This window comes from Python bivittatus, unplaced genomic scaffold (genome assembly GCF_059951505.1).
Source record: "Python bivittatus isolate LINGU-HERP-01145 unplaced genomic scaffold, Pbiv_v1 ctg000970_np1212, whole genome shotgun sequence".
Lineage (NCBI taxonomy): Eukaryota > Metazoa > Chordata > Lepidosauria > Squamata > Pythonidae > Python > Python bivittatus.
This window is the reverse complement of record NW_028277121.1, coordinates 3,875,449-4,887,030: the sequence shown is the minus strand read 5'-3', so window position 1 is coordinate 4,887,030 and position 1,011,582 is coordinate 3,875,449. Positions and strand designations below refer to the sequence as shown.

Here is a 1,011,582-nt window from a genome sequence, read left to right as displayed (position 1 = left end):
ATGGTGGATTGAGTGATGCCCTCCCCATCTTTTAACGATATAACTATATTGGTTTATTGATGCTCTCCCGATCTTTTAACCATATATAAATGGTCGTTTCATGATGCTCTCCCCATCTTTAACCATATATATATATATCATGGTTTATTGATGCTGTCCCCATCTTTTAACCATATATATATCGTGGTTTGATGATCCTCTCCCCATCTTTAACCATATAAATATATCATGGTTTATTGATGCTCTCCGCATATTTTAACTATATATATATGGTGGTTTGATGATCCTCTCCCCATCTTTAAATATATATACATATATCATGGTTTATTGATGCTCTCCCCATCTTTTAACCCTATGTAGATGATGGTTTGATGATGCTCTCCCCATCTTTAGCCATATATATATAACGTGGTATATTGATGCTGTCGCCATCTTTAGCTATATATATATGGTGGTGTGATGATGCTCTCCCCATCTTTAACCATATATATATATCGTGGTTTATTGATGCTCTCCCCATCTTTTAACCATATGTATATGGTGGTTTGATTATGCTCTCCCTATCTTTCACCATATATATGTCACGTGGTTTATTGATGCTCTCCCCATCTTTTATCCATATATATACGGTGGTTTGATGATGCTCTCCCCATCTTTAACCATATATATATATCATGGTTTATTGATGCTCTCCCCATCTTTTAACCATATATATATGGTGGTTTGATGATGCTCTCCCCATCTTTAACCATATATATATATCATGGTTTATTGATGCTCTCCCCATCTTTTAACCATATGTAGATGATGGTTTCATGATGCTCTCCCCATCTTTAACCATATATATATATCGTGGTTTATTGATGCTCTCCCCACCTTTTAAACATATGTAAATGGTGGTTTGATGATGCTCTCCCAATCTTTTAACCATATATAGATGGTGGTTTATTGATGCTCTCCCAATCTTTTCACCATATATAGATGTTGGTTTATTGATGCTCTCCCCATCTTTTAACCATATATATATGGTGGTTTGATGATGCTCTCCCCATCTTTAACCATATATATATATATCATGGTTTATTGATGCTCTCCCAATCTTTTAACCATATATAGATGGTGGTTTGATGATGCTCTCCCCATCTTTAACCATATATATATATCGTGGTTTATTGATGCTCTCCCCATCTTTTAACCATATAGATATGGTGGATTGATGATGCTCTCCCCATCTTTTAACCATACATAGATGGTGGTTTGATGATGCTCTCCCCATCTTTTAACCATATATGGATGGTGGTTTGATGATGCTCTCCTCATCTTTAACCATATATATATATCGTGGTTTATTGATGCTCTCCCCATCTTTTAACCATATATATATGGTGGTTTGATGATGCTCTCCCCATCTTTAACCATATATATATATCATGGTTTATTGATGCTCTCCCCATCTTTTAACCATATATAGATGGTGGTTTGATGATGCTCTCCCCATCTTTAACCATATATATATCTCGTGGTTTATTGATGCTCTCCCCATCTTTTAACCATATATATATGGTGGTTTGATGATGCTCTCCCCATCTTTTAACCATATATAGATGGTGGTTTGATGATGCTCTCCCTATGTTTTAACCATATATAGATGGTCGTTTATTGATGCTCTCCCCGTCTTTCAACCAGATATATATGGAGGTTTCTTGATGCTCTCCCCATCTTTAACCATATATATATATATATCATGGTTTAATGATGCTCTCCCCATCTTTTAACCATATATAGATGGTGGTTTGATGATGCTCTCCCCATCTTTAACCATATATATATATCAGGGTTTATTGATGCTCTCCCCATCTTTTAACCATGTGAGGATGATGGGTTCATCATGCTCTCCCCATGTTTAACCATATATATATATCGTGGTTTATTGATGCTCTCCCCATCTTTTAACCATATGTAAATGATTGTTTGATGATGCTTTCCCTATCTTTTAACCATATAGATATGGTGGTTTATTGATGGTCTCCCAATCTTTTAAGCATATATATATGGTTGTTTATTGATGCTCTCCCGATCTTTTAACCATATATAAATGGTCGTTTCATGATGCTCTCCCCATCTTTAACCATATATATATATATATATATATATATATATAGATTTATATATATATATATAGGGTTTATATGTATATATAGGGTTTATTGATGCTGTCCCCATCTTTTAACCATATATATATGGTGGTTTGATGATCCTCTCCCCATCTTTAACCATATATATCATGGTTTATTGATGCTCTCCCCATCTTGTAACTATATATATATGGTGGCTTGATGATCCTCTCCCCATCTTTAAATATATATACATATATCATGGTTTATTGATGCTCTCCCCATCTTTTAACCCTATGTACATGATGGTTTGATGATGCTCTCCCCATCTTTAGCCATATATACCTAACGTGGTATATTGATGCTCTCGCCATATTTTAGCCATATATATATGGTGGTTTGATGATGCTCTCCCAATCTTTTAACCATATATAGATGGTGGTTTAATGATGCTCTCCCCATCTTTAACCATATATATATATCATGGTTTATTGATGCTCTCCCCATCTTTTAACCATATAGATATGGTGGTTTGATGATGCTCTCCCCAACTTTTAACCATATATATATGGTGGTTTGATATTGCTCTCCTCATCTTTTAACCATATATATATGGTGGTTTGATGATGCTCTCCTCTTCTTTAACCATATATATATATATTGGTTTATTGATGCTCTCCCCATCTTTTAACCCTATGTAGATGATTTTTTAATGATGCTCTCCCCATCTTTTAACCATATATATATGGTGGTTTGATGATGCTCTCCCCATCTTTAACCATATATATATATCATGGTTTATTGATGTTCTCCCCATCTTTTAACTATATATATATGGTGGTTTGATGATCCTCTCCCCATCTTTAAATATATATATATATCATGGTTTATTGATGCTCTCCCCATCTTTTAACCCTATGTAGATGATGGTTTGATGATGCTCTCCCCATCTTTAACCATATATATATATCGTGGTTTATTGATGCTCTCCCCATCTTTTAACCATATGTAGATGATGGTTTAATGATGCTCTCCCCAACTTTTAACCATATATATATGGTGGTTTGATGATGCTCTCCCCATCTTTAACCATATATATATATCGTGGTTTATTGATGCTCTCCCCATCTTTTAACCATATATATATGGTGGTTTGATGATGCTCTCCCCATCTTTAACCATATATATATATCATGGTTTATTGATGCTCTCCCCATCTTTTAACCATGTGTAGATGATGGTTTCATGATGCTCTCCCCATCTTTAACCATATATATATATCGTGGTTTATTGATGCTCTCCCCACCTTTTAACCATATGTAAATGATGGTTTGATGATGCTCTCCCCATCTTTTAACCATATAGATATGGTGGTTTATTGATGGTCTCCCCATCTTTTAACCATATATATATGGTGGTTTATTGATGCTCTCCCCATCTTTTAACCATATATAAATGGTGGTTTGATGATGCTCTCCCCATCTTTAACCATATATATATATATCATGGTTTATTGATGCTCTCCCAATCTTTTAACCATATATATATGGTGGTTTGATGATGCTCTCCCCATCTTTAACCATATATATATATCATGGTTTATTGATGCTCTCCCCATCTTTTAACCATATAGAGATGGTGGTTTGATGATGCTCTCCCTATCTTTTAACCATATGTATATGGTGGTTTATTGATGCTCTCCCCATCTTTTAACCATATATAGATGGTGGTTTAATGATGCTCTCCCCATCTTTAACCATATATATATATCATGGTTTATTGATGCTCTCCCCATCTTTTAACCATATATATATGGTGGTTTGATGATCCTCTCCCCATCTTTAACCATATATATATATCATGGTTTATTGATGTTCTCCCCATCTTTTAACTATATATATATGGTGGTTTGATGATCCTCTCCCCATCTTTAAATATATATATATATCATGGTTTATTGATGCTCTCCCCATCTTTTAACCCTATGTAGATGATGGTTTGATGATGCTCTCCCCATCTTTAGCCATATATATATAAGGTGGTTTATTGATGCTCTCGCCATCTTTTAACCATATGTAGATGATGGTTTAATGATGCTCTCCCCAACTTTTAACCATATATAAATGGTGGTTTGATGATGCTCTCCCCATCTTTAACCATATATATATATCATGGTTAATTGATGCTCTCCCAATCTTTTAGACATATATAGATGGTGGTTTATTGATGCTCTCCCCATCTTTTAACCATATATAAATGGTGGTTTGATGATGCTCTCCCCATCTTTAACCATATATATATATCATGGTTTATTGATGCTCTCCCCATCTTTTAACCATATATAAATGGTGGTTTGATGATGCTCTCCCCATCTTTAACCATATATATATATCATGGTTTATTGATGCTCTCCCCATCTTTTAACCATGTGTAGATGATGGTTTCATCATGCTCTCCCCATCTTTAACCATATATATATATCGTGGTTTATTGATGCTCTCCCCATCTTTTAACCATATGTAAATGATTGTTTGATGATGCTTTCCCTATCTTTTAACCATATATATATCATGGTTAATTGATGCTCTCCCAATCTTTTAGACATATATAGATGGTGGTTTATTGATGCTCTCCCAATCATTTCACCATATATATATGGTACTTTCATGATGCTCTCCCCATCTTTAACCATATATATATATCATGGTCTATTGATGCTCTCCCAATCTTTTAACCATATATAAATGGTGGTTTGATGATGCTCTCCCCATCTTTAACCATATATATATATCATGGTTTATTGATGCTCTCCCCATCTTTTAACCATATAGATATGGTGGATTGATGATGCTCTCCCCATCTTTTAACCATACATAGATGGTGGTTTGATGAAGTTCTCCCCATCTTTTAACCATATATGGATGGTGGTTTGATGATGCTCTCCTCATCTTTAACCATATATATCTATATTGGTTTATTGATGCTGTCCCCATCTTTTAACCATATATATATGGTGGTTTGATGATCCTCTCCCCATCTTTAACCATATATATATATCATGGTTTATTGATGTTCTCCCCATCTTTTAACTATATATATATGGTGGTTTGATGATCCTCTCCCCATCTTTAAATATATATATATATCATGGTTTATTGATGCTCTCCCCATCTTTTAACCCTATGTAGATGATGGTTTGATGATGTTCTCCCCATCTTTAGCCATATATATATATAAGGTGGTTTATTGATGCTCTCGCCATCTTTTAACCATATGTAGATGATGGTTTAATGATGCTCTCCCCATCTTTTAACCATATATATATGGTGGTTTGATGATGCTCTCCCCATCTTTAACCATATATATATATCATGGTCTATTGATTCTCTCCCAATCTTTTAACCATATATAGATGGTGGTTTAATGATGCTCTACCCATATTGAACTATATGTATATATCATGGTTTATTGATGCTCTCCCCATCTTTTAACCATATATAAATGGTGGTTTGATGATGCTCTCCCCATCTTTAACCATATATATATATCATGGTTTATTGATGCTCTCCCAATCTTTTAACCATGTGTAGATGATGGGTTCATCATGCTCTCCCCATGTTTAACCATATATATATATCGTGGTTTATTGATGCTCTCCCCATCTTTTAACCATATGTAAATGATTGTTTGATGATGCTCTCCCTATCTTTTAACCATATAGATATGGTGGTTTATGGATGGTCTCCCAATCTTTTAACCATATATATATGGTGGTTTATTGATGCTCTCCCGATCTTTTAACCATATATATATATCATGGTTTATTGATGCTCTCCCCATCTTTTAACGATATATATATATATATATATATATATAGGGTTTATATATATATATATAGGGTTTATATATATATATAGGGTTTATTGATGTTCTCCCCATCTTTTAACCATATATGGATGGTGGTTTGATGATGCTCTCCCCATCTTTAACCATATATATATATCATGGTTTATTGATGCTCTCCCCATCTTTTAACCATATGTAGATGATGGTTTGATGATGCTCTCCCCATCTTTTAACCATATATATATGGTGGTTTGATGATCCTCTCCCCATCTTTAACCATATATATATATCATGGTTTATTGATGCGCTCCCCATCTTTTAACTATATATATATGGTGGTTTGATGATACTTTCCCCATCTTTAAATATATATATATATATCATGGTTTATTGATGGTCTCCCCATCTTTTAACCCTATGTAGATGATGGTGTGATGATGCTCTCCCCATCTTTAGCCATATATATATAAGGTGGTTTATTGATGCTCTTGCCATCTTTTAACGATATGTAGATGATGGTTTAATGATGCTCTCCCCAACTTTTAACCATATATATATGGTGGTTTGATGATGCTCTCCCCATCTTTAACCATATATATATATCATGGTTTATTGATGCTCTCCCCATCTTTTAACCATATATATATGGTGGTTTGATGATGCTCTCCCCATCTTTTAACCATATATATATGGTGGTTTGATGATGCTCTCCTCATCTTTAACCATATATATATATCGTGGTTTATTGATGCTCTCCCCATCTTTTAACAATATGTAGATGATTTTTTGATGATGCTCTCCCCATCTTTTAACCATATAGATATGGTGGTTTGATGATGCTCTCCCCATCTTTTAACCATATGCAGATAATGGTTTAATGATGCTCTCCCCAACTTTTAACGATATATATATGGTGGTTTGATGATGCTCTCCCCATCTTTTAACCATATATATATATATCATGGTTTATTGATGCTCTCCCCATCTTTTAACCATATATATATGGTGGTTTGATGATGCTCTCCCCATCTTTAACCATATATATATATCATGGTTTATTGATGCTCTCCCCATCTTTTAACTATATATATATGGTGGTTTGATGATGCTCTCCCCATCTTTAACCATATATATATATCATGGTTTATTGATGCTCTCCCCATCTTTTAACCATATAGATATGGTGGATTGATGATGCTCTCCCCATCTTTTAACCATACATAGATGGTGGTTTGATGATGTTCTCCCCCTCTTTTAACCATATATGGATGGTGGTTTGATGATGCTCTCCACATCTTTAGCCATATATATATATATCGTGGTTTATTGATGCTCTCCCCATCTTTTAACCATATATATATGGTGGTTTGATGATCCTCTCCCCATCTTTAACCATATATATATATCATGGTTTATTGATGTTCTCCCCATCTTTTAACTATATATATATGGTGGTTTGATGATCCTCTCCCCATCTTTAAATATATATATATATCATGGTTTATTGATGCTCTCCCCATCTTTTAACCATATGTAGATGATGGTTTAATGATGCTCTCCCCAACTTTTAATCATATATATATGGTGGTTTGATGATCCTCTCCCCACCTTTAACCATATATATATCTCGTGGTTTATTGATGCTTTCCCCATCTTTTAGCCATATATATATGGTGGTTTGATGATGCTCTCCCCATCTTTTAACCATATGTATATATATCATGGTTTATTGATGCGCTCCCCATCTTTTAACTATATATATATGGTGGTTTGATGATACTTTCCCCATCTTTAAATATATATATATATATCATGGTTTATTGATGCTCTCCCCATCTTTTAACCATATATAGATGGTGGTTTGATGATGCTCTCCCCATCTTTAACCATATATATATATCAGGGTTTATTGATGCTCTCCCCATCTTTTAACCATGTGTGGATGATGGTTTCATCATGCTCTCCCCATCTTTAACCATATATATATATCGTGGTTTATTGATGCTCTCCCCATCTTTTAACCATATGTAAATGATTGTTTGATGATGCTTTCCCCATCTTTTAACCATATAGATATGGTGGGTTATTGATGGTCTCCCAATCTTTTAACCATATATATATGGTTGTTTATTGATGCTCTCCCGATCCTTTAACCATATATAAATGGTCGTTTCATGATGCTCTCCCCATCTTTAACCATATATATATATATCATGGTTTCTTGATGCTGTCCCCATCTTTTAACCATATATATATGGTGGTTTGATGATCCTCTCCCCATCTTTAACCATATATATCATGGTTTATTGATGCTCTCCCCATATTTTAACCATATAGATATGGTGGATTGATGATGCTCTCCCCATCTTTTAACCATACATAGATGGTGGTTTGATGAAGTTCTCCCCATCTTTTAACCATATATGGATGGTGGTTTGATGATGCTCTCCTCATCTTTAACCATATATATATATATCATGGTTTATTGATGCTGTCCCCATCTTTTAACCATATATATATGGTGGTTTGATGATGCTCTCCCCATCTTTAATCATATATATATATCGTGGTTTATTGATGCTCTCCCCACCTTTTAACCAAATATATATGGTGGTTTGATGATGCTCTCCCCATCTTTTAACCATATATATATGGTGGTTTGATGATCCTCTCCCCATCTTTAACCATATATATCATGGTTTATTGATGCTCTCCCCATATTTTAACCATATAGATATGGTGGATTGATGATGCTCTCCCCATCTTTTAACCATACATAGATGGTGGTTTGATGAAGTTCTCCCCATCTTTTAACCATATATGGATGGTGGTTTGATGATGCTCTCCCCATCTTTAACCATATATATATATCATGGTTTATTGATGCTGTCCCCATCTTTTAACCATATATATATGGTGGTTTGATGATGTCTCCCCATCTTTAACCAAATATATATATCATGGTTTATTGATGCTTTCCCCATCTTTTAGCCATATATATATGGTGGTTTGATTATGCTCTCCACATGTTGAACCATATATATATGGTGGTTTGATTATGCTCTGTCCATTTTTAACCATATATATATATCGTGGTTTATTGATGCTCTCCCCAACTTTTAACCATATGTAGATGATTTTTTGATGATGCTCTCCCCATCTTTTAACCATATAGATATGGTGGTTTGATGATGCTCTCCCCATCTTTTAACCATATGCAGATAATGGTTTAATGATGCTCTCCCCAACTTTTAACGATATATATATGGTGGTTTGATGATGCTCTCCCCATCTTTTAACCATATATATATATATCATGGTTTATTGATGCTGTCCCCATCTTTTAACCATATATATATGGTAGTTTGATGATCCTCTCCCCATCTTTAAATATATGTATATATCATGGTTTATTGATGCTCTCCCCATCTTTTAACTATATATATATGGTGGTTTGATGATCCTCTCCCCATCTTTAAATATATATATATATCATGGTTTATTGATGCTCTCCCCATCTTTTAACTATATATATATGGTGGTTTGATGATCCTCTCCCCATCTTTAACCATATATATATATCATGGTTTATTGATGCTGTCCCCATCTTTTAACCATATATATATGGTGGTTTGATGATGCTCTCCCCATCTTTAACCATATATATATATCGTGGTTTATTGATATCTCCCCATCTTTTAACCATATGTAGATGGTGGTTTGATGATATTCTCCCCATCTTTTCACCATATATAGATGTTGGTTTATTGATGCTCTCCCCATCTTTAACCATATATATATATCATGGTTTGTTGATGCTCTCCCCATCTTTTAACCATATATGTATGGTGGTTTGATGATGCTCTCCCTATCTTTTAACGATATGTAGATGATGGTTTAATGATGCTCTCCCCATCTTTTAACCATATGTATATGATGGTTTGATGATGCTCTCCCCATCTTTAACGATATGTATATATCGTGTTTTATTGTTGCTCTCCCCATCTTTTAACAATATGTAGATGATGGTTTAATGATGCTCTCCCCATCTTTAACCATATATATATATCGTTTATTGATGCTCTCCCCATCTTTTAACCATATATATATGGTGGTTTGATGATGTTCTCCCCATCTTTTAACCATACATAGATGGTGGTTTGATGACGCTCTCCCGATCTTTTAACCATATATAGGTGGTGGTTTGATGATGCTCTCCCCATCATTTAACCATATATATATATGGTGGTTTATTGATACTCTCCCCATCTTTTAACAATATATAGATGATGGTTTCATGATGCTCTCCCCATCTTTAACCATATATATATATCATGGTTTATTGATGCTCTCCCCATCTTTTAACCATATAGATATGGTGGTTTATTGATGGTCTCCCCATCTTTTAACCATATATATATGGTGGTTTATTGATGCTCTCCCGATCTTTTAACCATATATAAATGGTCGTTTCATGATGCTCTCCCCATCTTTAACCATATATATATATATCATGGTTTATTGATGCTGTCCCCATCTTTTAACCATATATATATGGTGGTTTGATGATGCTCTCCCCATCTTTCAACCATATATAGATGGTGGTTTATTGATGGTCTCCCCATTTTTAACCATATATATATATCATTGTTTATTGATGCTCTCCCCATCTTTCAACGATATATATATAGTGGTTTGATGATTCTCTCCCCACTTTTAACTATATGTAGATGATGGTTTAATGATGCTCTCCCCATCTTTAACGATATGTATATATCGTGGTTTATTGTTGCTCTCCCCATCTTTTAACAATATGTAGATGATGGTTTAATGATGCTCTCCCCATCTTTAACCATATATATATATCGTTTATTGATGCTCTCCCCATCTTTTAACCATATATATATGGTGGTTGATGATGTTCTCCCCACCTTTAACCATACATAGATGGTGGTTTGATGACGCTCTCCCCATCTTTTAACCATATATAGGTGGTGGTTTGATGATGCTCTCCCCATCTTTAACCATATATATATATCGTGGTTTATTGATGCTCTCCCCATCTTTTAACCATATATATATGGTGGTTTGATGATGCTCTCCCCATCTTTAACCAAATATATATATCGTGGTTTATTGATGCTCTCCCCATCTTTCAACCATATATATATGGCCGTTTGATGATGCGCTCCCCATCTTTAACCATATATAGATTGTGGTTTTATGATGCTCTCCTCATCTTTAACCATATATATATTTCCTGGTTTATTGATGGTCTCCCCATTTTTTAACCATATATGTGTTAGAAGGTTGGTGCATGTAGACATTTTTATATATTAAGACATTTCGTTGTTTAAACATTTATCTTTATATATTGTATAATATGAAATAAAAGCAGGCGTAGCAAAATGCCAATATTCCCTTTCCTGTATGTATGGTTAACTGTATTTTAGATTATCAAAAGGTTGCATTCTTGAGGATGAGACCTTTAACACTTTTCAAAATCTCAAGGATGTGTTAATTGCTGACATGGTTTGCCTCTTCCTGACTGGAAAGGCAGCAACTCATGTAAGCAGATAAACTGTCTTGACCTGATAGTCTCTTCTTGTTCAGATGACCCCTCACAAAGAAAGATAAGCGGTCCTGACCTTGTTTCTTAGGGGTGTATGTTTACATATGGCTGTTAACACTCAAGGTGATAGAAATTAGTTTAAATACAGAAAGGAAGAACCTTATTTGGCATCAGAGAAAGGGGTCCTGGGTAAGGGGAGGAGTATGGATCAAGGTAACTGGCTTTGATTGATCAGAAAGTTATGACATCTTAACGTGGGTTTGAATGTAACTGAAGGTATATAAGGTACTGTAGGGAGGGGGCCCAGCACGGCCGCCCACCTAACTACCTGCTGTGATTGCTTCTGCACTTGGGTGAAAAATAAATCTCCTAACTTCATGCAATTCATCAGTGTCTTTACTCCCGGCTCAGAAACAGACTTGGTAAGATAACTTTTTCTTCCAACATTTGGCACCCCAGATGGGACTGGGCTAACCTGATGGGCTGGGTCCCTGGAGGATAACACGCCCTGCCGGCACCGGGCCATTTGCCCAGTGGGTTTGTGATTTTCCTGCGGGATTGCCCTGAAGGTAGTAAAGGGAACTTTGGTTTTGTGCCAACCAATTGCATGAATTTAGGACAACGTCACAGTGGGTGAGTACCCGAACAAAATTTTTTCTTTTTATATATATATAAGCCCAGCGTTTTTGTGTAATTAGTTGTGCCTCAGTGTTCGGTTGTAAGAGCTTTGTGTTTTTCCCCAATTATTTTCCCGCTGTTGACCAGGGCTGTGTGTCTGTCTGCTCCAGCCGCACCTATCTGGAAAACCCAGGTAGAAAGCAAGGGGGGCTGACAAGATCCACGTGCCTCAACAGGCAGAGAGTGTGTGAGTGAGTGACCATAAGCCGAACCTGGGAATGTGTGTTTGATCTCTTTTATAAAACCTGACTGCAGACCAAGGCTGTGTGTCAAACTGGTTCAAGACGCCCCGGGGCCTCTGCTAGCTCTTGTTGAGTGATGACCAGAGCAACCCAGATAGCAAGTGGGACCAGGGCGATCCGCGTGCCCGGGCAGGTTGTGCTTGCATAAGTAGCTGAGGCTACAGTTGTGTTTGAATGAGTGGCTGATACCATAACTGGGCGATTACCGCTTGTGTCCTAGAAATTGCAAAATTGATAAGTGATCCGGAGTTTGGAAGCGCGCAGAGGGTCGGTACTCTAATAGGGAGTCTCTGGGTGTTTAGACACACCCCAAATCCGACGGGCACCGGTGCCACGCTTAGGGACACGAGAGGGTATGGGGAATACTCAGTCGACAGTACCCCCATCTTCCCCTTTGGGAAGGTTGTTACAGGCTTGGGATAAGGGGATTTTGCCCACCCAGCCAGGAATGAGGAAAAGACATGCACGTGAACTATGTATGGAATGGACTCAATATCTGGATACAAGCGGTAATGCAATTTGGCCTCCCATGGGTACATTCCACTGTGAGAAACTGAAGCTTCTTGAGCTCCAATTAAAACGGAATTGTCCAGAGCACTTGTCTTATTGGCACTGTTGGAATAAACTTGCCAATTTATCCCCTCTTGCCAGCGCTCCAGACTCCATTTGCTCGGAACAAGGGCACGAAGGCACTTTGCCTTCCGGCAAAATGATGGCACCTCTGTTATTAAATCCAGTACCTCTACCTCCCACACCTGCTACAGATGGGCAACCGGCTATTGCTGGGCATATAGCATTTTTAAGATATCACACTCCTTTTTCACCAACGGACTTGGCGGTGTGGCGCTCTGACACTCCTTCCTTCTGAAAAGACCCATTGGCTGTCATAAGACGCTTAGAGGCAGTCATTCGAAGTCACAACCCTTCATGGGCTGATATGATGGAGCTCCTTAATATGTTATTGACCAGGGATGAGGTCTTGAAATTGTTTGAAAAATGTGTAGAAATTGGCCGTCGTCCTGTTCTACCGGTTCCCGGGGAAGTGGCACCACCACCCCGGGTCCCTTGGCCAACTCATGAGCCTACATGGGACTATAATAATGCTGCCCATTGGACTGAGTATAACAGGGCTAAGGAGAACCTCACTGAAGCCCTTCGGGAAATAGGGAAGAAGCCTTTGAAATGGTCTGAATTTAATAACACAATTCAGAGACTTGACGAAACCCCGGATGCTTTCTGGGTTCGTTTATCTGAGGCAGGGGTCACTCACGCCCATTTGGATCTTGAAAATGATAAAGACAATAGGCTTCTCCGCTCTGCTTTTGTTGAGCAAGCGGCTGCTGACATTAAAAACCATTTCCAAACCATCGTTTCCAACTGGCAAAGTTTAGATGTTGCTGAGCTCCGTCGTATTGCCAATTTCGTTTTTGATCACCGTAAGCGAAAAGAGGAGGAGGAGAAAGATAAGCGGCGCCGTGCTGAGCGCCGTGAAGACCTAAAAATGTTTGCTACTTTTCAAACGGATCATCGCAGCCGACCACAATACGTGAGGCTCAGGTCTGGGATTCCACCAGCCCGTCCCCTCTGCTATTACTGTCAGAAGGAGGGGCATTTCTCTCGTGAATGCAGGACCCACCAGGCGGATGCCCGGCGAATGGAGGAACGGCGGAGGAGAAGTGGGAACCCTTTTCTTCCCCAGCAACAACCCATACCGTTTCCTCGTTCCCACACTCCGGCTCCACCTCCTCCTCTCCCTTCCCGACCTCACTCGTATCCTGTTATTCCTTCCACAGATTCTCCAGCGCAGTCTGGATTTTCTCCGCAATGACGGGATCTTGGGGACGCCCAAGAACCAAAGCCCTTGAGTGCACTCACTTTACCTCTTCGGTCCGGACCTGGGGGGGAACCCTTTTTGTCTTTGATGGTGGATGGCCAACAGTATCACTGTTTGGTTGATACCGGGGCCATGGCATCCCTACTAACCCACCCTCCTTCTTCCTCCTCTGTTCTTTCTGATGTTTCTGACCATATTGTTGGGGTTGGGGGTAGGGTTATCCCCGTGAATGTTACCGATCCTCTAAAGGTTGAAGTGGGTCCCCTTACTATTGAACATGCTTTTACCATTTGTTCTGAATCTCCGGTTTCCCTTTTTGGTCGTGATTTACTCTGTAAGCTTGGAGCCACTATTAAATGCACTCCTAATGGGTTGATTTTGGACGTTCCCTTGACATATATGCATTGTCTTTTTTCCCTTTTTTCAGCAACCTCAGACCCCCATACGGTGCCCCCGGACTTGTGCACCCTCCCGGATTCATTATGAGGCTGGGAATCCTCGGATGTTGGGTTCCTGAAAAGTGCAGCTCCTGTTGTCATTCAGACTAAATCTGGACCACCACCGTGTCTGCCCCAATATACTATTCCAACTGAAGCCATTGGACCCATTCAACTGCTTATTACCAGCTACCTTAGACAAGGGGTTTTGCGTCCTTGCACTTCCCCATGTAATATCCCCATTTTTCCTGTTCGTAAACCTAAACTAGACTCTGCAGGGAACCCCATTTATCGTTTTGTGCACGACCTTCGTGCTGTCAATTCATACGTTATTCCACGGGCACCAGTTGTCCCGAACCCCGCTACCATCATAACTATGATTCCTGCCACAGCCACATGTTTTACTGTCATTGATTTGTGTGCTGCTTTCTTTTCCATTCCAGTGCACCCTGAGTCGCAATACCTTTTTGCCTTCACCTGGAACTCCACTCAGTATACTTGGACTCGGCTACCCCAGGGATATACAGAGTCCCCTACCCTGTTTTCGCAAATTTTGAAAGCTGATTTAGCATCTATTGTTTTACCCTGCCGGTCCGTTCTTATCCAATATGTGGATGACTTACTGGTGGCATCGGACACGGTGGACTCTTGCCGTACGGATACTTATGCCTTCCTTGCGTCGCTGGCAGACCGTCGCCATAAGGCATCACCAACCAAACTTCAATATTTACAATCAGAAGTGAAATACGTGGGCTATATCATTGCCCCTGGTTCTCGCAGATTGGCCACTGAGTGTATCCAAGCTATTTTAAACATGAAACAGCCCGCAACTAAATGCCAGGTACGTGCTCTTCTTGGGGTGTTGGGGTTTTGTCGCCCCTGGATCCCTTCTTTTGGGGAACTGACCCGTCCTTTGATCCTCCTCACTGTGAAGGAAGCCCCCACATCCGTTATCTGGACTCCCGACCTGGACGCTTTATTGATCAAAATTAAGCGGACCCTTTCCTCTGCGCCAGCCCTGGGTCTTCCGGACTATTCTAAAACTTTTTTCCTTTTCGTCCATGAGAATTGTGGGGTTGCTTCTGGTGTACTTTCTCAACTTTTGGGCCCAGCACACCGTCCGGTCGCCTATTATTCAGTCCAGCTGGATCCTGTTGCCCGCGGGGCGGTTCCCTGTCTGCGCGCTGTGGCTGCGGCTGTTGAGTTGGTAAAGCGCTCACGTGACTTGGTTTTGGGTCACCCTCTCGTTTTAAAGGTACCGCATGAGGTCGCTGCAATCCTCTTGAAGTCTCAAACACAGGCTTTCACTCATCAGCGCCTTGCCCAATATAAGGCTGAACTTTTTACCTCTAACCATATTTCTTTTGAAAGGTGCTCTACACTGAACCCTGCTACATTGTTGCCTGAATCTGATGTTTCTTTACCCCTCCACGATTGCCTTCAGGTCATCCAGGACACTGAAAACCCCCGGTCTGACCTCACTGACCAGCCCCTCACGAACCCTACCTGCGAATATTTCACCGATGGCTCCTCCTTCCTCCACGAGGGCATCCGTGTTTCTGGAGCAGCAGTGGTTTCATTGTATGACATTATCTGGGCCTCTCCGCTTTCTCCCTCCCATAGTGCCCAGGCTGCGGAACTTATTGCCCTTACCGAGGCTTGTCGGGCTGCTTGCACCATTCGTGTCACTATTTATACGGATTCAAGATATGCATTTGGAGTATGTCATGCCACAGGAGCCCTGTGGAAACAGCGGGGCTTCCTTACTTCTTCTGGCTCCCCCATTGCTCATGCTGCGTTGGTGGCTTCGCTTTTGGAAGCCGTTATGCTCCCTAAAGCCCTCGCTGTGGTGCACTGCTCGGCACATCAACGAGACAACTCCCTGATCACCAAGGGAAATGCTTTCGCAGATGCTGCAGCTAAATGAGCCGCCCTGCAGCCTCTTCCCCTTTCTGTTGCAGCAACTGAGTTTCACCTTCAATCATCTGTTCCATACGATGATTTCGTTGAAAGGGGGGAGGTGGAACAGTGGCAGGCAAAATATGAAGCGACCTTTTCTGATGGGTTTTGGAGGGTGCCAGATGGCAGACCCTTAGCCCCCAGACGACTACTACGCCTCCTTTGCCAACAGGTCCACTCAAAGGGCCATTGTGGAACTCAGGCTATAGTGGACACTGTCAGAAGAGTATGGTTCGCCCCAGGGGTGTACATGGAAGCCGAAAAGGTAGCACGGGCATGTCTCACATGTCAAGCCAACAATGCCTCTTCCAGACAAAGGATACACAAAGGAGGCAGACCCTGGGCTCAAAGACCCTTTGAGAATTTGCAGCTGGACTATATCCAGTTACCAAAAGCAAATGGTTTTGAATATGTTCTTGTTTGCAGAGATCAGCTTACACACTGGGTTGAAGCCTTTCCCTGTCGGCGTGCGACCGCACTCGAACTGCAAGACACCTCTTGAAAGATGTGGTACCTCGATATGGGATCCCCTCCATTTTGGATATGGATCGTGGCCAACATTTTGCACCACACGTGATCACCCATATCTTGCAAGCTTTAGGCATCACACAGAACCTACATGTCCCTTATCATCCCCAATCTTTGGGGGGGGGGATGGAACGGGCTAACAGGGAACTTAAATCACTGTTAGGTAAATTGTGTCAGGAAACACATTTAAAGTGGCCCCAGGTATTGCCTATTGCTTTGTTCCATTTGCGAATCCAACCTCGTAAGGATGTGGGATTGTCTCCCTTTGAATTGCTTTTTGGCAGACCGCCCGATGAGAGGGGGGACTCTACGCTGTTTTCTTATCTTGTTTCTATGTGTAGGTTTCTCCGGTCTTTGTGGACACAGAGTGCCCTTCTCCAGACTTTACCGTTGGAGGAAACCCTTCATCCCTTTGAACCAGGCGATTGGGTGTGGATTCGTTCCTTTTCCAGGAAGACGCCACTGCAACCGAAGTGGGATGGTCCATACCAGGTCCTTCTGACAACACAAACAGCCGTCCGGATTGCGGAGCGAAACACCTGGATCCATTGGACTCGCATCAAACCAGCGGTTCGAGATCACAGCCCTTCACCTCCACCGCCAGTGCTGCCCATCCGACTTGTTCGGGATCCGGATTCGGACACTTGGGGCTTGAAGGCATGTCTCGGCTTGTAGTATTGTGGATTCTCCTACTTGGAAGCTTCAATCAAGGTTTCCTGGCTGTTTCCGTATCCCCTTTTCCTTTTACTACTACCTGGGCTCCTCCAAATTCTCAGCGCATTCTTAACTCTGCGAATACTTTCTTACAGCTATGTAAGCAACAAGTACTGTCACAATACCGATGGCTTCCTGGATCCACGGGTGACTGTATGAGTTTTAACGGAATGGGTGATTGGATGTTCATCGGTTCTAAGCTTTATTTCTCTATTCCATGGGACCAGCCTCATTTTTACCTCCTATGGTCCACCCCACTGAATCTCACTTTTCAGACATTGACTGATGGCTTTTGGCGAACTATTCGCACCCGGAAACAGGCCACCTCATGGAACTTTCCTGAGGTGGGACGATTGCGTGGTGACTGTCTAATAGGTTTCAATTATAGTTTTTTCTATATTAATTTTATCTGTGCTCACTCTCTAGTGTTGGGAACTCCTTCCACTGTTATACTTTTGAGGGATCACCCCCACCAGATAATGGAAGCCCCCTTACGCCGTATTTATCATGTCACTATTAATGTTTCTGCCTACAATGTTTCTATTCATGAACCTGTTTGTCTCCCATGGGCTTTACCCATGTATACTTCTTGGTTTCGTGGTCGTTCCACTCGCTCAGTTTTGGACACAATAATGGGGGGAATTGGCGCGGGTGCTGGGGTTATCAACTCTATAGACATTGAAGCTCTTGAGAATAAAATAGCCTCCCTGGGGAAGCATATTCAAACTATGTCCCATCTCACAGAGCGACAGATTTTGCAAAGTGCTGATGTTCTTCACCAGGATATTCAAGTCACAATGGCTTACTTTAACTTTACTGCTTCTGCCCTCCAACTTTTTCATAATAGCCTGCTTAATTCTTCACTTGCGACCCGATGTGCCATTCTTCAATTAGGAAATCTGTTCCGTATGGATACAGATATCAGAGGATGGGAGCAAGGCGATAGCCACGCTTGGAGGCCTATTATTTTGGATGGTGATGTCAATTGGCAATGGATTAAAGTCGACCGTTTTAGGAGGGCCTACCCTTCCTTGTATTTCACTCTTACTGCAGTGGTAAAGGGTACTCTAGTAGAAGCATTTCAATTTCTTCCCCTCCCTTCCATTGTTAATCACCATCTATGGATCCCCACCTTTAATTCCAAATTAGCTACTGCAAACTCTTTTCTCATGACGGCTCAATGTGCCCAATGTGGTTTTCATAAATGGCTTTGTCCTGCTTATACCACTCCTTTTGAACCTTGTGCCTATAATTTCAGCGCTGCCACCTGTGTTTGGACCCAGTTGGCCAGTGATGCCCCCCGTATCATCGATAATGGTAGGGGGTGTGTTTATGTGGTCTCCATCACGGCTATTCGCTGGGAAGATGGTACGGTGTCTCATCCTCCTGTGCGACAGTGCCGCTGTAATGTTTCATATGTGACCTCCTCTGGGGGACATTATACCGTAGTCCACTATTCTTCTAGGACACTGGGGTGGGAGGCCCCTGACTGGAATTTTTCATTGCCCCTTGGCTTTGATGTTTCCTCCCTAGCTCAACTTGCTTGGGAAAGTGATCGTGTGCAACAGAAATTGAAAGCTTTGAAACTTTCCGATAAAGGTCTTGTATTAAAATTACACCACGAAGGGGCTGAATTAGTACGTGTTGCACAGGAAATAGGTGTTCTGACTATTCATCATTGGTGGGAAGTTTTCTCCGGCTGGAGTCCCACATTCTCCAATGTCTTGCACCTTGCCTTGCACCCAATTGTCATTTTGTTTTTTTTAACAGCCCTTCTGTTTATACTAATTGTCGTTTTGTATTTGAAAACTCGTATTTTATACTCTAAATTTTTTTCTATTCGTAAGTCATGCTATCATTAATTAGTGTGCTATCGGAATATTCTTCCCATGCACAGAGGGGGGATTGTTAGAAGGTTGGGGCATGTAGACATTTTTATATATTAAGACATTTAGATGTTTAAACATTTATCTTTATATATTGTATAATATGAAATAAAAGCAGGCCTAGCAAAATGCCAATATTCCCTTTCCTGTATGTATGGTTAACTGTATTTTAGATTATCAAAAGGTTGCATTCTTGAGGATGAGACCTTTAACACTTTTCAAAATCTCAAGGATGTGTTAATTGCTGACATGGTTTGCCTCTTCCTGACTGGAAAGGCAGCAACTCATGTTGACTGATAGTCTCTTCTTGTTCAGATGACCCCTCACAAAGAAAGATAAGCGGTCCTGACCTTGTTTCTTAGGGGTGTATGTTTACATATGGATGTTAACACTCAAGGTGATAGAAATTAGTTTACATACAGAAAGGAAGAACCTTATTTGGCATCAGAGAAAGGGGTCCTGGGTAAGGGGAGGAGTATGGATCAAGGTAACTGGCTTTGATTGTATCAGAAAGTCATGACATCTTAACGTGGGTTTGAATGTAACAGAAGGTATATAAGGTACTGTGGGAAGGGGGCCCAGCACGGCCGCCCACCTAACTGCCTGCTGTCATTGCTTCAGCACTTGGGTGAAGAATAAATCTCCTAATTTCATGCAATTCGTCAGTGTCTTTACTCCCGGCTCAGAAACGGATTTGGTAACATAACTTTTTCTTCCAACATATGGTTAAAAGGTGGGGAGAGCATCATCAAACCACCATCTATATATGGTTAAAAGATGGGGAGAGCATCATCAAACCACCATCTAAATATGGTTCAAAGGTGGGGGAGCATCATCAAACCACCATCTATATATGGTTAAAAGTTGGGGAGATCATCATTAAACGACCATCTATATATGGTTAAAACGTGTGGAGAGCATCATCAAACCACCATCTATATATGGTTAAAAGGTGGGGAGAGCATCATCAAACCACCATCCATATATGGTTAAAACGTGGGGAGAGCATCATCAAACCACCATCTATATATGGTTAAAAGGTGGGGAGAGCATCATCAAACCACCAACTATATAGGGTTAAAAGGTGGGGAGAGCATCATCAAACCACCATCTAAATATGGTTCAAAGGTGGGGGAGCATCATCAAACCACCATCTATATATGGTTAAAAGTTGGGGAGATCATCATTAAACGACCATCTATATATGGTTAAAACGTGTGGAGAGCATCATCAAACCACCATCTATATATGGTTAAAAGGTGGGGAGAGCATCATCAAACCACCATCAATATATGGTTAAAAGATGGGGAGAGCATCATCAAACCACCATCTATATATGATTAAAAGATGGGGAGAGCATCATCAAACCACCATCTATATATGGTTAAATGTTGGGGAGAGCATCATCAAACCACCATCTATATATGGTTAAAAGGTGGGGAGAGCACCATCAAAACAACATATATGGTTATATAGGTCCAAAGGTGGGAGATCATCATGAAACAAGCATTTATGGTTATATACGGCCAAAGGATGGGGAGAAAGTCATCAAACCGTCAGATATGGGTGTATCTGGCCCAAAGGTGGGGATAGCATATTCAAACCACTATATATGGGTATATAGGGCCAAAGGGTGGGGAGAGTATCATGAAACCACCAAATATGGCTATATACGGCCGAAGGATGGGGAGAGCATCGTCAAACCATCATATATGGGTATATGTGGCCCAAAGGTGGGGATAGCATCATCAAACCACTATATGTGGGAATATAGGGCCAAACGGTGGGGAGAGCTTCATCAAACCACAATATATGGGTATATAGGGCCGTAGGTGGGGAGAGCATAATCAAACCACTATATATGGGTGTATAAGGCCCAAAGGCGGGGATAGCATCATCAAACCACCAGATATGGGTATAAATGGCACAAGGGTGGGGAGAGCACCATCAAACCACCATGTATGGCTGTATGTGGCCCAAAGGTGGGGATAGGATCATCAAACCACTTTTATGGGCATATACTTCCAAAGGGTGGGGAGTGCACAATCAAAACACAATATTTGGGTATATAGGGACAAAGGTGGGGAGAGCATCCTCAAACCACCATATATGGGTATATATGGCCAAAGGGTGGGGATAACATCATCAAACCACCATATATGGGTATATAGGGCCAAGTGGTAGGGATAGCATCATCAAACCACCATTATGGGTATATACGGCCAAAGGGTGGGGAGAGCACAATCAAACCACCATATTTGGGTATATAGTGACAAAGGTGGAGAGAGCATCATCAAACCACAATATATGGGTATATAGGTCCAAAGGGTGGGGATAACATCATCAAACCACCATCTATATATGGTTAAAAGGTGGGGAGAGCATCACCAAACCACCATCTATATATGGTTAAAAGGTGGGGAGAGCATCATCAAACCACCACCTATATATGGTTAAAAGGTGGGGAGAGCATCATCAAACCACCATCTAAATATGGTCCAAAGGGTGGGGATAACATCATCAAACCACCATATATGGGCATATAGGGCCAAAGGGTGGGGAGAGCATCATCAAACCACCATATATGGGTATATAGGGCCAAAGGTGGGAAGAGCATCATCAAACCACCATATATGGGCATATAGGGCCAAAGGGTGGGGAGAGCATCATCAAACCACCATCTATATATGGTTAAAAGATGGGGAGAGCATCATCAAACCACCATATATGGGCATATAGGGCCAAAGGTGGGGAGAGCATCATCAAACCACCATCAATATATGGTTAAAAGTTGGGGAGAGCATCATCAAACCACCATCTATATATGGTTAAAACGTGTGCAGAGCATCATCCAATGACCATCTATATATGGTTAAAAGGTGGGGAGAGTATCATCAAACCACCATGTATATATGGTTAAAAGTTGGGGAGAGCATCATCAAACCACCATCTATATATGGTTAAAACGTGTGGAGAGCATCATCAAACCACCATATATGGGTATATAGGGCCAAAGGGTGGGAGAGCATCATCAAACCACCATATATGGGCATATAGGGCCAAAGGGTGGGGAGAGCATCATCAAACCACCATCTATATATGGTTAAAAGATGGGGAGAGCATCATCAAACCACCATATATGGGCATATAGGGCCAAAGGGTGGGGAGAGCATCATCAAACCACCATATATATATGGTTAAAAGATGGGGAGAGCATCATCAAACCACCATATATGGGTATATAGGGCCAAAGGGTGGGGAGAGCATCATCAAACCACCATGGATATATGGTTAAAAGGTGGGGAGAGCACCATCAAAACACCCTATATGGTTATTTAGGTCCAAAGGTGGGAGAGCATCATGAAACAAGCATTTATGGCTATATACGGCCAAAGGATGGGGAGAAAGTCATCAAACCGTCAGATATGGCTGTATCTGGCCCAAAGGTGGGGATAGCATATTCAAACCACAATATATGGGTATATAGGGCCGTAGGTGGGGAGAGCATAATCAAACCACTATATATGGGTGTATAAGGCCCAAAGGCGGGGATAGCATCATCAAACCATCATATATGGGTATAAATGGCACAAGGGTGGGGAGAGCATCATTAAACCACCATGTATGGCTGTATGTGGCCCAAAGGTGGGGATAGGATCATCAAACCACTATTATGGGTACATACTTCCAAAGGGTGGGGAGTGCACAATCAAAACACCATATTTGGGTATATATGGCCAAAGGGTGGGGATAACATCATCAAACTACCATTATGGATATATACGGCCAAAGGGTGGGGAGAGCACAATCAAACCACCATATTTGGGTATATAGTGACAAAGGTGGAGAGAGCATCATCAAACCACAATATATGGGTATATAGGTCCAAAGGGTGGGGATAACATCATCAAACCACCATATATGTGTATATAGGGTCAAGTGGTGTGGAGAGCATCATCAAACCACCATATATGGGTGTATGTGGCCCAAAGGCGGGGACAGCATCATCTAACCAACATATATGGGTATAAATGGCCCAAGGGTGGGGAGCGCCTCATCAAACCAACATATATGCTGTATGTGGCCCAAAGGTGCGGATAGCATCATTAAACCACCATGTATGTGTATATACGGCCAAAGGGTGTGGAGAGCATCAACAAACCACCATATCTGGGTGTATAGGGCCAAAGAGTGGGAAGAGCATCATCAAACCACCATATATGGGTATAAATGGCCCAAGGGTGGGGAGAGCATAATCAAACCAGAATTTTTAGTTATATAGGGCCAAAGGTGGGAGAGCATCGTGAAACCACCATATATGGCTATATACTGCCAAAGGATGGGGAGAGCATCATCAAACCACCATATATGGGTGTATGTGGCCCAAAGGTGGGGATAGCATCATCAAACCACCATATATGGGTATATAGGGCCAAAGGGTGGGGAGAGCATCATCAAACCACCATATATAGGTATAAATGGCCAAAGGGTGGGGAGAGCATCATCAAACCACCATATATAGGTATAAAGGGCCAAAGGGTGGGGAGAGCATCATCAAACCACCATATATAGGTATAAAGGGCCAAAGGGTGGGGAGAGCATCATCAAACCACCATGTATGGCTGTATGTGGCCAAAGGTGGGGATAGCATCATCAAACCACCATTATGGGTATATAGGGCCAAAGGGTGGGGATAGCATCATGAAACCACAATATTTGGGTATCTAGGGACAAAGGTGGGGAGAGCATCATGAAACCACCATATATGGGTATATAGGGCCAAAGGTGGGAAGAGCATCATGAAACCACGATAAATGGGTATATAGGGCCAAAGGGGGGAAGATCATCATCAAAACACCATATATGGGCATATATCGCTCAAGGGTGGGGAGATCATCATCAAACCCCCATAAATGAGTGTATGTGGCTCAAAGGTGGGAATAGCATCATGAAACCACCATTATTGGTATATACGGCCAACGGGCGGGGAGAGTATCATCAAACCACCATATATGGGCATATAGGGCCAAAGGTTCGGGAGAGCATCATCCAACCACCATATATGGGTATGAAAGGCCCAAGTGTGGGGAGAGCATCATCAAACCACTATATATGGGTATGCAGGGCCGTAGGTTGGGAGAGCATCATCAAACCACCATATATGGGTGTATGTGGCCCAAAGGGGGGGATAACATCATCAAACCACCATATATGGGTATAAATGGCCCAAGTGTGGGGAGAATATCATCAAATCAGCATATATGGCTGTATGTGGCCCAAAGGTGGGAATAGCATCATGAAACCAACATATATGTGTATATAGGGCCAAGGGGTGTGGAGAGCATCATCAAACCACCATATATGGGTATATATGGCTCAAGGGTGGGGTGATCATGATCAAACCCCCTTAAATGAGTGTATGTGGCCCAAAGGTGGGAATAGCATCATGAAACCAGCATATATAGGTATATAGGGCCAAGGGGTGTGGAGAGCAGCATCAAACCACCATATATGGGTATATAGGGCGAAAGGTGGGGAGAGCATCCTCAAACCACCATACATGTGTATATAGTGCCAAAGGGTGGGGAGAGAATCATCCAACCACCATGTATAGGTATAAATGGCCCAAGGGTGGGGAGACCATCAAGAAACCAGCATATTTAGTTATATAGGGCCAAAGGTGGGAGAGCATCATGAAACCACCATATATGGCTATATATGGCCAAAGGATGGGGTGAGCATCACCAAACCATCATATATGGGTGTATGTGGCCCAAAGGTGGGGATAGCATAATCAATTAATTTGCCACAGTTTGTTGTGATCCACACAATCAAAGGCTTTTGCATAGTCAATGAAGCAGAAGATGTTTTTCTGGAACTCTCGTGCTTTCTCCATGATCCAGTGAATGTTGGTGATTTGATCTCTAGTTCCTCTGCCTCTTCGAAATCCAGCTTGTACATCCAATAGTTCTCGGTTCATATACTGCTGAAGCCTAGCTTGTAGGATTTTGAGCATAACCTTGCTAGCATGTGAAATGAGTGCAATTGTGCGATAGTTTGAGCATTCTTTGGCGTTGCCCTTCTTTGGAATTGGAACGTAAACTGACCTTTTCCAATCCCGTGGCCACTGTTGCGTTTTCCAAACTTGCTGGCATATTGAGTGCAGCACTCTAACACCATCGTCTTTTAGTATTTTAAATAACTCAGCTGGAATACTGTCATCTCCACTAGCTTTGTTGTTAGCAATGCTTCCTAAGGCCCACTTGACTTCACTCTCTAGGATGTCTGGCTCAAGGTCAGTGATCACACCAGCGTGGACATCAGGGACATTAAGATCTTTCTTGTATAGTTCTTCTGTGTATTCTTGCCACCTCTTCTTAATCTCTTCTGCTTCTGTTAGGTCCCTGCCTTTTTTGTCCTTTATCATGCCCATCTTTGCACTAAACGTTCCTTTGATATCTCCAATTTTCTTGTAGAGATCTCTAGTCTTCCCCATTCTATTGTTTTCCTCAATTTCTTTGCATTGTTCATTTAAGAAGGCCTTCTTATCTCTCCTTGCTATTCTCTGGAAATCTGCATTCAGTTGCTTATATCTTTCCCTTTCACCCTTGCTTTTCGCATTCCTTCTTTCCACAGCTATTTGTAAAGCCTCATCAGACAGCCATTTTGCTTTCTTGCATTTCTTTTTCTTTGGGATGGTTTTAGTTGCTGCCTCCTGTACAATATTACGGACCTCTGTCCATAGTTCTTCAGGCACTCTGTCTACCAAATCTAATCCTCTAAATCTATTCATCACCTTCACTGTGTACTCACAAGGAATATGATCTAAGTCATACCTGAGTGGTCTAGTGGTTTTCCCTACATTCTTCAATTTAAGCCTAAATTTTGCAGTAAGAAGCTCATGATCTGAGCCACAGTCAGCTCCTGGTCTTGTTTTTGCTGTCTGTATAGAGCTTCTCCATCTTTGGCTGCAAAGTATATAATCAATCTGGTTTCGGTATTGACCATCTGGTGATGTCCATGTGTAGAGTTGTCTCTTGTGTTGTTGGAAAAGAGTGTTTGCTATGACTAGCTTGTTCTCTTGACAGAACTCTATTAGCCTTTGCCCTGCTTCATTTTGTACTCCAAGGCCAAACTTGCCTGTTATTCCGATTACTCCTTGACTTCCTACTTTAGCATTCCAATCCCCTATGATGAAAAGGACATCTTTTTTTGGTGCCAGTTCTAGAAGGTGTTGTAAGTCTTCATAGAAGTGGTCAACTTCAGCTTCTTCAGCATCAGTGGTTGGGGCATAGACTTGGATGACTGTGATATTGAATGGTTTGCCTTGGATACGCACTGAGATCATTCTGTCGTTTTTGAGGTTGTACCCCATTACTGCCTTTCCCACTCTCTTATTCACTATGAGTGCAATTCCATTTCTTCTAAGGGTTTCTTGCCCACAGTAGTAGATATAATGGTCACCCGAATTAAATTCACCCATTCCCGTCCATTTCAGTTCGCTGATTCCCAAGATGTCGACGTTCAATCTTGTCATCTCATGTTTGACCACATCCAGCTTGCCTTGGTTCATAGATCTTACATTCCAGGTACCTATACAATATTGTTCTTTACAGCATCGGACCTTCTTTTCGCTTCCAGATACATCCACAGCTGAACGTCCTTTCGGCTTTGGCCCAGCCGCTTCACTCTTTCTGGAGCTACTTGGAAATGCCCTCCGCTCTTCCCCAGTAGCATATTGGACACCTTCCGACCTGAGGGGCTCATCTTCCGGCGTCATATCTTTTAGCCTTTTGACATTGTCCATGGGGTTTTCTTGGCAAGGATACTGGAGTGGGTTGCCATTTCCTTCTCCAGTGGACCACATTTTGTCAGAACTCTCCGCCATGACCTGTCCGTCTTGGGTGGCCCTGCACGGCATAGCTCATGGGTTCATTGAGTTATGCAAGCCCCTTCGCCATGACAAGGCAGTGATCCATGAAGGGGCAAACCACCATATATGGGTTTAAATGGCCAAAGGTGGGAAGAGCATCATGAAACCACGATACATGGGTATATAGGGCCAACGGGGGGAAGAGCATCATCAAACTACCATATATGGGCATATATCGCTCAAGGGTGGGGAGACCATCATCAAACCCCCATGAATGAGTGTATGTGGCTCAAAGGTGGGAATACCATCATGAAACCACCATTATGGGTATAGACGGCCAACGGGCGGGGAGAGCATCATCAAGCCACTATATATGGGTATATAGGGCCAAAGGTGGGGAGAGCATAATCAAACCACCATATATGGGTATATAGGGCCGTAGGTGGGGAGAGCATAATCAAACCACCGTATATGGGTGTATGTGGCCCAAAGGCGGGGATAGCATCATCAAACCACCGTATATGGGTGTATGTGGCCCAAAGGCGGGGATAGCATCATCAAACCACCATATATGGGTATAAATGGCCCAAGAGTGGGGAGAGCATCATCAAACCACCATATATGGGTGTATGTGGCCCAAAGGTGGGAATAGCATCATGAAACCAGCATATATAGGTATATAGGGCCAAGGGGTGTGGAGAGCATCATCAGACCACCATATACGGGTATATAGGGCCAAAGGTGGGAAGAGCATCATCAAACAACGATACATGTGTATATAGTGCCAATGGGGAGAAGAGAATCATCAAACCACCATACATGGGCATATATGGGTCAAGGGTGGGGAGATCTTCATCAAACCCCCATAAATGAGTGTATGTGGCCCAAAGGTGGGAATAGCATCATGAAACCAGCATATATAGGTATATAGGGCCAAGGGGTGTGGAGAGCATCATCAGACCACCATATACGGGTATATAGGGCCAAAGGGTGGGGAGAGCATCATCAAACCACCATATTTGGGTATATAGGGCCAAAGGTGGGAAGAGCATCATCAAACAACGATACATGTGTATATAGTGCCAATGGGGAGAAGAGAATCATCAAACCACCATACATGGGCATGTATGGGTCAAGGGTGGGGAGATCTTCATCAAACCCCCATAAATGAGTGTATGTGGCCCAAAGGTGGGAATAGCATCATGAAACCAGCATATATAGGTATATAGGGCCAAGGGGTGTGGAGAGCATCATCAGACCACCATATACGGGTATATAGGGCCAAAGGGTGGGGAGAGCATCATCAAACCACCATATTTGGGTATATAGGGCCAAAGGTGGGGAGAGCATCATCAAACCACCATATAGGGGTATATAGGGCCAAAGGTGCATCCTGAAACCACCATACATGTGTATATATGGCCAAAGGGTTAGGAGAGCATCATCAAACCACCATATACGGTCATAAATGGCCCAAGGGTGGGGAGAGCATCATCAAACCACCATATATGGCTGTATGTGGCCCAAAGGTGGGGATAGCATCATCAAACCACCATATATGGGTATATATGGCCAAAGGGTGTGGAAAACATCATTAAACCACCATATACGGGTATATAGGGCCAAGTGGTGGGGATTGCATCATCAAACCACCATATATGGGTATATAGGGCCAAAGGTTGGGAGAGCATCATCAAACCACCATATATGGGTATATATGGCCAAAGGGAGGGGAGAGATCATCCAACCACCATATATGCGTATAAATGTCCCAAGGGTGGGGAGAGCATTATCGAACCACTATATATGGGTATATAGGGCCATAGGTGGGGAGAGCATCATCAATCCACCATATATGGGTCTATATGGCCAAAGGGTGGGGAGAGAATCATCAAACCACCATATATGGGTGCATGTGGCCCAAAGGCGGGGATAGCATAACTAAACCACCTTGTATGTGTATGAATGGGCCAAGGGTGGGGAGAGCATAATCAAACCACCATATATGGGTGAAATGTGGCCCAAAGGCGGGGATAGCATAACCAAAACATCATGTATGGGTATAAATGGCCCAAGGGTGGGGAGAACATAATCAAACCAGCATATATGGCTGTATGTGGCCCAAAGGTGGGGATAGCATCATTAAACCACCATATTTGGGTATATAGGGCCAAAGGTGGGGAGAGCATCATCAAACCACGATACATGGGTATATAGGGCCAAGGGGGGAAGAGAATCATCAAACCACCATATATGGGCATAAATGGCTCAAGGGTGGGGAGATCACCATCAAACCCCCATAAATGAGTGTATGTGGCCAAACGTGGGAATAGCATCATGAAACCACCATATATAGGTATATAGAGACAAGGGGTGTGTAGAGCATCATCAAACCACCATATACCGGTATATAGGGCCAAGGGGTGGGGAGAGCCATCAAACCACCATATATGGGTATATATGTCCAAAGGTGGGGAGAGCATCATCATACCACCATATATGGGTATATGGCCCTATATACCCATATATGGTGGTTTGATGATGCTGTCTACACCCTTTGGCCCTATATAGCCATATATGGTGGGTATATCTCCCCAACCTTGGTCACATACACCAATATATGGTGGTTTGATGATGCTCTCCCCACCCTTTGGCCATATATACCCATATATGGTGGTTTGATGATTCTCTCCCCAAGTTTGGCTCACATACACTAATATATTGTGGTTTGATGATGGTCTCCCCACCCTATGGCCGTATATAGCTGTATATGATGGTTTGATAATGCTCTCCCCACCTTTGGGCCACAAACACCCATATATGGTGCTTTGATGATGCTCTCCCCACCTTTGGCCCTATTTTCCCATATATGGTAGTTTGATGATGCTTTCCCCACCCTTTGGCCGTATATACCCATAAATGGTGGCTTCATGATGCTCTCCCCACCCTTGGGCCCTATATACACATATATGGTGGTTTGATGATGCTGTCTACACCCTTTGGCCCTATATACCCATATATGGTGGGTATATCTCCCCAACCTTGGTCACATACACCAATATATGGTGGTTTGATGATGGTCTCCCCACCCTATGGCTGTATATAGCTATATATGACGGTTTGATAATGCTCTCCCCACCTTTGGGCCACAAACACCCATATATGGTGGTTTGATGATCCTCTCCCCACCCTTTGGCCGTATATACCCATATAATTCCCTCGTTTTCCCACTGCATCTTTGCTTGCCTTTACCCCAAAATCCATGGGGAGGGAAGAAAGGAATAATTGCACAATGCACTTGTCAGGAAATATTGCTATTAATTTATACTTGCATCCAGACATCTGACCCCAGTATGCCATTGTGTCTTATTTGCCCACTCTCCCCTCCCCTCCCTGGTGTCCACAGACTCTGGTTGCTATAACCAAAATGATGAAAGCAGCATCATGCCACAAGCTCTGCCCCTTTGGGGTGTGGGGCTGGGTCACAATGCAACTACAAAAGATATGGGACTCAAATTACAACAGCACAACACTGCTTTGGTCATCGTACTCCCCCTTCCCCCTCTCCCTTTGCAGATGCCACTGCTCCCCTGCCCCACCTAATCTTAAGGAAAGTGACGGATGAAGGTTTTCTCGCTTGAAGGTTAAAGGGAAAAGAAAGAACCTAGGGGAATCCATCCATCCTTTTCCAGAACAGGCCCTATTCACAATAAATAAAGGCATCACTACTGGGTGGAATCATGCCTGTAGTAGGATAGGAACCAGCAAGGGGGGAGAGCAAATTTTACTCCAGTATAGATTTTTGCCAGCTGAAGTATGGCAAGGTACACTTTGAAGATGCTTTGAGGAAACACAGATCGCTAAAGGCTTTCCTTTCCTCCAAAGCTATCTTGAGTGTACTTTGGTAAGTAGGAATTGGGAACTTTGAATAATATCTGAAGTAAGAAATCCATCTTGTAAGAATCACTGTAAATATGGAACATCAACACTTCATGGATGCTAAATGTTCCAATGCCTAGAGGCGGTGAAGATCTAGATGGCGAGAAACAGGCTTAAACTCAACCCTGACAAAACAGAGTGCCAGTGAATTTTTGGCTCTCCTGGTATCAGGACACTGCCGGTATCAGGACACTACCTACTGATGAGCTTCTGGATCTAATTCAAAGTGCTGGTGTTGAGCCACTAAGCCCTTTATGCCATAGAGCCTGGTTACTTGAGGGACTCTCTTTCTCCCATTCTGTCTACCCACCCTGTAAGATCTGGCAGAGTTGAAATGCTTTGGATCCCATCCTTCAAACAATGTAATCTAACAGGTCCCACCAGGAAGCATGGCTTCTCCGTTGTGGCATCTGCCCTCTGGACTGGTATCCCGCGCCCCCCTCCGGAAATTTGTGTCGCCCAACCTGTCATTCTTTACGTGAGTCTTGGGGAAATGTTGTACGGTTGAATCTTGTCTTTTTGGTTCAGAGTATTTTTATTCTGGGTTGGCCATCTTATTGGGTTTTCTTTATTGGTTGTTTTTATTGTAAGCTGCCTGGAATGGTCAATGGGTGGCTCTATACACTGGATTAAAAAACAAACAAGCACTTACACAAAAACCATTTTCTACCTCTCCAGTGACAATAAAATGGTGTCCTATCATATCTGGGATTGGTCTGAGGACTTCAGGTGAATCAGACTGTTTGGTCAACTATAGAACTTTTTGCCCTTGTTTTTGCCTCATTTTCGTCTAAAGAGATGTGCATCTCCTTCATCATCTTAAGGGCTGTGGTAAGACATATTCTTGGCATCTGATTGATGAAATCACTTGGATGCGCTCTAAGTTACCTGAATTTTTACCATTGGTTTTGAAATCTGTTTTGTATGTCATCTTGACTTGCTCACAATTAGGTGGCTGAATAAATTGAATAAAATAAAATAAAATAAAATAAAAATATCCATATTTAAATCAAATAACCTGGAAGGCAGAAAGCTTTGGAGCAGCCTTCTTAGGATTATCCAATTAGAAAGGGATATTACATTTTTGTTTCCTTTTTCCTTTTAATTATACTTTTTTTCTCTAGACTGCTTTTGTCTCTTTTGTAGGTCTGGCTGTGCTTTTTCCCCATGGACGGACTGTCAGTCAGTCAGTCAGTCAGTCAGTCAGTCTCCCCTCCCTCCCTCCCTCCCTCCCTCCCTCCCTCCCTTCCTTCCTTCCTTCCTTCCTTCCTTCCAACGATTTTCTCTAACAGACATTGATGGGTTGTTCAAATGACAATTACATTAGTAATTGTTACTGTTTCAAACTGGTTTTCTCATTCATCCTTTTTAAATGTGTATATATCACTATTGTATTTTTAATATTTTCTATGGACATATATAAATCTTTGAATCTGTATGTCTTTTAAAGTTGTGAAATAATATGTGAAGTTTCTAGGTACTTCTAACAGGAGAAAATATATTTTTACTGAAATTTAAGAGGACTGAGGCCAACACTGCATTTTTACAAGGAATACAATGATTTGGAAGAGGATAGAATAAGAATTAGGGTTAGAATAAGAATTAACTACTAGTTAGGAAGGGTTTAAGTTGGTGATTTTACAAAAAGGAAGACAGGGATTGCCATGCTAATATATCACGGTGCTTTATTTTCTCTTCTCTAAGCGATAACAGAATTTTGTCCAAATATAGTGATTCTGTCATTGGAAAAAATAAATTGCTTTAATACTTGTATCGCGTCACAAATTCCTGGTGTATTTAAGCCATTTCACAACAGTGACAAGGCCATTGAGCTGAGCATCAAACATTTTGTTCAGTCGAGATGAAAGAGAAGTCTTGCAATATTTGCCACTACAGATTTTTTGCCTAGAGGAGGGAAGCTGCTTGCCATTGTCTACAGACTAGAATCCCGCCCTCAGACGTCCTAGTAGTCTCCCATTGAAATACTAGCTAGGACTGGCTCTCCTTAACTTCCAAGCCCAACCAACTTTGGCCATGTGACCTGACAAAATTCTCATGCTACTAAAGCAAACTATACAGTAATAAAGCCAGAACGTATATTTTGGTTACAGGACAGGAATGAAACTCACTGCAATTCTGTGCCACACATCTATAAGAATTTGTCATTCCAAATCTAATTTTGACAAAGATAATCTATAGATAGTATTACACTGCCCTAAAATTACATTTTATGAAACCGGGCCTTTCTAGAAAATGTCTGTGGGAGTGTAAGCAAATTATTGGCTCATTTCATGGATGCATATAAGGAGCTAAAGTGTTGTCCAGGATTCCTGTGGACTCCAGAAAGTACAAATAAGCTGAACATACGCAGAACAAGCAGTATTTCTTCCTCGTGGAGAGCAAGACTATGTGAGTTTATTAGTAAATCTTCTAGTTTTAAATAACACGAAAGCGTACCCTCCTGCAATTATTTCATTTGATATTGATCAGGTCTTTGATAAACTCTACTGGCAATACCATTTTCTCGTCTCTGAAAATGTTCTTTTCCTGAGAAACTTTGAAAATGGATCACCTTTTTTAATCCTTTCCAAAAGTGGAAGTGAGGAACAGTGGAATGCTATTTGAGCCTTTTCTAATGGAGAGCTACAGAAGACAATCGTGCTATGTTTGCTCATAAATATTTCATTCGTGCTTGAAACCTCCAACATGTCTCCTTACAGTATTGAGATCCACGGTCTGCCACGTGCAGGTAAACGGCAAAAAAGTCAGGTTGACAGAGGATGACATTAACCGAGAAATCTGGGTCTTCACCAATGTGAATAAAATGAATTGATGGTTCTCCAGTACTCTTTGGGCCCAATCCTGGACTAAGACAATGTCTAGGAAGGTACACGATATAAAAATAGATTCAGTTCAAACATGCCTAACTGCTTAAGTTACAAAAAGTCTCATCACGCAACTGATTAACTCTTACTGCCTATAGTCAAGACTTAAGGCTGGGTTTAAAACTGAGCCGCGTACAATACATGCAGTACCTTCTGGCCTCTCTTGCAATGTAGAAGCCGGTCCTGAGTTCAAGAGTTCATTCCCCAAATGAGCTCCTAAGCAGGATGCTTCTCAGCCTTTACAGGGATAATTTGTTTCAAACGTATACTGTAAACCTCCCATCTCAAACGGGGAAACCTCCGGGTCTTTTATTTTTATTTCTTGCTATGCTTCTTTTGAAAGGAGAGGCAGACAGGCCAGAGCAGGCAAAGGACCAGATGCCGCAGGCTTCGAGTCACGGAGAAGAGAAGACGAGAGCTTTTGTCATGGCAGCCCCGCTCCTGCCGTGGCTCTGCATCTCTGCTGAGCGACTGGTGGCCCTCTTGGGCTTCCTACACGACCAACAACATCCAGGCTGGCCGGCAGAGAGGGGAGGTGGCTTTCAATGACGTGGCAGAGGCCGCCCCACCCAAACTCTGCTGCCCCTCTTGTACCCCGGGCAAAAGGAAGGGAGACTCTCCGCTGAGCAGACAACCCGCTCAAAGGTGGGCAGGAGATCCCAGGCTGTGCTGGCCTGAAGGGCAAAGGAAGATCAAATGGCCCAAGAGGCCCAGGAGAGAAGCAAGTCGGCATCTCTGGCCCCTCTCTGTGTTTTGTGCCACGTGTGATTGTGCTTTTGCGTTGCTCACAAACAGACAGCTTCCCACATCAAAGGCAGCGGCCAAAGGCCACCAAGCATTGGCCACTCCTGGCCTTGTGAGAGCCACCATCCTTGTGTGGGTTCAAAAAGTGGCTGTTGGGGATGTTTCTCCAGTTGCCAAGGGAACGTCCCGAGCCTGCCTGTCCAGCTGCCATCTAGGGGTAGGTTCAAAAAACAGCCATTGTGAATGTTTCCCCGGTTGCTGAGCGACCACGATGGTCTGCCCACCTATAAAGGCAGTGTGCCCAGGCAGCTCACTGTCTTTCTGGACTTGCCACGACTTGCCAGGACTTGCCTGCTGGCTGGCAGACGCTACTCTTGGTGTCTCCTGCTGGTGGGCTGTCTTTGCGCCGTCTGGCATTTTCTGCGGGGCGATTCAGCCTCTGCCAGAATGCTACCAACCATGTTCAGAGTAAGTGTGGCCCTCTCGGCCACCAAGAAACCGGTGGGGGGGAGGAGAAAGTCGGCGACCCCGATTCCCTCTCCCTGACTCCGGTCCCTTTTTCTGCTCCCCCTCCTCACAGAACATCTTGAAAAGGTGCCCATGTTCCTGCCTTGGGGGCACCACGGTGGAAGACCTTCCAGGGACGCCTGCCAGGTACCAAGGCCTTCTCCCAGGCCTCCCCCCCACTGCTTCCTGTAGAGAAGGGCCTTGCAGGGGGAAAAAGACCTCCAGGTGGACTGGCTGACAGGCTCCTAAAGCATCTGTGTGGCCACGCTTGAAAGAGGGTCCGTGGCTAATCTTGATCTTTGGGCCCTTCAATCTCTCCCCAGTGATGAGGAACCGGAGCTGACGAGCCAGGGGCTCTTCATGTTACAGGAGATCTCCTTTGCATCGGTAAGGCATGACCAGCCGTTCACCCTTGCGATGGCAGAAGCCCCGTCTCTGTGGGTTTGAAGATATGCAGCAGCGGATGAAGGCTGGAGGGACAGTAACGGACACACCCTGGAAAGGACAGGATACCTGTCCGAAGTGCGCTCCTGCACTCTGTTGTTCTCCTTCATCCTCCCTCCGCTGCTTTCCATCGCCCAGCGCTGCCAGATGCCCAGTGGTGTCAGCTAGCTGAGATAGACGGGGGCCTCTGCAAGTCTGGCATTTAGCTCCCGGGTGGATTTGGGAAAGGGGTCAGCAAAGAAAGAGCAACGTGTCCTCGCAGCTCCTTTTCCCACTGAAAGCTCCACGTGGGTTAACCGAGGATGGTTGCATCTGCCAGTTGGCGCAATCTTCTTTGCAATCCGGTTGCCAGATGCCCCTGACCTTGTTTGGTTTGTACCTTTAGGATTCCTCAGAAGTCACGCTCTTCTCAGACAAGGCCAGATATCTGAGGGGCGTGAAGTGGGAAATGACTCCCGATCCGTCAAGGTAGGAGGCACCTCGGAGAGTGAAGATGTTGGGGCAGCTGCCCAAGAGGAAGGGTTCAAAGGCTTTGGGGCCTGCCCAGGCAGATGAGTCTGGAATGAAGTGTGACTCAACGAGTGGCTTTTTTTCCTCCTGTGTGTCCAAAATCTCTCTTTAAAATTACCATATCCAAATGTGCTTCGAAAGAGGTTTTGCTCGAACCCAGTGTCCTTAAAGGCTCTGCTCCACTGCGTGGCCTCTCCTTCTCCACAGAGGCCTCTCTGTCCCAGACTCGGTGCCAGGCAACCAATCTGCCCTGTAGCCCCATCTCTGCTCCCTCGGAGACGCCCTGGTTTGCCTCAGCCCTCACGTGGAGGCCAGAGGGGAGGTGGCTTTGAAAGACACTGGCGAGGCTGCCCCACCCCTCTTGTGCGTCCCCACCCAACTCTGATGCCACTTTTGGACCCATGGCCCCTGGCCTGGCAGAAAGAAGGGAAATTCTCCTCTGAGGGGACAGGACTTGGGCCTGCTAAATGGTGGGCAGGAGATACCAGGTGGAGGTGGCCCGAAGGGGCAAGGAGGGTCAAAGTGCCCAAGAGGCCCAGCAGAGAAGCAAGTCGGCCCCTCTGGCCCCTCTCTGTGCTTTGTGCCGCCTGATTGTGCTTTTGTGTTGCTCACAATCAGACACTTTCCCACATGAAAGGCAGAGGCCAAAGGCTACCAAGGGTTGCCACTGCTGGCCCTGGGAGAGCCACCATCCTTGTTTAGGTTCCAAAGGAGGTCATTTGGGGCCTTTGCCCGGTTGATGAGGGAACCAGGTCTCAAGACCGCCTACGAAGCACCTGCCTCTCTCAGCACCAGGCTGGGCGGCCTTCCTGTGCCGCCTGCCAGGCACCAAGGCCTCTCCCAAACCCTGGGCATGGTGGGGCGCCATTGACAGGCCGCAAGGGTCTGCAGGAGCCCCTGCCCCCCCAACCGCTTCCTGTCCACAAGGGGCTTGCAGGGGGAAAAAGGCGGACAGGAAGACTGGCTGGTCTTGGAAAGGGGAGGCTGAGCTAGCTGGATGTTCTTCCACATCTCGCCTTCTTCCTCCGATCAGGACCGAGGAGGGACAGGGCCAACTTGCGGAGCAGGACAGCTCTTACGATGCAGACGTCTCTTCTGCCTCAGGGGTAAGGAAGGTCTGGCAATGATGCCCGTGGGAGTTCACGCTTCAGGTCCAGGGTGGGAGGGAGGAATTCTCCCCTGGGAGGCCCGGCCAGGCTGGCAAACTCTAGAACAGGAGCCCCTGGGATTCCTGGAGAGGCCTTTATGGCTTGGAGGGCAAGAAACAACAGTTCATAGCAATCCTCCAGCTTCACTTGTGTAATTCTCCCAGGCACATTTAAGGGGCAGCTACTCTGAACCTCCTCCTGACACTTCCGCCTCTCCTGGCTTGAGGAGCCTCTTCCTCAATGGTTCTGCTTCTTCCTCCTCCATTTTCCATGGCTCCTTTAGATATCCCATCCCCCTGGCCCACCCCCTGGAAAGGGCATCCGAGGGCAGGGACTGGCAGTGGACTCATCTCCTTCTCCCCTGGCCTCCCTGCCTGGCTTCTCCCCTGTCCCCAGTGCAAGATTCCAGATAGGCGGCTTTTTAACTAGCTGCCACATGTCAGGTCACGGCTGGTGGAGGGGCATCCGGTGACGAAATGGTGATTGAGGAAGGGCTGAGTGCCTCACCATCCCTCTTTTCCTGTCCCCCTCCGAGGCAAAAGGAGAGAGGGATCCGTCTTCCAAATGGTGGAAGAGTCGTTCCGAAAAGATTGGCAAGCACCTGACTTTGAGCATAGCTTGTTTCGAGAACAGCCGCTCCTTATTCTGGAAGCAATATCCTCTCAACATTACAGCTTCTGAAGGGGCTCTTTCTAGGGGGCTGAACCTTGTGCCCTAGGCTTTAGCCATCCTACTGGGGTGCAGAGAGCTTTGCATTTATCTCTTAATACGAATGAATGTCATTTGCAGGACTCGATGCAAGCCCAGCGCACTTCCAGGACCCACAGCCTGGAAGATGTGGAGACCTCTCCCGATTGGGCAAGGTACTGCTCTCAGCTGAGGGAGTCTGAAGCCCCCAGGAAGAGGGCTGTAGTACCGTCTTCAATAAAACAGGCTACGAGTAATACCTGTAGAGGGGAGGGATAGATTTCTATGGGATGCACGCATGAAGGTCGAGGCACAGGACCCGAGTCTCATTTCGGAGAGGTGCCCTATTTTTGGCTGTAGAATCATTGACGAACTGCTACCCTTCCCCTAGAGCTCACTGCAGAAAGACATGGGGTCTTTTACACTCATTTATTTAAAACAGCGTTTGATGGAAGCCTTGCAAGATGGTGGCTATTGTGGATAGAAACGCTTCTCTTGTCTCTTCTCACAGTAGAGTGAAGGACCTCCGGGGAAGCTGGTGTGCTGTGGGAGTGAGACAAAATGTCACTTGACCAGTTGATGGCAAAGAGACCTGTCCAGGGAACAGAGGGGCCCTTGGCTGGATCCTGCACAGTTCTATCTTACTCCTCTGTCCTCCTCCAGAACATTGGTTAGAGATAACTCCCTTTCCACAAACTGACCTTTTATCTAGGTCTAATCATCCTGTATCTCTCTGCTCAACAGCAGGTCCCCAGAAAAAGAGTCTGCAAAAACCTGGGCCTGGACCTGGGACCGGACCGAGACAGCCTCCTTGCAGATATGTTGGGTAAGGTGTGACACCCAGGGTTCAACTGAAGGCTTCCCCAGAGACGGACCTATTCCTGGAACCTCCAGTTCAGCCCTCACCTGGAGGAATTGGCCTTTCGGCATCCCCTTCCATTTCCTCTTTCTTTCTCCTTTGCACATGCAGGAAGAGCTGGATAAAATCTTCCGCCTGGCCTCTACCCCCTCCCTTGGAGAGAGCCAGGTCCTGCCCGCCATACATGTCGTGGCCCAGAAGAATCTGAAACTGGCCACGTACCGCCTTTTAGAGCTCCCGTGGAGGTAGGCAGGGATGTAGGTTCTTCCTCCCTCGAGTTCCAGGCCGACCCTTCCAACATCAGGCTGACCCTTGCGTATTTCTCCCTGTGGTCCTGGGATGGACAGAAGGGTCCAACGTGGCCTCTTCCTGATTTTCTTTCCAGCACCTGCAGCGAGCTGCTATGGGCCATGGTCACCTCGCCGTACTGCAGAGGAGATGTGGTCCTGTCCCTCCTCCTGGCCAAGGTGAAGGAGATCCCTTGGCCACATCAAGGAGGAGAGGAAGAGTCCAGACATCCTCTTCCTGCAGCTACGGTAGGGGGTACAGCTCAGAAGGAGGTGGTCCTCTTGTACGTGCAGACTTCAACCTCTCCCTCATGGGGTCAGCTGTGTCTGTGGGCTCCCCACAGGCCAATGTGAAGGCACTTCTTGAATCCAGTTGAGAAGGAGCTTGGGAAGGAAAGTTTGGGCGGTGAGGTTGGCAGAGAGAACGATTCTAACAAGAGGCAGGGTTGGCTCCATTAGCCAACTTGCCTTAGGAGCTTTGTTGGTGAGGCAGACTCTCCTTCTCTCCTCAGGCCAGAGCAATAAGGCTGATTGGGAGGATCATCCGGTCCGGGGAGCATCCTGTGGTGCTGGAGGCTTGGTTCCCCGACGTTCTGCTCTGCCTGGTAGATGTCATCATCAAAAGCGCCAGGCAGCAGAATACATCGGCCCATGAAGGGGACCTTTGGCCTCTAGAGTAAGCAATGGCACTGGGAAGGAGAAACCTCCTTCTCCTTCTTGGGCTTCTGAGTTCCTCCTCCTTTTCCCTTCGCACGCCCAAGCAGCATTTCTGGTACGGCAGTGACTCTGTGGCCCCGCAAGACCTCCCCTCAGATAGGCCATGGCATTGCATAACTCTCCAGTCCAGGAAAGAAAGCTCTCATGTACACAGTGCTCCTAGCTTAGGCGCTTGGCTTTTCTCGTGAGGTCTGTCCCTAAGCTTTAAGGAAACGGAAGAAAATGGAGTCTGTGACCTTCTTGAAGTTTCCAAATGCTGCTGGGGTGGGGTGGAGGGAGTGGTGGACGGCTGCAAGGAAGAAGAAAGGTCCCCTAGAGCTACCTCCCCTATTTGCTGTTCTTGTGGCCTTCCAGAGAAAGGAGGAAGAGAAGCTGGGGAGGGAAGCTTCCCCGTGAGCATAGCACAAGGCATTTCTTTTGCCCTTAGACTGTGGGATCGTGCCTTGGTGACTTTGGCCTTCTTTCCTCTGCAGGGAGACAGTTGACATCATCCAGGTGCTGCTGGCCAAGGTGGCACACCTGTTCCTGGATGAGACCAGCAGGGAGATGTTGTGCCACCCCAGCCGCTGCCTCCATGGCGTGGCCATCTTGGTGACGTAAGTCAGAGGGCAAAGGGCCACTTTTCTCCCCAAAGAGAACCTTTCTTCTGCTCTTCAAGCCAAGCCTGTCCTGTCCATCTGATGGTTTTTTCTCAAAAGAGCCTTGGTGTGTTGCAGGACCCTCGTCGAGACCTCCTCGTCTGCCACATGCAGCTTCCAGAGACATCTGGCTTCTGTCTTGGAGGAGGAAGAGGCAAAGGAGCATTCAGCTGCAGCGGTGGCCTTCTTTGTTGAGGTAGGAAAATCCCCACCTTATTCTGTAGGATTCTGAGCCAAGGGGGGCAGTGGGAGTTGGCTTACAAGGGTGATGCGGAGGAGAAAGCCAGAGTCGACCCTGGCCACCTTTAGGTCCCACTGAGAAGGATTACGCTCCCAAAGCGATCTCTCTTGCTTTCCCTGCAGCTAAAGGAGAGGCTAGAGGCATGTTCCTGCTTCTCCAAAGAGCAAGGGGAAGCATTTTTCCTGGCGTACTTTTGGGCACCTTCTCCCCAGTGAAGCTGACTCCTTCTCTTTCCTCGTCCAGCCGCTGACGGGCCTTCTACTTCTCTGCTCTCTTTCAGCTGCTGACTAACAACAAGAGCCAAGCCCCCGTGGAGAAGACCTGGAAGCTCCTGATGGCTTGGCTGGAACACCCCAGCCTGACTGTTCACCAGCTGAGCAGGAAGGGGCTTCTCTATCTCTGCGAGAACTACAAGGTGGTAAGTGGCCTTGCCCACCGGGCATAGGCAAATGCGGAGCTTCTCTACCCCAGGAGGAGATCTAACCCCTCTAGTCTAGGCAAGATCCAGCCCGAGACTTTTCTCCCTCCGTGTCATGCAGTTCTCAGGGAAATGAGTTGGTGGGATAGATGGAAAGACAGATCATAAGGAAAATAGCCCTCAGTTCTGACATTTCTGGGACAGGGTGGGGACCGCCACGAGAAACTGTTGTGCTCCTCCTTCTTACACAACTCTCAATTTGAGGAGGAGACACGTCCCATGAGGTCCTGGTGCTGAAAGTGTCATCTTTCCCCCAATCTTCTTCAGTTCATTGGATGCTGCCCGAGCAGGTGGGGAGGTGGAATATCTTCCTTTTACTCAGTCTTGGGATGGTGACGGCTTGCTGCTGTCACATTCCATCTTCACTTTGGTCTTGCTCAGTTAAGAAGAGCTTGCTAGCTAAGATCCCCAGTGGTGATCAGAAAAGGGCAGGGTTGTCATCTGTCTTTCACTGGGGGAAAGTCTTTCAGATCTCCCATTTTCTCTGCAGATTATGAGCCCCGAGGAGCTCTGCCAGGCAGTCCTCAGTGGGCTCGGCAGTTCCAACCCTGCCATCACCTTGGAGTTCTTGGGCTTGGCAGAGCAGCTCGGCCTCCAGACAGTGGAGGATGTCTGGACTCCCCTGAATGCCTCCTTGGCTGCCCAGTACCGCTCGCTCTTCCACCACGTGAGTCCTCAGCTTCTCCTTCCTTGGGAGGGGAGGAGAAAGTCAATGGAAACCTTAACTGCCAGGCTACAGGAGACCCTTTTCCTTTTCCTTTTCCTTTGTAGGAGGCGGCAATTATCCGATGGGCAGCCCTGAAACAGATCTGGCCTCTTCAGCAGCACTGGAAAGATCTCGAGGGGACAACCACCATCCACACCCTCGTTGCAGTGCTGATGCATGTGGACGACATTGAGGAGAAGGTGGCAGAGGTGAGGGCACAGCTCGCTTGGGCAAAGAGGGTTGCACCTTGGCTACCTGACTCACTCAAGGAAAACAGGAGAAGAAAGGAATCACCTTTTCTCTCTTTTTTTCTTTTGCAGGCAGCAAAGGATTCCCTGCAGCACCTGGCGACGGCTCTCCGGTGGCACCTTGGGGACACCCTCCTGGCGAGGGGGACTTACAGCCTGCAGGAGCTACTCCATCAGATCGCCAAGCGCCTGGTAGGATTCCTTCTCTGGCTTCCATTCCCCTCTAGGGGTGAGAGGCAGGGGTGGCGTATGGACCACTTGGTGATCTCCCACCTCTGTCTTTCTGCCTTTTTTCCTAGAACCGGTTCCCCATGTCAGAGGGGCAGCTGGAGCTGGAAGTGTTCACCTGCCTTTCCTACTTTAAGAGCAAGCAGGCTTCAGTGAGGAGAACGGCTGCTATGTTCATTGGTAACGGAGCTTCTTGTTTCCCCCGGGATCAAAGGGGGAGAGGATTCTGGGGTTACGGCTGCATTCAGTTGGGAAGTCAGCTTTGAAAGGGTCAGTGATGTGTTTTTCTCCCTCCTTTCCTCTTTAGGTCACCTGCTGCACCTGAACGGCAGCCTCCTCACTGGAGGGACGGTTCCCATCTACCTTGCTTGTAAGCAATGCCTGCACAAAGTGAAAAGACGAGCAGCTTTGGGTTAGAAGTGTAGAGAAGGAAGGAAGGAAGGAAGGAAGGAAGGAAGGAAGGAAGGAAGGAAGGAAGGAAGGGTGCACGATTCATTTTGAAGTGCTGATCTAATGTTTATCTTTGCAGATGTGGCTAGGTTGCTTGGGGACCAGGACCCTGCAGTCAGGCGAGTCGCCTGGCAGTTGAAAGGTTTGGTGGACAAAGCCTTCTCCCTCCATGCTCCAGATGGACTGGTGGCTGCCCTCCGGCGCTTGGTGGCAGGCTGTAGGCGGCCACGGTACCCCCCGGAGTATGAAGGCCTTTCCGCCTGATGGACCGGTGAGGGAAGCTGGGCAAGAACTGGAGGCGAATGGAGGGAAAGCAGGGGAAGGGGACCCGGGTTTTCCTCTGACGGGAGGGGACTTGCTGTGGCCTGAGTCAACCTTGTTAGGGTGGGGGCCAACAGCAGAGGGCCTTCCCAGGAAGGGAGGAATGTCCACTGATGGGCTTCCTCCCAATTCAGGTTCAGGCAAGGCTTGCGAGCAGAGACACTGATTGCCTGATATCTCTGTGTCTTTGCAGGAATGCCAGCTCTTCCTCCCGCAGCAGAGAACACCTTGCGGCCCCACAGAGAAAGACCCCTAGGGTGCCCTACCATCCCCTTGCTACGGACAGAAGTCAGTTGCCGGTTGACGGGGCTGGGAAGGAATTTTACCCATAATGTGCCATTACGCTCGGCCCGTGGGGTTTTTGCCTTCCCCGTAGCAACATTCACCCTAGGTTGGCTGTTTTTTTTTTTTTTTTTTGTCTGCGCTCAGTCATTGCTGACCCTGCAGTGACTGCTTGGACGAGTCCTTGCAGTTTTCAAGGCAATTGTTTTCGGAAGTGGTTTGCCAGAGCCTCCTTCCTAGGGCAGAGCCCAGCTGGTGAGCGCAGGAGGCGGGGTTTCCGTTGCTTCGCGCCCTTTTCGGGCGCGTGCGGTTTTTCGCGCTTACCGGCAACTGCTCCCGACTCCTTTTTTGCAAGGCGCCACCAGCATTTTTCCTCCCACCGGAGTGAGAGTCCCCATTTATCTACTCACGTAAGTTTTCGAACTGTTGGGTTGACAGGAACTGGGGAGGAAACAGGAGCTCACCCTGTTTAACGCGAAGGCTGGACTCGAACCGCTGAAGCGTCGACCATTTCTGGCCAGCAACTTTCAGCGTCATTAAGCCGCTGCGCCACTGCGTCCCCAGGTTGGCTGTTTACCTGTTAACATTGTTCAATAAATAGTGGAATGGTACTTTTAACTTTTTCCTCCATTCTGTTTCTTCATGCGTGTGCCTCAGATGAAAGTGTAAAAATGTTAAAATCAGCAAGAACATTGGTGTTGAAATTCTGCTAAGAGTGGGGAAGGAAGAGAGATCAGTGCTGCTCTCTGTGTCAGCCCATCGGGGGGCAGGTCTGGAGCCAAATTCGAATCCCCCCGCCTCGGGACAGAAAGTTCTGTTACCCCTTCCCAGTGGATAGGGTGGACCATATCAGACAGGTTCATATCAGAAGAGCCTTCTCACACAGAGCCTTTTCTCCCTCTCTGTCACCTTAGATTGTTTTGTTCCCCCTTATTGGAATTATTATTTTTAAAGAAGTATTTTCGTTTGGCGGAATTGGCTTTGATCCATGTGGTAGACACACGTGTGAGTTCCTGCACCCTTTTGAGATTCATTCTTTCGTGGAGCAGAAGTTCTGCTCTCCTATAGATTTTCCTGAGAAGGAAATATTGGATTTATATGATCAGCACTGCTTTTCTTCTGTGTCACGTGGGTCGAATTCTTCTGGTCCTTATCCAGCAGTTTTCTGGAACTAAGACTTCCGGATGAGGTCATCTCCTGCCATATTTTAGGGACTTTTTTGGCTTGGTATAAAGCCAAATTCTAAAGATAAGATTTCACTGAATATAAATATAGAAAATGGGAAGATTTCTCCTTTAAAACTTTTTTCAAAGACAGCAAGTCATGCTAAAAGAATGAGAGAAAATGCAGAGCAATTTCAAAGGAAATCAAAAAATGGCTTTGGAAGAGGTTGAAAAATGCTACACAAGGAGCATCCAAAGAGTGCGCAGAATCAAGAATAAAAGTGAAGAAAGAAAGGGGAGGGGAGGGAGAAGAAGAAAGCTGAATTATTTTCAGGTAATGTCAAGATAGATTAGATGCTGCAACAAGGAGTATGAATCTGAAATTAATGCATCATGACCATGATGGTTGTCTCTGACAGGGTAAAGAGACTGAACCATGAGAAATTATACGTAAATGGCAAAAAATGAGCAAATAGATGGATTTGGGTATCGTGGTACAGAACCAATAGCGGGTGGAAAAATGAATGAAAAATATTAAGATGTGCCAACACTGGGAGAGATGGGTAGCATGTACAGTAGTGTTTATCAAGAAGTGAATACTGACATAAGGAAAAGTGGCTGTCTATAGGACTTTTTGCCTGCTTTATTGTTACATGGGAGTGAGGCTTGGGTATGTCGGGAGAAACACATAAGTCACCTGAGTGCAATGAGAATGGGGAACTTTAGACGTGTGTGTGGGATCACAAGAAGAGGCTGTGTGCTGAATGAAAGAGGGCCGAACGAACAGGGACTGAATACAAAAGTGAGTGGTCGCTAAGTACGTTGAAGTCATTTAATCATGTCGAGGGAATGGATGAGAGGACTGCAAACCAAAGAGATGAAGAGGGAATGGACTGAGAGGAAGGGGGAAACAGAAAAGTCAAGGTGGGATGGAACTGATGCGGTCACTAGAGACAAGTGAGAAGCCTGAAGAATAAAAAGGTAACGTTGCTTATCTCCAAAGGGAAGAGACTGACAGCTACGATGAAGAAGATGATCCCGGTCTCTTGCGGAAACGCAGTCTGCAGTCTGGGATTTAGTCAGGAGTGCACGGAGCCACAGATTTTAAAAAAACGTCTATAATCCACCCCACCCACATCACAGGAGCTACTACAGCGTTAGCTCCCTGGGAGATACACCGAGCATTAGATGTGCTTGTGGACTCAATCCCAGCCAACAGCAGGAGCCAAGGAGAATGGAGTGGCATAGAAATCCCAGTCAATCAACCAACCAGTCAATCAATCAGGAAAAAGAACTTTAACGTGTTCTTAACTTAAAAAGTCACAATGCATCCTGATTGAACGGTTTTTTAAAAATAGATATTCCTTTGAGTTCAGACGGTACCAACCCTACACGTTGCTGTCCTCTTAGCGCGTCCTGCACTCAAACATGCATTTCTTAGGCTATCACAGAAGCCCAGGAAAATGCCTAGGTGTTTACGGCAGTGTTTCTTAAACGTTTTGCTCTCGGAACCTTTCCCATTCTTAAAAATTATGGAGAACCCCAAAAGAGCTTTTGGTTTCATGGATTATATTTATCAATATTTACCCTACTAAACGTTGAAACTGACACAGTTCTAGAATAGTTATTTCCTGAACCACGTAAAAATAACAATATGAAACCAATGACACGTTCACATAAATGAAATATTGTTAATGAAAAAGCCCTATTTTTTAACAAATAAAAATAATAATGAGAAGAGTGCCATTGCTTTCCATATTTGCAAATATCTTCAATATCTGGCAAATCGTTCCGATTTTGCAGACCCCCGGGAAGATCCTGGGGGAAGCCCCAGGGGTCCTTGGACCAGCTGTTCTGAGGAGCCGCCAGTAGGTCTTCTGGGATGCCCTGCGGGATCTGGAGCCGTTTGCCCAGTTCGGAGCCAAACCCTGCATTCTCGTAGAAAAGGCAAAGGCAAAGAACCAGTTGATTACTCCCCGCCACCCCCAAAATCAGTAGGAGGAATCACACAGAAAAGAATCCAAACTGAACCTCAGAGGTGACCTTGGGAAAGGAATGGGATGGTCAGCAAAATAAGATTTAAGGCGGGAGAAGAAGACAATATTCGAAAGAAACCTAACTGGGTCTGGCAGAGGGAGGGAAGGAAAAATGCTGCCAGGCTATCGGGACTCTGTTACTCAAGCCTATCTCCATAAAGGAGGCCCCCAGTATTTCTTCTGGAATCCGCTTCCTGATTTGGCCTACCCTGGAGGGCTGACGCTCGGCTTCCTTTCCTGAACTGGAGAGGATTTCCGGCAGGCCAACAAAGGAAGAGACTCTCTCTCAGCTAATTCAACAATCACCAAATATGGAAGGAAAATTCAACTCACTCAAGGACTCGATGGTAGTTTGGCAACTAGACATTCCACGAAATTCTGCTTAAATCATTAATTCAATCTCTAAAATTGATATCTGAAAAGTACATCAGATGTACAGTGTTATCTTATTTGGAAACCACTTCTGGATCACAATTCGATACGTGCCACCCCCCAAATTTAGGTAGTAGAGTTTATATTTTAATTGGAGATATAGCGTACATACGATTGACAGTTTTCTCTTACTGTATTGTTTACGATTTATCTACTTGTTTCTTTCAATGATTTTAATGGTGTTTACCAGATATTTTTATAGAGACATCGTTTGAAGAGAAATGGGATATGAAATTTCTTCTAATCCTCTAAGTTGTAAAGGATGTCCTGGAATATGTTAGCCATATGATATTTTCTATCTGCTGGTTAATTGTGATTTGTTGGCTATCTACCCTTAATTGATTGCTTGTATTTTTTTAATTTCCTCATTATATTTTCTATATTCCTGTACGTGTTCATTTGTATCAATTTCATTCCTTCTTTCTCTGGAAATTATTGTTCTTATGATTAACCCCAGACAGTTGAAGAAGAAGAAAGGGCATTGGGAGAATCTCTGAAGGACAGTGAAGAAGATGCCCTGAAGCTCGTAACAGCCAGACCTGGCCTTGCCCAAGAGCAGCAAAGCTGAAGAAAGAGACGGGGGGCTAATCCTGGCTGCACAAGGCCAAGCCTGAAGAACAAAGGCCTGCAAGCCAGAAGGGAGAAGGGAGCGACAGGCAGCAAATGCCGGCTCTGCAAAGGAGCTGAAGAAACCGTGGGCCGCCTGGTGAGCTGCTGCAAGAAGATCACACAGGCTGACGACACACAACGGCGTGACCAAGCGGCAGCCAGGGTGCATTGGACTCTCTGCAAGAAGTCCCACTTGCCTGCAGGCAAGAACTGGTGGGACCACAACACAAAGTCACAGCAAATGGAGAAGCGAAAGTGCTGTGGGACTTTCAAATGCAGACAGACCAGCACCTGCCACACAACAATTCCGGACTTAACAAATGTTGCTAAGAAAGACCAAAAAGTCTGGATAGTGGACACTGCAAGACCTGGAGACAGCAGAAGAGAACAGAGAGGACTGGAGAAAATCACAAGATATAAAGACCTGCAAAGAGAAGTAGATTCTGTCATCGGCATGGACAAAATCTCCATCGGTCAACTGCAAAAGGCAGCTTTACTTGGAACAGCTCATGTCCTGCAACGACACCTTTAACACCGTCAAGCAACGTCTGCCGATCCCAGGTCCTTGGGGAGGACTCGATAGGTGGATGAAAGTGGCCAATGATGGCTGACTGTGCGACCAACCATAATAATATGAAACAATAAAGATCACCTGGATGTCAGAGTAGATTCTACCTCCATATTGTCTGGCTGCTTCCATGGAAGAACCTCTCGGTGGTTTGCATAAAGATTGCTGGGTTGATAGAAACAGAAACAACAATTTGTACATCATTATCGTGGTGAGATTTTTCATCCTGCCTTTGTACTATATATACTGTATGTAACTCAGCACAGCAAACACAGCTCATGTTTGGGCCCACGCTTTGGGCCAGTCACTCTCTCTCAGCTCAGCCTACTTCACAGGGTTGTTGTTGTGGGGAAAATAGGAGGCAGGAGTATTAGGGGTGTTTGCCGGTTTGAGTCATCTATGTACAAAAAGGGAGGATGAAAAGTAATCCATCTGGCTTTCATGCCCAAGGCAGGCCTAGAACTCAGTCTCCGGGTTTTTACGCCAGCACCTCCACCACGGCACCAAACTGGCTCGCTCTCTTTACTATGCAATAATAAATTCTGCATTGAATGTCTGGGAGAAATATGGGGGGCGGGGGGGGGGCAGATTTTTCGCCTCTCGCCTCACCACCAAACGCTTATTTTTGTGAAGAGGAAAGCACTAAGATTTCCTCAGAGGAGAGACAGTAATGCATGTTAAAGCACATTTGTATTTTAGCTTTTTATCCCCTGTTCTTATTTAATGATTGTATATATTCCTGAAAATGCAGAAAAAAAGGAAGGAAGGAAGGGAGGGAGGAGGGAGGAAAGAAAGAAAGAAAGAAAGAAAGAAAGAAAGAAAGAAAGAAAGAAAGAAAGAAAGAAAGAAAGAAAGAAAGAAAGAAAGAAAGAAAGAAAGGAAGGAAGGAAGGAAGGAAGGAAGGAAGGAAGGAAGGAAGGAAGGAAGGAAGGAAGGAAGGAAGGAAGGAAGGAAGGAAGGAAGGGAGGGAGGGAGGGAAAAAAAGGTTCTTTTTCAAATTCTGCTGGCCTGAGCTTTTTCCTCAACCTTTTGGTCTCATTGCATGACTGACGTGGTCATCATCCACCAGCTTCAAACACGGCTTCTGTCGTCCATGCATTTCCTGAAATATCGAGGCCCTTCTGCTGCCCAGCTCCTGTCAACTTTCTGCTAGGAATTATTTTAAAAGCTGCACTGCCCATTTCAATCTGGCATTTTCAAGGGGTGCTAACCCTGTCACCCCTGACGTGTGAAAGGTCTTTCTGCACTTGTTGAGGAGCTGCTGGTTAAGATTTAACAGAAATAATGCTGCCCTGAGCTTAATTCGAGGGTTTCGCATGGCATGGCTGGCTGGGGAATTCTGGGAGTTGCAGTCCACCCATCTTAAAGTTGCCAAGTCTGAGAAACCCAGTTCTGAGACGTGCTTCCTGAACGCAAAGCTCATTTTCCTCATTATGCCGGGGCAATCAAGTAATGAAGAAGGTTTTCCAAAGTTGCGTCTTGTGCAATCAAAAAGAGTGAACAACGTTTCGGAAACAGAGCAAGAACTGTGAAAGAGATTTGGGACTTTGAGGCATGAAGGTTTTTCCTTGGATGAGGCCCTCCCCTTGGTCGCTGATTCCAAATTTCAGGAAACCTCCTAGTCTGGCAATGGAGGTTTTGTTCAGGTCAACAATACAGTCAGCCACTTCCCATAGTTTAAAAGGGTCCAAAGGGTCTGCTCTATTCCACTTCAAAACAACACTGTTTATCAGCGGCTTACTGTAAATATTTTGAGGAGGAGCTTTGCCCTCCTTTACAAATCACTATGAATTCAATTTTGGACACAGGTGTAATGCCAGAAACTTGGAAAGAAGCCCATATGACCTTGATTCCAAAAGACCAACAGGATCTGACCTTGACAAAGAATTATAGACCAATATCTCTATTGAACAATGACTATAAGAGATTCACAACAATTCTAGCGGAAAGAATGAAGAATATTCTTGTAAAATGTATCCATCAGGATCAATCAGGATTTTTACCAAAAAGACAAATTCCAGATAACATCCAAAATGTTTTGGATATATTAGAATCCCTGGAACAACATTATGAAAAACAAGCAGCCTTGATATTTTTGGATGCTGAAAAAGCCTTGGACAATTTAAATTGGCCTTTTATGTTTAAAGTCTTGGATTTTATGAAATTTGGGGACAACTTTGTTAAATGGATTAAATCAATATATATACCACAAACCGCAAACATAATTCTTAATGGAGACTTTACTAAACCATGTGAAATTCAAAATTCATGTCCCTTGTCTCCATTATTATTCATATTGGTTTTAGAAGTATTACTTAGAGATATTAGACAAGATGACAACATTTTTGGAATAAGAGTTAAAAAAGAAAAATACAAGTTTAGAGCCTTTGCTGATGACCTAGTCATTACTTTAGAAAACCCATTGGAGGGGGTTGAATCGTTAATGCAAAAATTGAGAGACTTTGGGTCGTTAGCAGGGTTCAGAGTAAACATACAAAAAACAATGGTTTTAAGTGAAAATTAGGATTTTTATCAACAGAAGAAACTGAATGAACAAACCAGATTTACAATAGAGAAAAAAATAAAATACCTGGGAGTACATTTGACATCAAGGAATGCTGGTTTATTTCAGAATAATTATGTTCCACTCTGGACAGATATTAAAAAAGATTTAGACCGATGGGAAAAGTTACAATTGTCCTTACTAGGAAGAATATCGGTGATTGAAATGAATATTTTGCCGTGAATTCTATATCTTTTCCAGACAATTCCAATATTGGCTTCAGAAGCACCCTTTAAACAATGGCAACGCGACATCTCTAAGTTTATATGCCAAGGGAAAAAATCAAGAATAAAATATAAAGTCTTACAAGATGTGAAAGAAAGAGGTGGTTTGGGTCTTCCCGATTTGAAATTGTACTGTGTACCTTGCTGTTTAGTATGGCTTAAAGAATGGATCACCTTGAGAAATGAAAAATTATTAAACTTGGAAGGTCACAATTTGAGATTTGGATGGCATGGATATTTGTGGTATGATAAAGTTAAACTTAATGTGGACTTTAAAAATCACGATATTAGAAGATCTCTATGAAAAGTTTGGGCTAAATGTAGACCACTTTTATGCCCTAAGATGCCGATGTGGACCTCTACACAAGAAGCCTTCTATAGAACTGGAACAAGAGATAAATATAAAGGGATGAGATACCAAGACTTATTAGAAAAAGAACAAGGAGAATATAAAATTAAATCAAAAGAACAATGGGTTTTAGAAGGATATACCTTTCAATGGCTTTCTTATATGCAATACAAAGAAAAATTTAAACTTGATCAAAAAGAATTTGGATTTGAACAGAATACATCAGAATTTGAAATCCAATTATGTGAAACAGATGAACATTTCATAGCAAAAATGTACAAATTATTGTTGAGAGAAGAAATGGTTGAAGAACAAGTCAAAGAATGCATGATTAAATGGGCAAAAAATATTGGTCATAATATACATGTGCAGCAATGGGAAAATATGTGGTCGAAAGGATTAAAATTTACTTTAGGTTCTAACTTGAAAGAAAATTTCTATAACATGATGTATCGATGGTACATGACACCCCAAAGACTATCAAAGACGTATGGGACAATTTCCAACGTTTCTTGGGAATGTATCCAACAAGATACCGTATGTGGTGGACATGTAAAATTGCAAAGACATTTTGGACTCAAATGCAAACCTTGATGCAGAGCATACTACAAATACAGATCCCATTTAAACCAGAACTCTTCCTGTTGGGGATAATGGACTTTCAAATAGGAAAACATCTTATTAGAATTACTCAATACATGATTACCGCAGCAAGACTTCTTTATCTACAATTCTGGAAAACCCAGACACTACCAACAATACAAGAATGGTTGTTCAAACTGATGGATATGGCAGAAAAGGATAAACTGACTTGCTTATTAAAAGAAAACTCACACAACTGTTACCAGAAGAATGGAAACCATTGATGGACTATTTGCAAAATGGAGGTGGAGTGAAGCTTACATGGGGATTTGAAGATTAGATTATAAATTTAATGGGATATGTCTTGACAAAGAATTACTCCTACTTAATGTATTAAAAACTAGCACTTATGATAGCCTTATCATTTCTAGGACAAGAGATAGATTGGAAGTTATCTATTTTTCATATCTTTTCTCTTTTTACTTTATCTCACTTTTTCTTTTCCTTTTCTTTACAATTGTATTTTAAATTTTCTTTTTCATTTCTAACTTTTAACTTTGTAATTTTAAAATTTCAATAAAATATTATTTAAAAGAAACCAAACACTGTAACTGCATCCGCCTTTCATCAGTCCCTTCTTTACACCACTTATGCCATAAATTGCAATTATATTCCTCTACCGATTAGACAAATACCTTTGTCGTTACAAATCACATACTGAAGTACAGAAATGATAGTCGTCTCTAGATCTTGAGTCATTTCAAGGAAGCATAATAACTCTGCCTTCGGTGTTGAATACAGCTCGATTCACAAATGCAGGGAAGACGTCCCGTCCAATTTAAAAATGTGAAACCATCTAAAAAAACCTGGCGCCGGGGAAGAAGTCTCCCATCAGGGGAGCACGAAGGAGCGGAGGAGACGAGGAAGCAAGCTGGGTGTTTGCTGGGACCGTGTGTCAATCCCAGGAAAAGCTGGACTCTCCTGCAGAATGGACCAGAGGAAGCGTCTGAGCCGGCCTCTCCTGCTCCCAAACCCTCTCCGAATCTCTTTCGGGACGCAGCTGAGGAGCCCTGCGAGGCTGCCGAGGACAGCGGAAGGAGAATCGCAACAAAGGGGGGACGGCCGACCAAACGTTTGGAACCTGCTTGCAGAGAGCAGCTGGGTGGGAAGGGAAGGGAAGGGAAGGGAAGGGAAGGGAAGGGAAGGGAAGGGAAGGGAAGGGACGAAAGAGGGACCATCGGATCCATTGCCAGGAGCTCTGCCCCACTCGGGCCTTTTGAGCAGCGCAGTCGAGACTGGGGATGGGGAGGGTGGAGGAAGCGGGATACCCACGCCCAGAAAGAGGCATGTCCACTTCTGCTTACAGTCATGCCTTATTCTTGCTCAGTGGTTCTGTCTCATCCCGTCCAGTTTGGTGAAGAATGCACATCTTTGATCTTTTCCTGCAACGTAAACATCTCTTCCTCCCTTTCCCCCTCTTCCATTCTTCCCTTCCCCCCACCATTTTTATTTATTTGTTTTTCAATTGTATTCGTTTTTAGTTACACTTCCTCCCTTAATTATCTAATTGTCCCCTAAATCATTCTTAAATCAGTGAGGTTCCTTTTCTAAACTGTGTAACTATTACAAATAATACGTGTCTCGCTATTTGAGGGATTTTGTTCTCACTTTGAAAGGACAAAAGGAGTAAAGAAGGAATGAGAGCTCCTGAGGGAGAGGGCTGTTTATTAACCCATCTGAAAATGCTAAGGGAGGGGGCTTTTCCCCCAGTTCACAATTCCAGGAATTCCAGGAAGAAGCTGAAACAGACCTTCCGCTCCTGGGGCAGAGCGAGTGGGTGAGCCTATGGCTGGAGCCCAAGATCCAAGTCCAAACAGACTTAGTGTCCATTGGGACCCACATCACTTCTTCTTCTCCAATGTGCCTAGTGGAAACATGGAGGTTTTAGAATGAAAGGTAGATTTCCTTTTCTGAATGCTGAATGCAACTGGTCTTAAGCCAGAGACGGGTGCTTGAGTTTACAGGTCTTGCACAGATACTCAAGGTCCCCAGTCACCCCATGCCTGGCTCATACCTACCAAAATGGATCTTCTGGTATTTCCGTTCTTTCCCATTTAGCTCTTTCCTCTCTGCACATAAGACTGGTGAGGCCCCAGAATGGATTGTCCATGGTTCTTCATAAGTAAGCAAGTAGACCTAGGGGAGACAGGCTTTGCCACCATTACCAAGGAGAGAGCTGAGGCTTCCGGGTGAGGTGTTATGGCCGGCTAGACGTCTCTGCAAGCACCTCCCCAGGCAAAGACAGCAGAGTGGTGGAATTATGGCCCTGAATAGCATCTGATGGGGGAAGCTGCTGAATCAGGAAATGTGAGATGATGGCTACCAGGTATGGCCCCACATCACCACCTTGTCTATACTCTCCTGAGCATTGAATATTCTGCTTTTGTAGCCAGCTCTCCTCTTCTTTTCAAGGAGTTCATCGCATTGTTCTTCTGATGCATTGTGGGCTGCTCTCCTTCTGGGCCATAGTATTTCTTCAAGCCAAGAGCCGCACTGAACTTTAGCATTCAAGGGATCCCATTCCAGAAAGTACATCAGGCCGTAGTCTCCCCCTTGTCACAATTCTGTCTCAACTGTTGGAGGGCACATAATGGATCTCCCTCATGTTTTGGGGGCTTCTGTGCCTTGAAATCATGAATTATATGCAGTTTGTTGAAGTAAAAAACCCTCCAATGCGAAGTCATGATGTAGTCTCAGATGTTCTGCCCGATTTCTCCATGCAGAAAAGTTTTGCTGAGCAGCAGGAAAGTATGTAATTCCACTGATGATGCTGGCCAGGAACAACTTCACATGCTTATGCATTTGTTACTTAAGCTGGGTTTCAGTGACCTGGTTTCACTCATTTGCATTTAGGGTCATGCAGACAAAGCACACTTTCTCGTACAAACACGCATCCTCTGCTAGTCGTGTAGATAAAAACCTGCCCTCTGATATCATAGTAAGCCAATGTCAAGATTTGCTCAGTGGCATCGGCGGCAAGCGACAATAATGAACAATGAGGGCCAGTGAACAGTGACATCACGAAGTCCATCCTGCTGTTAGGTACTGACATCTCAATGACTGACACACGTCCAGGAGAAGGGGAATTTGCATTGTGACGTGGGCTTGACCCCTTCCCCAGATGCCCATGGATCTGTGGTTACTAGAGGTCGGGACTGACATCCACGATTGAATTTGTGCAGTTCAACAGTCCAATAGGCTGTCATGCCTGGGTTGCAAAGTCCATGCAACTACGGGATGGCGCTCTTTCTAATCTTCTGTGGTCACCCGGATTTCTGCTGCTGGGATACAGCATTTACACAAGGAGATAGAGTTTGCATAGTCAGTCGCTCCTATCTTGGCGAAAAATCCTTGCCCCCTTTGTAGCACATGGAAGTTTGGGTTACGATGAGTCTTTACAAATTGGCAGTAATATTAATTAACTCCCTCCTCTTCATTGCTTATTAGCTACTCAGTGAAAATTTTGAATATGCCCTCTGACAAGAGACCTGCCACTTTACATACGAAGAAAGAGAGAGACTTTGTTGTTTTTAGTTACTCCTGGTGGCATTTACTCATAAGACATTTAAGCACCTATAGTGATTTGAGAATACTGTAGTTCCTAAATATACCAAAACTAAAATTTAGGGATGGTCCATGAACTTTCTTGCTGCCGTTTGGTTATGATACTAGACATGAGGAAGGAGGGAAGGACCAGAATGTCACCTGGCAGCAACCATCCGTGAGCTGATGGCGCTGAGGTGGAACAGCCATCCCTCTCCAGTGTCTGAATGCCACCCTCTGAATCCTCACCTCTAAACCGGACTGGAGCCACTACCAGAGCCTGCTCTGGCTCCAATGGTTGAGAGGGGGATTCAGCATCCACAGAGCGATCAGAGGGAACGATGGCTCTATCCCGTCTGTTCCCAGGCATACCTCACTGATCAAAGCAATCTGGGCAGTCAGCATCCCAAAACCCTGACCAGAAGCCAGAATGAAATGGATCCAAACGATCATTGCCATCTGAGATGCCCTGAAGTTGCCAGGAAACAATGCCACTGAAAGCGTACAATTAGAAGCTGACACCTTTCAGAAGTGATTTTCATTGACTTTTCCAGAAAAGCTTCAGCTCCAGATATACTTGATTACATGATTGATCCAACATGATTGGATGATTGATTGAGTGATTGACAAAAATTGCATACTGCCTAGTAACCAGAGTCTAGGGTTCACCCAAGCAAAATATTCATATCTTTGGACTACGATGGCACCATAAAGAATTTATGATTTTGATGGTTTCATCTGTGATAATGGAGGTACACGTTCAGATGGATTCTTCAGGAAAATTACATCTCTAGCTAATAAGGGTTTAGTTCTGCAGAAAAAAGGAGTACGTATAGCCTTGTGTGTTGGGTGGGCACCACCATCCCAGAGGGCGAGGGATTCCCTGATCTTTGCCGCTACTCACTCTCCTGCAGTGTTGCCAGCTGAGGCAGCCGCAGGGTCCCAAAGGCAGAAGGAATGACCGGGGCCAGAACGCCCACCATTAGCAAAGCTTTCCTGATTAATGCTGCATCCCCTTCGGAGAGATGTCGTCCCCATCAACTCTGACAGGCGTGAACGAGGGGAGAGGGAAGCCACGACAAGCCCCTCCAGCGGCCGCGTGTGGCAGGCAGGACCATGGCCTGCGGTTCCCTGCCCGCATCTGGCTCCAGAAAAGCAGAATCCTGTATTCGGAGACGGACACATGGAAGGAGGCGGAGACTCTGTGAGGTCACTTCCGTTTCCTCCCTCATTGTGCTCTCAAGGCGGAAGCACGTGTCTGAGCTATTCAGCTCAGAGCTATTCAGCTCAGAGACTAATCATGGCCTAATTTTCTAATTGGCTTAATACATTAAATATGCCGCTTAATTGTAGCTACTGTAACTGCTGTTCCTGAAGAAAAACCACTTCATGTGAGTAAGTGTTAATTTTGCCTTATTTCACAAGAAAACTGCGATCGTTGTTTTTCGAGGGGATCAAAGGGGTAGCACCAGGCATAATCCCATGCCCACAAAGGGTTCTGGGCCGAGACACGACGAAATTTGAAATATTTTCGTGGATGTCGCTGGATTTTCTTAAGAGAGAAGCAAGATTCAAAGCGGACATTTCTTTTTCCTGCTGAGCACGTGGTGACTCCCATTGTCTCTGTGAGAAGGCAGGGAGAAGTGAGGGCCTCAAACGAACCATGTTTGCTAGGGGAGAGCGCTGTGCACCATGGGGCAGCCTTGGGGGGGTGGCAGGAGGGAGGATGGGCAGAAGGCACACTCGCACCAGAGTGGAGAGGGACGGCAGGAGGGAGGAAAGACTGCAGGCAAGAGGCACGTTCGCACCAGAGTGAAGAGAAACGGCAGGGGGCGGCTGTCGGGTCAAGTGGGGATTGGAATGTGTATTGCGCTGATTGGATTCGGAAAGTGGAATGTCTGCGGTTTTGCGGTTAATTAGCGGCGCTCCGGGGCGGTAAAAAAGGTGAGATTGTGAGCCAAGCCCTCGTAGGAGGGGGAGGACAGATAGGGGGTATAAAAACCTGTCAGACCTTGCTTCGGGGTTCCTCCATTGCTGCGGGAGGGACCCACCTTTGCAAACGTGCCCAATAAAAACTTCTGTCTACTGGACAACCGAACCCGTGTCTGTCGTTTTCTGACAAAATTGGCGAGGCAGGCAGGAGTCCTCGACGTGGACCAGACTGTGGGGAACCGGTGAGTAATCGGCCGTAACACCCCGTTGAGGTGTCTCCCGTTTTCCCCGGAGTCGGGTCCGGGACGGGACTCCAATCGCCAGTCAGACAGAAGTAAAGAGGAAGTCGGCCGACGAGGGGACCTCTGGGAGGTCTGGTGAGTACAACCTACCCATAATCTCGGGGAGATTAGCGTGGTTACGAGGCGTTGGACGCCGCAAGGGGACAGAAGAGTCCGGGACCTTCTGTAAGGTGGGAAACGTAGTCAGGAAGGATGGGTAAGGCGCAGAGTAAGAGTGTAAGGCCAGGGGCCAGTGGGAAAAACACAGTAGGGGGAATCCCCACGGATTCTCCATTAGGACAATTGTTGCAACAATGGGAGACACCCTGGTTGTGTCCATTCACCAGGGGTCTGGAAAAACCGACCATGATAACTTTGTGCACTAAAGAATGGCCAAAATATCCACTAGTGGACCCCGAATTCCCCTACCATTGGGATACTCTTGGAATCCCCAGTAATTACTGGGTGACCCAACTAAAAAACTACATTGTGGAGCATAAAATGTTAACACAGGAACCCTATGTGGAAGTCTGGTTCCATGTTCATTGGGAGGGGCCTCGACCCAAGTTAGCCAAAATTTTTGTCCAAAAAGAACAGGAGGATGAGGAGGACCTCTGGCTGACTGGACCTCAATGGGGGCCGCCACCTCCTCCTCCTCCTCCTCTTCCTACCGCTCCCCCTCCGGCGCCCCCACCCTATCCCGGGCTGGGGAAAGAGCTGGACCAGCTGAACCAAGACATTTAGAACTTGCCCTTTATTCTAAGGTCGGCCAGTGCCTTCCCCGTCCGGGAAGTCCCGAACAGAACGAACGCACAGGGGGTGACCGTCACCAGTTAGGTAACGGTTCCCATCAAACCCAGTGAGTTGAGGGAATTAAAAAAGACCCTCCCTCGTATGCAAGAGAACGCCCATACCGCCGCCGAACAATTGGAACTTTTTCTCGGCCCGGTGGAATACTCCTGGGGGGAACTGAATTACATTTTAGCCCACCTCTATATGCCAGAAGAGAGGGGCCAGATTCGGCGAGCTGCGCTCGGGGCTTGGGAGCGAAGGAATGCAAATGTCCCAAATGCCCCGGCCGCGAATACTAAATTCCCTCTGGCAGACCCAAATTGGGATCCCAATAATGCTGAACATCGGGAGAACATGAGAGGAGTTTCCCCCTGTACGACTAGGGGGGTCATGGTTCCCCAACCGGGACCCACGGGGAACCCTTGGTAAACATCACGGTGGGTCCCACCGGCGAGGAACAGTAGTTCCTCGTGGACACCGGAGCCTCTTGAACATCGCTGTGCCAACCGATCCCAGGGATTGCGAAATCCCGGGGCGTGTCGGTATCGGTGATGGGGGTGGGAGGCTCTCCGGTCAAGGCAAACGTACTGGAGGAAGTGAGACTGGAGTGGAATGGGAAGGAGGTAACTGCAGATGTGTTACTGATCCCACAGGCAGGAGTGAACTTGCTGGGAAGGGATCTAATGGGTAGTCTAGGAGTGGAGTTGTGGAATGTGGAACAGGCAGAAAGGATGTGTTTGTTGCGGGAGGCGGACGTGGAGGTTGTGAACCCTGAGGTATGGGCAGGAGAAGGGGGGGCGGGTCAGTTTCGCATCGCCCCAATTAGCATCCCCTTGAAACCGGGGGTGACTGGTTTGCGGCAAGCCCAATACCTGCTGTCCCGGGATGGGAGGCGTAGGCTGAAGCCCATCATAGATGGGCTGAGGTGGCAAGGGCTGTTGGAACCGGCTATGTCCCCCTTCAACTCCCCTATCTTAGCTGTGAAGAAGAAGGACAATAGTTACAGGCTGGTGCAGGATCTGAGGAGGGTCAACGATTTGGTCTTGGCCCGGACCCCGGTAGTGCCTGACCCCTACACTTTGATGGGGAAGATCCCTCCCGGGGATCGGTGGTTCACGGTGATAGACTTGAAGGATGCTTTTTGGTCATGCCCTCTGGCAGAAGAAAGTAGGGATCTGTTCGCTTTTGAGTGGGAAGATCCGGAGACTGGGAGGAAGCAACAACTGAGATGGACGGTGCTGCCCCAGGGGTACACCGAGAGCCCCCTCTTGTTTGGACAGGCATTGGAAGAGAAACTCCAGGGGTTCCGGGCCCCTGGGGGTTCTCGGGTGCTGCAGTATGTGGATGATTTGTTGGTGTCTGGAGAGAAGGAAGTAAAGGTGAGAGAAGTCTCAGTGGCTTTATTGAACTGGTTGGCTGAAGAAGGATTGAAGGTGTCAAAAGGGAAGGTCCAATTTGTGGAAAGGGAGGTCAAGTATTTAGGACATGTACTCCGGAAGGGCGAGAAGTTGATTGATCCTTCTCGGATACAGGGGATAATGCAGTTGAAGCCCCCTCATACTAAAACGGAGGTGCGGCAGTTTCTGGGTCTAGTAGGATATTGCCGGCTATGGATAGATGAGTACATGAGCAAGGCTCAGTTTCTGTATGAGAAGTTGAAAGGATCATCTGACAGGGTAGAATGGACAGACAGGGACACAGAGAAGTGGGGGGAATTACGAAGGAGCCTGGTGACGGCCCCGGCTCTGGCTCTACCGAACTTGGCCCTCCCCTTTCACCTATACGTTACAGCCCATGGGGGAACCGCCATTGGAGTGCTGACTCAGAGACGGGCTGGGAAATATCAACCAGTGGCCTTCCTGAGCAAAGCCCTAGAACCAGTGGTGAGGGGATGGCCGACTTGTGTGCAGGCAGTGGCTGCCTCTGCTGTGCTAGTAACAGAAGGAAAAAAACTCACTTTTGGGAGCCCCGTGATTGTCCATTCACCCCATCAGATCTTAAGTGTGCTTAGTCAGCAGGCGGCTGCTTGGATGACAGAAGGGAGGATGTTGAAATATGAGACAGTTCTCCGGATAAGTCCTGATGTGGTGGTAGGAACAGACAGGAATTTGAACCCAGCGGAGTTTCTTGCGGGGGAGCGGAAAGAATGGGAGCCGGCGGAGCACGAGTGCTCCACCCTGTTGCAGCTGCAAACAAAGACCCGGGAGGACCTGCAGGAGGTCCCGCTGGAGGAGGGTGAGGTCTGGTTCGTGGATGGGTCTAGCCAAGTAGAGCAGGGACAAAGGAAGTCAGGGTACGCGATAGTGACTGCGGAGGGAGAGACAATAGAGAAGGGGGCACTACCAGCGGACTGGTCGGCTCAGCTGTGTGAAGTGCACGCTTTGAAACGGGCACTAGAGTTGGGAAAGGGAGTGTCCCTCACCGTCTACACAGACTCGCGATACGCCTGGGGAGTAGTGCACACTTTCGGGAAAATTTGGCTGGAACGGGGTTTACTCACAACTGCTGGGAAGGAGGTGAAAGCTCGGCAACTGATAGAGGGGATGATGGAAGCTCTTCAAGAACCTGACAGGATTGCAGTGGTGCATATAATGGGACATCAGAAGGGGGACTCGATGGAGGCAAGAGGGAACCGACTTGCTGATCGAGTAGCAAAGGAGGCAGCGGAGGGTGTCCCCATTGCCATCATGATTGCAATCCCCCAGATAGAAGAACCTCCGGCTTGGATGCCGGGGAAGTTGGACGAGGTGCTGCTGGAAAGGGAAGGTTGCAGGGAGGAAGCAGGTCGTTGGGTTACAATTGAGGGGACCCCAGTAGTGAGCCGTGCTGACATGAGGGGGATGTTGGAGAAACTGCACGAAGGGACTCACTGGGGGGTGCAGGCTTTGATAGACACTGTAAAGCCGTGGTACTGGAGCCTGGGGGTTCGATGGGAACTCCACACCCCTTGGCATCCTGACTCCAGTGGGAAAGTGGAAAGGGCCAACGGGGTGTTGAAGCAACATCTCACCAAACTGGGATTGGAAACAGGGCTATCTTGGACAAAGACACTTCCGGTTGCCCTGCTTCGAATGCGGACAGCCCCTCACAAGGATGTGGGGGTCTCCCCGTTCGAGTTGATGATGGGAAGACCTTTCCTGGCTCCAATGGGAGAGCCTATCCCCGAGCTAAAGGATGCCTTCCTAAGAAAGTATCTCTTGGTACTGTCACAATCTCTCTTGTCTCTAAGAAAACAGGGACTCCTCGCTCAACGGCCCCCTTGCTGAAAGACCAACACCCCCACAAGCCAGAGGATTGGGTCCTGATAAAGACGTGGAAGGATGAGAAGCTGAAACCATCTTGGGAGGGACCATACCAAGTTCTCCTGACAACTGAATCAGCGGTTCGGACCTGACAGGGGGGTTGGACCCACTACCATCGGGTTAAGCGAGCTCCCGACCCCCGACCATGGACTGCCCAACCGGGAGACGGACTCAAAGTAAAACTTAAAAGGAACTGAACTAAGGCAGGGGAGGAGATGACCAACATAAAGGCGTAGAATTGGCACAGACAGCTTTGATCACTGGGGATGATCCCCGTGGGGCGGGGGGGATGTTCTATCATTTTGGGTCTTCTCCCATACCAAGACCCTGGACTAATCAAAGGCAAATGGCTCTAAATCTCTTGGGGACAACCAATGCAACTCAATGTGTATATTTCAACAATACCCAGAACCGTACCCCCCATTGCCCTCAAAAGGTCCTGCTTTCACTTGTGGAGGGGTCTATAATATCCCTTACGCCTCAACCCCTCTATACCTACCTAAAGATTTCTTTTTGTTATGTGGACATGAAGCTTACACCTATGTTCCAGCCTATAGTTCAGGGGGCCCTTGTGCCATAGGGCGCCTGACCTCTCTATATGCCCTGCCTCCAATGCAAGCGCACCCATCAAAAGAACAAGAAAAAAGGGAGCTGCCATCTGATTGTGAGAGTGATGTGACACTCTTGTCCGAAACAGAAGCCATGGCTCTGGCCCTCTCCTTAGTAGGGGTTCCTGCACTAAGTGGAAGAACTTATCTGGACCTAAGGAAGGTGGCCTGCCTCCTGGCTAAAAGTGTCAACCTTACATCCTCTCTCATTGCAGCCCTCACTGAAGAAGTCACTGAGATCAGGAGGGCGGTCATTCAAAATCGGATAGCTATAGACTATCTCCTATTAAGGGCAGGACAAGGCTGTGAATCTTTTCAAGGTCTTTGTTGCTTTAACCTAACCAACAATGAGAATTATATTGAAGCAAAACTAGCCAAGTTGAAGACCTTAGCCTCTCGCATATCCGAGGATCCAGAGGGATGGAATTGGTCGTGGCTCACTAGTTGGTTACCTAACTTTGCTTGGTTAAAACAACTTTCTGTACTAGCTATTGGCTTCATTGCCTTACTGGTCCTAGTATGTTGCTTAATGCAATGCCTCCCTGCTTGTGGGAATTACCTGTCCCAGTGTGTGAAGCCCCGGGTCCGGGACGAGGGAGCAATCCTGTTAGCCAGGTTTAAGGCCCAACAGAGGCGTGAAAAGAAAAAGGGGGGATTGTGAGAAGGCAGGGAGAAGTGAGGGCCTCAAACGAACCATGTTTGCTAGGGGAGAGCGCTGTGCACCATGGGGCAGCCTTGGGGGGGTGGCAGGAGGGAGGATGGGCAGAAGGCACACTCGCACCAGAGTGGAGAGGGACGGCAGGAGGGAGGAAAGACTGCAGGCAAGAGGCACGTTCGCACCAGAGTGAAGAGAAACGGCAGGGGGCGGCTGTCGGGTCAAGTGGGGATTGGAATGTGTATTGCGCTGATTGGATTCGGAAAGTGGAATGTCTGCGGTTTTGCGGTTAATTAGCGGCGCTCCGGGGCGGTAAAAAAAGGTGAGATTGTGAGCCAAGCCCTCGTAGGAGGGGGAGGACAGATAGGGGGTATAAAAACCTGTCAGACCTTGCTTCGGGGTTCCTCCATTGCTGCGGGAGGGACCCACCTTTGCAAACGTGCCCAATAAAAACTTCTGTCTACTGGACAACCGAACCCGTGTCTGTCGTTTTCTGACATCTCCATTGTGAAAGAAATTCACACACACGCCCATTTTTCTTTTGCAGAACAGTAGCTGGGCAGAAAAGGGGTTTTGATTTTTCATTGGAGATTTAAACTTAGTTTTAAATTTTTGCACAATTTTGATTCCTGAGATGGCCAATCAGAATCACACTGATGAGGGAAGCCTCAAGCTACCCAAACTCACAGAGAAACATTTTATCCAATGGAAAAAGCGCCTAGAGGTCTTATTTGATCTTAAAGAAATTCTGGAGTGTACCGAAAATGAAAGGCCTACTGGCACTACTGAAGACGCTAAAGATTCAATCAAGGGATGGGACAAGCAGAATAAGTTAGCAGTGGCTATAATTCTGGACAGTATTTCATTTGTGCAGATGATCCACGTTAAGAAGGGGAATACTGCAGCTCAAATCCTTAAAAATTTGGAATTGTCATATGGATTTGCAAGGAAACGCTCTCACCGTGCCTGGATAAGAGACTTACTTAACTTGAAACTCATATCCAAAGCAGATTGTAACAGTCATTGAGTGACTCAGTTCTTGACAATTCTTGAAAAACTAGAACTCACAGAATACCCAATGCAGGACGAACAGAAAGTTTGTTATTTCCTGGGATCACTAGGATCTAAGTTTGAGACTGTTGCAACTCTTGTGGATAGGAAGACATGCTTAACTCTAAGAAAAGCGATTGCCCATCTGAGAGAAGAGTGTGTGGAAAGGAGACAAGAATCTGCCACTAGAAATGAAAAGGCCAATGATTCAAACTTTATGTTCAAATTCCAAGTGAAGGCCAAAGTGACCCAAACGAAAATTGTGTGCTTTAATTGTAATAAGGAAGGACATTGGACTAAAGATTGCAAAGCTCCAAAATCACAAAGACTCCCTGCATTTAAGCGACCAAATGAAAGGAAAGGGAAAAGTGAGGGAAGTTTTCTTTTACAAGAAAAGAGTTTAACTGTCAACAATTGTGACACCAAGTCAAAGAAATGGATGATAGATTCTGGAGCCTCTAGTCATTTCAGTCATGACAAGGACTTCGTTGAGGACGTTAAAAGTATTGGCCCATCACAAGGTAGCAGTATTCAAATTGCAGGTGGAAAAATCATGAATGCACATGCAGAAGGGTCAGGAATCCTGAAATGCAAAATAGGTTGTGAGATAAAAGAGAATCCCATACAGAGGGTTTTGTATGCTCCAGAACTGAACTGCAATATGCTTTGTGTCTCCCCTCTAGCCAGATAAGGTTTCCATATATTATTCGAAAATGATGTGTGCCAAATGTCTAAAGGTGGGAGACTGGATGCTGAAGCAAGCCGAATAGGTGAGGTATATGAGATGAATCTTTGGGAACCCCAATCAGCTAAGGTGGCGCGTTCAAGCCAGAAGGATGAGACGGATCCACGACTTTGGCACAGGAGACTTGGACGCAGAGATGTCAATGCTGTAATGGATTTGCAGCGCAAGGAGCTTGCAGGAGGAATAAAGGTAGCACTTAAACACTTTACCAACAACAAAACGTGTAAGCTTTATCACAGAGGAAAGTGTTAAACCTTCTTTTCCATCATGTACATGACAGAGAAGGACCAGAGTGCTTGATATAGTCTATAGTGATGCGTGTGGTCCACTGAATGTTCGCTCAGTGAGAGGAAATAAGTACATTCTAATATTTCTGGATGATTTTTCAAGATATTGTGTTGTGTATTTTCTCAAGGAAAAGAATCAACCACAAGAGATGTTCAGAAAGTACCTTGCCATGGTAAAGAACAAATTCCAGAGAAAACCCTTGGTTCTCATAACAGACAACGGGGGTGAGTACTGTTCAGGTGAGATGGAAACCTCCTTGAAGAGGAAGGAATTAAACATGTGAAAAGTGTTCCATACACACCACAGCAAAACTCAGTTGCAGAAAGAAAATTCAGATCCATAGTAGAGATGACAGGATGCATGTTAAAAGACGCATCTCTACCCCAGCGCGTGCGGGGAGATGCAGCCGCAACTGCGGTGTGTCTCCAGAACAGATTGCCAACCAAAGGAGCTACACGCATACCTTTTGAGCTTTGGCATGGGAGGATTCCCAGTCTGTCGCACGTTTGTGTGTTTGGGAGCCTTGCCTGTGGCTATATTCCCAAAGAAAATAGGCACAAGTTGGACTCCATAGCACAAAAAGGCATTCTCGTGGGCTCTGCCGCTGGAGGGAAAGGCTACAGAGTTATGGATCTTAAAAGAGGACAGGTCAGCTCAAGACACGTAGGTTATTTGATAAGATGAACAAAGCCAAGTTGACAAAAGAGGAAGTGTCATCGATTTTTCTGAGGACCCTGAAAAGGAAACACCAGATCTCATGTACTTTCCACCAGAAACGTGTGATTGTCCAGATCTGCCTTCTATTGCCATAACACCATCTACAGAGCCTGAAGAGGAAGAAGACGCAGAGGACCAGACTCCCAGCAGCAGCACCAGAAATGAAGAGGAACTGCCTGATGTGGAGATCCCTGCATTGGAAGCTGATGAGGAAGCTGATGGACCACAGGTCAGACGCTCATGGGGATCCAACAAAGGTGTCCCACCACCACGACTGTCCTACCTTGCAGGGTTGGTGCAACCCCTAGAGCCTCCCAACTGGGAAGCGGTGGAAAAGATGCCAGCCACCGAAGCATGTGTCTGGAAGGATGCTGCGCAGGAGGAAATCAGTGAACTGCCCCAGAACAAGACGTGGACTCTTACCCAGCTACCTCCAGGCAAACAGGCTATTGGAAGTAAGTGGGTCTTTCAAGTTAAACGAGGTGCAGAAGGGAAAGTACAGCGCTACAAAGTGAGGCTTGTAGCACAGGGGTTCAGTCAACAGTATGGAGAAGACTGTGATGCCACTTTTGCCCCAGTGGTCAGATATACCTCTATCGGAACACTTTTAAGCAGAGCAGCTTCAAAGCAACTGCAAGTGGGACACATAGACATAAAAACTGCATTCTTACATGGCGAGATCTCAGAGGAGATTTATATGAAGCAACCCAAAGGGGTTTTCATCAAACCAAATGAATCTCATTTAGTATACAGACTTCAGAAGGGGCTTTATGGACTGAAACAATCCGCTAGGGCGTGGAATGAAAAACTACACACCATGCTAACACAGTTAGGATGCAAACAAGGCCACGCAGACAACTGTTTATACACCAAATGCAATCATGGACAATTTTCTTACATTCTGGCATTTGCTGATGACCTCATAATTGAGACTGGAAATGACAGAAACTACTCCCAAATCCAAGCAAAGATGTGGAAGTCAAAGAACTAGGAAAAGGGCATTATTATCTAGGAATTCAGATAGAAAGAGAAGAAGATGGTAAGCCAAAAACAAAAGGTCCCTGAATTAATTGAGAGTCTGCAGATGCAAGAAGCGCACCCGGTTGCCACACCTATGGCTACTGATTTTCTGGAGAGTCAAGAGGAATCCAAACTTTTACCTGACAACAACAAATACAGGTCAGTAATAGGGAAAGTTTTGTACCTAGCCACAACCTGTAGGCCAGACGTAGCGGATGCAGTGGGCATTCTGAGCAGAAAAGTAAAGGGTCCCGCTCAACATGACCAGACAGCTATTCAGAGAGTTGTCAGATATCTAAGAGGACCGCAAACTGTAGATTAAAATTGCCAGCTGACAGTGATCCAGAACTAATAGGTTACACGGACGCTGACCGGGCAGGGGATGCACAAGACTATAAATCCGCAGGTGGTTATGTCTTTATGTTTGCAAATGGTCCCATTTCTTGGGGCAGTTATAAACAAAATTGTGTAGCCCCGTCTTCCACAGGGTCGGAAGACATTGCAGCTGCAGAAGCTTGCTGAGAAACGGCCTGGCTCGACCAAGTGACAAAAGACTTTGGTTTAGTGCGCAAGAAACCCGTTTGCCTCATGGAAAACAACCAGAGTTGCTTCAAGTTGTCACAGAGTGAGAAATTCTATGCAAGAACGAAGCACATTGGAGTGAAATGTCACTTCGTGCGTGAGGCCACCCAGGTGGACTTGTGGACTTGACTTATTGCCATACGAAAGAGATGACTGCAGACATTCTCGCCAAGCCTCTACCGAGGGACAGTTTCGAGAACCTCCGAGTCAAGATGGAACTCTGGGTGGTTTAGTTTAATTGAAATTTTACAGGAACTGTTTTTGACTGAGAAGGGGTTTGTAGGATAATGCAGTCCGAAGACTCACAACTCCTGTATTCGTAGACGGACACATGGAAGGAGGCAGAGACTCTGTGAGGTCACTTCCGTTTCCTCCCTCATGTGCTCTCAAAGCGGAAGCAAATGTCTGAGGCTAATAATGGCCTAATTTTCTAATTTGCTTAATACATTAAATATGCCGCTTAATTGTAGCTAATGTAACTGCTGTCAGAAAACGACAGACACGGGTTCGGTTGTCCAGTAGACAGAAGTTCTTATTGGGCACGTTTGCAAAGGTGGGTCCCTCCCGCAGCAATGGAGGAACCCCGAAGCAAGGTCTGACAGGTTTTTATACCCCCTATCTGTCCTCCCCCTCCTACGAGGGCTTGGCTCACAATCTCACCTTTTTTTACTGCCCTGGAGCGCCGCTAATTAACCGCAAAACCGCAGACATTCCACTCAATCAGCGCAATACACATTCCAATCCCCACTTGACCCGACAGCCGCCCCCTGCCATTTCTCTTCACTCTGGTGCGAACGTGCCTCTTGCCTGCAGTCTTTCCTCCCTCCTGCCGTCCCTCTCCACTCTGGTGCGAGTGTGCCTTCTGCCCATCCTCCCTCCTGCCGTCCCCCCAAGGCTGCCCCATGGTGCACAGCGCTCTCCCCTAGCAAACATGGTTCGTTTGAGGCCCTCACTTCTCCCTGCCTTCACACAATCCCCCTTTTTCTTTTCACGCCTCTGTTGGGCCTCAAACCTGGCTAACAGGATTGCTCCCTCGTCCCGGACCCGGGGCTTCACACACTGGGACAGGTAATTCCCACAAGCAGGGAGACATTGCATTAAGCAACATACTAGGACCAGTAAGGCAATGAAACCAATGGCTAGTACAGAAAGTTGTTTTAACCAAGCAAAGTTAGGTAACCAACTAGTGAGCCACGACCAATTCCATCCCTCTGGATCCTCGGATATGCGAGAGGCTAAGGTCTTCAACTTGGCTAGTTTTGCTTCAACATAATTCTCATTGTTGGTTAGGTTAAAGCAACAAAGACCTTGAAAAGATTCACAGCCTTGTCCTGCCCTTAATAGGAGATAGTCTATAGCTATCCGATTTTGAATGACCGCCCTCCTGATCTCAGTGACTTCTTCAGTGAGGGCTGCAATGAGAGAGGATGTAAGGTTGACACTTTTAGCCAGGAGGCAGGCCACCTTCCTTAGGTCCAGATAAGTTCTTCCACTTAGTGCAGGAACCCCTACTAAGGAGAGGGCCAGAGCCATGGCTTCTGTTTCGGACAAGAGTGTCACATCACTCTCACAATCAGATGGCAGCTCCCTTTTTCTTTTTTCTTTTGATGGGTGCGCTTGCATTGGAGGCAGGGCATATAGAGAGGTCAGGCGCCCTATGGCACAAGGGCCCCCTGAACTATAGGCTGGAACATAGGTGTAAGCTTCATGTCCACATAACAAAAAGAAACCTTTAGGTAGGTATAGAGGGGTTGAGGCGTAAGGGATATTATAGACCCCTCCACAAGTGAAAGCAGGACCTTTTGAGGGCAATGGGGGTACGGTTCTGGGTATTGTTGAAATATACACATTGAGTTGCATTGGTTGTCCCCAAGAGATTTAGAGCCATTTGCCTTTGATTAGTCCAGGGTCTTGGTATGGGAGAAGACCCAAAATGATAGAACATCCCCCCCGCCCCACGGGGATCATCCCCAGTGATCAAAGCTGTCTGTGCCAATTCTACGCCTTTATGTTGGTCATCTCCTCCCCTGCCTTAGTTCAGTTCCTTTTAAGTTTTACTTTGAGTCCGTCTCCCGGTTGGGCAGTCTATGGTCGGGGGTCGGGAGCTCGCTTAACCCGATGGTAGTGGGTCCAACCCCCCTGTCAGGTCCGAACCGCTGATTCAGTTGTCAGGAGAACTTGGTATGGTCCCTCCCAAGACGGCTTCAGCTTCTCATCCTTCCACGTCTTTATCAGGACCCAATCCTCTGGCTTGTGGGGGTGTTGGTCTTTCAGCAAGGGGGCCGTTGAGCGAGGAGTCCCTGTTTTCTTAGAGACAAGAGAGATTATGACAGTACCAAGAGATACTTTCTTAGGAAGGCATCCTTTAGCTCGGGGATAGGCTCTCCCATTGGAGCCAGGAAAGGTTTTCCCATCATCAACTCGAACGGGGAGACCCCCACATCCTTGCGAGGGGCTGTCCGCATTCGAAGCAGGGCAACCGGAAGTGTCTTTGTCCAAGATAGCCCTGTTTCCAATCCCAGTTTGGTGAGATGTTGCTTCAACACCCCGTTGGCCCTTTCCACTTTCCCACTGGAGTCAGGATGCCAAGGGGTGTGGAGTTCCCATCGAACCCCCAGGCTCCAGTACCACGGCTTTACAGTGTCTACCAAAGCCTGCACCCCCAGTGAGACCCTTCGTGCAGTTTCTCCACCATCCCCCTCATGTCAGCACGGCTCACTACTGGGTCCCCTCAATTGTAACCCAATGACCTGCTTCCTCCCTGCAACCTTCCCTTTCCAGCAGCTGTGAGTAAACCCCGTTCCAGCCAAATTTTCCTGAAAGTGTGCACTACTCCCCAGGCGTATCGCAAGTCTGTGTAGACGGTGAGGGACACTCCCTTTCCCAACTCTAGTGCCCGTTTCAAAGCGTGCACTTCACACAGCTGAGCCGACCAGTCCGCTGGTAGTGCCCCCTTCTCTATTGTCTCTCCCTCCGCCGTCACTATCGCATATCCTGACTTCCTTTGTCCCTGCTCTACTTGGCTAGACCCATCCACAAACCAGACCTCACCCTCCTCCAGCGGGACCTCCTGCAGGTCCTCCCGGGTCTTTGTTTGCAGCTGCAACAGGGTGGAGCACTCGTGCTCCGCCGGCTCCCATTCTTTCCGCTCCCCCGCAAGAAACTCCGCTGGGTTCAAATTCCTGTCTGTTCCTACCACCACATCAGGACTTATCCGGAGAACTGTCTCATATTTCAACATCCTCCCTTCTGTCATCCAAGCAGCCGCCTGCTGACTAAGCACACTTAAGATCTGATGGGGTGAATGGACAATCACGGGGCTCCCAAAAGTGAGTTTTTTCCCTTCTGTCACTAGCACAGCAGCGGCAGCCACTGCCTGCACACAAGTCGGCCATCCCCTCACCACTGGTTCTAGGGCTTTGCTCAGGAAGGCCACTGGTTCATATTTCCCAGCCCGTCTCTGAGTCAGCACTCCAATGGCGGTTCCCCCATGGGCTGTGACGTATAGGTGAAAGGGGGGGCCAAGTTCGGTAGAGCCAGAGCCGGGGCCGTCACCAGGCTCCTTCGTAATTCTCCCCACTTCTCTGTGTCCCCGTCTGTCCATTCTACCCTGTCAGATGATCCTTTCAACTTCTCATACAGAAACTGAGCCTTGCTCATGTACTCATCTATCCATAGCCGGCAATATCCTACTAGACCCAGAAACCGCCGCACCTCTGTTTTAGTATGAGGGGGCTTCAACTGCATTATCCCCTGTATCCGAGAAGGATCAATCAACTTCTCGCCCTTCCGGAGTACATGTCCTAAATACTTGACCTCCCTTTCCACAAATTGGACCTTCCCTTTTGACACCTTCAGTCCTTCCTCAGCCAACCAGTTCAATAAAGCCACTGAATCTTCTCTCACCTTTACTTCCTTCTCTCCAGACACCAACAAATTATCCACATACTGCAGCACCCGAGAACCCCAGGGGCCCGGAACCCCTGGAGTTTCTCTTCCAATGCCTGTCCAAACAAGAGGGGGCTCTCGGTGTACCCCTGGGGCAGCACCGTCCATCTCAGTTGTTGCTTCAGCCCGCGCCTCCCATCCCGGGACAGCGGGTATTGGGCTTGCCGCAAACCCGTCACCCCTGGTTTCAAGGGGATGCTAATTGGGGCGATGCGAAACCGACCCGCCCCCCCTCCCCTGCCCATACCTCAGGGTTCACAACCTCCACGTCCGCCTCTCGCAACAAACACATCCTTTCTGCCTGTTCCACATTCCACAACTCCACTCCTAGACTACCCATTAGATCCCTTCCCAGCAAGTTCACTCCTGCCTGTGGGATCAGTAACACATCTGCAGTTACCTCCTTCCCATTCCACTCCAGTCTCACTTCCTCCAGTACGTCTGCCTTGACCGGAGAGCCTCCCACCCCCATCACCGATACCGACGTGCCCCGGGATTTCGCAATCCCTGGGATCGGTTGGCACAGCGATGTTCGAGAGGCTCCGGTGTCCACGACGAACTGCTGTTCCTCGCCAGTAGGACCCACCGTGATGTTTACCAAGGGTTCCCCGTGGGTCCCGGTTGGGGAACCATGACCCCCCTAGTCGTACAGGGGGAAACTCCTCTCATGTTCTCCCGATGTTCAGCATTATTGGGATCCCAATTTGGGTCTGCCAGAGGGAATTTAGTATTCGCGGCCGGGGCATTTGGGACATTTGCATTCCTTCGCTCCCAAGCCCCGAGCGCAGCTCGCCGAATCTGGCCCCTCTCTTCTGGCGTATAGAGGTGGGCTAAAATGTAATTCAGTTCCCCCAGGAGTATTCCACCGGGCCGAGAAAAAGTTCCAATTGTTCGGCGGCGGTATGGGCGTTCTCTTGCATACGAGGGAGGGTCTTTTTTAATTCCCTCAACTCACTGGGTTTGATGGGAACCGTTACGTAACTGGTGACGGTCACCCCCTGTGCGTTCGTTCCGTTCGGGACTTCCCGGACGGGGAAGGCACTGGCCGACCTTAGAATAAAGGGCAAGTTCTGAATGTCTTGGTTCAGCTGGTCCAGCTCTTTCCGCAGCCCGGGATAGGGTGGGGGCGCCGGAGGGGGAGCGGTAGGAAGAGGAGGAGGAGGAGGAGGTGGCGGCCCCCATTGAGGTCCAGTCAGCCAGAGGTCCTCCTCATCCTCCTGTTCTTTTTGGACAAAAATTTTGGCTAACTTGGGTCGAGGCCCCTCCCAATGAACATGGAACCAGACTTCCACATAGGGTTCCTGTGTTAACATTTTATGCTCCACGATGTAGTTTTTTTAGTTGGGTCACCCAGTAATTACTGGGGATTCCAAGAGTATCCCAATGGTAGGGGAATTCGGGGTCCACTAGTAGATATTTTGGCCATTCTTTAGTGCACAAAGTTATCATGGTCGGTTTTTCCAGACCCCTGGTGAATGGACACAACCAGGGTGTCTCCCATTGTTGCAACAATTGTCCTAATGGAGAATCCGTGGGGATTCCCCCTACTGCATTTTTCCCACTGGCCCCTGGCCTTACACTCTTACTCTGCGCCTTACCCATCCTTCCTGACTACGTTTCCCACCTTACAGAAGGTCCCGGACTCTTCTGTCCCCTTGCGGCGTCCAACGCCTCGTAACCACGCTAATCTCCCCGAGATTATGGGTAGGCTGTACTCACCAGACCTCCCGGAGGTCCCCTCGTCGGCCGACTTCCTCTTTACTTCTGTCTGACTGGCGATTGGAGTCCCGTCCCGGACCCGACTCCGGGGAAAACGGGAGACACCTCAACGGGGTGTTACGGCCGATTACTCACCGGTTCCCCACAGTCCGGTCCACGTCGAGGACTCCTGGCTGGCTCGCCAATTTTGTCAGAAAACGACAGACACGGGTTCGGTTGTCCAGTAGACAGAAGTTTTTATTGGGCACGTTTGCAAAGGTGGGTCCCTCCCGCAGCAATGGAGGAACCCCGAAGCAAGGTCTGACAGGTTTTTATACCCCCTATCTGTCCTCCCCCTCCTACGAGGGCTTGGCTCACAATCTCACCTTTTTTTACTGCCCTGGAGCGCCGCTAATTAACCGCAAAACCGCAGACATTCCACTTTCCGAATCCAATCAGCGCAATACACATTCCAATCCCCACTTGACCCGACAGCCGCCCCCTGCCGTTTCTCTTCACTCTGGTGCGAACGTGCCTCTTGCCTGCAGTCTTTCCTCCCTCCTGCCGTCCCTCTCCACTCTGGTGCGAGTGTGCCTTCTGCCCATCCTCCCTCCTGCCACCCCCCCAAGGCTGCCCCATGGTGCACAGCGCTCTCCCCTAGCAAACATGGTTCGTTTGAGGCCTTCACTTCTCCCTGCCTTCTCACACTGCTGTTCCTGAAGAAAAACCACTTCATGTGAGGAAATGTTAATTTTGTCTCATTTCACAAGAAAACTAATCGTTGTTTTTCGAGGGGATAAAAGGGGTAGCACCAGGTATAATCCCACGCCCACATAAAGAAGGAGTAATTACATTCTTTAGGTAACAGGCCGGAAAGTTGCTATAGTTTTTCGGTTAGAGCAGAAAGATTGTCGTGGTTTGGATTGCCCAGTGTTAAAGAGACTATGTGCAGTCCCAGAAAGGAAAACCAGGAAGATGTTAGCTGCACCGGGTGAGAATTCGTGTGCTGGTCAGATATGCGGCTCATTCCTAGGCCACGCAACCGTGAATTGGGGTCATGGGGGCCCCATTCATCACAGTTTCAGGGGCCTTTCTAGTGCAGACTATGAAACATTACATAGCAAAATGAGACCCTGTAAAGAAATGGGACATTTTGAAGATAGATGTGTTTATCCTTTAGTTGGAGTCAACAAGATCTTCTTGATACCTCTTTAATCTGCTATTGAGGACTGAATGCCTAACTGTTGTTTGCCTAGGCATCTCTGGGGGAGAGGGGCAAGGGAAGAAAGTGACGTCATGATGTCACACTGTCAATCCGATGGCTTCCATACTTGTGTCAGACCTTGGGAATCCAAGGGCAAAAGGACAAGCTTTGTGTGGTGACATCACAGCATTTGTGTCATCTTTTTTCTATCCTCCGGACCACAGGCAGTCACGGACAGTTGAGGGGCCGAGGGCTTCCTGAGCGGCGCTCCAGCCAGTAGGAAATCATCAGGGAATGGTAAAGTCCCCTGCAGTATGTGAGTAAAGTATGTAAATAAAGTTTAAGGCCCAGTAAGCAAGCTACTACGGTAGATAGAGATGAAAGAGAGATAGATGAGAGATAGAGACAGAGACGTAGATTTTGCTGATTTCATTGCTAACTTGACTCGGATTTCAGTATGGCTGTGCAGCTCTGTGATGTGGGATAAAACTTGCCCCGTCCATTACATTAGGGAAGCTTTCCTGAAGACAGAAGGTAACCTTGTTGCTGTCAGATGCCAGGACTGAGCCATTTTTAACAATTTTTTTTTTTAATTCTCAAAATTGTCACCTCTCAAAAGGTGTCGTCTTCAAGGGCTGTTTCTTCCAGAGCAGATAATCTGGAAACCAGTCGCCCCTTATCTACTTCCCATGCCATTTTTACCTCTTTAGATTAGTGTTTTGTAAGTCAGCCAAAACTGAATAGCTGTTCGATAGGATGGTACAACTTCTTAGATGAAACTGAAATATTCAGCCAGTTTCCCAAAGCACCTTTTTTTGTCCTGTCTCTGCAGGTAAAGAAGCCTTCCGGGTCATCTCATGTTGAACATCTGTTGGTGTGTTTCTTACAGTGGAAAGGAGGAGGAATAGCCAAAGAAGCCGCAATTGTTGCAAGGTTACAGCAGAGGGGGAAAATAGCTGGAAATACTGGGCTGGAGGCGTGTGCTGGCACTGGATGTGAAGTCCGGTGAAAGGAAGTGATAATCTGAGTCAAAGTGAGAAGCTCAATCAGACAGGGATAACAGCAATCTGACCGGACAAAAGGAGAGCCGCGCGTCTTTGATCGCTGAACGGCTAAGACATGACAGGGAGCAGAGGGGAGAGGGGGCTGCTGCTCATGATCCTGGGGGCTCTTTGCAGGTTTCTTTATTCTTATAGCCTGCAGACCATCTCTCAGATTTGGGACTGAAGACCATGTTATCAATCAATCTGTCCTATCTCGGCAGCAAGATTCAGAAATAGTGAAGGGATCTCTCTCTCTTTATGGTCCCTGTCCTTTGGGGGCCTCCAGGCTCTCTCTCACTTCACACCCCTGCTTTTTCATTGCCAAGACCTGCATTTCTCAGCTTGCTGCTGCCCTTTTCCAAGCAGCGGAGCAAGGCAGGGAGGCAGACCGGAATAGGAGTTGGTAAAAAAAGGGACCCAGGAAAATGGGATCCAAGGACAGTCCAATACTTTGGTCAGGTGTAGCAATACAAGAGTGAAGGGAGGTGCAAAACACGGCTCAGGACAGGACTTCACCCTGCTGCTCAGAGGTTTTGCTCGAACCCAGTGTCCTTAAAGGTTCTGCTCCATTGCGTGGTCTCTCCTTCTCCAGAGAGGCCCCTCTGGTCCAGACTCATTACCAGGCAACCAGTCTGCCCTGTAGCCCCATCTCTGCTCCCTCGGAGATGCCCCAGTTTGCCACAGTCCTCACATGGAGGCCAGAGGGGGGTGGCTTTGAAAGACACTGGCGAGGCTGCCCCACCCCTCTTGTGCGTCCCCCCCAACTCTGATGCCACTTTTGGACCCATGTGCCCCAGGCTGGCAGAAAGAAGGGAAATTCTCCTCTGAGGGGACAGGACTTGGGCCTGCTAATTGGTGGGCAGGAGATGGCAGCTTGAGGTGGCCCGAAGGGGAAAGGAGAGTCAAAGTGCCCAAGAGGCCCAGGAGAAAAGCAAGTCGGCCCCTCTGGCCCCTCTGTGTGCTTTGTGCCACCTGATTGTGCTTTTGTGTTGCTCAAAATCAGACACTTTCCCACATGAAAGGCAGAGGCCAAAGGCTACCAAGGGTTGCCACTGCTGGCCCTGGGAGAGCCACCATCCTTGTTTAGGTTCTGAAGGAGGTTGTTTGGGGCCTTTGCCCGGTTGATGAGGGAACGAGGTCTCAAGACTGCCTACGAAGCGCCTGCCTTTCTCAGCACCAGGCTGGGAGACCTTCCTGTTCCGCCTGCCAGGCACGAAGGCCTCTCCCAAACCCTGGGCATGGCGGGGCGCCATTGACAGGCCCCTGCCCCCCAGACTGCTTCCTGTCCACAAGGGGCTTGCAGGGGAAAAAAGACGCCAGGCGGACTGGCTGGTGTTGGAAAGGGGAGGCTGAACTAGCTGGATGTTCTTCCACATCTCACCTTCTTCCCCCGGTCAGGACCCAGGAGGCACAGAGAGACCTTGAGGAGCAGGAGAGCTCTCATGATGGGGATGCCTCTTGTACCTCAGGGGTAAGAAAGGTTTGGCAAAGTGGCTGCTGGGACTTCATGCCTCAAGTCCAGGGGGGTGATTCCTGGGTCCTTTAGACATCTGATCCCCCTGGACTGCCATCTGGAAAGGGCATCCGAGCTGCCAGAGGTCAGGTCACAGCTGGTGGAGGGACATCCAGTGACGAAAGGGTGATTGAGGAAGGGGCTGAGTGCCTAAGTGTCCCTATTTTCCTGACCTTGTCCGAGGCAAAAGGAGAGAGGGATGCGTCTTCCAAATGCCTGAAGAGTCTTTGGGAAAAGGTTGCCAAACGCCTCTCCTTGGGCATAGCCTGTTTTGAGAACGGCTGCTCCCTATTCTGGAAGCAATGTCCCCTTAACGTTAAGGCTTCCGAAGGCGCTCTTGCTAGGGGGCTGAACCTTGTGCCCTAGGCCTTAGCCATCCTACTGGGATGCAGAGAGCTTTGGATTTATGTCTTAATACGAATACATGTTATTTGCAGGATTCAGTGGAAGCCTAGGGATCCTCCAGGACCCACACCCTGAAAGATGTGGAGATCGTTCCCGATTGGGCAAGGTATCTGCTCTCATCTGAGGGATTCTGCAGCCCCAGGAAGATGGCTGTAGTAACGTCTCGAATTAAAAAGGGCATGGGTAACGTCCACACAGAGGAGGGATAGATTTCTCTTGGATGCATGGTCAGCCCCCGGGACAGGGAGCTTCTCTCTGTTCTCCTTAATCAATGGGATGGGGGGGCCATTTGGGGCCAAAGGGGGACCAGATGATGAAGGCCCCTGAGCATGGAGTGCATGCTTAAAGCACAGTAAAGTAAGCAAGCTTCTGACAAGGTAAAATGACACAGCACAAAAGGAAAACGGAGAGGTGGGAAAAGGAAAACAAAATCCCTTCAACCAATACTCCAGCCCAGCCAGTCGCAAGGGCTACTGCTTGGCTGATTGTGGAGAGTCCTAAGCCTGTGAGTCATCTTCTTAGGGAGATTCACCTCCTTTCCTTCTCCACCCTGCTTCTGATAAAAGGGAGGAAACTCAGGTCAAGGCCCTTGCCCTGCCAGCTGACACACTTCCTAGAGCATGTGTGTGGCCACTCTTGTAGGAGGACCCATGCCAAGTTTTGACTTTGGGGCCTTTTAATCTCCCCAGTTCTCAGGAAACGGAGCTCCAGAGGCAGGGGCTCCACATGATGGAGGAGGTCTCCATTCGTTCGGTAAGTCGTGGGCAGCTGGGAAGGGCCCTTTGCCGCTGACTGGCGGCCTAAATGGATGTGGCCCCTTACCCACGCCTTTCATTTTTCAGCTTCATCCTCTCCGCCACCCTGCTGCTTCCAGGCAGGGCATTAAGAGGGAAAGAGTGGAAAGCCTACTTTTCCCGGGGATGGGTGGGGTAGGGGTGGGGGTTCCTTTAACTCAGGGGATGCATCAAGCAACAGAAGCCCTATTCCAGTCAGGCGCCCTGCCTTCGATAGTCCTTTATTCCAGAGTCCCCAGGTTCCACGGACATAGAAATTCGGAGTCTCCTTTCCCTTTGTGTCCACAGAGGAGTCATTGTCATTCACAGGATTCCACCAAAGGCGGCAGAGACCACACCGGTGACCTCAGCGCCCTGAAGGAGGAGGCCTGGGACCCGAGTCTCATTTCGGAGAGGTGCCTACTTTTGGCTGTACAATCATTGAGGAACTGTCACCCCTTGCCCAGGACTCACAGCGGAAAGACATTAGGTCTTTTCCGCTCACTAATTTAAAACAGCGTTTGGTAGAAACCTTGCAAGGTGGTGGCTATTGTGGATAGAAATACGTCTCTTCTGTCTTCTGACAGTAGAGTGAAGGAGCTCTGGGGAAGCTGGTGTGCTGTGGGTGTGAGACAAAATGTCACCTGACCAGTTGATGGCGGAGAGACCTCTCCAGAGACAGAGGGGCCCTTGGTTGGATCCTGCACGGTTCTGTCCTAGCTCTACTTCTCTGACCTCCTCCAGAACCGTAATTTCAGATAACTCCCTTTCCTCAAACTGACCCCTAATCTAGGTCTAATCATCCTCTATCTCTCCGCTCAACAGCAGGTCCAGCGGAAAAGGTTCTGCTAAAACCTGGTCCCGCAATACGGCAACCTCTTTGCGGGAACGTCAGGTAAGGCTTGACACCCAGGCTTAAACTGAAGACTTCCCCAGAGAAGGACCTATTGCTGCAGCCTCCAATTCAGCCCTCCCCTGGAAGAATTGTCCTTTCACCATCCCATTCCATTTCCCCTTTCTTTTGTCTCTTTTTTTTTTATAATATTTTATTGAGATTTTAAAGATACCTATTTAAAAGTTAGAAATTAAAAGGAAAATTTGAAATACAAAATAGAAAGAAAAGGAAAAGAAAAAGTGAGATAAAGTAAAAAGAGAAAAGATATGAAAAATAGATAACTTCCAATCTATCTCTTGTCCTAGAAATGATAAGGCTATCATAAGTGCTAGCTTGTAATACATGAAATAGGAATAATTCTTTGTCTAAATATATCCCATTACGTTTATAATCTAATTTTCAAATCCGCATGTAAGCTTAACCACACCTGCCTTTTGCAAGTAGTCCTTCAATGGTTTCCATTCTCTTAGGTAATAGTTATGTGAGTTTTCTTTTAATAAGCAAGTCAGTTTATCCTTTTCGGCCATATCCATCAGTTTTAACAACCATTCTTGTATTGTTGGTAGTGTCTGGGTTTTCCAAAATTGTGCATAAAGAAGTCTTGCTGCGGTAATCATGTATTGAGTAATTCTAATAAGATGTTTTCCTATTTGAAAGTCCATTATCCCCAACAGGAAGAGTTCTGGTTTAAATGGGATCTGTATTTGTAGTATGTAGCTCTGCATCAAGGTTTGTATTTGAGTCCAACATTTCTTTGCAATTTTACATGTCCACCACATATGGTAAAACGATTTCTCTTGTTGGATACATTTCCAAGAAACGTTGGAAATTGTCCCATACCTCTTTGATAATCTTTGGGGTGTCATGTACCATCGATACATCATTTTATAGAAGTTTTCTTTCGAGTTATAACATAAAGTAAATTTTAATCCTTTAGACCACATATTTTCCCATTGCTGCACATGTATATTATGACCAATATTTTTGCCCATTTAATCATGCATTCCTTGACTTGTTCTTCCACCATTTCTTCTCTCAACAGTAATTCATAGCAAATTATTCATTTTGCTATGAAATGTTCATCTGTTTCATATAATTGGATTTCAAATTCTGATGTATTCTGTTCAAATCCAAATTCTTTTTTATCAGTTTAAATTTTTTCTTTGTATTGCATATAAGAAAGGCATTGAAAGGTATATCTTTCTAAAACCAATTGTTCTTTTGATTTAATTTTATATTCTCCTTGTTCTTTTTCTAATAAGTCTTGGTATCTCATCCATTTATTTTTATCTCTTGTTTCAGTTCTATAGAAGGCTTCTTGTATAGAGGTCCACAGCGGCATCTTAAGGCATAAAAGTGGTCTACCTTTAGTCTAAACTTTTCATAGAGATCTTCTAATATAGTGATTTTTAAAGTCCACATTAACTTTAACTTTATCATACCACAAATATCCATACCATCCAAATCTCAAATTGTGACCTTCCAAGTTTAATAATTTTTCATTTCTCAAGGTGATCCGTTCTTTAAGCCATACTAAACAGCAAGCTACACAGTACAATTTCAAATCGGGAAGACCCAAACCACCTCTTTCTTTCACGTCGTGTAAATCTTTATATTGTATTCTTCGTTTTTTCCCTTGCATATATAAACTTAGAGATGTCACGTTGGCATTGTTTAAAGGGTGCTTTTGAACTCAATATCTGGAAAAGATATAAAATTCATGGCAAAATATTCATTTTCATCACCAATATTCTTCCTAATAGCGATAATTGTAGCTTTTCCCACCGATCTATGTCTTTTTTAATATCTGTCCAAAGTAGAAGATAATTATTCTGAAATAAAGCAGCATTCCTCAATGTCAAATATACTCCCAGAGGTTTTATTTTTTTCTCTATCGCAAATGCAGTTAGTTCATTCAGTTTCTTCTGTTGGTAAACATCCATATTTTTAGTTAAAACCGTTGTTTTTGCTATGTTTACTTTGAACCCTGCTAGCGACCCAAAGTCTCTCAATTTTTGCATTAACGATTCAATCCCATCCAATGGGTTTTCTAAGGTAATGACTAGGTCTTCAATAGAAGCTCTTAACTTATATTCTTCTTTTTTAACTCTTGTTCCCAAAATGTTGTCATCTTGTCTAATATCTCTAAGTAATACTTCTAAAACCAATATAAATAATAAAGGAGACAAGGCACATCCTTGTCTCGTACCTTTTTGAATTTCACATGCTTTAGTAAAATCTCCATTAAGAATTATGTTTGTGGTTTGTGGTATGTATATTGATTTAATCCATTTAACAAGTTTTCCGCAAATTTCATAAAATCCGAAACTTTAAACGTAGAAGGCCAATTTAAATTATCAAAGGCTTTTTCAGCATCCAAAAATATCAAGGCTGCTTGTTTTTCATAGTGTTGTTTCAGGTATTCTAATGTCTCCAGAACTTTTCGAATGTTATCTCTGATTTGTCTTTTTGGTAAAAATCCTGCTTGATCTTGGTAGATAAACGTTAGAAGAATATTCTTCATTCTTTCCGCAAGAATTGTTGTGAATATCTTATAGTCATTGTTCAATAGAGATATTGGTCTATAATTCTTTGTCAAGGTCAGATCCTGTTGGTCTTTTGGAATCAAGGTAATATGGGCTTCTTTCCAAGTTTCTGGCATTACACCTGTGTCCAAAATTGAATTCATAGTCATTTGTAAAGGAAGACAAAGCTCCTCCTCAAAATGTTTATAATAGGCCGCTGATAAACCATCTGAGCCAGGTGCTTTTCTACAATTCATTTACTTAAAAGCAGTTGAAATTTCCTCTAATGTTATGGGATCATGAAGTAATTTTCTCTGTTGATCAATAAGAATAGGCAATTTTTGTTTAGACAGATATTTATCGATATCGTCTGGATGAACATCTTGTTTTTTATATAATGATGAGTAGTAACAAAAAAAGGCCTCTTGAATGCCTGCATTATCCATTGAAGTCTTCCGCTTGTGTTGTATTTTAGAAATTAATCTTTTCTGTCTTTGTTTACGCAATTTGTAGACTAGCCATCTACCTGGTTTATTTTCAAATTCAAAATATTTCCGTCTCGTAAATTTCAATTGAGTTTCTAATTCCTGTATCATTAACGTTGACATTTGTTTTTGTAGAAATTTAATTTGTGCTTTTGAAGTCTCATCCAGTGGATTATTTCTCATCTCAATCTCTTTCTTTTTAATTTCATCTAAAATCATTTGCATCTTCTCTTGTTTTTTCCTCTTCAACTGAGCATTATATTGAATGAAATAACCTCTCATGTAAGCCTTACTAGCATCCCATACAGTCTGTGTCTTAGTGCCTTGGTTCATATTCAATTGAAAAAAACGCTCTTAACTTTTTTTACAAGTATCAGCGATTTCATTTTTCTGCAAAATTGTCTCATTTAATCTGCATTGAAATGTACTCTTTTTCCCTTTAATAGTCAACTTAACAGGGTTGTGATCTGAAAAGGTCTTAGGTAATATTTCAACTTTAGTAACATCCATCATCTGAGTTGTAGAAATCAAAAACATATCTATTCGAGAAAAGGATTTAAATCTCTCAGAAAAATATGTGTATTCCTTAGAATTTCCATTTAAAAGTCTCCAAATATCTTGTAAGTCCAACATGTCTTTCAGATCAAAGAATGTTTGGGGTAGTTTTCCTTCTTTAAGTCTCAGCCCCTTTGGGGACTTGTTTGTCTTCCATTGGAGAAATCACCCCATTCCAGTCACCCATAAGGCACCAGTTCTCATATTGTAAGTCCATCAATTTGTCCATTAGGTTTTTATAAAATATCCCTTGATCAACATTTGGGGCATACAGTCCAACAGCGAGTGTCTTAACCCCTTGTATACGAATTTCAACTGCCGGATATCTTCCTCCGTCATCAGTCAAGATCAGTTGTGGATTCAGTTTTGATTGTATGTACAAAACAACTCCTTTCGTCTTTTTTGGTCCAGCCGATATCAATTCTTCTCCAATTTGTTTCTGAACCAGGTACTTAATGTCTTTTTTACAAATATGAGTCTCTTGCAAACAGATGATATCCAGGTTCGGTTTCTTTAAAAAGTGAACCATTTTCTTTTTTTTTTTGAGGAGCATTTGCTCCATTTATATTCCAGGTCAAATATTTGTAATCCATAAGTATATTTGTATTAAAGTCTTTTATAATCCACTCCAGAAGCCCCAAGCTTTGTTAAATCCGCACTGGTTTCGATATCTTTCGTAGTCTTTTCTTTTTCTTTTTCTTTTTCTTTTTTTTCTAATTCTTTATGGGTATCGCGGAAGTCCGCCTTATATTTTTCCAAAAAGGCTTCTGCCTTTAAAGTAGAATTTATTCTAAATCTTTGCTCCTTATACATAAAAGATACTCCTTCTAGTCTCTCCCATCTGAAAGAAATACCGTGTTGCTTTAATTTATCTGTGAAGGAGGAGTAATCCTTTCTTTTTCTCAATATTCTTTAAGGTATTTCTTTTAAAACAGTCACCTTTTTGCCTGCGATACTCAGTCCATCATTATAGTGTTTTTTCAAAATTTCTTCTCTTGTAACCTTCCGTACAAAATGAATCAATATGTCTCTTGTGTCAGGCCTAGCCCAAGGAACTCCAAGAGACCATGCACATTCAGTCCAGCTATGTTTATTAGCTACAACCTCAAGCAAGAATCTTCCCAGACTAAAACCCCAGTTCCCAAAGTCCTCCAGCCACCAGAGTGTGAATTCCTCCGGGAGGTGCCAGTCTCATCCTTTTGTTCCTCCCATGCGGTTCCGGTGAGCTAAGAAAATGCTTATCTCCCTGAGCTTCGCCTTCATAATTCCATTCCATCACACCTGGGACCTTTTTTCTCTAGCAAAACGTGAATTGACTCTAAAAACTTTGTCTATTTCAGAATCTAGATCTTGGTCCTTCATCTCCAAAAATTGTGCTAATGCGGTAATGATGAATTTTCTGACATCTTCCCCGGGATTTTCCGTTACTAACCTCAATCTCAATATAAATTCTTTCTCCCTCATTTCTGCTAATGCAATAGCATTCAAATTTCAATCAATTTCAATCAGTGGCTGCTTCTGACTAGAAATTAACAACTGTACCTGTCCTTGAGTATTCTTGAGGTCAGTTGACAAATGATCAACCACATCCTTCACTTTCTGGACCTCATTTCTCAATTCTTGAGTCAATTCCTTCTTTACGTTGTCCATTTTTTCATTCATTTTTGTGTCTCTTTGGTCCATCTGGTGGCTTAAGGCAGCAATTGCATCTAATCCTTTTTTCATGTCTCCACCCCCTCAACCGGTTCTGTAGAAGTTCTTGTTGATTCTCTCTCCTTTTCCTTATCCTTCTTCCCTCTTGAAGCCATTGTAGACAGTGCGAAATTCAATATCTTCAAAGGGCAACAGTTATAATCCTATAGCAACAGCTTTCTTCCAAGTTCTCTAACAACACAGCAGTGATAATCCCAGCTATAGAAAGCTGTCTCTTATTGTTCCCAAATATAGATAATAAAATATATAAACAATTCTCAATTCTCAAGCTTTTAAGTTCAACATGAACAGAAAAAAATAAAAGGAACACTCAGCTATAGAAATCCAACAGCAGATTCGTAATCCAATATAAGTTTAGAAGCAAGGAAAAGCAAAAGGAAAAAAAGAAAAAATTATAATCCCATAATAAAGGCAAACCATTAACAGTTTGTAGAAACCTCTATTTAAATTCCACAAAAAGTTTCCATAACGTAGCAAAGTCCATTTCTCAATTTCCACCCATTACATTCCATGACAAAGAATAAAAAAGTAATTTTTTAAAAGCATCTGAAAGTGTAGCCCAGAGATAGATCTTAGATATTAATAAAGCAAAAAAAATTTTTTTAAAGTAATCCAAAGAGGAGGAGAGTAGAAAAAAAAAATTCCCCCTTCCTCTTCTAAAGCGATCTAAGACGCCAGACTGCAGCGCTAACGTCTCTCATTCATGAGGCTCTCTGCATTTGTAAAGCACGATGTTTCCCAGCCGCCTTCGCTATTCTACTCACTGGCTTTCCCGTGGTGGAAGCGAGGAAAGGCAGGAGGAACAATGTCCGCGGGTCTTGTGGTTCATCTTCTGAACTCCCCCTATCCAGGGGAGTATTCTGGTGGTCTTCTCTCCTCTAGACCCACCGCTAATCAAATGCAGCTTGGGCAGTCCCCAGAGCATATGCACGAGGTTCTCGATAAAAGCTGAACCCTCACGTCTACTACCTCCCTTGAAATGAGACAGGTCCTGTCCTCCTCACATGACATGTAGGTTATCTAGAAGAGTCACCAATGGGTGAATACATCCCGGATACCTTTCATAGGTTATCTAGGTTAGATGTAGGCTAACCTAGAAGGGTCACCATCAAACCACGATATATAGGAATATAGGGCCAAAGGGTGGGGAGAGCATCATCAAAGCACCATATATGGGTATATATGGCCAAAGGGTGGGGAGAGCATCATCAAAGCACCATATATGGGCATACAGGGCCCAAGGTGGGGAGAGCATCATCAAAGCACCATATATGGGTATACAGGGCCAAAGGGTGTGGAGAGCATCATCAAAGCACCATATATGGGTATATAGGGCCAAAGGTGGGGAGAGCATCATCAAACCACCATATATGGGTATATAGGGCCAAAGGTGGGGAGAGCATCATCAAACCACCATATATGGGTATATAGGGCCAAAGGTGGGGAGAGCATCATCAAAGCACCATATATGGGTATATAGGGCCAAAGGGTGGGGAGAGCATCATCAAAGCACCATATATGGGTATATAGGGCCAAAGGGTGGGGAGAGCATCATCAAAGCACCATATATGGGTATATAGGGCCAAAGTGTGTGGAGAGCATCATCAAAGCACCATATATGGGTATATAGGGCCAAAGGTGGGGAGAGCATCATCAAACCACCATATATGGGTATATAGGGCCAAAGGTGGGGAGAGCATCATCAAAGCACCATATATGGGTATATAGGGCCAAAGGGTGTGGAGAGCATCATCAAAGCACCATATATGGGTATATAGGGCCAAAGGGTGGGGAGAGCATCATCAAAGCACCATATATGGGTATATATGGCCAAAGGGTGGGGAGAGCATCATCAAAGCACCATATATGGGTATATAGGGCCAAAGGGTGGGGAGAGCATCATCAAAGCACCATATATGGGTATATAGGGCCAAAGGGTGTGGAGAGCATCATCAAAGCACCATATATGGGTATATAGGGCCAAAGGGTGGGGAGAGCATCATCAAAGCACCATATATGGGTATATATGGCCAAAGGGTGGGGAGAGCATCATCAAAGCACCATATATGGGTATATAGGGCCAAAGGGTGGGGAGAGCATCATCAAAGCACCATATATGGGTATATAGGGCCAAAGGGTGGGGAGAGCATCATCAAAGCACCATATATGGGTATATAGGGCCAAAGGGTGGGGAGAGCATCATCAAAGCACCATATATGGGTATATAGGGCCAAGGTGTGTGGAGAGCATCATCAAAGCACCATATATGGGTATATAGGGCCAAAGGGTGGGGAGAGCATCATCAAAGCACCATATATGGGTATATAGGGCCAAAGGGTGGGGAGAGCATCATCAAAGCACCATATATGGGTATATAGGGCCAAAGGGTGTGGAGAGCATCATCAAAGCACCATATATGGGTATATAGGGCCAAGGTGTGGGGAGAGCATCATCAAAGCACCATATATGGGTATATATGGCCAAAGGGTGGGGAGAGCATCATCAAAGCACCATATATGGGTATATAGGGCCAAGGTGGGGAGAGCATCATCAAAGCACCATATATGGGTATATAGGGCCAAGGTGTGTGGAGAGCATCATCAAAGCACCATATATGGGTATATAGGGCCAAAGGGTGGGGAGAGCATCATCAAAGCACCATATATGGGTATATAGGGCCAAAGGGTGTGGAGAGCATCATCAAAGCACCATATATGGGTATATAGGGCCAAAGGGTGTGGAGAGCATCATCAAAGCACCATATATGGGTATATAGGGCCAAAGGGTGGGGAGAGCATCATCAAAGCACCATATATGGGTATATAGGGCCAAGGTGTGTGGAGAGCATCATCAAAGCACCATATATGGGTATATAGGGCCAAAGGGTGGGGAGAGCATCATCAAAGCACCATATATGGGTATATATGGCCAAAGGGTGGGGAGAGCATCATCAAAGCACCATATATGGGTATATATGGCCAAAGGGTGGGGAGAGCATCATCAAAGCACCATATATGGGTATATATGGCCAAAGGTGGGGAGAGCATCATCAAAGCACCATATATGGGTATATAGGGCCAAAGGGTGTGGAGAGCATCATCAAAGCACCATATATGGGTATATAGGGCCAAAGGGTGTGGAGAGCATCATCAAAGCACCATATATGGGTATATATGGCCAAAGGGTGGGGAGAGCATCATCAAAGCACCATATATGGGTATATATGGCCAAAGGGTGGGGAGAGCATCATCAAAGCACCATATATGGGTATATAGGGCCAAAGGGTGGGGAGAGCATCATCAAAGCACCATATATGGGTATATAGGGCCAAGGTGTGTGGAGAGCATCATCAAAGCACCATATATGGGTATATAGGGCCAAGGTGTGTGGAGAGCATCATCAAAGCACCATATATGGGTATATAGGGCCAAAGGGTGGGGAGAGCATCATCAAAGCACCATATATGGGTATATAGGGCCAAGGTGTGTGGAGAGCATCATCAAAGCACCATATATGGGTATATAGGGCCAAAGGGTGGGGAGAGCATCATCAAAGCACCATATATGGGTATATAGGGCCAAGGTGTGTGGAGAGCATCATCAAAGCACCATATATGGGTATATAGGGCCAAAGGGTGGGGAGAGCATCATCAAAGCACCATATATGGGTATATAGGGCCAAGGTGTGTGGAGAGCATCATCAAAGCACCATATATGGGTATATAGGGCCAAAGGGTGGGGAGAGCATCATCAAAGCACCATATATGGGTATATAGGGCCAAGGTGTGTGGAGAGCATCATCAAAGCACCATATATGGGTATATAGGGCCAAAGGGTGGGGAGAGCATCATCAAAGCACCATATATGGGTATATAGGGCCAAGGTGTGTGGAGAGCATCATCAAAGCACCATATATGGGTATATAGGGCCAAAGGGTGGGGAGAGCATCATCAAAGCACCATATATGGGTATATAGGGCCAAGGTGTGTGGAGAGCATCATCAAAGCACCATATATGGGTATATAGGGCCAAAGGGTGGGGAGAGCATCATCAAAGCACCATATATGGGTATATAGGGCCAAGGTGTGTGGAGAGCATCATCAAAGCACCATATATGGGTATATAGGGCCAAAGGGTGGGGAGAGCATCATCAAAGCACCATATATGGGTATATAGGGCCAAGGTGTGTGGAGAGCATCATCAAAGCACCATATATGGGTATATAGGCCAAAGGGTGGGGAGAGCATCATCAAAGCACCATATATGGGTATATAGGGCCAAGGTGTGTGGAGAGCATCATCAAAGCACCATATATGGGTATATAGGGCCAAAGGGTGGGGAGAGCATCATCAAAGCACCATATATGGGTATATAGGGCAAAGGTGTGGAGAGCATCATCAAAGCACCATATATGGGTATATATGGCCAAAGGGTGGGGAGAGCATCATCAAAGCACCATATATGGGTATATAGGGCCAAGGTGTGTGGAGAGCATCATCAAAGCACCATATATGGGTATATAGGGCCAAAGGGTGGGGAGAGCATCATCAAAGCACCATATATGGGTATATAGGGCCAAGGTGTGCGGAGAGCATCATCAAAGCACCATATATGGGTATATATGGCCAAAGGGTGGGGAGAGCATCATCAAAGCCCCATATATGGGTATATAGGGCAAAGGTGTGGAGAGCATCATCAAAGCCCCATATATGGGTATATAGGGCCAAGGTGTGTGGAGAGCATCATCAAAGCACCATATATGGGTATATAGGGCCAAAGGGTGGAGAGCATCATCAAAGCACCATATATGGGTATATAGGGCCAAGGTGTGTGGAGAGCATCATCAAAGCACCATATATGGGTATATAGGGCCAAAGGGTGTGGAGAGCATCATCAAAGCACCATATATGGGTATATAGGGCCAAGGTGTGTGGAGAGCATCATCAAAGCACCATATATGGGTATATAGGGCCAAAGGGTGGGGAGAGCATCATCAAAGCACCATATATGGGTATATAGGGCCAAGGTGTGTGGAGAGCATCATCAAAGCACCATATATGGGTATATAGGGCCAAAGGGTGGGGAGAGCATCATCAAAGCACCATATATGGGTATATAGGGCCAAGGTGTGTGGAGAGCATCATCAAAGCACCATATATGGGTATATAGGGCCAAAGGGTGGGGAGAGCATCATCAAAGCACCATATATGGGTATATAGGGCCAAGGTGTGTGGAGAGCATCATCAAAGCACCATATATGGGTATATATGGCCAAAGGGTGGGGAGAGCATCATCAAAGCACCATATATGGGTATATAGGGCCAAGGTGTGTGGAGAGCATCATCAAAGCACCATATATGGGTATATAGGGCCAAGGTGTGTGGAGAGCATCATCAAAGCACCATATATGGGTATATATGGCCAAAGGGTGGGGAGAGCATCATCAAAGCACCATATATGGGTATATATGGCCAAAGGGTGGGGAGAGCATCATCAAAGCACCATATATGGGTATATAGGGCCAAGGTGTGTGGAGAGCATCATCAAAGCACCATATATGGGTATATAGGGCCAAAGGGTGGGGAGAGCATCATCAAAGCACCATATATGGGTATATAGGGCCAAGGTGTGTGGAGAGCATCATCAAAGCACCATATATGGGTATATATGGCCAAAGGGTGGGGAGAGCATCATCAAAGCACCATATATGGGTATATAGGGCCAAAGGGTGGGGAGAGCATCATCAAAGCACCATATATGGGTATATAGGGCCAAGGTGTGTGGAGAGCATCATCAAAGCACCATATATGGGTATATAGGGCCAAGGTGTGTGGAGAGCATCATCAAAGCACCATATATGGGTATATAGGGCCAAGGTGTGTGGAGAGCATCATCAAAGCACCATATATGGGTATATAGGGCCAAAGGGTGGGGAGAGCATCATCAAAGCACCATATATGGGTATATAGGGCCAAGGTGTGTGGAGAGCATCATCAAAGCACCATATATGGGTATATAGGGCCAAGGTGTGTGGAGAGCATCATCAAAGCACCATATATGGGTATATAGGGCCAAAGGGTGGGGAGAGCATCATCAAAGCACCATATATGGGTATATAGGGCCAAAGGGTGTGGAGAGCATCATCAAAGCACCATATATGGGTATATAGGGCCAAGGTGTGTGGAGAGCATCATCAAAGCACCATATATGGGTATATATGGCCAAAGGGTGGGGAGAGCATCATCAAAGCACCATATATGGGTATATAGGGCCAAGGTGTGTGGAGAGCATCATCAAAGCACCATATATGGGTATATATGGCCAAAGGGTGGGGAGAGCATCATCAAAGCACCATATATGGGTATATAGGGCCAAGGTGTGTGGAGAGCATCATCAAAGCACCATATATGGGTATATATGGCCAAAGGGTGGGGAGAGCATCATCAAAGCACCATATATGGGTATATAGGGCCAAGGTGTGTGGAGAGCATCATCAAAGCACCATATATGGGTATATAGGGCCAAGGTGTGTGGAGAGCATCATCAAAGCACCATATATGGGTATATAGGGCCAAGGTGTGTGGAGAGCATCATCAAAGCACCATATATGGGTATATAGGGCCAAAGGGTGGGGAGAGCATCATCAAAGCACCATATATGGGTATATAGGGCCAAGGTGTGTGGAGAGCATCATCAAAGCACCATATATGGGTATATAGGGCCAAGGTGTGTGGAGAGCATCATCAAAGCACCATATATGGGTATATAGGGCCAAGGTGTGTGGAGAGCATCATCAAAGCACCATATATGGGTATATAGGGCCAAAGGGTGTGGAGAGCATCATCAAAGCACCATATATGGGTATATAGGGCCAAAGGGTGGGGAGAGCATCATCAAAGCACCATATATGGGTATATAGGGCCAAGGTGTGTGGAGAGCATCATCAAAGCACCATATATGGGTATATAGGGCCAAAGGGTGGGGAGAGCATCATCAAAGCACCATATATGGGTATATAGGGCCAAGGTGTGTGGAGAGCATCATCAAAGCACCATATATGGGTATATAGGGCCAAAGGGTGGGGAGAGCATCATCAAAGCACCATATATGGGTATATAGGGCCAAGGTGTGTGGAGAGCATCATCAAAGCACCATATATGGGTATATAGGGCCAAGGTGTGTGGAGAGCATCATCAAAGCACCATATATGGGTATATAGGGCCAAAGGGTGGGGAGAGCATCATCAAAGCACCATATATGGGTATATAGGGCCAAGGTGTGTGGAGAGCATCATCAAAGCACCATATATGGGTATATAGGGCCAAGGTGTGTGGAGAGCATCATCAAAGCACCATATATGGGTATATAGGGCCAAAGGGTGGGGAGAGCATCATCAAAGCACCATATATGGGTATATAGGGCCAAGGTGTGTGGAGAGCATCATCAAAGCACCATATATGGGTATATAGGGCCAAGGTGTGTGGAGAGCATCATCAAAGCACCATATATGGGTATATAGGGCCAAGGTGTGTGGAGAGCATCATCAAAGCACCATATATGGGTATATAGGGCCAAGGTGTGTGGAGAGCATCATCAAAGCACCATATATGGGTATATAGGGCCAAAGGGTGGGGAGAGCATCATCAAAGCACCATATATGGGTATATAGGGCCAAGGTGTGGGGAGAGCATCATCAAAGCACCATATATGGGTATATATGGCCAAAGGGTGGGGAGAGCATCATCAAAGCACCATATATGGGTATATAGGGCCAAGGTGTGTGGAGAGCATCATCAAAGCACCATATATGGGTATATATGGCCAAAGGGTGGGGAGAGCATCATCAAAGCACCATATATGGGTATATAGGGCCAAGGTGTGTGGAGAGCATCATCAAAGCACCATATATGGGTATATAGGGCCAAGGTGTGTGGAGAGCATCATCAAAGCACCATATATGGGTATATAGGGCCAAAGGGTGGGGAGAGCATCATCAAAGCACCATATATGGGTATATAGGGCCAAGGTGTGTGGAGAGCATCATCAAAGCACCATATATGGGTATATAGGGCCAAGGTGTGTGGAGAGCATCATCAAAGCACCATATATGGGTATATAGGGCCAAGGTGTGTGGAGAGCATCATCAAAGCACCATATATGGGTATATAGGGCCAAGGTGTGTGGAGAGCATCATCAAAGCACCATATATGGGTATATAGGGCCAAAGGGTGGGGAGAGCATCATCAAAGCACCATATATGGGTATATAGGGCCAAGGTGTGTGGAGAGCATCATCAAAGCACCATATATGGGTATATATGGCCAAAGGGTGGGGAGAGCATCATCAAAGCACCATATATGGGTATATAGGGCCAAGGTGTGTGGAGAGCATCATCAAAGCACCATATATGGGTATATAGGGCCAAAGGGTGGGGAGAGCATCATCAAAGCACCATATATGGGTATATAGGGCCAAAGGTGGGGAGAGCATCATCAAAGCACCATATATGGGTATATAGGGCCAAGGTGTGTGGAGAGCATCATCAAAGCACCATATATGGGTATATAGGGCCAAAGGGTGGGGAGAGCATCATCAAAGCACCATATATGGGTATATAGGGCCAAAGGGTGGGGAGAGCATCATCAAAGCACCATATATGGGTATATAGGGCCAAGGTGTGGAGAGCATCATCAAAGTACCATATATGGGTATATAGGGCCAAAGGGTGTGGAGAGCATCATCAAAGCACCATATATGGGTATATAGGGCCAAAGGGTGGGGAGAGCATCATCAAAGCACCATATATGGGTATATAGGGCCAAAGGGTGGGGAGAGCATCATCAAAGCACCATATATGGGTATATAGGGCCAAAGGGTGGGGAGAGCATCATCAAAGCACCATATATGGGTATATAGGGCCAAAGGGTGGGAGAGCATCATCAAAGCACCATATATGGGTATATAGGGCCAAGGTGGGGAGAGCATCATCAAAGCACCATATATGGGTATATAGGGCCAAGGTGTGTGGAGAGCATCATCAAAGCACCATATATGGGTATATAGGGCCAAGGTGTGTGGAGAGCATCATCAAAGCACCATATATGGGTATATATGGCCAAAGGGTGGGGAGAGCATCATCAAAGCACCATATATGGGTATATAGGGCCAAAGGGTGTGGAGAGCATCATGAAAACAACTTATATGGGTATATAGGGCCAATGTGTGGGGAGAGCATCATCAAAGCACCATATATGGGTATATAGGGCCAAAGGGTGGGGAGAGCATCATCAAAGCACCATATATGGGTATATAGGGCCAAAGGGTGGGGAGAGCATCATCAAAGCACCCTATATGGGTATATAGGACCAAAGGGTGGCTTGCACTTGGCTCCTTCTTGTCAACGGATGGGACTCCTTGTGAATCGTTTACACAGCTGGCTGGGACTCCACCTACCTTTCAGCTAGCTGTTCATCAAAGGCTGCAGAAGCATCTGGCTCAGAGTCCGTCTGCAGGGGTTCTTAGCTTCCCCCAGGGGCTGTCTGGAGGGCCTGAGCAGGGGGTGTCCCTGGTCACTTCTAGGGGTGCTGCTGCTACAGCGCGAGCCTGAGGGCGCAGGCAACTCACTAGAGGCCACGGGTTTGGCTGTGGCTCATGGCCAATTGTTGGGGGATGGCTCTCCTGCAGTAGGGGTGAGTCGTGAGGGGCAGGACCAGCCCCAAGAGGGACCTCTTTCCGGCCCCTTCCCGTTGAGCTGGGTGGATCGGATGTTGGGACTTGTGCAGGGGCCGGCAGCAGCTCGGCAGGCGGTGGTTCACAGCCTGGCCGTGTGGGGCCTCCCCTCGGACATGGGGGACGGGGTCGTCCTCTCTGAGGGGACAGGTTGGTCAGAGGCCTCATCCCTTGGGTCCCCCATGGAGGACCTCAGCATGGGGGGCTCCCAGGTTGGCCGCCCAGCGCTTGGCAGCAGGGCACGGAGGCCGTTCATGGTCAGCGGACAAGCCACGTGGGCTCCCTTCCGTGCAGGCCGCCGGGAGCAGGTGCTCCGGCGACCATGACCATTCCCCTCTATGCACTCCATTCTCGGAGATGGGCTGAATGGCGGTGCGGTCCCGCTCGGTGGACGCACGCGCTTTGCCGGGCTCTCAGAGCTCCCAGGGCTCATAGCTGCGGGCGGGCAGGTCGTGGGAGGCGAACATCCGCCAGGGATCGGCGCTGGATCGCGGCGCCCCCATTTCCGCACTCTCTAGCAGTTACCTAACCTTGGAGGGTGCGGAGGGCGTGGTGCTGTTACGGTTTTGGGGGCTGGTGGTCGCCCACCTCAGACTCCAATGGGTGAGAGTGCTGGGCCTCTCAAAGTATGGCCAGAAGCACTTATGGCTGCTTCTGGAGCAGGAACTCAAACCGTTGGTCGAGGTCCTCCATGGCGGGCTGCCGGCTCCAGGGCCCCATTTCGAGTGTGTGGCGCTGGCACGGTCGCTCATGCTCGTGGTGGTCGAGCAGCTCCTCGTGGCCTGGAAGCCGCGGGGGGAGACCTTTTCACCCTCGTGGCTGACCGAGGTGGGGTTCCTCCGCTTTTTTCAAGCAGTCCACTGTGAGTGGGAGGCTGGCCCGGAGGCAGAGGTCCTGGTGTCGGACAGGGAGGGGGACCCCTCTTTGGCGCTGTCAGCAGCTGACTATGGGGGTGGCTCAATGCTGTGGCTCGATGCCACTCGGGAAGGGAGGTGGGGCCATTGCTGCCGTCGCCCGGGTCTGCTTTCGCTGCAGTGGCGCTCTGCGCCTAGGCAGCAGAGGTGTCGCAGGAAGTGTCAGAGGTCATCTGGCTGCCGCGCAGTGCGCCGGGCCTTGGAGGCAGCCTGACCCATGCCGCCGGACTTGGGGGCAGGTTCATCGGCTGGCAAGGAGGAGGGATGATGCAGGCGTGTTTCATGGCCAGACCGCTTTGATGTGCAGCGTCTGGCTTTATGCGGGGCTGGGGCAGTGGTTGTTGGGGTGCCAGCTACATCCACCGCTCCGGAATCTCCAGCTGGACTCGCCGCCCAGGTCACCCCACCTACTTAGGGGGGACCCGCCGGGGTATGATGACCGGGAACTTGAGGCACGTGCGCGATGCTCTGTGGTGACTGCTTCCCCCTCGAAGGGGACACCAGAGTGAGGCAGCTACAGTGGCAGCAGTCCCAGTTTCTCCCTCTCGCAGCTGGTCTGCCTCGGCGGAGGCCAGAGGGGCCGTGCGGGGGCAGGCGGAGCCGGTCCGAGGATCCCCAGGGGGGACATCATCAGGGTGGGTGGCTCCACACACGGAGCTGCCGGCCGCTGGGGCGGCTGCAGCAAGTGGGCTTTGCCCGGCTCCAGGGATGCCTGGCCAGTCCTACGCATCCGTGGCAGGCGGGGGACGGGGGCACACGGCCAGCTCGACAATGGCAGGGCGCTGGTGGGACAGAGGGCCTGGCACGGCCTTGCCCCTTCGTGATCTGGTGGACATCCTCTCCGTGGGCATCACCCCCGGGGCGGGCTGGGCGTCGCCCGAGGAGACGGGGGCACGGGTAGGCCAGTTCTCGCCGGGGCCGGCGGCACAAGAACAGTACATCCTCCGCTTCCGCTATGTGGAGGCTGACCTGGCCTTCCAGCTGAGGCGCCACGTTGTCCAAGCACTCATTGGGGGGGCCTGGACTACAATCTGGCACTCCTCGCAGCTGTGATTCAGCCCCCAGACTCTAAAAAGGTGGACGTCTGCTTCATTTCGTTCGCGGCATTCACCTCGTTCGTGGTGGACTGTCACGGCCTGGCAACTCTCCGGCCGGAGCTGCTCATGGGGTTCCGTAGTGGTGGAGGAGGATGTCAAGTCCGTCTACGTGTTTTTTCATTCCCACCTCGTCCCGCTCGCGGACATCACCACCCGGCTGTCCCATTTCGGGTCGCTACTCACCCCTCCGTCAAAGGTGTGGGATGAGGTGGGGATCTGGACTGGGGAGGTCTGTGCTGTACTCCGGTTCCAGGCGGGGGGTCTGCACCACCTCCCCAAGTACTTCTACTTGGGGGCGGAGCGCGGCGTCACCCGCTACGCGGGGCAGCCCCCGGCGTGTTTTTTGTGTGGGGGCCTATGATCATCAGCACCACACATGCGTGACGCTCCTCTGCGCACAGTGCGGGGCCCCGGGCCACGTGGCGGCGAGGTGCCAAAATCCCATCCGCTGTAACTTCTGCGGCCTCTCCGGCCACACGTACGCCACCTGCCTGCTGTCCGAGGGTACAGGAGCGTTCCAGACAGCAGCAGGTCAGAAGATGCTGGAGGGGACGGGGATGGGGGCAGAGCGCTCTGCCTAACGTGGAGGGTGGGTTTTGGCGTCGGAGGCTGGGGCGGAGGTGCCGGGGGGTCATGAGAAGGGGCCCGGCCTGAGTCATATGGGCAGGCGGGAGTCCCCGGCACAGGGCGAGCGGCGGGAGGAGAAGGAGGCGATGGAGGAAAGTGGGACTGGCGCATTCCAGGAGGTCTGGAGGCGGCGGGCTAGCGACAGCCTGGGGGGCTCCAAGCGCTCCTGAGTATCACCACATGAGCCCGGGAATTGCCCTCCAGCAGGTCCGGCACACAGGTGGGAGGCTGGCAACTGCTTTGCCGTTCTTGGGGCCACCCGGGACGCCGGGCCGGCTGGGCTAGAGCAAGGGGCATCCTCTCCCAGGGTCGCGGCCCTTGCGGCCCCTCTCTTCCAGGGCCGCACACAGGAGCTGGTGGAGCAGGTCCCGGAGGGCCGGCCTCGGCCACCGGCCGGGGCACAGTCGTTGCCTGTGGAGGCGGAGGCGGCGCTGGCCTGGGATGATGGGGTGCACCTCCTCCCCCCAGTCATGGTCAGCTCTGTTCTGCCGCTCAGGGACATCAGGCTCTCACCAGGAGGCAAAGCAGGGGTCCTCAAGTCAGCTCCGGAGCTTGGTTCACAGGGAGGTGTCCCAGGGCAGGGCTGCAGCTCCCTCTCTCCAGAGGATATGGGGGCAGACCTGCAGGAGGCCACGGGAGCCCCATGCGATGGGGGCAGCGGCCCACTCCTGTGGGCGACATGCCCTTCTCGGAGCCCATGGTGGGTGGGGAGTCGGACTTTATAGTTGTCTCAATCCCCCTGCGGGCCCCGTTGCTAGGTTACATATTACAAATTAGATTGCAGATTGCCCCCTGTAATCCCCCCCTTCTACTGGAATGACAGGTTTAGCCCAGTTCTCTTGTTTCTTTGATTGTTGTTGCCTATGGCGTGGTCATTGCCTTCGTTGGGGCTTCTGTCCCGCGCACAGCCGGGAGCATCCCCTCGCGCGCTGATCTCTTCCTCAATTCACTCATCTCTCCTTTGTCTATAGTGCCCTCTGGCGTTAACACAACACATCTGCTCCAGATTAGTGAAGAGGCGCCAGGTGGCCCATTCATTAGCTTGCGGTTTCACATTTCCTCTTTCTGCGCTAGCGCTCGAGCGGTGAAATTGACTAAAGCGCGGCTGGGCAAGTTCCTAGGCGTGCGGTGCAGGCTGAACCTGACAGCGTGTAGGTGCTGTGTCACTACAGTCCTAGCATGCGAGGTCCTGGTCACGCCCTGGTCCACCCATGTGATGGTACGCGTTGAGCTCCGGCTGCCTGGCCGCCCAATCTCCCAGCGCCCGCTGTGGCAGCTGACGGTGGAGAGGCTGGACACTGACACGGGCTTCCATGCCACCCTCGGGCGTCTGCTCGAGGCCTGCCTCCCTCTGCGGGATGTTTACGGCCCGGCCCACCTCCGCGAGGGTGGGAGAGGGTCAAGAGGGACATCCGGGCGTTCTGCCAGGGCTGGGAGAGGCGGTGCGCCCACCAAGACCTGAGCAACTACCAGGCAGCAGTGCGCGACTTCGTGGCTTGCCACGTGAGCGTGTGGGAAAGCAGAGAGGTGGACCAGGATTGGGACTGGACTGGGCGCACAAGGTCGTCAGAAGTGACGGTGGAGAGGCAGATGGCCCCTGGAGAACACCAGGCACCAGCGGAGAGGACGGCACCAGAAGTGGGACCCTCCTCACAGACGGAGGCGGCGGCAGCGCAGCGACAGTGGGCAGCGGCGGGGGCGAATCAGTCGGCTGTGGTTCCTTGGTCGACGGTGCAGCTCGTCAAAACCGTCGTCCTCTTTGTCCTCTGCGCGGTTCACAGGCGCCACTTGGAGGTGGAACGACACAGCGGCACAGTTCCCCAGAACTGGGTGGAGTGGATGGCGGACGAGGTCGCAGACCAAGTGGCCTGCGTGCGGGAGGTGGAGAGGGAGCGCCTCCCGGCAGAACGATGGCAGAAACTGTGGCCTTGGCGCTGGAGAGACGCTGGTCCGCCCCCGGTGGAGGAACCGGGTGGCGGCGGACTGCTTGGGGGTTCTCCCAGGACATTGGGAGGGGTTTTCTGGTGGGCACAGGTGGTGGGTGGGTGTTATGCAGAGCTGCATAGTTGCTTTTTAATGGATGAGGCCACTGGCTGTTGCCTTTAGAGCGCTGGTGGTCATTGTAGTAGGGTTTTCCTTTTAATAAAAATTATGTTTCCTAAAAAATTGTCTGTTTCCTAACCCTAACCCTAAACCCTACCCCTAACCCTATCCCTACCCCTAACCCTGGGGAGTCTAGGACAGAGCAGTCATGCCTGCCAGCTGCTCTCAGGCTTCAAGTTCCGTTTTTGTTGTTTTTTCTTATATCACTGCGGGAGGTTCGCCCCCATTTCGATGGGAGGTGTTCTGGCAGTGGGCATCATTTGGGTGCCCACCCGTTCCTCCACTTCAGTCAGGAGAGGAGGGAGACGGGTTTTTTTGAAGTTGGGGGCTGGCATTTTTGCCTCTCCTCCATTTTGTTTCCAGCTGTTTTTAGCCTGTTTGGTGTTTGTGAACTCTTTGTTTGTTTTGGGTTCTTATTTTGGGTCTTTTTGTGTTTTTTCTTTTTTTGTCTTTTAGATATGCTTTTGGTGCATCCCTGAGGAGTTTGGCCAACCCTGGTATCCAGTCTGCCACCTTTTCATGCCCGGATCAGGCTGGCATAGAAGCCTTGCCTGGCTCCCGAGGAGAGCTTCTAAATACTGTTAGCTCAGGAGTAGACCTAGGACATCGGTGGCTTCCCTGTGCATTGGTGCGTTGTTGTACGCCTCCCGAGTGCCCGGGCAGGCTTTGCCGATGTTCCGCGGACCTCCTGGGAAAAATGGCGGATGCTGCAGAGGGGCCTGGTTAGCAGTTCTGCGCCCAGCTCCTGGAGTGCTGACGGGGCGGAGCTCATGCGCAGAGGAGGTGGCGGCGGTCTGCGAATAGCAGCCTCTTCTGCACTGGGCCGAAGTCCGTGACGAGCTTCGGGGTGCGCGTGGGATCGCCCTTGGCTTGCTGTGACGTGCCCGTTCCTGAGGATTGCTTCTCTTGGACAGCTTCGTGCCTGTCTTTTCATCAGAGTCGCCTACGGCGTGGGCGGCTTCCCAGGACTGGTGGCTGCGGAGTGGATTCGAGGGAGGAGTGGGCAGCCGGGGCTTGAGCCGGATTCTCAGGGATGGTTCGTTTATGTTCCTTAGAGTTTTTTCACATTGTATTTGGTGCTGGGTTTTTTTGTCCTGTTATGTGCTGTGTGTTCTGTTTGGGGTGGGGGAGGTGGGGGAGGTGGGGTGGGTTCTGCGGGGGATCGAATGCGTATCTCTCCCCTGGCAGTCCTCCTCCCTCCCTAGTGGGAGTTCACAGAGGCCCAGGAGTGGGGTCTGTTTCCCTTGCCCTGTTCTTTCGGGATGGGGGGGTTCCAGATAAGCACATGGGTAAGTGGATTTTGTTTTTGGTTTTTTTTCTTCAATTTTTGGAGCTTTTCCACTATATTGGTTTTTGTTCAAGTTTTTCTTATTAGTGGGGGTCTGCCTTTGGGCACCTCAATTTTTTCTTGTTTTTAGCATTGTATTTGTACTTTTGCTCATGTGTTTCATGTTTTTTGCCTGTATGTAGCTTGTTTGTGGAGTTCACCTTCAGGTACCCCCATTTTTTGTTCTTAGTTTTAGCCTTGTATGAGTATTTAGTTCATGTATTTCATGTTTTTTAACGCATCTTTGTATGTTGGTGGGGTTTTGACCTTCGGGCGCCCCGCTTTTGTAGAATGGTTTTCTCTTTAATAAAAAAACATGTTGTACCTAAAAAAAAACATGTTGTACCTAACCCTAACCCTAACCCTAACTTAGAACACTTGCAAACAGCACGATGTCTCAACCAGAGACTAATACAGTGGTCTCTGTTCTTTAACCATTTTGATTTCCGGATCCAATACATCCCCAGCACTCAGAACAAACGAGCCGATGCCTTGTCCTGAAAGCCAGAATACACCGTACCTACAGATCTGAACCCTACACCGGCCACAGTACTGGCACCTGTGTTTGCTGCAGACACCAATTCTCCAGCATTCCATGATCAGCTCCGGGAACAAGAGTCATGTGATCCTTGGATCCACAACAAACTGCACCGCTTACAACAGTCCCCTACGATGGCTCCATCAGACTACGCTGTGCATGACGGTCTCTTGACCTATCAAGGGTGACTGTGTGTTCCTGCTGGTCCCCTGAGGGGAGAACTCCTACACTTGTGCCATGATGCCTGCCCTGCAGGGTATTTTGGATGATACAAGACCCTGCATTTACTCACACGAGAATTTTGGTGGCCCCGAATCCAAGCTGATGTGGCCCAATATGTAAGCACCTGCGAAGTCTGCCGTAGGGCCAAAAACCACCCAGGCAAACCAGCAAATTTACTACAGCCTCTGCCAATACCTCCATATCCCTGGCACTCAGTATCAATGGACTTCATCACCGATCTACTAAATCTGGCCCATACACCAGTATCTTGGTGGTGGTAGATCTGTTTGGTAAAGTGAGTCATTTCTTCCCTTGCATCGGACTTCATACAGCTCGAGAGACAGGCCAGCTGTATCTGCAACATGTGTTTAGACTCCATGGTCTCCCAGAACAGGTCATAACTGATCGAGGGACTCAGTTCTCTTCCTGCTTCTGGAAGGTGATACATGCCCTCTTGGGGACTGCAGTACATCTGTCCTCCTCACACCGCCCCCAAAGAGATAGACAGAGAGGGTCAACGCCATCCTGGAACAATACCTCTGTTGCTATATCAGTCATAAGCAGGATGACTGGGCAACTCTTTTGCCCTTGGCTGAGTTTGCATACAATAACTCGGTACACGCTTCAACCCAACAGACTCCATTCATGGCCACTTATGGATACAATCCTCAGTTCTTCCCCTCAGTGTTGCCAGTCACCTCAGTTCCTGCTGCTGATTCTTTCATCCAGGAATTACAAGCTCAACACGCTATTCTACACGAACATCTTGATCAGGCCAAACAGGCATACAAAATCAATGCCAATAGAAAGTGACAGCCAGGTGAACCACTTCAGGTTGGGAGCCAAGTGTGGCTCTCCACTTGGTACCTCCCCAGCTCTAAACCATCCCAAAAGCTGGACGCCCACTTCAATGGCCCCTACCCTATTGTAGAACAGATCAACCCAGTCGCTTATTGACTAGGCCTGCCTCCAAATCTCCAAGTTCATCCAGTTTTCCATCGCTCCCTCCTAGTACCTGCCACCTCTCCAGATCCCCAACGTCCCAGCGTACCACCTCCTCCACCAGTATTGGTCAACGGCCAAGAAGAGTATGAAGTGGCCCACATTCTGGATTCTCACCTGCACAGAGGCCGCCTCCAATACCTCGTTGATTGGAAGGGGTACGGTTCCAAAAACCAGTTATGGGAACCCGCAGCTCAAGTGCATGCTCCCACATTGGTGCGCACTTTTCATCAGGCATACCCTCGCAAGCCTCAACCCATGTCTTTCCGGGAGGGGGTCTTTGGGGGGGAGGATAGTGTCCTAGGTCAGTCTCTTCCTCAGGACTCCAGTGAGGAGTCAGCAAATGAGCTGTCCCTATTGGACTCTCAGGAGGCTGAGGAAGAAGTGGCAACAGAAGCACTTCAGCCTCGCAGCTCATCCCCAGCTCTCAGCCAGCATCCAGCTGAATCTACTCAAGCCCTCAGGTCTCCAGAATCACCTGTGGGAAAATGCAGGCATCGGCCAAGGGCTGAGTTAAAGGAAAGGTGATGTAGTGCTAGGCTTATGGCACACAGACATCTGACACAGGACTCTGAGTCTTTCCAGGATGCATCTGACAGTCTGCCAGCTGAAGATAAACTTCAGGAAGACAGAGAGCCGGTTGTGGATGCAAACTTGTGCATTCCTGAGCCGAACTGCTGACACTTTGAATCTGACTCCTTGGCTTCTTGACTCTTAGACTGGACTCTGACTTTCTGACCTCTGCATTCCTAACCCACAGCTTGTGTTTGGACTACACTCTTTGGATGCTGAATCTCAGCAGCTTCTGGCCTTGCAGCTGCTGTAATCTGATCCCTGGCCAAGCCAGCACAGTAAGCCTCCTGGGGAAGATCTCCTACCCCCTGAATTATTCAAGTGTCATATTAATTGGTAGGCTCCCTTACTTGCAAACTTACTCATATAAACAATTCCTGCCAAATTCCAGCTGGTTGGGAGCTCTCTGTTATGGTCCCAATTTACAAAAAGGGTGATAAGGGTGATCCCTCAAATAATAGACCAATTAGTCTAATTGACATTGTAGCAAAATTGTATGCCAAATATCTTTTATACAAGATTGAGGACTGGGTAATTGAAAAGGACTTGCTCCCTGAAGAACAAACTGGATTTAGGTCTGGTTGCTCCACTATTGATAACTGTTTTATCTTATGTCATCTAACAGAAAAATATACAGCCAAAGGGGGCCAACTGTTTACAACTCTTATAGATCTCAGTTCAGCATTTGATTCAGTAAATAGGGACCTTCTTTGGAAGAAACTTATGGACCTGAGCATGGATCTGAGACTCCTCCTTTTAATTAAGGCATTATATTCAAACTCATGCCTAAGAGTATGCACAAGAGCTCATGATTCTCTAACAGGGATGTTTAGTACCAACAAGGGGGTCAGACAAGGATGTGTACTGGCTCCCATCTTATTTAACCTGTATATTAATGATATCCCAAAGTCTCTTCATGCAACCAATATCCATATGCCTAAAGTTAAAAATAAACATTCTGCTCTACGCAGATGACATGATATTTATGTCATACACCCAGGTAGGGATGAAAAGACTGCTGTATAGGTTTAGTTTGTACTGTGCACTCAACCACCTGAACATCAATAAGTCTAAGACCAAGGTAGTCATTTTTGGGAAGAGGTGGACTAGGTATAACTGAAGCTTGGATAAAGAACATATAGATGTGGTTGTCCTATTTATACCTAGGACTCGTTTTTACAGAAACAGGCTCCTGGCTCCCATGTTTTAAGAGGAGTTTTTTAAAGGCTACAGCCTGTGCCAATGCCAAAAGGCAGCTCACCAACCACAGCTACCCAGGTTTTCTAATCCCAATCATAAAGGTATATAACAGCAAAAAAGTCTCAATGGTGCAGAACTATGGGGATATATAAAAGTCCCCTTATTGAAACAGATACATTCCACTTTCTTGAAATGCATCGCGGGGGTGGACAAATCTACTCCAACTCCAGCAGTAAGGGCACAGCTGGGTATGCCCCCTATACAAAGCCATTTAGTAATCAAAGTATTCAACTATTGACTGAAGATCTTATCTATGGACCCATATAGACTACCCAAGCTTTGTTTTGAAGAGCAGTTGTATAATATGCCTTCTCGCACTTGGGTTGTCCAGCTCTCAAATGCTATATCACAATATGGATTCTCCATCCAATTCCCAGTCCAAATCTGAAGGCCAAGAAAAGTTTCAAACAAAGGGTCATGGATGTGGCTGCCCAAGAGGATATTGCATCCCTTAAACATGTTAAATCCTTGAAGTAGCTGGCTCAGCACAAATCAGCCTCACCACTAGAAAAGTACTTAACGGCTTATATGCCCCAACATCTTAGAAGAGCTTTTTCAAGAGCTTGTTTTGAACAACTAGACTCTACAGTAAGATATGGGAGGTTCCATTTGAAGAAAGCCTGTGTATCTGTGGTGCACCAGCTGTTGAAGACATTGCACATATCCTCTTCAATTGCAAACTATACTCAACAGAAATGTCTGTTTACTTAGATTCCTACTTAAAAACTAAAAAATACTGGGGTACCCAGGAGAAATTGTCTTACTTTTTACAGGGGACAAACCTGCATATCACTATTCTGTTCTGATAATTGCAATAGATCCTAACCATGATAGCTTTAAATTCTTCCACCTTTCAAGGTCTCTTTTAATCTCTTGTCATAATTTAAGAGTTATTTTGATATATTTCTTGATTGTTTCTTGATATCTGCAAACCCAGATATTTCGCTGAATGAGCTGACAGATTCTTCTTGTCAAACACTGATTTCTTCTTGCATTAAAAATCTTATAATTTTTACTTTTATGAACATTGATTTGGCTACTGAGTCTTTTGGTTTGCTTAAGATGTTTTGGAGGGCTTTATATGTGCTACGGAGATGCCATATAATTGTAAAGTCTGTTGATAGTTTCTGAGACGTTTTGGATGTACAGCAGTGTTATCCTTTTCATAGCATATGTGTCGTGCAGATAACGGGATGAATCCTTTCCCATGAGAAAGAAAATCCTGACAATATGTTGGTTGTGTTGCAGTAGGTTGAGTGGCCAGGCACTTTTTGATAAAAGTTGCGTGGGTATCCATTTTGTTGGAAGACGTTGTACAGGTGGTCTGTTTCCTTTCTCTGCTGTTCCGGATTTCTCTTGCGTAAACCAGTACAGGCCCGGACGGTCTCCGACTCATTCTGCGCCACTCGGCCAGGGAGCGCATCGCGGCGACCGGCTGCTGGGAGTTTAACTAGGGCGAGTCCTTGGACTAGAGTGCCGCTCTGCTCATGGGAGCACAGAGGGCCGAGGGGTTCCCGGACAGCTACAGAGGCGGCACCGCAGCCCCACCCACCAGGGCAAGGGCGTGCTCCAAGCCCACGACCTCGAGGCGGGCTGGGCTGCTGGCCGGGGGAGCGACGCGGGCCGTCGTGGGGCGGCCGCGAGAGCTGAAGGCCTCCGGCAACCCGCGGCTCCTCCCGCGTTATACTTCCGGGCCGCCGCGGAGGCCGGAAGTCCTGCCGGCGGTCCGCCGCGGCCAGCGAGACGCGCCGCGCTAGAGAGGCCATGCGCTCGGTCAGCTACGTCCGCCGGGTGGCCCTCGACTTCGGCGGCAGCCTCTTCCCGCGCGCCGTCTGCCTGGGCGACGCCGACAACGACGCGGTGAGTCCGCCGGGCCGGCATCCTTCCCGGAGGGCGAGCGGGCCGCCGGCGCCCTCTCCCTGGCAGCGGGCCTCGCGGAGGCCGTGCGCTCGGGCTGGGGCGCCGCCGGCCCGAAGTCGCAGGAGGACCGGGGCCTGTGCTCGGCCGCGCCCTTCGTCCGGAGAGCAAAGCGGGTGGGGGTCGCCCCACGAGGCCTCGGGGCCCCCTCCTCGCCAGGCCGTAGGCGCGCCCGGGGGGCGGGGCGGGGCGGGGCGGGGGCCGAGAGAAGGGCCTGCCGCGCATCTCTGACTGGGAAGATCCAGGGCGAGCCCCGGCGGCGGCTCCCCTGCCTTCGCACTGAAACGCTGGATTTCTTCCTGTCGTTGCCGTGCTTCATCCTCGGGGGAGAACGTAGTGAAAGAGAGGAAGGCCTTTTTTCTTTCCTGATGTCTAATAAGGCTTTCATGAGGCTAGTCAGCTATTAGCTGTGTGTACTGGTGACTCTTTCCCCCTCGCTTGAATATTGAAAAAACCCCGGTGCCCAAGTGAGAGCCTATCAATATAAAGACCACTTAAAATTTGACTTTTATGAATCTGCTTTCCTGCTTTTCGAGTTTAGAATAGAGATCCTGTTGTTGTTGTTGTTATCTCTGCTTCTGAGCTTTTAAAATAGCTAGCTGAGGCATGTAAGCTTTTTTGGCATGGAAATAGAATGATTAGAAAATTGCTGCCTTTCAGATTAGCTGTCATTAAACGCATAGTAGCCAATTCAGGGTCATGTAATGGGAGATTTATAATAATTGGGAAATAATGGGGGGGGGGGGAGGAGGTGAAGAACACTTTTGAATTAAAAAAAAAGAAACCCTATTATACTTACTTTCTTTTTCTCCAGCTGAATGAGCTAGTGGTAGGAGATACCAATGGAAAGCTGTTTGTATACAAGAACGATGAAAGCCAGCCTTGGACTATGCGTTCCTGTCAGGGAATGGTGAGTAGAAGTGAAATCTACCCTTCTCTTAATTCTGTTAACAATCCAGTACTTCCACTGCATATTATTCCAAGTAGAGGCCCTTCTGGGTCAGATCATCAAAGGAGCCTGTACAGCCACATTCCATTTCAAAAACTGCTAGTCATGTACCTCTGGGAAGCTTATGGGCCAGGCTAGAAGAACAGCTTCCCACTGAGTTCCTGAATTCCCACTAGGTGGTATGTGAAGATACACCAGTCTCTACACATAGAGGTTCCATTGACATACAGGTAGTTCTTGCTTAGCGACTGCCTCATACAGCAACCATTTACTGTTATGATAGTGATGAAAAAGTAACTTTGTGACCAGTCCTCACATCTATGACCTTCACAGGTCTGTAAAGCAAAGGAAAGCTGAAGTAAAATCATAAGCACAGCTGTGGTTTCATTTAGAAACCACTCCACTTAACCACCAGGTTGCTGGTCCCAATTGTGATGGCTAAACAAGGACTATCTGTATTATGATAAATAGCTGTTAGTACACTTATTAACTAATAATGAAATTGTATACTTGTCTTCTAAAACTAGGCACTGTCATATCTTATGGCAGCAGATTCCATAAATTTTGTGATGTGAAGAATTGTTTTCTTTTTTCTGTCATATGTCGGCAATCATTGAGCAACCTCCAGCAAGAAGAGAAGAAAAGTCTCTCTGCTTTCTGTAAACCATGTCTGCTTTCATGAATCTCTATTATGACTGCCCCAATACTGGGGTTTTTTTTCTTTTTTTAAAAAAATGAAATTCCCATGGTCCACCAACTCTTAATATTTCAGCCACTTATTTCTGTACCTTTTAAAGGCTTGCAATATAAAAATATTATAGTATTAGCTATTGCTATAGAAAACAAGAAAAATTTGAATAAATTCTTCATGGTGGCCATATGCCACTCTGCCCCACCACCTCTATGGTGTGCCCAGTACAGGCTGGGCCCAGCCTTGCCAGCATCATGAAGAGCCCTTTTGAGGATGCCACCACCCACAGATGCAGCTCCAGAGAGCAGCAGGGACATGGTGCAGCTGAGGTGCCACTGCTGCAGCAGCTCTACCACTGGGACTGCAGGCTGGCCTGCTCCAGGATGGGGCTGCAGTACCTGAACCTGCTGAATGATGATGACTTCCAGAAAGCCATCCGGGACCTCCAGTTGACCAAAAATATGTGGACGATTGACTTGGCATACCTGAGGCATCACTTTGGGGTGAAGCATTGGTTCTGTACCCAAATGCTGGGCATGGACAAGGGCTACAAAAACCAGTCTTTAGAAAACACTTTGTGTAGAAAACACTTTGTAGAAAACACTTTGACACAGAGGAGAACCAAATGTACCAGCTATTTGCCCAAGCAAAAGCCTGCAAGGTGCTGGTGAAAAAAGGAAACATTCTTAGCAAGGGGATGGCAGATCCACAGTTTATAGCACAGGGACCATCCAAGAGCACCTGTCCCAAGGTCATACTGCCATTGTGCTGGTGAGTGCAGTCTTGCTGCTGTGTGACTTTTGCTGCACTCCTGTGAAATGCTGCTGCTTTCTCCCAAATGGTCAGAAGTGTTTCTGCAGGAGTCCTGACTACCAGGGCCATTTCATCATCTTGCGTGGCTACAACAAAGCTTTGGAGTGTATTTATTACAACAATCCTGTCTATGCAGATCAAACATGTAGCACCAACATCCATAACTTTGAGGAAGCCAGGACAAATTATGGCATATCCTGTTTGTTACCAAAATAGCTGACCTTCTGGATTGGTGCTTTCAGTTCATTGCTGGCATCCAGTGCACTGCCACCATGTTGGCATCTCAGGATTCTCACTACAAAGACATTCGCTCCCAGACTGCAACAGGTTGCAAGCAAAGGATGCGTTAGACTAGAAGGCACTGAAGGGAGAACATATTTTATGCTTTGCTGTGAGCCACCTTCAAGAATTTGTTCCTGAAACAGGATATCCATTACTGTACTAGATAATTAAATACATTTTTCAATTGGGGTCTGTCCATGGACCCCAGGTGATTTTAGATGACTGCCTGGGGGTTTTGACTCTAGCTCCAAATAAAAATCTTGCCGGTCCTTCCTCCCTAGATAAGAATAGACTGCTGAAACAAAATTAAAAGGACTGAACTCTGTTCTGATACTACACCCAAATCCAGTTTGGTTGCCCAATTCTAAATATACATTCATCCTCCTCCCTGAGCCATTGTTTGGGATTCCCTCCTGTTGGTCACCCTTCTGACTCGACTTGGTTCTTTTTATCTGCTCCAGCAAGCTCTTTGACTGCTTTAGGGCCAGGCTGAAAAAGCTAATATGTACATTTTCTACATTTTACATATTTGAAAAGTGTTGAGATGCAGAATGTGCTTTTACAAGAATAAACTCTTCATGGTGATGAGAATTAAAGGAAGGAAGGTTTAATTTGGAGAGAGAATTCCTCCTGAAATACAGGGAAGATCAAGTTGTTTGTAATAAATCCTGTTGGACTGGATGAGAAGCTGGTAGACGGTGGGACTCTGTGTTTGAGCTACAAATAAAATGGAGTGAGGATGCCACTGCAAATTAATGTGGCCGTATTTTCTGCCCTCCTTGGCTGGTTATATAGAAATACTGCCATGGGTTGTACTGTGGTCCTTGAATAATTCCCCCTAATTATCTGAGCAGCTGAGTGGGGCAAAGGCTGCTGTGACCTATCTTGGAAAAAGTCCTATCTCGGGAAAGAGCGGAAAAATTCTCCTTCCAGGAGATGGTGTTCCTCCTTCTTTCTAGGTGGTTTCTAGTCTCCTTCATCCCTTCAAAGAAGTCAAAGCTTTTGACATTTATGACACTCACTTCTGGTTGAGATGTTGAGTAGGTAGGAGAATGAGGAAAGTCTGGTCTCTGGTGAAGACTTCTGATTGGCTTTGGCCCAAGAAAACAAAGAAACACCCTGCTCCTGCAGTGAGGGAATGATGTGACTTCTCATGATTGACCTGAAAAATCTACGGTTAACTTGATCATCATGTCTGGGAGATAATGATAAACTGAATCAGTTAGTATCTGCCTTTGGCATATGGTTGCCTGCACCCAAAGTCTTAGCTCAATGTACAGACTTAATTAAAATCCAGCCTCCCTCACATTTATTTAAACCCTTATTTAGGAATCAGATTGTCCACGTGAACCTCTCTAAACAGTGCAGTGGAGCATCTTCTATCTCTAGAAATGTCCTGTCTTTCCAAGTGCCTGTAAAGTGCCTTGTCTGCCTCTGCCACATGGCTGCCTCCTTGCCAGAACTGTGGCTCCTGTCCCTGCCATCATGAACAGACTCTCTTCTTCTGCCTTCCTGACTCCTGAGTAGAGGAAGAGCAGTGTTCTAAGAGAGCTGTTCTTGACACATCATTTCTTGTATGTAGAGAGATTTGCCCTCATTTCTGCTGCTATAACTTTCCTTTTTTATGTTGACCTGCACCAGGCAACAAGGGTGTGTCATTTGTATATATCTGTTCTTAGTCTTTTTATCCTTTTCTTGAGCCCAAACGATTTTCAGAGCAGTTTGCATGAAATTAATGAATAAAGTCAGTCTCTGCCCCTAGACTTACAGTTTAAAAGAAGAACGAAAACCACTTCCAGGCACCAGCTCTCAACGTGTAGTACTACTTCCTGAATATCAAGGAAAAAGATTCAGTTCAGGAAGAAAAGACACCAGCGGGAGCTAATCCTGCAGCAGGGCTGGTGGAATGCCCCAGCTTTCCTCCTTCCCTCTGCCCACTTTTGCTGCCTCCCGATGAAAAAGATGTTGGCTACAAGCATTGGGAGTTGAAGATGCAAGTTGAAGAAGAGCATTTTTTAAAAGCTGGAGAGCTAGAGCAATCCTAGTTACAAAAACATTGGACTTATTTTGAGGCTTATCCTTCAAGGTTCATCTTTATGGCATTTACTGGCAATAGTCTTCTGTACTACTTTGGTTTTATATACTGTATTGATTTGCATAACCGTTTCTTTATCCTTGCTTTCTTATTGCTCTTTATTTTTTGGAATGGAGACCATTACAGCAAATCAGATAAATACTTTCCTTTTTCAGCTCACCTGCGTTGGTGTTGGAGATGTATGCAATAAGAAGAAGGTAACTGCTTTAAAAACATTCTCCCAATGTTGTGTGTGTGCATGTGTCTTTATGCTATGTCATTGCAGCAGAGTACCAAACCATATCAAACTCTTTCCAGTTGTGGGGGAGAACAAGGTAACGGTACGCTAATGTACTTTTTTATTCCATTGTTAAAAGTCCTTCTGTCAACAGTCTAATAGCAACTGAAGAGACGTCTTCCATTAACACATAGAAATGGAGGCCAGAGGAGACAGGAAGAATAGGTGATAGTTATATGTAGTAAGGATGTAAGAAAAGAACGATGCCAGTGGTTCTAAAAATATTTGAGGCCGAGACAGTTTTTCTATGGGGTCTGGCTACACCCATTCATCAATCTGATAAAATTTGAGGTGGTTCAAGGTAAGTTTCTAAGGTTATTTGGTGCATTCCTGGTATGGAATTCCCTATCATAGGGTGGCTGAATAGGGTAGAGGCCAGAGTATGGACAAGCTCCTGCAATTACTTTCTGCTACAAGACTTGCCTTTCTTGTTTTGAATGATAGATAAATCTGTATTATGGGCTTAGACCAGTACAAATAAGACATTAAAAGCAATAAGGGCAGTAAAAACAATAAAACAGTGGAGCCTATTTGCCCATCAGGTCAGAGTTAAAATGCACTAAAATTGCCAAGCCACTACTATGTCCAACCATGGGCTAAAATACAAGAAGCAATAGAAAATACCCAGAACTGGGTGGGCTCTGTCAAAATTAATAGGGAATGAGGGCAAAATCGATTCAGTAATATAAGAAGCAAGCATAAAATCAATCTATTTAACTAGTGCTGTGTTCAGTTTATGCCTGCCAAATTTTGCAAACATCTCTGCAGAATCTTGCAACTTTAGCTGTGATGTAGGAACTATCACCCTCATAGAAATTAAGCATAGGCCGAGTCTGGTCTATCAGGTCACCCACCAATTGGGAAGAATAAGCCTAGCCCTTATATCTCTACGGAATGGGCAGCGGAAGATGACATGTTCCCAAGTTTATACCTCTCCTGTGTCACAGGGACAAAGCCTTTCAACCATTGGGGGCTTTTTATCCTTGCCCTCCAGTACAGCGGAGTGTTTCTAATTGCAAGAGGTACCCTGCAGGAGACACTAAATATTTAAGCCACTTTGAAGCTAAAGAAACTGGTACCTTCCTAATATCTTCCTGATGTTCTACATCAAGGAATCTTTGTTTAATGGCTAAGCTTAGCCTTGTCATGGCCCAGTCCTAGGACTTTCAGAGGGGAGATGCCCAGGAGGCGTAGTTTCAGTATGATTACCTTGATCCAGGAAGATTGGTAGGTGTCCTGGAGGACCAGGGGGGCCAATCTTCTAGGGTTTTATTACTAATTTCAGCCACGGATTTAGGGAGGCAAGATACACCCTGGCCTCCACTTTAATCATGCCTGCATCTAGCCAAAGGATGGCATTTGGGGCACATCAAGGGAGTTGGAAAGCTGCTCTAGGAAATTTAGACTGCACTTGTTCTAGAGGAGGAAAACAAAGGAAGCTAATTTTGACTGATGGCTTCTTTGAAAGCAGGGCATTTGCAACACTATGGAAAATCTCCAGAGGTGTTTCTGGTCTTAGATTAGGAGTAAGCCATGCTGAAGCCTAAGCAATAAATTCTAAGCATGGTATCTTAGAATGAACTTGGCAGAATTTCCATAAGGTTGATTGTAGAAATCATAAGTGTTTTAAACTGGTTGAGGAGCCCAGGCAAGTTATATATGCCACAGGGCTTTATTTGTTCCATGCCAGAGCCTTGCCCAGACTCTTTGATGGGATGGTTCCTATATTTTGCATGAGGTTACAGAACCCCCTTTACGATAAACATTCTCCTTCATAACCTGGGGCCTGGCCACCTAAGCCAATTAGGTCACAAGTGGTCATCAAGAGGGCCTTTATGACAGCACCAATACCACTACTTGGTCTTTTTTTAACTACAGACTCAGGATATGAGAAGCAAATGGAGATACAGATTTTTTATTGTTTGCTTTCTGAACTAAAAGCACCACTTATTCACCCAACACTGAATCTAGCTGGCTAGGCTAGGTTTGGATTCTGAAAGAATCAAGGTGGGATTCCTGCCTCATTCTGTGAGGTGGTTCCAAAGGATTACAGTTGGCATCCACTTTTGTAACTTCTGTCAAAGTCCAGTCTCTCCTTGCAGTTTTCTACTTGAGTGCTGTCTTCATCCAATTCACACAGGAAGTCTTTGTTCTTTTGGGAACCCTGTCTTGAGGTATCTTCTTTGAAGGTGACTTTTTCTACCTGCTGCATAGCCTGAAATCTTCCAGAAAAGACTTTTGCCTCCATGGCCCTTCACTGAATGATTCAAGCATTCCATTTTTTATACATGTCCATTTTCACAAATACACATGTCATAAAGGTACACTTTGCTGCTATGCCATGGTATTACATATTAATCAGCATTACAGGCTGATCTTCTCCATGACAATCTATCCCTAACCTAGTCGTTCAGGTATTCTCAGGATTCTTCTCCAATACCAGAGTTCAAAGGCGTCAATACTCTTCCCATCCTGCTTCTTCAAAGTCCACCTTTCACTTCCATAGAGTGTCACAGGGAATACCGGGCTTGCAGAATTCTGATTTTTTGTAGACATAGAGACATCACAGCATTTGAATATCTTTTCCAAGGCCTTCATGGCTGCTCTCCCAAGTGCTAGTCTGCGGCATATTTCTTGACTGCTTATTCCTTTACTGTTGATCGTTGATCCTAGAAAGCAGAAAGCTATCCATCACTTCAGTATCTTCATTGCCAGTTCTAAGGCTGGTCTACCTGTTGACATTAGTTTGGTCTTCTTTATATTTTAATTTTCACTTTAGAGCTTGCGTTTTCAGTGATCAGGGTAGTGTCATAAACATAGTGCAGATTATTGATGTTTCTTCCTCCAATTTTAAAACTATGCTCTTCTTCCAGTCCAGCTTCCCTTCATATATATTCAGCATATAGGTTGAATAAGTCGGGAGAATATACAGCCTTTTCGCACTCCTTTGGCAACCTGGAGCCAGTCACCACATTCTGTCTGTACTGTGGTTTCCTGACCTGTATATAAGTTTCTCATGAGGACAGTGAGATGTTCTGGGGTTCCTGTTTTTCTGAGCACATTTCACAGCTTGATGTGATCGATGCAATCAAAAGCCGTTCTATAATCAATGAAGCACATAGTAATTCTTTTTGGTATTCTTTGGCTTTTCAATTATCCAGCATGCATCAACAATAATATCTCATGATCCTTGGCCTTTTCTAAAGTCATCTCTTTTTCCATGTAGGGCTCTAATCTATGTTGGATGATCCTACACATTATTTTGCCAGCATGTGAAATTAAGGATATTGTACAATAATTTGCAACGCCTCCTTTTTTGGTATTGGGATATAGATTACTCTCTTCCAATCTGTTGCTCACTGTGTTGTTCTCCAGATTTGCTGACATAGCTTAGTTAGAACCTTTACTGATTTTTCTTCTGTTGCTTGCCATATTTCAGTGGGTATTTCATCCGTTCCTTTAGCCTTCTGACTTGGTAATGACTGGAGTGCTGATCTCACTTCAACTTTTAGTCCTAGAGGTTCTTCTAAGTAGAAAATATCTTCTAAGGTATCTTGGATGTTGACATCTGTATTGTACAATATTTCAGTATATTTCTTCTATCTTAGTTCTTTTTTGAATCAGTTACTCTCTGTCCATTGGTGTCCTTTAGCATAACAACTCAAGATTGGAACCTCCTTCTGTGTTCAGAGATCTTTTGAAAGACTTTCCCTGTTTTTCCACATCTGTTTCCATCTTCAGTATCTTTACATATGTTACTATAATACTGCTTTTTGTCTTTTCTAACAGCTCTTTGAAACTCTTTGTTAAGGTCCTTTCTGAGATTTTTGTCTTTCTTGGCTTCTCTTCTCTTCTTGACAATTTCCATAGTTTGTTCTGACATCCAGTTTACTTTCTTCTTTTTCTTCATTTTTGGCAGTTTCCACATTCATCATTCTTTAATTTCATTCCATAATTCATCTGGTTCTCTGTCAATGAGATTGAGGACTTCAAAGCGATTCCTGATGTCCTCCTTGAAAATGGTGGGTATATCTTCAGGATCATATCATGGAAACTGACTGGCTTTCTTTCTTCTTCTTTAGTTTAACTTGAAACTTGCATGTGAACAGTTCATGATCTCTTCTACAGTCAGCACCTGGCCATGTCTTTGACTGCATAATTGAGCTCCGCCACCTCTTTTTAGCAATAATATAGTCAGTGATTGAAACATCATTTTGGTTGTTTGAAGACAGCGTTACTGTGAAGAATTCATTGGAGTGGCAGAAATTGATAAACTGGTCTCCTGCATCATTTTGGTTTCCTAAGCCATACAATCCGTGTTCTTACTGTAATTCTTTCTTTGCAGCTTCAAGTTTTCTTTTCCTGTATGGCAACATTAGCGACTAGATGTCCCAAAGGCTTTAATGTATCCACATCATAAACACCATTAGTACTCTGAAAGATCCTCAGCACTTCCTCAATAGCATGATGGGTGCCATCTAACATGAGGGGCACATCATCTGGCACTACATCATCAATTATTTTCTATTTTCCATCCATGTGGTTTTCTTGGTAAAAATACAGGTAGTACCATTGCCTCCTCCCATGCAGTATGAATTGATGCCTTTGCCATGTCACTAAAGCAATCACCTGCCTCCAGAATCTTGCTGTATGGCTGCTGCCCAATAGAGATGCCTGCTGGCTTTAGCTGGGCGGCTGGGATGACCTTCACACCTTGGGTGACCCCACTGGGAATATATATTCTTAGCAAACACTCCCAAAGTTCTTCACTCATCCCTCCCAGGAGCGCCCCACCACCACAATGAGGCAGGACAGCAGGACTTGGGGTGGGTGGGGATTGCCATTGGCTTATGTCCAGTTCTCTTTCGTCTTCTGTGTGTGTCACTTTCTGCCAGACAAAGACCTTAGAAAAGGGTTTATAGAGGCCATGTTAGTACAATTTAGAGATGTAGACCCTATAAGGTCAAGCCAGGTTATCTACTGGCAGACAAGCAGCAGCTGCGGCAACAGCAGGCCAACAGTTCCTTCAAGAGAAGTTGCAGTTGTGAAGAAGAGGAACACAGTTGCTTAGAGCATCCCAGCACCTCCCCCCTCCATCATTAACTCATAGATGTGGAATGCTTATGACATTTCTGCTGCTGTCCTGTGGGGCATTAATATCTCTGTTGCTTCCATCCTGCACTATCTGTGATGCTCTATAAAACACCCCATTATTAAGCTCCTGGGCATGCAGTAGAAAATGGAGTAACAAAACTATTGTCTTAAATGCAGATCTTAGCTCCAGCTAACTGTACAAGAAAGGAGGGGAGTTAAGTGTGTAAACATCTCACCAGTGAATGTTCTTTACGTGTGGAAAACCAGCAAGACAAGATAAATGTTAATATGGCAGGAAAGTTTCTATCTTAGTTTTCCTGAGGTTATGAGAAAGAGGTTTTTCCTAACAAGTGGAAATATTAATCACCTCTCATACATATGGTCTGTGGTAATATAGTTGAATCTGACTATATTGTAATAGTTTCAAGTGTATATAATTATTGTAAAAATTGTGATTGTGCCCTTCTAACTCATGTCTCACTCATTGGCAAAAATGTTCCCAGACTAAAATCAGAGCATAAGGTTAGAGCTACTACAGACAAAAACTGCACTAAATACTAGTTTTGCCATTGAAAAAGTGTAAAGTCATGCAGCAACACGCTATTCTGTGATGAGTAGAATAGGGAGTTGATAAGATAGAAAGCCTATCCAGAAGAATGGAAAGCCCCTGCTCTGTTTCTCCTGCTTGTGGGGAACTCTCATACATAGGGCATTGGGCCCTTCTGGTGCTAGGGCTATGCCATCTTTGGTACTGAATGGGGTTGCACTGCCCCAGACAGACCCTGTGCGCAATCTGGGGGTCCTCCTGGACTCACAACTCCTGCTTGAAGAGTAGGTAGGTGGCAGTCGTGGCTAGGAGGGCCTTTGCACAGCTTTGTGCTGTGCGCCAGTTCCGCCCATCCCTAGATCAGAGGGACCTGATCTCATGCCCTAGTCACCTTCCATTTGGATTTCTGTAGTGCGCTCTACATGGGGCTGCCCTTGAAAAATATCCAGAAGCTTTAGCTGGTGCAAAGCGGCGCGAGCGGTTATATACCCTGGGATGGTACGTGTTACACCTCTGCTCTGCAAGCTGCGCTGGTTGCCAGTTTGCTTCCAGGTCCAATTCAAGGTGCTGATTTTGATCTTTAAAGCCCTTCGTGACATGCGGCTGGGTTACCTGAGGGACCGCCTCTCCCCGATTACATCTGTCTGTCCCATCAGGTCTGGCAGAGAAGTCTGCCAGGGAATTACATTTGGTGGGTCCCAGGAGGCAGGCCTTCCCTGCTGTGGCACCTGCCTTGTGGAATCTTCTCTCCCCAGAAGTGAGATTAGCTCCATCCCTCTTAACATTCCGCAAGTCCCTCAAGACCTGGCTATGTGATCAGGCCTGGGGCTCCCAGGGGACCGGGGAGATTTTACGATGGCTCCCTTATTAATTTTATCCCCTCCTATTTTGTGTGTTTTTACAGTTTTTTATGTGTAATTGTTTGTATGTGTTTATTGTTTTTAATTGTCGTACGCCGCGCAGTTACCTTGTATGAGATGGGCGGCTATATAAATATGATAAAAATAAATAAATCCAGCTGCAGATGTGACTCTCTGGGATGACATCAGCAGCCTCCAGCTGTGCTATTGATGTCCTCCCTATCTTGCTACCCCTTACTTATTCAGAGCTTTCTTTGCCAGAATTTGGTTGTTGCAGTGAGTGCTGAAGGTTGGTTTCATCTCTTTGACCTCACATCACCCTCAAAGCACCTGGATGCTCTGGGCCACCACGAGCTCCCAACAGCAGATGATCCGAAGCTGGCATTCAAGCAGCACATACCAGCCAACACCAAAGTTATACTGATCAGTGATATTGGTGAGTAGACGCTCATGTTGAATGGAAACAGCTTTTCAGAGTGTAAGAATAAATCATGGGCGTGTGAGAAAAGTGACTCAGGTTTCATGGGGATAAGTAAAAACAGAATAAAATCCTCTCTCTCTCTCTCTCTCTCTCTCTCTCTCTCTCTCTCTCTCTCTCCCTCCCTCCCTCTCTCTCTCTCTCTCTCCCTCCCTCCCTCTCTCTCTCTCTCTCTCTCTCATATTTATATAGCCGCTCATCTCACACAAAGTTTTATTCTACTTCTTCTGAGACTTAAATCATAGGAGGAGGAGGGGAAAAAATGAAGCTAAACTCTTGGCCGGTAGAATGAAACCTACAAATTACAGTTTGGCACTGTAGCTTTTAATTGAGTTAAGTGTTATTCTCCACGTAAGGGAAAGGTATGGCTTTTATACTTAAGAGTTTTTATTTTGAAAACTCAGATAATAGTTACAGTGACCAATACGTTCTTTATTATAAAGGACAGTCCTTTATTTCAGAAAGCTGTCCTTTAGATTTATTTATTTTTCAAATCTCATTTTTGTCCTCTATTTAGGTCATTTAACTTTTACCATACAAATGGTACCACTTAATTTACAGTCTTTAAATGCATGTGAAAAATACAGAAATTAAAATAAATTTACATATACTGTTTGATTTTTATTAGATTGTGCATAATCACATTTTAAAAGATGACAAAATATCAAATATCAAAATATCAGTTCACATATACATAGAATCATAACATTGTGGAGTTGGAAGGACCACCAGGATCATCTGGTTCAGTCCTTCTTAATGGCAAAAAACCAATTAAACTATCCATGTGAGATGCCGGTCGTGCCTTTTCTTAAAAACCTCCAGATATGGAGAACCCACAACCTCCGTGGGCAAAGTGTTCCATTGTTGTACAGATCTTGCTGTCAGGATGTTTTTCCTTATATTTAAATGAAATCTGGGTAGTTGCTCAGAACTGTATACAGCACTTCAGGTGTGGTGCCACCACTGCAGAATAGAGGGCAATAAAGACTTCATGGATTTTGGATGCAGTGCTTCTTCTGACGCAGCCCAGAACTGTGTTCATTCTTCCAGCAACTCTCTTGACACTGCTGACTCAGATTCAGCTTATTGTCAGTGACCACACTCAATCCTTCTCTAATGTATTTCTTCCATACCATCAATCCCCCATGTTAGTCTGCCCTATGTGTTTACTTCCTAAACATCACATTTCTTGAAGGGCATCTTGTTCCTTTCAGCTCATCTCCTGACCTGTCCAAAGTAGACTGCAGTCAGATTCTGTATTCCTGAGTGTTGACCAGACATCCCAATTCTACAAGTTAAATAAGCAGCCCAACAGTTGCGTAGTCCAAGTCATTAATGTTGAAAAATAATTGAATAATACTGAGTGTGTCACTCATAGTCTGTCACTCGTAGTCCCATCCGAATCAAACTTTAAAATTTAGCCAGTGAGAATGCCACATAGAATCTTGTCAGATGCTTTGCTGAAATCAAGATAGATTATATCCACAATATTACCCTTGTCCACTAGATGAGTACCCTATCAAAGAAGGAAGCAAGATTTGTCTCACATGATCTATGTGGCTGTTGGCAGTCAGGGAATTGTTCTCAAGGAGCTTGCAAATAGCCTGCTTTGTTATCTGCTGTAATATTTTTTATTTATTTATTTATTTATTTATTTATTATCAAACTTGTATGCCACCCATCTCCCCCAACGGGTGACTCTGGGTGGCTCACAATAATAAAAAAGAAAAAACACAAGTCCCTCCAACCGTGGATAAAATCTATAAATAATTAAAAAACATATATTAAAAATGCCCTAAAACCTCCTATAATTTTTAGCCCTAAAAACCTGCAAGATGTGGGGGGGGACAAACCCATCACCCCACCAGCCATCTCCACAGGTGCGGGCCCCTCTCCGCCCCCCAGGCCTTCTGGCAGAGCCAGGATTTGATCCCTTTCCTGAAGGCCAAGAGGGAGGGGGCACACCGGACCTCGGGAGGCAGGATGTTCCATAGGGCGGGAGCTGCAGCAGAAAAGGCTCTCTGCCTAGACCCCACCAATCGAAATTCCTTGACCAGTGGGGTCTGCAACCTGCCCCTTCTGCTGGACCGAGTGGGGCGGGCTGAAATGACCGGGGCGAGGTGGTTCCTCAGATAACCAAGTATCAGTGTTAGGCTGATCTTTCCAAGTATCAGTGTTAGGCTCACTAGTTGATAATTCCTGGAATCTTTTTTTTTTCTTGAAGAGGGATCCACATTTACTCTTCTTCAGTCCTCTGGGAACTCCCGTTACTTTCAGAATCTTCAAAGATAATTGACGGAAGTCTTGGCAGCTCTTCTGTCAGTTCCTTAATATTCTACAGTGTTCAGATTAGCTAGAATATACTTTACTGCATCTTTAATGAGCTGTATCCTCCCCTGTCATATTCATACCCAGCCTGTGCTCCCCAAATTACCATTTCCTTTGTATGGAAAGACTGAGGCAAAATAAGAGTTGCGTTCCTATGCTTTTATTTGGGGGGGGGGTGTCAAAATTTATCCACCTGGAGTAAGCAGTGAGTCCACTGCCGCTGCTGTCTTCCTCCTGGTGTTGACATGTTCAGAGAAAATCCTTCTGGCTGGATTTTGCCTCTCTTGCTAGCCTTGACTCATTTTCTGTCTTCACCTTCCATCTTTGCTTCATTTCTGTATGTCTGAGCTGAAGCTCCATAGACATTCTTGGTCTCAGCCATTCCTCCAGTTTCTTGTAAGCACTGTGTTCTAGCTTCAGCTTCTCTGTGAGCTGCATGTTTAGCCGCAAAGGCTCCTTTAGATATTTTGTAGTCTTGTTCTTCATTGGTATTATCAACCAGCTACAGTATCTTTGCCTTCAAGGAATCTTTTTTCTCCCACGGCAGCTTCCTTACTATTTCCCTTAGTTTATTAAAATCAGCCTTTCTAAATCAAATGATTTGAATTTGACTGTTTCTTTAACCAAGAGTTTTGTTCAAATCAAGGACAGTTCATGGTCATTTTTACCCAAAGTACCCACACCTTAAATATCTTTAATGAATTTAATGAGGATTAAATCTAAGGTAGCGCATCCCCTAGTGCCCGTCTCAGCCTTTTGGAAGAGAAAATATCACCAACACAATTTCCCGGATGTATATGCCTGTGTAATGGAAATCCCCAACACAAATATTTTATAGTTTTTTGAGGCTCCAGTTATTGACTTTAATGAACCTTCCTGACTACTTCTGCTCTGCTCTGTAGCAGAGTCCCAGCAGGATACCCCTTCTGTTAGCCCTTTTATCTTCCCCAGATGATCTCAGCCCTCGTGTTACCTTCAATCCAGGGGACCCCTGTACAGGCAAGTCCATTCCTGGTAGGCCACACTATAGCTGTTCCTCTGAAACGTGTCCCATCAGGTCTAGGGTTTCACTGGTGGGATTCACCCCATGTGCCCGAAATCTCTATGACGTCATCCTTGTGCTTCCTGACATCCAGACCATCTTGCTTGCTGCCCATACTTTGTGCATTAGCGTAGAAACATTACAGAAAATGGCTAGACTTCCTTTTCCTTTCTGCATTTATTTATTTATTTATCATATTTATATAGCCACCCATCTCACACAAGGTGACTCTGGGCAGCATACAACAATTAAAAAGAATAAACACATAAAAACAATTACACATAAAAAACTGTAAAAACACACAAAATAGGAGGGGATAAAATTAATAAGGGAGCCATCATAAAATCTCCCCGGTCCCCTGGGAGCCCCAGGCCTGATCACATAGCCAGGTCTTGAGGGACTTGCAGAATGTTAAGAGGGATGGAGCTAATCTCACTTCTGGGGAGAGAAGATTCCAGAAGGCAGGTGCCACAGCAGGGAAGGCCCACCTCCTGGGACCCACCAAATGTAATTCTCTGGCAGACAGGATCCACAGCATTTCTTTTGTTAGTAATAATTTCCAAAGCCCTTTGCTCCACTGCTGTATTCAGTTCATTACTTGCCAGTTTATTACTCATGAGTGGTTGTACAACTGTTGCCCCCTTGTATCTCATTATGAAACCTGCTGAGCAGGTTAGCCAGCCATTGTCCAAAGATGTACTTTTTGCCTTTAGTGAGATAAATTCCATCTCTGCAAAGCAGTCTCTCCTCGCTGAATTTTAAAAATCAAAAAATCCAAACTGCTGTTGCTTGCACCAGCTTTGCAACCAGAAGTTCACTTGAAATTTATTTTTGTATTTTTTTATTGTTAATTACTTAGAGTCAGGGAGGATAAATAGCTATATTTTAGTTGTATTTTATTGCAGTCAGTTTCTCTAATGGTAATGAGATTCTATATTGTTACATAAATGTGATTACGGCATAAATGAAAGTATTGAAATTAGTAGTGACCATTCTATGAGTTTCAGTGAATTGTAATTGTTGTTGGTTCTTAAATATCTGATAAAAGTTGTCCTCATTTAGTGACCACAATTGGGACCGATCGCTAAGTGGGAAATCATGTGACCGTGACTGTGCTTTCCTTTTTCCCACTCCCCCACCTTTTGGAATGCTCACCCCAGTGCTGGGAGAGCCAGCTCAAAACTGACAAGACTAATCAGTTTCACACCTTCAGCTGTTATTTGTCTCCTAACGATTTTACTTCAGCTTTCTTTTTTCCCCACTCCCCTGCCCTTTGGAATGCTCACTCTGGCACTGGGATAATTAGCAAGAAGGGAATTAATGTTTGTATTTACATTCATTGGAGAGGAAGGGATTACAAGAGACTAAGCAGGCACACAATGAGGAATACACATCAAAAGGAATGCAGTGGTGCCAGCTGCCCCAGCTTGGTATATTTCCCATTGTGTGCCGGCTTACTCTCTTGTAATCCCTTCCTCTCTGATCTCTCTGCTCTGCAAGGGAGGGAAAAAAAGAAAAACAACAGATCAGGCACAGGACAACATGTACTGACTATAATGGCAATCACGTGACTGAGGAATGCTGCAAAGGTTGTAAATGCAGGCATTGGTTGTTATTTTTTCAGCACTGTTGTAACTTTGAACAGTCGCTGAATGAGGCAGTCAGTAAGTGAGGTCTATTTGTATACTACAGAAATCACCATGTTTCACACAGTTTTCTTTCTCTGAAAAAAAAACAATATAATGCTGTGTAAGTAAACTTAGTATACAGGTAGTTCTTGCTTACCAACCATTCGTTCAATGACCATTCCCAGTCACTATGGTGCTGAAAAAGGAGACTTGGGAAGGAAAAGGGAAGGGAAGGGAAATCAGGTCAGAGAAAAGGAACACATAATAGTTCTAAATTGACCAAAGGAAGGGATGATGTGATTTTCCAAGTCCTTCAACCAGGGAAGTAGCTGAAGAATGTGCAATATCCATGACTTTTGATCTAGCTATGGTTCATAAATTTCCCCCCTGCTAGGTATTAAGTCTTTGATGGCAGAATCAGTTGAACCATCAGAATAGAATTAACTATATCAACTTCAGAGATCATGTCCTCTCAATGGTGTTTACTGCAAGAAAGATCTTTATTTTATTTTTCATTCAGTCTTACATTAAGATTCTGGAAACAATAATTAAATAAGTGTACCTTAGGCCATTGATTTAAAGTTAATTGATTATCGGAGAGCACATGGTATGATGTTTTGGAACAAGCAAGATGGATTCCTTTTGTTTCTTTGTGATTTTCTACAATTTATTCTTCCAAGCTACAAATTTTAGTCTGCCTTTTGCTCCCTGCAGACGGAGATGGAAAGAGTGAATTGGTAATAGGCTATACTGACCGTGTGGTGCGAGCCTTTCGTTGGGAGGATTCATCTGAGAGTTCTGACAGCCTCTCTGGACAACTGGTGTTGCTCAAAAAGTGGCTGCTGGAGGGACAGGTAGGAGATGTGTTTCAGAAGCAAGGACTTCAGGAAAAGGAGCCACATGGGGTGAAAAAAACAGTATAGTTAGCTTTGTAGCTGTTGTCTCCTTGTTCATTTATTAAATTTATATGCTACCCACCTCCCCCAGAGAACTTCAACTTCTATCGCATTCTAGATTTTCCTGTTATCTGTAATGCTGTCATTTAGAAAAATTCCTAACATTTAGACAGGTAGGAAGACAAGCAGGTGGTATAAAGACTATGACCAGCTGTATCAAAGACCATAGAAATCTCAAGAGAAATGAACAAAAGTGAATACATCCATAGTGAAGGTAGTTTAAGTGGCGTACAAGGATCAGGAAGTAAGGAAATCAATTGCAGGTGTCTAATCTGAGGAGTGTAAATGCAACGAAAAAGTTTTCTTCTGAGATGTCCCATTAGAATGTTCTGAATTAAATGTGTTCTCAAGACAAACCTTGTTTCCAGTTTTCCACCATAGGAAACAATGGTTATTCAACACAAGTCCCTTGCTTCTCATTTTTCATCCTTGGGACAAAAACCAGGTAAATAATAGTCTGTATCACTATGTACTACTTGAGCTACAGGAAAAAGGGCCAAGGGAATTATTTTTTAAAATTCCCATAACAAATAATGGCAGTGACAATTACACATGCCTACACAATACACAGAACTTAGTTCACTAAAGAAGCAGACAAAAACAGTGCATTTACTTCAGTCCATTAAGATTGTAAAAGCAATCCCCTTTTTTTCTGACTGTTGATGTAAGGGACACTCCAATTTATTGTCGAAGGCTTTCACGGCCGGCATACGATGGCTGGTGTGGGTCTTCCGGGCTGTGTGGCCATGTTCTGGAAGTTTTGTTTCCTAACGTTTCGCCAGCATCTGTGACCGGCATCTTCAGAGTGCAGGAGCACAGATGGGAGCAGTTCTCTCTGTGCCCAGGATGATGTGACCCTTTTGTGGGTATTTATAGAGATCTGAGGGCGGGGGGATTGGGGGTGTTTGGGTTACTGAGTGGCTGCTTGTTTTGGTGTCAGAATATGTGTGTATCTTCCTGGGGATTAGGCAGGGTTTTTTCTTCTATTGAGTTGTTGAGTTGAGAAGAAGAAAAAACCCTGCCTAATCCCCAGGAAGATACACACATATTCTGACACCAAAACAAGCAGCCACTCAGTAACCCCAACACCCCCCCAATCCCCCCCCCCCGCCCTCAGATCTCTATAAATACCCACAAAAGGGTCACATCACCCTGGGCACAGAGAGAACTGCTCCCATCTGTCCTCCTGCACTCTGAAGATGCCGGTCACAGATGCTGGCGAAACATTAGGAAACAAAACTTCCAGAACACGGCCACACAGCCCGGAAGACCCACACCAGCCATCGACACTCCAATTGTTCCTCATAATTAAAACAATTTACACCGTGCATTTGGCAACTGACCTCCAAAACTCAACAAACAAAGCAACATAGGAGTTGTTTTTCATTTAGCAAGCAACCTGAAAGTTCCACATCAATAATATTGTAGCAGTGCTATGTAATGCACAGAATGTCCATAATGTTTCTTTATTTAAAAAATCTGTTGCTCTCCAATATCAAGTTTTTCCACAGTGACATTAAAAGCATAATATACAAATTTCAAATAATAATTAAAATACAGAATCATCAAAATGCAGTAAAAAATATAAGCATCAGCCAGAGAAGTTTCTGAAGCTACTAGGCTTAAAATTACATTACTTTAACATTAATGTATTAATATATGAAAAGGCCTAAGAGGCTAAAAATGTCCATATCTTACCCCAAAGGGATTAGTGTAATGTCTGTGTAGGTACTGGCAAGGGGATGCTAAAGTCAAGAATGACTTCTCCTGAGAAGGCCTGCTCTCTGATAACCACCCTGCACTTGAGGATCAGCACCCTCAACCCTAACCCTAACGGTATAGGTAAGGCCGTGCAGAATGTGGGACACTCCTTCAGTTAATGTGATCCAAAGCCATAAATGAAATACCTGCATTTAGAATTGGAATCAGAAATAAACTGAAAGCCAGTGAAGACTGCACAGAACTGATGGATTGTATTCATAATTTCCAGCATCATCAAACATAAACTGCATAGCTGAAATTGAAATAAGATACCAGGGCATGGATTACAGTAATAAGGCTGCCCCAACCCATGTAAGGCTTAAGCTGACATAGCAGCCTAGAGCAATAAAGGGTGGTTTGTGCCACTAGAGGCTAAGATAAATGTAAAAGTTTGCTTCAGTTATGATTCTTCATGAGCATGCAGTGCCTTCCAGAACAGGCTAAATTCCATTCATCCATACAGATAGAACATCCACTGACAGAATCTCTGTTTTATCTGCATTGAGCGTCTGTCTGTGACCTTCATGTAATTCATTACTGCAAGGGGAATATATAACCTGGATCAGCTGTCCTTTTATACTAGAGGTTATAAGCTTCACAAGGGAAGAGTCAAGCAAATGGGTGGTTGGCCAAACTCTCTCAAGCATCCTGTCTGATCTGGTAGTGCCCTAAAGATCTCGACAGTTTGAGTTGCCCAAATTTGCAGCCTATCCCATCTGAGGCTGAGTTGCAAGCAGACCAGAGTTGAATTAACAAATTGATTCTAACTTAGGGTTGATGGTTTATTAGGTAGCTGAAATTTAGATAGCCAAAATTACGTCATTACAGGTAGTCCTCACTATCCAGCCATGATAAGGACTGGAATTTAGGTCACTTAGTTGTTAAGTGAATTCTCACATGACCAGAGCTGATTTTACAACCTTTTTTACAACAGCCGTTAAGCAAATCACATGGTCATTAAGCAAATCCAGCTTCTCCAATGGACCTTTTTTGCCAGAATTCACATAATGACCACATGATTTGCTTAACGACCATGTCCTTTGCTTAACGACTGTGGTGATTTGCTTAATAAGCATCATAAAAAAGGTCACAAATCACAATCATGTGACTGCAGGGGTGATGCAGCAGTTTGTGGTGGTCATAAGTACAAGTACAGGTAGTAAAGCACTTTTTCCAAGGCTGTTATAACTTTGAATGCTCTTTAAGGAAGGACTACCTGTACATAAAAAGAGATAATGAAAAAGCTAAAGTTTATAAATCTGATAATGTGAGACATGTCAGAGCACTCTTGACTGTCATCTGGAGTAAGTCGATCTGCGGAAGTTGCCAAAGTAGCAAAAAACTGAGCCTTTGGTTGGTGGCCAGAAGTCCAGAGCCAGCAGCATTCACAGGAACCCATTCAGAGCCACATGCCAGAAATCAGCCCCCAAGTGGAGACAGAGAATGTTTGTGGTCAGAAAACACACCTGGAAATGAAAAATACAAGGTGGATGTCCTTCTTTAGCAAGAGCCCTTGGCTTTGATTGACTGAGGGAATTGCTGCCCTGTCCTCTTGAGTTGCACAGATATTTTTAGGGCTAAGCACTTAACTCAGGCCTGGATTCATCTCGCAGTCAGCATCTACCTGTGCTGAGTCAAACTCATAGACATGGAAACTGCCTCAGGTGACTGACTGCTCTTGGCTCCCCACTCTCACGCTGACAATTCATCAGGTTCTCTGCTCCATATTCAGAGGCAGAAAGAGGAGTCCACGACATAATCTGAGTATGATAACTAGTAAGCATACCACAGAGACATACCAGCAGTTTTTTGAAGAACCAGGAGCTCCTACAAGGCCAGATGTCCCAAACCTCTGAAACACCCAGAAATTTATTTGTTTGTTTCATTAAATTTGAACACTGCCTGCTTCCTGGGTGGTTCTGGACAATACTGTGAGGGTACAATGTTGGACAAAAAATCTGCTTTCTCCATTATTGCCATGGAATAAGATCAATCATGAACTCAGAGTTCTGTCAGAGCATCTTCATTCTGGTCATCTTCCAGTTTGCTTGAGGGCTGAACCAAAGGGCTACATGAGCTCTGTACAATGAGGGACCCTCGAGAGTGATTATGTTATCTAATTTATCATCATGTCCTAAAGGTTGATCAGGGCTTTGGCTGATGTTCCCAGATTGATTAGAAACTTTCTCAAAGCCTTCTGGAATCCATTCCCTTTCAATGGGTTTCCTGCTCCTGCAAAAAGGAGTCATTTGGGCAAATCTAACTCTCAATAGGAAGTAGTCTATCATCCTCTACCTTGAACTAGCATCCTTCTGCCACGTTTCCCTAAGACAGCCAGATATACTCACCAAAAAATAAAACTTGGTTTCTTTAAACCTAGATAGTCTTCAGCAGTAATCTTAAAGCAATTTTGATCCATGTCTCCCATGGCCAGCGGAATCCAAAATGGTTCTTCTCACCCTACATATTTGTTTATATAGCTGCTGCTCTCCTTCACCCAACACTATACCTCATCTCATTTAGATCAGTAGGACAATATTCAGAATGCTGCTGTTTTGTCCTGAGTTCAGGACTAAACTACAGAGTATGGGACAGCAGCAGAAGCAGTAATGAAAGTTCTTTAAATTGGCTGATTAGGTTTGATTCTTTTTCTTGGCTAGAACAGGTGGATAGCTTGTCTGTGAACCCAGATTCTGATGGTTCTCCTGAGATGATGGTGTCCCAGCCAGGGTGTGGTTATGCAATCTTACTCTGTACTTGGAAAAAAGAGCAGCAACCTCCTACAGAGATGATAGACCATTCTGCATCTAGCAGGTGAGACTGCTGTTATTAAATTAAAAATTAAATTAATTATTAAAACATATTAAACTAAGACAATTAGTATACTTCTTGGTTCTTTCATGTTATGGAGCTGTGGGGATGCTTCTTCAGTATTACCCTGTTGAAATTTGACATGGACAATCTACTTCATTGGTGTGTAGCCCTGTCCCACCTCCCAAAACAGTGGAAAATGTATGAGAAATACCATTAAAAAATCTTGCGTGCAAATATTAGAAGCTCATTGATAACCAATGTCTTAATGAAAATCAGCAGTCAAAAAATAAAATCTGTATATTTCTGTGTTAATATGGGAATGTAGTATTTTTAGTATTTGTGTATTTCCTTTTTTGCATTTTATTAGACAGCATAGAAATGAGAAACCTTACAATTTATTTGATTTTCGGCATGTTGAATCTTGTTGAGGATACTTCATGAATCCACAAAACTTCTAATAATATGTTTAATCGTATTTTTATTTTTATCTATATACTACTAAAACTCTCATGCCTGTAACCTTCAACTGGGTGAAACGGTGCATCATAGGGCAACAGTTTTTGAACCAAGGTACCTCAGATGAGCCCATTTACAGAATGCAACCAAAATCCGAGACCCATTACTCCCATGGGATTGAAATTTGGGGAATTTGTGGCTGCTTCAGCACTGCTGTGCTGCTGCACCACCATGGTCAGCCCAGGTCATGTGATCATCATGGGCATATCCCTGACCTCTTTCCCACCTCCCTCTGTCCCCTGCGTGCAATTGGCTGTGGCAAGGCCCAAGGGGCGAGTGGCAGTTGTCTACTTTGGAAGTGAGGCAGAAATTTGAAATTTAATGGCTGTGAGTGTTGAGGGAAGGATAAGGGAGCAACTTGGATGCCTACTGGCAAGGTAGGGCTGATTGATGGGTGAGCCCTCTTCCTCCTTCGAGGGAGGGGGCCCTTGGGAACACACCGGAATGAGGAGTGGGTGTGCAGTATTCCTCACGGTGCATGGCTCCCTTTGTTCGACCTCCTCGCAGCAAAGTGGCAGGAGGTTCTGCAGGTCAGTCAAAGAGAAGGAGGCTTCATGGGGGCACTTGTGAGAGGAGGGCAAATGGCGCAAGCCTATATTATATGTGGGGGGGAGGGAGGAAGATTTCGGATGCTCTCTGCTGGCTTTCCCACAAGCAAAGTCAATGGAGAAGCCGGCAGCAAGTCACTCACAATCCCACTGTTGTTGTTTTTTACCTTGGTAATTTGTAATTTGTAAACTTTATTGTCATTGCACTTCGTACAACAAAATTAAATGCCATCCCAGTGCACCTTATAAATATAAAAACCATAAAATAAAAAAACACACATCCTTCATTCTCTTTCTCTGTTTAGGTAAGGAAATATCTCTGAAACGATGACCCAGCAGGTCACAGGTTGTCTACTACAGTACTAAATTCTTGAATAGCTCATTCCAGGGCATGTGCTTCATGTTTCATCATTTTAAAGATCTGAAATTTTGATGGCTTTTATTTGATGTACTCCACTTTGTTAACATTAAGTAGCAGGATAGTTGATATAAAATACTATTACTATCATAATCACTAATAGTTTGAAATTTTTGAATGGGAAAGAAGGCTATTTCTGGGCTATTCAGTCCATGTTCTTGTTGAAGAAAAGCTGGTGCACCCCCGTTATCAACTGATATCTGCAGACTCTGCTTCAAACTCCTCTTACCATAAAATAATAACAATAATAATAATAATGTGTTATCAATATCTATCCTTCTCCCCAACTTGTCTGGGCCCTCATTTCTCTGGGAAAGCCACTATTCCTTTCTCTCTTTTTTAAAAAACTTTTTTAAAAAATTATTTTAAATCATTGAATGAACAAAATAAATGTCTAAATAAAAGAATAAAGTAAAAAAGTACATAGTGGATAGAAAATAAAAGTTCAGTAAATAAACAATATGGACAATTATCACAAAATTTAAAATTCATTATTTCATTGATTAGAATATTGAAAACTACTCACATTATTTCAGTTAAGAAATAATTGAAAATTGCTACAAAACTCTAAACAATATTGATATTGATGTCATTATTCCTAAAATAAATGCACATCATCTTGTAAAAAAAAAGAGAAGAAAAACATGAAAAATAATTTAAAAAATCATTAAAAACAATATTGAGTTCTAAATTCCCTCTCATTGTACCCGACTGATAATTCCATCGAAATATTTATAAACATTAAAATTGCTTCTGATTACTATCTTTATATCAAGCATTTCCCCCTTAAAAACCTTATTCTAAATATCTAAGTTTGCCTTGTGTGATATGTAATATGTGGGGATGCATTCTTGCTTAAATTTAGTCTAACTTCTACTCTGGAAGTTTAGCGTTACTTTTGCCATTGCTGCATATTCCCCAAGTTTGGTTTCCCAGTCTGGTATTGCTGGCAAAGTATTTCTTTTCCAATGCTGGGCCAAATTTACCTTTGTAGCTGTCAAGCGTGTACTATAATTTATTATGATATTTTTTTATTTTATTTGTTCTGAAAAGATTTGTAGTAGAAAAAAATTCAAGTTTTTTTTTAATACTGTATATTTCTTTCTAGTACTTTTGAATTTACACAGCCACCACATGTAATAAAATGTTCCTTCAGTACCACAGCATTTCCGACATTTCTTGTTATATAATTTATATATATTTTGCAATTATGAATGGAGTTATGTACCGTCTGTAAACATTTTATACCACAACTGTGGTAATTGTGCAGCCCGAGATCATTTTGTTCTTCCCAGACATATTACATTGCTAGAATTGGTAAATTCCATTTTCCCATAGCATGCATTTTATTCTCACACTCCCAAATTGGACTTGTTGCATCCTATTGGTGCCCCCTTAACTGAAATGCAGTTCCTGTGTGAACCCAGGAAAAGGAGTGGGTTCTTGAAGGAGATGCCAGCAGGCCCAGTGAGTATGACCACCCTCCACCCTTCAGAGCTCCTTTTCAGCTTTGGATCTAAAAAGCCATGTCTCTCTTTCCACTGGGGCCCAAACTACAGGATAATGCTGTTATCACAGTTTAGATCCCCTACATTTCTTTACTACTTCCTAGGGAAGGCCCAGTCCGTGATGTCATTCTCCACCAGACATCAGGTAGAATTCACAACAAGAATGTTTCCACTCATCTTATTGGAACCATTGGCAGAGGTAAGTATAAATTCTACTCACGGTAAAAAATTAGAAACTCTGCTGCATTCCCACGTAGATGAAACGTGGAAGCTTTATCACCTCATGGCTAGACTACTGCAGTACACGCCAGATGGCTGCCCTTTGAAGACCACTTGGAAGGTTCAGCTGGTCTAGACTGCACCAGCATGAGCAGCGATGCGCTTGCCTCGCCATGCCCACGTGACCCCTCTGCTTTGCAAGCCGCACTGGTGGCCAGTGTGCTTTCTTCCAGGTGCAATTCAGGTCCTGGTTATCGTGTATAAAGCCCTGTGGGACATAACTAGTCTCTGGTTATTTGAGGGACCACCCATCTCCCACGGTTTCTGCCCAGCTGGTACGATCCAGCAGAGGGGGTGTGCTGCGGGTCCTCTCAATTAAGCAATGTTATCTTTAAGGGCCCAGGAAGCATTCCTCCTCTGTAGAGGCACCTGCTTTCTGGAAAGAGGTCCCCACAAGATCTGGGCCGCTCCCACACTGATAACGTTCCAGAAGGCCTTGAAAACCTGGCTGTTCTCCCAGGCCTTGGGCTAGCGTGGTAGGGACCACCTGTTTGAGATGTCGTCTGGATTGCCAGCTTCTTGTAATTCTTTTTGGGTATTTGTTATTTTGTTTCTACTTCCTCAACATTTATGCTGCTCTTTATTTTGTAAGCCACTCAAAGACATGAAAACTGAATAAACAAATAAATGAACAATAAATACACATCTTCATAAATTACTTAGATGAGGGAATAAAAGGGATGTTCATAACATTTGCAAATGACAGAAAGCTGAGGGGATATTGCTAACTGCTCAGAAGATAGGCTCAAGTTTCATAAGGATCTTGATAGACTTGAACACTGGGCCCTATCCAACAAAAGGCTGGAAAAGCCAGATGCACAGGTACAAGATAGGTGGTGCCTGGCTCAGCAAGAAGGATCCAGGTACACTGGTAGACCACAGATTAAGCACGCTGCAGCTGCCAAAAGAGCCACCCAGAGTTTTGGGCTGCATCAACAGAGGCACAGTGTGAAGATCACAGCAAGCGATAGTATCCTTCTATGGTCAGACTGCGCTATGTCCCATTCTGGTCGCCACAGCACAAAAAGGACACAGAACTGGAAAAAATATAGAGAAGAGTGCCAGATGGTGAGGAGCTCAGAGGCAAAATCGTACAAACGGCAGTTAAACAACCTTGGTACGTTTAGCCTGAAGAAGAGAAGGCTAAGGGGTCTTCCGATGCAGGAAGGGGGGTGCCCCAGGCCAGAGGGTGTGGGTCTGTTCTCCACTGCCTGCGAGAGGAGGGCAAGGGCCGGCAGGTGGGAGCTTCACAGAGGGAGATCCAAGCTTAAAATAAGGAACGTCCTGACCGTTGGCGCTGTTAAGCAGTGGAACTGCCTGCTGCCTGAAGTTGTGGGTGCTCTATCACTGGAGGTTGGACAGCCCTTTGTCCAGGATGGTATGAGGATTCCTTCACTGGGCAGGGGGCTGGACTAGCAGACCTCCAACCCTGTGTTTCTATGAAATGAAAGTAGTAGATGGAAGACTTATTGTACTACAGTAACTTTTTGAATTAGGAGTGCTAATCAAGATTGGGATCCCTATTTGGTAGTGTCAAGTGGATCTTGGATGTGGAAGAAAAGGAAAGAAGTGAAAGAAATAAGAGTGAAAGTAGGAGAGAAAGAAGAGAATGAATGGGAAGCGTAAACTGCTTGTAATAGAATGAAAAGTGCCATGGAAGTAAGTACAGTCAGGTCCAGAAATATTGGGACATCGACACAATTCTAACATCTTTGGCTCTATACACCACCACAATGGATTTGGAATGAAACAAACACAATGTGCCTTAACTGCAGACTGTCAGCTTTAATTTGAGGGTATGTACATCCAACTCAGGTGAACGGTGTAGGAATTACAACAGTTTGCATATGTGCCTCCCACTTGTTAAGGGACCAAAAGTAATGGGACAATTGGCTTCTCAGCTGTTCCATGGCCAGGTGTGTGATATTCCCTCAGTACCCCAATTACAATGTGCAGATAAAAGGCCCAGAGTTCATTTCAAGTGTGCTATTTGCATGTGGAATCTGTTGCTGTCAACTCTCAAGATGAGATCCAAAGAGCTGTCACTATCAGTGAAGCAAGCCATCATTAGGCTGAAGAAACAAAACAAACCCATCAGAGAGATAGCAAAAACATTAGGCGTGGCCAAAACAACTGTTTGGAACATTCTCAAAAAGAAGGAACGCACCCGGTGAGCTCAGCAACACCAAAAGGCCCGGGAGACAACAGAAGACAACTGTGGTGGATGACTGAAGAATTCGTTCCCTGGTGAAGAAAACACCCTTCACAACAGTTGGCCAGATCAAGAACACTCTCCAGGAGGTAGGTGTATGTGTCTCAAAGTCAACAATCAAAAGACGACTTCACCAGAGTGAATACAGAGGGTTCACCACAAGATGTAAACCATTGGTGAGCCTCAAAAACAGGAAGGCCAGATTAGAGTTTGCCAAACGACATCTAAAAAAGCCTTCACAGTTCTGGAACAACATCCTATGGACAGATGAGACCAAGATCAACTTGTACCAGAGTGATGGGAAGAGAAGAGTATGGAGAAGGAAAGGAACTGCTCATGATCCTAAGCATGCAACCTCATCAGTGAAGCATGGTGGTGGTAGTGTCATGGCGTGGGCATGTATGGCTGCCAATGGAACTGGTTCTTTTATATTTATTGATGATGTGACTGCTGACAAAAGCAGCAGGATGAATTCTGCAGTGTTTCGGGCAATATTATCTGCTCACATTCAGCCCAATGCTGCAGAACTCATTGGACGGCGCTTCACAGTACAGATGGACAATGACCCAAAGCATACTGCAGAAGCAACCAAAGAGTTTTTGAAGGGACAGAAGTGGAATGTTATGCAATGGCCAAGTCAATCACCTGACCTGAATCCCATTGAGCATGCATTTCACTTGCTGAAGACAAAACTGAAGGGAAAATGCCCCAAGAACAAGCAGGAACTGAAGACAGTTGCAGTAGAGGCCTGGCAGAGCATCACCAGGGATGAAACCCAGCGTCTGGTGATGTCTATGCGTTCCAGGCTTCAGGCTGTGATTGACTGCAACGGATTTGCAACCGAGTATTAAAAAGGGAAAGTTTGATTTATGATTATTATTCTGTCCCATTACTTTTGGTCCCTTACCAAGTGGGAGGCACATATGCAAACTCTTGTAATTCCTACACCGTTCACCTGAGTTGGATGTACATACCCTCAAATTAAAGCTGACAGTCTGCAGTTAAGGCACATTGTGTTTGTTTCATTCCAAATCCATTGTGCGGGTGTATAGAGCCAAAGATGTTAGAATTGTGTCGATGTCCCAATATTTCTGGACCTGACTGTATGTGGAATATGAAAAAGGATGCTTGATGGAAGTCATAAAATGCTATGGGAATGTTGGAAAATGGTAGGACTGCAGGTATAGACCATTCAGCTGGAAAAACGTTACAATATGCACGTGCTTTGCTTATGAAGTATCCGTATAACCTGTTTAGGGGAAGATTGCATGACAACTGGAAGAATGTCATTATTCCTTTATGCAAAATCATTTTGCTGGGATGGTCTGTCAGTAGCTGCTCTTTTGTAAGTTTACACTTCGATCATCCGCAACCGTGCAATTTGGCTCATTCCTTTCCAGTTCTGAATCTTGTTCCACATTCCATTCTAACTGTTGCTTCCTAGGAATCATACAAACTCTCCATAGGCAGATGACATTTTTAAGGGCTACTCACAAATTGTTGTGGCACACTCAGTCAAAAGTCTTTGTATAAATTACAAACCAAAAATATACCTTTTGGGGGGGGGGAGTAACTCCCTGTTTCTTCCATTATCCACAGAAGGTTAGCCCTGTGACCTTGAGTGCTGTTCTCTCTTCTGAATCCGGCTTCTGCATTTGGCAGTTCTTGTTCCCGGTTGCAGGAAGACGTCAGCTTCCAGCTTACATGTGTGCAGCCTGCAAACCTCCTGTCTGGGCGGGCAATTCTGCTGCCAGGTGTAGACTGGGCGAGGACCCTTGGGAGCCCACAGATCGTGGATTTAGTTTAAAAATGGCCTCATCTAGTGTCTCCACCCCTTCAATAATTGTTGCTCAAGGAGACCTTTAAAATGTTTGATGAGGCCTGTAATTAACTTGGGCTGTTTCCAGCTTTGTGCCCCGGAGCTGATGGGGCACCCGATTTGGGCATCGGCCTGTGGTCGCAGTCCCCAAGAGGGGATTGATTTGGGGGGAGCTCAGATGCAGGGAGTGTGCATTTGTGCAAAGGTACGTGCCTGTTCTTTGCCACAATCCTACTTTTCTTTTTCCCTTTTAATAAAAGAGCCAGAATCCCCAGAATGATTGCCACTGCTTTGCAGTGCAGGGAGTGGCAAAGTCCCGTGTTCTGTTGATCACCTTTGTGGGGATAATCCATTGCTGCAAGGCTTGATGGAGCTGCAAGGCTGATCTGTGCTACCAAGGGGAAGATAAATCATGAGAGGTTAGCATAAGTGTAGCAATGCATGCCCCCCAGGTGGAGAGCGTTGTCCCAGATTGTGGGCCACTGTTCCATGACAGGGTGTGGGTGAATGCAAATAGCCTTGAGGCAAAATGTGGGCTGTCCTGCTTAGATAAAGATAACCTAATGATTTCCAAAAATCAGAACTCAAAGCTGGGAAGAGGGAATCTCTACATTGGCATAGGAATTTATTCAGTGCCTTGATTGCTTCCAGAGCCAAAATTATTTGAAAGATTTTTTTCAGATAGACCATACCAGTCCATGGAGGCTCTATCGATCGTTGTCCTAAATATCGTTTCACTTTTATTCCTCATATGCCATGGTGAGGGACAAAGAAGAACGTCAGTAAACTTCTCATACCCTCTGGGAGTTCAGAAGCCGTAAAATTATAAAGCCACCCCCTCTCCCTTTTCTTCCCCAAGAGTCAGCAAGGCAAGGGGTGAGGTGAGGTTGCTGATCCAGATGAGAATGCAAAGTGCTCTTGCAGTAGGGCAAGGCAGAGTGGAGTGGGGAAAGTGAAGGTGTGTCCCCCCAATCTCCCCCTAGCCATTGCTTTTCTGAGACTGCCTAGGTCTCCAAGAGAGGAGAACCACCTTTTCCTAACAGTAGCAGCTGTAGAAGAGGAATTTGCAAGAGATGCTTGGCATTCAGGTCTTTATTCTGATAAAAGGGCTTGAAGTCCGACCCCATTTACGGCAATCACCTTTTACACCAGAGTAGGAAACAAACCTCTCCCTACTCCTTCAAGTCTGGCAGACTGAAAAAATCCTCCATTCCTGCACACCACTGAGAGAGGGGAGAGGAAACCTCTCAGTGACCTCTCAAACACTGAGACATTTCCCTCCCCTCTCAGCAGTGTGCAGGAACAGAACTCAGATCCTGAAGATTTGAACTCCATTCCTCCAGGCCCACGAAGGATTTCCCCTCCGTCCATGGAGGGGAGGCCAAACCCTTCAGAGGGCTTTAGGAACATTTGAGGATGAAAGGGTTGCCTGCCAGAAGGATTTCACCTCCACACTCTTTCACTCTGTCCACTTAACGACCCGGGAGATCGCTTAACGACTGCAACAGGAGTGCCCGGATTGTGGTCATTGAGAGAAGCAGTCACGTGGGCGTCTCACTTAATGACCACTTCGCTCAACGATCGAGATTCAGGTTTCAATTGTCATTACGCAAGGACTACCTGTATCTCATTAAATTATGATGTTTCTTACGTATTTTATCTGAGGTTATACCTAGTAGGAAAAGTGGTTTCATTTCAAATTTAAATTCCAAGATTTTCTGCATTATACTATGTATGTTTTTCTAGTATTTTTGAGTTGCTTTACATATCCACCACGTGATAAAATGTTCCTTCTGTTTCTTCACATTTCCAACATTTATTACTGGATGATTTGTCTATCTTAGACATTATTGATGGAGTTGTATACCATCTTAAAACATTTTGTACCAATTTTCCTTTAGATTATAACCTGGTGTAAATTTAATAGATTTGCTCCATAATTATTCCCACTGATGTGTTGTCACTGTTTGTTAAGTTTTGCATCCATTTTGTCATACTGTTTTTTGTTTGTTCTGTTTCTGTGTCATATCTAAGTAAAAGTTTATGTTGTTGTTGTTTAGTCGTTAAGTCGTGTCCGACTCTTCGTGACCCCATGAACCATATTGCGCCAGGCCTTCCTGTCCTTCACTGCCTCCCTGAGTTTGCTCAGTTTCATGCTCATTGCTTCAGTGATGCTATCTAACCATCTCATCCTCTGCCGTCCTCTTCTCCTTTTGCCTTCAATCTTTCCCAGCATCAGGGTCTTCTCCAAAGAGATCTCTCTTCGCATTAGGTGGCCAAAATATCTGAGCTTGAGCTTCATTATCGATCCTTCCAATGAGCAATCAGGGTTGATTTCCTTTAAGATTGACTGGTTTGACCTCCTAGCAGTCCAGGGGACTCTCAAGAGTCTTCTCCAGCACCACAGTTCAAAGGCATCAATTCTTCGGTGCTCAGCCTTTTATGGTCCAGCTCTCACAGCCATACATTACTACTGGAAAAACCATAGCTTTGACTATGCGGATCTTTGTCGGCAAGGTGACGTCTCTGCTTTTTAATATGCTATCTAGGCTTGCCATAGCTTTCCTCCCAAGGAGCAAGCGTCTTTTAATTTCATGGCTGCAGTCTCCATCTGCGGTGATCTTGGAGCCCAAATAAATGAAGTCTGTTACTGCTTCCATTTCTACCCCTTCTATTTGCCAGGAATTGATGGGTCCAGATGCCATGATCTTAGTTTTTTTAATGTTGAGTTTCAAGCCAGCTTTTGCACTCTCCTCTTTCACCCTCATCAAGAGGCTCTTTAGTTCTTCTTCACTTTCTGCCATTAGGGTGGTATCGTCCGCATATCTGAGGTTGTTGATGATTCTCCCTGCAATCTTAATTCCGGCTTGTGATTCTTCCAGCCTGGCATTTCTCATGATGTACTCTGCATATAGGTTAAATAAGCAGGGTGACAGTATACAGCCTTGTCGTACACCTTTCCCTATTTTGAACCAATCGGTTGTTCCATGACCGGTTCTAACTGTTGCTTCTTGGCCCGCATACAGATTTCTCAGGAGACAGGTAAGGTGGTCTGGTATTCCCATCTCTTTAAGAATTTGCCATAGTTTGTTGTGATCCACACAATCAAAGGCTTTTGCATAGTCAATGAAGCAGAAGTAGATATTTTTCTGGAACTCTCGTGCTTTCTCCATGATCCAGCGAATGTTGGCGATTTGATCTCTAGTTCCTCTGCCTCTTCGAAACCCAGCTTGTACATCCGGTAGTTCTCGGTTCATGTATTGCTGAAGCCTAGCTTGTAGGATTTTGAGCATAACCTTGCTAACATGTGAAATGAGTGCAATTGTGCGATAGTTTGAGCATTCTTTGGCGTTGCCCTTCTTTGGAATTGGAACGTAAACTGACCTTTTCCAATCCCGTGGCCACTGTTGCGTTTTCCAAACTTGCTGGCATATTGAGTGCAGCACTTTAACACCATCATCTTTTAGTATTTTAAATAACTCAGCTGGAATCCTGTCATCTCCACTAGCTTTGTTGTTAGCAATGCTTCCTAAGGCCCACTTGACTTCACTCTCTAGGATGTCTGGCTCAAGGTCAGTGATCACACCAGCGTGGACATCAGGGACATTAAGATCTTTCTTGTATAGTTCTTCTGTGTATTCTTGCCACCGCTTCTTAATCTCTTCTGCTTCTGTTAGGTCCCTGCCTTTTTTGTCCTTTATCATGCCCATCTTTGCACTAAACGTTCCTTTCATATCTCCAATTTTCTTGTAGAGATCTCTAGTCTTCCCCATTCTATTGTTTTCCTCAATTTCTTTGCATTGTTCATTTAAGAAGGCCTTCTTATCTCTCCTTGCTATTCTCTGGAAATCTGCATTCAGTTGCTTATATCTTTCCCTTTCACCCTTGCTTTTCGCATTCCTTCTTTCCACAGCTATTTGTAAAGCCTCATCAGACAGCCATTTTGCTTTCTTGCATTTCTTTTTCTTTGGGATGATTTTAGTTGCTGCCTCCTGTACAATGTTACGGACCTCCGTCCATAGTTCTTCAGGCACTCTGTCTACCAAATCTAATCCTCTAAATCTATTCATCACCTTCACTGTGTACTCACAAGGAATATGATCTAAGTCATACCTGAGTGGTCTAGTGGTTTTCCCTACATTCTTCAATTTAAGCCTAAATTTTGCAGTAAGAAGCTCATGATCTGAGCCACAGTCAGCTCCTGGTCTTGTTTTTGCTGTCTGTATAGAGCTTCTCCATCTTTGGCTGCAAAGTATATAATCAATCTGGTTTCGGTATTGACCATCTGGTGATGTCCATGTGTAGAGTCGTCTCTTGTGTTGTTGGAAAAGAGTGTTTGCTATGACTAGCTTGTTCTCTTGACAGAACTCTATTAGCCTTTGCCCTGCTTCATTTTGTACTCCAAGGCCAAACTTGCCTGTTATTCCGATTACTCCTTGACTTCCTACTTTAGCATTCCAATCCCCTATGATGAAAAGGACATCTTTTTGGTGCCAGTTCTAGAAGGTGTTGTAAGTCTTCATAGAAGTGGTCAACTTCAGCTTCTTCAGCATCAGTGGTTGGGGCATAGACTTGGATGACTGTGATATTGAATGGTTTGCCTTGGATACGCACTGAGATCATTCTGTCGTTTTTGAGGTTGTACCCCATTACTGCCTTTCCCACTCTCTTATTCACTATGAGTGCAATTCCATTTCTTCTAAGGGTTTCTTGCCCACAGTAGTAGATATAATGGTCACCCGAATTAAATTCACCCATTCCCGTCCATTTCAGTTCGCTGATTCCCAAGATGTCGACGTTCAATCTTGTCATCTCATGTTTGACCACATCCAGCTTGCCTTGGTTCATAGATCTTACATTCCAGGTACCTATACAATATTGTTCTTTACAGCATCGGACCTTCTTTTCGCTTCCAGATACATCCACAGCTGAACGTCCTTTCGGCTTTGGCCCAGCCGCTTCACTCTTTCTGGAGCTACTTGGAATTGCCCTCCGCTCTTCCCCAGTAGCATATTGGACACCTTCCGACCTGAGGGGCTCATCTTCCGGCGTCATATCTTTTAGCCTTTTGACATTGTCCATGGGGTTTTCTTGGCAAGGATACTGGAGTGGGTTGCCATTTCCTTCTCCAGTGGACCACATTTTGTCAGAACTCTCTGTCATGACCTGTCCGTCTTGGGTGGCCCTGCACGGTATAGCTCATGGCTTCACTGAGTTACGCAAGCCCCTTCGCCACGACAAGGCAGTGATCCATGAAGGGGAAAAGTTTATATATGCATCCTAATACAGGTAGTCCTCGGGTTACAACAGTAATTGGGACCAAAATTTCCATCTCTAAGCAATGTGGTCATAAAGCATGATGTCTGCATCACTTAGTGACAGAAATCCCAGCAGTCCCATTGCCATTGTTAACCAAATCACACTGGTCGTTAGGTAAGGGCCCACCCCAATCCAAGCCATTCCTGGCTTGGTCCCTCCTCGGCCCGACCTTGGTGAGGTAAGGAACTGCCGTCTCTTGAACTCCCCCCACCCACCTGTCTCCCCCCATCTCTGCCTTTTTGGCCACCCTGCATCGTGGTGCTTGTCAGTGGTGGGGGCAGCGCTGGTGCTGAAGTAGAGGCCCGGATCTTCAGTCTCAGCCCTAACCCCGGGCACGGAACCAGGTCTTTAGGGCCTTATGAAAGGCCAGCAGAGTCAGGGCCATCCTGATCTCTAGAGGGAGATTCACAAGGAGTGCAGTACAGCAGAAAAGGCGAGTCTTTTAGGCCCTCCCAACTGGCAAGATGGCACCTGAAGCATGCCCATCCTGCCTGACTGGCTCAGACAGGTAGAAACAAGTGAGAAGAGATGGTCTCTCAAGTAACCTGTTCCCAAGCCATGACGAGCTTTAAAGGTGACAACTAGCACTTTGAATTGCACCTGGAAACACTGGCAATCAGTGTACCTCTCAGAGTAGTGGTGTTACATGTGCCAAATAACTGGTGCCATTTACTACCTGTGCTGCCACATTCTGCACCAGTTGAAGCTTCTGAATGCTCTTCAAGGGCAGCCCCATGCAGAGAGCATTGCAGTGATTCAGATGAGATGTCACGAGGGCATGAGTGACAGTGAGCAGGGCCTCCCAGTCCAGGAACAGCACAGCTGGTGTACAACCCAAAGTGTGCAAAGGCCCTCCTAGCCATGGCTGCCACCTGCTCTTCAAACAGGAGCTGCGAGTCCAGGAGGACCCCCAGATTGTGCACCAGGACTCTCTGAGGCAGTGCCACCTCATCCAAGACCAACAGTGGAAGGTTTCCAACACCAGAAGGTCCAAACAGCCAAAGCCACTCAGTCTTGCTTAGGTTGAGCTGAAGCCTGTTGCACCCCATCCAGGCCCCCACAGCCTCCAGACACTGGGGCAGGATGTCCGCTGCATCACTCAGGCGGCCTGGGGTGGAGATATAAAGCTGGGTATCATCAGCATATTGGTGATACCTCACCCCAAACTGTTGGGTGACCTCACCCAGCCGCCTCCTGTGGACATTAAGCAGGAGGAGGGAAAGGGCCGAGCCCTGCAGCACCTCACAAAGGAGGGGCTGCAGACCGGGCCCCTCTCCCCCTATCAACACAGGATTGGAACTGGCCCCGGAGGGAGGGAGGGAGGGAGGAAGGAAGGAAGGAAGGAAGGAAGGAAGGAAGGAAGGAAGGAAGGAAGGAAGGAAGGAAGGACGGACCAACACAGCACAGTGCCACCCACTCAGCTCCTGCAGCCAGTCCAGAAGGATACCATGATCAATGGTATCAGAAGTCGCTTATATTTAATTGGATCCTATAAGCATCCTGTAGAATAGAAATAATACAGAAGTCCCTTTACCTGAAAGACCTTGGTTCCCACTATAAATCTCCCCCCCAACCCCCGTAAGACACATTTTGCAGCTGGTTTGCATTCCTGCATTTAACACTTTCGCTATCTCGTTAGAGCCTTGTTACTTTAAGCATGGCTAAGAATTCCGGACACCGGCTGGCTTCACTGACTGTTCAAGAAAGCCTTCTAAAAAGTCTTCCCATTCCTTTCCCCCTCGGCTTCCCATTACTATTTCGGGGTTCCATTTAAAACCCCACCCAAAGTCATCCTTCACGGCCTCCAGCTGAGCCTTTGAAGCTGCACCTGTCCATCAAAGCACTTGACTCCCTTTTACCTGCAGAGGCACCGAGGAGCAGAACCCTCAAGAGCGCGTCGCCAGATTCTCCACATCAGCCAAGGGGGTTGTCTGGCGGATCACGCCTTCTGTGCTTCGTTCTCAGGACAGAGGCACTTCAGAAAAAGCCACACTTGGTGGTGGTTCTAAAGGTCGGGGTACTCTTGCATTTTGTCTCTGTAGGTGGTTCAAAGGAGCACACAGGCTTGGGTTTATTTGCACTCTGCACTCTGGATGGTAAGTCTTGATTTTCTTGGAATGAGGAGGGAGGCGGGAAGAGAGATGGGGCTGAATTAAGAAAGCTTTTCAGACTGTTGATGCAATCACAATTAAGTTGTTTCTGAAACCAAAGTGTCCCATACCTGTGGCATGAAATACACTTTTCCAGAACTGAAAGTGAAAATGTGATATTCCTGAGAAAGTAAAAGTTCTCAGTCCACAATGGCTTAATTATGTGACAACATGAATGTAGTAGAAAAGGGCCATTTTTTTTTTCACTTGTGCTCACTTAAGCTTCAACACGTATACGATTTCTTCTGTTTTCCTTCGCTTCTAGTCAGGAGGGAAGGCATTTGGACATGCTTCCTATTGTTCCCGTCCATGTTCTAAGGCCGAGCCCCAAGATTTTGAGACTCCTGAAGAACCTTCTTGATATAAAAAAAATTAGACATGAGAAGGAATTGAATTTGTATTTATTTACAATATGCCCGTCCCTCAGAATGTTAGTTGGCATTCCCATAGCAGCCTTCAAAGGGTTTTAAAATGCAGGATACTGGGATGTGGCTTTATTCTTGCTTGGACCTTCTCCTTGAGTTGAACCCTCAGATCACAGCTGAGTTCCTGATTAACCCTTTCTTTCCCCCTTAAAGGGACCCTGAAGCTCATGGAGGGAGCAGACAAGCTGCTGTGGTCTGTACAAGTTGACCATCAACTTTTTGCTCTTGAAAAACTGGATGTTACTGTAAGTTCTTGCCTAGCTGTGCACTTGGGGCAGACAGATGTATCCAGAAGCAAGGAGTATTAGATAGTCCTATCTCAGTGAGAAATCAGAAGTCCTTATAAAGTACTAGAGATAGTTTTCCTGAGATACACCTCTGTATGTCCCCCGAAGAAAGAATGGTCATTACCATTGCTCCTTCAAAGATGAGCTGAGTGAACAGCAGGAATAATCACACTCTTCTAGAAAAGTGGACCCTGACCTTTATAGCCTATGTTTCCTGTTGATGCTCAAGATTGCTCTCCAAACTAAATTTGGTATTCATTTCCCACCTGCATCTGGCACTGGCATCTTGTTTTGAAATCAGGTAGTGAGTGTGTACTCCTGAACTGCTCTCCCAACTCCTGTGACCTTTAACAGCTTGAACAGTCTGCTTTGCCATCGTTGTAGCATCTCATGTTCTTACATTGCCGTCCTTGTCTCACTCTCTGACTGTGGTCAGGTGAGAGTGTGGCTGTTGTTCTTATGTGGGGCTTCTTCTAAGAAGTTTTTCTACACTTTTAGGGAAATGGTTACGAGGAGGTGATTGCCTGTGCTTGGGATGGACAGACGTACATCATAGACCACAACCGGACAGTAGCCAGGTTCCAAGTAGATGAAAATGTGAGTGCCTTCTGTGCAGGTGAGCTATTTACTGGCAATTCTGCTGTAATATTGTGTTGCACAGGAGATTACATACAGCTTGGTTCTACTACTTTCAGTCAGATGCCCACAGCTTCTCATCCATGACATTCATGCCACCATTTCTTTGTACAGTCTCTGCCTATTTTTGGAGTATAGTCCCCAGCACTCTACTCAACAGCCAGATTAGATGAGATGAGATGAGATGGTAATATTTAGTTACTATAGGTTGCCTTTCATATACCGAGCACTATTTGAATGGCATCTTTGGATAGTAAACCATGCCCAAAATAGGTGACAATAATATTGGACAAACTAATAATCATATAAGAGCATATATATCAGGTCACTGCAGCCACCTCCTAATTGTGCAGCTGTGGGCAATGGTATGTTGGTTTGCAAGATAGTCTCCAGATTAGAGATCCTAGCATGCTTGAAGAAAAACTGGGCTTGAGTTGTGGTGGTGCTGGATGGGCTAAAATGTACCCAAACTAACCAGCGATGTCTTCACAGTGCTGTATGTGGCACAGGTGCCACTAAAGCGGTAACCTAGTTTATACTTTCTAATGTGTATCTTACTAAAAATTGCTATGTTACAGCCTTGATTAACCGAAGCTGTAGTGAGTGTGGAGGTCAGTGGGCACAGTGATGACAGTGGGAGATTGTGCTTGGAATGCGAGTGGGGTAAATGATAAAAAGCTGAGCATGGCTTAATAAATGACCAAAATACAGTTGTCTGTTGTAGTTTGTGAAGCTAAGAGAAAGGGGAAAGGGGTTGCAGATCTGAAAGCAAGTAATCTGAGTGGAATTGATGAATAAATGCAGGGATATGGATGTAAAGAGCCAATTAGGAATGAAAGAGCTACAATGTATGTTAAATAGTACGAATTGATGCCATCTGGATTGTTGCGGGTTTGTTTAAATTTATGGGTAACAGTTCCATGTTATGCTCCAGAGAATGGTGAGAATAAGTTTTGTAAAAAAATAAAATAAAAAAATCTGCAGTAATCTGATCACGGAGATGCTGCTGCTCTGTTAGACGGCCTGAATGGGGATGAGGCAAGAGAGCGCAAAGAAGCCGGGCCAGAGCCCAGAGCCAGAAACGAATGACAACGGTCATTATTTGATGACTGTCTGCTTAGAAAAAGTTAGGTTTGTTTCGAATTCCTGGTAAAAGCACAAGTCTACACATGGCAAGGAAAGAAAGGAACCTTGAAGTCTCCCCAGAAGTTTCAGCTAATTCAGTGTAGTGGCCCACATGCGTCCTGACCAGTCGTGGTACTGCCAGCTCACACCTCCAGTGGGGCAGCCATATCGGCTGCCAGTGCAGTTCAAGGCACAGGTGGCTACAGTCCCCAGATGTCTCAGAGCCTGAGTATCCCAGAGCCTACCTTCCCCAGATACATTCTCCCCATCTGATCTGGATTGCCAACACATACCTACCGAGGGTCCCCATCTACCAGGAGTTGTGCTGAGAAGGGCCAGCAGTGGGTGTCCTCTGTGGCAGCTCCTCTCCTCTGGAGCAGCTTCGCCTGCAAGCAAGGACTCTTCCCCCTGCCCCAAGGCCTTCTGGAGGCTGGTAAAAATCTGGCTTTTGGGAAGCCTCTATTGGTTGTATTACTTCTAATGATTTAATGTGATTTGCAGTATTTCTTACTGTTATTTATGTATCTGTAAGAGTCCACTAGGACTGAGGCAACTGATAAATTGCACAAATCTACAGTGGTACCTCAGTTCACGAACTTAATTCGTTCCGCGACTCTGGTCACGACCCGAATTGGTCGCGACCCGAATCAAATTTTCCCATAAAGTTCAATGTAAATACGGTTAATCCGTTCTGACCCCTCCGAATTTGGTCGCGACCTGATTTTGGTCGCATCCCGAATCAAATTTTCCCATAAGGTTCAATGTAATTACGGTTAATCCGTTCTGAACCATATGTTGTTGTTTTTTTAAACCGCAAAAATATGACACAAAATACAGTACAAAGAGAGAGAACACTAACCTTGCTCGACGCGACTTCTGGCGTGGAGGACAGGAAGGCGGGTGGGGAGGCGGTTATTGCTTGGAGGGAGAGTCCCCCTCCCTACAGGAAGCCACGACCACGTGTCACGGGAGGGAAAATGGCCACGGATCCTGTTCGTCACCCGATCCGGCGTTCCAAACGGAAGCAAAATTTTGCGAACGGAGCTGTTCGTGACCCGAATTGGTCGTGAACAGAAGCGTTTGTGACCCGAGGTACCACTGTACTAATTTGATACTCATATTTTCTAACCACACATCCAGGTCATTTATAATGTTGAACAGCTTCAGGCCTGGAACTGATATCATTGTGCTATCACTCAGCAGCTTGACACAGAACCACTGATGTACCTGTGTTGAATATGATTGTTCAACTGGCTCTGTAATCCACCCAAGGGTAGCCTAGATCATGAGAGATTTTACTGATGCTTTGCTTGAAGTCAAAGTAAACTATGTCCACCATATTCTCATGGTTAACTAAAGTGGACACTCTATAAAAAAAAAAGTTGGTTTGGCATGAATTATTATTGATAAACCCACATTTGCTCCCCTCAAGAAATGCATTGTTTTTTTAATGCTCACAAACTGATTGCCGTATTAGCTGTTTCAGAGTTTTGCCCTGAATTGTGTCAAGCCGACTGGTTTGTAGTTACACGGGTGTTATTTTTCCCCTTTTTGACGATAGGAACCACATGTGCTCTCCTCCAAACTTTTGGCTTTAGGTTCAGCCTGTTTTTTCTCAGATGTCATAGGTTTGAGATGACATATGCAAGCTCCTTCAGGACTCCGTGATGTTTTTGTCCAGCCTCCCTTCCATTACCCTGGGCAGCCACTCCCTCCATGAGTCAGTTGTTCTGCTCAACCCCATTTGTCCCTTTTGGGGAGAAGCAAAACTCTCTCCTTTCCCCATCCTTGGTCACAGTTCTCCTGGGTGATTACATCCATCTTCCATTCAGTCTTTCTACCATTTCTACTGATTCTCTCTGCATTGATTTCCTGCTGTCCTGCCATACGGATGCAGGGTGGATGCATTTTCTGCTGTCCAGAGGAGCCAGCAGTTGTAGTTTTACTGACCTTCATGTGAGCCTGAAAAAAACAAGGGTGCTTTAGGATTTAGAGAGAGGTGCCATGAATATCTGTGTGTGCATCGCAAAGCACCTCTTTCAGAGGATTTGGGTAGCTCTAATTCTTAGGCAGATTCATCCTTGATTAGAGGAATGGGCTATTCCCCAAAATTCTATGCCCTCGATAGACCTCTTTCCAGTAGAAAACGCCCTTGCAGCTGCCAGCCATTGTGTACAATTGAATTATGGAAGCTCATTTTCCACTCAGATTCTTCCCTGATTTACTGCTTCTGCAGACTCTGACAATATAGATGCTACACCTTGTTGTTTTGAGGGCTCCTCTGGAGTACCTGCATTTCTAGGTGAAATTATACATTTTCTTATGGCATCCAAGAATTTGAAATTTCATCTGTCAGCACTGTTGGGATTTCAGCATGCCTCATCATTTGACTGTTTGCCCCTAATTTTGGTGCTCATTCATGTCTGCTTGCTTTCATTCTTGAATAATGATGGATTTTTTCTCTAGGCTTCTATTCTTGTAAAGGAGACTATAACAGCCCTTGTCTGGTCTATGTCAGTTTCAACCAAAAGATCTACATCTATTGGGACATACAGTTAGAGAGGATGGAGTCCACCAATTTGCTGAAGATGCTAGAAAGTAATTCAGAATGCAGAGATCTCCTGCTTCAGCTGGGTGTTGGTATGTTTCTCCTCTGTGGTTTCTACCAGGATCTCACTGCGTGGCTATTAAATAGCCACCGTCAAGAGGGCAGGGGACAAGTAGGATTTAGATTTAAATTTAGAATTATTCCACTTGTGTAATCAGAGCTGCCTGAGGATTGTAACATCAGCCATTGCAGCTCTAATTGAGCAGTGTACATGCTGGCATTGTTCTTGAATGCGGCTTCCTTGGACAATTAAGGTCTCTGTGGTATCAGCTCTTAATTTCCTCCCCTCAGAGCATTTGAAGTTTCTGCCTGTGTGCCCTGTGAGGCAGGCTTACTCATGGTGGAGAAAGGAACATTTTTATTTAGTGGTTTTTTTTATTTAGTTCAATACATATGGGCACCCATCTCATCATGACGACTCTGGGCAGTTAACAGTTAGATACACAACAGTAACATAACAAATACGTTATTGGCAGCTGAGATAAACCACAACCAACTATCAACATAACCAGCTCATGGGCTCTGTTGTACGTTCTGACCCCCATGACCAGAAGCCAAGCCACACCTTCAAGGCCTTGCGAAAGGCCAACAGGATTGAAGTTAATCTAATCTCCAGGGGGATGATGTTCCAAAGAGTGGGCACCACAACAGAAAAGGCTCTGATTTCAGATTAGTAGGTTTATTAGGAACAGAAGTGTTCAAGCAAGTACTTTTATTTTCAAATGAGGAAGCAATCAGAATCCTGTTTTCTTGGCTCTTTTGATGCAAGGAAGAGGATGCTTAAGACTTTTGAGGAGGGCACCTGCGAAGTGTTTTGGAACTGTGATCCAGTTCTCACAAGTGTTGTGTGAAGCAGCCACTATCTAGGTTTTCTGATAGACCTGTGGATTTGGGGAACGTCCAATTCTATGAGGATCTGCCCATCTCTGCAGCGGGACCAGAGGCAGAGCTGCTCCCAGGGCTTGACACTCAAACTAAGAGATTCTGGTTGAGGCTTTATTATAATTCTGTATTCATCTTTCATTGCTTGACCTATGTCATTTTAGAGGAAAAGGTGTAGAGACTCTAGAGTTCAGCTTGCAGCCCTCACCAGACATCTGCAGCATTTATCATACAGTTCATGAGAAATACTAATTTCTGAGTTGTGACTATAGCGTACTGGCTCAGCTCCAGCACCTCTGCAAAGAGGAGAGAGAGAACCTATAGATATGTGCAATACTGTACACAACACAGACCTTTCATAATCAACTTCCAGTTGAAACCACCATCTTCAACACCCACACCCTGTAACACAGAGGAACAGGTACCTATTTGAGGTGGATACTGGATTTCACTGCAGGATTGTCATATATCTCCCCTAGGACACACAATGGCCTTGAAAGCACTGGGCTGGTCCCTTGCAGGGTAGACCTAGCTCTTAGCTACTGCCCCCTATGTAGGGTATCCTACTATGTAGGACAGACAGACAGGCAGAAGGCTTGCAGAGCTCATCCATGAACAACAACAGTGTCAGAACAGACAGCACCACTAGCAGTCAGAAGACATGATGAGAACTCCTTAATCTCACAACACATGGAGAGACTTAACCATAGTTTTAACTGGGAAACTGTCAGCATCTTAGACCAAGCTAAATCCAAAAATGCGAGAAAATTCTTGGAAGCTTGGTATTCAGACAAGGCAGCCATCAACAGGCACACAGAGATAAACAACAGAAAGGAAAACAAAAGACCAGGACATTTCCTCACCAGCAATCATCACCCAGATAAGCAGAGATTAACACCAAGATTACCACCAGACATACAAGCAGTAAAGAATACCTTAATCAAGGAACTACCACAGGAAAAAAATAGAACGAAACCAAACCCACACCCCCACCAACACTGGCAGGGCATGCCACAATACAGAAACAGAATATAGAGGTCTTTATAAAAGCAAAAATCTTGCAGTGAAAGACAAATCAGAATCTTCTTTCTCTGGACAGCAGCCTCTTCTTTCATTGGCCAAAGACATTGAAGGGGGAGGGAGGGGAGGGGACCCCCTCCCCTTTACAAATAGGAGAATGGCTGCACACACTGCATGAGCCTCCTTTTAATGAAACTGATGCCCCACCCCCCCAACACCCCTTTTCTGTTCTGTTCCCAAATGATGCCAGTTCTTTGCTAATAATTTAGGGAAGATTCTTTAAGCCCGTGTTGTTTTTGAAAGACCAGCTAGTCAAACAGAATAATTTTCCTCCTGCGTGTTCTCAGCATGGGGTTATTTAGAAATTACTACTCCTATTCATCAAGATACTATTTAGACATCATTCACTTTTGGTAGACTAATGCACTGAAGATTTCTGTATTTTTTTTACAGAAACAAGACACTGAGCAGCATGGGGTAGTTAACTACTAGATTTCTGAGCTGATCTGAGCATGCATTTCCATATCCAGGAGAAATCAGTGGGAATCCATTTGCATGATTCCATGAGGAGCCTGCAAACTGTGAATCCACCTAACATTCTGCCTCCTCCTGTTCAGTTTGTAGAGTATGGGGGTAACATTACTACTGTATCTTAGGTATTGTGACAAAGAGTATCATGCACCTTTTAAGTAACAGCGTATCCTCCTCTTTTTCATAGCTAGAGATGATGTTTCTGCTGTCAAAGACCTGATTCACAAGACCTTGTACTTTCCAAGGGAAGCAGCCAAATAGTCTCCGCACAGCTTCCAGTCAGAACGTCTTTCTGCAACCCAGGAGACTCCATCTGCAGAAGTCCCAGCGCTCTTGGAATGCCTTTGCAATGCTTATTAGAACGGACTCTCCTTGTTACATCCAACGCCATCTGTTCCCGTTCTGCCAGTGCAGAATCAGGAACAAGGAACTTGCAATAAAGTTTATTGCAAGCAGTGTCAATGACTCTAAAGAGATGGTGAAGTTTAATTACCCATTGCTCCCTCTTTTCTCAAAAGTCGAAAAGTGCACAGTTGAATAGGTAAATATATTGTTGGGATTAACCTTGCATTTCTCTCTGGTTTCTTCCCATTTATGTTAGTTATTGGCTTTCACGGAAAACTTCAATAAAGATAGCCTTTTTTTAAGGTCAAGGAAAAATCCATGATAGAGACCTCCTCATTCAATTTGTAATGTTCCCATTACTCAGATATGGCATCAAATATTGCTTACCGCACCAGAAGCCAGAGCCGCTTGGCACCCAGGGAGGCCCTGTGCATGTGCATGGAAGAATGGAACAGGAAGGCGTTCCAGCAGCTGGACTGGGGCTCTGGCGCTATTGGATCTGCCATGGAGGGACTCTTGGAGTTCCTAATCTGTGCTGATGACCAAATGTGGCTCTGGGATGAGGGGTTAGAATGGTGAACATCCGCCCTGGTGAGCCATTTTGTCCTAGGTTCAGAACAGACTGAGGCCATTTTGAGCCAATTGATCTGAGAGTTCTTATTTTTTCCTAAATTACAGTTGGCTTTCTTTAAAAAAAAAGCCAAGTGGTAGTCAGTTGATCCAGCACACACTGGTCCTACCCATTACCGGTGGCTGTGACTTATTGAAGAAAGAGCCCTCTTCCCCAGCATGTGTAAGAAGATAAAGAGAAGAAACAGAAGCCAATAAGAAGGGAAGCAATGTAAGCCAAAGTCATGATGGTAAGTAAAGTTCAGATCACTGCTGAAGCATAGCACAGCCTTCGCTCCTCTCCAGTCCTGAGAAAGTGCTTCTCCCCCAAGGGCGCGCCCCAAGGGAAAGCAACTCACCTTGAGCAGAAGTTATTTAGCTGGCTCAATCCTAGCAAAGGGAGATACCTACTTCCACTGTCTGGGGAAGAACAAAGTTCAAGTTGTGAAAGAATTTAAAAACTCAGGATCTTTAAATTGCATTTAATATTCACACATTCTTTCTAAAAGTGATTCTAAACTTCTAATTTTTCTGACAATCATGGTTTTTAGTGCTTTTTGAACAAACCTTGCAAATATAGTTTGAGATGTGGAGTCCTTGCTGCTCTCTGACCTTTTTAAGGTCAAGGAAAAACCTGTGATAGACAGTAGTTTTATTACGGACATTTCATTACCCAACTGGGTAACATCATCACTGCTAGTGAGTGTGGGGTTTGCTCTTTTTTTTATATAGCAGCTTGCCCTGCCAGTGTTAGTGGGGGTGTGGTTTTCTCCTTGGTAGTTCCTTGATTAGGATATTGTTTTCTACTCAATTGTTTGTCTAGTGTTAATCCCTGCTTTTCTGAGTGTAGGCTGCAGGAGAGGATGTGTTCTGGTCTTTTTGTTTCCTTCTTAGCTCTCTTATTGCCTCTTCTGAATGGCATATAAATGCGGTTTATCTCTGCATGTCTATTGATGGCTGATGTGTCTGAGTGCCAAGCTTCCAGTAATTGCGTAGTGTTTTTGGATTTAATTTGGTCTAGGATGCTGTTTCCCAGTTGAAACTATGGTTGAGCCTGTCCATGTGTTGTGAGATTGAGTTCTCATCATGGCTTCTGATTGCTAGTCGTGTTCATGGATGCACTCGGCTAGCCTTCTGCCTGTCTGTCCTACATAGCGGCTGTTACACTGTGTGCTGTAGATGACTCCTGTTTTTCCTTCTTGGGCTACTGGGTCTTTTGGTTTACTTAAGATGTTTTGGAGGGCTTCAGTTGGTTTGTGTGCTACAGAGATGCCATGTGGTTGTAATCGTCTGTTGGTGGTTTCTGAGATGTTTCCGATGTATGGCAGTGTTATCCTTTTCATAGCTTGTGTTGGTTGTGCTGTAGTGAGTTGAGTGGTCAGGCACTTTTTGATAAAGTTGTGCGGGTATCCATTTTGTTGGAAGATGTTGTATAGTTGGTCTTTTTCCTTTTTCTGGTGTTCTGGGTTGCTGCAGTACATTTGTGCTCATCTGAATAATGTTCTTACGCGGCTTCTCTTGTGGGAGTTTGGGTTACTTTGGTAATGGAACACTTGGTTAATGTGGGTTGCTTTTCGATAGACTTGTGGTTCCAATTTGCCATAATTTCCTCTCTGATGAGGATGTCCAGGAAGAGTAATGTGTTGTTGTTTTCTTCTTCCCTTGTGAGCTTTATTCCTTTAAAGATCTTATTGTTTCATGTGTCTTCTCTAGTTGTTCCTTTTTTATTATGTCAAAGGTGTCGTCTACATACCACATCCATACTTTTGGTTGTATTGCATGGGAGTGCTATAGTTTCTAGATATTGCATTACAGTCTCTGCTATGAGTCCTGAAAGTGGTGATCCCATGAGTGTTCCTCTGATTTGTGGATATATTTGTCCATCAAACTGAAAATAAGTAGTGAGGCAGTGGTTGATGAGGTCCATGATTCTGGGTATTTCAATCTTAGTGTATTTGGTTAGGTTCAGTGTGTGTTAGATTTGATGTGTGAACCCTGCCATGGATTCTTTCGCTAGTTCTGAGTCTATGGATATAAAGAGTTCTGTGATCGTATGAAACTATAATTTCATCTTCATCTCTTTTTAGGTCTTTGATTTTCTGGAGGCACTGTAGTGGGGAGTTGATAGAATGATGGGTTTTTTTGTAAATTGAATTCCACACTATTTTTAACTATTGGAATTTTTTATTTTTCACAATTTCAGAGTAAGACTTTTCATTAACGTTTTGGAACATTTTGTATAGTCCTGTAGAAAACTATGTTCTGCAGTAGCTTTGAATACAATTTTTAAAATATTTTGCTATTTTTAAAAGATTTTTTAGACAGAAACATATTCTTTGAGGTTTTAAAAATGAATTGTATTTTTGACAGGAATTATTTAAAATATTTTTACATTTAATAAGCAACTTGCAATTTTATTTTTTAAAGCATATTTTGCTGCAGTTTTGAAAATTGTATCAAAAATATTTTTGAGATGTTGATTAGGGATTTTTTTTTCACCCCTAATTTCAGAACATTTTTCAACCCGGCTCTGGATGCTTTCCCATGTGACGTGCCATCCTCTGACTCACAAGCCAAATACCTTGAGGGTTTCAAATAAGAGTAAGACAGAATCTCCTTCTCTGCAGGCAATTATTTTTTATATGCTGCTTCTGATTTTATCAGTCATGCTGCCAGGAGCATTTTCTCCAACAGTTACCAGTATCAGAAGGGACTGTTTAGTGTGGAAGAGAAAGCTTTGCAAGTTTTTTTAAATTTTTAATAAAATTTAATTTTCAGTTAAAACTTGTTATATTGTTTCAGTTCCTAAGGGAAGTGGTGCCACACACAATTAACAGTACAATCATTTAACCTAAAGGGGAAAAAATTAATAGAACCAAAAGAAAAAAAGGGGGGGAACAAACTAAGAAAAGGAAAAAGAGCCTACCTTACTATAGTCACTGTTAAGTATTACTTTATCCGCATGTTGGAATGAAGGTGAACAGGCGGGGGCAGTGAAAGCGTTACAAAACCCGTTGCGTGCAAGGAGGCAGGTTGGGGTGTGTAAAACCTGGAGGATTTCTGGGAAAGGGGAGTGGAGACTCCACCCTTCACCCTACAAGCCCTGCGCTGCCCTGCCCTGCCCTTCACAGCAACCAACTCAGACCTTTCTGTGGAGGCATCATCGGAGCTCTCTGCACTTTGCGCTCGAGTAGGGAAGATGGCACTACTTGGGACAGATTGAATCATCACAAGCTTGTTCCAAAAAGGATGCAGCTGAGGCACTAGACATAAGTGTGTGATGGGGCACCTAGCCACATCTTGCCAATACCGAGTCCAGTGACATCTGGAAGTCAAGAAGCGCCCACAGGTTGCAAATCCCATCCCATCCCGAACAGGCTGAAGCTCAGTCCTGAATCCAACGTACCAAAAGACAAGTTTTGTCTGGATTTTATTTCAGCTTGTCCTCCCTCATCCAGGGTTTGTCATAAACAAACTGTGGCAGACTAATTTCTTTATTATTTTCCTATGTTCAATTAATCACTTGCTTTGACATACTCAGGACAGTCATCTAACAATCTTGCACGAATCTACGGTGTGGTGCTAGTGATTCTTGGTATGGAAAGGGCAGCTCAGCCATCTCCCCAGAAAATTACAATCCCACAAGCTTGGGGGTCAGGCCACCACCGACCTCTTGTGGTTAAAGATTATTGTTTTCCAAAATCACTGAATTAGAGCCTTAGTTAATACTCAAGACCAGTCTATAAAAGGCAAACAATACGCTGGTCCTTTGCTCCCAGACCTGGAGTATTCGGTGAAACCCACTAGCTTAGAGCAACAGATGCTGCAGTCTTATCTGACCTGCAACCTTTAGCAGTTGTTGTTGCCCTTCATTGGGAGCACAGGCATGCTACTATCTTGCCCCACACATTCCACTCTGACATATGTGCCAGTGGCCTCACCTCATTCTCCAGATTCCTGCACCCGTTCCTTCTCCCAAGTCCCTCAACCTCTATCTCGTCTGCCCCAGTCTGGGAAGATGAGATTGTGCCATTGCCAGCATTGTTGCAGCTTCTGATCCCACTGCTGCTGCTCTTGGCAACTCTGCTGATGGGGACCAGGGTCATGTCCCACAGATCATCTCAGATGCTTTTTAGTCAGACCCAGTGCATCGCCTCAAGTCCCAACAGGCCAGAGCCTCAGTTGCTAAACCCTCTCGCCCCAGGATGGCTCCTGGCCTGGGGACACAACTTGCCCTGCCAATTCACAACTCCTAGGAGGACCACAAAGGTTGTTCAGGCTATGCCTGTGAATGCAGGTACTGAGGCTGCTGCTGTCACCCGTTTTGCATGCAACCAACACAGCTCTCCCACTTTCTGGGAGGAAGACTCTGAAGCCACTATCAGAGGGACCTACTCCTCACAATGGCCAGCTCAGTGTCTCCCTTTTTTGCACCAAATACTTCACCCAGTGCCTCCATGTCATCACCCGCCCATCCACCCAGTTGATGTCATCCTGGGTCCCAGCCAAGGTCACCAAAGACATTACAGACTGGTATCTCATTGTACTCCCAACATGGGTACACACTGATGATGCATACTGTGAAAATTGCTGAGCAAATTATACTACCACTGTGAGGTCAAGAATGAAGAGTTCTGAGGCACTTGTGAAACAGGCACTACACAACCTATAAGGTCTGTATTTGGCCATGTTCCCAGTTGACAGGAATGTTGGCAACAAGGACACCCACCCCACCCAACTCGGAGAAGATCTTGCTGCAACATTTCCCACATCCTGATCCCTACTGAGACTCTAATCTGGGCACAGAGCCTAGTGGCCTTCCTAAAGCATCCGTTCCTACCTGGTTTTTGTCCCCAACTTCAGTCACATGCTTGCCTCACCCACTCTTGCTCCTGGTTAACCCTCAAGCAACACTCCATATAACTACCCCCTAAAAGTAGGCCTGCATCCTGCCATGGGCCTACTCTTATGCCAGCATTTGATACAGGACAATCTCTCACCCTCCCCAGCAGTGCAGGATAGATCCTGTCATTAGAAAGTACTTTCCAGATCCATGCCTGCAGAACAAGTGCTGAGAGTGGACGCACTTGTGCAACACCCTCGCCTTTCAATGAAGCTGCCAAGCCCTTTGCTGACCTTCCAAAGCCATGACTCAGCACTATCAATGAGTCTCAAGTGCAACCACAAGATCCACTGAAACAATAACAGCAGAAGATCTCTCAGCAAATGGAAGCTGTACAGGTTCAACTCGCCTGGGATCCCTTCGGCTATACAACAGGATGATGGTGGATGGGGGCTCCCCATTCCCCATAAATGCCATTGCATCATACCCAGAAAAGCTATGCCTTGTCAGAGGATATCTGACAAGGGTCAAATATCCTCCGCGTGTTGGAGAGTATCTGGCAAGGCATTGCTTTTCTGAATATGATGAAATGGCATTTATGGGGAATAGGGGGCCCCACCCACCATCATCCTGTTGTATAGTTCAAGGGCAAGTTGTGTCCCCCAAGCCCCTCTGTCCAGCGCCCTCTGTAACACCACAAAAGAAATATAAGATGGCAAAGAGCTGCTGGACTGACCGACAGGCTGAGATACGCTGTGATCACCCAGAAGTCAAGAAAGGAAGTCACTGCTACCCCTTGGCATCAGAGCACCCCTCTCCTCCACCCACAGAGATGGTGTACTAAAGTCTGGGTCCTGTACAACTAATCACAAAGTGTAATGACAAACTGGAGACCACATACAGAGTCCCAGCACCCTTGTTCGTTCTTCCCCCGTTTGAGAGAATTAAGGTTAGGAAATGAGTATTGAGGAGCTGGGGGAATGATGTGTTCTGCTGATAAATTTTACAGCACCCCAACCATCCCTAGGAACTGAACAGATAAGGCTCCTGAGAACCACTGAAATGCCAAGCCACCAAATCTCCAAACCGCCTTCCAACCTAGTCTCGCCCCACAAAAATCACCACCCTTTTCCTCCAACCACCCCCACCCTCACCCACTCCCTCTTAAAACCTCCAGGGTTCATGTCATTCAGTCCCTGGAAACCTTTGTCTTTCTGCCGCAGCCAAGAGGCCCAGACAGGCCAACAGCATCTACCCACAAACGTCCATTAGGAAGCAACTAGCAGAACATGTCTCTGCCACGGCATCCGGTTTGTCTACATCTTATGTTCCGTGTTTTGGGAATCCCAACACTGATTACTAGGCCTCAAAAGGCCTTATCCCATTTATTTATATACTTGCAAGCTCACAGCCCATTCTGTGTGCAAATGAAGTGAGTGGGAGTTCTTTTTGGGGGAGGGAGACCTTTTTGTTTCCCAGTTTACAATCCTAGCATGTGCACGCACACGCACACAAGAACCTGGAGAGACAGAGATGACAAGGAGGCACTGCTGCTTTCTAAGTGACCTCAAAAAGAATTTCTGGTACATAGGGGAAGTTGCATTGCCCCAATCCGAGACAAACATAGAGACACACACAACCTCCCAAATTCTCTTTGTTATGTCTCATCTTTTTTCCTGAGTTAAATTCAATCACCAGGATTACCCTGAGTTCGAAACCCAAACTTCAGGAATTTTCCTGGTTTGTGTCCTTGCCTGACCAAAACTGCTAGTAATCTTTGGTTTCTCACAAGCCCAGGCCCTTTAATCCTCAAACCTTAAAACACTGGTTCCTGTCACCAAGCTTGCTTAAACACCGCAGGAGAGATTGGCACTGCATACTTACTGGGGAAAAGATGCTTGGGGTCCTCCTGAAGTGCAGCTCCTGTCAGCCGGGAGAACAAAAGTCTCCCGCTCCTTTCATTAAGTGGCCGCGAATTCCCGACTGTTCGGAAAGGTAGCTGTGCTTGCAGACAGGGTGAAAGGCAACGACACTTTTATTTAAATTCCAGAACCGGGAGAAGGGTCCCACAGGCATCGCTTTCTTCGATCTGCTACACCCTCATGCCCTTTATACCGTTTTCATACAGGTTTACATATATTTCTTGTACACTGGTAAGCTGTTAAAAACAAAATGACAATGCAAACGAAGGAGAGGGAATCATAAAAAACAACGAGAGAACATCCTGATGAGCTTTAGGGTAGACCCTTCGCGCCCTGGAAAGAGGCTCCCGCCAAAGCCTTGGGCCACCCGGCGGTCGTGGCTGACGGAGAAGCGTAACGTGCCTGTTCCCAGAGCCGGTCTGGCGGGTCAAGCTGGGCCAGACGGTCCCGTCCCGAGAGTGGCTGCCGCAGACACGTCCAGCCTCCCTTGCAAAGCCCACTACCGCGCTGCCCACGGGGGAAGCAGTGACACTCGGCAGCTCCACAATACGTGGGATCCTCGGGGTGAGGGCTCTCGGATGGATCGTGCAGCAGGCTTAACTTCGGAGTTTGTTACTTCAGGAAGAGCTTTTACTTGAAACACCAGGAATGAAGTTGCTATTAAATTACCAGAGAGAACCCCCAGCTTCACAAAGAAATAAAATGGGAAGCTGAGGCTGGAATCTTAGTATTTATTGGTGATGTAATGCCAATATTACTAATGCCATGCATTATAAACGATGCCCGCTTGCAAATTAGACTCCATAAACCCAGCTGTTCTCCAAGCACAAATCAGTGGCAGGTGGCACCCTGGACAAAGACCTAGTCCTGTATCGCCTTATGATCGGTACCAGAGCGCTGCTGCCCTGCCGGAATTGTCCCCTTTCTCTCTGATTATTAAGCAAACCTTCTGTATTTTCCTTCATAATCAAGTTCAGTAAGTTCATACACCCAAGCTTGGAAACAAAACTCGACTACGTGGCCTTTGGCTTGATTCAACTGGAGTGCTGTAGGAGCAACTACGGGGAAATTCACAATCAAGTTTATTCTCCCTTTCTTCTAGTACCAACGCCATAATCAAGTAGAATCACAGTAATCCCGCTTCACTATTTAAAAATAGGTCCCCTTGAATCTATGGGAATGCTGCAATTGTGTGGTGCAATGGCATCTTACAGAGATTGAATCCAGATATACAGCTCCATTTTTTCAGATGAATTTACAGAAAACAGATTCAAAAGCAATCTTCTCATCCCAGTAATCACATACACAAAGCAGAGATTATACAGTTTTAATCTGTATAATGGGCAAAACAGATCAGTGTTGCATTAATTATTTTAATAAACCAATTATTAAATATGATTCAATTTGGGTTGCTTTTCTTTCAGAAGTCATCACCACTTATGCACGCAGCCCTCAGCCTATCGACACCTCCCTCCTATTGACCTGCCTAACAACTCATTGCCACCAGCCAGTGTGATGAACCACATTGCTGCCCCTAGCGATAAGAGGGATAGGAGTATCTGCCAGTCACCCACCTGGCTAAACGACTGGCTCTTTGACAGGGCCTTGAACTGTTCTGTGGGCTCTGTGCACGCTTCCAGGGGAGTTGTGGAACTGGGCAAATGTTCTAATGGGAGTGCCCTTTCCTTTGTTACGTGTTTCTGTGCTAAATGTAGAATGAGTACGGAAGTCCCTGAAGGACATGAATTTCTGACCTGCGGCAGGTAGGCCACAAGTGCTCAGATTGGGGAGAGTGTAATGGGATTTTCTGTGACCGCCAGATGTTCGTGGGCTTGTGGGCTGCCTCCTTCCATATATGGTTAATATTACTGCAGCAACATTTGGTGACTTGCAATAAAGTTTGGGCAGATGTTGAGGGGATGCCTAGCACATCGCCGTTCTATTTGCACTTTAATTTCACCTTTATTCCAAAGTTCCTGTTGGTTGGCTGCTAGCAGCAGAGATGGCAGAACAACTATGTTGCTGATTTTGAGTAAACACTTGAGAGGAATGTCTGTATCCCAAGTAATCCCAAGGTTACTATCAACTCCACACCTTAAAGACGGCTTTGGCGGTTTATTGCTCAAGCTTTGGATTTTTGTGTCTTCAACTTCTGCAGAGCGTAGAAGAGGAGACATTGCAAGAAAGGTGGCCCCACCCGCCCAGGACAGAAGAGCATCGACGCTGACAGAGGAAGCGAGAGAGGTCCAGGCTGCAGTAGAATGGAGCTCTCTGTTTTTAGGTCTCTCATGCAACAGCTGTGTGCATGTGCAGATAAAACTTTCTTTAGAAAGAAAAAGGAAAGAAGGGGAGTAAAATGCGAAATTTGGGATTAGACCAAGCTGGAACCTGAGAAAGATGCCAGGGAGATGAGAAAACTGAAAGAAGGGATTCTAACAGAACTTTCAAGATCAACAACAGAGTAAAGATGCATGATTGAATAAATAATATATCAAACATTACTTGGTTCTGTTCTGCCACCATTTCCTATATAGACACTAAACAGCATTGTAGCCCCAGCTGTTGCCCCTTATTGAATCAGATAGAAAAATAAAGGTCTAGTTCACCGGAAATTCTTCAGTTTTAGAAAACTAACAGGTCAGCTTTCAGCCTCAAACTTCTATGTCAACTTCTGTTTTCTCCTCAACTCCATTTTGTTTTCCGTCTTTCATTTCTGCCTCTTCTTTGCATCCTGTATCAGCTTCCAGCTACAGAAAAGGCATCAGAAGAAAAAGAAATGAGAACCCTGGCCTTTTTCAAGTTGTCCAAGCATTTGGAGCAAGGGGCTTTTGATCTGTTTTGAGAGGTTTGGGAGGCAAAAGAGTATTGTTGAAGTGGAACTATTAATTACAAAGTGACATTCATGTGGATTCTGAGCCAGAGAGGGGCCTTCATCAGAACCTTCTAGAGCCGAGGACAAACTGGAGACAGGAGCTTGTCCCTTGCATGCATGCTCCCAAGCGGAACACCCATAAAGTGTACCAACCCTGGAAAATCAGAGCACACTAAGCAGAACAAGGCCTGATCAAGAAGCATTGTTCGTAGGGTTGTAAGACTCTCCTTCGGAGTGAGCGCAGACATGCCCATAAAGCAACCTGGTCACTCCTGTTAGGGCCTCCACCTTAACCCAGAAGCTTATTTTCTGGGATTCCATGCTGCAGGACCAGCCCAGGAAACTTCATTAAGGAGGCCCACACCCACTCCAAAGCACCTTGCAGGCCTTGGTTCCTCAGCAAAGTACATCCATGGCTAGTTTTGTAAATGTACTACAGTTACAAACAGGCAACCATTTCTACTTCTTTGTACCTTCTGTGCATCACAGGTAGGGGTGATTAGGAAGCTTACAGAGTAACCAGCTGGTAGAAGATGATAGGCTGGTCCTTGCTGCAATAAAGGAATTGCTGAGAAGCAGTTGCCTACGTAAACCATGAGTGCTATGCGACTTTCATAAAACAAAAGGGAAAGCAGAGAAGTCAAAATTGAGGGTGAAATAAAAGACAAACTAAGTTGGTAAAACCAGACATCACCATTAGTACAAGATAATATCAGGCCCTAACCCTAACCCTAGACAACCTGTCACCTGTTGGGTCATTGTTTCAGAAATATTTCCTTACCTAAACATAGAAACACAATGACCAAGGGCGAAAAAGCAGCAGGATGTGTGAATGACTTGTGACTTGCTTCCAGCTTCCCCATTGACTTTGCTTGTGGGAAGCTGGCAGGGAGCATTGGAAACCTTCCTTCCTTCCTTCCTTCCTTCCTTCCTTCCTTCCTTCCTTCCTTCCTTCCTTCCTTCCTTCCTTCCTTCCTTCCTTCCTTCCTTCCTTCCTTCCTTCCTTCCTTCCCTCCCTCCCTCCCTCCCTCCCTCCCTCCCTCCCTCCCTCCCTCCCTCCCTCATACAACCCTCAGGAGAGCCCCAGCGAAGCCGCCTCCTCCTCTTTGGCTGACCTGCAAGACTGTCTGCCATTTTGCTAGGGGTAGGTGGAACTGCGAAGAAAACTGCACCCTCGCTCCTCATTCCTGCATGTCCCCAAGCGCCCCTTCCGAGGGAGGAAGAGGGCTCACACACTGACTGCCAGGACCCCCCCAGCCAGCCCTACTTTGCCAGCAGACATCTGAGTCACTCCCTCGTCCTTTCCTCAACACCCACCATCATTAAGAGATTTAAAATTTCTGCCTCATTTCCAAAACAGCCAGTCGCCGCTAACCAGTTGGGCCTTGCAGCCAGCTGATTGGGCACAGGGGATAGAGGGAGGTGGGAAAGAGGTAGGGAACCCATGATGATCACATGACCTGGGCTGACCGCAGCAGCACAGCAGTGCTGAAGCGGCCACAAATTTCCCAAATTTCAATCTCACAGGAGTAATGAGTCCCAGATTTTGGAGGCATTCTGTAAGTTAGCCCATTTGAGGTACCTTGGTTCAAAAATTGTTGCCTTATGACACACCATTTGCCCAGTTAAACGTTACAGACACAAGAGTTTTAGCAGTATATAGATAATATCGGGCCTTAACATGTTAATACAGGTAGTCCTCGACTGATGTTCATTTAGCGACTATTTGAAGTTAAGATGACACTGAAAATGTGACCTACGACTGATCCTCACACTTACCATTGCAGTGTTCCCGCAGTCACGTGATCATGATCTGGGCACTTGGCAACCATCACGCATTTATGATAGTTGCAGCATCTTGCGGTCACATGATCGCCATTTGCGATCTTCCCAGCCAGCTTCCAACAAGCAAAGTCAATGGGAAGCCAGCAGGGAAGGTAGCAAGTCACAGCCACATGATGTCTCGCTTAATGATCGCACCGCTTAATGCCAGATTTTCTGGTCCCTATTGTGGTCATAATTCGAGGACTACCTATATAGTCATGGGACTTTAATTACTCCAACATCTACTGAGAGACAAGTTCTACCAACCATGGACACTTTTCTCCTTTAGATGATGGAAGGCACAAGCGGACCAGCTAGCTCTACCCTGACAGTAATCAACTTGTGTTTGTGTGTGTTCATGGCTGTGTGCCTTTGACTCAGTCTTGACTCCTAGCCATTGCCTGGACAAGTCCCTGCAGTCTTCTTAGCAACATTTTCAGAAGTGGCTTCCCGATGCCTCCTTCCTAGAATTGAGAGAGAGTGTGACCGGCCCAAAGTCACCCAGTAGGCATTGTGACTAAGTCAGGACTAGGATTCAGAGTCTTCCAGTTTCTAGCTTTGTGCCTTTAACCACTACACCAAATTCCCTATCAATTACCATACAGTAACCAACAGGGAAGTCTTGATAAAGTAGAAGTAGCAGAAACATTGAATCAAAATTACCATATAATATACCATATAATGCTGGAGTTCTCAACATAAAGGAAAATCAGAGCAGACATTCATAAAGCACAACTGTAAACAATCCCACTGGGAAGGAAAATAATGGAGGGCAGCAGAAGCAATCAATGCAGCTACAAAAACCTAGTGGTAATCTCAAAGCACAGCACATACAGGGGATGGAAAGAAAGATGGGAAGAATACACACAGGTAACCCAAAATTGGGAAGATGAAAGGAAAGACCAATAAAAAGGGGTTCATTACCTATTCAAAATGAAAGAAAAAAGAATATACCTAACCCTGCGTAGTACTTCCACTCTGACAGGAAAGGCCCATTCTGTAAGAAGCCATATAACCATTTGGGACAATTCTGAAGACAAATGAAGAATCTGACCTATAGCCCTTCATACCAATGCCTCTGTATAGCACTGGCAGAGCAGAGGATCCACATTTGGGATGAATGGGGACTGGAGTTACATGCTCACCCAAAGGGCCCAGATTTTTTTATAGCAGGATGTTTTATAGATGTTTTATAAAAAGATGTTTTATAACAAGAGCAGATAGTGAAGAAGGAGCTCTATAGCCTTTTCATTCTCTTCTTCACATGTGTTATGCAAGCCCCTGACAGCCCAGGATGGTCAAGGAAGCAACCCTTCCATATACAGATAGTCCTCCTTTAACAACAGTAATTGGGACCGGAAATTCTGTCATTAAGCAATGCAGTCATAAGTTGAAAAAGCACATGACCGTGCCACTTAGCAATGGCAGTTCTAGCAGTCCCAGTTGCCGTTGATCATGTCAAGACCATGACTTCTGACTTCCCCACTGATTTTGCTTGTGGGAAGCCAGCAGGGAACGTTGCAAATTGGGATCACATGACTGCAGGACGCTGCAATGGCTGTAAGTACAAGGTCTGGTCGTAACTACCACTCACTGTCGTTAAGTTCAAACAATCACTGAACAAGTGGTTGTTAAATGAGAACCACCTATACTGACAGAAAACATGTTTTCAGAAGCACAAGCAAACTTCACTACAGAACACTTCATGCTTCCTGCTTACGTAGAAGCAGGCAAGCTTTTGGTGTTCAGTGGTAGCATTTAACATTTTTTTCTAATAGTTTTGTAAACTTGCCACTCAAAACTATTGGGAAACTTCCATTTTCAACCAGAATGCTACTGAAACTTGGCAGCAGGGTCAGAAACAGTTCTAGGGAATACAAGGACCAGATTTGGGGGGTACGGGATGCCTGCTTGTGCCCTATTATTTCATTCGGGCCTTGCCTGCTGCTGCAAACAGGGAGGCAAACCTCCAGTACTCCGGCTTACCTTAGCTTCTTTGTCCGCGAGTCTCTGAAACATGTTGGCGTACATTTTTTTCTCTCTCTCGTGCTGCTCGCGGATCTTTTGCTGACAGATCAGTAACTGCGCTTTGGCTGCCTTGTTACTTGGGTAGAGCTGGAGCACCTTCTGGAAATCTGCTCTGGCTAACTCAAAGTCGTTGACAGCCAGTCGAGCCTCACCTCGCCGGAAAAGGCCTTTCTCATTGCTGCTGTCCAATTCAAGGGCCTGAAATTGTGAGGTACTGAGTTAAAGTCTAGTCCTGCTTTAATCATAAGCAAACAGTTCCCTTACACACATCTACAGTGAGGTCTGTACTTAAAATAACAGCTGTTAAGATGCACAAAAAATATGATTAAGTATTGGTTAAGTGGCTGTAGTAGAAACCTGATTAAGTATCCAGACTAACTGTAGCAGCGACCCACTTGTTTATTGTAAAATAACTTTTAGATGCTTCCCGAGAAGAGCTCCAAGTGGAGGGACTTTTGGAACAGTAGCATCAAAGGCACCACCTAAATGTTCTCCAAGCGTCCTTCTGTGCAGCAACCAGAATTGGGATAGAGTGAAAAAAAAGTTGTAGTATCTAACTATAAAGTTGCTTCCTAAAATTAAATTGGAAAGGATAGAAAGGACAAGCAGGTTAAGAGCTATAGGACATGATTAATACTGAGAATATGTTTACTGGAGCTTGTCATACCAGTCTTATTATAAAATTAATCCTATCCATGTTATCATCACCATTTGTATTAAAAAGACAGCCTAAGTTCAACGTGATTACAAGTGCCTTGAAAAAATCCAGCACTTGGAACCAAGCATGGTCTCAAAGAATGACAGAATTGTCAAGCCACTGGAACTACAGTGAGATATATGCTTCATTGGGGAAAGAAGATAAGACCTTCTCTCAGAGAAAGTGATAGTAAATCTAGGTTTTAAAAAGAATGGTTGTTTAGTACAAGTGATGACCCAGTAATTTTTAGCTTTTAGCCTTATTTATCAAATGGTGCTGTATGAAGTCAGTTTCAAAACTAATTCTTTGTCTCTACCACAAACGAAGTCACTGGAAGGTGCTTTAAAAAAAACTGACAACTTTGCTTCTGTATTAAGCCCATGCTTTCCATATGCTTCATACTAGCTATCTTTAAAGATAACAGGCATGTTACAAATATCTGAGTAATTACATAGGTGAAAAAGTCTTACCCGTCCAAACCATGATACAGCCCTGGAAAGAAAAATATATGCACAATTCTTGGAGCTACAGATAGTCCTTGACTTACTATGGCAATTGGGACCAGAATTTCCATCGCTAAGCGATGTGGTCATTAGGCAAAACATCATGTGACCACACTGCTTAGTGAGGGCAGTTCCTGTAGTTCCAGTTGTGGTCGTTAGGTGAGGACTTCATGCTTCTCCTGCCCTGCCACACTCGCCTTCGCTTCAACTCCCCCAACCCGCCCATCTCCCCTCATCTCTGCCCTTTTGGCTACTCTGCACCTACCCCTGCCACCCCCCACTGCCCGAAGCTGACCTTCACCGTCTTCTTCCTCCTGCTCCTGGCCCGGGATCCAGGTGCTGGGCAAGGGTGCGCGTGGCAGGGCGGCGGCGCTTTCTCTGCAAACACAGCTTGCCAGGTTCTCCAGGGGCACTTCTGACGCACGGTCTGCAGCTCAGGTTGGAAGCTGCCGGTTGTTCATGAGGCTTTGCAGGAGGAAGCCTGGGCCGAGAGTGAGCAGAGGGCCTGCGGGTAGGCTCTGTCGGTGCTGGGCCTTCCTCTACCCCTTGCTGAAGCCCGCAGGCCAGTTTTCCAGGAGAGCTTCCAACACAAGCTACAGAGTGCACACTGCACCTCTGGGAAGCCCACGTCCCTCCACTTCCTCCAGTTCTGCCATCACCCCAAACAGCACCTCCCACACAGCCTCCGCCTTTGCCCAGGGAGCCACTGCCAGCTCTCCTGCCTCTCCCGGCAACAGAGAGCACCGTCCCTCGCCATCCCGCTGCCTCCTCCCCAGCTGGGCCTGTCAAGCTCCCTTCAGCAGATGAGATTCCGCCGCCCTGCCACACTCACTGCGCATATTTCAGGGCTGCATCCTCGCCAAGCACCTGGATCCCAGGCCACCAGCAGGAGGAAGGCAGCGGCAAAGGTCAGCTGGGGGAGCAGCAGTGGCTGCAGGGTGGGCAGCAGGGGAATGTGTGCAGGGTACCCAAAAGGGCAGACATGGGAGGAAGATAGTCAGGTGGGGGAAGGTGAAACGCCCACGCGATCAAATTTTGATCATATGACTACAGGGTGCTGCAACATCTGTAATTTCAGGGACCAGTTGAAAGTCCATTTTTTCAGCACCGTCATAACTCTGAACGATTGCTGAACAAATGGTCCTAAGTTGAAGTCTACCTGTACTTGGTATGTTTTAGCCTGTAGAAGATGCCAAGGAGACATGGTAGCTGTGTTCAAATACTTGAAGGGCTGACCTAGAGCAGATGGGGCAGAATTGTTCAGAGTTGCTCCAGAAGAGAACTACAAGGAAGTAAATTTCATCTGGACATACAAAAAACATATTTATTTATTTTTCAAATTTATATATGCCACCCATCTCACTACACAAGTGACTCTAGGTGGCGTTACAGATAAAAAACTAGAAAATCTTAGAAAAAATACGTAAGTTAAAAATTACAAAAAGTTAAAGTTAAGCTAAAAAGTTAAAACTGCAATGCAAACTAAAAGGGTGGAGAGCGCATCCTCAGGCTACCAACCACCTCCAGTGCTGCAACCCCCACTGAGTCCCCATGCAAGTTGGCAGAGCCAGGTCTTAATGCCCTTTTGGAATGCCAACAGAGTGGGGGCCAATCTCACCTCAGGGGGCAAGATATTCCAGGGCGGGAGCCAAGGCAGAAAAGGCTCTCCTCCTGGACTCAAAACTCTCTAGGCAACAGGGTTCATAACATACCCTCTCTGCTTGACCGGGTGGGACAGGTCAATGTAAGGGGGAAGAGACAGTTCCTCAGGTAACCTGGGCCTGTGCCGCAAAGGTCATAACCAACACCTTGAACTGGACCCAGGAGCAGACCGGCACCCAATGCAGCTCACGCAGCAGAGGTGCTACACACGCAGTCCTAGAGGTGCCCATAACTGCCCGTGCTGCCGCATTCTGCACCAGCTGCAGCTTCCGAACACTTTCCAAGGGCAGTCCCATGTAGAGTGCATTGCATTTTCTTACAAAGAAGCATCATTTACCTTGTTGCAATTTTCCAAGACCTGGGAATATTCTTTCAGCTTTAAATGGCACATAGCCAAGTTGAGGTGGGCAGCAAGCCTCAGGTTCCTGGACTCTGCTTTCTCCACATCTGACAGGCCGGTTTCGTGCTCCAGCCAGGATACAGTTTTCTTATACTGCAATGTTGCTCGTTTGTATTTCCCTTCCTGGAAAACAAGAAGTTATAGCATGGGTCAGGTTCAGATGGGTCAAAAAACCAAATGCCCACCCAGAAGACCCACAAGGATCACATTCACAATTCTCCACAGCAGCAAGAATAAAACAAGTTACTTGACTCCATACCACATTACAGGTAGTTCTTGGTTAACAACAGTAATTGGGACTGGAATTTCCGTTGCTAAGTGATGTGGTCATAAAGCTCAATGTCATGTGACTACATCACTAAGTGACGGCAAACCCAGCATTCCTCACTGCCATCATTAAGCGAGGATAGTGGGTTGTTAAGTGAATCCCAGGTGGCTTGCAAGCAGGCCAGCAGGCTGCTGCTGGGTGGGGGAGAGTGCGCGGGTGGCCGCTGTGAGCATGGCTGCTGCCAGGCAAGGGAGGGTGCGCAGGTGGCCTGCGAGGTGTGGCAGGAGCATGGCTGGACCAGGGCTGGCTGCCGTCGGGTGGGGAAGAGTGACTTGCAACCTCCCCTGCCAGCTCCCCCATTGACTTTGCTTGTGGGAAGCCGGCAGGGAAGGTTGCAAATGGTGATCATGTGACCACAGGATGCTGCAAAGTGGGAACCAGTTGCCGAGCACACGGATTGCAATCATGGGACCACAGGGGCGCTGGGGTGGCTGGAACTTTGAGGAGCAGTCGTAAGTACCACTCATTCAGCGCTGTTTAACTTCAAGCAGTTGCTGAACGAGTGGTTGTTAAACAAGTACTATACGTATTCAACCCATTGCAAGCAGAGTCTAGAACAGTTCCTGAAACGCTCCTTTCTTAAACATTTATAGTTTCAGTACCCAACAAATACATTCAAACGCATCACACCAAAAGGTTTAACATACCTAATTTCCTTTACCGTGCCAAACCGCAGCCAAACATCTGAGAATTCCCAAGGGAGGCCCTGCTCTATAGTTGAGAGAGCTGATAGAGACCTCTATCTTGGAAAGGAAATAGGAGGCAATCTCATTTAATGAAACCTCCTGGTGACAGAAACCATGGAACTATAAAAAGAGCATTATACTGGCAACAACTGTTCTGGCCCAATTCTCTGCTTTCGTAATAATTAAAAGCATGCAAGGACCACTGAGGCCATTAAATCCAGCTGCCCCCTTCTCCCCACCAGGAATCCAAATTAAAGCATTTCTGACTGCTGGCTGTCAGTGGGAAAACATCTCATGAGCTCATCACCTTTCTGGGTAATTCATTCCACTGTCCAACTGCTCTTGCTATCAGAATGTTTTTTCTAACCTTCCACGGAATCTGCCTTGTCATTTAAATCCATTATTCCACATTCTGCGCTCTGGAACCAGAAAGAACAGGAACTGTCCTTCTTTGCAACATCCTCCAAGTATGTCTATCACCCCTCAGTCACCTTTCCTCCAGGCTAAACATCCTCAGCTCCTTCAACCTCTCTCTGCAGAATGTGAAACAAAGTCTCCTTATCTGCTTTTGCCCATCTCTGAACCTGCTCCAATTTGTCTAAATCCTTCCTAAAGCATGGTGCAGGAGTCAAGGTGGGATCGAACTAAAGCAGAATAAAGAGGAATAATTATTTCCTGTGATTTGGAAAGTATTTTTCTTTTGATGCCTAAAACCACATCTGGCTTTTCTGAGCCACATCCACGCTGTTTGTCCACACTCTTTTTGCCGTCAACTACAAAATCCTTTCTGCAGGGAGTGCTATCAAGCCAGGAATCCCACATCCTGTAACTGCACCTTCGATTTCTCTTTCTTAGGTAAATGACTCTGCATTTGTGTTTGTTAAATTTTAATGTTACTTCCAGCCAATTCTTTGAATCAATCAAGATAGTTGTGGATTTTATTTTGTTTTTCTAGGACAGTGTTTCTCAACCTCAGTGACTTTAAAATGGGTGGACTCCAACTCCCAGAATTCCCCACCCATCTCAAAGTCACCGAGGTTGAGAAACACCGTCCTAGGATATTACCAATTCCTCCAATTCTGCCCTATGCAAGTCTGATCTGCATTTCCTCCAGCTCACATTTCAAGTCGTGAGTAAGCACATGGAAGAGCAGAGGACCTAAAACTCGTGACACCCCACTCAACACTTCTCCCCAATCTGATGAGAAACCAGACAGTATGATTTTCAAGCCAGCTCGACTCCAGTTCTTTTGCAGCTGCCCGAACATTTTAGCATCTTCCAGGATTGAAGAAAATCCCAACGGCAGCTGACTGTACAGCACACCCAAGTACTTCTTTCCCTACAAGCCCTGCAACGGAGGAACGAAACCGTGCGTCACACCTACTTTGAAATACTGAGTGCCTTTTTCTTTTGCAATGGAACCTTGTTCCAACTTCTCTTGGGTGTTCATCTCCCAGGGCTCTTTTGCCTACGGAAACAAAAAGAAGACAATCAGCAACGCTCCTTTTTTTAAGAAAGCCCATGGAAGAAGGGCACGAAGGAACAACTTAATCTCTTATCTGAGTAGAAGATGACACTGGCAAGTGCTTCCAATACTCAGCACAGAAAAGTGCACATTAAGGAAGACGCCTAGGATGAGAAGTTCATTCCTGTTTCCTTGTTTTACTTTTTGCTAGGCCAGAAGATGGGATCTAGTGATCATGGGAGACTTCACCCCCCAGACGTCGGTTGGAAACATCTGTTGGAAAATCAGCCAAGACTGCAGAGTCCCCCAAATTCTTCACTATTTTACCTTCTAGAAGGGTGAAGAGGGAGAGTGGCGCTCCTAGATCTGTCCTATCAACAGAGAAGAGCTGATCAGAGTTAAAAGCCACGGGAACCTTGGGAGAAAGCGACGTCACCTTGGGTTTCAAGATACTACACAATCCGAAACTCGAGCATTGAGATTTCAGGACAGCCAATAACACGTTTAGGCAAGTACTAGGCAGTACCCCATGGACAGAAATCCTCATGTCAAAGGGAGCACAGGAGAGTTGGAAACCTCTCAAAAGTAAGAGACTGGAAGTGCAATCACATGCCATTCCAATTAGAAAAAACAGAGGCGCAGCTTAGGAAACCAGTGTGGATGGGAGGAAGCTTCTGACTCAACTAAAAGTTAAAAGGGCAATACAGGAAGCATACCAGCAAGTAGCTAATATCTGCAGAAGGAAAACTAGGAAGGCCAAAGAGCGGAAAGCAGGGAAAGGGGCTTATTTGCCTGCATCCGTAGGAAAGAGAAAGGCGAGCCCACTGCTAGGAGAAGACAGGAACTGCCTCTGACCGCCTGCAGCCCCCCATCAGGTCTGGCAGGAAGGACGTGCTCCATCACAGACATGCTCCATTACAGAATGGTGTCATCTAGGGGGACCCAGAAAGTGTCCCTTTTCTGCCTCTGCACCTGCCTTCTGGAACACCATTCCCCAAGCTTTGATTGGCCCCAGCCCTGCTAACCTTTCAGAAGGCCTTTCGCACCTAGCTGTTCTCCCAGGCATGAGGGTCAGGAGACTGGGTGAGCCTGGGAAACACTGCTAATGGTTATCCTCAGCTACCGCTTTTTCATTTAGTTTCCGTGTGTTATTTTTCATTTTCATTTTGTATTATTATATTAACGTTTTAACCACATTCACCATCCAAAGTCACTCATGTGAGATGGGCAGTCATACAAATTAAATAAAATAAATAAATAGGACAGTATGATAGTACCAGGAGATAGGGAAGCAGAAGTGAAAGGAGAAAAAATCCTATTGTGTGAATGTTTGGTTTGTCCCAAATTTAGACTTGATATAAGATAAAGGCAAACATGCTTAAAGTCTAAACTTATTGCATTAAAAACCTGTATTCATGTATTAGAAAACAATTTGTAATCTTACACTGTGTGTTTCAATAAAATAAATAACATTCAATAAAAATTAGTTTGCTCAAATTACTTTTTTAAAAAAAAAATGACCACCTTTTTCACATGCCTACTAGCTAAGGCAAATTCTCTGCCCATTTCCTTTGCATTGGTAGACATGCTCACTTACATACCTTTTCAAAGCTTTTGAGTTTGATTTCATATTGCAATTCTGCATCTGGAGGGATCCGAAACTTTGGTTTCCCAGCACTTCCAAAGCCATAGCTATGAGAGAAACAATAGGTGTTAGGGAGCAAAGTATTTCTCCCTTAAAAGAATCTCAGACATACAGAAGCACCCCACCATCCCGCTCTCAGTGTAAGTATTTCATTCCCAAAGTTAGACTTGCTCTATTAGCACCACTTGGCCACAAATCATTCATTCAGCAAAGAGGTATGGCAGGACCATTTCAGGGCAAAAGGCATACCTGGGCTTGAGATACACCACAGACTCTTCCAACTTCTCCATTTTCTGTAGTGCTTTGTCCAAGCCAGGAGGAAGGTCATAGTTTTCTCCCTCTCCTACTTCAAGCCGCAGCTCTCGTTTGTCAAATATTCTATCCCCGTGCCGGCCTTCAATCTCAACTGGCATAGAAAGTAGCATATATTTAGACCAGATTATTGAAGTTCTTTCTGTAAAGAGCCACACTCAAAGCTGCAAGGAGTTATATCAATATTTCCCAGCGTGCTGTGAGTGCAGGAAGGAGCTAGAGCACATATTCAACTGGAACACCCCATGAGAGATGTGCCCAGGAGAGTGAAAGAAAGAAGGGCACGTGCAGGGTAAAACCCCCCGGGGGAGTTATGTGTGTGAGGCAAGAACCTCAGAAGATTACTATACTGTGTGTGTGCGTGTGACAGAGAGAACACATCTGCATGACAGGGTGTTCCTTTGGTAAATCTGGCTGAAAGAGCAAAACGTGTGGTGTGTGTGTGTTGGTGGGTGAAACAGAACAGATATTTCTCAAGGGCGGGAGAGAGGATGCTGGGAGAGAACAGAATGTGCTGGTGAGCCTACGTATGCATTTGAGAGAGAGCAGCATGTCAGAACTTAGGTGTGAAAAATAGCAGTTTCTGTGAAATGTGCCGGAAACAGCAGCATGTACCTCTTTCAGAAAGAGTACTGTACGTATGACTGCGTGTGTATATGCATATATGTGTGAGAGGCGCATGAATGTCTAAGTGAAAGCATGAGCTGTGTGTGTAGTGTGCATAAGGGGGGAGAGCACACTTGGAAAGTCTGTGCATAATTAAGGGAAGCCAGCGTTTACATGAACAGCACACATCCACGTGAGGGTGCCTGTGTAGACGGGGTGCGCACAGAAGGGCACACATGAAGAACGAAAGAGAAGAAATGCACACACGAACAGCATGGGAGGTGCCTCTGGGCACAGAACAGGAACACACTCTGGCAGGAGGAAGGATGCCTTTGAAAATTTCTGACACAATTTAGGTATGTCTAATGGGCCCAATAAACCCAAGCAGATCAAACAAAAATTTCTAACAGTTTGAGGCCCGAAGTCCAAACAAGTCAGTATTGGGAAGTCAACATGTTTCTTTGGAACAAAAAGGGTAACTGAGAATAAACCCACTTTTTCTTATTCTTTTAGCTGTCCACTTCTGGATTCCTCTAACTGCTGTCACACCTGCCTACTCTTCTTCTTCTAAGAAAAACTAATGGTTTCTTAACAGCAATTTGCTTCCTTAAAAGCATGAGTCAGATGGCATGACAATAAGCAGTTGGCCTGAAAACTATTTGGGGAGCATCCCTCAATGGGTCCTCATCAGACTGAAGAAACATATTGAATAGAGTGCCACAAAGTTCAGTGCTGGATCCTCTACTTTCTTAAGAATTTGGGTAAGAGGTGGAGGAAATGCTTATCACATTAGCAGATGATACCAAATTGGTAGGATAGTTATTATCCCAGAAGACAGAAATAAAATTTGAAATGATCTGAAGAGGCTGGAGTTGCAAGGAACAGCACGGCATTTGACAGAGAGAAGTGAAAATTCTTAGGAAACAAAAATCAAATGCACAGGTATAGGATGGGAATACCTGATTTTGTAAAAATGATATTGGAACAGTAGTTGATTGCAAACTGGCCCCACCATGACAACTGTGTCCCATAATGAGAACTGCGTCCCATTCTGGAGGCCATACTCAGGAGGACTCAAAGAAACTGGTTCAGAGAACAGCAACGAGGATAATCAGGGAAACAGAAATCTGTAAAAAAAATGTTAAGGAACTGGGTACGTTTAGCCCTCAGAAAAACGGCACGATTCTTCAAAGACCTGAAAGAATGTCACATACAAAAACATCAAGACCTGTTCTCTCATTTTACAGTACAGGTTCAGAACAACTGAAATGTGTTATTCAGGAAAGCAGATTTCAACTGAATGCTAGGAAAAACTTCCTAACAATAAAAGCAGTTCAACAGGGTATTCCAAAGAATAAAATGCAAAGGATCAAAACTGAAGATGATACATAAAAGGTGCTAACGGTATAACCTCGGTAGTTGTGGTGATAAAACCAAACACACCAAGCATAGTCTAATAAGAAAACTGCTGCCTTCACAATATGCATCCAATCATATTCCAATAATCTGAATCTCCAGACTAAGGTTCAAGGCGTGGCTTTTCAGCTGGGAGACAGGTTCTTTTAGTGTCTTCACAGCAGTATCAATAGGGTCTAGCGTCTCTGACAGATACTAGCTACTAAAACCCAGTTAAGCTTATACTAAAAGTTATATAAACGCAGTTAAGCTTATACTAAAAGTATACATAAAGTTAAAGTTCTGAAAGATTTTTGGCTTGAAACACAGGTGAACAGAAAACTAGCTCTGGGAGTCTTTTTGAAGGGATTAAAAGATATTTTTAAAAACTCAGCAAAGGAATACAAGGTTGGCTTATTCAACCAGGACTAACAGAAAAATAATTACATCTGGTTGCCCTTACTGGACTTTTGCTGACAAAGAACAACTGACAAAGCATTTGGATTTTTTTTTTTATTCAATAGATGAGATATGGGGTGAAGAGAGATTATGCTGTATTTAGAGAAGATTGTCTTTACTTGCTGGAATGAAGGCGGAAGTTACTTGTTTCTTTTTTCCTTTCCTCTTCCTTTTTTAATTTTTTTTTTCACTTTTTTCTTTTCTTTTGTATTTTTCTGTTTGTATTTTTGTAGCCTGTATTGGCTTCTATTCTTTTCATTTATAATTCTTAATAAAATTATTTGGGGGGGAAAAAAAAGAAATATCTTCCAATGTGTGGCTGGGTAGTGTTGGGCTGTCTTCGCCTTCCCCAGCCATAAAGGAAAGATTAAAAATGGAGAAGCATCCAAGCTCTCAGAGATGGTCGGCAAGGTTGGAAATAGGAAGCAAGTCCTCCGTGCCATGATAAGGAAAATTCTGGCCCGGCCTATTGGAGCAAGCAAGTGGAGCAATCCATTGTAGGAACATGACTATCTGTAATAGACCGTCTGGAGTCGAAGTCCCAATGCTTAGGCTAACTGTAATACTTTGGAAATACAAGAACGTTATCCCAGGAACAAAGCAAATAGTACTGCTACTTAGAGAACTCTCCAAATTAGTTTTCAATAAAACTGCAGATTGAATAAATTCTTCTAGAAACTCAGCTTCAGGGAAGCACCCCAAGATGGCGGAGCTCTCTGAGAGTGCAGTGGCCTACACCAGGGATGGGCAACTGATGGTCATTATGCAGCCCTCAGAGCACCTCAGAGTGACTGCAGCTAAAAATGCTGATCCATTTTTAATTCTGAGAGCAGTGAAAATCTTAGAGGAAGAACTGAATGCCTCAAGGCTTGTAGAATTAAGGCAATACATTCATTTTGCCCTTAAAACCATCACAAAACAGTCAGGATAAAACTTTGGGCCACACCCGTGTCCCATGCTCCATCAGCATCACCAGTTACACCCTCTGAATGCAATCATTTTAAAAGTACAGTCCCAAAATAAATACCTTCACTTAATCTAAACTATAAGTGTCCAACCTAAAAAACAGAGATTAGATGCAGCCACAGAGTCCTGTCAAAAGTTGCAGATGAAATTCTAATTTTAAATGCAAAGACCTAGTTAACATCTATTAGAGCTATTGTTTGTCCCAGTCCTGCGCACTTTTGGGAGTGCAGCTCCTGGCACAGCATTTAAAACCCAAATATAATTCTCAGCCTGAAAAAGGGTCATGCGCCCCACAGGGACCAGGAGCTGTATCAGAGACAGTAACCAAGGCAGGAGGTGGTATGCACACAAACGGTACTGACACTGAGGATCCAAGCACTGCCTCAAAGAGGTGTATGCACTGCTCTCCCCTGCTGGAACCAACAGTGAAGTCACAACTCCTTTCCGTGTGGGAATGACTCTTTCAGTTCCATATACCTTCTTTCCTTCTTAAATTCCTCTGTCATTAAAGAGGAAGGCAGCTTAAACTTTAAGGATTTGGCCAGCTAAAGTTCAAGAGATCTCCATGTTCACAATCTGACATCATGGAAACCTCTGAACCCACCAGACAGTCCAAACAGGCCTGGCCTTCTCCGTTGCTTCCAACGTAATCAGCAAGGGACTTGAGTCTAAAGATACCATAACAGGCAGGACTCAGTCTGCAGCAGAATGAGCAGAAGGTGCCAGTTTGGTAATTTATTAAGCCATAAAGAAAGCTAGTTTGAACAGCAGCCCAAATTAGATTTAGAAGTCAGAAGGGGCAATCTGCAGCAAAAAAAGCAGGTCAATTCCACCACATGTGATTAAATGAAACTTTGGTAATGAGGGCACAACTCTATAATTGTTCCCCCTCACAAACAGCAAAAAAACCTTCTCCCCTCCAGAAAATAAAAAGCTGCCCAATGTTTTGCCTAGAAGTAGGCCCACCTGTCCCACGAAAGGGTGAAAGTAAGCAGAGGACATTCCAGGAAGCTTAAAGTGAAAAGGGAGAGCAACCCCACCGTTTGCCTTCTGGTAAATTGGTGTCTTGTGAGTGGCCATGTCCACTATGGCAGCCTTTTTTTGATAGTGCCCTAATATGCTCTTTTCTGCCCCCAGTTCCTCTGCCACAGAACTGCTCCATGAGCATGCAGAAGGGCAAGAAAAATGAACAAGAATTCATTTTTTAAAGAACAAAAGACAACTCAAAAGAAGGAGAGAACTTTCTAAATACAGGGAGTAAGTGGTAAAGAGGAACCCTGAAGATATGAAGCAGATACAGCAGTTGGCAAAATTCGACCACAGAACTTTCCAAATGTCTTCAAGAATGATGCCCACAAGAAACAAAAAGAATTGTCAAGAACTCTGAAAAAAACCCTCTCATCTTCAGATCAAAATGGCAAATAAGATTCAAGAGGAACGTGGTATACTATACTACCAATGATTTCATTTTCACATATGTACTGATTCGCTTTGAGCTAATATTGAATGGCTAGGAAATAAATCTTAGAATTGTGGTGGATATTTTGACAAAAAGGTAGGCCCAGTGTGCAACAGCTATGAAAATGGCTGCATCTGAAATACCGTAATATTGGGAAAAGTGCAGCAAGGTCAAGCAAAATAATAAATACCAAACTGAGGAAGAAAACTTACTACACTGGTTAGAATTTGCCCCAGTGATGGGGCTATAGATCATCTGGAACCCTTTCACATCTGCCCTGAAATCCAGATTAATAAAAATGTCAATCCAGCATATTCTTAAGCAATCGCAACTCTTCAGAGACTTACTCTCTACCAAGGCTCCCTCATTGGGTTTGGAATAGCCTTCCCCTTTCTTTCGGATCCTTCGAATTATTCCACCATCTTCATCATCGGTTAGGTCTTTTCCCTTGAACTCGAACAGTTCTATCTAGAGGAAGAATTCAGAGCTTGATGTACCACAAAGAAGAGGTATTTCCCTACTGAGGAGCCATCAGACACATATCTAAATTCAAAGACTTATGACAGCCAATTAAATTAGATTAAATTAAAATGACAAAAGAAAAAATCTAGTCAATTAAAAATGCTTCCATTCAATAGTATCATGGAATTGTTTCTTCTTCAGTTTATACCCCATCTTTGTATTCAGGAAATGTAACATTAAGTGGGGTCCCTGCCAGGAGAGGGCAAGGCTGAGAAAAAGGCACATTGAGCCAGGCTGCACTGGCCCCAGGAGGCAGCTGGGGGGAAAGACAATACACACAGAGCGGCTGTGGAGCAGGGGACAGACAGTGGTAGAGAGAGCGGGCAGGGCAAGAGAAGGATCCCTTGCTCCTTAAATCTGCCCCAACCTTCACCAGTCCAGCGTACCCATCTGCTATGGGTCAAAGAACACGGCTTCAAGCTTACCTCGAAAAACAACGTGGCATTAGGAGGTATCTTAGGGGGGCTGCCAGCAGAGCCATAGGCATATTCTGGTTTGCAGACAATCTGACAAAGTTCTCCAATCTTCATAGTTCCCACAGCAATGTCCCAAGCTTTGATAACCTCACCTAACCCCCCCCCAAAAAAATGACAATGTTATTAAAATGCAACTAACGTTTTGCTTAATTCCTAAGGTAAAACGCTGAGAGGTACATCGCCCACAGGGATTCTTCAGAAGCAGTACAACTGTCACCACCAAGACGGAGTCCCACCCTTCAGGAATTGCTGGAGAACATAACCTTTCCTTAGAGACTTTTCCACCCAATTTCTCTTCTTGCCAATTTGGTCGAGAACTATGAAAAGCCCAAACGGATGTGCAATTGAAACCTTTTCGGTATAATGGATAAACAGATGGAAAGAAAACATGGGAACTTATTTCTTTATACAATAACAGCAGCGAGACTTTTATATGTACAGAAATGGAAAGATTCACAAATACCTACAGCTAAAGAACAGATAGTGAAATTAATGGAATTGGCGGAGATGGTGAAACTGACTACTTTGATTAAAGAAGAGACATTGACTGGCTTTGTTTCTATTTGGAAACTGCTCCTGGACTTTTTGCTTGAGACTGAAATGTAATTTTAATTTTGGGGTTTGATGACAAATATATTTTATAATTATAGAAATACTTGGTATTAGTTTTTCTAATATTTTTAATCAATACAGATTATGTATTATTTTAAATATTAATCTATGCCTGTACCAAAGAAAGCCGAAAGTTACTTTTTTTTCTTCTGTAGTCTCTGATCTTTTTTTCTTTTTTCTATGCTTTACTCTTTGTTGAAATTTAATAAAAAAGAGAGAACTATAAAAAGCCACTTCTGCCAGCTCTAGTAAGAAGTTACTGTCATCAGTAGTCACTTGCATTCTATCTGCAAAAAGGCAAAACTGCTGTGGGAGTAAGCCCAAAACTCCAGCTCCTGTCCAACTAAGGGCCCACATGAACTTGCTCTTGGGATTGCTATCTTTATGCCATAATAACAAGGATATTATTACTGGTTTGATTTATTACTGTCTCTTTATGCAGCCAAGCACTCTTAGCTATCTTCTTTCCTCTTCACAGAGGAAACGATATTGATTTTATCACCTGAAGTGGCCAAAAGTTTCAACACAATTCATAACGGAGGCTTAACAGAAGGAAATTATAGGCTGAGTCTTGCTGGCGTGCTGACGAATGCAAACGTTTCCTGTCTTTGGAAACAAGACCTTCTGTACAGAGCAATTTTACCCAAAGGGGATCTAGATTCCCAAATTTGCATTTCCATCAGAGCATGTGAAGACAGCCACTTCTTAGCATGAAGTCTAGACTTCACCATTCCTAAATGTCCCCCTTCATTCCCCAGAGGGAGTTTTTTCTTTGCAGAACAAATGGCAGTCAACAGAAACAGGGTATTATGGAAAAGACCGTCTGGATAACATAATTTCTGTGGCTTTCCCAATCTTAGGAAATAGCTCACCACCCAAGATCCAGATAGCTCTTTGCTCCAAGCTCTTAAGAAGCCAAAGACCCCCATACTTTTCCACAGCATTTTGAGACTTAGTGTTTCACTGAGGGGTTTTTTTTTTAGTTTTCAGTTACATTTTATGTTTAATTGTTTATGTTTATTCCTTTTATTATGTTCAGTTGGCCCAATCAAGTAATATCGTGAATTCAATCCAAAGAATGATATCAATCATATGAAATTGTATTTGTGAGAATCAGTGCACTGTATCGTGGAACAGATGATAGCCACTGAATTCTGTTTCCATGATGAGTAGAGAATTCCCTGTATAAGTTTGGCCAGGAAGCACTAAGCAGTGCAAATTGAGAAAAGAGCCATTTTTCACTTCAGAGGACACAACTTGGTCCAATCGCGTTGCCCTCTTCCAGGCACAGGAGATACCACCTTTTCCAAAATCAAAGGAGAATTTGTCCTTTCTGTCTCGGCTGGAATCAAACTTTGTGCCGTCCAGAAGCCATCCGGTGTAGTGAACTGTCACTTTATCCCCTATCATGGGACAGTCTGTCCCTGTCCCTTCTTTCTTGACCACCTGTCAGGAAGAGAACAACCATATTTACGACCGAATCGCCAGAAAGCCGCGCTCTACTTTCGGGCAAAACAAAGGCTGCGTCAGAGAGGCGTCTTCTTGATCAGGCCCGGCAGGAGAGGTTCTGGCGCTCCCGCTCGATAACCTTTGATTCGCTCCGCGAGCATCGCAGAGTTACAACCGGCCACTCCAGCGCAGGGCGACTCTTCCCAACCGCCCGGAGGAAACGGAGAGGCTCCCGCGGCAGAGGGTCGCGCAGCCCTTCGCTCGGGCCGGGCCGGGAAGGCCCAGCCCCGCCGTCCTCCCCGAACGGGTCGGCCCCAGTTCCGGCCAAGTCTCTGGGCGGCCTGAAGGGCACCTTGCAGCACCGGAACCCGGGGGTTTTACGGGCCGACGGCTCCCACCGACGCAGCCGCCCTGGGCGGCTCGCCACCTCCGGACCTCCGCGGAAATCGCCAGGCCCGCCGGCAGACAGCAGCAGGCAGCCCTGAGCGGGCTCCACCCGCATGCGGGAGCCGCGTCCGAGGCCGCCGCCGCCGGGCCGCGAAGACGCGCCTCCTGCGGGGAGGGACGGGGGGAGACGCCCGCGGAGGTAAAACGGGGGCGCTGCCCGAGGGGCCCGCCGGATCGCCGCCCTGCCCAGGCGGGCCCGCGCTGGCCACGGAGGGGGCGCGCCGTCTCCCGCCGGCGGCCCCGCAGGCCGCGGCTTTGCCCAGGCCGCTCGCGAGCCCGGAGGCGCCTCCGCCCGCCCGCCCGCCCGCCCGGCCCTCACCTTGAGGACGCCGCCGTCGCGCTTGGCGGTGATGTCGAGGCCCGCCGCGCCCGCCGCGCCCGCCGCCTCCGCCGCGCTCATCTCCTCGGCCCGGCGCTCCTCCGCCGTCATGGCGCCGCGCTCGCCCAGGACCGGGACCCGACCAGGAGGCGGCGGCGGAGGCGGAGAGCAGGGGAGGCGCCAGAGCGAGAGGGCGGGCCGCGGCGCCAGGCGGCTCCCCGGCTCCCCGGCGCCCCCCGGCGGGCGGACGGGCGGGCGGGTAGGCCCCCGAAGCTTCTGGAAGGAGAGCGGCGCCGGGCCGGACTCCCGCCTCGCCAGCGGCGCTGAGGGAGCGCGGGCCGGCCGAGGGGCCCCGCGGGCCCGCCCGAGACTTGGGGCCGCGCGGCACGGGGGGGAGCTCGGCTCCCGAGGGCGCCGGGCGGAAGGGCGCGCTCCGCAGCGCTCCCCACGGGAAGGCTCGCCCGGCGCCGGGAGAGCGGCGAGGAGAGGGCCGTGCTCGCCCTGACGTCCGTGGGCGAGGAAGGGGCTGCGGGCGAGGGAGAGGCCGACCCCTGGAAAGGGGGGCGCGGGCGGCCCCGGCCGGACCCTGCCCCCTCCCCCCTCGCAATCCCCTCCCAGACCCTCCGGCCTGCGGGGGGGCGGGAAGGGGCCACGTGACAGAGGCGCCGCGAAGGTCGTAAGTGCGGGCGTCGGTCGCGAAGTTACTTTTTCGTCGCCGCGGACCTCCGGGGGAACGGTTCTGGCCCGCCGCCCCCGGCCAGTCCCTCAGGAGCTGTTTAATTCCTGCCAGGTCTGAGCGCGAGGTATTGGAGGGCGACTGTGTTGATGAGGAACTAGAAGAAAAAGGAGTCAAAGCGCTTCATGTTTTTTTATTTCACAAGTCTTAAAAAAATGAGCCACAACTACGAAATCTGACACATTGTAATAAATGGACGTGACTTATAAAGGAGAAAAAAAACCCTCTGTACAAAAACGTTAAAAACCCAACAGTTTACAAGTACCAAAACTGTTATGCAAAGGCGACCGTATGTGGAAATCCTCTACGCTCGCCCCGTGGATTAAATAATGGCTTTTCCTAAAGTCGGACAAGGGTTTGAATTGACTGAGAAGATCGCAGCCTATCGGCCCCCCGCTATTCTTCATCAGGTCTGTAATGAATAAAAATGTACACCCACAAAAATTCTACTGCATATTTGTAAGACGTCCACAGTCGTCTCCCTTTAACGGAACTTCACGCCTTGGCCTTGCGTCTAATCGAACGGGGCAGGCGGCAGGGTTGCCTCTAAGGTAGACTCACAAACCGCAGCTTGCTCCAAGTAACATGCATCGCCTAGTCTAGCACGGCTACGGGAGGAAGAGGGGCGGGAAGGCGCGAAGCAGCACCTCTATCGCAAGCAAAGCTACAAGCAGCACTGGGGGGATCATGCTTTAAGATGGCAAACACAACCGAGGTGATTCATTCCAAGCAAACACTTCACACTATGACACTATTTCTTGGGACAAATAATTTTTTCTCGCATAGCAATGGATGAAATGTGGGCTAAGGGACACAGACGCAGAGGAGAACTAAGATCGTTCACTTCATTCTTTGCTTCCGATTTCCATCTCCGCTCATCCGAGACTCGTGATGTTGGAGCGGCCTCCAGGGGGTGCCACAATACGGTGTCCCGTGCGGCGTGGGTTGTTGTCATCTGCCTGAGCACCTGCAGGAGAGCATTTAAGAAGCATTATGTTTAATGGCCTCGGCAATACATTCCAAAACATGAAGGGTCCTTGCTTTCCAGGTAAAAGGCACCCCCAAACATAACCCTTCTCTAGCGTGGTGTTGGGGCTGGTTGGTGGGGAGGGGGGAAGTGTCCACTGTTTTTTTTTAACCTGATCAAGCTTGTGCAGGCAGACAGGGAGCACGGTCAAAACTCACTGAGATTTGCTCCTCATTTTTCCTACAGTGGGGGGTTGCTGTACCGCAAAGTTGGAGAACCACTCTGACATATAGATTAAAAATTAATTATTAAAAATTGTATATATTTCTTGCCTGGTCCTAACACCAACTCAATCATTAATTTATCCATGAGGAGTGTAATGAGGGAAAAGGCACCCCGGGATGAACTTGGCCCTCCCCTGAGGCCCTTCAGTTCTGAGGTCCCTGCACCTGGGGGTGAACAGCGACCGGCCAACAGGCCTCCCGCCGCCGCCCCTTTGCCGGGGACCGGATTCTGCCCCCGCCCCGGAGAAGGGGACCTCCTCACCCCGCCTGGGCCTGGCTCGAGGCCAAAAGGGGAGCTGGGCAAAGCCCTTGGAGCCTCTGGCTCAGCCCAGCCGAGGGAAACCAGAAATAAACTTTAGGGAAGGTGCCCGAGGAAGGTACGTTTCCATGCACGGGGCCAAGCCGCAAAAACCCCTCAGGCCGCTCAGGCTGACCGAAGGGCTTCAGCCTCGCCTGAGGTAACTCCCGCAGAACCCAGCGGGGCCCCTTCTTCCCCCCATTGGCCCTTGGGGCTCACGTGACCCCTCCCCCCAGGCACAGAAGGCGGGCATGGGGTTGAAAGGGCCCCCTGCTCCCCACTACAGGGACACACACACATTTATCATTTTAGGGGACTGCTGAAAAATTTGAGAATCGCTGACTTAGATATAATTTGAGACTTCAAATCCTTGCTTCTTTTACTGAGACGAGTGTTTTGATCATACTGGGTTGTTCCTAGGGAAGCAGACTTGTCTGCTGGGATCAGTTCTTTGGTATCTGCGGAGGCTGTGAGGAGAAGCCTCGCTCAGAGAGCCCAGCCAGGCATCCTCAGTCTTATAGCATACATGGCAAGACCAAAAAATAAACACCTCCCGCCATTCTGAAAACTGCCTTCTTGCCCCAAATGGGGCAGCAACCCCATTATAAATTGCTGGGGCAGAGGGCAAATCTTTTTCGCAAGCGGTCTGTTTTCAAAAGATTTCAGAATCACCTGATAAACTGAAATTAGACTGATGGAGGTTTCTGATTGGTGGAGGCTGGTTTTTGGCAGGTGACGTTTTAGTTGATGGGGCAGGTGTTGTGTATTTTGCAGGAGTTGCTGAAACCTCATAGACTGGCCCATCATACATTCCTCGAGAAACACCTTGTAATTCTGCTACCTACAGAGCACAAGAAGAAACACATTTATTCATTCTCAGTTAACAGGCGTTTGACTTGCATCTCTCCAACAACACAAACTATTTTGGCTTCTTACTCACTTGTAGGTGATCATAAGTGAGAAGCACTATTCTGGACGTAATGCTAGTCTACAAGCAATAGGTCCACAAGCACGACCAACGTTGGTTTAATGCTGTCACAGCTGGGTCCAAGGATAAGCCTCTTAAGTAGGGGGCACATCACTCCCACCTTCAGGGCTGATGGCACCGCCCCCTCCTGCAGTGAGGCATTAATCACCACTTGGACTCAACCACATGCCACTTCCCAGGAAGCCTTAACCAACCAGGAGGGGCATGGGTCTAGTACACAGGTAGCAGAGCTCACAGCCCTGAGGACTCTGTTCACTTCCTCAGGAGTAATCAGCTCAAACTCTTATTTATTTGTCAAATTTATATAGCCGCCGATCTCACATCAGGTGACTCTGGGCAGTGTACAACAAGGCTAAAAACAACTCATAAATACTAATGATAAATAAAGTCAAGCAACATTATCCAACAGATGCCGAGAAAACTCCCACAACAGCCCACCAAGGGCTTCCCCAGTCCCTACTTGCCCAGAAGGGACCTCGTCACCCTGGTTATCTGCAAATGCACTCTTTGCCATTCTTATTGCTCCAAAGTAAGTCCTAATACAGGCTCTTACTTGTGCTCAGTAAGCTTCATTCTTTGTATATTTTGGGATATACAAGCCTCTTGCAAAGGTGGCAGTTCATATGAACAGGGTTTCCCTGAGCATCGCAGATAAAACTGGCATACAAGTTACAGGGCGTGCCTATCTGTCGCATTCTCCCAAGATCTGTCTGACTCCGGGTAGCCTTTCCACTGAATCAGATATTGCAAATGTTTCCCCTTACGTATAGAGTCCAGGATAACCTTCACTTCATACTCTTCCTCCCTATCCACTATGATGGGGGAGGGGGCTCTTCCAGTACATAGGGTGCAGGGGATATCTCTTGCAGAAGCAAAGTCCGGCAGAAAACAGGATGAATCTTTTTTTTATTATATTTTTATTAGTGTTTTACATAGGTAAAAGCTAATACAGAATTAGAAAAGATATACAAACAAAAAAGAAGAGAACACAAAAAGAAAAGGAAGAGAGATAAAAAGTGACTTCCCCCCTCCAAACAAGTATAAGCATTTACAGTAACTTAACACTTTCTCTAATATTGCAGAAAAAAACCTCTTCTTCCCATTTCTCATCACTAAACAATAATCAAATTATAGAAAGATTTCATCGATCAATCTTACTCAGCAAAAGCATTAAAAGTACTAGTAGTAATAACTTATACGTTTTAAGCTTAGACAAATAAATCTATTTTGCATTTTGACTTATAACTTTGTCTAATAAGAAATAAAAGATTTATCCCCATTGGTATAAAGAATGTCAATAGTAGTAACTTATATATTTTAAACTAGATCCAATAGGTCCCTTTTACATTCTAACCCATAAGTTTCTCTAACAAACAGGAGGTAAAAGATTTATCCCCATATGAAAAAATCTGTACATTGTCTTGCAATCCTGGTAATAAAAAAGATTCCAATAATAACAACCGAAAATCAAAATTTATACAATTTAACCCTGATCAAGTAAGTCCACTTTTTCTTCTTTTTAAGAGGCTTAATCTTCAGTCGCTTCAATAAATAAATCTTCAAATAAAGTTCCACATAGTGATTTCTTATCATTTTCTCCCTGTTTTCAATAGCAACTTCAGAGATTTAGTGCTTCCCTTCTATGGATCCAAAATAAGATAGCTCTCCAAGTCACTCTTCTGATTTATAATCAGGATATCCCTTCAATTGTAAAAAAACATCAGCCAGCATAATTTGTATATCCATTACAACTTCTTTCTCCATGTCACTCTTGTAGTCAAACATTTTTAATTCCATTTTCAAATCCACAACATCTTTTTCCATATCTTCCATATCTCTTTTATAGTCTGGTAGTTCTTTAAAGTCCATTTTAAGTTCCTATTCAAATCATCCTCAGCTTCTGTTTTATCCAAAAAAATCTTTTCTTCTTCTATAACCTCCATTAGATCCAATTTTAAAAATAAGTCCTGAACACATTGTTCCCAAACAGATTTAAATTCTTCTATAGTAAAAAAATTGAAATATAAATAAATTTTAAAAATCAGACAATGTGATTTTCTGGATTTTTTCCCCCAATTTGTCTCTCACAGTTGAGGTATACCTATGATGGAAATTACAGGCCTCTCTCATCTTTTTAAGTCGGAGAACTTGCACAATTGGTGGCTGGCAATACTTTTTTGCCCCACCGTATACCTGGAAACTAGGACCTCAGTCGAACTGAGAGTGATTTGATCATGACATAGCACTGATAGTAATGTGTATGACCTTTATCTGAGTCAAGTCCTTGATGATCTGGACAGGTCCATAGATGCCATGGTGGCCATGAACTCTCAAACTACATCGGACTCAATCCCACAACAGGACAAGTTGCAATCTCCCAAAACAGTCTCAAAGGCTCCACTGCCAGCTCTGCAACATAGTCCAGCAACTGAGGAAGGGATATCATCATCCAGCAGGGACTCCAATATAACAGCAGTAAACCCATCCGCTCCCAAGACTGCAATTTCGCAACCACAGGGCACTGCATCTGGGCATTGCATCCGCAGGGCACTTCCTCTGAAAGCCATTAGGGCTTCCTGGAGAACAACTGGGGTTGCAGCTGATGCCACACTTGAAACCCAGGTGGACATATCTCCGAGAGGGAACTCCCCCCACTGGACCCTCCCAAGTCTCGGTTACACATGCCAGGTGAGCTACTGTCAGCCCTTCAAGGTCAAACAGATTAGAAACCAAAGTCATGTAGACCAATATTACTTTTATTGTAAAGTTATATTAACAGAATCTTGCAAGTCTGAATGCAGCTTTCCCCTCCCTCCCTTTCTTTGGGAGAACTAGGGAGGGGCTTGTCTGAGATGTTTGTCTATGTTACAGTTCTGCCTTGGACTCAGGCTTTTTTTATCTGAGCATTGCCTTGGCAGCAGCTCTTCCTCCTCTCCCTCAAGGCCAATATCTCTACCTTCTACAGCTACCTCATCCACAAACAAATAATCCGTGAGGACAACGTTGTTACATTTAGGAGCAAAAGCTGAAGATCAGGACCACTGAGAATCTTATGACCAAGTACCAGGGACTAACAGATAAAACCCGTCTCAAATACTTATTTTGCCTGCCCCAGGAGTAGCCCATACCTAGATTCCCACCATAACCCTGATGTTATTCCCTGCCCTGACTCCCCCAACCTAATGCAGCTTCCTCAACCCCACCCACGCCCTCCCGGGTCATAGGCCCCATCTAACATATGCTCAACATTGAAACCATTCCCACTCCCTTAGCCTACCTCACAATCCCAGAACTGCTCCTCCTCTCCAGCACTCAGCAGTAATTGAGTTTACATGGCTCCAGTAAGTGGAAAGCCCCATGTTTTATCATCCTCCACACCTTCCACTCTATTCCCCCATTAACCCAGGGTAACCAGAGCCAGACGCTGATGAAAAAAAACATTCCTAATTCACCAAAGCCAGCACCAGGACCAGGGTTGACTCGAGACTGTAACAATATGGCAGACAGTCCAGCCAGCAGTTCTCACCAGCAGAAGGTAGCCAAAAGTTCTTGAAGGTGATTGTAAACAATACAAATCTGGGCAAGCATATAGAGAACTATACCTGGACAGCTGCAAAACTCCTTTTTCCAGTCCTGCACTCCTGAAAAATCCAACGTTGTCCCCTTAATGCTATTATTTTACCTAAAAGCCACTTCAAGGTGGAGGAGATATTAGACTGTATCAGGCTGAGGAGGCTTCATGCTGAGAACACTGGAATTGGTGGGGCCCTTTTTCTTAATTTTCAGGGAGAGTGATTTAAAGATAGGGATGGCACTGGGGGACTTCCTCTTCCACTTCTCCTACTGCAGTTTTATTGTTCCAACTACAGGTAGTCTTCATTTAGTGACTGACTCAGTTAGTGACTGTTCGCACTTACAACGGTGATAAAAAAGTAATTTTGCAACCAGTCCTCACATTTATGACCTTTGCAGGTCTGTAAAGCTAAGGAAAACTGAAGTAAGATTGTAACCACAGTCACTGTTTCACTTAGTGACCACTTTGCCTGATGAGGACTCCCTGTACCCTGTTAAGCCAAGTCAAGAGATTTTTTTTTTTGGTCAGAAGAGCACTTTTTAAAAAATCACTGTATCAGCCACAGTAGCAAGAAACACCCTGAACAGCTGCATATTCATCAGGAATTTCAAGGGAGCCCCATCTGTGTAGTGCTAGGAAACCAGTACCAACATTCACATTTTGTGATATTTTTATTCGTCCACTTTAGCAATGATTAATTCATATGAATTGTCTTACATTTTTTTCAGTTTATACTTCACAAAATGGTTGTTAATAAAAGCAAGCCAGGTACTAAAGTGTAATATTAAAAGATTAACTACAACAAAGTAAATATACTTACCTTATTCCTAGTTTTGATCCGTTGATAAAGATATTCAGGGAAAGGGTTTCGAGGGATGAAACAGCCCGCTCCTTTTCTCACAGAAAGATTTCCATCCTCGAACACAATCTTCCCTTGGCTAATAACTATGTGGGGAGCCCCACGGCATTCCATGCCTTCAAAAATATTATATTCAACAGCCTAAACAACAAAAATAATATATTCTTAATGCATAGACATGCTTTGTACTACATTAATTCAATTTCAGAAATTATGCCTGTGTTCAGTTTTAATAATCACTGGGTCGAATCACCAAATGTTTTGATTCCAATTCAAATACAGAAGTCCCTGAATTCAGAATCCTCACAATCAATCACTTGCCCTGCTAGTTCGCTTGCTTCGTTTCTGCGATTACAGTAGAGAGGGAGGAAGGGAGAGAAGGTTGGAATGTTAACCGTTAGGCACAGATGGGCCATTATTTTATTTATTTATTTATTTATGTATTTATCTATTTATTTATCTATTTATTTATTATCAAACTTGTATGCCGCCCATCTCCCCCAACAGGTGACTCTGGGCGGCTCACAATAATAAAAAAGAAAAAACACAAGTCCCTCCAACCATGGATAAAATCTATAAATAATTAAAAAACATATATTAAAAATGCCCTAAAACCTCCTATAATTTTTAGCCCTAAAAACCTGCAAGATGCGGGGGGGGGACAAACCCATCACCCCACCAGCCATCTCCACAGGTGCCGGCCCCCCTCCGGCCCCCAGGCCTTCTGGCAGAGCCAGAATTTGATCCCTTTCCTGAAGGCCAAGAGGGAGGGGGCACACCGGATCTCAGGAGGTAGGATGTTCCATAGGGCGGGAGCTGCAGCAGAAAAAGCTCTCTGCCTAGACCCCACCAATCGAAATTCCTTGACTGGTGGGGTCTGCAACCTGCCCCTTCTGCTGGACCGAGTGGGGCGGGCTGAAATGACCAGGGTGAGGCGGTTCCTCAGATAACCTGGTCCTGTGCCATGAAGGGCTTTAAAGGTGATGACCAACACCTTGAATTGGACCCGGAAACAAACTGGTAACCAATGCAGCTCACGCAACAGCGGTGTTATACGTGCCCTCCTAGGGGCATTGAGAACTACCCGTGCCGCCGCATTCTGCATCGGCTGTAGCTTCCAGATACTCTTCAAGGGTAGCCCCATGTAGAGCGCATTACAGTAGTCCAACCCGGAGGTGACCAGGGCATGAGTGACCGTGCGGAGGTCCTCCTGATCCAGGAAGGGGTGTAACTGTCACACAACATGAAGTCGTGCAAAGGCCCTCCTAGCCACGACTGCCACCTGCTCTTATTATCTGGCTCTCAGGAATGCCCAAGGTTGTACCAATGTGGGAACCTGGGAACATCTTCGACATGCACAAGAGAAATTCAAAGACAGAAGGGGGGGTGAAATGGGAGTGAGGTAAAAGTAAGTTTTGGCGTGCAGGACTCAGTTCTAGCTATGTTTCTAGAGCTGTTCACTACTTACCAATAAATGAACTTTCCTTTGAACCTGCATTGGTTTCAACAAGAGCTGCTTTAATTGGGAACTGAGTACCGCGGTCCTTACACTCTGCTTCTTCCGTCTCTGCCCTTCCACTTCCACCAACAGCATTGGGAACAGGCTTTCCATTCAGTTTTTGTTTCCATTAAATCCTTCTAGGTGCTGGCTTGATTTACATTTATCTTTATTCGGTCACGTGTCTGTATTCTCTATGAGTGCTTACCTTCCATCATTAAGTAATTCTACCCGATTTCATTTTGACTGATTATTTTAACCTACCAAAAATTATCTCTTGTCTATCTATTTTCCATCTGTTTATCTCACCAAGAATGGCAGACAGGCAATGTCTAAAATACAATAAAATGTTACCACTGCTACTAAAAATGGCAAGAGCTTGGTTTTAACAGCTAGATACTGTGTATTTAAAAAAGCAATAATTATTTGCTTTTTTTATTTCTGTCCAGCCAGCCTTGGGAGAATCCCTTGTACAGTCTTCTTCCATCCTAGGCTCTAACTGGTTCTGACATGATTTAATCACATTTTTCCACCTCACTTTTTCAGTGGATTTTTAATCAACTTGCTTCATGAAATTTCACTCTTATATTCTTGAAAGCATTAAAGTCTCACTTGTTTTTTACATGTTTATTCCAGTTCAGGTTCAATAAAGACTTTAATGTTTCAGATTCTTCACAGCACAGAAAAAAAGATAGATTTGATACTTAATTTTGTGGGTAAATTTGTTTCACTCCCTCCTAATCATGTAACGAGTATGTTTAAACACAATCACAGATCTCTGACTGGAAGAAACAAAACAATATTTTGTAAATTAAATAAACCTTTCTTGATATTCCATTTCCACACAAAAATTGAAAATCTTACTGAAAAAAAATAAGATTTCATCAATAATATGTTATGAATCTAAATTTTAAAAGTTGAAGTTTTTGAAAGTATCAGATTTTACATTATCATTAACTGGCGCATTCTCCTCTCACCGATTTATGACTTTTTGCTGTGATTGTCTTCTCCTTCTCAGGATCCCAGATCACAAGATCAGCATCAGAACCAACCTCAATCCTGCCCTTTCGTGGATACAGATTGAAGATTTTGGCAGCATTAGTGCTAGTAATGGCAACAAATTGGTTTTCATCCATTTTACCTGTAGACTAAAATTAGAAGTTAAAGAGAGAGCTGTAGTAACATGCATTGATGTATTTTTCTATACCTTAGACTTTGTAACTAATAAGGCAAAAATACTAGACCATCACATTTGAAAACTTTTATGATTCCACAGTGGATCTTAGATTACATCTTATTCAATGAAACTTAATTATTTTGGACTTAATGGACCCCACTGCATTTGTATAGAAAAGGAATGATATTGTTGGAGATACAATTAGAATAACACTCCATTAAAACATTTGTTCTTGCAATGTCCTAAAGTTATTATGTTTTGGGAAAAAGTAATTACATATATTAATTTGACTGTAAGACAAAGCTTAGTATTTCTGAATGCCACATTCTTTTGCACTGTTAGATGGATAAAGTAAGTAGGGAGGGGAGACTTCACTTTAGCTCTAATGTGTGTGAGAGAGAGAGAGATCTGTGATACATAAAAGGGTGATTGTTGATGGCTTAATTTGCATCAGTAAAGATTTAAATACCCACATATAGTCTTATTGGAACAAAATGTAAAGCCATTTGAGTGGGGATTCATTCTCTCCTATGTGTCAATTAAACCTTTAACTTGCCTAATATCCTGTAGGAGTTTATATAGTAAATACTTTTCCTTCATTTTAAAATACCTGCTTTTCCTTGCATAGTTCCTGTATGAACATTTAGATTCCCTCGAAATATGAGATTTTTCCATACTTAATTTAAGTAACTGTTTCATTACTTACTGTGGAAATTGTGCTTGACCCTGACTTGGAGAATATATTGAACCAAATGTAAACAGCATATTGGGCAATTTCACTTTCATAAATATCCTTCCATATTTTTCATCTTAATTAGCTTTAAATAAAAATGGAACCCCTCTTGCCTTCATTTGTTCCTGTTACAAAGCATTCCTTCTTTATCATATTAACTTGTACCTTCTCTTTTGTCTGTCCTGCAGCAAACCATCTTATAACATTCTGCATCTCTTAACTGTCTCTCCTAATCCCTTGACCTTCAGGGGAACATGTTTATGGTAATCAATCATCAGGATTATTTCCAACAGATTGATTGATTGATTGCCTAATTATGTGCCATCAAGCCAGTGTCAACTCTTAGTGACTGTCAACCCTCCAAGGCAGACTAGACCAAGAAGTAGACTCCATGGAAGACTAAAAACTACCTTTATTTAGAGTAACATACTCTTGCAAATTCTTCCCCTCCGCCTCCTTTTATAATCATGTCTGTCTGAGACGTTTTTGCAATTCTCTCCCATTGTTTGGACTTAAGCAATGTTACCCTTTCTGCTGCTTTGGTAGTAGATCTCTCCTCTCTCCATCAAAGTCATCCTCTTTACTTTCTACAATGATCACGTATATTATCTCCATGATGATCTGTCCTCAACCTGGTCCTTTGGGTCTTCCGATGGTGCACTCATTGCCACTGTATCTGAGTCCATCCAACCTTGCTGCTGGTTGCCCTTTTCTTCCATCTACTTTCTCAGCATTATGGACTTCTCAAATGAGCTACGTATTTGCATTAAATGTACAAAATCTGGTAATTTGCACCTGGTTATCTGCCTCGATTGTTCAATGATCATGACTGTCCATGGTGTTCCCAGGAGTACATGTTTCTACAACATGAAAGTTCAAAGCATCAATACTCTTTCTATTCTGCGTCTTCAAAGTCCAACTTTCGCTTCCATTGAGTATCACAGAAAAAACATTGACTGAACAATTCTACAATCTTTATAGGTACAGACACATCACAGCAGTCTGAATATCTTTTCCAAGGCCTTCATTGCTACTGTACCAAGTGCTAGTCTGCAGCGTACTTATTGACTGCTTGTTCCTTTACTGCTGATAGTCAAGCCCAAAAATCAGAAGCTATCTACCACTTCAATATCTTTGTTGTCAATCGTTGCTGTACCTGTTGTCATGAGTTTGGTCTTTTTTATATTTAATTTAATCCCACTTTTTCACTGTGTTCCTTGACTTTCATTACTAAAGCTTGCAGATAATTTGAATTTTCAGCTATCAGAGTAGTTTCACCAGGATAGCACAGGTTATTGATGTTTCTGTTTTAAAAGTTTGCTTATCTTCTTCCAATCTAGCTTCCCTCAATATCTATTAAGCATATAGATTGAATAAATAAGAGGAGATTATATAGCCTTGTCTCACTCCTTTGGCAACCTGGAGCCAGTCTGTTTCACCATGTTCTGTCCGTTCTGTGGCTTCCTAATCTGTGTATAAATTTTGCATGAGGACAATGAGATATTCTGGGATTCCCATTTTTCTAACCACATTCCATACCTTGACATCAACACAAATGCCCTTCTATAATCAATAAAGCATATACTGAATTATTGTTAGTATTTGTTGGCTTCCTCAATTATACAACATGTATCAACAATATCTCTTGTTCTTCAGGCTTTTCTAAAACCAGCTTGAACATCTGGCATCTTTTTTTCCATATACAGCTCTAATCTGTGTTGGATGATCCTAAACATTATTTTGCTAGTGTGGGAAATTAAAGATAGTTTACGGTAATATGCACATTCTGTTAAATCTCCTTTCTTTGCTATGGGATGTGGACTGACCTCTTATTTATGTATTTGTTTGTTTGTTTGTCTAGTTTATATGCTGCCCATCTCCCCCAGATTAACTCTTCCAATCAGTTAACCACTGTGTCATTTTCCAGATTTGCTATATAGTTTGGTTAGAACTGTTACAGAATGTTTTTCTGTTGCTTGCCATATTTCTGTAGATACTGCATCAATTCCTGTAGCATTCCAACTTGGTAAGGACTGGAGTGCTGATCTAACTTTATCTTCTAGTACTATAGGGTCTCATAAGGAAGGGATACCTTCTAAGGTGTCTTGGATGTTGATCTCTCTACTATACAGAATTCCAGTACACTCCTTCCATCTTTGTTTGATCTTCTTGTAATCAGTTAGTCCACTGGCGTCCTTTAGTACACCAGTTTAAGGTTCAGAGATCTTTTGGAAGACTTTCCTTGTTTTTTCATGTCTGTTTCCATCTTTAATGTCTTTGTAGATGTTGTAATACTGCTTTTTGTCTCTTGTAACAGCTCTCTGAAATTCTTTGTTAAGTTTCTTCTTGAGATCTTTTGTCTTTCTTGGCTTTGGCTTCCCTTTTTGGCAATTTCCACTGTTTGTTCTGACATCTACCTTGATTTCTTCTGTTTCCTGGACTTTGGCAATCTCTTTTCATATTCATCCTTAACAACTTGCTTGATTTCATTCCATACTTCCTCTGGTTCCTATTATTGAGGTTCAAGACTTCAAAGCAAGTCCTGATGTTTTCCTTGAAAATGGTGGGTATACGTCAAGATCAGATTGTTGAAACTGGTTGGCTTTCTTCTTTTGCTTTAACTTAACTTGGAATTTGCACATGAGTAGTTCTCTCTTATAGCCTCTTCCACAATCAGCCCTTGGCTACTTCTTTGCTATTATAATCAAACTATTCCACTTCCTTGTACCAATAATTATAGTCAGTTTGATTTCTGGGTAGTACATCTGCTAATGTCCATGTTTTGGCTGGCTGAATACGTGAGAGCAATGAAAAAAACCATTGAATTCGGAAAAATGCTTAAGTTGTTCTCTTGCTTCATTTTAGTTTCCTAGGCCATACAGTCCAACCAGGTTTTCCTCCTTAGTATTTCCAGCTTTGGCATTCCAGTCTCCAGTCTGAAGTAGCAATCTTGCTTGTATGTTCTGTCAATTTCAAATTGAATTTGACCATAAAACTCATCAACTGCATCTTCTTCTGCATCAATGGATGGAGAATAAACTTGGATAATTGTCATATTAAAGGGTTGTCCACAAAGTCTAATTGATATTATTTGGTCATTAATTGCGTTAGGCCCACTGTGGTTCTTGCTATATCCTTCCTATGAAAGCAATGCTTTTCCCTTTTTGATTTTTATACCCTGAGTAGATAAACAGTACAACATTCTGACTGAAAGTATCCACTTCCAGTCCATTTCAATTAGCTGATGCTTAAGGTGTCAATGTGTAGTTGATTTACTGTATTTCATCTTTCACTGTGTTGAGCTTTTGCATGTTCATGCTTCTTACGTTTAATGTTCCTACTGTAATTTGTCTTTGCAGCTTCGGATTTTCTTTTCCTGCATGGCAACATCAACAGCTAGATGTCCCAAAAGCTTTAATTTAAACATAAACAACATAACCCTCTGAAAAATCCTCAGTTCTTCCTCAGTAGCATGCTGAGTGCCATCCAAGCTTGGGAGCCCTTCATCCAATACTATATCTTCAATAACTTTATCTCGTCTATCCACTTGGTTTACCATTGCCTTCTCCTGTGCTATATGAGATGATGACTTTGCGGTTGTCACTAATATCCTCATTCTCTGCCAGCATCTTCCTATATTGCTGCTGTCCAATATAGGTGTCTCCTTCCTTTAGCTGGGCAGTTGGGATGACCTTCATATCCTTGGGTGACCCTGCTGGAAGTATATACTGTTGGTCTATACTCCCAGATTCTTTACTCACCTCTCTCAGGAACACCCTCCCTCCCACCATGTTGAGGCAGCACAGCAGGACTTGGGGGGGCGCATCCTGCAGATACCGTTCTCCTATTCCTCATAAGACACAGCCCCCCCCAACTCAAGAGACCTGTGCTTAATCCTAATCTTACCCTAACCCTTGAAGGGCTGACAAGACACATCCTTGAAGTTAGCAGGGTTAGAGAAGAAGCAGAAAATGCTGATAGGAGTCCTTATGTTGTGGCAAGGTGTCATGAATTGTTCCCAGAGCTGCAGCTGCTTGCCAGGAGTGTTGAAGAAGCCCACAGAGCTGGTAATCCTAGCCCCACAAGGATGCAGAAACTAAGAGAGATTATAATCAAGTTTCTCAATGTTTCTAACCATCATCACTACTAGAAGCAAAGCACTACTGGCCTGGAAGCCACAACTTTTGCAAAATGCTGTGACTAGGTGGTAGGAGTAGTAGTGGCAATAGTAGTGAATTTAATTACCATACACTTGTAAATAAACATAATATAAATACAGGATAAAAAGAGCATTTGGATGCTGGATGGGGCAGCCAAGCATAAACTTACTATCCTTCTGAATACACTGTGTTGGCTGCCAGTTTCCCTCCAAGCAAAGCAATAATGGAACACTCAGAGTACTCTACCTCAGCTATCAGAATATAGAGTTTAAGTTCTGGATACCTAATGCTTTCTCCCATATCCATCTGTCCATAACCTAGTCTAGTACTCCATTGAGAGCCAGTCTGTTGTAGTTAAGGCACCAGGCTAGAAACTGGGAGACCATGAGTTCTAGTCCTGCCTTAGGCACGAAGCCAGCTAGGTGACCTTGGGCCAGTCTCTCCCTCTTGGCCCTAAGAAGAAGGTGGTAAAGGTATCAAAAATGACTCACAGGCACATACACATGCACAAAAAGTATCATCATCCCCATCATTCTTTCTACTTAAGAATTTTTAAAGTTAGATTCTGTTCTTGTTTTTTTAAATGAATTTTACCGCACTTTGGGATTGTTTTTAATAATGAAAAACCCGACTATAAATTGTACAAATAATAATATAAAAATCCCCAAAACATCTGCGATTTGGGATGCCATTTACTTTTCTTTTTTGAGGCAGTTTATCTTTTGTTGCAGTCTGATTTCTGGTTCAACTATGAGATAACCATCTTAGGACACTAACTGATCCCTACTCTCACTACAAAACAGTAAGTCTGCATAAGTAAAACACAAAACCAGAATCGTTTGTTCAACAAAAAAGTGATGAACAAGTGAATGCACTATAAATAGCATAAGATGGACAAATTTAAGTGGGTGCCAAATAGGAGGAGACAGACTTTAATCTGTGATGGGAAAGTGCTGGGAATCCAACAAGGTTCTTCTGCAACCTTTCCTCCTTTTGTGCCAGTCTCTTGAGTGGTATCTCTCTTGTGCCATTTGCAAAGGTCAGTCTCCTCCCCCAGATAGTCTTTGGGACCTTTCAGAGGTTGGCGCTGTGCTGTTTTCACAGCAGACCACCAGGAGGAGGAGGAGGAGAAATTGCCAACCAATTCTTCTCTCTTTTTCAGGGTGTGTGTGTTTGAATGTATTTTTGTCAGTATAGATGAGGCACGGAAACTGCCAATAGCAGCTAGCAGGTCTACTCAGCAGGCATTCCAAAGGTCCCGGAGAAGACCACACACTTAGAAGACTGGAAGGGTATCAATATCCAAACACAAAGCCAAGCCATACAACTTCACCTTGTAAAAGTTTGGGAAACAGAAGAGCTGGTCCATAGTGGATCTTTCTTTTGGTCGCCACAGAGGCTGGACCTTAGAAGCTCCCAGGTAGGGCAAGAAGAGATTTATGGCACCAGATTTCTCTCCCTTTGAGGCTGTAGCGCCTGCTTTGACCCTTAAAAAAACTGATGGTGTAATAAAGAAAATAAACATCTCTAGAAGCCTAGAGCCAGCAGCTTGCAATAAGAGGAGTAAAAAGCCAGCAGCATCATACAAAGACAATAATCATTATCTGGAAGTGAGGGCATCACATATGCATTCCAAGGAGGAATGGGGAGAAAAAGTAGAGACCTTATGAATGAGGAAACCAGCCACAGAAATGAACAAACCAAGAAATTCACATTGTGCACAGGGAGATTTTGCCCAGCAGCGCAGAAGAGCAAAATGCTCCTTATCCGGTTCTCTCAGCGGTGCTTGGCCAGCTCTCGTCATGAAGGGTGTGTAGGAGTGACAGTGTGTGTGCACAGGTGCCTGGCTTGTTAAACCATGAAAGCTTTATTGCTCTCTGAACTCAGAATCCTCGTTATTCATTGCAAGATCCTAGCTACCTCTTCATTGGAATGCTAGGTGAAAGTCAGGACAGATTCTCACCAAGTGGGATGTACGTGTTTTCCCTGAATAAATTCCTCCACTGACCAAGCTGTGCATCTAATCATCTCCAGAACACCCAAACTCAGCCCTTGCAAGCTGCTGTTCAAAGCAAGTGGAGAGGGATGGGGATCACATGCCTCAACAGGAAGCAAACGGATTGACAAAAATACAAGGGACACTTGGATTTTGTAACCAAGGTCCCTGAAATACCCTCTCATTGATTCACATTTATAGACTCACAGCTTTTCAGAGTCAGTTTGGTGCAGTGGATAAAGTGAGGAGGCTTGAGTTCCAGTTCTCCCTCAAGCATGAAAGTCAGTTGGATGACCTTGGGCCAGGAGAAAGTTGTGGGGAGGTACAGGAAGTGGCAAACCTCTTCTGAAACGCTGCCCAAAAAACTGTACGGACCTGTTTATGTAGTCACCAGGAGTCGAGTTAAATCTTAACTCAAAGGACCATAACAACAACAGCTTTTAAATATAAGCACAGAATGAGCACTCCCTTAATGCAAAAGAATTTAAGAACTTTGCTCTGAAAGGTGGCATATAAGTAAATAAATAAATAAATAACCTAAGAGAAACTGCATATATAACTAGGTATAGTGAACACTATAAGGAGGGAGATGAACAAGACATTGTGGGCTGAGGTGCAGGTGGGTGGGGAGAGAGCTGATTCTCCTCCAACCTCTGATTCAAGTTGGAATCTGCAGTTAAAAGGATCTTCCAGGGAACAGATTGGCCCTGAGCAAACATCTGTTCCAAGGATCATCTATTCTACTGAACAATAGCAAACAAATTAGCTAAGAACTTTACTAAATTTATTTATTTTTTTCTCTATGGGTTTGTTAAGGCTAATCTTTGGTCCCTGGGGAACATTATCTCTTTACAAGCTCAGCCCTCACATGTTTTATACAAATTGGACAACATCATAGTTGTTTCCAGATAGGATCAGATCAGTATCATCTTGGGGTCTACTCAGAGCTTTATCTTTTCCTATATATTTTTCTGCTGGAGGTTCTTCTAAGATACTGCTTGTGATTTGGAAACACTTTTATTTCCCCCCTCAGTGATTGCTTTGCACATACCTACTTAAACTTAAAATGGAAAAATTATATTTCTCTCTTTTTGTTTTTTAAAGTAAAGTTTGACTTGGTTTACCTCTTGTAAGGTTGGGTGATCTGCATGCAAAGGAGGAAGGGGAGCCCATTTTCCTAGCCTCGTGCTCCAACATTACAGGGCCACGATAGAATTCATTTGCGCTTAATCGTTTTTTTCCTGTGGGAGCTCTGTCTGGGGAAGGGTACCTGATAAAGGCATCCAGCACAGCTACTGGTCTAGTCAAGATGTGTCTAATCAGCAGGAAGTTATTTCTATATATGCTGAGGAGGGAGGGAGCCCCATGGTCGCAATGGGATCTTTCCTAGGCGTAAGACCCGTGGCATAAGATCCTAGGCACGAGAGTCTATCTGGAACTCAGAAGAGAAGCCTCTGCATGCTGGCCCATTATCCCAGCCGCTTCTGCTTTTCACCACTCAGCCAGGGCATCTGAACAGTGCAGAAGACTCACAGTTCCGAAACAGAGTTCAGTCAGTGACTGCCTTCACTTACAACACATTTATTCCAGACGACCGTCATTCTTTCTTCAGTTCCATTAACTCCTTCTGGAATAAGAGTGAAATTTTCTTTCCCAACAGCCTTCTGGGCCGTGCTGTAAGTACAGTGGCCGCTTCCAGTCACCTGCAGGTCACCACTGAAAGAATATACACATACAATTGGCAAATAATTATTTAGAATCCATGGAGGAGATGCTGCTTTCACTTTTCATTTCTCACAACCGACGTTGCATTTGTATCCTAATGGTATATTTTACCATTGTTACTGCATTTTTAACTGTTTCTGTTTTTATATTTCACTTCAGTGATAGCTTACTCCCCAGAATATTCTTAGAGATCTTTTTCTGAAGGAAAGCTATAGAATCATAGAATTATAAAATAATATAGAAGGGCCATTTAAGCCACTGAGTCCAACTCCTCTGCTCAATTAAATCAGTTCAGGACTTCTGGGGAAGCAACGGTGAACTGAAGATGGCTCTGCTGAGAGGGGAGCCAGCAATCGCGGTAGAATGAGGAGCCAGCGAATGAACGTACTCCTTGCCCGGGACTCTCACCTCTTCCCACTCAACTACCCATGCAGTCCTGGGGTTATGATGTCAACCGGGATTGCCGTCACCAAGCAATGTGGTCACATGACGTTGCCCTTTATGACCACATCACTTAGCAACAGCAATCCTGGTCCCAATTGCTGTTGTAGCCCGAGGACTAACCATAATATCTCCAGCATGATGCTTGATACCCATAGTTTGCTAACAGCTGCCTTTTCATACCATGCTAAAAGTGACGTCAAATGATCAGGTGTCGTAGGATCCAGACTCAGAGGTGGTGAGGTCACAAACGCTGCAGCCTTAGCCCAATTCTTGTTCCAATAATGAGTCCCATCAGTTCCCAGACTGGCTGTGATTGGTTCCCCCAATACCAGAGCACCTTGGGAGGAGAAAAGAGAGACCTGGTTATGTCCCTGTCTTTCCCAAGCAAGACATCACAACAGCCTTCTGCACACATACAGCTATAGGATTCCAGGGTAGGAAACTAGGGGGAAAGAGAGGCTATTAAAATGGTTTAATTTGAATCTTGCATCCCTGCTCTTCAATTCCCATTTTCAGAAGTGTAGTAATGTTACCTATTATAGCTGAAACAACCTATTCTTTGGACTACAGTTTACTTCCATACACACACACACACACACACAGTATGTGTGTGTGTGTGTGTATAGTTTTAAAAAGAAGATAAAAACTAACAAAAACAATACAAAGGAAAGAAAGGAAAAGAGAGAAAAAAGAAAAGACAAAAGTGCAAAAAGAAAAGATAAAAAGAAATAGAAGTTTCTGATTTTTTTGCAGCAAATACAAAATTATCTCTTACTCTATGGTTGTAAAAAGAAAAGCTCTCTGTTTCTATTATCTAGTTGTTTTTTTTAATCATCAAAACCACAAATCATAAGTTCATTTTTTTTCTGTTTCATGCAAAAACTCTATAAGGGGTTTCCAGTCAGCAATAAATGTAAATATTGTCTTTTCTGACTACGGTTTACTCTCGTGAGATTCCAGCTGAGGCACAATTAAAAATGAATTATACCACAGCAATAAGAAAGAAAAAAGCAAAACTCCTCAACCAATGTTTCTTTAAATGTCAGAAATCTGTCAGAATGAAAGTAAATTGGGGGCCAGGTTACCTGAGGGACCGCCTCTCCCCCACGATTTCAACCCATCCCACCCGATCTCACAGAGAGGGCATGCTCCGGACCCCCTCGGCAAAAGAACTCCGACTAGCGGGGTCCAGAAGGCGGGCCTTCTCTGCTGTAGCCCCCGCCCTTTGGAACATCTTGCCCCCGGAGGTGAGACAGGCCCCCTCACTCCCGGCCTTTCGCAGGGACTTGAAGACCTGGCTCTGCCATCTGGCCTGGGCCGGGGAGGGAGGTCATCATATGTGGGGTTGGCTAGCCCCTTAGAGGCCTGGTGTTGCTACCATCGGCCTCCTGGATTTCTTTTCCTTTTATTTTTGTAAATGTGTCTTGTTATAAATTTTAATTGTATATTTATTTATTGTTTTAATATGTTGTGAGCCGCCCAGAGTTCCCCATTGGGGGGAGATGGGCGGGGACAAGTTTAATTAATAAATAAGTAAATAAATAAATGGGTGACGTGGTGGCGCAGCGGCTTAATGACGCTGAAAGTTGCTGGCCAGAAATGGTCGACGCTTCAGCGGTTCAAGTCCAGCCTTCGCGTTAACAGGGTGAGCTCCTGTTTCCTCCCCAGTTCCTGTCAACCCAACAGTTCGAAAACTCACGTGAGTAGATAAATGGGTACTCTCACTCCGGTGGGAGGAAAAATGCTGGCGGCGCCTTGCAAAAGGAGTCAGGAGCAGTTGCCGGTAAGCGCAAAACCGCGCTCGCCCGAAAAGGGCGCAAAGCAACGGAAACCCCGCCTCCTGCGCTCGCCAGCTGGGCTCTTCCCTAGGAAGGAGGCTCTGGCAAACCACTTCCGAAACAATTGCCTTGAAAACTGCAAGGACTCGTCCAAGCAGTCACTGCAGAGTCGGTAACGACTGAGCGCAGATTAAATAAATAAATAGATAGATAGATAAATAAATAAATATAAATTTGTCAGTCACTGAAAGGTCAAAGGTAGTGAAATGGCTTCAACTGGAGTTTGCTGCCTAGAAGTGGCCAGCAAGAAAGTCCTCTCTTGGGTTCTCTTTCTGAGGATCTTAAAATCTGGATAGGACGGTCAAAAGAATCAGGGCATGCTACAGCCTTAATCCTTCCATCTTCTCCACGGCAGAAGCATCAGGGCTCTCAGATCAGATGATGACAATTCCTTGCGGCTTCCCAACTTCCAGCAGTCAGCCCACACTTCTAACCCCACTTAGGTTTCATGCTTTCAACTGGCTGATTCTTAGTGATGTCATAAGAATGGCAGCAATCTGAGGAATTTAAAGGCGATGAGATATTAAATAAGGCTGGATATTTTTATTTATTTGTACAGAGAGAAATCTGTATAAACGCAGAGTGTAGATACCATTTTTAAGGTGGCTAGCAACAGTTACAATCAATACAAAATTTAAATAATTTAAAAGAAATGCACGCACAAAGGACAAAAAAGGATTTTCGGGGTTGTCAGAGAGAACTGGCGTGCTTAGGAAAAAGTAGTGATGCCAGAAAGATAAGATGGAGGAGGATAGTGATTCATCCCATCTCTCATCTCATCTCATCTCATCTCATCTCATCTCATCTCATCTCATCTCATCTCATCTCATCTCATCTCATCTCATTTGTATGGCCGCCCATCTCACAAATGTGACTATGTTGATCAATTTTTTTTAAAAAAGGCTGAATAAATAAAAATCTAATAATAATAGCAACAACAACAACAACAACAATCCTTTAGGTAAGGCTCTATTAAAAATCATGTTGTTTATAAAGCCTTACAGAAAACAGACCCAACCTAAGAGAGGGCATGTGCAACAACTGAGTGATACAAAATATAACTTAGAGTAGAAACACTAGAAAGGCTCAACTGTCATTGTTTGGAGGAATCTCTGTGATAAGAATGAATGTATTGCCTAGAATGATGTTTTGTTTCAAACAGTACCAGCTTTGAAAAATGATGCACCATTTAAACAATGGCAAAGGTAAGAAGCCACGAGTTAAGTATAATGCAAAGGATAGAGGGGGACTAGGTTTCCCTGACTTTAAGTTGTATTTCGCAGCCTGCTGTTTAATTTGGATGAAAGAGAGGTTGTTGCTGAGAAATAGAAGAATGCTATTTGTATAAAAATAACTGGAAGAACAAAAGTTAAGGTTTGGTTGGCATGGATTCTTATGGTAAGATAAAGTTAATGTGGATTTTAAAAATCATTATGTGAGAAGTGCCATACTAAGAACATGAAACAAATACAAACCCAGATCATTTTCAGGATGTGCCCAAAAATAATACCTTTATTGGTTTCAGCACAGGAAGCATTTTACAGAAGAGAAACAGGCAGAGAGAAATGACCAACATATCAAGATGTATTAACACAGGAAGATGGACAACTTGGGATGAAGTCAAGAGAACAACTGACTGCAGAGGGATACAGTTTTCAGTGGTTTTCATATGCACAACTAAGAGAAAGATTTAATAGAAACAAGAGAGTAATTGGAATTGAAAAACATAAACCAGAATTTGAAAATGAACTATGTACAAACGATGAACATATAATTGCAAAAATGTATAAACTTTTGTTAAGATTTGAAACTGAAGTTAAGGATTGTATAATAAAATGGGCTACCAATTTTGGCTATAATATACAGATGGATACATGGGAAAGAATGTGGGTAAATGAGATAAAACTGACATTATGTTATAATCTAAGAGAAAATGTTTATAAAATGATGTACCGTTGGTACATCAAAACTGTATAAAGGTACCTCAAGTCCATGTTGGAAATGTGAAAAGCACGAAGAGGTATTTTACTATGCATGGTGGACTTGTGAAACAGCCAAGAAATTTTGGATACAAACACATACAATGATACAAAGAATTTCAAAGGTTAACATTGCAAAGAAACCAGAACTTTTTTATTGGGACTTATGTATAGTGAACTAGGAAACTCATGGAAGATTAATTATGTATACAGAATGGGAGCAAGTTTATTATATGCACAACAATGGAGGAATACTGAGATTCCCACAGTGGAAGGCTGGATTGTAAAAATATCAGAATTGGCAGAAATGGCAAAACTGACCTGTTTGGTCAGGGAGAAAACAACATGTGCCTTTTTAAAGAACTGAAAATCTTTTATGGACTTTTTGCTAAAAGAAGAAAAAAGTGAAATGATGCATTAAGGATTTAAGGATTAAAAATATGAGAATTAAATAAGGGATTGAAGGGATTTCTGGAATAGTTAAGAGGGTGTCAGGATCTGCGCAAGCTAGAAATCAAAGCTTAATTAAATGTAGACTAGTGATGCATAGCTGACAGGGTTAAATGTTATAATTGTTAATTGGAGGCCTGCTTGCTGGTTCCTGCCATCAAAGTCAGGAGAGAGGGGGGAGGAAGCAAAGCCAGGTGTACCGTTATCTCTGCAGAGGCACCAACAAGGTCAAGCAACCGTGAGACCAGGAGAAAGACGCGAGGAATTTCAAGTGGGAAAAGAAAGTAGAAGGGGGGGTGAAAAGGGGTTAAAAGGAAGGGTTTTGCTTACCAAGGCTTAGACTCAACAACTGATAGATGCTGTGCATTTTCTCTCAATAAAGAAATCTTTAATGGAACTAATTAGACTCCAGAGGATTTACTGAACTTTGGGGATGAGTGTGCAGACTCTGACAGAGGGAGGGGAGAAAATGGGTTTGTTAATATATGTTAAAGAGAAGGTTGGAAGTCATATTTCATAACTTTAGTTTCCTTTTTTTCCTTTTCTTGTACTTTTTTCTTTTTTTCTTCTTTTCTTTTTTTTTAGATTTGACTTTTACTATATGTAAAATCCTTAATAAATATACATAAATAAAAAAAAGAAAGGCTCAACTAAGGGGTCCTTCGAGATGTCATTCCTCTGATGGAGGGAGCACCAACAAGTCTTCTTCTCCCTCTATCCCCATTCCATCAAAGGTCATCTCCAAGAGCCACCAATAAGATTTCTATCCAATACGCATATACCCCCACCTTCTCAACTTCTCAGCCCAGCCCAGACCTTTTTGCAAAGGGGCTTTTTGGAGCAAGAAGACGGTGAAGGTGAGCTAGGGCAGCAGAGCACAGGGAGGCAAGGGGCCAAGAGGGTATAGAAGGGGGGGAGATAGGCAGGTGGGAGGAGTTGAAGCACTCCTGCAGTTGTAAGTGTGCGTGGGCAGACAAGTGCCCAAATTTGTATCACGTGACCACAGGGATGTTGCAACGGCCGTAACTTTGGGCATCAGTCATAAGTCACTTTTTTCAGCACATTCATAACTTAGAACAGTTGCTGAACGAATGGTCATTAAGCAAGGACTACCTGTACTTTTGCATGGTTTTCTATTTGATGCCGATGAGATAAACAACCCTCTCATAAATGCTTTACTAGCCTCTCATCCTGTAGGAAAGGAAGCTTCAGAAGTTAAGTTGGTTTGGAAGAAACTCTTCAGTTCCTGCTGACACTTCAATTTAATATTGTCTTGTAATAGTAGCTGGAGGAGGTGGAATAATAGGTGGAGATGTTCATTACATCTCCACCAGTTTTCTCTAGGAATTTCTCTACTGAATCTTACAAATATTGGGTTATAATTTGAGTATTTTGACAGTGCCACCTCCACATCAAAAAGCTTACTTAACAATGAGTTGGAAATCTAGCACATATCTATTCTCAAATATGATTTGTGCAAAGAATAATAAACTTCCTCATCAGGCACATGTCAATGGTATTTTGCATATCTGGCCAATGATTCTGTCCTAATCTGGCATGAAAACCACTGTCTGTAATCCCATTGGTTTTTGTGTACAGAAAACTATATTACCAATTTAATTGCTAATTCCTGCCATGTCATTTTAATTTAAGATTATGTGTGTGAAAGAGAAATATACACATTCATCAAGAAAAGACAGTCCTGTACCTTTCTTTCTAGCCAGTGAGATTACATCAGCAGCACTCTTACTCATAACCTTGGTGATATAGACGGGACAGTTGATCCGACTAGCTATAGTGATAGCCCGGAATACAGCTTCTGCTTCAAGCTGAAAGACAAAAACAAAGGAAGTCAATGCATCAATGCATTTCTTTGAAGAACTTTCACATCTTTCTCTCCACCTCTACTAATAAGCCCTTTTCACCACTACCAACACTTCTATCTACAATGTTTGACTTTTTTACATTTTAATTATCTTCTTTGTAGTTACTCCAAACTAAATAAAGTATTGCTCAAGACAGTATCTCACAGTGTGGCTCAGAGTATTTCTAGATTGACAGATCCCATCACTACTAAACCATGTGAGATTTTATTTAGATTTTTTTATCCCGCCTTTATTATTTTTTATAAATAACTCAAGGCAGCGAACAAACTGTAATACTTCCTCCTCCTATTTTCCCCACAACCACCACCCTGTGAGGCGAGTTGGGCTGAGAGAGAGGGACTGGCCCAAAGTCACCCAGCCGGCTTTCCTGCCTAAGGCGAGACTGGAAATCAGAGTTTCCTGGTTTCTAGCCTGGGGCCTTTTTTCCTTCTTTCTTTCTTTTTCTTTTTTATTAGGAAAAGGAGAGAAGTTGTGTGGGAGGCCACCAGTTTAGAAACAGAAAACAGCTGCATCTGGACCACCCTTATCACAAAATTCTGTCTCTCCGACAGGATGATCATATAATAACAGCTGTAGCTAGAAGCAGTGAAGCACATCCCTTGTGATCTGAACTGAACTGAGCCGGGTCCTCTTCATTCCCAAGCAAAACACTTTGGTTTATATATCATTTGACATACTAAGATAAGCAGGAATTGAGCTTAAAATTCTCCACAAAATGCCACAGCAGGGGAAAATCTACCTCCCCCTCATAGGAACAGGCCATGTGGTGCTCTCCAGTCACGGGGCTTTGAGAGAAGGATGTTGACTATTGCAGGTGACTGCCCGCTCTTGTAAGGTAAGCGAGTAACTGTGTTTAAAGAGGCTGCCTTGGGAGGAATGTGGATTTCATGTTGCAGTGAGTATTCCTCCAGCTTCCTTTACCTTTCTAGTTTTGGGAACTGATCCTTCCTTCCTTCCTTCCTAAAGCTTTTTACAGTCTTTGCCTTACCTTCCTTTTCCCATCTGATGTCACTTATTCCTAATCATTCCTAAAGAAGTTACATTCAGATTATCCGGCTGTTTCTAAAGTTTATCTTGCAACTTGTTAAAAATGAATTGTATAAACAGTGACACTTTCTTTCTTCCCACTCCTGTTTTGGTCCACAACACTGAATCAATTTTTCAGTTGCATCCTGTTAGTACATGTGCCTGATACTAATATTAGATATTAATATCAATAATATCACCATCAGCCATTTTGTTGTCTCAATTTGCTTTGTTTTGTGCTTAATTTGTGTGCTGCTGTTATAAAAATGTGAGAGTTTCAGTGTACTCGTGCAATAAAAGCCTATGCGTCGGTATGTACAATACAGTACTTGAAATCCTGGCTGCTGGGCACCTGCTTCCTGTTCTGGGTCTGCTGATGGGGCGGGAGGGAAGAGACCAGAGGGCACAGATGCGCACGCTGCCTTTGGCCCCTGGCACAAAACGCTGCCAACCTCCCCTGCCAGCCAGTTGATCAGCGCAATCATCTCCCATTGGCAGATGGATCTCTGGTTCCCACTGCCAGCCTGGCCCAGAGCAAGAGAGCGCTGATTTGGGGGGCTGGCACGTTGGCAAAACAGATGGAGGCAACCAGAGCGCCACCCTTTCCCGGCAGCGGCGAGCGCAGCCGGCCAGCCGGTCCCTCCCCGACGGACGCAGAGGGCAGCTGGGCTTCCGGAGACCAGCCAGCGACCCTCCAGAGTCCCCTGGAAGGCCGTACAAGTCCTGACGGCCCCCAGCAAGATACGGCAGCGCCCGAAGAGGGGCGGGCGGGGGCTCCCACCCAGCCCCCAAGAAGGGCAAGAAGAGGCGACCGTTTCCCACCGCACTCAGGGCCGCGTAAGTCGCGGCAGCCGCCTCCCGAGAGCGGCCCGCGCAACTCGCTGACGGGACTGAACGGCGTCCCGGCCCGCTGTGGAAGGAGCCACGATAAGCCCCCGCCCGCCTCCCTCCCGCTCCCTTCTTGGCCCGCCTCTGTCGCCAGGACAACCCAGCGGCCAATCAAACAGCAGCGCCGGCAGGGGGCGAGAAGGAGGGAGGCAAGATGGAGCCCTGCCTCCGCAGGCCTCCCGAGGAAGGGGCGGAATAAAAAGAGCCGGAGTCAGATAAAGAGGCAAGCTAAAAGATGGGCTGCCCGGATGAGGGGAGGCACAGGAAAAGAGGCAGCGCTGACAAAACTGGGGGGAGAGGGGCGTTTTCTCCTTCCCTCAGAGCTGCGTGAGGGAAAAGTTCCTCTGGCCGTTTCCCTCCAACGGAGCTGAGAGAGTCGGAAGAAGAGGAGGAGAGTCGAGACGCCCAGCCGTGAAGGAGCCAGCAGAAAAGGCGAAGGAAAGCCAAAACGTGGATGGAAAAGAAATAGAAAGCAGAAACTAAAAAAGATAAAAGACCAATCAAACTCTGTAGGAAAAGGAGTTTTAGCTCCGTACGGAGTGACCGTAGAGATACAGAGTACAAGGATTAAGACCCAGAAGTCAGCCGTAAACAAATATATTACAGATATAGAATAGAAAGATAGGAGAATATAGTGTAAATGCTGTAAAGAGCTTATGGAACATAGAAGGTTAAAACAGAAAACAGTTTTATGATTAAGATTCATTTCTAAAAGCTTTCCTTTTTAAAATGTCTCCCCCCCCCCATTCACTGAGGGGAGAATCAAAAACCCGATCCATTGTCCAGATTTCCAGTGCTCTCTGTCTATTGAGACGGGGTCTATCTGGCTATTGGTGGTTCCAAAAAAAGAACCAGCCACAGCCACAAAGAAATACCTGGAGGGCCAATCAGCTGTTCCACAACTAGCAGAGTGGCAGAAGCGCTGGAATTGGTGGCACCAGCGAGGCTTGGAGACGCTCCGCATGTCTTTTGGGGTGGCAGCAGCTGTAACGTTACTACTTTTTAAAAAACATCAGGCCACACGAGCCTGCTTGGCAGGCTGCATGCAGCCCACAGGCCATATGTTGTGCAGGCCTGCTCTAGAGCAAGATAGGGATTGAGCCTTGACTTCTAAGTAAGCCCTTTCCTTCTTTTTCCTCTAGCAAGTTCACCAGGGCAAACGGAGGGGGACTTGGTGAGAACTGGACCACCTAGCTTCTGCCAAGAAAGATACCAAGCAATGGCAGCTTCTTTCACTACCACAGGGCACTACTTTCTAACTGTAACAGGGTAGCACAGACAATTCCTCCCAAGGAAAGGAGGCTGCATTTCCACTGCACTCCCAAGATGAGATCTGAGGAACCTGGCTTCTTGTGCTACAGTTCAGCTTGGAGAAAGTGTGGCGAGTTGAAAATATTTTACACAGAAAATTGAGCTATATAATATATTAACCTGGCATTTTAGACAATACAGGTAGATCTCAATTAGTGCAGTTAATGAATCCCACAAAATGGTTGCATTATTTAAATTCACACTATTTGAAGTGATATTACTATGGAAAATATGGTAACTGGTTCCAGCTTGATGGCCATAAACATAATTTTTTATATGTATATTAATTAAATATTACAGTAAAGGATAAAAAGAATATAGTTATAATTTAAATTTATGGTTAACAAAGTCACAGAGTAGTTATAGAAAGCACAATAAAAACAAAAAAAATCTAAATATAATTCCTAAAGGTATGCTTACACTGACGAAAACATCTTTACTGTCTTTCAAAATAGCAGCATAGACTGAACTGTTTTTTCTTTCTTTAAATCTTCATACATATGCTGATAGTCACAGAGTGCTTTATCAACATCTCAGTGAATTTGCATACTTCAATCGAGGTTAAGGTCAGGATCCATAATTTTTTGCTTCATGTCTTCTACAGCTTGAAAGATACCTTCCAATTCCCTGAGAGTGAACTCCTTTACTTACACATTACTGCTTTCCTCTGATGGAATCTTCCTTTTCTCCATTTTTCACACAAAGATTAGCTGTCTAAAACCACAACTGCCCATGTGCTAGCCTCCTATTAACTGAATTTTGGGTCTCATTAAACTGACCTATCCATTTACAATTCGCACTAAATTGAATATCTCATTATTCAAACTTGCACTAATCACAACCTACCTGTATAGGACATGGTACTGAAATACATATTTATAAAGCTATCTTTTCTTGACTGATATTAAGTTCATCACAGAAATTCATGGCAAGACTCGCAAATGATTCATTACAAAGCTACACATTTTAATACCAAGCATAAGCTTCATTTTACATCTCAACTGTGGAAAAAATCATTTGGACCCAGTTCTGCTGAATGTTTGGAACCAAATGGAGGAATCCTTACCTCCTCAGGCCGGCTCAAAGCGTGTCCTTCTGGCCCTGTTATTCCCATTGCAAGCACCCGCTTTTGCTCCTGAAACAGAAGAGGCCATGGTCATTCCTGGGTAGCCCTAACCCCTGAGAGAGAAGGGCTCCACTTAGATTCTCAAATCACAGTAAGCAGTCCTGCAGCCAGGTGGTGGCTTCCTGGGAAAATTAGGACATGTTGCTTTCATTTATTTATCAGTCATTTTAAACATTTACATGCTGTCCTCCATACCAAGGAGGCCAGATAGTATTTTCTGCCAATTTCTGCTTCCTTGGTCCAGCAGAAGAAGAACCTGACTAGAAACAGCTTGGACTGTCAGTTCACCTCCAATACTTCTACAGACTCTCCTACCTGTTGTAACAGGCAAACATTAGCCATTCCAAGCTGTATGGCAGCTCCAAAGAAATTTATTTTATAACATGTATATTAGTTCAGGAGCTGGACCAGGACTGAGGAGACTCAAGTTATCCACAACCATGAAAACTCACTGGGAGACTTTGGGCCAGTCATTCCCTCCCAGCACAACCTACCTCTGTCTTGTGCTCTTGGAATAGAACCCAATAAATAAATAAATTCCACTTTGAGATTTACAGTGGCCTAGTCCTGAATCAAATCAGCCCACTTCAAGAGGTTAAAGGTTTTGCAAGGAAATGTGAGATTCCCTCTGAAGTCACCCAAACTAATTCTGGATCTTCCTGAAGCTTTGGAGCCTGCAGAAAGGGACACAGTCTGGCTTCAAAATGTGCTATTCTGCTTTTGCTTTTGCACAGTAGGAGAATCTCCACTGTAAAACAGGAAAAGGGAAGAGAGAGAGGAGGAAACTACTGACAAATTTCCCTTTGACCAGAAGGGCATTCTAATCACAGTGCTTTGACTAATACAATCAACATAACCAATATAAATACAAATAATGCAAGCAATCAAATAAACATCTCTCTCCTGTGCAAAGTGAGCAGTGTCATTTGGAGCCAGCCCTGGAGGAAGGAAGTGAACACCCCAACACAGTGCCACCCATTCCCAACCCCTGGAGCTGATCGTGTAAGATGGTATGAATAATGATATCAAAAGCTGTGGTGACTACCAAACTCTATAACAGAATCACCAATCAGTCCTTCAACCTCTTTCTCCCACCTGCACAGTGTAACAGGTTGGAGGGTATGGTTGCCACCTGTGCCATGTAATGAAGTAGCGTCGTTTCAGGTTGCTCAATTCTGACCTTGCTAGATCTAGTTCTTACATCCAACTGAATCCATCCCAACCATTTCCATCCATTTTTCCACCAGTCTTTTTCATTCCGTTAACTTTCACATCAATAGTCTCTCCCTCCATGCCACATATCACTATTCCATCCTTATTCTTCTCTCCTCTGATGTTTTCCTTCAATCAATTCCCCTTTTTCTCCTTCTCCTCCACCTCAGTATTCTTCCATTTCATGCATGATTTCTTCTTCACCCAATCCTTCTGAACGTATCCTTTCTCTCTCCACCCTCTGTTTCACCAAATCCAACACAATCAATTATTCAACTGATTTATTTTCCTTACTCTGGACTCCAACACAACCTGATCCTTTCTCAATCTATCTGACTCTCATCTTTATGTATCCTGTAAAGTGTTTTCAAACGGTAAGAGAACAGACAGAGAACTGTTAAGGTATGCAAATGCTGACATAAAGATAGTCAGTAGTATGTGGGCTGTTGCAAGGAAAGAAGTAAAAATGGCTGGGTATGTCAGGAGAAACATAAAAATAAGTTGACTGCAGTGGGAATAGGATACTTAAGTATATATGGTAAAAGACGATGATGCAGGATCAATAATGAATGGATGTTGAATAAATGTGGATTGAATATAAGATATGACTATAAGGAATATAAATGGTATGTGAATATAAAAGTGAGTGTCAAGACTGAAATAATTCAAACCAACTCTGGCTTGAATTATTTCAGTCTTGTCACTCACTTTTATGTGTGTTAGGCGTCATTTGAAGTCTAGAAGAGCTGTGATAGGGCTTAAAGTTTCTGTGGCAACTCCCTAGCTGCATTAAAGTACATTCCGAGACTCCTAGAGATTTCTGTTTCCTAAACTTTCCTACCATGAAGGGCTGACATTGAAAGCCGTCAAAGCTCCTCTGTAAGTCAACCCGTGCCTAACAAATCAAGGCAAAGTTGGTTTGAGTTTCTTTCCACTTTCCCTGGACTCAAAGTATCCTTTGTGTAAGGACTTGGTATTCTCAGTCCTCTGCTCTTAATCCAACTTACATCTCATCGTGGTTTCTGACTGCTTGTAATGCATTCTTAATTTTTATTTAGCTCTTAAAGACCAAAATAGATTTTATGTGTTGATTGAGTTAATGACTTACATGGCTGCCTATCTTAAGAAACAACTCTGGGTGGCTCACAATCATGTTACTTGCATGCAAAAATATCTAAGAAAGTCCAACTCCTTCCTTTTTTCCATAGCATTCTTTCAAAAGTGGTAACTAATGCATGCCCTGGACTGTTCCTACTCCTATCATCCCCTCTGCGTGTGCAACTTTATGCCAGTGGCTCTTACGATGGCAGGCCCTGCAGCCTCAGTTTTCATAAAGAGTAATACATTAACCTGGGGAGAAAACTCTGACTCTTCTAAATATAGCTCTGTTCTTCTTTCAATACTCAATGAGAAGAAATGCAGCAAACATAACTTTCTGACACATATAAGCCTTCCACTGTGTTTTCATCAGTAGGAATCCATACATTTCAACATCACTGTAAAGAGAAAAAGAGAGCAAGCGAGACAACAAGCAAGTTAAGAAAGGATAAGAAAGAGAAAACAGGAAAGAGATCTTTCTCACCTGAGCTATCAAATCCCCATTTTCCGCATGCACCATGATAACAGCTCCAAGACTTTTCAGAAATGTAAATGCTTCATAGAGCTACATACAATTCACAGAGAGAAAAAGAATGAGAAGAATGGCAGTCTGTTGATGATTTTACATGTTTACTATTCTCTCAGTTTAAGATAACATGAGATCCAAGAAAGGCAAACTTCATCACATCTATTCATTATCTCCTCACTGGCAAAATGGATCAAGTCCCTTCTGGGAGTAGGGAGCTTTTCTAACCTCCGTTCCTGTCTCCCCTCCTGGGTTAGAGGCACTACTGACTCAAGTCAGCAGAAGCTTCAAGTGAAAAGTGTGTTTGGCACTAATCAGTAACAATACTATCAAATCCTTTAGAGAGATATTTGTCTTGGGATCCAGCATGGAAGGAAAGAGTCAATTCCCCTTCTATATCCTTGATCCTGCGCATTACTAGCCCACTCCCCCCAAGTGATCCTTCTCCTGCAGAAGAACCCCAATGAGCTGTGGAGTGACACTTTTAAAGACGTGTAGTGTGCCCAGATTTAGCCCTTTACTATTCAAGCCAGATGTGCTGTGAATCTCTGGGCTCGGAAATGCACTGAACCTCAGGCTGTCTTTCCAGGTCAGGAAATATTAAGTGGAGTACAACAAGGGGCTAATTAATTGCACCAGCTCAAAGTTTGTTTCCAAGCCCAGTTCAAATGCCAATTCTGATTTATAACATTTTTCATGCTTAAGATGTTAGCATCCAGTAAAACCAGAATTAAAAAAGGAGATCCCAGTTTGGTGTAGTGGTTAAGGCGCTAAGCTGGAAACCAGGAATTCATGAGTTCTAGTCCTGCCTTGGTGACCTTGGACCAGTCCCTCTCTCTCAGCCCTAGGAATGAGGCAAGGGCAAACCACTTCTGAAATCTTGCCAAGAAAACTGCAGGGACTTGTCCAGGCAGTCGCTAGGAGTCAACACGGACTTGAAGGCACAAAATAATAATAATCAGAAAGCAGCAACTCCTAAAATAATTGTCATACATAGTACATTAATTTATTTAAATACTACCATGGACATTTTATTTGTTATGTTATTACGTGGATGTTGTAATTGTTTTGGTTGTTTGAAACCACCAGGAGGATAGTAACTCAATAAATGAGTGGAGTCCTTGGGGTTCTCTGAGCCTGATTCTTTTCTTGCAAGAAAAGAACCAAGCTCAGAGAACCCCAAGGACTCCACAGTTCAACCCTGAGCTACACATATTCGCCTCTATTGGAATAAATCAGTAAATACATTATAAACACCGGAACTCTCAGTATGTCCAGATTTTCCTTAGGATCTCAAGGCAGAATGTACAACCCAGTGCTGGTTATCAAATTTAAAGCCGTACAAGATGCTACATATCACCTTTAAAGCCCTACATGACATAAGACCAGGTTATCTGTGGGACCACTTCTCTGTGAAGGTATCTGTCCATCCTACTAGAGCAGATAGGATGGGCACACTCCAGGTGCCTTCCCTTAAACATCTTGTGGGTCCTCAGTAGTGTGCCTTTTCCATTGTAGCCCCTGCCCCATGGAACACCCTCCCTCCTGAGATCCAACAGCCCCCCACCCCTTAACCTTCAAGAAAGCACGTAAGACCTGGCTCTTCTCCCACGCATTGGGATAGGGTGAGTTAGAGTGAGAGAGAATGCATGGGTTGCATTGGGGGAGTATGGCTGCAGTGCCAGGTTTTTCTGTTTTCTGGTTATTGGTTTTATTGTTTTTGGCTTTTATTATGTATATGTTTTATTTTTTTTATTCTTGGTTGTAAGCCACCCAGAGTTTTGTTTAAGATGGGCGGCTACACAAATATTTTAAATAAATAGATACACATTCCCTGGGCTCTATACAGCCTCCAAGTGTCCCAAGTGTGTTCTCTGGAACCTTGAGAAAATTTGATTACCACCAAATTTTAATTTTGAATATATAACCAGAGGATAATAATCTTAACAATATGAGATTTTAATTAAACTGCCTTGGCCCCACTCATTTTGGACATCACTTGAGGGCCTGGCAATTTGGGAAGGGTTTGCTGGTCCAGATGAAAGCCAATCATTCTGAAAATGACAGTCCAAGCATTTGATAAAGTCTATATTCTCAGTAAAAATTGCCCTAATCCTGGAACATGATCTGAATCAGAGAGCAGAATTCCAATTCAGAATAAAATGGGGGCCCAGCTCAACCCACTAACTAAAAGAGAAGAAGCAAATTGCATCAGCTGAATAAAAGATAGAACATGGTTGGTAAATTCCCCCCACTCCATCCTAGTTAAAAAACAGGCAGATTATGAGATTAGAGATCTCGTAAGAAAAAAAAATACATACCTGGCAATCAGTCATTTGGTAAAGATCTTTGTAGACCATGTAGACTTGGAAAGAATTAATACCTATTTACACAAAAATGAATTAATTCACACAATAAAAGGAGGTTAAGAACTACCCGATATCATAAGTACAGATTTCAACCAATCATACATAGAGAGATTTTTTTATTTTAGGGCTAATAAACTAACAATTCACTTTCCACACACCAGGGATAGGCTATTTTTTTTTAGGCAGCATATCTCCAAATGCTGGCGTGTGTAGTGAGCACACTCACAAAATGGCTCGCTAGAGAGATTTACCTAGTAAGCATAGCCAATCACAAAGCCAACACTCCCACCTCATCCACTCACAAAAAGGCAACCAATCCTGAGGAGGCTGGGCCTGTTTTACACCCCTCCCCAGCTATGGGAACTCCCTGGTAACTTTGGGCTAATTGCTCTTGATCAGCGGAAGAAACAGGAAGGTCTGTTAGGAAAGGCACAGGATGAATGACTGGATGCGTAATGAACAAGTCTTTATTACAGCCATCAACCAGAAAAAGAAAAAGGGAAAAAACATTTTAACACCATCTAGTGTTAACACAATGAAGCACAATGAACACAATGAAACACAAAAAACACAACTGTCCATCTCTATACATTTTCAAACAATGTGAGCAGATCGGTGTGCTGCGTTACAACACTTACAATATTTAAAGATGCATCATTTGATTCTGACAATAATTTATATAAGAAGTATCTCTGGCTCTGGATCATTCTGCTTACTCATAAACACTGAAATAAATCCTTTGATTGAGCAGTTGTGTTTTACCCCCATGTTCAGACTGTCCCACTCCTCCCAACATCTCTCCCTGGAGATCCTGTAAGGGGAACGCTGCGTGGCCTCCAAGACCCGGCAGCAGAATCTGCACCTCCCCTGGCCCAGGCAGTGCATCAACAGTACCACAGTTATGGAGTTGTGCCTGAAGACAAGCTGAGATTGAGTTCCCGGAGACGTAGCTCAATCCTTCCCCAGGATTTGGATCCTGAGAAGAGAACTGCAGGCTAGAAGAGCTAATTCCACTGAATCACACTGGAAACAGGCAAAACAACCGAAGGCTTGGTTCATATTCATTTATGATTTTTGAACAGCCTTGCAGCACCCCAAAATCATTAGATGTTCATAGCCAAGGTCAAGTAGAGAGACCTCCAGAGCAGACATTTTGCTAAAAGCCACTGCGACAATACATAAGATGCTTAACAGTATGCCCAAAGGGAAGAGAATCATCAATGAGATAAATAGACTTGTCCAAGAACAAGGTGAAGGTGTTATTGTGTGTGTGTGTGTGTGTGTGTGTGTGCGCGCGTGCGTGCATGTGCGCTAATCAGCCAGTTACTGATTAGCAACGGTTGCTTGTTCAAAATAAGCCATATAGGAAGGAAGGAATACAGATCACACGATGCAACTAACTCCATAAAAGTGTTGCTGGCCCACTTGCAAATGTTTGTCTTCTGACACCAACTCCCCTGTGATCACAGAAATAAAGCAACTTCAAAGCATTCTTCAGTGGTTGGTTTTCCTGGTTATTTGGGATTCAGGAAACTCCCCAACAGCCTCCTCCCCTCGCTTTGTCCCAAAGCTCTTATTACAAACCTTGCTCTTGCACCAGACTTTCGAGTTCTTCCCGGATTCCATCATACCAGTCGGTGATATCCACATGGAGAGAGTAATCGCAACAAGATTTGCTCTCTGCTGCCTCTTTCCACTTTGCAAATGAAGTTAATAAACTGGAGCCAGGTTCTGGAAGGACATGGTCAACTGCAAGGGGAAGCACCCGTTTGAATAGCTAATATTGATTTCTGTACATTTTGAAATACATAATCTAGGTGAGCAATTGGTTTCCAGAGGCTTGAAAGATTACTCCTAAATATTTGAAAATCTTGATCTACTCATTGGTATGACCACCTAGCCACCAGATTCACTGTTCTGGAAGTTTAGAGGACATGAGGACCTTGGTCTTAGCAAAATTTATTATTATTTTCTCCTCACTCAACAGGGGTCAAAGGCACTTAATGGCTGTCTGAAGGGCCTCCCGCTCTAGGAAAGAGCAAACTACTGCACCAGATGAACCTGTGCAAAGCCCTCCTGCCACAGCTGCTCTACAAAGAGAAGCCAGTGCTGGGACCCACCAGTCCAAATTGCAGCCTTTAACTCTGCAAGTGAAACAGGTCTTTTCCTGGTTTAGACTGCGTAACTATGTCTTTACGGAGGTGCTATCCAGCTCCAAATCCACTCAGGGGCTGTCTGCACACATGAAGTGGAAAAGTGACCTACCCAGAGGTCTGTGGGAAGAGGGACAATAGATAGTATTTGAAACAGACAAACTACCACCTCCGAAACATGGCTGGGTGCTTTGTATAGGTGCCATTATCGTGCTCTGCCATGATATTCTGATAGCTTTCCCCTTTGTGTGTATGTGTGTGAACAGCTGCTTGTATAGTTCTTTCAGTTCAATAACTCAAAGCTTGAGCAAGAAACTGGGTTCTCCTTATACAGCTTAAAATATTGGTTCAAAGACCTCCTGGAACTCACGGTCAAATCAAGCATGATGCATACTTGAAGATCTTCTAACAATGGAGGGTTGTGGGCAGTTAAGAAAGAGTTTAATTAAATTGTCTGAGTAGCCCGTACAGTGTCATTTGATGCCCCACCCACTCTTGCTGGTGGAATAACTTAGCTGGCTCTGATGTAATCCACCTGGTGATCGTATTGCTTCCAGATAAAGTTTGTTTAAGCTCATGTAGTCTCTTCAGTAAATCCCGCTGCTTGCAGCTTGTGAGGCTCCAAGAATGCCAATTATGTCTACCTCCAGAGGCTCAGCAGCCCTCCCATTTTATCTGAGGAGGCTACTCCCAAGGGCACTCCTGCTTCAGCATCATCATACCTACAGCGGTGCTTAAAAGTCTGTGAACCCTTTGGAGTTTTCAATATTTCTGCATAAATAGGACCTAAAACGTGATCTGTTCTCCATACAAGTCCTAAAACTAGATAAAGAGAACCCAGTTAAACAAATTAAAGCTAAAAACATTATATTGCTTCATTTATTTATTGAGGAAAATGATCCAAAGCTACATATTTGGATACATATTTCCATATTTTCATCACATTAAAAACAACGTGCAATAGTTGAATGAACCCTAATAAAGATACACTATTTGTTCATAATCTTATTTTATGACAGTTGAGAAAAATGCTTCATGTCTTGTGGGCAGGCAATCATGCCTAGGATTCATGTTCAAATGCCTCCTTAGGACCACTTCATGGACTGACTGGGTTTACACATCACTTTAAGCCATGATTTACATAACCATGGTTTACTGAATAAGGCAGAATTGGTTGGGGTCATACAGCTAAAGCCAAGCAAACCACATTATGTCTTAACATGTTATGTGAACCAGTTCACTGCAGGGAGGGGGTTTCAATACACTCTATTGTTAGGTATACACACACACCTAAAATGTAGAGAACAAATGAGGCAAATGAGTGATTACATGGATGAATATCAGATAAAGACAGATGGACCTGCTCTTCCTGAATGAACACTTCAAGACGGAAACACATTATTTGATGTTTGTTTATTTATCTATCATATTTATACAGCTGCCCATCTCACACAAAGTGACTCTGGGCGGCGTACAACAATTAAAAAGAATAGGTAACCTGGCCCCATGCCACGAAGGGCTCTAAAGGTCAAAACTAGCACCTTGAATTGGACCTGGAAGCAAACTGGCAACCAGTGCAGCTTGCGGAGCAGAGGTGTAACACGTACCGCTCTAGGGGCACACACAACTGCCTACGCTGCTGCATTCTGCACCAGCTGAAGCTTCCGGATACTCTTCAAAGGCAGCCCCATGTAGAGTACATTACGGAAATCCAAATGGGAGGTGACTAGGGCACAAGTGATAGTGATTAGGTCCCTCTGATCTAGGAATGGGTGCAACTGGCACACAATACGAAGCTGTGCAAAGGCCCTCCTAGCCACGACTGCCACCTGCTCTTCAGGCAGGAGTCATGAGTCCAGGAGGACCCCCAGATTGCTCACAGGGTCTGTCTGGGGCAGTGCAACATCATTCAGTACCAAAGATGGCATAGCCCTAGCACCAGAAGGGCCCAAAACCCAAAGCCACTCAGTCTTGCCAGGGTTCAGTTGAAGCCTGTTGTTCCCCATCCAGACCCCCACAGCCTCCAGGCACTGGGATAAGACATTCACAGCATCACTTAATTCTCTAGGGGCAGAGAAGTATAGTTGGGTATCATCAGCATACTGATGATACCTCACCCCATGGCGACGGATGAGCTCACCCAGCAGCCTCATGTAGATGTTAAAAAGGAGGGGGGAAAGCACCAAACCCTGCAGTACCCCACATAACAGGGGCCGAGTGTGGGATCTCTCCTCCCCAACCACCACCAACTGGAATTGGCCCCGGAGGAAGGAGGTGAACCAGCACAACACAGTGCCGCCCACCCCCAATCCTCTGAACCAATCCAGAAGGATACCATGGTTGATGGTATCGAAAGCCGCTGAGAGGTCAAGTAGGCCAAGGATGGATGCAGAACCCCCATCCCGCCCTCACCAGAGATCATCCAAAAGTGCAACCAATGCTGCTGTTTCCATCCCATACCCAGGCCCGAATCCTGACTGAAAGGAATCCAGATAATCCGCTTCATCCAAGGCCCTCTGAAGCTGTTGCACAACCACCTTCTCAATCGCCTTCCCCAAAAAGGGGAGGTTAGATACTGGATGAACATTGTCCAATATAGTGGGGTCTAGCGATGGCCTCTTGAGGAGGGGGTGAACCAAGGCCTTCTTAAGAGGTGAGGGAACAACCCCTCACTCAAAGATGTATTAACCATCGCTAGAACCCACTCGCACAACACCCCCCGAGCTGCTTTCACAAGCCAGGAGCGGCATGGATCTAAAGAGCAGGTGGCTGAGCTCACAGCTCCAAGGGCCCTGTCCACTTCCTCAGGTCCAACAGGTTCAAACAGTTCCCAGATAACAGGGTAAGACTCCTCCCTAGTCACCTCCACTGGAGCTGCAGCAAAGCCAACGTCCAACTGAGAACAAATCCGAGCAATTTTATTCAACAGATGTCGGGAAAATTCCTCCGCGTGTCCCTGAAGAAGGTTCTCCAAGCCATCCTTACCCAGGAGGGCTCGTGTCACCTGAAACAGGGCTGTGGGGCGGCTATCTGCGGACACAATAAGGGTAGAGGAGTAATGACGCTTCACTGCCCTTATCACCACTAAGTAGGCATGAATAGCAGCTCTAACCCATGTTCGGTCATTAGTCAGACTAATGTTACTAATCTGTCCTTAATGTTATTGTAATGATAAAATAATGTGAATTATGAAGCTGTTTACTGAAATCACAAAAAAATAGGAAAGATATTAACAATATCTAAATTACCATGGGTGATCTATACCAGAAATAAAATATATTCTTTCTTCCCTCTTAAGAATGTCTGACACAGACTGAGATTGTCTGTAATATTACTGTAGAGAGATTTAACCTCAGCTTCTTCTTCTGGAGAAAGGCATGGAGCTCCAATACTTACTGACTGTGGTTGTGCCTCCGGCCAGAGCAGCCTTCGTCCCTTGATAGAAGTCATCAACTGCTGCTAAACCTTGAACGGACTTCTGCAGAGAGGTATTGCTGTCAATACCCCCTGGAATAATCATCAAGCCGTTTGCCTCAATAGTTTTCACTCCTCCAGGAACAATCAAATTCTCTCCAATTTGTCTAACAAAAAGAAAGAAGGATTGCTTACTCTTTTATCTAGGAATGCTTCTAACCTGAAAAATCTCAATTATAAATTTCTACTTTAAAGAATCACCTGTACCCTCACAAAGTTAGGTTCTGCCCTAAAAATCACAAAGTACCTTGATTCCCAAGAGAGCTCACTGTATTTTTAGACTGCAAATTCTGCAAACGAAGCATTAAGCCCCACAGCCTCAAGAACCAATCTGAACGCTGCTTAAATTAGGGGCAGGTAGTAAGTTTATTTACTTACTTACTTACGTACTTGCTTATGTACTTATTTAGGCTTATAGACCACTTCAATCATAAATGATTCTCAGTGGTGTAATCAACCTTTGTTGATAGAAAGCTTTTTTAAAAACAAAACAAAAAACTTCAAAATTAACAACAGTCATGTGTCTTATCCCTATCTACCAATTTAGGCTTGTAAAACAAAACAAAAAAATGTTTGTGGGAAAACTAGATTGTATGTAGAAAGTCTATGAATCCAGCTTTACTACTGGGATCAAATGGTGGGATGGAGCATATGAACAAAGGCATCCCGTTCTTTCATTTTAATGGTGGTCCTCCGAAGACACAAGTATGTACCCAGCTCCAATTTGCGAACCTCAAGGAATCAGCAAAATAAAAGTGAACAGCTCCTGTGAACAAAAGCTCAACAATCCGTAATTTAATGCACTTGTGGAGCACTAAGATTCCTTGTAGTTTCTCACATTACTGTCATAATTCCTAGTACTACAATTAGGACATATTTTTGATGTAGTCCTGAAACATTCAATCTAAGAGCACGAAGGCAAATGTTGGAGGAATAACAAAAATTATTCGCATCTTTGTAAAGTTTAACTGGGTTGCTGATTTAGAAATATAACTCTCCTATAAGCTACCTCATGGAATGTAAAATTACTGTGAATATTCTTAAAATAAACATGTAAGCCTTTAGGATCCAACCAGCAAATTCTGGAATATACAGATGCTGATGTATAAAACTATTTATTACAGTTGTCTGTCAGTTTCAAGATAGTCTTAATTCCAAGACAGATTGGAGCAATTTGGAAGAAAGTGTCATTTATATAAGATGATTCAAAACCTCTGCACATCTCCATCCCTATTTGTCCCTCTAAAGCCCTATGATGCTCACATCAGAACGGGGAACCCAGCCCCCTCATCTTGTATCAAACATGGCAACAGAGAGGTGATCGATACACCATCAACTAAACACGATTCTTGGAATATAACCATCATAGGTCATGCCAACTGAGTATCTTACATGGATGATGAGATCATAGGAATGGGGGGCGGGGGGAAGAGACACAGTTGGGCATTGGCTGAATACTAGAGAGCCAGCCAGAGAGATCAGAGACAGGTAGAACAGGATGGATTTCAGTCACTCTGCTGGTGTTAAAAGAGCATGTAGAGTTTGGAGCATTGCAGATGAGTACGGACCAGGCCTTAGAAACACTGAAGGTCCTGTCACCAGAAGGAACAATCCTGAGAGATCAAGATGTTGCATCAGAAGAGGAATTCCTACCTCCTTGCTGGCCTCCCACCCTCCTTCTGCGCAGGACCAGTCTGTTCCTATGCCATGGAGAGTTGGTACAATAAGGCCCAGCTCCGTGATGGAAGATCCCAGGCAGGCTCCATCTTTAGAGAGCCAGGGTAGACTAGTGGGGAAGGTGTTGGACTGGGAGCAGGGAGACCCGGGTTCTAGTCCCCTCTTAGCCATGGCATCTCCCTTATGACTTTGGGCCAGTCCTTCTTTTTCAGCCAAGAGCCCCGGTGAAACAATGAAGGTCCTGGACTAAGAATGGAGAGACCCAGTTTCTAGTTGCCCCTCAGCCATGGAAGCTCCCTGGGGAACGTTGGGCCAGTCGCTCCTTCTCAGCCCGCAAAGTTGCTCCTGGGAGGAGGCATAGGAGAGCGAGCAACAGGCACGCTGCCTTGAGCTGCAGCACAAAATGCAGGACACAAATCTAACAGATACATCAACTCCTCCAGGACGGTTTCATTCAGAAGGAGGCAGAAACAAAGCAGCAACAGCCGCCGCCATCGCCGCCGCCTGGTTTCCCTGCAATCCTTTTCCCGAGGGGCAGCGGGAAGACCCGCAATCACCAGCCAGCCCCTGTCAATTCTCCCTAACAGAAGACAAGAGAGAAATACACATCCTGAAAGGACAGCTTTTTAAAAACATGGCCGGAAGACTCCTTCCAGCAAAAAGGGAACTCCATTTTTCCTGACCAGATCTGGAACCCAAATCCATTCCTTGGTGGGACCCTGTACTGCCCTAGTTCTATCAAGGAGCAGCTACTGCACCTTTGTGAAATGGCTTCAAAAATGCTAACCATGCCAGCAAATAAATGGAAAAACAAAGTTCAGTGCATTAAAATAGTTAGGCTACTGGACTAGATGGGGGCAATCCTAGTTCAAGTCCACCCTTTGCAGTGGAAATTCACTGTAGAGAATCAGGGAGATGACCTTGAGGGAAATAGGCAGGAACCGTTATATAAGCAAAGAGGCTGAAACATTTCTTAAATCCTGGGAAGCAAGACAGTATTTGGAAGAGACTCAAGCTATAACAACAGAATCTTGCAAGCCTGATTGCACTTTGCCCCCCTCCCGCTTTCATCCCAGTGAACCAGGGAGGAGCCCGTCTATCTCAATAAAGTGTAGTTCTGAACTTCCCATGGAGTCTGTTTCCTGAGCTGAAGGGGTGACCTGTACTGTGTAGGACCGGCCATTGTCTCGCAGCCCCACTGTAATGGTATGTGGGAAGGACCTTGAGATTCTGTTAACGTAGCCTTACAATGAAGTAGAATTAGCCACCTTGTTGTGTTTCCTGTCTGGTCTACCTTGGACACTGACATCAATCTTGCAAGTCTGAAAGTACAAATCTCCCGCCGTCTCTTTTTACAGCCTGATAAGTGAAGGTGGATCCTTTCTAAGCTTCTTTCTTTTCCCGTTATGCAGTTGCAGGGTCCCCCCGCTCTTATCTGATTGTTCCCTAGGCAGCATCTCTTCCCCCCGTCTCCCAAGGTCATTCCCACATACCATTACACTCACTTACTTCGTAAGAATGTTGCTGTGGGGATAAAATTAGAGGAGGGGGTACACTGGCCACCACCTTGAGCTCCTGACTAAAAGGTGGGATACAAATCACACCACATCAATCAATAAATAGAACATAATGATGCCATGACACAAATCACTGACCATCATGGAACCACCTTTGAAGTTAATATCCCTGACATGAACAAGAGAACAGGCCCCGGAAGCAACACCCTGCTCTCCCTCCAAAGGAAGACAGATGAAGAGAGACTAAAAGCACTAGATGAGAGTAACAAAGAGGTGCAGAAAATATTCTGGGCTGGGGAAATGCAAAAACAGCTTGGAGGCTCTGGCAGGTGAAATATACCCTGGGCATTCAGGAGGGAAAAAGGACCTCTCAGGGCATCAGATCCCTAAAGAACACAGAGGAGACAAATCTGTTCTGTGAGCAGGCAAAGAGAGAGTCATGAGGCTTGGTCAAAACTGAGGTGCTATAAATGCAAACAAACAAAAACAAAACATCAGCAAATACTTTTAATTTGACTGTACAGATGTTGAGTTTGGTTTTTTTTTAATATGTCGTGGGACCTTTAGTCTGGAGAATTCTTATTTCATATTCTGATTTTACAGTTGTTTTATTATATATTACAGTATGAACTGCTGTTTCTAATTCAGAGCCTGCACTGTGGTGTCTGTGCTATGGTTAGTTATAGGCACATGATAAATTTACTGCCACTACTTCTACTACAACAGAAGTATGCCAATCAGACCCACTGACTTGGGAAGTGAAACATCGGGAGAGAGATAGCTTGGCTCCCTCCTAGCTGATTAAAAAGGAGCCCTGGTGCAAGTTAATGCTTAATACTTCACCTCCTGCAAATTATTTAGTTGCAACTGCCTCAAGGGCTGCTGCCACTGAGCTCCAAGGTCCCCAGAGGTGCAAAAGAGATGTGCAACCGCAGCTTTCCTAGGTCCGGAACTCGGCTGCCTCCTTCTCAAAAGGGTCACAGGGAAGGGGCTGACTAGGGCGGTCCTCGGGCTGGCTGCAACGGATGCCTCTGCAAGCTTCAAGCACCTTCTTTACCCAAACAAGCTGGGCCCCTGCACGTGGGATGCCCTAAGGATGCCGTGGAGGGTGGGGGGAGGTGTCATGTGACCTACCAGCTGTGATGCCCAACGGGGCTTAAGTGGCCGGATACATTACAGAACTTTACTGCAGTTCTCCTAAAATGCTAACTATTCAAGGGCGTCCTAGATGAATTGGCAGCTATTGTGTGCTAGTCAATCCATCTCCCTCTTTACCTCACAGCTCTGCACCGGCCTCTGGTTGAGCTGCACCCTTGCACCCCAGTTGGCCAGGGTCACCCCTGCAATGCCCTCGCCCCTGGGTCCTGGGGCAGAATGATCAAGGCATGCCCAGCATGTTCTCTTCCTGGGGCATTTCTGATGCCTGAGTGGGGCTTCGGCGCAGAAGCGAGAGGCAGAAGCTGCCTTGGTCACTGAAAGGAAGACTATTGTTTTCCCCCCAAATGGGGAAATCGAAGAGCTGTCTGGGAATACAGCACAAAAAGCAGATTAATTTTTCTACCTTCTCTTGGAGGATGGTCTTAAATTCAAGGCTCCCTTCCCTTGTGGTAAATACAGTAAAACTTTTAGGCCCAGTCCTAACAGTCCACTTATCCAGTTAATTTAATTACACTTTTGTCTTGTTTCATAGTGCTTTTCTTTCACGTATTGTTGTTAGCCACCAAGAGATATTCATTTAAGATGGACAGCCATGTACATTTTCTAAGTTAAAAAAAAAATCTTGTATCACTAAAGATTCAACAGACAACTTGCAACATTTACTAAATGTAGTTGTGTCAAATCATTAGGAATCTGGTATCACAAATGATAAAAACAAGAAGCTTTCTAAATCAAGTTAAAGTCAGCAGAAGTTGCTTTCTAAACTAAACTGATTTGCATTTCTGAATGCTAATTGGTTTACCAATTTTGCTGTTCCACAAATCACTGTTGCTAAGGAAAAACTGCCAAGCAAAAATATTCCAAATTGTATGGTAAAGACTCATCAGCCTAACTCTTCCAATGTTGTGAATTAGATCTCCAAGACTTTAGTGCAATTTCCCTTTGCAGAAGAGGTGAGACATAATGTATCAAACAAACAGCATTTTAAAATGCAATAAGCATTATTCTCTGTGTGATAGTTCATGCTATAATCCTTGCAATTCAGATTATAATAATTTAACCTTATCACTTTCTGCTTTTTGCCTCTCTCTGTATATCATTTTTTAATTCAAGGTATTGAAGCTTATTAAATCAAATAAGCCAGAACATCCTAGGCTCCATCTCTTGTATCACTGAATGTACAAAGAAATTTCAGTGTTTTGAAACTAACTTTATAAGTCCATCTTCCACGTACACATCTGCATAGAAGGAGTGGTCATCGTTGATAATTCGTCCATCTTTAATGAGTAAGCAATCACTCTGAGTGGGCAAAAAACAGAAACAGTGAGGGTAAAATTCAAAGAATTAGATCATACAGTTTATAACATAACTTCAGTGTCTAAAAGAAGGGGTTACTTACCCATCCTGGAGTCTTCTGAGAGGTCTTCTCCATGGGCAGAGCTGCATTCAGGACCTGCCAGAGTTTACAGAATTGTGGAGTAGAAGCAGCCCTGCCCCTCAGGCACACCAGATACCTAAACATGGCTCCTGAGGTGAAGCCCTTCAGTTCCTGAATTGACAGAGTGGATCTGGGAAGAAATAGTGCGGTTCCTTGGTACCAAGGAGTGTAGGGTGGTGGGTGAATTCAGAGATGACCATTCAGTTCTTCTTCACTGTGGTCTGTCATTCACAAATATGTGGGTTCTTCTAAGGCTGTATCTCTCTGAGAGCAGAGGTCCAGTCTAAAGTGTTAGATGAAGGGGGAAGGCTACACCCAGGTAGCTGGCAACCATGCCATTTCTCAGAAGGAAACTGCAGATATTCCACTGCTTCCAAGGGGGCACTGATGTTTACCCAGCTGATACCATCCTTTCAAAGAAACACTTGGGAAGAAGATAGTACAACTTAGATGGGCCTCAGAAAGCCAAGAAGCCGCCCTGAACCCTTGGGAATGATGTCTGGTCCAAGGAGAAGGCAAGTGCTCTTCAGACAGAGAGAGAATGGAGCAACACTTTCATCAATGCCACAGGTTTTAGAAAAAAAGAGATTATCTGGGTGAAGGACTACTGTATCCTCATGAAGTGAAGGGAGAGATGTTCTCTGCACAAGTCATATAGTTTTCCTGCCTGGCAAGCCAAGATTCTAGCTGCCAAAAATACCATATCCCATAATATCAGGTGAATAGAGCTGGTAGCTAAGCTGGTCAGCAAGGACACTGTTGCTTCCAGCCAGATGAACTATCAGGGGAAATATGAATGCATCAATACTATATCTGTAACACAAGATGTACAAGTGGGCAAGACCTTGTATTAATTTCTTTGTTGATGTATGTGTTAACTGTAGAATTGCCTAATGCAACCCAGACAATCTGGCCTTGGAGATGATCTTCAAAGGATCACACTACCTTCTCAATGGCACTGTTACTCTAAGCTAAGTGCTTTTAATGTTGATAAACTGGAGCTGAGTTTCCACCTGGACAGAGATGCATCAGCAGTGAAGACCTGTATCTAGGATGGAGGTGCTGATTGCATGTAATCAACCACCAGCCTAAAGACATGTTTGGATAGAGAGATGCGAATATCTGTACCCCAAGAATGGAGTCAAGTACCTCATCCATAAATGGCACATCCAAAGATAGGTGAAAGTAAGACCAAAACTGTGGCTGCTATATAGTCCAGTTGTCGGAGAACCACAAAGGAGGAGGAAATCTTGTATATGAGAGGCTGAAGCACATCAATTCACAGACAGCTCCCTTGGTGATATCAATTGTTGCTCCATGAACTAGACAATTTGTGCGTGAAGAAAAGAAGATGTCTTGTAATTAACCAGGAGACTTGAGTTGGTGTGATGAAACACCTAACCTTGGAAACACAAAGGAGGCAGCAAAATAGTTAAAGGAGGAATCAGAGCCATAAGAGAAGAGATTTTTAGGAGGGAGGCTACATGAGAAAGAGACTCAAAGTAACTCTGCCTAATTACACAGAGTATAAGTTGTATGGGAGATACATGGGAGTTGTATGGGAGATACTATGATAGGCTTTCAAAATTCTGTTACTGTACCCTAATAGCAATAAAATCTTTCCAGAAATCCAAGTGGCTCTTGTTTTCCAAGTTTGTCAGCCTTGTGGGGCTTGCCAACTATGGACTGAAAAAGCTCAGAAATAGACTGTGCAACAATAAGAAAAATAAATGATAACTTGGAGATGGACAAGTGTGACAACGCATGCATAATTCAAGAGAAAACTCTAAGGGCATTGGAGAGATGGAATGGCAAAATACAAAATCAATAAAGGGACCCATCACTAAGAACCAAAGGAAGGTCTGATGTTTGAAAGGGAGAGAAAAAGAGCAAGAGGGTTAGTAGACAACTGGCAAATCAGTAGGTACACATTACATCCCTTTCTGAAAAAGAGGAAGGATAGTAATGACTGAGATCTTCTTGAAGCAGAACTCTTCAAGAAATAATTGAGACAATGAAGATTCCCTATAGATCTGAGATCGCATCATTCTACCAATCTCTTCTCCACAGAAATGAAGGTCTCCAGAAGAACTCAAGCCCTTGGTCTCCAACTTAAGTATCAGCTGACACTGTAGATGAAGCCAAATAGAGTGAAGAGGTACAAGAAGCATAATCATCATCTTCAGAGAGAGCCTGAACCCTTCTGGATGTTAAGTGGGGCAGATTCTTTGTTTTAACAGCAGTAGAAAAAGTCTGAGGGCAAGGGGCCTCTGAAGATGTAAGCTGATGATATAAACACTGCTTGATAGGAAAACTGTTTTATCTTTGGGCAAGAAGCCACATAGGGCTAGACCTGGGATGCAAGGACACCTCTAAGGAAAGTCCTGAAGGCAGATCTATGCTGGGGGTAGTGTAAACATACTGTTCAAGGCTGTCTGCCATGCAATCATTCTGGACTGTGGCTAAGCAGAAGCAGATGAGGACACAATGGAGCAGAAGGCCAACACATGGAGCGATGTGAATTGCCAAACCTTGGCTGGCCCCAAGAAATGCTGAACCTGCTGATCAAAACAATGGTAAGGGTGACGCTGTGAGGAGCTGGAAGAAAATGAAGGCTGATGAAAATGTAGGGAACCAACAGAAATAGGGAAGAAGAGTGCAAGTGGACCTTGGTAAACTCAAAATGAAAGGAGGGGAATGACTTGGTCTTAGGGTGGAAAAGGGCAGACCTGTCACTAACCTCTCCTTCTGAAATAGAATTCTGGATCTCAGAAGGGCCTGGAGAGGACAGTTTTCTGTCCCTAGCAGAGACAGGACTGACAGCTGTGGCACTGGAGAAGAGGGACTTGAGGCAAGACAGCCTTTGTCCCTTCTGTTTCTTCTGCTTCTTCAGAATTAGGTGGAACATGCCTCCTAGAATGCCTGTATGCCCAAATCACTGGGTGATTTCCAGTGCCAGCGATGGCACTGTGGAAGGCTGGAGATTGCTTGTAGGAAGTGGGAAATGTAAGCACCCCTGAGAAAAGGTGAGAAGGTCTCCAGATCATTTTTGGGACATGGCAAGAAGCTTTGGAGGAAGATGTGGGAGCTACAATAACTTCAGCTCCTGATGCTCAAAGAGCTCTCCCAAAGGGTATGTCACAAGCCACAAGCACTGGAAAACCCTGTTCAGTAAATGGCTGGCCCTGCCTGTAACCGTCTGTCGCAACAAAGGATTATGCCCACTGAGGCTGGTGCTGCAAAATGGGGCTTTAGGCACAGGCCAGGCGACTTGCAAAGGAAGAATAAGGCTTCCTCCTCAGTGAGGAGAAGTGAAAAAGGAGTTAAAATAAAGCCATTAAATATAAACATAAAATTATCCAAGGACCCTCAGGAGATGAAGGATTAATGTCCTAATGCTTTGCTGGTTGAAAAAGAACTAAGCAGACTCAGCAGAAGCAAAACCTGATTGGGTGGTGTGCATGGAAGGTGGGGCTCTCTCCCCCCAACAAATCTCTAAATTCTAGAAAGATCTACATTGGGCCCAGAACAGACACAAAGGTAGGCTGCGAATCACAGAGACCACGTTGTAACAGCTTCCTCACTCAAAAGGAGGAAGGCTTGCATAAAAGTTCGATGCTGGCAAAATAGCCACAACAATAACAACCTTTTTATTCCCCCCACCCCACCCTCCAATGCTCTGCCTGGCTCTTTGTGTAAAAGAAATTTCTGACCGTTCTCATTGTTTTCTGTTATTCATCAGTCCTGCAAGAGATTCTGACTAAATACCTCTGGGCTGTAGGCTCAGAAACAGGCAATTGCTTTCATCCTGGGCTCAGGAAAACAATGTGGTCTTTCAAGTGCGGTCAACCAGAGCTCAGTTTGACCTGAAGAAGGCTTTAAGGGTCTTACTGAACTAGACCTTCCATTAACCATGACTTTTTTTTTTTCGTGCCTTCAAGTCATTGTTGACTCCTGGCAACTGCCTGGACTAGTCCCTGCAGTTTTCTTGACAAGATTTTGGAAATGGTCTGCCATTGCCTGCTTCTTCCTGGGCTGACCCAAGGCCACCTAGTTGGCTTTGTGACTAAGGCAGGACTAGAACTCACCATCTCCCAGTTTCTAGCCTAATGATTTACCCATAACACCAAACTGGCTCTCAACCATCACACACACACACACACACACACACACACACACACACACTTATTTAATCTGCATAGCTGTTCTCTCAAAATGACTCAAGATGATCTGGAGGTTGAGTCATGGCAACTGGACTTCTTTTCTTTTTGGTTAGAGACATTTCGCTACTTGTTCAAGCAGCTTCTTCAGTCTAAAAAAGTTGGTTAGAGGGACCCCATAAAAGTCTTCCAGGGTGGCTGTGTTTCTTACTAGCATGATAGGCTCGTTGAAGGGACTATCAAACCCAAGGCAATTCAACAAATAAACAATGAGACAGTATCATGAACCCTCCTGACCCAAGGCTTGGGGGGAAAACAGGTCTTTAAGGCTTTATGAAAAGCAGGTATAGTACAGATCTGGAACTATTCAGTTCTGGGGGGGGGGCAGATATTCCATACGGTAAGTGCAGCGACAGAAGACACATCTCCTGGGTCCCATGAGATGACAGTACTTAAGAAACAGGACCTGGAGCATGCAAACCCTTTCAGGTCTTATTGGACAGGCAGAGATGATCAAAGACAGGCAGTCCCACAGACAACCTGGCCCTGGGCCATGCATGACTTTAAAGGTATCACCACTGCAACACCATGCCTCCCATCCTGAGCTGGTCTAGAAGGATATCATGTTCAATGTTATCAAAGGCCACTAAGAGATCAAGGAAAGTCAGGATGGATGTACCGTAAAATGTTGTTCACAAGAGTGATCAGTGCCATCTCAGTCCTATGCCCAGAAATGAAACCTGACTGAAACAGTCCAGAAAAACTGTTTCCTCCAGAGCCTTCTGCTGGCTGACCACCTTCCCTACAACCTTCCCCAAACAGAAGGCTGGAGACAGGCAGGAAATTATCCAACACCATCAGATCCAAGGATGGCTTCTTGACGAAGGGGAAGACAGAAGCTTCCCCTCACCACCGCTTGGACCCAACCATTAGTTTTGCTGGAGAGCCATACCTACTATTGCTTTTTTAAAGCTTGTCCAAAGATGCCTTTTCAATTTTGCAACCATCAATTACATTAGAAGATTTCTCAAGGTAACTTTAGAACTTTATACAACCTGTGCCAATATCAAGTTGCCTACCTAGACTTTTAGTAGCAATTCTTTCAACATTTTGTACTGGCATAAAGTCTTTTTTTAATTCTGATCAAACATATGTAGTGATTTTATTATGAGGTATTTTGGACACCAAGAATTCTACTATAAAATCACAGAATCACAGAGGTGCAGGGATCCAAACTGAGGCATTCCTGACACAGCAACTCCTTCAATCTCACTTTAGAGGACTTGGCTTCCAACCCCCTGATCATCGGTGCTGCTGTTCTTGTCACCTCTTCTGATTTATCTGAATCTTTATGAACATGTGGGCGATCATAACTCTTGAGGTGGAGCCTGGACAATGCAGGTAAAGGAGAACTCCTGCTACTTGGGATTTGAAACTCTACTTCCACTAAGACCCCTGAATTGCAGTTGCATTTTAGCAGCCATGTGACTTGTATTCAGTTTGTGACCAATGATTCCAAGTTATTTTCACACCTTTAATCAAGCCTGCTACCCCCCATTCTTTTCCTGTGCAAAGTTTATCAGATTCTTAAATGAAGACTTTTTCATGAGTCTCTTATTAAGTTTCCTTAATTTCAGCCCATTTCTCTACCTAACCAAGATTGTTTTATATATTATTTCTGCCTTCTGGGCTATTCACTATACCTTCTAGGGTATTTGCTACCTGTGTCTCCTGTAGATCTAACCATTTGGTTTGATTATGTGCCATCAAGTCAGCGTCAACTCTTAGCAGCCTCTTAGATTTCCTCCATGATCTGTCCTTAGCCTGGCTCTTCAGGTCTTCTAGTGATGCATCCATTGCCATGGATCTGATAAGCTCTCTCTCAGTTCTGTCACCAAACTTATCAAAAGAAATATCGAAGGATCAGGGACCAAGACTCCCCCTTCCCTAATATAGCTCTCCAATTTAAAGTTGTTGTTCAGTCATTCAGTTGCGTCCAACTCTGTGACTTGATGGACATCATTTTGCCAGGATGTTCTGCTAGCCACTGCTGCTCTGAGATCCTGCAAGCTCCTGCTTGTGTCATCGGCATCTGGCCACCTTGTCTTCAGTGATCTGATTGCTTGTTTCCTTTTCATGTAAAATAGGTTTAATTCGCTGACCTCTATAATCAATCTTCCGAAGCTATTTCTATGTATAATGTGATTTTGATTGTGTTTCCCATCTGTTCTAACGTCTTCTCAGATGGCTCTCCTTGAATTTTTCTTTTCCCTGACTTCCCAAAAGTTAGCCTCTTGTCTAGAAGGGAAACGTTATACAATCTACTGCATATTTCTGACTGTCTACCTGAACTACCTTTAATACCCAGTATTATTAATGGCAACTAATGAGTTCAAATAGGCCAGAGTTATGCTTGCCACCACTAGAGTGGAAATATCAAACCAGAGCTCTCTCTAAACATTTCACAGAATTAGAGAATAATAACCAAGATAATCTATTTCCATTTCAGGAACCCAGGAATTCAGATGGCCAGACAACTTCTCTTTGAACAGCTCCAGTGCAGGAGGGTCCATTATGTCCTGTGGGAGTCTGTTCCGCTGCTGAATAGCGGTTGCCATTAAGGGATGTCCCACCAAAATCTACTTCCTTATACACTAAACCGCTGTTTCCTGTCCTGCCTTCCAGAACAACTCCGAACAACATGCCCCATCCTCTACACGATCCTGAGGAAAGGGAAAGACAACTGTTGGATCTCCCCAGAAACATCTCCAGCAACACCTCCTGCTATTCCCCCTAGGCTCTCCCTTCCAAGTCCCCTGCTGTCTTGGTTGCTCTTCTCTGCACAAATTCCAGCTTCCAAATGACCTTCCTAAAATGCTCAGAACCGGAGGCAGTAATTTTTGGTATGATCTGACCAGACCAATGCAAAATAAAAAGAAGCGCGACTTCTTCTGATCTCTCTCGGTCGATGCAGCCTAGGACTGTCGCTGCTTTTTTTCAGAGCTGCATCACATGGCTGGTTTATAATCCACCAAGGGCCTTTTGCCTGCCCTGCTGCCCAGAGTGGTTTCCTGCCATCCTATAGTTGCGCAGAACCTGGCATTTGCCCCTGCTGAAATCCATCTCGCAGGTTTTTGCCCACTGCTCCATCTTCTCAAGATCCTCCTCAGTCTCCACACTGTCCTCTATGGTATTCGCTCATCAAGTACGAGGCGGTCGGCAAAACGGTTAAATCGTGTTTGTAAGCCCTCAGTCATGTCACGTAGAAACACGCGTAAAAGCAAAAGCCGTGCAGCATTTTGTGGGTTTAATTGTGTGCGCTGCCCGGAGTCGTAAGTGTGAGGTGGGCAGCTATATAAATTTAATAAATAACAAATAAATCCCGTTCAATTCCTCCTTCAAAAGGTGATTCCGATGGGCTCTTCGTTGCCTGCCCAAAGTGTTGTGATTTAATTTCTCAGTCGGAAAGCAGCCGCAGGGCTCTTGGCCGCCCTGGGTCCGTCGCGCTGGGAAAAATACGAGCGCTAACGGGGGGCTCCCCGCCTCTGTCCGGAGCAGCCGAGGCTTCCATTCGCGCCTCGGTCCTTCCGCCGCAAGCCGCGGCCAGCTCTCGCCTCGCCTCGCCTCGCCTAGCCTAGCCTCGCCTCTCTTCCCTCCGCCCCGGCGAAGAGCCCCAGCCTCCCCTTCCCTCCGGTTCTCCGCGGCGGCCGGTGCCTTCCGAGCGCCGCCCAAGCCGCACCCGGCTCCGTTGCCTCCGCGGGCCAGGCAGACAAAGCCCAGCGCCCGCCCGGCCTCCTCGAGGAAGAGCCCCTCCCCGTCTGTCAGCCGCCCCCCACAACGCCGCCGCCGCCGCCGCCGCTCACCTGCCGGAGGACGCCCTCGGGGTCCTGGAAGCGAGCCATGCCCGGCGAGCTCTCGAAGCGGGCGGCGGCGGGCGCCCCTTCCTAACGACGGCGCGAGGGGCTGAGCGGGAGCGCGGCGGGGCTCGGCGAGGGGCGGCGCCGGCCCCCGCCCTGCGCAGCCCAGGAAGCGGAAAAGGCCGCGCCCCACCGCCCCCACCCCCTACCGGCGCTTTCGCCGGCCTGGCCGGCCGGGACCCTCCACATCCGCTCGCCTCATCCCCCGCCGCCGGGCCGGGCTGGGCCCGGGAGCACCGCTGGCCATTCACCTGCGATGCGGCAGGAGCGGCGGCGGCGGCGGCGGCGGCGCTGCTTCTTGCAAAGGGAAAGGCCTCTCCTGCCGGGGCCTGGCGGGCGACGGCCGCCTCCGCCGCCCCGACAGGGTCCAGCGAGAGGAAGCCGACGGGCCGGCGCCTCATTGCCAGGAGCCCGAAACGGAGCGACCCACTCCTCGGTCCTGTGGAGCTGCAAAAGGGCTGGGCAGGCATGGCAGGAGTTGGGGGATATTAGCTGGGGACCCCAGTTACTTAACCTCTTCGGGCAGGCAAGCATTTTGCCGGAGTGTTTCGGGCGCATGTGGGCTGTTACTCCACATCGTGTGCAGACCACGTTTGGGGGGCCGCCTTAATCTGAGCTGCCTCTGCCGGGGCAAAGCATCCTATTTCAAGTCTCTGTGTCACGGCAGCAGGTGTGCCCTTACCTTCCGCACAACCCTAGAGGCAGTTTTACCTTTCACCGTCAGAAGCCAGCCCTCCAGAAACCCTTCCTTGAGCACATGAGCCAATTAATTTAGGCATGGCTTTTTCTCAGTCAGAACACCTTCTGAACGGCACAGCGCAGGTTCAGAGGCAGCACTGTGGCTTTTCAGGTGTATCTTGACTCCTGGGCCCAGCTCTAGCCCTCACAAAGGGAAAGAGGGACTACGAGACCCAGGCTGGAAACTATGGCCCATTAAGGGATCCTGAAGGAACCCGGAAGGAAGGTTCAGCCTTGAGACGGCTGAGGGAGGTCACGCGGAGGGCAAGACATCTCCTTGGCCCCAAAATGCGGGCTGCAAATCATGGATCTGAGTTACAGGAAGGTAAATTCTAATTGGGGGAGGAGACTAACAGAGCAGTTTGACAGACAACCAAATACCCAAAGGAGGGGACGGATGTCATCCGCTGGGGATGCTTTAATTTGGATTTCTGCCTTGAACCCCTGCCTAAACAGCCCCTTCCACTACGAAGACTTTATGACAGATGAGCACAGCCAGAAGGGAAAGAAGGCTAAACAACAAGGAATGGACTAGAAAACCTTTTGTTTGCATTCTAGGCACATTTCAAATTATGACAAAACTGGGGAAAACACTCGTTCCACAGACACGATGGATTTCGTGGATGTTTCTGTGCTGAGAACTCAAGTCTCCAGTAAGTTGTGGTTTTGGAAACAAGATGCACTGTTTGGGGAGAAGGAGATTCCGCAGTGCTGGATTTCATTTTTCCTCTCTTGTGAGACTGGCTAGTTGCACTTGAAGGAGCAGTTTCAGAAGCTGAAAATGTTTTTTCTAAAGTTAAAATTCTGTATCTAAGGATCACAATTAATTAGAAATTTATACACACACACACACAACCACCACAGTGGTTTTCAGGGTAAGTAACAGTGTGCAAAGCACAGCATGAGAAGCACTGAGCCACAGGAATTAAAAGCAGGAAACGTGTTGCCTTTCAAGACAGAGCCTTCCTAATCTAAACAGTTGAAAATCAAAGTTCATTTCTAAAATTAATACGGTTTCACAATCAAATGGGAAAACATAAAAAACTCACATGTCAATAATAATAGAATCTTGTCTCAAGGCTACAAAGAACCACCCAAACCATGAACACCCTTTTCCAGTGATTTTTATGAAACAAGGGATCACAAAACACTAAGATTTCTTGCGCAATTTGTTTCTGTGGCTTGCATGGAAAACTTTCAGTTATGATTGTATATTAAACATGATTCTAAACAGTTTTAAAGCTTTTGTACTTCCAGTGGGAGAGGAACACAACTCTGTCCCTGAACAGATGTCTTCAGCTGTGTATGTCAGTCGTGTGCAACAGGGAAAAGCTAGATCATCACCAGTCTGGTGTCGTGGCGAAGGCACCAGGCGAGAAACCAGGAGACTGCGAGTTCTGGTCCCGCCTTAGGCATGAAGCCAGCTGGGCCAGTCCCTCTCTCTCAGCCCCAGGAAGCAGGCAATGGCCAGCCACTTCCAAAACCTTGCCAAGAAAACTGCAGGGACCAGTCCAGGTAGTCACCAGGAGTCAACACTGACTCGAAGGCACACACAGAGGTCATCACCAAAACGGTGCTTAACTGAGTTTTCTGTTTAGCTGGGGAAATACTCTCCTCTGGCTAAGGGGTTCCTTAACCACAATCTACTACTGCAGCGGCTGGATTCACACGGCACAGGAAGCCAAACCAAGCTGTTAATGATAGCTGGTGTGGGTCTTCCGGGCTGTGTGGCCGTGTTCTTGAAGTTTTGTTTCCTAACGTTTCGCCAGCACCTGTGACCGGCATCTTCAGAGTGCAGAGTGCAGGAGCACAGACAGGAGCAGTTCTCTCTGTGCCACTCTGAAGATGCCAGTCACAGGTGCTGGCGAAACGTTAGGAAACAAAACTTCCAGAACACGGCCACACAGCCCGGAAGACCCACACCAGCCATCGTATGCCGGCCGTGAAAGCCTTCGACAATACATCAAGCTGTTAATGTTTAGTATTAAGAGTGAACTAACTCCATGTTACTGTGCTGCCCCAGTGACTCCAGTCTGCTCAGGTTTTCCTGAAGGAAAGGCTCAGTAAGACAAAAACTAGTGCTTATTCATCGAAATCTGGAACTGCACCCCAACGTTAGCGAAGGGGCTCGTCTGGATTTGCTAAACTCTCAGCTTCCGGATTCGCCATTTCCACTCAAGCATTATGCATTAGCCACAAAGGGAAGAAACCCGGCAAGGCGACCGAGGGCCGTTTTTCCTAGTGGACGAGCGGAAGGGCCGAAACCAGGCGCAGCGGAGCTGACCGGCCCCCGAGAACAGCGTTTCTGCCCGACCGCCCTGCAAAGCACAGGGAGGATGTGCACCTCACGTCGCCCTCTCGCCCCCTCCCAAGGCCCTGGACTCCGCGGGTGCGCCTGAGACTGGCACGCGAGGCGGGGGGAGGAAGCTTCTCAGGCGGAGCGGAAGGGACGCGGGGCACGCAGGCAGCAGCTGCGGCGCCAATGCGGCCGCGGCGCCGGGCTACGCAGGGAGAGCTGCCCACCCGGCCTGCCCAGGGCCCTCCCTCCGGCGCCAACCGGGCCCCCAGCCCAAGAGGACCCGCCCGCCTCTCCTCACGCCCCGCGGCCTTACCTTGCGGTCCTCCGGGCCGCGCCAGGGCTCCCCGGCGAGCGGGCGCCTGAGCTCGAGGCGGAGGGGCTGGCCGTCGGCCTCCGCGCGGGGCGAGCTGGCGGCGGAGCCGCAGACCTCGCCGCTGTCGCTGCCCGCCTCGCCGGCGCGGTCCAGCAGCTCGGGGCGGCTGCCGCTGCGCGGGGTGCGGGCGCCCTTCTGGCCCACGCTGTAGGCCTCGAAGTCGATGGTCTTGTTCTCGAAGGCGCCCTCCACCGAGGCGAACATCCCGCCGTACTTCTGCCGGGGCGTCTGGGCCGCCGTGCCGGGCCGGGCCAGGTACACGGGCAGATCGTCGTCCTCGGCGTCCCGGCCGGCCTGCCGCTGCCTCCCGGCCATCCTCGCTCGCTCGCTCGCCCGCCCGCCGCTCCGGGGACGGGGACCATGCAAATGCGTCCGCGGGCGGGGGAGGCTGACGAGCGCAGCCGCGGCGGGGCTGGCGGGCTGGCTGGCTGGCGGGGCCTTTCCTGCCGCCTCCCTTCGGCGGACCGGGATACTCAGAAGCCGGCCTGGCGGTGGTGAGGCGGCGGGCGCCCGGCCTCCTGCTCACGAAGCGGCGGCGGCTGGCACTGCGTCCGCCCGGAGCTTCGGCCGCCAGGCAGAGGCCGGCCCTTCCGCACGGGCGGGCCAAGAGGAACAGGCCAGTCCCGGCTCTGGAGCTCCGGGGGCGGACGACCTGGGGGCCCCTCCGGCTGAGGCGAGCGCAGGACAGCCCATCCGAGCCTCCGGCGCGAAGAAAGGGCCCTGGGCTGCCCAGAGAGAGTCGGCTGGCTCCTCAGAAGCGCCGCCACCGAAGGCTGGTGGACGAGGGGGCCGCGCGTAGCCAGGGCCAGCGCCGCCTCCTCCGCGGCGGAGGCCGGGAAAGAGCAGGGCCAGAGGTGCCCCCCCGCGCGCAGCCCCTCCCGCCCCGAACTTTAACTCGTGGAGCGGCGGGGCGGAGGAGTAGCGAGAAAGCTGCGGCGCGCGAGGGTCTGAGGCCCAAATGCCGCCGAGGGGGAGGCGGGCGAGGGAGGCAGCGCAGCGCAAGAGGGCGGCCCTCGGAAGAACAGCCGCCCGCCCCGACCCTCGCCCGCGCAGGGATAGTCGGAGCCGCAGGAAGGCGCCCGCGTCCGCGGCTGAGGCGCTCCGCTGCGCCTGGGTGGCCCTGCCCGGTCCCCTCCTCCCGCCGTCGCCCACGAGGCAGCCACGGCAGCGGGAGGTGGGGCAGTCGCCCTTGCTCAGGCCTTGCGGCTCCTCGGGAAAGGAAGAGCCGCGAGCCTGCCGCGGGCCGAGGGAAGGCGTTGGTCCCGGCACCGGACGCCCCAGCCGCTCGGCTGCTCGCGGGGAGCGGCCGAGGCGGGCAGCGGCCGGTGTGCTGGGCCTGAGATCCGTGCTGGGGTGCCCAGAGGAAGGCGGTGGGGGGGCACGTTGCTCCTATTGTTTAACCCCGCACCTGCGCCGCCCGCTCGAGCGGGGTTCAAGTCTTGCGGGGCTGAGCGGGGGCGAAGGGGCGCCGGCTGTCGGCTGCGGGCAGCGGCGGACTCGGCCAAGACGGAGCCGCCCGGCTGGCGCGCGGCTCCGGCCGAAGGGAGCTGTCCTTCAGCACCACGAGGAGCGCGAGAGCCGCGGCGGCGGCGGCGGCGCCCCGGGGGGCGGAAGGAAGGCAGCGCCGAGCTCAGCTCGAGACGAGAGCGCCCTCCTTAGCGGCGGGCGAACCCGAGCCCAGGAAGCGAGCGGTCTCCGCCGCACCACAAAAGACATCAGAGATGCCCGCACAGATCCAAACACCGCAAGTCACAAAACAGTTGCCGGGGTTGCCGCCTCTGCGGAAAGCCGATGAAGCCGGTGGCAGGCATGTCCCTGGGGGATGCCCCGGAGAAGGAGTACCTTTGGGTCCATACCCTTTAATATCCCATGGGGCAGGACCCTAAGCCACCCTAGGAGTTGCGAACTGTGAATTATTTGTTTGTTTGTTTGTTTGTTTGTTTATTTATTAAACTTGTCCCTGCCCATCTCCCCCCAGTGGGGGACTCTGGGCGGCTCACAACATATTAAAACAATAAATAAATATAGAATTAAAATTTATAACAAGACACATTTTAAAAGAAAAAAAAATCCAGGAGGCTGATGGTAGCAACACCAGGCCTCTAGGGGGCTAGCCAACCCCAAGAATTACCTATCTTCAGGCTCAAACATTGCAGACCTTAGTCCAAATCTTTTTTTTTTTTCCCCTTTAATTGACAAGGAATCTATATAATTGCTATGAAGGTATTAGGTGGGAGAGCAACTTCTGCTAATGTTTGGGCTGGAGGCACTTCCCTTAAAAATCATCTATTACCAAAATATTTACTTCATCAGGATGCAGCAAGACTTCTTCAGGTCTTTTCAATGAACCCATCACAAACTGAATAAAGGAATATTACAAAGGGGTATTTTCTACAAAGGTTGCCAAGAGTTGTAATGCCACGTTATCAAGCCTATTTCTGATAAAGAAGCTTTTCCACAATTGCCAGTTCCTGCCAGAAGAGCAGAAGCCTTTTCAAGTCAAAAGGAAGAGTCTTAAGCCCTTCATCCTGCCGTCTGTGTCTCCTTGAGAGCCTTTCATTCAACACCCCAGTGCTGTCTCCTGGTGCCCAATGGCTTCAATGTGAGCTTGCCCATTTTGAACATCTGGAGGGAAAAAACATCCCTGACACAGACGATGTTTCTCCCTTTGGCCTCCCAGATCAGGGCTGCAGCTCCCTGGATGCCCACCAGATGGCTGCGGAGAGTGCCTCTGTGGCTGCCCTGCTTTCTGCTTAGCTGCGGAGCCAACCTTGTGGCTACAGCTCCTGTCCAGGGCGTATGCCCGAGTTCTTGTGTCTGGGCTGCAAAACTCCAAGAGGATCAGAAGAAGTCAGCTCTGAAAACTGCTGTGGATACATAGGAAGCTGATTTTAAATGGGAAAAGTAACATTCACTTGATTTATTTACAGTGAAGTGCTTCTTCTAGTGCTTTGTCTCCCAGTTTCTCTGCCTGCCTAAAAAAAAATGCTAATAGGTGTGGACCTATGGCATATAAAATGTTTCTTTCAGTGATACATTGTGAATTCATTCATGAAAAAAAAATCAATTGAAGACAAATTTTAACTATTTCTGTCTTTAGAGCACTCCTTGCAAAGAACTTCTCTAATCATAGAGAAAAACATATCATTTTTCTAAATAATTTCAGATTATATTATAAACACCAAAGAATGGTTTGAATTTAAAGGTGTCTGGATAACTTTCAATAACCTTCAACCCCAATATATCAGTGTTAAGAAATGTACTGTTCTTGGGTGCTTGAAATACTAACAAAAGTTATTGCTTTTTTTCGAGCAGGAACATGGATTTGCAATGATGTTTACAGAGAAAAGGATCAGCTGCAACCCAAAGAGACAGAAGATAATTTTTTTGCACACACTGTTACCGTTTCCTAAAATGACTATTCTTTCCTGCATAAAAATCTTTTGTCCATGAACTAAAATATTCAAGCAAACAAAATTGTGTTCCATTTCCCCCTCAAATGTCATTTGTAGGTAAACTTGGCCAAAGGGCTGAAGGGGACTAAAAATTGCTTAGTGATGCCTACGGGGAGGTGGGAAAGAGACAAACCTACGTTGCATGTTCTGCATGAAATGAAACATATTTAATGCATAAAGATGCAAGCAAAATGAAAGCCTCAAGAAGGCAAAAGAAAACAGTGAATGTGCTGGAAATAAAAAGTTGTTCTTGAAGCAGGAGAAGAGGGCTGAACTCCAGCAGAGTGAATGGAGATAAAGATGAAAGCGATGAAATTACTTGGTATGAAACTGATGCCAAATATTCCTTCCGACATTCCAAGGCAATGTTGGAAAGAATATTTTAGAGACTTTTATGGGCAGTTATTCCTGTGGCTGCAGCTTTGAAGCCAGACAGGCTCAGACAGAAGACAGAGAGAGGTCCTTGTGGCAGGCAGGGAGTCAGATGACCCAGCTCTTCCTCTGTTGGAAATAGGAGCAAAAAAGTTGGTATTTTTAAAATGAGAGGCAACACTCACAGGAAACTGCAGATTGAAGTCCTGCAAAGCCCAGGGCCTGACACTGTCCCCAACCAGCCACAGACTACATTTTCAGGGAAAAGAGAAGTCCTAAAAAAGGAAGCGGAGGATCTTCGCTGCTTCAAGGAAAATTGCTATTTCTGTTGAAATAATGCACTTTCCAGCCAGAATGTACATTAAAGTGATAATTTCTTCCCCAATGTTACGCTAAGTGGGGTAAATTTTTTAATTTATTTTTCTATACAAGTTGTTGAATTGTGTGTAATTTAGTCTTTATACTTGCTAGTGTTCATAATTTTTATTTTAAAACCTTTAGAATTAAAGTTTTCTGTGGCATATTCTGCAGCTCGGGAGTGGTCCGATGGAGAACCCGTTGTGTCTCAACAGCACCATCCTGTGGTATGTCCAGGGCATTATGTTTACCTCTGGATTTTCTTTTTTAAGCAAGTGGCATTTATCTCCTCCAATACTGAATGTTTGTATTTGGATATTTTGTAAAATTGTGTAATATTTCGGATGGATGCAGGGGAAAACTTCTGCTAATGATATGAATGTATGAATGAAAACAAAACAAGACAGGGCCATTTGGGGATTCAAGAATGAAAGAGAATCACAACTGTTTGCTGAGCATTTGCTTAGAAAAATGTTTGGGTGTTTCAGATCTATTCATTTATACACATAGCAAAGGAATTAGTCAAAAACCAGGACTGATCCAGTTGTTTGTGGTAAAAGACTGAGATAATTAGCAGTGCCACAAATTCATGTTAGGTATGCGGTATCGCGTGCCTTTAACGTCTACCTTGCTATTTCTTAACTCTTTTCCTGCATTCTGTGGCACGTGGCTCACCCGCAAAGGGAATACTACAGTGGGCACATACGTGTGCACATATGTGTACATGCAAAAGGATTCTGCAAAGCTGCTGCCAGTCAGAAAATAATACTTGGTTAGATAGTCTGACTTTTCAAGAGTTCTGTTCCTGATACTTGCATTACTTTTTCCATCAGCAAATAAGGGTCAAGCTTGCATTAAAAGTTAAAGCTGTGCAACAGTGGAGCAGACGAGACTCGGAAGTTGGCAGACGTTCCTGCGCTGGAAGCGTTTAGAGGCTGGAAGGTCGTCTGTCGGGGATGGTGCTGGGGGATTCCTGCGCAGAGTGGGGAAGGGGGGCAGATGCGGCAGGTTACGTTCTCCCCACCTTATAGTCTGTACAGTAGATCAGTGGTTTGACAAACATATTAATTTTCCCTTAGAGGAGGTCCCAGTGCTGGGACTGCTTAACATCCGTGTCGCTTCCTCAATCTAAGAGGATGCTCTATCTTCACATTCCTTTATGGGGATACAGACAGGAACGTTAGTACCTCGTACGGAGCAGACTCTAGTCAATGAAGATGGGCATCGTAACGATTTGTTAATCATTAAGATGCTATACCATTTTGTGGCAATATACTAATTCTTTTTTTATATGTATATTGATTTACCAAGTTAATACAAGGATGAAATTTAATGTGAACTCTTCATCATTGTGCTTATACTGTTGGAGTAAGACAACTAAATTTTGGAAGCATGGAAAGAGTCACCTTTGGGAGGGAGGGAGGGAGGGAAAATAAATAAATACAAATATGCTGGATCTTATGATCTCCCAGGTCAAGGTCACTCTTCCCTGCTGCTGCAAAGTTGCCATAGCTAAAAAGATGTTCTACATAAATATGCCTGGAATCTATATACTACTAAAACTCTCATGTCTGTAACCTTCAACTGGGTGAAATGGTGCATCATAGGGCAACAGTTTTTGAACCAAGGTACCTCGAATGGGCTAACTTACAGAATGTGTCCAAAATCCAGGACCCATTTACTTCAGTGGGATTGAAATTTGGGACATTTGTGGCTGCTTCAGCACTGCTGTGCTGCTGCACTACCATGGTCAGCCAAGGTCACGTGACTGTCATGGGCATATCCCTGACCTCTTTCCCGCCTCCCTCTGTCCCCTGTACCTAATTGGCTGATGCCCAGACCCAATAGCTGAGTGGCAATTGGCTGCTTTGGAAACAAGGCAGAAATCTGAAATCTCTTAATGGCTGTGGGCGTTGAGGGAAGGATGAAGGAGTGACTTGGATGCCTGCCAGTGAGGTAGGGCTGGCTGGGGGGCGCCGGTGGTTGATAAGTGAGCCCTCTTCCTCCCTTGAGGGAGCAGACCCTTGGGAAGACGTCAGAATGGGGTTGCAGTTTTCCTCATGTCCGTGGCTCCCTTTGATCTACCTCTCCCCAGCAAAGTGGCAGGAGTTCTGCTGGTCAGTGGAGGAGGAGGAGGAGGAGACTTCACTGGGGCTCTCCTGAGGGTCATGAGGGGAGGGCAAATGGTGCAAGCCTATATTATAAGTGGAAATGACGGGGAGGGAGGAAGGAAAGAAAGAAGAGGGAGGGAGGGAAGGAAGATTTAAAAATCTCTCTGAGCTTGGTTGTTTGCTTGCAGATGTTTCATTACCCAGCTAGGTAACTTTAGTACTAAAGCCCTGCAAAACATCTTAAGCACACCAAAAGACCCAGTAGCCCAAGAAGGAAAAACAGGAGTCATCTACAGCACACAGTGTAAGGACTGTAACAGCCGCTATGTAGGACAACAGGCAGAAGACTAGGAGAGCGCATCCATGAACGCCAGCTAGCAGTCAGAAGCCATGAGGAAAACTCCTTAATTTCACAACAGCTGGACAGACTCAATCATACTTTAAACTGGGAAACTATGAGCATCCTAGACCAAGCTAAATCCAAAACACTGGGAAATGCCTGGAAGCCTGGCACTCAGGCACATCAACCATCAATAGACAAATAGAGGTTAACCACATTTACACACCATTCAAAAGAGACAATAAAAAAGCTAAGATGGAAACTAAAAGACTGGAACACATCCTCTCCTGCAGCCTACACCCAGATAAGCAGGGATCGACACCAGACAAACAATCAAGCAGAAAACAATGCCCTAATCGAGGAACTACCAAGGAGAAAACCACACCCCACCAACACTGGCAGGGCAAGGCACTGTATATAAACAGGGAGCAAACCCCACACTCACTTGCACTGATGACGTTACCTAGTTCGGTAATGAAACGTCTGCAAGCAAACAGCCAAGCTCAGAGAGCGCCAAGGGCTCCACACACACACACACACGCACACACACACACACACACGCATCTACAGAAAGTCTTGGGCAGAATTAGGAATCATAAGCAAAACAAAGGAAACATGCAAAAATACAATCCAGTGCAAAATTCAAGGCGTAAGGAGAGAGGTACAATTTTACCAAGCAAATCTCTGTATGAATTTAAGCTAACAAAACAATAAGTGTTGCCACTCTGCCAGTTTCACAAACATTTCCATCTATACAGTAAAACACCAAAATTCTTGTTGGCCCACCACAAAAGGTATTTAATGGAGGACAGAAAAAAGATACAAAGAAGTGGCTTCCCATCTTCTTTACAGCAGTAATAAGTACTATTATACATCTTCTTCTTTCTCTAAGGTTACAACATGACTCTCTTCTTTCTATAATCTATCCTGTCTAATCATCAAAACCATAAATCATAACTTCGTTTTTTCTGTTTTCCGCAAAAAGTCCATAAGTGGTTTCCAGTCAGCAAAAGGTGTTTAACGGAGGACGAATTAGTCTCCTGTGAGGAAAATATACGTTTAGATGAATGATGCTGGTTGGGTCAGATTGAAACATAAAGGAATTTGCAAACAGCCTTGAAGCTAGTTTAACATCTAGTTCATACCAGCTTACTAATCTCCTCAGAACATCCCCACAGCAGCCAAGGCCTCCGTCCTGAAGGAGGACATGCTCTTCCTGGCTTTTGGCACCCTGAATTGCCCCCCTCCCCCACTTTGATTTGTTTCTTCTCAGCAAGACTATTGTTTTCTTAGCAGACAGTCGATAGCAGAAGGGCAGGAAGCAACTTGAGACCTATCGCTAATGAATATGCATGCCTGCATCATCACATGAATATGCATACTTACATCGTTTCCTTTTTTCTGAAATGTATAAATATCAGTGCATCTCTCTGTTTGCAGGGGTGTCTCTCCCTATCCCTTTGGTGGAGTCCCCTCCAGTACGTACTGTTTATATAATAAACGCTGCAGTGAACTTTGACTATTTGTTTTGGGTCCTGCACTTTGACTGCACACTCCCCATCCCAACTGCAATAGAAGAGAGCATAATCCAAAGAGTTTTATGATACTGCTGAACTGAGAGCAAGCGTAACAGCTGCGCTGCATTTGCTCATGGCTGCCATTTGTAGAATGTGCCCACCCACGGGCCTCAGCAACACCAAAGCGGGGATGCGCAGCAGACCAGAAGGGAGCATCCCCTGCAGTCTGGAGCCTTTGGCCAGGCTCCCGCGTCCCCAGTGGGGGGGTCCTCTCTTGCAGCCCGCCACATGGGCTCCCCAGCCACAGATCAAGAAAACCCAGCAGAGAAGGGCAGATACACCCATTACTTCAAGGCAGTGCTCCAAGCCTTACCCTGAGCTGGAAGAAATGCTAAATGTGAATGAAGCAATATGGGAGACTCGAACTGCCTTAAGGAAACAGAAAAAATCTACTCAAAAATGACTTCTGTGAAAATTGAATGCCGAGTTCCACAAATTAAGTGACTTATGAGCATAACTTTGAAGTAAATAGAAAGAAAAAATTGAAGGCCCTAAAATGCTGTGTATAATATTATATGCACCAGCACTTACATCTCCAGGTGTTGCTGGAATTTTGCCCATTTTATCTGTGGTTGAGTAAGCTTCTGAATCAATAAAGCTTTCATCAAATCCAAAATATGTCCCCACAACATGCATCTGAAATAAGAACAAATTCACTTGTTAGAGAGATCTGAAAAGACACCTCTTTCTCCCATCCCCTAGTCACTTCCGCTCAAGGCAAGATGCAGGTAGAGCTCTCTTCCCCAGCGGAATCAGCTATGAAGTCATGTAAGTTCTTCCATTATGTAAGCAAAGAAAATGACCTCAACACAGGTATGCAAGATCTATCGCCAGGGTGATTGGGGGGGGGGGAAACATATTTTAAGTCCACAACAGACAGGTAATATTTGGAAGCAGCTCAGACAGACACCTCCCTAATTCACTGAACTATAAAACAGGAGGGGGTACAGCACAATCAAATTTGCAAGATTTTGTTTTGACTGATTGATTGATTGATTGATTGATTATATGCCATCAAGTTGTTTTCAACTCCTAGCGACCACATAGATTTTCTCCATGACAATCTGTTCCTCACCTGGTCTTTCAGGCCTTTCAACTGTGTGCTCATGGCCACTGCAACTGAGTCCATCCAACTTGCTGCTGGTAGGTGCCATGTTCCTACCATAATTCTGTCTTTGTAGCTTCAGATTTTCTTTTTGTGTATGGCAACATCGGCAACTAGATGTCCTGAAAGCTTTAATCTAGCCACTTCATAAACACCATTAGCCCTCTGAAAGATCCTCAGCTCTTCTTCAGTAGCACGCCGAGTGCCATCTGACTGTAGGGGCCCATCATTCAGTGTTACATCTTCAATAACTTTATCTTGTCCATCCTTCTGGTTTTCTCAGTAAAATGCAGGAGTGGTTTACCACTGCCTTCTCCCATGCAGTATGAAGGGATGCCTTTGCTGTTGTTGATAAAGTGATCGCCCACCTCCAGCATCTTCCTGTATTGCTCCTGCCCAACACAGGTGTCTTTTTGCTTTAGCTGGGCAGCTGGGACGACCTTCACATCCTTGGGTGACCCTGCTGGGAACACACACCCTTGGCGTACACTCCCAATGTTCTTCGCTCATCCCTCACAGACACCATCACAATGAGGCAGCACAGCAGGACTTGTGTGTGGGGGGGTGTCTGTTACTACGGCCGGCCTCAATACAATTTGTTTTAGCCTTCCTGTGCAGTCGACTTCTTGGTCTGGTCTGTCTAATGGGGCTGACAGCAGCTGAGAGAACTGAAGGACTTGAGAACACTGAAAAGAGAAAGGGACTGAAGCCATTCCTCCACGTGGACATGATCACTGGGGGTGGAGCTGTCCAGCCCTTGCTTCAAAATGCATTCATGGTTAAAAATTGCTACCCAGGAATCCGGATAATGAATCAGGACTCCTAAGACACCCGATATGCATCTGAGTAGCTTTCACAGGTTCAGCTGCAATGGGAGACTATACCAGTACGAAGCCCTTCATGGTGTGGGGCTGGGTTATTTGAGGGAACACCTTTCCCCAATTACGTCTACCTGTCCCATCAGGTCTGGCAGGAGAGGCCTGTTCCGGGTCCGGTCTGTTAGGGAGCGCCATCCGGGGGGAACCCAGGAAGAGAGCCTTTTCTGTCGTGACACCTGCTCTTCGGAGCCTCATCCCCCGGAGTCCAGATTCCGGCTCTTCACAATGCCCAGAAGGCACCAGGTTGGGGCTCCGGGTGTGCATTAGAGCCTGTTCAGTGGTCATGTGGATTGCTGTCGGTGGTCCTTGTTATACCTCACCCATTGACTGTGTGGTTTATGGGGTCTTATATCATTTTTATATAAGACTCCTGTACTGTTTTTTGTTTTTATATAGTTTAATTGAGCCACCCAGGGAAAGAAAGTTGGGCCTGAGCACATGGAACCCCCCCGTCCCCCACAATCCCATCAACAGACCTGTAAATTAACAAGGCAAGAGTAGCTGCCCGTCTTGTGAATCAAGAGAGCAAGGACTTTGGGGGATCCTGAAGCCCACCCACTCCTTGAGTCGTCTTTGGATCCAGACTTGGCGGCTTCTGTCCCTCTAGCTAGTGCCTGGCAGTCTGGCTGAGAAGGGCATTGATAAGTGTGGATGAGTGTGTGGGTGCATGCGTGTGAGAAAGAGCAAATGTACATTGTAACCAGTAAAGCTTCGCTGTTACTTTAAATCCACTGCATCTCCGTGTATTCCAAAGAAAATAAATGGCGTATGGAATTGCTAGAAAGGGAAAAGGTGCCCCAGGACTGTTAATAACTAATAATGTACAATCAATTAAAAATGAAAGGAACACAATAAAATAAGGTAAGCCGAGCAACAGAAATGAGTCCATAGCAGAGTCCAGCCAAGTCGAGAACAACACCCAAAATGTTACCCTGAGCATGTCTTAAAAGCCTCATAAAACCCTAATTATAGTTTCAGGCCTAATGTGCTCCTTGTAGGCAGAGATCCACATTGGTCTGCCTGATCCCTCTTCCATGCTCTGGAAAGTGTTTGGACTGACTGCTCGGATTCAGGACGGGCGCCCTGTGAAGCGTCCTGATTAGGTCCTGTAGGGTGCAGGAAGAGCATCTCTTCCCTCTGGAAGCAATTACAGCCACCTGCTTTAGGACACAATTAATGGCCCCCATTATCCTTTTTGGGGAGGGTCAACAATAGGTTTATGTCGCAAGAATCAGAGTGGATCATCTGAATTATGAACTATTCCCCAAAGTATACTACAGGTTTTATACATCTGTCTATGAGAGCTGCTCCTAAGACTAGAAGTTGCCACGTCTTTCAGCTTTCTAAAAGCACCTCTTGATGCCTTCTACATTTTGATGACATGAAAAGCAGCAGCTGTAGTACAAAGAAATGATGAACTGCATGGGAAGGAGAGGACAAAAATCTAGGGACACAAAATTCCACAGAAAGATCCTTTCTTTATTATTATCTAATAAATACAAATATCCAGTAAATAATAATAAATGCTGATGGACTATTATTAGAATGATCGTTGTCCTCCTTAAATTTATGCTATCCTCCAAGTGCCACAGGGCAAAGACCCGAAGAATACATGATATCCCACGGACAACATCGGTGTCTTTCTTGCCTCCCCTCTTTAACTGAAAGTACAGCAGTTGGAGATTAACCACTGGTTGCACCAACTCTGCTTTGTGCCTCTCTGTCCTGGGGAAGAACAGGAACCTTCCACATTAAGAACACAAGGAACCGATGGGGGCTGTTGTTGACTGCAGTAGGCAGGACACGCACGGTCCTCTCGCTGGGCCAGAATCAGAGGAAAGTCCCTGCTCTACTGGACAACAGGCAAGGCAGCAAGACACAGCCACCCAAATCATAATGATATAAAGAAGAAAGTGGTTGAAATAATGAGGGGAGTGTAAACTCACTTAATTTTAAAATGGTTCATCCTCACATCAATGGCACACAGTGAAGTTGGCATAGAGAGGTAATCCAGCTTCAGAACAGTTGCTGAAACAATGTCATTTCTCTTTAACATAAAAGTGACTCCTGGAACTTTAAAAATTGGTTTATTACAGCACAGTACTCTGGTGCTTTGCTTTAAATAGCTAATTCCCCGAACCTTGTGATTAAAAATTACCAGATAAAACAATTGGTGGAAAAAAATCTCAAGTTCAATACGGTTTGAGGATGCATCTCATGGTTATATGACACTGATTATTAAGGCATACAGTATTCTTTGACTTAACTAATATGTTGTTAAATCACTAAGACCTGAAGGACACAAAACCACTCACTGCTTCTCCTTAACAAGCCGAAGAGGAATAACCAGGGAAAATCTTCAGCTAGCACTGAGAGAACAGGAACAGCAAGTAACTAAGCGGCTTACCTTCATGTTTGTAAGTCATTTCTTGGCAGCCAGAAAAATAAAGGCACACCAGCGCACACAGACAGACGAAGAAAGAAAAATACAAGGCAAGAAACAGGAATTCCATCTTAATGGTGCAGATGCTGATCACGCCCTGTTTATAATCACTACAATTTCTTCCAGACAACTAACCCCGTGAGGTCTTCAGATCCATGTAATTCCATTAGTTTACTGTAAAGTTAAATGTGTTGTGAATGGTTTATGCCAATTTAAATCAAACTTCATAATGTTTAAAGTTCCGTAAAGTATTGTCCTTAAACTGAAGTACATAAAATCATGTACGGTAATTCTTAGGATGTCACATAAGAAAAACATGATGCTTATTTGCAGCTCCTTCACGCCCACAGGGCCCGGCTTCTGTGCCTCTCCTGCAGAGCTAACGAGGAACAGAACACTGCTTTTGAGCGTCCCATGGCGATTTACAGACGGCCTAATGAACGATAACATAGCAACAGTTACCCAGTGCTTTGCAGAGGAAACAGTCATAGCCCCACCTAATTTCTCCTCTGACATGAATCCATGGTTTGGTTTGTGAAGTGTGAACCACAATCTGCCACAAATAAAGCACTAGAAAGGGTAACAGTACGTCTCAGAATCCCAAAGTCGTGTCCAAGAGGGGGCAAAAAGGGTGGCAAAATGTGAAGGAGAGCGCAGAAGTTGAAGGGATTCTTTGAATCGTGGATATGACATGGAGGAGGTTGTTGACTTCCAGCTGAATGAATCTCCGCGACCACGAGGGCCTGGGCAGGAAACTGAAGGAGCTGGTGGCGCGTGTAGTCTTTTCGTCAATCCTCCCACTTGATGGTCAGCTGAAGAGAGAACAGGACCTTGGAAGTGAACAACTGGCTATGGAGGTGGTGCTGCTGAGAAGGGCTTGGGTTCCCTGGCCACGGACTGTGCTGCCTGCATGAAGACCTTCTGGAAAGAGGTCGGCTCTGTCTCCCGAAGACTAGGAAGGAGTTGTTCTGCAGACGCCTCGTCAGTCTCATCAGGAGGCAAATAAGCAAGAGAAAAAACAGCAAGGTGACAAAAGCCAAGACCTGAATACCCCTCCGAGGGCTGGGGAAAACACACAGGAGACCAAGGAGAAGCATGAGTGTGGGGCAGGGGGGGGCTTCGAAATTGGCAGGGAATTTCCACAGTCATTAGGAGCATCCCTTGCAATCTCAGGTGCTGCTACCCAAATGCGGAGAGGAAACAAACAGGGAGGACTTGAAATTTTAACAAGTGACATCATGGTCATCGTTGAAATGTGGTGTGATGATACACATGAATGGAACACAACCCTGGAAGGCTACACTTTGGAATAGACTCACAGAAAGCATGCAGGGAGATCCACCACACACCCCAAAAAAGATCATATTTATGCACAGCAATTCAGGCATTGGAACATGGAAGTCCTGTTGAGAGTGTTTGGCTAAGAATAAAAGTGGTGAGAGATAAAAGTTGCATTATTGTTGGAGTTTATCATGGTCCACCTGGAAAGGCAGAAGATATAGATGAGGCCTTGTGTCAAACATTCAACTTTCAAAGAGGCATGTCCTACAGATAAGGGGAGGTTTCAATTATCCTCACATCTGCTGAACCACATCTGCTTGGATTCTCCAAGAGTCAGAGACTCTCAAATTCTCTTGCTGTCAACCTCATTTGTCAGAGAGTAGAAAAACAGTGTGTGTGTGTGTGTGTGTGTCTGCTATCTAGACTTAACCTCTTCCAACAGGGAGGAACTGGCTGAAAAAGGTGAAGGCACTTGCAGTCAAAGGGAGAGGAACAGAGAAAAGTCAGATGTGCTAGATTTCAAAAGAGCAGATTCTGACAAAGTCACACACAAGGTAGCTCAAATACATGGCTGGAAGTCCTGAAGAAAAGTGTTGGGGAAGGATGGAAAATCCTGTGAAACTGAAGGTGCGATTGCAAAAGATTCCTACTAGAAGGAGAGGTCCAGGGTGGATATGCAGGGAGCTTTCCAAAATGCTGAAATGGAAAAAGGACATATATCGGACTTGAAATGAGTGAAGGGTCATGATAGAAGGATGAAGCCACAGGGTGGGGCTGACTTATGGGCTCTTGTGGGAAGCCTGGCAGGGGTGTCCCAAGGCATTGACAGAGTCAGAGTTTGGGCCCTGGAGATGGTGTTCTGAAGCACTGGGTGGGCCGACAAAAGAGGGGGAGCCTGGCCAGGGGGCTTTTAGGGCTGAGGGGGAGGGACTGGCTCAGACTCCCCCACAGAGCTTCTGTGGCTGAGGGTGCTAGACCCTGGCTCGCCCCACTCCTAGTCCAGCACCTTCACCACTGCCCCACGCCCGAAGTCCCCTGGGGAGCTTCCATGGCTGAAAGGGGGCTGCAACCATCCCTCCGATCCTAGTCCAACACCCGTACCACGAACACTTTATATTGTTCTAATGCTGTTGATATTTATATATTGCTTGGATTTTTACAACCTGTAGTTTTCAAAATGATATATGATTACTTCAAACCAATTAATGAAATTTTAACTTAATTCTATGATGCTTATTAATTCCCTATTTATTCACTTCATAATTTTAATTTTTTCTCATCTTTTTTCCTCTCCCCCCTTTTTTACAAAATGCATAATAAGGACGTTTTTTTAAAAAAGACTGTCCTGGCAAAAGCAGGTCTTCCGACATCAGGGATGGGGTGGGGGGAGGTGGCTGCCTAGCTGAGGCTCTGTGGATGGACGGAGGAATAGGCTGGAGCTCTGCCTACTGAAGAGAGAGAGGAAATTCCCCCTGTCCTTCTAACCAACCGCCCCACTGCACTGCTGCAAGCTAAAGCCCCACAGCAGCACCCTTGATGCCAGGCAAGGGGGGGCGCTGCCTTCATGCCAGGGATGCCAGGGAAGGTGGGGGCGCTGCCTCTTCAGCCTGCTAACCACAGGAGGAAGGCGTCAGGGAGGCGCTGCTGGGTGCTGCCTACCTTCCGCTTGCTCCTGTCGGCCTGCAGGTTTCCTTCCCTGTTCCCTTTGCAGGTGGGTCAAGTTAAGGGGTGGGGACCTGTCTTGCTTCGCTGGGCTGACCGAGGTACCTGCAGGAGAGCTACCCCCTGGTCCCGGCCAACCTTTTGGCAGCAGGACGGTCAGGGCTCTTCCCCCGCATGAGAGATTGTGAGGAGGTGGGGAAACAGGCGGCAGAAACCATCAGCAGGTGGCCGAGTTGGTGAGTGGCTTAGCGGAAGAATGGAGCTGGGTCTGGGCTGCAGAAGCTGGGGAGGAAGAGACTCTGCCTTAATGAACTGGGCTGGAAGTTCCTATTGCAGTTTCCAAGATTACCCCTAATTCTTTCACAGAAACTCTTGCGTCCTGGATTGGGCCCTGCTGGGAGGGGCCTGCCGTCCCTTTCTCTGGCCAACCGGCCAGGTCCCCAGGGTGCCAGGGCCTGGAGGAATAGCAAGGGACACATGCGCACGCTGGGGGACAGGGAGCAGCCGCTTAGTCACCAATTCTCCCACCCCAAGTTCCATGGGATCAGAGGCCTGTCGGGGAGAGGGGAGAAGGGGAAGCACTGGGAGAGCTGGTGTGAGGAAAATACCACTTTGGGTGAGGGAAGCAAGTTTTTAGAGGCCTCAGATGAACGGGATCACCTTAATGAAATTGAAATATAAAGGAACGTGCAGCACCCTTGAAGCTGGTGGGAACTCGGCTGGTTGTAAAAAGCCTTCTCACAGACATCCCTGTATACCAAGGCATCTGTCTTGAAGGAGGACGCCTTCTTCCCGGCATTTGGCACCTTGAACTGATTTGTTGCTTCTTCTCTGTGACACTATTGTGTTCCTTGAAGATAGTAGTTAGAAGAGGGGCAGAATGTAACTTGACATCTATTGCTTATTTAGGTATGCCCGCATCATCATACAAATATGTATGTGTACGCATTCTTTTTCCCTTCCCCTTCTTGTAGAAGTGTATAAAGATCAGGGTATCCATTTTGCCTGTAAGGGAGTGTCTCCCACTAACCCTTGGTGGGTCCCCTCCAGTGCGCACTGTCTAATAAACACTGCAGTGAAGCCTTGATTATTTTGCATTTCAGCCCTGCGTTTTGATTCCACACTAGCATTAAAGCTGGGTGGGGGGACTGTGAGCACATCAGAAGACGGGCTCAAATTTCAAGAGGATCTTGATAGACTTCAGCATTGGGTTCTGCACTTAGGTCAGAAAAAGCTGATGCACAAGTATGAGCTAGGTGATATCTGGCTCAGCAGGAGCTCCTGCAAGAAGGATCTGGGTGTCTAGGTAGACCACAGATTAAGCATGAGCCAAACTTGGGCTGCATCAACCAAGGTATAGTGTCAAGATCACAGGAAGTTATAGTTCTACTCCATGCTGCACTGGTTAGACTGCACTGGAATAATATGTCCATTTCTGGTCATCACAATACAAGATCCTGGGGAACTGAAAGAGTGCAGAGAAGAGCAACGAAGATGCTGAAGAGCTTGGAGGCTAAATCCTATGAAGAATGGTTAGGACAGGGTGCTTTTATCCTGAAGAAGAGAAGGCTAAGGAGAGACATGGTAGCAGCCTTCCAATACTTGAAGGACTATCCAGGGAAGAGGGTGTGGGTTTATTCTCTCCAGTGTCCAAGGGTAGGATAAGAACCAATGAGTGGAAGTTTATAGAGAGAGAGTCAAACCTGAAATAAGGAGTTGAACACCAAGAGGGCAGGTCCTTTGGAAGTGGCTGAGACACATCTGAGTTTGGTTATTTGGGAGGAGTGAGTCACTTGTTCCTGAGGGAGCGGACAGCATCCATGCTGCTGTGAGCTTGGCTACCTGTGTACTGGACCTATGCCCCTCCTGGTTGGGTAAGGCCTCCCTGGAGATGGCATGTGGATGGGTCCAGGCAGTGGTTAATGCCTCTTTGTGAGGCATTTCCTCACTTAACAACAGTAACTGGGACTGGAATTTCCTTCGCTAAGTGATGCGGTCGTAAAGTGTGATGTCATGTGACCTCACCACTTTGTGATGGCAATTCCAGCAGTCCCCAGTTATCATCGTTAAGTGAATCACCATAGGTTGTTAAGCAAGGACCTCATGTGATCTTGACTTCTGACTTCCTGCCAGCTTCCCCCTTGACTTTGTTTGTGGGAAGCTGGCGGGGAAGGTCACAAATTGTGATCATGTGACTGCTGGATGCTGCAATGGTCAGAAATCCAGGCCTGTTGCTGAGTGCCTGGATCGTGTACATGTGAACATGGGGTGCTGCAACGGATGGAGCTTCGAGGACCAGTCATAAGTACCACTTGTTCAGTGCTGTCTTCTGTTAAGTGAAGACCACCTGTGCCACTTGCCTTGAAGAAGGTGGTGGTGTGCCGCCTTCTCAAGAGGCTATCCTTGGGCCCAATCATCTTGGATAACTTTCTTCCAGTTGTTGAGAAGACGGTTTGTACTCACTTACAGAGGGCCCTGGATGAAATGGATTATCTGGACCCTTTTCAGTCTGGGTTTAAGCTGAATTATAGTAGAGAGAAGGCATTGGTTGCACTTGTGGATGATGACCCATCCAGGAGTCAGGATAGAGGTGGTGCAACTGTCCTGGCCCTCCTGGATCTCTTGGTGGATTCTGATACCACCCTTCTACACCAGCTGTGGGGACTGGAAGTGGAAGGCGCTGCTTTGCTGTGGTTCTCCTTTCTCTATGGCCGGTACAAGCAGGGGGGGGGGGGACCAGTGTAGCCCTAGGCCACTACAGTGCGGGTTGCTTCAGGGTTTGGGTCTCTCGCTGCTCCTTTTTAACGTCTACATGAAACCACTGAGCGAAGTCACCTGATGGCACAGGATGTGGTATCACAAGGAGGTGATGCTCTTTCAGCGCTGACCCAGCACTCGGAGGCTGATGGTCTGGAGGGGAGGAACTGGCCCTGGCTCAACCCTGGCTTTGGGTTTCTGGCCCCCAGAGCGAGCCGGTGGTAGCTATGGCGGGAGTGGGGGGGAGGCTTTGCCTGCCCATTGTGTCCATTCCTGGAGAGGCAGGCCTCACTCAGGGTCCATCACGCCTTGGTCATTTCCCAGTTGGACTACTGCAATGCGCGCTGCGTGGGGCTGTCCTTGCAGGCCACCTGGAAGCTGCAACTAGTCCCGACGGCGGCAGAACAGGCGCTGCTGGATGCCCGTGGTCTTGTCCCTGTCACACCACCGCGGCGTGAGCGCGCGGGCTCCCGGCTCTCCCTGAGCGCGGTTCAAGGTGTTGCTTATCGCCTGCAAAGCCCCGCGTGGCGCGGGGCCGGGTGTCTGCAGGGGCGCCTCTCCCGCGGCCAGCGCGGGCCCGCTCCAGACCCCTTCCCTTGCACCCTGCCGCCCGGGGGGACCCAGGAAGCGCCCCTTTTCCCTGGCAGCCCCCGACCTGCCTTCCGGAGAGCCGCAAAGCGCTGGCGCTGCCCCGGGCGCTGGCTGGGCAGCCAGGTCGGAGCCCGGGGGTCGCCTCGACGGACGGCCGCGGACGATGGGCCAGGCGCCCGCCCCTGGCCTCGTCCCTGTCGCTGGCCGCCCGCGGGGGGGGGGCGGGGGCGCACGAGCCTCTTGAGCAAGCCGGCGGAGCCTCTCCCGAGCGCGAGATCGGAGAAGCGGCGGGCGCCCCACCGCGGAGGCCGGCCGCGGCGGCGGGCTCCGCTCCCCCGGGCGCCTGAGGGAAGGCGGCGCCGACCGGAGCCCCAGGCGAGCCCCGAGGGCGCGCGCCTCTCCCCTTCCGCGGGCGAGCTCTCGAGGCCGGGGGCTCGCCCGGGGCGCCCCTCAGCGGCGGGGGCCTTGCGGGCCAGCCGAGCGGGGGCCAGAGGCTGGCCGTTCCCGGCCGAGCAGCCCGGAGGCGCTTCGCTCGGCGCGCCCCCGCCGACCCTCCCGCGCCTCGTCCCGCGGCCGCGCCGCCGCCAGGGCCCCCCAGCCGGGGGGGGAGGCGAGGCGGCGGCGGCGGCGGCTCCTCCCCGGGGCCTCCTCCCGCGCCGGCGCAGGGCGGGCGGAGAGGGGCGAGGCCGCGCGCGTCGGGAGCCTCGGCGGGCGCCGCTGCGGTGAGTCTCGGCGGGGGGGCGGCGGCCGCGCCCCCCCGCGGCCCCTCGAGCTCCCGGCCGGCGGGCAGGTGGGCGTGGGCGGAGGCGGCCGGAGGGGCCGGCGGCGCTCTTGGACCCCGCGCGCCCTCGCCTCGAGCTCCGGGGCGGCGGGGCCGGCCGCGGGTCGTGCCGGCGGTCCCCGGTGCGGGGCCGAAGGGCGGCGCGGAGGGGAAGGGTCTTCTCGGACGCGCGCGCGGGGGCGACGCTTCCCCCTCCGGAAGGGCGCGGGCGGGCCGGGGGCAGGTCCCCGGGTGTCGCTTGGCCGGGATTGGGGGCGAAGCCGCGGGCTTTGGTTCCCCCCGCCCCCCGCTTTCGGGAAGGCCGCCCAGCCCCTCCTGTCCCTCCGCCATTTCGGAGCTTGGCTGGTGCCTGAATGGCCGACGTCTTGACCGCTTAATCGCGGTCGGTTGGCCTCACGACACTGAGGTTCATCTGGGACAAGCGGTCAACGCTGCAGTGGCCGGTCCCGGCGTTTCCAGGGGACCGAGGGTCCCCCTCAGTGACGGACGCTTAAATACTTAACGTGGCGTCAAAGCAAACGGGGATCGAGCAGCCCGCGCTGGCAGATGGGCCCTCGGACCCGGGCGGCAACGGGCAGGCCCCGGCGGAGGAAAGCCGCTGAGCGGCTGCGGGCGCCCGCGAGCGACCTCTTCCGGGCCACACGCGCGCCAGAACGCGGGGCGGGGGGCCGGCAGGGCGCGCGCCTTAAAAGGACCGGCGGCCGAGATTCGCGCGCGTAGAGCGAGCCTGCGGGGACGCTCCGGGGAGTCCGTCCGGCGCCGTCGGCTCAGCCTTGCTCGGGAAGCGCCTCTGGGCCCGCGCGCGGCGGGGAACCATCGCGGGACGGTTAGCCGGACTCCGGGTAGGCGGCCGTGACGGGCCTCCCCGCTGAGCATCGCCGGCTTCCGGGCGAGCGCCGGGCCCTGAGTGCCTGCAGGCGAGGGGTGGGGTGGCGCTGCCTGGCCTGCGGCAGGAGCGGTCTCGCCGCCGCCGCCCCCGCAAGGCCCTCTGCACGCAGCTGGGAAGGTCGCGGGGAGAACGGCGGCCGAGGCCGACAGCCTGAACCCCGCTGCTGGTAAAGCAGGAGTAGAGAAACGCCCGAAGGCTTCTGGCGGTGCTTCCTCCCCTCCCGTCCCCTTCCACTTGTTTCCCGGTCGCTCACCTAAATAGTTGTACTTTGCGTTGAAGGCCAATGCTGGTATCTAAGTCATTTCATCTGTTGTTTTTCATCGGCCTCATAACTCTTTTCCTAGAAAGCATATTCCGTATTCGGAACGTCTAAATTTCTCAGTCTCTCTCAGAGTCATTCTTCCAAAATGTATCCAACCAGTGCAGTTTTTAAATCTTTATTGTTATTTTTTTTAACCAAACAGTCTTTAATCTTAAAGAAGAAATGTTTAAAAAAATTTAAAAATGCAAACTAAAAATACAAATTAAGAAGAGGGGGAAAAAGGAAAAAAACCCTATCTTACTGCCATTCCTTTTTGCACCACACAGCTTATTCATCGTTCTTGGTGCATCATAAAATCTAACGTTCGCTGCAAATCATTGAGTCAACAGTGAGCATGCCGTTATCGCCATACAACATGTGTCCCCAGCTGACACCTTTCTAATTTCGCCACAATGTGTGAGGCTTTGAATAATTAAGACTTAGTTGTGTCCTTCCAAGAACTAAGAAGGAGACACTCTAGGAGTCCAAGGCAGTGCGCCTTGTTAGTGCTGCCCCAACAATCCCATGAACTCTGTCTGTTTCACGTGCCCGACACAAGAAAGGCTGCTGGAGAGCCTTTGGGAAAAATCTACAAGTTTGTTAATTGAAGACATGTTATTTATTTATTTAGCATATTTATATAGCTGCCCATCTCGCAAAAACATGACTCTGGGTAGCGTACAAACATAATTGTTAAAAACAACAATCTGAAAACAGACATAAATAAAATGAACATAAAAACTCAGGAGCACTGGAGGACAACTGTCACTTGACCTCATACAGCCACCTTGCAGGCTCCCCATCAGAACCCCAAGGCTGATGAAAACACATGTTTTAAGAGCCTTCCGGAAGGCTCACCCCGCCTCAGGGGGAACGATGCTCCAGAGGATGGGGGCCACAGAAAAGGCGCGCTGCCTGCGCCCTGCCAGATGGAGCTCCTTTGGAGACGGGACTTGCACCACACCCCTCCTGCCTGACCTGGCGGGGTGGGTAGATGTGATCGGGAGGAGGCGGTCCCTCAAGTGACCTGGTCCCGTGCCATGTAGGGCTTTAAAGGTCAAAGCCAGCACCTTGAGTTGCACCCAGCAGTGGGCTGGCAACGATTGCAGCTTGCGGAACAGAGGTGTAATGTGTGCCCTCCATTCTGGAGGTGACCAGGGCGCACTCACTGTGAAGAGACCCTTGTAGTCCAGGAAGGGGCGCAACTAGCACACAACACAAAACTCTGCAAAGGCCCTCCTAGCCACAACTGCCACTTGCTCTTTGAGCAGGAGTCGCAAGTCCAGGAGGACTCCCAGATTGTGCACCGGGCCTGCCTGGGACAGTGCCATCCCATCCAGTACCAAAGATGATAAATTCCCAGAACCAGGAGGCCCAGAAACCCAGAGCCACTCAGCCTTGCCAGAGTTCAACTAAAGCCAGTTGTTCCCCATCTAAACCCCTACAGCGTCCAGGCACCAGGACAAGATGTCAGCCGCATTGCTTAGTTCACCAGGGACAGAGAGATGTAACTCAGTACGATCAGCATACTGACGATACCTCATCTCGTGACGACGGATGATCTCATCCAGTGGCTTCGTGTAGGTGTTCAATAGGAGTGAAGAGAGTGCCAAACCCCACATAACAAGGGTTGAGGACGGAACTTCTCATTCCCAATTAGTACCGACTGGTACCGGTCCTACGGAAAAGAAGTGAACCAGCACAGTACTGTGCCGCCCACTCCCAGCCCACTGAACCAATCCAGAAGGATACTGTGGTTGATGCTACTGAAGGCCGCTGAGAGGTCAAGAAGAGCAAGGACAGATGCGCTGCCCCTGTCCTGCTCCCGCCAGAGTTCATCTAAAATTGCGACTGATGCCTTCTCTGTCCCATGCCCAGCCCTGAATCCCAGCTGAAAAGGTCCAGATAATCCGCTTCATCCAGGGCCCGCTGAGGTTATTGCACAATCACCTTCTTCACAACCTTCCCTAAAAAAGGAGGTTCAATACTGAATGAAAATTGTCCTGTATGGTAGGATCCAGAGATGGCTTCTTGAGGAGGGATCAAACCAATGCTCCTTAAGATCTGTCATTGCTAGTTAAAGGGTCTGCTTGGTTATGCCTCCAGCATTTGGAATCCATCAAAATATTTAGAACTGTGGATCTTTCATCGATAGGGGATGGTTGAAATAATTATTATAAAACATCAGAATGACAAATTTACATCTGACTTGTAGCAGTGAATTCCTGATATCTGTGATCTCTCAGTATTTGAATTAGGTAGTTTTTTCCCCCCAACAAAGAGGCAAAGAAAACGGTAGCTGCCAGAATTTCAGTGGGGTGATATAATTTTTGAGCGAATTCCAAAGAAGTTACTCCAACAAACAACCAAAGCTAAAGTAAAGTCCCAGAGATAAATCTAAAACTCTGGAAAATTATATTATTATTGTTGATTGCACGGTCAGCCAGATGTTTAGACTGGATTTGGCATTTTTATCCACCTACTGAGTCCTAGGGGACTCCTCCTAGGGGACGCGGTGGCGCAGTGGTTTAATGACGCTGAAAGTTGCCGGCCAGAAATGGTCGACGCTTCAGCGGTTCGAGTCCAGCCTTTGCGTTAGCAGGGTGAGCTCCTGTTTCCTCCCCAGTTCCTGTAAACCCAACAGTTTGAAAACTCATGTGAGTAGATAAATGGGTACTCTCACTCCGGTGGGAGGAAAAATGCTGCCAGCACCTTGCAAAAAGGAGTCAGGAGCAGTTGCCGGTAAGCGTGAAAAACCGTGCGCACCCAAAAAGGGCGCGAAGTAACGGAAACCCCGCCTCCTGCGCTCGCCAGCTGGGCTCTGCCCTAGGAAGGAGGCTCTGGCAAACCATTTCTGAAACAATTGCCTTGAAAACTGCAAGGACTCGTCCAAGCAGTCACTGCAGAGTCGGTAACGACTGAGCGCAGATTAAAAAAAAAAAAAACAGTCCTCCCCAAGGACATGGGATAGGCAGATGTTTGATGGTGTTAACGGTATTGTCGCAGGATATAAGCTGTTCCAAGTAAAGCCGCCTTTTGTAATTGACGGTGACTCTGTCAATGCCAATGGTCTTCAAGTGGTGCTCCAGATGTTTTGGGATTGCACCCAAGGCGCCTCTTACTACAGGTACTATCTTTGCCTTCTTTTGCCATAGTTGTTCTACTTCTATTTGCAGGCCTTTGTATTTGGTGATTTTTCACCAGTTCTTTCTCTTCTATTCTGCTGTCTCCATTGCAGTGTCCACAGGTGCTTGTCTGTTTGAATTCTAACAAGCTCTGAAGTCCCAGAGCGCTTTAGCATCTTCATTTTCTATGACTGTCTGCTTTGTGGTCCTGCCAGTTCTTGCTTGCAGGCAGATGGTATTTCTTGCAGGTATTCCAGTGAACCGTTGCTGCTACTTTGTCATGCCATTTGTAGTCAGTCTGTGTGATCTTCTTGCGGCAGCTGACTAGGTGGTCCACTGTTTCTTCAGCATTTTTGCAGAGGCGGCATTTGCTGTCTGTTGCTGCCTTCTCGATTCTGGCTTTATATGCATTTGTTCTTAAGGCTTGGTCTTGCGCAGCCAGAATTAGCCCCTCTATCTCTTTCTTCAACTTTCCTGCTCTTAGCCATTGCCAAGTCTTGTTGTCATCTCCTTTGCCTGCTAGTTTTTTTTGTGTACTGGCCATGTAATACTTTGCCTTGCCATGTCTCTTTCTATTCATTTGGTCTGTCTTATAGGCCAGTTTGGTCTCTTTGGTATTCAGTAAGCCTTCATGATGTACTAGCTTCGGTGCATCTTCTTCACTGTCCTTCAGATATTCTTCCAATGCCCTTTTTTCTTCTTCAGCTGTCTGGTGTACTTGCAACATTCCACGGCCACCTTTGCTCCTTGGTCTGTCAACATTGCTGCATGGGTGAAGGGCATGATTCATTGTCATTATTGTTCTGGTCTTCCTATCCAGGGCCTCCAGTTCAGCTTGAGTCCCATCCACTATTCCAGCTGTGTATTATTATTATTTATTATTTATACAATTTATTAGCCACCCATCTCACTTTTCCAAGCGGTTCTGGGCGGCGTACATATGCCACCTTTCCCAATGTATAATTGCAATTTAAACTTCCTGAACCATCTTGTATCAAAATCAAGAATAAGTTTACATTTCCTATTTGAGAAAGTTGCCTAGGAAGCCTTATGCTGAGAAAAATGAAAGAGCACAATCTAAAACCATAGTGTGTGAAAACAACCACTTCCATGACCGAGGCAGGTTGACAAATATGTTCAATAAATTCTTACTGAGACACAAAGAGATCATGCCTACTTTGCTTTAGACTAACCAGACTCTCATATTCATGAAATATTTGGGTTGGGAGTTCCTGGCTAATCTGTGGAACATCTACACGTAGCAGAAATTTAGATTCTGCCTTCCTCTCCTTTGATCCCCTTAATATGTTCAGAATTCCTAATAACACAAGAAAAGTTATCAAGCCAAATTAAAGAGAAAAGGAGAAAGAATTATTACAGGATATATTGACCAATGTAGTGCTAAACTATTCGGAATAATATGTAATTTAGGGAGATAAATAAAATAAGCCAATCTAGGCAGTAAACATGGAGGAAACCCATAACACATTAGTAGCAGCTTCAGACATTTCCTAGAAACTGCAAAATTTTCTCAGGTTCCAAAACATTTATTAAAAAATCAGTAACACCAGAATTTTGATGGCTGCATATAAATTGAGCCTGTCCTGGGTTTGCAATAGTTGGAATGACAAGCTGTAAATTTCAGCCAAAGTAACTGTTAAAATCTTAGCATCCACATTTATCAAAGAAATAGGTCTACAATTGGAAGAAATTGTGATCTTTATTTGTTTAGAAAGGGCTATAACTTTTCCCTCCTTCCCTTTTTATTTGGAAAAGCTTCAAGGTGTACCTCTAAAATTGTCACTAGCCTGCTTAAGTAACTCCTTTAGTAGACCATAGGAATGCTTAATGTAGCTTAATTTCAGCAAAGCAGTAGAAGAACATTGTTTGATGACTAGCCGGTTAAGCATGGGCTGAAGGACCATGTTGCTCGATGGCTCTGCTATTGGTTGAAGGAGCATGCTGAAACATGGCACCCTACAAGGTCATGGATCAGCCCATCTTAGTCCATGATTTGGTTTCTCACAGTGGCCAGCAAGATGTCTTTGGGATGCTCCCGAGTAGGAGATGCCCTCGCTCCCCTGCCACTGCTGTTGGAAGTAACGTGCTGAGTCTTCAAGACCAACAGCCTCTCTGGGCCTGACAAATGGCTGCACTTTTCTAGAAAAGCATGTTGGGTATGTCCTAGGGTCATAATCAAGTCCAGTTTTCATGTGTGTAAAAGCTGCCTTACTGGCAAATCCTGTCCAAGGAAAATGTTTCCCCAAGTCTCTTTTTATATTCTATATTTTACTTTATTTTTCAAATTTAAATATGCCGCCCATCTCACTATACACACGACCATTCACGCTTTCCAAGGAGAGTGGCAGCAAGGAGATCTTGTGATGACAACTCCACAAGCTCCTAAGCTCTGCCCAAACGCCCGCACACCGGGCTCCTCTGAGCAGGCCGACAGCTGTGCCGGGGAAGCTGGCTCAGGTCACAGAGGAGCCCTCCTCTAGCCCTCTGCCTTGGCTGCGGCCCTCCTTAGGACCCACCGGATTGTGGAAATCTTCTGTCCTTGCAGTTGGTGATCTCCAAACTCTTAGTAAAGCTTGAATCTCTTTTGACTGACTTTCGTAGAAATCACGATGGATGAACCAGGCGCAGTTTTTGAAGAACTGTTGGCGAGAGCAAAAGCTGGAGAACCCAAATCACAGACAGAGGTTATTGTGCATGCTTTATTACTCTATCTTTTTTAATTGTACACTTTAGAGAAGGAATATAGACAAGAAGAGATAGAAGACATATAAAAGGAATACAAGAGTGAAATAAAAATAGTAAACTACAGCTAAGCAAACAAGGGGTCTCAAATGTCATGTCAGTTTTCCAACGTATCGTTGCTTACTTCTGAAACTATAAGAGGTCTTATTCTAACTGATCGTTGTGCTGTGCCGTGCCACGCTGGAGCTTCCTGGGCATTGCTGGATGTCATCTCCAGGCCTCCCTTCCTTGGCCATGTGAGCCGAGGGTGCTGCAGCTGGTGGCTCAGGAACAGCTGGAGGCCAGAAATTCCCCACGGAAATAAGGATGTTCCGCTTAAGCTTCTGCTGTGCCAGCTGGCAGACAAGGGTTGAGCCGGGCAAGCCCAACTCCAAGCCCATCCCCTGCCGTAGAAGGGTGGGTGGCTTTGGGTCATTCGTTCTCACTCGGCTCACAGGGTGGCTGCTGGGGATAAAAGGAAGGAACCCTCCGCCCCCCCCCCCACATGTGGCCACACTGAGCTCCCGGAGGAAAGGTGGGCTATGCGTTGAACAAATATGTTTCTCGAACTTTCCTTTTTACTGCAAACATTTGTTATTTGGAGGGCTGCTTCCCTTGTGCCCGATGCTCCTGCCAAGGAATTGTGCTCTCTGGCAAGGATTTTGCTTTGACGCAGCAAAAAAAAAAGAGGCTTGAATGTGTCGTACAAACGTGGAAAGATGTGTCCCATAAACCTGTTTTTAATAAAAATTAACTTGCCCATTGGTATCTCCTGCAAGGTGGGGATCATGTTCTCTTGCAATGTTTCCATAAATGTCTGTGCAGCTGAAATTTATAGTCTTGTTCAAAAACAAAAATGAAAGGCAGATGAAATTCAAATTACAAGATCCAAAGTTTAAGCATGCTAGCAAGGCATAGCAATAATCTTCTTTGACATACATTCATAATCTCCCAAAATTGAGAGAGTTACTCCACTGGCTTCTTTCAACCTAAATGCCTTTTCTAAAGAGGGTTGCAGGTAGCCCTCTGGACTGGAAAGGCGCTCAGGATGACCCTTTCCCTTCTGCTTCCACCCTTGAAAGCCAAAAAAGATGGACCCCCTTCCCTTCAGCCCTTCTTGCTGCCCTCTGGAAGATCAGGAGCTGGAGAGGCAACTTCTGTCTCCCCCTTGCCCCTCCCGCTGCCGTTTCTCCCCCCTGCTGACGAAGGCCTGTCAGCTCACTTCTGGGCTTCCTACATAGGCTGTTAAAACAGGTGTGGGTGTGAGCCTGGCTGGCTTTTTAAAAAGTGGCCCAAATCTCACTGAGGTGAAAGGGAAATTAACATCTCCTGCTACACAAATTTTGGAGTGTGCAAGTGATGGGCTGTTAGATGTACGTTAGTACTGTAATAAAAGAGGTGCTTGGCTGTCAGCAGGTGCAGTCTTCTGTGGGTGCAGGAGATAAGTTGCCGGCTGGCCAAGCGTAGGAGAACCTCCTCCTCTTTCTGTGTGTAGGTGGGGAAGCACTACTTGAAGCTGGCGGAAGAGCACGATGAGGAGCTGAACAGTTGCAGTGCTGTTGAGTGGCTGGTCCTGGCTGCCAAGCAGGGGCAAAGGGAAGCCCTCAAAATGCTGCGGAGTTGTTTGGCAGAAAGAAAAGGTAAAGTATGCTTTCCTCAGTACTTCCAGCAGGATTTAAGGCAGGATGCAGAGTGATGAACTTAAGTAACAGAAAGGTGGGCTCCAGGTGAGCATCAGAAACTGTGAGGCCCAGAGAAGCCCTCCAGCAGAGCAGGACTGCCGTCCATCTGGCACGCTTGAATCCGATTCCTGCGCCCAGCCCCCCTTCCCCCCTCTTTTAAACCCTACGTCAGCTGAACCCTGAGCTACACATATTCCCTTCTGTTGGTAGCCCTGTGTCAGTCTGACCCCTCGGTGCATCTGAGGAAGGGAGCTGCAGCCCACAAGAACTTCTGCCTTTCAACAAAACTGGCCTGTTGGAAAAGGGGCTGACGGGCCCCTCCTGATCTTGAGCAGAAAGCTGCCAGGGCAGCACCGGGCCCACCTCAGCCGCAGCGAACCCCTCATCCACACACACCCTTCAGGCACAGTCTACCCGCAATGGCTCGTGTGCCTGCTGGAGAAATGGTGAATGAAGGCAAAGCTGTGGAAGAGGCTGCTGAGCATAAGAGGCTCCTTCATTTCCAGAAAAACACCAGTGGTTTTTTTAAAATGCAAGTGGCGCAACCATTTTGAGCAGGAGGAAAGTTCCCTGACTCTAATAAGGGGTGTGTTGGTTTTGCTTTCTCTTGCATTCATTTCTTTCCATCTTGTCTAGGGAGAAATTGGCAGCTATGTGTGAAGTTTTCACTGTAAAAGAGGTGGAATAAAATGCTCCTTGATGTCAGTAATGGGCAAAAATGTCTTAATCCCCTCTTGTTATGAGTCACGGTGGAAATCTAATTCAGGAGGAAATGTTGAAATCTTCTGAGCAATAACAAGAGATGACTTCTGTAATTCTTGAAGGAATTCCTAACGTAGAACATCCATCTTGCTCTGAACTGTAGTTGAGGTTTTGCAATTGGGAGGGTCAAAGCTAACGTTTGTGTTTTTTCCCCTCTTGAGGCATCACTTCAGAAAATATGCAAGAGGTGAAGAGATTATTGTCTGAGACTGATTTGGAAAGAGCTGTGAGAAAAGCTGCTTTAGTCATCTACTGGAAATTAAATCCAAAGAAGAAAAAGGAATTGGCAGTTTCAGAACTGTTAGAAAATGTTGGTGAAGTGGACAGTGAAGGTTTGTATCTTTTATTGCATGTTAAAGATGTACTAAACTTGAACAGCCATCTGAAAAGATAAGTTTGCCTAATTAACTCTTCAGTAGAGGGCCATAATTAATCTTGACTGGATTAAGGAAAATCTCTTGAAAGTCACAGTTGTCTTCTTTAAAAATGGAGGTGACATCTCTGCCAGGGACCTCTTCAGCCACAGTCACGAGAGTTACCACCACTGTAGCAGCATTACAACTGTCCCACTCTTGCCTCTACCCTGAGATGGAAGAGCAGCTAGCACAGAGTCGCCCCCCCAAGGTGGGCAATCAGGTGGAGATTCCCAGTGAGAGAGATCCACACAGATCTCTGCTGTCAGGGTTCCTGAAAGGCAGTGGACACAACTGATGTGTGGAGGACCAGCTGTGACAACCTTGGTCTGCGTCTTTGGTTATGTGGCTTTCTTGTGATCGTGCCTTGGGAAGTTCAGCTCCCTTCTGGCTGGGTGAAGCGCATCATCTTGTGTCGGGAGAGAGTGCTGAACTGCTCCCCTTTCCACACATGCTTTCAAAAGCCAGAATGGCTAAGCTGTGAAGAAGCACTTCACAAAGAGTGTGTAGAAGTCATAATCTCAGCTTAATTTGTATCAAGGCAATTCCTATTCTTCTAAGCGCTTCCTGCTACTCCAGCATTTGTGGCGGCAGAAATGACCAGGCCAGCTGTCTGTCTGCAAGTCATTTTCAGCTAATTTCACAGCTTCATGGATTTCTGAATGTAGTTGCCTAACGTAATCTGCGGTGTAGTCACTCTGCCTCTCCCCCACCGTGGGTCAGCTTAAAGTAAGAGGGCTTTCCTCTGGGACCTGGCTGGGTGAGATCAGGAGCCAGACCTGACCCAGCTCTGCCCGGCCAGATCTCAGGGCAACACCGGGGTAGATCTCAGCCTCAGCACCTTGAAGACGAGCGGACTTCAACTCCATGCATGCTGGCTGTGGAATCCTGGGGGTTGAAGTCCACCCGTCCAAAAAGTTGCTGAGGCTGAGAAACACTGGCTTAGACGACTGCGTAGCCTGCAAATTAGCAGGGTTCCTGACCATGTGGAAGGAGAATTGCTGAGCCTCCCATGGTTTGGGGGCTTTCTTAGGTTTGTGGCTTCCTGAGGGTGCTCCTTATTAGTTTTAACCCTTTGTGTCCTGCTTCCCATTAAAACTTTCGTACAAATGTGCATTTCCGAGAACAGGCAAGGGGGACCAGTGCCCTGGGCCGCTTCCAAAGACTGTCCAGAAGCAGAGGAGGATGCTGGAGAGACTCGTCAGCAGCGAAGGTAAGGAGGGCTGACTGCACGGGGCCACTCCCCTCTTTGGACATGGTTGCCCGTGTTTTCCTCAGGAGAAGCCAACTTCAGTTGTAACCACTGCCTCTCTGGGGACAAGGCCAAAGAGACTCATGGAATAAAGAGAGAAAAATGTAACTCTGAAATTGGGGTGGGAGAAGAGTGAACCACGGATGAAGCACTGCTCCTAAAGAGATAGCAGTGTGGTATGTGTGGGTTTGTGTAATGGAATGTGAGAATGACCTTGGAAGATGGTGGGGGAGATGCTGCCTAGGGAACAATCAGATAAAAGGGGGAGGAGCCCCCAACCAAGTAATGGGCAGAGAAAGAAACTTAGAAAGGACCCACCCTAATGGATCAGGCGGTAAAAAGAGACAGCAAGAGATTTGTACTTTCAGACTTGCAAGACTGATGTCAGCCTTCCCAGGTAGACCAGACAGGAAACATGACCAGATGAGCTAATTTTACTTTATTGTAAAGCTACATTAACAGAAGCTTGCAAGTCTGAAAGTACAACTCTCCCGCTGTCTCCTTTATAGCCTGAGAGGCTAGGGAGGGTCCCTTCTGAGCCTCTTGCTCCATCCATCATGCAGCTGCGGGCGATGCCCTCTCTTATCTGACCGTTCCCCAGGCAGCATCTCTCCCCCCCACCCCCGGTCTTCCAGGGTCATTCTCACATTGCATTACAGTTTGTGTGTATTGTAAACATTGCAGAAATAGTGAAATGGAGGGTGATCCAAGGAAGCTCATGCAATAATCCTGTGGCTGGTTTTTTTCAGCACCTCCTTTTTCTTTGTTTTGCAGAAAAAGGCTAAGAGATGGGCTCCCCCTCAGGTGATGGTTGCCTTGATCATTTGGGAGATAATTGTGTGCATTTTATTTCTGTAGAAATCAGAGCCAAATGGAGTCCCGGTGACTCTTCAGAAGCAAGGGGAGAGGCGCTGGGTGATGCCTTAGGCCTGGCTGGGACGAGCTCAGCAGATTAGCCTCCCTGCGTGGCGCGGCTGCCTGCTGGGCAAACCAGGCAGGGGAATCCCCGCTACTTCGTGCCACTCTGGGTGGGAAACCCACGGCCTTAGCAAATACGTCAGCCGCCACGAGTCATTTTTAATTGTGACAGCACACAAATATGTTTAATAAATGAAAGAAATATTTCCCCACCCCTCTCAGTGTTAGCACTTTAATCCAGCGTTGTGCCAAGCAGGCCTGGACTGGCATGACGAAAAGCAGCCTTTGGGCCACTCTGAACAAGGTGGACTAACTTTTTCCGAGGAAGACCGTGACATCCGTTCACAAGACTCAATTTTTATAACAAAAACATTTAAGAAGCCTGACATGCCAGAAACACCCAGTCTTGCATTCTTACCAGCTTAGGCGCCTTTCCCACAATGAACCATTCCTGCCTCTTTCTGCTGCGGACGAAGACCGGCTTATCCATTTGCTAACGCGTTTTGTGTTTAATGCTTTCAGCCAAGAATTCCATTGCCTTGGATGATTTTGTTGAAATAACTAAGAAGTACGCCAAGGGCATCATCCCGCCAAGCTTGGTCGTGCAGGACGACGATGACGAACTGACGGGAAAGAGTCCTGAGGAGCTCCCGCTCCGGCAAAAGGTGGAGGCCTCGAGGGCTCCGGCGCAGAACGTGCCCCTGTTTGCTCGGGGAGGGCGGAGGGCATCACACCAAACGCTGAAACGGTTCCCAGACCGCCGCGCACGAAGGAGGGAAGTTTTCCTAGCAGGGAGAGCGTTGGAAGAGCGGAGTCGAGGACTGGGTGGGGGTGGGGGAGAAGGCCCCCTTCGTTGGAGGGCCTCTGGAGGACCTCAGTGTCGAGTCCTGGGCTGCACAGGTGCCCGGCCTCAGGGGTTAGAGCTCCAGCCTGAGGGTGCAAGGGCAAAAGCACGCGGTTGGCCTTCTCAAGACTTCCCACCCCATCCCCATCCTCATTTATGGGGAAAAAAGAGAACAAGTTGCTTTGCTGAAATTCAGCCCATTGGCCTCAGGATCGTGGTTAGGTGTGGTCCTATGGTCCTGGGGAGCCATGAGAGATCTGGTTAACAGTTCAGACACGCTCCCCCACCTTCGCTGTGCAGCAGGTTGGGAGCAGCTCTGGAGCGGAAGGGCTGGGACACAGCCCCCTTGCAGCTCTTCCCAGCTGGGCCTTTCCCGGCCTTCTGCGGGTCCCTGCTGCCGCTGCAGTAGAGGGCTGTGGCTGGGCCCGTTTCCACCCTGCAGAGGGATTTGCCATCAGCCCGTTTCACGTCCAGCTCTCTCGCCTTCTGGATCTGAGGGGACGACGCAGGGGCGCTGACGGGGGTCGATTAGGAGCTTGGCTTGTTTCCGCTCCTAGTCAGCCCGCCAGCCTTTTCCAAAAGGGTCCTCTTGCGGCCGCCCCTTCACTTTCTCGCCCGTCTGGCTCTGGAATGACCCGCATGGCCTCTCTTTCCAGATCATCAAGTACCCCCTTCATGCCATCATGGAAATCAAGGAGCACCTGATAGAGGTGGCATCGAAAGCTGGGATGCACTGGCTGTCCACAATAGTGCCAACCCACCAGATCAACGCCCTCATCTTCTTCTTCATCCTCAGCAACCTTACCATCGAATTCTTTGCATTTTTCATCCCGTTAGTGATTTTCTACCTTTCCTTCATTTCCATGGTGATTTGCACCCTGAAAGTCTTCCAAGACAGCAAAGCTTGGGAAAACTTCCGCACCCTCACGGACCTGCTCCTTCGTTTTGAGCCGGACCTTGATGTCGAGGAGGCGGAGGGGAATTTTGGCTGGAATCACCTGGAGCCCTACTTTCACTTCCTGCTCTCGGTGCTCTTCGTCCTCTTCTCCTTCCCGGTAGCAAGCAAGGAATGGATGCCCTGCTCAGAGCTGGCGACCGTTTCTGTTTTCTTCATGGTGACAAGCTACCTGAGCTTGGGCACCAGCGCAGAGCCCTACACGCGAAGGGCCCTGCTGACTGAGGTGGCTGCGGGGGCCCTCTCTCTCCTGCAGGGGGCCCCTGACCACTGGGGCCCCGTGAAGATCCTGGGTAAGACCTTCTACAGCATTCCGCTCGGCAACCTCTTGGTGCTGAACCTGAGCCTCCCTTGCCTTTTGTTCCTGTACTTGTTCTACCTTTTCTATCGCATGGCACGGCTGCGGAAGTTTAAAGGCGTCTATTGCTACTTGATCCCCTACTTGGTCTGTTTCATGTGGTGTGAGCTCTCCATTGTGATTTTACAGGAATCGACCGGCCTTGGCCTACTTCGTGCTTCAGTGGGTTACTTTTTATTCCTGTTTGCCCTTCCTGTCTTAATATTGGGCATTGCGCTGATGTGTTTTTTCCACTTCCTAAGATGGTTCATAACGTTAGAGCTGATAAAGATTGTGGTGACTCTCGTCCTGTGTGTCATTCCTTTGCTTTTCCACTTGTGCACAAGGGCCAGGGTCTCTGCCGTTGAAATGGTGAAATCTCTGACCAAGAGTTCCATTGTTAAGCTTATTCTGGTATGGCTGTCTGCGATTGTGTTGTTCTGCTGGTTTTATGTGTATCGCTCAGAGGGGATGAAGGTGTATAACTCGACGCTGACGTGGAACCAGTATGGGTTTCTCTGTGGGCCCCGGGCCTGGAGGGAAACCAACATGGCGCGGACTCAGATTCTGTGCAGTCATCTGGAAGGGCACCGGGTGACGTGGACGGGGAGATTCAAGTACGTCAGAGTGACCAGCATCGATAACAGTGCAGAATCTGCAATAAACATGCTTCCCTTTTTTCTGGGGGACTGGCTGAGATGTGTGTATGGAGAAACCTATCCAGCATGCGACCCCAAAAACATGACCCTGGAGGAGGAGGAGCTCTGCCGCCTGAAGTATTTGACCAAACACGACTGTCACATAAAGAGGTTCGACCGGTATAAATTTGAAATAACGGTGGGCATGCCTTTCAGTGGCGGAAACGGGAACAGGGCTGTAGAGGAGGAGGACATAACCAAAGACATCGTGCTGAAGGCGAGCCACGAGTTCAAGCAGCTGCTGCTGCACCTGCGGCAGGGCAGCGTGGTGGAGTTCAGCACGATCCTGGAAGGCCGTCTCGGGAGCAAGTGGCCTGTCTTTGAGCTGAAAGCGCTCTCATGCTTGAACTGCCTGTCAAAACTCTCCCCGGCAGGGAGGCACGTGAAAGTAGAGCATGACTGGAGGAGTACAGCTCAGAAAGCTGTCAGGTTCGCCTTCAATTTTTTATTCTCCCCATTTCTGTCAGTTGCATATTAAGCTTCAGTTATGACACCTGCTCTGACACAATCACATCTGGCTGTCACAATCCGATTAGGTTTAACGTGAATATTAGTGGAGTTTAGCACGGTGCGTAATGCGGTCCTAATCATTTCTGCATTGCACAGATGTCTCTATATTTAGAAAAACACCTAATTGCATATTAAAAGCATAAGCAGGATTTTCTAAAGGAACTGACTTATCCACCCAGAGATGCTAAAAGCACTTTACTCTGCCTTCTACTTTTATTTATTCTAGATAGTTGACATAAACTTTATTTCACAGGCGACAACACAATTCTCAGTTGTGCAGCTGCGACATACACAGCAGTGTCGAAATGGCACGCAATGATGCCACGACGCAAATGCTCCAACTTGCTACTTGTGTCACAAGCATGTAAGTGTGGACACACCGCGGCTGGGCTCCCTTTATTCCCTCCCCCAGAGAAATACATTATCTGCCAAATGATGTCAATTGCGACATAAACAGAATTGAGGTAATTCAGAGGCTCAGCTGGGCGGCTTTTCTGAGGAAGTGGCCTTCGTTCAGTCACCAATTTTTTTCCTCGGGAAAGAGGGAAGGAAGGAAATGGTTTAAGTGATGGCATGATTGGTTAACTTGGAAATTCATTCTGGAAATGGTGATGAGCATTTGGTTATGAATTTGTCCTTCGATTACAAGCATAAAATAAAGGATTGAAAAATACAATGCACGTTTTGCTGTCTTATTTGAACCCACTTCCTTACATGCAGATTTTGTAGCATGCCTCCCTTGACTTTTGGGTCAAGTAAATTGTCCTCAGTCCTGGGTTAATGAATCCTCCTCATTTCTCCTCCTGGAGAGTTTTACAAAGTTTAATTTAAATAGAGAACCCTTCCCAATTATTTATAATTATTCCTAATTATTAGGACTTCTGTGAGGTTGGGAGGGCAGCTGTGCAAATCCAAGAAAATTGCTGCTGCCTTAAGGTATCCTCAGCAGATGCCCACAAACATCCAAACCACCTTTTGCTCTTTGAATCCAAATCACCAATTATATTTTAAGAGTTTCTCTGTAAGTTTTTTCTCAAGAAAATGGTTTAAAGTTGTTATAGAGGAGTAGTAAGCACCTTGAAAACAAGGTGTTAATTACCAGATGTGACAATGGATTTTTAACAACACGTTTTTCCAGATTAAGCTTGTCTTATCATTTTTTGATTGGGTAATGATTATAGGAATGTTATATACATAATGTATCTTGAGTTCAGCGATACATTTTGCCACGTGCCCCATGACATGCTAACCAATTAATTGAAAATTGTACTCAAAGGTGGTTTCTCATCAAACTAGAGAGAGCTATTGAGTGGGGTGCTACAAGGTTCATTCCCACGTCCTCTTTTCTCCAATAATTTTATTAATAATTCGGATGAAGAGGTGGAGGGAATATTGAACACGTTTACAGATGACAAAAATTGGATAGGGTATCTAATATCCTTGAAGATATGGCAGTGTAGAAAATGGGCCAAAAGCAACATGTTTTGGCCTGCGTGGGAGCCCCGGGGGGCAGTCCTGGGAGGGATTGGGGGCGCGGGACAGTGCTGGGCAGTGCTGGGTCAGGGAAATGCCTTGGTTTTAGGGCCTCCTTTTGTGATGAGGGGGCTGTGGGTGGCCCTGGCTTTTTGCCTTCCTTGCTGGCCCTGGAACTCCTTGACTGGGGTCCTTCTCGGGGTTGGTGGTTTCATGGTGCTTTTGGTCTTTTGGGGGTCTGAACTCCCCTGCTTTAGGGAGGTGGGTGCCTGGGTGTTCCTTCTCTACAGGGGCTTGCCCCCCTTGTGGCCCCCCAGTGCTTGGTGTGGTGGGGGGTGTTCCGGGGGCAGTGTGTATGAGTGGAAACGTGTCCCTTGGCCTGGGAGGAGGAAGCAGGATGGGGGCAGCTGAGAGAACAGGCTGGAACTTCCAGTGGTGCTCCAGGATAGTGAGAGGCGGAGGAAAGTATGGCAGGAGCCAGGGGGCAGACAGCTCTTGAGGGCATTGGGTCTGGTCTTTCAGAGTGGTCCCGTTGTCCATTCCTCAGCTTCTGCCCTCAGGGCCCAGCTGTCGGATCCTTGGTGGTCCTGGGTTCTAGCTGCTGCTTTTGGACGCCAGGCCAGTGTATAATGAGGCTGCCTTTGTTCATGCCCTTGTCGTGGATGAAGGTACCAACGTGGTGTGTTTCACCAAGACCTGGTTGGGGTCAGAGGGAGGGAGACCTCTCGGAATTGTGCCCACATGGGTTTCAGGTTTGCCATCAGCCAAGACCACAAGAGAGGGGGGAGGGGGAGAGGTGGCTGTTGTTGTCCGTGAGCCCTTGCGGCCTGTCCCTGTGTGCTGATCTTGGGGTACACCTTGGTTTACAGAGGAGCTCTGGGAGATGATGTGCCAGAAGAGACCCCTGGAGCACCATTGGAAGAAGACTTGGAGCAAGTATGACAAACGTGGGTAAGAGTTCACATTAGGATCACCTTGTGACAAAAACTGTAGCGGAATGTCAATATTTTTCCACCCTTGTTATATCTACGGATAGCCATCCGGTGGCCCTGTTTAGGGCGACCCAGTCCCAACTGGGCAGGGATGGGCCACGCAACCATTTGCAGGGCTGCTATGGGGAATATTCTGGCTAACTGGCAGATGAAGTTGCTCAGATCGTCTCCAAGTTGGACTCCAGCTGGGCGGGTCCAGCCGAGGAGTCTGAGACTTGGTCTTATGGTACAGTCAGGTCCAGAAATATTGGGACATCGACACAATTCTAACATCCTTGGCTCTATACACCCCCACAATGGATTTGGAATGAAACAAACACAATGTGCGTTAACTGCAGACTGTCAGCTTTAATTTGAGGGTATGTACATCCAACTCAGGTGAACGGTGTAGGAATTACAAGAGTTTGCATATGTGCCTCCCACTTGGTAAGGGACCAAAAGTAATGGGACAGAATAATAATCATAAATCAAACTTTCCCTTTTTAATACTCGGTTGCAAATCCGTTGCAGTCAATCACAGCCTGAAGCCTGGAACGCATAGACATCACCAGACGCTGGGTTTCATCCCTGGTGATGCTCTGCCAGGCCTCTACTGCAACTGTCTTCAGTTCCTGCTTGTTCTTGGGGCATTTTCCCTTCAGTTTTGTCTTCAGCAAGTGAAATGCATGCTCAATGGGATTCAGGTCAGGTGATTGACTTGGCCATTGCATAACATTCCACTTCTGTCCCTTCAAAAACTCTTTGGTTGCTTCTGCAGTATGCTTTGGGTCATTGTCCATCTGTACTGTGAAGTGCCGTCCAATGAGTTCTGCAGCATTGGGCTGAATGTGAGCAGATAATATTGCCCGAAACACTGCAGAATTCATCCTGCTGCTTTTGTCAGCAGTCACATCATCAATAAATATAAAAGAACCAGTTCCATTGGCAGCCATACATGCCCACGCCATGACACTACCACCACCATGCTTCACTGATGAGGTGGCATGCTTAGGATCATGAGCAGTTCCTTTCCTTCTCCATACTCTTCTCTTCCCATCACTCTGGTACAAGTTGATCTTGGTCTCATCTGTCCATAGGATGTTCCAGAACTGTGAAGGCTTTTTTAGATGTCATTTGGCAAACTCTAATCTGGCCTTCCTGTTTTTGAGGCTCACCAATGGTTTACATCTTGTGGTGAACCCTCTGTATTCACTCTGATGAAGTCGTCTTTTGATTGTTGACTTTGAGACACATACACCTACCTCCTGGAGAGTGTTCTTGATCTGGCCAACTGTTGTGAAGGGTGTTTTCTTCACCAGGGAAAGGATTCTTCAGTCATCCACCACAGTTGTTTTCCGTTGTCTCCCGGGTCTTTGGGTGTTGCTGAGCTCACCGGTGCGTTCCTTCTTTTTGAGAATGTTCCAAACAGTTGTTTCGGCCACGCCTAATGTTTTTGCTATCTCTCTGATGGGTTTGTTTTGTTTCTTCAGCCTAATGATGGCTTGCTTCACTGATAGTGACAGCTCTTTGGATCTCATCTTGAGAGTTGACAGCAACAGATTCCACATGCAAATAGCACACTTGAAATGAACTCTGGGCCTTTTATCTGCACATTGTAATTGGGGTACTGAGGGGATATCACACGCCTGGCCATGGAACAGCTGAGAAGCCAATTGTCCCATTACTTTTGGTCCCTTACCAAGTGGGAGGCACATATGCAAACTCTTGTAATTCCTACACCGTTCACCTGAGTTGGATGTACATACCCTCAAATTAAAGCTGACAGTCTGCAGTTAAGGCACATTGTGTTTGTTCCATTCCAAATCCATTGTGGGGGTGTATAGAGCCAAAGATGTTAGAATTGTGTCGATGTCCCAATATTTCTGGACCTGACTGTATGTCTGAGATGAATTTGAACCAGTAACTCCACAAGGAAATGGACAGGGTTCTCCATCTGTAAGTTGGGCCATCTGTTTGTTGGACCTGGGTCCCTTTTGGGTTGTGAAGGCAGCCAGGAAGGTGATCTGTGGCTGGGTCCACATTGTGGTGTTGGCCTCTTCGACCAAGGGGATGGTACTTCTGACCTTGAAAAAGTAGTCTGCTCCTTCTCAAGATGCCATCAGCCATTCTGGACATTTATCATTCCATCTCCAATCTTCCCTTTTTGGAGAAGGTTGTTGAGAAGGTAGTTGGATTACAGCTGCAGAGAACTCTTCAGTTCAATTCTATTGAGACCAAGTGGTTGTGGATATTAAGGCCCCCTGGGTCCAGGAATATGACATCTTTAATCCTGGATTGGGTTGCACTTCCTAACTGAGGGGTGGCGTGCAATCCGGGGGTCTTCTTGGACTCATGGCTCCTGCTGCCATTGTTAACTGAGATTCACGTGTCGTTAAGCGACGACCCACCCCAATCCAAGCCATTCCTGACTTGCTTCCTCCCTGCCTTGAGCCTCAATAAGGTAAGGGACTGCCTCCAACTTCCCCCACCCGCCTATCTCCCCTTTCCCGTCTCTGCCCTTCTGGCTGCCCTGCACCCTGCCTTGTGGGTGGCAAGCAGCCCCAGAACCGCATGTGTTTATGAGCTGTCACTAAATGAGCTGGAGTTGGGTGTTTGGGTTGACATAAGAGTAACGCCAGAGACTCAAAGGTGTGACGCCCAAAGAGTGTGGAATGGAAGGCTTGAGGCCGGGGGAGGACTGCGTTCTCAACCTCCATCTGGTACCTCATTGGAAAGGGATATAAGTCCATTCCTGTCATCTGATCGTGTGGGGCTGGCTGACCTGACAAGGCTTCAGCATCTGGGTGCCAAGACCAGCACAAAACCTGTGAGGCATTGCTAGGTTTTCAGGGATCAGAAAGAAAAGAGGAGGCGACCCACAGCGCCAATTGAAGATTGGGAGGTGGACAGAGTAGGATCCAAGAATGTAGTCCTCTTGGATGCATCCTTAAACATTGGAAACAGTTTGGAGGGGAGCCCAAGACAAAAGAAAATGGAAGTATTCTTGGTAAATAGGTTGGCCACTGCATCAGTTAGAAGATGGAGCAGTGCGGCCCCCTAGTGGACGTTTGGAATGTAACATTTTACAACTGTGTTTTGTAAAAGGAATGGGAAGTGGGAGGAGGTTATGCGGGTTGATGCTTTTATGCCATTGTGGAGAAATAAGGGGCTGCAGGCACAGCGTAAGATTGCAGCTCCATGGGTTAAACCTAAATCAAAGGTGTTGCAAGATGAGGCGGGGAGGGAGGATTTTGAAACGCCTTCAGCTCCCTGCCTTATGCCCTGGGAGGCCAAAATGTTAATAACCAAAATCCAGAAGCTGCAAACCAAGGGCCACAGGTGAATCCCCCGCTGCCAGTGGAGGGTGATGGGGTGGTGGGAGGATGGGAGGCTTACGACCTAAGACCGAACAGACCTCCTCCGGGGCATTGCACAGAGTCTGGAACTCACCCGTCGAGACAAACGCCCATTCCAGGACAGCAGGCAGCCCAGGGGCAGGCTTGTTCATTACCTCTTCTCTACTGCTGATCTATACAATTGGAAAAGTAACGTTCCTCCATACCGGGAGGATCCAGAAAGAACGTATGATCTGATCAGCTCAATCTTTAAAACCCACTCTCCTAATTGGGCGGATTGTGAAAGTTTGCTATGGCATCCTATTGATGCCCGAGGAGAAGAGAACGGTACTTGACAAAGCCTGTTCAGTTGTTTGTACATGAACAAAGGAGGCGGCTGCTGGAGGTCTGCCGCAGAAGCCGGGCAGTTGGCAACACCCTGTGGCATACAGTATTTCTCGAAGAAGGTGGACCTAGGAGTAGCAGGGTGGCCAGCTTGCCTACGAGCCGCCACAGCCATGAATACCTTAGTAAAAGCTGCAGAAAAATTAACTCTTGGCCAGCCAGTGACTGTATAGGTACCACATTCTGTACTAACAATTTTGATGAAAAAGGAAGGATGTTATTCTGGGATAACAAAAGCAGCACCTGAGCAGCAGCGTCCCATAAGGCCCCTTTGCAACAAGCTTCGGGGGGGGGGCTTTTGCTTCACACTGTGGGGAAAAAAACCAGCACCCCCTTCTTCCCACCCTCTTTTTTCTCTCCCCCTGCTCCTGGGAACACCCCGTGGATGTGTTGGGGCAGGTGGACTGGCCCTCCTTGTCTGGGAGATGGGTAGACTGGCCCCACCTTCAGCTGCCAGGTAGACCAGGCCAGCCATGGTTCTCTGGAGCTAAACCTTTTTAGCTTTAAGCCTTTTAGCCTTAGCCGTCTGGAGCTAAAGCTTTGCAAAAAGCTCCTGGACAGCAGCACACCAAATGTTTTCATTCCAGAGGACTAAGGCTGGCCCATTTTACTCAGTGGCTAAGGGTGGGACTGGTCTACCCATGGGGAAGAGGGAAAAAAAAGAGGGAGCAAAGAAGGGTGTGCTGTGTTTTTGTTTTTCCCCCTGCAGCACGAAGAAAAGCCCAGCCCAGCCCAGCCCCACCCAGGAGCTTTTTGCAAAGGGGCCTTTTGGAGCAAGAAGACAGCAAAGGTCAGTTGGGGTGTTGGAGCGCAGGGTAGCAGGGGGCCAAGAGGGCAATGGTCGGGGAGGGAGATAGGCAGTTGGGCAGAGTTGAAACACCCCTGCGGTTGTAAGTGTGGGCAGGCTGCCAAGTGCCTGAATTTTGATCACGTGACTGCAGGGGCATTGCAATGGACATAACTCCGGGCACCAGTCGTAATTTTTTTAGTGCATTTGTAACTTCGAACAGTCGCTGAACAAATGGTTATAAGTCGAGGACTACCTGCTTAGGAAAATTATCCAGGTTGGTTTGTTATTTGTGTATCCCTTTTAATTATTAAGACATCAAGCCAGTTTCTTTTGAATGTCCAGTTTCTTTTTCCATGTCATTCTTGTAGCCTGACATTTTTAAATCCACTTTCAAATAAGTCTCAGTCTTGTCAGGTAAAATGTGTTCCTCTTCCATAACATCTTTTAAACGCAGTCTATCTATAGAGGCAGACACTCTTAAAATTAACTTACAGGTCCATTGTTCAAAAATACCCTTCAATATGTCCAATGTTAAAATGTTTTCCTTCATTCTGTATTTGTAAGTCGAATGTAAGTGTTCTCCTCCTTTAATTGTAATCTTTAGTTCCTTCTAGTTCCCTCTAGTGTCCAATTTTAAAAATCTTATTTTTTTTTTAAAGAATTCAAAACACCAAAAGCATTTTCCCATGGGAAGGGTTTTTATAATTAATTCCAAAATCTTATTTCAAATTTATCTGGCCCCTTAGTCTATTTGTAATTTTCTAAAACCAACATTTTAATCACCCTTTTTCTGTTTATTCCCCCCCAAAATTTTAAGTCCTTAAACTTGTATTTAAAACTTCTTTCGCTAAGGATTGAAGGAAAACTCACCTGGTGTTGTGAAACTTGTTGATCCAAAGGTTCCTAATAGCTGAAAAGCCATTAATTTCCAAAAGTGATTAGAAAAGGAAGAATGTGAACCCAGTTTGTCAGAGTCTGCACATTCATTCCCAAAGTTCAGTAAATCCGCTGGAGACTAAACAGTTCCATCAAAGATTTCTTTATTAGAAGTGCACAGCAGCATAGATTTTTTTTTTTTTTAATAAAATTTTTTATTTTTTACAACAAACACAAAACATACATAAACAAACAAGAACATAGAAAAGCATAAAAAAAAACATCTTCCATTTTATACCGTGTGTCAACCAGTTACCAACTCGTTGGTGCCCCTTTCATAATCTTAAATTCTCATATCATCTATTCAAAATATACTTGTGTACTTATCAATTAACAATTATTAATCATTCATAGCTAGTCTATAGAATCATTTATTACAAGAAATTTTAACTTTCAATAGGATTAGTAGTACATTTTCATCTATCGATTATATGTGTATATATATAATAATTGATATCAAATTTCTATTGTAAAATTTCCTAATCCATTACATTACTATATTTTCTCATCCAATCATTAATAAAACAAATCCCGTGTCATATAAAATTACTTATCTTCTTATTCTAATTTCAAATCTCAATTTAACTCATCTCTGCACATTCCATAATTTTCAATAACTTCCTCCTGCATAGGTACTTTTTCATTCTTCCAATTCTTAAAAGTTACAGTTCTAACCACTATCAAAACATACTTAATTCTTCACTACATGTTTCAACAAAAATGTCTCTAGTTTAAAATCTATATGTTACTTTATCCAACCATATATGAATTTTAGTCTAATCTCTTAAAACATTTACAATCAAATACAATTTTTAACTATATATCTCAGTTTTATACTTTATTCCAGCGCTTGCATAATTTTAAGTTCACCCTTTTCATTCAATATCCCAAAACATCTAGCTGTTTATTCCTTTTTCTATATTATTGGATAAGAGAAAGCAATAATAATAAATGTCCTTTCAAACATTCTGCTTTTTGAAGCTTCTGTCAGTTCCATCATTGTTGTATTCCCCTCATATTTTCTTTAAGCATCTGAAGTAGTTTCTTTCAATATTGTTTTAGTTCTTCTTTTTATACATTCTCTTAGTACGATTTTCCATTATAATCTTGTATAATCTTTTTCTCACCCTCAGTACCAAGAACAAGTCTGTCCCTCTTCATTTATCAGTTGATTAACCCTTTTAATTCTCAGTTTATAAGCCTCAAAATAATTCTGTTTAATGTTTCTGATTTCTTGTGCTATTTCTTCCTTTTCCATTGATCCCGTTTTATGTTTAATTAAGTCCATTTTAGCTTTAATATCTTTTTTTTCTTTTTTTTGCAGGAATTTCTGCAGCTCTTCTTCCAGTTTTTTATAGTCATCCTCGATAGTTTAAAAATCTTTTTCTGCATTGTGTTTCTCGTATAGTCTATTATCTTGTATAAACCTTCATTGAGTCAAAGGATTCTTTATCTTTGTTCTTGCCAAGAGAAAGAGAAAAAAAAGCAAAAGGAAAAAAAAAAGAAGAGGAGGGGAAAGGCTAGGTCTCTTTAAAAATCCAACTGGGGGGGGAATAGAGAGCAAAGCAGAGCTTCTAGCAGAAAGAAGAGCTACTGCCACTAATCAAGGCTCTTGTGACTAACTCAAACTTTCCATCTTGATATTTTCAAAGTTGCTTTCAACTCCACTTTCTTGTTTATAGTTATTCGGATGGCATAACTATAATGGGAGGGCGGAGCTGGCGTCACGGCGGTACGGCGGGCGATCCCAGGCTCCCAGGATCGCAGCCGATATCTCCCCCCCAGACGGTCCCGATGGACCTAAGCCATCCCGTAGAGATGGCGATCGCAAAGGGCGCGTCCCGCGGATCTCAGGGACGCCGCAAGTCCCAGATTGATCCCGGGAGAAGCTCTTGAAGCCGGCGGAGGAGAGGCAGCCAAAAATGGCTGCGAAAGCCGGGACAGCTCCAAAGTAAGAAGAAAGAGAGGGGTGTCAACCGGGTGAGATGGACCTTTACTATTCAACTATTCTTAGAGAACACCTTAAGTAACTTAAAGAGATTTTTAAAAGTGAAGAAAAGTGGATCAAGCGGCGAGATTGAGCCTTATAAAAAAAAAGGGGGGGGGAATCCTTTTTTTTAACTTTCCCTTTTTAGTGGAATTGGCAAGATGTTTTTCTTTTAAAAAAATATATTTTTAACTGGACTGGCTTTTTCTTTTCAATACTCAATAACTCTTTATATTAAGCCTCTTTTTTGACTAAGATTTCTTTATTGTTATAAGAAATTTATACTTTTTGATTTTGAAATGGGGAAAGTGGAGTTAAGAGAAAGTAAATGAAAGAAAGTTGCACTGCCATCTAGAGGCTCGACACAGTGCCTTTTTTCTTCCATTGTGACGCATGCTGAAGGACCCTGGGCTTTCTAAAAAGATAGTGGGATGTGCATGTTTATACATGTGCCGAGCAGCATAGATTGTTGAGTCTAACTCTACAAGCAAAACTGTTCCCTTTTTAAGTCCCAAGTTCCCCCCTTGCTCCTTTCTTTTCCCGCTTGAAATTCTTCGCGCCTTGCTCCGGTTCTCACAACGCTTGGCCTTGGAGATGCCTGTGTAGAGATAAAGATAACAGCACCTGGCCTCCTCTCCCCCCTTCAATGGCAGGTCAAGCAAGCGGCCTGCAACTAACATTCTTTCTATTAACTCTTTACTAGGCATAATAAAAGTAAATTAAAAGCAATCAAAGGTTATAGCTTGCGTAGATCCTGACATGCCGCCCTCCAGCAGAACGAATGTTCTCACATTCCAAAGATAATCTGAAAGACAGAAAATATATATACAGACAGTAAATTACAGAAGTTTTCATTTAGGTTTATCAGGGTATTTTGTATGGAACAAAGAAATGAGTTTGGCAACCCATTTGAGCTGTCAACCCATTCATGGTGTGTTTTAGGAAAATGTTTCCATTGAATTAGATATTGTAGTTTGTTTTTATATCTTCTAGAGTCCAATATGTTTTTAACTTCAAAATGACTTTGTCCTTCAGTCATGATGGGAGGTGGAGGTTCAATTGTTGGATGCCATGTATCTGATTGTTTGAAAGCTTTCAATAAATTTACATGAAAAACAGGATGTATGTTCCTATAATGTTTTGGCAAAGTCAATTTAAAAGCAACAGGATTAATAATCTTCTCAATGGGGAAAGGCCCAACGTATTTTGGGGAGAGTTTTTTGCAAGGTTGGGAGGATTTCAGGTTCTTGGTAGAGAGCCAAACTATGTCGCCTACTTTCCAAGGAGGGTTTGCAGAACGTTTTCTATCAGCAAACTTTTTATGTCAGGCTTTGGCTTTTTCTAGTGTTTTTACAATGAGAGGCCAGAGGTTTGTAATGTTAGTAATCCATTGATCAGCTGAAAGTTCAGGAAAGTCTTTTAATGGTAGTTCTGGGAAAGGAGGGAAATCCTGACCAGTGCAATTTTATAAGGTGTAAATCCAGTACTTTGGTGCACGGTATTGTTGTAGGCCATCTCAACGAAAGGGAGAAGTTCAGACCAATCATCCTGTTGATGATTAGTAAAACATCTTAAGTATTGTTCAAGTAATGAGTTAATTTTCTCAGTCGATCTGTCTGTTTCGGATGAAAACTGGAACTCAATGCCTGAGTCGATCCAATTAACATAATAAATTCTCTCCAAAACTTGGAAGTAAACTGTGGGCCGCGATCTGAAATTACCCTCTTGGGGGTGCCATGGAGGTGATAAACATGTAAAATGAACAATTTGGCGAGTTTTTTAGCATTTGGAATTGAAGTACATGGAATAAAATGTGCTTGTTTAGAAAAAAGATCAGTTACAACCCAAATAACAGTATTATGGTTACTCTCAGGTAAATCAACAATAAAGTCCATAGAAACCTCTTTCCATGGTTGTTGGGGAGATGCGACAGATTGTAAAAGACCCAAAGGTTTTCCTCCCCTCTTTTTTGACATGGCACATACAGGACACATAGATACATATTCAGAAATGTCTTTTCTCATGGTAGGCCCCAGAATTGTCGACATAACAAATGCAAGGTTTTTATAAATCCAAAATGACCAGAGGTTTTATCATCGTGGCCCCTTTCCAAAATCTGTTTACGTAGTGAAGCTGGAACATACAATTTGTCTACCATCCACCAGGCCTGCTGTTCATGGGTTAAAGTATTTTTATTGTTTTGAAACCATTCATCAGAGTCCATTGCAGCATTTAACTTCTGAAGCAATTCATTGATAGGAGCTTGCTTAGAAATTTTGGCTCGAGCTCTGGTAACTGCTACAGAGCCGGGTTGTGATTCAGGGATAACTGGAGCGATTACCTGCTCTCGCTGACTGTTGTGCTGAGGCAATCTGGATAACGCATCAGCCAAAAGGTTTTTCCCCCCAGGGATAAACTTTAATGTGAATTCAAAGTGGCTGAAAAATTGAGCCCAACGCACCTGTTTAGGAGATAACTTTCTAGGTGTCATAAGGGCCTCTAAATTTTTATGATCTGTCCAAACTTCAAATGGATGCAATGAACCTTCCAGGAGGTGCCTCCAGGTCATCAGAGCCCAACGTACAGCAAACGCCTCTTTTTCCCAAATTAGCCATCTTCTTTCTGTGGCAGTAAATTTACGAGAAATATAAGCACAGGGCCTGAGCGATCCCCCTTCATCATTCTGGAGTAAAACCCCTCCAGTTGCCACATCAGAGGCATCAGCTTGAATTACAAATGGCTGACTAGGGTCCGGGTGCTTCAGGATTGGTTCTGCAGTAAATAACGCTTTTAAAGCTTCAAAGACGTTTTGGCACTCCTCAGTCCAAATTAATGGGGCTCCAGGTCTTTGAGCTTTCGCTGTTCCTTTGCCTTTGGTTTTTAACAAGTCAGTTAAAGGCAATGCCACTTGGGCAAAGTTTGGAATAAACTGGCGATAGAAATTAGCAAAACCCAAAAAACTTTGTAATTGCCTTCTGGTTTTGGGAGCCTCCCAACCCAAAACATCTTTTACTTTGGAGGGGTCCATTTCGATTCCTGCATGCGATATGCGGTACCCCAAATAGTCCACTTGTTGTTTATGAAATTCACACTTTGACAATTTGGCATACAACTGAGCATCCAGTAGTTTTTTTAACACTTCACGGACTAACTCTACATGATCTTTCAAGTTATCAGAATAAATGAGGATGTCATCCAAATAAACCAATACTCCCCGATACAAATGTTCATGAAGCACCTCATTAATTAGCTGCATAAACACCCCCGGGGCCCCAGAAAGGCCAAAGGGGAGGACCTTGTACTCATAGCAGCCAAAAGGAGTGGAGAATGCGGTCATCCATTCGTCCCCTTCTCGAATTCGCACCTGGAAATATGTGTCCCTTAAATCCAGTTTGGTAAATATTTTCCCCTTGGACAATTGAGCTAATAAGTCTTTCATCAAAGGGAGGGGATATTTGTTTTCTTTACAAATAGCATTGAGGCCCCGATAGTCAGTACAAAGCCTCAAACTTCCATCCTTTTTCTCCCGAAATAGTACCGGTGCAGCCATCTGTGATTTAGCAGGCTGTATAAATCCTCTAGCCAGGTTGGTGTCTATAAACTCCCTTAGAGCTGCCAGTTCCTTTTGGGTCATAGAATATGTTTTTTTTTTTTTTTTTTGGAATTTAGCCCCTGGTTCAATTTCAATAGCACAGTCAGTGTCTCTATGGGGAGGCAGGGTGTCCGCTTCCTTTTTACTGAAAACAGCTTTCAAATCTCTGTAGGGTTTAGGAATGTTCTCAATGGACTCCGGGTCCAGGTTTTGAGTCTGACTCCTACTGCTTGCGATTGCAGCCGTCGCCCTCTTCCCCTTTTCTGGCTCAGATCCCAGATAGATTCCGTCTGCGAACTGCATTCGCCCTGTCTTCCAAAAGACTCGAGGGTCCCACCTTCTTATCCAGTTCGCTCCCAGAACTAGGGCGTAATTACCCAAAGGAGCCACTAAACATTTAAGAGTCTCTCGGTGGGTCCCCATTTGCAGTTCAAAAGGGTCAGTGCGGTACAGCACAGCCCCTCCCCCTGCTTGGGATCCATCCAGCTGGGTGAATATTATGGGAATCTTTATCTTTTTCACCCGTAGCTCTAACGCGTTGACCAGAATTGGACTGATCAAGCAGCGCGAGCAGCCTGTATCCATTAATGCAGTTAGTGTAGCGTAGCTTTGCGCTCCATTCTGGGCGCTGAAATAGTCACTTTTACGGTGGTAACACTCACCCCCTCGTCATCATCGGAATCGCTGTCCTCATCGTCCTTCGTCGCCGCCATATTGTTGGGATCAGGATCACCTGTGGTTCTCTGCTCCTTCCCCACCGAGCCTTCCTCGTAAATGACGAGATCTGGAAACAGCGACTCCGTCCCCGCAGCCGCGGTTCCCTTCTTGCCTTTACTGCCACTGGGTTTCTGAGCGGCTCTGGTGGGTTTCCTCGCCTCCCCCCCACGTGCAGTCGGCGGTTTGGTGCAGGCGGGCGCAAAGTGACCCTGCTCTCCGCAGCGGAAACAGATGCGTTGGGTTGCCACTCTGGGAAATTTCTCTTCTCCTCCTCTTGTTGGTAGTTTCTGGGACGCCTGCGCAGAACTGCTAGACTTCCAATCGAATTCCAGATCCACGGCTCTCCATTCGGCTTCAACTTCGCCGGCGTGCTCGATCCATCCGTCAAGGGTATGTGGGCTCCCTCACGCGAAAGTTAATTTCCATAGGTTGTGCTACATACCCTGCTGGAAGCAGGCGATTTTAAACTGCTCCAGCCAATCGGGCAGCTTCTCCGTGATGCTCCGAAATTGTAACCTGTACTCGCCAATGCTGCGAGAGCCCTGCCGCACTTTAACTAGTTGTGATCAGGCTCTCGTAACTTCTCCCGGGTCCTCAAATCTTCTACATAGAGCTGTTAAGAACCGGCCAAGGTGGCGCAATTCCGGCACTTGGGCCCCACGCAATTGAATCAGCCACTCCCCTGCCTTTCTGGTAAGCGTCCTGCAAGTATAGAGCACGCGCTCTCGGTCGGAGGCGAATAGATGGCCCGTTTGCTCCATGCACATGGTAACTTGAGCCATGAAGTTAGGCAATTCGCTCGGGTCTCCGCTGAATTTCTCGGTTAAACCCCAGCGCTTTAGGAGGGCTTTCTGGTTGGCCTGGGCTGGGCCGACCCGTTGCCGAGCTCCCTGCACGGGCACGGGCAGCACGACTGGAGCGGGCGGAAGCCCCTGTGCCACCAGGGCGACCGGAGTGGCCATTGCGGGAATGGAAGGGGGGGCTGATAGCGCCTCTTCCAACTTCTCCGCACTCTCCCTCTTCCTCGGAGCCCTGGAACATACCTGAGCACCGTATGAGATTGCTCATCCCGACCAGCTCCCTCCGCATCCAGCTGTTTTTGGCTTGCAGCATGCTCACGCACTCCTCTAGGGCTCCCACGCGGGTGGATTTGACTCTCCCCGTAGTCAGAGCCCAGCGCTGCTCAGGACCCATGTCCAGGAACGACATTCCCCTGGCCAGCTCATCCATGCTCCATAACTTAGTTAAGCGCCGTTCGGGTTTGCGGGGTGGAGGGAGGCGGGCGTAGGTTGCTGTTAGGGGTTCTTCCTCCTCATCGATCCCCCCTACTGCCCCGAGTACAGGGCATTCTTCTTCCATCTCCACAGCCGTGGAAGGGTTTTTGGGAGGGGTTTCCACGGTGGAATTATTCCTTGGGTAAATCCCTCATTAGAAATGGGGAGACTCAACAAAATGTCAGAGTCTGCACACTCATTCCCAAAGTTCAGTAAATCCACTGGAGACTAAACAGTTCCATCAAAGATTTCTTTATTAGGAGAAGTGCACAGCAGCATAGATTGTTGAGTCTAATTCTACAAGCAAAACTGTTCCCTTTTTAAGTCCCAGGTTCCCCCCTTGCTCCTTTCTTTTCCCGCTTGAAATTCTTCGCGCCTTGCTCCGGTTCTCACAACGCTTGGCCTTGGAGATGCCTGTGTAGAGATAAAGATAACAGCACCTGGCCTCCTCTCCCCCCTTCAATGGCAGGTCAAGCAAGCGGCCTGCAACTAACATTCTTTCTATTAACTCTTTACTAGGCATAATAAAAGTAAATTAAAAGCAATCAAAGGTTATAGCTTGCGTAGATCCTGACACAGTGTCCTTTTGAAGGTGCTGACTGCAGTTTCAGCAAGATGGCTATTCTCTCATCTTCCAGAGCTCTAAACCGACCGGAGACTGCTGACTTGTGGTCTCCTTGTGAGGAGCAGATATCTGGAGCACTTGTGGGTAATCTCAAGTCCTCTCCTTATCTGGAGAGAAATTATGAAGAGCCGGTGTAACGAGCTGCCACCTGTTGATCCCAAATCCAGTAACTTTCCTTGAAAACAATATTGATTCAAAAGAAAGTTCATTTATTGAGAATAAGTGAACAGATCCAAAGCATTGCTAAGACTGAGCAAAAGCACGCCAAAAACTGTTTTTCTTACTCCGCCCCCCCCCCCCCACATCACTCTTAGTGCTTGGTCCTCTGATTCCCTTGCTGGTATGACCTTGAGCATGCCAGAGCTTGTGATAAGGAGCCATCTGCTCTAAACAGTTTCTCATTCCTACTCCCGCCCCCCGCCTTTTACAATGGGAGAACCGCAGCATGTAAAAAGCCATTTTTTAAACTAGCCATTTAATAATCCATTATAAAATCTTGCGAGGATTCTGACATGCTGCCCCTCCACAAAAGAGGATGTCAGTCGGATGATTCCTCTTCTTCACTCTAAAAAAGCAAAAGCAAAGAGAAACATAATACAATAACCATTCTAATTGTTAAGGCTTTGTAGGATAAACATCATAAAATTTTTTAACTAAATGTGGAGCCTTTACATGTTTCTTGTCAACCCATTCAGCCATTGATTTGGGAAAATGTTTCCACTGAATTAAAAATTGAACCCCATGCTTTCTACTGTCCAGTATCTCTTTAACTTCAAAATGTTGTTCTCCTTCAACCATCATTGGTTTAGGTGGTGCTGGGGAGGGATGCCATTGAGATGACTCCTTATAGGGTTTAAGCAGGTCGCAGTGGAACACCGGATGGATTCTTTTAAAGGTAGCAGGCATCTGTAATCGTAGTGAAACTGGATTAATTACTTTATCTATAACAAAAGATCCTACTAATTTTGGAGCGAGCTTTCTGGAAGGTTGTAATGATTTAAGATGCTTGGTAGATAAAAGAACCTTATCTCCTAGTTTCCATTCTTTTTCTGGGGTTCTCTTAGCATCTGCAAATTTCTTGTACGTTGCTCTGGCCTCCTTCAATGACGCAGCAATCTGAGGCCACACTTGTGTCATTTGTTGGACCCATTCATCAACTGAAGTGACTTGAGTGGATTGTTTAGGTAGTTCTGGGATTGGTACAAAGTCCTGTCCTGTAGCTATTTTAAAAGGGGTGAGGCCAGTGCTTTGGTGCACTGCATTATTATAAGCTACTTCAGCAAATGGTAACAGTTCATCCCAATTGTCTTGTTGGTAGTTAATGAAACTTCTCAAATATTATTCTAACACTGAGTTCAGACGTTCACATGATCCCGCCGTCTGGGGGTGGTACCCCGAACTCAAGGCTTGCGATGCCCCCAGTAGTTTTAGGAATGCCCTCCAGAACCTGGCAGTAAACTGGACCCCACGATCCGAAATTATTCGTTCTGGGACACCATAAGCTCGGTAGACGTGTTGTATAAATAACTTAGCCAGTTTGGGGGCTGATGGAAGGGATTGGCATGCCACAAAATGTGCTTGTTTGGAAAAAAGGTCTGTAACTACCCAAATAACTGTCTTTTTGTTGCTTTCAGGCAGGTCTACAATAAAGTCCATGGAAACTTGCTTCCAAGGAGCCCCTGGGTTTGCTACTGTCTGTAGAAGCCCCATTGGTTTGCCCCCTCTCCTTTTGGCCATTGCACATGTGGGGCATGTAGCTACATATTCCCCTACATCTTTTCTCATTGTTGGCCACCAAAATTGACACCTGAGTAGATGTGATGTTTTCACAAAGCCAAAGTGCCCAGCTGTTCTGCTGTCGTGACTTCTTTGCAAGATCCACTTTCTAGCGTCTGCAGGGACATACAGCTTATCCTGCCACCACCATGCCCCTTGCTTGTTCACGAGTAATTGGCTGTTGCTTTTAAACCAATCATCCTGAGCAATCTGGGCATTTAATTTTTTCAACAACTCTCCTTCTGGTTGTTCTTCACCTCTTTTTTTCTGAGCTCTGGTGACCACTCTTAGGGCTGCTTGGGTACATGGAATTACAGGAGCGACTACTTCCTCCCGCTTGCTGTTGTGTTGAGGCAATCGAGACAGGGCATCTGCCAGAAAATTTTTTCCCCCAGGAATGTACTTCAGGGAGAAGTTAAATTGATGGAAATATTGTGCCCATCTCATTTGCTTGGGTGACAGCTTCCTTGGTGCAGTCAAAGCTTCTAGATTCTTGTGATCAGTCCAAATTTCAAAGGGATGGGGTGATCCCTCTAACAAGTGTCTCCAGCAAACTAACGCCCAGTGCACTGCGAACGCTTCCTTTTCCCACACCAACCAGCGTCTCTCAGTTTCTGAAAATTTCTGGGATATGTATGCACATGGAAACAGCTCCCCCCCTGCCCCCTTCTGTAACAACACAGCTCCCACTGCCACATCCGAAGCGTCTGCCTGTATGACAAATGGCTGTTCTGGATCAGGGTGCTTTAAGATCGGTTCAGCTGTAAACAGACGCTTTAAACTTTGAAAAGCTTCCTGGCACTCCTTAGTCCAGGCCAGGGGGGCTCCAGGTTTTGATGCCTTCGCTTTGTCCTTGCCCTTGGTTTTCAATAGATCGGTGAGTGGGAGTGCTACTTGGGGAAAGTTGGGTATGAATTGCCGATAGAAGTTAGCAAAGCCCAGGAAACTTTGAAGGTGATGCCTGGTTTTGGGAGCCTCCCAACCTGTGACGTCCCTCACCTTGACCGGGTCCATTTCAATTCCCTGATGCGAAATTCTATACCCCAAATAGTCAATTTGCTGTTTATGGAATTCACATTTGGAGAGCTTGGCATACAATTGAGCCTCCAGTAGCTTTTTTAGTACCTTCCTGACCAATTGTACATGTTGCTCCATGGTCTCAGTGTAAATCAGGATATCGTCCAGATAAACCAACACCCCCTGGTATAAATGCTCTTGTAACACCTCATTTATAAGTTGCATAAACACCCCCGCCACTCCTTTTAATCTGAATGGCATTATTTCATAAAGGAAACACCCCAGGGGCATGTTAAAGGTGGATTTCCATTGATCTCCTTCCCGGATTCACACCCTGAAGTACGCCTCCCTTAAATCCAGTTTTGTGAAAATTTTCCCTTTGGATAAATGGGCCAACAGGTCTTTTATCAAAGGGAGTGGGTACCGGTTGTCAGCAGAAATTGCATTTAGCCTTCTATAATCTGTGTACAAACGTAGGGAGCCATCCTTCTTTTCCCTAAATAGCACCGGTGCAGCAATTTGAGAATGCGTAGGTACAATAAAGCCCCTCTTTAGATTCTTATCAATCAACTCCCGCAAGGCTTCCAACTCTTTGGGTGTCATTGGATACATTTTCTTCCTTGGAAATTTAGCCCCAGGCTCAATCTCTATGGCACAGTCACTGGCGCGATGGGGGGGTAGCTGATCTGACTCCCTTTCGCTAAACACCTCCTGCAGGTCGCGGTATTGCTTGGGAATCTGAGTTGCAGCCTCCCCTGCCTTTTCCCCACTCACAGCGCCCATCTCTTCATCTGACAATGTTTCGGTAATTCCTTCAACTTGCGCTCCCCCCTCCTTCGGGAAACGCAAGATCTTTTCCTCCCAGTTCACTCACTTCTGGGTTCTTCCTTTTTAACGGAATGAGAAACCGTTTAACCGTTTAATGAGAAACCGTTTAGAGCAGATGGCTCCTTATCACAAGCTCTGGCATGCTCAAGGTCATACCAGCAAGGGAATCAGAGGACCAAGCACTAAGGGCGATGTAGTGGGGGGGGGGGGGGGAAGTAAGAAAAACAGCTTTTGGCGCGCTTTTGCTGAGTCTTAGCAAAATGTAACGAGCTGCCACCTGTTGATCCCAAATCCAGTAACTTTCCTTGCAACCAATATTGATTCAAAAGAAAGTTCATTTATTGAGAATAAGTGTACCGATCCAAAGCATTGCTAAGACTAAGCAAAAGCGCACCAAAAGCTGTTTTTCTTACTTTCCCCCACCCCTTCACCCCCCTTAGTTCTTGGTCTTCTGATTCCCTCGCTGGTACGACCTTGTACCTTCCAGTGCCTGTGATAAGGAGCCATCTGCTTTAAACGGTTTCTCATTCCTACTCCCCCCCCCTTTTACAATGGCAGAACTGCAGCATGTAAAAAGCCATTTTTTAAACTAGCCATCTAATAATCTATTATAAAATCTTGCGAGGATTCTGACAGCCGGTCTACTTGCCAGCTCTTCATTCCGCCGTGATCGTCTTTATTTGCTTACACCTTATAGACAAAATCTTGCCAGACTACATCTATGCTACTGCAACCGGTGGATATACCTTGGGACACTCCATGGAGTGGCTGTCCTGAAGCTCTTTTGCTTCCCACGCTCTCGCTGCAGACTGTGTTGTCTTCTGTCTCTTCCCCCCTCCTGATAGCCTTGATCTCCCACATCACCTTCCTCTTCATAGATACATTCCAGCACAGCCACCACTCCACTTTGCCCAAAATCAATGCAAACCGGTCCTCCAATCTGCATAGGTACCCTGAGCGTCCTTGATGTTCTCTGGCATGGGACTTTCACAGATACCATCTGGGTTATTTTGCCTGCTCAACACCTGTAACATCCATGCCTCTCTTTTCAGAGACTGCTGACACTGTGCATGCAAGTAACCCCCAGGGCCATAAAGATCACGCGAGACCCCAGTGGTGGCCTCTGTGCTTTCAGAGATGGCCATGATGCTTCCAAGGGTGCCTGGGTGTCCCCTCTGCTTTAAACATCAGCTAGTTATGGGGATACCTGGCCTTTCGGAGGGAAATCAGTCTCCTACCTCTGCAGGGTCTATGGCAGGGTCCCCCACAGGCAATGGCTGCAGGAGACCTGGGGTGCTACGGGGACTCATGTTTGTCCCCCCATGAACACATCCAGAGAAACATCTTTGGCTCGCTATTACTCTCCATGATGGTCGATGGTTCCCACAGGATGCTGCCCTGTATGCCACAGGTGGGTCACGTGAACATTCTTTGAGTGGTGATTCCGGGCAGTCTATAGCTGGCATTGCCTAGTTGGCCAGATAGGATCCTTGCCACCTTAGGCAATGGTAGAGATGATAGGAGCCAGGTGGGCATTATGGGTCCCTCCCCTCAGCAAGGGCTCACAATATGACCCCCCACCACCAATTCCCCTGTTCCACCCCCCCAAGGGTGTCTTCCCTTTGCCCACTTCACACGCTGCCACAGAAACTGGTCTCTGGAGTCCAGTGGGGTCCAGTTTCCTTCAGGCCAGCTGGGGCAACAAGGCGAAGCTGGGTGCCAAGGTTTTACTTTACCAGGCTAGACACCAGGAGGCGGTGAGTTCTAGTCCTGCCTTAGCACAAAAGCTGGCTGGGTGACTTTGGGGCAGTCCCCCTCTCTCAGCCCCCGACGTCAGGCTTGAGTGACAAGCCGGTCAGTCAATTCCTGTTGCAACCAACGGATCAACATTCAGTTGATTTGGAAAAAAAAAACAAGCTAGGATGAAAAAATGTTAGGGTTATTGCATCTGATCACAGGGACCATATGGAGGATTGGTCATTTTGACTGAATTGCTTGGTACGGCTCTCCAGCCGTCACCTTTTCTTCCTGTTCTTCACTGAGAGCACAAAGCGTCTTTCAGAAACAAGATAAAATGATCAGTAACGAAACAGACGCCGGCCACCTGGTCATAAGGAGAATTTATTTTGAGATGACTGTGTGGCTGTTGCAATGAATTAAAACATAACGTGGTCACCAAAGGACTGGGTGGCGGGTCACTGAATAATTAATCCACCTCATCCCACCTTATTGCTGTGGACATTTACTGGGGAGTAAACTCCATTGATTTGCAGGGAGTTCACTTCCAAATAAAGGCCTCTATCTCATAAACCAAGCAGCTGTGTGGTCGCAGGTCCAAAGATGTGTCTATCCAGAGGACTCTAGTGCATTTCCGTGTTCATTTTGTCTTGAAAGATATACAGATTGTTTGTGGCTGCAATAGCAATGATGTTCTCTGTGGGATGCCAGGCCGTGTGCAAAATCTTTTTGGTGAAGTCCAGGCTGTCAGCGCTGATATCGTCTTTCCGTCTCTTGCCCCCAACGCAGACGCGGCGAGGTTTCAGAACGGCTCGTGGCTTGCTGTTCTCACGCGAGGCCTCCAAAGTAACATCGCGCTTCGTGTCTCTGTCAAACATTCGGAAGAAGTTGTTGTAGGCCCCGGTCATGATGACGCTGCAGAGGAAGGAGAACAGCAGGATCACGAGCCCGCCAGGACCAAGGGAAAGTCCCCCGCGTGGCATGGAAGGCGGCCGGCCAGGTTTTCTTCATAACAATTAGACTGGCTTGAGAAAAACGACGACGTCCTGGCAGCCCTCCGTCCGATGCAGGGAATTTTGGACTGCATGGAGGGCTGCCCACATGTTTTCCTTTTCATGCCAATCTAATTGGTATGAAAAAAAAGGTTTGCTTTTTTATAGATATTTGGTATCAATAAATCACTTTGATATGTAGATACTGAGTGGAATGAAGAATTAGAGGTTCCCATATTGCCTAGACAATGGGAGAGTGTCTTAACTTCTATAGCAAGAGTGTCAATGGACCTCAAATTACGACTTATACAACAGAAAATAATATTTAGAATTTATTGGACTCCATTATGTTTGTATAGAAAAGGATTGTCAAAAACAGCATTATGTTGAAGATGTAATAAGGATAATGCTTCTTTAAAAAAGATATGTTTCTATGGTATCCTATACTTACCAAGTTTTGGGAGAAAGTAGTGGACTATATAAATACAGTGAGCCGCCCAGAGTCACCCTCTGGGGGAGATGGGCAGCGTATAAATTTAATGACTGACTGACTGACTGGCTGACTGACTGACTGAATAAAAAATATGACTATGCGACAAAAGCTAAAATTTTCAGAGGATAATATTCTTTTGAACTATATACCTAGTGCATGGAACCTGACATCTGGACAACGTAAATGGATTCTCCGTGCCCTTACTATGGCCAAAAGGCTGATATTGCAGCACTGGAAAGATAAACGTGGTGCCCCGTTCACTCAATGGACTGAAGACCTGATTGCACTTTCCACTTACGAACAGATTGCCAAGAGATGTAGACTTTGTATGGACAAGTATAATGAAATATGGGACTCATTTATACAAAATATGGTAGGTTAAAAAAAATGATAGTCATATAAATGTATTGGAAATATATATGCATCTGAATAATATTTGCATTAAATAAATATATATAGATTTGTAACTGTTTATAATGACATATCAACATGTTTTTCTTTGTTGTATTTCACTTGTTTGTTAAAACACTTTCTATGTGTTTTATTCTCTTCTCAATAATAAAAATGAGTAAAAAAGTAAAAATAAGTAAAAAAAGTAATAATTAGATTGGTAATATCTGCAGGTGGAAAATTCTGGCTGTGTAAGGACATAATGAAGAACAAGTAGGACCTGCACATAAAGATGCCCTCCTGTGCACAGGCTTCCTGGATGGCAATTCTGAAAAGTGAGGATGGGGACCTCTCCCCAGAATGAGAATGGAAACTGCACTCGGCTGGCCAGGGTGTACGGCACCCCTTCCCCCGGGACCCAGCCCCCAAGCCTTGCTGCCCACCCACCATGCAGGGGAATGCAAGCCTGCTTGGAAGGGTGAGAAAGCAAGCAGACACTCAAGGACCAGGCTGGGGAGCCCCACCACTTGGGGGCTGGGACATGGCAGGCCCTTCCTAACTGCAGCCGCAGGAACCGGTCTTTTATACATGTGCTTGCAGTGCTGTCTTCGTCTCACCCCCAGCCCCAGGAGAGGTGATTTGCAGCTTCTTCTCCCAAGACCATTTCTGCTGTGGAGGCAACCCTGCCTGTGCCCCGGGCAAAGGGGTTGGGGTTGCCTGGTTCCTACTGGCCACCTTTGAAAGGCCGCTGGACCTGTGTTACTAGCACTTCTTGAGAGAGCTGCACAGAGGTCCCTCTCAAAGGGGCCCAGTTCTACCAGCTGCGATTCCTGGCTCTATCCCCGTGACGGCATTACAGGTTTGTCACTGCTTCTGCCGACCCTGGAGGTCCCACGCGCATTCTCTTCACGGTTTGGATTATCTGGGGGGAATAGTACCATTTTGCCTATTGCACCCACGTCCAGTTAGTCAGGCCCCTTGCCTGATGCCTAAACCAGCCATTCAGGGCTCCTACCTACGTGCCTCCATTCCCATCTCTTCACAGTTAAGAAAGACTGGTGCTTATTTTTCCTGTAAGAAGATGATGCTTGGCAGGAGAGGAAACAAAGTTCCAGAGGCATCTCAATTCCTGCAGGAAGACCAAATGGGAATTCTCAAGGAATAACTGGACTTGCCAGGATTTCTTACTAATATTCTGCTGATTGCCATCTGCAACTGCCCACCACAGTGAAAATCCAGCCAAAGTTACTTTAGTCTTCCTTGCTCTTTCTCAGACACTCTCTGTGCCCATTGCATTCCACAAGTCCTCCTCTGCCATGTACTTTTTTGGGGGGGGGAGGTGGGAGGAGTTCAAAGTGGAACATACTCTGGATTCTAGATGCAGGAGAGCCAGATTGGAGTACTCAATTCACTGGAAGGGCTGCCCTCACACTGATAGATCTTGGGAAGTTCATGCACACTGGCGTCTCCATCAGTTTCACCTCTGGTATCTGTGGAACCCTCTCCAACTGCTGAAGGTGTCTTCAGACCCATCTGACTCTGATGGGGGGGGGGGGAAATGGCTTCAGGCAGAAGGACGAGGACTTCTCTGTGGTCCTCCCATCCTTCTGCCCTAGTCTTCATCATCAGAACTTGAGACTGCTCAGGGTTGGGAAGGGTGTTTGCTTCAGCTACATGCTACCTCACTGCCCTTCCCAAGAGGGGGGCAGTGGGGGAGTCTCCTGTCCAATTATGAGGAATGAGGACTGTCTTTGGATTAATTGCCTGGCACCTTATTCTGACATAAGAATAGGGCACCGGGAAGAGGGTCTTCTCTTTCTTTGGACTCTGTGAAGGAGCAGGGCAGGAGCCAGGAGGGGAAGGTGAAAAATGGAGTTCTCTGAGCTTGGGAATGACAATGGACACTGGCAAACAAGTGCAGAACTCAAACAAGTGGACATTCCATCCATATCTTGTAAATGGAAAGCCAGCTCCCCCTTAAAACGAGAGAGAGTAAGAAGATCAAAGTCATCAAGGAGGACCTGCCTTAAAATACTTGCTGACAAGAGAGGGACTAAAGGGCATTCCTCTCCTGCACGCGACACTTGGCTAACTAACAAGAGAGCTAAAACGCAGCTTGTAAGTGGCAGGTGAGTTATTGATCGTCCCTCAGTTAGTTTAAGTGTGACATCTGCATTGCACATATTACCTGTCAGACCCATTCCACGCACATTCAAACTTGTCAAAGATGCAGTCATTTTCATAGAGTGAACACAATTTGCTTCTAAGGTAATCGTGAACCTGTTTGGTGCAGAAAAGAATGGCATTATTATTCACGGTCAGACCATATCGCAGTGGCCCTTACAGGCCATGGGTCCCAGAACCCCTAGAGGCAGTCCGATTGCCTTCAGGCTTCTAAGTGGCCTGTAAGCATTAATAAAATATGGTTAGAAGAACAAACCACTGTCTGAAGTTACCCTCTTGAGAAGGTAGATTCACCTGACCATATGTTTTGATCCCTCGGTGAAGAAATGGCACTGTTGAGCACCCAGGAGAAACCCAAGTCTGACACTGACATCTATATGGAGGTATAATTTGCCCCAGCTTCCCCCTTCTACTGCTACTGAGATGGCTCCCTTTCATCTTCCAACCACATATTCCTCCCATGATGGCAGGACCTGAGAAGGGTCTGTCCTGGAGACACCAAAGCCAAGACATGCTTTTTGGATACCCTCTTCCCACGTTGTAGACCTCGCTCTCTCTAGGCACATCAGGGCCTTTGAACATATTGGATGTCCCAGAGAATATTTAATAAGAGCTGCTTTGAAGTGGAAATGCAACTCAGGAGTTGGAACCTGGTTTGTTCTTATCCTATTAAGTAACACTTTGGGATGGGTTTAACAGAATTGTTATTATGACTTTGGATCAATTGCTGTCTGTTAGAAATGTCCATGTTCTTCTTGCCTACATCCCCATGATTTAGAATCTGCCAAGAGATCAAGGGTTTAGTCGGCTAAAAGAGTGATCTTGCAACAGGGAGAACTCTCCATCTTAGTTACAGTAATGGATGGTTTACATGTGTCAATGTTAAATTAATATATTTTGTTTCAACAAAATGAAAAAGACTTTTCAACAATATGGTCAAAGATTTTGCAGTCTGTTTATAACTTCATTTCCAGATTTTTTTTTCTTTTTGACTATTACTTGTTTTTATTAATCAAAGAATAATACGGTATAAAGACCAAATGAAAAGGAATTGCATCTTTGACTGGCGTTCTATGGAAATTTGGGTTGCAGCCAGGAATTATTCAAGTTATGTTGTAAGATATAACATGAGCCCAGAAAAATGTGTGTGTGTGTTTGCAAATCTGCAGTTGATATTACCAAAAAAATAAAGTTCTTTTAAAATTTGTTTAATCCGCTTGTTATTCTTCCTAATGTGCCAATAACTATAGGGATTAGTTTCAAGATTTTTCCCATAATCTACCTATTGTTAGACCTCTATATTTTATGTTTTTTAATTTTTTTCCTCGATCCTGCCGTCCTCAGAGATTGCCATGTCTAAAAAAATCACCCTTTTCTTTTCAATAATTGAATTATCCATGGTGTCTTTTTTTTTTTTAGAATTTGCTGCTGTTTGATGCATGTTGAATCCTTGATTTTATCACATTTGTTTGTAATGCTTGTTCTTAAACTGCAAAAACGAATCCTTTGGTTTCCTTCTTGTTGGTGCCAGCTTGTGACCGTTGCCAGCTCCTGGTCTTCTCCGCTTGATTTTCAGTTTCTTTTACATACTGGCCAGGCATTGGTTTAATTCTCCAATCTTATAGTTCATTTCCAACAGTTCATTTTTAAAATCATTTTTTGGTTCTGCTGCCGTCAGGATGTTTCCTTTGCAAATTGTCATGAGCGTTTTCTTTTTGCTTGCTGCAATGCAACCATTTCATCCACGTTTTTCTTCTCCAGCTGTCTGCGTTGCCTGAAGTAAAGCACGGCCTCCAATTTGTCATGCTAATAGTAGCTGATCAACCTCCTTTGAGAGTGCAGTGTCATCAGCTTTCAGATTTTCCACTCAAAATTGTCCCATTCAAGCTGTTTCTGGCCCACTGTACCGAAGTGTAACTGACTGTTGGTATCGCCCATTTGCTGATGCTTTTGACTGTATTTCCACCATCTGACTTTGCAGTTAGAATTGCTTTTCTCTTTTGTTTTAAATATTCTGAACTGCTTTTCTTTTTTAAGTTCACCGAGTTGTCTGGTTTGAGCATTCCTAGATACCTGTAGCTTTCTTCTATGAGCAAAGTGTTTATGAGAGTCCCATTTTTGAGCGCTAGCCCTTCATTTTGTTCAGTTTTTCTTTTCTTTATGCTGAGCACTGTACCTTTGTGAAATCCAAATTCCATTCTGATGTCCTCACCATATATCCTTACAGTATTAGGGTTAGGGTTTCATCCGGTTCATCCAGTCCGTTTCCAGTTCCTTCAGTATTTACCATCCAAGCTGTTTTCTACTTTTTCACAGCTTCTTTACAACATTCTGAATGTTTGCACGAAGGCCAAAGATTTCCAAACGTTCCTGCACCCAACTATGTGGGAGAGAACCAAGCCCCTTTTTATAATTGTTCTGCCCCCCCCGCGGGCCTTCCAGAAGGGCGTCCAGGCCTGGCTCTGCCAATTTGCATGGGGCCCCACAGGGGTTCGCAGCACTGCGGGGGGTGGGAGGATGCTCCCCCAAGCCTTTTTTAGCCTCGTCTATGTTTTTATAGTTCTTTTTACTTGTAAACCCCCTACAGTCCCTTATACGGTGAGATGGGCGGCGTATAAACTTGATTAAGAAACAAACAAATGAATAAGTAATCAATCCACACCATTTGTGAGTTGGCTTTTCTTTGCTTTTAGTATCATTTTATCAATCAGCAATTGATCTTTTATTCTTCCTTAAAACTCAGCATTTACCTGTTTCTTCAGGTGGATGCAATTAATTTTTGAACACGCAACTTGAAATCGCATTTGCTGATTTGCTGCCCCGGCCCTTTGGAGCAGCCTCCCCCGAGATGTGGAGGGCTGTGAAGACCTGGCTCTTCCCCCAGGCTCTGGGCCAGGATGGAAGACAGCCCAGCAGAGGCAAAGGTAGAGCAGGTGTGATGATGTGGTGGGGCTTTGTGGGTTACATTTATTCTGATTTTATTGGATGTCATTGTGGGCCGCCTAGGATTATCATGCATAAGACCAGTGGCCATATAAGTTTCCTAAACAAATAAGTTAGCAGTTTGAACATTGTTAGCAAGCAAGTAATTGGTCTCAAATTGCAATTACACCCTTGTCTCTGTCTTTTATTATTAAAAATGTTCTACTAGTTGCCATTCATTCTTCACTTTTCCCAGCAGTAATATTTCATTAAATTGTGTCGCCAATTCACGTTAATCTTTTCCTGATCCACTCCAGTTCTTAAGCTTCTTGACTTGTTTTTTAATCGTGTCTGATGTTATGATTGTGTCATCCATTTTGATTGAGCCAATGTTCTTCTCAATCTATTTTATCCATTTTCATCTTTATTAAGTTCTTTTGGATTATTCCTGATATAACTCCAAAATGTTAATGTTTCATCTTTATCAGGGCAAGCGCCTATGCTTGTAGTATTTCTCAGCAATGCTTTATAAAACAAATGCTGGTTGGTTTTAAACTGCTGATTTTGTCATTCTACCTTTATATAGTTCAGTTTTACTTGAAATAGATGTGACGTTCTTTTAATTCTTCTGAGACTTCTTTAATTGATTATATATTTCCTATAAACTTCCCCTGATCTTAGTATTTTTCAATTTTCTGTCCTTCAAATTCTTCAGATTGCCAATATCAGCTTGTAATTTATTGATATTTTTTCCAATCAAATTTTCCATTTTGGTGATTGGTTTTGTTGCTTTAGTTTTACAGCTCTGTATCCCAACTCTGATTTCACTGTTGCTGTGCTATAAATTAGATGACTGGTTTCAGCCAACTTGTTTCAATACCAGATTTGTATCTTTTGGAACTCTTAAAGGTTCTTTTCTTTTTCAATACTGGAAGTCTTTCCCTATAGGTTTTTTTTTCATGTGTTCAGTTCCACCTGTCTGTCTGAGTGCTACGTTCATCATTCTTTTGCTTAATGTTTTTATGTCTTCCATCATCATTGCTATCTTTCTGAAAAGTTAATAAAATTTGATTTTGCTCTTCAAAATTTTTAATCATTTAATAATCTTCAATTTCATTGTATTGTTGTCCGTATTATCAGCATTCCCAGCTAATTCTCTAATTCTTGAATTCGGTATCCATAAAAACTGTTATTATTATTTATTTATTTATTTATTTAAATGTATTGGCCGCCCAAGTCCAGTGGATTCTGTTCTAAGATAAATCTTGTTCTAAGGATAAATCTTCATTGATCCATTAATCGCTGTCTGGTCCTCTGGGTAGTTGTATTTCTAATTATCGAACATTGTCTTCTGAAATCCCCTAGTTTTAGGGTTTGATTCAAAACAGCATTTCATTAATTTAATTAACCATTCATTTTACTTCCAATCACTTTGCATTCCCCGCCCTGATTACTTAGTGGGACGAGCTGAGCCAGCCCCAGAGCCCGTTTATCAGCTGATACCAGGAGCCACAGCAGTGGGCACGGTCCCTGCAGACCTGGGCAGTGACTGGCCCAATGCAGAATTTTCATTTCATGTGTTTCCCATTGAAAATGAGTTTGGGTCGCGCTCTGCTTGGCCTCTCCAGCCAGACCGGTCTGGTATGGTTGAACCTGCCAACAAGTAAGCTGCCACCAACACAGCGCCTGGCATCATCACCATCATCATCATCATCACCATCATCATCATCATCATCGGGCATGTTACTGATATTACTGATTAATGGTGTTCTACATATATATACTTTCTTAAAAATCAGTTTAGCACAATACAAGAAGAGACCTCAAGGGGGACAGAAACCCAGGTTACTGTCAGTTTTGTTTCTAGCATGAGAAGCACACTCTTAACGAAAGCATCCGGGAGGGAGAGGGCAAGAGAGGCGGGGCCGTCTTCCTTCCCTTGCTGCGGTGGGGCCAGTGGCTCCTTGCCAGCAGGGCTGCAGAAGGCTCCAAGCCCCGGTCCTAGTGCAACAAGGAAAAGACCCACCTCTGTGAGAGGTTGACAGGACACTCCTCTTTGGCACAGTGGCGCAGGCACTCAGTGTCTATGCCAGTCACATCACTTTCAGTGAATGGTTTGGAACATAAAAAGACATGGAAAAAATACCTGATATATTTCTATAGGCTTCGTTTCCATATTCAGATCCCAAACTTTGACAGTGAGGTAATCCCTCGCTAGCAGGTAGCGTCCACTGTGGCTGAATTTTACATCTGACACAGAAGAAATAATTTCTGAGAAAAAGGAACGGCTACTGGGATCTTCTGGTTCTTCAAAAACTGAGGAAGGAAGGCAGGGAGGGAGGGAAGGGAAAAGTTTAGGATAAAATATGTCACATTTCTACACAGTTGCTTTTCGTATAACATTCAACATTTCTCATTTTATGAATTATTTGAATGAAATGCTTTTACTTGCAATGCACATCAAAGAAAGCCTCTCCCCAGATGCACCCTTCCCAGTTCTTGTGAGGTGGAGCCCATCTCTTGTCGAGAGTCCCTCAGCTCACAAACACGTCCCACTATCAAACAGGGCAACCCACTGGTTCCCATCAGCACCACCATCCTACGTAGTATGTATCTTGGCCACATGGTGGAACTACTGGGAACACTAAAACTGGATATTTGCTGCGCAGCTGTAATTGTAAGCACCAGCTAATGAACGATGGAAGGCCACGTCTCTTGAGATGCAACTGGTAGAACGTCTTAGATTGGGCTGGCCGGCTCGTCGTGCATTGCATCAGCTATGTATGACTCCGAAGGGTGCAAAAGCAAGCTTTACTGAAGGGGCAAGACATCAGCTATTTGCAGCGATGCACCTCGTTTGTGCACAGCACAGGCAGACGATTTCATCCCACTGTGCCTTTTAGTGGAAGGCAACCCTTTGGTTTGTATCCATAAAATATGAGACAATCAGAATGCGTGAGTTAGAAGTAAGAGGTACATCAGCAGAGCTGTTGGTAGGTAGGAAGCTGAGGGCTATGCCCCCATGGGAATCCACCAGCGATGCCCATCTGCCAAAGAACACAACACAGCTGCAAAGGATAAGATCCCATCTATTTCAGGTGGAGTAGAAAGGAACCCATAAGGCACGTGCAGATGGCATGCTCCTCTGCACTATATTGCCAGTACAGCAAGTTCATGACGAAAACATGAGCCCGCAGCATGCTGCAGCTGTCAAAATGGCCAACGCAAATTTGGGCTGCAGCAACAGAGGTTTAATGTCAAGACCATGAGAAGTTGTGGTTCCACTCTATACTGCACTGGTCAGACTGCTCCTCGAATCCTGTGTCCAGTCATGGTTGCCACAGTACAAGAAGGACTCTGAGGTACTAGAAAGATTGCAGAGAACAGCAATAAAGATGGTGAGGAACTGAGAGGCTAAATCTTATGAAGGAGGACTAAATTATTAAAAGGATCAGACTAGAAGACCTCCAAGGTCCTTTCCACTGCCATGAGCCAATGCTTCTATGAAATTCCTTTTCTAGATGAAAACTTTTGAGGGGGGTGCCTTAAGTCAGCGTTGTTTCTTGGACAAGCCCCCAGTTTTCTTGGCAAGATTTTTCAGAAGGGGTTTGCCCTCTCGCCTCCTGCTTCTTCCTGGGCTGAGAGAAAGGGACCGGCCCAAGGCCACCCAGCCGGCTTTCATGCTTCAGGCAGGACTAGAATTCACCATCTCCTGCTTTCTGGCCTGGTGCCTTTAACCACCACACCCAACTGGCTCAAATCAAACTGCCTCAAACTAGGACACCCAACTGGCTCACCTATCACCACCAATTTCTTATCTGCCATAGACTGAGGTGGGAATGGGAACCTCTCGCAAGGCAGCTTCCAGAAATCTCCATTAGATCAGAATGCTTTCTGTCTCTTATAAGGAAGCCCAGGAGGGCCGCTTGGCTAAAGCCCTGGCCGAAGACAATGGGCAAGTAGTCCTCATTTAATCCCTTGAGGTCGAATAGGAACTTGCCCACCCTGTTAGTAAGTCTGAGTGCCTATTCATCACGTGCATGTCTCCTTACCATGCCCACATATGCCTATTCTTCACACACTCACCCTCCACCACCCTGCTGCAGAAATACAAACTTTGCACGCACACACATGTACTTCTGCTATTCACCCGCAGTGGCATTATCAAAATCTCTACGTTTTGCAAATATATCTACCCAAACCCATCGTTTATCAGGCAACATCGTTCCTCACAGGTTCTCGTTGTCATATATGTTTATGGATGGGCCCCTCACAAGCACTCACCCTGCACATATCTGTTCCTGGGCATCGGGACACCTCTAGATCAGAGTCCTTGAGCCTTAACCTCATTCCCGTGATCCGGACTGGGACTGATAGCAGCCATCAAGGGTTATGCATTCATAATTCAGACTGTTGGCTACAAGGAACGAGTGATCTTGCTGGTTAAAGTGCAGTACTGTAGGCACACGCACAAACACACAGACACTTGAACCAGTCCTGCTCAAGACTATCCCAAGCAGCGCCAGGCCTGTGATGAGAGGGCACCGAAGCACTGAGCAGGAGAGCCAAGGGGCCAGGGACAGCACCGGCATTCTCTTCGCTCCTTCCTGCGGCCCAGAGAGAGGGAACGAATACCAGGAGGGGACGACTGGCCACGCAGATGGTGTGGGCCCTCGATCATGGGGTGCGTGTCCACAGAGAAGGACTCTGGGCAAGAGATGGGGTGCATCTCAAGAGAGCAGGGAAGGATGTTGGAAGGAGCGAGGGAAAGAGAGCCCCACAATTAGTGCAGTGCAAACCCTGGGAACAGAACTGGAAAGAGGGCGGAGGAGTTAGGTACCCTACAACGAGCGCCTAAACAGAGGCGGGCAGAAGTCAAGCAACATGCCCAAGGATTCCAGCGTCTCTGTCACACGCACAGAGTCTGGGGAACAAACTAGAAGAAGTAAGAGCCGAATACAGGAAGGCAAACAGGATTTTGCTGGCATTATTTAAACTTGGTGGGTGAAATTCATTGCTTGATAATCACAACATTCATCCCTGCCCCACCCCCCTGACTTGAAAAACAAAAGCTGCAATTTAAACCTCACCCAGCTTTCTTTCTGGGTACCCCGACATTTTCCTTTGAAAGCTAAGCCAGCTGAACCTGGTGGAATGTTCCTGGCGTTTGTAGCGATTAAAAATCCCCCCAGCCCTGCCTTGCAGCTCAGATGGAGCAGGATCCCCGCTACCACCTTCCTTCTCAAGTCACAGGACGAGCAGGTTAAGCCGCCCTTGAGCCCGCTGGATGCCCCCAACAGAGAGCGCCTCGCCACGCACAGCTGCCACACTGGAGGTCCAGTGAGAAGGTGGCCCCGCAACCTACGCTTGCAATGTTTGTCGCAGAGCGCGGAGGCCCTCATGTCGCAGAGCCGCAGGGACCCCTTGCTGCTGCTGTAGACGAAAAGGTTGCAGTGGTGGGGGTGGAACTCAGAGGCAGTGATGACTTCGGTCAGGTCCTCCATGTCGTCAGGTTTTATGTCTACGATGTCTGCGCGGGAAGGCTGATTAAGGAACACTGGACTTTCGTCGTCTGCAGCCACTCATTTTTATAACCATGTTTCAGTGTGTGGGTCATGGAGGGAGAGTCGTGGACTTGTTCCTGTGTGTGTGTGCGTGTGTGTGTGAGTGTCTGGGAGAGAAAAAGAGCCGCTTGTGCGTGTGCAAGAGGGATGGGCCTCTGGGCAGCACAGAGAGACTCGTCCCTGGGAGAGAGAAACTGTCCGCGCGGGAGGCAGAGGGGTGCAAAAGGGATGCAGACGGATGGAGGGGCAGGTGAGGGCGGGGGGGTGCTTGTAATGCCAGAGGGAGAGAAAAGAGGAGACAAAACGGGGTTTTGGGGGTGGAATCTTTACGTGCCTAACAGAGAAATAAGGAATGTGCGCATGTGAGAGAGAGAAGCCGAGAAGCGTGTGCTGGTTTGCACCCCAGGTGCCCCAAGCCTATTGCCAGTCAAGCCCTACGTGCCATCAGGTACAGCTGTGCCAAGGATACTGAAGCTCCGGTCTGTAATTGCCAAATGCCAAAGGTTAATCCTGAGATCGTCTGCAGACATGTAGGTCTCACAGTCGCTGTTCACGGAAATGGAATTCACGTGATAGGTGTGGCCGTTTGCAAAAACTCTTCTTGGGCTGACTTCAACCATCAAGTCGGTGGGCTTCAGTACAGGCACCTACACAATAAATACACTTATGCGTTATTTCAGATCTGTAGGGTTCTTCTTCGATGGGTTTCTGAACGCAGCATGCCTTTCAACATTTTTACAATACATCTGTATCTGTATCTGAGAAACAAACATTTAGCCTAGCTCTACAATACATAGTGCTAGACGTTTTAAAAGGTAAGAAAGCCCCAGGTTTGATCATACTTGTTTTATAATGCCAATATTATTTTCTCTTGCACTTTTTCCCACTGAAAATGGCACTCTTGTGTTGAATTCTTCCCCTGGCCTTGTGACATGATGCCAACAAACTCTGAATTTCTCCTGCTTCATAATATTGGTAGTGGAGGACTACGGGTCCCAGAAGACTTTGCAACCAGCCGGGAGAGGGAACACTGAGAGGAAAAATGGAGAAAGAAACAAAAGGGGCACCTGCGAGACCACTGTGAAAGAGCAAACAGCTCTGACTTCTCCGGAGCGGTGTCAGGAACCTTCCAAGAAAAGAAGGCACCCGTTGGCGGGGAAGGTGCAGCCCCGAAACGTCACCAGCACGTGGCTCGCTCTAGTCCTGCCATTGCCCAGCCTCCGAAGAGGAACGCAGGTGACCAGGATCTGGAGTAGGAGCTGTGGATGGAATTGCTGTCCAGCTGGACAAGGAAGAAGGTGCTTTTTGAATGGCTGCAGTGCTTGGGAACTCCAGCATGATGACTTTTTTTCAAACTTACTGGGAGAGAAATGTACCTCTTCACAAGCTACAGCTGCTCTGGACAAATATTTCTCTCCGTGCAAAAGTCTGATGAAATAGTTTAAATGTGGACATGGAATACAAGCATCTACTCAGGGAATTAGCTAAGTTGTGTGACCATGGAGATATAGAGGCAGATTTGATCTGGTGGGAAAACGCATTCACCAACCCCTTGGGACAGATATCTGCAGCAGGAAGATCTGGCAATGGATAAAGCCATTCCTTGAAAGGGTTCGAGAAGAACGTTGCCTCATGACAGCGACGGGGACCCTTGCGTTAAGGGGGCTCCTCAGTAAAAGGGGTGAAAGGGCCAGCCGGAGGCCTTGTTCCAGGGTTCGGGTCTGTTGAGGCAGACTTTCCAGTTCATCTCTGTGGATTACTGCACCGTTCCAGCGAACACTGTAACGTACTGTGCAGGCGCCATCTCTATTGCCAAAATTGGACGTCTAGCTCAGCTTTATGGCAAGAAGGCCTCTGTCCTGGTCCCAGCCAGCATGCCCAGATACAGCTGTAAGCGCTTCACTGGGATGGGATTGACGGATCGCGTCACGCACCCCAGTCATAGGCCACTGCCTCCTTGAGCAGCCGGCCTGAGGGAAGATCCAAGCCAGAGTCCAGAGCCGCGGGCAGTGGGGTGTCAGGAGGCAGCCCTGCGGGCCAGGGTGCAAGCGCAGGTCTGAGGTCCAAGGGCGGGATTCCACCAGGCAGAGGTTCCACAAGGGGAACGGGCAGAGTTCCGGGTAGCGGACGGAGGGTGTCCAGCCAAGGGTTACTTGCCAGCAGTGGCCCTGAAATGGGGACCCCACCAGGACAAGCAATCCACGGTGGGAATGCCTTGCCTCACGAGGAGCCCCTTCGCGCCGCCCATCTTGTCTTGGGGGGGAGGAGGGGCTGGGTCAGACTCTCCTCCTCTGCCACTTCCAGCTGGACAACCCCAGGGGCTCCCCGCTGTGCTTTGAGGCAGGCTGCTGTTCCCCAAGGTCGTCTGAAGGGCTGCCTCCTCCTCGGAGTTGGAGCTGGCCCTGGCAGGACGCATCTCGTAACCAGAACATGTGACAGACCGAATGCAAGGAGAAATTTTGTAAGTGCTGTTAGGATAATGGAAAAGGAAGAGGAAGGGAAGGAGGAAGAGTTTGTTTATTCTGAGAATCAGGGAGAAAAATAGATTGTGAGTGCTAATGGGAAGCAACTAGAGATGGTGATTACTACTGGGAGTGCACAAAACTTTGTATGCAGCAAACTTTATTGTGCCCTGTTTGCCAGCAAGAAATTAAAGCAGTATTTTTAACCTACGGTCAGTGCCACTTAAACACGTGCTTGCTTGGAAAAATACTATGGTTGATGATTTTGTATAGGGCCCTTTTTCTCATGTATAAGGACCTTTTTATAGAGAATCCGTTCAATTGTGTCTGGTTCTTGGAGACTGCCTGCCTGGATAAGCCCCTGCAGTTTTCTTGGCCAGGTTTTTCAGGAGTGGCTTGCCCTGGCCCCCTCCCTCCTAGGGCTGAGAGGGAGGGACGGGCCCACGGTCGCCCAGCTGGCTTTGTGCCTCGGGCAGGACCAGAACTCACAGCCTCCCTGTTCCTAGCCTGGCTGCCTTCACCACGACACCAAACTGGCCCTCCCATCAAGGCACTATTTGCTCCAAGACCACCTTTTCCTTTTATATTCTTCAGGAAGGAGACTCCGTGAACCATGTTACAAGTCCTGCTCAAAGTCATTCTCAGAGTCAGCTGGATCTGTTGAACGGTGGAACGGTACAACTTCTTATTTAAGGGGCTTGGACAAATTACCATCCTCACAAAGTTGCCATGGATGTATTCACTGTGCCCTTTGCACAGAACCTGAGACATTTACCATATGGGACAACAGACGCTGTGGAAGCTGAATCAGACACAACAAGGAGAACGGTATTATAAGAGGTACACGAAGGTCCAAGTTGGATGTGCAACGTTTTATTGTACCAAAAAGGAAATAATCACGAAATCTGTGTTTGTATCGATCTGAGAGTAATCAACAAGGCTGTGGTGCAGGAGTACCACCCTGTGCCAACAACAGATAATGTGTTGCATGACATTCAAGATGGACAGATTTTTGCTAAATTGGATGCCTTCACCAAAGGTTTTTGGTGAACAGAATTTGCACCAACCTCTCACTTTGCTTTCACTCTAATCCTCCTTTGGATCAGCCCAGCCAACCGTGATCCCAGCACCAAGTTAAATCCGTGCAACAAGTTCAATAAACAAATATGCAAAAGAAACCGAATGTAATAAATAAACATATCAAAATCCTGCTCAGGTGCTGTTGCACTTCTGCTAGAGGGCTCCTCTGAATTGAAGACATTTTAAATAATAGAATGAATTAGAATTTGGAATTCTAATTAGAATTTAGAAATCAGAAACCTAAAGAAGGCAAAAACATTCCAAGCACGTACCTGAAGTGAGGTCACTGTAGAAAATTCCTTCAGCTTTCCTTCCTCATCTTTTAAATTGTATCCCTCAGGTTTCTTATCTCGCTCAGTTATCTTCCACAGTTTGATAGTTTTATCTTGAAACAAACAAAAAAAGCCATCACAGTTATTAAAAGGAGTACATGAATCTTTTACTTGTTTTTAACATATTTATAAAACTTATTTTTGATCTTACAAAAAGGGCCAGATGTATGATTTATGTATTGTCGGTTTTTAATGGATTTTTTAAAACTTTAGAGCCATGTTTCTAGCACAGACCTTCATTAACCATGGCTAGAAATAAATCTATAGAAATCTTAAATCTATGGGAATAACTGGGGGCTTTTGGGGGGGGCATTTCCAAAGACACTTCTCGTTACATTTTTCTCCCCCAAATACGTATATTCTGCTATGTAAAAGGAATTTAGAAGTAACGGTCAATGCAGATATAAAAGAATTCCCCTAGAAATTCCTCTAATCTGGGGATTTCACTCCAGTGACATCAGTGCTGAATGAACGTCCGGCAAAAGGGAAGCCTGGAGAATCCTGCACCCCCAACATCCTTCCAACCAACTTCACTCAGCCTGGGCAGGATCCAAATGGTGCCCCTGGGAGATGGCAGAATGGCACACAACACAAGCTTCTAGGGTTAAGGGTAGTTAATTGACTCAGTGGGGCCACTGTTGTGTCAACTGCAAGATGAACAGAACAGGGCACCCTGGCAGCCCAGGGTGAAACGGCTGCCCAGACAGTGACCAGCCACTGGAAGGGCGGGGCATGCCAAACATGGCAGCCAATCACAGCTGTGAAACACTGGAAACCATTCACTCTGAAGGGCTTAGGACAGCTCAGGTCAGAAACAGCGGCCTTGATCCAAACCATGGACGGGCTGCAGGTGGAAGGAGGACAATCTCATGCGGTGAGGGGCCAAGTGGAAAGGGCGGATCTGCCCTAGGTCTCAGGAGGAATTACCGGCAAGAAATTAAGATCATGCTGCACATCTGCTTCTTCTGGAGGAATGGATCCCCCTGACAAGCAGGCACAGTTGTTTACTGAGGACCCCTCACAATGAAGGCCTGGCAGATTTTAACTGCAATAAACTATTGTTGGCCGTAAGCAGCCATTTAGGAAAGTCATTTCCTGATGTGCTAATAACCAAGATACTTTGAGATCGTGGGCAGCCAATGACCTGAAAATATCTTTAAGCAGGCCTAGTGAAAATGTTAAAATAAAAATGGATCCCAGCCAAATAGCTGGGATGAGTTTTGCAAAGGAGCTGGAAAATTAAGGAACCAATCCAAAGAGCTCAGAGGATGGTGGTTTGGGTGGGGCTTTGTGGTGTTCTGAAAATGCATCATCTCTGGTTGACAGAAGAAGTGCCATTGTAAAAAGACAAGGTGAGCTCTGCTGCTCACAGGAACAGGGAACTCTCGGCATGATCCACCAGGATTGTAGGTCAGAGCTTCCTAGAGCTTGTCCATGGTGCTTTCTGGAAATAAGATTGTCTAGAGATTAAACACTTTCCTGTGCTCTATATAGGACAAGATCCTGAAGGAGTCCCAGAAGAGGCCCTGACGCATTTCTTCTCAAGGGGCTGATCATGGATCCAGCTGTGCCAGACAGCTATAATCCAGGTGCTAACTTCCCTTTAGGGGAGCAATTGTTGAGAAGGTGCTGGAATGGCAGTCACAATCAGCTCTGGAAAAAGTGAATTATCTGGACCCTTTTCAGTCCAGGCATGGGATGGAAGCTGCATTGGGTCCTCTTGTGGATGATCCATGGTGGGATCTAGATAGGGGGAGCACAATCCTACTTGTTTTACTGGATCTCTCAGCAATTTTCAGTCCTAGTGTCCAGGGTATCCTTCTGCACCATATGCAGAATTGGGGGTGGAAGCACTATTTTATATTGGTTCTATTCCAACCTGTGGGCAATTTCATTTAGTGTATGGGGCAAGGGGTAATTGAGCCCTGAGGCACTTCAATATGGGGGGTGGTACCCCATATACACTCATATGATAAGTGTATATACATCTACCCCAGGATGATCAGAGATATAAGTCTTGACCTGGTGCCTGAAGATGTAAAAATCTGGATGGGGAGGAAAAGGTTGAAATTCAATCCAAACATGATGGTATGACTGATGATTCGGAAGCTAACTGATTCAGGACAGTTTCGACTTTCGTTCTGGTTGGAGTTGTGCTGTCCAAAAAGGAGTTTATCTGTAACCTGAGGTCCTTTTGGAGTCACAACTCTTGCCAGGTTAGCAAGTGGCAACTGTTGCTAGGAAGACCCTTGCCCAGTTTTCAGTGGTGTACCAGTTACAGTCGTTCCTGGAGCAGGAGGCACCGGTGACAATCACTCGTGATCTTGTCACCTCACAGCCAGGTTACTGTAAGTTGCTCAGAATAGAACTGCCCTTGAAGACATGCAGAGACCACGGCTGATGCAGAATCCATGGCCACAGACTTATGGAAGTGTTCTGATACTCCCACATAATACCTGTATTAAAAGGAATGGCATTGGCTGTCAGCTTGTTTCTGGGTGCAATTCAAGGTGCTGGTAATAACTATAAGAGATCTGGGTACCTATAAGGCCTTTTGCTCCAAGTAGAATCTGCCACCGCTGAGTCTACTGGTAGAGTGCTTGCTAAGAGCCTGTACTCCCAGCAAAGACAGCAGGAGAGGGTTTGGAGGCAAGCGTTGCTGCTAGAAGATCCTTCTGGTGAAACCAGTTATTCTCAACAGAATTCTTATTTTTAACATTCAGAAAAGTTGTTGAAAACCTTGCTGTTTAAGTAGGCATCTGGAGACAGGATGAGATAAGGAGGAACCTAGGAGTGTATGTCACTGCTCAGTGTGGTTCATAGTTTACAATTTGTCAATAGTTTAATTATGGTTTAATTGATATTATTTAATATTTTGTAATCTGCTTAGATTCACCACACTGAAGTGGCACAAAAGTCCTTGTAAAAAATAAATCAATAGAATTTCTGATCGTGGGTGGCCAACTAACACTTACTGATGTACGTTTGAAAAAGAGGTGCCCGAATGGTTCCAGGCTTCCCAAGAGGGGCAGTGGAACAGAAAAGTCGCACATGGAAAATATTTCACTGGTTTCAGAAATCACTTGCCAACATGTTATACCTATGGAGTACCTACTGGCAGTGCGCATGTCTCCCATCATAAGATGAAATCTTTCCTCCTCTGAGTCCCAGAAATGGGCAGTGAAGCATTAGCCCTGCCCACACGTAGCTCTTTGCTACTCTCTAGCCTCCAGGAGCCCCACCGGCCACCCATTGGTGGGGCCACAGGCACTGGGGACAACGTCAGAGGAGTAAGAGATGGAGCTTCCACTGCCTTCTCTCCCCCCCCCCCACCCGGCAGAAGTCTTGTCTGGGTGCTGATGAGGGAGCCATCGGCTGTCTCTTGCCAGATGTCAGCGACAGGAGGGAATGTTTTCTGGAACAAGCTTTCACTTGTGCTGGAGGAGGCCCAGGCAAGCTTCCTGTGGCCAGGGGACACTTTCTTTTCTGGCACGGCCTAGGCAGCAAATGCACTGTGGAGCTGGCCGGGTTGGGATCTTCTGGCCTCGGGGGGGTTGCTTGGTTTCAGGAGGGCTTACTTGATCGCTACTCAGGTAGCTGCCAAAACTGTAGCAGAGTGTTGAGGGGGGCTCATGCCCTCCATGCCCACGGCTGCCCTTCCCGATACAAGCTAAGAGCCAGCGACAACCTCCCATCGCGGGTGCCCTGTTGGCAAGAGACAGAGGCAGCCGTGAGGCAGGGCAACTCCCTTTCCATTTGAGAGAGAGTGTGACTTTCTCTTTGGGAGCCCCAGAATCACGTCCTTCCTTCCAGAAAAGCACTGGGGTTGGGCAAGATTCATGGAAGCGGGGAGGAATCTCCATCAAGAATTCAAAGGGCTTTTGGAAAACGAGCAGCTGCAAGCTGAGGATTTTGAATGACGGTGCCCCGGAGGCCCTACCCTGCTGGGGTGCATGTATCACTGTAGCTTTCCTCACCACAGGGCGTGCTGCACGTCTTGAATTCAAGATCGTCTGAGCCTGAGATCATAATCTGTAACCAACTATTACCCCCAAACCAGGCCAGAGGTCTAGTCCAGGGTGTAAGCGTCAACAGAAATAATCATGACCTGTCTACCCCACTCTGTTCTGTGCATATGTACATTGGAAAAGATAGAAGAAAGCGTATGCTCAAAATGGGGGTAGCGCATCCAGTAATGTCAACGAAGATCTACCTGACAGAGCATTAGTAGTATTAATCCTACAGTTTTACCATTTGTTGACAGAAGAGAGTGGGCTGCATTCTGCTGTGGCAACCATTTTATCTTGTTTATTTTTTCTTCTATTTCCAAACTCTTCAAATAGTCAAATTCAGGTTCATGGCTCTGGAAGGTGCTGTAAACATTGTACTCGCCCTGGCAGTAAGGCGCATTTTTGCTCTGTAAATAACAAAACATGACATCAGGGCTTATCTCTGCCTTCCAGCTGGACCGAATGCCCAGACGGCCGCCGGCACTTCATGCAAAGGAGAGCGGGCTTCTCGACGCCGCCCGCCCGGCCCCAGGCCCTCCAGCAGAGGCCCTGCTCTGCTCTGACTGGGTCTACACCCACGCATCTCTTGGGAACCCCGGGGCTCAAGGGGGGTGGCCCAGGGATGCCACGGCCTGTGCAGACTCTGTCTGGCCGAGCTGCAGGACCGCCACAGCCAAAGGACCTTTTCTGCTGGGGACAAAGGAGCGGCTGCGAGGCCAGCCGCTGCAGGGAAAGCGAGTGCTTAGCCTGTCCCCAGAAGCAGACTGCTCTGGGAGGGACAGAAAGGGGCTACTGGCTCCTGAAAAATACATTACCCTGCTCAGGAATTGTTTCTAAAACAGCAAGTGGCAACTGGGAAAGAAACCTGTTCACGTGAAAGTGAAATTAAAATGTACACAAATACGAAATTTATACAGTACGTTCAAATGTATACCATGCTTTTATTTCTAGGTCAGTTCAGTATGAAAGCAAACGTATTAAAAATAAAAGTGCCACTCTGACCTCCTATAGAAGACATGAGACGAGAAAGGTGAAACACTCATCTGTTGAGGCCAAGTATAAGAAATGGGGGGTGAGTCAGAAGGTGCTCTCTATTTAATACTATGACGGGAGGTCATCACCCCAGCTGACACGTGTGTCAGATCTTCCCGTTTTATACCTTGTTCTTGTGAAAGTTCCCCAAGGGATCTCATGCAAAGCACTGCGATGCCCCAGAGCTGCAGGCCTGTTGCACCATTGAACGCACAACTCCCAGCGGGCCTGAGCAGAGGCCACCCACTTTCTGGCAAACATCTCGTCGGACATTGTGCCCGCAAGACTCTCAAGACCCTGCTCTGCCAGCAGTTCCTGCGCCTTTTCTTACCACCGACTTGAGTGGCATTTCCTTGCTGATAAGCCCACACCAGTACAGCCTGGTCCTGGACATTTTAATTTTGCATGAAATTCCCTGTGCATCATCAAACTTAGGCTTTCAAGAAAGCATCACTCTCGCCATGCTTGTGCAGAGTTGGAATAAGATAAAATACATGTTGAAATAAAAACCAGCATACATTGAATCTCCTGACGCACAAATGGAATTTCACTCACAGAAATTTTCTCCTCCCAAAAGGGAGACATAATTTTTTACCAGTTCCCTGAAATTCCTTCTACCCTCGAATCAGCACCAAAATGTTGGGAGACTCTCTTGGGAAAAAATGTGGGTAGAAAAGGAGGTTGGGGAGAAAGATGAAAATGGTTTTCTCTCAGTAAACCTTCCAGGGTTCTCAGTCCCTTGAAGCCACCTGGAAGTCACAACTGGTCCAGAATGCAATGGGGTGGGGAGCACTGGGCGCCCTGCAGCTTGCCTGTGTTACACCACTGCTGGGCGAGCTGCGCTGGCTCCCAGTTTCTTTCTGGGTGCAATTCCAGGTGCTGGTTCTCTATTACCTTTAAATGGGGCCAGGTTATTTGCGGGGCTGCCTCTCCCTGAGGGTATCTGCTCATCCCACCAGGTCAGATAGGGTGGGCACACTCCAGGTCCCTTCCTTTAAATGCTGTCCTCTAGTGGGGCCTGGAAGCAGGCTTTCTCTGTAGCTGCCCTTGCCCTATGGAACATCCTCCGCCTGAGATCCAGGAGGCTCCTAGCCTTGAAGAGCAGGCTGTTCCCACAAGCCCTGGAGTAGAGTGAAGCTGGCACCCAGTAACGTTGAGCTCTTGCACCTCTTTGTACCAATAATATCGTTAATTTGATTTCTGAGTACTCCAGCTGGTGCTCCAGCTGCATCATTAACACCCCCAGAACTCCAACAGATCTTCAGCTCTTCTTCAGCAGCATGTGGGTACCATCCAACCAGAGGGGCCTGTCATTGGCACTACACTGTCAATCCCTTTATAGCGTCTTTCCGTGTGGTTTACTGGTAAAATATATGAGTGGTTCTCCTGTGCAGTATGAAATGATGCCTTTGCCACTGTCACTAAAGCGATCATCCACCTCCAACATCTTCCCATATTGTTACTGCCCAATATAGTTGCCCGCTGCTTTAGCTGGGCAGCTGAGATGACCTTCACAGCTTGAGTAACTCTGCTGGAATCCTATACTCCTGGCACATGCTCCTGATGTTCTTCACTCATCCCTCCCAGGAACACTACCCTTGCCATGATAAGGCATCCTAGTAGGAGTTGAGGGGGAAATAATTTACTAGAGATGATTATTTAATAATCAGTATATTATAGTAATCTATAACAATTTATTCACCCAAAGTCATCCTATAAATGCAAAAAGTTCTCTGGGCCTCTAGTATCTACTGCATATACCAAATCCCCTGAGATACTTCTAGGTGTGTAGAACCTGATGTAGATCCTTAGTTTATGTCTTCACATCTCAAAGCGTTTGCACAAGCAATTCCTTCACCAAACTGCGTTGAACTGATGAAAACCCCCCTCTTATTTTCCTTATCCTGCATACTCTCTGATCCCAACCTGATCAGGGATGGGGAACCTGCAGTCCAGCTGCATGGACTCATACTGGACGCCCCCCTAATATTACCAAACACATTATTATATTTCATCTGTACCTTATTCTTCACATTGATCCTGAAAAAATGCAAGGCTTTGTCTTCCCTCTTCTGCTGGAAAGCAGGACCAAGATGAAGGTGTTGGACCCTGACAGCTCCCGCCTACCACACCATTCACTCAGCACCTGTCTTCTGTGATGGGAAAGTCTGCATTGGACACCTGTTCCACCAAAGGTGGAAGAGGGAGTGATAGCTCTCCACTTTGCCTTCAGGGCGTGTTTCTCTTCAGGTCAATGGACACATACAACAATAGCTATCTGTGTCCTCTTCTGTGGAGAAGAAAGGGATGGGGTCTAGCAGTGTGGCATCCTTCCCTGCAACTGACTTCCCACAGCCCTTCAGGTCAGGCAGGGCTCTGAGTGTATCTCCTGGACTGGTCCCAGTTCTGCACTTCTCCTATCTCCTTGCAAAGCTGCAGTTGATAACTGTTCAAAATAGCCATTATATCAAACTGGAAAATCTCTCTTCTGGTCCCTCAGATATTGCTTAATTTATTAACAATTAGCTTTCATACAAACATCATGAACTGGGTGATAAAATTATCTATAAGTATAATCGTTTGCTGATTATCCCTTGAGGACCCTTGCACCCACATCATGTACCTACTGAGGCAATCCTTGTCACACAAACATCTTACTTAATAAATCCATTCACTGAAAATAACATTAATTTCAAATAGCAAAATCTATGTTGTTGGCACTGCCAGTGAAAGCTACAAATGTCACTTCCTTCTTTAATTCAGCATATCAATTGCCTTTCATTAATTTATTTTACAAATGAAGGAAGTTACTACGTACCAAGCTAACATTTTGATAGGCCTACCCATGTTAGGATTTCAATTTAATGTACAATTAATTATTATTATTAATAATAATTATAATTGTTAGGATAACATCATTCAAATAATAGAAGAGTAAAAAGCAACCTATCCTGCAACCTGCGCAGTACAGGAGGCCGCTGCTTCAGAGCCAACTCCAGCAGAAGAGAGTCCACCATCTTGCAAGGCAACATGTTCCACCACTGAATATTAAGGGTGCTTTTTTGGTGTCCAGACAAAATCTACTTCCCTGTAATTTATACCCCCCGTTTCTTGTTCCTGTGCTCACTGGGGAATTCTGGGAGTAGAAGTCCACACATCTTCAAGCTGCCAAGGTTGAGAAACGCTGTAGTAGCTGACTGTCCTTCAGATATTTAAAGGCAGCTATTGTGTCTTCCCAGTCTCTTTTCTCCGACCAAAAAATACTGAGTGTGTCTGTCAGCCCTCTAAGGCAGACCAGACTAGGAAACCAAAGTTGCACGTGCTAATACTACTTTTATTATAAGGTTATAGTAACAGAATCTGCAAGTCTGAATGTGCTTCCCGCTCTCTTTTTATCTTCATGAGAACTAGGGAGGGTCTTGTCTGAGGCATTTAATTGGGTTACGGATCTGCCCCGGACACAGATTTCTTTTATCTGACCATTGTCTCGGTTGTGGCTCTTCCTCCTGTTTCTCATGGTTGCTTCTTCTTCCCATTACACATCTAACCACTGCTCTTAAGTTTTCCTTCCGGGTCTCAGATCATCTTGGCTGCTCCTATCTGGCTATTTTTTTCAATGTCTTTCCTAAGATGGGGTGCCCAGAACTAGATGCAATATTCTAGATGTAGTCTAGCTGACACAGAACAGAGAACAGCTATTTGATACTGTATTTCTATTGATGCAGTCTAGGACTGTATTTGCCTTTTTGGAAAATGCATCACATTGTTGGTTCGTGTTCAGCTTTTAATTTATGAAGACACCAAGATCATTTTCACATTTGTGGGTGCCCAGCGCAATCCCCCCATCCTGTATTCATGCCTTTGATTTTTCCTTCCCCATGTAAGACTTGCAATGTGTTCCTCTTGTAAGAAGAGAGTTGTGTTAGTCTATGGTGGCAAAAAAAAAAAAAAATCAGGAGTGGTAGCGCTGTCTCAATCTTTTATTAAAAGGCATAAGCTTTTGTGAGCTACAGCTTTCTTTCTCAAATGCCAACAGCAGTTAGGCTGATGTAGGACTTAAACTGGGGTGAAGTGGGGGGAAGGGACAGGAAGATAGGCTGGTTATACAAATATAAGTTACATGTTACACAGTACCTTATTAACAGTTATAGCACGTTAAAAACCCATTGTGTTTGTTAAGACCTTCTGAGGCAGCCTGAAACCTTTTGATGTATGTGAGTTTAAAATTTTCTCACTCATTTTCTCACTCAAAAAGTGGGACTTTCAACTGCTGTTGAAGCCCCACTTTTCCAAAACAATCACTCTGAGGTCTGCAGTGGCATGTCCTGGGAGGCTGAAATGCTCTGGTATTACTTTGCCCTTGTTTTGGGTCCTGATGTCAAACTTGTGTCCATTAATTTTGGGGGGTAAAGTTTGTCCTGTTTGTCCTACATAGAATCCAGAGAGACATTGGTAGCAAATGATGGCATGCTGTATATCGTATTAGAGGAAGAACATGGGAAATGCCTCTAACCTTGTGTGTATTTGATGGAGCCTGTCACGGTGCTATTTGTGAAGATTTGGGGCATAGTAGACATCTAGGTTTGTTACTTCCCATGTTGGCATCATTGTTCTGTTGTTTCTTGTTGCTTGTGGGAATCTGCACTGAGAAACTGCACTGTCATTGTCCAGTATGGATTGTAGCTTGTTAATAATGTGCTTGAGTGACTTAGGGTTAGGGTGTTAGCTGTGAGCTGTAGGTAACAATCCATGAAGTTCAGTTGTTCTGTTTTTGAGGTCTGTGGTCCTCCCTAGAAATTGAACTGAGTCTATTGATTTGTGTATTGATCTCTGGTGGGTAGTTCAGACTTCTGAATGCCTGGTTTAATTCCATTAGTTGACCACCTCGGTCAAATGAGTCAGAACACATGTGAATGTAGTATAGAGCCTGGATATAGATGCTAGATTTGGTGGTGTGTTCTGGAACAAAACTGGAAGCATGTAGGTATGCTATTTCTCCCCATGGCAATCTGTGATGCCCAGCTAACACACAGTTTCCAGAAGGCATGAGCAGAATTCACGTATCTTCTGTAGAATATTTTAGGGATGTGTCAAACATTTAAGAATATTTTCAGCGTAACCATGGGGCTATGAGTTATGCTTTAGTCTGTACTACAAAGCATGAGGAAACAACCGTTGAAAACATGAGGTAGGATCAAATTTTGCAAAGGACTTTTAGATTGAAGTCTGTCACACAGTCTGCAAAGCTAGGAACAGATGTAATTGCGCTGAGCTGTACAGAAAATCTGATGAAATTCTAAACTCACTTTATTTCACAGTAAGTGGGAAAAAAACTGAAGTTCAAGTAATAATTATGAAAAAAAAAAAGGAGAACTAGAGCTTCCTGGTACAAAGACAGAGGATAGATAAATGGGGAGGATCTTCCCGGCAAAATTCTCCCAACTTAAAACTAAGAGCACTGATATCACTGCAAGGCAGTTCTGGCAAAGATTATGGGAGCAGTAACAACAGGAATAATGTTTGAAAACATTGAAAAAAAATGTATTGTCGAAGGCTTTCACGGCCGGCATACGATGGCTGGTGTGGGTCTTCCGGGCTGTGTGGCCGTGTTCTGGAGGTTTTGTTTCCTAACGTTTCGCCAGCACCTGTGACCGGCATCTTCAGAGTGCAGGAGCACAGACAGGAGCAGTTCTCTCTGTGCCCACGGCCACACAGCCTGGAAGACCCACACCAGCCATTGAAAAAAAAGATGGACACTAATGTGTTTTATCTATTTATTACATTTTTATCCCACCTTTCTGTCTTTCTGATTATCAGGTTGCATTCAGCAAACAAGAGTCCACCGGAGTTGGGTGGCCCGTAAATTTAAATAAATGAATGCAAACTATAAAACACAAGAATAGAAACAATAACATTAAAATCAATACCATTAAAATTTAAAATTATAAAATTATCTTTATTCTGGTCAAAGATCAGTATAAGATCTATCGCCATAAATCTACAGAGATACAAGAACTGCAGTCATGTACTAATGTAATAAGACAGCCAGTCTGGTGTAGCGGTTAAAGCATCAGGCTAGAGACCAGGAAGCCATGAGTTCTAGTCCCGCCTTGGGCACGAAGCCCAAGGGTGGCCGTGGGCTAGTCCCTCTCTCTCAGCCCTAGGGAGGAAGAGCAGGCCAGGGCAAACCACTCTGAGAAACCTTGCCAAGAAAACTGCAGGGACTAATGCCAGAAGCCACAAATGCATAAACAAAACTAACGTAATAATAACTGCATCTCTAATGTAATAGTGTAAAAAATTGTGTAATGCAATAATAATGTTAAAAGACTGCACCTCTAAATTTTGTGAAGAAAATTGTAATTATATTGCTAAGCTGTCCAAGAGGTAAAATACAGTATGAAACTTTAATAATATAACAACAATGGATAAACATTTATGTCTAAAACTAATCTGACGTCCAACATCAGTTGAACTCTAATTTATTAAGTATACGTACCACATATATATGTTTTAATATGTAATATTATCTCATAGTTGACAAAAGTAATTACTGTTTATCCTTAGTTCCTGGCATGTTTTGGAAGCTGCAACACCAAAAGAGCACCTCTGGGTGCTACTGAGGGATTGTGACATTTGCAAGTGCACCTGGCCAGCCTGCTCTGTCTTGATCATATCGGGTAGATCCAAAGGTTATGCGGTCTCTCCAGAGTGAGCGTTGGAGAAGGACCTGCTCAGCAGCCTCAATGTGTCCTGTGTTCTGTTGCCTAGGGTCCACCCAGGAGAAGGCCCTCTCCTGCATAACTGGGCCTCTGGCAGTGGGAACATCTTCAGAAGATTGGTTACCCTGGCCTCTTCCTATCATTTTTCCTGTAATGGCTTCCTTAGAGTTATACAGTAGAGAGCAGTGAAGCAGGCTGGCATCAACATACTGATGGCACCCCAATCCACATCTCTGAATGACGTTATGGTGGCATGTAGGAGACAAGAGAGAACCCCTGGCACACCATAGATCAACCAACCGGCATCATCTTCTGGGTGTTTCCCAAGGGAAGGACCAGAACAGTGCTCCCAACACTTAAACCCAGTAAGTGATCCAGTAGGATACTAAGGTCAGTGCTAAAAGCCATGGACAGGTCCAGAAGCAATAACAGAGTTGTACTCCTTTCATCTAGTTTCTAGCATAGGACATCTCTTGATCTGCTCATCTGAGGTAGCTTCTTCTGCCTTCCTTTTATAGAGCATATCCTCCTGGACTCTCCTCCTGGGAAGATTGGTTACCCTGGCCTCTTCCTATCATCTTTCCTGTAAATAAATCTCGTTTCTGTTCTAGTTATAAAGTTGTTAGACTTCCACTTCTAGGGAGACACAGAATTCTTCAACCACTAATATATCCCTGGCAAAACCCTGACTGGAATGGCTCCAAATACCTCCATCTGGAGCTATAAGACCACCATCTTCTCAATCACTTTACCTTAGAATTGAGTATTTGAGGCTGGCCTATAATGAGACAGAACATGTAATCCAGAGAGGATTTTTTTCAGTAAAAGTAATTCTTTAAAATGGGAACGTATCTTTCATTCCAGGAAGCATTAATCACCACCTGTAGCCATAGGGTCAGTCCCGCCCACTGATTTAATCACCCAGGAGGAGTATGGTAAAGCAATCATGATGGCCCTTGCCTAACTACACCCCTTGTCCATGACCTTGAGACCTTCAAGCTGAAAACAATCCACATGAACTTGAGAAATGCTTCCCAACCTTAGCATCCTGTGACCTACTCAACACTGGACCAGCCTCTGGACACAACGTGAAGGCTTCCAGGGATGGTGACACATCTCTGAGTAACAGCAGCACATTGATGATACCTCACCCAAAGTTGCTGATAATGTTGTGTTATCTTGCATTACTCCATCTTGCATTAAGCATCCTTATATATAAGCCTTATATATCTCAGGAATGAAAACTGTGGAATACATTAAAAACAAAGAACTGCATAACTGCCAGTTCAAGCAGCTGTTGAACTGGCAACCAGAGACAGATGTTGCATGCTTAGGCTGCTGTTGCAAGGTAGACTCCTTAACTGGATTCTAGTGGGATATAAATATAATAAATAAATATTGAAAGCTATGCTGGCTAAATCATGGTGCAATGCTGCAGCACTTCTTTGAAATGAGAGGCGAGACAGAAACCACGGAAAGCGTGTTGCACAAATGGGTCTGAGACCTCACACTGATACTCATCAACTGATGTGACAGATTGCTTGGCTGAGCTCAATGCAAGGATGCCGAAGCGACCCTGACGAGCAGCCCCAGCAAGCCCCCGGCATCCTTCACAGCCAGAAAGCAACAGACCGGCAGGCTCAGGAGTGCGAGGATTCTCGGAAGGACCTGAAAGTTAGAGAATCTGATGGAGACTTTTTTTTTAATGATGCAGTTTGATATGCATGAATTGATGCTCTGAGAAGGATTTTGAGGTAGTCTCACTGACCCTGAAGTTCAGGAATGTCCCAAACTGTGAGAATACCTGAAATTGTACCCCAAAATGTGGAACCTTTGTTACCTTTAGGCTCCCCTCAGGGCAGGTGCACAGAAAACTATCCCACTTCTGAAATATTGGACAATTTTCATCCAGTCTCCAAGTTTCTTTTGGGGGGAACCTGTTGAGGTGATTGGGCTGCAGCTTCAGAGGGCTCTGGAGGAAGCAGATTATCTGGACTCCTTTCAGTCAGGTTTCACACTGGATATGGTACTGAGACAGCACTGATCACACTTGTGGATAACTCCTAGTGAGATCAGGGTGTGGTGGTACATCCTTGACCTCTCTGAAGGTGTTGGATACTATTAATGATGGTATCCTTCTGACTGGTTCATGGGGTTGGGAGTTTTCCCACTTCCTCTGGGATCAGTTCTACTTCGTATTGATGGGGACAAGTATAGGCAGTCCTTGTTTAGTGACTGCCTCGTTTAGTGACCAAGTTAACTTTGCAACCAAATCCTTGCATTTACAACCTTCGCAGGTCTGTAAAGCAAAGGCAATCTGAAGTAAGATTGTAAGCACAGTTGCAGTTTCACTTAGCAACCACTGCACTTAACAACTGAGTTGCCAGTCCCAATTGTGGTCACTAAATGAGGACTACCTGTAAGCCTGCTTTTTGGGATTCTGCAGGGTTTTATTCTCTCCCCTCTCCTGTTTAACGTCTATATGAAGTTGCTGGGTGTCAGCATAAAGTTAGGTGTCATCAGTTATACATCTTTATCCCTGACCAACCAAGTGATGCTGTCCAGGCTGTTTCTCAGTGTCTGGAGGCTGTGGGGGCCTGGATGGGGAAGAACATACTTGTACGGACCTGGGATTAGGAGGGCCTACTTATGGTCACTCACACTTTGGTCACCTCTTATCCAGATTACTGCACTTCCCATAGAGCTGCCCTTGAAGACCACCTGGAAACTGCAGCTGATCCAGAATATATCAGTGTGAATAGTTATAGGCGCACCTCAGTACACCTTTCCTTTGCAAGCTGCACTGGTGAGGTGGGCTCCAGGTGCAACTCTGGGAGCTAGTTGTCACCTTTAAAGCTGTTCATGGCACAGGGCCAAGTTGTTTGTGGGACTACCTGTCTCTGGTGACTATGCTCGCTTAGATCTGCCAGGGTTGGCATGCTCCGGATCCCGTTTCTTAAACATTGCCATCTTATGGGACCCAGGAGACGTGTTTTCCCTGTTGTGGCACTGTCCTCCCCCTCCAGAGATCCAGATGGCCCTGATCTTGTCAGCCTTTTGGAAGGTGCTGAAGACTGGCCTCAGGTGTGATGTGTTCCTAATATTTATTTTGGTGATTTGGGGGGGGCTGTTTTTATGTTAGCTGCTCAGAATGTTAACCTGCGAATGGGCAGCCACGTAAACTGAATAAGCAAACAAACATATTCAAAAAGCAGGCTTCTCTTCATAGCTAACAGTGGTTAAAAACATCTCCAAGCAGGACTAAGAGATGTAAATCATCTAACATTCTTGTAACTTTGGGAGTGTATACGTTGTGGAAATCAATAAATGTCATAAATAAACCAGGAGAACCAGCTCAGAGCAGGAACACCCACTGGCTGATACACTTGAAAGATCTGGAAGGAAGAGCCACAGTTCTTTGGCACACCCCGGACCGTCTACCTGGCCATGCCTGAATGAGAGCTGCCTTGCCGGTTGGGGTCTTCTGCCCCATGTCCATGGGCACCAATCCTGGCTTTGGGCCTAAGACACTTCCATATATCCTCCCAGATTGCCTCGTCCTCCTAGTGGGCTTCACCCAGTCTGAAGACAGCAGGCTCTTGTCTCTCTCATGAAAAGGCTGTTTCCCTAACAAGAAGGGCATTTTCCCCAAGACCATTTTTGGGGTGCTGGCATGACTGTTGGGTGCAGGGGGAACATGCAGTTTTGGTTGGAGCTTTGATTACAGCTTAACTCCGGGCAGAATGGGATGAAAACTGAGGTGGGGTAGAACTGGGAGCTTGGCTGAGTCACTCCGGAAAGAGCCCAGCTGTAATCCTGGCATGATGGGCAGGTTGCAAGAGAGGCCCATGTACCCACTTGGCTCCCCTCATCAGCAGCAGAGCTTGGTTGTGTCTGAGATGCTTGCAAAATCTGATTATCAGAAGCAGCAGAAAGAGGTGGCTCAGATCCAGGCAAGGCCGACGTAGCTTCACTATCCCCTAGTCTGAAAAATAGTTTAGGCCAGCCTAGTAAGTGTTAGCCAGACAACGGTTCGTTTATTGCCCCAACTCTGAGGAATCTAAAGTAAGGTTCCCGCAGGAGCAGCCAAGGGCCAGTCAATCTTGAGCTGTGTGAAAGTGCTGTGGGCTGAGCTGAACCCCCAGGTGCGGAAGGACAAGCAGGCAGGTATGCATCCCAAGAGCACAAGGAAGCTCAGGTCAGGCCTACGGCAGGACAGTCTAGAGGTGGGGAACCAAGGAAGCAAAGCCTCCCACTTCCCAGAAGGCCCCTGATGGACTGAGAGTTGGATGTGGTATCCCTCATGGCTGGGGCCCGTCACTCTGCTCAGCGTCTCCCCTCAGGCTCCTCCACAGATGGAAGGGAAGCAGCCATATGTACGTTACCTGCAAGCAGCAAAAAGGCCACTGGATGTCCAAAGTGCCTCAGAGCTACCTGGTTCAATGTGTAGCTCCAGAGCAGATCTTGGCTTCAAATCTGCTTCAATGGGTCAAAACCTCGCCTCCCCTTGATGTGTTCTGTACTGACTGCAAATCAGTTTCTTCGGACAGCCTTCCTAACGTTGCCAGGAGACAAGGAAACCCACTCTCTGCCTCTGCCTTTCCAGATGCTATTCACAGGCTCCCTGGAAGGTCATTCTTCTCCCTACATTAGAAGAGTTCCCTCTGTGGGGAAGCCAGTCACAGGGCTATATAAGCTATTCTTGCAAATGCAAACCCTTTCCGGCTCCCAGCTGGAGGATCCTACACCATCCCCACCCCAGCTAACATTTCCTTTAGTGAAAAAGGCCACATTATGCAACACCCCCAAACAATTCTTTGTAAGCTTTTCAAATTAATTGGCAAGTGAGAACTTTTTCATGTACTGGCAACAAATACAGACAGAATAATCCAATGTGCAACCAAAAATCCTGTTGAGAACAAGAAAACAAATCCAGGCACTCTGGGATAGAAAAAGCATGCAAGGTTTCTGGAGGCACCTGGAATTGGGGAACGGGATGGACAACCATGCACAGTTCAGTACTTCAGTAACAGAGTTTCTCTGACAATAGCTGTTTTTTTTCTCTGACAATAACTGGAGATTTTTAAAGAAAAATCATACCTCAGGCTCCCTTTGGAATATAACAACTCGACCTCCTTTGTCCCCTGTTGCTAGTAATTCCCCTGTGTGGTTGAATTCAATAGTTGAAATAATATCAGCTACGAAAAAAAAAAAAAGCAAATTACATTAATGCAGCCGATGTCAATAAGAAATATTCTGTGCATTTCATAAAACAATTATCAAATATTCCACAAAACAGAAAATTATGTAACTGATTTTTCTTCTGCCCTTATTTTCTGACAGCTGTGGGACTTTTCCAAGAAGGAGGAACCACGTCACCTGCTGGAGCAGGGAGACCGCCATTTGAGAGTGTTACCCCCTTCCAGCTCTCTCAACCTGGTCTTGGTCTCGTGTCATGCCAGTACAGTTCAAAACCCAGCTGAGATCCTGCAGTGTCCATGGGGGACTCAACTCATCAAGATGGTAAACAGAGCACCGTGATGGGCATGTTCAAAACAGGTGCGGTTTGCATTGTGATCCTCCGTCCACCACCTTGATGACTTTGACCTCCGCCAGGGAGGAGGACATGCCACTGGGAATCCCATGTACTACCTAAGAGAATCCATGAAGGAGCAGAGGAAGCTTATCTTGAAGTTATATTGGAGTCCCCCAGGTGTATGAAACTGGATGACTTCAATATTCATTTCTTGGGAGCAGTTCAGGAATTGATAGTCGCCTGGACCAACACAATGATGGACACATCTCTTCCCAGAATGTTGGGTTACAGAAGTCTGATGCTTCTCTCCAATAGAAATTTCAAAAATTTCAGAAGTTTCAGACTCTTAGAATAGAATACATTCTACGTACAATGAATTCAATAATAAAAAGTAAAAAGAGATATACTTAAGTAGCACAGTCATTGTTAAAACAGGAAAACAAAAATAGCAAGCAAAAACAGCAGATTAAAATCTCAGAGTTAGTAACAGCAATTACAGTTCAGCAATTACAATGAAAATTAGATTTTAGGAAATTTACTAAGTAAGGCATTCTTACTATATATGTGAAGTCTGGCTTTTTCCATTTTTTTTTATTTGAAAATATTTGATTTTCTACAACTATTTGTTGAGATTGTTCTTCCCTTTCTTACTTACCTAGATTGGGCCCACTGACCACTGTCCTAACATGGCCATCCCATGACAACGTGAGGCAAGTCACACATTGTTAATGAATGAAACCCGTGTTTCATTACCTGACTTTGAGCTACCTGCAAAAACGAGTAATTTCTGGAATTGACAATCTATCAGTTCCCATCCTTGTTGGTCCCCTTTCCCACCCTTAATGGAAGTTGACAGCATTACTCCTCCACCCTTTCACATTCTGTTGCATCCCGTCCTCCCCGGCTTCTGTTCATTCACACAGGCAGGTTTGTGGCCAGACAATAAGGTCAGAGCAGGCAGCACCAGAATCCATGAAAGGAACAGCCTTTCTGACCACATCTTGCAACGGAACATGCTGCTCTGTGGGCCATGAGCCCGAGGGATGCTCTGGGCAGTCGCCAAGTCCTATGATGGGATCACTGGAACAATGGTGGGAACATGAGGATGTGGCGGTGGCGGCTGTTTCCAGTGGAAGGAATGCCATAGATTCGGTGCTTAAAGGACTCAAGGGGAGAGACCTTTGACCTTGCCAGGATGCACCTGCGAGGCCATCCAGCATGTTGGCTGTTTATGACATTCAATCTCTGAGCATTCGAAGAAGGTCCCAGACTCTAAATGGAGTTAGCGTGACTGGGTTGCCTGATGGTTCGCTGGGAGTGGCGTGCTACTTGCACCATTATGATCTGTTGCCTCTGCTTTGCTTCAGGAAGCGCATTAGGGAGCTCTGTCCTAGTACCCCCTCTTGCTCTCCCCAAGTGCTTCGCTAGCTCTTTGTCCCTGAGCATTTCTGTTAAGTGGTGGCTACACCTGGAAATTCAGCAGACACCTTTCCAGGACTTCCTGATTCCCCCGTCCTTTGTAATGATGATCCTTCTCTTGTGAGGGAAATAGAGAACTCTTTTTACTTTGGATTCTTCTGAAAAAACTCTTAATCCACACTTCACACTGGCCTAATGGTCAGTCAGTCACCTGTTTCCCACTGGCACAAAGAATCAACCTTTCTCTTATGGGTGCTTTTGACAAGATCACATGGACTTCTTGATAATCTTTCTCCTTTTCTCTTTTCTGTAACAGTCAACCATATTACAAGTAGTCCTCAGGTTATGACGGCAATTGGGACTGGAATTTCCATTGGTAAGCAATGTGGTCGTAAAGCGCAATGTCAAATGACCACATTGCCTAGTGACGGCAAGCCTGGCAGTCCAGATTGCCATCGTAACCCCAGGACTGCATGGTCATTAAGCAAGGACCTCATGTGACCATGATGTGGGTACAGGCGGGAGTCCCAGGTAAGCAGGCCAGCAGGTGAGAGCTGGAGGTGAGAGCTACAGGCAGGCGGGTGCCACAGGCAGGTACTACAGAATACAGGTGGATGCGCAGATGCTGCAGGTGGGCGGGTGCTGTGGACAGGCACTATAGAATGCAGGTTGGTGCTAAAGTTGGGTGGGTGGGTGCCGCAGGTAGGAGCTATGGAGGGTGGGCGGTTGGGTGGGTAGTGCAGGCGGGCAGGCGAAAAAGTGGCAAGAGCAGGAGTAACTTGCGATCTCTTGCTGGCTTCCCCATTGACTTTGCTTGTGGGAAGCCAGCAGGGAAAGTTGCAAAAGGCAATCACGTGCCTCTGGGACACTGCAACTGTCATAATTGCAGGCTGGTCGCCAAGCACCCAAATCGTGGTCATGTGACCGCAGGGACGCTGCGACAGCCACAACTTTGCAGACTGGTCTTAATTCCCCTTGTTGAGCACCGTCATAACTTTGAATGGTTGCTGAATGAGTGGTCGTAACCCAAGGTCTACCTGTATGTTTTCTGAAGAGGGATCAGATGGGTCTTCCCTGGCTGGCTTTCAAGAACAAGAAAGCTCATTACAGGGAAGGTGTTGAGAAAGTGGTTGTGCTGCAGCTTCAGAGGGCCCTGGAAGAAGCAGTTTATCTAGGCTCCTTTTAGTCAAGGACCAGGCCTGGATATGGGCCTGAAATGGCATTGATTACACTTGTGGATGACCTCTGATGGGGGTGAAATGAGGATGGTGTATCCATCCACACTCCCCTTGGTCTCTCAGCAGGTTTCCATACCATCAATCATGCTATCCTTCTGGACTGACTCAGGGCACTGGGAGTGGAGGGCACATCTTGCACTGGTTCTCTTCCATCCTCCAAGGATGCTTCCAGTTGGTGTTGATAGGAGAGATCTGACCCAAGACCTGTGGTCCTTGAAGACCACTCAGAAGCTGCTGCTGGTCCAGAATGCACTGGCACAGACAGTTATGTATGTGCCTCAATATGCCCGTGTTACACCATTGCTCTGTGAGCTGCATCGGCTCCCAATAATCTTCCAGGTACAATTCAAGGTGCCGGTTGCCACCTATATGCTCCAGGTCCCATCTATTAAGCAGTGCCATCTGGTGGGACCCAGGAAGCGAGCCTTATCTGTCCCAGCACCTATCCTTTGGAACATCATACATCCAAGGTTCGTTTGGCCCTAGCCCTGCTGGTGTTCTGTAAACCCTCGAAGACCTGGATGCTCCCCTGGCATGGGGCCTGCAGGTTGAGTGAGCCCACTTTTTCTTGACATGACTGTGGTTATGTGGGTTAACTGCCCTCAGGTGCCATTGCGCTATTCTTGTTCATTCGTTTATTATTTTTGTTCGGTTGGTTTAACCCTACATTTGCTGCTTGTGGCCTCAGGATTCCTAGCATGGTGTTGTGGGGAAGGTGCTGGACTAGGGCAGGGAAGGGTTGGTGACTTTGGGCTGTCACTCTCCTTCAACCTAGCCTACCTCAAAGGGTTGTGTTGTGGGGGGAAATGGGAAGAAGGCATACTATGCACACAACCTTGAGCCTCTGTACGAATGGCAGGATAAAAATCAAATCAATAAATCATTCCATCAACGGCCAGGAGACCATGATGAAGGTCAATGAAATCTCCAACTGCAAATCTCTGTCCAGGGTTTCTGTTCCATCTAAACAATTTCAGTTCTTATACAGTATTCCAGACAGTAATTACTTATCAAGTCACAGTTACTTTTCTATGTATGCCAGAACGTCCACCTCCAGTTCAGTCTGGCCAGATTCTTTCAAATTTAAAAGAAAAAAAAAACTTTGGAGAAAGTGCTACACCAAGAACTGCCCTCCCCAGTTAGACAGTAAAACATTTTTTTTAAGGATATGCACATCTTTGGCTGTGTAAAGCACTCACAAGAAGAACAAAGACCACGCCCACAACCTGATGGGGACAAGGGCACCAATTAAGTGCAGGCAAACCACAGGGCACTTTCAATGCTCCTGCCTCCAACAGCCTTTCAGTTTGGCAGCTCTCTCTCTTACAAGAGGTTTTGTGCCCACAAATCGAATCCCAATCGTGAAACCATTCTAAAGCCCAGTGCAAAGGAGGCCCAGCAGTTAATCAGGCAATCTCCAAAGCAACTTATTTTTTGCAAAGGGCAGCTTCCCTTTTCTTAATTACAAGTACTTAGAGGCCATTTTAATCCCATCCTATCCAGGCCTCAGAATAATGTGACATGGAGATGGCTAGAAGAACACCAGATCTATTGTTCAGGGTGCAAAATCTAGTAATCCTAACATTGTTCCAGTCATGGACAAATGCCAAATTAACTGTAAGATTTCACCCAATCTAATGGTGCCATTAAAAGTGAAAAATTAAAATACTAGTATTGGACTTTTGATGTCTTTACTCAGTCTAAGCTGTATCAACCATTTTAAAAGGGTATTCTTCATCATCACTCCGTGCCGTTCTGAATCATCACTTCCATACCATTCATTGCGTACGTAGGCATGCGCACCTCCACTCCCCAAGCTTTCTGTAGAAGTAATTTACCTTTGGGGACCATACAAATCTCCCACAAACCAGCAGATTCGGCTCCCGGTATCCATTCTGCACCTACTAAGCTCCAATGCAAACCTTGGTCCTTAGGTCCAGGTACATCACAACCACCCATCTACAGATGGGCCAGTAACAGGAACTTGAAACAAGCTTTCCCAAATTCACAAAGTATCACCCTCATTGTAGGGATCATATATTAAGCCTTGTGCTAATGAAGACACGCCAAGCATACAGGGCTGCCACCTCTACATTAATGTTTTGGAAACTCTTATGAAATCTTTCTATGGGTGGGCTGATTGGAGAAAACAGCATTCCAGAACATTCCTCCTTTTTATTTATATAAACATTGCTCAGCAAACAAGTACGAGTCAATATGTATACAAATATAGTAGCTGGAAGATATTCTCCTTTTTGGTATCTATCTATATAAAATGCCATTACATAGCTATAAAACAGGGTGCATAACAGGGTGCTTGGTGGTAAAAGGAGACCAGCTAAGACTAAAACAACATTTACAGTACAAGTCTGTTATGAGAGCTTTTTAAAAACAGGTCACGGCACCATATCTAAAGCAGCTTGTTCAGAAATATGTGGTTAGTCAAACAGCATATTTAAGAATCATTCAAGTATACATTTGGTGGGTATGTTAGCTAATTCGCAAATATGCTGCTTACTATCTGCAGGACGGCCAATCCTATTATCTGATGTAAGTTCTGGAGTGGTTTTGTGTACCTCTGGGCTGTTTATGCTGGAGACTATGGTGGTCGGGCAGTGATTATGTGCCATCAAGTCAGTGTCAACTCTTAGTGATCACACAGGCAGATTTTCTCTATGACAATCTGTCCCCAACCTGGTCTTTCAGGTCTCCCAATGGTACACTCATGACCGCCGTTAACTGTAGCCCTCCACCTTGTTGCTGGTTGTCTTCTTCTTCCCTTCCACCTTTCCCAGCATTATGGACTTCTCAAGGGAGCTGGGTCTTCGCAGAGTATGTTCAAAGTAGGATAATTTGAGCCTGGTCATTTGTGCCTCCTTGAGTGTCCTTGGTGTCGTGAATTTCCATACAGTCATTTTTTTTACTTATAATGCAACTCTGCATCTCCTTTTGCTGGGGCTGCTTCTTCTGAACATATTATGTCTCAGTAATCATGAGATCCGTGCCATCAAGTTTCAGTAACACCCACAATATCATGTTTTCCCTCCATGTTCTGCCTGTTTGTTCCCCATAGTCGGTGCATTAATGTACAGGCATATGAGCCTTTAGTATAGTCCTTAAGTTTGCCAGCTGCATCTCCTGGTTTACTCCTGAGTACCCTTTCCTTCTTACCCTTCCTTCCTTGTCATAAGGTTTACTGCCTTTGGTCTTCTGTTTGGGTGTGGTTCTAGGTCATGGTCTCCTTCCCCCTCCAAATTTAATTTAAAACCCTCCAGATGACCTTAGCAAGATGTCTTCCAAATATATTCTTCCTAGTCTTTGTGAGGTGCAGCCCTTCTGTAGGTAATGAAGACCGTGATCCAGGAATCCAAAGTTTTCTTGATGACATCATCCCTTGAGCCAGGGGTTCACTTCCAGAATCCTCCATTCTTTCATACGGCCATGACCATCAGTTTGAAGTATGGATAAAAACACCAGCTGCACTCTGAACTCTTTTGCCATGCTGCTGAATTCCTATAGCTGAGAGACTATGAGGCTCTTTCTGGAAGTGCCATTTGTTCCAAACGTGAGACAGAAGAAAGGGATAATGGTCAGTAGGTTTGATTGGTTGGGTTGGCCTCTCCATCATATCTTGGAGACAACACACTTTGCACTTGGAGACAACACACTTGCCTTGATATCATGGAAGGTCTGCAGAGTGCCAACTTGGCTCCTCTGAGCAGCAAGTCGCCCATCACCACCATAGACTTTCTCATCTTGAGTAGCAAGTCACTGGATTCCTTGTGTCTGTGGCACTCTGACCTTATCTCCTTCCTGTTCTGGAAAACCCTTCTCTAGAAGCCTGTGAATCTCCCTCCAGGTGAAGTGTTTGAAACTGACTGTGCAGCTCCATTGACAAGGACCATCTCTGGTTCTTTTGGTCCTCCAAGTTATATGCTGCCAGCCTTCCTCCTCTGAAGATACTATTTTCTTTGTAGTAACATCTACCTTCCTGTGTAGTTTTTTGAGACATCCTTCTGCCTTGTCCAGAAACTCATTTTCCCTTATAAGTCTCAGTGTGGCCAGATAAGCTCCACTTTCTCCTTCAGCAATGCAATGAGTTAGTTGGAGTCCTCTTCAGACTGGAACACAAACATACCTTACAGTTACCGTATTTATCGGCATATAACACACACTTTTTTCCTTAAAATTTGGGGCTGAAATCCTAGCTGCATGTTATACACTGATACTCAAGCGGCAGGGCTGGGAGAGTAGAGACTTCATTTGAGCCAGGGCTGTAACCAGGCAGCTCTGGAGGTGAGAGGCAGGCGAGCGAGTGAAAACTGGCACTCTCCAGCGCTCGTGCAAGCAAAAACCAGAGCTCCCCATCTCGCACGAGCGCTGGGGAGGGCTGGTTTTCACTTGCGTGAGATGGGGAGCGGGAGCGCCGGTTTTCTTCGTTCAAAGAGGTGCTTTTCCTTTCACGTTACGTATTTACCTTTCAAGTGGTATAAATATTAATAAACAAAAAAGTCTGAGCTCCCTTGATTTTGCTTCCAAGTCATTTATTTTAAATTTAAGATTTTTTACTCAAACTTCCTTCTTAAAATTAAGGTGCATGTTATACGCCTGTGCGTGTTATAGGCCGATAAATGCGGTAATTTGTTTCCTTGTCCATGTCTATGTGTTTCTTGAAAATTGTGCAAATCCAAACAGTTCCTTCCTTTGTATATTTTCTTGTCTAGACTCTCCTGGAAAGACAACACTTTAAAAAGTGTCCTATATGGTGAAAGAAAGGAAAAAGGAGAAAGGAAAAGGAAAAGGAAAAGGAAAAAAAAAGGCGACAGGAGAGGGGGAGGTAATAGATGTAGATAGCTTGTGATCTGTTTCACAGTCAGCCCCTGGCCACATCTTTGCTGTAAGAACTGTTTTTCCATACTTTTGTACCAATAATAGAGTTAATTTGATTTCTACATATTCCATCTGGGGATGTCCATGCATATAAGCATTGTTTTTATTGTTTAAAGACAGGGTAGGTAATGAAGAAATAATTGGAGTGGCAGAAATTGGTAAGTCATTCTCCTGCTTCATTTCAGATTTCTAGGCTATACAGTCCCTCACTATTTCCAACTTTGGTATTCCAGTCTCCAACTACAAGCAGTACATCTTACATACTTGGTCAACTTCAGACTGAACTTGAACATAAAACTCGTGAACCTCCTCTTTTTCTGCATCAGTGGTTAACCAGATGGAGAATCATCATACTGTCCATGTACTCTAGCTGATATTATTCATTCATGGACTGCATTGTCCTCAAATACTATCCTTGCTATGTCTTTCCTGACTATGAAAGCAATGCTGTTCCTTTCTTTTTCACGTCCTAAATGGTAAACAGTGTGATCTTTAATCTGCACTCAGTCGTTACCGACTCTGCAGCGACTGCTTTTTTTGGACGAGTCCTTTTGCAAGGCAAGGTGTTTCGGAAGTGGTTTGCCAGTGCCTCCTTCCTAGAGCAGAGCCCAGCTGGCGAGCACAGGAGGCGGGGTTTGATTCACCTCATCTTTCATTGTGCTGAGCTTTCTCAGGTTCACGTTCCTTCCATTCCAAGTTCCAAATGTCATTCTGTCTTTGCAACGTTTTATTTTCTTTTCCTTTATGGTAATGTCAGCAACTAGACATCTTGGAAGTTTTAATCTAGCTGCAGCATTGACACCCTCGATACTTCAAGAGATCTTCAACTCCTCCTCAGCAGTGTGTTAACCCCATCCTGAGGGGTCCATCATCCAGCACTATATGAGTTACCTTGCTATCCATGTGGTTTTCTTGGTAAAATACAGAACTAGTTTACCATTGCCTTCCCCCACCCAGTATGAAATGATGTCTTTGTTGTTGGGATCGTTTGCCTATACCATCTTGCTACTGCCCAATATAGATGCCTGCATGCTTTAGCTGGACAGCTGGGATGACCTTCACACCTTGGGTGACCATGCTGGAACTCCATATTATTGCATACACTCTCGGTGTTTTTCACTTATCCCTCCCAGGAACATCCCATCACAAACACAATGTGACAGCCCAGCAGAGCTTGAATGGGGGCAAACACTGGCAGTGGTTATAAACACAGGTGACCCTCACTTAACGACCATTCAGTGACTGTTTGAACTTGTGACAGGGCTAAATGAGTGGTACTTATTACTGGTCCTCAAAGTTCCGGCCACTGCAGCGTCCCCGCAGTCACCATTTGCTACCTATCGTCTTTGCCAGTTTCCTACAAGCAAAGTCAGCGGGGAAGCTGGCAGGAGGTCACAAATGGCAACCACGTGATGTCCTTGCTTAACAACAGCATGGGATTCACTTAATGATGGCAACCAGAAGTGCTGGAATTGCTGTTGCTAACCGGCGCGGTCATGTGATGTCAAGCTTTACGACTGTGTTGCTTAGCGATGGCAATTCCAATCCTGATTGCCACTGTTAACTGAAGACTATATCTATCAAAAAGAGAATACTCCCATAATTTATGCCCGTGCCTTCCTCCTTTTGGTTTCTTTTAAATAAAAATGTGTTCACACAAGCCAAAATAATATTACAATTCTAATAACCATTAATTTTTCCCAAATAGGATCCATGTTTCACAAATGAAACTGTACCACTGTCTGCTGAGGTTACATGTGCCCGTAAAATATATGACGGCTAATACATATTAAAATTATTTTTTCATTAATATCTTTATTAATGGTTAATTTAATTCATACCTAAGAGATGACACATTCTGTTTTACTGTTTCAACCCTGATATTCAAATTACACTGCAAACATAATACATGAGGAAGCATTCCCTGTAAGCTCACAGTGTAAATGTATTTGGTTCGCAAGGACTGGGGACTCTCTGACTCTCCTCTTGGCCAGTAATCCAAACTCTTCCCACCACAGTATTAGCTTTTAACTCATTTGTATGACTGGCACTGCCCCTTTGCCTTTTGATTTCAATAAGAGGGCCCATTACTGTACATTTACAATAATCACAGAATTGGGAGGTGCCCTTGTGACCATTCAGTCCCCCCCCCTTGCCCAAATAAAAGTATTCCAGATAGATCCAATGAAGGGGAGTCCATCACTTATTTGGGTCATTTTGGGCCCATTTTGCTCTGACTGTTGGAAATTTTTTTCCTAACCTTCAGTTGGAATCTGCCTTCCTGCTAATTAAACCCATTACATTTGTTTATTTTATATTTCAAATATGGTCACTGCCCATCTCACTAGGAAGTGACATTATCTTGTGTTCTGCACTTTGGAACGGGAGAAAGAAGATCTTGACCTCCGTTTGTGTGTCATACGCTCCGCTTTTTTTCCCTCAAGGCTAGAGGTACACAACTCCTTCTATCTCTCTTCACATCCTTCAATTTCTCTTCACATCCTGATCATTCTCGCTACCCTTCTCTGAACTCGCTGATTTTCTGAATCCTACTTAAAGTGTACCCCAGATGGGACCTCAGCAAACCAAAATAAAGTGGAATGATTACTTCCTGTAGTTTGGAAGTTATATTTCTACTGACGAAGCCTAAAACTGCATTTGTCATTCTAGCAGCCACATCCCACTGCTAACTCATATTCTGATTGCAGTCAACTAGTATTCCAAGATCTTTTTCAAAAGTACCATTATTAAACCAAGTACTACCATCCTAAACTTGTGCATTTGACTTTTTTCCTACATGGAGAAGTTTGTTTTTCTCCGTTAGATTTCAATCGGTTACTTTCGGGCCACTTCTCTACTCTGTTAAGATCATCACTTTATTTTTATGTACTAAAATTTTTATATCATCTGCACATTTGAAAAGCACCCCCCCATCCCACTTAATATTAATGGGAATATGGAAGACTGGCGGACTCAGAACTGATCCTTTTGGCATGTCATTAGATACCTGTCTCCTACTGGATGAGAAATCATTGATGAGCATTTTCTCAGTATAATTTCCAGCCAGTTGTATAGACACTTGGTTTCATTAGAGGTTTCATTTCCAGGCTAGGCATCTTTGGTGCACTGGTGATGAAATGTCTGCAGGAAAGCAACCAAGCGCAGACAACACCAAGAACCCAAGTCTTAATTTTATAAAGATGTTTTTATGCAGAATTCTTTATTCTGGAATTTTTCTACATGCTGCATAAGCTGAACTCTTCCTGAGCAAACCTGCCATCTTTATGGCCTACTTTGAGGGGCTTTTATGGACTTGACCTTTCAGACAGGTCCACTGATACCATCCCCCAAACACATGGCATAAGGTGATACATATGCGTATGAATGTTACCATGAACACTGGTAATAATATGGGGACAAATCCTGCCAAAAGGCATGGCATAATTAAGCAGGGTAGGATAGCAAACTGAGCCCAAGAGAAAAGTACTCCTGTTTCATACAGGTGTAAAATACAGAACGTGAAAGTTTTGCAAATATCTTCTCAACAAAAATAATAGCATTGCTGTAAAATAAACGGAGGAACAAGGGTATTTAATAAAACAAGGTTACCAAAAGTGCATCTTAATAAACTTAGTACAATGCTAAATGGGATTCCATGGTATGAGTAGTTTATGGGAAAAGAAGGTGGGAATCCCTAAACAAGAAATTACTAAAAGCAAATTGCAGAGAACTCCAGTGAGTTGGGGGGGGGGATGGAAGAGAGCCGAGGAAGCTGATGAGAGTACATTAAAAGCGATCTGAAGAGAGAGGAAGAAAAGACATCAAGGGTGTTAAGAAAGAAATGTCACCAGGCGAAGTGCAGGTGCACGCAGCGTCTCTGTCTCCAGGACGCCTTAGTAAAGCCATGGTCTTGAGCTAGAGACGCTCGGGATCAACAAAGTGGGCTCTTTAAAATATGTTTAAAACAATATGTCAGCCGCTAATGAAGAAAAGGCAGAACTACTTTATAACTGCTAATTGAGAGGAGGTGAAGAGATGGTGAAATTGTTTGTACTTGTGATGGGAGTGGGAAGTCACTTTCTAGAGTTTTTTTCCCTTTTTTCTTTCTTTTTCTCTTCTCTGTTTGCTTGCACCTTTTATTCTCTCTTACTATTTTTTCCTTTTTTAGTCTGTATTATCTTTTGCTACTGTAATTAAAACTTTTAATAACATTATTTAGAAAAAAAGGAAAAGAAAAGGCGAGCTACCAACTCATATTTCTGTCTCACAAAACCACCACCACTACCACAACAAAGTGTTCCACCCAACAATTGTGAAAAGCAGAATAAAAGGGCAGAATAACTGGTGTACATGTATGATAATCTCTCAGGTCTGGAGATACTAAAGGACAGTAGATTATGGGAAAGTTACAGATGTAATATATCTTGATTTTAGCACAGAATTTGACAACATATCCTCTGATTAGCAAGTAGGTACATGGGAATTGCATAGCACAGCCATTTACAAACTTTTGATACAAATCAAAAATCATACGCAAATTGTGATAATTAATGAACAGTGCATCAAACTGGAGTGAGGTATTGAATATGGTGCCACAAATTAACCCCCACACCCAATGCTTTTAAATATTTTAAAATCAATGACTTGAATGAGAAGACAGAGGGGCTGTTTATCACATTTGCAGATGACATAGAATTGAGTGGGGTAACCAATATCCCAAAAGACAGAAATAAGATTTAAAGCAATTTTGATTGTGAAATGAAAATACCAGAGATATTTCATTCTAGCTTCTTCATTTCAGAAATTAACAGAAATAAGTACAAACAAAAACATGGCTATTGTGTTGCAGATTACAGTTGCAGAGTCTGGTCTGCTCGTCTCTGCTTTTCAGGGTTTTATCTTCTCCAAGACATTTCTCAAGCTCTCAAATCAATCAGGTTCACATTGTTGACTTAGAGAAAAAGGGTTAGGGATCTATATTTAGAAACTCCTATTGGCTCACCTCGTTCACTTATTCCCTTGGTGATGCCTGCTTGCTTATGCTATGGATGCCTTTGCAAAACAAATTTCAAGAAATGTGAAGTTTGTAAACCATCAACCCTCAATGGTGTAGGGTTATTTATTTTAGTAAATGAGCAGGGATATTAAAATGCATAGGGACTACAGAACCTGAACATCCTCAACTTCAATGTCTAGCTGCTTGGAGAAGAATCAACACTGACAAAAGGTCTTAAATCTTTAACATAACTGTAAATGGGAAAACCATTGACAACTATATCCTTCTGCCATTAGTTGCTCTCTTGATTTAATTTTATATTCCCCTTGGTGATTCTCCAATAATTCCCATTACGTCAACCATTTGTCTTTGCCTGTTGTTTCTCTTCTATAAAATGTTTCTTGTGCTAAGATCCATAGAGATGTTTTCGGGCACAGCCTGGGTTTATATCTATTCCATATCCTCAATATGGCACATCTAATAAAATGGTTTTTAAAATCCACATTAACTTTAACTTCATCATACCATAAATATCCAGGCCATATAAACCCCAGGTTGTGCTCTTCTAATTCTAGAAGTTTTTTGTTTCTCAGCAACCCCCACTCTTTCATCCAAACCAAACAACAAGCTGCAAAATACAATTCAAATCCAGTAAACCCAATCCTCCTCTTTCCTTTGCATCTTGTAAGAGTTTGTATTTAACTCATGTTTTTTCCCCTTGCCATACAAATTTAGATATATCTTTTTGCCACTGCTTGAATGGTACATCAGTTGTCAAAACAAAAACATCATTCTAGGCAAAACATTCATTTTTATCATAGAGATTCTCCCCAACAGTGACAATTTTAATTTCTCCCAACTCAACACGTCTTTCTTAATTTCATTCCATGTCTTAACATAATTATTTTGAAATAACATACAATTCATATTTATCATAGTAATGTCCAAGTATTTTACTTTTTCTCAATCTTAAAACCAGTTTCCTCCATCAGTTCTATCTGATCTTCTAATTTCATTTTTTGTTAACTTTGCCTTCTGATTATTAATCTTAAAACCTGCTAACACACTAAAGTCCTTTAATTTTCCCATTCATGTTTCTACTCCCTCTAATGCATCCTCCAAAACTACCACCAGGTCATCAGCCAATGCCCCTAAGTTTCTTTTTTAATTTTTATTTCCTTGATTCTTTCAACCTGTCTTATGTCTCTATCCAGTACCTCAAGAACTAAAAGGAACAAGAGTGGAGAAAGTGGGCATCCTTGTCTCGTCCCTTTTTGAATCTCACAGGGTTTTGTTAATTCTCCCTGCCCCACCTCCAGTGTTTCCCAGGAGCCACTACAGTAACTCACTTAGGAAACATGTTGGCCAAAGGAGAACTATGCCCCCTTGGGAAAAAGTCCCACCCTTGGCAATGACTGGCTAGAATCCCAGACAACCAAATTAATTCATCAGGTATTATCAGATGGCACCTTAGACAGGAAAAATAGGCAAAAGAAAAATGTTGAAAGAATATTGAGTAAACCCACTGTCAATCTCATGCTATAAAAAATAGATAATATAAGTTATATAAGTTATGTGTTAAATTAATAGGAAAAATATGTGGCCATATGTCAAATATACAATTTCATGTATGGGCCACAATATAAGTACAACATAATAATATATCATATTATTACTCTTGTTAAATAATAAAGTAGTAGTAGACAACCAATTATGACCAGATGGTTAATATGTTTGAATTACACAAATTTCTCCAGCTTTCTGATTTTTAATGAAAAAAGGCAAAACAAAAAATACCAGATTTCAATGAGAATAATTATAATTAATAATTATAATAGATATTAAGCTATTTTCATAATCTTCATTTCTCTTGAGCTACTAACAATAAAATCAGAGGTACCGCCCTCTCCTGACTTGTCCAATGGAACTAAAGAAAGAATATTGTAAGATCCTTGAATTAGTGAAACTTAACACTTCTAAGCAATTTCTATTTTTCTAAGCTAATACAACCATTTTTGATATTTGATTGCTTGAAAGGAGATTCAAATTTTTAGTTTCAAACTAAAGCATATTTCCTTCCAAACCACAGAAAACTTTTGCATGGGAATACAGCCCAGGATCAGATGTGCAGTTTCTCAACTTATTTCCATATTTCATTTGAGGTTTTCCCAAATTTTATATCTAGACACTAAAAAAGGCAGGGAAACATGATGAGAGTCAGCCCCACCTCAAGACCATCATCACAAAGAACTTGCAGTTCTAATTATGAGGATTAGATCAGCTTGACTGGTATAAATCCGGGCAGGGCAGGGCAGGGCAGGGCAGGGCAGGGCAGGGCAGGGCAGGGCAGGGCAGGGCAGGGCAGGGCTCTCCCCAGGATAGACTTGACCACCAACCGTGTCACATGGCTGACTTGAGGTAGGAGATCTTTTACACATTATTGTATTCATTCTGATTATTGCCCTAAAAGTTTTCCCTCAGAAAACAAAGTTGGTTGGCACAATTAAATGTTCTATCATTTTAAAATAAAAATATTGTATTTTGAAATCCAGAAGTGCAGAAACACGTATCTACAGAATTTATCTGACATTAGAAAAGAACTAAGTGAGGTGCAGTCGTAGAAATGTGTCTGCCATACCTCGAAAGCCAATTTATTCTTTCTCCACCTTGGTTGCTTAACAAGGTAAGGATATGACTGTATGACCCCTGGCAAGCCCATGCCAGGCCTCCTCAGGAGAACAGGGGGCTCCTAGAGCAGGCTCCCCTGGGCATTCCTCTGGGCCGCTCCACCCCGTGGCTGGGCTCCGCCCCACTCACCTCCAGAAGTGCTCTCTTCAGCAGAGGGTGGAGACGCAATGGCATGGCAGTGGAGGGAAGCTTGCATGGCTGCCGCCGCCCATGCTATGCCACTCCTGTGGAGAAAGAGAGGACCTCAATTTCCAGGGCTCCAAATCAGGACCTTTCATGGTACAGGCACAGAAAATGGCACAACATCCCTCAAACCTAGGAAACTCTGCTCTTCTCTCTATTAGAAATGATGGAGAAGAGCAATGCATTGTTCCATGTACTAGGACCTGATGACCACATACCTGTATCAACTGTGCAGTCTTGGAGAAAGAGGGGAAACAAGCGAATGATCATTTTCTGCCCATTATCTGTTTCATAGCCAGTGATCAAGTTTCTAAAGGACTCTCCTCTGCTGAATGACCCAGTCTTTACCTGAGCTAGACCCAGACCGGACAATCAGGCACAGGCAGAACTCTGGAAAAGGCCAGAGTCTGGCACGTCTCCCTCCTTCTTCATATGGCAGAATACATGGCTAGGCTGGGGATGGAGCTATGTGCTTTCCAGAGACATAGTCTAGGAGAAAAAAGGGCTTTCCGGTTCCCCATGCTCACTCTCATCCCTTTCTGTGTCCTCTAGGTCCTCACCCCCCACTCCAATATCTCAGGTATGTAGCCTCATATGTATGTTCACAAGTTGCTGGCAAGGGTGGGTCTGTAATTCCTGCACAACCACATCTGAAATGTTATCTATTTCTTTCTTTTGTCCCCCATCCCCAACAAAACATACATACTTTTAAAGAAGGTTGCACCTTTCATTGTGCTATTTGTTTCCTACAATAAACCACATCATAGAGAACATTCAACACAGAATACAAAATAGACATGGATCACTGAACTGAAACAGTCTGTACATCTGCAGTATAGCTTCCTGCTTCCCTGCCAAGAATTTGTTAAACAAAAGTACAATACCCAAGGCATATTTATGAGTTTCCCTACAGTCCTGTTCTACTATTACACTGGAATAATGGTCCCAGTGCTTAATTGACCGTGCTCCTCCATAAGACAATGTCTTGATCTTAAAGCTAATGCTTTTCCTGCCAGAAAATCTGGGGCGGAGCAGTGAGGGGCTTCCAGTTGTTGCTAAAGTATAGTTCCCACCAACTTACTGACTAATAGGGTTTGAAAAGGACAGGTTCTACCATGGCCACAGAGTTTTTACCTAAAAAATAGGAACAAATGTATTTATGGTGGTTTTTATAACTATTTTCATGCTTCTTACCATAAGAAAGTGAGTAGGTACTTTATGATATTGGTACTAATAATTCAGAAATAAAAATGTTGAATTTGGTGAATTCTAGGTCAGTAGTCCTGTAGTAAGTAGCTTACTCAGGAGCAAACCCAGCTGGGTTAATAGTTTTATTCCTTGGAGTCATGAACCATATCATAGAAATTGAAATCCTCTTATTTCAAGAGACCTGGGAAATAGGTGATTGTAGATGACTACAATACCCTATTGCTTCCTGCAGTTCCACAGACTGGCTGGGACAGACCACTGGGAAGGCTTAGTATACATTGCTCAGGTATTTTAAGAGCTAAAGTCATCCCAGTAGACCCCCCTAAATTGTTATGCCCAGACTGCCTTACTCCAAGACTACCTTATTCCTACTTAATGTGTATATTCCCCCAATCTACTCACACATACAGATATGGTCTGATTTAGAATCATATTTAACCAATCGATTTTAGAAATATTTTAAGCAAAGTCACGGTTTAACCCAAACTTGGAATGCCTGACAAGACCCCAGGCTATTGTCATTCAGCCTTCGGCCTGATGGTGCAGTAATCATTCTCATGCAGACCAACAACGGAGGGAGACAGGGGACCATCTATCATCTTGACTACTTCCTTTGAGGTCTTCCAATCTCTTCTCTGACCAGGGGAATGGTTTCTGGATGGTTTTCATTGCTTAGGACTGGCGCCTGAGCTTCCTTTCCACCTGCCCTGACCCCAAATTCTTTTATTTATGCATTGTGGCTCCGGCTTTTCTTGAGCTGGTCAACAACAGCTGTTTCATCACTGGTATTTGTAGATTACCCTTTGGGGGCTAAAAAGCAGGGTGAAAGGGCCCCAGCAGGAATTGCAAGCTGGCTACTCTTCTCTTCTGAGAAGCAGCTCCTAGTGTTATTATTCTTCCTTGCCATGTGGGTTGCTTAAATGTCATTCTTTCCTGCCTGCAGACCATTTCATTCTGATTAGATCAATTAACTCAGAGTGCTAAGATGTTCTCTGGTAAAATCTTGCCCAACTGAGTCTTCCATGTTCGTTCCTATTCTCCCTCTGGGAAGTCCTCTTCAAATGCACTCATACATGTGCAGATCTTGGGAGCTCCAGAAAAAGGAGAAATCTTTAGGAGTGGAATGTCCCATAATGTCAACCTTTCAACTTGAATCTCCTTCCCCAAAATTGTATTCTGCGTATGTCTTGCAACTTTTAATGCACAAAGTAAGACCCTGCCAAGATATTTATGGAGCAAGATAATATTTTTCTAGTTGTGCCCATAATGTTTTCTGAGATAAATAATTTGAATTCCAGAATGCAATATAGGCCAGAAATATAAGCCCAGTGGTACAACTGAAAATTGAGAAAATTAAAACACCCATCTTCATATAGAAGTTGTAATTTTGATTAAGAAAATCTGGAGGTGTGACCATTAAAAACTGTCTCAATACTTAATCAGTTTAAAATAGTATATAGGTATCAAGATAGGAATTCCTTTAGGAATATATATTAGCCTTGTTGTAAAATATATTGTGATATTTATTCTCCCCCATAGGCTCATGGAAATTTTAAACCATCAATTTACATCACTATTAATCTGAGTTAGACAATTAGAAATGTTAACCTCTACCAACAATGTCATCATAATTAAATCAATCTATGCAAAATGTGTGGCTCCCATTTTTAGGAATATCCACTGAAACCTTAAATCAAGTATGAAGTACACTAGACATTCCAATTAATGGAATAATCTGAAAACTTATCAAACTATTAAAAAATGTCCATACATTTTGGTACAGAATAGTAATTATCAATAAAGTACAAAACACCATTGGTATATAAAAGTCATTTATTTGTTTGTTTGTTTGTTTATTTATATGTCATATTTAATAGCTGCCCATCTCACGCAAAGCAACTCTGGGCGGCATACAACAATTAAATAAAATAACAAATGAATAAAAACAATCATTATAAAAAGGTAAAAAGTGATTACTCAAATGCAAACATTATCAAAAACTCTAAAAATTTAAAATATACAAACCCCAGAGAGAGAGAGCAGAATATCAATCACAGTGGAGCCATCCGGCTCCCAGAGACCCCCAGGCCTGATGACACAACCAGGTCATGAGGGAATTCCTAAATGACAGCAGGGAAGGGGGGAGCCTCGCTTTAGGGGGGAGAAGGTTCCACAGGGCGGGCGCCATGGCAGAGAAGGCCCACTGCCTGGAACCCTCCAAATGCAAGTCCCTGGCCGACGGTATCCGCAGCATGCCCTCTCTACGAGATCCGATGAGGCGGGCGGATGTAATCGGGGAGAGCCAGTCCCTCAGGTAACCCGGTCCCATGCCACGAAGGGCTCTAAAGGCCAAAACCAGCACCCTGAATTGGGCCTGGAAGCAAACTGGCAACCAGTGCAGCTTGCAGAGCAGAGGTGTTGTTACCTGAAATTTTAGGCTTCATTATTAGCTTTTTAATAAAGGTGATATTAGCATTTGAGCTTGGCATCCGTGCCTCCTTTTGAAGTTCAAGCCAAAACCACTTCTTTCTTTTATGTGCAAAAATTAGCTTTTTCAGCAACTAGACAATAGAGAGAGTATTCTGAAAAGTCCTTGAACACACTTGCAAGTTTTAAAGATACAAACCCCACTGGGAAAGAGAGTGGCGTAACCCATAAATCTGCCGCTTGTGGAAGGTTATCTGGAATCAGTGTTTCTATTGTTCAATTCTCATGTGTAATCAATGTCTTTTATTGTTTGATTAGTTGCTTTCCAACGTATCACATGCACCATGTATCCCTTGTTTCTGTACCCTATAAAAAGACTTGACTCCCCTTAATAAATGCTTTTTGCTTTGCCTGAATTACTGGGTGGTTCATATTTTCAGGTAGGCTAAAGAGCCACCTTTGGAAAGGTAAAATGGTTTTCTCTCCCAAATTCAGGGAATAGGTCTTCAGCTCCATGCCGCTTGGGGTGCCTGAGTTTTAAAGGCAACAGTGTAATATGTGCTCTTCTAGGGGCACACATAAGTGCCTGCGCCGCCACATTCAGCACCAGTTGAAGCTTCTGGATACTCTTCAGGAGCAGCCCCATGTACAGTGCATTACAGTAGTCCAATCGGGAGGTGACTAGGGCATGAGTGACTGTGAGCAGAGCCTCCCGATCCAGGAAGGGAAGCAACTGGCGCACAACCCGAAGCTGTGCAAAGACCCTCCTAGCCATGACTGCCACCTGCTCTTTGAGCAGGAGTCATGAGTCTAAGAGGGCCCCCAAATTGCACAATGGGTCTGTCCAGGGCAGTGCCACCCCATCCAGCACCAAAGATGGTACAGTCCCAGAACCAGCAGGACCCCAAACCCAAAGCCACCCAGGCTTGCCAGGGTTCAGTTGAAGCCTGTTGTTCCTCATCCAGACCCGCACAGTCTCCAGACATCAGGATAAGGCGTCCACAGCATCACTTACTTTGCCAGGGCAGAGATGTATAGTTGGGTATCATCAGCATACTGATGATACCTCACTCCATGGTGACGGATGAGCTCACCCAACGGTCTCATGTAGATATTAAATAGGAGAGGGGAGAGCACCGAACCCTGCGGCACCCCACATAGGGGCTGAGGGTGGGACCTCTCCTCCCCATCATCACCAGCTGGAATCCACCCTGGAGAAAGGAGACAAACCAGCACAGCACCATGCTGCCCACCCCGAGTCTCCTGAGCTGATCCAGAAGAATACCACAGTCGATGGTATTGAAAGCTGCCAAGAGGTCAAGTAGGGCAAGGATGGATGCACAACCTCCAATCCACCCTTGCCAGATAAAATGTGACCAATGCTGTTTCTGTCCCATACCTGGGTCTGAATCCTGACTGAAAAGGATCCAGATAATCCGCTTCATCCAAGGCCCTCTGTTGCGCAACCACCTTCTCAACCACCTTACCCAAAAAAGGGAGGGTAGATAACTGGATGAAAATTGTCCAGTATGGTGGGATCCAGCAATGGCTTGAGGAAGGGGCACACCAAAGCCTCTTTTAGAGGCAAAGGAACAACCCCCTCCCTCAAAGAAGAATTAACCACTGCTAGAGCCCACACACACAACACCGCCCAGGCCGCTTTAACCAGCCAGGAGGGGCATGGATCTAGGGAGCAGGTGGCTGAGCTCACAGTCTACTTCCTCAGGTCCAACAGGTTTAAACCGTTCTCAGATAACTGGGCAAGACTCCATCTTAGGCATCTCCTCTGGATTTATGTTCCCCTCCAGCCACTCTGATATTCAAAATATCCTTAATTGTCTAATAAACCTGGCCAGTGGCTCCAACATTGTTAAATAGAAAAAAAAAAGAAAGTGGACATCGTTGCAGAGTTTGATGTAGCATTCTAACAAGTGAAGAGAGAAATCCATCTGTAATAACCCTAATTAATGAGTATCATGTTTTAACCCAATGACAAAATTTAAGAGAGAACTAATTTTATCTTGTTTTTGCTTTTTTCCCTATCATGGCATTGATGCTTCATCTTCTCCAAGTCTTTAATTTACTGGCTCACTTATTTGTATATCTTTACTTACTTGGTAAACATCCCTGATTATAGCAAAATAGAACTGCTAATGCCCTGTGATTATGGGTACGTTTTAGACTTTGCAGCCCAAATAGGAAAGAAGAAAAAAAAAGGGAAGGGGAGAATAAACTCTACTGTGACAAGCCCCAAAAAGCAACAGAAAATTGAGGACTTAAACTTACTCAAGAAATGCATTACTGTAAGTGAAGATGAGTCATTTTCTTTACGTAACCAGCCTGAGCCATTAATGATGTTAGATGCGGGGGAGAGGATGATAGAAGCTGCTCTCAACCCCGAACATGAATTCCTCTTTCGCTAAGCATCAGGCAATAATTTAGGTGAAGATCATATTACTATTAAGATATCTAGAGAGCTTATGGCAGAGAATGGCTTTTTCACCACAGAAAAGGTGGCTCTGCATTTGCAGGGTATTAATGAGACGCTAGGTAAGTTACATCATATGCCAAGTTGTACTTTGCTTACGAAAAATGGAGAGTTGTCTGAGACACTAGTCGAGAGAAAATTCAGGTCTCAGTCTGTTACAAAAATGAAACTTAATAAGAAATGTTAAGAATTCCCTCTCTCAAGACCATCAAAAAAGCTCTTATTTCAACTGAGCTCCTCAAACAGCTCAAATGATTTCAGTTATAAATACTTAATAAAATTAACAAACACCAATTTTTGGTTTTCATGTGAAGTTGTCAGTCTCTCATCATCCATATGTCACAAACTCACAAAGAGAAGACTGAATGGCTTTCTAAGAACTGTAATGGACAATTCATTAAATTGAATAGTCCAACCATTCCATCTGTGTTAAATGAAATGAGAGGATAGCTCAAATTTTACCAAAATCTATCCAAGCCACATGTTCCAGAGATTGGTTATCAGACTGGTGTCATCTGAAAGACAGGCTGGGCATGAAGTTAAGGAACTTCACGATGAAGCAGAGCAGGGCTTTGGACAGAAAAAGCCAGATAAATTGTAATAAGCCAACCATTGTGTTCCTAGTGAAGAGGGATCTGGGGAAAAAGCCAAATACATCTCCCGAGAGAAAACTAAGTGCTGGGTCTGCTATACATCAATCAGAAGCAAGGAACATTTGATGCAAGGAGGAAGTATGGCACCAAATTAGGCAAGTGCAATTACCCCTCTCCCCAAACACACTTTCTCAGGGCCAGCCCTTTGAGACCCCACAAGAAATACTGGAACACTGCTTTAATGATCTAGACTACAGCAAAGGAACATTGGAAGGCTGATAGCATTTCCCCTTCCCTCCCTGCCTCTTCTCCCAACAAGAGTCAAGGAGGACTCACTTCCAGTTTCTTTCTAACATTTTCCTCCTATTCCAGGCTTAATTCATGTTTTGTTCACTGCCACATTGCTTCTTCATCTCTGTGGCTCTCCACACCCAGAGAAATTAACTTGCCAGCCCAGCCGTAAAGCAATTAGAAGGCCAAGGAGTGCCGACAGTCTGGAATAAGATGCTAGGAGGCAAACGGAGGTCTGGGAAACAAGGACGACGTAAGAGGAAGTAACTCCCTAGGAAGAAGCGATGTTCATGAAATGCTGCCTCTTTGTTCTTTCAAAACCCCTATTGTCCCTGTAGTCCTGCTCCATCACCTCATGCCCTAATTGCCTCATGACCTCGCTGGATACATGATGCCCAAACAAGGTACCTGTTCTGCTGTCCCTAATCACGCATATACTCCGATTTCAGTAAATCGGTAAGGAGGGACTGTAAACACCCTCCCCCAAGTCCTGTCTTTGCCTTCAGTGCTGATCCACAAACCAATGTAGGCTTCAGGTAAGGCGTGCTGGGCTCCAGTTTAAGGAACTCAAAAATTCTCCTAAACTGACATAAATGACAGATGAAGCCTCACTAAAAACGCATTCACTCAGCTACCAAAGAAAGAGCAAGCAGACATTCTCCAGGATCAGATTATTTAAAGCACAATCTATTGGGACTGCATGTTAATGTGGATTTACTTAAGCCTTCAACAGCAGCCAATCCTCAAATATTTTATGCACAGAACAACTCTAATGTCTCCAAAGAGCTCATCTTGAAGCTTTCCCCCAGCCAGAGGAAATGGCATCTCTTTTACAGCCTCTTTCAGCAGGAGCTCTCAACTGGCTGCATCATGTGTGGGAAGCAATTCTAAGTGCTGAGAAAGAACAACAGAAGTTAAGATGAAACCATTACAGCTAAGAGCACAATGAACAATGAACTAAAGATCATAACTCGACTGTCAAGATTCAAAAAGAACTTGTAACATGAAGTGTTCTAGCTTATTTGCCCTATAATCCTAGAAGCCATCTGGAGGAGATTCCAGAATGCCTCTCTGACAATCAATAAGAGATGTCTTGATTTCATGGAACATAGCAGGACAGTGCTTGAAAAAGAACGGCCCCCTCATTTTAATCCTTTCTTTAAAAAAATTATAAAATTTTTCTATAGGAAACATGGGAAAGTAAGAAAAGAAAGCTGGAGGGATATATACCATTTTCATTGCAGGTGACCTCCAGGTGAACAGGACATCATGCTCATGGAAGATTTAGTATTTTAGTTTCTATAAATTATGGCCAACCGCTTCTGTCCCTCTAATGTGTGTTCAGATGGCTGTTGCTATAAATCTGCTGTAAAATAATATTTTATTAGTTAATGTTGACCTCCCCGCTAGAGATTGTTATCCGAAACCAACAACAATCGGGACCTACTTAAGGATTATCTACTGCAGCTACTACTTACATTCCCTAATTTAGAACTGCTTCTGGCAGGAGACATTAACACAAGAATAGGCCCTAACAATGAGGCTGTTTCTGAATATATTTATTTCTTTTTGTAATTCAATTTTTATGGCTTCCCATCTCACACAAGCAAGTCTGGGTAGTCAACACAGTTAAAAACATTAATAAGATAATACAGAATGAAAATAAAAAAATAAGTATATACAACAAGAATAAAACGAAAAGTGGCCCATCAACAATAATTAAGAATATCTCACAGGCTCACCTAACCCCCATATCTGGGGGAACAACCTGGCCTTAAGGTCTTTCTGAAAGGCCAGTAGGGTTAGGGTTAGGGCCAATCTAACCTCCGAGAGAATGGTCCTCTAGAAGGCAGGCACAGAGACGGAAAAGGCTTCCTAGGTCCCACAGGATGAGACTCTAATAGATGGGACCCAGAGCACGCACTTCCTGCCAGACCAGAAACTAATTTTGGATTTAACATACCATATAGTCAGAGAACATTGTTCAAAGGATGAAGCATTAATAATGTCAGCCATGGTTTAGCCCAGTTAATGTTTAATTTGATCTATTAATTTTAAATAGTTTGGCTGATAATGATTTGGCAGGCAAACTTACTTTGGGGGGGTCATGGGAGCAAGAATAATTGATTACACGATGGTATAAGATACATTATGTATTTCAAAGCTTGACCTCCTTAAATAGGAACCAATTTTAGCTTCTGACACTCTGGGAAATAGGCAGGAGAATATGGATGACGCGGCTACTGATGGTCATTTCTAAATAAGGTAGTTAAAAGAGCTTGATATGGCCACTTCTCAAAATTTTAGACCACCAACAACCTCCCAGTTTAAACAATATTTATGCCATTTGGCATCTAAACATGAAGTACAAAATATTTACTAGTCGCTGATTGTTTTCATTCAGGAACCTTTAAAAGTTGTAACTAGTTGGAAACTTAAAATCCCATTAAGCCTTGGTTTGACAGAAATGTGTTAGGCTAAATTAGTTGCACTTTAGAGGGATTATAGAACAAAGGTCACATCTTTGAGAAGAATTTCTTAACTTGAAAAAAGAATATAAGGCTTAATCAAAATTGGCTGCCAGTTCAACACCTCAAACTGACTTCAGGATGCACGGTAGAGTTCCTCCTTGAACTGGGTTGAACATTTGAGCATTATATTTAGGGTGGTCTTAAGAGAGACTTGTCCCCAGAAATTAATGATAAACTCCCTTCCTAATTAACCCCTAATTTTTAAACTTCTAAATTTACAACATAGTTAAGAAAAGGGAAAGAGGTCAGTGGAAATTTGATTTCTACAGAGCTAATACAAGTTAATGCAAGGGGTGGCCCCTTGTACTGGCTCCCCTCTTCTCACATCCTGATTGCTCTATTCAGATGCCCAAAGATCAGCGCTGTTCTATTACAATCCCCATCTTCAAGAAAGGTGATGAATCTCGGACAGTCAATTTCTGTGTAATCAACTCTTATGAATTATCAGTTAATTATATGCTAAACATCTGCATGAAAAACTTGCTGATTGGCCAGAACAGAGCAAGCCTTTAACAAGATGGGCTTTAGGTCAGGATGATCTACCATAGGTCAGTATATTATTCTAAACCATTTGGTGGGAAAATATTCCTCTCAGCCTTGAGGTATCCCTTGCGTTGCTTCTGTAGATTTCATTTGAGAGATTTTGGAGGAATTTAAAAACACATACAGTATATGGATCACTGTCTTGTTTGATTAAGCATGATGCTCTATAAGAGTACATATATGCAAGTAAGATGTACAGTAAGTGAAGATGTCTGCAGCCCAATTTCCACCATAAGGAGGATTAAACAAGGCTGTATTCTGGCCCTTCACTGTTTAATCTTTACATCAATTCTTTGGTCCGAGCCTTAACAAAAAGCTAATGTCAGCTCAGTTCAACCCTGAGCTACATATATTCTCTTCTATTAGCTCCAACACTAGCTAATAAACCAATCTCTGTTTTGGTTTATGCAAAGAATGTGGTCATCTTCTCCCTAATGCCTGTTGGCCCTTCAAGGGACTCTGTGAGCCTTAGATGCTTATTGTAGAAAACAAAAATTAGAAATTAATTACACTAAAACAAAAGTGGTCATATTCACAAAAGGATGTGCAAATGGCCACCTTAATCATATTGGCCAAATCAAATACTTGGGAATTGCTTTTTAATTTTGTAATACAGTGGTACCTCGGGTTACGAACGGCTCTGTTAACGAACTTTTCGGGTTACGACCAGCTCCGGCTGCAAAAATTTACCTCGGTTTGCGAACTCCGCCTCGGGGTACGAACAGGATACCTGGCCATTTTCCGCCCCTGACACGTGGTCCGCAGCCATTTTTCCACCCCTGACACGTGGTCCGCGGCCATTTTTCCACCCCTGACACGTGGTCCGCGGCCATTTTTCTGCCCGACACGTGGTCCACGGCCATTTTCCGCCCCTGCCACGTGGTCCGTGGCCATTTTTCCGCCCCTGCCACGTAGTCCGTGGCCATTTTCCGCCCCTGACACGTAGTCAGTGGCCATTTTCCCGCCCCTGACACGTAGTCTGTGGCCATTTTCCGCCCCTGACATGTGGTCCGCGGCCATTTTCCACCCGACACGTGGTCCGCGGCCATTTTCCGCCCCTGACACGTGGTCCGTGGCCATTTTTCCGCCCCTGACACGTGGTCCGTGGCCATTTTCCGCCCCTGACACGTGGTCCGTGGCCATTTTTCCGCCCCTGACACGTGGTCCGTGGCCATTTTTCTGCCCCTGACACGTGGTCCGTGGCCATTTTCCGCCCCTGACACGTGGTTGTAGGGAGGGGAACTCTCCCTCCAAGCAATAGCCGCCTCCCTGTCCTCCACGCCAGAATGGATTAACGGTAATTACATTGAACCTTATAGGGAAATTTCCTTCGGGTTGCGACCAATTTGGGGTGCGACCAGAGTCATGGAACGAATTAAGTTTGTAAACCGAGGTTCCACTGTGCTTGGGAGGAGCCAAAAAGAAAAAGAAAAAGAAAAAACAAATCAGTATCCTTGCAGAAGGGGAGGAGCAAAATTTCTGACCATTGTCACATCTGCTTTTGAAACAGGACTTTTTTTATTCCTAAATATTTAAATAACATCCTCTCACTTCCTCACCAAAGAGCAGTTACCCTTCCCAGGGTTAAGACTCTGCTGGAGAATTGCAAAAAGACGTTAACAGAATTTTTGAAAACAAATAAAGGAACTGATTTAAGAATGGTTTGGGATACAAGTGAAGGTTTTATCAGAGGTTATTTCATACAACATAATAGCGAATTTAAAAAGAAGATTCAAGAGAAAATACAGGCTATTTTGGATGAGATAAAAAGAAAAAGAGGAAGAATTAAAGAAATCACCAGAAAAGATAAGTATTTCACATCAAATTAAACTTTTACAGCAACAGTTGTCTATGGTAACTGTAAGAGAAATGGAAATAAAGATGAACTATGGAAAGTAAAGGAATTCTGAATTGGCAAACAAACCAGGGAAATAGTTACTATATAAATTAAGAAAAGAGAAAGAAAATGATTTTGAAACTTCAAGAGGGCAATACTGTATTAATAGACAATGTGGCTATACAAAAAACTTTTAATCAGTATTATTCTAACTTGTATAAAGGACATGATATTTCTTTGGGAAAAATAGATGAATACAAAACTTACCAAGGCTTACAGAGAACCAAAGACAGATTGTGAATGGATCTATAACAATAAAGGAAGTTTACGAAGCTATAAAAAAGATTAAACCAGGAAAAGTACCAGGACCAGATGGATCACCAGGTTCTTATTACAAATGTTTTGAGGATGAACTTTTACAACCTTTACAAAACATGATGAATTCTATACTACAGGAAAGAGGCTAATATAGCATTAATACCTAAAGATGGACAAGATCTAACTTAAACAAGAAATTATAGACCAATGTAATTATTGAATAATGATTATAAGTTGTTCACAACGATTTGGGCAGATAGATTTAAAATAGTTCTGCAAGAATTTATTCATGAAGATCAGTATGGATTTTTATCTAAAAGACAGTTAAAACACAATGTCAGAACGATGTTGGACATTACAGAATACTTGGAACAGCATAATGAAAAACAAGCTGCATTAATTTTTTTAGTTGCAGAAAAAGCTTTTGACAATTTAAATTTTTTTATTTAAAGTTTTGGAAGAAATGAATTTTGGAAACAATTTTATAAAATGGGTAAAGTCGATTTATACCTCACAGAAAGCACAAATTATTGTTAATGGAGATTTAACAAAACCTTGTGAGATACAAAAAGGAACAAGACAAGGTTGCCCATTATCCCCCCTTCTGTTCATTATGGTTCTTGAAGTTTTGAATAGAGATATAAGGCAAGATGAGAGGATAACAGGTGTAAAAATTTTAAAAAGAGACAAGTTGAGAGCCTTTGCAGATGACTTGGTGCTGGTTTTGGAAGATCCTTTAAGGGGAACTAATTACTAATGAGAAAACTAAAAGAATTTGGTGCATCAGCTGGTTTTAAGATTAATAAACAGAAGGCAAAGATGTTAATAAAAAATATGAAGATACAAGATCAAACAGAACTGATGAACAAAATAGATTTCAAGATTGAGAAAAAGGTAAAATATATGAGTGTTAATTTGACAAATATGAATTGTACGTTATTTCAAAATAATTATGTTAAGATATGGAATGAAATTTTAAAAAGAGATGTTAAGATGGGAAAAATTACAGTTATTGTTGGGGAGAATTTCTGTGATTAAGATGAATATTTTGCCTAGAATGTTATTTTTGTTTCAGACAATACCTGTTTTGACAACTTAAGTACCAATTAAACAATTGGCAGAAGACATATCTAAATTTGTGTGGCAGAGGAAAAAAACACGAGTCAAGTATAAGATGTTACAAGATGCTAAAGAAAGAAGAGGTTTGGGTTTACCTGATTTGAAATTATACTTTGCAGCATGTTGTTTAGTTTGGATGAAAGAGTGGGAGATGCTGAGAAATAGAAGATTATTGGAGTTAGAAGAACACAATGTGAAGTTTGGGTGGCATGGTTATTTATGGTATGATAAAGCTAAAGTCAATGTAGATTTTAAAAATCATTTTGTCAGACATGCCATATTGAGAATATGGAGTAGATATAAATCCAGATGTGTCTGAAAATACCTCTGTGGTTTTCACCACAAAAAGCATATTACAAAAGAGAAATGGTAACTAAACACAAATGGTTAACTTATGGTGACATGTTAGAATTTTCCCAGGGAGAATTCAAAATAAAATAAAGAGAAAAATTGACATTAGAAGGATACATGTGGCAATGGCTTTCCTATGTACAATTATTAAAAAGAATTAAAGTAGATAAAAGGACTTTTGGTTTTGAATATTGTAAGACTATATTTGAAACAGAATTATGTGCAAATCATGAACATATTAAAATGTATAAACTTTTATTAAAATTTGAAACAAGGAGAACAAATGAAAGAATGCATGATAAAATGGGTTAAAATTTTTGTTTATAACATACAAATGGAACAATGGGAGAATATGTGGATTAAAGGGTTGAAATTTACATTATGTTATAATCTTGAAGAGAATTTTTATAAAATAATGTATCATTGGTATGTGACGCCAGAGAAATTATCTAGAGTGTATAAAGGCACTTCAAATGTATGTTGGAAATGTGGACAACAAGAGGGGACTTTTTGTCATGCTTGGTAGACGTGTAAAAAAGCTAAAAAAAATTGGATTCAAATACATACATTAATTCAGAAAATTTTAAAGCTCAATATACAACTGAAGCAGACATGTTTCTTTCAGGACTGATTGGAAACCAGTTGGAAAAACCTCATGGAACTTTGTTCTTATATATGATAACAGCAGCGAGACTTTCATATGCACAATGGTGGAAAGATGTGACATTACCCACAATAGAAGAATGGATGGTGAAGACGATGGAGCTCGTTGAGATGGCTAAATTGACAGCTATGATTAGAGAAAAGACACTGATTAAGTTTAATGCTGACTGGAAACCCCTTTTGGACTTTTTGCGTGAAATAGAAAAAAAATGAAGTTACGATATATGGGTTTGATGATTAGAAAAAAATAGATGATAGAAAAAATGAAAGTTATGTTGTAACCATAGAGTGAAAGATCAATTTAATTTATACCTATAACTGTTGTAAAAGAAAATCAAAAGTAATTTCTTTATATTTTTTTCTGCACTTTTGGCTGGCTGGCTGGCCCTCCCTCCCTCCCTCCCTTCCATTCCTTTTTCTCTTTCCTTTATCTTAAATATTAGTTTCTGTTAGTTTTTATCTTTTTTGCTTAAAAATTTAATAAAGTTATTAAAAAAAGACTGTCAACAATATTTCCGGAAGAAGGGTAGAATATGTTTCTCTTCCAAGATGCACCTCTGCACATTTTGTTGTGCTATATGTAGCACTCTGAATATCACCTCCCCTTGCTAATCACTCTGGCTATTCCATGGGAGAGGATGGATATTAGTGCATAAATCTAAAAAAAAGAAGGAAGTTATTCATTATGCCTATAAGGAACTGGATGTAAAGAGTATACAGGTTATTTTCCATATGATAAGGCAATCAGTTACACATTTTACCTTTTAGTATTTTAATTTTATGGTATGTTTTGTTTTTTGTTGTATTGTATGAAATTTTGGTCTACAACCATAAATAAATGCACAGAACCAGTTCCAAAAATTCAATCTTTGCCACGTCAAAGCGTCCCTTGTCATCTTTTAAGAAGGAAGACCAAAATATCTTATTTATTTATATTTATTTATATTTCAAATTTGTTACCGCCCATCTCACTGCAGAGCAACTCTGACTTCAACCAATGACCAGCTGGATTGTAATGTAAAATCATTTACATGTATATGGGTAAATGCAAATCACAAAATTAACTGGACATATCAATCAACCAACTGCACATTTTGCACATGATATAACAAAATTTAGCTATATTTAGAGTAACAGAGTCATGTGTATCTGACAGTAAAAACTGTAAATAAAACTGGTTAGAACAACTAAGAAATGGTTCCCCGGTGAGGACTGATGGTGGCTTAGACGTCCCTGTGACCAGCTCCACAAGTGGGGACAGCCCTGCGGTAGAATTGCCAGCCAGGAGCAAGGTTCTGACCGATGAAAATCTCTCTGGAAAGAAGGAGAGATCTTTGGGATCACCCACTTGCACTGTGGAAGAGCTGCTCCTTGCAAGGAGACCACAAGAACTGAGCTTCTTGTGGTTGATTGCAAGTTGAACGGCTCGGAAGCCAAGGGATTTACAACGTGCTCTTAACTGCTGTGCAGCCTTAAATGACCAGCAAAAACCTCACTTTCTTAAACACCTTTGGACTTAATTACTTTATAAGCTAAGAAAGATATTCCAAATGGCAGTGAAGATCAAAGACTCTCAGTGAGTGTCTTCTTTTTGAAATTAAAAAGAGGGGGAAAAACATGCTATTTTACAGGATTTTAATTTAAAAGCAAAAAGCTTAACAAGATTGTGATCCAAGAAAGTTTTGAATGGATAAATGGGACAGTGATTTTAAAAAACAGAAGAAATATTTTTTTCTGACGAAAGTGCCTTTGAAAATAGCAAAATTAATTAGGCTAACAGACCAGTCCTTTGTGGGAATGCTAATTGTTTATTATTAAGGACCATAGATAATTGGTGGATTTTACAAAACAAGAAGATAAGGATAATATGAGCTAAACTGTGAGATTGTAACTATGGAGAGCTAATTGGGACTAAAGTGCTAAAGACAGAGAAAAGCAAAACAGAAAAAAAAAAAAAGTTTGACTTCTACTTCCACCAAAGTAATTGACATATTTTACTTTCTCATAATGGCAACCACAGGAAAGCTGCTAAATTAGGAGAAGGACACAGGGGTTCACTAGAACAACTTACAGATAAGGGCATTTCGCCAGATTTATTGCAGAAAATGTTTGAAGAATTTGGCTAAAAGATGACTACAACGGTTAAAAAGGAAATGGAAGAAGGATTTGCAGGAGTAAAAAAAGATGTGAAAGAAGTTAAAAAGATTGAAGAATCTGTAGGGCAACTGGCTGCAGACTTAAAACAAATTACTGACAAAGTGGAAGTTTTGGAAAGTAAGACAGAAGTTATAAATAGAGAGATGGAGAAAGTTTTGAAAAATTTGACATTACCAGAACTGAGAGAAAAAGAATTTTGTTTAAGATTTAGAGCAATTCCAGAACAACGCGGAGAAGATATCAGACAAAAGATTGTCAGGTCTCTGTCTAATTTCCTGGATTGGGAGGAAGATGATACTGAGACAGAGGCTGATAGTCAATAGGATTAATACATGTTTCGCAAAATTAAGAAATGTTCCAAGGATGTCCTTGTGTGCTTTGTCAAGAAGAAGACCAGAGACCAAGTTGTACAGCAGCATTTTAATACTAAATTAAGGCTTGATAATACAAATGTAATTGTACTTAAGGACATTCCAATTAGAATACTACACAAGAGAAAATAGTATTTTTTTCTGACAAACAGAAGAAAATTCCATTTAGATGGGATAAGTTGGAAGGGGTGGTTTTTAGTTTTAAACCACAGAGATTCAGATTGAACTCTGTGAAGAATACAAGAGATTTTCTGGAAAAATGTAAAGAACTGGAGGAAATACAAATGGAAGTGACAGATGAGACCAAACAAATGCCACAACTGTTACAAGACATTGAAGAGGATTCCATATTGGATGCTACAAAATCTTGGCCTAACTATGGATTATAAATGCTTAACATGGAATATAAATGGGGCAAATGCTCCTCAAAAGAGAACAAAATATTTCATTATTTGAAAAAGTTACCACAAGATGTGATTTGCTTACAAGAAACGCATATTTGGAAAAAATATGTAAAATGTATCATTGGTATGCTACACCAAAGAAATTATCTAGAATGTATAAAGACATTTCAAATGTATGTTAGAAATGTGAACAACATGAAGAGACATTTTATCATGCTTGGTGGACATGTAAAAATGCTAAAAAAAAATTGGATTAAAATACATCGATACAGAGGATTTTAAAGATTAACATTCAATTGAAGCCAAAACTTTTCATTTGAGGACTAATGGATAAACAGTTAGAAAAAAGCCATGGAAGATTATTTCAATATATGATTACTGTGGTGAGATTATTATATGCATAGAGATGGAAAGATTCGACGCTACCCACTATAGAGGAATGGTTGGTGAAATTGACAGAACTTGCTGAGATGGCCAAACTGACTATTTTGATTAAAGAAGGGTCATTATTGACATTCATCAATGACTGGAAACCCCTTATGGAATTTTTGTGTACAAAAGAAAATGATTTTGTGATTTATGGTTTTGATGATTAGAAAGGTTATAGAAAGAAGGGGATTATGATGTAATCTTAGAGAGAGAGATTTGATTAGAATCAAACTGCTGAGAGGGAGATTGGAAGCCGCTTTATATTTTTTTTCATGTTTTCTGTTCTGTTCATTTTTTTTTTTTCTATTTCCTTTTTTCTTTGTCTTTTCTTTTCTTTTCCTTTCTCTTTTTTTTCACATTTACTTTATTTTTTTCTTTGAATGTATTTCTGTGATGGAATGGACTTATGAAGGCCAGGCTCAGGAAGATAAGTGTGTTCTTAGCCCCCAACAGGAGCGTGGGAAGTTCAAGAAGATGAGGCTGGCACCTCCCTAAAGAATTCACGGTGTTGTGGCTGGCTGGCTTGGGAACTAGGGTTCAGTCTGGGGAGATTTTCTGTCTAGAGGTTGTAGCTAATAAACGCAGCAGAACTGAATTTGCATTGTCTCTTGGAGTTCTTTGGGCCAAACCTGACATCAATCTCACCAGACTGAACCCTAGTTCCCAAGCCAGCCAGCCACAACACCGTGAATTCCTTAGGGAGGTGCCAGCCTCATCTTCTTGAACTTCCCACGCTCTTGTTGGGGGCTAAGAACACGCTTATCTCCCTGAGTCTGGCCTTCATAAGTCCATTCCATCACAATTTCTTATTATATAAGTAAAATCTTTTAATAAAAACCTTTGCTGCAATGGATAAATTAACTTCTTTGATTAGAGAAAAGATACTATCTATATTTATTGGTGACTGCTGATGCCATTTGCTGGAACCGTCATCTTGTAAGTGCCTCTCGGAGGGGTGGCACTGTGACATGCTTCAGATAATGTTCGCATTTGATTTTTGTTTATATTGAGTGCAACTAGAGAGGGATGATTTCACAATATCCCATATAATATGTGATTCTGCCCTTGTTGCAAGGAAAGTATGGAAGATTTTACCCATTATTTATTGTACAGCCCTATTTCTGCTTCAGCACGTGGAAAATTTCTGGAGCCCCTTTTGATAAGAAAATCATTTTGGCCTGATTCATTTAAAATTGAATATCTAATGAATTTAGACAAGGAGACACTGCTATGGAAATTAGCAAGCTTTGCACGGGCTGTTGCTAACCAGAGAGACTATTTTATCAAATGTTCCTAATGTTTTCGAATATTTTACCAGTTGTAATAACATTGTTTCAATATTTTTACTGATTTTTGTATATTTTAATGTATTTTATTAATATATGACCATTTTTGTGCAGGTTTTACCTTATTTGTTACGACCTGTGGTCAAAACAATAAATAAATAAATTGAAAAAAAATTGAATATTGGTGACTGGGAACCTCTTATGGACTTTTTGTGTGAAAATGAAAAAAAAAAATGAACTTGTGATTTATGGCTTTGAAGATTAGCCAGGATAGATTGTAGAAAGAAGAGAATTATGATGTAACTTTAGAGAGAGAGCGGTTTAAATATAATTGTACTTACAACTGCTGTGAAGAGTATCAGAAGCCACTCCCTTGTATCTCTTTTCTTTCTTTTCAATTTTTCTTCGACTTTTTTCTTGCACTTTTTGCTTTCTCTGATTTCTTTCTCTTTTTTCTTCCTTAACTTATATTAGTTTGTGTTAGCTTTTATCTTCTTTTTTAAAAGTTTCAATAAAAATCATATATATATATAAAAGAATGACTAAGAAATGTATTTGAATGTGGAGTTATCAACAGCTATTTCCACCAGCTAAGCCACTAACTGTTTTATCTTGTTATACTTTATATGAGTCGACATTTTTCATTTTCTTCATCCATTCATCGCCTTAGGTCTGCAACCAATGTTTGCCTTCATAGCTTGTACTTTCCATATAACAATAAACATATTTTGGATTGTAAGAAAACATTGGAGTGCTTTGAGTTTAATTATGCCTTACTAGTGTGATTCCAGAATCTATAGTCTCATGAGGTCAGAATAATAAAAAGAGTTTCAAAATTCTCAACTCTTTGATTTCAAAGCTTCAGGGAAACTAAACTAAGTACATGACTAGTTCCAGATTCTGCCTGAGAGAAGCACCTCTTGAGAAATTTGGAGAACTCCAAGCAGCATACAACAATAAAAACAAAATTGCAATAGAACATTCCACAGAAAACAGCAACCAAAAACACCATCGGGGCACACCAACGTATTCTCCACCTTGCGGGACAAGCTTCTCTAACATGCTACCTCCAGTGCCCAAGGGAACAGCCAGGGCTTCAAGGTCTTCCTGAAAGGTAACAAGGAGGGTCAAGGCAAGTCAAATTTCAAGAGGGATATCATTCCACAGGGCAGGCTCCACTGCAGAGAAGGAATGCTTCCAAGGTCCCAAGAAGTGACATTGTTTTAGGGACCTGGAGCATGTCCACTTTGTTGAAGCATGTGAGATGGGCAGAAACCATCAGAGACAAGTTGTCCTGCAAATAACCTGCTCTTATGCCAAGTTGGGCTTTATAGGTGATAACCAGCACCTTGAATTGCACCTGGAATCTACTGGGAGCCAGGGCAGCTGGCAAAGTAAAAGTTGGAGTTCTACAAGGGAATCTCCTGGCCATGGCTGCCACCTGCTCTTTTGAGCAAGAACTGCGAGTCCAAGAGGACCCCCACATTTCACACCAGGCCTGAGCGGGGGAGTGCCACCACCACCCCTGAGCCAAAGATGGAAAACTTCCAGTTCCCAGACAAGGGGACCACTGTGCACCCCCCCCCCCCCCCCCCCAGTCTTGCCAGAGTTGAGCAGAAGCCTGTTCTTCCTCTTCCAGGCCCAGGCACTAGAGAGCATGTTGACAGTATTACTTGGACAGAGGTGGAGATATATAACTGAGCATCATCAATGTACGGATGATACTTCACCCCCTGCCCCTGGATGACCTCTCTCAGCAGGGAGAGAGTGGAACCCTGAAGCACCCCACAAAGCAGGGTTCTAGGGTTACCAGAAGTCAGCATGGATTCGTCATAAACAAATCAAATCTAATTTTTAAAAATCATCAAGTGATTGTGGAAATATTGTTAGATATACTATATCTGGATTTCATCAAGGCATTTGACAAAGTTCTCATGACATTATGATTAACAAGTTAGTATGGGTGAGATGGCATGACAATTAAGTGGAACTTTAACTAGCTCACGAATCGTACTCTGAGTGGTCATCAATAGTTCCTCATAAACTTGGAAAGAGGTATCAAGTGGGGTGCTACAAGTTGTAAATGTTGTGAACTTCAACATTTTATTCTTGAATGGGCTAAGGCAATACAGAGGAATGATTACGGAGTCTGTAGATCACATAAAATTGGGTGGGGTAGTTAATATTCTGAAAAACAAATAAAATTCAAAATGATCTTGATAGGTTAAAGAAATGACTAAAAATGACAAAATGAAATATAACCAAGAGTAGTGCAAAACTATATGGGAAACAAATCAAGCGTAGAGACAGAAGCATCGAATCACAGGGTGGACCTTGGAGGTCTTCTAATCCAACCTCCTGCCTGAGGTAGAAATCTTCAACAATCCCAGGCAAACGGATACCTAACCATTGCTTGAAAGCCTCCAGAGATGAAGCACCCACAACTCCAGGAGGCAGGCTGTTCCATGGCTTCATAGCTCTCGCAGTCAGGATATTCCTCCTTATTTCGAGTCTGGATCTGCCTCTGTTAAGCTCCCACCTGCTGGTTCTTGTCTTCCCCTCAGGTGAGAATAAAGCCACACCCTCTTCTCTGGGACAGAACCTCAAGTATTGGAAGATTGCTATCATGTCACTCCTCAGCCTTCTCCTCTTTAAGCTAAATTTACCCAGTTCTTCATAAGATTTAGCCTCCAAGCCCCTCACCATCTTTATGTTGTGGGTGTGGCAAAGAATAGAAGTTATTGGACAGTCTTGAGGCTACTATTTTTAATAGTGTCACAGCCCTGCTTTAATCTTTATTTCTCTCCTCTACTTTCTCCTTAATTGCCCCTCTTAAAAAATTATACCATCTTCATATAAACAAACATGTATTTTACTTACAGTTCAGAAAATACCAATGTTCACAAAGAAATAGGAGAAAAAGGCATTATCCTGTGTGATCATACCATGAAAGAAAAGAAGAAAGAGTAAAAAAAGCAACAAAGATGGTGCGGTAAAGGGCATCTTGCAGAATCTCCCAACCATCAAACAAGATTCTGTTACTATAGCCTATCTCAATAAGATATAACTCTTCCTGTGGATTTAGTTTCCTGATCTGTCTTGCAGGGCTGTGACACTTGCATTGTGGTGACCCAACTGGGCACAGTATTCCATGTGTGGTCTGACCAGCACAGCCTAGAGCAGAGCATTACACTTCTGTTGACGCAGAACAAGATTATATCAGCTCTTTTGACAGCTGCAGCACACTGCTGGCTTCTGCTTAATCTGTGATCTAGCAGGGCACCCAGATCTTTCTTACAAATACTATTGCCAAGACAGGTACTTGTGCATCTGGTTTTTCTTACTTAAGTGCAGAACCATGCATTGCTCAACACTGAAGTGTATTTTGTGGATTGAGCCCAATGTTCAAGTCTATCAAGATCCCTTTGAACCCTGAGCCTGTGTTCTGAGGTGGAGCTATCCTGCCCGGCTTTGTGTTGTCTGCAAATCTGATGAGCATTCCTTCTATTCCTCATGTAAGTGATTTATAAAAATGATGAAGAGTACTGGGCCCAGGACAGAATCCTGAGGTATTGCACTGCATACCTCCCTCCATGCAAACATGTTAAGGACCACATGTTGAGTACAGTTGTTCAACAAACTGCAAATCCATCTGGTAATGGGACCATCCATCCTGCATTATTCCATTTCATCAAGAAGGAAGCTATGTTATACTTTATCAAATGCCTTACTGAAGTCTAACTACATTGCATCTATAGCATTCCCTTGGTCTACTAATCTAGTAACATTGTCAAAGAAAGCCATAAGATTTGTCTGGCAAGACCTATTTTTAACAAACCTATGTCAGGTTCTAGCAATCACCTTGTTCCTTTCTAAGTGCTTGCGAACTCACTGTTTGATTATCTTTTCTAGGATTTTGATAGCAAGTTCACTGATCTGTAGTTACCTGGGTCCACTTTTTCCATTTTTTTAAAGATTGGAAGAACACTAGTTCTTCTTACACTTCCCCACTACTCCAGAAGTTCTCAAAAATTGCAGTCAATGATTCTGAGATCATATTCGATAGTTCCATTAACTCTTTGGGATAGGATTCATCCAGCCCTGGAAACTTCAGTTCATTCAAAGCAGCATTTCCTTGCTTGTTTTGACCTACATTTCTCTTCTGCTCCCTATGGTGTAGCTGCTGATAGACTGAACCATTTTTTCTTTTTGTGAAAAGACAAATGCAAATTATCATCATAATTATTTATTAAATTTTTATACTGCCAGATTCCTAATGACTCTGGGTAGAATTAAGCAGTCCAGGCTTCTCCCTTTTGTCTGTTAATAACCTTGCCAGCTTCTCCAACCAGCAGACTGACCATTTCCTTGACTTTCCTCTTGTTCTGCGCATACCCAAAAGAACGCTTGGTTGCCATTTTCGGCTTTCACAGCAAGCCCCAGCTCATTCTGAGTCTCAGAATCCTGACAGATTCAAGCTATTCCCTGATATTCTGCTTTTGCTTTATGCACCCTTTTTAAAACGTGTCCTTTTTGTTCCTCAATTTATCAGAAAGCTCTTTCTGCAACCACATTGGTTTCACTGGGTATCTCTTATTTCCCCCCCCCATCTCTTTGGTAATTACCTCATTTTTTATCATTTCATAATTAGTGAATTAATTAGTTAGAGGATATTTGGCTTGGGAAGGTTTCCTAGAAAAAAGATCTTGGAATTGTACTACACTGAGAATGAATCAGCAGTGTGATGTAGCTGTGGGAAAGCCAAATGCAATTTTAGATTTCTTTAATGGAAGCATAATTCTCAGCTAACAAGAAGGATTTAGTGGTGGCCAAGGCTTGTTCTCTATCATCCTAGTACAGGACACAGAATCATGGATTTATAGTACAGGTTGGCAGATTCCAAGTGAAAATTAGCAACATTTTTATTCCAGTAAGAGATGTTTGAACAATGGAATTAATTATTGAGAGAATAATTAATGGATGAGCAGAAGCAGAGCCTGGAAAAAGACTACATGGAACAGGACGGGACTCGGTGGCCTAAACAGCCATCTCCTACTCTATGAGAAAACCATAAGTGAACTACATGCAATCCATGATATTGATCTGAAATTCCTGCCCTTCCAATTAGGTCTGCAAAGCCGGAGAAAGCATATTTAAAGAGGTCTTGCTCCCGCCTCTAACTCATAGCATGCTGAAAAAAAGCTTTATTTCAAAACTTTTGCTAAAGACCAACGCATTCACACAAAAACTTGCCACCCTAAGCAGCAGACTAGGGAGCCAACTTCCTAGCTTGTTCCTTTAAAACCACCGCTATGCTTTTACCTTTCTAAAAGGGGCGGGCCTGTCCTCCACCTGGAACCCTCATGCTTTGCCCTGTCAGGAACGTCCCAAGGGAGTGGTTTTTTCCTGAGCTTAGAAATGAATGGGCGGTTCATTTCATGCACACCCTCAAGTATTAGACACGCGGCCTGTCTTTTCACACTTCCACAAACTCAAATGGGACGACAGCCAATGAGCACATCTCATTTTCCTTCATTCTACTTGGAGCCATCCTGAATCCTGTTTCAACTGTACACATCATCTCAGAGGCAGGACTAACCGCAAACCCCAGCAGGACGTTTCTGAGAGAGCCGCTGATGTGCTGAGCACAGCCTTATATCCAGCGGCCGTTTTTGCGGAGCCCCAGCCTGCCTTTTCAACTCATCCTTTTTGTGGTTGTTATGAACTACAATCCGCATATGGGAAACTGCCAAAAAACTGTTACCCCATACCGATGGAAATACAGGTGAGGCTTTAATCCTGTTACCCATTTACTTATTTAGCCATGCATTTATAATTGCCCATCGTAGTATTAATAAGCAGCATTGGAATGTCATCCAGAGTTCACCAAGCGTGGTGCTTTAACGGCTCTAGAGAGAAAAAAAGCAGTGCAGTATTATTGAGAGGGATGCCGAAAATGCCACACACAGAGAACCGTGAGGGAAGCCAAGAATCAGGCGCCTGCCTGCCGCAGCGATTCCCCAGGGCCTGGGCACGGGCCGCGGTTTCCCGGAACCGAGCTCCGAAACCGACGAGGCTGGCCGCAGGAACCAGCGTGACCGGCTCCCGGACAAGGGAGGGAACCGGAGGCCCGCGCGGAGCCTCATCGGGGCGGACTGCTGAGAAGATTCTGGAAGGTGCCAGGAAGCGCTCGGCCGCGGGGAGAGGAGCGGGGAGGGGAATGCGGCGCCTTCTCTTCCCCGCCTGGACCGCGGCCAAACTCCTAACGGGCTCACGAAACTTTGCGAACGCGTTTGCAGGCTGTCCACGTGCCTATTCGCCCATCAGTCAGAGTCACATGAAAAGCAGGCAGGCGCGGGGGGGTCCTCGTAAGCCCACTTTTAACGCGGCAAGGCCGGCCCGTTCCCCACCGGTTGCCTCCAAGGAAGCCTCTGGCGGGAACGCGGGACGCCGCGGGCTGGACGCCGCCGCGGGGCTCCGGGAGAAAGCCGGGACCGGCGCGCGCGCTTTGCGAGCTGCGCTGCCGGCGGGAGGCTCCAGAGACGCTCTTAAACGGGCGTCATCTCCACAGCGTGAATTAGCAGGACGCTCGGTCAGTCCAAAGGAGTTACTGGCGACGCCACTTTCCGGAGGTGAAAACGGCGCAGCCGCCAGTCGGTCGCACCGTCCCCCCCTCACCGCCGCTAACGGGGCCCGGCCCGGTTCAGTCACCCGCCCCCGGCCCAGCCGCCCACCAAAGGGGCGCGCGGCAGGATCCCGCCCGCGCGTCTCCCGCAGACAAATGGCCTCAGCCGCCGCCTGCGTTTCCCGTCTCTGCGCGGAATAACGGCGGACAGGAGACGGCGCAGCAGCGCTGCGGCAGGGACCCCCGAGCGAACCCGCGCGCCGACCCCTCCTCCCCGCCGCTCCTGCGGGCCGAGCCGGAGCCCACCTGCTTCTGCGACCGCTGCGCCCTGCGGCAGGAGGCCCGTCGCGGGCCGGCGGCAGACCCCGCGGGGCGCCTGCCCGCCGCTCGGAAGGGCGCCGCAGAGCCAACGGCTGCCGCGGCGGGCCCTGCCTGCTCCGAGGCGGCGGGCGGGTCGCCCGGCGGGGCCCCCGGAGCGCGCGCCCCGTCCCCGCTCCCGCCGCCCTCGCGCCGCAGCCGGGACGAGGAGCGCGTTACCTTCGGTCACATAGTCGCGGTCCCGCAGAAAGCCCTGGCTAACCTTCGGGGCGTCCGCGTCCTCGCCCATTGACCACGCGATCGCTCAGCGCCGGCAGCCGGCGGACGGACGGGCCCCGCGCAGGCCGGGGAGGAGCGCCGCCCGCCCTGCCATCGCGCGGCCTTCCGCGGAGGGCCGCGGGCCCGCTCCACGGGCGGAGCGGGGAGGGGAGGGCGGCGGGCGGGGCTGCGGCGGCGAGCAGGCCCCGCCCCCGCCCGCCCCCCGGCGCGGCTGCGCGGAGGCTGCAGCTGCGCGCGAGGATCCGGCCCGCGGCCGACGAGCCGGGGCGCCGCTGGGGCCGAGGACGCCGCCCTAAACCGGCCCGAGGGGCGCCGCGCCGGAGGGGCGAGGCCCAGCGCCGGGGAGCGGGAGGCGGGAACGGCTCTTCTCCCCGCCCCCCCGCTTAGCCCCCAGGGGAACAGCAGCAGCAGCAGCAGGAGGAGGAGGAGGAGCGGGGGGATCGGCAGCTCGCGCGCCCCCGCACAGCTGCCCCAAAAGCGCGGCGGGCGGCCCTTCTCTCCGGGAGCGCCCTCTCGCGTGGCCCCGGGGTCCCCGGCACAGTCGCCGGGCCGGAAACCCAGAGGAGCTCCGAGGAGAGTTCAAGTTGGAAAACGGAGAACGAGAACGGCCGGCACGGCTCCTGCTCTCTGCCCCCGACTAAGAAGTGCGCGCGCAGCCCCCCCCCCCCGCCACCGGGCTGGGGCCTGGCGTTCCCTGCGGGACATGCCGGGCTGGGCTCCGAGTGGTTGTAAGACAGACGTTGAAAGGACAGCTGACTAACCCATGTGCGTGACTGATGCTGCGATGGGGGAAAATACAGCCTCCCTCCCCCCCTCCCCGGGGGGGCAGCTTATGTCCCGCGCCCGCTTGGCCCACTCCGTTTTGTCTGCGGAGGCTCCTCCTGCTGAGCCCCACGTCTCTTTCCAAACTTTTGCTGGGTTGGAAGGACGAGGTCACGGGTGGCACCGGGGCGGCTAGGCTGGCCCCCTTTCCCCTCCCTGCTGCTTGAGAAGGGAGGACCCCCAGAGCAGAGCGGCCTTGGCCAGGTGCTCCGTGGGGGCACCGGGGACAGGCCTAGGCTGCCGCGAGCTTGTTGTGCAAGGGAGAACCGAGCTTATTTCAAGGGCAGCCCGGATATTCAGATTTTGTGAGATCCGGAGCCAACTGCCACTGCCCCGCCATCCTGCAAGCCTCTCGGAAGGAGCTGCCTCCAGGCCCTCTCTCTGCCTTTCCTGCCGGCCGTTTTCCCTGAACCTGTTCAGTAGGACACGTCTCCTCTCCGCTTTAGCTCAGCTCGTGCTCCAGATAGATAAAGAGGAGCCAGAAACAAACATGCCAGGGCTCCTGCTCTCCTCCAAGCCAGGCACGGGGCTTCCCTGTCTTCCCTGCTTGCCAGCTGCACCAGCTCTTCCCCCTGAGCACAGCATAAGTCCCTCCTTCCAGCAGAGTCTTCTTCGTAGCACCCTCTTCATTGTATTCAAGAAAGTTTGCACGCAGATTGGTGGATACTTTCATAAGTTGTAGTTTGAAATGTTTAGTCTTAAGTAGTTTGCAAGATGAAGATTTTTCCAGTGGCTCTCTCTTCTCCGTTTTTGCACACCCATGGTGTAAGTATACACACCTCTAGGCTGCAATTCTCTTTCATGGCGAAGAGAAACTCGAGAGAGCTGCTTTCCGTTTAGGCACGGATAGGTTTACCTTGGCTGTCATAATTCCAAGCAGGCTGACTAAGGCTAAAACCATGTATCTCCTGGGTTCTTGAAAGGGACGGTTTGGGAGTGAAACCTCACCCCCCCTTTTCGGAACTCTCCACAGCTCTTCCTTGCGTAGGAGCTCGAAGGTTTTCTCCACGCTGCCTCAGGCCGGGTTTAGGCAGCCCTGCAGAGCCAGCGTTTGAGAGCTGCGCTCGCTTAGCCTCCACTTACACGCTTCCAGCCTTCCTGGCCCAGCGCTGCTGAGAGCCGAGTAGCATAGCTGGCCGGCGTAGGACAAAGGACAAAACTTCACTTGGAGGGGAGGGATGTCTGTTAACTCCAAACATTTATGTCAGTTAACATCTTTTGCATAGTTATACACTCAATCTTTATGTTCTTCGGGTAATGCCCGAACCAAATTTTTGTCTATTGCATCTGAAGTCCGCTGAATGGAGGCCTAGCAGCTGAAGTTGTGTTGTATGTTGTCTATTTTTGTTTTATCTTATTCTTTGCTGGATGTGCCTAATTCCAACATTCCTTATTTTCAGAAATGTAATCTGAGTGCTCCAAACTCTTTATTTCCGTGCATTTTGGGGAAAATGTTGATTTTTCCTGAATTTTCTTTTCATCTAGTGGCCAAGATGACTTTTTGCAACTATTTGGAGGGGAAGGATGAAGAAATACCCTCCTTCTAAGTTTTTACATGGAAAAACTTTTTTGTTAAACTCTGCAAAGACAAGGCAGAAAGAGTCTCTGAAGAGGAGACTGAAAGCCAGTGGGCTGGGTGTGAACAAGCAGGCAGGCAGGCAGGCAGGCAGGCAGGCAGGAGGGGTCCAACTGGGAGCAAAGGAACCTGAAAGGGGCACTATCCACCAGGCTAGAGCAGGCTGGAACCTTCAGGTAGAAAGGCAAGGGAATGACGACAAGGATATTGCTGTTATTTTAGCGCTATTTTGTCTAATGGAGAACAGTAATCCTGTAGACATTGTAGGAGGAGACTCATGTTAGTCTGGGGTGGAAAAAAGTCAGGAGTCTAGTAGCGCCTCTTCCAACTAACCAATTTTATGAAAAGGCAGAAGCTTTTGGAATTCTGGATTCTGGACAGCAAGAAGCAGGACTGAAAAAAGCAAGACTGTCTATCAGGTCCTGGGGAAAGGGAATGGATATTCTGCTTTGTGCTCCACATGCCCTACAGCATCCTCTCCCACTCCATTTTTCCTGAGCTGTGAATTTGCCTTGAAACCAAGCAGAAAAGCAAAGCAACTGTCTTTACGCACAGTCAATGTATCACAGCAGAAAATTTTGCTGTAGCTTTGGATCATTTTCCTCAATAAAATGAACAAGTATAATGTTTTTGACTCATTTGTTTAACTGGGTTCTCTCTATCTAGTTTTAGGACTTGTGTGGAGAACAGATCACGTTTTAGGTCAGATTTATGCAGAAATATTGAAAATTCAAAAGGGTTCACAAACTTTTAAGCACCACTGTAGCTTTGTACATGCTAACTGCTGCAAGGATATTATATGCTTATATTTTATATATATATATAAGATATACTTATATTTTATATTATTTATATATTATTTTTATATATATTATATTCCTTTCTGGAAGAATAGTTAACCAAGTTGTGTGATTATTTTTGATGCCCAAAATAACTTCATACCTTAAATCTGATAGAATTTAATTCAAAATGAAATCCATTCCTGGACTGTGACTTAATGAATGTATTTGCAGCCCAACCAAAAAAAAAATTTTTTTTAATACATAGAGTTCATACTTCAATTTCATGGGATATTAAAAACATAAGTCAGTTTTGATTCAATCTATTCAGCTTTTAATTTTTCATCTGGTTATTTATACTGTGTTGACCATGGTTCTTCATATTTATCCCTGCTTAAAGCTGAATTGGGGAAATACCCCATTTCGGAGGTAGACTAGCCATTGACCTTGCAATCTGCTAAGTTTCTAAAGCAGATCACAAAGCAATCAGTGCCACAACTGAATAAATGTATTGACAGAACGTATGTCTGTAAATAAATGTATGTAAATACATGTATGTTTTTGCTTCTTTTTTCCAGTTATTTCCCTTGTTGTGTAACTTTGTGTACTCCTTGTTCTTTCAATAAAAATCCTTTTAAAAGACAAAAAGACAGCGTGACGCCTGTGGGCAAAAAAACAAAAAAAAGCCGCCGCCGCCGCAATTGCCGGAGGTCAAGATGGCCCCGGCCGAAGCGGCCTTGCCAGGCTGATCCCGAGCGGGCGGCTTCCTCCGTGGACCGCAGGGGCTCCCGCGGACAGCGAGCGAGCGATGCTCCAAGAGGGCGTGCGGAGGACTCCTCGCTCCCCGGCGACTCCTGCTCGGGGGCTCAGCAGCGTCCGCGGCCCGGGTGGGGCGTTCGGACCGGCCTCTTTCGCCCCGCGCACGGACGGCCGGCCGGCCTGGCGGAGGAGCCGAGGGGCCGCCCGGAGGGAGCGGGCCGCGGGCAGGGCGACGGAGGCCTCTGCGCTCCGTGCCGGGGAGGCTCCTCCCGAGACGGCGTCGCCCTGCAGGGCCCAGAGGACCCCCGGTAGGCCGCCCGGCTCGCGGGGCCGGGGAAGAGGGGACCTCCGGACGACGCCGGGCTGGGGCCGAGTCGAGCGCCGGCGCCTCAGCCCGCCGCGGGAGAGGGCGGGGCCCGGGGCGGGGCGGCCTATCAGCGGCCTCCTTGCTGGCGGGCGGGGGACGGGCGGCGCCGTCCAATGGCTGCCGCGCTCCTTGGCCTGCAGACCTGCCAGCCGCGCCCGCGGAGGCGGAGGAGGAGAGGGAGGAGGGCGGGACCGCCGGAGCCTCCGACTCGCCTGGGACGCCGCCGCCGCCTCGCCGCTCCCGCCGCGCCAGGTGAGCCGCTGCGCCGGGGCCGGAGGGGGCGGCGGCGTCTCTTCGCGGGCAGGCCCCGCGGCGCGCCCGGCTCGGCTCTCCTCTCCTCTCCTGGCGAGGGGCGGAGGGGGCGCCGGCGGGTCTGTCGGCCTCGGAGGGGGCCCGGGGAGGGGCGGCAGAGGCCGTTCCGCGGCGGGGACCGGCGCTTGCCCGGAGGGAGGACCTCGAGGCCCTCGGGCGCAGCCGCCGAGCCGCGCGCGGGAGCGAGGGGCCGCCCTGCGGCTCTTCGGGCGGGGCCGCCGCCGGCTAGGGGCCCCTCTTCCCCCGGCCCCGCGGAGGAAAGCGGAGCCCGGCCCGGCGTCACTCCCTGCAGATCCCCGCCGCGACGCCCCCGCCGGCCCGGAGAAGCGGCGCCCGCAGCCCCAGGCCGAGGGGCCTCTGGGGGGGCGCGTCGATCCACGGCCGCCCCGCCGTTCCACCCCGGGCCAGAGCGCGGGGCGCGGGGCCCGCGGCCGAGCCGGGGGGAGACCCGGGCGCTCGGCCCGCGGGCGCGGGTCTTGCTGCGCCGGCTGGAGGGGCCCCGCCGCTCCGGGCGCATCGCCGGCCCAGCGGAAAACGGCTCGAGAGCGGCGGCGGAGCGGAGCGGGCCTCTTTCGGCCGCGGGGCAGGTCGCCGCCGGTGCGGCCGCTCTCCGCGGCGCCCGGCTGAGCCGGCCCAGGGCTTGGGAGCCTTCGAGGCGCTGTGGCCGTTGCCGCTTCCGAGGGTGGCTCGCGCCCCTCCTTCCCGCACGGGGCGGCCTGCGGGCCTCCCCGGCGCTGGCAGAGCGGGCGGGGGGACGGCGTGCCTCGGCGCGCGGCGGCCGGTCGTGGCTTCGCACGGGAGGCTGCGCCGCGTCGGGCCCGGTGGTCCGCGTGCGTGGCCGGCGGTGCCCCGCTGCGCTGCCGCGGCGGCCCCGTGAAGTCAGCGGCTGCTGGGAACTGGCGCGGCGGTGCCGGTCCGCCTTTTAATGAAGTTAGCGGAGCCGCGTGCGGAACGGGGCAGAGAAGAGGGAGAAAGGCGCCCGTGTTCCCGCGGCGCGGCGCTTCTCAGCCCTGGCAGGTTCGAGATGAACGGCCGGCGGGGGAGGCCCGGGCGTCTCAGGCTGGCCAGGGCCGCGAAGCGCCGCAGTAGCGGATGGGGCGTCCGCAGAGGGACGGCCGGCGTGAAGAAGCCCCCCCCCCCGCCTTCTTGATTTATCTCCTGAGCGGGGTGGGGATGCTCCGTCGTCCGACGCACAGAAGAATTGGCAGAAGCAGGGCAAATGTTCTTTTGAAAGACACTCAGCCTATTGAAAAATTTGATTTTCGCATTTTCTTAAGTGAATTTAAAATGAACCAGCTCCTATCTATCATCAGGTTGCTTGTGGAAAAAAACTAAGTGGAATTACCTTAGCTGGAGTTCTCAGGGACTAAAGGAAAACATGGATATGTGCTGATTCTTCCAGCGCTATCAAGGAAGAACTGGAGAACTATTTTATGCGAGACCCTCCTTTGAACTCAGACATCCCTGAAGAGGTAACTCAGTTTTCAACAGAAATAGCATCTTCCACAAGTATATAGGGCTGCTTCTTTCTTGGTGTAATTCATTTTAATTTGAGAAATAATTTGAGAACTGGAAAAGTAGCAAAACTTTATATACTATGAACCAATAACAAAGCAAGAATGAAACAGGCTGCTGTGAGACACATACTTTTTATATCAATTGCCTATTTAATTTTTATATCTGAAACATAATTTTTTAAAAAAATATTTACCTTTGTAACAATTTACAGGTATATGTGGCTGTTGGAATATTTGTTGACTAAAAACTAATGATAAGTAAATTTTATTAGCCCATTTTAAAGGCCTTTTGGTGATGGTGGTTCCTTTAATACATGAAAACAAATATCTAAATAATTCAGCTGGAGTTAGTTTCCATATTGGTAATAAATAAAGCAACTAAACTAATTCATTTTTAAAGCATTAATCTGTAAAACATTGAAATAAGTAATGGCTTTCTAATGCGTGCTTTCTTTAAAAAATTAAACACATGCATGTTAAGGTTATAGCAGAACACAAAGAATAAAGCAATGATTAACTAAAATCTTCCTGACAGTAGTTTAAATTGTTAAATTGTTGCTGATGCTTCTAATGATTTGCTCTAGAACTTTCTCAGAGATTTGTGTCAGATGATTAATTAGTGTACTGGATTCCTCCCCCCTCCTCTTTGAAGATAAAGACATCTATAATTTTATGAAGCCTTTTCTCCAGGATTTTTCAATGGTCCAGTCTGGCCCAAGTTATTCTTTGAGTATGTCTCTGCTGGGGCTGTCTAATCCGTTGGATTTCCTTGGGAAGAAGTACTTGGGAAAACACAGCTGCTTTAGTAAGCTGCAGACAAGTGCTGTGTTTATGTTCCCATGCATTTCATCAAATGCTTCTGATTTGATGGGAAATGTTTATTTCAAAACATTTCCCATCAAATCAGAAGCATTTGATGTGCACGGTTCTAGTGATGTGCAAAATTTGTCTGTAACAGAACATTTTGGAGAATTCAGGAATGTTCCATAGAACTGTGGAACACGCTGAACTTCCTCTGAGACGACATTAGTCCAGCAGCAGTTCAGTGGTTTCTGGAATTAAATCTTCCAAACTGGAAACAGGTTGAGGTGTTCTGAACATGGTATTCTAGAATCAACAAATGTCATACTTCCCTACCTGGTCTCAGTGAACCTCAGGCAAAGTCTTATCCCTTCGGCCTGTTCTTCATATTTAAAGGGAGCTATTAAGCAGCAGAACAGCTTGCCTCCTGGAATCACGGCTGCTTTATCACTGGAGGTTTTCTTTAAAAGGTTGGACTGTCTTGGGTGGTCTGAGGAATCCCACACCGGATAGCGGGTTGGACTAGAAGGCCTCCAAGACCCCTTTCTACCCTGTGACCAGAAGGAATGTGTGCTCTCTTTTTCTAGAAGGCTGAGCAAAAATAGGAGTTGAGTAGTTCTGTTTTTTCATTGTTACCTGATAGCTTTTTGCCATCTTCACTGAGTAGCTGGTGTATTGTTTTCTTTATTTTGAATATTTCTGAAGATAGCTCTTTTTTTAGTATTCAGGCTATGCTCTTGTAAAAAATGACTTGAAAGAAATATTTGGATCTTACACAAAATAACATATCTCTCCTATTCACTATATCTTTGTGCCTTCTTCCATCCATAGTACCTCTCCCACTTTCTCCTTCTCTTCTGTCTTTTGCCTCCAACCCCATAAAATTCATTTAAAAACCCTCCAGATGAAGCTTGTCACACTTTGACCAAATATATCATCTTCTCTGACCACCTGAAGCACAGCCTCTTGTACATCAGCAGTCATTAATTCAAAGAGCTCACAACTTTGCAGGACCTGTATTGTTTTGCGTAATGGCACGGGCATCCCATTCCCAGTTTTTAAAAAGATTGCTTAAATTGCACGATAGGTTGATGAAATCAGCCTCAAGAGCTCTCGAGCGCTCATGTAGTAATCCTAAAATTTTAAACAGTTTGGTGATCCTGTGAATTTGGGGCCATATTTAAAAACTATTTTTTATTTGAAGGCCTGTAAACAAGATCTAGGGTGGCTGCAGAAGTCCTGGCTTCATGAGCATCATCTTGTCAACCCCTGGGATAGAGCGTAGTCCCAGAAATTCCATCTTTCCTGTTGTCTTATTCTAGAACCAGGCACTGCTGGATTTTTTCATGCTTTCCCTGCAGCCCGGACTCCTGACTGACTGTCCTAGGGATTCCATGTCTGAACTGATGCTGCCAGAAGCATCACAAGTGTTTCTGAGGGCCAGCAGAGCTGAGAATACCCTCTCATTCTGGCTTCTGACAGTTCTTGTCTGTTGAGCCTGTTCCTCTGCATGTGGGTGTGTGCATGCGCCTTCGAGTCAGTGTTGACTCCCTGCAGTGGTTTACCATTGCTTCCTTCCTAAGGCTGAGAGAGTGTGACTGGCCTGAGGTCACCCAGATGGCTTTGTGCCTAAGGCAGGACTAGAACTCATGGTCTCCCGGTTTCTAGTCCAGTGCCTTAACCACTGCACCAAACTGGCTCTTGCTCCTCTGTTGGGTTCTTTTATTTATGGCATGTGACTTCTGGGGTTAGCTTCTGCTGCAGTGTCTTCTCTGTTCTGTCTGAGGAGACTTCATCCTCTCTTTGCAGCCAGGGTGTGGCTTTTGCTGTTCAAATGCTGCTCCTTTTTTTAAACACTGCGCTGCCTAGAGGGATGGTGTTTTCAGGCAGGAATACAAACGTCTCAAGTATGGCAGGTGACAGTCCATCTTTTCTTTTTGCAAATCCTGTATGATCACCATCAGTGGAAGGCATTTTCTCTTACTCCTTCCTTAGAGTCACAAGTTGTGTGAATTCTGTTCCCTTAAAGGAAAAAAAAATGGATTTTTTTGTCAGATTGAAGAAGGGATAACATAGGAGAGTTATAAGCTGAAGACTTATGAAGTCTATTTAAATGATGTGAATGAGGCAAGAACATTTCAAAATGTCTGGAAGCTTCCTAGTAGACATAAAGGTATATGGAATCACACATGTTGCAATTCAACATATTTGTAATCAGTATGTGTATGCTAGTGCTCCCCGGACAGAAATTCACACCCCCCTTCTTTCTCCCTCTTTCTTCTTCATGTTGTTGTGAAATTTGTACCCCTTCTTTCTGTTTATATAAGCACTGGTGCCGTGTTGTGATTTTATGGATTTCCACCCTGTGGTAACCTTACTCACAACAGATTAATTTAAATGCATGCTTGTGCAGTGAAGTATGGCTGCTTGCAGCTGCAAAAATTAAAAGCAATAATCAGTCGTATTTCAAGAGGGATTCTTTTTTCATTGTTAGGAGCTCGTGTTGTCTGACCACAGCTTTTGCCGTTGCTCCTAGTGCTTTTTTTCAAAACTGCCTAGATCTGTTGTGCAGCATGAAGCTTTTATTGTCAGCCCTTCAGGGTAGACCAGACCAGGAAACAAGCTCCTCTGAAAGGCTCGAGTCATACTTTATTGTGCCAAGCCATCAGAAGCCTCTTGTGCCGCCCCTGAGTCTAGGAGGAGCCAGCCTGGCCTTCTTCCGAATACCATCTCGTTCCCCGGGACTTAAGGAAGGCTTCGGCTCTCTTTGCTTATGTAACAGTCCCTACCTATTTCCCTCATGGTCACATCTCCCTGATTCTCTACAATTATTTATATAATGAATCAGTTTTAAAGCGATCGAATGTAATGAACCCAACTTTCCCAGCATCTTCTTATTCGCTCAGGCTGTCCAGCAGCCACAGCTCTGTTAATTGGCCTGCTAATCCTACCTGACCTTGACTGGTCTAGAAAACCAAAGTACTTGGATAGGAGACCAGCAGGAAATATCACAGTTAGGCTAGGCTAGATGGGGAGTTGAAAGGATCCTGGAAGAAGGCAAAGGAAAACCTCTTCATGCGTATCATTGCCAAGACAATAGCATAAAAACCCATCCATATAGCTGTGGGGAGTTGAGCTCATCTTGAAAGGGACAACCCTTTATTTTTGAGAAAACCCACATTCGTTTTTTTATTTAGAGTCAAGGGGGGTGGCCTTCATGTGCCCCTGCTTTTGTGGCTAAAATTGGAGAAGGCCCACCTTTTAGCCTGCTCATTGGAGAGGTGAGGCATTTTGGATGCCTCGGCTCTGGGTGGCACTGGCCCCTCGAGGGCTCCCTTCGGTGTCTTCAGTTTGGCTCCGCCAGCCAGCTTTCATTTTCTTTCTATGAATGTGGCCCACTTAGACGATGAAGCACGGCAATGTAGTGTCTCACCATTTTTACTTTCTAAAAATACCAGAACAGCTTTGCATGGAAAAGAACAAGTTTCTGAATAAGAGGTGTGGCAGACAACAGCTGTTTTAATATAAACATGTAAGGCCAAGAGGAGCAGGAAGTTGGGTAGTCCCAGCCCCCTTGATTTAGAGAGGGAAACTGAACACAGTCTTAACATAAATGATCTGCTTAATTTAGGGAAAATATCTTAAAAATATGTGACACTTTTGTCCTTCCATCAAGACTATCAAGTATGATTTTCTAAATAGCATTAACTGATAAAGATGTTTGCGACAGTCTTTGATTTTTTTTTCCATTTAGAATCCTCTCAAAGGGAACAAGGGTGCCTTCTTTTTCAGACATAAAAGGGTAAAGGCTGTAATGATTGTTTTTATAAAATGTTTTCTTTTTCCTACGTTTAAATTGTTGTATCAGAGATGGGTCTTGCATAAATCCGTGTAATACATCTGTATTTGGTTCAGTTGAACTCTCTCTTCTTTTGTCAAGCCCTTAAATGTATTACTTCTGTTGGCCTTTATTCAGGGTGGAGCTTTTTTGACTGTATTTCAGAGAGTTTCTTACTGAAAGTAAATGTTAATCCCCTTGATCCAAAACTGTTATCACTTGGGTTGACCGTGTGCTGCAAAGTCTTTCCTGGCTTTTCGGCACGGCCCTCCTTCAAATTGGACTTCTCTGTGCCTAGTAGCAAAAAGAGCCCACTCTAAGCCCCAGTTTTGTTGTGGCAGCAAGTCTTACGGGCAGGGTTCAAAGAAGGTCTAATAGCTGATGAGGGGAGGAGGACAGGGAGCCAAAGCTGGGCTGTTGTTAGCTTTGGGCTCCTCAGAGCGAAGGGCCCTCTGCCCTTCCTCCCGCCTTTTCTTGGCACTTTTTACTAACTTTTTTCAACCCTGCTTCTCTACATTTACGCCCCCCTCCCAACTGTCCGATGTGAGGATGAGCCTAAGGAAGTTCCTTATTTATTGCATAGCTGATGATTCAGAGGAACAGAGGGGAGAGGTTGTCTGGTCCTGGCTACATTTTCCTGGGACCTCGCCAGGTGCAGGCTCTTCTCCCTTGGCTTGAAGCAGAGAGCACGGAGGTTGGACGCAGGCCACTAGAGCAGTTGTCCAGGATTTCCTGCCAAAACTAGACATTCCCCCTTGTTAATCCACTGGCTGGGCGTTGGCCTCCTGGGACAGAGGAGGGACAGATGAAAAACATGGAGGGCTGTTGGAAACCAGCAGAGCTATCTGGAAGTCCTTAAAAGTCATGGTGGCCAAGGTTGGTTATTTTTACAATATACCCATAACCTGCCTTTCCTCAGGAGCTGGGGTGGCATTCAGGCTTCCTGCAGCCTATAGGCAGGGGCCACTGTTAAAAGAGTTTCAAGGGAAGGGGACATTGTAACTTTTACCTTAATAGCTGTACAAACATTTCACAAATTCAAATCAATACATTTTTAACATCCTACCAAGCAAGGACGTTAGTAATATCATATTATAGTTCAGTTTTCAGTCATATCTTCATTTTCATTGCTAGAGTACTTTATTAAACCATACCAAACAGGAAAAAAAAAGTATTTTTCTTCAACTGATTTAATTTGTGTGTTAATTTTTAAAATAAGGCACTACAGTAGATTATGCTTCATCATGCCATTTTTTCTTAGGTGCCCAGTGTAGATGTTTCTAATACTTGCTGTTAGTAATCTAGCAACCATTAATTAAAACATTGATAGTGCTTTTTCAGATTTGTATTCTTGCCAAAAAAATGTCAAAAAGCCTACATATGTATTCTCTAGTCTTTGACTGGTAATTAATATATTGTCCTCAAGGAGTTTATTCCCAAATACACTAGCGTTTGACCATCACGTATATAAAAAGGTATCTTTGCCTTGGCAATCCCTCTCTCCCCCTCCCCCATTTATTGGTACTTGTTTTTATTATGTATGAAATTTTAACTGGAATATAAGGTGCAATGTAAGATAGCTTTTTGTACCATCGTATTTATAAAGTATATATTCAAATTCTGTAAGATGTCTCTTGCCTGAATAAAAGCCTCCCAATTTTTCCAAAATGCCTTATCTATTGTAACTAACTTAATTCACTTCTTAATTTCTCTTGAATCTCAAATTTAGATAGTGAGATCAATATATAAAATATTTTATATGTTGTAACCCTTTATCTATCTACTCTGTCCTCATTAAAAAAATAGAGGATATACTAGTACGGGAGTGAGAAGAGAAAGTCAGCATTAAAATATGCTTTTATGACTTCTGTGTCTTAAATGTATCTTGAGTAAGCCTATTAGTTACCTGTCTAACAGACTGCAAATCTTTTCTAAAAAAATGTCAGCCTCCAAGATAGACCAGGTCAGGAAACAGATACCCCCCAAACGCTAGAACTCTACTGATAGGACAGAATCTTGAAAGCTTGACAGCATTTCCCCTTCTTTCCCTCTTATGCCAAAAAGAGCAAGGCAGAACAAATGTGAGTTTCTTTCTCATGCTTTCCTGTTTTTCTGGGCTAAGCTGATATTTTGCTAACAGTTACCACATATTTTCTTCAAGGCCATCTCCCTCCTCCTCTACAAAATACTATTTTACTTGAAAGCTTATAACATACATTAACATTGGCTTATTTTACCCGTTGTCAGTTTGGATCTTCCATTATTAAATACATAACGTGTTTAAAATGAAATGCCTGAAGATATAATTTCAAATTTGGAACCACCCATCCTACCTCATTAAGATATAAACATAGCATTTTTTTTCACTGGAGCAGTTTGGAACCAAAACAGAAATGTCCCGGAGTGCGTTTAAGAATTTGAAGGATTTGATTGAAAGAGAACATTGCAAGTTCCCCCCTCTTCTTATTCAAACTACTGATAAAGAACATCACAGAAGCAGTATTCCCAACTAAGCTTTACAAGTATGATTTATAGTTTCTAACTGATTTGCATACCAATGTGAGTTCTCCTTTCCTGCTGATAAGACTTTGTTTCCAAATACAAGTGAGGGTGTCATTTTTGAACGTTCACCGTTAGTAAACTTTAAGCATTTGTATTGTGTAAATTATGCTCAATGTTTAACCTATGTATACCTATTTTAATTTTACCATTTATCTGCTCTTCCGAATTCTAGAGTTAAGGAAGGGCATACAGGTATCCACGGCAAAATTTCTTCTTCTTTTTTTTGTTCACTTCAGTCTGTTCTATCATTGTCAGCCCTACTTAAGATCCTTTGTAGATCATGGTCTTGAACACTTCATGGCCTTCTGATTGCTCACAAACTAAAAAGCCTTTGACGCTGTCTAATTCATTTTAGGAGCATTAGCTACCTTCTGTCTAGATCAGCAGTCCTGAAAGTGTGGTCTGGGGAACTCTGGGAGTCCCCTTCGTAGACTTTTCAGGGAGTCCACAAAGTCAAATATTTTAAAATTTCTCAGTTTAAATTTTTAATACAGTAAATATCAATAGATATAACCCACATAAACCAAAGCTCTTTTGGGCCCTCAACAATTTTTAAGAATGTAAAGGGGTCCTGAGATCAAAATGTTTGAGAATCTACTCCTCTAGATGGTAATCGGCAGCTCATCTTATGTAAGACACCAGAGATGTCTAAGTCCACGTTAGCCATTTTAGCTGCCAACCATCACCTCCATTCCAAGCTTCTCCATTTTCAGGCTTCTTCCCAGAGTTGTCTTAGATTTTTTAAGACTTCCCCCTTTGCCCCTTCGTGTCCCCTTCTCCAATAGGAAATATTTCATATACAAAATCTAAGCGAACAACTATTCTCAGCTCCTTTTCAGCAAAAAAAGTACAAAAGGCTTCATTTGAGTGGATATGTAAAGAGCCAGTGAGAAAATGGCTGAGTGCAGGCTCCTTGGTGTGAAGAAAAAAGGAAGGCTTTTAAATAAATAATATAGTAGCTTTGGTGAAAAATTTTGATCCAAAATGGATAAATTAACTTTATCTAATTGTCAAATTATCTAGTAATATTCTGAGTCGTTCTTTTCCAGACAGTCTTAATCGGTTTGGCAGAGCTTATTAATATTATGTATAATCTATTTATTTGTTTATTTTATTCAACTTATATAGTTGCCCATCTCAAACAAGTGACTCTTGGTGGCAAACAATCGTAAAAACAGTTAAAACCAGTACAAATAAATAACAATACATACATAAATCAGCTGAGAAAATTATAACCTCAGGTACCAATATAGCCAGGAAACAGGGCCTTTAACACTTCAAGGCCTTACGAAAGGCGAGCAGGGTCAGGAACACCCCAGTCTCTGGAGGGAGGATGTTCCGGAGGGCAGGGGCTGGGGCAGAGAAGGCACGCCTCCTACTCCCTGCCAGCCGACACTCCTTAGCCAACGGGACCCATAGCGTGCCCAACCTGCCAGATCAAACTGGACGAGTAGAAACAATTGGGAGGAGACAATCCCTATATAACCAAAACTTTTATGTGTAAAGGCGATTGGTAGCAGTATTGATTTAATAATATTTAATTGAGACCCTAATATTTCCATTTTGAAAGAAATTAGCTCTAGCTAAACAAATGTGGCTCCCTGAGCCTTCCGAACGCAGTCTTAGGAACCCTGCCCTGACTTTCCGAAGGCTCTGCGAACGCAGCGCAGGTTTCTGAAGACAGCGTTCGGAAGGCTGAGGGAGCCACGTGGAGGATACGTCTGCTGGAGAAGCCGAGTCCAAAAAGTGGAAAGCAAAGGCAGCGAGGTGCTTTGGCTGCGGCACCTGAACAAAAAAAGGCAAAAGGTTGGGGCGGGGAACTAGGAGAGAAGGCAGCTTGGGGCGGCTGCAGCTTCCTGGGGCAGTTTTGCGTGGCTGGGCTGGAGCGGCTGCAGCTTCATGCTGGGCTGTGGCTCGGGGGCTTCTGGAGCCCCAGAGCCACACAATTCTGGGGCTGCTTGTCACCCCGCAAGGCAGGGTGCAGGGCGGCCAAAAGGGCATGGGTGGAGGGAGATGGGTGGGGGGAGTTGAAGTGCCCCTGGGATCGTAAGTGGGGGCAGGCTGCCAAATGCCCGAATTTTGATCCCATGAACGTGGGGGTGCCGCAACAGCTATAACTTCGGGTGCGGGTCATAAGTCCTTTTGTTCAGTGCCGCCTTAATTTCAAACAGTCACTGAACAAATGATCATAAGTCAAGGACTACCTGTATTTGATTTCAGTCTGTAATCATCTCTTACTGATTGCATTGTGGGTTGGGCTTCATCAGATAAATGGACTCCTTGCAATCACTGTTTGTCTTCAGGAGGTATTTGTGGTTGACAGCTTCTTATGAAAGAAATGGAAGCTCAGACTGGGGAATAAAGTTTGTACAACCCTAGACAAAAGTTAACCTGGTTAAGGAATGCTGACTTGGGTGGAAGAGAATCTGAGATCAAGAGCTATGATACATAGTGACTGAAGGAAGGTGTTTAGGCACTGGATTTTCTTAATCAGGTAGACTGCTGCTTTGGGGTGAGAAGTTAAGAATATGTGAAAGCAGCTTTTGCAAAGTGGTGGATCCAGGCACAAGAAGGGCTATATATTCTTGTCTGGAAAATTAAAGGGTCTCCGGAGCTTCCCATTTGGATCGGAACCTTCACAAGACCTTCATCCTGGTTGATGTAAGTAGGCAGTTCTTATTTCCTGTTGTTTGTTCTGGTCTAATTACTTCCATGACTCTTAAAAGGTGCTACAAATAGAGTTTTTGCTTCCTATTTAATAATCACATTTGTCTCCAAATCATGCTTTAACACTTACCGCTTGATAGCATTAAAAAAAGTATTTTTTCTCACTTTCACAGAGCTATTGAAATAGTACTATGAATGGTGAAACTAGAGCAGAGGTGGTAACTTCACCACCCCCAACAGCTCCTCATAAAGAGAGATATTTTGATAGAGTTGATGAAAATAACCCGGACTACTTGCGAGAGAGGAATATGGCTCCTGACCTTCGCCAGGATTTCAATATGATGGAACAGAAGAAGAGAGTATCCATGATTCTTCAAAGTCCAGTAAGAATGCATAATCGTTTTTCACTATGCATGACCAAGCAAAGATGCATACATAACGAGTTAGATCATAAGAATACACAGCATACTACCAAAAAAACTGGAGAAAATTTAATTTTACATTTAATTAATTAAGTTAAAGTAAATGCTCTGTGTTTTAAAGAAATTTCCGAAAAGATTGTTTTAATGTGTGACTTAATCCAGAAAGTCTTTTAAAGTGCACACGTGTATAACTGTTTCCTTGAAAAGGACTGGTGGTCTCTGTTTTGTAGTTCAGATTTCTAATGCAGATTCTGACTCATTTGGGGAAAAGGTTCTGTGTAGGTGAAAAAGCCTGAAATAGCCTTTGAATCTGTCCAGCAAGCAATATGTTTTTTTTTCCTTCTGTTACTGAACTAAATTGGAGGTAAAACACTGGAGTGTTACATTCTAGTGCTATGGTGCTTAGACTTCAGACAATTCAGGGCTGCTTCAGCCCAAATTATTTCTTATGTAAGATATTTTTCATCAGTACAATCACAGGTTATGCAATATTGTGTGACACCCTCCCCCCTTGAGATGTCCTATAATCAGCTTTTCAAGTGGGTCACTGCGAAGAGGGTGGGTATTTCACCAGGACAGTGATCCAAAGCATGCCAGGAAGGTTGGTTGCTTTTGGGAAAGGCTTCAGGTTCCTCAGAGTCGAATAGGGATCTCAGAGATGCCATATGGGCCTTTTCTGAGTTAAGAGATGTCTTCAAGGAAGAGTGGGAAGTTCTGAAATATTTGATAGATATTATCTGTGCTGAAGAAGATACGAAGTCCTGACTGAAAGGGTGTTCAAACTTTGTACCTGCCATACTCACTTAATTTCTTGCTTTGAATAAATAGTAAATATTCAAATTTGCAGAAAGATGTAGTGCTGAGCTTTGTATCCTGTAGAGATTATATTCACTTACAGCAGCAGTTCTCAAAGTTGAAGGGGGTCCATGAAGTCAGATATTTTAAAATTTCTCAGTTTTAATTTCTAATATGGTAAATATCGATAGATATAACCCACATAAACCAAAACTCTTTGGGGTCCTTGATCATTTTTAAGAATGTAAAATGTTTCTGAGACCAAAATGTTTGAGAACTGCTGATTTAGAGATTCATTGAAACATACAGTTTTGCCATTGGTGCTTAAAGTATAAAGATATTTATTTATTTATTTATTTACTTACTTACTCAATTTATGTAGTCGCCCATCTCACTTTTATGTGACCCTAGGCAGCTTACAATAAATCAAATAAAAAAACAAAATACATAATATAAAACAAAAATAACGTAGCAGCTGGGCACGATCTAATCTATCATCCATACAACCCAGAGACGGGCTCTAACAGTTGCCCAGGGCCCAGGCTCAAACACAAAGCCAGGTTTTCAAGGTCTTGTGAAAGTCAACAGGGACGGGGTCAGTCTAACCTCAGGGGGAGTGATGTTCCAAAGGCCGGATGCCACGGCAGAAAAGGCTCTCCTTCTGGGCCCCACCAGCCAACACTCCCTAGCTGACTGTACCCAGAGCCTGTCCATCTTGCCAGTTCGGATAGGATGGGTAGAAACAATTGGGGAGAGGCAGTCCCGTAAGTAACCCGGTCCTAAGCCATATATGTAACATATATGGCTTAATTAAAGGAAGAGGAACTTTTGGTAGTAAAATAAATACAGATAACAGTTGTTTAAAAGGTACTGGAGTAAGCAGCAGATGAGCTTATTTGGGTGAAAGAGGAAGTGTTTTCTTCATGAAGCAACACAGCAGGGAAGCACTTTGGAGAGTCCCTTCTACCTGGAGGCTGCCAGTGGATCCAGGGCCAGACTTACCTGGGGAAAAGAAATTGAGGTTTTCCATGGGGATATCCAGTCTCCCATTTAGATGGCAGCAATACAGAGGAAAAGACTTGGAAGAAGAACACAAGTAAAGTCACTTGACATTCAGCAACATTTTAATGTGCAATGTTCCTTTGTTATTAGGCATTTTGTGAAGAGTTGGAATCGATGATCCAGGAACAATTTAAGAAAGGAAAGAATCCAACAGGCTTGCTGGCTCTACAACAGATTGCAGACTTCATGACAGCAAATGTTCCCAATGTCTACCCAGCAGCTCCTCAAGGAGGCATGACTGCCTTAAATATGAGTGAGTTTGAAGGGGGGGGAAAGGGCTGAAGACTACATCAGCTGTATACTAATGAGGATGTAATTTATTAAGTTGTGAAACAATACTTGCTTTCATTAAGCATTGGCTACGATGCCACGGTGCATAATTTCTTGTTAGGATTGGTGGTTTTGGGCCAGCTTGAGCACCCTCACACATTCCAAAAAGGGGTGGGACCAGGGTGAAAAAATAGCTGGGGCCAAGAGTAGGGTTCACCGTTGCTGTTACCATCCGGATTGCTCCTGCTCCTTCCCGCTCCTCCTCCTCTCCTGCTCCATGTCTATTGTCACCATTAGTAATAACCCTAGCCTGACTCTCTGCTCCTGGAGTTTCAGCCATGGTCGTGGTCCTGCTCCTGTTTTTGGGAGACATGGAACCAATTACTGCCCTTTTTGTTCAGATTGGCGCAATGGTGTAATGATGCCTCTTGTAAGGACCAGCACAGGCAAATGGTGGCAGTCCTGTTCCTCCCCTTCTATCAGATGCTTCGGGGATGACCTCCAGGAGAGTAGCTAAATTCACTATTGCTGTTTATCGCGAGATACTCTAGTTTCTCCTGTTTGGAATCTTACGGGCCCCAGCCAGCGTTTTAAAACCATCATCATCTTACGGTTTCAGAATGGGAAGTGGTCGTTTGGGTTCATTCACTTATGCTTGTCTTCCTAGAGCTGTGGCTTGACTAGCTTAAATTTTTAGTATTTTACTATTTTTGTATTTTAGCAGTTGGCAAGTTGCTTAATAATTTTAGTAACACACTAAATTTGAGAGTTGCTGAGATGGAGCTGCGTTACTGGACGTGTCTTTTTCTTTCAGGCCTTGGCATGGTGACCCCTGTGAACGATCTCCGGGGATCAGATTCCATTGCCTATGAGAAAGGAGAGAAGTTACTGCGGTGCAAGTTGGCAGCTTTCTACAGACTCGCTGACCTCTTTGGCTGGTCACAGCTTATTTACAATCACATCACCGTGAGTGTATAAATCTCATAGATGTCTTCATTTTATTTATATATATATATCACCAGTGGATGCAACTCACAGTGTTTTGTATTTATTTGTTTAGAAAACTTATATGGCCACTGATCTTGTGCATGATAATCCTAGGTGGCTCACAATGACATCCAATAAAATCAGAATAAATGTAACACACAAAACCCCACCACATCATCACATCTCCCATCACAATGCCACATCCCTCCCTCCCTCCTCTGCCCTTCTGACACTTTGCTGGGAAATTGTCTGGAAACTTGGCAGAGCCAGAGCACCTGCCTGTGATGTAAAATGAGTAGTTGCAAGTCACAGTAGGGCTTTCCCTGCACTAGTATGGAAATAGTGTGAATGGCTGCCGAGAGCCAGGGAAATGGCTGGACGCAAATATTCAGAATCCATTGCATAAACAAAAAGGACAGAAGCCTTTGCTAAGTCCTAGGAAGGGAGATATTGCTAAAAAGAAACTCTCACTGACTCCCCCCAACTTACTCAGGTATAAAAGAAAGGGGAAGGGAAGCTCAGTGAGACTTGCCAGGTTCCGTTTCTTAATTAAGTATAGTCCTAGTCTTCCTGTGGAGTCAGTTTCTTAGTCTGGTCTACACTTAGGTGTCTCTGCTCTCGGATGTGAGCAGGATTGGTTCTTCTGGCTGAGTCCTCCCCTTCTCCTCACATAGGGAGGTAGGATATATCAGCCAGCACTGCAGAGGAAGAAGGCCCAGTTTCTCCTCAGAAACCCCAAAAAACCTGACCCCAGCTAAGCAAGAAGCAGGGTTGGGCATCACTGAGGAAAAAGAGAGTCCCGTTTTCAGGAATGGTTCCAAACTATAATATATAAGGCAGATCCCTGCCATCGCATAGGGGAGAGACCGAGGCATCTGCCCCGGCAGACCAAGGGCCTCCTTCCCTTCATGAACACGAAGGAAAGGGTGGAGCCGCAGGGACAGCGGGAGATCCAGGCGCAGGAGTGCCACAGGGCTGGGAAAGCTTTGTAGCAAATCTGTTCTATCTTCCCATTGTGTTGGATGTTTGTAAGAAGCACTCCCTGGGGGCGATCGGGAACTAGATGAAACGGATGAGAGAATTCCCAGCCCTCAACTTAATCTCGAGGCCTTGATAGCTCTAGCTGGGCCCCTGCTCATGTTTGGGACTTGGTCACTTAAGACAAGAGGGAAGCGATATTATGGCCTGGGTTGGATTGTGCTCAGTTGCCAGGATAATAGGACTTTCTATCTATTTATTCGTTCATTTATTAGATATGTCACCGCCAAATCAGGAATACTAAGAACTACTTATGTTAAAAATTCAATAAAAACAATCAGAATGTGAAAGATGCAAATTAAACACTATGACAAAGTGCATTTTAAAAAATAGTTTCAGCCCCCCTTCATCAGTTAACATTCAGCAGGGCCACCAAATGGTGTAATATTGTCTTGCTTGCTCAAGCCTCACACTGTAAGCACTTTTTTGAGAGCATTTACTATCTTCTGATAATAAGGACAAAATAGCCTGTTTCAAGAGCTCAGTGCCAAGAGCGTTTCAAAATGGAGGCCTCGAGGTCAGTAGTTGGAGCCAGTAGATATTTTAGATGCGACTTTGCATTCAATTCAAAGGTACATAAGTTTTCTCATGTTCTACTAATCATTCTCAATATTGGACTCTTGACTGGATATAATATATACCACTTCTATTAAGGCCTACCTCATGGCGGTAAGAGTGGCAAAGTGCCAGTACTTCTCTGCTCTTATTGCATCTGTGGATAGCTGTTTAAGGTGACTTGGCCCCTCCAGGGTAAGTGGGGGTGGGCAGAAGTTCACCTTTGGAGCCGCATGGAGGAATATGCTAGGTGTCTATTGGACAAAATTGCTTGAATCCACTTCTAGTTGGACTCTAGCCTTGGTACAGGTCCTATGGAAATACCTGGGACTCAGTTTTGCCTTTTCATCTGGGATAAGTTTGATCCTGTTGGGCCTGATGAAGCAGACAGGGTCCTTGTGACCGTGAGTTTGGCCACTTCCTTGTTAGGTCCACATCCCTCCTGATTGGTGAAGGCCTCTCAGGAGGTGATGTGTGGCTGACTTTTGGTGGTGGTAAACTCTTCCTTAAAAGTGTCCCTCTGCTGGTTCGCCCCCTGCTCAAGAGGAAGCCATTGCTATACTGGACAATTTTCATCCAGTATTGAGTGAGAAAATGGTCACTCAATAGCTTCAAAAGATCCTGGATGAAATGGATTATCTGGACCCCTTTCAATCCAGTTTCAGAACTGTTTGTGGGACAGAGGCAGTATTGGTCACACTTTTGAATGACATCTGGCGAGAGCAGGGTGAATCCTTCCTAGCTCTTCTTGAGCCTCAGCAGCCTTTGATACCATTGACCATGGTATCCTTATGGATCGGCTGAGGGGGTTGCAGGTGGGGGGCACTATATTGTGCTGGTTCTCTTCCTTCCTCTGAGGCCAGTTCTAGTCGGTGTTGATTGGGAGTGAGAGGTCCTGGCCTTGATCATGCACTGTGGTGTTCCACAGGGCTCTCCCCATTCCTGTTTAATATCTACATGAAACTACTGGGTGAGATCGTCCAACGTCATGAGATGGGATATCCTCAGTATGCTGATGATACCCAGCTTTGCATCTCCACCTCTGCCGAATTAAGCAATGCTATTGATGTCCTGTCCTGGCATCTGGTGGCTGTGGGGTTCGGATGGGGAACAACAGGCTTCAGCTCAACCGTGGCAAGACTGAGTGGCTTTGGGTTTTGGGGTCTTCTGGTTCCATGGATTTACTCTCTCTTATTCTGGATGGGGTGGCACTGCCCCAAACAGACATGGTGCGCAATCTGGGGGTCTTTCTGGGCTTGCAACTCCTGCTCAAAGAGCAGGTTGCAGCCATGGCCAGGAGGGCCTTTGCACAGTTGCACGTTGTGCACAAGTTGTGCCCTTTCTTGGACCAGGAGGCTCTTCTCTCTTTCACTCATGCCCTAGTTACCTCCGAAACGGATTACTATAACATGCTCTGTGTGGGGCTGTCCTCGAAGAGTATTTGGAAGCTGCAGCTGGTGCAAAATGCAGCAGTGCAGGTAGTTAGGGGCACTCCTTGAGTAGTGCATATTACACCTCTGTTCCGCGAGCTGCATTGGCTCGCAGTGTGCTTCCAGGTGTAATCCAAGGTGCTGGTCTTGTATGGCATAGGACCAGGATATTTGAGGGAGCGCTTCTCCCCAGTTACATCTGCCCATCCCATCAGATCCGGCAGGAGAGGCACGGTACAGGTCCTGTCTTTGAAAGAGATTGGCGCCTGGAACTTAGATCAGCCCCTGGCATCATTCCCCTGGAACGTAGGTTGGCCCCTGCCCTTCTGGCCTTGGCTTTGCCATCTTGCCAGGGGAGGGTGGTGTGGAGCCTGCTAAATGGCTATATTATTAGTAGGATTGCATTCTTGCAGATTATATTTTTTATGTTTTTAAAAGCTTCTATTTTAATGTGTTTTAATGGTTTTTGCTGTATGACTTTGGTTATTGTATTATTATTATTTGTGTTCAGTGTCACATGTGCAAGATGGGCGGCTATATAAATTGAAAAATGAATAAATAAAAAATGCCTGATGCATATGTGCAAAACCTATTGTTCTGGGAACAGAATGGTGGTAGTCTGGTAATTTTCTGAACTGGTAGTGATTTGTGATATTCCAGATGAAACAAGTCTGATTTGTGGATAGACCACGCGCGGTCTTCATAAACTTCAGTGTTTTAAAGATTAACTTCCAGAAAGCTGTTTGACTGATGGGGAATTTTCTGGGCATCTGGATGAGTGTTTCCCAAACTAGGCAACTCTGTGATGTGTGGACTTCAACTCCCAGAATTCCTTAGCCAATATGGCTGTGGGAGAGTACATGTAATGTTACCCCATCTTGGCCCTCCTTTCAAGATTCCTGCCTCTCATCTGCCATCAGTCCTTTCTGAAAACTGCTGTTTCCCTTCCCTGTAGAGGGGCAGGGACGTGGCTTTGTAGAAAATATGCAGCAGCCATTAGTAAACATGAGGTAGCCCAGGAAAACAAGAAGAGTGAGGAAGAATCTCAGGATTGCCCCACCTTGACTCACTTTGGTATGAGAGGGAAGGAAGGGAAAACAATGGCAGGCTTTCAAGATTCTATTATTATAACCTATACCAATAAAGTGGAGTTGTAGAGTTGCTTCTGGACAGTATATAAATTCATATTTCTGTTTTGAATTTGCTGATAAGATTGGCGAAATCTTATTGGAGAGCACTTCTGACATGGTTGATGTTTGCTTGTTTAGAAGACATATAAACTAGCTTCATTCCTTGGTTCAGGTTCAGACTGTGGATTCCTTTGGCCTTCATGCTTAAGGGTGGATATTAGGTTTGCTGTTTGCGCTGAGATCCAGAACAGCAGCGGTCTCTTTGCTAAAACCTGCAGCCTGTTTGCGAATACGGAATGGGCCAACGTGTTAGTGAAGTTAAGCATTGCTCTGCTGAGGAAACAAAACTAGGAGGGTAATTTGGTGCTGTTGGAGAGGACTTCAGGACCGCATTTGCAATTCAGCATTTAATTCTCTTTTTGATCTATAGATTTCTCAGCATATCTGAGTTTTGTACATTTCAAGTTGTGGATATGTTTACTTTTTATTTCCTCATATTTTTAGGTCAGAGTAAACTTGGAGCAAGAACATTTTCTGATTGTGCCTTTTGGACTTCTCTATAGTGAGGTTACTGCATCTAGTTTGGTAAGTGAAAAATTAAAAAACCAAAATTCTTGAATGTCTTAAACCATGGTTACTAATTGGAGCAAGCTAGTGACAGCTGATGTCAAGGCAGCACGTTTACATTTTGGGTTGGAGTCTTCTTTAAGCCTTTTGTTAAATACCAAGATATCCAGAGCAATATGTGTGATGATGACTGCTGGCCTGTTTCGCTTCCTGTGGCCAATAGTTAATGAGACACTCAGCAGAACTGCCTGCTGAATTGCTGGGAAGCTTGTGTCTGTCAGCAGCCATCAGACATCTGGGGCGGAGCATCCTAATGGGCCTCTTTGCCCCATGGAAGTCCCAGCTGGATTCACCTGGACTCATCTGTTGCTTGTGAGCTCTGCCGAACTGCTCATTCCAAAAGCTTCCTTCATGCTCAGTCATGAAACACTGCCTTGTTCTTTTATTTGTTGTTCTCCTTCTTGGTGATATTTTTATGCATTTTATATTTTCTCTGAGGAGCATGTAAAATGATTTGAACTTGTTTTCTTCCTGCATTTGGGACCATCATTTTAATAGTTGTTACCTCAGAGACATGGATCAGTGAACTTTGAGTCTCTCCAGGAGCTCACCTCATGTGCCTCTTGAGAAGGACTCAGTTATGTCAGGCTTCCATGTGAGTCAGAAAGCAAAACTGCCCCTCTTGTGTTCCAGTCTCAAGGTTGAGCCAGAGTGAGTGTTGCTCGCACATCTCAGAGGTGCGAAGGACTTAGGACTGGAACTGGGTCCTGAGGACTTGAGCTGCATTTATTCACAGGCCGGTAGGGTCCTTATCTTATAAATAGGTATCGGCACCATTCCATTCTCTCCAAGTGACATTTTATATTCCACAACCAGCTGGTCATTCCACACCAATCATTTTTGATTCTGGAAAATCTCTTTGGTAGATCTTTCTAGAACAGCTACATGATTTCATTTTCTTTCATCAGGGGCAATCTTCAGCCATGCCACAAAACCGTTTTAACATATCTGCCCACATCAAGCTCCAGATAAGTTAGCTCAGCAATTTTCTATAAACGTGGCTGCACAGAAACCGTAAAGAAAAAAAAAGGCTCATTCTTCACATGGTGTGGTCTAGTTCGCCAATCTGCCCTGCAAGCTCCTGGATGGGTTTGAGAGCAGGAAGAAAACTGACTGCAGAGGGGGCAGGTCCTGAAGCAAATACCAGCATCTAGAAGTTTTCAGAATGTCCTCCGCAAGCCAGAACCTGAGTCTGAGGAAGCAGAGAATACCTGCTGGGTGTCCCCAGCTATTGAGAGGGGTGGCAGAAGGGGGCTGAAACTGGGCATTCTCTGGGGAGGCTCTCCTCCCCTAGAAGAGCTACACCGTACTCCCCTGGTTTTCCAGAAGATGAGAAAAACTTGGCTATTCCAGAAGGCCTCTGGTTTGAGCACTGTAGAGCTCCCAGTGCCAGGCAAATGATACCAGTTATCATTCTTTCCGTGATTTTCTTTTTTATTTCTGTTACTGGATGCTGTTCCATGCTATTACTATTATTCCCTTGGCTGTGGCTGCTATTTTTGTATATGCCTTGACTGAAGCAGTTTATAAATTCACAAGTAAATAAAATAAAAGATAACTTGATCATTGCTAATTAAAGGTAAGCCATCTTGACATTGGTTCTACCTTAAGCTTTCAAACAGATGTGAAATAGCTCAAAGTCGAGGGATCTTTGCAGGTTAAATTGCACAAATAATGTAAAAGCGGTTTGGATCATAATGCCATTACTGAATTCTTGTTTCCAAGATGCCTCGCCCTAGTGCCCAGAATGTGAGAAAAATGAATTCTCCAAACGTTCATGGACTCTCCGTAGGCGTTCCATCTAAAAAAAAATCCCTAACCATATAAACTCTTCTGTAGATCAACATCATAGGATGCCCACGTGCTGTGAGATGTTTGCAAGATGGAGGGAATTTTTACTGTCTGGCTCAGTATATTTGGGGCGGGGGGGAGAGATTGATTGATTGTTTGATTGTTTGATTGATTGATTGCCCAGGAAGAGCTTTAGAGGGAAAAGATGAGAGGTGTCTGTCCTGTGAGGAAGGCTATGGTAGCTTGATAGAGAGCAATACTCCTACTTTCTCCTAGGGGAAGGACTATGAGTAAAGTTGTGACTGCAAGTACAAGGTGGTTCCCAAGAGGCGGGGTGGGGGAGAGGGAATGTAGGACCGTGCTGCCTTTCAAATGGCTTAAATCTCTTTCCCTCCTGCAGAAAGAGAATAATTTCTAGCTTTAATACCGTTTTACATTATCAGGTTAAAGTAAATTTTCAAGGTGATGTGGTTGATCGTGGAAGCACTAATTTGGGAGTTAATCCAGCTGGTTTTACATTGCACTCGGCCATTTATGCTGCCCGACCAGACGTAAAGTGCATTGTTCATATTCACACTCCAGCAGGAGCAGCGGTAAGAAATTTATCTTTCTTGTAGCTCCAAAGTACCAAATAGTTTCCTGTAAAGTAATGTAACAGTAACGAAGGAGCAACGCTATACATGTCGGAGAAGCCATGTTGCTAAAAGGCCTGATCATATGCACAAGAATGAATGCATGTCTTCCATCCAGGGTCTTAAATTGGGTGTTTCCAGTGGAGTAAAGTGATCTTGGCTGAGCCCACAGGCAATACAGCTAGTTTTCCATACTTCAGTAGATTACAAATTTCCAGAATATATTTTAATACCGCATTCACAACTTTACCCTGTATTTCTTTTTTCCAACAACAACTTTATGGATATTAAAGCAGGGCCAACACTGAGCAAGCCAAAACCATGTGAGTCAGTTCCTCTGAAATATTGCACTTCCAACATATAGAGGTTGAAACTGGATTTCTGTTAGACATCCTCTGGGGTGTCCAGGAAAACAATCCATTGCTGAATTAATCATATCTTGAGATCATAGAATACTAATTTCACATTCTAGCCTATTGGTTTGTATCAGCAGGATTTCCAGCATATTGTTCTCAGTTGCCTGTGTCCCTTACCTCTCTTACTTTTCAGTGGTAGATAAATATTAATTGTAGATTTGAGAACTTTAAACTTTTCCTAATAATTCTAGTGGTTTAGGAATTTCAGACTTTGCTAATGTGTCAGACCAAAACTGTAAAATCAAAAGATGTTTAGTTGAATAGATTGCTATTCAGCAATTTTAGGAATCCCAATTTCTTTTTTTAAAACATGTTTTAAAAGACTGATTGAGAGTAAACTGATTCAGTAACATTGATCGCAATTTTTGCCCATGATTTCCAGAGGTATTTTCCAGGAATTTTCAGGCTAGGACTGTCCCATAATGTCAATTTTTGTGAGTTAGGATAAATGTTGAGCCTCCTTCCTAACATCATCCATATTTGTCTTGTGGCTTTTCAGATAAAGAAAAAAACTAACTGAAAACTAAATCAGGAACCAGGTCCCCGCCAAAATATTCAGGTGGCAAATAATAACTTTTTTGTTGTGCCCATAATGGTTTTTGAGATAGATTACTTAAATTCTGCAAAGTAGTAGAGGTCAAAATATAAGCCCAGTGGAATAGTTGGAAATCACGAAAATTAAACCCCTCGTGTTCATATGACAATCATAATTTAGATAAAGAAAACCTTCAAGTCTGACCATTTGATGAAACCTTTTTTCAGTATCTTATTGATCTAAGTTAAATATTTAACTGGAATTAACAAGGATTCTTCAACATAGATAATATCATTTATTTTTCCCCATAGACTCATAGGGACTTTTAGCCAATCTGTTTTTATATTAGGATCAACCTCACATAGATAAGTTCAGAAATTAACCTCTAGCAGCCAAGAAATCTTTCTAGGAATAATTATTCCAAGCTGTTTAAAGAACAGAAAGCAAACAACGGTAAGTTCTCAATTCTTACAGACCATAGACAGTTACATCCTGTAGAAAGTAGACTAATTCCAGTTAATGTAATAACCTGAAAAATAAATTTATCAAAGCATTCAACAGAGTCTCCAGTGATTTTCTAGTTGAGAAGCTGGTGAAATGTAGGCTGGGCTGTGCTATCATTATAGGCACACAGAGCTAAACTGAACAGTCATATCAAGCAAGTGCACCTCAGCTCACACAGCTGGGAAGGGCAACAAAACCATTGCCGAAAACGTTGGTTTCCACCCATCCATGCATGTAAACAGTGTTAGATGGAGAAAGTGCAACCTCATTGTTACTAAAGGAAGTGTCACCATCTAAAGCTTTGCATACTTTTCCCACAAAGATTGAATGTTGGCTTTGTGGATTCAATAAAGATATGACACAGTACACTTTTGGGGGGTTTCTTGTGTAACCAAAATTTATTTTTAAGTGTTTTTAAAAAAACATATTTTCACTACAAACATAATTTTTCATTCATCCTGTGGGAAGCTTTTTTAGTTTCTAATTTTCCCTTCATGCTTTAAGTTTTATTCCATGTTATTCTTTAGTGCATTATCTTGGGTTAAAGTATTCATTATTGAGAACTCAGTCCTTTCTCAAAAATGAGTTTTAGAAATGGCTTTTCCAGATGAGAGTATTTTTTCCCCACAACGGTTGTCTTCCCTTTGAGAACAGAAATTTATAGGTAAGATGATACTGATTTATGTACTTCCCTCCGTGAAATAAATCTGTTATAATCTCAGGTATCCGCAATGAAACGTGGTCTCTTGCCCATCTCACCGGAGGCACTGTCTCTTGGAGAAGTGGCTTACCATGATTACCATGGGATTCTTGTGAATGAGGAGGAGAAAGTCTTGATTCAAAAGAATCTGGGCCCCAAAAGCAAGGTGAGCACCCACACAATTCCAGTTGCAAGGAACTAGTCGAAAATGTGAAATCTTCTCTGACTTGCGGCATCTTTCTTTCTGTTCTCTTCCTCCTCAAGGTTCTCATACTCAGAAATCATGGTTTGGTATCAGTCGGAGAAAGTGTGGAAGAGGCTTTCTATTATATTCATAATTTGGTTGTGGCATGTGAGATCCAAGTAAGCCATATTATTTATTGATTTATCTATTTTAAATTGGTTTGAGAGTACTTGTAGCACAAATAGCTAAGGACAATATAATAAGAGAACTTCTGCTGAAAAGGTATAGCAGGGATTTAGCTTAATATTGAAAAATTGCAATTTTTGCATTGTTCTAATTAAAGAAATAAATTGGACTAGAGAGGTTGTAGTGTGGCATGTAACACAGACTAGACGTTATATTATGCTCGAGTTCTTGTTGTTCTTGTTCTTCTCATTACTTCTGTTCTGCTTACTTTAAGGTACGAACACTGGCCAGTGCAGGAGGGGCAGACAATTTAGTGCTGTTGGATCCTAGCAAATATAAAGCCAGGCCTCACTATCAAGAGACTGCAGCAGGGGAGGGGACAACATCTTACCCCAAATGGCAAACTGGAGAACAGGAATTTGAAGCCCTTATGCGAATGCTTGATAATTTGGTAAGGTAGACTCTGCTGCTAAGTATACAGTTGCTATAAGTGAGATGGGTGGTTATACAAATATGATTGATACATAAATAAATAATATCACAAAGCTCTTACGGAGGCTAGCACCCTCAAGATCTTGTTCTTCCTTAAGGAGAGTGCATTTGAAAGTGAAACAAAACATTCAAAACTTGATGGATCATCGCAGCTGCAAAGGAATCCTTCAGCAAAATTTAATATTCATTTTCTTCCAATAGAAGATACTATCCGTAGCTCAGGGTTGAACGTTTCATTAGGTTTCATTACTAGTTGGGTAATGAAATGTCTGCAAGCAAACAACCAAGCTCAGAGAGCACCAAGAACTCCACAATTCGTTTTCTTAGAAATACATCAGTGGGCTTTACTTCCACATTCAGAACTGTGTCCTTCATTCCTGATTTCTTGGTTCCTTCACAGGAAGTTTAAGGAAGCTGGAACCACAAGGAAGACATGTAGATATTCGTGATATCCTTGGCTGCCCCCTGTTGAAATGACCAGTTCCAAACTTTCCCCTGTTATTTAGTCAGAGAGGAAGGTGTGGCTCCTCCATACAATTGAGTAGAACCTTCCAATGTTCAGCAGAACAGGTTTCCATGCTTCAAACCAGAGAGGTCTCTTGCCATATATACTAGAGGGGAATGATGTCATGAGGATGGCAGTTGGAATTTAGACCCCGGAAGGAATCTGGTTATGTGATGTAGAAGCGGGTTCAGTTCAGAGGTCAGGTCAGGTAGTTATCACTGATTGCCATGTCTGTCTTCTGAAAGAGAATCGGAATATATCATACTTTGCAGCGATTATGGCTTAATATGTGCCAACCACATTGTTGATCTCGTTTAGTCTTGGCCAATTTATGGTCCGTTTCCTGGTGACCAGGGCTTCATTCATTCAGGGCTTTTCAATTACAGGAAAGGATCAGTTTCTCTTGTCTGAAAATCAGCCTTCCTCAAGTTGGTGGCTTCCAGATGTCTTGTTCTATGTTTCTGCCATCCTCAGTCAGCCTGGTTATGACCTTCCTGCAGGGTACGATAGATAATAGTCAAACACAGACTAAGGCAACCAGTTAAGAACCGATATTGAAGGGAAAATCAGCATAAGAAGATATACGTCTGCATTATTGTACCTTGTTTGCATTTAGACAGCATTACATAATTCCATTATTATTACTACGATACCTGCTGTCTAGCTGAGATACTGTTGGCAAAGATACAAAAGTTTAAACAGGATTTTGGAGATCCAAGGATTTTCTCTCCCCAAACAACAGCAGCAGAGAGGCCTCCTTGAGAGGAACATCCCAGAATGAACCCTGATAGTGCTGAACAGTAGTAACAGTGAGCAGACAGCACCAGGAAGGTCTTCTCCTTAGGAGCCCCCTGGAGAAGGCAGTGACTGGCTTCTCTTGGCCTTTCCTGTCAAAGTTGAGATGATGTTTTGCAGAACCCAAGTATCCTTTCAGTATTGAACATCAGTGTAGGACTGACCACCAATTATGATTTTTACTTTAAAATACAACTTGTGCTCAGTAGTTATTTTATGGAAAAACGTTTTGGACTGACAATCAGGGTTATAAATGTACTCACCACAAAGTGCAGTTTGCTTCTGTGCATATGTTGAAGTGGTGTAATCATTCAAGGACAAAACAACATAGACAAGGAAGTATAGATGAAATTGCTGTGTTTCTACTGAATACCAGATGTTCTTGACGAAGTTCTTTGCTGTGGTGTTTCTTCAGGGTTACAGGACTGGCTATCCCTACCGATGCCCTGCTCTGAGGGAGAAGACTAAAAAATACAACGAGGCAGAGGTTCCTGCTACCGTCACGGGGTATTCTTTTGCTAGTGATGGGGACTCGGGCACTTGTTCTCCTCTGAGGCATAGTTTTCAGAAACAGCAGCGAGAGAAGGCAAGGTGGCTAAATTCTGGCCGAGGGGATGATACAGCTGAAGAAGGGCAGGATGGCGGCAGCCCCAAGTCGAAGACTAAGGTGTGGACGAACATTACACACGATCACGTGAAACCCTTGCTGCAGTCTCTCTCGTCCGGTGTCTGCGTGCCAAGCTGTATTACCAACTGCTTGGTCTGTGCCTACCTTACTGTTCATAGTTAGATGATGTAGAGCGACTGTTGGTGGCAGGCGCTGGGAGGCTTTGGACGGGGAACAGCCTGGTGGATTTCCTTCCTTCCCCACTGCTCCATCTGAGAAACCAAACGGGGTAGTGATACTTGTCAGGGGGAGCGGGAAAGAACCATTTCTACATCTCTAGCAAATAGCAATTCGGTGGCCTCTCAGTTCTGTTTTATACACGCTCATTACTTAAATTCCTTTAGGGCAGACAAGTATTATGACATTTTCTGGAAACCCATTCTGGTTAAACTCAATACTTATTTTAAACTAAAAGCCTTATGACTGGGGCTATCTTGGCATTCTACTAAATGAATCACATGCCTTTAGACTCATTTGGACAGTTTCTGCATTAAACAAAATCGATGGGTTTGCTTTGGAATCTGTCAACGTCTGTTTTAGTTGAGATTTAGTTGAATAATTTAATTCTATGAATTGTACGTCCTCCAAAGTGCTCTGTCCGCTTTGCTCTTCTGTCTTTTTAAACTGATCCTGAAGCCTCCCAGGGTTCACGCCCTTCTGCATGAAATGTTGCATGTAAGTAGGTGGCCGTAATTGAAGAGTCTTTCCTGCAGGGTCAGCCGGGTGTGGCATGACTAAAGTGCGGCTCAGGTGTGGCCAGAAGCGGGGTTGATAGTGCTGTCTGCAAAGTGCCCTTCAGCGAAGGGTTTCAATCCTGTTGAGGCCGATGGTTAACAACTGCTTGGAGATAGTGATATAACATCCAGATGTGCATGTTGCTGGCGGGTGATGCTGGATTAATCTAGAGCTGAGCAGAAGAACCACTCAAGTCCTGCATAGCTATTCAAAGGGTAGCACCGTTAGAGTTCAGCATGAGAAATCATGCTGTTCAAAAATGGTCGCATTTAGTTCCTGTTTTCCTTTGCATACATTTTCTCTCTCGATGCAAAGTCCGGTGCTCCCTAAACTTGGGTTGCTGGGTTTTTCCTTTCAGAATTATTATTGGGGAATGTAGTTGCTCTTAGACGTGATAATGTCGTCTAGAAATCCACCGAGAAAACAGGAGAGATTCTTTGATTGTGGGGTGATTTTTTTTTTCCTTTTTTAAATGCTAGTACTGTCGGACTTTGAAATATCACTTCTTTTGGAAATAACAAAATCGAATAAGAGCTTTGTATTTTCTTAAGCACACAAATAGAGGTGAAGATCAATGTGAACTGAAAATATCACTTGAATACAATCTGATTTTGATATTTTAGTAGAAGAGCTTGTAATCCCTATCCATTATCTCTGGTGCCTGTATTTGTTTTTAAAAAATGTTTTTTTTAAATCCAATATGCTAAGGTTCTTAACATTGTTGTTAAATATCTTTAATAAAAAGCTGGAGTTATTTTTATGTGAAAAGATAAGAACCAGTGAGTATCCATAGCTCCATGTTCATTCCATTTTTTACTTCATATTTGCAAAACATTTTAAAATTATGTTGCTTTTTAAGGAGTTCTACTTCTGGCTTTTTGTCCCAGAATTATTTTTGGGAGGAATAGTATTATGTAAAAGTATAAAACAGATTTGATTCAGAGTTCAGAGCCTCTCTCTGCAATAACAGTTGTTTATTAATGGGGCCAAGCATAACCTTCTGAAAGAAGAAATCTCATATATTGGTAGCACAAACGTCTAACCTACTAAATTTACTGGCTAAATTAAGCAACCTCCTGCAAAAAAAAAAAAAAAAAAAACCTTTGTAATTGCTTTTCTTTTAAGCTTCAGAGATGTGTTATTTTTTTAATATATGAAGCCGTAAGCTTTATATAAAACATACGACATCACCAAACTCTTCTGTTAGGCTGCTCCATCTATTTGTCTGTGTAAAAACAGTTTTGAAATTTATACTCTGAGTTTTATTTTGAATTTAAACTTTGGTGATGCCCACTCTTTCTTCATGGGACAGAATTATCCACCTAGCCTGGTTATCATGCTGCTTTTCATATTTCTGTCATCTTGTGGTTTCTGTTCGCTTTGATGTATTAAAATATCACGGAAGTGAATCAATGATGTGGATGGTTAAAGATGGTTGAGGAAAGGTTTCTTTTCTGATTTTATATTTCAGTAATCTAGTCCACCTGATCAATAGCCTGGCACTAAGCAGGCTTACTGCGCCCTGCTGGTTTATGAGGGATTTATTCCCATGAACAAAGCTTTACATTGTAGCCCAAGATAATTAATATGCACAGCAAAATAACCTGTTTTGGGAGGATGTCCTAATTATAATCTTGCAATGCTTAAGTTGTCTGCATTGCTGAAAAAGCCCTTGTGAGGTGTCTTAATACAGTTTCTAGATGCCACGTTCCTGTGTTGAGCTCGTACAACACAGCTAATCGGCTGCTTCAGAACTGAAGGGCAGCGGTTCTTTCATTTCTAGGGAAACATAATCATTGCTTCAGTTCTCCGTTGTCAACTCTTGCATGGTCTCCTGTACAATAACTTTGCTGTTTTGAGGATGCTGGGTATTTCAGCCCTTTTTTAACATGGCCGTTTCATGCTGTTGTTTACAGTGGACTAAAGAGGAGGGTCATAGGACTGTCCCATCCGCTGCCCAAAACCTGTTTGTTCCATTGAATACTAACCCAAAGGAGGTCCAAGAAATGCGGAACAAGGTTTGTATTGCCAAGAATGGGTCTTCTCTGGTGGATTCTTGGGCTGAACTATTTGGAGAGGTGCACCCTCCCTCTCTCTGCCCACCGTGGAAACCTCTGGAGAAGGAGGACTACTCAGGCCCAGCAAAATTGTCAGTTTGCTGGTGGGAGGCTGCAACCTTGCTGTGTAAGACTGACTGTAGCTGGGTACACTTGCTCGAGGAACTCTCTGCCCTTTCCTTGAACCTGGCAAAAACCAGGGTGAAGGGGCCAGGTATTGTGATTTGGGACCAGTCTGTGTTTGGCAGCATCAGAGAGGGGATCTAGATTTGAATTTTGGACGTATCCCGAGCTTTGGTTTGAACAAACAACCTATCCCTGCCCCATTGTTCGGTGAATCTCTTCGGGGTACCTGCAAAACAAATGCCCGTTCAGGCTAAGCACATTTGGAATGAAACAAATTAGGGCTTGGTGCAGGATCCAAGATCATCTGCCTGCTTTTAAAAAGATTTAATCAGGTAGAACTAATGAATCTATAGCTTGGCCAACTTGAACCAGCCTGACATGAAACTACTCCATGTAGAGCTCGGCCCTTTTGCTTCACCTGCCGGTGGTCCACCTGATACATTTTTTGTCTTTGACAGATCAGGGAGCAAAACTTGCAAGACATTAAAACTGCTGGCCCGCAGTCTCAAGTCCTTTCGGGGGTTGTAATGGACAGGAGCCTTGTCCAGGTGAGAACACAAAGCAGCTTCCAATGACACTCTGCATGAATTTGTGGTATCTTTCTGCTGTCCCCTAATTTATCCCTGTGAAATTATTCTTTAATTGACGGAAAGTAACTCTTTATCAGGTAAGTGCAAGAGGTAACCATGTGCTGTCTTTACGACCCTGCAGAGGGTTCAGCAACGCAGTGGGAGGGTGTCCCTAGCAGTGTGCTGGTTGAAATGGGTGTATTAGTTAGGTAATGTGGGATACTGAAAAAACCTATTACCTTCTTAAAAAAAAAACAACAACCCACATAACCTTGGATAAGTCAACACTAAGAGTTATAGGTTATGTCCAGGTTATTTCTAATGTACTTTCCTGGGTCTAACTACTTGTTATCAACATGGCCAGGATATCGCTAAAGTGGAGTTCAGGGTTCTTCTGCATGCTGTTCTATTGCTGCTGCTTGTGTATCAACACTTTAAATGTTTTTCTGCATGTTTTTAGCTTTTAGCTGATAATCTAAGCCCGAGCTTGGTTTGCTCTGTCTACTCAATTTCCTGTTTCAGGATGCTCCCCTCTCAGACTGTACGGAAACAATTGAAGGGCTCGATCCCACAGAGCAGGCCTTTAGTCCAGCTAAATCTGTCTCTGTTAGAAAGGTACTTACTGCACTGTCCTACTGCTCTCAATGCTCTTTCGCTTTTAACCTCCTTTTTACCCTAGTTTATAATCTCTGTTGTTGTTTGTTGGTGCAAAAGCAAATCTATGTGTTGGGTGTGAGTTTGTTGTTAAGTAGGATTCGTGAAGGGTTATAAGATTCTTTGAGTAATTTCATTTTAAACATGGTCTACGCCAGTATAATTCCCCAAATAGCTACAGATTTTACCAAGAATAGTTCTGCATGTTACCTAGAAGTAGAATTATGTGTTAATGGACCCCCGGTGGTCCATTTGTGGTTACCTGAAGTCTTTTACCACAAGCTGTACCAACCCATCTTCCCATGCACATTTGTGCATACACGCGCACACAGATGTGTCTCATTTACAGATGAAGCAGCAGGAGATAACCAAGGCTGCACCTTGTGGCTTTGTTACTGTTGGGTGATAGAATTTGGGGAGGGTGCGGGGAGCCTGACCCCGCAGAGTTTCATGTGGGCCTGGGCTGTAAGTTGTGCACCTTTGCTCTCCAAAATCCTCTCCAGTATAGCTCTGTAACTTGCAAAAGTTCTCAGGCATAATTTTTTGGTCAACCACATTAAAAGCTATGAAGAGATCTCTTAGAATCAGTGATGTGGCCCATCTTTCCCCAGGCAGCCAAGTTGCACATTGCATAAAATGGCAACAGTCACACATTCTAGCATTTTCCCCAGGAAAGATATATAATGCCTTGACTGAGAATTGCTGAGATCTGATCCATCCAAAGGTCACTGTTACTGGCTTCCGAGAAAGTAATGATGGGTTGAAGATGGCTCCATGAAGCGTGGAACCAACGATCCTGGCGAAGAATGAAGAGCCGGTGAGGCTCTTCGAACCTCTCCGGGCAAAAAGAGGACGGGGATTGCCCACAGTCGCTCCTCGTGGGGAGAACTCAAGACAGTTCTCTCCAGCAGGTTTTGAGCACTGGGAGAGGAGGGAATAACAATCTTGCTCAAACTGTGGTTGGCACCTTTAAAAGGACACTAAGTTTGCATTCTTCCTTTCCTTTTTAATAATTTTTATTGAGAATTATATAAAACTGATCAGGCTAATACAAAAATCAAATACAAAAATAGATTAAAAAGTGCAAAGAAAAAGAAAAAAAATCCCCCATCAGAAAAAAGTAAGAAGAAATTTCCCCCTTCATCCTCAGCAAGTATATACAACATTAACAACTTATCACTGTCTCTCAAAATACTACCAAATACATCTTCATTCCATACTTTACCCTGTTTTCTATAAACCCATCTCTAAATCCTCAGCTCTCCTTATGAATCAACGAAAGGTATGAAGATTAACAGACATAACTAGCAACATAAGCATTTAGTCCCCCTTTCCATTTAAACATAATCCCCTTAATCCCTCTCTTAATAAACAAAATCTCATCCCAACTGACAATTAAACATTACAAATGAATAAAAAATTTAACTACTAATCATCACCAGAGATAGCAACCCATTATTAAACCCAATTAACACTTAAACATTACAAAAAAATTAAACCCAGAAAATTATTAAACATTACCAGAAATAATAATCCCTTATTCGTTTACCAAAAATAGTAACAGATATTACAAACTAATCCATCTAATACTTGACCATAATCAAATAAACCAGTTTTATGTTTTTTTCTTCTTTCTCCCATCAATCCTTGAATCCCATAAAGTTCTAACATCCTTCTTCTTTTATTATTATTGTTTCTTTTTTTGAAATCTTTGTCATCCATATCAAAGTCCATATATATTTTTAGTGTAGCCGCTCCTATAAGTCTCTTATATTCCAATTTAAATGGGTAATCCACATCCCTCTTTTGGTATATTATTTGTATACCTTTTTTAATTTCCAAATGATCATCCAGTTCCATTTGTAAGTCCAATATTTCCATCTCTTTCTTATAGGTTATAATTTTTAAGTCCACCTTAAATTCCATTTCAGTTATTTTCCAAGGAACTTGATTCTCTTCAGTAGCAACTTTTGGTTCCAGTATAGGGTTAAATATTTCTAGGATTTGTCGAAGGCTTTCATGGGCGGCATACAATGGCTGGTGTGGGTCTTCCGGGCTGTGTGGCTGTGGTCTTGAAGTTTTGTTTCCTAACATTTCGCCAGCACCTGTGACCGGCATCTTCAGAGTGCAGGAGCACAAACAGGAGCAGTTCTCTCTGTGCCCAGGGTGATGTGACCCTTTTGTGGGTATTTATAGAGATCTGAGGGGCGGGAAGGGGGGGGATTGGGGGTGTGTGGGTGGGGTTGGGTTACTGAGTGGCTGCTTGTTTTGGTGTCAGCATCTGTGTGTATCTTCCTGGGGATTAGGCAGGGTTTTTTCTTCTATTGAATTGTTAACGAGGGGCTGCTGGGGGTGATTAGCAAGTTCATTGTGTGAACTGTTCACATGTCCTGGTGGTTGAGCTGAGTTCATTGACCTTTTGCAGGCTGTATTTTTCAGGATTGGTAGCCAGGTTTTGTTGATTTTTAGACTCTCCTCTTTTTTACTGAAGCTATGCTGGTGTTTGTGAATCTCAATGGCTTCGCGGTATAGCCTGGTATAGTTGCTGTTGGTGTTGTCCAGTATCTCTGTGTTTTCAAATAGGATTTTGTGTCCAGTGTGCTTGAGAGCATGTTCAGCTACTGCAGATTTTTCTGGTTGCTGTAGTCTGCAGTGTCTTTCATGTTCTTTTATCCTGGTATGGATGCTGCGTTTTGTGGTCCTGATGTATACGTGCCCGCAACTGCATGGTATGCGGTATACTCCTGCGGCGGTGAGGGGATCCCTTTTGTCTCTTGCTGATTTTAGCACTTCTTGTACTTCCCATGGGAAAACTCATGGAAAAGCACAATTTCCAAACAATCTTCAGACCCACCAGAAAAGTACAAGAAGTGCTAAAATCAGCAAAAGACAAAAGGGATCCCCTCACCGCCGCAGGAGTATACCGCATACCATGCAGTTGCGGGCACGTATACATCAGGACCACAAAACGCAGCATCCATACCAGGATAAAAGAACATGAAAGACACTGCAGACTACAGCAACCAGAAAAATCTGCAGTAGCTGAACATGCTCTCAAGCACACTGGACACAAAATCCTATTTGAAAACACAGAGATACTGGACAACACCAACAGCAACTATACCAGGCTATACCGCGAAGCCATTGAGATTCACAAACACCAGCACAGTTTCAATAAAGAAGAGGAGAGTCTAAAAATCAACAAAACCTGGCTACCAATCCTGAAAAATACAGCCTGCAAAAGGTCAATGAACTCAGCTCAACCACCAGGACATGTGAACAGTTCACACAATGAACTTGCTAATCACCCCCAGCAGCCCCTCGTTAACAATTCAATAGAAGAAAAAACCCTGCCTAATCCCCAGGAAGATACACACAGATGCTGACACCAAAACAAGCAGCCACTCAGTAACCCAACCCCACCCACACACCCCCAATCCCCCCCCTTCCCGCCCCTCAGATCTCTATAAATACCCACAAAAGGGTCACATCACCCTGGGCACAGAGAGAACTGCTCCTGTCTGTGCTCCTGCACTCTGAAGATGCCGGTCACAGGTGCTGGTGAAATGTTAGGAAGCAAAACTTCAAGACCACGGCCACACAGCCCGGAAGACCCACACCAGCCATTTCTAGGATTTCTTGAACCAATTTATAAAATGTTTCCTTTTAGGTGGCCATCTGGTACTCTCTAGTGAATAACCTTTGTTAGCAGATCAAAATGTAAACATAAAGTTCTTTCCCACATAGAGGATCTTTTTAATGAATTTCCAAGTCTTTTTTTAAATCAATTTCATCCAAATCCTTACCGTTTAAAAACTTTCCAAAGAACAACAAATAATTCCCCCTTTGTTATATATTATAAAAAAAAGGATCTTACAAAGCTGGAAACCCATAATTTTCTTTCCTTGGTTGAAGAGAACTCACCCAGCAAATGTCCAACTTGCAGGTCTGAAGGTTTTCAATCTTAATGAAACACTAAGAAAAAAATTAAACTCCAGGGTAATTAAAAAGATGAGGTTTGGACAAACTTTAAGTCCTTAAAAAGGCTGCATTAATGGCTCAGAGCACGATGAAACCCATGACTCCCAGCTGATTGCAAGTGGCTGCAAAAACAACAGTTTCTGCTGCCAGCTCACCCCCCCCAAAAAAACCCCAACCCACAGCTGTCTGGAATGCGTAAGGATAATCTCAAGATCTCTCTTTTATCCGGAGAGAATTATGGGCAGTCTGGATCCTGCATCCAGCTACCTTTTGGCTGCAATCTCTCCTGCAAAGCATGGGTGTCAGTTTTCCAGCCTCACTGGAAGCATGTTTCTTTTTCTAATCACACTTGGAAATTGCTTGTTAACTAGTTTTCAGCTATTAGAGACCTCAGGATTGACAAGTCTGAAAACACCAGGTGAGTCTGCCTTCAATCCTTAATGAAAGAAAAATTTAAATATAAGCTTAAGAACATTAAAAAATTGAAATAAACAGTAAAAAGCTAATTATCATTTTGATTTCAGAAAGTAAAAAAACAGATTAAGGGTCCAGATATAATTTGAAATAAGATTTTGGAATTAGTTATAAAGAACCCTTCCTGTGGGAAAGTGGACTTGTTTTGAATTTTTTCTAAGCAATTTTAAAAATTGGACACTAGAGAAAACTAAAGATTTTAATTAAAGGAGAAGAATACATAAACCTGATTAATAGCTACAGAATGACACAAAGTATTATAACACTGGAAATACTGAAGGATACTTTTGAAAAATGGAATCAGAAGTTAACATCAACAATGTCAATAGTGAAGTCTGCTTCTATGGATAGACTGTGTCCAAAAGATGTTTAGGATGAAATGGCAGAAGGAGGTTTATTAAAACTTGGATGTATCTTGTGAGAAGGGGCAAAAAGGAAACGAAATTAAGTTCTACGACATTACTTGAATGGACTAAAGATGAAGATTATTAGAAGTAAAAGGAAGGAATGTAAAGTTGGTTTATTTGATCAAGGTTAAAATAGATACGTTGTTATTTCTGGCAACCCTTAATGGACTTTTGCTGACACTGGGACTGAAATGACAATTCTTTATGGATTTGTTTATAGATAAGAGATGGGACATGGGATGAAAAGATCTTTGGTTGTAAATTAAAAAGAAGTGAAAAGTTACTAAAATTGTTTATACTTGTTATGATGAAGGTGGGAAGTCACTTCTTTATATGTTTCTTTTTATTATATCTATCCCTTCCTTCCTTCCTTCCTTCCTTCCTTCCTTCCTTCCTTCCTTCCTTCCTTCCTTCCTTCCTTCCTTCCTTCCTTCCTTCCTTCCTTCCTTCCTTCCTTCCTTCCTTCCTTCCTTCCTTCCTGCCTTCCTTCCGTCCTTCCTTCCTTCCTTCCTTCCTTCCTTCCTTCCTTCCTTCCTTCCTTCCTTCCTTCCTTTCTTTCTTTCTTTCTTTCTTTCTTTCTTTCTTTCTTTGTTTGTTTCTTTCTTTCTTTTTTCATTCTTTTTTCTTTCCTCTACATTTTTTCTTTTCCTTTTCACTTTTTACTCTTTCTATTCTTTCTTTTAGTTTGTATTAGTTTTTACTATTGCAATTATAATCTCTAATAAAATCATTAAAAAACAAAGGTCACTGCTGCTGAACGAACAACAACATTTCTCCCTTTAGAGCAGGGCTGTTTAGCTGCCAAGGGGTCAAGGCAGACCATAGAAAATTCAGTGGTAAGATGCAGATCAGTGTCAGTCCCAGCAATTAGCACAAACAGAATCCAGGGAGATTCCAGATGCAGAGCAGAGGTCAAACACCAAAACTGCAAGGTAGTAGGTACCATGTTCGAGTTCTGACTTTTGTTCAAATACAGTCTCCTCCCTGCCTTAAGTCCAACCTTCTAGGACCAGACCAGATCCGAATTCATCTTACAATTGAGTAAAGAGAGATGGGTAAGAAAGGAAAGCAGAATCCTTGAACTCCTATTTTGGCTTACCCTTTTCCAGGAAACAGATTTGTGTTCTACCAGCCAACTGTGAACAGCAAGTAGAAGAGATGGGGTTGCATTTTATGGTTGGTAGAAGCTGGTCAGGGAAGGTCTGTTGAGTTTGAATGAGTTTCTATCTCCAAAATGAGATGAACTGTATCTTGGGGTTCTGGAAGAATTTCTTGAAGGTATTATCTTGGAGAAGAGAACTGAAAGATGGTGCCCATCTCTTCAGATGAGGAGGAGAGAGATTCAGAGAAAACCAGGTCAGTCAGTCTGGCAAGGAAGATTCTACCAACAGAGTTGCTAAGGTGAGATTGGGTGCCCTAGAAGTCAAGTACCTAAATAACAAAACTGATAATAAAACAGTGAAAAAGCAATCATAAAATAGAATCAACATTGCCCTCATCACCCACCAACCCATATCCACAAAATGGAGCAGTATAAACAGTAAAGATAATCAAAAATTTTAAAAGTACAAAATGTAAGATCCTGCCAATCAGTTAATCCAGACTGTTTCTCAGAGGTCCACTGAAGCAATAGTTGTGGCAGACCAGTCACCAATGAAGGAAGGCGTTCCCTAAATTGGGAGCCGTGATGGAGGATTCCCTCTCATGGATGGAAACCTGGCATATTCTGGAGACCGGAACGAGCTTTCTGTGCCAAAACCAGAACCCTAGACTCAAACCTGTCAGTTGCTGTGTGCAGATTGTAGATCAGGCGTGATGTTACAGCAGCAGCTCTTGCCTGCCAACCAGCTAGCTGCTGCATTTTGGGTCACGTGCAGTTTCTGGGTCATCTTCAAAGGCAGCCTTACATGGAGTGCATTGCAATGGTCTAACTGAATTGATGAGGGCCTGGGTCATTTATTTGTGGGTTTCTGCCCATTTTTCCAGCTTGTCAAGATCCTCTGTCCTCTTGATACAGTCCTCTATTGTGTTTGCTGTGCCCTCCACTCCCTCATCTTTGTGCAGCCTGTAGATTCTAACTCCTTGCCAGCCCATTTACAAATAAATGGACAACACATAATGCCCTCCAGCTTGATGTGGAGGCACTGATGTATGTTGTGTGCAGCTGTCCAGCCTGCTCTGTATGTGTTTTATGGCAGCAAAGACCTGGCTCACATTTTGCCATTTACTCCGCTCTAGAATCTCATGGGAGCCATTCAACAGTGGAACAGGCTTCCTTGGGTGGTGGTAGATTCCCCTTTGCTGGAAGTGTATAAACAGAGAGTAGATGGCTCTCTGTTGCAGGTGCTGCAGTAGTGAATTCCTGCACGGGGGTTAAATGATCTCCAGGGTCTTTAAAATCCTTACGTTCTGTGACCCTTAAGTTTCTTATTCACTTGAAGTTAAAACTTCTGATGGATAGCTGCTGTTAAGATATCAATGTTGATTTTTTGATGTTTGCATAAAAGGGCAAATTCAGTACACAAAAAATGTTCACTTTAAGATTGGTGCTCTTAGTTCCGCTGTGGAGAGGAAGAAGAGGAGGGACTGCAGCTGCCAGCTGTATCCTGTGTGTCGCTGTCCTGGCTGAGGGAGCTTCAGGGGACATACAAGGAAGCCAGTTCCTCAAAGTGGGCGCCAGCTGGGTAGATGAACACGAAGAGCAAGCAGAAGCGTGGCAGGAGGGCTCAAGGGGAGCACTTTTGTTCGTTGCCTGTTAACTTGAGGAACATGTAGGTAGGGGAACTGCTTTTGTTAGTTGCAGGGGATGCGCTTTGCTTGTTACCTTTCCTGGAGCCCAAAGAACTGCGCATACTGCGAGTGCAAGCTGATCGCCCTCCTAGAACAGAAAGTGAAGGGGTTAAAGGCAATTCTGTCTACCTCTTACCTCGTCAGGGAAGAGAGACAGTTATTTAAGAGGACCCAGGAACACCCGTGGAAAGACAACAATTCCAAAGAGCATCCCAAAAGAGAGAGAATCCAAGCAGAGGGGATGGAAAAGGGGACCCAAAGGCCCAAGCCTGTTTAGGCTTGTATACTCTGGGGCTTCGGAATAGATTCTAGGGCCTCACTGTTCTGGATCCCCGGGTATTGGACAAGAAGAAAGGATCTGGTGGTCTTGATGGATCACGAGCCAGACTTGAGCTAACACTGTGGTGCAAATGCAAACAAGAAAAGTGAATACAATCCTAGACGAGCATTAGATATGTTTAATCCAGAGAAGGGAAGACTGGGGAGATATCATAACCCTCTCTAAGCATTTGAAGGACTGTCTTTGCTCACGGTTCTTCCAGATAACGAGAAGAAACCATGGATTTAAGCTACAAAGAAGCAGAATGCAGTTGGAAACAAAAAGGATTTCCTCCTCGCAGTCTCAGTAGATCGTGGACTATTCTTTATTGAAGGTGTTTAAATTGAGGCCGAGTAGCCATCTTTTGCTAATACTGTGGTGGTGTTGGTCCGCAAAATCTCTTCCAACCCTTACTTTCGGTGATCCTTTAAAATGCTGTGAAAACATGACAATTACATTTTGCGGTAGTCAGCTTAACTTTCAGCTCAGGATGAGAGTGGGAAGCACCTTAAAAGTATTTGCTCTGTTTCTGCATATTTTTTCCATGGGTCCTGCAGTGTTCCGGTCTGAAAAAGTAATTACCCTCCAGTTCATTCAACTCGAAGGGGTAACTGGGGCCAGTTGTGCAAGTACTTCATTAAATGATTGGTCTTATTTGGGCCAACCTTGTCCTATATAAATATCACAAATTTTGGCTCCCCATCACATTACAGATTCTAGAGATGGACCATGTCCCAGTCAGAAGAAATTTTTGAAGACCACCATAAAAAAAGTCATGGATGTCTATCATTCTGGAAAAGGATATGTAAGCCTTTTTTAACATCTTACAATGGAGAAGATTTGGGACAATAGTAAATTTGCCTGAGAGTGTCTGTCCCCTCAAAATCATTGCAAGACACAACATGAAATCATTCAAGAAGTCACCAAGATCTCTGGAATAATGTCAGATCTGCAGAGCTCTCTTGCTTGGGCTAAAATTAGTGTTTATAACCCCACCATCAGAAAACCACTGATAGTGGAAGCCGTTGCTCACTAAGAAGAACATGAAGCTATGTTCATATCTTTTACCAAAGAGTACCTGGAGGAACTTCTGTGGGCAGATCAAAATGGAACTTTGGAGGCTGTATTGAGCCTAGTGGAAATCAAACACTGCATTCCACAATAAGCGCTTCATATCAGTTGCCAAGCATGAAGACTGAGGATGCTCAGGACTTGAATGATTTCTCACATTGTTGAAGAAAGTGTGAATCTTGCTTTGTATCGGAGAACTCCACAGTAGTTTCAGGCCATCTGTCCATCTGCTGAGGTACAAATTTATTTATTTATATTTCACATTTTCACCCCCATCTCACTGGAAGCGACTCTGGGCGATTTACTGTAAAAGAATAAATATTAATTTAAATACAGTATAACTATTCCTAGAAATAATAAATATCTTCCAAGATATTGATGATGAAGTAAAATATTAGGCTCCAGGAGCGTCTTCAAGGCACCAGCCACCCCCAGGGCTGGTTATATCTCTTCTCACCCCACACGAGTCAGCAGAACCAGGTCTTCAATTCACTCTAGAAAGCTGGGAGGGTGGGGGCCTGCCTCGCCTCACCTCTAGTGGGAGAATATTCCATAGGGCAGGGGCAACGTCAGAGAAGGCTCTCCTCCTGGCCCCCACCAGTTGACATTCTTTCCCCAACAGGGTCTGCGGCATGCCCTCTCTGCCTGACCAGGTGGGATGGGTTGATGTAATGGGGTGAGATGGTCCCTCAGGTAACCTGGACCCATGCCATGTAGGGCTTTAAAGGTGAGAACATTTGATAACAAATGGGTCCTGCAGCCAGAGAGCGATCCCAAATTTACAAGCAAGACTACAACAGTGATGCAGAAAAAGTCCGTGTTTTGGAATAGTCGTGTCATCCAGCCCTAAACCACAAAGACTCTTCTGGCAGGACCCAAAGCAAGCAGGTCATGCTAGAAACCCTCAAATGTTACTGAGTTCAATTTCTGCACAATATGAATACGAATAGGATTGTTTGCCGATTTCACAAAACTTATGGTTGTAGTTACTGCAATGAAAAGTGGTGCCACCAGCTACTCAGTCAAAGGGGACAATGACGTTCTCAGACTGGTACATTGCTTTTTGTGAGTGACTTTGTTTAAGAATTAAATGAAACAGACACCAAGCTTTGGTACTGTTAATTCAGATTCCCATCATGTACCACATGGGTTTCTGACAACATTCAGTGCCAAAGGTACCCAAGCATGGTTTTTCACAGAACTGTATCATCTGGTGGTAGAACCTCTGATGGATTTAGGAATGTTTCTCTAGAGTGGGTGTCGCTTCCCCAGATCTTGGCAGAGGACTCTTGTTCGGATCTAATCCTTACTACAATTCACCAGAAGTAAAAAAAAATAAAAAGAAGAAATAAACCTCTTCGCCAAGGTTAACAATTAGGAATGTCTAAATAAAAACTGAAGATGAACTGTTTAGCAGTCTGAAATGGTCAGCAGGCTCAGTAACAAAATCTAGATAGTTGTTAGTCCACCGAGAGATTTTCAGTGGGAATGCAAGATAGTAAGAAAAGTTTGAGGTTCTTTGGGAATCTGGCATGGTCATCGTGTTCCATGTTTGAAAATGGAGCCATTTTGAGGAGTTATTTTTATTTTTATTTTTAATTTTGTATTAATGATGTATGTAATGCAAATAAACAAACAAACAAACAAACAAATAAATGATGGTGTGACGTAACAATATGGTGAGACGTAATTTACAGAAACGTACCGGATCGGTCGTCACCCGAGTCAACAAAAAACGTGCTACATTAGATCAGATCAGATCAGATCCAGGACTTGTTGGTGTCCAAAATGCCTTGTGCGTGTGCTTGGGAATTGTAGGTGTGTGTCTGAGAGCAGCGGTGATCGTAGACTCGGAGGGTGTGGTGAGGGAGCTCCTTATTAAGGTACACAACAGTTGTGACTCTAAAAAGCGTGCCGATGCAAGCGTTCGAGGGAATTGTTAATGAATGCAAATCTAAATTTTTGATTTGACTTTAACTGCAAAAAATTGGATGGGACAGAATAATATGCCTGGAGCTTGACAGATGCAGAGCCTGGGTTTAGACCTCTGCAGCCCTCTTGCCCCCTGCCAGTTTTGAGTCTGTTTGGGCATCCGTGGTTGCCAGCGGAAACGCTCTCTTCCCACTCTGGTCAGAGAGCGCTTGTAATCCCATTTCAGTCACCGGCCAGCAAAAGCACTCCTGCGTCTGTCTAGTCGGCTGATTTCGTGCTTTATTTACAGTGTTTATAGTGTAGTTTAATCAGAAAGCTGTTTATGAGTTTGTAACAATTTAATCACGCTAAGGTTTTTTAAAAAGTTGCCTGTGTTAGATTCCTGGTGCGGGATTGGCAGGGCAGCCTCTCCCCTCTCTGCTAAATTAAACTTTTCTCGGGTTATGCTCAGTTAGGCTGAGATCTTCCCGCTTTCCCCAGTGTGCCCAGCATTCTGTATCTCAAGCGGTGAAAGGAATTTCTCTTCTTCTGATTAGGGGGAGTTGGTGACTGCGTCCAAGGCCATCATTGAGAAGGAGTATCAGCCACGAGTTATCGTTAGCACGACTGGACCAAATCCGTTCCACAAGCTCACAGACCGAGAGCTGGAGGAGTATCGCAGAGAAGTAGAAAGGAAACAGAGGCAATCAGAAGGTTTGTGAATTGCATCACCTGTACACCTGTGGTCATGTGGTATCTGGGCACGGGGAATTGGTTGCTGAACACGCTTAGCTGCTTTGGAAGTTTCCTGTGGGCTGACAGTCACCGTACCTCTGAGTTTAGATCGTGCATTTTGTCCAGCCGTGCCATTCTCAGAAAAGTTACCTCTAGTGTATGCTAACCACAGTGCTACAGCCATTCCTTCTTCACTGCATCTGTTTCTGAAGCTTTCTACTTTCCTGTATGAAGAGCATGATGCTTTTACAGCAAAACTGCAGAGGAGAGAAGTGGCTGCATTTTGTTGGCTGGGGCAACCGGACATCAGCTCTTCTGCCCGTTGGGCTTAACTGACTGACGGGGCAGAAGGAGGCCCCGTTTCTTGCTTCTGTTCCACCTGCAGGCATTAAAGGTGGGCCAGGACACTTGTACCTTGGGGCAGAACCTTTGGACTCACTGGAGTTTCTGCACAGCCCTACATACAACCTGTTGCAGTAGCCCTGTTGAGAAGAGCTTGGGCTCCAAAGTCATAGTGAGCTGACCAGCTAAGCTGTTAAAAGGCACATTGTGCCATGATTTTCATTCACACTGGAGCTGGCCTCCAAGGAGGATTTTCCTAATTTTGATTTCCTTTGTTTCACAGTGAGTTTGATTTTTTTTTAAGATGTCAATTGTGATATGTTTTGTAGAAGATTCTGAAGATGGCCGACAGCAGGGAGACAGGAGCTCTCCAGACCAAACTGTTGCTTGTACCCCACCCAGCACTCCAGTAAAACTTGAGGAAGGTATGTGTATGATTGCACCTGAGGGGTTATATTTCCATTCATCGAAACCCTAGAGAAAAGACAAAGGATTTGTTCTTCTCTGTAGAAAGGCAGAGCTAAACAGTGCTAACAGGGATAAAGAAATGGGCACAGGTGCCCCTGGAACAGCCTAGCTGGGGCTCCAGGGCTCTGTTTCTGGCAGAAGTAGAGCCTCCAGAAGGCGTGAGCAGGGCGTGAGGGAGAAGGTTTGCTCTTCCTGTCGGCATATTTGGAGGGCCCACTTAGCTCTCAATTGCCAGGAAGTACAATAATAGCTTTCCAGGGTTTCTTTAAAAAATTGTCCAGCAGCACATCTTAATTAATGTGATGAATACAGTAGCTTGAAGCATCACTTTTTTGTCTGATCCACAAGTTTCATTGTATGATCCCTAGTTCTTGAATTGGGAGAGAAGAACGTGTTCAAACCACACGGATCCAGTTTGTAGGACACTTTTCCATTTTTCCTTTAATTTTGGTGCTAGAAAGGGCGTTAGACTTTGCTTGTGGAAAAGATGCTCGACTTTTTCCTCATTCTGACGGAGCTACCCCTTCTAGTATCACTGTGACAGTCTCCCCTCTTAGTTTTAACCTCCAGAAGCCTTCACAGGTTTTGGAAAGAGCCACACCAGGATGGCTATTGGGAATATGCCGTTGGATTTTTCAGTCCCTTCTTAATCACTCCCAGCTTTGTTTGTGTGTTTGCTTTTCCATTGTGCAAAACACTCTATTAAAATGTCATCCTTTCTGCGTGCAGCCATCTGTGGACCTTCATCCTCCCCGTCTGATTTGCGTGCCAAGATCTAGAGTGCCCAGCTCTTCAGTACCCTGAGGAGCCCATTCCCTTTTCCTATTGATTAAAAAGGCACAGCCTCCAAACCAGGAATTTGAAAGACTGGAGGTATAGATGTGGCAGTTGGGCTCACGGTCAGCAAACCAGCAGCAGATTCACAGGTGGTACCCAAATTGGAGGAAGGAGTGCTTCTGTGTTTCAGGGCTGGATGGTGACTTTGGTGGAGTATTTGGCATAATTCCTCCTGCTTCCACACTGATGTTGCTGAGTCTCTTCAACTTCCATTTTACAAGCTGACTCAGTGAAACAACCACCCCCCCCCAATCAGTGGATGAACATATTCAGTTTAGGTTGTTGGAGTTGTTCACCTTTGATGCAGAAGGCTACAGATCTGGAAGTACCTTTGGTCTTCTCTCTGGAAAGGAAGGTCTCTCCTGCACTTCAGTGGTTTTTGCTTGATAATTAAGTCTATGATGAAGCAATAAGTCTATTTTTTTCTGAAAATATACAGAGCATGTTTTTGACACTATTGAATTATTACACTATCCAGTAAGGTCTGATCTGTTCTTCCTTTCCTCAAATTTTTCATCAGCATAAGGTTTTCTGTGGTAGATATAAAGTATATATTGTATTAGAATTGGCCCCTGAGAAATGATGGGACTAAAACCAGGACATCAAGGATATTGGTGAAATTCTGTTTCTCGTTTATGTCACAGTGTGCATCCTTGCATATTCTTAAGCCTGACATTTTTGGAAATTAGTCCCCAATTCAGAAGAGATTCTAAATTTCTGGTGACTTCTGGGGCACATCCATGTAGTTTTCCTGGCAACAGGAGAGGAGTGGTTTTCTGTTGCCTCCTTTTGAACTGTGTCTTCAGCCTCCAGCCTCCCTCCAGCCGGGGCTGTCCTGGGCCTGATCCAGTCCCCAGTCCTGCCACCTAGGGAACGGCTACCAGGTCCACAGGCGGCTTGGGCCGGAGTTCAGAAATGCCACCGGGGCTATCCGTCAGGTCCTGCGTGGCAGCCTTCCCTGACAGAGGCATTCCCGTTCGCCGAGGGCTGCCTGCGCCCACCAAGCCCTGCCCAGCCCCTGGGATTCAGTCCAGCAGGGAATCAGGAGTTCAGGATGGGATAATGCAGAGAGAGGAGGAGGAGGAAGAGCGATGGGGGACTCTAGAGGCTTTTAGATTTCTTTAGCGTTATTGTAGTTGGGCCCCGCGTTCCTGCTTTAACCTAGACAGAAAGATGTCTTCCCTCTCAGGTCTCTGCTCAGTGAGGCCAAGGCCGGAGACATCTTCCAGTGATATTTTGTGACTTGGTAAACATCAGGTGAATGTACAACCAGAAGCATTTTTGTTTTCCTTGTGCCTTGGGATGTGCCAGCTGTCTGTGACAAAGTTATCTGTTCCCACCATTTCATTCTGTAACCTCTATAAGAATGGCGTTGGCCATTCTTCTACTCTAACTCAGTGGCTGTGATGGATGCATAGATTCTCTATTTGTGCTTTTCTCTTCCTGTGGCTGCATTACAAACAGGAGGTGGATGTGATAAAGAGTACCTGTTGCCATAGTAAGTATCATGATGCTTCCCCCCCCCCCCCGCTTGCCCTGCCTTGTTTCTCTGCTTGGCTTCATTTTTTGGCCTCTTTTGGATGTGTTCATTGTGTTGACCTGATTAGTCAGGCACTTGCATATCTTGACTTTGCTTAACTATTTCAGTTGCTTTGCCAGCCTGAGCAGAGCAGAGGTGCATCTAATCGTAATCTAGATGAGGTGTGTAGGTATCTTTGGGTCCTAGAGCTATAACCCACAACCGACCTTACTTCTAACAGCTTACTTTTCCCAGAGGGAAAAATGAAATAAACTAGGGTTGTATTGCTTCTTACACCATAACAATGGCCTGAAATTACCTCAGGAGAGAAATATGAACATGTTAAATAACTTCATTGTGTTAGACGTAATCGCAGAGCATCTCCTTTTCCGAGTGGTGAGTGTGCGCTGCCCAGACTGAGCAGGCCCATCACGGATGATGCTCCAAGTAGAGAAGCCAGAACAGGCTGCAGATCTCACGATCTGCGTTTCTCTTGCGTGCACGGTGGCAGAACTCCGCATGGCTTCTGGGAGACGGAAGCACCCCTCTCTCCTCTGCATTTACGTCCACTGGAATGGCTTCATACAGTGCGTAGCGCTGCATTCGCCAGGTTCCAGATTTTTCTGTTTTAGACTCTAACGTTCCTTCAGGTATAATCTAATGAGCAAGATGGTGATTTTTTTAAAGTAACTTTTTGGTGTTCTCTATAACCTTGTCAACAGGCGTTTTATAATCTAGAAAAAAAGTGTCTCGGTTTTTCTGCATCCGTGGCTGGAGTATTAAAAAACGAAAGCAGAAAAGGAGTTAAAAGTATTTTCAGCAAAGCTAATTGAGCTTTTAATATGCCATACGGCTTTCTCCTTTCACTCTGCTTTTAAATTACTTAACCCAGTTTAAAACTTCTAACAGTTTTTGGTTTGCAGAGTTTGAAGTTACTATCATCACTGTGCTAACAAATTCTAAACTTGAAAAAAAATGCACCATATACAGGATTGTTTAAATACAAATAAATATAAAGGAGGGAACACAATATTACATCCCGCAGAATGGTAAATCTCTACTGAAGTCCCTAAATTGGATCATGAAAACAAGATTCTAAGACCTCACTTCTGCATAGAAAACATAAGGAGAATGATTTGGCTAGATCTCCGTAGAATATTTTCTCATCTCCTGATTTATTCCCGTTTTAAATGTCTGCCATGTACTAAAACGAGTGTAACAAGAAACCTTTCCAGAATTTATTAAGCCTAGTTTTTTGTTGAAAATGTCCTCCTCCTTGGGACTAACAGGATGGTCAAGAACAGCCTTTTTTTCCAGCACGAGAACTAGCTCATACATTACGATGTGAAACGTACAAAGACCTGGGTTTCCGGGTTTCTTCTGCTCCCTTGACCAAATGGAGCCATGTGGCTCTTCCTTGTGACCAGATGTTCAAGCAGACGGTTAATGTGCAGCGCGCCTGGCTGGTAGAGGTGATTCCACACCTGGCCTTGCCTGCCTTGGTCACCAGTACAAGTTCAGCCTCCCTTTCTTTCTCAGAGAACGACTTCATCTAAGCAGAAAGTGCCAAAGGGCAGCACAGGCCACTGCAGACTTGTGCGTTCTCTCCTGCCTTGCTCATAAAAGTTTGGAAAGCTGGCCCTGAGGGTCAGCCCTCCTCTGACCCTCCACACAGAGCTGGGTTTTCCTCCTACGCATGCAGCTCTCAAAATACCCAAACTTGTGTCATGTGCATGTTTGAATCCCCGAATTCCTTCATAAAAAGAGAGAGAGAGAGAGAGAGAGAGAGGTGCGCCCCAGTCTGAAAAAGGTCTACCTGTTCTACCACTGTTGCTGATTCAGGGGAATGGGGAAGAGGCCGAGGCAGTGCCTGTGACTTTGCTGTTCCTTAGTCCACCGAAACGGGGCAGTGGCCATCCAGGACTGTACAACTCCTGTTGGGAAAAAGTCCTTCCGATTCCTCAGATAAACCGTTCAAGAGAATGGAAGAAGGAGAAGCCCAGGCCTTTCGCTCTTGCTAAAACTTGGAAGAAGCGCTGGGTGAGGCTGAAGGCTGGCTTCTGCCTAACGATCTGGGTCGCTTGTGGGCACCCTAGGGTGGTGACCCTTCGGGGCAGATATGGGAATAGATGGTTAAGTGACCCCTGGGATTTCTTCCTCCCTGGATGGTGTAAGCATTCTGGTATCCAAGCGTGAGGAGCACCACTGCTGCCCCTCCTTCTGAATCATTCAAAGAGCGCAAATCTTCCCACTGGTGGGAGGTGGTGCCGCCAGTCAGCATGCCCCGGGGTGCCAGGTGCCTTGAGCTGGCCCTGAAGTTCACCGTTGACTTGGAGCGTGTTCTGTGGTCCACTCTTCCCCTTTGAAAAGAAGGAAGAAACCGTAACACAGTTCTCACTTTCGCTCCTGGAAGGCAGCTGTGCTTACAGAGAGCTTAAGATCCTTCCCCTGAAGCCAGTAGAGTTGGCAAAATGAGGAGGCCACTTGGGGTAAATTTACCCTTTCCCGGTTCACGCGAGTTCTAGTCTGGTAGTGCTGCTCTGTCTGAAGAACAGCGGCAGGTTCTTTTGCGTAGCGCCACTGAGCTTAGAGGAGAGCGACTGAGTCGTCTGTAGAGGACCTGCACAACCAACGGGCCCACCCCTGCCTTGCCAGCGTCTTTTTTCTTTTTTTTTTAATAACACGTGGAACTTTTCCTCTCTGCCGCTGCCGTGTTGATGGGATGGGGCTGCGCAGGGTTTTCCTTGGAGAAATTCCCTTTCTCGCCGAGGCCGGAAGGTTGGCGGAAAGGGGTAGGGGTTAACCCGCCTTTCCTGTCGCTTGCTCACTAGAGGGGCCGCCGGGCCAGACGGGCCATGAAGCCGGTGAAGCCGCTGCTTCTAAGCCGAGTCTCCCGGACCTCGCCCCCGACGAGCCTTCCGAAGTCTTTGGAACAGAGGACGACGAGCCCGACCCCGGCCTTGCCCCGCCCCAGAAGGAGGGTCCTCCCGGCAGCGCCCAGCCCTGCCTCCCCTCGAGCGAAGAGCCCCCTTCTCCCCTGGCTGAGGAGGGGGCAGCAGCCGAAGCAGGCAGTGATGAGTCTCCGGGGAAGTCTCCTTCCAAGAAGAAGAAGAAGTTTCGTACGCCTTCCTTCCTAAAGAAAAACAAAAAGAAGAGTGATTCCTAAAGACCTTCAGAAAGGCTGTTATGTTTAAGCGTCTTATGTTTATTAATCACTGGAATATATCAGATTTTACTATGTGCTTTTGTTTGGTCTTTCTCGTTAAAAAAACAAACCAGAACAAATAACACTATAGCTTGACTGATTAAGTTTATAAATGAAATTTAGCAAGCAGAAGGTGCTAATCCTGTGTATGCAAAAGCAGCTGAGCAGGGATTATCCTGAGCATGTTAAGGAAAGGCTTCCATGGAGGACAGCAAGCCACTTTGTGTAAACTCTGAAATCCCCCGAGGCTTTCCGCGCGCTCCTCCCGTCCGCTCTCGCTCTGGTGCAAGTGGCTTTAAGTCTCGGAGGAGCGGAGCCCGTTCGTGCTGGTGGAGTGGGCATTGCTTCTGCCCTGTGTCGTGAGGCAGCCTGTTCCCGAGGCTTTAAATCGCGCTCTGCCTTGCTTGGTGTTGTAACATCGCTGAGACCAGAACCTATTTTTGTGTCTAAGAATGAAGTAACTTGTGGCATTATCTTGCTCATCCCCTGCCTGTTTTCTATTCAGTTTAATATAGCCTTTTCCACAGAATAATCAGCTATTTTACTAATTTGTTTTCTAGCAGAGCATTGTATTCAGTCACACTTAAACATATGAAAGATGAATTCATGTCCTTGGAAATAAAATTTATTCATAGCAAGCACAGACTGGCTCCCTTATTTACGTGGGTCCTCATTCTCCTAGGTTGTGCCAGTTACAGATGCAACAGCGGGGAGTGGCACTGATCCCAGCGCCACTCGTGGTCCAAATCTCAGTTCAGAAATCCAGAGCCATAAGGAACCATCTTTTGAAATCAGTAAACGACACCCCCCCTTTTTTTTTGCATTGACATAATGGGGAGACATTGGCGGAAATTGTTCCACTTCGTTAGGGCTTGGCACCCGGCCAGCCTTGGATGACCTTGAAAAGCTGATTCCGAACTCATCGGGTTAGTCCTTGCGTGGGAGACCATCAGGACCTCCGGGGGGGGGGGGGGTTTCTGTGCTGTGTGGAGATGGCCTCGAAGTCACCAAGAACTGAGCTCAAGTGGAGGATTTTGTTAGGTGATTAAGTCTGTCAGAATTCAGGCAAACAGGCGCAGGGTGTTCTAGACGCCTTTAAAAATTTACCTTATCTTTTTAAGAAACTGCTGCCTTTTTTATTGCATGGCAAAATTGGATGATATGTGCAAGCAAAGTTGGCCTGTGCTGATGGATCAAAACTGCCAAGTTTCAGATAGGTTTGGGTGGGGGGTGTGGAAAAAAAAGCCCATATCTCCCTATATTTTTGCCACTGTTTCTTTTGAAAATACTAAACAGGTGAGGCGATAGCTGTGATTTTTGCAAAATAGCAATCTTCCATTTTTGTGGGAATGGCATTTTTTCATTGGCAGGAGACAGAACACTTTCTGAATATTGGGCACAGGGGTTCCCATTAAAAGGTCTGAGAAACGGTTTTAAACGTTCCTTGTAGTTGGTGGGGCTGTTGCACAAGGGGGAGGGAGGAGGCGCATCCAAGGGGGCCAAGTAAGGCCCGGGCGGACCTGATCCCCGGCGTGCCCGAGCAGAAGCTTCCCGGGTCCCCCAAGTATTTTTTTTCTTCTGGTGAAAATATTCACTAACTAAAAGGAAGCTGCTCTCTCTCCACGCGCCCCATCCCAGCAGTCTCCTTTTGTGAAAGGTAGGAAGTAACACACTCATTTTATAAAACAGGCAACTTAATTTCTGTGTCTTAAAGGCCTCAGGCAAGAGGCAATCTTTGGAAAAGTCCGCTTCAAAGGGAACTGATTCGATTTGGGCATTTCACAAATCCTGTCGGGGACTCAGTCCAATCTCAACCGCGCAAGCACGCCTGCGTGAGGGCCAAACGCCATTTCTGCCAAGTGACCGGTTCTTCCTGGTGGTAAAAACCCAGGTTCTTCATGAAAGGGGTGATTCAAGCAGCAAGTGATGCTGAAAGGGATCCAGCCCCTTGCTTGTGGAGGAACCCACTTTTAGAGATCAAACTGAGTCGGCTGGGCCTGCTTTCCATTGCACTTTTTGCATTCATTAAAAATATAGCATAGAACCTACACTTTGTGATGTATTTGAGTGTTTTAGAATTAATTCTATTCTAATTGTCGTTTCTTTGAAAAATTTTAGAAACATGGTTAGTTTGATCTGCCATATCATTTGTTTTAAAATAAATTGCAGTGATCGTAAACCACATAGTAGATTCCAAACAAACACATTAGAACAGCTTAAATTTTGCTTCTGTAGTATCGGGAAAGGTCGCAAGAGGAAGTTTGGTGGGAGCGAGCACCACACAGGAGGACCTAAATTGCTGTACCAGGGGAGAAATCGAAGAGTAAATGGTTCCTGTTGATGGTGGGGTGATGGTGGCCTTCAGCTCATTTCTTAATTCTGTCCTGCCAAGAACCTTCGCTCTGAGCCGGTGCCGGGACTGACGCCGCGTGTCGACCAAAGCTGCTGTTTCGGTGTGTCTGTTAGAAAGGGTAGGGAGCTTACCTTGGGATGATACCTGAAATGATTTTTTTATTTCTATTCTTGTCTTAAAATATGGAAATTTGTGCGGGTTGTGATAACACCACAGTGGGTGGGAGGGGAATATAAGAGTCTTAGATTGTATAGTCCTGTGTTGTTACCGTGCGGTTCTCTTCATAAATAAAATCGTTTTAAGGAGATTTGCGTCGTCCTAAGTTCGTGCATAGCCATCCCTAGGCTGTGCTCCAAGCCTTGCGTGAGGGGGTAGTTTTGGCCCTGGGGCCAGGCTGGGGCCTGCGTGCCGTGCCGCTCCTTCCGAAGAGGGGCTTCGTCCGACGCGGGCGCCTGCTTTGGATCGTTAAAGGGACAGTGTCTTTTCCTGGGTCGTGCGGCTGCTTCTGGTTGCCTGCGGGCGTGGCTGCAACGCCGCTTTGCCTGGCAGAGTCCTGGTGCCTGAGGACTGGCATGGCCCACAGAGGTGGGGTGCCAGTGCAGAAGGGCTTTCCGGAGGCCCGTGCCTCGCCCTCCGGCCGCTCCCAGTCAAAAAGGAGCAGCCCCCCTCGGACAGATGCGCCTTCCGGAACACCTTGAAGCCTGATCCTTTCTGAACAGGCCGCAGCGCAGTTTCTGAAGAGCGAGTGTTGCTAATGTTTGTTTGTTTGTTTGTTTGTTTGTATGGCTGCCCTTCTCACACAAAGTGTGATTTCCAAAAGGTGTCCAGGATAGTTACTGCTTAAGGGAAACTCCTCTTAAAACCGCCAGCGGACTATCTCAGAATCCTATTCCATTCGTCAGATGAACAGAAGAGACGACTTCTCCTCAGAAAAGAGGGTGCAAAGGGAGTTTCTTGACAAGTTGGAACAAGTTAATTCTGTGTTCTCATGCCTGTGGCACGTAAAGGCTGTTGTTGCCAGTATTTAGAGGAAGAAGAAAAGTTAATGCCGAAAGGTGGTTTTTGGAAGTATGTTTCTTGGTGGCCCTAGAAACTGCAGTCTTACGTTTACACAGGCATTGGCCCCCTGGCTCCACAGCTGGGCTGCTGGCACCCTCCAGGCCCTTAAGAGCGGCTGGATTCTAGGCTGGGGGCCCAGAAGGCAGGCCGGGCTTAGAAACCCCACCCCCACCCCCACTTGCCCCTTCTCCCCGAGGCGGCCTTGGCAAGCTTTCTCTGGAAGGTGGCGCTGCGTGGCCCTTGGCCGGATCTGCCCCCTTTCTTTTGACGGCTTTTCCGCTCCCATTGACGCCATAGCTGGTCCCATTCGGTTCTTCTCCAAGAGGGCCCCCCAAGCCCTGCGGCAGGGTTTGTTTCAGGTTCCTTTTGGGTGGGAAGAACGAACAGGCAAGCAACTGGGCCTGCTGGTGACGTTATGCAAGGACTCCAAGTCAGCTGGCCCCTTGGTGCCCCCAGGGCCTCTCGCTGGACCATAACACCCTGTGCTGTGTGTCGCATTGGGAATGCTGCCGTTGTGTGCCTCTTAAATGGTGTGTGCTGCTGTTTAGAGTCCTTTTTAATTTAAAGGTCACATTCCTGTCCGCAGTTGCATTGCCTGCACAGCCTCTGTCACGTCTTGATTAGCTTTGCCTCGCCTGCTGTAGCTTCTATCTGGCTGGCAGTTAGACTGGCTATTGGCAGGGTTAGCTCTGCTTTAATAGGAGAGGTTCCCCATCATGAAACAACACTGCGGTCTCTGTTGGTTGGGGTCCTGCATTGTTTCTTTTGGCCAGTCCCGCAAGTTGCTAGATAACAGTGCCATTGAAGGCAGCGCGCTAGCGTTACCGTAGGCCACCTCCCTGCTGAATCCGTGCAACCACCCTAGTTGAAGGGGCAACAGCACGCGTGTCGGCTTCCGAGCCTTGGACATTCTCATTGATGGAATGAGGAGTTCCCCAGAACCTGGAAAGTGCTAATGGGGGAGTTAAAGACACCAAGTCTCCATCCTGCCCCTTTGCTTTACAAGCACCAACACTTCAAGGTCAGCTTGTAAGACAAAGTCGTCTTTATTCATTTTATTATTGTAAATTGCTATAATAAATTATTATAAATAAGGTATTCAATTTATTCATTTAAGGACACCTGTAAAGCACAGCCTTTCAGTGCTCCCAGGTCCTCCACCCATAGTCCATCTACAGTTCCAGCCCGCCCTTCGCTACAGTACCCTAAGCGTGCCAGCCGAAGTCCATTGTGGAGAATTAGCCTGCATTCCTGTCCTGTGCCTGACCTGTTTGTTTCCCCCTTGCAAAGCGGAGAGGTTGCTTCAACCAGCTCTCTCTTCCGGAGTGGCTTTTCTCCATGGTGTGGTGCTTCCCTAATAAGCGGTAACCAGAAGTTAACGGGCTCTGCTCTGTGACCTTTTAACTGGCACCCTCGGCAAGGCTCCCCCGCTGCCTGCCTGGATTTCCTTCTTGCTAATCACTCCAGAGCTGGTGGAGGAGCGGGGAAAAAGGCTGCAATGTTTGTCCCACAAAACTGGGTTCCTGGCGAGTCAACTTCCAGAAACCGTCCTTGCTGCTTGGGCTCACTGCGGCGGATGGAGGAAGGGCCCCCTGGCGCTGTGAGTATATTTGGGGACGATTTCTTAATAATCTTTCTCAAACGTTTGCTGCTGTCCCGGCGTTCCCCTTGGTGTTCTTGTTCTTTGGCATCCATCCCGCAAATTCTTAATTAAGCATTGGAGCACATGTGAGTGGCAACAGCTCCCTCTAACTTACTTCATAATGGTTTCCTGGAGGAAATAAGAACTGCAATAGTCAAGCCCTGCTTGCTGATAGACGGGTGAATTTCCGGATCGTCTGCCAAGCAATTAGGCAATGGTTGGTTTCAGTTACAAGAATGGTCTTCCAGAGTGTCCTCCTGTGATACTGTGTGGACCTCTAAAAACATGCATATAAATTACCTCTACCTTTCCCAATTTGTCATAGGACATGGCCGGAATTGAACGATGTGTAGAGAAAGTCTGTTGTCCAGTCAAGAGGCAGTCACAGGCGCACTGAGCAGGAACCCCACGACCCAACGTGCTAGCTTGTCAGATGAAGAGCTCAAGGATCCAGAATGTGAGGCTATGCCCCGCTCTTCCGGGCATGCTGAGCCTCAGCTCAAGAGATCGATATCCAGTTGGATACCCCTCAAACATAAGGCACAGTGATATCACCCTACCATAAATAATTCCCTCTGTATGAAGAAAACAAGGCCTTATATTGTGGTTAGGTATTCTAAAACATTTTCCTGACCTCATGGCCATTCCAAATCAGAATGCGAATTGCTGAATTCAAAGTCCTGACTGCCCTGTTTCATTCATTATAGGCTGCGCAGAGCATCCCACTTCACGACTGGAACTTTGTGAAGGGTGGACCAAATTCTCATCAAAGAAAGTTTTACAAATGGTGAAAATAAAAATCCTACCATTGATCTTTTAAATGATATGCTGATACTTGAAACAGCCACCGCAAAGAACAAGAATATAAAATTATATAAATGTAGGGCTCTGAAGCAATAAGGATGTCTTTCATCTGTGATAATGCCCTGAGATTACAGGTAGTCCTCGCGTAACAATCATTCATTTAGTGATTGTTCAAAGTTAACGGCGCTAGAGAGTGACTTACAACCGGTGCCCAAAGTTAGGACTGTTGCAGCATCCCCAGAGTCATGTGATCACAATCCGGGCGCTTGGTTGCAGCGACCCAGGGTCATGTGATTGCCATTTGCAACCTTCTCAGCCCGCTTCCAACAAGCAATATCAGTGGGGAGCCATGTGATTCGCTTAATGACTGCAGTGATTTGCTTAATGACTGCTGCAAAAAAGGTGGTAAAATCAGGTCCGGTCACGTGATGATTCACTTAACAACCACATCGCTTAGTGACCTAAATTCTGGTCTCAACTGTGGTTATTAAGCAGGACTACCTGTAGCCTGTTTTCTAACTGTAGTTGAATCATATTAATTCATTCTGAGGACAGCAATAAGATCCTTCTTTGTATCTAGTTTCGTGCCAAATGGAACAACTCAGTTTGACCAAAACATCTTTTTAGATTAAGGTTATTTTTGTAATATATTACAATTAAAAAGAATACAAACTAAAACAAAAAAAATATAAAGAAAACGTGCAGAAAAGGAAAAACAGAAATAGAAAAAGAAAAAAGAAAGAAAAAAGAAAGAAAAAAGAAAGAAAAAATAAGAATTTAGCAAAGAAAAAGAGAATATATAAAGAAATTACTTCCCCTTTCATAACAAGAAGTATAAACAATTTTATAAACAATCACCTCTTAAAATACCACAAATGATCTTTTCTTTCCATATCTCATCTACAAAATCCTTAAAGTCTCATAATTTCAGTTGTGGTCAGCAAAAGTTCATTAAGGGTTACCAGAGATAACAATGTATCTATTTTAACCTTGATCAAATAAACTAACTTTATATACCTACCTTTTACTTTTAACAGTCTTGATCTTTAATGCCTTCAAATACTGTCCTTTCTCACAAAAGCCTTTCAAAACTTTTGTAAATCCAATATAGGAAAATTATCCAGATCACTCTCTTGGTTTGTTATTTGTATATCCCTTTTAATCATTAATATATCAGCCAGTTTCATTTGTATATCCAGTGTAGCATCTTTTTCCATGTCATTCTTGTAGCCTGTCAGTTTTAAATCCACTTTCAAATCAATCTCAGTCTTGTCCGGTAAAACTTATTCCAGAAATATGCTGTGCTATTTATATTTTTATTGGTTTTAACTGTTTGGTTGTGAACCACCCAGAGTCCCTCCTTGTGGGGGAGTTAATAAATTTGATGATATAAATTTGATTTATAAATAAATATAAATAAAATAAAAATTCCTCTTCCATAACATCTTTTAAACACGGTCTATCTATAAGGGCAGACACTTTTAAAATTAAAAAAAAATTAAAATTAACTTCTGGGTTCATCGTTCACAAATATGAACTTTTATGTGAGATGGGCAGCTATATAAATATGATAAATAAACAAACATCCTTCAATACCTCCAATGTTAAAGTATTTTGCTCCATTCTGTATTAGTAAGTCAAATTTAAGTGTTATTAATTGTAATCTTTAATTCCTTCTGGTTCTGTCTAGTATCCAACCTTTAAAGTCCCATCCTATCTTTTTTTTTTAAGAATTCAAAACAATAGCATTTTCCCATGGGAAGGATTCTTATAATTAATTTCAAAATCTTATTTCAAATCCATCTGGACCTTAGTCTGTTTGTAACTTTCCAAAATCAATGTTCTAATCACCCTTTTGCTGTTTATTCCAAAAGAATTTTGTTTAACAATCTTTAAATCTGTATTTAAAGCTTCTTTCGCTAAGCATTGAAGGAGACTTACCCGGTGCTATTAAACTTGCCATTGAAAGGTTCCTAATAGCTAAAAAGCAGTTAAGAAGCATTTTCTGAAAGTGATTAAAAAATGAGGCTTGGCGAACCTTTTGTCTGTGTAGGCTACATTACTGCTATAAGCTTGGTTGAAACCCCTCGACTCCCACCTGTTTGATTCATGAGCTGACTGCAAAAACTTCAGTTCCTGCAATTTACTCATGAGGAGCAGCTGTCTGTACATGTGGGCGATCTCACGATCTCTCCTTTTTCCGGAGAGATTCTGCTGGCCAGAATTCGTCGTCTGGCTGTCAATCTCCACCGCAATGCCATCCCAGCTCCTTCAGGGCTGTCTAGTTCTCCATGAATCCTTACCGGAAGTCTGACTTTCAGATTAAGGTTAAAGAGAGCTGGTGGCATGCAAATTTGAAAGCAGTTGTATCCTACAGCAATTTTTAACATGCACATACACCTCCATCAGATTTATGAGGCCAAATAATCTGATCTGCAAAGGCTTCTTTGCGTATATTTCCATTTTGAACTTGCAGTCTCCCACAAATCTTTTTATTTATTTTTATGTTTATTATATGGAAAAAGAAAAAAAAAAGAAAACAGAAAATAGTCCCAACATATGCTGTTATGTACTAAACAAAACATTAACATTTCAAGAAGTACACTTAACAAAAGAAGAAAAAAGAATCACACACATGAATGAGCATTTCAAATGCCAAATGTCTTGGAAGTCCTCCAAAAGGGACTTGTCCTGGTAAGACACTTAGTGAAATGAGAATTCAAGGCCAATGTAGAACTGACCGAACCAGTGTCCATCCTGACTTGCAGTGTCTCAAACTTGATGATGTATTCAGATGTTGTATGTTCCTCCAAACCATCCGTCCCCCTCTTGGGGACAAGAAAAGTTCAGGTGAACCTGGAGAATTATTTTTATGCAAGCGCTTTATTACCTGGACATGGAGTAGGGCAATCAATTTCGAAGGGCCACTGGCCCCCAAGTCCAAGCTTCAGCTCAGCATAGAAATACAAATCAAAGCTCTTCCACAAGCATCAGCCTATCACTGGTTCACTCTCTGACATCATGGAGTCTCTTAACCAACTCGGTGAAAAATTGGCTCATAAAGCACCATTTATTCACCAAATGTTCAAGGAAATGAACATGGCGGTGTACTACAGTCTTAGTACCGGAAGGGAAGTAGGATTTAACAGACCTGGGAGAATCCCATCATTGGATCTCAGCAGATGAAGATCCAAGTGACTGAAAAAAAATAATTGAAAGGGAAGAAGAGAGGCAGTCTAGATTAAAAGAATCCCTTTCTGTACCAAAATGCAAGTGAAAGAACCCAGGAATGGTGCAATGGTGCAATGCATCTACATTAAAATAAGTCTCCGGCCTTGGCCTCATTGAGCAGAGACCTGAGAGGGAAGACATCTTTCTGTCTAGGTTAAAGCAGGAACGCGGGGCCCAACTACAATAACGCTAAAGAAATCTAAAAGCCTCTAGAGTCCCCCATCGCTCTTCCTCCCCCCCCCCCGCATTATCCCATCCTGAACTCCTGATTCCCTGCTGGACTGAATCCCAGGGGCTGGGCAGGGCTTGGTGGACGCAGGCAGCCTGCGGCGAACGGGAATGCCTCTGTCAGGAAAGGCTGCCACGCAGGACCTGACAGATAGCCCCGGTGGCATTTCTGAACTCCGGCCCAAGCCGCCTGTGGACCTGGTAGCCGTTCCCTAGGTGGCAGGACTGGGGACTGGATCAGGCCCAGGAGAGCCCCGGCTGGAGGCTGAAGACACAGTTCAAAAGGAGGCAACAGAAAACCACTCCTCTCCTGTTGCCAGGAAAACTACACGGACGTGCCCCAGAAGTCCCCAGGAGTCCAACTCAACTGGAGGGAATCTTTACTGCCTGGTGAGCAAAGACTATACTGGAAGAGGCCTCAGGGTCAGTAGAGGTGTCTCATGGAGTGGCCTCTAGTCATGGCTGAATTATTTCTCTCCAGAAAGGGACACCGCTTCCATTCATGGCTGCCAGGAATGTCTATCATGGCTTCTTCACTGAGGAAGAACATTTTCCTGGAACGAAGGTGGTATTTGGGAGGAGAGAGAGCACAGCCTGATGGTGCTGACCTGTCTGCCTGCCTGCCTGCCCATCTGGCTGTCTGTCTTCCCTGGGAAAGAAGGAAAGTAGGATGACATTATTAGAAGTGACAAAATTTAAGAAAAGGGGGTACCTGTTTCCTCAATCGTTTTTTTTTTTCTCACCCTGAATTGGCATCATGATTTGAATGCAAAATGGCAACAGATCTGAGGCAATGAAAGAAAGGAACTGGGGACCTGATATTTAAACTTTCTAAGAATCCCATGTTTGGAAGGCTGAGAATGCATGCTAGTTTTAGAAGAATTTTCTTTTTAAAAAACTTTACCTCGCTTTTACGTTTTGAAGAGAAAGTGTCTTATTTTTCTAAGGCAGGTGGTTCTGTGTACCGAAAATTGCTCTACTGTGTTTAATGAGATTCACCTTAGAATTTTAGAAAAATGTTGTGATCTACAGCCCCCCCCCCCCCGATTTCCCAGCATGATAATGATGGCAGGGGAGTTACAGCCTTGGATCCTCCCAGTGAATCACTCCCACATTTCAGGAGTAGATTGGCCAAAACCCAGCAGCTGCAGAGCCTCCTCTCTTGGGGCTTTCGTCTCTGCTGAAAGGGGTCATTATGGCGGCCTTCTGCTTCTATGGAGCCTCAGTGGAGGAAGCTGAGGGTCACAAAGCTTTCCGTGGTCTTTGGCCAAGTCAGTGCTTTTGCTGCAGGGAGTGGAAGAGGTCTACACCTTCAGCAGTTGCAGTAATCTAATATGCAGAGTTTTCCTCTCCTTCCTCAGAACCCAAAGAGAGGAAAGGGCTTTCGCTGGTTTGTGTACTCAGAAAGCAGAAAGGGGAATTAAGACATAACTAAGATAAGAATGATGTCCAGAAATCAAAAGAGATAGGAGGGACAGGAGGAAAAAGCAATCTAGACGAAGGCAAGGAAAAACCGCGAAGACCCCTGTGGGGCAGGTGCATTAACAACCTTCGCATCAAACTTGGGGAGCCCTAATCCACGGCTGGCCCACCCAAAGATGGCATGCGTTGGGTCTCATTGCCTCGCAGTAAAGACCTCGTGGGCCAACCAGCAAAGGTGTGCACGAGCATCGTGTCTGGAACGGCGAGGTGTCCCTGGGCTGTTCCCAGCTGGACGGAGGAGGACCCTGCACCATAGGACGCTTTGCAGTATTTGGGTTATGATCCATGGATTGAGCAGGCAGGCATCGCAACAGTCGTATTTGCAGACAGGCGGCTTTACCAAAAGGCCCTTTTTCGTGGGTTATTGCTCTTTTTTGGGCTCAGACACTGCCCCCCCCCATACTCCCACAGAAAGCCCCAGAGCAGGACGCAGAAGGTACTTCCACTCAGATCAATGCAAAGACCATGTAGGGACGCTATGAAAAACACACTGATGCCAGGGTTAGGTTTCCGAGAGTCAACCTGGTTTCTTGGCTCGCCACTTCAGGTTGATTTGAGTTTCTTGGAAAACAGTTTCAGAGTAGTTTACTCCTCTTTTCTTTGCTCTTGCATAAACTGGAGCAGAACGAAGGGGAGCAGGAACAGAGAGGCACAAACAGTGAAACAAACTTCAGCTCCTGCCAGCCAGTACACTGGAAACAGAAAGCCGTTTTTGAGAACGCTGGAGCAGTCCTAGGACCTTTCCCAAGATGGACGAGGACAGGCCCAGGGTGCCCCCAGCAGATTTCCCAGCAAAAGCACTGAAACGGGGAGGGGTGCATTTCATTTTGCTGGGCAGCCTGACCCTCTCCAAACTTCCACCAACCCCCCCCCGAACGATGTGCTTGTGCACGGCCCCCCCGCCCAGTCACCTGTTGCTGACGCCACTGGCCCCAGCGCCCTCGCAAGGGCTCCCAAGCTTCGCAAGGTGCCCATCACGGTCCCCTTCTGGCTCTCCAGCCCTGGAAGAAGAAGAGCTTTAGCCGGCTTCCTCGCTAGGCTTTTCCTTTGCCTTTTTCAAACACTGAACTGGGGAGCAAATAAAGCGCTCGGGTAGATTCAACCGTCGCTGCTTGAAAGGTTCACCCATTTTCCTCTGGAGAACGTGGTTGCGCAGCAAACACCCCACTAGTCAAAGTAACAATCACTTTGCACTCCTCCCTTTGCTCATTCGTTCTTTCAGTAAGAAAAACAGAGCATCACAGAGGAAGTCCCACTTTAAATAAAAAGAAATGCAAAACTCTGCTAAATTGTTAGGCATATATTTACAAAAGCACTAGAATGAAATTGCAATAGATTTTGAAAGAAAAAGCAGTAATTCTCTCCGTGCCCCGTGTAAGTGTTTTGTATTACACTGAGGGCATCCATCCACGGAAGCAAGTTCCTTCAGGGGAGGATGGCGCAGCTAGTCACAGAAACGTGTTCAGAATCTTAGTAACAGCCAGCAGAAAATGCATGCACGGGACAAGCCTGAGGATCCAACGCAGATCTCCAGTTTGCAGGATTCCATTTTAAAACAATATTATTTGCAGAACGATGGTTCCACAGACACAAAACACGAGAGAGACAGAGAGACAAGGTGCAGAGCAAATTTCAAAATACTATATTTGGAGTATTTTAAGATTCTAGAATTCCAATGTAAACATTCTTTCTTTAAATAAAGAAAACCTGTATAAAATCAGTATTTGCCTTCTAGAACTTTCTAATGTGTTTAGGGAGAGAACAAGGATGGAAAGCTGGCATCTCTATGGCACCAAGGCCATCTCTCTGCCCCCCCCCCAAAAAAACAGTGTCAGTGAAGCAGGACAGAACAGCAACCTCTTTCTTTAGCTGCGAGACTGATGCCCCATTTTCCTCCTGTCCTCCCTCCTCCATCTCGCCCCCCAGCTATTCTGTGAGATACGTTGGGCTGAGGAGCTATTGGCCCACAGTCACCTAGTCTTTGTCCAAAATCTTGTCCTCCCACCTCTTTGTGGAACCGGCCCACACAGATGAAGAACGTGGGCTGATATCTAAAGATCCTTTAGATGCCCTGTGAAATTGCTAATGCCGAGGTCTAGAAGCACCTTTAGAGAAAACTGATTTGTGTCAGTTCTCAAGATCTGCAGTCATACCAATATTTATATGAATAATTAGCTGGTCTCCCAGCTAGGGAAAACTCTATTTCTCTGAGCACCTCCTTTATTCTCTCGTACTTAACGAAGTGCTGGATGCGAAGCTGACCATCCCAGGGTCGGAGGTCACACAATGGGCCATTCATGTCAGCAAAGGAAAGAACCTGGCTCAGCAGAAGCACAATTCAGCCCCAACAGCCAGCAGGATTGCACCGGAAGGCAGTTCGCTTACCGTAGCTGGACACCACCGTAGACAAGCAAGGGACAGCCACCGCCGCAGCTGCAAGCAGGTAAACAATGCTATTAAACCGGTGAGCAACTGCAACGGAGAATCTCTGACCATAAGCCTGCCAGACCAGCCCGTCACCTCACCTGGAGCACCAACAAATGTCTCTATTCCACTCGCTCTGTATTTTTCCTCAAGGTTGGGAGTAGGAGCAGCTGGTATCGTCTCCCTACAGGCTGGGATCCCAATTAACTTCTCTTAATACTAGTACTGTACAAAGAGTTTACAAGAGGACGCCTTTCCTTGAAGCATTAAAGCAGCCATGTCCTTTGGAAGGCTGCCCCAGCCAAATCTCCAGGTGTGGATGTGCACAAATGAAGCAGCCCCATAACCCTTGCGCAGGAAATGGCTGCCTTAACAGGGTGAAGAGAGATGCTCTCCTTCAGGCTACTATGCTTGGGAAGCACCTTTTTCAAATGTTCCGCATAATCCCATCTACGTTTTTAAAAACCTGACATCACCATCGGCCATGCTGTTAATGTTCTTTTCTTGAAAGAAAATGTATTTTCCCACATTATGAAAAGGGATTAATTCCAAAATTTCAAGAGGTCCATCTCAGCATTGTTAAATATTTCATCTTCCAAACATTTCTAGAATAGTAAGTTCAAGAAAACAGCAGCCCAGACCAGCCAGAGAGGTGGAATAAAAGTCCAGGAGCCAGGGCTGCAAATGACCCAAATGTTAGTTTCCCATTCATTCGCATAGCACACTCCTTCAGCTTTTGCAAAAATGCTGTTAAAGAGATCATCCCTGACCACTAGAACTCTTTCTCTAACTGCTACAGATCCGCGCCGGCCAGACCCAGCCGCTGTCTCCAGAAGAGCCCAGTCTGCCTTCCAGGATGTGATGGAACAACCTCTACCCACAACTCCCTTCTTGCTAAAACATGCAGGGAAAATAATAATACTAGAGAAAGCAGCCATGTACATCACTGCAGCTTTAGAGAATCCCCAGGGTGGAGGTCGTGTTCTCAACTCTCCAGCCAGTTCGCGGGAAGAGGACAGAGGAATATCGGCAGTCAGGGACTGGCCAAGCAAATGATGCCAACGGGAGAAATTTAGTTGCCGGGACCATGGCCTGAGCAATCTTGATGATGAACTGCTGGTACAAGATAGGCTATACCTCACAAGGAATGGGAAAAACACTTTTTGATCCAAATATAGTGACCTTCCTTATTTGATCCAAATATAATGAGCTTCATGACTGAAAATGAATCCTATACAGGTGCAGAATCAGCTCCCCCGAATAAGGACCTCAGATAAAGATGTGCCCTGTAGAAGGTCGGGGTGTTGCTGAAAATAGAACTTTGTAACTCGCTCAACAGAGAATCAGAATATCGGCTCATAAAAGGCATGGGTTTCATTGTCCAGAGTATGGAAAATCCTAGAATCCTAGGGTTGGAAGGGACTTTGGGGGTCTTCTAGTCCAACCCCCTGCCCACGGCAGGAGTCCTCATACCATCTCGGACAAACGGTTGTCCAATCTTTCCTTGAGAACCTCCCGCGATGGAGCAGCCGCAACTCCCGGAGGCTGGCTGTTTCGCTGCTTAATCGTTCTCACTGTCAGGAAATTCCTCGTTTCCAGGTTGGATCTCCCTCTGATGAGCTTCCACCCATTGCTTCTTGTCCTACCCTCAGGCGCCATAGAGAATAAATCCATCCCCTCTCCCTGTGGCAGCCCTTCAAGTATTGGGAGACTGCCATCATGCCTCCCCTGAGTCTTCTCTTCATTAAGCTAAAGATACCTAGTTCCCTTAGCCATTCCTCACAGGATTTAGCCTCCAGACTCCTCATCGTCCTCGTTGCTCTTCTCTGCGCTCTTTCAGGGCCTCGGCGTCTTTTTTGTACTGTGGTGACCAGAACTGGATGCAGGATTCCAAGTGTGGCCTCGCCAGCACGGTGCAGAGCGGCGCTATCCCTGCCCTTGGTCTTGTTCCTATCCCTCTGTGGATGCAGCCCGGGACTGCGTCGGCTTTTTGGGCAGCTGCAGCACACGGCTGGCTCACGCTTAAGGGGTGGTCCACCAGGACACCTCGGTCCCCCTCATAGGCACCACTGTGGGGCCAGGCCCTGCCTACCCTGTGCCTGTGCATCTGGCTTTTCCTGCCTGACTCTTCCCTCCACTGAACTGCACCTTGTTGGGTACAGCCAAATAAAAGTGATGAGGTTAAGTACAGAAAGACAAACGGGATTTAATCGTTTTAACACAGACTGGAACACAACAACTGAAGGATATAATTTATTCAGAAGGAGTAGAACCTTCTGAATAAATTCTGAAAGGGAAGAGGGGTTGTGCTATAAGTTAAAAATGCTGAGAAGTCCAAGAGAATGGCTTTGGTGATGCAGTACAGAGTGCCTGCGTTAAAATAAATGGAGGAACAAATAAAATAACAAACCGTTGTTTGTGTCTATTCCTGCCCAACTAACCAAGAAGATATGGATGATACCTTTCAACGGCAAATTCTGGCATTAAGTTGTAGTGATGGGAAGCATAAATTATCCTGATATTAAATTTGGCCAAGCATGGTCCTTCCAGGAAATTCCTGATTTGTCCTGCTGACAACTACCCCCATCAGAGGGGTGGAGGAAGGCAGAAGAGAATCAGCTAAACTTGATTCTAATCAATAGAGAAAATGTGGCTAAGAAATAGAGCAGAAAAGTTGGGGAAAATGATCGTGTTATGCTGAAGTTCTTAATTCTAAGAAAAAGTGAAATTGACCATATTCAACTCTCTCCAACCACCGAATAGCAGCTCCATCTGGGCCACATGACCAGGAGGAAGGCAGGCTTAAGAATGGACCGGCCAGCAGCGTTCTGTAAAGGCAATCTTCCTACAAGCAAGGGACAATTTCTGACAATGTAATTCTCGTGTCTTGTCCTTCTTTAACGAGTACTACTCAACAGCTCAGATTAAATGCCTTTTTAAACAAAGAACGCCTTGCTAAGACTACTGATTCCTGGACGCTGCAAATAATCTTCTGGGTTCCAAACCAGTTGGAAAGATCCAGCAGACACTGAGGCCCCAGAAGTCCCCTCTACATTTTATAAGCAAGGAAAACGATCTATGAATCGTAAAGACATTTGAATACATTTAATTGACTCCAAGTAACAAATTGAATTGTTGAATTGAACTCTATGAATTTGTAGTTGAAAAGGTTTGTTTGAGGAACTTACCAAAGGAGTAGAACAGCAGCCCTGCACTTAGGATGATAACATTACTGCTCCAGCCGATTAAAAGGAAACCAGGAGCCAACAGCATTATTGCCTGTCCAGAGAAAGTAAAAGAGGAGTGAGAAATCTCATTATTGGTGTTAACAATAATGGACTGTTAACACTTTGAGAATACTAAATCCCATCAACCAGGCCCAGCTTTCTTTGCAATCACAGGAGCTTCCACCTACTCCTTCTGCATCAGGAACTGAAACACAACCACCTATTTGCAGCTGTGGGACTCTTCTGAAACGGTCCTTAGAGAACAGCCAGGCGGACTCTCCATGGCCGCAGATCTCATAGAGCACCTTGGTTTACTGAGGAGCCCTGAGAGATGAAGCAACGCAAGAGACGCCTAGAGAACTGCTGAAGGAAGAGAAAGAGTGAGGCCAACGGAGTGCAGGCAAGAGCCTTTGTTAAGACTTAGCTTAGCCGAAGAGCAAGCTGACTTCTCTGCTCTTGTGTCTGCAGATTGCTGCCCACCAGCCCTGTTTCGTGTGAACAGGTCTTGAGTAAGGAGGAACCAGGGCAACACTCGCAGGGCCAGTGTGAGGAACGTTCTCAGCATGTTAGGCGAAGTCACTTGACTTCATTCAGAGTTGATTCCGGCTGGGCAGGGCCTTTGGAAGCGACCAATTCATGTCTGAGCTTGGCTATTTGGGAGGAATTTGAGTCGGTCAATCCTGAGGAAACGGTCAGGGTCATCAGTGCTGCAATGTTGTTGAGAGGGGGCACTCAGCTGCAGAGGGCTCTGGGTGAAGCAGATTATCTGGACCCTTTTCAGTCTGGGTTCAGGCCAGGTTAGAGTACTGAGATGACATTGGTCACGCTTGTGGACGGCCTCTGGAGGGCTCAGGATGAAGGTGGTGGAATTATCCTGGCTCTCCCGGATCTCTCAGAAGCTTCTGATACCATCAACTATGGAATCCTTTTGGACCGGCTCTGGGGATTGGGAGTGGGAGGCACTGTTTTACAGCGATTCTCCTCCTTTCTCTGGGGCTGGTTCTAGTTGGTGGTGGTAGGGGGAGAGGTTCAGCCCTAGACCCCTACAGTGTGGGGTACCTCAGAGCTTGGGTGGCTTACCCTTGTCTTTAACATCTACATAAACCGTTGGGTAAGATCATTTGACGGGATGGGGTATGGTATCCTCAGTAGCTGATGATACTCAGCTGTACATCCCCACCTGAGCTGGCCAGGTGATGCAGCTGAGGGGCTGACCCATTGCCAGAAGGCTGCGAGGCTCTGGATGGGGAGGAACCAGCGCCAGCTCAACCCTAGCAATATGGAGCAGCTTTGGGGTTTCAGCCCCCCATGGTCTGGTGATATGTCATGTCTGATTCTCGATGGGGTTGCACTTCCCTGGACAGAGCTGGTGCACAATTTGGGGATCCTCCTGGACCCGTGGCTCCTGCTCAAGGAGCAGGTGACAGATGTGGCCAAAGGGGCCTTTGCACAGATTAATCTTGTGCGACAATTGTGTGGCCATTCCTGGTAGGGGGTCTTGCTTGCAGTCACTCATGCCTTGGTCACTTTCCAGTTGGACTGTTGCAGTGTGCTGTACATGGGGCTGCCCTTGTAGACCACCTGGAAATTACAACTGGTCCAGAATACAGCAGCATTTGCAGTGTTGGGCACCCCTCGGTTTGCTTGTATCACACTGCTGTTGTGCAAGCTGCACTGGCTCCCTTTTTTTTCCGGGTGCAATTCAAGGTGCTTGTTATCAGCTTTAAAGCCCTGAACGGCACAGGGTCAGATTATTTGCAGGACTACCTCTCCCTGGGGGTATCTGGCCCCCCAACCAGGTTGGACAGAGTGGGCCACTCCAGTTCCCTTCCCTTAAATGTTGCCATTTAGGGAGAAAAAGTGTGCCTTTTCTGTAGTGCCCCCCACTGTCTTCGCCTTCTGGAGGGCTATAAAGATCTGGCTCTTCCCGCAGACAGGTAGGGTGAGATGGGAGCCTACGGATTGTTTGTTGGACGCATCTCAGGAGGATCGTTAAATGAATGGTTGTTAAGTGAGGACCACCTGTATAGTCATCTGAAGGGCTAAAAAAGAAACTTACCCTTTTAACAACCTTCAGTTCTTCTCCTGGTTTAATCTGGCGAGTGTAGCCCCCCTGGATCACAGCCATGGTGACTCCAATGAAGAAGAACATCTTCCCTTGTTCCAAACTAAAGACAGGAAAAGGGAGAGCTGAAACACGAACTCTGTGGTCGCAGCACCTGGATAAAGCTGGATGGGGTTTGGGAGGCTTTTCCCCACTGGTGAAGCAGCATCAACACTTGTGTCTCAATGGAGCAGCCCAACTCCAGCAACCTTTAGGGTTCATCATCCAGAAACGCCACTCAACTTATTCTTTGGGAAACACAAAAGTGAGTATCTGTTGCTCCTGGAACATTACAACTAGACTCCTACTGCTAGCAAGAATCTTTGAAAATGTCTCCCTCAACCTAGGTGTGCTCCTTTACGGGGGACCTTCCATGGGGACTACAGGAAAATAACTCTCTTTCAGAGACTATTTTATCAAGGGTGGCAGGTGTAGATGGGAGAAGAAATCTAGTACTGCATTTAACACAACACAGTTGAATAAACTGGTTTTATAAAATTCCACTGATATAATGGTTATCCTTTTTAGGTGATGAGTTTCGCTGGCCAGATCCTTTTAAATACCTGCTGAAGTGGAAGTGTTGATGAACAAGAAAACTCAGAGTGTACTCCAGACCAGAGAACAGAAAGAGGTATAGGAAATACACCAGGCCCAGGATCTTGAGACCTGTTAAAAGAATAAAATAGTCAAGGCTTATTTGTAAACAAGAGCATCAACAAAATCTCTCTTCTTTGCAAACCCTGGATTGGGATTGGCTTCAGATCTGGAATTGTGAGATCAGGATCTGGAATTCTGTCAATTAGCTGAGTAGTCCTATCATACCTTCCAAATTATTGTTTGCAAACCAGGTAGGATAAAGATAGACTCTCCTGAGGAGTCCTTGGGGTTCTCTGAGCTTGGTTCTTTTCTTGCAAACGTATCATTACCCGGCTAGGTAACACCTTCAGTGCTAAAATGGGATGGGGTTTGCTCTCTCTTTATGTGCTGTGGCCTACCTTGAGACTCTCCTGAGTCAAGCTTGACTCTGGGGACTTCATGGAAACATCCTGGTTTTTCTTGCATTAATGTGAAAATGGTTTGCCTTTTCTGCCTTTTCCCAGGATGTCTTTTCAACCTTCTTCATTTCATGAGACAGCCAAGCACCCCACAAGTCGGCAGTGAGAAGCCACTTCCTTGCTGTTGCAAGAAATCTAAATGGATATTTCCATAAAGTCACTAGGAGTCAAGTTCAACTCAAGGAAAACTACTCTGTAGAAATTCTTGTAGCACTTGCATGACTTGAGTTATTCCCAGGTTGCTCTAATGATAATCTCTTACAAATATGTTTGGGAGACTCACTATTCTCTTTAGAAGTGGACCAGTCTTGGTGCTGGCCTTGGGAAGGTCTGATCTCTCAATAAGGTTGGTTCCATGGAGGCAGCTCTCTGCAGGGGTTGGCAATGCAACATCTGACAGATGTTCAGATCATAATTCTCATGATCTCACATTTAGAGATGCAAGATATTTGGAAACCCCACTCACCCTCTTCTTTCCATCTCTCCATCCATTTACATGTTTTTTCTTTTACTCATTAAAGGACTCAGATGCATTGCAGAGCAAGCCTTTGTATCTCCCCGGGGGGCAAGAGCAGGAACAGGAGGAGAACAACAGAATCAGGCTGCTATCCCAGCCTCCTGAGCCATTGCATTTTGCTTCTATCCAGGCTCTTACTCCATACATGGTATGGAACTAGTAAAAGTCTGGGGTAATCTGCAACCAGGTTGCTAAAGTTGGTAAATCCCACAGAAGGAAGGGCTGGGACGTGGTCTCAGCGGCCTTCAGTATTCTTGACCCTGGTGTCCTTCTGGACTGGCTGTGAGGGTTGGGAATGGGAGGCACTGCACTGCAGTGGTTCACCCCTTCCTCACCAGTCTGTTCCTGTCAGTGTTGACAGGGGGAGAGGTCTCACCCATGGACCCTCACTTGTGGGATGCTGTGGAGGGCATAGGGAATGGCCTTGAAGGACCAGAGGAAAGGCCGCTACTGAGGCAACAGACAGATATGTGGGGCTTGAGCCCGGGCCAAGAAAATAACTTGAGAAAACATCTCAGTCAAGCTCCTCCCCAGTTCACAAGAAGATAAAGTTGAGGGAGGGGGGAAGCCCATTCAGACATGCAAGGTTCTGTTCCTACAGCTGTTACAATAAAAGTAGTCCTGACCTACATGGCACTTGTTTCTTAGTCTGGTCTACCTTGTGGAGCTGACAGGTGCTTCAGGGCTCAACACTCTCACCCCTCCTGTTTAACATCTAGATGAAACCACTGGATGAGGCCATATGTCAGTTCAAGGTCTAGTATCATCAGTATGCTGATGATATCCAATTGTACATCTCAACCCCAGGCCGCACAGGTGAAGCTGTCAACGTACTGCCTAAAGATCGTTGGGTATGGACGGGGAGAAACAGACTCAGGCTCAACCCTGACAAGACGGAGTCACTGTGGCTGTTTGGGCCCCCTATATCTGGAAAGTTTCCATCTTTGCTGCTGGATGGGGTTGTACTTCCCCAGCTGAGATTGCGCACAACCTCCTGGACTTGCAGCTACTGCTCAAAGAGCAGCTTCATCTAGCGCACCAGTTGTGTCCTTTCCTGGATCAAGAGGTTCTTCAGATGGTCAGTCATGCCCTGGTCACCTCACGACTGGATTACTGCAATGCACTGTACATGAAGATCCCCTCGAAGAAGATCCAGAAGCTACAGCTGGTCTGAAGTACAGCAATGTGGGCAGTGATGGGAGTGGCACATTATGCTCATGTGACATCATTGCTTTGCGAGCTGCACTGGTTATCCAGGTGCGATTCAAGGTGCTGGATATCACCTTTAAAGCCCCTCGTGGCTTAGGGCTTGGCTATCTGGGACTGCAAGCAAATGGTTTGCTGGGCAGAAAGAAGCAAAGTCCGCCTCTGCGGCAGACGATTTCTCTCAGCTGGGATGGCCCAGAGCAGAGAGGGAAAAGAGCCGGAGAAGGGTTCTTCTCCTGATGGTGCTCAAGGGCCGTTTCTCCCATGCCATCAGCCTGGCCAGTGGGGAAAAGGGTCAGCGATACCCTGAAGCCAGACTCCTATGAATATACACAATGCTTATTATCCATAGGAGTTACATTCTTGAAAACTCCCACAGAAACGGAAACTGTGGTTATTGAAGCTTTGATCCTAGTGAGATCATGTGATCTATTATCAGAACAACGTGGAGACTTCTTAACACAACAAATACCATAAGAACAAGAGCACAGTTTCCCTTAGTGTAGCTCGTGTTGATGTTGCACAATAAGACTCTAACTTTTTTCCCTACTGCACATGGCCGCATCGAGACCGCATTTGACGAAAAATGGGTTACGCTTTTATAGAAGCGTATAAGCGAATCTGCGGAAACAAAATGCATGGATAACGAGGATTGAGTGTACAAAACAGGTCTTTGGTAGGACAGGAGGGGAACGACAGGGAATCTTCCAGCCAGGGTTAACCATGGTTCTGCTTATTACTTGCCAAGCATCTAATGAGGCTTAACCATCTCCAACATGTACTGGGGGCTTTAAAAACATGTACAGCCACCCGAAGCTGTGTAAAAGTTGTATGTTGGGGACAGATGAGGAAAAACATTAAATACCTGACTGGAGAATCATTCTGTTTCATTTAATTTTAATTAAAAGTAAATTAAATCAAATCACTCCCAACACCACATTCCAAGAGGAAGTGCGGTTCACACACTGTGTACTTCAAGCAACAGACTTGGCACATCATGAACCCGCAAGTGTCAGAAAAGACCACGGAGAACGACACTGTTAAAGTGGGAGGTGGAGGGGCGAGAGGACAGATTTCTTTATACGGGGTTTGGTAGTGAAGGCGTTCTGCTGATCTATCTAAATGGTTGACTGAACCTCACATCTCCATTTATACAAATGCCTGTCTCCCTCTGGGCGGGGACCTCAGCCCTGAGCTGGGAAAAGACCGGAGAGAGGTTTGCAGGATCATTCCAGAGGAGAACTCAACAGTCATAATAAAAGGAAATGCTAGAACAGAAAATGTAGAAGACTTACTGTCTCTGGAGGGGCCTCCCATCTTCTGACGTACAGCAGCGAACTGGAATAAGGCCCAGGGATTGATCAGGTTGAATGCCGACCGAAAGCCAGACAGCACGGAGGGCACCTAACCAACCCAGGAGAGAGAAGAGGTGATGAGGCTGAAGGGAATTCCCCCCATCCACCCACACACATATACCTCAAGTCCTGCACGTAGCGGAAGTTTACCCAAGCAACCAGTTATCACAAACTTCAGATGTACGCATCTGTGAATTCTAAATACAACAGAAGCGAATATGTGTAGCTCAGGGTTGCACGGTGGAGTCCCTGGTGCTCTCTGAGCTTGGCTGTTTTCTTGCAGACGTTTCGTCACCCGGCTAGGTGACATCTTCAGTGCTGGGATGGGATGGGGTTTGCTCTCCGTTTATATCCAGCCCTGCCAGTGTCGGTGGGGGTGGGGGCTTTGTTTTGTTTTATTTTTTTTCCCTCTGGTAGCTCCTTGATTAGGGTATTGTTTACTGCTGATTGTAGGTCTGGTGTTAATCTCTGCTTATCTGGGTGATGATTGCTCATGAGGAAATGTTCTTCCTTTAAATTGGTTTTAGCATCTATAAGCTTTCATACTTTGGGGAAATCTCACCCATGATGTAGAAAAAAATCTCAATTTGGGATATATACTATTTACAAGTAGCCTTGCTTAACGACTCTTCATTTAGCAACTGAAGTTACAACGGCACTAAAGAACTGACTTACAACTGGTGCCCAAAATTACGACCGTTGCAGTGCCCCCGCAGTCACGTGATCATGATCCGGGCACTTGGCAACCAGCTCACACTTATGATAGTTGCAGCGTTCCGGGGTCACATGATTGCCATTTGTGACCTTCCCAGCTGGCTTCTGACAAGGAAAACCAACGGGGAACTGTGTGATTCACTTAACAATGTGATTCACTTAATGACTGCCATAAAAAGGGTCATAAAATCGGGTCTGGTCACATGATGATTCACTTAATAACTGCATTGCTTAGCGACCTAAATTCTGGTCCCAATTGTGGTTGTTAAGTGAGGACTACCTGTATCTGATTGGGGAAAGGTAACATTTTGTCTAGTTCTCAAGATGTACAGACGATTATTTTGGATTGTGATCTTTCTGCAGAGAGTACTGACTTCAGTTGGCAAACGAACAGCCCGGTGTTCTCTTGAGTTGCTTTCATAGCAACTATGAAGCCTCAAACAGACCTACGCCCGTGATCTATCTTTTCAGTGTGGAGATGAGCGGGAGAGGAGGGGAGAGATCCCATGCCCACACTCAACTCCCTCCAAGTGTCTAGGCTGGCAGGGAGCCCCTCTTACGCACAAGGGGGCTCTCTGTGCAACTGGCGACGCAGCATGATTAGAGCCCCTCAGAGCATTAAGCATGCAGAGCTGCTACACCGCCTCTCCAACGGTCACAGCTTCCAGGCAAAGTTGGTTACTGGAGTGGGGAAAACATGCTTCCCAGGGTGAAGCCAGCCCACATGGTACCCCTGGCACCTTCTGGCTTTCTCTCTAGGATAGCAGGCTGCAAGCAGGTGCCCTCCACACTGGCTGGGAGGCGGGAAGTTCAGCCCAACAGCAGCACCCCAGAAGAGAGAGGGCAGGGAAGAGCTCGTGGTCTTGAAATAGCCACTTTCTCGTGAGTGGTTTGGACCAAGTGGCGAGGCTCTGGCTTCCCACCAAACTCTCCCTGGAAGCAAGAGTTTGTTCTTGGCCTGGATCCCACGCTGGGAACGCTGGAGAAATCCCTGGCTGCAAAGCCCTCTCCCTGGCACGCAGTGCGCATTTTGAAACTATGAAGAGGACGGTGCTCCTTTCCTATTTTAACCAAATGACCCCATTTTGTTTTCTGATCGGTTTCTGAATGCATTACCCGTTTTTCCTTTGGGAGCGTCTCCGGCAACCAGACGAAGATGAACACGAAATCGGCAACAGCAAAGATGGCAGCAAAGACAGCAGACCTCACGTAGAAGAGCTCGTCCTTCTCCGTCTCCAGAGCGAGATACGCGCCGAGCATCGGCCCCAGCGTGAAGCCCAGGGAGAAAGCCAGGCCGATCATGGCCTGGGGAAAGGTTGCACCCAACAGCCTTTGGCTAATGCTCCCGCACAGCCTTCTTCTGAGGGGGCTCCCGGGGCCACTAGCCCTAGCCTCAGTCCCGACCCGGCTTCTCCCGGCTGCGCCACATCGTCCTTCAGCGCTTTCGGTCCAGGAGCAGTGCCGTTTTTGAAATGGGGGCACCTTTTGCCTTCTTTGTGCCCCCCCCCACCCCTGAGCCACAGAGTTATGAATCACACATTGTGAATGACAACAACAGGAGACAATATGCAGGATTTTTTGGCTGTTTGTTCCAAGTACAAATATTTAAAAACATTTCTAGCCAACTCAACTGGAGTTTCATTTCAGACAGGATGCCAAGAAGACCATTATTTCAAAGACAGAAATAATGTTCTATTTAATGATATCTAAGATTTGACTTGATGGCACAGAGTTTATAAGAACTCTTTCACACCTAAAAAGGGCATTGCTTTCAGGAAAAAATACTGCAGAACAAATGCAATTTGGTGAGCCAAATACAGCTTCGCTAAAATAAATAGGTTAATATAAATGTTTGGGGGAATGCATTTATTATGGGGAACAAATTTATGGGCAGTAAATCCATTAAACTTTGATGAAATTTGGCCAGTAGGTTCAATGCTCCTCTGTCAATTACATTTGTGACATTAAAGAAGGCAGAAAGATTTTCACGGATGAATGGTTTCACCCTTTCTGTCCCATTACTCTGACTAGATCAGGAAGGGATCACCTTCCCCACGTCAGCTGACACACTCCAGTTTCTGAACAACATTCCAGGCCGCCACGAGACGGAAAGCGTCTTGTACCAGTTCCAAGCCCCAGTGCCTGGTCACCGGAGCCTCGGTAGCCTTGGTTTCCAGCTGCCGCTGCTGCACGCACAGCCAGCCTGCAACAAAGCCGTCCTCATCCACAACTGGTGCGGCTGTTGCTATCTGAGAGACCCTGATGGCCTCCAGGGACGTGGCTCCAGAGACAATCAGATATCAGAACCTGTTTGGGAAGCTGCGCTGGACGGCTGGCTTAACCTCTGGCAGGACTGAGTGGTTGTGAGTTAGGGGAAATTTTCCATCTTTGACTCCGAAAGGGCTAGCTCTCCCCCCAACTGAGTTAGTGCACAAATCTATTTTGCGCACCGTTTCTTCATATTCCTAGGCCAGGAGGCCCTGCTCATGGTCACTCTTGCCCTAGCCACGTCCCGTTCAAACTGGCAACGTGCTCCACACGGGACTGCCCACGAAGAGCCATCAGAAACTGCAGCTGCTCCAGAATGTGGAGGCACGGGCAGTTTTGAGCATACCACTGCACGCCCATTCAACACCACCGCTCTGTGAACTATGTGGGCTCCTAGTGGACTCCTGGGCCCAATTCAAGGTGCCTGTCCTCACCTACGAAGCCCTACGCGGCCCAGGGCCAGGTTACTTTAGGGACCACCCACCTCAGCAGATTGCATCTCCTTGTCTCTCTAGATCTGGCAGAATGGGCATGCTTCGGCCGGTGGCATGCTTCTGAGAAGCAGGGGCCTCTAACGGGACTCAGGAGACTTGCCTTTTCTGCTGTGACCTCTGGAATGGCCTCCCGCTCGAGACAGGCGGCCCTGAGCCGTAAGCCATTAGGAAGGCATCAGAGACCCGGCTCTTCTCCCAGGTGTTGGGATGCTAGATGAGTCTAACCTGTGCGGCTGAGCAAGAAATACTGTTGTACTGTCTATTCCGTATTGTGTTTATCGTTTTGCTCCTGTTACACTTCTTTTTAGCCCTCCTTTGGGGTTTTCTATGTTGGCTCCTAATGTATTGCTAGCTGCGCAGAGGGGTAAGAACGAGATGGGTGGCTATATAAATTGTTGACACAATAATTCATCGCCATCACCATCTACTAAGCTAGGAGCTTTATCAACAAAGGAGAAGGTGACTCACCATGCCTTTACTTCGAGCTTTTGGACACTGCAAATCAGCAATGATGGCAGTGGAGAGGCTGACGTTCCCTTTGCTGATTCCACCGACGATTCTGGAGCAAAGAAAGATCTCAAAGCTCCTGGAAACGGCCCACAGAGAATAGGACGCTATCAGGCCAAGCTGCGGAGAGGAGAGATTGCCGCAGTCTCATACTCACGGTCGTCAAGCAACAGAGTTTTCTACAGGTGTTTCGAATGTGCTGCTTCTCGGTTTGCTCCATTCAGAGAAAACTTTTCACGCAAAGGAGGTGAATCAAACCTGAATGAGAAACTGGCGGGAGGGAGGTGGATGTTATGTGTATTGACTGTTTTTTTCTTAATAAAGTGTTGTATGCAGCCCAGAGTCACTCTCTTGTGAGAGGGGTGGAGGTACAAATATGATTGATTGATAAATAAATAAATAAATAAATAAATATCGCTTGTGAATAGTAAAGCGCCGTTGATAGCAGTGCAGTGTGACTGCAAAAATGATAAAGGAAACTTCAGGCTGCATCAGCAGAAATCTCCACATCGGGGGAACTAAGCGTTCCACTCTATTCTGCATTAGTCAGACGCCACCTCAAAGGCCGCGTCCAGTCCTGGCCCCACATGGGACAGAGGGTCCAGATAAGCTGCCAAGAAGAGCCACGAGGAGGATCAAAGGACTGAGAAAAGAGGGGAGGGGGGATAACACAGCACCTGAAGCAAGTTACCCGAAAGAAAACACGGCTGTTCTTCATCGGCTCAGAGCGCAAGAAGCAGGAGGGGGAACCGAAGATACTGAATGGCAGATTCTGGATGGATGTTAGGCAGGGGAAGCAAGGATCTGGAGAGGCGGTGGAGAGGAACAGCTCTGACCGCAGGAACACAGGACTGGAAAGAAAGCCGATCCCTCCTTTGCAGTCGTGGATTCTGATATGCGCTATGGAGGACCCCTGAATCGGTCTGTTTTCGGCAGCAGTGTAAGGAAGAGGCGTTTTCTGCACTTTGGTCAATTTGGGGAGGAGTGAGTTAGCTGCCATACAGGTAGTCCTCGCTTAATGACTGCCCTGTTTAGTGACCGTGTGAAATTATGATGGTGCTGAAAAAGTAACTTTATGACCAGTCTTTGCACTTATGACCATTGCAGTGTCCCCACAGTCATGTGATTGTAATTCGAGCACTTTGCAACTGGCAGGCGTTTATGACCATTGCAGCATCCCCACAATCACGTGATTGCCATTTACACACTTCACAGCTGGCTTCTGACAGAGTCAACGTAGAAGCTGGCAATAAAATTGCAAGTCACAGTCACATGATGTCTCCCTTAACAATCGTGGGTGATTCGCTTAACAACTGTGGCAGAAATGAGGTTGTAAGTCTGTCGCGGTCACGTGATGTCTCACTTAATGACCATGTCGCTTAGGAATGGAGTTGCCAGTCCCAGTTGTGGTCACTAAGGGAAGATTACCTGTATCAATTTCCAGATATTTTTCTTTCTTGCTTGCTTGCTGAGGTTATATTCTGCATTGCCATCATCCTATACATGCTGTCTGCCCAGATGCTCAGCATTTATGCAACCCTCAAAAACATCGGAGAGTGCGAGGGCTGCCGGGGGTTGCTGGATCATGCCTGCGCCCACCCTTGCCCCTCCCTTGCTGCAGCCCAACATACCACAGTGGCCAGCAGGACTGGTCTTCTCCCAAAGGAATCTGAGGCGGCCCCAGTGAGCGGCGAGGCCAGAAACTGAAGCAGAGAAAACAGGGAGCCGATGAGACCTGAAAAAGTTGGATCGAGAATGTGGGGAGGCCCGGGGGATCACAGACAGTTTACTGCCTACTGGCCACCTTATTTTACATTCCTTTTTTTCACTAATAAAATGTTTAAAGCATTGCTTCTAAAAAGGGTCAAATGTGAATGCAAGGAAGAATGTCTTATAACAGGTCAACTCGCTCCAGAGCTGAGATTTTCCTTGCCTTTCCCAGCATGTTAACAGGGATGAACACCGAGGGAGAAAGAGACCTCTGTTAGAGTCCAGCATGTTTCAAGCTTTCTGCCATGCCCAAGTATTTTTTCCGTTACTTGTCCAAGGAATTTTCTGCAATGGGGCATTAGACACGCCACGGTCCTCTCTTGGAAGAGCAAAGGCTGTGTCTGGGCCTCCGCTCGCTTTTGCCCGCCCTGACGTTCTGTGGCTCTGCCTCAGGAGGTGTAGCAGTATGTGGGAATGACCTTGGGAGATGGGGGGAGGAGATGCTGCTTAGGGAATGGCCAGACAAGGGTGTGGGGGAGCCTGCAAGCGCAAACAGGCAGAGAAAGTAACTCAGAAAGGATCTTCCTTATCAGGCTGTAAAAAGAGATGGCGGGAGATTTGTACTTTCAGACTTGCAAGATTGATGTCAGCCTTCCCAGGTAGACCAGACAGGGAACACGATCAGATGAGCTATTTCTACTTTATTGTAAGGCTACATTAACAGAATCTTGCAAGTCTGAAAGTACAAATCTCCCACTGTCTCCTTTACAGCCTGAGAAGTGAGGGCAGATCCTTTCTGAGTTTCTTTCTCTGCCCATTATGCAGCTGTGGGCTCCTCTCCCTTTTATCGGATAGTTCCCTAGGCAGCATCTCTTCCCCTTGTCTCTCAAGGTCATTCCCACATACCGCTACAAGGGGCTCCTCCATGTCCCTATTTTTGGCCCCAGCTTTTCCCGGCTGAGGCAGAAAAGTGGGGGAAGAGGTCGGCAGTGTGGGCTCCCCCATCCGGTACTGCTGGCAGCTGGAGCCTCCCAGCTCCTTCGACAGCGGGGAGGGGAGGGGAGGGGAGGGGAGGGGGAAGACCACCAGCTGGGCTAGGGATCCCTCCCCAAGACCTAGAGTGCGCTTCAGACAGACCAGGAATAATTCCAGGCACCGTCTTGCGTTAGTGGGTCTTTCCTACCTCCAAATAAAACGCTGTTGTACTTCCTTTCGGGCGGGATGCCCAGCCTCCCGCTGAACCAGTCCACGCCAGCTTGCACAGTCCTGTAGAGCCCATCCTGGGGAGGAAGGAAAGGAATTGGGCCAAGGGAGGATCATGGGAGCCGTCTCCTGCTCCAACCTCTTTCCTTTCTGTAGGAATCATTTATTTTGAGGAAATGAAAAAAAAAATACCAGGGAAGGTCTCTGACAAAGCAGGGAAGTTTCAGAAACAGGCCTTTTAAGTCTCAAAAGCACACTGATATTTTTTGACATCAGAGCGGATGATCACTGCGTGCCTCGGCAGTTGCTCTATGGCGTTCTGGGGTCTGGGAAGGGACCTCGAGGTCGACCACACAAGCGCTGCAAAGGCAGGTGAAGGGAACCCTACACCACTGCGCCGTCCAGCCGAAGGACTAGCAGCTGCGGCCGCCGACAGAACCCGCTGGCCAGCCCTGTGCCGGGAAGCCTCCCCGGCTCTGAAGACAGGCGCCGCCAAAAGCTGATGGCAACCGCGAGCGGCATCACAGAAGAACACCCACAGCTACGGCCGCGGTGGACTTCTGGCACCCCACTCGTGCTGGACTCTTTATTCACGCGGAAGCCTCCCCTTGACCAGATGGTTGCAGGGATACGATTTCCCCTTTGGGGAAGCAGGAAACCGAGCGGGGCTGAAGAGCGCTCCCTTCCAGTTAGACACCAATATGCCACAGTCCCAGAAACAGGAAGCACGCTGATCTGCGATTTTCCTGATCAGAAAAAGTAAGGTTTGGGAGAGGACAGGAGCCCCAGAAGCACCTGCCTCTCCCCTGGAAAAGCACTTCAAACACCCCCCCCCCCGGCAACCTCTGCCAGGCAGGCCGGATGGCAGGAGCCATTTCTCCCCCCCCCCCAACGCACACACTGCTCCGGCCACTACGGCAAGCTCGCGTCTTGCCTCCATGCTGCTTCGTTACGCCCCCAGACCAGGAGTTCGAGGAGCCGGGGAGAGCTCTGCCCGCCAGCTCGTTTCTCCCCCAGCCAAGAGGGCGCGATTCTTGTGGAGTGGGGGCTGTGGGGCAGCTGTGCGAAGGCGCCTGGGGAGCTGGGGAGGCGCCCCGTGGCGCGCTGCTCCGTGCCCTGCCAGCTGGTCCGCCGCCCTCTTTGGCTGCGCGACGGGGAGGCCTGCGTTTGCTTTGGGCAAGGCCCTGGGGTGCGCTTTCCCAGGGACGGGTTGTGGGACTGGCCTCACAGCCCCGGCTGTGTTTGCTGCGCGGTCAGCCAGCGGCAGCCACATCGCACGGCTTAGCTTGGCTTGCTTGTTCCTGTCCGGGCTGAATCCGGACACTTCCTTTATAGTTTAGTTTAGTTCAGTTCAGTTCAGTTTATTGTTATTGATTAGCCATTAGGCCATCTCAAGATACAGAGCATAAAACATAACTTTCTTTATAAGATGAGGGAAGAATATCATACCTCTGCTGCAGCCCGAGCACTTCAGGCGCTGGGGTGCTTCCTTATTTTGAGTTTCACGATTAGGAAACCCTTCCGCCGAACGGCTCCAAATACTGCCACAACTTTGATGAATGGCTAGATTAAGTTAGATTTAGATCGAAAATTCAAGGCAGCAAACCGAGTTAGAAACACTCAGTCGGTTACGGAAATGCCACCACGGTGGGGAAAGAGGCACGCTGCAACCCCCACACACCCACCACCCGGGCCCTGCCCTTTGAAGAACTGCCAGCCACGCCCGTCAGCATTTCCTCATTGTGCCTCTGCGGCTGCCTGGTCAACGTGCAGTGTTTTAAAACACTACCTAAAATAGTCACAGTTAAAGCTTAACCGCAGAATTGTTTATTTTTAAATGATGCATTAAAATATTTATAGAACAGCAATCTAACCATAATGCTTTCAGGGTGATACCCTAAACAAGTTTTAATGCGCACAAAGCATCTTGATCAATGTGGCTTAGCTTTACTTACGTCATTCTTACTGTAATGATCCAGTATCGAAGGCAGGAGTGGCAGAATCAGGGTGAAGCCCAGGAGGTCAATCAGGAGCGAGAGAAACACCACGCCGATGACGCGGGAGGAGCTGCCCTCTGCCCTCCGGACTTCCCGGTCCTCTTCCCGCAACATCTTCTGGAGGAGCCCGTTTGCCAACTATATCCTCAAAGCACCGCTCTGGAGAGAAGCAGCAAGTCAGAGGAAGGACTGGCCCGATTTCAGGGCCAGCTGCTCCCCGCGAAGCCCCTGAGGCTCAGCGGCCGCCTTTCCCCAGGCGTTTCTGCCCACCCGACCCGGCCACTAGCGAGCCCCGCCAAGGAGGGGCCCGACGGCGGGCATCCTCCGAAGGAGCCCCCCCTCGAGTCCTCACCCCCGAGTACGGGGGTCCCCACCCCACCTTGGAAACTGCTGGACAGGTGGCTCTTCCCGAAGACCTTCGGGGACCGGGTGCAGGTTGCAGGGCCGTTTTTTACCTTTCTGTAATTTTAGCCTCTTCTTTTAGCTACTGCGTTAACCAATTTCCTTCCAACTTTGTATCTTGGTTTTCATCCTGCCAATTTTGCAAGCTGCCTCAGCTCTGGTCGGTTTCACAGGGTCAGATAAGAGTCGCCCAGAAACAAACAAACACCGACAGGAAAGGCATAAAAGCACAATCGCGAAAAGGCCACAAACTGGCGAGATAGCCAGAGGATGTATGAAACTGAGGGTGGGCCACAAGCGGTCACGGGGGGAGGCGACGGCGACTTTGGCAGGAGAGGCGGCCAGCGGCCAGGCCGGCAAAGGCTCTGTGGGGGCGGCCTGGGGCGCGCCGGAACAACAGCCAGGTGCTCGAGGGCATCGCCAGGCAAGGGGTGGCTTCTTGGTGCCCTCTGCGCTTGGCGGTTTCCCCACAGACGTGTTGAGAGCGGGCCGGGGGACATCCTGGGGCGGGGAATGCGTGGGGCCGGCCGGCTTCCTTGATCAGAGGACTGTTCCCTCCCCTAGGGCTCCTCTTCTCTGGAAACAGCCCCAGGCCACCCAGTGCGGCTGGGGGGGACAGGAGCCCAGGTCTCCCCGGCCCTGGCCCCGCACCTCCCCACTCCCCCAACGTGGGACTGGCTCAGACCCCCCCCGGGCCCAGACCCGGACCCGGGTCCCTTCACGCCTCGCCCAGCGTTTCCCCTCACGCTGCATCAGCTCTGGGGGAGGGTCTTGGGGCAGGAGCCATTCCGGTGAGAAGGGCCCAGTGGATCTGGCACCGGGCCAGGAGCGCCTCGTGGCTGCCAAAACCGCCGGTGCCCTTTTGTGCCGCATCGACAGCAGCGCGTCAGGATCACAGCAAGGGACGGACAGCACTGCTCTCCGCTGCGCTGGTCGGACCCCGCCTGGGACCCCGCGCCCAGTTCTGGCCACCGCAACACAGAGAGGATGCTGCTCAACGTGAAGGAGGCAAAACCGTACAAAAAGGACCTTGGTGCGCTTAGCCTGAAGAAGAGAAGGCTAAGGGGTCTTCCGATGCAGGAAGGGGGTGCCCCAGGCCAGAGGGCGTGGGTCTGTTCTCCACTGCCTGCGAGAGGAGGGCAAGGGCCGGCAGGTGGGAGCTTCACAGAGGGAGATCCAAGTTTGAAAAAAGCAGGAACGCCCTGACCTGTCCTGTCCTGTCCGTTGGCGCAGTTAAGCTTTTATTCCACCACGCGGCCTCCCTGCTGGGGTCACTGGGGCTCCCTCACCGGAGCCTTCCGGCCAAAGACTGGACAGCCCTTGGCCCGGGATGGCCCGAGGATCCCCCCCCCCCGGCACAGGACCCTTGGAGTCCTGTGATTCTATTATTCCAGCGTTGCTCACCCTCGGCGGCTTGGAGATGTGCGGACTTCGGCTCCCAGAATTCCCCAGCCAGCAAGGGACGCACATCTCCAAGCCGCCGAGGGCGAGCAACGCCGCGTTGTTCTGCTCGCACCGTGAGAGTCAGCGGGTGATGCGACCCTGGAAGTGCAAGCGCAGCCTTGGGCGGCATCAGCAGAAACGTCGTTTCCGCGTCACGAGAGATCATCGCTTCGCTCAAGTCCCGCTTCGAGAGCCGCTCCGCTCCCGGACTCGGGCGGAGGACCGGTTCCGACCCGGGCGTGGGGCGCGGGGGGGACGGGGGGCAACGGCGCCCCGCGGGCCAGAAGCCCAGACGCGCGCCGCCGCCTCCCGGAGGGCGAGGCGCAGAGCGGCCGCTTCGAGGGCTCCGCGGCAGCCGGGCGCCGTCCCCGATGCCCCCCGGGGGGCCTCTTCCAGCACGGGACCCCCGCCCCGCGCGCGCCGGGGGAGGGAGAGCAGCGCGAGCGGGGGGCGGCGACCGTTCGCGCGGGCCGCGGCTGGGGCTCCCGGCCCTCCCTCCCGCGGGACCGGACTGGGCCTGCAGGAACCAGGATGGGAGACCACCAGGAAACCCCCCGCCCGCAGGCTGGACCGGAGGGGGCATCGCAGAGGGCGGCGGCGGCGGCGCGCCTCCCCCGGACTGCCCGCCGCAGGGAGCTCACCTTCGCCGCCAGCCCAGCCCAGGCGAGACGAGCCAGCCGAGCCCTCCGCCGGGCCTCGGGCGCGCGGCAGCGGGGCGCGGCCCGGCCCGGCCTCCCGCGCCCTCGCTCCCCCCAGCGGCCAGGCCGGCTCCTTCCTCTTCCGGCGGGGCCGCCGCCGGCTGCGCCCCGCGGAGGAGCCGGGCCCCGCGCGCGCTCGGCTCCCGCCGCCTCCCCGGGCGCGGCGCATCCCCCGGCCCTCTCCCGGGGGCGCGGAGGGAGCGGCCGGCAGGCGGCGCGTCTGCTCCGCCCGGGGAGCCCCGCGGGCAGCTCCGGAGAGGCGCCGCCGCCGCCCCAGCCCAGCCCAGCCCAGCCCCCGCGGGGCGCAGCGAGCCCCGGGCGTCCGCGCGGGATCCTGACGTCGCGGCGCTGGCCCAGTCAACGGCGGCTTCGCGGCGGCCCCCGCTGCTTCCTGCTCTTCTCGCCGCCGCCTAGGGCCGGCGAGGGGTCCCGTGGCCCCCGCCCGCCGTGTGGCTGCACCCGAGGAGGCTGCCCCTGGGTCGTGCTCCGCCGGGGACGCCGCGCCGTCTTCCTGGCGCGCGCTCGGGCCGGGGAAGGGGAAGGGGAAGGGCGGCTCGCGGCGTCGGGAAGAGGCGCGAGCCCTGGCGCGGCGCCCTCCTTTCCCTCTGGCTGCAACATGTCTCCCTTCGGCGGGACCACCGAGGCTTGCGAGCCGGAGCCTCTCCACGGAGACGCCGTCGGGAGGCTGCTGCCCGGCGTGGCGTGGCGTGGCGCGGCGCGGCGCGGCGGCTGAGCGGCCGGCCGGGCGCCCTTCCCGGAGCGAGGCCGGAGCCGTTCGCGGAGGGGTCCTGGAAGGCGCCGCTGAGTCTGGCGGGAGGGGGCGCCTGTGGAAGGCCTGCGGGGGCTGCGCGGGAGTTGGAGCTGAGCGGGAGCGCGCCGTGGGCGGAGAAGGCGCCCGCGCACCCGGGCACTTAATCGCGGAGGGTCTTGGCGAGGGGGCCGATCGGGGCCCTCCAGGAAAGGTCTTTGGCCTTCCGGAGCACCCTGGGCTCTTCCGAAGCTGAGGTGGGGCTCATCCTGGAGTTCACGGGGTCCGAGGGCTGCCTAACATCCCTTCCCTTGCCTGGGTTGCTGCTTCCTCCTGGGTCAGCGGCAGCTCATCCCTGTTCCCCAGGCAGGAAGCCCGCTCCTCCCTCTTGCCGCCCACGCAGCCCCGAGGGCCCTTCTGCTTTGCGAGCTCGAGGCCCTTTTGTGTGCTGCGCGGCCCTCCTTTCTTGCTGCAACAGTTACCGCTGCGCTTCCTCGGAGATTGGACGCGCCTTCCCTTTCCCACCTGCGCCCCTTTCAAGGATTCTCTCAGTGGGAAGGTCCTTCGGCATCCACAGGGCTTGTGATTGTACGCCCAGTGTCTTGTTTCTGAAGGTTCCTGATCCGCCAGCACTCCCTCTGGCCCGAGGGTTCCTGACCGCTCCAGTTTCTCTTTCTGCTGGGCCCCTTTCCTCCCAGGGTTTCATCCGCCTTTGGCTCTCTCCTGTCAGTGAGCTGCAAGTGTCGAAAAGCGTCCGTGTTTCAACCTTTCGGAAAATAAAAGACCCAGGAGGAATTTGGGGGGACCTGGCAGTCTTTGGGTTTTCAGCAGGTGCCCGGATACTGAAAGACTTGCACTAGGGCCGTCTCTCTGGCTCAGCAGAGCCTCACCCAGAGCTGCTCTTGGGCGTGGCAAGCGCACCTCCTCAGTAGGAGCACTGCGTGCCCTCCCTGCACATACAGTGCTGCTCCCCTCTGTCCTTCTGAATAAGCTCTGCCCTTCAAGCCTTGCACACCACTCGCGAGTTTCGTCCCACCGGGCCTGTGATTTCCCTTCCTGCGCTGAGACTTCTCTCTCTCAGCAGTCGGCCCATGTTGGCCACAGGGGCCCCGCTGCCTTGCGCGTGGTTCACATCTTCCTACCCTCTCCTCGGAGTTCATCCTCTTGTCTCCGTTGTTTGTTAGAACCCCCCAACCCCTAACTCCTGGCCAGCTCGCATCCAGGGCGCAGCTTCGCCCAGCCAGCCTGGTCGCCTGACGCACCGTGGCCCTCAGTGCCTCAATGCTAGCAGGCTCTGGCCGTGGGAAGAGCGGCCTTTCCTGGGAAGAACGATTGGCCGATTTCTAGGGGACGGCTTCACAGGAGCTTGCTTTTTTAGACTTAGTGAAATGGAGTTCCAACTGCCCAGGTTGGGCCCTGTCTCGGGACAGGAGGCACTGAGCCCAGGCATTTTCACCCATTCTGAAAAAAGTCAAAGTATCAAACTGAGCCAAAAAGGCTTCAAAATTTATCAAATATATTATAACATTTTATTTAGAAAGTGATTTCTCCCTTACAAGAATGCATTGGTGGAGATTTGTTTTTTTAAATCCAGAAGTACTATACCCCTATTTAAAACGATCAAAATATTCCAGGCAATTCTAACCATTGAAATATTCTTGGTTTCCTTTTGTATAATTTATCTGCGGACATTTAAAACTTTTTTCTCTTTGTCGCTTTCCAATCTCCTTCCTGCTGAGCAAGATTCTGGAAGAGTTGTTTCACTTTTCTTTTTCTTTCAGAATCCCTGAAAAAGCAAAGACAAATTCCATTTATATTTGGAGACAAAAATACCAGTGAAACATTTTTCTCTCTCCCTGTCTCAAGTTAGGAGAACTAAGTGGTTCTTTTCCTGCAGAATTATTAACGGCTGGAGACGCGGAGGGAGACTGAAGACATTCTCAAGAAGTCCACACAGAATCCCAGAGCTGGATTCAGGGCCAGAATCCAAATTAAAGCCATTTACAGCCTGGATGTCTTGTGATTGTAAGGATCCTCATAAGCCACCCAGTCATGCTCACGTTTCCTTCTGTTTTGAGTATCCTTCCACAGTTCGTAATCGGGCCCCAAAATGATTTCATTCCTGCTGGGTTAACAACGGTTGGAAACCTTACCAATCGTTGCTTATCGCTCCTTTCTCTATAACAACTTGCTCGGGGCCCGCTACGAGGTACCAGCAACCATAAATCAAAACGCCCAGATCTGTGAGATTTCAAAGCCTCATTCTCTAGGCAGAGACTCTTTCCCAACCGTCAGTATTTTCCTCTGCTTTTCTTATGAAACCACAAACGTCCAGCAGGTATCCGATGGAGCTACCTGTCCACGATTTCTGCAAGCTGCATTTTCGCGAGGAACTGGTTGTCTCTGCGGATCTCGCGCACGGCTCCCTTGAGTTCACGCCTGTGCTTGTGAATGAGGCGCTTTCTTTCCTGCTCCAGCCTACTGCTGCCTTGTTTTCTTCCGAATTCTAGCCTGAAATCAGAAAGTCTACGGTCAGAATGTCAGAGCTTCCAATTTTACTCACTTGATAAGGAGACTGGCACTTCCACTGCATGAAGTGGAAATCTGGTTCAGTTCCATAGTTTAGGGGAAAAGCCATGACAGAAAAATATTAAATAGAACCTTTCCAGAGTATATAAGCTTTAATTACTTTTCATCTCTATAGGTTGCACTATTAAGTAAATTACAGCTGAAGTGAGTATTTCAGCTGCTGAAATTTGTTTTTAAAAATTAGTTAGGCAAACACCAAGAAGTCTACGAATAAAAAATGGGGTAGTAAGAATAAAAATCACAATAAATTCTCATTTTACTTCCCTACACAACCCCTTTTAGTCCCGTCTGAATCTCCTCTGAGCTTTCTGAAGGTGGTTCTTGATCCGGAGCCTCCCCGGCTGCCCAGGCCAGTCTGCGAGAGCCCGCTGCCCTCCGCCCAGGCAGGGAGAGGAACAGAAGCGCAACCTGCGTCTGGCTTCTACAGCCATCTAACGCTGGCAGCGGCTAACAGCCTCAACCTGAACTCGAAGGACAGAGACGGAACGCTCCCCGAGACCGCAGAGGAAGAAGACGCGTGGGAAGGGAAACCGCTCTCCCCGATCGGCAAACGAATGGTGGAGGCTCGAACAACCACTGGAGAATCGGCCACAGCACCACAGGCAATTCCACAGCCACATTTTATCTTCTTTATCTATCTAGGTGTTTTACTAAAGCAGTCTTCTTCTTAGGGTCTGTCCAGCTCGGCTGCAAAGCCATCAACACCTGATGCACTGCGGGGCCCAGAGCCCGAAACTGTTTGGGGGTGGAGAGCGAGTGGCTGGCCCGCGGTCCCCCAGCTGCCTTCTGTGCCCAGGGAGGATGAGAACCTGGGTCTCCCCGCTCTTTGGCCAGACCCTTAGCCGCCCCACCACGCCGGCTCCCTTACAAAGGCAAACATCCTCACGAATTCAGTGAGTCTGAAGTTTATTACGCACTCATCTCATAACCCTCAGAATGTGAACAGAAGTGTATTCCCTAAAAGCATTCTCTACCTTTTTTTGTCTATAAAACCTGTTCCTTGTCATTTGTTTTCTAATGACAGAAATAAAGAATTCTGAAGAACAATTTTCCAGTACATGGTATTGATGCTTCAAATAAATTTTCAGCAGCAGAATGAGACCCTGGATACAGTCAAACCATTTCTCCTTTGCATTACCTGGATTTCAACAGCATAAATCAGGCCACCAGGACATAAAAGAACTGTCAGTTGAACTGTTTTTTTAAAATTTAGTTTGCCATGCATGACATCTATGTCCATTTTGAGATACTCACAATTTCACTATTTTTGGAGTGTACAGCTTCAAAGGAACAGGTTTTCTCTTTTCACAGACCAATGGGTCATACTGCCTGCAGACATCCAGCTTCTCCAAAACAGTGTCATATAACTCCTAAACGTCCCAAAATAAAAAGCAAGAATGGTAAGCTTTTCGTGCCAAATACGATGGGGGGGGGGCTAAGGGGATTTTGAGGGGACATTTATTTATTTATTTATTTTAAGGGTAGCTATGCAGTCTCCACCTGTTTCTTATCTCTGGGGGAATGTCCTTGGGAGACAGGAGGGAGAGCCACAGATGGGACAACCGGCATGTAAAAGAGGTCTCAGCCCACAGAAGGGGGAGGGCGTGGGAAACGTTTCGGAAGGGACCCTCCCTAGTTTTCCAGAGACTAAAAAGAGAGGAGGGGGTGCAATATGTCCAGTCTTGCAAGATTCTGTTAACGCAACCTTCCAATAAAGATAGAGCTAGTGCTCCTGGTTGTGCTTTTGTCTGGACTATCTTGCAAGGCTAACATCATGGTGGGATCCCCTTCTGTCAGGTTTTGGCACTTCCTTTATCATCTCAAAGCTCTCACCAGAGCCACAGTGGCTGTGAGGGCTATGAAGATGGAAGTCCAACCCTTTGCAATGTGCGGGAAAACCTTAAAAACCTCCAGAGACAGAGAACCTACAACTCGCATAACTAGATAGTTCCACTGTTGTACAAAGTTCACCATCAGAAAGTTTTTCCTTACATCTACACGAAACACGGGTAGTTGAAACTTGCACCTGTTGTTTCCAGTCCTACTCTCTGTGACCACGGACAACAGTTCTGACCATCTTTCTCGTGGCCTGCAGAGGTCCTACCCAATGGGTACGACGTTGAACAACCCCTTCTCCTAACCACTCTTCCTTTGCGCTTCCAAGTAGCACTGGCAATCCTTTCAGCAGAGATTTATTCGGAATGTGCATCTGAACTTGAGTTTTTTTTTTAAGGGCGCAGCGTCCTTCTGATATGCACGTTGGTGAAAATGTACTCACCCCTTTGGTATTTTCTGAATTTTTGCATGTTTGACACTGAATCTTACCAGTCCCACTTGTACATAAAGGGAGACTGAACAAGGAAGTGGTGCTTCTTTCGTTTATTTCACATTTAGCGTACAATGCGCTGGGTGAAAAAGGAGCCACCCTCCCAGACTCAGAAACTTTGCGCCACCCTGTGCTGCAATTGCTGCCGTTCTAGTTACTGTGGCCAGTCTCTCATGTGGGACTTTGGCCCGATTCTTCCTGGCAAACGCTTTGACTCAGTCACATTCAAGGGCTTTCGAAGTATGAACTGGAATCATGAATGGGTGCCCCTGTAAGAACAACATGCCCTCTTTCTAGTGGCAGTTTCTCTCAAGACCGTGATTATGATTTAATTGGATGTGCAAAAGAGAGTCAGTTTGGTGTAGGGGTTAAGGCACCAGGCTAGAAACCGGGAGATGGTGAGCTCTGGTCCTGCCTGAGGCATGAAGCCGGCTGGGGGACCCTGGGCCACTCCTCTCTGCCAGTCCTAGGAAGGAGGGAGCAAGGCAACCCCCTAGTGAAAACCTTGCCAAGAAAACCGCAGGGGCTTGTCCAGGCAGTCACAGGCTCATGGGGGGGGGGGGGAGGAGGAGGAGGAGGAGGAGGAAGGCCCTTACCTGAAGCTGTACAGGATACTTGACTGAACGAGGTATGAATGAGGAAAGGAGCATCCGGATGGGGTCTGTGATTTCATGGAAGGACGGGAGCTCCCGATAAAGAACCGCACATCTTTTAACAAGGTCCAGACACAGAGCAACACATGACAATCTACGAAAGATGTACACTTTGCATTAGCTGTTGACTGGCCACAACCCCACACTGCAGGGAGGACAAGAAGATGATGCGCTCGGCCTACACGGTGCTGGGGCCCCAATTCTGTGAAGTGGGAGGAGGCCTGAAATCCAGTCCCTTCCTGTTCTTGCACCACTTGATATTGCTCGGCCACCACGTGATGCTGGGGATGGTAGCGAGGGCCAAGCTTCTCCATCCAGCCACTTGTGACCCTTAAGATTGCGAGGAGCCTGCCTGCAGCAGCCCCCTCCTCCCCCCCACAACAGCAAGGCTCCCTGAAGGACGGCCCCACCAGCTCCGACTGCACACACCTGCACATCTAGCCAATGTTCCAAAGGAACCGTCGGTTCACCGGAGTATCGCTCTGGAGCAGATTTCAAAATATCTATTGCTGTGCAGATTATGATTTGATGATAAGCAATTTCAAATTTAAGAAATACATCTCTGAATGTAGAGTTGGATTCTTCCGTTTACTCACATCTTATAAATGCTCTGCACAGCAACCATTTAATAATATCAAAAACCAATAATATCTATTTTACTCCTACAAAAACCATGCCAAGGAAAGATGTGAAAATGTTTTGTTACTCATAAAACTGAAGTATTTTCTAACATTTCTCACAACAGAATCTGATTTACATTTACACCTACAACATAGCTCTCTGCTCCTCTGTCACTAGTAAGTCTGACCGGTGTTTTTGACTGTAGAACATTTTTAATGGTTAGTTTTTATGATGTGTTTTCATTGTACGTGTTCTGAGATGGGCAGCTAGATAAACATGATGAATAAACAAATAAATAAATATGTACAACATACCTCAGATTATTCATTTCTATTTTGCTTTTTCCTTTTGATCTACTTAAAATATGGAGTGAAATATTTTGCTTTTGCCATGTTTCTGTCCCTGATTTTTCACAGACCACAAGCAAGTTTGAGTGTTTTCTTAGTGACGCGAAAGGAGGCAACAAAGTATAACCTGAGATAAAAACACACACCTATATTAATTTTCCACTGAGAGTACTCATTAACTTTACACATATACAGACATGCTCATTATTTTTACTATATAAATGCATCAAACATTTTCCAGTACCTAGAAGTCTATGAATTGATATGCTCGGTCAAAGAAAGATACACGGGGAAAGAAAGGAACAAGGAGTTCATAGATACAGCTGGTGAACAGAAGAGTAAAACATCTCTGTATTAAGTATGGTAAACTTTTGGTCAATTCTTACAATCGTGATGATTATTTAGCTATATTTACAACGTGTATGTGATTTTATAGCTTACATGCTGTTAAAATTATTCTCGTTAGTTTACATCCCGCTGGTATTGACTGATATTCTATACAGGTATGTATAATTTATATAAAGTACTAAATATAATAAAAAAGTCAGTATACACAAACTACTTTAGGGTGTCTGTCAAAAAGCCCTCAAATTACGTGTATGATAAATCTTGCAAATATTACAGTAATTTACAAGGCACTAACTCACCACTTCTACATGAAAAGAATTTCGAATGTATTATGCCGTGTCTTAACAGGCACCTTCCAGGAGTCCGGGGGGGGGGGGGACAGGAAGGGGGGGAAGAGAAGGGCAGGAGGCGCATTCCTGCAGATTACTCCAGAGTTGCTACCTTGGACCTCGTTGTTAGGTACAGCCAGGTGAAGGATTCCCAGGAGAAAATTGACCAGTTCTGGGACGAATCTTTGAGACATGGATGTATATTCCAGGAACAGACAGCAAACCAACAGCCCTTTCACTACATCTTGTTCAGTTCTTACTGCGCACTAAAAAACAGCCAGAACAGAAAACTCAGGTGATGTCTACACTTCATGAGCTTGACGCCACCGCCTGCGCGTCCCGCGTCCCAAGGCCGCGTACACAGCCCTTCCTCCTCCACCTTTTCCCTACAACCACCCTGTGGGGTCGCTGGGCCGAGGCAGCAACCGGCCCGAAGCCATCCGTGGAGGCTCCGTGGTTGAGGGCGGGTCTGAACTTGCGTCTCCCCAGACATTCTCCAGTACCTTAACTATTACACCACTCTGGCGTTGTTTTAATGCATTTTCCTGATTTTTCCAGGGCAATAACAAGAATTTTGTACCATAATTTTGTACCATGATTTCTGTATCTTTCCCACAGGTGATGTGAAGATTAAAAGCTTATTAAGATTCTGGTTTATCTTTCCTTCCTACATACAGATAACACATGTTCTGAATAGTCCTTCCAACTGTATGTAGTTAGAAATGAATCTTCACTGAAAAAGGTGAAAGATAAAATATGAAACTAGAGGTGCTACTTTCTTTTGACAGTTCTTCAATATGTTGAACGTTTTAAGAAGGAAAGAGAATTGTCCCGCCCTGTAATGATCATGGATGAACCAATGGGGATGGGAATAGTCAGTTTTGGGGTTGGCTGGTTCCTCAGTCTTACCTTTGACCGATATTATCTGGTCACAGGCTGAAATAATATCACCATCTCTTGGATTTTACTGTATTTAATAACTGTATTTTATATTTGTATTATTTACGTTTTTACTGATTTTAAATTGTTTTGTTGTGATCTGCCCAGAGTCCCTCCTTGTGGGGGAGTTGGGCGTGATACAAATTTGACATATAAATAAATAAAATAAAATAAAATAAAATAAAATAAAATAAACCAAATATGAAGGCATGATATACAACTGCAGGGCCCATCACAAGACTACTGTCCCGCTTCCTTCTTGCCACCGCCCCCTCGGAACTCACATCTTTGTCTGGCAGCTTCACAGCAGATTCCTCTGTCGCAAAGGAGACAGCCAGAACCAAACCCACGTATCACAATGCAGAACATTTCCCTGGATCCTGGAACGAAGAGCCACCCTACATCCAGGACGTGCGGGAAGTGCTAAGGACTCTCCTGGGGCTCCTGATCACCATCCTTAGGGGCAGTTCCACTTTCTCAGGCCCTGGGTGGCAAGCCCATCCTTACGTACAGTCAACCACCCAACCTGAAGCAGATTCTCACAAGCAACAAGAAACAGCAGGACAATAACGGGAACCAGACCCCAACAAGCATACAGAAAAGATTAGAGGGACTTTTACACACTCTTCTTTTAATGGGATATACAGGTAGTCCTTGACTTACGACAGCAATTGGGACTGGAATTTCTGTTGCTGTGCGATGTGGTTGTAAAGTGTGATGTCATATGACCGCTTCGCTTAGCGACGGCAATCCTGGCAGTCCTGGTTGCTGTCGTAACCCCAGGACTGTACAGGTCGTTAAGTGAGGATTTCATGTGACCATGATGTGAGAAGAGGCAGGAGTCCCAGGCAAGCAGGTTGGCAGGTGAGAAGTATAGGCAGGGGGTGGGTGCCATGGATGGGCACTAGGGACTGTGGGTAGGCAGCTGGGTGCTGTTTGCCCCGCTGGGAAGGGAAGGGGCCAGGGCTGCGAGTCTTCCATGCTGTGTGCCACTGTCAGCCAGGGCGACCCTCCCACTGGGCAGCGAGGCAGGGATGTTTCCGCAGCACCTCAACTGCGCGTGGCCAGGATTCTTGGCGGCTACTTGGCCAAGGGCTTCCCATGCAGCAAGACAGCTGGAGAGGGAGGCGGTGGTGAGGGCGCCTTGCACAGCATGGTTGACAGAGCCCCCATGTCATAGGTCTTGAGGCCAGCTGGTGTTGGCGAACCCAGCAGAGGGGAGACAGGCGAAGGAGACAATGAAGGTCAGCTGGGAGGGACGGGGGGACAGTCGTAAATGTGGGCCAGTTGCCAAACGTCTGAATTTTGATCACGTGACCACAGAGGCACTGCAATGGCTGGAACTTTGAGGATCAGTTGTAAGTCCATTTTTTTCAGACTTCAAGCTGCAGTGGCTGAGTAACTAAGTAAGGAAGGGGAGGAAAAGATGGGTGTTGTACGGGAAGTTGCTTGCAACCTGGAACAGGCACCCAGGCCATCAGAGGAAGCAACAGTAGAATTGCAGAGAATAAATGTCCTTGTTGGTGGAAGACTGAAGACAGGGAAGACCCCCACCAGCCTTACCCTACCTAGCTGGTTTGTACATCTTAGAATTTTTTGAACCATTTTCTCATCTTTAATAAACATTCAATCAAAGGACACAAACTCCAGGACTTGCTCTTGTTCTTCACTGTTTATGTATAACTTGCAACTGTTCACTCCATTTTCCTCGTAAAACACAGCTATCTTGGGTTTTGATACACTGATTCTCAGATTCATACTCCTTGTTGCATCATACAATCTAATAACATTTGTTGCAAATATTTCAAGTTCTCAGCCATCAACAGGTCATCCTTTGCACACACAAATACATGAACGTCCCCGATGTCACTACAAGCATTCCTTATACTTTTATCCTTAAATACATTAAATCGTAATGGGGACATCATATAACTTATGTTCTGCTCAATGCTGAACTATCTTTCGATTTATCCATGCTTCACTTCCATCATCTATCCCTCTTGCTTCAGTTGGCAACCAACTTTTAACCTGGTATTCATACAAAACATTCCATAGTTCAAGCCTGTTAACTATGTCCATTTTTTATCCTAGACCAACAAATGCACAATTAACTTCCTCACTCATACATTTCTCAATGAGGTGTTGAAAAACAAAACTCCGGTCTGAACTTTCTTTCCCAAGTTTGCTTATTTTCACCTCTCTAGGACCTCAGAAGCGTGCCTTTTCCATTGCAGCACCTGGACCACCAGAGCCTGCTGGCTTTCTGTAAAGCACTGAAGATCTGGGCTGAGGGCTGGGAGGTTAGATGGCCCACTGAGAGGTCTCTGTCAATTGCTTTGTTTGGGTTTGCCCTTGGGGACCAGTGTTGGTTTTTTATTTTTTGATAATATTGTTTTTTAAATTGTTTTAATGTGTTGTCAGCTGCCCAAAGTTGCATTTGTGAGATCAGCAGCCACACAAATTGATTTAATAAATAAATAAATAGTCAATAAACAAACTAGAAGATGTGAGGATTACATGAGCTATCTAAAATGTATCACCTGGCCAAATCAAATTATTGTTAGTATTGTTGCCAAACAAAACTATTGATGATTACTATTTCAAATTCACCTTTACACTTTTTAGCCAGATTATGTGAAATTTTTTGTCAGGAAAAATGGTGAAAATGTACCTTTGTCAGCAGTTGGCTCATATAAACCAATGATGGTGTTACTACTGGATGCCAGAAATCGGAAGTTGGAAAAAGAACCGTAATAATTTTCAAATATAGCAGCTGAAAAACATAAAGGTTAACAGTATTAATGAAATTCCTTCTGTTTTAAATAAAGTTACGATTTACTCTTGCAGCATCCATCACCATGGTATTCTGGAAGAAAAGAGTGCAAATCAGTTCCACTGCATTGTGCTTTATCAGCTGAAGCATGCAATGGCTGTTGAAGTCAGTTTTGGTGACCACGGGTTCCCTAACTGTCTCTCCATCTGCCCCGGTTGCCGTCCCCTCCTGCAAATAGTTCTCCTTCCATCCGCTTGAACCCACTGAAGCAACGTAGGAGCTAAGAAGCTCTGCGGGCTCCCACCACCTGTTACTGTTCTTCTTGTTTCTCCACGCAGCAACACGACCCTTCCTTTCCCTTCCTCTTACCTACCAAGGCAGCCTCTCTTTCCACCCCTCAGTGATTTTCTATTTCTGATACATCTCCCCCTTAACCCTCTTTCAGATCTGCTTTCAGCTCTGCTGAAAGATCCCTGTGCATCCTTTTTTTCTCACTAGAACAGTGCAGTTGTGCTTTCACTACCTGATTTTTGGGAAGTTCCCAACTTCCTGCACTCCCCTTGACCTGAGGGTTTCTGTGGATGGGATCCTTTCTACCGCTTCTCTTACTGGTTCTCTGAAACCTAGTGTGCCTGAAAGGCTGTACTCCAATTTCTCTCTCTGTAGGATCTTGAACCCAACTTCCTCCCAAGGTTCCCACTGCTTTTTCCTCTTCAGCCAGACAGCTCTTCCCTATTAGGAAAGCCAATCTCCTTGTGTCCCCTTTAGCCTTCAAGAGAATAAAGCAGTCAGCAAAATCACTGAGGAAGTTTTAGGAACTTGCAGTTCAGCTATGTTATTATTATTTATTTAAATTTATTGGCCATCCAACTCCAGTGGACTCTGGGGGGTCTTCCATTGATATCAACACTAGTTGAAGTCTCCCGTTATTTCCATGTTTCTCCTCTCTGAACATTCTGTTATCTAGTGCAGGAGGGCATTATCCAGATCTTCTGCCTGTTGTGGTGATCTACAACCTTCCCCCCCCACCCCCATCATTGCTGTTCCTTGTATTTTTAGCCAAATGCTTTTGATTGGGCTCTTGTGCTCAGATTTCTGGGTCTCAACAGATGTGTGCCCTCCAGTCGCAGGCGCTGCCACTCCTCCACTGGTAAATCAGAGGAATTTATTGAAAGCCTGCCAGCAGTCGCTGTCACTGGAAGGCACACCGTGTTTGTAGAGAGCCATAAAGGTGATCCCCAAGACTGGAGAGGGAGAGACCGTGCTGAGATTCTCCTCAGACGTGAATGTTGGCACGGCAGCACTGAATCCAAGAAGCGCAAAGCTGGTGTCCATTAAGCTTTTGGCAGGGGAGGAAGAGAAGAGCCGGAGGGACCCAGAAGGTGGGAGGGAGCTCTCAGTCAGCTCCCTGAAGGGCTTCATTGCAGGAGGAGATGAAGATCCTCTTCCAGCCTTGCTGGGTCAAGCGGGGCGAGCAGGATGGAGGGAGAGGGTTTCTGCCAGAAGCCCAAGCGACAGTGGCCGCCTACAAGGCAGGTAGGACTGCTCGCCTGCCTAGACAGAAGCTGCCGTGAAACCGGTTTCCTACCACAAGGCCTGAGATGGATCAAAGGTTCCAGCAGGAGCCCGTTTCCATCGTATTCAGAAAGGAGAATGCCTCTGTCACAGGTAGCAGAGCTGCCCTTGGCCAGCCTCCTGCCTGCCCCGTCTTTGCTAGCCGGACTGACATTCCTGCCTGCTCTGGTCCTCTTCTGAGGATATCAACTTCTCCCCTTTTCATTTCCCACCCTCTGATATGCTAAATAGCCAAAATGTAATATATACCATGTCTAACTCTGGAAATGCCAGAAGACCTTTCTCTTCTATAATTTCTTCCATGCTATGTGTAGCATCTTGAAGGAGAAGCTTCATATGATTACTTGCAGCTTTAGGAAACATTTGGCAAAGCTCGAACAAGATTCTGTTAACCAGAAGATGATAAAGTCAGTGTCAGACTGCATTATTTTTAAGAACAGCATCTTTCATTATAAGTGAACATGTATAACTCAGTTAAGTCAACATATACTTGCACATATTCATCTGACCCAATAAACTGATGCTCCTGAAGCACAAAATCTACCAGCTCTTAAACCATCTGGGAGAATAACCAAGATGTTAACAACAAGCTTGAATTCTTGATAAATTCACACATCAGAATTGCGTTTAAGTAAAATGCACTACTGTAAGAATCCCAATTAGTGTTACAAGCATTGTAAGGCTAGTCTGAAAATGGCCCAGATAAATCTAACTAGGATTCTCAGAAAGGCTGGATGGAAATGGAAATATTTCCCTTTAAGTTTAGGGGAGCCATGCCCTGCCAATATTCCCCCCCTTCCATCAGTACAGGTAGTTCTCACTTAACGAGCCTAACTGGGACCTGAATTTCCATCACTAAGCAAAGCGGTTGTCAGGCGAAATGTCACGTGACTGCACCATTTAGCAATGGCAGTTCCAGTAGTCCCGGTCGCAGTTGTTAGGCCAGGACCTCATGCTTTTTTTTAGAACAGCATCTTTCGTTATAAGTGAACATGTATAACTCAGTTAAGTCAACATATACTTGGACATAGTCATCTGACCCAATACTGCCCTGCCGCGCTCGCCTGCGCTTCAACTCCCCGCACCCGCCTATCCCCACCCACCTCTGCCCTTCTGGCTGCCCCGCCCTGCCCTCTACCGCCACCGCCTACCCCTGCCACCCTCAGCTGATCTTTGCTGTCTTCGTCCTGCTGCTGCTGTGTAAGTGTGCTTGGATACTGTATATAACGAGAGCAAACCCCACACTCCCTAGCACTGGCGATGTTACCTAGTCAAGTAATGAAACGTCCGCAAGCAAACAGCCAAGCTCAGAGAGTACCAAGGATGCCACTGTTCAACCCTGAGCTGCCGAGATTCTCTTCTATTGAATCTAAGCAATTATCTCTATCCAGCCACGTGCTCTGGTGTTGCTTTTCTCTCAGCGCTCCCCTCCCCAACCACCCCACTGACTTTAGACCAACCAGAGCAGTGACACCACTGATTCTGACTGTTACATGGGCTGGGCTGGGCTGGGCTGGGCTGGGCTGGGCTGGGCTGGGCTGGGCTGGAAGACGTCTGAAACAAGCAACCCAGCCACAGCCTCAAGCAGCTCCACTGCAGCACTTGGAAGATGTTGATTGAAAGGACCAAGTTCTGTCTTTGCTGCAAAACTCTTGCACATTTTGTATTTAGCTTGGCATAATCCAACAGCTGTTTAGAGGCTGAAATCCCCAGGCATAAGGTGCCATACTTACACGACAAGCTTGTCAACTGTTTTCAGTTCTGGTGGCTCCTTACGAGCCAACTCGCCAACATACTCCAAAAGAAATCCAAATAGTTTCTGTGAAATATAATTTTTAAGATGATTAACAAATGAAATTCTGAATCACTGTACAGGAAACACTTGCATTGTTCTTTGATGAATACATATGACTGCAAAAACGTACTTCTAACTTTGCTTTGTTCCCCACAGCAAGACTGGGATGATTTGTCTTCCGAATTCTTTCTATGACATGCATTTGTTCTTCTGTTGTTCTTCCCAACATTAAAGACTGAAGCTGCTCATACGATTCAGGAGCTATTAAAACAACGAAAGATATTGGGGAAATTTTAGAAGTATTCCAGAAAGTAGCTTAAAATGGCCATCTGGGTAAAAATGGAGTAAGCATTAGCTTAAATGCTATGAGATATGAATGGAAAAGCAGCTTCCTTTCTATCCGTACTCGTGAGACAAAACATTACACTTAATATATTTAGATGAATGAAAATTAACTATAATGTAATGAAAAGGAAGTTGCTATGGGGGCAGAAATCTCCAGCTGAACAGAGATATATAGGATAGCCTACCACATGGCATACAATCTTGTTTACTAAAATAATTCATTTTGACGTTCCCCTGAACAGGGGATCATGACACAATTACACATTGCAGTATTACACGGTGGCATTTCAGAGACGGTGCTCTTCCATAAAGCACGATGCCGCGCGCTGGACCCAGCCCTTGACAGGGATCTGACCAGCACAGGGCAAAGCAGAGCTGCCACTATCAAGCATTTAAGAACTCTGCGCCTGCAGAGGCTGCCTAAAATGGGGTTGGGGGCTGTTCTTTTATTATCTTTCTGAGACGTTATTTTTAGCATTCCTAATACTGATTTTATGTTTTAAATTTACTGTGGATGCTTTAAATTTTTTCCCCTTAATGTAAGCTGCCCAGAGACTAACAGATTGTGGCATATTAGAAATATAATAAACAAACAATACTGAACAATATTCAACCTGAATAAATCTACTATTCCAATATTCTTTTAACCAGCACCCCCTTCCTATACAGAACTATGGTTCATTAGCCTGAAGACCAAAAGACCTTCTGTCAGAACTGCCTCCAGACTGGTCTGATCCGCAAAACAAAACCCCACAGGGTAGGGCTGATTATACAAGAGTGATCTGCATCAGAGTTGTCAGAAGTTGTCATTTTCTCCAACCTCATAATAAAAGTAACCGTCTTAAGTACGCAAAAGAAAACCTGAATAAACCTGAAGCTTTTCTGAACATGGTTTAGATTCATGAAACACCTTGACAGCCATTAAACACAGGAGTGGCTCTTTTATGGCCTGAGGCTGTGTGGCAGCCAGTGGCACAGGCAATGTTGTACAGGTTGAAGGAAGAATGGATTCAATTAAATATATCCTAGAAGCTAACACCCCACAGTCAGTGATGAAACTGGAGTTACCTCCCTCCTAAGCAAGTCTGCATTTTGATCACAAACCTGGAAAATTATTTTGCTGCGACCCACTTCTTCCCTCTTGGAAGCACCATGGAAAGGCTTCCCCTGGGGAATGTGAACATATTATATGCTGCTCATCAAAACAAACTTGCATGCATTTAATCCAAGAGATTTCTAAAGAAGCCTGCAGGATACGTTCAACCACCTATCACTGCCTCTCCTAGTTGATCTGAGCTGCCAGGGAGGGGAGGAGCTGGGTTCAAGCAGCAGCGAATGCCTCCCTGGGGTGGAGGCGCCTCTGTCCCCGAAGAAGGAAGTGGAGGACATCCGATTTCGTCACAGAGTTCAACACTTATGAACTGAACCTTTCTGGATTGCCTGCGAGGGTTGGGGGCCCTCTTCTGCAGTGACTCTGCTGCTTCCTAATGAGCAGATGGCTACTCCAGGTCTCAGCCCTCTCCTCTGCTCTTTTGAACATCTGTATGAGATCACTCATCCGGGGCGGGGTATTGTCCAGCTCTTAGTAGCAGAAAACAGATTCTCAGTCTTCTATAAATCAAATTTATTTCAAAAGGAAAGGGATAAGAATATAGAAATGTCAAAGACCAGAATTCTTCACTTTTGGAACCCAATTTATTTCTGAGCTGCTATGGTGGAACTTTATGCATTCTCTTGCTCACCATCCCTGATGGACAGGAGAGCTAATGGGACTGGTTCTGTGATAGAGAAGGGATGTGTAGATGTTCAGAGCTTGCTTTTTCAAAGGGCCTCCTCCCTCCCAGGTTCTGAGAAGATCACAATCCTCAATATGCTGACCATACCCAATTGCGATCTCCACCCTGAACCATGAAAGAGTTACACTGTGGATAGCCACAGAGATGAGAAACTATGCGGTAACAGTTACAAAAGTATGTTTTAAGCCTGGGAAGCAAAGGAAACATTAGAAAGGAACTCATACTGGCTCTGCCTTTACTCCCTGGATGAAACACCATGGCTAGGAGATCCTTGGCTGTGGTTTGTCTGGCACGGGTGGCTTTGCCACCAGTGATTCATGCCCTGATCAGCTCAGGCCTGGACTGAATGTGGGACTGCCCTCGAAAACAATTTTGAAAGCAAAATGCAGGTGCCACCTGATCGGTGAGACAAGCTATAGCAGAATAATACTGTGGCAATTGGTTCCCAGTTTAATGAAGATTCAGGTGTGGAAGAAGAGACAGGTATGTAAACAGCAATCTCCTCCATTATCAGTGAAATGGGTGACTGGAAGGCTGTTAGAAGGAAAACCAAAAGGTCTCCATGCTAACGGCCACAGGAAGCACTGACTGTAAATGGGAAAGAGCTCAGTTGCTGGAATTCTGGTAACCACATCCCCAGCTCAGTAAATCTGGCTTAAGAGAATTTGGGGAGAATCAGGCTTGGAAAGGTCACTTTCAGCTCCAGGTAGACTCCAGTGAGTCCGACAGAGCTCTACGTTGCTGATTTGCTTCTGGGTCATGTCCGGTGTGGCTGGGCTTCTGTAAAGCCTGCCTGGCCTCCACCCATTCCCTGCGGGGCCACCGTTGCTGAAGACACCCACCCTCTGTCCACTGAGGGAGCCGAGGAAGCCCCCCCCCCCCCCGTTATTCTTTCAGAAACTGGTTAAGACCTTGTTCTTCCCCTGAGCTTGTAGGGAGCAGGGGCAGTATTCAGGGCTGCTGTTCCTCTGCCAGTTTGAGGGTTGTGATTTCACAACTGGTCGCGCATTATTTTTACTGCTGCAGATTGGACTTTTGCCACCGTAGGCTTCCCGGAGCCTTCCGATCGGGGCAGCAACAAGATCTTCTTACCAGCAAACAAATACGGCAGCTCCAGCTGGGCAGCCTCCTTGACAGCATTTCGTCTCTCGATTAGCCTTTTGCCTTTTGAAAGCATCTTTCCCACGATCGTCTCTTCATTGGCGTCACGTTCAGAGGGATTGTTACTGGCCTCGGTTTCAGTACCAGACTCTTCTTCACTTTCTTTGTTCTCACTATCCTCCTCCTTTCCCTTTCCATCTTCATCATCCTTGTCACTCTATGAAATCATAGAGATTATTTAATTAGATAGCTGGTGCATTAAAATGGATCAACTGCTTACCAGACAGACAACTTTGCTGATGACCTCCTCAGAAGGGAATTTGACCCCCCTGTAGTAAGAGCCCCCTCCCCTGCTAATATTCAGTAATAAACACAACTGTACCAGTTTAGTGAGCATAGACAGGAAAATCAACAGGTGAACAACCTTTCTGTTTTCCTTACTTGCTGTTCTCTAGCAAATCATATGCTGTAGTATAATAGATATGCATTATTTCAAAATTCAAAACAATCTTGTTAAATGTGTAACAGAATGAAATTTAACAAAGGAAAATGCAATGTTCTTCTCTGAGACCAGATGGGGGATAACACCAGAAAGGTTGCTACAGAGACAGCCAAGTTTCCCTTGTTCTGGAGTGCAGAATAATGGATTAAGTTCCAAGAATGCCGATTCTGACTGAATGTTAGAAATAATTTCCTGACAGTAAGACAGCTCACAGCAGTGGTGGGATCCTAGATATCTCTACGTGTCTAGGGGCAGCTAGACATTATCTGTTAGAGAGCTTTAGTTTGGAGTCCTGTACGAGACACCCCATGGATTTTCTGGTGGTCCACTCTACCCAGCTGTGCACAATACACGGAGAGCCGCTTTTCTCAATGGCGCACTCACTGTTAGAATGGCAACTGTCTGGATTCCCTGTTGCTGGGAATTCTGGGATATGGCAGCCTAAAACCTTGGGGTGATAATCCAGCATGGCGCTGAATTATAGGAAGCAAGATCCAACCTATCTGGGAAGCGGGAGGGAGGAAGAGGCTGCTGTGCAGCAACAAGGAAGCAGAATTCATAAGCACCCCTAGGAAGACACCCAGCCTTCAGACTAAACTGGGCCTCTGCAATGTAAAAAGGACGAAAAGCATACGCTGTAAGACAGCAAGGGTCGGTCATCTTTGTGCAGGAGAAACCCATCTGCCAAATCATCAGCTGACATGTGCTTCGGTTTCTTTCTGCTCTCCGTTTGTTCATCTCCATTCATTCGACGTAAGCGGTCAGCCTGCAAGGAAACAGATCCTTGAAACGATGCTACAAATGCTCTTTTAGTGACTCTACTTCTGGATTCCCAATTAATACAGCTCTCTACTAAATAAACTAGAACACAGTAAGAAACTTCCTCCAGCGTAACTCAATTAAGAAAAAATGATCCTGAGAGTTTTTCGTTTTTCTTTGCCCTGCTTTTCAGCCACTTCAAACCCCAGCCTGGGTTTCAAGTCTGTTAGTTATGGCTTGGGCTCAACAGGAGTAAATTAGATTTATTCCAATCACCAGATCTAAAAGGAAGGTGGGTGACCCAGGAAGGGGGGCTGAAATCTGGGGGGTGGGAAATGGACATAAGGAGCGACACCCAGCAACCAAGACTGGGGTGGGGGCGTATCAGACTGAAAGCACCAAGAGAAGGCCAACAGACTGTCCACAGGGCACCTCCTCATTCAGTCCAGGAAAAGGCCAAGGGGAGGGCAGTTCCAGAACTGCAAGTCTGGAGTACCCCGCAGGCAGAACCGGAACTGCAGAGGGAATCTCTCCAGGATTCTGCCACCAACGGGCGCTGGGCTGGGAAGCTCTGGATGAACTCTAGCGCTTGAACGATCGCTGATTCATTGGCTTCCTCATGGCAGCCAGTTTTTATTCCCAGAACTGATTCCCCAATTCAAATCCTAGGCCACTCAACTCCAAAATTACTCTGGGCAGTTTCATGATGTAAAAACAGGTAAAAAACAGCATTTTATTACTTTTAGTCTATTCAACTTTGGCACCAAGCCTAGGCGGCTCACAATATTTAAAAAAAAAAAAAACCCAACACAATATGATAAAAATAAACAAAAATGGCAAATTCAGACCACTAACATCAAAGCATATGAATGTGTGGCAAACACATCTCCTAAGGGGTTCCTTCTATCCTACCCCAAGGCCTGGAGAATAGCACACTTCCAGAGTGCCATGGGCGGGGGAGGGGGGCAGCCTTTCAGATCTCACATAAAAAGAGCAACGATCATTTGGAGGAAGCCACTTACCCCACCCTCTAACCTAAGGGGCCGGCCAGACTGGGGGAAGAGCCAGGTTTTCCAGACTCATTGAAAGGCAGGCAAGGTGGCCCTCTTAAGCGAAAGGAACACAAGACTGCCACAGGCAGCTGTGGTTGGATATTTTTAGCTGTTCTCTGCCTGCCCAGGGACAAACACCAACTAATTATTACACGGGTTTTTCCTAACGATGAACAGAACAGATCTGCATCCTATTATAGAGCTGACACTATTATAGATAAAAACAAGCATAAATACAATTGCTGAAAGAATTTCAAGATTAAGTAAAACACAAGTACATGCAATACCTCTAATTGCAGGAGTTTCTCTTGGTCTTCTTTTGCCAACTCTTCTTCAGTTTTCATCCTGTCTGAGGGCTGCATCTTCATTTCAAATCCAAGCTCTCTAACCAGCATGTCGTATTCATCTGGCTGCAAAATCAATAAGCAAAAAATAAGAACGACGGTGCCTGTGCTAGATCCCACAGTAGAATCAGACCTCCAGCTATAAAGTCTTCCTCAATATTTCACAAAGGACACAGCAATTTGATCCCAATAATCAATTGCACAGGCATCTGGGGACAGTGGGTGGGCGGGTGAATGATGAAATGCAAAAACCGCAGGTCGGGATGCAAATACGGAAGGCCTGATTTTGCTTAAGCTCTCTTTGCTGCAGACACCCACGATCAGTTCTGCTTCTTATGCGGAACAAGATATTGAAAGTACATACATACCCTAACATGTACTCCAAACGTTTGTTTTGCAAAAACTATTTTTGATGGCCAAAAATGTCTGCTAAAAAAATCCATTATATAATTTTATTTTATACCAAAGGGAGTTTAGCATATCCAGCTAAAGAGACAGTAACCTACTGTTTTATTTATGTTTACATTTATATTTACACACACACACACACACATCTCCCCTTTCCTTCCAAAGGAGCAAAGAGTTATACATCTTCAATAAAAAACAATGAAATAAACAGCCAAATACCATCTCACGACAAGAATAAAAAGACAGGCTCTGGACATGTTTACTTCAGAGCAGCTTGTCCTGCCATCTGGTGCAACCAACAAGGCTCATTTTCAACCAAGCCCACTTCAAAACGATGCTGGACTGCCGAGACTAATCATGTTTAGCACTGATCATTATTTTAAATTAACTACAACTGAATTTATAAATTACACAAAGCCGTGACTTGCTGAATCGGATTATTCCACAAAAGATTATCAGCTGAGTTTGTGCAACCCACAAAACCGTCAACCGTTTTATCAACCAAGTGGCTGAATGTTCAACAGCAGCTCAGTGCAATGCATGAGCCCAGCCTGTCAAGAGCAACTCCCAAGGTCATTCTCCTGGTGGCAGGGAGGGGACCCGTGGCTTGGTACGGCCCAGGACCCGTTTACATGGGAGGCAGTGAGAGAGGCCTTCAGAATCAGGATCTTCCAGACAGCGGGGGGCTCTTCAGAGTTGCAAGGCCAGATGTTTTATGCCCTCTGGACTCAGGATTAGGGAGTCTTTCTGAAAAGCTGGATGGGCAGCAGCAGTGCCCTATATTGTTTGGGGAATGCTAAAGTTATAATAGCTACTATGGAACTATGGAGATCATCCATCATGCGAATTCACAATGTGAGTTCTTGGCTTTGGCTTCCAAGGATAAGGAACACCAGTCCCTGTCATCTACCAAGCGTCGTCTACGGAAGTCTGCAGATGTGGTAACTTTAAAGAGGCTGCAAATGGGTCGGGACTGTGATGGAATGGTGTTATGAAGGCCACGCTCGGGGAGATAAGCGTTTCCTTAGCCGCCAACAGGAGTGTGGGAAGTTTAAGAAGATGAGACTGGCACCACTCTAAGGAATTCATGGTGTTGTAGCTCGCTGGCTTGGGAACTTAGGTTCAGTCTGGAGAGATTCTGTCTTGAGGTGGAAGCTAATAAACGCAACAGAACTGTATCTGCACTGTCTCGGGGAGTTCTTTGGGCTGAACCTGACAGGGACACTGTTATAGCATGCAAGTAAATGCAGCCAGTTTCTCCATTTTAAGTTGGGGGCTCCCTTGTGAATTTGCTGTATCAGTTTTGTTAAAGCCACCAGAAAATTTAATATACCTCATTTATTTAGAGATCAGCCAAAACACAGCAAGAAATTCCACTGGCAGTTCCTTGGCAAATTTAGCACCGTGAGTCCTGGACGGCCAGGGGCCGCCTGTAGATGGCCTATCCCAGGCTTAGCAGAATGAATCAACCAACCAAGTTACAGTGGAACCCTTTACCCTCTTTTGAACTACTATTCATATAATCCACCAAGGCAAAATCACACATCCACGTGATGGCCAAGCCCCATGCGTGAACTCAGCCTTTACTTTCTGATCCTTGTAGTTCTGATGCCTCAATTCCTGCTGGAACCTCATTTTTGGCCCTTGGCTCCGCCTCAGACCCCACTGACAATTGTCTTACTGGCAGCCTTTAAACACCAGCCTAATCCCCAAACCCAGACATCCTTATGAAGTGGGTGTCCAGCCAATAACAGAAGGTAAAATCAAAATAAAGTCTGCAATTAATTTATTCAAAACGTTTCATTTCATGTTAAATACAATGAGCGTTTGATTCTAGTCGTAAATTTACTGTTTTTTTCCCCTTTCATCACTTCAGAAATGGCGGCTTGATTCCAACTTTTGGAGATCTGAGGGGCTGCATTCTAGGCTTTGGGGGCACCGTGTTGCTTGGCACCCTCAGGTTGCGAAGGATGCAGTTTGTTAGCTTTGGCTTCGTTATCTAGTTGTGAGCTCTAGAGCTCAGCAACGCTTAAGAGAACATAGTGCTCCATCCCGCTAGGATGACCTGCAAATGCAGTCCCTGGATTGAAATGGAACAGTTGTAACCCAAACAGTGAAACGGCTGTGGATCAGAATGTGCTTCTGCCCACTTTATTCTACGTGAATGAAAGTTGCGTTGTCAGGAAGAACCTTAAAGTAATCTGAACGTGTGTGTAGCAAAACAAGAAAAAATAGCATCAAGAATGAACTGGTGATCAACGTAGAATGAACATGAAAGCAAGTGACCGATATGAAACAGGTACACGGTGGTGGTTTGGCCATAAAGAGGGACTAGACTAGCCACTGCATGAAAAAGTACTCCCTTTACCCAGTCCACAAGCAGAAACGTCTCCTGATTAACAGGTATTTCACAAATAACTAGGAAACGGAGTGAAGCACGGCAAGATGACATCATTAACTAGACAAGAAACGACCCAGTCCCTTCGATATATAAGTAATAATTACAGTAAAAACACAAGACTGTTTTATAAAACAAAGCAACTTCTATGAGTCTTCCCACAGGCCAATTGAGGGCAATCTCCCTGTCACTGGGGAAGGGAGAAAAATGACTCAGTTTTTCCAGGACATTCAGTAAAAAGCGCATGTTACTAGCAAATAGCTTTCTTCCCACAATACAATTCTGGATAGGGGATACAGATAAATAAAGCTCACCTTGGGTTTTTCTTGAACTTGATTTTGCGTTTCTGACTTGGAGGTCCTCTGCAACAAGAAGGCTTGGATCTCTTTCCAATCACTGTTAAGCTTTTCTGTAAGCTCTAGAGTATTTTCCCTCTGAGTCCGTCGCTCTCTCTTTAAAAAAAGGGGGGGATCATATTACTGGTATCCTGTACAATAGGTGTCTGATGTGAATGCTCTTTTTTATTCAAACAAGACAAGTAAAAACAGAGAACTAAAAAGGAAACGAGACCAATTACAAATACGTGCTTCAGCTGAACCCGGTAAGACAGAGCGGCTGTGGATCGGAGGCCCCTCTGCATTACCATCTTTGGTTCTGGATGGGGTTGCACTGCCCCAAACAGACCCGGTGTGTAATCTGGGGGTCCTCCTGGACTCGCAACTACTGTTTGAAGAGCAGGTGGCAGCCGTGGCAAGGAGGGCCTTTGCCCACCTGTGGGTGGTGCGCCAGTTACGCCCCTTCTTGGATCAGGAGGCTCTCCGGTCAGTCACTCACGCCCCGGTCATCTCTCAGTCAGACTACTGCAATGCCTCTACACGGGGGTACCCTTGAAGAGTATCCGGAAGCTACAGCTGGTTCAGAAGGCAGCCACACGGACATTAGATGCCCCTAGGATGGCACACGTAACACCTTTGCTGAGGGAGCTGCATTGGGTGCCAGTTTGCTTCCAGATCCAATTCAAGGTGTTGGTTATTACCTTTAAAGCTCTACATGGCATGGCTCCAGGTTACCTGAGGGACCGTTTCACCCCCATTACATCAACCCATCCCACCCAGTCAGGCAGAGAGGGCATGTTGTGGATCCCGTCAGTGAGGGAACGTTGGCTGGCGGGGCCCAGGAAGAGAGCCTTCTCTGCCGTTGCCCCTGCCATTTGGAACATTCTCCCCCCAGAGGTTGGCAGACCCCTACCTTCCCGGCTTTCTGAAAAGGTTTAAAGACCTGGCTCTGTCAGTGTGTGGGGGGTGATGTGGGCTCTACCCGTCCCTGGGAGTGGTTAGGCCCCTGATGATGCTCCCTGGAATTATTTCCCAATTTTCCATCTTCTTGGAACCTATTTATTTTTAGGATTGTTTTTATGTTGTATTTTAATGAATTTTTATCTTGCTGTAAACCACCCAGAGTCATTTCACAAGATGGGCGGTGACAAATTTGATAAATCAATCAATCATGTAAACTTTCACCACAAAACCTGCTGGCTTATCTGGATTTCCTAGAAATCAACACACCATAAGAAACTGATACAAAACTTAGTAATAACTGGCAGCTAATGATGGAACTTACATCAATTTCTTATGTTCCATCAAAGTGTATGCCTTAGAAAATACAGATAGCAAACAGCAGGATTCAATCTCTTCTGACAGATTAAGAGAAAGTGAATTTCTAAGACCTAAGATGAACAATGTATTTAATAAATTAAAAAAAAAACTACTTCAGTTTGGTTTACATATACTTGTGCATTGCTTACACCTGACTACTACAATACTCAATTGAAAAGCACCATGTTAAAGCGACAGGGCAAAATAATAATTTTATCTGACCCATAGATACCAAGTCCTTATTTGAGAGTGATAAAGATGCCTGTCAAAGCAGCTACTGAGCCTAATAATTCCCCTCATGCAGGAGTTGCTTCATGGAAAATTACAAACGATTACACATTGCCTGTTGTAGAGAAGAAGAATGTATTGAATTCAATTTCAAAGCATTTCAAACTTAGTATAGTTTACCTTTTCCCATTTGGATTTTGCTATCAACTCTTCAACAAGTTCTTTCCGTGATTTGGGATTTTTATCTTCTTCATTCTGCTGTTCTGCGGGGTTTTTCTTATAAAGGAGTCCTCCAAAATGAGAAGCTGTTAATTCCTCTGGAAATGCAAGATTTGAATTGATCAGGATATAAATGAATCATAAGAACTCAGCATACTAACATCCCAAAGGCATTTTAGTGTTACTTTAGCACCCTGGAAAAAAAAAATGTCAATAATTTGCCCAAGAACAAAACTGAAGGAGAGCATGACTAATCTTTCTCCTCACAAGCTTCCAGAACTGGAGATCAGATTCAAATGGCACTGATTACTGAAACTTTTGGAAGTATCAATTTATAAAATGAATAAAATTCTATCGTGTTATAATTTAGTTACTCTTCTGTAATGATTGGTATTGGCACTTCAAAATTTCATTTACAATATACAAGACATGCCATAGATCTTATTAAATCACAATTGCATGCTATATATGATCCACTACAGTTATCAATTTTTCCCACCTGATAGTATTCCTTTTTCTTCAGTATCACTGTCACTATCAACAATGTCATTAAGTTTCTCAATGTCTGCTAGAGAATGACCATAGTGAGTTAAGTCTTCTTCTTCATTGAGATTATAAACATTTTTCTTTTCAAACGTTTTCTGCAACAAGACAACCAAACATATAAATATATGCATGTGGAATCTTGGTTAGATTGGTAAAGATTTCTATCTATAAAGCTTCTGAGAAATCTGTTTTTGTCACGTCTGAAAACTGAGAATTTCCTTGGAACTGGAGCCACGGGTGACAAGATTGGGGGCATGGCACGCAGATATTGAGCGGTTCTTTGTACCTGAAAACCGTACAAAATGTTCATTGATGCAGACATCTTAAAATTATAGCTACGCAAATGCGAGCTGCTCCTTCCACGTCAACCACAGCTCGAGCCCACCGGCAGTCGTATAAATAGGCAAAGCGTGTCACCGCCTCTCCTAAAAGCCGCGGCTTCTCTTGCGGCCGACGTGACCTTGATCTGGGGGTTCCAGGAACGGCTTCTGGACTGGGCTGCTCCAGCCCAGCCGTTTCCATGAGGAACGAAGCGCGGGGCGGGGGCCGGTCTGGTCTGGTCTGGTCTGGTCGGAAGGGTGCGGAGCGCCCGTTACCTGCCGCTCCAAAGCGAACCTCCGCGCGGCCTTCTCCTCCGCGCTCATCCCGCCGTCGTACTCGCCGAAGCGCCGGTCCCGGAAGACGCCGCGCTTCTCCCTCTCCTGGTACTCCCTGCGCAGGGTCCGCTGGCGCTGAGAAGGGGCGAGAGCGAATCAGGCCAGGCCGGGCCGGGCCGGGCCGGGCCGGGCCACACCCCGCCGCCCGCACGCCCGCCCGCCGGCCGCTCACCTTGGCGTGGGCCCTGGAGCGCGCCACGCCCGGCAGCCCCACCGCGTGCCGAGCCCTGCGCCCCAGCACGGGGAACTTCTCCCGGTTGACTTTCACCTCGAAGGGGCTCTTCAGAGCCGCTGCCGACGGCGGCAGCCGCCGCGCCATGTCGCCTGGCTGGTCGCTGCTGACCGCGGGAGGCGCCCCGTAATGACGTCGTGGGGCGGCCCTCGCAGCGGCCCCGCCCCCGGGCGAAGGGAGGGAGGGAGCGAGCCCCCGGAGAGGCTCCGCCCAGCTCACCGCTCCCGGAGCGCGTCGGAGCCCGCGGGGGAGCCGCACAGGTCGGGCAGGTGGGGGGGGTCGCTGCGCCCCCTTCCCCAGAAGACGCCCGCCCCTCCCTCCGTCCCTCCCTCCTTCCCGGCGCCGCCTCAGGCCGAGGGGGCCGGCGCGCCTCCCGGGAGGCGCTGCGTGCGTGCGGGGCGGGGCTCCCTTCCGCCCCGCCCCCGAGCCCGCCCGGCGAGGAGGGCGGGGAGGAGCCGGAGCAGGAAGCGCCCCCGCCCCCGCCATGGCCGCCATGGAGAAGCTGATGCGGGCCTTCGAGGCGCTGCGCTCCTTCCAGCAGCAGCAGCAGCAGCAGAACCCCGCCGCCAGCGCCGCCGCCGCCGCCGCGCCCGAGGAGCCGCCCGCCCGGACGTGAGTGGGGGCCGGCAGGGGCGCTCCTGCCCTGCCCGGCCGTCCCGGGACCCGCGGGGCTGGGGGCGCGGGGGGCCGGGAAGGGGCCCGGGAGAGGCTGCGCCGGCTGGCCGGCCGGGCCAGCGCCTCTTGGCTGCGGTCCGGCCGCGGCCGTGCCCGCCCGGGGGGCAGGCAGGCCTGCCCCGGGGCCCCGGGCGGCGTTGGCCCCAGAGGGCGCTCTCTCGGCCGGGCCGGGCCGAGTCCTGGGCGGCCGCGGGTCGGCCCAGGGCCCGTCGCGGAGCGTTCGCGCGGCGCTTCGGGAATCCCCGGAGCTGGGCTGGGCTGGGCTGGGCTGGGCTGGGCGGGAGGCCGCTCGCAGCAGCGCCGTCCCGTTGGCTTGGTCCGGTTCCGCCGCTTGCCGCCGGGAGGCGCCCGGCCCGGTGTTCGCTCTGGGGCAGGCTGAGCGGGCGCCGGGGCCGGCCGTCTCGTCCCCTCGCCGGCCCCGGATCGTCCGCGCGCCTGAGCGGTGGGGGGTTTCCGGGGACTGCCCGTCGCGTCGGTCGGTCGGTTTGGGGTCGGTCGGTCGGTCGGTCGTTGGAGGCCGAAGCGCCCGGCGAGGCTGCTGCCCGTGGGAGGCCCCTGGATCTGACGGGGCGCCGCGGGGGGCTCCCTCTGAGGGCGGAGCGGCGGCGGCGCCTCCCCGCACCGGCTCGGCCCGCGGCTCCCCCCGCCCGTCCCGGGGGGGCGACCGGGGGTCTCCGAGCCCGCGGCCTGCGGCCGGGTCCCAGGGTGGCCGGCCGGGCTGCGGGCGGCTGCCCGGGCGGTAGTCGGCGCCTCTTCCAGGGCCGGGGGATTTCCGCCCGCCTTGGTGAAGGCGCGGCGCACCCTCCCCTGAAGAACCGCCCCTGAGGCCGGCCGGGTTTGGCAACCTTCGCGTAGCCTCCGGCTTGTCCTTTCGGGCCGGGTTGTCGAGGAGGTGGTGGGGAATCAGCTGTCCGGATGCCTTTCCGTTGGGGCGCGGCCCGCCTGGATAAAAGCCTTACCTGAGCACCTGCATGGGGTAGTCTGGCCTAGCGGTTGAGGAAACTCGCTGGCTCCCTCGGCCAGATGCTGCCCCACGGGGTAGTGGGGAGAAAAACAAAGCGGCCTGAAGCTCCCAAAGGAGAGGCAAACCTAGCGCTGGCTAGCCGCAGGAGCAGTTGCGCTCTGCCCCCAGGAATTGACCCCGAGGACCCATCAAGTTCTAGCTTGTGGATGGGGTTTTGAAGCGCCCCTTTGGCGCCAGCGGAGGGCACTCAGCTGTGGTTCGCCACGACTTCGAGGGTGGGGGTCTCCAGGGTCTGTCTCTACGCCCAGGCTGTAAGCGACTCGAGGCGGAAGAGTAAACTGAAAGTCAGTGGGGCCAGAGGAGGGGCGTCTTTGGGAGGAACAGGTGTTCCGGATGAGACGGCCCTCCCCTTTAGGGAACAGCATAGCAGTTTGGGCCTCCTTCTGGATGCAGTTTTGATTCCGGACACCCACAGAAGGTCGGTGGCCAGATGGCCCTTTTTCAGCTTTGGCGGATAAGCTCCCTCTGTTTCCACCAAGCTGCCTGGGCCGTTAGAGGAGTAGGAGACCGATGGATTCTCGGGCTCAATGAACAGGTGAAAGTGGTGCCTAGTAAATTGGAGGAATCCTGGGCTGGGGAGGTAACAGTGACTGGGATCTCGTTCAGGCCGGAACCCGAGCTGGGTCGGGAACTGTTGAGAGCAGGGAGAGCTCCAAGCTGTGCTGAGCTGTAAGGAGTTGGTTTAGCGGACTGTGTAAAGCCAAATCATGGCTAGCTCAGAAGATGGACTTGCCGAAGGTGCTGGATTGGGAACAGTTCGCTGCAGAGTGGTTAGCGAGTAAAACTTCTTTTCCTTAATCCTATGGTAGGTTTTAAAAGGGCCACAGCTGTGTATAAATTTACAGTTATCTCTAAGCTGAATTCATTTTTTTATACAAAGCTCTTAAGAAAATATTAAAATCTGATTGGTTTTAAGACGGTTCCCTGTTGCAAAAAGCAGGCCAGCTGGCCCACAGCAGTGGGTTTGTGGCTAGAAAACAAGAATGTGGTATGTGGGCATAATTTAACTGTGGTGTCTTTATTTTAGAAAGAAAGAATTGTCCACATCCAAGAAAGACCGAGTGAATCATTGCCTAACAATATGTGAAAACATTGTTGCTCAGACTTTAAGGTAATCAAGCATTTTCTGAACTCTGTTACTGAAAACTGTAGCGTTTTAAAAATGATTAAAAAAAACATCAAAGGCCTTTAGTCTCATAGAATGAAACCTGCAGATGTGGTCCAACTTTTAAAAATGTGATGAAAACAGATAGAAAATCAAGGCAAGCAATTAGATTTAGGATGCTAGAACCTCTTCATAGCAGTTGATGTGTTTGATGTTTCTGGGTACTGCCTTGATAAGCTCTCAGTCAGTGGTGGGTTGTGTGTACTTTATGGATAAGTTTTTTTGCCGCTCTGTGAGGCTCAGAAGCAACATAAAAATGTGGATTGTGCCAATACCATTATGTAGCACATGGCAGGGTTACACTAAGGTATGGTACCAACCACAGACCAGGAGGCTCGATGCTTTTGTTTTGGTATTTGCAAGAGGTGGGTTTACCATACAGAACATACACAGCTAACGTGTTAAGCCTATTATATGTAACTTACTTGTGCCTAATGGTACATCTGTGAGTCACAATACTTAACAAGATTACAAATTTCCCTTTTGCCCTGTGTTCTTAACTGCGCACCTTCCCTAGCAACAGAGGTAGTTCTCTCCCTAGCCCTTTCCTTTAAGGACTGGGACTTCTGTTCCTTTTACTCAGGGCTTAATGTTAGCTCTGTATTCTCCAGCCCCTGTACTTCAGTAGGTTCTGCTGTAGGTTGAAGTAGCCTGGCAGTTCCTCCCTTTTACTGATCTGCTTCTCCATCACTCGTTCCTTGTCAGTTTGTAGGAAGGAGGGAAACCAGTTACTCACTGCTGGCCAGCTGTAGCCGCTCTCCATCTTTGGAAGGCTTGTGAGGCTGTTAGGCTTTGCTACTCTTCACTCAGCTTCAGTCTCATTGCTCTCTCCACCAAACTGTTGATGGTCAGTTTTGCCACCTCCACACACAGTCAGCTTTTCCTTCAGCTCTCCAACACAGCTTCCTTTCCTTTCTTTTATCAACACCCACACCCTGTGCCTTCAGTGTTTCTCTTGGTGACACAAGTGTGGTCTTTTACTCTCTTAAAGTCCCAGGGAACACAAAACCATAAGGAAGGAAAACTCACACCAGCAGCCTTGAGTCTTGCCTTCCCCATACAGTTAGTCCTCAACTTATGACCACAATTGGGACCAGAATTTCCATCACTAAGTGATGGGGTCATAAAGCGCGATGTCACATGACCACATCACTTAGCAACGGCAATCCCGAGCAGTCCCAGTTGCTGTCATAACCCTAAGACACATGGATTGTTAAGTGAGGATCCACCCCAATCCAAGCCATTCCCAGCTTGCTCCCCCCCAGCCCAGAGCCTTGGTAAGGTAAGGGACTGCCTCCCCTTCAACTCACCCCAACTGCCTATTCCCCCCATCTCTCCCCTTTTGTCCGTCCTGCACGCTGCCTTGTGGGGTGGCAAGGAGCCCTAGAACCATGCGCAAGTAGCCTCTGAGCTGCAGCTGCTCCTGGAAGCCTCAGCCACCCCGGCCCAGCAGCATGGCGCAAAGTTGCAGTGTCCCGGGAAGCACCAGCAGTGCAGTGCAAAGCCACAGTGCCCAGGAAGTCCCAGCAAGTACAGCACAAAGCCGCCCCAGCCTGATCCCAGCTGCAGTCACCTCACCACCCTACATCCCAAGGCCCCTGCTGCCCTGCGCTCTGTATCCCCAGCTGACCTTCGCTGTCTTCTTGCTTCCGTTGCTGATGAGGTGCGCCTGCCCTGGCCCTTCACGAAGCAGCTGCTGGCTCCGTGAGGCCATCTTCCCCAGGTCTCTCAAGGAAACCACCGGTTACGACCTTGGGAAGAAAGCCTTGTGCGGCCAGCAGCTGCCTCACAAAGGACCAGCAGGAATGCTTGGTTAGCAGCGGGAGCAAGAAGACAGTGAAAGTCAGCTAGGGTGGCAGGGGCCACAGAGTGCAGGGGGCCAAAAGGGCATAGATGGGGGGATAGGTGGGTGGGGGAACTGAAGCACCCCTGTGGTCATAAGTGTGGGTGGGCTGTCAAGTGCATGAATTTTGATTACATGGCCACAGAGGCGCTGCAACGGCCATAACTTTGGGGACTGGTCATAAGCCCCTTTTTTCCAGCACTGCTGTAACTCTGAACAGTTGCTGAATGAATGGTTGTAAGCGAAGGACTACCTGTAATATGATGATAATGCCACTGAAAAACTCTCCAGTGTTCTCTATTATACACTGTTCAGAAATGGTTGGACACATAAGAAAGTGAGGGCCTCCCTTCTCTGGATGTCTGGAAGCAGAAGCTGGACAGCTGTCAGTCAGATGTACTTTCATTTGGACAGGGGCTCAGTCTGAGAGCATAAATATTCCCATTTGGTTTTATGATTCTGTGATTATTTCCAGAAATGGAGCATCTTTGACTGGTTGTTTGCCAAGAAAAATAATTTCTATCAAGGTTCTTAGGGAAGACATACATCTACCAATAACTTAGGACGTATTTGAAAAATTAACAGCACGATATGAGTACTCTCACAAAATGGTTGCTATAATGATATAGTATAATATAACATAATATAACATAACATAATATAGTCAATCTGAAAACACGCTATCTAAAAAAAGAAAAGAAAAATTAAGCAGGACAGAGAATGTTGGCAGCTATGTTTTCCTTCACGGGCACCATGTTAGTGACCAAGGGTATAGAGGTCTTTGGAGGGCCACATCTGGAGATCTGCGCATTTTATTGAGAGTTGTGGCTATTTCAGATGTAACAGTCTCAGTCTGATTAGATCGTGGATCTAATCCTGGCTTCATACTACTATTCTATGTAATGATTTCCAGTATTTGCCACCAGGGGGAGCTGTGTTTCAGTAGGATATGATAGGTGTTTGGACTTCTGAGTAGGGAACAGCATTCAGATCTTTCTTGGGCAAGGAAATGATTTATCATACTGAGATGGTTATGTCTGGAACCTCTAACCCAGGGATGGAGACGTCTTGAGATAAGCAGTCACTATAATAGCACGTGCAGCTCTTAGGAGGTTGTTCTTAGGCCACGCCAAGATTCTTTTAAATGAAATACATAGGAAGCTGTCAAGCTGCAAAGGAGCGACTTGTAACATCATTTGTATTTACAAGAGTTTCTGGCCCTATAGTGATTTGTAGCAAAAAAAAAGTGGGTGATTACAGCCCAATGCTTTGCACAGAACTATGCCCCTTTTGCCTCTCAAAAAGTAGAAGACTACTGGGCTGGAAGCAGGGGTGTTGTGGCCACCATCTTGACCTGTTTGACTGTGCCCTGTGGACACAGCCTGTGGCGGGGGGAGCAGTCTCACTTTGCATTTGAGGACCTAGGTATTTGGAACTGGGTACATTCTCCATGGCAGCCATTGTGTGAGAACACCCACAACACTCAGAATGTCAAAAGCCTCGGTATTCCACTGACCCCCAAATTCAGATAACACTGGTTTAAATCAGACTTCATGAAATGAAGCTAGTGTTTTTCTGATGTGCTGATCTACATTTCTATATCCCCTACAACTGTTTTTCAATACCCTATAAGAGAACTCTGTGTTAGCCAAAGTTAGGTAGCAAATGGGAGTACAAATGGTCGTTAGTCGAGGACTACCTGTATCATGCTGTGAAGGAAGAAAGAGGCAGAATGCATACAGGACGAGGGTTGCTACAAGTCATTTCTGATCTTCTGAGCCAAGGATGGAGAATCCGGAAGCCTCCCCCAGTTGGCGGCTTCCCATTCAGCATAGAATCGCCAGGGGTGCTCAGGCCTGTTGCCCAGCAACATCAAGGGGTGGAATGCTCTCCCTGAGAGCCATGCGTTTCGTGGGCTGTCTTAAGCCGCTCATGGCGAATGATACGTTTCCCTCTCATAGCTTTGGAGAAGCTCCTGGCTGAGGAGTTGGGTATCATCACTTGCACACTGAGTGTCAGAAGTGCCCTGAGAGAGGACTCTGCCGCATGCTAGAATCACAAACTTCACTTTTCCTTCCGGCTCCAAAACAAAAAAAATCATAGGCTGCATACCCCAGCTTTCACTGGAACGTCATGAGCAAATGAGGTGTTTTTCTAACTGGATGTAACTTCTTCATTTAAGAAATTCCGCAGAGTTCCCGAAACTGTTGGGAATTGCCATGGAGCTCTTCCTTCTCTGTAGTGACGATGCAGAGTCTGATGTGAGGATGGTTGCCGATGAGTGTCTCAATAAAGTGATAAAAGTAAGTTTTGTTTTTCTGGCCTATAAATATGGATAAAATTCACAATAACAGACTCTTGCTGCCTGGTAAAACTGCTTTAGGATGAAGTAAAGCAGCTCCTCTTTTGAAGTCTGCATCCTGCCAATTTTATACGAGCATTGCATGTTGAAGGTAGCTTGTCCCAATGTTCCGCTATACTAGGAGACGGGGTGGGGGATGCCAGAGTTAGTTCCCTTCAAGTCTCTGTCGGGAGGTAAAGCACTAAGCACACGCAGTCCGGCCCTTTAAGCCACTGACCGGCACTTGGCAAGTAACTCATAGACCTGGAAGTTCTCAGCTGCCTCTCGCAGAGTCTCTACGTGCTGTAGAACCTCTGAACAACTGGGATTTACTGCAGATTCTGGGAAGTCCACTGCAAACAGAGGCATGCTGGTAGGTCAGCATTTACCAGCTGATGCCACAGACTTTCCAGCTGTCCTTTGTAGCGTAATTGAGTATTATTGCTGCTGAGTAAACGGTAGATATAAGAAACTTCTCAATGGCTATGCTTTGCTATTCAGGGGCTAAATATCATTGTAATAAATAAATCTGCTACTTTAGTACACAATATTGCATAAGTTGTTAATATGTACAGTTGATTTCGTTCTAGGCTTTGATGGATTCTAGTCTTCCTAGGTTACAATTGGAACTCTACAAAGAGATTAAAAAAGTGAGTTCTTTTTATTCAAAATTTTGAATTTGTTTTGATATATCGATTTTTCCACAGGAATGTGAGATAATTTATATTTTAATAACACTTTGTTGTCAGGTAAAGCCATGAGTGGTGAACACTTTAGTTGAGGGCTGTGTTGGACCATGCAGAAATTTTCGGGGCCAGTGGGGACGGCTGCACGGTGTGGCCATGGCATGAGGCCGTCCTGAGTGTGCCAGGCAGCTGCGTGCAGGGGATTGCGATGTCTGCCTGTCCCCTCCCCCGTCAGATCCCTGGTGCTCAGAGAAGCACAACACGGAAGGGGCCTTGGAGAGCATCTAGTTTCACCCCTGCCTGGAGGCGGGTTCCACCATGTCGCCTTCCCCAACGGACGGCCATCCGGCAAGAGAGAGTCCCTGCCCCTCTCCCCACTGTTGAACAGCCCTTCCTGTTACGAGGCCAGCCGGCATGGAGATGACTTTTGTTCCTAGCGCCTGTCTTAGCTCCATGCTTGCGTCTCTTTTTCTTTTGCAGTTGGAATATCTCAAAGAAAAACAAAATCAGGCGATGCAGGGAGATTGGAAGGGGCCAAGGGTGACGTTGCCCAGAAACCCGGCTATGGTTATGTTCTTTAGGCAGTCTCAGTGCACTTTTTTCCAATGTCTACTTCTTTGAATATCCTTTTATACAGTGTATATGCTAGACTCAGTTTCCTGTTCAGTCATCATTATAACCTCCTGTAATGAGGGGTGGGCCCAGCCCTCCTCTGAGGCCCCTGCGCCTGGACCTTCCGCCGCCGCCCCTTTGCCGGGGACCGGATTCTGCCCCCGCCCCAGGGAAGGGGACCTCCTCGCCCCGCCTGGGCCTGGCTCGAGGCCAAAAGGGGAGCCGGGCAAAGCCCTTGGAGCCTCTGGCTCAGCCCGGCCGAGGGAAACCAGAAATAAACTTTAGGGAAGGTGCCCGAGGAAGGTACGTTTCCATGCACGGGGCCGAGCCACAAAAACCCCTCAGGCCGCTCGGGCTGACCGAAGGGCTTCAGCCTCGCCTGAGGTAACTCCCGCAGAACCCGGCGGGGCCCCTTCTTCCCCCCATTGGCCCTTGGGGCTCATGTGACCCCTCCCCCCAGGCACAGAAGGCGGGCATGGGGTTGAAAGGGCCCCCTGCTCCCCACTCCACCTACTTATATTTTTGTTGCTGAAAATGTGAATTCTAAAAAACTTGTCTGGATTTCTTCACTTTGGCCCTCTGATAGAAATAACACAACATTAGGTGGTTTGCCACAAATGCACCAAACCTTGTTATCCTGAAGTCCTTGTTATCAGAAACTCTAGAATGAGGTTTCTCAACCTCAGCCTTGAAGCTGAGGAATTCTGGAAGTTGAAGTCCACATATCTTAAAGCGGCCAAGGTTGAGAAACGCCGCTCTAGAGCAGCGGTTCTCAAACATTTTGATCTCAGGACCCCTTTACATTTTTAAAAATGATTGAGGACTCCAAAGAGCTTTGGTTTATGTGAGATATATCTATCGCTATTTACTGTATTAGAAATTAAAATTGAGAAATTTTCAAATATTTATTTATTCGACTTTGTGGACCCCCTGAAAGGGTCTGGGCTATGAGAACTGCTGACCTAGAGTTTTCAAGTAGAATACCTGTGTTTGTCAAATCCTAGTTTACTTAAAAAAAACCTGTTCGCACTGTTACTTCCAGTTCCATAAAGACTCATGTGCATAAAGTTGCTATAGATTTATTTTGTGTTTAGGAATTCTGTAAAGGTAAGAATGCCTGTTTCGTAAGTAGACGTTGCCCTGTCTTTGCGACTGACAGATGCGTCTCTCTCTTCCATTGCGTTTTATAGAACGGTGCTTCCCGGAGCCTGCGGGCTGCTCTGTGGAGATTTGCTGAACTTGCACATCTTGTTAGGCCCCAAAAATGCAGGTGAGATTGTCTCCTTCAGAATAATAGACAGGCTGAGCTATTCTGAGGCCAACAGCTTTGGGTCGCCTGTTTTTTGGGGTGTTACAGGCCTGTATCGTGAGAGAGAAGAACATGGAGAGTCAAGAGAGTCAGTATGCCTGATCCAGTACCACGTGGGGATGTTATTTGGGCATTTATTTATGTGTGCATGCAAAAGTAACAATTCTTTCACATGGAATATGCCAAATAATTGAAGAAAAAAGAAACAGGGCAAAGACGAAAGACTTAGAGTGCTGGATTCCTTGTTCATCTGCCTTGGTATGTTATGTGTGGTACAAGGAAGGGAAGAATGATCATCTTTATCTCTGTTGTTCTCCTCTCTGTTGTAGTTAATCCTTTTTAAAGAGATACAGCAGTTGTAGAAATGGCTTGCTCACATCTGGTTCCATATTATGTATTATTTTAATTATTTCCAATATTCATATCCTGCTCCAATCATAATGGACTCTGAACAGATAACCTAAGCTAAAGCATACAATGCAAAAATCAAAGAAAACATAAGACATGTAACATAAGAAAGTACCAAGAACAACATGCTCAGGCAGGATGGTTTTCACTTGCTTGTGAAATTCAAGGAGGATTGGGGCCATCCGCAGTTCCAGGGGAGGGTATTCTGAAGAGCAGGGGCTGCCATTGCAAAGGCGCGTCATCCGATCTGCACCCCATGAATCTCACAAGGATGCCTGGGCCAGATGGGTGGATTTGTCCTGGCAAAACCTTGCCTGATATATTCTGGGGCTGCATCGTGCCGGGCTTTAAAGGCGATAACCCTAACTTTGAACTGGGCCTGGAAGCATCCTGGTAGCCAATGCAGTGACTCAGGAATTGGTGTGCTGTGCTGGTGGAGTCCTCCCACCAATCATCTAGCTGCCCCATTCTGCCCCAGCAGTAGCTTCTGGGTCATCTCCATAGGCAGCCCCGTGTAGAACATGTTAGAGTAGTCCAACCACTCAAAGCCTAGTACAGTATTTTTCAAGATTGGCAACTTTAAGATGTGTGAACTTCAACTCCCAGAATTCCTCAGCTAGCAAGCTGGCTGGAGAATTCTGGGAGTTGAAGTCCACACAACTAAAGTTTCTAAAGTTGAGAAACACTGGCCTAGCGTGTACTCCCACTATCCAGGTCCTCATGAAGGTCATCCACCAGAGCAATCAGTGCCGTTTTGGTCCCATATCTGGGCTTGGATCCTAATTAGAAAAGACCCAGGTAATCTATAACCTCTAGGGTCCTCTATAGTTGGTTCACCATCACCTTCTCAGTAGCCTTTCCCAAGAAAGGGAAGGTTGGGACTGGGCAAAAGTTGTCAAGCATGTGCAGGTCAAGGGAGGGCTTCAGTAGAGGGAGGCCAGGTGGCATGATGCCTTTCTGTAACAAAGCATTGACTCTCCCCATAGCCCAGCCATTTACGCTCTGCCGGGCATCTTGCAGAAGCCAGGATGGGCATGAATGAAGCCTGTAAGTAGTAGAATTCACACTACAGCTTCCACATCATCAGATGCCACCTCGCTCAGAGTGGACTCTGACCAGCTGGCATCTAATCCTGCTCAGGTAGAAGTGTCTTTATCTGTTAGGACATTTTTAGATTTGTCCAGCATGTCCTGCCCATCGCACCCTAAAAGGGTCCACTTGAAGTAAGGCTTCTGGGCAGGAATCTGCAGATGCAAGCAAACACAGAGAAGAATTTGGCTTTTTTGCCAGCTATCGCCACTGTGTCAGCTTGAATGCTTGTTCTTTCTGCTGCTGGCTTCAGTTTTTTTTGCCACGGTCATTCTGGGTGTTTTCCCTTAGCTCCTTCTTACACCAACAGCTGCTTGGTCAGCAACTAGGCAGTGGCCTCTGGTTGCCCCTGTGTCCCAGACTGACCACGCAAGAGGTGGAACTGCCTGCACATTGCCTTCCTGTGGTGGGCCAGTCTAAAGGGTTCCCTGCCGTGATTGGCAGGCAGCCCGATGGGAAAGTGATTTGACCACGGCAGAGGGCAGATGTTAATGTCCTCTGTCTTCAGAAAATGTCTCATCTGCCCCGAAGTAAAGACCAGATCAAGCATGTGCACACCCATGTTCCCCATGAAAGCCATGAACTTGCAAACAACCCCAGATCCCTTGCCTTGGCATGGAGGTCAAACTCTCCCAGGACTAGAAGCTTTGGAAACTCCAGCACCAGCCCTGAGATGGGATTTTGTGTCATGGTGAAGGTGCTGGCCTAGAAAACTGGAGACGGTGAGTTCTAGGCTCCCTTAGGCATGAAAGCCATTGGGTGACTTTGGACCAGTCCCCCTCTCTCAGCCCAACCCACCTCACAGGGCTGTTGTGTGGGGAAAATAGGCAAGAGTATTAGGTATGCTTGCCGCCTTGAGTTGACCAAAATGTGTGTGTCTGTGTCCACACGCACACACACACGAGGCGAGATAAAATCATCATCATCATCTGCCTATCCCAGATGCCAAATCCAGTCTAAACGTCTGGCTGACTGAGACCAGCAGTAATTGCCTGCTTCCACGCAGAGGCCTCTTGTCCAGCCACCTCCAAGGCAGTGCTCCGCATCATGGTCATAGTGACCCTTGCATGGCAGCTGCTGGTGGACCTGAAACCTGTGGGCAGATTTCCAACGGGGCTGTAACCCTGTTGCTGTTCATGGTACGCACTGGGTCTGTGCATTCATCCAGTGTAAATGAAAGAGGCCTTACTAGGCCTGGGCCTGTGTTTACCAACAGCAACTGGAGACCAGAGTGGCCAACAGTCTGGCCACCTGGGCCCAGGACAGGGGCAGGTGAGCTGTTCTGATGCTTGGCTGACTGGCCTTTCGCCGGCTAACCGTCTGTTGCAGGCTGTGCTGCTGTTTGCCCTAGTTGGAGTGTCCTCCCCGAGGTCTGGATCCAGAGTTGTCCTGGGCAGCTGCTCCCTCGGGGGAAGCAGAGCACTCTCTCCTGGTCCGCAGTTTCTCCCACGGCCTCTTTTCATGCTGGGCCGAGTCATGACAACGGAGTGTCTTGTTCCAAACCTTTGAGTAATATTTTTGCCATCTCTTGGTGCAGGCCATACTTCATTAACCTCCTGCCCTGCTTAACGCGCGTAAGCAGGCGGCCTGAGGAATCCGTGCAAGAAACCTTGGCTGCAGCGGTACCCAAAATCATGGCAGCTTTCGGAAATTTTGCAAATGACAGTGACATCAAGGTATAATTATTTTAAATATTAATGCCTCGTGCGCACACGCACCCTGTTGGAAGAGAGAGAGTTACAGTTTTAATAAGCCAGTCAATGAGGAGAGGCTGCTTATTAAGACTGGTTTTCTATGAAGGCAAGAAAAGAAACATTGGAAGTATCTGAATTTGCAGGTTTCCAAGTCCCTTCCTTGGGAAGCCTCAGTCCAAGTTCTCTCTAAAGCATAGCTGAGGCTTGGCATTCTGGGAGGGAGCCTGGTTCTCCCTGGGAAAAGGGCCAGCAGGAGTCAGGAGGGTCCCTTCGCTTTAGAGCAGCCACTGCGGCAAGCAAATAACCTGTCACCGAGTGCAAAGCTGGTTTGCTGACTTATGTCTCTTAAAGGCTTTTCCAGGGCTGAAGTTTGGAATTCCTCCTGAGGACCAGACTTGTAGGGGGCGGGGGGGCAGCTGTTCTGAACGCCAGACTCTGAATAAGCAGGATCCGTCTTCTCTCACACTTGTTTCCGTACGGGATGACCATGTTGAAAAACTGGGTATAAAGGCCTTTCCGGCATCCCTGTCTGGAGGTTCCTGTACTCTGCCTGTAAGGAAGGAGCTAGAATGGCAAAGAATCCCAGGGTTGGACACTAGGGCCGATGGTTGCCCACCTGGGAACCCTGGGCTGAAGAGTTGGGCAGCCTCTGCCTCTGTTTACTTTTATTTCTGGTCTAGTGTGATGATCAGAACAATGATGGCCTTTCCAACGTTCTTAAATCAAGACTGAAGTCCTAAGTAATTTTGGAGACGTTTACCTAGTGGCTAGTAGGCCAAACTTTGGAGGGCCCTTGCACTGAGGCGGGTGGAAGAGGCGATTGCCTGAGGAGGGCATATGCTTCCTACTGGAAATTATAAGAAGCTGCGTTTGTTTTAAGTTTTTACGTTAGATTAGTAATAATTGTTTTGTTGATCTTTATCTTGATTTCGTATAATTTAGAGAAAGCTTGTCAGTCTAACATTACCAGATTTTGAAAAAGGAAACTTAGATGACACAGAAACACTTTGATTTCTTTTCACTTTAGGTTTTATTGAAAGCTTTCATAGGTAATCTTAACTCCAGTTCCCCAACTGTCCGCCGAACGGCAGCCGCAGCAGCAGTGAGTGTCTGCCAACATTCGCGAAGGACCCAGTATTTTTACACTCGGTTGCTTCAGGTATTGCTAGGTAAGGGCATCGCTTATCCCCCTTATGGCTCTTTCTCTTTGCTTTCTTTCAACCCTAACCGCAGATTAAGCCATTTAGCAGTACCTCGTTCTTTGCTTACAGATTATATTTCTAAGGAAATACCTGCCGTAAAACTGATATTACAAAGCCTTTTATAAGGGAGACAGTTAATGTGCCTGAAGAGAGGCAAAGACTAAGAAATGACAGAAGTGATGTAAATATTGGATACTTGAAACACTGGAGAATGTTGACATTTATCCAATTTAAATATAATATGTAAATAATGGTTAACATTAGACAAGGCATCAAAATGTCATTGGTCTGAAATGCTGATACAGCAGAGTCTCGTTTAACCGACCTTCGCTTATCTGACATTCCGTCTTATCCGACTCCCCTAAAAAAAACACAACACGACGTATAAATCGACGACGAGAAAAGTGTGCCGCTTGTTTGCGAGCGTGAGTGTACTCTTTCTTGTTGCTCCTGAAGGTGCGGCGCCGCAACGCAAAAATCAATTGCAACAAGTGCAGCAGGCACGCACGTCTAGCCTACGACTCGTGTGTCGGTCATGTCTCGCCTTTCCTAACGGTTGCTCAGTGCAGTTTGTTACTGTATGCGGATCGGGTTTGTTTTTTTTTTTAACCGCACTCAATCGTTACTGTGTGTTATCCGACATTTTCGCTTATCCGACGTTCTGCCAGCCCGTTTATGTCGGATAAGCGAGACACTACTGTGTTGTGTTTTTGGAAATTGTTCTTTGAAATTGTTACCTTCTATGGTTAGAAATCAGAGAACAGATGCCGATAATGATAACGGTTGTGTGTCAGGTCTCAAAAAACACTAAGAATGCTATTAAAAACTAGCATTTCTATTTTTATATATGATAATTCCAAAATTACTAAGTTTACTAATTTTTTAGCAAGCTCGCTAAATTTTAGTGTCTTAGAATCACAGAGTTGAAAGGACCATAAAAGCCAATTTTCTGCTCAGTGCAAGAATGCAAACTGAAACATTTACATATTTATTCAGTTTATATGGCACCCGCTTGCCAGGCAACTTTGAGTGGCTAACAAGGGTTAAATGCATCACAAAGGCAGATGGTAAAATAGTAAAACATGCTGCACTGGGGGCTAGGCACGCAACTCATAGTCACAATGCACCCAGTAAATAGCTTCCTACCCTTGGCTTAAACACACACCGTGAAGGGGAGCCCACTGTCTTGGTTTAATTGGTGACTGCTGGCAAGTTTTTCTTAAGATTCAGTTGGAATCTGTCTTTCTGTCACTTAAAAGGCCTTGATTGAGCCTTTTGTGATATCCTCATTTATAAAATGGTGAAATATCAGCTAGATGATATTGGTGTTGGATGAACTCACAGTTGTCCGAACCAACACATATAGACACTACTCATAAATGACTCTTCATCAGTTTGGAGAGTAGTGTTGAATGGCTGCTTAACAAATTTGCAGCTGAAACAAAGGTGGGAGGGGTGACCAATACTTTGGATGAAAGAGAGAAAATTCAAAAAGATCTACATAGGCTTGAACAGTGGGCTGGAATTAATAGAATGAAATTTAACAGAGAGAAATGTCAATCTCCATCTGGATAAGAAAAATATAAGGCACAGATCGAGGAAGAGGAGGTCTGGCTTGACAGTTGTTTGTGAAAAAGGACTAAGATGAGTCAGCAATGGGATGCAACTACTAAAAAGGCAAATGCTCTCTCGGGGTGCATTAAAAGAAGCATAGTAATTGTTCTACTTTGGGTGCAGGACTTGATATGGAGTCTGAGCAAAGCAGAATAAGGAAGGGCGATTCATTTCTGCGATTGGAAAGTCTATTTCTCTAGAGACAAGCTAACGTGACATTTGCCTTCTCTGCAGCCGTCACGTACTGCTGGCTCATGTTCAGTTTTCATCAGCTATTATCTTTTGCAGGAGTACTATTACCAAGCCAGGAATCCTCATCCCATTCCTGTGTATTTGAATTGTTTCCTAAAGTGTAACTTCACATTTGCCTTTGTTAAGCTTCATTCTGTTATTTTCAGACCAGTTTTGTAAGTTATCAAGATGGTTTGGAATGTTATTTCTACCTCCCGCCCATTTTGAGCCATCTGCATATTTGGCAAGAGGCAGTTCCTCAGCTTCTTCACCCAAATCAGGAGGAAGGTCAGGAAACCCACTAGACCCAGGACTGAACCTCACCCCTCCCAAAGTGTTGTCGCTCTCTCTTGATGAGGAATGGTCAGCTTCTCATTATCTTTCAAGAAAGAATCTCCAAGATAGATGTCACTGTTAAATCAAGGCGAAAAAATATTCACCACTTCATTGGCCATAGGTTGAAAATACATCCCGTGATCTGTTTGGATTTGCATCTTCAGTCAGAAAAGTATCCAAACTGCTCACAGGATATATTTTTAACCTATATAGTTTTTTGCCTTCAAGGCAGTCTGTGGTGTTCCTGCACCTTTCTTGGCAAGATTTTTCAGAAGTGGCTTGCCCTTGCCTCCTTCCTAGGGCTGAGAGAGAGTGACTGGCCCAAGGTCACCCAGCTGGCTTTTGTACCTAAGGCAGGACTAGAGCTCATGCTCTCCTGCTTTGTAACCTGGTGCCTTTAAGCACTACACCAAACTGGCTCTCATTAAAAAAGAAAAGAAAAGAATATGCTAAATAGATGAGAAGCCCATTCTCCTTACATGATTGTAGACGTTTTGAAAACTATTTTATCTTATTTTATTACAGCAGTTATATACTGCCCAACTAATGTGACTAGGCAGTTTCCGGTGGCAAGATTAAAAATACAGAAAACAATCACCAAGCCAAAACTCAGTTATAAATAGAAATAATAATGAAATGGCAGCTGAGACGTACTAAGCTATCAAAAGCCATCAAAATCTTCCACCGATGCCTGATGAAATAGTACAGTCTTTGCTGCCTTTGGACACGCCAGCAGGGAAAGGGCAAGGTGAAACTCTGCAGGCCGGGTGCTCTGTTGGAAGGGGGCCACTCCGTTGGATCGAATGGATGCTTGTTTTCATTTTTTAAAAAGCGGGATTTTCAATAACTTGAGAGCTAGCGTGATATAGCGGGTAAGGGGTACTGGGTACTGGGAGATTGCGAGCCCTGGTCCTCCCTTGTGCGTGGAAACTGGCTGGGTGACTTTGGGCCAGCCACCCTCTCTCCACCTAATCCACCTCACAGGGTTGTGGTGGGGAAAATTGGAAGTGGGAATATTATTACCCTGCCTTGAGTTGTACAGAATAAAAGTAGGATATGAATCAGCTTTTCTGCCAGGCAGAAACAATAACTGTGTAAATGGATTGGATTTTTTTCAAATATATTGAGGTATCTAGTATGGCTGCTGACCATCTCCTAGCACTGAGCATTAGGAAAAATTAAGAATATTTAAGGTCTTACTATAAAACATATTATTCAGTGGGTGCCACTGAAGTAATGTTGGTTCTGCAAGCCCATTGTTTCCTCGTACCAAGAAATTAACATCTGTTACTATAACTCGAGAGCCGGTTTGGTGTAGTGGTTAAAGCACGAGGCTAGAAACCGGGAGGCTGCGAGTTCTGGCCCCGCCTGGGGCACGAAGCCAGCTGGGTGACCTTGGGCCAGCCACGCCCTCTCACGCACCTCCCTCTCCGGCTCCCCTCCGCCGCCTGCCCCTCCGGCCTCTTGGGGCGCCCCCTTCCGCGCTGACCTTTCCCTGGGCGGCTGCAGTGCCCGCTGGGCTGCCGCTGTTCCCATTTCTTCAGTATTTGTTTATAAATATATACTGCAGTGATTTAAGGAGAGTGTTACGTCTGGGGAAGAGGCAAGAGGACATGATGGATTCTTGGGGCCAGTGGAGCTGAGGCGGGCCGGCGGGTGGTGTCGCTTCTCAACGGTTCCAATCCCCTCGGCAGGGCTCCTGTGTCCCAAGGAAGAAGAGCATCCCAGCGTCTTAATTCTTGGTGTGTTGCTCGCCTTGAGGTACCTGGTCCCGCTCCTGCAGCAGCAGGTGAAAGATACCAGCCTGAAGGGTAGTTTTGGTGTGATACAGAAAGAAACGGAGATTTCGCCTTCCTTGGATCAACTGATACAGGTAGGAACACGAGAGCAGGTGTTTTTCTTGCGTCGGCTGCCCGGGTTATGCTTTTAGCTTCTGCGGTAGCCCTGAAAAATATGTTGTTTCTCCCTATTTTCATGGCCATCAGCTTCTTTATTTTTTAATTTGTGGAATTCCTGGGCACCCAACAACTTGATTGTGTTTTCTGCACATAGAGCCACATGTTGGAGTAAACCTGCACATTTATGTAGAAAATAACTAATACATCACTGAAAGAACTACCCAGCACTGCCTTCGTCGAGCGGGTTGCCTTGATTCTTAAGCGCTCTTGTTCCCCACCAGATTTTTCCTTTATTCTGTTCCATCTTCCCTGACCTTTCCAGGAGCTGGGAAGATGGACTCTGCACGCCCAGCAAAGCCTCCTTTTCCCCTTAATCCTTCGGCTGTTCAGGTCACAAGATGCATATTGAGGTTTCTATACATTTTGGGAACTACTGGGGCAAGGTGGCCTGGCAAAAGCTACCCAAGCAGTGAGGGACGGGATCTCCTGTGGTTGTTCCTTGGCCTTCATCCACGCCCTCCCCCCATTGCACAGGCGCATCACAGAGGAGACAGTGGGTGCCTCTGTCTCACCTTCTTGTGGGCACTTTCACAGCACTGGCCATCCTTTGCTATAAGACTCCATCAGCCACCACCTTCAGCTCTCCTCCTTCTCTGCTCGTTTGGTCGGTGTGACTAGTGGAGGCCGAGGCTGCTGCTTCCCCAGGCTTTGTGGCTCCCTTCTCTTCTGTCCAGCTGCAAAGGAAAGAGGGCTTCTCCCCTGGCGGAAGGCATGTCCTGCATGTTGATCCTGTTTCCTGGCCCTCTCAGTCCTGCCCAGCCTCCCTACCAGGGTGGGATGTTACGGTCAGTCTGTCTTCTGGGCCTAAACATGTTTCCAGTGCAGGTCAAGGAGGGGTGCATAAAGTGGGGGTGCGGGAATCTCAGTCTGCTCCTCCCATTCCAGGTGTACGAATTGAGCCTGCATTACACTCAGCACCAGGACCACAATGTTGTGACTGGATCACTAGAACTGTTGCAGCAGCTTCTCAGAACACCTCCGCCCAACCTCCTCCTGGCTCTCACTGTGGGTGGGGGGCTTTCACAGATCAGCGCAGCCAAAGATGAGATTGTAAGCAGAAACCGCAGTGACAGCATCGTGGAATTGATAGGTAAGCTGTGGTTCGTACTGATTGGAAGTGGGAGGCTGTAAGACATAGTTGTAAAACCTTTCCTTAACATTCCCACTGCAGAAAGCAGGCAGCAGAATTCTTAAAAGCATATTACCCAGAGTTAAAATTTCTTCCAGCATTGATTAGGGCTTATGCAGTAACGGATCCTTTAATGTTCAAGATGGGTTGGAGGTCTCTTGTATTTCCTTTTTAAGCATGGGCAACTTTATTTCTCTTGGTACGTTGAAGATTGTTTTTATTTTTCCAGTTGATGGTATCTTACAAAATCACTCTTTTCTTTTGGATCATTGAAAATTGGAATTGATTTGTGCTTGATGGGAGAGAACGCAACTGACTTTCAGGAATAGTCAGTTGTCTGTAAACAATTCCTTAAAAAGGCTAACTTCAAATTCACTGTTGCTGACTTTCTCAGAGATTGTTATGATTCCTTCCTGACACTTACTTTGATCTGTTCCTTACTTTTCTTACTTTCTGTAATTTGCAGCTGGAGGGGGGTCTTCCTGCAGCCCTGTTTTTTCCAGGAAACAAAAAGGTGATTATACCTATGAAATTGGTGTCTGGTGTTCTCTTTTCTGCCTCTTTTCATTTCTTTGACTTGGAAAACTTTATTTTGTTGGTTCTTAGTCTTTAATTTTTTTCTTGCTTTCACTGTATATTGTTGCTGATCTTCAAAAGAATCACAGTTATGTTTAATTCCTTGCTTTTTGCTGCTATTAAAATTGTATAAGCTACCATAATGAACTCATGGAGAAAACTTACCTGTGTGGTTACGAAGAGTCGACAATGACTTGACGGCATGTAATCAATCATAACAAACTGATTTGGCTAAATGTCTGATTTGTCTTTTTACTACAATATTTTGGACAAAGTACATTACTCTTTTTTTTTTTTTACCCTGCTTTTAAGTTAATTGTATTTGCTTTGATTTGAACTTTTGTGGCATTTCCTTAATGCATTACTATATCCTTTGAATCAAATCTCTTACTAAAGCTATGTATATAATCCCTTTTTATATTTCCCTCTACTGAAGACATCTTGAAGCAACAAGCAGAATTTAATTCAAAAGAAAAATAAGTTATAGCATCTAAAATTACAGTGAAATGTTTAGTATGAAAATATTATAGAGAGATGAGAGATGAAAAAGCATTCATAAAAATGTTGGGTTTAAACTATTTTCATATACTTTCTACTTTTAGTTCCAACTTTTTAGCTTCGATCTTCGAATATGATTTTTACTGATTATTGCCAAGAAATAATTTTCCTTAAACAAGACACGCCCTTGACCCATCACTTTTTCTAGGCTCTGTATGTTCTGCACAGCAGAAATATTGTTGGTGCACCTCATTTGCACTTTGCCTGCAGCTCTGGGTTTGGTCAGTCTGCATAATGGTATGTGGGAATGACCTTGGGAAACGGGGAAAAGCCACAGCCAGGGGAACAGTCAGATAAAAGGCAGCTTAGCCCGCAGAAGGAATGGGGGCATGGCAAACGTCTCAGAAGGGACCCTCCCTAGTTTCTCGGGCTCCAGAGGCGACACGGGAGAGATGTACTTTCAGTCTTGCAAGATTCTGTTAATGTTGCTTTACAATAAAGTAGAATTAGACCACCTGGTTGTGCTTCCTGTCTGGACTATCTTGCAAGGCTGACAGTCTGCTCTTTGGGATTCCATGAGTTGAGTGCTGACCATTCCTGATACAGACATTTTAGAGTCAGAAATATAGAAACCGGTTTGTTCACCCAGTCTCCTTTCACATTAAAATGTACTGTTCATTGTATTACACTGCACAACTGAAAGCATTTTCTAGTTTTTGAAAGGCCTTTCAAGAAGCAGTAATGGCTCAGAGCTGTTTGAAAAACAATCATTTTGTGAGTCATGCAGTTTCTTTCCTGAGTTCTGCATAATTGTGCAGCATTTTAATTTATACCCACCATTTGGGATTGTGCTTTTAGAACATACGAGCCCTTTATTGTTCTGAGTCACACGATGGCTGATTAGATAAGTCCATAATTTTGATAGTCCTTTTCTCCCTGAAATTGTCTGTCCATCCTTTATTTAAAACCCTTTAAACTAGTGCTCATCACCTCCTCCAACAGTTTAATTGTTTTCTTTTATCAGTCTCGATTCTCCTTGTATTGATTTTCAGTGGATGATCCCAAATGCTAATTCTGTAAATAAGGAGAAAAGTTTATCTTCACCATTTTCGTATGATACATGTTGGAAGGCGCCCCCAGCAATCCAATTTAAACTATCCCAGCCTGAACACATGCAGTGGAGAGTAATTCACTTCAGTCCACCATCTTCACCACTAAGATGCACTGCACACATCCAGATTTTCTGTTGAAGCTTTAAAAAGGGTTAATGATTAGAATGGCCTTAAAACTGGCTGGACAATTTGGGACCAGGCACCATACCCCCCTCAACAAGAATGCCGTGCACTGGGTGAGAATCAGATCTGTTGTTTTGAGCTCATAGAGGAAGGGGTGGACAAAAAGTGTAACAAATTGAAAAAGCAACTTTGCAAATACTGTAGATAATCAAATTGTATGCAGTGTATAATGAGTAGCAGAAAATCTGAAAAAAATTATTGCATTGATTTATCAGCTAAAGTACTTTCAGGAGAAGAAGAAGGTTTGGAAGATGATTCTGAAACAAGATCTGAAGCCAGCCACACTGGTTTTGCAGGTAGATTTGTTTCTCATTATTTTGTTAATTGCAAAATCACTTAAAATTACTCAAATTCATTCATTATCATTTTTCATTACTCATGAATTTACTGACTTCTAAAAAAGATTAGAAGCATTACATAATAAAATCTTTTGAGTTTACCAGCATAAAATGAACCTCTCACTTGAGGATTAGTAGAAAAATGTATCAGTGTCTCTGTGGTTCTGTGCTTTGTTTTTTGTATGGAAAAACTCAGTAGCCCTCTTTAGAGTTTCACAATGAATTATGACTTAACAATAAGGTTGACAGTTTTTTATATAATTCCAGATATGCGATACCGAATGTAGCAATTTTGAATTTTTGAAACGATAGGTCTTAGATGGAGCAAAGTAAGACTTGCTTTCTTTCATTTTGAAATTAATAAAATGTTGAAAGGTAATTCAGCTTTGTCATGCCTAGTATGTTAAATATGCTTTTGGTCCTGAGTGAATATGACAAAGGGAAGTCTTTCTGCTAGTTGTAGAGTTATAGATGCAACTACAAAACTTTGAGAAAATGTTCCTGCCCCCACTGTAGTTTCAAGGTTGGACAGAAGGTTGGGATTGTTTAGCTTCTTGACATGGTAGAAAGGCTCGGGAGTGACAGTGAACCAGAGAGCAGTGGCAGAAGTTCCTAGTAGAATCATCCTACCTGGCAGACTAAATGGGAAGTGGGGTGACGGAAGTCAACACACAAGCAGAAGGAACTCCAAACCCAAACCCAGGGGAAGACAATGATAAACCACCAGTGTCTTGTTGCCACTAACATTCGGTAGGAATAGCTGTAACATTTAAATGAGTTTGAATACCAGATGCAAGACCTCCATATTGGAAGGTACTCATTGAATTACTTAGGGAAGAGCGTAGAATTTTCATGAGCAGGCCTGGAAGTGATTACATGGTTAGATCAAAGCTTCAGGGAAGACTGGTCACTGAAGATGACAGTACTGAAAGAGGAGCAGTCACAGATATAATTCAGACATGAAATTTGGGAAGTACAAACTAGATTGCATCTAGAAACCTGCAATTGTCAAAGCATAAATGAAGCATACCAAACTGGATCTTTTAGGAACTAATTCATTTAGGTGGACCAGAGTAGGCTATGTTAAATCAGATGATGGTAAAATATACTCCCATGGCATGAGGTTCCACAGTAATGAAGTGCCACTGTTACTCAAAAAGGACCGTTAAGTTTATGCTCAGCTATAATCCAAGATTTTTTAATTGGCTTTTGTAATGGTTTTATTTGTTTCAGTTGTTTATTTGTTTATTGTTATTTTAATTGTGTGAGCCGCCCAGTCACATATGTGAGATGGGCAGCTATATAAATTAAATAAATAAAATAAGAAAAGACAGAATCATATATATGAGACTTGATGGATATCCAGTAAACTTCAAGTTACACAATGGAGGATAACATGGGAAAAAATCTATGTCACATTGTGAGAGATGCTAAATTCCCTCTAGAAAGAGCATACTACTGATTGAAAAGTTGGAGAGAGGAAATAGAGGAAAATTTGGATTGGGTAAATGCAGTAATGGAGGAGATAGGTTAATTGAACTCTGCTATTCATTCATTGCTAACATCTACTTCAAGCAACATAAAATACAGATGCTACAGGTGGACATCACTGAATGGACAGCATCAGAATCAAATTGGCTACATAATAGGCAACAAGATGTCAAAGTGAGACCATGAATTACTGGTATCAAAGATATGGGTGGAAATTATAGAGAATAGTGTGGCACCAAGATCATGGCACGGACTATGTTCTGTACACTTATGTGGAAGAGAAATGCAAAGCTGTAGGAAGGGACATTGTGAAAACTGATGCGGAAAAACAATTCCCAACATTTCAAAGAGGAGAACTTTGAAATGACTTTCAGAACAAGCTATTGTGATAACCAGGAAAAGACTTTGGCCGCAAGAAGGACATAGAACAACTTTACTGCCAAGCAAAAAAAGAGAAGGAAAGATCATTAATTTGTAGAGAAAAACGTGTTTAGGAACTGACTCTATCAGAGGGTAAGGTACAGAAAGGAAAGGGCCTGGCATATATGAAATAGTGATTAAACTGTTTAAAGCTAATAGGAAGAGATGAGAAGTACTAATAGCATTTATGGAAGAGCAACCATGGAAAAAGGCTGTGGGACCAAAAGGTGCAAGAAAAGATGCAAAAAAATGTACAGATTCATGCACTAATTCCTCATGTACGCAAAGTTTTGCTTAAGATGTTACAAAGAGCCATACATGGAGAAAGGGAATGAACAGATTTCAAAAAAGGCAAGGGGAGATCAGATTCCACAGGGGTTGTCAGATGGAGGATGACTACAGCAACTCCCTTGATAGTGTTGTACGTGCTGCAACGTGGAACAGGCCAGAGGCACATTCCTGAATGTGCCAGAAACCTGATAATTATTCTGAGGCATCTTTACATTGAATGAAAAGCTTCTGGTTAGAAATCAGTTTGAAGAACATTTTCACTTTAACATCTCAGTGAATATATTATAAGATAGGCAAGGATGGAAGAACTGGCAGCTGGAGTTGCAGTCCTTTGTTCGACAGTCAGTAGGCATTGGGACCTGGCCCCCAATAGCTTAGTTCATTATTATTGATTAGCCATTAGACCATATCAAGAGACAGAGTATAAAACATGTAAAACATAAGATGTTATTAAGACCATGTATTAAAAATAGGATAGGAGAAACAAATTAAAATTAAAAAGAAAATAGATGTAAATCATATTTGTGTATCACCCCTACAATTTAGGGATCAAATCAACATATGCAGATCTCAGCTGTACTGTTTTGTTCAAATAAAGGGCTGTATTATATGTAATTTTTGAATTCTGACAGCACATTAAATATGTTGTTTTAATATGTTCAATAGATGATTATCTAATGTGTGGTCCAAGATACTGATCCCTCTCTTTTTTATACAGTTGACATTCAAATAATATGTGTGTTATGTCTTCTGTCTCTGGAGCTCCACAGATACAAGTGCGTTCATTATAAGGGACTTGGTTAAATATTCCATTGTGTCCAACTGCTCAAATCTTGCTCGAGTAAATACCACCCTAAGGTATTTGGGCGTTTCTGTGTTTAAATACTTGGCAGTTTGGAAGGTACGTTTATAACGGCTCATCCATTTCAGTGAGCCGACCTTACTAAGGGTGGCTATATCTTTCCGTGCTTCTATATCCAAGATGCTTTGTGCAGCAATCTTTTTAGCTTGTTCTCCAGAAACAGTTGGACATGAGACAGGGAGACCACAACTCCTAACGTAATTTGTCAATTGTGCTTTCCAAGAAGTTTGTAATTGAGATTTTGTCTGTTCTGACAGACACAATTTTGGGAGTCTGTCAGTTTCCATAGCATTGATTTTGCGCCAATAATTATAAGCCCTGATTTTAGACAAAGAACAAATTGTATGGATTCCCAAGTCAGCTCTAACTGCTGCAGCTGAAGTTCTTTTATCCACACCCAGGATACTTCTCAGTTGCTGTGATTGCATTTGTTCTAATAGTGATATGTGTTTTAAGCCCAAACTTCAGTGCCACATAAGAGCATAGGAGTAACCTTGGCCTTGTATACTGTGATATTTGGGGCTAAAGAGCCTGGTGTGAAGGAATGGTTGGATGAAGGCCATGCTCGAGGAGATAAGCATTCCCTTAGCCCTCAACAGGAGTGTGGGAAGTTTAAGAAATGAGACTGGCACCACCCTAAGGAATTCACGGTGTTTTGGCTGGCTGGCTTGGGAAGTTAGATTGAGTCTGGAGAGATTGATGTCAGGTTCAGCCCAAAGAACTCCCCGAGACAGTGCAGAAACAGTTCTGTTGCGTTTATTAGCTTCCACCTCAAGACAGAAATTTAAATTTCACGGCCAGTATATGAGGGAGTTTACCCCCGTTATATAATTTCTCACCCTGCCATTGCAATTCTTCCTTAATAAGAAGGCATAAGCCTCCAGAGGCTCGCTCTCTATTCTTTAATTTTTGGGCAGGGGTATACCAGCACTGGAAACCAGGGAGTTGTACTGGTACATCTGATCAGTCTGGAACCTCCAAACTTTTGCTTCAGTGGCTGAGGTTCTAATACTTCACTGAGGATAGAAAGTTTCTACTACGCAGTTCTTCCACACCATGCAGATATTCCACAATTTGAGTCAGTGTTGACTGCCTGGACAAGTCCCTGCAGTTTTCTTGGCAAGATTTCTTGGTAAGATTTCAGAAGTGGCTTGCCGTTGCCTCCTTCCTAGGACTGGCAGAGAGGGACTGGCCCATAGTCACCCAACTGGCTTTGTGCCTAAAGCGGGATTAAAATTCATGGTCTCCCTGTTTCTAGCCTGATGTCTTAACCACGACACCAAGTTGGCTCTATTCTAGGATTAGAGTGTTGGAAAGGCCTGGTTTGAACAGGCATCCCTCAAGGGAGAATCACCCTCCTCCCCAGGTCATTACTTGTGTCACAGAACTCCTCTTACACTTTGAAAGTTTTCTAACATGTAGCTGCTTTCTGCATTTTACGCTCTAGAACAATGAAAAACAGCTTGTGGCTGCCTTTTTAAAAATCATTGTCCTCCTGGCCTTTCTCTGACTATTCTAGTTTATCTCAGCTTTTTAAAGATTGTGTTGCCAAAGCTGGACACTATACTTGTGATGGGGCATAATTGATGCAGAAGGAAGTGGAATGACCACTTCCTTTGGTTTCAGTGCTGTTCTTCTATGGATACAGCCTAAGTGCTGCATTTTGATCTTTTTTGGACTCATGTCACACTTCTCCTCTGTTCACTTTGTATTCAGCTCTTCCAGTATCTTGTTCTCCATCTTGAATGTTTGACTTCTTTTTCCCTGAGTGAAAAGCTTAGCATTAGTGCTGAGTGGGGTGGGGAGGGAAGAGGATTGGTATGCTGCGAAGTATTGGAATTGGGTGGGGAGAGTTAACCTATGTACTTAAAATCTTAATTTTAAGGTGTTTTATGGGATGGATCCATGAGAATAAATGTTTCCTTTGCAAGAAATTGTTCATTCCTATTGCAACAGGCGCACATTAATACCATCTGAGCCTGAAAGTTTGTTTTTAGTTTATTAATAAGGTATGTAACATATCACCTCTATTTGCCTCCCTTATTTAGACTCCATCTAAAACCATTTTGTGCCTACATTTTCAGCCATTAAGACTGATACACTGAGGTTTTCTTCAATTTTCTTATCTAACACTTCTTTAACTCTCTATCATGCAACAGCCACTATCTCTCTGGCTAGTTTCCTGATTCTTAGTATCTTTAAAAATTATTTAATTGCTTAGCTTAAAGTTGTTTGCCCGATGCTTCTCCAGAACTTTTAAAATATTGTATTATATGCTTGCATTTCCTTTGTCAAAGTTTGTGATACATTTCACTTGTAGTACTTTCTTTGCACATGAATTTCCTGACCTTTCATTGATAAAAGATAAAGTTAGCATGTGAACTGGGGTTTGTTAACCATTCACCTTATCTTCATTAGTCTGGATTGGGGGGAAAAATGAAGACCAGGACTATGTTCCACTTCCACACCAGTCCCATTAGAAGAAAACGTGAGCACGACTGAGGGCTGACAGAAAAGGAAAGTAGAATTTCAGAGAAAGCAAAGGACATGATGGAAGTTGTGTGTGCAATCCCTTGCCAGTTAAGAACTGGATTGCCAGGGACCGTGAGGGTGGGACAAGTGCAGTTCCTCAGAACATTGGCAGAAACCTTGAAGGGGATGGGGACAGCCACGTTCTCCTGCCAAAGGTGAAGCAGCGCATAGGAGGAGCTGGGAGTGATGGGGAAGTAAGAAGGCTTTTGGGGGCGGAGAGAAGATGTTAGGATGAGAAGGAGCAAGCCGCCTGCCTGTCAGCCATGTTGAAGGATTCTTCTGTCTGGCTTCAGAAGAATCCTTTGGCCAGGGATTTGCAGAGAAATTTAGAAACACTGTTAATTTAGCCATCTCGCAGTCTGTATAGCTTCCGTTAGTGGCTAATGGAATGAGTTGATGTCTTATCTGGAGGTCGTGCAGGAGTGAAAGAGTTCTTCCAGACCTAAGTTGGGATTGGTGTCATTTTGATTCATTTCTCTCTCAGGAAGGAAGCTTTTTCTCCCCCCACTTGTTAATCATGTTGACATCTCCAATGTGTTGACCCTCCTTAATCTGAGATTACATTCTGCCTCAACTTTGATTATTGGAGGTCTGAATAATTCTCAAGAATGGTTGCAGGGGGAGGGGACTTGATCTCTTCATTTTGCTTATCAGCTTGTTTTTTTTACCAGTCCTCTCACGTTTGGGAAGTTTGACTGTATCAGACTTTGGGGCCCTTTTCCCTTTATCAGTATGCCAGGTGCAGTTCAACAGCACCCATCAGGCAAGATGTACTGGAGAGTGCGTATGTACACGTTGGAGGGGTTGCCTTTTGAGGCTTCTCCCAGTGTGAACACGGTCCCCTAGAGCTGCTTTCAGGAACGGCATCAGGACAAAGCTGTTCACTTTTCCCTTCTGAATTATTTAATAAGGTTTATGTTTTTATTTTAAGTTTTATGTTTGTAATTGTGCTCATTTCTATTTTTGTTTTTAAATTTTTGCTTTTCTTTATTACTAGTGCCTTGAGTAAAGGTTTTGTTTGTTGAAGGAGAAGATATAACTACAAATAACAGTGACGACAGTTACAAAAATAACAACAACATTTCATTTGGCAGATAAATTTATTGTGTTCTTGAATCTTTATGCAGCTTCTTTCTTTATTTTTTAGGTTCTGTGAAAAGTGAGTTAAACAGCGAATCAACTCCCGCATCAGGTATTTCAACCGCAACAAGTTCAGCCTCTGATCCCCCAGGCTGTGATATCATAACTGAGCAACCACGTTCGCAGCACGTACTGCAGTCGGAATCGGATCTTTCCGCGTGTGATTTGACGGGCACGGCCACAAAAGCCGATGCTGATGATGATATCCTCAGCAGGAGCTCCAGCCAGATCAGTGCCCTCCAGTCCGATCCTGCAGGAGACATGAATGATGGCACCTCATCTCCCATCAGTGACAGCTCTCAGACGACTACTGAAGGGCCAGACTCAGCAGTTACCCCTTCCGATTATTCTGAAATGGTAAGGGCAGTTCTTAATGGTTAGCTGCCAGCCCGTGGAGGAAACAGACACCGCAAGGTTTCTGGGAACGCCACTCCACTGTTGTAGTGTGTAATAACAGAATCGTGAAAGTCTGCGGGAGTTTCCCTCTGCAGCCTCTTAAAGAGAAGCAAGGCTGGGTTATTCTGAGTTTCTTTCTCCTGTCCCTGGGCTAAGTTACTGTTTCTCCTCCCTTAACAGTTCCTGCATTCCTCCATGAAGGTTATCTCCAGTGTTCCTCTGCACCACCTGGAGGTCTCCTTCATTGGCTGTTTAAGTATTTCATTGAAGAGTTCAGGTTTAAATATACCTGATTGTATTTATTCTTAGGGCATTTAGCTGATTCATAGAACCTTCAGAACAGCCTCTATGAACCCTCTGCTTGTATTACTAGGCAGATGTTAAGATTCAGTGAGAGGGTTAAAGTAGCGGATGGAGGAGAAATACCATCCCAAGAAATTGAGATGCAAAAAAAAGCTTCCGTCCTTCTGGAAAGTGGACAGAGAACATCACAGCCTGAAAAAAACCAAGAGCAGGAAAGTCCTCCCCTCCCCCCCAATTTGGTAGGGTCACAGTTTCTTTTAGCAAGACACATTTAGCTCCCATTGGGAAAAGAGGATTTTATTGGCAAATGCATACAAATCAAACCTGGTTCTAATACAGGCAAGGATGTGGATTCTGGTTTGTGGTGTTTTCATTTCTCTTCCCACTTCAGGAGTTTGTTCTTCTAATCTCCCTTGGCTTTCCTCCCCCCTTTCCTCTTTCCTGTTAGCCACTTCTGCTGCTGCGATTCCACTTTTCAGCCTTAGGGTTTAGTCCCAGCATCGTAGCTGTAGGTGTCTCAAGACAGGAGCTGGGTACCTTTAAGTCCTTCTAGCTTTTCTCGGGAGTTTCTCATTGCTCCTGTTAGGATATGTAATGATATGTGGGAATGACCTTGGGAGACAGGAGGAAGAACTGGAGACTGGACAACCATCATGTAAAAGAGATCTCAGTCCACAGGAGGGGGGGCGGCGGCATGGGAAGCGTCTCAGAAGGGACCCTCCCTAGTTTTCCAAAGAGTAAAAGGTGAGGAGGGGAGAAATGTTTTCAGTCTTGCCAGATTCTGTTAATGTGGCCTTGCAGTAAAGACAGAGTTAATACTCATAGTTGTGCTTCTTGTCTGGACTACTTTGCAGGGCTAACAGGATAGCTGTTGCCCTTCCTCTCCCAAGGCCTGGGGAGGAGGTGTGCTCTGCTCCATCACTCCCAGCTTGATGAGACTGGGACTCTGTTTCCAATCCCTTTGGGTTGGCAGTTAGCTGCTTCTGGGCTCACAACAGCTGTCTTCCAACCTCTGGCCTGGGACTTTTTGGTTTGTGGACTGACTGATAGAGTTCTCCTTACTTTTGCCTCTGCCTCCAAAAGCCTCTGTTCAGACTTGCTGCCTGATTGATCCTGTGTATGCTAAATCCCTGCTTGATTAGAAGTCCCAGTTACATTGGATCACTGTCTCAGTGCTATAGCAGTCTGGCCATCAGTGTCTCCTCTTGATGAAATCATCACCATCACCTCAGAGTTCAAGAATGGCAAAGCAGCTGGGGTTGACTTGATCCTGGGGGAACTGTGGCAAACGTAGACTGATGGACCCCCACCCTGCATCCCTATATACAGCCTCTTCTACCCCGATTAGTTCTGTCAGAATCCCAATGGGCCAAAACACAGGTAGGAAGAGCCCAGCTAGCGCTAGCCACGTCTGTCAGTTGAGTGTTGGCAGTAAGCAATACGCTGGACGCTTCAGTAGAAGACATATAGATTGGGTGATGCAGGTGACGTCTCGACAGAGGAACAAGCTGGTTTCATGGAGAGGGCGGTCACTTGATCAGGGCCTTGTCCTTCAGAAATCTGTATCAGTCGCTTTTCTTGTCTTAAAGGCAGCCTTTGACTCGCTCCCCAGAGCTAGGCTTTGGGAAGAATTGGGCCCTTCTATTCATTTATGGTCTTTAGTGGTTGATTATGAAATTCCATGCAAACAATATACTGCAGGTTTGGTATGATCCTTCAGATAAGTTTTGAGTATAATTTACATCGCAAACAGGTGAAGCAGGGTTGCATTTTGGTGTTCCTTTAATTTTTCTCTTAGCTTATGGGCCCAAGCTTGATCAAAACCCGAGATTTTCCCCTACAGGTTAAGGAATCAGTCTGTTTCTGCTCTGTTTATATGCAGAGGATATAGTAACTTTTCCTTAACATCTCTGGACTCAGGGAGGAGCAGGGAGTCATCAGTCATAGCAAAACTGAAGTAGTTGCTAACCCTCTCCACGGGGAAGAAATAGAAATAGGGTGTGGTGAACCCTTCTTATCCCTTTCTTAGTGCAGTTTCCTCCTCTTAGACATGGGATACTTTAGAAGGATCACTAAATGTCTGGCAATTGGCATTGCTATCAAACATCCATTTAGCAATCTGGGTAACTTTAGTCCTTTCTATGTAAGTTTCTATCTCTGTCTCTTAGTTATTTATTACTGAGTTTTGGTTCTTTGGTATGTCTGTTTTTAATCTTTGCCTGACATACATAAAGATGTCACCAGCTCAAGCCATTTTGAGTAATAGGTAGGGTAGGAATCGCAGTCCAACAGCTTTTGGAGTTCTAAACATCACTCATCTCTAGTTTTTCATTCAGTCTATTTTAAGGGTGTTTCTGAAATGTAGACTTCATGGCCACCACAGCTGCCCAAATGTTTAGGAGTTTTTTTCTCTTCTCCCTGCCTCTTTTTTATATTAACTAGTCTGATGAATTCTGGACAACAGTACTTTGGTTGGTTCTGTTAAGGACATTTCCAGGGCTGCAGCTTGAATGAGAATTTCGGGGGGAAAGTCCTGGAAGAATAGCAAGCCACATTGATTGTGTTGGCAAGAAAAGAACATGGATGTGACCATAACGTCACCAGCAGTCAAGCTTATCTAAGAGTCTTTGATTAAATATATTACTCATATATGAATGGACAGAATTTAAGTTTTTTATAAGTAATTATAAATATAAATACTTATAAAATATAAGTTACTTTTACTTACATTTTAAGCTAAACTGTTTTTAAAGTTTATTCTGTGTACAATTTAGATTCTAGAGGGTGGTGAAAATCAGTACTCTGGAATGCAAATTGGACAACTGCAAGATGAGGAAGATGAAACTACAAATGTTCTACAAGATGAGACTATTGATCCTTTCAGAAATTCTTGCCTTGGTATGTTGATACTTAGTAGAAGCAAATATATGAGAAAATAATGTTATTTGAACTATAACTTACTCTATTAAAATTACTTAATGAAGAAAGAAAAAACACACTATAATATTGCATACAAAATATTATTTAGCCTCATTTTTTAAAAAAAATAATTCAACTTTGGTCACATGAAATAATATTCATCAGGTCTTCCCATTGTGTTGAAAGAGTTCCAGTTAATAAATGGAAAGTAAGCCTGTACCTGTCATCCAAAATCATCCAAATTACAGGCCAGGAATAATTCTGTCTTTCCATCACTGAGTAATTATCCTCTTGACTTCCCTTCACTCATATACAATAAACCCATGATCCTTTACAGGTATTCCTTGCTTAATGACCATTCGTTCAGCAACTGTATGAATTTATGGCGGCACTGAACGAATAATAGTTACAACTGGTCCTCAAAGTTCTGGCCATTGCAGTGCCCCTGCAATCACATGATTAAAATGTGGGTACTTGGCAGCCCGCTCGCTTATCTCCCCCCCATCTCTGTCTTTTTGGCTGTCCTGCACACTGCTGCATACCTGACTGCCCCCAGCTGACCTTCACCGTCTTTTTCCTCTTGTTGCTAGCCTGGGATCCAGGCGCTGAGTGAGGGTGCAGCCCTGAAATGCATGTGGTAAGTGCAGCAGGGCATTGGAGCCTCATCTGCTGGAGCTTGTGAGGCCCAGCCGGGCTGGGCAAGGTGAGGTGCTTTTTGTCACCAGGGGAGGCGTGAGAGCTGACAGCAGCTTCCTGAGCGAAGGTGGAGCCTATGGGAGAGGCGCTGTTTGGGGTGGTGGCAGAACTGGAGGAGGTGGAGGGACGTGGGCTTCCCAGAGGCACAGCACACACTCTGCAGCTCATGTTGGAAGTGCTCCTGGGAAACCAGCCTGTGGGCTTCAGTGAGGGATAGCACTGACAGAGCCTACCCACAGGCCTTCTGCTTGCTCTCAGCCCAGCCTTCCTCCTACAAAGCCTCACAAATGGCCAGCAACTTCCAACATGAGCTGCAGAGCGTGCATTGGAAGCGCCCCTGGAGAACCTGGCAAGCGCCCTTTGGCAGACAAGGTTCTGCCACCCTGACGTGCTCACTCACCCAGCGCCTGGATCTGGGCCAGCAGCAGGAGGAGGAAGATGGTGAAGGTCAGCTGAGGGCAGCAGGGGTAGGCAGGGTGGCCAAAAGGGCAGAGGTGGAGGGGAGATAGGTAGGTGGGGGGGGGAAGAAGCATGAGGTCCTTGCCTAATGACCGTGCTGTCCTGGCCTAACGACCGCAACCGGAACTACGGTGTGGTCACGTGATATTTCACCTAACAACCCCTTCGCTTACCAGTGGAAATTCTGGTCCCAATTAGGGTTGTTAAGGGAAGACTGCCTGTATATAATGTTCCTGCATATAATTCAAGAGCATATTCATATCTTTAAATAATAATCTTTGTAACCCCATTTAGCTATGTAACATATAACAAGCTAAAACAGGCTATTGAGTAAACACACCGATGCCATGGGGTAAGGGGGAAACCCAGTCACAGCAACAGGGAATGAGTGAGGATAAAGGCTGCTCTGATGGGGAGTGTGGAGGGGATGTTACATGCCGACAGAGAGTAATCCAGAGACAAAGAATCTGCTGGATTACCTTCTCAGGCCTGTACGGATCCCCCACTCCCCGTTCTAGAATGCCTGGCCGTGTCTCGGCTTCTTGCCCCGGCAGAGAAGAGATTTGATTCCTCCAGCTGGGAAGTCAGGAAGAAAGGAGGGGAGACCAAGACCCCCCCAGCCCAGGAGCTGCTTATGAACTCACATCTGGGGCTGGAAGGCTTGTCCAGATGGTTGGGAGAACAGATCTCAAACTGCTGCTGCCAGAAGCGTTGTTCTCCTTGGTTGGGCATTTTATGTGAACATCAGTTTGTACCATTCTTTGTCTGGACGGCTTAGGCTCCAGAAAATCGGTTTTTGTTTTTAAACCCTGTCCCTGAACGCTCATGGACTGGGAAGAATGAACTTCACCAGGTTCTTTACACTGAGAGTTTAGTCAGTTGTTATCTTCAGGAAAGCTGTCTGATGCAAACCCATTAATTTCTGCTCCTGTTACATCTGGCTCTGTTTAAGAAGCCTAGAATAAAATTTTTAAAATGGGTGGATTTACCGAATCTAGATCATTCTAAATTGTACCCTGGGTCTCTGATAGTTGTTGCTTATTGCATCTTGGCAAAACCACTCATACTACTGAATTTAAAACATGGTGCTTGTGCTTGAAATTTATATTAAGCGGCCCATTTATTGCCTTCTTTTTTTTTTTTTGAAAGAGCTTCAGCAATCTCATTTAGTAAAAGGTGTGAGCCACAGCAGGGAGCCTTCGAACAGCAGTGTGGAGAAGTTTATGCCTAAAGAAGAAACAGAACTTACTGATCATGGAAGTAAGGTCAGAGTCTGATGGTAGAAGGCACGAGGCCCATGGGGTTTACCTTTGAATCTGCTCCCCTGTTGCTCCTCTGCTTTCTTGGTTGGCCAGATGTGGAGACCCTGTTCTGGCGAGAGAGCTCTCTGACCTCACAGCTCCCAAGATTTTCCTTGGCTGCGAGACCAGCAGTCCAGGGTGGGCATCTTCTGTGTGAACATTGTGAAGCTTTGGCCCTTGTATAATGTAATGGCATTAGCTGTTTGGCGGGCTGGTGTACCTTAATCTCCTGTAATAAAATGTAATTGGATTTTTTCTAAATGACAGCTCTCCAGAATTAAAGGCGATATCGGGGGCTATAAGGATGGAACTGCTGCTCCATTAGTTCACTGTGTTCGCCTCCTGTCGGCTTCTTTTCTGCTTACAGGAGAGAAAGGTGGTAAGTTGAAGACAAGGGGTCACTGCAGAGAAAGCATTAACCTGTAAAAACCTTTCCTCCTTGATGACACCTAGGCTAATGAAGAACTGAAATGAATAAGGCTTTTGAGAATATGCTGATGCTGAATTAGAGGACTCAGTGGGTTAGGGTTAGGGTTAGGGTTAGAATAGATCTCTTTGGGGTTGTACTGTTCAACTGGGATTCATTGTGAATCCTACCACAGCTGGTTTTAAAACAACTGCACCAGGCTTGAAATGATTCTATATTGTAATGCCGGGTCTTTCAATGAGGGAATGTGCTGATGGTCACTGGCACGTTCTAGAGCTTTGTTGGTGGGGTGCACAACGGGGAGCCACCCCCAAGCTGCGCAGTTGCAGCATCCTTTGCCAAGACCCAGGACACCTTGAAACTCTCATGGAGACACTCTAGGCCTTCCACCTAGGGATTAAGGAGGCCACGGGGGTTCCTGAAATGTTTTTCTGAAAAGCCGTTCCTGGTTTGCTTGTCTCTAGTCCTGGCGTAACTGCTTCCAGGACACGGCTGTGCTTAATCATTACGCAATAACAAAACATATTTAATATTTCTGATATTTAGGACTAGCTTACAGAGCGGAGCTTTCTTAGTGAAAAATGATTGACCAAAACCCCATTTACGTGACGCCCTAAAATGACCTCCTGTTTACCTTGTATAGCCCTGGTGCCTGATAAAGACGTGAGAGTCAGCGTGAAAGCCTTAGCCATCAGCTGTGTGGGAGCAGCTGTGGCCCTCCATCCAGAAGCTTTCTTCACCAAACTCTATAAAATGCCCACTGAAACTACCAAAGAAGAAAGGGGTATGTTTTTTGGTGTATTCTTATATCGATAGAGGGAGAGGGTTTAAAAAAAAAATCCTTATTTTTACATTGGTTTGAAATGATCCTGTGCTGTCTGCCTCAGTTGTTTTCCTTCTGCATCCAGTGAGGATAAAGGCTCTGCTCTGGGGAGTGAGGACGGCGTTGCAGCCCTTAGATTTTACCTACTGTTTGCACTAACCAGTCATAAACATTCAGTAGATTTTCAAAGCTCCTCCCAGGTACAGAGTCTTTGGATTTGAGATTTTGTTTTCTCCTGGACCTCAGTTTCTCCTTTTTAAAAAAAAAATACAGCGGTTGTATATAAAAGGAGTAACAAACAGGCTACCAGATACGTGCCTTTTAAAAGAATTAGCGTAGATTTTCCTGACAACTGTAGCACAAAGTAACTTACGTCCATGCATAAGGTTTTCTTTACTTATTCCTGATTTATTTTTTTAGAAGAGCAGTATGTGAAGGACATTGTGAATTATATCGATCACGGAGATCCCCAGATTAGAGGAACAACTGCCATTTTATGTGGAACCATTATTTATTCCATTCTCATTCAGTCTTGCTTCAGTGTAGAAAATTGGCTAGAAAATATAAGAGCATCAACAGGTAAAATTTGTGGAGTTGTTACGAAGATCTGAATTTTGTGCCTTAAAGTGTTCAGTGGCTTCATCACCTCTGCTTTTCTCGCCCCCAGGTACGCTGACGGAGTGTATCTCCTTGCTACAAAAAACCCTGAAAGATGAGTCTTCAGTTACGTGCAAACTGGCTTGCATAGCTGTGAGGGTAGGCAGAGCATCTCTGACATGTCATACCTTGTGGTTATGTCTTCCTGAGGCCCACCAAATGGCTGCCAGGTGTCCTGCGATGGCCAGGAACTTCCAGGGAGCCCCTGGATCTTCCCCCTCTCTAAGGGAACCGCTTCGAATAGGCTTTATCTGAATTAAAGGCCCCCACCTCTAAAAAGGTGATAAACCCAAAGACAGATTCGCATGTCTCTGGCTTTGCATATCACACCAGATCTGTCCTTCCCTCTCCCCCTTTATATGTGAACTGAGCTACTGAGTAACAGCTGTAAGAAGGGGCAAAGGGGGAAGGGACTTTTCTCCCTTTCTCTCTTCCTGTAGAGAAGAGGAAGGTTTTTATCTGCACAGCATGTACCTTGCCTTCCGATTAACCTCTCCTAGGAGTTTTCTGAGAGGAGCCTTCTCCTTCTCCTTCTCCGCTTCTAATTCCTTCCTTTCTAACTGACTCGGGATGTTCCATTTAGGTATATTATGAGTGCAAGAGGTTTGGGATTCATCTGGGAAATCTTCCTCTGTTTGTTCATATGAAGCTTGGTAGGCTGGGCTGGGTTAGGTGTATGGACTAGTGCCCTGCCAAGTTCACAGTCACCCCTTTTTCCTTTTGATGGTCACCATCATCTGCTGCCCTTTCTTCTTGCAGCAGAGGTTTCATTGCTTGGGAATTCATCATCCTGCCTTTCGCGGAGAGGCCCTGTGAGGTTCTCTGCAAGCTTTCAGGGCCGGCTTGTCCCAGAAAGCCCACGTGGGAACTGACAGTTTCTGCCCAGGGCCCAGCATACCAGGCTGCGGGCAGTATTACTTGGCCGTACCCTCTCATTCTTTTGTGCTCAGGAGCCAGCTGATGGGAGAAGCTTCCACATCTGTTGCCTTTGCCAGAGAATGCCAAACAGCTGGGCAGTCTTGCCAATTTGCCTTTATCAAATGCTGGTGCTTAGATATTTGGTGGAGCTGCACTTCCTTGGGCTTGTCAAGCTTGCCGTTGTCCCGCACGTCTGCTTCAGGGAGGCCACGAATGATAAGAGCCGGTTGCTTATCTGAGAGGGTAATTCCTCAGAAGGCCACCTGGGCATTCGCACAACATCAGCCCTGCGGGGTGCAACAGACTAAGAAACCAACGCCATGTAGGCCAGGACTACTTTTATTGTAAAATTATACGTAGTTACTGTAAGGTTTGCCCCGTTCGACAGAGAAACTCTCGTGACACGTGTGGTTCACAAAGAAGGTTTACTCATGCGTAATGTGGTAGTCACAAGCAAAGCCAGGACTGGCTTGGTACAGTTGCATCACTTGTTATATTCCCCCCTTCCCGCGCTTTTTTCCCGCCCCGCGATCACGTTGCAGCTGCGGATTATGGGCCCCCAATAATCCCCCTTGATTGTTCATGATGGCAGGATCGGTCAGGGTCTATTGTCCTTGATTGCCAGTCCCCCTCCGGCTGGGTTGGTTCCTCCCCGTTACGTGCAAGCCCACGGGTTCTGTGCTGCGTTACGATCTTGTTTCGCTGCCTGCGGCCCCGTTCATTGCTGGCTCGCGCCGTTATCAGTTTATAGTTAAAAGCTTCCGCTGCGGTTTTCCGGTCTGGCTGGGCGCAGGTGGCCCGTTAATTAGCGGCGCTTTCAGTTCCTCTTTTCCCCGCTGGCTACCGTCGGTGGATTCCGCGTGGTCTGGCTGCGAGCTTCCCTGAAGCCCCGTGCTTCCCTGAAGCCCCGTGCTGACCGAACCTGACAGTTACAGAGTCTTGCAAGTCTGAAGGTGCTTCCCCCTCCCTCACTCCATCTTCCTGTGAACTAAAGAGGAGCTTGTGCGAGATGCTCTCTCCGTTTATTTTCTTGACCCAGGCTCCAGCCTTGCTTACCTGACCATTGCCTTGCTAACGGCTCTTTCTCCTGTCCTTCAAGGCCACTCCTTGTGCCCTCTGCACACAGCCACCTTGCCCTGTGATCCCCACCACAGTGATCTGTGGTGTTGATAATGGAGCTGAGGAAGTTGGTGTGCTTCATGATCCAGGTGCATACGTTAAGTTCCCATAGACTCACCCAGAAGCTCAGCTTCAAAACATTTTAGAGCCAGTCTGTGAACACATGTGAGTGACCACCCGAAGAATTCCAGCTGCTGACAAGCGCTGTGCCAAAAGGCGCTTTTCAGAAGCGAATGCCATTGCTTGTCAAGGTATACAGGTAATAGTGATAAACAGCTAGTGTAAATCTTGACATTTTAATGAGCTGATGTGCATGCACGTCTTATGTAATTGCGATGGCCATTGGTTGTATAAAAGGAGATTAAAAGGCCACGAAAATCACACTGCTGAAAATCAGTATTCTGAGTTGCCGAATGTTGGTGAAGTGCAGTGCGGGTTGCCCAGATGAATCCTCTTGAGATGAAAAGTTTGCACAAGAACTCTTCAGATGATGTTGGTGCCTTGGTGTAATAGACCCCAGTATCCTGGTTCTTGGGATACGATGGGGATGCTTTTAATTATTCTGTGCAACTGATGCATAAATGGCTTAGTCTGAATTAGTTATACTTTAATAAATTAGCATAATAGAAAAATTTTCCAAAATTCAAACAAACCTGCAGATATTAACTTGTCAAGCTTTAATCAAGTTTACGAATTCCTGATTTATTATATTGTTGAAAATAATTAAGCATTTCTCCTTTCAGCACTGCATCATGACCTTGTGCGGTAGCAGCTACAGTTCCTTGGGGTTAGACTTAATGGTTGACCTCCTTCTCCTGAGGAACAGCTCCTACTGGCTGGTTAGGACTGAGCTGTTGGAAACTATCGCTGAGATAGATTTTCGGTAAGTATTCTTATTTTACTTTTCCCCCAACAAATTGTGTTATAGTTTCACATATAATGTTATGCTTAACTGTAAGAGTGCCTTTATCTACTTTGCTGTTAAGGTTAATCCGGTTTCTGGAAGAAAGGGACAGCAACTTGCATAGAGGGGCACATCATTATACTGGAGTGAGTAACTAATTGGTTGAATTCTTCTAGGGCTGCAAAAATGTGGGTAAGATCCGCATGCTTTGTTTCACGGCTGCTCAGAATCACAGAAAGGAGTTATTAATAAATTTAAAGAGATCTTCTCTTCCAACTTGTTCTCCTTCGTGTAAAGTTTATCTAAGAGGAGCATTCTTTTAAGATGGAACACAAGATTGTACTTAATACGTTACCATTTTGAAAATTATAGGTGCAGTCTATTTAATAGTGATCAGCTGCTTTTGTTGACCAGCCTTTGAACTCCTTTTTCCCAATAGCTGTTAAAACTTCAGGATCGTGTTCTGAAGGAAGTGGTCATTTCACTCCTGGGGGATGAAGACCCCAGGGTCAGGCGCGTGGCTGCTGCTGCTTTAGTAAGGTATTCATTCAGTGAAACTTAAGTTTTCTGTTCTTACTGTATTTTGACCCTGTGCTTATTTTTTGTACAGAAGGGCAGGATATAAATCTAATCCATAATTGAAATTATCTTTTAGGAGTAATAATTGTCAACACATAGGGTTTTAGTATTGAACATATATCATGGAGGGACATCTATATGCACACATACTCCAAAATACACTTGTCTACAAAGTTCCAAAAAGTGGAAAGTTTATGTTCTTATATACAGAAGGATTTGGGAGCATGATGTGTTTCTGTAGCAAAAGCCGCATATTGGATGGTAAGGGTGAACGTAGTTGCTTATCCCCATAAGAAAAAGTGAAATTAAATGCATTATTAATGGCTAAATTAAAAAAAATACTTATTCTTCGTTGTGATTGAAGTTTCAAGCTGGAAGTCAGTGTTGCCCAGCGCTTTGGAATTCAGCATGTCAAAGGATACAGTTGAGAGAGCTGAAGAAAGCCATATGCCTGAGTGAGGGAAATGTGAAGATGGTCTAGCATCTCTATAAGTTGAAACTTGAGGACGATGGCTGGAAGGTCCTTGAAGCAAACTTGGGGTGTGTCAGTCCTTCACTGAGCCCTTCTGGAGTCACATGTTCCATTTCCATCTCTCTTTTCAGAGGTGAGGAAAAGTTGAGTCCTAAAGCATCAGCTTACTCTGTCTGTTGCTTCTGAGGGCGATCAGGACCAGGATTTTAATATATGGTGGAAACCTTATAGGAAAATAAAATTTACAGGCCCTGATTGAGAGAAGAAAGTTCAACCAAGCTGTGAGGAGGATAAAAGAACTCTGGGAGGTTGCTCTTTGGTTGAGGCTCCAGTTAGAATAGAGAAGCCGTAGGACTGTCTACTTATTCCATTACTTGACTTGGAAAAAGGATCACAAGGCCTTTGGTTTAGGACTAGGATGCTGCCAATCCTTCCCTTCCCTTGAAGAATCTTGGTTGCTTGAATGTTCATTGAAATGTAATGCGAACCTCTCCAGTGGACAAACAGCTGCCTTTCAGTTCAGTCTGAGATGGCTTTTTTCCCCCTATTCAGGGGAACATTTTCTGAGGATAAACTGTTGAGGCCGTTTACTGGTGGTAAGCAGAACTGTGGAGGGACAAAATAAATAGAGCAGGAGCTATCCTGTTCTATTCTCTGTCTGCCTCCCTCTCTTTCTCACTCTTTGTAACACATTCTTCTCTCAGTTGGGTTGAGGAAGCCTCCAAAAATGGGTTATCTGTCCTGTTTGTCCAGGAACATACATATTTTGCACATTTTGCCATGATACGGAAGACCTGTTCATTGTTCCTGTATGATCGGGGTCTGCTGCTCTGCCTTTGTTTTTGTTTAATGTCTTACATTTGGCTATCTGCTTACCTTTTCTAGATTCACATCTTCTCATTTTTTTTTTAAAAAAACAGCCTTATCTATTCCTTTTATTTCTTTTAAAAGGACTTTTTCTTTATGGTTTTCTCCCTTTCTTTATCTGTGGCTTTGATGGGCAAATAAGTTATTTCCCAGCCTTGCAAACAGAAAAAAAATCAGAGCAGTAACTGAAGCCCAGCTCCATTTTTTTTGGAAGGCTAACCTGGACTTCTAAGACATAATAGTTTTTGCTGTCTTGAAAAATCTCCAGAGCCTTCACACAAACAGAGGTTGAGTAACACATGAGAAGTTTCACCATAAATGGTCTGGAATTCAGTGCTGCAGGAGAGGTAGGTTGGTTTTTTCCCCCCAACATGCTTATGTTTTCCTGATTAAACTTATACAAATAAAAAAGCAGTGGTATTCTAGTATTCAATTATAGTACTTATGAAAAAAAACCCTCTTTTTAGGTTCATTATGGTTTGGATTATTAAACAATTTATAGAATCAGAAGTGGTGGATGAGTCAGAGGGGGAAAAATAAAAGAAGGAAAAAATGAAAAAATATATTTTAGAAAAGACATAATCACAAAGCAAAAATAAAAAAAGAAACATGAAAATCCTCCTGTTTCCTCATTGAGAAAAAAGTTCAAAGATTGGCAGTGATGAGAAATCTCCTGTGAAAAACCAGATATTTGAAGTATCTGTAACAACATGAGGATGGATGGATGGATGATGTTCCATCAAGTCACTGTCAACTCTTAGCAACTACATCCATAGATTTTCTCCATGACAATCTGTCCCCAACCTATTTTATCAAATAGTGTCATTAGCATAGCACACATTATTGATGTTTCTTCCTCACGTTTAAAACCATGCTCATCTTCTTCCAGTCCAGATTTTTTTCCAATATATATTCCACATCTATATTGAATAAATAAGGGAAGAGTATACAGTCTTGTCTCACTCCTTTGCTGGCCTGGAGCCAGTCCGTTTTGCAATGTTCTGTCCATACTGTGGCTTCCTGACCTGTGTATAGATTTTAACTTTAAAACCTGGTTACCTTCTTCCAGTCCAGGTTCCCTTAATATGTATTCAGCATATAGATCGAATGAATAAGGGGAGAGGACACAGCCTTGTCTCACTCCTTTACCAACCTGGAGCCAGTCTCCATCATCATCTTCTCTCCACACTGTGGCTTCCTGACCTGAATATAGGTTTTGCATGAGGACAATGAGATGTTCAGGGATTCCAGTTTTCTTAAGCACAATTTCATTCCACATAATCAAAGACCTTTCTATAATTAATAAATCACATACTGATTTATTTTTTGTGTTTTTTACCTTTCTCACTTATCCAGCGTGTACCAGCACTAATGTCTCTTGTTCCTTGGCCTGTTCTAAAACCAGCCTGAACATCTGGCATCAACTTTTCCATGTAGGGCTCTAATCCGCATTGGATAATCCTAAACATGATTTTGCTGGGATGTGAAATTAAAAAACTGTACAATAGTTTATATGCTTTTTTTCATACAGTGGGGCAAAAAAGTATTTAGTCAGCCACCAATTGTGCAAGTTCTCCCACTTAAAAAGATGAGAGAGGCCTGTAATTTTCATCATAGGTATACCTCAACTATAAGAGACAAAATGGGGGGAAAAAATCCAGAAAATCACATTGTCTGATTTTTAAAGAATTTATTTGCAAATCATGGTGGAAAATAAGTATTTGGTCACCTACAAACAAGCAAGATGTCTGGCTCTCACAGACCTGTAACTACTTCTTTAAGAGGGTCCTCTGTCCTCCACTCGTTACCTGTAGTAATGGCACCTGTTTGACCTTGTTATCAGTATAAAAGACACCTGTCCACAACCTCAAACAGTCACACTCCAAACTTCACTATGGCCAAGACCAAAGAGCTGTCGAAGGACACCAGAAACAAAATTGTAGACCTGCACCAGGCTGGGAAGACTGAATCTGCAATAGGCAAGCAGCTTGGTGTGAAGAAATCAACTGTGGGAGCAATAATTAGAAAATGGAAGACATACAAGACCACTGATAATCTCCCTCGATCTGGGGCTCCACGCAAGATCTCACCCCGTGGGGTCAAAATGATCACAAGAACGGTGAGCAAAAATCCCAGAACCACATGGGGGGACCTAGTGAATGACCTGCAGAGAGCTGGGACCAAAGTAACAAAGGCTACCATCAGTAACACACTACGCTGCCAGGGACTCAAATCCTGCAGTGTCAGATGTGTCCCCCTGCTTAAGCCAGTACATGTCTGGGCCCGTCTGATGTTTGCTAGAGAGCATTTGGATGATCCAGAAGAGGATTGGGAGCATGTCATATGGTCAGATGAAACCAGAGTAGAACGTTTTGGTCTAAACTCAACTCATCGTGTTTGGAGGAGAGAGAATGCTGAGTTGCATCCAAAGAACACCATACCTACTGTGAAGCATGGGGGTGGAAACATCATGCTTTGGGGCTGTTTTTCTGCAAAGGGACCAGGACGACTGATCCGTGTAAAGGAAAGAATGAATGGGGCCATGTATCGTGAGATTTTGAGTGAACACCTCCTTCCATCACCAAGGGCATTGAAGATGAAACGTGGCTGGGTCTTTCAGCATGACAATGATCCCAAACACACCGCCCGGGCAATGAAGGAGTGGCTTCGTAAGAAGCATTTCAAGGTCCTGGAGTGGCCTAGCCAGTCTCCAGATCTCAACCCCATGGAAAACCTTGGGAGGGAGTTGAAAGTCCGTGTTGCCCAGCGACAGCCCCAAAACATCACTGCTCTAGAGGAGATCTGCATGGAGGAATGGGCCAAAATACCAGCAACAGTGTGTGAAAACCTTGTGAAGACTTACAGAAAATGTTTGACCTCTGTCATTGCCAACAAAGGATATATAACAAAGTATTGAGATGAACTTTCGATATTGACCAAATACTTATTTTCCACCATGATTTGCAAATAAATTCTTTAAAAATCAGACAATGTGATTTTCTGGATTTTTCCCCCCATTTTGTCTCTCATAGTTGAGGTATACCTATGATGAAAATTACAGGCCTCTCTCATCTTATTAAGTGGGAGAACTTGCACAATTGGTGGCTGACTAAATACTTTTTTGCCCCACTGTATCTGTTCCTTTCTTTTGGCCACTATGTTGTTCTCCAGATTACTGGCATAGTTTGGTTAAGAGCTTTACAAATTGTTCTACTGCTTGCCATATTTTTGTAGATATTCCAGCAATTCCTGTAGTCTTCCTAGATGGTAATGACCAGAGCACTGATCTAATGTCTTCATCTTCTAGTACCAAAAGTTCTTGTAAGAAGGGAATATTTTCCAAGTTATCTTGGATGTTGATGTATCTACTGTACTGAATTTTAATATATTCCTTCCATCTTCATCTGAACTTCTTTGAATTGGTTACTGTCTGTCCCTTAGCATCCTTTAGCATACCAGTTCATGGTTGGAACCTCCTCCTCAATTCACAGATCTTTTGGAAGACTTTCCTTGTTTTTCCATGTCTGTTTCCACCCTCAATGTCTTTACAGATGTCATTGTAATACTGCTTCTTGCCTCTTCTAACAACTGTCTTGAACTCTTTTTCTGAGATCTTTGTCTTTCTTGGCATTGGTTTCTCTTCTCTTCTTGACAATTTCCACCTTTTGCTCTGATATCCAGTTTGCTTTCTTCTGATTTTTAGTCTCTGACAGTTTCTTTTCACATTCATCTTTAACAAATTGTTTGATTTCATTCCACAGTTCATGATTCTTACGTTCCACGTTCCCAGTATAATTCCAGTTTCAGATTTTTAATTTCCTGCATGGCAGCATCAGCAGCCACAGACTCCAAAGGCTGTAGTCCAGCCACTCCGTAAACCCCATTAGTGCTCTCGAAGGTCCTCAGCGCTTCCTCAGTGGCATGCTGAGCGTCATCCAACATGAAGCTCCCGTTATCCAGCACTGTATCGTCCATCACTTTATATTGTCCGGCCATGTGGTTTCCTAGGTGAAATACAGTAGCGGTTTGCCATGTCCTTCTCTCGCACAGTATTAATCAGTGCTTTTGCCATTATGTCTGCCTCCAGCATGTTCCTATATCGCGGCTGCCCAGTCAAGCCAGTCTGCTGGCTTTGGCTGGGCAGCTGGAACCCTTTGGCTGACCCTGCTGGGATTCTGTACCCTTGACTTACACTCCCAGCATTCTTCTCCCATCCCCAGGAACAGCTCCTCTGCCCGCCGTGACGAGGCCATGCAGCAGATCTTGGGGGAATGAAGTGGGAATAGATTATGTACATTATTTATAGCATGGATGTTGCCTGAGAGAACGTATGCATCTAAATACAGTCGTCATTGTAGATATATTAAAAGAGTAGAACGGAACAATTGTAGCTCTAACTGAAACCGTTTGTTTGTTTGTATGGCCATCCATCTAACCAGGAGAACTCTGGTTTAATAGTTTAACCTCAGTCCCCTTTGTAAAGCATGCAGTTTAATGTAATTTAATATTTAGCTAATTTTCATAGAAGTTTTGTGCTATAATATGACTTCTTCATAATAGAAGTGATAATTAAAAATAGAAATGTCAGCACTAGGAAGTCTGTATGATTTAAATTAATAAGATAATGAATCTAAGGAAATATGCAATATGCAGAAAAAGAAGAAGCAGATTTAGATTTTCCTAGGGATATGCAATTGTAGATAGGGCAACTCAAAGGAGTTTGGATGAGGTTGTATAAACATCCCTTTCCTTAATCCTCTGCTAAGCAAAGATTGGTTTAAATGTTTACAAAAGGTTTGTTTTAGCAATCCCTTGTTGCAATCATTGATATCACGATTCAGGCTGCTTTAGATGAAGTGGAAGCGGGGGAGGCCCCTAGGGTCGTTGGGATGCAGACCCAAAGACCTTGGAGCCAGAGCCTCAAGTTGTTTAAAAACAGCTGAGTAAGTTGTTGGCCGGAGAGCCAGTTTGGTGTCTTGGTGAAGGCCCCAGGTGAGAAATGGGGAGGCCGTGAGCTCTAGTCCTGCCTAAGGCACGAAGCCGGCAGGGTGGCCGTGAGCCGGTCCCTCCCTCTCAGCGCCAGGAAGGAGGCGGCAAGGCAAACCCCTTCTGAAAACCTTGCCAAGAAAACTGCAGAGGCTTGTCCAGGAGTCAATGCTGACTCGAAGCACCAAAAAAAGAAAAAGTTGATTAGCTGCTGTCCAGGTGGGGAGGCTTTTCAATCCACAAGAATAAAGACTTACAAACACTGATTGAAGTACAACCTTAGAGTCTAATTTTAAAGAAGGGGAGAAGTAACAGGCAGAATTCCTGAAATTACTTGAATTGGAATGTGCTGCAATTGAGGGGGTGGGATGTGGGCTGCAGAAATGTTAAGGTAGAAACATTTCTGTAAAAAGAGACTCCCCGTTACCTGATTTTTTGGGGAGCTGGGACTGGTTTATCTAGCTTAGGATCCTGATTTGCATCTTGCTTGTGGCATGTCATCTCTAGCTATTTGTTGAAGATTTATCCGTCAAATGTTGTATGTTGTTGTTTTGGCTGCATCCTCCCGTGCAAAGTACCTGTAACTCTTGATCGGTTGATCTGTGCCAAATACTTAGGAGAGAGCCCAGAACACCAGGTGGTTCTCTGAGAAGGAACAGCTGCCGAAGAATAATGTTGATAGTTGTATCTTTTCATCCCAAGCGTATTTATATATATGTTTGTTTGTTTATTTATGAAATTTGTATAGCTGCCCATCTTGCACAAAGTGACTCTGGGTGGCATACAATAAAACCAACCCCTAAAACATCATACAAAAGCCATTTAAAGCAATTAAATATAAATAAAAAACAAGGTGACAAAAGGGAACACAGTAGAAGATTATACATGATACAGCCAATGTGTGGGCTCCCTGTTGGCAGGGGATCCCAGGCCGACTGAAAAAGCTGTATTTTAAGGGATTTCTGGAAGGTCACAAGGGTCAGGGCTAGCCTCACATCGGGGGCGATGATGTTCCAAAAGGCGGGTGCCGTGGCAGAAAAGGCTTGCCTCCTAGGCCTCATCAGACAGAACTCCCTAGCGGACGGGACGGGTAGAGGTCACTGGGGAGAGGTGGTCCCTCAGATAACCTGGCCCTATACCATGTAGGGCTTTAAGGTCAAAACCAACACCTTGAATTGGACCCAGAAGCAAACTGGTAACCAAAGATGTAACATGTGCTGTTCTAGGGGTATACATAACTGTCCACACCACCGTGTTTTGCATCAGTTGAAGTTTCTGGATACTCTTCAAGGGCAGTCCCATGTAGAGCGCCTTATAGTAACCCATTCAGGAGATGACCAGCCCATGAGTGACTATGAGCAGAGCCTCATGATCCAGGAACAGGTGGAACTGGCGCACAACACAAAGTTGCACAAAGGCCCTCCTGGCCATGACTGCCACCTGCTCCTTGAACAGGAGTCATAAGTCCAGCAGGACCCCCAGATTGCAGACTGGGTCTGTTTAGGGTAGTGCCACTTCATCCAGTAGCAAAATTGATAAAGTCCCGGATACAGAAGGCCCTAAAACTCAAAGCCACTCATTTTTTGTCAGTTGAAGCCTGTTGTTCCCCATCCAGACCCCCACAGCCTCCAAGCACCAGGACAGAACATCAACAGCATTGCTTAGTTCGCCAGGGGCAGCAGATATAATTGAGTATCATTGGTGTATTGATGAACCCTCACCCCATAGCAACAAATAATCTCCCACAATTTCATGTAGATGTTAAACAGGAGTGGAGAGAGCACTGAACCCTTCTCCACCCCACAAAGTAGGGGCCGAGGGTGGGACCTCTCACTCCTGATCAACACTGACTGGTGTTGGCCCTGTAGGAAGGAAGTGTCAGCCTTCCCTGATAGACCAGACAGGAAACACAACCAGATGAGCTAATTCTGCTTTATTGTAAGGCTACATTAACAGAATCTTGCAAATTGAAAAGTACGATTCTCCCATCGTCACCTTTACAGCCCGATAATTAGGGAGGGTCTCTTCTGAGTCTCTTGCTCCACCCCCTGTGCAGCTGTGGGCTATGCTCCCTCTTATTTGACCATTCCCTAGGCAGCATCTTTTCACCCAGTCTCCCAAGGTCATTCCCACATACCATTACAGGAAAAGAACCAGCACAATACAGTGCCACCCACTGCCAGTCCCGAGAGCTGATCCAGAAGGATACCATGGTTGATGATATTGAAAATAGAGGCAGGATGGATGCACTACCCCCATCCCACTCCTGCCAGAGATCATCCAAAAGCACGACCAATGCCGCTTCCCAAGTCCAGGCCTGAAACCTGACTGGAAAGGGTCCAGATAATCCACTTCATCCAGGGTCCTCTGAAGCTGCTGTGCAACCACCTTCTCCACAACCTTCCCTAAAAAATGGAGGTTGGACACTGGACGGAAGTTGTTCAGTATGTCCTTTGTTTTCCTTTTTCTCTTAGTAAGAAGTGCCTTATAGGTAGTCCTCAACTTATGTCCATTTGTTTAATGACTGAAGTTACAGTGGTGCTGAAAAAAAGTCATGACTTACTTACTTACAACCATTGCAGTTTCCCCAGAGTCACGTGATTAAAATTTGGGCACTTGGTAACTGGCATGCATTTATGACGGTTGCAGCATTCCAGGGTTACGTGATCTCCATTTGTGACCTTCCCAGGGGGCTTCCAACAAGCAAAGTCAGTGGGTGAAGCTGGACTCACTTAATGACCGTGTGATTCGCTTAATGACCACTGCACAAAAGGTCATAAAATCAGGCACAACTCACTACATGACCACATTGCTTAGCAATGGAAGTTCCAGTCCCAATTGTGGTTGTAAGTCAAGGACTACCTGTGTTGTCTGTCTCTCTTGTTTTTCACAGGCTGGTTCCAAAGCTGTTCTATAATTGTGACACAGGACAAGCTGATCCAGTAGTAGCTCTGGCAAAGGAGCAAAGCGGTCTCTATCTCAAACTGTTGATGCATGAAACTCCACCAGTGTCTCAGTTTGCAGTGAGCGCCGCCACCAGGTAGATCTACATTTAGGAGGGAATGAGCACCTCATTTAATAACAGTTTAACTACCTTTCTTTAAATCAGTGAGTAGAACCTTTTATTTTGCTCACCTCTTTCTTTTGATTAAGGATAAGTCTGTGGTAGAGTTTAACTTACATTCTTGTAATTTGCTGAATTGCTGGATAACTTGCCAAATTAGGTTTTGAGCTCCAAATTGAAGTTCCACTTGGGCTAGAATAAAGTCTCAAATAGAAGATTCTTAATCACTGATTAAATGTGGTTTTTCCTCCTTAACCAGACAGTATTAAACTTTTGTAGGAAAAGTTTACTGAAATGCATTAATGTTGTTCTAGAACATACAGAGGATATAATCTGATGCAAAGTCCAGCAGATGTCACAGTGGAGAATAACCTTTCTCGAGTGGTATCAGCAGTATCCCATGCATTGACAACTTCACCATCAAGATCTCTGACAGTGAGTTTTTCAGATGAATCCATGATTTCAATAATTTACCAGTTGGGTTTTTCAATATCGTTCTCCATTCTTGCATCTTGAATATGCCACTGTATCTCAGAGCATGTTACAGAACACAACATTGGGTCTCTTCCATATTTCCCTGTGTTACTGAACATAATATTTTTCCTTCCTTGGGGTTCTCAGTTTGGCTGTTGTGAGGCGTTGTGTCTTTTGTCCTCATCATTTCCAATTTGCACCTGGAATGTGGGATGGCATTGTGGGTAAGTTACAGCTCATAAAAATTTCTACTTCTTTGTATCTTTCTTCTTTCTATTTTTCTCTCTTCTTTTTCTTTTTTTGCACTTTTAGCTCTTTCTTTGATTTCTTTCTTCCTCTTTTCTCTCTCGTATGTTTGTATTAGTTTGTATTAGTTTGTATTTTATTTTTTAAAAAATCTTTAATAAAATTATATTTTAAAAAGTTCCTTGTTGAAAAAGGTGTCTAGAAGTGGTTGCCAGGCATAAAATTATAAGCACTTATGCAAGTAGAAATAAACTCCAAGATTGTATTTTTTTTCAGTTAGAGAAGAATCAGATTGCCCATTAGCATTTTTCCTAAAGACCTATAAGTAAGGCCAAAAATCTCTCTTTTTTGCAAGGCTGATTGAATGTTTAGTTAATTAAAGTTCACTGATAAAGAAATTAGATGCATGTCTGAGACATTTTGAAACTGAAGAGACTGTTGCAAGGATGAAACAGGTCCCTTGTTTTTTGTTTTTCATCTTTATCAGTTTAAAATTAGTATTTGACCTTGGAGCAAGATATTGATTGCCAAAATATTTGTGTTTTAACAGTGAATTGCTTTAACTCCAACCCATCCGATCTGAACATTTCTTGAAGGATAGCTATAGAGGGAGGATAGAAGTGACATACTTTTGTTCCTTTTTGCTGTATCTCAGAGATTATTTAAAGTACCTCTCTCTCCAAACTGAAAGTTTCACATACTTTCCTCCAGTAAAGCTTAACATTTGTTCCTTGAATAAACACTTTAAGAAAAAGTAGGTGGCACCTAATTGTGTAGTCACTTCCCCCCAAACCCACCTCTTCATCCTCAAAATCTTTATTCCAGCTGTATACCTCCCAGTTCCTCGAACCATTCCTAAGACTATTACAGGTTAGGGCCATGAGAAGAGCCAATGCGGCACCTGCACTGAAGAGGCTTAGTACGGTATTCCTAACCCCAAGCATACCATGCTATTAGCATAGTCACCTTGTTCATTTGATATAATTAGGACATATAAGGGCCTATTAACAATAGTTATGAAATACTTTGGAGAAGTCAGGTGCTTTTTGGCCCTGGGCCAATGATCTATATGTGTGTTCAATATCTTTGTTCCCAAGAGGGAGTTCTGGAATTGAGGAATTAAGCCATCTTGTTTAAAAAAAATTGATCAGATTTCTGCAGTTCTTCATAAAATCCTCAGAATGTCAGTTAGATTAGGGAAGAGACTTGAAAAGAATCCTTCCTTCTAGATCTCATTGGACAGGCTTTACTGCTGGGAGAAGGCAGACCTGAAGATACCCAGACTTGAACCCTGTAGGGCTTTTAAAAGGTGAGAACCAGCACCTTGAATTGCACCTGGAAGCCAACTGGTAACCAGTGCAGCTCCCAGGATAGTGGTATTATTTGGGTGAAATGAGATGCACCTGGGTCTAGTCAGGCTGCTAGATTCTGGATCTGCTGAAGCGTCCTGGTGATCTTCAAAGAAAGTCTAGTGCAGAACAGAATAGTCCACCTGAGAGTCATTAGATGCGCAGCAAGGGGCTTGAAATAAGGCTCTTAAAATTTAGATGGAATGGATTCCATTAAATGTTTGTAGGAGCACAGTTGGGAACTCAGTACAGTCCTTTCATTGGTAGCCTCATCTGCTCCTTCACGATCCAGAGAAATGGAAAGCCAGTCCAAGATATTTAAAGAACCTGATTTACTCTGTTGCATTTCTGTGTCCTTGGCAGCAGTGTTCACAGCACGAGATTGTCTTTAAGAGGATCGTATCCTTGGAATAGGCAACATTTAGCTGTTTAATGTATTGTCGAAGGCTTTCACGGCCGGCATACGATGGCTGGTGTGGGTCTTCCGGGCTATGTGGCCGTGTTCTTGAAGTTTTGTTTCCTAACGTTTCGCCAGCACCTGTGACCGGCATCTTCAGAGTGCAGGAGCACAGACAGGAGCAGTTCTCTCTGTGCCCAGGGTGATGTGACCCTTTCCCCCCCCCCTCAGATCTCTATAAATACCCACAAAAAAGGGTCACATCACCCTGGGCACAGAGAGAACTGCTCCTGTCTGTGCTCCTGCACTCTGAAGATGCCGGTCACAGATGCTGGCGAAACGTTAGGAAACAAAACTTCAAGAACACGGCCACACAGCCCGGAAGACCCACACCAGCCATTTAGCTGTTTCTCAGCAACAGAGGCTGACAAAGCTAAATGTCTTCTCTGAGTCCAACCTGTGGAGTAGAAAGGGTAGCTGCATCAGGAAGTTCAGCTGTCTGTTGGCATGCTGGGGGAAGCCCAGAAACTGAATGTCAGAGTCTGCACACTCATTCCCAAAGTTCAGTAAATCCTCTGGAGTCTAAACAGTTCCATCAAAGATTTCTTTATTGGGAGAAATGCACAGCAGCTATAGTTTGTTGAGTCTAATTCTACCAAGCAAAACCTTCCCTTTTTAAGCCCATCTTCCCCCCTTCTCCTTTCTTTTCCCGCTTGAAATTCTTCGCACCTTGCTCCGGCTCTCACAGTTACTTGACCTTGTAGGCGCTTCTGTAGAGATAACAGCAGCACCTGGTATCTTGTTCCCCCTTCTCCTAACTTCAATGGCAGGAGCAAGCAAGCGGCCTGCAATTAACATTTTTACCCATTAACCCCTTTTTATGCATTGCTAAGCTAAGTTAACAGCAGTCAAAGTTTCTAGCTTGCGCAGATCCTGACATGCCGCCCTCCGTCAGGACGAATGTTCTCACATTCGGAAGAGAATCTGAAAAAAATAAAGCAAAATATATACAATATGGTGGTTTACATACACATATTTCATTTAGGTTTATCAGGATATTTTGAATGAAAGTCAGAAATGAGTTTAGCGGCTTTCACATTCGAACTGTCTACCCATTCATGATGTGTTTTTGGGAAATGTTTCCATTGAACTAAATATTGTAGTTTGCCTTTATATTTCCTAGAGTCCAAGATGGCTTTTACTTCAGAATGGCTTTGCCCCTCAATCATGATGGGATTTGGAGGTTGTTTGGCTGGATGCCATGTACTTAAGTCTTTAAACGATTTTAACAAATTAACGTGGAAAACTGGATGTATGTTCCTGTAATGTTTTGGAAGAGTTAATTTAAATGCCACAGGATTAATAATCTTCTCAATGGGGAAAGGCCCTACAAATTTTGGGCCTAGCTTTTTGCGTGGCTGAGTAGTTTTTAAGTTTTTGGTGGACAGCCAAACCATGTCCCCCACTTTCCAGGGAGGGTTTGCAGAACGTTTTCTATCAGCAAATTTCTTATGTTGATTTTTGGCATTTTGTAATGATTTTACAATTAGAGGCCACAGTTGAGTAATATTCTTGATCCACTGATCAGTTGAAAGTTCAGGAAAAATCTGGGAAAGGCAAGAAATCTTGACCTGTAGCTATTTTATAAGGTGTAAATCCAATACTTTGGTGCACGGTATTGTTGTAAGCAACTTCAGCAAAAGGTAAAAGTTCTGACCAGTCATCTTGTTGGTGATTAGTAAAACATCTCAAATATTGTTCTAATAATGAGTTCATTTTCTCCGTCGATCCGTCCGTCTCCGGTTGGAAACTGGAACTCAGGGCCTGAGTGGAATCAATTAAAGTAATAAATTCCCTCCAAAATTTGGAGGTAAACTGTGGGCCGCGATCTGAAATCACCCTCTTGGGGGCACCATGGAGGCGGGATATGTTTTGAATAAACGGTTTAGCCAGTTTTTTAGCGTTAGGAATTGAAACACATGGAATAAAATGTGCCTGTTTAGAAAAAAGATCAATGACAACCCAAATGAGAGTGTTGGGGTTACTTTCAGGCAAATAGACAATAAAGTCCATAGAAATTTCTTTCCAAGGTTGTTGAGGAGAGGCAACTGGTTGCAAAAGTCCCAAAGGTTTTCCTCCTCTCTTTTTTGACATAGCACATGTAGGGCATGTAGATACATATTCAGAGATGTCTTTTCTCATAGTAGGCCACCAAAATTGCCTACATAATAAATGCAAAGTCTTTAGAAATCCAAAATGTCCAGAGGTTTTGTCATCATGGCCCTTTTGCAAAATAAGTTTACGTAGTGAAGATGGTACATATAGTTTGTCTCCCATCCACCAGGCTTGTTCATGGGTTAAAGTATTTTTATGGTCCTGGAACCATTCATCTGTGTCCAATGCTGTGTTTATTTTTTGAAGTAGCTCGTTAGTAGGTGGTTGTTTAGGAGTTTTGGTTTGAGCTCTAGTAAGTGCCACTGAGCCTGGTTGTGATTTCGGGATAACGGGTGCAACTGTCTGCTCTCTTTGGCTGTTATGCTGAGACAGTCTGGATAAAGCATCAGCCAAAAAATTTTTTCCTCCAGGACTTTTGGCTGGAGCTGGAACTACAGAGAGCTCAGCTAAATTTTGAAGGGAAGAGGAGCCCAGAGGCAGCCCTCTTTAACCCTTCCCTGTATTGGGACTTTGGCAGAGAGATGACTGTAACTGCTGAGTCTGACTTGCCTGGAAATCTTTCAGGCTGCTTCTTAATTCAGAATAATCATTCCAGTGACCTTGATCTCAGGTCAGCGAAAGAAGAGGACGACACCAGTGCCCACCAGAGCCTTTCCCTCAGTAAGGAAGTGAATGATAATTTCAGGTCAGCAGAAGTGACATACAAGGTGCTATCAGGGCCTAGGATGTTCTTCCTATTCTCATTTCATCGAATTTAATAGGTTTGGATTAAGTTCAGGTTTGCAGTTCATCTTGCAAGGCATTATGACATGTTCCTTTTGTTCCCCTGCCCCAGTTAGATTTCTGCCCCGTCAGATTAATTCTTCTTGCTTCCCATGCCCTGGTGTGTCCCATAAGGATACAGAGCAATTTTTGGAAGACACGCATACTGCGGTCCCTGTAGTGCCTCGCCTAATACAAAACCACACGCGTGCTCTAGCAAGATAGTAAGAGAACAACACACTGCTTGTGGGGTGAATGTTAGTCATCCCAAGTAAGCGTTCAACAAACAAACTAATTTGCACTATGTTGCATTTGCTATACATTAGTATCTATTCTTCCTATTGTGGAAATTGATCGTTAAAAATTTAATTTCAGTTTTTCCCCCCTGGGAGGTGTGGAAGAGTCTCAAGAGAACAGCACAATCGGAATGGTTGGCCTGCTGCTCTCCCTTCTTTCATCTGTTTCGTTCCCACTGGATCTTTCTGCCCACCAAGATGCTTTGGTCCTGGCTGGAAACTTGCTTGCAGGTAAGAGAAAACCAATCCTTTAATTTTAGTCAGCAGTTTTGCTGCTGATTCAGTAAAGTTTTACCTGGTAACTAGAGACACTTTTTTCCAGTGCGATTTGCTCCTCAAATAATCTGTAGGCTGTGTATGTGTCTGTCTGTCTGTCTATCTACATTCATATATATTAGATAATATAAATTCTTTTAACTATTTTTGAAAAGGCTTTAATGATATACCTCAATTTTAATTTTCATTGTGCATTTCTTTGCATAAAAGAGCCACACATGGACTACATATTAATTTAATAAAAGTTGCTTTTCAAGAATGTGCTTCTAAGCTGATTTATAATGTAAAACAGCATTATTCAGCATCAACTTAGACATGTTCCTTGAATATAAAATAAAAGACAGCAGTAAAAATAAAAGACAGTTTTAATTACATAAAAGTAGTGAATTCCAGGAATATTTTTCAGTTAAAAGAGAGCACAAAAATGTTTTTAAAGCTATAAAGATAAAAAAGGTTATGGAAGACTCAGGATAAATCTAAGAGGCTGGGGTGTCCTGGAAGAAATTAGGGCAGAATCCTTTTCTAGTTGGGAAAACTGGGGATCTGATGATAAGATTCTTGGGACATACTTGTGCCCAGCCAAGAGACCAGTGGAGGAGAGAATCCTGGTGGGCTTGAAGGACAAGGTAGCCCTGAACTTCCATTACTTAAATATAAATTCATCTATTCCTTTATCTGATGGGATTTTTAATGGATCTCTTGGGCCAGTGTGTTGGGCATGCTTGATTGTGTGCCTGGTGGTAATGTTTGCTTATCTGGGTGATGATTGCTGGTGAGGCGATCTTCTGGTCTTTTGTCTCTTCTGAATAGTATGTAGATGCTGTTTATCTCTGTGTGTCTGTTAATTGCTGCCTTGTCTGAATACCAAGCTTCCAAGAATTCTCTTGCATTTTTGGATTTAGCTTGGTCTAAAATGCTGACAGTTTCCCAGTTAAAGCTATAGTCCAGTCTGTCCATGTGTTGTGAGATTAAGGAGTTTTCATCATGTCTTCTGACTGCTAGTTGGTGCTCGTAGATGCGCTCTGCTAGTCTTCTACCTGTCTGTTCTACATAGTGTTTGTTACAGTCCTTACACTGTATGTTGTAGATGATTCCTCTTGTTTCTTCTTGGGCTACTGGGTCTTTTGGTTTGCTTAAGATATTTTGGAGGGCTTTAGTTGGTTTGTGTGCTACAGAGATGTGCTACACAGATAAGCAGAGATTACCACCAGGCACACAATCAAGCAGTAAACAGTACCCTAATCAAGGAACTACCAGAGGGAAAAAAGTAAAACAAAACCCCCACCCCCACCAACACTGGCAGGGCATGCCACAGTATATAAACAGAGCAAATCCCATCCCATTCCAGCACTGAAGATGTTACCTACCTGAGTAATGAAATGTTTGCAAGAAAAGAACCAAGCTCAGAGAACCCCAGGGACTCCACAGTTCAACCCTGAGCTACACATATTCGCCTCTGTTGGTATCTGAAATGGACTGTGAGAGGAAGAGCTGCAGCCAGGGCAAGTCAGCAAGAGACATCTCAGCCCACAGAAGGAATGGGGGAGGAGAGAGTCTCAGAAGGGACCCTCCCTTGTCCCCTGGAAAGTACAGGCAGGCGAGGGGGGGAGCACTTTCAGACATGCAAGACTCTGTTACTGTAACCTTACCGTAAAGGTAGTGTTAGTACTCATGGTTTTGGTTTCCTGATCTGGACTAGTAGGGCTAGTCAGTATCTCACAGAAGGTAGAGTTGTTGTCCTTGGCATAGTTTTGAGGAAGGAGAATCATTTTGTGCATTGGTGTCATTTCCACTCATGGATGGATGGATGGATTTGCTGAACAGTCATAGATCAAAAGAATCAAAATCAGTGGAACTGCACAATCATTGAAAGTGAAAACTATTGTGGCAGCATTTAGCATAGCGCAAAGCTTTACATGGGGTGGGTAAATCAAACTCAACAAGGATTAAGGAAATTGTAGTGGGTGGCAGTTTTCTATGCAGAGATTATTGGGTGAGTAAGGAGCAGACTTAGCTAGTGATAGAGCAAACCCACTGGTTTGGGATGACCATTGCTAGAGCTACAGGTGTTGCAACCTTCTAGATGTTTCGGTTTGTTGGAGTTGCAGCAGCTGATTGTGGTTGGTGGAAAAATTTACTTACAAGTAGTTCGTTGCACTCAAGACACCAGCTGCGATCTATGGGGCAGCCTAGTAACACATGGGCCACGGGCTCAGCCTTGGTATGTGAGCGCATGCAAAGGAGATTGCAATAAGGAACGCTGGATTATCTACCTGTGTCCCTCATTAAGGCCAAGTGTAAATGCCCTTCTATGTGGAGTATGAAGGATGTGATAAAAATATCTAGGTATGAGAAAAGGAGCACCCACAAGCTTTCACTTGCAAAGATATGACATTTTTAAACTATTTTTGAGACATTTAGGTCCAAAGTTCTGCCAAGCCTTTATCAAGACCCATGGAAAATATAGCTAGACTATAGCCCACAAATCTTCCTTTTTCAAGGGAGAAATGGAACAACCCAAAGTATAAGCTGGGCCGAGGACTTACTCCAGAATGTTTGTTTTAACTAGAATTTAAATTGGCAAAGTCTAAGGAGGGCCTCAAGAGAGACACAGCCAAAGTCTGGCCAAGAGAGCAAATGTGTGGGTGATTGAGGGACGTGGAGAATGGCCTTCAGAAACCTGGACTGAGTTGTTCCCAGGATAGATGTGTCCTTATATACAAAGACTTGCACGCCCCATAGCAGCAGATTTAAGATTGCTTTTACTTTGAATCATTCGATTGCTGCAGGGACATAAATTATTTCCTTGTTGGCTTGCAAAACTGATAATCTCATTGGAGGCCTTTTGTGCTCTTGACAAGAGTTCATTCGTTTGGTGACTCCAGGAGGGAGATGGTCGGAGGCAAATATCTGGATGTTTAAAATCATTAATTTTCCAGTTTTAGGGGGAGTGAAAATGCTTTTTGATAAAAACTAGAAGCTTTGTTTTAACGTAATTGATGTTCAAGTTTCCTATAGAGCAAAAGGACGCTTGTACTCGTAGGCATCTGCAGAGGCCCGCTTGGGATACGGATAAAATGGCAGCAGTATCTGCATAGAGCAAGACAGAAACAGGCGGATGGGTAGGGGCCAAGGGATGGCATTTGGGCCTGTGAGAGGCAGAACAATGTTGCTGACCTAAAAATACACCCCGGCGTAACTCTTCTGGAGGTGGGAATGGAGGCAGTTAATTTCATTGTTCTTGCACCTGTTTTGCTTCAAGCGGTTTCCATGCAGCAGCAGCATAATGATAATAGTCTCTGAGCACAAATCAATAAAGTAAATAACATTTCCTCTCCAGAAGGGGAAAATTTGAATGGATAATGACTGATGGGGGGAAGTTTTCTTTTATTCTTCCCACCTTCCATTTATGTCTCTGCAGGAAATCTCAGAAGGTAAGCTGTGTGTGACCTTCCAGTTGGTGGAGTGTTGGCAACTCTATGTTGGTTTGCAAGGGAGTCTCCAGATTAGCGATGCCAGCTTGTATAGAATAGTATAAACATGCTTGGGGTAAATGTGGGCTTAAGTGGCCTTGTGGCACGCTGGCCATAATATGCCCAAACTGTCCGGTACTGTCATTGTTAGCAGGGAAAGCTGCATATGGCTAAGGAGGTAACCTAGTTATCAAAAAGTATTAGATGAAAGCCTTCATTGACTGAAGCCATGATGGTTGGTAGCGGTCAATATCTGTGTTTATCTGGTGATGGGCAAAACATAATGTGGCTTTATGCACTGTGCTCCTTCCTTCCCCTCCCCCATAGTTAGGGATTAAGGGCATTAATCCCTAAAGGGGAAGGCATGTTCCCCCGTGGGAGAACACATCCTGCTGTTACTACCTAGCTCAGAAAGTAAATCGCAGGCTTAATAGCAAGGACCCTGAACAAGTCCTGTGAATTATCAGACTGGGCTGAAAGGAGGAAAAAGGAAAGCATATCATGCAAATTTATTACAAAAACGGCACAGCTGTCACCCCCACGAGGTGGACCAGGCCAGGAAATCAACTCCACCAGAAGGCTAAAACTGCGTTTATTGAGATGTTGTAACTCTGTTGTAACAGAGTCTTGCCAGTCAGATTGTGCTGGACCTTCTTATACTTCAGTGAAGCATGGAGACATCTGCCTGAACCGCTTCTGAGAGTTATCTTGTTGTTCTGGACTTAAAAAATGTTTCAGCCCCCTTTGCCCAGGTAATCGTTTGTGCATATTTCCATCAAGGTATCTTCTTTCCTTTTCACAATTTTGTGGGGTCTCTGGAAGCATTTGGCTAACCAGCTGTTGCTTAACACACAAAATTGTTGATTAGATGACTGCCCACTCAGACCTTGATTCTCCAAGAAAGATTTAAATGCATTTTATGGAATTCCTTAATTTTTCTTAAAAAAAAAAAAAAAATGAGGCCGGATATTTTGCTGAACAATGTGGAGCAGCTTTTAGAGTCTCCGCTTTACATTAAGTTTGTGGAGCCATTATCCAAGTAGAATGATGGAGCTGGAAGGAACAACCGAGTTCAATTAATTCTCTGTCCCGTGAGAATCCAAGTTGCTGGATTGAGTGAAATTATTTGCAAAACTTGCATATGCTGTACATACAACTGAAAGGAAAATATTTGACCTTATTTCTTTCTAAGGTTATACATTACATTGTTACCCATATTAAAAACTCTAACTTCCTAGTCAGCATTAGTTTAATAATATTCTGATTATGATTTTTATTTTCTAAGCCGTTATTTATTGGAGCAGCTTGTGTAATTGTAGAACGTTGTATTTTCTATTTCCTGTATTTAAGTAGGCTTTCTGCACTTGCAGGTTTTAAACAGTGAGGAAGCATTATTTGTCTACAAATTATTGCAGTCTAAAGAAAAGAATTGTGTTACTATCCAGCAAGGAATGCAGTCATATACAAAATACACATTGGAAATATTTTACATGTTCTTTGGGATACTAGTTGTTTTGTTTTTTTAAATGCTTGTATTTTCAGCTAGCGCTTCCAAATCTTTGCAAAACCCCTGGACACATAATGAGGATGAAACTAATGTTTCTGCTCCTAAGCAAGAGGAGTCATGGGCAGCCCTTGCAGATCGAACACTTGCTGGCTTAGTTGAGCATTTATTTTCCCATTTGCTGAAGATCATTAATATTTGTTCCCATATACTGGATGATGTTGTTCCTGGCCCAACACTGAAGGTATGCTTTTCATCATTCTATGATATTGGGGGCTTATTTTATGTAACACTAGCATGATACTTTGTTATTACAGTCAATGAGAACATCGGCATTCTTACATATCAATGATTTGTGACGGGTTATGGCCATTGTGAGAGCCAGTTTGGTGTCATGGTGAAGGGACCAGGCTAGAAACGGGGAGTCTGTGAGTTCTAGTCCCGCCTGAGCCACGAAGCCAGCTGGGTGACCTTGAGTCCATCACTCCCTCTCAGCCCTAGGAAGAAGAAGGCAAAGGCAAAACACTTCTGAAGTCTTGCCAAGAAAATTGCAGGGGCTTGTCCAGGCAGTCGCCAGGAGTCAACAATGACTCGAAGGCAAAACAACATGGCCATTGCAGCCATCTTTTGGTAAATGGGAACCCCTGGCCATTTGGGGCATGTTTGCAAACTTCCAAACATCCCCCCACCCAAAGAGGATGACTAAAGGTCTCGAAGGGCATGAGGATCATTTTTTAATATATTTTTTTTCCAGGCAACATTACCATCTCTAACGAACCCACCATCATTGAGTCCGATTCGACGCAAAGGGAAAGAAAAAGAAGTTGCTGAACAAGCAACTGTATCAATAAGCCCTAAAAAGACAAGTGAAAACAGCCCAGGTTTGGAGAATGATCTGCAATCTAATTGCTTTTTTAAAAATCTTGACTATTAGTAGGTTCTTCAGGGCTTGCTTCTTCAGAACAAACTTTTTCCTTTTAAGTCTTAAGGAATGCTTTTTACTCAGTTAAAGTAGTATCTGCATTCAACCCAAAGGTGTCTGATTTCTCTGCTTTTCTCTTGTACAGCTCTTAAGATGGCAGGATTTGAAGAGGAAATACTTGGCTTAATAAGAGCAAATGTCTATAAAGTTAAAAACCATTTGGATATAGCTATTCTTATTTCCTAATACTATATATACAAAGTTGAAATATTCTGTGCAAACATAGTAAGATTGAAAATGATATACATGGGTATAACCGCAGAGTTAAAGACAAATACATTTCTGGCCCCATCAGTTTCTCTGGATTACCATCCACTTCATCTGAATGGAGACAATCCCTGAAGGTGGAACAAAATGTGTGGGTCTTGCAGGTGCCCCAAGACTGTGTTGGTTTTGTGAAAGATCTGTTGTCTTGGCTGCTCCTTCAGATGAATTTCACGGATGTGCCTTTGGGATTTACTATTAAAATATCTATCGTTGTTCACTGAATCTGTCCCAAGTAGCCAGGCGGGATCAAGCATGCACCAGCAGCACGGATCAGTTGGCTCTGGGCTCTGCAGGTTGGCTGCAAAGTTCTGGCTGAAACTTGAAGAGAAGAAGGGGAATAATGTTAACTGAAGTGTCCATTTTGCAGCATTCTGTTGCAGGTCCAGCTGACTTCATATGCATTTAATCCATAGATGTGTAGAGAAGCTGTCAAGAGTTTAATTTTATTAAATAATATTTCTTCTCCTTGCTTGATTCATAAGCTCCTAGGCAAAGTGATGCTTCAAGCTCAGCTCCCCCAAGTAAATCATCATCAACGCTGGGTAACTTCTATCATCTCCCATCGTATCTCAAGCTTTATGATGTTCTGAAGGCAACACATGCCAACTATAAGGTATTTATATCAAAACTTCATTACCTGAGTAATCTATACAGCATGTTTCATTGATTCATTTTATAAGCTTAAGCTATGAGCAAACACATAAAGAACAAATCATGGAGCCAACACTCTTCCCTGCCTTGGTTTAACTTAGGATCTGTCTGTTCTGAAGTTTGGGTAGAATTAATGAGTGTTTTCTTTCTCCAATTGTATGTAAAAGACATGCCTTATTACCTAAGGCGCTGTTGTAAAATTATGTCACTCATCATTGGGCCTGTCTGCCAAACTTTCCAAGTTTGGAGGGAGAAGGAGGCTTCTGTGCTTGTCCACAGGGTCACTTGCTTCATGCTTCTTACTGACACTTATTACTTCTGTTTTGTATGTTTGGATCTAAGGTATACTGCTGTCCTTTTCTAGAGCAGTTGTTCCTTTAACAATACCTGAGACCTCAGGACTGCCTAAGGTACCCTACTGAACCCCTCCAAAATTTTAATTTGGTACAAGAATGTGGTATTGGCTCAGCAGAGCCTGTTATTTACTGTAGCTTCCAAATGTAAATTTAGTTTTTGTCCCACTCCTCCGTTAGAGTGTGGCCTCCATCACACTCCCTGAAACAGTAGACATATCTTTTTGATTTATCTCCATCTTCTTTATTTATGCTTTTAACTCTTGAAGGGTTTTTTGATCTTGCATTCCGGTGCCTCTGGTATCTTGCAAACAAATAACTCCAGTAGGGATTATTCACAGATGAGTAAGCACAGAATTCTAGGCTGAGCCAGGCTTTCGTATGATATTGTTATGTTCTCATTTCCTTCCTTCCTTCCTTCCTTCCTTCCTTCCTTCCTTCCTTCCTTCCTTCCTTCCTTCCTTCCTTCCCTCCCTCCCTGTTCTGTTCTGTTCTGTTCTGTTCTGTTCTGTTCTGTTCTGTTCTGTTCTGTTCTGTTCAGGTTACACTCGATCTCCAAAACATCAATGAAAAATTTGGTGGATTCCTGAGATCAGCTCTGGATGTTCTTTCTCAAATTTTAGAACTGGCAACTCTACAAGATATTGGAAAGGTGGGTTCGTATTTGCTTACAATGTTGTTAAATGTCTGTAAGCCAGATCAATCAGAGAAACAAATGCAAGCATAATTAATGTTAATTAATGTTGATGTTACTAGCTTTAGAGCTTTCTTGGTATATTTGTACAAAGTCTTCCTGTGTCAGACAATAATGCCCACTCTTATCAATTCCAGATTACATTCCTAACTCTGTATGTTAATATCAGAAGTTACTTTTCAAGATTTAGATTCCTCCCTAAACAAAGAACAACAAAACATTCAATCACATAAGCGCTTATGGCATTTCTTTGTGACAGCAACTTCCTTCTTCTGAATCTGAAAGAGTGGGTAGCCTTAGAAATTGAAATGAAAAATGAATACAGTGTAAGGTCTCCAAAGTGTCTTCTCAGTCAGCACCTCAGGCTATTGGAAGAATCTGAGCTCAGCACTTAGGTCTGAGTGTGCCATGGAGCCCAAAAAGGCCATACGTGAGTGTGAGTACAAATTTACATTGTGTTAATTCTAGATTAAAGCAGAACTCGGTGCCCATCTCTGAAATTTATTTATTTACAGTGGTACCTCGGTTCACGAGCTTAATTGGTTCCACGATTCTGGTCGCGAACCGAATTGGTCACGAACCAAATCAAATTTCCCCATAAGATTCAATGTAAATAAGGTTAATCCGTTCTGACCTCTCCGAATGTGGTTGCCAACCGATTTTGGTCGCCAACCGAATCACATTTCCCCATAAGGTTCAATGTAAATAAGGTGAATCCGTTCTGAACCATATGTATTTTTTTTTAAACCACAAAAATATGAAACAAAGTACAGTACAGTACAGTATGAAGAGAGAGAACACTAACCTTGCTTGAGGTGACTTCTGGCATGGAGGACAGGAAGGAGGGTGGGGAGGCGGTTATTGTTTGGAGGGAGAGTCCCCCTCGCCTACAGGAAGCCACAACCACGTGTCACAGCAGGGAAAATGGCCGCGGATCGTGTTCGTCACCCGATGCGGAGTTCGCGAACGGAAGCAAAATTTTGCAAACGATGCTGTTCGTGAACTGAATTGTTCGTGAACAGAAGCGTTCGTGAACCAAGGTATTACTGTATTTGCTTTTGGCGCTGCCTGGCTCCAGACCGAGTCTGGGTGGCTCACAATATAACAAAACACCTTTGAAAAAAAGAATATACAATAAATAATGAACTTGGACGTCCAGCGAAACAACACTGAAAAACATATATAACCCACAATCCCAAAGGGACTCCATCCACCCACCCCAAGGCCGTGGAGAACACCAGGACTTTAGGGCCTTCTGGAACTCCATCATAGTGGGAGCCATGCAGATCTTGGGGGGGGGGCTTTATTCCAGAGAGCAGGCACCTTGGCAGAAGGCCCGCTTCAGGGGTCCCAAAACCTGGCACTGTTAAGGGTGCCTGGGGTGTGCCCGCTTTGTTGGCTTGTACCAGCCAGGCAGAAACGTGGGAGATAGGAAGTCCTCAGATAACCAGGCCCTGAGCTCTGGTGATAAGTGGCCCTTTGAATTGCACCTGGAAGCAAGCTGGCAGCGAATGCAGCTTGTGAAACAGGTTATCACATGGGCATACCAAAGCAAGCCCACCATTGCCCGCGCCACTGTATTCTAGAGCGGTTGAAGCTTCCACGTGATCTTCAAGGGCAGCCTTGTGTAAAGCACGTTGCAGTAGTTGAGCCATGAAGTGGCAAGGAGTGGACGATTGTCTGTCCTGAGTGGTACAATGCAACCCATCCAAGGCCAGTGGTGGAATATCCCTGGGACCAGATGATCCTGCTACTCACCACAACTTGGTTTTGGTAGGATTGGGTTAAAGATGTGCTTCCCCATCCAGGCGCACAGAGCCTCCAAGCACTGGGACAACACTTCAACAGATGCAGCCAACTCAGAGGATACTGTGGTCAACATGCTGAGAGATCAAGGAGTACAAGGCAGCAAATTGAAACCTCCAAGCTCCAGTAGCCTCGCAGACACTATTATTGCCAGCCTGCCAATGGGATCCAGCAGCTGAGGCAGGGATGCTGCTGGGCAGCAGGGAGGGCACTACACCAGCAGCAGACTCCACTGTTCCTGGAGCCCAACCGTCAGAGCCCCTCACATCTGGTTATCTGGGAAGCAGGCCCCTGAGAGCCATCAGAGTCGTACAGCTGCCTTCCCTCTCTTCCCTGGGGTCTCAGTGGATGCAAAACCTGAAACTCAGGGGGCCGCAATCCTGAGAGGTGAACACCTTGCTCTGGGCCCAGCCAGGGTTTTGTTATACACACCAAATTAGTGCCCTTGTCCATGACAAGGTCACAGATGAGGGCAGCTTTATAACAAGGTGTAGAGGATCAGGAAGATGACCTTGACGAAGATATGCAGGAACTGTTACTTAACAGGCACTTAGGTTACTTAAACATATTTTAAGTCCAGAATAACAGGATAACATTCAGAAGTGCCTCAGGCAGACACTTCCATAATTCACTGAACGAGGAGGAGGAGGAGGAGGAGGTATAGCACAATCAGACTTGCAAGATTTCTGGAAACTGGATAGCCAGTTCCAGTAAAATAATTCTAGTCTTCATGTGGAGTTGGTTTCCGGGTCTGGTGCCCCTAGCGGGGCTGACACAAACCAACCTGGCATTTAAAAGCAGCAGCCGGAGCCCAGGCCACCGAGTATCCAATAACCGAGCTCTACACGGGGCTACCCTTGAAGAGTATCCAGAAGCTTCAGCTGGTCCAGAATGCAGCCGTGCGAGCAATTTTTGGGGCCCGAAGAAGGACCCATATAGCACCTTTGCTCCGTGAGCTGCATTGGGTACCAGTTTGCTTCCGGGTCCAATTCAAGGTGTTGGTTATCACCTTTAAAGCCCTACCTGGCATGGGGCCAGGTTACCTGAAGGACCGCCTCTCCCCCACGATTTCAACCCATCCCACCCGATCTCACAGAGAGGGCATGCTCCGGACCCCCTCGGCAAAAGAACTCCGACTAGCGGGGTCCAGAAGGTGGGCCTTCTCTGCTGTAGCCCCCGCCCTTTGGAACATCTTGCCCCCGGAGGTGAGACAGGCCCCCTCACTCCCGGCCTTTCGGAGGGATTTGAAGACCTGGCTCTGCCATCTGGCCTGGGCCGGGGAGGGAGGATGTCAGAAATGGGGTTGGCTAGCCCCTTAGGGGCCTGGTGTGGCCTCTATTGGCCTCTTGGATCTTTTCATCTTTTTTATCTCTGTAAGTGTGGTGGTTTTTTTATAACTTTTATTCATGTATTTATGATTTTAATTTGATGTAAGCCGCCCAGAGTCCCCCATTGTGGGGAGATGGGCGGGGACAAGTTTACTAAATAAATAAACCAGACAAAGACGGTGGCAAGCAGGGGCTCGGCAGTGGCACCACTTTCAGGTAGCAGGCCTGATGTCCCTGAGGGTGGCTGCCCCCCCACCCCCGGTCCCTGCCATACCCGTCTCTGCCATCACTCCCCCTCCCAGGCTAAGACGCACATTTACGCACACACAATTCACACATAACCAAGCTGGTGGCCTGGGGGGGGCGGCCAAGCCCACTCTAGAAAGGACCCTGTCTGCCACCTGCTGGCTTATCAGATATAACCCCCAGGGAGACCGAAAGGCATCCCCCTCTTCAGCCCAGGGAAGCACCCGGTTGGGCAACTCGGAAGCGCAGCAAGAAGGGCCGAGGGTCTGGCCGCCAGTGGCCTCCAGGTTGGCAGAGGAGGTCCCAAAATAAGCCCAGTGCCTGGCTCACCAAACAGCCTCCCCCCCCCGAGCACTCCCCCCACACAGGCCCAGAAATAGTCCAGGGAGGATCAGACCAGCCCACTCCCAACAAGTCTGTGGGGGGGGCAGCAGACGTTAACTCCCCACATCTGCCTCATTGCCACTGGCCCTGAATGCCCAGTGCCTTTTTGCTACCCCAGCTCCGATGCGGCCTCCAAAGTCCAGGGGGCCTATCAGCCCCAGCAGCCTCGCTGGGCCCGCAGGCGCCCGCAGCGCTGTCAGTACCAGCCTACCAGGTCCAGCGCAGCTGCCTCGCCCCGGTCGCTGGCCAGCCCCCGGGCCCCAAGGCCTCCATGGTCCCCGGCTCCAGCAGCGCAGCAGCACCTCTGCCTCCACACAGCCTTCTAACCCCCGGCGCCCCCAGCAGCCTCCCGGGCCCCAGGCGACCCGCCACGCAGCCCCTGGGCTCCGCACTGAGAGACTCTGGGAGTCTGGGCACCCCCAGTCGGTGGGTGGTGGATTAAGGACCGGTGAGGGCTATAGCAGCCCCCGAACATTCCCCCCCCCTGTGCTGGAGGGGAAACTATCACGCCGTAACAGTTGCAAAGCCTGCAGAAAGGACAAACAAGACCTCCACGTTGACCTCCTTGCTTGCGGGTCAAAAGAAAATGTGCTCATTCTCACAATTATACGGGTGTAGAGTAGTACTTTTTCATGGAAATTCAGCTGCTTTATTATTTGTTTGTTAGATTTATATCCTGTCTTTCTTTCAGGCGCCCAAAGCAGCATACTTGGTGCTGTCTGGGCAATATCTAATTCGTTCTTTATGTTTTTAGTATGTTGAAGAAATTCTGTGTTATCTGAAATCCTGTTTCAACAAAGAACCAGTAATGGCAACTGTGTGTGTGCAGCAGGTAACAAAGATTTTTTAGAATGCGGGTGTGGGTGTGTCTGTGTGTGGGTGTGTTTCTCCATAAAATGAAATGCCTTTCTCAGAAAGGAGAGTTCTTCCTTGAGTTAGCTGCATTAAATCCCAGGCAGGATTTATATCACTTAGACATCCTGAATGGATTATTTTAATCCTCCCATTGTGGATTTAGACCTGAATTTGGCCCGAAGGTAGCCTCATTGTCTGACCCTTCAAAATAGGAGATGTTTAGGACAAAGAGTAAGCAGAGAGAAAGAGTGTATGACACATAGACATTAACCTGAATTTCTGATTACTATTTAAAATTGATTGCCTCTTAGGTAAGGGAGCCCAGTGATTCCCCCAGCTGTTCTTTCTCACCCCTCTCTCCCTCCCTCCTTCCAGTGAAGCAGCCAAGGAGGAGGAGGAGGAGCAAAATGGAGGGGAGGGCCTGAAGAGAACAAAGAGGGGGAGCAAAGCCCCCCAGAGCTGGCTGGAGCTGGCAGCATCAGAAACCAAATAAACAAAAACCAAGCGGGATGGGAGGGGGCAAGAACGGGAGAAGAGCGCAAAGTCTCCCCCTCCAAGGCCTCCAGCTTTCCAGCAGCCAAGATTTGCTGTCTCTGGTCCCCTCCGCCTCTCCTAACGGCAGAGCTCAGGGCTCACGGCCTCTTCTCCCCCGCTTCTTTCTCTTGTGGGATCTTGCGGCTGGCTGTAGTTTTTTGGAAAACAGATGCTTTGGGGGGAGGGACGTGGCTGCTTTATTCTTTTTATTTGTTCGGCTAGAAGGATGCAAGCCTGCTTTGGAACATTCGTGTAATGCTCTGGGATGGCTTACTGGGTGATGTGCTCCTACAGTTTATCATTATTAAAGTTCCCTGAGCTCTTTCTTGGTTCGACCCATTTTCCTGTCCTTCTGGGCCAAACCTCCTCTGGACCTCTCACTCTCTCAGCATCGCTGCAGAGCGGCTTCCGTCTCCTTTCTCAAGGAGCTCCCAGGCGGGCTGCTGGTGGCCGCCATGCTCCCTCTGCTCTGGTGACAGCCCCTAGCTCTGAGCCGATGGGCTATGGCGGAATTCCATCATTAGGAGGAAAGCGGAAGCCCCTCTGCTGTGCGGGTTGCCCAAGGGTTCAACAGGGCTCGCGGGGAGTCATTTTGCCCTGCTTTCCCCATTTTCCCCTTCTGTTGCATATGGAATGTGAAAAAACTCGGTGGTGGAATCTGGGTGTCCTCAGAAGGACTGGAAAATGACATTGGCAGGCCATTTGCTGTCCGTTCCTTTCCCACCTTTGGCAGTGGGAACAGCCTTCTCTAAATCTCGGTAAAAATGGCTTTATTCTTGGATCCAGAAACTTCCAAGGTCAAGGCCCTCCAGTTAGCAGAAAACGGACAACTAAAAACCATGACTTTTCAATAAATCAGTTCTCTCCAAGGTGTTCACCGATTCTCTTTAATTTTACAAGGCATGGGAGCCCTATGTTGTGCACCAAGGCATTAACGCATCATATGTTGTTGTATTATTAAATCTAGACCCTCCTTTTCTGTTTATATAAGTACGGTGATTAAAAGAGAAACCAAAATATAACATGCGTGCATCGCTCTGTAGCTGCTTTAGGAGAAGGGAACATTGTCAGTAAAGGAGAGGATCCTTTTTCCACAGGGCCCTGCACAAAACCTGTTCTAAAAGCAAAGCACTTGCTGATCATCAGGGTGATTTTCTGTATTCTCATAAATATTCTTCTTACTGCCTTTCCCTAGTTACTGAAGACGTTGTTTGGCACAAACCTGGCGTCGCAGTTCGACAGCTTGGCTTCCAATTCCTGCAGAGCTCAGGGCAAATGCCAGCACTTGGGCTCCTCAAACTTAAGGCCTGGCCTTTATCACTGTTGCTTCATGGCTCCGTACACCCAGTTTACCCAGGCGCTTGCTGATGCCAGCTTAAGGAACATGATGCAGGCCGAGCAGGAGCGCGATGCCTCGGGGTAAGCGTAGCTTCTCTCCTTATGGAAGACTTAAAATAAATGCAGGGCAAATATACACATAAGTATTGCATGCTTTAAAGATTTATTGGGTTGAACAATCTCTGAACAGATTTGTGATGGAATGGAATTATGAAGGCCAAGCTCAGGGAGATAAGCATTTTCTTAGCTCACCAGAACCGCATGGGAGGAACAAAAGGATGAGACTGACACCTCCCTGAGGAATTCACACTGTTGTGGCTGGAGGACTTTGGGAACTGAGGTTTTAGTCTGGGAAGATTCTTGCTAGAGGTTGTAGCTAATAAACATAGCTGAACTGATTTTGTATTGTCTCTTGGAGTTCCTTGGGCCAGGCCTGACAAGATTGGATAAAACACAGGAAATCTTAATGTTTTAATTAGTAACTTGTTGGAACAGGTGAAGGACTAGCAACAAATTACCGATGTTTATTAGGGTCAGCATATCCTGACCTGGCACTTAGAATTTCTAGTTAATAGTTGACAGCTGGTTAGTTATTAAAAGAAATCCTTTATATTAGAAACTGAGCAAATTAAATTTTAACATATTTAAACATACCCAAAAAACAATCACCAAATGATTCTGCCTTTTGAAAATAAAGGAGCCCTTCTTAGGGATCAGAAAATTAAGTTTGGAAAGTCTATTGACTGCGATAGACTTTAAGATGTTAAAGATTATATGGCTTTTATGGATGTTTTTATGCAAAGAGAGTCAAGCTACCTAGAGCTGTTTGGGTAGGCAGCATAGAAATTCTACTTTTCTTTATTTTTGCTTTCATTTTAAAAGCACTGTCAAAGTCTGTGGTGCAGGACCTGTTGCGTTTATTTATTAAATCTGTTTGTAAGGCCACCATTCATCCCCCTATTTATTAAGTGTGACATGATGGCTTCTCTTTAGAATTATGTTGCTTTCAATCCTTTTTCTGCCAAATGCATTTTTAGAGTGGTTTTCACAGTGGCTAGAGTCCCCAGTCTCAGCAGTTAAAATGAACCCTTTGTTGCTTCAAAAGATACGTGGACTCAGTTTGTTCCTGATCAACTGATGAATGAAGACGAGAGGTCTTTGTTATGCAGTGGTCAAAACTTGCTTGAATGCTCTCTGAAGCTTGCTCTTAGCCCTTATTTTGTAACGGAGAATTGGAAGAGACGCTGAGCTTTGAAATATGATGTATAGAAATTTATATTTATTTATATTTCGAATTTAGATACTGCCCATCTCACGAAGAAATGCATGTGAGTTGAGACTGCCCATTGCTGCTGTTATAATACACACACACACACACACACACAAACCAACAAACCAACAAACAGACATAATTCAGCTTTACAGCAGGTGGATCTCAAGAAGAACATCAAGAGACCATTTTGCACCAGTGCCTATAAGACCTTATTCAGAGCCAGCTTGTTTCTGGACAAAAGGCAAAGTGCTGTTTATAACCTTGGAAGCTCTCCGTGGTTAGGACCCAGCTGTTTGAGAGAATGCCTCTTCCTATCTCAATCTCTCTGCTTGTTGAGAATATCAGAGGAGGTTCACCTTCTGGTGCCCTGAGCTTGTCTGGTGGTGACTTGGGGTCAGGACTTCTCTACTACAGCCCCCACTCTTGGGAATGCCCTCCTGGAAGAAATCTGTTGATTGCCACTTAGCTGGCAAACCTGGGAAGCAGAACCACAGGGATTTCAGGAAGGGTTGTTTAATGGTAGTCTGGGGGAAAAAACCCAGAATACTGAAAACACTTAAGAGTACCTTCTCAGTCAGAGTTCCAGGGAGCTAATTAAGGTGGAATCTCTTTGCCACACTTTCCTCCCACGTCACTCCCATCTGGACCATGGACTCCCTTCTCAATTAAACCAACTGCCTCATCTCAGCCTTTTTCCACACTCTGTCACAAAATCCAATTCAAAAGCTTTTGAAATGTATTTTTTGTGCAGGCCTTTCCTGTTGATTTTGTTAATTTAAATTATTAATTCTACTGGTCCTACTTGTTTGCTTTAATTTCTGCTCTAGCTGCTTTTAATGTGACATAGTTAATTTTGTTTTTTTATTGTATACTCCCAGGAGGTTTTGGTAGTTGACAAAAATCAGGAGGAGCCTGATAGCACCTTTTCTAAGCAATTGTATTAAATGGCAAAAGCTTTTGTGAGCTGCATCTCCCTTCATCAGTTGCAGCGAGTGACTGAAGTGGGGTAGCGTTTAAACTGGGGCGGAGGAGGAGCAGGGAAGGCAGGGCAGCTGTGCGTGAGACAGATTACAAGGACCTTATCGGTTAACCATTGTGGTGTATTAAAAACCCACCAGGTTTGTTGATAGTATACTAAATAAAATAAACACAAAGCAAAATTACAGTGATCATTAACAGTCATTGTGAGGCTCTTTGCAGGGAAGTGGTCAGTTGGCAAAACAAGATGTAGCACAACGCTGTTTCATTATTTATTGAATACACTTGTCTCACACCTGGTATAAGCTACTTGCTCTGTGAATCATTGACCCTAGCCCTAACCCTGCATTAATATTTGCTTTTATAGCTGGTTTGATATATTGCAAAAGGTTTCTGCACAACTGAAAACTGGCATGACGAGTATGGCCAAGCATCGCGCTGACAAGGTACAATTAAAAGTACATGTTGCTTGCTGTATTTTTTTAAATATTGTAGGAGAAACATGTTGAATATTTATCAGGGGCAGGGTATTTTTTTAACCCTAGACTCCTGAAATAAATTACCGTAAATCTCACCACTCAATACTGTCAGATAATTTAATACATGCAACTGAGAGTAGAACTCATATATCCCCTCTCCACCTCAAAGGATTTCCCCCTCGTTCTGTTTTACCAATATATGCTACCTGTGGCCCCTTGGTAAAAACACAGCATTTTGCAGATAATCCTTGTATCGTGGACTTCATGTGTAATCAGTCTAAGTAAGAAAGACCCCAGTGGGATGGCCCTTACGGGACTGTGAAGATGACAGGCCAGTATTTCATATCTTGCTTTTTGATTGGAGGCTTTCTTAGTTGCTGCCCTTCTCTTTTTCTCTTAGAATATTATCCATAATCACATTCGTCTGTTTGAACCACTTGTAATCAAAGCGTTAAAGCAATATACCACCACCACATCTGTACAGCTGCAGAGGCAAGTCTTGGATCTTCTTGCACAACTCGTTCAGCTGCGGGTCAACTATTGCCTTTTGGACTCTGACCAAGTGAGTACTTCAGCCTCCACTGCTGCAGAACAAGGGCTCAGCTGGGCCTCCTCCTGCAGTCAGTTTACCACTGCTCCAGTTCACATCCCGCCCATGTTAACCCTTTCAGCGCCCTAGAAAACTAGAGGAAAGATGTGGTCACTTAGAGGCGTTTCTATGTTCCACAGATCAACCACAGTACTGCTAACAAATGATGTGGGACGTTCCTAGAGACACTCTGGATCCATCAGGCCTCTGGGTTGGGCCTTTCTAACTTGTCTTCTACTCAGGCCCACACAGAGATTTATGCCAGCCATGGTCTGTCCACGACAGCAGTGTCACACACAGTTCTTCCAACTTCTGATCTTAGATCCGTATCCAACCTGAGCCCTGCTGGGTGTGTGGGCCATATGCTAGCTGGGAGAGGAGGGCGTGGAGTTCTGAGCCACTCCTGACCTCAGCACAGGCATTGGAATCCTCTGGACACAGTCCTGGCCATCTTTCCTGGCAGCTCCCCCTTTTGTCTCCCCTGCCAGTAACTCCTCCAGCTCAGGCCTTCAGAGACTGCTGAGCAAAACCCTCCACAGTCTCAGACTGAGTAAAAGTGGTAAGGATTCAACAGACCTGGAGGGCCACAGATTACTGATGGGGTGTGGGGAGGGCAAGGAATAGCCCTCCCCATACAAAACCACCAGCAACAAAATGGTTGCCACAGCTGGCAAAGCTGTTCACAGAACCAGGAGGCAAGTGATGTGCTGGGGAGCAGCAGCCCCCCTTTTTTCCCCCTAAGCCACGTCTTGAGCTCTGGAGAGCTCTGATGCATTGCTAGGTAGAGGGACGGGCCTTCAGGCAGATGGTCTAGTTTGTAGTCTGCCAGCTTTCCATTCATTTTTTTAAAATGTAAAAGCGCCTGTGTAAAAGATCAGGTGGGGTAGGGCACTTAGTGAGAGCAGGAAAACATGGCAGAGGACCCTTAAGCCAGCTGTTGGGGGACCCAGTTTCCATCTGAGGCGGTTGAGGAGGTGCAGATTCTTGGCTTCCCCTCAGACTTTTGGGGCAGAAGAGTTGCCTTGCTCTTTCTAGCCTACCTGGAGAGGAGAGGGCAGTTTTTCCTGAATGAGAGATTCAGTATGGTTTGCTTGTTGTTTGGCGGAAGGCCCTACTGGGAGACGCTGGCTGGCTGGCTGCTGACCTCCCAGAGGTGCTCTAGTCCTGCCCTGGGGAGAGGTTGGACTAGACCCATTCTATGAGGGCGGCACAGAAAAAGAATTCTTGGTAAGGATTTTCCATTATTATCTAGCTGCCATTTTGACTCTGAAATCAATAATTGCTTTGAATTTTCTTTTGGAGATATTGCCCTTTTAAGTATATCATCAGTGTTCTGCAAGATGTATAAAAAGGGTGCTGTATTCCTGGGATGCAAATTAAAATGCTTGTGTACTATAGTTTGTTCAGAGGGCAAGTTGTCCAACTGAAATTGGTTTGGATTGGTCATCATGCAGATGGAGGAGACAGGCAGATAGATCACTTCAGCTCAACACTGGGGTTTCTCTGATTATGGTGGCACTCCTTGTCCATGGCCGGTTTTTTATTCCCACCGAAAGGCAGTGGGTCTGGTCTCCCTAATGCTAGCCAGCAACCTCAGTGAAGAAGATCCCTCCATCAGAAATGGAATTGCAATGGCTTCTCTAGCAACATGCTCCCAGGTTGGGTTTCAGGAATGCCAAGGAAACAGCCAGCCACCAGTCTAAGGCCAAATGGAACAGGGTTCCCTGCCTGGAGAGATTTTTCTGAATTACCACTTTCCATACCTAAGACCAACCCAATATGTGGATTAAATTCAGACCACCTTATCTTAGCTCACTTTAACTTGCCCTCATGGTGGTTAAGGACAGGATATTTAAGAAGACCCTTTCTGCTCCTACGTTTTGCCCTTGGGGTGTTGGGACATCTGCTATTGCCTCATAAACCCTTTAATAATAATGAAAAAAAATCTCTCAGCACCCAGGTTTGTTTTATTTGAATTTTTATTCCCCAATATCCATTTTTCTAAATGTCACAAAACGTTGTTTTACAGCTTGTAAAGGACTATTGAGCCAATGTCAGACTATGTCTCATCTTTTTGCTCTATTGCCTATTCTGTGTGCTGTAGTGTTTTATGTTGATTGGTCAATGATTGTAATAAAGAATATCTGTCTATCCCAGTGGAGGAAAATTTGTGTAAGCAGAAATATCTTTCTCTTAGAGAGCTGAAAGGTAAGTTCTTGTCCAAAAAAGACAAGATGACATGAAAGACATTTGACAATTGAAGCCCTGTTCATCTCTTTTGTGCCTTGTTTTCTTCGATATGAGTTGTAGTTATGAACACCCAGTAATAAATCATTTATTGTTTCATCAGATGTCATAGACTGTTTTATTCTGATCTATATAGATATTGTGAGAACTTACCAATGTTTGCAGAAATTAATCTGGATATTCATTTTGCTTGTAGGTATTCATTGGATTTGTTCTAAAGCAGTTTGAATACATTGAAGTGGGCCAGTTCAGGTACATGTTCCTTGAATCTTATGTATTTATATGAAACTGAGGCCGAACCCAGATGGGGGATTCTGAGGTTTGTCTTTTGTTTAGTCCTCTTTAATCTTGCTGCCTCTTGATGGCAGTTGGTGGGAGAGCAGCAAAAGATGTGGGAAAAGCATCTTTGTTGCATGGACAGTGAGGCCAGCTCTCATTATCCTGCTGTATTGTGGCAGCTGCATCACAACAAGGGCAAGCTGGGAGCCCTGGCCCAGTTCCTCTCCCCGGTCTGTTAGGAAGTTGCATACAACAAATAAATCACTGTCGTGCTATCACACTGTCCAGTCTGGGAATGGTCTGTAATCCCACTTAAGTGGGTTCTCCAACTGTTTGGAAATCATGCCACAAGGGAAGGAGAGCACCAAAGGAGTACTAAAGGCAGTGGTCCTAGAAATACACTAAAAAGAAAAGAAAGAAACATGCATTTTTTCTGAGCCTTGTGGAGATATCAGTCATCTTGAGAGACGTGTGTTCACCATTGTTTCGTAGACAGGATTCCACTTCTTGTTTCTCTTCTTCTTGGGGAGTAGCTGCCCTGATCTCAGAGTATTTCTCCCTGGTGAGTTGAGCAGTTAGGACTCTTTGGAGCTCATTAAGAGCTGAAACTTCTTCACATCTAAGTAAAAGTCTCTGATTTCAGAGTCAGACGGGATCTCAGTGGAAAGGAACATCAGCTGTTCCCAAGGTGAAGTAGAATTATCAGGAGCATAAAACTGCAGCGGCAAAGACATTGTTACCCTTTCCATGTGACTGAGAGTTTGACCACCCGTGAAAAGACAGGGAAGGGGACCTGGAAGGTGGGACACCTGGCCTTACGCTCTGATGCCGTGGAAAGCTCTTCCAGTGGCACTGAGAATGAGGACTCTGGGGCATGATGGCTAGAAGCAGGTGAGTCCCTGTCTTTCTGATCCTCTCTTAGCCCCTCTAGGATGAACAGTATACCCCAGATCTTGGACTAAGTCAAAGTATGATGATGAAGAAGTTGAAGAGACTGTGAGTCATGGAAAAAGAAAGTGTGTGGTCTGTCAAGTTCCCAGTCTCCATGCTGAAGAGATAAGAATTAAAGAATGGGGACAAGAGAACAGCTAAAGGCAGATCTAAGCATACATAGCAGATCTTTTCCCATCAGATCTCTCTCTCTGAATCCTCCAGCTTCACCTCAGTTTGTTTCCCATTGGGTCTTTGTGATTCACACCCGAGTTGTGCCCATGCACAGAGCCTGTTTGGAATTCTCTAGGGCTTATGGAAATCTTGGCAGGAATTCCACCTCTGTGTCTAGGCCCTGGTCACACTGATCCTCCTCCGTGTATTTTTGATCACTACACACATAGCACGTTTGTCTTCTGAGCTCATTTCTGATCAGACTGGTTCCCCCCTCCCCATTTCCTCTACATTTTATTTATTTTGTTCTGCTTATTTTCTCTTACTTTCACATATGAAGATTTTTGACAATAGTATGACTGTTCTGATACTTCTTAGGCCTTGACTCTGTGGCCTTGAAAGTCCCTTCTGCAGGTGCCAGGGTTGAGTTAGCAGATGTTCACTCACAGACAGATACAACCTTTGCCTTTTGTGACCTGGAGAAGGCCATGAAATAGATTCCTGGAAGCACTGCCAGATATTTACTAAACAGGCTTGCCACAATTGCTAATCCTGTTGCAGCTACTCTTCAGAACAAACTCTTAATGCTGCATATTTCAAGGCTATCTGAGCTCCTTTGATTGTCTCCTTCCAAAGTTCCTACTGTGCTTCAGAAATTGCTTTGAGGCACATCTGAGATCTCCTGCATTGCTATAATCACTGGTGAAAAAAGGACAAAGAAGCAATTTTAAGTTCAATAAAAGGGTGTCTCACTAAAACAGAACTGGAAGATCAGTTGTGTCCTCCAAATTGGATAATAAGTCTTCTGCATTTAGATTCTGTTGAAAAAAATGCTTATTTAGCATTTTGCTGTTTATTTCAGATTCTTTAAGTTCTTAAGCTTATGATTAAAATTTTCTTTCATCAAGGATTGAAGGCAAACTCACCCAGCATTTTCAAACTTGTTGTTTTGAAGGTCTTTAATAGCTTAGAAGTAATTAGTGAGCAACTTCTGAAAGTGATTAGCAAGTGAAGTTAGCGAACGTAATGTCCTTTTAAAGGCACCAACTGAGGTTGCAAGCAAGATGGCTAATCCTGTTGTCTCCCAGCACTCAAACCCACAGGAGACTGTTGTCCTGCAGTCTTCTCATGAGGAGCAGCTGTCTGGAGTGCATGTGGGCGATCTCCTGCCTCTCTTTATCTGGAGAGGGCCTGAAGAGCCGCTCTACTCACTGGCTCTTCATTCTTCACCATAGTTGTTGGCTCTGCTTTTGTGGAGATGTCTTCAGTCTGCCATTCTTCCCCCAGAAGCCTAGAGTTGTAGGGCTTCTATCCCTGGAGGTTTTCAAGCAAAGTTTGGACAGCCTTTCATCTGGGATGGTCAGAGGATTCCTGCTCTGGACTTGAAGACCTCCAAGGTCCATCCCACCCCAATGATGCTATGAAAATAAAGAGCTGAGATGCCTATGAACAGCCAGGCTGAACACCAGGACATGCTTTCTGTCAATCCTCTGGTCATATTTAGGCTGGCCCATGTACATCTTCCTTTTGAGACTGAGTTGGCAAGATCCTGGCATTGGGACACACAGTGCTATGAGGAAGGATATAATTGGCATGATAAACAGTTGGCTCAAAGGGCAACCAAATATCAACTATTCTTTCCTGATTCCTGGCCTACAGGAAGCAACCAAGAAGGTGCATTTATTTATTTATTTATTTATTTTATTTATTAATTAAATTTATCTCTGCCCATCTCCCCCTAATGGGGGACTCTGGGTGGCTCACAAAATCCATTAAAGCAATATATATATATATATGTTGTTTTAATGGAATATATATATATATATTTATGGAATTTATATATATTCATCATATATATAAAAATCTATAAATTTTCCCAGCATGGCGGCCTCTACTCTTTCGCTTCTGCTCAGGGCTATGTGTACAGGCTCCTGTTTGCTGCTAATTTGGCAAGACAGAGGAATCTGCTCCTGTTTGGTTGGCCAAACCTGGTTGGACTACCAGCGATTGCTTGGCAGTGCAACACACGTCTGCCAGTCAGTATGCAAAGGGAGTTAGGGTGGCTGTTCATGGCAAATGCCACAGTGAAACTGATCATTCCTGCATGGAAGCTGGCCTGGGGGAGCAGCAGTTGTATTGAATTTCTGCACTAGAGATTGAGAATGCACTCTGTGGGCTTTCTGGAGAGTCATGAGATCGAGCGTTCAAGTTGTGGGGTGGGGGCTTTTGTTAAGCTTTGGGGAGAGAAAAATAAAAAGTATTTCTGCTGTGCCTTTGTTCATCAGCTCTGTTAAGGTAAACTCATTGCTCTTTGGTTTGGGGGGCTCAGTTCTTTGGCTATCTGTGCAGACATTGGCAGCATTTCATTCTGTTTCTCTGTTTTCTTTGGATTTTATTTCGAGGGCGCAAACCATATTATCTGTTTTTATGTCTTAAACATTAACAAGATAAAGTGCTCGAGGAAAGATAATGTCAATCCTTCTTTTCCTGTTTTGAAAACAGAAGTTCCCCCGAGACAGAGCTACTGTATATGGTCTTGCATTACTGCCAATTCCTTGCCCTCAGGATATAGGAATTGTCACAAATTAATACCATGCAGACTTTACAAAAGCCCTACTTTTACTGAGCATTTATGAAATCATTTGGGCAGAATAAAGGCCAGATACCAACACAGAAGTACCTTCTCTTATCTGTTTTATTCATCACTCTAGAATAAACTATAATCCATTTCCCCTGGATTCCTTTTTTTTTTCCTGCAGGATTTTATCCTGCAAGTGAGCCTTTGAAGTTGCTTGTGCAGCTGCTGCCTGGAAACACCTTACCTGCCTTTATTGCGGAAGGCGGGATTCATACCTTCACTCCAATCACTTTGGTGATTTGGCCACAGAGTTCTGGCAAAGTCACCCCCTGCACCAGCTTTTATCTAGAGTTCTCTTGAGTGATCTAGAAAGAAATATTTGATTTACCTTTGCAGTTTCTTCTGTCACGGGGAGGAAAGACACTCAAAAGTTTTAAAGGCAGAGAAGACTAGGGGTATAATATGTTCTGGCTCATGTGGGGAGAGAGGAACAGGAAGAGAAAGAATGGGAGAGTTTATTTTGGGTTGTCTTGCGGAGCACAGATTGGATGGGCCTTCTCTTCCAGCATTGCCCTGTATGAAGGACCACAAAAAGTCCTGCTCTGACTGCGATGAGTAAGTCCAATGTGTCTTTTTCTTTTTTCCCCAGGGAATCGGAAGCAATTATTCCTAGTGTCTTTTTCTTCCTGGTGTTATTGTCTTATGAGCGCTACCACTCCAAGCAGATAATTGGAATTCCTAAAATTATTCAGCTGTGTGATGGAATAATGGCCAGTGGAAGGAAAGCAGTGACACATGGTAATGAAAGATCAGAAGTCATTGAACTGAAGTCTTGGTATATCATGCTAAAAATTGTAGGGGCTTGTGCTCTCATATTTAAGAGTAAAGAAGGCCTAACAAATGTCCTCTGCAGTACAGTTTGTATTATTTTATTTTATTATATTATTTTTTCATTTGATTTATATAGCCACCCATTTCACAAATGTGGCTCTGGGTGGCTAACAACACATTAAAACCATAAAAAAATAATATTAACAAAGTATAGCAAACCTACAGTGGTCACCCAGGATAAACCCTCCCAACCCACAGGCCCTGAAACACATCCAGGTCTTCAACAATTTACAAAAGGCCGGCAGGATTGGGGCCAATGTAATCTCCGGGGATGTGACGTTCCAGAGGGAATTTTATTTAAATGTAGCCATCCATATATAACTGTATTTTATATTCTCAAGGATAAAGGGGAAGTCAGCAGGATAGAAAGAATGGCGGAAGCTGCTTTTCCAAGAAGCCTCCAGTGATTAGCATTGGGTTTCTACATCTCTTCACGTCCTACTTTTTCCTCTCCTTAAGAAGAGGCCTTCCATGAGAATCCTGTGGCCTTTACCTTAACCCTAACCCTATTCGATCGGTCTGTCCCCAGTGACTGATGGACCTGGATGGGTTCCAGAGGGAACTGGAGGTTATTCCTGATGGTCTGCTGCACAGTCCAGCTGAGGCCCTGGTTGTCACTTAGAACAAGAGGGCATTTGAGGCCTTGAACTGGATCGTGCCCATGTGACCTCTCCCTTCCCATGGATCCCAACACTTTCCATGGTTTACAGAGGAGCTAAGGGAGATGAAATGGGTTAAGAGACGTCTGGAGCGCTGCTGGAGATCAACGAGGAACGAACTTAACTGAACACAGGTGAGAGCCCCTATTAAGGCCTACCTTGCGGTGGTAAGGGCAGCGAAGCATCAATACTTCTCCGCCCTTATTACCTTTGCAGATAGCTGACCAGCAGCCCTATTACGGTGACCCGGACCCTCCTGAGTAAGGGGGGCCCTGAGGTTTATCTTCAGGGTTGTGCCAAGGAATTTGCACAGCATCTGTCAGATAAAATCGCTTGGATTTGCTCTCAGTTGGATGCCAGTGTTTGTATATGTCCTGTGGAGATGCCTGGGGTCCAGTCTTGCCCTGTTATCTGGGAGCAGTTTGAACCTGTTAGACTTGAGGAAGTGGACGGGGTCCTTATGCCTGTGAGCTCAGCCACCTGCTCTTTAGACTCATGCCCCTCCTGGCTGACTAAGGCTGCTGGGAGGTGACATCTGGGTGGGTTCTAGTGGTGGTGAATTCATCCTTGAGGGAGGGGGTTGTCCCTTCACCTCTTAAAGAGGCGTTGGCTCACCCCCCGCCTCAGGAAGCCATTGGAAAGTCGTCCAGTGTCCAGTCTTCCCTTTCTAGGGGAGATTGTAGAGAAGGTGGCTGTGCAGCAGCTTCCAAGGACCCTTCAAAGGACCCCTTTCAGTCAGGATTCAGGCCTGGATATGGGATGGAAACAGCACAGGTCGCACTTCTGAGTGACCTCTGGCGGCAGCTGGATGGATAGGGCATACATTCTTGTTCTACCTGACCTCTCGGCAGCTTTTGATACCATCAACCATGATGTCCTTCAGACTGGCTTCTGGGGCTGGGAGTGGGCGGCACTGTGTTGTGGTGGTTCTTTTGCTTTTTCTGAGGCCGGTTCCAGCTGGCGTTGATTGGGGGCGAGAAGTCCTGCTCTCAACCCCTGCTGTGTGGGGTGCCGCAGGGTTCGGTATTTTCTCTGCTCCTGTTTAACATCTGCATGAAGCTCCTGGGTGAGATCATCCATCACCATGGGGTGAGGTATCAGTATGCTGACGACGCCCAGTTGTGTATCTCTGCTCCTGGTGAGTTAAGTGATGCTGTTGATGTCCTGTCCCGGTGGCTGAAGGCTGTGGGGGTCTGAATGGGGAACAACAGGATTCAATTAAACCCTGGTAAGACTGGGTGGCTTTGGGTTTGGAGGACTTCTGTATCTGGGGATTTACCATCTTTGGTCCTCGGTGGGGTTGCACTACCCCAGACAGACCCAGTGCACAATTTTGGGGTTCTTCTGGATTCACGATTCCTGCTCAAAGAGCAGGTGGCAGTTGTGGTCAGAAAGGCCTTTGCACAGCTTCGTGTTGTATGCCAGTTGCGTCTATTCCTAGATCGGGGGACTCTACTCACAGTTACTAGTCATCTCCCAGATGGACTACTGTAACGCGCTCTATAGGGGGCTGCCCTTGGAGAGTATCCAAAAGCTTCAGTTGGCGCAAAATGCGGTGGCGCAAGCAGTTATGTGTGCTTCAAGAACTGCACACGTCGCACCCCTGCTTCGCGAGCTGCGTTGGTTACCAGTTTGCTTTTGGATCCAAGTGAAGGTGCTGGTTTTGACCTTTGAAGCCCTTCATGGCATGGGGCCGGGTTATTTGAGGGACTGCCTCCCCCAGTGACATCTGCCCGTCCCATCAAGTCCAGCAGGAGAGGCGTGTTGTAGGTCCCGTCAGCTGGGAGTTTCATTGGGAGGTCCTAGGAGGAAAGCATTTTCTGCTGCAGCCCCCACCCTCCGGAACATCGTTCCTCCCAAGGTGAGGCTGGCCCCGACCCCGTCGGCCTTCCGGGAGGCCCTTCAGACACGGTTCTGCCAACGAGCTTGGGGGTCCCGTGGTAGAGCCTGTGGAGGCTGTTGATGCACTCTCTGTATGCTGGCCGCCATTTTGGTTTTTTATTATGTTTTCATTTTTAATTTAAATCGTGGCTTTATTGGTTTTTATGTATTTTACTTTTATGTATTTTGTTTTATTATGTACGCTGCCCTGAGTAACTATGTGAGATGGGCAGCTATAAAAATATGATAGATAAATAACTAAATAACGTCCTGCTGTCTTCCTTGGGCTGGAAGACTCTCTGTATTGTATTGAACTAGGATAAATGTGAGTTCTTTATCCCAGGATCAGGCATCTACTGTGGGAAGGGATACATCTCACTCAGCAGATGTGCCGCACTGTAGGAGGAGAGCCTTGCTAGTCCATGGTAGCCAAAATTGGGGAGTCTGGAGGCATCTTTTCCGACTAACAGATTTTGTGGAAGGGCAGAAACTAAGCTAACCTTCCTTTGTCCGGCAATATGAGCTGCTGCAGAACACTTTGCAGCCTGGAAATTGAGGTCTGTGTTCGACCTGCAGAATTGGACAGTGGTTTCCTCTGCAATGCCAGATGGGGGAAAAGAGCCTGTGGCTTCGGTTCTTGGTGCCTAAGTCCATATAATTTGGGGGTGAGGAGCTGAGAATTGTGGATATTACCTTTTTCATTAGAAACTATTGATTTTATTAAACATAGGTTTCATTTTATGTAGTTATTTGTAAATGAAGTTTAAAAGAAAAGCCCATTTTAGTAATGTAGATTTCCTTTCTGAATTACTTTTATAAAAATAGTTATAGAAATTATACACAACATAAATGGATATATTGTTAACTATTCCTGCTGAAACAAAGCTCAGGCAAACATTTCTTCCTGCTGAAAACCATATAAAGCTATTTTAAAACATTGGGAAAGTTACCTTTTTCACAACAGAAAGAAACTCAAGGTTGCCTTAGGCTATTTAATAGGGACGTGCAATAATTCCTAAAAATCTGGAGTCAGAACTTTTGAAAGTGTAGCGTTTGGAACATCTCGGCAGCAACTGTGATGAAGATAGACTAGCAGATTAAGTGAATTAGGAAGAGTTTCGGCTGCCACTGCATGGTTAGAGCTTTCTTCATTCAAGGAATAGGCTAGCAGTGACCTTAATTTTGCAGATCCTTTCTTTGGTCCACCTGTTCTAATAGTAATGGACGATTGTTTCAAAATCCCAGGGATATTTGAATGTCAAGTTTTGCTGAGCTCCATCTTTTCCCAATATGCGTTTTGTTTGAGTCAAATGTTACAGGCCTCAATTTATCCCAACATTTGTATTTGAGTTGATCTATTTTGACTCCCCCCCCCCCTTTTATCTCTTGTTATTTGATGGCCAAAGGCCATAATAAAACTGATCTGCCTCAGCTTCTTTCTGGAAGTGTGACCCCAACGCTTGCTGGATTCATTTTGAGTTTTTCTGGCCTGCCTATGAATGTTGCCAGTCACCAGACAGACTGGATATAGTAGCTGGATAATTTATTGTAGAAAACTACAAATAAGGGTCATTTTTAGAAGTCTTCACCTTTATTAACCCAGTTTAAACTTAAGGAGTAAAAGAACTCCAGGGACAGTAAACGGTTCAAGGGGAACATATCTTTTGGAAGTCATTATTGCACCTGCTGTGGCCATTTCAGATTCTGCCCTCACAGCCACTTCCTTCCGTCTTCGCACGAAGGTGCCAGGCCTCTGTGCTTTGAGTTGAGGGCTCTTTCAGCTCTGCTGGGGAGAGAAGAGGTGCCTTTCCCCTCGGAAAGAGGTCTTAGGTGAATCCTGGTTTTTTGTCCGAGCTACGATGGAATGTTCTTGGGCCGTCATTAAAAGATGGCATTTGTGGTAAAAAAAAAAGCCCCTCTTTTGCTTATCCAGAGTGAGCAGTAGATGTCCTCATCCTTCAGGATAACCTGAGGGAATTCAGTAAGAACTAATTTTGGGCACAGAGGTCTCTGGATGAGAGGAGATAGCTTGTGATTTTAGTACTGACAATCCTCTGTTTTTCTTTAGCAATCCCAGCACTGCAGCCTATCGTTCATGATCTCTTTATATTAAGAGGAGCTAATAAAGCCGATGCTGGTAAAGAACTGGAAACCCAAAAAGAAGTTGTGGTCTCGATGTTGCTGAGGCTTATCCAGTATCATCAGGTAAACCCTGGTAACTTGTTCGTATCCTAACGTGTTCATAATTCAGTGTTGCTGTTTTTATTCAGAACATGTCTAAGAGATTGCGGCTTACCTCAGACCCAACAGAAAGAGTTTCCACTGTTTGAATACGCACGTTCCTTGTGCTGCCTGTTTGCTGCGCAGATCCTGATCTTGCTTTGTGTAAACCTTGGGTATGCCCTAGGACTGAATACAGTAATTAATGAACCTAAACTTAAAACTTGAAGCCCTGGAGGTGCTCCGGTTTTCCTACACGCATTATAGCAGAGCTTAGATGCGAATCTTTTAAAAACCAGTGGTACCTGGCCTTCCAGGAAGGCAGGAGACGGCATAAAGCTGCTGCAAGTGGGGAAACTGATCTGCGTGGACAGTGCGGCCTCTGTGGGCCAGGGCATTGCTTCTGTGCAGCACGTGCTGTGCTCCAGTGTGGGACTTCAGATCCAAAACAGCCAGCGGGGCCCAGCAACATGTTACTGGCCAAGCATGATGGTGGGCCACACCACAGGCTGAGGGAGATGGGTTTATTGGGCTGCCCCTCAGGACCTGCCTGCTCGGGGTGGGACTGAGGGGAGTTGGTGTCTTGGGGATCGCGCTCCCGCCTCCAGAGCAGCTGTATCTGGGTGACAGCAGGCAGCTCCCAGCTCTCCTGGGGCACGTTAGCAAGGTCCGGCAAGATGAACTTCTCTCCAGGAAAACCTCTTGCTCAACGAGGCCAGGATCCAGGCAGGGGTGATGCAGTTGGATGGCCCAACGCCATCTTGCTTGGTGATCGAGCAGGGTGGATGCCACCGCCCGTAGCCTGGCACAAGGGAGCCAGAGCAGGGTGGGTCTTTTCTCTGATGTTGGCATAGTGGGGTCCTGAGCCGCTGCAGCTGCTGGAGAGGCCCTGGCCTCGCTGGAGAGCTTGCTGCTCCTCCACAGCAGGGTTGGCTCCTGCTTGATGCCAAAAGAAGCACACAAGCTGGCCCCCGACTTCAACGGAGTTTGAAGGCTGCTGATTCTTCTCGGGCAGCGTGAAAGGACCGGAAATAAACAAGCTGCACTTCTGGAGAAGCCCCAAAGCCGTGCACTGAGCACTGTTTTTCCGCCATGCGGTATGTGCTGTCCTGCTTTATTCTGCAGTTTCCCATTCTTGATGCTCATTAGCTCGATTTGATAGGAATCGTATTAGAGAAAGAAGCGTATTGAGATGCAAGACGGACTTGGTGTGTTCTGTGGCTCCTCTTTGTTGACAGGTGCTGGAGATGTTCATCCTCGTGTTGCAACAGTGTCACCGAGAGAACGAAGAGAAGTGGAAGAGATTGTCACGACAGGTAGCAGACATCATCCTCCCAATGCTGGCCAAACAACAGGTTAGGATTTACTTCTTGTCACAAAGGGCTGTCGATGAAGGCATCGCCTATTTCTGTTCGCAGCAGAACTCCTTTTCTTTTCCGTTCTGCCCCTTACCAGTCTGTGCCTGCTACCGGGCGCGGCGGGGTGGCTGAGGCTTCTCCAGACGCCTGCTCGACGGCAGCCCCTGCGCCTGGCCGGCCAGTGAGGGGGCCGCTTTGGCACCCGCCAACAGAGAAGAACGCCGTCTGGGTTTGGTGGCTCATTCCGCCACGTACTTCACACGCACGGCTGAACCCGTGTCGAATTCTCACAGCCCCAAACTCATAATTAAACAGTATTTCAGAACTGTTTTGATTAACACATGCATCAGAAAATAAGCAGGAATAACAAATCTATTCAAAGCAAGAAAAATCCCCCTAGCGACCATTTCGTGTTTTGGAGACTGGGGCTTTGGTATCATCCCTGGACCCTCCTTGCATTCGCCCCTAAGATTCAGCAACATATTTTGGAAACAATCTCTAGTAATCACAAAGAGTAAGATCATGGGCAAGTCCAAAATATACGGAAGGTTTTTAAGTATTCCAGACCAATGGATGGGCTTTATGACTGAACTTCAGAAATGCTTGGGAATTCAGCTCCTGGCCTTTTCAGTTGCGCACTTTTTTCAAATGTCCACTTGATGACGAAAGTATTGACTTTGGTCATTTATTTACTGTCATTCATTTGGATAATTTATATCTAATCTTAAGAAAAAATACTGACTCATTGTAGCAAAAATACATCTGAGGCTCTGCTTGTTCCACCTGCAATGGTTTTCCTGTCCTTCCACCAGACTTTTTGGAGCGTGCGACGGCCATTCCCAGAGGAAAAGTACTTAGTTACCAACATAATTAATTAAAAATGAATGTCTGTCTTTTCTGCTCTTTGGTTACGGATTGTTTGCATGCTAAGAGGGAAACACCTGTCGGTTCCAAAATAGGTTGCTCCCCGAGGTAATGTGCAGGGAGCCTCCCAGAAAATCCCCCCACCCCCCAGTCCTCCCGCCGGGAAGCAAATGCCTCGAGAGGAGGGGGCTTTCCAAGCCTGACCCGTGGCAGCTGCCAGTCTAGAGCCAGGGCATCGGTCTTCCCGGGGCGCTGCCCCCCTTTCTGATGACCACATAAGGGGCCGGGGAGATCATCCCTCGTGCCCAGGGTGGGAAGCCTCCCAACCCTCCTGAACGCCTCCAGCAGAAGTGGGAAAGATGGTGGCCTCGAGGGAGCTGCTGCTCCCAACTGCAGCATCGGCTGCCCCATGAAGGAGGGGGTCTTCCTTCGCCGAGGCCTTGGGGCAGCCTGGACTGTGTTATCGGAGGTGCTCTGTTAGACCTGAACAGAGGGCTGGACTAGATGGCCAGGCCTCTGATTCTGCGAAAACCTTTTTTTAAGTTTGCATTCTGGAGACAGTAGGGAAGCCCGTGCGGAGAGCTCAGTGGCCGCTCGCCCCTTTGCTTTTTCAAATGTCCTCCAGGTTAGCCACTTGAAAATTGCCCATAATGCTTTTAGCAGCCAGGTGCACATCAGCTCTGCTCCCCCCACCCCCCGACTGCAGGTGGACCCAGAACGGCTGCCCCACAAGCCAAGAGCAGCAGGAAGGAGAACCGGCCCCGGCAGGGGAACAGAAAGACAAGCCTCCAGCCAAATCCCAGGCCAGGACGAAGCAGCCCGGGGGCCCTCCGCAGTCCAGGCCTCCGAGAGGCTGCTGTTTGAGCGGCCTCCTGGGGCTCCTCCGCTGAAGCCGAACTCACTTCTGAATCTCTCTCTTCGAGGGATCGGAGCTGTCGGTGTGCTTTGGGGCACCCCGACGGACGAGCGGCGCATGCCCACAGTGCTTGGGAGTTTCGTAATATTACCAACAACAAAAGCTCTGGTGGAGGTGTTAAAACAACTCTGTGAGCGATTTTAGCCGCTGTTGTAAAAGCCATCTCTGGTTTTGGGAAAATGGGATGGAACAGGAGATGGCCCAGCTATGCACATCTGAGAAATATTTTTAAAAAGAATTCCAGTTGTCAGTTGAAACATAGTGTTACCATTGTTTGGCTCAGAATTTGGAAAATGTTTGACTTTGAATGGAAGTAACGATACCCCCCACCCCTCATCAAAAGAAAAATACGCACTGCCTAGTATTTTGCTATGGAAATAGGCAGTAGTAGTAGTAATACTATGAAGCAAATGGAAAAGTATTATATTTTTAAAAATGAAACACATGTGCAATTCAGGAAATAGCTGAGAGAATGTACCTTTTCCATAAAGGTATCTTTGATTCTGTATATGAAAATATTTTATATTCTCTCAGTCACATACACTTAGATGTTACTACCTTCTAGCAGCCACACAACGTTAGGGGTTTACTGTAGTAGGTTTTGCCTCTTTTCAGCTCTGCAGAAAGTGCTGCAGGTGGACAGGGGCTTTGATAACATTGTTCCTCTTAAAGAGGCCATTTTCAAATAATAGTTGCCTTTAGTGTTGGAAGAGGAATGCCATTTCTTCTGGACAGTGTACAAAATGCAAACAATAGGATCAAAATTAAAAGAATGATGAACCGATGAACCAACCATTTGCCATCAGCCTCCAAAGACCTAAGGCAGGAGCCGGTCTTCCCTGAACTCCAGAAGGTTGTAAGAGTGGGGGTCACCCTTGCCTTGGGGGGCAGCTGCTCTGAAGGGGGCCCCTCCTGTCACACCTCATATCATCCCACCAGCAGCCCTTGTTCTGCCAGCCCTCCCTCAGCCCGGCTTCCCCTGTTCTCCTTCCCAGGCTGTCACAGAAATCTGGCTTAGGAGCTTTGAGCAAGTTATCGTGGAATCTTTGATGAGTTCTTTGATGTGTGGAAGGGTTGGAAATCCTAAATGCGGCTGCAGAACTTGAGTCCTGGGACTTTGGGGGCAATAGCTCCTGGTGACAGTTCAGAAATGCATTGCTGCTGCACCGGGGAGGGGCGTTCTTCCACTTCCCTCTAACTCAGCCTCTAGTCCTCGGGTGGCCTGGGGGGTCTCCCATGCAAGGAATCTCCAGGGCTAGTCCTGCATAGCTTTTCAAGTTCCACCAGGGTTGGCTTCGGGCTGCCGTTCAGCTGAAGAAAGGCTGATTCAAGGACGCGGTATCTTATATTAAGTTTCAGTGTTGCAGCAGCCTACATATTTAAGTATTAGTGTTCTGTGACATTTAGCATTAGGTCAAATTCAAGGAAGTCATCTAAAATTCTACATATATATTTGAAATACGACTGAAAGGATACCCAGATTATAGTATTTTGTTGCTATGAACTTTAATGCTCTGCTGTCACTGTGGTAGCCAGGTGAGAAATAATTTCTGCATTTTTAAACAACTCTTTTTCACGTCCCTTTCATTTCACTGTGCTGATTGTAGCTGTTGGTGATTCTGGTTTGTTTGTTTGTTTGTTTTTAAATAGATGCAAATAGATTCCCATGAAGCTCTGGGGATATTGAACACTTTGTTTGAAATCCTGGCACCGTCTGCCCTGCGTCCAGTGGACATGCTTTTGAGAAGCATGTTTGTGACTCCCAGCACAATGGTGAGGATAAATGCCCTTCCAAGAACGAGCTTAGAGAGAAGGAAGAAGGAGTTGCTGTCCCCGGAACGAAATACCCAACCGCCCTCTTTCCTCTCCTGGAGGTCGGGGTTGAGGGGTCGGGTGAGGAGGTTCCCTTTGGACCAGCCCCTCTCCGTCAGCTCCGCCTACCTTGAGGAAGGAATAGGAGGAGGGGGCACTATCTGCGGCGGGGTCTGAGTCCAGTCAGTCAACAGCTGGCCGTTTGCTTAATGGCAAACGTCCCTGTCTGGCAGCTTCCCTCTGCTCCACCCTAGGAATGCATCCTATTCAACCAGCCGAAGAACTGCTATGCATTTATCTTGTTACTCATTCAGATATATGCTGTCACAGATAAGCTACATTCTTTTTGGCAAATGAACAAGTCTGAAGGTACGGTAGGTAGGTAGGTAGGTAGGTAGGTGGGTGGGTGGGTGGGTGGGTGGGAGGGAAGGAAGGAAGGAAGGAAGGAAGGAAGGAAGGAAGGAAGGAAGGAAGGAAGGAAGGAAGGAAGGAAGGAAGGAAGGAAGGAAGGAAGGAAGGAAGGAAGGAAGGACAGATTTAAATAATCAGTATTTTGTATTTTTCTCCCCCTCTCCTCCCTTTTCAATAGGCTTCAGTGAGCACCGTTCAGCTATGGGTATCTGGTATTCTTGCTATTCTGCGGGTCTTGATTTCTCAGTCAACTGAAGATATAGTTCTTTCTCGTATTCAAGAGCTGTCCTTTTCACCTTATTTAATCTCTTGTCAAACAATTAATTGGCTGCGAAATGGGGAAAACAGAGTACCTATAACTCAGGAAATCCCCATGGAAGAGCAAGATCGGTTTCTGCCTGAGGAGACATTTTCCAGGTATATGTTGTAATAAGCTGCTGTTGTTAAAAAATCATTAAAAAATAATAATAAAGCAAGTCTTTGAGATAAGGAATTGAGTAAAGCTTCCAGGTTTCTTTTGCTTTTGCAATCCAGCAGTATAATCTTGCTTGAGGCAAAAAAGATTGATGCATGTACCACATGCCTGACTATGCATATAGTTTTTTCCTTTTTCCAAAGTAATGTTTTGCCTTTTCTGTACTTCATTCCTGTCCTCTAAAAATCTCTTTAGGTTCCTAATGCAGTTAGTGGGAATCCTGCTGGAAGACATTACTAGCAAGCAACTGAACGTGGAGATGAGTGAACAGCAACACACATTCTACTGCCAAGAATTGGGCACCCTACTTATGTGCTTAATTCATACCTTCAAATCAGGTACTACTCATCTCCTTCTTGCCCCCTTCGCAGCTTGACCTGAATGTGGGAAGGCTCGAGCTGGCCCAGAGCTGCACACATGGGTCTCCATGCTGCATGTCCCTGGTAGACATATCCTGACCTGCCAGTTGACTGGCATGGAAGTTCTACAGGATATAGAGAACTTGTCCAGAAAGGTAAGGAGGGGCCAGCCGTGGTTCTGAGGAGGCAGGATGGGACCACAAATGGATGTAGGCAACAATATATAGGCATGCACAGCCCTGTTTCCAGTTTAAATCGAATGAGCGTGTGAAGAGGGATCATGTCAGTACTGATGTTGTTAGGCCAGAAAAGAAATAAGGGGGATTTATAGTGTGTGCTGCTTTTGGCCATGCAGGTGTATCTGCTCTTCCCCAGGTCATTGAAAAAGAAAGTCTATTGCGCATTTCATGATTTACAGAGTACCTAGTAGGGATGGGAAGCAAAAGTGATCTTAGAGGAGACTGAGAGCTCAGAATCCTGCAGCAGAAATGCTGTGTGAAGTAACCAGTTTAATGTATACATGCACGAAATGAAAAATCCCCTCGATTTGTCATTTCTGAGGTTCTGTAATGGTCTGTGGGAATGACCTTGGGAGACAGGAGGAAGTGCTGCAGATTAGCCAGCGGTCAGATAATTGGCAGCGGAGCCTGCAGAAGGAATGGGGGCCTGGCAAGCATCTCAGAAGGGACCCTCCCTGGCTTCTTGGACTGTAAAGGCGAGGCGGGGGGGGGGAGATGTACTTTCAGACTCGCAAGATTCTGTTAATGTAACCTTACTACAAAGTTAGAGTTAGTACTTCTGGGCGTGCTTCTTGTCTGGACTACCTTGCAAGGATGACAGGTTCACACTAATGGGATCTTCACAGGAGCTGAGTGTGAATTCACACTGAGAGCCACCTGAAGAATCTCAGCCCCAGGTAAGTAGCCATCTTCTTCTGGGACAAGAGTCCACCCTCTTCTCACTAGACCCCAAGGAAGTGTTACACAATGGAAAGGGAAGAGACCCTTTTGGGGGGCCTTCTGTGGAAAGGAAAGAACTGGAGTGGGACATTGGTGGCCAGCGGTTAATCTGCAGAAGCTGAGAGGAAAATCTCATGTTCTTTAATTTTTTTGAAGAAGAGGCTTTTAGACTCATGGTGAGGATATGGTGAGCTAGACATCCCTGAGGAGCAGGGACAGCATTACATATGAAATAGCCAACCAGAGGATGGATCCTGGCCAGTGAAATCTCTCCAGAGAAAGGAGAGATTGTGGAATTGCCCACATGTACCCCGGACAGCTGCTCCTCTCAAGTAGACTGCAAGAACTGGGGGTTTTGCGGTCAGCTGGTGAGTGGAGCCGCTAGGAATTGAGAGATTCCATCTACGCTCACAACTGTCATATAGCCTGTATGGACATAAAGCTTGGCCGAGACTCATTTCTTAATCACTTTTTGAATACTTTTTATTGCTTTTTAAATATTAAGAACCTTTGGAACAGCACGTTGGATGGCATTCACTGGGTGAGTTTCCTTCAATCCTTAACGAACAAAATTTTAAGTGCGACTTTAAGGTCTAAGCAATTTTTGGGAATAAACGGCAAAAGGGTGAGTGTTGCTTTTGGAAATTTATAAATGGACTAAGGGTCTAGATTGACTTGAAATGGTATTTTCAAATTAATTGAAAATCCTTCCCGTGGGAAAATGGCTCGTGTTTTGAATTCCGAAAAAAACACCAACATGATAGGATGGGACTTTGAAGGTTGGACACCAGAGGGGGCTAAAAGGAAGTAAAGATTACAGTTAAAGGAAAGAACGCCTATTTGACTTGTTAACACAGAGTGGAGCAAAATACCTTAACATCAAATGTACTGACGCTTATATGTGCACAGTGAACTCAGAAGTTAATTCCAAGAATGTCTGCCATCATAGATAGACTCTGTGTGAATGATGTTTCAGAAGAGAATAAGTTGCACAGGATAAGATGGAAATAGATTTGAATGTGGATTCAAAAATGATAGGCTACAAGAATTATCTGGAAAAAGATGAAATACTGGATATACAAATGAAACCAGCTGATGTTTTAATAATTAAAAGGGACATACAACCAACCAACCAGGAGACTTGGATAATTTTCCTATATTGAATTTACAAAAGAGACCTGTTAAGATTTTGAAAGACTTGGTGAGAAGGGACAAAGAAAAAAAGAAAAGAAATCAAGTTCTAGGATATTATTTGAAGGGGTTGAAGATCAAGATTGTTAAAAGTAAAGGGAAGGAATTTAAAGCTGGTTTATTTGATCAAGGTTAAAATAGATGATGTTATTTCTGGTAACCCTTAATGGATTTTTGCTGATGAGAACTGAAGGACGTGGTTTTAAGGATTTGTCTAATGAATGGAATGAAGAGATTGTTGTATTTTAAGAGAAAGTGATAAGTTGTTAAAATTGTGTACACTTGTTAAGACAAAGGGGGAAGCTACTTCTTTATATTTTTTCTTTTTTGTGATATTATCTTTTCTTCTCTATTCTTTTATATTTTTCTTTTTTCTGCACTATTTACTTTTCCTATTTTATTTTTTGTAGTATGTATTCGTTTTTATCTGTACAATTGTAATACTTAATAAAATTATTTGAAAAAAAGAGTCTTTTGACGGTACGGTAAAATTTTCATTTCAGGGAAATAGCATTTAGTGATATTTGAACAAACAAAAAGCAGAGGAGAGGACTGAAATATTTTGGTGGTACCCAAGCTATCAGTTGGACCTTATTTATAATAATATTTTTAATTGTTTCTGTGTTTCAGGAATGTTCCGAAGAATCACAGCTGCAGCTACCAAGCTTTTTACAGGAAATGGACCCCATAATCTTCATTTCTATACCCTTGAAAGACTAAATGATCTTGTTAAGTCCATGATAGCCACACATCCTTCTTTGGTACTTCTCTGGTGTCAAATCTTGCTACTTGTTAATTACACCAACTCCTGCTGGTGGTCCGAAGTTCATCAGACTCCCAAGTAAGGCTGCTTTTAAGGTCTTCGAGTATTTTTCTTGGCCCAGTGTGAATGTTTCTTCATGCCTTGTTTTCAAGTGCTGCCCCTTGCTTTACAAATCTTATTTCTCAGGTGAAAGTTCATTATATGTAGATTTCAAAAACTAAGACTTTCCCTAGTTAAACTTTCTTCTGATTCTGATTTTAGCGGCCAACCCAAGATGTCTTGTTTTCCTGCTAACTTGCTGGCAGTTCATCTTCCGTCTGAAGAACTGGATCTGTAATGTCTAATTGTAAGGAACCCCAAGGTTCCTTTGAGCAGTTTTCCCCCAAAGAAAATAGTCCTGGGAAGCTTGCTTGCTAGAGTTGGGTGGGCCATGGAGCCCATCCTGTTTTTCAGTGCAGGAATCCAAATGAAACATCTCTGAAATTTGACTGTCTAGTCTTTGCTTGAATTCAGGGGAATCTGACTTCTTATAACTTCAGTCCATTCTTATGTGTCCTGCACTCTGGAATGATAGAGAACAGGCTTCTCCTTCCGTGTGACATCATTTTGGTTATGTGACAAGTGCTATTGCATTCCCTCTTGGTCCACTGCCTTGGTCTCCTGACTGGAAAGGCAGGATATCTGTTTAATAAATAGCACTAGATGAATAGAAATATAATTTCCAAATCATGGAATGTAATAGTTCTGTTTGAGTCAGAAAAAAACATGCACCATTGTGTCCTCTTCCAAACATCTCTTGAAGGCTGCAAATGGGCAGCCAGGAAGGGACACAAGGTCCTTCAGAGGAGGGGAAGCTCAGTCCTGCCAAGGAAGAGGGCCTGCTGGGCCTTGAAAAAAAGACACCTGAAGGGATGGTCTTCGAGTACCAAAAGGATTTGAGAGAGGAAAACAAGAGGCAGCGAAAGGACCTTTGATTCCAGAAGGCTGAACATGGTGCTGTTGTGGACTCAGTTCCCAAAGGAAATGAGTCTCCCCACTGGCAGGATATATTCAGGTAGAGGGTTGGATAAATGTTGGGAGGGGTACTCTCTTACATTCTTCAGCAGGGTTTTTTTCCAGAGTGGGTAGTGTTTGATACAAAATATTAACCTTAGCTTTTTCTTTTATTAAGTCCTAAACCTAGAATGCGTCAGTTCTATGCTGTAGGATAAATTGAGGATTATGCCATGGCATCAGCTGTGTTGGAGCAGTCCTATATCCAACCTGAATAACTGAAGAATCTGAGTCAAACTGTCAATGTACTGTACTGGCTGAGGTCAAAAGGCCTTCTAAGGAGGGTCTAGGCAGAGCCTTCCCATCTTCAGAAGATGCAGAGCTTCAGAAACACTAGGGCTGACCTGGGGGAGTTGTGTCCATTCATGGAAGAGGCAGAGAACTCTTCTCTTTGATGTTGTGGGCGCAGGGCACCTGCCAGGCCTAGAGGAGCCAGAGTCTGAGCTGCTCTGGTGGCCAGTAACTAAGCTTAGGCCAGGCCAATCTTCCTTCAGCTCTGTGCCCACCTACTGGAACAGCTTTTTACTAACTGGCTGTCTTTGTCCTGGCAGATTCCGCTGCCCGTTTCTTCCTTAGTCCTCTGCGACGTGCTTTACTCCTTGGATTTCATTTGTCCTTGCTAATACTGATTTCTTGCCCTGCTGCCCAGGGGATTAAAGACACAGTGCTGAAACACACAGCTAGGACAGCTTCAGTCCTTGTGCTGCTTGTGTAAACTCCCTTCATGACATCTGGGATTATTCCTGCATTGGTAAAGTGCCCCAGAGTGGTGAGCCTAGCAGCCCAGCAGAGTTCTGAACATGGAAGTTTCCAGCCTTACTCAGACAGCATAAGCGGGCTTCCCTCCTCCATCTCATGTGTTATTAGTATTTCCAAATCCAAGCTCAGATGATTAAAGAATATGCGCATTGCGTAAACTCTCAGAGCATCTCTGCAGCCTCAGGGTAAATGCATGGGGAATGCTAACCATTTTTTCTTGATCTTTTTGATCATGTGCTTTGATTGGACTGTGCATTGTGATATTGACTCAAATGCTGCTTCAGTCTGTATTCTGTTCTTGAGCAGGTTGTGTGCCACAACTCCTACTGGTGGCTGTCATTTATGAGAGGAAATAGACATATCTGGAATGTGTGTTTCCTCCCCTTTAAACATCCAGTGTTGTACTTAAAAAGAAAACGAGAAACTAATTCTAATTGTTGTTCTCAACAAAGAAAAAAGATCTTCTTGTTTCTAGAAATTCAGGCCTGGAGTTTGCCATTAAAACATTCCTTCTCTTCCAGAAGGCAGAGTCTTTCAAGTGCTAAATTGCTCAGCCCTCAGCCCTGTGGAGGTCCCCATGAAGAAGACTGTGGCTCCAAACTTAGTATCTGTAATCGAGAGATAGTGCGGAGAGGGTCGCTCATCCTTTTTTGTGATTATGTGGTAAGCTCTGATTATTGCAAATGATGGCCATATTTCAGTTGTCTTTCATGACTCGTCTTCAAGCATATTTTTTCCTCATCCGTTTCTTTTTTGTGCAAAAAATAATCCAAACTGCTGTTGCTGATCTAAGTTCTAATCGAGTGAGCATTCTTCTCCTTTCTGTACAGTCCTTGTGGCTCCAGTACGCTTCCTTTGGAACAGTCTGTAGCTCTCTGGATGGGTAGACTTCAATTCCAACAATGGCCGAGGTGGCTGGGGAATTCTGGGAGCTAAAGTCTGGAGACACCAGGGGAGGAGAGCTGGTCTAGAGCTAAGCTACTGGGTGAGAGTCCCTCCATTTCTAGTAGGTGTGCTCAGTGGTGCAGCTCCAGCTGATGCCCCCACTTCACACTTGTTCAGTGCTATGCCAGTAACATGGCTGCAGTTGTTCTACTGAACTTATTTCCTTGCGTTGGTCAACTGTTTTCTTTACTGATAACTTTTAATTTTTGTTTACTGTGTTTCTTAACAGTTTTATTTCTTTCACCTCTTGGAATCACATTGGGCATTTCCTTTCCTCTTGATATCTGGAGTTAGATGATCTTGAAGGCCCAATTTTATAAATGTAGGCCATACATTCACGTATTTCAAGTGGCCATTCTCTCACTCCAACTCATACGCATTCACTGCTGTCAGTCATTTATTTACAAACTTTCTTAGGAGAACTTGCTCTTTCAGCAGAAGGCTCAGCAGCAAAACGTGATTGGGTGCATCTGAGCTATCTTTTGGGCACTGAAAGTTGCATATTCAGGAACAGGCTGGCCTTCGTTGTTCAAAAGGGATTGGGAGATCTTTCTTCTCCAAATATGGTTTGGGTTGCCCTGGTAGCAGACAGTTCTCTCTACAGATGAATCTGATGCCTAAAGAACTTCACTCTTCAGCAGCCCCTCAAGGGGAACATCTAAGACCTCTCAGTTTTTCTGCACTCATCACAGCAAAGAAAACGGCAGAAGGATAAAAGCCACAACTTAGTTCCTTTGACTCCCTTTGTTCCTCCAACCTTAGCAAGAATGCTGTTGGGGCTGTTTTCCTCAGTTCTCGTATCTCCCTTTCTTCCAGTTGCCAAGTGTAATAGTTTCTTTTCCACCATCACTGTAAGTTTACCCAGCTCCAAACCTGGAGGAGAGGCAGAAGGAGCCGGACATGAGATCCTCCAGAGAAACTGAAATACAAGAGAAGTTGTTTCAGTGTCAGCCGCTGAATAGATGATGGCATCTATTACATTGCTGCTCAGCTTGATGCTGCAAACATATGAGGAAAGCATATTTCTTCTTTATTAAGGGTTTGTTTTTCTGCTATACCTCTTGGAGATTATTGTTATTACTCTCCTTACTCTCCATTATTTATTTGGAAGGGCTGTCTCCTTGCCTTGCTGCTACGTTTGGTTCTGGAGGACTGCTTGTGCTTCTGAGAACAATCCACGGCATTCATCAGCATCATATCTTTAGACAGATTAGCATTAGGACTCATCGTGCCTTCCTCCACCTACTACATCAGTCAGCTCTCTACCTCTGGGTGACTGTCTCCTGACCACACTATGGTCAGAGATGGCAGAACCAACCTTGTACGTAGAGTTGTGCTCCCAGGGCCAACTAATGCTGAGATGGCCCATTTCAGCTTCAACCCTCTGCTTGAACAGATCTGGGGAGGGAGGTCTGACTATGTTTCCAAGGCTGCATTGCTTTCAGGTTGATTGTTCTGTGAGCTGCACAAGAATATTCTCAACCAGGCCTTGAGTAGATCTCTTTTCTGTTAGTATTTTGCTATCTACATTATCTCTTCCATTTACTTTGAACATAGCCAAAGAATCTTTTTTGTGGTTCTTAGCATCCTTTACCAATTTCAGCTCATTCTGAGCTTCAGCTTCTTGCATCAACTCCAACCTCTGGACCACCCTTGCGTCCTCTTTCTCGGTGGCTCTTCTTCCTATATGTGTTCTCTTTTGTTTTCAGATACTCACTGAGGTCTTGTGTAACCGTGTTGGTTCCTTTTGATGTCCCTACCTTTTTCCCCACCACTTTGGAATTTCTTCCAAATGGGTTTTTAATATCTTCTGTTATGGGAACCCTATTCCTAAAGTTAGCTTTTTAAAGTCGGAACCGCAGGAGAGTGGGCACCATCTGTATCTCGGGGGAGGCTGTTCCAGAGGGTGGGGGCCGCGACAGAGAAGGCACACTGCCTTGGTCCCACTAGACATCAGTGTTTAATGGAGGGGACCTGGAGTGTACCCACACTATGAATGTACCAGGTGGTCAGTCCCTCAGATATCCAGGCCCTCTGCCCTAAAGGGCTTTATCAAGAACAGCCCGCATCTTGAATTGCACCTGAGAGGCAACTGGCAACCAGTGCAGCTTGCATAGCAGCGGTGACCCATGGGCGTACCAAGGCATGTCCGTGACTGCTTGTGCCACTGCCTTTTGTACTAACTGTAGCTTCCAGAGGGTCTTCAAGAGCAGCCCCATGTAGAATGCATTGCAGTAATCCAGTCCTGAGCTGACCAAAGCAGGAGGGTCATCCCAGTTGAGGCAGGGGCAGAAAATGAACCTTCGCAAAGGCCCTCCTGGCAACCCAGTCCCTACAGGAGGACCCCTCACAGCAGAGTAGGGCTGGCGCTGGGCTGTCGGAGGACTGTCTGGATTTGGATCCGTGCTTGTTTCCGTGTTTCTGCTTGAGAAGAAGATGAGAAGATCTCTATTGGGGAATAAGGACCATTATAGTGTGAAGATCACGGATACTCTGCATAGGCTCCAGGAATTCAGAGCTATTCTGCATCATGTGAAGTTTGCCGTGCCTCAATCACTGCATCTTGGTTTTAGCTGCAGGTCCACTATGCTAGTAAAAAGAAAGTATGGAAGTCACCATCATCTTGCTCTGAGCCTCTAGGCTCTGTATTGCTCCAGCCCCCAAGACTGTACTCCAGATAGTGTTTTTTTCCTTCAAAAATAAGGGTGGGAATAGCAGCGAGAAATCTCTCAGTGTGGTGGGATGTCTTGCAGGGAGGATGACTGTTCCAGAAAAAATGCCTTCATCCAGGCAAGCGGGGAAGCATGAGAAAGAGATTCATAGACTATTTTATAGTCATAGATGCTTATAGACCCTTCCATGACACCCTGGCTGTTTCTACTGGCCATGTGAATCAATTTTATTTCTTTTAATAGTGCCAAAACCTGCATGACTCAGAGCACTTAACTTGGCTGACCGTGAATCATGTTCAAGAACTTATTAGTCTGTCTCATGAACCCCCTGTCCAAGACTTCATAAGTGCCATTCACAGAAATTCAGCTGCAAGTGGACTTTTCATCCAGGCTATTCAGTCACGATGTGAGAACTTTGCATCTGTAAGTTCTTTATAGAGTGTTAAAATTATTTTTTATGAGAAACTCTTGCACAACACATGTCATTTATCTGCAGTAAAAAATAAGATATTGATACTTAAAGATAATAACATAGTTCAAATATTAAGTTCAAATACTGAAATATTGCACTAAATTGAAGCAGTGGATATACCTAGAGATCATTCAGCCATTGCAAATGAGTGGGCATTCATTTGTAAAGCTCTTCTTGCTGTCATTAGTTCAAGTTTGCAAGTGATTCTTCAAGTTTTAATTATCACTTTGATGTTTACGGTAACTTATTTGTGAATTCTTTATGGCGTAAACGCTGTTCTCTTTAAAAATCAATCATAATATCACTGTCCCAGAAATGAGGGAGGCTAAGTTTAGTTCTGATTCTATAAAATGGGTGTTATAGGATAGTGTCACTATAATGACATTCATGAGAGTTGGAAAGAAGAAGAGGAAAATGTAGTAAAATTATAGCTACTATGTCAAGAAAGCTGAAACTTGGAATGAAGGGAAATTGGTGAAGGATGCTTGAACATCCAAATTGGGTGGGATTGGTAATGCAGTAGAAGTATCAATTTTATTTCTCACTTCCATTGTATTACTGATCCCATCCACTTTTGTGCCATCTATAAGCTCATAAGCATTCCTGTCATCTCTTCATCCAAATGGTGAATACAAATATTGAAGACGAGAGTATCCAGAGACAAGTATAAAGTTCAGTTAACATGTGCACAGGTATAGGTTGGGAGATATGTGGTTTGACAATAGTACAGTGATAAAAATCTTGGAGTAGTAATTGACTGCAAACTGAATATGAGCCAGTGGTGTGATTTGGCTGCAAAAAAGGCAAAGGCAATTTTAGGGTGCACCAACAGAAGTACAGAAGGTAATAGTCTTATTTTGATTTGTTCAGACCCCATTCAAGTCCTGTGTCCAATTTTGGGCACCACATTTCAAGAAGGATTAAAAGAAACTGGAACAAGTTCAAATAAGGGCAGTCAAGGTGAATGAGTAATAAAATTTAAGTCCTATGAAAAGTGATAAAAAAGAGTTGACTGTGTTTAGCTTTGTGAAAAAATGGATAAGAAGCAATTGTGATAACCCTCTTCAAAGACCTGAAAGGATGTCATAGAGAAGGGCAAGACTTGGCTTCTCTTGTGCCTGTGTGGGGGACGCAGAAAAATGAATTGAAGTTATAGGAAGGTGAATTCTGCGGGTGAGTGAGAAGTGCACAGGTTACTTTAAAATGTAGATGGAACATTTTTCAGGTCATCATGTACTGGACTTGGGCTACTCAGTTACTACTCATTGTCCTTTCTTCTCCATGCATCTTGCTGTGAGATGTTACTTGGGTAAGAATCTTAACTGTCAAAGTGAAGCTGGTGCTGTTGGAGAACTTGTCCTTTACTTGGTTCCTTGCTGGTGGCCTCTTCGCTATGTCAGGGAAGAGCTTGGACAACTATTAGCACTGCAGGTCTTCAGCTGACAGATTCTGACCCAGAATTCATGCAGAGGCTGAACTGGTTCCTCTTAGGCCCCAGAAATGGGCCTTTTTGGCCAAGTTTACCTTCCAAATTTATCCTAAGGGAGAAATCTGTGCGTGTTACACTTGGAAAAGCCAAGAAGTTTTAACTTATTTTAAAAAGGAAGTAGTTATGTTGAGATGCTTCTACCTTGTTTAGTCTGGAAAACAAGGCCTCTGAACATGTTTTCTCCCTGTTTAGCCGACTGCGGTAAAGAAGACACTGCAGTGTTTGGAGGGAATTCATCTGAGCCAGTCAGGGGCTGTGTTAATCTTATACGTGGACAAGCTTTTATCTACCCCCTTCCGTGTCCTGGCTCACATGGTTGACACCCTGGCTTGCCGTCGAGTGGAAATGCTTCTAGCTGCAACTGTGCAGGTACCCTGTAGCGTCACGCTCCTGTAACTGCCTCCACGTGCCAGTCTGGGCTAGTGCTGGACTGGCCACAGGGAAGCCCAGATTTTAGACCCCCTCGGCCCTGACAGCTCCCTGGGTGACTTTGGGCCAGTCCTCCCCACTCAGCTGAACCCACCTCATGGGGCCAGGGGTGGTGGGAGAATGGGAGGAGGAGGCATTATGTCCACTGCTTTTATTCATTTATTTAAAGATCCACCGATCTTAGAGCACAACTCTGGGTGACCGAGGATAACAATAAAATCACAAACACAACAAAGATCATGAAAACAAAGCCAAAACTCAGTGCCTTGCTTTGTGCTCCTGGAGGAAGGCAGGGTATAAATCTAATAAATAACCATCACTACGATATTTGCCAAATGTGAATATCAGCCTGCTCGGTGAATTCTGGGAACCAAATGCCCCTCAGGTTGAAGGAGCTCAGAAAGGAGGCCTCTTCCAGCTGAAGTTTCTCTCCTTCAGTCACGGCCTAATTCCTGGCATTTTATAAGGGGCCCGATGAAGCCTTCCTCCCGTGCGTCTTCCCTTGTCATTGCAATTTTCCTTTCCAAAGAAGATCTGTTGAGAAGGAAAAGGTGCAGTCTTTGATGGGTTGAAGCTCAAGCCCTCCTGGGGCAGCGGTTTATATAGCTTCCGTTATTTAATGCCGTGCTGGTGAATACTGGCAAATCTTAGAAGGTAGGCAATCAGGAGAAGCAGCCAGAGGCGCAAAGATGGCCCTGGTGACATCGGGGGAAGAGGAAACGGGGCCTGTTTAGCCCTGAGAACAGGTAGCCACGGGACAAAAGACTCTTAGGTCAGAGTGGCAGGAAGGCAGATTCACTTGCAAGGTTAGGAGAAGGACGCCAGCTATAAGGGCAGCCGGACAGTGGAACTGAGCCGTCTCTCTGGTAGCCTTCAAGGAGAGGCTGAACAGCCCTTACAGGGGACTTCTGAGTCGGGGGTGAGGCTTGCATTCAGTGGCCTGATAGCCCCTTTCTAGTCCTACAACTGTGATTCCATACATTAATCCATAAAATATATGTTTAATTTTTTAACCTAGACTAAGTTGAGAGTTAATTGCTTTAATTCTGTTCTTTAGATTTAAGTTTATTTTAAGTCCAGCTTTAGCAACTTTAACTTTTCATTCTCAAGACTACTGCAAGTACATGGCCTTTCTTGTTTTTGTATAGAATAGCACTGCTCAGTTACCAGTCGAAGAACTTGACCGAATTCAGGAATATCTTCAGAACAGTGGATTAGCCCACAGGTAATGCCTAATGGATCCTACACTTTTGCAGCATGAAATGCGACCAAATATTTTTAAAGCTCTTACCCTCCCCGAAAATGAATCACATTTAACTTCCTTCTCTGAGAGAAATACAGAAGTTCTTCCTCAAGTCTTAATGATTCTAGATAAGCCAGCTTTTTGCCCCTAAAGTTAATGTTGTCCTCCTCTCTTCATTGAAATGGGCCAGGTGTTAGTGTCGACAACTACAATCCTACATGTGCCCAGGGTTGTTCACCGAGCGTGCATCCGAGTCAACGTGGTGCAGAAGATGGAATCCTATAGTCCTTGTTAAGATTACATCAGTTAGTCCTGCCTAATTCACTGGCAAGAAACAAAAAATACAGCTGGTGAAAATAAATTCTGCTCTGCCTGTAATGTGAGGCTTATAGCCAAAGAGATCACCCCACTCCCAGATACAGCTCAGTCTCACAAATAATCGATACTTTATCTTGCATTGCTTTAATTCATTAAATGTAAAACAATCAGTGCTGGAGGAATTAAACATACAGTGCTGCTAAAATCACAGGTGTCATCTTAAAGGGATCTCCCATAGAAGGCCATATAGGAGGGCGTACGCTTTGGACACATCACAAGATGGAAAGGATCTGCTTCTAATGGTAGAGGAAGCTGTTAAAAGAGGCTCTTAAGTTGCACAACCACAAACCATTTTCTGAGATTCTACATAAATGCCAGAGACAATCAAGCACAGAGAGACAAATCAGGCTTCAAATTCCAGTACTTAGCTTCTAACATTTTCAGATCACAGAATCTGTTTTTAAAAAGTCCTGGAAGCCAGGAGGCAAAGCTTTCATGACAGAAAATGGCTGTCTTTGGGTGGACCTTTCCCCCCCTGCCCTTAGCCTTTCCCAGAACCCCATCATGTTCTCCAGGAAGCCTAAGGTTTATTCTGTAGAAAATAAATTAATCTTAAAGCAGATGTTACCCCTGCACCAATTTTGCTACCTGGAAAATACTCCAGCTTAACTCTGAGAATGGAGGGAAATCTTGGATTCCTCCTTCTCTCCCTTGCACATGGCACCAGGTTTCTTGCTCCTCCCGTAAAAATTGTTCCTACCTGGACTTTTTCAAGAGAAGGATTTCTGTCACCTGATTAGGGAAGGGCTGAGAGGACTCCCTTCCTGCCTATGGGAGCAGGAACATGTCATGCTTGGGAAGACGCTTTCAGGTATTCCCTGACAGGGAACGCTGGGTGCATTCACAACAGTTGCGCTCTGGATTCGTCCCTAAAAGAGATAATGCTGATTCAGCTAGAAGAATGTTTGATATGATACGTTGGGCTAAACATATGAAAATTCCTCTCACTTTGCTGTCTTTCAATGCTTTCAAGCTGGTACAACAGATGGTGAGCTTATTCAAAGTGGACTTCAAACAACAGTAATTGCCATCAGGAGATCAGATGCGAATTATCTTCAACTAAATAGGGTCACCAAACAAAGATGCTTACTTTCCCTGGGTTGAATTTATTATACAAGGTTTAACATAGAATATGAGAAGGAATGCAGTGTCTTAATATGAAAAATCATGCAATAAATCTGTGTTGTTCTTCCTTCAAAACCCAAACAGAAATATAACTCCATTTCAAACTGAATTGACCAGCCAGATGTCGTATAGCAGCAGAGCTTATCCCAGCCTGGGTGCCCCCCGGGCCCTCAGCAGCAGCCGTGCTGGCTGAGAAGCTCTGGAGTCACATGCTGGCATGCTGCCCAGGCTGAGGAAGGCTGCCTGGGCAAAGCCAAAACTTAAACTGCTCAAAAATCTTTTTGAGAAGCTACTGCCAAGTATCAAATATTACGAATAACTGGCACTGATTTAGATCCAGGTTCAAAGGGCAAAATATGATTCAGGTTATGGATTCAGGTGGCAAAATCAAGACCCTATCTAGAACTATAGAAAATATATTCCATGCTTATTTAATGTACCTTTTTTAATACACACACACACACACACACACACACAATGTTGACCTGAATTTATTATGTAATCTTTTTTCTAATAGAAGAGAATATATGTAGCTCAGGGTTGAATTGTGGAGTCCTTGGGGTTCTCTGAGCTTGGCTGTTTTCTTGCAAATGTTTCGTTACTTGGCTAGGTAACATCTTCAGTGCTAGAAGGGAGTGGAGTTTGCTCTGTTTATAAACAGTGGCTTGCCCTGCCAGTGTTGGTGGGGGAGTTGTTTTTTCTTGGTAGTTCCTAGATTAGGCTGCTGTTTACTGCTTGATTGTCTGTCTGAGTTGGTAGTTCCTTGATTAGAGTATTGTTTACTGCTTGATTGTTTGTCTGGTGTTAATCCTGGTGTTAATCTACTTATCTGGGTGTTGATTGCTGGTGAGGAGGTGTTCTGGTCTTTTTGTTTCCTTTCTATTGTCTCTTTTGAATAGTGCGTAGATGTTGTGTATCTCTATGTGCCTGTTGATGGCTGCCTTGTCTGAATACCAAGCTTCCAGGAATTCCCTCGCATTTTTGGATTTAGTTTGGTCTAAGATGCTGACAGTTTCCCAGACAAACAAGCAGAAAACAATACTCTAATCAAGGAACTACCAAAGAGACAAACAATCAAGTAGTAAACAACAGTCTAATCGAGGAACTACCAAGGAGAAAACCACAGCCCCACAAACAGGGCAAGCTACTGTATATAAACAGAGAGCAAACCCCACTCCCTTATAGCACTGAAGATGTTACCTAGCTGGGTAACGAGATGTCTGCAAGAAAACAACCAAGCTCAGAGAACCCCAAGGACTCCACAGTTTTTTTTCTCTTGTAGTGATGAAAGAATTCACATTTCTCCACTGCAGTTATTACCAGAAGAGTTCTGTCTTTTTCAAACTATCTGATCTGATGGATTTCTGTTGTTTTTAGGCACCAAAGACTCTACTCACTCTTGGACCGGTTTCGTCTAACTGTAGCTCCAGAAACAATTAGCCCATCACCTTTGGTTACTGCACATCCACTGGATGGGGGGAACCATCCTGCTCTAGAAACTTTAATTCCAGACAAAGTAAGGCTGAGTTGGTTTCATATTAATCCCCCCCTCTTTTTTAATTGTATTCGCAACAAATTTGGATTATAATAATCATCACTGCATTTTTAAAGGTACTGATAGTACTGTTACAACTAATCTATAAACTCTACAATGAAACCATCATAAAAGTCTGATGTAGCTCCCAAGGACACTATACCAGTGAGATCCCTGTTAATAGAGGAGTCAGAGAAAGCTGTATTCTTGCTCCATTGTTGTTTAACTACTATTTAACACACTAGTTATCATGAGGGATGAATGACCTTTCTCATCACCCACCAAAGCTATCCGAGAAACCTGTCCCAGTCCTACTCTGTGTGGATGACACCCTGGTCCTTTCCCAAACTCTAGTTGGCCTTGGCCTAAGAAGGGCCCTGCAAGCCTTGGCCAAGCCCTGTGTTTCTGAAGCTCTGGAAACTAACTACAAGAAGACCAAGGGGATGGTCTTTGTAAAACGCCCCAAAAGCCACCTTTGGACTTGACGTAATTGTCCTAGTGAGCAGGTTCCTTGGGTTATGGATAGGCATCATTTTTCATGCAGAACACCCAGGAAAGATGTAGCCCAAAGCACCCCAAGAGGAGCGGCAGCACGGCAACCTTTTGTCTATGGCCAAGGGCTCTCTGCATCCCAGCGGCGCTCTGAGTTAGAGCACAGCTCTCATTTGGCCCCCCATGAGACCCCTGTAGCTCTCTGGGTCCCCTAGAAGGAGTTCTGAGCAAATTTCTCTGGAACATATTTCACATCCCCCGATGTGTCTCAAAGTCAGTTCTTTGCGGTGAGGCCGGCATGAGTAGAATTGAGACCAGTGCTCGGTTGGGCCAAAATGTACTTTCCCCCTGTAGGGCTGACATCCCAGATCCTCACTGACCATTTGGGGACATCCTGGGCCAAAATAATAGGTAAAACATGGGAGCTCCTTGGATTTTCGCTAACCCAACTTAGCACATCCGGGTATGAACGGCAGCCGATTCAACATGTTGCTCTCCCATTAGATCTGGCCTCTCTTCCCACGGACCTCCTCCAGACCAGCTTGTTCACCCTCTTTAGACTTGCTTGATATCTGGGCCGAATCCAATCCCTAAGTACAGGAGGGACCCTCCTCGGCTCAGTTTGGGGCTCTGCCTGCTGCAGCCCAGAAGGGGTTGCACGTGGGCTAAGTTTGGCCCAAGCCGCGAAGGGGCGTCGGAACTGCTAGACACATTTTATTACAGTGCTCTCTTTAGGCTGGCACACAGTCAGAGTGATTACCCTGCACTTAAGCAAATTTCTTAGTTGTTCCAATCAATTTTACTTGCAGTTTTTACTTTTAGATATTCATAGCATTTGTTTGTTTGTTTGTTTATCAAATTTGTATGCAGCCTCCCAACGACTAAACAGAATACAATAATAGCCAGTTTAAAATAATAATAAGATGGCAAGGGCGACAAACCAGATGGAATGAAGCGAGGGGGTCTCTCTCTTCTTCCCCAAAGGAGCCATGTCTTCAAGACGCTTCTCAATGACTTCAGCAGGGTGGGGGCCGTCCGGATCTCAGGGGGACCTCATTCCAGAGGACAGGCGCTGCTAAAAGAAGTCATGCTTCCAGCGTCCTGATAGATGGCACTGTTGAATCGAAGGAACTCATTAATATGCCCAGTTAATTTTACAGTTCTTTTTAGATGTATGTAACCTGTTTTATGTTATTGAATTTTATTATATATTGATTTTTGACCGCAACAAAGATTTGAAGATGCACAAGTACTGCTTTTCAATTGTAAACAAATATAAACCTCCTGATTTGAATGTTAACAGTTATACAGAAGTTGAAGCTTTGTATAGCAGTGTCATAATACTTCTGATCATATTTTGGAGTAAAATATGTTAGGGATAATTTTGAGGGCTAGAGTGGACCAGGGCTAGAGACCACATCTCAACCCAGAAAGGAGAGGGCCTCAGTCCATTGCAACATAAGGGTGAGAAAAAGAAAAACTTGACTTTGCTTGAATCTTACAATTGGCCAGTTTTCTTACTAAGGGCTGTTCTAATATCTGCAGTAAAGGCATCTTATTAAAGCCATTTCGTTGAATCCCTGCTGGGAGCCATCTAATTTGAGTAATAGTTCGGATGAAATCTGGAGTCCTTAGTGCTCTCTGAACTTGGTTGTTTGCATGCAGACGTTTCATTACCTGACTAGGTAACATCATCAGTGCTAGTGAATTTGCTCCCTGCTTCTATACAGTGGCTTGCCCTGCCAATGTTGGCAGAGGTGTGGTTTTCTCCTTGGTAATTCCTTGATTAGGCTATTGTTTTCTGTTTGACTGGTTTTCTGTTTGGTGTTAATCCTTGCTTATCTGGTTGTTGGCTGCTGGAGAGATATTGTATATTCTGGTCTTTTTGTTTCCTTCTAAGTTTATTGTTGTCTCTTTTGAATAGTGTGTAAATGTTGTTTATCTCTGTGTGCCTGTTGATGGCTGCCTTGTCTGAATACCAGGCTTCCAGGAATTCCCTCGCATTTTTGGATTTAGCTTGGCCTAAGATGCTGAGAGTTTCCCAGTTGAAACTATGGTTATGTCTGTCCATGTGTTGTGAGATTAAGGAGTTTCCATCATGTCTTCTGACTGCTAGTTGGTGCTCGTGGATGCGCTCTGCCAGCCTTCTGCCTGTCTGTCCTACATGGTGGCTGTTACAGTCCTTACACTGTGTGCTGTAGATGACTCCTGTTTTTCCTTCTTGGGCTATTGGGTCTTTTGGTTTGCTTAAGATGTTTTGCAGGGCTTCAGTTGGTTTGTGTGCTACGGAGATGCCGTGTGGTTATGATAGTCTACTGGTAGTTTCTGAGACGTTTCTGAGTATGGCAGTGTTATCCTTTTCATAGCTTGTGTCGGTTGTGCTGTAGTGGGTTGAGTGGACAGGCACTTTCTGATAAAGTTGCGTGGGTATCCATTTTGTTGGAAGATGTCGTATAGGTGGTCTGTTTCCTTTTTCTGCTGTTCTGGGTTGCTGCAGTGTGATTGCGCTCGTTTGAATAATGTTCTTACGCAGCTCCTCTTGTGGGAGGCTGGGTTGTTGCTTTGGTATACCAAAGTAATAAGTATTTTCAAAGTAATTAGCAAAGTAATATATTGTTATTCCAATAATTGCATTTCTCATGTCTTTATTTTAAATATGTGTTACTAATGTCACTCATTTCCCTGAAAGGATTGGTATTGTTCACTAGTGAGCTCCCAGTGCTACACAAGATCAGCTTTCGCTGTGCCAGAAAGTGCAGAACTGATGAGTCGGCTTCCTGAACAAGAACTGATTCCCTTTATGATGCACCAGGTAATGAGCATGTTGGCACACGAAGGAAAAAAGGCTTCTTTTAATGTTTATGATTCTGACTTAATTATACAGTTAGAAATATTAAAATTACCAAAGTAAGTCAGCATGCCACAGACAAAACAGGATCTGTTAAAATCTTACATTGGTGATGTGGGTGTCCTTCAAAGTTAAACCTGTTGTCGACTATGGACTATGGAGCTCGGCAGTGGTCCACAAATTTGGGCTTGCATAAAATGGAGGGTGCAAAATTGCCAGGTTATTTAGTTGCATATTTAATTGCATGCCTTAGACTGGAAATGATAACTCTTTTAAATTACGTTAAATAAGAATCCAATAAGAAACGTGTTTTCTGGTTTACACATGAAAACCACTTCCTGCTGCTTTTGCCTTTTCAGGATTTCAACATAAGCCTCCTTGCCCCCTGTCTGAGCCTCGGTGGGCAGGAACTCTCCCGAGGTCTGAAGAGCCTGTTTGAAGCCGCCCGCTGGGTCACGCTGCATCACGTGACGGCCGTTGTGCAAAAGCTCCCCGCCAGCCATCAGGCATTCCAGCCATTGCAGCCCCTTGAACCCTCCACATACTGGAACAAACTGAGCGATATCTTCGGTAAGACAGGAAAGAGGGCTGGCTTTTCTGGGTGCCTTCTCCTTGGCGTTGGCAGCATGGCATGTCTGGTCACCAGAGCCCCACTGGGATCCCCCACAGAGGAACCGTTTCTGCTTTGGCACCTCCTCTCACTCGGAAGTGAGGGCAGAAAGGGAAGGGGGGGTGTTTTGTGGTCCACGTTGGCCGGTGTGTGTCTCTGGTGGACTTCTTAGGAACAGCATCTTTTCCCAGTTGCTACCTTTGTTTACAGAAAAGTTGGGGGTCAATTCCCAAGGCTTTGTTTTGTTTCTCGTATTTGAGAGGTGGAATTGTTTTAACAACGTCTTTGTAGTGTTGGCTCTTGCAGGTGGGGGAATAATGTTTGTGTGCTTTCTTTTGGAAAGGGGGTTCAAGGACGGGTGGAGAAATAGTTTCCTAAGTGTTCCAGGGGTGGGACAGAATGATCTTGCCTGTTTTCAAGAGAGGAGTTTCTCAAAGTACCTGAGGTTTTTCTTCAGTAACTAGGCTGTTTTCTTGTGCCTGGCAGGCAAAGATGTGCTTTGGGATTTGGACTGAAGTCAGCCTTCCTTGCACCCAGTGTTTCCTGGGTAAGGTGAAGAGGCAGGACCCCCAGGGCAACCTCTTTATTCAGATTTCTTAATATGCAAATAGGCTCACCATCTTTGGGGATTGCTGTAGCGTCCTGGGATGTTCCTGCACAGCCAGGCTGATGAACAGCGTCATCTAGCACCCCTTGCTGTCATCTTCAGGAAATCATGGATGGCAGGGCATAGTGCCAGGGGATGATCTTCAAAAAGGGAAAAGAAGAGGACCCAGATAATTAGACAAACTTCAGGACAAGCTGCCACACACAAAAAACCATTCAACCCCACTCTCTCGGGGCAAAGCACAGGCTACTGTATGTTACCCAGTTGGGTGCCATTTATCCTTTCCTACAACATTGCCAAACACCAGTCCTCAGAGAGCTCCTAAAGCTCACGTACTGTACATAGTTAGCTATCTGAGGTGTGAGGACCCATGAGTTCAATTCCTAGTGGAGGGTTTTGATCCCGTAGAATAACGTCGGGTTACCCATGTTGGACAGGTCCCAAGGGAACAAAACCAGTTACATGGTGCCTCCTGGCGGTCAATGTACACTGTGTAAAAGTAGAGTAATTCCCTCTCCCCAAGAAGGAGGGGGTAGAAGCCACATAAAACCTCCTACACAGAGACATGATGTAAAGTAACATCTGTCTCTCTCTCTCCATTGAGGGCTTAAGGAAAGATAAACTGTATATATACCACTCTGATAGATCTTGGTTTGGTAATGAAACATTTGCAAAAACAAAACCAAGCTCAGCAAACATAAAAATCTCAGTAGTTTTATTTGAAATGGGAGGGCAAATTTATCTTCGAAGAGAGGTCGGGGGAATAGTGGAGGGGGAGGGACTATACTTTTATATTAGGAAGGAGATTGGGAAAGACTGTATTATTTTTATTATATTTTATTTTATTTTATTTATTTATTTATTTTATTTTTTGTCCTGACCTGTCTCCTTTTTCAGCTGTTCACCCATCAGCTTAAGCTGATACACTGCCTACGCACATACTAAGACAGAAAGGGTTCGATTCTCTCTTATACAGAATACAGGTAGTTCTCGACTTACGACGGCAGTTGGGACCAGAATTTCTATCGCTGAGCGATGTGGTTGTAAAGTGTGACTGCGTTGCTTAGCAACAGTAATCCCTGCAGTCCCAGTTGCTGTCATTAACCAATCCCATCATCATTGGACGAGGCAACTTCCTGTCGGTTTCCCACAACCAAGGTCAATGGGGAAGCCGGCAGGAAGTTGCAAGTCCCAGGCCCACAGGCAGGTAAGTGGCTGCTGCCAGGTGGGGGAAAGAGTAGGCGGGGGTGCAGGGGAGGGTGCACCGATTAGGGTTAAGGTTATGATTGTCTGCCTTATGTTTTCTTGGGTCTCTGTGGCAAGTCCTATGGCTTTAAATGCTGCTTCTAAGGCTGCAAAGAATTCTAACTGACTAGCATCGTCTATGTTACACTTGAGGCCTTTCTGGAGGATGTTGCGTTCTGTGGGACAGTGGATGGCTGGACAAGTTGACTCCCATTCAGGTTCAGGGACCTCTTTGCTTCTGGGGTTTAGCTTGAATAGTTTTGTTTGGAGTTTTGATTTCCTTTTTTCAGCTTGTGTTAGGGATGTAGTCTTGATGGAGGTTGTCAGCATTTTTGTGTGTTCTGGGGTCATAGTTTGCTCCAGTTGCTCCTTGAGGTTATTTGTGGTGTACTGATATTTGTTTAGTCTGAGGTGAGCATCCACGATCATTAGCTATGTCATTTTTCAGCCATTTTGCTGAGCTATTTTCCATCCAGCTATGCAGTTTATCATACCACAGACCAGAAGAACACTGAATCAGAACCAACTCAAAGCAGAGGACAGAGCAGCCCTCAAAAACCTAAACCATCATCATCCTCCCAGCAAACAAAGGTCAAACCACGGTTATCATGGATAGATCACAATACATACAAAAAGCCAAAGAATTACTGGAGGACAAAGAAACCTACATCCCAGTAAACATCAACCCAGTACAGAAACTAGACAACCAGATCAAGAGAACCGTTAACGACCTAACCAAGAAAGGTCAAATCACAAAAGAAGAACAGTGGCAGATGAAAAGCAGTGAACCCATCCTCCCACACTTTTATGGAGACCCAAAAATACACAAGCCCGACATACCTCTTCGTCCAATTGTATCGTTACCAGGGACTTACAAAAAAAATCTCACGGGGGGAGTGATTATCCCATCAACTCCCCACTACACTGCCTCCAGAAAATGAAAAACCTAAAAATAGATGAAGATGAAATTATGGTTTCATTCGATGTCACAGCACTCTTTACATCCATAGACTCAGAACTTGTAAAAGAATCCATGGCAATGGATTGTGAAAGAATCCATGAATAGTGAAAGAATCCATGGCAATCCAACCTAACTGAATACTGTACACTAAGATTGAAATACCCAGAATTGTGGACCTCATCAATCTTTGCCTCGCTACTTATTTTCAGTTTGATGGACAAATATACCCACAAATCAGAGGAACACTCATGGGATCACCACTCTCAGGACTCATAGCAGAGACTGTAATGCAGCGTCTAGAAACTATAGCACTCCCACACATACAACCCAAAGTATGGATCCGGTATGTAGATGACACCTTTGTCATAATAAAAAAGGAACAACTAGAGAAGACACATGAAACAATCAACAACATCTTCAAAGGAATAAAATTCCCAAGGGAAGAAGAAAACAACAACACACTACCCTTCCTGGATATCCTCATCAGCAGAGGAAATGACGGCAAATTAGAAACACAAGTCTATCAAAAAACAACCCACATTAACCAAGTACTCCGTTACCAAAGGATCAACCCAACCTCCCACAAGAAGAGCTGTGTAAGAACATTATTCAAACGAGCACAAACACACTGCAGTAACCCAGAACAGCAGAAAAAGGAAACAGACCACCTATACAACAGCTTCCAACAAAATGGATACCCACGCAACTTTATCAGAAAGTGCCTGTCCACTCAACCCACTACAGCACAACCGACACAAGCTATGAAAAGGATCACACTGCCATACATCAGAAACGTCTCAGAAACCACCAACAGACTATTACAACCACACGGCATCTCCGTGGCACACAAACCAACTGAAGCCCTGCAAAACATCTTAAGTAAACCAAAAGACCCAGTAGCCCAAGAAGAAAAAACAGGAGTCATCTACAGCACACAGTGTAAGGACTGTAACAGCCGCTATGTAGGACAACAGGCAGAAGACTAGGAGAGCGCATCCATGAACGCCAGCTAGCAGTCAGAAGCCATGAGGAAAACTCCTTAATTTCACAACAGCTGGACAGACTCAATCATACTTTAAACTGGGAAACTATGAGCATCCTAGACCAAGCTAAATCCAAAACACTGGGAAATGCCTGGAAGCCTGGCACTCAGGCACATCAACCATCAATAGACAAATAGAGGTTAACCACATTTACACACCATTCAAAAGAGACAATAAGAAAGCTAAGAGGGAAACAAAAAGACCAGAACACATCCTCTCCTGTAGCTTACACCCAGATAAGCAGGGATTGACACCAGACAAACAATCAAGCAGAAAACAATGCCCTAATCGAGGAACTACCAAGGAGAAAACCACACGCCCACCAACACTGGCAGGGCAAGGCACTGTATATAAACAGGGAGCAAACCCCACACCCTTCTAGCACTGAAGATGTTACCTAGCGGGGTGACGAAACGTCTGCAAGCAAACAGCCAAGCTCAGAGAGCGCCAAGGACTCCACAGTTATTAATTTGAACTAGAGATTAGATCAAGTTTTAATTCTGCTTTATCACCAGTCAAAACTTGTCTCAGGTCACATTATTGTTTTATTTGTATGTTCTAGAAGTCATGGCACTATAATGCTCTGTTTATTTTTTTGTTTAGTTTTCCATTTTTTAATCTGCCCAACATGTTTAGAATGGCCATGCAGGTACAGCTGTAGCTAACACTTCGTGAGGTAGATTTCATCATAGCTTAATTTTTCAGTCTCAGCAAAATGTCAGAGTCTGCACGCTCAATTCCCAAGACCAGTAAATCCCCTGGAGTCTATTTGTTTCCAGCAGAGATTTCTTTATTGAGAAGCAGCATACAGCATTCCATAGAAAAGGCTGAGACTGACCCTCCCCGGCCAGGGCTCTCCTTTTAACCCCCCTCTATTCTACTTTTCCCGCTTGAATTCTTCGCGCCTCTTCCCGGGTCTCACGGCCGTTCGACCCTGCTGGCGCCTCTAGCTGAGATAACGGTTGCACCTGGCCCTTCTTGTTTTCTCATTCTCCCTCCCTCTGACTTTTATGGCAGGAACCAGCAAGCAGGTATACAAATCATGGTTCTTGTCTTAACTAACATTCTAACCTATTAGCTATTCATCACAATCCTACATTTTAAGCATATTTTCTAATAGCCTGTAATTGGTAGCTTGCGCAGATCCTGACAGTTCTTGGTCCAGGTCATTCCTGGGATAGTCCATTCCAATTTGTTCCCAGTCCCAGAATGCGATATGGGAAAGTGGAGGGCTCTCTAAGAGGATTCTTCTTATATTACTTTGAAAGAAAAGATATTCTCTCCTTTGCTGCTTTTTTCAGTTCTTTAATTAAGAAAAGGTTTAGCTGTTGTGATGCAGACAAACTTATTTTTATTTCCTTCCTTCCTCCCAGAGAGCCAGCGGCCCAAAATCTTACTCTTTTTTAAATTTATTTTTATTAGAATTTTTGAATATAATAAGAGTATAAAAAATTAAAGGGAAAAGAAGGACAGAAAAAAAGAAAAAACAAAGCTATGATTTCCGCCCTTCTTTCTATTGAATAGTTGCCATCTTAGTCTTTCCCCTCCCTCTTTAATCCTTTTTATTGTTTTTTTTAATTTTATACATAACGTATGTATGTATGTATGTATGTATGTATGTATGTATGTATGTATGTATGTATCTGCCCATCTCACCCAAAGCGACTCTGGGCAGTGTACAACAATAAAATAACAAGTGAATAAAAATAGGCATATAAAAAGTTATTAAAATGAAAACATTATCACAAATTTTAAAACTTTTAAGTTTTAAAATATACAAACCCCATGGAGAGAGCAAAATATCAGTTACAGTGGAGCCATCTAAGAATGTCTCCAGTTTTCAAAGAGCTCCAGGCCTGATGAGACAACCAAATGTATAAATCATCAGTTCAGTCTTTTCTTCTTTCAACAAAAAGTCCATATAAGATTTCCAGTCTTTCAAAAAAGTCTTTATTGTTTCTTCCCTGACCAAACTGGTCAGCTTTGCCATTTCTGCAGGCTCCATCTATTTCATAATCCAGTCTTCTACTGTGCGTATTTCATTATTCTTCCATCATTGTACATACAATCTTGCTGCATTTACCACATACAACATTAATTTCCCATATTTCTTTTCTAGTTCAATGTCCATAAAACCCAGTAGGAATAATTCTGGTTTCATCATAATGTTAATCTGCAATATATTTTGCATCATTGCATGGATTTGCACCTAGAATTTCTTTGCTTTTTCACAAGTCTGCCATGCATGATAAAAAGTCCCTTCTTCCTTTTCATACTTCCAACGCTGGTTCAATATTCCTTTGTACATTTTTGACAGCTTGACCAGTGTCATAAACCAATGATACATCATTTTATAAAAAAAAGTCTCTTAAATTATGGCACAGTATAAGTTTAACACTAGTTTTCCACATTTTCTCCCATGTATCCATATTTATATTATAACCAAAATGGATGGATGTTAATAATGACATATTTGGGCACAGTCTGGGTTTATATTCACTTTGTCATATCATAAGAAACTACCCAAACATCAGATTGTGATCTTCCAATTCCAGCATTCTCTTATTTCTTAACAGTATCCACTCCTTCCATTCATACTAAACAAAATGCAGCAAAGTACAATTTGAGATTAGGTATCCCTAATCCTTTATTATTATTATTATTTTGCATCCAGTAAAATCTTATATTTCACCGTTTTTTCCTCTGCAATATAAACCTTGATAAATCTTTTTGCCATTGTTTAAAAGGTACATCATTTTTCAATATTGGTATTGTCTGAAATAAAAATAATATACTGGCTAGTGCATTCATTTTTATCACTGATATTCTACCGTACAATGATAATTTCAACTTTTCCCAGTTTAACAAATCTTTCTTAATTTCACTCCACAATTTAACATAATTATTCTGGTACAATTCATATTAGACGTAATAATACCTATATACTTTACCTTCTTCTCAGTTTGAAAGCCAGTTTTATCCATCAATTTTTTTTTGGACTTCCACCTGCACATTTTTACTCAACATTTTAGTTTTTTGTTTATGATCTTTAAATCCAGTTAGCTCACCAGATTCTTTTAATTTATCCATTAATATTTCTAGGGGATTTTCTGTTATCAAAACAAGACCATCTGCAAATGCCCTTAATTTATCTCTCCTTTTTCACTTTCACTCCAGTAATTTTATCTTCTTGTCTTATATTCCTAGTGAGAACCTCCAACACTAAAATAATAATGGTGAGAGCGGGCATCCTTGTCTTGTCCCCTTTTGTATATTAAATAATCTTTTCAGTTCACCATTAACTATTATTTGAGCTGTCTGTAATGTATATATCAATTTTACCCATTTAATAAAACAATCTCCAAAGTCCATTCTTTCCGATGTTTTAAATATGAATATCCAGTTCATATTTTCTTGTCTTATATCCCTAGTGAGAACCTCCAACACTAAAATAATAATGGTGAGAGCAGGCATCCTTGTCTTGTCCCCTTTTGTATATTAAATAATCTTTTCAGGCTTTTTCAATGTCAAGAAAGATCAATACTGTTTGTCTTTATGCTGTTCTAAATATTCTATTATATTAACAACATTTCTTATGTTATCTCTCAGTTGTCTTTTTGGGAAAAATCCACATTGGTCTTCATGTAAAAGGTCCTTCATAATAGCTTTCATTCTTTTTGCTAAAATTGCTGTGAATATTCTATAGTCATTATTTAGTAATTATATTGGATGGTAATTTTTTGGGTGAGGTTGGATCTTGACTTTCTTTGTGTATCAGTGTGATATTTGCTCCTTTCCAAGATTCTGGAATCATTCCTTTTTCCAAGACAGAGTTTATTACCGTCCATAAGGGCTATATCTGTTCATCTTCAACATATTTGTAATACAGTACAATCCCGGTGCTTTCCCTGGTTTACTCTTTTTTATTGCTTCCATAATTTCTCTTACTGTTATAGGGCCATTCAACATCTGTTTTTGTGGTTCAGTTAGTTTTGGCAGCTTTGATTTCTCTAAATATTAATCTGTTTTCTCCTTTTGAACCTCCTTGCCTTTGTATAATTTTGCATAATATTTTTCAAAGATCTTTTGCATTTCTATATTTATCTATCATATCTTTTCCTTTTTGCAATTTTATTACCATTTTTTCCCTCTTTCTTTCCTCAACTTACATGCTAACCATTTCCCTGGTTTATTTGCTAGTTCAAAGGTTTTTTGTTTTGCAAAACTCATTTTTATTTATATTTCTTTAACTGTCAACATAAAAAACTGTTGTAGAAGTTTTGTTTCAGATCAAATCAAATCTTTATTACAGTTATAGACCCGCAAAAGGAGGGTGGGGTACAGTCAATTGAAAAGCATAGAAGATAAAAATTATGAAAAGCTAGAAGATATAATATATATATATATATATATATATATATATATATATATATATATTAAAACAGAAAGTATATAAAAAAACCAAAGAATCTAAAAGGGGTAGAGGCATTAGATGGGTGTAGGGGAGCATAAAGATTAGTATGTGGAATTACAGAACACTCTAGTCTGGCAAACTAGATGCTTGTTAAATCAAGTTTATGGCCCAGGTCATCATCTGATGAATTTTAAGTGCTGCCGCACAGAACCTGTCCACATTGTATGTTGCAGCAGGGTTGGTACCTGGAAGCAGCAGGGAGGTGTAGAACTGTCCTGTGCACCCTGAGTGCAGCAATGGTGAGATGAGGCTCGTGCAAATGTCTTTGTAGTGCAGGCACTGGAGAAGCACATGCTCCAGAGTCACAGGGACCTTGTTTCTGAGGGGAAGGAATCTTCCTGTTTTAGCCTTCAGGGACAGCTGAGGGGAGGGCATGACATCGCGCCAGAGTAAAGGCCCTCCGATGTTTAGGTACTTTAAGTTTAGTTAAGTATGCCATAGAGGAGGTGGAGTATCCATTGGAGTCACTGGCAATAAAGGTTGGGGTCCTGGCTAGATCCAATAGATCCAGTTGGTGCTCTGAGGCTTTCTTCTTCTTCGTGTAATGGCTTCCTCCTGCAAAGCCCCAGAGCCGCCAGCGCAAAGGGAGCGTGGTGCGTCTGAGCGACAAAGGAGGGAAGGAGGGCGCGGTACTGCATGTGAGGAAGCAAAGGAGGGAAGGAGAGTGCTGGTGTGTGTGAGTGAGTGAAGGACAGAAGAAGGGTGTGGTACGTGCGTGCACGTGAGTGAAGGGGGAAGGAGGATGCGGGTGCATGCAAGCGAACAAAAGGGGAAGGAGGGTGCAGTGTGTGCATGTGAGTAAAGGTGGGAAGGAGGGTGCAGTTCATGTGAGGGAAGGAAGGCTGGGGTAGGTGGGGGAGACTTACCCAAGCGACTTGTGACCTCCCCTGCCAACTTCCCCATTGACTTTGCTTGTGGGAAGGCAGCAGGGAAAGTTGCAAATGGCAATCACATGATCGCAGGATGCTTGTCAACTAGTCGTAAGTGCGAACAGGTTGCCAAGTATCCAGTTCATGATCACATGACCATGGGGGTGCTACAATGGCTGTCATTTCCGGGACCAGTAATAAGTCCATTTTTTCAGCACCATCGTAACTTCATACGGTCGCTGAACAAATGGTCGTAACTTGAGCACTACCTGTATATCTTTTCTGGTTGTACTGTACATCAAAATTATTCCTTCCATTGTATCCCAATGGAATGGATCCCCTTTTCTTCTAAGTGTATCTGTCAAAAGAAAGTAATCTTTTCCTTTTCCTCAAAATCCTGAGAGGTTTCTTTTAAAACAATAACATCTTTATCATTTATCTTTGGGCCAGCTGCCCAAAATCTTTCTAGTGGAAATCTGGACAAAGGCTCAGCCTGAAACTTCACCAGTTCCTCCATGATGTAACTGTGCAGGGCCTCTCCAAGGCTTTAGAGGGAAGGATAACAGGCTGCTGGCCATTTGCAGAATGAGAGAGGGGGGACCCAGGGCCCATGTCCTGGCCATCCACAGCAACTCTGATGTCTCCAAGTTGGATCACAAGCCTTAGTCTGAGCCTGGTGGGACTATCCTAGTTTAGCCTCCCCACCTGCTCTGGACTATCCTAGTTTAGCCTCCCCATTTGCTCTGGATAAGAGTCCTGCCAATCAGCTGAATGTCAACAAATCAGAATCTCAGAATCTTGAGAATATGGAACATGCAAGAAGAATGAATGAAAAATCTTGGTAGTTACTGGCCAGTTAGATCATTCTAAAGATCTTCAAACTTACAGCCGCCTTTTGATTCTCGGAGAACAAACCAATCTAATCAACACATTTTAAAGGATATGCTGTTAGAATATTTTAATTAGAGAAAAAATATAGCAGGGATAACCACTGCCATTTTTGTTTCATTGTTTGTGAAAATACTACCATTCAGGATATTTTAAAAGTTCTGCCTGTTATAAAACCAATGTTTGTTGATGGTGTTTGTTTTATGACCATGTCCTTTTTCACAGGAGACCCAGAAATCTTTCAGTCCACGATGGTTCTGGCTCATGCTCTGAGCCATTACCTGGTGTTGCTTTCCAAACTCCCAGCCTCCCTCCGCATTCCCCATGAGAAAGAGAGTGACATTTTGAAGTTTGTTGTAATGCTGCTAGAGGTAAGACAACCAGTATATCAAAACACATGTAAGTTAAATAATTTTATGTCATTACATTGTAAAAAGTGAAGAATCATAGAGAATCTCGCAGTGCTGCTGACTATCATTATTTTGCCACAATTCCACTGTGATGGCGTATCTGGAAAATATTTGAAATATTGAGTTAGCCACGTTATGATTTCTGTATTTGTGGCTTTTTGCACTATTGGATAACCTCCCATAAAAGGAGTGATACTTTTATTCTAAAGAAGGCCCAGTTTGAAACTCTGATTTGTTACTGGGTTTTGAGTGTGAATTCTTCCTGTCATAACTTAATCTGAACTCAGATTTATGGGTGAACTCTAGTTTCTTTCCAGTGACTACCCAAATTGATTGTGAAGAATGAAAGGCAATAGGAAGTGTGCCTAAAAAAGCACAACGTTCTCAATCTAACTTGTTTTCAGAAATACTTAAAGGCAACCTCCAGTTCCATGTCTACAAAACAAATCACCCTGTTGACTTGAGGTTGACATCAGTATGGATTCTCCTGGGTGCTCCATGCTTTCTCACACAGGGACCCACCTCAGGTCAACCATTACTGCTGAGTACTGTTCGGCCACTGTCCGGGTCTGCCAAGAACAACCCTCACCTCATTCCTCCTTAAAAATCTTGACATATAAAGAATATTCCCCATTTTTCTCCCTCTTTATTTATTATTTACTTTTTAATTTATTTATTATTAAATTTATATGCCGCTCATCTCCCCCAGAGGGTGACCCTTCAGGATTAGCTTTCACCCTATGTTCTTAGCAGTTAAAAATAAACTTGAACTCCCATAGCCTCATCTTACTGGTGTTCCTTGTTCTCAGTTCTGCAGTAGCCACTTCCACAATCTGTAAGTTCAGGCAGCCCCACGTACTTCAATAGGAGATGTAGATTATGTGACCGTGAAGAAATGTGGTCACATAACTACTCAAGACATGTTGCACCAGAAGCGTCCCAATAGTGGGCAAAATACTGAACCAACGAAGAGAGAGAGTGGAGGGTTTTCTCCTTTCCTAAATATGATCGTTGCTGAACCTCCTCCAGACCATACCATTCAGGAACTTCCGAAACCAAATTGTCTGTGCTAGAAGCAATTTGAGGTGGCCCAGGATTCCCCAAAACATTCCATTCCCAAATGAGTTTTGCACATCTCTAGATTAAATTTCAGTTTTTAAAGAACTGTATTAAATGTCAACAAAGAATGAAACGTAAGAAAACAGAAAAAAGGGGGAATGAAAAAAGATCAGATTAAACTTCGGAGGATAGAAAACCATATGGTTTGAATTAACAGAACTACAAATATAAACACTGTAATTTTTAAAAGGAAAAATAAAAACTAATTGAAACTATATCATAATTCACAGAACAGGTCAGGTGAAGATTTAGGCTTCTGGTGTTAATTGCTAAAATTATGCATAATTTTAATGGATTAATTTCAAATTCTGGGAAGAGCAAGTAAACCAGGAGAGCAAACAGGACTTTTTGCAGAAGAGAGAAGAACCAAAGAAGGGGAGTCACGGATGACTATTTCTTGCAGTTGATTAACTGCCAACTGCTGCTACAATTTCCTGAGGGTTCCTGCTGATTATTTATTTGATTTATAAGGTGCCTAATTGCAAGTGACTCATGGTGGTTTAAAACAGTTTATTAAAAAAAAAACATAAAGACAAAACAGGAGACTCTAATGATAATAATATTGGTTGGCCTGCTGAAGACTGTTGATGGTTCAGCCCAAAGAACTCCCCAAGACAGCGCAGGTACAGTTCTGTTGTGTTTATTAGCTTCCACCTCAAGACATCAATCTCTCCAGACTGAATCTACACTTCCCAAGCCAGCCAGCCAAAACACCGTGAATTCCTTAGGGTGGTGCCAGTCTCATCCTCTTAACCTTCCCACACTCCTGCTGGGGGCTAAGGAAATGCTTATCTCCCCGAGCGCGGCCTTCATCCAACCATTCCATCACAACTGTTCTTCAATGGAGCACTTACTCTTGTTATTCAAGCTGAGGCAGCCCCAGTGGCATATAAGGAATTCACTGTCCAGAGGGTGACCTCAGTGAGTGCACAAACAGGAAAAGCACGCAGGAGCTTGGCTGAGGAAGTGAGACAGGAAGCACTTCCTTTTTCTTCCTTCTTTCCTTTTCCTCCTTTTCCTTCACCCAGGGAGGGAGTTTTTCATGACCAGAACAAGCAAATGGGGAGCAAACAGGGAAGGTTTGTGGGAGAGTTTGGCTAGAGGAGTTGCAGGGGAGAAACATGGGCAGCAGGGAAGGTATTGTCATGGTCAGCACAGTCTTGCAGTGTTTGACCTCCTACCCAAAGAGGACCCGCACTATACTTGGCTTCGGGTGTAAGCTTGCTTGCTTACAGGAAGAGAAACTGAGGGGACGTTGAGGGAATTACTACGGTGAAACTCATGAGGGAAGAAGAGAGGTTTCTAGGCAGGACAACGGAAGATCTTCAGGAGAGTCAGGAAGTGAAGAGAAGAGCCAATCATGTGGAAGCCCGTTATTCCAGTAATGTACACTGGCCTCTTTAGGTTGCACCTTATGGCAGACAGACACAGCTCTCTGAAATGCTGAGGAGAAGAAGGGATGTGTACCGGAACTGGAACAAAAGGCATGGAACTAGGTAGTATTCAGAAACTATAGGAACTCTGTCAGAAAGGCTGTTGAGCTGAGACTTGTCAGAGATGCCAAAAACAACAAAAAAGGGTTCTTTCACTACATAGAAACAAAAGGGAAGCAAAAGTGGTTGTAGATCCATTCGGAAGAGAAGGTGTGAGAAGGCAGAACTTCTTTACTCCCATTTTGCATTTGTCTTCTCTTATGCTACTGGGGAAGGAAGAACTGCACCTTAGACTAGACAAGAAAGTGCAAGAGAGAATTTGGCTAATTTAAATGAATTCGAGTCTCCAGGGTCAGATGGATTAAAATCCCAGAGTCTTGATGGGACTAGCAGAAGTGACTGCAGGACCAATCTCAGTAATCTTTAAGAACTCCTGGTGAAGTCCAGGAGACTGGAGAAGAGCAAATGTTGTCCCATCTTCAAAAAGGGAAAGGAGGAGGACCTGGAAAACTACAGACTTGTTCTACTGGGCAAGGTTCTCAGACAGATTATCAAGAAGCATATTTGTGAGCATTTGGATAGGCGTGCTACAATTAACAGGAACAACATGAGTTTGTCACAGATTGCACCAATTAACCTCTTTCTTTGATAGAAGTCGCAGCTTGGTAGATCAGGGGAATGCTGGACCAACGTGCCCTTCTCACAGTTACCTACCCCTTGATCACCTCCCATTTGGACTACTGTAATGCGCTGTACATGGGCTGCCCTTGAGGCGTATCTGGAAGCTTCAGTTGGTTCAAAATGCAGTGGCCCACACAGTTTTGCACAAGCCTAGATGTGCGCATGTGTCACCTCTTTTGCAAAAGCTTCATTGGTTGCCAGTTTGCTTCCAGGTCCAATTCAAGTGCTGGTTATCACCTTTAAAGCACTACCTCGCTTGGGGCCAGCTTATTTGAAGGACTGCCTCACCCCAGTTACATCTACCCGGCCCACCAAAGCGGGGAGGCAGGGTATGTTGCGGGTCCCTTCAGTGAGGGAGGTCCATCTAGTGGGACCGAGAAAAGGGTCCCTCTCTGTGGTGGCTCCCTCCCTATGGAATATTCCCCCGGAGATAAGACTGGCCCCCTCCCTGATACTTTTCTGGAAGGCCCTGAAGATGTGGATTTGTCAGTGGTCTCTGTTGGACTCTCCCTGGCATTTCTATTCGTTGCAACCCTTCCAATAAGTGGCAGTAGAACAGAGACCTGATATATGCCTGCTAGGTCAAGAATTGCAAGGGTAATTCCTTCTCTATTGCCAAAGTAAAGCTGCTTCTAGTAAAATCTACCTCATTATGTGTGTAGCTATTTCCACAATGCTTCTCAGGGTTAAATCAGAGCATGCATTGCAGTGGCTGACAGTCTCCCTCATGCTGGTCAGGTGGCGTCTTGCCTCTCCAGCCACCCTCCTCCTCCAGGGCTGTCTGCTCTGTGAAGACACGTCTCTCATCCGCTCATCTCCCTTCTTCAGCAGTAGTTTTTAGACCTTGCCCTGGTCTCCGGAGCTGTTAGCTCCGCTAGGTAGACCAGATAAAAAAATCAGCTCCACAGGAAGACTCAAACTTCGTTTTATTGAGAATTTTGCAAGTCTGATTATACTTCACCTCTCTCCTCCTCATACCCCAGTGAATCAGAGGGGCATTTGCCTGAGCTGCTTCTGAATAGTACCTTGCTCCTCGGGAGTCAGAGAGTGCTTCAGGCAATAGTTCTTGCACATTTCTGTCAAGATCATCTCCCTTACTCTTGACAGGAGCCAACAGGCCTGCAACAGCTGATGCGGTCAGAATCCATTTTGGGTCCCTGTCATCATTTTTCTCCTCCTCCTTTTTCTCTTTAAGTCTACCAACTCCACACCCCCTTCCCTTTGCAAAACTCAGTTTCCCTTTCCTGTGAGTAAGCTTTTCCCTCTTGAGAGTTCTTACGCTGTCATACAGTCTGCCATGCTTTCCTTCCTTCGTTTGCTTGCTTGCTTAAATAAATTGTGCTCAAAGTCTTTGTGTCTAGTCAATTCCATGGATGGATGGATGGATGGATGGATGGATGGATGGATGGATGGATGGATGGATGGATGGATGGATGGATATAAATTTTTTTTTTGAGAGGGACTTTTGTTTTATTACGTCAGATGTTTCCATGGGATCAGTCTGGAAGCTCAACAGGAATGATTGTGGGTTCCCCACTTCCCACCTAAGAAGATTAGAAATGAGAGGGAGAAAAGCAACAAACAGCACAGTGGGTTGCACAGTTACATACCAACTTGAAGAAGGATTTTGACTCACTTCTCAGAGTTTGTGGGTGCTTCCAAAAAGTAGGATGAACACACTGATGGGGGATGATGGGTCTGGGATGGCAGTGGAGAGAAGTGACTCTCACAGTTACCAAACATGTTCTTTAGCTACACAATAATCCCTTGGCAGAGTCTGCTGCAGAAACCGTTCTCAGGAAATACTTCCCCTTTCCCTATTACTGACAGTGTAAGGAAAGCATTTAGAGATGCAGTGATTAAGAGACCACGTAGTGACGCCTGAGAGGGGATCGAATTTTCCTAACACACTGGAGAAGCTGAGTGAATTTCCTTGTGCAGCTAAGCAGGTGATGAGATGAAGGTGTGCAAGGCAGCCAAGACACTGGGGTAAGCAGGGAAAAGGGGGTTGAAGAACGAGCCCCAGATGGATTAAACCAACTTCCATTTCCTTGGTCACCTGCAAGGCATTTTAGGGATAATGTATAAACCATGGCTACAGCGAACTACATGGAAACTTATGAGATTTGAAGTTACAAAGTGTGTTGGAAATATCAGCCCTTTAAAGCTTTTCCTGATCAGAGGGTGGTCGTGCCTTTAAATAAATGAGGAAGAACATGTACTTTTTTTTCTTGCTCTCACAGATACTGTCTTGGCACTTAATACGCAAGCACGTTCCACTAAGTATCGATCTTCAAGCTGTGTCGGATTGCTGTTGTCTGACGTTACAGCAGACCAACCTGTGGAACCTCCTGGCTTCAGCAGAATACATGACCCACGCCTCTTCTCTTATCCACTGTACCCGATTCATCCTGGAAGCAGGTGAGCTCAGGGGGGGATCTTTGGAGCAAGGGCTCCATCCAAAAGCATGATTCTTCTTAGTCCTTTTACAAGCTTCATTTCAGGGCTGTGGCATCCAGTAGACTGGGGTTTATTCCCATTGAAAGAGTCACCTTCTTTACCTGAACTATTGTTTCTTTCGTTTCATAATCTTCAGCAACTGAGAATGAGAGGCTACTGTCAGGTGTTATTTTTTTTAATGCACTTGATTCCTGGTGACCACATGGGCAAGTTCCTGCAGGTTTGGGGGGAAGATTTTTGGGAGTGGTTTGCCCTTGCCTCCTCCTCCTCCTCCTCCTCAGGGCTGAGAGACAGGGACTGGCCCAAAGTGCACCAGCTGGCTTGGTGCCTAGGGCAGGACTAGACCCATGTCCTCCTGGCTTCTAATCCAGTGCCTTTAACCACTACACCAGACTGGCTCTCACTGCCAATATAAATGAATGAAAACGGAGTGAGGGAAGTTCTAGAAAAAACCCTGTCGTGTAGCAGTGTATCAAACAGCTTCACCTGCAGCCATTCCAAGTACAAAGGCAAAGAATCTTCAGTAGTTGAAGCGAGTCTGTATTGTGAAGCTATTTCATGTCTGCTGAGGTTCATACGTACAATCTAAGATCTTTCAGTTCAGGAATGTTGAAAGATCAGTATTGGAAAATGCTTGTTGCTTCCATCTGATTCAGTGGCAATTGAACCGGGAAATCGCCTTCTTAGTCCAGAGAAAAGGAGGAAGATTCAGAAGGCTGCCAGTGAGAATGAAAGGGGCTCACTAGCACCAGGTAAAGGTAAAAATAATTCTGAGTATTGTGTTTGTGTAACTGTGTTTTTTGTTATGTGTAACTGTGTGTGATTGAAGGCAAAAGAAGAAGAGGACGGCAGAGGATGAGATGGTTAGATAGCATCACTGAAGCAATGAGCATGAAACTGAGCAAACTCAGGGAGGCAGTGAAGGACAGGAAGGCCTGGCGCGATGTGGTTCATGGGGTCACGAAGAGTCGGACACGACTTAACGACTAAACAACAACAAACTGTGTTTTGATATAAGTCATAGCTGAGTGTATAGTATATGTTATGGCTCTAACTAAGCTTACAGTAGTATGTGGACCAATGATGGCTGGAAATACATTGCAAGTAAGGAAGGCTAAATTAATTGTACATTTCAGTTCATGATTGCATTAAATGTATTTCTCTGAAGGCTTCAGAGTATGAATTAGGAGGGCGTGGGTTTTAGGCAAATAGCAGCTGGGGTTGAGTCTGTAAAAGAAAGGTTGAGAAATGACTTTTCCATTTTATATCTTCTCCAGCCTCAGTTTCCCTTTGGTAGTTGTACTTTGGAAATCAGAAATATATTAACACATTTAATACAGAGAGAGAGAGAGATACCAAGTCTCCGTTATTTAGAACTTAGTTTGATCGTAGTTATGAAAGTTATCTAACTATCATAATAAATTTTTGCTTTATTCTCCACTCAAGATTCTGAGTATATTACAGCAACTTGTGAAGTGGCAGCAGAGTTGGCAGAATGTCTGCAGTCTATCTTGGCTTTGGGGCACAAGAAAAACAGCCCTATCCCAGCATTCCTGACGCCTGTTCTGAAGAACATCATCATCAGCTTGTCTCGGCTGCCATTAGTAAACAGCTACGCAAGGGTTCCTCTCCTGGTACGTATTGAACGGTGAAGCTGATGCTGATAGCACTGCTGCTCTTCACCCTGCCGTGCATATTGTTTTGTTTTTACTCTAGTTCTAGCATTTTTAAGCATCTCAATATAAGTATTCTTTTATTATGACATATTTACAGTCCTAAAACCTCTTGAAGGTTCAGTTATTTTCTCCAGACAGTTTCCTTTAATGTATCAAAGAGCTGGAGTGCATGCAAAGATTATAGTTGCTTTAGAGAAATGTACTCTTGGCACGCTACAGATATGATGAAATCAGTAGGTCTATACTGTCTCCAACACTTTTGGTAAGTTTTAGGAAGCTACTCATACAATACAAGGTTGGTATTGGTGCCTGTGAAAAAAGAGAAAATTGGACCAGGCAATTCTTATCCCGGCCAAAGGCTTAGCAGAGTAGCTAACAGATAGAGCCAATGAATAAAGTCTTAATCCTAGTCTATTCCAGCATTGATGGAAGGTTTGTTCCCAGCATCTGAAGTTCAGTGGGAAAAGCAGAAAATGTTCCAAATAAAAGTTTCAGGTAAACAAGCAATGGTCATGTCCTCCTCAAATGTTTCCCCTTCCAAGCAGCAGCAAGAACTTGACAAGAATAAAGAAACTGGGAAGTAAGCATGAGCAAACAAATGCCAGTTTTTCCAGTGGAGCATTTATCCTGCTTCGTGTCTAGGACTGCTCGCGGCTCCTCTTCCCATGCCACATGTCTGAGCCCAGGCCCCATCTCAATTCTCCAGGCAGGGTTTTTATCTTGATCCGTATCCTCTACTTCAGGAGGCCTGTCTGGTTAATGGTGTGTGGGTTCTGTATGTTGTTTCTGGTGCAACCATGTTGACTTCTCCCCTGAATCTTCTCCTTTGGTCTAGGGCTCTCACAGAATAATACCAAGAGGTCCACCTCCTCTTGCTAGGAGGGTTAGGGTTAGACTGTTCTCCAGGGTTTTAAAAAAAACTAGCTTTTTAAACCAATATATCTATAAAGTCATAGAACTATTGTATAAGGGTTTAGGAAAGAAACCTAACTTCTTATATTAAAAAACTATGCACAGACTAGATTGTAAGGGCTTCCTAAAGGACTGCAGGGTTGGGGCCATATGTGGGGAGGATGGAGAAGTCGTACCTCCTGGGTGCCATCAGAATTAATAACATGAATAGTTAACCCAGCAGTGAAATTCATACTTGAACTTGCAGTGAAGGGGCTCTAGATGGCATCTCTGGGTCTTCTTTGTTCGGTGGAGAAGTTGCAAGGAGGAAATTTCTTGCTTTCTCCTGAGAAACAAATCAAGATTCTTGGTTTATTTAGGGGAGAGCGACCATGAATTCTTGATTTTGGAATAGAGTCAAAAATATGCTTTTGACTTCAGGAAAGCAGGTTTTAATAAATTCAGAGCAACGATGGCTAAGTTTCCATGACAGAAGAAACTAATGGAGTGGGGGGGGGGAGACACCTCATGGTGGCATTCGGGCATTTTCTAAAAAAGGGAGTAGTAAAGGCAAGTGTTTCTAATAAAACATAAGCACATTAAAAAATAATGAAGATCTCATAGTACAAATGAACACATATAGGAGGCAGAAAGAGGGATAGGCTCTCTTGGAAGAATACAGGCTGTCATCAAATGTGGAGAAGGAGAAGAACTAATACTCAGAATGGCCTGATGTTTAGCTAAGGATATGAAGAACAGAAATAAATAATTTTGTAGCCTTGTCTCTGTTACCTGATTGCATTTGGACATCTTCACTGCATGGTTGATATATTGCTGTCTTTATCCCCTCTTTTGGGGAGCTATTCCAAGAAGCCTGTCAACCTTGCAAGGTAGTCCAGACAAAAAGCACACCCAGAAGTACTAGTTCTAACTCTATGGTAAGGTTACATTAACAGAATCTTGCAAGTCTGAAAGTACATCTCTCCCTCCCTCGCCTTTACAGTCCAAGAAACCAGGGAGGGTCCTTTCTGGGTTGTTTGCCACACCCCCATTCCTTCTGCGGGCTCATCTGCCACTTGTCTGACCATTGCCTAGTCTGCGGCTCTTCCACCTGTCTCCCAAGGTCATTTCCACATACCATTACAAAGCCCTTTTTGTTCCCAAGCCTTTGTTCTCGGGGAGAGAAGGTGGCCCACCAGGCAATGAGGAGGGGCAGGTCCAAGGAGCAGGGCTGTGGTTGACCCTGACCATGACATAGGGATTGATTCACCTTAGGAAGACTAAGAGCATCACACAGAAAGAAAGCCCAAACGTACTCTGTCTTAAGCGAGAAGGCAGGATAAGAACGGTGGAACTGCTTACTGTCTTTGGTTTTCCTGTCTTAGTCTGTCCTCATTTTCAAAGGAGTGAAGCCACCACGTTTATATTTTGAGATCTATATCTCTATATTGCAAGCCTGTACTTCGTTATAGTATCTGTCTTTATTCAGGAATGAAATATCAAAGAAAGCACTGCTTCCAAATTGCTAGTATTTGTATTTCTTCACCCCTCTATGTTATAATAGGTCTGGAAGTTGGGTTGGTCTCCAAAGCCAACTGGTGAATTTGGCACAACATTTCCAGAAATCCCTGTTGAATTTCTTCAAGAGAGAGAAGTATTCAAGGAATTCATCTATCGAATTAACACACTGGGTAAGCACAAAGATTAGAAATGAGTTCCAGTAATGAAAGCTTAATACTTCCTTTAAAAAAGACTGTTTGGTATAGGTTAACATTTTAAAATCCCTGCTCAAAAGCTTTAACTATGAATGAATTGCCTTGAATTATCTGCTGTTCTGAAGCCTCACCCTGAATGGCCAGTTTACCTTTGTTATGTTCCCCACGTCTCTTAAGTGTTTCTCCCAGAAGAAGAGAATCAGCCATGGGCCTACAGGTCATCTGTAGAGCCTCACAGTCACCCGTGGTATTTGTTTCTCATTATTTTGCGGTCCCTGTGGCCTTAAATAAAGATATACATGAGGCTCTGAATCCTTGAAGGCTAAATACACTCCTGCATAGGCTACTGGTAGCACTCAGCCCTCTGCCATTGACTGAACAGATTCTCAGAAGGCAAAATGCCTGTTTCTGGAAAATGTAACCTTGTGATCCAAGGAGAAACACTGGACTAAACTAAGGCCGTGATAGGGCAAGACCTGTACAGAGCGCGCTAAAGATGAACTGTATAAAACTATACAAAACAGGAAGAGTGTAAAGCAACTAAAAATCAACTAAAAACATAACATCCTAAGCAAAAAAAAAAAAAAAAAGCTGAAATCAGCCTTGAATCTAGGGGAGGGATAACTAATAAACACTAAAAACTACCTAATTCAAAAATAAAGATTAACATTTAGAAGTTAAAAAGTTGGTGGATTCAAATTACACTACTTAAAATGTTGATAAGCCTGTGCATGGACATACATATCTAACAGCAGCAGGGTGGTCGTGCGTGCATACATAATGCCATTCCAGGCCTTGGATAGGCATAGGGGGCTATGAAGCCCAGGACTCTGTCAACAGCCTGAAGTTGGCACAGGATTAGCTACAGGCTGCATGGGTGCAGATAATGGTCTGTTTGGGCCAGGCTTAGAGTCTGTCATATTTGTATAAAAGCATCTCACTTAAAGATCAAACATCATATCCTGCTCTTTAGTCCTTTCGTCAAAGGTAACTGTAGACCCTAATGGCAGTAATATCTCCCCCCCCCCCCCAAGATACCTCTTTCATTAACCTGTTCTCTGTACTGAGAGAGAGAGAGAGAGAGACATTGGTGGAACGTTGGATTCAAGCTGAAAAGTAGGCACAGCGTGGAGGGAAGCCTGAGAGCTCAGGAGGGTTCCCATACATTAATCTCAAAAGCACAACTGAATCAGCTCCCTTTTTCTTGGGCATTTCAGCTACTCTGTGTTAACATGTGATCAAGCTTACATCATCATCATTTTCATTCCTTCCTTTCCCCAGAGCTTAATTTTGGGCTTATTCCCACATTCTGGAGGAGGCAGAAGGGCTGGGTTAGAGTTAGTCCTAGGCCCCCAATCCATGTGCCCCATTCCCTGCACGTATCATTTCCTTGTGGCTCAACTTTGTGATGTCTCTAAACAAATAAATAAAAACGTAAAGGCAATCACTCTATTTCCTTTGAGTCTTCTCTGGCATGCTCAAACAAAGCTCCTTTGTTGAAGCCGCTACTCCTACATTGTTTACACAAGTGTTGCTGTTATTTCAGTGTTAATAAAATTTCTGTTTGGGGAATGTATACTGTGTAGAGACAAGTACATCCCTGCTTTAGGTATATGTAATTGCAAATACTTGAGTAAACTACCTTTGGGGTAGGGAAAGATTTCTGTTGGTATGGAAATGGTGGGATTGGAACTCTTAAGCCTTTTCAGAAACTGGAGTCTAACTGTGATGTGCTGGCAGTAGTTTTTCAATCTCCCTAGCTTATGAGGAAGAATCTCTGTACATTTCCAGAGAACAGGGGAACTTCATGGCTACCAGTTATAGCTTGGAGCAAAAGGTCTGCTTCATAAGAGAAGCCACAATCTGGCCTGAAGCAACCAAAGTTACCCATGAGTGAAACCGAGGAAGCAGTCAGGCCATTGTTTCAGGGAAGGGTGGCCTCCAAAAGCAGATCACACGTACATTGTCGCTTGCAGAAGACGTGTTATGTGCACGTTATTCATATGAAGAGGGTGTGTAAATAGCTTCCCTCCAACTCCATCAGAAGGATATGCTAGTGTGAATTATTTTCTAAAAATTTGGCAGCCAGCAATATGAAAATATTTATTTGGATTACTGCAACACACTCTACATGGGGCTGTCCTTGAAGACCATCCAGAAGCTGCACCTGGTCCAGAACGCAGCAGCACATGCAGTTTGGGTGCCCCGTGGTTCACCTGAGGAGCACCACTGCTGCATGCGCTGCAGCCGCTTCCGGTTGTTCTCTGGGTGCAGTTTGAGGTGCTGGTCATCACCTTTAAAGCCCTACACAGCACAGGGCCAGGCTGCTTACGGGACCGCCTCTCCCTGAGGGTATCTCCTTGTCCTACTAGGCTGTATAGGATGGGTGTGCTTCAGTCCCCTCCCTTAAATGCTGCTGTCTGATGGGACCTCAGAGGCGCCCTTTCGGTGGCTGCCCCAGCCCTGGAACTGCCTCCCGCTGAGACGGGAGGGATCCCTGCCCTTTTAGCCTTCCGGAGGGCTGCGAAGACCCGGCTCTTCCCCCAAGTATTGGGCTAGGTTGGGGGCTGGGTTGTGGGGATGCTTGGCCTGGCGCCTGCGGGGAAGGGGACCTTTGCTTTTAACTCTGTTTTATGGATCGCTGTGAGCCACCTGGGGTCATTGAGGCAGGCGGCCATGTAAGTCCTGTAAATAAATAAACAAAAAATATTTGTATGTTTGTCATGTTCATATAGCCGCCCATCTCACAGCAAGCATGTGGTTTTGCCTTTAGGGTGGACAAACCGTATGCAGTTTGAAGAAACGTGGGCCACCCTTCTTGGTGTTCTTGTAACTCAGCCGATCGTGATGGATCAAGAGGAAAACCAGCAAGAGGTAAAATAACCCTCTCCCTCTATGCACGTCTGCGCGTGTTTTGCCTTGATTGGCTGAAATGCGGCAAACGCTTATTGTGAATGGAGTTTTTGCTTTGTACTTTCCCTGGTGGTTCCAGCATTATTTCAGACTCCTAACAGTTTTCTCTGTTACTGACATGCAGAAGGGACTGAGGGCCGGGAAACAAAATGTTTGTACTTAAGTCAGAGAGGTTCCCCCCACCACAAACTGGGATATCAGAATGGATCCTCCCTCTTCAAGTCCCACATTCTGAAAGCTGGAAATCTCAGGGGGTGGTTACGTGTGTTGCCCTCCTGAAAAAGTAACTGACCTGCTCGCATTCAGGGCAAGAGGCCTGCATCCCTTCCCCACATCCAGCTTTTACTACGTTCTCTGAGCGTTTTCTCAAGGCTTTACACTGGGCTCCCTGGCATTACCTGTTGCCCATAAAGGATCTGGGTGTCAGAAGAACAGAATTTGGCTATACAGTTGTGATATACTGTAAAGCCAGGAGGCAGGGTGGGGTTGGCCAGAAAGCCAGCTCTGCGAAGTAGGAAGGCCATTTTTTTCCTAGCTCGGCATAAACACATGACTCTTTTGAGTTGTTTCCCTGCCCCCCTTTTTCCGTAGATTGACACCTGTACCCCTTTTTTCCAGGAAGACATGGAAAGGACCCAGATAAATGTTCTGGCTGTTCAAGCAATAACCTCCTTGGTGCTGAGCGCGATGACGATTCCCCTGGCTGGCAATCCGGCCGTTAGCTGTTTGGAGCAGCAGCCTCGAAACAAAGCTTTAAAAGTGCTCGATACAAGGTATTTCGGATGCAGCCCTCTTCTTCTTTATCCCTAATTAAGTCTTCATCGTCCTTAATTAGGGGAACACCACATAACATCCTTGGTTCTGTAATAGAAGCTTAATTTGAATACTGTAATTTAAATTGTCATACATGAAAGTTACGTGGTATATTCTCAGGCACATTATTATGGGGGTGGGGGGTGGAGTGGGTTTTGTATTTGGGGTTTTTATTTCTGTAAGCCACCTGGAGTCATTGCTTAAATAAATAAATAAATAAATAAAATTAAGAAATGGTTTAACGTCTTGAGATACCCACTAGTGGCCTTGCCCTGGAGAAAGTGAAACAGGCATGATTTTAGCCAGTCTCCCCCCCAGCAGCACAGAAGCCCCTTTGCCTCCAGGGGACCTGCCCTTGCAGTTGGGAAACCGTTTCCGGCACAACTGGGTCCAGTGCCAAAGCTCCCGGTGGAAACGGAGGGAGAGGGCACAATGGGGGGCTTCCTAGTGGGGCAAAGCCGTCCCTGGAATAGAGCCTGTTCCATTTTCATACAGTTACAGTAATAAACTTCTAAGAAGTACTCTGTCCAGAGTTTTCAGTCCAGTCTGTAATACAGTCAGATAAAAGTGGCCAATCCTGTTATGCTTTATTATTTGCCTGAATCCATCTAGTACACAATCTGTTAGAAGTCACTTCCCCCTGTCCCGTAGAAGCTTCTTCCTTGCTTTCTCCTGGGTTTCTTGGCCATCTCTCGTAGTCTCAGTGCAGGCTGACCAGCTGGAAGGCACTGGGTCTCCTAAATTCTTAGGCGTAGTCTCATGGGGAAGAGAACATAATCACATTTTTAGTCATTGCATTTTATGTTACTCTGCTGTCTGAGTTTGTGAACAGCGCCAAATTCATTTCAAGGAGGATCTGAGCAGCAGGTTCCTCAGCAACAACACCTCCGTCTTGTCTGTATCCTCAGCTTATTCTCTCTTATCCAGCCCATCATGTTCAGAGCTATTAATTGCTTCCTTGACCTTTGATAGTAAGAAGGAATAGAGCTAGATATTGCCAACCTACTGATGCCGATCTACACCAGAGCTCCAAAGAACCTTCTCTAGTGGTTTCACAGAGATGTCAAACAGGATAAGAAACAAAATAAACCTACGTGAGGCACCATGAGTCAGCCACAAGCTTCCCAGCAGCATCTTCTCAGCACGTCCTAACCTAAGCGCAGGGGCCAGAACCATTGACAAAACCATGCTAATACCAACAGGTGGTTGAGAGGGATCAAAAGCTGTCTTCTTCTATCTTTGATCTCTCTTCCTTTTTTAATTTCACTCTATATAATTTCATGTTTATCTTTTACTTACTTGAAAATCTCCAATAAATTGTATTAAAAAAAAGAGAAAGATAAAAGCTGCTGAGAGATTCTGTTCACATTCCATTTTTTTCCTGAATGCGCATAGCACATTCCTGTGCTAAGTTGATGAGGCATTGCCTGGATTCTCAACATTTCCACAGAAATTTCCTTCCCACTGCTTGCCAAATGGACTGAAGGCTCTACCTCTTTTTCACCAGACAGAGAAGAAACCAACCCTGAGGAGCTTTGGGCCCCCTTGGCATCTCCCACTGCTTGAAGATGTAGACCCTGTCTTTATTAGCACTGTTGCCTTGCTTATATGAGCACCTTAGAAATCCTAAAGAAGTGAATTTCTATATGTAGGAGAAAAGAAATCTCAAATTCAGACTAATTCTAAGCAAAGATGGCTGAGATTTCTAAATATTCTAAAGATTTCAGAAAAAAAGGAACACTTGTTTTAAAATGCATAGCTGATTTGATAATTTATTTAATAATGCGGTCTTTCTGCTGAATATCAGGTTTGGGAGAAAATTAAATGTTATCAGAGGAATTGTAGAGCAAGAAATCCAAGAAATGGCATCTAAGAGAGACAACGTTGCTTGCCACCACTCGTACCAGGTGTGGGACCCTGTTCCATCTCTTGCCCCTTCTACTACAGGTATGTGTCAATCATCCAGATGGTGATTTATGCAGTTGTAAATATCTTGAATGTTAGTACGTTATATGCACAAACACAGAGATACCACACGCTTTATGTCTTTGGATTTGGGTACCACTAACAAGAGAAACAAAGCCTTACTCAACATTAAAAACTCAAGCCTGAGTCTGCATTTTTATCAGAGTCACATCTCTTGGGTGAGGACAAGGATAACTTACAGAAGGAAGATTGGATGGAAGAGACTTCTATTTCCTCTTATCAGGAAGCAGGATGCAGCCATATTTAGGCATAAAAGCACTTGGTTTTCCATGCTTAAAGCGATAACAGATGTAGAAGGCTTTTATCTTATATCCTACCTTTATCTGATGATGATGATTTTTTTGGAAAAAAAAGGTTAATATTAGCGTTCTAATTTATATGCTCCTGTGGTATTTCATGATTATGATGTTAGATTGCCTTCATTATCTACTACATTTTGATAAATGGGTAGTGATTTAATGAAATTCTTGATCCAGTTTCATATAGGAATTTGTCACCATTTTCCACTTTGGTTAGCACTGAAAGCTTAGATGTGAAAGGGGGGTTACAAAAAGATACATTTCAGCATTATCCTTGCTCAAATAACTTTTTTACTGTCCTCATCTTTGCTTTAGAATTGATTCATTTGCTTATTTACATAACACTGCAGTCATGACCAATCCCAAGTGGCTTACATCCCTATTGCATAAAATAAGTTTTAAAATATTTAGCAGTACAGTTGCAAAATGTAATCATGTCCTAGTTGGGATTTCTCTGCGTTGGCAGGGGAGGAATTTATGTAAAATAAGGAATGATAACCTGATGTTACTATTTTCTGCCTAAATGATAACGGTTTAAAAAAAAGATACAGTTTAATATCAATGAGGATTCATCATCCTCTTGTGACACTGAGTGGGAAGCACTCCAGTTGTATAGGAGAGGACAAGTAATTCCCTTCTTCAGCTCTTACAGCTTTCTCCTGCGTGCCAAATAGTTCTAAAATCAGGGACTGCTAAATCCACTGGAATAAATTTGAGAACTAGGTGTTTTCACCACCTTGAGCTCCTGGAGGATAGCAATCTAACAAATAAATAAATAATTTGAAGTTTTTCTAACATAATTGTGTTTTTTCTTTTTATTTCAGGTGCTCTTATTAGTCATGAAAAACTTTTACTGCAAATCAATACGGAGCGTGAAATGGGAAATATGGGATATAAACTAGGACAGGTTTGTTCAAATGGCAATATGTGTTAAACTGAAAAGAAAACAGTGTAATTTTAGGATTTTTAAAGAATTACAAATCCAGACAGAAAACAGTGATCTCATATTTTATATTTTTTTTTTATGTTTTTATATAACCACCTATCTCACATACATGACTCTAGGTGGCTCACATAATTAAATAGCAAAAAACAATAAACAATTACAAATAAACAACTAGAATAAAAACCATTAAAACCAATTAAAACATTAAATATAATCCGCAGGAGAGTGCAATCAGTACCTTGCTAACAATATAACCAACTTGCACCTCCACCAGATCCCCCAGCACAATGCCAAAACCATGTCTTCAGAGCCTTCTGAAAGGCCAGCAGGGCTAGGGCCAATCTAACCTTGGGAGGAATTGGATAGGACCCATAACTTGCTTCTTCTGCCGGACCTGAGGGAATGGGTAGAGGTAACTGGGGAGAGGTGGTCCCTCAAGTAACCCAGCCCCATGCCATCTATACCTCAGTGTCATAATTCAGGCCATCCAAGGAGCAAAATTTCATATCAAATACTCACTCATACTTCTTGAAACTAGAGAAGATTATTAATTCCATATAATCCTTATTCCTGGGAAGGACATTGGTATCTAGAAGAGGGAACAATAACAAATCTAATTCTGCCATTCTCTAGCTGTTGGTGCCAAATCCACTAGGGTAGCTCAGAAATGATAAGAAAGTAGAAATATCCAGGTTTCTTGTAGGACAGAAAATAAACTAAAGATGAGCACATTGGAAACTTCATGTGCTCATCTTTGCCACAATGAATTTTTGGAGTTTCAAGAGAAGTAGGACCTACGTATATTGTTATCATATCTGCTTTTGCCGTCCAAGAGCTGGGAAGCTGTTGGTGATCTATTTTTATTTTTAGAAAACTGATATGGCCACCCATCCTAGGTGCGTAATTTTGGGCAACTAACAGCCAATTATAAAAAAATAATGTAAAAAGAACCCCCTTAATCAAACAAAGTTAAAATACTCAAGTACAAACAAACCGAGGCACCTTATAAAAAATCACAGAACCAAAACATGTATATTGAACTCCCCTAGCATCCTGTAGAGGGAAGAGGGAATGGCCTTGAAGGACAGGAGGAAGAGCCACTACCAAGGCAATGGTCAGATATGTGGGGCTTGGTTTCTTAGTCTGGTCTACCTTGTAGGGCTGACACATTCTGGTCTGAATGTTTGGGGAAAAAGCCAGGTCTTAACAACCTTCTGAAAGGCTATGAAAATTGAACTCACAAAGTATAACCCATTGTAGTTTTTCTTAAAAGAGCAGCATTTCCAGTTTCAGCCACAAGACTCTCATCATCAGCAAACTGTAAAAGATGTGCCAGTTTCCATGACAGAAAAGCCATCATTTGCATAGTAGTTGAGCAACAGGACATTTACCATCAGTACTGGCATTATGTACTCTCTGTATTCTTTTAAAAGCAGTTTTGGTGGTCACATTCAGTCTTATTTCTCCAGGTCCTGATGGGTTCCTCTTTTGTTGTTGTTCTTTTGTTGTCTCTTCTCCCCGTACATCCTAGCTAGATTGAGAAGACAAGTTTGCTTGGCTCTTGTGTCTATTCAGCTATGGAACCGATTTTGATAATATCCCAAGATGAAGTGATGGCACCCCCAATTCCCCAGAAAGATTGCTAGGGCATCTCTCTTTCCCATTTGTTTTATTTTAATCCTGTTACCACAACTGGGATTTTCACTTTCTTTTTCAACTTGCTGCCTCACAGTGAAGCACAAGCTCACTTTGTTAGAATCGTAAATAGTCTAAGTGCAAGCACTGAAAATTAGAGAGATGCCACCGAAGAAACCACTCCACTGGGAGTGGGGCCCCATATTCCTGGAAGAGCTAGTCTTTCATCTGACACATCTATAATTTTCTGGATACTGGCTCAACCTAATCTGCTGGGCAAGAAAGCAAGTAATAAAGAATAAAATTAATCATGTTAGATTCAATTTGGACAGGTTATTCTGTGCTAAGGTCATTCTTGCCTTACTGGTCTAGATTTCTTAAAGGAAATGAAAATGCAGAAAAGAGTGCCCCTATTCCAGACAAAGGAGTTTCCTCAAAGAACCTCTTAAGCCTGTTTGTGTTTCTGGTGGTTTTGAACAGGGTGTAAAGACTGAATAGAAGACCCTTTTCAGGGGAGCTCAACACATAGTGCTGGTGAAGATACTATAATAGAGAGAAAGAGGAAAGAGGAAGAATTAAGGAGATCTCCAGGAAGGAAAAATGTCTCACAACAAATTAAATTTTTACAACACCAGCTTTCTATGTTAACAATAAGAGAAATGAAAACAAAAATGAACTTTGCAAAACAGAAGAATTTTGAGTTAGAAACAAGCCAGGGAAATGGTTTTCTTAATTTATATTAAGAAAATTATATTTTCTTAATATAAATTAAGAAAAGAAAGTGAGAAGCAAATGATATTAAAATTACAAAATGGGAAAGCTACGGTAACAAAAAAATGCAAGTACAGTGGTACCTCGGGATACGAACTTAATGTGTTCCGTGACTCTGGGCTTATCCCGAGTTGGACGCAAATTTCCCCATAGGGTTCAATGTAAATCCGGTTAATCCGTTCCACCCTCTGAATTTGGTCGCACCCCGAAGCAAATTTTCCCATAAGGTTCAATGTAATTACCGTTAATCCGTTCTGGCGTCCGCGGACCACGCGTCAGGGGCGGGAGAACGGCCGTGCTCTGTGCGGCGCGGCAGGAAAAAGGCCGGGCGCCGCACGGTGCGGCGGGAGAACGGCCGGGTGCAGCGCGGCGGGAGAACGGCCGGGCGCAGCGCGGCGGGAGAACGGCCGGGCGCAGCGCGGCGGGAGAACGGCTGGGCGCAGCGCGGCGGGAGAACGGCCGGGCGCAGCATGGCAGGAGAACGGCCGGGCGTGGCGCGGCGGGGTGCAGAGGGAGAACAGCCGGGCACGGCGCAGCAGGAGAACGGCCGGGCGCCGCGCAGCGTGGCGGGAAAACAGCTGTGGATCACGTGTCAGGGCAGAAAAATGACCGTACCCCAAGGTGGAGTTCGCACATCGAGGTAAATTTTTGCGGCCGGAGCTGGTCGTAACCCGAAAAGTTCATTAGTAGAGGTGTTCGTATCCCGAGGTACCACTGTATGCAAAAAATATTCCATCAGTATTATACAAAATTATATAAAGGAGAAGAAATTTCCCTGGCAAAAGTGAATTAGTATTTAAAGAAACAAAATTTACCAAAGATAATGGATAAGCAAAACCTGATGATGAGTGGACCTATAACAATAAGGGAAATTTGTGAGACTATAAAAAAGACTAAAATAGGGAAAGCACCTTCTACAAATGGACTGCTGGCTTCCTATTACAAATACTTTGAAGATAAAATGTTACAACCTCTTCATAAAATGATTAATTCTATTCTAGATAATGGAAAGATACCAGACAGCTGGACTACTAATCCCAAAAGATCAAGATCTGACTTTACCAAAAAAATTATCAACCAGTATCTTTACTGAATAATGATTATAAGATATTTACAATGATCTTAGCTGAAAGGATGAAAAGTTCTTGCAAGACTTTATTCATGAAGATCAATGTGGCTTTTTACCTAAAAGACAAGAGACAATATTAGAAATACTCTTAATATATTAGAATACTTGGAGCAGCATAATGAAAAACAAGCCGTGCTGATCTTCCTTCATGCAGAAAAAGCATTTGATAATTTGAACTGGACTTTTTTTGTTTGAAATCCTGGAAGATAGCGACTTTGGTTTGGATGAAAGAGTGGGTGCTGTGGAGAAATAAAAGAATGTTAGAATTAAAAGAACACAACCTGAGGTTTGGATGGCATGGCTTTTTGTGGTACAACAAAGTTAAGGTTAATGAAGACTTTAAAAATAATTAAGTTAGGAGTGCCATACTAAGAATATAGAATAGGCTGTGCCCGAAATTTTATAGAAAAGTAACAGGAAGCAAAGAAAAATGGTTAACATATGAAGATTTGGTAGTACAGGAATATTGGGAACTTAAAATGAAGTCAAGAGAACAATTTACTGCAGAGGAATTTAGTTTTCAGTGGTTCTCATGTGCACAATTAAGCAAGAGATTTAATATGGATAAAGTAATTGGCGTTGAAAAGCATAAAATGGAATTTGAAATTGTGTACAAATGATGTACATGTGATTGCTAAAATGTACAAACTTTTGCTGAGATTTGAAATGGAAAAGAACAAGTTAAAAGAGTACATGATAAAATGGACTAAGAATTTTGGCTATTTTTTATTTTTATTTGGATGGATGGACAGATGGACAGACAGACCAGTGGGAGACAATGTGAGAAAAAAGACTGAAATGCACATTGTGTTACAATTTAAGAGAGAACTTTTGCAAAATGATGTTGGTATATGACACCAGGAAAATTATCCAAGATGTATAAAGGTACTTCTAATCAGTGTTGGAAATGTGGAAAACATGAAGGATTATTATACCATGCGTGGTAGACTTGCGAAAAAGCAAAGAAAAAAATGGATACAAATACATACAATGATACAAAAAATTGTAAAGACTAATATTCAGATGAAACTACAACTTTTTTTTTACTGGGACTTATGGATAGCCAATTAGAAAAGACCTATGGAAGATTGGTTTTGTACATGGTAACTGCAGCAAGACTACTTTATGCACAAAGATGGAAAAATATTGAAATATTCACAATGGAGGAATAGATTGTGAAGATGATGGAATTTACATAAATGGCAAAACTGACCTGTTTGATCAGGGACAAGATAAGTGCGTTTATTAAAGACTGGAAACCTCTTACGGACTTTTGCTGAAAATAGGAAAAAATGAACTGGGGATTTATGGATTTGCTGATTAAAAAGGGTTGAATATGGGAGAAGGGAGCTGTGGTGTAACTTTAAAAGAGGGAGGAGAGAATAAGTTTGTAACTGCTGTAAAGAAGTTTGGAAGCTGCTTTTTTTTTCTATTTGTACTATTTTCACACTTTTCTTCTTTTATTTGATCTTACTTTGTATCATTTCATATTTATCTTTTACTTCTGTGAAAATCTTTAATGAAAATTATATTAAAAAAAGAAAAGAGTTCCTGACCGTCTTCTCTGTGGCACTGTCTCCCCTCAATCTTCTTTTCTCTTGACGGAACATCCTAAATTCCTTCCGCCTGTCTACCCAGGGCATGTCCCCAAGTCCCTGTATCATCTCTGCCACCCTCCTTTGCACCTGTTCTTGTGTGTGTGTGTGAAGACACATATCACCCATAGAGGTGAGAGGGGAATTTTATTTTATTTTTTTAATACAAAAAAAAAGGAAAAATACATAAAAGTGTTTTAACATAAAAGTGAAAAAATACAACCAAAAAAAATGAATATATCATTGTAGTAGTACACAGTTCCAATTCTACATATGCTTATCTAATACAAATGTAATTTAAGTACATATATATTTCTAATAGAGTTATATGACTATCCTGGTTTTTTTTAACCCAATGTGTTTTGTATAAATGAATCCCCTATTTCATTATACCTGTCTATACAAAGTCTACGTCTCTAGGCAATCCACTCATAAGTAGCAAGGGCAATCAGGTCCTGAGTCCATTGATTAAATGGGGCCATAGATTTATCTTTCCAATGTTGCAAGCCTCTGCACCTGTTCTAACTTGTCAGTATCCTTCTGGAATGCGGTACCCAGAATCTTGCATATTATTCCAGGTATATCTCACCAGTGTAGCCCAAAACTGCATTATCCTTTCCAGCAACTGTCACACACTGCTGGCTAATGTCCCCCATCTTTTATGTGCGCCCTATATCTTTCCTCTCTACATGCAATACTTTAAATTTTTCCATCTTGATGGTGATCTTGATAGGAATATCAGCGGTCTTCCAACTTGTCCAGAGTAGATTGCAATATTGTTATTTCATTCTTGGTATCAAGCACACCTCCCATTTTGTGTCATCCACAGATTTGATAAGAAGTCCCATCAGTCCATTATACAGGCCCTTAATAAAAATGTTGAGTAATACTGGCCCCAAGATTAATCCCCATTGTAGCCCACTGATTACAGCTCTTCAAGTTGATATTAATGGTTTATGCTGACTCTCTGAGTGGGCACACCTGACTGTAACCCCCCATTAATAGTTTGTTAATGAGAAGTTCATGTGGAGCCATCAGCAGCTTTGCTGAAGTCAAGGTAGATTACATCTATAGCGTTCCCCTTGTCCATTTGAGTAGTTAGCCTATCAAAGAAGGAAGCAAGATTTGTCTCGCATGATCTGTTTTTGACCAAGCCATGATGGCCATTAGCTATCACAACATTGTTTGCAAGAAGCTTACAAACGGCCTGCTTTATTATCAGCTCTGACGTCTTTCCAGGTATAGATGTTAAGCTCACTGGTTGATAATTCCTGAGGTCCTTTTTTTCCCCCTTTTTTGAGGAGGGATCCACATTTGGTCTTCTTCAGTGCTCTGGCACCAGTACATTCTATGTATTAATTTTGCTGTATTAATTTTCTACATTAATTTTGATGCTTTATAACATTTAAGAAGCTAAAATACTGAATTGTTTTTATTTTTTTATTTTTTTTATTTTTTTTGCTTTAAGGTCTCCATCCATTCTGTGTGGTTGGGAAATAGCATTACTCCGTTACGGGAAGAGGAATGGGGTGAAGATGAAGATGACGAGAGTGATGTGCCTGTCCTTTCCTCACCACCCTCCTCCCCCATTAATTCCAGGTTTTTCCTTTTTATTTATTTTGTCTATGTGTCTATGTACCAGTTCAGTAATTTCATTCAAAATAATTTTGAAGTTTTCTGTTCTGAGCTGAAATTTCTGTACCTTAATTAGTCAATAGCTCTTATTATTATAAATATAAACATTACAAATATAATTGGTTAGCAGTACAAAGGACACACAAGATCATTATCAGTACTCCAAACAGCACAGCTGATTATCTTACCCATGACGTGGGAAAGTTCTGAATATGCAAATGTTTAGTAATCAAAAAGCCTAAACCATTAGCCCCTGCATGAAAGTACAAGCTGCACAGAACTTGGCTGTGCTTCTAGATAGGCATGTTGCTGTACTAGGCACACTTTCTCCTGATTAGGTAGCAACAAGGAGCAGTAAGAAGTTTCAAAGCTGTAGTAAGTATGAGGAGTAAGAAAATGAACTGAGGCAGCTGCAGCCCCAAATTGCAAGGCCTGCAGAAATGCTTTTCCTGCCTGAGCATGAGCTTGTAGCAGAGATGGAAGGAGAGGCAAGGTGGTGGAAGAGCAAAGGGCTTCATCTTAGCTCATAACGGAGGATAAAGATTTCTTGGACTCAATACAGGAAGCTGGACAGCAGGACAGGAAGTAACTCTCCTTCAAGAAGCGAGCCATAGTCTCCATAGTCCACTTGCGGTCTATTTCACGTTGGGTAGGCAGAGTCCTTTACTGGCATATAAATGAGCTAATTCACGTTCCCACTGAACGTCTTCTTGTTCCACAGGAACAGCGGCTTCCCCACCGCTCTGTGGTCCCAGCTATTGACTTCCATACCTGCAAATGCACAGGTGACCAAACAACTGCAATTTGCAGATGAGCACCTTATCCTTTCCAGCATCCCATAAATCATGAAATTATGCTGCATCTAATATTTACAGTAGGTTTATATGGGCTTATTAACTTTACTCCTCTTGGGTTGTAGGAAGCACCGTGCTGGTGTAGATATTCATTCATGTTCTCAGTTCCTGCTGGAATTATACAGTCAATGGATTCTACCATCCAACCCAAACAAGAGGACACCAGTTATTCTGATCAGCGAAGTGGTCCGATCTGTAAGCTTTAGTGTTTTCATTCTCATAAATCAGAATACAATGTTTTGAATTGTTGAAAGTACAAATAAGTTCAGAAGCAAATCATACTTTCATTAGTACAATTAATAATAGCCATAGTTTTTGCATGTTTTAGGATTTTTTTCTTTCTTTTATTCTTTATTTATTTACAAGGCTTATAAATCTTACCGATTCTGAGCATCTCACTTAATAATACACTAATAGGATTAAAAAATAAATCAGACAAAAGCCTCATATTCAAGTCTGCCACTCACCCCCACCCCCCATGCCAATTTCAAACTCACCCTGCAGGAAGGTCCACTTGACTTGGAAAAACTATGTTGGTTGCTTTGCAGAAGCTCCAAAGGGCCAGAGCCAAGCTGATTGGGGGAGGGGAGCACTATTTTGGGAAAGGGGGGTACTCCCTAGGGTAAGGACCCAGAGGGAACCTTCCAACTTATAACGAATGGGCAAAAGCCAATGGGAGTAGGCAGTCCCAAAGATACCCCTTGAGCCATGAAGGATCTTAAAGGTGACAACCAATCCTTATTACTCCCACTCGAATAGCAGCAGTAAGAATGGGCAAAATGACTGGTGTCCATAACTGCCTGAAATTGTGATTGGTTTTCAAGGGCAGTCTATGTAGAGCACAATGCAGTAATCCAAATGATAGATGATTAAGCATGATGGACCATGAGCAAAGCCTCCTAATCCAAGACATGCTGCAACTGGCACACAAGATGGTGGTGCAAGGGCCCTCCTAGCCACAGCTGTCTCTGCTCTTTGAACAGGAGTTGTGAGTCCAGGTGGGCCACTAGATTATGGACAGGTTCTGCACAGGGAAGCAGGACACCAACCAGAATCAAAAATGGGAACAGAAGGCTTCCAAAGCCACTCCATCTTTTTGGGATTGAGCCCAAGCCCATTCATCTCCATCCAGATTCCAACAGCTTCTAGGTGTTGGGACAGAACCTCAACTACAAATCTTACTTGGCCAGGAGTTAAGATGTATAGGAAGGATCATACGTGTACAGTTGATATCTGACTTCATGACAGCAGATGACTTCTCCCAGCAGCTCCAAGTGGATGATAAATAACAGGGCAAGATTGTCAGGCCTTGGGGCACCCTAAAAAGGAGAACCTTAGGACTTGGCTTCTCTTATCTACCACATACACTACCACAGACTGGAGCTACTTACTCGCTAAGGAAGAAAACCACTGCAGCAGAATGCTCCCCCCCCCATTCTCCCAGGTGGTCCAGATGGATACTGTGGTTGATGGTATCACAGGCTGCTGAGAGATTAAGCAAGCCCAGGAGGATCACATTTCCCCCCACCCTGGTCTCCCCCACAGGTCATCCACAAAAGCAGTCAGGGTGGACTTGGTTCCATACCTGTACATGAACCTCTCTCTACCTATGCATATGTGTACACATACACATACAGGATCTTATACAATGTCAGAGCAAGCAATAATGAGAGTCATGTAATAAGCCAGGAGCATGGGACAGCACTTTCAGCTACTTTATTAGAACATCTTTTGATGCCCCTATGAGCGAGCTCGCTCTATCTATCTATCTATCTATCTATCTATCTATCTATCTATCTATCTATCTATCTATCTATCTATCATATTTATAGACCAACATATCCCTAAGGACTCTTGATGGTTTACACAAAATATACAAGAAACAATATAAAATAAACAACTATGAAAGAAAGGTCCACAAACTAATGAAAACAGTACAAAATTAAATTAACCAAAACAAACTGTAACCAAACCAAGATGGAATCAAGGCCAAAATGCCCTTTTGAATAGCTCCCAGAAGTCAGTCTGAGTGGGAGCCAACCAGATGCCCACCAGAAGGCTGTTCCAAAGGACAGTGCCACCACCAAAAAGCAGTGCTGCTGAGCCTCAGCCCCTCTCATCAACCTAAGCGAGGTACAGCAAGTAGTTTCTGCTGGATAGATTGAACTGGTCAGGTGATTCCAAATGTGGTCCTGTAGGTAACTAGGTACCAAGCCACATAGGGCTTTGCAGGTAAGCGCCAGCCCTTTAAATTGCATCCGGAAGCCTTTTGACCACCAGTGCCAGGCCTGCAGCACTGCCATAATGTGCTCCCACCAGTGAATAGCAGTAAAAGACACAGGTTGCTACCCCAGCTTCCAAGTGATCTTCAAAGGCAGCCCCATGTAGAACGCATTGCAGTAGTCTAAGCAGGAGGTGAAGAGGGCATGAGTCACTGTAGAAAGATCCTCCAGCCCCAGATGGGACGCATCAGCCAGAGCTGGGAAAAAGTCTCCTGGCCATAGTCTCCACTTGCTGTTCTAGCAGGAGCTGTGAGTCCAAAAAAACACCCAAGTTAAGGATCTGCTCCTTCAAGGTTGGGCTACCCCATCAAGAGACACCACTTGAGCAGATACGGAACCACCAGAGACAGACAGTAATGCCATCAAAGCCTGTTCTCTCCTATCCAGACCCTCACAGATCCAGGCAGAATCCTGGAGACCTCAGTGGCCTCACCAGTCTGGCCTGGAGTAGCAATGTAGAGTTGGGTGTTATCAGCATACTGATGAAACCAAATAAATACCAAATACCAAACTTTCAGATGATCTTTCCCAGTGACTTCATGTAAATGGTAAATTGGAGGGAGGAAGAGAAATCAATCCTGTGGCACCCCACAAGGGAGTAGCCATTGGGCCAATCTTTCCTGCATCCTCTCCTGACTGGAACCATTTGGAACCATTGCAGGCATTCCAGAAGGATACCATGGTTGATAGTAGTGAAGGTCACTGAGAGATCTAAAAGGACCAGGTTAAAAGTATTTCCTGCATCCTGGGGCCAACCACATCATCTGTTAGTGTAACCAATGCCAACTCTTCTGTTTCCAGGCCTTAACCCTAGCTGTAGAGAGTCCAAATAATCTCTTTCCTCTGGGGTACTCCACAGCTGACTCGCCACCACCTCCTCAAAAACCTTCTCCCAAAAGGGAAGGTTTGAGACGGGATATTTGGCCAGTAGCTCCAGATGCAGAGAAGTCCACCTCAAGGCTGGTGGGGGGGGGGCACATAACAGCCTCCTTCAAGGCCGCCAGTAGTGTCTCCTGCCATAATATCTATGCAAAAGAAAGAAAAGTAGGGAGACAGAGATGTGGTGGGAGGAGGGAGGATTCTCCATCGCCAAGTGGACAAAAGGAATCCCAAAGAGCTCTTTGTGGGAGAATATCAGCTTTTCCAACACTAGCCTTCCATCATTCATCCACTCATGCTGGTTTTCACGCATTGTTCCTGCCTCCTACCTTTCCTTCTTCTCTGAGGTTTTCAGGGCCTTTCACAAGGAAATAAAGCCTTGTTTAATCGTACTGGCCATGGAATCCTAGCAGGTAGTTGGTTTCCATTTCTCCCTTCTAAATGGTGCCAGTTGATGGTTTGGTCTGAACTCTCCAGCCCTCTTCCCTTGTTCTTCTCTTGGCTTCCCTTTTCTGGACAGCTGCTTCGAGCAAGGGCGTGAACTTGGCCATTTTAAAAAGAAGTGGAATATTTAAATACTTCCCTCCCAGTCTTCTTTTGGCCAAAATGATATGCAAATATATAAACTCTACTGCAATAAATGGCTACTTAAGTTTTCTTGTTTTTGTCCTTGCAGCTCTTAGCTGTATCTGACTTATTTACTGAAAGGAACCAGTTTGAAACGATGTACACAACATTAACTGAACTGCGGAAGCTCCACCCATCAGAAGATGAGATCCTCCTTCAGTATTTGGTCCCTGCTACGTGTAAAGCAGCTGCTGTTCTTGGAATGGTGAGACTTTGAATAATTGTCATTTCTAAGGAATCGGGACGATAAACGTTCCTTCTGGAACCTTTCTAGCTTGAGTCAACTTGAACATACTTTGTGGATATTTCATATTCAGTACTACATATTACATAAATATCAACTCTAGGATGCCAGAATTTAAGATCACCCCCATTAAGTTCCTTTCTTCACGGTTTCGGAGCAAAACTGGAGACAGTTTTTTTGTGTGGAAAGCCACGTTCAGCATTCCCTCGCTACAACTGCTGGTTACTGTCTCCTTGCCTGAAGCTGCAGTAATTCCTCTCCCGGCTTCTCTCTGCTCCCCTAAAAGACTTTGAAAGGGAATGCTGAAAATGCCAGCTGAGGCGGGACGGCCAAACCAAACCCCTCCTTTGTTTCCCTGACTGCTCCTAAAGCACAAACACCCGGTCAGGCTTCCGGTTCTGAAGATCACGAGAAAACGTCGCTGTCTCTCACTTGCCCTGTTAGGGCCTTTGCATGCCCGAAGGCAGAGGAGCAACAGCAACGTTTTTTGGTGGTGGGGCTGATTTGGTATTGTTACTGGAATCTGCATGGGTTCTGCACAGAATGTCGTTCTTGGGGGCAACTTTAAGTGTTATCCTTGTTTATATCCTTTCATGATGTGTCATTTAATAACAGAAATAAATCAAATGCCCTGGGATGTTCAATTAGCAATTGCCTGTTCTTTCGCCCCCTGCCTATGAGAAGCGAATGGTAGCTCAGTGCAAATGGGGCTGAGGCTGAGAAGTGAACATGGGTGGTAGGTGGGTTTCTCTTTCCCTGTTCCTCAGACTGCTGGAGCTCCTGGGATCTTTCTGAAGTTCCATGCAGTGGTACAGAGGGTCCCTCACTTGTCCTTGAATTCCTCCTGCCATCTTACAACCTCCTTCCTTGCTGGTTCCAGAATCCATCCAGTTCTGGAAATCAGGGTGTTCTCTCTGAGCTGTCCCTGGGAGTTGGCTCGCTTTCTGCTTACCAATATAAGAAGTCGTCATTCTTTTCAACCCCTGCAGGACTCCTCTTATCATTTCTTTCCAGCTTTAAGATTAAAGCCTTCAGCTGCTTGTTTCCCGTGCATAAACCAGCAGGAAATGAAGCTGGCTTAGGAAACCCCTCCCTCTGCTTAGTTACATTAGCACAGCCCCTGATGGTTGGGTTCTTCTGGTCCTCCTCCTTTAGACCTCTTCCCTCTACCAGGAAAGCAGTCACTAGTCACTTTAGTTTCTGTGTCCTGGTCTTGCGGGACATCACATTTTTGGAAAAACTTAAGGCCATTAACAAGGCTAAGCATCACAGTCGAGACAGATGCAGGCCCCACAACCAGCTTGAAAGAAAAGTTCCCCCTCCTGCGCTTCCCCAGGCTTGGCTTCCTGATGTCTCTGCAGGTATTGCTACAGGAGGACTGCAGTAGTACAGACCCTTTCACGCTTGTCTCATCTGCTAAAGGTCCTTAGTCTGAAAGAGGGCAGAAACAGCTTTTCAAAAACGGGCTGTTTTTCTTTTCCTCAATTACTCACATGGCTGCTGTTTCTTTCTTTAATCAGTTCACTCTCGGGGTATTTGAGAATTCAGTCTTGGAGTTCTCTGGGTGGTGCTCCAAGCTTAGTTTATTGTGGAAAGTGGCCGTGGGTTCTGGAACCTTTTTTTCTCCAGTACACATCTTCTTCTTGCCCAAAGCAGAGAGAACTTCTCTTCTGAAACCTTTGCTGGGGAATTCAGAGAAAAGGGAAGGCAGCTGGAGAGATTGTTGTTCAGGAAAAGATAGAACTCACACAGAGATGTTGCTCACCTCACAACAAAATGCCACCCTCAGCCCATTAGAATTTCTTCAAAATGCTCTTCTCTTCTGAAAGAGGTTTTTGAAACCAGTTCCCTCTCCTCCAATGGAGTAAACTCTGATTGAATTAAAAGGCAGAGGAATTTTCCTGCAGGACCATAATCCCAGCACTAACTCAGCATTGCAGGGAACAGCCTTGATCAGGAGAGTGACAGGTTCTGAATGAGGGGGATGGAGTGGTCAGCAACTAAGAAACCCACACTGAGCAATGCTGTTTCCCACCAGTTTGCAAATTCACCCTGATCCCCTGTCTTCTTTGTGTCCACCAGGATAAAGCTATAGCTGAGCCAGTAAGCCGCCTGATAGAATCAACACTCCGCAGCGCACACATGCCGAGCCGAATCGGCGCCCTGCACGGAACTCTTTACGTCTTGGAGTGCGATCTCCTGGATGAGACAGCGAAGCAACTTATCCCTGTTATCACCGAATATCTGCTTTCCAGTCTGCGCGGAGTAGCACAGTAGGTCTCAATATAAGAAACTCCTAGCTGAAGTTACTGTCTGACTTGTGGAGGCAAAACGCATCATGACCTAACATGGTGAACAATTTTGGAATGCTAAAGCAGCTGGGAAATTTTCCAAGGTGTGATAGCCTTTAGTTGGCACTTCGAAGGCTCTCTGATTTAGCCCTCCTCTATGGTTTCTTCTGTAGATAGATTAAAGAAGAGAGTGCTTGCTTTTAATGCTGAGAGAAGACCTCTGTCTTACGGTGAACAACTTTTGCCTCTCTTAACAGCTGTGTGAATATCCACAACCAGCAGCATGTCTTGGTCATGTGTGCAGTGGCCTTCTATTTAATAGAAAATTATCCTCCTGATGTCGGACCCGAATTCTCTTCAGGAATTATTCAGGTATGGGTGAGGTCTCCGGAGTGTAGGTGAAATGTTTTCCATGTTACCTTCAGTGACAGGCTGAAAGGAAAAGAAACCCTTGGGTTCCCCATGCCTTGCATTTTGCCAGTTCAGAAACTGAGCTTGGGGCCATCCTGTATTGTCAGCCATTCCGCTGAATTGCTTCTGGGCAAATGGCACTTTCTCTGCACAGCTACATGGAAGGACGTTTTATAATCTGCTCTCATAAGTGTTTTTGTATAGACAGAGCATTTTCATGTGCTTGTGTCCTCCTGAACTTCCTGGAGGAACATGCTGCAAATTGGAAGGACAAGAAGAAGCCACAATTTCCCACATCTAGAAAAATACCTGGTTTTTTTCCTTTCACCTATTACTCTAGACAGGGGCAGAGTAGAGACCAAACCCCAAGATTCTGGGGGTTCACACCACCAAGGATAACAGGAAGCACAACCGTCTTCTAGTGCCACAGGATGCCACTGAAAGAGGCTTCACATGGCAGACATGGGTGAGGAGCATCAAGGCTGCAGCCGTCAGTTCCTCTCTTCCCAGATCCATCAGGGTAGGGAGGGATGCAGAAGATAGACATCCTCATCATGGTGGAATCATCTCCTGGATAAGGAGGCCTTCCAGGGTGGGTGTGCCCAAGGTGGCAGGTCTTACCAACAGGAAGCAGCAGTTAGGTGGTGCTTCCCTTTCCAGTTCTGCTCCAGTTCTTAAACTGAATTAAAGGTTTCAAGGAGGGAGAGCCAGCTGAGGTGGGGAAGAAATCTTCCATTAGCAGATATAAGACTCCTTCCCTCCAACCCAAAATATCCGTGTGTTGTGGATATAAGAAAAACAGAACAGGGATACCTCTAAATCCAAAGACAGCCTAGCTTCCCAGCCATATCCCCCAGGCCATATTGGACAATAGTCTGGTGAGGTCTCTAAAGAAAAGATGAGCTCCTTTTCTCAATCTGACTGTCTTCCCAGATCAAAGACAACTGGTGGAAACTGAGGGAGGGAAGAGAAAGGTGGCACCCTAGTTGTCACCAACAGTGTTTAATTTTAATTTATTAAACTTGCACGCCACCTGATTCTCAACAGCTTTGGGCATGTTTGCGTTCATGCCTGAAAGCAAGCATATGCATGTAGTAAAAGCATACACATTGCACTGCTGATGGAAAAAGTGAGAGGATTAGCACAATGAATGGCAGCACTTCAACTCATAAAAGAGGATAAAGGTCTTTTGGACCAATCATAGAAGACCCTGAGGCAGGAGTTGCCGCAGGAAGCCATGCTGCACTGGGAAGAGAAGCAAACTGAGGAGCAAGTCCAGTGGATGAAGAATGAGAATGAGAGATTCTGCATTGCTAGAATTCAGAAATAACTTTTAAGCTTTCAGAGAAGAAAGTGACTCTTCACTGTTCAGAAGACAAGTAAGAGCTTGTGCTATAGAAGAGAGGCGAACTGGAGCCTGGAGAGCAGAAGACCTGTAATAGCTACTTGTAAGATGTCAGAAAGAAAAACTATAGTAGTTGGTGGCCCTCTAAAGAGCAGAAATAAAAGAGTGCTTCTTTCTGGGACATTTTCTGCTTTTGGGGTATGACGGAGTAGCTGCTAAGATTCATCAGATCCATTTACAATTATGCTTGCTGCTTAACCAATGTGAAGAAAAATGATATTATCAAGAGCAACTACAGTCTTATTATCTCAGACTTCAAAATTCTAGGAAAGAAGTTCAGGGACTTGGAGGTTCCAGTGATGTTTTCACTGACCTTTTCAGTCCTTGTTTGTTTGTCCGTCCATCCATCCATCCGTGTGCTGCCTCAATCACTGAGCATCTCTAGATTTGAGTTATCCGAATGATGGCTTGCTAGCACAAGAAGAGTTGCATCTTACTGCTGTGTCAGAGGACCACGGATGTGAAAGTGCTGTCCTAGTTGCCAACTTGAACACTTTTTCCTATACATTATGGTTGAGGACCCAGTACACTGTCTAGTCTAACTCTGTGGCCCTATAGTGAATGTGCAGGATGGAATGTGTTGCATTCACTGATCCATGGAACATCTGAGTTTAAACACCTATTTAATAAGGTGTTATAAGGAAAAATACTCTTTCTGTCGCATTCAGAAGGCAAATTCCCCTCAGCCCATCTCTCCCCTGGAGAACCTCAGTCTTAAATTACACAGAAAAAAGAAATTAAAATCTGCACAGCTTCTGTCTAGAACCTTTTTACCTATTTTTTTTTCAGAAATAGGAGCCTTCTATGTTTAGACTTCTTTAGCTTCTTGGAGGTTCCAAAATCTTAATTCTGCGGCTGCTGGGAGGTTGGTATACCCCACTCATTTCCAACTTTAGTTGTTGTCTTCTCCTGTTCCCTCGAGGTTCTGTTGAAGGACCTTCAAAGGACTAAAGCATTCTTCTGTCAGCATGCTGGCTAGGGAATTCTGGGAATTGAAGCCCACACATCTTAAAGTTGCCATGGTTGAGAAACATGGACCTAGTCTATGAGAGGACAAATTACCAAAGAAGAACAATGGCATATGAAAACCTGTGAGCCCATCTCCCATGTTTATCTGGACACCCAGAAAACTCACACAGACCAGACATACCATTTCATCCAGTTGTGTCCCTACCAAGGAACCAAACATACAGTTGAGCCAAAGAACTCAACAAAAATTTGGACACCTCACTGAATTCACATACTGTACATCAAAAGGTTCCAGGTAATCTCAGTAGGTCTCAAGAAGCTCAGTGAGTTTTTAACAATTTACAATTGTTAATTGATAAGGTATTAACAATTTACAGTTGTTAATTGATAAGGTATTTATGCTCTCATCTGTAACCTGCATATGTAACCTGCATCTTCATAGCTGTCCTGTCTTTCTCTCCCTCCACCCCAATTTAAATGTTACATCAGATCAGCCACCTTATGCATCTGATGAAGGGAGCTACATTTCCTGAAGACTTCATAAAAGATAGAAAAGATGCTACTGGACTCTAGATTTTTTACACCATTCACTCATTCAGCTCTCCTTCTACAATGTCTTTTTTCTTGTTTGCTTCAGATGTGTGGAGCGATGCTGTCTGAAAGTGAGGGATCCACCCCGTCTGTGATTTATCACTGTGTTCTCAGAGGCTTAGAAAGGCTCCTCCTTTCAGAGCAACTCTCTCGGCCTGACTGTGAGGCCTTGGTGAAGCTGAGTGTGGACAGAGTGAACGTCCTCAGTCCACACAGAGCAATGGCTGCCTTGGGGCTGATGCTGACCTGCATGTATACAGGTAAAGGCCCCTTGTCATTTCCTTGCAATCCTCAATGGATATTATTCAGGTAATGATTCACTTAATAACCATTTGTTATAACGGTGTAACGAAATACAGAATGAAGAGAAAAAGAAGTACAGTGGTACCTCGGGATACGAACGCTTCTACTAACGAACGTTTCGGGTTACGACCAGCTCCAGCCGCAAAAATTTACCTCGATGTGCGAACTCTGCCTCGGGGTACGGTCATTTTTCCGCCCTGACACGTGGTCCGTGGCCGTTCTCCCGCCGCGCTGCACGGCGCCCGGCCGTTCTCGCGCCGCGCCCGGCCGTTCTCCCGCCGTGCTGCACCGCGCCCGGCAGTTCTCCCGCCGCGCTGCACCGCGCCCGGCCGTTCTCCCACCGCGCCACGCCCGGCCGTTCTCCCGCCGAGCCGCACCCGGCCTTTTTCCCGCCGCGCCGCACGGCGCCTGGCCGTTCTCCCGCCCCTGACGCGTGGTCCGCGGACGCCAGAACGGATTAACGGTAATTACATTGAACCTTATGGGAAAATTTGCTTCGGGGTGCGACCAAATTCGGAGGGCAGAACGGATTAACCGGATTTACATTGAACCCTATGGGGAAATTTGCGTCGGGTTACGACCAACTCGGGATACGCCCAGAGTCACGGAACGCATTAAGTTCGTATCCCGAGGTACCACTGTATTGTTTTTCATACTGCCATGCAAACGCTCATGTTGAATTCATGTCCCAGGTGGTAGGAGTCTGTGGGCTAGGATTTTCTATAGCTGGGTCAAAATGAATTGATTTTTACTATTGCAGTGACAGCATCTTGAGGTACATTTTCTGAACAAGCTTGTTTTTCTTTTCTGTTTCTTTCTGCTGTTATTTGTTGATTGGACTATCTCTATGAAAAGTTCAGAGCAGTGTGGCTGCAAACCCCAGTGCATGTGTTCCCTCCCTGGTATTATTTTGTGTTTAGGGGATGGCCCACCACTAGGTTTGTCCCCAGTGATTGCTCCACCTGCAGGCTCAGCCTTCAAGGTCCATAGATTCTGCTCCATCTATGCTGAATGGTGTGGGACCTTTGGGAACTCAGAGCACGATGAAATGCCTTCTGCTAAGAAATCTTTATCTGGTTGCTCAGTGATTTTGACCTTATTTGCTCAAATTTGAGTTTGCCTACTCCTCAGCCCAAGGAAAAGCCCCGTAACCCTTGGACTCACTCAATCTGAGGGTTGGACAGGGTCATTGAGGCCACCAGGTCCAACCCTTGTTCCATTCAGGATCTTCAGTGGAAGCATCTCAGATGGGAACTGTCTGGCTTCACTTGAATGCATCTAATAATGGGGAGCCACCACCTTTCTTGGAAGTTGATTCTGTTGTCCAGTTGCTCTTACACAGGAAGTTTTTCCTAACATTCAGTTGGAATCTGCCTTCCTGGGATTTAAATCCTTTATCTGTGTCTTGCATTGACCTCTTTCAGGTCTCATAAAAAAGCTGCAAAGGGGATCACAATCCCCTTTTTAAGGAATCTTTGACACTCTGAATCCAGTTTTGGCACTGGGCATCTATACTGGAGCTACCAGATAGCCAGTTTAAACCTTTTCAAAGGACTCTAACATAAAGCTACAGCTTCTTTTGTAAAATTGTTCTTTGATACAAAGATTCTGCAGAACCTTTTAATAAAGTAATGTTCTCACTAGTTGTGAAACTTCCTAAAGTTAAAGAATTCAGAGACTGTATGCATTTTGCTTTTTCTGGGTTCTCTAAAAAACCCTGCCTGCTTATTCCTGCCAGGTCCAACAGCAGAGCGACAGGCTTTGTGGATGGTGACTAAGCCTCAGATCTGCCCTGCCCCTCTTGCTCTGCTTCCTCTGATCACGCCTCGTTAGCGGGTTGATTCAAAGGGTAGGGGTTCAGCCAGAATTAGCCGTTGGGGTTCTGGAACACTTTGCAAGGGTAGGATAAAGAGCCTGCTCCTGCAGCTGGAAACTGTTAGCATTGCGAGGCTGAAACCATTCGGGCCCAAGGCTAATTCTTCAGGGGCAGCATCATTCTGTACCAAAATTGTAAGGAAAGACTTGAATCACCAGCAATTCTTCTGTTGATGGTTCTGAGGTGCGCTTATGTCACAGCTTATAGGCAAATTATCCTTGCCTGCATTCTTTTAATTATCCTTTCTTTTTAATTCCCTTTGATCAATTTCATGATATTGTAGTGATAATCTTTATTTTTATCATACTAATTGTGTCTTTAGGAAAAGAAAAAGTCAGTCCTGGACGAGGCACAGATCACCATCAAGCAGTCCCAGACAGTGAATCTGTAATTGTGGCAATGGAGCGAGTTTCTGTCCTCTTTGACCGGTAGGAACAGAAGGCCCTGATTCTCTTGCTAGGAAAAATTAGTCCAGGCACAAAACAAATTTAATTTCCTAGTTATTTTCCATTTATAAATGTAAATGTAAATCCATTACCCATTCAGAAGATATGTAGGTACAAACAATACTGTGGCTATCTAACGATTATTCTCTGAAATTTCAACGGTAATACTAGAAGCAGAATCTGAGCAAAGGGCTGCGTTTAAACTGCCATTCTTAAGATCCTACTGAAACTAGCAAAGCTAGGGGGAAAAAACCCTCTGAAAAAACAACCCCTGAAGAAGGCAGGGCTCAACCATTTCCATATGGTTTGCCAAGCAAAGCTGAAGGTCATGCCTGGGCCATCACAAGGAGTTGAGCGTTTCACCTTTTAATTAGGCAATGGGCAGAGAACTATAGGGCTGTACAAGTAGCCAGCCCTCTCTAGCAGGGATGGGGACCTGGTGGCTCTTCCACTGTTGCTGGACATGCCTCACCCAGCCGGTGGACTAAGATAAGATGGTTTAGTGTCCCAGGCATCCTCTCCAGCTGCAGAGTTCCTGTTCCTGGGCCAGAATGGCCAGGGGGCTTTTCCCAAGAAGGGGCTTGCCTGCCTACCTGCCTCGGGGCACAGATCCTGCTGCCATGCTGGGGAAAGCAGAAAGAGCCTGTTGCTCTGGGAAGCCCTGGCCAAGAAGGAACCTGCAACTCTCCCCTCCAGCCTCAGTTCCCTTCTGGGGGCCTCAGCCCCATGAGAAGGCTTTCCCGTACAGCCACATCCTGGGACACAGGTGATGCTCTCTCCCTGCCTTTCCCTCTGGCAATCACAGGGCAGTCCCCCATCTGCACAGGGTTCTTGCCGTGTTCTTTGGAGGCAGACACAGGGTAATTGGGGTGACGTGGGGGTAACTCCCAGGACTGTGCAGCCTCATCCTTGTCAGAATGGGATCATCTGGTGGCATTATGGACAACTGAGCTGGTAAAGGCTCTTCAGAGACAGCCCCTCACAGAGGATACTGAATGTTTAGTTCAGGGAGAGCAAAAGTATCTCGGGTGCAGTTGATGGACCTGCCTGAGGCTCTGCTCACTACCACTGGCCAAGGAGGGAGCTTCGGAAGCTGCGATCAGCCAGCGAGAAACACTTGATTACCTGCTTTCTGTGGGTAAATCACAGAAAACATGCTGACCAGCATTGCCATGAGTATCTTGGGAAGTTTCTTCTCTGGGCGAGGGGAGGAAGTTTCCCAGTGGAAGGTCTGCCTCATCCCGGCCCCTGGAATTCCCTCCTCCATCCTGTAACTTGCCACCATCCCTCAACTCCTGTTCTCCTTCTGAGTTTCTTTGCCAGGTCCCCATGAAAAGGAAACATGGTAAGGAAAGGAGAAGCCTGGAAACTGGGGGGAGAGGCCCCACATTGTATTTTCACTTGCTTTATTGTACTTCCTGCTGTTACTTGCCATCACAGGGTAGGGGGCCTGTTCTGGAACGCCTCTGTGGGCCACAGAGGAGGCTTGGGTGGGCCTGGGATCCCCCGAAGTCGTGGAAAAGACCTGGACTCAGCCATTCCTCCTGAGTAGGAGGAAGACTCCTGGCTGGCAATGGGGGCTAATGGCTGTGCTCTCTTCTCAGGGTCAGAAAAGGATTCCCCTTTGAAGCCAGAGTGGTAACTCGGATCCTCCCTCAATTTCTTGATGACTTTTTCCCCCCACAAGATGTAATGAATAAAGTTATTGGAGAATTTTTATCAAACCAGCAACCCTATCCACAATTTATGGCGAAAGTACTATATAAGGTAAGGTTTTGCATCACACACAGTTCTTCAAGGACTCTTGGAGAATGAGGACGCCTCGTCTCTGAAACATGCAGCAGTAGGGTAGCCAGATGTCTTTCAGGAGGAGCTGCCAGCCTTCCCAGACTCAGCATCTGCTGATACCATGGTGCTGCTGCCCTTGAATACCCAAATTCATCACCCTCACCTTCACCATGGCTGTTGTGTTCTTCTCTCCCTCTTTATCTTTATGTCTGGAATAGTTTGGATGGAGAAGGTGGGGACGTCCATTGCAGCAGCTGAGGGCACTGCTCTTCAACATTTCTCGTTTTGTTTCCATTAGAAGATTATGTCAGCCACCATGGGGGGAAACAGGACCTGGTGCTGTGGGAAACTGTTTGTTGTCCTGTCAAAGGCTGCTGCTGTAGCTTTTCCACATATGGCAGGAACTGTTACAGCCCTTCCTGCCCAGTTTTCCCCCATTGGCTGAAAATTACAGGAAGGCACCCAAGTTCCACCAGGCATCCCAGATGGTGGCCTTGGGGCCAGGGCAGGGTTATTCCAAAGTGTGAACTCTCCTGGAAATGAGCCTCCCCTCTGAGTTCCAGGTCCATCATGTGGGACAACCTGATTAAGTTCATCTCACTAGTTTAGGCTTTAGATGGGTCCCTCTCCAATCTCAGTAGCATCAGTCCTGTTCCTCTTTTCTGTTTTTATGCAAAAAGAAGGGGAGAAATAAGGTCATGAGACCCATGGGAAGGTCTTGCCATAAATATGAGAGACCAGTCCAGAACTCTTCTCCAGGGGGCTCCTTCCAGTGAAGGGGATTCTGCTTGGGACCAGAGGGAAGCACTTTTTCAGCTGCAGCATCCGTTAGAGATGGGTTGATCTATTGCTGGATCTGATGTTTTTAATTAGCACCTTACTGTTCTTATTTTCACAGCATTTTATTTTCACAAATCTGGTCAGGTATGTACTTAATTAATAGATGTTAATAATTATGTCTAAAAACCCTTATTGGATGAAGAACATGATAAACACACTGAAATAATGAATACAGAACATAAATGCAGTTTTATGTATGAGAGAGTCTTGTTATACTTGTTGCATTTACCAATGAATTTTCCAAAGCCTGTGAACTATTGGTTTTAATTTCTGCAGGTATTTCAAACCTTGCACACGACGGGTCAGTCATCAATGGTCCGAGACTGGGTGATGCTGTCGCTGTCCAACTTCACTCAGAGAACACCAATTGCCATGGCAATGTGGAGTCTATCCTGTTTTTTTGTCAGCGCTTCCACCAGCCAGTGGATTTCAGGGATGTATCCTATGCAATTAATATTGATTTGCAGATTCTCATTTAGAAGGGAACAGTAACCCTTCTGTTTCCAGGAATGCTGTAATGGGGATAGTCTTGGCTTTTGGAAAAGAAATACAATCAGGTCCAGAAATATTGGGACATTGACACAATTCTAACATCTTTGGCTCTATACACCACCACAATGGATTTGGAATGAAACAAACACAATGTGCCTTAACTGCAGACTGTCAGCTTTAATTTGAGGGTATGTACATCCAACTCAGGTGAACGGTGTAGGAATTACAACAGTTTGCATATGTGCCTCCCACTTGTTAAGGGACCAAAAGTAATGGGACAATTGGCTTCTCAGCTGTTCCATGGCCAGGTGTGTGATATCCCCTCAGTACCCCAATTACAATGTGCAGATAAAAGGCCCAGAGTTCATTTCAAGTGTGCTATTTGCATGTGGAATCTGTTGCTGTCAACTCTCAAGATGAGATCCAAAGAGCTGTCACTATCAGTGAAGCAAGCCATCATTAGGCTGAAGAAACAAAACAAACCCATCAGAGAGATAGCAAAAACATTAGGCGTGGCCGAAACAACTGTTTGGAACATTCTCAAAAAGAAGGAACACATCGGTGAGCTCAGCAACACCAAAAGACCCGGGAGACAATGGAAAACAACTGTGGTGGATGACCGAAGAATCCTTTCCCTGGTGAAGAAAACACCCTTCACAACAGTTGGCCAGATCAAGAACACTCCAGGAGGTAGGTGTATGTGTGTCAAAGTCAACAATCAAAAGAAGACTTCACCAGAGTGAATACAGAGGGTTCACCACAAGATGTAAACCATTGGTGAGCCTCAAAAACAGGAAGGCCAGATTAGAGTTTGCCAAACGACATCTAAAAAAGCCTTCACAGTTCTGGAACATCCTATGGACAGATGAGACCAAGATCAACTTGTACCAGAGTGATGGGAAGAGAAGAGTATGGAGAAGGAAAGGAACTGCTCATGATCCTAAGCATGCCACCTCATCAGTGAAGCATGGTGGTGGTAGTGTCATGGCGTGGGCATGTATGGCTGCCAATGGAACTGGTTCTTTTATTTGATGATGTGATTGCTGACAAAAGCAGCAGGATGAATTCTGCAGTGTTTCGGGCAATATTATCTGCTCACATTCAGCCCAATGCTGCAGAACTCATTGGACAGCGCTTCACAGTACAGATGGACAATGACCCAAAGCATACTGCAGAAGCAACCAAAGAGTTTTTGAAGGGACAGAAGTGGAATGTTATGCAATGGCCAAGTCAATCACCTGACCTGAATCCCATTGAGCATGCATTTCACTTGCTGAAGACAAAACTGAAGGGAAAATGCCCCAAGAACAAGCAGGAACTGAAGACAGTTGCAGTAGAGGCCTGGCAGAGCATCACCAGGGATGAAACCCAGCGTCTGGTGATGTCTATGCGTTCCAGGCTTCAGGCTGTGATTGACTGCAACGGATTTGCAACCGAGTATTAAAAAGGGAAAGTTTGATTTATGATTATTATTCTGTCCCATTACTTTTGGTCCCTTACCAAGTGGGAGGCACATATGCAAACTCTTGTAATTCCTACACCGTTCACCTGAGTTGGATGTACATACCCTCAAATTAAAGCTGACAGTCTGCAGTTAAGGCACATTGTGTTTGTTTCATTCCAAATCCATTGTGGGGGTGTATAGAGCCAAAGATGTTAGAATTGTGTCAATGTCCCAATATTTCTGGACCTGACTGTACTTCTGGTTGATGCAGGCAGATCAGCTTGCAAATACACAAAGAGCAGTCTGATCCCCAAGTTTCCCGACTAGCTCAGTGGTTTAGCAGTTTGCAGCCCAGTGGCTTCAGTTTAATTCTGAATGCTTAATTTCTTTCCACCTACCATAACCGCTTCCTAATTAGGGACTTGACTGAGAAGGTGGGCTGGCTTTCTTCCCTGTCTTCTCCCCTTTGCCAATAAATAAAGAAAAATCCTTTCGTTACAGCGCTGTTCCTCACCACTTCTCACACCTCAAGAAGAAATTAAGAGACAACCAACCGTAATAACGAGGCTTTTCATGATTAGGATAATGGAGCCGAGGTGCACAAAAATGCCCCTGGCTGCCATCTTGGAAGCACCAGTTACTAGAATCCAAGTAACACAGTTAAGAAAAAGTGAGAACGAGGCTTAAAGATTATCACAGTAACTTGCTTCCAGCCATTCAGACCTAGATCTGTTGAAAGAATGAGCTGAACCACAGGTTGACCACTGGCTCTGTTTCTTCAATAGCAATGAAATACCTTTGAGTTCTCTGACATTGTGTGTGTGTGTGTGTGTGTGTGTGTGTGTGAATTCAGGTCAAGCTATTAGCAAAGTGACTTTGTGTCAAGAGGTAATCGTCTGAGCAAGATTCCACATCATCCATTCCAAAGCTTCTGTTTCTTTTTTAGATTAATTATACTGAGTTCATTCAAACAATAGATGAATATGAAGATACAAGAAGACCCAATTAATCAGAAATATAAACAGGTCATATACAGTTTGAGTACAACTGTACTTTATGACTGGCAACAAGTATTCTGTAACCACTTATCTGTGCATCCCCCTCCACCCCCACCCCCCAAATGTAGCCAATTTCACCTTACTTTACTTCGGGTGCAGGTTTTTGGAGTTTTCCTTGTTTTTGACTTCCTTGCTTCCCTTGGCCTGCTTTGTTATTTAGTCATTGAGTTGCTTCCAACTCTTCATGACCTGATGGACACCCTTTCATTAAGATTGTCGGTCAGTAACAGTTTTGAATTCTTCTAAGTCCTTGTACTTGGTTTTTCCCAGTAACTGAGGTCTTCTCCAGTGACTCTTGCCTTCACATTATATGTCCTGATACTTCCATCTTCTTGATTAACTGACAGGGATGATTTAATGTCAAGATCTTAACTTATGTCTTCCTCCATCCTCTGAAGGAGGAAGTTGTCAGCAAGACAAATCAGGAAGGACCTGTTTAGCACACTTGTCCCATCTACTACAACATGCTTTGAAAGAACTGCAGTTTGCTTTTGGAATGTATCGGCCATCTTTCCTTTGGTTGGGTGGGCAAGAGTAGACAACAAGAATATTGCTTTTATTCATCCTCCCACCTTTTCCAACCTAGATGCTCTCTCTGCATTGCTAAGTTCATTCTCTTGGATTTCTGCCCAGGAGTTTACACTTTTAACAGCATACTGTGCAATTCCTTTTCCCTTCCTCTTGCTTTTGAACAGTGTCCTTCAACTGATGTATTCTTATTATGGGAGTCATCCTACCAAGTCTCTGTCATACCTGCTAAATCGTGTTTGCCTTTCTGTGCTCAGAAGCTCATGCTATGTTTATTTCCCATACTCTGAGCATTAACAGATAGTTGAACACACCAGATTTTTAAAAGCAAACTATCAATGTCCATGCACTGCGTGCTCTCTTAGATTCTTAAAATCACAGAAATTAAATTATCTGAGGTCAACACTACCTTTTTCTTTTTTACTGGATAAGGCAAACCATTTCATTATCATTTATATACAGAGTCAGCATAACAGTCTGCAGAAATCTCAATAACCCTTTGAAAAATAAGTTCATAACGAGAGTTTTATACCAGTCTAATTATTCAAGAAAAATGGAGAATGAATGAAAGAACAATTCTGAGTTTGTTAAATGCTTGGATTGTGGAGCAAATTTCCAGAATCTTTGTCCACTGGTTATGCAGTCTTGTGACCCTGCACACTGAATGTGAATGTTTCTCCAAACACAGGGACAGTCCAAAGTCAGCCCTACAGTCATAGCCTGGAGAAAGAATTCCAACACACACTTCATGCATTTACACAGAAGTAGCTAAAGTGTTGAGATAATGAGATATTTACTACTTACTTTATTTTAATCCATTCGGTTAATCCATAGAAAAATGGTATTTCAGTATCCCAAAACACAAAGCATCCCATTCCACTTTACTCTGTTTTATCAGCAGGAGCCCCATTCAGGCATTCACTTGATCCCGGGGAAGGTTCAAGTTGTTTTTGAGGGCTTGGGAAGTGGAAGTGGGAATGTGGAAGTAGCTTATGGGGAATAATGTTTACTTCGCATTGCATGCAGCCTTCATCAGGCCTGCTAAATTTTCATATGGATTGCTGATGAAGAATATCATGATAATATTTGAAGAGTATTCACTTGAAGAACATAGTAAACTGGTAGTATTTTATGGTTTTGTATATTTTTGAGTTTTAGTTGCACTGAGGAACGGTAGTTAAAGTTCATAAAATTTTATATGAAGTTTCCCAGGTACATCTTTGTTATCCTTGACCTTTTCTAAAGTCTCCCGCACATTATCAGCAGAATGGGGAAATCAGAAGAGATAGACATTAACTTGTTCTGCTTGGTGGCCATAGATTTTTATAGGCATCAAATAGACGAAGAATTGGATCGCAGAGCCTTTCAGTCTATCTTTGAAGTGGTCTCATCCCCTGGAAATCCATATCATCGTCTGCTGACTTGCTTACAAAATCTTCACAAGATCACACCATGTTGAAATAGTGCAGAGAAAGTATGCAAAGAAGTGGAAGGTTGACATTTGAATCTAACGCAATGGAGAACACTTGAAATTCTGGGCGTTTTTTAAATTACCCAACCAAAATTATTACATATGTAATCCATATGGAACATGGTTGCTGAACCAAGCAACACAAAACACGGCTTTTATGAGGAATGTATTAAAATGAGATCTGGTAAGATATGGACAAGTGCTGAATGCAAAGCAAATTGTTCATCTCGGCTTAAATCAATATACTGTTAACGCTGAACCTTGTGAATTCTGCAGTATGAGCTCACAGACATTTAAAAAGCCTCCATGCTTTAGTTTCATCTAGCTGCAAGTATTCATTGTAATTTGTAGTTATTTCCTAATGTTGACAGAGAGAAAGAAAAGGGAAAAAGACTTTTAAAATTTAGTTTTTCTGTCTAACATATATATATATATATATGCTCCAACATATTTTGATGTATAAGAGTGGGGAAATTAGACACATGGAACTATATTTCCTTTTTTACCTCTAGATTTAAAAGTTAAATCAATATATTGGTTTAAAAATAGCCAATGTAAATAGTTCTAAATCATGTATAGTATGTTAAGATAAAGGAATGGTGTGAGGCAGGGAAGCACTTATGATTAAAAACAATATTTGCCACATATGTTGAATAGCTTGATACAGTTTCCTATTGTATGTTCTTTAGGTCTATTTTTTTAATGCACTTCAGTGTAACATTTTAAACTCTGTATTTCATCTTTTGTATGTTACTATTTGAAAAGTTTAAATATATTGATTAGTTTAAATTGGACATAAGAGAGAATTTTATGTAGGTGCTTTGGATTCACTTTGGATAAGCAATTGGGGGAAGGGACTTGACACTTCACAAAACCTCTTGAAGTGCGCATTTGGGGAAAGCTTTCCTTGTAATAAGCAGTTCATCCAGCCATTTTTGGATAAGTCTTTTGATTTAAGTCATGCAATTTGTTTGGACTAAGAAAACTCTGCAGACCTGCCGAGAACCAAACCTGATTGTTACTCCAGAGTTGGCTCCAGGACTTGATAAAGAGGCAAATATTATTTTGTGGTCTGGCACAGCAGTGGGATTCTTTTTCCAGAGCGAGAGCCACTTTGGTTTTGGGGGGGGCACAGTTGAAGGTCTATAGGTCAGAAGCAAGCAGGCTCAGGCACAAAAGCTGGCAAGAACAGTGTCCCTGTTTCTCTCTCTCACACACACACGCACAAGCACCATGGCACTATTGAGTCTTTCAGCCACACGCTTACTTCCTACTCTCCTTTCCCAGGTCCTCTGCTTCACGGCCAGTCACCTTCCTAACTTCTGTGGCTTCAGTGCATTCCTTCCCCCTCCCTCTCCAGCTCTGAAGGGGTCCTGGAAGGCAGCCAGCAAGAGGGCCCCGCTCGGAGGGTGGCCTTTATCTGAGAGGGAGACCCTGGGCCTCTCCCAGCCGCTCGGAAGCTGGCGAAATGGCCCGGGTTAGCCTGGCTGCCAGCCCCGCAGAGGCTCTTTGGGGCGCATTTCCCCACCAGCCAAAGATGCACAGCGACTGCAGGAGCAAAAGACATCAGCTTGTAATCTTAAAGCGAGGCACAACATCCCGGGCTCGAGGCTACGGAAAGGTTTACTTGTTTCCCTGCGTGGGGCTGCTGAGTGCCTCACTGTGAGAGAAAACAGGGTTGGGAAGTTCAGTGTTTTGTTTTTTTAGCAATGCTCCTATAATAGAATTCATCTCCGCTTTTCTTGCTAACAAAATTAATTTTATCAGAAGGAATATGAACTGCATTAGTGTATATAATATATGTAAAATATATGCAACTGCATTTGATGTATGCATACAAATGTATTTATTAAACAGAGTTTAAATTACTTTCCGTTTGTAGACCAGCTATTATTTTGTATATGTGCATTCTTTAATTAAAAACAGTTGCTCCAAATAGTGAACTACTTTTCACTGGTCCAAAATCAAAAGGTAGCAGGAAAAAAAGACCCATTGTTTTTCTGTGATCGGGTTTCCAATAAGCCTGCTTCAAGGTATACTGATTTTGTTTGTTTTACGAAAAAAAGTTCTATATACTTATAAATGGCAGTGGACACTATATATGGGTGTGATATTTGATTTTGGACAGTGCTGGGGAAATACATACTTACCACAGACTTCACAGAGAAACAGAAAATTGCAGTTGAGATATTCCTGTCAGCTGGGTTGTGCTACAGTACTATTAGGATCACAAACTGGATTGGGTCCAAGTACAGAACTAACTCTAGGCAGAACAGGATAATTCAGATTGTATTTGCACAGATTCAGAGGACACGTCTGAAGCTGTTCTGTTCAGCCACACCAAAAAGGGAGGGGGATCCTTTTCAGTCTACATTGGGCCTACACAACACACGGGCCCTGCCACGCAGCCTTGGGTCACCTGCCAATGTTTTTTAAAAAGTTAATACATTTGTTGCCGTGGCCCTGAAAGACACACTGCCTGGCACCTCCAGGCCTCACCACCACTCTGCTGGCCAGCTGATTGGCACACCAGATATTCCTTTGTGGCCAGCATTTACTTTTAATTTATCAAAGTGGCCTTTTCTCCCTCTACAAGGTTGCAGGCCAGGCCTTCACCATCATCGTCGTCATCATTTATTGGGTTTTAATTGCCCACTCCAAAAGACGCTGGGCAGCTTACAGATATAACAGTCCAGAGAAGAAAGTAGCCATAATAGTAAAATGAAAACACAATGGAAATCCCCAGAACAGAGCCCTTGGAGAGTGGGAGCCATCTGTATCTCCGGGGGATACAGGTCCCAAACACTTTGGGATGCTTCCTCAGTCCCAAACAGTGACCAGATTTCATGGAGGGGGCCTGGAGCACACCCACTTCACCCGAGTGTTGTTCAGTTGTTCGGTCGTTGTGCCCAGCTCTTCGTGACCCCATGAACCACATCGCGCCAGGCCTTCCGGTCCTTCACTGCCTCCCTGAGTTGGCTCAGTTTCATGCTCATTGCTTCGGTGATGCTATCTAGCCATCTCATCCTCTGCCGTCCTCTTCTCCTTTTGCCTTCAATCTTTCCCAGCATCAGGGCCTTTTCCAAAGAGTCCTCTCTTCGCATTAGGTGGCCAAAGTATCTGAGCTTGAGCTTCATTATCGATCCTTCCAATGAGCAATCAGGGTTGATTTCCTTTAAGATTGACTGGTTTGACCTCCTAGCAGTCCAGGGGACTCTCAAGAGTCTTCTCCGGCACCACAGTTCAAAGGCATCAATTCTTTGGCACTCAGCCTTCTTTATGGTCCAGCTCTCACAGCCATACATTGCTACTGGAAAAACCATAGCTTTGACTATGCAGATCTTTGTCGGCAAGGTGACATCTCTGCTTTTTAATATGCTGTCTAGGTTTGCCATAGCTTTCCTCCCAAGGAGCAAGCGTCTAAGCTTGAGCGTATCAGGCCCCAATTCTGCTTCATCGCTGAGGCAGAACTGGATGGAAGCGTTCGGCCCTTTCTTGAGCTGCCGTTGTTTTCTCCCGGCTCCGGCACTGGATTGTAGTGCTTTAGTGGTGCTGTGCGGAAAAGCCCCGACATCAGGCAACCGACACCTTTTTCAATATTGCCATTAATTCTGCTGACATGGAACAGAAACCAGGTCAACCAATGGAAGCTCTGTCAAAATCTAAGGGCGAGTCCTAAGAAGCAGCACACTGGAGAGTATTGTCCCCAAAGCTTAAGAATTTAAATTGTCCTCCTCCTCCTCCTCCATCGGAGGAAGGGCTATCAGAATCCAAAATGGTGGCCACAGCAGTGTGATCAAAGCTGTGCATGTTTTTATGTTCGTGAGATGCACATACAAAAGGACGGAGCATCCACTGCACCATCGTGGCTGCCATATTGACTTTTCTGACCACACTCTGTAGCTGCCCTTGATTAGCGCAATCCACACAAAAGGACACGGAAGCCGGATTCCCAGCTTGTAGCAGCAGAGCGCTAACTCGGCGTCCTCCCCGCGAGTCACGCGCCGCGTCTGCCCGCGTCTCTCAACTTTCCGAAGGCGCCGGGACCGGCCCCTGAAGCGGGTGCACCGCGGCCCTCTCCAGGAGGCCCCGCGAAGCGGGCGCCAGAAGCGCCGCCTGTTGGCCGAAGCCTTCAGCCGGGCGGCTCTGTCCGCACAACCGTGCCTTGAGGGTGGCACAGAGGCTCGACGCCCGTATTGTGTGCCCTGGTGAGGCGGGCAGCGACCAAGTCTGAAACCAGTGCGTGCATACAAGCATACATACTGCGCCGCGGGCCTAAGCGTGCCACCTCGCCAGCCCCCGCCAGGCACCGCCTGAGCTGTTCTCCAACGTCCACGCAGACGAACCGGAGCGCGGCAAGGCCTCCCCGACTCCGCCTCTTCCAACCCAGGATCCCCGGGCCGGACTTCTGCGGCTGGGGCGCTGTAGAGTCCGCGGGCCCTCCCCGCAGAGGCGCCACCACCCTGTCCCCCACATCAGCGCAGGATCCTCGTCCTTCGGAACAGCGAGCGCTTTTCAGGCTCCTCCTCCACCCGCGCCGCGCGACCAGCGGCTTCCACGGAAACGCCGCGAGGCCCCCCCTAAAGAACGGGGGGCGAGCATTCAGCGCGCTCCCACGGCTGCCCCACGCGCCTCCCGCCGGAAGGAGAGGGAGCCCGCTCGGCACCACGTTCCGGCGAAAGACCGGCCCCGGGCTGCTCATCCGCCCGGGCTACCCCGGGCACGACGGCGACCTCGGCTCCGACGCGCCGCGGCGCCCCGCCTGCCCGCGGAAGCGCCTCCCGCGGGGGCCACGCGGGTCCCGACGGCCGCAGCGCGCTGCACGGGGGGAAAGGCCCCTGCGCCCGGGCCTCCCGCCGCCGCCCCTTGCCGGGGACCGGATTCCGCCGCCGCCCCGGGCCAAAAGGGGAGCCGGGCAAAGCCTTTGGAGCCTCTGGCTCCGCCCGGCCGAAGGAAATCAGAAATAAACTTTAGGGAAGGTGCCCGAGGAAGGTACGTTTCCATGCACGGGGCCGAGCCGCAAAAACCCCTCAGGCCGCTCTGGCCTCGCCTGAGGTAACTCCCGCCAACAAACCCGGCGGGGCCCTCTCTTTCCCGCCATTGGTCCTCGAGGGGGCACGTGACTCCGCCCCCCCCCGGGCGCTGGGGGGCGGGCGCGGGGCGGGAGGGGCCCCCGCTCCCCACCCCCCACCCGTGAGCGCGGAGCAGCCTCCTCCTGGCGGCCGCGAGGGAGGCCGCCCTGCTCCGCCCTCGCAGCGCCCTTCGTGGCCCGGAGAAGGCCTGCTTCGACTTCCGCGCTTCGAAAGCGCCCCCCCGCCCCTTGGCGGCGTCCGCCCGGCCCCGCTTCCTCCGCCGAGGGCCCCTTTCCTGCTTCCTCTCCCCGACGGGAGCCGGAGGCCCCGTTGCTCCTCCGTCCGTCCGTCGGTTCGCCTCGCCTGCGCCCGCACAGCCCGCCTGGGAAGGCCGGGCCTGGTCCCGAGGAGGGCTTCCGAGGCCTCGCGGGGCCGCTGCTTGGGCCACCGCGGGGGCCGTTGGTGCCGACCTTCCCCTCCGGCCCGCGCCCCTCCTTGGCGTCGGGGCGCTTCAGCTGGCACCTGCCTGGACGGGAGGGCGGCCCTGCTCTCCGGGGTATTCGCCCTGTGAGCTTTTCAGGGCCCCACTGGGCCCTGAGTTGCCGTTGCAAAATGGACAGCCACGTCAAACAAACAAACAAAATCAAGCAGGCTGTAAAATTGTGGGCATCACTGCTGGCTAAATTGTTGCCCTACGTAAATGCCACAGGCACAATGCCGCTATGAGGCCCTTGGCAGAGCAGTCCCAGTTGTCACAAAGGCAACGAATTACATCTAAATAGTTCCTACCTTAAGAACCTAACTGGACATCCCAGTTGCTCTTTTCTCTCAACTATTTCAATTTCCTGCTGGAGAATCAGGAGAAACAAATAATGTAACTTCCCACCCTCCGAAGCAGACTCCTTCTGCCCTATGGTTTCACCTTGCTCCTTTGTGCTCCGAGAAGGAGGGGAGGTCTTACAAATCCTTTACGCATCTTTGTGGTTGTGGATGTGGAAGCTGCTCTGGGTAGACACCCTGAGAGTAAACCGTGTTCCACTTAAACACCTGACCTTTGGGATGACACAAGATTGCTTCAGTGTATAGATTAATTATGTCATTTGTTTTAAGGACTTTTTTTTAATTCCTGATTCTTCTCTCACTTACAGAAGTTGTCCTGAAGAGAATCCAAGTTAACCATGCTAAAATGAAAGTCTTGGATTCTGGAAAAAGTTTGAAAGTATTGATAGACTGTCCAAGGATCTGCCCTAGATCAATATGAATAGTTTAAAGAATTGGGAATGTGTTTCCTGACATGCTCCCTCACTGATGTTAAAATAGCAGCAGCAGAGACATCAGGGCTTAGTTTAAAATGTTATTATATAAAAGGGGGAGATATTTTCAGCTCAAGTTTAAAACTCTACCAAAGTAAGACTCTGTCCCAGATTTTATATGGGTTGAAAACTGAGGTTGGAATCATCTCTTTATCCCACTTCTGGAAACAATATAAAACCATTTTTAAAACAACAGTTGGCGCTTCCACCAATGATTTATCAGTGCTTCAAAGTGTTGGATATCGTTCCATGTTGGCGCTCAGTAATTTACTCCTGCACGTGTCCAATCCCTATGAACCATCTTTTGGAACCATTCTTGCCTGCTTTTCCTCACATGACAATCAACCCAAAACAGCAATAGACCTGTCACATCCATTGAAACCAATATTTCAGGGATCAATATTCCTACTGAATCAGTAGTCTCGAAAAAAAGCAACCAATGGTTTCAGCCTGGATGGAGCTCGATCACCAATCTGCAGACCTCCCACTTGCTTCCTCTCATGGCCCTTGCTTAATCCTCACCAAATCCCCCACCGAAAGGTCAGCTGGATTCCTCCCCCACCCCCTGCAGGGCTTGCTATCTCTTGAGTGATCAATAGAGCTGTGAGACAAAAAAATCAAAGTGGTCATTTAGTGGGTTGTAGAAACCAGGTGGGCAGGAACCAGGTGGGAGGGAGCTCTTCAGACCTGCATTGCTTAGAAACAGGTTCTGGAAAGAAATGAAGTTCTTGTTTCTCCCTCAGAAAAAGCTTTGTCAGCCTGGGCGTTTCCACACGCACTCCTCATAGCAGCCTGGGGAGCAGAGTCTTTGATGGCCGACCAACTCAGGGAAGAGTGGATGGCAACCGAAAGACTTACACAGCATTGAAAGGAGAAATGCACATGGATTATCTAGTAAGGGACTGCTGATATGCGTTCCTTGCTTTAAAAAGTTGTTCATCTGATTAAGTTGAATTTAACTCCACATTTGTTTTATATTTTAAGAGATCTTCCCTTTCTCATTCCTGCATATTATTTCAAGCAAATTTAAATACTATTATATAACTCTTTGGCATGAGAGTAACATAACAGAATATTTTAGTCACGGAGATGCAGCTGAGGAGGTGGATCCTAACCCTCCCAGGCTCTCGACTGATCTTATGCTTCCCACTTAAGGGGGTGAAATCCAGAAGACTTTAGACTGATGCACCTGCCCTTGGCTGTATCCCCATTATCTAGCTAGGTATTAAAAACTCCAGGTTTGACAAATTGGGGGGGGGGTCAAAAGAATTATTGAATATGATTGGAAAGCTGAATCAACCCCTGATTTGTGGCAATGGACGATTGCATTGTTGGCAACCAATATCTGCACTAGTGCTTTTTTTTTTTGGCAAAGGGGGAAGGCATAATTTAGTCAACTGTTTGGATTCTTTTTGTTGTAACTGTCCAGGTTTCCCCGCACCTCTCCTGGAGAGCTTTAACATTAATTTTAATATTATATCGTCAACATGGTTGATTTCATTTTTTGTTAGCTCGCTTGTAATAATGACGTAACTTCACAAAAAACCAAAGCCAGTGATAAGAGGGGCCAGGAGGACTTCTGAGGGAGTGCGTTGACACAACCGGCACTCCTGCTGGGTGCAGATTCTTCTGGGGACCCCAACTCCAGCTGGGAGGGTCTTGCACTGGTAGTTGAAGAGTGCTTTAAAACACAGGAATAACTTTTCTGAAACTTTCTTTCAGGAAAGAGCAGTTATGAAAGAATTAGAAACCAGCCAGGAAGGATGAACTGAGGTTTTCTTTTTCTCTGCTTCCTTTGGGAGCTCCCAGTTTTTACCCGTTCTTCCAGTTGAGAATCCCATGAGGTCCCCAAAGACTGGACAGAAGTGCCTGAGGACACCCCACCAAGGTTGTATCCACCATCCCTTGGACGGCCCCTGCTGCTTTGGCGCTATGTGAAGGGAGAGGCTTTTCCACAGGCTCCTTCCTTCTGGGGTTTCCTTCACAGGTCTAGAACTTATGTCCCTTCAATGTGGCTTCTCAGTGGCTGATACCCTGCAGGAGTCTTTGGACCTCTTTGGAGCCTGGGTACCTGAAGCGTCCGGGGATGGCATCTCTGAGGCACATCTGCCTCCTGCCCCAGGAACCACGGTGGGGATGGGCAGCAGATGAGTTGCACTCTTGAACTGGCAAGCGTTCTCTTCTTTCTCTCATGGGTGCCCTCACTCGCATCGCAGTCTCCAAGCGCCACCCGGGGTGACCCTCAGGACCCGCACAAGGCCACCTTCTCCAGCAGGGGTGGGGGCTTCCTTTGCAGCAGCCAAGCCCCGGTCTCCTGAAAGGGGCTCTGCCTTGCCTTGCCTTGCCTCTCCTCTGAGAGGGACTCCCCAGACAGATCCTGGAGCCACCAGGGCAGCCATGGGCTCTGGCTGGCAGAGAGCTTGAAATGCAGAGAAGCAACTGCCCTTAAAATGGGGTCTTTCAAGCTGCCTCAATGAGATGCTGCTGTGATGGTGGGGATGCTGGGGGCCTGCCTGCGTGCGTGTGTGTGTGTATGTGTCCAAGAGAGGGTGAGTGTGCAGGCTTAGTTAAGCCTAATGTGTTTAAAAGCTTTAATATTGATGGCCTGTCAACTTTGTCCTGATTCTTTGCCTTTCAGTTAAAAGGTTTTTGTTGTTGTAGCTTATGCAGTTGCTCTGTTGCTATGGAAACATGACATCAAAATGACGTTTCTCTGTTTAAAAGCTTTTAACTAAATTCCAGCCTGTCAGATGTAGGCCCCATCTTGTGTGCTCAGCTCCCCGCCGTGGCAAAGAGGTTTCAGGCTGTCGTCGCAGCCTGGCGGTTCCTGTGCCGCCTGGACCGCTTTTAAGAGCCCTCTGAGTGCCTCGCCATGGCGGCAGCCCCGGCCCCCGGCTACCTCGTCTCCCCGCAGAGCGAGAAGCACCGCCGGGCCAGGAACTGGACGGATGCGGAGATGCGGGGCTTGATGCTGGTCTGGGAGGAATTCTTTGACGAACTCAAGCAAACGAAAAGGAACGCCAAAGTTTATGAGAAAATGGCCAACAAACTCTTTGAAATGACGGGGGAAATTCGCCACGGAGAGGAGATCAAGATAAAAATTACCAACATGACATTCCAGTACAGGTAAGCCTTGACCGCTAAAAGATGCCCTACCCTCTGCAGGCCTTTCCGCGGGATCCGTCTTTCTGGAAGTGGGATTTCGGGGCAGCCGGTACTGGGCTCGGCCGCTCTCCTTGTTCCAGGCGAAGTGGTACCAGGAGCCTTCTCTGGGGAGTGGGAAGGGGAGCCCGAAAGCAGCCTTGGCACGGGCTGTTCCAAGCCCTGGCAGGAGCTGAAACGTGCCATGCGAGCAAGGGTCATGCAGATGGTTGCACAATGAGGTTCCTCAGGGTAAAAGCAAGCCCAGCAAAGTGAAACCCTTTCCCAGGGGACCTCTCCACCTCGCCCCTGCCAATTCGGCTCCCTCCTGGAGACTGAAATCAGGCCTGCCTCCCCAGGCCGTGACACGTGCTCCTGGCATTGTCACCAGCCTGAGCAAATGAGCCCGTGCCTGAGAAATCACTCGGGGGGGGGGGGAGATGGGAGAGGCGGCTGCAAAGAGAGAGGAGGCGCTGCCTTCATGCCAATCGAAAGGGAAAGGGCCGTTGGATGAGGAGAACCAGATGTTTGGGAGGAGAGGGGAAAAAGAGGGAAGGGATTGGTTTCCTATTTGCCTGAGAGAGGATGCCATTCCAGATCTGCTCTTTGGGGACATTTAATGCCCAACTCGCGGCTGTTACGAGTGACCTAGCATTCATGACTCTTCAGTAGGAGGCTCTTCGCTTTCACCTTTACTCAACGCACAAGCCTGTCGCGATGAAAAAGTTACTCAGAAGTACATCCATGGTTGCCTGCTTGTTTTAGTTCGAACATCATCTCTGTATTTAAGTCCTCTGTTGGTCAATTGAGTGCAACTATAAAGAGTCCTAAAAGCATTTTAAGATTTGAAGCTTCATTTGCCTTTGGGTCAGGATGTCCACACACAAAAATGGGCAGGACTTCCGCTGCACAGTTGGGGCTGTAATCTTGACTTCTTAACCTCCTCCCTCAATATGGTTTAATTTTCACTATAGGGAAAGACCCTAACAAGTTTCCATATAGGCACAGAGAGTGCAATTATTATGGGCTTAAGGTTTGATGACTAGAGAGATCTCAGAAATGAACTTGAAAGGTTGAAGAGACAGAAAGCGCTCAGGGTGCTTCCCAATAAATTTAAACTACATCCCAATTTTTTATGCTCCACCTTTTTCACATGCCAAAAAGAGATGGAAAGAAATGTTTTTAGGGATGTGCAGCATGAGGAACAGGAGAGATTGTGCTCACATGCAGTGACTACAAGGCAGATCTCTCTCTTTTGCACTAAAAATGCCTTGGAAGAAGGCACCTGGGCACCATCAAAGGAATTATTCTGGAAGTGATCCTGTAGGGAAATGGGACCTTCACATGCCCTATCCAGAACTTTGGGGAATGAACCTGTGAGCTGTAAGATTGCAGGATCACCTGACAGCTCCAGAGAAGGCTGCTGGTTTCAGCACTAGTAGACTGGTGTCTGGTACCAGAACCGGGCATTTCTGCTACTAGAGGGAGACCCCAAGCCCTTGGCTGCCACCTACATTGTAAAAGGAAAGCCTATCCCCTGTGCCTCTGTCAAGGAATTCTTCCACAGTGTGTGAAAGAGAGAGAGACAGCAACCTGCAGAGAGCTGAGGGCTTTCCTGAGGCCAGCACAAGACACGCCCTTTAAAGAAACAGCCTAGTCTACTTGCCAGATCTTGGCCACACAATATGGAGAACTCTTAGGCCACTCTCTGTCCTTGATATACTTGTTCCAGTTTCTACAACTGGACTGTTGATGGAAGTATAGTTGGAAATAGCATAATGTTTACTGTATATAAACTGTTCTACTTATAAGACAACATATTTTCAAAGCAAGCATTAAGATTTGAATATTATATTCTGCATGCAAACATTTATCTGCACATGCCCAGCTACAGTAGTTGCATTTATAAAACTTTCATTTGGGGCTGGTGGTGGTGGAAACAGATTTTGAAGAATTCTGCTTTGAATTAACAGCCAAGGTTCTGCATAAACTATTAAGATTCCACAGTAAAGCCTGGCAGTATCTCAATCATCTTTGCTTTAGTGGTGGCAGAACTCGTTCAGGCTCTGCAAATACATATTTGTTCTGGGGTTTGGTGCATCTCAGCTCATCAGCTTTGGCTTGTGAGGGGAGATTTAAATATTGCAATCAGATCCATGTTATTATACAGGTTGCAAAATAGAGTCGGTCCAGTCCATAGAGTTAGCAATATTTTTTCCTGGAAAATAATTCCAGCCTGAAGCTTGTCTTCCTTTTTCATTTTTTCCTTTTTCATAAATTAATGTCACCTATAAGCAATATCAAGCAGGCATTATCTTTTTTAAAAGTGCAGTCACAGGGCCTTTGGTAGTCCATCCTTCAGTGCGAACTGTTTAATTTTACAATTGGGGCATAAAGAAAAAACAGATGCAAGAGGAATTAACTAGTAAATATGTAGATTAATGGGGCATCTCTTTCTGAATTATACATACACACATACACAACAACTTTTAAAATATAAAACTAAGAAAATAAGGTGTTATAAACACAATAGAGATCCTGCAGTAAACCTACCTATAGTAAAACATATAAAACCAAACCAGATATTAGCTTTCTGTTCCCATCACTCATTCTGATGAAAATGACTAAGGGTTTCACCACATTAGGATTTCCCTCTCATCACTGGGAATGTGTACAAAACAAATAAAAAGTCATCCTGAAGTTGGAACGAAAAAGCTCCTCTCAAAATGTTTTTGGAACACTAACTGGGAAACTCAAAATCGTTCAAGGGAATAATGGGAACGAGCCCCTTGCTCCTTTGATTTACATCATAGGGCACATAAGGAAATACAGAACGATTGTCCTACAGAAAAATTGGCCAAGAGGATGATTTTCCATTTTTGAAAAATAAATTTTAAAAATTTCTATAGCAAATAATGGAAGCAAGAGTTGCCCACACAAGCAACACTCAGCAAAGATGTAACGGTAATGGATTTGTTTTAACATAGCCCATGCACAACATGACAACAAAAATACATTCCTCTGCCTATTACCTTGCAGCTTTTTACATTAGACAAACTGCCTGCAAAATTCACCAAATAAACAGTACAGCATAGTTTTGTATTTGGCAACATACAGTTCAGCAGCATAGCAATTCTGTCTGTAACACACACACATGCACAATGCACAGTGGTGCATTTAGCAACCTCCCAGAGGAAAAAAACACATAACACATAAAGCGATAACATTACCTAACTTCCCTCTAGTAATGAATTTAAAAGCAACGAACGTATCCACCAGACAGGAAGCAGCAGAAGCTTAGCAAAGTCTCCCTTGCCTGCCTTCTACTTTAGCTACCTCTAACCAGAGGCAGGAGGGTGGAATTTGTGTCATTTGGCTTGTATACTCCAAGTCTTGGAGGAATTTTAAAAGGTCAGTTGAAAGGCCTTTGGGGGAAAAGAATCTAAGAGGGTGATATCTCTGCAACTGCATCATTCTTGAAGGAGAGCAATTGACTCAATATTTTCACTCTGGATTCAGGTCTAGTTTGGGGACAGAATCAGCCAATCTGACATCCGATAGGACAAAGACCAGAGGGAGTGTTGACCCTGCTGGGCCTCATGGCAATTTTTGATATTGCAGCTCATGGTTGTCCTTCTAGAGGGTTTCTGAGTTGGGAGAACTGTGTTATCGTGGCTCCACTTCCTCTTTCAGGAATGGTTTCAGAGAGTAGTATTAGGTGCCTGTGCTATGCTGTGGGGTTGACAAAGACACTATTTTATCCCTAAGGCTTTTTAACATGTATATGATGCTGCTGGAGGTGATCATCAGGATGTTTGAGACTGGGTAGCAGCAATATGTTGATGATACTCAGCTCTCTTTCACTATAACTTCAGAATCTGAGAGGCTGTGCATGTTCTACATAGAGTCTAGGTCCTGTGATGGAGTAGATGATGTCCTTTAAACTGATTTTGAATCCTAATAAGAAAACAATCTTGTAGATAGACTGTTCACATGTGTAAGGAATGAGACGTTGCATACCCTTAGAAAAAAAGGGTCATTTGAGGTGCTCCTAGAGTCATCAGTGTCATTGAAGGTCTCAGTGACATTTCTGATCTTACTTTTCTTGAACAGGAAGAGCTTACTTCTGTTTGTCTGCACACTGATAAACTCACTCTTAAGTTACACTGTATGTGAGCCTATTCTGGTGCTTGGTCTGGCATCCGTAGCTGGTGAAGAATGTAACAGTCAAGTCAGCTGCCTGGAGTGTCTGGGAGAATATGGGTTGTATCCCTACTGATGCCCCCTCCAGGGCTGCCAGATTGCTCCCCAGAGGGTCTAAAGTTTGCTGGTGACATCAACAGTCTAAACAAGGTGGAACCAGGATCGCTGCTCCAGATCTGGTTGATCGCTCAGGGAAGGCTGCATATGGGGCTTGTTCAGGGCTGCATATGGGCAGCCATGCGCCAGGAGGCTTTCTCTGTGGTGGCATCTGTCTGTGAAATCCTCACACTCAAACAGTTGTGAAGTACGCTGAAAATTTTCTTTGCTCAGGCCTCAACTACGCAAAGGGCTTTTAGTTCTGCTTCAGTTTTCTCTTCCTCCTTCTGCAGATGATGATTATGTTGTTTTTAATGTTTTGATTGTGCTCTTTATATTTTGTAATAATATAATATAAATATAATTTATTTGGAATAATAATGATAATGATAATAATATCCTAGACTCAAGATCAAACACTAGGTTGAGGGTGTTTATTCAGGGCTCACTCAAAAGTGCCAATTCCCAGCTTGACATTTCAAGCTTTAAATATTCTGCACATTCCTATTCATCAGTCAAAACCCACTGAAATTTGAATTTGGGAGTGACTGGGAATGAGGTCCAGTTAAGATTTTTTTAACATTTAAAATAACTATGGTTGGGGTTTTTATTTCACATTATTTCATTTTGTTCAGCACTTAAATTCCCTGATTGCAAACTGCATCATAGAATCATAGAATCACAGGGTGGGAAGGGCCCAGGGAGGGAATCCTCGGACCATCCCGGACCAAGGGCCGTCCCAGCCTTGGCTTGAAAGCCTCCGTGATGGAGCGCCCGTGACTCCAGGAGGGAGGCTGTTCCACGGCTTCAGAGCTCTCACAGCCAGGAAGTTCCTCCTTAAGTCCGAGTCTGGATCTGCCTCTGTTGAGCTCCCCCCGGCTGCTTCTTGCCTTCCCCTCAGGTGCTCTGGGGAACAGACCCACATCCTCTGCCCTGAGACATCCCTTCGTGCATTGGAAGGCTGCTATCAGGTCTCCCCTTAGCCTTCTCTTGCTTAGGTTAAACAGGCCCACTTCCCTTAGCCACTCATCGTAGGATTTAGCCTCCAAGCCCCTCACCATCTCTGCACTCTTCCCAGTTTCTCAGCATCCTTTTTGTATTGTGGTGGCCAGAACTAGACACAGGATTCCAGGTATGGTCTGACCAGTCCAGCACAAAGAGTACTATTGCTTCCTGTGATCATGGCAAGTTCAAAGACATAATATTTACAAAATTAATAATTCTAAAAATATCTGTACAGTTTTGCTTCGGTTTATTGGGGTTAGATTACTACATAAATATATTTACTAATAACTTTATTTAAGAAACATAAGCGGAATTGATATTGGTAGATCATATTTCATGGAAAGGATTTAGAAGAGGCAAATCTTAAATACAAATATTTACATAGATTGAATTATTATCACTGTTGTTGATGGTTGTTCATCAGTTTTGGTACTACAGGTTTCCAGAGTTGTGTTACAGTGCTGCACAAATTACTTCTCAAATTAATTCAGGACGTGAACATTATAGCTGGAGACACATATGAGCAACTTGTAGAATGCAATGTGTTGAGTTAATGCCATTGAAAAGAGGGCCATGTAAGTTAGTCTTGCACACTTGATTTTGCCATTTTAAGTAGCAGTTGAGGAAGCTAACTGGAAGTGAGTCGAAATATTTTAAACTTCTTATTCCTGTGGATGATTTTAATGAAAATCACTCTCTTGAAATAGATTATTTTCATCAGAAACTGAAACCAGAACTATTGTTTAAACAAAACAAAACAATAGGAACAGTATCCCCCCACTTTGCAGATGAGCTCTTTTCTCCGCCAGCTTCTCTTTAAAGCAGGACTTTACATGCCAAGGCCAAACTCTATGCTGAACGAAACACGGAATTGGGAGAGAGATGTTCACGTTCAGGTTTTGGGAAAAGATGCAATTTAACTTATGATATTGTTCCAGTAAATAATATTAGTTTGTGATCTTTACAGTGAAAGCTGTATAAACAGCGAGGAGGCTAAGATAGCGGTATTATTTCTGCCCATCCTCCACCTCTTTGAATTATTTAACAATAGACTGAAAATGGGTAGGGAAAGAGGGAAAATTGAGGAGCAGATGAAGGTACCACGGAGCAAGAGAAGAAGAGACAAATTTCAGGGTAAACGGAACTTATTCCAACGGTTGATAGAATGAAAGCAAACCAGGAATACAGGAGCCAAAAAGTAGGTTTGTCTTGGTGTTAATAATAAAGTTTAAATTCTATTTTAAATTTCTCTTTAAAATATCAAAAAAATATAACAAAAAATCTCTTCCTAAATGCCATTAGGTTTGTTACACACTATCTTACCTTGGAACCGAATTCTCACAAAACAGGACAAGTTGGTTCAGATCATAACCCAGTAATCTGCAAATGGTGATTCTGACCTAGGAAATCCAAGGGAGAAAAATGTAGTTCAAAAGAAAAATATTCCAAAGCATCCATCTTACATACGTTTATATTTATTTATTACTCATTTATTATGGTGACTTATGGGGACGCGGTGGCGCAGCAGCTTAATGACGCTGAAAGTTGCCGGCCAGAAATGGTCGACACTTCAGCGGTTCAAGTCCAGCCTTCGCGTTAGCAGGGTGAGCTCCTGTTTCCTCCCCAGTTCCTGTAAACCCAACAGTTCGAAAACTCACGTGAGTAGATAAATGGGTACTCTCACTCTGGTGGGAGGAAAAATGCTGGCGGCGCCTTGCAAAAAGGAGTCAGGGGCAGTTGCTGGTAAGCGCGAAAAACCGCACGCGCCCGAAAAAACCGCGCACGGAAGCAACGGAAACCCCGCCTCCTGCGCTCGCCAGCTGGGCTCTGCTCTAGGAAGGAGGCTCTGGCAAACCACTTCCGAAACACCTTGCCTTGAAAACTGCAAGGACTCGTCCAAGGCAGTCACTGCAGGGTCAGCAATGACTGAGCGCAGATTAAAAAAAAAATAAATGGTGACTTATATTCCCCATATAATTCACCCAGTTGCTTGCAAGCAGTAGAAATCACTGCTTACCCCTGCTGTCGGTAGGGAGAGAAGGGTCCGGCTGCGGGGTTGCATGGCCGCCCTCTCCTTCCCCTGTGGGGTTTCATGCCTACCCTCTCAAATGCCGCAGGGCCACCCCATCTTCCAGAGTGCTCCAGCAGGAGAACCTGCCTGAAGAACGATGCCCGAACAGGTTAAGTCAGAAAGGGCCTCACGCTGCCCTTCTGGGCTGCCACTCCCACCCTGAGGCCTCGGGTCCCGCCCGCCTGGAGCGTTTTGCTTCTTCCTGCTTCTTACTTGGCCCCCGATGAAGGGCAAAGGCAATCCAGTTGGGGAAGAGGACCACGGCTGTAGCCGCCTGCCTCTGCCTTGGCACACCTGTCTTATTTCCTTCAGGGAGGGCTGGAAGGCTGTGGAGGATGACAGAGTCCCTCTAAAAAATCCCTGTATGTAAAAATTAAAGTCAGGTGACATCCCTAAGAAAAGGACAACTCAATGTGCTGAACCTCCCCACCCCCCGGCCCAAGTTACTGCGTTTTCCTTTTTAAATTTTTCCAGCAAGCTAAATTCTTAACTGGTACCACTTTAAGACAGACCCTAGATATCAGGAAGTCCTGCTTGAGCTTTTCACGCAATGCTGACGGTCTGCATTTAGTCATTAGAAAGGCTGTGCAAGAAGAACCCCCACCCCAGCCTCCGGCCGTTTCATTTCCACCCTGCCACAATGCAGGGGATGGGCTTGGTCTGCCACGTTTTGTGAACAGAGCTTGCGTGGACCCAGATAGGCAAGGCTGAGCAACAGCCCAGCGAAGATTGTACAGTCTGTTGGGGAAAGACCCTGCGCCCCCCCCCCACCGTGCCCTCTCCCTTCTCTGTCACCCGGGCAGCGAGGTTCAGATCCACTCCTCTACGCAGTCAGGGCATGTATTAAAAGTCCCCAAAGCCTAAGTCTGCCGAGGTACTCTCCCAGGCAAAAGAGCCAAATACCTATACAAGCAAGCCTGTATACTCAATTTGGCATGGGTCAGTCACATGGGCCGTTGGGTCAATTACACATTTCTAAGCAAGTGCAAAATCCCCCCGAAGTTTACCTTTGCGTGTGTGTCTAACGGTAGCATTTCCATAGCAACCTGCTATAGGGTTTGTCCCGTTCATCTACAGCGGCCGCTTTGCAGCGCGGCGTGCAGTTCCGCCAGGCCTGAGCTGCCCCCTTGCCCCGCACAGGCACAGCTGCCTTTTGCTTGTCTGCTCTGCGCTGTTTCAGCTAACTTTGCCTCCTGATCATGACATCTGTTTGGTTACGCCTAAGTCTCTTTACTCAGATTAAATTCCTCATGAATTCCCCCAAATGCCTCTAGGTTCACCCATCTCTTGCAAGACACAGCCAACGCTTGGGCGACCCACTATTCTGGGCCCTGGACAGAAACGTCTGGGCTGGCCTCGCAAGCAGCACAGGAAGTGGCTCCCAGAGTAGGGCCACCCTTGCCAAGTGGTGCCATCCTGAAGGACAAAATGGGTGCCAGCCAAAAGGCCTCCTGACTGCCATCTAGCTTGCAGCTCAGGTTTACCAAAAGTGGACTTGTTAAGGGTGATGTATGGTAATCTATTTAAGAGTTGCGCTATTTTGCACAAAAGTAAGAGCCCAACAGGGAGCAGGGTGTTTGGGGAGCTGCTGAAAACTGCTTCGTTCCAGAGAAACCCTCCCAACCCCCTGCTGTCTTTCTGCTGTTGTGGTAATTTTTGCCCAAGACTCAGGAAACTGAGTTGGGCATTAACATGAATAAATGTGCAAATGTATGGTTTTCATTCTTGGAAATCCCCCTCCCCTAAGGACGAGCACTTTCTTCCCTTTTCCTGACTATGTAGACATGTGGCCCAGTGAAGAGTCCTTGGAAATTAAATACCTGCAACTCTTTTCTAAAACCTCCCAGCAGTTTTAGCTTTCAAGTGACTCTCACAGCTTTTGTGCACGGTAAGGAGTTTCCCCCGGGAACCACACTCGCAGGACAGCCCCCCCCTCGGCACCCGTTAGGACCTTCTGCTTGGAGAATAATGCTGGACAGTGGGGATTCCTTAAGGGGCTGGTGACTAAAAGTGTATTGTGCCATTACTCTGGACTTACTTCTCGTAGGGGTAATTTAGGTGCTGCTTTTAATTTGCAAGTCTCTAAAGAAGTCTGCTCCAGACATTGGGACAGGAGCTTCACAAAGTCCATTGCAACTTTTTTTTTCTAGACATTTTTTATCCTGCCTTTCTTATTTTTATAAATAACTCAAGGCGGCAAACATGCCTAATTCTCCTTCCTCCTCCTATTTCCCCCAAACAACAACCCAGTTAGGTGGGTTGGGCTGAGAGAGATGGACAGGCCCAAGGTCACCCAGCCGGCTTTCATTCAATGTACAATGACAAACATAGGTAGGATGGTATTGTCAATGACAATAAGTTTGTTTGTTTTTTTTAAAGAGAGAACTATTTGTGGCTATTTTTGCTTCCTTGGATATGAAATTGTTTAACTGTGCTTTGTTCATTTGGGTTGAAAAGGTTGGACAATAACTTTGGCTAGAGATAAACTAGGCTAGCTGTTCCTGCAAGAAATACCTGAATGAGAGAACCAGATGAAAACTTCCTGGGCTCTATGGAAGAAGAAGGGAGTGTAAGTGATTGATGAGTAAATTAATTAAGAAATACCATCACTTTGTCTCTATGACAGTTCTGTACAACCCACCACATACTTCCTCTGATGCAAAGAGTGATCCGACCTCTGTAACTTTAATGGCAAGTGGGGAGTTGCATCCAGAGGTTGCAGTTTGTTCCTAGCCTCTCTTGTGCTCAAATCGAGCTGGGGCAGAAGATTGGTAAGGTTCTGGCATGGGGGGGTGGGGTTCTTCTTGGCCCTTCTGCTGTGCTACGTGGTGCGAAGAACTCAACATGAGGTCTGATGTTTCTAAATGTGCTGCATTTGTGGAGGAGGGACCATAGGCTGCAGAGGAAAATATGATTAATGTTAGCAGGGAACCTACCAGGCCAATATTCTACTTAATTAAGTGCCATCAGGTCAGGATGAGTACCTGGTGCCTGCATGGACCATCTTTCCTGATCCTCATAACTCTCTGAAGGATAGTTTTGATCTCATCAATTTACCCCACCCATTTTCTTCCCCTTCTTCTACTTCCCTCAACTTTTCCAAGCATAAGAATTTTCTTCTAGTCCATTATCTGTTCCCATCATAAATTTCTACTTGCAGATCATTGCCTCCAGGGCCTCTGATCCAGGACTAGTTGATTGGTTCTTCTTGCACTCCATGCTAGTCTTTCCTAATCCATAAGCTGGAAGTATTGTGCCTTCTTTATTTCACTCTTTCTCAGTGGCCACCTTTCACAGCTGCGTATTACCACTGAGTAGACCAATCCTTTAACTCCCCTAAACCCAGCTGTTACTGAGGCACTGAAATTGAATTCCCCGAAATTGAAATATTTCACGATCTTATGTAAGTTCATCTTTGTCTTCCTCCCTAGGGTTAATCACCTCTTTGCTCCTCCAACATATTGCCCATCCACCTCTATTCTCAAGCCTTGTTCTGAGTCCCAATCAACTAAGTCTAGACAGAAGAAAAGTTAACCCTGGAAGATGTTAAAAGCAAGCTGTGATGGAATGGAATTATGAAGGCCAGGCTCAGGGAGATAAATGCATTCTTAGTTCATCGTAAGAGCGTGGGATGTGCAAGAGGATGAGGCTGGCACCTCCCTGAGGAATTCATGGTGTTGTGACTGGCTAGCTTGGGAGCTAGGGTTCAATCTGGAGAGATTCTTGCTAGAGGTTGTAGTTAATAAACACAGCAGAACTGAATTTGCATTGTCTCTTGGAGTTCTTTGGGCTAAACCTGACACAAGCTGATGGATGAATGTAGCTGTAGAATAGAAATCAAAACAGGGAAGGAAAGGGGAAAAACACCCCAAAATGGCCTTCAGAGCAGGAAAGGATACCAGGCAAAAGATGGAAACCATCTTTTCACTGCAAAAAAGCTGGTCACCTCAAGGAAGAGTCCTCAATTTGGAAACTGAGTAAAGTAATCAGACGCCTAGAATAGGGGGGCTAAGAACTAAGGCAACCATGAGGGAAATCGTGGCCAAGGAGTTAAATGATGTCATCACAGTGAAAAAGTAGTTTCTGTTGGTCAGTGACTAGACTCGAGTAACTAACTGACCAAAATTAATAAATAAAATAGGGTTAAAAGGAAAATGAGGTGATTAGTCAGATTTAAATGTTCCTAGCAGAGAGCCTAATGGATTTTGCCAGATATTAAACAAAATTTGGAAACATTATAAGAGAGTACATCACTCTTATCAGCTAAAGGATAGCGGAAATAAAAGGAGTCAGCACAACCTGAATATCGAGATAATAAAGGTGCAATAGAGAGCCAGTTTAATTAGCAGTTAAGGCACCAGGCTAGAAATGGGGAGACAGTTCTAATCCTGTTTTAGGCACGAAGCCAGCTGGATGACCTTGGGCCAGTCACTCTCTCTTAGCCCTAGGAAGAAGGCAATAGCAAGCCTCTTCTGGAATCTTGCCAAGGAAACTGCAGGGCCTAGTCCAGGCAGTTGCCAGGAGTCAAAAACTGACTCGAAGGCACCCCACCCCCCAAAAAAGGTACAATACGTTTGTGTTGCAGTTCATGGTAAGACTGACAGTAAAGGAGTATTATGCTGTTCTATCAAGAGCTCCTGATTTAAATTTCAAAAGTGCTTCCTGTATGGGATTTTCTGGAATCTCCCTTCCAAATCCTCAGTTTGCAAGGCATTAACAGTGCGCAAAGGTCAGAGCTCTTCCTAATTTTGGTATAGTAATTTGATCGAGATATCTGGCAGGTTTGTGTCTAGTAATGTGATTAAATAGACATCAGTGGGAATTAGGCTATCCTCAGATTGTTGCCCCATATCAAGCACATGTCTGATGTTCTTCCTGGCTGAGTCGTACCACCATTGTGCCTGAAGGGAGAAGTCCTAGGAGTGCAGCTTCTCTTCCAGCCCCCTTTCCCATTTTGTAACAAGGGGGTCACACGGGGCTAAGCCTATAGTGACGAGTCAAATGCAGAAATATTGACCCATGCACTGGCTTCAACTTTAAGGAGTATCACTTCTATATGAAGAGCAGTGTTGGGCACGAACTTGAAGAAGAAATTTCTTAGGAATTTGGACTGGACAGACTCAATCTTTGAAAACTTGGTGTATGTGCCAAGTTGCACTCCATAAAGAAGCTGTGTTCAGGCCATTATAGAGAAGAATTTTACTGCGGCAAAGACAAATTGGGCACCCCAAAGATGGTAAAAGGTCTGGGTGGCTGATGTAGATTTGGATGCACTTTGTGTCACCTACTTTCTATGGGCGCATCTCCGCCCTGGTGCCTGGAAGATTACTCCAAGGTATTTGAAACAGGTTACTTGTTCCGAGCTATGCCCATTTAGTGACCAATTTCACATTCCCGGTCTTTTTGCAAATACAGTGGTACCTCGGGTCATGAACGGTTCTGTTCACGACCAATTCGGGTCACGAACAGCACCGTTGGCAAAATTTTGCTTCCATTCGCGAATGCCAGATCGGGTGACGAACAGGATCCGTGGCCATTTTCCCTGCCGTGACACATGGTCATGGCTTCCTGTAGGGAGGGGGACTCTCCCTCCAAGCAATAACCGCCTCCCCACCCGCCTTCCTGTCCTCCACGCCAGAAGTCGCGTCAAGCAAGGTTAGCGTTCTCTCTCTTCGTACTGTATTTTGTGTCATATTTTTGTGGTTTAAAAAAAAAAAAAACATATGGTTCAGAACAGATTAACCGTAATTACATTGAACCTTATGGGAAAATTTGATTCGGGTCGCAACCAAAATCAGTTGGCAACCAAATTCGGAGGGGTCAGAACGGATTAACCATAATTACATTGAACCTTATGGGAAAATTTGATTCAGGTCGCGACCCGAATTGGTCTCTTCCTCAGGGTTATTCTCACAGCCCATTTCAGTTTCCTTCCAAAGGAAAAAAAAGTACCATTCAGAAGGATGTAAAAATCCTAGCCAACACCATGCAAACCACTATTTGTATAAACTCCCACATGGGATAAAAAAAAAACCAAAAGAGCCACTCAAACACCCACCAAATACAGTCAACTTTCTAAAATTTCTAAAAATAATGAAATGGAGGCAATAAAAGAATTTGTGAATGACAACCTCACATAAAATACAGATAGTCCTTGACTTATGACCATTCATTTAACAATTGTTCAAAGTTACGATGGCACTGAAAAAAGTGACTTACAACTGGTCCTTGCACTTATGACTGTCACAGCACAGATCAAAATTTGGGCATTTGGCAACCAGCATGTATTTATGATGGTTGCAGCATCCCAAGGTCCTGTGATCACCCTTTGAGACCTTCCCAGGAGGATTCCAACAAGCAAAGTCAATGGGGGAAGCCGGATTCACTTAATGACCATGTGACTTGCTTAATGACCACAGTGATTGACTTAACGACTGCGGCAAAAAAGGTGGTGCAATTGGACGCCGCTCACTTAATGACCGCATCACTTAGCAACAGAAGTTCTGGTCCCAATTTTGATTGCAAGTTGAGGACTACTTGTACTGTATGTACAGTCTGTAGGGACTGTTAATAAGGAATACAGCTAAAACATATAAAACTTTTAAATTACATTTTATGACATCTGTGCTGTATATATTAGGATGACAGCTGGCTAACCTGGTCAGCAGGGTTTCATACTGAGATACAAGGGGGCAACAGTTGTATGACCACTGATGAGTAATAAACTGGCAAGTATGAACTGAATACAGCAGCAGAGCAAAGGGCTTTGGAAATTATTACTTTAATCAAGAAACAAAAGAAATGTAGGCAGAAATGAAAAGTCTAGCCCATTTTCTGTAACGTTTCTACGCTAATGCACAAAGTATGGGCAACAAGCAAGATGGTCTGGATGTCAGGAAGCACAAGGATGACGTTATAGAGATTTCGGGCACATGGGGTGAATCCCACCAGTGAAACCCTAGACCTGATGGGACACCTTGTTTCAGAGGAACAGCTATAGTGTGGCCTACCAGGAATGGACTTGCCTGTACAGGGGTCCCCTGGATTGAAGGTAACATGAGGGCTGAGATCATCTGGGGAAGATAAAAGGGCTAACAGAAGGGGTATCCTGCTGGGACTCTGCTACAGAGCAGAACAGAAGTAGTCAGGAAGGTTCATTAAAGTCAATAACTGGAGCCTCAAAAAACTACAAAACATTTGTGTTGGGGATTTCAGTTACAAAAGCACCTATTTGAAGTTTAATTCTGCCAAACACAAGGTATCAGGGAAATTCTTGACTGTTCCAAAAGGTTGAGGGGGCATTTTGCTGGGTGTAGTCCTTAGTAACAGGGTTGGTTGAAGATATTTAAGTAGTGTGAACTTTGGGTGCACACAGAGTTAGAGTTCTTGGTTTGAACAAAAAGCTTAGTAAAGAAAAACACAAACCAACGATTTTAGAAAGGCTAATTTTTATAAACTAGGAGAAATAGTAAGGAAGATGCAATAGGAGCCAGCTGGGCTTTCTTGAGTTGGAAATTAAAGATAGCACATCTCAAGCAATACCGGTGTGAAAGAAAACTAGATATTAAAAGAAGCCAATATGGCCAAATGGGAGATTTCTTAAGACAGTCAACTCAGTAACTCAGTCTTCTGGGATCGCTGAAAACCTTGTATTGTTTTAAGGACGTACTAGTGTAGCACCAGCCTCAAATGTGGGACCCGCTGCATGTGGAAGGAGACTACGATTAAGTGAAAGTTCTAGGAAGTTTGAGGGGAAATGACCACATAAAGCTGAAATTATTGATATTAAGGGACACTAGAGCTCAGAGTGGTCAAACACATACTTTGGCCCTAGAAGGATAGATTTTAATAACCTCAGAACAATGATAAATAAGAATTCATAGTAGAAGAAGGTAGTGTGAAAAGAAGCCCAAGATGGACGGAAGTTCCTAAAAAGGAAGATCCTAACAGTACAACTGCAAACGGTTCTCATGAGACATGAAAAGGGATAACTGTGACACAACCAGTGTGGCTGTGTATAAGCTTACTGAAAATCAAAAAAATGACATGCGTAGAAGGCAGAAAGAACGCCCTTCTTTCAAAGTAGCAGATTTGCTGAGATGGAAAACAAGCTCAGAACGTGCTGAGTTTAATGAGCAACCCTAAGAACGACAGCAGCACAAAACGTACTTCAAGTTGAGAGATATCCAGAATAAAAGGAAGAGAAAGGAAATACAGTAGTATCCCTGCTATTTGGTGAAAATGAACAGAGAATAACCAGTAACAGTGAAAAAGCAAAACTCTTAACTGCTACTTTGGCTCAGTCTTCTCTAAGGAAAGGGTGTGCAGAATCCTGAAGAAATAGGATTCCCACTTGAGGGGAGCCCAGGCAGGAAGCACCGCATGGCCCCAGATGAGTCCCAATCCCCAATACTAGATGGATTATATCATATCCTGAGGTAGCTGTTGATGGCCTTGCCAAGCCTCTGCCCATGATCACTGAGAAATCCTGGAGAATCAGTGAACTGTCAGATGACTGAAGAGAACAAGCGTTGTCCCTGTCTTCAAAAACAGACAAACCAGAGATTCCAGGAGTTGCAGTCTGTATAGTCACATCGATATCTAGGATGACTATAGAGCAGATCATGAAATGATTGATCTATAAGCACCCAGAAAACAACGCAGTGATTATTAGAAGCCAACATGGATTTCAAAAACAAGTCTCATCAGACTACTCTTCTTTCATGTTTTGATTAGATAATTACCTAAGACTGTGAGAATGTTGTACACATAATATAATATCTTGATTTCAGCAATGCAACTGATCACACATCCCATGACATTCTGATTAGAAAACTAGCAGGAGGAGGGACTGTAAGATTGTGAGTATCTGTTGAAAAGAAGGTAGGAAGTCATTATATTTCTTAACTTTAGTTTCTTTTTCTTCTTCTTTGTTTCTTGCATTTCTTTCTTTCCTTTTTTCCTTTTGATTTGTCTTTTATTCTATGAAAAATTCTTAATAAATATAAAGAAAAAAGAAAACTAGCTAAATGTGGGTTGGATGGCATGAAGACTAGTTTGAAAACATACTCAGAGTGTTCATCAGTAATTCCACATTAAATTACAGGAAGATATCAAGTTGGATACCATGGGCTTGGTCCTGGGCCTTCTACAGCATTCTTCTTCTTGTTGTTAATGAACAGGTAGAGGAAATGCTTATCAAATTTGCAGGTGACACAAAATTGGGTGGGAAGCTAATAGCCTAGAAAACAAATAAAATTCAAAAACAGTCTTGATAGGTTAGAGAAATAAAATGAAATTTAACAGAGACAATCCAGGGTTCTTTCACTTATGGAAAAGAAATTAAATGCACAAGTAGAAATTGGCCTATCACAGAGCTGATAAAGAAGCGATACGGCCACTTTCTAATATTTGAATGGCTGTGATACGGAGTGAATTTGTTTGCTTAGCTAAACATGAAGAACGACCTGACTCTATTAGCTCAATGATAGTCGTTATGAACAAGATCTTGGAAAAGTAGTTGAACATAAGCCAAATCTAAGTGAAAAGGATGGCGTGTTTCATAAAAGCTGTAACATAAAACTTGCATCACAGTTTTCATGGAATATCAGCAGTTAGGTTGGGATGCTCAAATTATTTGAGATTTGTCTATGGCCTCACCATTTCAATCTTGGCAGAAGGCAACTAGGAGGATTTGTTTATCATATTGAATCTGCAGCAACAAGTCTATGTGGCTAGAACATGGCTTCTTAACGTCACAGCCACTCCATGCATTATTGATTACATTCTATAGTAATAGTTCTCTAGTTATGGCAAGTTAGCTACCTCTGCTCTTCACAATCCCCCTACCAAAGTCATCAAGACTTGGGAAGGTAGAGCACTGGAGGTGTGGGGAAGCAAAGTCTGCTAGTCATGACAGAGGTCCCTCCACGGAAGCTTGATTTTTATTAAGTTTCCTGCTCCTCCTGTCACTGTGATAGTAGCAGTGTCCCAGATGGCACTGAAGGTGTGGCTGAGGCAAAGTTCAGTCTGGTATCTTCTCCCAGCGCAAGGAGAGGATTTGGTGGTAGGGCTGAATGCTACTGAGTCTGCCTCTCCTATCTGGGAGGCTCAGGGAGAAAAAAAGCTATGCCCTCATGAATCCATGAGCCCATGGAAGTCCCACTAGTGCTAGCAGATGAACTCCTTCAGGCTTGATCTTCCACTAGAATCTACCACAAGGAACAAGGAGCAGAAAGAGGAAGCCAAGGCAAGTTGACTAAAGGGGTGGTCCCTCAGATATAGTATTCTTAGCAAATGTTTTGTTCTTACATGTGCATATGAAAGTAGAATCCTTAAGTTGGTGATTGTTGCCTGTTATGCTCCAGTGATTGGTGAAAATAAGAGGAATAGGGAGGATTTGGGGAAAAATTGAATGAATGTAAGTTGTGGAAACATTATTCTGTTGGATGACATGAATGGAAGGTCAGGAATGAGACAAGAGAGCACAGAAAAAGCAGTGAGGCCATTTGGAGACCGGAAAAAAATGAGTATTATTGTTTACTGAGCATCTGCTTAGAAAAAAGTCAGTTTGTTTCAAAGATATGCTTGAAGCACAAAACTATTCATATATTCACTTGGAAAAGAATTACTGATTTTGTCGTTTATAATGAAGGATAGAGAGAATTAGTGAAGGATACGAGAGTGAGGACAGATCATCATTTGGAAACATCAGAGAAGATAAGAGTTTGGGGAAAATGATATGGGAAGAAGTGAAACCAGAATGGCTGAATCAAGTATGAAAAGGTATTAGTAGATATTTATGTATTTTTATTTATTTTACAGGTTTTGTAGCCTGCCCAACTCAAAAGCAAAAGGGTGGGTTACATAGATTAATTTCTGAACACCATGAGTGGAGAGTGGATGAAGGAAACAGGTTGTGGAAGCTGCTGGAACAGAGAGGAAACAACTCCGCCACAGAAAGCCAGAGAAGTGTGTGGAGTTATGCTAATGGGAAGTATAAAAAAGGATGCTTAATGCAATGATGAAGTGAAAGAGACTGTGAATGAGGAAAACAGCTAAGAGAATTATTGAAAAATGAAAAAAATGAAGATGAGAGAAAAACATTCATAATTTATATATAGAGAAAAAGATAGTTGCAAGGAATGTAGTTAAATGCAGCAAAGAACAATTAAAATTAAAAGAGGCAGGAAAAATGCAGAGCAGTTTTGATGGAAAGCAAGTGGATGAAAAGGCTAAAAAAGGAGCTCCCAGCAGAGTGAATTGAATTACAAATAAAAATGATGAAATAATTTCCTAGCAGTTTCCCAGGTTCCATAAGATACCTAAGGCAAAAAGCAAAGTTCACTCTAATCCAGCTGATTTTCTATCACTAGAGTTTTGCCTCTTCAACAGGGGTTCCAGGAAATTCTTTTTTTAACTAACAAGTTCCATGGCCTGAAAAAGTTGACAATCCTCTGCCTTAGTTGACCAAGGAGCTCCAGGAAAGGAGGCAAGAGAAGAGTCTGTTGGAGCACTTTTGGAGGAAGGCTGAAAAAGTTTACCTGACCAAACATGGGTTTGAGCCTAGACTGGGGCAAGAAGGGCATTAAGCATCACTAATTCTCTGCCTGTATTGCTTTGAAAAGATGTCACCCAGCATCACTCTTTAGGGTGACTCATTCTCCACTAAGGAATGGTGGGCAGGAAGATCTACCTACAAGGCATATTAGTTATTTGCCCAAGACTTTGCCAATAGACTTGCTTATATTGGGGTGGGATCTCAAGAGGTGAAAGGGGCAACGTCATTCCAGCTTGTAGACTTGAAGAAGTGGGCAGGATGCTCTGAAGCATGAGCTCTGCTACTTGTAGGTTGGGCCCGTGCTCCACCCGGCTCTTTCAAACTGCCGGGTTAGGGGGCATGAATGGTTGGGCCTGGGGATTATCTATGCTTCTTTAGGGTGGGGTGATACAGTTGTGCCCCACCTTTGAAGATGCCTTCCCTGGATTCAGCTATCCTAGACAACTTTTCTATCTCCATTGCCAACCTTCCTTTTCTGTAGTAGATTGTAGAGAAGGTGGTAGTCTTAGCAATATAATGCATACTGTCGTTACACCCCAACTGGATTATTGTAACATGCTCTACTACTCTGAGCCATCCCTAGTAAGAAACTTTAGGTCATCTGTAGTGCTGCAATCAACTCGTGATCAGGACTGGTTGCAGTTGCTTATATATTGCAAGCCAATCTGAAACCGTGTATCCCCCTTTCTGTCTTTCTCCAAGCTATAATGGTTTAGGGGGAGGCTGTTCCCTCTTTTCTTCTTCCATCAGAAAAGACTTGGAGAAATATTAGAGTGGGCCCAAAGTACTGTACTAAATAAGTGAAAACTAAGGAAGTAACAACAGTGCCAATACCAACAGGGATCTGGAAGGGAGGGCCGGTGCTCAGGATGAAAAGGGCAAATTTGAAGTCCACTGACCATTTTCCCTTCCTGCTAACACATGGGGAGATTGTTCCATGGTCAGATAAAATCATTTCATTATGGACTTTGAAGATTGAGAAAGGAAGATCAAGGTAATGGCTTTCATCCATCCTTCCACTCCATAGACATGATAGTGAATGGCTGTTTGAATGGGGAAAACTGGAGAGATGTGGTTTCTGAGACTATGCCTGGGTCACCTAGATAATAGATCTCTGGCATGAATAGGTTGCATCTCATATTTCACTGGACTTTGATCATGAGGTGTTTAAACTGAATTTTATGGAGATTGGAGATAAAACTTTGAATAAAGGCATCAGATGAAGACTGTGCATCGCAGAAGGAAACTAGAGTGCTGTTGTGATCTATCAATTCACTCACTAAAAAGTCAAAATAAGCATTGGCTTACAAAGTCCATAGCTGTTGTTGTCTCTACACTAATGCCTAGAGTGTGGGGTATCAGCAAGATGACCTCACTATAGGAAAGCAAATATGATGATGAGATATAGATAGATAGATAGATAGATAGATAGATAGATAGATAGATAGATAGATAGATAGATAGATAGATGATACAAACACAAAAACAGTATACTATATGACAAATTTTGCACCCAGTCCAATAAAGACAATCTTAGCCATAAAACATTTTTAGGCAACCAGAAAACAGTAAAAACAAGACTACAATAAATATGAAGAAATATGCAAGCAAGGAACATAAAAGTGGAATCTAAAAAGCTACAGTAAGTAGAGTGGTAGGAAATATGGAATATAAAAAAGCAATTTAACAATTTACCAAATTAATCCATTTGCTATGAGTTAAGAAGGGAAAATACTGAAACTAACAGCCTCAGCAGGCAGCACTAATAGTTCCCATTTGCTCTATTCAGGTTCTAAAGTGGACGGATCAGAATCTAGATCCCTCTGAACTGAGAGCAGGACTGAAGGTGACCCAGACCTGCACGCCCTGGGTGACCAACTAGCAGAGGAGAGAGACAACATTCTTGAATACCCTTATACCTTGTGCAGCACAAGAAGAATGAGTAAGCTCTCGGGATGTCCCATCCCATGTCAGCAGAGGCAAAGGGGACTTTACTAGACGGATGACCTCCTCCCCCAATTGCCCTGGAGCCCCTAAAGGTGCAATCTGAGACATCAGGGGAAAGTAGAGTCCTTGCTTTTACAGGAACCTAAACCGGTGGCCCAGGGCTCACTCTAATGTAACGAATTCTGAGCAGTGGTAGTGGGACTCCATTGATGTTGGACGCAAATGTCAAAGGGAGCTCGGGGGTGGGAGCGGGTGGGAGCATCTAAAAAGGTGATGCTGAAAGCACAATCATTCCAGGAAGAGGGAACATGGAAGAGGTAGGCAAGGTGAAGAGGTCCCAAAAGCTTCCTGAGGATAGGAAAGCTTCCTTCGTCTTGGAAACATGGGTGAGCATTTTCCGCGAGTGTCATGTCTTTGGAGATGTGACTGGGAAGAAAAGAGGTCTGTGGCCAGGATCTGTTCAGTTTAATTTTAGGTTGTTGATCAGCCAGTTTTTTTACCAGCTGATATAACTTTTGCATTAATTCAATTGTATATTTATATGGCACAGATGCTCTTGAAACTGCAAGTTTGTCCTTGGAATTGCACTTAAAAATGTTTGGTAGTCTGTAACAGGTTCATAAAATTAGCAGCAGATGTTCAAGATAGCTCTCCAGATACTGTAGATCTAGGTAACCAATACTGGCAGAATATCAACAGGAAACACGCTTTGTGTCAGCCAATGACCACCCTTTCCGTATCTCCTGTCCAACATGTTCTCTTGGGTGCCCTTTAAGGTCTTGTCCTCTGCAGGAGAGGTCTAACAATCCCCTTGTGCAGAATGAATCTGACCTGCAAGTTGGAGGAAACCAGCCAACAAGGGCCTTCAGGGTCTTTTCTGTAGTAACTTGTCCTGCATGTGCCACTTGCCACCCGACATTCTGCCCGTTCTGAGGATGATTTAACTTGCTTTTTATTATCAGACTAGAACCTTGACATCTTCAGAAGAGCTGCCGTTGCTTTATGCAGGAATATAGCGTCTTAACTTTTATAATTTTATAACCATGTAAAATAAGTTTTTCATGTTGCTTTGTCTTTTTGCCCCATGTGACTGGTCAGTGAGTGCAATAAAGTTATACGCACACATTAAAACAAAAACAGCTTTACAACTTCTGATAGGTAGATCTGACTTTGATACGCTTGGTCGACCCATTCTCTTTCAGTTGATAACATACACAATTGCTTGTCCTGGAAACTACAGGAAGGAGCAGGAAACCTCATGGAGGAGGCCAGGGAGAGGAGATCTATGATCAATCGCTGCCTGGCATTATAGCATTTGGCCAAAAAATAGGCCCGCAATACAAAATCTTATGTGCAGCCTTTTAGGACTTCAAGGTGGCTATTCATTCAGCACTTTTCTAGCAGGGAGAGTGCAAAGTGATGTCCAGATGGAAGATGGATGGCTGTGTGTGTGAGTGTTTAATTCAAAGGGGACCAGCCAAGGTGGCAATTGCCAGCTTGAAGCACCCTGTCTGAATTGTCTGAATTATTTTGCATGACAGAGATGGCAACCATATCCAGTTGAACTGAGAAAAGAAAGAAATAAGCCATTCCACCCTGCTGCCCAGGGGAATCCCTTCCCAGGTTCTCCAATGTGGTCTCAGGTCTGGTGTTGGAGACCCCCCCCCCATTTTTTAATTTGGGGAGACTTCAACATGCATACCCTGGGAGCTGGAAGAGCTCAGGAATTCATGGCAACCATTACTTGTCTCAAGTAATCTCAGGCTGGACCCATATGATGCACATGTTAAACCTTGTTTTTCTTTCAGAGTGGTTGAGAATTGATCTGGATAGAGATGATCACCACTCTTTTGCTATGGACAGACATTGCTGATGACAGGAGCAATTTCTGACTACACTATCTGAGATTTCTTCTAGTTTATGGACACCAAGGAAGTAGATAGGAAGCTCTCTGGAGGCATGATCTCCACCACCTGTGGCCTTGACCCACTCCTTTCTTAGCTTGTTTGGTGGCTTGGGTGGATCCAGGAGATTGTTAACACTTCTCTTTGGGTGGAGATTACCAGTGGCCTTGAAAGAGGCTGAGGTGCACCCCCTTCTGAAGAGACAGACACAGTCTGTCTTAACAACTATGAACTGGTCTCCAACCTTCCCTTTTTGGAAAATGTTATTGAGATAGTAGTGATGACTCAGCTATAGAGCACCCTATATATATAAAAATATCTATATGCTTTTGTTAGCCCTACAAGGTAGACCAGACTAAGAAACCAAGGCCAGGACTACTTTTATTGTAACAGCTGTAAGTAACAAAATCTTGCAAGTCTGAATGTGCTTCCCCCCTCCCTCACTTTGTCCTTCTATGAACCAGGGAGGATCCTGTCTGGGAAGTTTACTCAAACTCATTTCTTGGTCTGGGCTCAAGTTTGCTTATCTGACCATTGCCTTGGTAGTGGCTCTTTCTCCTGTCCTTCAAGGCCATTCCCTGTTTCCTTTATAGCTTTTCAGTCAGATTTCAGATGGTTTCATGGACTAAGACATATTGGTCTCCCTACTGGATTACCTTTTTCAAAACCAGGATTTGCACTCCTTGGGGAGTGCACCTCTCCAGATCTTTTTAACCTTTCACTGGCCTTTGATGGAGGAGTCTTTATGAACTGCCTTCAGGGGCTGGGGATTGAGGACACATTTGTACAGCGATTCAGTTCCTTCCTCAGTGGCCAGTTCCAGTTGCTGGACATGGGGAAGGAGAGGTTGCCCTTTTGGTCACTCACTTGCAGAGAGGTGATCCTCTCTACTCTTTAACATTTTCATGAAGCTACTGGGAGAGGTCATTCAACAGTTCAGGGTGTGGTATCATTAGTATGCTTGATGATACCCAACCTTATATCACCCCTCACCCCCCAGGTCTGACTGGAGATGCTATGGAGGTTGTTGATGTCTTGAAGCTGTACGTGTCTGGACGGGACAGAAGTGGGCTGCAGTTAATCCCAAGTAAGATGGAGGTACTGTTGATACAAGAAGGTTCTCGTAAGCCTCCAGTGTTGTCTACCAAGTCTGTGATTGGATGTCCTCTTGGACCTATGGCTCTGGCTAAACCAGCAGGGGGAAGCTGTGGCCCAAGGGGCCTTGCCCAACAAAGGCAGACTGGTGTGCCTTTTACAACCTTATCTGGGGTCTGAGGACCTGGCTACAGATGCCACTGTCATCACAAGACTGGACTGGCACAGTGCCCTCTACACTCTGCCTTTGAAGACTACTTAGAAATTACAGTTGGTCCAGAATGCAGTGGTCCAGGTTCTGATGGCACCTGCCCTCAACCACACATCACATGTGTAGTTTGCCCTCCATTGGGTCCTGAATGGTTTCTGAGTACAGCCTAAAGTGCACGTTCCTGGCTTGGCTCTTAGGTCCCTCCCGCAGCACATTCTCCCAACCAACAGGATAAACTTGAAGGAAAGTTTTGAGGGCTGTTGCCTCAGGTTCACTCCTCCCTGACAACTTTCAGGAGGATGGAGCTCTTCCTAGGCGTTTTCTCTAGTGTATTGACACCATCAGTTTTTTTATTATTGTTTCACATCTTAAATGTTTTAAATATTTTATTTGTAAATCTACCAAGGATCTTTTAATGCTGCATTTGTTTGAGTCCTGTTACTGTGGATATTTTACGATTTTGCTGTAAACCACAGTGAGTCAATTAATTGAAATAAATAAAATGTTAAGAGTCTTTTATCAGAGAAGTTAAGGAGCCCCTCCTTTGACACATGATACTTGTTACTGGTTTACAGGTAGTCCTTGCTTAACAATGGCAATTGGGACTGGAATTTCCATTGCTAGGTGATGCAATCCTAAAGTACAATGTCATGTGACCATGCTGCTTAGCGACAGCAGTTCTGTCAGCCCCTGGTTGCCATTGTTAAGTGAGGACCTCACATGACTACAACTTTCAACTTCCTGCTGGCTTCCCCATTGACTTCCCCAAGTCAGCAGGGCAGGTTACAAATTGCAATCATGTGACCACAGCATGCTGCAGGGGTCAGAAATCCAGGCCAGTTGCCAAGTGCCTGGATCACAAGCACATGACCACGGGGGCACTGCAACTGCCAGAACTTCAAGGACCAATCGTAACTACCACTCATTCAGCACTATTGTAAGCTCAAACAGTTGCTGAATGAGAGGTTATTAAACGAGGACCGCCTGTATAAGCTGTATAATAACACCTGCCCCTGAATGAGATGCAGCTGGGCTGGCTGTCTCTAGTTCCATTACAAGGATGAAAAGGGGTTAAATAGGGTATTGGCAAAATGTTATGTTTAAAATAAATTTGCTAACAAAGCAATAACCAGCCCTTGCCAAAAGTGGCTGATAAACACGTAGGTGGACAGTGCTATTATTCTACCAATGGCCCAAACAAGACCTAGGAGAGCTCTCAAGGCCTTGGGACAATATTGCAAGGACGAGGAGCTAGGTATCATGAAAAAAACAAGAATCATGGTATTCTCCAGTAGGATTAAGACTCCTGGATGGTGAGTCTATAACCAGGTTATAGAACAAGTGATCACCTTTAAATATTTTGGAGTGGTTTTCTAATCCTTCAGGAAGAAAACTGCAGATAAATGATACCACCCTTTTAGCCCAAAAGAGCTTGGCAGCCATTTTAAATGTTCATTGAAATCTAGGATTTCGTGCTGCATTCAAAGGATTTGTTGCAGAAGCAGGAAAACAACTCTTGTATGGGAACAATTAGGCCCAACTTTTGGCTGACTACAAAAAGGAACAATCAGCTTTTTAAAAAAAGATCCCCTTTGAAGCACCCAGAGGCATTCCTAAGTAGCATGGGGACTGGAGGCTGGCCAGCCTAGAACTGAAGCTCTTTGCATGAGATTGAGGTTCCAATCTCTCTCCAAAAGGAGGTCTCCCAGTAAGAGTAGATCCCAAGGGTAGGAAAGTACAACCAACTGCTCAGCTCTGGGGTTCTGGTAGAGAAGGCCAAGGAAGGGATTCAGCAATGGATTGCAGATCTAGGGCATCCACCAGAATTACGTCAATCTCCAAGGAGGCTGACAAATCAAAGTAACTCTCATGTGGACTTCTTAGGTTGACCTGACTATCCTAGTTCCTGATGCACATTTACTACAGCCCCCTTTGACTTTCCCATTGGCAGTCCTAGAGGGCAAGGTAGGACAATGTCCCAGTTTCTCAAAGGCTTTGCCAGTGGGATCTGGAAAGAATAGAATTGACTGAACGTGTTATTTTTTTTTACCTAAGAAAAAGCCACTCTGCCTGGATAAGTATTACCTCTTTTATCTGTTGTCTGAGACAAACCTGAAGAGAAGGCATATAAGGTTGAAACTTTTGATTTCTAGCGACAAGCACTCATAGCGGTGCCATGTCTTTTAAGGGTGCAGGTTGGACTAGATAAAGGGTCTTGCGTACTAAAATTCTATTAGTTATAAGATGCTGTATTTTATGGCAAGTCTCCTTTATTTGCATTTGCATACATGATTGTGTTTTTATCATCACAGGAAATTAAAATGCATGACTGATAGTGAAACCTTGGCGCCTGATTGGCCTTATTTCAAAACCATTGATAGAATATTATCTAAAGTCTCGGAGCACAATGATATGAAAATTCATGATAGCCAGCAACCAGGTCCTTCCACCTCACAAACCGAAGCTTCACAGTCACCATCTGCCAAATCAGCACCTCTCTATTTGCCATATAATCAGTTCACTTATGAAGGACGAGAAGAATTCTTTGAAGATGAGCATTCGGAGAGTTCCTCCAGCCTAATTTCATATAAATTAAGGTAACCTTGACATTTTACTTTTAAATCTTATGTATTTGGCCCTGTGTGGTTGGTATGTCATAAGGAACTGCTGAGGGGTTTGCTGTTGTCTTCCGTACCTGTGAAGTTTTTAGTGCATGCCATGGCATGGTCAATATGACAAGGGTTTCCTAAATCCAAAATGATAGGTGTGTTGTGCATATGTAATTGGGTACGTGTACAGGGGGAAAGAAAAAAGAAACAAAGGTTAAGCTAAAACATAAATCAGTATCTTAACATATTGGTTTGATTGTGGAATGTGATGCTATCTAGGGATTCGGTGTATCTGGGCTGTCAGAATAAAATAAAAATAAGAGCAAAATAATTTCCATGAAGGCAGGCAATGAAGTGACAATGCACCAGACATTGGAGGAGGCAAGGCTACTAAACAATGTTTGTAGATTGTGGGAAAAGTTTTAGAAGCATAGTGATGCATGCTGAAAGGAAGGGAAAAAATCAGGAGTCTAGTAACACACATTTTGACCCAAAAATGTTATTAAAAGCCATAAGCTTATGGTACTTGGAAAAGGTGCTGCCAGATTCCTGATGTTTTGCTACCATAGACAAACAAGTCACTCCTCCTATAATGTTTGAAAGGAAGAAAAGTTTGCAAGATCCATTACAACCACCTTCACCAAATCAGTTTTGGACTTCGATTCAAGATAGTGCTGTAGTTGTATAGGTATCAGCATTCTTCAGCTCTCCATGTGATAGTTTAATTCTGATAATCACTTAATTTTAGTTCCTCTGGTGCTAATATGGAGAACATGGACAAAAGGATTTTTTTTTTTTACTTTGCTTATTGGAGAGAGCCTGTTTGTTATTTGTCTCAGAGACACCTAAAGGTGTTCCCTTCATAGACAACAGTTTCAGCTGCTCCTGTGAAAGAGGACGATGGCTGTTCTTCTGGAGATGAGAGAGAAAGGATATAAAAGCTACAACTGACGTTATAAGTACCAGGCTGGCCGCACCTGTCAACTGCAGGACGGTGTGAAGACAGGGGTTACACCTACAACTGATGTACTGAAGGCTGATAAGATTCTTCAGGACAAAATCTCCCTGGAAACATCTCCCTCAAATTATGTGTGATTCAAATTCCAGAAGAAATTGACAAAGTCCAGATACTTGATGGAATACCGATTATTGTCTTTGCCTGAAAACTGTCAGGTGGATACTGAGAAGTTCATTTTATTCCAGCCTTTTTTTTTCATGCATCTGATAATCATCAGATTTGCTATGCGGGATGATATTTTACAGAAGGTCCAACTGGTTTGAGTAACTAAATTGGAGATAAAAAGTCTTAGATTATGCTTTTTTCCAGATTATACCAAAGAAGTTCAAGAAGATAACAATGTATTTCCTTTTCCTTTTTTTGTTTTCCTTAATTGTCTTCACATACTTCATAGAAAATATGATTTTCAGATTTGTGGATGACACAAAGATGGATGGAAATCCCCTTAGAGGACAGAATCAAGATTCAAATCTTGAAAAGCTGGAGCAATGTCCTATGACTGGGTGATTAGGAAAAATAAAAAATCAAAGCCATGAGTATAGATTGGGAGAAAATTTGGGAGAAAATGTTCATTCCCTCCCTCCCTCCCTTCTGTATATTAGAAATTCTAGGGGGAAAAAGAGAGGTATTGGGGCTAAGGGTGGAACAGAGCACAGCATGCCACTGTCTGCAGATGGTGTATTATGTTGTACAGAAAAACCAGAAATTTGTATTGCCAATTTTATTTCACTAAGATATGTGTCTGGTATTGTCTCCAAATATTTAAATCCGGTCTGATGCTACTGGGTCATAGCAGTCATTTTGACAAATAAAATAATGGGGTCTTAGGGGGTATCCGTAAAAAGAATTAGGCTTTTAGGGTTTTTCTAAAGCATGTAAGAACTGTATGTTCTTCATATAAGAATACCCAGGAAGCTTTCTAAAGTGCTCAATTTGAATTTATCCTTTGTTGTGACACAAATGAAAAAAAAGTCTAGATAGATGCTTTAGAATTCTTTGGCGTATTGGGGATAAGATAAGGGCGATTCAAGTGAATGTAACTACAAGGTTGATTTACACCTTATAGTTTCTTTTTCTTATAAAAATCTTTATTGTACAAATTATACAAAATAGTCAGAACATTAACTTACTGAAGACTGAAATGTCTTTGTGTCACTTCTAACATTATCCCTCTCGTATTTCTATGTTCCTTTCTATTTTATTTGAACTTCACTCCTTTTTGTTAGAGTTCAGTTTTTAACCTTGAAAGTTTTTCTGTATTTAACATCGTTCTTTGCCCAAACACTGGGTTCTTCACTTTACCCTTCCTGTTTCTACTCCTCCTTATCTATCTGTTAAACACCTTCCTGATTTTTTTATTGTTTTACGACTTAGCTTTCAGACTTTTACAGGTTTTACTATCTCTCTCCCCTCCTGCCCCCTCCTTTTTCTTGAGTGAGGAAGGGGTGTGCCTGAGGCTGCCACGTTTTCCTACGGGGGGGGGGGCTTTTCTGCTGTCCTCATTGCCCAGGACAGGTCATCCTGTTTGGCTTATACAAATTGCTGTCCAAATCTGTCCCAAACACGTCTTCTCTCCACTGTGTTTCCCAGCATACGTTTTTCAAATGTTCAGAGTTACAAATTGCCGATGACGGACTTCCTACTTCTATGGTATAATACTCCTCCCTCCTATTTTTTTATATATAATTTTTATTAAAGAAATTTTTGAGAGAACAAAAACAATACAAATTTTGGAAGAAAAAAGTAAAGAAAGTAAAGAAGTTTATTAAGTAAGTGAAGGTGCAAAGAAAGAAAAAGAAAAAGAACAAAAAGTTGTAAAGAAGCAGCTTCTGATCTTACCAGCAAAGTACATTTACATTTTACCATCTCTGTCTAAGGTTACAACTTAATTTCCTTCTTTCCTTAGTCTACCCTTTCTAATCATCAAACCCATAAATCACAAGTTCATTTTTTTCTTTTTCCAGCAAAAGATCCATAAGGGGTTTTCCGTCGCTAATAAATGTGGTTATTGTCCTTTCCCTAATCAGACAAGCCAATTTTGCCATCTCTGCTAATTCTGTCATCTTCACCAGCCATTCCTCCGTTGTGGGTATTTCAGAGTCTTTCCATTTTTGTGCATATAATAATCTCGCAGCGGTTATCATATATAAAACAATCTTCCATAGTTGTTTTCTAATTGTCTGTCCATTAGTCCCAGGAAGAAAAGTTCTGGTTTCATTTGAATATTAGTCTTTAAAATTCTTTGCATCGCTGTGTGTATCTGAACCCAGCATTTTCTGGCTAGTTCCTCCCTCCTTACAGCTACCAGCTTTCGGTTTTAGGTTCTGGGCCTCACTCCGGTCTCCCCCAAACAGTGTCTGTGAGAAGCAAGGATCTATCTCCTCCTTTCTGCTTCAATGAGAGCTCCCTGCCTTTTTCCTTCCCCAAATGAAGATGAAGTCTCCTGGCCGCTGGGCTCAGCAAGGTACCCCTGACCCGGGGGTCCTTTGGGGCTCTGGGTCTCCTCCCCCCGCCCCAGCGACTGGCACCTCCAGCCGCCACCTTCCTTCCACAGCCGACGCTGTATCCTCTTTCTGGGGATGCTGACCTTCTGCCGGCCCTGGGGCTCCTGGGTCCCTCCAGCCGCCTTTCCTCGCCTCCACTGCAAGGGGTCGGGTGCCCCCACTGCGTGCTTCTCAGCACCCCTCCCTGCTTCTGGAAGGGCGCTTTTCTCCGCGCCCCAGGCACGCGTTCCCGGCGGAAGAGGCTCGCAAGCGTCCCACAAGGCTGGCCTGCATTTATTTCATTATTACAAATTTACAGCCTGTGGAATAAAGTTCTTTGGCAGGAACACCCCGCAAGGCTTTCACTGTGCAAATTACAATTCTCTGTTGGGAAAGGTGGATTTAACTTTCTACAGTTTTAGGCTTATCAACATATCTTTGGGCTCAGTGAGATTTATTATTTGATTCTCTCGGTTTCCCCATTTATGCAGGGATCAGTCTCAGTGCCTATAAAACACATATGTGAAATCTTGGTCCTTTTATCAATGCGAAACTTACTTTCTGGAATAACCCCAGAGTAAAACTGGGGGGTAAATCAGTTTCTGAGTAAACTGGGTCATGTGTAATATGACTGGAAGAGCAGAAGTACGAAGCTGGAAGAAGGCGGCTCCCTGCCCAGGGCAGAAGTCCCAGCGGACGCGCCCTCCGCCTCGGCTTGACCCCTCTCCGGCTCCACTGCTGATTTCGGCCTTGCACTCGCCGGAGGAGAGCCCCCCAGAACAGCGGCGCTCCTCTCCCTCCAGATGAGCTGCTTGGTGCGCCTGCTTCTCACCGAGCGGGAGGGCTCCTGTTAAGCTTCTGCAGAATGAAAAGCAGGGTTTTCGTAGCGCTCGGAAGCCGGTGCGTGGCAGGTCCTGGAGGACCCGAGCGGACTCAAGCCCGTAACCCCGTCTTGTAGGCAACGGACAACCTTCGCTTTGGCCTTCACCCGGCCTGAATGTCCCTTCTCAGATCGTGTGAAATTCGTTTTCTGAGATCTCAGAGTAAGGTTAATGCCACAAGCGCCACCTTTGCTTTGCCTACATTTCACATACCCATAGAAGATTTAATTGGGGGGGGGGGCTTGGAACATTAATTCACGTGGTCTGGACCTGCTTTGTTTTAGGCTGAAATCTGCCAATGTGCCTCTGGAAAGAGGCTCCCTGTTCTTCCTGGCTGCATCCCCGGGCCTGAAGTGCATCAGGGTACCCAGAACTGTGACTTTTGAGGCGGGGGTGGCTAAAAGAGTGATTATACAGCATCGGAAGGAGAAATCTATACCGGATCTGTACCAGTGGACCATTCATATGCACTGCAGGCCAAGATTCGAATTAAGATGTTTTTTTCAACAGACACAAGGAAGGAGAATTTTGAGCAATGTGATCAAATCTTTTACTAGTTATAATTTTCCAAGCTTTTCTCTTTCTTTGTTTTTATTACTTATTATTCTGATTATGTTGCATCACATTGTTAATATTGTAGGGGGGGTGCACGTGTGCGTATGTGTTCACTTTTTCTTTGGTTAATTAGTTTGATATAATAAAATTACACACGGGAGTACGTTACACAAAGTGGTTTTAAAGCTGCAACATTTACATTTCAGAACAGAAGAGAGGCCTGTAAAGAAAAGAAAGATGCAAAGCTGTAGCTTTCAAAAAAAGAAGTTAAAGCTAATGGAGGCGATGCTAGAAGAACAAAAGAAACTGAGCCGGGCCATGGAGGAAACCTGCAGGGAAGTGCGAAGGATTCTAGATCAACAGAACATTATCCAAGTCCAGAGTCTGCAGCTGCAAGAGAGGATGATGAATCTATTGGAAAAGATGATCACCAAAGCCAATGTTTAACTTCTCCCAGAAAAAAGCAATATTAATCTATTTTATAGAAATGGCTTATTTCATATCCCTAGGATAGCTCCTTCCTTCCAGGTAAATTGAAAGTGTAAAGAAGCAGCATGAGCATTGTAGGATAATTTTTAAAGAAATAAAACTTGGGCTTGATATATGAGTTTATTTTGGGGGACAGCTGGTGAAACTGCACAGCAGTGAATCTGGCCACAGTTTCCCACTTTGCTTATGGAGGAGAGATGTGCAGGCCCAGGGCTGGAACTGCGCAGTGACCGACTCTTTTTTTATTGCCTGCTGCTCTCCTAAGGTCGTTGAGGTTGTTGAGTTTGGGTGCTCAGCATCAATAGCAGCAAGGTTTTGTTCTGTTTTGTTTGTTTTGTTTTTTGAGCTTTAACCAAGCAAAAATAATTTCTCACCCCAAAGGCAAGGACACCCAATTTCAAAATTTGTAAATGGAAACATATTTTAGTCTAGATTTTAATGTGGATTTCCAAAGAATCTTGGACGTGGAGCAGAATATATTTTATCAGTTATGGGGAAACCCTTTAATTAAGAAAAGTGACATTTCTGACTCACTTGCCCATTCTGGATAGGAACACAAGATTTCCTCTTAGAATTCCTCACAAACGTAAGGTTGATGCTACCACAGACTACTGAGTGCTCACAACTATTCAAAATGGATACTCCGTAGTTTCCTTTCCACCCTTTTCACTGTCACAGCCCCATCCAGAACTCTTGGTGAAGCAAAGTCCTTCTCCAGCAAAGGAGCCAGAGAACCAGGGCCAGCTGGAGAAAGAGGGATCAGGCTCTTCTTCCAGAATAACATGTTTGATGAACTGCAGGATTTTCACATGATAACCTTGGCTGTGATTCTTCCTTTTCTTGGTTTCCATCATAGAACTTTGGGATGCTATCTGTCCATTGCATCCCAAATTCCTTTGATTCATTATTGGGAATCAGCATTTTCCATCTCCCTTTGGACTTTTCACAACCTTCAAAATTTTTACAAAATGTACTGCTCTGATACCCCTTGTTTCATAAAATTTGTAAGTTTCCCTAGAGATATGTTTGACTTCTGATTGTCCAATCTTGAACCCAACTGCATGCCTACCTATAGTCAACCCTTCCACTGTTACCTGCACTAGAGTTCTATATAAATTGGAAGAAATTCTTCCTTCTCCTCATTTAGCCATCAAATTTGTGGGAGTTGACCCTAAGCTTTCCTCCCAGCCACCAAACTACTGACCACCATTTCCCTGACAAAGAGATTGATGACCCACCATGGTGGAGACTGAATTTATTTTAGACAATGTGGCAACAACCAACATAATAAGTTATGATGCTTGACTACGTAGATGGGAACTGAAATACGTGCTTCATTTACGCTTCATCATCGGCACATCCATTGGGGCAAAGGATGATACCTACCATAGTAAAAGGATATCTAAATGTGGAAAGAAATGCATTTAAACCATAGCAAGTTAAAATATCTGGACTACCCTTAAAAATAAATACTGGTGCTGGTGTTAATTATCATCCATGCAACCATGAAGAAAATCTAAAATTTCTACAAATCAGCATGGATTTTCAGGCTAAGCTTACTTCATTTGTTTAATCAGTTCAGGTTTGAGGGAATGCTACATATATACCTTAATTTATCAAAGCACTTCACAAAGTACTGCATAACTTTCTAATGTGTAAGGTAGATAAATGTGTATTAGATGGCATGTCCATTATGTAAATCCTCAGTGGGCTTGAAAAACCATACTCAAAGAGTGATTATCAAGAGTTACTCATCAAACTAGCATGAATTATGGAGTGGAGGTACCACAGGTTTCAGTCCTGGAAGTGTACTTATAATAGGTGAGGAAATGAAGGGAATGCTGACAGATTTGGGCATGACATAAAATTAGGTGGGATAAGCTATCTTAGAAAATAGAAATACCCTTGGAATCAGCCTTAATAGGTTAGAGAAATTGGCTGAAAGTAATTGGATGAACTATGAGATGTGCAAAGTTATTCACATAGGAAACAGAAATCAAACACACATATGTAGGATGGGATTATCCTTGCCAATAGTAGTTATGAAAAGATCAGAATAAGACATAATTGCAAACTAAATATGAGCCAGCAGGGTGATGGGGCTGCCAAGAAAGCAATACATGTTTAGGCTACATGAACAGAAAAATGGTTTCTAAGCTATGTGGTACAATTGCCCCAACTGTCCTGATTTGTTCCAACCTTACTGAAGCCCCATGAAGAGAGACTGAAGGCAGAGGAAATGCCTAGACTAGACAGAGGGGAGTGGGGAGCAGTGAGGACAGAACAGCTGATTTAAGTTAGAGGGAAGCATATTCCAACTGAATGTTGGAAAAACTCCTAATGACACGAGTTCACTGTATCCCCAGAGATCTGGAGAGGCAGTAGCTTCGTCTTCACTGGATGTGTCCGTGGAGAAGAATGTTCTCATTTGGATTCCTGGGATATAGTAGGGGTTGGATCTGGTGCCCTAAAGGGTCCTTTCTCAATGAAGTGTCTGTCTTTGAGCGGGGAGCACAATGGCCAGGCTTACGGGTCAACAGATGCTTCTGCATCAAGGCACTGGAGCTTTTAGCAGCCTTCAGATCCATGAAGGTTTCCTGATGATCCTCTTTCATTGCTCTGTACAAGTGAGTTCCAGCAAAGGCATACATGGTGCACCTCCTAGGTCTTAATGCAGTTGGAAGAACTGGTTACTAACCTATGACAGCAGTTCTACAAGTGGTTATTGAGGGATTCACATAGAGGGGTCATACGCCTGCGCAGGGCCCCATTCAGAATCTCTGAGACCTTACAGAATAGTTTGGCAGATTTGCTTCCTGGGATACTAGGTGACTGCAGTAGCTCCATCCAAGGCTTTTCTTAGCAGACCTGGAGGTCACCTGAGGCAGGGTAGGAAGGCAGGTTATGTGAATTCACAGATAACTACTCAAAGTAACCAGTCCTTCCTCGCTGTGGACTCTGTAATTCACATCCAAGCATCCCACCTTGAAGACCGTCAGGATAAATGGTGTTAGCTACCTCGAGTCACTGTGGTGAGATGGGCAGCCATACAAATTGAGTAAATAAATACAGATGACCAAAGACAGGATAGTCTTCCAAAGGCTGCATCCCTCCAGCAGTGGAGATTCAGTCCATAGATTTCTTTGCAGGAACCTATTCAGCTGCAAAAGTGAATTAATATAAGCAAGTTAGTAACCCTTGCCCTTCCCTTATTCTTTCCTCTATTCCCTGTGTTCTGAAGAACTGGGTTCTTTGCTGTATTCACCACAGCTTAGCCAGATTTATGTAGCTTTTCTAGAAAAATAATGGGCAGGATCAGTAGAAGACAGGTCATCTGAGAGTCTAAAGAAGACCCAGGCTGTCCATACTAATCCTGAAAAAGAAATGGGTCCTCTACTCTGGAGCTGGGTCTGTTATTGTCAGCTCCTGAAGGGCTCACAAGAAATCAGAAAGAAAGGGATGCAAATGACTTCGCAGACAGGACTTTTATGTCTGGGACACACCACTCAGACAGGCCTGGGAGGGCCATCTGGCTGTCACCAAACTATGACACTATGACTGTCTTTGCTGTCTGCAGTTAGCCAGCATCAGGGCAACAAGGCATTGATATTCTGCTATGGACAAGGAGGGTCATCAGGGCAATCAACTGTTTTCTAGGGCTGCATTCTGGCAGGCGACATCCTTGCTCTTCTGTGCCAGAGAGCCGCTAGCCAAGCTGAAGCCCAGCAGCTCTGTGGAGCTGTGGCTCCAGGAATTTTTGATAGGGGAGCTTGACAGTGTGAGACAGAGGGGGGAAAGGCAGTGGCTGAGAGTCCGCTTAATACACTGAAAATACTTTTCTTTCTGTTTCTGATTGACAGTTAATGAAATTTAAATTCAACCCTGATCTCCAAGAATCTCCTTTCATGAAAAATCCATGCTCTAATGCTTTGACATGCTTGGTTTCCTGCTTGAAAACAGCACAAACCTTAGCCATGCCTGAAGAAAAACTAAGGTGAATGAACAAAGCGACTTCCAGAAGCAAGAGAGTCGGAAGATGGGCTGCATGGCTGGAGTCCAAGCACCAGCTGCAAGCCCGTGCTGAAAAGAGGGGTCCAGCTCAACACCTGGACAAGACTCTCAGGAGACTGTGCTGAACAAGAGGTGGGAAAGCTGGAGCTGAGGAGATGGAGACGGCGATGCTCCCTGCGGGAGAAGCAGGAGGTATCTAGAGATTCCCCCCACCACCCACCCCCAGAAGATCAGGGAGTGAATCGCTGACCAGGCCTGCTGGTTTCCTCTCTGCCATGAGCCGGGCGTTCCCCATCTAATCCACTTGCCTTCACCTGAGACTCCAGGATCTCTCAAAGGATAACTAAATACATTGAATGATCACATACCGCTGGGAAAAATAAGTATGGAATTCTAAAGGAAGGTTGCTCTTGTACTTGCAAATACTGTAGTATGTGAAAAAATACATGAGAACTATTATATGCAACAAATGTATTTATTATGTTCTGTTGTACAAGGTATAGTTCTTTCCCAAAGTATAAATACTAAAATATGGTTAGTTTTAAAAGACATTTAAGAGAGACAGAAACTTTATTTATATTTTAAATATAATGTGAAGGCATTTTCATCCCATTCTAAAATTATAAATTTTCTTTACACTTCATTATTTGAATTTAAGAAAAAAATATTCTGGGTCATATCACAATCAGTGATAACAATAAGTGAAATGGATATTAAATCTTCAGTTTATGCTGACCAAAAATCCCATAGTTTGATTTTCTAGTTGAATTTGTGTGAATAAAAGAATTGGACTGAATTTGGAATGATGGCACCAAATCAATGATATTACGAAAATACCAAAAGAAGCTCAGTTGTTGGGTTTGGAATACGCAGACATGCCATACTGTGTCTGGTCGGGGCCTGGACAGGTTGAGTTGAGAGCAAAGCCCATGATGGAAGAATAAGGGGAGGTATAAATGTTCTCTCTGTAGACCGGGCGTAGCTGGGTAGAGGCTGAAACTGAAGAGGGGCTAAGGAGAAACCCTTCCCGTAAGGGGGTGGGGGTAATACGGGGCCACAAGAAATAGAAGACAGGGACGGATGGATGGGACTATGCAGCAGCGCATTGGACATTCATCTCAGCGCATAAAGGAAGACGTGTCCATGCTTCAACCCAGAAGAGAAAAGTAAGAGTTACTGGCTGGACTGTAAGGAGCAGAAGCTAACCCAGCCAGTAACCGCCCCAAAGTCAATGACAGAGGACCAAGCTCAAGGGACACCCCTGCCTGTTGTCGCAAGAGCAGCCTTGCCGGGGGAGGCTGGAGCCCTGCCTCCGTCTGGAGGGCTGGAAGTAGGTTCTCACACTGAGCCACCGAGTCTAAAAGGCCTCTTTCACGCATATTTGAGGTATCTCCTGGTCCTCCTCCTGATCGCTAGAAACTTATTCCCTAATAATGAATGTAGGCAGCTGAATGTCTGTTATTAACACAGGCAGACAACAACTCTTACGTATTTGACACATATGTATTAAGGGACTTTTAACATTGCACAACATTTTCAAAAGGATAAGTGTTCACGCAGTAGAATAATAAAAAGTCATGTATAGAAAGTAACCGTAAGAAATCGACTCAATAAATGTATTAACTAAATCAGCGTGGGCATTTGGGTTCTCAAGTCTGTCAGAAGATGGAGCAGGGCGAGACCCTCAGGCAGCAGGAAGAGGAGAGGGTTGAGGGCCAACAGCAACCGCGGTGGGAGGGAGACCAGATCTTTTCCCCATTCTCCTCTGCCACATCCTCTTACTCGTAAATGGGTTCCTATTTGAAAGAATGAGGGGTAGAGAGTGTGGAATCTGGATGTGGCCTCTCTCCACAGGCTTCTTTGGAAGATTTGTCCAGATACAGTTTCATCCTGGAGAAGCTCTGCCTTCTGATCGCAAGACCTGACACCCCCTTGATGGCACATGAGCAACCGATCCGCACACAGGTACTCTGAGCCGGGTTGTAACCCTTTGTGTGAAGGCAGAAAAGAGACAGCAGTAGCCATCCATCCCCCCCCCCGCCCCGGCTATAATTTCCTCTGGATTGTCAGGGAAAGAAAGCGTGAGCGGAGCCCCTCTGGGCAAAATCATTGTTAGTAACGACTGGGTGCCAGACCCGAAATAGAGATGGAGTAAAATGTTTGAGAAGAACGCTTTGCTAGAGAAAGATTGTATGAGAGATCTGAAAACACAGCTGAGAAATAGTGAAGGTGAGCAGTAGTGAGAAAACTCAAACCCCTCCTCAGAGCTAATTAGTGTGTAAAGACGTTGGCACTGCACGGTGCTTCTCGCTCGCTGAAGCCAAGGCTTGGCCGTTGAGACCTCCGCTGAGCTGCCGAGGAAGACGCAACGGCCACGACCTCCAGGAAGTGACCTCACCCCTGTCTGGTCTAGACCAGCAGCCCCAAGACAGTCCTGAGAAAGAGTACTTGCGTTCGTGCAGATGCGGCTCCCCCTGTCCAGACTTAAGGAGATGGGCACGGGACCTAAGAAGGTAGCAGCGTGAACCTGGGTAGGTGGCGCAGGGGTGGCTATGCCATTTCAAACAAGGAAGGTAAAGGAGGATTGCTCTGGGGGGAGCAGAGCCCCAAGGGGGACAGAAAAATGCAGCCATTAAAAAGGAACTCTGGACCTCATTGATTTTGACCGGTGAGGTTTTTGAAATAAATGTTTATATTCCAGAGTGATGGGGCAGCTTTCCAAAGCTCAGAGCTGGAAGTGTTAAGAACAGAACTCGGTGCCCAAAGCGAAACGGAGGGCCTCTTTAATCTTGTTCTCCTTCTTCAAGGCATATATGAGTTTGTTCATGACTGTAAATGGTCTTTTTTAAATATTATTTTGTATGTTTATGTCTTTTTAAATTTGATATGGGTATCTTGTAATATTGCTTTGTAAAGATCATTTGTTATATCCCTTTTTAATTAAAAAAAGAACCATCTTTTTAATTGATCCATTATACATAAATGGTCCTAAATCAATATGTTTGTTCCTGGGGTTTATTCTATTGAGTTTGGGTTTGGGTTTGGAAGCTGCCCCAGTCCACGTCCCCAAGATGACCAGTGAGAGGACCAGCCAAGCTGACCTTTCCTGCGCTGCACATCGGAAGTCCATCGAGAAGGGGAGGCCTGCGGGCGCCACAGCACGGAAGTGGGCCACGGACACGGACGTCGGTCCTCCTTGCAGGGCGCCTTGGATTTTGAAGTCTGTTTTCTCTAGTTTTGCAGCACCAGGAAAAGAAACATTCAGTAGAAATAGCACTTCGTATTATAAACAGGGACTACGGAAGTTGTGATGTTGGTAGCACGCGAAGGCAATCCGTCCCTATAAGAAGCCCGACTTATCCTTTTGGTACGGGCTGTATCTCTTGGTTAATCCAGTTGACGTATTTTGTCACTTTCGTGTAAACACCCGGCTTCATGGCCTTGCCGCAGCCATCGCCCCAGCTGATAATGCCATAGAGGTAAAACACTCCGTCCCTCTCACAGGCCAGAGGACCTCCCGAGTCTCCCTGTCACAAAGATGAAAACACAAAGATAAATTGAATAGCAACGGGATTTCACCATCCCATCCAACCGTCCTGTTTCACTTCTGACGGGTGGGGTAATGGCTTCCCCTCCTGGCATGGGTAACCTGCAGCCTCTCCCTGAAGATGGAAATGGCACGAGGGCGCGCAGGAGGGTTTGGAAGAGTCAGATTCTGGAAATACAAGTGCACATCCTTCCAGTGAGAAAAAAGGGGCTGCTGAGCAGACGATTCTGCACGCTCAAGAGCTTTTGATTGCAGTCAAAGTTAAAATGGAAATGTGTAGAAATGAAAGACGTGTGTAAATCACCAAGGAGGCAGATCAGCATGAAGCTAATCTGCAGGAAAAAACCCCTGAAAGGCTAAAGCACAAAAGGAAATTAGACCCACAAGAGAAGACAGAAGCAATAAAAGGGGCTCTTTTGCCCATGTCAGCGGCAAAACCAGAGGCAAGTAGGTACGCTGACAGGAGAGGACGAAAGGAGGTCGCAAGAGGTAAAAGCGGTCGGGGCCGAGCCCCCAAACTCTCGGTCCTCCAGTCTTCCTGCCTAAGGAAGCTGCATTCAAAGTGAACATGATCCAACAGGTGATGCAGCTGGAAAATAAAAAATGAATAAATAAATTAAAAAAAAAGAATTAAAGAATTCCTAGGCTGTCTCAGCAGAGGTACAGTGCCAGCATTCCTTCACTGTCCTCCCTAACATGCACAGCCCAGAACTGGATGCAAGGTGGTCGATGGTCTAACCAGGAAGGCAGGCAGGCAGGCAGGCAGGCAGGCAGGCAGGCAGGCATCACCACGAGCTGAGCTTCAGCAACCCCCCCCCCCCCACAAGGCTTCTTGGGGTACAGCGAAAAGGTCTGGGAAGAATTGCACATTCCGGCTCCGTTCAGGATTCGAATTGATCCGAAATCAGTAAATGAAACATCCAGCTGGGCCATGCTGTGGAATCAAAATGACTGATGTTACGGAATCTCAGAAAAAGAAACGAGTAGAATTGGAGTACCTTCTACAAATCAGTACATTTTTAGGCTTAAATTGAAGGGATGTGCAGCAACAGCACTCAGACCCGTGGCTAGAAGCCCTTGGAAAATCACTGATGTAAGTGAAAGTGACAGATCTCAGCAGCGCCAGCACGATTGGCCGGCTGACAGGAACCCCCCCCCCCAGTTAAATTATAATTTGAAAGAAAATTTTTATAAAATGATGTACTGGTGGTACATAACCCCTGATAAATTAAATAAAAATGTATAACACAATATCGAATGTATGTTGGAAGTTTAAAAAGGAAATTGGTACTTTACACCATATGTGGTGGACGTGTCCAAAAGTCAAAAAATATTGGGAGTCAGTACATAGAAATATTTGCAAAATATTGTCAATGGAAATTATTAAGAAACCTGAACTGTACCTACTCGGATTTATGGACATAGAAATTGAGGAAAAACATGGAAATCTTCTACTACACCTGACCACCGCGGCTAGAGTTGTCTGTGCAGCCAAATGGAAAGAGGAAAATGTACCAACCCCAGAGGAATGGTTACTCAGATCTTTGGAAATTGCTCAAATGGCTAAATTGACTGACCAGCTAAAAGATAAAGATGTTGATGACTTCACAACAAATTGGAAACCCTTTTTTGGCTATATGGAAACGATATACTCCATACAGATGAACATTTAGAGTAATAAGTAAGAACTGTGAATAAAATAGAAACAGAGACAAGATGAAGGAACCAAGAAAAGAAGAAGACATGTAAATAGTTAAAACTCACTGTTTAGTTAGAAGGAAACCCTGTTATTAAAAATTTTTGTGTTTCTTTTTCTTTTTCTTTTCCTTTTCTTTTCTTTTCTCTTCTTTTTTCTTTCTTTCTTTCTTTTTTTTTTTGTGGTTGTGTGGTGTTGATCTTTAGGGTTTTTATTTTCTTTTTCTATCTGTATTTGCTCTTCTCATTTTATGTTTGTTGGGTATTTGTGTGTGTTAAATTTTATAAGCCAATAAAGACTTATTTAAAAAGAAAAAAGAAAAAAGAACCCCCCCGCCCAGAGCAGACTGGCAGGAGGTCAGGAGGGGTGCGTGGAACCGCCCGGGCTCCTGGGGAGGAGCGATTTATTTGGGGTCCCCTCTTGCCTCCCAGACGTCAGCGCAAATGTAACTAAAACAGTTGCCAATTTTTTTTTATGTGCTATTAAGGCAAGAGCTCAGTTCAAGCTCATTTCACTTCTCCAAAACCTGATCCTTCTGCACGTTATTGTATTGGTCGATGGCCATCATGAGATACCCGGTTATTGTGGACGGAGGACCAGCTGGAACTCCAGGGCTGTGGGCCAGGCTCGGAATGAAAAAAATACAAAATATTGCAATGGCAGACCATAGGAAAACTATACAATCACCTCAACGTAGCTTTGTAATACAGTAAAAAAAAAATCTGCAGTGGCCTTAAGATCTTACGTTGTCACACCCACACGCCGTTAATTCAGACAGAAACCCAACCGGATTACCTGGCAAGCATCCGACCTGCCATCAAGGTAACCAGCACAGAACATATTTTCACTGATTTCAGCTCCGTAAACATCAGAGTTCTGACACTTGTAATCTGGGATAATCGGAATTAATGCTTCTTGCACCACGCTGGAGTAGCTGGATGAATCTGCTCAAATGAAGAGAAAGAGAATAATTCTGCAGAGCAGCAGATGGACATGAAAAGGACTTTTAGCTCTGTGGCAAAGCAGAGAAAGGGAGTCCATAAGTGCTTAGGTCAGAAATCATTAGAAATGGCCCTCCCCATTTTGCAGGAGGCACACTTACATGCCCTAAAGTGTGTCTGGTACACACTTTCCCTGGCACATTTTGCACACTTGCACTGTACCTATCTCTTGGCCTGTTTTATTGCTCCCCACAGAACCAGGGAGAAGCCCAGGCCCTAAGAGGGCCCTTAGGGGTAAGGGTGCCAGTGGCGGGTTCTGTTCCCCAAGCCATAGGTCCACAAGGGTCTGATGAGAGCTTTGGGTTATGGAAATCCCCCACAGCCTTTGAGAATCCTGGGTTTTTCCAACCCATCCAAGACAGGAGGGTAGGAGGTGCACCAAGCCAAGGAAAGGGGCTCCTCAAGGACCATCTGAGTTTAGAGGGGTTTTCTGGTGAACAAGAGGATATTCCTGTGGGCCCCAGAGGCTCCTCCAGCCTCTGCCCCCTTCCCTCAAGCTGGACTGAGGCTGTAATGGGAAACCAGGTGAGTGCAACGGAGCCATTGCCAACCAGGCACCCCCATCCAGGTTCCAGTGAAACACTCCAGGCTAGATCCTTCATCTCTGATTGAGTCATGGATGAGTGAGATGATCTTGTCAAGGTGGCATTTAGCATCTGCATCAGCATGGAGGGAGGGGGATCAGAGGCCATGCAACCAGAGACCTGATGAGGGGAAGAGGCTTGAGGATGGCTGCAGCCATCTAGATCCTCTGGCTCTGAGATCCTCCCCCCCATCTGTAAGTAGTGATCACGAAATGAGGCACCCCTTCTCCTCTCCTTGCATCCCTACTCAGGAATGCTCTACAGACTCAGTACCTGCACCAGCCCTCACCCAAAGCAAGCCAAAAGGGAATGCGGTGGACAACTATGCGCCCACCAACCATATGGGGTGTGAATTCAAGGACCCAAGGGGGGTCCTTAGCAACCCATGTGTCAGTTGGGGCACAGAAAGGACTCTCCTCACAAAATTGGCTGTATAAAAGCTCCATGTGATGCAGAGACATCATTGTGAACATCCTCGTGCTGGCGGAAACGCCTGGCTACATGGGCAATTGGTTTCCCCAGTAGCCATCCCAATGGTCATATCTTACTTTCACGCAAGTGTCCCCATCCGGCAATGTGGCATTTATAATGATCTGGAAAGGACATTGAAGCTTCTGGCAGGCAGATCTGTTGAACAAATCGGGATCTCACTGCACAGTGTTGCTTGGATCTCTGGAGTTTAACTAAAGCTGCAAGAGGGGGAGAAAAAAATAGGTATGTATTTATCCAATAAATGGACTTTAGATATTTACCCTTTACATGGAACTAAAGGCAGGAAAGGAACTCACCAATATCACTTTCAGTTGGGTTGAACACTGTGTAGTCGGGATGCATGATGTACTTCTCTACCTTAAATTCTTGAGTAACATCTGTTGTTTTATTAAAAAAATGTTGTCCCAAAACAACATGAATAGTTGAGGTCAGTGGGCTGAAGGAAACAAGAAAAGCCCTGTTAATGAGTCCCCTTTCCTGAGCCGCCGCTGGGCTATTTTGGCCCTTTATCACCACAAAACACTTTCTCGAGCCAAACCTGAAAGTCAGTAGGCCAGTTCCCAAGAATCCAGAGCTTTATGCCAGTAGAGAAACCACAGTGGCCGATTCCCCCGGGGACTGGCCCTCCAGGCCCAGCCCGCAAGGCGCTGAGATGTCGCCTCCCATCAAGGCTATGGAATCACGCAGTCAGCTGAGGAGCTACGTGGCCCTGCAAAGTCTCCGCAATACTCTGCCATGAAGCCGCCCAGTCCTGGGGAGTTCTTCAGTTTTAATTTTTTAAAAGTATTTCAGGTACTTTGTCAGAAATTAGTGCTGTTACAGAATCATCACTGAGTGGGCTAAATTCAGAAAGGTGTCGATGTGAATGAGCAATGGAGGAATTTATATGGAGTGAATAGAAAAGTTTTCAGAAAGATAGAGAATTGAGAGGAAAAACCTCCAGACGTGGTATGAACCAAAGAATTATTATAGTTTGTCCCTCTCTTCTCTGTATCTAAAGTTCTCTGGAACAAAAGTACCTTTGACAATACGTGTGTCAGGAGTTATGGAAGAAAAGAATGTTCTTTGGAAAAGTTGTGGATGTGCTCTGTTATTCTATCTTATCACTGGGTATTTGTCCAATAAAATGTTATTTAGATGCCAGAAGGCTTTTGGAGAATTTCAGCCTCTGCTCCTAAAGAAAGCGGGGGGGGGGGCGGTGTTAAGAGTGAGCCCTGACTGGGGACTCAATGCTTGCCATCTTTGACACCTGAGAAAAACTGGAAACAAGAAAATAATGTCTGAGGAGGGCTCCTGCCTTATTTCTGTAGGAGGCAACAACTTCTAGGCATCCTGTAAATCAAGAGCCAGGCCACTTACATAGAATTATAAAAACTGAATATCCCCATACATGTATTGTGGAATAATTCCTGCTAACTTTCATTCATAGGAGAACATTTTAGGACCCACCAAGGTTGCCTCCAAAGCATACTTGGTGGAAGGAAAACAACTTTTCAGAACTGATGCAGCGATGAAGGGAGCAGAGGAAACCTCTCCCCCCCACCTTCCCCGAATCATCCAACAGCCCCTGTGTCCAGGGAGGAAACACCTGGGACGGGGCTCCCCTGCGCCACCCAACAGACCCCTCCAGCGATTCCACTACCCGCATCAGCACCAGGCAGCAGGAAGGGAAAAGCAAGCAGGAAAATGGGGGAGAGGAGGAAGAATCGAAGGAAGGGAAGGCCAAGAAAAGCAAAAAGGGGAAGGGCCAAAGAAGGAGGGGAGGGGCTGGGTTATCTGGGGGAAAGGGAGAGAATAAGATCTCAGTAAGAGTTAAAATTTAAAAAAAATGTTTCTGCAAGAACGACCGTCACGGGAGAGAAGGAACAGAGGAGACCCTTGATCGCCTGTTTTTCCCCTTCTCAAGAACGTGTAATAAAAATATAATTAAAAAGGAAAACTGGCACAGTAGGCACGCTGCGGCTAAAGCAAAGGGAGACCGGGACGGGGGCGATACCCGGAGAAAGAGATTAAACGCCCGGCTGAGGAGGAGGAGGAGGGGGCTGGAGGGCGGGGCGCTGCCGCGGGCGAAGGAGGGGGAGAGTCGGGAAGTGGCGCGCGGCGCGGTCCGCTGCAGGCCGAGACTCGCGAGGGACACCGCGGAGAGCAAACGGGCTTCTTCAGCGGGCCCGGAACGGAACGCCGCGAGCAGGGCGCAGCCGCTCAGGCGAGGCGGCGGCAAAGGCCGACAGGCAGCCCCGAGGGCCGGAGCGGCGCGGCCGCCTTTTCGGCTCACCTTCGGCAGCGACGACGGAGCGCCTTAGTTAGCCGGTGGGCTCTCGCGGGGAAGGCCCCGGGCCAGGAAGCGGGAGGCGGCGAGCTCGAGCCCCGCCCGAGGCAGGCAGGGCGGGGGGGCAGCCCCCCCCTCAGCCCTCACAGGGCTGTTGCTGTGGGGAAGGGGGGAGGGGGAGGAAGGCGTGTCAGGTACCTTCGCCGCCTTGAGTTATTCCTAAAAATAATGACGGCGGGATTAAAAAAAAACCACCTAAAGAAAACGGTGGACGACAAATAAAGGGGCAGGGCCGAAGCTTGAGACGCGAGGAGCATCTCTTCTCTCTCTGGCCGCCCGGACCGCGCGAGGCCTTCGAGGCGGCCCGCCCGGGGACTGTCCCGGAGAAGGACGGCCGGAGGAGAGCGCCCTTTGTCAAGGAGGGGGAAGGGGGGATCTGGAAGAGCCGGAGCAGGCAGAGGACGCCGTCCGAGGAGGGCGCGCCTGGCTGCGGGTCCGCAAGAGCTTCAGCGCAGGAGCGCCTCGTCTGCGGCCCCGAGTCTCTGCGGCCGCTCTTTCCCCGGCGGCCAGGCGTTCCCTTGCAAAGCAGGAGCTGCGCGGCCTTCTCCTCGCCCTGCGTCTCGGGGCCCGCCGAGAACAGCGAAGGGCGCTCTGCGCGTGCCAAGAGGCGAGGCGAGCCCAGAGCCACGGAGCGTCCTCGACTCGCGGCTCCTGGGCAGCCGGCGGCCCCGGCCGGCTGTCCGCGCCTTCGAGGAGCTGGTGGCAAAGAGCGCCCCACCGGGGAACTCAGGGCGGCATTTCCTGAAGGCGCTGCCTGCCTGCCTGCCGGGAGCCGGCGCTCCGGGCTTCTCCTGCTCGGCCTTCGGCCGGCCGAAGCAAGGTTTCAAGCGGAGCTGCCTATAGGGACGGGGCCACGGACGTCAAGACGGCTGCCGCAGCCAGGACGGGGCTCGGGTCGCACGGCGGCGGCCGCCATTTGGCCGTCTTGGGCCGCCTGCCTGCGGGCCGCCCCGTCTCGCAGGCGCCGAGCCGGACGCCGCACCCGGGAGCTCCCGCGGCGGCAGCGGGGGGGGCGGCTCTGGCCCCGCGGCCCCGTTTCTGAGTTTGGGGAATCCCTTCCGCACACGCAGAGGGCGTGCAAGAAGGGCGGAGCGGGGCGCCGTGAACGACCCTCAGAGCAGACCGGCGGCGTTACCTGTTGGCAAAGCAGTGCGCCGATGTCACCAGCCAGCAAGAGCGGATGAGGCTCCCAGCGCAGAATTTTTTCCCGATGTTTATGGTGGCCAGCCAGGGATGGGATCCTGGCAAGGCAGACGCTCCGCCTATGATCCTGGGTCTCACGAATTTCTGCTTCTTGTGCCTCTTCCCGCACGACCTCCTGGCAGCGGCAAACTCATCCGAGACTTCTGGCGGCGGCGGCGGCGGCGGCGTTCTCCGCCTGCCTTCTGAAAGAGAGCGAACCCCTTATTTCCTTCCTGAATTGTCACTGTCTGCTTTTCAGAATATTCTTGTAGCGCGAAGGAATCTCTCTTTGCTCTGACTTCTGCAATGTAGCAGAAGACGAATTTCTAACACCCCTTTCTTGGGTCACCCCAGGACGATCAGGAGAAAACACCCGAGAAAGTCTGAAGTCATTTCCAGACCCCTTTCGTCCTGTTGGTGCTCCACAATCTGATCTCTGTTTTTCATACAGTTCCTCCCCCATTATTCTGAGCCTCCACACAGCTCCTATTCGGTTACTACTGGGGAGGTATCAGGTGGAGTCCTATGACTAATTAAGCTTCAGTTTGATTCTAACGCAGTTCAAATCAGGATAAAGTCCTGGCTCAGATTAAGCGCCTTCAAATGGCTTAGGAGAGATTAGAAGGCGTTTTGGAGTTTTGGCTTTGCGGAGTCTCAAACACTGTTGCAGTTTGTCTTCCATATATTGAGGGGGGACTGAGAGGGGTGATGGTCTCCCTGATAATTGACATGGATGTTGTCACTGCACTAAATCTGGCTGATCGGAATGTCGTGCCGGGACACTGTAGTCCTCGTCTCCCCCAGCTTTTGACTAGAAGATGCTTAAGCAGGTTCAGCTGGAGGGACAGAGAGGCTCTGATGGGGTGGGGGGTTCTGAGGCTGCTCGCCTTTGGACTGGGCTGCCGTCTCCGCCTGTCTCTACCAGTGATCACACCCACACTTCTTTCAGACTTTCTTGAACCTGCAGCAGGAGAGGCTGACCTTGCCAATGAGCCAGCTGAGAAAAGCAACCAGTCAGAGGTTGCCGGGCTCTTAGATCTTTTGTAATTCTCTCAATCATTTTTGCAAGGTTTTAATTTTAAAACTGGGATACAACCTGCGTCGGCTCCCTTAGCATGCGGGTCTCTTGCTGGCTAATTGGGAGGCCGCTGGGCTGTTCTTTCCAGCTGCCACCACTTTAAAAGAGCCGCTGGGGAATATTTCAAAATTTTATGGTGGTGAAATCCTTGAAACTGGCTGAAACGTTGCAGGGTTAATGTCCTTGATACCCCCACTCTTTCCATCCCATTCTGCCAGACAGTGAAGCCCCTGCAGACAGTTGACCCCGCCCTGTTTTAACCTGTGTTCAAGTCTTTTATTGAATCAGATCTTGAGCTGTTTTGAATCAGGCCTTGCTGTCTTTGAATCTGTAATCCAAGTCTGAACCAAATCTTCCCCCTTTTGAATCTCGCTGCACTCAGTCTTGACCGATTCACATACGCCTGCTATGCAGAAAGCGAGCCTTTGTTTTGGGAGGTAATCGATGAGCCCTTGGGTTAAAAGGAAGGAGGCTGGCTGCGGGGTCACCCCTTCCTCCCAGCATCCCAGCCAGGGGCCTCCCTCGGTTTTCAGCCCAGCAGAGTCTGAGGGGCAGGGGCAGAGGGGGCAGGAGGGTGGACCTGACCCAGCAAAGTGCTCCTCCTGCAGTGGTTTTTCTGGAAGTTTCTGGCATCACACAAACTGACTCGTAACCGCAGTATTTTTTTAAAGTTTACATTTACTTAAGGTCACTTCTATCTCCGCTTGTGTTAATTTAGCAGCATAATGCAAGTTGAATCCTGCCGATTACAAGGGACTTACCACATAATGAAATATTGCAGTATCCCCAAGAGAGCCCGCCATCCCTGATGACATAGCACCACGGCCGTTCGTCCTCATCTGGGCTTCTAAGGCGTTGGAAACAGGGGAGGAATTAGCTCTTCAAGCCACACGTTGGCTGCCAGGCTCAGCTCCCTCCTCTCTGCGTGAATTTGACTTAGAACTTGCTAATGTCAGGGAGAGGTGTGGGGAAAAAGCTCCACGTTGGGTCCTTGGTGGTCAGGAGACGCCCGTGGATCCACGAGGGGCTTCTTTTCGTCTGGGCCGGCTTTGTGGGGCCCCCCTCCTCTTCTGTCCAGGGACCGTCGTCCCTCAGCAGCGGTGCCTGGGCTCTGAGGCCACCCGATTCGGTGGCCCTCTTCTCCTGGCTGCTCTAGAGGTTCCTCCTCCCACCATTTGCCTCGCTTCTCAGCCACGCGGCCAGCCGTGCTCCTGTCCGCGGCCTTCCCAACAATTCTGGGAGCCTGGCTGTACATCAGTTACGCTGCACAGGAGCCTAGCACCTCTTATAAAGCACCCTGAAAGACTTCTCTCTAGCAAATAAATGTTGGAATGACTCGGAAAGTTTTTTTTTCCTGCTACAGTTCTTCCCACATTAATCGAGGTGTGGCTTCTTTGAAGTCTGCTTCCCACATATCTTTAAGAATTTGTTTAGGATGGCAAACAGTTGTATTAAGAGGGTGTACATACTCCTTTCAGGCTTCCTAAATACGCTTTTTTTGCTTTTCCTACAGCAATTTCGCCTACCTCAGAGGAGGCAATCAACAACTGAAGTCTAAACAACTGGACCACAATTTAGATTCCTATCGGCTCTGTGTCTGTTGAAGGGCTATTTCCAGTGTCAGCTTCTCAACGGCAACCTTATGGCTGGGGGTTGCTCTCCCAGGCCCGGGACAGGAGGGTTGTGCGGCTCCTTTAGTTACGCGGGCCTTCCCTAGGCTCCTGTTCTTCTGGACAGCAACGACCTCTTTGATATGTTTTTCTTTTTCTCACTATATTCCTTTTGTAGCAGATGAAAAATGTCACAAGAGGGAGAATCATTACAGAACCGGATGTTTCTATAGGCTGAATAGAACAGCCTTGGCTTGAATGCAATCCTTATCACACCAAGGTTTGGACTGCTTATTAAAGTGACAGCAGGATGGAACTGGATTAGATTTAATTAGTCCTGAACTAAACCAGTAATTTTCTGAAAAGTGACAAAAATGTCATGGCTATCGCTAGTTGTGCCAACAGTCTGTTTCAAATGGTTTACTTGCGATAATTCAAGAAATTGGACTACAGCAACTCACAGTTTACTGGGCCCTACAGGCTGGAGGGACCTATCAGAAAAGGGGTAAGCCTGAACCTGGGAGCATAAATAAATAATTTGTATTTGTTTCATATCTAACTTTGACTTTGTAATCTGCTCCATGGCTGAAAGTTCTACTTACTCTCCTCTTATCAGCTTAGGCCTTATAGGTTCTCAGAGTTTTTCCCTTTGTGTTGCTCCTTAAAATCCTTAATTTATTTAACAAATGTCTGTTTTTCTCTCAATCTAATGGTTTTCCAGGATTTGGTTTCAAAATTTACAGTTCCTCTTAATATACATGTTACTGTATCCCAAATCATCTAACAGTGAGTCTTGTAGCGCAGAAGTGATGTTTTCAATAGAAGATCAGTAAATATAGGAAGACCCATAGACCATTCAGAGAAAGCTAGCACAACTCTAAAAAAGTTAAAATCAGTTACTGCAATTCTGGAATAGGATTGGATCCAAACTATCTATTTCATAGCTCTGAGGAAGTTTATATAATCAATTCTTGAATACACATAATCCACACTTACCGACCACACGTTCAGCAACCATTCAATAGCACTGAACAAGGCGGACTTACGACTGGTCCTCAAAGTTCTGGCTATCGCAGTGCCCCCACGGTCATGTGATCATGATTTGGGCACTTGCCAACTGGTTACAACGGTTGCAACGTCCTGCAGTCATGGGATCTCCATTTGCGACCTTTCCTGCTAGCTTCCCACAATCAAAGTCAATGGGGAAGCCGGCAGGGAAGGCTGCAAGTCACTACAGTAAGTCGCCCCCCCGCCCTCCTGTGCACCATGCTGCGCCCTCCTTCCCTCAGCCTCTATATGCTCACCCATGTTTGCTCCAAAATTTGAGGACTGCACTTGTACTGCACCCCCCAATTCGCATGCGGCCTCCACTGGCCCTCCCAGGGCCTCCCCCACCCCCTGCAGCACCCCTGTGCTCCTTACCTGGGATTCCCATGGCTTCCCGCTTAATGACCTGCACGGTCCTGGAGTTGCGACGGTAACCAGGACTGCCTGAATTGCCGTTGCTAAGTGAAGTGGTCATGTGATGTTGCACTTTACGACTGCATTTCTTAGCAATAGCAACCCTGGTCCCAACTGCCGTCGAAACCCAAGGACTAGCTGTAAGAAGAATCTATGAGAATAAAAAGTATATTTTTGGCTGGATAAAAGTGAAAAATATAAATGTTTCACTTATAAATGCTGAATGAAGAATTCACAAGGATATTTTTTTAGTTCTGATGCTAGAAGCCAATTGTTTAGTGAGTTTCTCTAATTTAGCAGGGAGAGTCTTTTCAAGTTTTCCAATTTTTTTAAATAGAGGAAATCAAAGACCAATGCTTGGAATTAGGAATATATGGAGGAAATTTAGTTTATCTATCATTACCTATCTATCCTCTTAGAAATAACAAATCTACCTCAAGAGTGTTTCTTGACTTCTGTTCAATTAAATGGGTTTGCACCATTAACAGTTATAGAGCAAGATGTATGATAATGGGGGCCCAAAAAATATCTGAGCAATTGTTTGATTGATTGATTGATTATGATGGGTTGATTTCTTGAAGACAAATAATATTAGATTTTAATTTCCTCAGAGCTGCCCTCTAGCTACCCCTTGGGACTTAATCCCCAGGTCCATTGCAGTGGAAATCTTCACGGAGTTTAGTTCTCTTGTTGCTACTCTTAGCCAGTTGAATCTGGCATACTTCTTCATTAGCTTCTGCATAATTATTCAGATTATGATCCCTTTCTAATCCTTTGGAGGAAAGAGAGGGAAGTTTCAGAAAGATCTGGTCAGGTATGAGCAGCAAACTGAAATGAATGGATGGAATTTAACAGGGGGAAATGTCAAGGAAGTAGGATGGGTAAGACCTGGCTTGGCAATACTATGTGTGAAAGGGGTCTGGCTGTTCTTGCTGACAAGTTAAAGGTGCGATGCGCCTAATAAAAAGGAAAATGCTGCCTTGGGGTGCCTTGAAGGGAATACGGGATCCAGACCGGGGGATGTCATTGTTCTGCTCTGCTCTGCTCTGCTCTGCTCTGCTCTGCTCTGGTCAGATCCCATTTGGAGTACTGGGGCCCATGGTCTAACAAGGACATTAACAAACTGGAGCAAGTTCAGAGGAGGGCTACCAAGGGGAGGAGCCCCGTGAGGAACGGTCATAATGGCTAAACAAGTATATTTAGCCCACAGAAGAGGTTGCTGGGGAGATATAACAGCAGTTTTCAAACATCTTAAAGGATGTCATGTAGAAGAAACGCTGACCTACAGTGCAGGAGCAGAAACATGGGTTACAACTTCAAGGAGGTCGATTCAGGCCTGATATCGGGAGGAACTTCCTGACTGTCCTGTGGTAGAGGCTGCCGCGTGAAAGTGGTGAGTTCTCCCTTGCTGGAGGCCGCTGAGCAGAAACTGGATCCTCATCTGCCAGAGATGTTTTAGTGGACCTTGCGCTGAGTAGGGAGTTGGATTAGGTGACCCTAAAGCTCCTCCCAACTCTTTGATCCTATAAACCTACATCTAAAAGCAGGATTGATCTGATAATTTATGAAAAAGGTCCAGAAAACTAGCGGATACAAAGACGATGAGGCCGATGATGATCTTTTGGGTGGAAGGCTCAAGAGTCTGAGCCGTGTTTCCTTCCTTCCTTTCTCTTACCTCACACCTTGTTCTGCCCCAGCGGGTACAGCATGATGACTAGGTAAGTTACGTGTGCCTGTGTGGTATGTATCTCTAGTTTCTGAGTCACAAAAAATACATGCTAAGTACAAGCATCTTATCCCAAACTGTTCTCATGCAAGAATTACTCCTCTGGCCCCTTACCGGCAGTATGAATGTGATCCCAGTCCCAGCTGCACCGTGTTTGCTTGAAGGCCGTAGTAAAAGAGATCAGAGCTCCACGGGAGACAATGGTCCCCAGCAATGGTCTTCTGGGCAAGGCCCTTGTAGTTGGTCCCGTTACCAGAATAGCAGGTTTGACTAGGAGCTGAGGAAGAACGGCGGAAGACCCAAAGAAACATCCATCAGACCCTCATTGATCTGGTCCTAATCACCAGTTCCACCAAACGGCGTAAGCTATTCCCGTTACCTCTGGGATGGGGGTCCCTCTCCGGCTTCGGACGGAAGGTGCCTGAAGAATTGGGAGAGGCTTTGGAGTGGGATAGCCAACACTCTGACAGACAGAAACAAACCTCAGATGGATCTTGCCAAGATGGACTTTGGGGCTGAAGCAGACTGAGACGTATCAGAGGCCAAGGGGGAGCTACACATTTCTGAAACAGACCTCCAGCCCACAGGTGTAGGATGTGGACACCTGTCTAGGTAACAGTGCTCGGAAATAGGTCTTGCTATCATATTCACAAGCTGAATGTCAGCCAGCAGTGTGCTGTGTTTAGGGGTAGGGCCAATTCATGTTTAAGTTGCAACCACAATTGTCTTCAGATAAAAAGAAGGCATTGTAGGAGGAGAGCCGCGTTAGTCTGTGGCGGCAAAGATCGGAAGGAGCCCGGTGGCCCCTTTTCTAAGCCACCGTATTAAATGGAAGAAGCTTTCGTGACCCGCATCTCCCTTCGTCAGATGCAGAGAGTGGCTGAGCTGATGCAGGATTTAAATTGGGGTGGAGGCGGGGGAGGGCAGGGCAGCTATGTGGGTGCAGGTTACACATGAGACAGATTTTTCTAATGCTCCTTCCTCCTCCTATTTTCCCCACAACAACAACCCTGTGAGGTGAGTTGGGTGAAAGAGGGGGACTGGCCCAAAGTCACCCAGCCAGCTTTCTAGTCCCTAAGGCAGGACTAGAACTCGCCGTCTCCTGGTTTCTAGCCTGGGGCCTTAACAAGTATCGTATCAATAAAGCACTGTTGTGTGTTAAAAACAGATTGTGCTTGTTGAGACCGTCTGAGATAGCCTGAAACCTTTGAAATTGTGCAACTTAAAAGTGTTCTCACTTGACAGGGCTGTTGAAGCCCCACTTTTCCAAAACAATCACTCTGAGGTCGGCAGTGGCATGTCCCGGGAGGCTGAAATGCCCTGATGCCGCTTCGCCCTTGTTTGGGTCCTGATGTCAACCCTGTGTCCATCAATTCTTTGGGGTAAAGTTTGTCCTGTTTGTCCTACACAGAATCCAGAGGGGCATTATTGGCGGATGGTGGCAGATACTGTATCACATCAGAGGAAGAACATGCAAAACGCCTCCCATCTTCTATTTGTTGGGGCCTGTCACGGTGCGACTCGTGAAGATTTGGGGCATAGTAGACATCTAGGTTTGTTCCTTCCCATGTTGGCATCATTGCCCTGTCGTTTCTCGTTGGGGGAATCTGCTTCAGATTGGGGGGGCTGTGTGTATGCAGGTACGGGCCTCCCACCCACTGCCTAATATAGGCTGCCGTTTATTAACGGAGTGGGTCAAGCTGTGAGTTGTGGGTGACGACCAGCGGTGTCCTGTCGTTCTGTTTCTATGTCTGCCTTTTAATGGGTCATCCCCGGGAACTGATCCAGAGCTCTCGGTTTGTCTGTTGATCCCAGGTGGGCAGTTCGGTCTTCTGGTTTAATTCCGTCAGTTTGAACATCCCTGCCGAGTGGGTCAGAACTAATGCATCACGGCACAGAGCCTGGCTATACAGTACAGACTTAGCGGAAGCCAGAAGCATGTAGAGATACATGGCTTCCTGTATCATGCAGGTGTTTATGGGTCCGTTCTGTAGTTTTATCGTGACATTAAAGAAGCGGACTTCTTCCGTAGGTAGGTCTAGTCTGAGGTCGATGGTGGGCTGGAAGTTGTTGAAATCATGAAGGAATTTGATGAGAGATTCATTTCCATGGGTTCAAATGATGAAAATGTCATCAGCGGAAAGAAGCACAGCTCTAGGTCATCCATGGAGATGCGTGTGCCCATGGCTGCGTGCCCACCGCTGTGCCCTGATTTGCAGGTGCACGTTATTGCCAAAGGTGAAGTAGTTACGGGTAAGTACAACTCAAAAGAAGTAATTGTTTCACCTTATTCTGCACTGATCAGTTCCAACCTCAAGTACAATGTTCAGTTTGGGCATCATATCTGAGAAGTAATTCAGACGAAAGATACAGAGAAGAGCAATTTGTGTGTGTGCGTATATTTTCTGCATCCTTTCTTTTTAGTAATTGTAATGATGGTAGAAACGTTGGGTTTTGCCATCTTGTGGCAACTCCTAGGAACTGTAGTAAGTTCTGTTCGCTGGAGTTTCACATCACCTGCCCACAGCACGGTCCTCCTGCCACCCTTGGGGTCTCATCTGTTTTAGCTACACACAAATAGGCACAAAACGTGTGTTCTGCCACTCGTCATCCCTCCTCCAAAGGCAGTGCTAATATCTGCAGGAAGGTCTCAGACTGAGCCCTGGAGACGCCTGAGGGGGAAAGAGAAGGACGTGCCAGAGGAAGCGCCACCAACCGCCTGAGAGGCGACTTTTTGCTCCCTCTGATTGGAACTCAGCAGTTTTGGAGCTTGTAAAGCAGCAGTGGCCAGATTGTCAAAGAACTTGTACAGTGTGGAGAATCTGAATTTGTTTTACCAACACATCTGACATTCTGTCCTCTCATCCTGCAGGCATTTCCCCCCCCCCCGCCTGCCCCCCCCCCGCCATGCCCCTTGCCAAGCAAGCCTTTCTGACGCAGCCGTGGACCTAGCGGGCAGAAGAAGCCAGCACTCACTCACGGCGCTTTCCCTCCAGGCAAAGCACGCGGGCTCACCCATGTTGCAGAATCTCCCTCTGAAAAGGCGGCTGCAGGCGCAGACGATGCTGTTCGAGGCGAGGATCCTTTTGCAAGAGCGGCCGTGGAGGCAGGGGTCCGAGGGGCAGTCTGCGGGGATTGGAGCACAGGCAGAGGAGGGCTCTTAGGACCGGCCTGCTCCCGACAACACGGAGCACGACGGCTGCAATTTGACTGGCTTTTCCGTTTATTAAGAACTTCTACTTCACAGACAATATTTTTGAGAGTTCCCAAAAACTTTCCAGAGCAACAAGCTTCCTCTTAGTGCCACTTTTCAGAACAAATGTTTAAGAATTCTCACATGCAGAACATGTTTAGGTATATTCGCTTCAAATGTTGGAAAACAGTGGACTGGCTAAGAGTAGAATGTGGCTTTTCTCCCATCTCCCTCCCTCCCTCTCTTTCTTTCTTTCTTTCTTTCTTGGCAGTATTTGTGTGCTGGCCAGTCACGCGACTCCTTTTAAGCCCAGTGCCTGTTTTGTTCTCTTCACCGCATCATCGGAGGCTCACTCACCATCTCTTCGCAATGCATCAAATGAGCAATTGTAACTAACCCACACAATGTGGACATTTCCCCACAATACCTGTATACTGTTCCGGATGGCAGCTGGTTGTGCTGTTGACACACGTGCACGCTTGCACTAGGCCTTGGTGGATTGTGGCCCAGCTTTCTCCAATCTCAAAGTATTCATAGAGAGTGTCATCAAAACATTTGGCTGTAATTAAGGAAAGCATAAAAGCCTTTTAGCCAGGACCGCTGTTTTTGTTATCGAAGAAATATGCCGCTCTAAAATCAATCCTTTGGCCCCTAAACCATCATTCGTTGCCCTCAGCCGTGCGCCAGATTTTCCCCCAGTCACTCGTCAGGAATAATACCGTGGCTGATGAAATCCGAGCGGCGGCTGGCGAGAACAGCCCTCCTTGCCTTCAGAGGAAGGGTGACCCAGAAGCGGGGCTGGTGAAAGGCAGGATGGGCCCGGCTTCGCCTAGGAAAGCAGTGGGGAAGGCCACCCCTGCTTCAGGTTCCCCTGACGCTAGAGCCGGGATACGCAGTGCCCTGGGAATGCCCCGAGGCCACCGTTTCCTGCTGGACCCTTTCTTGGGCTCGGCAGAGGCGGATCAGGACGCCTTCGTAAGGAGGGGCAGGGCATTGCTGGGGAATTTCGGCTGTCTCCCTGGCGCTGCCTGCTCCAGGCATGCGAGTCTTGAGGGAGGCTGGGGAATAAAACAGTAAGATGGGCCCCAGGCTTTCTAAGAGAGCTCAGCAAAACTCTCTGGGAAAGGTGCCGCCTTCCTTTCCTCAGGAGAACCAGCAGTTTATGTGATGGGCTGCTTCTGTGCCCGATGGGGAACCTCTTCAGCAAACCCACCTATGTTTAAATGCAAGTAAGTAATTAAAGTGGTAGAAGAGTCAGCGAGACTGCAACCATCGGTCTAAAGCCAGCCGTGGCCAGAGAGCCAGTGCGCTTATGGGGCGGTTCAGCTGGAGGCCATGGCGGGCCACCTTGGCAACCTCAGAAGTTGCCCTGAAAGACAAGGGGGTCAGACCAACGCGATTTGGCCAGAACTAGCGGGCTGGAGATTATTGTAATGATTACAGTCAAATGAAACTTTCTCAGCCCAGGACAGTCCTACGTGAAACACGATCTGCAAGTCTCCCACATCAAGAAGGAGCCCAGCGAAAAGCAAGAGCTGAAGGAGCACAAAGGTTGAGGGAAAGGCCAGAAGTGGATTCCCGCCGATGAAGGCTCTGGATTGACACCGGGGGTTTTGGTTGGGAGTTCCCAAGTAGCAGAATACGGATTCCCAAATTCTTTCTTCTCCTGCCCTCTAGTTGGCTCACTCATTTTTGGATCTAGCATTTTTCCTGAAGGATTGTTTTTAATCTGGAAAGAAAGGATGGATTCAGAATGGGGAGGCCCTCACTTTTAAAAAGTGTGCAGAGTGGTCAGGTACTGTTCCCTAAACTCCAGCGTACTCTCCAGGCTTCCTGGAAGAGCCCTGGGCTGCTACACATGAACAGACTTTTGAAGATTCAGTAAACTCAAGGAGGACCCTCGGCCATTTGGAGAAACAGGAACTCGCCGCTGCCATATTTCAGCCCTTCAGGTTCTCTCTGGGTGTGTTTTAGGGAAGAACGAGCATCTGGCAGATGGGGCAGCGACTGCTGCTGATCCCATTCCCCTCCCAAATCTGTCCCCAGAGCCGCCTCCAGTGGCATCGTCCCCACGCCTGTTCCAGGGACGGGTGGGAGGGAGGAGCATTGCGCAAGAGGGCAGCAGGCAGGGCCAAGCTCACTGCGGGCGACGCCTTCCTTGGCTGGATTGATTGTGGGACGTAGATGAGGTGGGCGGGTGCCCGAAGGCATTATTCAAGGAATAAATAAACCCCAATCAACACTTCTCAGGAAACCTGAAAGATTCTAATGTAGCTTTGAGATTTTGCAAATCTCATCAGAATGAGAAACCACACGCCCTTAGGCAATTAATGAAAAATGTTGTGAAAACAGTGGTCAGAGGAAGACGGCAGGGCCATTGTGGGAATCAAGCAGACAGCCAGGTGCGAGGGGAAGAAGAGGGAAAAGGTTGAGGGAGGAGAATGTGCCAGGTGGGAATCACTGGACCCAACTGCAAGGTCTTGTTACATTCCTCCCAGGCTTTATTTTCCACTGAGAAACCTGCTTCCACTCCTTTGGACTGATTTCCCTCCAGAAATCCATGTGGATCTCACCATCATGAGGTTCCAGAGGTTTTTAAAACACAAGTGTTAGAGAAGTTCATGTAATCTTAAATAAGTCAGATATTGTTGATCATTACCAAATACTGGGTAAGAAAGAGCAGAAACAGCAGTTGGAGACCATCATCTAAGGGAAAGGTCAAACTGATCACAATGAATTAGGCTTGGGGTAAAGAACTATAAAGGACCACTGAACAACAAGGTGGTCGCACAAGCTTTGAGAGAGATCTCCTTGTGTCCTTTTTTCTGTGCAGAGATTTCTTCAATCTCCACCATGGTGTGTTTCTTTGGGTGTTCAGCAACAGGGACAACAGGGGTGTGTGAGTGGCATGGCACAGGCTGGGGAGGTTGGTGCATGCGTGGGTGGCACGGTGCAAGCGCAGAGAGCTGGGGGAGGTTGTATGGGTGGGGGAGACTTACCCCAGCAACTTGTGACCTTCCCTGCTGGCATCCCCACTGAACTTTCTGGGGAAGCCAGCAGGGAAGGTTGCAAATGGCGATCACGTGATCGTGAGGCACTTGGCAACTGGTCATAAGTGCGAACTGGTTGCCAAGCACCCAGATCATGATCACATGACCGTGGGGGTTCTGGGACGGCCAGAACTCCAAGGACTAGTTGTAACCACCATTTCTTCAGCACTGTCATAACTTTGAACAGTTGATGAATGAATGGTCATAGGTCGAGGACTACCTGTAGTTCTTTTTTATTGCTTTTCTGTTCCAAATTGCCTAGTCATTCTAAAGCAGGGGGGCTTCCTAACCAATAAATAAACCAATAAATAACTAAGTGGTTGACCCATAATGTAGTGTGACGTGTGACCCCCATACAGTATGGATTAGTGCTATGAGAAATATTCCATGTGAATACAGCCAGTTTGTTGTTGCACCTGGGCAGTTGCCAAGGAGCCCTGTGCTTCCCCTGACCACCACAGCATCTGCATGACCTTAGCCTCGTAAGGCTGAGAGCTTTTCCAGAACCAGTGGTAGCCCTTGTTTTCCTGGAGAGCTTCATCCTTTGTTGCTGAGTGAAACAAAGAACACTCACTCCAGATAATACTTACCAACTTCACAGTTTTTCCCCATGAATTGTTCAGGACAAATGCAGCGATGAGAACATTGATCACATCCACTGAAACATGTGCCACCATTTCTACAAGGGTTATGTCTGCAGTCATCGGAAACATCTGCACAGAAAACACCCAAAGAGTAAATCAATAAAAACTACAGTGGAGTGGCCCCATGTATCAATGGACAGCCTAGAAGAAAGGTGGTTGACTATGTGCCATCAAGTCAGTGTCCGTTCTTAGAGGCCACGTACAGTAGATAGATCTTCTCCAGGATGATTATTAACTACATTTGTCTTGTCTGTCGGTTATGTCCCTTGACCATTTTCTTTTCAGGAGAGTACCTGCCATGACTATCCCAACTCCTCCCTCCCTCCCTCCCTCCTTTTTCTTTCTTTTAATAATTGTTATTGATTTTTTTCAACAGAATTAAAACAGTACACATTTTGAATTAAAGAAGAATAGAGAGAAGCAATAAGAAAATGGAAAAGAAATATAGAAAAAGAAATAGAAAAGGAAAAAAGGAAAAAAGGAAAAGAAAATTTCCTTTCCTTTCCTTTCCTTTCCTTTCCTTTCCTTTCCTTTCCTTTCCTTTCCTTTCCTTTCCTTTCCTTTCCTTTCCTTTCCTTTCCTTTCCTTTCCTTTCCTTTCCTTTCCTTTCCTTTCCTTTCCTTTCCTCTCTTCTTTTTTTCTTTCCTAAGGAGAGATTCTAAAGAAGCGGCTTCTGATCTTCTTCACGGCGGTTATAGGTGCATTTGTATTTCACCCTCCCTCTCTAAGGTGACATCATCATCTCCTTCCTTCCATAAGCCACTCTTTCCAACCTTCAGAACCAAAAATCACGAGTTCATTTTTCTCTGTCTTCAGCGAAAAGTCCAGGAGGAGCCAGTCCCAACTCGTGCGACTTACCACCCCGCATGTGGCCTCAGAGGTGTGTGCTGGTTCCAAAGCTCATCGGCTCGCCTGCGTTTCCCTCTTTCGAGTCATTTTATGGTTTCCACTAACTTCTGACACCTTTTTGGTCTATGGCTGTTCAGCGAATTAAACCAGCAAAACAGATAAACAAAGGAAAGATCTCTTTTATGTGGTGTCATGTCGGGGGTCTTGGCAGCCCACTTTTTGTGGAAAACCTGTTTAGGAATGCTTTCATAAAGAACTGGAACCATAATTATTTGATCTAATGTGATCTGTGGTCGTGTTTCACAAGTTAGCACAGCTTCCTAAAGCGTGAGTTTGGTTTGACTACAGTCACTCAGGCAAGGATAAAACAAGAATGTTATTATTTGTAATTAAGTAGATTTTCTTTTCATTCCTTTACTTTTCTGTGGCTTATGTCATGAATGTGCTTAGGTTATAATGTTCCACCCATACAGAAGTCAACTGCTGCACACCGAAACAATTGCTTTCAGTTGGGGTATCCTTAAAGCTTTGGTGTTTGCTCTATCTGGTCCTTCCACTTAAGAAGATCTACTCCAGGTATCTTCCTACTGAACATCCAGCCTAAATATCAGGCAGCCAGAGCTTCTTCTCAGGGTATCTTTTCCAAACCAGACTCTCTGCCCAGCTATCCCTCAGCTGGCAACGGGTCCTTCTCCCCATCACTGGTTCCTTCTCCTTCTCCTCCTTCCTTTGGTGTTTGGTGTCATAGAAGAGTATCAGACTACCATTTTTTGCCTTGAAAGAGGAGAGAAAACTCAAGAGGAACTTATCCACACCCTCTGCAGAGGCCAGACAACCATGGGTTGAATGCTTTAATCTGGATTCCGGGATTGAGGGGGGCTTGGACTCAAGGACCTTCATGGCCCCCCTAAACCAAGAACCCTTTGCCATTTGCTCCCCTCCCACCCATGACAAAGTTTGGGGGATGTCTTGCTGTCTGACTGGCTTAAGGACTATATTTCATTTCAAGAAAAGGGTAAGTAAGTGACATTTGAAGTCTTCCCTCCAGTAGCTCCAGTCCTCTGGTGAAAAAACATCACAATTCCTTTCAGTTGCTTCTTCCCTTTGCCAATACCCCCTCTCAACAATTTGCTGCAGATGTTCCCATACAGGGTCCATTTTCACTGCAAATTTCAGTATACGTTTCAAACTAAAAAATTATAAGCATCATGTATATCAAACTGAAATTTAAAAAAGGTCATTTGAATCCATGAAATTCACCATGTTTCAGTACAGAGCCACCAGGTCTGGGCTACAAAACTCCAGACAACTGCTAGATGTCTACAAAGAGGTCACCTGGACTTTAGCAGCCCCAGTCGGGAGTCCTAGTTCATCCTTAATACAGTACAGGTGGTCCCTGACTTATGATGGCAATTGGGATCAGATTTTCTGTCACTAAGCAGTGTGGTTGTAAAGCGCAACCACATTGCATAGCAACAGCAATCCCTGCAGTCTCAGTTGCCACCATTAACCAAATCCCATGGTCGTCAGGTGAGTCAACTTCCTGCCGCTTCCCACAACCAAGTCAGTGGGGAAGCCAGCAGGAAGTTGCACGTCCCAGGTGGCTCACAAGCAAAGCAGGCTAGCAGGCAGGTAAGTGGCTGCTGCCAGGTGATGGAGGGTGTGAGGGGCTGTGCAAGGGTGCACGGGAGGTGCAGTGAGGCTCGGGGAGAGTGCACGGGGGTGCGTGAGGGTGGCATGGCGAGGCTCGGGGAGGTTGTGTGGGGGTACGCCACTGGCTGGCGCAGTGCAAGCGCAGAGGGACTGGGGGAGGATGCGTAGGTGAGGGGAACCAGCAGGGAAGGCTGCACATGGTGGTCATGTGATCACTGGGTGCTGCAACCAGTCATAAATGCGAGCCTGGCACTGACAATCATGTGATTGTAGGGTTCTGGGATAGCTGGAACTCTGTGGACCAGCTGTAACCACCATTTGTTCAGTGCTGTTGTAACTTTGAACTGTTGCTGAATGAATGGTTGCAAGTCGAGGACAACCTGTAGTAAGCTAGCATTCCTGTAAATTTTCTCCCATTCAGATGAAAAATAAAAATGTTATGGGAACTTTAAGGCCAACTTTTAAAGGGGTGTAGCTCTAAAGTCTTGCTCTGATTTGTATTAAATTTGCAATATTTTCTTCACTTACAATGTTCCTGCAAATTATCTTGCTCTGATTCAAAAACAGGACTAGTACATCCATTCATTTATATTTTCAAAGCTTTGGTTTTGGTGATCCCCACACCACAGTTTGGATAAATCAGGCTGGGCCGGTTCCTCAACAAAAACTATGAAGGTTTGGCTCAGAACCCACGGGGGGAGGGGGGGGCTGAGTGGTCCTTCCACAGTCCAAGTTTTTCATTTGGTTGGTCTGCTGGATCCTAAAGGGGGGGGCTCTGATTTTAGAGTCATTTGCCAGAATGAGCAAGCTAAGAACAAATGCTGAGTTTGATTTCCTTACATATTAAAACATTTTTGGTACCTTGGAGTTGGTAAAGTTCATGCTCAGGTTCGGCTGTCGTCTTACTGCCACTGTTTATTTCCTCCTATGAATAATAGCAATGTAAATTTATTTTTAAGAAGCAATTTATCAAAATAAATTGTGTAGCTAGTTGGCATTCTTACTAAACAGATCCTCTGTCTCTCTTTCTCTCTCTAAAATTGAGAACGGTAAGTAAATGCCTTGTAGTGAATGGCTTTCAGGAGGAGGGACCCGTGCTGGGGGCAGGAGTGGCCGCAGCTCTCCTGACAATGCCTGCTAATGTGCTGTGGTTATGGGTTATGTAGTACCTCCCACTGCTGCTGCCCATCGTCCTAGAGAAAGGAAATGCCTTGACCAGGCTCCTCCCTCTTTGCAATGGCTGGCAAGAGAGGTGGAGCTTCCAGAGCCGGAGCAACTTGACTCGCCCATGAACTGGCCGTAAAAATGGCAAGAGTTGGAAAGGGGAAGACCAGCCTGGAGCTTCGCCTCTTGGTTCCCAAGCACTGAGGTGGGAGGCCAGAGAACAGCACTCTGGTCTCCTCTAAGGGGATGGAACAGAAGCACCAACCTAACAATTTAAAAATGAAGTTATTAAAAAATAAGAAAAAGGAAAAGTAGAACTTTTCAAGGCAGTAGAATGCTGAAGCAACGGCAAAGGGCTGGAATAAGGCATTTCAGCGATAAGATCTCAAGTAGCATTTCAGGCAATAGTCTCCCATATGGGAAGACTGGAAACAGATCCAAGGATCTGAGGTTCAAACAGCTAGAGCTGCATGTGGGTACAACAGTTGCAAGGCTTAGATTAGTGCCATGGCATGTGGGAATGACCTTGGGAGACAGGGTGACAAGACACAGCCAAGGGAACAACGGTGAGAGAAAAGGCAGCTGAGCCCCCAGCAGGAATGTGGATGGGGCAAGAGGCTCAGAAGGGCCCTCCCTCGTTTCTTGGGCTGTAAAGGAGACGTGCGGAGAGATGTGCTTTCAGACTTGCAAGATTCTGTTAATGTAACCTTACAATAAAGTAGAATTAGCTCATCTGGCTGTGCTTCGTGACTGGACTCCCTTGCAAGGCTGACAATTAACATGAAAAGAAGAAAACTTCTGATACGGAACTCCTTGAAACAGCAGACCCGAGAACAAAAGAATCTGTATGCAGCTCCTGGCCTACGATGTGCATTTCTCCTCCACATGGTTTCCCCCATTTGCTGTTCCAGCCAGTTGGCTCTTACTATCCCCTGACTCCCATTGACTGCAACTTTCCCTCAGAGCTTTAGGAGCACCTCTTTGTAGCTCCTTTTGGTTGGTGGTGGTGGTTTGGCTTGGTTTGGTTTGGATTCAGTCTTGATCATTCTTTTATTTCATTTTCTTTTTAATCTTGTTATTGAATACTTTTTAAAAAAAGAATATAAACAAAAGGAGATTCAAAACATATAAAGTACAAATAGTGAGACACTGATAGGTAAACAACTGTCAGAAAATCTACTCTCTTCCAATATATTATCCATTACTTGTGGTATTATAAAAATATATCATTTTTTGAAAAAGAAACCAAAAATCCCTATTAAGCTTTAAACTAAAGAACCTGGTTAACACAGTATAAATCACTAATTAAAACTATAAACTACAATACATTAAATCAATACTAAAAATCTAATTTTCCATGAAGTTAAAATGTAGACTCTGTATGTAGGAAAACCCAAATTTGGAGCATGGTACCAATCTGTCTACAATTATAGTATGAGAATGGTTTCTAATTAGAACTGAATTCTGCATGAGATTTACTTTTCAGGTACAATGTTATCTTGGACATAAAAGCACGCTCCCACAATTTGGTTAGTCATTTTTCCAAAGAAAGAACCAAACATCCCTTCCATCCATTAGCCTATATAAAACTAATTCAGTATACTTTGAAGGAACATGTGGTGGAGTTTAACAAAAATATCTCAGGTTGGAATTGGATTGCAGCTCTCAAAATATGCTCCATTCTACTATGAACCATTTTCCGGAACTGTTGAGCTTTACAGCATTACCACCACATACAGAAAAATGATCCAGTCTGTTCATTACATTTAGCAATCAAAACTGGAGTTTTCTGCCAACAATAAAACATACTCATTTTCTCTGAGTATAATATTCAGAGTAAATTTAATATTTTTCTTCCACTGAAATTCCCTTTGTTGCATTTCAATTACTGTATTCAAATTCTGCATCCCTTTAATCATGCAGTCTTTGATCTGTCCAGACTTTGAATCATACTTCACTAATTGTTAATTGATTTATAAAGCCCAGCAAGTGTTTGGCATTGCATGTTATAAGATTTTCACATTCAATCAAGTCTCCCAATATTCCCTCTTTTTCTGCAATTCTTTTGATGCTACACTAAATATTTGGAAATACTGAAACCAGTTGGATGGACTGGACCATTGTAAAGTAAGAGACTCAAGAGATTTTTATCTTCATCCTATTAACAGTTGGACCTTGCAGTCCTCTTAGCTCCTGTTGGCTCCCTAGAAATTTCTGATCCCAGTCTGGCACCTTCTTTCTCCTCCACCCCAGAGACACTTAGCTCTGTCCTTATCATGGACCTCAAGCAATCCACACTGTCCATCTGTTTAGTTCTTGCTTTTTGAAACCAGCAAACCAAGCCCATGCTTCCATCTTGCTTATATCCATATACAATTATATCCAGAAGACTCCCTTTTTCTCTTTTCCACATGTTCTACCTCCTTGGTCTCCACCAGGTGATCTGCTTCCTTTCACATCTCCCAACTATCTCAAGACAAAGGTCTCTCACTTTCTTCTTTACCTCTCTCTCTCTTTGCACTACAGCATCTGTGGGAGAGGGGTATGTCAAAAAAGTCAAGATGGCAGGTGTGACAGTACACTTCAATCCCCCGTCTCTTTCTCTTGTGCATGTGCAAAGTTTGTGGCCAAGAACAGGGAGCTGACGAGTAAATCAGCTCCTTCGACCCTCTCTGGAGAAAGAGAGGATGTGAAATTGCCCAAGTTGTGCTCCACATGGTTGCTCCACACAAGGAGACTGCAAGGCAGCAGTTTCCAGAGGGTGGGAGAACTGGGAGACGAGGGAATTTGCGATATTTGCTCCAGCTGCAAATGGAGCCTTTTCAAAGGACACTAAGTTTGCACTTTTCTTGCTAACCACTTTTGGAAATTGCCTACTCTATAGAAGTTAGACGCCTTCAAAATAACAAGGTTGGAAACACCAAGTGAGTGCCTTCAATCCTTAATATAAGAAAATGAAACTGTATCTTTATAGGCTTTAAGAATTCAAAATAAACAGTAAAAAGCAAGACAAAGTTTTGGCTACAGATTAAGGGTTCAGAAAACATTGGAATATTGGATTTCTTATAATTTCTAATGGCATTCAGAGATATTTTTTGAGGAACTTCACTGGGACTTTAAATCAATAATGTCGGCTATGTTGTGTCTTCTTGGGAACAGTCTGTTCCCAGAAGAGGATGTTACAGAAAAAGATATGCCACAAAGTCTATTGAAGATATGAATGAGAATTTGACCAAGAATTTCTCATCAGATTATTAAAAAAAAGAATGGATGAGGCCTTAAAAATTAAGAAGGAAATAAAAATGACAATCCCGGAGAGCAATTGGAACAATTTCTCCAAACAATTGGAAATTGTTTATACTTGTGATGAGAGTGGGAAGTCGCTTTCTTGGGTTTTTTTCTTTTTCTTTTTTCTTTCTTTCTTTGCTTTTTAGCACTTTCTTCTTTCTTTTCTTTTTTAGTTTGTATTATCTTTTACTACTGTAATTAAAACTTTTAGTAAAATGATTATTAAAAAAAAAAAACCAAAATACTCCAAAATATCTAACTAGTTGGCTGTTGTGGCAGAGCTGCAACTCTTCTTCCCTCGAGGAATGTATGGCCCATCTTTGTGATGCAGTTCGCCATGTTTCCCAAAAAAAGTGGGAGGAGAAGATCTGCGGGCTCCCTAGAGGTATCTGGCTGTTCCTGAGTATGGATTTAATGACTTGGGGAAGGCAAAGTTCTCCCAGCATAGAATGGAGATGGGAATGGGCCAGTTCTGAACTAGAAATTGGGTGGTGACATTCTGTGAGATTTTTTGTGTCTCCAGGAATGTACTGATATTATAATTTGTGCTTCCCCTTTCTAAATATATCAGCATGGTCTGATGTGGAGAGAGGGAATTCCTGCTGTTGAGTGGTAAGTGGTGGAGTTTTGAAGACCCACCAGCTGGGAGTTGTACATGATAAGGCTTACTGATGATGACAGTCCATGCACTCTCTCATGGGCCCTGAATATTAAGAGATTTCAACCTTAACTAGGGATTGAACAGGCCGAGGAGGTAAGGCAAATTTGTATGCAATCGTTTCAGTGAAGTTGCCTGTGGTACCAGAATCTCCTAGAGCCTGCAGATGCATTTCCAACCCTATCAGGGTCTATAGGGAAACAGGAATGCCTAAGAGTTGATGCATGGCCCCTTTCTGGCCCTTCTCGACCTTTCCATGGCCTTCGGCACCACTGGAATGATTCCCTTCTGGGACGGTTAGGGTTTGGGGTGGGGAATAGGATGTTTTCTTCCTCCTAGTATTGGTTCTGGTCAGCACTGGTAGCAGGAGAGATCTAGCCCTAAGCCCTACCTGGGCAAGTTGCTTCATTGTCTGCCTGCTCCTATTTAATGTTTACATAAAGCTAGTGGGTGAGGCCATCAGATACTGGGGGTTATTAGTATGCTGATAATACCCAGTTATACATCTCTGCTCTGGCTGTCCAAGTGATGATGCCAAGGTTCTTTTTTCAGTTGTGACAGTCTACATGAGAAGAACAGGTTCTGGCTCAACCCTGGCAAGACCGAGAGGCTATGATTTTTGAGACCTCCTGGATCTCGAAATTTACCATCCTTGGTTGTGAATGGAGTTCCCCAGTCAGAACTGGTATGCAGTTTGGGGATCCTCCTAGATTCTTGGCTCCTGCTCAAGGAGCAGGTAGCAGTGGTGGCTAGGAAGGCCTTTGCACAACCTTGTACTTCTTCCTAGACCAGGAGGTCCAGGAAGGTCACTCATGCTTTGCTCACCTCCTGTTTTCATAGAATCCTAGGATTGGAAGAGACCCTGGAGGTGGTCTTCAACCTCCTCACACATCCTGGGCATATGTCTGCTGAATCTTTGTTTGAAAACCTCCAGGGATGGACTTCAGGAGGCAGACTGCTCCACTCTGCTTAGGAGCTTTCACTGGCAGGAAAGTCTTCCTTAGTTCAAGTCTGGATCACATTCCTACCTGCTTGTTCTTGTCCTATCCTCAGGTGCTCTGGAGAATAAACCCACACCCTCTTCTCTGGGACAGACCTTCAAGTATTGGAAGACTGCTATCATGTCACTCCTCAGCCTTCTCTTGTTTGGGCTAAATATACCCAGTTCTTCATAAGATTTAGCTTCCAAGCCCTTCACCATCTTTGTTGCTCTTCTCCGTACTCTTTCCAGTTCCTCAGCATCCTTTGTCTATTGTGGCAACCAGAACTGGACACAGGATTCCAGGTGTGGTCTGACCATTGCAGCACAGAGCAATACTATCGCTTGGTGTGATCTTGACATTATACCTCTGTTGATGCAGCCCCAAATTGCATTGGCTTTTTTGGGTAGCTGTGACACACTGCTTGTTCATGCTTAATCTGTGGTCCACCAGGCCACCCAGATCTTTCCTGTAACTACTACCACTGAGTCAGGTGCTACAATGCACTCTACACGGGGCTGCCCTTGAAGACCTCTTGGAAGCTACAGCTGGTCAGGAATGCAGCCACATGGATAGTTATGGGCATATCTCAGTGCCCCATACTCCATCTCCCATACCTCTACTTCATCGAAGGTGCTGGTTAGTACCTATGAAGCTCTTCATGGCACAGGGCCAGGTTATTTGTGGGACCAACTCTCTGCAGTTATTTCTGCCTGCCCTATGAGATGGACAGGCCAGGCATGCTCCAGCTCCCTTCAATTAAACAGTCTCATCTTATGGAAGCAGGAAGCGTGCCTTCTCTGTCATAACACCCCCCCTTGCCCCCCAAGATTAGGATGGCCCTGGCCCTGCTGGCTTTTCATAAAATACTGAAGACCTGGCTCTTCTCCCAGGCATTGGGCCAGGGGGCTGGGTAAGTCCATCCTGTGCATCTTATGTAAAATTGTCATTCCCTAGACATGGCATGGTGGTTCTGTCCTGGTTTTCCACTTGTTTTCAATTATTGTGAGCCACCAAAAGTGAGTGGCCATACAAATGGAATGAATAAATAAATGAACGAATGAATGTCTGGGATAAACGGAATGGCTGGGTGGTCTTGTTTCACGACACGACAGGTCTAGTGCGCTTCGAGCACACAGGTCTGTCTCCTCTTCCCCACCGCCCTTACATGATGAAGGGAGTCTGAGGGCAAGCAACATCCAGCTTCACAACTAAGTTCATCTGGAAACACATGTTATAAAGGGCTTCAAAGAGTAAAATGGGTTGTTAATTCTTCCTGGAAACTGAGAGTCAGGGAGCTTTTTTAAAACCTGCAAGACAAAATCTCACCTATCTCAATTACCCTGCTTCTTTATTTCTGAAGCTAAAATTCCCAAGTAAGCTTAATAACAGCATAGCACGTTTAACAGAATTGGGGGAGGGGGGGAGGGAAGGAAGAAGAAACTGCATGAAAGGGAGCAGCTGGGAACTTCAACAAGGGTGAAGTAAAGACTCCAGGAGGTTGCAGAGAACAGAATCTCCTGACTGTCCCAATTGCTCAACTTGTTCCTGCAAATCCACTCCACCGGGCCAGTCCGTGTCCTCTCTTGCTCCGCTCGAGTCATCAAAGCCATTAGAACAGAAAGAGGGGGATTCCCAGAGAAGGCAATACTCTGAAACTGTTTTTCCAATTTTTTTTTCTTTTCAAAATGACATTCTCCGCTATGACAAACACTGCTTTATTTTAGGGAGAGATTAAGATGGAGGTGAAGGCAATTCTATCAAGGAAGCCCAAAATCTCAGCGCACGGACAGAACTGCCTATTTCCTTCAGGCAAGCTGGGATTCACAGTTTGCTCCCAATTTTCTCTTCTGAAAGATATGCCTGATTCCTGCTTCATCAAATCCTTCCTAAAGTGCAAAGCGCTGTGTACTGTATACATTATTTCCAGTTGTAATATCTGCTCCTTATAGAAAGATCCCGGGTCTCTGTAAGAAGGAAGAGGCCACGCGGGACCATTTTCTGGGCCACGTCTTTTTGTTCCTGAGATGTCATTCATTGCACAACATCCCCAAGTTACTCTCTGTTCTGACTCCAGATTCAGCATCTTTAGGACAATGTTAAAAGCAGGCAGATATATACACACTTACCATCCCATTTGCAGCACTCCTCAAACGTGAAACCAGAACAACTGTCATGGAAAAAATGTAGACTTTCATCTTGTTCTCTTTCACTAATTTCTTTTCTCTTTTTTCGGTACAAAACTACCTTGTAATTTTCCTGGAGTAGTTGGTATCTCAGTGCCTGAAGGACTGAAATGGAAACTCAAATCAACATTGGGTTGTATGGAAATGTGCTTAATTTTAGGGTAGGTTTAACTTCTAAAGGAAGTTAACCCACTTCAACTAGGGTTAATAATTAAGCTGTTCGTGTACTGATAATTGGAGGGGGGAAGGGATGCCAAACCCAGGCTGCAAGGAATTTGGATCAATTCCAGTCTGGGATGATCAATATTTGCAGAATGCTTCCATTCCCTACTCTCTTCCCTCCCTAGAAGTCAAGCTTGCTTTTTAGATCCCTAAAGCGTTGAATAATTATGATTATTCACAATTACTTTGACAAGAATCTAGTTCTCATTACTGACATCACCACTGTAAGTAAAGAGAAGCAATACCATAAAAAGTTTCAATTATTGATGGCTTCTCATAGTCTGCATTTGAGAGGGAGGGAGATGAACGTTTCCCCATCCAAAATTTGCACTGATTTGGGGGTTTGGGATCCGCAGTGGCCGTGCAGCCCGGCAACTTGAGCAATCTTCCATTCAGCTGTCTGATTCAAGCCACCGACATGCAGCTTTCATCCTTGCTGGAGAGGCAGCCCAGAGACGCTTAACCCCAACAGAAGAGAATCTCTGCAGCTCCTGGCTGAACGGTGGACTCCTTGGTGCTCTTCGAGCTTGGCTGTCTGCCTGCAGACGCTCCACTACCCAACCAGAGAACCCTTGCAGGGAAATCCAAGGAAATGAACTTGGTGGAACTGTTGACAGTATCTGGGGTACCGTGTGGGAGAAGGGATAAAAATGGCACTGCCATGGCTGCCATGGAAAAGAAGTGGCTGTGGCCTTCCAGCTGCAAACTGGAGGTCTTTCGGGTGGGCACAAAGTAGCAGCGAAGGGGGAGTTTAACTCCTGTGACACGATGGGAGACAGACTCTGCCCTGAAGTTCGTGGCTGCTCTTCTCCTGTCCTTCTCTTTCGGAGGTGGAGGGAGGGGGCGGGGAGGAAATCAGCCCTTTGTGAGGATGCTGGCCAGCAGGAAAGGTTTTGTCAAAGAAGTGGAAGGACCATCCAGGGAAATGCAATACCGGGATTCTTGGTTTTATGAAGGGAAACTAGAACTGAAGTCCATGGGGGAGCTATGGGTTCATGATGGCTGGGGCATGCCAAAAAAAGACACTAACAGCATAGCTGGAAACCGCTCTTACGAGGAAGCCATGCCACTGAAGCAGTGAGCTCTGCGAACCAAAGAATGACCCAGGAGTAGAAAGGGGGCAGGCCAGAAGGAAAAGGAGAGGTGGGGAACCCGGGAGCTGAAGCTGAGACTCAGCTGGCCAAAATGTTGAGAAGAACGAAAGGGGCTTCTTTAGATATGGACAAGTGAAAAGGGAGAGAATCACCGCCCAGCGCTTAACGGAGAATGCAACCGGCTAATGGGTAAGAGGCCCCTTCAAGTCCTATAATTCTAAGATGTGGATGTCAGTTATATTTTGCTTTGCTGACTCGACTCTAGGCCTTGGTGCCTGGCTATTCTCTGCCTCTCTCACTCCTCTGAGTCTGTGGGATGAAAGGGTCTTTGCACAGCCCTAGTTACTGCATTAGCCAAAGGATTAAAAGCAATTAGACCTCACCTTCTGAAATGAAATACATGATTTAGAATTGCTTATAGGACCTTCAAAAACTATTGTCCAGTCTCCACCACTATTTGGCTCTGACGTGCCCCAAGTTTGATACAGAAAAATGTTTCCTGGGACTTGATTTGGGAAGGTTTAAAAGCACTTTTGGCCTAGCACTTCCGTACATTTGTTGTACATTTGTCGTTATGTTGATTGGATTAACTCATTACCTTGACCATTGCCACTTTAACCTGTGCATACAAAAAGGGCACGAAGACATCTGATCAGCCTATAGAGGAATGTACTATAAATGCTATATACTACATTAGAGGAATAGACCTTTTGCGCTGTGGACTCCAGACCTTCTGTTGGCTAGCAAAAAAATGGGAGGCCAAACTTATTTATTCCCATTAGAATGTCATTAGATATAACTGGGTTGAGTTAGGGCTAGTATGATTCCCCAGAACAATGGATTCCTGAGTGGATTTAAATTCCAACCCCTCCTTTCTAAGGATACTTGAATGATGAGAAACAGGTATTCAGCAACAGGAAATTGCAGGGGAATTATCTGAATCTGGAAATGGAGGTGGTGGTTTGCAAAATATTGCATGGCCAGACCATCTCTCCATGACTTCCTTATCAGGCAGCAAACATCTCTTCTTCAGCAGGAAGCAGTTAGGATGAGGACCAAAGAGCAACCCCCCCACTTTACACACCTACTGATAAATGGGGCACACCCCTCCATTTTCCATGATTCTGTAACTGAACCCCTCTTCCTTTCAATAAATCTGACTAATGAGACTCTGGTTACGAGTAGCTGTCAGAGGCTTGACAAAGGAAGAGATTCTTATCACACTATTATACATATGAAGAGCAACCAGCCTTCCAGCTAACAGAACCAACAACCAACGCTGTTTGCCTCTCGCCCACTTATCAGCCACAACAAGGAATCGCCAGGGGTGGGGTGGGGTGGGGTGGGGGGAACCTCCTGTCCGACAAAGGCAAGCACCCAGAGCAGCGGGGTCCATCCTGAAGAGCCCAATGGTGCAGGCATCTTGGGAGCTCTCTAACCCTCCAGGGTCCAGGCAACGGAGCTACGGATGGAGAAACTCACTTTCAGGACTGTTAATTTTTTGACCGATAATAAAATAATTCCTCTAATTTGACCCTAAGTGCAAACAACAAAGCTCTTGAAGGGTGGAGTATCATATCCTGGTAGTGATTTATATAACAATTGCTGTGTTGGGGTTGAACTGAAGGCACGGGATTTATTTAATCTTGGAAAAATAGGATCTGGAGAGTATCCACTAATGGTAAGTGAATGGTTTTCCTTTTACTTTGGTTCCAGATGTTACACCCTTAAATAATGTTGTTTTAACATCGTACCAGCAGGTTACCCGAGCATCCGTATCTTGTCATGCAGCCTGAAGCCTTAGCATAATTTTAAAATATATTTTACTCTTAAGTTAAACTGAAATCCAAGATTTACACACCAATTGACAAATTAACTTTTACAGACAAAAACAAAATGTTCAGGAATGATAGGTAACCTCTTTTCCTACTGAATTTCAGAACAGAATTTGAATTCTATTCCAGGGGGCACGGGATGGCCCACAACACAACACCAGGTGCTTCTGCTTTGCTGTGAATGGGTAGCATGAGGGTCGCCCAGAAGCAGGTGAAGAAATCACACGACAGGTTTTCTTATATAGCATCAGAATCCAGGCCAGGGTGGTTGAGGAAACAAAGGGAACTCACCAAATGAAGCAGGAGAAGGGCCTTCACTTGCTAGATAGTTTGACACATTTGCACAAATGGATGAGCAGCGCAGCAGTGAATGACCTCCCTGCACTACCAGTGCTCTGCTCCTTCACATTAAGCCCAGAGGGTGGCTTATAATTAGGACCCAAGCCCACATTCAAGTGGTCCTTCCACCTAAGTGTAATGTTGGTTGGGGACTCTCCAACTATCACAAGATTGCTAGCCAGCTGTTCTTTGGGGAGAAAAGCTCCTACATGCTGGGCCTTTTTCTAATCTGGCGCAAGCAATACCCTGACTTGGAAAATGAATGAACAAAAGAGGACCAAGATTTAAATGTAAAGGCTATGTCCAGTCCAAGATGAAACATGGAACAGTTAACACTGGGAGGTAATCTCACTATGATCACCACAAGACTGAGAAAGTGTAAAAAACAGGAACAGGCTTGCACCGATTCACCTTTTGTTCATTTTGGTCCATGTCTGTGGCCTACAAACATCACATATAATTCATAAACATTCAGTGAAAAGGACTAGAAAAATACATTGATATTGTTTCAAACAGTGTGGTCCATTAGAATAAAAAGAGAAAAATCTGGGCCGCAATGGAATCTTCAGACTAGTCAAAGCCTGGTAAGAAAACCACCTAATTTCATGGGAATTGCCATGGTAAACCGAGGATTGGAGTATTGTAGGAATCCTCAGTGTGGGCCATGGTGAGGTTTGCAACATCAGTTTTGCCTGGCGTTGTTTCCCCTCTACATGGTGATATTGCAAGGATGGGGTGCAAATGGGCTTGGAGTCTGATTCCTTATATCCCCCTGCAGAGATGATGCAGACAGGGGACACTGAAAGTGATGTGGGTTGAAGAGCTCTTCTATAATTGATGATCCTACAAGGGTGACAAGTGAATTCAAGCAGGTTTTGTAACAAGATTAGTGCTTCCCTTCCATGTTCTCAAATGCATGTAACAAGATTCCTTTCTGTCCAGTGAGAGTGTGCTACCCAGAGTGTTCACCAGAATGAATGCCCTAGGTAGCAAAAGCTACTGGAGCTGTGTGTAAAGACTTTCAAACAAAAGTTGCCTTACAATGACTCTCATTCTCCTTATTTTTCTCACTCCCAACAGCAGTAATTGTGGGAAAGTTGGGTGTCCTTTGAACTCTTGCTTGCATCTTCAGCTGGCCACCCCTCGGCTCTGAGATGCAGCCTTCAACGTGGAGGTTGTCCTCTGGTTCATGACAAGACCATTCCAGGCCATGTGCTGCGGTCACATTATCCACATCTATTATGCAACTGATAGGAAGTTCAGGTCTAAAAGTTTCCTTTCTGATTCCAGCAGGGTTAAAGTCTATGGTTTTACTACGATTTGGGGGGGTTGGTTCATAAAGGCTTCCATCACTTCCTTGGACATGGGCTTTCTGCCTATGGAGCACACCTGGAACAAAGAAGAAAAGGAAAGAGAGATGATGATAATGTTTCAGATTACCACATGTTAGAACATAATTTGCTGACTTAGTTTGTGCACACGATTTCTTTCACAGTGTCTTTAGAATTATCTTTAACACCTTTGTTGTAGTTTCAGCTGGACACTTGCAGTTTGTCAAAATGCTTGTCTTGACAAAAAACAAACTCCAAATAAAATAATACATGAATAAATTGTAAATCAGTATTAGAACGAATTATTCATGAACTTTCATATCCTATCATGATAACTCAGCATTCCTATTCAAAGTGATAATTAACATTAAAAAATTCAGCTGGACAATCAAACTACAATATGTAGATGATCTTCAGTAATCACATGGCAATCCCATAGTCATCTTCAAGCATTGTTCAAGGTTTTCCTGAATAGTGGGCATGTGAGAGTGAAGAAGAGGCTGGCTTAGAAAACTTAAAGTTGTGTTATGAATATCAGAGAAGAGCTCATGTTGCAGTTCATGGAGAGTGATTGAGGCAAGCAGGAAGCAGTCGACCCCAGCTCAGTGCAGGCCTGATAAAGTAGTTTGGACAAATGTCTCTTTAGCCTCCAACGAAGAGCTCACCATTTCATGGCAGCCTGTTCTGCTGGCTGACAGCTTTCACCTTCAAGACATTCTGCCTATAGAAGAGAATCCCTGCGGCTCAGGGTTGCACGGTGGAGTCCCTGGTGCTCTCTGAGCTTGGCTGTTTTCTTGCAGACGTTTCGTCACCCCGCTAGGTAACATCTTCAGTGCTAGAAGGGAGTGGGGTTTGCTCCCTGTTTATACAGTGCCTTGCCCTGCCAGTGTTGGTGGGCATGTGGTTTTCTCCTTGGTAGTTCCTCAATTAGGGTATTGTTTTCTGCTTGATTGTAGTACATCAAACAAATGAAAGAATGGAGGAGGAGCAAGTGGTAACAGGATGTTGCAGAACAAAGAGAGAAAACATAGTCAGTGTCCCTTGGATCTTGAATCCTCCTTTCAGGACTATTTGACATCGCTTAATCTGCTACGTATCCTTATTTTTAGTAGTTTCCTCCTTCTTTAAATTTCATACCTTCCATCAAAAAGTGGCACCTCTGAAACGGTATCAAGAAGAACAGAAGAGGGAGTCACGTGCACATGGATAATAATCTGAAACAAATCACCAGATGCCATTCATTCCAGAAGAATGCCACGGCTGGAAGCACCAAAAGCCTCTGACAAATCTAGGAAAGTCTAGCAAACGGCAACCAGGGAGGTGCCTTCACGAGGGCCTTTTCTTATCCCCATTTACTGGGCCTCCATGCAGCTGCGACCTAGAGGAGGGTCTCTCTATCCGTTCTCAGGTGTGAGCAGACTGACAGGGAGGGAAGCGATCCCTAAGCTAACAGCCCCGTCCACAGAAGCCGCCTGTCAGTCCGCATAGCTGCTGCAAACAAACATGAGATGGTCCTGCATCTGAGCAGCCACCCGAATTCTTGTGGCTGCATTCCAGATCAGTTCCAGTTTTTGAGGAGCCTTTGCAGACACACAGCGGATGCTGCAGTGATCCAGTCCGTGTCATCTGCACCGCAATAACAACATGCCCCAACTCCTCTTGCAATCACTCCCAGCTGTTTCTTCCAGAACTGCAGATGCTAAATAACGTGGGACACAAGTTGCAGAGAACACCCTGCCCCAAGGGTCACCGAGTCGAGCCTGAGGCCTCCAACGGCAGCTTCTGAGGACGGGTGCGGCACATTGCAAAACATGTCTTGTTCTTAACTCATTTTCATCACCGCAGCTTGGAAGAATCGTCTAGCTGATCGTGCTGCTGAGAGGACCAACAAAATCAGCAGGAACATATTCTCCTAATCTAGCTTCTGGAATAGGTCATCTGTCGGGGGTGGCCAAAGCTGTCTCGGTCTGAAACCCAGACCTGAAACCAGGTTACAACAGATCTTGATAATTCATTTAATGCAAAAGTCACTGGGGCTGTGAAGCTGCCATATTGTTTTCACAGTAGAGAATACGGAGTAGTACCTTGTCCCCAAATGTCAAATTAGCAACAACTTCAAAAGGGTTGGATCCATTGTTACATATACAATATTTCCATACAAGATAAGATAAATAAAATAAAATAAATGTATAAGAACCAAATTTATTCATTTCAAATACAAAGTATATGCAAAATCCACATTCAGATAACTTCAGAAAAAAATCAAAGTAATATTAAAAGCTGCAATTCAAATGCTACATACAAAAGTACAGAAGAGCTGAGACGGGGGTTAATGAACAATTCAAAATTCTGTATATATTCATTAAAAAAAATCACACATTCACACACTGTATAAAAATGTCCACTGCTAAGCACCAATATATACTTCTTGTATCTATCATTTGGATAGAATCTATTACAAGGTAATTTAAATTTTAATTTCAATAACTTGCAGTTGTTATCTAAAAAAGACAAACTAAACTTTTCCTAATATAACTCTTTCTTTTAAAAGTTATTCTAAAAGACAAACTGAACTTTTCTTAATATTTCAGAGTTGCTGACATTAGTCAGCACGTAACAGTCATGCAGGTAGAAACCACCAAAGAAGTGCAGAGATGAAATTTAAAAAATGCATCTATTTGCGTGATGCAGCGTCTCACACTTCTTGCTCTTGAGACCGTGGAAGGTGCAGCGATGCAGGACACGTGCAGAGGGCAGGACACAGGATTGTCCGTTCGTGCCATGGCCCCCCAGGGACAGTTAAATCCTGGTTTCTCTGCTCCCCCTCAGGTGTGGGGCACTAAGAAGAGTGTGGGCTGGATGGCCGAGCGCCCAACTAATCCTTACACGCTGTTCAGAAGGCGCATTTTCTACTAAACGCCCCAAAACCATGCTCTACAAGGATCTCTATGGGTCAGCTGACGCAACAAGAGCAATGGGGAATGATTTCGATCTGGAAATACCTGGTTTGAATTTCTCACAGGAGCCTTTTCCCCACTCCTCTGCCAGGGTGGCTGGAGGCGAATCCTTGGCGTCCATGGGACCGCTCCTCTCGGAGGGGATCAGCCTGCTGTTGGGGCTGTTGATGTCGCCCTCAGCCACCAGGGTCAGGTCTGCGACATTCTCCTCTTCGACCGCCTCACCCTCTCCTTTCCACTTCGGGCTCTCCTGCAAAAGCAGAGCTGGAGGCCGGGGGGCAGTGCCGCTGGCGCCACCGCTGGCCTCCTGGCTGAGGGCCGCGGACAGCGCCAGAGGCCTCTCTTTACTTTCGGGAAGGCTCCTTCTTCTGGCTGCCTGGTGGCTGGGGTTGTGGGGGCGGCTGCCCTTCTCCCTGCGCTTCTCCTGGCCGTCGGGAGGGGAGGTTCTCTCGCAGGAGCCCGTCGCTCCTTCGGGGACAGAGGAGGACATGCCCGTCTCATATGAGGGCAAATGAAGAAAATCGGGCAAAACCAGGTCTTCTTTTCTCAGCAACCCTCGCTGGTCATCTGCTCGGTTACTCTGGACTTTGGATATGAGTTCAAAAAATTCTAATGCAAGAAACCCAGAAGACACATAGTTTAGATAGCCACCATTGCAAAATCCCGTGACACCGAGCAGCTATTTCTAATTAAATACTTTGCTAATTTATTTCTCCATCCCCCAAAGGGTTTATTAAAAATCTGGAAAAAACAGCACCAGGATTCCAAACACTTGCCAGCATTTGGAGCTGAAACCCTTTCTCACGATACCATAAATTCCATGTATCAATACTGGTTTAGTAGTCTAAACTTTAACCATTGGTATTTGCCTGGTAAAATTCTCTTGTAATAAATAAGTAAAAATAAATTAAATTAAATTGAAATTAAATAAATAATAGACCTTTTGGAACAACTTTTAACCTACATGCATCAAGTTATATTTTCTTGCGCCAGTTTTTCATGTGGTAGGATTTCCCACTGGGAAAAATAGGGTTAACTCATTCCAATAAATTATAGAAAACTAAATTAATAACTTAAGCCAAACAACATGCAACTAAAGAAAATATATAACTAAACAAAAGCAAAAGGATTTATGGAATTAGAGGCCTAATTATTGATGGAAAACCCCTTACCGCTGCATACATTTTGCAAAAGGATTATCACAAATTCTCACTTGGTTTTAATGAATCGAGTTCAATCACTCCTTTGTAAACACTAGATTTGAAAAATGCTATCCATCTAACTACATTTAAAAGCAATGGGATTTTATCCATATGATGGAACAGACTTTTATATTAAATGCAACAGACTCCCATAAAAAGATTAAAAGATTCTAGGAGGATAATTTGGGATTTGAACTTGATTAATTATCCAGGTACTCTGTGGCACAGAAGTCTTTTTCAATCTACAGTATTTTATCCAGTCATGAAAAATTATTCACGAAGCTAATCCATAGGTGACATGATACTTTGATAATATTAGGCTACATAAATATTGTACACTTTCTACATTGTGTTGGCAAGTTTGTAAGCAAATGGTACATAACGGTACTATCTTTGGTGACAAGGTGCCTTTTGGTGAAAGTGTTGTGAAGAAAATGGGAAAGGACTTCTGATCTTGGCTTGGACTGACATATTTTTCTCCTCCATTGAAAATTATCTTCTAAAATGACATTGAATTCTGTGCTGTGGCATCAACATTTCATTTATCTACTTCAGGATCTTGATTAGACTGGCCTGTCCTGCTTTAAATATGTCTATCTGAGGGGTTCTCCAAGCTTGGTTGTTTTCTTGCAAACGGTTCGTTACCTGGCTAGGTAACACCTTCAGTGCCAGAAGGGAGTGGGGTTTGCTCTCTGTTTATGTACAGTGGCTTGCCCTGCCTGTGCTGGTGGGTTTTTTCCCCCCACCCCTCTGGTAGTTCCTTGATTAGGGTATTGTTTACTGCTTGATTGTCTGTCTGGTGATAATCCTGGTGTTAATCTCTGCTTATCTGGGTGATGATTGCTGGTGAGGAGGTGTTCTGGTCTTTTTGTTTCCTTTCTATTGTCTGTTTTGAATAGTGCGTAGATGTTGTGTATCTCTGTGTGCCTGTTGATGGCTGCCTTGTCTGAATACCGAGCTTCCAGGAATTCCCTCGCATTTTTGGATTTAGCTTGGTCTAAGATGCTGAGAGTTTCCCAGTTGAAACTATGGTTATGTCTGTCCATGTGTTGTGAGATTATGGAGTTTCCATCGCATCTTCTGTCTGCTAGTTGGTGCTCGTGGATGCGCTCTGCCAGCCTTCTGCCTGTCTGTCCTACATAGCAACTGTCACAGTCCTTACACTGTATGTCGTAGATGACTCCTGTTTTTCCTTCTTGGGCTACTGGGTCTTTTGGTTTACTTAAGGTGTTTTGCAGGGCTTCAGTTTATTTGTGTGCCACGGAGATGCCATGTGGTTGTAATAGTCTGTTGGTGGTTTCTGAGACGTTTCTGATTTATGGCAGTGTGATCCTTTTCATAGCTTGTGTTGGTTGTGCTGTAGTGGGTTGAGTGGCCAGGCACTTTCTGATAAAGTTGCGTGGGTATCCATTTTGTTGGAAGATGTCGTATAGGTGGTCTGTTTCCTTTTTCTGCTGTTCTGGGTTGCTGCAGTGTGATTGCGCTCGTTTGAATAATGTTCTTACGCAGCTCCTCTTGTGGGAGGCTGGGTTGTTGCTTTGGTAATGGAGTATTTGATTAGTGTGGGTTGTCTTCCAATAGACTTTGGTTTCTAATTTGCTGTTGTTTCCTCTGCTGATAGGATATCCAGGAAACACATGGACACAACACATGGACAGACTTAACCATAGTTTCAACTGGGAAACTCTCAGCATCTTAGACCAAGCTAAATCCAAAAATGCGAGGGAATTCCTGGAAGCTCGGTATTCAGACAAGGCAGCCATCAACAGGCACCTAGAGATAAACATCTACACACTATTCAAAAGAGACAAAAGAAAAGAAACCAAAGACCAGAACACCTCCTCACCAGCAATCATCACCCAGATAAGCAGAGATTAACACCAAGATTACCACCAGACAGATAATCAAGCAGTAAATGATACCCTAATCAAGGAACTACCAGAGATAAAAATAAAGCAAAACAAAGCCCCCACCCCCACCAACACTGGCAGGGCATGCCACAGTATATAAACAGAGCAAATCCCATCCCATTCCAGCACTGAAGATGTTACCTAGCTGGGTAATGAAATGTTTGCAAGAAAAGAACCAAGCTCAGAGAACCCCAGGGACTCCACAGTTCAACCCTGAGCTACACTTATTCTCTTCTATGTCTGAGTTAAGAAAGCATCAGCTTTATCTCGTCCTCATGAGAAGGAACCTACAACAACTTTATTAAAAGACTCTCGCTCTCTACTAAAGGCTTTGAAACCTATGCAGAAGTTTCTTACATCCCTTCAGACAGCTGTTGCTGAAATCAATAACTCTATGAAATATAGTTAAAAAGATCAATCAATTTGAAGATCATTTGTAATGATCACAGGAAACCGCAATCCTGGTGAGTCATCAGATCTTAAATTCTTCTACTATTATTTTGGAATCTCATTTACAAATGAAAAATATCCAGACAATGGGCAAACAAGATCTGCCAGCATCAGTTTCTTTGCTGGAGTTTATGGAGGATTCTCCCACTCCCCGCCCTGAGATTTACTAGCATTAACTCCAGACTTTTCAACTGAAAAAGAACAGATTAATAAAATGCCCACAGCATGGAGATCAGGAGCTGGAATGAATATAATCATTGGGCAGTTCTTGTGTATAAAAATGAAATCCTTCACAGATTTAGGCAAGACCCAGTGAAAACATTGCTGGAACACACACCCCCTCCCCTGTTTTCCCTGATCTTCCAAAATAAGTAGCTTTAAAGTGAAAAAGTTACAACAAAGCTGGTGGTTTGGCCAAATCCCAGCTTCAACACTAATTTCATTTTCCTTCCATTTTAGCTTGCATTAACTCAAATCAAGCAACCCCAGATTCTGGCAGTGGCTGAAATATTTTTAATGGAACTTAAAAGGACTCTATCTGATCAGCTTCTCCAGTTAATTAGCTTTACTTGTATTTAAGTAGGAGGGTGTGTGTGTATTTTATAAAATTTCTTTCCTTTGGGTTTGTTTTTTTTTTTGCCTTTAATTAAACAACCACCCAAAAAACACTAGAAACAGCCTGCTGCTTATCTGAGTGTATTACCAATTCATATTTAGATCCTTGGATTAGGGCAAATATTTTTAATATACCTATCTCCACAATCACGAAATAGGTGCATAACATTATAAAACAGGCCAGACAAAAGTTTTTCAATGAATTTAGTAAATGTTAACATAAAAGGGCTAAGAAAACCTACCAAACACCATACAGTTACCTATCTCAATTCTTTAAAGGCCGGAAGTTGCTTTCTTCCAGGAAACCCACTTAACCTGGCTGGGCAGAAATCTTGCTCTCATTAATGTTTTCACTCTTTAGTAGAGATTGCCTACTGTTATATCATGGGAGGGTTTAGACCTCAAGCTAAACAGAAATGCCCCACGTGTAAAAAGCTTAATGTATTAATTCAACACTGAGACAAAATTTAGTGAGCTCTTATTCTTTCTAACTGCTGTCCATTCCTATGACATGGAATTGAGCCTGGGACAAAGAAAGTGGGCTTTCTCTCCCCCACTTGTAGCTCAAAGACTCACCCTTCAGGGCCAGAAGTCTCCAGAGTTGATGCTATTAGCAACACAGATTAACTATGATCAAAAAGAAGTATAGCTACCATTCACTGAAATGCTCCTGTAGATCGATTGATCGATTGATCTATCTGAATATATATCCATGAATACATTTTTGTTTTTTTAGATCATTTATTTTTCTTTCCGTTAATTCATGTAAATTAAATTAATTAAAGCAAAACAATACCAAAGATATTTTGTAATGAATTACTGATCTACTGTCCACACTTCTAAGTCGTATAAATTGATTCAATTCCTGTTGTTTATGATCACAAAATACTGGGATACTGAAATATAACTTTGATTAATGGCATTTAAATGTATTAGAAATTGCTGTGGCTGAAAAATTAGCACACACAGAGTTCTGAAAATCCCTACAAAGCAAGAGACCTTTATTCAGTTTTGGTGGCCATTTATTACTTATATTAACAAAGTTTTTGTCTGTACAAAGATCATTCTGGGTAGAAATACTGGATGGGGATGTTGAGAGTTCGTATTTCTCCTCAATACACACCTAGATATGTACATATCATGCATGGGTGCATGCATACGCACACACATATCCAAGTTCTTTTTGTCTGTTTGCTTGTTTCATTGATTTGGGTTATGTCCCCAGCTTATTTTTCTGTTTAGCTCTGTAATTTTTTTGACAGAGTCCAAAAGGCCACAAGACAGATTAAATCATACAAAAATACAGATTAAAGCTGCATAAATGGATGGATGAAAAGGGACTTGCACCAAATTGCCTTGTGCATGTTGATTGACAGGGATATTCGCACAGTATCAGCCTGCAATTCTTTCTTGCCAGACACACCCTGCCATACCATCCAACTTCCAAAGTTCCAACCTGCTAGCAAAAAAAGTTGCCCATTATATTTGTCTTTTTTCAGAACATACTCCCTCTCTGATGTTCACAGAAAAGGTTCACTTTTGTTTCAGTTGCTGCCTCTTTTTCAGTGGGTATTAGCTGACATCCCTCTCCCACCCCCTGACACTTGAGCTACAGATGCACTGCTGTGGCTGCTGCTGCACCTTTGAGAACGGATGGCAAGAAACAGGAAAAGTACAGTATTTGGTCCTTTCACTAGTAGATGTTGCATGCTGACTACCTACCACCTATCTTACAGAAAAATTGGCCAAAGGACTTTTTAAATATATGTATATATTATCATTCCCATGGCAAACTATGGAAGCAACAATTAAGCATGCTTTCTGCAGCCTCAATCTGCACAGCTCTTTCAAACTGAGCTCCAAGAAGAATCAGGCAAAAGCAATAGATTTACTTCCCTGCCCAGGAACCACTTCACAGCAAAACTACACTTCTCTGTAGGTGTGAGGCTTTTTCCTAAAGCACAAGCACAGAGCACATTTCATTTCACAGCTGTAACCAAAGCTCATTCAACAAAGCAGTTGCTTCTGCAGCTAGCATGCATGCAACCGGACAGCTCAACATTATCAACATACAGGCAACACTATCTGTGTGATGTGCATCATGTGCATAAACTAGCCCACCCCAGTCCAAATGGTCTCTGGATGGGGAACAACAAAGACAAATCAAGAATAGGACATTAAATAATCATATATAGTATGGGTGGTAAAACAACAACAACAAAAATCTATACCCTAAAGCTCAAATGGAGCACATTGAAGCCTCAGTTTGGATCTGTGTAATAGATCTGCATTGCATAATCTGTATGCACAGCTGAGATATGCAGCCCAGTACAAGTCATGAAATTTAACTTCCCCATCACAAAGTATTAAAAAAGGCAGGAAACTTACCTACCAGGCAGGCAGGCAAATGAGTAGTCTTCTTACGTCTGGAACCAGCTGTCCAGAATTGCCTCTGATGCAGATCATGTTGTGATCTCAGACCCGCGGGACCCTATCTGATCCCGTCACGGCAGTGACTTGGGCTCAGCAGCCACCCTCATCAGCTCCGTGTGCATGTTGCTCGGGAGGGGAGGGGTGGTGGTGCTGTGCAACCAATAGGCAGCTGCTAACGACTTAGACAGCAAGGAACAGGCTCTCTTCACTTACCCCGATGGCTTGCTTCTCCAACTCACCTAACCGATTGCTCAGAATGGGGTGCCACCAATGCCTCCTGCCTTGGCAATCCCTTCTCACTTAAGATATTGGTCGGGTGACATGCAATTTAACACTAGGCTATCACCGCCACATCCTGCCAGATGGGGCACCGGCTGCTCCAAATGGGAGTGGATCCATCTCCTCACCTTCCTCTGAGGTATGGCAGAACAACAGATGACTACAGGCCAAGGACGCTCTCCCAGACAGATCCCACACGCTTCGCTTGCACTTGCCCAGGAGAAACCTATGCTGGAACCAGAGCCCTAGCTGCTGTGGGAAGTGGCGTATGTGCCCAATGCTCCAAACCCTTCCTGTCTTACGCCTGGCCCATTTCCACAATCCAAGATCTGTATATCCTGGGAGACTAATTGCTGACAGCCCTCCACAAACTTGCAGTCCTGGATGGCATCTCTATCCAAAAGCTTCACATCACTTACTAGTTGACAGTAAAGTTCCGTTAGAGTTTGGTGAGAGCCTCAGCTCCAATCAGCCCAGTCCTTGGCAATGTGAATGAAGATGCTGGGCTGAATTCCAATTTCAGACTGACTAAATAATGGAAGATGGCCCAAAGAGCAGTGGGCCCCGATACTTGTTCCCTGCATGGATTTATTCCCCTTGGAAGGCTGTGAATGCTTTGGGTTGTCTTAAAATGAAGATACTGATGATGTTTAGGATAAATATGAAATGACTAAAAAGACTGCCTGGGTGATAACAAACTGTCCTCCAAAGTCCATTAATGCTATGTGGTTACTGCAGAAGTACACAGCATTCAGTATTGTTTTCATTCCTTTAGAGAAGATACAGGAAAGAAAGAATCCAGAATAATCAGCCAGAATTAGAAAGGAGAATAAAAACAGCAGAAGGAAAATCCTGCAGCATGCGGGTAGGCCTACTGCACCCTACAAAGATGGGTCCAATTTAACATAATACCTCCTTGGAAAATTGGTAGGCTTCCCCTGGTTCCTACAACAACACTGGTTCCACTGGTTCAAACCAACGAGGTAGGAATGAGAAAGAGACAGAAGAGGAAATGTCATCTATCACACTACTGGGAAATAGAAAACCACCAAAAAGACTATTTCATGTGCAAACAAACAGGATACACACAGAAAGAATTTAATTCTAATTCTTACGGTAGAACTAGAAGACAGCAAAGCTGATTTCATACTTGTGCAAAGCCACTATCTGATGAAACCTGAGAAGAGTCCTTTGCACACCAGCAATACATGTTCCTGATAAAGGAAGAGGGTCACATCAGCCAATGTGGTGTAGTTATGGCAGCCAAGATGCATGTCCTTCAGTACTGGCTGATATGACCAACTCTGTTGATGATTATAGTAGCAGATGTACTTACAGGATTACTAACTAGAAGAGGTTCTCCTTCCTGGAGAGAATTTCTGGCACATACCAACATATACCAGCGCATGAGTAGGATTATCCTCACAGGAGTCAAGGGGTAATGACAGCCGCAATACCCCAGAAGAAACGGACAGAGATACCTCAGAGCCATGGAAAACTCTAAAGTGGACCTCACTTTAGAGAGCTGCAGATTGCAGCTGAGTTGCTATAGTCTGTGAAGAAGTCAAGAGCTGTTCTGGAAAGGAGCATAAAGAATCGGGGTGTGGTAGGAGGCCAAGAATCAAGATTCCAGACCACATTGGCTGAATGGTGGCACAGGAGGGGGGAATGTGTTCAGGAAAGTCTCTTGCAAGTCAATTAACTATATCACAAAGGAACTGAGGAAAAGTCCTACAAGCCCCAAATTCCCTTTGGGCAGGCCATTCAGGGAAAGCTAAATCACTACCACATGTACTATTATGTTCTTTGCCTGGCATCTGTAGGACAAGTTGTGAAACCTCTTGTCCAGGTTCTCCTCTTGTTAGACAGCAACTATGAGAAGACCCTTCTGGGCAACTTTCTCATCTAGTCCTTTGATGGTTAAGCCATTAAATCAAGGTAGTAGACTCATAGCAAATTATACAGTTAGGTTTCCAGGGGTATATCCTATGGGAACATCTGGTGTTGTAAATACATTAGTAGAACTTTTCCTGTATGGACATACCTAAAAGATATCAATGGATCAGAGAAATGGTTATATCACCTCTTCCATCTACACGCTTTATCATTCTCAGACTGATGCTTGTTGAATATTGTTTTAATCAGATGTTGAAATCAATGCTAAGAAAAATGCCCTACAAGCAGGCTTTGCAATGAGACTCTCATGTACTTGTAAGGAGAGTTACTTGGGTGGCCTTGGACATCTCTCCATTATAACCGTTCTCTAGTTGACTAGAAAGAGGCCCTTGGTCTTAATGGCCCAAAATATAGCTCTGGGGACCTGCAGACAGGCCAACCCATAGACTCCAACCAGTCTTTGCAACATGGGTTATAGGAGTCCAGCTATGTGGCTCAGACATGTTTAAGTAACACTAGTCATCTAATGGGAGAGCCAGTTTGGTGTCATGGTATCCTTAAGGCATCAGGCTACAAACCAGGAGACTATGAGTTCTAGTCCTGTCTTAGGCACAAAGCCAGCTGGGTGACCTTGGGCCAGTCCCTCTCTCTCAGCCCCAGGAAGGAGGCAATGGCAAACCCCTTTTGAAATCTTGCCAAAAAAACTGCAGGGACTTGTCCAGACAGTCACCAGGAGTCAAAAACTAACTTGAAGGCACAAAAAAATCTTACACATTGGAGTGATAGAACAGTTTCATAGCCTCATGGTAACTGTGTCTAAACCTGGTGAATGAATTAGATTTTGTACTGATTTCAAGCAGATAGTCAGATTTCCCCTTCTGATGCATATTCAGTATCTCAAGTGGAAATATTGTTGAACTGTCTAGGTAAAGAATCTTTTTATCAACACCCAATGTGACGAAAGGCTATTGGCAAATTCCACTGACACCAGAATGGAAGAGTAAACAACCTTTCAGAGATTGAAATGAGTTGCTGCCATCTCCTGAAGATCAAGAATTAGCCACTGTCAACATCAGTGATATACATATATTTAGCAATTCATGGCAGTATCAGCAAGGCATGTGGAGATTGCTCTGGACCATTCAGGAAGTGGGTTTGCATCTGAATCCAAACTAGTTGCTCAATTATAGCTACAGCATCTAGGATACATTGTGGGCCAAAGGTACCCACCCTATAATAAGCAATATAGAGCCCTTGCAGGCACTGCCAGCATGGTCTACAGAGAGGTAAGGCAGCTATTAGGTTTAACCTAATATTGTGGGCATTCTTTACTCTCCTGGAACTGACCTATTACAGAAGAAAGTAAAGGAACCTTTAGGATGGGCTGAAGAGTATCCAGGACCCCCTGATGGGGGAATGAAAGACCATCAATCCTGAAAAGGCAGGATCTTTTATATTGGCTACAGAAGCGTCAGCTCTTGAGGGCTAAGCAGATCTTCTCAGCAGATCACGACTGGAAAGAAGGTTCTAGCAAATTACTGTGTATCTCAGGGCATGGACTCCTCCTCCTAGGGCAAAAGGTTTGCCATGAAGTGGGCCATGGGTTTTTGGTGTTATGATTTATTGCAAATTCCCTTTTATACAGCTTTATGGTGACTGGGCATCAGGAGCTGTCCCAAGGCCAGGTGCAACAATGGATGCAGCAAACTCAGCAGGAGATACCATGATCTACTAACGCGGATTTAAGTCTCAATACGTAACTGGGGAAAGAAAAAGATACCTGTAAGAGAAGAGATATGTGCAACGTTGAGGGTAGCTGCTGAAACCTAGGATTCATCTATATCTATATATAAATATATTTGTGCCTTCGAGTCAGTGTTGACTCCTGGCGACTGCCTGGACTGGTCCCTGCAGTTTTCTTGGCAAGATTTTGGAAGTGGCTTGCCATTGCCTGCTTCCTAGGGCTGGCAGAGAGGGACTGGCCCAAGGTCACCCAGCTGGCTTCGTGCCTAAGGTGGGACCAGAACTCACGGCCTCCCCGTTTCTAGTCTGATTGCCTTAACCACAACATCAAACTGGCTCTCTACCTAGCTGGAAAAGTTTAGGCTAAGAGCTGACAAGCTGGCAAGGGGGCTGATGAAGCAAGGTAATGAAGAATTGGGAGGGTGCAAATCAGAAGCAACTCTGCTTTGACAGAAGTTCATCATTCGAGCTAGAGAGGAAAGGAGGGTAGAGGGTGCTGTCCAAGTAAAAATGGGGGCACTGCCAACTTTTGAGGTAATTTGAAGAACAGGAAAAGTACTATAGTACCTTTCAATCTTATGGCATTTCTCTAGAAGATCACACGTGGCAAAACCAGCTGGTCCAAGGATGATACTGGTGCTGGCTCCTTCCAGGCCAAGGTACTCTCTCACGATGAAATATGGTTTTAGGTAACACAGTTTAGGCTTGGAAACTACACTTGGGATCTTCCACCTGTTGGCCTTGCTATTAATAATGATTAACTCACAGCTGATGTTTGTCTGTCCTGACAGCCAGCTACCTATTACAGATTTTGATCAGACATCAGGAAGAATTTCCTAACAATAAAAGCTGTTCAGCAATGGAATTGGCTACTGTGGACTCTCCTTCATTGGATGGCCATCATCAGGGAAGCGGCAGGAACAGATTCCTGCCATAGACAGGAGGTTGGACTACATGATCTCTGTGGTCCCATTCAACCCTTACATTTGAGGGTTCTATACATATTATGTTTCCCTGCATTTGATCTGCCGTGGACAACATCCATGAGCTGAAATGCTAGCAGATGCCCTCTCTTATTCCCATTCCCATTAATGGATGATGAAGGAGAAGCTTGAAAAGATGTCTGAGGTCAACTGCCAAGCTATGAAGGCCATTCTCCAACACTTCTTCCCTGTGTGAAGGATCCAGGAAAGGAACTACCTACCTGCTGAAGGTGGCTTGTGAAGGGAACCTGTAGAACAAGTAGTTGAAGGAGGTGTTGGGAGTCAGTGTCCTCTACCATGTTTAGTAGCTGGTTGTCCAAAGTCATCATCTGGACAATAGCCAAAAGTTAGCCTGGTGATAACTGATAGCTTTGAGCACCTGGCTTTGTTCTTCTATTGTGTAGGTGCCCTGCCACTTATTGAAGACATAGTTTTACCCTGTCAAGAGTTCTAACAGTGCCAAGGTGATGCCTATGCAGATTCTCAAGCACCTCGTGTTGAAAGCTACTTGTACTTCTCTCTGCTGATTCATGCCTTGTAATGGCTGCAAGCAACGTAGCCATGTTAGCCATGTTAAGCTTAATGTGATCCTCTCTGACCCTCCCCTTGGGACCAGCATGGAATTGCTTCAGAGGTGGCACCATTATACTTTTGGCCTTTGCATCCTCCTCCTGATCCTCAGCCCCGAATTGCCCTGGAGAGCATGGGCCGGCTGAGCCACTCAGCACCACCTCATTCAGTTGTGCCGGGAACATCTCCCCAGCCCTGTTTCTGGGTCTTCCAAAGAGGTAATTGGGGCAACATGGCTGTTGCAGGAACAGGGAACTTGCTACAACCCAGACTATAGGTAAGAACTGCTCTTCCATCCAGAGCAGCAGACTTTTCTTCATCTCTTGGCCTGTTCTTTTCCAACATGGTTTGGTGATAGGAATTTTACAGGGGAAGATGCTGATTTAAAAATGTGTGATTGTGTGTGTGTGTGTGTGTAGTAAAAGAGGCCTTAAAAGCTGGAAACAACAACGTGAGCAAATCTTAAAAAAGAATGGCCTAATGAATCTTGTTAATATGACTGTGTGTGGTTAGCACACTCACAAAGTATTACTGATGGACAGAAATCCTCCCAAATAAAGAAGCAGTCCTTACCTGGGGAAGCGGAATATTTGGGGGTGGGCAGTGGAAGGCAACAAAGAAATTAATTAATCTAAATAGGATGAATTGAAAAGTAGAGGGAGAGGAGGACCTTCTTCCTCATTCCTTTTCAACTAACCAATTCTGACACTGCTTAATTAAAACTAATTAAAATAAAGAGAAAATACAAATATTGCTAAGGAAAGAAAAGGATGCAGGGCTGTTGTTTGGGGTAGCCAATACTCACCCAAACGAAGCTCAGTCTCTCCGAGGTCGTGAATCCCAGCTACAATCTTCAATATAGCTCCTTAGCCATCTGTCCTCCATCAACAGCAGAGTCCCCAAGGCTCCTTTGCCTCTGAACCATGTGCTATTTTTTGCTTACTTGCCTATTGATTATCTCAACCAACAAGGGCAGGGAAGGGACTAGTGGGTTATTGGGTAATGCTGAGGATTTTTTTAACCAGTAAGCAAACCGCAAACTACAAGTCTCAGCAGCTGGAACATTGCACTCAAAATGATTGGTTTTGTTCTAAGCTTAGTACAAAATCAGTGTGTCTTGTTCTGCCTGAACTTGGAACAGTTCTTAGATCCAAGCTCACAACACTCGAAAGAACCATTTCAAGCTTTGAATGTTCCAACCTCAGCCTATTTTGGAGGCAGGGAAAAAATAGGCAAGGGGGCACTCCAAAGCCCCATATGGCCCCAGAATTTGAATAATGGGCTCACTTGTTGTTGTCTGCCAACTGTTATTTTTAATGCAACAGAAGAAAGAAATTATGAAATCCTGGGGAGAAACTGTTGAGCTCCCACACAGGCAAAGGTGATGCTTTTTTATTCTATTCCAATAAAGGCACATTGTAGTAATATCCAATAAAGGCATATAAGGCAGCTGATCGTAGCTGAGTGAGCAGAGTTTATATCAAGCTAGCTCTCAAACCATTCACACTCCGTTGCAGCTCTGAAGTCTTACAAAAGGAGTCTTGGATCTCCTTTCACCTCCAGTCCTCATCATTTCCACTGAAGACAGATGACTGTTTACGTTCTCTGCATTTCTGCTCCCCAGTAGATCAGTCACCCATGTGAGGTGGCAACTCCCAGCCACTGAGCCCAACAATAAACATATCAATTGTATTTAATTACTGCAATATAATGATAATTGCATTTAATTTAAATCCAATTCTATTTTGTTTTTCTCCTGGTTTCTCCCAATTCTTTATCCTGGTCTCACCTGCTTTTGGGAGTATTTATTTAATTTCTGTAGCTGCCCATCTCAACCAAGTGACTCTGAGCAGTGAACAATTTTATAACAATAAAAATAATTAAAAACTATACAAAAATAAATATATACGGCAGCTGAGAAAATTATCATAATAGTTATCAGTATAGCCAGGAGACGGGGCCCTTAACATATTCAGGGGGCCAGGCCCAGGCACATAACCAGGTCTTTAAAGCCTTATGCAAGGCCAACGGGGTCGGGGCCAACCTCACCTCTGAAGGGAGGATGTTCCAAAGAGCAGCGGCTACGGCAGAGAAGGCACGTCTCCTGGTCCCTGCCAGCCAATACTCCTTGTCTGACGGGACCCGCAGCATGCCCAACCTATCAGACCAAATTGGACGGGTAGAAACTATTGAGAAAAGACAGTCCTGCAGGTAACCCAGCCCCAAGCCACACAGGGCGTTAAAGGTGACAAGCAGCACCTTGAATGGCACCCAGAAGCACACCAGCAACTGACGCGGCTCATACAGTAGTGGTGTTACATGTGTCATATATCCAACACCATTTACTACCTGTGCAGCTGCATTTGGTACCAACTGAAGTTTCCGAATGCTCTTCAAGGGCAGTCCCATGTAGAGTGCATTGCAGTAGTCCAAATGAGAGGTTACGAGGGCGTGGGTGACTGTGAACAAGGTCCCCCGGTCCCCGAATGGGCACAACTGGCATACCACCCGGAGGTGTGCAACGGCCCTCCTAGCCACGGCTGCCACCTGCTCTTCAAGCAGGAGCCATGAGCCCAGGAGAACCACGCCAGGAGTATGTCCCCTGGCGTGCCACTCACAGGCAGGTGTGGCCCTGGACCAGTGAAATTAGCATGGTCCAACAATAAGCTCTGCATCGCTATCAGTCAGGCCTCAGCTGGCAAGGCAGGACCTCAGGCCAACTCACAGGGATCCAAGAACTTCTGATACGTGATTCTTACTGCAGAAAAATCAGCAGCGTTTAAAATACACACTCTCCTTACAGAATCAGTTTTCACACTCTTTTGCACTTTTTTCTTTTGGCCACCTAGGAAAAGGACTACATGGCCCATGTTTTCAGGAAGAGGGAGGCCCTGTCTGCATCTATTCCTTGTTTAGAAAACAGGCCAATCTGTAATCCTATTGTTCCCCAGTGACTGTGTGAGAACCGACTCTCTCGCTTGAACGACCGGGAAGCTTATACAATGAAGCAAATAAGCTGCAGAAGAGCGCAGAGGGGCTGGGGGAGGGCCAGTGCCCAAAGGCTTGTGTGTGCTGTGACGGTCAGCCAAATGCCCTCTATTGTTGCATGGTCATTCCAGGAAGGGCCGCACTCTTTGCAGTCTCTCTGCAAAATGCCCTGCCCTCCTGTGAGCACTCAGGAAATGTATGCAAGAGAGAGAGAGAGAGAGAGAGAGAGAGAGAGAGAGGAAAAAGTGATCACCAAGTAAGAGCAGCCCTTCAGCCCTCAAAATGTGCCAGTGAATTTCCTATCTATTTTAAAAATAAAAAAATTAAAATGCTGAATGGGAAATCACCCCCTGAACTGGACAGGGAGGAGGAGTCTTCTGTTAATGCACCTGCAAATTTCTTTGTTCCTTCTTCTGCTTCCTCCAGATGCTCTAGAGCAGTGTTTCTTAAACCTTTTGCCCTCAGGACCCCTTCCTACTTTTAAAAATTATAGAGGACCCCAAGAAATATATGGGTTATATTAATCAATATTTACCGTACTAAAAATTAAAATTGACGCATTTGTAGAATATTTATTTATTGAATCATGCAAAAATAACAGTATTAAATCCATTAGATAGTAACATAAATAAAAAAGGCTATTTTTTTAACAAATAAAAAATAATAATGAGAAGAGTAACATTGTTTTAATTCTTTGCAAATATCTTCAATACCTGGCAAATAATTTTGGCTTCACGGACCCCCGAGAGGGTCCTTGGAACAGACTTCCAGAAACACTGCTCTAGAGAGATCACCCAGCAGGGCCCTCCCAGCCAGGAGGGTCTTACAAGAGGATGGGATGGGGGGGGGTCCTATGGACTGTAGGTGTTCTTGAAAGAGGGCGGGGTGGTGCTGCTATCTGCTCTGGGTTTGTATTCCTGTCCCTTTGTGGGGGTGGCAGGGCAAAGGGAAGCCAAGGTACCTTTGCTTACGGGCAGCCATGGCACGGCACGGCATGGGAACACTCTTTTCCCTACGTGGCAAATCTAGTCGGTCGCCATTCTTAAAGAGACACAGCGGGACCTACCTCAAGGAAACAAGCCTGAGGCGGTGAACCGTTTCTTTAGAGTTGAAGCCAATTCAAACACAAGAAAATATTTTACCGCTAGCAAAGTAATTAGGTTGCTCCCCAAATATACTGGCCTTTAAAATTAACAAATGTTCTGAAAAGGAGTAACAGTTCAAGCTAATCCTGGATACCGCGTCTGAGAAACCGGTGTTTCCTTCTCTTATTTTGATGCTAAACACCATCTTGTTACCGCTGCAAGGCTACTGGCAATATTAAATTATATTAAAACAGACATCTCCTTCTGAACCCCCGAGCTACCGGGTGAATGTTTAAGTGGCCCAAAGCCGTACTGCCCGGGGGCCCGGCCTCCCCGCCCACAAACGGGGCTGCTGGGGGGTTGGCCCAGTGGGGGGGAGGCTGCTGCTGCTGCTTCTCCCTGCGCATCCGAACGCAAGGCAGCCCCTGCCTTCGCAAGCGCAGGGCCAGCCTGGCGTGGCTGACGCTGGAGCCAGGGGGTTGCAGCATCTGACGGGAGCTCAAGGCTGCCGACAGCGCGAGGCGCGTCACACACAAGTGCTCCCTCCCTTCACAAGACACTGCAGATGTGTGGATGGGGAGAACTCAAGTCCGCGAATGTTACGACAGCCTCCTCTTGGCAGGCTGCTGAAAAAACGGTCCCCAAGTGTGCCACGGGCAAGCTTACTTTCTACCGATCATCTCAACATTTTTATTTAAAAAATTTTTAAAAAGAGCAACCTGAGAAATAACCAGGCCTGGTATCAGCATCTGGATGACAGGCCTTCCTGCCTGCCTGTTTCAGAATTGGACCCCAATTCTGGAAGTGCTCCAAGGGACTCAGCAAACACGGCTGCAGCCTCCACGGCAAGCCACGGTGACGTTCAAATGGCAAGATAACCTCGTTAGGCAAATGACCCAATTTGGGTCACGACACGTGACGTAAACACACCGATTGGGTCTTCTGCACTGCCACCTGTCACGGCCACAACCGGCCGCATCTTCCCGCCCCAGAACCCCTCTGACTATCCAACTTAAATGTTTCCAGAGAGGAGCCAGGGAGGCCTGGCCGACTCCTGCCTGGCATCTGATCCATTCAGGGTGGCGGTTTAGAAAGCGGAGCTGAAGGGCTCCCTCGACTCTGGCCTCGCCCGGATCGAGGGCCCGGCCTTCCAGGCGGCAGTTCCGCGAGCCTGCGGAGTCGCGCGCCTCTAAGGACTGCTCCTTAATCCAAATCACCTGGAAGACTGCGGCGGTGTGAGCTGAGATGTGAAAACCAGCTTGAAAAACTCTTATCCACTATGGATTGATAAGAAAAACCATCATTGACTGCAGAAGCAAGAACAACCTGAAACGGCTGCTGCATATGTTAGGCCTGCCTAACCTGGCAATGACACTACATTGTCCTTACTCTGTGAGCGAATCACCCCAGCGCCCCACCCCTCCTCTCCGGTCCCACCCCAAGCAAGCCCACTAGACATGAAAGGAACTCGTGCAAAAGCCCCTCCCGAGGCGGAGCTCCAGCTCTCCAGTCCTCCGCATTCATTTCAAACACTTTCACCGACACGTAAATGTAACTGCAGAGTGGATTCAGTTTATTTCACCACCAAAACACGCTGCCGATATGCATAATACAATCCACTTGTCACCACGGTTTACAAAAATACTATTGCATATATTTAAAAAGTGACATACCCTCTGCTTCCTCCAAATTCAACTGCTGGTGCATTTTTTTTCCAGCCTGAGCAAGAGAGTCTTCTCTTTTGGCTAAGAATGCATCTCTAGAGTTTTTCCCAGTTTCTCCTTTCGATTTAAAAGAGTTATGCCTCCCTGCGGTCCTTCCTTCGCCCTGGGGGTGAAGCAGAACGAGACAGCTCGTTACCCTTCCGCGGCAGCGACACGCAGCAGCCGGAGCCGTCCACGGGGCGGGGGCCGGTCCCATCCCGGAGGACCCCCGGCAGATCCCACCCCCCACCGGCCCCTCCCTCTGCCGCTTGCTCTGCCCCCGCCGAGTAGCCCTCGGGCCGCGGCACAGAAGCCGAGGGGGCCTTCCTAGAAGCTCGGTGCCCCAGGCCAAGCCCCGTTCCGCCGCCCGTGGGGGGCTGCTCGCCTCAAAAAGGCGCCTCTTCTTTCTCTTCTGCTGCGGGTGTTTGAGCCGTGCACTTACAATGTTCAACCCCAAACCACTTTTTCCCCCCGGACGTTTTCACTCTCTTTACAGGGCAAGTAATTTAATTACATCTGCACCCACTGTCGTACGGCAACCGTTCTGCGAAATTATATTTGACTCCTGAGCAGGCGGGCTGGCTCCTGGAGCGCGCCCGTGCCGCCTTCCGCTCTTTCACGGCGGTGCTCGGAGGTCTCCTTGACGTCGGCGGCCCCAGGCCGGGGCCCAGAGCTGGCCCTGCTCAGAGGTGTTTTCAGAGATCGTGTTGCTCAAAATGTAACAGTGGCATTTGGCAGAGCTTAACAGCATGTACGCTGAGTTTATTTTCAGTCCTTGGTATCCTCTGCAGATATTTCGTAAGGAATAACTGGACTCCTTGCCAAAGAAAGTCACTCGCATAGTTTTTCTCTTATTTTCCTCTGCCTGAAAGGAGGAGCGCATGACTTGGGGGTCGCCGGAGTCCAAAAGCAACAAGCGAGGCCAGGACAGTAGATCTGAATCCATTCTAATTACCCCTAAGCTAAAAGCAGAGATAATATTGTTCCTGGCCAGTATTGTCGGGGTGTTAATGTCAATCAAAGTTTACCTGCAGTCCGAGACCAAACACAAGATGATTCAATTGGGATAGTAAAAGGACTAAGACAATGGCAAGACCACCCTGGCACCCTTTTCAGCTGACCATTGCCAGCAAGAGGGAGGACCCGGGCGGCTTCCGGGAGCCCCGGCTGTTGGGAGAGCCAGGCAGCTCCTGGGAGTTTCTGAAGAGCGTCGCCCCAGAGAAGGGCGAGGCTCCCTGGCCACAGTGGCCGCTAGCACCGCTAGCAATTGGTCACGCTAGCTTTGGTCGCCACCGGTATTTTATGCCTCCCTGATTGACAAAAACAAGCTGGGTTTCCATAGGGGAGGCTTCTGTATCTGCCCTTGTTGCCCCAATAGGTAGGGCCCCCATTCAGGCCAGGCTACACAGTCCCCTACGAGGGGCACGAGAGTACCAAAGACCTATCTAGGGACAATCCCGGCCGGCCGGAGGGGGAAGGAATTGCTCTGGGAAAGGGTGGAAAGCGTTGGCTGTACCATTTTCGATATCTAGATCCCAAATCCTCCGTTTCAGTTCAGAGTTTTATCCTATAGACACGCAGCTGAGAACCGGACAGCACCATATCCAGAACTTCAGCTTCAAATGGTGCAACAGCTGCCGGGACATAATTATTTCCAGATTGTTCTGCAAATCAGCAATTGCAGGGGATGCTTTTTGGGCTCTCCCTAGCAGTGCTTTGGCTTGAATAGACCAGCAGGCGGAAGACTGAAAATAAACACCTAGATATTCAGAGGGTTTAACCTGCTTGATACGTTTGCTGTTAATCACCCATCTAACTGGGGCCTTGAAGCGTTTCCTAGGGGACATCGATACTTTTGCTTTAGAAGAGTTTATCACGAGCCGTTCTCTGGAGCAATACAGCGAGAGAGCTGTGGGGCATCTTCAGAGGCCTACTTGCGTTACGGGCAGCCTGGTGGCGTCATCAGCACAAAGGGGAATAGAGGTGGGGTGGAGGGCAAGGGAGGGAGGATGCATCTCTGGCTTAGCAAACATCTCCGCAGTATTGTTAATGTAAAGATGAAGCAATAGTGGGGCAAGGGTACAGCCTTGTTTAACTCTTTTGAAAGCAGAGACAGGTTCAGTTGGGTCGCCAGGGATATTAGCCTTAACTCAGATACTAGTGATGCAACAGCATTATCAACTTAGGAAGATGGTAGTTTATCACTGTAGTAGCTAAGTTCCTCCAGAGTCATTTTCATGGTATGGAGTCAAAGGCCACCCTCAAGCCTAAGAAGGCTACACAAAGGGCTCCTTTAGGTTGATAATAGTACTCAGCTAAATGATGTAGTATGATACCTTGGTCCATGGTTGAATGTCCAGACCTGAAGCCAGCTTACTCTGGCCCAAAATGTTCAGAGGACAGCCAGTCCAAGAGTTTATAATACAGGAATCTCACATATAATTTGTTAATTACAGATAGTAGTCTAATTGGCCAATAATTTACAGGCTCACAGTTGTCATCTTTTTATAAATTGGAATAATATAGTTAAGCCAATCTTCAGGGAGGCACAGAGAGTTGTTTATGGTTGAGAGGAGGGGCACAATGCCCACCATGCAGGTTTTAATTTTAAGAATTCTGGTAAGACTAAATTTTTACCAGGAGCTTTACTGTATTCCAACTGAGGGATTAATTTCCGGAATGTGAAACTGGGGCTGTTCAAGAAAAGAATGGGGGCCATTCAAACAGCTGGGCCGAAAATTCAATGTTTTCAGATGTGGTATATAAGCCATGAAAATGCCCAGCCCAAAACTCAAGGGGGATTAGGCTGTTATTGCTATCAAAGTTTACTTTGGATGAAGATCGAGAAACAAGATGCCAAAACAGGTAATCAACTTTGTTAGCTACAGTCCACTGGACTCTAGTCCAGGACTCCAGAGCATAACTTTGCTTTTTCTCCTTTAAAAGTTTCTTATAATCCCTTTTGCAGGGAGTAAAACATTTCATAAGAAGGAGAGTCATTATGGGTGCAGGCATTCTTGTAGGCAAGAATTACCTGTGCTTCAGTTGTGTTGCTTCTATTCATTGAACCAGGGTTTGGATCAGAAGTTAGATCGATGTAAGAAAAAAGGCTGAACAGGTTCTAAGAATTTTTGAGCAAAACTAACAATCCGCTGATATATTGAAATATTTAACATTTTCCCCTATCATCACATGAAAAATTACAATTTGGTAACAACTTTTGAAGGTCTCTGGTGGCTATGCCCAAAGTTTTGGGGGGAATGCCTGCAGCATGGGGCCTCAAATTCAAAGGAACAACTTTGGGAAAGTCCTAACTCTAAAAATGAGGGTAGCGGTTGTATTCATTATTTTTTCTGTCTTTATGCTGGCAATCAATGAACCCGTGAGGAAATACAGCAGGCTGTGTGGTTCACAGCAGCCTTCACCTACTACAATGCAAAGTTGCGTTAATCACACGTTAATCTTTCAGAGGATTACAATAAATGGATGCTTGCCTGACTGAGCGTAATTCAGAGGCATCTGTATTACAGACACTGACTCGGTCCCTCTTCTGAACAAACAGCTGAGCTTGATAACTGGCTTGACCTCTATGCAAGTCGAAAGTAGGAATTATGCTATGCAGCTAAAATCATTACTGGTTGTAAAATTTCCTCCAGTTTTGCTCCTAATATTTTGTTAAATTGCTCCTGAATACTACGTTTGATTTCTGCTATTGAAATGGAGCAATCCTAAATTGTTTTAATTGGGTGGTTGCAACCTGTTTTAGAAACCCTTTAATCCTTATTTAGAGAATGCCATTTTCAATTCTCAGCCTAACTTCAGGGACGGACCTTGCTCTCTGTAAAAATGGCTACAGGCAAATTCTTCCTTTCTCCTATCCAGCAGCCTCTTCTTCTTGTTTATCCAAATTGTAGGAAATTATAAACTCTGAGGTGTCATACAGCTTTGATTTACTATTCTGCCTTTCTGTGGTGAACGTTCAAGGGATGAAGAAGATGGGAAAAAGTCTACAGGCTCCAGTTAATGCTAGTACAGCCGTGTTCTTGGCTCAAAACACATCTGGGCACATACAGTGGTTGCCAGTATCAACTATCATTGACTCCCTGCTGAGTGAGATCCCACCTAGTCAATCCCTAGCGGTATAACAACGCTCCTAGGGAACCTTCAAGGAGGAGTTCCGCCACCCTTGAAGTGTGGTTGTCAACACTCCTGGGGGGAGCATTTTTGTCCCTGAGCTCTTGAGCAATGGTGGCAGGGTGACTCTGAGGAGAAGTCAGAGGACCATCTCCAGAGGTTTCATTTTGGAAGGCTAAATATCAGAAATGTCTTGGCCATAAATCCAGCAGGAAATATGCCCCTTATTATGCAGATTACTTATGAATAATATTTATGTGATGAATAAGCCAAAATTATACCTGCAATAGTCAAATCTGCAAGGTTATGATTATCATAACTTTGAATTACATACTTTACATGTGTTTTTGTATAACTTTCCTTTGAAAAGTTTTTTTTCCCCTTGAAAAAGAGGCCCATGGCAGAGGAGAGGGTGAGCAAAAGTCATTTATCACCTTTCCTGACCATAGTTTCTATCTTAAAGTTAACAGACAAAGATGAGCTAAAGCAAGAGGTGGCTCTTTCTCTTGCTCTGCCAGTGGCTCCATCATCCCCACCCACAATCAAGCATCTTCGACCTGGTCCTCAGCCCCTGAGGAAGCATGGGCTGCCAACAGGGCCAGTCCCACGACCCCGTTCAGCAGTGTTGAGGGAAGATCCCTCCCTCCACGCTGGCTCTGACCTTCCCAAGGTGGCAACTGGGGGCAATGCTACTGCTGTAGGGACAGAGGTCTTGGCCACAGCCCAGGCTGCGCACAAGGCCAGGAGCAGAAAAACAGCCACGAGAAAAGCATTATGCAGGCTCTTCCTCAGACATGGGGCCGGGGGCTCCTTACGCTGCTTTTCATGAAGAGAAACAGGGAAAGATGCAGACCGTTGTGTGGAATAGGTAGCTCGGCTCTTCTGGACAGGGCATCATATAACCAAATTATGTTCTACATGAAGGGTGAACTGGTGGAAATAACAGAAGATATGAGCCACGCTTACAAACATGAGAAAAACAAACACAAAGCAAATATGGGATTCTTTTCATCCACAATTTTTAACTTGGGAAGTAAAGTCAAAACTGAGGTATCACAGGAGTTTCAAATAATTTCAGAAAACTTACTGTGAGTGCTTGATTTCCTGCATTAGTAGTTACAGGTGCACTGTGTTTTAATGATGCTCCTTTCCCCTTGTCTGTGAACGATAGAAATTTAATTCTTTTTTCAAAACCCATTGTTCCTGTGAACACGCTTACATTCTAACAGTGAATGATCAAGACTGGGAGGAGAAGGTGGATGGATTCTAGAACTTTCTGGAAGACAGCCACCTACCCTTAGTGACAGTTTTATCAATTACTTGCCCTGGATCAGTTTGTATCAGTAGACTCCCTGGTTCAGGTATCCTAACGATGGTTAGGATGCTGAACTCGTGATTCATTGGGCTGCTAATTAACAGGGAAGTGCAGTCCTTGAGCTCCCAAGCAGAAAATGAACCACCCCTGTCAGGTTCCTTAAAGAAGCTATTGTGTATTGTCCTGGACTTCCATGGTAGCTGTGAAATCCCAAGAAAACATGCATCTGGGGTAAGGAGACCCTTGTAGGGTACACCAAGGTGCTCTGAAGGGATGCAAAGACTCCTTTTTCTGGGGCCCCACAGCTGCTATTCAAGCCTAGGAGAGGCCCCTCTTCTTCAGGAAGGTGCTGACTGGTGTGACAGGCATTCCATGCCTACTCTGAAGCGCCTTTCAATAGTTCTGGAAATCTTTAAACTCAGCCTAGGATCTGAGAGCTACTAAGCTCTACCCATGACACTGATCATGCCACAGGGCCCCATCAGAGATCTCTGTGAATTCTGGAACTCATAAATTTAGCCCACTAGCCAGATATGGAGGATGACACCAAGCATGCCATTAAAGGGAAAGGGGGGTTGACAATCTGATGTCAGTCACCACTTCTGCTTGCTGGTCTCACGGTGGGATCCCAGTAGTCAAGTCACTGGGGTTCCTGGTCTCAAGATGCTGATGGTAAATGCCAGGTCTGCATTAATAAGACAGCATCCATCCACAACCTCTCATCTGCATTACTGAAACCTGAGTGGGAATGTGGAGTTGGGTTAGAGGGACAGGGCAGGGAACCTGGTGGTGTACCAGTCGCCCTGCAGAATGGCAGGATCCTGTACGAGCTGCTTGACCTGATTTACGAGCTGTTAGTGTTAGGAGGTGGCTTCACTCTCAGTGCTCTGGAGGCTGGGTCAGGAAGGGCTTGGGAGTTCACGGCATTCCTGGACTTCTCCCACATAACCCTGGGTCCCACACATGAGGATGGACACACTTTAATCTCATTTTTGTCTCAGAGCAATTATGCAGTGATCTGAAGATGGGGGATATTTCAACTAGCCCTTTGCCGTGATCAGATCACTTCCTCGTCCAGATCTATTATGACTGCTGCCTGTGACCTCTGGGGCAAACAGACTGATTAGGATGGTCCATCCAGGAATCTCGTGGGTCTGGATCATTTCCAGCAGGCACTTGGGGAGATTCCTAGCAACCTTACAAACAATTCTGTTGAGCACTTGGTTGCCTGCTGGCATCAGGAAGTGACTTGGGCACTTAATTAAATTGCTCCTGCTCCTGAGTGGCCTCTCTGTGTGCTGATCCCAACTGGCCCTTGGTTTAACTGAGGAGTTCTGGGAAATGAAGCAACAGAAATGATGGTTAGCATACTGGTGGAGAAAAATGAGAAGGGAACCTGACCAACCACAGGTATGAGTTCAAGTTCAAGCCCATATCATAACAAAGCATCTTTACTTCTCTCTTACTGTGACAGGGTGATGTCGGCCAGAGGCCTTTAGCCTAGCCAGCTCTCTTTTGGGAAGGGGGCATCAGGCAGAATTCCCACCTAGCCACTGTGATCAATTTGCAGTTTTATGCCATGAAGTTGTTTATATTCGCCTATCTCTTGACCCTTCATGGGTGGAATCTGATGTGGCAATGGGAGCAGTGTTTCACCTTGTAACCTGGGATTCATTTTGGCTTGTGAACTCTAAGTCAGTGGATAGATACTGTCCTGTATGTCCTTGGCCACCTGCCCCTTTGGGGTGTCAGAGGGATGTGAAAGGCTGGTTCCAGGAGATTATCAATGCCTCACTTTGGAAAGGAGTATTGACTATAGCTTTAAAAAAGGCTGTGGTGTGCCCCTTCTTAAGAGGACTTCTCTGGACCCAGTCATTTTTGAGGCTACTGTTCTGTCTCTCACTTTTCTTTGTGGGGGAAGATCCTTTTCAATCAGGGTTCAGATCTGGGCATAGGACTGAGACAGCACTGTTCCTCTTGTGGATGACCTTTATCAGCACCTAGATGGAGACAGTGTGCCCCTCCTGGTCCTTTCTGACCTCTCAGCACCCTTTGATACCATCATCCATGGTATCCTTCTAGAACTCCTGAGAGGGTTGGGGAGTAGAAGCACGATTTCTCAGTGATTTCTCTTCTTCCCCAGTGAGTGGTTCCAGTTGGCCAGCCAGTCAACCTTTGTGCAGGGCCACAGGGTTTGGTGCTCTCTCCTCTGCCTTTATTATCTACATGTAGTTGCTAGGAGAACTCGTCTATCAGTTTCGGGTGTGATATCATCAGTATACTGATGTAACCAAACTATACATTGGCAACCTGGGTCAGACAGAAGATACTGTCAATATCTTGTCCCAGTGGGCGGAAGCTGTTCAAACATGGATGGGACAGAGTAGGCTAAACATGCAGCCCAGCAAGATGGAGTCCTTGTTAACCCACTGAGATGCCTTGGCTGCTCCAGTGTTGTCTGTTGATGGGGTGGCACTGCCTTTGAAGGAGCAAGTCCATGACCTGGGAGTCCTCCAGGACTCACAGCTACTTAATGGGCAGATGGAGGCCATGGCCAGGGGCCTTTGCCTACCTCTGGTTGATGCACCTTCCTAGAGCAGGAGGACCTCTTAACAGTAATCTATACCCTCATTACCATCCATCTAGACTACTATAATGTGCTCTACATGAAGCCACCTCTGAAGATTACTTAGGAGCTTTAATTAGTCTAGAATGCAGTGACCCTTTATTAGCCTGTACTCATCCCCAAGAACATATTTCACCTATGCTCTGGGCCCTGTCCTAGCATCCAGTTAGCTTCTGAGTGCAAGTCAAAGGGCTTGTCATCAACTATATAGCCCAACATGTCAGAATTTCCTTCTCCAGAGGGAATCAACCCACCTGACTCTGCGTCCTCAGGAAAACTTCTGATGATCCCCCGTTTCTGTGATAAGGACAGAGGCTAACGCTCTACTGTTTGGTAGCTGCTCTGTGGAACAGCTGCCTCCTAGAAACTTCTGAAAACCAAATTATTCCAAAGGGAGTGGTTTGGATACATCCGGTTATAATCCTCATGGTGTCATTAAGTCTGGCATTGATCTTACTAGTATGGCAACTGTTAAGCCATACAGGGGCGCAGTATTCTGCCATGGGGTAGACCAGCCCTAGTGCTGATGTCCTAAGGGTGGCAGCTGAAGCTCCCCATTTTGTTCCACCTAATTTCTGGAGTATGTTGTTCCTAGTATTAATTTTTGTGGCCATGTTCTCTAGATGTATCTTATAAGAAAGAGTCCAATCCAAAGTTACCCCGAGGTATTTTGGATAAGGGTTGTAGGGAAGTACGCTGTTATTCAGGTAAAACTTTGGGGCTTTATTTGCTAGTTTATTATTAAGATAGAAACATGTAGTCACTGTTTCAATACCACTAGGAGTAAGCCTCCAATCAGTAAAAAATTTTCCCAGGAAAGGTACCAGGTTTTGATCTATCTCGCCAGCGAGGGACGACCCTGAACAGGATTCGCACCTTACACGGCGTCTGCCAGGATTCACTGCATAAATGGGGTATGGCATTGTCACCTCAGTGTAACTGTGGGGCTGCATGTCAAACTACAGGTCACACTGTGACCAGCTGTAAGCTGAGGGCATATAATGGCCCAATATCTGATTTTTTTTATATAAATGATGCTGCGCTTCAATGGTTAGATGGCCTAGACATTGGTATTTGAATCTAGATCTTTTTAATATTTATATTTTAAAGTGCTTTTAACTTAGGCTAAATGTTAGTGTTTAATGTAAGTCCATGTATGAGATGCCATACGCTAAATAAATAAATATTCCAAAGGGTTTGTGGTGACCATTGGGGTAGCCAGTCTCATTCCCTGAGGGATGTGGTTTCAGGTTTTGTAATTTTGTTTTGATTCATACTTTTATTATAAATGTTTAATTATTGTAAACTGTTGAGAATCTGGTGAACGCAGTGAGTATTGATTTGCTAAACAAATTAAGAGCCCTGTATGTGATGGCCCTCTTCCTTGAGAGTATTTGGTTAACGAGGATGGTGCTAGTTAACCTCCTAAAACACTTTAATAGGGCTTATATGTGTCAGACATGAAGAAGCTGGTACTCGTTTGCTGTGACTGTTGGACCCAATATGCATCAGAATTCTGAACTAAATGACAGCCTTTAAAACAGACCCCCAAATCCACCCAAAATATGATTCCACATTCCCTATTTACAGTTACTGAACACAGTATCCACGAAGTCTTCAGGAGCCCAAGGAGCCCTCTGACTCAAAGGAGACTTCCCTTAAAGACAAACGCGTGATATTGATACAGCAAGGTGCTTTCCGCACTGCTTACCTTTCCCCTTTCTGGACGTCCTGTCTTCTAGAATAACCCTCTGTCCATCAAGGCTAGAGATGGGGGCCCCGAGGTCTAAGGGTTCCTGCTCACCATTCTGTCATAACATTTGGTACAATGTGAGAAAAATGATATTTTCAGAAGAATGTAATTCATGGCCTTTTATTAAAAGTTACAACAAATTAAAATGAGTGAGCACAGATAAAGCAATTTAGTTTGAAAGCATGATCTTTTAAACATCATTTTTCAATAATGATATAGGTATGACAAATTATATATATATTAATATAAAATAAAAACTAGGTAAGAATTACTATAATTCAGAGACTGAATTCAATCTTGATTGAAACACAAGAAGGGATGATCTAGGGAATTGACCATTCTTGGGATCACTGCTGATGGGAGAAATCTTGAGAGAAAGTTCAGTTCACTGAGATTAACTGCTCTGGGTCCACGTTGTTTTGCAGGATCACCTGCAAGAATTACTGACTACTTTCTTAGGATACCTGATCTCAGCTACCTATTCTTCATCAAGAGAATCTAAGGCTGGTTGGTTTATTCAGATGAAGCCCAATGGCAGGGAAACTACAGCCCTCTTCAGGTGTTTATTTAAATTTAGGAGAGTCTCAAAGCAGGTAGAGACACCCTGCTGGCGTTCCAGAGGGCCATAAAGATCTGGCTTTCTCCCAAGCTGTGGGCTGGGTGGCCGGATGAGAGATGGTGGGTTCACCGTCTTGTTCTCTTTCCTTTCTCTTCTAGTTGGTTTTTGTTTTACTTCTTATTGTTTCATTTTTATACTGCTTAATGTATTGTGAGCTGCCCAAATTTAGGAGGCATCAAATTGAATAAAATAAATAAATGAAAAAAATAAAACTTACATGTAGAGTCTAGAATTCTATAAATATGCATGTAAACTACTTCACAATTCTATTATTTTAGGTGAGATTAGTGTTTTTTAAATAAGAAATGAAGTAAGACCATTTTATTTATCATAAAGAAAACATCATATATTGAGATAAAAAGCTATTTTAGCTTATTTTAATGAATTACTTACTAGTCTTGCCACAAGATTATTAAGATTCAATCCGTATTTTGCAACGACTGGATGCAGAACTTCTGTTACTGGCTTGGTAGGTTTAGCCTTTAAACCAACAGATCTGTTTATAGGGATGAGGTCAAGCCTAAAATGGATGAACAAACTGAGTAAATACTCATTACTGAGAACCATTCAGGACACAGATGAGTCCTACAATCTGTTTGACAATGTGAGAAACTAAGAAAACTGGCCACAATATAATTCATTCTATGCATTCAGGGCGTCCATGGGACAGGTGTGTGTATGTCCAAAATGTCAAGATCATGGTGGCTATCATCATGCAGTCACAGTTGCCATCATGACTTTTTTAAACACCTCCACCCTGGATGCATCTCCTCTGACACGCACATAATGTTCACAAAACCATTCCAACATGCACATTACTTTAGCTCCATCATTGCTGCTTTAGTACAGCATTCAGAATAATCCCTGCAGAAGGGGAGGGAAACCTGAGGAGCCTAGATGCCGCAGGGATTCCTAAGGAGTAAGAAGAATGTAGGATCTTGGTACTTCTTCATTGAATTTTTTTTTAAATTTAATTCCACTTTATAGCTTAAAATGAAGTGCCAGTAACCCCAAAAATGAAAATAATAAATTGTTTTTAAAAGGCTGAAATCTTAACCTATTTTTTAAAATAATAATTTTAAAGAAAAATTGGTGCCTATAACATTATGCAGAAAAGGCTGCTGACTCCTGAAGTTTTACTTGTGGTCAGTGAAAGGCAGCGCAAGAAATGTAAGGATAAGACAAATATTTAAAATTAGCATGGAGATCTCAATGGTTCACTGTGTGGTGCAGAATGTTCCACCACAAATCCTGTACATCAAAGAAATACACCAAACAACTGAAACGCTCTGCCAGGGCCCCCTTGTCCAAGGAGGAGAAGCTGCCACAGCCCTGGGAGAGATGAATCAGAGGGAAGCTCAGCACCCAGGATGCCAGCGCGATCTGCTTCCAGCTCCAGGCAAGACACACAGATCTGCCCATCAGGTCTTCATGAACAAAGAACAAAGGGGAGAGAGCAGAAACGTGAGTAAAAAGGCATTCTGAAAGTAAATATGACTTTGAGGGTGGGTTCTTGCTCTGGAAGAGTCTGGTGACCTGCTGAAGAGGAGGCCAACCAGGTACAGCTGATACAGGTGTTATTTCATGGCCTCCCCGTGCTCAAGGAGAGGCTTGGATGCAGCCATTTCCAAGGCTCCCCCAACTGTGTCCGCAACGGCCTCCCACTGGGTGACTTGCCTCCCACTGGAGGCTGGCAAGCTCAGGAAACACTTGGAGGTCTTTCCAGAAAGTAACAGAATCTTGAAGCCCTGCCAAAACAATTCTCCCACACAGCCTACTGCTTGTGGAATTAAGGCTCTGAGTCTCCTTCTCACACATCCCACTCCTCTGGACTCCAGAATCTCTTTGGCAACTGTCCTCTTTCCTCCCTTAACTGCCTTGGTGCCCCCTCTGTGCTTACTTATTTACTAAACAAATGTATATGGCCATCCATCTACCAGAAAGAACTCTGGGTGATGATGAACAACAATAAAAACAATACACTTACATTAACGCAAAAAAAGGCAACACTGAGGCCATAATAAGACTCACATCCATAAATCAGCCCTACCACACCACCTCCATCAACATCCCAGTCCCAACGGTTGGGGCAAAAGCCAGGTCTTCACCACTTTCCTGAAGGCCAACAGGACAGAGCCACCCCTATCTCCAGGGGGAGACTGTTCCATAGAAGACACACTTCTGAGGCCCCACCAGGCAATACTCTTTCACCAAGAGGCACTGGAGTGTGCCCATCCTGCCAGATCTACTGGGACAGGAAGAAACCATTGGCGTTCCCAAGGTCTGTCAGGCGTTCTATCATATGCTTAGGCTTCAGCTGGCAAGGCAGGACTGGGGGATCATGGGCAAAGCCATAATGAGAAAATTCCAGCATTTCAAGTACAAACCCTTTATATAGACTCAACATTCAAGCCCTACTGTGCTTCTTTCAGTGAAATTAAGCCCAGAAATAGTCATCTATAGCAGCCATCTCCAACCTGGACCTTTCGGAAGCACAGACAGGGGAAGGTGGTGATAGGAACTGGGGACTGAAACATCTGGAGGGTAACAGGTTGGGAAGACTATCTACTGAAGCACTTCAAAAAGGAAGGGTAACATTAAACCCATTGACCTGTACAGTATGGAAATACAGGAGGATGTATATCAGAAGTGAACAGAAGCACAGCTATTCTTCAAGAAAAAGCAAAATGTAAAAAGCAAAATTAAGAGAAACATTCATGAGAAGGCAATTTGAAGGAAAAAATAAATTCAGAAGAAAAATGGATCCATGGATGAACCAATCTCATCTACATGGAGGGAAGAAAGGATGGAGTCTGAAATGCAGTCCAGCAGTGAAAGTTTCCTGTTCTCTTTTAAGGCTGGTTCAAATTCATTTTGACAATGACTGAAAGAGTTCAGAAATTACAAGATAGGATGTTGTTTTTTTTACCGAAATAAAGTTCTCTTTTCTAAGCGAAGAGTTCGAGAATCCAAAATCCTGCTGTCCTGATGCAATACAAGTGGCTATGAATATAAAAGAAGAGAACATGTTCACATGTAATTGGTGAGTTAATTAATGAACTGAGAACTTTCAATGCCACCCATAAAGAATGGAGACTTTTACTCCAAAGAATACATCTAATGATGCCTTCAACGAAGACTTCTGATTAGAATTTGTTTTATTTAAAGTTAAATGTATTTTGCTTTTCAGAACACTGAATAAAGCACAGCAGCTGTATGATTTATTATTTACTTTGGTAATACTTTGGTTGATGGTGGTTCCTGTCTGCAGGTATGTAGGAAATTGAGAAAAATGTTGGGGTGTGGGGGGTTTTGTTTTCTAGCTCAAGACAAAGCAGCCTTGCTTGGAACATTCTATCAGAAGACCCCAAGAGGGCTGCCTTCTTCACAGAACCCTACTCAAAACTTTTCAAGTATTCCATCACAGGGAGCAACTGAAACTTAAGATCAGTGCTTTGTTCCCTCCTTTTGCCCCCAGGACCACAAACATAGCTAGGAGAAGAGCTGGGTTCGTCTATGGTATCAAAAATCAGGAGGAGTCTGGTAGCCCCTTTTCTAACTCACCCATTTTATTCATAGGCAGAAGCTTTTGTGAGCATCCCACAGCTTGAGGTACTTCAGTACAACCCCTGAACAGTGACAATAAGACTACCTGTCTCAGTTAGCACAGTGTATAGTTCTTCACCTGAGAACCTGCCAGCAATAGCCCACATACAAATAAAAAACAGTCTCTGGATCCGGCATGCAGCCTCTGTGCTCAGGAACATCAAGAAGACTAGGCATAGACTGCACACATTACCTCAAACACCTCAAAACCATTGCATTTTACAATATAAGAACCACAACATAATTCAGGTAAAGTTGCCTTTGAATCAGGCTTGACATCTGGTGACTACATAGCTCCCCTTGGCAAGAAGATGGAGGTGGTTTGCCAGGGTCTCCATCCAGGATGTTGACTTCATAATCTAACCCTGATATGTTCTGCTTCTCTCCCTTCCTAGGACCAAACGTGGTTGATCCTGCTTAGTTTTTTAATATCAGGCAAACTCAGCAAGATGCTGTCAACTATATCAACCTCTAACAACTTTCTGCCTGCAAGAGAAAACACAACACAGAATATAACATCCCGTTTGAAAATACCTTGACTACTAACTTCTGCCTAGCATGAATTATATAAACAATTATTGTATCTACCAGGCAGGCAATAATGTGTTATGTCCAACAATTTGTTTTTGGGATCAGCTCTCCGGAACCACCCAGGGGGCCGGCGCAGCCCCCTTTCTGAACCAGGCAAGCCAGTGTCTGGGGCCCAGCAAGAGCAGCATCTCTTCTCAGCCCCCTCCCCTCAATTTGCCTTGGCCAATATAAGCTGGAATGGAATAGATTCCTTCTGCTTTATTGGCTGATTTAAACCCCAACCTATAAAACAACAAGCTAATCACAGGACTCGAGGCTTTTGGAAAATCTGGAACAATGGGAATGGCCTTGTTTTGTCCCAGGCGTAGAAGAAAATCATGTCAGCACAAAACCTTCACAACTGGTATTTGAGCTTGGAATTCTTCATACCCTGGTTTGTTTCCCTCTACAAAAACTAAGGCTTCATTAGAGTATGTCAAAGTCCACAAAAATAGGCTTTTTCATACCAATTCTGTACCTTTGGAATAACTGAAGGATCAGGTTGGAGACAGGTAATCCTGGAGAAAATGTGGCTGGTCGGAGTTGACATTAACTTGATGGCTCAAAGGCATAATCATAACCCTTATCCATCCTTTTATAACAAAGTGCTTTTTTGTGGGACCTTTTAGTAACCTCCCGTTACTTTGAGCAAATCCCGATAGTTAATGAATGACATTACAGTGGAGACACAGAGAGAAATAGCAGAGCATCTGGCAGTTCTGAAGTGGGCTCCAAGGCAGCCCTGTCCTGTCCTGTCCTGTCCTGTCCTGTCCTGTCCTGTCCTGTCCTGTATTACTCCTTTCCCAAAAGACCACGCTGACGAAAGGAGACCACCTGGACTTTTCTGGGGTCAGTGAAAAGTAGCTGCTCCACAGCTTGCTTTCCTCTATTCCTTTTGTATCTTGTGGCTTACATACTGAGTTGAAGAGAGGGATGGTTTAATGGTTTAATATCTATATGGCCTTTGGAAAATGTTGGCCCGTCAATGTTAATTAATAAATAAGAACCATGAAATTGAAATACCTTATCTCCACCAATTAAAAACAGATCTACTGCAGCCATGTTAATGCCTTGCTTTTCACAGAACTCAGATAACACATCTTTGATTGAAAATCCACCTCTTATGGGCATTGCAAAAGTGGAGCCATCTGGAAGGTTGACGTGGCAGCACTTAGAAGGCTTCTCCTTTTCCATGGTAGGTCCAGATACTCTGTAGGACTCACCCTTTCAAGAGAAAAAGTTAATGTCTGCTATGGAAATGAACTGTGGAATTTAAAGAGAGCAAAGTAGGAAGTTTTTTTTAGCAAATAACAACAAATTAAGTAACTATGCATGTTTAGCAAAGAAATACTTGATGCTGACCTTACCATAATGGAGTTTATTGACGCTTGCAAGAATACATGTATTTCATGACTGTGCCAGCTTATATTTCATTTAGGTTAGCTGGATTGGTTCCACAGTTCTTAGTTTGTTCCTGGAGGCTAGCCAGCAAAGCACCTTTGTTATTCAAGGGAGATGGGTTCAAGACAGGAGCCCCAACAGACTCAGGTTCCACATCTTCTACAGCAAGGAGACGTGGTCAGCTTCCTAATAATTCATAGTTCTTCTGGTGATTGCTACAGTGAGAAACCACTGCACTGGGGGGGGGGGCATGTTCATACAAGGAGGGGAATAGACAACAATCTACTGCAGAAATAGCAGCAGTGAATGTAGATAACTATGTACCCTTATGTTTTGACTTTCATAATTTCTATGCCAGTACTGTATACCAAGATTTCTGAAAAAACATACAGCTAGTACTATACCAGTTTACTCAGACATAAAATTTATTGAATTCAAGGGCAACTTGGGGTCAAATATGCCATTTTAAAAAACAGCATAAGGAAGTGACACTGATATTAATGAGACTGCAGTGCATGGGTGATACCTTCACTTTAGTAAAAATCTCTGTGCTGCCATTTTGCCCAGCTGAATCCAACTTACTTGCAACTTGCAAGTAAGCAGTATTAAGGATTTATATATCCACATACTATACTGAAATCCTGCTTTGTCCTCCTGAAGCTCAAGCTGGCGTCCATAAAACACTCTTCCCCAATTTTATTCAACAACCATCATATGAGGGAGGTTGAGCTGAGAGCTAGTGACTCACCAAAGTCATTCAATGAGCTTCTGTGGCTGAGGGTAGACTTCAGCCTGGATCCCCCAGATTCTAGTCCAATGCCTGAACTCTACACTACGCTGGCTCATTTTCTAAGTGAAAGGCAATTTTTCTTCATGGCACGAGTATTTATAATGCTTTTTTCTTTTACATTAAGCAATCATGCTAACAAGAGCCTCTGCCAGCATTGTGCTGATGGCTGCCAAACTCAGTTTTGATGATGATGATGATGATGTATTGGCCGCCCAACCATAAGTGGACTCGGGGGTCTTTTGACAAGAAGTCCCAGAGATATCCCAGACACTCTAAATTTTCAATCCAAAAAGGCAAGTCTTACCATCTCAAGACTCGCAGCTGATGACAGTGAATCTTGAGATTTATGTCTGTAGGATAATCCACTAGTCTGAGAAGAATCTGTGGAGAAATGTTAAGTCGTAAGTCTCAATTAGTTAATGTTAAGCCTCATAATCATTTTCAAGAACCTTAATTCAGCTTTCTAGACTTCTCCACTTGAATGCATACTTTCTCTGATTGTATGAAGGTATTAGAACTCTGTTTCAAAAATGAACTGAGATGGCTCTATGAAGGCTGTGACTGACATTCTGAAGATTTTCTAACTCTCCTTTCCATCTCCATATAACTAGAATAGGATTGATTGATTGATTGATTGTCAGTCAGTCACATTTATATCTCCATGCTCCTGACAAGCCACCCCACAGCAGTTTTTATTACAGCTATAAATAACACTAATAACACCAGCTAACATAAAAACATTAAAACAGCATCAATAAAACAATAAATAACACATAAAGCCAAACCAACTACTATACAAAATCTTGAACAGTTCAGGAAAGAATAGCTGTTTACACGAACAAATCTTTAGGTATCTGTTAACATCAGGCAGCAATGGAGAGAACCACAACTCCAGGGGAAGGAGTCATGCACCACTGATGCCCGCCCTGGCCCTGGCTGTTTCTCCTAGGACCCACTTCTAGGCAGCCTGTGTCACAGATGCATGGAATACGAATGAAGCACCTGGTTCATGAAATAATGAGCCAGTTGTTCCTTGTGGTGGGTACAGCCCAAAGAATAAAGGGATTCATGTGCTAAAAACACTTTGAATTTGGCCCAGAAAACAGTGCAGCTGAGCCAGGGCAAGGGTCCCATGCTCCATGAGCCTGTCTGCTGCTTTCCTGACCTTTCCAGATTTCCTTTAAAAGCATCCCTGGGTAAAATGCATTACAATAATCTGTCTGGAAGGTAAGCAATGCATAGATGGATGAAGGCAGGTCAGCCTATCCAGGAAGTGGAGAAGTCACTTCCAAGTCACAAACTGGCATTTTCAGAGGGACCTGACGTTCCTGACAATTACTCCTAGTGGCTTCATACAGACATGGAAGAGCATGGGAAAGTAGAATAAAACTCTGTGGCAACCCACAGTCCAAGACTGAGGGACAAGCAGTCATCCCCCAACACTCCTGAATGGAAACAGCCAGGAAGAACAATGACCTCTGACCTCCGACTCCCTCAGGAGGTCCAGGAGGAGATCATGGTCAGTGGTATCAAACAGCCACTGAGAAATCCAGGAGCACAGCAGAAACACACTCCCTCCTCACTCAAGTGGGCTGCCCTGGACTGATGTGGTTCGACACTTTTATAAATGATATGGATGAGGGAGTTGAGGGAATGCTTACCAAATTGGCAGATGATGCAAAGCTAGGAGGTGTGGCTAATACTTGGGAGGAAAGGGGGGGGAAAAAAACATGCTAGAACAGTGAGTGGAAATAAACAGAATGAAATTTAACAGGGAGAAATAGAAAGCCATGCATCTAGGTAAGGAAAACAAAAGAAACATGCTCAGAATGGGGGAAATTTGGCTAGATGTACTAGTGGATCACAAGGTCAGCATGTCCCAACAGTATAATGCAGCTGCAGGGAAGGCCAACGACATCCTGAAAAGCATCAAGAGGAGCATAAAGTCCAGATCGTGGGAAGAAATTAATTATCCCACTGCCTTGGTCAGGCCTCACTTGAGAATTGTGTTCAGTTCTGCACAACCCAGTTTAAAAAGGACATTGATAAAATGGAGCTACCAGAGAAGAGCTACCAAGATGGGAAAGGCCTGGAAACTAAATCCTATGAGGAATGGTTAAAAGACCTAGTTATGTTTAGCTTACACAAGAGAAAGTTAAGAGGGCACATGATAGCTGTCTTCAAATATCTGAAGGGCTGTAACATCGTAGAGGATTTGAATTTATTCTAACCTGCTCCAGAGGGTTAGACTAGAACTCATAGGATGAAACTTCAAGGATGTAGATACAGATTAGACATGAGGAAGAACTTCTTGACAGTAAGAGCTGTCAGTCAGTGGAATGGGTCACCACATGGAGGGGTTCTTCCCCTTCACTGGAGGTTTTCAGAGAGAGGTTGATTAGTCATCTATTGGGGTTGGTGTAGCAAATCCTGCAATTTGCAGGGGGTTGAACTTAATCACCTCTTAGATACCTTCCAACTCTACAATTCCATGACTCTCTCAACAGAATGTCCTTCAGGTAGTCCTAAGTGGTTTTCAGGACCCACCCTGAAACCAGCCTGAAATGGATGTAGATCATCAGTATCACCCAGAGGTGCCTGGAGCTGCTTAGCCACTACCTGCTCAATCAATTTAATCAAGAATGATAAGTTAGAGATCTTCCAGGGAAGCAATGGTGGATGTGACAGAAAGAGGAGCCAGTGAATGGATCGGTTCCTTGGAATTCCTCTCTGGATCAAGGAGAGGTCTAGGATCATCCACCAGTTTGCTCCATGCATAGACTCCCCACAAAGAGATTGTAGTATAGCGATTTCTGGCTGGTTTGACAGCTCTGAGAGCCAGGAGAAAATCAACCTGCCTAAGCCAAAGTTTGGCACCTTCATTTGAACACTGGGTTTGCCAACTTCTTTTTTTGGTTCTTTCTTTCATGGTTACCTTAGGAAATTGCTTGTTATTGGTCTTTTGAATGTTAAGATCTTCTGAAGGGCAACTTCCATTATGCCAGGAGAGTTTCCTTCTATCCTGGATGAAAGAAGTTCCATGTAAGTTCAAAGATTAAAAAGAAAAAATTTAATTTTTGTAAAACAGCAAAAGAGGAACTAGAATGTTGATTTTGGAAAGTTAAGGGGCCAGATGGACTTGAAAGAATATTTCCTGTGGGTTGTTTAAAATGTTATGAAAGTATATATGAAGATTTTGAAATTAACTGTAAGAAATCCTCCTGTGGGAAAGTTTTGCTAATTAGAAAATAAACATATGATAAGACGGGACTCTGAAGGTTGACTAGTGGGAACCAGAGAGAACTAAGGATTACAATTAAAGGAGAAGAGACCTATTAATACAGTGGAGAAATATTATCTGACTATAGAAGAAATTAAGGCTGTTTGGGAACAATGTACTCAGAAATTACTTTCAAGATTGTCTGCCATTATAAAAATGGATCTAGCAGAGGCTACAGGAGAGGAACAGATTTTACTGGACAAAATAGAGACTGAGGCTGATTTGGATGTGGATTTGAAAATGGATTTTTAAAAAATGCCAGACTTCGTGATATGAAAAAAGATGCTGTGGATTTGAAAACAGATTTAAAAATGACAGACTACAAGAGTGATTTGGAAACAGATGCCACAATGGGTTTACAAATGAAACTGGCTGCTATCTTAACAATTAAAGGGGACATACAAATAATAAATCAGAAGAGTGACTGAGATAGCCTTCTTATCTTTGATTTACAAAAGGGACATGCTAAACTACTGAAGCTGTTTCTCCCAAGGAGCCCCCAGGCAGCAGGGTGAATGTGGGCCCTGGGCAGGTGAGTGGCCACTTGCCTGGCTGTGCTCATGCTGGGCCGTAGCACCCACTCCCCACCCTCCATAGCACTCACCCACCCGCTGGCCTGCTTGTAAGCCACCTAAGGAATGGCTTGTCATGACCATGGCTTGCAACTTCTTGCTGGCTTCCCCATTGACTTTGCTTGTTGGAAACCAGCAGGAAGTTGCAAGTTGTGGTCCTGTGAGGTCCTTGCTTAACGATCCACGATCCTCGCTTAACCGTGGCAATGGGGACTGCTGGGATTGCCATTACTAAGTCATGTGGTGTTGTGCTTTGCGACATCGTTTAGTGATGCAAATCCTGGTCCCAATTACTGTCATTAAGTGAGGACTATCTGTAATGATTACTCCTATGGATCCGAGCACCCCATCCATATCTTCAAGGTAAACAAGGGAGAACTGATCCTACAAAATTGGATAACCTGATGTTCCTGACTCCTCCCTATCTCAATTAATGATGTCTTTAATCTGTTTGCAGATATCAGAAGCTCTGAGAAAAAAAATTGCAAAATCATCAGTTTGATGAGCCGTGAGAAGATCTTCCACAGCCCTTATGGGCTGTGTCAGCCTCTGCACCACCTGGAACAGCTCTGATGGCTGATCCAGTGCAGATGCAATGACTGAGGGAAAATACTTCTTTTTCTCCACCCTGCAAGGCACAGAGTATGCATTACAATGGTCTACATGGCATGCAGATACTATACCTCCTTCTCTCCCATCCCAATTAGTTTTGTGGAATATAGCTGGCTGGGCCCCTAGGCTGGGTGACCCTGCTGTTTCTTGTATTTTAGAACTTGGTTTGACATGGTTTTCCTGCAAGAAACTTGGGAATAAAATTGGTGACCTTAAAGGAGTTTGCATCTCTCTTGCTTCCTGCATCCCTTAGGAGTAGAGGTGGCCTCAGCACCCTAGTTGGCTTTAATCTACTTTCAGTAGTTCTTGACCTAACGTTTTGTCATTTCATTGTAGCTACCACTCTGGATTGCAGAGTCAGTGATCAAAGTTTCTTCTTAAATAATGAGCGTTCATCTCCTTTCTCTCAGGTTGCATTAACAACTAAATGGCATGTGGTATCGATTTGAGGACTGTCTTCTGGAGACGCTCTCCAAGTTCTCTGATACTTTGATACTTTGAACTGATACTGGATGGTAATATCCTGATGGATACGGATGATGCCTCTTTCATCCCACTAGATTACCCCAGTTTCACTCCTGCCACTTCAAAGGTAAGGAATCAATAAACGCCCAAAGTCATTGAGAGTTGGGTGGCATGCAAGTTGAATACATTAAATTATTAATAATGGGGGAAAGAGACCATCCCAATCAACTGATAAATTTAACTTAATGGTTTAAATGGTTTGGTGTCAATTGATTTCTCCAAGAGAATGTATTCTGGTGTTCCAGGTTGCTCTGCAGCTGGAGGTGCCCACTTCCCCTTCACTGGGTTCTTTTCTCTGACCAACAAGCTCAGCAAAATGGGGACTCCAATGCTCCAGCAAGCAGCGCCCAGATCAGATGGGGAGGGATGTTTGCTGAATTCCCCCAATGCGCTGCTCCTTAAACACTGGCATGAAGAATCCAGCAAAAAGTATATAGTTGCAAGGTTGCCAGGAGAGGCAATGAGAACTATTTAGATTAATTAGATGCATATCCTGCCTTCATTGTACAACTCAAGGCAGTGTACCTAATGCTCTTGCCTCCTATTTTCCTCACAAAATTCCTGAGAGGTGGGTTGCCCTGAGAGAGAGCAACTGGCCCAAAGTCACCCAGCCAGTTTCTGTGCCTATGGGAGGGCTAGAACTCAGTTTCTAGTCCAGCACCTTCACTTCTCCACCAAACCAGCTCTTTTTGATATTTATAACTGTCAGCTCTTTGGGGCAGACCAGATCAGGAAACAGACTCCACAGGAAGACTAGAACTCTACTTTATTGAGATGGGCCACAATAACAGAACCTGGCAAGTCAGTCTGTGTCTTCCCTTCTCTCCCTCTTATACCCCAGGATTTGAGGGGTGGTGATGGTTGGTCTGAGTCTCTTCATAACCCTTTTCTGACTCTCTGGATGTAATGCCTGTCTCTTCTGCACCTGGCCTTTCCCTCACGGCTTCTGGATCCCTTCTCCAAGGCCATCTCCCTGCCTCCCTACAATATCAAGCATTTTACATCAGGAGAAAAAAGTCTACAAGATCATCCTGGAAAGGAAGACATTAGAAAAGCAAAGAGCAGAGTGGGATGAGTGGAGAGATGCTCTCAGCACAAAATCCTGCCCTGCCAAGGCAGTTCTGATACAGGAAATTGGATTTCACCTGAAGACTGGGCAATGAGATGAATTGCGTTTAGGTACTTTTGCGTATCAAACTTCCCTGGCCCACTGCCTGAGCAGTCCCCAGGAATCACCTCTGAAATTGCCAACCTTTTTATTCAGTTAAAAAACAGAAAAGCTGCTGGGCGATCAAATCTCTCCCAACAGATGCCCAATGGTGGGCACCCCTTTGAAGGCAAGTGGGAGGGCTTAGAAACTGAAGTAATTGATCAATAAAGTTTAGTCCCCTTATTTACACGTAGAGACCAAGGGATGCAGGTGCCAAAAGACTGGAGTCCTCCATAACTAACCCACATCTTTAAAAAAAGAGAAGTCTTCCCCCTCCAACTATATCCCATAAGCTTACTAGGCATCATCGTAGCAAAGGAGATGCTAGGCACATGCCATACCAAGCTCCTTCAACAGAAGGTTTCAGCAGTGGAACAACCTGGCTGCTCAACTTCTGACTTGTGCATCATTTCATACTATCTTGCTGAAAACTTGCTTAGTTGTGAGGGTCTCTTCCTGCTACCTTCCTCGATTTGAAGGCAATCGTTGATACAATCCCAAGAGGAAGGCTGTGGAGGAAACTAGTGATGACCTTGACTGATTGCTGCTTGCTCCAATCAGTCAAAGCTGTGCAATCCAAATTTATGAGAACCATTCTCCATTTATTCTTTGTTTATACCTAATTCCCCACTGAGCCTTGAATTTAGGATTTCCTTCCATAACTGTCCAGGTAAGATACTGTCCACTTAAAATACTAGCTGAATCTAAACAATGGAAGTGATTCATTGGTCTAGCTTATTTTTATAAATTTAATTCCTCATGGGAAAAAAACCCTCACCATTTTATTTTTCTCTCTGTAGCTTCTGAAGTCAAGTGTTAAGAATGATGGGTTGGAGAGAACTATCTGTGAGGCCAAACCATCTGTCCTGACAGTGGACAGATCTAAAGTTCCAAATTCTGCTTGGTACATTTATCACTTTCCCTTTGCTATTCTTTTTAAGATGCTTTCCCCCACGAAAAGCTTGGTGAATGACGGCTCCATCACCTCCCTTATCTAGATCACCATCGCATGAGCTCAGATACAGCCTTGGAAACAACAGGCCTTCACTGAAAGCTTTGACGCCACAGTGAATTGTCCCATCAGCAAATTCCACTGGATCCAGAAGCCTTCCCTCCCCCCCTCCCTCTCCCCTCCCCCACCTCATATTTGGATTTTAAAGCTCACCTTTGAGACAGTCACCATTCTCCTTTTTCTTCTGTGATCTCCCCAAACTCTTGCTTCTGGACCAGGAAAAAAAAGCCCCTTTTTTCTTTTTCTCAGCATCTTCCTCTCCAGATTCTTCATTTAAGGAACGCCCAGACTTGGCTTTTCCACCTAACTATTAACAAGTATAATTTTAAAAATTAGTTTGACAGGTATTGTTTATTTAATCAGAGTAGCACTTAAATTTTCTGATACAGCTGACTGCTAATCATCTTATTCCCAATAAGCTTTCACTCCTACAAGTGTGCCCTGTCATACAGAGCAGGCCCGTGCAACCAAGCAAAAATCACAGGACACATCTCTATTGCCTTCTTGATAAGCAAGCAGCTGTCCACTTCACTGACTACTAGTACGTACAAATAAATATCTTAGCTAATGCATTTTTACTGGTATTATTTTTTACTTTGAATGAACTAACCACTTTCCCAATATTTGCTAAAAAGCAGGTACAATTCCTTTACAAACCAATCTGGGGATTCACACACCGTAGGAAAAGGACTCAAGTATGCATACTCCAAATTCTCCTTTTCTTTTTAGTTAAAAAACAGATGCTCCGCATTAAAATGCTTTCTAAACTTTCACAAGGATTCAGAAGGGCCAGATGTCTCCCAGAAAAGGGGCTGTTTAGAATTCTGGACTTAATTACTAAAGTGGCCCCTCTCATTCAAATGCCAAAAATGTGCAGGGCATTCAGTTGCCAAATCTCTCTCTCTCTGCCTGTCAGAAGTTCTGAAAGTGTTTTCTAGAGTCTTCCCTACAGGAGGAGGATGGGGATCTACCCTCAAAGAGGTCCCAAAGAAAACGTATCTCTTGGAAGCGTCACCCTGATATTAGCAGTAGGCATTCAAATTCAATCCGCTTGAATGCTATGATTTTTGTTTCTTTTCTGCTCGTAACGTGTCTTCTTTCTTTTAGGAAGATCGCGTGGCCCCAGTGACCCAGAGCGGTGCTGGTCTCCCCTTTCCTGCATGTGTGCAAGCAGAGGCTGGAGCCCTCGCCTAGGGTGCTTGAATCTGGAGTCCTGCACTGAGACTCTGGGAGGCTCCTCGTGAGCCACTGAACTGATCCGGCAAAGCACCCCTTCCCTGACGGTCCCTGACATGAATGCCTCGTAATGCGGATGACGTTTCATCCAGTTCTGGATGGAAAATGTGCTGATGTAACCTCCCAGTCTTGAATGCAGTAAAGGAGACCAGAAACAAGCATTTCTGCTTTAACTGAACCACCATTCCCATGATAGCCGTACCAGTATTGTTTTATTTTTTTATTCTCTCTCTCTCACACACACACTTGATTCTCAGTTGCTCTAAGTCTGGAAATTTTAGTTTATTTGCAAACTGGATACTTCCAATCTCTTATGTGTGAAGGATGAGAGCAAAGCATACCAATTTGTGGCTCCCTATGAAAAGTATTGTATTTTTCCATTTATTTAGGTGATAAACAAGCAAGAATGTTTTAGCTGTATCTATTTCAACTGTACATTGTAAAGGACAGAAACCTTTCTTGGAGTGGAAACACTGAACATGTCAGGACCAAAACTGGACTTCGAAGTAGGGCTACTTGTGACACACTGTGGATCAGGGACTGGACGACCTTCAACTTCTGCTAAAACACATTCTTGGTAAAATGGAGACTTCAGAAAACGTGTATAGCTGTCAAATTTCATCAAATTGAAAATCTAAAAAGCAAAAAAAAGAAGAAACATACTGAGACAGAATTCAGCAAAACAGCCACAAATGTTAGTTTCACAAATGGCAGATTTTGTCCCCGGGAAAGCTGTTTTGTACCAGTCAGAAGGCACAAGGGGTCTCGGGGAGCCAGTGAGATGCCCACGGTCTTCTCACCGATGAGCCTCTCCATCTGCACTGGCTTCCCTATCCCCTTTCTCTCTTCAGGCTGCGGTTAGTGCATTATACCTCGTCTGTCTTTCTGCTCCTGGTTTTACACTGATGTAAATCATCTCCCAATTCATGGTATTTAGATCTGGGGCTGAGGAGGAGCTGTGACACCCTGTGGGGTTCAGGGACCAGGAATTGCCAGAAAGGAGCCCAAGGTGGGGTTCCACAGCTCCAGCCTGGCTCACATGCTGTCACAGGAGATGAGGAAAGCTCATGGCCGACCCTAACCTGGGGGAGCAGGCAAATCTGCAGGAAGGACGACTCCACAGGCTGGCCAAGAGAGGGTCCGCCCTCTGGGCTGCCCTTCCTGCCCACACCCCTCCCTTATGCTCCTTCCCTTGCTCCTTCCTCCCTTGGGCCTTGGATGGCTGCTAGCATCAGAAGATCCTCCTAGGGCTTCCAGATTTGAGAAAAGGAAATTAACATTTTAACAAAACCTTAGAAGTAGAACTGGCACCTAGACCACTATAAATACACTTTTCATATTATTTGAAAAAACTTTCTCAGAGAAAGCAATTCCGTTACAATGTCAAGTATACTTGGGATGTTCCTCTTAAGTTGAATGTTTTTTATGATAAATGAATGGACATAAAAAAGCTGAAAAACCAACATCCCTATTCAGGGAAGTTCAGAACTCCAATATGAAAGAACTTAATTCATCTAAACAACATGATAAAAATGAATGATTGTTAAAATCAGAAAGGTAGATATTTATGTTCTTCAAGGAACCCAAACAAAATAAGGAGATGAAAAGTATGTAGATTAATGTAAACTTGGATCTGAGCAATATGTGATGAAATTACACTGTAGATATTTATAAAACTTGTATTTATATATATATATATAAATATATATATATTGCTAAATAAATAAATAAATTTATGTGGTTTCTCTTCAGATTCTGCAGGTAATTATTTCTTTTTTAAAATAAGCATATAAGACAAGCTGATTTAAAAAGAAAAAACTTTTGGGTAAAATTAATTGAGAAGCTAAAGGAGAACTTCAAGACAATTCTAACCAAATTATCTCTTCTAATATGGCTTGGGCTTTCAAAATATTTCTGAAAGAGATACTACAAATAAGAGAATTTAGGAGAAATTTAATGGAACTTGAGGAAGAAAAGTTGATCTGCCGAGCTGGTGTCTGAGTGTGAACAAAGATAGCCTGGAGGCTGGTGGATGGCCACTGGGTAAGGGTGGGGAGGCCTGGCCACACCTGAGCACTGCCCACTTTCCTCTGGCTTGCCCAGATAGCCCAGAACCCTGTTCCACGCTACCGCCTGAGCCAGCCATCCACCTGCTGCTTCTCCTTTGCCAACTGCCTTCTCTGCAGGGAGGGGGTCAGGGGTAGATGGAGGGAGGCTGGGGAACCACAACTTGATTTAAAATGAATCAAGCAGTAATAATGCCACCATTATAGCCCAACTGCAATCACCTCAATGGAAGAATTAATCCCCCCCTCCCCCGCAGGAAACAAGCCATCCTTCTGGAAGGGGGCTCAGGATAAAATTACACTCCTCAGAGGACATCTACAGCAGCTTGGGGGCATCCTCATGCCAGCTCTCTCAGATTGATTAGAACTAGGCATAATGTATTTATTAACAGCCCGCTAGCCTGCTCATCAGAAGAAAGGACTCCCAGATTAACAGGAACAAAGCAAACAAACCAATTGGGAGTCCAGAGGTTTAGATAAGAGATGAGAATGACGCAAACTCAAAGGTTAGTCCTAAAACATTATAAATCTTATGAGGACCAGAATGAGTGAAATCAGCTCAGGAGGAATTGAGCTGTGAGCCACCCATATCCAAGATTATTGCGGGGGGGGGGTGCCTAGGAAGGGGCTGGAAACTATAGAATATTGCCAGTTCACTGGTGTTATGCCAATTGTCAAACAGCTTTATGAAAAAGATGGTTTCATTTCCCAGCCTAATTTAAAGAGGGGGTTCTTTAAATTAGGCCAGGTCTCAAGTCCTGACCGAAGTGCCTGCTCCTCCATCAGCTCTCCCTTCCTGAAGGTCGCTGCCCAGGGCCCCCCTCCGGGCAGCTTTTCTCTTGGAAAGGCAGGGAGAGGCCCTGGCACGGAAGAAGGGGGCCAGTCCCCATCCGTAAAGCACATATTTTGGGGAGCCGCATCTCAGTTCAAGAGCCGGTCTGATGAAAAGCTAAAAGTATTTGTGCCAGCCTTCTCAAAAGTGTGTTTTCATTACTAATGAGCTGTTTTTAAAATTTCAGAAGATACCTGAAGCTGTTGATCTCTGAACATGTTTGGATGTGGTGCAGTGAGGACATCGTCTGCCAGCTGTACTTGGCTGTCAATATTTACCGGAGTTGTAGCTTTGCTGCATAAATATTTATTAAAGATCTCCTGAGCCCTGAACGAAAGCTGCAAAGCAACAAGTCCTGATATTAGCTTTGAAAAGGCAACACAGAATTATGGAAGCCATGTGAGAATGTACAATGAAATTAAGATTCCATACCTCGGTCAGTTAAATGTGTTCATTTCCATTACGCATACATTTGAAAGGGGAAATTCATATAACCTTTTGAAAGACAGCTCTGCGCCAGGTGTGGAATAAATGCTAGAGCAGGGTTTCTCAACCTTGGCCACTGTAAGAGGTGTGGACTTCAACTCCCAGAATTCCCCAGCCAGCACGCCAGTCGGCAAAACACTGATTCAGAGGGAGCTCAGTAAGGAGGGGTCTCCTTCAGAGATTGGAAGCGTTCTTTCGAGACTGAGTTGCTCTTGACGAGATAAGCTGTCCCCTGACTTGCCCACCGTCTCTGGATCTCCCTTCCATTCCTCCCCACAATCCCCTGCACACTTAAACAACAGCAGAGGCTTCTGAAGAAAATCCTCTTGTAGTGCTGCTTGTGTAGAGAGGAGCAGACCAGGTCCAGGGGCGAAGGGGAGGCCTGCTCTTCACTGCACACTGTTATCCACGTCCGCACTGGTCGCTCAGAGGCGGAAGGGCAGCAGAAGAGTGCGCCAGCTCCCATGCTGGCCTCTACGCATGCAGACCTCCGACCCATTTCAGAACTCTCAGTCCTGAGGAGGGGTGCCTGCCCAGTTCCTGCAATGTGTACCCTGCCCTGCACCACCCCCTCTCTCTCCTGGCTGTGTGTATGGGGAGGGCTCTGGTGAACAGGGACTCCGCCAGCAGTGGTGAGCCCTCCCTCCCTTCCAGAAAGCTGATCCCTTGCCCTCCGGGGCCCCTACCCTTTCCCCACATTCTCATTCTCAGGGCTGGAGCTCCTGTCTTCTCCCTGCTTCTCCCCACCCCAGACCCACCCAGGAGTTTGGACAGCCTTCATTTATTGCAGGTTATTTCAATGTGAACTGAAGATGCATTTGTACGATTGACAACACATTCTTACCTCTTTTTTGTCATGAGCAGGTATATGATTAAAATATTCGCAGGCTTGCCAAAATAAGATATTTTCTTCACTAAATTCCTTCCGTAAAAACTCCTAGTTGCAAAGAATAATTAAAAATCACATTGATATAAAATGTCCAACAATACTCCAAAGCCCGCGAGATCTCAATTCCAGGAACTTCTTCCATGGAAAATAGGCTAGGCCTTGCATCTCTTTCAAGGTATGTGTTGAGACCGGGTTTGGGGAGACCCAGGTTCAAGTCTGCTGGTGGGACACAAAGGCTAATTGAAGTGAAATAACAAGAGAATTAAGCACAGCCATTATGATTATTCCTCCTGTGGCAGCTTTTGGAAGAGTTATGAGGGCACCATTCTTGTGGCCCAGAAGGAGACAGCAATTACTCGACCACGCACTAGCTCAAAATGGAGGAAAATCAAGAGGGTTGAGCTCAATCTGTCCACTTCCTGGTGCAAGGGATTAAGCTGCGGGAGCAAAGTGGTTTCTCTCCTCAAACAAGCCCCCTCCCCCAGAAAAGATCTAGACAGTCAACCGCATCCAGAAATTCTTGAAGCTATGAAGCTCCACATACTTTGCCCAGACAAGCATGATTTGAGATTATTATACTTATTTGGGGCCAAAAAGAATACAACACCCCAAGCTTACGGATGTTTTTTCCAACCAAGATCCTAAGTCCCTGGGCACAGCACACATCCTTCATTTGTAGGAAGCCTTGGATACTCTTGAAGGCTTGCCACTCCCGTTCAGCCTCAAGGCCTGCGAGGTCAGGGGAGACTGGCGTAGAGGAACCGTTGGGGAGGCCACAGGCCCAGGCCGGCCATTTGATTCAACCACAGGATAATGCTGCCACAGGTATCACCAGGATTTGGTTGTCAATTTTAGTTAAACAGTATTCAGTGCACTTTGTTTTGGTTAATACAAAACCAAAACTATAGTTTAGTTATTCTCCATTGCTTACAGAGAAATATCGAATACCAAGGGGATCCTGAAGAAGTCGTTCAAATGAAACAGCCCAACTGGCAACTCTTCTTTCTCGGTGCCGTTGGCAGCTCTGGACACTGGGCAGGCTGGCATTGCTGCTGAGACTGGTATCACTGGCACCATCTTTCAAGTCACTGTGATTGAGCTCTGTGGTAGCAGCAGAGAACAAATTAATCTGGCAATAAATCTGTGGCTGCATCAACCTTTCTGAAGTTGAAAACAATGAAATCTCTCTTTTACCACAGGGAGAAAACAAGAAAGGCAGCAAGGGACTGTGGATCAAGATGCATCTGTTAGTAATGCAAAGTCCAGTGCTCAACAACCTTCATTGTACATCACCACCTACTCTCTACTGCATATCTTTGGATGAATAGCAGTTATTAATGTATTAATTTCTACAACCCTAAATGTTTCAATAACCCCTCTCGCCAAAAGAATTTAAAGATATTTCCGGTATTCCAACCATTATTTTAAGCGGATAGTAGGTTTATAAACAGTATTTTTGAATGCTTATAGAATTTACAAGTTTTCTAGGCCTAACTTACTCACTTGCAAAATCATATCCAATGCTTCTGTCCCATGGTTCTGAGCAGCTTGACTTCTCTCAGTATGCGAAATGCATAATACATTGGCTCTTCCAGCTCTACATTAGTAATATTTAAATGGTGTGATTGAAAACACACCATCAAAAGAACAATTTATTACGTGCATGTTCTAGCTTTAGATCAGTGCCAGATCAAATCAAGAGACTGTATACGGATTCAGGGGGTCTCTGAACTGAAAAGGGGTTCCTGCAGAGCAAGCAGATACTGAACTAAGGCCATCTTCAAACTCACTGAGAAGCAGGCAACCTGCCTGCAAATCATACTTTGTTCCAAGCTCCCCACAGGAAGGAAAGTGCTTCGAAGGACAAATGTTCAATACATTGTACGGCTGTCTGAATGGTATAGATGGTGTATGGAAGGGCCAGGTTCAAATCTCATTGGATGACTTGGGCTAATATCGACTTCTCAGCCCAATCTATCTCAAAGGGTGGTTGTGTCTCCAACAAAAGAGTGCCCTTAATTTTTAGGAGGTAACAGAGGGATTAGGTTATGTGACCCCCAAATGCCACTGTCCCTGTGCAAAGGCAAAGAGTAGGGGGAACAAACAGGAAAACGTCAGAGCTTTAAGGCAGGAGGGAGAATATGGGTTCATAGAAACCTGATGGGATGACTCTCAGGAGTGAAATGCAAGGCTGGAAGTGCGGAACACATTCAGAATGAATATGCTGGACTAGAGGGGAGCAGGAGGAGGAGCATCATATATCAAGGGTTGGCACACACGCTGGGATCCAGCAATCTGAGCATTTGAGTTAAGGATACAGGGAAGAGGAAACAACAGAAATATTATTGCGATGTTGTGTGTAATGATATAGACCACCAAGACAGGGAGATGACTTCCTGGTCCGGATTACAGAACTTTCAGGAGTGAGAGACTTAGCAATGCTGCAGACATCAACTACATAGAGAACTGTTGGAAAAGCAACTTGGCCAAGACTGCAAGGTCCCCCAAATTTCTCAGTTGCCTTGCTTACTCTTTCATTTTCCAAGATTGCTGAATTAAAAAACAAAGGAATCAGCTCTACTAGATCTGGTGGCAACCAAAAGGGAAAGCCTGGGTCACAGGGAACATACAGTGGTAACTTTAGGAAAATGTGACCATGTCATGTTGTGGTTCAAGATATTACAGAAAGAGAAACTGGAGCAGATGCATACATGCATGCCAGATTTCAGAAGAGCCAATTTCAACAAGCCTAGAGAAGCAGTAGGCAGGATCTCTTGGAGAGAAATCTTCAGATCAAATGGAGTGCAGGAGGGCTGGGAACTTCTCAAAAATAAGATACTGGAAGTTCAACAGCACATTATTCAAAAATAGGGGTCAGTTTAGGAAACTATTATGGATGTACAGAGGACTGAAGAACAGGAGGTGGGAAAAGAGCTGATGTTCCTATCTTCATAAAGGGGAAACAAGAGGGCCTGGGTGACTGCAGACCAGTCAGCTTGACATCAGTACAGGTAGTCCTTGACTCACAATGGCTATTGGGACCAGAATTGCCATTGCTAAGTGACACGGTCATAAAGTGTGATGTCACGTGACTGCATTGCTTAGCAACGGCAGTTCTGACAGTCCCGGTTGCCATCATTAAATGAGGACCGTGCAGGTCGTTAAATGAGGACTTCACATGACCGCAACCTCCAACTTCCTGCAAGCTTCTCTACTGACTTTGCTTGTGGGAAGTCGTCAAGGAACACTGGAGATCACATAACTGAGGGGATGCTGCGATGGCTGGAACTCTGAGGACCAGTCATAAGTCCCCCTTGTTCAGTGCTGTTGAACGGTCACTCAACAAATGGATGTAATCCAAGGACTACCTGTACCAGGCACAATGCATGGCTTAAAAGGACCCACATGGATTTATCAAGAATAAATCACACCACACCAAGCCTTATTTCTTTTTTTGATAGAGTGCTTCGTATTCAGCAAAGCATTTAACAGAGTCTCCCATGAGATCCTAGCAGAGGAGATATTGAAATGTTGGCTAGACTATGCTATCATTAGATGGATACAGAGCTCGCTAAACAATTGTGCCCAACCAGTGCATATCAATGGCTCTACATCAAACTAGATGAAGAGCTGAGGGACAAATCGCCCAGCCTGACATTCTACAAATTCCTCAGCTGTCTTGCTCCTTGAACTTGAACTGCTAAAGAACCCAGCAATGCATTACTTATCTGTAAGCTACTTTTCGGCAGGGCAACCAGATCTACAGGTAGCCTTCAAAAATCTGGATGCCTGCAGTCTTTGTTGCCATCTAGTGATCTCCTGGAATTTTGTAGCCCAAAGATTATAGCAAATTTTCTTCTTCAAATCCCCTGTTCTGCTTGCCCAGCTTTGCTATTCTCCAGACAGCCCCCAGATGGTAGCAGAGACACAGACAACTCTCACTCCTTCCTGCCTCCTAGTGGCTGTCCAGAGTTTGTGGCGCAGATGAAAAGTTTGATGTACAGTAATTGTCAACTTTTAAGGTTTGCATCCAGAAGGGTGAGAATTAACTAATACACTAAATAAATACATAAATATTCCCGTAAATTACCACAACAACCTGTACTGATCAATGAAAGTGCCAAGCCCAACTGAAATAAACATATCACTGGCAACACATATAAATGAGGCAAAAACAGAAATATTTTGTAGCAGCAGCAGCTAACAAATTCCAGTGAAGGCCTGGCACTGTTCAATCAATCAATCAATCAATCAATCAATCAATCAACCAACCAACATTATTGATTTAGTCTATTGACCATACCAAGTATAAAGGAAATAAAATAAAAAGCCATTGTAAACATACAGATAAGAATAAGAAACTGTGATACAAGTTCATATCAAACCGTCACCCCTACAGTCAACACCAATCTGGTCTAAATAATCTGTCCTCTTTGTAATTGCCTTTGATATGAAAAGTGCAGTCTTACTGGTAATATGCAGGTTCTTGCCCTGTAAAAAGTAGAAAAATTTCTGCTAGCTGCTCCAGTATTTTTTATTTTTTAAGTATAAATCTAAGTGGTCAGTCCTTTCCACTGAGTATAATTTGCATCTAAATAAGATGTGTGCAGTATCTTTAACAGCTGAGGCGCCACAAATACCTAGCCTTTTTTCATATGGAACTCCTTGAAATCTCCCATATCTTACCATAGAGTCTAATTGATCGAAATGAGCTCTAGTAAAAGCTCTTCTAAGATATTGGGGTAAAGGAGTTGTTTACTTTTCTAGTTGAAAAGCTGATTTGTGTTGGGCCAACCACTTCAAGGACTTGAGGTGTTTAAGAAATGCTATATCCTCTTGGGCAGCCATGTCCAAAACCCTTTGTTTAAAGCTTTTCTTGGCCTTCAAGTCTGATTGAACTGGGAAGTGGATTGAAAATCCATCTTGGGAGATGGTATTAATAAGTCAGGCCACCCAAGCATGAGAAGGCTTGTTGTGCATCTGTTCTTCAAAACAAAGCTTAGGTAATCTTTCTGAGTCCATAGATAGGATCTTCAGCCAGTAATTAAATACTTTTGTTACCGAATGGCTTTGTATGGGGGGTATGCCTAGCTCTGCTCTTACAGCTCGAGTTGGAGTTGACTTATCCACCCCCAAAATACATTTCAGAAATGAAGACTATCTGTTCAAGCAAAGGGACATTTAAGCATCCCCACAGTTCTGCACCATAGGTAAGCATTGGGATGATTTTACTGTTATAAACCTTTATAATTGGGGTTAACGATCCTGGGTAGCTATGGTTGATTAACTGCCTTATGGCACTGGAGCAGGCCGTAGCTTTTAGGGAACTTCTCCTGAAATGGGGGAGCCATGAACCTGTTTCAGTAAAAACAAGCCCTAGGTATAGATGGGGCTTAACCTGTTCTATATGTTCCCTGTCCAGGGTCCAATTATACCTGATCCTCCTTTTCCCAAAGATAACTACCTTAGTCTTAGATTTGTTGATAGACAGGTAGTTAAGTGTGCAGTATGTACTAATCTTATGTAGCAGCCTTCTCATTCCTACTTGGGTATGTGACACCAATACCATATCATCTGTATAAAGCAGTATATTTACATGTTTATTTTTAATTTTGGGCATATGTGAGTCTGTTGAATATAAAAACTTTGGGATGTCACTTATATATAAATTAAACAAAATAGGGGCCAGTATGCATCCTTGTCTGACCCCTTTGTAAGTGTTAATGGTCCCTGTTAGGACACCATTTGCTCCAGTACGTACCCTTAGGCAGGAATTTGAATATAATGCCTGGCCTGGCACTGTTTGACTTGACAGACAGACAGACAAACTGCGTATTTTAGAAACAAAGCATCAGGCACCAGAACTGTTCTGCATACTTGTAAAAAGAATGGTGTTTGAAAAAGAAACATTGTGAGAAAGATGCTGCCTGTTTTTGCAAATTAGAGGGAAAGAATCACTAGCTGCCTACAGGACCAGCTTCTGACAGAAAACCCTGAAACAGCCCTTAACGTGGGACTGGACTAGGGAACAGCTCAGCTCTTCCTCCTCTACTGGGGACATATTCCGATCTGGCAGATTTCCATTCCAAGTTCATCAGATCAGACTTAAGGTCGATTAAAGTTTTACTGACATTATAAACTGTATGTCATTTGGAAGAGTATTGTTATTGTTGTTGTTATTTCAATTTATATCCCACCTTTCTAACAATATGGCACTCAAGGTGGCTAACCATTTAAGTATTTACCAATTCAAGAAAATATGAATGTTTTTTTAATTACCAAAGGGCAATTGGCAAATACCATAACACTCAGGGACCCTTAAGGAAGCATTTTCTAAATGATCACTAAATTGAAGAGTGAAAACACTACTGTGGGTGAAAGCAACAGAATCAGCCAGGCCTCCTCAAAGCGATTTTCAGTAAATTGAAATTGCAGGTCACCTGTCCCCTCCCGAATCCTCAGCACCAACAGACTCTTCCCAATAAAGCTCCTTTGGCTGCCACTAGGAGCAAGATGTGGTGGTCCTCAGGGGGGAATCCTAGATCACACACAGCTCCACACTCCATCTGTCCTGGTAGGAAGTTCCGCAAATATATGAACCAGCAGGAAAAGCCTCCTGAAGGGGTTCCCAGCCTGTAATTTTGAGGGGTAAAATCCTACTTACTCACCATTTTACTGTATTAATTCTTGTATATTGCAGTAAAATTGTATTAATTGACGTATATCAATTTCTTTTTAAAACTGTACATCTTGTAGCCATCGCATCCCTGAAGCAAGCCGAATCCACCTTTCCCCATCCCTTCAATTAGGCGTCTTTATCAGGAAATCCAAACAGATGCTCTTCTCCCAGCAAAAGAGGCCAGACGGTGGTACGGAGGAGCCAGGGGTAAGGGAAGGCTTGCCACGGATACTTGGAAAAGGAAATGTCTGTCTGGTGGGGAACCCAAAGGCCAGGCCGTGCTTTGAGCATACATAAGCAGCCGGGGGGGGGGGACCTCATCACGGGACTGCTTCAGTTGAAGAGCTTCACAGCAAGAGGACTAACCTGAGCTCTCATCAGCCCCCCGCGGGACTGGGGGAAGGATGTCCGGGCTTCCTCGGGGGGCTGGGAGGTGTCGTTCAGCAGCCCCCGGAAGACCTGGACCAAAGGAGGGGACCAGAAGAAGCTACCGGTCTTAATCAAGCTGCCAGTCGTGACCCTTCCCCAGCCGAGAAGGCGGGACTCAGATTGGCAGTGCTCAGAATAAACGTGACTTATACAGTGGAACCTCAGGTTACGAATTTAATTCGTTCCGTGACTCTGGTCGCATCCCGAATTGGTCGCAACCCGAAGGAAATTTCCCCATAAGGTTCAATGTAATTACCGTTAATCCGTTCTGGCGTGGAGGACAGGGAGGCGGCTATTGCTTGGAGGGAGAGTCCCCCTCCCTACGACCACGTGTCAAGGGCGGAAAATGGCTGCGGACCACGTGTCAGGGGCGGAAAATGGCCGCGGACCACATGTCAGGGGCGGAAAAATGGCCGCGGACCGTGTCACGGGAGGGAGAATGGCCGCGTATCCTGTTCATACCCCGAGGCGGAGTTCGCAAACCGAGGTAAATTTTTGCGGCCGGAGCTGGTCGTAACCTGAAAAGTTCGTTAGCAGAGGCGTTCATAACCCGAGGTTCCACTGTATTCTGTCTGATCAAGACAACAAGAACCTGCTCTGCGTGGGCAGCTCACCTATTAGGCTTTCGAAGGCTCTGAATGGCATTTCTTTAATGGATGCAGTGATTTCTGTATACCTAAACCCTGATTAAATTGAAGGGCCATTTGGGGGTGCAACTGCTCTGCCTCAGCATCATTAAGAAACATTCCTCTGCTCAAAGGGACCTCTCAACCAAACTAATTAATTCAGTCTTTAAGTGGACAAAATCAGCTAGTGAATAGTTTTAAAATACAAATATATCAGCATCAGGTAAAATTAAAAGCTGCTCTGTACTGACTTTGTTTTTCTAAATAAATCCTGGAATTATTCCTGCCCAGAAAAAGGAATGTTTTTGCTCTCCCATTGATATGTATGGAAATTATAGCTGCATCTTTTTCTGATTCCTCTGATCATTACTGTCATCGACAGTATCATCGACAGGATGGGGGCAGCACATATTTTTGCTTATAGAGAAGTAATGCTGTTGATTTATCAGTTCCAATAAGGATACACCTTTGCAGATTATAGGGAGAATAATTGGTCTGCCTGGTTTGGATCTACAAATAGCTGGGCGGCGGGGGGACCTGCAGGACGCCCAACTGGGATCAGCCAAACCTGCTAGATCATCTTGGGAGAAACTCCTCATCACCCCAAAGGGAGCCAAAGCCAGAAAGTGCTGCTCCTCCATGGGAGTGCCGGTGCTTGGGAGAGTGTCCTGCAAAGACCAGGCTGGAACCCTCCTTGTTAGTTGTCAGGAAGTATTTTGGAGACGTTTGCAACTGAATGTGTTTCCTTTTATTTTAAAAAATGCGATTTACTTGGGTCTATTGTGTCTTTGGTTTGGGGTTTTAGGATTGTTATTTTATTAGCTTTTTAATAATACCATGGGTGTTTTAATATTTTACGATATTATTTATCATGTAAACTGCTGAGGGTTCTTGGACTGTGCTGGGATATACATGTAATGTAAATAAATATTGTGGTTCCATTCAGAGTTTGCTTCTCTGGATGAACCCAAAGCGCTGATAAATTTAACCTGCAAACTGCCCCCCCCCCAATCCACTAGCAACTTAAGCAGCATTTAAGTCCTCTAGTGGATCCTGCTCTGAACAGAAAGTTGGACTTGATGACCTCTAAGACCCTGTCCGCTGTGATTCTCAGAATGACGTGTCTCAGATATTACTCCAGCACAGCGAAGCCGCCATCAGCACTACATTTTTGCAACAGGATTTCTCCTTCCTTTCCTCCGGGTACCACATGCAACAGAGGGAGCTTCTTCCAAGCCGCCCCTTGGCGACAGAGCAGCCCGGCAGGACCCACAGAGTAGCTGTGATGCCCGCAGGCAGGCCTGGCAGAACCGAGGCTCTGGGCAGCCTCCATAAACCCTGCCTTCTCCCTGCCAGAACCGCATGATGCAATTTGCCACGTAATTTGCCGAGGGAGGGGAGAGGCGCATCCAGAGTCCAGCCACACAGCCTGTAGGAAGAAGAGGGCATTAGGTCTCCGCGGGACCTCACACGGAGGGCAAGGGGAACATGAGCATTTGGCCAGTAGGCTCCCTGTCAATACAGTCTATGTAACAAGCTTTATAACATTGTAAAGTGGAGGAAACCTCTCCACCATTTTTACAAACCAACAGGAAGAGAATTGGCAGGTAAGAAGACATTACCTGGATAAAGCTGGTATGAGCCACTGTGGTGGTGCCACTTCACCAGAGACCTCAAGCCGTACATTGAAGGCCATCCTTCAGCAGCCATGCCCAGCGGAGGGGCCAACCCCCCGAGGAGGCCCGGCTGGCCCTCGGTGAGCAGCAGCAGCAGCAAGCATGGTTCTTCCCTGCTACTTTCCTCTATTTTACTGCATTTTCTCCAAATGGCATTTTCCTCTCACAGCCTTAAGCGAAGCTCTTGATACACTTGACACAAAGCTTAGCAAATGTGACATCAATAATTGAAAGAAAAAGCCTTTAACTGCTGTTGCTGAAAGAACATTAATTATTCACACTACGCTGAAATGCAAGGACAGCAGGGTACTCAAGCAGCCACAACTGAAATGCAAGTCCAAAAGCAACACTTCCTGTGCTCCACACACCAGAAAATTCTGGGCAACAGCTTTCTGCCCCCCATCCCCCCTGCACAGTCAAAACCGCTTCCCTATAGAAAATTAGGGGTGTGTGTGTCAGGTTTAAAACTTTAAAATAGTACCTCTGGGGATTGTTGTGCCATTTGGGGCATTTTAAATCATTAAAATACCGACCAGATTTGATAGCCAGTTCAGGAGCCTCATTCCTTCAGCTGGCAATCATTCATTACTTTGACTTTGGCTTCTATGTGGCTCCATTTCCAAAGACTCCAAGCAGCTTGCCATGAGCAAGCTAAAATTAAGGCCGATGTCTCACCATCTGGGCAGCAAAGCACTGCACCATCCCCCAAAGCCTCCCTGGAGGGCCACGTTTTCACTTGTTTTTGGAAGTACAGTAGGGAGGAAGTGGTTTGAGCAGGTTGTTCCAGAGGGGAGAAGGCTGGAGCATGGGATCCCTGCAGACGACAATCTCTCAGCAACCCCTCTCAGCTAGATTTTACTGGATGGGAGGACAATCTGACCGTGACTCGGTACTAATGGAAATGTCCCCCATCCTCAGAACACATCTCAGGTGCTCTAAGAGAAAACCCAGATCTAATGTGAGTCAGGCCCATGACTTCCTAGACAAGCCCACGGTTGTCATAGTGGCATTAACAACACACCAGCTGTGTCCCTGCCCCTAGTGAAGGAAGGCAAACTGAAATCCTCCAGGGATTCAAACACCAATTTTGCACCGAAATCAAGAATCTCAGATAGGGATACTGATACAGCCACAATGTTCCTAGCTTGTCCCTAAGGTCCAGCCTCACAAAGAGCACCTCACAACAATGATCTGCAGAATTAGATACTGACTATGCATCACTACGGTCAGACAAAGACCTTGGGATGGAGACAGGAAACACTTTTGAGAGTTGCCTTTTCAATCCTTCTCGTGCTTGTATTTTGTTGATTTTGTCACATTTAGGAACTTATGAAGTACAGTACAGCTCATGAAATAGCGGTGTTATATGGATGTACAGTGGTACACCCATAACTACCAGTACCGCTGCATTCCAGATCAATTGCCAAATAGTCTTCAAGGGCAGCCTCATGTACAGCATGTTGCAGTAATCTAACTGGGAGGTGACTAAGCCATGAGTGACCCCAAGCAGAGCTTCCCAGTCCAGGAACAGGCACAACTGGTGTCAGCCTTCCTAGGTAGACCAGACAGGAAACACGAACTTATGAACTAATTGTACTTTATTGTAAGGCTATATTCACAGAATCTTGCAAGTCTGAAAGTACAAATCTCTTGCTGTCCCCTTTATAGCCTGAGAAGTGAGGGAGGGTCTCTTCTGAGCTTCTTGCTCCATCCATTATGCAGCTGCGGGCTATGCCCTCTCTTATCTGACCGTTCCCTAGGCAGCATCTTTTCGCCCCATCTCTCAAGGTCTTTCTTACATACCATTACAATTGGTGTACCTGCTTAAATTGTACAAAGGCCCTTTGACCATAGGTGCCAGCTGCTGCCTGAAGCAGGAGCTATGAGTCCAAGAGGAACTCTCAAACTGTGTGCTGGTTCTGAGTGGGGGAGTACAGATCTCCAGTTCTGGGATCTGAGCAGCCCAAAAGCCACAGCCACTTGCTGGGATTGAGCTGAAGCCTCTTCCTCCCTATCCAGATGCCCACAGCCTCCAAGCACTGAGACAGCACCCTGACAGCATCACTTGGTTGGTCTGGGGCAGAGATGTGCAACTGAGCATCATTAGCACACCAATGATGCTACATCCCATGGCAACATATGATTTCTCCCAGAGGCTTCATACAGATGTTAAGCAGAAGTGGAGAAAGGCTAGGCATTGCAGGGGCCTAGGGTAGACTGCTTCCCTTCCACCATCACCAACGCTGTTGGAACCCATCCCAGAGAAAGGAGAGGAACTATTGTGGCACTGTATCTTCCACTCCCAGCCCTGGAGTCAGTCCAGAAAGATACCATGGTTGATGCTATCATAAGCTACTGAAAAGTCAAGAAGGGCTAGGATGATGCACTCCTCCCATCCCATGCCTGCCATTGGTCAATGACCAGCGCGACTGATGCCAACCCCATACTACGACCTGGCTGAACTTAAACTGAAAGAAGTCTAGATAATCTGCTTCTTCCAGAGCCTCAACAACCTTACCTAGAAAGGGGAGGTTGGAGTACCAGGCAAAATTGTCCAGCACAAGTAGCAAAAGCTTCTTGAAGAAAGGTAGACCACTGCCTCTTTAGGAAGTAATGGAACCACACCTTCCCTCAAGGATGCATTTACTACCACAGAGATCCAATTAATTAAAATATACAAGATTACAAAATAGACATATTACAAACCTAGGAGCTCTACCTCTAAAGGAATAGTGGGATTCCAAACAAGTAGTTACACTAAAAAGAGTAGATAAATTAGACCCTAAAAAAACTTACTAACAAATTCAACCGGTAAACTTAAACAATATGCAATATAAAAGCCAGGGAAGCTAGTCATCAATGCCAGTTCAGAAGTCACAGATCCCCAATCAGGGGAACACTCCTATTTCTCAGAGTCAAACAAAATGTCTTAAGCCCAGCTTTAAAAACTAAATTAAAAAGTCAACCATCATCTGGAAAATAAGGGAAAGTGGATTCCAAAACTAGGTCCTGGAAGGCTCTCAACTTTGAAATTTTCTGTTTTAAAATATCAAGCATTCCTTTTCCCTGGCAAGATTTAATTAATTATATATTACATTGTAATATCTATGACTAGTGAACAGAAATGAGAGCAGGTGTTTAGCCTGGGAAAAGCAGGGCCAGGCTCAGTTCACCCTTGCAAGGGAGACAACCAAGGAGAGTCGGGGCTGCAGGCGAGACAGCAGGGCCGAGAGTCATCCATGCCAACCTGCTTCTGTTCTGTTGCTAAGAAAACGGCCCAGAAGCATTCAAGGGGTGCTTCTGAGGGCATCTTTCTCTCTAACTGAGAAACAGAGAGAAAAAAACCTACTGGTGTAGGATTTCACGTCCAGTGTCTATTGGGCAGTGTTGGGCTTCAGGGTTTAGGAAGCATGCTAGACAGACCACAGGCAATTGAGCAGGGACTGACTGGGCTCCTGTCTTTATACCCAGGTTGGCATAGCAGAACACCTTGCCTCTGAAGATGCCAGCCACAGTTCCTGGCGAAACATCAGTAATCTGTTGTTTAGGCCATGGTCACTGAACCCCGAAGCCCAACAATGCCTGACAGGGAAAAAAAATTGGTAGATAAACGGTTTTGACAATGTTGTGAATTAATTAAAAAGAGGGAAAACTTGGAAAACTATATCATAAACAGACCTCTGAAAAGTTTGATCAGGTTGCCTGAAAGTCCTCTTCTTTGCCCCATTGTTTAAAAGAAAAAAAAAACTAATTCAAAGGCTGACCCCCCCCAAAAGTATCAGTGATCCACTGCTGCAAATCAGGCCAATCCTTCTCCTTCCAGGGTTTTAGAATGGACCTTATCACAAAAGGATAACAATTTCTGATAGCTCTACCAAATGCTGGGGATACAGCAGTGATTCATAAAGTTCATCCAGGCATAAGACCAATTTCAGCCCCAGACAAGTCCAGACCAATGAGTTAATGTTCCCACTCCTGAATTCCATCTGTAAAAGAAGGCCATCAGAACCGAACAATGTGTAGCATTTTCTCTTGTACAAACCTTATACTCAGTTGATGGACGCCAATTTCACATTCTTTAACGTACAGAGATGCCGAGTCAGGACAAGCTGAAGGAATGAGCTGCCAAGAAGCTGTCTGAGGTCATCCTACAACAGTTTTGTCTGATCTGTCTGGTTTTAATTCTACAAAAATTTTAAAAACTGCTTCATCAGAACAGAGCTGATCCAAAGAAATGCTATTATAAAAGGCCTGGCCTTTTATAAGGTTCATCAATCTTAAAATAGTCAATTTTTGCAGTTTTGAGGCGAAGAGCTGGGGTGGGGAGGCCACCAGGATAGGCTGTGCTGGGAGCCGTGGAGGGGAGGGGGCCCGGCACTGCCCTCCTCTCCTCATCCAGATCTGCTGTTCTCCTAGAGACCAAGAATTCAGGGCTTCCACCAAAAGGAAGCTCTGAGTTCCACCTCAGAGTGCGATGGTTTCCTTTGGGGCTCTTTCCTGTTTCGTGCCAACCCCTCCCAAGGCAACGGATGAGCGTCGTTATGTGAGAAAGAGGGTCTGTCACGGCCAGTTCTGACTCAGGGGGGGTGCTGAGGAGGAGGAGGAGGAGCCTCTGGAGCAGCTGGAAGCAGCAGAGGAGCAGGGCCCTGGCCCAGGGCCTCCTCCCAGCCTGAGCCAAGGGCTGACAGAGGAGGTCTGCAGGCTCCTGGTGAGGCCAGGCGAGGAGGTGGCTCCTGCACCTGGTGAGCTCTAGCAGGCAATCCTTCGTTGGGGACAACCACCCCCCTTGCCGGCTTCCTTGCCCATTGTACTGAACTCTTGTCTTGGGAAACCCGGTGCCTGGAACCTGACCTGCACCCTGGTGCTTTGTCTGCTGGGACTGGGACTGTACGTTTCCCAAGGGATTGGGGACATTGGCGGGGGGGGGGAGTGTGTGCGTTCATGCCCTGCCTGCCACTGCTGTATTACTTTACCCAGCCAAGCTTTGGCCTGTGTTCCCTGAGCAGTTGCGTGTGGCGGGCCCAGGATGGGACAGGACAGGACCTTCTGCTTGACAGGGCAGAAACTCTCCAGTTCCTGAGCCATTGTCTTGGGAGGGTTCAGCCAAAGCCTGTTCTTCCCCACCCAGCCTCCCCCAGCCTCCAGACACTGGGCAGGACCTTGGCAGCATCACTTGGTTGGTCTGGGGCAGAGATACGCAACTGAGTATTGTCAGTGTGCTGAAGACTGCATCCTCCTCCTCCTCCTCCTCCTCCTCCTCCTCCTCCTCCCTTTTAAAAAAATATTTGGTCAACTCAAGGTAGTGAACATACCTAATTCTCCTGCCTCCTTTTTTCCCCACAACAACAGCCCTGTGAGGTGGGTTGGGCTGAGAGAGAGGGACTGGCTCAGAGTCACCCAGCTGGCTTTCCTGCCCAAGGGAAGCCTAGAACTCACCGTCTCCTGTTTCTAGGCCAGCACCTTCACCACAACACCCAACTGGCTCTTCCACTATGCTGACAGATGATCTCCCAGGGCTCACTGAAAGAGCTGTAGGCTGGCCACTTCTCAACAACCTTCTCTAAAAATGGAAGGTTGGAGACTGGATTAAAGTTGTCCAAATCCACGGGACCCAAAAATGGCTTCTTGAGGTAGACCTCTGACCCTTTTGCAGCCAGCAGAACCACCCCCTCTCTGAAAGAAGCATTCACCACTACGTGGTTCCACTCATTCACCTCCTACCTGGAAGTCTTAACCAACCAGGAGGGGCATCGATCTAAAACACAAGCAGTAGCACTCACAGCACTGAGAACCCTGCCCACTTCCTTGGACTAACAGGCTCAAACTCATCCCAGATAACATCATAAGACTGTGCCTCAGTCACCTCCATAGGACCTAGCTGGAGTCCTACTATGTACAAGTACTGAGAATAGTCCTCACAGCGGCCCTGCAGACACTCCCCAAACTCCTCCTGACCCAGGAGGGATCAGGTCCCTGTGAACAGGGCCACCAGCTGACACTAGGAATATGGAAGAAGAACAGAAAAATAAGCAGGTTTCACTGCTCTTATTGCCACAAGCAGTGCCCTAACAAAGGCTTCTGACTTCTTCCAGCAGCACTCCAGCTTTCTTTTCTGCCACTTCTCTGGAGGCCCTCTGTAAACCAGGGAGCCGCCGGGGTCTTTGCACAGGTGTGGTCTGCTCTAAGGCCATTGTCATCCTATTTCCAAGCGGTGACTAAAACTTCAGTCAGCTCACGCATGGGAGCCCACCTGAGTCCATTAAGCCTCTGGGTTGAGGTGACCAAATAGGTCCAGCCTCCCTGCCCTGGGGAACTCTGGGGTTAACAGGGAGTGATCTCTGTCCCCCACGTCCAGATCACATTGCCACTGTCCCAGGCCCATGGCTGCCGTGAACTCCTGGGCTGCCTCCAAATCTGTGCCCACGGAAGGCCGGTTGAATTTCCCCAGCACCATAAGCCGGGGGCACTCCACTGCCAATTCAGACACAGCATCGAGCAGCGTGGAGGTGGAAGCTGCCATAGAGCAGGGAGGCTGGTACAGCAGCAGCAATCCCCACTGGTCCCACGGCCAGTTATCTGTGGGGCAGCATTCTCAACAACCTCCAGAGTCTCCCAAGTCATGGCTGGTGCCAAAGCTGAAAGCTGGCTGGGCGCATTTCAGAGACGGGCACCCTCCCCCCATTTCTGTGCCTAGCCTGGTCTTGGTAATACATGCTGGGTTGGCCCTCTCAGCCAAGATCAGATCCCAGATGAGATGAGTCTTCTTAGACACCACCCTGGCATTCAGCAGCAACAGCCAGAATCCAGGGCCACCTAAGGCTCAATGACCAGGCACTGGGAGTGAGTATGGGGGCCAGAACATGGGACTGGCACAAGACATTGGGTCCACATTCTCTTAGGAGGTCAAACCAGTTAATCCTAAAGGAAATCAACCCTGATTGCTCATTGGAAGGATTGATAATGAAGCTCAAGCTCAGATACTTTGGCCACCTAATGTGAAGAGAGGAGTCTTTGGAAAAGACCCTGATGCTGGGAAAGATTGAAGGCAAAAGGAGAAGAGGACGGCAGAGGATGAGATGGTTAGATAGCATCACTGAAGCAATGAGCATGAAACTGAGCAAACTCAGGGAGGCAGTGAAGGACAGGAAGGCCTGGCGCGATGTGGTTCATGGGGTCACGAAGAGTCGGACATGACTGAACAACACAACCACATTCTCTAGGAGGAGCCAATTCCCTGATTCCCACCATATCTCCCATAGCCCACCATCCTGTGATGTTCCTGCCTGCCACTGATCCCCCCATGCCCCACATTCTCCCCAACCCCTGCCCCTGCCCCAGAGTCAACGGTGCCACCTACCAAGCAACCTACCCTCTCTCTCCCAGGACACTCAGCCCCCTCCTTTGCATGAATCACACCACCCTCTCCCATCCCTCTTCCCATAACATCAAAATTTAAATGAGTAACTGGTTCAAATTTAAAATGAGTTTGATAGATGTCAGACTCAACAGTCTATAAACTAATAAGCAATGTGCTATTGTGTTAAATGTATCATTCATTGTCAAAGTACCTAAAAAATATCAGTTATTTTCATACACTGTTGTCCCCCCAAAGTATTTAGCTTACCTCCATCAGACACAGTGGTAGACTGTAGGGAGGGAGAGAAAAGAGAGAGAGAGATGATCAGCCATAAATGCAAACTGAAAAATTCTAAGATCTCAGGCAGATTCTTTACCCTTCCCTTTGATTCAACATTCAAACATTTAGCCCATTCAGTGTGATTTGATTCTGTCTACTAATGCAAACAAAATGTTCCTCCTGAAAAAAAAGTAAGTTGTGAATTAATACAGTTTATTTAAAAGAGAGGGAGAGAGTGGCCTATATCATCAACCCCTAAGTATATCCTCTGTGTGTGTGTATGTGTGTATGTGTGTATATATGTGTGTGTGTGTGTGTGTATTTGTTTCTAGTGTTTTGATGCCACCACAATGACACATCTCGAGGCAGCTCACAAACCAAACCGTGAACCCCACAAGGCGCCTCCGGCCAACACAGCGGGAAGTGAGGCGGTGGGAAAAGCTGCGTTTTCACCTTGCTTTCTGGAAGGGGGCTAAAGGAGGGAGGGGGCAGCCAGATCTCGGGGGGAGCATATTCCAGGGGTCCAGGCGGCAACAGAGGAGTGCTGCTTTCGGGGCCCTTCGCTTCCCACCTTGAGAGCACCCCCAGTCACGCCTGGCAGAGTCCAGTGGGAAGAGAGAGCCCCACCAGCATCCCCGCCTGCAGGCAAAGTTTGACATGAAAAGGCAAAGCCAAGATTTCTTTTGTTCTTATTTTCACTGGACATTCAGGCATTGTCCAAATCAAAGCACATGCAGCTATTTAAAAAAGGTTCCATGCTTACTCGCCTAACCTTACAGTAAGTACAAGATAGGTATAACTGTGTAAGAATAACTTTTTTAAAGCAGTAGTTTAGATTTTGCATTTACGTAGTACATGCCTTTCTCATATTTCTGTGTGTTGTTTGTGATGCTGAAAAATAAACAGCTGCAAGGAAGAAAAGCAAGCATTCCAAAAAAAACCCACAGTTCTCAACATTGCCGCTGCAGCAGATGCCTTATGAGCTCCATCTCATAGACACAGAACCTGGTCATGGCTGAATTATTTTTGCAAAAGTAATTCCATAATAGAAAATATTTATCTCTTTACAATGCAGAATTTAATCTTTATTTTTGAAGTAACCTGCACACAGCACCTATCAGAAAATTAGTCACTATATTAAAAAAAACTAATAAAAATGTTCAGGTGTTTTGATAGCTTCTGAAAGTACCTTGCTTTCATACTGTTTATTTATTTATTGTCTCTCAGTTGCATTTGTCTGAAAGATTAAAGTCAAGTAACAGTATTTTGTTATCCTTACTTCTCTTTTCCTTGTTATCAACACTGCTTTCAGCAGATGTACAGAGCAAGGCTTTGGAGAAAGAATTATAGAAACGTCTGCAAGAAAACAACCAAGCTCAGAGAACCCCAAGGACTCCACAGTTCAACCGTGAGCTACACATATTCTCTTCTATTCAAAGAATTATAAATTTTTGCAAAGCTGAAGCACCCATTTTGCACCTTAAATTCTCTCCCTGCAATTTTAAACCCAATGAATTTTAAAATTTGGATCCTGACCAGGAAAGTATCAAGGACTATAAATGAGGGACCACATGCCGCTGTGGGGCTCTCATCAGTGTTTTAGAAAAAAGGCACAACATTCCAGATTAGAGAATACCACCAGTTCTGATCGCTAAAATGGAAATCATTTTCTAAACATCGCTGAAAATGCAATGAGCTGGCCAGATCATTCTTTCATATCTGGCGGCAATGTTGTAAACCCCAACATTGTTGGAATTAATTCAGTAATAAGTAGCACCCCAGTTCAGGCCTATGTGGAGCATGTAAGATGTTAGAGAAATGTCTAGGGACAGGCTGGGAAGGAGGAGCAATTGTGCTATAAAAGGGACGGGAGACTTTGGCTCTGTCACTTTCAATATCTAAATCCCAAATCCTCTGCTTTAGTTCAGCCAAGGCTTTACTAAGTCCCAAAGCAGGTAATGCTGACAAGGTAAGGCCGCAATATGCCAAACTGTCATTGATTTGCCTTCTTAGGTTGGAAGAGAACCTGCCCAGCAAGGCACGATGAACGAAGGAAGTTTCCCAGCAGACCTGCTTCAGCCAGAATCTAAGGTGACACAGTCTTAATCTGGCTCCAAGGGAAACGCAGCCTAATTCTTGTGTTAGGGCACTGGAAGTTGAATAAGGAACTCGTGGTAAGATTTTCAAGAATTTTGATTGGATTGATTCTAAACTAAGGCACTCCTTATAAATACAGAACTGAGCCTCATATAGCATCAAACCCAGAACTTTAGCTTTAAATGGTTTAATAGCTGCTGGGACATAACTGTTACCAAACTGATCTGCAAATTTAGTAATTGCAAGGGATGCTTTTGGGGCTCTTACTAGAAGCTCTCTTGTTTGAGTAGACCAGCAGGTAGAAGACTGAAAATGGTGACCTAGGTTTTTGAAGGATCTTACCTACTCAATGAGTTTGCTATGAATTGCCCATCTAATTGGGGTCTTAAAACATTTCCTAGAGAAACCAGTACTTTTGTTTTGGAGTAATTTATTTCAAGGTGTTCTCTAGGGCAGTAAAGTAAAACAGAGAGTTAAGGCATCTTCGGAGGCCTACTTGGAAGCATAAAGGAGAATAGAGATGGAGCAGTGGACAAGGAGGAAGAATATAATTCTGGCTTAGCAAACATCTCAACAATATTGATAATGTAAAAGTTGATTAGTACTACAGTACGGTGAGGGTACAGCCTATTTTATTGTTGTTTGTTGTTGTTTTTCAAAACGGTGTGACACAGCTCTGAGTCTTCTCATCTCTGACTCCAACATTTTTAAACACATTTTTTTTCTAACTCATTTCTTTAATCTTCAATTTTTAACTCCCAACTTTTATCTTGTTGACCTGTGTGTCTGGCTGTGTCTGGTTTTCTTTTATCTGAGTACCTTTTCTTAATCTTAATGAGGAGGAGGAGGAAGAGGACTTGCTCCAGCTCTGGGGCGAGAAAAGCCCAAGAAAATCCTTGAAGCAGCTAAGAATTGATGATGTGGTCCCTAAATCCAACTGCATGCCAGTAAGTGTTACTGATTTGTTTACTGTAAGTAATCAGTTCAACCCTTTGGCTGACCCATAAGCAAAGACAGTCCTAGAGGCAGAGGCAGATGTTGTGAGCAACCAGAGCAATTTTTTCAGCCTGCCAAAGTTCTCATCATATGAGACCATACTGCAAATTATCTGTCCATCTGTCTGTCATCTAATCTATCCATTCATATGAATGAAAACATTAATTACACACACGCACACAGACAAACTAAGTACACTGACTGCATGTACCTGAGGGTTCACTAATGTCTGACCAAGTTTCCCTCATTTTTCATTCATCATCTATCATTTCTTGCCAGCAGCTGTTTGGATTGAGAAGACATACATGGCCTCTAAACGTAGTGTAAGATAACGAAATAGATATTAAGCATTTGCCCTTGGAGAGGAAAATTACAATTCCCTGAATAGCAGGGGTTCACATGTTAAACTGACAAACCAGGGTAAAGCGTTTCCCTCCTGTTGTTGAACACATAACATCCCAGTGGAAAATGTGCATAGCATCCAAGGCGAGGCTATGCAGACAGAAGCCCCATTTGGTTTTATGTGGCTTCATTCTCATCCAGGGGCACATACAAACATTTTTTCCCAGCAAGAATAAAAGAGCCTAAGAAATAGTCCCACTGTTTTAGCATTCTTTTTTTCAGCAATCTGCTGAAAAAGAATGAAGAATTTTATTACTCCAAGTCACCAGTGATAGTTGGTGTTTGTTTCCTTTAGCCTGATCTTTAAATACTCCACAGTGATCCTTTGAAATATTTCCCTCTATTTAATTCAAAAGATAGTAAAAATTAAAGCAAAGCAAAACTCTGACAATTCAAATTCTGAATGAGCCATAAAGTAATTGAGCCACTGGAAACAAATAAAATCAGCTAAGAAAACACATAGAAAAGAATAAATATTTTAAATTACTTAGAAAACATAAATGTGTAGATCACCATTTAGCATAAGAATACTAGGAAATTATTGTATTGCTGATTTACATAATCAAATCACTAATATAGCAAATCACCCATCTACAGAATAAATAAAAATAATGAGAGAAAAACAACAACAACCCTTTTTCTAAGATACAATGTAGTCTATAAAGGTTCTTAGTACCGTATTCCCTTTTTTAGAAAAGTGAAACATACTTACGTGACTGGCTTTCCAAATTTTATCCATGAACAAACAGACCTCAAGGCCTTATCTCTCATTTAAGTGAAATTCTCGGCCACATTGCTGAGGCATGTTCCCTTCTCCTGGCTCGCAAAACAAATGGGGGTGTGAGGTGTCTGTCCTTCCTTCCTTCCTTCCTTCCTTCCTTCCTTCCTTCCTTCCTTCCTTCCCAGTGGGGACCCACCCAGGTTAAACACAGGCTTCTCCACTGCGCTATAAAATGGAGAAGCAGCTCGAACTCAAGGCTTTAAATTCTTGCTGTGACAATCTCTGCATAGCAATGAGCCGTCTACCAAGATAGCATACTAGTGGGTCATCCATATGAAATCTCACCGAGTGGTTTTTAATTCTTTCTTTAGGCAACCAGACTAGCTCCAGATTCAAGCAGTCCTGTAAAAACCTTGTTACCATTTGCTGTTTCTTGGCGTGTAGCTGCATGTTCATCTCAAGATTATAATCACATGCAAGTCTACTTTGTGGCTTGCTCCAATCAACTTGCCTGTTCTTTGCTCCTTTGAGTAAGTTTACAAGATTCTCTTTCCTGGTAGAACAGGATTCCCACAAAAATCAGTACCACACCCACTTATTTTAAATTAGCAGGCTCTGAAATGTTGAAAAGAGTGTCTTCAAGAATGTTCTAATGTAATACAGAACAAATGAAAGTCAGTCACTCTGAAAAACTACATTCTAAACCACAGCTTCCAAGGTTACCTTAGGGAATTACACTCACTCCATTGGGAGCAAGACTCAGAACAATCTGCCATAGTCTCCTGTGAGAAAGACACAATTACTATAAGCTGTGTTTGCTGTTAACAAGGGCAGGATATCATTTGCAGGCCAACTATACATGGACAGAAGCAAGCCAAGATAATTAGAAATTGGTGCAACATTTTTCAAGTTATGCTCTGAAATCTGTTTTTAAATGTGGGAGATGTGTACTTTCAGACTTGCAAGACTGATGTCAGCCTTACCAGGCAGACCAGACAGGAAACACAACCAGATAAGCTAATTCTATTATACTGTAAAACAACATTAACAGAATCTTGCAAGTCTGAAAATACAAGTCTCCTGCCATCTCCTTTACAGCCCAAGAAACTAGGGAGGATCCCTTCTGAGCCTCTTGCCCCGCCCACTATCCAGCTGCGGGCTAAGCTCTCTCTTATCTGACCATTCCCCAGGCAGCGTCTCTTGGCCCAGTCTCCCAGGGTCTTTCCCACATATCACTACACTCCCTTACAGGTGCTGCACAGCTCAGGCCTCTCTCCTCACTGTTTAACATCTACATGAAGTGGTTGGGAGAGATCATCTCCCAGCAGTCAGTTGTTGTGAGAAAATGCTCACCTTAAAGGAAAACCAAAGTATTTGGAGACAGAAGCAACAAAATATACTTTATTGGAAAACTCTTACAGTGATCACTGGGCTACCCACCAGCAGACTGCAGGAGAGAGCCCAGAGTAAGCCCATTCACCAGATTATATTGTATATGTATTGTCATTAGCATTTGAAACAGATAGATAAGAGAAAAATAATGCAACAATGCAGCTTCCTTTCCTCTGTAATACTTTGATAAGCTCTTAGATTGACCTTACTGTTACTTCTCACACCTATAGTATCCTTCCTGATATTATCAACATGTACCTGTGTTTACCTTGCAATCTCCTGTTACCTAATTCCAGGCGGATGGGGCAAGTGTCTGGGCTATGGCAGCTATTTCTGCTCCAGGGCCACAGCTCTAGGCATGAGGTGATACATTTACAGTACTGATACCAAGCTATCTGAGTAGCTATACCTATACAAAGGAAGTGCCCATCGAAGCTTTAATATGCCCTGTGCCACCACCCAACCATCTACAAAGTCTAAATAAATTCCATATATCACTCCATAAGAAAACTTTTGCAGTTATGAATACTAAGTAATGTTAAAAAAAGTAGAATTTAGACTCAAAAATTAGGAAACACGGAAGTATAAAGGCTTTAGATAGAGTATCCAAAGGTACGTTTGTAGCTAACTTTCTGTTACTTTCCCTGCATCAAAATGAATTAACTTATTAATGCTCATTTACCCATCTTCATAGGAAATCATGAAGTCACAGTTACCTCAAGATTATCAAGCGAACGAGTAACGCTGAATCTCTTTGAGCGTCCAAATGATCTTCGAGCTGAAGAAGAGTGCTGGAGTAGTTGTACCAATCCAAAACCAGGTCCAAATTTTGCACTCTAAATAAGCCACAAAATAGATATTTAATTAGGTTTCAATCTTTATTCTTCATGATCGGTATCTATTTATTCTTGTATTTTCTTTTTTATTAAACATTTTAACTACAATAATAAAAGATAATACAAATTAAAACAGAAAAAGGAAGGTGCAAGAAAAGAAAAAAGAAAAAAATAGAGAAAAGAAAAAAATTAACCCTGATCAAATAAACCAATTTTATGTTCTTTCCTTTTGTATAAAAGTCTTGTTTTTTAATTCATTAAAATGATTATTGACCCTTGTCTCGAATTTCTTCAAAACTTTAACAAGACTCTTCTGTAGGTCCAGCAAGAAGAAATTATTCCAATTGCTTTCTGGGATTAGCATTTTTATTTCCTTCTTAATATTTAAAGCCTCTGATTTTTTTTTAATATACCTAATGACAAATTCTTGTTCACGTTGTTCTCCACAATCAGTTGCAAATCTTTTTCTGTAATGGCTTCTTTTGCGAAGAGACTATCCATAAGAACACGCAACACAGCTGACATTTTTGATTCCAGGTCCTGTTGCAATTCCTCAAAAATATCTCTGAACACCATTATAAGTTGCCTATCTTGTTATGTCTCCACTATCAAAAATATTTTTTCTCTCCCATGAAAATGTATTTTAAAATTTTAATTTTAAATTTCAAAAATAAAAAATAAAGATTAATTTTAAAATTAATGTTAAAGATTAATTTTAAAATTAATCTTTATTTTTTATTTTTGAAATTTAAAATTAATATTTAAAATTAATTTCAAACTCTTAATATTCAAAGTCAAATATTCCAATGTTTTCTGAACACTTAATCCATTTAAAACTTTCTATAGCCAAAACATTGTCTTGCTTTTTGCTGTTTATTTTGAATTCTTAAAGCTTATAAAGATACAGTTTCATTTTCTTATATTAAGGATTGAAGGCACTCACCTGGTGTTTCCAGCCTTGTCATTTTGAAGGCGTCTAACTTCTTTAAAGCAGTTAATAGGCAATTTCCAAAAGTGGTTAGCAAAGGAAGTGCTAACTTAATGTCCTCTGAAAGGCTCCAACTGCGGCTGGAGCGAGCATGTCAAATTCCCTCATCTCCCAGTCCTCCCACCCTCCAGAGACCACTGCCTTGCAGTCTCCTCCTCGAGAGAGGGCCGAAGGAGCCAATCTACCTACCCCTTGTTCTTAGCCACAACTGTGGTCTGTGAAAGTCCACCATGTTCCCAAGGAAGCTCTGTCCTTGTACTTTCTTAAAAGCAAATTTTATGAAGCATCTTTTAAAAGCCAACCCTATCCACAAAGGAGCATAAACAGAAAAGTGTTTGTGCACCAAAATCTCCCCCCTTGTCAGCTGGAATTTGCCAACTTCAGTGGAAGCTAAGCCAGCCTTAGGGATTCTCCCTCTCTGGGGTAGGGTGGGGACCTAGAGATCTTTGGCCACAATACCTGCCCAGAGCTAGGCCAGGACAACAAGGAGGAAGCTGAATTAATAACCACTGAACAAAATCAATTATCTGTAAAATAAGCGGTCCCATTTATAAAATTAATCAAACTCCCCTTTGAAGAATTGCAGATGCTATTCTCTCTCTCTCTCTCTCTCACACACACACACGTACCCCATTCCTTTGCACAAAAACGTCTCACACATATTCCACTTCTTCCTTTCAGAAGACACACCAAAAACCCAACTGAAATCAACAGAATGGAGGAGGAGGAGAGGAGAACAAAACTGGGTAGTGATGAGGGGAAGGAAGAAAGAAAGAGGCGCCATGTTTAGGCATTACAAACAGGGCTATATTCGTCAAGCAAAACACACACGCACCGCCCATAGGAGGGAACCTTCAGGCAGGCATCTCCTTTGCAGCAAGAGGGTCTCCTGCCCATTCCTTGGTTCCTCATAGCTTCTTCTCCTCTTTTCCACCAAACCAGGGTCATCTCCCCCTTGATTCCCAGGTAATTGTTTTGGGGCAAAACCCTCCTCACTTTTCTGCTGGGGAAATACAGTACCTACAATCCTTTTGTGTAAATGGAAAAACGTACACACAAAGGAGGAAAATTCCTCCTTTGGAGACAGAATCATAGGAGATAAAGCACAATCTTTAATTCTCATTGGAGCTCTCTGTACTTTAGAGTTTCTCAAGTTTTGCAGTACCAGGATGACCTAAAATGATGAATCAGTTCACTTGACTCCATCCCCAGGAGTAAAAGAAACAATTCCACTAGCATCAGGGTTGGACAAGAAATAAATATACCATTTACTGTTAATAGTTACATGTTAATCTATACATTAGAATATAATATTGGAAGAATATAATCTGTTCAAAAGAAACAGACCCAACCAAAGGGGGAAGGGAGTATCACATTACACATAAAGAATATCTACACTTGTATGGAAATTCATGACACCAAGAGTAAAAACCTGCTTAAAGTTTCTGGATGAAAATCAAGGGACAAAGGAACAAAAATGCCCAGGCCACCCAACCCAGCAGAAGATATAGATGAAACCTTCACCAGTCAGACGGTTGAGGAATTTCAGCGGTCTGGACATTAACTGGGAATCAAACTCTGTGGCCAGTGGGAGGCCAACAGATTGTTGGTGTGCCTTGCAGGCAACTTCATCATCCAAACAGTGGAGGAAAGAACTACGGGGCCAGCTAAACTAGACTTGATACTTAATACAGGGAAGAAATAGTTGAGGATATGGAAGTTGCAGGGGGGTTGGGAGAGAGGGACCATGTCATCCTGGAATTCACCATACCGCAGACAGGGAGAACTGAAGGGAGACAGATTAGTGTTCAAGGGAACTGACTTCCACAAGCTAAAGGAAAAAGTAGGAAGAGTTCCATGAATAGAAATCCTAAAGGAAAAACAATTCAAGAGGGCTGGGAAATTCTGAAAAATGAGATAATTGAGGTCTAAACACAAACACCAAAGAGAAAGAAAGATGGAAGATCAAAGTGGTTGCATAAAGAGCTTTCTGATAAACTGAGAAACAAAAAGGACAAGTTTAAAAAATGAAAAGGGTGCATGTAACAAAAGCGGAGTATCAGAGAATAGACCAAATATGTAAGAATGGGGTCAGGATGCCTAAAGCTCAGAATGAGGTTTGCAATGACTGCCAGAAATAATGGTTCTTTAGGTACGTGTGGAACAAGAGGGAAGTCATGAAAGTGATCGCTCCATTGGTTGTAGAATATGGCAAGATGGTGATGGGCAACAGGCAGAAGGACAGATTGCTTAGTTTCTGTTTTGCAAATGGAAAAGGTAGTCCAGCATGTCAGGAACTGGCAGAACTACTGACTCCTAAAATGTAAGGGAAGTGCCAGAAGACTGAAGAAGAGCTAATGATGCTCCTATATTTAAAAAAGGGGAAAAATGGACCCAAGAAACTATAGATTTCAGTCAGCCTGACTTCAATACAGGCAGTCCTCACTTACCAACCGCCTGGTTTAATGACCGTTCAAAGTTACAATGTTGTTAAAAAAATAGCTTTGTGACCGCTCCTTGCATTTACAACCATCACAGTGCCCTAACCCTGTGGTCACATGATCACCATTTGTGTGCTTCGCCACTGGCTTGCGACAAGCAGAGCTAATAGAGAAGGTAGAAGTAAAATTGTAAGTCACAGTCACGTGATGTTCTGCTTAATGACTGCAGTGATTCACTTAATGACCGAAGGGAAAGTGAGGTCATAAAATCATTGCGGTCATATGATGTTTCACTTATGATCACAGCAACAGAGTTGTGGTCCCAATTGTGGTTGCTAAGCAAGGACTACCTGTAGCTGGGAAAATCCTAGAAAAAAGAGAGTCAGGACCAGAAACATTGGAACAGGGATAACTGTTTTGGCATTTGGCTTCTGTACACCACCACATTGAAGCTGAAAGGGAACACACCCAGATGGGAACGAAGTCAGGACTTTCAGCTGTAATTCAAGGGGTTTGACAAAAGTGGGGCACTAACCATTCAGGAAGTACAGCCAGTGGCCTACACACACACCCATGACCCAAAGTTATCCAGCAAGCCTCCATGCTTACGGGGGATCTGTTCCATCCACCCTGGTCCTAGTCCACAATGTAACCACTTCACCATGGTGCTCTCATTATGAGTACTTTGCTAACTTTATCAAATGCATCCTTGCCCATTTCGTGTGGCAGCCATTTCTCAGAATGGTCCGAACAGTGTTTGCGTGCAGCCCTTCTGTTCCACTCAGTTCCCTTTCTGCACCCTTAGCTTTCATGTGGTTCTGCAGCTATTCAGACTTCCAGAGAAGATGTGCGTGACTTGCTTCAGAAAGGTGCCACTCACTTCTTTATTCATACATTAAGAAGGCTGCCTAGAGCTCAGAGCCATAGTTAGCTATGGTACAGGTAATTACTTAAAGTGACAAGAAAGTTTAGGCTGAAAAAATGTTACAATCATTCAAAAAAGGCCTGTAGCCAACTTTCAGTAAAACCAATCTTGGCTATCCCCCCCCCCCCGCCCCCCAACATGTGCAAATGCAAGCATTTCAACCACTTGCTTTCATAGATGCACTCCAAAAAAGGACTGTGGTGGGACAAAGACTAAATTAATATTAGTGGAATTAATCACTACTTATTAATTTAACTGCAGTTGCTTCTTTAGAAAGGTATTCAACCTATTTGCTCACACCCAAACAACTCTCTTGCACATTCACACACCAGTACGCAAAGAAAGCAACTACGGAAATCTGGGCTCGACAAGCACAAACTTTTCCGTGCTAACTTTGCAATACATCCTGCTGCGTTTTAGACTTCAACTTCCATGAGCCCCAAACAATATAGCCAATGATAGGTCAAGATGACCCCCACTGGCAACACTCTGCAGTCTCCATCCTCAATGCTCGAGAGCACATGAAGCAACACAGATGATGTGCTGGTATTAGGTGGCATTAAAGTGACATAGTTTGAAATCTCCACTACCTGCCATGTCATTATGTACACAGAGAAAAAGAGGAACGTGCCATCCTATTCAATGTGATGGCTCCAGGAACATAACTTTCAATTCTCCAATAATCTATGGATCACTGTTGCTATTTATTTTAGAAGAATATTAGCTCTAATGTTTGGAAGAATGACTTACAAATACTCAGTAAAATAATCATTTATTGCATTCATGTTTATCACAAAAAATCCAACATTCCAATTTATTATGAGCAGTTGATATTTGTTAAATAATCCAGAGATACTTACTGATGCATGGACAATGTTAACAAAACTGCATAACCCTACATCAATTCCTTTTGTTGTGTAATTATTCTGTCCAATCTTTATTTCCATTTGCAGAGTTTCTTTTTTAAAAAGTTCTTTGTCAAGCAAAATTAGCAGCAGCTGGAATTTGCTTAGTGTAGACATTATAATGTAATCTTCTTAATTGTAGGGTTTTGTTCTATTTTTAAACAATAGAATCTAAAATTATTGTTCTATTATTGGGTGCTCTGAATTAATCTGAGAGCCAAAGGTTTTATGATATGCAACATATGGTAACTGCTTTAAATAGCAGTCCTGTTTTACCCCCTCCAGCCTCTCTGTACAATGTAATGCAATTGCCCCATCCTCTTAACTATATTCTCCATTATTCACCTTCACTCTGAGTCTCTGAGCACGCAATGGGGTGGATCCAGATTTAGGCATGTACATTTGGTATGGAACAAACGGTTCACCATTTCCTCCTTCCCAGAGCAGCTGCTCCTGTGCCCCAAAAGTGCTGCACAGAAGGTTGGTAGATCCTTCTGTGTTGAGCAGACTGGAGAGAGAGGTGTCAGTCTTCCTGAGCAGACAGCCACTCCTGGACAAGGTCTCCGCTTGGTCTGAGGACTTCCCTTCCTTCTCTTCCCACTTAACTCTACTGCAAACTAAGATAGCCTGTTCCATTCAGTGGCATCCCACACCCTTCTAAGGGCTACAGGGGGGAAGGAGGGGCAGGAAAATCTGTTTCCCCAGCCCAGTTATTCAAGTTACATCAAGGTCTGACTGAATGACTTCTAGGCACAGCTGCATCACATTAGACAGTGGAGAATGTGAACATGAAGATGTTCAACAGCAATCCTGTCTGTACATCTATCAAGACCAAGCCGTCTCTAAGTAGGTTCTCTTCATGTGTGTAACTTATTCAGTTAGTTCCTATCACTAGGTTCTTCGTAATAAGAACATTGTGCTTTCTGTTGTTAACATTGAATGGACTGCTTAACATTGTGACAAGATTATATTAGCAGTAGTAGAATATGAACTCCTCTATTGCAGGAAATGAAAGAAATTACACTAATCATTTTCTGTGACTATCACATGTATTTGCCTAGAAAATATTAGTTATTTCATAATGGCACAAACAGCACATAATGGCAGTTTTCTCAAACACGAGAGCAGTCCAAAGAGCAGGTGATAGAACATGGTTTCTGTAGAACATTTCTGTCTTACTCCATCAGTCACTTGTAGATTTCTGATAATTAGTGAAGTTGTTTGGCTTGATTAATTTGGAAGTTGGCATTCTGAACTGTTCTGCCTTTTTCTGTACGGTTTCTGGGTGTTAAGGTTTAATAAAATTATGATACTGAACCCTGTTCTCATTAATTTCTTGCATCAATTTTATTTTAAAAGAGTTAGTTCCAGATTTTACATCACCCGAGTTTTCAAAGCTTCTTTGAGTATATGCTCAAGTGGCAGAAAAAACAACTGCAAATGAGATATGGCAAAAACACATAAATACTAACGAATGACAGGCAGTTATGCAGGTCAGATTATACATGAAAGTACCTCATCAATTAACAATTGTAGTGTGTTAAAAACCCATTGTGTTTGTTGAAAACTTCTGAGATAGCCTGAAACCTTTTGATGTATGCAAGTTCAAAACAGCTATTTAAATGGGACTTTAACAGCTCAACGGTGCTGTTAAAGTCCCATTTTTCCAAAACAATCACTCTGAGGTCTGCAATAGTGTGTTCTGGGAGGTTGAAATGCTCCAGTATTACCGTATTTATTGGTGTATAACACGCACAGGCGTATAACACACATCTTAATTTTAAGAAGGAAGTTTGAGTAAAAAAACTTAAATTTAAAATAAATGACTTGGAAGCAAAATAAGGTGGGTTGGGGGGTACAGTAATTTATTATTAGGGTATACCTCCTCTGTTTGCAGTCTTTAATAACATCACCCGCACGGTCCGGCAGTCAGTATGTCAGAGCAAAGCGCCAGCGCTTTGCTCTGACTCATTACTACGCACCAGAATGCTGCAGAGAGAGGAGGGAAGCTCTGCGACTCTGCAGTGTTCCAGTGCATGCCGGACCGCGCGGGTGATGTTACTAAAGACTGCAAACGGAGGAGGCGTGGTTTAAGTGCCATCACTTAAGGTGGGAAGCGCACGGTTGCAGCCCCGGTTACAGCCCTGGCTCAGATGAAGGCTCCACTCTCCCAGCCCTGCCGCTTGAGGTGAGAAGCCGCAGGGATTATACAGGGGCTTACACATCGGCGTATAACACACACATCGGCATATAACACGCAGCTAGGATTTCAGCCCCAAATTTTAGGGGGAAAAGTGTGTGTTATACACCAATAAATATGGTACTTTTTCCCTGCTTTGAGCCCTGACCTGGGTCCATTAATTCTTTTGGGTAAAGTTTGTCCTGCTTGTCCTATGTAGAATCCAGGGGAGCATTGCTAGGCAGATGATGGCGTATGTCACATTGGCAGAAGAGCATGTGAAGGGGCTTCTAATCTTGTGTGTGAAGTTGTTGTGGCCTGCAGTGGTACTACTGATGCAAATGTGGAGGCAAAGTAGACATCTAGGTGGGTTGCAGGGTCTGGTTCCTTTGGTCAGGAATGTATAACATTACACTGTGTGGTACCGGAGGGAACCAGAGGAACAGGAGAAGTGGGACCCACTCCTGTTTGGGTGTTTATCGCTGCCTATTTTTAAACAAAAAGAACATTAATGAGATTAGCTCTTCTCTTGGAGTGCCTCAAGGTTTATCTCAAGAACTTAAGGACTCGTCTGGGCAGAAAATGGTACCCTCTTTCTCTTTGAAAGTTTGGCAGCCTTTGTTACAGATGTGAACAGACTGTAGATATTATGAGAGGGGATGAGGTAGGACTACTGCCAACCCCTTTGGGAGTTCTTGCATGAAATGTTTTAACCTCTCCAGAATACATCAGTCTTACTGATAAACAGTCTACCATCACTGAAGGAAAGGTCCTCAGTTCTAGCCTTGGCCTCCAGCAGAAATCAGCCAAGGGAAGATATGATGGAATGATCCTGGGAATGAAAATGGACCTTTCCAAAATACTGCAAAAAAACAAATGTATATTTTTGTGGTATCCAATAAACATCTTTTCCACTAAAGCAAGACTCAAGAAGAAAGAGGGCCAAAGGCAACAGGGAGGCCTTGCCTTGATGTACATTTATCCAGTTTATATGATTTTGTAACTTACAGTAATCCTCTTTTCCTTACCATTAGTTTGCCTATTCAGACTCTGTGAGAATCTTGCTTTCTTGGTGCAAGCTGCTGTAAGGGGATTAACATATGTTTGTAAAGCTGTCTGTCACATGGCTTGCCAAAGGCACGAGTAGGTGACAATATAAATGGAATTAAATAAAGAATAATTCAAGAGGAATATAGAATGAAAGGCCAATACATGCAAGCAGTTTGTCTCCCTCTACCTTGGGTTATTCTAGGGACTTCCAAGAACAATAGGATAGCATGGAACTGATTAAAATTGGGGGAAGATACGCTTTCAAAATATCAGGTGACCAACTATAATTTGGCCAATGGGGAAGGTCTTAGTATTGACTGTCTCAATGGATAAGAGGGCCATCCAAAAAGTATACGTTAAGAGGGCACGTTATAGGTTCCAACTTGTAGGAAGCTACATTTGGTGGGTCATAGGCAGCGGGCCTTTTCTGCTGTGGTGCCCATGTTGTGGAATATCCTCCCCCCTGAGGTAAGGCTGGCTACATCATTTTTGTCTTTCCGAATGTCCCTTAAAGACCTGGTTGTGCCATCAGGCCTGGGGACCCCAGGGGACTGGTGAACTAATGAGGTGGCTCCATTATTATTAATATCCCTTCACCTACCACTTCTTTTTCTTAGCTTGCAAAACTGAAAGTATTTCTCCCCTCCTGATGCCTTAACCACTACACCAAACTGGCTCCCCAAAAGGAGAGGAGGGGAGAAATACTTTCAGTTTTGCAAGATTCCGTTGATGTAAAGAGAGCTAGTACTCCTGGCTATGCTTCTTGTCTGGACTACCTCACAGGGGTAACCCTCTCCTATCTTTTAATAGACAACACACATCTAGCTCTTGAAGATGAAGATCCCCAGCATGGATTATCTCTAACCCTCATTTTTTTGCCTTTTCTTTTTTGATACTGTTTTTGTGGTATTTGTGTTGTATTTGCATGCAGCTGCCAGATGTCTCTGGAGTTACATAGCAATGTTAGCCAATCCATCATTCCTTTTGAATAGGGATTCTTATTCTGCCGGAGTCCCTTCATCCTGAACAAACTAAGCCCAAGACAAAATTTTAAAGTCAGAGGCTCACACTTTGAGAGACTGGTAAAACTGACTTGTAATAATATCCTACTGGGAAGTGGTTCTAATTCATAGCACTTCTCACGAAGACTCTTGGTTCCTAGAAGTGGAAAAAACCCAAATGGCTCCTCACTTTATCTACCTACAAGTGAGGTGGATAACAAGTGGACAATTTTGGAGACTGCCCAAGAACAGGTAACATTATTACGGTAAGAAATAAACTCCTAAGGAACTGAATTTAGGTCAATAGTCTTAAGACACTTTGGAAAATGATTTGAGAGGTAAATACCTTTAAATTAATACTAAATTATTGAATAATATTAATGTGGATCCCTCTATGATTCAATACCATGTGCAGAGGTCCAACACTTTAGGGTCAATACTATTAGAGGCACGGGGCTGACCTGTTTGGTGGGAAGAAGGTGTCCTACCCACAGCCAGATGTTTCCTGCTAGAGAGTGAGCTTCAGAGTTGGTAGGTCTGCTTGGGAGAGGCTGGTGCTCAATGGGCCAGTCTCATGCTGGAATAAACTGCATAATAACTTTGCTACAAAATGCAGCCCCACATGGGCCCTCAATGTGCATAATAAATAATTCTGCAGAGAAGGCCCTAACTGCAAAGAAAACAACCCAATATTGATTTCTACTGCATATTTTTGGAGAGGAGACATTTATTATAAAATTTCCACCCCACTTTTTCATCATTAGAACAATCCCAAAGCCCTTCCAATACAAAAAGAAAAAAAGGAGATTTAATTTGAATCAAAAGACAAGTATCAAGTTTTCCCCACCCTACTTCAATAACCTATGATACCATGTGGAGTTCATATATTCATAACCTTTAATATACTGTAATTTTTTTCAAAACTCAAATATGCATTTTTGACCTAACATATTTAATTTTAATTTTGAAGAATAGCTGGGCTTAAATATGAAACAAAAGAAGAATTTCTCATGGAATGAATTGGTAAAAGTCAGTGTGTGTTGGGGGAGTCAAATGATGCTTCTCAGTTGCACCTCTTCCGGATATCAAAAATTCACTTTTTCTGAAGATGCCAGTAGGTCAGGATAGCAGATCCTCTTGTTCTTTTTTCTACTTTCTGACAAATGAACTTGTCAGCAAGGGAACAAGAATTTGTTGGACCTCTGACTCTTCGCAGATGTTAGGATAATTGAAATAGTTTGTTAACACTATTGTATGCCACTTTAAAAGACTGTTTATCTCATGCAGAAGGGCCTCATTCTTGTCTTTTCCCTGTCCAGAAGAGTTATACAGGTAGTCCTCACTTAGCGACCACAACTGGGACTGGCAACCTGGTTGCTAAGCACTGCAGTCACTAAGTGGAAAATCATGTGACTGTTACAGGCTTACAACCTCACTTCCCCCTTGGTTGTTAAGCAAAACGTCATATGACTGCAACTTACAATTTTACTTCTGCCTTCTCTATTAACTCTGCTTGTTATAAGCCAGTTGCGAAGCACACAAATGGCAATCACGCGACTGTGGGATGCTGCAACGGTTATAAATGTGAGGATCAGTTGCAAAGCTTTTTTTTAACCGTTGTAACTTTGAACTGTCATTAAATGAGGCAGTCAATAAGCGAGAACTACCTTAATGAACTCCCACAACGGTATTGTCAGAAGAATACAGTCAATCAATTGATCATCTTACTAGCTTGCTTGCTTCAATTCTGCCATTACAAAGAAAGGCGGGGGGGAATTGTGCCATTGAGATTGAACCTGGGTCGAAGTTCCCTAAACAAAAGACATACTCTATGACTCCTAAAGAACTAGAGATGTTAAGAGAATTCATTGAGAAGAACTTGGCGAGGGGTTTCATATAGCCTGCGAAATCCTCAATGGCAGCTCCTGTCTTGTTTAGAGAAAAGAAGGACGGTTCGTTGAGACTGTACACGGACTATGGGAGGGGGGGAAGAGATAGAAGAATAACCATTAAACGCAGATGCTCTATTATCTGTTTCTCAAAATGCTTTTGAGACTGTATACTTCTTCTCAGTAAATGAATCTTTCTTTGAACTTATCTGAGTTTCAAGGGAGTCATCTTTGTTGGGAATTGAGCATTGCAGGTCCTCACATATTGCTGAAACTAAAAAGCCTGCACGCACCAACCTTTTCTTAACCCCTTTTCTCTTCACCACCCCCCTTTCCATCCCATAGTTCTTCTTGTGTTTTTCTCTGAGCCTCTCCTGGTCTCACACTGGTACGACCTTGACATTCCTGAGAAACAGATAATAGAACATCTGCATTTAACGGTTATTCTTCTATCTCTTCCCCTCCACCTTTCTTTGTAATGGCAGAACCGAAGCAAGCAAGCTAATAAGAAGATCAGTTGATTGCGAGGCATCTGACAGGTATCACTTTAGTTTCTTTCTCCTTCTATTCTTACCTAAAGTTACTTTCAAAAGGATTTCCAGGTTCCAGTTCCTGAACTTCTGTGCAAGTGTATTTTTTATGTACCATGCAACATCCCCTCCCTTTCTCTTGGGTCTATTCTTTTAAAATCAATTATAGCCTTCCAGCACAGTGGGCCAATCATAAGTATCACCCTCCCCAAGTTCCAGTGTGCCTACCACATCATATTTGCCTTCTGTTGATCTCCCTGTTTATTTCCCATACTCTGTGTAGAAACACCTGAGTTGCACCACCTCCTGCCAACTCAGAGTTCCCGTCCTGGCCTCCTGCTTCTCCCTTTACCTTTTGCTTTCCTGCCTTACTCCTTCTGGGCTTTTGCCACTCTTCCCTTTTTGTTCTCATTATTATTACTGTTTCATTTTGGTTTCTGTACACTGGTTAAAATCCATGTCAGATTGAGGTGGTATATACATTCCATAAATAAATGCTTTTTAAAAAGCTTATTATGTATAGGACTCTATATACAATAATGTCAGTAACTATTAGCTACATATTAGAAAGAACTGTAAAATAATGGACAATCTAAGTCTCCTTTGTAGAAACAAAGCACAAATTTATCAAATATTTCTATTACCTATAATCTATTTTTCATGTCACCAGTAATAATTACTGACAAGAAAATATGGCAAATATGTCTTTCCCACAATTTCTGACAGCATTTCAATCCAATTAGCATATTTTATTAACATTCTTACCTTTTTCTCCTCTTTGGGCTTTTTGAAACTGTGTTGAGAATCAAATGCATTTTCAATATGAAATTCTTTCTCAGACAGTTCTTTCTTTTGGGACATGAGATGAGGATTACCAAAGCTGCTGCTGACCTTGTATCTATCAGCAGGGATTTTATTCATAGGAGGGGGAAGTGTCCCACAGTTGACACTGGACCAGCCATCTGTAGAATCTGTGTATGACTCTTGATCGCTTATACATCCTTGTTGCCAATCTTTTAATACATGAACAGGCAACCACCTCTGATTGGAAATGTCCACAGAATTTTTCTTACATGGTGGCACTGAGCTTTTGGAAGAAACCACCGGAACTTCAATATGAGCTGAAGAAGCTAGCAATTTACTTAGATTCTGAGATTTATCATTCTGGAACATAGGTTCTAATCCCAGGTTTTCTTCTGGTTCATGACCAAAATTCCAGTGGGAAACACTCTGACCTCTATTTATTGGACTGCCCTGTATATTACTAAGCATGTGTTTGTTTGAGTTAGTTCCTAGATCAACAACTAAAACCCTACTTTTTTCTTCTTGGTTAATATTTCCAATTCCACTATCACTGTTACTACTCATACTGTTATTCTGATGAGGATCTGCTTCTCCATCAAGGAAGGCCCTGGCACGCACCCCCTCAATGAATTCCCCCATGTCCCTGTACAGAACAGAGACAAACTGAAGAACAGGTAGAGATGACAATGGAAACTCAAGACAGCCATTGGTATCAGGATCTGCTGTGCATTCCAGTCCAAACCGTCGTGCAATACCCTGATGAATTTTATGATTGAATAGTTCTGGATCCACCATAAACACATGACATGATGTCCTCAAAACTGCTTCATCCTCCTGAGCTAAACTTGCATCATCAATGCTCTGCATGGTAACTAGCCCAAAAAATCTTCTATCATCAGGACATAGAGCACTAAAAGCTAGCTTCTCTGCTGGATACTTTGCAATCATAACTGACTGATTAGTACACAGTTGAATAGAATCATGCATAATCTTCATCGCCACTAATGAATGGATTCTTTGTTCTGCCCGAAGGCGACGCATGCATCCACGGATGGCCTGCAAGCTATCATATTCCAGATTTGAACTCGAAGAAGGAAGTTCAATTGATCCAAGGTAGCCCACAACCATAGCCACATTTAAAATGCTTGCATCTATTCCAAAATATTCCTGGTTTTCCAATCCAATTCTAAAAACTGAGTCGTCATTCAAGCCTTGTGCCAGTTCCTCATTGTACAGAATGTTAGGCTGATCGTTTATATGTTCAGGTTCTAACTTAGCCACTTCCTGAACTGACGTTTCCTTTCTTTTTGGTATCTGCATATTACTAGCACAAATATTAGAATTTTCGAAGATCATGTTGAAAATTTCACCTGATTGCATTTCCTCAACAACTTTCTCTGCACGGTTTATACCCAGTCCTTTCAAGCCAGGCTTGGTCTTTGGCCATCCCTTCCCATCATAAAGCCCAACTTCTTCATCACTTGAACAAGGTTCTGCATGACCAACTCCTTCAGCAATGACCATGTGTAAAATCCCAGAGCATTTGCCTATCAGCTTCACCACATCTTCATGGGATGCTCTTTTCACATTAATTTCATTTATTGCAAATATTTTATCTCCTGCCTTAAGTCCCACATAATCTGCAGGACTTCCTTTTAAAACAGAACTAAGAACACAGGGAGCTTGACCAGAAAGAGTAAATCCATATCCTGCTCTCCCTCTAGCAACTTCAACATTTCTTACACTGCAACCATGAACGCGCAACCGCCGTTTCACTTTTTCTCCTGGTCTGTACATGCTGGTATTTTGTTGGAGCAGAAAATCTGTCCAGAATTACATTTTCATGGGCTGTCAAGTCTGTATCTTCCCTTGTCCTAAAGGAAAAAGAAAATATGTTCATAAGCCCCATTGCCTACCATACTAGTCACCTGTCAAATGCAGTGTCAGTGGGAAGCGTATTAAATTGCTAGCTTCTAACTCTATACATTTGACTCCATGCCCTTGTTCAGACATCATGAAATTGTGACAGGTCTAAAAGTGTAAATCTCCCTATATGAAAGTTGATTTTATGAAGACAAAACAAAGAGAGTCTATAAGGGGGAACCAAGGGGAGGGGGCAATTACTTGCCCCATTCAGATGAATCCTAATTCCCATATTTCACTTTTTTTAAAAAAAGACCAGGTTCTAACCTTTCTAGAAGCCAAAATATAATGCAAAATGTGTATTCTACCCATTTTGTGTCTTAAAACATTGAATGATCGGTGCTAGCAATGACCAGCTATGGCAATTTATAGCTATGATAGGATACAAGTGTTTCTACTCCAGTGAGAACAAAGGCAGGAGCTAATATTTATAACTCAAGTCTTAATTTAAAATTGGTAATTGTTTTGAACTTCTAAACTTCTGAAAAAGTTATGCTGTTACCGACAAAACCCATTACTATTATATACCTGCTGCAGAAAGAGGGATAATGATGTAGATACCGTAATTTATGCTAACCCTGCAAGATATCTCGTGCCCACACAGGGGAGAAGCAGCCTGATGTATGACATTTTCCAGAGTAATCCTGTATTGTTATCCATCCTGCTAAAACACTGGAGAATTTTTGTAGGGAAACGTGACTGTAGGGAAGCTGTAAAAGTAATGCAACTTGGGAAGAAACAGGAGTGGTCCATGAGGTATGTATGCACTGCTTTAAGCAAGGCTTTAGTTTTTTTCTTCTCTCTCTAACTGTAATCGAAGAAAGCGCCTCAGACAAGGCTCTCCTGAGTCTTCATGAAGATAAAGGGAGGGAGAGAGGGCAGCACATTCAGACTTGCAAGACTGATGTCAGCCCTTCAAAGTAGACCAGACTAGGAAACCAAAGTCATGAATGCTAATACTACTTTTATTATAAGATTACAATAACAATTTTCCCTCTAGCTACAGTCAAAGTAGCATCACCACTAGTTAACCACATTATATTGTAGTCCTTTTCTTTTTAACAAACTCCTTCCAATATCTCTGGGCAGGCAATCATATCATCATCATCATCAACTTGATGTGCCCAACTCTCAACAACTCTGGGTGGTACTGGAATTGTAGAATTGGAAGGGACCACAAGAATCACCTAGTGCAATACTCTGCAAATTGCAAGAAAAACAATTAAACCATCCATGAGTGATATTTGCTCAGCTTCTTCTTAAAAATCTCCAAGATGGAGAACCCACAAACTCCATAGGTAAACTATTCCACTGTCTTACCATCAGGATGTTTTTCTTTATTTTTAAATGAAATATATATAGTTGCAGCATATATCTATTAATTCTGGTCCTAGTTTCTATGTCCATGGAAATTAGTTCCTGACCATAATCCTGTAGCTTCCCTTCTCAAAATCTAAGGCCCAGGTCCTCTACTGGCCTTCACCAGACAGCAACTCCCAAGTCTGTCTTCCACTGATCGCTTGAAGTAAGAGCTGCTACATTGCTCAAGCAGATCCCAGAAACGAGAGCTGTACCACGAATTATCACTCATGCAGAAACTGCTGGATATGCTCATCCAGTAACAATGCTGGTCTCCAGAGCCTGTGGGAATAAAGGGCAGATTTCATCAACAGCACACAGAACTCAGCAACTGTCACATGCCACTGAAATGATCTTAACATCCCCTTCCAATGTATTGTCGAAGGCTTTCACAGCCGGAATACGATGGCTGGTGTGGGTCTTCCGGGCTGTGTGGCCGTGTTCTGGAAGTTTTGTTTGCTAACGTTTCGCCAGCACCTGTGACCGGCATCTTCAGAGTGCAGGAGCACAGACAGGAGCAGTTCTGGGCACAGAGAGAACTGCTCCTGTCTGTGCTCCTGCACTCTGAAGATGCCGGTCACAGGTCCTGGTGAAACGTTAGGAAACAAAACTTCAAGAACACGGCCACACAGCCCGGAAGACCCACACCAGCCACCCTCTTCCAGCTTCCTCAGTCCATTTCTTCCATCCAGATCATTCCAACACACATCAATCTTCAAAAACCCTGTCTCACAGTCCCACACTCTATACCTCTGCGTCCAACCCTCTACTGGTAATTAAAACACTTCAGCATTCTTAATTAAAACCTCTTAGAAAAGAGAAGTTGCTACATGGAGCCATTAAAAAAAAAAGGAACAATTCCTCTCGGTATCTTTGGGGGACCAAGTAGGTTGATTCTTCTCCACATTCAGAAGTTTCTGAATTCTAATGTACTTCTGATGGGTCTGTGGAATCTTCTGCCTAGAGTGGTGGGTGCCTTTGGATTTGGGGCATGATACAGAGTACACTCTCCTGTGTTGCAAAGCCTAGAATATTCTGATGAAGGTAATGAAGCAAGCTGAAAAATTGGTGGATGCAGGAGGAACATAAGTAAGAACTCATTATCAACTCTGTAGCAGTCAGAGTGAATGGAGGTGTTTTTTTTCTCCTTGATCATTATGTTCTTTCAGTGGCATCTAGTGGAGCGTTGTTGAGTGCCTGAAGATCTACTCTACACTATTCCAAGTTCTGGTTCAGGAAAGGATCTAATTGAATCTTGGCAACATTCTGTGACATGTTTACTTATATTCTAAGCGAGAAGAAAATCTTTCCAAATATGTGATTTCAGCAAAATAATCTCTATAGTTTAATCTCTGTATGTGCATGGTGCATGATCTGAGCAGATATTGAGAATGCTCAGTTTTTACAGTCTGACTGATCAAGTATCATCAACCACTATTTGCTTGATTTTTGCTAAGATGGCTCGTTGCATCTGTCAAGGAGGGAGCTATGCTATTCTGTGGTGTGCAACACGTATAATGCCTTGAAGCTGCCAGCAAAAAGACAAAAGCTTGTCTCAACTTTGTCAAGATTTTTGAGTGTATAGTAGACAATTGGATCCAGAGTATCTTGGTTGAAACTGATTTTATGGATCTATTCCAAGCCAATTTTTCTTTCCAACCCAAAGGAATGTTGGGATAATTCTCCAAAACCTGGATAGCCTGGAATCAAATTTAGTGTGTGGGGAGATGCGAGCAAAAGATCAAGTCTGATAATGGGTCTGACTGAGAGAGAATATCCTGAAAAAAATCCCCCCAATACATCTGTCTAGGATAATTACAGTGGGGCAAAAAAGTATTTAGTCAGCCACCAATTGTGCAAGTTCTCGCACTTAAAAAGATGAGAGAGGCCTGTAATTTTCATCATAGGTATACCTCAATTATGAGAGACAAAATGAGAAAAAAAATTCCAGAAAATCACATTGTCTGATTTTTAAAGAATTTATTTGCAAATCATGGTGGAAAATAAGTATTTGGTCACCTACAAACAAGCAAGATGTCTGGCTCTCACAGACCTGTAACTACTTCTTTAAGAGGCTCCTCTGTCCTCCACTCGTTACCTGTAATAATGGCACCTGTTTGACCTTGTTATCAGTATAAAAGACACCTGTCCACAACCTCAAACAGTCACACTCCAGACTCCACTATGGCCAAGACCAAAGAGCTGTCGAAGGACACCAGAAACAAAATTGTAGACCTGCACCAAGCTGGGAAGACTGAATCTGCAATAGGCAAGCAGCTTGGTGTGAAGAAATCAACTGTGGGAGCAATAATTAGAAAATGGAAGACATACAAGACCACTGATATTCTCTCTTGATCCACGCAAGATCTCACCCTGTGAGATCAAAATGATCACAAGAACGGTGAGCAAAAATCCCAGAACCACACGGGGGGACCTAGTGAATGACCTGCAGAGAGCTGGGACCAAAGTAACAAAGGCTACCATCAGTAACACACTATGCCGCCAGGGACTCAAATCCTGCAGTACCAGACATGTCCCCCTGCTTAAGCCAGTACATGTCTGGGCCCGTCTGAAGTTTGCTAGTGAGCATTTGGATGATCCAGAAGAGGATTGGGAGAATGTCATATGGTCAGATGAAACCAAAGTAGAACGTTTTGGTCTAAACTCAACTCGTTGTGTTTGGAGGAGAGAGAATGCTGAGTTGCATCCAAAGAACACCATACCTACTGTGAAGCATGGGGGTGGAAACATCATGCTTTGGGGCTGTTTTTCTGCAAAGGGACCAAGATGACTGATCCGTGTAAAGGAAAGAATGAATGGGGCCATGTATCGTGAGATTTTGAGTGAACACCTCCTTCCATCAGCAAGGGCATTGAAGATGAAGCGTGGCTGGGTCTTTCAGCATGACAGTGATCCCAAACACACTGGCCGGGCAATGAAGGAGTGGCTTCGTAAGAAGCATTTCAAGGTCCTGGAGTGGACTAGCCAGTCTCCAGATCTCAACCCCATGGAAAACCTTTGGAGGGAGTTGAAAGTCCGTGTTGCCCAGCGACAGCCCCAAAACATCACTGCTCTAGAGGAGATCTGCATGGAGGAATGGGCCAAAATACCAGCAACAGTGTGTGAAAACCTTGTGAAGACTTACAGAAAACGTTTGACCTCTGTCATTGCCAACAAAGGATATATAACAAAGTATTGAGATGAACTTTTGATATTGACCAAATACTTATTTTCCACCATGATTTGCAAATAAATTCTTTAAAAATCAGACAATGTGATTTTCTGGATTGTTTTTCCCATTTTGTCTCTCATAGTTGAGGTATACCTATGATGAAAATTACAGGCCTCTCTCATCTTTTTAAGTGGGAGAACTTGCCCAATTGGTGGCTGACTAAATACTTTTTTGCCCCACTGTAGTTAGGAAGCCTCTGAGAGGGTTGGCAACTGCCCCATTCTGAGCCCGTTCCCCCACCCCCATCCCCTTATTATGTTCACTAATGGTACTGTACAGGGGTTGGGAAGAATTCCAGAAGTCTATTCCTGACAGTGCCAATTATACCACTTGTTTTTTTTTCTGGAGAAGCATGTTGTTCTGTGGTTTTCTACACCTGATGTTTGAAAACAAGGCTGACGGGCCTCTGGGCAGAGCAGAGTCTGCGGAAAGCAACTCCCAAGCAGGCAGAGTCCAGAACCACCAAACTGAAGCAGCAGAAACTGCAGGGGAGACTGCAGTGGGGAAAGGCAGAAGCAGACAAAGGCGCCCGGTTCAGTCAGCCTCCTTCCTTCCTAGAAAGCCTAGAGCAGTGTTTCCCAGCCTCAGCACCTTGAAGATGGGTGGACTTCAACTCCATGCATGCTGGCTGGGGAATTCTGGGAGCTGAAGTCCACCCATCTTCAAGGTGCTGAGGTTGGGAAACGCAGGCTTGGAGCAGTAGCAACCCCTGGTGAGGTCAAATAGGGCCAGCAAGACTTGGGAAAGAGCCTGAGGGAGCTGGGGAAGCAAGTCAAAGAAAGGCACCACACCTATAAGCAATTAACAAATGACTTTATTGAGGACTGGTGGGGGGGGCAGAGATCAAAGGCATTTTAGAGCACAGGTATTATACTAGGGTAATGATTAGTTCTCAGGCTGATAAAGATTCAGAATTCTGGATAAGGACCCATAAAAATTAGGAATAGAGCTATATAAGAAATAGGAGCATTATGAAATAAAGATAATAGATAGGATAGAAAGTATTCCTGATATAGATATAAGGCAACAGGCTACAGTCAAAGACAAATAACTTATTATACAACAAAACCAAGGAAGAATAAGCACAAGCCTGTCATTACTGAATAAACACCCATGCCCAGTTTGGTGGTTCAAAACCCATCCTGTGTATGAATGCGGTGCTACCTCCAAAAGAACCCGTCGCACTGCTCATCTGGCAGGGTCATCACAGGCAGCCCTCAGGCTGGCCATGACGTTTATGTAATTGGTCAATATCCAAGCAGTTGGGTGGCAGAAGAGGAGTTATCAATATCACTACTTCCCCAGCCAAATGGCCAATTATATCTCAGAAGCGATCTGTGCAAAATTCTTCCAATCCAATTTGCATTGAATGACAAAGGTTGCAAAACTCTCAGGACTTCCATCATACTTGTCAGCTCAAGAACCAGGAGCTTATGGGCAGCTTAAGCTGCTGTTGCCACAGCTATTGGAAGGATCCTGAGCAGGAATGTGTGCTGTAAGAACTGGCGGGAACTTGCCCTGGCCCACCTGCTGAAATAATCAGGGCTGCTATCTGATTTTGATGCTGTGGCACTTGGTTCTGATACATTAATGACTTAACCCCCAGCCAGCATTGCTGTCAGAGGGTTGGTCGCCAAGGTCGCAATCTAGGAAACTGAAGTCACTCTTTCCTCCTGTAAAAGCAGGAAGAAGAGTTTTGGGATTTGCTTCTCCCTGCCAAAGCCTTGAAGTTTATTGCAAAAATTAGAAAAGCCGTATTTATAATAGAAGTAAAGTTTAACTCTAGCTCTTCTTTCTCCCGGCTGTGCATTGTAACAGGCTTCCTGCTTTTTGATGGGAGAAGCAGTTGACATCTGCGCATGCCAACAAATCAGGTCCATCTAAGGATATCTAGCCCTCACAATAAGGATATGCCAAACCTGCCATTCGCTGACCCAATTACTATACAGGTAGACCTCACTTAATGACTGCCCTGTTTAGTGATCATTCAAAGTTATGATGGCACTGAAAAAGTAACTTTACAACCAGTTCTCACACTTACGACTGTCGCAGCATCCCTGCAGTCACATGATTGCCATTTGCATGCTTCACAGCTGGCTTCTGACAAGCAGAGTTAATGGAGAAGCCGGCAGTAAAATTGTAAGTCGCAGTCACATTACGTTGTTTAACGACTGCGGTGATTTCCTTAACAACCATGGCGGAAATGAGGTTGTAAGTCTGTCGCAGTCACGTGATGTGTCACTTAACGACCACGCTGCTTAGCAACAGAGTTGCCAGTCCCAACTGTGGTCATTAAGTGAGGAGTATGTGTAATTAGCTCTGATCAGCATCATCTGTATTTGAATGGAGATGAGGAAATAAATGTACACCTTTGCTTGAAAACAGTCAAAAACTAGAACAGCTTCTATGATATTCTGACTTTATACAACTTTCTGAAAAGCTCTGACTGGATCTTGCTATGCTTTGCTACCAGTACTGGATTTAGCTAACTTTAACTACACGACTGTCAGTTAACGGCTGCTCTCTGCTAATTTTGGACTGTATCCGTTTCTCTGTACCTCATGCTCTACTACAGTCGTCTGCACCTTTGGTCAAATTTTATGTATCTATTAATCGCTAAGCGAACCGAAGTTGACACAACCTGAGATCTCCTCACAGATTTCCAACAACATTTACACCTGGAAATTGTAAATGCCATTCCAAAGCCTTCATCATTCCTTAAGTATGTATGGTTAATTTGGATAACTGTCTTGCCCAAACAGATACACGTATTTATATTTAGATTTATGGAGAGGGCTACAGAACGCCATTTGCAAATGAACTTACAGCATTTTAAATGTCTACTGCAATATGCGTGCCGCAGAAAGGCCGTTCCTTGAAAAAATCCGCGGCACCAGGGGCGGCCCAAGGCTTTTACCAGCCCTGAGGCACAACGCGTCAGGAAACGCATCTATTTAGCCCGCTATTTCGCTGACCGCCAACGACTCTCGGCGGTTCAGAACAAGAGAACAGCAGCCCGGCGAGGAAGGCGACGGCCCTTGGTCGCGAAACACGTCGGAGAAACGAGAAGCCGCCTCAGAAGCGGGCGGGCGGGCGCCCGGCGTCCAGGGCCCGGGAAAGCTCTTCCAAGCGGCCCGGAAAGGCGCGGAGGCCAGCGCGCCCCGGAGCCGCGGGAGGGCAAGCCGGCAGCGGCTTCTTCCCGCAGAGGCGGCCCGGCCCGGCGCGACCCCCGAGGTCGGGCTTTCCGAGCGGGGGAAGAAGGAAGGAGGGCAGGGGAGGCGCGGAGGCCCGCGCTGAGGCCCCGCCGGCGGGGAGGGACCGGCGCTCCTTCCTCGCCCGCCCACCGGGGACCCGCGAGCCCTGTCCGGCCGCCCCTCCTGCTCGGCCCGACCTCCGCCCCAGCCCGACGCGGCTCAGACGGGGGATCCGCCCGGGGCGCCGGCGGGTCTAGGGAGACGAAGCGCCCCGAGCGGCCCGCGGGACTGCAGAGCCGAGGGCCGGCGGCGGGCTGCCTCGCTCGCCCCCCCGCCAGCCCCTTTGTCCGCGGCGCCGAGGCCCGGAGGAGGCCGCCCGCCCCGCGCCCCCGGCCCCCGGCCCCGGCCCCCGGCCCCGGCCCCGGCCCCGGCCCCGGCCCCGGCCCCACTTACCTTCGCGCCGCGCCGCGCCGCGCCAGCAGCCCCCGGCCCGCCGGCCCCGTTGCCAGGGCGACGCGCGCCGCCGCTGTCAATCATCGGCCGCGGCCGGGACCGCCCGCCGGCGTGGCAGCGCCCTCCTCGGACTACCGCTCCCGGCGTGCAGCGCGCCGCAGGGGGCGGGCCAGGCCCGGCGCGCGTGGCGCCCGAGCCTCTCCAGCCCCGCCCCGCCCGCCCCGCAGCTGTCGGCAGCCATGCCCGAAGATGACGGACCCCGCCGCCGCCGCCGCGGTGGTGCTGGAGGGGCAGCTGAAGTGGCGCGAGGGGAAGAAGGTGCCCGCGCGGGGGGCGGGGGGCGGGGGGCGGGGCGGGGTCGCCCCGGGACGCCGCTCACCCCCTCTCTCTCCCCCCGCAGTGGAAGAGCCGGTGGCTGGTCCTGCGCAAGCCCTCCCCGGTGGCCGGTGAGTCCCTCGGCCCGCAGAAGGAAGGCCCGGCCCGGCCCCGCCGCGGGCTTTCCTGGTGGCCTCCCGTCTCGGCCCCGGGCGCTCCCGCGCAGCCCCCTCTGAAGAGCCTCTGCCTCGGGGCTCGCGGCGGCCGGGCAGCTCGGCTCCGTCGGGGCGCGAGGAGGCGGCGAGGCCCGCCCGCTCCGGCCGGGCGCCCTCCCCGCGCAGCCCCCGTGAAGCCGCCGGGCGGAGCGCCCTCGGAGCTCCCGTCCCGTCCCGTCCCGTCCCGTCCCTCCCCTCGGCCGGACGGGGCAGCTGCTTCGGGGGCGCGGGGCGGCGGGGCCTGCCTGGGCGGTCCCGGGGCGGCGCGCGGGGTCCCGGGCGCTCCAGCCCTCGATCGCGGGACTTCCTCGGGGCAGAGGCGCTCCGCCAGGCCGGGCGGGTCCGGCAGGGAAGGCTCCGCATCGGGCCGGGGAGCTGCAGACTCCGCGGCTCTCCCTGAGACCGCGCGTGGGGGTGGCTTTGGCCGGCATCTGGGCGGCCTCAGCGGAGAACCGCGAGCGCGCCCAGGTTCGCCGGGGGGCCCCTAGAAACGCGCGGCTGCCCCGCATCGTAAGCGCCGCTGGAACGCGACGGGCGCCGGCTCCTGTGTGGCGCGCGAGGGGCTTCGCCTGCGGCCCTGGGCCGTCCTGGAAGCCGGCCCGGCCCGGCCTTTCTGTGCTGCTGTTGCCCGGGGCGGCCCCGAGAAACGCTCTAAAGTCGGCGAGGCGGGGAGGGCTTAGCGGCCCAGGCCGGGGCTGGGCAGCCTTTGCCAGGCGTCGGTCGGGAGAGCGCGCAGCCGGGGCCAGAATGAAATCTGCCTTTGCGTTGAATTATACCGAAATAGGCCAGATAGGCTTACTCTCCCACCATCTGCTTAACGGTGTCCTCTTCTCTGTATGTAAGAAATGCAGTTTGGTGTAAGCAGCTCTGGAGGTCTCTCTGGGTCAGACTTGGAGCCCTCAGGGCCCGGGTGGCCCTGGGCTCCCCGGATGATCTGAACGACGGACGGTGTGGCGGAGACCAGGTTCCGCGTCTCTCGCCGGCCCTTAGGACCGTAAGAGCTCCCGGACCCGGTGCAGCCTTTGACCGCGGTTCTCTCTCTGTCAGATTGCTTGCTGCTGCTGGTGTACAAGGAACGGTCTGAACGCCTGCGGGGGCTGAAGGAGCGGAGCAGCGCGACCTTGGAGGACATCTGCGGCCTGGAGCCCGGGCTCTGCTACGAGGGGCTGAATCACACCCTCGCCATCATCTGCTTGACCCAGGTGGTGATGCTGGGCTTTGAGAGTAAGGAAACGATGCACGTCTGGGATGCGCACATCCGCTACTGCTTAGGGGAAGGTAAGGAGGGCTTCGTCATTCAGCTTGCGTGAATCCCAGTTCTTGGGCGGAAGACTTTCAGGTCTGACGTTTCAGCCAGCTTTGAAGAGTCTTTGGACACGAGCAGCGGAACTCGGCAGCCCCCCAGAGCAAGGGGGCCACATCCTTTGGGTTCTGAGGCCCCGAAAGCCCTCTTCTCCCTCGGGCTCTGCTTACTGCCCCGTTCCTTGCCCACCCCACGATCTGTTGTGCCTGGTTCCATATTGTATGATATGGTATTCGTCATATCTTGTAAAACTGCAACTCTCTTTGTTGCTATTAGACAACAACAGGGTTCGCACTTTGCACAAAGTGCTTATCTGGATTCCTTGCCTTGACCCCGTGTTGCGCAAACCAACATATTCTACCAGCCAAGTCAAACATGCTAGAAGAGACGATGCTGATGTCTTGAGCAAATTCTTCATGGTCTCTAGGCCTTGCACATATGGGTGGTATCCCTGCAGGGCATTACTCTGGAATCTCCTGGAGTTTAAGGATGCCAGTTGTTGGCACACAGACTCCCAGATACGGTTCCTGGTTCCTCCCTTTCCTTCTCTTCTCTGTGACTGGCAGCCATATCGATTCTGTTCTGTTGCTTTTCAACTTCAAAAATCAAAGGAATGAATGAATATGTTAAAGAAAAATAAGCCATGATCCCTTTAATAAATTCGTTTGTTCTGTTACTTCTTGATACTTAAAAGATACCATTTTGAGGAAACCCTTAAAGTACAGAAAATAATGTTTGTCCCATGACCCACTAAGTCTTTGCATTTTGCATTCCATACGCCAAGCATCTTAAATTTCTGCACCAGGCATTCCAAACTGTTCATCAAGAAAAACTGAATTGTTAGTCTATATGAATATTCTCATAATTTTTATTTTACATGTAAATTTAGGGACTACTCTGAGAGACACTATGCCAAGCGATGAAAAAGCCTTTCAACCTAAACGCGTTTCCTTTTTTCTGGTTACGGTATTCCTCCTTTGATTTTCAGTATCATTAGAATAAGGCTGACAGATGTGAAGATGTTAGTTGACCCAAAGCCAGTGTTTAGATATGTTTGCCAAAGATATTTAAATGAAAAGCTTAATTGCTTGGGTTTCCACCCCCCCGCCCCCCCATAGTTCACAGATTCCACGTTGTGGTAGCGCCTGGAACAAAGCTGGAGCGTGGCCCAGCGACTCTTCACTTCTGCAATGATATCCTTGTGCTGGTGAAAGACATCCCGCCTGTCATTATGGGACAGTGGAAGCTCTCAGACCTTCGGCGCTATGGAGCTGTTCCTAACGGATTTGTCTTTGAAGGAGGAACCCGGTGTGGCTTCTGTGAGTATTCATTCCAGAATTTTTTACTATGAGTCCAGAAAAGCAGTGAACTGAACAGGTGATAGATGCCAGCCTACAAATGTCTTTCTGAATTGCTGGGAACTGCCTGCAAGAAAATGTAACAAACGAGATGGGAAATGGGGGGTGATTATTTCAACTGCCCTAATCCTAAAATGTAACGAAAACTAAATCTTTTAAAAATGTTTTTAAAGCATATGGATTAGCAGTTAAAATTGTTCTTAGGAAAAAAAAAACCCCACAGTTAAAACAAGTAAAGATCTTGCTCATGAACAGTCTTCAAAATTTTTGGGAAACTGGCTGTGATAGAGAGCCCTCCACCTCCTGAGGCAGTTTAGCCCATCTTTGAACAGTTCTTACCATTAGGAAATGTTTCCTAATGTCTGTAATGTAAATCCATTGTTTCCCATCCTGCCTTCTGGAGCAGCTCTGGACAATTCTGCCTGCCTTCTACCTTCACGTAGCTATTGCGTCTCCCGACTGGTCCAGCTCTTGGCCTCTGCCTAAAGCCCAGAGAAATTCCTTTTCCAAGCTTGATTCTCAGAGTCTCTCTAGCAAAAATGTATTAAGAAGAAAGGGAAGAAGTTATAAGAGTGCTGGCAACTGAAGGATTTCTCAGACATAGCCAGTGTGTCCCCAAGGCCATTAAGGCAATATCTTTCTCGTTTTCTTTTTTCCTGCCTTTGTGTGAGCTGCCAGGTCTTTTCACTGATAATGAAGAGGCTTTCTGGTGGCTGTTTATAAGCATCTTCTCAGTCAGACTGCTCTTTTGAAGTCAAGTGACACCATGCCCACTGTTATTTCTGCGGTCAACTAAACTGAATCAAAAAAAGAGATCAGGCTAGTTTGGCACGATCTATTCTTGATAAACCCAGCAGGCTCCTGTTTCTAAACGCTCACAAACTGATTGCTTAATGATCCGTTCCAGAGTTTTGCCCAGGGTTGACATCAGGCTGACCAGCCTCAGGGTCCTCTGTTTTCATCACATGAAAGTAAGAAGGACATTTGCCTTTCTCTGGCTCTAGACCCATCCTTCTTGATTTCTTGGCAGTCATAGAAAGGGGGTCCTGGATGTAACACATGCAAGCAGCTTCAAGACTCTCAGATGCAACTGGGGGCTTAAGCTCATTTCTAGTAACGAGGCTTTTGGTGACCGTCCCTAAGCTTGGTCCGCCCTCCTTGGGGCAGTTGTCCTGCTTGGGCCTGTTTGAGCCCTGTGCCCCTTCGAGAGGTGCTGGAGGGCTCCGCCTTCTCCCTCTTCTCTGCTATTTCCCTGCCGTCTCTTCCCAGCAGCAGACCTGCAGTCCTTTGTCTTCCTTTTTCGACTGATGTAATCCGAAAAGAGCCTCTCGGCTGCTTTTCTAGCTTCTCTTCCTAACCTTAGTTTCTTCTGTGCTTAGCTTCTCTAGCTTTCTCCAGACCTTAGCTGCTGGTTGGTAGACATTCTTAATAATTACACCCATTTCCTGTTTCTTAAATTCTCCATTTTAAGCCTAAGTTTCATAAAAAATTCCTGCGCATCCATAGTAGTTTTCTAAACTGCCCTCCCATTCATTTCTGATTGGGATAGTGTATGATTATATTTCTGGTAGCCTAGTTTTGAGTGGCCTCTACCCCCCTGTGCTTCCCTTGACTTGAAGATCCCTGTGTAAGAAATCCTGCCCGGGCACTCATTAATCTGGTCAAAATTGGCTTTTCTGAATTCTGCACTCCAATTTCTCTTTCTGTGATAACTTGAACCCTGGGATTATGATGTCACTTCCTCCAAAAGTTCCCACGGCCCTCACCAGCTGTTCCTTGTTGGTTATGATGCAATCTGGGATAGCCTCATCTCTTGTTCAGCCTACTGTAAAATGAAACAGTGAGCGAGACTAATGAGGAATTTGGGGTACTTTGCAGTCTTTTCCAACAGATCTCTGTGTAGTTGAAGTCTCCAAACAGGACTCTGGGAGTTGAAGTCCACCCATCTTCAAGCTGCTAAGCTTGAGAAGCACTGGGTTAGACAGAATGAAAAGTTAAAGGATTGGGTTAGTTTTATACTGATGCTGTACGAATCTCTTTTTTATTCCTTTTTATTTTAATCACCATAAAGTACACAGGGTTTTTTTTTAACCAAACATGGGTATATTTTGTGGTTGTGTTGTTTCACCCATTTTTTTTAAGGTTAGGCTGCAGTTCTGCTTTACTACTGTTCCCAAAGCAAGCTAAGCCTGTGTGATTTCAGCAAGCGTTGGCTGGTCTTGCGTGGGGGCATTTATCCTCTGCATTTAATTTGGGGGGTTTACAATTATGTTTTTTTTCTTTTGTGGATTGCTCTATGCCCCCGGATCCTGGGATTGGGACATTATAAATAAATCAGTGAACATGCTCGATTTGTTATATAGCGTATTGTATTCCATATGTGTCAGTTCTGACCGCATACCAATGTAAACGTTTTGGTTTTTTTGCAGGGGCCGGTGTTTTTTTCCTCTCTTGCACGGAAGGAGAAAAGATCAGCTTTCTCTTTGATTGCATTGTTCACGGCATCTCTCCAACGAAAGGCTTGCGTCAAGTTTTAGCAGGTTAAGATAGGGTACCCAGCATGAATGGGGTTGTGAGCAAAGCTGACATTTCTTCCCCCCCCCCCCCCCGTTCCTTGATGAGCATTTAGTTGTTTAGAGGGAGAAGCAGAACCCTGTTGGATAAAAAAAATGCATAGTTAACCAACTCAGTTGCATTAGCGCTAAATGCTATCCGATCTTCTTTTGTAATACACCATTAATCTAGAATCAGCCAGAGCTGGGGTTGGACCTTGGGAGCTCTAGAAGCTACCTCAGTAGCATTCCAGGACTCTCCTTCAACTGTTCATTAGAATTAATTACAGCCTGTCTCAATTATCACTTGATGTATCTCTTCTTGAAGACCCCAGTGCGACTCCTGCCTGCATGGAAGAAAGGGTGGCTTACGAGGCTTCGCAGTTGGAGAAGCGCCTCAGCCTTCTCTCCCACAGCGGCTGCCGTGGCAGTGGAGGTAACCCCCCAGCGCTTCCTTCTTCCTCCCAGGAATTAGCTAGGTTGCTTTACTGCTAATCCAGAGCACTGAACAACTTTGCCACTCTGGATTCTTCAAAGGCTGGTTTGTTCCTGCCGGGCCAATGGGATGGGCGTGGGGGGAATTAGGCAGCGCTTCAGATGTTGGGGTGTCACTGCAGTACCCGTGTCTGCTGTCTGTGCACAGTCTGTGCCAGGCTCAGGGTCTGAAAAGAGGATTCTTTGCCCAACTTCACAAAGGATAGTTATTGAGCCAGGAAAGAGGAGAAGGGGGCAGAAGTGAACTGGGCAAGACTTTCCTGCAAGAGTAGCCATACCGGTAACGAGGACAGCAGAGTCCAGTTGTCCTCCACGGCCAGCTAATCTTTAAAGTGCCACCAGACTTACTAGTGCTTGTTCTCTAGCATGGATGGGAAAGTGTTAAGGTGTGCAGGTAAGTAGAAGCAGAAAGGAGCCAGGGTCCAAAATACGAGTAGCGAATCATGTGTCTTCCTGCTGTATTTCACCGCTAGGAACAGATTGGCACTGCAGGTGACTTAATCCGGGCCTCCCTGGCCTGCCAAACTCTGAACCCTGCCTGACCAGGATGACTGGGGATCCTCTCTGTTTCAAGGAACCTTCTGCTGTTTAATCATTTGTCCATTCCTTCAACCAGGTGACGACCGAAGCTTGTCCAGTGCATCCTCAGACGCCAGCCACTCCGATGCCAGTATTGGGAGCAGGTTGACTCTCTGGCCCGAGCAGTCGTCAGCCGGTACTTCCCAAGAGTCTCGTGGACCGGCTGCAGCGGCAGAGAAGCTGCACTCCAAAGGAGCCCCTGGGACTACCAGGCCGCCCCCGAGACTCCTGCACTGTAGGCAGCTGCAAGAAATAGGCCGCCAGAGCTCTTCTGACAGCGGGATAGCGACCGGCAGTCACTCCTCTTATTCGGGAAGTTTCTCTTCCTACGCGGGGAGCCTGGACGTTTGCCACAGGGATGAGTTTGGATCCCTGGTGAGCCTCTCGCTGAGTTTCCCTTCCGACTGGAACGTGTGCAGCTGCCTGCCAGGAGAGCCCCAGAGGAGCCCTGGCCCAGAGTACCAGGTTCCCAGCTGGCTCAGACACACCTACGACACGCCCAGAAGTTTGTTTCAGACCTCTGCGAAAGGCACGCTCGCCTCAAGTCCAGATGTCGCGCCAGCCAAAGTCCAGACCAAAGGGGATGCGAAGCAGCCGGCACCGCATCTGGAAGGAGAAGCTGCTTCCAAACAAAGCCAAGAGATGGATTTGCAGGCCACCTTTTCACCGGAGGCTACCAAAGGGCCATTCCCAGAGACGCGTCTGAGGCAGCCGGTCCAGGGGCAGGATTGCAGAGGTCCCGAGGGGGCTCTGTGCGGGGCCGTCTCCAGCAGCTCTTGTGAACTGTGCAGTTCCCCCTCCGAGACGAGGCCGGCTCTCTTCCCATCGTGCCCAGTCTGTGGCGGGATACGGGTAAGTCTTGGCCGAATCTTGCTTTGTGGCATGTTGGGTATCTTGTGAGCAAATAAATTGTTATTTTAATTGGTGTCTACTAATCAGTTGTTATCTGAAAAGTACTAATGTTACATATTGCTACTTGCTCTTTTTATGTAATTTATATTGAGAGTTTTAACAACAGTAATAAAAACTAATACAAATTAAAGGAGAACGGGAAAGGAGAAAGAGGGAGAGATAAAGGAAAAAGCTAAAAGTGCAAAAAAAAAAAAAGGAAAGTAAAGAAAAAAGAAAAGTAGAAAAAATAAGATTGAAAGAAGAGATAGAAAGAAGTGGCTTCTGATCTTCTTCACAGCAGTTTTAAGTACAATTATATTTTAACCTCTCTCTCTCTCTGGTTATATCATGACTCTCTTCTTTGTATTGTCTATCCTGGCTAATCATCAAAACTATAAATGACAACTTCATTTTTTCTTTTTTACGAAAAAAGCCCATAAGGGGTTTCCAGTCACCGATAAATGTAGATCTTGTCTTTTCTCTAGTGTGATATCTACATTTATCGGTGACTGGAAACAAGTCAATTTAGCCATCTCGGCAAGTTCTGTCATCTTCACCAACCATTCTTTCATTGTAGGTCTTGCCAGATCTTTCCATCTTGCTGCAGTTATCATATATAAAAAGTATTCTATGGCTCTTTTCTAGCTGTTTTTCCATGAGTCCCAGGAGGAAAAGTTCTGATTTCAATTGAATATTAATTTTTAAAATCCTCTGAATTTTGTATTGTATTTGAGCCCAAAATTTTCTAGCTTTTTTATATGTCCACCAAGCATGATAAAATGACCCTTCTTGTTGTTCACATTTCCAACATAAATTTAAAGTATTATCTAGTACATTCTAGATAATTTATCTGGTGACATATACCAATGGTACATCATTTTATAAAAATTATCTTTAAGATTATGACATAATGTAAATTTCAGTCCTTTCAGCCACATATTTTTCCATTGTTCCATCAGTATATTATAATCAAAATTTTTAGCCCACTTTATCATACATTCTTTGACCTGTTCTTCTGTTTCAAATTTCAGTAGAAGTTTATACATTTTAGCAATTACATGTTCATTGTTTGTACACAATTCCATTTCAAATTCTGTCTTACATTGTTCAGTACCATGCATTCTTTTATCTACTTTCAATCTTTCTAATAACTATATGTAAGAAGACCATTGACAACTGTCCCTCTGCCATCAGTTGTTCTCTTGGTTTTATTTGATATTCCCCTTGGTAAAATTCTAGTATCTCACGGTATGTTAACCATTTATCTTTGCCTGCTGTTTCTCGTCTGTAAAATGCTTCTTGTGCTGAGAGGCACAAAGGTGTTTTCAGGCACAGCCTGGGTTTGTGCCTGTTCCATATACTCAATATGGCACGTCTAACATTATGATTTTTGAAATTTACATTAATCTTGACTTTATTGTACCAGAATTATCCATGCCGCCCAAATCTCAGGTCGTGTTCTTCTAACTAAGAGTCTTTTATTTCTCAGCAACAGCCATTCTTTCATTCAAACCAAGCAACAAACTGCAGAATACAATTTCAGATCAGGTAGACCCAGTCTTCCTCTTTGCTTCACAGCTTGTAACACTTTATATTTAACTCATGGCTTTTTCCCTTGCCATACAAACTTAGATATATCTTTTTGCCATTGTTTAGATGGTACATCAGTTGTCAAAACAGGTATTGTCTGAAACAAAAACACCAGGCAAGACATTCATTTTTACCACAGAGATTCTCCCCAACAGTGACAATTGTAGTTTCCCCCATCTTAGCATGCCCTTTTTAACCATTCCATGTCTTAACATGTTTATTTTAAAATAACATACAATTCATATTTGTCATAGTGATACCCAAATATTTTGCTTTTTTCTTAATTTTAAAACCAGTTTTTTCCATTAGTTCTGTTTGATCCTCTATTTTCATATTTTTTGTTAACATCTTTGTCTTCTGATTATTAATCTTAAAACCTGCTAACATACCAAATTCTTTTAATTTTCCCATTAATATTTCTATTCCCTTTAATAGATACTCCAAAACCAGCACCAAATCATCACCAAATGCCCTTAGCTTATAAGTTTCTCTTTTAAACTTTACTCCCATAATTCTTTCATCTTGTCTTATGTCTCTGTTCAGTACTTCAGAAACTGAAATAAAAAGGAGCAGAGACAACGGGCATTCTTGTCTTGTCCCTTTTTGTATCTCACAGGGTTTTGTTAGTTCTCCATTAACAATTATTTGTGCTTTCTGTGAGGTGTAAATCAATCTTACCCATTTAATAAAATTCTCTCCAAAGTTCATATCTTCCAGAACTTTAAATAAGAAAGCCCAGTTCAAATTGTCAAAGACCTACTCTGCATCTAAAAAAATCAGTGCAGCTTGTTTTTCATTATGTTGCTCCAGATATTCCAAAATGTCCAACACATTTCTAATATTATCCCTTGTCTTTTAGGTAAAAACCCACATTGATCTTCATGAATAAATTCTTGCAAAATTATTTTCAACCTTGCAATCAAAATAATTGTGAACAACTTATAATCATTATTCAATATTGAAACCAGTTTCTTCTTGAAGTCAAATCTTGGCCCTCTTTAGGTATTAATGCTATATTTGTCTCTTTCTAACTGTCCAGCATCTTTCTCCTCTGTAAAATAGAATTCATCGTATTTTGTAAAGGTGGTAAGAGTTCATCCTCAAAACATTTGTAATAAAAAGCCAGTAAGCTATCTGATCCATGCACCTTTCCTGTTTTAGTCTTTTTTATAACTTCACAAACTTCCCTTATTGTTATAGGTCCATTCATAATCTGTTTCTGTTTCTCTGACATTGGGTATTTACGCCCCAAATGAGGACAAAGTAAACATTTCATAAATGACTTATGGATAAACTAATGGACTTTTCCTGTGAAAATTGGTGCCTAATGGTGGATTGGAATGGAGTGGTTTCCCCACAAGAAGACAGAACTTCTAAGAAAAATATTAAAATTACATAAGGTAAATTGCCAAACGTTTTCTTTGATTTGATGGATAATTTAGGGCTTGTTGACTTAAGGAGACATACAAATGGCAATTCAAAAGAGTATAGTTATTTCTCTGAAAGACACAGATCTTTTTCAAGAATAGATATGATTTGGATTTCAAAAAATTTGGCTACTGATGTTCATAAAGTAGAGATACCCACAAAGACTTTTTCAAACCATAACCCAGTGAGTTTGGTTTTTAAAAAGGAAATCAGTTCTTTCAAATGGAGGCTAAATGAAATGCTATTACAAAAAGAAAAAATAGTACTCTAAAGAGAAATTAAAAGAACTTTTTGAAAATAAAAAAGGCACAGATGTAAGGATAGTTTGGGATGCAAGTAAAGCTTTCATGAGAGGATACAACATAACAGTGAACCTAAAAAGAAGAGGCAGGAGAAAATACAAGCTCTTTTGGATGAGACAAAAAGGAAGAAGAATTAAAGAAGCTTCCAGAGAAGATCAGTATTACCCAACAAATTCAGCTTCTACTGTACAGCAACAACTGTCTATGTTAACAGTGAGAGAAATAGAATTAAAAACGAATTACACAAAACAAAACAAAATTTGAGTTAGCAAACAAACCAGGAAAATGGCTGGCATACAAATTATGAAAAGAAAAAGAAATGAAAACAGTATTAAAATTACAAGAGGAAAATACTGTAATAACAGATAATGTGAACATGAAAAAAATATGTTATCAATATTACTCTAATTTATATAAAGGACAAGAAATGTCCCTGGAGAAAATGGATGAATATTTAAAGAAACAAAATTTACCAAAGATTGCTACTTGTTCTTTTTTATGCTGTGTTTTTATCTTGAATAGTTCCAGGGCAGCCTCTGGTACAGACACTAACCAGACTCAGGTTTAGTTCTGTGGTTCTCCTTTCAACGTTCTCTGATTGACTGGGAAATTCTGTTTGGATTATCACTGAGATACCAGTGAAGGGTTTCTAACAGAACCCTAGAGCTGGAAGGGGCCCTTCAGCCTCTACCTTTTGCAGGGGGCAGTAAGTTCCCACTCCCTGCCCTTGAAAGCATCCAGGGAAGGGCACCCCCCACCACCACCATGGAAAGGGGCTCCGATTCCACCGTCCAACAGCCAGGTGGAATCCATCTTTCTCTAAATTAAGTAATGAGAGCCTGGCAAATATACATCCCAGGTAAGTGAGCCTTTTCTTGTGTGGCTGGTGCTGGGAAAGAATTCTTTACTGAATTTCTGTGTATTGTGCAAGTGTAAGATACTGTCCGCTGAGCTCTGTTACGGCCACTGTCACAGATGGCAGCAAAGCGTAAGCTAAAAAAGAAGGCCCTTCACCTGGCCAAGGTGAACTACTCCTCCACAGAAAGAAAAAATGACAGCGGTTTTAATGCCTGCCATGGAGGAAAGAAAAGAGGCCTCCAAAACGCAGGAGTCTGCAGGAGGAAAAACGGCCTCCTCCTGGAATCATGGCACAAAATTCAAAATCATTACCGGATTTACAGAATTATGCATTCTTTACTGTCTGGAACTATTTAAGAAGTAGGAGTTGGAGGTATTTCTCTCCATTTTAGCTGACAGTCTGAATCCTGGGCTGGCAATCTGAGGCCCGATTATGCCAGTGTACCCAGAAGGGTCCTGCCCTCTCCATCCCTACAGTGGAGTTGGAGAAAAGTTGGAAGGAGCCGTTGTCTCCCCGCTTCCCCAGGGAATCTGCACCACTGTGGGAGGAGGAGGGGGAGATAGTGGTGGCCTTCTTTCTAAGGTTATGCTCATCGGCTGGCTTGCAAACCTTCACACGGAAGACACGCAGGAGGAGGAAGAGGAGGGGGTCTTTCCCCCAGCGTTCCACCGCAAGGACTGCACGTAGAGCTCTGGATGTGGCACAGAAGTGGCTCTCGTGGTGATGGAGCAGGAGGAGGTGGCAGCTCCAAGTGGGAAGGGGGAGCAGGAGCGGGGCACCCTGTTCCCCTTGGCATGAAACATCTCTCCACCCAGAGGATGTAGAAACTGCTGGGGACAGAATGAAAAGAATTGCTATCCAGTGGCTGCCCACTTGTGGAGTTATGCTGGTGGGAATTATGAAGAGGGATGCTTGATGCAGTGATGAAGTGAAAGAGGCTGTGGATAAGAAAAAAGGCATATGAGAATGATTGCAGCAAAAATGAGGATGAAAGCAAGATCTTACGTAATGTGAACGTGTACAGGAAAAAACAGTGGCAAGGAATGGTTAAGGTTAAAAAAGGCAAAGAGGACAGAGTGATTTTCCTGGAAATAAACAGCTGTTCTGGAAGCAGGAGGAGGGCTGAGCAAGGAACCGCTGGCATTGTGAATGAAATTAGATCAAAGTGATGAAATTGTTTGGTATGAAACTGAAGTGAGGGAAGTAATATGTTAGGGACTTTTATGGGAAAGATACTCCTGTGGCTGCAGCTTCTGTACCAGGCAGGCTCAGGCAGAAGACAGAGAGAGGTCCTTGTTGCAGGCAGGGAGTCAGATGACCCAGCTGTGCCTATGTTGGAAGAGGCACAAAAAGGCTGGTCTTTTTAAAGTGAGAGGCAGTGTTCAAAGGAAGCTGCAGAGTGAGGTCCTGCAAAGCCCAGGGCCTGACACTGTCCCCAACCAGCCACAGACTACGTTTCCAGGGAAAAGGGAAGCCCTAATAAAAGGAAGCAGAGGATCTTTGCTTCAAGGAAAATTGCTATTTCTGTTGAAATAAGTGCCTATTCCAGCCAGAATGTACATTAAATTGATTCTTTTTTCACCTGCATTATGTTAAGTTAGGTCAATATTTTTAAAATTTCCCCATACGATTTGTTGAACTGTCTGTAATTTAGTCTTTATACTTCAGACTGTGCTTATAATTTTTATTTAAAAATTTTTAGAATTGAAGTTTTCTATAGAATATCCTTAAAGTCTGTAATATTCTGATGGAGAAAAGTTTGTATCAGACTTGTGGTCTGCTCAGAACTTTAATTTTTCTTCTGGATTTCTTTTTTAAGCAAGTGATATTATCTCTTCCAACAATGAATGGTTGTATTTTGGATACTTAAATTGGATTCTTTATCATTTATATTTTCTTTTTTCTAATAAAATGTGATATTACCTCCTATGACATAGGTTTATCTCCCTCAAAGCCATAATCCTGTATGCTATATAGTCAGAAGTTCCATCTTTTGTATTTTTTAGCTTTTTAATAGCCAGAATAGCCGTAGAGGGTCTGAGAATCCTGTCTCTCTCTCATACTTGGTTTAGAGAGCATTCCCTGAGAAATAGAACTACCAAACTGTTGTACAAAATAGGAGGTGGGACCAGGGTATCACCACTTAGAGGCTTCTGGAACAGGCAATTTCATAGAATGATCAGGTTGGAAGGGACTTCTGAAATCGTCTAATCCAACCCACTACCCAAGGCAGGAATCTTCATATCACTGCAGACAAATCACTGCCCAACCTTTGCTTGGAAACCTTTAGTGATGGAGTGTCCATGACTCCAGGAAGCACTCTGTTCCAATTTTTAACAGTCAGGGAATTCCTCCTTATTTTGAATGTGAATCTCCTCTGTAGAGCTTCTACCAACTGGCTCCTGTCCTACCCTCAGGGATTGTGAAGAAGAAATCCACACCCTCTTCCCTCTGATAGACCTTCAAGCACTGTAAGAATGCTATCATGACTCCCATTAGCTGTCTCCTTTAGGCTAAACGTACCCAGTTCTTTTAACTATTCTTCATAGGATTTAGCCAGGTTACCTGAATGATGTGTCTTCCAAACATGTTCTTCCCAGTCTTTGTAAGGTGCAGCCCATCTCACGCCAGAAGCCCTTCCTTTAGGTAATGTAGGCCATGGTCCAGGAATCCACGTTTTCTTGATGACATCCCTTGAGTAAGTGTTTACCTGCGGAATCTTCTATTCCTTTCTTGGGCCATCACTGTTATTTGGAAGTATGGATGAAAATACCACTTGTGCTCCAGACTTTTTTGCCTTCCTTGGACTATCTCAGTATTCTTTCCAGGCCCTTTCTGGATGTGTCATTTGTTCCAGGATGTTGAAGAGTAAAATTGAAATGAATGCTGTAATTGTTAGTGTCCCAGAAAATATTGATGGAAAAGGAACTTAACAAATCTTATGAAAACATCAAAAAATGGAAAACTGCAAGTGTAGATTTTGTAACTGGAGAAACATTAGAAGATGGATGTAAGATTTGTTTAACACAGGTGTGAAGACTCACCTGTGCCTGACAATTGGAAGGATCCCTTTATTGTTCCCACATACAAAGGGGAGGAATGAATGCAAGAGTGAATACAAAAATGTGTGAGAATAAATAGAATGCTAAGGAAAGTATTCGCTTCTGAGCAGGGATATGTGATGTCCCCTTGATTGTTTAATGGATAAATTATGATATATATACAGTGGGGCAAAAAAGTATTTAGTCAGCCACCAATTGTGCAAGTTCTCCCACTTAAAAAGATGAGAGAGGCCTGTAATTTTCATCATAGGTATACCTCAACTATGAGAGACAAAATGGGGAGAAAAATCCAGAAAATCACATTGTCTGATTTTTAAAGAATTTATTTGCAAATCATGGTGGAAAATAAGTATTTGGTCAATATCAAAAGTTCATCTCAATACTTTGTTATATATCCTTTGTTGGCAATGACGGAGGTCAAACATTTTCTGTAAGTCTTCACAAGATTTTCACACACTGTTGCTGGTATTTTGGCCCATTCCTCCATGCAGATCTCTAGAGCAGTGATGTTTTGGGACTGTCGCTGGGCAACACGGACTTTCAACTCCCTCCAAAGGTTTTCCATGGGGTTGAGATCTGGAGACTGGCTAGGCCACTCCAGGACCTTGAAATGCTTCTTACGAAGCCACCCCTTTGTTGCCCAGGCGGTGTGTTTGGGATCATTGTCATGCTGAAAGACCCAGCCACATTTCATCTTCAATGCCCTTGCTGATGGAAGGAGGTGTTCACTCAAAATCTCACGATACATGGCCCCATTCATTCTTTCCTTTACACGGATCAGTCGTCCTGGTCCCTTTGCAGAAAAACAGCCCCAAAGCATGATGTTTCCACCCCCATGCTTCACAGTAGGTATGGTGTTCTTTGGATGCATCTCAGCATTCTCTCTCCTCCAAACACAACGAGTTGAGTTTAGACCAAAACATTCTACTTTGGTTTCATCTGACCATATGACATGCTCCCAATCCTCTTCTGGATCATCCAAATGCTCTCTAGCAAACTTCAGACGGGCCCGGACATGTACTGGCTTAAGCAGGGGGACACATCTGGCACTGCAGGATTTGAGTCCCTGGCGGCGTAGTGTGTTACTGATGGTAGCCTTTGTTACTTTGGTCCCAGTCTCTGCAGGTCATTTACTAGGTCCCCCCATGTGGTTCTGGAATTTTTGCTCACCATTCTTGTGATCATTTTGACCCCACAAGGTGAGATCTTGCATGGAGCCCCAGATCAAGGGAGATTATCAGTGGTCTTGTATGTCTTCCATTTTCTAATTATTGCTCCCACAGTTGATTTCTTCACACCAAGCTGCTTGCCTATTGCAGATTCAGTCTTCCCAGCTTGGTGCAGGTCTACAATTTTGTTTCTGGTGTCCTTCAACAGCTCTTTGGTCTTGGCCATAGTGGAGTTTGGAGTGTGACTGTTTGAGGTTGTGGACAGGTGTCTTTTATACTGATAACAAGGTCAAACAGGTGCCATTACTACAGGTAACAAGTGGAGGACAGAGGAGCCTCTTAAAGAAGTAGTTACAGGTCTGTGAGAGCCAGACATCTTGCTTGTTTGTAGGTGACCAAATACTTATTTTCCACCATGATTTGCAAATACATTCTTTAAAAATCAGACAATGTGATTTTCTGGAATTTTTTTTCTCATTTTGTCTCTCATAGTTGAGGTATACCTATGATGAAAATTACAGGCCTCTCTCATCTTTTTAAGTGGGAGAACTTGCACAATTGGTGGCTGACTAAATACTTTTTTGCCCCACTGTATTATATAATTATAAATGTATAAGGAATGCATGTAATGAAGTTAGAGGTGTATAGGTTGAGGATCTAAACATATGCATACTGTAATATGTAGATGATGCCATGTTGTTGACTTAGAACCTAAATAATTTGCAGTGCATTGATAGATTATATGAGGTAGATGTGCTTGAAAGGAAAGATGAACATTTGCAAATTATACATAAATAGCAAAAAAAAAAAAACCCAAGTAAATAAATCTGTGCTTTTTTAGAATGTTTATTGAAGATGGAAAAACCACAGGAGAAATGTTAAAACATGCATATATTGTATAAAGATAATGAAAAGTATGTCCTCTTTTGCAAGAAATGAAGTCTGTCAAAGGTAGTGAAAATGGCCAGGTAAAAGAATATGCTTCTGCCCATTTTGTTATGAATGTCAGGAGAAACCTCAAAGTCAGCTGAATGCAGTGGGAATGGGCTTAAGAAGCGTGCGTGGTAAAACACGAAGAGAAAGGATCAAAGATAAAACAGGTACAGAATAAATGTAGATTGAACACAAAAATGAGTGGCTGGTACGAAAAGGCACATTGAAGTGGTTTGGTCATATAGAGAGAGTGAATGAGAATGGAATCTCAGAACAAATATGTGAAGGAAGTGTAGAGTGAATGGGTCAAGAGGATGGCAAAGCTGAGAAATTCATGGTTGAGAAGATTCTTGAAAAGAGAGGGGAACAGTTTAAAGAACAAAAGACTATATGGGTGTCCCATTTCACACAAGTGACTCTGAGCGGCCTACAAGGGTTAAAAACACAGAAACCCGTGACATATAACCCCTGACACCCAACAATAAATAATAACCCCGCTCACAGGAAAAAAAACATCAACAGCTGCGGAGCTCTTCTAACCTCCTGACCCAGCAGAACCATACAGGGTTGCGCCATACAGAAAAAAGGCTAACTGAGTTGGGCCATCCGAATCTCCAAGGGGATGCTGTTCCTTCCACAGGGTAGACTCTGCCATTGAGAAGGTTATGACTCCAGGGTCCAACAGGTTGACATTGTTTGACACAAGGGACCCAGAGCATGGCCTCTCTACTAGATTTGGTGGGGTGAGCAGAAACAATGGAAGAAAGGCAGTCCCACACATAACCAGCACATTGAATTGCACCAGTTCAGTGGTGTTATATGGATGTAACAAGAAACACCAAAAACTGCCTGAGCTGCTGCATTCTGGACCAGCTGCAGCTTCTGAGTCCTCTTCAAGGGCAGCCCTATGTAAAACACATTATAGTAATCCAAACAGGAAGTGACTGAGCTGTGAGTCACCATAAACAAGACCTCCCAGTCCAGGAATGGGCACGATTGGTGCACAAGACAAACCTGTGCAAAGATACACACACACACCCCAGCCATGGCTGCCACCTGCTCTTTGAGGGTCCCAAATTGCAGCTGACTGGGGAAGTGCACCTCCAGGCAGAATTAAAAGATGGAAAATCCCAGGAACCGGGAGAGCCTTAAAACCCACAGCCACTCAGCTTTGCCGGGGTTGAGCCAAAGCCTGTTCTCCCCCTTCCAGATCCTCACAGCCTCCAGCCCTTGGGAAAGGAAATTGACCCCATCATTTGATTGACCAACAGTGGAGATGTACAACTGGGTATCGTCAGCATACAGCGATGATACTGTACCCCATGCTGGCAGATGACCTTGCCCAGCAGCTTCATGTAGATGTTGAATAGGAGCAGGAGGAGAGTGGAGCCCTAAGGTGCCCCACAAAGCAGGGGCCTCAAGCTAATCCCCCCCCCACAACACCAACTGGAACTAGCCCTGGAGAAAGGAGGAGAACCGCCATAATACCATGCCTCCCGTTCCTAATCCCCTGAGCTGGCCCAGAGGGATACCATGATCAATGGTATCAAAAGCTGCTGAGAGATCAAGGATGGCCAGGATGGATACACTATGCCATCCTGGGCCTGCCAGAGGTCATCAACAAGTGTGATCAATGCTATCGTAGTACTATAACCAGGCCTGAATCCTGACTGAAAAGGGTCCAGATGATCTCTTCTTCCAGGCTCTCTGGAGCTGCAAGCCAACCACCTTCTCAAAAAGGGAAAATTGGAGACTGGATGAAAACTGTCCAGATCCGTTGGGTCCAGAGATGGTCTTTTTTCCTTAACGTGTGTCTTAATGTTAGATGTGCCCATCTTGGAAGATGGTATGATGTAGTTTGATGGCTGGATTGTACATCTGTTGTTTATTTTTATCATTTATTTCTATCTTTGTTGACAGTTGTTTTTAATGTTGTGTCAGCGACCCAGGGTTCCTCTGTGAGCCCAGCCCTTCCGAAGAGCCAGTAGCCGAGGGAATGCTGGGCTGTAGCAGACGGTTTGCACGCCTGAATTTCACCCAGAGATGCCTACTGCTGGCCACCTGCGCCATTGATTCATGAATATTCTTATCAGCTGAACTGATAAGAAGTTCCTGGGAACAAAAGGCATTTGATCTTTTTAATGTGGTTCTATAGAGATATTTTAAGAGATCAATACAAAGAAGTTAGTTTTAGTGCTACTAGTTTTGAAAGAAACTTATTTTAATACAGCCTATTCTCTCTATGTGTGTGTTTGTGTGTTTTTAAAGGAAACTTCAATTTTATCATCTCAAATGTTCCCACGTAATCTAGGTAAGAACCACTAAGATTTTTGCTGTTTGTTAAAACACTTTTCAATTGCAGCACCCAGGAAAAAAAATCAGTTAATAAAATCTGCATTTAAGTTAACCCTAAGCCTAACCCTAACCCTCAGTAATTATTTTAGAATTTTTAAAAATACATCAAAAAGTTATCCAGAAGAAGACTTGAAGCAATTAAAAATGGTCTGATGCACCAATAAGCATAACTCCAGCCTCTGTAGGTAGATGCACAATATATACGGTTTTCACCTTGGAGCCATTAAGGCGTGATCTGAAAGTGGAGGACTTAGTTACTAGACCTTTGCTGTGAGGAGCTCATTCCTTGGTCAGCTTGCGGGTCGATGGAGCCAACTATCCGGATCCCTCTCACTCAGGATGCAGACCTAGATGTGGGAATGGAAATGACACTGGTTGCTCTTGGGGATGGCTCGATCAGGGCTTTAATGGGAGAAGGGCTGAATTAGATTTCTTGGCTGGTTTTGATACCGTTGTTCGCTTCTCCCTGAGCGATCAGGACCGCTGGTACCTGCTGTGATGGAGTTGAGTCTGTTGCTCCTTTTATAGGAGGAACCTGTTGCAGGGCTCGGTCTCTCTAACTTCTGCAGGCAGACACTGGGGTGGTTGTCTGTCTGTCTGAGGGGAGGGATCAGTGCGCTGATAATCCATCTCTACCTGGAGCAGGCAGGAGACGCTGTGAAGGTCCTTCCCTGATGTTTGCAGACTGCAAAGGGCTGGGTGAAACATGCTACCGTTCAGTCATAGCAAGGCGGGGCGGTTGAGGGAGTTGTATCCTTCCCAAAAGAGCAGGTCTGCAATGTGGGAGTCCTGCTGGGCTGTGGCTCCACGTAGATGAACAGGTAGAAATTCTGACCAGGATGGCCTTGGCTCAGCTCATCTGGTGCACCAGTTGTGGCTCTTTTGGGAACTGGAAGCCCTGGCAAAAGCCACCCGTGCCCTCCCTGCCTCCCGCTTGGATTGCTGCAGGGCTGCCTTTGAAGGCAACCTGGGAACTTCAGCTGGGGGCAAGTGTGGCAGCTCACTATGGCCGCCCCTGCTGTTGTGGGCTCTGTGCTGGCTTCCAGCAGGTTTCTGAGGACAACTCAAGGTGCCCGTTTTCCCCTGTAGAGCCCAGGAGGGTAAGGGCCAAGTTGCCCTTGGGCCTCTCTCTTCCCACTGGGCTCTGCCAGGCGTGACTGGCGGTGCTCTCAGGGTGGGAAGCGAAGGGCCCCGAAAGCAGCACTCCTCTGTTGCCGCCTGGACCCCTGGAGTATGCTCCCCCCGAGATCTGGCTGCCCCTTCCCTCCTTTAGCCCCCTTCCAGAAAGCAAGGTGAAAACGCAGCTTTTCCCACCACCTCGCTTCCCGCTGCGTTGGCCGTAGGCGCCTTGTGGGGTTCACGGTTTGGTTTGTGAGCTGCCTCGAGATGTGTCATTGTGGTGGCATCGAAATGATGGGAGGGAAGAAATGAATGAATGAATCCGTCGGTCCGTCTGGACTTTGTGGGAATTCTGAACCCCTTGAGCACTCTTGGCCCCAAAAGTGTTTTTACTGGAGCTGTTGTCCCTCCACGCGGCTTGGCAGACACCTGGTGCTGCAATTGTTCAGATAGCAATAAATCAGTGAATAAAATCATTTTCTTGGAAAAAACAATAGCATAAGAGACAGTTTTGTTGAAAATAAGCAATAGATGTGATCTCTCAATCATATTAATTAATACTTACAAACATTAGTCAGGAGTGGGCAGTAAAGATCAATTATTGGAAGGTTTATGTCCCTGGAGTGGCTTTTTTTCTTTTCCCAATTCTTGCTTTTTTCCCTGCATTTCTGGAAAATGTAGTTCTGTACTGCTCGAAGTGAGAAAGCACGGTTCCCCAGCAGCAATTAAGATTTCCATGTGTGTTTTAATTTTTCAGTTTAAAGTGTTAACAAACCACTTCATAAATTAATTAAAATGTTGTCATCATTAGTGCATATTCACACGCTTGCATTTAATTACTGGGAGGTGGTCTTCCCTGGCACGCATTTCTTGAACGTGTGCACCGCCCCGTTCCCAACAGCTGGAGCGGGTTGGCTGGTGGCCTTTGACTCCGGGGAGCCCAGAAATGGCTGCGCTCCCCACGAGCCTGCCCCGTGGCTTGGGGGGCTCGCGGAATGTGTCAGGGCGGGACGTGCGGTTTACAGACCACAGTGGTTGGTTGCTCACGACTTATTCCAAAACCCCAAATGGTAAGAGGTATATAAACTCAGCCGTCTGAGGTATGTGAAGATCTCGTAGACAAAACTGAAGCGCCTCCTAATAATACACATTTATACGTATCTTACATCTCTTACCTTCTATAATAATGCTGATGTTATGTTCATAATATATAATGTAGAAAAGTCATTTTTACATCGTGGACGTAAAGCGGCGATGCTTCTTTCTGAGTCGCATAATCATCATCAGATAGCAGGTTTCAGGAGGAAATTGTTGTAAACCGGGACGCCCGGGGGCGGTTGGCGCTGCTGCCGTCAGGCAGGGTTCGAGGCGGCAGGACGGGGCTGAGCCGCTCCTTGGGCTGCCAGCACCAGCGTCCCAGTGCCGGCGGTGGCCCGCGCCCAGCACTGCCTGCTTGTAAACGCTTTCATATGAATCTGCTCCTCTTAAAGGGCAGCGCAGAGATGCAGAGAGGCCCTCAGAGGCCGGAGGGCAGGCCGAGAGAAGCCGGAGGCTGCGCTGAGCTGCTCCGGGAGGGCCCCGTTGCACTCGGTAGAAACGCCCGGGCGGAGGGGCAGAGCGGGTGGGACGGGAAGCTGCTCCTGCTGAAGACACGGCGAGAGAAAGCTGCGAAGGCCGAAGGGCAAGTGGCGGACTCAGGCGCTTTCAGAAGGAGCTGGACGGCTGTGCGGGAGCGGGCACCGTCTGCGAGCCCTGCTCCCTGAACCCCACCTTTCTCCTAGCAGCGCTTCTGAGAGAGAGATTGAGGCAGAACACGGGTGGGTGGGTTTCAGGGCAGAAAGGGGTCTGGAGAGACAGATCAGCGTGAAGAATAAGGCCCTGCGGTTAAATCAAGCACATAGACGGCTGGGTGACTCTGGGCCAGTCCCTCCCTCTCAGCCCATCCCACCTTACAGGGTTGTTGTGGGGAAAAAGAGGAGGAGGAAGGGGAAGGAGAATTAGGTATGTTCGCCGCCTTGAGTTATATACTAAAAAAGGTGGGATAAAAATATTACAACAACAACAATATAGAAAAGGAAAGCAAAACGGAGATTTCAAGGTTGCCCCACCTGGACAGTGGGGCACTGACCAAGGACCGCAGGAACAGCTCTGATGAAGGGTGCATTAAGTGGGGCTAGAAATCTCAATGGTAAACTGACCTTGGCCTGTGAGATACAAGAGTCTCCCTGAAGTCCTGTTTTCAAGTGACATTTTAGAGCTAACGTTGCCCATCTTATCCTCAGGCGGGGACTGCAAGAGCACATAAAAAATTCAGAATTACCACAAAAAAATCATACCAGTGCAATTCCTCAACTGGGTAGAGTTTTGCCATATTAAGTCTTAGTAAATAACCTCGCATGGAGTTGGGATGAACTCCAAGAAACACGAGATATATCCACTGCAAGTCACTTGTCCGAAACTTTTGCAAATGATTCATGGACCGAGAACCTTTAATGGACAAAACGCCCACGCGCATTGTAAATTGTTCATACACAGAAACTTCAAATAATAGTAATATTTATACTTGATTAGTATTCTTAGAGTCTTTGGGTGCTGAAGTAGGTAGCTGAAAAAAAATGATCACCTGCTCCAATTTTAAGCAATGAACAAATTAAATAGGAACAAAGATATACATATCAATCTCTGTATATTTTAGGCCCTGAAGGAAGCTGTGGGTTGCTAATGCAGCGAACAGATCCAGGAGTTCAACCTGATCCAGTACATGTTGGTGAGTAACTTGACGAATGACTTTTCTCATCACGCACCAAACCTGCCCCAGTCCCACTCTGTGCGGATGACGCACTGGTCCTTTCCCAGTTGGCCTTGGTCTAAGAAGGGCCCTGCAAGCCTCGGCCAAGCCCTGTGTTTCTGAAGCTCTGGAAACTAACTACAAGAAGACCAAGGGGATGGTCTTTGCAAAACGCCCCAAAAGCCACCTTTGGACTTGACGTAATTGTCCTAGTGAGCAGGTTCCTTGGGTTATGGATAGGCATCATTTTTCATGCAGAACACCCAGGAAAGATGTAGCCCAAAGCACCCCAAGAGGAGCGGCAGCACGGCAACCTTTTGTCTATGGCCAAGGGCTCTCTGCATCCCAGCGGCGCTCTGAGTTAGAGCACAGCTCTCATTTGGCCCCCCATGAGACCCCTGTAGCTCTCTGGGTCCCCTAGAAGGAGTTCTGAGCAAATTTCTCTGGAACATACAGTGGGGCAAAAAAGTATTTAGTCAGCCACCAATTGTGCAAGTTCTCCCACTTAAAAAGATGAGAGAGGCCTGTAATTTTCATCATAGGTATACCTCAACTATGAGAGACAAAATGGGGAGAAAAATCCAGAAAATCACATTGTCTGATTTTTAAAGAATTTATTTGCAAATCATGGTGGAAAATAAGTATTTGGTCAATATCAAAAGTTCATCTCAATACTTTGTTATACATCCTTTGTTGGCAATGACAGAGGTCAAACGTTTTCTGTAAGTCTTCACAAGGTTTTCACACACTGTTGCTGGTATTTTGGCCCATTCCTCCATGCAGATCTCCTCTAGAGCAGTGATGTTTTGGGGCTGTCGCTGGGCAACACGGACTTTCAACTCCCTCCAAAGGTTTTCCATGGGATTGAGATCTGGAGACTGGCTAGGCCACTCCAGGACCTTGAAATGCTTCTTACGAAGCCACTCCTTCGTTGCCCGGGCGGTGTGTTTGGGATCATTGTCATGCTGAAAGACCCAGCCACGTTTCATCTTCAATGTCCTTGCTGATGGAAGGAGGTGTTCACTCAAAATCTCACGATACATGGCCCCATTCATTCTTTCCTTTACACGGATCAGTCGTCCTGGTCCCTTTGCAGAAAAACAGCCCCAAAGCATGATGTTTCCACCCCCATGCTTCACAGTAGGTATGGTGTTCTTTGGATGCATCTCAGCATTCTCTCTCCTCCAAACACGACGAGTTGAGTTTAGACCAAAACATTCTACCTTGGTTTCATCTGACCATATGACATGCTCCCAATCCTCTTCTGGATCATCCAAATGCTCTCTAGCAAACTTCAGACGGGCCCGGACATGTACTGGCTTAAGCAGGGGGACACGTCTGGCACTGCAGGATTTGAGTCCCTGGCAGCATAGTGTGTTACTGATGGTAGCCTTTGTTACTTTGGTCCCAGCTCTCTGCAGGTCATTCACTAGGTCCCCCCGTGTGATTCTGGGATTTTTGCTCACCGTTCTTGTGATCATTTTGACCCCACGGAGTGAGATCTTGCATGGAGCCTCAGATCAAGGGAGGTTATCAGTGGTCTTGTATGTCTTCCATTTTCTAATTATTGCTCCCACAGTTGATTTCTTCACACCAAGCTGCTTGCCTATTGCAGATTCAGTCTTCCCAGCCTGGTGCAGGTCTACAATTTTGTTTCTGGTGTCCTTCGACAGCTCTTTGGCCTTGGCCATAGTGGAGTTTGGAGTGTGACTGTTTGAGGTTGTGGACAGGTGTCTTTTATACTGATAACAAGGTCAAACAGGTGCCATTACTACAGATAACGAGTGGAGGACAGAGGAGCCTCTTAAAGAAGTAGTTACAGGTCTGTGAGAGCCAGACATCTTGCTTGTTTGTAGGTGACCAAATACTTATTTTCCACCATGATTTGCAAATAAATTCTTTAAAAATCAGACTGGATCATTTCTGGATTTTTCCCCCCATTTTGTCTCTCATAGTTGAGGTATACCTATGATGAAAATTACAGGCCTCTCTCATCTTTTTAAGTGGGAGAACTTGCACAGTTGGTGGCTGACTAAATACTTTTTTGCCCCACTGTATTTCACATCCCCCGATGTGTCTCAAAGTCAGTTCTTCGCAGTGAGGCCGGCATGAGTAGAATTGAGACTGGTGCTCGGTTGGGCCAAAATGTACTTTCCCCCTGTAGGGCTGACATCCCGGATCCTCACTGACCATTTGGGGACATCCTGGGCCAAAATAATAGGTAAAACATGGGAGCTCCTTGGATTTTCGCTAACCCAACTTAGCACATCCGGGTATGAACGGGCAGCCGATTCAAGATGTTGCTCTCCCGTTAGATCTGGCCTCTCTTCCCACGGACCTCCTCCGGACCAGTTCGTTCACCCTCTTTAGACTTGCTTGATATCTGGGCCGAATCCAATCCCTAAGTACAGGAGGGACCCTCCTCGGCTCAGTTTGGGGCTCTGCCTGCTGCAGCCCAGAAGGGGTTGCACGTGGGCTAAGGTTGGCCCAAGCCACGAAGGGGCGTCGGAACTGCTAGACACATTTTATTACAGTGCTCTCTTTAGGCTGGCACACGGTCAGAGTGATTACCCCTTGTGACTGTTACTCTAAGTGTAACTAAATTCTGCTATGTCATAAAACACGCAGACAACTGAAAAGTGCAGTTAATTTTACAATGTGTTCTTTTTATATGTAACCTGTTTTTTCTATTGAGTTTTATTCTGCGTTGGTTTTTTTACTACCATTTTGAATGGTAAGTAACTTTATTACAGTTACCTACAACCCGATGATTAATTCCACTTAAAACAAATTGGCCAATTGTTATGTGCACAGACTAGCTCAGAGAGGAAGCCGCTAGTCGGCGTGAGAGATCTGACTAGGGAGCAGAAGCTTCAACAGCCGTTTTGTCTGATGACAGCTTGGAGCTCCATTCAAAGCAACGCAGTTTTAAGAGGAACTAGACAACCTTGGGACCCGTTGGGTCATCCTTTGAAAGGTAGTGCAGTCTGATGTGACCAGAATGAACATTAAATTTTAGGCTGACCGTATTTTTTTACCCCAACACTGGACAGTCCCGTGATCATCTGAGACTATATATTTTAAATAGAAAAATAATTGTAGTGGCAAATGAACTTCAATTATAAGTCAATATTTACTTACCTAAACCAAGAAACTGAATGACCACTGGCAGGCAAAAAAGCAGTGGGAGCGGGAGCAACTTCCGACTTCCTGCCAGCTTGCCCATTGTCTTTGCTTGTGGGAAGCTGGCAGGGAGCATTGGAAATCATGATCACATGACCGCGGGGATGCTGCAACAGCCACAACTTTGTGAATAAAACTGGTCTGAACATCATGGAAATTTCAGTTCCACAGGAGTAACGGGTCCCAGATTTTTTAAGCATTCTTTAAGTTAGTGGATTTTAGGTACCTTGATTCAAAAATTATTGAGGTATAATGCACCATTTAGGCTAACTTGAAGGTACAAACAGACAAACAGATAAACACAGTGAGAGTTTTAGTAGTATGCAGATAGATAGTTCAAAGCATGCCGTGTCCTGTTTTTGCACAAGGGCCACATTTGACCTTGTGAAGCCCACCAAAGAAGTTTATTCCAAAACGTTGTGGGCCTGGCAGAGCCACTGCCCTTTTTCACACCCCTTTTTCACCCTAGCTGAAAAAGTGATGTAATCAGCGTCATCCACAAGGTGATAATGATTAGGCTGATGCAGCCCTGAGTGTCTCCCCTTGTTTTTATCCACGGCCTTCCCGGGCTTTCTCTTTGGGGCCTGGGCGTTCCTTCTGCAGAGGCGGAGCAGCTCTTCCTTGTTGGGAAAGCCTGTCTGGTGGGCGAGGTGCCTGCGCTGTTGTCTCAAGCCAGAGCAGCCTGGTGCTTGGAAGGCGCCTCCCTGTGTGGCACGAGGGGGTGCAAAGAAGCGGGCAGGGATCTCACTGACTTCTACCCCCTGCAATGATTTGGTGGAAAATACTGTTACCGCCAGTGGAGGAAATCACCACAGACTTGCTCCATCGATGCTTTTTGAATGTTTACATTTTTCTGTCCTCTTCACGTTAGTCCTCGATTCCCACTCAGAAGGGTGCAGGGGGCTCATGGCGGTTTGAGAACAGCGGGTCTCCCGTGGTGCTCTCAGGCCGATACCGTAATGTCACAGAAATTCGTCCCGCAGTCTGTTGAAACAGGCAGGAGCGACACACGTGCATGAGGCGTGGATCTGAATTTCCCGCGTCATCCTTGCCTCGAGAAAGTTTCCCATTCCAGTTGTTCACCCACCCCTCCAGGCATATCCAGTTAAGTGATTGCCATTCAAAGTCTGTTGTCAGTCTTGAGAGGTAATCCGAACAAGCAGCACATCCAGGAGTATAGCTCTATCTTTATCGTAAGGTTACATTAACAGAATCTTGCGAGTCTGAAAGCACATCTCCCCCCCACCCCACCTCGCCTTTACAGTCCAAGTGGCCAGGGAGGATCCCTTCCGAGACGCTTGCCAGGCCCCCGTTCCTTCTGCAGGCTCCGCTGCCGCTTATCTGACCGTTGTCTAGTCTGCAGCACTTCCTCCTGTCCCCAAGGTCACTCCCGCAGACCATCACCTCTCTTTATTTCCACAGATCTACCTGTTTCTGAGCAGTCGCAGAGTGAAATGCCAACGTATGTTAATATCCCTACAAGCCCCACAGCGAAGAAACAACTTCATTACATGGAGGTGGAGCTTCAGGAGCCCAGTACGAGCATTCGAGGTAAGAATCTTTGAAAAGGACCAAACAGGCAGCTGCTGGTTTTGAACAAATTTTCCATTATATTCTGAGCTGCACTAAGAATCACAATAAGCCTTGGGAATATAAAGCTTCTCTCTCTCCCGCCTCTGAACCTGGCTAGAGTCAAAAGTAGCCGCAGCTATTTCATTAAGAAAGCAGTGAGGGGCAGTCAGAACGTTTGGTTCGGCCTGCGGTCTGGAGGTCTTCCCCTCCAAGTTCTACCAGCACAGGAGGGAGGGAGCACTAGGTTCTCCTAGCCCCAGTTCACACACTTTATAATAGGGAACTCTTAATACATACTTGAATCCCTTTTTTAAATTCAACAGAAAACCTACAATGACTTATTGAATACAGCCATATAGGATTAGTGGGCTAAATACTGAAGTTCATGCCTAGAGGATCTGTGGCAGAACTGTTCTTAATCATTGTTAGACACTTTCTAATTTCCCCTAATTGACAGCCCACCTGTAAAAATGGATGTAAGGCTGATTACTCCATGGAGTAGTCATTATCGGTTGCTTGTGAAACCCAGAGACAGGTGTATTCAGAGAGGTTGATATTTTCAGATATGGATGGAACAAAGTAGAGAATATATTGATGAATTTTCAGATGATAATATGGAAATAAGAATCACTGCAAACCTAAAGAGTTAGGCTAAAGATCAAGTGATGCTAATGAACTATCATTTAGTTGACTTAGACGTTAACATAGGCGCTCCCTAACCAAGATTAAAACTAAACAGAGGCTTGAAGACAGAGAATCAGTCTGGCTTCCACAAAAGGAAGTTCTGTCTTACCAATTTTTAGAGTTCTGGATATTGAACTTTAAAAAGCTGTTAACAAAATTACTCAAAAAAGTCTCCTGAAAAGACTTGATAGGCCATGTGCTGAAAAACCAGTTCTCTTATGGATCTGCAGTTGGTTGAAAAAGAAGAAGAAAACTCTGTATCTCAGGATTGGGCAGCTTCCCAACGCGCTGACACTTCCCTTTGCCAGGCCTGGCCCAGCCTTAAAGGGACCGGCAGGACACACGTGGCCTCCGTTGCCCTGATAAAGCCCACTGTTTTTTCTTCCTGCCATGGAATAACTGCCTCTTCCTGTGAGCCTGAGGTTTGTGGGGCCCCTTGCTGAGCCCCAAAAGCGTTGGCGCCACATTTCTCCTTTAGGAGGGTTGCTCTGTTTCCCTACTAGACTTGGGAAAGTTCTCCACGGCTCTGAAGGCCTGTTCCTTTTCTAGCCTGGCTTAAAACGAGGAAGCAGAAAAAGGGACTTTGCCGCCAAGTGGTAGTGTCTGGAACATCGCCAGTGGGGCATTGTCTGTCTGTAAAGACCGGATGCGAATCTGCATCGTTCTTGTTGGACACGTTTCTCTTTTTTGTGGGTTGAGCTCCGCCAGTTGAACAGCTCGCAGTCCTCTGTTCTGACAAAAGGTCTCAGCCAGCAACTTCATTCTGCTGTAATGCTATGTTAATCTGACATCATATACATAATGGGACAGGAATTTAGAAATACCCTCAGGCGTGTTCTGCAATTGCAGACTCTTTCTTCGCTCAGGATAGCCAGGTTGCAATGTTGGCCAGGCCCAGGAAATTCCCTGTCCCTCCTCTGTTTGGAGATAAAACCTTAGGGACTTGTCCCTTCTGAAAGGCCCCTCAGTTGAGAAGTGAAATAGGCCACCAAAGCTCAGATACTGGATTAGGGTTAGGGCTTGCTTCTTCTTAACAGAAATTTTTAAAAAACACAACCCTGTGGAGGACAGCTTGAGAGAGAAAAAGGGAGCAAATGGATCGTAAAGGAGCAGGTTTATGCTTCTGCAGAAAGTTATATGTTGCTGAATATTACGCATTATCTGAATAACTAGCAGTTGAATGCGGGTCTATCAAATAAAGCTGTGACAGATAGAATCGGGGAGTGAAGTACTTCCGTGCCGCTTGAAAACAACATGAGAAAAATGGGAGACTTTCCCAGGGAAAACAAAGCATAGCTATACGGTGTCCTTTTAGGGAACCACAGTTTATAGACATGTTTAGTTTGAGTAATATGTTTGTTATTGTGACTCCAGGTTGTAATGACGTAACTTAACAGGAATGCAATACTGTATACAGTACATAAAAAGATATGTAACGTACTAAAAAGTAACTTCTACTAAAGCCAGTGCTACGATTCAGAACCTGAAAAGCTCTGAGTGTAGAAGGGGAAGAGTGCCAATGGCTGCCAACAAATGGAATTGCCCCGGCTCTTCCTAGCGATGTAGGACTGGTCATCAAGAGGCTAAAGGGGCTTTTATGTAGAGGGGAAGGAAGATGACTTGGAAGATGATAGGCGAGATCTGTTACCAGGCGAGGAGGGGAAGAGCGTATCTTAAGTCCGAAGCAAGCAGAAAAGGCCCAGACACCCCCCTGACTCACTGGGGTGTCAGAAGGGGGAGGAGGCCCGGCGCAATCCGACTCATGAGGTTCTGCCCCCAGAGCCGCTCTCGGAGCAGCCGCAGCCTTCCAGCGGAGCAGATTCTCGGCCTGGCCTGCCTGCTGGGGCTGACAGCAGTCTTGCAGGTCTGAATGTGCTGTACCTCCTCCCCTTCTGATACCCACGTGAATTAGGAGGTGTCTGCCTGAGTCTCTTGTGCATATTTTCTGCTTGTTTTGAACTTAAGGTATGTTTTTCCCCTCCTGTTGGGTAACGGATTTCGCCTATCTCCATCAAAGTCATCTTCCTTCCTTTCTGCACTTGAGAACATGGGCTCCTCTCTGTCCTCCTCCCCACGGGGAGGCCCTGTGCAACCTGAACGGCCATTCCAGGGAACCTTACAGGTGCACTCCTGGAGGAGGGGGGGCGGGAGGCTGCCCCGAAGGAGCCAAACCGTTTGCTCTCTGAAGGCCCCAGAGACGGCGCTCCATCGCCCAGAACGAAGAAGGCCCTACCTTCGTTTTCAGTCCTAACACAAAGCAGGATCCCCACTGTGCAGCTGCGTGCTGGCCCGTGCCAGGGCAATACTGTACGGCCCATGTCATGCTTTTACATGCAGGGGGCGAATCCGCGAAATACGCACAGATCGATATTACCGCAACAGAGACGGCCCATAAGGTGGGGACGCAGCACGCCCAATTTCGAGAAGAACGTCTGCAAGAACTTGAGCAGCAGAAGAAAGATGGCCAGCCTGGTTCTTCCTAGGGAGATGCAGGTTAACCACCGCCAGCCCGGTACTTGGGTTCCTTCTATTAAATGTTGCCCCCACGTTCAGATTAGTACCAGATTCATTCCAATTTATTCATTTCCAGCTGGAAAACTGGCGGTATGACGTGTGCATTTGTGTGTCTGTCCCTCTGCAAAGGCACTCATTGTAAACATGTGGTCTTGTCATTTTGTAATATCTTGCCCAATGAGGTATTAGATACAAATGACTATTAGATTGAGGCATTTCAAGAACTTTGAGTAAAAGAAAAGTAAATAGAACAAAATATTCAAGAAATATTGGTCTGTACAGTGTACGTATTGATCAAATTACCATTGTTAAGAGTCAAAATGGATTTCGGTTATTTTTCAAAAAGCCAAAGGACACGTCTGCTTGTTTATGACCGGGCTGTTAGATGAAGAGTGAATAGCGTTAAACAAACACACTTGGTTTTGCTAGCCTGCATTCTTTTGTTTATTAATTACTTGGGTTTTGTGGCTGGAATCCACTGGGTCATTCCACCTGTTGTTCCAGAAGACAGTGTTTCTTGTGGGAAGTGGATGGTTTTTGTGGATTCTGCTTTCCCCTGGGAGTGCCTTGTGGCATCTTCCTTCCACACAGTTCTGGAAGCCTTTGGGGGGATCAGCCAGAACTCCTTCTCGCCTTTTGTTTGTTTCTCTCTGGATCAAAAGCTGCTCTGTATGCAGGAAGACATCCTTGCATTCCACCCAGAGTAACTGATCTTTATTATTTATTATTTATCTGTTTTATGAAACATTAAAGTATGTTAGCTATCCTTAATGATTTCCCTAGTATGCATAATTACAGTTGGAGTTATAACTATTTTAACTAATAAATACCTTAATTGATCTAATATCAGGAACGCATCACTGTAAATGCCAAGAAGGCAGGGAAGAGACGTTTCTGTCTTAGGGATTCTCTGCTCTCCCGGGCAGTTGCCCCATCGCTAGAACAGGCAGATGGTGTGCCCCCCCATCAAAGTCTTTTTCTGCTCTGATCCCAGAGTGCACTTTCCCCTATGGCGTCACCTCACGCGCTCCCGTCTGCCTGGGGTGGAGTCCTTCAGCCTCTTGCGGTTCACGGGCCACTTTGCAGGGGAAGGATCCTTCAGCTGAGCCCGTCTGATGGCTTCCGTTTGCCAGTTCTGCTGAAGCACCACAGTGGTTAAGACCTTTGCTTAGCATGGTGGTTGCTGGTTTGAGATACTGTTGTATTTTTCTTTTAATTAGATTTTTTCTTTTCCTGAGTAGCTAGTTTCTCACATTGAACTCCTTTAAAAAAAATAAGTCCAACGGTTTACTGCTTTACCTTCTTTCCAGTTGGGTGAGGTAGAAGGGTTTTGTCCCAGCTACAGGTAGCCCAGAGGTTATGGGGGCTGCTCAGCAGTTCTGCCAGAGGTAGCTACAGAAGGTATTCGAGCAGCTGGGAATTGTCCAGTGGACGGAGGTGGTCACCTGTAATCCAGACTGACTCCTTTGCAACTGGTTGCCGAAGGATCTCAACCCAGATAGAATTTCCTTAAAGCTGCAGGAGGACAGGGCAGGAGAAGCTCAAATGCTGAGTGCAGATAAGCCCCAAGCTGTTGCCCGGAGCTTTAGACATGTTCCCTCCTGCACTTCCCCCAACTCTGGTGGACCTATAGCCTAGGATTCCCACAGTTCATTTCTGTTCAGTATTTGGTTGCAGCAAAACTAGCCGCATCATGTCTCAAGCACTGTGGGGGCATGCTTGAAACGTTTGGATCAGTTGAGATCCATTCCTCTAGCAGGGCGATAATCAGTCTTCTTTTTCCAATGTATTTGTTAAGGGGTGCCTGCAGGGTAAGAACGGAACAGTCAAGATGGTGACCGTGGTAGTGCCATTGACGTTCCACTCCTTTTCGACATGCATTAAAAAGCAGGTGGAGCTTTGATCACATCATACCCTGTGGACACCCCTGTACGTTTCTTATTTTAAATCTGCAATTTAGGGGGTGAGGAATTTGTTGTCCTCTTGTTGTCTGAGCACATGCTTAGAAGCTAAGCCAGTAGGTTCTTGGACAGGAGACCACCAGGAGATCTCACCCCTTGCCATTGTTGTCCTTCCTTCTTTTATTTGGAACACTCCACTTGCTCCTGGCAATCCAGAGGCCTTCCCAGAGAAGTTTTGGTGTTTCCTAGAACGCCACTCTGGCAATGTTTGACAGTGCTACAGGCACCCGGGAAGGGGGGGGCAAAGAAAGGGAAAGAGTAGCATTCATGCAGCTGGGAGCACCCAGTCTGGGCAGAGGTCATTGTGCAGCAGCTGCTCGTGTGTGTTCCTGGAGCAGCTGGGTGGCCAATCCCAGCGCAAGGGGATCTCTGCCATGGTGGGCCCGCTTAGCAGACCGGTCCTGGCAAGAGAAGCACTCAAAACGGAGGCGGGACTCGGTCTGGTGACCAAAGGCCGCCTTCGTCTTCCACCAGATGTTTGGCAGTGCCTCATGTCTGCAGCTCGTCTGGGTGATCGAGAAAACCACTTTAGGTACAGCTGGAGAGCAGAAGCTGCCCCTTGCCACCCGATCAGTGAATCATGCTTTGCAGAAACCTGTTAAAATGTGGAATTTACACTGAAAATTGTGCAGATCGATAGCTGGAATCCTCTCTTTTAGTTCATTTAGTTGCTTTGGCTGGGTTTTTATAAAATAGCATGCGTGGTCATCTCACCTTTCATCAGAGCAGAGGTCCTGCTATGTTTTCCAGCTTTTTGTACACAGCCTCATTTCCACAAAGCAAGGTCTGGTTTCCTCTGGGCCTGTCAGCAGAGGACAGCTTGCTCCACGTTCTGCCCTACGGAAACAGGACTTGTCAGCGCTCCACTTCCTTATTTTACCTCACGACGTACGTAGCTTTGACTCTGGTCCACCATTTGAGAAAGTCACGTTTTTACCAAATACTGCAAAAACCAATTTGTAGAGAATTAGGCTCTTCTTAAAATACAGGCTTGAATTTTATTTCCAAAGTGTTCTTCAAATGCTGAAATAAAAATGTATAAAATAATTAATATTCCGTGTTCCGTGATGCGTGCTTTCATCTGCGACTTCTACCCTATTATTTGGAAAAGAAAATGAGGAAATCTTGGTTGTAGCAGGAAGGCAGCGCCAGCATTGCATTCGCTGTCCCTCACCCATTTTGCTGACAAGGCCAGTATATTACAAACTTCTTAAAAACATCATTAGAACAAAGAAGTCAGTGTAAAATGCCTCCTGGGGATTTCAAAAATGGTTTCACACTGCAGCCTTTCTTCAGCCTAGCGAGCCAGTCAAGGAGATGCCCTCAGAAGACGCGGAGGCCCCCAAAGAAAGTTTGATTTTCAGGCCAAAGTTTTTCCTGCCCCCCGTCCCGGGAGGGGCCGAGTCTCGTGGACCCACTCTGAGAAAAGCCTCCTCCGCCACCAGTCAGCTGCGTGCTGCGCCCGCCGACGTGGCAGTTCCCACCAGGCCTTCAGCAGGACAGGCCAACACACAAGGCCGCACCGCTGCATAAAACGCCTTTTTTCATCGAGATCCGTTTCATCCGCAATTCATTCCCAGCACCCCTGGATGGGTCGCAACAGGTTTCTGGGCCTTGGGAAGTCTGCTGTTCCCGCCCGTCCTGAAAAAGGCCACAGAGGCATCTAGCGCCACCCGCCCAGGGTCGTCGCGGGTTACCCAGAGCAGCGCCCGAGCAGGAGGCTTCTCCTCAGGCGGGCGCGGCTGCGAGTGAGACCGGAGAGAAGGACCTGTTATTTTGGGGAAGGGGGAAGCAGAGTTTTCCCCTCTTGACGTGCCCCAGCTGTGCTGGGGGGGGTGTCTCAAGTAACAGGAGTGGAAACTTTAATGAGCAGCGGGTCGGATGACAAGTGACCTGTGAACGTGAGACGGATTTTTATTTCAGGAGATGCTTAGTTCCATTCCCTTCTGTTGGACTCATTCGGTTCGTGTCACTCTCTCAGATGTATGAAAAAGTGCCCCACGGCATTCAGGTGAGCACATCCGAGCTGATGGTGCAGCAGTAGGGCCTGGGAAAGAGATCTGGGCATCGTAGGGGGCTGCAGTCTGAATGCAAGCCAGCTTCGTGCTACAGCTACAGAAGAGACAAGCACCATTTTCAACTGGAGGAGGGTTCTGAGAAACTGGAGCAGGAAACTCAAAAAGGATGACGTGGGTCCTCTACGGGGAAGACTGAAGGAGCCCCAGTGCCCCTCCTGGGGAAGAGGGATGGAGGGAGGGAGGGCAGCCCTGAAAGGATGCCATAGCCAGGGAGGCCAGGGCCAAGGCCTGGCCTTCCCCACTGAAAAGCCCAGGGTAGGCCTCAGACCCCGAGGTGGCGGCGCTCAAGCACTCCGTGGCCTCCCCAGGCCCTTTTCCCCCACGTATCACGGCAGCTCCTGCTGAGGTCGGCCGGGGTCTCATAGTGCTGCGCGCGGGGTCCAGGACAGCTGCGAGGGCTGCCTCTCCCGGCCGCCAAGTGGCGGGCAAAGCGAAACGGCGACCGCCGGAGGGCGAGTGGCGGGCAAAGCGAGGGGCCCCCTTTGCTCTCCGTCGCAGGAAGGCTGCCCCGCAGGCCTGCCAGGCGCCTCGGCCACCGGCTGGGGCCACCAAGAGGGGCGGCTGTCAAGCAGAGTGCAAATCACAAACACTCCTGTTTGTGCAGAGCGCAGCAAAAACTCCAGGAAAAGTTACCCAGGAAAGATACACATCAGCATTGCAGCTGTTCACAATGCAATGTCCATTTCTTGTTTCCCAAAGAAATCCAGTCAGAAAATATATACTAACTGGTGTTTATTGATAAAAATGCAAAATTCCATAAAATGCAAATATCATATAAAATATAAAGAAAAACACATCTTCTCATGTAATGTAGCATCCAAGACTTATTAGCAACACAAGCTTAACAAAATCTCTAGCTACAAACTCTCAGAGAAGAGGTACACTACTTGGTAATTTGTTACAACTACATAGTCCATAAAAATGATTACATGGTGCTGTACTGAGCTAAAGCTATACACACACACACACACACACACACACACACACACTGAGAGGCTGAACATTTTCCTCTCATATTATAGCTCCATGCCACCCCCACTGGGTAACTAGCAAACACACGCCAATAGGTGGCAGTAAATAGCACAATACACAACACACAATAACAGGTGTTTCTCATATGATCTCTGTAGCCAAAATATTATTTGTTATTGTTGTAAAGATAACAGGATGAATCCTTTCCCATGAGAAAGAAAATCCTGACAGCGGCGGGGGCGGCGGGCAGGCCCCGATTTGGGGGACGCCTCCCCAGGACTTGGCGCAGCGGCAAAGGGGCCCTTCGCCAACGTCGCTGGCCCTCTGGTTGCCTCCAGCTGCCCCCGCTTCAAGCGTGAATGACGCTTAATTCCCCGTCGCCCCCCCGCCGCTCGGCAAATGGGCGAGCAGCCTCTGCCCGCCACGCTCCTCGCCCCCTGCGGGCCGCTCTTCCGCTGGAAGGCTGCCGCCTCCCCCGAGACCCTCCGTGGCCTGCCTGGCCCCGGAGCCGCGGTAGCGACGGGCGGCTGCCTTCGCCGGGCGGCTCTGCGGCCCCGCGGCTTCCTGCGCGGCGGCTCTATGCGCTCCCCCAGACGGCCTCGGCCCAGACGCCCCCCGCCCATAGCCGGGCGGGCGGGCGCGCCCCAGGCGCAGCTACTGGGCATGCTCAAGGCAGGACAGGCGGGCGGGCGGGCAGGCTGGCCGCCGGCCGGAGCCCTCGGAGGAAAGGCTCCGGGGGCTCGCCCTCGTCCTCGTCCACCGCCGCAGCCCACCGGGCGGGAGGCGGAGGGCCGCCCGCGCGCGCTGCGCCTGAAGCCCGGCGCGCCGATGCCTTGGCGGGCCCCCAGGTGGGGCCGCGCCACCTCACCGCGATGGCGGAGCCTCCCTTGGGCGCCCTGGAGCTGCTCCGGAACTCCAGCGCCGCGCCCCCGCACGCCACGGCCGCGCCCGCCGGCCGGCCGGCGTCCACCTACTCCCCAGCGGCGGGGGCCGGGCTGGCGGCACTGGTGGGGCTGCTGATCCTCTTCACCTTGGCGGGCAACGTGCTGGTGGTGGTGGCAGTGCTGACGAGCGGCGCGCTGCGGGCGCCGCAGAACCTTTTCCTGGTGTCGCTGGCCAGCGCCGACATCCTGGTGGCCGCGCTGGTGATGCCCTTCTCGCTGGCCAACGAGCTGCGCGGCGGCTGGTCCTTCGGGCCGGCCTGGTGCAACGCCTACCTGGCGCTGGACGTGCTCCTCTGCACCGCCTCCATCGCGCACCTCTGCGCCATCAGCCTGGACCGCTACTGGTCGGTGGCGCGGGCGCTCGAGTACCAGCGGCAGCGCACGGCGCGGCGCGTCAAGGGCGCCATCCTGGGCCTCTGGCTGCTCTCGGCGCTCATCTCCTCGCCGCCGCTGCTCTCCGGTTCAGCGGCGGTGGAGGCGGCGGGCGCGCCCTGGCGCTGCCAGCTGCACGACGAGCGCTGGTACATCCTGGCCTCGTGCACGGGCTCCTTCTTTGCCCCCTGCCTGGTCATGCTGCTGGTCTACGCGCGCATCTACCGCCTGGCCAAGGCCCGCAGCCGCACGCGCTCCGAGAAGCGCCCGCGGCCCGAGGGCGCCGAGCCGCAGTGGGGCAGCCCGGCGGGCGGACGGCGCTGGCAGAGCCGGCGGCAGCCCCCGGCGGTGGCGGCGGCTCCGGCGGCGGCGCGGGACAGGCGGCTGACGCTGGTGCTGGCCGTGGTGGTGGGCGCCTTCGTGCTATGCTGGTCGCCCTTCTTCTTCAGCTACAGCCTGTACGGCCTGTGCCGCGAGGCCTGCCGCGCGCCGGAGACGCTCTTCAAGCTCTTCTTCTGGGTTGGCTACTGCAACAGCGGCCTCAACCCGGTCCTCTACACCGCCTTCAACCACGACTTCCGCCGTGCCTTCAGGCACATTCTCTTCGGCAGGAGGAGCCGCGCCGCTGCCGCCCTGCCGCCGCCCTGCCGCCGCCGCTGATGCTGCCCTGCCCGCTGCCCGGCAGGGCACGCTTCTTGGCAGCAGGCAGAGGTGGCTTGGGATTTCCCGGTGGTGTCCCATCCAGGGGCTCAGCGGCCCAGCCGCGCGGCGCTTTCTCCAGGTCAGTTGTGGGCTTCTGGGCGGCGGTGTGGCCCAGGCTCCGTCGCCTTTTGGCCTCTTCTGCCCACCGGCGCAAGTGGGTTTTCAGTAACCGTGGCCATTTATTTGGTTGGTTGGTTGGTCGATTTCCGCCTGCCCTGACTGCGGAAGCTCTCAGCAGTTCTCCCAGGAGCACCGAGGCATCCTGGGGTCTGTTTAGCCGCGTAAGACTGTGAATCCGTAGCTACTTCCACGTGCAACTTTACCGACCAAAACATTCGCTGAAGAAAACCAAGGAACGTGCAATACGCGTCTTAGGAAGTCAGGCGTATCAGTAGACCTCGCGATGAAATCGTTTGGCTCCTTCTGGTTCTGTCCCTTTATCCCAAGGTGAGCTTTCTGTGTTCCAAGGAATTGGGCTGTTTCTTATGAGGTCAGATGTTCTTTCGTGTGTCAAATTTCCGGTGGATTTTGTCACGTGAACGCAGGTCTGGCCGTTTGAGACGCGCTGAGGTTGGGGTGAAGAAAACCTTGGGCCTCCCCCCGGCAGCCCCCCACGCCCACCCAAAGCCTGGCCCTTGCCCGAGGGGCTAGCCAGCCCGCGGAGGTTGGCAGAAGAGTCCCAAACGGTGGCCTCGTCGTGGCCCAGCAATCCAACCTGCTCTCTTCGTATTCGTGCTGCTCTCAAGGAGGGAGGATAAGCCTTGCCTGCCCCGGAAACAGTGCCTCTGGCATCTAGACCTGGACTTTGGGGAAATTGTGAAGTAATCTTTGGAAATCTTAGAGCACTACAGAAAGTGTTCTCGCTGGATACAGGACGAATTTGAACACATTTCAGCAAAAAAAAAAAAAGTTTGTGCTGTCCAGGAGGACTAATGTTTTATTTTTGGTGGCAGTTTTTCATAGAGAAAAATGAGACAGAGTGGTAATTACTTTTGGACTACATCAGCTGGTGTGTAACGATCATTCTGGTGGCAAATGGTTCTGCGTCATTTCGCAACCAGGTTCCTCCGAGCTGCTTGAGAGAAGTGAATGGGTTACCCGGTGCCATCCTACCTGTGCTCACTAAGTTGGTTCCTTGATGTGCCCCTAGCCGGACCACCTCCGCCCCAGCATCCGTTGACCCTGGCCAGAATTGCTGTGTTCCCTGGAAGAAGCTTTCAGCCCCTGCCCCCCCCCCAGCCCCGTACTCCCACCCTCCAGATCCCAGGGAAACCTTCTTTCTTCTCTTGGCTGCAGTTCATGTGGGAGAGGACAGCAACCGAGGCCATTCGGGGCCACAGCACCTTGCCCTTCACGCTGCCCCCCACCCCCCAGAAGGCCAACTCCGCCTTCTGGTCTTCCTAAAGCTCTTCTCACTGGTTCGAGTTGTTGGCTGCGGCCAGAATGAAGTGCGGTAGGCACACAGAGCGGCCATTCCCTTTAACTTTCTACGTGCTCCGGGTTTTGTGGTACAGCAGGAGTCTCCAATGGAGGGCTGAGATCCCTGGGTGGTGGGGGGCGTGACTGTGTGCCTGGGCTCCGTCAAAGTAGGGAGCAAAGCCCGAACCTCCTCCTGAGAATGCTAAACCCGGTTCCAGCCATCTCTCAAAACCATCCACTGATCGCATCAATTTAATTCACGAGGGGGCAGGCAGACTTTGAGGAGCCCCCACAGACAGGAATATCCAGCGTGATCATGATCTGCACCAAAATAAGATATTCAGTGAAATAAAGTTGTGCACAATTTTCTAGAGGAGATTCTCTCGGGTAAGGTTTGCTAAATGTACTTTTATGCAGAAACCATGGTTTTAACTGGATACAGTAGAAATACAGGTTATTTTGAGGGGACTGTCCTGTGGTTGGGGCCAAAGACTTACTGCTGCCCCCATACCCCGGATGAAGCCCGGGGATCTGTCAGAACATATGCAGATGCCACTCCCTCAGCACAAGTGGGGAGTCAGCCACGACCCCAGGAGACCCCTCCATAGGACAGTCTACGCCTCCTCATATCCCATGTGCCACAAGCGTGACCCTGCCTGTGGCCAGAGATTTGGGCTGTCTAAGATTTCCACAAAAAACAGGCATTTATTTTTTCCTTGATCCAGTCAGAAACCAGAAATACAGGCAACAGAGGGCAGGGAAGGGCAAGTGGATTTGGCTTGGGAACTGCATTTCGACCTCCTGCCCCATCTGAATGTTGTGAAGGATGCGCCACTGGAGATTGGGTAGAAGAGCCCAGTGCGTCTGTGGGCCGTAGGCTGCACTGTCCAGCTGCTCTGTTAGGGAGGCTTTCAAACATGGGGTTGAATCTGCCGTCACTCAGATCCATTATTCCAAGGCTGGTTTTGACCTCCTTCAGGTTCTTCTTTCGGGCCCTTGAAGGACACTCTTACAACTCCCCCTTCTTCTCTCCAAGGTGAAGCATTTCCAATTGCTCACCATTTCCAGTCATCCCCATTGCCCATCTCTTCTGCAGTTTATTTGATCCTTCCTTAAGTGCACTGCCCAGAAGCAAACGTAATTCTCAACCAAGTGTGGGTGTCCAACCAACCCAGAGTAAAGAAACTACTTGTGCTGTAATCTGACACTGAAGCTGTCTTTTTCTGCACCCATGTTACACTGCTGATCAACGGCGTTTCCAGATCCTTTTCATCAGTACCTTGCAAGCCAGGTGTCCCCACTTGATTTTCGTTTCCTAAGTGAAGAACTTTGCACCTGCCTCTTAAATTTCATTCTGTTCTTTTTCAACCCATTTTGCTAACCTTTGAAAATCATTCTGAAGTTTCTTTATCTTCTAGGACAGTGTTTCTCAGCTTAGCAGCTTTAAGAGGTGCGGACCTCACCTCCCAGAATTCTATGTACTGTTAATAAAAACTACTGCTTGCATTAGCAAGATCTTGCTGCCTGAATTCCCTCTAAAAGAGGATTGCTTCACTGTTTTTCTAAGCGACACATCGGCCCTCAGGCTCCTCCAGAGAGAGAGAGGCTCCACGGGGAACCCCGTTCTCCCAGCCCCGTTCCCCCAAACTCTCCAGATGGTGCCTGGGGCATCTCTCCCAGGTAGCCCGTGTAGGGCAGGTAGACCCTACTAGGAGAAGATGGTCCCAAAGGTAACAAGGGCCCAAATCATCAAGAGCATTGGAGGTAACCTCAGGAACTTGAACTGGAGCCCGAAGCCACCAGGGGCCCAGGCAAGCCTGCAAAACAGGCAGTTGACAGGTCATCAAGCAGGCAGCTGCAGCTTCCGCCTGCAAGGGCAGACCTCCGTTGGCAGAATTGCAGCATCTGAGCTGAGAGAGGAACAAAGGCAGGAGTCGCTGTCTTCGGGACCGAGTGTGTCTGCCACACGAGGTAGATCAGACCCAGAAGTCAACTCCACCAGAAGGCTAAATCTACTTTGACGTTTACTGAGAGTGGCTCTAACAATAGAATCTGGTTGAGCTGGACCTTCTTGCCTTCATATACCCATCTGAATTAGGGAGCTCAGGGATCTGCCTGAGCCGCTTCTGAATGTTATCTTCTTGCTGTGGACTTAAAAATGCGTCCGCCCCTTTTGCCTAGGGAACGGTTCCTGCAGATCTCCATCAAGGTCACCTTCCTGACTCTACCGAGAGCAGCTGAGAGAGCCACTGAAACGCACACCCACAGAAGGACCCACGTGGTCTTTGGGGAACCCGACTGGAAGGGATCCAGATCCCGTCTCATCCCTCTTTTCCTTATGATCTGCTAACCTTTTGCCATCTTTATGGTAAACGGTTTCTCGTGTCTAAATTTTGAATGTATCTGCAGAAGCCCTCTGGTTTTCCTTAGCACCCTTGGCCCACCTCAGTTTATGCTGACCTGTAGCCTTACTGACACCCTCTCTAGTATTCTGGGCCCTGAGCTCCTCCCTGATGACTTGTCCTCCTTTCTTCTTCTTATTTGTTTCTTTTCCATCCTGCCCTCCCTCCTGGTTGCCTTCCCAGAAAGAGCTCAGGCCCACCTTGCTTAGTCCCCACCTTAGGAGCCTTTCTTCTCACGGCGTGGGTTTGCTCACATCCTTCCTGAGTCTTCATGGAATGGTTCCTTCTGGCCCTCCCACCGGACCCCGTTCAAAGTCCCCTGGACTGAGTGTGGCTTTCTCTGCCCAGTCGCTTTCCTCCCTGTCGTTCTGAAGGAAAGGCATCCGGGGGCAGCAATTCCTCACTCACGGGTACCGTTTTTACCACGTTCACTTTTGAAGGACTGCTAGCCCAGTCACTCATGGAGGCTGTTACCTTTGCCCAGGGTTCAGCTCCAAAACCAGAATAAAACACTGACTTTTAGTCTGTAAACGCTGCCTGTCAGAAAGGAATGGGGTCGGTAGAATGATCCTTAATTCAGGGCTGACATACCAGCAGAGTTCAGCACTGGAATATCCCTCTCTAAAACAAGCCGTAGGACAATATTTGAGATAACAAGAACGGTTGCACATCACTTCCATATTGGGAACTTGGATGAGAGGAAACCACATTTGCTTTTCTCATGGATTCAACGAGCAGAATGTGAAATACACATATTTAGTGGAGCAAGTCCTCTAACCACTTTTCCCCAAACGTGATGACTGAAATGGATTATGGATCAACCTAAGAATAATTTTCATGCTGCTTCTGCAAAACTTTCCTGGAAAATGGAAAGTTTCCGACCAGTTAGGAAAGAGCAGGGGTGGGGGTGGGGGGCTCTAGCACCACAGATAAAGTGCCTCCCCTTCCTGGGGCATGGAGGGCAATGGGTTTATTCCTCCAGGAAGGCAGGCGAGCGGGGGGATGCTGGAAGCCACCCAAAAGGGCCAGACTAACCCTTTGTGTTCTTCTAGGCCAAGAAACTCACACTGTGTTTATTCAAAGGTTTTATGGCAAGTGCCCTTCAGTGCTTGTGTTGCAGCTGTTTGCAGAGTGACGATGCTACGCCAGGAGTTCAGATCCCACGGGCTTCCTAGAAGGTTTGTTATCTGAATAAACCCCATGAATCGGGGCCAGCTTTGCTTCCATTTCTCCTGAGAGAGAGGTAGCAAGGGATTTGTGGCACATTAAGAGCTAAAAGGTTATTGTGGCAAAACCTGCTTGTGGGCTGGTTTTTCAAATTCATATATTTCTTAGAGTTGGAACCGCTTGTATCTTCACTCCCATCCATAATAATGGAGGCCTCAATAAGTGCAGTTGTTTGCCTTTAAGTGTCACAACCCTTTTTGCCAGCTTTGGAACAACCAAGTTAGTCTGATTGTTGCTCTGGGATCCTTACCCTGTTTTGGGTGGTTCCCAAAATTCCTCTAGATAAAATAGTTATGCTTGTGTGTTACAATTGCTTAGTAAATACCCATTTTTATCAGCTGAGTGCTTAAGGAAACTCTGCTTTTTTGACCTTGAAGATGTCATTGTTCCCTCCCCTTTCTAATCTAACGAAGTATTTCTAAAATTAACTCCCTTCCATTGGGGTTACTGCAATGCGGTCTAAATGGGGCAGCCCTTGAAGACCTCACAGAAGTTACAACTGGTCCAGAATGCAGTAGGGCCTGCAGTATTGGGTGCCCATATGATACCCCTGTTGCGTGAGCTGCGTGTGGTCCCAGTTTTCTTCCGGGTGCAATTCAAGGTGCTGGTGGTCACTTTTACAGCCCTATGTGGCATGGGACCAGATTATCTGTGGGACCGCTTTTCCCTGAGCGTATCTGCCTGTCCCATCAGAGCAGACAGGGTGGGCACACTCCAGGTCCCTTCCCTTAAACGCTGCCATCTGGTGAGTCCGCGGAAGCGGGCCTTTTCCGTTGCCCTATGGAACACCCCCCGAGATCTGACAGGCCCCCACCTTTCTAGGAAGGTGAACCGCTTAATTCCTTTTTTGCATCTGTCTTTACGCAAAAGGAAAAAAATGTCCAATCTGTCAAAATCAGCACCGTGGGAGACAGAAGAGGAGTGCAGGTCAAAATAGGTAAGGAATTGGTTAGAGAACACCTGGCTGCTCTGAACGACTTCAGGTCTCCTGGACCAGATGGTTTACACCCCAGGGTGCTGAAGGAGCTGGCAAATGTGATCTCAGAACTGCTGAATGAGATCTTGGAGAGCTCCTGGAGCACAGAGGAACTGCCAGAGGACTGGAAAAGAGCTGAGGTGGTCCCAATCTTTAAAAGGGGAAGTGGATCCAGGAAACTACAGACCAATCAGCTTGACATCAATACCTGGGAAGATCCTGGAAAAGGGAATCAAGCAGCAGGTTTGTAAACACCTAGAAATAAACAAGGTGATTACTAGAAGCCAGCATGAGTTTGTGAAGAACAGGTCATGCCAAACAAATCTTATTGCCTTTGTAAGGTTCGCAGACCTGAATCTCAGAAAATCCAAAACCAGGAATTCAGGCAGAGGCTCTTAAAAAGAAAACAGCTCTTTAATCGGCCGAGTGAACAGCTGGGTGGGCAGCAACCCAAAACATGGGCAGCAGAAGTTCTGGGCAGCTCCGCACCAAGAAGATTCCAAACCCAGTTTTTGTAGCATTGCAAGGACAATAGATTGCAACTAATAAGGCAGTTTAAGGCAGTCTGAACCAGTGTCCCCCCTTTACCCTCAAGACCTTTTCCCTGCGCTCTCCCCCCTCGAGGTCTTCTATGTACATGTCCTTCAGGCAATTTCTTCCTAGCACAAGCAAAATACAGAGGCAAGATAGCGAGAGCCAGGCTAAGAAAATCCCCTCCCCCCTTCACCTTCTTTGATAAAGTGACTAAATTAGTGAACCAAGGAAATGCTGCGGATATCGTATACTTATATTTTAATAAGGCATTTGATAAAGTAGACCGCAGCCTACTTCTGGCAAGATGGAACAATGTGGGATAGACAGTACACCACCAGATGAATTTGCAGTTGGCTGACCAACCACACTCAGCATGCTGTCCTTAATGGAACTACATCTACGTGGAGGGAATTATGCAGTGGGGCACCTGTCGTGGGTTCTGTTGTGGGTCCGATGCTCTTCAACATCTTCATAAATGACCTAGATGAGGGGATTGAAGGGGCGCTCATCAAGTTTGCAGCTGACACAAAGCTGGGGGGAACTGCTAACACTTCAGAAGAGAGATTCAGGATTCAGAAGGATCTTCACAGACTTGAGCATTGGGTCCTATCCAGCAAGGTGCAGTTCAGTGGAGGGAAGAGTCAGGCAGGAAAAGCCAGATGCACAGGCACGGGGTAGGCAGGGCCTGGCCCCACAGTGGTGCCTGTGAGGGGGACTGAGGCGTCCTGGTGGACCACCCCTTAAGCATGAGTCAGCCGTGTGCTGCAGCTGCCCAAAAAGCCGACACAGTCCCGGGCTGCATCCACAGAGGGATAGGATCGAGACCAAGGGCAGGGATAGCACCGCTCTGCACCGTGCTGGCGAGGCCACACTTGGAATCCTGCATCCAGTTCTGGTCACCACAGTACAAAAAAGACGCTGAGGCCCTGAAAGAGCACAGAGAAGAGCAACGAGGACGATGAGGGGTCTGGAGGCTAAATCCTATGAGGAACGGCTAAGGGAACTAGGTATCTTTAGCTTAATGAAGAGAAGACTCAGGTGAGGCATGATGGCAGTCTCCCAATACTTGAAGGGCTGCCACAGGGAAGAGGGCATCAGTTTATTCTCCATGGTGCCTGAGGGCAGGACAAGAAGCAACGGGTGGAAGCTCATCAGAGGGAGATCCAACCTGGAAACGAGGAATTTCCTGACAGTGAGAACGATCAAACAGCAGAACAGCCGGCCTCCGGGAGTTGTGGCTGCTCCATCGCGGGAGGTTCTCAAGGAAAGATTGGACAACCGTTTGTCCGAGATGGTATGAGGACTCCTGCCGTGGGCAGGGGGTTGGACTAGAAGACCCCCAAAGTCCCTTCCAACCCTATGATTCTAGGATTCTGTCCTTCTAAAAAACATTCAAGACCTGGCTCTTCTCCCAAGCACTGGGACAGGATGAGGTCAGGCGAGATGAGAATGGGTTGCATCAGGGAAGTGCGGTGATGGCACCAGATTTTTTGTTATTTAGTTTTATTGTGTTTTTTATTTGTTTTAGGATTATGTTTGATTGGTCATAAGCTTCCCAGAGTTGGTCTTAAGGTAGGCAGCTATACAAATGTTTTAGATAGATAGATAAATGAATAAATAGTATTCCACAATGGAATTCCAAGCAAGATGTCTCTGGCCACTGACCAGGCCAAGGTTTGCTCAGCTTCTGTGATGGAACAGAATTATGAAGGCCAGGCTCAGGGAGATAAGCGTGTTCTTAGCTCACCGCAGGAGCGTGGGATGTGCAAGAGGATGAGGCTGGCACCTCCCCGAGGAATTCATGGTGTTGTGGCTGGCTGGCTTGGGAACTTGGGTTCAGTCTGGGGAGATTTCTGTCTAGAGGTTGTAGCTAATAAACACAGTAGAACTGATTTTGCACTGTCTCTTGGAGTTCTTTGGGCCAAACCTGACAGCTTCACCAGGTGGGCTTTAGATCATCCTGTTAACACTTGAACTTCCTTGAAGGCATGAGCAATGCCTCTGAGCTGCAACGTAATAGTACTCTTTGCAGAAAAGATTATTTTGTGTGTAAATAATCGACACATTTTTCTATGGGCTTTCACCTCTGGGCTCAGAGAACCAACTTGTCTCTAAATCTGCTCATCTTGGGAGGATGCTGACCTTCAGCTGCTAGTTTGCAAAGGTCAGCTTGGGACGTTCTGCCTAAAAAACCCTCCGGGTTACTTTTTCTCCTTTTCTGGGAAGAGAAGGGAGACGGGGACTATTGATTCTGAAAAATCAGGTGTTCTGCGCAGAGGATAACTATTGGAAATGGCCACCCCCGGAACAGAAAAAAGTGAAGACATGGGAGCTCTGTTTTCCTGGAATCATTTTGCTGTTAATGGTTGAGATATTGATCATTTGTCAGGTAATGCTTCTATGCTTGAGACTGCAAATGTCACATCATACCTTTTAAATGCAGACAATCTCAGAGCAATTCCATTAAAAACAGCAGCCCAGAGATGTTAGAGTCCACAGTATAGGCGAACCAGCTCAGAATCAAGTCTGTGTACCTGGGGAGGAGGGTCGGTGGGGTGTGTTTGTGTGTGCACGCGCACACGTGTGAGAGGGAGGCGGGGGGATATGCACAAGAGGTCAGTCTGCAAATCCACCTGATGTCTAGGACACACCTTGGAAACCATCAGTGATCCACAGCTCTAGTTTTTTACTGCCTAATTTGTCACTCCACGAAGAAACAGAAAACGGAGCAACGTCTTCTGTCCCGGTGGTTAACAGTGAGCTTGTGCCTCTTGCCAGGGCAGCAGAGCAAAGGCCCGTGTCAGTGGGAGGGGGCCGGTGGCACAACCTGCCATCCACCAATGGCTGAAAAGCTGCTCTTTCTGGATTTGGCTGGACTAGGAGAGGCTGCGGTGTTTCTCTCGGCTTTCCCTCTGGGTGAGGCCAGTCCTACTCCCTTTGCAAGCGCTGGAGCTGAGGCTGCGCGCCATTATTTACACTGGCTCCTTTGCGGTTCCAATAAAACAAGTGACAGTGAAACGAGTTCCCAATAGCAAAACACTTAAAATGAAGTTCCGTAGCAAAGGCAGTCTGAAGGTGGAGCAGTTGTTATCCTGCAAATCTCCACGGGAATCCACCTGTCTCAGTGCTGGCCTAAAACAAGGCAGCACCGGGGAAGCCTGGAGATGCCGCCGCTGAGTGCCCCACCCCCCGGGAGCACCAGTGGCAGCGTGTTGAGCCACAAGCCCACGGGCCACGTTCAGAGAGGGCTCATCCGTTGTCCCTCATCAAACTGGGGAGAGGAACCAAGTCGGGTGCTGGATGAGTCAATCCTGGATCATCTACTTTGAACATTATTATTAAAGACTTAGAATATTTGGCATGTGTCCTGAGGACACTACGTTGGGTAGAATGGCTAATACCCTAAAAACACAATAACATTTAAAACGATCTTGGTAAGTTAAAGTAATGGAGTCACGTTTCTCAGAGATACTTTGGGCCCAAAAGTGCCCATAGGTAGAGGCACAGGATGGGATATTCCTGACCTGGCCTTGAAATAACAGGCGACTGCAGACTGAATACGATCCAGCAGTGTGATGCAGTGAAGAAACCAAATGCAATTTTAGGCTGCATCAATAAAACTTGGATATTATTCAATTTTAAAATGGCTTCCTCCTCTAGTCCTTTGTCCAGTTCTGTAAACTAAATTTAAGAAGGATCAGAGAAACTGGGACTAGCTCAGAGAAGGGCAGTGAAGATGATCAGGAGAACAGGAACTAAGTCCTGTGAAGAAAGATTAAAGTTGCTCAAGGGTTTATTTAGCCTTGAGAAAAGGTGACTGTGGAAGGACACAGCAGAACATCTCAGCATCTGAGATGTCACACAAAAACATCAAGACCTGTTTTCTCTTGTTCCAAAGTGCAGGACACAAAATAATAGAGGTAAGTGGCAGGAAGGCGGATTCTGATTTAACGTTAGAGAAAACTTCCTAACTCCCAGATCAGCTGCACAGCGGAACCACTGGATGGGCTCGAGTGGAGGCCTGACGGCCATTGGCCTGGGACGCGTTCATCTGGACTCCTGCAGGGAGGGGCTGGACAACGTAGCCCAGGCGCCGCTTTCCAGCCCAGGCAGCCCGAGGCCCCCGGTTGCCCTCCCCGGGACAGAACAGCCTGGCCGGCCAGTGCCAGAGCAGCCGGGACAGGCAGCCGGGCTCCCACCAAGGTTCAGCAGTACTGACCCTTCTCCCCCGAGAATCAGCTCCCTCCCTCTGAAGCACTCGGCCCAAGAAGGGGACATCTGCAGTCGGGCAGCTCTCCTTGAAACAACTGCAAGCCGGCTCTTACGCTGCAGGGCAGCTTCACGCAGCCACGTCTCCACAACTGTGGGCGACTCTTGGGAGCTCACAAGCGATCGGGAAACCCCCAGGCTAACCGGTAACAGAGGGCATGTCGAGTCCTGGGGAGAGTCTGTTGGTAGCCCAGTGGTCTCCATGCTTTGGGAGAGAATCCCCCCGCTTCTGGGAGGGAGAGCCAAGGGGAGCCTCCCCACCGAGGGTGAGGTCAGGAGCCATCGTTCCCTGCCAGGACCAGGCTCTGACGTCAGAAGAAGGTGCCAGAGGTCGATTAGCTGAACGATGGAGACAGCAGGAGAAAGGAAAAGGGGAAAGGCCTTCACGCTCCCACAGGCTTTCCCTCACTGGCACAAATACACCCCCAGGCACTTCCAATGCAGGCAGACGAAAATAGGGCCAATTCAACGAAAATGGCTCAAATCCATCTCTCAAGTCAGGGCAAAAAGATCCTATTCGCACCCCGTCTCGCATTTCCCTGGGCGCTGTTTCCTCCTGGTTCTCTAACCCTCGTCTGGGTTGGGGACAGGAGGATGGAATAAAATTGTTCTCCAAATCTAAAGAAAAATTACTTCCCATGAAAATAACTGGTGTCGCTGAAAACAACCTGATGGGTGCTGCAGCACCCGAGGGATAAACAACGCTATCCCTTACAGGGCCCCATCAGGAATTGGGCCTGGTTTATCAATCTTGGGAAATGCCCAAAACCGCAGAGCTCCCGGTCCGACGTTTCCCCTCACACTCCTTCTCCTTGCACCGTGACCTGAGGATCCGCACCCTTCCTTGGCAGGATGCCTGCCAAGGTCCAGCCCAGACCTGACCCTTCCTTGGGAAACGCTGCCCGGTTCCTGGTCTAAAGGCGAGAGGCGTCATTTGTGTCAACATGGAGCAGCCCCTCCTTCTAATTCTCAGCGTCTCTCCCCCAGGTTTAGACCCCCTCTTGGCGTCATGGCCAAGGAGACGCCCTCCTGCACCTTAGGAATTGGTGGGGCAGATCAACATCAGTCCAGTCGTTGCTCATCATCGCTTTAACGGTGGAAGAGAAACGGGAACGCTCCCTTTCAGTCAAAGCTGACTTCCCACATCATTTTCTTGGTGAGAGCACAGGACTGGTTTGCCGCCGCATTGCTGGGGTTGTTCTTACTTCCCAGCCTAGCCCACGGCTGTCAGATTTCCTCGTGGTCTCCCATCTGAGCACTAACCAGGCCTGGCTCACTTTCATTTTTGAGAGAGCAAAGGTCAGCTAGATTGTTCAATTGTTCATTTTTCATTTCATCTGCTGCAAACATTTGTTCTGCTCGGATTATAAAAGTTTCCTGGATTTTTGAAACATGAGTAAAACCAGAAACATAATATCACTTGTTTTTTTTTAAAAGACCGAATATCTATCTATTTTTAAAAATTCAAGATTGATTTCATGATGTTCAACCATATTTACATTAACAAACGTCACCCTGCAAATTACATCGCAGCTATCTGGCCCAACACGCTGCCCTAACACACGAACCCAGGCCGGGAGGCTTCAGTTCAATCTCACGGCATGAACTTCCAGGCCGGCCTCGCGGGGCTTTGCGCTCTGGCACTGCCAGGGACAACTCCCTAATCTAATTGCCGAGTCCTTGAAATTTGGGAAAAGGTAGGGATACTGGAAGAACCCTAAACTCTGTGCTACTAAAATCATCCCATGTCTCCACAGCAGAGGCCCAACTGACAGCCCTTCCTGATCATGAAAACCCTAAATCCGGAATTCGCCTGTTCTCCGAAATAACCTGTTAACTGGACTTTCCTTAGCTCATGAGGCGGGATCCGCTTAACCACCCAAGTGCCTGTCCCACCTCGGCGTCTTCTCCAGCCGTTCTCTTTTCTTGAAATCTCTCCCACCAGCTCTGTCTACATGGTGACCGACCGCGATGACGGGCGGATTCACACGATCCACCACGCTCCCTGTCTGCACGTACCCTGCCAAAGGGGAGCACCAGATCAAGGCAGCTAAGACAGAAATTTCCCTCCGCTGAAATCAGTGCAAGGAAATCCATTTTTTCCAAATAGAAAGAGCGGAAGGAAAAACAGGATCAGGGCTGTGCTCCCTCCCTTCCTGCCCGCCTGTACTCGGCAGAGGTTTGCCAGAGGAGGCTCTTCTGCCCCCGGCCCTGGTACGTTGCCTCCGCAAATCTTTGCAAGTTCCAGAGTCTGGGCTGGGCTGGGCTGCGCTCGCCTCTGAGGAAGGCCTGGAGGAAGACGCGGCCCCTGGCCTGGCCTGACCTGGCCTGGTCAGCTGGCGCTTCCCAGCTCCTCCCAGCCGCTTCTGCCCAAGGAGGCTTCTGGGCGACACCAAGGGCTGCAGCAGACAAGGCACCCCTGCTCTGCGCTGTGCTGAGGAAGGCCAGACCGGGCGCCTGTGGTTGAGGAGGGGGCTCTGCTGGCCCCCTTGGTCTCTAGCCCCAAAGGAGGCAGCTCATGCCCATCTTGTGCCTGGGGCTGGATGGGGAATTTCTGCTCACCGTGGCCTCGGGAGGCCTCCTAAGCGGGCCAAGAAAAAGCTTTTTCCCCAGGAAAGCTTCAGTCTTGCCCCGCTATTTGGTCAGAAGGCTGTTTTCGAGGCATCTCTGTTGCAGGAAGAGGACTTGGTCCCCGTAAATCCAACAGTAGATTCAGATCCATTAAGTATTTGTGGCTTTATTGTAATTTTTACAACAGAGAAAGGGTACTGCAACCTTTTCTCAAGTCTATATAAACCATACTGATAACTATTTTTCAGCCATTTGTACGTTGAAATTACTTTATTAAGTATTTGATTGCATTACAGGGAGTCCTCATTTAGCAACCACAACTGAGACCAGCGACTCGGTTGTTAAGCAAAGCGGTTGCTAAGTGAAACCGTAACTGTGCTGATGATCTTCCTTCAGTTTTCCTTTGCTTTACAGACCTGCAAAGGTCATCAATGTCAGGATTGGTCACAAAGTTACTTTTTCACCACTGTCATAACTGCAAAGGGTTGCTAAATAAGGCAGTCACTAAACAAGGACTACCTGTACTTACTGTTATGAAGGCCAAATTGTGATGGCAATTGTGGAATGTTTTAGATCCATTTTGCACAGTTAGTTGACTTATGATGCGCTTTGGCTGTTCTGAAGGCTGAGAAAGGGAATGAATTAGAAAGACGCTGTGGTGAAACTCCTGAGTGCTGAAAACACGGCTTGTTCCATATCATTGCCACTTGGCAGCACCTTTCTAGCAGATGGGCGTCCCAGGGTCCCCTCTGCAGCACGGCTGGCGCAGGGCTCCCCAACCCTGCCGTGGGCCAAGATCCCCGTTGGCGCACACAGGCAACCCGGCGCACCAGAAAGGGAGAGAAGTGCGGTGGCCCTGCTGTTTACGTCAAGATGTCATTTCAATTGGGTCTAAAGGGGAGAAATGATTTCAGCCGGATGGGCTCAAAGTTCAGCCTTTGCCTCCTCTCACTCCAGACATTATCTGAACATTTCTGACAAGGTCAAGCTGTGGAAAAAAGGTTAAGCAAATGGACTTGCAGGCTCTTTGTGAAGAAAGTTGATCAGAAGATATTCTTCTAATCACCGCCATTCTTCCTGAGTTCCTGGAAAAGGATGTAATTGATGGAAGCAGCTAATTTGGAAGGAATGCCAGGCGGGGGGGACCCCGAAGGTTTGGGGCTCCTGTTCTCCTTTGGCCAGATTTGCATCCTCTGTATATTCAGGGGACAATGTTTGCAAAAATGACTTTGCTCTACACCGAAATTTCCTCTAGGAGCAAGTGTGGAAAAGCGCCCCCCCCCGCCCTGCTTCTCTGGGCCCACCACCCAGACCAGGTGCCCTGAGCGGCTGATCGATGCACTACTGACTAACAGTTGGCACCTGCTCCTGTGACCCTGCTGGCGGCTTGTTTATCCTCCTGAGGTGGTGTCCGCCCATCAACCATGATTTTGCCATCTCACCTGTGGCAGGTCAGGACTGGGTAGGGGTCATCAGGGAATCCCAGGCTGCAGACCAGACTGGAAGAGCTGAGATCTCCCGGAAAAAAGGGGTGGCAAACCGCCCCTCTGCTGTGCCCGATTAGTCTCCAGGAGTTCAGCTCCACTCAAGGGCATCTTTTATGGCACACAATTGCCCAGAATCTTTGTAGGCACCTTTGGGCTCCTTCTTCCAGCTTCCCAGCCTTTCCCCAGAATCCTATTCTTTCATTATTATATATTCATTCATCTCACAATCCTTTCTCTAGACGTTTAATTATTATTGTTTGTTAGTCCATCTTGTATCTTGTGAATATACAAAATGTGTGCCTTGAACAATTATTTATCAGAAAGAAATCAGTGCACAGAGAGCAGGAAAGAGAGTTCTCCTGACACTGGTCGGCTGCCACCCACCTCACCCAGCAATGTCCAGTCCTTCCGAGCAAAGAAATTGCTCTGATGCAGACCCAGCAGGGTCACCCCACCTCTGGAGGTCTTCCTGCTTGTAGCAAGCCAGCCAGCCAGCCAGCGGGACCGCTGAAGTTCTGCTCTCCTGCGATGCAGGGGGAGAGCGAGAGCCTCTTGGTATACGCAGAGATGCTTAAGAGACGAGAGGAGACCTCTTTCACAACCCTGAAGACGCCGCGAGAGGAGGCAGCTTCAGGGCGTCAGAGGTGGGCACCGAGGGAGGGGGCTGAGGCACCAGGGACTCCCCACTCCTGCAGTGGAAGGGCTGAGAATTCAGGCAGGGATTCTCTGGTGCCTCAGGAGAGACACAGCTTGTTTATAGTGTGGAAGGAGGTGGGCCCGAAGTCACAGCATCGTCCCCATCTTCAGTCTCCTCCCAGCCTCACCTGGTCCGGCAGGAAGCTCAGGGCCAGAGGGGGCAGAAGGGCAGCCCACTCTGCCTTCCTCTCTCAAGCAGGCATGGCTGTCCACGGGGCACGTTCAGAAAAATCCAAGGTGGAGGCCGTGATGCAAAGCACATAAAAAGCAGGCAGCGCTTTGATCGGACCAACATGGCTGCCATCTTGACTTTTTTGACCACGCTCTGTAGAAACCACTGCAAACAGAGGACTAGACAGGCATCTATGGAGGAGGGCACAGAGCAGGGCAAGCAAGAGCAGGGGATGAGCACTGCCCCTAGAGGCCTTCAGCCACATCAGTGGGCACTGGATGACCAGCCACTTGGGCTTGGGGGTTCAGTAACTGACACAACAAGCCACCATTGCAGACCAGACTTTGCAGTAGCAAGAACTGAAGCAACAGTCCAAGTCTGTCCACCATTTGCCTCTCCCCGTGAAAAAGCTGCCTCTAAAAATTGCGACTGGAAGGTACCTACAATACTGTAGCAACCATTATGGTGGTTGTTGTTTTTTAATTGCTCATATCAGGAAGATTTATGTTCAAGAGGAAATATACCTGTCAAAAAACAAAACCAGGATAAATTGTGCTTAAAAGCTTGATACTACATAATCCTTAAATAAATTAGAGCAGTGCTTTTCAAACTTGGCCACTTTAAAATGGGTAGACTTCAGCTGAAGTCCATCCCTCTTAGAGGACCAAGTTTGAAAAGCACCGAATTAGAGGAAGATTCCTACAAAACCTTCCTGGGTTTGGAGAGGGAGCAGACTTCCCTCTCGGCATACCTGGAGGCCGAGTCAGCATCTCCTCACCCAACGCATCGCATCGTAGCCCTGCAGATTCTGCCGCCATTCACTGTGCTGATGGCCACCAGTTTCGACTGTTTAAAAGGGGCTGAAGAAATTGCCGGGGGAGCGGGGTCCCCAGGCTACTAGCCCTAGCAGCTGATACCTTGGGTGAGGGCGTCCCTCGGACACTCTCTACTCAGGAGCAACAGAGGAAGAGGCTGATCACCCTCCTGCCCGTGTCTAAGAGAATCTGGCTAACCCATGACAGCAGACCGTACGACCTCTCAGCCCAAGAGCAGGCTGCCACGCGAAGGCCTGCGAAGAGAAGCTGGGTGGTCATTGGCCAGAGACGCTGCAGGGGGCCTGCACTGAGGACCAGATGACCTCTGAAGTCCCTTTATGAAATGCTAGGCCAAATGAGCCGTTGCCCCGCCCCACCAGAGCTCCGTTTGTGTTCTAGAGACAGCATCAGTCAGACTGACCAGCCATTAGCAGAACCCCGGGAACAGGCCTTTTGCAGGAGAGCAAGGACTGAGTTTGGTCCACATCCAGCATCCTGGCCACTGCACTACCCAGGCTAAGGAGAACAAAATCCACCATGGAGGCGTGGAGGCCATCCCCCCATGCCGTCACGGTGGGCTGCTCCTGATTCCCCCGCAGGCACATGACGTGGAGGTGACGGGGGCCCTCGGAGTCCGGCAGGGAGCTCTTCGGCTGGAGTCCTACAACAAGCAGGGGTCGCACGTGATGGCCTCACGGGACCCTCCCAACTCCAACGTTCTCTGATTCTAAGTGCAATCCTGAGTTCCTGTAAATGGGTGCCAGTTTGGGGAGGCAGGGGAAATTATGCACCTTAAGAACGAGGGAAATGCAATGCAGAATATTCCCCACTGGCCATTTCCCCAGCAGCTCGAGTGGTTACACACACTTCCTTGCATTTTTGAGGCGATTAGAGGAAATAGTGTGATTTCACAACAAAACCAAATGTCTTTTCCCCTGAAGGGACGGGGCTCAATCACAGGACCTGGCACAAGAAAATATTTTGGGGGTGTTCTGGGTGACTCAGCAGATATCTGTGATAACTGACGCGCAGGATGAGGCAAACACCAAGACTCGGCCCTGATTTCAGGGTGAGAGGACACAACGTGGAAGCTAAAAACGCCCCACCTCTGCTTAAGGAGGACAACAGGCTCTCTAAGGAAAGTCATACTGCTCACATTCTTCAGATCTCTGCTCTCTTGTAGGTGGCCCTACATTCCAGTAATTTCAGAGGAAGCAGACCTGTGAAAGAGCCGGCTTGGTGTCCTGGTGAAGGCCCCAGGCTAGAAGCCGGGAGGCCGTGAGTTCTGGTCCCGCCTGAGGCACAGAAACCAGCGGGGTGGCCGTGGGCCAGTCCCTCCCTCTCAGCCCTAGGAAGGAGGCCATGGCCAGCCACTCCTGAAAAATCTTGCCAAGAAAACTGCAAGCACTGACTCGAAGCCCCCCCAAAATAAAAACAAAACACACCATAAAAGGCCTCAGGTCAGAGCGAGGAAGACCTATCTGGGGCTTCCTGGCTTGAGGGGGTGTCGGAGACAGAGAAGGAGCCCATCGTATCTTCAAGGGCAGGTACACGATCTTGGAATAAGGTTCCCAGGGACTTGTACCAATTTGTAACGCGAGTGAAGGGGGAAATCATTAAATGTGTGACTGGAGAGTAATCGTACATCAATGGATGCAATCAATGTAAGTAACATAATTGTCCTGGCACGCCTCCTGCTTGCTGGAATGCCATCAATAGGACTAATTGGTGTGCATATTACCACTCTTTAATTAAAAGCGTCTAAAATACTGAATTCAGTGGGACTTACTTCTATATAAACAGGCAAAAGGTTATGCAAGAAGGCTGTTAAAAATCAGGTGTCTGCTAGCACCTTTTCCAACTAACAAATTCTAAGACATCCGGTGCATGAATAAAATCTGAATAAAGCAAATGAAAGAAGACATTAAACATCATTAATACTGAAATGTACATATAAACAACCCTTAACAAGGAATGAAAAAAATCCATTGAAGCTAACAGGGAACAAGATGTTGATATATTAATATAAGAGCAGCTTCAGATTTGAAATGCTGGCATTCTCCTCTAGGTGGCACTATTGTCCATTCATTTTTTGCCTCTCGGCTGTTAATCTGAGCCAATTTAATTAGGAGGTAATTTTTTTCAGACGGAAAAACGGGCATGCAAAAGATTCCCTGGGATGCACAAATAAATCAACCATGTCACAACTCTTATTTTAAGTTTTCGTTTGCTATTTTACTAAATTGTTTTCTACTCAATTAAGAAGCAGAAAAAATTGCTTCAATATGGATTATAACTTTGTAGCTTCCATCCTATTGTTCTATTCTCTCTCCACCCCGGAAAAAAAGCAGATGTTTACTCGTTTCTGTCACTGACAGCGTTGTATGCTGTGAAAACATGGCAGCAACCTGTAGGGTGCCAAGTAGGAAAGTGCTTGGAAACAGCTCCAGGTAACATTTGGGGCTAGTTATTAGAAATATTAGAGCTAGAAAAAAATTGCAAAATGAAAAATATCCAGAATAGTATGGATTTCAAATTTAAGGGCTGCATTTTATATAAAATTAAACTTCAAAAATAGTTTGCAGTCAATTATTTACTTTCTAAATTGCACCTTTTTCATTTTTTTCCAATGCACCAGGAGATAAAAAAAGGTACATCAGTTTCAGTATGCATACATACATACATATATACACACATACATATATACACACTTACATATATACACATACACACACATCTTATACCTATATGATTGCAAAACCCGACTACCTGAAATATCTAAGCAGATGTGAAGCACTTAGGTTTTTTCCACCCCAGCTTCCTCACCTGCCCTCCATAATTTTTTTCCCTGGCCACCTCTGCTTTTTAAGGGTGGTGCTCATTATACTACACCAAAATGAATTTGCCCTGAACCCAAAACAACATTACTCACCCAGCTTAACATCTACATTTGTTCTCTACAAGACTGAGAAGCATAATTTGTCCCGTTGAAAAAAAACGCGTTTGAAACAAATCTGGAGTGCTTTGTAACCAACTGAACACAATGTTTCTTTGAAAATGTCTTTATTTTGTGGATTTGTGTCCTACCTTTTTCCCTTGAAAACAGAGCTAACAAAATTCGTCCTGAGCAAAACGTTACTCCGACAGAGCACTTAGCTCTGAAGCAGAAAGAAGAGACCATCTAGGTCGGGTTAAAAGAAGTGGGAAAATCTTCCTTGGTTTTTTCTCTTCTGGCTTCTAGACATTATTTTCTTTGCACCACAGGGTCCTCAGGGTAATCCTTTTGGGATCCCCCCATGGTTTTTAGGAAGAAGAAAGTGGTAGTTGAAGGTTTTTTCGTTATCAAGAAGAGTGCTATGCACCAAGCCCATTTGCAAGGCATTTCGAAGATGCATTTATTTTTATTTACACGTTTATCCTGCTTTTCCTCAAGACCCTACATGCATAAATGAAGGAGGGGAGCCATGTCAGTCTACGGGGGCAAAAAGTCAGGAGTCTGGTAGTTCCTTTTCTAACTAACCGGTTTCATGGAAAGGCTTTCGGGAGCTGCCTCTCCCTTCATCAGAGGGGCAAGACTGATGCGGGGTTTAATTCGGGCTGGGGGGGGTGGGAGAGGCTGGTTAAGCAGATGCAGGTTACACGGGAGACGGACTGCAAGGTCCTTTTCACTTAACAACTGTAAGGTATTAAAAACGGGCTGTCTTTTGTTGAGACCTCCTGAGGCTGCCTGAAGCCTTCAGCAAAGCGGGGCTTGAACTGCACCCTTGAGGGAGAAATAGCCTCAGAAGGCCTCAGCAAACACAACGGCGTTTTGACAGGCTTGTCCATCAGCAAGGCCCCTGCAAGCCTCCTCACCAGCGTAACCACCCGGCGCCCCCTCCCCTCCTCTCCTGCCTCCCCGCTTGAAAGTCCGACGTCAGCCCAGCCCCCTCCGCCCGCGAGGACGGGCGCTGCAGCTCGGGGAAGCGGCTGCCTGTCAACAAAAGCGCCTCGCTGGAAAAGGGGCCACCAGACTCCTCCCGACGTCTTGTCTGTCCGCACAAAAGACGTGAACGTAAGAGGACGGCCTACACCTTACGAAAGCGTCGTTCTTTCCTACCGAACGAAAGGCGGTCTCTGATCAGGCTCACCTTGAGGCGGAAGCTGGGGGCGGAACAGGTGCGCGGAGGCCCGCGGAGGCCAGGCCGGGCGCCCCCCGAGCAGTCGGCCCTTCTCTCTTTCCGGAGCGCGCGCAACGGCTCTCCCGGGATGCTCCCGTCTGGATTTGGCGGCTGGGCTGCGGGCCGCCGAGCCCCGGCCTACCAGGGTGTCCTCTGCCCGCTGCCCGGAGCAAGGCTCCCCGCTCACTTCCAGGACGGAACGGGGAACGCCGCCCTCTCCCCCGCCGTTTGCGCTGCCGGGCAAAGGCACGGCGCTCCTTCTCTTCGGGAAAGCCGGCGCGAGGAGGGCCCGCCCGAGACGCCCCGGCCGGCCGCGAACGCCGAGCGCCGCGTCGCCCGCCCCGCCGAGCTCCTCCGGCGGGGCAGGCGGCGGCTCGGCCGGGACCCATCCCCGCCGGGGAGCGGAGAGCGAGGCAGGCCGGGCGGCCGGGGGAAGGGCCGAGCTGCCGCGGCGCCCCGCTGGCTCGGGCAGGGCGAGCGGGAGGCCCGGGCGAGCGGCGCTCGAGACGCGGGAAGGGCCGAGCTCCCGTCCCGGGCTTCCGTCCAGCGCGCCGCCTCCTTGCGCCCAGTGATCCGTCACCGCCGGGAGGCGAGAGCGACGTTCGCCGCCTGCCGCTCCTTCGGCAGGCCGAGAAAGGGCGGGAGCGAAAGGCCTCGCGAGTCCGCGGAGACCCTCAGTCGAACGAGTCCGGGACGCCGCCGCCGCCGCCTGCTCAGGGGGTCCGATCCGGCAAGGCCCCGCGGGAAGCCCTCCGCCCCGACCGAGAGGCCGCTTCCAGGGCTGTCCGCGCGGGCCGCGTCCTCGCCGCCGCCGGGGTTTCGACCAGCTGCGGGGCTTTGAAAGCGGCGTCGCGGCTGGCAGACCGGCCGAGCCCGGGCGCTTCGCTTCCCGCGGACGGCGACGCCGCAGCCCGCGCTCCGGCATCTGCCTGCCTAGACGCCGGGGCCTGCCCCGCCGCAGGCTGGAGGACAGGGTTCCGGCTGGAGCTCCCCGGGCAGAGGCTCGCCAGGGCTTGCGCGGCGCGCGCTCCGGGAGCAAGCCTCCCCGTGGAAATCCGCCGGCGCGGGGCCCGGGAGAAGGTCGGCGCGGCAAACCTGGGAATCGACGACGCGTCCGCGCCCTCCCGCCGGCCCTGAGCAGACTTCTCGCCCGACGCCGCGCGCGCGCAGAAGCACGTTCGCGCGCGCACGTGCCATAACCGGGCCATGCGGGGCGGTGGGAAACTGAGCAGACTAAGGCAGTCGAGGGGCGTGGCGAGGCTTGCGCCGGTTTTCCAGGGCAGCCGGCAGGATTGGCTGACTACTCTGTCCTCTTCCTCCGGGCTGACCAATGGGAGAGCCAGGCGCCGGCCGGCCCCTTCCCCCCCCCGGCGCGGCGCCTCCCGCCGGTGCCTCGCTCCCCAATTGACCTAAATCAGAGGACCGGGCGTGGGAGGGCGCGGCAGCCCCGGCGCGGCCCACTCTCGGGCGGGCCTCTGCCTCGGGCCCAGCGGCAAGTCCGGCCGGCCGGCCGGCTGGCGTGTGGCGGAAGCGGCGGCGGCTCCCTCGACAGCGCCGGCGATGTGATCCTCCGGAGGGGTCCTCCTCCCAGGCGGGCTCCCGGTGCCCGGAAGCCGCCTGGCCCTGCGTGCAGCAGCTCCGGCTCCCGCCTGCGGTCGAGGATGCCGGACCAAGCCTCCGGAAGCGTCCAGGCCGCTTCGGCTCGGGTGTCCTCGTTTTTCATCGCCAACCTGCTGGCGGCCCAAACGAAGCGGCGGCGGCGGGAGGAAGAAGAGGAGGCGGCGGCGGCGGAGCGGGAGGCCAGCCCCGGCCAGGCCCGCAGGGGGACGCCGGCGCCCCGCGCCCCGCCCGGCCGCCCTTGCTCCCTCGCGTGTTGCCAGCCCCCGGGGCCCCGCCGGGAACTGAGCTCGCCGCTGCGGGAGAGCGCCCTGGAGTGGTACCGCCGGGCGCGCAAGGCTTTCAGGGGCTGCGCCAGCCCGGAAAGTAAGTCCCGCGCCGGGGGCCGCCCGGGCGCCCGCCTCCCCGCTCGCCCTCGGGCCCGGCCGGGCGGGATCCGTGCCCCAAGCCTCCCTCTCCCCGGGCCGCAGGAGCGCGGGAGGGAGCGACTCGGTTGCTGCCCGCCTGGCGGAAGAGGGGGAGCCGGTCCCGAAGCGCGCCTGCCCGCCGCCCCGGTCCGCTCTCCCCCTCCCCGAGGCAGGCTGCCTTCCGCGGCCCCCTGGCCTTCCCGGGGAGCGCGGCGCGGAGGAGGGCGGGGAGCGGCTGCTCCGGAAAGGGGGACGCCGCTTCTCCTCGGGGAAAGCCGCGGTCAGCTTAGCCGAGGGGCGGCTCCGTCCTCCCTTGGAACGGCGGCCTCTGCTTCGTCGGTCGAGCGCGGCCCTGGCGCGCCTGGCGCGGGAGCCACGGTTCCGAAAGGCCTGGGGCGGCTCGGAAGCCCGGGGAGGGGGTGGGTCGCAGGTCGGCAAGCGCGGCCGGCCCGTCTCCGCGAGGCTTGCTGGTCCGGGCACTTTTCTCGGCAGCCCCCCGCCCCGCAATCGAGCGGGGACGTTTCTTCGGGGTGCTCGTGGGAGCGGAGCCCTTTGGCGGGACTCGGAGAGGCAGGCGCGGGGCGGGTGTGGGTTGGCAGGGGATTCCGAGGGCGCGGCCTGACGCCTTCCCTCTCTCCCTCCTCCAGCCAGCGACAGAGACTCTCCGGAAATTCCCGAAGGGGCGACCCAGGGGAAGAAGGCGGCGGCGGCAGGTCGCGAGCAACGGGCGGCAGCCGAGCTGAGCCCCGCCGAGGAGAGCCCGGAGCCGGGCCCGGCGCGCCCCGGAGCTGGGGGCGGCGGTGATAACCAGCGGCGGCCCGAGGAGCCGGGGGCGGGCGGGCGCAAGAAGAAGACGCGCACCGTCTTCAGCCGGAGCCAGGTCTTCCAGCTGGAGTCGACCTTCGACGTGAAGCGCTACCTGAGCAGCTCGGAGCGGGCCGGCCTGGCGGCCTCGCTGCGCCTGACCGAAACGCAGGTCAAGATCTGGTTCCAGAACCGTCGGAACAAGTGGAAGCGACAGCTGGCCGCCGACCTGGAGGCCGCCCAGCTGCCCCCGTCCTCCACCCAGCGGATCGTGCGCGTCCCCGTTTTGTACCACGACAGCTCGCTGGCGGGCAGCGCCCTGGCAGCCTTACCGCTGCCCCCCCACGGGCCGCCCCCGCCGCCCCCGCTGCTCGGCCTCGCCGGCGGCCCGGTCGCCTACCCGCTGAGCGCCTTCCCGGCGGCGGCCCCGTTCCTGCGGGCGCCCGTGAGCGGCCTGGTCTGAGCCGCCGCCTTGGCCCGGCCGCTCCCCTCTCGAGCGGCGTCCGGAGAATCGCTGGGGGAGGCCCCGACTTTCGGGCTTCAGCAGAAGAAAACAGAGCGACGGGCAGGCCGGCCCGCTCTCGGGGACCGCGAAGGGGCCCCCAGCGATCAGGCGCCCTGGGGGCGCTTTCCTTTTCCTTCACCGGAGGCCCCCACCCGATGGTTTTCGCAGGAGCTGAGAAGAAAAGCGGGAATTACGTTGAGACCTTCCCGCTCTGAAGACTTTGAATGCAGCCTTATCTCGAGAAAAGGTCTCTGTCAAGCCTTTAACTACAAGTGAACTTAGCAAAAGGAGTTCTAATGGCCGAATTTGCTCTTTCTCACGCGAAGGAAGGAAAGACAGCCACGGGTTCCTCTTGCTGTAAGATTTCCCACTTAAAATTACTCTTCGAAAAAATTATCTGTGTTTCACACTTAACTTCTTTTGGAAAGCAGCCATCCTTTACAAAGCATGTGCTATAATTATTGTTAATTTATAATGCAAAGTATTTTAAAAACGCTAGATAATGATCTGGGTTTATCTTAATTTTTCAGAATGCTGTATTAGACTATCCTAACCAATATTGTATCATATTGTAGCCTAATTCTGTTTTAATTCTTGATGGAGATAAATTTGTTCCCCGATTATGTTGATTTCCTTGAATAATAGAAATCTTTTCCATTTCTGATGGAAGGGGGTGTCCAACTGACAACACGGTAGAGTAAAACTTCAGTTGGTATCTTTAATGCAGTATTATATGAACTATATTATGCATGTTTAAACTTTGTTCCTTTAAATACCCCTTTTCTCTGCCTAAGGCTTTTAATGGAGAATCACAACATTAGTTCTAACATGCCGCAGTTGTGCTAGCAAGTCTAATTGGGGAGGGGGAGAGAAAAAAAGGAAAAGACAAGTTCAGAGAAACTATTTATCGAATAGACCTTCGAGTTTTTTTAAGGGTGAAAAATCCACTTTAAAAACGGATTTATTATTTTTAAATAACCAATTTATATTTGGAACAAAGTAGTCATTTCTGGTTAGACAATTAAATTATCAGCAGTAAAAACGGAAAATCGTTTGTAAAGCCTGAAGGGACGTTTTGTCCAAATGCACTTCTCAACATCTAAACGGCGCGAATTAGAGACTGCTTGCAAGTGGCAATTAGCCCGAGTTATGGAGCGGGAGGGGGAGGGGCGCTGGCGCTGGCCCTTGGAAAGGCGTTAGGAGGCCGGAAGCCCCCTGACCATTTGGAGGGTTCGGGTTTGCCCCGCAGAAATGCGTTCCTGGCCCTGCGGATTTCGCTCCTTTGGAGACGAAGGCGGGCGAAAGCAGCCCAGCCGAAGGGGGGGTCCCCTCATCCTATTGGCAGATCAGCCTTTCTCTGGGGGACCTTTAACCCCCCTCCCCAAGTGCTTGCCGAGAGGACGCGATCCGGAGCGAGCCCCGTCCAAGGCTTCCGGCCACCGCCTTCCGGGCTGCCTGGATTGCTTGGCGCCCGAGAGCCCGCCGGAGGGGAGGCGGGAATGGACCCTCCCCTCCCCTCCCCTCCCCTCCCCTCCGTGGCTTTTCTCTTCCCGGATCGCACTCCTGCCTCTAAAGCCTCTTCTTGCCTTTTTATTTTATGGCGTTTCAATGAATATTCCTTCTTGTATTCCCACCTGGCAATTAAGGATTGTTGCTCTGACTTTTAAGGAAGGTCTCCAGCAGCAGCTGGGATCGGCTTTTTCCGGAGCCGCGCGCAGCCCGAGCCGCTCCGAAGTCAAGCGCCGGACTTTCGCGCAGAGGGAGGGGGCGGCCCGGCGACGCTTCTGCCTCTATCGAGACGAACTTGGAAGAACGAAGCAGGGACTAAACTCCCCTCCATCGCGGCCCTTTCTTGGAAGAACGGGAGGAAGACAAACGAGCTTTCCAGTACTTGTAAACCCTAAAGCGCAGGGCAAGACTTCGCACCATTTGTTTAATTGAAAATAAATCTCGCTGTTTGCAGCCCAAATTTCTGGAAAAAATATTACCTAAATATAATTATGGATCTTCCACACTTGTTATCGGATTCAAATCAGCTTACCGCTCTGTGGCTAAAGAGAGCAACCCTTTCCCGTAGGAACGGAGCTCTCCCTAGACCAGGACGCATCCGTGCCTCTCCGGGCGTACCTCGGGCCCGGGTTCACACGAGGTTCCCTGAACGGGGCCGCTTCGGGGCTTCGCGGGAGGCGTCCAGCTCCGCCTGCAAAGGTCGCCGAATCGGCCGCTGGGCAGAGCTCGGCCGAGACTTCTCCGTCGCGAGCGGCGAGGCACCCTTTCCGCGAAGCGGGCCGTGGCGTCGCCGGTCTCCCTGGGGTTGGCCCACCTCTGCTGGGCTCTCGTCCGGCGAACGGGGCCCCAGACTCTGCGGGGGGCAGCTCGTCAGCTGGAAAGCTACCCGGAGGAGGCGCAGGAGGGCGAGCCGGGGTCGCCTTCGGGGACCGGCAAGCGCAGCACCGGAGCGACCCCCGGCCCAGCCCCCCCGCAGGAAAAGCCGGCAGCCCCTCGCTACTTCCGGGGCTCCAAGCCAAGGGCGGGCCGGAGACGGGGCGATCGGCGCCTGGCGGACCCCCTCCCGCAGGCCCTCTTCCCGCTCCCCAGGAGCAGCCCTTCCTTCTCCGGCGCCCTGAGAAGGGCTTCCTGCGGCGGGGAAGGTGTCCCGGCGGCAGCGGCGCCTTTCCCTTCCCTTCCCTTCCGCGTTTCGTTTCATCTGCGCCTTCCTTTGGATCGGGGCGGCCTTTGGCGACGGGAAGGCAGATTCCGGGGGAAGCGAAAGAGCGCAAGGTGCGCGCGGCTCCCTCGCCGCAGCAGGCGACCGGCCTGGCGCTGGCGGGGCGGCGGGGCCTGGGCTCGGCCCTCCCCAGGGCGCGCGAGGAGCGAACCAGCGACGCTCACGGACACTCTCGCGCGGGGAGGCACTCGCCCCGTGTCTCGCTTTGCGACTCTTCCCGTCCTCCCAAGAAGTCCGGGATTTAAGCTGCTGCCCTTGAGCCGTGCGCGCCCTCCAGAAAAAGCTCCCCCTTAAAGGTGCCCCAAGCTGACCCTCCTCCCGCGGGTCGGGAGAGCTGCCTGGGCGTCAGACGCAGCCGGCCGGCCGGGCTCAACTAAAATACCGCGCTGGGGGAGCCTTCGAGCGGACGCGGCCTCTTAAGGCCCCGGACGGCGCTTCCGCCGCCCGTGGAGTCCCCCGGGAGAGCTTGGCTGACCGGCCCACCCGCGGCTCTCACCGGTTTGCCGGGCGCTTTGCAGCGGGCGCTTCATGGCCACAACCTCCCTCGGCCTACCCAGGGAGCAGCTTTTTTACTTCGGGAGGGCGCCAACGACAGCCCGGCACTCCGACGGCGCCTGGGCGGGGAAGGCCAAGCCCAAACGTGGCCGCTGCAGCCCACGGGGGCAGGTAGCGCTGCAGCAGCGGCCCCCTTCCCCTCGGCCCCCGGGCAGCTGGCGGGACCCGAGTGGCACGGCGGGGGGGGGGTTGAAACGGGGGACCCGGGCCTTGGTGCGAGGCCCACAAATTCCCCTCCACCAGAGCATCCCGAACAGCGAAAAGCCGCCCCGGTGGGCTTGGGCAGCGGGTTCGCGTTTGCAGGGGAAAAGCAGAGGGCGCCCAGAGCGCCTTCCCTTCGAAGGCAGGAGCTTTGCGACCAGCAGCCCAAAAAAGCCAGCCGGAAGGAAAGGCGCTTCCAGGCTCCGCTGACCCTGGCTCCCCCGATCGCGCGCGGGCCCCCCCCCATGTCTACCTGGGTTCACGCTGCGGGGGGAGGCGGTAGAGGCTTCCCCGCAGCGGCGCGAGAGGCAGAGCCGTGGGACTCCCTCGCTACCCGCAAGAGGAACGGTGGCCACTTCCTTGGAAAGGCGCGCCACCCCGCACCAGTGACCGATGCATTTCAATCCATCAATCCAAGCAACAACTATTATTATTATTATTATTATTATTATTATTATTATTATTATTATTATTATTTAAAAGAGCCCAGCACGCGCGTTCTTCCTTGCTCCTTGCCGCGGGGCCGGCCTCGATACCTTCTCCGCAGCCACCAAGCCTGCCTTTTCTGCGCCCGACGCAGCGAACTGGCCCGGCCCGGAGGCCTGCTCGAGCAGCCGCTCCCGCGCAGGAAGCGCGCAGGGCGGCCGCCGCAACTCTCGCCCCAGAGCGGTCCCGCCGCTGCCGCTGCCGCCACTCGCAGAGCAAGGTGCCCCCAGGCCTGCCGGGCAGCCCGTGGAAGGTCCCGTGGAAGGTCCTGATGGTCTGGGTCCGGGCAAGGTGCATCCGGCGCAAGGTGGCCCGGGGGCCCTGCTTGGCGCCTTCCAGGCCGAGGGAGGGGTGCGTAAGAGCCTTCCCTTGCCGCCCTCCGCGAAGCCCGCGCCCTGCTTGTGACCCGGCTCCGCAGCACAGGCCCCGCTCCTCCTCCCGCCCGCCCGAAAGGCTGCCGGGCTATGGGGACGCTCTGCCGCTGGCGCTCCGCTCGGCAAAGCCAGGCCGAGGCGGCCGGCACAGGCTGCGAGTGCGGCGGGCGAGGAAAGGGAAGCGGGCAGGGCACTGTTCCCCAGAAAGACAAGACGTCTGAGGCGGCTTGGCCTTTGCTGGCGTTCCCTGCCCAAAATGACGCATCTCCTGAGCGTCTCTTGCTGGGGCGAGAAGGGACGGGATGGGAGACCACGCAACAGCAACCACCCGGAGTAGGCGCCTTGCTTCGGGTGTGTGCTTTACTGCACCCAGCGCCGCAGTCTTCAGGCACTGAATCTTGGGGGCAACAGACATAACTTCTCAGGAAAAGCCCCCCATGTCCCACAGGTGCTTCCTTTTTCTTGGAAAAAATGGAGAGAATAACTGGGGGCAGGAGGTATGCGAGGTATGGCGGCTCTTCCAGCGAGGTGTAAGTTAGATGGGTGTAAGTTAGATGGGATGCGATTACAGTTCAGTATTGCAATCCACTTTCCTGTTGTGCACACAGGTGTGTCTGTGTGTGTGTGTGTGTGTGTGTGTGTGTAACTAAAGTGGTGGAGAGCTAAGGCTGTTTATATCCGTGGCAGAACTGGTTAAGGTTTTGACGTCCTGATGAAGTATGTGTACATCCACAGTAAGGCTGCAGGCTTTAATTTTTCTTTTCTCTTCCCGTCAGGAATAAAAACTGTGCTGCACGCTGAGCCAGGGTTGAAGGAAGACAGCCAGGGGGAAACCAAGATCCTTAAATTCCTGGGAATGTTTTATTCCTCCCCGCTCCCCCCAGTGGCATTCCAAGCCCCTAACAAGGATGAGGGTAAAACAACAATCAGCCTTCAGTACAGCTGCGGCCTGTGCGGGGCGGGGCCCTTCCTCCCGCACTCCCCCACCCCATTCCATGCCCTCCTGTGGCTGGAGAAGCAGGTCCAGGCCCCCTTGGGGGCGTTGCTCCGATCCCAGTGGAAGGTCCCAGCAGGTGGACAAGGAGAGGCCTGAGCTGCTCCTGGTCACAGAGGCGACTTGGATGGGGGGGGGATTCTGGGAGCAGCCCACCTGACAGCACTGCCAGGGTCCAGCCCCGCTTGGGTCCATTGCACTCTCTCTTCACTCTGACATTACGGAGGCACAGGGCTGGTATCTTTCACCCCACAAGCTGCATGGCCATCCCCAGAGCCTTCATAAAGATGTTAAAGCCCCTTCCCCCCCCGTGTGGTTGCCAGGGTTTCAGGAGACAGTCGCCCAGTTCTGCTTTCCAAAGCCATGCCGACACACGGGAGTGGGACCTTCAGCCCTCCCCCTGCAGAGACAACCGCAAAGGACTATGTGAGCTGCCGAGAGACCCACCTCTTACAGGAAGTCATTTACTGGGGCCATGACAGTTGGGTCCAGTCAGTTTCTTCCAAGATACATCAGTACTTCCCATTTCAATATTTTGCCTAAAAAGGAAGTATAATAATCCTCTAGATTCAGGGAGGATTTTTTGGAAACTGGGTGTCCTGCAGCCTCCTTTAAAGGTCATAGCAGCGCTCCTTTACACAATAATTGGGATCCACAATAGCTCAAGGAAGCCAAGGTGAGCAAAACTCAGGAGGCCAAATAGGTACAAGCATTTTGAGCACCTCATCAGGCCTCACAAATGGAAGATGTTCCTGGTGGTCTATAACTGCCTGAAGAACCTCTGCTGGATGCCAACGTGGGGATGGGTTGGAAGGAAACTTGGAGATCCTGTCGTGGAACCCCTACCCAGCGCAGCAGTTCACTACTCTGCCATCCAGACACTTCCAGGAACTCTTGCTCTACCACTTCACATGGAAGTCTGTTGAACAATTCTTAGCATTAGGAAAATTTTCCTGATGTTCAACTGAAATCTAATATAATTTTGCGCCTTCAAGTCAGTCTTCAAGACTAATCCCTGCAGTGTTCTCAGCAAGGTTTTGGAAGTGGCTGGCCATTGCCTCCTTCCTAGGGCTGAGAGAGAGGGACAGGCCCAAGGTCACCCAGCTGGCTTCGTCCCCAAGGTGGGACCAGACTTGTGGTCTCCCGAATTCTAGCCTGGTGCCTCTAAGTACTACACCAGCTAGAAATCTACTTCCTTTTAATTTAAGCCCCTTGGTTTCTTCTCCTGTGTTCTGAAACAGCGTTGAAGTATTTTGTCCCATCTTCTATACCATACTTGAAGGCAACTACTATGTCTCCACATCTTTGGGTCATTACAAAATTGCTAATCTTATTTTCTAACCTCTCATCTAAGTCATAAATACGTTGAACAGTACAAAGCCTATAATGAAGTCTTGCAGGATGACATTCAACACATACCTCCAGCTTGATGGGAGCTACCATCATACACTTATCGGGTAGGACTATTCAAACAGCCCTGTATTCACCCTAATGGAACCAGAGTCCAGCCCAGATTTTGCCATCTTCTCTACCTCTACTAGAAATCTCATGGGATATTTTCTGAAATGCATTTCTGAATTCAAAAAAAGACTATGCTTACTTTATTTCTGTACTCAGTGGGTCACTCTGTCTGTCTGTCTGTCTGTCTGTCTGTCTATCTATCTATCTATCTATCTATCTATCTATCTATCTATCTATCTATCTATCAATCTATCTATCAATCATCTATGATTTATTCTTAATACAACCATGTTGGTTCCTGCCAAGCAATGTTTTTCTTTTCTAAATGTTGACTAACTAACTGCTTAATAATCTATTCCAGAGTTTTGCCCAGTGTCTGTATCAAGCTGGCCAGGCTATAACTACCGCTGTCATCTTGTTTCCCCTTTTTGAAGATGAGAAGAGCGTTTTCCTTTCTCCAGTCCTCCAGCACCACCCTTGTTCTCCACGACTTCTCAAAAACCAAAGACCATCTGGCGCATATCCAGAAGCTCCTCCAGGTCTCTCAGATGTAGCTGAACCGGTGCTGGAGACGTGGAGAAGCAGCAGCGGCCCGAGATGCTGCCCCGAGTGCCCAGCCTGGCCAGAATCGCCATGGCTGCCCTTTGGTGGGCTGCGTCATGCTGGAACTGGGACTGTCTGAAGCATCTCTAGGTAGGTCATGGTGCAGAGCAAAGGGGTGCTCAAGATGCTGGGGGGGGGATTGAGCAGCTGACCGGTGCTCTTTCCCAGCTCCCCCAGGGAAAGGCAGCACTTCATCTACGTCTTTCACTGACCTGATCCTTGCTCTCCCCCTCCTTGCCTAGAGGCCCAATGGAGCAGGAGGAGGGATGGCCACGGCTGGAGAAGGCGCAGCTCCCACACACACCGATTGTGAGGTTCCCCCACGGAAAGCCATGTTCACAAATGCGAAGTCTGCACATGGGTGGTGGAAGTCAGGAAGGTCCAGAATTAGTTACAGTATACTTGACAGTAATAATTTTTGAGCTCGAAGATTTGGCATCCAACCCCATTGGCACTCTAATACGTGCCATATTTTTTAAAAATCTGAAATTGTGTGAATGGTGCTATAAAATCTCCTGGCAATTGTGGTTTGTTAGCTGCGTCATGTGACTTGCGGCACCATGAGAGCGAAGGTAACGGAAAGTCGGGTTCCTATTAACCCGTCTCAGTCAACCTTGCCAGGCTGGTGGGCACATAGTTAGTTCTTAGAGCATGTAGATGGGTATAGCGGGTGGGGCGGGGTGGGGTGGAGGACACGCATGCATGCTTGCAATGCGGTAGATTGGCCCTGGTGTCGCCCGAAAGGGTCGGTGCAGAGTCCCAGGGCGCCTGTCCCACCTCTGAGAAGAGCTGCCTTGATGAGGCTGCTTTTCCACAGAGGAATCCTCCTGGGTCCTGGTTTACTCAGGAGGAGCCCGTGGAGATCCTCCTCCTTTCAGGCCTTGATTTGGCAGAGGGCACGCACTAAAGGCTTCCCCCCCCCCCCGCCCCAAGGCTGATTCCTCCGAATTCCACCTTTATTATGCATTCATAAGGTTAAAGAACCGGAAGGCAGAAAAGGAGAAATGGGCGGGGGGGGGGGAGAGAAGGAATAAACAATACGGCCACCAGAGCCTGAATCTCCACCCCCGCCGGCCCCCCCAGGTTGAAATCACAGACCCTAAAACCAGACGAAATTCTAACTCGTCTCCGGCTTCCACCGGCCCTGAGCCCGCCCCGTTCTCCGATCTTCGCCCAAAGAGGTGGCAGACACTGTAGCCTCTGGCAGCAAAAAGCCGGAGGGCATCTGCCAGAAGCCTTTCGGACGAGCACGCCTGACTAACGCTCCCAACGCGGCGCTCCTTCGCCGCAGCTCTCTCGGCCTCTCCGGGTTCCCGTTCCCCGCGAGGCGACGAGGCTACCTCTGCCGCTCTGGAGACCGTCGCGGCCGTCGGCTCCCGGCTCGCCTCTCTCGCCGCGCGGGAGGCGGCCCTCGGCGGCGGCTGGCCGCGGTTTGGTGCGCTCCTCTGGGTGGGCTCCCGCTCGCCCCTATGTGCGTTGGGCCTGGGGGCATCCGCAGGGACGGACGATGCAAGCGGCAGACCCGGCGCGCCCAAGGACGCGCCGCAGCAAGGCCTCTCCGCACTCCCGCGTCGCCCGTGGGGCGATGGCGTCAGGGGCGACGTAATATGCCCCCCGAAGATGCCCCTGACGGTGCACCTCAAACTGAAATGGATTAAAAGTACTTAAAAAAACAAACAAACCCTAACAACCCAAACCAGCCAGAGGCAGCGAGGAGCCCAAGCCCCCCCCCGCCCCCCGTCCTGTTTCCCACCTCTAGAACCGGTGGGCTCCTCCGGCCACCTCTCCGGGCTGAAGGCAGCTGAGCACAGCCGCGGCCTTCTCTCCCCCTCGGAAAGGCGGCCACGTCGTTCCTCTCCTCGAGCCTCCCGCGGAGCTTCTCCCGCAAACCTAACGGCCCGCGAGCTGATGTAAGGCGGATGGAAACAGTGGGCCCGGCTCCGGGCTTATGCCGCTGACCGGGGGCACACCTGCCTTCCGAGCTGGGACGGCCGCGGAGGGGAATCCTCATCTTGCCCATTGTTAGGGACTAATTGAAAAAGGTTACTGGAGCAGAGCGTTCGTTTCAAAGTGACTGACCCAGAACCAATTATGTTTTTGCAACAATTGGCCATTCACCACGAAAGAGCTGCCGTGAGCCCTGGGGAAGGGAGATCCAGATTAACGGACGGCGGCTTTCGTTCCGATGGAAATAGCAGAGCTAAATCGCCCCAGAGCTGCGGGTCTTAAACGCTACGCAGGATCCGCGAGCGGCTCAGAAGGGCGCGCGGCGTGTTTCCCTGCCACTGGTCCCAGTGATACACAATATAGGTTACCCTGGAAAAAAACAGGTCAGGCCCAGGAATCTCCTCCATCAAATTGCTGTTGACAGGCCAGACAAGAGGAGGAAGGATCTCACCCAAAGCCTCTTTCATGTCCAGGCAGCCACAGTCGTAATTGCTCGTTATTTCTTTCCGCTCCCTCATCCTCGGCAGGAAAACATCCTTCAGCAATTTCTGGAACATGATTTTTTTTTTTTTAATTTTAGGGTTTCATCATTATGGGGAGAAAATGGGACTTGATTTTTTCATGTGTTTGTTACAGGATGACGGGCTGCCTCTTCTTACCAGTCTTAACACTGAAAGATCGAATAACATTCACCCAGACAAAAACAATATATTTTCTTTTGCACAATGTATTAGTCTTCTAAAAAATATTTCCTATTTATGTCCTGATTTAGATTTAGATGTAGAGGTCTAAGCCTCTCTCCGCATATATCCACATGCACAATGCATCACACATGCTTACAGCTGTGGGTGAGAAAGAAAAGTTTTGAGAGTTTATCAGTCACAAACTGTTCTGAATGCTGAGAGTAATTGGACTCATTTCTGATCTAGCTGCTTGACCATTTACCACATTTTAGCTAGAAAGACTGTTTTACTTACAATTTTGCTTACATTTGCACACACTGATTGTTACCGTTGAAGTCAACAGTGTTCAAACCTGGGGGCCCCGTGGTGCACCGTGGGGAGTAAAGGGCTAAAAATGAGGGGGGAACAATGGAAGGAGAAGAAAAGTGAGGTTATTCTGTATTCCCTTGCGTGGTAATCTGGTACACAGTGATTACTGTCTGAAAGATAACATGCGTGTTTATGCTGGTAAGCATCCGGTATGTAGCGCCGGGGTGACCCTCTCTTTTGGTAACGCACGATGAGCCTCTCTGGCCCAGACCGGCGAAGGGTGGCACGCTGTGCCCCAGGAGATACCCGGAGGCCACTTCCACACATGCTCTAGACTTCCACCTTGGACGCACCTTTCTTAGAATTTTTTCCGGGCCAACCGTGTTTCTCACTGACTGCCCAGTAATGCTGCAGAAACGAAGCAGTTGATGGATCAGTTTAAGCAAGGTGAAGCCCCAGTAACCAGCACGCTCTGGCAGAAGCGACTGAGGCCAGCAGGGATGGCTCCAAATCCTGCATCCTTTTTTCCCATGTGGCAACTGTGCACATTTCCTTGAAAAGACTGGAGATCGGAACATAATTTGCTAATGATGAATCTGACCACAGGTCATTAATTATGACTTACTGACCACAGTTAATAAACTCTGTGACTGGTTAGATGAGGAGAGCATCTTAGAAGACAAGCAGCTGCGCTTACTGTCCAGTCTTAAAGCCTCTCCCCCCACCCACCTTCAAGTCAGCAGTGCTGATTCTTGGATGAGCCCCTGCAGTTTTCTTGGCAGGGCTCTTCGGAAGCGGTTTGCCCTGGCCTCCTTCTTCCCAGGGCCAAGCGGACTGGCCCACGGTTGCCCAGCTGGCTTCTGTGCCTCAGGCGGGACCCAAACTCACGCTCTTCTGGTTTCTAGCCTGGTGCCCTTGCCTTGACACCAAACTTCGTGAAGCCTCTGTCAGGCAAATTGGTACTTGGATACCAGTTCACGCCCTATCTATCTTTTGTGGATTTCAGAGCGGCTTTCAGCTCAATTTCAAGATCCCTTTTATGGGACAAGCTTAAAAATCCAACTATTGATAAACACTTACTGGTATACTGTATAAACTATAGGAAAAAATCATAGGATCAGATGAATCCATGCCAGGCAGCTGTCAAATCTAATTATAACACAAAAGCAGTGAAACAAGGATGTGTCTTGGCTCCGTGTCTGTTTCACCTCTACCTAAACTCCCTGATTAAACCTCTAAAGAAGTTACATTTTCCTGCTCCAAACCTGGCTGAGAAATTACTGTCAGGCAGAGCAGCATTTCTGTCACTGACCGAGGGTGGCCCCAGGAGGGCGTTCGGCAACCGCTGGTTATAAGCCACCCCCAAATGAAAATGCTGACATTTTCTAACAGCAGTAATATTTACAGTGACTTATTCATAACCAATCCATTTAAGCGCTTCAGGTGCAGCCCCCCCCCCCCACCAAAGCCCCTGGTTTCACTCCTCCAGCTCAAACCTCCACTGTGGTCCAAAACAGCTACCTTAATACTTTACCGGAGACAGAGCACAATTAGCACAATTAACAGTAATAACAGCCATCCTCACTTTCAAAAGCTTTCAGGTATAAATCACTGCTAAGCTAGAGAAAACATTTCATTTTGGAACTTGCGGAGCAGAACCTACAATCAGATGCGCGCTCGATCTTTTAATTGTCTAAGCCACTGAGAGCCATTTGTATCGCCAAAAATGCGCACAGATTCTCACAAACCCTTTTGCAGCGTACCATTGTCCAAGCCGGCTGAGGGCTGCGTTCTGAGATGCTGAACTTTCCGCTGGTGCAAGAACACGGGGGGATCGGCTTCTGTCACATCTGCATTACAATCAAGACCAAATAATGAAATAGGCTGAATGTTGCACTGACTCCTAGTTTTTTTAAACAAATTTCCCTCCAGACACTGATGAACTAATCATTGTACACAAGCTCACGCATCTGTCAATGTTTATCCTAGATGTACTAAAAATAAAAAAGTATTAGTAAAACACGCTTTATTCTAATATTCTTTTTACCTTTCCTTTTTTAAAATTACATTGTCCACCAGGAGGCAACTGGTAACTAAAAACACCACACAGGAGTATAAAAATCGGGAACTTTACCCCTTCCAAGGGGGGTGGTGGTGGAAGTCATCTAACCCCCCCACAGGTTTTATACTGGGGCATCATGTAATATAACATCTGTATCTCTCTGCTCTGAGAGCTTAAGGGAAGATGGACTCAGAGCCTCCTTTTTTAAAAAAGAAACGGTCACAGATGTTTGTGCTTATAGGTATATATGAATAATACATTTAGATATTGCTAGATTACAACCATATACATGTTTACTTAGCTGAAAGGGGCTTAACTAGAACTGCACACGAGCTGGGTTATGGTTTTTCTTCCTTTTCACATCCCATTTGGGAAAGAGAGCAGAAGAACAACTTAAGATACCAAAAATAAAGATTTTAAAAATGCTGAAAACATTTTTGGTCTGCTGGGTAATTATTGATTCTTCTATTGACCACCAATGGGCCAGCTTGTAGTTTGGGAACATGTGGTATCTAAATGAAAAAAAAAAAATGAATGCATGAATAAATAAGACATTACAATGCAAAATGTATAATAATTATAATATATCATAATTATAATATTTAATAAATATAATATCACTATGGACTTTGAAGAAGCAAGATAGGAAGAGCATTGATGCTTTCAAACTTTGGTGTTGAAGGAGACTCCTGATAATACTGTGGACAGCCAAGAAAACAAACCAATGGACAATCAATCCAGAGTTCTCACTCGAGGCGCAAATGGCCAGGCTCAAATTAGCCTACTTTATGTGAAGACCTAGCTCTCTGGAGGAAGCTGTGATGATGGAGAAGGTGGAAGGCAAGAGAAGACGAGGACACCCAGCAGCAAGGTGGAGGGACTCAGTTATCGTGGTGATGGGGCACCACTGGAAGACCTGAAGGACCAGGTTGGGGATAGATCATCATGGAGGAAATCTATCTATGTGGTCACTAGGAGTCGACACCAACTTGATAGCAAATAATCAATCAATAATATCAATAAAATAATAATAAGTCTTTGATTTCAAGGAAGAAGAAATCAGAAACACTGGCCTGTTGGCTAGCAGGAGATAATTCAGGGAGAAGATGCTTCCAGGGAGTTGGAAAGGGAAGTGGGACAGAGAGAGAAAGGAGAGAAACTGGTGGGGGAATCCTCCTGTCAACCCTCCTTTTCTCCCCATGTCTGGGGCCCATTAAACCTCCATTAAACATTTGAGAACATTTGAGTTTAGAGGCGTAATATAGCCAATGGGGACGGTCCCAAAGCATGACCATTATATAGCAAGTAGTGGTGTAAAGGAAATCTTATTCTGAGTATAATACCAAAACAATTCCAAGTTGGGAAAAATATAGTTTGATTTTTTTAATCAATAAAGTGGGCCAACAAAAGCTAGTAGACAAATAAGCTTATAAACAAGGAATATATACGTGGACGGAAATACATTGGCTACAATGCAGACTACTGACAACTGGGAGGTAAAAGAATTGTACTTGGGTGCTCCTGGACATAAATTTAGGCGTTTCACTTTGGCAGGAATGAAGTCTGGCTAGCGCTCGTCTTCTCTTTAAACCAAACCTTAGAACGAGAAATGGGAGGTGAGCAAAGGCGCTCCCCGAGCGATCGTGGGATTCTGTGGCGCTGCTTGCTTGCGTTCCAAGGAGTGCTGTGTGAGAATGAAAGGCCCCACGCTACTGTCCATGCGCTGAAGAAAATAGGTAAGACCTCCAGACGCTTCGGACATCTCAGCCCACGCCTGGTTTTGCTTCCCTTTGTCTTTAATCCACAGAGGAAGCCACTGGATGGAAAATCCGTCCCTGAAAGCACCGTGCTCATACTTAGGTAATGCCATCTACTGGAAGAGGGTAATGCCCGGTGTTTTCAGCCTACGACACAAATTTTTTCTTGGGTTGAGACTACCACAAGCCATGAGCAATTCCACACGAAGATGCAGATTTTTGGAAGGCAATGGGATGCCAACTGATTGAAACTCCCCCCCCCCAAATGGATTGGTTGGGCAGCTGAAATAATAGTTGTGTATGTTGTTGTAAACAAGCACATAAAACTCGTAATTATGATACTGGTGAGTCACTATTAGAGATTCCTTTCTGTTGGTGTATTCTGTATATAAAAGTTAAGCGAAGCCTTCTCTTATCTGAAGTGGTATTGCTAAGGCCGCCCAAGGCCCCCTCCAGAAATCCAGTACATTGTAGAAGAAGCTCCAACTGCATTTTGCCATGACATTCCTGTGCTCTAGAGCAGGGTTCCTCAACCTTGGCGACTTGAAGGTGTGTGGACTTCAGCTCCCAAAATTCCCCAGCCAGCCACGGGAGCTAAAGTCCCCACATCTTCAAGTCGCCAAGGTTGAGGAACCCTGCTGTAGAGAATCTAGAGAGTCTAGAGAGAGTGCAGGCCTCCGTCCTCCCTTATTAACTCGCAGATGAGATGGGGGGGGGGGCTGCAGAGCAAAGTCTTGAGCCTCCTGTGGAATTCTGGGAGTTGAAGTCCACCCATCTTAAAGCTGCCAAGGTTGGGAAACGCTGTTCTAGACAGAAGCCGAGAGGCTGGACAGACTCTCATAGTCAGACTCATTTCACTTTAAAATATAACATTCTGTTCTATTTTTTGTTTCAGCATCAGGGTGGTTTGAGAAGTGAACTGATTTATTCTGGTTCAGCCTTAGTGTCGTAGAGACCCCAGTGAGCGCAGCCTTTTCTTGCCAGCTCTCTGGGCTTGTGGGTGGTTCGCTCCTGTCTCCTGCTACCTCCTGCTCTTCAGTGGGAGCCTTTTGGAGGACAAGTGGCCTGGCCTTTTTTCCAGCTCCCTCTGTGTGTTGTCGTGTTGCGGTATCTTTGGCATTTGACTTTCAGTCAGGATTTGGAGTGGGGGTGGAAGCATTTGGTTGCACTCCCCTTTTTCCACGACATGGGAGTGAGGAGATTCTGTTCCTGCAGGATCTGTGGCAATCTAGGTGGGTGGTGATTCTTTGCTTCTTGGTCCCTGCGCCGCGAGGGGACTGCAGAGGGTCCTCAAAGTGCTTTTCGGGGACTGGTGAATGGAAATGATGGAGCAAGGGAGTGCCCTGAATTTATCACATGAAACTAATAATTGGGTTATTGTCCTTCATTTTCCTCAAAACTTTCCTTTTGCATTGTACTTTGGTGGTGTTGCTGTTACTTGTGGATCATAACTGACTTAAAATATGGCCACCTAAAGGGAGAGAGGGTCAGAAACCCTATTTCTTAGCTATCAGGCAAATGCTTTTGAGAAAGATGAGGACTCTAATTACCCTTTCAATCATTATTATCCCCTTGCCCTTTATCTCACTTGTCTCTGGCTGCATTTTGCTTTTTCCAACAGTATGACTGTTCGCTTGTTAGTCCTGTATTTCCTTGATTGAGCTAAAGCTTTGCATCCTATCTTCTAGAAGGGACTCAAAGAAATTAAGTACAAGTAGCTCCAACAGCTTGTTGCTACTGCAGCTCAGCTTCTTCATGGTTGCACAAGGTATGAATGCTGAAAACCTGTGATTCTTGCCCTTCTGGAAGAGTATTTCCACATATTCCTGGAGACAAAAACTTGGTTATCTGTGGCTGGAGCTATCAAGAACATGATGAAGGCCCAGCAGCAGGTCTGGTTCTAGAGTGCCCAATATTTGCTTGGCATTGAGGGGAGTTGAGGTGTGATACCAGGCCAGGATGGGCCACAGGTCGCTTATTTCTTCTGCAAGTGGGATAGAAGGTAGGACAACTCCTCTGTCCTGAGAGCGCTTCTCCTTGATTCGGATTCTACTTGGAGCAGGCCATTTTGGCCGCTGAACCCAGAAGGTTGACAGCTGCAAAGGACCTTCATTCTGGGTTTGCAAAGAACCAAAGGGAGATTGTATTGATGGCGGAAACTCGAAAGCAAACAAGTTTTGAGGAGTGCCCCCAAAACACCACACAAGCTGGGGTTAGGTTTTGCTAATGGGAAAAAGTGGACCTTGAAGCTCTACCTGAGCATGCTAGGAAAGTCCGGGAAGGCCTCTGAGCTACAAATCCCCAATAGATCATGTTGGAAGGCATCTGGGTTTTCTTTGTATGTCCCATTTGGGAAAGTGGCAACTTCATTTAGGCTTGGAGCTGAAATGGTATTTAGAATTACACTAAATACACTTTGGTACTATTGTAATATTCTGAATATCTCTGTATTTTTAAGAAGGTGTATGTTGTTGAAAGGAGATAGAAAACCCTGGAGACATGTAGAAGGAAATGAAACAACCAGATGTTTATTAAGGAGAACAGCTGTAATGTTTTCCTTCTTTGTAATTTTACATTTAAAATACTTGGTATAAATAAAAAGAGTGTCCTAAATAAGTTCTGTTTCAACGGCACAGTGTTTTTGGAGAGTGGGGTCGATTCCAGTTACAAGTTATATTAGTTACCTGTGAACGTGAATAACATTTGCGGGGAGGGGGAAGACGCATTTGCTATTTGAACTCTACATTTTTCTGATTTGCTATACAGCCATTTAAAAGCCCCCTCAGTATTACTAATTTTGTCCTCATGAGAAGAATGTAAAGAACCCAAAGAGGCTGCAGGATTTCCGTCTGCGCAAACTTCATCGTGAACTCAGGGGAGAGGCTCGGCTTGCGCCCATCATGTTCTGTTGTGATCAGCTCCATTTCTTTTCCTGTGAAATGTCGCGGAATTGCCTTGAAATTAAGTGGTTGCACACCTCCTGAAGCGCTCAAAGTTGTACCTCCCGAAACCCATTATCATACTTGTGGCTGACCCCCATATGTGCAAAATACAGATGTGCCAAATAATAGGGCAAAAGAGATGCTTGTCGAAAACATCTAACCCTTTCCTTCTATATTTGAGCTTCAGAGAACTTTATGATGAGGCTTTGGAAAGAAAAGACAACAGTACACATTAAACTATTTCCAGCTCTTCAAAGAAAACTTGATTGAATGTCTTTTTAAGCTATTGCCCATCTCAGGGGGCTATTGAAGAAGAGGGGAAAAAAACACACACAGAAAGTGCTCAGAGATTGCAAATGGGGAATAGGATGCTTAGATTTCAATGTGAACAGTATCCGGTGTCTGTAATTGCTATAAATGAAGCCAATCAATAGTATGTACAAAATACCATTTTAATGGCCCATTGTCTAAGCGATTTCTAAAGGGTTACAGATGGTGTGTCCATCCAGAGTACTTTGATCAGATGGAATATTACATAGATTTTTGTCCCTAACAAAAGCTCAACTCCAGAGAAGTCACCAAATGGACTGGCCAGAAGGTCATCTTAACCTTGTGGTTTCATAGCAAAGTGCAGCTGGAGACAAAGATGGTCCCACGTTCAGAACTCTGTTCATGGGCAGAGCCAGAAAGTCTGGCCGCTATCTGTGATCCCGGCATTAGCAGCCAAAGGAAGAAGCGTTAATGGGAGTTTAAGAGAGAAAACAGTAACCTAATATTAATGAACTGGCATGTCTGTCACTTCGGGGTTCATTAGTTTGATCAAATTGTCAAAACCTGTGGAGTCTGAGTAATGGAAATGAACCTTGGAGATTTCATTTCAGAACAATCTTAAGTCGTGTACAAGCACCACCTCAGAATGATTCATCACTGTTTAGTTTTCATTCAGAAACTCCTGGGCCAAGAATGTATGGATGTGGGATAAAGCAAATTGAATAATTATTGCATTAAGTATCTGTGGAAGAAAACACAGAGGAAACTTACTGGTTGTCGTCTGTAATAACGGTGACAGCCACAGCTTGCTAACTTTTTCCCCCTCCTGCTTCCCCGGCATCCACTTTTCCCCGTCTGCTGGTCTTCTCCCTTCTATTTTTTTTTTTAAATAACTTTATCTCTTCTGCTGTTCTAGATGACAGTAATTCATATTTCAGGGCCCTGAGGCACACTCATGCAACAGTCAGGACACAAACAACTCACTGCCTTCCCTGGCAAGCCTATTTCTTCACACTCTTAATTTTTATAAGCTTAGATTTCTGCCCTGAGGTATGGAAGGAACGTGCTCATTGTCTGGCTGAACATTTAGGCGTTGCCTTGGAAAACTGGCGTGAAGTGCCAGGTAACTGGGGAAGACTCCTATAGCTCTATCTTCAAGACAAGGGAAGAAGGAGGGTCCGGCAAATTACTGATAAATCAGTCTGATGCTGACACTAGCGGAGATGCCAGAGGACATAATGAATTGAACAAGCTGCACCTAGAGAACAAGGTGGTAATTGCCAGAGGTCACCACAGATTTGTCAAGAACAAATCTTGCCACACTGAGTTTAATCCCATGGGAAATTATGGGTTTCCAAATCATGGGAAGTGATTACTGTACTCCACTTCATGCTATGGTGGTCAGTCCCCATCTTGAGTCCTGTGTCTAGTTCTGGACATAACACTTTAAAAAGGATTCAGAGAAGACCAAGAAGAAAAACTCATCAGCTACAAAAGAGAGCTTGAAGGAAATGAGCATGTTCAGCCTTGAGAAAAGATGACTGGCGGGGAACGCGGCGTTCTTCAGATGCATGAAAAGACAGGCAGACAGAGCTCCACGGACCAGAGGGAAATTTTAGTCGGCCCTCCTCCAAGTGTGCCCCCGAATGATCAGCTCCACATAAAAGAGGCATTTCAGTTGGCATTCTTGTGGTGTGTGTTTGCTTGGTGGCCATTCTCTTAAAAGGTGCATTTTAGATGACAGTCTTCCAGGGTAGCAGTGTATAATTGCCAGCCCCCAAATACGAGGCTCAGCCAAAGGGGAATGAGGAAAGAATCACAATGGAGACTCACCTAAGATGAGGTAATCGTCTTGATTGCTGTAACAGAGTGAATCAGGAAGCTGCATCAAAAGCAGATCAGCTACTGATTTACATATGTATCATTTCATTCCTCCCTTCCATTGTTGGGACCAACCTTAAAGGCATTAAGGTGAAATCTTGCAGAGTGTGGGCTGGATTTCCCATCACTCCAAGCCAGAGAATATGTTAGCAAGTTGAACACTATCAAACTTTGGGTGTTCACGAGCTTCAAATTCTAGTCCAAACCCCACCATCTGCATTCTCGAACTTGGAGTTTAGGCAATTAGTCCACCAACCTCAGCAGTGGAGCAGTTTCATCTTCCATCACTTCTGGGGCCACCTGGAGTGTGGGTCCCCCTCATCACCCAAGCAAGATACATCGGTTCACCCACCCTTTCTTTTTTTTTTCAGTAGCTGAGAATGTTTATAAGCTGCCAGTCTTCTGTGGGTTCTCAATTTCCTTCAAGCCTGGTTGCAGATTAGATCTGCTGGCTCTCAAATTCTGGGCATTTCTGGTCCCTGACCACTAAGTGAATCCCTTTTCCTTCCCTCCCTCTCTCAAAAATCAGCTTCAACGGTGCTCAACCGCAGAAGCCCTGCATCCAGGGAAGGTCTCTTGCCAAGAGTCGCTCCTCAAGATATGCCTCAGTGAGCATTGCCTCAACACCCACAGAATGAGAAATAAGTGGATTTTCTTTCAATCCCCCAGTCTGTGAAGATAAGCCCTCAAATCAAAACAGGATCCTGCTCCTGAAATGGAACAGGGGTCATCCCTTTGCAGAAATTGTTCCAGCAGATTTTTCATCCTACTCTGCTAAAAGCTGAACAAGTAAAGCCAGTTGTGCTTTTATCAAGCTAGTCAGTGGGAAGAATGAAGCTTCGTTTTTCAAAACCCATTCTTTCATTTGCCCCAGTGAATCTAAGTCAGCCTTGACAATTTTCCAGATCAGGCTATAAACTTTATAGCTGAGACATACTCGCAAGTAGGGTTCTGCCCCTGCCTGTCTTACCTACACTGTGCCCCCCAAAATGTGTAGGGAATCAGACCAGTAATTTATCTCGAGAAAGGCTGTTTACTCAGAGCCCTCTGAAGAGCAGTGAAAGGAAAGAGAAGACTGAGAGGAGGTGGGATCGTGATCCGCAGAGGTCTAAAAGGCTGTGCAAGTGGGGGGCGGCAGGGAGGGGACCAAGTCTGCGTCTGTTGAAATGAGGGCAGGCAAAGACCGAAGGCTTGAGGGGACAGTGACGGCCAGGAGGACACGCTCTGCGGACTCTCCTCCCGGAGGCTTTCAAGGGACGGCCCCATCAGGGCTGGTGGAATGGATCCCGGCACTGGGCAAAGGTCGGGCAGGCTTGCATGTTCCAGGATTCTGCGGCAGATTAACCTCCCCACCTAAAAAGAGCCTGGCTATCCCCTTTGTTTTCGCAGGGTGAGATAAAAGTCCTTGCTCTGGCGTCGCAAGCTGCTTTTTGGAAGGACAAGTGGAAACCCCATTGCCTCATCTCGAAGCAAACCAGCACTGCATCCTAGGCATGCACGTAAGTCTGCGTGCGCGACCTCCTTGGAACAGCCAGAAGGGCGAGCGGAAGAAACGGGCAGCTTTCCTGCTGTGGCCGTCCCGACCCTCTTTCACCCCACCGAGACACTTCCCGGGCTCTGTCTTTGCAAAGTGCTCGGTACTTCCTGGTCATGTGACCTGCGGGAGCCAATGCCGTCCCTGTTGGTGCCATTATTTTTCAGTTCAGTCATCCAAGGTGCTGAGCGGCATCATTCTGTAGACGACCCGTCTGAATTATTGATGGTTGTTATCTATTATTGAAGGCTGTTCTGTCCTCCATAATTGCCCACACCAGTCATAAATGATAATTTGCTGGTAATTTATGTGGCTTGGGAAAAGACACAAAAGACATTTCAAAGGGGCATTTTGTACCCTGCCTCTTTGTAAGTTACCTACTTACGCTCTGTTTGGCCACTCGAGATATAATGCTGGGGGGCCCGTTAGGAGCGACCGAGAACCCACCCTGACGCATACGGGGCCGTACAGCACCCCCTCCGCTCTGTTGCGGGGAAAGAGAAGATTAAAACGGTAGCCAGCAGATTCGCTCTGCAGGCCAAAGCCGTGGAAGGAAAGGCTTGATTCTCAGGCGGTGTGTTTGGAGGATGCTGAATAAGTAGAAGACTGGAGCGAGGGTCTTGCCTAGGCTCATTTAAGGAATGAGGCCTCCAGGAGGTGACCCCAGACCAAGTCCAGCCAGCCTGGTGCTCCGTCTCCTGGCTCGAGACCGGTGCTTCCCAGCCTCAACAAGTTGAAGGTGGGTGGACTCCAACTCCCGAATTCCCCAACCAGCATGTTGGCTGGGGAATTCGGGAGTTGGAGTCCACCCATCTTAAAGTTGCTGAGGTTGAGAAACGCCGCACTAGACCGACACACCTGGGGACCTTAAACGGCAACGGGGGAAGGAGAGGCTTCAGCTGCTCAGGTCGGGAAAGTCTGCCTACCCCGGCCAACAAGGCAACCCCCTGGGATGGGCTGTGGGGGCAGAGGCCCGGCCATGGTGTAGGATGCTTGTCCAAGGGCACAGTCCTGCACCTCCGGGTCACCTGTCTGGGAGTGGGGTCAGGGGCTGCTTCCCCTGCGGTGCTTCTCCAGCTGGATTCAGCTTGGAACAAATTCAGCTAAACTGTTCGGCTGCTTCTAAATATTTAAAGTTGGGTCCCTCTGCTGGAATGAAATTACAGCTCTCAATTTATTGTAGTATTGCACAGATGTAAACATCCTTCCTCAGTGAATCTTTAGCTTTACTGGGGTTCTGCTGCTGCCTAACCAAACTTCTTCCCCAAAGGTTTTAAACCCCCTGCTGCATCCTCTGCTCGCTGTGCTCTCGGCTCCTCCTGATGCGCGCTGCTTCTTCCGTCTCCGCCTCGGAACACTGGTGCCCGGCGGCTCAGTGTCCCTGGGCCTTTGCTCGTTCCCGGGCACGGAAAGCGGCCGGCCAGCATCCCGAGTACGTTTTGCCTGGCTGAAAATAATCCGAGAGAGAATGGTTTGGATTTCTGTGTCAACGTCTGTAGGAATGGACTCAGCAGAGTCCGAGAAGACGCGTAAGTAGGTGGGCAGAGAAAGAACTGAGCGGAGGCAGGCAACTGTTCAGGCGAGCCGCCAGGTGTGTTTTCCAGAAGGCGGGTGCCCTCTAGTGGAGCGGGGGGTGAGCTCAAAAAAGACTCAGAAACTCCGAGGCAGCATTTCTGGGAAGGGGCAGCCAAGGCGGGGGGGTTGTCTCAACCTGCAATGGCAGGTGGGGAAGAGCTTGGGAAGCGGGTGAAGAGACGCCGCCTCGGGAATGGTCGGATAACAGGGAGCGTGGCCCACAGCTGCACAGTGGGCGGGCAAGAGGCTCAGGAGGGACCCCCCTACATTTTCAGGGTGTAAAGGAGATGGTGGGAGAATTGTGCAGTACCTTCAGACTTGCAAGATGCTGTTAATGTACAGTAGCCTCACAATAAAGTAGAATTAGCTCATCTGGTCATGTTTCCTGTCTGGTCTGCCTGGGAAGGCTGGCACAACCCCAGCTAGGTGCCCTCCGTTCCTCAGCTCTTTATTCGCAGCCCCCAGATTTGTGCCACCCATATTTCTCAGCATAACAGTTATGCTATATGGGATAAGAAAACAAGGACTACTGCATTAATTATCAATATTGTAAACACTCGGGGGGGCAAAAGAGTCCGGAGGGTGGCCATCAGCCCCGCCCTTTCCACAGGTGCCCCCCTTTCCTGTATCGCGGGGCTCTGAGCGTGTGTCTGTGGCCGCCATCTGGACTTCTGGCCCGTGCGGCTCTGGGGGCTGGACCCTCAGCAGCCCGCCTCTTGGTATCCGGGCCTGAGAAGCAGAGTCGCCTCTGGCAGGGCAGGTTCTGATATGCCACGCAGGCGCTTCAGCTGAGCCAGCCCCTTCTCAGAGCGCAAAACTGAACCGCAGCACATCAGCAAAGTGCAATCCAGCCTTGCTGGAGACATCCAGGGAAAAGGAAATCAACCTCTCTGGGCGATTAGTCCCACCTTCCTGGACCAACGGCCGAGACAAGGGTTTGACGACCGCCACCACCTTAGCCTCCCTCCGCCGTGACACGATCATCGGTCGCTTCCAGCAAAGCTCCTCCTTTCCGTTCTGACTTCTGAGTGCTGGATCCAGCCCAGGGTAGCAGCCCTGGGGCTCTCTGGGCCTTGCTCTACTCCCTGACATGGGGGGCCATCCTCGGCTGTTTGGGTTTCCTGACGGAGAGGGGAGTAGCGAAAGTCCCCCGTTTCCCGCTGCTCCTCGTGCTTCTTTGAAACTTCTGCCGTTTGCCTGGGAAGGCCCCCTGCGCACCGTCTCCTTGGTTGGGCAGATAACGGCCAACACCAGCAGCCGCACCACTTCCGTTGCTCCTACTGCACGTTTTCACATCGTTCCTCTCAGCAGCACCGCTAACTCCATTCTCCGGATTTTCTGTGCAGATGTGGGCATTTTTAATCAGCAGTGCAACTCTTTCGCGCCAGCAGATCTCTGTTATGCCAGAAAGTCACAAAGACCTGCTCGCAAAGAGTTTAGACTCACTTGGTTAACATCGGCCATGAGCCAGTGTGGCCCCGTGGTGTTGAACTAGGACCAGGGAGACCTGGGTTCAAGTCCCTCCTCAGCCATGGAAGCCGGCTGGGTGTCTTTGGGCCAGTCCCTCTCTCTCAGCCCAACCCGCCTCACAGGGTTATTTTGGGAAAAATTAGAGGGCGGGCGGGCGGGCTACTGTATTTATGCTACCTCAAGTTCCTGGAGGATAGGGAGAGATATCTGACAACGGATTAAATGAAACACACACTTCAGGAGTTAACCTTCACCCTGATTTCTACTAAGCAGCTTAGCAGGCCTAATCACAGCCACAGCCACAGCCACAGCCACAGCCACTTTCTTCTACAAGGCTGGGCGAGCGTGCGCTGGGTGATGTGAGAGAGAACTGGGTTCGTCGCTGGCTAAAACGCTGCGCTCAAGAGCTCCGCATCGAACCGGAGTGAGCTATGGCGGGCGGTGGGGGGGCTGAGCCTCCACTCTTAAAGCCTTGGATGAGGGGCCGGAGGGGGCAATGCTCTTCACGTTCACAAATGGTTAATCTTCTAGAAGACAGAAACAGAACCCAGAGCCACCTTGACTGGCTAGAGAAGGAAACTGAGAATGACAGAACTCAGCATCACCGAGATAAATGCAGAGGAGTCAGAGGTGTGAATCTCAGATAAGTCAGCCGTGAGATGAGGCTACTCAAAAGCCGAGCAGTGTTAGGCATTCGTGGTACAAGCGTGGCTTCCAAAACACAGGAAGTAATTCTGCTTTACTCTGCACTGGTCCTCAAGACTTCAAGTGGAAAGAATCCACCTTTCTCACACCACCCAGCCCACACTTGCCTCGCCTTGTAGAAGGGGGGGGTAGTTCACTTGGAGGTCATGGGAAAACCACCAGAGATGCCAAGAAGGACAACGAGGATGACCAGGGCGGTATGGAGAGGGGCGCAGGCCTGTAGAGTCCTGCAAAGTCTTGATGGGAGGGATAGCCTGAATTAGTTCCACAGAGGACCTGGAAGGGTGCCCCGAGCAGCTTCCAAGCCGTGCCAGGGGCCTGGAAGGCAGTTCCCAATTAACTTTGGCAGCCAGAGTAGTTGGCACCGAGGTGGCGGGCTCCCCTTCCCTTGGATTCCCTCTCTGAGCTGGAGACTGAAGCCTTGAGATGCCTTCCAGCTTTTATCATGATTCCATGACTCTTGGACGCTACTGTTTAGGGTGTTGGTTCAAAAATGGTGTGCACAAATGCGTTAACACTGAGCTGCAGAGTTTCTAGACCATAAAAAACTCAAAATATGCCCCCACTCAGGGACATTGCTAAAGAAGGATATATTGAAACCTGAAGAAATAAGTTATCACAAATGACTATTTTGTTGCTGAGGAATCAGTTTTACTTCACTTTGGAAACATTATGGTTTCAAAAGGTTCCTGACTGGAAACTTTGTGTATTGTCCAATTTTTCAGTTTCACAAAAAATTTTCATTTCACAAGAAAAACAATGAAATATGGTACAAATTTTCTTCCGCACTACAGCATGCTGTACATTCAGATGAACTACAGAGTTTACTAATTCTACAAAAACAGAGGACAAACTGAAGAACACTGGAGCTCCAGGATGAAGAAGCTGAACAATCTTTAAAAGTTTTTTTTTTAATCAATGCACTATAGATATAACAACTGTAATTTATTCCAGATTATCAATACTGTGTAGCATTAACTGTGACTTTGCATAGTTAATCAACCAATTTCCATTAACATTTTGTCTCTTGTGAAATAGCGTGACGCTCCTTGATCATATTGATATGATCTTTCACCTTTTACTGACATTTGTGTCCTTGGTCGATTAGGAACACTTTTCCCCACAGTGAGCTATTGATTTTAAAGACTACGTTCAGTCAATTTGCAACATGTGGCTTCTGCTTTGTGGTGAAATGCATGTATCATTTCTCCATGACCATATTTTTAATTAATAAGCACAACTTTGACATTTGCATAAAACGATAACGAATCCTCGTATACATAAACAAGACAGGATGGGCATCAAGAGATGGATAAGAAATATTAAGATCCGACTGTTATGGAGTTCCCCAAAGATCTTTAAGCCCGTACTTCTGCTTCAAGAAATGCATTCAACCTTAAAGTCTACAATGGGTTTTTTGGGGGTAAAATGATCACAATAGAACCGAGTACAGGTCGTCAACTCCCAGCAACCACACAGATATTCTCCTTGTGATCTGTCCCCAACCTGGTCCTCCAGGTCTTCCAACGGTGCACCCATCTCCACTGTAACTGAGTCCATCCGCCTTGCTGCTGCTCATCCTTTTCTCTTTCCTTCCATCTTTCCCAGCATCATGGACTTCTAAGGGACCTGGATCTCTGCACTGACTGATTATATGCCAACACGTGAATACTGACTCTTTTACCAAGCACACGGATAGATTTCCTCCAGGACACTCTGTGGCCAACCCGGTCCTTCAGATCTTCCAACGGTGTCCCCATTGCCACTGTACCGGGTCCGTCCCCCTTGCTGCTGGTTGTCCTCTTCTCTTTCCTTCCACCTTTCCGAGCATTAGAGCCTTCTCCAGAGAGCCTTTGCAGAATGTGTCCAAAGTTGGATAATTTGAGCCTGGTCCCTTAAGATTCACATAAATTAGAGGAACTGAAGCAGGCTTTGCTGTGCAATTCCTCTTGATTTTACTGAGGCCAATCAATCTTGCATCCTTTGCAGAACCAGAACTTCTTCTGGCCTGAGCTCCAACTCTCACCTGCTCTTTCCAAAGAGGAGAGAGCCCGGAAGGCGTGGGGGGCTGGGGGGTCACTGCTTTTCGTTGGCGGCTTTCTGAGCCCTCCCAGAGTCACGTGACCAGAGCCTTATGGGCTACCTTTATTCCCGCCTCAAGGATCCAGCTAAAACCTTTGCTTATCACCTTCCTCCATTCCTGCTGGCGCTGCCAGCACCTCGCCACCAGGAGCACCCAGCCCAGAGGCCAGGTTACCCCTCTTCAAGAGGCTTGAGGGACCCGCGGAAGAGCCTCAGACAGGACCGCGAGTGCGCGCCCGCCGCGCCACCGCCGCTGCCCGCCCCCGATCCCCCGAAAGCGGCACGAGGGCGACCCGCGACCGTCCCCACCGCTGCCGCGCCACGAAGCGCTGAGGCGCCACGAGCCAATCAGAGCCCCGCCTCCCGGCCAATCCGAGCGCAAAAAGAGCCCCCCCCCCGGGGAGCAGTGGCGCCTGGCCGGGGATGCCCCGTTGCGCCTCTTCTGCGGGCGGCGGGAGCCCGGGGGGCGGCGCTGCCCGACGGGGGGCGACCGATCGGAGGCGCCTGGTCGCCGAGCCCGAGAGGGGCGGAAGCGAGAGGGCTGGGGGGCGTGGGAGCGGTGGCGCCCCCCGCGCGGAAGGGCTGCCCTGCGGGCATGTGGCGGAAGAGCGTTTCTGCCGGCGGCCCTGTGGCAGCCAGAAGCCCGTCCGAGGCGAGAGCGCGGCTGCTGGGAGGGGCTGAGGTCGGCCCCGGGCCCTCCCCGGGCCCCCGGCCGAGCTGCTGCTGCTGTTGTTGCGAGGAAAGCTCCGTGTCCGCGACACGCGCGGCGGCCCCTGCAGCGGTCCTCCGGGCAGATGCTCCGCGCGCGGCGCTCCCCCGTGAACGTGGAACCCCCGAGCAGCCCCCGCCGGCCCCGCTCTTCCCGGCGACTGGCAGGAGGGCCGTACTGGCGGGGGGGGGGTGGGGGGCAGAGAGGACGCCTGTGGCTGAAAGACCAGGCTCCGCTTCATGGCGCAGGCCAGCAGGGCACGTGGAAGGGAAAGTGGAATCGACTGATTCGTGATTAATGCCCGCCATCCGTTCCGTTCCATTCCTGGCTGATTTATGGACTTGCAACTGCTCATGTTCTTTAGCTCGCCCGCTGGGCAAGACAAGTAGACGAGTAGCGGACCGAGGACGCAGCCGTGCCCGACGTCTCGCGGAAGATCCTTGGTCTAAGGGTCGAAGACGACCGCCTGCATTACGGCGCGGTGCCCGTCCCGTCTGGGCGTGCGGCGGGGAGGGGACGCTGGCGCTTAGCGCTGCCTCGGCCGGCCGGGAGCGCGTGTGAATGGCGTTTGTGGGACTCGAGGGTTAATGGAAGCACTCCGTGCATGTTGAGCACAGAATAATTAAATCCAGTTCTATGATAAAGCTGCTCCTATTGATTTACGACCGCTTCTGGTTAGCCAGCCCTTTGGTGGAAACCTGACTCTTAATTATTGCCACAGGAATTCTCGGTTTGTCAGGAAGCGATTTCCACCCGGCCGGCCGGCCGGCCCCTTCCCCGCTCGGAGCGTTTCGCAGCTGCTTCGGCGCGGCCCCGCCGTCGCCGTCCGTCGCCGGGCCGCGCCCGCGGAGGGGCGTCTTCGCGGGAGCTAATTAGGAAAAGCAGGCAAAGCAGATGGCGGGGCCTGAGCGGGGCCTGATAAGAGGCTACGTAGACTATCAATTAGGGTCTTATTTTTTAAAAAAAGTTTTCTCTGTTTTGCTTGTTGGTTTCTGTGAAGTAGCTCTATTTATTTTTAAGGGAATATTTGTGGCGCCCCCCGTGGCTCACCCGAAGAGCTTTTGCCAAACGTGCCCCCCGCCCGTCCTAAGTTCGCAGTTCCTTGGCTCGGGCTCCGGGGTCAGCCCCCGCCCCCTCTTCGGCCTCCCCACCGCCGTCTGGGCGCGGTGGAAGAGCCCCGGGCGGGGCTCGGCTGGGGCGCGCGCGCGGGCGCAGCCTGAGCAAGGGCAGAAGCCGAGAGGGGCTCGCCGGGCTCGGCCTTGCTCGCCGGGTGCTTGACCCTGCGCGACTTTTGGCGTGCTGGGTTTTTCTTGTTTGTGTGTTTTGAACATGAGCAGAAACAGTATTTAGGAGAGAACTTGGCTGCGCGGTTCGACGGGAGCAGGATTTGTCTACGGAGAAACCCTGTGGTTTTGCATTTCATGTTTTATTTACTTTACCTGATTTCCATTTTTCAGCCTCTTACATTTTCAGCCGAGCGATCTGAAAGCAATCCAGCGGAGATGAGTGGAGGTGAGCAGCAGAGGATGGAGGTGAGAGAAATGCAGAAAGAGGAAAGAAAAGGGGTGTCTGAGTGTGAAACTGGAAAGCATCAACTGGAAGGAGAGAGAAAAGAAACAAGGTGTCCTGAGATTTAAGAAAAACAACAACTAGAACCTTCTAAGAACAAACACGAGGCTATAATGAAAAAATGTGCTATTTAACAAAGGGAGCACTTTTCATGGTTAGAGTAATAATATAGCCTAAAGTAAATGACCACGTGTTAAACAATGTAATTTCTTAATACTGTAAAAAGGAAAATATTACATATATAAAATATCCCTAAAATGAATGAATTATGCGCTTGTGAAGCCAACCTCGAACTGAGGTTTGGATCTGTTCGTTATACTATCCAGACCCTTCGGTTTGGGTTTGGCATCAAGAGCGGCCATGGCTCGCAATGCTTTTCTGACGCCCTCTGCTGCCACTCACGTTACTGCTGGCCATTTCCCAACCAGTGGCATCTGGAGGGGCTTCATTCATTCATTCATTCATTCATTCATTCATTCATTCATTCTTTGGATTCTTTTAATCCTAATTTCTTATTTTCTGAATAACTCAAGGCGGCGAATGTACCTAAGACGCCTTCCTCCTCCTATCTTCCCCACAACAACAGCCCTGTGAGGGGGGCTGGGCTGAGAGGGAGGGACTGGCCCAAAGTCGCCCAGCTGGCCTTCCTGCCTCAGGCGGGACTCAAGCTCGTCACCTCCCGCTTTCTGGCTTGGGGCCTTCGCCACGAGACCCAACTGGCTCTTTCACTGAATGGCAACTGAATCCTAGATCCGGAAGTCACCGCAGTGGGTCTGAAGTGGGGCGGAGGAGTGTCACGGGGCGACTCCTCCTCCTTTCCCGGACAGTTCCAGAAGGGCTTGTTCCGGCCGTCCTGCTCAGCCACCGCATCGTCTCGTCGGCAGCCCAGAGCTCGCAGCAGCGGCCCTGGAGGAGCCGCTAAAGTTGCTGTTGAATGCAGCTCTTGGGTGAAGCCGATTCTTTGCTGGTTTTCCACTCAGTAGATGTTCTGGGCCATGTCTAGCATGTTTTGGATTTATGAACTGGAGCATAGTTTAGGCGGGACAAGGTAGAAACTGGCTTCATCTGGATTTCTAATTACCTGAGGAAGCTTTGGAGGGATCCGGTTGTGGTTCCGGGTGGCGAGATGGGGCACAGCTGCCCCTTTCACCAGCTTGGCTTTGTGTGCTACCTGAACCTGTTCCTGGCAAGTTGGATTGTGCCCCAGGTCACTAATCGAGTGCACAACTGCATCTGATAAGCCAGACTGTCTTTTCAACAGTTCCAGAAGAGGACTTGTAGGGTTACTCGCCAATTTGTTTAATGACCTAATTCTTACATTTCAAGGAGTTCTGGAACCTGGGACAATGTTTCAGAAGAGCCACCCAAAGGAGGAGTTGGTTTGACTGCCTCCCTGGCCTAGAATAGGAGCACACCAGGCCGTACCCGCTAGCTGGCCTTGTTGCTAGTTCTATTACAGTACTCTCAGCCTGAGATTGCTTATCTGTTTCTAGTTAGAAAAGGAAAAACAAGTCCTTGTGAAGGAAGAGCGCCCTTTCCTCCGAAGGTGCCCCAGAGTCAGCAGAAACTGCCTGGAGGAACTTCTGCTCTCCTGCCTTCGGCTCCTTCTCTCCACAGCCAGTTTGCAACCAGCTCTTGTCAGCTTGCTCAGATTTCCCTAAACAGTGATAAAGTTCTCAAAATAGTGATTTTCCAGACCATCTTCCAGATTGAGCTCTGTGATTTCCTCAGGAATCCAGGAAGAAGCCTTCCGAGGCTGGGTGCTTCAGGGAGAAAGGAAGAGCTGCTCTCTTCCCAAGCACCTCTCTCTCTCTAGAAAAAGTTTTGCTACAAATACAGCCTAAGAATTATTTAATATTATAGGGATCCTTTTTATTTTTTCCCCTCATGTTTCTTGTAATCCATGCAATACAAGTAGTTTTTTTAACCTGTAGTGTTATATATTATACTTAATGTATTGTTTATTAGTTATAGCTTACTCATAAAATGCAAACATGTTTTTCAAAAATCAAGGCCGACCACAATTCCACACCTTCATTTTGGGATCTTGCTGGCAGTGGGAGCCTAGGGCCAAAGAGACCTTGTAGGGGGAGGAGGACCCCTTCTATTTTCTAGTGGACCACCCCCAATCATTTGCAGAAAAACATAAGTACATCTAGTACTCTTACTGTTATTGTCTTCCAGACAGTGTTGACTCTTGGCAACTGCCTGGACCAGTCCCTGCAGTTTTCTTGGCAAGATTTTTCTTTTATATTGGCTACAGAAGCGTCAGCTCTTGAGGGCTAAGCAGATCTTCTCAGCAGATCACGACTGGAAAGAAGGTTCTAGCAAATTACTGTGTATCTCAGGGCATGGACTCCTCCTCCTAGGGCAAAAGGTTTGCCATGAAGTGGGCCATGGGTTTTTGGTGTTATGATTTATTGCAAATTCCCTTTTATACAGCTTTATGGTGACTGGGCATCAGGAGCTGTCCCAAGGCCAGGTGCAACAATGGATGCAGCAAACTCAGCAGGAGATACCATGATCTACTAACGCGGATTTAAGTCTCAATACATAACTGGGGAAAGAAAAAGATACCTGTAAGAGAAGAGATATGTGCAACGTTGAGGGTAGCTGCTGAAACCTAGGATTCATCTATATCTATATATAAATATATTTGTGCCTTCGAGTCAGTGTTGACTCCTGGCGACTGCCTGGACAAGTCCCTGCAGTTTTCTTGGCAAGATTTTGGAAGTGGCTTGCCATTGCCTGCTTCCTAGGGCTGGCAGAGAGGGACTGGCCCAAGGTCACCCAGCTGGCTTCGTGCCTAAGGTGGGACCAGAACTCACGGCCTCCCCGTTTCTAGTCTGATTGCCTTAACCACAACATCAAACTGGCGCTCTCTCTCTTTTAATTATCATAACCACATGCAATATATTGCTTGTAAAATCAGGGAAGAAACTCATGAGGTATATGCAATAATCAAATGATTCAATGTGGCCCTGGTTCAGTGATTTGGACAACATCCAATTTTGCTTCAGAATGATTTGTATGATCTTTCCATTTTGAATTTGGGCTTGAATCCAAATCCAAATCTTGATCTGAAATCTGAATCTCTCATTGGCTATTTCTGAAAAGAACAAATTAAGTTTTATTGATTAATATTGGTTATAATTATTTACCTGCCATTTTTCAAGACAGAAATCCTACCAAGGGACCTTAAAAGGAGCAACAATAAAAACTCCAATACTTCTAAAGTATAAAATAAAAATAATAATTTTAGAAGTAAAATAACAGGAGTCCTGTTTCTTCTCTGATCCTTTCCAGAGCAGGTTTGATGGCAATAATAATCAACAAAAGAAAAGAAAGGAACACAGATATATCCAAGTGGTCAAATGAATATTTTTTTCAAAATTAATTTCTGTGATCTTTCCAGAGATATAGCAGAAAATCATAATAGAATTAATATTTATTTGGAAAAAAACTAGAATTAGCATTATATTCTTTTTCCTCTCAAGGAAGAGGCGGTATTCCCAGTCCATTATATGTAATAAAGTCAAGATTATCTATCTATCTATCTATCTATCTATCTATCTATCTATCTATCTATCTATCTATCTATCTATCTATCTATCTATCTATCTATCTATCAGATTTGTATAGCTACCCATCTACCAGAAGGAACTCTGGTGGCATAACAAAATAAAAACAGTACGATAAAACAACAATTTAAAACCATAAACTGTGAAGCTCCAATAAAAACTTCCATCCATCCATCGTCCGTCCTATGCTGGCTCTGTCGCCATCTGGCCCTGGTGCCTGGGGAAAGCCGGGTCTTCACTGCTTTCCTGAAGGCCGTCAGGACTAGAGCCGCTGCATCTCCAGGGAGGGAGGGAGGGGCTGCTGCACAAGGCAGGGCCCGAGATGGAGAAGGCCGGCTTCCGGGGCCCCACCAGGTGCTGCTGCTTCAGGGGAGAGACCTGGAGCGTGCCAACCCTGCCAGATCTAGTAGGACAGGCAGAGGCAACCTGGGATAGGCAGTCCTGCAAGTCGCTTGGGCCTATGCTATGCATGGCTTGAAAGGCAACAACCAGCATCTTGAGTTGCACCCAGAAGCTGACCGGGAGCCAATGCAGCTCACGCAGCAGTTGCGGCTGCGTTTTGGACCAGCTGCAGCTTCACCTGCTCTTCAGGGACAGCCCCACGTAGAGCTCATTGCAGTAGTCCTGCTCATTCCAAGCAGTATTCCGTCAAACTGCACAGAGTCTCAGGGCCAACCCAAGTTCCCCAAGTCCATCAGGCACCTGGGGTGGACCAACTGAGCGGGTCCCTCATCCCTGCCGTGGGGGCAGCTGCAGAGAACTCCAAAGCCAGCGGGGAGTGATGGTCCGTGACAAGGCCTGGATGGAAATATTCCTCTGCTCCAGATCGTGTTGCCGCTGCCCCGGGACAGACACTGGACAGGGTGAAAAATGATCCATCTTAGAAATTGTATAGCACCTGTTTCACCTTTTTTAGGGTTGGGCTTGATTTTTTTTTTTTTTTTTTGGCAGGGGGAATAAAGAAAATCAAAGAGGGGGCATGGCTGAATGCACAAAAGGGGCAGGGCTTGGTTTGCATGGTCAAGTCACCATCTTGATTTTTTTACCACCCCTGTAGACACCCCTTCTTATGGAGAGAAGGCATTTGATAAAATGTCCTGGTAATACTTATAATTCATTCTTTCTCAAGTCTCTTTTCCCTAAGAATTTCTTCCAACGGTTTGCCATTTTGTATCCTTTTCTGATATGTGTGTGCGTGTGCGTATGTGTGCCCAAAAGAGGCTTTTACACCGGAACCGTTCCGTGCACAGAACAGCTGGGTGGTGACGCTCCGGGGGTGAAAGGAAGCGCAGGTTCCGGGTGGGCTGTTCCAGAGACGGCTCTTCCGGTCAGAACAGCCGCTGTAAATGCCCTTTTCAGCTTTAGCAGCTTGACTGAGCGTGACTTGCTTCGTGCAGCTCAGTTCTCTTGAAGTCTCCTCTTTGGGGCGGAACAGCTGGAGGGACACCGTCTAACTCGGTGTTTCTCAACCTCATCAGCTTTAAGATGTGTGGACTTCAAGGCTCCTGGCTAAGGCAGCTTCGGCACCTGAGCCGCTCTGTGCACTAAACCACTGAGCCAGGCTCTGCCCTGTTTTGTTTTGTTTTTCCTTAGCAAAGGGGTGAACTCCAGGAGCAGCTGGTCTCTGAAGGCAGTGGATCCCTGGCAGCCCAATTTCACACTGGAGCCGTGCAGGGCTGAAGCTCTTGGGTTCCAAGCAAGCAATCCTGTCTGCCGGTCCAGGTGACCCCAAGGGCAAAGGGGATGTTCATTCACACCGATGATCTTGATCACTGGAGAGACCTTCTGGTTACAGAAGTGGTCCAGGTGGAGGACAGAAGCTAAGTTGCAGCTGGAAGGACATAGACCGCCCCATGGGGGTGGCTCTAGAGCCCTAGTTCAGGCACGGAGATTCTCCTTGGCAAACCCCAAGCTCCTCAGCACAGCTGGCTAACTTGGAGTAGAGTGCTTGGAGCACTGCCAGGGAGGGAAAGGTGGGGTCTCTGGGCTTGGCCAGCGGTGCAGACTGCTTTGTTCACTGCTACTGAGGAAGCAAGATGGGTCCCTCCAATGTTGGGCAACCATTGCCAAGGTCAATCCAACAATATGTTTCTTACCCACCAACCAGAGACCCAGACCAGTTGACATGGTGACACGTGCCTAATTGCTGAATTAGTGGAGCAACTCTGTCTTCCTAAAGATGAACCTCCCCTTGCTGGACTTCTCCAAAATTGGAAAAGCAAAACTGGAGGAAGACTGAAGACCACCCCCTCATTTTCCAGATTGCTGGCAGCAGCCTACCCACCACGTACTGCCCAGATATGGCCAGCAATGACAGGTTAGTGTCATCTATAACTGGCTCACAGCCCTTTCATACTGAGGCAAGCCCTGGCTCTCCTCACCAGAAGAGACTCCACATGACTCATCTGGTTCTCCATTCTGGGCTGACGGTTTTGGTTTGGTTGGCTCTTTTTGAATTTTAAGTGGGGTAGAGTTCATCCATCCTTGCACTCTGTGTCTTGAAAAAAAATGCGCAAGTGAGCTTTTAAATACTGAGCTCAGGGAGGTCACAGGGAGGGGTCAAAACAGTCAAGATGGCAGCCACAACTGTGCAATCAAACCGTGCATCACAAAGGGCGGGGCTGTAGACCACATGGTCGTGGCCCACTTTTCTGAGTCCACTGCAGATTGACTGGGCTGACTCTTGGCTAAATGCAGTTAGCATAGACTTGAAAGAGGAGAATCATTTTAAAACATTAAAGTAACCCCCTAATTGGCTGCCTGGATAAACGTCCCATTTTCTGCCCGGATGTCCTTCTGCCAAAGGGGCTCATTCTGAATCCCGCCGCTTCCCACGCTGGAACTTCCAAAGCTGTTTGATGTTTTGGATTGTCCAAACCTGAGTAGGCAAATTGTTCTGGACTTGGTTTCATGTGGACCTTGGCTGGCTCTGAACTTCCAGAAAGCGGTATTTGTTTCAGGTTCGAAAGAAAATACATTGTCTGTTTTGCGCCCACCCCTATTTTAAGCCTCGTATTCCAGATGGATTCCAAAAAGCCCGTCTTTTGTTTTAGTCCTTGTGTTTTAAAAACTTGAAGGTGATTAACGCCAAAGTCGTCGTCTTAGCAGCCGAACTGTCTCCAAACCAATCCTGGTGCGTCCTTCCCATGGATTCCTTTTGCATTTTACATGACTTCAGGGCTTGTTCTTCTCGCCTGTCAAGTCTTTTCAAATCACTTAACATACACGAGAACGATGTTGCACCGCCGGATCTGCTGTTTCTCCCACGTGCATTTGGATCACAGACGCTGCACTCTTTTCTCTTCTCAGCAAGATACAGTGAAAGGTTTTGGACCATTTCAGTAGGTCAGAGAGGGGTTTTATTTTCCAAATAACAATCCGCTTACTTGGTTCAACAGACCTCCATTAATACAATCAGTTTTCAAGGCAAAATTAGAGTATAGAAATGCAACATCTGTATTTGACCGTTCATAAACATTTAAGAAGAATACATAAGATGTGAACAATTGTGCATGGTACTCACCACAAGCAGCGGGACTGTGAGAAAGCCCTGAATTATGCAGGGCTTGTGCACACGTACTTGTGCATAAGGGCAACTGAATTCAGCGCGCTTACTCGAGGGTGAACATTTGCATTAGATTATTCTGCCTTTCTCTTATCGCAGCACCTGATTTGATGTGCCGGTGACTCAGAAGGCAGCACGCGCTAAACCCTGCCGAGCTGTGTCCTCCTGGCTTTTTCGCCACGCCTTCAGTTTCTGGCTGTGACAACGGCTGGTGGACAAAGGGCGGGAAAACCAAATTATGGGCAGTTAGTAAATTCAGTCCGGCAAAGTTCAAACTATGAGATACGTGGTATTAAAAAGCAAACCAAGGTAGCATTTTGTTTAAGGGGAAGAAATAATTAGGAGTCATTATCATCAATAGAAATGTCCTTCTGAGTAGGAAGATTAAATATGAATGTTCATTTCTGTGTATTTCTCTTTAACAACATATTCTTCTTAAGTGTGTTTTCCGGGTTTGGGTGGGAGTTCATGTATAATCGCAAATTTTTCATTTGCTATTCTTTTGTTCATTTTTCTATTTTCCTTTTGACAGTTTGGTATTTTCTTTATTTCAATTAAGAAAGTGGATTTTGGGGGCAGTGCTGCTTTTTCTATTCAGCACGCCAGCTTCAGGAACACTGTGGAGGCTTCCAAATTGCAGATGTAACAAGTAAGATTCACAAGAGATAAACACTGAAAATGTGGCAATTTTTTATTTCTGGCCGTCCATCAATGAGGGGAGGGCTTCTTCAGTGTGTGGGTGGTAGTCGTTGATAGGTTGCCACCTCAGGTTCAACTAGAGATGCCGTGGAAGTATTGAATGGGTGCTGGCTGGGGAATTCTGGGAGCTGAAGTCCACAGCTACAGTTGAGCAATATGGCCCTAGAGAGCCACAAGGGCTCCACTCTGCTCATCTCTGAAGTAGTCTACCCACACCTGTTTTAAGGGAGAGAGAGCGCACGCAGAAATGAAGAAAGGACAATGCCACAGCCTACAGAGAAGTTCTGCTGGGCCAGAGCTGAAAGGGTCCTACTTCAAAACGTCAACTGCTCTTACCAAGACCTCGGAGTCTGGCGCTTGCTTTTTCACGCTGGCAGGGGAATGCAACGGCTGAAAACCGCAGAGAGGCTGGGCCCAGAAACTTGTCCGAAGTAACGAATGAAGCAAATAAATAAATAATAAATAAAAATAAAGTAATAAAGTAGAGGTAAAATAGACTGCAAGTCAAGGACAGCTAAAGATAAAATAATAGAGAGCTGGGAAAAGAGTGTGAAAAGATAGCGAGAGAAGGTGCAGGCCAAAAGCAGCAAACAAAAGAGCAAGCCATAGAATAGAGAAGCCCTTGCACACTTCACACACACGCATGCAGCGTACACACTGAGCTCCTCCTGGACTCTGGCCAGCTGGTTTTCATCGGCCTTGTCATGGAATCTTGTTACAAGTTTAGAAAACAATCTGGGGAAGGCTTTAGCTGTTCGTGGGCAGTTCTCGATCGGGTGGTTCATGTCCCAGGTCCTTTGATCTATCAGCTGTACCTCGATCTTCTCCTGGTCTTTGGCACTTCGTTGTTTTGGTCCACCCTGGCACGCCATCGCCCTTCCCTGCACCCGTGCAGTCAGACGGACGGTACGAACGTCCTTAGCATGTGAAGGTCATCGTGTAGGAAAGGACTGCTGCAGTTGGAAATGCTGCAAAGCCAGAAAGTCCATCAAATTTTCCAAACTGTTTCTGAAGCTCTTAGAAATGATGCAAGAGCACCTGATGTCTCAAATCAGTTTGAATGTTGATTTGAAGATTCAGTGATTTGATCAAATCTCTTAAAACTTGACACAACCCTACTGAATTATTCACTTGCCAGCAAAAGCAGCATATGTATCATCCTCGGTTGAAAGAGAGAATTGCTTCTGCTAAGCACATTGTCTACTCTGAAGATAACAGCTGTACCGGTGCTTCCAGCGATGTCCCTGCTGATGATTAAATAATGTTCCAACTGCAAAACCTGTAGACTTCTTGGCCCAAATATTGTCCTCCCTTTTTTTACAGCAGCCCCTTTAGCAAACTCCTTACGAGTTTTTGTTTTATCTGGTATTGTTATCTCTTCTTTTTTACCTCTTAACTTTATTTTAATATTTTACTGACTTTTTAGATATTTAAACTTGTGACCTGCAATTTGAAGCTCTTGGCACTGCAGGCAGGAAGGAGGACACCAAGCCTCACCCAGAAAACACCAGAGGCAGGGGCACAGCGGAGGGTGGATGATCCCCTCCCCTCAAAGGCTTCTGCTGAACTATTCCCAGGTGCTCTCTCGGCAGTTAGATGTGGCCCCAAGTGATCCCCTCCCCAGCGAAGACAGTGGATCCTCAGTGTTGACTTCTGTCCTTTAATAGTTCCTGATATTAACTGGGCATTTGTTCCAGGGGTTCTGCAAAAGTGTAGATGACTTCTCTTGGTTGCTATATGACAGGAAAAAGGCCTATCCTGTTCCTCTCTCCTGTTTCACAATGCTGCCGTTAAACTGGTGTTGGCTATTACTGTATGCTAAATACACAATGCATTTAGAAACTTAGAGAAACTTGATAAGATGGCATGCAGCTATAGCAAATGAATTAATAACCAACCTCTATGGCCAGCTCTAACACTCCAGTTGGGAGCTGGCCTGCAAAGCATAGAGAACTGCTCCTTCGCATTGTTAGGAATCTAAATTTCTACTGTAGCAGACTAAAATTTAAAATCTTGTGGCCACTAGCCCCAAATGTTGCCTGGAATATTTATTCTAAACTGTATAATACTAATCCTTCATCAACAGAAGATGAGATAGATTCCTCCTCCTCCTCCTCCTCTCCCCCCATTTTTATCACAGGATACCCTCCTCCCCTAAGTTCCGCTCTGCTGCCTCATTGTGACGATGTGTGTGTTTGTGTTCCTGGGAGGGATGAGCGAAGGACCCTGGGAGTATGTGCCCAGAGTGTATATTCCCAGTAAGGTCACCCAAGGCATGAAGGTCATCCCAGCTGCTCGGCTAAAGCAAGCAGGCGCTTATTTTGGGCAGCAGCGATATAGGGCAGATGATCACTTTAGTGACAACAGTAGAGACATCAGTTCATACAGCACAGGAGAAGGCAATGGTAAACTATTTCTGTACTTTACCAAGACAATCACATGGATAGAAAATAGAGAAAATCTATAGCGACCAATATATAGACCAAATCTATATAGTGGTCACTAAGAGTCAACACTGACATGATGATGCATCTTCATCATCACGGGACCCGGTTATTATTTTGTATTATTTTTCTATATAATTTTTATTGTGACTTTTTATTATAATAGCAAAATCTAATACAAGTTAAACTTAAAGAAAGAAAAGAGAATAAAAAGAAGTAAAAAGTGCAAGAAAAAAGAAAAAGAAGAAAGAGAAAAGTAGGAATTTAATAAGGAAAGAGAAAAGAAATAGATAAAGTGACTTCCAACAAGTATAAATAAATTTAGTGACTCTTCACCTCCTCTAAGGTTACAAACAATTATCTCTTCATCCCATATCTCATCTTTTATCTATAAACAATTCCATAATACATCATCTTTTCAGTCTTGGTGTCAGCAGAAATCCATAAAGGACTGCCAGAGGTAACAACATATCTTGTTTTGACCTTGATCAAATAAACCACCCTTATATTCCTTCCTTTTACTAGCAGTCTTAATCTTTAATTCATTCAAATATTGTCATAGGATTTCATTTCTCTTCATTTCTTCTTTGTCTCATCGCACAGAGTTCTTCAAGACTTTAACAAGCCTCTTTTGTAAATCCAGGAGGAAAAAATTATACAGATCACTCTCGTGGTTTGTCATTTGTATTTTCCTTTTAAATTTTAAAGCCTCAGCCAATTTCCTTTGTAGATCCAGTGAAACATCCTTTTCTAAGTCATTCTCTTGGCCTGCCAGTTGTAAATCAGCTTTCGATACCATCTCTATCTTGTCAGCTAAAATTTGTTCCACATCTGTCATTTCTTCAATAACATCTTTTGGACATGGTCTGAAGCAGACATCATTACTGACATTGTTGATATTGCGGCTCCTAGTTTCTGACTCCCTTCTTCAAAAGTCTCCTTTGGTATTTTCATTGTTAGAACATTTTGCATCATTTTGCAGGCTTGTATTTTTTTCCTCTACCTAAGATCTTTAGTCTCCTCCCGTGTCCAGTTTTTGAAATCATGAAATTGCTTATCCTTGTTGGGTCTTGTAAAACCCAAAACAGAATCTGTTTCCCATAAAAAGCTGTTCGTTCTTTATGATTAGTTCCAAAATCTTATTGTAAAAGTTTCAATATACCAATTTTATCTGGACTCTTAGTCCATTTACAACTTTCTAAGATCATAATCTTACTTAGCTTTTTGCTGTTTATTTCAAATTCTTTAAATTCCTAAGCTTATGATTTTTTTTTTTTTAAATTCAGGATCGAAGGCAGACTCACCTGGCATTTTCAATCTTGCTATTCCAAAGGTCTCTAATAGCTTAGAAGTAATGAGCAATTTCTGAAAATGATTAGAAAGTTAGGTTAGCACATTCAGTTTCCTTTAAAAGTCTCCGCTGCTGTTGCGAGCAAGATGGCTAATCCTGTCGTTTCCTGGCACTTAAACCCTTGGAAAACTGCTATCCTGCTGTCTCCTTGCAAGGAGCAGCCTTCCAGAGCATATGTAGACAATCTCCTGTCCTCTCCTTAGCCAGAGAGGTTCCAAGGGACTGGTCTACTCACCAGTTCCTTGGTCTTTGCCGTGGTCATCAGCTCCACTTTCACAGAGCCATCTTCAATTTGCTACTCCTCCCCCAAAAGTCACCAGAGGACTCAATTATTAATTGTATTTCACCACTTCCAGTTCAAGAAATTGTCACTCCAAATGCATCCATTATATTGGGTAAGACTCTGATCCTGACGGTTTCCATTGGATGGGTATAAAAAAGGATATTGGCTTTTATTTCCTATTTTACTTAAGTTACATGATGAAGCCTTTTCAAATAAATCCCTGCTTTAGGGAGGCAAACATCAGTTATTCCAAGCAGTCATGATCATTACGAGAAGCATTTTCCCACTAGCGACTTACAGGGTCTTCACAGCATCACCCTCACTGAAGTGATATAAAGCCTGTCTTTTGGCACTCTAGAAAATGGGGGAATGGGGAGATGACCTATCCTGGCTCCAGACCTGTTTGCCTGATAAATGTGGGCGCTAAGATTTTAACTGCTGCTTTGGAGCCTAGACTGCAGGGTATTCTTCCAGCTGTTTGCTGTGAAACTGGCACAGGCTGGACTTACACAGGGCCATCAAGCTTCTGATGACATCAGATTTTAAGGTCATGTTCTAGCTTTTCCTCAAAATAGACAAGAGTCAGCAGTTTTAATTTCTTTGGTCTCTAAGAAAATCTTTTGTGTGGTTTTCTGAAGTTTTGGAGGCAGTTTTGAGTAATTTTGAGTTTCCCTGGAATTTTACAGTTTAGACTGATATACTACTTCTAAATCACAGACAAGAGCCAATGGTGTGCTCTTGTCCTTGCTTAGAATGATTCTGAGGTCCCCATCAAGAATATGCTTTCTCCTTTTCTTTTTGACGTGACTTTAGAACTCTGCCTGCAGAATTAGAAATTCTGAGAATATTTATCAAATTCGGGGGGGGGAGAGAGCATAACATTTTATTATATGCTAATGATGGAACTTCTGTTTGCCCCAGACTCTCTGACTGGGGCAGGAGGAAGCTGGGACCTTGTGGTGGGGCAGGACAAGGCTTCCCCCCTCCCCTCCCCAAGACCCAGGGGTGTTCCTGGGGGTCAGGATGGCAGCCACAAGCTTGCAATCAAAACCTCTGATTGCATTTTTTCCCCTTCATTTTGGGTGGTACGTTTTGTAAGATAATTTCAATATTCTTAGCCTATTCTATGGCTGATGAAGGAATGAATGAGGCTTACAGGCTGTGAACTGCCAATCCCTGTCTCTCCATGACCACATTAAAAACCACAAATTGTAAAAAATTCTGGGCACAATGAAGTGAAGTGCCCAGTGAAGTGAAGTGAAATGGAGAGAACCGTGCTACAATCTGTCCACTTTTTGATTTTTTTAGGAATGTTTGTTTAGGCCCAGAGGAATTTTTTCATGAAGATCACGCTTTGCAGCACCAGAAGTCCCTGTCTGTTGGTTTGTCAGTCTCCCGGGTGTTTCTGGCTGGCTCAGGGCAGGTCCCCGGCTGCTCGGTGGCCTCTGTCCTGGCGCCGTGTCTCTGGCAGACGGGGCAGCCAACCCAGGTGGAAGGATGTTCTGCTCCTTGGTCAAAGACAGGCAACAGCCTGTATTTTAACTGCTCAATAACTTATTTTAAAAATTAGAGGAGAGGAGCTTGTCCCGCTCAAGGCGCTGTAGCCTAACTCCCTTAAAGTCGTGTCCGTGGCATCATCCCTGAAAGAGCGAGCCTCTTCCACTGCGTGCCGTTTTTTAGGCAGGAGGGCGCATCCTTGCTTGGGGCACAGCATAGCAAAGGTGTTTTAAAAGAAGTTTTGATCGTCGGGCAGGGAGGGTCTGTCTGGAAATATCCATGTCTTAGGTCTTCTTACACATCCGAGACAATCGTAATGGCTGTCGATGGAGTGCAAGGCCTCAGTAACGGGAGGAAATTTCCTTTCAAGATGATTAACAACAGATCTGCAACGCGGAGCTTTTATCGCGCCCATTCGACATTTTCTAGTTTCGCTTTTCATTTGGAAATGGATAAGTCATCGCAAAGCACGAGCGCCGGGTCCCGGCTGTCCTTTGTTCTCTTTGCCCCGTTTATTTGATTGCAGCCAGATGAAAGGCGCGATTCGGGGCAGGGGCGGAGGCAGCCCCTCAGGGGAGGGGCCCGGTGATTACCCATAAACAAAGCCCCCAAAGGTGCTGGTAGCATTTAGGCGGCTTTATCGGTGATCAAAGGCCAGGCGCTCCGTCTAGACAGCTGAGGTGTGGGCGAACAAGTGGCTTTCATTACGCCCCGGTGCCGCGCCATTGTTCTGGGCTCGGCGGGAGCTCTGCTCTTCTTCACGCCAGCCTGCGATTGATTTCGGGAGAGGTGCCCGAGCGCCCGTGGCCACGGGGGAAGGTTTGCAGACTTGGCTGCCTCGGGCAGCCCATCCATCCCCTCGCTCCCACTGCGCTCGGCCTCCGGAGGCTCGCGGCTCTCCGCTCCGGCTCTCGCGTGCCGAAGGAGGAAAGCCTGCAGGAAGAGGCAGGCCGCAATTCTGGGAGCCTGCGTGGATCCAACAGGTGCAGCATCCAGGCCTCAGGTGAACCCTTATTCATCGAGGCTCCCGCGGCCTCGTTAGAGGGCAGGAACGCCCACAGAGCAGCCCGATGCGCTTAATAGGTGGTTTTCACGCTCCGCAGTAACGTGCTAGTTCTTTCGTTTGGGCTTGAGGTCAAGCTTCATACTCTCAAAAGCAGGGGAATAACGAGTTAAGGCAAAGGGCTCAAAGGGCCCTTGCCTGCATCTCCTCGGGGCGTTACCGCCTGCCCACCCAGCAGAGTCGGCAGGGGAGGTCGACGCCGGCAAGATGCCAGGTGTGGCGTTGAGATCCAAGGCCTGCTCCAGCTGCGTTTGTGTTCGTGACGCATGAAGGTACACGGGTGGGTGTTGCACTGGGACCCTGCCCCCGCCATCTTGCCTCCTCCCAGGAACACTGGGTGACTTTAGTCATTCTTAACTGCAAAAAGTAGTACTAAAGTAGGCTCCCCCTAATTCTAACACTGCTCAAGGTGGATAAAATCTGTTAGGCTGCCACCCTGAAGGGGCTCGGAACGGAGGCAATCAAGGCAGGAGAGGGCCTGGCCATGAGGGGAGAGGCTGCCCATGGGGAGGGCCCCACCACCTCAGATGGTGTGGAGAAAGGCTTCACCCGGACAGGCTAGCAGGGGACACCAGAGGTGGGCAGGACTCTCCTGCTTCATGGCAAACTCCTCCCCCTCCCCAGATTGTGCTCTGACTGGGGGCTGAATCCAGCCCTTTCCCAGGACCCCTCCTCTGGCCCAGGCCACATCAGGGGCAGGGGGAGGAGCGACTGGTGGACGTTTCTTCCTCCACCAGGACTGGCTCTGCTATACTGTAACTGGGGGAAGGGCACCACTTGCCAACCTCGTTCTTGATGTGGACCTGCTGCAGGTCTCCTTTCCCTTCCGCACAGTTCGTCAGGCAGCCGGGATTATTACATGGAAGGGCACGAGCGCTGCTTCCAATGAAGAGAAGCCGTGGGACGTGCAACTCACTGAAATGTCAAGAAGCACATGGCCACCCAGTGTCGCATCTCCACCAGGGGATCTTCTCTGTGGGATTTCTCAAGCCCACCTTCGATGCCTGGAACCCAGCTGGCACTCAACGTCGGAAAGAAGGAGAGGAGACAAGCACATTACGTGTGCAGAGCTGGCAGTGAGACTCTCGGAGTCTTTGAAAAATGTTCAGAGAACTTTAGAAATGACAATTTGGGTCAAAGTGGCTACTATGGATGCCATCAAGTGTCTTCATGGAAGGTTAGGGCCAAAATACAGCAGAGGGGGGCCATCCAGATCTTGGGGGGAGCCTTGTTCCAGAGGGCAGGCGCAGGGCAGATATTGCAAAACCCTCCTATGGGCTGAAACTCGACATGATTGATTTCATTTGAAGTGTGTTTTTTTCATTTTCAGTTTGTTCCAAACTGAAGCAGCTGCAGATTTTTTTATGCTTCCCTATTATAACCAATGGAGCAATCTTTTTCAGTTTAATCTCAAATCTTGAAACACCTCAAATGGAATTGCTTTGCCCTTGAATCTCAACTTTGAATTGAATCATGCCAGCTTTGATTCTTGAATTTTCAGCTCAAATGGAATCAGGGCAGATTAAATAGTTTTAGTTCTTTACTGTTGTTATGTGGCAATGCAGTGGATTCATTGCAGTTGCTTCTTTGTTTAGACAGAGGTGCAAAAAGTGTGCTTAATTGTTGTTTGTTGTGTGATTTTTTAAAAACAATGATCCCCTTGATGCATTTTTCTGTAAGTTGGGTGGTAGATAGCTGTCAGCACGACCTACCACTCCACTGACTTTGGTGCCTCAAGGGCAGAAAACACAGAAACAAGGGACTTCCCCCTTCCCCCACTATTCCCTATAGAAGAAAACTCTTGAAATGGTATCTGTGCAAAGGGACGAGGCCATTGTGGTCATAACCACCGTGGTGTTTTTTCAAGTGATGCGAAATCTGAACACTCCCTCCAACCATACAGTTGTTCCATAGCTGCCTAACAGAGGAGCGTTGAACGTTGCTGCAAGTTTTCCACTCTAAAGATCTTCTCACTCAATCTTGGGCCACTGTCAACATCTCATTTCTACTTTCCCCTCACCATACCTCTGTGTGTGTGTGTGTGTGTGTGTGTGTTTGTGTTCATACATAGGGTCCCACATCAGATTAACAATTGTTCTGATCCCAGCTGAAAACAGAGGAAAAAGGAAAATCAGCGCTCCTGGTTCCTCACCTGGACTAGCGATGAGCGGAGACCTTTTCAAGCCAAAGGGAGGGACGGGGTGAGATGCGCTTGGGGACGCCGCTGCTGCCTCCATACCCCTCCTGAATAGGATCAACCCAGAGTACAGGAGCACACTTTGGTACAAAGCTCGCATTTGACCCTTTAAGGGGTTTGCTGGGGTTGCCTCACAAAAGATAAAGCAGGCAAAAAAACCACTCAGCGTTTTGTTTTTACTTTGCAAGAAGAATGAAAATTGAAACTTCTCTCTCACGGAACATGTTGCTTCTTCTCTAGCAACTTTGAGATGAAGAGCCAGCCCCCTGGAAAAGGAGCTTTGCTCCATGTGGGTATCCCACTCTAGCTGCCCTTGGACCTAGAGCAGCGTTTCTCAGCCTTGGCCGCCTTCAGATGGGTGGACTCCAACTCCCAGGATTCCCCAGCCAGACAACGGGTTTGAAGCCGGGTGACCCTTGGAATGTTAATGCCCGGAAAGGCTCGCGTTAGGCATCCTGGGCAGAAACAAACCCTGTTGAATTCACTGTGAATTATTTCCATATGCTGCAGTCTGGAATATCTTGGATTCAAGGCACTAGAGCGTTTAGTCATCTGTACAGCACCTTCGGTTTATGTCAGAAATGATTTCTGAATGTATCTGACAGGAACTTAAATCTAAAGCAGTGTTTCTCAACCCAGGCTGGCTGGGGAATCCTGGGAGTTGAAGTCCACCCATCTGAAAGCGGCCAAGGCTGAGAAAGGCTGCTCCAGAGGACTGCTGCGTCCGACGGTTGGAAGAAGCCCGAGTCCCTCCCTGACTGGCCAGATTCAAGCTCTGGATAAGGGGCGAGGAGGAGTGGTAGGCGTACAATGCCCCTCTTTTATTTGTGCGGCACCACCGAGTGAATTATTGCCAGAACAAAAGACACGCACAGTGTGTGTCACCATTTACAGTTATCTACACAGTAGAAATTACAACGATATAAGAGTAGAAGGAGGAGGACTAAGGAAAACAGCGATGGAGAAACCCGTTATTTTCCTTAAAGACAACCTTGAAGATTGGGATATGCGGTAGGAGGAATGGCAATGATGGGAAAGGAAGAGAAATGGAAGTCTGGCTAAAAAAACCTGCCAGGGCACGTGGGCCAAGGGACAGTGGAGTGGGGAGGATGCCCTGGGCAGCCTTGGCTGCTGCGAGAGAGATACTGTGACACGCAGAAGCCTGGGGACACGCGGCATTGGCTGTGTGGCCAGTGACCGCTAGCGCGCCCAGGCCTGTCCGGACCCCGGCCCTCGTGCTCTCCCCGCTGATCCCAGGAGGCTGGCCTGGACAGACTCTGACCTGGGGCAGATCTGCTGGCCTCGGATCCGGTCCCCTCCCTGAAAGGCACAAGATCCTTTTCGCTCCCCTCGTTGGGCTCCTGGCGCCCCTCTTCCCTGCGGCAGAGCCGTTCAGCCCCTGCTTCCACCCCGAGGCGGTTCACAGACCCCCTTCGCTCCAGACGGAGCCGGGCTTTCCCGGAGCCCAGCGGAAGAGCCCCGCGGGAGGGGAGGAGGCGCTCGCCACACGGTAGGGACACACCAGCCCCTCCTGTTCATGTCTGAACATGCACACCCTGCTCGCAGTGGTTGCTGCAACTTGCCAAAAGCATTCACTCTTGTTAACAAACTCCTTTTGTTCTGGTCCGCTACCTCGCACAGGTTTTTTCTTTTCTTTTTCTTTGCGCAAGGGAATCTGAGGGAATGCTTCGGCACTCAAACTGCTCTCGTGTTGCTATTTTATTTTCAGGAGAAATGTCATATTTCTACCTCGGTCTCTCGAAGGCCAAGTGAAGCTAGGGAGAGTTCCCTGGAGGTCCCCATGCAAATACCTGTGGGACCACCTCTCCCTGAGAGTATCTGCCTGTCCTACCAGCTTGGATAGGGTGGCCACGCTCCAGGCCCCATCCTTGAAAGGTTGCCATCTAGCGGGACCTTGGAAGTGGGTCTTTTCTGTGGCCGCCCCTACTTATGGAGCACCCTCCCCCCACGATCCGGCAGGCCCCCACCTTTTTGGCCTTCTGGAAGGCCATCAAGACCTGTTTTTTTACCCCGGCGCTGGGGTAGAGTGAGGATGTCTAGAGTTGGTTGCTGGGGCCTCCCAAGGGGATGACTGAGGCACGGGGTTCTTGTTGTGTTTTACGGTTTTATGGTTTTTATAGTTCGGTTTTTTTATTGTTGTTGTGAGCCATCCAGAGTTGTGTTTTAAGAAGGGTAGCCATGCAACTCTTTTAAATAAATAAGATAAATAAATACTGACCAGGACCAGACCAGCTTTGTCTTTGGAGATAAGCCAAGCTCAACGAGGGGTTCCTTGTCATTAACACCCTCTAAATTCCTGTTTTCTTTCATCTCTGACACAGGTCAACAAAGCATCATCTACTGGGCTTACCTCGTTGTGCCCTTTTTTGCTTTTACACCAGATAGGGCGGAATTTTTGCAACAGTGTTGATGTTCTGGACCCTTCCTCATGAGGGCTCTGCACCCCTTGGAAACCTTCTCCAGAACTTTGAGAGTCCCAACATTGCTCGTGTTCAGGAGCTGAACTTTTTGATTTCTCTCTGGCCAATACTTGCAGCTCAGCCCAAATCTCTCCACTCCAGACTTGCTGACTGCTGTGTTTGCTCCTCCTCACTTCCTTGACTAGCAGTCCTTCAACCTTGTTTGATCAAAAAAGCAAAAAAATAATAAAAAAGCTGCTTTCCCCCTGAAGCACACTGTAAGCATTCATCCGCATGCATTTCTGTACGTCGGTCTGGGGGTGGTTGCAAATGCTGTGCCCTTGATAGGCTGGTCGCAAGGGAAGGCTGGCTTCTGCCAAATGCATGGCCAACCCTTCCTGCAGTCTGAAAGGTGGGAGGGGGAATGTGTGGGCCAACACGGGAGAAACAGGCTGGAGCCCACGTCCTCTGTGGCTCCTCAGTGAAGGGAAAAATGCCACGCTGATCTTTAACTGGGAGATAGAACTGGGTTGGGGGAAGCTGTATCTAATGCTCTTCTGCTGTGCCACGCATGGCTGGGGTGTGTCCGCAGCAGAGGCGTGGCAGAATCCTTGAGCGGGTGCTGCTGCTTTCAGCCATCTTCTTCCTAGAAGCAGGACCCAGGCCTCTGCAAAGACGCCCAAGTCTCCTTCTCTCCACCACCCCTTTTAGGACTCATTTCCCCACTGAGCTGTTTCTCACACCTTCTGTGTCCTTCAGTTTTGCCTACAGGCAGGGTTCCTCCCTGTTCCCAGGCAGGCTCAAAGGACCACAGGAGCGGAGATGACCGGGCAAAGACAACACCAGTTGGCCAGCCAGGGTCATTCCCATGGCCAAGGCCTCAACCCTAAAGGGTTCCATTTGCTGTTTCAACACTTACTGGGGGCGGGGGGGGGATTTGATTCTTTTTAAATATTCTTAATTGGACTGCTAATTAGACAGTATTGCATGTTTTGCTATTTCCCAAACAGCAAACTGGAAGACTGATTATTCTGGATTCTTTACGTGTGTGTCAGTAGAAACTTTTTTTTAATTGGAAGAGATTGCGCTATGCATGATTTGTTGTTGTTGTTCAGTCGTTAAGTCGTGTCCGACTCTTCGTGACCCCATGAACCACATCGCGCCAGGCCTTCCGGTCCTTCACTGCCTCCCTGAGTTGGCTCAGTTTCATGCTCATTGCTTTGGTGATGCTCTCTAACCATCTCATCCTCTTCTCCTTTTGCCTTCCATCTTTCCCAGCATCAGGGTCTTCTCCAAAGAGATCTCTCTTCGCATTAGGTGGCCAAAATATCTGAGCTTGAGCTTCATTATCGATCCTTCCAATGAGCAGTCAGGATATATGCATGATAGCTGGGTTTAAATCTCCAAGTCATATTTTTGGCCATTGTTTAAAGATCCCTTAATAGCAATCTGTATATTAGGGGGAGGTCTCAGGTTTGGGCGATGTTCCTGATCGTCTCTGATAACAAGCTTGAAAACAAGGCTCTCTGAAGGTCCTTCAAAAACCTCACTGTCTTCTCCTTAGAAAGAGATGATTCAAATCATCCATCATGGGATCCACCGTGAAATCTTCCTACTATCATCCTCAGCTTTTGGCAGAAATTGCTGGCTGTCCCTCCAGTCTTTTCACGAGAGGTTTTCTGAATCTCCTCTGCCACCCCTGTGAAGGCCATGTCACGATGGAAAATTTCTACAATAAAGTGGGAGGCAATTCTTCAGAGCAGGGGTCTCTCTTGTTCTTCGCAGAAGTGTGTTTCTGCTTCATTCATAATCCATTGACAGGGTTGTGTCATTTTTTCCCCCTCTCCTTAACTCATGTCCCCAGTTAGGTTGTGTCTTAGTGGAGACTTCTTCTCCCAAGTATTCTGTGGTTGCTCATACCGTTAAATTGCAACAGCTAGCTTAGGTGGGCCTTTCTTCACAGAGTTGAATCCATCTCTCTCTCCCTCATCACTCGTTCCCCCTCTTCCTCTGTGGGTTGGGATCACCAGATTGACTTGATACTCTGCCATTGCTTTAACACACTGATGGTCCTAGGAGGTGCATAAGGGCTCAAAAATGTCAAGGTGGGGCCATCTGGAAGCACCATCCCTTTATACTTTTGTTGCTACACACACAAGAAGGGGTGGGGTTCCAATCCTGAGCAAAGGCTGCCATCTTGACCTTTTTGACTCCCCCCTGCAGACAGCTCAAGGGGTGTTACTATGCCCAGCCTCTCTAATGGACAGATTTCAGATTGTTTTCACCCAGATCACTCTTTTGGACTAAACCCCCTGTTGCATCAGAGCTGATCCATGGAATCTGGGCTACATTATCTATCATGGCAGTTTCAAATCATATCATCTACAACTCTTCAGTTCACACGCTTGTGTACTTTTTCGCATGTGGTCTGCTTTGACTTGTTCTTCAGGTGAAGCCTCAGCCCATATTTTGGGTTTGTTTAAAAGTTTCTGCCTTTGGATATATGTGTGTGTTTGTGCATGCATATAAAATTTTTACACCAGCCACTCCATTTCCAGCTCTAAATGGCTTACAAAATCCAAAATTCAATAACAATTAAAAACCACAAATCATAGACACTTTTACTGTTTTTTTCCTCAGATGAAGGTATTATTCAGTAGCACTGTTGACCTCAGATATACATAAGTAATGAGAAAGTGAATGACATCATTTCACAATAATGTTTTATTTTAAAATAAGTGTTCTCCTTGATGGCTTTTAGAATTTACACATGAAAACGTTCTTTTAGTTAATATATTCACCCACTCATACAATATGTGTAGGCTTCATATCACAATTAGTATTATCTCAAAATCATAGACTTAATTTTTTCTAACAAATCAAGAATCAGATAGAAGCATGGCAAATAAACTACTGTATGCTTATTTTATACAAAATTTGCTTATTAGCCTTACACTGTTGTAACGAAGGATGACATTCATAAAGAGCATTATGCTCTATTTTTTTTTCAAAGTTCCTAAAATTGGCACAGTGCTCTTTTAACAAATGCAAACAGATGCCTCCACGAATACATGGAACCATCAGAGGACGTTGCAATTCAAAACGAAATGGTTTTTCAAGGCATTGTCTACACGCACGCATAGTCGCTCGCATGGCTCATTGCTCAGATCACATAAAATCAGTGATAATCCCAGTGAGGCTTGAGAGGCAAAAGAGCAGATCTTCCCCACCAATCCCCCCGTCTGGGGCCTGTCATGGGAAGAGTCCAGGCCATCTTCACTGCATGCTTGCGCTTGGCTGCCTGAGAGCACAACGCCGAGGCCTTCCTCGCATCTCCTCCTTGGCTGATCTGAGCTAGGAATGTTTTTTCCCCAGCGAGATACAGAAAATTCAGGGTCAAGTGGCCATTGGTAATTCCAGCTAGGAATTCGTATCTAATTCATGTCAGAGGACCAAACCGATCTTGGTTTTCAAAGAAACTGCTAGTCGCAGCCTCAAAAAATCAAATCGAGTTCCAGGATGTGAGGTAGGAGAGAACCACCTCCTTTTCACCCTTCTCTTCCCACAGGGCATCAGTCCAGCATCATGGTTTCAATCGTGCAAATAGGTGTGTCACAAGTTGTGGATTTAGCATTATTTACTGAACCCAATGTGAATTATGTGCCGTGGGTACCAGTCTCTAGCAAGTACATAATACTTCTTTTCCAGTTTGAGGATTGAAAGTTGCTCTACCAGCCATCACCATTCAGGAAGGAAGAACTGTGATGGCCCCTCTCTTGGCCCAAACTACCTCACAGGGACAAAGGAAGGGTGAGGTCCAGGCAAGTCATCTTGAGCTTCTAGAGAAAGGTGGGAGAGAGATCTCACTTATAAAAGGAATAAATAAATAAGTGGAGGCTGTTGCTTCTGGAAAGACTCCTTGGGTTGTTTTTCTCTCACTGTTTCTAACTGAGCAGAGTCTCTGAGATCCTCTCCTTGACTGCTTTCATCTCATTGCTAAGAGTGGCCTGACATCAAGGGCTTCATTAGGGCTCCTCACTTCCCACGTTAATATCCTGGTGACCATAAGTGTGGTATTATCAAACGCTTTCCCCAAAGTTGGGAAAAAAAGCTGAAACTATACATTGCTTTTACCCCTTGTGTGCAAAACAGTATAGTGAGTCTTCAGAACTTCTGAGCATGTCTCAGAATGTTCCAGCCCAAAATGTGAATCACTTCCTGCCCTTGTTTCATATGAAGAATCAAGCAAACGGTTGCTGTTGATTGAGGCTGCGCTTCTGAACATTTCTGGTGAAGTAAATCCCAATTGGAAGGGAGGAACCCAGCATCCTCTAAATCAGGGTTCCTCAACCTTGGCAACTTTAAGACGGGTGGACTTCAACTCCCTTGCTGGCTGGGGAATTCTGGGAGTTGAAGTCCACCCGTCTTAAAGTTGCCAAGGTTGAGGAACCCTGCTCTAAGTCATCCTGGGGTCCTACCAAAGACCATATTTCACGTTGCTTGAATATGAACATCTTGTGGAGGAGCAGAAACATTTGACCTGATTTTTTTTCTCCTACTAAATAACATTTTCCAGTCGTCTGCTGAAAACAACTTTCACAAACAGATAAGATCAAAATAAAGAACGAGGACTCCTTTGTCTCTGCAAGCAAAGCTAGACTCACCCCCTTTTCATTGTTTTCCTTTGATAATTAGCTTTTGCACTGCTTTGTCATCCTAATGCATCTGGATAGTCTTCAGTTAATCAAACAGAACAGGAACAAGAGGGCTTTGCCTGCTCATGAGGTCACTTCTAGCAGGGACTGGATTACAGCACCAAAAGCAGGTCTGAAAAGCATGTCTTGATCGGTCCTGACAGTTGCTGCCACATTAAGCCTCCCCACAGCTGTGATGTGAAGGGGCTCTGAGCTGTTATCATAAATACCATCCACTATCTTTAAAGATCATCAAAACAGCTTCACATTCTATAAGAGCCATTGTCAAGCGTGGTGTCCAATGCATTTTAACAGCATAAATTGGTTTAACATTTTAATAGTAGCTTAAAGCTCTAATGTAGATCATTTAAAGTAGCATTAATCCTTTGAAAGTTATCATATAAGCTCAGCTATGAAAAAAACGTATAGAGGTTTTAAAAACAGCTCACTTTCCTTAATTAATAATGAGTGTTTTAAAATATTTGCCTAAACAGAATGCCTGATTAAAAATTCTTGAGTTTGCAGATCACTCCAGGAGATGATTAGCGTCTCAGCGTTTAAACAACTGTCACAGAGCAGCTTCAAAAAGGATCGTCCTTGAAGATCCATGGAGGTTTCCAGAATGCAGAGTCTGGTACAGAGTGGCTTAACATTTATTTGGATAGAAAATCAGTTTTTGATTTGGAGGTTGTGCAAGCGAAATTAATCCATTCTGCTTTTGTGTTTGGTTGGCGTGATTTTGGACCGTTCTGCAGAGATTTAGGGTGTTTTTAAAGGTGGGAATGGGAATGTTTCACTTCACAGAGGCCTTGTACACTCGTACTGACCTGCGAATCCATTGTTCGGTTGCCAGATTTTAGTAACGTGATCAAGTGCTTTGGGAACTGTAAATGACCCCATTCAATGTGGATTCGATGCACAGACGGCAAGTTGCTTTCCCCAGTTCTGTTCTATTACAGCAGCTCTGTGACCCCTTAACAATGGGGGAGACTGTGTTGGATGCTCAGACAGAAGTCTCGCCCCAGAGGTTGCCGCGTGGGCCCAGGGATGATCGTGAAGCCTCTCTCACGCCGCTACCTCTGGTGCAGACTCAGACCACTGTCATGGACGCAAACCGTCAAGCAGCCTGCATTTTCCTCTTATGTCCTCGTGGCCATGTTGTGCAACCCTATCAGCTGGAGCTAGCCGGGGGTATTGCCAGTCCAGTGAGAAGCCACACTCTTCAGGGAAGTCTTAAGGGGCCGGCGTAAGATTGATCCATCTTCCTTGCAAGACTGTCGAAAGGGGTCAGGCTGAAGTCATCTCACAGATATGGATCTTGTGCTTCTTCAGTTGCATCTCCTGACCACAAAAGTGACTGAAACACGGCCTGACTTTGTAGTAACTAGGAAAGTGGAAATTTTACCCAGTAAATGTCATTCAGGACAGGCTTTTAAAACTTGTAAAGAAAAAGAGGTTTCTATGTATAAATAGGCTACAACTACAATTCACTGGCTACAGAAAGAAATCCTGGCAGATTTTTTGTGGGTGGGGGTGGGCAGGTTAAGGTTAGTTTGTGACACTAATGAGTTAGGTAAGGTTTGCTCAGTGCCCAAAGTTCTACGTGCCACATATCTATTACCTGGATGCAAAGCCGTGAACAACCTAGGTACCTGTACCCATGTAGTAGACGTACATAGATACTCTTTTGCTGCAACTGATGACATGCTTATGGATGCTGCTACTCTTGGACACCAGTAATCTGAACACGGCTGTCTCCTGCACCCACGGCCTGCCTGTTTTGGAAGTGGCGTGCAACCAAACCAAATACAGCAAAGCAATAACCCACTTCCATGCAGTTCAGCTGCTGTCAGCTCTTCAGTTTGGCTGCATCATAGTTCCTTAGACCCATCACTGCAGATGCTGATCTATTCTTGAACGCTTCCCTGATTTAAGCTGACTATTTGCACCCAGAGTCTACTTCTGTATCTGCAGTTCCATGACTTGGGGGCCTGGCTTCTTCTAGACTGGAGGAATTTCAAGTGTATTCACTGTATTCATAGGAATCCGGCCATTAATTCTCTCGATTGTTCTCTCTTTCTCTACTATCAATGGGAATTCTCTCGATTGTTCTCTCTTTCTCTACTATCAATGGGAAGTAGTCAGTTGAAGTTCCTTGGGATGCTTTGGGATATCTCATTCTGAAGTTCAATTCAGTCTCCTCATGTCTGGGCCCGCAGAAAAGCCCACTTCCTGCTCTTGGCCTCCAAGAGACCTGAGGAAGAAAGCTCCATCGCACGTCCATGCTGGGGAAGGGCCCTCTTCCTAGGGTGGCTTTGAGTCTTTCAGTTCTGGCCAGGTTTTATCCTAAAACATTAGCAATGCCCTGTCGGGTCTGCCTCCCTCCAGCTCTCCTTCCATGAAAATACCAAATCTCCTCAGAGATAGAAGTATCCTTTTAAAACAGGGCTGCAGACTCTTCAGCTATGGGTCGGGTCTGGGATTACAATTTGATTAAATGGTCCCCAAAGATGTACATCCTATTTTTTCCTGCATCCAGATCCCACCAGAGGCTTGATATGGCTCCTGCCCTTAGAAGTTCACTTTCTAGTTAAACCTTGTAAGCAAAAGAGGGTCTCGGGGAGAACGAGAAATATGAAGCGACAGAGAAGGGATAGACAGGCAGGCAGCGGACTGCTTTCGCAGAACTTCCCTCTTTTACAAGGCTGGAAGCTCTGGCTGCTGCGAGTCTGGCAAAACTGCTCCCAGCGGTTGTTCTCCAACCCAGAAGTTCAAACTGCCACGTTCTCCCAGGGATCCCCCGCAACTCTACCCCCTGACATGCCGCAAGGGGCAAAGAAGGAGAAAAGACTCTGGCGGCTCCAGGTCCCGGCTAGCGAGAGTCCATTTGCGTGGGGTCCAAGCTCCCCCTGCTCGCTTGCCTCTTTCATATCTCCCCACAAGAGAGGAGAGGACTTGCCGTTGCCTGGGACCGGTCTCCTCCCTGTGGCCACGGAGGAAATGGGGGCATTAATGGTTCACTGCAAAGCAAGAAGGCGAGAGAAAAGGCCTCTGGAGAAGGCAGGGAGGTGATAATCTGTCTGTTCCTTTCCCTGAGGAGCCGGCTGAGAGCTGGCGAGCTGATCCCTGTGATTGGCATGCAGTAATGGAAGGGTGAAACACGCTCGGAGTGAGCAGATGTGGCAGGAAAGGAGGGGAAGTTACACCGTGTGCTGAAAACCTTCACATCGGCACACCAGTCACAAATCCTAGTGAACAAATTTGGCAACACTGAGTTAAAAGAAAGGGGAGAGAACAGGACGGTTGATATCTTCTACCAGCCACCCAGCCAAGGAGATGGGGGACTTATTAACCTTCCATCTGCGGAAAAACAAGCCCTGCCATGCATGGACCTTTCAGGAGTCGTGTGAGTTGGGTTGCTTGTATCCTCCTTCAGAGAGCAGAGGAATCCCAAGGAAGGAGGAAAAGGATAAACCAATGTGGACACAAAACACCTGAAGAAAACTAGGGGGTTCCAAAGTAGGACCGAGTAAAAGCAAACCTACACACTTTTCCAACGAGGAAAAAAAAATAGAAGGCAGCAGAAGCAGATAACGTGGCTTCTCAAAACACTTAGAGGTGATCTGAGCACACACAAAACATACAGCAGATGGGAAAGGGCTGGGGAGACAACCTACAGATAGTCCAGCCCTTTATTGGTGAACAGGTGGCAGGTAGTTTTGCTCAGCAGCAAGAAGAGGGAGTGTAGCTTTTGTGAAAAGGGATTCTGGAGGCTGGTACTTGCATGAGAGAAAAGAAAGATAAACTTTACCATGGTGATTGGAAAGTCTGAGTTCCTGAAGTCTACCTAGAGCTGAGAACTTGTTGTGGTCTCCTCTGTTGTGGCCTCTTCCAAGAGGGTCAGGGTACAAGGCAGAGAAGAGGAAGAGGAGGCCCTCGCTCAGTGGCGCGCAGGCGTCTGCAGCAGATGACAAAAGGTGAGTCGTGGCATTGCAGTGCAAACCCTTGTGTCCTTGTGTCTGTGCGTGCAATCGTGTGACCCAAATGCAAAGGGGCATAGGTTGCAGTGGGACATCATGAGGCACATTTTGTCATTTTGAGTCATGGTGATGACAGTGGAGCTGGCAAACTGGGGAAGAGGAGAGAAGAAGGAAAAGTCCAACTTGCTGAACTCCTGTTTTGGCACAGCTTCTCTGAAGATGGGCCATGTCCTCCCCCAGCAGGTGCGAAGAGCTGGTTGAAGGCCGGCTTGACCCTGGCTGAACCCAGAGCTGCTGCGGGATACTTGCTTCCCTCAATCCCGAGGATTCCTCTCATTCAGAAATTATTTAGAAATCCTACGACTCCTACGAGTTACCACAGAACAAGCACCTCAAATGTCAACAAAGGCAAAATGAGGATCCAGGGAATTCCCAGCCCTGGGAAGATCATAGAACAGATCATAAAGCAGCCAATTGGTAAACGCCTTGAAAACAATAAATTAATTATTAAAAATCAACCAACTTGACTGGGCAACTTCTTTGTGAAAAGGTAGGAGACGTCATTTATCTTGATCTCAGCAAAACCTTGAACACAACGCCTTGTGACATTCTGATGAGCACGTTTTGACCCGATGGGGTAGCCATTCAGCGGATCCACGGCCACCTTGAAACTGCTCAGCAAGAGCCCCTGAAGAGACCTCACCAAGTCTATTCCACACATGCACCCCTCAGCATTTTGGTTAATGGCCAGGAAGATGAGGGGATGGAAATGTCATCACCCTGGAGAGGAAACAAAATTGGTTGGATAGCTAGTGCCCTAGAGAATGGAAATAACATCCAAAATCCTCTTGACAGGTTCAAGCTGTGCTTCTCAACCTTGGCCACTCTAAGAGGTGTGGACTTCAACTCCCAGAACCCCCCAGCCAGCATGCTGGGGAAATTAACAGAGGCACGTGCAAAGGAAGCAGAATTATTTAGGAAACAGAAATCATACGCACAGGTAAGAGTGGGGATGCTTGGCTTGGCAGTGTGAAAAAGAAATTAGAATAGTGGTTTATAGAATCATGGCATGAAAATGCTTGGAAATCCCCTCATCTGCTTCAACCCCCTGCTCGGTTTAGGACTTTCGGACAGAGGCTGCCCAGCCCCTGGAGACATCCAGGGAAGGGGGACAGACCATTTCATGAGGTTTTTCACGACCAGCAGGAAATTCCTCCTAATGTCATCCTACCCTGTGGTTTCAGCCCACTGGCTCTGGGCTGAGTTGTCTCCAGATCTGCATTATTCTGTCCTGGTTATCTCATTTGCAGTCCTTGATCCAGTTCTGGGTCCCAGACTTCCAAGAAACCAGGAGAAGTTCAGAGAAGAGCCACAGGGACGATCAGGGCCAAAGGGGGCTTCAGCCATGAGGGAAAGGGGGAAGTGGTGCGACCTGCACCACAGGCCAAGACTCATTTTCCATGACAGGGAGTGTGGAGGCGGATCCCAGCAGAAGGCTTCAAAAGCGGCCTCCCGGTCAGAGCAGCGGGCCAGTTCCTTAGAGACGCTTTCTTCAGAGCTCCTGCCCTGGCTGGCGGGTGGCCCAGAGGGGCCCTTCCTGCCTCCGCGAACTGTGGGGACAGCCGTGTCCTTCAGAGTCTGAAGGACTCTGGCCATGCTCTGGGCTCATAGACCTCCCAAGACTGCCCCAGATGGGCTCCTTCCTGCCACCAGCGCATGGAAACATGACTGCAACTGCAGCAGAAATTGCTTCGGGATCTCCGTATTGTTCAAATGCCTCTCTGGCTACCGAAGGCGCTTGGAGGGCTGGGTTAATTTTCATTGATTGTCCTGCAATGATTTTAATACAGGACTTGTCATGCGGAAAGGATAACTAACTCAGTGAAGTTTCCATCTCAAAATAAGGACTTGAACTTGACCAACCACTCTGTTCCTGACCGTTTTTCATCAACTGTGCTGGTCATCTGCGTCCTCAGGGTGAGGTCAGAAACATCAAGATGGCAGCCGTGACCCCACAACGCACCCTTTTTACTGCATTGTGCACATGACACATGTAAAAAGGGGTGGGGCTTTAACCATGCAGGTGTGGACACCATTTTGACTTTTTTGACACCCCCCTCATAAATCCACCTCCCTTCAGTCATGTCCAGTGTTAGGAAAAGTGATGTCACTTTGGTCTCTTGACATGAGATGAATATCCTGTTTTCCGTATGTGGAAATTTGATTAGGTAACCTAAAACCTTTAAAAGACTTTAAAAAATTAGTCAGATTAAAGAGCTCCTTTGTTTTTTATAAAATACCCTGTGCTTACAACCTGACAGATACGCTAAAAGAGCTCCATAAATGTTCCTTCTGGTATCGTTCTTTGCCATAAGCCTGCAGGCTTTGTACTGCATTCTTAGTTAAACAGTTTTTATCTTACATAAAACCCTGGAAAGCTACTTCAAGAGCTATCGGGCGGCTTCAGTTGTGATTTAAGTGAGTTTTCCCCTTGCCCTAACTGCTTCTTGTTAAATACTTTGACGTTTATGGGTCTAGACTTGGACTGTTCCAATATTGATTTTGTACATAAAATAATGGAGCTCCGAAGCCGTCTCCACGACCATCTCTACAAATCATGCGCCTTCTCCTCTCCGGCTGCTTGGCTTAATGATAAGAGCGAGGCCTGGCAGCGGGTCTGTCTGCGCTGCAGGGCAGCCCCTCTGCCCCACTCGCCTCCCCCCCTTTATCCCCGCGCCGTATTTCCGACAGGCTGAGTCTGGACGGCCCTGGCGCTGCTGGGCTCTGGCCCTCGGTCCCCTGGCGCAGCCGAGCAGTGGCTGGTGTTTGGCGCTGCGCTTCTTGGCCTGCTGCCAGGGGTGTCTGGTCAAAAAAGTCAAGATGGCAGCTGAGACGGTGTGACGGAGCTCTTCCTGTTTTTAGGTCTGTTGCTCTGACCACGCAGTTGGGACTGCCATCTTGACCCTTTTGACCAGAGCCCGCAGGCCCCCCTGTCTTCAGCACCTGCCTTGCATCCCAAAGAGCCGGGCTCGAGTCCCAGTTAAAAGCTCAGCTGTCCTGCTCTTGGGGAAGAGGGAGGAGAGGAGGGGGTCTCTCTTTCTTCTCCAGGTGCTCAGGGCAGAAAAGAGCGTTTCGGACCGGAGGGCTTCCTAAGGAGAGCACAGGAGGCTTTGCAAGGGGGAACAGGGACCCTAATCGCTCCCATGGCGAGGGAGGAAGGCACACGGCAACCTTACGGGTTGGCATTATTAAGCTTCAGTGCGCTTTGGACGGCACTGGGCCCTTCTCTTCTCCATCTTTCAGACTCGTTAGGAGGCAGGATGCTAAATATCTCTCGAGGAGACGTGGCTCTTGAATAATAGAAGAGGGGAGGATAGGAGAGGGGAGGGGAGGGAGGGATGTTCATCAGGGCTGCAGCACGCAGGAGCCCCCTCCTCCTTCTCTAGAGAGACCCTAGCCGGGAGCGGTGACGGTGGTGCTGCAGGGCCCGGGATCAAGCCCACCCTCGGCCCCGGAAGCTCCCTGGTGACTCTGGCCTGGCCTTCGCTCCGGGGCCGGCGGCTTCTGGGGGGGGCTGTTGGGAAACGTTGGAGGAGGGAGCGCCTGGAGGAGAAGTAGGCCAGAGCCCTTCTGCACTGCTCTCAGCACCAACGGCAAGCTTTGGACGGGCATCAACAGGAACCATTTCCAGGGCCAATAGTAGGATGGGGAGGACGGCTGTGGGCCCCGTGGCTTCCTGTTAATAAAGGAACAAGTTCCTCATTAATATCTTTAGCATAATGTCTGGAGGACCTCTTGGTCCTCAGCTGTAAGCGGAACTTCAGAACAGCCTTTCTTGCTCCCAGCCCTGCCAGCCCCTCTCCCTCCTTCCTCCTCTGCCCTTACCACCTGCTCTGCCCCAAATTCCTTCCTCCTTGTTGCTTTGGCTTCTCACAGCCTCCCTTGGATGCTCGGCAGAACCTTCACCTGGTCCACCCTCTGAGGCCGAGGAAGCACCCTGTGCAGCCCGGGCTCCAGTCGGGTGACGTTCTCCACGGGACGGGGAGAAGGAGGCGTGCTTGCCCGTCGCTTCTTCCTGAGCCCGAGGATTAAAGGGGAAGCTGAACACCTTTGCTTGGAGAACTCCTCCTGTGCTCTGGAATCAGCTGGAGAACTCAAATAGCTAAGGGGCTCTACCCCACTGTTTCAAGGCCCCGTGCATGTCCCTGTCTGCCATGGTGGTGACGTCCCTTTCAAAGTCCCTACCGCCACTTGGACTGGCCCTCTGCCTTTTCTCCAGAAATCATTTTCAGCGTTTGTTCTTGCTGTCCATAGAACTCTCCTCTTGCACACGTTTCTTTCCCAAAGCAAAGCAGAACAAAACACAGAACGCAACCGAACTGATGCTGCCAGATCCCTCCCTTTTCACGGGGGGGGGGCCTAATCCGGACACAGGTGTCCCCACAGCAGCGAGGCAGTTCTGGCTGAACCACCCTCTGACAAGGGCTCGTCCGTCTGCCCGTCCTTGAGGTTGGGCCAGAGCTGGGCTACGGCTGTGAACCGGGGGGCTAGAAGCCGCGCCCCAGGGAGAGATCAGCCGCGCAGCCAACAGCTGGCCTTGTTCGGATCGCTCGGCCCTCCTGAGCTGCTGACGCATCTGCCTGGGCGTCGGACTTTAGACTTCTCCCTCCGCCCGCCAAGGGACCTAGAGGAGAAGAGTGGGCCGTTTTCTAAATAAACAAATAAATACTAAAAGCGTATTTTTAATCTGCTGGCAGATTTCCAGGGGACTGGAAAGGCTCATGGGGACATAGCGCAGGACCAGGATGAGCTGAAGTCACCAGGAAATGTTTAAAATAGCGAGGACGCCCCAAAGGGTCTGCTGTGGGGCCGGGGTCGTTACAAAGCAGCCAACTCCCAGGAGCCGCACTGGAGAGGCCCCTCCCCACCGGGCGCCCCAGAAGGCTCTCTTGACCGAAAGCAACTTACCTTTTCCAGGCCGGTGGGGAACCCCTCCAAACAACTGCAGCTGGAGTTTTCTACGCACGGCTCCGGTACACCGAGGTCTGCGGGGGGTGGCAGAATGTAAGATGGCAGCACAGCTGCACAGTCAAAGCCCTGCCCTTTTTAAACGCGCGTTGATGTGTGATTCCAGCTCATTCCTGGAAATAAAGGAAACACGGACGGTTGGGCTTTGGCTTTGCAGCGTGACGACGCCCTTTTTTCCCCCAATTAACATTGGTTGTTCCCTTTGAAGCCCAGCGCGGCTCAGCCTGTGCTACCTCCATGACTGCCTTCTCCGAGCTGACTCTGCCCGCCAGTAAGAGCTGGGGGTGAGGGCTTGCGGAGGGTCCCAGCCCTGGAGGAGAGCCGCCTTCGGAGACCCTGGGCTCCAGCCCTCCCGGGGAGGCCCCCTTCCTTTGGCCCAGCGAATGCCCCAGGGCCCAGGCCAGCTTCTCCCAGCGACACTTCTGGAGATCGAAAAACGCTGCTGTTCGGAAAGGTATTTGGGTGCGACTCCACTCAATTCTTTAAAAAAGTTATTGTGGCCAAATAGCAGCAAAAGAGGAACAACAGCAAAGAGACAACTACAGAAAGCGGGAGGAGCAGCTAACGTAGGAGCAACCAAGTCTCCCGCACCGGGCAGCGGCCACACTCTTGAAGCAAGCTGAGGATTTGGTGAGCGACTTGAAAGTTCGTGTTGCCTGATAGGAAGATAATCAGATAATTATCAGATTGCCTTGGCACTTTGCTAAAAAAGGAGAAATTAAGTTTTGCCATAGGGCCAAGCGAAATCGACAGTGTAAAAGCACACCTGTAACCCTGTTGGTTATTTCTGTGCCCCGAGCAATAGTTGGTAGGGGTTTTGAGGGACCTGCCCCGCAGCAGCACAGAGGGACGGGAGTTGCAACTTGCCCTTGTAAAAACCCATCGGCGTTTAGGATAAGTGCACCGGAGTGCAAAAACCCGGCACCCCGACCCTTCCGTCACACGGAGCTGGGCTTCTGCAGCGCATCTGGACGGAGCCGCGTTCCAAAGCCAGGAGTCGCCGGGCGAGCCGTTCTTCGGCTCGGCTCCTCTTCCGTGGACACAGGCGAGCTGGGAGTTGGCCGCCAGAGGTTGTTCTGGGGGAGGCTTTCTTCCAGCTGGGCTGGAAACTCTCTCTCAAGGTGAGGTGGGGCGACCCGGACGGAGGCCAGATTCATGCAGGAGCGAACTGCTGCTGTCCCAGCTCCAGCCGTTCCCAAGGCCGAGAGCTGCTCCCCAACGGAACCAGCTGGCCTTGGCTTCACTGGGGGGCGGGGGGCCGAGCACAGGGGCGAGGGACCATCACGGATGCCCGAATCTGGATTCCCGCCCTGAGCAGAGGTGGCTTCCAGGCCCTTCCAACGCGAGGACTGCCGACCGGCGCACCTAACCCTCCTCCCTGCTTTGACCCCGACCCCAGGCGCCGGCCTTCGGATTTCCTTTGGGTTTATCCCTGGGCGGCTCCTGTCCAGACTCGGCTGGTTTCCAAGCAGCCCATTCGGAAGGCTCTTGAGCGCTTGGCTCAGACCCCGGCAGGAAGAAGACCTCGTTCCGTCTTTGGCTTTTTACCCCATTTCTCTTTTCTGCCATCGGAGTCGCCAGCTTTGCTTTCCTCCGTTCCACTCTAAGTCCTGAACTCCATTTTGGAGTGGATATTTCGCTGGCTCTGAGAAGCTGCCCTTCATTTTACTAATCAGCTTGAGATGTTTGGGACCACAAATCCCATTATTCCCCAATAGTGGCCATGATGGCTGTGGCATATGGAAGCAGTAGTCCAAAGCATCTGGATGCCGTGTTGTATGACTCAACAGAACCTACACCTGCTCTCCCCCAGAGAAAATCATCCAGACCTTCTTGCTCTGTGGATATTCAGGGAGGAATTCCTGCTGACCTTCAGGGCTCTGGACATGTTCGCAGGATACTCTAAGCTACTGTGTGAACCTTGCTGGTCCCACACACTCCCCCCCACCCCGTGCAGTGGCTCTTCATCACATCTGGAGGCAGCACCAGTCTGGCACTCCCAGGAGCAGCCTTAAAGGGTGGTCAAAAGGGGAGCAAGGACCATCCGGGGCTCAGCCTGCTGGGGCCTCCTCTGTCGACGTGGCTCACCAGCCCCCATTACTGTCATTTCGAACAGGACTTTGTTTCAGATGCAATTGACAGTAACCACATCAAGACTCTCCTGTGTAAAAACAGATAACGGATGACTCTGAACAGAAACCGTTTTAGCTCCCTCCTCCTTCACCCAGGGGGTCCGTGCCTGCAATGCTTTTAAGTGGCTGAGCTGATGGAGCGGAGAGCAAGAAGTAGATAAAGACAGAGCACATCTGGATCTTTAGGACCCGGAGAAGAAGACATGTGAAAAATACGCCAGAACTGTCCCTATCACTGGGGTCAGGATTTCGCCCAAGGAAGAGAGATGGCATAAATCTGATCACTGGGAAACAACAGATGTTGCCTCCCAAGGGCAAAAGGAGAAGAATAATTATCGGGCGCAATGATACGATATAGAACAAAAGGCGTTTACGTGTTCGCTCTAGCTGAATGCAGATTGACGTTTTTCTTTGACACCAAGGAAATAGTCTCTTGCAGGGGGTGTGTGTGTGTGTGTGTCATGAAATAACAAGTGGGGGGAGGGGAATCCAAGGACATGCAGGTACCTAAAGATGGAAAAGTGACAACCACGTTGGTGCGAATGTGCAGATTCCAAGCCCCCATAACTTAGGCATGCCTCTTGGTTACCCATGGAATCCAGTTCCCCAGCCCCTCCCTCTGCTAGGGAGGATTTTTGGAACGAAGTGTAGTTGAGCTGGGAGGAGCCTGGAGAAAGAAGGGCGGGGTGGGGGGGTAGGGGGTCACCATCCCTTCAGCCACCTCCGATTAAAGTGGGGTTTTCCCCATTGCTGGGGAAGTGAAGCAGGGGCACTGCGGCTCTGGAACATTGCTATTTGTGGAGATCAGTAAAAGACCAGCTAGGAAATTGTGCCTGATCGTTTTTCTTTCTTTTCATTCTGTGTGGAGCTAAGTCCTAACTGCATGGCTTTTTAAACATTTCTTTGTAGCAACTTGAAAAATCACACCTGCATTCTCAGCTGTGCATTCCATTCTTCAGGGTGGGCAGGAAGATATTAATTAATTTTATTTATACTCTTCTGGTGACTTTTATATTACCTGGAATCATCCCTCTGTCTCACAGGGAGAAAGTGGTTATTTTTATTCCTTCGGCACCACCTTTTGCTCTTTCTCGGGGATTTTCTGTTTAGAAGCTGACCCTGAACCAGGCAACCCTGCCTCTCCTTTGCTATGATATTGAATGTATGCATTTTGCATTGAAAATGGGAGTTATGTTTTATCTTTCTCCTTTCTAAATAAAGTTTGATTTTATTTATCTCTGGTGAGATTGGTCTATCTCCCATGAGAGGAAGAAAGGCTGAAACTACTATTCAGATACCCTCAAGCGATATGGCCAGGAAGTTGCATTATAGAAATCCTCCCATTTTCCTTTTTTAATCACTAGAAAGACAGCTTGGGTTGTGAGAGCCCCGTCCCTCTCACACATTGGGGTTAGAGGAGAATGCCAGACAAGGCACCCCTGAAAGCAGCAAGACAGACCAAGCAGCGACGCCAGAGGAGGAGGCACAGCCGGGCGTGAAGACCTAGGGGGTTCCGGGAGAGGGGATTGGAGACTTCCCCCTTTTCACCCCACGAATGCAGACAGTTTCACTACAACAAAGTCTCTTGGAGTGAGTGGCTATAATAAATTTAATGAAGTAAATAAGTAGATAGGGAAAATGCTTGGGCAGGGCAGGGGGAACATTAATTTTTCCACTGGCTAGCAGTGGAGGAATATCCCTACCCACCCCCAACGTCATAACTGGGCAAAGATTTTTCCTCCATTTCTTAGTGACTACCAAGGCTAAGGAGCACTTCCAACATAAAGCAGATGCATGCAACCCCTCAGTTTTAGCTTATTCTAATGTGTTGCCTTTGTTCTCTGTACATTAGTTCACAGAATCCCAGAATCCCAGAGCCGGGAGGAGTCTCAGAGGTCATCTGTTCCAGCCCCCTGCTCCACACGGGATTGGCTAAAGCATCTCAGCTCTGCCTGAAGACTTCCAGTGAAGGGGAACAGAAGCAACCAGGTACACAGATTGCCACAAACTTCTTACTGTCCAGACATTCCTGCAGCTGAATCTGCTGTCCTGCAGGTTCAGACTATCGGTTCCGGTCCTGCCCTCCTCTATCAGGTCACAACCCTTTCAAGACCTGAGCGCTGCCATCACCTCTCCGCTCAGCCTTCTCTTCTGACGGCTGAATGTACTCAGACCCTCTTCGACCTGGTTTCCAGTCCGGTCACCAGCCTGGGACCTCCTCTGAACTCTTCCCGTCCTTTTACTCAGCACTGCCCGGAGCTGGACCGGGCAGCCCAAGCAGGGCCTGACCAAGGCAAAGTAGAGGGGATGATTTCATCCTGCGATCGGGGCTCTCTGCTTCCAAACGAGCATTTCCCTTTTTAGCAGCTGCACCGTGCTGTTGGTCCACACGCAGCTTGCGGCCTCCGGACACCCACCTTCTCATCACGCAGACTGCTGCCAAGCCAGGCACCCCCACGCTTTGCCCGAATCTTTTGCCCTCTCCTTCCTTTGGCGGTGCAGCTGCAGCAACGGCCTTTGCTTCCTTCTGAGGGAAAATGGGTGTAAAAGATGAATGAAGACATTCCGCCTTCTCCCCACCTCTGCCGCCGCTCACCCTCTTGACCTCGCAGCAGACCTTGCCTTTCCTTTGTTTCTGGTGTGCTTGCAATCTATCAGGGACGCTTTCGGTTGTTCGGGCATTTCTTGCAAGAGTCAGCTCATTCTCTTTACTTTAACCTTCTGCCAGAATCCGTACAGTTTCCAGAGCCTGCCTTGTGGCATCTTCAGTTTTTTACACCTTTCATGTTTTTTTACAACTTTCAGTTTTTCTACATCTTTCCTTCCATTTCTTGTATGCGTCCTTTTTTCTTTCCAGCACTTTAGAAAGCTCAGGGTATGTCCACCCTGGTTTATTTAGATGCTTCCCACTTTCCCTTCTAGTAGGAATTGCTGGCAATTATCTCCTTCAATGTCTCCTTCCCAGCCCTTCAGCATCTCCGGCCTCAGGATCTGACCTGCCTCCCCCCTGCGTTCACTGCAGCCCAGAGGAGAGGAGAGGAGAGGAGAGGAGAGGAGAGGAGAGGAGAGGAGAGGAGAGGAGAGGAGAGGAGAGGAGAGGAGAGGAGAGGAGAGGAGAGGAGAGGAGAGGAGAGGAGAGGAGAGGAGAGGAGAGGAGAGGAGAGCCTCGCAGCCCGACGGCTGCCTGGCCTCCGCCTGCACCCGTCGGGTGGAGAAGAGCCTCCACCTCCCCAGGCCACGTGCTGCTTCAGACACAGGAGTCGGCCTCTGTCCTGGGTTTGGCACATCTGCCAGCGCCCAGCAGCAGGCGGGCTTCAGCGGGGAAGGGAACCTGAATGCGGAACTGCCAGCCGGGCAGCTTGGAAGACTACTGAAGTCTGTACGTGGGCACGGACGGAAAGAAACGAGATGCCAGTCACTTGTGTTTGTGAGAGAGGGAAGAGCTGTGTGGTTAAGCATCAGCCCAGCAAGCGAGCACCAGTTCAACAGCAGCTTCCCATTGCAGCTCTGGGAGGAAGGGAAGGGCCTTTCTGCGAGCTGTGGACTGCCAAGTGTGTCAACGCGCCTCTCTTCAGAGAAGTGAAACCTGGCCAAGCAGCCTGGGCCAATCTCAGGCACGCTTTGCGTGGATTCAGAAGTCCTGGGGGACGGAAAGGCTGGCCACCCGGCAATGCCTTCAAACTCCCCCCACCAGCGGTCCTGTAAAGGGATGCGAGAGTTCTGGTCCCAGGCTCGTTTCTTGTCTCCTTCAGGCCGTTAAACAGGGACAACCTGTAACATTTTCTGCAGAAGGAAGGATCAAGTATCCAGTCTTCATTTTGGTCCGGAAACATGTGATGGATGCAAGAAAATATATATATATATTTTTTATTTATATTTCAAATTTGGACCCCGCCCATCTCACAAGGAAGTGACCCTGGGCAGTTTACAATAAAAACAACAAATGAATATTAATTAAAATACAATAAAAACAGTATAAAAATACAATAAAACCACATACATACATAACTAATACCTTCCAAGGTGCTGGTGATCGAAAAGATATTGACATATGGAGGCATCTTCAAGGTGCTAGCCACCCCCAGGGTTGATTGCCCCTTTTCTTGGCCCATGTAAGTTGGCAGAGCCAGGTCTTGACTGCTTTCTGGAAGGTCAAGAGAGTTGGGGCCTGCCTCACCTCTGGGGGTAGAATATTCCATAGGGCGGGGGCCATGGCAGAGAAGGCTCTCCTCCTAGGACCTGCCAGTTGACGTTCTCTCATCAACAGGGTCTGCAGCATACCCTCTCTCCTTGACCAGATGGGACAGGTCAATATAATGGGGGTGAGATGGTCTCTCAGGTAACCTGGTCCCATGCCATGTACGGCTTTAAAGGTGATAACCAACACCTTGAATTGGACCTGGAAGCAAACTGGGACCCAATGCAGCTCACGCAGCAAAGGTGTGACATGTGCTATCTTTGGGGCACCCAAAATTGCCCGCATGGCTACATTTTGAACCAGCCGTAGCTTCTGGATACTCTTCAAGGGTAGCCCATGTTGAGCGCATTGCAATAGTCTATACGGGAGATGACTAGGGCATGAGTGACTGACTGGAGGGCCTCCCGATCCAGGAAAGGGTGTAACTGGCGCAGAACACATAGTTGAGCAAAGGCCCTCCTGGCCACAACTGCCACCTGCTCTTTGAGCAGGAGTCATGAATCCAGAAGGACCCCCAGATTACACACAGGTCTGTCTGGGTTAGTGCCACGCCATCCAGAACCAAAGATGGTAAACTTCCAGATACAGAGGAGCCCCCAACCCACAGCCACTCTTCTGTCTTACCAGGGTTCAGCTGAAGCCTGTTGCACCCCATCCAGACCCCCACAGCCTCCAGGCACCGCGAAAGGGTAGTCACGGAATCACTCAAATCACCTGGGATGGAGAGGTATAACTGGGTATCATCTGCATATTGATGATACCTCATCCCATGGTGGCAGATGATCTCACCCAGTGGTTTCATGTAGATATTAAAAAGGAGTGGGGAGGGTACCAAACCCTGCGGCATCCCACAAAGGAGGGGCCGTAGGGTGGACCTCTTACTCCCTGTCAACGCTGATTGGGATCGGCCCTGGAGGAAGGAGATGAACCAGCCCAAGATTGTGCCACCCACCCCCAACTCCCTGAGCCAACCCAAAAGGATACCTTGGTCAATGGTATCGAAAGCCACTGAGAAGTCAAGAAGAGCAAGGATGAATGCACTACCCCCATCCTGCTAGAGATCATCCAAAAGTGCGACCAGTGCTGTTTCTGTCCCATATTCGGGCCTGAAACCCAACTGAAAAGGGTCCAGATAATCCGTTTCATCCAGGATCCTCTGGAGCTGCAATGCCACCACTTTCTCAACCATCTTCCCTAAAAAGGGGAGGTGGGAGACTGGATGAAAATTGTCCTGTATGGTGGGATCCAGCAATGGTTTCTCGAGGAGGGGGTGTACCAGCGCTTCTTTAAAGGCCTCTGGAAACACTTCCTCTCTCAGGGACAAATTCACCATCGCCTGGACCCACCCACACGTCACCTCCCGAGCTGCCTTAAGCCAGGAGGGGCATGGATCTAATTGACAGGTGGTGGCATTTACAGCCTGGAGGATCCTACCCACTTCCTCAGTTCCAACAGGATCAAACTGTTCCCAGGTAACAGGATAAGTATGTACCGCAGGCATCTCCACAGGCCATGCCACACGCTTGGTATCCAACTGGGAACATATCTGAGTGATTTTACCCTCCAGATGCCCAGAAAACTCCTCCGTGCGGCCCTGTAGGTGGGTCACTGGGCCCACCTTTGCCAGAAGAGATCGGGTGATCTTAAACAGGGTTGCTGGGCCGCATTCTGCAGATGGAATGAGAATGGAGAAGTGTTGACATTTCGCCGCTCTTACCGCCACAAGGTAGGCCTTAATAGCGGCTCTAGCCTGTGTTCGATCGGATTCAGTCCTTGTTTTCCTCCAGCGGCGCTCTAGATGTCTCTTAATCCTTTTCAGATCCCTCAGCTTCTCCATAAACAGGGAGTATCGGGCTCGATGGGTCAAGAGAGGTCGCACGGGCACAATCTTGTCCAAGGCTTCGGCCACCTCCCTATTGCAGGTGGCGGCCAGGGCCTCCGCTGGACCATGCAGCAGGTCCTTGGGTATAACCCCCAGCTCCCTCTGGAACCCCACTGGGTCCATCAGTCGCTGGGGGCAGACCAATCGAATGGGTCCTGCCTCCCTGCAGAGGGGGTGGCACAGGAGAATCTCAAGGCCACCATGATCTGACCATGACAAGGGGGGCAGATGTAATTCCCCTTCAGATCACACGGCCACTGCTCTGACAAGAAAACCAAGTCCGGTGTGAGGCCGCTGTCCCAAGTCAGGTCGCGAATAATTTGGGACGGGCCCACGGCCACCATGGTGGCCGTGAACTCCTGGGCTGCCTCCGAGGCACGTCCCAGGGATGGCAGATTGAAGTCTCCCAGCACCACGAGTCTGGAGAACTCCACCGCCAGCCCCGTGACAGCCTCCAGCAGCTCAGCCAGGGAGGGTGCTACGCGGCAGGGAGGCTGGCACAGCAGCAATGACCCCAGCTGTTCTCGAGAGCCAACCTAAGAAGGAGGGTCTCACAGCCGGCCACTTGTGGAGCAGCCCCCCGAAGGCCAGCAGAGACTCCCAGATGACAACCGCCACCCCTCCTCCCCTGCCCTGGGGTCTTGGCTGGTGCCAAACCCTAAACCCAACCGGGCACATTTCTGAAAGGGGCACCCCCTGCTTCAGCGGCCAGCCAGTCTTGGTGATACACGTCAGGTCGGCCCGTTCCTCAGTGATCGGATCACGTATAAGGGGGGCCTTGTTGTTGACTGACCTGGCATTAAGAGGCAGCAGCCGGAAGCCAGGGCAGCTGTGGATCTGCTGTCTGGGGCCTGGATCTGGGTCCAGAGGGCCGGAACACGCCACCGGCAGCAAACATGGGGGCGCCTTCCCCGAGAGCGGCCCACCCTCTGGCTCCCATCATTATCACCCTCTGCATCTCCACACCTAAATTCTGTGGAGTTTGGCTTAGAAATGCTATATGCATTCTCCAAAATAATATCAGTAATAGTAATAATAATAGTAATAGTAATAATCCTCCACGTATGAATGAAGGTTACCCCTTAAATGCTTGCCCCTTCAAATGCTGCCAACCCAAAGTCATTGTCTGCTCTTCCATCCTTCTGTCCTTCACAGGTTTTCTGTGGCAGGAAAAAGGACAGAGGAAGCTACGGGAAAATAGAGAAGACAAAGGAAGAGAAGGACATCTGGACTTGTGGGAAAGTCCAGACATTTTTGGCCTGTCTCCACTCAGAGCCACCAATGTGGACATTCGGATTCGAATCTTCAGGTGGAAAGCTTAAGACCCAGAGCCACAAGAGGTTTGAGAAGGAGCAAAGCCCAGCGTGACTTGACTCAATAACTGTAAAAACAAAGTTTGATCCTAGCAGCTAACACGCATCATGTAAGAAACAGAAATGAGTTTGGGTAGCAAGATCTCCTCACGCAGGCTGCAGCAGTCTTGACCGAAGGAGCGGAGAAATAAATGTCTTATTATTACTGTGTCTCAGTTAGCAGCTAAAAGCAATGACCTGCAGCCAACATGAATGACTGTGGCTTACCCACGAGTGGCCCAATATTAATTTAGAGTGACAGCTCAGAGTTTGGGCTTGTGCCTTTCCTAGCTTCTCCTACTAATTAGTGACCTTTCACCTCACCCCGTCTTAGGAGAATTGCTCCTGGCTAAGCAGGCAGGTCAAGTCAAAGTCCACCTGCAAAGCCTTCCAGCCCTGGACCTTCTTCCCTCCTTTTCCCCCCTTCTTTCTCACACCTTAAGATCAGGCCTCAGGGTTCAACATCTGGGGTGTGATTAGGGCTCCAAATGCTTTCCTTGGGCACTCCTTGGAATGTGGATAATTTTTTTTCCAGTTTAGTCTAGAGAGAAAGATGGTATTATTGAATACAGAGTTGGCATCTATGCAGAGTTAGCAGTACAAATCTAACAATGAAGAAACTCACAGTTCGTTTGGAGAATGAGGTTCTGCTACTTTGCCAGGATTTTTCTCCTAATGGTAAAGGTAGAACAGACTTTTATATGGTTTTATGAATAGTAGCTGTTAAATCCTCCCTCCCTCCCTCCCCTCCTCCCTTCCTTCCTGCAGCGATGAAAATCCTGAAGTTTCAGCCTTTGGAGAGCAGGTGGCTTCAGCCTGGCAAGAGGCTGACTTCTGAAGCTGGTTTACTTTGGTTCATTTTCCAAGACATGGCTTCCTCATAGACTGTCAAAAAAACCACATGATCAGCCCTTTTCATTAGTTGTCAGGGCTGGATTAAACCTGCAGGGAAAGTGCCTCTTTGGGGGGCGGGGGGGAGCAGTGGGGATAGACATCCTGCTCACTCCACATCTGGCCATCTCCAGTTCCCATCAGCTGCCCGTGGTCACAGGTCCTGCTGGTCAGTGTGATGAAAACTGAAGTCCAAACGCCTGAGGGATACAAGGTTGCCTGCCCCTGCTTCAGAGAAATAGTCAAATGAAGCTGCTGTGTCAGGGAAGGGCCGCCAGATCACCTTTCTTTTAAAAATTGCTCTCCGAGGACAAGAGTGGCCCTAAGGGTTGCTGGAATAACAACACAAGGGCAGGTAGAAGTTTTCTGCTCCTTTGGCTTTCTTTTTAATAAAATATTGTGCTTTTTATTCTTAAAAAGCAAAAATACTCACAGGACACAATATTAGGACAGAGGGTGGGGAGAAGATGTCAAACTGCAAAAGAGACAGTGGGCAAATGAAGCTTATTGGATACCTGCTTTTCAGAGCAAGATTTCTTTTTAAAAGGCTCCCTGCCCTTTTTGGGACGTTTGCCTGAGCTCCTCTGTTCCAGGATGTCCACAGCATTTACAGAAATATCCAATCTAATGTAACGAGGTTAAAACCACTCTAAGGGTCACGTGCAACCGCTCAAGCAACAGGCGAGGCAAACGAACAGGTCAGTTCTCGGGCAAAACCCCAAGCAGCAAAGCAAATCTAGTCAAGGTCATGGCTAGGGTTGGAAACGAGGGATCCAAGACAAAAGACCAACTTAAGTCAAGATTGATCATTAGGGCTCCAAGATGCGAGACTATCTTATACTCCAGCTTCTGATAAATTATTTCAACTGCCTTCCTAAAAGCATTGTAATGCAAAATAAAAATTGTAGACGCCTGCTTGGCAGTAGAAAGTTCAAAACTATACACAGACCTGGAACTATAATTCCAAAGCAGATGTGAAGCTCCAGGAACAGTTCCACTTCTTTTGTTGTACTTAAGAAAAGAATGAGTTGGTTTTGGAGATTCTCCTGTTTTTCCAGAATAAGCCACTGAAGTTCAACGATGAATCCTTAGAGGGCATCCAAGAGTGGAGGGGCAGGTTTGTCCTGGGCAGGAGAGCATCCTGAACCTCTCCTCTCACACTATTGGCACCCAATATCAGGAGGAGAGAGGAACAGTCTATGTAACAGGACCTGAGATGAAGGATCTACAATCCACCCAACTCCATTCTGCAAACCAGGAGATCAATGCCATTTCTGGAGCTGGCAGAGAAGACTCTCTTCTCATCACAACAATTGGGTGGAAATGCAAAGAAAGAAACAGAGCATGGCTTGGTTTCCTCACTTCAACCCTGCTGATGTGAACTCGGTTCTATCCAAAGCAAAAGGTGTTTCTACAGTCAGATTAGGAGTGAAAACAACCTGTCCAGCTGCCTATTGGTGGAGTCTGAGAGTTCCCCATTCCCCCCATTCCCACAACCCTCTTTTCCTGCTCCAGCCACTGACTTCACCTGATGCTACTTTTCATACACAATTTTACAGCTGCCTACCATTCAGCTAACCCACTGTGGATACTCTCCCCCTACCCTTGAGCCCTGATTTCTCTAACCATCTCCACTTGCCTGCCCCAAGCGTCCATTTTGTTTGATGGCATCCAGCTGCCTGCCCTTCACCCACACTGTCCTTGGCCTCCCAATGTCTTCTCCACCTGTTTGCACCCAACTTGGGTGTGGCTGACACTCCTTCCCTACCCAGATGCTTCCCTGCTTCATTTCTAGATATTTTTTTGCTCCTCCCGTCCGTGGTTTCCCATCACCCTCACAGTACCAAACATGTCTTTCCCTTTCCAGACTTCCCAGCTGCCTTGAGCCACCTCCCGCGAACCTGAAGCATCCTTCCCAGGTCGCTCTCCAACCAACCAACCAACCAACCAACCAACCAACCAACCAACCAACCAACCAAATATCTGCAGCCACTGCATGCCACTTTCCCAAATCTTGGACAAGTTTGCCCATCTACTGAACTCATCACTCACTAAAGCTACAGACATTTCTGTTTGCTTGTTTGCTTTTCCCTAAACAAGACCTTGAAGCTGCAGCTTTTTTTATCACTAGAGGGGGACATGACAGGAAGAGTCTTGGGGACACAGTGTCCTCTACTGACAAATAAAATTGTTGCAGTTCTTAAAAAAAGGGGTAAAATCATTGTTTACACTGTGCTGGTATCCATAAGGATAAAGACTTTATGTATAATGTATTAACTAGATGATAAAAAGTATTCAATCTGTTTTACTACCTTTTATTACTTCTTGACTTTTTCTTCTTCTTCTTAGAAAAATCTCTCTCCTAAAAATGCCAATAAAATTGTAATGCCACTAGGAATAATTCTTCTAGGTTGCTAATTTTTATATTATATATATGTCAGGCATTCAACTCTCCCAGCCCTCTTACAATATACTATAAAGCTTTGTTAAAATTTAGTATGGTATGTACTTTTGAATTATTTTATATTAATAATGAAATTAGTTTTGTCCTCTTCAATTTTGGGTAGTATTTATATTGTTTTATAAATTTTAAAACACATTGTACAAATCAATGTGTTTCTCCTCACACAAGATAATTACAAATCCAGCAACTTATTAGTAATCCCTTGGAGCTCATTCAGTGCAAGATGAAATTATTTTCTTCTGCTTCTGCAAAACAGTTATTAAAAATGATGAATTGCAATGTTTTTCCCAGGTCATTAACTTTGCATGGTTTGTATTTTGCTAGGCCAAAGGATACAGATTTGTGTTTTTCAAATGCCTGTGATCTTGGTTCAGCCTTAAATGCTTATATTCAGGAAGCTAAATTGTCTTTTATTTTATAGACGTTTAACAGAGCAGAAAACAAGCTGCTTTAAAACGAAAAGTCAGTTTCCACAGGTCACCTTGAAAATGTTTTGAAGATGAAGTCCCCTGTGCTTCTGGGCTGAACCTAGAATGGACCTCTCAGGAGTTGGTTTGTTAAGGGCAAGATCCTCAGCAAGATCTGCTAAGGTTGCCCTGCAAAATCTCCCTCCTTACTTAACCCCGGCATTTGGTCACACCATGGCTTCAGTCCTTGCACGCTAGATCCCCTTCCAACTGTTGCTCGCCTCTGCTTTGCTTCCAAGAAGATGCCATCTTAATCTCTTCAAGATGGGCTGCTGATCCGGCTGGAAGTGCAGGAGACAACGGGGGTAACCTCCTGCTTCCCATGCCCTTTGGCTCTCCAGCACATCTTGGGGCCACGTGGACTTTCTCCTCCTCTTGCAGTTGACCTGTGTCCTTCCAGGCCTGGGAAACCCCTGCTCGCCTGGACTTACTTGAAAAAATGGGGGGGGGGCTCAACTAAGATGCTTCACTATGATGGCTGTAGCACATGCACAAGTTCACGTGATATTTTTTTCATACAAGCTTTTATGGGATCCAGATGTGCTTTGCCAAGTTAGAGTTTCTGCTTCAGGAAGTTTATGTTTTCTGAGCACTCACACAGGCAACACTGAATGCTCTCCACAGACCCAGATCTCATGCACACATTTCATTGCTCTCATTGTGGGTGTAAAAAACCCTTCGATAAATGACACAGGAGCCTTTTCCATCATGCCCAAGTTGTCATGGCTGATGAGCAATATTTGACCACCTTCTGCCTACTTTTGGTCACTAAAAAAGGGAAAAAAATCTGTAAAGGCTAAAAACTACTTTCCGGTACCATTCAAAACCAAAGTTGTATAACTTGGTGGTTTCCCAAATTAAATCTTGTAGTTCCCATGAAATACGTCTTTTTATTTACCTTTTATTTTGGGTCACTTCTTCAGTACTGCAGTATATGTTATTGTGGTGTTGTGTGTGTGTATATGTGTGTGTGTGTGTGTGTGTGTGTGTCATAGAATCACAGGGTGGGAAGGGCCCAGGGAGGGAATCCTCGGACCATCCCGGACCAAGGGCCGTCCCAGCCTTGGCTTGAAAGCCTCCGTGATGGAGCGCCCGTGACTCCAGGAGGGAGGCTGTTCCACGGCTTCAGAGCTCTCACAGCCAGGAAGTTCCTCCTTAAGTCCGAGTCTGGATCTGCCTCTGTTGAGCTCCCCCCGGCTGCTTCTTGCCTTCCCCTCAGGTGCTCTGGGGAACAGACCCACATCCTCTGCCCTGAGACATCCCTTCGTGCATTGGAAGGCTGCTATCAGGTCTCCCCTTAGCCTTCTCTTGCTTAGGTTAAACAGGCCCACTTCCCTTAGCCACTCATCGTAGGATTTAGCCTCCAAGCCCCTCATTATCTTTGTTGCTCTTCTCTGCACTCCGTATATATCCAAAGTAAATGCAACCACTGGGGCTCTCTTTGTTAGAAATAGCTCTTGCAAGAAAATGGTTGTAATATGAAACACTGCTGTTTAGGATTCCACCTGCTGTATCCTATCCAATCCCCCCCTCCAATGTTCTTTTCCTCCCCCAATAGTCAGTCAGCATCTGTGCCCACTCCGATCATTCAGCCGTGTCCGGGGAAACCTCCCCTCCCCTCCCCTCCCCTCCCCTCTCGCGTCCTTGTCCTTGGAGAACTTCACCTCACCAGCGGCACAACAGCGACCGCCTTGGGTGCCAGTGGAATTAGTTTATTTTAATCCCAAACTTGGGTGCAGGTGGGAATTAGATGCCCCTTTCAGAAGGGTCTGGGGAAAGGGTTATGCTTCCTGTGTATGATGATCTCAACCCTGACTGCTGCCCCCCCCCCCACCGCCATCCTCTCTTCTGGATCTGGGCTTTGACCGGAATTGTGACCTTTCTAGTGCTCACACCAGGGAAGGTCCTGAGCTGAAGCAGGTTGCCAAAGCGCTCCACCACCAATATTGTCAGTGCGCTGCTCCAAGGGTCTGCTCCCTAAGAGTGATTCCAGCTGTTCATGATTGCAGCCCCCATCCCCATGGGCTTACTCAAGTTAGGCACCTCCAGCCACAGGCTGATGCAGTCTGGCCTGGCTGGGTCTTCCAGCACGTTTTTTCCCTGAGAAAAAGAGAAAGCTCCAACTCAGATCAGCAGCTGATTGGAGGTAAGAGCTTCTCCACCTCTTCCACTCCTATCAGCATAGGCTGTGGTGCAGCTAACAGGCATGGAGGGAAGGAAGAGCTTTTACGGCCTAGAGGCCACGTGGGGCATCTCCAAGGAGCAACCCCACAAAAGGGAAGACAGTTGTCTCCTCCTGAGCAGCTTTTAAGAGTTTCTTCAAAAATCTTCCCAGGCTGCAATGAGATCAGCTTCCTGGAGCCAAATCACCTTTGGGCCAAGAGATACAATTGGAGAGTTAACAGCTGGACCTTTCTATGATGAGCAAATGTTGCGTTCCATCCCTCTGAAATTCAGCTTTTGAGAAAAGCAGAGTTTTAGTGATACTCTCCACTTGTTGCCTTTTATGGGAGAAAAACAAACCAACTAGAAGCCCAACTTGGGGAAACAGAACCTTTGTAACGGTTACAGAGGTCTTATGGAATATGTCACTAATTAAAACCAAGAATACATATTACTGAAATGCCTCTAATCAGGTACCTGTCTAGCAATGACCCGCGTATGGCAAGGAAACAAAGGACGGTGGGCGGAGTGGCTCCAAGGGTCTGCATCTGCTGCGCTTCCAGAGGGGCAAGGCAGACCCCCGTCCCAGGGTTGATCTCTTCAGGAAGGACCAGAGGAGCTGAGGCAAAAGGTGTTGACAGTCATGACAAGCTGTACGCCAGCAAAACTCTACGTTGAAGGTGCTGGCCAGCCAACAGGGCTTCAGGAACCCAAATTTAAAACGGATGATCTTTTTGCAAAGCTATGTGAAGTGTCTGTCAGAGCTGGCTCTGTACCAGAGAACTGGAATGCGGCCAAAGTGAAAAAAGGGATTTGGGGGAAATCCAAGAAGTCACAAAGAAGTTACTCTCACATCTTTTTTCTATAAATTGTGGAGAGATCAGAAAGATGAAAGATCAGAGTAGGAATAGGGCTTTCCAGATAGGGCTGAAGTTCCCAAACGTCCAAGAAACCTTTTCTTAGCACATGTGAAGGCCACCCCTCACTCCTCCTTCAAATTTGAGAGGGACGACAAAAGCGTGGACAGGAGTGATCCAGAAACCAGTGCTTCTAAGGCCAAATCATTTAGGCTTGTTAAAAACTGGAGAAATGGGCATTAAAACGCCAAATAAGGTTCAGCTTAAGCAAGCATCAAGCCCTGTGCAATATTTCCTTCCTTCTCCTTAACGGCGGGGGGGGGGGCATCAATTGATAAGCTGCCATGTCTTATTTATAGCATTTATAGCATTTCTACCCTGCTCTTCAGCAAAAGGATCTCAGAGACTCACATCCACCCAGAAGACATGACACGGGAGGAAAAGCAAACTCTGGCTCCAGCTCTTCGGGCTCAGAAGGCCTCCATCGATAATGAGCAGCTGGATGCAGTTTAGAGAACAGAGACCTGAAGGAGCCGTGGCCCGAGGACACGGTTGCTACCAAGGAGAAGAAAAGGGAAGGATGGAGAAGAGTGAGGCAACAGCAGGTCCAAAGGAAAGAGAGCCAAGGCGAAACACAGGAGGAGAAAAAGGTTATCAACATTAAGAGTTTATAAGTAGAATAAAAATATACTCTGTTGCTGGCAGTGCTTTGCCAGAGGTGTGGAGAAGCATATGGAAGTCTTTTACAGACAGGACAGCGCGCACACACACACACACACACACACACACGCTGAAACATATTGAGAGAGAGGGAGGGAGAGAGAGAGAGACAGAGAGAGAAATTCATGATGGCAAAGGTCCTCTTCTACCGTCTGCTTCACAGCAACTGGTACTTGAAGGGTGGCTGAACTCTAAGACCGACAGCCATTGGTATATGCATTTCCGATTGACTTCTCCTGTTTCTTTTAAAAGCCATCTATATTGGTGGCCTCCACTCCATCAGGCAGCAAAGAATTCCCATTTATTTTTCCTTTGTATTTCTTCATACTTTCAGCCCAAAGTTGCTTTTTGTTCCCTAAAGTTCCAGACTGGGTTAACATTTTCCTTGAACAATCTACCACACCTACAAATTCCTTTCCTAATCGATCTCTGCTAGGTCAAACTCTAACATTATCCCTCTGAGGGAGCAACAGGCTATTTTCCATTGGGTTGCCATCAGAATCTGGGGCCATGGTGAGCTGCTGCAGAATTTCATCGGCAAAAGGTCCAGCCGAATATAAGTGGCGAACGAAGGAAGGTCTCTGGACTCCCTCGGCAGCCAAGGAGGAGCACAATGCCCGCCCGCCCGCCCACCACGTGAGGCTTCAGTTCCTCCTCTACCCTGAGGGGTTTCCTTGGTTGAACCACCCCATCCGAATGGGAGGGCTGGATCACCACCCTCCGGGCTGCGAGAACCAGCCGGGCCAGGTCAGTAGTTCCGCTCAAGGCCCTACTTAAGCACTCTCAAAGACCTAGTTCAGAAGCAGTCTGGATATTAAGATCTGGTTTTCAACAAACCATTTCAAACGGTAAAATTAATCTACTGAGTTACATGTAATATACTGTATATATAGAAGAAAACTTTTATTTTTAATTTATTCCTTGACCTTAGCATTTGGTAATGAGTATAAAAATGCAGTGAAGGATCAGGAAGTTTCTCTTCAGATACATACAGTGGTGCTTAAAAGTTTGTGAACCTGTTTGAGATATGTAGCTTCCGATCATTTTCCTCAGTAAGTAAATGAACAAGTATAATGTTTTGACTCATTTGTTTAACTGGTTCTCTTAATCTAGTTTTAGGGGTTGTGTGGAGAACAGATCACCTTTTAGGTCAGATTTATGGAGAAATACTGACAATTCAAAAGGGGTCACAAACTTTTAAGCACCACTGTAGTTGTTAATAAATAATTAGTCTGATGAATAACAACATTGGAATGAGGGAAACGCAGTAATAAGGAAACAACAGCCACATCAAGTTTTAGGAGCGTACACTTTTTAATATACAGCAAATTTTAATGCAGAGGAGAAAAGAAAATGCAGGAAAGGAAAAGAAAAGCAATGTTATATTAACAGATGAGTTCACCTCCATTCCGTTTCCGTGCAAAGCAGCGCTGGAAACGCGACCGTGAACTGCCAGGGCAGCTGGGGATGGATGCAGCAGGCCCCCGTTCAGCTCTGCTTCAGCAGCCACAAAGGCTTGTGCTGATTTAGCGAACTGAAGTACGGCCACCACCAGGGCCTCTCTCCTGGCTGGACGGACCGCTCTTCGCTCTTCCTTAACTCGGACTGGGCGTGAGGATCAAAGTGTTCCAGGGGATCATACACTCTTCTTGTGGGTCCCTGGAAAAGTTTGGCGAGCTTTCCATGGAGGGCTTGCAAGACAAAATCTACCCGACCAGCCCTTCTCATCTTGGCAGGCAAAGTCACCTTCTTCAGCACTTTACTATAGCCCCGCGCCTGGGCACTCACGATGTATGTACCCGGAGGCAGAAGTCTCCAGTAGTCTCCATCGTCAGCTAAAAGAAAAGACATCACCTCAATTTACAGCACAGGGTTGGTCCGACTTCCCCCTCCACATATTCGTTCTGGTGGTACTTTGTCCTGAGGCAGAGCCTGAACTCATGGCTTTTAACTTACCTGTTTCTCCCCTAAAATTCTGCGTGGAAATATGGATGCTAAAACAAAGCCCATAATTCAATTGGTAAGAGCTGAAAGGTGCAGAACGACGTTATCCAAGGCTGAATGTGTACGTAAGCAGTCTGCTTGTCAATAAATGAGGAACAACATTGTGTAATGAGGAGATATTAAAGAGCTTGACACAAAGGTATCTAGAATAAAGTTCCCCAACCTTCGGCCAGTGACCAGCTCTGCCTTTCTGAGAGCATCACAAAACCAGTCAGGGTGGGGGAGAGAACCTGGAAGGCACCAAGGAAGAAACCTGAGGTCTAGAGCCATATTTAAACACACACACACACACACTTTGCTTTAAACATACCTACCAGATGACATGGTCTTTGCAAAGACATCAGTAAAGCATAAGAGCCAAGGTTAATTGGATTCAGAATAAGCAGGTTTAAATAGCAGGGTTGATCTTCCATGCAACTGGATCATGGAAGACCAAAGAGAATTTTGTTATTGGAAGTAGCCCAAGACGTGTTGCAGCCATTGAAGCAATTTACCTTATTTTATCTTATCTTATTGCTCTATATCATCCATGAAGCAGGACTGGACAGATCCCATACAAGTCTGTGGGATCTGGGAGAACGTTTCCATCATCTACAACTCAAAGAACATTTCCACCATGACTCCAGAATGCAACTATCATCTTCCTGTGCCATCTCTGGATAATGACTTTTAAGAATGTCTTTTCAGTGCTACAAGATTTATCTTGTAACAGCTGGGATTCTTCTGACAAAAGCTTCCACTTTGGCAACATCTGAACATATCACGAATTCTCTCATATACCAACCACTGTTATACATTGAAACACACAATAGTACAAACATCTCCCTCTCTCCTTCCCTCAGAAACAGGGAGGAGGAGGAGGAGGAGGAGGAGGAGGAGGAGGAGGAGGAGGAGGAGGAGGAACCATCAGTCCTAGGAAGAGAAGTGAAGAGAAATAGGGACAGAAATGAGGCAAGCAGAAGGAAAGTGAGAAAAGAGAAACACCTTACTTAGACATTACAGAAAGGATTGAAATTCAACTGCTCAGCAGCCAGGTTGAACCTCCTCCTGATCCCAAATCACTCAAAATATATGATCTTCCAAGACATCCACAAGACTATTTGCAGCTATTTGCACCCACAGCCTCATTTCTAGCTATATTTTCTGTTTGCAGCAAAGGGGAGACAACCCCTGCCCCCCACCCCATCCAATTCCCAAGTAAGTATTGGAGGAAGACACTCATCTTCCTCTCTGGCACCCACGATCCCTCGATCATCCAGGAAATGCTGGTGAAGAAAAAGCCTTCAGGAGAAAAGCTTCATGTCATTTACGTGGCCATCTTATAAAATTTGGTATACTAAGAACCACAACACAACGGCAGCAATGTAAAGAAACCCTCGAGGCCAGAATATGGTCTCACTAACTACGTTACTGAGTCAATTTTCAATAGTTCCTCAAAGGGCCTCTTGTCTCTCCTGACAACAATCCTTCTCAATCAGAGGCCTCGAGTTGTTTAGCCAGTCCTTGTCTGCAAGCCGAGCAAATGTACAAACACTAGAAGTGGGTTCTACCAATAATGTTACAGGCCCTCCTTTAGTAATATCCTCTATATCAGGGTATGTGTGTATGTATGTAGATTCACATGTATGTATCTGTGTGGCATCTCTCCCTCCCTCTCTTTCTCCTCCTCTCCTCTCCCCTCCGTCTTCATTCCTTCATTTGCCAGTATGATATAAGCCTTAATTTACCAGCAGTACCCTGCCACATCTTGCCTAAGAGAAGCAGGCCGATCTCTGCCCAAAGAGTCACTGGATATTCTTCGGACATTAGAAGCCACCAGGTTCAAAAGTCGGTGGGGGCCGCTGCCCACTCCCAGAAGAGCTGCTTCAATGAGGCTTGGCCATCATCGAAGCAGAGCTTCAGGAATTATGCCCAGGACTCCTCTGCAAAACAAGCAGAGGTTGGCCAAAGTCATGCAAACTCTATTATTGGGTTGAATAAATATTTTGTCGCAGTTAGTAAATCCACAGCTGCCGTCCCCCAATCCGGGCTTCCACCTGTGCTGGTTTCTGCTCCCAGCATCCCTAGACAGGAAGACGATTGCTGAGAATTCTCGGAGTTGAGGGCCCCATACCTGGACTGTGTCCAGACTGGAGAAAGCTGATTTTCCAAACTTACATTAACCACAACTAACCAGAGTCTCATTAATTTAAACAGAATTACATTAAACGTGACTTCTGAATCCAACCATCGTTATCTAGAGAAAGGACTTCTGTTAAGACCAGTAAATCCAGTGTCTAAGACAAGCCAAATAGGTTGGTGAATAGTCACATTCCAATAAAACCTGAAATTTCATGCAGCTGAGTTTTCTTGACACTGCTTAAACTATTTCAGGGGCATTGAACAATCCAGAATTAAATTACCTCAACAGTGAAATTAATTAAATTATGTTGTCCCTCTAGTGATACACTAAGATTAGATGGGAAGATCTTGTAGCTTAATGTAATTATAGAAGTGAATTCAGTGTGATCTCAGGACAGGGTGCTAAAACCATCTGCTTGAAGTTTTTGAATGTCCTCATCAAGAAAAGTCTGTACCACTGGATTACTGGAAATAATAATATAAGGTATTTCGGGAGTACATTTTAACTCTGTGTGGTTTTTTTCTGTTGCAATTTTAATATTTCTTTATTTATTGCTTTTAGGTTTTGTAAGTAGAATGAGTTGGGATACAAATACAGTGGTACCTCTAGTTACAAATGCCCTCCTTACGAATTTTTCAAGATATGACCAACTCCGGCCCCAAAAATTTACCTCTACTTGCGAACTCCGCCTCTACTTACGAACCGGATCCGCGGCCATTTTGTCTGCTGCCACACAGTCGCGGCTTCCTGTGGGCGAGATCGCGGTAGCAAGGAGACGTTCGGTGAGGCTTGTGGTGTGTTTTGTGGCGTTTGGAAGGTTTTTGTGGCGTTTGGAAGGTTTTTGAAGTTTAAAAATAAAATGCATATGTTTCAGAACTATTTAGCCGTATTTACATTGAAACTTATGGGGGAAATTTGCCTCGTGGTGCGACCAAATTCGGAGGGCGGAACAGATTAACCGTATTTACACTGAACCTTATGGGAAACTTTACCTCGACTTGAGACCAACTCGAGTTGCAACCAGAGTCACGAAACGGATTAAGTTCGTAACTAGAGGTACCACTGTATATGAATCAATCAACACAATATTTTGTTTTCCAACTGAAGGATCATTTAACATTATAGAGGAAAAATCTAAACCCAACGTTCAATTGCTCACTTGCTTTTCCAAACCTGTTACCTGTAAGAATATCATGACGGATGCCTTTGACTGAAATCCGGGCATTCTTGATTGGGTTTCCAAATTTGTCAGATACAATTCCTTTTATGCCACGATGAATCTGCCGAGAATCAGAATAACGTGATTAAGCAATAATGTTTTTACGTTCCCTCCTTATTCCCGCTCGTACGCAGCCATCAGCACCACACTCTAAGAGTCTGTGCATTTTTTCCTTTGCTGCTCAACCAACCTGAATAACAGAATGCTGTGAAGGCTAGTTAGGTAATATTAAAATATTATTCAGAAATGGCTCCAATATATTTCCCTACTATTTTTAGGAGCCAAAAGGGCGTGTCTGCTTGAGGTCTTCAGAAGCATTTTGAAACGAGAACTTGGGGACAGCTGAGGATGACAAGACTCCTCTTGTCACGCTCACACACTTCTCCTGTTGTAATAAAAACCACAACAGACTGAAGTGCTGGCCGGGACAGGAGAGCATTTGCAGCTAGGGGCGATACTTCCCTGTTTCCGACCTCTGAAGGTGGCAGAAGAGATCTGGGTGATATCACAGAATTAGGCAGAGCCAAATTTGCCACCCTTCTGAGGAACTGGGGCAGGTTACGGGCAAAGTATTTTTAATAAGCCTCACAGAGACAAAAATATCACCCCCAAAAGTCACATCCCTGAGGTGTGGTGGCAAGATTGAAGATGCTCTGGAGCAGGAGCACAAAAAAACAGGTCGCTCCCTCATGTTTTATATTCGCCTCATTTTATTTATTGTTATGACGTTGGTGGAGACTCTGTGCCCTCTAATACCCCAAAGGAAGAAACGCTGGAATTTCTGTGGCCAAACAAAAGGGTTTTGAGGCTAATCACGGGGAGATGGAAAGAGTCCTGGGCTTGCAATGTTACGAACTGAGGGGAAAACCTGTCCCACCCTTGTCAGGCGCCTTGTCCTTGGGCCACGGCTGGCACCGCCTGCCACTTTTACCAGCTGAAGATTATCATCATGCACAAAGCGGGTTTTTTTTTTGCTCGCAATGAAAAAAGAAAGAAAGAGGCAGCCCATTTGAACGAGGTGGTGAGAAATGGGCTGGTGATTCTTTGTTTAATCTTGCTGCTTTCAGACATCAGCCCTGCCTTGTGAGGTGAGGTCAGAGTTTGGGGATAACAGCTGATGACTAAAGTCAATGCGGGTGGGTCGGCACAGTCACTGTTAATACAGGCTCTCCCTCTCAAAGGCTTCAAGTGGATTTAATCCACTTCCATTTGGATTTACTAAACAGATTAGCTGAAAACAAGATGAAAACCAAATGGAGTCCGCTTTTATTTAAGGATAAAACTACAAGCAGGATTGGTTACTACCGAATAGCTTAGGAAGGGGGTCCCTTGCCCCTTTGGTGGGTTGGATGGCTGTTCACTGCTCTGATCGCCTGGGTCCTTCTTAGAAAACTCAGCCTTCCTCTGGGGTAGCCGGGTCGGACATTCACACAGCTTCTCATAGGAGAGCCTCCGCGCAGAACCCGTTAGCTAAGAGGACTGACCTATGAAAATGCCAAATGGGTGCATCATTTGATCCATCAGGAGAAAACAGGCTGGGACCCAGGAGGATGGGCAGCCTTCCAAGTCCCTACAAATGCTTCTGCCAACATCTACTTTTAGGGCAACAAAACAGGGAAATTACTATATGGCCAATCATATGAAACCTAATTATTTCAGCTTAATTTCAGCTCTGTTCTAACACCTCTTCCTTTGTTATCTGGATCCATCAGTTTTTGGAGTGCAGGCCCTGAATTTGACCCAAAGGCCAATTTTTGGATGGATCCGCATCTTCCAATATGTTCCTAAGACTGGAAACTGCCAGAATAGATTCAGCAGTGTACAACTAAAAACAAAGAACAATCTTCTTCCAGGAACCCTTGATGCTGAACTCCAGGAGAAAGAACAGCCCTCTAGCTGACTCTCACCAGGGTCACCCACCCCTCAAGCCGCATTTAGACAAACACCTTCCTAGAAGATAACACGTGGAACTAAGAGTTTAGAAAGGAGCACAGGACATTTAGAAGTGGCTTCTGCTTGCCTCCTGTTCATGAGAGAAGGGGCTGGCATCAGAATGGCTTCCTCAGTGGGCTCATGAGAAAGAAAAGGAGTAGGAAAAAGAAGTAGAACCCAAAGAAGTCAAGCACCTAAGGAAAATTCCAGAAGAAAGAGAGATAAGACCAGAAGAAGTCCTTGGCAGAAAGAAAGTCGGTGGAACTCTTGCTGGAAGCAGGAGAAGAAAGAGGACAGGTGTACGTGTGGGGTGCTGGTGCTGGTGAACTGCTGACACAGAGAAGCTCCCGGTCAGCGGAGAACACGGATGACCAAGGGATCTGGAAGGGGAGGCTTGAACAACAGCTTCAGCAGCATCTTCCCTCCCTCTGAACCAGAGCTAGTTCAGAATGGCAGAAGAGAAGAAGCTGAGAGGAGCAGAAAAGACTCTACTGGGGGGAGAGAAGAGGCCCAATAGCATAGCTTCGAAGAGAGGAGACAACCTACAGCTCTCCTAGAGAGGGAGCCGTGAGAAACTCCAAAGTGAAGATGGAAAAAATGGATGGCTATGAACCCCAGAACCAGGACATGTGAGGAAAGATGCGGAAGGAAGCAAACAAGTGACTCTGGGGATGGGGGAGTGGGGGAGAGAAAGAGATAATAAAGTAACATGTTTAGGAGTAAAGCATTAAAGCATTCAAGGAGTGAAAGGACAATTAACAGACTAGCTGAGAGAGGAGGAGTGATAATGTAGAAGGAAAATTTCAGAGTTCAGGCAGATAAACATGTTAAGGAAACTGTGGGAAGAAAGAGAGAAATTTAAAGTTAAAAGTGAAACATGACTGTAGAAATTAAGGCAGGATATGATAAAGAAGAAAAGCAAATCTAATTTTTTGGTACGTAAGCATCAAGTTCATTTTGTGGATATTTTGTAATAAAGCAGCCTTTTTCGAATAAAAGCCACCTGTCCTGCCTGGTTGCAACCTTCCCTTAGAAAGGACCAATTAGGGAAAACAAATTTAAGCAGGGGGGTCTCACATGTCAAAATGCCTCTTCCTTTCTCTCCATCTGCAGACAACGCATTTGGTTCAGTCCAGCTATGCAAGCGCCGCAGGGGAAGAAAGGCAAGATATACATCAAAAGAATATGAGGATGAGGATGGTGGTGATGGTAGGATATTGTTGTGATATGGTGGCTGGACACCTTGAGGATAAAGCAGATGCTGTTTATCACGATTTAGATTCTGCAGGTTTGGGCATTTCAGTCCATGGAAGTAGTTCCAAGTGCTCTTCAAGGGCAGACCATATGCATTGCATTGGCACAGTTCAACTGTGATGTTCTTACAGCCTGAGGATACGAACAAAGGACTTCATAGATTTCAGCTAATTGCACGCTTGGTTGCCCCTTGCTCCTCATGCCTTTTCATATCTAGTGGGAACAGGGTGCTTAGCTGGGTCCTCCCTACAAGAAAAAGTGGTCCTAGCTTCAAGACCTGGAAGATCTGAACTACGATTGGCCTGTGACCAATATCCCCTTCTACTTTCAGCAAATAGTGCTTGATCAAAGCCAGAGACATCTGGATAAAGTAGCTTTCAATGACACTGGCCATGTTCTCCTTCTGGAAAAGTTGTTCTAGCTTTGCTGTGGTTCTACTCATAGCTGGATGGTCATTTCCAGAAGAAAACACTAGAGGATATCTGGTCAGCCCCACGGTGTTTACGGAGTGCGGTTCCACTATTCCCCCAACAGCACCTACATGAAGCTACTGAGAGACCATTTGGAACTTAAGGTAAAAGGTCATCACAATGCTGATTATACACCCTCTCTTCTTCATCAAATCTGGATGAGACGGTGGAAAGCGCTGACTCAGAGCCTGGATGAACTGGACGTGCTTCCGTGTCCATCTCTGACATTGGAGGCACAAGAGTCCTTGGTGGTAAGAAGCACATCAGTTTGGTGCAGCATTTACGGCTGCACTTGGATAAGGGTAGGCTGGCCGTGGCCATCCACTCCATGGAACTCTGAGTTCTGACTACCACATTTGCACAGGGGACTATCCTTGAAAATGGCCCAGAAACTTCACATGACACAAAATACTGCAGCAAGAATACAGACTGGAGCTCTGTATAACGAAGGGATTACACCAGCCACCAGCAATCTTTACTGGTCCCCAGTTCGTTTATGATCACACTTCAATCTGCTGGTATGAAACTAGGAAGCCCTTTCTGACTAGGAGCCGGACGCCTTCTCCCACACGCGTCTTCAGGGGGTTTGCTCCAATTCTCTCCCGTGCCAAGGCGAGGCGGGGGGAGACTTAATTACTTGAGGGCAACCCACTCTCTGAGACCAGACAGACACCAAGTTTATTAATTTTTTGGCACCTGGCCAAAACATTTTTAATTTTTAATTTTCCCAATTACTGGATTGATCTTTAATATATTGCTGTTAGGAAAAGCTTTATTTGGTATGCTGCTAATATTATGTATTTTGATTACTATGTTCTATTGTATTTTTTAATGGTTTTAGAGATTTGTTTTGATTTTAGTTGGCTCTAAGCCACCCTGGGGAAACCTAGTTTGGAAGAGTGGTACATATGTTTCCTCCATCATCATCATCATCATCATCATCATCATCATCATCATCATCATCATCATCATGATGTCAAGAAAAGGCTGTTTCCCTGTGACCTCCAATCACAACATGGGTGTCTCTAAACTGCTCCCACAGTTGGAACGTGAAGTTGCTTCCTTAAATTCTTAAATATCATGGGCACAATCCATCAGTTCCTCTGTGAATTGCCACTTATTGTAAATTTGTTCTATGACCAAGGAGTGAACAAGCCACTGTTGGTGGAGAAGTCTGTGAAAGGAAGAAGACAGAAGTCAGAGAAAAAAGGGTTACCGTTTCCATGAACTTCAAAAGGGCTTCTTTGTTCTCTTGCCAGAGTTTATAGAGTTCATCAGCCAAAGGAAACTTCTCGCACCCAAGCTCCAAAGTAACCTCAAAACAGCTTGTATGGAGATAATTAAAATCTGCCATTCCTAGAAAAGAAAAATAGCAAAAGGTTGATCGACTGATAACTTTTAAGCACATCTTCATCCAAAATATTTTTCAAACTGGAATCATAAAATTATGAAACAATCCAGTGTAATAACTAGCATAACATTAGTAGCAGTGCAGTTAACTCATGAGCAAATAGAAATTAAGAATATACTCATTACATTAACCTAATCTGGAGGTCTCCAGATCACAAACCACCATGGACAGACTACCTCTCCCGAAGATGCTGCAGACCTTAGACCCTCAAGGGACAAAATGCAGGCACTGGGAGGCTGGACCACAGCACAGCACAGCAGAGAAAAGGCAGCCTCCTGGGCCCCGGCACCATCAGCTCAGAGGACTTCATTCTTATCGGTTTCGATTTAGCAGAAACCGGCTTCAGATTTAACAAATCTTCCCATCTTCCCAGACATTCAATTTCCTTCTGAAAATTGAAAAGTCAATTCATTCTGTTCTGGAATGGATTCTGCAAGCCTTTCTGGATACAGGTATTATTGCTAGGGATAGCAAGGTCACCTGGGACCATAGCGATGGCCAGAGAGACTTCTTTCAGAACCAGAATAGGGCACTTTTAACCTGTTCCAAGATATAACTCCATAAATTGGTATCAGTGTCACTGGAGGACTCCCAGTAAGGATCAAAGACAGTGAAGCCTGACACGACCAAGGTCAGATACGTTCTCCTCCTGTTTGTGAGTTCATTTGGGAGAGCAATGGCCTTTCCATGTAACTTTGAGTCCACGAGGGATCGTCCTTGTGTGCCTCTCAGAGACCTCATTAAATGGTTGCTGGTATGAGCGGCTCGTGCGTTCATTCACCAGCATTCAGCTCCTTCCAAGATTGAAGGGCGGATGGCTGTGCCTTGTCTTCAGGGCGCACGTGGATGAATCATGCCGCACGGCCTGCCACATCAGGCCTTGAGCAACTGAGATATGCATCTGAACGGCTGGTTACAAATTGTACAGCAGCAGATCTCTGACTAATCTCATTTGGGTTTTAAAAGAGCAGTGGACACACCATGGAGGAGTACGTTAACACGTCTGGCAGCAACCGGTACTCAACGAAGTTTCAAAAATATGCCAAGGCTGGCTTAAATCTCTAAGCAGGAGTAACAGTTCTCACCCCGTTACAGCTGGGCACAATAGATGCCACCGAACTAGCGAGGCCCCAAATAAGGCGTGTGCACTCAGCACCTGCACAGCCGCGTCAGCTGGATCCCTGCAAATCCGCCGCCCGCGGCACCACCCACGGGCCATGCGCAGAGAAGCAAGGGACTGCAGCTGAAGGTCTGGCTTTAGGCAAGCGTTAACAAAGCATTTTTCCCTCTGAAGTTGTTGCAAAGTCTCGTGCTGGAGTTCATTTGTCCCGCGCGCCTGCCCATGCTGCGATCACCAGGCTGAACGAGGTCAGTAGCTCTGCCTGGTTTTGCTGGTGGTGGTCATAGGCTCTAATGCGCAGCAGCCAGACTGTCTTTGGTTTGGGGCCCTGTAAATTATGCATGCCTGCATTAGCACAGCTAGGAAGACATATGGGCTTTTGAACGGATATGGCTCCACTGAGGTAGCGCCACTTTTTAAGTGGTAGGTACTCTCACTCATTCACTCACTCACTCACAGAGAGAGCACACGCGATAGCTTCTTTCTTTCTCCTTCTTAAGGCATTTGCTCCTACGCTGACTTAGAACGAAGACATCAAACTGTTTGCAGGACTACAAAAGCATTAAAAAGTTTTACCTCCAGTGAAGCTGTACCATTCAGCACCATTTATGATGCCTCCTCGTTTCACAAAATTTCCACCACAACGCATTTCTGATCTGTCTGAGATGCCAGGGTGCGCATCCGCATAGGTTTTAGAAAGTAGTTTGAACATCTGAAACAAAATGAATTATATTTGTTTTGTAGATTAAGCTCTGATATTTTTAGTGCCTTCAGTTTACAGGTGCTGGCTGCCCTCCAGAAGCCTCCAGAGGACACTGGAGCATCAGCTCACCGACCGCCCTGGGCTTCTTCGGGACAGGGGTTCTCTCACCTCCTAGGAAGATCATGTCTCCCAGAAGCCAGACTTGGATTCCCCCAGGCAGACCTTGTTAGACCCCTTTTTCTGTGCACAGACATCTTACGAAGTGCTCCGTGCTTCCAAGCTCTTGGATGACGAGCCTGTCTTAGACCCAAGTCTGAGGGCGAAGGAGGTGGAGACCCTGGAGTGGAGGCCCTAGGACGTCCTCTCCTGGCCTGGGCAAATGGGGCGCTTGTGTCTTCCCTTGTGGATCCCCACCCTCACGGGTAACAGGTTGACACTCTTTCCAAATAATCAGTGGGAGGAGGCTGGGGGGCCTTTTGGGTTAATCAGACTCTTGCTCCCTTCGATATGGGGAAATTTTGTGCCCTGTTCACATCCTGGGGGAGTGGGAGTAGGGAGATTAACTGGGCCATGGAGGGGTCACACAGAACAGCCCCCACCCCACTGGTGTTTCAAAGGGCCCTAAAGAGGCCTAAAGTTCTTTACCCGGGTTGTTGGCAAGGATGACTGATGCCCCTTTGCTTCTTTTTCTTTGCTCCCATCTAGGTTTGTTCCCTCTGGAGCCCTTGCGGTTCTCTGAGTTGGCTGTTTTCTTGCAAACGTCTCGTTACTCGGCTAGTGCTGAAGATGTGACCTGGCCGGGTAACGAAACATTTGCAGGAAAACAGCCAAGCTCAGAGATCCCCATGGACTCCACAGTCCAACCGTGATCTACATATATTCGCTTCTATTTATTCTCTCTGCCATCTTTGTTCTTTTTGCGTTTTCTGTTTTCTTGTTTTAATTTTTTTTAACAATCTGTAAACTGCCCAGAGCCACTGGGAGTCAGGTGGCATATGCATTTAATGAATAATAAATAAATAAATAAATAAATAAATAAATAAATAAATACTCCTACATATACTGTATGTTGATTCTTTGATTCTGTCCTCAGGAATGGCGATTTAAGCCTAACATTTTTTAACCAGAAAAAATTAGGGAGGGCTCAACTTTGGCAAAAATAAGTGTCCATTCTTTTTCTTGTCACACTATCTTTATATTTTAGTCAAGTATGAGTTGAAGCCTCGTCATGTTGTATTACCTTCTCATCCGGCGTGGGGGAAAACATTTTCTCTTCCAGAGGATGCACTGAGTAATCGTAAGGATAAGAAACAACCAAATCGCCCCCGTGGAGACTGGCGGACAGCACAAACGGGATGGACTTGATCCACTTCATAACGGCTTTTGTCTCTGGGGCCACCTGAAGATCAGGTTTAAAATAATCACAGAAAGAGACAGTTAAGAAAGCTTCACAGAAGCGTATTGGTATAAAATGCACTGAAGCTGGGTCTGGAAGGCTATAAAAGAAGGCCTTCACTTCAACATGATGTTGTGATAGTCCATGAAATTAAAGACTGTGGTCATTTCAAGATGCGCTAATTAAAAAATTTGCACTGAAACAACCACAGCTGCTTCTTGCATCTTTCATTAGTTCTCAGAAAGATAGATCCAAGGTTGGACTTGGGAATAGTTAAAGTCCAACTGGCCGCCACGCTGGCGGAATACACCGTGACTGCGCTTGTACTTCCCACCTTGCCCAGCCAGTAGGACTGCGGAATAGGCAGGTGATCCATCCGAGCCCCTCGGATCTTTGCGAGTCTGTAAGCTTCAGAGGTCAAATCTGGGAAATTCCTGTTGAGATCGAGATTCTGAGCTGTTTGCCTCCCGTTTATCCATCCATTATAGCCAGCGCCCTAGATAGCAGGAAGGAAAGGAAGAGGCATGAATTCACACAGGAGCCATTGGCCAGTGTAAAAGCATGAATGCCCTGAAACATTCATTGCATTACAAAGGGATTTTGATGATCATATAAAATAACAAGTGGCAAGATCTTTAGCAACAGCCCCAACAGCCAGCCTGGGAGAAATGCAGACTAAATGAAGCAGGCACAGCTGAGAATGGGCAAAGAGAAAACTGCCGGTCCTGAAAGCACTCGGTAAATGTGAGTGCTCTTATCAATCTTTTGACCGCCCCGTGGGCCTGATTTTTCCCTGGTGCAGGAAAGACGTGACAGCCGTATTTTCCACGTGACTTCCTTCCCCATTACACCTTTCCCTGTGTATCTCTGGAAAGGGGAGAATACGCTCATTTTGCATCTTCTTCTCTTTGGCATTAGGAGTGTTGACCCACAACTACAATAATCCCTGGCAGAACGTGACAAGGATCTTGCATGCGGCAGAGAAGACCTGTAGTTTTAGGTCCTTAGAGCCGGAATCCCAAATTCTGGCTGCTTCTGGTTTTCTGAAAGAGCCATAAAGCCAACAGGATGCTGCACGCAGATCCACCCACCTACTGAGAGTAGTTCTTTCTCCAGGAAATAAGCTAAAGACTGCTTTAGATCAGAGGCAGACAGTAAGTCGTTCTTTTGGCCTACAACTCCCAGACCTCTTGATCGTTGGACATGAAGTTGCTCAAGCTAAGGGGAGCCCAAAACGCCAGGAGGCAGCGTGTGAGATCGTAGGCATGCCAACAGGATTCCTGACCGTTTTCTTTGGATATCAGATCCTGCCAAATCATATCAGAAATATTTTTCAAACTCCCATCCATTTCCAGAATGGTTAATTAGGGTTTTTTTAAATTAGGCTCTACCCTGGTGAAAGCATGTAACCCCCTTGGCTGATTCCAAAGTAGCTAAGAACCAAGCTCCGCTTGAGGGAAGCGTTACCTTTTTATCCCAATTCTGTGTTTACCTCTTCTGCTGCCAGTTCGTATCCATCTGGATTCATAGAAGGAAGGAGGTGAATTCGAGTGTTGTTTATCAATGTCTGGATCCTGGTATTCCCAAGAAGATATTCAGAGCACAGATACTGGGCAAGGTAGATCAACATTTCTTTCCCCACAACTTCATTTCCATGCATGTTGCCAATATATTTGAACTCTGGTTTCACTGTGAAGAGACGAGCCAGGACAGGTTTCATTAGATGACCCTCACGATATTCGAAATGGTGGCAGCCAACCTTCTTCCTCCTGGCCTCTGATCACCTTGGCTGCAGCTGCCCTGCCCAAATGGCCCCACAACTGGCAGGGCTCAGTGAAGGGGACAGATGGTCATGGGGTCAGACACTTGGGCAAAAGAATTAAGATCTAGGGTGAAACTTCCACAAGTCCCTTGTTTTATTTATTACGCTTATGCTGTTTTGTGTTATGTGTTTATTATAACACAATAAAAGAAATTTAACCCATCCAATATCACAGATTTTGTGATAGGGTACAGTCAGTAAAACACTAGCTATGTAGAACTAAATTAAGCTTTAAAAAAGGTTCAGGGAATACGCCCAGCCATCCTCAGCAAGGAGGCGTCTTAGGCTGAAGCCCCAAAGAAATCAACATGGGAGAAACAGCCCTACCCCCAAAAGAAGAGCCTCCCATCATCAGGAGCTTCTTCCACGGTGGGATGCTGGAAAGATGCTCCTGGCAGACTTCTCCAAGAGGACAGCAGCAGCCAAGAGAGGGGTCCCCAAAGCACCAGCCTCTCCGAGGCTTTCAGGTCCTTCAGCGTCTCCACTGGCCCCTTGGGCTCCACAGAGAAAAGACATGGCTCTTCTCTGTGGACCAGGTCCTCAGATGAGCGGCAGGTGCAGCTGGGCGGCCCCCTGGGTCCTCCCCTCAGGCCCCCCTCAAGGCAGCCCCTTCCAGATGGACTGCAGCTGCTCGAGGGGAAGAGTGGGCTGGGGCTGGAACTCACCACCTTTCTCCCACAAGGCAAGATTCGGATCGGCTGAGCCATGGCAACAGTCAGAAGAAACATGGATCAAAAATCTCTTAGAAACAAACGTAGTAGTAAGAGGATATTTTTTAAAAAAGTTTTTTCTTGCACCTGCATATACGTGCCTTTGATGCTTTAACTTTATATATGTACTGTAAATGTAATATTTGTGTGTGTGCTTATGTGTGTATCATACATGTGTGAGACACACACACACACACACACACACACACAGGTACATATGTCCAGGAAGCCGCACCCAGAGGAAGAAAAGCAATTGGCCGTTGCTTTCCTGGAAGAGAAACGTAAGCAGGCCCAGCACTGGCAACTGTCCTAGGTGGGGGACATGGTAGCCTCCAGAGAGAACTCAACCCCTTGCAGAGGGTTGCCAAAGTGTCTCCATCCAGCATGAGCCCAGGACAGGAGGAGCTTAAACAGGGAGACTGGACGGTCCACAGTCACCTCCATATTCCCCAGCTGCCTTCGTACCCTCCGCCAAGGCTTCCTGCTGGTCCTACCAGGAGCTCTGCCCAACAACCCTGTTGCCTTCCTTTGCCAAGGCAAAAGAACAACAATTTCCTCAGAAGGAAGCAGCAGGCCAGGGTGGAACAGGTTGGAGAGGGGTAGAAGAGTGGACAAAGGAGGAGGAGGAGGAGACAGGAGCAGAGGAGCAGGAAGAATGCATTTCAGCCATCAGATGCCTTGTGTTGCTCACACAGTTCATGGTTTCCAGGGCTAGTAGTGAATTCGATCACAAAAAGGTCTTTTCCTTCAAAGCTGCGCCCGATGCTGTACAGCCTGGCAATGTGGGGGCATCTGGAGACCACCTTCTTCAAAACTTTCACCATCTGCGGGAAGGAGTGGTGGATGAACTGAACGAAGGTGGGTGCTTCACTGAGGACATCTTCGGCAAATTCTATTTCACCTTCAAGAGGACAAAACTGGTTTAAGTGTCTTGTATATAGCTCGCACCCTACGTCAATAAGACTTACAGGTCGAAAATTAGCTGGATATGTAGTATCTCCCTTTTTATATATTGGGATTACTACACTATTATTCCAGCCTACAGGTAATCGACCAGTGGCACTGATATAGGTAAACACAGAGGCGAGCATAGGGGCCCACCAATTGGGAAAAGCCTTAAAGATTTCTGGAGGTAACATGTCCTCTCCTGGGGCTTTACCAGCTGTCTGTTGTGCAATTATTCTTTTAACTTCTGCCACAGTTACAGGGGGCCATTTTGGGGATGTTTTTAATATATCAATACCCATTAGCTGTTGGTTTGATGCACTAGTATCCTCAAATTTATTTTTAAAATAAGCTATCCAATGTTCCGGTGTAATCTGGGCTTCTATCATTATTTTTATTTCTCTCTGGCCTTGGGAAACTAGTTCCCAGAATTTCGTATCGTTATTTTGCAAACATTACAGTCTTAGTTCTTGCCACTGTGTTTTATAATAGTCTTGTTTACTCCTCCTAACCAACGTTTGATATTTTCGGCGTTTATCCCTCACTGCCTCTACCCTATGTAAGTCTGGCTAATTCCTTTCTTTCACGTCTGCATTCATGATTAAACCACGAGATTCTGGTTTTATTCGTTTTCCCTTGCCATATTTTGCACACCAGTGGTTTAAGGTCGCCAGCCACTTCCTCATAAATGCTCTTTGCATTTCGGGTATATTGAATAATTGTAAGCCTCTGTTGTAACATTGTTGGACTATATAATGTTGATCTTACAACTTCGGCCAAGGGGAGCATCCACTTTAAACGTTTCTGATTTTGTATGGAACCGTCTATATTATGGTTCTCCACAGCTGCGTCACCTGGTCCTTGCTCATAAAACCTTCCTTGGAGTACCGGCGCTCGGCCCAAGCCGGGATTGGGCCACAGGATCCCACCTAAGGACAGGGTCCCTCTGCAAGCTGGATGGTACCACAGGAGGAAAAAAATCAAACCCCCTCCCCGACAGATGCCATCCAGTTCCCAGGAAAGTTCTGATTACTGCAATGTGTTCAGTGAGTGCAGCTGGTACAAAACAAGATCGCTTGGCAGAAGTGCAGGGATCGGCAGAGAGTTGCATTGAAACTTCCCCAATTTTTTACTCGGCCTGGCTGGACTCCTTAAAGTCCTAAACGGCTTAGGGCTGGTTACTATAGGACTGCTCCTCCCTTTCTGAGCCTGCCTGGCCCTTTGGAGATGCCCATCCTGTCTTATTCGTGGATACGCTCAGCACAGTCCACCTTCCCCACCTGGTGAGTGCCGAAGGCAGAGGCCTCCCTTCTGGAATCCCCTCTCTCTCCCCACGCTTGCTTGGCATTCCGACACGCTGGAAAGAGGCATTTCGTCTCCAAGACATTGAATGGCTTGATCTTTCGAAATCTGTGGGTATCTGCCTTACAGAAGCCTCCCCCTCCCTGTTCATGGGCAGCCTGGGATTGGAGGTGCCCCCAGCTGGCACCTTCTCCAAAGGGCTGGCCCAGGCCTGCCCCTGGCCAGGAGAAGCAGGCAGAGGGATAGATTCCATCAAGGGGGAAGAGCAAGCCAAGCTCCCTGAACGCCACGGCGTAGGCTGGACAGGTTGGCAGGGCAGAGGCTTCCCAGTCTTGATGTAAATCTTCTCCACCATGTCTGTCTATGAACAATACAGAACCATCTTGGAAATGGAATGCATGGTTTTGTCAAACCCATGATGGTTATGTTGAGCACGTCTTGAATAACAGCTCTTAAGGTCTCAAAGGACAGTTACAGCAGCAATAGCGGAGGGCAAGGTCTCTTTGCTGGGGCCCGAAGACAAAAGCAGTAAGCATCGATCCAATTACCGGGAGGCTTTCAGAAAACCCCAAATCTGAATACAAATCTTTGTTTCAGCCTGCAGGCAGAATTCAAACTGCCCAGGCCCAGCAATGTTATGCAGCCTTTGGCCACCTCCAATGTCTAGGCTAGGGATCCTGTTCTGACCCCATGAGATAAGGATATCAAATCTCAGTAGTCCGGCAGTATCAAACTCCTATCATTCCCACATTTTCTGACAGTGTAAAGTAAGTTTGCTGTTTCTGAGCAAGTAAAAGCAAAAGGGACAGAACAACAGAAATGCACATGAAGAGGCTTTCAGGTCAAAGCAGATCCTGGTTGCAAAGAGAGCAGAGATGATGCCAAAACTGGCCGGTCATAAGGAAGAAAAGGATACTGAGAAATAAGAGAATGCTGGAACTAGAAGTACACAACCTGAGGTTTGGGTGGCATGTTTTTTTATGGTATGATAAAGTCAAAAGTTAATGTAGATTTCAAAAATCATTATGTTAGGGGTGCCATATTAAGAATATGGAATAAATACAGACTCAGGCTGTATCTGAAAATACTTCTATTGGCATCAGCACAAGAAGTTGTTTATAGAAAAGAGACAGTGGACAAAGAGAAATGGCTAACAAATCAAGATTTGTTTCTCCATGAAAATGGAGAATTTAAGATGAAATTGAGAGAACAATTGACTGTGCAGGGATTTAGTTTTCAATGGTTTTCAGATGTACAATTAAGAAAAAGATTTAATAAAGATAAAAAACTCCAGGTATAGAATGTCATAAAACAGAATTTGAAAATGAATTACATACAAATGATGAACATGTGATTGCTAAAATGTATAAACTTTTGTTTAGATTTGAAATGGAAGAAGAACAAAGAACATATGATAAAATGGGCTAAGAACTGTTGTTATAAAAGGCTTTTGGGGGAGTATGGTGAACTGAAGAAGGCTCTGAGAAAGTGGAGCCAACAACTGCAGCAAAGACCAAGGAACCAGTGAGTAGACCGGTTCCTAGGAATCTCTCCAGATAAGGAGAGGATAGGAGATTGCCCACATGCACTCTGGATGACTGCTCCTTACAAGGAGACCGCAGGAGAGTGGTTTTCCACAGGAAATTGCTTGTTAACTACTTCTAAGCTATTAGAGACCTTCAGACCAACAAGTCTGAAAACACCAGGTGAGTCTGCCTTCAATCCTGAATGAAAGAAAAATTTAATCATAAATTTAAGAATGTGAAGAATCTGAAATAAACAGCAAAAAGCTAAATATTTTTGATCTTAGAAAGTTATAATGGACTACGGGTCCAGATAAATTGGAATATTGAAATTTTACAATAAGAGTAAATGATAATTTACTCTAAGAATAAATTAGTTTTGGAACTAATCATAAAGAACAAACAGCTTTTTGTGGGAAACAGATTCTGTTTTGGGTTTTACAAGACACAGCAAGGATAAGCAATTTCATGATTTCAAAAACTGGATGCTTTTTAGATAGAGGAAAAAAAATACAAGCCTGCAAAATGATGCAAAATGTTCTAGCAATGAAAATACTGAAGGAGACTTTTGAAGAAGGGAGTCAGAAACTAGGAGCTGCAATATCAACAATGTCAGTAATGATGTCTGCTTCTATGGATAGACCATGTCCAAAAGATGTTATTGAAGAAATGGCAGATGTGGAACAAAGTTTAGCTGACAAGATAGAGATGGTATCGAAAGCTGATTTACAACTGGCAGGCCAAGAGAATGACTTAGAAAAGGATGTTTTACTGGATCTACAAAGGAAACTGGCTGAGGCTTTAAAATTTAAAAGGAAAATACAAATGACAAACCACGAGGGTGATCTGTATAATTTTTTCCTCCTGGATTTACAAAAGAGGCTTGTTAAAGTCTTGAAGAACTCTGTATGATGAGACAAAAAAGAAATGAAGAGAAATCAAATTCTACATCTGAATGAATTAAAGATTAAGACTGCTAGAAGTAAAAGGAAGGAATATAAAGGTGGTTTATTTGATCAAGGTCAAAACAAGGTACAGTGGAACCTCGGTTTACGAACTTAATTCGTTCCGTGACTCTGGTCGCACCCCAAATTGGTCGCAACCCGAAGGAAATTTCCCCATAAGGTTTAATGTAATTACCGTTAATCTGTTCTGGCGTGGAGGACAGGGAGGCGGCTATTATTGGAGGGAAAGTCCCCCTCCCTACGACCACGTGTCAGGGGCAGAAAATGGCCACGGACCACTTGTCAGGGGAGGAAAATGGCCACGGACCACGTGTCAGGGGCGGAAAATGGCCGCGGACCATGTGTCAGGGACGGAAAAATGGCCGCGGACCACGTGTCAGGGGCGGAAAAATGGCCACGGACCGTGTCACGGGAGGGAAAATGGCCGCATATCCTGCTCGTACCCTGAGGTGGAGTTCGCAAACCGAGGTAAATTTTTGCGGCCGGAGCTGGTCGTAACCCGAAAAGTTCGTTAACAGAGGCGTTTGTAACCCGAGGTACCACTGTATGTTGTTACCTCTGGCAGTCCTTTATGGACTTTCTGCTGACACCAGGACTGAAAAGATGAAGTTTTATGGATTTGTTTATACATAAGAGATGGAATATGAGATGAAGAGATAAATGCTTGCAACTTTAGAGGAGGTGAAGAGTCACTAAATGTGATGGAATGGAATTATGAAGGCCAGACTCAGGGAGAAAAACATTTTCTTTCATCTCCTGAGGCGAGAGGGAGAGATAAGAGGATGAGACTGGCACCTCCCTGAGGAATTCACAATGTTGTGGCTGGCATTGCTTGGGAACTGGGGTTTCAGTCTGGGAAGAGTCTTGCTGGAGGTTGTAGCTAATAAACATAGCTGGACTGAATCTACAGTCTCTTGGAGTTCCTTGGGCTGGGCCTGACACTAAATTTGTTTAAACTTGTTATTGTGAAAGTTGGTAGTCACTTCTTTTTATTTTTCTTTTCTCTTACTTTATTATATTCTTACCTTTTCTTCTCTTTTTTCCTTTTTCTTGCACTTTTTACTTCTTTTTATTCTCTTTTAAGTTTAATTTGTATTAGATTTTACTGTTATAATCAAAATTCTTAATCATATATATATATATATGTGTGTGTGTATATATATGTGTGTGTGTATGTGTATATATATATACACATATATATATGAATGAACATTGGTTATAACATTCATATGGATCAATGGGAAAGGATGTGGTTAAAGGTTGGAACTTCACATTGTCCTACAATTTAAAAGAGAACGTTTATAAAATGATGTATCGTTGGTATACTGTATGACACCAGAGAAATTGTCTAAGGTGTATAAAGGTACTTCTAATTACTGTTGGAAATGTGAAAAGCACAAAGGGACATTTCATCATACATGGTGCACATGTGAAAAAGTGAAAAAGTACTGGACACAAATGCATAAGGTGATGCAATGAATTTTAAAAACTAATATTCAGATGAAACCAGATTTGTTTTTATTAGGACTTATGGATATACAATTAGAATTACAATTATAGAATTAGAACCAATCATGGACGATTGCTTTTATAGATGGTGATTGCAGCAAGGCTACTAGACGCACTAAGATGGAAAAATACAGAAGTGCCCGCAATGGAGGAGTGGATTGTGAAGATGGCAGAATTTGCGGAGATGGCAGAATTGACCTTTTGATTAGGGACAAAACAATGCGTCCTTTCATAAAAGACCGGAAACCTTTTATGGACTTTTTGCTGAAAATGGATGAAAATGTACTGGCGATTTCTGGGTTTGCTGATTAAAAGGGGTTGAACAGGGGAACTGTGTAAAGGGGAGAAATTATAAATGTTTGTAACTGCTATAAAGAAGATCAGAAGCTGCTTCTTTACCTTTTCTTTTCTCTTTCCCTCTCTTCCTTTTTCTTTCTCTTTCTAGCCCTTCTTTTATCTTGTTTCTTTTCCTACTTTTCTTTAATACATTTGTTCTTGTTTATCTTTCAATCATGTAAAAACTTTCAATAAAAATTATATTTTACAAAGGGAAGAAATGATAAAGTAAAAGGCTGAGGTAGACTGTAGTTGATCCCGAGGGATCACATCCCAATAACGGAGGATCTCAGGATGATTCATCCAAGTGGGGGACTTGGGGTTGCATCAAGATTGGCCAAGTGCCAGAGGGCTTCGGGATGTGCGTGGGGCGAGGGCAGCAGTTACAGCCATTGCTGAGAATGGGCAACTATGCGAAGCAATATAGAGAATGGCTACGGTTGGGGGGGAAGAACCCTAAACTCACAGCATAGCAGGTGGTGCGGCTTACCCCTTGAACATCAAGTGTGGAATGAATGAGGAAACGTTATTCGTTTCCATTTTTTAATACAGGAAGAGGGCACTTCAACAGCATCGAGGAAGGAGCATCCAAAAAAATCTGAATTTACTTGTAAGAGATGCCTAGAATGCTTCTCCTAGCAGAAGGAGCTCCCGTGCCAAGCCTCAGATGGCCATTTGGAGTGTTTTGCCCTCAGAAGAAGATGCACGTGTCTTCCGAGAGCTGCTGTCCTGAATTCAGGGGTCTTTCGAGTTCGGGACCGACCTGTGGTTTTCTAGACTGAGATGGGCCACTGTCTTTTGAGCTGTCGGCAGTTCTGTCTGAGCTGGGGTGGGGGGAAGAGGCTGAGCAGCAGCCCCTCACTACAGACGCGGTCCCTCTCACTCAACCCCACCTGTCTCACAGAGTCGTGGTGGCAAAAACTGCCAGGTGGGACTCGGGAGCAGTATGCGTGCCACCTTGAGCTCCTGGGATGCTCTGTGGGAATGATCTTGGGAGGCAGGAGGAAGAGCCGCAGCCAGGGCAACGGTCAGACAGGAGATATCTCAGCAGGATGGGGGCCTGGGAAGCGTCTCAGCATCTCATCTCCCTCGTCCTCTGGAACGTAAAGGCAGGGGAGGGGGAGGCGCTTTCAGACGTGCAAGATTCTGTTACTGTAGCCTTACAATAAAGGTAGCGTTAGTACCATGGCTTTGGTTTCCTGGTCTAGACTACCTTAAAGGGCTGGCATCTCCTGAAAGAAAGGCAGGATAGAAATTGAAGCAGTAAATAAACATAAAATAAATAATCAAGGCCAGAGTTCAATATCCGAAGATCTCTTCCTTCCAAGAAACCATTTCCTATTCCAAAATTTCCCCAGTGATCCAGAAGCCTACCATCGTTGACAATACTGAAGCTTCCCAGAGGTTAAGGAGAAGCCGTTGCCCTCTCAATCTTTTTACCCACCACAGAAGGCTGGAAGTAGCCTGTAAGTGCTACTGTAAGTGATGAAGATCAAGTGAACAAATGATGAAACAGACAGGCTCAATTGTCTATCTAGGTCTCTGGTGCCATGAATTGAAACACTCTAACAATATAAAATAGATTACAGGCAGTCCTCGGGTTATGACGACAATTGGGACCAGAATTTCCATCGCTAAGTCATGTGGTCATAAACTGCAATGTCACATGACTGCATCGCTTAGTGATGGCAATCCTGGCAGTCCCCATTGCCATCATTAAGCAAGGACCATGTGGGTTGTTAAGCAAGGACTTCACGTGATTGCGATGTGGGAAGAGGTGCTGAAACCATGTCCTAGGGAAGCAGGCCAGCAGGCAAGAGCTACAGCAGGGTGGGTGCCAAGGGTGGGTGAGTGCTGTGGGTGGGTGCTACAGAGTGGGAATCTAGGGAAGGTCCAAGATTTCCAAGAACCCAAAAGATGACACTGTTTTACTCAACAGGCCTGGAGCAGGTTGACCCTGACAGATCTTACCAGATGGGCAGAAACAACCAGAGAAGACAGTCCCTTAGTTATCCAGGGCCCAAGCCATAAAGGATTTTATACATGACAACCAGCCCTTGAACTGAATTGAATGGTAGCCAATGCAGCTGTAAAAGAGAAGTGTTAAATGAAGTATGCCCATGAAATATGCCCACTGTCTTCTGGATCAGCTGCAGCTTCTGCAATGGAAGCTCCATGTAGAACACATTGCAATAGTCCAAACAGAAGATAATTGAGGCATGAGGACCACGAGAAGAACTTCCCAGTCCAGCAAAGGTCATAACTGATGGAGCAGATAGTATCTGCAAATCTGCCAGTTGCTCATCCAGCAAGGATCAAGGAGAGTTTAAGAGGAACCCCCAAATTGTGCACATGTTCTGCATGGAAAAGTGCAATCCCATCAAGAACTAAAGCTGGAAAATCCCTGAAAATTGAAAGTTCTTGAATCCAAAGCCACTTGGTTTTGCTAGGTTCGAGCCTGGGCCTCTCTCTCCCCATCCAGACTCCAACAGCCTCTAGGTTCCTCAGTAGCATTGCCTGTTCAACCCAGGGTCAAGATATACAATGTATGTCATCTGCATACTGATCCCATGCCAGCAGATGACCCTACCTAGCAGCCTCATGTAAATGTTATAGGAGTGGAAGAGTGTTAAGCCCCAGGGAATCCCTCAAAAGAAGAGCCTTGCGCTCATCCTGCCTCCCATCTCTTCCTGATCTTTTTCTAAAATGCTTCTGGTCCTATTAAGTAGGACCTGGTTCACTGCTTTCTTATAAGGAGAGAAAATGTGGGAGAGGGCAGGTTGAGGCGTGCTCTTCTGTGATCTTTTGGACACTGCAATCCATTGGGATTTAGCTAATCAAACTAAAGGAGCTCTCCTTCCTTTGTCTCTCACTAGACATCAGCTATTCCATCACAGAACTGGTTTACAATGGTCTGCTGAGCTGACGCTAATTCAAGATGAATTATTTTTGAGTCAAATGAGTCAATTTGTATACGGATCACCAGCTTAATAACTGATTGGGTGACTAACTTCTCAGATTTCCCTCTTAGAGGGTTAGGGTTGGGCTAAACTAATAATCAGTCAATTTGTATACGGATCACCAGCTTAATAATTGATTGGGTGACTAACTTCTCAGATTTCCCTCTTAGAGGGTTAGGGTTGGCAAATCAGTTGACCATCTTAGGATTCAACTCAACTCAAGTCAAGTTCAAGTCAACTCCTTAGATTCAAGGATTCAAACTAAGTCTGGCATCTAGTCAAAATCACTTTTTGGAGAAATTGCATTAAGTCTTTCAAGCATGCAGACCTACCTGGCCTGGCATCTTACCTCGCAGTTTTTCTAACGGATCAAAGCATCCTTCCACTTCATCCACAAAAAAGCGATCGCAGTCTAAGAAATACGGCCAAGCCATGTCAATTGCATCAAAGGCTGGAAGGCAATTTTTTCTCAGGGTTTCACAGACCCTTCGACAAGGCTTAATGACGGTGCCATTTTCACACTTTGGGGCCATAATGGAGCAACTCAAGAGTCGCAGATCAGGATTACATTCTCCCTGCAGCAAGTTGTGGAGCACGCTCACCAAGATGTATTCAGAACTGTATTCAATCACTCCTCGGGTTTTCTGGTCCAGTAAATTAGGATAAATTGTTTTAGAATAAGATACATCATTGCAAGAACCCAAGCTGATGTCCACACAGTTTGCTGTAAGAAATGAAAAGTTAAGTTATTAATAATCAATCAAAAACTACCTGGAAGTAGACAAAGACTAATGGCATAGCATATTAATATATTTTCAATGGTCTGCCAGATGCCAGTGTGTCCAGAGGAGTGTGTTTGGGGAGTTCTTATTGATGAGAAACTTTCTTTAAAGCCTTTAATCGATAAAACCACCAGGTCTGGAGAACTGTCCATATCATACAACCAAGATGGCTCACATCCTACTTGTGTCTGGCCTGGACTATGGCAGTCACCTGTGGACAGGCTCTGCACTCCACCCTCTGGCCAGAGTAATTCCCCAGGGTTTACAGGAAGCCAATCCAAGAGCCCCAGATCACTGACTGAGCAGGAAAGGAGGAGGAGGAGCAAGTTGGCTGTGGCTGGGTTTGTGGTGAAAGACTGCCCACCTGGCACTTTCCTTGGCATCCCTACGTAAGCAATTCCACCCCAGCCTGAAGACAAGACCTTCTACTGTGAGTCAATTTCCTTTAGTGGCAGACACGGACTGCATGTTGCCGCCGCAGTGTTCGGTTTCCTCTTATTGATCCCCTGTTGCTAGATTTCATTAAAACACAGACAGTGGAGGCTGACGCACCCCTTCCTCCCCTTAAGGGACCAGTGCTCCCAGGTCCTAATAAATTATTTCTGATCCCCACACTTTCCACTAGGAGTAGAGACTGTGGATGGGAGACTCTTCTCATCTGGGCCAGTAACAAAGAGCATCTTCCACCCTGTGGATCCCCAGGAGCGAGCATAACTCTAGCCGTGCCATTCCCATCCGTATTAGGACTTCCAGGCTGTTGGCTTATGATCCTGGAGGAGCTGAATTTCAGGGAGCTTCGCTGGGACAAACCACAGATCTCTGCCCCCCTCTAGTGGAAAAGGCTTCCTCAGCAACCACCGGGGGTCAGAAGTGAATTTGCCAAGTTCGAGGCGATGGGAGTGGAAAACAGCAGACCCCGTGGCTCCACGCTGGCCTCTGGGCTCATCCCAGGTACGTGGATTCCTTCAGAGCCAGGATCTGCAAGGGGGTTCACGCTGCGTTCAACATCATTGGCTGCCCTGATGCTTGTTTTTAAGAAGTCAGGACAATTGTGTCGGTGTAAGGACGACTGGGCCCTTATTTATTTATTTATTTATTTAGTTAGATATCAAATTTGTCACAGCCATCTTGTTGAAACAACTCTGGGCGGTTTATAGAACAATTAAAATCAGTTAAAATTACAATATCCACCAGAATCGTTCCGCAAACAGGACAGCCACTGCTCCTGAGCTCTGATCTGCCCCCGAGCGAGACCTGAGAGAGCGAGAGGGCCTGGGGGGCACCCAGGAGACGAATGGAAGTTCAGTTTCCAATCCTGGTACCACCATTTCTAACATACTGTACTGATTTCACCCCAAGCAGCCCTCCTGGTGACAGACGAGCATTTCATGAATGAGATTTGTTAGATCGTTTCTCAATTATTTACTTAGAAGACATTCGAATTCATTCCACCAATTCACGTAAAGATTGTACTACAATAGTTTTCCGAATACTGGTTGTACGCCAAGTTAGAATAACATGCATTTGATTTGCCTGTGGTGCAGTTCTTGGTTCATCACACTTCTCCATCTGGAATTGTGACCGGTACACAATTCAGGTGGAGGCTGTGCCCTCCTGGTACTACCACAGAGTGCAAAAAAAAATAATAAAAAATTACAGTGGGTTTTTATTCCTTTGTTTACCTAAAAAAAACACTCTTAGTAGACCTAGTGCAGGTTAAAACAGTATTTCTATGAGGTAAGAAACCTGAGAGCCTTTTCAGAAAATGAAAAAATTATTCACACCCTTCTGTGTTACTGCAACCTATGATGGCGGATGGTGCTTTACACACTCCAAGTAAGCACCCTGTACAGAGTTAAGAGTTTCACAACACCACAGAGAATGGCTTTAAGATGTGGAAACTTAATCTGAAAGAGATGAGATATCCAGGACACCCGAAACACATTTATACCAATACCTCGCAGACACCAAGAAATTAAAATCAGTCAGTATGTCTGACTTCAATTAAAACACTTCTTGTTTTTCACTTGGCTTAATTCTGCACTTCCTTCTCTTCCTATGATGGGGCTCTGCCGTGAAAACCTGAGCATGCAACGGACCACGAAGACCCCACAAACTCCCCAGAGCTGTGACTTGAAAACTCTGCGACTAAAGTGGGAGTGGGGGGACTGGCAGACAGAACGTGGGTGCCCTGGCAGCAAGTTCAGTTGCTCAGGCCAGACTAAAGGAATTGGCGAGGAGTCCTTGTCCACACCGTTTGCCAGCATGGGCTTCTTTCGTCTGGGACACATCTCTGTGCCAATCAGAACCATGGGGACTACGGAGGTTATGCCCTTGCCGTGATAACTAGACTACCGTCAGCTCAGATGATTTGAAATTCTGTCTTCTGGCTTGGGACCCTTGGCGACCAAGTCAGAAATCTGTCCTGCTATTCCCAATGGCCAAGGCGATAAGGAAGCCTGTGGCCTTCCCGGGCCCCTGCCCAGGACAGTTGCCCTTTGAAGAAGGGTCTTCACAGTCTGCCAGGGAAACCCCCAGCTCTCGCGTGGGTGGTTCTGGACTCTTCTCTAGGACCGACTGCCTCCATTCCTTCCGTTTGGTCCTGGAGATGGCCAAAGAGAGAGGCTTCCCTCTTCCACAGGTTCAGATGCTGAGGATGTCCTGGGATGTCCACCTCTATGGACGTTGAGTGTGAATGGCATCCACAGATGATCTTGGCATCTATCCAGCATCTTCTATCAAGGCAACATTTATGTCCAGAATGGGTGACCTGCGGCCAACATAAGATGCCCCAGGCCTCCCATGAGTAGTTCTCCCTGCTCCTAAAATTTGGCCACAAAATGGCCGGTACTTTGCAATATGATTCATGGTCCCCACCCCCCACCCAGTGAACAGCAGAAACGGACGTATTTTGCCTGGCAAGGGTGGACTCAGCTTCTGCCTGTCCTTTCAACTACAGTCCCCTCAACACTCCGAAAAAGCACCCTCACAGCCAACACGCATTGGCAAAACAGGGAATCTCTTTCGCAGATATTGACTGCTCCATCCCTTGTTCTCTTTAAGTGAGCGGCTCCATCCAGTCTGCGAAGGGCTGGCAATTCCCTTTTGCCTTTTTCCTCTTCCGGGGAAGACTGCTGCTCCACGGCCACGAAGCTGCCTGCCCCAGGAGACGAGACCCCCCAAGAGAAAGAGCAGCAGGAGGCCCACGTGGCCCTCGCAGGAGCCGCTGGGCACCGGTGGCTTTTCAGCAGGGGCAACTGCCTCCCAACAGGAGCTGGAAGCCAGATCTCGCCATTATTACCCCTGCCGGCAAATGCAGTGAGATTAATACCGGGAGGAATCCATGCCCCACATAAATAAAACGGGCAGAAGGAGGGCCTTCCCTCTGGTGGTCCTTCCTGAAAGAGCGGGCTCCGCATGTGAGCCAAACTCTCCCACTGAGCAAGGGCAGACGAGGTGGGCAAAGGAAACTGACCATCCCCAGCTGGAAGTGACCAGGCGGCAGTCCAGGGAAAGTCCCACTTCTGCCTGTCCCTCCCTTGCTGCCGGGCTATCTGGGGGGGGGCAAGCGCTCACCTCAAGGATTTTTAAAGGCTCCTGCAGCCTCAGCTGCCCGTACCATGGAGGGCACGTCAGGCAACGGGGATGTTTTGTAACGGGAGGCGGGTCTCAGAGGAGTTGGAAGTACTTTCTCTAGACCAACGATCAGAGGGACCAGCACTCTGGAGGGGAGAAACAAGGTGGGGCCAGAACCCCAGGGCAAAACCCTCCCTCGGTGGTGGCTCCTTTCATGTATTAGCCATGAGAGCAGCAGTTGTCAGGAGGCACTTTGGCCCTCAGGACCCTCCCAGGCAGCTTCTCAGACCTGGGCCTGGCGCAGGCCCCACAGCCAAGCCCTCTTCCACCCAGGAACGAGGCCCACCAGGGCCAAGTTAAGGGGAGAGGGCAGCAGGTCCCCTGGCTCTTTCCTCCCCCCACGGGCCGGAGGCCGTTCAACTGATGCTTCCAACGCTGAGTCTACCCCATCAAGGGGGTGCTGGGCAAAGCAGGAGGGAGGGAGGGAGGGAGTGCTTTCCCGTGCTCCTTGCACAGCCCCCTCCATAGAGGCTACTTCTCATTTGGGCTCTTCCGAAAGAGCAGAGCAGCCCTTTTCTAGCGCAGATGGCCCCTTTGGCCTTGTACCTTTTGCCCAAGTCTGGGTGCGTTTGAGGGGAGGGGGGGTCCCAATCCTGCTGTCCAGTCCTGTTCTATCTTTGGCCAAACTGAAAGTGGTCTTACTTGTAGTGCTGCAGAATCTACTTCACAGACAGGAATAAAACTGAACAAAAAGACTACATGAATTCTGGGAAAAGGCAGGGTATAAATTACAGGATGAACAATACTGGGGGACGTCACGCTGAGGCCACCCGCATGAAACGGGCTCCTGTTGCTATGATCTTTGAGGAGTCATGGAAGATGAATGCAGTGCCAGAGCAGAGGGTCCGAGAAGGGCAGATACTCTCCTATCTTCAGGAAGGGGGAAAGCGGACCTGTGTGACTCCAGACCTGTCAAGTTGACATAAATGGCTCCTGTTTTAGACAAGAGATATTCCTCAGGACTACGAAAGCACAAACTTGTAGGGTTAAAGTTCTTCTAGCAACAGAACGTAGGCACTACGGAAGACAGTTCTCATCAGTCCACCTTTTGCAGCGGAGGTCCTGGCGGCCCTGGCGCTCCCAGCACCCTCAGGCGGCTGGGCTCCGGTCGCTCATGGCTCGGGACCAGCCTTGGAGCTGCACTGTGTCCTGAGATGGCTGGAACGGCGCTACTGGGGGTCCCCTCCTTTCACCCCCCTTTAAAGATTCGAAGCGCAACTGCTGCTCGCACCCATCGTGCACTCCCTCTGTCCTGGCGAGAAGGGCACCTCCCCTCTCCTCCTGCCATCAGCTGATCTGCTGACCTATGAGAGTCAGGGTGGCCCCTTGGGTGGGCATCCTCAGGCTCACTCCGAAGACCCCCTCAAAGCCGCCCCGCTATGAGCCAGTTGCTCCAGAGCCGCAGGCCCCTTCCCTAGGCGCCGGGGGTCTTTGGAGGCCCTCCTCTGCCTGGCTGGGCGCTGGAGGATCTTCTCCTTCTGTTGGGGCCATGTTCAGGGAGCCTTTAATTCGCCCTGGCCTTAAGCTCCTTCCACTCTACTGCGCTGATCCTTCAGGGCGGTTTAATGGTTCCGGAACTGTAGCTCGCTTCTCGATGGGGCTCCCGAGAACTCCTGCGAGAGGCAGCCTGGAAACAGCGGAGGCAGCGAATCTTCCCGGGCGACGGCTGCGGTCGCCCCCTCCCCCTCCCCTCCCCTCCCCTCCCCCGTCTGATTCCCCCGAGCGCGGAGCCTCCTCGCCCCCCGGGGCTGAATCTCGCGGCTGCTCGCCTGGCCGGCGCTGCCCGGCGGAGCCCTCCGCCCGCTCCCCAGAGCAGGTGCGGACCCACCGCCGGCGGCCCGAGCAGACCCGCCTGGGCATCCCCGCGCGCGGGCGCGGGCGCCTCGCCGCTCTTCCGCAGGGCCGCCGGAGGGTCCGCCCGGCCCGCCCGCCCGGCTGGAGGGGACGCGCGCGGGGGGCGCTCGGGAGCCTCCGGGATCGCGCGCCCTCCCGGAACTCCTGCCCGCCTCCCCTCGCGAAGAGCGGCGGCAGGAAGTCGGGAGCGGGGAGTCCGCTCGGCGGCCCCCCGCGACCTCCCACGGCCCCGCTCCGGCGCGGCGTCCTCCGCGCGGCTGCGAGCGTGGGGATCCCCGCCCGCCCCCAGCGCCGGCCGGACCGCTTCCTCCCCCCAGACTCGGGAAGAGGCGCCCAACGCCGGGCAGGGTCCGACCGCGAAGTTGGGGTCGGGAGCCGCCGCCGCCACCGCCTCTTCCCGCGGAGCCCCCGCCCCGAGCCGGGCGCCCGGCGTGACTGGGGGCCTGAAGCACCCCCGCCGCCCAGCCTCGGGACTGCCCCGCGCCTCCCCCCCGCCGCCGCTGTTCCCTACCCGGGGGAGCCGGTTCGCCGAGCGTCGCCGCGGGCGCCAGGATGCCGACGGCCACGAGGGCAGCCGCCAGCCACGAGGGCAGCCGCCGCCGCCGCTGCTGCTGCCGCCGCCGCCCCACGCCGGCCGGGGCCTCTCCCCGCCGCGGGCAGCGCGCGCAGTGATGTGGCATCCCCTCGGCCGGCCCGGCGGAGGCTCCACGTTGAGCCAGGCGCTGGGGCTCTGGCCGCTGCCAGGAGCGAGGCTGGGCTGCCCGAAGTGCGTGCCCGCCTCTTCGGGGATATACGGCCGGGTCGGGTTTCAGCGGCTGCCGGGCTCCTGGGGGGAAGCCGGCGCGCGCGGGGCCGGGGCGAGGGCGGCCCCCTTTCGCCGCCGCCGCCGCCGTGGGGCCGCCGGGCTCCGCGACTCGTGCTCGCCCCGGCGAAGCCTGGCGCTCCCGCCGGCCACTCCGCAGCAGGCGCAGCCGGAGCCTGGCGCCCTGGGTGGCTTTCCGGCCTTCGCGGGTTTCAAGGAGCGCCCTGGAAAGGGGCAGGTCCTTCTGGCCCGATCGCAGCTGACTCGGTCCCGGCCCCGAGGAGCGCGGCGGACTGAAAAGTCCCGGGAAGAGCGCAGCGCCAGGAGGGTGGGCAGCGAGGATCACAAGATCAAATATGGCCACTGGTGACAAAGTTGATGCCGCCCCTGTGAGACGCAGCCTGTGCGGTGGGCTGGGCAAGGCAAGGCAAGACCAGACCGGGACCCCCGACGTGGGGTGCAGACGGCCCACCCTGCCTGGGCCGGCCAAGCGGTCGCTCTGGTCGCAGGACCGCGATGCCCACAGAAAGGAGGCCCGCTGCACTCCGGGTAAGGAGAGGAGCACAGCCGCCCGCAGCTCCACGAAGGGCCAAGGACAAAACAACCTCTCTAGCTAGAGAGGAAGAGTGGTGAGGACGCGACCGCCTCTCCCGCAAACCCCACTGCTCCAGGACAGGCGTCCAGGGCGGACGGGCTGAAGCCGCCCAGAACTCGGCCTTCCCAGAACCATGGCTTTGGCCCACTGCTTAGGAGCGCCTCCTGCCAGGGCCGCCAGCACGGAGATTGCCTGCGTTTTGCCAACAGACGGCTCCTCCGCAGCCCTGCATCCTTCTGCGGCGACCAAGAGGTGCCGCGGGACTCAACCTGGGGACCCGATCAGGGCTGGGGAGAAGGCGGGGGAAGGGGCTGAGCTGGCCCCAGGAGCCACACAGGGCAGGGGCGAAGGGCTGTTTCATGCATTCAGGCAAAATATTTGCGCAAAACTGGGAGCACGTTTTGACAGATGGCTTAATGTGCCAGTCTAGGCATCTCTCACCCTCCTCAGCCCCTCCTGCATTAGGAGAGAGATTGGCGGGCACTTTTCCATCAGCTGGTGACACTTGGTGGAAGGGGAGAGAAATCAAGCTGGGGGATTCCAGCGACCCCTGCCCTTAACATGGCTTTTTTTTGGTGGTGGTTCCTTCAAGTCAGTTTTTGACTCCTGGCAACTGCCTGGACAAGTCCCTGCAGTTTCCTTGGCAAGATTCCAGAAGTGGTTTGCCCTTGCCTCCTTCCTGGGGCTGAGGGGGAGGGACTGGCCCAAGGTCACCCGGCTGGCTTCGTGCTTAAGGCGGGACTAGAAATCACGGCCTCCCGGTTTCTAGCCTGGCGCCTTCACCACTAGACCAAGCTGGCTGTAACACGTCCTGCGTGGATGAGACAAGGACGTCACCACTTGCCAGCCTCTTTACTGTGGCAGGGTAGGGATCAGCTGCGGCGCCAGCCAATCTCACGCCTGCATAGTTTTTTTGCCAGCTCATCGATGGGTGGTGAGTGCTAACCTCCATGGAGAGCATACAGGAACTGGGCATGTTTCCCCTTGAGAAAAGAAGATTGGAGCTCACCCAGAAGAAGGCCAAACCCTGTTGTCTATCATCTCACAGTGCAGGACACAGAAGCTGCTGCTGCTTTTTCTGCAGGCTTATGATGCAAATGATGTCGGTGGGAGAGCTTTGGGAACCAAAGCTGGGATGATGGTCTGATGGCGCTGCTCAAGCCCCAAGACCAGTGAGCAGGATCTCATTAATCTGGTATAATGCCAGGGAAAGGGGGTAGTCTACAGCAGTGTTCCTCAACCTTCGCAGCTTTAAGGTATGTGGACTTCAACTCCCAGAATTCCCCAGCCAGCATGGCTGGCTGGGGAATTCTGGGAGTTGAAGTCCACTTATCTTAAAGTTGCGAAGGTTGAGGATCACTGGTCTACGGAATCTTGGAAACCAGTTAAGTGCAGTCCAGTCCTCGTTAATTTGTATGTGAGGGTCTCTGTGAGTTGTTGGAATTTCTTTCTCGCAGATTCCCTAATGGATGGCTTGGCACTTCACTGAAGAGATCAGGCTGGAGTGTCCTCCTATTCCTGACTGCCGTGTTTCGAAATCAGCCTCTTCTTCCCAGGACTCTTGAGAATTCCCTTGCAGTGATCAATTGCGCCTTACAAGGACTCTAATACAGTCTCCATCAGCAGGGCTTTCTGTTCCTGGAACCCCTAAGCAAGAGGGTTGGGGCTTCTGGAGGTCAGATGCCAAGCCCGGCCTTTCCACTGCAGCTTAGCGTCTGAATGGAAAGAAAACTCTGCAGGAGACCAGAAGTTTTTTTCTCCCCCCCCCCCCCCCGAGTCCTTTAGGGACAGTTTTTCTTTCTTACCCCTCAGGCCTGTAGAATCTCTTCAAGTCCTTGCAGAGCCCAGTTTGAAAAATCCTGTTCTAGGATTGATCCATCTGGGTCTTTCTTCTGTCAACGTCTAAGCCAAACAGCTTCCTGAAAATTCTGATGCCAACATAAACCAGGGAATCAGGATCCCTTGTCTGTGTGTTTTTCTAGATCATTACCAGTGGCATCAAGTCTGATTTACTCCAGACCTATTTATAGAATAACCAGAGAGGATCCCCAAATCAGGTATGAATGAAAAGAGGTTAGAAAGAGGAGGAGGAGGAGGAGGAGGAGGAGGAAGAAAAGGAGCATTGTTGGCATGTTCCTCTACCTGCCTTTCACCAAAAGGAGGACCTACCATTAGTAACCAACTGGGACTTATGGGTGGACTAAATCTTATCAGCCCTAACTATAAAATTGTGGGGAAACTCAAAAGTAGTCAAATCCGCCTCACACCTCCCCGCCAAAGGATATAGAAGGCTTTCTCAGAGTCCAGAGACATGATAACTGTTGACTCTTGTCTATTTTGAGGAAAAGCTAGAACCTGACTTTGAAATCTGATGTGAGAAACTTGACAATTGTATATGGATTCAGCCTGCGCTAGTTGCACAACAAACAGTTGGAAGAACACCCTGCAATCCAGGCTCCAAAGTAGCAGTTAAAATCTTTGCATCCACATCTATCAAGGAAATGGATCTATAATTAGAAGTGATAAAAGGGTGCTTTCCCTGCTTAAAAATAACTTTGATATTTGCCTCACTCAAACTAAAAGGCAGGGATATATTCGAGAAAACCTCACCGTATAACTATGATGAAACAGAAGATATGATCCAAGGTAACCATCAAGAGTCTTCCCCAGTGTTATAGAGATTCAACTGTGGTGACAGTTTCTTGGAGCAAAAGAAGTGAAGCAAAATCAGCACAATATCCTGGCCGTGTGATAAACGTAGACTCACATTCTGTTAAAAGAGAGAGCGAGAGATTGAGGACTCGTTGATAAAGAATTGGTGAT

At 45.8% G+C, this 1,011,582-nt stretch overlaps 18 protein-coding genes, 3 long non-coding RNA genes and 1 pseudogene across 66 annotated transcripts; 12 read left to right on the top strand and 10 right to left on the bottom strand.

The window, feature by feature from the left end:
• Window positions 1-75,177: 75,177 nt before the first annotated feature.
• On the top strand, window positions 75,178-77,526 carry LOC148213666 (uncharacterized). Its single transcript, XR_015794189.1, has 3 exons — window positions 75,178-75,250; window positions 75,786-75,886; window positions 77,395-77,526. It is a non-coding gene; the product is annotated as an uncharacterized LOC148213666 (long non-coding RNA).
• Window positions 77,527-77,872: 346 nt separating this feature from the next.
• LOC148213665 (uncharacterized) lies at window positions 77,873-79,688 on the top strand. Of its 3 annotated transcripts, none has more exons than XR_015794177.1 (4): window positions 77,873-78,020; window positions 78,604-78,667; window positions 79,018-79,103; window positions 79,513-79,688. It is a non-coding gene; the product is annotated as an uncharacterized LOC148213665 (long non-coding RNA). The 3 variants fall into 3 exon arrangements; XR_015794178.1 differs by having other exon boundaries at window positions 78,997-79,103; XR_015794176.1 differs by having other exon boundaries at window positions 78,604-79,103.
• Window positions 79,689-105,952: 26,264 nt separating this feature from the next.
• On the top strand, window positions 105,953-151,728 carry ITFG2 (integrin alpha FG-GAP repeat containing 2). 5 transcript variants are annotated; one of them, XR_015794190.1, is made up of 12 exons: window positions 105,953-106,111; window positions 106,983-107,078; window positions 111,154-111,195; window positions 118,038-118,212; window positions 123,967-124,106; window positions 128,635-128,783; window positions 131,878-131,972; window positions 143,268-143,498; window positions 144,131-144,222; window positions 144,763-144,861; window positions 148,492-148,665; window positions 151,254-151,728. XR_015794190.1 is itself a non-coding variant. In XM_088131262.1 (12 exons), exons 1-12 carry the CDS (start codon window positions 106,016-106,018, stop codon window positions 151,325-151,327), a joined length of 1,305 nt encoding a protein of 434 aa, XP_087987388.1. In that variant the 5' UTR covers window positions 105,953-106,015; the 3' UTR covers window positions 151,328-151,728. The 5 variants fall into 5 exon arrangements, 3 of the variants coding, with proteins under 3 accessions (XP_087987388.1, XP_087987389.1, XP_087987387.1); XR_015794191.1 differs by having other exon boundaries at window positions 144,763-144,880; window positions 148,544-148,665; XM_088131262.1 differs by having other exon boundaries at window positions 143,445-143,498; window positions 144,763-144,880.
• Window positions 108,082-108,837, top strand: LOC103055958 (protein GUCD1-like; annotated as a pseudogene).
• Window positions 151,729-154,500: 2,772 nt separating the features above from the next.
• On the bottom strand, window positions 154,501-182,181 carry FKBP4 (FKBP prolyl isomerase 4). 2 transcript variants are annotated; one of them, XM_088131265.1, is made up of 10 exons: window positions 181,918-182,181; window positions 181,004-181,148; window positions 179,040-179,182; window positions 178,440-178,560; window positions 173,145-173,301; window positions 172,852-172,942; window positions 171,170-171,253; window positions 168,709-168,894; window positions 165,468-165,707; window positions 154,501-161,532 (listed from the first exon to the last, which is right to left on the bottom strand). In XM_088131265.1, exons 1-10 carry the CDS (start codon window positions 182,026-182,028, stop codon window positions 161,437-161,439), a joined length of 1,374 nt encoding a protein of 457 aa, XP_087987391.1. In that variant the 5' UTR covers window positions 182,029-182,181; the 3' UTR covers window positions 154,501-161,436. The 2 variants fall into 2 exon arrangements, with proteins under 2 accessions (XP_087987391.1, XP_087987390.1); XM_088131264.1 differs by lacking the exon at window positions 154,501-161,532 and adding an exon at window positions 161,539-162,266.
• Window positions 182,182-183,511: 1,330 nt separating this feature from the next.
• On the bottom strand, window positions 183,512-240,751 carry CRMP1 (collapsin response mediator protein 1). Its single transcript, XM_088131266.1, has 14 exons — window positions 239,910-240,751; window positions 228,255-228,343; window positions 222,615-222,799; window positions 218,650-218,814; window positions 217,018-217,079; window positions 214,655-214,735; window positions 211,801-211,869; window positions 207,332-207,452; window positions 201,537-201,693; window positions 200,762-200,903; window positions 192,099-192,269; window positions 189,585-189,764; window positions 184,875-185,043; window positions 183,512-183,620 (listed from the first exon to the last, which is right to left on the bottom strand). Exons 1-14 carry the CDS (start codon window positions 240,282-240,284, stop codon window positions 183,529-183,531), a joined length of 2,058 nt encoding a protein of 685 aa, XP_087987392.1. The 5' UTR covers window positions 240,285-240,751; the 3' UTR covers window positions 183,512-183,528.
• Window positions 240,752-252,470: 11,719 nt separating this feature from the next.
• Window positions 252,471-254,294, bottom strand: LOC148213664 (uncharacterized). Its single transcript, XM_088131193.1, has one exon. The coding sequence runs from the start codon at window positions 252,675-252,677 to the stop codon at window positions 252,528-252,530; it is 150 nt and encodes a 49-aa protein (XP_087987319.1). The 5' UTR covers window positions 252,678-254,294; the 3' UTR covers window positions 252,471-252,527.
• A 4,106-nt stretch (window positions 254,295-258,400) lies between these two features.
• Window positions 258,401-260,009, bottom strand: LOC148213663 (uncharacterized). Its single transcript, XM_088131160.1, has one exon. It carries the CDS (start codon window positions 260,007-260,009, stop codon window positions 258,747-258,749), a length of 1,263 nt encoding a protein of 420 aa, XP_087987286.1. The 3' UTR covers window positions 258,401-258,746.
• Window positions 259,482-275,783, top strand: WFS1 (wolframin ER transmembrane glycoprotein). 4 transcript variants are annotated; one of them, XM_088131103.1, is made up of 8 exons: window positions 259,482-259,620; window positions 266,023-266,171; window positions 266,617-266,699; window positions 268,232-268,376; window positions 269,342-269,512; window positions 270,723-270,806; window positions 272,286-272,428; window positions 273,264-275,783. In XM_088131103.1, exons 2-8 carry the CDS (start codon window positions 266,165-266,167, stop codon window positions 275,073-275,075), a joined length of 2,445 nt encoding a protein of 814 aa, XP_087987229.1. In that variant the 5' UTR covers window positions 259,482-259,620; window positions 266,023-266,164; the 3' UTR covers window positions 275,076-275,783. The 4 variants fall into 4 exon arrangements, with proteins under 4 accessions (XP_087987229.1, XP_087987231.1, XP_087987230.1 ...); XM_088131105.1 differs by lacking the exon at window positions 266,023-266,171 and having other exon boundaries at window positions 259,510-259,620; XM_088131104.1 differs by lacking the exons at window positions 259,482-259,620; window positions 266,023-266,171 and adding an exon at window positions 259,813-260,521.
• Window positions 275,784-296,936: 21,153 nt separating this feature from the next.
• PPP2R2C (protein phosphatase 2 regulatory subunit Bgamma) lies at window positions 296,937-372,165 on the bottom strand. 3 transcript variants are annotated; one of them, XM_088131190.1, is made up of 10 exons: window positions 371,926-372,165; window positions 345,650-345,744; window positions 329,854-329,951; window positions 317,241-317,406; window positions 312,930-313,042; window positions 309,585-309,762; window positions 308,917-309,081; window positions 305,698-305,867; window positions 300,634-300,725; window positions 296,937-297,485 (listed from the first exon to the last, which is right to left on the bottom strand). In XM_088131190.1, exons 2-10 carry the CDS (start codon window positions 345,714-345,716, stop codon window positions 297,194-297,196), a joined length of 1,341 nt encoding a protein of 446 aa, XP_087987316.1. In that variant the 5' UTR covers window positions 345,717-345,744; window positions 371,926-372,165; the 3' UTR covers window positions 296,937-297,193. The 3 variants fall into 3 exon arrangements, with proteins under 3 accessions (XP_087987316.1, XP_087987318.1, XP_087987317.1); XM_088131192.1 differs by having other exon boundaries at window positions 371,883-372,023; XM_088131191.1 differs by lacking the exon at window positions 345,650-345,744 and having other exon boundaries at window positions 371,883-372,091.
• Window positions 372,166-376,345: 4,180 nt separating this feature from the next.
• Window positions 376,346-426,506, top strand: ADD1 (adducin 1). Of its 11 annotated transcripts, XM_088131238.1 has the most exons (18): window positions 376,346-376,497; window positions 377,871-378,029; window positions 388,116-388,325; window positions 390,312-390,474; window positions 391,306-391,457; window positions 396,136-396,216; window positions 398,493-398,642; window positions 400,859-401,002; window positions 401,101-401,199; window positions 401,481-401,657; window positions 403,414-403,758; window positions 406,317-406,418; window positions 407,042-407,131; window positions 407,675-407,767; window positions 419,317-419,473; window positions 420,166-420,261; window positions 422,606-422,639; window positions 425,492-425,631. In XM_088131238.1, coding segments are annotated over exons 3-18 (2,076 nt in total). In that variant the 5' UTR covers window positions 376,346-376,497; window positions 377,871-378,029; window positions 388,116-388,133; the 3' UTR covers window positions 425,493-425,631. The 11 variants fall into 11 exon arrangements, with proteins under 11 accessions (XP_087987364.1, XP_087987361.1, XP_087987358.1 ...); XM_088131235.1 differs by lacking the exon at window positions 422,606-422,639 and having other exon boundaries at window positions 403,414-403,665; window positions 425,492-426,506; XM_088131232.1 differs by lacking the exon at window positions 422,606-422,639 and having other exon boundaries at window positions 425,492-426,506.
• Window positions 426,507-432,988: 6,482 nt separating this feature from the next.
• On the bottom strand, window positions 432,989-460,030 carry SLC75A1 (solute carrier family 75 member 1). Of its 8 annotated transcripts, none has more exons than XM_088131253.1 (13): window positions 459,932-460,030; window positions 457,404-457,604; window positions 455,429-455,525; window positions 454,167-454,270; window positions 452,497-452,655; window positions 450,383-450,571; window positions 448,493-448,601; window positions 444,983-445,085; window positions 444,375-444,483; window positions 442,277-442,367; window positions 439,050-439,097; window positions 437,576-437,665; window positions 432,994-437,356 (listed from the first exon to the last, which is right to left on the bottom strand). In XM_088131253.1, exons 2-13 carry the CDS (start codon window positions 457,557-457,559, stop codon window positions 437,250-437,252), a joined length of 1,362 nt encoding a protein of 453 aa, XP_087987379.1. In that variant the 5' UTR covers window positions 457,560-457,604; window positions 459,932-460,030; the 3' UTR covers window positions 432,994-437,249. The 8 variants fall into 8 exon arrangements, with proteins under 8 accessions (XP_087987380.1, XP_087987379.1, XP_087987378.1 ...); XM_088131252.1 differs by lacking the exon at window positions 459,932-460,030 and adding an exon at window positions 457,825-459,216; XM_015889311.3 differs by lacking the exon at window positions 459,932-460,030 and adding an exon at window positions 457,901-458,004.
• Window positions 460,031-462,251: 2,221 nt separating this feature from the next.
• Window positions 462,252-487,592, bottom strand: NOP14 (NOP14 nucleolar protein). Its single transcript, XM_088131231.1, has 18 exons — window positions 487,213-487,592; window positions 486,981-487,115; window positions 486,338-486,479; window positions 485,800-485,936; window positions 484,051-484,188; window positions 480,874-480,996; window positions 479,410-479,541; window positions 478,265-478,490; window positions 475,162-475,292; window positions 474,970-475,055; window positions 473,486-473,621; window positions 471,560-471,661; window positions 468,062-468,215; window positions 467,240-467,399; window positions 466,248-466,398; window positions 464,580-464,695; window positions 463,092-463,247; window positions 462,252-462,522 (listed from the first exon to the last, which is right to left on the bottom strand). The coding sequence occupies exons 1-18, from the start codon at window positions 487,357-487,359 to the stop codon at window positions 462,429-462,431; spliced, it is 2,466 nt and encodes an 821-aa protein (XP_087987357.1). The 5' UTR covers window positions 487,360-487,592; the 3' UTR covers window positions 462,252-462,428.
• Window positions 487,593-487,670: 78 nt separating this feature from the next.
• Window positions 487,671-652,747, top strand: HTT (huntingtin). Of its 7 annotated transcripts, none has more exons than XM_088131221.1 (67): window positions 487,671-487,884; window positions 489,999-490,082; window positions 494,162-494,282; window positions 494,911-494,970; window positions 496,809-496,888; window positions 499,962-500,100; window positions 501,146-501,287; window positions 505,196-505,374; window positions 506,345-506,549; window positions 507,055-507,102; window positions 509,188-509,253; window positions 516,039-516,388; window positions 519,505-519,628; window positions 521,954-522,069; window positions 522,373-522,484; window positions 523,176-523,316; window positions 523,776-523,934; window positions 524,023-524,111; window positions 526,793-526,932; window positions 527,036-527,099; window positions 527,393-527,493; window positions 536,751-536,897; window positions 537,236-537,356; window positions 537,543-537,619; window positions 542,700-542,851; window positions 547,912-548,117; window positions 548,628-548,754; window positions 549,605-549,735; window positions 550,668-550,778; window positions 555,339-555,416; window positions 557,169-557,392; window positions 559,930-560,008; window positions 560,442-560,603; window positions 563,074-563,129; window positions 567,488-567,636; window positions 572,338-572,474; window positions 573,728-573,844; window positions 577,278-577,400; window positions 578,029-578,267; window positions 578,521-578,663; window positions 581,465-581,675; window positions 583,931-584,072; window positions 587,270-587,449; window positions 589,180-589,356; window positions 590,565-590,641; window positions 593,540-593,678; window positions 596,878-597,000; window positions 597,396-597,606; window positions 607,959-608,104; window positions 613,620-613,797; window positions 614,493-614,594; window positions 615,283-615,470; window positions 617,968-618,094; window positions 620,892-620,992; window positions 621,650-621,804; window positions 623,652-623,791; window positions 624,954-625,036; window positions 631,674-631,804; window positions 632,760-632,889; window positions 636,532-636,687; window positions 638,809-638,999; window positions 639,275-639,389; window positions 642,440-642,653; window positions 644,895-645,000; window positions 646,623-646,785; window positions 647,923-648,083; window positions 652,414-652,747. In XM_088131221.1, the coding sequence occupies exons 1-67, from the start codon at window positions 487,757-487,759 to the stop codon at window positions 652,625-652,627; spliced, it is 9,288 nt and encodes a 3,095-aa protein (XP_087987347.1). In that variant the 5' UTR covers window positions 487,671-487,756; the 3' UTR covers window positions 652,628-652,747. The 7 variants fall into 7 exon arrangements, with proteins under 7 accessions (XP_087987347.1, XP_087987346.1, XP_087987345.1 ...); XM_088131220.1 differs by having other exon boundaries at window positions 509,173-509,253; window positions 614,493-614,588; XM_088131219.1 differs by having other exon boundaries at window positions 509,173-509,253.
• Window positions 652,748-656,775: 4,028 nt separating this feature from the next.
• On the top strand, window positions 656,776-698,818 carry MSANTD1 (Myb/SANT DNA binding domain containing 1). 4 transcript variants are annotated; one of them, XR_015794186.1, is made up of 5 exons: window positions 659,904-659,918; window positions 661,767-662,150; window positions 688,570-688,854; window positions 694,010-694,331; window positions 698,153-698,818. XR_015794186.1 is itself a non-coding variant. In XM_088131260.1 (3 exons), exons 1-3 carry the CDS (start codon window positions 661,897-661,899, stop codon window positions 694,248-694,250), a joined length of 780 nt encoding a protein of 259 aa, XP_087987386.1. In that variant the 5' UTR covers window positions 656,776-661,896; the 3' UTR covers window positions 694,251-695,744. The 4 variants fall into 4 exon arrangements, 1 of the variants encoding a protein (XP_087987386.1); XR_015794187.1 differs by lacking the exons at window positions 659,904-659,918; window positions 694,010-694,331; window positions 698,153-698,818 and adding exons at window positions 678,333-678,401; window positions 680,365-683,042; window positions 685,952-686,038 and having other exon boundaries at window positions 662,014-662,150; window positions 688,570-688,703; XR_015794185.1 differs by having other exon boundaries at window positions 656,776-662,150.
• A 642-nt stretch (window positions 698,819-699,460) lies between these two features.
• On the bottom strand, window positions 699,461-732,827 carry HGFAC (HGF activator). The gene is made up of 12 exons (XM_025170026.2): window positions 732,618-732,827; window positions 725,260-725,323; window positions 721,843-721,965; window positions 718,630-718,761; window positions 718,025-718,135; window positions 715,124-715,286; window positions 710,974-711,059; window positions 709,088-709,337; window positions 705,920-706,059; window positions 705,680-705,820; window positions 704,342-704,490; window positions 699,461-701,830 (listed from the first exon to the last, which is right to left on the bottom strand). The coding sequence occupies exons 1-12, from the start codon at window positions 732,684-732,686 to the stop codon at window positions 701,660-701,662; spliced, it is 1,599 nt and encodes a 532-aa protein (XP_025025794.1). The 5' UTR covers window positions 732,687-732,827; the 3' UTR covers window positions 699,461-701,659.
• On the top strand, window positions 706,880-712,376 carry LOC148213662 (uncharacterized). The gene is made up of 2 exons (XR_015794188.1): window positions 706,880-707,933; window positions 711,726-712,376. It is a non-coding gene; the product is annotated as an uncharacterized LOC148213662 (long non-coding RNA).
• A 2,773-nt stretch (window positions 732,828-735,600) lies between the features above and the next one.
• On the bottom strand, window positions 735,601-834,344 carry RGS12 (regulator of G protein signaling 12). Of its 6 annotated transcripts, none has more exons than XM_088131226.1 (19): window positions 834,207-834,338; window positions 827,289-827,609; window positions 824,007-825,919; window positions 811,214-811,333; window positions 804,878-804,899; window positions 788,775-788,944; window positions 787,799-787,891; window positions 786,663-786,806; window positions 784,025-784,204; window positions 782,488-782,641; window positions 775,428-775,504; window positions 773,956-774,156; window positions 771,686-771,759; window positions 769,150-769,276; window positions 768,096-768,192; window positions 763,531-763,601; window positions 758,280-758,433; window positions 740,498-741,061; window positions 735,601-737,553 (listed from the first exon to the last, which is right to left on the bottom strand). In XM_088131226.1, the coding sequence occupies exons 3-19, from the start codon at window positions 825,840-825,842 to the stop codon at window positions 737,186-737,188; spliced, it is 4,452 nt and encodes a 1,483-aa protein (XP_087987352.1). In that variant the 5' UTR covers window positions 825,843-825,919; window positions 827,289-827,609; window positions 834,207-834,338; the 3' UTR covers window positions 735,601-737,185. The 6 variants fall into 6 exon arrangements, with proteins under 6 accessions (XP_087987352.1, XP_087987354.1, XP_025025795.1 ...); XM_088131228.1 differs by having other exon boundaries at window positions 827,543-827,609; XM_025170027.2 differs by lacking the exon at window positions 834,207-834,338 and adding an exon at window positions 833,386-833,548.
• DOK7 (docking protein 7) lies at window positions 834,324-868,484 on the top strand. Of its 3 annotated transcripts, XM_088131248.1 has the most exons (11): window positions 834,332-834,524; window positions 834,607-834,652; window positions 835,784-836,014; window positions 837,158-837,358; window positions 839,827-839,937; window positions 840,278-840,385; window positions 841,061-841,875; window positions 853,526-853,568; window positions 857,427-857,498; window positions 862,125-862,253; window positions 865,296-868,484. In XM_088131248.1, exons 1-11 carry the CDS (start codon window positions 834,456-834,458, stop codon window positions 865,439-865,441), a joined length of 1,971 nt encoding a protein of 656 aa, XP_087987374.1. In that variant the 5' UTR covers window positions 834,332-834,455; the 3' UTR covers window positions 865,442-868,484. The 3 variants fall into 3 exon arrangements, with proteins under 3 accessions (XP_087987376.1, XP_087987375.1, XP_087987374.1); XM_088131249.1 differs by lacking the exon at window positions 834,607-834,652 and having other exon boundaries at window positions 834,331-834,524; XM_088131250.1 differs by lacking the exons at window positions 853,526-853,568; window positions 865,296-868,484 and having other exon boundaries at window positions 834,324-834,524.
• Window positions 868,485-871,164: 2,680 nt separating this feature from the next.
• ADRA2C (adrenoceptor alpha 2C) lies at window positions 871,165-872,459 on the top strand. Its single transcript, XM_088131159.1, has one exon. The coding sequence runs from the start codon at window positions 871,356-871,358 to the stop codon at window positions 872,457-872,459; it is 1,104 nt and encodes a 367-aa protein (XP_087987285.1). The 5' UTR covers window positions 871,165-871,355.
• Window positions 872,460-894,435: 21,976 nt separating this feature from the next.
• On the top strand, window positions 894,436-898,391 carry HMX1 (H6 family homeobox 1). Its single transcript, XM_088131259.1, has 2 exons — window positions 894,436-895,212; window positions 895,901-898,391. Exons 1-2 carry the CDS (start codon window positions 894,891-894,893, stop codon window positions 896,518-896,520), a joined length of 942 nt encoding a protein of 313 aa, XP_087987385.1. The 5' UTR covers window positions 894,436-894,890; the 3' UTR covers window positions 896,521-898,391.
• A 78,302-nt stretch (window positions 898,392-976,693) lies between these two features.
• CPZ (carboxypeptidase Z) lies at window positions 976,694-1,008,521 on the bottom strand. The gene is made up of 10 exons (XM_088131247.1): window positions 1,007,874-1,008,521; window positions 1,001,440-1,001,814; window positions 992,242-992,451; window positions 990,511-990,707; window positions 989,353-989,514; window positions 988,863-989,021; window positions 987,496-987,631; window positions 985,605-985,744; window positions 980,694-980,793; window positions 976,694-977,222 (listed from the first exon to the last, which is right to left on the bottom strand). Exons 1-10 carry the CDS (start codon window positions 1,008,040-1,008,042, stop codon window positions 976,876-976,878), a joined length of 1,995 nt encoding a protein of 664 aa, XP_087987373.1. The 5' UTR covers window positions 1,008,043-1,008,521; the 3' UTR covers window positions 976,694-976,875.
• Window positions 1,008,522-1,011,582: the final 3,061 nt, after the last annotated feature.

Excerpts from the sequence above, each read along its gene's own strand:
- ITFG2 (XM_088131261.1), top strand. The coding sequence starts at position 106,016 with ATGCGCTCGGTCAGCTACGTCCGCCGGGTGGCCCTCGACTTCGGCGGC. Across the intron at positions 118,213-123,966 it reads TATACTGATCAGTGATATTG|ACGGAGATGGAAAGAGTGAA; the intron begins GTGAGTAGACGC and ends TGCTCCCTGCAG. Across the intron at positions 124,107-128,634 it reads AGTGGCTGCTGGAGGGACAG|GTGGATAGCTTGTCTGTGAA; the intron begins GTAGGAGATGTG and ends TGGCTAGAACAG.
- FKBP4 (XM_088131264.1), bottom strand. The coding sequence starts at position 182,028 with ATGACGGCGGAGGAGCGCCGGGCCGAGGAGATGAGCGCGGCGGAGGCG. Across the intron at positions 165,708-168,708 it reads TCTTGGAAAATTGCAACAAG|GCCCTTGAATTGGACAGCAG; the intron begins GTAAATGATGCT and ends TCACAATTTCAG. Across the intron at positions 162,267-165,467 it reads TCGCGGACAAAGAAGCTAAG|TCGCATAGCACTCATGGTTT; the intron begins GTAAGCCGGAGT and ends GTTTTATGAAAG.
- CRMP1 (XM_088131266.1), bottom strand. The coding sequence starts at position 240,284 with ATGGCCGGGAGGCAGCGGCAGGCCGGCCGGGACGCCGAGGACGACGAT. Across the intron at positions 222,800-228,254 it reads GTGGAAGATGGACTTATAAA|ACAAATTGGAGAGAATTTGA; the intron begins GTTAGTTTCAAA and ends TCTTTTTGTTAG. Across the intron at positions 217,080-218,649 it reads AAGTCTGGTGCAAGAGCAAG|GTATTAATTCTTTCCAAGTC; the intron begins GTTTGTAATAAG and ends TTGTGTAAATAG.
- LOC148213664 (XM_088131193.1), bottom strand. The coding sequence starts at position 252,677 with ATGGAATTCCTGTTTCTTGCCTTGTATTTTTCTTTCTTCGTCTGTCTG.
- LOC148213663 (XM_088131160.1), bottom strand. The coding sequence starts at position 260,009 with ATGGCGGAGGGACAGGAGGGGCTGGGCGGCCTTCCCGAAAGCGGGGGG.
- WFS1 (XM_088131103.1), top strand. Across the intron at positions 268,377-269,341 it reads TTGTTTGGCAGAAAGAAAAG|GCATCACTTCAGAAAATATG; the intron begins GTAAAGTATGCT and ends TCCCCTCTTGAG. Across the intron at positions 269,513-270,722 it reads TGGTGAAGTGGACAGTGAAG|GCAAGGGGGACCAGTGCCCT; the intron begins GTTTGTATCTTT and ends TTCCGAGAACAG.
- PPP2R2C (XM_088131191.1), bottom strand. The coding sequence starts at position 371,952 with ATGGGCGAGGACGCGGACGCCCCGAAGGTTAGCCAGGGCTTTCTGCGG. Across the intron at positions 317,407-329,853 it reads TATTCCAAAGGGAGCCTGAG|AGCAAAAATGCGCCTTACTG; the intron begins GTATGATTTTTC and ends TGTTATTTACAG. Across the intron at positions 305,868-308,916 it reads CTGCGACAAACATTGCAAGC|TTTTTGAAGAACCAGAAGAT; the intron begins GTAGGTTGCGGG and ends TTCCTTCCTCAG.
- ADD1 (XM_088131232.1), top strand. The coding sequence starts at position 388,134 with ATGAATGGTGAAACTAGAGCAGAGGTGGTAACTTCACCACCCCCAACA. Across the intron at positions 396,217-398,492 it reads AGGTTACTGCATCTAGTTTG|GTTAAAGTAAATTTTCAAGG; the intron begins GTAAGTGAAAAA and ends TTACATTATCAG. Across the intron at positions 420,262-425,491 it reads TCCAGTAAAACTTGAGGAAG|AGGGGCCGCCGGGCCAGACG; the intron begins GTATGTGTATGA and ends CTTGCTCACTAG.
- SLC75A1 (XM_088131253.1), bottom strand. The coding sequence starts at position 457,559 with ATGTTGCGGGAAGAGGACCGGGAAGTCCGGAGGGCAGAGGGCAGCTCC. Across the intron at positions 442,368-444,374 it reads AACTGAAGGTTGTTAAAAGG|GCAATAATGCTGTTGGCTCC; the intron begins GTAAGTTTCTTT and ends TTCTCTGGACAG. Across the intron at positions 437,666-439,049 it reads TACGGTGGTGTCCAGCTACG|GGCTGGAGAGCCAGAAGGGG; the intron begins GTAAGCGAACTG and ends TTCTTCTTCCAG.
- NOP14 (XM_088131231.1), bottom strand. The coding sequence starts at position 487,359 with ATGGCGCGGCGGCTGCCGCCGTCGGCAGCGGCTCTGAAGAGCCCCTTC. Across the intron at positions 480,997-484,050 it reads AAGTTCAAGAAAAACCCAAG|CCAGATGAATACGACATGCT; the intron begins GTGAGCTTTATT and ends TTGATTTTGCAG. Across the intron at positions 467,400-468,061 it reads ACCTAACAACGAGGTCCAAG|GTTATACTTTGTTGCCTCCT; the intron begins GTAGCAACTCTG and ends TTTTTATCTCAG.
- HTT (XM_088131219.1), top strand. The coding sequence starts at position 487,757 with ATGGCCGCCATGGAGAAGCTGATGCGGGCCTTCGAGGCGCTGCGCTCC. Across the intron at positions 506,550-507,054 it reads CAGCATCGTGGAATTGATAG|CTGGAGGGGGGTCTTCCTGC; the intron begins GTAAGCTGTGGT and ends TGTAATTTGCAG. Across the intron at positions 581,676-583,930 it reads GAAGTTCATCAGACTCCCAA|AAGGCAGAGTCTTTCAAGTG; the intron begins GTAAGGCTGCTT and ends CTTCTCTTCCAG.
- MSANTD1 (XM_088131260.1), top strand. The coding sequence starts at position 661,897 with ATGGCGGCAGCCCCGGCCCCCGGCTACCTCGTCTCCCCGCAGAGCGAG. Across the intron at positions 662,151-688,569 it reads AACATGACATTCCAGTACAG|GAAATTAAAATGCATGACTG; the intron begins GTAAGCCTTGAC and ends TTATCATCACAG. Across the intron at positions 688,855-694,009 it reads CTAATTTCATATAAATTAAG|AACAGAAGAGAGGCCTGTAA; the intron begins GTAACCTTGACA and ends TTTACATTTCAG.
- HGFAC (XM_025170026.2), bottom strand. The coding sequence starts at position 732,686 with ATGAAAGTCTACATTTTTTCCATGACAGTTGTTCTGGTTTCACGTTTG. Across the intron at positions 725,324-732,617 it reads GGAGTGCTGCAAATGGGATG|GAGGAAATAAACAGTGGCAG; the intron begins GTAAGTGTGTAT and ends TATTATTCATAG. Across the intron at positions 706,060-709,087 it reads GCGCACTGCTTTGCCAACAG|CCCACTGACCTCAACTATTC; the intron begins GTAACGCCGCCG and ends TGTTTCCTTCAG.
- RGS12 (XM_088131227.1), bottom strand. The coding sequence starts at position 825,842 with ATGTACAGACCAGGAGAAAAAGTGAAACGGCGGTTGCGCGTTCATGGT. Across the intron at positions 788,945-804,877 it reads TACCACTGTGTCTGATGGAG|AGCTCAATCACAGTGACTTG; the intron begins GTAAGCTAAATA and ends CTGCTACCACAG. Across the intron at positions 771,760-773,955 it reads TTTTAATTGGTGGAGATAAG|CCACTTGTATTGCATCAGGA; the intron begins GTATTTCAATTT and ends TTATATTCATAG.
- DOK7 (XM_088131248.1), top strand. The coding sequence starts at position 834,456 with ATGACGGACCCCGCCGCCGCCGCCGCGGTGGTGCTGGAGGGGCAGCTG. Across the intron at positions 836,015-837,157 it reads CCGCTACTGCTTAGGGGAAG|TTCACAGATTCCACGTTGTG; the intron begins GTAAGGAGGGCT and ends GCCCCCCCATAG. Across the intron at positions 837,359-839,826 it reads AGGAACCCGGTGTGGCTTCT|GGGCCGGTGTTTTTTTCCTC; the intron begins GTGAGTATTCAT and ends GTTTTTTTGCAG.
- ADRA2C (XM_088131159.1), top strand. The coding sequence starts at position 871,356 with ATGGCGGAGCCTCCCTTGGGCGCCCTGGAGCTGCTCCGGAACTCCAGC.
- HMX1 (XM_088131259.1), top strand. The coding sequence starts at position 894,891 with ATGCCGGACCAAGCCTCCGGAAGCGTCCAGGCCGCTTCGGCTCGGGTG. Across the intron at positions 895,213-895,900 it reads GGGCTGCGCCAGCCCGGAAA|CCAGCGACAGAGACTCTCCG; the intron begins GTAAGTCCCGCG and ends TCCCTCCTCCAG.
- CPZ (XM_088131247.1), bottom strand. The coding sequence starts at position 1,008,042 with ATGCCACATCACTGCGCGCGCTGCCCGCGGCGGGGAGAGGCCCCGGCC. Across the intron at positions 992,452-1,001,439 it reads TCCGTTAGAAAAACTGCGAG|GTGAAATAGAATTTGCCGAA; the intron begins GTAAGATGCCAG and ends GTCCTCTTGAAG. Across the intron at positions 987,632-988,862 it reads CCCCCACGCCGGATGAGAAG|ATGTTCAAACTACTTTCTAA; the intron begins GTAATACAACAT and ends ATTTTGTTTCAG.